General features: G+C 36.7%; 5 protein-coding genes, 4 long non-coding RNA genes, 1 other non-coding gene and 2 pseudogenes across 17 annotated transcripts; 5 read left to right on the top strand and 7 right to left on the bottom strand.

Annotated features, from left to right (window-relative positions):
• Positions 1–40576: 40576 nt before the first annotated feature.
• CETN3 (centrin 3) lies at positions 40577–76269 on the bottom strand. Of its 2 annotated transcripts, none has more exons than XM_058276026.2 (5): positions 76139–76269; positions 74354–74489; positions 72482–72596; positions 65619–65810; positions 40577–40662 (listed from the first exon to the last, which is right to left on the bottom strand). In XM_058276026.2, the coding sequence occupies exons 1-5, from the start codon at positions 76153–76155 to the stop codon at positions 40604–40606; spliced, it is 519 nt and encodes a 172-aa protein (XP_058132009.1). In that variant the 5' UTR covers positions 76156–76269; the 3' UTR covers positions 40577–40603. The 2 variants fall into 2 exon arrangements, with proteins under 2 accessions (XP_058132009.1, XP_058132015.1); XM_058276032.2 differs by lacking the exon at positions 40577–40662 and adding an exon at positions 54233–54626.
• A 91-nt stretch (positions 76270–76360) lies between these two features.
• LOC131273314 (uncharacterized) lies at positions 76361–86222 on the top strand. Its single transcript, XR_009180508.2, has 4 exons — positions 76361–76442; positions 76709–76790; positions 79198–79273; positions 86065–86222. It is a non-coding gene; the product is annotated as an uncharacterized lncRNA (long non-coding RNA).
• A 52285-nt stretch (positions 86223–138507) lies between these two features.
• On the bottom strand, positions 138508–158492 carry MBLAC2 (metallo-beta-lactamase domain containing 2). Its single transcript, XM_004470626.2, has 2 exons — positions 157551–158492; positions 138508–141859 (listed from the first exon to the last, which is right to left on the bottom strand). Exons 1-2 carry the CDS (start codon positions 158002–158004, stop codon positions 141474–141476), a joined length of 840 nt encoding a protein of 279 aa, XP_004470683.1. The 5' UTR covers positions 158005–158492; the 3' UTR covers positions 138508–141473.
• Positions 158493–158532: 40 nt separating this feature from the next.
• POLR3G (RNA polymerase III subunit G) lies at positions 158533–201939 on the top strand. 2 transcript variants are annotated; one of them, XM_004470627.4, is made up of 8 exons: positions 158533–158711; positions 175810–175958; positions 178499–178628; positions 186736–186792; positions 189111–189161; positions 193207–193292; positions 196335–196487; positions 199516–201939. In XM_004470627.4, exons 2-8 carry the CDS (start codon positions 175842–175844, stop codon positions 199600–199602), a joined length of 681 nt encoding a protein of 226 aa, XP_004470684.1. In that variant the 5' UTR covers positions 158533–158711; positions 175810–175841; the 3' UTR covers positions 199603–201939. The 2 variants fall into 2 exon arrangements, with proteins under 2 accessions (XP_004470684.1, XP_004470685.1); XM_004470628.5 differs by having other exon boundaries at positions 193210–193292.
• Positions 201940–203569: 1630 nt separating this feature from the next.
• LYSMD3 (LysM domain containing 3) lies at positions 203570–216060 on the bottom strand. 2 transcript variants are annotated; one of them, XM_023592338.3, is made up of 4 exons: positions 215692–216060; positions 213483–213624; positions 212198–212464; positions 203570–207165 (listed from the first exon to the last, which is right to left on the bottom strand). In XM_023592338.3, exons 3-4 carry the CDS (start codon positions 212450–212452, stop codon positions 206506–206508), a joined length of 915 nt encoding a protein of 304 aa, XP_023448106.1. In that variant the 5' UTR covers positions 212453–212464; positions 213483–213624; positions 215692–216060; the 3' UTR covers positions 203570–206505. The 2 variants fall into 2 exon arrangements, with proteins under 2 accessions (XP_023448106.1, XP_004470690.1); XM_004470633.3 differs by lacking the exon at positions 213483–213624 and having other exon boundaries at positions 215692–215896.
• A 9134-nt stretch (positions 216061–225194) lies between these two features.
• LOC131273321 (uncharacterized) lies at positions 225195–231299 on the top strand. The gene is made up of 2 exons (XR_009180520.2): positions 225195–228366; positions 229675–231299. It is a non-coding gene; the product is annotated as an uncharacterized lncRNA (long non-coding RNA).
• A 9318-nt stretch (positions 231300–240617) lies between these two features.
• On the top strand, positions 240618–925637 carry ADGRV1 (adhesion G protein-coupled receptor V1). Its single transcript, XM_058276109.1, has 90 exons — positions 240618–240927; positions 286306–286490; positions 287942–288091; positions 289234–289329; positions 291570–291674; positions 292463–292576; positions 295031–295596; positions 295949–296219; positions 296599–296919; positions 300556–300732; positions 303251–303474; positions 308439–308565; positions 308666–308851; positions 309596–309776; positions 310495–310658; positions 312511–312634; positions 313626–313892; positions 317849–317975; positions 318656–318873; positions 319525–320268; positions 324658–325031; positions 341024–341200; positions 348223–348403; positions 349414–349616; positions 354567–354696; positions 357764–357844; positions 359291–359430; positions 361464–362073; positions 365559–365774; positions 367436–367651; positions 368402–368646; positions 369869–370050; positions 370848–371659; positions 374326–374535; positions 381320–381450; positions 382772–382871; positions 383508–383687; positions 384309–384472; positions 386690–386783; positions 388805–388883; positions 388992–389130; positions 389761–389902; positions 403936–404198; positions 405872–406047; positions 407072–407196; positions 410764–410930; positions 411021–411167; positions 411472–411579; positions 414604–414868; positions 416183–416305; positions 423358–423580; positions 423985–424189; positions 428928–429074; positions 432306–432561; positions 433964–434166; positions 434460–434636; positions 435005–435187; positions 437059–437238; positions 440263–440427; positions 448402–448519; positions 450390–450513; positions 451428–451566; positions 451724–451909; positions 452156–452388; positions 454701–454849; positions 456794–456995; positions 457496–457715; positions 460641–460880; positions 467225–467374; positions 468384–468857; positions 473831–473974; positions 476085–476259; positions 478506–478641; positions 481483–482579; positions 486755–486872; positions 487514–487685; positions 518828–519070; positions 534043–534450; positions 539574–539758; positions 542363–542612; positions 543557–543696; positions 545187–545347; positions 558638–558738; positions 674048–674164; positions 685251–685429; positions 778128–778285; positions 824979–825100; positions 906951–907145; positions 909336–909513; positions 925190–925637. Exons 1-90 carry the CDS (start codon positions 240906–240908, stop codon positions 925306–925308), a joined length of 18921 nt encoding a protein of 6306 aa, XP_058132092.1. The 5' UTR covers positions 240618–240905; the 3' UTR covers positions 925309–925637.
• On the top strand, positions 272807–272910 carry LOC111767114 (small nucleolar RNA U13). Its single transcript, XR_002799007.1, has one exon. It is a non-coding gene; the product is annotated as a small nucleolar RNA U13 (small nucleolar RNA).
• On the bottom strand, positions 853337–869290 carry LOC111767099 (uncharacterized). Of its 2 annotated transcripts, XR_002798993.3 has the most exons (5): positions 868484–869290; positions 864942–865039; positions 864244–864328; positions 861643–861729; positions 853337–853760 (listed from the first exon to the last, which is right to left on the bottom strand). It is a non-coding gene; the product is annotated as an uncharacterized lncRNA (long non-coding RNA). The 2 variants fall into 2 exon arrangements; XR_009180525.2 differs by lacking the exons at positions 864244–864328; positions 864942–865039; positions 868484–869290 and adding an exon at positions 863293–863462.
• A 27375-nt stretch (positions 925638–953012) lies between the features above and the next one.
• Positions 953013–960913, bottom strand: LOC101436391 (isoaspartyl peptidase/L-asparaginase pseudogene; annotated as a pseudogene).
• Positions 960914–961308: 395 nt separating this feature from the next.
• LOC101436797 (RNA-binding protein EWS pseudogene) lies at positions 961309–963057 on the bottom strand (annotated as a pseudogene).
• Positions 963058–1044819: 81762 nt separating this feature from the next.
• On the bottom strand, positions 1044820–1059654 carry LOC101418549 (uncharacterized). 4 transcript variants are annotated; one of them, XR_001119398.4, is made up of 4 exons: positions 1059234–1059654; positions 1058672–1058959; positions 1049880–1049962; positions 1044820–1044951 (listed from the first exon to the last, which is right to left on the bottom strand). It is a non-coding gene; the product is annotated as an uncharacterized lncRNA (long non-coding RNA). The 4 variants fall into 4 exon arrangements; XR_011646224.1 differs by lacking the exon at positions 1058672–1058959 and adding an exon at positions 1046524–1046651 and having other exon boundaries at positions 1044830–1044951; XR_002798992.3 differs by lacking the exon at positions 1058672–1058959 and adding an exon at positions 1046524–1046701 and having other exon boundaries at positions 1044830–1044951.
• Between the last annotated feature and the right edge of the window lie 28497 nt (positions 1059655–1088151).

The following is a 1088151-nucleotide window of genomic DNA, read 5'->3' on the forward strand; positions in this document are numbered from 1 at the left end:
TACACATAAAATCATACATACATAAAATACTTATAAACCTTTATGAACCCAAAGCTCGAATACACACAGATAGCTGTAAATGACCATTTCTCAAACATTGTGATATGCTTTAGGAAATGGGATAAATGCTAACGGCTGACTTCTAATTGAGTTTTTGATACATTATCTAAAATTATCTCTATTTCAAGTAAACAAACAGAAACAATAAGAAGCATTCGTGTTTCCATTGACAGAAATTACAAACACAGAGGAAATCAAGGGTAAACCAAGTTAGGTGAGGGTTAGAAATGCCCCTTCTATCATTGTCCTTGAACTAAACACAGAGAGGTAAAATAGCAGAACCTCCTCTCTTTTTCTCTTTCTTTGGGGCTTGCACTTAAATTAAAGGGGATTGGGGTCAGATAGCAGGAAAAACTTTTCAGTTACCATAGACTTAAATGAACTACTTGAAGAGTCTGAGAAGTCTTTATTCCTGAAATTCTCAAGACCAGCAAATTCTGTCTTAAATCATGACTCTCAAAAAACAACCATGCACAAAATATCCCCACAAATTATCAAAAGCATATGTATAGAATTTTGCCAATTTTCATCAATTTTTTATACATAGTAACACTAATAATGTGCAGAAATAGTGGTAAGGCCCAGGACTTACCAGGAAATGTACAGAAGGCTATTCAACTATGATTACTCCATTTCTACTCCCTTCACCTGGGCCACAATTGAGTACTTATCTTTTCTCCAACCCTGATAAAACGCTTTTCTTTGAATGAATGGTATTATATTTTTATAACGTTTAGTCAAATAGTGAGTTTATCTTATTCTTTCATTTTACTGACTTTTAAATTCAAAATTTTAGCTAAATATATTTTCAAATACATCTTTTTCACTTATCAGAATTATAGATTTGACATGATAGTTATTAAAAAATAATTAATGTCTACTGTACACCACCTATAAATGGTGTTATATACCACTAGTTGTCCACTTAGGATGTTTTGGGAAATATAAATTGTACAGAAAGTTGTGAGAATAAGGTATAAGTGGTGTAGGTTCAACTGGTATGTGGCCAATAAACGAGACATTTACCCAGAAAATACAAACATCATTATCCAGAATGCCATATATACTACAATAAGGCACAGGCACTTCCCATCCAAACATTCCCTGTATGTTGGTCATAGATGCAAGTTGCCTGTTTTGTCTGGGACAGTCCCAGCTTATGCTTTTTATTTTGTCTTGGAGTAATTATTACTTGCTCCCTCCTCTCACTGTCAACAATATCCTGGTTTGGATGATAAATTATGTGGCCATCCTACCAAAAAGGTAGATCAAATGAACCCCAGAAAACTGGACTGTAGAAATGTTTCTAGTTAGACTTATTCATAGCTGCTGAACAGCTCTCCAGTATTAATAATAATGCATTCCATCTGCACATCTGAATGGCACTTTAGAATTTACAAAGCTCCTCCACAACAACCTGTGAACAAGTTAGGTATTATCTATAAATTACAAATGGGGAAATGCAGTCCCAGGGAGGTTTAACCTTTAACGACTTGCCCAGAGTTCACACAGCTAGGGTAGGGTTTGGGAAGAAGTATTGTAAGAATGAGCCCATTCCCTTTCACTGAGGATTTGGAGTAGTTGGTACAAGGAAAGGGCACATCTGCAATGTTGCAACATTCCCAGTTCATAAGAATTCCTTTTTCCTTAAAACTATACTATAAATACTGATTTTACTGCCAGGATTATAGTCAATAGGACTAGTACCTTTTGGTGTTCTGGCCTGAAAATCTAACCAAACTCAATTACAAGTTAAATTTTATAAATTTTGTCATTTGTTTTATGTGTATATATTTGTGTGTGTTTTGTTTTGTTTTGTTTGATGCTGAAAAGAAAAGAATGAGATGGAGGGAAAAAGGAGGCACCATTGTGTGGAATTGCAGAGGTGGACAGAAGGGGAGGAAGTGTAACAAAATAATTGGCCTGCTTTTCTGCATGACCACCTTTCCTCCTGCACCACTGTTATATGCCAAACATTCCCAGCCTCCCAGGAGGAGATGGGGGAGGGCCAAAAGCTTTACATTACACCACTGGTTTACACCCTGAGAAACGTCTCTTGAGCTGCAAAATACACTTTGAAGCATCTTTCTAAAAGGCACATCTATATTTACCAATGTGTTCCACATGATTAAACTGTGAAATTTGTCTCCAGTTTGGCAATACCTTAGAGATGTTGTGAGGTTTAGAAAGAAAATGCCTGTGAAGTGCCTAAGTTCCATGGAAGGAAAGCACTGTATACATCCAAGGTGCTATTACACCTCTTGATGTTATATTGGTGCAACAGCAAGTAAAATAGCGTAAGTGATGATGTCACAATGTTGTCATGCAGCATCATCCACAGTGAGAGCAAGAAAAATCTGTTTTTAAAATGCCTCTCTTCCCCCTCCTTTTCAGCATGTTAAAGCATATGGTATCCAAAACTAGTTCACAGTGAACTTCATTTCTGCAACTGCTGTAAATGAAGTTTCTTCTCAGGCAGATGTCAGTGCTAAAAGTTTGGTACTCATAAATACCAAATTTACATAAAATCTATAGAGCTTTTTTCAAAACTCTTTCTTGGTTGATGTAGGATGATTGGCTGGGAAACATAGTTCACTTACCTATTCCTGAAATCATAATTCTTTTCCAGATTCCCTAGTTTGAAAGACAATAATTTTGACTGAATGGTGAATGACATTCCTTGGGGCCTCTCTTGCTGAAAGTGCCATGTACCAGATTGAGAGAAAGAGAATAAATTAGAAAATTAAAGGAGATATTTCTTGGACTGCTAATTTAGGCCTATGGTTCCAAACGATGGGGCACCAATCATTGATGTGGATGGAAATGATGGGGCCGGGGCATGAGATCCAAGAAGGTATTGCAAAAGCTCGCAAACCTCCTTTTCACAAAGAGCATCATTTATAGATGGAATAAGAAATTAATCTTATATTACTTTACTCCCTGAAAACACCACTAACATAACTTGTTGATAAAGCAAACCTGTATTGCTTATCACAATAAGGGCGGTCACTACCTTGACAAGAGTCTTCATGGTGTCAGGAGAGAAAGGACAAAAGTAGGATATTTATGAGATTTGGGGGGTTTAAGATAGATCTTATGGTGTGGGAAGAGGAGAGACTTGATTATGATAGGGCAAATTCGTGATATAATAGCTTAGCTTTGATGGTCACAGAGATGAGAGGTTACTGGGGAGAAAAGATTTTCAAAGCAATTCTTAAAGAGTAAGCAGTCATTTGATGCTGTTTCAGTTTGAGTAGTCTACTGTTTGCTTAAATGGATATTCAGGGATTTTCTGAAGTAAACAATAAAGCTAATAGCAACATTATCTCCTGAAACAGTAAAATCAGATTTATGAAGACAGTGGAATAATAGTCATATTAATGAAGTGTCTAAATAGTAAAGTCATGTTTGCATAAACAGTAAATTACATGAGTATAGAAAGCTTTGGTTCTCAACACATGTACTACTAGTGTTTTTCAAATTGAACTGGAAAACCCCAGAACACCAAGAGCAGCTCCTTTTCTCAGGAAAGGACTCACACAAACCAAACCACGGAAGGAGGCGAAGGTTTCCCCTCCGTTGCCAATCTCACCTCGTGAGATTGGGCTGTTCTTTCTTAAACTATAGAATTACCTTCCTTAAGATCACTGTCAATTCTTGGCCTAGGAATTATTCCTCTCTTTTACTTGGCCTAGCATTTCTCTATGTATTCAACATCATTAAACACTTTGAAAACAAACCTCAAATTCTTGGGAAATACCATGAACCACCAACAATTATAAAATATAAATGTATTTAACACTGTTACTGAATTCCTAGTACTTTTTAATCAACATGTATGTTCTCATTTATGTATAATACCCACATAGTGAAAGTATTATCACCTGGAGCTGAGTAGTTAATGAAATTACCTCCAATGTAGCCCCCAAAAGGTGCCATGAAAGTTTAGAGATAAGAAAAGAAGTTTTTCAGAATTTTTCCCTTCCTCCCAGCAATCATTTCCCCAATTGGATTCTCTACTTGGGATTCATTTCATGGACTTGGATAGCTTCAGAAATTCAAGAAATTAATTTATATAATTGTGATTATATCACAGTCCTGCTTAAAATTTCTTAATAAATCTCCTTTGTCCTCTGCATGAAATCGTAACTTCTCAACATGCCTTCTGAACCATATTTCCCTCTGCTGCTCTCTTACTTTATCACATCTCTAAGTACACTCATGAATTCTAAACACCAATCATACTAAGCTACTTTCAATCCCAGAATATAGCTCTCTCTTCCCTCACTTCAGAGTGTTGAACATGCATAGTCATGGTAACCTGCAGAGCTTATCAACATCCCTACTTTTCCCTTTCTACTGGTTAATTCCTAGTCCTGTTAAAAAGCCACTCAGCTAAGAAGTCACTTCCTCCAAGAAGCCCCTGCAAATATGGAGTAAGTGCCCCTCTTCTGTGTTCTCTCAATATATTATGTTTAATTCCATCATCCTGGCCCAACCCTCAACATTAAGGAACTTATTACACTACACTACCCTATAATTGTCCACTTGTATGTTTCCCTCATCCTCTTGGTCAGTAATCTCATTAAGGGCAGGCACTGTCTGCCAGACAGGGCAGACATTGTCTGGGAAAGATAGGCTATTCAAAAGTATTTTTTAATAGGTGAGTGAATGAATGAATGAATGAATAAAACCTTAAGATTGTGACTTAAAATCATAAAACTTGACAGAATATCTAGAAACCATCAAATGGAAACTAAAAATTTAAAGAATTCTCAGAGACTAATTTCCATATCACCATTAATATTTAAAATAACAATTTAAAATACATAAAACAGATTAATAAAAAAATTTTTTAAGTATGACAAACATTCTGCTTGTGAGGCAGGCACTCTCATATATTGTGGTGGGAATGCAAACTAATACAACCCTTTGGAGAGGAATTAGGCAATATCTGACAAAATCACAAAAATTGAAGAATTAATTTAAACAAGAATTTAAAGGAAGTATACACTGAAAATTACAAAACATTGCTAAAAGAAATCATCAGAGAAGACCTACATAAGTGGAAGGACATTCCATGTTCATGAATTGGAAGATTAAATTTCATTAACATATCAATGCCACCCAAAGCAATTTACAGCTCCAATGTAATCCCAATTAAAATTTCAACAGCCTTCTTTAGAGAAATGGAAAAGCCAATCATCAAATTTATATGGAAGGGTAAGGGGATTCAAATAGCCAAACCATCTTGAAAAAGAAGAAAGGACTCACACTTCTCAATCTTAAAACTTATTAAAGGGGAGCAGATACAACTCAACTGGTTAAGTGCCTGCTTCCCATATATGAGGTCCTGGGTTCTATACCCAGTACCTCCTGGAAAAAAAAAAATTGATATATACAACATGGAATAACCTTGAAGACATCGTGTTGAGTGAAATAAGCCAGATACAAAAGGGCAAATATTATATGATAGATTGTGGTGATGGTAACAAAATATTGTGAATATAATTAACACCAGTAAATTATATACCTGAAGGTGGTTAAAAGGGAAAATTTTAGGTTGTAGATATATATATTACAAGAATAAAAAATTTTAAACAACCGTAAACTGTGCCCATGAACCTTAATGTAAAGAGAATAGAATTAATAGTATAACTGTAATAATATTGTTTAATCAATGTAACGAAAGTACCACACTAATGCAAAGTGTTAATAGGTTAATCTGTTGGGGGAGGGGTAAATAACAACACTGTATTTTCTGCATGATTTTTCTGTAAACCTATAAATTCTTTAATAAAAACAAGCAACTTTTTTAAAAAAGAAAAATCTGCATGAGCTTATATGGAATGACTTCCAGTATATATTAACTGAAAACAGTAAAATGCAAAGAGTATCTATGGTATTCCCCCGCTCACTTTAGAAAAAAGGGGAGTAAAAGAAAGTATGCCTGAATCCGCTCATTTTAGCAAAAAGAAACAGAGAGAACCAGCAAGATGACAGTGGAGTAAGGAGTTCCTCAAGTCAGCTCCTGCTACAGGGAGGTTAGTAAACACCCAGAGCTCTCTGGAGCTAGCTGAAGCACCTGTTTGGGGGCTCCAGGAAGCCAGAAGAACATCCTGCAACATCCTTGAAGGAACTGAAGAAGGAAACTGCCCTTACCTGCAGTTCCATCCCCGCCCCAGACAGGGGAGAAAGGGGCATGAAGTTTCATCTGTCTCTCTGGACAACTACAGTGTAGGCCTGCACACTTGTGACTCTGACCCTACCCCTGGCAAAGGAGAAAGTTGGGAGAAGCTTCACTGGTCCCTGGCGCAATGAGGGCAGCTTGAGCCTCCACAGCTCATAGTACCAATTACAACCTTGGCTCCTACTGCACAACCAACAAGGGAGAAAGGGCAGGAAGCCCTAAACTAAAGAGAAAAACTGACCCAGAATAAATACTCTAGTAATCCAGATGCCAAGTCACCAATAAAAAATTACAATCTACACCAAGATACAGGAAGCTATGGCCCAGTTAAAGGAACAAGATAAGCCTCCAGAAGACACAAAGGAGTTGAGACAACTAATCATAGATGTTCAAACAAATCTCCTTAATAAATTCAATGCGATGTCTAAAGAGATTAAGGATATTAAGAAGACACTGGATAAGCACAAAGAAGAATTTGAAAGCTACATAGAAAAACAGCAGATCTTATGGGAATGAAAGGTGCAATAAATGAAATTTTAAAAACATCAGAATCATATAATAGCAGATTTGAGGAGGCAGAAGAAAGGATTGGGGAAAGCGGATATGGCTCAACAGATGGAGCTTCTGCCTACCATATAGAAGGTGCAGGGTTTGATACCCAGGGCCTCCTGGCCAGTGTGGCGAGCTGACCCACATGGAGGACTGCCACACACAATGAGTGTCACCCCGCACAGGGGTGCCCCCCACGTAAGGAGTGGCCCCTGCGCATGGATTGCAGCCCTGCTCAGGAGGGCAGACCACCCAGGAGTGGTGCAGCCCACACGGAGAAGCTGACACAGCAAGATGACTCAACAAAAGAGAGACACAGAGAAGGGACAATATAGGACATAGCAAACTAGGGAGCTGAGGTGAAGCAAGAAAATGGTCACCTCTCTCCCACTCAGGAGGGTCCCAGGACGGGTTCCAGGAACCACCTAATGAGAATACAACAGACACAGAAGAACACATAGCAAATGGACACAGAGAGCAGACAATGAGGGGAGGGAGGGGGGAAAATAAGAAAAAGAAAGGATTGGTAAGCTGAAAAAATGGCCTCTCAAAGGGAACATACAAAAGAACAGATGAAAAAAAAGAATGGAAAAAATTGAAAAAGGTTTTGGGAAACTAAATGACAGCAAAAGGTGTGCAAACATACATGTCATGGGTGTCCCAGAAGGAGAAGAAAAGGGAAAAGGGGCAGAAGGAATATTTGAAGAAATAATGGTAGAAAATGTCCCAACCCTATTGAAAGACATAGATATCCCTGTCCAAGAAGCACAACGTACTCCCATCCAAAAAAAATCCTAATGGACCAGCTCTGAGATACATACCCATCACAATGTCAAATGCCAAAGACAAGGAGAAACTTTTGAGAACAATAAGAGAAAAGCAATGCATAACATTTAAGGGATGCCCAAAAGATTAAGTGTTGATTTCTCACCAGAATCCACGGAGTCTAGAAGACAGGGTCTGATACAAGAGAAAAATTTCCCAACAATAATCTTAAATCCAGCAAAAATGAGGGCAAGATTACAATATTCACAGATAAACAGAAACTGATAAAATTTCTAAGCAAGAGATCAGATTTTCAGGAAATACTAAAGGGCTTCCTAGAGCCTGAAAAGATAAGACAGGAGAGAGAGGCCTGGAAGAGTTAGAAATGAAGATTACATTATTGTAAGTACAAAAAGTGTCAAAAGACTGGTGAAAATAAAATACGATGGATAAAACTCAAGTAGACAGGAATAAACTTAACCAATGATGTAAAGCACTTATATTTCTTTTAACAACTCAGTGTTAAAAGAAATCAAAAAAGGCCTAAATAACTGGAAGAACATTCCATGCTCATGGATTGGAAGAGTAAATATCATTAAGATGTCAATTCTACTCAAATTGATGTACAGATTCAATGCAATCCTGATAAAAATTCCAACAGCATTAAAAAAAATTTTTTAAACATGATCATCTAATTTATTTGAAAGGGTAAGTTGTCCTGAATAGCCAGAAATATCAGAAAAAGGAAAAGTGAACCCTCATCTCCAGACTTTAAATCATATTACCCAGCTACCATGGTAAATACAGCATGGTACTGGCATAAAGACAGACACATAGACCAATGGAACCAAATTTATCATTCAGAAACAGACCCTTACATGTATGGTAAATGATTTTTGACTAGCCTCTCAAGCCCACACAGCTCAGGCAGAACAGTCCATTCAACAAATTGTGCTGAGAGAATTGAATATCCATAGCCAAAAGAAGGAAAGAGGACCCCTACCTCATACCTTATCCAAAAATTAACTCAAAATGGGATCAAAAACCTAAAAATAAAGGCAGGAACAATAAAACTTTTAGAAGAAATTGTAGGAAAATATCTTCAAGACCTGGTGGTAGGTGGTGGATTCTTAAAGGAGATAAGAGGAGGACTGAGAGGGACTACTGATGCTTAATGTATGTAGAAGTTTTAATTAGCTTTACTCTAAAAGTATAGAAATGCATAGAGTGGATGGTAACACATAGTGAGTAACAGCTAGTTTATAAATGGGATGTGGCTGAAAATGGTAGTCTAGGTATGTAAATGAATGCTAGAAAATAATCTAGGAACTGAATAGCACAATAAACCAAGGGGTGGGTGAGAATTGTCATTGATGGTACAGAAGCAAGAGTGCCCTTTGTGAGCTAGAGCAAATGTACATCACTACTGTAAGGTGTTGGGAATGTGGACAAGCATGGGAAAAATATAGCTGGAGTGTCCTATGGACTGTGGTTAGTAGTAATAATATATTATTCTTGCATCTATGCAAAAGATGTACGGCACTGATAATGAGGCAGTATAGAAAATGTGAGCCAAATGTACAGTATGGACATGGTAAAAATCAGATGATATTATCTTATGTGTAGCAAATGTTCCACCACAGTGTGGTGTGTTGATGGAGGGGTGTTGTTTGGGAATCCTGCATATGTACATGATTGTTTTATAAATTTACAACTTCTGTCATAAAAAAATATATTTAAAAAGAAACATAGAAAAGATAAACCAGAGAGTAATGAAATTGGCTACCTACAAGGGGTGGGTGGGGACAGGATGGAAAGAATGGAGGAATGGAACTGGGTAGATGGGATAAGGGAGAATATCTCTGAGTATGTTTTTTTTGTATAATTCTGATTATTTTAGAACTATGACATTGTCTCACATACCAAACAAATAAATAAATGATTAAAATCAACAATGATTTGGGGGTAATTCAAAACTGAATACAAAGAAAACTAATGAACCTAAGTGAACTAGAAAGAAATAGCACAACACTATTTAAGGGGGCAGAGAAGAGAAGAACTAACTTGGGTAACTATATTTTTAATATATATTCCAAGTCTGTAGACACAAAGAACTGTACATAAACATTGTACTCCAATAAATAAATTATGAAATGATTTATACTTTAGGGTCCAAGCAAATAAACAAATATATTGTGGTTAATGAGCCAGGTATCTCGCTGTTGGAAAAAGTCATTACAAATAATGAAAGGGGAAATACTAGAATGAACCCTATGGATTGGAATTGGAGGTATCCATATGAAATCATGGTTTTTATATACACACACATCACAGAGTATTTATTTATATATTCCCTTGCTCTGTCCACTAAGAAGGCATAGCAGCAATGACATGTCAGTAGCAATGCATACATCCAGCACCCAGGTCTTGGTTTCTAAATGTAACTGTAACAGGAACGTGGACCCCTGGGGAAATGGCTGAATCCAGAACTAAAATGAGGAAATGTTCAAAAAAGTTTACAAGCATGTCTTTGAAAAAGCTCCTGATGGCCAAATCTTAAACAACTGAGCAAAAAAATATATAATGATGATAATGGATTATAACCCAGAGAACAAATATCCATATGTTTGTTCTGTTTTAGTTATGAAACATATTAATTAATTAATTAATGCAGGAGATGGGATGGCTCTTCCTTACAGTAGAATTCCAATTAATAAATACAGAAAGAATGATGGAAACACCACAAGAATAATTGTTGCAGACAAACATCAATGAATGCTGAAATTTGTGGGCAAAAATATGAGGAACAGAATATTGGCAGTCTCAGTGCATCTTCCCGGAAGATACTTATTAATTGCAAAGGGAAAAACAGTAATTTTAACAGTGGTTAAACCTGATAGACACCACCTTATCCAAGTGATCAAAGTTAGTGTATGTCTAATAGATATATTGGCCTTCCTATCTTGATAAGGTGTATTGAAAAGGACACAGCACCACTTCTGATGCCAAAAATGCATAAACTTAATCCGATCATGAGAAAATATCAGACAAGCCAAAATTGAGGGACCTTCTACAAAATAACTGGTCAGTACTTTTCAAGTAACTTTTGACAATTGCCAAGGTATGAAAAACAAAGATTAAGGAACTATCTCAATTAAAGATTTATTTATTTATTTCTCTCCCCTTCTCCCCCCCACCCCGGTTATCTGTTCTCTGTGTCTCTTTGCTGCGTCTTCTTTATCCACTTCTGTTGTTGTCAGCAGCATGGGAATCTGTGCTTCTTTTTGTCGCGTCATCTTGTGTCAGCTTTCCGTGCGTGCGGCGCCATTCCTGGGCAGGCTGCATTTTCTTTCGCGCTGGGCGGCTCTCCTTACGGGTGCACTCCTTGCGCGTGGGGCTCCCCTATGCGGGGGACACCCCTGTGTGGCATTGCACTCCTTGCGCGCATCAGCGCTGCGCGTGGGCCAGCTCCACATGGGTCAAGGAGGCCTGGGGTTTGAACCGCGGACCTCCCATGTGGTAGACAGATGCCCTAACCACTGGGCGAAGTACACCGCCCTGAACTATCTCAATTAGAGTTTAACTAAATATAATGTGTAATCTAGAACTGCATCCTAGACCAGAAAAAGAACATTAGCGGGATAATTGGAAAGCTTTTAATAAGGTCTGCAAATTTGTTACTAATATTGTATTAATGTTAATTTCCTGATTTAGATCATTATACTATTATTATAAAAGGTGTTAAGACTTTGGGAACATGGGTACAGGATATAAGTGATCTTTGCATACTCTTCTCAATCTTTTTGTTAAAAGTTAAAAATTAAAATATGCACAAAAAAGTTTTACACCATAATAAAAAAAAGCTGCTTTAGTGAGTCTATGAAATATACCTAAATATCCTCAAAACTTTAGTCTTTCACAATATATTTTTCCCAATAGTTACGGCAAAATTTCTAAATTCCAAGGAAAATAATTTTCCTTTCTATATATTTCCAATATGACAGCAACAATTTTACCCTACATTTTGTAGTGCTTTAAAATTTATAAATAATTGTTATATATAGGATTGATCTGTAAATTCCTTAGGCAATATGTAGCTTGCCTAAGATATTTTTAGGGAGCATTGTAACACTATTTTCTGCACATTAATAAGTGGTTGTTGTTAATATTATTATAATCGATATCAACCTCCTAATCTTTTCTTCTAAATAATAATTGTATAAGGTAAATAGTACAACTATTATCCATTTCAGAGTTTAAAACAGAAAGTCATATGGATAATAACGGAGGATTCAGATTAGACCTAGATAACTGTAAAGGAGGGGACAACCTTATACTCCACTTCTGTGAATTTTTATCGAAGTCCAGCAAGTAGCAAACCCTCAACAAGGACTAAACTCTTAAAGAGATACAACTATAAACATAAATTAACTTTTAAAATGAGAAAAATATGACACTGTGACAGGTTAATGTTGGATGGACCTCAGAAAATCATGTCCTTAGAACTAATCATTCCTGTTGGTGTGAAATTATTGTAGGTGGCACTTTTTGATTAGATTACTTCAGTAGGGCATGGCCTAGGGTGAGTCTTAATTCTCTTATTGGACACAGAAGCCAAGAGAAACCCACAGAACAGAGAGGAAGCCAAAGGAACCAGGAAGCTGAAAGCAACAAGACCCAGGGGAGAAGGGAGAAACCACCAAGTGCTGTCCCATTTGACAGAGGAGCCAGTTTTCAGGGAAAAAGCATCACCTGACATCTTGCTTTGGATATTTTCATGGTCTTAGAACTGTAAGTTTGCAAACCAATAAACCCTCATTGTAAAAACCAACCCACTTCTGGTATATTGCTTTTAGCAGCTTTTAGCAAACTAAAGCAGACACCAAGAATGGACAAAGGTAGGCTGATTTCAAAGGTAGGCTGATTTCACATACACTTATAATATGACTAATTTAAGACAGACATACTAAGCTACAAAATATTATTGCAAGATTGTAAAGCTGTAGGGTTATTGTTTTAGTTTGCTAAAGGCTGCCAATGCAATATACCAGAAATGGTTTGGCTTTTATAATGGGAATGTATTAGGTTAAAAGCTTGCAGTTCTGAAGACGTGAAAGTGACCAAATCAAGGCATCGGGTGAAGCTCTCTTCCAGATTGGCTGCTGGCAATCCCAGACTCCTGCCACTTTGCGAGGTACAGTGTTGGCTCTGCAGGTCTCTGCCTTCTCCTCCAGGCTCACTTTCTCCCCAAGCTCTACTGTAGGCAATCAGGCATAGGGGAGGGAATAATGGCATCATCAGCTTGTCTCTCCCCTCTCCTGCAGGCCTCATTACCAGTTCTGCTTCAGGCTGATTCGTCTATGGCTTCTCTCTACCAGGCTCATTAATTTCAACTTTTGGATGCTTCTCTCTGTCACTGCAGCTTTTTTTCTGAGTCTGAGTCTTTTATTCCTCCATTTAAAAGAATTCCAGCAAAAGGATTAAGACCCATCTGGGGCTACACCCTAGTGGAGCAATCTAATCAAATGGCCCTTAACCAATCTAATTTAATCAAAGGTTCACAATAGGTTCAATTTAAGAACATAATTTTCTAGGGCCCACATAAAAGATTCAGACCAACACAGTTATATTAGCCAATAAACCAAGAAGGTTTATTTGCTCTGAATTGTAGTTATCTAGTTGGGATAGGAATAGAGGGGCTGGATGAGAAAGGGAAGCACGTGTATATGCATCAGAATTTCTTGAAGAAAATTTTCAAATGCCCTGTTCCAGGACCTCCCACAACTTGTAAGAGCATTTGACCCAAACTGGTAGGGATACCTGCTTTGAGAAACCTCCCTCAGGTGAATTTATTCTGTTTGATTTTGTTTTTGTGTTTCCTTTTCTTTCATTTTTTCTTTCATTTAATTAAAATATTTAAAGTTTATGTTTATTTTAACAAGTCAAACAATAGAGGGATTTTTTTTAAGGTTCTGATTTGCCATCCTCTTTTATCCCCCTGAAAATCCTATCCTGTATGGTAAAACTTTCGCATATTTCTTTGGTCTCATATAGGTAATTTTGACACAAAGTCATCAGGAACACAAATCTTACAAAACCTAAGTGAAATAAAGAAGTTAGAAAATATTCAAGTCATACAAATAATACAAAGTTGTAAAAGAGAAAAAATACATTGTTGATGAGAGTGTGGAGAGATACATACTGAAAGAGTCAAATATTCAAATCAAGTGCTTAAAATAAATTAATTCCTTTGACGATAGTTGACTTTTCATTTCATTTTGTCTGGGTAAACAGATCCAGCTTCCCTACTCAACTTTTGAAGGGTATTTGAGAATCAAGGTATAATTGGTTATTTTACAGTATGTACTCTAATATCATAAGTGGAAACATTCCAACAGTTTCATCATTTTAATCCTTCTGTTTGCCTATTGTAGCAATTACAAATAAAGATTAAGGACTGCATGTTTCAATGTATTTTCAAGAATAATTTCCAACACTGAGAAAGTAGTTCCAGTTTTGTGTCTCATGATCTTGTGACAGCTATTGGTAAATAACTATAGACAGCATTCATTTACCATTCCTAGATTGCCCTGGAGACAGCATGGAGAAAAATGTAATTCTGGTTGCCATATCAGCCTCAGATGAATGTCTTTATTTCATGTAAAAGTTGACCATTATTCAGAGAGTTACATTAGCAAATATTCATGCTAACTGTGATCTGTCAATTACTCAAATACTATCTGGAGCAGCTCTTCTAAAGTGGCTTTGAATGTCATTTAAATCTTCTATTTATATTTATCTTTCCACTTGTAAATGATTCTCCCCCATTTCTAAATCTAATATATCTTAAAGCAGAGATCCTATCTTATAATTCTCTTATTTGCACCTCCCAATGCATCTACTACAGTACTTGCTTAAAGAAGAATGTGTGATATGAGTAAAAGAATCCCATTACTTTGCAATTTTTATACATGCTTTTCTCCCAAAGGAAGATAGATCGATATTGCATACTATGAATAGAAAGGACAAGAATTAATCAGAAAAACTTCTTTAATCATCTTCAAACTGCCTATTAGAAAAATGTAAATACAAATGGGAATTTGAAAATGATAAATACCTTTAGTGAAGTTAAATTAATCTAAACAAACAAAACTTGAAGGAAAAGTTATATAAGAAAAAGTGAAGGAAACAGGAATGTAAGCACCTACTTGTTTCATCCTTACTTTATAATGTAGGCATTACTGGCCCATTTAACAGATGAGGAAATCAAGGCTAAGAGAACATACTAAATTTGCTCACAGTCATTCAGCTAGTAAGTAGCAGAAATGAAATCATATTCGGTTTGGTTTAAAAGCTAATGATCTTTTTACTATACCACAAAGAGAAACATCCTTAATAAAAATGAAAAAGATAAAATAAAATTGAATGAAGTTTTAAGTACATTAAAACTAAAAGCAGAGCATGAGAGGCAAAGTTAGTCTTAGAAAAACAAAACAAATATACATCGTACTGGAGTAGAAGTAGAGAGATCTGGGTTCTAGAGAGTTCTGTTCCCCAGTACCTCTCCACTCATTACATAATGCCTGGTTCATAAAAAACATGCATTTATTGACTCACTCACTCACTGACTAACTGAAAGATACAGATAGAATCCTTAAAATAGAATCAATCAACAAATCATAGTACAATAAAGCTCAATTAATCAAAACATTTAGGAGATTGTTCTTATTATCATAATCCTTGGTTAACTTATTATGAATGAGAAAATCTTTTTTAATATGTTCAAGCTTGCTATTGGAAATCTTCCTATCTCTGTTTTACTAAGTAAAGGAGTGTTTCTCAAATTGTATTGTATAGAAAAATCACTTGAAGAATTTTTTACAATGCAGATTCCTGGCCTCCACCTCAAGAGAGTCCATTCAACATTAGAATGTATGTCTGGGGCAATGAGAAGCATTAAGTAAAGGTTACTAAGCATAACGAAAACTGTTTTTGATGGCAAGACTTGACAGCACCTCAGCCATCATCTCGCCCACTAACCATTTTTTCCAAATCTCTGAAATGAGATGTTGAAGGCACAAAATCCTAGGTTCAGAATCCACAAACCAATAACTCTACTTTTACCTTTGTCCTCTAAGTAAAGTGTCTTACTTTGTCAGGGCCAAAATGACAAATACCATACAATGAGTTGGCCTTAACAGTGGGAATTTATTGTCTGACAGTGTTGGAGGCTAGAAGCTCAAAATCAAAGTCACAACAAGCCATACATTCTCCCAGAGTCTGTAGGATTCTTGTGCTGGCTTGTCACAATCCTCGGGGTCCCTTGGCTTTCATCTCTGCCTCCATCACATAGCTTCTCCCAGTGTCCTCTTCTCTTGCTCAGTCATCTTTGTCTTTCTCTAAATTTCCTCTCCTTATAAAGCCCATCCTGTTACACCTCATGTAAATAGGCTCTTCGATGATGTTATTCACAAATGCATCTGTGACTCAATCGCCAAAAGAAAGTATTTTAAAACTTCAAATGAGGTTGTTGCCTTGTAGTAAATGAAGGCTTTGAGCTTTTCATTGGTCATATATTTGTGGAATGAAATACAGAATGATAATTGAGGCTTTTAAAAACAATGTTCATGATATTTCATTATGCAAGAATTATCAAGACTATGCAAGTATCTCACTAATGTGTTTCACACCTTCACATTTGAATAGAACAGAGGCTCCGTGTACTCATGTTTACAACACACATAGTTAAGTGCATGGTCAGCAGCTACAGGTTACCAATGGCTAATTTAAGAATTAATCTATAAGCAGCAGGATTTAAAATATATATAAAACAGCTGACACTAGAATTCTTCCTAGAGGGGGATGGAGCTGTCTTTGTTTAGGAAAATATTCTAATGAGCCTTTGGATGTAAAAATACAGGACAAAAGAAAAGAGAAGAACAGGGAGAACTCATTTGTTCTGCATGAAAAATGGAAGAAATTTGGAGAAGAGGGTATTCCTTGAGAGTGGAGGTAGAATGGAAGAGGAGAAAGTTAAGAAATATAGTAGGACCCTAGAATACACATACAATATACCTAAAGTTTTTTGTATTTAAGCACAGCAATGTTTCATTCTCAATTTAATGTTATCAGTTTGGTTCAGATATAAATTTTTTATACTTCCCCAGACCCCAGACATTTACTATGCTCTAAACTTAAGCTTTCATTTTAATCTCTTCTGGATTGCTCTATTACATATTTTTATACACACATATATATATTCATAATAAATAATAAATAAAACAGTAATAATAACCAACATTTATTACATCCTTATTTAAATACTTTCTAAGCCTCTTAACCATTTATTATCTCATTTTATCTTCAGGCCAACTCTATAGGTAGGTACTGTATTAAATACATTTTACCAATCAAATGAGGAACCTGAATTCTAGAGCAGTTAAATAACTTGCCCAGGGTCACATTGCTAGTAAGTGATGGAGCCAGGATTCAAATCCAGAAACTCCAGAACTCTTGCTCTTGAACATTACTGAATCAAACTTAAGTTCAGATCTAGGTAAGCAGTTGTGGCTCAACTAATAGAGCATCCACCTACCATATGGGAGGTCCAGGGTTCAAACCCAGGGCCTCCTGACCTATGTGGTGAGCTGGCCCACGTGCAGTGCTACTGCACACAAGGTGTACCATGCCACACAGGGTGTCCCCCACCTAGGGGTGCCCCACGTGCAGGGAGTACACCCTGCAAGGAGAGCCACCTCTTGCAAGAAAAGCACAGCCTGCCCAGGAGTGGCGCTGCATGCATGGAGAGTTGATGCAGTAAGATGATGCAACAACAACAACAAAAAAAGTGACAGTTTCCTGGTGCCACGTGACAAAAACGCAAGGAGACACAGAAGAACACACAGTGAATGGACAGAGAGAGCAGACAACAGGGGGGAAGGGGAGAGAAATAAATAAAATAAATCTACAAAAAAAAGAAAAAAATTCCGATCTAAATAGGCACATATGCCTATATACATACATGCATACATACATAAAGAGGTATCCTAGTATTTATAAGTAAGCAAAGTGCATTTTATAAAATTGGAATATTTAAAATATGAGCATATTCAAAGTATTAGCAATGTTATTTTGAAATCACTAAAAGTGAAAGTATAGTAATGAATTTTAGCTATTTAGTATTTATACGTCATCCTTCTTAAATTATCAACTTTAAATATTCCCTATATTGGTTTTCAAATATATCCACAAAATTTTTGTTACTCCTGCCTCCAAAAGGTAGACCCTAATTCCCTTCTCCTTAGTGTGGGCTGGACTCAGTGACTCACTTTTTTTTTTTTTAAAGAAGTGTTTGATTACATAAATGATACATCAAAAATATAGGGGGATTCCCATATACCCCACCCCACACACACACTTTCATTAGTGTGGTACATGTGTTAAAATTGATGAATAGCATATGATGGAAGTCATAGTGTGTGACTAGGACATAAAAGTAATTCCCAAAATGTAGTACAAGGATCAGCAGCATCAGCAGCTCCTGGGAACTTGTTAGAAATGCAAATTCTCAGGTCCCTGATTTACTAAATGAGACTTAGCGAATCAGAAACTCTGCGGTTGCGGGGCAGCAATCTGAGTTTTAACAAGTTCTCCAGATGATTCTAATGCACCTGAAGTTTGAGAATCAATACTCTAATCCTTTAGTAATTTGGCTAATACTAGCCTTCACCCCCTTCAAAGTCTGTATTTATTTCTGGAATATAGTATAGCATTTAAGCATCAGATTGCAGACAGGCTGTTTTCTCTTAACAGAATGTCAAGTCTGCAAGAGCAAAGACTCTGTCTATCTCAACATTATGCCTGGCACAATGTTCAATAAATGTTAGTTGGGTAAATACATGGGTAAATACATGAATCACTAAATATATAACCATTCTTAGACAATGATTAGAATGTAGTCTTATCTTTTTTTCTTTCCCTTTTACCATCACTTAAAGTTGAACTCTTTCTTCAGAACACCTCTTTGTTATCGTATCCATTGATATGACATGATACTTGGATGAAAGTAAAGATTGAAATGCCTAAGCTTGACTTCACAACAGAGTATCATTTCTGTGACTTGTGGCATTGTCAAACATAAACTGAACTCCATTAATTATCAGTAATATATACATTACACTCTCCTTATTGAGATAATCTTAATCAAATCTTAGTAATCTATCATCCATATTAGGGGCTGTTTGAACATCAAAAGGGTATTTGAGAGGGAAGCGGACTTAGCCCAGTGGTTAGGGCGTCCGTCTACCACATGGGAGGTCCCCGGCTCAAGCCCCGGGCCTCCTTGACCCGTGTGGAGCTGGCCCATGCGCAGTGCTGACGTGCGCAGGGAGTGCCCTGCCACGCAGGGGTGTCCCCCGCGTAGGGAAGCCCCTCGCACAAGGAGTGCGCCCCGTAAGGAGAGCCGCCCAGCGTGAAGGAGAGTGCAGCCTGCCCAGGAATGGCGCCGGCCACACTTCCCGTGCCGCTGACAACAGACACCGACGACGAAGAAACAAGACGCAGCAGATAGACACAGAGAACAGACAACCGGGGGAGGGGGGGAATTAAATAAATAAATAAATCTTAAAAAAAAAAAAAAGGGTATTTGAGGAACCTGTCAAAATGCTATTTGCCTAATATTTTTTCTTAGAATTTCTAAAATATATATTATTTGATTGTGTCATTCAAACAACAGACTTTAGGTATTGGTATGGTGCCCTCAAAGTCAGCCAACTTTTTAAGTTCATAACACTAATATTAGATAGCATTTTTAATCAATTAAATGAACAAAATCTGGGTTCAAATAATCTTGGGTTGCGAAGTTAAACAACTTTTTAAATAGGATATATCAGGGCCTTTGATATGCTAAGGAGAAAAATGAATTTCTAAGGCAAACTACAGTGGATAGTTTGTAAATTTACACAAAGCATGTAACCTTTTTTGAAAAACACTTGTAAAGGTAACACAAGCAAAAACTGACTTATTATAAATCTTTCACAATTTCTTTACTTCTTTGAATTTGAAATATTAAGTAATCTATTATAAAATATTTATCTTATGATATTTTAACTATTTCATACATTTTCTACAAACTTTACTCAATAATTCTTTCCATCTCCATATATGCTATTACATATTCTACATATGCTCTTACATATTACATATTCATTGATTTATTGTTGTATGTAATTCATTTTATTATAAAGTACAACTTGGTTGTTCAAATGATATGTTCAAAACTGCATCATTATTTCCCTGTATATTATTAGTTTAAATAAAAACCATATAGAAATATTTTTAACAGCTATAACAGGTCAAAGGAACAATTTTTAGAAACTAACTATGGAAGTTAAATCCTTTGAGTACATACTAATAATCTATTTAACTGTTTAACGAAACACTAAGACAATGATTTCCAACTATACTATGTTCCAACACTTTCTGCAGCACACACATTCTAGGATGTTAGCTTCCATCACTGAGAAAAAACCATCCCATTCAGAGATGGGTCATGGCACCCACGTGTTATTCAGTGACCTGTTGTCTGCAACGATTAATTGGGCCAAGTTTGGATACTGCTCTAAAGGTTATCAAATCAGCTTCTCTTTCCAGGAAATTGTATTTAGGATTAAGCAATTCTAGTTTTTCTCTGCTGGTAGTAATAACTGAGGCCATATAAATTTGAGAACTTCAGGGTGACTATTTACATGGAAAAATTTTTTAAATCAATCTGCAGAGAAATACAATAAATTAGACACACTGAAAAAGAGTATTATCCTAGAAAGGTGTTACATAATTATTTTTATTATAAAAGCATGGCATTTGTTTATTATGCATGCTTTACAGATTAATAAATAAAAGTCCCTGCAGTTTGTCACAGTTTACCTGAAATATAATAGGATAATTATAAAGTGGCAGGTAAATTAGGTAAATTGTGAACCATAGAATCGTACCTAGGAACTTCTAGTTAAAAATAATTAAATTAAATTAAATTAAACACATAAATAAATTAAAATGCTAATCATTCTCCTCCAAGGTCAAGGCTTCAAATTTCTTTATCTACCCATATCTAAAGCCTTATTTGTTGATGACTTTTGTGACTGAGCCATAAAAGAACTAACATACTGCTCTCTGCCTCTCTATCGGTAGCTTTATTATAGCTAGTGAGCCCTGCTAGAAAAATTTCAACTGTCCTATGACTTGCATATGACTAGTATCACCCACAGAGAAAGCTAACATTTCAAACCTAGGGATATCCCCTACTCTAGAAGGATGGATGTAAACTATTTGATGTCTGAAATTTTAAAGATTAGCAATTCTTTCTGATCATTCGTGTATGAAAACAAGTTAAGCTTAAAAAATATACTAATATGAAAGATCAGCTATTCAGTGAATGATATGTGGATGAAAATCCCTAAGATATCTAAAAATCATAATTTTTGCTTTACTTTTTGTACTGGTCCAAACAGATTAGACTATGATATCTCAATAAACCTTCAAAACTTAGTCTAATACTAAAAAATTTAATTTTTTTCATGATAAATATTAAAAGTAGATCAGCAGGAGATTCCATTTCAAAATCATGAAATCTCTAAGAAACCCAGGCTGTGGAAGCTCCATCTTACCTACACATAGCTCCACGATCATCAAAGCAAGGGAACACAATAGACTGAACGCTGGCTCTCAGTGCTTTCACCTATGTTTGGCACATACCACTTCTGCTCAGATTTCATTAGCCAAAACATGTGGTACTGCCCACCTAAATTCAGAGGGGATGGGAAGTTCAAGCCTTCCATATTCCTGAACGTGGAACAGAATATATATATATATATATATATATATATATATATATATATATATATATATATATTTCCCCCCCCCCCCCCCACATAACCCACTCCTCTCCCTCACGGCCACCTCACCACATGGAAATCTGTGGGCCAAATCGGAGCACCTGCAGAGGGCCCCTTCCCAGGGAGCCTGCCCCTGTCCAGCCGTGAGCTCAGGAATATATTATATATTATGACATATTTTATACTTGAACAAATGACATTCACAATTCTTGGTAAGAAGTAGGAAAACACTCCTGTTCTCTCTATATAGTCTCTTCTCTCTTAAGGTTTCAGTCTGGCCCACAAACGCTGACACGAAGAAAAAGATGAATAATCTTCTAGACTGGGTAGGAGATTTACTTCCTGGAGCTGCCAGTTCAGACCTCGCTCCGCCACTTGGTCTGGAGAAGCTTGGGAATCTCAAGTACCTCCTGCTGTGGATGCAGATTATAGAGCCTATCACTGAAGGGAGTTAGAAACCCACACATATCCAGGCATAGGGATCCAACTCTGCAGAAGTCCAGGGAGGAGCAAAAGCTGCTGGGGAGTGCCACATACAAAAGGTCCCCCAAAGGAAAAAAAAAAAAAAGAGAGAGAGAGAGACCATGACAGAACTGTTAGCAAGAGGTGTGCTCACTTAATCCAGTCTCTGTTCACTATACCACCTAAATGCAAAATGGACCTTTCTGGATTGACCCCACCTGGGTCCCCAGGGTGGGATACCCTAATGGGGAAGAAACTGGATGCAGAAAAGCCCACCGAAAAAAAAGGGGAAGGGGGAGAACTGAGCTACTGTAAGATAGGGTGAGTCTCAAAATTGAAAGCATAAGGAAAAGGGAACACTGTGTGAGGGACTGAATTTTTAAAAATCATAGGACCTCGAAAGAAAATTCTGCACAGAAACAACCAGAACAGATCAAGATTTCCAGATAAGAAATAGAAGAAAGGATGCTTTGTTCTACAGGTGAAACAATTGCACGAAAAGTAAAATCTTAAAAACTGTACCATGTACCCAGGGCAAGAAACAGATGAAGAAGAGCTGAGTAAATCTGAACAGTTAGACATGGACTACACTAAAGGTTCAGAGTAAGTTGGACCAAGCATCAATGAAGAGCCTTAACACAAAGCAAACCGAAAACAAAATCTTAGGCAAGGGGGAGAAACTAACCTTCGGAATTAACACATCAAAATAATCATATGCCCAGACATCAGCAAAAATTTATAAGTCATACTAAGAAAAAGGAATATATGGCTCAATAAAGGGAACATATTAAAACTTCTGATGAGACACAGAATTTGTAACAACTAAACAAAAAAGTTCAGACAAATCTCTTAAATCAATTGAAGGAGGTGAAAGAAAATATAGAGCTAAAGGGTATTAAGAAGATAATGTGTGAACATGATGAGGAATTTGAAAGTATAAAAAGAAACATAATAGGAATTATGGGAATGAAAGGCACAATAATGAGAATTAAAAGAAGAGAAGGGAAAAGGGGCAGAAAGAACATTTGAGAAAACAATGGCTGAAAATTTCCCAACTCTTATGGAAGATATAAATATATATTTCCAAGAAGCTCAATGTACTCCAAACAGAATAAACCCTAATAGACCCACTTTGAGACAAATATTAATGAGAATGTCAAATGCCAAAGATAAAGAGAGAATTCTGAAATCATCAAAAGAAAGGTAATTTACCACATACAAGGGATCCTCCATAAGACTAAGTGCTGAATTCTCATCAGAAACTATGGAAATGAAAAAGCACACTTATGATATATTTAAGGTTCTGAAGGTAAAAACTGCCAGCCCAAAGTTCTTTATCTGGCAAAACTGCCATTCAAAAAAGAGGGAGAGTTTAAAATATGCACAGATAAACAGAAACTGAGTTTATCAAAAAAGATCAACCCTACAAGAATTCCTAAAGGGAGTTTTGCAGTTTAAAAGGAAAAGACAGGAGAGAGTGGCTTGGAGTCATGTAAAGAAATGATCTTCAGTAAAGGCAACTAAAAGGGTAAATGCAAACCTCAATGGTACTGTATCCTCAATATACAGCTCTACTCTTTAATTCCTAGGAGTCAGAACACACGACTGAACAAGAAAAAGGCATATCTCCTTACAATGGACATGCAAAATACAAAAAGGTAATGTGGGACAAAAACAACATACAGAGGGAAACAGAGGGATATGTGAGCAGAGAACATGTATGTTACTGAAGCTAAGTTGGTGTTTTAGTTTCCTAGGCTGCTTAAGGTCATACCACGAAATGGGATCAACTTAAACAATGGGAATTTATTCACTTATGGTTAGAGTCTAGGGAATTGTCCAAATCAAGGCATCATCAAGGCAATGCTTTCTTCCCAAAGACTGGCTGCTGGTGATCCTTGTCTCCTCTTCCACACAGCAAGGTACCTGGCAGCATCTGCTAGTCTCTCCCTTTTCTGGGTTTTATAGCTTTCAGCTTTTTGCTTCAGTGGCTTTCTCTTTTTCCCTCAGTCTTCATTCTCTGTATAAAAGACTCCAGTAAGAGGACTAAGACCATCCTGAATGAGGAGGGTTACACCTTAACTGAAGTAGCTTCATCAATAGGTCCTATTTACAGTAGGATTACACCCATAAGAATGCATTAGTTTTGAGAACATGATTTTCTGGATTACATCCAAACCACCTCTGGACCCAAGAAGACATGCTTTTTCTATATGCAAAATACAATCATTACATCAGAATATCCCAAAAGCCTTAAGTCATTTTAGTAACAATACTAAGAACAAAGTCTCGTCAAAATTGGTTATAGGTGTGGTTTGTCCTGGTGCACAAGTCCCCTCTGGCTATGATCCTGTGAAACCTAGAGAACAAGTTATCTGCTTCCAATATTCAAAGGAGAGACAGGCATAGGATAACACTCCCAGGGGGAGAAATTGGAAGGAAAAGAAGGTCATGGGTCCCAACAATTCCAAAACCCTGCAGGGTATACACCATTAGATTTTGACATCTGAGAATGATCTATGAATTGATATTTTGTCCTCCAGACCTGATAGAGCAGAAGACCACCCCTTCCAAGTACTTTCACAGTGGCCATGCTTTCCCTGAACGTTGGGGTGAAGGCTCCAACCTCTTCAAGCATTGGTATGATGGCCAGACTCTCTGCAATCCCTAGGGAATATACTCCACCCTATCTGAAGACTGAGGTGGCATCACTCTTCTTGAACAACATGGCAGAAGGCCTGTCCTCTCCAAGTGCCAGGACATACTCACCCTTTCCATGCACATGTGTGGATCTGCTCTCTTGATCTGAGAAGATGTCCTTGGTCCAGACCTCAGCTTCCATGGTCCTACCCTCAACAGGATTTTTCCTTCAATCTGTCCCTTTTCTATCTCTTTTAGTCCAGTAGGGCAGTGGTTCTGTTCTTACAAATCTCACCAAAAAAGGTGTTGGCTTCACTTGTTGTACAGAGGAGTCCAAACCATCAGACAAAAGAACTTCCAACAAATCCTTTCTGGGTAACTGCATTTCCAATCCTGACTCATTGAAATGGCTGACTGGTTCCGTGTTCAGTTAAACTCTCACATGATTCACTTTTCTGGGGACTCACTTTTCAGAAGCTCAGAATTTTCCAATCAATTTCTGGTTTCTTTGTGACCATGAGTTCAGTTCTCAGTTTATCAGTTTCCTCTCACATTTTACCATACGCTACAAGGACAAACCAGGCTGCACCTTCCATATCTAACTTTGAAATCTACTAAGGTAAACATCCAACTTCATCACTATCAAATTCTGCCTTACATCTGACATCAGAACTCAATTTTGCCAAGTTCTCTGCCACTTTAAAACAAAGATCACCTTTCTTCCAGTGCCCAAGACCTCCTTCAACATTTCTGTCTAAAGCCTCATCGGAAGTGCATTTAGTGCCCATATTTTTATCAACAGTCTCTTCAAAGCAATCTAGGTCTTTTCTATCAAGTAGATAGCCTTTTACCCATCAACAAATTCCAAAGCCATTTCCACATTTTCAGCATTTGCAATAGCAGCATCCCTCTCTTCTGGTACAAAATTTGTTTTAGTTTTCCAGGCTATTTAAAGCTATACTATGAAATGGGTTTAACTTAAACAATAGGAATTTATTTGCTTACGGTTAGAGTCCAGGAAAATGTCCAAATCGAGACATCATCAAGGCAATACTTTCTTCCCAAGTACAAGATGCCAGTGATCCTTGGCTCATCTGCCACATGTCAAGGGATATGGCAACATCTGCTGTTCTCTCCCTTCTCTTCCAGATTTCATTGCTTTCAGCTTCTTGCATCCATGTATTTCTCTTTTTCTCTCTGTATTCATTCTGTTTATAATTACTCCCGAATGAGGTGGGTCATACATTAACTGAGGTAGCCTCATCAAAAGGCAGTCCTGAGAGGGAAATTTATAGCCACAAATAAAAATAAATATATAGACACAAAAAATTTACAATAAAAAGAAGAGGGAGAGCAGATGTAGCTCAGTGGTTGCACTCCTGCTTCCCATGTACAAGGTCCTAGATTCAATCCCCAGTATCTCCTAAAAATTTTTTTAAAATAAAATTTAAAAAAGCTAAAAATAAAAAGACCTAACTGCATGCTAGGAAGAACTAGAAAAAGAAGAGCAAACTAAACCCAAAGCAAGCAGAAAGAAGTAACAAAAATTAGAGCAGAAATAGAGAATAAAAAACAATGAGCATTAACAAAACCCAAAGTTGCTTCTTTGAAAAAAATCAATAAAACAAGACAAATTCTTACCTAGACTGAGAAGAAAAAAGAGAAGATGCAAATAAATAAAATAAAAACTGAGAGTGGGGACATTACTACCAACCCCCACAGAAATAAAAAGGACCATAAAAGAATATTATGAACAACTGTGTGCCAACAAATTAGACAGCATAGATGAAATGGACAAATTTCTAGAAACAAATGAAAAACTACACTGATTCTGATGAAATAGGAGCTCTCAACAGACCAATTATAAGTAAAGGAATTAAATTGGTAATAAAAACCTTCCAACAAAGAAAAGCCCAGAACCAAATGGCTTCACAGGTGAATTCCATGAATTATTATAAGAAGAACTACTATCAATCCTGCTCAAACTCTTCCAAAAAACTGAACAGGAGGGAAAATTACTTAACTCGTTCTGTGAAGCCAACATCACCCTAATACCAAAGTCAGATAAACATAGTATAAGAAAATAAAATTACAGACCAATTTCTCTTACGAATGTAGATGTTAAAAACCTCAACCAAATGCTTGCAAATTGAATTCAACAGCACATTAAGAGAATTATACACCATGATCAAGTGGGTCTTATTCCAGGTATGGAAGGGTAGTTCAACATAAGAAAATCAATTAATGTAATACACCACATTTACAAAATAAAGGGAAAAAAACACATGAACATTTTAATTGATGCACACAAAAAAACGCATTTGGCAAAATCCACGATAAAAAAAAGCACTTAGAAAAATAGGAATAGAAGAAAGAAGCTTTTGAACATGATAAAGGGTGTATATGAAAAACCCACAGCTAACATCATACTCATTTGCAAAGGACTAATTTGTGGAACAAGACAAGGATAGCCACTGTCACCACTGTTATTCAACATTGTCCTGGAAGTTCTAGCCAGGGTAGTTAGGCTAAAAAAATAAATAAAAGGCATCAAAAAGGGAAAGGAAGAAGTAAAACTTTCCCTATTTGCTGATGACATGATCCTGTGTATAGAAAGCCCTGAAAAACTACAACAAAGCTACTAGAGCTAATAAACAAACTCAGCAAAGTGATGGGGTACAAGATTAACATGAAAAATTCAGTAGTGTTTCTATACATTAGAAATGAGCAATCTAAGGAGGAAATCAAGAAAAAAAATTCTATTTACAATAGCCACTAAAAAAATCACATATCTAGGAATAAATTTAACCAAGGATATAAAGGATATACATGGAAAACTAAAAACTTTGCTAAAAGAAATCAAAGAAGAGCTAAATAAATGGAAGGACATGCAATGCTTTAGATTGAAAGACTAAGCATTATTAAGATGTCAATTCTACCCAAAATGATTTGCAGATTCAATGCCATCCCAATCAAAAGTCCAACAGTCTATGTTGCAGAAGTGGAAAAGTCAATTATCAAATTTATTCGGAAGGACTACAATATAAACTATGGTCTAAGCGGTGTGGCAATGCTCCAGGGTGTATTCACCAAATGCAATGAATGTGCCTTACTGATGAAAGGGGATGTTGACGTGGGAGGAGCAGGGGTGGGGGTGGGCAGTGGGGTATATGGGGGCCGCTTATGTTTTGTTTTGTTTTTGTTTTTCTAAGATTTTATTTATTCATTTATTTTACACCCCCTTCCTTTCCCCCTCCCCCTCTCTCCTTCCCCCTCCCTGCTGTTTTTATCCATTCACTGTGTGATCTTCTGTATCTACTTCTCTTTTAGGTCTTCTCTTCTCATTTTTTCTCCTCTAGGTTTCACTGGGATTTGATCATGAAGACCTCTAATGTGCAGAGAGGTTCCTTGTCAGTTGCACCACCTGTTTCTGGTTTCTGCTGTGCTTCACCTTGACTCTCCCTTCATCTCTCTTTTGATGCATTATCATCTTGCTGCATGACTCACTTGTATGTGCACTGGCTCTCATTGTGTGGGCACTCTTGCTGTGCAGGCACTCAGCTCACCACACGGGCAATGGCTTGCTGTGTGATCACTGGTTCACCACATGGGCACTGGTTCACTGAGCAGGCATGCTTTCTCTTCTTTTTCACCAGGAGGCCCCAGGGATTGAACCCGGGTCATCCCATATGGTAAGCAGAAGCCCTATCACTTCAATCATATCTGCTTCCCTCTTATGTTTTTTAACATAACATTTTGTGTGATCTATTTTTTAAAGACAATAAAAAAACAAACAAAAAAAAATATGAGAAAAGAATTTATTTGGAAGGGTAAGGGACCTTGAATAGCTAAAACCACCTTGAAAAAGAAGAATGAATTTGGAGGTCTCATAATTCCTGACTTTTAAGCTTAGTACAAATCTACAAAAAAAAAGAAAAGATAAATGGGACCTCATCAAAATTAAAAACTTTTGCGCATCAAAGCACTTTATCATGAAAGTGAAAAAAACAACCTACTCAATGGGAGAAAGTGTTTGGAAACCACATATCCTAAAAATACTTAATATGCAGACTATATAAAGAAATACTTCATCTTAACAAAAAGGCAAACAACCCAATTTAAAAATGGGCAGAAGATGTGAACAGACATTTCTCCAAAGGAGATACACAAATGGGCAGAAAGCACATGAAAGGATATTCAACATCATTATATTAGCCATTAGGGAAATGCAAATTAAAACTGCAATGAGATATGATTTCACATCAATTAGAATTAGAATGGCTATTTTTTTAAAATTAGCAACTGTTGGAGAGCAGGCATTGTAAAAGGAACTCTGATTCATTGCTGATGGGAATGTTAAATGGTACAGCCACTCTGGAAGATGGGTTGGCAGTTCCTCAGAAAGCTAAGTATAGAATTACTATATGACCTCCAATCTCTCTACTGGATATATACCCAAAAATATTGAAAGCAGTGACTAGAATGGATATTTGCACACCAATGTTAATAGTGTCATTATTCACAATTGCCAAAAGATGAAAGCAAACCAAGTGTCCATCAACTGATGAATGGATTAATAAAATGTGGTATATACATACAATGGAATATTATCCAGCATTAAAAAGGAAGGAAGTTCTGGTTCATGTAACAACATGAACCTTGAAGACATTATGTTAAGTGAAATAAATCAGACACAGAAGGACAAATATTGTATGACCTCACTGATATAAACTAATTAGAATAAGCAAACTCATAAAGTTAGAATCTAGAATATAGGTTACCAGAGCTGGATTGGGGATAAAGAAATGGGGAGTTAATGCTTAATTTGTACAGAATTTCTATTTGGGTTGTTCTTAAAGTTTTGGAAATGAATGGTGGTAACAGTAGCACAACATTATGAATGTAACTAACAGCACAGAATTATATACGTTACTGTGGTTAAAAGGGATAATTTTAGGTCATTTCTATGTTACTAGAATAAAATTAAAAGATAAACATAGGACTGCACAACACAGTGAATCCTATTGTAAACAAAAGACTTTAGTTAATTGTACAATTATAAAATATTATTTCAGGAATTATAACAAATGTACCACACTAATGCAAGGTGTAAATAGTAGGGTGGTATATGGGAAAATATATATATACCCTAATGTAAACAGTGGACTATAGTTAATACTACAATTAAAATATACTTTCATCAATTTTAACAAAGGTACCACACTAATCTAATGCAAAGTGTTAATTGGGGTGGGAATGATGTCTTTTTTACATGACTTTTCTGTAAATCTACAATTTCTCTAATTTAATATTTTTATTAAAAATTTTTTTAATTACTCCAGATAACTACCTAGAAATACTGTTAACTTATTATAGAGAATTTCAAACATATGAAAAAGTACCCAAGCATTTGATACCTAACATTCTCCTATTCTTGGGCATTTAAGGAGATTACAGCTTTTCTGCATTGCGATGTAATGGGAATTCTTGAACATCAATCTTTGGGCAAATCTCTAAGTATCAAATTAGATTAATAAAAATGTAATAATTAGGCCAAAAAGTGCGGACACTTTTAAAGTTTTTAGTGCATATTGCCCAATTGTAAAATCCACAAGGTCAGGAACTTTATCTTATTTGCCTCTGGGTCACGAGAGCCAGAAGAGTGATGAGCGCATAGTAGACACTCACTAAGAATGTGCTGAATGAATGAATGAATACATTGCCCAAGGGCTTTCCAAAATAAACTGTACTTTCAAATACAATTACTCCCACGGAAAGTTATGTCTATCATTTTTCACCCTCTTGGCCTGAATCATTATTTAACCAATTTATTTCTTCCCGATACCCACTAAAGGGATAGGTATATTTAATGAGAGCCATTTTCTGGGAAGTACTAAATGGGAGAAGGATGCAAATTTACTTTTCCTTCCAATTCTCCAAAAGCTTTCCCTGGGACCTGGAGATTCAACAATTTATTTGATTATCGTACAGGAGAAAAATAAATAAAAAAATACACTCAGTAGTCTGAAAATATTTTTACTTTCCTAAAGCCCGAGTAGAAAATAGATACTTGTAGGTGAATATAACTAGAATAAGCAACTGGTTTTTCTGCACGTTTGTATGTTCTAGTGGCCACAATAACATCAATTACATTTAGCCCAAGATTAAAATTTGTTCTTATTCCACAAATTAATCCACATCCAAAAGGCATATATTTTTCCCATTTCTACATAGTATCATGACCCAGAACAGCCTTTGACAAATCCTTTAGCTTGTTCCTCACTTTTCCTTAATAATACAAACAAAGTATACTTGTAGTAGTTTGATACAGAGCTTCTCTATCTTAGTACCTAAATTAAGGCCTTTCACAAAGCTTTTAATAATACAGTCCCACGTTCCTGGAATTATAGGCAAAGTTAAAAATCATTCCTCCTTTGTGTTTCAGCAAATTTCAGTTCTCTCCTCTAACCGTGTGCATGTAAATTCTATTAATACTAATGGAGGTGATGTACGTGCATACGGAGTAGAATATATGTCTAAATCACACTTTAATCTTTAGCTCCCTAAATCTGGTATCCATCAAAATGATACATGTGCCTCAAATGCACACTCTATGTTTGTTGTTTCTTGTCTGGATATAAAAATTTATTCATGTATTTTTAGTAGCTATTACAATATTTTGACCAACAAATTTTCTTATTATTGTTATGAGTTGAGTTTTAACTGGGTGCTAGATGCAACTATAAACATTCCCGATTTATTATAATACAATTACAATGTAATATCGGCTCCTGACCATGTTATATTTGTTTTTAAAAATGGAAATTCTGTTGTTTTCCACCTGGTTAAACATATGCAATAAAAAGAAAACACAATGCAAGCAAAATAAATATAAGTAACCTGGTAGCATGCTTCTTTACTGAATCATGGTTATCTTTACATAACATTTTAATACATGCACTTTTGAAAACCAAGTTAAATGAGGTCACATTTGGTTTACTTTTACTAAAAGAAAATTATTAACCATATCAGTTCTTTAGAGAAAGAGTGGTTAGCTAGATAATCTTAAATTATTTTTACATAATTCTATTAAAGTTCTCTAAAATTATGCAAATCTAGCATTAGTCTTTTCTCAAGAGGGCCATCATCACATTTCTTCTTTCCTTTTCTACCTCCCCACAATGTTCTCCCAAAAGATGAAAAGGAAGATAATCTTAAAAATATGTAAAATATAAGTTGACTAGTATTTTTATAATTTGAGGTGAGGAAAATGGTGATTTTCCTCTCTAATTGATTTCTTCTTATTCTGGAGCTTGATTCCAGTAGGTGACAGAAACTTGCCAATTAAATGTAATTCAGTCTATTCCTATTTAATAATGTAAATATTCAGTCAATTCAAAATCCCTCAGTATTGTTTTTCACTCTCCCTTTTCCTTTCCCCTTCCTGAGAGAAGAGGTGCAGGGTGAAACTTTAATATCCTAAGCCAGTGGTTGTAGGGGGCTCCTGGGCAGTATAGCAAGTTTTGTCAATTCTTTCAGACACATCCTAGAGAGTCTTTGGCCTCTGCTGAAGTCTCTAGGCATGAGATCCACTTTCTGTAGAAACTTACCAGACCCATTCACTATAGCCCAATCCCTCAGCCATTTCTAATCTCTTACACAGTGACATGTTAGATGAGGTTTTATTCCAATTTCAGAACTTCTCTAGAGGCTTGCAATTTCCCAGGATATGTTCCAAGAAGTAGGACTACGTTTCCCTTCACTAGGAGTCTGAGTGTTCCTATCACCCTTAACTTCTGCCCACAAGGTTTCTCCCTGGGTTTAAATCCAAGGGGGTGGCCAGAACAGTCACCTGATCTTTTGTCTCCCTTTTTCTCTCTTCCTCCTCCCAGAGATGTAATTTTCTACTCTCCCTTTCTGACCAGAATTTTCTCTAAAATGTATATTTCTTCGTTTCTATTCCATCGTATTTGCCCTTCTCTTCTTGGCAGACACTTTTAGTTGCTAACCCATTATCACTTATTCCTTGCTAACATAATCTTGATTTTGTTCAAGTATGGGTCTGAAGTGTGTTTCAGGGAAGTCTGAACCCTCTCCTGGCCCCAGAAATTGAACATTATTTGGATTAAGCCAACCATGAAAATTCCATTACTCAGACTAGTGGGTTTAGGAATAGCATGAAATTAAATTAGAGCCAATGAGATGTGAGAAGAAATATGCTGGAGGCTTCTGGGAAAGTATTCCTTTCTTAAAGAAGGAAATGAAGGTGAGTGTCCTCTTCCACAATGCAACCTTTGGACATTGTTTATGAGGACAGGAGACCTGGAACTGTTGCAGTTATCTTGCAGCAATGAGGAGGGTAGCCAGCATGCTAAGGATTACAGCAAGAAATTGTAAGTAGTTGGTCCTTAAAGATATCATTGATGCCACTGAATTAACCAGCCATAGACAACCAACCTAGAACCACCCATCTCAAGATTTCTTCTTATGTGATACGGTATTTTCTTATAGTTGAACACTTCTAGGTGGTTCTCTATTACTTGCAGCCAAAAACACACTAATTCATATTCACTGAAGTATAATGTCAGAAGACAGCAGGAATCAAAAACAGACGACAGAAAAAGGAAAATATATGGAAACAATTTAAAAAAATAGTATCTCCATAACACAGTATCATTAGTTAAGTGATCTGAGAGGCATATGGCATATTTCTCTCTGAGGACATCTCTGCTACCAAAAAAGTTACTGGAGGATCCAGTTTCCTACCCAAGAACAATGAGTCCCAATTAACTACAGGGATATTACTGAGGCTTGATTAAATTAAAACTAGGATTGCCTGAATTAACAAAGAGTACCCAAAGTACCATTAGTCCCTGTTGGATGCCATCAACTATAGAGTCCCCAGATGTCCACAGTGCTTGAGAGAGAATTCCAGAGATTTGCACCTGAAACTTAATTACTCAGATGAAAACAGACAGGAGACAACTCTCACTTAATAGATGCTGCCTTAAATTTTTTTAAAAAAAACTATTTACATAGTTTAAAGAATCAACAAATTCTATAAGCTTTTCAATTAGGAGGGGAAAAAAAGAAGTCACTCTTCCATCATATCCTACTTCCCAAAGGCAACCACTCTCAGGATCTTTTGGTATTTACTTCCAAATCTTTTGACAATGTGATAATATAAAAACATATATTGTATATAATTATATAGCAGTTACTATGTGTCACATTCTAAAATCATACATATATTATCATTATCCCCATTTTACAGATGATCACAAATTCACAGTGTCAAGTAACATTCCAAAGGTCAAACCACCGGAAAGAAAGAGAGCTTTGATTCCAGCCTTTTCTTACTATTAAAGTAAGCTCCATCCTTGTGTTTTTACTTCTCTCTGAAGAAAATAAGCAGGAAATAGATGTGGATCAACTGATAGAGTGTCTGTCTACAAAATGGAAGGTCCAGGGTTTGATCTCTAGGGCCTCTTGACCCATGTGGTGAGCTGGCCTACGCGCAGTGCTGCTGCCGCGCGCAAGGAGTGCTGAGCCACGCAGGGGCATCCCCACATACGGGTCCCCCACATGCTAGGAGTGTGCCCCTCAAGGAGAGCCACCCCACATGAAAAAAGTGCAGCCTGCCCAGAAGTGGCGCTGCACACATGAAGAGCTAACACAGCAAGATGACGCAACAAAAAAAGACACAGTTTCCCAGTGCCTCAGGTTAATGCAAGCAGGCACAGAAGAACACACAGTGAATGAACACAGGAGACAACAGGCGGGGAAGGGGAGAGGAATAAATAAGATGAATCTTTAAAAAAAAAGAAAGAAAGAAAGAAAATAAGCATTCGGCTCTCTTTCCAACCCCAACATACCTACACACATACATGCACACACACACACACACACACACACACACACACACTTCTCTCCGTTCTCCCAATATTATTATTTCATAAATTTTGGTTAGATCAATATTTTCATTACTATATAAGTGTATTTGACAGTCAAGCAATAGAGAACATTATTTTTTTTTTTTTGCTTGCTAAGTTTTTCTTTCCCTGGAGTTAATAACTGTCTTGTTTTTACCTATACTTAGTTTTCTGTGTAGTTATACCTAATTTAACCTCAAACTCCCTGATCATTATCTAAATCTAATTTTTTTTTTATTCATAACAGATACTCTAGTAATTTCACCTTCTTGAATTAATTTCTAGACCCCTCAGACCTGCTCCAACCTGAATAGGTCACCTTTTAAGCCAAGAGTACAGCCACTATCTTAGTATGTTCCTTAACCCGCATCCTCAGATTTAGTGATGCTTTCATGGATCCCTCCTTTCATGGACATCACATCTTTAAGTCTCTTATTTTCTACTTCACATTAGGGGAACCCTCCGGGACTATCCAGAGAAAATAAAGTAGGACTTCTGGGGAGATGGCATTGGAAAAGGTAGGCAGGGCTCAAGTCTCTCACAAAAACAGTGAAGGAAGGGTGAAAAGCTGCCCCAGAGACCTGCTTTTGGGCTCTGCAGATCAGGAAAGTATGGTGCATCCCCCAGGAGGGCAAGGCACAGAGAGATGAAGCCAAAATGAAAAGTGTGTATTAGTAGCAGCCATGGTCAGGAACAAAACCATCCCCCACACTCAAGGTAAACAGCCTGGATAAAACCCATGGCTCAGGGCAGCCAACTGAGAGAGAAAAAGAAGTCTTCCTCCTTGGGAAGAGGAGGGGTGCATTGGAGGGAGGAGAGGGGTTTCTCCTCAGTGAATTTGGCCAGCAGAGCCTGCTTTGCCACACCAGAATCACGGGCAAGTGGAGGCCGAAGTGTCATTGCCATGGAATGATAAAGCAATGGGCACCATCAGCTGGCTGGTTGGGAAACTGCAAGGAGAAAAGCTACTTTTAGGTGTCCCTTGTCTCCTTGATGGTGTCTGCACCCCATTAGTGAGGCCCTGGTCCTATTTTGATAACTTAAGCTGGGCAATTTTAAAGACTTAAAATTTTGGTTAATAATTTAACCAAAAATCAAAGAAAAGTCCTAAAAGAAAACTACAAGACAAGAGAGGAAATTGACCATCAGAGTAAATTCACTAACATATTCAGATGCCAAGACATCAGCAAACAATTATAAGCCATACTAAGAAGGAAGATATGTCCTAACCAAAAGAGCAAACCAAAGATCCTGATGAGACACAGGATTTAAGACAACTGATAAATGACAATTACACAAATCTTTTAAATCAATTCAAGAAGTTGAAGGAAAATATGATTAAAGAAATAAAGGATATTAAGAAGACACTGGCTAAATATAAAGAACAATTTGAAAGCCTGCAAAAAAAAGTAGCATAAATTATGGGAATGAAAGACACATGGATGGGATTAAAATACATTAGATGGGAGTGGATATGGCTCAAGCAGTTAAGCTCCTGCCTCCCACATTTGGTTCCCTGAAAAAACAAAGAACAAACAAAAAAAGCTAAAAAAGCCAACTCAAGGAAGCTGATGTGGCTCAGTGGCTGAATGCCATCTTCCCACATATGATGTCCCAGGTTCAATCCTTGGGACTTTAAAAAAAAAAATTAGAGGCATGTAAGAGCTGATTTGAATTGCTCAAAGTAAGAATTAATGATTTCGAAGACTGAACATGTAAACTGGAAAAGAGAGAAGAACAGAAATAGAAGAGAATATAAAAAAGAAAAGGAAAAAAGGAACAGGGTCTCAGGAAATTGAATGACAATGCAAATTGCACAAACATAGGAGTTATCAGTGTCCCAGAAGGGGAAAAGAATGGAAAAGGGACAAAAAGAATATCTGAGGAAATAATGGCAAAAAAATTCCCAACCCTTATGAGACATAAATATCAATATCCAAGAAGGACAATGCACACTCTAAACAGAATAAATACTAGCTGACCTACTCAGACACCTACTATTCAGAATGAAAATAGCCAGAGATAAAGAGAGGCTTCTGAAAGCAGCAAGCGAAAAGCAATGCATCACATGCAAAGGAACCTCAATAAGACTCATTGCCAATTTCTCATCAGAAGCCATGGAGACAAGAAGAAAATAGTATGATGTATTTAAGGTATTAAAAGAGAAAAACTACTGGCAGTTTTATCTGGAAAAACTGTCCTTCAAAAATTAGGATGAGTTTAAAATCTTCACAAACAAAAACTGAGAAATTATGTTACAAAAAAAAATTTACAAAAGATACTGTAGGGAGTGCTACAGCCTGAAAGGGGAAAAAAGGGGGAAGAGAACTGGAGAAGAGTGAAGGAACAAAGATTATTGTAAGGGTAACTGAGAAGGTAAAAAGACAGACAATAGTGAGATATGACAACAGAAAGCTCTAAAGGATAAAATGAATGAAGTGAGTAATGCTTTCACAGTAAGAAGACTGAATGTTAATGAATTGAATTCCCCAATCAAAGGATATAGACTGACAGAATGGATTTTAAAAATATAAGACATATATATGCTGTCTACAAGAGATTCACCTAAGATGTAGGGACACAACCAGGTTGAAAGTAAAAAGTTAGAAAACGATATTCTATGCAAATAGTAATCAAAAAAGAGCTGGAGTAATGATACTAATATTGGACAAAATAGATTTTAAATGCAAAATTGTTATAAAAGATGAAGAGGGGCATTATATATTAATAAAAGGAGCAATTCACCAATAAGAAATAACTATAATAATTATTTATGTACCTAACCTGGATGTCCCAAAGTACATTAGGCATACACTGGCAAAACTGAAGGGAGAAATAGATGTCTCTACAATAGTAGTTGGGTACTTCAATTCACCACTCTCAGCATCAGACAGAACATCTGGACAGAGGATAAAGAAGGAAACAGAACACTTGAATAATATGATAAATGAACTAGACTTAACATTTATAGACCATGACACTCCAAAACAGCAGGATATACTTTCTTTTCAAGTGCCCATGAATCCTTCTTCAGGACTGACCATATGTTGGGTCAAAGATTGAAATTATACAAAACACCTTCTCTTATCAAAATGGAATGAAACTGAAAATCAATAACAAATGGAAAAAGGAAAAATTCACAAATACATGGAGATTAGACAAGACACGTAAATAATCTGTGGGTCAAAGAAGAAATTGCAAGAGAAATCAGTAAATATCTTGAGACAAATGAAAACAAGAACACAACATAACAAAAATTATGGGATACAGCAAAAGCAGTACTAAGAGGGAAAGTTATAGTCCTCAATGCTTACATTTAAAAAAAAGAGAAAATTAAGTACTGACTGTACATCTGGAGGAACTAGAAAAAGAAGAGAAAACTAATCCTAAACCAAGCCAAAGGAAAGAAATAATAAAGATCATATCAGAAATAAATAAAATTGAGAAAAAAATAGAATCAACAAAACCAAAAGTTGGTTATATGAGTTCAAAAAAATTGACAAACCCTTAGATAGACTGACAGGAAAAAAGAGAGAGAAGGTGCAAATAAATAATTTCAGAAATGAGATGGGAGAAATTACCACTGACCCCACAGAAAGAAGAGGGATCATTAGAGGATACTAGGAACAACTGTAAACCAGCTAGGTAATGTAGACAAAATGGACAAATTCCTAGGAAACATATAAATAAACTATACTGACCCTAAGGCAAATAGAAGACCTCAATGAAACAATCACAAGTAAAGACATTGAAACATTCATTGAAAACCTCCCAAAAGTGAAAAGCCCTGGACCAGATGGCTTCACAGAGGAGTTCTACCAAGTATTCAAAGATGATCTAATGTCAATCTTGTTCAAGTTCTTCCAAAAATGTAAACAGGAAGGAACACTACCAAACTCATTCTATGACGCAAACAACACACTAACACCAAAACCAGGTAAAGATACTATGAAGAAAGAAAATTACGTACCAATTTCTCTAATGAAGATAGATGTAAAAATCCTCAACAAAATACTCGCAAACTGAATCCAAAAGCACATTAATTATCCACCATGATCAAGTGTGTTTTATCCCAGATATGCAAGGATGGTTCAACAGAAGAAAATCAGTTAGCGTAATAAGCCACATTAATAAACTGAAGGAAAATCACATGATGCTCTAATTTGCAGCAGAAAAGGCATTTGAAAAAATACAATTTCTTGATAAAAAAAAAAACACTCCAAAAGATAGGAATAGAAGAAATCTCTCTCAACATGGAAAAGTGCTTATACAAAAAACCCACAGCTAACATTATACTCGGTGAAAGACTGAAAGCTTTCCCACTGAGATTGGGAACAAGACAAGGATGCCCATTGTTATTCAATAATGTGCTATAAGTTCTAGCTAGAGCAAGTAGGCAAAATAAAGAAATAAAATGCAATGGACAAAGGGTATGGGGAAAGGCAGGAAGAGATGAGAGGTGGAGGCGTCTTCGGGACATGGAGCTGCCCTGGATGGTGCTTCAGAGGTAATCACCGGACATTGTAAATCCTCACAGGGCCCACTTGATGGAATAGAGGAGAGTATGGGCCATGATGTGAACCAATGTATATGAGGTGCAGAGGTGCCCAAAGATGTACTTACCAAATCCAATGGATGTGTCATGATGATGGGAACGAGTGTTGTTGGGGGGGGGGGAGAGGGGGGGTGGGGGGGTGGGGTTGAATGGGACCTCACATATATATTTTTAATGTAATATTATTACAAAGTCAATAAAAAATAAAAAAATTAAAAAAAAAAAAAAAAAAGAAATAAAATGCACCCAAAAAGGAAATAAGGAAGTAAAATGTCACTATTCACTGATGATATGATCCTTTATCTGGAAAATGCTGAAAAATTCGCAAAAAAAGCTACTAGAACTAATAGACAAGTACAGCAAAGTGGCAGGATACAATTGATATGCAAAAATCAGTAGAGTTTCTATACACTACTGATGAGCAATCTGAGGAGGAAGTCGGAAGAAGAATTCTATTTATAATAGCAACTTAAAAATCAAATATTTAGGAGTAAACCAAACCAAAGACATAAAGAACCTGCATTCAGAAAACTACAAAACACTGCTAAAAGAAACCAAAGTAGAACTAAATGAATGGAAGGACATTCCATGTTCATGGACTGGAAGACTATCACTAAGATGTCAATTCTACCCAAACTGATTTACAGATTAAATGCAATCTCAATTGTATTCACCAAGTGCAATGAATGTCCCATGATGATGGAGGAGGTTGTGGTTATGGGAGGAGTAAGGGAGGTGGGAGATATATGGGGACCTCATATTTTTTAATGTAACATTAAAAATAAATTAATTAATTTAAAAAATGCAATCTCAATAAAAACCCAACCGCTTTTTTTTGCAGAAATGGAAAAGCCAATTATCTAATTTATTTGGAAGGATAAGGGACCCTGAATGTCTTTTTAAATGTTTTTAAATGTCTTTAAAAAGAAGAACAAAGTTGGAGAACCTTCACTTCCTGATTTTAAAGCATTTTACTTAGCTTCAGAGGTAAAAACAGCATGGTACTGGCATAAAGATAGACAAAAATGGAACCAAATCAAGAAGTCAGAAATAGACCCTCACATCTATGGTCAAGTGATTTTTAACAAGGCAGTCAAGCCCACCCAGCTGGGCTAGAACAGTTTATTAAACAAATAGTGCTGGAATAAATGGATATCCATATCCAAAAGAAAGCAAGAGGATCCCTATCTCACACCTTATAGAAAAATTAACTCAAAAATGGATTAAGGGCCTAAATATAAAAGCCACCACCATAAAACTTCTGGATGAAAATATAGGGAAACATGTTCAAGACATTGTGGTAAATGGTAGTTTTTTAAACCTTACGCTCAAAACACAAGCAATGAAAGAAAAAGTAGATAAATGGGACCTCCTCAAAATATAATACTATAGTTTTTTGAAAGACTTTGTCAAGAAAGTAAAAAGGCAGCCTACTCAATGGGGAAAATATTTGGAAACCACAAAAATATTTGGAAATCACAAAAAATTTGGAAACCACAAACAAGGGTTTGATATCCATGTTATATAAAGAGATCATACATTGGGGAGCAGATGTAGTTCAAGTGGTTGAGTGCTTGCTTCCCACATGGGAGGTCCAGGTTTGGTCCTTGGTGCCTCCTAAAAATGAAAAGACAAATAACAAGCAAATGAACAAAGGAACCAACTCAGGAGAGCCGATGTGGCTCAGTGGTTGAGCACTGGCTTCTCACATACGAGATCCCAGGTTCAATCCCTGGCCCCCAGTACCTCAAAAAAAGAGAGAGAGAGAGATCATACAACTCAACAATAAAAGGCAAGCAACCCAATTAACAAATGGGCAAAAGACTTAAATAGACATTTTTCCAAAGAGGAAATACAAATAGCCAAAAAACACATCAAAAAATATTCACGATCCCTAGGTATTTCAAAATGCAGATTGAAACTACCGTGAGTTACTATTTCACACCTTAGAGAATGGCAATTACCAAAAACAAACAAATAAAAACCAGAAAACTACAAGTGCTGGAGAGGATGTGAAGAAATGAGAACACTCCTTCACTGTTGCTAGGTGTGTAGAATGGTGTAGCCTCTGCGGAGGGCATTTGGCAGTACCTCAAGAAGCTTAATATAAAACTGCCATATGAGTCACCGATTTTGTTATTAGGAACATATTCAGAAGAACTAAAAGCAAGGATGTGGACTGAAATTTGTACACCAATATTCATAGCAGCATTATTCACAATTGCTAAAATTTGGAACCAGCACAAGTGTTTGTCAACCAATGAATGGATAAACAAAATGTGATATATACATACAATAGAAAACTAGTCAGCTGCAATAAAATATGAAATCAGGAGGCAGATGACAACATGGATAAACCTTAAGGATATTATGTTGACTAGAATAAGCCAGAAACAAAAGGACAACTATTGCATGGTCCCACTAATTTGACCTAAATACAATGGGTAAACTCACAAAGGTAACTCTAGCATATAGGTTACAAAGAAATAGAATGTCGGTTGAGAATAGAAGCTCATGCTTAAAGTATGTAGAATTTTTAATAAGGATTTATTGTAAAGTATGGAAATGAATAGAGCTGATGATAACATATTTTAGTGAGTGTAACTAACACTGCTGATTTATGAGATTGTGGCTGATAAGAGTAGTCTGTGGACATATATATCAATTAAAAGGAAACTAGGGAATTATCTACTGTATATGCATAGCAGTTTGATATGGTTATGAATTCCAAAAATAGATATTGGATTATGTTTGTAATCTGGTCTGTACCTGGGCATGATTATGATTAGGGTTTTGATTGGGCCATGTCATTAGGGCATTGAGTCCCCATCCCTTGGTGGGTGGGGACTCACAGATAAAAGGCATGGCAAAGGACAGAGTTGGGGGGTTTCGATGTTGGAGTTTGATGCTGAAGCCTTAAGCTTGAACCCCAGGAAGTAAGCTCACAGAGGAAACAGAAGCAAGCCACAGGAAGAGGAACCCTGAGCCCTGAAAGAAGCAAGCTCCGGGAAGAGAGGAATCCTGAACCCAGAGAGAAGCAAAACCCTGGAAGAGAGGAACCCAGGAAGCCTGAATCCTCACAGACATCACAGCCATCTTGCTCCAACACATGAAAATAGACTTTAGTGAGAGAAGTTACTTAGGATTTATGGTCTGGTATCTGTAAGCTCCTACCCCAAATAAATACCCTTTATAAAAGGTTTTATATAAAAACCAACCAATTTCTGATATTTTGCATCAGCACCCCTTTGGCTGACTAATACAATGTGTAACAGTGATTTTAGTAGTGGATGAAAATTTCTTCTTTTACAAAGCATTAAGAATATGGTGATACCTGGGAAAATTACAAGTAATGTAACTTATGAATGACAGTTAACAATAATATTATATTTTTGCAACAATGGCAAAGATGATATATCAATTCTAAGGGCCAATAGGGAGTATAAGGGGGTATGGGATTTTTCCTTTTGGAGTAATGAAAATATTCTAAAATTGACTGAAGTGATGACAGTACAACTCTGTGATGAAAATAAGAGCCACTGAGTGTAATCCTTGACTGGACTGTATAAAACATGGAGCTATATAACCCAGTGTATTGGTCAGCCAAAGGAGTGCTGATGTAAAATACCAGAAATCGGTTGGTTTTTATAAAGGGTGTTTATTTGAGGTAGGAGCTTACAGTTATCAGGCCATAAAGCATAAGTTACTTCCCTCACCAAAGTCTATTTCCACATGTTGGAGCAAGATGGCTGCCGAAGTCTGCTTTCTGGGTTCCTCTGGGCTCAGCTCCTCTATTTCCTCCACAAGGTCAGCTGTAGACTACCAGGCGAACGGCTCTATCTCTTTCCCTGGGGCTCCGACTTTAGCATCAAACTCCAACATCAAAACTCCAACATCAGAAACCCTCAACTCTGTTCTTCGCCATGCCTTTTCCTAACTCTATCATGCCCTAATCATAATTCAATCATGCCCAGATACAGATCAGGTTACAAATATAATCCAATATTTCTTTTTTGAAATTCATCAATAACATCAAACTGCTACACACAGGAAATCCAGTGGTGGAAGATGGGTTGGCTGACGAACAAATATGAGAACCTTCTCTCATGAACTATAACAAATGTATATAGTGTATACTACTACTAATACAGGGTGTTAATAATCAGTTGGATTGGGGGGAAATACACCAAATGTAAGTAATATGCTAGTAGTAATATTTTGACAGTGCTATTTCATAGTTTGCAAGGAATGTTTCACAACAATACAAAGGTGGTGGTGGAGGGGTGATGTATGGGAGCCCTGTATGATAATATGCATATTTGTTTTTTAAGAGTACAACTTTTACTTTACATTTACTGTTTATGTATGTCCATATATGAATGATAAACATCAACAAAACAATAAGACAGGAAAAACACCTGATAAAATGTGAATTCTAAAAAAAAATTAAGGTAAATGTTTTTAGACATTGCAACTCTGAAAACATCTTTATTCTATTTCACACTTAATAGCTTGGCTGGTATAGAGTATTAGTTTATAAGTCATTTTTCTTCAACACTTTGAACCTATTGATCTATTGTTTTCAAGCTTTCAGCGTATTAAGAAATCATTCTGAATTCTAATAGTTTTGACTGTGACCTATCTAAGAATCTTCTTTTTGTCCCCAACTATTCTAAAATTTTGGTATGAGGTGCCCTATTTTCATAATTGGGCCAAGCACTCTGGAAACTCTTATCTTTAAATTCTGAGAAATGTTAATGAATTATTTTGCTATTTCTCCCTCTTCTACTTTTTATGTCCTTGCGGATTTAAGTATTTTATAAAATATTCCTTCACTGTCATTTTAGGGAGCAAAAATATATGCATGTATTTAATCCCTAACATACATATTTATAGTCCCTCTCACTCTTATTTCAAATAAGTACAACATTCTCAGGTTCTAAAAAACAAGTGTGGGAAGCGGATTTGGCTCAATGCATCGAGTGTCCGCCTACCACATGGGAAGTTCAAGGTTCAAACCCAGGGACTCCTGACCCGTGTGATGAACTGGCCCACGCGCAGCACTGATGCGTGCAAGGAGTGCTGTGCCACACAGGGGTGTCCCCCACGTAGGGGAGCCCCACATGCAAGGAGCGCACCCCATAAGGAGAGCATCCGAGCGCGAAAAACGTGTAGACGCCACCCACACGGAGAGCTGATGCAGCAAGAAGACCCAACAAAAAGCGACCCAGATTCTGGGTGCCGCTGACAAGAATACAAGCAGACACAGAAGAACATACAGTGAATGGAAACAGAGAGCAGACAACTGCGGCGCGGGGGGGGGGGGGGGGGGGGGGGCGGCGGGTAGGTGTAGGGAAGGGGAGAGAAATTCTTTTTAAAAAGTCTCTCCCAATCCTCTCTCAGGTACCCAGCTCTCTGTCTCACCCCCAACCCTAACCTGGTAATCACTTTATTAGTCTTTTGTGAATGCTTCAAAAGTCTCTTTAAATATAAAAGCAAATAGGAATATATACTTATTCCCTTCCTTTTTACACAAAAAGCAGCCTACTAGCCTACTATAATGTTGTTCTGCACATTGCAGCTTTCATTTAATATTGCTTGAAGCTGTGTCAGTATAGAGCTTTTTCATTCTTTTTAAAAGCTATATACTAGTCCATTAAATCAATCTCCTATCAAGACACATTTGTTTCCTATTTTTACTAACAAAAGTATAATGAATAGTTCTAAACAAATAATTTTGCTTGTGCACCCATACACCCAGAGGTTAAATTTAAAGAAACAGAATTACTGGGTCAAGTGGTGTGTGCACTTATTATTATTATTTATTTATTTCTCTCCCCTTCTCCCCCATGCCCCAGTTGTCTGCTCTCTGTGTCCATTTGCTGCGAGCTCTTTGTCTGCTTCTGTTGTTGTCAGCGGCACGGGAATCTGTGTTTCTTTTTGTTGCGTCATCTTGTTGTGTCAGCTCTCCGTGCGTGCAGCATCATTCCTGGGCAGGCTGCACTTTCTTTTGCACTAGGCAGCTCTCCTTACGGGGTGCACTCCTTGCACGGGGGCACACCTGCGTGGCAGGGCACTCCTTGCACGTGGGCCAGCTCCACACGGGTCAAGGAGGCCCCCGGGTTTGAACCTCAGACCTCCCATGCGGTAGACGGATGCCCTAACCACTGGGCCAAGTCTGCTTCCCATTTATTATTTTGAGAAGTATTGCCAACTGCACACCATAAAGGTTGTACCAATTTTCATTCCCTACAATGTGACGAATGCCTGTTTTACTGTCTTATTTTCCTCTACCACCTAGCTAACAGAGTATACTATAAAAAATTAAATAGGTGAAAATATTCAGTGTTGCTTAAGTTTGCATCTTAGTATGAGTGAAGCTTTTCATATGTTTAAGAAACATTTCATTCCCTTTTGCCTGATGCATGAGTTGCATTCTATTCTTCATAATGTAAACTTAAATATCTTCTTTGAGAACAAAAGTGGTGTGTGTGTGTATGTAAAGCATAAGTTCAAAGTTATCATTACAACATTGTTGAGCCAAATACATAATTACAGTAACTACAAAAATTAATTACCACATCTAAAATACCAAATATTAGTATTTAAGGACAATGGAAATAATCTAAATAGGTTATCTATAGCAAGACAAGATCTCTAAAAAAGAACATTTCTGGACTGAAGGCCCACTAACATTCAAATTATGAATTCAGTAGTCTATGTTGAGAAAATACATTTGGAACAATGGTTAGTCCACATCTGGGATATGCTGAAATCAAATCTAGTATTGTGGAAAGAATATTGGATTTGAAATCAGAAGGAAGAATACATTACATTAGTCAAATAACGTAATCACTCTCAACCTGTCTTCTGATCTAAAAAATGGGCACAGTGTTTGTAAACTCCTTTCATCACTGGGAGGAATTAATGTAAATTACTTCCAATCAATAAAATCAAGAAGGTAGTCATATGACTTATGTGAAAGTCCTAGAATATAAAAACTTAAAGAGCTCTCAGAAAAGGAATATTTGAGTCATTAAACATAGTAAGGAAGGTTAAAGAGATACGAGTTTTAAAAAAATAGCACTTAATGGTGAAAAAACATATGTAATCTGAAAGCACAAAACAATATTCTCACAACTATAAGTGAGGGAAAAAGACTAAAGAACTTACCCATTTTGTAATTCTAAATATTATAGTATGAAAATGTTTCATAAAAACTGTATCCCTTTAAATTAAATCATTTAAAGTAGACTCTTTAAAGACAAAAACTAGTATAATAGGGAATAAAATATAATGAACTGGCAAGATTTTTTTAAAATGTATTTTTTTGTTTTCTGTGAGGCAATCCTATGGATATTTTAAATACAAGTTATTCTTAAAGACTGATTATATTTTCATTTTTCATACTAAAAAGCTTGTTACCTCTAATAAACCAATACAATTAACAAAAAACTCAACCCTTATTTCTATTTTTAAATTTCAATTTTTATTTATAAAGTACAAAAATAAAATTTATGAGAAATACTATTATGTGGGATATGAAAGCATTTCTTTCAAACAAGTATGTACACTTTAAAAAAATAAAAAATATATATCGCATAATAGTCAAGTGAAATGCATTTTTTTTCCTGGTTCCATTTTTTAGTTGCAGCAATAGGTCCCCCTAGTGGAGATTGAAAGTATATTTTGCATGTTTTTCTCTAAAACACTACTCTAAATTTGAACAACTGAATTAAGCATATTTTCAGTTGAAGAAATGCAGAGAAATGTCTGAGAAAAAATGCTACTTAAAGAGATTAGAAGGCCTGTGGATTGACTGTCACACATGAATTTGTACTTAATACATTCATAATTGCAGCAATCAAAATCCCTACTCCTAAAAAAGAACTCGCCAAAAACCATAATTAGTTAATAGAGATTAATAAAGTTGAATATGCAACATAATGAAGCTTATAAAGATTAGACTCATACATAAATAGTATCTAGCTAATGATTCCTCCTATTGGTCTCTATCAAAGTATACACAAGCACATAGTTCCTTAGGAAAGCACAATTGTTTATTGAACACTCACAAGAATATTACCAACTTGAAATACTAAAAGATTTATTTATTTTTAGGTTACTTAGAACAATATCCTAACAAGTGATATATAATAGAATGGAAGAATACACTCTATGGATGAATGAAATGGAAGGTTTTGAAATGAAACCAGAATCACATGTTCTCATTCAATTCTATCAGCAAATGTTCACCCAGAAGCACAATTACCTTGGAACACTATGCAACTCAGTGTATTTTCATTCCATGCCCTCTTGACTAAGTAGAGTTCAAGCACATTCAGCCCAGGATAAAAACTGAGATTCAGATAATTCTTATTCAGATGTTTTCCACATTCAAGAGGTCCTGGAGACCCAGAACTTCCAAGATCAGATAGTGTAATTGTAAATCATCAGTCCACAAACCAGTACCTCTACTCAGCTGTCCTTTTTGCTGCCAGCAGTGTACCATTTCCCTCTCCATTTCCCTGTTACTCCCATCAGGTTCCCCCACATCATCTATTATCTGTAAATCTCTGGCTTCCCTGGAGGCTTTGGAACCTTCCAAAGAGCATTTGGAAATAAATGTGTGGGGAGTTTTTTGTTGTTTTTAGGAGGTACCTGGGATCTTGTACATGGAAGCAGGCACTCAACCACTAAGCTACATCCACTCCCCAATGAGCTGTTTTTTTTGTTTTTCAGAGATACTAGGGATCAAACCATTTCAGCTACATCCGCTCCCCAGTTTGCTCTTAAATGTTTAATTCATCAGAATCTTGAGCCATATTTTAAGATACTGAGCCAATTATAGCAATCTTAATTCCCTCTCATTTCATTTACCTCGCTGTCTTTAGAAAGTCATATAGTGTATATCATTGACCAAATGACATAATATGATTTTGCACCTCAGAACCCTCCACATTCATACTATAAACCATATTCTAAGTCAAGCTCTCTTTTACATCTAGACCCTAACTCATTTTTACCTCAGCTCAAATTCCTGGAACAAATTTCTTGATTATGTAGGAATAGGTTAACCAATCTGTAGATTAACAATATAAATGCATAGCATTTTACCTTCCCCAATATTGGGAATCTGGAGAATGTGCAGGAGAATGAGGTGAGGAGTGGGGCTACTTTAGGTTCTCAACCCCCACTTCAACTCACGATGTTTCTCAGTTAACACTTCTTCTTTAGTCCCATGGAAGATAAGGCGGGAAGGTAGAGTAAAAGTGGTAAAAGACAGTAATCAGTGACAGGGAGAAGAGCCTATTCCCAATCTGCTGTCATAGTTAATCTGAATACTCTTTCATATGACCCCAAATAACAAGTTAATTCTTTTTGCCTCTTCTTCTACCTAGTTTGTTATCTATTGTTTCTAATTTTTTTTAAAGATTTTATTTATTCCCCACCACCCCCGCCCTGTTCCCCCCTCTGTGTCCATCTGCTGTGTGTTCTTCCGTGTCTGCTTGTATTCTCATTAGGTGGCTCCAGGAACCTATTCTAAATCCTTTCAGAGTGGGAGAGAGGCGATTAGTCTCTTGCACCACCTCAGCTCCCTTTTTTGCTATTTTCTCTTCTCTGTGTCTCTGGTTATGTCACCTTGCTGTGACAGCTCTCCACTTTAGTCGGCACTCCTGCGCAGGGCACCTTTCCTGTGCAGGACGACATTCCCACGCAGGGCGGCACTCCTATGCAGGCTGCATTCCCCCGTGCGCCGACACTCTGCGTGGGCCAGCTTGCCCTCACCAGAAAGCCCTGGGCATCAAACCCTGGACCTCCTATATGGTAAATGGGAGCCCAATTGGTTGAGCCACATCTGTTTCTCTATTGTTTCTACTTTAATGATCTTACAGTATTTGTGGAGAAGTTTGCTACAAATCCTTTCTGAAAAAAAGATGAAAGGATGAGATACAAATTATAAAGTAGAAATTAAGAACTGTGAAAAAAAAAAGATATTTGTCTTTTCTATCTTTTCTTCATAGGACTTAATCTTTTAGAGGTTGAGTCACTAACAGCCGCTAGAAATCAGGTTAAGCTTTTTGAAAATATTTTTTAAACCTTGGACCTTAACAACTTAGGTATTAATACAGATTATGACTTTTAAGCTTATTTTGACCAAATGTTGACAGTATATGATTTACACAAGTTCTCTATTTTGAGCTGTTGCAGGCTCGCCAAGAATAAACTTCCTTCAAATGGATTGAAGACATGGCTTGCTCATCTGCTAATGAATACTCCAAAGAAAAAACTAATCTGGTCTTAGAATTTCTCCCCAAGCCATACCCTAGCCTCTTGGGTCTGAGTACATCGTTGGGTCTCCCAGAAGACCTGGAGGTCCCAGAACTTCTAAGATCAAATTAAAGAGCTATAGTTCATTTGAGCCTACAGATCAGTAAATCTAATTATAGGACAGGCCTAGATATAATAATATATATTTTAATGTAATTTACAAAACATTTTCATAATTATAATCTCACTTAATTTGTCCCAAAACCAGATGAGATAAATCTTTGCTATGACAGTGAAACTAGGTATTTGAACAAACTTTTTTCCCACAAGGAAAATTCCCAGAATTTCAAAAGTTGTTTTTTTTCCTTTGATGGAGTTACTTTGTTTTTATTGCAATGTTGAAAAACTTCCCACAATCCCATGGGATTTATATTAGCAACAATTATTTCCCAATACTAGTATAGAAAAGTCTCCTGAACAGCTACTAAAGACTCAACTGAACTTAATAGAAAACTTAAAAGGAAAAGTAGATCTTGCTTAAAACATGGTCAAGTCTGTTTGGCAGGGATTTTAGAAGCATGAACTTTCAAAACAAGCAAAATGCCTATTTTCGAATGAAAGAGCGCTTTTCAGCAGGCAAACCCCCAAACCTTTAACCCAACAGTAGAAAATACGATTTGGAATTACTTTTCTCATTTAGTATTTAGCTGATCTGTGGAATAATTTTTACTTCCATTAGTACTAGGCTTTCATCAATAAGGCACCAGATTTCATGTTTCGCAACAGTACATATTTCCTTGCTTTCAGGCTTATATGGACCTTTCTGAAGACCCTGTGGATATACAGTCCATGGTAATGCCAGATGGTGAAAATGATCATTCTTTTTCAGAGAACACGGTGATGTGTAGGACAAATGTTAAACATATTTAGAAATGTTGGACTCCAGGGAGTCTATCATGTATCCCTAATTTTATTTATTATTGAAGAAAACTCACTTTAAAATATTTTTAATATAAAGTGGAGGTAATCCTGATTTTTGACTCTATAAAATGTCATTAATTTTCTTACTCATGTATTGAAAAAATATTTTGTGTTTTAAAACTAGCTTAAGACTTCTGGGGTTCCAAAGTTAAAAAAAGGATAATTTGGATTTTCACACAAATTCAGTAACATTAATTACTGCACTTAATATTTATTTATTTTTAGGAAGCTCCAGGAATTGAACCAGGGACCTCATATATATGAAGCAGGCACTCAAGCATTGAGGTACATCCACTCTAAACTTAGTATTTACAGTATGCATCACAGAGGTAACTCTAATGAAAACAAATTATCCTAAATAAATGAGACTTGGTTTTACTAATTTAGGTTTTACTTGGCAATCTTTCAAAGCATCTAGGATGAAATTCTCAATGAATATTTTACTACAGGATGATAGAAAAATGAATTCAGAATTGGCTCTTTAATCAAGATCACCAAGACCTCATCAAAATGACTGCCATATAACATTACAAAAATTCCTGCTTGCAAATTCCTAACAATTCTTAATTATACTATTAAAATCTTTGCTAAACCTATTTGTGACCAATGCATCTCTACTGAGACCTACAGGAGCTTTGATTAAACTATCAGGTCCAGGCCCATAAGCCTTACTCCCTCCTCCTCTCAAACTTGATCCTTCAAGGATCCTTCCTCTCACACACCCTTTTTGAGACCATACTCCTAAATCCAAAGTTCCTTCCATTTTCTCTTAAGAATTTAAGAGTTCATTAATCATTCAAAGGATCTACAATAAAATCTCCATGTTAATTGGCAAAAAAATTTCCTGAATTTTACTCTCAAATTGAACATTTTATGAGTTCCCACTACTTAATAATATGTACTTTTCCTGTAAGTATTTGCTTAATACTGTTTTTTTTAATTAATCTATTTCTTTTCCAGACTCACCTATTATTTTAAGGTGTTGTCTCTCACTATAAAAATATAATCGGTCTAAGATTATATACTTCTAGATGTCTGACACCAAACACTAACTCCCATGGATTAACATAATACAATGCCATGCTAGATTAATCATGTTTAATACTTGGTGTCAGTCTTCAATCAATACCATGACCAAGCAGGGGGCCCTCAGTCTAAGTCCTGCTCTGCTAGATCTCTTCTATAATGCAAGTTTTCTGGTTTCTAATTACCACCTCTTCCATCTGTTTTCCCAGCCCCAGGGGTGGTAGTGCTTCCTTTAGTGGTCTCGGGATCCCTTTCTGCTTTTTATTGATGCTCCTGCACCAATTTAACTGATTCCTTATATTACACTGTCAAAATATTCTAGTTGTGGACTTTTTTTTCTATCTGAACTCTTGAGAGTGACACTATTCAGAGAATAGGATTGGGGGGTTTAAAAAAAAAAGATATTTGCTTTTACTTTATAGTCTTTAATGTACTACTTATGCAGTTTATTTTTTATTTTTAATTTCTCTCCCCTTCCCCACCCCCCACCCCCAGTTGTCTTCTTTGTGTCCATTCGCTGTGTGTTCTTCTGTGTCTGCCTATATTCTTGTCAGGAGCACCCAGAATCTGTGTCTTTTTGTTGCATCGTCTTGCTGCATCAGCTTTCTGTGTGTGCGACGCCATTCCTGGGCAGGCTGCACTTTTTTCATGCTGGGCGGCTCTCCTTACGGGGCACATTCCTTGCGCATGGAGCTCCCCTACGCAGGGGACACCCCTGCGTGGCACAGCACTCCTTGTGCGTATCAGCGCTATGCATGGGCCAGCTCCACACAGGTCAAGGAGGCCCTGGGTTTGAGCCTTGGACCTCCCATGTGGTAGACGGACATCCTATCCATTGGGCCAAATCCGCTTCCCTACTTATGCAATTTAAACCTAATTACATATTTTAAGTTAGTTTTGAAATTATTTTGTCTTCCTCACATCAGTCTTCAGAACACTGTAAAAAATAGCTTCTAAGAACATGTCATTAGTAAACCCCCAATAGAATATACCTCTAGAGACTAGCATCAGATGGCTTGAAGAGTTGATGCCATTGCCACTGTCCACTCTACTGGTGTTTGCTAATGTAAGATCATTAACACTAAGGTCTGGATCTATCAACTACATTTGAAAGCCTTCCATTAGAAGTGCTATATGAACCTCCTGAATAAAAAAAAAGGGGGGATTAAGAATAAGTGAAGCACATTACACACTACATATTAAGTGCTTAAGCAAATATGGTTTCTGCTTCCCTCCTCATTCCAACTGCCTACTCCTAGATCCTAAGAGCTGCTAATAGATACACTGCTTCTTTAGAAAGGAGAATCTGTTTTCCTAACAAAGGTAAAGGTAAAGGAAAAGATCTTAGCTGACAAATTCCAAGCTATTAAAGCTCACAGAACACCAGAAGAGCAATGCCCTAAGCAAGTTTAGCAAGAAACAGATATTTTCTCATGTCATGAAATACCAATGCATGATAAATATGACCACTACCAACCTCCACTCTCCTCTTTTTCACTCTTTTCTTTATATTGCCACCTATACTAACCAGTTTAGCATGGAAGCTCATTAGACTTGACAGCTACTGGTTATTAACACTGGAAAATTATAAGTAATTTCTATCTTACTGTAAGACTAAGCTTCCACAAATATGAAGAACTGAGGTAAGGACTTTTTTCAACCTACAATAAAAGCTAAAGAGGGGACTGGGTGTAGCTCAGTGGTTGAGTGCCTGCCTGCTTCCCATATACAAGGTCCTGGGTTCAAGTCCCGAATTTAAAAAAAAATCTGAAGAAACAAATTTGCTAGTATCCCAAGAAGCAGTATTTACCTTTGTAAATGGTAACAAGCAGCTTTGGGTTATTGCTCCAATAGATTTATTTTTATCTGTATTAATTTCCCTAAATCAATATACTTCATGATCAAGATATAGAAGGCAATTATTCAGAAAGGTTGATAAAAAATTTTTAATTTCAGTATCTGCTTGGTTGCTCTGGTTATTATTTCTACTATAAACACAGATTTCACATTTGAAATTATGTTTTATTCTAGGTTCAAAATTAACTTGCTTGCTTTCTAGATAACTTTGAAATGTTACCACTGTTACATTATTCCCTATGGAATTTGTTAAATGTCTGTTAAGATAAAACTTTATGTAAGCCTCAAATTATACTGTATTCTAAAACAAGAAGTCTAAGGGAAGAACACTAAAACAGACAACCCAACTGTCTTCTTGGGAGAGCTCAATACCAACAGGAACCAGGTTATTACAAAGGATCAGTATGAGTACCATTTCTCTATGACCTCTTCCAAAGCTACTTGTTCCCCTCTACCATACATTCCTTCTGCAAGGCAGAAGAGGTCATTATTATCTGGAAAGTCTGTCAACTGATTCCTCATGAATAGAATGTTCCCCTAAATAGGGTGAAACATAGCCTTGAATTATTTCTGTGGATTACAGTTTATTTTCACCACTATGACATTAATTGAATGATAATTATCTTGGCAGATCAAAATTCTAAAATCTAAATCTTTCACTTTGTCAAGAAGTTAGATGATTCAAGCTGTATTCATTCAATTAGTTTAAGAAGGGAATATTCAGATTTAACTGTCACAACTTATGCTAAGATACTAAAAGAGTTATAGAATATAATACACAAGGGCAAATTGGTCTATAATGCTTTTTCCCAATAAACAAAAAGACATGATTCTTAAAAAAGGAATTATGCTTATACTGAGTGATCTTGTACTGAAACACAGCATGTCAAATTTGAATATAATGTAATAGAAAAATATGCTGTTCTACTGATATTTGTATTTCAATTTTTTATTTAGAAACTAGCAAAAGTATAGAAAGAAAAGATTTAAGAAAGATGCTATTGAGAGTCAACAGATAGTAACAATAAAGCATATTTACCAAACTATAAAATACTAATAAAATAAATATTTTATTAATAAAAATTTGAAAAACTTGTACACCAAAATAAAAGTGGCTACTAACGTTAAATAAAAAACTTCAAAGAATCTGTACCACATGATTCAATGCTTTAAACTTTATATAAAACCTATTTATAAATAGAAAACAGAACTATTTAGGTACTAACAATACTTTTTAGACAAAGAAACTTAACAGTAGTAAAATACAAATACATAAGATGCCTGTTTTTGGTCCTTTTAGGAAGAAGAACTGTTGATTTCTCTTTTCTACATGGCTCCAAGCAAAAAAATAGAGTATAAGATGGCAACTGCAACATTCTTAGTGATTCTCCTTGTAATTCTTTAAATGTCACCAGTCATAATGGCAATGAACTCCTCTTGATTTACTGTGGTAAGAAAGAAAGTGTAACCGTCAGAAGTAAAAGTGTCTTATTTAAGAGAACACTACTATTATTTTCCATTAAGGATTTTTAAAATTTTACATTACACAAAATTCTTAACAAATTTTTGCTTTTACTTCTCAGCTAGCAAATTGAACATGTTTATTAAATAGAACTTCATGAATACAAAAATATATAAAAGGTGGCACACAATAACCTGGGAAAAGATATTATTAGTATGTTACAAAAGAAATCAATCATAGTCATAATATTTGCACATACTTGCTAAAATAGCTAGAAATTTTTAATTTCTTAAATGGTTAATAATATAAAATCTTTATTCTAGTAGTTCATTTAGCAAACCCATCATAAGTAATCTTGAATATAACATGCATATAAATTAGTGAAATTCTGAAAGAAGAAAATATATTAGAATTAGGGAAAAATCAATTTTTTTAACTTTTACATATTTAAAAGGCTATGTTAAAAAATAACTGAAACCAGGTTGACATACCTCAAAATTTAAAATATCATTGAAAATGGCAATTTTAAAAAGATATGCATACCTAATCTTACCAAAGTAATATAGCAACTATAAAATTTAAATATAAATGCAGGAAATAATCATTGATGAAGACTGTTAATTTACCAAAATAATAAATGAAATTCAGTAAGAATCTCCAGTTTACAGAATGTGATGTTAAAGACAGCAATCTAGAAATAGGAAATAATCTTATTAAATGCTTAAAATCAAGACAGACACAAACACCAATTTTTAGTGAAATGTTCAGAAAAGAATGTTTCCTCTGTAAAACAGTTGAATTCAAAGACCCTAAGACTTTGTATATATCTTTACAAGGCCCAAGTTATGAATGAAAATTTTGGTAAAGAGAGACCTGGATTCTAATTCTAGCTCTTACACGATAAATAGGTCTACATCTCACTTTCTTTATCTGAAAAGCACCAAATTTACAACGGACTTTCAGGTTGTTTCTAACTCTTAAATACTCTAAATGCTAAACTACAAAACAGAAAAAAAATCCATTGATACACACATTGATAATCTACTAAATACCCAACACACTAGGTAATGTGTTATATACCAAAATAGACCACAGATTTTCTATTCTGAAATAATTTTTTGAAGTGAGGAAGATATCAGATGATAAAAAATTAATGTCAATTTTCTTAGTTATGACAATAGTATCATAGTTATGATAATATTCTTAGTAGATACAGGCTAAAATATTAGGCATGTTATGATGTATGCAACCTGCTTTTCAGAAAAAACTACAGGCATATCTCGAAGATATTTTGAGTTTGGTTCCAGACGACAATAAAGTATCTCAATAAAGCAAGTCAACAGGGTTTTTTGGTTTCCCAGTGCACATAAAAGTTATGTTTACGCTATACTAAGTCTTATGTGTGCAGTAGCATTATGTTGAAAAAAACAATGTAAATAACAATTTAAAAAACACGTTATGGCTAAAAAACGCTAACCATCATCAGAGCCTTCAGCAAGTACTAATCTTTTGTTGCCATGTTGATGGCTGCTGCCTGATCAGGGTGGTGACTGTTGAAGGTTGGGACGGATGTGACAATTCCCTAAATTAAGACACAACGATGTATGCCACATCAATTGACTCTTCTTTTCATTTCTCTATTCATGCAATGCTGTTTGATAGCATTATACCCACAGTAGAACTTCTTTTAAAATTGGAGTCCATCCTCTCAAACCCTTGCACTGCTTCATCAACTAAATTTATGGAATATTGTAAACCATGTATTATCAGCGTTCTAGCATTCTTCACCAGTAGATTCCATCTCAAGAAACCACTTTCTTTGCTCATCCACAAGAAGCAACTCTTCATCCACTAAAGTTTTATCATGAGATTACAGAAATTCAGTCAAATCTTCAGGTTCCATGTCTAATTCTAGTTCTCACGCTATTTCCACCACATCTGTAGTAACTTCCTCCACTTAAGTCCTGAATCCCTCAAAGTCATCCCATGCAGGTTGGAATCAACTTCTTCCAAACTCCTGTTCAGGTGGTTATTTTGATCTCCCCCCATGAACCATGAATGTTCCTAATGTCATCAAGAATGGTGAATCCTTTCCAGAAGGGTCTCAATTTACTTTGCCCAGATCCATGAGAGGAATCACTGTCCATGGCAGCTACAGCCTTACAAAATATATTTCATACATAATTAGATTTGAAAATTGAAATTACATCTGGATCCATGAGTTGCAGAATGGATGTTGTGTTAGCAGGCATGAAAACAGCATTAATCTCATTGCACATCTCATATGAGCAAGCACTTAGATAACCAGGTAACACTGTCAATAAGCAGTAATAATCTGAAAGAAATCTTTTCTTCCTGAGCAGTAGGTCTCAACAATGGGCTTCAAATATTCAGTAAACCATGTTGTAAACAAAGGTAATATCATCCAGGCACTGTTGTTCCATTTACAGAACACAGGCAGAATAGATTTAGTATCATTCTTAAGGGCCCTAGGATTTTCAGAATGGTAAATGAGAGTTGGCTTTAACCAGTAATGCATTTAACCAGATGTTAGTCCCTAACAAGGGGCTGTTCTTTGAAGCGCTGCACTCAGGCACTGACTGTTCCTTTCTAACAAGTCTGAGATGGCATCTTCCAGTAGAAAGCTGCTTTGTCTACACTGAAAGTCTGTTTAATCTACATTGTTTAATGTAGCCACCATCTTTATCAATTATCTTAGCTAGGTATTCAGATAACTTGCTGCAGCTTCTACATCAGCACTTCCTGCTTCACTTTCATTTTATGTCATGGAGGTGGCTTATTTGTTCACTGGAGTAGCTCTTTCATTTCCATTAAGAACTTTTCCTTTGCATGCACAATTCGGCTGTCTGGCACAAGAGGCCTAGTTTTCGACCTATCTGGGCATTCAACATGCCTTCCTCACTAAGTTTTCACCATTTTTAACTTTTGATTTACATTAAGAGATGTGCGACTCTTCCTTATACTTGAATACTTAGAGGTCATTGTAGGATTATTTATTGGACTAATTTCAAGATTGCTTTTTCTCAAGTTTTAAGGAAGCCTGAAGAGAAGGAAAGAGACAGAGAAAAGGCCCATCATCAGAGCAGTCAGAATACACAGAACACTTACAAATTAAGTGTGTTATCTTATACAAGTGTGATTCGTGGCACCCTAAAACAATTACAATAGTAACATCAAATTAAGTTTGCTCTCCTATATGGACATGGTTCGTGGTGACCCAAAACAATTACAATATTAACATCACAGATCACCATAACAGATATAATAATAATAAAAAAGTTCGAAATATTGCAAGAAATATAAAAATGTGACACAGAGACACAAAGTAAGCACATGCAGTTGGAAAAATGGTGCTAACAGACTTACTCAATCGAGGGTTGGTATAAACTTTCAATTTGTCAAAAAAAAAAAAAAGCATTTATCTGCAAAGCACAATAAAGTGAAGCACAATAAAACAAAATATGGAAAAGTGGATGTGACTCAACTGACAGAGAGCGCACCTACCATATAGGAGGTCCAAGGTTCGATACAAAGGGCCTCCTGGCCCATGTGGTGAGCTGGCACACGCACAGTGCTGCCGTGTGCAAGGAGTGCATGCCACACAGGGGTTCCCCCCATGTAGTGGCGCCCCATGCGCAAGGAGTATGCCCCACAAGGAGAGCTACCCCAGGCGACCAAAGCACAGCCCACCCAGGAATGGAACCACACACACAGAGAGCTGACGCAGGAAGATGACGCAACAAGAAGAGACACATTCCTGGTGCCCCCTGACAAGAATGCAAGCGGACACAGAAGAACACAGAGCGAATGGACACAGAGAGCAGAAAACAGCGGAGGCGGGGTGAGGGGGAAAGGGAGAGAAATAAATAAATACATCTTTTAAAAAATTAATAAGTATGCTTGTATGTGTACCAAAGATAAAATATGTAAAATGTTAATAATTGTTAGATCTAGGTAGAAACTACAATAATGTTCATTTTTTTAGTCCAACAATTCTTCTCTATCCTTGAGAACATTCATAATGAAAACATTAACCAATTACAAAAATATTGAGATTAAACATGTATAAAAGGAATGAAAAAATACACTTGGGAGCAGATGTGGCTCAAGCAGTTGAATGCCTCCTTCCCACATCAGAGGTCCCAGGTTTGGTCCCAATGCCTCCTATAAATAAAAAAACAAGCAACTCAGGGGAGCTGACGTGGCTCAGTAGTTGAGCGTCAGCTTCCCATGTACGAGGTCCAGGGTTCAATCCCTGGCCCTAGGACCTAAAAATGAAGAGAGAGAGAGAGAGAGAGAAGGTACACTTATTCAAGGAGTCATGCAGAAAATCATGTTAGGAGGCAGGTAAACACTGCTTTTACCACAAAGCATGATCTGTTGTTAAAGACCACATATCAGTGCTGAAAAAAACACTGATCATAATGGGAAAAACTTACTATTAAAGAGAAATTTCAGTTACAATAAATCTTGACTTGGGCTCTAAAATAAAAATATAGGACTTGATTTGATAAGAGGCAGAAACAGAGATGAAGTGGGAAAACACCAATGGGAATGTAGTCAGAACAATTTATGCCTGGCAAATATAAGCTATAATGAATTAAGAAGAATGAGGTATTCAGAAACTGAGAACCACATATCCATGCATTCAATATTACATTAAACATCTACAAAACAATATGACAGACACAGTGAAAACAGAATTTAGAACTTATAATACTCAAACTACTTTCAAGGACCTTAAAAATTGGAGTAGTGACCCTTACCTTTACAGGTAAATGGACACGTTTGAATATGTTACAAAAGCTATGACTCTCTTCTTCCCCCAGGGAAACAAAAATCAAATACATAAAGTTTTTAAATAATTTAACCCATGTGGATCCAAATTTAAGAATCCCCGATTTAGTCAATCTAGACAGAGACATTTAGACCAAAACAGGAAACAAGCCTAACTTTTAAGAAAAATAACATAATGAAAGAAGCCTTAGAATGACCTAACTGTAAATTATCTTAACAGGTAAAAGAGAATTGATGACTAAGATATTCAAAATATAAAAATTATACTTCATTAAAGATCCAGACCACTCCCCAAATTTTAGTATTTGAATCTCAAACTAAGCTTCATATATAAGTTCTAAAACCACAAAAACATTTCATTTTTATAGCATGTATTAACCTATATCTATATACTTTAAAGTATAATAGCATTTTGAAAGTATTTTAAGCTATCCCATGTCTTCCTACCTACAAACAGAATATTTAAGTCCAAAAAAGGAAAACAGAGGGAGTGGAGGTGGCTCAAGCAATTAAGCACCTACCTCCCACATGGGAGGTCCAATGCCTCCTAAAAAAAAAAAAAAAAGACCAGCACACAACAAATGCAAACAAGGGGGTGGGGAGAAATAAGTAAAATAGAATAAATCTTTAAAAAAAAAAAGGCAGAGGGGAAGAAAATGACTAAGGAAATTAAGTTAACTCCTTCATTACCAGAAAGTCTTCTAAGCAATTAAAAGGAATCTATGGTGCCTTTGTACATTTGGTTTTATAACCTTCTCTAAAGGTATCTTATAATATCAAGTTCCTATATCTAATCTAGCACAATGTCAAACATAAAATGGGTATTTGCTAATAAAATGTTTATTGAATCAAACACATGGCACTTCATTTTCTTCTACACTGCCTTAGAATTTTCATAAATCAACCATTTCACAGATTAAATCTTATTACAAGTCACTAAAATAAAGAATTTTAGAAAATTAAGTAGATAAAATACCTTAGAGATCATCTGGTTTTGGAGAAAACAAATTTTAGCATCCGTAGTGCCAGCTGAATATTTTGCTAACATGTTGCTTCCTATAATTTTATGCAATTTTTTAAAATCCATAAACATAGAAACCTAATTAATATTTTAGTTTATACACCAAGAGGCAGTTCAGTGTTATGGTTTAAAGCATGTACTTTCAATTATGGAGATCTGAGTTTGAGTTCTGGCTCTATCTATCACATTAGATGTTTGATAACCTTGGACAGGTTATTAACCTCTCAAAGCTTTAGTTTCTTCATCTATATATGCATCTACCCTACGCACATATAGGAATACTATTGTGTCTACTTCGCAAAAGCTATTATGAAAATTAAGTGACATAATCCCTACTACAATATGCTGTGTAAAACATCTAACACATAGCAACTACTACATAAATGCTAACTATTATTATTACCATCATTATACAAAAGTTAGTTCACTTTGGCTTTTTAAATGTTGCTTTCGTTTTTCAAAAAAAATTTACTATATTTTATATCTTGCAAAGAGTGATGGATAAAGGGATCCTTTCTGTAACATTGCCATTATAACTTGTCTTATTTTCTTTTCCTTTAATTCCATATTCACTATGTTTATTCTATATACACAACAGAAAATCATTGCTCTTAGATATGGAATAGTTTGAAATATTCATACAGAATTATTATTAAAGTCTTGAAAAAAGGCAGCAAAGTACTGTGATCTTTACCAGTTTAACATATACAAAGAAAGCAGTTTATATCTATAAACATAATGTACTTTGCAGCCAAAAGACTCCAAATTAAGTGACTGGGTTAATAAGTTATTATGAAATGTAATTTCCTGCTTTTTCAAAATGGGCAGATTTTCATATCACTACAGAGAACATTCAAGTTAAGGCAGAATTCCAAAGGCAGACTAAATGGATTATATCTGTAGTTCCATTGTTTCTTCATATAAGAATACCTTTTTCAACTACGGACAATTTTCTAGACTTACCACAGTAACAGTTGTACTTGGCATATTTTGAGAAAATAGAAGACAGCTCCTAAGAATACTGCAAAATAAGTATATTTGTCCATTATAATATCATCTATAGATTTAAATGAAAAAATAGCAGAATACGTGTGTACGTGCAGTTATTTATATGGTGTACAGGCAACGCAATGCATACATGAATTCCAAGACCTCATGAAATACCTCAGAAATCTGCCACAAGTCAGCTTGGCAACTTCTGGATTGGGTTATTTTAAAATGTTAAGACACTTCACAAACTGCCCCCAAACAAAGACAAATCTTAACAATTAAAGACTATGCATAGATTATTAGATTTGTAATCAATCACTTGAGAAAAGAGGAAAAAAAAAGTTATTTTGTCTGTTAGCCATTTGAATAAATGAGAAAAGACTATCCAAGCAACAGATGTCAAGTGACTTAAAATGGAGCAATGCATTCAGTGAGAGCAGAAGAAACGTTTTAAGGATGCGCTGCTATAAATCTTCAAGCACTGGAGCACAGGATTGATCAACTCTGAGAATTAAAAGCAGGATAGTCTAACAAGGAATGCAAGAAATGCATACATTTTCTACAAACAGTTTCACAACAACTCTAAAAGAGGTGGCTTTCTAACTGACATTTTCTTTTAATGTCAAATGAAGCTAATGACCAAAATCTAATTTGAAGATGTCCAGTACAGAAGAAAAAAACCAAAAGACAAAAAATGAACAAAAGAACATATGGAACTTAAGTTCTGAAGACTTAATGAAATAAGCAAACCAGAATTCTCTATGCCACTAAAGATGAACCTTTAAAAAGAGAGTTCATTTAAAGTTAACTTAAGAAATGGAAGGGGTAGTAATTGAAAGCTCGTGAAGACCTGAAAATTTTCATAACCCAAAGGTTTTGAGTCCAAATATTAATATTAATAGCTCAAGAAGTCACTTAAATTTCCTCACATTTTAGTCATCCTTAAATATAAATAACTATATCAATATCCTTCCAAGGGCTACTATAAAAAATAGCTTACAAGTTTTATAATGCTCATATAATATTCACACAAATATAATGAGAAAGCACAATAATGCACAATTACCAACTACAATCTGAAAACATGAAGTGATAGGGAGTTGCTACTGTCTTACCTCCTCATGAAAGCATTCCAAGGAAATATATGTACAGTTGGTACAGTATCAATATATATCTACTGTAACCTATTCCCATCCAGGGCTTAATGTCAACAAACACTAGAGACCACTTGCTATGTTCAAGAAAATGCAGGGGAATACAAAAATGAATAAAGATGAGAGAGAAGGGAAAAAACCTACATTTAATGCTAGGCACTTTCAAATATCTTCAAATCCTAAATTCTTTATTTAATACAACCACTGTGGAAAGTACTACCTTCCTAATTTTACAAATGGGGAAACTGAGACTCATTGGGATTGAAAACTTGCTCAATTATACAAAGCAATTAAGTAAGTGACAGAGATTCAATGCAAATTCAGGTCTATATGACTGTAAAGCCTCTGGCCTTTCTATAAAGTACTTTCCTACAATAAGATTTGATACTGCTCTGAAGGGGTTTACAATACAACAAAAGCAGAGGTTCTTAATCTTTTTTTTGTTCCATGGACTCATCTGCCCCAGTCAGGTGAAAACCATGGACCCCTTATTAAGTCCACACTATACTGTGTATTATCTAAGAAATATATCACATCCATACCAACACATCCCCACAAAAATAATGTTTTGTTTTGAATTTCACTTCAAGCTCATGGACCCCTTGTTAAGAACCCCTCAACTAGTGATACAGACATGTATATAACTAGCAGAATACAGAGTATTAAAGTATCCTCTAATGCTATCGGCCCTCAAAGGAAATCTCATACTTCACACCAACAGAGACCACTGTTGAAGTCTTTTGAAAGAAAAAGATGGTGTTTAAAATGTACCTGGAAAAATGACTAACATTTTAGCAGACAGAAACGGGCAATGAGAGCCTTCTAGGATTAAAAAACAGCATGAAGAAAGGCACAGCATTAAAAAAAAGCATTTTCATAATAGAGAGCATTTTGTCAAAGTTGTATACATACGGGAAATGAGAGTTTAAGTATTAAAGTAGAAGAATACAGTAGAAAATAAAACTACAGGCAAACCTAGGCAATACTGCAGGTCCAGTTCCAGACCACCACAATAAAGTAAATACTGCAATAAAACAAGTCACATGAAATTTTTGGTTTCTAAGTGCATATAAGAGTTATGTTTACACTATACTGTAGTCTATTAAGTGTGCAATAGCAATATGTCTAATAAAACAATGTACATACCCTAATTAAAAAACACATTATTGCTAAAAAACGGTAAGCATCATCTGAGCCTTCAGTGTATAATTGTTTTGCTGTGGAGAGTCTTGTCTCAATGTTGATGGCTGCTGACATCAAGGTAGTGGTTGCTGAAGGCTGAGGTGGCTGTGGCAATTTCTTAAAATAAAACAACCATAAAGTTTGCCACATCATTTGAGTCTTTCTTTCACAAAACGCTTTTCTGTGTATGCAATGCTATTTGATAGCATTATAGCCACAGTAGAACTACTTTTAAAATTGGATTCGATTCTCTCAAACCCTGCCATTGCTTCATCAACTAAGTTTATGGAATATTCTAAATCCTTTGCTGTCATTTCAACAATGTTCACAGCATCTTCACCAGCATAGGGAGGTGAGAGAGAGAGAGAGATGGGGGAACAGCCAGTCAGTAGAGCAGTCAGAAGGCACACAACATTTATTAAGTTCACCATCATATATGGGGTGTCGTGTGTGGTGCTCCACAACAATTACTATAGGAACATCAAAGATCGCAGATCAACATAACAAATAAAAAATGAAAAAGTTTGAAATATTGACAGAATTACCAAAATGTGACAGACACACAAAAAGTGAGCTCATGCTGTTGGAATAATGGTATAATGGACTTGCTTGAAGCAGGTTGTCACAAACCTTCAATTTGTAAAAAACACAGTATCTGTGAAGCAAGATAAAGCAAAGCGCAATAAAACAAAGTATGCCTATAGATATTTAAGGTAGGGCAGATCACAGAAGGCCTTGAACTTTACTCTGAGGGGGGGAAGAAATATCCTAAGTGTTTGAATAGGGAAATTACTTCATGAGTCTTGTATTTTAGGAAAGGAATACTATCAATAGACTGAAGAGGAAGAAGATTTAGGATTATAGGCAAAGAGGACAATTAGGAGGCTACTACTAGACTGTAAACTCTGCGAGGGCAAGATTACATCTGCCTCTTCCACTGGTATAGCACTCATCAGTACATAGGACAGGGTATCCAACAGAGACCCAAGGAAATAACAAATGAGACTATTTTAACATTCCTAGCAAGAAATTAGGACCTGAAGTAGGACAGCAGCAGTGAACAAAGAAATAAAACTGATTCAAAACATTTGAAGGACAGAATCAACAGAACTTATTAATAGCCAAAAATGTATGTAGGATGAAAGAAGGAATTAAAGATTAAATTTTATTAAGCATGGCTAAAATTTTGTTAATGTTTTACTTCAGAGAAAAGTAAAGTACCTTTTTCAAGTGTGGGCCCTCACATTACTATATGTCTAGTTGGTTTTAAAGGTCTGTTTTAAGGAAATGGACTTGGCACAGTGGTTAGGGTGGCCGTCTAACACATGGGAGGTCCGCGGTTCAAACCCCGGGCCTCCTTGACCCATGTGGAGCTGGCCCATGCGCAGTGCTGATGCACGCAAGGAGTGCCCTGCCACGCAGGGGTATCCCCTGCGTAGGGGAGCCCCACGCGCAGGGAGTGCGCCCGGTAAGTAGAGCTGCCCAGCGCGAAAGAAAGTGCAGCCTGCCTAGGAACGGCGCCGCCCACACTTCCCGTGCCACTGACGGGAACAGAAGACATAACAAATAGACACAGAGAACAGACAACCGGGGGAAGGGGGGGGGATTAAATAAATAAATAAATCTTTTTGGGGAAAAAAAAAAGGTCTGTTTTAGTCAAAATTAATTATATAAAATGTTTATGCAAGAAGGCCATTCATTGTAAGAACACTGAATAAAAACAAACAGTTTGCAAAGTTATTTGGTTTTAGAAAAATTTACTATATGTGTAGTATCAAGAACACTTGAAAACGTTTTACTTAAAACTTACTTTCTCCATCACCATCTTTATCAAACTCGTCTATCATAGCCCGAAGTTCTTCATCACTCATGTTTTCACCCAATTCTCGGGCAACACGTCGCAAATTCCTCAGGCTTATTTTACCTGAATCATCATCATCAAACAGTTTAAATGCCTTCAGTATTTCTTCATGTGGATCTCTTTCCAATATCCAGTCTGTCACTATTGTTAAAATAAAAAACAAAAAAACTTGCATAATCACCAAGACATTCATTTATGAAGTTAACTAAGCAGTAAATAAGAATTAAAGCTGTAAATCTGTCAACATTTAGTCTGAAAACAAAACACCAAATTAGAGCCCAAAACCCTGAAGATACAAACCTGAAACTATAAATAACAAATTCATATTCAAAAGTTTAACCATTATCAATAATTTTTCCTACTATAAGGCAAAACTTAAAGTTCTGTATTTACAGCATATTTACCTAAAGTCTACTATTATTCTACTATTATTAAGAATTGCATTAGGCTCCACTAATACTGAACACATAAGTCTAGATTTTAATCTAGTTTACAAAAGACATACCAAAAAAAGAGAGAAAATTAGACAAAAGCTATTGGATGATTAAGACTAATACTAACAGTGAGTCTTCTTCAAATTAACCCAACTTAAAAATAAATAAGAAAAAACTGACAAATTAACAAAACATACTGACATCATTGATATAGGCATAGTCACAGACAACAGGTGAAAATTCCACTGGTACCTTTAATGTTAGATGAGCCTACCAGTTTTCCAAAATATGGAAAGCAGTTAAAAAGAATGAATCTTGTAGAGAAAAAAACTCTGGGAAGGAGTTCTCTCTAAAGTCAGATTCATTTTGTTCAGCAAAATAATAATCTTAAAACAACTAAAAATACAGGAAGCAGACGTGGCTCAACTGATAGAGCATCCGCCTACCATATGGAGGGCCCAGGGTTCAATACCCATGGCCTCCTGACCCGTGCTGTAAGCTGGCCCACGTGCAGTGCTGCAGCTTGCAAGGAGTTCCGTGCCACGCAGGGGTGCCCCCGCATAGGGTTGCCCCACACACAAGGAAAGCCGCCCTACATGAAAAAAGCACAGCCTGCCAGGAGTGGCACCGTACACCTGGAGAGCTGACACAGCAAGATGATGCAACAAAAAGAAATGCAATTTCCCGGTGCCACCTGATAATGCAAGAGGACGCTGAAGAACACCAAGCAAATGGACAGACTACAGACAATGGAGGGGGAAGGGGAGAGAAATAAATTTTTAAAAAACTAAAAATAAATGTGAATAATTTCAGAACTGAATAGCAACAGAACATTTTAATATGTTTAAATATAATATGATTAACAAACAGTAAACATTTTCAATATTACTGCAGTCCGTAATCAATCCCTAACAACAAAAATTGAGGCTATAATCTGTGACATTAAAATATTTAAGCTAAAAGATAAAATTCTGAAAATAGGCAAGTAATTTTACATGCTGATCTAGTACTGCAGGAAAAGGTACTCATTACTTTCACTGTGTTGTTAAAAATAACTCAGTCCAGGGGAGAGGATGTAGCTCAGTGGTTGAGTGCCTACTTCCTACTTTCCAAGTCTGAGGTCCTGGGTTCAATTCCTGGGATATCCTAAAAAAAAAAAACTCAGTCCTGTTGAGGGTTACAGAATCATTAGAAACTTACAACTGTTTATAGATGCTAAGTGTTGGAACACTTAATGAACCCAACAGAAAAAGTTACAATTAATTCCCAATAAGCTATTGTTTTGCTGTTATTTCAACCAAATAGAATAAGCTTTAGAATAAGTTACTATTCAAGCCGATGTTATATCATCTACACATATATTCAAGTCTTTTATCTATTAATTTCATCCAAAAAGACTTCCAAGTAACTAATTGAAGTATATTACTATAAATATGCAAATCACCAAAGCTCATAAATATTCAGTCAAAAAAGAGTTGGCATATATACAGACATAACACCAAAATAAAATACCACACTTAACTCTATGGCTCATACTCAATTTATTTTGAATCAAGTCCCAATAAGAAAGCAGGACAGGGAAAAAAAAGTGCTAAGAAATTTTCTTCACCAATTAAATAATTTACATGACAGGTGAACCAAAGAAGCAGCTTGCTGAAAGTATTAATGTACTTAAGAAGCAACAGGGTGATCTGGGAAACAGATGGGGTTCCAAGATGCATAAATCTTTATCCCACTGGTGCTTTAATTGTGCTAGTTATTTCAGACTTACGTTTCTATATACTTTTTTTATCAGTACTCTAAGAAGATAGAGTACTTGGGAATTATAAATTCCCATCATTCTGGACAGTTGAAACACTACCCAGTATATAAATTTATGATGACTCTCCTCCATGCCGTCACAATATTTCTCTTCCACAAGGTAAAATTTAATTATAAGAAGTATGTTTTTCAATGGAAATAAGCCAACAGACTTGCAAGCAATTAAGCCAGGTTTAATCTATTTCAAAAAACTCCAAATTTCTATTACAGTAACTATATTTTCAAATGATTTAATAGTAATATCAAAACTGCATTTCATCAATATAATTGCACCTTACACATTATAAAATGGATATAGCAAATTCAAAATTATCACATTAAAAGTCAATCAAAAATCATTAAAGATAATTTGACTGCAACATATTGGAACACAAACTCCTCCCACTATCACCAAGCTAGCTACTGCTAGCTACTTTCCCCAAGTCCCCCAAAGCAGACAGCATTAACATTATGAACATTATCATCAATAACAGCTAGTACCCCATATTTGAAAACTCTGAACTGCTTTCAATCCCATAAACCTAATCAGTGATTAGATCCCTTAGTCCTCTAAGAACATTACCTATAGTTTTACTCTGAAATGTAACCCTTCTCTTTTCATCCTTACTATTCTCAGCATAAAAATTCATTCTTTCCTGACTTCAGTCTCTCTTCTCTCCAACCCAACTTCAATACTCTCATCAGAGTTTCCTTTCCAAAACATATCATATCCCCTTGCTTAAAAATGGCTGATGATCTTCTGCTGAATAAAGTCCAAACTCTACATGGGCCAACCCTAATTTCCAGACATTTCCCTAACCTTGAGCCAAAGGAACTACCTGAAGTTTCCCAAACATGGTATACTTCTGATCCCGCTCTTTGTTGTTGCTGTTTTTGATGCCTGCGATGCCTTTCTCTAACCCTCCTGCAATCTTCTTCTTGGGATGAAATCCTATTCATATTTCTAAAGATGTAAATTTTAAATCTCCTCTGGAACATCTTTTTCAATTCCTCTAGAACAAAAATTAGCAAATCTTGCCTGTAAAGGGACAAATAGTAGTAAATATTTTAGGCTTTGCAGACCACAAGATCTAAACTGTGAATACTCAACTCTACCAATATAACACAAAAGCAGCAAAAAAACATGGGTATATCTGTATACAAAGGGCAACTAGATTTGGCCAAAGGGCTGTAGTTTATGTTCTCCTGCCCTAGACAAAATTACAATTTACCACATGGTACCAATTTCTCCTAGAAAAAGAACTTTTTAGTAACCTTTAAGTAATTCTTATCCCTCACCACAACACAGTCGCTAACACCAAGAAGCTCAACAAATGATTGTTAAATAAGCAAAATAAAACCAATAATGCATTTATTCCCAATAGGCAATTACATAAGTAAGGCATACCAAAAATAGAATTTTATGGATTGAATCATGTCCTCCCAAAAGATATGTTCAAGTCCTAACCTCCAGTCCTGTGAATGTGAACTTACTATAAATAGACTCTTTGAAGCCATTACTAGTTAAGATGAGGCCAAACTGAATTAGGGTAGATGCTGAGTTAATATGGCTGGTTCTTGAAGAGACAGAAAGACAGCCATTTAACTGAGGCAGTTATTGAGTTATGCTGCCTCAAGCCAAGGAATGCCATGGATTGCCAGTCACCTACCAGAAACCAGGGGAAAGGCATGAAACAGATTCTCCCCACTAAGAGAAAGCATGGCTTTGCTAACTCCTTGATTTTGAACTTCTAGCCCCCAAAACAGTGAGATAAATTTCTGTTTAAGTCAACGAGTCTACACTGTGACAGCAGCCATGGCAAACTAGACCAAGTATAAACATCTGATTTATGCTGGTCTTACTTTAAAGACAGCAATTCCCAAAACACCTGTTGCTCACTAGGTTCAGGCCACCTTGCCTCTAAACTTAAATATACTTTCAGTATTTTTATAACATTGGGAGGAATCCAACTAAGTGCCAGACTTCCTCATCTAGAAATGCTTGGGGGACAGTATCCTTAGACAGTAACAGATGGTACAAAAAAACTAAAGACTCAAAGCTCTGAATTGTAGTTACTCATCCCAAAGCATGAAGCATATTCATCTGTGGTCAGTTATTATTCAAATTTAATCAAGAAATGGGGAAAATACATAGTTATTGATTCTTAACCAGTAGTAAAAAAACTGACTTGACAGCTGGTAGTCTCAAAAGGTAACCCTAAGATAGCTAAAGTATGTGCTGAGCCTGTCAAATGTTCAGTCAGAACATTTATTTAGCCACGGACATTTATTCTAGAAAGGACGGCAGAATTTCTGTGTTAACAACATGGAAAAGATGGGGACTATAGGCAGGGAATGGTGGCATGAGACTCTGGACTCAACTATTAATAAACCACAATTTTTAAAATTGCATTCATGTACAACATTGTGGTTATACTAAAAGCCACTGATTATAAACTTACACAGATTGTATGGTATGTGATTATATCTCAATAAAACTGCTGAATGAATAAATAAATAACTGTGCAAGAATAGCCAGAAATAGCAGTTATGTACAGCAGGGGAAACAGAGAGATTGAGATGAAGAATTTTCTTTACTTCTTTGCCTGTTTTTTCATTATTATTGTATCATTTCATTATATGAAATAATGAAAATGCTCTAATAATGACTGAAGTGATGAATGCACAACTATATGATTATAAAAAATACCACTGATTGTACACTTTGGATGCATTGTATGCTTTATTAATGTATACCAATAAAACTAATTTGTTTAAAAAAATTGCATTCACTTAAGATGAAATATCTCATAAAAATATTAATCACAACAATATAGTGCTTTAAATAGCCTGCAACCGAGAAACACAAACAGAAAAATATAGAGTAAAATTTCCATATCCAGTAATGCATATATGATTATTTCCAGTCTTCTAAAAAAATGAAAGATTTCTTAAAGTAATAATAATGACAGCAAGCACTTAAATAGCAATTACTACAGTATATATGTTAGGTCCTTTTCTAAATACTTTACATCATTAACTTTATTTAATCCTCATAAGAACCTTAAGACATAGTACAACTATCCCATTTTATAGTTGAGGAAAATTAGACAAAGAAAATTAAAATAACCAAGTTACATAGCTAGCAAGTAGCCAACCCAGGATCAGAATCCAGGCAAGCAGGTTCCAAGGTAGTATATGCTAAACCACTACAATGTAATAAATGTACTTGAATTATATATAGCTCCACCCTAATAGTACCAATTCCACTATATCCTAACACCTTTCTTCCATAAATAAACAATCTAAGTTGAAACTTGGCACACTCTATAATCATAAACTCAGGAGAGCTTCCAAAGTGGAAAATATAAGTGGCTATCTTCCTCTTCTAATTCTACAAATTAGAGGGGGAAAAAAGAATATGCTCCCAACGAGGACAAGCTGCCTCTAAAATAAACAAACAAAAAGGATCTTCTGTGCTTTGGTTTCTTTCTCTTTTAGGTTTGTTGTCTACCTTACAAAATATAAAAATTAATAATGCTATGTTATTCTTTGTGTCTATTACATACCATGTCTTTCTGTTTCTTTCCCACACTGTCTCATACTGGATATTTAAAATAAAGGGTGTATATGTGAGCATAACTGAATTTGTTTTCAAATTTTTTAAATGACATCTATCAATAACTTAATATGTTCATATCATGCCTCATATAAAGTGTCATAACTTCATTTATAAAATTAATAAAGGTAAATCTGATTATACATTCTATGCATACTTTAAGCAATATATTTATTTATAAAGTCATAATATCAAAGTCCTTGCCTATCAGAATCTTCTACTCTGAGAAAGCTTGATATACATATTATAAATAATTCACTAAAATAAAATACGCAAAAATTCGACCAGATTAAACCCCAACTCATTATCTTAAGTTGACTGTGCTAAAACATTTTTCCTGCTTCCGCTCAGTCAACTGCCTCCCTTACTACAACTCTCTGCCCACCGCCAAGTCTAAACAGATGACTTAATTCACAAAGATCAAGGTCATCCAGACTGGGTCTCCCCTCATAAACTCTGTCAACTAAAAGGCATAGGCTTCATATACAGGCAAAGATACCAACTGCTACCAGTTTCCTCTTCTACCATTTTGCCAACGAAAAAAAATTGCATACCAGAAAGGTCTTGGGAAATATTTTCCAAACAGCGGGATACCAAAATTTGTGTTTTACTGAGAGAAAATAAATTTTGTTCACCCTTTTAGTTTTATCACATAATAGAAAAACATACTTGGAAAGCATCTTCCCATAAAAAGCTACAAAATATCTCCTTGGTTAGAATCTTCAGAACAAAACAAAAAAAACCCCACAAAACTATATATTCCATAGCATAGCTGTAAATCTTTTTTTTTCCTCTGAAAATCAAGAAAAAGAGCACAAAAAGAAACCACACCCACCTGAATAAGATACATTATAAAGCCAAGTTCTATAATAAAATTCCATAACTCACAAAATTTTTAAAATGCTGATATTAACCAGACAATTACAACTGCTGATTATAAAGACTATTAAAATACACACCAACTTCATTAAAATCTTCAAAGGTGATTTTTCCTGTGGCTTCTCTGTCATAATCTTTAAGAATCTTCAGAACATCAGCTTTTTTTACATCAAACCCCAAGGCTCTCATTGCCACCTTTTGGATTAAAAGGGAAAAGCAAATTATAAAGCACTCTTTACAAAAGTGATTTCCAATTCTTAAATAAGTTTTTACATCTAAAGAGATAACAGCACATTACTAAGATATATAATTCTTTTGTATGTTTTACATCTCTAAAAAATTAATTTAGTGTAGTCATTCTACACTATTAAAAGTACAAAAGTTTTGTCATTTTTATATTCTTTATATGACAAACCAAGATTTTGCAAGTGTCTGTAGAATATGCTATATAATGAGCTTATAATTTAGTGTACAAATAATTTTAACAAGCTGTCTGTTCAAGGGACTAACAAGCAAAATGGGAAAATGAAAGATTATTTCTTAAAGTAAATACACTTTCAGCATTTTTATAGCATTGGCAGAAATATTAAAAAGTTATACAAGTCTAGCAGAGATAAAACATTAAAGGAAGAACTACCATCAGACCCTACATCATTAGTTATCAAGTCTAGTACCCTGAGTTTAAAAGAAAAAGACATCTCCTTACTAGTAACAAGGAAGGAGAGCTACAGTTCTCATTAAAAGTCTTATTTGTAGAAATTTTGAGTTGTTCCTTGACAGATGAGTGAAAAAGAGTAGAAGGGCATTTAGAAAAAGATGACTGGTATTAAAACAGACACTGAAGTAAAGAACAGGCTTGAAGAACAGTAAATAGAGAAGCTTACCTGAATGGGTAGAGTCCTGGCAGAAAGAAGTTAAATGAGAAAAGTGGGTAGTAGTAGAAGTGTAGAGGGCATTCAAGGGAAAACAAAGGAATGGCAACTTTATGCAGCATGCAAGAAGGAATTACCAAAGATTTATTAGCAATGAACAATATGGTGAAAGAAGAATTTTAGAAAGATGTCTCCAATGGTAGTGTACAGAGTGAACTAGAAGCGGAGAAACCCTTTAGGAATTATGAAGTATGAAATAAGGTCCCAAACCAAGATGCTGACAATATCAACAAATTTAATAGACATTATAAAGGAACAAATGATCAAATCTGGGTGACTAAAAAAGCAGTAGGAAGCCAAATTGAGAAAATTGAGAAAGCCAGATTTTTAAATTATTTCTAGCCTGTCACTCCATAGTTACTTTCCCTACTCCAAATTCTTATACTTAAAAATTGTCTCCTTACAAAGTTACCAAAACTACCAATTAAATATTTATTTTCATCTATCCATAGGCTACAAAAAATCTCAAAATGCTACCTTTCTCATGTGCCAAGTACAACACCTACACTAAACTAAATGCCAAATTTCCCTTCTATGTCTATAAATAATAGCTTTTAATACTGACATTTTTCTCCATTAGTATTGTGTCAACATCTGACATGATTTATGCTGTGGAATCAGAGAAAGTAGATTGAAATTGTGTTACTAACATGTTCAAATTGAAAAACAAATAACACTCTCCCAATCTGGAAAAAAAATAGTGGAAAAACTAATCCAGTAAGAACAGTTACACTCCATAGTGCGAAACCCTTTACTTATGTGACTCAAAAACAAGTACCAATGATAGGAATGTATTTTTACTTTTAAAAATGTGTTTATTTTACCACATAAAAAGGATTTTCTAAAAGATAGATTGGGGAACTATTCAGTTTTATTATGGCATCTTACTATGAATGCTTAAAATGGTTTAATATTTCCAAAACCAATTTAGTCAAAATAATTATTTAGAAACGTATTTCTAAATAACTGTCAAAAATGTAAATAATTTTAAGAGATATAGTTTCTAAAGCACACTATTACCTTTAATTCGTGATAATCTATTGCTTCATCTTTGTCTGTATCAAATAGTTCAAAAGCATCTTTAATTTCTTGCTTCTGCTCCTCAGAGAGTTCTCTTCTTTTTTTCCTTTTTGTTTTGTCTACTACAAACTCATTTCTATGAAATGGAAAAAAAAAAAAATCTTTAGACCAATTGAATCCTATTCACTTATGCCTCTAAATTACTAAGATTGCAAAAATATGAAAAATGAGCCAGTGAAAGATTGTCTAAATTTTTAAGTATTTTAGAGAAAAAGAAATTTTTCTTATATGAGTCAAGACTCTGTTTATTCCATGATATATAGATTTGACCTTCTTAATAAAGAACAGTGTTACAAATTATTAAAAGAAATGAGGGCCTAACTTTCCTTACTCCTCTAATACCACTAATATTACTGTGGAAGAAACAAGAATTGCGTTTAAGAAACATTGCTTTTTTATCAGAAACTCCAACCAAAAAAAAAAAAGCACCTGTATTTTTATTTACATCATTCTACAGTATATAGTGTTTAAGAAAAAAACCCTCCAAGTGAAAGTGAAATTCATAGTCCTTATAATTAAGTGCTGAAAATTACCAAACAAAAACTATGCAATTTCTCAATTAACTTGCAAAGCCTTTTGGCACTGCAAGTTGGAAATGTTTTTGGATTACACGTTTTAACAGTTTGGCACTTTTTTATAATTTCTTCCATTGATTTTAACAAATCATCCAAAATAAAGACTCTAAACATCATATTAAATGCCAAGTAAATGGTCTTCTAGGTTTCATTTAACAAATTATAAGTTAATTTCTCATAAACTCTGGAAAAGCCTAAAGAACAAAAATGTATTTTAAAAACCAGAAATATCTTGAGATCTAAGTGTCCCAAATTTTCAAATGGGCTGCAACACTTGTATACGACCAACTTTTGAACGATAAAAGAATCCTATAAAATTTCAAAATGTAAACCCAGTTTATTAGAACACATTACCTATTTGCATTTGAAGGTCATTTTGGCTCTGAAATACACACACGCACACAAAAAAGAAAAGCAAGAAGAGATGGCTAGACAGTGAAGTATGAGAAGGATTTTCACAAAAGACGCTGACTTCACACAAGCTTGGACATTCCCTGGTTTCAGTCATTCCTATCCCAAGATTCCGAAAGGAAAATCCGCAAACGACAACTGACCCCATCAATGGATAACACAATTATCCCTCAGCAGAACACAGCACCTTTTAGAGTGGCCACCTAGATATTAAGTGGAGACTGGGCTGGGAGCGGGGCGAACAGGTGGAGGAGCGCTAGAGGCTAGAACTGAAAGGTAAAGCAAGAAATCCAAAATAAAGAATGCCTATTAGTCACTAAAACAGGTCCCCAGTTATACCGTTTACTATGGTAGAAGAGGAAAGAGTTTCGCCATATTTCCAGATGTATGGCTGAGTGATTACATCCGGGCAGAGAAAGTGGAGGCTGGAGACTGACAACTAGAAATCCCGCGAGAGTTAATTTCCTCCTCGTTCACGACCACCACCACTTTTGTGGTGGTCCAAAGTCTAACGGGCTGATAGAAAAGAGCGCCTCAGCAGAAATGCACGGGACTCTTTACCGGCAGGACAAAGGGATCCTTGGGTGAAGGATCCGTACTCCAGAAGTTGGCCAAAGCACCTTCCCCATTCCCGCCTTCCCTTCTTCCTCGGCCCCTGCCTCCCTTACACACACACACACCGGCACATCAGGTAACGCTCCGGGGCACAAAAAGGCACTGCGGCCTCCTCATTACCCACCTCAGAGCTAAACTCATTTTCTCTCCGTCTTTAACCCCCTAGTCAGGGGGACACAACTTCCACAAGCCGCTTAACAGACTCCAACGACCACAGAGCGTCGTCAAAGACCGCCCACAAGATACAGTTCTGAGTGAGATTGGTTGAAAATCACAGATGTCCTGCCCACTTGGGCGGGGCAACCAATGGTCCTCTATTCTCATTGGGCAAATTTAGCATCAATCAAGGCAACTTCCTGGCGGCTATTCCCTTACTGCCGGATTGCCCCTTAGATTGACCAAAAGCTTTTTCCCTGGATTCTTTGCAGGTGAGGCCTAAGCCCCAGTGTGGCAGTTTAGGCTGCAATGACTGAACTTTCCCTCAGGCTTGGAGGTTCTAGGCCTGCGTGGTGTATCTGGAGATTGGCGAGGCATCTCCAAGAAAGGGAAAGGAAATGAAAAGCTGTAGGGTATTGTCTAGTCAGATCAGTGTTTATTAACAAGGGGTCCATGAATCTGAATTGAAATTTAGAAAACATTCTTGTGGGACTTCTTGTTGTGGGTATGATATATATTTGTCTTTTTTTTTTTTTAGATGCCGGGTGCTTGGGATTGAACCCGGGACTTTGTACGTGGAGAGCCGGCACTCAACCACTGAGCCACAAGGGCCTCCCTGGGTTGGTTTTATTCTTTGTTTTGCTTGTTTGTATTTCCAGGAGGCACAGGAAACTGAACTGGGACCTCTTGTGTGGAAAGGGGGCACTTTCCACACAACTGCTTGAGCCACACCCACTCCTGATATATTTATTAAATAATTCGCAGCATAGTGTGGACTTAGTAGGGGGTCCATTGTTTCTACCTGACTGGCAAAGGGGTTCATGGAACAAAAATGTTTAAGAACCCCTGAGGGTTAGATGGGGGAAGCATCTGGGGCACAAGGTCTGTGGACCTTGGCCCCACTGTGTTCTAAAACTTTACGTAGCCTGTATACCTGGGGAGAGTGTGTAAACTGCAGATTTAAATGCCTCTTAACCCCGTTCTGATTCCAGTAGGCATGAGTCTACTCCCTCCACCCCCACCCTTACAACCTGTCCGAGTGTTTCTGGCAGGTGCTATAGACTATATTCTTGGATAGTCACCCGGTTGGATTATTAGGCTATTTACAGTAAAGCTGTACCTAACATTTTCTCTTCTTCCCTTTCTTCCTCATTTGAATGGATTTGTTTGCTATGTCCCTTGTTATTTTTGAGTGCTGTAATTGCTTTTACACATGATGTACTCTTCACTACAAAACTAAGTTTTGCCAAGCTCACTTTAGTGTTTAATGTATTTACTATTCCTCTCTTCTACTAGGCTGAATTTCTTGAAGCCAAGGATTGTATCTTCCATCTTCTAGTGCCCAATATAATGTCTGATGCATGGTTGCTCAATAAATACTTGTTGCATTAAATCAGGGTTCTTAACCTTTTTTGTTTCACGGACTCCTTTCCAAGTCAGGTGAAAGCCACAGACCCCTTACTAAGTCCACAAATACTGTGTATTATGTATTTAATAAATATATTACACCCACACCAACACCTCCACACAAGAATAATGTTTTTTGAATTTCATTTCAAGCTCACAGTCCCCTTATTAAGAACTCCTTCATTAAATGGAATCTAGCTGTGAAACCTCACAAACTACTAAACTAAGTTGCAAACCTTATAAGCAGAAGATAGCTTGGCAGTGAGTAGAAGATGAAAAGAAAGTATTATAATCTTCTAAATGTTAATATATATAATGGATGTATATAAAGGTTCAGAAAAGAAGAGAACACAGCAGGGTAGGAGAAAAGCTTGAAGAAGGTGTCATATATGTTAGGCCTAAGAGGATAAGCTAAATTTGGAAAAGAAAACAGTATAATGGAATAAAACTGAAAATTAATACCAAAGGATAGCCCAAAGAGAAACAAACAAAAATTGAAACATCAAATTTTAAAGTACCTTTATAAATCACCTTTAAATCTAAATGGAAAGCAAAATTGCAATTACACATTAAAAATTAATTACAATGAAAAACAAACATTAAAACTGCGAGATATAGGTCAAGCTGTGGAGGAAAGTCTTTTTATTGATAAATAGGAAAGGCTAAAAATAAACCAAGCATTATTTGAAAATAATAGAGATGAAAAATAAACTGATTGAAATTAGGAAGAAGAAATCATATATATAAAACAGCAACAACAAAAGAATTAGAAAACAATTTTTAAAAAGGAAATTGATAAAATAATCTAACAAATTGATAAAGTATCCTCATAATCTAGTAGATACAGCAATATCAATAAAATTGAAGGATTTATGGGAAGTGTAACAAGCAAGACAATATTGCCACTAATAAGGTTGGTTGCTTAAAAGGGAAATGTAAAAATTGTAAATATTTTATACAACTTTATGCTGCCAATAAATTTTAACATAAAAAATACTTTTCAAGAGAAACAAATTATGGATTGCTCAAAAAAGATAGAAAACTGAATTAGGTCAATAACTGAAGAAGAATCTGAAAAACAGATGCCAAAAACCTATATCCCAAAATAGAAAGCATCTAGCCCACTGGGATTTACAGGTGAGTTTTAAAATTTCTTAAAGAAAAAAGATAATTCCTATTATTTAAACTCAAAGCAGAGAAAATGATGGAAAGCTTCTTACCTTAATTTTTGAAGCTAGTACAACCCTTATAACATGCTAAGAAAGCATTCACAAGAACAATTAAAATCACTTCACTAAAACATTTAAAATCACTGAATGCCACCTCCATGATGACAGAGATTCCACACATGTTGCTCCCCACTGTATCCCCAATGTCTGGCTAATAACTGATGTTTTTTTATTTTAAGATTTATTTTATTTATTTATCAGCCCTCATTGTTTGAGGTCACCATCTGTTCTCTGTATCATTTGCTGTGCACCCATCTGTAGGAGGCACCAGGAACTGAACCTGGGGCCTCCCATATGGGAGAGAGACACTCAATCACCTGAGCCACCTCAGCTCCCTGGTTTGTTTTGCCTCTCATTGTCTTTCCTCTTTGTGTCTCTTTTGTTGCATCAGCTCACCATGCCTGCCTGCCACACCATCTTACCTTCTCCAGGAGGCACCAGGAACCAATTCCAGGATCTCCCATGTGGTAGGTAGAAGTCCAATTGCTTGAGCCACATCCAGGTCCCTTATGTTCATTTTTGAGCATATGTGTAAAAATCCTAGATTTTAGCAAGATCAATTTGGTATTGTCTTAAAAGAACATTTGCTATAACCAAATAGAGTTTATTTCAGAAATCAAAGATAGTTCAAAATATGTATCTCTATTAATTCATCATACTTCTAGGTTAAGGAGATCATCTCTGTTGTTGTTTTTAAAAAAGCATTAACTAATATTCAACACCATTCCTAATTAAAGATATATTAATCAGCTAGATCTAGAAAGTATTTTTTTAACAGGATGAACATCAATGAAGAACTGGTGTTTCTCAAACCTTGTCCCTGAAACCCAGAGTTCTGTGAAATGTTTATGATCATTTTGTATAGAATAAGTTTTGTGGGCAAATAATTTGAGAAAAGGGATTTTAAAACATTAAACTAAAATAATTTTATTTTATGATATTTTAAGGGAGGGTCAGAGAAATTACATACACTGCTTCTGTTCACATTTTATAATAAGAATTAGTGATATGGCCATTACTTGCTACAAGGGAGACTGGGAAAAGAAATCTCTAGCTAGAAAACAATGTGCCCTGCTAAAACTTGGGGTCGGGCCATATATTACTAACGATAAGATTAGGCATTAGCAACTCTGCCACAGAAATCATTAAAGCAGTTAGAATACCATCCTTGAAATTTTAGTCAATAATGGAATAAAACAAGAAAAAGAAATGACAATTAACATTATTTGCACTTGACAGGATCTCTTGGAAAAATTCAAGAGTTCCAAGAAATCTACTGGAATTGATCAAAGAAGTCAGTAAAGTGACTGATTATCAGACAAATTTATAAAATCAATAAACATATTTATAAATATAATAAAATGATTAATAATAGCAATATGAATTTCCTAGAAATAAACTTAACGCACCATAGGGTTAGTACGTAGAAAATCACAATATTTTATTACAGGACTTGAGAATTAATAAATTAAAAGGCAATCCATACCTCATGAGAGCCTCCTTATTGCTCAAATGTGACCTCTCTCTAAGCCAAACTCAGCATATAAATGCATTACCTTCCCCCCAGCATGGGACATGACTCCCAGGGATGAGCATCCCTGGTACCGAGAGATTACTACCAAGCACCAACTAGCAATGCAACTGGAAAAAGACCTTGACTAAAAGGGAGATAGGGTAAAGACAAATGAGTTTATATGGCTAAGAGACTTCAAAGTGAGTCAGGATGTCATTCCAGAGGTTATGTTTATGCTCGTCTCAGCAGGATCTCATTGACTGCCACAGTAAATATTGCCTCAGATGGTGCTCCTGGGGGCCCTGGAGACATCCTGACATTATAGGAAGGGCAGATAGCTCAGGAGTTTGGTGCCCTGCCAGTGGACCCTACTTTGGAATTTATGCTCCCCAATATGATGGGATTGGACTCAGTTGTAGTTTCCCTACATATGACTCTTCTGCCCCTTCTATTTGAACCTATAGTTAGTACTAGAGTTGATAGGTTTATGTCCAAGAGACATAAATCTTTGGGCTTTCCATGTGCCAGTCAGGCCCTGAATCTCAGCAGAGTTGTAACTTTCCAGTTCATTGGACTCACCTAGGACAACTAACAAAGAAATGATGATGGTCAATAACCATCCCAAGAAACAGAGAGAGTCTGCCACTGCAAGCAAGATAGTCCCATCCATCTGCCCCATGGGATCCAAGCCCCCTCTCAATTAGAGGCAGAGTGGGCATCACCATCTGTAGTAGTCAGCCAAAGTGGTGCTGATGCAAAATACCAGAAATTGGTTGGTTTTTAATTGGTTGGTTTTTATAAAGGGTATTTATTTGGGGTAGGAGCTTACAGATACCAGGCCATAAAGCATGTTACTTCCTTCACCAAAGTCTATTTTCATGTGTTGGAGCAAGATGACTGCTGATGTCTGTGAGGGTTCAGGCTTCCTGGGTCCCTCCCTTCCAGGGTCTTGCTTCTCTTTCCTCTGTGAGCTTACTTCTTGGGACTCCAGCTTAAGACTTCAGCATCAAACTCCAACATCAAAAACCCTCCAACTCTGTCCTTTGCCATGTCCTTTGCCTACTGGCACAAGAGGTTTACCTGATTACTTAATTAAATGACTCTGAATCCAATATAATTTAATATGCCCAGAGGAGAAGATCAGTTTACAAACGAATCCAATATTTCTTTTTGGAATTCATCAATAATATCAAACAGCTTCACCATCCCAGAATCCTCAGGATTGGGGAGTGAACAATGGACTAGAGTAGACTTACTGTTATTCTACTATAGACTTATTGTTATTCTAGCAATGGAGGAACTTTTATCATTGATGTGGAGGCAGTGGCTACCAGAGATTCTGAGGGTAGGCAGAGGGGAAAAATAGGTTTAATATGGGGATGTTTTTAGGACACTGGAATTGTCCTGATTTATGTTACAATGATAGATACAGGCCAGTATATATTTTGTCATAACTTACAAAATTGTGAGGGAGAGAGTTTAAACTATAATATAAACTATAATCCACACTTAGTGGCAATGCTCCAATATGTGTTCATATATTGTAATAAATGTACCACACTAATGAATGATGTTGTTAATGTGGGAAAGTATGGGAGGGGTAGGTAGTGGGACATATGGGAATACCCTGCATTTATAATGTAGCATTTATGTAATCTAAGTATCTTTTAAAAAATTAAAAAAATAAAAAGAGGCAATCCATACTTGATTAAATATTGTGAAAATGTTGATTTTATACCCTAAATTAATCTGTAAATTTAATGCAATCAAATTTTTCTTGAACTTAATGAAATTGTTCCAAAGATCATCTCAAAAATACATAGAGTATGGTATAAGACTATATCTCAATAGAATTGCTTTAAAAAACAAAACAAGAATCAATGCAGATAATAGGGTTGTATATGAGAACTCTATACATGATTTTTCTGTAAACCTACAACTTTTCGAATTACAAAAAATAATGTATAGAAATAACATATTGTGTACAGGAATAATAATAAAATAAAATTGCTCTATAGGATATTTAAATGCATTTGTTCCTATCGTATTCAGAATAGTAAGTCCAGGAGCCACAACCAAATATATTTCAAACCTGTGTTTTAGTTTGCATTTATTTGTTTAGCTTCCCTCCTAAAACCTTAAGGAAACAAGAGCTTAAAAATTAATTTCTAATACTGAAATACATAAAGAGGGAATACCATCAGACTAGATATTTCAAGAGATACCTGTGACACTATAAATAGAACTTGTTTCACAAAATTTGTGGTAATTTATTTCAGCAATAATAGAAAACTAACTTCATAATCCAATGAAAAGACAAAGGATACATACAAAGAGGACTTGAGGAGAGCAGATTTGGCTCAACTGATAGAGCATCCACCTACTATATGGGAGGTCCAGGTTTCAAACCCAGGGCCTCCTGACCTGTGTGGTGAGCTGGCCCATGCACAGTGCTAATGTGCACAAGGAATGCCATGCCATGCATGGATGTTCCCCACATAGGGAAGTCCCATGCACAAGGAGTGCGCCCTGCAAGGAGAGCCACCCTGCGTGAAAAAAGTGCAGCCTGCCCAGGAGTGGCACCGCACACATGGAGAGCTGACGCAGCAAGATGACGCAACAAAAAGAGATGCCGATTCCTGGTGCCATTGACAAGAATGCAAGCAGACACAGAAAAACACACAGCGAATGGACACAAGAGCAGACAATGCGGGGGGGGGGGGGGGAGAGAAATAAATAAAAAATAATCTTAAAAAGAGGAGGACTTGAAAGCAATTGGTCTAAATTAAGTCAATGATCATTTACAAGAACGTTTACAAGAAAAATTTGAATGGATTCCAAGCAATATATAAAAATGAATAAAGAAAAGGTGAATGAGTTCAGTGACATAGTGAACAAAGCATGTATTTCTTCACTATAAAAGAATAGAGAAGGTAATTAGAAAGTCTTAAAAAAATAAACAAGATTTAATAAAATCATGGCTTAAGACTCACATAAACTAAAATAATGCAATACCAGGCCTGTAGTAAATGCAATAGTATGCCACCCAGCTTCCCCTTTGCAAGACCAAGGAATTTGTTCCCCCAGCTTCTGGGAGTTTGACTGCTGAAAGTCATATCTGAGCTCCTCCTGGGGAATCATCCTTTACTAAAGATAGCTGCCTCACACAAGATTCTGCCCCCTTGCTGGGGTCAACACACATCCAAAGACTGGTCAGTCAATATGGAAGAACCAATGCTGGGCCCTTTTGCCTAAGTTCAGGTGAACTCTGAAGGGCTATCCCAACTGCATCAGTCCCCATAGAGTTGACCAAAGCTCCTATTATGAATGCATCACACTTCAACTTCTCCCTTTGCCCAGTTCTGCTTATGTCACTCCCTCAGAGGTCTTATTTCTGAGACCACTCCCCAGTAAACCTCAGTTATGCAAATCTCTGTCTCATAGTCTGTTTCCAGAGAATTTAACCTAAGACATGGGCAAATGATGGAATATAAGAAGAAGAACGAGAAGAAAGAAAACAAATCCATTGGATCAACACAAACAGTTAGGCAGCACAGCCTTAGAGACTCAGATTTTCAAAGTGAAATAGAGATCATTAAAGAAAATGAATGAACTTCTTAGAAAGGAAAGATAAGACAGAGTATTTCAAATTGGTTACATCTGGGAAATGGGACACTAATTTTTTATTCTCACTGAGACAAATTGCTTTGCAGTGCAGCTAAACAATAGTCATTCTACCTCTTTTCAATAACATTATTATATAATAGTTTGTCTATCCATTCAAATCCCCAGGCAAAGATTTAGTTTTCTAGTATTAACTTTATTTTTCAAGTCTATGTCTTAGCATCCATATCTCTTCAGCAAAGAGAAAAAAAGGATATAATACAACTTTGGAGTAATGAAAATATTATGTATCTTGTTGTAATAGTAATTACATGATTGTAAATGTTTGTCAAATTTTTACTGTATGCAAATGGTACCTCAATAATCTGATCTAAATGGAAATCAAATAAATAAATAAACCCAAGACAAGTTAAAAGGTTAAATGAAAAAAAAAATTAAAGAGACAGATGAGTATTTTTATAATCTTAACATTCAGAAACTATTCATCAGTATAATTACCATAATCAGAACTACAAAAGTATGATAGATTTGGCTACATGAAAATGTAAAATTTCTATATGTTTTTAAATAAATCAAATACACACCATATTATAACCTGTGTTTAACTCTAGAGAAATGAAAGGGAAAAAGGGAATGAGGTCAAGAAATACCTTTTCAGGAAGCGGATTTGGCTCAACTGATAGAGGGTCTGCCTACCACATGGAAGGTCCAGGGTTCAAACCCCGAGCCTCCAGATCCATGTGGTGAGCTGGCCCACGTGCAGTGCTAATACGCTCAAGGAGTGCCCTTCACACAGGGGTGTCCCCTATGTAGGGGAGCCCCTCAAGGAGAGCCACCCTGCGCAAAAAGCGCAGCCTGTCCAGGAGTGGCGCACACACGCGGAGAGCTGACGCAACAAGATGATGGAACAAAAAGAGACACAGATTTCCTGGTGCCGCTGACAAGAATGCAAGTGGACAAAGAAGAACACACAGCAAATGGACACAGAGAGCAGACAACTTGGGGGGGGAGGGCGGAGGGAGAGAGAGAAATAATAAAAATTTTTAAAAACCTTTAAAAAAATACCTTTTCAATGCAAATATACACGTTTGACAATAAAATCAGTAAAGAACAAAAAATGTAAAAGTAAAAGAAAGTTAGGCAAATCATAAAATGGAAAAATATTTGCAAAAATATGAACAAAAGATTAATATTCTGCATATCACTGAAACCTGTTTATTTGAGTAATTTGATCTTGCCTGTTGCAAACCAAAATTAAGCTAATTTTTCTCCAATCACTGCTTTCAGTTATGCTTTATCCAATTTTCCTTTCCTGTTGCTTGCTGTCTAGGGCATATCTTACAGTTTTCTTTTCACTGTGAGTTTTAAGAACAAGTCCCATTTCTATCATTGTAGTTCCTTTTCTGGTATTAAAATGTCCAGTCTTATTTATGTCAAAACTACATCTGGTTCATTACTTCTTCCTAATAGTTTGATAAATGGTTTGGGATGATTGAGTACCATGTGGGGGAAAAAAGGTAATTATACCACATACCTAACATGTAGATAAATTCCAAATGGACATATAATTAAATAATTTAAAAATGAAATAAAAGAAAGTACTACAAGAGAGTGTAAGGAAGTCTTTTATAATATTAAAGTGGTGAAGTCCTGCCTAAATATGACACAAAAGCCATGTGCTATATAAGAAAAGATCAACAAATTCAACTCCATGAAAATGAAAAAATTCTGTATGACAAAGACTGCATTAAGCAAAGTATACAGGCAAATAAACTAAAAGTACGAAATTGAAGGTAAGAGAATTGCATTAAAAAGGTAGTAGGACTATCAATTAGTGACAGAGAACTGTACTGCCATAGAATTGTATCTCCAACGTAATGCCACACATATGACTTTCTATTTCCAAAAGAGGTCATATCACTTTACATTGGAGGGAATCAGGGTGTCACCAGTCTGTTATAGTGGTGAATTTTAGATCCCCAATGGGGGTACTACCAGATTATATGTCTGCTTTAGAATTCAATATGAAGTACACAAACAACATAATCTCTTACATCTTCTAGCTAAGAATGTTTATTTTGAATTTAATTAAACTTTTAAATCTTAACTTTCCACTTGTAGGAAATATAAAAGAAAGAACTACTTTTAAAAATGTACCACCAGAAGAAATAAATCCAGAAGGTGAAACGTTTTATAGCACAACTGGCCATTCTCTTCAGCAAGATCAGTGCATGAAAAACAGAAGACTATGCTAGATTAAAGGAGGTTTAAGATTTCAACCAGTTATAATGTTTTGTCCTGCTTTAGATAATATTGGTTTAGACAAAGCCAATGTAAAAGGCCTTATGAGGGAAATGGATGTGGCTCAACTGATAGAGTGTCCACCTACTATATGGTAGGGTCCAGGGTTCAATACCCAGGGCTCCTGACCCATGTGGTAAACTGGCCCACATGCAGAGATGCTGTATGCAAGGAGTGCTGTGCCACGTAGGGGTGCCCCACACGCAAGGAGTGTGTCCTGCAAGGAAAGCCACCCCATGTGAAAAAGCACAGCCCACTGCACAGAGAGCTAACGCAGGACTGGCACTGCACAGAGAGCTAACGCAGCAAGATGAAACAACAAAAAAAGAGACGCAGTTTCCCGGTGCCACAGAACACAGAAGAACACACAGCAAGGGAAGTAGATGTGGCTCAACTGATCGAGCATCTGCCTACCATATGGAGGGTCCAGGGTTCAATACCCAGGGCCTCTTGACCTATGTGGTAAGCTGGCCCACGTGCAGTGCTGCCACACACAAGGAGTGCCATGCCACACAGGGGTGCCCCCACATAGGGGTGCCCTGGGTGCTAGGAGTGTGCCCCACAGGGAGAGCCACCCCACGTGATAAAAGCACAGCCTGCCCAGCAAAGGCACCACACACATGGAGAGCTGACACAGCAGATGATGCAATAAAAAAGAGATACATTTTCCCGGTACTGCCTGACAATGCAAGCAGACACAGAAGAACACACAGCAAATGGACAAAGAGAGCAGACAACGGGAGGGTGGGGGAGAGAAATAAATTAAATCTTTAAAAAAAAAAAAGACAAATGCACAACTAGTGGACGCAGAGAGCAGACAACAGGTGAAGGGGAGAGAAATAAAATACATCTTTTTAAAAAATGGCTATTGGGAAAATTTGAATATGGACTGGGACTTAGATAACATAAAGTGATTATTAGTTTTGTCAGGCATACTGATAATATTTTGTCAATGTATGAAAATGTTTTCATTTTTAGAGATGCAAACTGAAGTGTTTAAAGGTAAAATGTTCAAAATGTCTGTAATTTATTTTTTTACTTATAAAAATTTTATTTACTTATTTATCCCCCCCCACCCGCCCCACCTCATTGTTTGTGCCCACTGTCTGTTCTCTGTGTTCATTTGTTGTGCATCTATTCCTTGAGTGCTCTCTGTGCCTGCTCATCTCTTTTCTTTAGGAGGCACCAGGAACTGAACCTGGGACCTTCTATGTGGGAGAGAGGCACTCTATTGCTTGAGCCACCTCCACTTCCTGCTTTGTTGTGTCTCTCATTTTGTTACCTCTTTGTGTCTCCTTGTTGCTTCAGCTCACCACACCAATCCATTGTGCCAGCTCACTGTCTTGTTCGTCTTCTCTAGGAGGCACCAGAAACCAAACCTGGGACCTCTTATGTGTTAGGTGGGCACCCAAATGCTTTAGTCACATTTTCTTCTTGGTAATTTACTTTAAAATAGTCAGCATACAAGAAAAAGAGTTAAAATATATATATATATATAAATGTATAACAAACTACAAAGAAAATAAAACAGGGAAATGAGAGAGAAATTGACTAAGGGTTGGGTACTATAGTTTAGGAAGGTCTCTGAGAAACTGATATTTGAGGTGAGATATTAAAAGATTGCCAGTCTTATCAGTCCAGGTACTCTGAGGTCTGGATGACAAGTCAAGGTTAGTTGCACAAGAAATTAGGAAACACCTGTGAAAGATAGAGGCAGGTGAGCAGGAGAAAAAATGATTGTCTTCAGACTGTAATGTGGTCTGAAACTTGTGACAAGACAGCAGGAAAGCAGGATTGGATATGAAGAACTTCAGAGGACAGCACCATTCTGAGGAAGTCTTAGAGACCAAAGAGGAGCCCCAGAGCAAAGATTGGCCTTTAGAGTTGTCCTGCATTGGTAGAAATAGTGCAGCTGTATCTAGTACACCCAATGACTGAGGAAATAGCCTCAGCACAGATGCAAGGTGGGTTCAAATGTATGGCAACTAGAGGGTGTAAGCCATGCTCCTCACAGCAGGTTCACTTGAAGGAAGATCTGAGCAATGCACTTCATGGCTGTAGGACCAGCCTTGCAAAGACCTGTGGGTACAGTATATCAATAAGAAATGAGGTAAGCAGATGTGGCTCAAGTGATAGATCTTCCACCTACGACATGGGAGGACCTGGGTTTGATCTCTGGGGCCTCCTGGTTTAAAAGAAGAAGAGAAAGCGTGCCCACATGGAATCCAGTTCCCATGCAGATACCCACATGGTGAGCCAGTGCCCGCACAAGTGCCTGCATGGTGAACCAGTGCCCACACAAGTGAGTCACGCAGCAAGATTATGACACAACAAAAGAGAGACACGGGGAGAGTCAAGGTGAAGCGCAGCAGAAACCCAGAACTGAGATGGCACAGTTGACAGAGAGCCTCTCTCCACATCAGAGGTCTCCAGGATCGAATCCTAGAGGATAGAAAATAAGAAGAGAAAACAACACACACAGCAAAAAACAGCAGGGTGGGAGGAGGGGAAGGGGGGGGGATAAATAAATCTTTAAAAAAAGAAGAAATGACTGGGGAGCAGAGATAGCTCAAGCAGTTGAGCAACCGCCTCGCACATGGGAGGCCCTAGGTACAGTTCCCAGTGCCTCCTAAAGAAAATGCACAATGAGCAAAAACAAAACAAACAAAAAGTGATCAGACAATGAGCAAAAACAAAATGAGCAAAACAATGAGCAAATAGATAAGGGAGCCAACTCAGGGGAGCTGATGTAGCTGAGTGGTTGAGCATGCCAGCCTCCCACATACAAGATCCCAGGTTCAATCTCTAGTCCCGGCATCATACACACAACACATAAGAAGGCAAAGGCCTTAAGATAGGAAAAAGCTTGGCATGTTTGAGGGAAAAAAAAATAATTAAATAGGTTTGAAGCATAATGAGAAAGAGGCAGAGTGGTACAAGTAGTGAGAATGTTAAACAGAGTCCAAATCATGTAGCACCTAACAGACCAGGATGAAGGGGTGAATTTATTTCCAAGTGTAATGGAAATTCATCAGAAACAGGTTCTAAGCAATGAATTATTATGATCTGCTTTAGGTTTTAAAGCCAAGCATCCCGAAACATTAATCTATATTTACGGGATCCATTTCCTCATATCTCATTTTCTCCAAACCCACAGCAAATCTCACTTATATACTTGCCTCTCTACTGGAAGTGCTTTTATTAGGTCATCAAAGACTTTTTAATTGCTAAATCCAATTGCTTCTTTTTAATTCCCATCCTGGTTGTCCCCTGGGTAGCCTCTCCATGTTGGCCACTCCTTGAAATTTCTTTCATGTCTGCTTTTCATTGTTCCTTCCTGGTTTCCTTTGATGGCTATTGATCCACAACCTAAATGTTGATCCATTCTTACTATCCCAAACCACTCTCACCTCCTAAATTTCAACAATCATCCATATGCTGATGACTACAAAATTTCTCATATTTCTACCTCTACCCCTCTGCACTCAGTCTTCAAACCTAGATTTCCATATGTGCACCATGCATTTTCACTTGGATTGGGCATAATGTACCAAAACACAAAATTATTATCTTTTTTTAAAACCCTTCTTATGTATTCTCTCTTTTGGATAATGGCATCCACAGTTACCCAGTTCACTGGTGGAATTATTATACCACAGTTTTATCAAACAGAATAATGCTTAACAACTCACTATTGTCAAAGTATAATTTTCAAAATTAAAAAATATACCTATCATACATGAAATGAATGTATGTCCAAGAGTTATTTAACTCTTTAATGAGGAAACAAACAAGATGCTAAAGCTAGTTCACAGAAAAATTAGAGAAATTGAATATATATAGGCAGTGGTGAAAGGCATGCTGAAATAAATTTGCCAAGTTACAGACAATGTCCTAAAGGTCATTGTTCTATTGGTCAAAATAAACTATAAACTTTGGAGTCACTTTCTGCACCAGACAAAAATGATTTGTATCTCTTCAGAACAAACAAAAATCTACAAAGTTAATATTTTACCCACTTTTAGTCCTAAACAATGAAAAAACAAGACAAAAATATACCTCCTAGAAAATTAAATAATCATTGGGTACATCTATTAGACAATGCTCCAGCATGACATGTAGTCCCTGTTGCCTTATTTCCCAATTTTGGATAATTTTTTGCATACTCTTCTTTGATATCACGTCACTAACATGTGGTGATGGAGCTATATTTTAAAGACAAATCTATCTGATTCCAATGCCCGTGTTTTTCCCTGAGAAGAAAGTGAATGGTTAACAAATTCAGTAATTCACAGAAGATGAGAAGAAACAATGAAACAACAAAAAGACAACCTAATTTAAAAATGGGCAAAAGACAAGAACTGACATTTCTCCAAAGAAGATATACAAATGGCAAAAAATCACATGAAAAGATTCTCAACATCAGTAGCCATCAGGAAAATGCAAATCAAACCACAATGAGATACCATTTCACACCCACTAGAATGGCTACTATTTTTTAAAAATCAACAGAAAATTACAAGTGTTGGAGAGGACGTGGAGAAATAGAAATGCTTGTTTACTGTTGATGGGAATGTAAAATGGTGCTATGGAAAACAGTTTAGCAGTTCCTCGGAAAATTAAATATAAAATTGCCATATGACCTGGCAACCCTATTTCTAGGAACATACCAAAAAGAATTGAAAGCAGAGATTCGAACAGATATTTGCACATCAATGTTCATGGCAGCATTACTCACAATTGATAAAAGATGAAAGCAACCCAAATATCCTTCAACAGATGAACAGATAAGTAAAATGTGATATATACATACATCAGAAAATTATTCAGCTGTAAAAAGGATTGAAGTTCTGATATATGCAACAACTTGGATGAACTTTGAAGACATGTTGAGTGAAATAATCCAGACACAAAAGGGCAAATACTGTATGATCTCACTGGTGTGAAATCATTAGGATAAGCAAACACATGGAGTCAGAAACTAGAATATAGGTTACCAGGGGCTGGGGTGGGTGTAGGGAAAAAGTGTTAATGCTTAAATCACACAGAGTTTCTATTTGGGATCATGGGAAAGTTTTGGTAATAGACTGTGGTGATGGTAGCTCACCATAGTGAATGTAATTAACAGCAGTGAAATATATATTTGAATGTGGTTAAAAGAGGAAATGTTTTCATTTTAAGGATGCAAGCTGAAGTATTCAGAGGTGAAACCGGAATAAAAAAAATTTTGAAGTCCATATGGTACAACACAGTGAGCCCTGAAGTAAACCATGGAATATAGTTAATAGTAAAATTATAAAAATGGTTTTTTATCAATTGCAACAAATGTACCACATGCAAAGTGTTAATAATAAAGTGGTATATGGGAATTCTGTATTTTACAAGTGATTTTTCTGTAAACCTACAACTTCTCTAATAAAAAATAAAAGTAAAAAAGGAGTAAAATATGGCACTAATAAAATTAAAAATTGGTAAATTAGACAAAATTAAAAGTGTCTACTCATCAATGACATCATTAAGGAAGTAAAAAGGCAAGCCACAAATAGGAGAAAACATTTACAGTACATATATCTGACAAAGCATTTCAGATCAATAATAAAAAGGCTAACAACTCAATGAGAAAAAATGAATAGGGAAGCGGACTTGGCTCAACAGATAGAGGGTACACCTACCACATGGGAGGTCCACAGTTCAAACCCAGGGCCTCCCTGACCCGTGTGGAGCTGGTCCACACGCAGTGCTGATGCACGCAAGGAGTGCCCTGCCACACGGGTGTCCCCCACGTAGGGGAGCCCCACGCGCAAGGAGTGCACCCTGTAAGGAGAGCCGCCCAGCACGAAAGAAAGTTCAACCTGCCACACCTGCCCAGGAGTAGCGCAGCACACACAGAGAGCTGATGCAGGAAGATGACGCAAAAAGAGACACAGATTCCCGGTGCTGCTGAAAAGAATAGAAGCGGACACAGAAGAACACACAGCGAATGGACAGAGAGAGCAGACAACTGGGGGGAGGGAGGGGGGGCGGAATGGGAGAGAAATAAATAAAAATAAATCTTTAAAAAAAAAGGAAAAAATAAATAAATATACTTGAATGAGCACTTTGGAAAGTTCTACATCCAAATGGCCAATAAGCATATGAAAAGGTCCTAACACCATTAGTGATCAGGAAAATACAAATACATTAAACCACAATGAATATCATTACACACCCACCAAACTGGCTAAAATGAAAACAAATGATGTTTTTAAAAGACTAACTATACCAAATGATGGCAGGGATATGCACCAACTCTCAAACATTGCTGTTATGAGTATAAAATGACATAAACACAATGGGAAATTATCTGTCTCTACTAAAATTAAGTATTTCCTTATCTATCATGCAGCAATTTAACCGCTAGATACATACACAAAAGAAGTGGTATATCCCCAAAAAACTTTTGCAAATATGTGCATTGACACTTTATTCATAATAATCTTAAAATGGAAACAACCCAAATGTCCATTAACTGGTTAAAAAAAAAATTGTGGTATGTCCGTACAATGGAATAATACCAGAGATAAAAGAAAAGAAAAAAATAGAACTACTGATACAAAGCAATAAGATTGACATTCAGAGATACTGTGTTGAGTGAAACAAGCCAGATACAAAAGAATACATGCAGATTAGTGCATTTCATATGGTTTCATTATATGAAGTTCAAGACTAGGAAGAACTCATCAACATTTATAGAGTAAGTAGTGATTATCTCTAGGCAGGGTATTTATGGTAGTATGTACTGAAAAGGTGAACAAAGGAACTTTATAGGGTGATGGAAAGGTATGATATTTTGATCTGAGTGATGGTTAAAGGGTGTATACAAATGAAAAACTCATCTAACTCAACACTTAAGATTAGCACACTCGGGAAGTGGACTTGGCCCAGTGGTTAGGGCGTCCGTCTACCACATGGGAGGTCTGTGGTTCAAACCCCAGGCCCCCTTGACCTGTGTGGAGCTGGCCCACACGCAGCGCTGATGCACCAAGGAATGCCCTGTCACGCAGGGGTGTCCCCGCGTAGGAGAGCTCCACGCACAAGGAACGGGCCCGTAAGGAGAGCCGCCCTGCACGAAAGAAAGTTCAGCCTGCCCAGGAATGGCGCCGCACACACGGAGAGCTGACGCAACAAAAAGAAACAGATACCCGTGCTGCTGTCAACAATAGAAGCAGACAAAGAAGAACACCCAGCAAATAGATGCAGAGAACAGACAACTGGGAGGGGAGGGGGATAAATAAATAAAAATCTTTTTTTAAAAAAGATCAGCACACTTTATGCATTTTACTAGGTATGTTAAGCATAAAAAAATACTACTTTGTCATGAGGCCTTTGGTTGCAATTTTTGCAGACTTAGCGACAGTAGCCTAGACTGCAAGGAGTTACATAATTGTGAAGCACTAAGAATAAACTTCTCTTTCAAGAAATTTGACTGTGAAGAGGAGAAAATTAAGGAAGTAATAAGGATATCAAGAAGTCAAAGCAAGTTGATTTTGAGAGAATAGGAAATGCTTTATGAAAGGTGAAGAAGCCAATGGAAAGATACAGGTTGAAGATGGGGACACAGAGAAGAAAAGGTCAATAAGGCTAGATGTCTTGGAATGAAGAGCAAAATTGTAGGAGTTAGCCAAATTAAGAGAAGGAAGATACCTACCTCATAAACAAGAGCAAAGAAAGAGAGGGATGTAGAAACACTAAGACACTGTGAGGTTGAAGATAATTTGACAACTTTCACACACCAGCTTCAACTTTTTTAGTAAAATAGAAAGTGAGGACATCCACTAAAAGTCAGGAGATAAGGGAAAACGATAACTGGAGTTTGACGGCTTGATGATACCAATTAGCTGTGAAATCCTGGGCAAAGTACCTTACGTTTTGAGTTTCCTCATCCAAATCATGGGATTACATCACCTCACAGAGTTGCTCTGAAGATTAAAGGAGCTAATGTACATAAAGTTTCCACAGAAGGAAATCAGTAAACGTTCTTAAAAGTTCTTCTTAAAAAGGTCTAGAGTTGCTGAAAATTACTCCTCATAAATAACTTGATGAAAACAATGAATAATCTGTAGTCATGATAAAAGATCCAGAAACCTAGTAGCCAGGCCCTCCCCTAACTTTTGCATTTGTAGGAGCTAGTATAAATGAAGGCCAAAATCCCATATGTCAAAATATTTAAAAGTTACAAATCAAGCTAGCAAATTGTTAAATGTTCTATTATCTGACTTTGACAAATATAGCTTCATAATGACCTTAAAGTCCAGCTTCACAGCTTGAATTCTCAGATTTCTTAGAGTGTAATAATATATCATGGCAATGTGAGAAGAGCCAGATCTCACCATCTGTCCTGCTTCTGACTCTGTCCCACATTCTGAGGGATCTCCCATTCACAAGACTGGATACTCCAGCCTGCAAAGCCATTACCATCTTCACCCTTGGCAAGTAGCCACTCCTTGGACACAAGCAAGGGTATGGCCCTTGCTTGGGTTGGTGTTCCAGTAAAAGTATGCAAAGGTCCTAGGGGCAGTATCAAAGTTATTTGGGCAAGGAATTCTCGGGAGCAAGATCTAGCAAGGGCATGTGGGTTCTAGAGCTCCTTAGTTCCTTAAGAATCCCTGCCGCATTTGGTAGGGTGCAATAGAAGGAACACCAGACTGAGTTCCAAAGCATGAGATCCTAAACAGGGGCTTCTCTTGCCTAGTTAAGTATGATTTAGGTAGTCATGTTTAGATCTAGGATTATTCATAGAATAATATAATATCCTGAAATATCAGAATATCCTGAAAAAGATAGTGAAAATGAATTAGAACCTAGAAATCCTTTTTTTAAGAGGCTTGTTTTCTACTTAATGCATAAGCCTTATAATCTTTTAAGTTATTTTGATGAATTGGAAGTTCCCATAAGAAGTATTGCATAAAACCAAAATAATTTATGAATTTCAGATCTACTCAGGAAATCAGAATATTTAGAAACTAGCAGTGATTTATAACTTTTTTGAGCTTTGGCTAGAGAAAAAGAAATTTCATAACTTCTTCTCAGGCATTATTTTTCTTAAAATCAAGCAAGTTGTATTTAGATACTACTATTTGTAGATTCATAGGATGTCTTTGATCTCAAAATAGCATTCTTATTACAACAGTCAGAAACAAAGAATTTTGCATTATTTTTTATGAATTCTCATTAGTAATGAAGCACGAAACATGCTAGTGAATACAATATAGAGGAGAATATTAATAGAGTTATTTTTAGCTACCACCTACGTATTATAGGAAGACAATAGCAGGAGGAAAATAATGGTTTTTAGTTTAATAAAACGTAATGTTTCTGAAAAAAAAAAAAACTTCTTTGTTTCCAAAATTGGGGCATCTAATTATATAAAGTTCTGATTACTGTGGCAACAGCTTAAATATGAAAAGAGGGAGGGCAAGGCTGGGAGGAGAGACAGAAAAAGAGAAAGAGAGAGAATTGGGTTATTAAGCAACAGAAAAAGTAATCCCAAGAAGAAAAAATATTTTTTATTGAAAAATAGAATGTGGGAACTGGGAACTAGGAAAGAAAGTAAACACTGAAAAAATTATGTTTAGGACTTAAACCAATTGATATCTGAATATTAATGGTGAAGATAAACTTTGCAAATATAGATAAAAGAAGCTAAGAATCATAGTGGAAGCTTGTGTAGGCTGGGGTAAAGAAATACATAGATATTCTTCCAAATTATGTAATAAACGCTCTAAGTAAAGTTCAATAGAAGAGAAAATATTATGTGAAATAAGAACTTATAAAAATTATATATATATGTTTTATTCATTATGTATTGTTATAAATAACATACAATGTGTTTACATATAACTTACCCAAAACTATATGAAAGGACAGCTTGCACTTAAAAACACTAAAAATAGCTTTTTAAATACATGAAAACTGTTTCAGCTTCTCTAAAAATAAGAAAAATGTTCAAATAAACTACTAGGTAAAATTTTCACCTACTGGATTTGCAAAGTTCTAAACTTGGTAATACAAACTTACTATAGAGTGAAGGCTTCCTTAAACACTGCTAATGGGAAGGTAATTTGGGATAGGTTGGAGAGCCTTGGAGATGGTATCAAAACTCAAAATGTACATAACCTTTCACTACTCCAAATGGAAAAGTCCCATATTCCCTTTATATACCCCTATTTTTGTCCCTTGGGATTGAAATATCTTCCTGCCTGGAGGATATATGTATACATATATATGTAAATATATATGTAACTTTTTAAAGAAGCTCTAGATTATATAAAGCTTATCCTGGATATATTTTTCGTTAAACAAGCAGTTGTGAGACAATACAGAGAGAATCCCATGTATCTTCAACCCAGTTTCCCCCAATGATAACATCTTGCAAAACTATAGTACAGTAATCACCACCAGGTTATTAACATTGATACAGTCAAGATAAAGAATATTTTCATTACCTCATGCATCCCTCAAGTTGCAAAAACTAACTCAAAATAGATCACAAATATAAACGTAAATTGTAAAACTCTAACTTTTAGGAAAAATAGAAGAAAATCTTTAGAACCAGGGCTAAGCAATTCTTAGACTTGACATCAAAAGCACAATCCATGAAAGGACAAATTGATAAGTTGTATTTCATCAATATAAAAAAATCTTTGCTCTGTGAAAGATCCTAAAATGAGAAGATGTGCAAACCTCATTTTGCCCTTTCATGGACACACCTACTTCCCTTCAAACCCCTACCCCCCCCCCCTTAATTCTGGCAACTACTAATCTATTTTCCATTTCTATAATTTTAACATTTCAAGAATGTTATATAAATGAAACCATGCTCTATATAATCTTGAGAGACTGGTTATTTTTCACTCTGCATAATTCCCTGAAAATTCATCCAGGTTATCATGTGTATCAATAGTTTATTCTTTTTTATAGTGGAGTAGTATTCCATGGTATGACTATACTACAGTTTGCTGAACCAGTCACCCATTGGAGAACATTTGATTATTTCCAGTTTTAGCTATTATGAGCAAAGCCGCTGTAAACATTCATGTGCAGGTTCCTAATATGAACATAAATCTTCATTTCTCTGGGGAAAATGGCAGCTGTACAATTTTACATTTCTACCAGCAATGTATGAATGATCAAGTTTCTCTGTATCTTTGCCAGTAGTTTGTCTTATTACTATTTTTTATTTTAGCTATTCTGACAGGTGTATCGTGATAGCTCATTGTGGTTTTAACTTGCAGTTTCATAATGGCTAATGATTTTGGACATCTACTCATATGCTTGTTTGCCATCTATATATCTGTTGGTGAAATGTCTATTCATAACTTTTGACCATTTTCGAAATGGGTTGTTTTTGGTTTGTTTGTTTTTTGCATTTTGTTTGTTTTTGTTTTGCTATTGAGTTTTAGAGCTCTTTATTTATTGTGAATACTAATTCTTTGTTGTATATGTGGTTTGTAAATCTCATTTTAAGATGAAATACAACTTATCAATTTGTCCTTTCATGGATTGTGCTTTTGATGTTAAGTCTAAGAATTGCTTAGCCCTGGTCCTGAGGATTTTCTATTTTTCCTAAAAGTTAGAGTTTTACAATTTACATTTATATTCATGATCCATTTAGAGTTAATATTTGCATAAAGTGGGAAAATTAGATCAATGTTTATTTTTTTGTCTATGTATGCCCATTTGCCCCAGCACCATTTGCTGAAAAGACTATCTTTACTATCTTTACTATCTTTACTCCATTGATAACCTACCTTATCCAAGGGGTTAACACCTATAGGGGAAGGGAAAAGAAGGTGCTGAAAGAGTTGGCACAAGAGTTGGCAGGCAGGCATGTAAACGTATGATAGGTCCACAGAGGAACGTGAATTGCCATGTGGTTGGAGCATTGTAAGAACACATATCCAGGGAATATTTACTCTGTGTTAAATTCTGTGCGCTACATTTAGTAGGTGTTTCCTCATTTAGCTCAGATGCATCCTGTGAAGTTAACATTATAGGCAAGAAAACTGAGGCTCTAAAAAGTTAAGCGACTTGCTATGGGTCAGTCATGACACTAGTAAAGAGAACCTTTTGGGAGAGCAGTCTCAAAGGAGAAGTCAGAATGCAATGGGCTAAGGAGGAGATTATCGGAGATGAGAGACTGCCAACAAACTAAACAAAGCCTACAGAAGGTTTATGTATTAGTCAGCCATAGGGGTGCTAATGGAAAATACCAGAAATTGGTTGGTTTTTGTAAAGGATATTTATTTGGGGTAGGAGGTTACAGATACCAGGCCATAAAGCATAAGTGACTTCCTTCACCAAAGTCTATTTTCACATGTTGGAGCAAGATAGCTGCCGACATCCGTGAGGGTTCAAGCTTCCTGGGTTCCTCCCTTCCAGGGTCTTGCTTCTCTCTGGGTTCAAGGTTCCTTTCTTCCTGGGGCTTGCTTCTCTTTCCTCTGTGTGCTTACTTCTTGTGGTGCCAGTTTAAGAGTGCAGCATCAAACTCCAACATCAAAACGTCAACATCAAAAACCCTTGACTCAAGAACCAGCAAGATGGCAATGGAGTTAGGAGCATGTAGAGTCAGCTCCTGCTACAGGGCAGTTAGCAAACACCCAGAGCTCTCTGGAGCTAGGTGAAGCACCTGTTTGGAGGCTCCAGGAGGCCAGAAGAGGATCCTGCAATGTCCTTGGGGGAGTGGAAGGAGGAGACTGCCCTTCTGCAGAGAAGACTCATAAGTAGAGCGCTCCATGCCTTGAAGGTCAGTGCCCATCCTCCACTGGAGGCACAAGCCACCTCAGGAGCTGTTCTGCAGCTGGAATTGAAAGCTCCACTTCCCCAAAACAGGGAAGGAAGAGGCAGTTGGGCACCAATTTCAGCTATGATGAGGAAATTCAGTGGGCTACAGTATGATCCTGAGAACAGCTAAGGTTTGAGCCTGTCCAGGTCAGAAAGAGGTCGGGAGCCTCCACTTAACTCCGCACCTGGCACAAAGGGAAGTGTGGCAGACTGAGGATCCCAGTGCTGGTGGGGACCAACTTCTTCCCATCCAGATCATATTGCAAGTCTAGCCTAAACCCCAGTGCCACCTCCAGCAGGGAGGAAGCTGCAGGGACCTGCGTCAGCCTCTCCAGGAAATTACCGGCCAAGCCGCGGAGGGCCAGTGATTATCCTACTCTGGTGGCACTAGCTGCCCCAGGAGCTGCTCTGTGACAGGAATTGGAAGCTCCATTTCCCAGAAACAGGGAGGAGGAGATGGTTGACTGCCAATTTCAGCTACTGACTGGGAGACTTGACTGGCTAAGAGATAACTCTGGGAACAGCTGGGGTGAGAACCAGCCCAAGTCAGAAAGAGGCCAGTAGCCACCATTCTGACTCCGTCCCCAGCCTGAGGGGAAGCCAGGCTGACAGTTTCTTTCATGCAGATTAGCCTATAGCCTGCCTAAATTTCAGCCCGCTGGCAGGGAGGAGGCTGAGGAGCCCTACACCAGCCTATACAGGTAACTGCAGGGAACCTGGCATAGACTGAAAATCAGAAGTCTACTAGGGCAACTGCTGTCAAATTAGGACCCACACTGCATAGATTGATGCCCACACCTGAAGCTCCATCCCTGCCCCAGGTAGGGAGAAAGGGATGAGAAGCTTCATCAGTCTCTCTGGGCAACTACAGTCTATGCCTGCACATGGATTACTTCACATAGCTGTGACTCTGTCCCTACCCCTGGCAAAAGAGAAAGTTGGAAGAAGCTTCACTAGTCCCCAGTGCAATGAGGGCACCTTGAGCCTCCAGCTTACAGCACCAACTATATGCTTGGCTCCTACTGCATAACCAGCAAGGGAGAAATGATAGGAAGTCCTAAACTAGAGAGAAAAACTGCACCCAGAAAAAATACTCTAGTAAACCAGATGCGAAGACACCAACAAAAAATTACAATCCACACCAAGAAATAGGAAGCTATGGCCCAGTTAAAGGAACAAGGTAAGCCTCCAGATGACATAAAGGAATTGAGACAACTAATCATAGATGTTCAAACAAATCTCCTTAATACAATGAGATGGCTATAGAGATTAGGGATATTAAGAAGACAGTGGGGGAAGCAGACTTGGCCCAGTGGTTAGGGTGTCAGTCTACCACATGGGAGGTCCGCGGTTCAAACCCCAGGCCTCCCTGACCCGTGTGGAGCTGGTCCATGCGCAGTGCTGATGCGCGCAAGGAGTGTCGTGCCCCCCAGGGGTGTCTCTACGTAGGGGAGCCCCACGTGCAAGGAGTGCGCCCCATAGGGAGAGCCACCCAGCGCGAAAGAAAGTTCAGCCTGCCCAGGAATGGCGCCGCACACACGGAGAGCTGACACAACAAGATGATGCAAAAAAAGGAAACACAGATTCCCGTGCCGCTGACAACAACAGAAGCAGACGAGAATACACAGCGAATAGACACAGAGAACAGACAACTGGGGTTGGGGGGAAGGGGAGAGAAATACATAAAAATAAATAAATCTTTAAAAAAAAAAGAAGACAATGGATGAGCACAAAGAAGAATTTGAAAGCATACATAGAAAAATAACAGAACTTATGGGAATGAAAGGTGCAATCGATGAAATTTAAAGAACATTGGAATCATATAATAGCAGATTTGAGGAGGTAGAAGAAAGGATTGTGAGCTTGAAGAAATGGCCTCTGAAAGTGAACATACAAAAGAAGAGACGAAGAAAAGAATGGGAAAAATTGAACAAGGTCTCAGGGAACTAAATGGCAGCAAAAGGCATGCAAACATATGTGTCATGAGAGTCCCAGAAGGAGAAGAGAAGGGAAAAGGGGTGGAAGGAATATTTAAAGAAATAATGGCAGAAAATTCCCCAACCCTATTGAAGGACATAGATATCCCTGTCCAAGAAGCACAATGTACTCCCATCTGAAAAAATCCAAATAGACCAACTCTAAGACACATACTCATCAGAATGTCAAAGACCAAAGACAAAGAATTCTGAAAGCAATGCATAACATATAAGGGATACCCAATAAGATTAAGGGCTGATTTCTCACCAGAAACCATGGAGGCAAGAAGACAGTGGTCTGATACATTTAAGATACCACAAGAGAAAAACTTCCCACCAAGAATCTTATATCCAACAAGACTGTCTTTCAAAAATGAGGGTGAAATTAGAATATTCACAGATAAACAGAAACTGAGAGAATGTCTAAGCAAGAGACCAGATTTTCAGGAAATACTAAAGCATGTGCTAGAGCCTGAAAAGACAGGAGAGAGGGGCCTGGAAGAGAGACTAGAAATGAGGATTATATCAATAAAGTAAAAGTGGCAAAAGAGTGGTGAAAATAAAATATGACAGGTAAAACTCAAATAGTTAGGAATAAACTTAACCAATGATGTAAAGCACTTGTATTCAGAAAACTGCAACTCAATGTTAACCAAATCAGAAAAGCCCTAAATAACTGGAAGAACATTCCATGCTCATGGATTAGAAAACTAAATATCATTAAGATGTCAGTTGTACTCAAATTGATATACAGATTTAATGCAATACTGATAAAAAATTCCACCAGCATTATAGAAAAAATTGAAAACACGATCATTAAATTTATTCAGAAGGGTAAGGGGTCCTGAATAGCCAGAAACATCATAAAAAGGAAAAGTGAACCCTCATCTCCAGACTTTAAATCATAATACCTACCTATAGTGGTAAAAATAGCATGGTACTGATCTAAAGACAGACACAATTAATCAATGGAACCAAATTTATAGTTCAGAAACAGACCCTCACAGGTATGGTCAAGTGACTTTTGACTAGCCTGTCAAACTCACACAGCTCCAGCAGCACAATCTATTCAACAAACGGTGCTGAAAAAATTGGACATCCATAGCTAAAAGAAGGAAGGAGGACCCCTATCTCACACCTTACCCAAAAACTAACTCAAAAATGGATCAAAAAACTGAAAATAAAAGCAAGAACCATAAAACTTCTACAAGAAATTATTGGAAAATACCTTCAAGACCTGGTGGTAGGTGGTGGATTCTTAAAGGAGATAAGAGAAGGACTGAGTGGACTACTGGTGTTTAATGTGTGTAGAAGTTTTAATTAGCTTTACTGTAAAATTGTGGAAATGTATAGAGAGGATGGTAACACACAGTGAGTAACAGCTGGTTTATAAATGGGGATATGACTGAAAATGGTAGTCTAGTTGTGTAAATGCCAACTGACAAGATGCTTGAGAATAATCTAGGAACTGGATAGCACAGTAAACTAATAGGTGGGTGAGAATTGTGGTTGATGTTACAGATACAACAGTATCCTTTGTTAGCTAGAACAAATGTATATTACTACTGCAGGGTTTGGGAATGTGGAGAAGCATGGGAAAAATACAGCTAGAGTGACCTATGGACTGTGGTTAGTAGTAATAATATAATATTCTTGCATCTATGCAAAAGATGTACTGTGTTGATACTGAGGCAGTATGGTAAATGTGAGCCAAATGTACCCTGTGGACATGGCAATAATCAGATGATATTATTTTATCTGTAGCAAATGTTCCATCACATTGTGGTATGTTGATGGAGGGGTGTTGTTTGGGATTCTGCACATGTGCATGACTTTTTTTATGACAACGTCTGTCATAAAAATATATGTATTTAAAACATAATAATAGGGTGAGTTGGGGGAAAAACACACCAAATGTAAGATAAGGACTATGTAAGATTTTGACAGTGTTCTTTCATAGTTTGTAACAAATGTCTCATGACAATGCAAGGTGTTGGTAGAAGGTTGATGTATGGGACCCCTGTGTGATATTATGCATGTTTGCTTTGTAGGTTCACAACTTTTACTATACACTTAATTGTTTATGTATGTTCATATATAAATGATGTAAAGATAATAATAATTGGATTGATTAGGGGAGAAATACTTTGTTTAGCAGTAATATTTTGACAATGCTCTTTAACCATTAGTTAAAAATGTTTAAAAACAATGCAAGTTATTGGTGGTAGGGTGAGGTGTTATATATGTTTGTTTGATGTTATATATGTTTGTTTTGTAAGTTCACAACTATTATACATTTATTGTTTATGTATGAGTGATATATTTCAATAAATTAAAAAAACAACAGCAACAACAACAAAAACCCTCAACTCTGCCTTTGCCATGCCTTTTATCTGTGAGTCCCCACCCATAGGACTCAATGTCCTAATGATGTGGCCCAATCAAAGCCCCAATCATAACTCAATCACACCCAGTGCAGACCAGATTACTAACATAATCCTGTATCTATTTTTGGAATTCATAACCATATCAAACTGCTGCAGTATATTTAAATTTTTTAAATTTTCATGTCAAAATTAAAATGTATATGTTAAAAAACATATACAAAGAACAAACACTTTTGATTTCCAGATTCTCTCTTTTTTTTTTTAAATAGGAGACATGGATGCTGTCTTTTTTCTTTTTCCTTTTTTTCTTAAAGATTTATTTTGTTAAATTTATTTCTATTCCCTTCCCCCCTCCCCCCATTGTTTGCTCTCAGTGTCTATTTGCTGTGTGTTATTCTGTGTCTGCTTGCATTCTTGTGAGCGGCATTGGGAATCTGTGTCTCTTTTTGTTGCGTTTTCTTCCTGCATCAGCTCCCCATGTGTGCGGCACCACTCCTGGGCAGGATGTGCTTTTTTTTGCATGGAGCAGCTCTCCTTATGGGGTGCACTCCTTGCGTGTGGGACTCCCCTACATGGGGGACACCCCCGCATGGCAGGGCACTCCTTGTGTGCATCAGCACTGTGCATGGACCAGCTCACTACATGGGTCAGGAGGCCCTGGGTTTGAACCCTGGACCTCCCATGTGGTAGGAGGATGTTCTATCCATTGAGCCAAATCCACTTCCCTCCAGAGTCTCTTGAAGAACCAAACATCAGGCAACATGGAGCTGTATCCCCTCACAGCTAAGGCACGGTTGTCCTCTTTAGGTAGGGCTTGAGCTTGCCTTTCTACCACGAGAGTTCCTTTCACTCATTATTTTATGACAAATATACCATTTCATTTTGTGCATTATGGCCCATGTAGGTATTTGAATTCATTTATACACTAATTATCTTCTGAATTAGAAAGAGAAAACTATTACTAAAGGGATGAGAGGAATGGTATACCCATCACACAAATTAGAAACCTGGAAGTTATCATTCACTCCACCTTCATCCCTCTACTTCCCATCTTTTTTCTCCATGTCCCAGCAATTCAACCACCTTAACATCTCTCCTTCCCTCTTCTCCACTCCCAGCAACACTACCTTAGAGCAAGCATTTCACATTTCTTGCCTTAATTATTATACCAACCTTCTAACTAGCCTTATGCCATTCTCCCATTCTTGTCTCATCCTGTTTCCCACCCAACCCATTTATTGAGTATTATCAGAATGCTTTTTCCTAAATCTGGCTCTGATGAAGTCACACCCCTTTTTCAAAAACTTCAATGATTCACACTTATTTCCAGGTGAAATTACAATTTTTTATCTTAGGATGTAAGACCCTTCATGACCTAGTCCTGTTTATGTATCTAGTTTTGTCTCCCCTGTGCGTCACCCTCAACTCCTGATTTCCAGACATAAGAAACCTTCCTTAAGGCATTTTATTTTCCCTGTTTTCTCATAATACCATGCCTTAGCCCATGCTATTCCTGGAACATCCTTTCCCTGCCTTTCTTCATCTAGAAAACTCATAGATTTTATTCAAAAATACAAAAAAAAAAAATTCTATCCAACTGTTCTCCATCCCTCTCAACCTGGATCAATGACGAAATAGTATTTCTGTATATATCTTAAAATTCACTACATGTATTATAATGTCTGGTTACTTTCTGTCTCACTAATTAGACCAGTATTCTTCATAATCAGATATTGAGCATCTGCATTCTTAACAGGTACCCAAAGTGATTTTTATTTACCATGAAGTTTGAGAATCATTTCATTATGCTAAGAGCTTCCTACAGGAAAGAGCATTTTTCTCTATAATTCTAGTGCCTAACATAATACTTAGCATGTTATTGGTACTCAATAAGTAACCTTTGAATTAATGAATGAAATTATTTGAGCTTTTCTTCTGTTCTTCCACAAAGAGTTTGTCAGGTTGCCACCTGTGGTAATAAAAGTAATAAGAAAATTATTCCCTGTACAAATAGTATTGTAAATTGGGAATCTCATTGGTGATCTGACAGACTTCCATGTTAGTAGCTATTAAATTTGACTAGTAGTTCTACTTTTTCACCCTTGAGTGCCTTAACATATTTTCCATGGAAAGCATTTACTCTTATCAGTTTTTTCAATTACTCAGGTAATTGCTGAAATGACCTGGAGAGCAAGTTAAAAAGAATGATGTCTGGGCCTCAATCCCATAGATTCTAATTCAGTATGTGAGAAGGAAGGGGCAAACATCTGTCTTTTTATTAAGATCTTGAAATTGAAATTAGCTCCTATGACAAAATACAATCTACATATTAGAGAAAAGATTGGCATTTCTACAAACAGATATACTCCTTTTGTTTTATTTCCTCCAAAAAACAAACAAAAGCAAAAACAAAACATTGACATATTTCAAAAGAGGTTATCAGTAAACTTTACAAATAGTTTTTGAAGTTTAGCAGTGTTATATATTCTGCCTTGATTAACTTATCTAGTAACTTAATGTACCTAAAAAAATCTATGTCTAGTTTTGTCTTCCCTCTTGGTAGATATTAGGCTGGTGCAAAGGGAATTGTGTTTTTGGACCATGAATCTTATATCATTAAAATAAGGCTCAGAAGCGGATATGGCTCAAGTGATACGGCTTCCGCCTACCATATGGGAGGACCCGGGTTCAATCCCTGCAGCCTCCTGGTGAAAAAGAGGAAGAAAAAGTATGCATGCCCAGCAAGCCAGTGCCCATGTGGCAAGCCACGTGCCCCTGTGAGTGCCCACATGGCGAGCTGAGTGCCCATATGGAGAGCTGAGTGCCCATGTGGTGAGCCAGTGCCCGTGTAATGAGCCAGTGTCTGCGCAGTGAGCCAAGTGCCCATGTGGTGAGCCAGTGCCCATGCAAGTGAGTCACACTGCAAGATGATGATGCAACAAAAGAGAGACAAAGGGGACAGTCAAGGTGAAGCACAGCAGAAATCAGGAACTGAGGTGGCACGGGTGGCAGGGAACCTCTCACCACATCAGAGGTCCCCAGGAGAGGGAGGGGGGAAAAAATAGGCTCAAACACATCTTTATTAATCAAAATTTAGGAATCATTACAGTCAAAACCTTTTGTCAACGAGAAATAACCTTATTACTGCAGTGTAAAAATCTATGCTTTGGGATTTAACTAACTCTTGCAAAGCATTTTCTGCATCCTACCGGTTATGGAAGCGTTTTCCCTGCAAAATGTTGTCAAGATGCTTGTTGGTTGGCAATAGGTCAGGTGAAAATGGCAGATGAGGCAAAATTTCGTAGCCCAATTCGTTCAACTTTTGAAGTGATGGTTGTGCAACATGCAGTCAGGTGTTGTTGTGAAGAAGAATTGGGCTCTTTCTGTTGACCAATGCTGGCTGCAGGCACTGCAGTTTTCAGTGCATCTCATCGATTTGCTGAGCATACTTCTCAGATGTAATGATTTCGCCAGGATTCAAAAAGCTGTAGTGGGTTAGACCAATAGCAGACTACCAAACAGTGACCGTGACATTTTTCTGATGCAAGTTTGGCTTTGGGAAGTGCTTTGGAGCTTCTTCTCAGTCGATCTACTCAGCTGGTTATTGCCGGTTGTCATATAAAATCCACTTTTCGTCACACATCAAAATCCAATTGAGAAATTTTTCATTGTTGCATAGAATAAGAGATGACGACTCTTCAAATCAGTTTTGATTTTTGGTCAGCTCATGAGGCACCAACTCATGAAGGTTTTTCACTTTTCCAATTTGCTTCAAATGCCCAACGACCAGTAGAATGGTCGATGTTGAGTTCTTCAGCAAATTGTATAGTTGTTAAGAGGATCAGTTTCAATAATTGCTCTCAACTGATCATTGTCAACTTCTTATGGCCAGCCACAACATTGCTCATCTTCAAGGCTCTTGTCTCCTTCGCAAAATTTCTTGAACTACCACTGCACTGTACGTTCGTTAGCAGTTCCTGTGCCAAATGTGTTGTTGATGTTGCAAGTTTTCTCCACTACTTTATGACCTATTTTGAACTCAAGAAATCGCTCAAATTTGCTTTTTGTCTAACATCATTTCCATAGAGTCTAAAATAAATATAAAATAAATAGCAAATAAGTCATTAGCAAAAAAACATAAAGCAAGAAATGCACATTAAAATGATGTATAACATAACCACATTTATTAAGAATGTATTCCAATATCAAATGGCAAATTTCAACAATGCAAAACCGTCTTCTTACCAAAGTCAACCAAAGAATTGGGAATGTGGTCATCCAGCTTTGGCTTGTGTGTGCCCACAGCACATGACTTCCTTCCTGCATGCAACCTTAGTAAATGTCAAAATCAAATCTTATTCCAAACTTTGGGACTGTTCTTATTTTTCACAACATTCACAGCAGGACCTGAAGTTATTGGACCCTGGCAACTTTTGAGGGGGATTGCAGAATGAGGACGATTGACATAATTATACTCCTTCCCCTCTTTACCACTCCAACTCTATCTTGGACTGATATGATAGTCTCTGTCCCTGATCTGTTTTCAGATTAGAAGGCTTTACCATTACACACAGGGATCATAAACTGAACCTATCCATTATATTTTATCCATTATGTTCCTTCCAGCCTCTTACATCTACTTTAGAAAATGTCATGAAAAGAGCATGTATCTTGTCTGATCTGTCACAGATTGAGTCCAGCATAGGCACTCTCCAGACCAAGGGTCAGAAGGGAGCTCTAGTCTGCTTAATTCAGATTAAGCCATTGTGGTCTCCAAAGTTTGAAATTTACTTTAAAAATGGAATCAGAATACTCACAGATTGACAAAAAAATACAGAGTTTCCTCTTAATGATACTTGGGCTCACAATATTCTAAACATCTACAGGGAACTCAGGACAATTCCTGTCGTGGCCAAATGGAGTCAGAATATATGTAAGAGTTATTGTTTCATGCTGCTGTTAGAAATAAAATAGTTTTATAATAGCATAGAGTATTCTGTTTTACATAGAACTACATAAATTTGTACCAGTGTGGAAAATAAATGATAATTCTGGGAATTTTCTCAGTTTATCTGTAAATAAAATTTTGCTAGACTTTTTGATGAAATTTTGATACATTTTGGGGTTTGAAAGTTTTATAGAAATACATCACTTATTTTATATCAAGGTAAATAATAAAATAATTTAACAGAATCTTCTTTTGTATCCAATTTTGCTATAACAAAGATAGTCCTAGTGTAGAACCCCATGCTTTAGCGCATACTTTAGAAAACATATATACCTCTGTACTTTATATAGATCCTTTTTAAAATGTATAAACTATTAATTTGATTTTATTATTTGGTTTAGGTTGTTTACCATCTGATAATTTCTTAAGTGAAACATCATTTTTTATTAATATTTTCTTCAATCATGAGAAGTTTTTTGTCTGTTTTAATTCATATCCTACTGAACCTGATAAAGAATATAACTAAAAAGATAAAGAGCAGCCAAATAAAAAAACTTAATTTGAAAAAGTGTACTAACAATTGCTTTCTAAAAATGAAAATTTTTACATTCAGGGTCACATGAAGGAAATAATATGTAATTTCATGAGAAAAATTACTTACTGAATTTCTTCAATTAAACCACTAGATGGCAATCTCTTTGTTTCTTTATGAATCGATAAGATAAATGGCTTTTGAAGGAAACTTTCAATTAACATGTTAAAGCTTTGACTCCAGCTACCAAATTGCTATTCCTTAATTTTAAAGAAAGAAAACTAAAGAGGGGAGAATTCCATTACAATTAAAGCGTAGTATATTATTCTGTTCAGCGGTAGCAAAGTAATGTCCTTTCTTAATAATCAGAGAAGTCACTGGGTCGCTAAGAGGAAAAACAGTGGCTTCCTTTTGTAGCACTCAGACCTCCAAGATTTTAGACCTGTAAAAAGACTTCATACTGAAAGAAATAGCTGAACCAGGCTCTTGAATCTGTTTTCATTTCTTTCCACTAGTTTTTCCTTTCTCTTCTTATTTCACCATATATAAACCTTCTTTTTCCTCTCTTGTGCTTTAAAAACCATGGCCAAGGGTGGAAAGAAGGGTTTGAGAACAGATAACCCTTGCTGAAGAGACTGATCTATTACAGAAAATGTTACATACTGCATATAAAAACTATAGTCACTATACAAATGATGTTCTTTCTACCTCAAGATCACTACCATTAATTTCTGTGCAGTTTAGGTTTACTTATTTTGTAACCTGAGTTTCTGTTTAATTGAACCTAGTGAAATCATCAGGTATTTAACTGCTAAAATATAATGTTCAAAAAGTAAAAAAACAAAAAGTCTCATGGAAAGATTAAAAAAAACATGTGAAAGATATTATTCAACTCATTAATGAGAGAAACATTTCAAAGGAGAATTTCATTATCACGTACACACACACCCAATCAGGAATCCTAAAGAGAATTTGCTAATAAATACAAAACTGCTTAATATAATGTTTGGGGTTATATTTTCTACAAAGCAGAAATCAATCGTATTTCTATCAGACAAAATTAATTAACTTGCATTACTATGAACAAGAATTATTTACATTACTATCTTTGTTCAAGTTAATTTCTACCCTGTTGATATATAAAAAAAACCTCTTCAGGTTGTTGATGTGGGAGGGGTGGTGTGGGTGGAGTGGGGGGTATATGGTGGAGACCTCATATTTTTTTAATGTAACATTTAAAAGAAAATAAAGAAGAAGAAGAAGAAAAAAAAGAGTGCCAACAACTGCAAACAGGAATTGCATCCATCATCCATGTGGAATCTAAGCCCCCTCTTGATCCAAAGGTGGAGCGAACATCGCCATCCCAGGGTCCACAGAATGGAGGAATAAAATATGGATTAGAGTGGATTTACTGATATTCTACTATAAAACTATTGTGACTAGTAATAGAAGAAATTGTAGCATTGAGGTGGAGAAAGTGACCACAGTAACTGCTGAGGGCAGGGACAGGGAAGAAGAGATGTGACGTGGGGGCATTTTTGGAAATTTGAATTGTCCTAAATGATATTGCAGGGCCAGATTATGGACTTTATATATCCTGCCTTAACCCATTGAATGTACTGGGGGAGAGTGTGAACTACAGGTAAACTATTATCTATGTGGTGCAGCAGTGCTCCAGAATGTGTTCACCGAGTGCAATGAGTGTGCCACAATGATGGGGGAGGTTGATGGTGTGGAAGGAGTGGGGTGAGGGTGTGGGGGATTTATGGGAACGTCTTATATTTTTTAATGTAACTTTTTTTGTGAGGTATATATATCTTCAAAGAAATAGAATTTACAAAAATAATGGGGTGGGGGGGCGGGGTATATGAGAATCTTTTTTTTTTTTAATATAACTTTCTTTGTGGTCTATTAACTTTAATTTTTAAAAGTGTAAAAAAAACCCTCTTCAATAAAAATGTCACTCAAAGGTACACATCGGGTCTGCTAAACTTGGTAATCTCTCTAATTCATTTTCAAGTAGTGGACAATTTTTCCTGATATTACCATTTTAAAAAATAATTATGTTGGTGGAATGGCAATATAATTGCAGAAATGAGCTTTATTCCAGGCACTGCAATATTAGGGCAAACCACAAGGAGGCATTTTCTGTACTACGTTTCCTACACAGATAGTGGCAGGGACTGATGGTTATTAAGTCAGAGACACTGTCATTAAATTTTGGAACAAATTGAGGAGATCATGGGTTTCTTTAGCTCTAGAAGTAGATGTCCCAGGAGGTAAGTAAATAATTGTTAAAAGAGAATACAAATGTCTTGGCTCTGACTTGGCTCATTATTTTGAGTGTGATGTAACATCACTTGGGGGTACCATAAAATATCCTCAAATCTGGAGATTTCTCCAGGGAATAGATTTGGGAAAAAATAAGTACATATTAAAACTAAGAAAGGTTAAGGTTTACAAACATAAATGCCCACAAGATTATTACACTGATTTTTAAAAAGTATTCTCTTGTTTTTAAAGAGCTGTCCACTTAACCAAAATAAATAAATAAACATTAAGTGGCTTTCCTCTACCTCCAAAAAAATTTTAACTGAAGAGAATTTTCTAGAATTCCTCTACAGGAAGTGAGTATAGCTCAATGGTTGAGTGCCTGCTTCCCATGTACAAGGTCCCGGGTTTAATTCCAGGTACCTCCTGAAAAATAAAAATAAAAGTTTTTTAAAAAGACAAATAGCAGTCCTCTACCATTTGAAATTAAAGGGATAAGTTCTGAGAAGAGGACAATTGGAGAAGTGGTAGCAAGAATTGACCAGCAGTCCCAGAAACAGCTAAAGTAGATACAACCCCAGGTATTGGTTCTTCTGAGGGTTACAGAGACCCATAGGTTCTATGGTCATGGCAGATGGCCTTCAGTGCCATGTCAGTTGACCCTACTTTGGAGTTTGTGTTCCTGAATGTGATGGAATTGGAGTCAGATTTGATCTTTGTTCACAAGCCTCTCCTGTCACTTTTATCAGACCAGTGGTTGGTGCTGGAGTTTAGTGTGTATTCAGGGGTCCTGAATCTCTGGACTGTCCATGTGATAGCCAGGCCCTGAGCCTCAACAGACTTGCAACTCCTACCCTCTGGTTTATTGGACTTACCCCAGCTAGCTAACAGTGAGGTGAAGAAGGTCAACCAGCACACTGGGGAGCCAAGTGTGCCTACAACTGCAAACAGGAGAACTGTATCCATCATCTAAGTGGAATCTAAGTACCCTCTCAATACAGAGGTGGAGCAGACATAACCATCCCAGGGTCTACAGGATGGAGGAATAGAGGATGGATTAGAGTGGACTTACTATATTCTATTCTGGAACTAATGTGATTAGTAGTGGAAGTAAATGTAGCATTGATATGGAGAAAGTGGCTGCTGAGCGTAGGGAGTGGGAAGAAGAGATGTGATGTGGGGGCATTTTCAGGACTTGGAGTTGTCCTGGATGGTACTGCAGGGACAGTTACTGGACATTGTATGTCCTCCAATGGCCCCCTGGGTGAACTAGGGGAGAGTGTAAACTATCATGTGGATTAATGACCATGTGGTGCAGCAGTGCTCAGAGATGTATTCACCAAGTGCAATGAATGTCCCATGATGATGGAGGAGGTTGTTGTTATGAGAGGAGGTGGGTGGGGAGGGTATATGGGAACCTCAGATTTTTTTAATGTAACATTAAAATACATAAAGACAAAGAAATAAAAAAAAAAAAAAAAAAAGAATTGACCAGCAATGATGAACCAGAAAACAATGCAACTGAGAACCCATAAAAATGGAGGGTCCTTTGGAAACTGGAGTGCTCATAATCCAGAAAAAACTTGGTAATCAAAGACTGATTTCATAATTCATTGTCCTCCCTATCCATTTCTTCCCCTCAAAGCTATAGAGTACTGAGTTCCCTATAGGGAATCAAAAAATATTAGCCGATAGAATTACCATTCAGATAAAAAGGTCAAGTGGAAGGATCAGTATATCAACCTTCATTTCTTGGCAACTGTATTATAACTCAAAGACTGTGTGTGTGGATGTGAACTATGTCTTCATTTCCTAGCATCAATAGGTAAGGAAATGTATTCTTAATAGTAGCATTCCAGAATGGATCTGGGAATGTATTATCATCATAATCTACTTTACTCCTTTACCGCCTAAGAATTTCACAAAAACTGTGGATGATGAAAAGTGCATTTAACTGGCCCCAACCCCTGTAAGGACATACACAAGGCCTCTAGCACTACCACAGCCTGGTCTCCTGGGGGACACCTGACCTAAACTGAACTAATTAGAATCTCTTTCTCACGATGTTTGAATATTGATAGTAAGACAATCAGTCAGACAGTGCTAACTACTAAACTGAAAGGTCAAGGCAAATCAAAGCCAAGAACAAGGTGAATTATGGAGTGCAGAAATACCCAGAAGCATAGAGAAAAGCAGAAACCATGGCACTAAGAGATGTGAAGGAAGTGTTTGATTTCTAACCTTTTTCCATTCTCCTACTGGCCCAACTATACTTTATTTCTTCAAATGTTTTGAAATGGCCAGTTTTATTTTTTGATAAGCCCCTTCTTTATTGATGCTAATTTTGAGTATTTGTTAGTTGCAACCACACAACTGATAATCCTTATTAGTAGCAGCACTGCAGGATGCAGGAAACTCTTCCTTAGAGGAATGGAGAGACTTCATTTACATGGCATGAGAACACACTGTGGTATCCATAGTAATTCATACAACTGATTCTCAAATGCTTTCTATCATTATGACTCTCAAGGCTAAATTAAAATGTGCAAAAAAAAAAAAAATTGAAATAGGGAAGCAGCTGTGGCTCAATCAGTTGGGCCCCCATCTACCATACCGGAGGCCCTGGGTTCGCGTCCTGGGGCCTCCTTGTGAAGGCAGGCTCGCACCACGGAAAACCGACTCAGCAAGGTGATGCAACAAAAAAGGGAGACAAGCAAAAACACAGAAGAGCACACAGTGTATGGACACAAAGAACAGACAACAAACAAGCCGAAAGGGGGAGGGGAAATAAAAATAAATAAATACAGACACAAGAACGCACAGTGAATGGACACAGAGAGCAGACAGCACGCAAAAAGCCACAAGAGTGGGGGGGATTAAAAAAAAAAAGAAATGAAATAGAACCACTGGTCAAATTGAGTCTTCCTTGACATTTCCTATACAATTCTTTCAATATCTTGTAGTTCTTTTAAAAATACCAAATTCTTGGTGGCTCCTCAGTCTACATTTAAAGATTGTAATTTTTGCACTTTTAGCCATAAAGAACAATATCCTTTTTTTTTTAGGAGGTACCAAGGATTGAACCCAGGACCTCATACATGGGAAGCAGGCAGTCAATCACTGCACTACATCTGCTCCCCAGTGAAAGATGTTTTTTTCATTTTTGTTTATTTGTTTTTGGCAAGTTTCAGGGATCAAACTCTGGACCTCATACATGGGAAGCAGGCGATTAGCTGCTTGAGCTACATTCATTCACCCAATATCATTTTAATATTTAAAAATTGTCAATTTTTTTGTCTAGTTAGTGGTCAGGTATTTTTAAAACCTTGAAATAAGCAAAGTAGCTCAATGAAAACAAATTATCATCACAATATAAACGTTTTTCTCTTTGATTATTTGATCAATGATTCAACTTTTCAGTTGTTCTTACCCCATAGTATCTCATTTCTACAATAGCTTACTAGAATCTCTATTTGGGTTGATAACATAGATAATATTCCTAACCTTTTAAATTTGTTTATTCCCACAGTGTTTAGTTTGATAGTTTTATCTTGTTAGTATTAAATTTAAAAATTGAAACGAATCATAGAGGATATATACATAAGCATAAAGCCATTTTTTAAAAAAATATCTTATTTTTTCCAAGTCTTTTACTGACAAGTAGCTTTATAATTAAACCTAATATAACACTATGACCATCATGCTACAGATAATTAAATTCCATTATTATTCTTTTGCTATGAATTAAGATTACAGCAATAAGAACAAGTAGACTCCTCAGCTTCTCTACTTGTAACAATCTTCATTCCATATCACTTTTTATCATCAGTAAATAAAGTATGAATGATAAGGAATATTTAACTGAAGACTGTCTTACTAAAACCTATGTTTTCGGGAAATTAGTCTAATGATAGTGCTCAGGATTAGAGAGAGAAAAATTAAGGGAAGCACACTAGGAGGCTCTTGTCCCATTCATGTGTGAGACGATGGAACCCTGTACTACACTGGAGGTGTTAGTAGAAGGGACGAAAAGTAGGGGACAAACTTGAGAGTCATCAAAAGATGATGGCATTTGAAATAGGAAAGGGTCAAAGATAACTGAGCATTTCTCTCTGGATACCTGTGAAAAAATGAGGAAATTAAGCTAGTTGGTTTTGTGGCAAGGGCATCCACTAAGCTGAACAGATGGTGGGACAACTGTTCCTTTTACTATTAATAACCTCTTTCATTGTTATTTTTCTCCCCAATTGGCCTCATAAAAGATTATTTTACCAGTAGTCCATGTGAGAATCTGATAATTTGGAATGATCAGGCTTACCACACCAAATGATGTAATTCCAGCTTGGAGCAAAGGTTGGCCTGAAATAGCCTTCTGTTAGCTTCCTCCGTCATTCATTACACAAATACATTACTGAGTAACTACCTTGAGCATGTTTTTCATATTTAGAGAACAACAAGGCAGCAAAAGGGACAGGAGTAGATTGACTGGGATAGACTGGTGAAAGAGGGGGCCAGAAAAGTAAGGGGGATGGTGGCTTTGAGTTAGGTACCCCAGAAAAACATGTTCTTAGTCCATTCCCATGGGTGTTAACTCATTGTATATAGGTTCTTTTGGTGAGGTTACTTCAGAGAAAGTGTGGCCCAACTGAATCAGTATGGGTCTTAATCCTATTACTGGAGTCTGTATAGGGAAGGCCACAGAAAGAAAAGCCACAGGAAGCAGCCAGAAGCTGGAAGTAAACAGAACCAGAACAGAAAGGAGAAGACACTACCATGTGTACTGCCATGTGACAGAGAAGCCAAAGACTAAGGACTGCCAGCAGCCAGCCCTAGAAAACCACAATCCTTGGGGAGATAGCATTGCCTTGCTGACACCTTGATTTTGGGCTTCTACCAGCCTCAAAACCATGAGCCAATAAATTCCTGCTGTCTAAACCAACCCATTGTATCATCTTTATTTTAGCAGCTACGAAATTAGAACACTGGGATAGATTAGTAGCATCTTACAAAACTGTAAGGAGAAGCGGATGTGGCTCAAGCAATTGGGCTCCCATCTACCATATAGAAGGTCCAGTATTAAATTTCTGAAACCTCCTGGGGAAGGCAAGCTGGCCTGCATAACATGCTAGCCAGTGCAGGAGAGCTGGCCCAAGCAGCAAGCTGGCCCACACAGAGAGCTGGCACAGCAAGATGGCACAATAAAAAGAGACACAGAGAAGAGACAGTGAGAGATACAGCAGACCAGGGAGCTGAGGCGGCACAAAAGATTGAGCATCTCTCTCCCACTCCAGAAGGTCCCAGGATTGATGCCCGGTGTTGCCTAAAGAGAAGACAAGTAGACACAGAAGAGCACACATTGAATGGACACAAAAAGCAGACAGTGGGGTGGGGGGTGGAGGGAAAAATAAAAAATCTTTAAAACAAAACAAAACCATAAGGCCATTAATGGGACTTAACTAACTTTTATTTGGAATGAGATAGAAAGCTAGTAAAGTTTTCAGGCAGAGGAGTTGCATGACCAGATTTATGAATTTTAAAAGGTTACTCTGCTTGCTTATTGAGAATACACTGTGAGGGAACCAAGGCAGGAGACCACTTAGAATTTGGCTACTGCAATAATTCAGGTGAGATAGAAAGGGAGCTGGCAGTATTGCTGGAGATGGTGAGAAGTACTCAAATGCTGAATGGATTTGGAAGGCAGAAGTAATAAGATTTCCTTGAAGGTAGGTATATCACTTAGGAATGCATTCAGCAGTTGCTAACAAATCTGTGTATAATGTTTATTCTTTAAAGTAATTTCAGAAGTAGGTCATTCAATGATGGTATGGTAGCTATCTACAGTCATCAGGAACCTAAGTTCCTTCTATTTCCCTTTGAATTGTAATAGCTGTTCTTAGACCATAGCTTTCATCCTCAAGGCCACAAAATGGCCAAAAAGTATACTCACTCTCTTTTCATGACAGCAGAAATGAGGAAGAGACACCAAATTTGTCCTCCTTCCTGCTGAGTCAGACCCTATAAGCAACCTTTCCATACATCCTACACAAAACTTTGACTTCTAACTCCCTAGCTAGAACTCAGTCACGAGAGTACACTTAACTACAAGAGATGTGTGGGAAATGAAGTATTTCATGTGAGGGGATCATTGCTCTAAAAAAATTGGATTCTATTATAATACTAAAGAAATGGGAAGAATTGTTACTGGTGTTAACTAGTACTCTCTGCTCCAGGGGGTGGAATGCTGTTTTACTGTACTCATAATTTGTAATGTGGAAAAAGAAAAGTCCACTCAGCTCCCTTGCTTCTCAGAAAAGCCTGTTAAGTGGAATTCCCAGATTTGAGCCCATTCAGTCTAATAGATGGCATCAAAAGATAAAGATAAGAAAAAACTTGGCCTTAAGATGAACAGGCTGGTGGCAGATAAGGTAAAGTGATATTCAGAGACTATATTGCCAGGAATGCAGATTGTATTGCCAAGAATGCCAGTCACCTTTCCCTCATTCAAGCATAGGCTGCTTGTTGCCTAGAATTCTAGCCAAAGAAACTATTAATTCCCAATGCAAAGGAGTTCAGCTTGGAGAATTTGTCTGAGCAGAGAAGATTTTACTGGCCAAATCATCACTCATGACAAATGGATTTCTTAATTTTAAAAATATGTTGATTTCCCCAATCCAAAAGACTGCATATCTTGAAAAAGGGGAGAGGAGATATGAGTTAACAGATATATTACTTAACATTACCTAAATTGGCATTCAAGATATCAGTATAATAATATTTATGTCAGTGTTTCTTAACCCATGCCACTGAGCATCAGAACCACGTCTGGACATTTTAGGCATTCAAATACCCAGGCTTTTAAAAATTATAGACTTCTAGTTATACGGTTTTAATAGGCACTGTTTTGTTTTAATTTTTAACTCCCAGTTGATTTAAATATGGAGTCAAGAATGAGAACTGTTATTTCTCTTTCTTCCAAAGAAAGAAATATATATCTTTTATTTTCTTATAATCCAAACACATCTGGGTTAGCTGCATAAAAAAAATGGAGGACATCTGGGATGATCCGACTTAAATTTTAGCATTTATTGGGATTTATCTGGGATTACCTGGGAAAGATAGTCTGTCACCTTTCAATTGTAGAATAACTACATAAATCACTATATGATGAGCTGCTTCACACAGTTTTAAAGAAGACTTACATGTCATAAGCATGTTCTAGGGAAAAGAGCAGCAGAGTTTTATTTAATAAGCTACCTGGATACCTTGGGAAATAAAACATTCTGGGTGGCAGTTTTCTGGATAACTGGAAGACCCTTTCTTTAAGCTTGAAAATCTACTTTTTTTTTTTTTTAAGATTTATTTTTTTTTAATTTCATTTATTTCTCTCCCCTCCCCCCCAATTGTCTGCTCTCTGTGTCCATTTGCTGTGTGTTCTTCTGTGACCGCTTCTATCCTTAGCAGCAGCACCAGAAATCTGTGTTTCTTTTTGTTGTGTCATCTTATTGTGTCAGCTCTCCGTGTGTGCGGTGCCATTCTTGGACAGGCTGTACTTTCTTTCGTGCTGAGCAGCTCTCCTTACGGGGCACACTCCTTGCAGGGTGCACTCCTTGTACGTGGGGCTCCCCTACTCAGGGCATGGCAGGGCACTCCTTGCGCACATCAGCACTGCACATGGGCCAGCTCCACACCAGTCAAGGAGGCCCGGGGTTTGAACCGTGGACCTCCCATGTGGTAGACAGATGCCCTATCCCTTGGGCCAAATCTACTTCCCTGCAAACCCCAGGCCTCCTGACCTGTGTGGTGAGCTGGCCCATGTGCAGTGCTGATGCACACAAGGAGTGCCCTGTCACGCAGGGGTGTCGCCCACATAGGGGAGCCCCACGCACAAGGAGTGCACCCTGTAAGGAGAGCCACCCAGCGCCAAAGAAAGTGCAGCCTGCCCAAGAATGGTGCCACACACATGGAGAGTTGACTCAACAAGATGACACAACAAAAAGAAACACAGATTCCTGCTGCTGATAAGGATGGAAGCAGTCACAGAAGAAGAACACACAGTGAACCGACAGAGAGAGCAGACAACTGGGGGTGGGGATAGGGGAGAGAAATAAATAAAAACTAAATCTTTAAAAAAAAATAAAGATTTTGGGGGAGTGGATGTGACTCAAGCAGTTGAGTGCTTTCCTCCCACATGAGAGGTCCCAGGTTGGGTTCCCTGAAAACAAACAAACAAACAACAAGTGAAAACAAACAAAAGAACCAACTCAGGGAAGCTGATGTAGTTCAGTGGTTGAGTGCTTGCTTCCCACACAAAAGGGCCCAGGTTCAATCCTTGGCCCCTGGTACCTCAAAAAAAAAAACAAACTTTGGGATGCAAATTTTGTCCTATAAATTTCCTATTTTCCTAAGACGTTTATTGAACATAATTTTGCCTTTCACTGATAATACAGAATCATCATTATTATGAACTATTGCAGAGAAATCAGTCAAGAAAGAGTAGTGAAAGCTGGAAAGGGTGATGTGAAGCAGTGTCTTTGAAGGAAAATAGATCAGTGGAACTTGGCTTCTTAACTTGAAAGCGTAGGGACCCATTCTTTTCAGTGCTTCCAGTGATCACATAAAATAAAGCTCATAATACACTCACGTGATGAGGTAAGGAGTGAGTGGGTGTGGGGCAAGAATGCCAAATTCTTAACTTTCACTGTCTTATATTTTCCAGTATAACTAAAAATATTGGTGTTATAAAAACCCATTCCATTTTCCTAGTCACTCAACTCAGAGAGAAGCCAAATCAAAATTAGAAAAGAATTTATTGACTTCTCTTGAAAAATCTGTGCCTCAGGGAACCCAATATTAGTCTTCAAAGCTTAAGCCTACTTTTTTTATCAGAAGCACTAACAGTAGTTAAGAACATGGACTCTGGAATCAAACTGGATTGTTTTCAAGGTTTGTTTATGTCATATCATCTATGAAAACTTTATTCCTTTTTTATTTTTTATGTTTCTATTGAGAATTGCAGTTTTTTAATTTTTTTTTTTTCATTAGAGCAGTTGTAGGTTTACAGAAACATTGTGCAGAAAATACAGAGTTCTGAGACAACCAGCAAGATGGCGGCAGAGGTAAGGAGCCCCTAGAGTTAGCTCCCGCTACAGGGCAGTTAGCAAACACCCAGCGCTCTCTGGAGCTAGCTGAAGCACCTGTTTGGGGGCTCCAGGAGGCCAGAAGAGCATCCTGCAACATCCTTGAAGGAATGGAAGGAAGAGACTGCCCATCTGCAGAGAAATTCGTAAGTAGAGTGCTCCATGCCATGGAGGCTGGTGCCCATCCTCCACTGGAGGCACAAGCTGCCTCGGGTGTTGTTCCACAGATGGAATTGAAAACTCCACTTCCCCAAAACAGGGGAGGAAGAGACAGTTGGGCACCAACTTCAGCTACTGATGAGTAAATTCAGCAGGCTAAAGTATAATCCTGAGAACAGCTAAAGGTTGAGCCTGTTCAAGTCAGAAAGAGGCCAGGAGCTGCCAGCTTAACTCCGTGCCTGGCATGAGGGGAAGCGGGGCAGACTGAAAATCCCAGTGCTGGTGGGGACCAGCTTCTTTCCATCCAGATCAGATTGCAGCTCAAGCCTAGGCCCCAGTGCCACCTCTAGTAAGGAGGAAGCTGTGGGGACCTGCACCAGCCTCTCTGGGAAATTACTGACCAAGCTGTGGAGGATGGTGATTATCTTACTCTGGCAGCATGAACCATAGGAACTATTCTGTGACAGGAATTGGAAGCTCCATTTCCCAAAAACAGGGGAGGAGGAGACAGTTGGCTGCCAATTTTGGTTCCTGATTGGTAGACTCAGCTGGCTAAGATATAACCCTGCGAATAGCTGGGGTATGAATCTACCCAAGTCGGAAAGAGGCCAGTGGCCACAATTTTGAATCCACCCCCAGTCTGAGGGGAAGCTGGGCTGACCAAAGATCCCAGTGACTGTACAAACCCAGTTTTTTTTTACCCAGGTCAGCCTGCAGCCCTGGACTAGGCTTCAGCCCCACCTCTGGTGGGAGGAGGATGGCAGGCCCTGTACCACCCTATGCAGGTAACTGCAGGTAACTTTGGCTGGCACAGACTGAAAATCTGAAGACTAACAGAGCAACTGCAGTCATCCAGGACCTGTAATGCATAGATTGTTGCCCACACCTGCAGCTCCATCCCTGCCCCAGGCAGGGGAGAAAGGGGCATGAAGCTTCATCAGTCTCTCTGGTCAACTACAGTCTAGCCCTGCATGACTTGGATTATTCCACAAAACTGTGACTCTTTCCCTACCCCTGGCAAAGGAGAAAGTTGGGAGAAGCTTCATTGGTCCCTGGCGCAATGAGGGCAGATTGAGCCACCACAGCTTATAGCACCAATTACAACCTTGGCTCCTACTGCACAATCAGCAAGGGAGAAAGGGCAGGAAGCCCTAAAGTAAAGAGAAGAACTGCGCCCAGAATAAATACTCTAGTAATCCAGATGCCAAGATACCAGCAAAAAATTACAATCCATACCAAGAAACAGGAAGCTACGGCCCAATTAAAGGAACAAGATAGCCTCCAGATGATGTAAAGGAGTTGAGGCAACTAATCATAGATGTTCAAACAAATCTCCTTAATACAATGAGATGGCTATAGAGATTAGGGATATTAAGACAATGGATAAGCACAAAGAAGAATTTGAAAGCATACATAGAAAAATAGCAGATCTTATGGGAATGAAAGGTGCAATCAATGAAATTAAAAAAACATTGGAATCATATAATAGCAGATTTGAGGAGGCAGAAGAAAGGATTGGTGAGCTTGAAGAAATGGCCTCCGAAAGTGAACTTACAAAAGAACAGATGAAGAAGAGAATGGAAAAAAATTAAACAAGGTCAGGGAACTAAATGGCAGCAAAGACGTGCAAACATATGTGTCATGGGTGTCCCAGAAGGAGAAGAGAAGGGAAAAGGGACAGAAGGAATATCTGAAGAAATAATGGTAGAAAATTTCCAAACCCTATTGAAGGACATAGATATCCCTGTCCAAGAAGCATAACGTACTCCCATCCGAAAAAATCCAAATAGACCAACTCTAAGACACATACTCATCAGAATGTCAAATGTCAAAGACAAAGAGAGAATTTGGAGAACAGCAGGAGAAAAGTAATGCATAACATGTAAGGGATACCCAATAAGACTAAGTGCTGATTTCTCACCAGAAGCTGTTGTGGGAAACTGGCTTACCTGCTTTTTATTGTAAGTGTTACACCTGTTAAATGTTGCAGTTGTTAGATGTTGCAGTTGTTCCCTGTTATTGTAAACGATGTTGCAGTTCAGATAGCAAACAGCTGCTTGGTAGTTTGCCAATAAATGCGATGGGAAAACTAGGGTTGAGTTTGTCAGTTCCAGAAGCTGCGAATCCCTTGGCCCCAGGTTTGTCTCCCCTTTTGTGTCTCTACCTTTATTTCTGCATTGCCTTCCCTTTGACCCAACCTATTGTGAGCTGAATGCAGCAAGTGGCATCCAACGTGGGGCTTGAAGTGAACAGGGGCTTGAGGGAAAGAAGGCTTGCAGCAACTGGTGCTGGACCAGGGACACAAAGAGAAGAAGGATTGCCTCAAGCGAAACTAAATTTGGTGTAAAAGCGCAGAGCCCTGAGTGCTTTGGAAAGCCTTCGAAGTCCTCGAGGGTTTCTTGTATTTCCCCAGGAGACAGAGAGTGGAATCTACACCTTCCCGACTGGCGGCAGCAGCCGCGGGACTGTGGGGACAATCTTTCCAGACCAGCGGCTGCGCGGAGGCTGTGGGGCCCCCCGGCCTGCATGCCCCAGCTCTGGAGCGTTTCTGTGCTGGGACAATATGAAAAGGACTAACAGAGCTGTTTTGAGAAATGAAGAAATGTCCTGTGTAAATACCAGCTCATCGGTAAAACCATACCATGAACGCCAAGAGATGACAAAAGCTCCTGTGGGATCCAAAACCTCCGGTCATGCAGATGGAGGGATGGACACTGAAAACTGCCCGGCTGGGTCTCATTCTGAAGACATCAAAGTATCTTAACTACAGAACTTGTTCAAGCATGGCATCATAAAGCAAGTATGACTTGGGGACAGAAAGAGTAAGAAAGAAATTGAGAGGAGAACTGGGAAAGAAATGTCGAAGCAATGAAGAAATTCTAAATTAGTAAATTTAAAACTGCTTTTGTGTTTGTATGGTTGTTCAGTTTTAGTGAGAAAGTGTGTGCAATGTTAGCGTGTGTGCTGTAATTGTTTCAGTGTGTATGAGATAGTCAGTGTCAGTGTGTGTATAGAAATTGTTCCAATGTTAGTGTGTGTGAAAAAAAAAAAAGGGCAGGTGCCCCAAGAGGGCTGGAGCCCAGAAAAGAGAAGGGCAGGTGCCCCAAGAGGGCTGGAGCCCAGAAAAGAGAAGGGCAGGTGCCCCAAGAGGGCAGGAGCCCAGAGTCAAGCCCAAAAGGGTATAAAAAGAAGGGCAGGTGCCCCAAGAGGGTGGGAGCCCAGGAAAAAAAAGAAAAAGAGAAGGGCAGGTGCCCCAGGGAGGGTGGGTGCCCAGAAATGTGTTTATTCAATGTCAGTGTGTGTTGTAATTTTTCAATGTGTGTTGTAATGATTTTTGTGATATCATGTGATCTAAAAGAGCTCTATTCAATTGGCCAAAAAATTAAATAGGCACTTATATTATTTAAGTTTCTTAATTAATAGAATTCTTGCTTAAATTGCTTCATAGGATAAAAGGAAATATATAAAAGTTAAATGAATATTGAAAAAGGTAAACGGTTTGTGGAATGCTAACTGAAATTTAAGGTGTATTTTGTCTTAAAATAGTTAATATGGAGATATGTGGGACGGAACTAGTATGCATATACCAGCTATAAAAGTATTGTAGTGGCATTCAGTGAGATAATGTGTTTTGTAAAAGTAAATTAAGCCTGTTTGAATACAAAAAGTGCAAAAACCTGTGTGAAAAGGTCAACAAAGGACTTTTGCAGTTCTTCAAGGCTTTCTGCCCAGGCCTGATGGCAATGAATCTGGCAGCATAGAAGAAACCTGTGGCAGTGACCCTACAAGGAATATCAGAGACAATGGTGTTTTAAGGGCCTAGAAAAGGCAAACAATTGGAACAAGCTGTAAGGTCCCTGCTACTCTATCAAATTATTAAGTGCTATTGGCTGAGTAAGAGTTTGTATTAATTTAGCCTGTAAATTGGGTGTGGCCAGCATCAATATCAAGTACTGGCTTATATAGCCTTACCGGCTGGAAATTTTAAGCCCATGAAAAATGAAAGTCTATTCTGTTAGTTGGAAGTCTTATTGTTTGTTGTTGAAGCTTTGTTTTGTGTAGACTTTGCAAAAACAAGAAGGGGGAAATGTGGGAAACTGGCTTACCTGCTTTTTATTGTAAGTGTTACACCTGTTAAATGTTGCAGTTGTTAGATGTTGCAGTTGTTCCCTGTTATTGTAAATGATGTTGCAGTTCAGATAGCAAACAGCTGCTTGGTAGTTTGCCAATAAATGCGATGGGAAAACTAGGGTTGAGTTTGTCAGTTCTAGACTCTGTGAGTCCCCTGGCCCCAGGTTTGTCTCCCCTCTTGTGTCTCTTCCTTTATTTCTGCATTGCCTTCCCTTTGACCCAACCTATTGTGACTGAATGCAGCAAGAAGCCATGGAGGCAAGAAGACAGTGGTCTGATATATTTAAGATACTACAAGAGAAAAACTTCCAGCCAAGAATCTTATAGCCAGGAAGATTATCTTTCAAAAATGAGAGTAAGATTACAATATTCAGATAAACAAACTCAGAATTTCTAAGCAAGAGTGTTGTGGGAAACTGGCTTACTTATTTGTTGCTTCCTGTTATTGTAGAAGATGTTGCAAGTTGCTTCCTGTTATTGTAAATTACCTTATTGTAGATGTTGCAAGTTGCTTCCTGCTATTGTAGAAGATGATCTAAGTTGCTTCCTGCTATTGTAGAAAATGTTGCAAATTGCTTCCTGTAGCAAATAGCTGCTTGTTAGCTTTCAAATAAATACAATGTGGAAACTAGGGTTGAGGCTCTCAGTTTCAAAAGCTCTGAAGTCCCCTGGTTCCATCTCTGTTTCCTCTCTTATGTCTTTCTATCCTTTTATTTGTTCAGTTTTGTGTCACTTTCCCTTCCTGCAGACCTATTGCTGAGCTGGTCTCGGCACAAGAGACCAGATTTTCAGGAAATACTAAAGGGTGTGCTAGAGCCTAAAAAAAGGAAAGACTGGAGAGAGAGGCCTGGAAAAGAGTCTAGAAATGAAGATTATAGCAATAAAAATAACTGAAACTGTCAAAAGAGTGGTGAAAATAAAATATGACAGGAAGCAGACTTGGCCCAATGGATAGGGCGTCTGCCTACGACATGGGAGGTCTGTGGTTCAAACCCCAGGCCTCCTTGACCTGTGTGGAGCTGGCCCATGTGCAGTGCTGATGCATGCAAGGAGTGCTGTGCCAACAGGGGTGCCCCCCACGTCAGAGAGCCCCATGAGCAAGGAGTGTGCCCCATAAGGAGAGCCGCCCAGCACGAAAGAAATTGCATCCTGCCCAGGAGTGGTGCCGCACATGCGAAGAGCTGACACAGCAAGATGACGCAACAAAGAGAGACAGATTCCCTGTGCCACTGACAAGAATAGGGACACAGAAGAACGCACAGCAAATGGACACAGCAGACACTGGGGGGGGGGGCGGGGTTGGAGTAGAGAGAAGGGAAAATAAATAAAATCTTAAAAATGACAGATAAAACTCAAATAGTCAGGAATAAACTTAACAAATGATGTAAAGCACTAATTCAGAAACCTCCAACTCAATGTTAAACAAATCAAAAAAGGCCTAAATAACTGGAAAAACATTCCATGCTCAAGGATTAGAAGAGTAAATACCATTAAGATGTCAATTCAACTCAAATTGATATACAGATTCAATGCAATACTGATAAAAATTCCACCAGCATTAAAAACAAAAATTGAAAACAGGATCATCAAACTTATTTGGAAGGGTAAGGGGTCCTGAATTGCCAGAAACATCGTAAAAAGGAAAAGCAAACCCTTATCTCCAGACTTTAAATCATATTACCTAGCTGTAGTGGTAAAAACAGCATGGTACTGGCAGAAAGATAGACATATAGACCAATGGCACCAGATTTATAGTTCAGAAACAGACCCTCACAAGTATGGTCAAGTGATTTTTGACTAACCTATGAAACCCAGACAGCTCAGGCAGAACTTTCCATTCAACAAATGGTGCTGAGAGAACTGGATGTCCACAGCTGAAGGAAGGAAAGAGGACCCCCTATCTCACACCTTATCCAAAAATTAACTCAAAATGGATCAAAAAACTAAAAATAGCAAGAACCATAAAACTTCTGGAAGATATTGTAGGAAAATATCTTCAAAACCTGGTGGTAGGTGGTGGATTCTTAAAGGAGATAAGAGGAGGACTGCGATGGACTACTGATGCTTAATGTATGTAGAAGTTTTAATTAGCTTTACTGTAAAAGTATAGAAATGTATAGAGTGGACAGTAACACATAGTAACAGCTAGTTTATAAATGGGGATGTGGCTGAAAATGGTCTTCTAGGTATATAAATGCCAATTGACAGAATGTGAGAGAATAATCTAGGAACTGTATCACACAGTAAACCACCAGGTGGATGAGAATTATATTTGATGGTACAGATGCAAAAGCGTCCTTTGTGAGCTAAGAGCAAAAGTACATCACTACTGCAGGGTGTTGGGAATGTGGAGAAGCATGGGGAAAATACAGCTGGAGTGACCTATGGACTGTGGTTAGCAGTAATATATTTTTGCATCTATGCAAAAGATGTACTATCTTGATACTGAGGCAGTATGGAAAATGTGAGCCATATGTACACTATGGACATGGTAACAATCAGATGATATTAAGTTATCTGCAGGAAATGTTCCACCACAGTGTAGTGTGTTGATGGAAGGGTATTGTTTGGGAATTCTGCACATGTGCATGATTGTTTTGTAAGTTCTTTTTATGACAACTTCTGTCATAAAAAATATATTTAAAAAATAATAATAGTGTGGGTTGGGGGAAAAACACACCAAATGTAAGATAAGGACTATGATTAGTAGTAAGATTTTGACAATATTCGTTCATAATTTGTAACAAACATCTCACAACAATTCAAGGTTTTGGTAGAGGGTTTGATGTATGGGACCCTGTATGATGTAAAGCATGTTTGATTTTAAGTTCTCAACTTTTACTATACACTTAATTGTTTATGTATGTTCATATATAAATGATATAAAAATAATAGGGTTGGTTGGGGGAAAATACTTTGGTTAGTAGTAATATTTTGACAATGCTCTTTAGTCATTAGTTTAAAAGGTTTAACAGCAATGCAAGTTATTGGTGGTAGGGTGAGTTATGAGAGTTCCATACGATGTTATATATGTTTGTTTTGTAAGTTCACAACTATTATAATACACTTATGTATGTTTATGAGTGATATACTTCAATAAATTAATTTTTTTAAGTGACTAAAGTAAAAAAAAAACAAGTTAAAAATAGCAGCTGTGTACAGTAGGGGAAGCACAGAGAGATTGAGAGGTAAAGATGTTCTTGTTAGTTTGATTATTTGCTTTCTGTTTATTATTATTGAAATAATGAAAATGCTTTAGTTGTGACTGAGCTGGTAAATGCACAACTATGCAGTTATACCAAATACCATTGCTTGTACACTTTGGGTGAATTGTATGCTTTATTAATATGTATTGATAGAATTGATGTTAAAAGAAAAAGGAAAAACAGGAAGGAAAAAAAAAAGCTAATACAGAGTTCCCATGTACCCCTTGTTAGAGTTTCCTGGCTGTTAAAACAAATACCATGAATGGTTTGGCTTAAGGAACAGAAATTTATTGGCTCATGGTCGTCAGACTAGGAGAAGTTCAAAATCAAGGCATCATCAAGGCAATGCTTTCTCCCAGAAGACTTCGGTGCTCTGGGCCTGGCTGCTAGCAATCCTTGGTCCTTGGCTTTTCTGCAACATGGCAATGCACATGGCAGCCTCTGCTGTCTTTTCTGAATTCCGTTGACTTCCCAAGGCTTTTTTCCCATGGCATTCTTTCTGTGTTCTGACTTTTCATTCTGCTGATAAAGGACTCCAGTAATAGGATCAAGGCTATCCTGATTCAGTTGGGCCACGCCTTCACTGAAGTAACCTTATCAAAACAATGGTTCACACTCACAAGAATGGATTAAGTACATGTTTTTTCTGAAGTACATAACTCCAAACCCTCCACCCCACATACTTAGTTTTCCCTAGTTAACATTTTGCATTAGTGTGGTACCTTGTTACAGTTGCAAAACCAATATTTTACTTTTATGATTAATGATCATAATTTACACAGGGTTCACTTTTTGTATTGTACAATTCTATGTGGTTTTTAAAACTTTTATTCTGGTAACATATACAACCTAAAATTTCCCACTTTAACCACTTTCAAGTATATTAATACAATTCAGTGGTATTAAATACATTCACAGTTTTGTGCTACCATCACCATCATCCATTATCATAGTTTTTCCATCATCACAAACAGGAACTCTGTACCAATTAATTTTTTTTCAAAGGAATCATAGAGCATGTACTTTTTTTTTTTTAAAGATTATTTATTTAATCCCCCCACACCCCACCCCCACCCCCACCCCGCCCCGCCCCGGTTGTCTGTTCTCTGTGTGTATTTGCTGCATCTTGTTGCTTTGCCCGCTTCTGTTTTCAGTGGCACGGGAAGTGTGGGCGGCGCCATTCCTGGCTACACTTTCTTTCACGATGGGTGGCTCTCCTTACGGGTGCACTCCTTGCGTATGGGGCTCCCCTATGCAGGGGACGCCCCTGCGTGATGGGGCACTCCTTGCGCGCATCAGCACTGCACATGGGCCAGCTCCACACGGGTCAAGGAGGACCAGGGTTTGAACCACGGACCTCCCATGCGGTAGACGGACGCCCTAACCACTGGGCCAAGTCCGTTTCCCCCAGTTAAATATTATCTTCACTCCCTACCCTCACCCCTGGTAATCTGTATTCTAATTTTTCACTCCATTAATTTGCATGTATTTATTTTTATTCTAGAAGTTGTAGGTTTAGAGAAAAGTCATGCATAAAATACATAAAAACAGAGTTTCCATATAGCACCCTATTAATAACACCTTGCTTTAGTGTAGTATATTTGTAACAATTCATGAAAGAACTTTTTAAAATTGTATTAACTATATCTGTACTATTAAACTAGTCCATTGATCACAATGGAATTCACTGTGTTGTACACTCTTATATTTTTAAAAATTTTTTATTCTAACTTTCCCTAAAATTTCCTCTTTTAACTACATTCACATATATGATTCTGTTCCATTAATTACATACGCCATCACCACCATCCATTATCAAAACTTTAAAATTAGCCCAAATAGAAACTCAGTACAACTTAAGCATTAACTCTTTTCCCTACCCCAAACCCAGCCTCTGGTAATTTATAATCTAGATTCTGAATCTATGAGTACGCTTCTTCTAATTATTTCAAGTCAGTGAATCATACAATTTTTTGTCCTTTTGTTTCTGGCTTATTTCATTCCACGTGTCTTCAAGGTTTATTCATGTTGTGACCTATATCAGAACTTCATTCCTTTTTAAATCAATGCTGAGTAATATTCCAATGTGTGTGTGTGTATGTGTATATATACATGCCATGTTTTATTTATCCATTAATTGGTTAATAGATACTTGGGTTGCATCTCCCTTTTGGCAATATTAAATAATACTGCTATGAACATTGATGTGCGAATATCTGTTCAAGTTCCTGGTTTCAATTCTTTGGATTATATATCTAGAAATGGGGTTGCCAGATCATATGGTAATGCTATACTTAACTTTCTGAGAAACTATCAAACTGTCTTCCATAGCTGCTGCACCATTTTTATTCCCAGCAACAATGTATGAAGGCGTCTATTCCTCTATGTCCCTGCCAACACTTGGTATTCTCTATTTTTACTTAATAGTAGCCATTTTAGTGGGTACAAAATGGTATCTCATTGTGGTTTTGATTTGCATTTCTTTAATGGTCAATGATGCTGAGCATCTTTTCATGTGCTTATTGAAACTTCCTGGATTTTAAATCTGGTTCATGTGTCTGTGACTTCTGTGTCTCAGGTTCCCCATCTACCAAAAAAAGAACCAAAAAAAGGTAGGGGAAGGTATACATGCTTTACGTACCTTGTTTTAAGATGCAAATAAATTAATACAGTAAAGCAAAATAGTATTGAGCAAATGATAGCATGTAAAAAAAATGTTATCTGTATAGGAGGGCCAATATGGGAATGAATCATGTTAAAAGATAACATGATTACCTTTTACTTTTTCAAAAGTAAAACCATGACTCGCATATAGATCCAAAATAAACATGCATCAGATATTTTATTTAATTAATTCTTAATGAGGGAGCCAGGAAGATGTTACAGTGGGTGCAAAGAAAGAATCAAAGAGCAGTAATGTTGGAATGAATATGCAGAAGGACACAAAATTGATCGTTTTTGGAAGAAGGAGGGTCCCATTGTCCCTCTGCCAGACAGAATTTATTTGCACATCTATAGACAAAAATTATATGTTCAACCTACCACTTACAGAATGATAAAATAACTCAAAAATGATAAGTACAGAAACCCGTAAATTCAGAATGTGCTAAATAATACGTGGTTTTCCATTGAAGCACAAATATGCCTTATAATCTCCCCTCTTTTGATCAAAATAATCTCAAAGATTCTTTTTTTATTTCTCTCCCCTTCACCATCTCCCTCCAGTTGTCTGCTCTCTGTGTCCATTTGCTATGTGATCTGTATTCGCTTTTATTCTTGTCAGCAGCACTGGGAATCTGTGTCTCTTTTTGTTGCATCATCTTGCTGCTTCAGCTCTCCATGTGTGCTGCACCACTCCTGGGCAGGCTGCATATTTTTCATGCAGGGCGGCTCTCCTTACGGGGCGCACTCCTTGCACATTGGACTCCCCTATGCGGGGGACACCCCTGTGTGGCACAGCACTCCTTGCATGCATCAGCACTGCACGTGGGCCAGCTCACCACATGGATCAGGAGGCCCTTGGTTTGAACCCTGGACCTCCCATGTGGTAGGCTGATGCTCTATCTGTTGAGCCAAATCCACTTCCCTCACAGAGTCTTTTTTTTTTTTAAAGATTTATTTATTTATTTATTTCTCTCCCTCCGCACCCCCACCCCCCCGCCCCAGTTGTCTGTTCTCTGTGTGTCTATTTGCTGTGTGTTCTTTGTCCGCCTCTGTTGTTGTCAGCGACATGGGAATCTGTGTTTCTTTTTGTTGCATCATCTTGTGTCAGCTCTCCGTGTGTGCAGCACCACTCGTGGGCAGGCTGCACCCTCCCTCATGCTGGTCGACCCTCCCCACGGGACGCACTCCTTGTGCCTGGAACTCCCCCACATGGGGACACCCGCACATGGCATGGCACTCCTTGTGCACATCAGCACTGCACCTGGGCCAGCTCCACACAGGTCAAGGAGGCCCGGGGTTTGAACCGCGGACCTCCCATGTGGTAGACAGACGCCCTAACCACTGGGCCAAGTCCGCTGCCTCTTGTTTTTTTTTAAAGATTTATTTTTTATTTTTCTCCCCTCTCTCCCCCAGTTGTCTGTTCTCTGTGTCCATTTGCTGTGTGCTCTTCTGTGTCTGCTTGTATTCTTGTTGGCAGCACTGGGAGTCTGTGTCTCTTTTCTGTTGTGTCATCTTGGTGTGTCAGCTCTCCATGTGTGCAGTGCCACTCCTGGGCAGGCTGTGCTTTTTTCATGTGGGGTGGTCACCACACAGGTCAGGAGGCCCTGGGTTTGAACCCTGGACTTCCCATGTGGTAGGTGGATGCTTTATCAGTTGAACCAAATCTGCTTCCCCCTCAAAGATGTTTGATCACAAAGTAAGGCTGGTCTCAGTATGTTTGTTCTGATTTTTTACACAGTTATAGCAAGAGAGTGAATTATCATATAGGCTTCTTAAATGATTTGCAAAATCTAGAGCCATACAGTTTTGAACAATTACTAAATTAACTTCTGTCTGGAAGTGTTCGTAAGAAATTTCAGATTGGAACTTCGCCTCTAATATTTACTATCCAGAGGCTAGGAACCACAAGAAATTCTTCACACCAGGTTTCATGGACAATACCTATAAATTTGGGTAAATTCCTCACTTATTGAGGTCTCCAAAATATCCTAATGTTCCTGGCCTGCTAGGAGGTGATATTCCTTCCACCTCTAAGGTCCTGTAAGCCAAGCACAGGCCAGTGTTTCTGAGAGGACTCTGTAGGCTATGGCTCTGTTAGGATGATCTTGATTCCCTAAGAGTGGCTTGTAATAGCTGTTGTTTTTAGTATCATTCTCAAATATGTCATTCTAGGCAAGGCCTAGGTTGTACAACTGATTTTTCCAATTATATCTGGCAAAAAGGAGAACCGAGTCTTACTGATCCTATGCAAATCACTAATCACTATAACACCATGAAAAATAAGGAGACTCAGTAAAAGTCTCTGAATTGTTGGGGGAAGGGTGGTTCAATAAGAATCAGATACCATTGAAAAATACTTTGTTTTCATTGACAAGGCAGAATTGCTGTGGGCTACAGATAGCTTAAAAAGAAAAAAAAAGGGGGGGTTTCCTTATGTATCTAGAAAATAGAACATTAAAACATCAAAAATATTTTAAATAACCACAATAAAATCTCCCTTACAGTTCACGCAGTACTGTGTGAGTAATTCTGTCTGACTTGATCTGAAAATACTGGTCTCATGAAATGGTCTGCTTCTCAACTAAAATGTGTTTTAGAAGCCGGACTCAAAAAACTACTGGTATGATCGGAAACGTTTTCTAAATGATGCCATCAGAAACTTGTACCCAAGAATCTATTCCTCAAAGTGTTGATTGTTTGAAATGGCTGGTAATCACCTTTCCATGAGACTGTGAGACAATCCTTTGTTGAATAAATGAACTTCGGCCCATAGCTGATCATAGAGCCTTCAGGCAAGCATCCTAATAAAATAAAATTGTCTGTGGATGAGAGACTTAAAATGACTATGGTTAATTTATTATTGATAATTTTCAAATGCAAAATGTCTGATGAGAGTTCATAATAAGATTAATGCAACTTGACAAAGAAATTTGGTAGGTTCTGTAGCTTGCCAAACAAGATAATATTGGCATTCCAAAAAATTAGAAAAAATGTGTTTTAGAAGAATGATTAAGCCATTTTCAAAGAAGTCAGTGGATGTTACATCTGATTCATAAAAAAAATTGAATATGATTTTATAAAGGAAAAAACTTGAGCTATAACATATAATAATCCTGAGAAACAATATATATGGAATACCAAGGATAAGAATATACTAAGAATATTGAGAGATTCAGTATAGCTAGTATGGGTCCTAGGCATCTTTATTTATATAAAACTCTATAGGTAGGTTTTATGTGTGTTCACAGTTGAAAACCACTGATTTGTAAGAGAGCATTTTAAATTCTGACTGAAATTCTGACTGATAATAGAAGTATTATCCAATATCATTAGGCAAAGTACTTCCAGAACTCTGTTAAATATTGGAAAAATCTACACAGCTAGTTTATAATATTTTGGTGAGTATTTTCCTTGAGGTTAAAACTTACTATGGAAAGCAAGGCCATTGACAAATCTCTACAGAATTACTGCAGGCATATAAAAATTTAATCTAGGAAGATGGAGGGTCTCTTCTGATTTGACAACTCTACCATGAAACTCACCAATAGTAACATATTAAATAAACCTAAGTTTTGCTGTGCTGCCTTGCCTCTCCTCTATTAGTCTCTGTTGGCCCCAACCACGTAAAAATATTTATCGAACAAAAAGAAAAAAAATTACCAAGTACCTACTTTGCTAGGATCTTTGTGGGAGACTGTTTATATTTTCAGGATCCCTTTCCTGAGTTCTGGTACACAGGCTTTTCAAAAATATTGAAATAAACTGAAAGCTAAAATTGGGCATACAAGAGCAATGACCTACCACTTAGTTTTATCAATGTTTATGATAGTTAATTTTGTGTGTTACCTTGTCTAGGTTATGGTGTCCAGTTGTTTGGTCAAGCACTGGCCTGCTTATGAGGGTATTTTGAGATGGGATTTGTATCTGTAATTAGTTGATTGCATCTATGATCAACAAAATTACCCTCAGCAATGTAGGGTGTCTCCTCATCCAATCAGTTTAAGTCTTAAAAGGCCAAAGTGAGGATTCCAGAAGTCAGAAGAATTCAGCATTAGGTCTTGTAAGAATTTCCAGCCATCTGAGGAAATTCAGGCTAAAGACTACCCTTCACTGGAGTTTCCAGCTTGCAGCCTGACCTAGGGAGTTTGGACTTGCCAGCTCCCATGATCTCATTACCAATTCCTAACATAAATCTTATTTCCTGTTGGTTCTGTTTCTCTGGAGAACCCTAAGAAATTGTCTAACTAAATAATTAATATATGAATACATTATCTTTGTAAAAATTAAAGCATTATGAACATCGCTAAAATCTCTTTGGATCATTCCTCTCCCAAGTCTTGAACCTCTCATCTCTTCCCAGTGAGGTATTTGTGGTATGTAAATTACACCATAATTTTTTTAAAAACTTTTTAAATCCTTTAAAAGGTAGTGGAGCAAAGAAATCAGTGCCCATTTGCAAGAGAAGCAGAAACATAAGAGAATTGTCTCCCAATATTCCTATCCAAGTATATAGCATGTTTCTTTTTTCATTCTTTCAAGCCTACTGTTGTATCTTCAGAAGTGTTTTATCATTTTCCTTATATAAGATTTGAACATTTATGTTTATGCTTATGTATTTTAAAGTATTATTTTTTGTAAATACATATTATCATGTGTTATAGATTGTATTTTGAACTCATTTTTGTTTGTTTAAATGCACGCTAGAGTTTTTTTTTCAAGATAGCCTTTTTTAAAAAATTTACTTTATTTTTATTTATACGCCCCGCCCCCCCCAACCCCCCCCCCCCCACACACACATACCATGGTTCTCTCATCTGTCTGCTCATTGTTTGCTCGCATTCTCCAGGAGGCACTGGAAACCCAACCTGGGACCTCCCACATGAGAGGGGAGTGTCCAACAGCCTGAGCCACATCTGCTCCCAGAGGGCTGCGGTATCTGCTGGCTGGTGGCATCTGTTTTTTGTGGCAGAGGCAGAGGCTAGCTCCTGTGCTCTCCTGCCCCACCAGCGGGTGTACGGAGACCACGAGGACAACAGGGTACCCGAGAGAGGGAGTGGGCAGATGGCGGGGAAGAACCACTCAGAGCCGCACCATGGTGTGTCGTCTTCTTCCGTTTATTGTTTTTGTACAGAGCAAGCTTATATAGCGTCTTAAGCATTCGTGTTGCAAGGGGATTGGTCAGGGCTGGAACAAGACTTTATATGGCTTGGAAAGGGCTCTGGGGGGAAAAGGGGCGGGGAGAGGGCAGGAAGCAGGGGGAAACAGTGCTGAATCATGCCGCCCGCCATATTTTCTACTGGTGTGGGGCGGTCCGCAAAATGGCGGGCGTGCCCCCAACAAGCTCCTTATAATGGGAGGCACATCTGCTTGTCTTCTTTTAGGAGGCACCGGCATGGAACCAGAGACCTGGGTTTGGGGGTATGTGTGTATGTATAATTTAAGAGTTCCATGGGGTGGTGGATGGAGGCCACAGGAAGAGGAGGCTCAGCAATTATGCACTGCATGGTAGGGTGGTCTCATTTTCCTTAGGAACCTCAGATTAAATATCTTAGATCTTTTTTATTGGTTTCAAGTTACTGAGAAAAGCCTCTTTTAGTGTCCTTCCTGGAGCATACAATCCTAGCTGCCAGAACTCTTAGCTCAGTTGGAGGGAACTTGGGATCTGAACATTAAGTATACAAACTTTAACTAGCATATAAACTTTTGCTAAATATGTTTTCTTTTTCTTATTTTTTTAAAGATACTTAGATTATACAAATGTCACTTAAAAAATATAGGGGATTGCCATATGCTCTGTTCCCCACACCTCCTACATTTTCCCACATTAACAACATTTTTCATTAGTGTGGTACATTCAGTTGCAACTGATGAACACATTTGGAGCATTGCTACTAAGCGTGGATTACAGTTTATATTGTAGTTTACTCTCTCTGCCACACAATTCTGTAGGTTATGGTAATATTTATAATGGCCTATATCTGTCATTGTAATGCCATTTAAGACAATTCTCAAGGCCCGAAAATGCCCCCATATCACACCTATTTTTCCCTCTCCCTGCCTCCCCATCCTTAATGAGGTCTGATTTCTTCTGTAGAGATCCTCTGCTTTACCTTCTTCACATAATAACCTTTAGTCAAGAACGGGTCCTAATCTTATGGGGCTTCAAGTTCATGCAACATTGGGCTGTCTTTGAGAGAAAGAATTTTTTAAACACTAATAAAACAGGTGGGGGAGAGCTGATATAGCTCAAGTGTTTGAGCGCCTGCTTCACAAGTACGAGGTCCAGGTTCAATCCTTAGTACCTCCTAAAAAAACAAACAAACAAACAAAAAACCCACTTGAACACACTGCTTAGACCACTCCAAGAACGTAGGAAGGAGACCATGCCAGTGCAGGGCCTGAAGCTAATAATTGCTTAACTTCATGGTAAATCCCATTTAGTCTCCAATCTTTCCTAAATTGGGGAAGGGGAGATTGTTTAGTACTATAGAGTTAGAGAGGGCTTTGGCAGTCTAAATGCCAAACATATTTGAATCAAAGACATTCACCCCTCCTCAGAGAGACATTTGGCACTGTAGTAAGATTGGCTTTCTCTATTTCTAGCTGTTTCCAACTTTCTTGGTTTTGCCAAATCAGTTTTCATTTCATCCATCAGGTTTTCGGTGTCTAAAATGTTGTTGCTGTTTGCTTCTTTACCATTCTTTTTCTTGTGAGTTTATGCCTTCTAAAAAGATACCTTGTCATGTTAATAAGGGTTTTCAGAAAGGAGCAGAGGCCAAGGTGTGTGTGCAACTTTCATTCTTAACTCAAAAGTCAGAAAGTGTTAAGTCATGCTTCCAAATTGCCTACCAAAATAGCTGGAATACTTTACACTCCTAGCAGCACAGCAGGAAAATATCCATTTCCCCTTTCCACATCAAGAACTGGTATTACCAGAATTTCCCTCTCTGGTTAGAGTAAAGCTATTTTATTATTTTAATTTCCCTGGTTACTATTGAAGGTCAGCATTACTTTGTGTTTCCTGGTCCTATATATTTACTCTACTATAAATAATGATTTTATAATTCACCCATTTTTCTAATGAGTAATCCTATTTCTTATTGCCTTGCTACTTTTAAAAAATTTGCTTTCCCCGCCCCGCCACCATACACATTGTAAATATTTTCTTTTAATCTTCGTCTTTTTTAAACTTTCTATTTTCTTCCAATTCTTGTGTGGTTCTGTTTTTCACATTTGGGTTTTTGTCCATTTGGAATTTATTTTTATGATGGTAGTAACCTTTATCCCAACATTAAAAACTGGAACATTTATTAAATAGTCAATATTGATTAGAATGCCATACTTATTAATTACTAAAGACTTTATATGGGTATTTTTCTGTTTCTGGATTCTCTGTTCTTTCCCACCAATTTGACAACTTATTTATCACAAGCTTTTCAAAACTGTACTTTATATAGGAAATATCCTGGCAAGAAATTGAATGGAAACTTGCTAACTTTATAAAAAAAGGTCAATTTTGGACTGCTTTAGTTTGCTAAAAGCTGCTGGGAGCAATATAACAGAAATGGATTGGCTTTTATCACAGGAATTCATTAGGTTAAAAGCTTACAGTTCTGAGGCCATGAAGGTGTCCAAATCAAAGCATCGTCAGGAGACTGACTGCCAGCGATCCTGGAGTCCTTCCTCACATGACAATGCATACAGAGCCATTTTCTTCTCTTCCGGGTCTTGTTGCTTCAGCTTTGGCTGCTCCATCTGTGGCTTCATCTCTCCTGAGCTCCTCTCTGAGCTCCTGGGTCCCTGCCCTCTGTCTCTGTGGCTCTTTCTTTGTGTGTTATTGAAGGTTTCCCCAGTTTATAAACAACTCCAGTAAAAGGAGTAAGATCCATCCTGGGTCCTGCAATGTAATCAAAGGCCCTTAAATGAAGCAATCTAATCAAAGGTCCCACATATAACAGGTTTACATGCACAGGTATGGGTTAGCTTATGAACATAATTTCTAGGGTCCAAAAAAGACACAAACCAGCATGTAGACTGAATTAAAATGTCCACTTTAATATTTATTTACACAAATGTTTCCTTACACTTTTCTGAAAATTATAAGACAATTTGTGCATGTCACATTCATATTACTAGCCATACAAGAACAAATATACATAACTCTTTATTCAACTATATCAGGATAACATACAAGGTTTTTGTTTATTTTAAACTTTTTAGTTAAAAGGAAACATCAAATAAGGAAAATGAATTTTCAAAGATTCAGTATTAACAATATAAATAACAAAAATTACTTCTTAATGTTTTTACATTTTGACAACTTAGAATTATACTTACATATTAATATTTCCAAAAATCAAATTACAACAAGGGTCACTGTCAGGGTGAAAATATTTTTTTTTAACTTTTAAAAAATATGTTATCATTATGCTTTAACATCATGTGATTCACTGTTGGCACATGTGGCATCTTGGAAAGGAAAAATACACTTGGCCAATTTTATACTATTGTTTAGGTATAAGAGAAAGGTGGCAGAAAAGCCTGTGTTCAAATACCAGCTTTGTGTCCAAATTTGTGTTGTATAAGGCTTGGTCAATTATCTCTCAGCACTGGAGCCAGAATTAAGTTAAATAATGCATATTTTAAATGACCGGCGTTGGCACTCAATGAATGACAGATCCTTTCCCCAATTTATTCATGTTGAAGTAATACCAAAATATCACAGTCATTGTATAGTACAATTTGAAAAAGTGAAAAAATCAGGAAATTTAAAAAAAATCAGTGTGTTTTTAGTTGACAAACTGTAATTTTATTAAATAAGGAAGTCCTTCAGCAGGTTTAAATATTTCTCAACACTTAGTGCCTACTATACCCTGATTTAAAAAAAAAATTCCAAAGTATGATAAAATGGTCAATGGTTAAGGACTTTTGGTTTTCTTTTGTGCTACTGATATAAAAATAATGGCTATATTTAAGGCTCATTAAGTGATTTTTCATAGTTGCCCTGAACCAAGACTATATTCATTATGCTGCACTGAGTTGAAACAGAGCTACTGCCTTGAACAACCATCATAGAAAAACTTCCATGATATTCTATCTTTCTCTATATATTCCATATATTTCTATATTTACGATTCTAAGTAAAAATTCATTTGGCAGTATGAAGCAGTACCACTTGCTTATCATTAAGGGTGACACAGATATATAATCACAACCCCATCTTTCGCATGCAAAATACATGGTGTTTGAAGATATGGGGTTCCTAAAATTAAATTTAAATTGTCAAGAAACAGACCACTCTAGACAGTCATGCTCACCTCCCTATTTTCAAATCTTTTTGTTACAACCCTGACCACCTAACAAATCATCTTTCCAAATCTAACTTGAAAATAATCTCTTCCAAGAAACTTTCCCTAAACAAACTTCATACTCCTTTATTTATGTCCTTGACACTCATGTATAATTTATATTAACTCTTGTACATATTATTGTTCATGTTTTGTCTTCAACCTCCAGCTAGAATGTAGTCTCTTTCACTTTTTAAGTTTCCACAGTGTTTAGCACAGTGTTGTGTATGTATATACATACACATGTGTGACTGTGTATGTGTGTGGTGTCTGCATGTGTACTGAATGAGTAAAAACCTAAAAAACCTGGGTGGCAACGGATAGAAAAGTTTCATATTTTTTCCAGAAATAAAAGTTGCTAGACCTTCCTAATATTAAAAAATCTGATTTCCAAAACTATTTTATTTTGGTTTTAGACATGTCAATAATAGAAAGGCAGTGAAAAGAACAGCTGAAAACACCTTTATGAAATATTTCAAAAGGCTTTTAAATAAATTATTATTAAGAGCACCAAACCAAAACATTTTACTAAACAGTAAAAGAGTTCTTTTCATTCCATATAAAGAATACTGAACAGGAGTAGGTGTTGTGAATCAGGATAAAAAAGACAATTCAATCTAAGTCAATATATAATGCACATTTTGTAATTAATTTGAAAAGCCTTCTGTGGTACATCCTCATGTTATGTATGGTAAAAGAATGGTTTATATCAAAATGCTGTAGATTATTATAGTTGTTTGGATACTATAAAATATGACACGTATACTGAAGCTGCTACTTAATGAAAAAAATTTTGTTCATAATAGCTGTGAATATTAAAATAGGATACAATAAAAAATTATTCTGAATGTGTATATTTTCAGATTTGCCTGACAGTGTCCTTTTGAGAAATCTGACAGTTAGATTACAGACATTTAAATTTCACTTTTATGATTGAAAATTTTACTTACATAATAACAAACAACAATATATAGTATCTTTTTACTTAAGCACTTCTGCAGTTTATATTTAAAGCTTTGCAATAAAACAAAAGTCACTGTACTTTTCATAAGTAAAATTGTACATCATATAATGTATACTATAATTAATGAATGGATAAATAAAATTAAGCATAAAAAATTCAGGCCCACAACAATGGAATGTTTTAGCTATCATTTTTAGTGTTAATTTATACATTTGTATTGATTTATAATGTATTTTAGACTCAAGAATTTTTATCTTTAAATAATATACCAAAAATATCAAGTTTGGAGTATAAACATAAAACTTTCTTTTTTAATATATGCCTTTTTTTCTAGGTCATCTAGGAATAAAATAAGACAAATGGGAGACAAAAAAAGTTCTTTCTCCTCCTGTAAGAAACCTCTTTGCGTCCCCATATACTTCTATGTAATTTCTAGGGTCAATATGAAAAGATAACAGCTTTGGCAAATTACAAGCTTATTTCAGTGGTTTCTTATTTGGAAAAAAGAAAAAAAACCTTTAAACTATAAACTTCCCTTTTTTTCTTATTCAATCTCAATCTTTCTCTAATATATCATGGTAATTAATATAAAAGCACTTCTTGAAATGCTCACTATCAATCATTCAAACTGCACAAAATGAACTGGACTAACTTATAGAATTAAAAGAGATTAACAGTATAGATACTAGGGTGAGGTCCTAGAATTTGTTACACGAAGAGCTAAACTAGCAAGAGATCGCATGGCAAAAGTAGAAATTTTGTGACATATCCCAGCTTTCGAAATATAGTTGGAAGCCAATCGAAAGAGCCTTTCAGCACCAAAGGTATTAAAGTGCCCAGGAAGCACCTTCTCTACCAGACCTCTGTCCACTAATTCTATCAGTCGTTCACAGGTTCCAACATAGTCACTTATCCTGCTGTATGGGAGCCAGTCAATCAGTGATCCATCATACACGACGTCGCCACTGAAGAGAATCTTTCGGTCTTTGTCATGTAGGCAAATACTGCCCCTGGAGTGACCGGGCATGTGCATAACAGTGAGCTGTCTGTCACCAAGGTTGATCACATCCCCTACAAATGGAAACAGAGTTTACAGATAGACATATTGTATACTTTAATTTAAAGAATAAAAGAATATTAAATGGTTTCAAAAAGTTTGGGAAGGATGATGCCTATTTTACTTTTATTTCATAAAAACTGTATTTCCTAATGGTGATTCAACAATAAATTGGCCATATTTCATTTCTACTGTTTGCTAGGCCAGTGTTTACCAAAATGGGCAATGTGGAACACTATTTCTGTGGGTTGTTATGATGTGTAAAAGTTAAAAGATTCTGTGGTCAAATATAATTTTGAGAACTTTTGTTTTAATGAAAATTAACAGCTTTCTTCACTGCAAGATTGCTTGGATATTTTAATATGCTAAAGTATATTGTGGCTATATAAAAGGTAGTTATAGTGGGCAAATTTCTCAAACTTGTCTGACCACCAAACTTTTGTTTTTCAAAACATCCATGGTACAGTGTCCTGTTGAAACAATTTGCAAATGCTGCTCTAGTGAACAGCATTATTATTTCAGCCCTCATTTCGACATTTTGTGGGATTTGGGGCTTGGGGAATAGGTGCAAATGCTGATGCTCAGGTGACTGTTCCTGATATGAGTAATAAACTATTCTTTGTCTCTGACCCAGGAACCCCATTTTTTTCTGGCAAAAATCCATTAAACTATGGCAAGCTCACTTGTCAGCTTGCAAGTAAGGTAAAATCTCAGACTCCTCTCAGTTCTTGACAGTAAGGAGGATAAGGCAATATAAGGGTGCAAATTATTATAGTTAACTGAAATTAAGTTGTTATTAACCAAAGTAAATTATGATAAGCTAAAGATTCATATTGTAATATCTAGTGTAAGCACACAGATAACACAGAAAAAAATCAAAGAAATATAGCTTACAAGTTAATAGAGGAATTAAAATGATTTAATAATCAGAATTTGTTGAACATAAAAAAATGACTAAAGGAGAAAAAAGGGTTAAAAAGAAAATGAGACATATAAAAACAAATAGCAAAATGGGCACATCTAAATACCATAATTATATTAAATATGAATGGACTATACATTCTAATCATAGGCAGAGATTGTCACACTGGATTAAAAAGGCAAGATTCAACTACATGCAATAAATGAGAAAGGAACTTTTTTTTCCATTTTTTTCCCTTGATTTTCTTTTAAATGTCACATTAAAAAAATATGAGGTCCTCATATACCCCCCCCACTGCACCCATGCCACCCATCCCACATCAACAAAGTCTTCCATCATTGTGGCACATCCACTGCACCCGGTGAATACATTCTGGAGAACTGCTGCAGCACATGGAGAGCGGTCCACATTGTAGTCCATACTCTCCCCCAGTCCACCCAGTGGGCCACAACAGGACACAAAACATCCAGCATCCATCCCTGCAGCACCACCTAGGACAACTTCAAATCCTGAAAATGCCCCCGCACCATATCTCTTCTTCCCTCTCCTGACCATCAGCAGCCACCATAGCCACCCTCTCCACATCACTACTACAATTTCTTCCCTTATTAATCACAATATTTCCCCAGCAGAACACCAGTAAGTCTACTCTGATCCATACTCTATTCATGAGAAAGGAACTTTAAGTTAAAAAAAAGTATGTTGAAAAGTTTTACCATATAAATTTAATACAAGAAAACTAGAGTGGCTATATTACTATAAGACAACATAGATTTTTAGACAAGGAATATTACAGAGAAAAGAAGTGTGTTTTATAGGATATACATTAGATCCCTACAATAAGAAAATAAAACGATTACAGATTTAAATGCAACCTAAAAACAGTGACCCAAAATGCATGAAACAAAACTGACAGATCAAAATAAGAATAAACATTCAACAATTATGCATAAATACCTCAATAGTTTTCCCTCAATAACTGATAAAACAAATATACAGGAAATCTGTAAGGATACAAAAGACCTCAGCAATACTAACAACGAACTTGACCTAACTGGCAATATAGAAACTTTATCTCAAAACAGGACAATTCACACTCTTTTCAATTGCACATGGAATATTCACCAAGATAGGACTATATGTTAAGCCAAAGGAATAGTCTCAATAAATTTAAAAGGAATAAAACCATACAAAGTACATTCTTTGAATACAATGTAATTAAATTAAAAATCAAAAAGACAAATCTATATGGGGAATCTCCAAATATATGCATAGTAAAAAGACTTTTTTATATAACTCATGGATCAAAGAAGAAATCACAAGGTAAGTTAGAAAATATTTTGAATTTAAGTGAACAAAAATGAAAATAAAATGTAATGAACTTAATGGAATGCAGCTAACCCAATACTTAGAAGAAAATTTATTGCTTTAAATTCTTACTTTATAAAGGGTTAAATGTTTAAAATCAATAATCAATGTTTCCACTTTAAGAAGTTGGGAACAGAAGAGCATATCAAACATAAAGTGAGTATTAAGAAAGAAATAATAAATACCAGAGCAGGAATAAATGAGATAGGAAACGAGACAATAGAACAAAACTAATGAAACCAATAGCTGGTTCTTTGAAAAGAGCAACATGGGAAGCAGATGTGGATGAGCTGATAGAGCATCCACCTACCATACAGGAGGTCCAGGGTTCAAACCCAGGGCCTCCTGTCCCGTGTGGTGAGCTGGCCCACATGCAGTACTGCTGCAAGCAAGGAGTGCCATGCCACGCAGGAGTGTCTACTGCATAGAGGAGCCCCATGCACAAGGAGTGTGCCCTGCAAGGAGAGCCACCCCGTGCAAAAAGTGCAGCCTGCCCAGGAGTGGCACTGCACACATGGAGAGCTGATGCAGCAAGATGACACAATAAAAAAGAAACAGAGATTCCTGGTGCCGCTGAGAATGCAAGCAGACACAGAAGAACACAGAGCGAATGGACACAAGAGAGCAGACAATGGGGGGGGAGGGGAGAAATATAAGTAAAAATAAACCTTTAAAAAAATAAAAGAGCAACAAAGTTGTTAATATCCTTAGCTAGACAAATCAAGAAAAATTAGAGAGAAAACAAATTACCAAAATCAGGAAGAAGAGACATTACTACACCCCCTAAGGAAACTTAAAAAAGAATATTTTAAAAGAATAAAAAGGGAATAGTATGAACAACTTTAATTCAACAAATTTGACAACCTAGATAAGGTAAAAAAAAGTTCTAATATAGAAACATATTAGCAAAACTGATCCAAGAAAAATAAAATATATAAATAGACATATCTAAAGTAAAGAAATAAATTTAATAATTTAAAATCTTCCCAGAATGAAAAGCCCAGGCTCAAAGATGACTTTGTTAGTGAATTTCCCAGGAAATCCAGGAAAACACTACCAGAACTAAAACCAAATTTAGCAATATTGTAGGATACAAGATCAACATACAAAAATAAATTATATTTCTGTATGCTGGAAATGAACTATCATGAAATGAATTTTTAAAAAATCTCATTCACAACATCATCAAAAAAGAATAAAATGCCTAGGAAAAAATTTAACAAAAAAGTATTTTATTACATCTGAATACCAAACAATGAAAACTATAAAAACATTGTCAAAGCAAATTAAAGAAGACCTAAATAAAAGGATAGTGCAACAGTTTGAGATGTTTCATGATTCCCAAAAAGAGAAAGATTATGTTTATAAACTAATTTATTCCTTTGGGTGTGATACCCTTTGATTGTAATAAATTCAATTGAGGGGACTTTGATTAGATTACTTATTATTAAGATTAGGGCTTTTGATTTGACTATGTCAATGGGCATGATTCAGGTTGAGTACCCACCCTCTTTCTGGCTCTGATATAAATGGACATTCACACAGAGAGACAGACACATAGGAAGAGATACCTCTGTCAGTTTTGATCCTGCCATGTAAAAGAAAGGAGAAGGAGCAAATAGCTGAGGCCCTGGGGAGAGATGACACATTGTGCCTGATAACTTAGAGCAGAAACTGGGAAGAAAGCAGAACAATGGAGACTGATGCAAGAAGCTGGAAAAGAAACAAGCCAGGAGAGGACTATAGGATCACTTAAGCATGAAGCTTGAAGAGGCTGGGCCTATAGAGCCTCAAGAGAAAGAGGAAGCCCAGAGGAGAAGGGAGCCAGAGATCAGCAACCAGCTTGCTTCAACACGTGGGAACTGATTGGTGAGAAAGCAACCTTGATTTGGATTTTTTATGGCCTTGTAACTGTAAGCTTTTGCCTCAAATAAATACTTTTGGAAGAAATTAAAAATCTGACTCTCAAATGTATATAGAAATGCAAAGGACCTAGAATAACCAAAACAATTTTGAAAAAGAAGAATCAAGTTAGAGGATTTCAAGAATTATGACAGAGTTATAGTAATTAAGACAGTGTGATACTAGCAAAAGGATAGATATATAATCAATGGAAGAGAACAAAGTCCAGAAATAGATCCTCACATATGTGGCCAATGGACTTATTTTGAGTAGGTACTGGAGATTGAACCCAGGACTTCAGACATGGGAATCAGGTACTCAACCACTGAGCTAGACCAGCTTCCATCAAAGGATTTTTTTTAAAAGATTTATTTATTTCTCCCTGCCCCATCATTGTTTTGTGCTTGCTGTCCGCTCTCTGTGCCCATTTGCTGTGCGTTCTTCTGTGTCTGCTTGTCTTCTCTTTAGGTGGCACCAGAAACCGATCCTGGCACCTTCCAGAGTGGGAGAGAAGTGTTCAATCTCTTATGCCACCTCAGCTCCCAGGTCTGCTGCGTCTCTCACTGTCTCTCCTCTGTGTCTCTTTTTGTTGCAGTTCTCTGTGCAGACCAGCACTCCCTGCGGGCCAGCACTCCGCATGGCCCAGCACTCTGCGCAGGCCAGCACTCCATGTGGGCCATCTCTCTGCTTAGGCCAGCTCATCACATGGGCCAGCTTGCCTTCACCAGGAGGTCCTGGGAATCACACCCTGGACCTCCTATATGGTAGACAGGAGCCCAATCGCTTGAGCCACATCCACTTGCCCCATCAAAGGATTATTGACAAAGCTCCAACAGAGGTAATTCAATGGGTGAAGAACAGTCTTCACAATAAATTGGGCTGGAACACTTTGAATGTCCGTATGCACACACAAAAAAAGAGGAAAGAAAGAACCTCAATCCTTACTTCACAATATTACCAAAAAAAAAAAATCAATGTAAAATCAATGGATCATGGACCTAAATGTGGGATCTAAAATTATAAAACTACTAGTAAAAAACATAGGAAAAAGGTAATGGGTTAGACAGAGTTCTTACATATAACACAAAAAGCAAAAAAAGAAAAAGAATGACTAGACATCATTCAAATTAAAATAATTTGTGCTTCAAAAGATATTAAGCAATGCAAAAGCAAGCTACACACTGGCAGAAAATATTTGCAAAACATATATCTGATAAAGGACTTGTATCCAGAATATATAAGGAACTCTTGCAATTCAACAAAACCAATAATCCAATTTTTTAAATGGGTAAAAGATTTTAAAAGACCCTTTAACGATAAAGTATTTAAAAGGCAAAGGTACCTGAAAAGCCCCAAAAAATTAGTCATTAGTGATATGCAAATTAAACCACAAAGAAATACCAGTACCCAGTCACTAGAATGGCCAAGATGATTGACAAAACCAAGATTTGACAAAGATGTGGAGAAAGTGGAACCCTTATACACTGCAGTTGTATAACTGCAATTGCATGTAAAATTGTGTAACTACTTGGAAAATAATTTGGTTCTTCCTTTAAAAATTAATAACAATACCATACAGCCCAGGAATTCCATTTATAGGGAACTATCCAGGAGAAATAAAAACATAGGTCTATACAAAGAATTATATGCAAATGTTAATGACAGCATCGTTCTTAACAGTCCCAAAATGGAAAAAAGTCAGATTTCTTTCAACAATGAATAGTTAAACAAAAAACTATCCATATAATGGAATATTCCTCCATAATAAAAATGATTTAATTATTAATAAATGCAATGACATGGATAAATCTCAGAAACATCATGGTAAGTGAAAGAAGGCAGACATAACACTATACATTGTATGATTACATTTGCAAGCAATTTTTAGGAAAACAAATGTATAGTGATAAAAACAGATCAGTGGTTCCCTGGTGCCTGGGATGGGAGTGAAATCTATATGCTGAGCAAGTAACCATGGTGATTCCCATTATCAGGCAGGTCTGGAGAGCAATGAACTGTATCAGTAGGTTTCAAACCTTAGTGTAAATCAGAATCAACTGAAGGGCCTGTAAAACACAAAGTGCTGGACCCCACTCCTAGAAGTTTTGATTTGGTAGATCTGGAATGAGGCCTAACTTTCTGGTTCCTAACATAACAAGTTCCCAGACAATGCTGAGGCTGCTGATCACACTTTTGAGAACTACTCACTTAGGGAATATTGCCCTTTCAGTGATGGTAACATGTGGAGAAGGCTGAAGTGGAAAGACTGCATATGCAGAATTGAACTATACAATTCTATAAAACAGTGAAAGTGTGCAAGTGTATATGCAGACCAGTTACGTCAGAATCACCTGGGAATTGGGTGATTTAAATATGAACATTCCTGTGTCCTACACCAAAAGAGTCCTGTAGTATCAGAAATTTTGGATGAAATTGCTGTTTTTAAGAAGCTCCCCAGGCAGTTCTTTCATGCATCAATGTTCAGGAACCACTGTTGTAATGCTTAAAGACCTTCAATAAAGAATGACAAGCTGAAGAATTTGTTGTGATGGTATTCCCAGGACACCACAGCAAGAATCCTCAGCACTGACTGAAATCCATTTCAAGGCATGAAAGTGATAGTAAAAAAAAGAAAAAGAGCCTCATGTGCTGTGCCATCTTCCTATCTGGTCTTGTCTTAATTTCCAGCAATGACATTAAGATGGAATCAGGGGAGCAGAAGTGGCTCAGGCAGTTGGGTACCCCTGCCTCCCACATGGGAGGTCCCAGGTTCAGTTTCTGGTACCTCCTAAAGAAGACACAAACAACAAGGAGACAACGAGAAAAACAAGCAGAGGAGCCAAAACAACAACAACAACAACTAGCAAGACAGCAAGCAAAAACAAAAACAGGCAGGAAACGAATATGGCTCAAGAAGTAGGGCACCCGCCTCCCACATTGGAGGGCCCAGGTTTAGTTCCCAGTGCCTCCTAAGAAGAAACAAGCAGACAAGGAGCAGACAATGAACTGAAAAAAGTAAAAACAGCGAGTAAACAAATGAAGGAGGCATCTCAGGGAAGGAAAAAAATGGAAGCAGACTTCTAAATGTTTCCTCATTAGAAACCAGGATACCTTTATAGGATAATTATTCTAGATCTAAGATGCCCTTGGGCATTTTTACTATATGCCTTTTACTATATGGTTGGAAGGTAAGGTAAAGAAATTATTGCTAAGTTGGTTTAATAATAGAGCTGTTGGGGACAGATAGTTTAGTGAAGGTACAGAAAGGAGAAGCATGAAATTCCTTTAAAAAGATCCTAAAAATAAGCTGTAGAGAAGTATCACTACAGAGTTACTGAATTTTGGTATATCCACGTACTATTCATAATATTTAGCAACAGCTAAGACCTACCCATCAAAATGAACACCAACTATAAACAACTGGTAAGGCCAAAGAGGCTGAATATCATTAGCTCTGCCAGTACCCTGTGGCGTTAAATGTCTCCCATATGCTGATAATGCCCACATACGTAATTTCAATCACGACCTTTCTTATGAAATCCAGGCCTGTAACTGGGATATCTATCTCTAGGTTTATATATCCAGCTATTTGCATCCACCCCTTTAAATATTTATTTACCAAACCCATTTTCTATTAATTGCTTGATATGTTGAGGATTTAGCTCATTTAAAGCACCCAATCAGCCATCCTCCCTCAATTGTCAAATCAAATTTATGTCTAAGATTGGGTTCACTCATCCATTCAACAAATACTTATGGAATGCTAACTGTATGCAAGATTCTATTCTAGCTACTAGAAATAGAGTGGAAGAAAACAGATAAATTCTTTACCTTAATGGAGCTTACATTCTAGTGGATGAGAAAAAGCAATAAACAAGTATAAATTAACTATGGAAATATGATAACTCCTATGGAGCTAGAGATTATTTTCCACAGAGTTGTTAGGAAAGTCTCATTGATCATATTTGCATAGTGACCTGAAGAGAGAAATAAATCCAGAAGATCTCTGCAGGGAGAGTATTCTAGAGAGAGGAATGCATGTTCAAGGAATATCAAAGAGGCAAGTGAAGCTGGAACAGTGTAAGCAAGGCAAAAAATATAAGGATGAGATAGTGGTAAAGGGGACAGTCCATGTTGAAGCTTCTGATCACTCCCAGTGTTTTGGATTTTACTTCAAGAAGATATAGCAAGCCACTGGAAAGTTTCCAGGAAAGTATTCGTCACATGGTCTAACAAATTCTAATGGGATCATCCTGGCTGTTATGTTAGGAAGAAACTATAGAGAAACAAAAGTAGAAGTAGCAAGATCAGTTGGAAGGTTACTGTAATAGTTCAAGAAAGAAATGATGCTGGGTTAGATTGGGGTGGTATAATTTGGGAGGCATCAGTGATGATTTTTAAAGCCATGAGAATGAATGAAATCAACTAAGGAGTAAACATAAATAGAGAAAAGAAGAGTCCCAGGGTACTCCAAGTTTAGAGCACAGGAAGGAGCACAGGAAGAAATCAACAATGACAACTGAAAAGAGAATCCAGTAAGATACCAAGTGATAGTGTTGCCTCTATGACAACAGCTGCTGCAAAGAAGCTACCGTTGCATTTAACAGCATATACATCTTTGGTGACAAGAGCTGTTTTAGGAAGTTGTGAGAATGAAAGCCTATCTTGAGGGATGAGATGAAGAGAGAATGAGAGAAAAGGGAGTGAATTTAAGACTGAATGGAAAGACAGCAACAGCAGACAGTGAGTATGGACAACACTTTATAGAGACTTCTAATTTATTTTTTAATATGGAGGCCATGGCATGTTTTTTAACTGACAGAAGTTATTCAATAGAGAGGAGAAATCTAATTATGCAGGACAGAGATGGGACAACTGTTGGAGCTATCTCCTTACGTAAGGGAGAGGTAGCTAATTAAATGTAGGGAGGTTAGCTTTAGATAGAAGGATGGAAGATGGGTAGAAGTGGTGATGGGAGTGGAAGACTGAGTACACTAGGGAAACATAGTAAGACAGGTAGCTGTAACAGCCCGTTTGAAATTAATGGTCATGACTTTAAAGCCTGGTTGTCTCTTTCCCTCCAGACATATCTGTAGATATGGAGTAGGTAGAAAATTGAACATACCCAGGATTGGGGTTTCTCAAGGTATTCTCAGATCTGCTCTTCTCCAGTCTTCCCCCAACTCTGTAAACAAAAGCACTTTCAATCCAGTTATTCAGGCCAGAGAATTCCGGGAAGATGGCCTCAGAGTATACAAGCAGGGCTCAACTCTCTTACAAAAAACAACAGAGAAAGGACCAAAAGTTGTCTAAGGGAACTCCTTTGGGGTCAGCAGACCAGGACAAGGCTGGGCAACTACCAGGAGAGTGAGGGACAGAGAGACAAAGAACCCAAAACAATAGACATGAGTTACTAAACCACTGTGGTAGCCGGGAAGGGCCCTATCTCCCATCCTCAAGACATTAAGCCTGGTTAAAACCCCTGTAGCCAGCTAAGAGGGAAGCAGATGTTTTCATCCCTGTCAGCTAGTACAAGGGAAGAGGGAAGGCAGAGGGTGGTTTCTCTTCAGTAAATTTGGCCAGCAGAGCCCACTTTGAATCTCAGCTTTGGAAAGATCAGAAACTCCTCTCTGGAAAGGTTCACTGATGAGTGCCATCTGCTGACAAGTCATGAAATTGCAAGGAGAAAAACTGTTTTTAGGTCTCTGCTCAGCCCCATCCCTGGGAGAAAACGTGTGCCCCATTAGTGAGCCCCTGGCCCGATTTTGATAACTTAAGCTGGACAATTTTAAAGACTCAGAATAAGCAGAACCAAAAATCAAGGAAGAGCTGTAGAACAAACAACAAAATGAACAAACAAAAAACAACTAGACAGGAGAGAGAAACTTACTATCAGAGTAAACTCACCAACATATTCAGATACCTAACATCAGCAAAAAATTATAAGCCATACTAAGAAACAGGAAGGGATGACCCAGCCAAAGGAACAAACCAAATATCTGATGAGATACAGGATCTAAGACAACTAATCAATGATAGTCACACAAATCTCCTAAATCAATTCAAAGAATTGAAAGAATATATGACTAAAGAGGTAAAAAGATATTAAGAAGAAAAAGGGTAAGCATGAAGAACAATCTGAAAGTCTACAAAGAAATGTAATACAGCCTATGAGAATGAAAAGACACAATGAATGAGATTAAAAATATATTAGAAGCACATAAGAACAGACTTGAATTGCTTGAAGACAGAATTAGTGATTTTGAGGACAGAACATCTGAACCAGAAAAGACAGGAGAATGGAAAAAATGGAACAGGGTCTCAGGAAATTGAATGACAATGTGAAACACACAAACATATGCATTTATCAGCATCCCCTAAGGAGAAGAGAATGGAAAAAAGGCAGAGAGAATATCTGAGGAAATGAACCCTTATGAAGGGCATAAATATCAATATCTAGGAAGGGCAAAACACTACAAATGGAATAAATCCAAAGAGACCTACCCAGATACCTACTATTCAGAATGGTAAATATTAGAGATAAAGAGAGGACACGAAAAGCAGCAAGAGAAAAGCAAAGCATCACATACAAGGGAACCTCAATAAGATTAAGAGCCAATCTCTCATCAGAAACCAAAGAGGCATGAAGAAAGTGTCCTGAAATTCCACAATAATGTGCCTTGGTATGGGTGTGTTTTCATCCTTTGTGCTGGGAACTCTGTGGGCCTTTCATTCTGGAGTTACATCACTGGATTGTGGGATATTTTCTTGAATTATCTGTAGAGTTATTTCCTCTCCTCTGTTTTCTCTATTCGCCTATTATTCCAATGTTGCATTTTCCAAACTGGCCCTCTATATATTTTTGCTTTTTTCTCTCCTAGTTTCCATTTTACTTATCTTTTATGTTTGTATTACAAGTTTTCCAACTTTATCTTACAGAAAAATTTTTTATTTTTTAAATTTTTAAAATTTTTTATTTTTAAAGCAATTTTATTGAGATACAGTCACATACTATATAGTCTAACCAGTGAACAATCAATGGCTTTTAGTTTAAGCATAGAATTGTGCATTCATCACCACAAGAGACCTTCTAATAAGTAATTTCTGATGTTTTAAATTCCAAGAGCATTTTGTTGTTGATATTGTTCTGCCTGTGACTCATTTTTTTTTTTTTTAAGGATTTATTTTATTTCTCTCCCCTTCCCTTGTGTTGTCTGCTCTTTGTGTCCATTCACTGTGTGTTCTTCTGTGTCTGCTTGCATTATCCAGCAGCACTGGGAAACCGTGTCTCTTTTTTGTTGCATCATCTTGCTGCGTCAGCTCTCCATATGTGCAGTGCCACTCCTGGGCAGGCTGCACTTTTTCCATGCAGGGTGGCTATCCTTACTGGGCACCCCTATGTGGGGGCGCCCCTGCATGGCATGGCACTCCTTGCGTGTGGCAGCACTGCACGTGGGCCAGCTTACCACACGGGTAAGGAGGTCCTGGGGATCCAACCCTGGACCCTCCATACAGTAGATGGACACTTTATCAGTTGAGCCTGGTCTGCTTCCCTGTCACTCATTTTAAAAGCATGCTTATTGTTTCTTGGATATCTGAGATGCAATAGCTTCTGTTAGCCCCTGATGATATTAATATTCTTCAAGTTGCTTTATATTCTTTGTTTTCATACTTGATCTCAGATTAGAGGATTTTCCATAATGCTTGGTTGCCTATTTAGGAGGTGGGGATGAAAGATGGCTTAAAGCACATGCCTAGGGCCTAGTGATCTATGCTTATAGGCCAGGGTATTTACTTAGGAGATTCTTCTGGATCAGCACCTTAAAGTTTTTCCTTTTGGGCTAGGCAGAACCCCAGATGAGGTTCTTCTAATTTCCTACCTGGGAAGTGAAGGCCTGGCTGTTATTCTGGGAAAGTAGTGGGGGCACATATGTGTATGTATTAACTCCTGTTTTCTACAATTAAGTCCTAAACTCAATAGTGTTTGGCATTCTTCAATCCCACAATCAAGAAACTCTTTTGTTTTAAACTCTCGCAGAGAATAAAGTAACTGGGGGGGAAGGGCATTCACTTTGGGAAAATGTTGGGTTTTAGCAGCTTCATAAATGGCTTCCACAAATTCTACTTATTTCAGTAGCCTTCCCTTTGTGCCCAATGAGGTACCTAGTAATTCCTGAGCATTCTGAGGTTCTTGCAATATAAAGTGGATCGGCTCTTGATTTCCCATTAGTGGTATAGGATAAAACTGCTAACTCAGTCAGTATATGTGCTTTCCAGCATCAGAAATATTTCCCTGGTCAATATGGATTTATACTTAAAACAAAAAAACCCCTTTATACTCCCTTTATAATAGTCTTAGTGGGATTTTGGGAAGGAGCAAAGTTATATGTATCTGTTCAATCTGCTGTCTTCTTGGAAGCTGTTTGTTTTTAACAACCCCAAGCAATTTAAGTCCATTTGAAATTGCTCTTCTAACTGGTAGAATATTTACAATCATTGTAATGTTGGTTCAGATAGCTCATGGTAACTCTGGGCAAATTATAGACATGTACAATAGGGACAAAAACACCCCAACTTCTTCATATCACTTGGTAGCCCTTCATATTGATATGGGCTATGGGTGGGAGGCTCTTTGTCTCTGCGGAGATAACCTTAACCTAAGCTGTCGGTCCTGACTTGTGGGTGTGGGATGGTGAGAGGTTGCAGCCCTACCCTTGGTAACCATGGCAACGACTCCAGTCCCAGGAAAGTTTATCAATGCAAACTCTATAAACTTTAAATATTCAGGGAAAATGCAAACCAAATGTGCTAAAAGCTTATCCAGGATGTATGAAGTCCATGCTAAAAGCTTACCTAGGATGTGGAGGCTATATATGCTAATTTAAACCTATTGAGCACCGAAACAAAGAAGATTTAGCCCTTCCTCCGTATAAAAGGAACTCAAAATTCTTGTTCGGGGCTCGGGTTTGAAACAGAAAGCTCCGGAGTCAGGCCGGCCATCAATAAATCATTTTTCCTTCTCAAAATCATTCGAGTCCTGGCCTTTCTATACGCAAATAAGTGAACCTCTCTCAACTTCTACAACAATATTATTTAAATATTGTAAAAAAACAAATTAAAAAAAACCCCAGAAGACAGAAAAAATGATGTTTGCCCATTGAAGAGGAGTTGAGAGTATCAATTAAGATATATTACTATCTTCATATAGATAGATACTACTTCACTGTTAGTAGGGTGAGTTGTTCCTCCATCAAAGACACACTGGATGATATTCTAGTCTCTCCTTGGCTTCAATGTATCATTTACAAGACAGCTTTTGGGTTTGTGATATCATGCTCAGATTTATGCTTCTCCATGACAGGTGATCATCAACTCATTAAATGAAATGTAGTAAACAAATGACTTCAGTTTCCTTGCATTCATGAAAGCAGCGAAGACATTACCCTGTTTGTGTTTGTTCTATTCATGTGTGTGTCTAACTATGTATGAATTTTTAACATAAATATTTCATACATCCTTCCAGTCATCTGGATTACTTCATAATAGCAAGTTAGCAAGCCACATCATGCAAAAGAGAGGAAATTAACATTCCTGGGGAGAGAAGAAATTAGACACTACTTGATAGGGTGAGCCATCCAGCTCCTAATGAAAAACAACTTTTGATAACACAGTATTATCACCTTCAAAGTGTTTGGTAAATATTCAGCTTTCTTTTCACACCTTCAAAAGTCTTAAAGCACTGTACAAGTAACCCTAGGTCCTTTGAAGTTCCAAAATACTATGATTCCACCATCAGCTGGGATTCAGAAAACCTGGATTCTAGTCACCTCTTGACCAAACTGCCTATGGGACCCTGCTTGGAATTCCTTTCTTCATCTATAAAAAAGAGGAGTTGCATCGGATAATTCCAATTACTCTTTTAGCCTATAAATCTCCCTTGGTGCCCTCAAAAGTAATTTATTCTTTACAATAATTTAAACATATTTAATATTAACTGTAAACAATATTTTGGCCTGGGTGCCATGTAGTTCACTGGAATTAATTAGAGTTCTGAATACCCAGTAACTGCATGCAAATCTTACCTCTAAAAGAATGAGTTTTATCAAGAAATGCAGAAATTTAAAGAAAATTTAATGTAAATGTACTTTTCTCTCACCTCAAATTGTCAGGTAATATAAGACCCCCATTGAAATGTTCTTTTAGCTTTATTTTTTAAATTTTCATGAAAAGTCATTTTGGGTGGTGTGGGCAAGGTATAAATTGTGTTTTCTATTTTTTAATATCTCAAATTAAAATCTGGCTGTAAGAAAAAGTGATTATTTCCTTATCTGTCATGCTGTCAGGTCAAAAAGTGAGCTCTGGCACCTCGTTGTACTGCAAGAATTGGATTTTTCTACATCATGGAAGGATATATTGATAACAATTAAAATGGCTTGGAAATGGAGAGGAAAGAAGGGGATTTCAGATCCTACTCAGAATTAATATATTTATGGGATGGGATTTATGTATGCTCTGCATGCTTTGATATACTGTGCCTTGGTTCAAATTCTATTTCGTTACTATCTTGCTCTGTAGACTCTAGACCTAAAGTCATTTAATTGGGTGTCAGTGGTCTCACATCAATTGTGTTGTAAGGATAAGAAGTAATCAATAAAAGTATTCTAAAAAGAAAAAAAGAAAATAAACCAAACATTGCTGTTATAGTTATTTAGCTCAATTATTTAAGTACTTGCATAGGGGGAGGGGGCAGGCGCTGAGGCCCTACTCCATTTTGTTTTATTCCATGGGTTTCTCTGAACCCCATTATTTCACATAGCTAAAAAAAAATCCAGGGTTACCTATGCATTAGACCACATATATTTCCACGACCGGAGCAATATCCTAATTATCTTCAGGCCTTGCTTTCAATCAGACACTTAATGTGTTATATCATGAGACTCAGACATATTCTCCTTTTACGTTCACAAGCATGCTTTCCCTCTCATGAGGCAACATCAAGAATACAATCTATTTGGAAGACAGGGATGCACGATCAGATTGGAACCACTACTCTGACGGCTTTCTAAACCTACAGGTGGAAATTGCTCATACCCAGTGATGACCAAGCGGATAAGTCAGCGCAATGACTTGCTCTCTTCCTGAGGCGCCATTCCTTAAAAGTCTTCTCGCTACAAAAGCGCCTGAAAATGTGAGACAGGTGCTCGGAAAAAGAATGGGAAATCCCCAGTCACAAGTTCTTGTAGTATTAGCTACTGTAATAGAGGAAAGTGACTAGGGGGTGGGGCCGGCTTTCACTTGGCTATATTGTGCCAAAATTGGTCTCGGTTCGGAAAGCTGCTATCGCCTAGACTGGGTGTACTTTTACTCAGGGATGAGTAAAACTGAAGTGGTGTTTATGCGATGTGCCAAAACAAGCCCTTTAGAGCCAAGAAGGTCTGCTGCATGCAACCCTAGGACTGTCTCTCCCCGATTCCCGTCCCTTAAAGAGAGTGAGCGCCCGTGGGGCCCATTACCATCCTGCAGGACTAGGGTGGGCTGGACAGCCTGCACTCGGAACTGCCTGGCCCTCCAGCCGGGACTGGGTGCCCGTACCACCTCGCTGTCAGACAGCCAGGTCACCGTCTCAAAGTTGTCCCCACGAGCCAGAGCCTCGGCCTCGGCGTGGTGCACGGCCACCTGGTCAAACTGGTAGAGGCCGCCGGCGTGGTCGAAATGCACGTGGGTGGCCACCGCCAGTAGCGGCCGGTGCGCCGTGTCTTCCTTGGCTCCGCGGTCCTGCAAGAGACCTGAGGAGTACAGGTACTCGGGGAGGCTGCGCAGCCCCAGGCCCGTGTCGATCACCACGTCCTGCTCCGAGCCGCGCACAAGCCAGATGTTGGCGCGGTTGCCAGACTCGTAGAAACGTTCCTGAATCCAGAAAATGCCGTCGCCCAGGGACTTGTGGGCATACCACTCGAGCGCCGACATCCTGGGCAGGGGTGCGGCCGGGGGTGGAAGGGTGTGGGCGTGTGTGCTTCCCGCAGCTGTCCAGGCGCCCGGCGCTGCGGCGGTGTGAAGCTATGTGCCCGCAGCCCCGAGGAAGCGCAGAGCGAGGGAGCGAGGGAAGCGGGAATATGCGTGGGGTGGGGAGGAGGAGGAGGAAGGACGACTCGCGGCTCCCGCACCCTCTCACCACCTCCGCAGAGAGCCAGAGGGGGCGCTCCTTGCACTAGGGCGCAGGAGCACCCGCTGTCCAGCACAAGGTAGAGTTAATGCAGGGGTCACTTCAACAAAAAGGAGATCCAAAGGCGACACTTCCTCCACCTCCGGGAGAGAGGAGATGGTGTCTGACTGCAGAGGCGGGGGAAGCTGCAGGTCCGCCCGCCCACCTGCGCAGCTCGGTGCTCGCTTCCAGCCGGCGCGGAAAGAGTCAGGCCAAGCCGGCTGTACGAGGACTACGGCGCCTGCCAAGGGCTAAAAAGCTTTTAGCCCAGGGGGTGGGGCCTGGCTCCGAGCTGGGCGTGGCTAGATGGCGAGTCTCTGAACGCGGCCCTGGGCGGCGTGGAGGGCGGAGAGCACTTCTCCCGAGGTGGAACCTGCGGCCCCACGCTCCGGCCAGTCTGTCCGCACCCTTTCCTTGCCAGCCGGCACTTCGGCTGCACGTTTTTGCCCGAGCGGGAAGACTTAGCGAGCAGGTAACAGAGGAAGTAGTCGGGACCTTGGTCGGGAGTGGGGCGGTGAGAGGGAATTTCAAGAGGCACATGGGAGTGGGTGGGGGGAAGTCAGGCTGGAGAATAATTAGAAAACCTCTGGATGGAGGAATTTGGGGAGATAGCTTTTACCTCCTCTTCTCCTGCTCCCTTTGAAGTCTTTTAAAATAGTCGTATATAGATCTTAAGTGTTCTCCACTTCCTGGGACTGCGGTGAGTTAGAAGGGAATTTATTTAATTTGCTCAAGGTGGAAGACTTACCAAATCCTGTGACTGTGTGATTTGTTCAGTACTAGTCATTGCCGCAGACTTGCGGCTAAAGACAGACTATTCAGTATCTGCTTTAACTGTTGGCATTTTGCCTTGTATCGTGGGGAGGAATCTTAGAAAGGCTTTTCTTCTTTTCTAGAAAATAAAATTCCTTATTTTTCTTCTCCTCCTCCCGCCCTCCTTGAAAGAGAGCGAGGAAAGTTGGTAGACATGCTCAACTGAGGGAAGGTGGAGGCAGCCAGCAGCACCTTGTGAGGACAGGAAAAGTGGATAATAACTGGGTGTGGTCCTGCCAGCCTCATAAATCGCCTCTGCTGTTAACACCCTGTCCCTGCGATCTCCCCTCCCCCAATCAGCCGCTACTGAAACGTCCATTTATGCTTAGAAAATTCCCTTGAGAAGTTGACTAGCATCCCAACTCAGCCAGGAAGTATTAAGAGACCCATGAGACAGCATTATAAAAAATAATTACGAAAACCCTTTTGTGGCAACTACTAATAAGCCTTAATGGAAGCAAAGGTATACTGCCTTCCGCTGTATTCTGCTTTTGGTGGGGATGAGGCCTTTCTGAAGATTTTGCTAACCTAGTTAGTAATTATCCAGTCACTATTTAGGGGACACTCTTATGTGCAATTCCCTGAGTTGGATGTTGTATAAAGAAAAGAATTGTGTAAGAAAGGCATGATCTGAGTTCTCTAGATTGTGAAGGAAGGTAATATTTGTGCACAAATATTTGCAATACAAATCATATATAGAGTATGGACCACAAAGAAGTAGAAATTAGGTGCAGCAGAGTACAGATAGAAGGGATTGTTGAGGAATGGCATTTTAATAGCTGTTTATAGCATTCTCACCAGGGAAATACAGCGCTCACTGCAGTTTGTGTATTTTTCATCTAGGCAGAAGGGAAACACTGGAGGTGAAATGAAATGATATCCTTACTAGATCACAATCTCAGCACTCATTCCCCCAGTATTTATTGTATTTTTGCCAGGGTCTCGTTAGTGATGGGCATAAAAAGTGAAATAGGTCTTCAAGGAGGCCTTCGCATTTACCTCTCTGGCCACAGCACACTTCCTCCCTGAATATTCTTTCATAGTTCCCTGCATGGTTCTCTCCCTTACTTTCATCAGGGAAAGACTGTCTTCCTCATGTTCTTCAGGGAGTACAAATATTACTGAATGAAAAGGAACATCTTTAATTACCTTTTCTACAATAGCACTCGAGTTTCCTGCTTTATTTTTCTCCAAAAGACTTATAACTACCTGACATTTTCTATAAATTTATATTTATTTCCCACTTCCCATACTAGATTATGAGCTCCATGAGAGCAGAGAGATTGTTTTGTTCACTGCTATTCTCCCAGTATATAGAAGATGTCTGACACATAGAAGATGCTTAATAACTTGATGAATGGATGATTTAAGAGGTTTTACTAGAGAGACAGGCAAGAACTGAACAATTCCATTATGATTGGAAAACGAGGCATATAAGCCTGTAGTACTTGGAAAACAGAGAAGGGAGAGAACTCACTCTGCAGGGTGTTGTAAATGGTCAGAGAAAGTGACATTTGCAAGGAGTTTTAAAAGACTTACGGCTTCCTCAGTTGAGTGTGGGAGGAAGGGTACTGAAAGCAGAGGGTATACTCTGTGAAAGTCTGAAGTAGGAGAGTTTGGTGTGGCCAGAGCATGGGAAGCAGAGGGCTAGAGGCAGAAAGTTAGACTCAAAAGCTGTCTTGGGTATTAGGTCAAGATTTGTTTTATAGAAAGGTGACTGGAAAGTGGATTGAAAGTCTGTGCATGGGAAGATAGTTCTGTTTTAGAGGTCCAGATGAGAGACAGTAGCGATAGAAATTAAATGAGTGAAAGAAAGGAAATGTGTATAAGAGAGTTCACAGAACTGATAGTCTTCCACTATTGATGAAGGTATCAAGACAGAGAGGGAAATGGACTTGGCCTAGTGGTTAGGGCGTCCGTCTACCACATGGGAGGTCCGAGGTTCAAACCCCGGGCCTCTTTGACCCATTTGGAGCTGGCCCATGTGCAGTGCTGATGCGCGCAAGGAGTGCCCTGCCACGCAGGGGTGTCCCCCGCATAGGGGAGCCCCACGCGCAAGGAGTGCACCCGTAAGGAGAGCAGCCCAGCGCGAAAGAAAGTGCAACCTGCCCAGAAATGGCGCCGCCCACACTTCCCATGCCGCTGACAACAACAGAATCGGACAAAGAAACAAGATGCAGCAAATAGACACAGAGAACAGACAACTGGGGGAGGGAGGGGAATTAAATAAATAATCTTTAGAAAAAAAAAAGAAAGAGAGGAGCTGAGGATGACTTTCAGGTTTCTGATTGGGGTGACTAAAGATGTTGTTCATCAAGAAAGGGGATATAGATAGAACAGGTTTGGTGGAAAGTTCAGTTGAGATACTTGTAAGATATACAAGTAAGATATACAGGTAGAAATATGGATGGTGGTCAAGAATTCTTAAGAGAGGAAAGAGATCAAGGTTGGATTTAAAGATTGGAGAACAGCTGAAGGCAGCAAAGTAGATAGACTCACTGAGAAGAGTTTCTAGAGTTATGGTCACCACTGAGGGACAAAATCTCTGGAGATACATACGTTTCCTAAAGGGTCCTAGGCTCAAATGATTAAGGGAGTTTGTTTCCAGATCCTCACTTTTGTATGTACTCCTTCCTAAAAGTCACAATTCACCTACCTGAGAGCCCAGAGGTCTACATCTTCCTTGCTGGTTTTCCTTTCCCAGTTTATCTTTCCTTGTTGTCCTTTTCTGTTTTATAAAAGAAGGTTATACTTCTCATTCACATATTGATGCATTGCTTTCGTTATAAACAACGCATGGCTGCCAAAGCAAGGATAAGTTATATATGTTGGTGTTTTTGTTGAGAAAGTGAATTTATTAGCCGAAAGGGTGCCGATGCAAAATACCAGAAGTCTGTTGGCTTTCATGAAGAGTATTGATTTGGGGTAGGAGTTTACACATACCAGGCCATAAAGCATAAGTTACTTCCCTCACCAAAGTCTATTTCCACATGTTGGAGCAAAATGGCTGCTGATGTCTGTGAGGGTTCAGGCTTCCTGGATTCCTCTCTTCCCAGGTCTTGCTTCTCTTCAGGTTCAGGCTTCCTCTCTTCCCAGGGCTTGCTTCTCTTTCCTCCTTGTGCTTACTTCCCGGGGCTCCAGCTTAAGACTTCAGCATCAAACTCCAAAACTCCAACATTAAAAATCTCTACTCTGTCCTTTGCCTTGTTTTTTATCTGTGAGTCCCCACCCATCAAGGGGTGGGAACTCAACACCCTACTGGCACAAGACGTTTACTTGATTAAGTAATCAATATAGAATCCAATATAATCTAATATGCCCAGAGGAAAAGACCAGTCTAGAAACATAACCCAATATTTCTTTTCGGAATTCATCAATAATATCCAACTGCTACAGTGAAGAAATCCTTTTGTGATTTGATGGTTTCCAGTTTTTGGCTTTAAGCAAAATTTTTGGAAGATCCAATTGAATTGTAAGCTGATAGATCATTAAAAGTAACTTTTTTTTTTTTTAAACAAGCAGGCACCAGGGATTGAGCCCAGTACCTTATAAATCAGAAGCAGGCACTCAACCACTGAGCTACACCTGCTCCCCTTAAAAGTAACTTTTCAAATAGATTACTGTCACTATATAGATGCAAAAATCTAATGATATTGCTACATCAAAAAGTATATTCTCTTCTTACATCCTGATATATATTAATATGATTCCAGCACTGGCATCTACAAAAAAAATGAGAGTAATTGATGCTAAATCCTCTTCATTCTAGCCATAACTATATTTATGACCTAATTTTAAGAAGTAAAATGTAATACATAAATTAATTTTAAGAAGACCCATCCATCAAATCAAGATATGAGATTTTGATAGTTTTTCTGTGTTTGGTAATAATCAAAATTTAATAAGTTTTTCATTAGTTGTGTTCTAGTAATTGTAATAATAATTTAGAAAAATTTTAAAATTTGGAAGAAATTAAAATTTTTAAAATCTCAATTTATACATATTTTTTGTTGTAACAAAGTATGGTAGGTAATAAAAAAACTTTCAGCAAAATACAATATATTACGTATATAGTTCTGTGAAAGGTATAATAGAAATACAAGATTGAGAGAAAAAGGAATGTAAAATTTCGTACAGGGAATGGATGTGGCTTAAGTAGTTGAGTTCCTTCCTCCCCCATGGGAAGTCCTGGGTTCAGTTTCCCATGCTTCCTGAAAAAACAAAAGTGAACAACAAGCAAAACAAATGAAAAAACCAACTCAGGGAAGCCGATGTGGCTCAGTGGCCGGCTTCTCACATACAAGGTCCCTGGTTCAATCCCTGGGCCCTGGTACCTCAAAAAAAGAACTTATGTATTTTTCATTAAGGCATCAATACTGGGGCTCCCTCTGAATCTTCAAATATTGGGAACTGGAAAAATAATGCACAATGGATAGAAATTTGGTTATTGTATTTGCAAGGTGAGTTAATATAGGGGAACGATGATCTTAGTATTTTGAGTTTAAAGCGACATCAAAATATTCCTTTTGTACTAAAAAATGGCCTGAAACTCAGGCAAAGGTCAGTGCTGGAAGTAGTGGTTTAGGGAAGGTAATCAAACCCAGAGAGTAAGTACATTTTTCAAATATAGAAAAAGAGCAGGAGACTAAAGGTTGAACCTTGAGGAAATCCATTTTTAGGAAGTTGAATAAGGAAAGTACAAAAAATGTATTCAGTGTGGCAGAAGAACCTAAAGAATGTACTTTCAATAAAACTTAGAGGAGAGAGTTTCAAAAAGGAGGAGGCAGAAATGAGCCATTTGCTTCTGAAGTCCAAGAAAATTCACAAGGAGAAAAAACCAGTGAATTTTGCCACTAGGGCACCCTTGGTGACCTTTGCATTCAGCATCTTTGTGGGCATAGCTTCTCATCACAAGTAAGATAAAAGCCAAATCCCTTACTGCAGCTCACAGGGCTCCACAAGATCTGGCTTCAGCAGCTTCTCCCTTTACTGTTCACCAACTACTGTGGCAGCTTTTTCTGCAGACTCCCAGTTTGTGGCTTCTTCTGGACCTTTGTACTTGCTCTTCTCCCTGTCTGTATCCATCACCAACCCACCCCTCCATCTTGTGGCTCATGGGCTTCTGCAGGACTGTTCTCAGATTTATCTTCCACAGAAAGTCCTTCCCTGTCCACCCTGTGTGAAAAAGCCACCACCATCTTTAACCTTATTCTGTCTTATTAACCATGATCTATTTTTCTTCAGAGCACATAACATTATATTGCACACATATTTGTTCACTTGTTTGTCTTCTGTCACCTGCTGAAATGTAAGCTCTGAGAGCAGGGACTTGGTTTTGTTCAGTGCTCTCTGGCTTCTAAGCACAGTATGTGGAACGCTCAATATCGGTTAAATAAATGACTGAATGAAATTAGGCCATATGAAGTTAAGGAAGATTTGGATAATGAGGAAATGGGAAAAGCTGGTATAAACCTTTCATTTAAGAAGTTGAACAAGGTGAAAAAGAAACAAGTTAGTGGTTGAATCAAATGGATTTCAAAGAGTAACGCTAGGACCTGACGGGTGAGTCATTATTTACCTCTTCTTCTCCTGCTCCCTTTAAAGTCTTTTAAAATAGTTGTTTGTAGATCTTAAGTGATTTCCACTTCCTGGGACTGTGAGGCTGGAAAAAGATATTCCACACATACAGTAACAAAACAAACAAGTGAGAGTAGCTATGCTTATATCAGATGAAATAGGCTTTAAAAGACACTAGTAATGTGCAATCTGAGGAGGAAATCGGGGGAAAAATCCATTTACAATAGCGACTAAAAGAATCAAATATTTAGGAATAAACTTAGCCAACCATGTAAAGCACTTGTATTCAGAAAATTACAACTCATTGTTTAAAGAAATGTTTAAAAGACCTAAATAATTGGAAGAATATTCCATACTCTACTCATGGATTGGAAGACTAAATATCTTAAGATGTCAATTTTACCCAAATTGATATAGGAGATTCAATGCAATCCCCCAAAAAATTCCACAAGCATTTAAAAAAATAAACAGAAAACACAATTATCAAATTTATTTGGTAAGATAAGGGGTCCTGAATAGCCAGAACTATCTTAAAAAAGGAAAAGCAAAGTTGGAGGACTCTCACTTCCAGACTTTAAATCATATTAGCTAGCTACAGTGGTAAAAAGAGCATGGTACTGGCATAAATACAGACACATACCAATGGAACTGTATTCCTGGTACAGAAACAGACCCTTACATCTATGGTCTAGTGATTTTGGACAAACCTGTCAAACCCACCCAGCTCAGGCAAAACAGTCGGTTAAACAAATGGTGCTGGGAGACCTGGATATCCATAGCCAAAAGAAAGAAAAAGGACTCCTATCTCACACCTTATACAAAAATTAACTCAAATATAAAAGCAAGAACCATAAAGCTTCTTGAAGAAAATGTAGGAGAACATCTTTAAGACCTGGTGGTAGGTGGTGGATTCTTAAAGAAGATAAGAGGAGGACTAAGATGGACTACTGATGTTTATTGTATGTAAAAGTTTTAATTAATTTTATAAATGGGAATGCAGCTTAAATGGGTCATCTAGGGATGTAAATGCCAATTGAAAGAAAGCTAGAGAATAATCTAGGGACAGAATAACGCAGTAAACCCAGAGGTGGATGAGAATTGTCACTGATGGTATAGGTGCAAGAGTGTCCTTGTGAGCCAGAGCAGATGTATGTCACTATTGCAGGGTGTTGGGAATGTGGAGAAGCGTGGGAAGAATACAAATGCAGTGACTTATGGACTGTGGTTAACAGTAATGCAGTATTCATGCATCTATGCTATAGGTGTACTGTGCTGATAAATGGGGAGTAGAGCAAAAGTGTGCCAAATATGTGCTCTGGACTTGGCAATAGCATACCAAGATAGATTATTTTACAATCTGTAACAAGTGTTCCACCATGGTGTGGTGTGTTGATAGAGGGGGTTGTATGGAAATTCTGCACATGTGCATGATTGTTTTGTAAGTTTACAACTTCTGTCATAAAAATATGTTTAACAAATATTAATAGGGTGGGTGGGGGAAATAAACCAAATGTAAGATGAGGACTATCGTTAGTAGTAAGAATTTGATGATATTCTTTCATAATTTGTAATAAATGTCTCAAGACAATGCAAGATGTTGGTGGTGGCATGATATATGGAAATCCTGTATAATGTTATGCATGTTTGCTTTGTAAGTTCACAATTTCTACTATACACTTACTCTTTATATATGTTTGTGTATAAATGATGTAAAAATAATAGTAACAATAGTGTGGGTTAGGGGGAATACACGAAATGTAAGATACTTTTGTTAGTAGTAATATTTTGAGGCGGTGGACTTGGCCCAGTGGTTAGGGCGTCTGTCCACCACATGGGAGGTCTGCGGTTCAAACCCCAGGCCTCCTTGACCCATGTGGAGCTGGCCCATGCGCAGTGCTGATGCACGCAAGGAGTGCCGTGTCACGCAGGGGTGTCCCCCACGTAGGGGAGTCCCACACGCAAGGAGTGTGCCCCGTAAGGAGAGCCGCCCAGTGCGAAAGAAAGTTCAACCTGCCCAGAATGGTGCTGCACACACGGAGAGCTGACACAAGATAATGCAGCAAAAAGAAACACAGATTACCGTGCCGCTGACAACAACAGAAGCGGACAAAGAAGAAGATGCAGCAAACAGACACAGAGAACAGACAACCGGGGTGAGGGTGGGAAAGGGAAGAGAAATAAATAAATAAATCTTAAAAAAAAAAGCTACTTTAAAAAATATATTTTGAGGATGCTAAAATCATTAATTAAAAAATGTTTCACAGCAATGCAAGGTATTGGTGGCAGGGTGAGGTATGAGAGCCCTGTATGATGTTATGTATGTTTGTTTTGCAAGTTCACAAATATATGCAATTATTGTTTATGTGTATTTATGTATGAGTGATATAGGTCAATACATTTTTTAAAAATTAAAAAAAAAAACAACAATTGGCTGTAAATGTGAGGTTTGATTTCTGAGCTCTCAGTTCCATTCCATTGGTCTATGTGTCTGTCCTTGTGCCAGTATTGTGCTGTTTTGATTAATGTAGCTTCATATATATTGGAGCATGTTAGGTGCATATATATTTATAATTGTAACATCTCTTTGTTGAATTATTCCTTTTTCATTTTATATATATAATATATACGTAGAATGACCATCTTTTTCCCTAGTAACTGTTTTTGACTTAAAGTCTATTTTATCTGATATTAGTATAGCTACCCCAGCTCTCTTTTGGTTTCTACTTGTGTGGTGTATCTTTTTCCATCCTTTCAATGGGAAGTATGAGTCCTCCAACTCTATTCTTTTTTTTTCAAGATGGCTTTAGCTATTTGGGGACCCTTACCCTTCCACATAAATTTGAGGATTGGTTTTTCCACTCCTGAAAAGAAGGTTATTGGAATTTTGGTTGGGATTACATTGAATCTGTAAATTTCTTTGGGTAGTGTTGACATCTTAATGATATTTACTCTTCCAGTCCATGAACATGGGATGTCCTTCCATTAGTTTTGGTCTTCTTTGATTTCTTTTAGCAATGTTTTGTAGTTTTCTGTGTACAAGTCCTTTACGTGTTTGGTAAAGTTTATTCCTAGATATTTGATTCTTTTAGTTTTGTGAATGTACTTCTTAATTTCTTCTGATTGTTCATTGCTTATGTATAATAATACTACTGATTTTTGGGTTTTGAGCTTGTACTCCACCACTTTGATGAATTTATTAATTAGCTCTAGGAACTTTGTGGTAGGCTTTTCAGGATTTTCTTGAATAGAATCATATTATCTGCAAATATGGAAAGTTTTACTTCTAAATTTCCAACTTGGATACCTTTTATTTCTTTTTCTTGCCTAATTGTTCTGGCAAGAACTTCTGTACGGTGTTGAGAACAGTGGTGACAATGGGCATTCTTTCTTGTCTTATTCCTGATGTTAGAGGGAAAGCTTTCAGTCTTTCATCATTAAGTAGGATGTTATCTGTGGGCTTTTTATATATATCCTTTATCACGTTGGGGAAATTTCCTTCTACTCCTAGTGTTTAAGTGTTTTTATCATGAATTGTGCTGGATTTTGCCAGACTTTTTTTTCTCAATCAATTGAGGTGATTGTTGTTGTTTTTTCCTTTATTCTGTTAATGTGATGTATTACATTAAGTGATTTTCATATGTTGAAACACACTTGCATGCTTGGGATAAATTTAACTTGATTATGGTATATAATTTTTTTTAATATGCTGTTGGATTCAGTTTACTAGTATTTTGTTGAGAATTTTTGCTTCTACATTTATAAGATGTATGGGTCTATAGTTTTCTTTTCTCATAGTATCTTTATCTGACTTTGGTATGAGGGTGATGTTGGCCTTGTGTAATGAATTAGGAAGTGTTCCCTTCTCTTCGATTTTTGGAAAGATTTTGAGGAGAATTGAAGTTAAGTCTTCTTAGAATGTTTGATTTAATTCCCCTGTGAAGCTATCTGGTCCTGGACTTTTCTATGTTGGGAGGTTTTTGATTCCTGATTCAATTTCTTTTCTGGGGACTAGTTTGTTGAGATCGTCTGTTTCTTCTTGAGTTAGTTTAGGTAGTTTGTGTGATTCTAAGAATTTGGCCATTTCATCTGAGTTATCTAATTTATTGGCGTATTGTCGATCATAGTATCCTTTTATTGCCCTTTTGATTTAGTTCTTTTTCTGGTTCTTGCAGCTTTGAAGTGAATTCTCTGATTTGAAGTCTTCCCCCTTTTTAATATAAGCATTTAAAGCTATAAAATTCCTTCTCAAGCTGTCTTTGCTACATCCTAGAAGTTCTGGTATTTGTATTTCAATTTTCATTCACCTCAATATATTTCCTAATTTTGCATCTGATTTCCTCTTTAACCCATCAGCTGTTTTAGAATATGTTGTTTAATGTTGACAGATTTGTAAATTTTCCCTTTCTCTCTCTGTTATTGATTTCTAGCTTTATTCCGTTGTAGTCAGAGAATATACATTGTATGATTTCAATATTTAAAAAATTTTTCAGACTTGTTTTGTGACCCAGCATTATTGTCTATCCTGGAGAATGATCCATATGCACTTGAGAAGAATGTGGATTCTGTTTTTATTTGGGTTCAGTGTTCTAAATATGTCTGTTAGGTCTAGTTGGTTTAGTATATCATTCAAGTCCTTTACTTCCTTATTCATCTTCTGATTAGATTTTCTATCCATTATTGAGACTGGTATATTAAAGTCTCCTCTTATTAATGTGGAATTGTCAATTTGTCCCTTCAGATTTGTCAGTGTTTGCTTCATATATATAGGGACTTTACTGTTAGGTGCATATATATTTATAACAGTTAAATCTTTTTGTTGAGTTACCCCTTTATCATTATATGTATAATATATATAATATAATATATATGTAATGAACATCTTTATCCCTTGTAACTGTTTTTGACTTAAAGTCTATTTCATTTAATATTATTATAGTGACACCAGCTCTACTTGTGTGGTAGATATTTTTTTCATTCTTTCAACATCAGCTTACTTGTATCTTTGGCTATGAGGTGAGTCTCTTAAAATAGCATAAAATTGGAGCATTCTTTTTTATCCAGTCTGCCAATCTCTGCCTTTTGATTAGAGAGTTTTAATCCATTTACATTTAAAGTCATTACTGATAACACAGGACTTTCTTCTGCCATTTTGCTATTTACACCTTGTAAGTATTATACCTTTTTTGTCCCTCACTTTTCATTTATATTTATTTGATTTTTCATGTTGTACTATAACTGGCCTTCTCATTTTTATCTGGATATATTTTTCATGTTTTCTTTGTGGTTACCATGGGGTTAAAATTTAACATCCTAAATATGTAACAGTCATATTTGTTTTGATACCAACTTAATTTCAGTAGCATGCATGTATAATTTTCCTATATACATCTGTCTCCCTACAGTTTTTTTGGACTTGTTATCACTTATATCTCTGTCCTTTTTATGTCCAAATAGATTTATCATTACTTTTTATGCATTTGCATTTTAGTACCTGTTAGAAGTAAGATGTGAAGTTACATACCAAACAATACACTATAATAATACTTGCATTTATAATTACCTAAGTCGGGTAACCTTGATTGCCAGTCTATATTTTTTATGCTATTTTGAGCCACTGTGTAGTGTCTTTTCCTTTCAGACAGAAGAACTCCTTTCAACATTGCTTGGAGGGCACATCTGGTGGTGATGAACTCCTTCAGTTTTTTTTATCTGAGAATGTTTTAATCTGCCCCCTCATTTTGAAATAAGCTCTAGCTGAATATAAAATACTTGACTGGCATTTGTTTTCTTTCATCATTTGAAGTATTTCAACCCACTGCCTTCTTGTCACCATGGTTTCTGATGAGAATCAACAGTGAATCTAATTGGAGCACCCTTGTGTGTAACACACTGCTTTTCTTTTGCAGCTTTCAGAACTCTGGCCTTGCCCTTTGTATTCAGTAGTGTATGAATATATGATGGGGTGTATTTTTCTTCATGTTCATCCTCTTTGGTGTTCTCAGTGCTTTTTGGATGTGCATATTCACCTCTAAGTCTTGTTAAGTTTGGGAAGTTCTCTGTCATTTCTTTGACTATTCCTCTGCCCCTTTCTCTCTTTCTCAGTGACTCCCATAGCATGTGTATTGGTGTGCTTGATGATGTTCCAGAGGTGTCTTAGACTAATATTGCTTTTAATATTTTCTTTTTTCTTTCAGTTCCTCAGCCTGACTCATTCCAAGTGTCTTGTCTTCAGTTTCACTGATTCTTCTGCCAGCTCCAATCTGCTTTTTTTAAAAAGATTTATTTATTTATTTCTCTCCCCTTCCCCCACTTGTCTGTTCTCTGTGTCTATTTACTGTGTCTTCTTCTTTGTCTGCTTTCTGTTGTTGTCAGCGGCACAGGAATCTGTGTTTCTTTTTGTTGCGTCATCTTGTTGTGTCAGCTCTCCGTGTGTGCGGCACCATTCCAGGGCAGGCTGCACTTTCTTTTGCGCTGGGTGGCTCTCCTTACGGGGCGCACTCCTTGTGCATGGGGCTTCCCTACGTGGGGGACACCCCTGCATGGCAGGGCATTCCTTGTGCGCATCAGCACTGAGCATGGGCCAGCTCCGGATGGGTCAAGGAGGCCCGGAGTTTGAACCGTGGACCTCCCATGTGGTAGACGGATGCACTAACCGCTGGGCCAAGTCGGCTTCCCCTAGTCTGCTCTTAAAACCCTCCTGGGCATTTTTCATTTCAGTTATTGTGTTCTCCAACTCCAGTAGTTCTGTTTGGTTCCTTTTTAAAATTTCTATCTCTTTACTTAGACTCTCATATTGTTAATTCATTGTTTTCCTGATATCCTGTAGTTCTTTCTCTGTACTTTACTTCATCTCATTAAGCATTCTTAAAGTCATTTTTTAACATATCTACATTCTTATCTTCTTCATTGGTGTTTTCTCTATTTTTATCCTTTTCCTTTGAATGCACCATCCTTTCCTGTTCCTTTGTTTATCTTGTACTCTTATTGCACACTGTACATTTTAATATTTTAACGTTAACTCTGGGATTTACTCCCTTGGATGTCTGTTTCTTGGTTTTGTAACCAGCTGGTGATAAGACAGAGATTTTCTTGAGATTCAGTCCTCCTGTCAGGAAGGTCAGCTCAAGGCAAATGCAGTGTTCAGGGTTTGCTCAAGGTGAATACAGTGTGCAGGGTTTTCCCCTGTCTTTTGTCTTGGACTTTTGCTTGTTAGTTGTTTTGGACTTCCCCTGTTTATAGGAATTTAGTTGTTCCCTATGTTTTCCAGGGCACAAACCCTCCCTCTCCTAGGTATTTGAAACCATCATGCCTTTGTCCTAGACTGTCTACCTCTATAGTTTTTTACACACGTTTCATTGTCTCACACTGCTTTTGCTTGGTGGGAAAATTCTGGGGGGAGAGTCACCCTGAAGAAGACTTAACCAATTCAGTATTTCCCAGCCAAAATAGGGATAGGGACCCACAAAAGGGGTGCAGACCACCTCCCGAGTGCCCTGGGGGGGATGGGGAATTGAATGAACACAAAATGCTTCTCCAACAGCTCCCCAAACTGAGCTTTCCTGGCCTGCATAGCAGATGTCCTTCAGCTAACTGTTTGCCACAGCTCTGAGGAAGCTCGGTGTCTTTAAATCTCCACAGCTACCTCCCCTGTCCAGGGAAGGTTGAAACAATGGGCCCCCAGTAATCTGAAGTCAATAGTCAAAAGCCATGATCTGTGATCAGCTGTGATCACCCCTATCCTTGAATAAGGGGATTTTTGTGTCCCTTTCTGTCACCAGTCAGTTAGTCAGGGACTGGACTCCACGGTGCCCTGCTGTGAGATTGGGGGAAGGGTGCCAGTAGCTGCTGCACAGAGAAAGCAGTTTACCATTCCTTACTGTAATAATCAGCTACTTCCTCCCAGTCTTCCCTAGAAGCAGTACAGTGTTCTTCTGGTCTCCAGAGTGTCAAAATAGAGTTTCAGGTGGCAGACTTGGCCCAGTGGTTAGGGCATCCGTCTAGCACATGGGAGGTCCGCGGTTCAAACCCCGGGCCTCCTTGACCCGTGTGGAGCTGGCCCATGTGCAGTGCTGATGCGCGCAAGGAGTGCCCTGCCACGCAGGGGTATCCCCTGTGTAGGGAAGCCCCACGATGCAGCAAATAGACACAGAGACACAGAGAACAGACAGCCGGGATGGGGGGGAAGGGGAGAGAAATAAATAAATCTTTTTAAAAAAAATAGAGCTTCAGACAATTCATACCTGCTTCATAGTTGTTTTTGTGGAATGACTGAGAACTGGAGCTCTTTACTCCGCCATCTTTCCACAGTCCTTCTTAGAATTGTTCTTAATGTTTAATTAATGACAATTCCTGGATTGGAATGTACCCCAGTAGTCTTCATGATGCCTCCTGGGTTACTTAGAGTAAAGGCGTGAGCCCTTCTGCTTGGCAATTTTCATACTTGGGAGACCTGCCTCCTGTAGGCTCAGCATATGCTTTAGTGACTCAACAGTTGAAACAAGTCCATTTGGATGCTTTTGCTCTCAGTGTGGACAGATGGAAAGAGCTTGGTTAATTTTTAAAAAGTACCTTTCCTGTTGACAGTAAAGTACCGTTCCTGTATGAACTGTATTTCAAGTGAATGAGGGACATTGATTCTTGATAGAATTTCAGGTAATAAATACACTAATAATGAAAAAAATTCATATTGCCATTTTGTAATCTGTAATGAAATAATAGATGTAGGTAATGACGTTCCATGGTTGTTAAAATGATTAGGTGAAAACCTGATGGGGAACTTTAGATGAAACTGACTAACAGTACTTGAATCTAGTAACCAGCCCAATATCACCGAGAGAGAGAAAACCAGACTTTGTTTATTCCAGTGTGATGCAGTAGGGAAAACAGCATCTCTTTTAAATATTCTTGTAAAAAAAAATCAAATCCATATCTGAGTAAGTCTCTAACTCACCTTTTCATATAGTAAATATAGAGAATAGAGGAATCTGTTAAACCATGTCTTAGGTCTGCAGTCTGCCAAATACAGGATATGGGAGATTGTATAGCCTTGCTACTTGCGGTGTGTTCTGCAAACCAGCAGCCTTATTATAGTCTGAGGACTTGTGAGAAATGCAGAATCTCAGGGCCCACCCTAGGCCAACTGAGTCAGAATCTGCATTTTAACAAGATTCCCAAGTAATCACATGTATCTTAAATTTTGAGAAGCACTGTACAGGACAATGACCTAGTTTCTTCAACAAATAAATGATAAGAGAAAAAGGGGAGTGGAAGGGACTTAACAGTTTAAAAGAGGTTTAAGTGATGTGTCAATCAAAAACCATGTATTAACTTTTTGTATCCTAATTTGAATAGACCATATGTAAAAGACATTTATGTAGCAATTAAGGAAATTTGAATAGTGATTGTATATAAAATAATAAGGAATTGTTAAATTTTTAGGTGTGGGGTAATTGTGTATGTTTTTGTTGTTGTTTTAAAAAGCTCTTTACCTCTTAGAGAAGATATATTATATTGAAGAGTTTAAAATAATCTGGGGGTGGGAGTGAGAGTATAGATAAAAATAAGATTAGCCATATTTTATTATTGTTGAAGCTAAGTGGTGTATTCAAAGAGGTTTATCGTAATGTCCTTTCTGCTTTCGTATGTTATTGAAATTTTCCATTAAAAAGTGAAAAACAAAGGTATAGGAAGAGTTGTACTTTAAAATGGCAACCTTAAGCATAACTATAAAATCAAATTTTAATGTTCAAGCAGTTATGAAGAAGGAAACTTTCCAATATAGAGACATATCAGGAAGGATGTACCTATAAAATGTACAAAGGTTCTTAGTATCATATCCATCATATCAAATCAAATGTCATCCTGTTTGAGCAATTCACAGAAAGAGAGAAAAGGAGATAATATTTCAGGATAGAAAGGTACTGAATACATAAGTTAATTCTTTGCATGTTAATTGGAGTCCTAAATGTAATGAGGATGTTTTTAAATGGCCAGTTGGTAGACCTTTTAATGTGCAATGCCTTGGTACTGCTATTCCATGCAAATAAATTAAAAGGTGGGATTATCACATCCTGAGTGCTACATAGATTTACAGCACTTACAGTCATTTTACCTTTTTACCAATTTACCTAAAGTAAATTTCTTTAAATCACTGAGGATAGTTTGTATAACTTTAAACTTCAAAGATGGGCCCTATGAAGCACCCGATTGTACAAATTTGACACACCTACTACTACTTAGTATTGAGATACTCTCAATACTTGCTAAATATTGGAATTACACAGGAAATTTTAGTTTTTTTTTTTAATTTTTTTATTTTTTTAAGATTTATTTTTTTTATTTATTTAATTCCCCTCCCCTCCCCCGGTTGTCTGTTTTCTGTGTCTTTTTGCTGCGTCTTGTTTCTCCACAGGGGAAGTGTGGGCGGCGCCATTCCTCGGCAGGCTGCTCCCTCCTTCGCGCTGGGCGGCTCTCCTTATGGGTACACTTCTTGCGCGTGGGGCTCTCCTATGTGGGACACCCCTTCGTGGCATGGCACTCCTTGCGCATATCAGCACTGCGCATGGGCCAGCTCCACATGGGTCAAGGAGGCCCGGGGTTTGAACCGCGGACCTCCCATGTGCTAGACGGATGCCCTAACCACTGGGCCAAACTCCGTTTCCCAGAAATTTTAGAAAAGCCTGGAGATCTTGATTTAATTGGTCCAGTTCATTGATTCACACAACTTCATTGTGCATCAGAACTACTGGAAGGGCACATTAAAACACAAATTCCTGGGTTCATTCCCAGCTTTGTTTCTGAAGGTCTGGAATGAGGTCTCCAAACTGCATTTCTAAGAAGTTCCAGGTGATACTGCTACTGGTCCAGGCATGGCTCTTTGAGAACCACTGCTCTAGTTTTTAAGGTCCTTAAGTGATTCTAGTGGACAGGCAGGATTAAGAACTACTCACTTTCTAGTATTGGTCTTGTGATAAAGTAAACAGGATTTTCTCAGGCTTTTGGACCAACCTGTATTCAAATTGTGGTCAGAAAGGTAGTTTTATTTCTTCACAAGATTTGCTTTCCAGAATAATTTTAACTGGCCTTACTATAATATTTCAGGGTTAGTATTTTAAATTTCGTTCTAAAATGTTAGTTTCATTTTTTTATATGCTTTAAAAAATCTTAATTATGTCTTTCAGAATTTGCCACTTTTCTGGTATAACCAATTCTGATGGCTGGGAATAAAGGAAGAGGACGTGCTGCTTATACCTTTAACATAGAGGCAGTTGGATTTACCAGAGGCGAAAAGTTACCTGATGTAGTGTTGAAACCACCTCCACTATTTCCTGTAAGTACCTTGACAGCTGAATTCTCAGTTTATTTTTATGTTTCAAAGAATATTAAAGTTTGATATAGGACTTGAATATACAATGATATACTATGATAAGAAAGTAAAAGAGAGCAGCACAAACTTTACTTACCTTTAACTTAAATATTTCAGCTGTTCTTCTCTGAATCTTTTCCATTTTTCCAGACTGCTTTCTTAAAATAGAGGGAACAAGACTGTATATGCCTTTCTATGAATTTACTCAGTACTGTGTAAACGTAGAAAGAATTACATTTCAATTCTTTGATCTTCTATCATTGTTATTGATGTCTTCTAATATCAAAATAAATGTTTTAAAAAGCCAAGTTGGGGGAAGTGGCTGTGGCTTAAACAGTTGGGCTCCCGTCTACCATATGGGAGGCCCTGGGTTCACGTCCCAGGGCCTCCTTGTGAAGGCAGGCTCCCCTGCACGCTGCAGAGAGCCACCCGCCGCAAGCGCAGCAGAGCCGACTCAGCAAGGTGACACAACAAAAAAGGGAGACAAGCAAAAACACAGAAGAGCATGCAGCAAATGGACACAGAGAGCAGACAGCAAGCAAGCCGCAACGGGGGAGGGAAAATAGAATAAAAATAAATACAGATACAGAAGAACGCACAGCTAATGGACACAGAAAGCCGATAGCACACACACACACACAAAAAAAGCCACAGGGGGATATTTTAAAAAACAAAGTCAAGTTGGGTTTTATAGTTGTTCTCAGCTTCTACTCTAAACTACCCTACTTTCACTTGATGATTTTTTTTTTCATCTTATTATTATTATTTCATCTATATAATTATTATTTCATCTATATAATTTAATTTTGGCCTTTTTTTCCACTGAACTTTTGCCTATGTTTTATTTCCCTATTTTTTCAGAATCACTTTGAATATTGCTAATATTTCTCAAAATATATGCATCTGTACTGCATTTACTGTTGCTTTTAAGTTTTAATGAGTATGCTGCAAGTATAATTGGTATCTTGTAATATAAATATAAAACTTTTGCTTTATATTTAGTTTAAAAGACAATCTTACGTATCCTGGTGCATGTGTGCTACAATATAAAAAATAAACAACTCACAAATAACCAGGCACCCCTCCCCTCAGGAATCCTTTCCCTATCTCAGAAGGAAAAGTCCCTCATTGAAGGTTTTAAGTAAGTAGAAGGCCCCAAACAAATGTATCTGGGGATCTAGATTTCTTATATGGTTAGTCTCTGCTCTTGTTATTTGGCCTTTCTGATATTCAGTACAGACTTAAAACAACGTCAGGTATCATACACTTACAGTGATTGTTTTAAAACAAGCAGTGTTCCATGCCTGATTGGAGATTAATTCTTAACACCGAGAAAGCTAGGATACAGTGTTTTCCACTTGGAATAAAAATTGAAATTTTCTTAGGTTCTGTCTAATCTGGCTTGTCGGATCTCTCTCTGCCCTTCTGCCCTTCTTGATCCCCAGCCGTGCTGGCCTCCTTGTTCCCTCAGCACTGTGATCCTGCTGGTTTCCCTGCCTGGAGCCATCTGTCCCCCAGTCTTTGCATGGATGACTTTCTGATTTTATCCAGATCTGCTCAAATGTGACTTTCCCAAGAGGCCATTCACGTTTATCCTGCGTAGATTAGCCGTCCCACTCTCCATTTTCCTTGTAATCGGTCAGTCACTCTTTCCTTACCCCACTTCATTTTTATCCACATCACTTATCATTACCTGAAATTATATATTATCTTATTTGTTTACTTATTTGTTATGTGTTTTTCCCCTAGAATTTAAGTTCCATGAAGGCAAGGAATTTGACTAGTTTACCATGGTATACTATTTTCTCACAGTGTCTGGTGTATAGTAAGCATTAAATAAATAGTTGTGATATGAATAATTTGAGTCAGATTTTGAAAATGTACCTTATCCTTATCCTCAAAACAAAAATGTCTTCACCATGTGCCCTGAGAACCTACTTTTTTTCTAAATGTGTGTGTATAGGTATAAGTGTACACATATATACCCAAATACATATGTATTTTTTAATTGAATATATAGGCTCAAACCACTTTCTACCTGTACTGGCTTATAAATTTTTCATATCTGTCTTTCTTCATGAAATATTGGTAAGACTTTAAATGAGATAATGGATTTTGAATATTGAGTATTTCTGGTCATAGTAAGTAGTTAGATGATAGCTGCTATTATTACTATTACTTTGTATGCTACTGTTCCCACCCCTACCACCACCAGTAATTGAAATTAATAGAATACTGGAGCAGTTGCTCTCATTTGGAGGACTTGATCTTTAAAATGTGGAATCACATTAATCAAGATAATAGTAATTTAACAAAATGATTATCAGTGCAGTTTTTAGGGCTGGTAGGAAAATTAAGCCTCTTTCCTACCTCTAAAGTAAGAAGACAGTAGGAAGCAGTCTAAGAGGTTAAATAGATTGCATTTTGCACATTATTTGACAAATATGATATTAATATTAAATATGATATTTATTTTAAAAATCCTTGTCTCTCGATTTAAACAGGATACAGATTATAAACCAGTACCACTGAAAACAGGAGAAGGGGAAGATTATATGCTGGCTTTGAAACAGGAGTTGAGAGAAACAGTGAAAAGAATGCCCTTTTTTATAGAAACACCTGAAGAAAAACAAGGTATTTTTTTAAAATTGTGAAAGTGCATTATGCATCTGGAAGACTTCATTTTGTGATATATTTTGCATTTACCAGAAATCAAATTTGACTCATTCTATAAATTACCCTATGCTGTTCTTGAGCCAGTGAAATTCATTTTCTCTGTAGACCCATATAGACCCATACAGTTTTTCTCAGGGACAAGATCCTGGGTTCAATCCCAAGTACCTCCAATTAATTCATTAATTAAAATAAGTTATATTAAATCATTAAAATATTTATGTGAGTCTTTTAGAAAGGGACTTTGAGGACATATTTCTGTTGGTTTCTTTGAGTGATTAGCTTGTATCTAGGCCAAAAGGCTCTTTACCTTTGGTGAGTGTGCAATAGATTTAAAAATATAAGGGATCTTCTACTTCTGTTCCTTTTGGGAGAAAATGCTTACACAGAATTTTCCAAATTGATACAGGTATATTCTCCTTGGAAATCAGGTTTCCCTCTATTTCCTGTTGTAATATGGTTAAAAAACACCATGGTTGAAAATAAGTTTTTAAAAATAGATTATATACATTTTATGCACATATGTAGGCTTATATAACATATGTATACCTAAAGTTTATTTAATATACTTTCATCTATGTAGGTATGTATGTATAAACCTGCGTAGTTCTAAACATCAGTCTTGTTTCTGTTCTCATTTCTTTTATTGCCAGTGAGCAGACAATGAGTGAAGACAATGAGCAAACAGATGAGGAGCCATCTCGTGGGGTAGAATGGAGTACATGTCTTTTATTTTTAATTGACTTTATTTTTTTAAAAGAGTTTCAGATATACAGAAAAATTGAGAAGATAGTAGAGTTCCTCTATACCTCATACCTAGTTTCTCCTGTTATTAACATTTTACTTTAGTGTGGTATATTTGTTACAATGAATTAACCAATATTCACATACTATTATTAACTAAAGTCCATAGTTTATTCTCATTTCCTTATTTTTAATGCCTTTTAATGTCTTATTCCTAATGTCTTTTTCGGTCCAGGATCCCATTGAGGATACCATGCTACATGTCTCCTTAGGCTCCTCTTGGCTGTGACAGTTTCAAATGCTTTTCCTTTTTTGATCATCTTGACAGTTTTGTAGAGTATGGTCAAGTATTTTGTAGGATGCCCCTCTATTGGAATTTTTCTGTAGTTTTCACATGCTTAGACTAAGTTTAAAGGTTTTGCATAGGAAGACCACAGAGATAAAATGCCGTCGTCCTCATATCAGGTTAATATACTGTTAACATGACTTGTTGTCACTGTTAATGTTGACCTTGATCACCTGGCTGAGGTAGTGTTTGTTAGGCTTCTACATTGTAAAGCTACTCTTTTCTTCCCTTTTCCATACTGTTCCTCTTCCTTGAGGGCAGAGCATCTAATAAATTATTTGGAAATTTACTGCATAGGGGGATTTGTTTCATCTCTCCCATGTATATATGTAATATTTTTCAGTTGTTTGTATCAATATGGACTTATGGATATTTATTTTATGCTTTGGGTTATAATACAATTCCACTTTATTTTATTACTCAACTTGTTCAGCTTTGGCCATTGAGAGCTTTTTCAGTTAACTCCTGTGTCCCTTTGACAAACCGTCATCAATGTAGGTTTTTTTTTTTGAGTACTTCTCTGCTTTCTGGTGTTTAAGGTGCTTCAGGCTCATCTTGTATACTTTCTGCACCAGTCTGAGAAGGAGCCATTTCTTTGAGGAGCCCTCGTTTCTGTTATTGGAGAACAGTATGTTAGACCAAGAGCCAGGTGCTGTTTATGCTCATTGCTACTGGGGTGTCATTACTTCTGGGTTCTCTCAGCTGACAAAGAAAGGAAATATATGTGTGTGTGCTAAGACATCTGTAGGTTCTTATCTATAAATATTTCTATAAATCATGATCTGAATCTATATTAAGCTAAACGTGAATTGATACTGATATTTTCATCTCTAATCCATTATCATATGATCCATCATTGTGGTTTCCTCCCTTTGCTTATCTTTAAATTCCCACTGCAGTAATGAGAAACTTGGTTGTCACTGTCTATCATCCATATACTTAACTGTTCAATTCCAGTGTACATATATAGCAGTGTCAGAGTTGAAACAATTTTATAACTAGAATACACTGCTTATGTGCAGTTCCTTTTCCTTTCAGTCTTACAGACTCCACTCATTTCCAAAGTAAAAGATCAGCACCTTTTCTCCCCACCCTCTAGAGTGAGGTTTTTTCATATACTTGTAATACAGGTAGATTCTCATGTCACAGTCTGCGTTTCTTCTTGGGAGCCCTGCACTTCCTAAATGATTTATTTTTAATTTTTAAAGAAGCTTTAGATTACATAAATGTTACAGCAAAAATATAGGGGGAGTGGGAAGTGGATGTGGCTCAAGAAGTTGAGCCCCTGCCTACCACGGGAGGTCCTGGGTTTGGTTTCTGATACCTCCTAAATAAGATGAGCAAGATAGCAAACTGATATGATGGGCCGACATGGTAAGCTGACACAACGAGATGATGCAATGAGAAGACACAATGAGGAAACACAACGAGAGTCACAGTAAGCAGGGAGTGGATGACACTCAAGCGACTGGACACCTCCCTCCCACATGGGAGGTCCTGGGTTCAGTTCCTGTTCCCTCCTAAAAAGACGAGTAGACAGCAAGCACAAACAATGAGGGGTGGTGGAGGGGAAAATAGATAAAATAAATCTTAAAAAATACATATATAAATATAGGGGGAGCTAAGGTGGTTTAGTGGTCAGTGGTTGAGCACCAGCTTCCCACATATGAGGTCCCAGGTTCAATATCTGGCCCCAGTATAAAAAAAAAAAATACATATATATATATTTGTATATATATATATGTGTGTGTGTGTATGTATATATTTAGGAAGCAGTTGTGGCTCAACTGATAGATTGTCCCCCTACCATATGGGAGGTCCAGAATTATATACCCAGGGCCTCTTGACCTGTGTGGTGACCTGGCCTATGCACAGTGCTGCTGTGTGCAAGAAGTGCCATGCCATGCAGGGGTGTCCCCTGCAAAGGGGAGCCCCACGTGCAAGGAGTGCACCCTGCAAGGAGAGCCACCCTGTGCGCCAAAAAAACTCTACCTGTCCAGAAGTGCGCCACACACATGGGGAGTTGATGCAGCAAGATGATGCAACAAAAAAGCGACACAATTTCCTGGTGCCTGCAGTCGGACACAGAACACACAGCGAATGGACACAGAGAGCAGACAACGGGGCGGGGGGGGGGGGGAGGGAAGAGAAATATATACACACACACACACACACACACACACACACACACACACATAGTTTTATATATATATGAGCCTAAATGATCATTTTTAATTTGCCTACATTAGAGTTCACCCTTTGTGCTTTAAAGATCTAGAGGTTTTTGTTTTTTGTTTGTAAAGATTTATTTTATTTACTTATTTCTCTCCCCGCTGCCACCTTGTTTTTCACTTGCTGAGTCTGTTTGTCTTCCTTGTATCTTTTAGGAGGTACTGGGAGCTGAACCCAGGACCTCTGATGTGGGAGGGAGGTGTCTAATCATTTGAGCCTCCTCTGCTCCCTGTTTTGTTGTGTCTCTCATTCGGTTTTTCATCCCCACATCTCTTGTTGTATCATCTTGTTGCATCATGTTGCCGCACCTTCCCATCATGTCAGCTCACTGTCTTCTTTAGGAGGCACCGGGATCCGAACCAGCAACCTCCGTTGTGGTAGGTGGGAACCCAGTTGCCTCAGCCTATCTGCTTCCCTCTAGGGGTTTTGATAAATCCATAATGTCATATATCTACCATTACAATATCATAGAAAATATCACCACCTAGAAGTTCCCTGTGCTTCACCTATTCATCCGTCTCCTCCCTCTCTCTAACTCCTGAAAACCACTGGTATTTTTATTGTCTCTCTAGTTTTGCCTTTTCCAAAGTGTTATATAATTGGAATCAGGCAGTACGATCTTTTCAGACTGGCTGCTTTCACTTAGCAGTGTTCATTTAAGGTTCTTACATGTCTTTTCATGACTTGATAGCTCATTTCTTTCTACCACTGAATAATACACTATTGTATGAGTATACCACAGTTTCTTTATCCATTCACTTATTATAGGACATCTTGGTTGCTTGCAGGATTTGGAAATTATGAATAAAGCTTCAGTACATATTTGTATGCAGGTTTTTATATGGACATAAGTTTTCAAATTATTTGGGTAAATACCTAGAAATGTGTTTGCTTATTCTTACGGTAAAACTATGTTTAACTTTGTAAGAAACTGTCAAACTTTCTTCCAAAGTAGTTGTACCAATAGATCAAATCTGGGTCTTCCCATTTGATAGGTGGAAGCCCAATCACTTGAGCCACCTCCACTTCCCAGATGTAGGTTTTTTAAATATTTTTTTCCCAGGCTGTGGCTTGTCTTTCCATTCTCTTAACAGCGTCTTTTGCATAGCAGAATTTTTAATGTTAATGAAGTCCATCCTAACAAAAATTTTCCCCCATGGATTGTGCTTTTGTGGTATATCTCAAAAGTGATTTGTAAACCCAAGGTCACCTAGATTTTCTCCTTTTATTTTCTAGAGGTTATATAGTTTTACATTTTATGTTTGGATCTATGATCCTTTTTTTTTTTTTTTTTTTTTTAAGTGGGTACTGGGAATTGAACCAGGACCTCATATATGGGAAGCAGACACTCAACCATTGAGCTATATCTGCTCCCTCTAGGATCCATTTTGAGTTATTTTTTGTGAAATGTGTAAAGTCTGTGTCTAGCTTCATTTTTTCCCATGTGGACATCCAGTTGCTCTAACACCCTTTGTTGATAAGAATATCCTTTCTCCACTGAAATGCCTTTGCCCCTTTGTCCAAAGTCAATTGACTGTTTATATGTGGGTCTGTTTCTAGGCTCTCTATTCTGTTTCATTCATCAATTTCTCTTTCCTTTTGCCAATAACACACTGTCCTTGTTACTGTAGCTTTTGTAGTTTATCACAAGTCAGGTGAGGGCAGTCCCCCACTTTGTTCTTCATCATTATTATGTTGTATATTCTGAGTTTTTTGTCTTTCCATAGACATTTTCGAATCAGTTTATATCCACAAAATAATTTACTGGGATTTTGAACAGGATTATATTGAATCTATAGATCATGTTGGGAAGAATTGATATATTAACAATATTGAATCTTCCTATCCATAACATAGACTGTATTGCCATTTATTTAGATCTCTTTTGATTTACTTCATAAGAGTTTTGTAGTTTTCCACCTATAGATCCTGTGTCTATTTCGTGAGATTTATATCATTTTGTGGGTAGGTGGGGGATGCTAAATGTAAATGATGGGGGCTTGAACTAGGACAAGTTAAAATGTCACAATGCTTGCTGTTCTGAACAAGATTCAACTTTTTTTCTTGAAAAATTTTTATGTTGGTTTCTGCCTACCTTTGGTTAATTTCCAACATTCTGAAAAAGTTTATTCTGACAATTTTGCCCGTTTTCTTTTATTGAGAGAATTTTCGGAGATCTTTTCCCTTCATTTTTCTGTTTTCTGACATATATCTCTGTTCATGCCTTTCATTATGTGAAATGTGTGTTTTTGAGATTCTTTTATCTTCTGTATCAGTTTCTGAAGTGCGTTTTTTTCCCCTTAATGTCTTTTTTTTATGTTTTGATTTGGTGGTGTCATCTTTAGTTTTTGTACCTACATATCAACTCTGTTGTACATCATGGATGTAAGGCCAAGAATGAGGGTAGGAAGTTGTGTAGAAATAATACTAAAGGAGGGACCTGCTTCACTGAGTTTCTTCATTTTGTGGATCCAAAGTTATCCATGGAGGAAAAAAAAATCCTTCTCTTACCTTGAAGTCTCTAGACTAAGTTGTTTAGATACTGTGCCAAAAATCATTTTGAATGAATGACTTTTACCTGATATTTATTTTTTAAAAAGCTTAAGTATCAGGCTTTGTCATAGATCTTTTTTTTTTTTAAAGATTTATTTTTTATTTATTTCTCTCCCCTTCCTCTCCCCTCCCCAGTTGTCTGCTCTCTGTCCATTTGCTGTGTGTTCTTCTGTAACCACTTCTATCCTTATCAGTGGCACCAGGAGTCTGTGTTTCTTTTTGTTGCATCATCTTATTGTGTCAGCTCTCCGTGTGTATGGTGCCATTCCTGGGCAGGCTGCACTTTCTTTTGTGCTGGGTGGCTCTCCTTACGGGGCACACTCCTTGCACGTGGGGCTTCCCTATGTGGGGGACACCCCTACGTGGGGGGACACCCCTTCACGGCACAGCATTCCTTGTGCGCATCAGCACTGCGCATGGGCCACCTCCACACAGGTCAAGGAGGCCCGGGGTTTGAACCACGCACCTCCCATGTGGTAGGCAGACACCCTATCCATTGGCCCAAGTCCACTTCCCTGTCATAGATCTTATAAATTAACAAAGGTGTGCAATAATATCTCATTTTGAGCAGCAGTCATTCTTTTGTTTTAACATTTTAATTTGGAAATTTTCAAATATACATGAAAATGGTATAGTAAGCACCCATATTCACATCATTCAGTTATAAAGTCATCATAATTTTCCAGTCCTGTTTTATTCCCCATATACACTTTTGTTTCTTTTCCTTTTTTCCTGGAGTATATAAAGCAAATCTTAGGTAAGGTGTAATTTCTTCCCTAAATACTTAAATGCACATTTAAAATTGGTGTTTTCTTAAACATAATCACCATTCCTTTATAACAACTAACAAAATTTACAATAGCTCCTTAATGTCTATCTGATCGTTTCTTTTTTCTTGAATTTTTCTCATAGTCTCAAAAATACTTTTTCATAATTGGTTTATTCAAACCAAGTCCCAAACATATTACCCTTATTTCATCTGGTTGTTAGGTGTGTCATTTTTTGTATTTATCCATCGATTTTCCTGGCATACTGAGGGTTAAAGTTTTTAAAAATATGTTTTGGAGAAATTTATAAAAAAGGAATTCTTGTAATCCAAATGCTGGGCATCTCTAATTTCATGCACTGACTTTTACAGATGAGAACCTGAGGGCAAGATTGTTTAAACATTTGCCTTGAAGTCAATCATTTAAATACCTAGAAAAGCCTGGACTCTAGGCCACTGCATCTATTATTTATTTTAGTTGTTTTTCTTTAATACCATAGCCCTTAGATTACTTGGAAACATTTTCTTAATGTAGAATAAAAATCAGTACATATTTGGTCCTTGACTTTTATATGTTCATCTTTTGTATGACCTTTCCTTTTTCAAATGTTTTTACTCGTAAACCACTTTTTATGATGAGTCATTGTTTCAAGCTATTGTACTGTAATGTTGCTTATCAGCCTGTGGTGCAGGGAAAGTGCCTGGGTCCTTATCAAGGGAATTTCTTGAAGCAAGTTAAGCAAAAAAGAAGCAAGAGCCAAAGTTGTGTCTTTTCCTTTGGGAAGCTCAGAGGTCCCCTGCAGAGTTCTCAGTAGTGAAATCAAAATTTACACAGTGTTTTTTGTGTCCTAGACAGATTATCCTTCCCAGGTCAAACTTTGCTTACTCCTCCCACTTTGTCCCATTTACGTCTTCAGTGGGTTGTGAAAAGTAGCTCAATGAAGAGCCTAATTGAATGATTATGTGCCTAAGTGTTAGAGGCAACCAATCCACCCCTCCACCCCCCCACTTAGGTACTTAATGCATCCCTGTTACACAAGGTTTAAGATTGGGAGCTGGGAGGGAATTATCACAAGAAGAAAATAGAAGATGACTGAATAGACCTTCCTGCCCTTGTATGCGAGTGGCTTCCTGACCTGGCTCTGGGCTTTTGTGAAGATTCTTACAGGTGTCAGGTTATCTGACACTAAGGACCATAATTGGCGTTTAGGTCTTGGCTGGCCTCCCCATCCCCTACCACCTTCTTAAACATGTAATTTTCACTGAACTTTTCAATGAGTGTTCAGAAACACATGATGTACAAATGTAGGAAACTCTCATATGTGAAATAAAAGATGTTATCTAGTGTTTTCAATTGTTTAAAAGGAGTGACTTAATTTTCCCTTTATTTTGAATTTTTCTAATAAATATCTTTGTTTTTCCTCTAGATATTGAAAGGTATAGTAAGAGGTATATGAAGGTGTTCAAAGAAGAATGGGTACCAGGTAATGATAAAAAGGCAATGTTAAAATAAATTTTAAAGGCTGTTTTCTTACCTGAAATCTTTTTTTGAGGAGCAACTTTTATTTTCACCTTAGGAAGATAAAGTCTCTTTTCCTGTAATTAGTTGGTAATGTAAATCTTTTGAAAACTAAGATGAAAAGATTTTTATACTGTAACAAGGAAGAGTTTAAATGTTTCTGTGGATGTACTTAAAATACATGTTTGGTTTTTTTGATAAAAATAGAATTTACCAAATCATTTGCATTTTCTGGTTTCTTTTGCCAAAAATCACTGTTTTAACCCTACTACTAATAGTGCTTATTTCTTTGTTCCTGAGTTAATTTATATCTTTTGAGGAAAAACCAAAATTTTAGTTTTAAGGATATTTTAGGCCAAGCTCTTGGAGCTTTCTTTCTTTCTGGCATAGACTAGTTTTAGTTGTTAAGATGCGTTTTTAAAGAACCATATGTAAGAGGGTTTTGTTTTCAGTGTTCCACAGTTTTACCTTGAATACAGACAAAGAAGAGATCCCATGCAGTTGATTCATTTTGCAGATAAAAATAGTTGCTATAGGAATGGAGTGACTTTCCATTTGACAGTGGGCAGTTCTACAGCCCAGAACTAGAACCCCCAATTGACTTCACTTCCCTTTTACTTCCCTGTTGTTGGTGTTAGATGGAAACTACTTTTCCATGGTGATAGTTAAGTGTGAGTGCCCCTGGAAACACTTTTGGAGGTCTCCCATTTCTTTCACATCATAAATAATTATTTCCCAAATGAATCTCTTTTGATACTTTCTCCTGATCTATGAGTACTTTATAAAAATAAATATATTCATAGCAAAATTTATTAGTCCAAGTAAAATGCATGAACTTAAAGGTTTTGTTCAAAATGCTGATTTCTTTATTATTTATTAGTGGGCAGTATTTTAAATTCATTTTCATATTATTCATTTTCTACTTAATTCTTTGCTTAAAAATTAAAAGAAAGTGATAAATTAGAGGAATTGTTTTGTTAAAATGGGCAAAGTCATTTAATGGGACTATTCTTTTCTACAGCTATTTATATTTTTAATTTTAAAGTTTTCAAATAATTATTAGAACTATTTATTTCATTTTGTATGTGTTGGGATGTGATTGCGTACGTTAATTTTTGAAGGAAAAACTTTGTGTAAGAAATACATATCAACTACAGAAAACCTACAAACTAGAAATATATGTCAACTACGGAAAATTTATCAATTACAGAGCAGTCAAATAAATAATAATTAAGAAAAACAGCTGTAATCCTAATACAAATAATTACTGTAAGATTTTGTTCCTGTTTTAGTCTGCTAGGCTGCTGAAATGTAACATACCAGAAGTGGGTTGGCTTTTACAATGGGGATTTATTGGCTTACAAGCTTCCTCTTCTGAGGCCATGAAAATGTCCAAACCAAGGCCTCATCAGGCCATGCTTTCTTCCAAAGAGCAACTGCCAGTGATCCTGGATTCCTCTGTCACATGGCAAGATACATGGTGGCACCTGCTGATCTCTTCCTTCTCTTCCAGGTTTCATTGCCCTCTGCTTCTAGCTTCTGTGGCTTTCACTCTTAGCTTCTGTGGCTTTCTCTCTGTTTCTCTCTCTGTATTCTCCCATTTATAAAGGGCTCCAGTAAAAGGATCGAGACCTATCCTGGGCCATGCCCCAACTGAAGTAACCTAATCAAAAGGCCCTACTTACAATAGGTGAATACCCACAAGAATGGATTAGCTTTAAGAACATGGTTTTCTGGGGTCCATATAGCTTCACACCATCAAATTTCCTAAGCTAGAACTTTCTCTGCACAAATAGAACATATATAAAATATTTATGTTAGCTTTATTTTTAAAAATGGGCTTCTGTACATATTTTAAAATATGGCTTCTGTACATTTTTAAAAACTCTTCAACAGTTTATCATGAATAATGTTTCCTGTCCATAAATGTATTTCTACATCATATTCTTAATTGTTATGAACAATAATTTAAATTATTTTCTATATTTAAATTTGGCTATATAAATAGTATGTAGCTGTTTAAAAAAAAACACTAAAATTTTGTAGCACTACTTCAAAACTCTTTTTAATAACTTTTCAAAACTCTTTTAAATAATTGTTTTTCTTTATGGGAGCAAAAATACCACTCTATCTTTTGGTTCCTTGGCTAAATCTATACAGTTGTATACTAATAAATTTTATTTTCATTGCATGGGCAACTTTCATTGTGTTGTTTAAATAACTATGTCCACAGCCGCGTCCTAGAGTGAACTGCAATTTTTGTTTCCTCTTTTGTACACATAGATTGGAGAAGACTCCCAAGAGAGATGATGCCAAGGAAAAAATGCAAAAAAGGTACATTGACCATATAATAGTAATCCAGGTAGGAAAAGGTTATTGCCTAAATTCTTTTAATATGGAATTGTCATCCTGAAGTTACATTCAATGTTCTGAATGCTTTTATTAAAGTGTATATGGCATTTTGCTTATTTTGCTAAAGCTTGTTTTCTGATTTTTTTGTTTATGTTGTTGATTTTTTGTTATGGTTTATTTTGTTGTTTGTTTATTTGTCTTTTTTTCAATTGTGGAATTTTGATGTGTTAGGAAAGTCTTTTCACTTATGCAGTGCTTTTCATTTGCACCTGAGCGTGGGCAGATTGCTGCTCTGATCAAAATCGGGGCTCTTTTAACAAGTGGATTTTGGATGGAGAGTTAAGAGTTAGTCTTTTTTTTTCTTTTTTAAACATACTAATTTAAGATGAAAGTATTTTTATTTTTGTTTTATTTCAAATAAAGTGCTTGAGAATATTTAGCCTTACTCAGAACATTATATGTTGTGATATGGCAGTTTATCTACTGTCTTTTATACCCTTCCCTTTTATTGGGCAAATATATTATTTTCATAATAGGCACTATAATATTTTCTCCTCACAGTGGGACAATCTTGAAGCATATTATAATGATTTTCTAAGAGACTGGCAGGTTCTATTTATGAAATAATTCTGAAATAATATTTATGAAATAATAATGCTGATCCTATCCTAGTAGATAATAAATCTGTAGTAGACATTAAAAAGCTGAAAAGAATGTATCTGATTTGGAAGAATTCATATTTTTAAAAACACCGCACTAGCCACTCTTTCCTAGAGCTTCATATACAGATCAATCATTAATTAAGGTTTCTAGTCTTTCTTGATTTCCACTTGTAAACAAAGCAACAAAACTTTCTTTTTCCATTCTGGTCTAATATTTTTTGTTGTGTATCTTGTAATTTTTGTGTGTTTTTACTAATAAGCTTGTACTTTCCTTTTTTTTTTTTTTAATTTTTTTATTTTTTATTGACTTTGTAATAATATTACATTAAAAATATATATGTGAGGTCCCATTCAACCCCACCCCCCCACCCCCCCTCTCCCCCCCCCCCCAACAACACTCGTTCCCATCATCATGACACATCTATTGGATTTGGTAAGTACATCTTTGGGCACCTCTGCACCTCATATACATTGGTTCACATCATGGCCCATACTCTCCTCTATTCCATCATGTAGGCCCTGTGAGGATTTACAATGTCCGGTGATTACCTCTGAAGCACCATCCAGGGCAGCTCCATGTCCCGAAGACGCCTCCACCTCTCATCTCTTCCTGCCTTTCCCCATACCCTTTGTCCATTATGTCCACTTTTCCCAATCCAATGCCACCTCTTCTATGTGGACACTGGATTGGTTGTGTCCATTGCACCTTTATGTCAAGAGGAGGCTCAGATTCCACCTGGATGCTGGATGCAATCCTCCCATTTTCAGTTGTAATCACTCTAGGCTCCATGGTGTGGTGGTTGTCCTTCTTCACCTCCATCTTAGCTGAGTGTGGTAAGTCCAATAAATCAGATTGTAGGTGCTGGAGTCTGTTGAGGCTCAGGATCTGGCTATCACATTGTCAGTCCAGAGATTCAAATCCCCTAAATATATCTTAAACCCCAACATTAACTGCACCTCCAGCACATTAGCATGAAAGTCTTATGAAGGGAGATCCCATCTGAGTCCAGATTCATCACACATAAACACCATTTCCAAAGAGGGGCCATCTGCCCTGGTAGTTAACCCCATCGGCCATGACCATAACTCCCATGGGTCTCTTTAGCCCTCAAAGGAACCAATATCTGGGGGTTGTATCTGCTTTATCTGTCTCTCTGACTCTGCTCAGTTGTGCATGAGGGCAAACCTTCTGCCAGCCTCCAGACTCTTTTTTAGAAACTCGTAGCCATATAAACTCATTTCTCCTTTCCATTTCCCCCTTACTTTAGGTCAAACAGCATTTTAAAGTCATGGTATTTTATGTAGACATGGATATTCTGCTGATCCGCATTGAACCTTCCGTATAAGGTCATTTTCCAGTTGCATCATCAGTTGGTAGTTGATAGTGGTCCCTCGTTGCCAGGGAGGCTCATCCCCGGGTGTCATGTCCCACGCTGGGGGGAAGGCATTGCATTTACATGCTGAGTTTGGCTTCGAGACTGGCCACATTTGAGTAACATGAAGGCTGACAGAAGGAAATTCCCAGGCACAAAGTTGCTCTAGGCCTTGTTATTATTTTGGGTTTATCAGCTCACAAGCATAGTCATTAGTATCAGGGGCTCACTGTTGAACCCTCACTCCCTCCCGGTCCCCACCACTGTACCTGGGAGACTGTCGCTGCTCCCCTAGGGACCACGACAGAGCACCACTGGCCAGGAACCCAGTACCCCCCCTACTGTGGTTTTTAATTGTTGCCACTATGAGTATATCCAAACATTACCATGCACCCTGGACATATGTTCTGTACAGCTCCCTGTCTGTACTTTCCTTTTTGTTGAACATGATCTCCACTGATTCCCTTGAAAGTAATACCAAAAGAATCAAGGGGGAAAACGTTTGGTTGCCGAAGAACCTGCTCCTGGCAAGTGTTGAAAGAAAGAGCCAAAAGTTCAGATAGATGCATATATTTGGTCAAAATTGGAAAAAATATTCACTTTAATATTTTGAAGTTAAAAGAGTCTTGAAACAAATTTTGATCAGACTTATCTTCCAATGATGCATGTAAGACATTATGTAAAACCAGAATGAGAGGTGGCAAAGAATGCTGACTGGACTTGAGGCTGCCACTGACTTTTTTGGTTAAAGGATTAACAATTTAAAAAAATATATATTTGTTTACCTTACTATAGACTGTGTATCATTTTAACAGACTTATGTGTTATGAAATTAAATAATATTTATTGAGATCTTGTTCTCCTATGATACTATACTTTATGTGCTACAGTTCAAATTAAACAGTCTTTGCTCTCAAGAGTGTGGGGCAGAGAAAGTTACCCATCATTAAATCTAACTGTTAGTTTTGTTTGAGCAAAGCCTCACCAACATATATGTTTGGGAGCAGTGTGCTCAGTGACTACCTAATGGGCAGTATGTTTTAACACAGTAAATTGTAAATTCCATCTTTATAGGTTATCTACCACAATCTAAAAAATCTCTTCTTCTGTAGGTTAAATGTTAATCTTTAACAAAATTACATCTTTCTGAGCCATATTTTACTGTTACCAAGTAATTTCTAGGTGTTTGTTTTGATTTTGGAAAAGCACTATAATATTTTCTCCTCACAGTGGGACAATCTTGAAGCATATTATAATGATTTTCTAAGAGACTGGCAGGATCTATTTATGAAATAATTCTCTACTCCCTGCTGTTTCAGAATTTCCTCAAAATGCAATATTTTGATAAGGCTAAAAAACATTATGTATTTCAAAGATGTTAAAATATTTCATTTCATTTATAGCACTTTGGATTCCCAGGGTCATATAATGGATGTGTTCCGATTAACCATTTTCATTGTCTTTCCAGACATAGTGCTGTATTGCATTAAATATAACCTGTTTTTCATTTCTTTTACCTTTGTTGGATGCATATTTATCCTGCACTTCTTTATTTTAAAATCTTGGTAAAATTGTTTTGGTCAAAATATAATGGTCTGATTAGGAAGCCAGTGTGAAAGACAGGTTTGTGAGAGCCTTTCACTGGTATTCTAGTGCTTTCACTTGAGGTGACATTTTAGCAGTTTGGTCCTAATGATATTGTCAGTACAGATTTTCAAAACTAAATTGTGTGCATAAATCTGGGAACAGTCTTAGAAAATATCTTACCAAATTATTTTTATCTTATCAAATTATTTTTATTTACTCCTCATCACTGGAAAATTTGTGAGGTATGATTTCCTTTGTTTATCTTCTGAGAAAATTAATTCAGTCTGCAAATTATTTGACTGCCTAATATGATATCATCACTATGCTAGACAGTATATATAAGGCAAAGAAATATAATACACAATTGTTAACTGAAAAATGTGTTAACTAGTAGTTTTACTTCAGCAGACCCAAAATCTAAAAAGGAGAAATATGCAGGTGGCAAAGTCACTTCAGTCACTAATACTGCAGATGTGCTGAAAAAAATTGAGGTAAGGTTTTCTTCTTACTATAAAAGTTAACCAATCAAATGTAGAAGGCCATACATCCTTTTGCCTTCTTGCTTCATTCTTTAAGCTTTCTCTCACTTTCTAATCATGTGCATTGGGCGTTAGCAATACAGCATACAGGTTAACTGGTTCAGTTTAAACAGGGTTGGCTGGGAGATGTGGATATATATTATCCTGTCCTTCTTTACCACTTACCTATCAATATACCTCGCCTTCTATAATCTGCTTCTTTTTCCACTGTCTTCAACTTCTCCTTATATTTGAATTATGCAGGGGGAAAAAAAACCTGAGTTATATACCTAAAATGTATTTCTTTTTAAAACACTCATATTTTCTTCCTTTTGTGTATATGTACTTTTTAAATGCCTATTCTGTCCTATGTTAAGTGTAGAAGATTCTGTTAGAGAAACTGCATCTTTTGGAACTTCAGTTTTATATCTTTATTTTTAAAAATATTCCAGAAATAAAAAGATGTAAAATTCAGAAGGTTAATGCACTGAAAGTTTGTCCTCACATTCCTGTTTCCCAGCTATCTACTTCAACTCCTGGAGAAAATCAGTGTTACTAGTTTCTTATAATTCTTTCAGAAATGTTTTATGTACAGCAAATGGAGTTTTTCTCCTTTTCTTTTTCCAAAATGACAAATGATAGTATATTATGCTCTTCTACATTTTCATTTTTATCATTTAAGAAAATATCTTGGAGGTGTATGTGTAGAGTTTATAAAGCCGGACCTGATTCTTTTTTTTTGGCTGCATTATAAGAATGAAATATAATCTATTTAACCAATGCCCTGTTGATGGATATTATGTTTTGTCTAGTGTTTATTGTTGTAAATAATGCTGCAGTGTCAATTCACATGTGTAGGGTAGATTTCTGGAAGTGGATTTGTTCAGTCAAATGTTATGTGTATTGTAATATAGATACAGTGCACTGCCAAATTGTTCTGTCTGGTGGTTATACCAATGTGCTCCTACTATCAATGCATGTAATGCCTTGCATTGACGATGACACTGATGACAATGATATTAATAGCAGCTAGCATTTATTAAAAACTTATTATGTGATGGGCTCTGTGACAAGCTTTTAACATATTTTATATCCTTTAGATTTCACAAGAACAAAGAGAGATGGATATTATTATTCTTTATTGAAAAGATGAGGAAGTCAAGGTTTCAAAACATTTACTTGCCTGCCAAGTTGGCACAGCTATTTGGTGGCAGAAACCCTTATTTTTGTTACATTATTATTTGACTAGTACCTGAGATGGAGGTAACATCTGAAAATAGAGCCTAGGAGGATTGATGAAGGCACAGCAATAACTGTTAGGGTTAACTTTAGTGGAATGATATATGGGGTTGCAGGACTACCCAATGTGTATTGATTAATCATAGGTCCTGGCTGTTCTTAAAGCTTCCAGATAAGAAGTTGCTAAAATGATATGTGCCCTAAGGAAGATTGATCTGGACCTCTGGTTGTGGTTTCTCCTCTGACCAAATTGTGTCTTCTTATTCCCTTCATTTAAACACCCTTTTCAGGACATACATTGTTAAAAATGGAATTTTAAATCTGTAATTTCCAGTAAGGTAACAGTTTTAGTAGGGTAAATTAGCTTCCAGATGATCATTTTATTCTTCATTTCTTCAGTAAAAGCAATTGCAAGGTTTATTGCAATATAGAAACTGTGGATGGAGAGATGCAATATAGAATCAAATCTCATGATTAATATATGTGTGAATGATCAGTAAACTAATATTCGAGCATCTTATTTCTGCATGACATAAAGGAGACTATATGGTAGTTATATAGAATAGAAGACCTTGTTCCTGTTCATAAATTAACTGTTTTCAAAGTATTTTCACCTTATACTATTCATTCTATTCTTACAATATCTCTAAAGTAGCAGGAGTTGATAAGTCTCACAAAAGAGAAAATGGAGACTAAGTAGAACTAAAGCTAGTCGTTAAATGCAAATGGAATGAAGTTAGGAGATACGTGTGTGACACAGAGCTAATTTTTTTTTTAAAGTTCTGTAAATATGCTATTTGCTAACCTGTTTAGGCATTTTATGGGTTTGATTTAGGTCTATGCAACAGAAATAATAATGAGGCTTATTTATTTAAAGATATTTAAATGAAATGGGAATAATAGAAATGTCCCTAGTTAGTGCTGAATAAACTCTGCATTTAAAAACTATTGTACGTAACTGGTTTATGTAATTAGCTTACGAATTATAAAAGAATGTTAATAGCATAATTTTTCAGATACATTTTATAGCTTGCACAGAGTTAGATAAATGTAGCACTTAATTCACTTTTAATTCCACATAGTTAATGGGTTTAGGTCTTTTTTACTATGATCGTTTTAAAGTAGAAAAGAAATAAAAAATACCATATATTAATTCATATTAACATAGCATCACAGTATGTATATGTGTATATTTTCCTTATTATAGACACTTCATAAGATCTATAAACACTGTTTTATTTACTTGCAGTTTTCCAAAGGTATTTCCAGTTAGAAAAATTGTACAAATTATATTATAAGTAATAATCTCAAATAGGATAACTTAAGCTAGGTTGACCTAATATTGTTTTAAATTATCTACTTATAAACTAAAACAGACATTTTGAAATATTACCATTGCATTGCCTTTTCTCCTTTTATGTTAAAAGGAAAAAGAAATAACATTCTGAAAGTTCTTCTCTATAAACTGAATCACCTCAAATGTTTTAGAAAGAGGTAGTGTAGAAATCAAAAATAAATCATTATGCATTTCAGCTGATGACTCAACCTCTACCTGAGACCCAATTATTAAGTAACAAAATCAAAGAAAATACCAGTTTAATGGTAAGACAGTGAGTTCCCCCATTCTTCATTTAACTCATAGTTTCCTAGTTGTTAGTCTGGAGTAGTGGTAAGCAGGGATTAGAATAAGTTGATAGATAACTGTTCTCCTGAGGCTAGCAGGGAGGTCCAAGTCTAGTGGTTTCCATATAAGTTAATGAAACTCACTCATACCAGGAATTGGAAAAGAGAGGTGATGGTGAAAAATCAGATGAGGAAAATGAAGAGAAAGAAGGAAGCAAAGAGAAGAATAAAGATGGTGATGATGACGGTGATGATGATGAAGACCCTGCAGAACAAGAAGAGTATGATGAAGAAGAGCAAGAAGAGGTAACAGTCCATTTTGGAATGCTAACAAAGATACTAAACTTAAGGATTATGTACTAAGGATTTGGATATATGGTATTTAATTAAAACCAACAAATGATATCCAAGTTGATGGGAACCAGAATTATGTTATCACTGAAATCAATTCCTTGATATCAAGAGAATTATTTAAGCATTGAAATTATAATGATGCCAAATTGAATATGAGAGGTAAAAGTAACTTTATAGGCAAATGTGTAAGTGGAGGTCCACAAGTTTGGGAAATTGATCAGATTAGTGTGATCAAGATTTATCTAGATGACATTTTAAATCAGAAATCGAGGTGAACGAGAAAATGGCTCAATGGTTAAGCACCTGCTTCTCACATGGGAGGTCCCAAGTTTGGTTCCCAGTGCATCCTGAAAAAAAAACAAAAAACAAAAAAAGACAACAACATCAAGGAAAACAAATGAAAAAAACATTTCAGGGGAGCCCATGTGACTCAGTGCTTGAGCACTGGCTTCCCACGTACGAAGTCTGGGGTTCAATCCCTGGTACCCAATATCTCAAAAATAAACAAATAAATCAAGTTAATTAAGGGCTTAGCCACATAGGTCTGAGGGAGAATCCCTACAATGCCATAGTATTTCAAATCCCAATTGTATGTGGACCCTATTAGGGAATGTTGATAATCCAACCTCAGGTATCTGGCAGTCAGGACTCAGCTTTCTGGATTTGGGATTTCTAACTTTTAGAAACATCTTAAATTTCAAAATAAGCTGGAGTCAATCAGGGTATTTTTGAGCACTGTACCTTTATTAGTGACCACCTCTTTGGGACTTTGATTCTTTTCTTTACCTGAAACTGCCCTAACTCTGAAATCCTTTATTATATGATTGAATTATTTTGCATTAAATTCTGGATGCTCTTTTGAAATTTACAGAGGTGTAAAGGGAGAGATATGGATACAGTTTCAAGTTTCCAAATGGCTAGCAAGGTGCAAGCCTCTTGATTAAATAATTTGCTTTCCTCATTGATTTGAAATTCTTCCTTTATCAACTGGGGTAGTTTCTCATATCTACTTAGATATATTTCTGAACTCTGTCTCTTGTGAATCGACACTGATCTGATCCAATTAATAGACATTTCTAATTATTTGTTAATATTGTAGGGTATTCTTCCCTGCTACTTTTTTTCAGAATTTTCCTGAGTATTCTTGTTTTTTTTTTTAAATAGATGCCTTTTTAAAAAAATTTCTCTCCCCTCCCCCACAGCTCCCCCCATTGTCTGCTCTCTGTGTCCTTTCGCTGTGTGTTCTTCTGTGACCGCTTCCATCCTTATCAGTGGCACTGGGAATCTGTGTTTCTTTTTGTTGCATCATCTTGCCGTGTCAGCTCTCCATGTATGCGGTGCCATTCCTGGGCAGGCTGCACTTTCTTTCGTGCTGGGCGGCTCTCCTTACAGGGAGGACTCCTTGTGCATGGGGCTCCCCTATGTGAGGGACACCCCTGCGTGGCAGGGCACTCCTTGCACGCATCAGCACTGCACATGGGCCAGTTCCACATGGGTCAAGGGGTTCCGGGGTTTGAACTGTGGACCTCCCATTTGGTAGGCAGACGCCTTATCCATTGGACCAAGTCTACTTCCGCTGAGTATTCTCTTTTTATTCTTCCAGATAAATGTTGTCTTAACATTTAAAAGTTAAACATATCACATTTGACTCCAACTTTCCTTCTAAATCATTGACTTTTCTCATTCCTATTGTACTCTGAAATGATTGAGACTGCCAGTCCTCCTGATCCCTATTTCCACTTTATTGGTTCCTTGTCTTCATTTCCTTCCTGAGGAGCTTAGACTCTTGTTCACCCTTCAGTCTCTTTCTTGCCATTACTCTTGACCCTTGTGCTCTTAGCATATACTCTAGACCAAAGCAACCTTTGATCATTTCTACCATCTCCCATTTTTTTCCCTCCAAATTTTCCTATTGAGCATTTCCAAGTATCAGAGAAATGGATGCCACAAAAAATTCATGGTCCACTAGCCCTGTTTTGCTGGCTAACATGTTCTCTGTGTTTCTCTTATTAAAACATCTCCCTACAGCAATTATTTTAAATCATCTCCATTCTTCTTAGTTCCTATACTTTACCACCATTCCTTTTACACTCAGCAGATGATCATACCTTCACAAAGAAAATGAAGGCATCAAGAGGAAACACCCTTAGTTTCATGTCTTTCTTCTACAATCTTAACAATTTAAATTTCTTCATGTTTACATTTCCCCACTTGAGAAAAAATTCCTTTCAAAATTAATTTGTTTCAATCTCAATCCAATTACAACCTGCAACTGGTTGATACTTCTTAAATATCTTTTACCCTATATCCAAATGGATTTTGAATTAAACCTTTAGCCATAGAAAACACAGAGATATCTTCTGGATCATTTTGCATGGATAATAATCTTCCCGAGCCATGGGAACTGGAACATTCTTAGGGGCCTGCCTGATGCCTCTTAACCTAAAGGAAATTGAGGGTCCCTGGATGAAAAGCAGTATGGCATCCTCTAGGAAATGTGGCATCCTCTAGGAAGTATGGTATCCTGAGTTCTTTTCTTTTTGATAGCAAGCAAAAAGTCCCTCTGCTTATGCCTAGTGACTGAAAACTCAGTTCTGGTGTAGTCTAATGAATGTTAGCTGATTTTGTTGAGTGTCTGTGCATTGGGTGGAATAAGTGTTTAGTGGCTTAAGTTACTATTGAAATATATCATCTTATAATGGTGGAATGGGAAACCCTTCATGTTCCCTTAGCTAATTGATGCCAGGAGAATAGTAGGAGGTAGTGATCTTGAAGAAAATGGCCCGTAAGATGTGAGAGAAAGCTAATGTGGTTTTTAAGCAGTTGAAAAAACTGACTTTTTTTTTTAAGCTTGGTATATTTTCTTATTAAATAATTTTGTATTTATAAATTTAGATGATATAACAGTCTACATGTATTCTTTAATAATTTATTATTCAGTCATTTTAATGTTTACTGAGGAATATATCATTTCATTTAGGAAAACGACTACATTAATTCATACTTTGACAATGGAGATGATTTTGGTGCAGAGAGTGACGACAACATGGATGAAGCAACCTATTAACCATGAAATTCCTAAAAAATATTTTTATGATACAGCTTCTGAACATTTGGACAGACTTGCATTCTATTTTATTTCTAAGGAATGAGTTAAGTATTCTATTTTTTGTTCTTGTTTTATCGGACAAATATTTGTTACCAAAACTTTCACATCCACTTTGAGTTTATATACTGGTTAGCATACAAATTAATCTCTGACACTCTGACATTCCCTTCAAACACCTGTCATGCTATCCTGCTTATGTATTCAAGTGGATTTTAAGATTAGAATGTGCCCTAAAGAGCATTTGTATCTCTTAATATATGCATAAGTACTTGAACAAATCATTCTTATTTAACTTCTGATCTTTTGTAAAGCTATTATAAGTCATCATAATGGATTTCTCTAATCTGAAATTTGATTTAATACTGCACATGGAGCACTTTAAAAACGAAGAAACTTGAAAATAGCTGTTTTTGTTTTTTTACTTTTCATATTATGTTCTCTACTAGTATATTATGACTACACAAACCTACCTGTACTCTTACAAAAGCAGAGTTTGGAGATGGAAGTTTTGTGATTGAAAGCAAACATACAAGGAAAAATGCCAATCTGAGCTATATAAATTTCACAGCCCACATCTCAGCCAGTAGAAGATGACTTTCACCTGGTATGAATATCATCAACTCTTGAATTTGGGGCTAATTCCATACAATATGATATGTGAATTAATCAATCCACTGTAGTAAGTTTGACATCTTTGAATAGTTGGGACTATGAAGAATCATACTGAGACATTTTTGTGTTTTACAAAAATGTGGCATAAGTTCTAGTTATATAAATGTCTCTAAAATGCATATGTGTGAAATCTATGAGGTAGTGTGGCCTCTCATGTTTCAAAGGACTCATAAGCTGTACAATTAATTTATATTAATTATACTAATAAGGCAGAATAAAACTCAGGTTATTTTGAAATTAAGATTAATCTTTTTTTTTTAACTTGAAAGCTAGCCCTGCTGCCTTTTAATATTTAGAGTAGGAAATACCTAATAACCTCAGCTTCCCAAAACTCTCATCAATGCCAAAGATTTTCAAGGAAATTCATGTTATATATTTCAAAAATTATTTACTAAGATTACTTACCAAAAAGAAAAGAAAAAAAAAAAATTTTTTTTTTACCTTTTGGGTAGATGCCATACCCATTATCCTCTAACCTGAGAATCAGAGAACTAGATTCTATTTCTACCTGTACTGTTAGACAGTACCTTGAAATTGAGCTTGGTTAAATTTTCTGTGCCTTTGTTTCTCTACTTCTAAATGATTTCCTATAAAAATTGCTTAAACACCAACCAAAATTTATCATATACATTCATTCTTTTGTAAAAATTACTTATTTAAATTTGGTCTTCACCCTATAAAACATTGTAGTTTGGAAAATGACTGAAAACAGTTTTAAGAAACAATTTTCCTCACAAAATATACTGTAATCTGATTTTTCATCTTATATTCTAGTGAGGAAAATTGGAGAAAATTTAAATTGTCTTGTGCCATTTTGTAACATGACTTTCTTAGGAAAAAGGTCATTTTCAATGGCAATACTTTCTCAGATAATTCAGGATGGGCATGAGGACCATTATTTAGTGCTGTATTGATATGTCAATTACTTCTTTAAAGGAGCATATCTAAAATATAAAAGATTCTAAGTGGCAGACAATAAAACAAGTGTACTTTAAAGCAGCAACCTACTGCACTTAGAGTAGAAGTTTCATATAAAGTTTTCAGTAGTAATGGGCAAATACAATTGCCATTTAGGATTGATAATTAACATAGGTGTTTTATTCTCCCTCTTCTTTAGTGTCATGGCCAAATACCATTTAATTCATAGATATTGTCTCTACAATTCTATTTACTTGCCTTATTGTAAAATCTGTATATAACCACTTAATCAGGCAAATAGACCAAAGGCAAAGGTATTTCTTTTCCTAGATTTCAATTTATCTCCACCCTTTTAGCCCTGCTGGTTGTAAGGATTTACTCAGGGAGGACACCAGCCATTTCCTTTGCATGCATTGCCTTCCCTGCCTTTGGAAGATCTTTTGTAAAGGAGGTTAATAGTGAGAACAGGCCGGAAGTATTTGCTGGTGTGTTATCAGTTGGAATCTTATTTTTGTGACTCAAATCTCAGATACTAAAATCTCAGTTCCATAGTAGTGTAAACTTTAATGCTGAGACAACCTTATATAAAAAAGCACTTTTTGGTAAAGTGATCTTTAAAATCGCTATAAATCAAGCAAAACTTTTTGTTGTTATAATGCTTATTTTTCTGTATTTGTTTACTAATTAAATTCTTATAAAACTGTGGCCTTTGTTTTATATTAAAATGCTTTGTTTTGAACCTAATTAAGTATGTGGTAGATAAAACTAATTTGTTAATACAGATTTTCGGGGAGCGGATTGTGGTCAAGTGGTTGAGTGCCTGCTTCCTACATGGGAGGTCTGGGGTTCAGTTCCTGGTGCCTCCTAAATATAAAAAACAAACAACAAGCAAACAAACGAAAAACCAACTCAGGGAGCCTCAGTGGTTGAACACCAACTTCCAACTTCCCACATATGAGATTCTGGGTTCAATCCCCAGCCCCAGTACCTTAAAAAAAAAAAAAAAAGTGAAAAAAATACTTCACCTCATAAAATGACTATATATTTATTGAGCAGGGACACGCAGTATCAAATATTCTTGAATAAACCACCACCACCAACTAAGAAAAAAAAAAGCCTGTGATTAGGGGAAAGTCATGATAAACTGATACCAAGGAAAAGTGAGTACTTTCTTCCTAGATGACTCTTTAAAGCCAATTTCTGAGACACCAGGGTTTCAAAATCAGTTTTATTGGTTGCAAGCAATGGAGCATAGTGGTCTCTTGGCCCAAAACTGCCCCCCTGATCTGCAGTAATTCTAATGTTTTATAACATCAGATTGCTAATGAATAATTGAGATGGAGCTAGACACAGGTCCCTTCATTAATAAACATTAAGGGGTTGAACAAGCTGGAGGTGGACAAATCAGAGGGAATTACAATCATTTTCAGAGCTCAGGGTTCTGAGATAGGAAATCAGAGTAGAGGTCAGCCACAAGGTTTTCCATAGGGATTTTAAACAGGGTGGAGTAGTTACCATTTCCAATAGTAAGCATACACCAGGGTGAGCTCAATCTAGAATTACCATCACAATATAAGCATAGGTAAGGGTGAGGTCTAGTCTAGAGCAACCATAAACAGGTGGGACCACTCTAGCCCGCTTCAGTAATTTCAGGTATTAACCTTTTGCTAGTTTATAACATAAAGCCATCTATATAATGATTTAATAATCATAATTATTTGTTAATTCTTAATCCTCAGTTACAAAACTAAGAGATTTGGTAAGCAGGTACTATTGGTATAATAAGTGTCATGGACACTACATACTAGAGAATGCTAAGAAATTCAGAAGATCAGGTTAACTTTCCTTTCCTCACCACCTTCAAATATACAGTGTTAATGGCTTTGCCTTAATGTAGGTAAAGGCAGGCACTAGAGTTCATGAAATCTTTTTTTTATAAAAAACTGTAAATACATTTTAAAAAAAATGAATAAGACCTTCCTCAGTTCTTTCTGCTACTGGTAATTTTTTAAAAGTTAGTATTTTTGTAGGTCAAAGTCTTTTTTTCATGATAATAAACTAAAACTTACATATAGAGCATATTGTTATATGATCTTGATCCAAGGCTTGCATTAAGGAAGTCATGGACCATGCCTCACCAGGTCTTCTTCCTCAGCCCAAATAACATTTATCTAAATTTTAGAATTCACTGGGTTTGTTTCAATATAACAAGTGGGAAATCTGAAATAGTAAGCCTTCAGAGATTTAATCTAGCTCACATAGTGTATCTAGGTCAAATAGTTTGAAAGTATAGGAGAAAAGATTTGCTTTATTCAATTAAATTCACCAGCTTCCATTTTAAATTGAATAATAAAATAGAAACTTTATTACATTTACAGATCTTTTAAAATATGGAAAATAAGGGGCAAAAAGTTTCAAAAACAAGTTTTACAGATGAACATGCTAACAATGTTGTATAATTACAGTTTGCATTTGTATAAAATACATTATACAAAAGATTTATAGTATTTGCATACATAAAAAGAATATAGCATTCAGATATTTCTGTGATCTAAGAGTACAATATGTACATTCATGGAAGAAAAATAATGATTTCCTGAGCAACATTATTGTAATTTAAAATAAGAATGATTCTTATCGTAATGCACCACCTAAATGCAGACAAAAAAATTCCACCTCTATGCTTTATAATTTTGCCTGGATTCTTCATATTTCTGAAACTCTTATCTCTATCCTTCCTATTCCCAATTAGGTAATTTTAGAAGTAGACAAGTTAAAAAAATAATTACTAAGTAATGGTTCATTTAAAGAACTCTTGAGGCCATTAAAAAAGCAGGTAGAGCCCAGAAAAACAGCAGCTTTTGAGGACCACAAAGTCCTCCGCAGGAATTACTTTAACATTACAGTCTTCTTTCTAATTCCTAATGTGGTTAGCAGACTCTATACCCCTTTTTAATCTATCTTTTGTAGAAATACGTGATTTAATGAAGACATGAATCCCATAATTCCAATGGAGGGGATGAAAAAAAATAATTCAAATGAAATCCATTAGTTTAAAACAACCATAACCATGTCTGCCTAGATTAAAAAAGGAATCTGTTCTAAAAATTACAGATTTTAGGGAGCGTGTGTAGCTCAGTGGTTGAGCACCTGCTTTCCATGCAGGAGGGGCGAGTTTCAATACTCGGGACTTCCTAAAAACAAACGATGAAAAAACCAACTCTCACTGGGGAACAAATGCAACTCAGTGGTTGAGTGCCTGCTTCCCACGTACAAGGTCCTAGGTTCAATCCCCAGTACTTCGTTAAAAAAAAAAAAAGTTACTTTGGAAATCAGACCTCTCCAACACAATTTTGAAGTACCATTAGCCAAAAGGAATCATAGACTCTTCATCAATCTGATATAAACAAAGTTATTCAAAGGACTTCTAGCCTGTTCTTTCCTAAAATAAACTGTACTTTCTTCCTTAAAACTTAATTTTTCAGCAGGCTTGATAAATACTGACCTAGTTAACACTGAATATAGTTTAGAAAGATTATACACCTGTTTTCAGGATGTCCAAGGCACACTAAAACAGTTTTAAAAATTTTAACTGAAAGATTCACTCAAAGAATCAATTTGCTACTTTTCTGACATGGTTTTATAACAGTCTCTGGTCCTCTAAACTTTGCAAGGGCTTTAATGCTTGACTTCTTTGTCCTCTCTATGATGCTTTGCTCCTTATGGTACATAAAAACCCACTTACCATATATATTAGTCAACCCATTTTGTATTAAAATTGGAGTTCAAGATATAAAAGGACCGCTCTAAGTCAAAACATTAAAAATTTGGCAATGCCCAGAAAATGAGATAGTATTAAGTATCTTAAAGTACACACTTTATTGTACAAAACATAGGCAATCCAGAGTCCTACAAATCTTGCTTCCATTGCATCATTTTGATTATATTTTTTAAAAAACATACTTTAATAAATTAAATGATAGAATCAGTACAGAAATGCTTATTTAGCCTGACTGGCTCATCCTTAACAAATCTACAATAAAGCTGTAATCGCAAGCCCTTTCAGGTCAATACCTAAACCTTTGGTCTCCATTCTTCAATTTGATACTACCGTTCAGAATCAACAGTCTAAATGGGACATTTTCTCTTTGAAAAATAAAGAAATTAAGGGATCAATAAATAAGGCAATTTTGTCTGCTATTGCTAAAAACCCTCTTTTATCCTTGTTTTTGTTTAAACGAGCCATTTTCTGCAATAGACTTGGCCCACATTAACTTGTGCTTGACAGTGAAGGTGGATATGAATTCATACTATGTAATGAATTGGATTTGACCATATGAAGTAATGCATAATTTTAATTCAAAAAATGTTAACTTACATGAAGTAATATTTTAAGGCATTAAATGTAATTAAGGCATGTGACACATGTATCACAGCAATTTATCACAGTATGTAAGGGTTTCCTAAATAATGCCAATTTGTACATATATCATACTTTTCATCAAGAAATTACAAAAGTGCTTTAAAATATCAAAAAAAGAGATATACATTAGAGGCAAATAGAATCCTTTTAAAAATAGAAGAGAGAGAGAGGTCTGTCTAGGAAAGAAAGCATTCATTTTTAACTATTCCAGTGTGTTAGTGACCAAATGGCAACTGCCCAACTGTAACCTATTATTTTGGGGACTTTCTTAGTCTCTATTAAAGAAATTACACATTACTTTCCCATTTCTGTTTCTATTTATGTTTTCATAACATGTAAATGTGTTTTTAAAAGGTTTCAAAATGAAATATTAAGTACGTACCATCATAAGTAATTTGAGTTCAACTTTTTCGCAACTAATTTTGATGGTTCATGTAGTAAATTTTCTTCAGTTGCAAACATCTAATTCTATCATTCATACCGCTTAATTAATAAACTTAAGCCATAAAATAATTGCTTAAAAAATAAAATTTAAACATAACAGTCTTGAGTAAGAAAAATAATGCACTTTTCAAGTTAAGAACTTCCTAAACACATATTTAATTTCTTAAAGCAATGATACAACAGAAATTATGGACTGACTACTCTCAACATCAACAACTAGCAAGTTTAGGGATTTTTATACACAATCCACTTGTAAATGGCTCAAAAAAAAAAAGTTGAAGAAAAACACACAGCAAATCTTCACTCTCCCTAAATACTGCTTTTAAAGTGGTTACTGAATACAATTAATAGACTGCATTCCAAATGCCCAAGTGATCGCTAACATTGTGATTATGAGCTAATTGCTAAGCTTTATGTTGAGTAGCAGGTGACTGAGATTCTTGACTATATAATTTATGATCATCTTGTTGGCCAAAGTTTATTTCTTTAGTTGGAACAATTCCATTTTCCACTTCTCTCTGCTGTGATGGGGGTGTGATTCCTGAATGCAAATGTGAAGAATCCACCGTTGAATGGTGACTAACATCCACTTTAGCTAAAATTTCATAATACAGCAAATAAAATACTGGCGTTATTATACCAACTATCAACATTATTACTACAGCTGTCCACCAACCTATTCCCCAGTCTGCTCCATAATAGGGATCCTTCCGGTGAGTGTTTTTGTTATCAGGTTCAAAACGTATCTGTTGTGCTGTTAAGGCAGACACCACTTCGTTAAGGTTCTCTCTTTTGGTGTCTGTACATTTTACTATTTGTTCTATGTCTCGGTCTACTTCTTTTAAAAAGCTACCAGCTGACTCACTGGAAGACAGACATTCAGTTGACAAAACTTCCTGTTCTGGAGCATATTGAACAGGTGAAGGCCGTGAAGCCTGTCTTCCTTTTGGAGGATAAAGTGTTTCAGTCAAGGAACTAAACTTTTTTACTGGAATTTTTATACATCTAAGGGCAAAAAAGTCTTGATCGCTGATGAGGTTGTTAACCCTCTTGATATCTGCTACCTGTAAAAAAAAAAAAAAAAAAAAAAAAACAACATTCAACTGAACTCCAAATTAAGATAGGTACAATATTCAATCATTTCAGTTATTTTGGAGAGAAAAAAAAAAGGTGAGTTTAACTTTAGAATTAAGTTACCGCACCCAGAGAGATTTGATTTTATTGCTGGGTAATAGTTCTATACCACTTTTAACCTACCAGTCTTAGGATATCACCAATTACTTTTTTTTTCCCCTGATAAATTTATTATTTTTTTATTTTTAAAAATTTTTTGTCTTTATGAGGTACATAGTCAAAAAAAAATTACTTTTTAATATCATACATATATTATTAAACCTAATTAATCCTAGCTATCCATCGACATGCTAGGATCCTTCGCCATTTCCGTTGTGTATCATGCACAAATACCACACTAGTACTGCTTGTTAACAAGCTGTGGAGGAAGGATTACAGATTCTTACATTCCTTCTTTCAATTTGGCAATTGGCATATAAGCAAATGTCAATTTACTCAACAAAGCTACTATATTTTATCTAAAGATGCATCATTATCTTTTAATTTTATCCTAAGGGGTAGGGCCAGGGGAGGAAATCCATTAAGTATTAATGAAGATGTCATCATTCCAATTTCTGAGATTTATGTGTGTGTGGGGGAAACATATACCTTCAAATTGATAATATATAGTAATTTATTCCCTTTTGGTTGTTTCCTGAAGTAATTCCAGACTTCTGTTTAAATGCATCATTTAACTAACCTCAAAATCAGTCATTTTTATAAGCTTTCATATATAATATATGTACATCCTTAACCACCTGCCATTGTTAAGAAGCAGGGATTTACCAATTGACATGTCAGGCTCTCCCACCACCTTTAAGTTATTAGTCCCATTCATCATCCCTTATGATGCCTTCATCTAAGCCCTGATCATTTAACACCTGACTGATATCAGAGAGGAGAGTGAGTCTAGTGTGAAAATTTGGTTTTTTCTTTGGTCAATTCGATGGATAATGATGCCATTCGCTGAAAAAAGGTAAGAAAAGGATAAGCAGTTTGTAGACATGTTGGGTTTGAGGTGTTTATGAGATATGCAAGTAGAAGATGTCCAGTAGGTAGTTGTAGATAATATGTCTGAAACGCAGAAGAATGATCTTGGCTAGAGAGAAGTATTTTCAGATTATTAGCAAAAATGGTAAAGTCACAAGAGTAAATAGATTCACTAGAAATAGACTGGGGAGAAAAAGCTGAAATAGTGAAGATCCTCAAGGAACATCAACATTCAAGGGGTATGTTTCAAAATGCACAAAGGAGATTAAGAAAGTGTAGTCAGGAAGGCAATATATGATAGTGGCTAAGAGCACAGACTTTGAGCTTGAAGCATGGCTCCTGACATTTTCTAGCCCTGTTATATGGGGCAAGTTGTCTAACCTCTGTGCTAGTTTCCGTATCTGTAAAATAACAGTAATTAACTACCTACTTTATAGGGTTGATGTGAAGACTAATGAATTAAAATGTACATAAAATGCTTACAAAGTATATAATACATAGTATGTATTATATTAATGTTAGTTTTTTGTTAAATAGTAGGAAAACCAAAAACCTTCAGAATCAAGGTCAAGCAAAGAGTTTCTAGGAGAAAGTTGTGAACAGGATCAAATGCTGATGAGTGATCCAGTCCAATGAAGACTGAAGATGGTCATATTGGCAAAATCAGCTTCCTTGGAGTATATGTGTATGGGGGCAGGAGAAAACTGAATAACTAGGAGGTGAGATAGAAAGGGTGCTTTTCATTTTACTATTTTTTTTTCCGAAAACAAATGAAGAATCATCAACAAGACACAAAGCCTGACCCCATTCTCTTTGAATGCTTGGTATTTTATATTCTTAACAATAACTAATTACTCAATACTCTTCCTGAACTAGGCTTCCAAGGTTTATTACCCATTTCTCCAAATATCCACTTCTGCTAATTTTCTTGGTTGCTTTTAGGATTTCAACCTTGAACTTTTAATTCCTATCACCATTTTATAATAGATTTTAAATCATTCCTAATACTGAATATTTACAAGTGAAATACAGCACTACATACAGTACTTTAAAAATGATAAATCCTTCTGTAATGTTAATCTTTTTTACTAATTGAGGTCTTCACAAAAGCAAGCACTGTTATTCTTAACTCCATAACTTTATCATCCTTCCCCTACTGTGGCCAATGCCTTCTTGCCTCTTAAGTTAGGCTAGTCTCCTTTCATTGTTCACTTCAGATAAGAAATCAGCTGCACATCCTGTTATTTCCCTTAAATACATTTCCTATCAATTTCTTCTCTGTCCTTACCACAAATATTTTCATCCAAGCCTTAATCATCTTCATCTGAATTATGGCAATAACCTACCTCTTTATTGGAACCCCTCCAAATCAGCAGCAGTCTTCACCATTTTGCCTCACTCTTCCTAAAACCTTACAGTGAGTATTCTCTTACTTTATGCAGCAAACTTTTCTTTCTACTGTCTCAAAGCACTTCATCCCAATGTGCACCATGCATTTCTGAAATACCTACTAAAACTCTGTTGTTTACCTTATTTCCTCCATGAAATCTCCACATCCCTCATTTGCCTGAATTTCTCTTCTTTTCATCTCAATTTTTAATCATTCAGATGGCATTTCAAATTTCCCATTTAAGAAAATTTTCCAATTTCACGAAAGGGCAGCTAATGTCTTTCTCTAATAAAACTAGTAGAACACATTCTTTTCTTGGATTTAATGTTTTTAGCTTTGCCTCTCATTTTAAAGTGTTGATTAATTTTCATCACCTACCTTATAAGACACACTGTAATTTATTTCTCAGTGGTTTTATTTCTCTGTAAAACATGTATTCACATGTTTATTTGCATTAAAAAATGATGCATTAAATCAGATGTTTTCTGATTTAATAAGCGACTGTTTTTGGGCATACATTGATTAATTGAGAAAGTACAATATGTAAGATTTTCACACAAATATAAAGTATGTTATAAAAACATTTTATTTAGAAAAATTACATTGCAAGGACATACTGAAATTCACACTATTTTGATTTTTTGAGTTCACTGGGTTAAACAAAGTGTCTCTAAATGAAAAAACTAATAGATTACAAGAATTATCATTTACTAAGACTTAGTAAAATTGTTAGGTGTACTTCACAGAAAATGAGAAAATGAATGACATTAGTGAGTAGATAACAAAACCTGTTGCAAGTAAAGTGTTTTTCAAATCTCTTAATTATTACCTGCTGGATCATTAAAAATAATTTTGATGATAAAATTTTTTCATATACCTTGTAAGTATAAATAAATCGCTTACACTATGGCATAATTTTCATTTGCCATCTACTCTGTTTATGTGAATAAGGTTTTTCTGTGTTTTCATTTATAAAAATGAATGGGGAAGAAACAAAGAAAAAATGATGTCAAACTTTGGGCTACTCTGGTAAATAATATCCTTTCACAGATAAGTGAGCAAGCTGCTCCAAAACAAAAATCTCAGTTACTCTCACCTCCTCAAGAAATATATTTCAATAAACTTTTTTGTTTATTAAGTTTGTAAAGTCAAAATTTGAAATATATTTGTTTTGAGCAATTGTGAATAACTGCAACAATTATTCTACCCAGAAACAAAAATTACACAGGACTTCAGGGCCACAGGAAACTAAAAAATAATTCAAATAAATATACATATATATTTATATTGCAGAGAAATGTGTCGTGATCAGGAAAGAGCTTTCAAGTATAAAAATATTTTACATTTTGAAAAAAAAATTTGCGAGGGGTATGAAAATATGGATGGATGAGAAAAAGGGCTGAAATAAAATTTCCTGCTTTAAAAAAAGCATAATATGCATAGTTTAAAAAATCGATGATTTCAGGTAGCAAATCCCAGTTGTAGAATTCAGAGGACACGTTTAAAGAGTGTCTAACAATGTTACTTTTAAATGTCAATATGGACAACAATCTGGAAATTATATTCTTTATAACTACTTAAAGTTATTAAGAAATACTTAAATTCACTTAAAATGCACAACAACGAATGTAGATTTCAAAATTCTTTTGGGAATATGAGAATAGAGTTTGAAAATCAATATTCTAAACCATTTCCATATCAGTGTGCTAAATGCCAACAGATTCCTCTGCTAAGGACTCAAAATAGACAAAATACAGATATAAAATTGGTTTAAAGATACAGAGTTTAATATCTATTAAAATTTAAAATACAACATCCCTTTGAAGTAGCAATCCCAATTCTGGGAATCTTATCTCCCAGAAATAAAGGTACCCTCATTAAAAGATATGGTCATGACAATCATCACAGCAATGATACTCATTGCACAATGTAAAATGCCAAGAAAATCCTGACTGTGTGAGTAGGGAAATAGCTTAATTATGATACATCCATATTATGGACCATTATATAGCTATTTAAAATAATCAGATCTATGCCAATGAGGGATGTCCATGAAATACTACAAAATGAAAAAGAAATTTGTAGCACAATATGCATAAATAAATTTTAAAAACACAAAAACTAACTCCCTCCCTAAATATTAACATATATAATATGTATAATATATGGGTGCAGAAAATTTATCTGTGTGTATGTATGTTTAATAGCACAAAAAAACAGCACATACACACATAAAAAAGGTATGGAAAGTAATACACCAAAGTATTGACACTGTTTAACGCAGGAAATTGGGGAGATTTTTTTTTCCTTACATATTTCTACATTCTCTTACAACCTGATGAAAGAAAAAGTTAACATATTGGGGTGTTTTTCAATACTCAATATTAGAATCATGGATTTAGAAATAAAAATTTAGGTATTCACTTAAAATTTTAAAAAATTAACATCCACCAACATGATAGATTTCTATGGAGAGAAGAAAAAAGCACAAAAGGGAATAAAGGAAGGGATAAGATAAAAGAACAAGGAATTTATTTCAATTGGGGCAAATGAAAAAATAATTTATTTTGGGCTGCATTATGCAAAATTAAAGTAAAACTTACCGTACAACAATACTGAAGTGCTATTGCATTTAAAGTATCTCCTTCCTGTATATCTTTTGTTAATACTATAATGTCATCAAGTCTATCTCTTGACGTACTTCTTCGGACCTTTTCTCTTCCTCTGGATCGAAGCTCATACATTTCAGCATCCTCCTCTTTCATATCATTGTCTGTACAATTTCCGAATGCATGTACTTGTCCACTCAACTGAATCCCTGGAAGAGGAAAGCTAAAATTCTGCTTCCTCCCTGCCATAATATCAAAAATCTGCAAAATAAGTAAATAAAATAGAGCAGAGAAAACTTTGGAATGTAGCTGATCCATATGACTGATTTACATGCATCTTACATTCATGGTAGCCTAGGCTTTTTCTTTTATAAAAGAATGATTTCAGTTATTTAAAAACTGAAGTGCAAATTTTGCTGAAGAACAATGAACATATTTGGCAGTGGAGACAGTATAACAGGTGGAAGAAGTAAGTCATTCTAATAGACCACATATAACAAAACATGGGGGATAATTACATTTTAACAACTGCAAATTGCTATAATTTTTTTTTTAGGTCAAAAGTTAAGTTCCCCTTATTCCAACTATGTGAAAAAAAATTAAGGATATAATTCTCAATTTTGCTTTAAAAACCTGTGACCATATGTACAATTTATAGTTCTGACAAAATCAAAGTATGTTTTATATATACATGCACACACAATACTTTTATGAATCCACAGCTGTTTGGCTTATCATGCATCTTAAATTCATGTGGGAATGAAATATGTTTTGTACTACTCACCTAGCTCCCCAACTTCATGGATTTCAGTATGCATATTTTGTACAATATATACCTTCTATAGCTTCTTCTAAGCCAGGTCATAATTTTGTTTTCTACTAGGGATTTTTCTTCCCAGGAACCTTTTCACCCAGATTAAGTCAAGAGTCCTCATCAAACTCATTTATGGCCCAAAAAGATAGTACAAATTTTAAGTTATTCATTTATACTTAAAAAAAAAAAATTAAGACTAGCTGAGAGCTGACATAAGTTTAAAAACGCCCCAATGAATACTGTTTTCTTGAATACTCACTCTTCACTCATCTTCATCAAGTTGATCTGTTCTTATTAAAAATGAACAAAAACAAGAACATATAAAACTAACTTCACATTCACACTTTAATTTCATATTAAAAGTCCACATAAGAAGAGGACAGTAGAGTGCTTTCATTTGTTGTTGTGAAAGACAAGAAGACAAGTTATAAGAGGCATTTCAGAGATAAAATATTTAGGACTTACAAATGTGGCTTAAATATGAAGAGTGAGAGGGATGAAGTTAAGAATCACTCCACAATTTCTGATTTGCATAACTGAATAGACTGTGGTGCCCTTCTTTACCATATAGAAACGGGCTTGTAGGGGAGAAACCGATTATAAATTCCTGTAAGACAGCAAAAAGGAATTTCAAGGAGACAAGCAGGCTGTATTGTCAAATCAGAGTAAAAGTATTAGTTACAGGTATAATTTTATGACTCATCTACATATAGGTGAAATTGAAGCTATGGGTGTGGACAAGATTTCCTAGGGAGAGAGCACAGAATAAAAGAAGGCTTAAGATTGAGTCTTGAAAAAACCCAACATTTAGTATGTGGGTGGAGGAAAATCAGCCTGCCAAGAAGATGGAAGTGTCCAGAGGAAGAAACCACTGATGTGCTCTGTCAGGAAGCCAAGGCAACATGTCTCAAAAAGTACTCAGTTCAGTTTAGAATACAATGGAGGAGCAAAGTAAGATGAGTACCAAGTAAAACAGAAAAACAGAACCAGATACCAATGACAAGGTCCTCATTTGTTAGCTGGATGACAATATTATTTTATTCTCTATGTAGGCACATACTTATAAAATTCTTTAGAACTATTTCAGATAATTGAATCCAACTCTTGAAAAAGTTTCTCTTTCTGCTCTATGACACCACTGTAATGCTTTAAAACTCAAGGGTTCCTATTTAGCTAACACAGTAAATAATAGCTACATTATTTTACATTACTTATTACCAAGAACTAGGATTCCAAACTTGACAGCTACCTAACTAAAGAAAGCTACCCACATTGTACATCTTAAAAGCAGTTTTGAAGTCATGATCACACCTGTTTCTTCAATGAATAGGTCTCTAAAAAGTGACTAAGATGCTTTATTTTTAATTCTCAAAAATAAGATGAAAAAGTTTAGCTCATCTTCACCTAAATGGCTAACAGTTTATTTCTGGGGGGTGTCTGTGAACACAGATCTACATTTTTCTGGGGAGAATATTTATTGTTTTCATATTCTTCAAAGAGGTCCAGTGGGGTCCATGATCAAAAAAAAGTGTTAAGAATCACTAATATGACGTTATTTACATGTGGCTATACTGACCTAGTTATGCTGTCCTTTATACTTGTCCTCGGTGATAATGTCCTTAAATTCCCAAAAACTGGGTTAGTATAGCTAACTGAAAATCACTGAGAAATGCCCAAAAGCCATTTTAGATATTTATACCCATTCCCTTCCAAGACATATTGCTAAATAATATTTAAAGTCCAGAACACCTGTCTCACAGTCTCTCCACTCCCCCTTTGTAATGAAATGCAGGCAGCAGAATACTGGGTATTTTGTTTCTGAATAATCAGGAATTGCTTGTGAAAAGCTGGACTCTCACCGAGGCAGATAATTATCTGAGCCAACTATTTAGAAATCAGCAAATACATAGTATTCAAGTCATCTGGCTCAATTCTCTTCCCCTCTGTTAATTCTTAGCGCCAGGAAACACACACGAAATTCCCTCTTCAGAAAACAGAAACAATCCTGCATGTCACATAGACAACCAAGGGACCACAAAAAGTAATTACCCAATGGATACAGTGTTAAAGCATTCATCAACTCAGTTTGTCACTAAAAATGGTTTCCCAGACACCTTCGTAGGGTATAATAAATGAATGCCGTTGGGTGTGTCGACTGGACCATTCTTTAAGCACGGAAAGGGCTACAGAGTGCAAGAAGGTTCAGCATTGGGACAGAATCACAAGGACCACATTCACCAGGGCCAATTCCGTTTTTAAAAACCTAACTTCTCTACCTCTCCATTCCACACGTCTGGCTTTCCTTTTCCTTTTATCCCCACCGAGAATTCTTACGCCACACCAGCACACTTGGATGCCGTCAGCGAACGTTCAATACCAACATAAGGATATGGAAGAAATGTAGCGTTTGGATGGGAAATGCATTGTCCTGGGAGTCAAGCTGGTAGAAGTCCTGACGCTGGGCCTCAGTTTCCCGGACTATCTACCCAGGAGTTTGGGCGGGCCTGGTCTCCAAGGTGTCCCGGGGATCCCCTGTAGGCTAGAATCCAAACCCCGCGCAGCCGCCTCGCCGCGCTGTCCGCCGCGGCCTCCGCCCGGCCTGGGGTTGGGGCGCATCCGGGGCCCACCCCCGCCGGCCGAGGCGAGCGCGCCCCCCTGCGGCCGCCATCTTTACCTGTCCTGTCAGCAGGGGGCTCGCAACAAGAAGACGGCTGCCGGGCCAGCTGTCGCCACTGCGAATCTCGACAAATTCATGGCAGACGATCCGTTTTCGGCAGCCCCAGTCCGCCGCCACCGCCGCCTCCAACGTCCCCGCCTTCCTGACCGTGCGCGGCCGCCACGTCCGCAAACCTGTCGTGCGTCATCGCGTCAAGTGGGAGGACGAGGAGGAGGAGGTAGTGGTGGGAGGGGGGGGGGGGAGGTGGGAAGGGAGGGGTAGAAGGAGGAAGGAGGTGGGAAGGGGTGGGAAGGGAGCGGGAGGAGGAGGAGGATGCGAGCGCGAGGGCGAACTCCGAACCCAGGGCTTTCCCCGGCACGCAGGCGCAGGGACTCCTTCGAAGTCCGGGGGCGGGTCGGATTTCCAACCTCGCCCCCGACTCTTGCCCTTCGACCCAGCCCCTCACGTCCCGTTGGCGGACTCTGCGGGCAGCGACCGCTGGCCAACCTCGCGACCCTGGGCGACGTAGTGGTTGAGTCTTTGTCCCGCTGGCAAAGACCGTCTGGAAAAGACTGAGGAGGGGATGGTGCTGAGGGTTTGTCGTGGAGCTCTAGAGCGTTTATCTTGCTCTACGTCTGGAGGTTTGTGTAGGGTGGGGAAGGACACCTCAAAAGCAGTGTTGACATCCCTGTTTCAGAATATTATACTGCGATTATTACCTTTTCATGCCAAAGCCTCCAGGCTGCTGCAAAAGAGGCAGAATCCTGTAAAGAAACCTTAAGATGGGGAGGCTGGGCTCAGGGGCATTTGTTGCAGGCCTTTTGTGTATCGGTGAAAAAAGTGAGCCATCTAGTGTCAGGCCCGCGGAAGTGTCTGCTCCTGGAGCCCTGGCTCTCAGGCTTCCTATTTTTTGTGAGACAAGGCCGTCTGCGAACTAAATCTGGTTAAGAAAATTAGTTGAAAGTCCTTGATAGTTACTATTAGAATCAATAAGATAGCTTATTAAATAACGAACTTATAACTTCATATATATTTTTCTCACCAGATTTGCTAAACAACATGATAACATGTTTGCATTTATGTAAACCAGTGTAAAGCGTTTTAATGGTCCCTCTAATGTGTCTCCCAATGTTGACGTTATGGACGTTGCCCTTTGACGACCATGCTAAGTTTTAACAATAATATCCACTGTAAGTCCAAACAGGCGGGGTGCAGGGCTGGAAGCACTTTTATTTTCAGAGTGTCTGAATATTTATTCATCATGAAGCTTTTGAAGTTTTGTTTTTAAATTGTTTTCAAAGCGTTTGTTTTTGGTTTTCTGAAAAGTGCCTCAGCAAAGGTTAGGAATTCTGCATTGCAATATTTTTCTTTTATTTAAGGGGATAGGCACTGAGCTCCACGATACTACAAAAAGAACGGCAGGGAAAGAAGACAGAAAAAAAGAAGTTGTCAGAGCTGTTCTGTGGGCTGTTGCCCTTGTGACACCCCCGTCTGTAACCATTTATCACTGAGACATTTTCTCATCAGTAGACAAAGGATATATTCCCTGCTTGATGTGTAGGACTTCAGCTGCTCAGCCTTCATGAATGTTAATGTGAATAAACCTTCTTTCTGCATATACGTTACTTTTCTTATTTTAAAGTCAGTAGACAGTGGTTTCCCTGTGAGAGCCAGAGTGATAGAATTTCAAGCACCACTACAAGAGAATTACCTGTTTCCTTTTTATGCTTTCTTGATGCTAACTACTCGTTATTGAATCACTATTTGTATTTAACAAGGGCCCAGTTAGTGAACTTTTTTTTTACGGAAGAGGCAATGATAGAATTATATTTTATTATTAGAATATACAAAGAAAGCAGTTAGCTGTGAATTTTTGGCCCTGTTCCAAAATTTGACCAGTTGAAGTACTTTGTCACTGAGAAAAAAGATGTCCTTATTGCTCAGCAAAGCCTAAAGGACTTTCAGTTTTTAAGATCCCATCTGACCAAGTTTCAATTTAAAAGACTATAGATGAAAAAATATGTAGTTTCTAGGAATGTGGGTTTCTGTAGCCAACTTTTAGGTTTTGAGGTTTGCTCAAGAATCAAAATTGTAATGAATAAATCGATGCAACCTCTTAGGGGGATTATTTGACAAGAGCTATCAAAATTAAAAATTCAGTCGACTGAACTATTGCATTGTTAAGTATTATCTTGGATAGATATATTCAGAAATGTTTAAATGGTACAAAATGTTCATCAGTAGCAGACAGTTTAAATGATTTCTGGTACATTTAAACAATATAATATTATGCATCTGCTCAAAAGAGTTAAGTCACTGTGTATTTACTGATTTATTCATCCAATATCTAACAAATTTTTTTTGAAGGAAAAGTTTGTGAGACTCTTGTTCCAGGCATTGGAGATACAGTGGTAAAATGACAAAGTTCCCCTATTTATAAAGCTTCCATTACTGTAGTCACGCGGAAAGATTTCAAAAATGTACTTTTAAGAGAAAAATGTAATTTGGCCTGTAGGGGTATGGTTTTATTTCTTTGGAATAAAATTTTAAAATGTTTGCACACACAGGCATAAACATACTTATATATCTGTGCAGGAATATGCCTTCAGTTTTTGTTTCTGGAAGGTCACTCAAGGAATTTTTCACAATGGTTAGTTAAAAGGGACTAGATGATAGGAAAGTAAGTGGGAGACTTTTTCCTTTTAGAACTCTACATGGGTTGAATTTTTATTACCTTATGCTTTTTTATTATTATTAAAGACTATATTGCCAAAATATTTGAACATATTTTATTGTTGAATAACAGGATTTATTTTATCCACAGTTAACAAATAGCCAAACATCTCTCTTTTGATGATTCTAAGTTAGTTTTTACTTTTTATTTAAGTAGTATCTGCCTAAAGAAAAGAACCAGATAAATTCCCTTGGAAATCATAAAATGAAAGGATAAAGCAACACTGAATTCCTTCTTTATTTGCATCTGCCTGATTTCTCTCATCCCTGCTCTTTCATTCTCTGCTCCTTCCTTTATCCTTTTCTTATAAACTGTATTTTCTAGAACCAAAACTGGGAAAGACTGTTGTATGCTAAGGAAATAAAGTAATCTCAAGTGAGTTTAAAACTAGAATATGGTATGCAACCTAAAAAAACCTCTCATGTCTAGTCTTGGAACAATCTATATGGGAAGTAAATTATTGTCCTTTCTCTAGAAGTCTTGACAAAATCAGGCTGCATGATTTACTCATGTTCTGCCAGCAAATGAACCACAGAACTCGCTACTTCCCTTTCACTTGTGTGATTTTAAAACATAGGATTTTCATAATCACAGCTCTGCCATATTGTAGATAGAGAAGAGTCAAGGGCGCTCAGCAATCCAGAGTTGCTTATAAATGCCAGTAATTCAGGAATATTAGATATGACTTGAGAGGGAGGGGGAAGAATAGGTGCAACATGGGGGCGTTTTTGGAACATTGGGATTGTCCTGCATGACATTGCAATGATGGATACAGGCAATTACACGTTTTGTAAAAACCTATAAAATTGTGCAATGCGAAGAGCAAACTACAGTGTAAACTGTAGATCTTGGCTAATACAATGCTTCAATATGTGTTCATTGGTTGTAACAAATGTCCCACACTAATGAAAGATGTTAATGTGGGAAGGTGTGGGATGGGGAAGGAGTGGAGTATATGACAATCCCCTATATTTTTGATGTAACATATATTTTGATGTAATCTAAAGCCTCTTTAAGAATAATAAAATTTAAATAAAAACATTAAATATGACTTAAAAATGACCATTTTTTATGTTCCATACCATACTGAAGTTAGGTGAAAACTACAAATTCTGTTCTTAAATTCTTAATCTAACAAGTTCATCTATATAGAAAGGAAGAGTTATATGTTTATAATTAAGTAGATTATATCTTGAAATACTTTGCTTTTCATGGTCTTTACAATCATTAAGGCCGCATAGGCAAATCAATGAATGCCCCAGAACCTGTAACCTCTTGCTTTTGTGCTTACTCCTATAAAGACCTAAGATGGCCACACAAAATTCAGTTAAGTCCTCTTCATCATAAAAAAACAGAAAGGATAAAGGATGACCCAGTATATGGAATTGGCGGTGGGGGGGGGTGGGGGGCTGAGCAAGTAAATGTAGTCTAGAAAGTTGTTGGCATTAGCTAGAGGTAATTTGTTTAGGAAATTCTGAAGGCTAGGGAGTGGGGAAATATAAAAGGAAAATGGGAGAGGCAACAGGGTCTTCCCATTCTTGTCCAGGTCTTTCTAGATAGTTAACAATATCTGTGACAATCATAACCTTAACCACTCTGAAAAACTAAGAAGTTCCCAAGCCAAGCTGCTCTGCCTATCTAAAGAATCACAGAGTAGTGAAGTGTTCATATGTAAAATGAAGATGGTGCTTATCTGACAAAAATATAGAAATTACATCTATTACATCTATTCATTCAATAAGTAATTATTGAGCATCCACTGTGTTTCAGTATTGTAGATAGTGATAAATGAATGGAGGAAAAAGGCTGGAGTGTTTTGGAAGTGGGAAGTGTGCATTTTAAATAGGGTAGGAAAGGCCTGGTTGAAAGACCTGACGAACAAATGTGTGAGGTTTGTTGCTAACCTGGTGGGATGAACTTGCCAGGCAGAAGGAAAAGTCAAGTGCAACATTCCTGAGAGAGGAATTATTCCTGGTGTGTTGGAGGAACAGCAAGGATGCCAGCATGGAGTGATTGTATGAGGGGAAGAGCTATAGGAGATGAGGGCAGAGAGGTCAGAAGGAGCCAAGTCAGATTGGATTTTGTAGGCATTGCAAGTACTTTAGCATTTACTCTGAGCAAGGTGGAAAATGATAGGAGGGTTTTGAGCCGAGGCAGATAAAAAAATCTGCCTTTTAAAAGGATCACTAAGGAGGGCTGGGGTGGAAGCAGAGAAATCAGTTAGGAGGCTACTACAGTAATACAGGAAAGAAGGGGGTTGGCTTGAATCAGAATCGAATATCAAATATCACATTGGTTTAGATTAAAACTTTTTGATTTAAAAATATATATTCAAAAAGTACCTAATTCTTAAGAATGCTCAATTTTAGTTTTAAGCACTTTTTCCCTGTTACTTGTTACATTCTTTGTTTGATCAGTGAGTCTGTACTTAGTGTCTCTTTACCCATTTACTCTAAATAAGTCAGATTTACTACTGTAGCAATTGTTGGATCTACCTTCTCACCATGTTTTCTTTTATTTATAGTTAAGGTTGAGCTAATTTTTCCCCCTTCTTCTCAAGCTTTAATCCTATCTGGATTCTAAATCCCTTCAGAATTATTTGAAGCAAAGAAAGCCTGCTGACTTCAAAGTGTGTTTCACACTTGGGTGTGTATAGCAAGAGTAGTGGAACCTTCCTGTCCATGCAGCATAGTGTGTTTAGCAATGATACATGCCAATCAATGAGCAAACTGTTAAGAAGAAATATAGTGAAACTCATTTCTGTGATTTGTTGTTTGAAAAAGACTTATTTTCCTTTGGAGTACTTTACTAAATCTAATCTGTTATTTTGGAGAGGAATTAAATAGTATCAACTAAAACTTCATTACCTGTCCTTAAGGTTTGGTGTAACATAAATGAACACTTGATTTATAAATATTTCTAAATCTTATTGTTTTATTATAAAGATAAAAGCAAAGCAAAACAAAACAAAACCCCATACTAATCCTCAAAAGGAAATCCTTGTGTGTTGTTATTGACTTTGTAATTAATGCTGTTGTAAAAGAAGGATTTACCCAGAGAAAGAACGATAATTTGTATAAAATAATTATGGTTGCTCATAAGGCAAAGCCTTAAACCATTATATAATCTATAGTAATGAAATAGAAATTCTAACCCTTCTACTTTATTTGGTTATAGCAACTGAATGGGATGAAGTTTGAAGGACAATGTGTTGTGAATACACAAAAGCGTTTATAATAACTTCTTTCCTCCTGTTCTGTGCTGCCTTCCATGAGTCAAATTCACCTTTCTCTAAATATCTGCCCTTTTTCTATTAAAATTCTAGTTTCATAAGAATTGGAAGTTGAGCAGGTTGTTGCTGTTTGGGTGTGTGCAATGAGATCTCCCAAATGTATTGGTAAGCAACTGGAAATCTTCAGCAAGGAGGTTATGGTAAGAAAGGTAGCATCCACCTCTTTTAACATTTATGAAGGTAAGGCAATCTGTATAAAACTGACATTTCAATAACTATACCAGCTGTTCTCAAAGTTTGTTCTATGGCTCCCTGAGGGACGGTCCCTAAGACTACTTTTTGGGGTCCCTGTTGTCAAAATTATTTGCAGTTGTTCTAAGAAATTATTTGCATTGTCCACTATTTTTTCTTTTGCACTCATCCTGAATCCTTAGCATGAATCAAGGCAGTGGTATTACGAAACGGTAAAAATCACTAATTTTACTGTACTTTAACCTTTGAGTGTATGCCTTTCCTTAATCTTTTTCATGAAATGAGACGTGTAGGTAGAGAACTTCTGCTGCATATTTATATACAATGGTTGCTCTTATTTGAGTTGGGAGCTGAACAAGCCATTTTTATCACAGAGCACCATTTTTAATTGAAAGAAGACATAAAAACTATGATCAATCAGACTTGTATATTTGGCAGGTATTTCCTTGAAAATGAACCAAGTAAGCTATTTACTTCAAGGAAAACAGTATGTGCTACCATTGATAAAACTCAAGTTTTTTAAGCAAAAATTAGAATTTTGGAAAACCTCTATTCACTTCTGTGAGCTTGGCAGTTTCCCCAAACTGAAAGAATTTTGTGATCTGATCAGTGGTGATATAAATAATGTGATTCTCATAAAACAAAATATGTCAACATTAGGAAAAATCTGTGTAACTCAGTAAACCACTATTTTCCAAATGAGTAATGCATAATGTTACAAAATCATGCATGGGTTAAAGATCCATTCAAAGAGTGAGATATACCAAGGGATTTTAATGTGACAGAAAATAAAAGTTTATTTATATGGTTTCAGATGCCCCATTGCAGGCAACCTTTAAGAAACTCATCAAGGTTTCCAAGTACATATCTGTTTGTTTTTTTTAAAGATTTATTTTTAAATTATTTGTCTCCCCTTCCCCACCCTCCCCAGTTGTCTGATGTGTGTGTCCATTCACTGTATGTTCTTCTGTGTCTGCTTATATTCTTGTCAGCTGAACCGGGAATCTGTGTGTCTTTTTGTAGCGTCATCTTGCTGCATCAGCTCTTTGTGTGTGCAGCACCACCCCTGGGCAGGCTGCACTATTTTCACACTTGGTGGCTGTCCTTACGCATGTGTGTGGTCTGCCTTACGTAGGGGACACCCCTGTGTGGCACAGCACTCCTTGCGTGCATCAGCACTCCACATGGGCCAACTCATCACACAGGTCAGAAGGCCCTGGATTTGAACCCTGGACCTCCCACGTGATAGACAAATGCTCTATCCATTGAGCCAAATCCGCTTCCCCCAAGTACATATCTGTGTGTGGCCAGATTTCTTCTTATACTTCGTCAAAACAACATATAGCAACAGATTAAATGCAGAATAGATACAGTTATCTTCTATAAGTTAGACATTAAAAAGATTTGTAAAAATGTAAAACAATGCCATTCTCACTAAATAATTTTTTGGAAATAGTTATTTTTCATAAAATGTATTTTTATATCAACACAAATGGGTTTATTTTAAATTGATTATATGAATTACTACATATAAATTTTTCTTAGTTTTCAATTTAACATGGTAAATATTGATAGATACAGTTCACATAATCAAAATTTTAGGTCCTCAGTTTTAAGAGAATAAAGGAGTTTGATCTCTAACAATTTTAAGAACTGCTTAGTTATACCCTAAGACATAACCTGAAAGTTATCTAAGTCAAGATACAGTGTGGGTTCTAGGGTACAAATAATTTTCTAATATAAATATGTTGTGCCTCTAAATGTTACAGAGTAAAGCATAACTAGAACTATGACTTCTTCTGATTATATTAGCCACCAAAATGTAAATTAGAATACTAGAAACTATATTAATAGTGGGAGACGTTGTCTGAAGGGAAGGGTGAAAATATTGAAGAAAGGTAAGGCAGGGGATGAAAAGAAGCAGAGGGGGCCCTATTTCTACAACTGGATTGGGATGGCAGAGAAGGGAATAGTTATGGGATCCACCAGGATGAAGGAAAAAAGGTTTAGGAGCATGGGCAGTGTCAGTTACTAAAGTCATGGAATTGGGTTGGAGGTTGGGACTTGAAAAATGGTAAGTGGTGGGTGAAGAGAGCATGGGCCGAGGAAATTCATGATTCCGTACATTAACTCAATTTAAGAAACTCGTAACGATTTCAAATGTGATTTCTTTTTCTTTTGTCTATGTGTTTGACCTGTGGTAATAGTACATAGCTTAGACTTTCTAATTGTTTATTATGTGCTAAATTCTAAGAGATTATGTGTCTGGCACTATTCTTTTTCTTTTTTTTAATACATTTTTGGAAGAATCATTTGAGAATAAGTTGCAGCTATCATGAGACTTCATCCCTAGATACTTCAGCATGTCTCTTAAGAATAAGAACTTTCTTCTTTAAAACCATAATGTATCAAGAAATAAAATGCTGCTACATATTATTTTCTAATATTCAGCTCATATTGGAATATTCCAGTTAGTCCCAATTATGCCCTTTATCTGGCTTTCTTTTTATATTTATTTATTTATTTAAAAATTAGGTTCAGGATTTAATCAAGGCTCAAGCATCGCATGTAGTTTTTAATTTCTTTTACTCTAGAAGAAGTTTCCCAGTAGCCCCCCTGTGCAGTTTTACTGGTCTTGCATGACTTTGATATTTTTGATAAATGTAGGGTGCAGTTGTTTTGCAGACTGTACCTCAATTTTGATTTGTTTAATTGTTTTCTCATGATTAGATTCAGGTTCCGGTTTTGTGTTTTTGCTTTTTTTTTTGGCAAAAATACTATCTGGGTGATATCTGTCCTTCTCAGTGTATCATATTGGAAGACACACGATATCAATTTGCCTCATTATTGGTGACCAGGCACTTTTCTAGGTGCTTTGTTCATCTATTTTTAAAAATAGCCTTATACTATAGCGAGAGCCTTTATTTTTTACAGATTTCACTATTTTATACGTAAGGACACTGAGAGGTTAAATATCTTGACTAAGATCACATAGCTAATAAATAGTAAGGCAAGCTTTTGAACCCAGATTCTGTTAAGTTTAACCACCAACTACATTGTGAAGAGTCTTACTAACTTTGTGACTTAGCTCATCACCTACCTCCAGGAATTATAAGTGGAGGTCAGGAAATTGATCTTGAGGCTTGTAGTGAGAATTCCTTTGACAAGAGCTGTCAGTATGATGTGAATTCCACCTCGAGTACTCACAGGCAGAAGTGGTAGAGAGTCCAAGAATCACTTGGAGAGTTCGATATGGAGTTTGAAGACCTGACTCATCCTGAAAAAATCAAAAGGTGAGTTTGACCAATCTGTCCCTGTTGAGAAAATAATGGCAGGGGAAAGGTGTGGTGATCTGACGGCCAGTTGTGGACACCACAAAAGGATCCAGATTGTCTAAAGGTATCCTACCCAAGAAAGCTATTAGGAAGGATGAAGTGACCCCCACCAAGTGGATCTGTAATGGCCTGCCAGAAGATAGGGGCTGGAAGCTAAATTCAAGGGGCCTGCCCAGGGAGATACAGTTCATGTCAGTCATTCCCGCAGATGAGAATCTTCAAAAAGAACCCATTTGGGTAAGAATCTTTCTTTACCTGTCTTATCTCTTTTCTCTGCTTCCCATCCCTTAAGGAACAGACAAGAGGATAGTGAAAGGAGATATGTCTAAGATTTGGGAGGATTGAGAAAAAGAATGACCATGCCCTCTTCCCCATTGCAAGCTTTATAACCTGTGTCAGGATCCAGCAGGCAGAGAACTGAGGCAGGCTAGTTTAGGGAATGGGGAGATGAATCTAAAACCTGGCAGAAAAACAAGGCCATGAAAAGTGTGGCCATGAAATTCCATCTCCAAATCCTTTGAGAGAAAGATCCCCCACCAGATGCTGGAAGAGTCTGTGAGAATTTTCCTTGATTATCCAGGATCAAGGAAAAGCCCCAGATATTTTCAAGGGGCCTTATCATTGGGCACCCCTGGGGGAATCATTGGGTGGGATAATCAATCAAAACAGTAAATAACTGGGACCTCTCCCCTGAACATTAGCAAGTGGAAGGAATAATTAATGATTTAAAAAACAAGCACATTGACCTTTTTTCTTTCTGCCTGGACCAGTCAGCAAGTATATCTGGGACCTGTAATCTGTTATTGTCTCCTCTTCTCCCATTTCCTTGATAAAATATTGGCCTAACTAAACTGGCATGTTCTTAAATTCTTTTATGTAACATAGCCAAGAACCTAAAGGAAATCGGCAACAGAACTTACTATTGAAGTTTAAATGTTAAGGTGTGCAGTAAGATTGGACTCATTTTTATATAAGATCTGAGAACTAAAACTGTTAATAATTGAAAATGAATGTGAAATATGGGATCTACCAAAGAGTGCATCCAGGGTCAGAAAAGAATGTATAACAATGCAGGTTTAAAGCATTAATGCTAAGAAAGGACCGAATTCAGGTAATTCAGTAAACAGGATGCATAGGGATTGAGTCCTTTTCCAGTGTTTTCTCTTGAACTCTAATTTGAGCTCCAGGAAAGAACTCCTTTCTCAGTAACCCCCAGGCTGTTGCTGACCTTTGAATAACTTAGGAGGAGCTGTTTAAGAGTTTAAATTATCCAGAACTGTGTACTGTATTGCCTTTGTGTGAACTGCAAGCAGAACTCTTCCAGTTATTGGGGGGAGTAGATGATTACTGACAACATGAAATTTTCTCAGTAATGCCACCTAAATGTTTCCTTAAATGGGAGCCTACTGCAGATGACTAAGCATAAGCCAGACAATTCTTTGGATGTTGATTCTGCCCTGGTTGCTGTGCTCTGGAATGTGGACAGTACCTGTCTATCCTCCAGTGTTATATTTTTATAAATATGTTATAACTATGTTGTTCAGGCAGCATTCAGCAACAAAGTTCTTGTTCCGTTTCACCTCAGTCCCATTCTGTTCCTCTTTCCTCCTCACGCTCTTCTCCCCTACTTTTTACACTGGTTCTCCAATAAGCCAGCTTCTAACCCATTGGCTTTACCTCCTATTTCCAGCTCTAGGCTTTCTGTCTAGACCCTAGAGGAGATACGGTGTTTCTGAACAGAGCTGGAATGATCTTCCATATGTAGGGTTTTGTCTTTGCCCTCTAGATTTATTGGTATAAAGTTTCACTTAACCCCACTCCAGTAACCCCAAGACCTCCATCTCAGATCTTCCAGTCCCTCAATAAGACAAGTATGCCTGCCTCTAGGCCCTCAAGGTACTAAAGGAAGGAAGCCTAGTATTTTGTTTACATCACCATTCTGTAGAGGGAATAGAGGAGCAGAGTTGGTCTGCTTCTTTAAATGGGGAAGAATATCCTCTTCCTATCATCCTCTGAAATAGACAAGGGCTTCCTTAAAGTGCCTCACGACTGACTGAGCGTAAGTGCAAACAGACCGAGGGTGTATTCAATTAAAAATATTTCTTAATTAAGGAGGAAAAAGAACATTAATTAATTCATGTGTTTATGGAATCATTCTATATTAATTTGCTAAAATCAAATTAATTAAAATTAAATAAGTATTTTATTTTGTTGAGGAATGATGACAATGAACAGAACAGATTGCCATTTCAAATTAGGAGGATAATTATGTATTAGGTTGAGCCATATGAAATTGCTATCATTCAACCACTTTACAATATTTGAGGTTTTTGACAAAAGAAAGTGTTAATTTCATGTGGTTCTGGCTAATATCGATGTTTTAAAGATATTCCTAGAAATTTCTGATAATATTTCTCTTCTGTAAATGCTTTTCGATTTTAGTGATAATATGTTCATCTAAGTTTTTCTTTTATGTTATTTTCTATTGCTGCACATTGCCAGAATTGACCACCTGGTGATACCAATGAAAACTTCAAAAATATAGAGTATAGAGGCATCTGCTTATGATTTGCCTTTCCTTTTCTCCAGTTGCATAATTCAAGTTGATGCTGCATAATTCTTTTTCCTTTTATTTCATCCCATATGGTGGCAGAACAACTACCAAAAGATGAATACTTTCAATACCTTTCGTATCAAAGCTGCAGCTTTCACATTCTGCTCCATTGATACTGAGTTTTGGCAGTGGATAAAGGGACACAGTTAAAGTCTATGGTCATAATTGGTTTTATTTGAGAGAGATTTTCTTTGAACTAGTGGCCACCCGTGATTTTATAATTATCAGAAATTAACCAGCTCAGCATTTCTTGTAGGAAATATTCACAATTCAGTTCCTTGCTTTTGGAAAATGAGAGAAGAAAAAAGAAGAAAAGAAAAAGAAAGAAAGAAAGAAAAAAACACCTAAGGAGTATTAAAGAACTCCATTTTGCTTGGGAGCATTCCATTATGCAATGCTAATGCTTTATTTGCCAGCATGATATTCTTTCAAGCACAATCTTAAAAACCTTTCTACATTCTCAGTACTCTACAAAGAAGAGCGCTCAAGAGAATTTTGATTTTCTGATAAGTGTGGCAATAACAGAGTAAGTTTTCTGATATGACTTGACCTGTGTTATATATATGAGCTATATAATAAAACATTAAAGTATTCTGCAAAGAATATTCTTATATGCATGTCAAAATGATTTGAAATTCTTATGGCTGTATGACATTATTTAAATTTAAAAAGCTAAGGGCATTTGAAAGGTAGAGCACTTCAAACTTAAGTCTAAAACTTGGCTGAGATGCCTGTATTAAGTGACCACGCACCCACACAATAGATATAAACTTTGCAAGGCCAGGCGTGATCCTCCAATATACCCTCATTCAAACCTTACTTCCCACGGGGCTTGATTTTCCCACCCATATGGGAACTAGACAGTGGAAGCTTTGTTTGAGGTGGCTTTGTTTGCTTGCAGCCACTGGTAAAATAAACATTACTCAAATTGGCCAAGTCCTCGGTAGGTATTGGAGGTCCTGGGGGAACTTTTCCAATAACCAAAAACAGATGATTTCAACTAATTATCTGGTTGTAGACTCACTCCATTTAGGATAAATGGATTGCAGCATCAAGTGCAAATCCATATAGGACTAACCCCTGGGACGAGATAGAAAGGAAGAAAACTGAAGAGAAGCTTGCCTTCTTTCACTTTAGCCTATTGTTATCAATGAACTTCAGAGACACTTCAGGATCCTGTCAGTCAGATCTGTATTTATAAAAAAATTCTCATAGCTGCTTCTTTGGACTATATTGATAAACAGCACTGAATTTAGCCCAGTGATAGCTGAAATGGTACACAGTCAGTGCTGGGATTGAGAAATCAGACTCATTACTCATATACTCATACACTAGAAATTCATGTGATTATAAAAAGTCTTTGAAGAAATTTAAGTTTTATAATATAATATTTGTTGAATGGGGAAGGTATTAATAAATGGAAGTTATTAAACAGAAAAAATTGGTAGATAACAAGCTTTTTCTGGCTCTTATTAGACTTGAGGTGGGAAGTGGGTTATATGAAAATGGTATTTGAAAAACTTTATATCAAAGGTTCAAACCTTTTATCAAAAGATTTACATTCCCACTTGTACCCATCCCCTCCATCTACCTCTCAGGAATTTAGCTATTTGAATTCAGCATTCGATAAGTTGACTGAATGCCTTTGGATACTTAAAATTTGTTTTTCTTGTATTAGGCATGTGAATGCAAGCTTAATACAAAATAACTACACAAGGAGTAGAAGCATTATAGTCCATATTCTTAAATAAAGCATAGACAGAAATCATAATCTTGATCCAACTAGAACTTGATGTTAAGGAAGAAATAATTTGTTTGTCTCACTTCTTCCTAGACCTGAAGTAATAAATCTCAAAAGCTTCAATATTGATTCAACAAAATGAAGGGCTTAGTCATTCCAGAAGGACTCTGACAAGTAGACAAATGCTGCCATGGTGACATTTTGATATGCAGTATGGTTACTGAACCTTGCTGGTTTACTCTCCCTGCCATTGAAGCAAAATGCAAACCACAGAAAGTGCCACACATGGTGGTCCTAAACCAGAGGGAACTGAAAAACAAGCAAAAAAAAAAAAAAAAAAAGATTTAATTAACTATTCTTAAAGGATTAGAAATTCCATCTACATTAGTGTCTGATGTATGGGGAAAATTCCTTTTAGAATATGAGAAAAACTGTTGAGACATGCTTCTTGTTAAGAAATCGAAACAATTATTGGTCTTAAAAAGCCTCAGACATATTTTCTATAAATGTTTTTAAACAGACTTCTTGAGGAAAAAATATTTTTAACTTGAGAAGATAAAGATTTAAAATATTTCCCACAGGATATAAAAATTGTACTTAGTTCATTCTTTGCTAAATAATGTATTAATATATTCCATATGTCCATACTAAAAATAAAATATATGTATAATCAAATATGATTAGTATTTAGATTTGTAAGGAGATGAGACTATTAGTTAGAAAGCAATATGTATACTTGGATATTACTTAATGTTAATATTTACTAGATGATGTTAATATTTACTTGATGTTAGTATTTACTATGTTAATATTTATGTATATGTTCTTTTCTCCATTAGTATATAGTATATCTCAGGAAGCAGATGTGACTCAAGCAATTGGGCTCCCATCTACCATATAGGAGGTCCAGGGTTCAATTCCCAGGGCCTCCTGATGAAGGCAAGCTGGCCTGTGCAGTGAGTTCGCCCAAGCGGAGAGCTGACTCACATGGTGTATTGGTCTATGCAGGAGGGCTGACCCATGTGGGACTGCTGGCCATCATAGAGTGCTGGCCTGTGCAGAGAGTTGGCATAGCAATATGATGCAACAAAATGAGATACAGAGGAGAGACGCTAAGAAATGCAGCAGACCAGGTTGCTGAGGTGGTACCAGAGATTGAGCACCTCTCACTCTAAAAGGTCCCAGGATCAGTTCCCCATGCTGCCTAAAGAGAAGACAAGCAAACACAGAAGAATACACAACAAATGGACAAAGAAAGCAGACAATTGCAAAAACAATGAGGAGCAGGGCAGGGAGGGAGAAATAAATATTTTTTTTAAAAGTATAAAGTGTGTCTGGATATATTAATGAATATTAAAGGCAGATAGAATTCACCTCATATCTATGAAAAAAGTTTTTAAAAAACATTTTAACATGCTTTCAAAAATGTGATTATGGTTTTGTTAAATTTATGTATAACTAATATTGTATTTATTCTCATTATTGGCTAACTCAAAAGAAAAACTTTCTCAACCTCATCTAAAATACAGCTACCGTAGGAAATCATTGTTTTAATTTTATTTCATTGTTTTTTGTCTGTCAGCTATTGAAATCTTGCTACATAAGATATCTCATTTAGTCCACAGACAAACTTGTGTAGTAGGTATTATAAGAATCTCCATTTTGTTGATAAGGAAACTAAGTTGTGAAAGATTAATAAACATATCTAAGTCCCTCAACCTATCTACACTCGGTTATCTTTTGGTATCACCTGGACTTAACCATGTGCAATGCTTTTATTTTTGCATCTCTATTTATTTAGAAATAGAAACTGTACTACTGATCTTACAAGGCTCTTTTATCATGATCTATAAATAGATTGAGGAAATTTTTTAACTTAGGAAAATAAAGATTTAAAATATTTTCAGTGGAACATAAAAATCATACTTAATCCTTTCTTTGCTTTTTTATTATTAATTTTACAAAAATTAAATATTGGAGGGTATGAGCATTTAGAAAAGGAGCCATAACCAAGTATAAAAAAATAAGTATAAATTGCATGTCGCAAAAACGAGAGAAAAGGGATTGTTGTTGATAGTGTGTGTGTGTGATCATGTTTCTGGTTTAAAATTCTAAAGTGCCACTTCAACTTCTTTTGTCTATGATAAACTGGGTCAAAAGCTAGTTTATCAAATATCTCAGTTTTAAATTAAGGAAGAACTCATCAATTGTAACAAATGTACCTCATTAATGAAGGATGTTGTTAATGTGGGAAAGGGTGAGAGGGGAAGGGAATAGGGCATACAGGAATCCCTTATATTTTTAATATAACATTTATGTAATCTAAAGCTCTTTTAAAAATTAAAAAAAAATAATTTTAAAAAGTGAAAAAAAAGTAAAAATTAAGGAAGAGCTACTCTTTATACACTGAATCTATGTAGGAACCAAATCTCAAGGCAAGTTAGAGATTTCAAACTAATCGTGATAAATCATGATAAATCAGTCACCTCTAGATGACCCCTAAATAGCTAGATAAATTCCAGGATAATGAAAAGCTTTGGCAAGGCAGGAAAGTATGGAGACCATGACTCCTACAATAGCTCTGCAGCCTCTTCCCTTTAGTGACCCCTTGATTTACTGTCTTAGTTTGCCACAGGGCTGTTGATGCAAAGTACCAGAAATGGGTTGGCTTTTATAATGGGAGGTTTATTAGGGATAAAAGTTTACAGTTCTGAGGCTGTGAAATGTCCAAATTAAGGCATCAACAACAGAGATGTTTTCTCACCGAAGTCAGCTACTGGTGACGGCCACCAATCTCTGCTGAGGTTCCTGCCTTCACCTCCAGAATCTACTATCTCTCAAAGCTCAGGTTCTGTGACTCTAATAACTTTATGAAATAGTGGGCAAAACTATTTTAAACTGGTTTATTTCCTAGTACTCAGATCTTTTAATATTTCATTGTGCTGAGTGATTTTCTAAGAATGTTTTCCACATTAAAGATTTGATCATAGAACCATTTCCCTTTTGCAAGCTTGGGGGAACTGAAATGTATAGTACACATTTTTGGAAATACTGATAAAACTGGTTTAGTGAATGGTTTTAATTCAGTGGGGTTCAAACATGAATTAGTATTATTCTTTCCACTTTCTTCCCCTAAGATTCTTATGTCAAATCATTCTTTCCCAATGGATAGCAAATCTCTTAAGGCAGAGTCCATAACTTCAATATCATTTAAAATTTCAGTCCCAAATCATGGCCAAAGCTTTTTCCTATTGATTGTTGTCTAGACCAATAGCTCCAGGGTTCTGAAATGGGAAGGAGGTATGGACAGTTCTTGAAATGTGTTCAGCATGTGCATGTATGCATGTTGATTCTGGTTTTAGAATACCTGTTTCTACCTGCTCCTTGTTATGACCTAACTCTTCCTATACTGAAAGCTGAGAGGGAAAGAGGAGAAGGATACATATCCCTTTGCTTAACTGCCTATTGATGTAGACCCCTTCTTTATGGTATGGTTCCTTCTCTAGGTAACACAGACTAATTCTCTTCTGTTTGACTAGCATACTGACATGGGAAGTTCTGGTAGGTCTGCAGTGTGGACCTTTCTCAATGCATGGTTTCTTGAAGTGGCTTCCTCCTTCACTACCTCCTTCAGCTATTGACCAGAAGCACGCAGCCTCCAGTTCCTGGAGATCCTGGGACCTCTTCACAGCATTGGTTCTTCATTCCCTTGGGGCAAGGATCAGCAAGATTTTGCTAAAGTGTAGCTTCCACAATGTCACTTAATTCAGAGGAGACCTACACATCTTTCTCTCTGTTGTACCAACTTTCTTCCCCAATTCTCTTTCTTCTTAGTGGTAGACTCAGGGCACATCAACAAGTACATTGACCTAAGCAGACATCCAACAGGGGAATGAGTTGCCAATTTTTCTTCTCTAGTAATCTTAAATTTCTACCCCAATTCTTATGGAGTTGCATCTCACTTGGCTCCTGGAGAAGAGAGAAAAGACAGAGCCTTTCCCTCAGGCTAACTACTAATGGCTGCTACTTCTTTCCTTTTCCCCCTCTCCCATAGGAGGCAGAAGATAATTATATATTCAATTTTTCCACCTCTTAGAAAATCCTGGAGGCAGAATCTAGTCCCAACAGAGGCAGCTTTCTTTAGAAATTGGGTACTTTTTGCCTCTTTGGTTCCAGTTTATGCCTAATCACCAGTTCCAAGGGCAGGTTCAGGGACAGAAATTTGCCCTTTCAGTGCATTGATTGAACTGTACAATATACACAGCAGATGAACAAGAAGCACCAGTGCAGATGTCAATAATAGTAGTTAGTTGGTAAAAAAAAAAAAAAAAAAAGAAAAAAGAAAAAGAGGGTGGGAATGAGGAATGAGGAACTCAGGCAAGTCTGTTAGGATCAGAGTTTTAGGCCAGGGTAAGCAAGAAGTTAGCTAGAATCCTAATATATAGCAGTTGTGAGGATCAGATCAAAATATTGATCATAAACAAGGCAAAGAAAAAAGAAATGGCAAATTACAAAAACAAGGATGTAGGACAGGGTATAATCCAGATTTCAGGCAAAATAAGGTCCAGAATATACATCAGATGTAATGCATAGAAGGATCTTATGGGAAAGGACAAGCTTCTTAAGGGGTGGCTCCACATCCTCATTCATCTTTATAACCCCAAGGCATCATACATCATTGGTACTCAATAAATATTTGCTTAGTGAGTTTATCAATTTAGGACACCAGTATCAAAAGGAACTTGATAACTAAAGAAATTTTTGCTTCCTCATAGAGCAGGGGTCAGCAAATCATGGCCTTGGGCCATGACTGGCCCACCACCTATTTCTGTAAATAAGTTTATTGGAGAACAGCCATGCTCATTCATTTGCTTTTTGTCTTTGGCTGTTTTCATACTACAATGATGTGGCAGTTTGAGATTACTTATGAATCCCCAAAACAGAAAGATTATGTTTGTAAACTAACCTATTCTGGGTGTGATACCCTTTGATTATATTGGATTCCATTGAGGGTCCCTTGATTAAATTATTTGTTAGGATTAGGGTTTTGATTTAACCATGTCAGTAAGGGGTGATTCAGGTTGAGTCGTCCCTGCCCCCTTGGTGGGCCAAATATAAATGGACACTCACTCAAGAAGACACATGAGAAAAGGAGAGAGCTTCACCATGTGACGGAAAGGAGAAGGTTCAAACAGCTAAGGCCCTGGGGAGAGACAAGCCATTCACCTGATAGTTTGCACCTGATACAGGAAGCCCTGAGAGACAGCCCTAAACAGGAGAGGACTGGAAGCATGGGGGGAAAGGAGAGACCAGGCAGAGATCAGAGACCATCTTACTTCAACACGTGGCAAGTGACTTTAATGAGATAATAACCTTGAGTTGGACTCTTTAAGGCCTAGAAACTGTAAGCTTTTATGCCCTTTATAAAAGCCAACAGCTTTCTGGTACTTTGCATCAGTATCCTTTTGGCTGACTAATACAAATGGCAACGCTGAATACCTGCAAGCCTAAAATATTTACCATCTGTCCCTTTATAGAAAAAAAATAGCTGACCCCTGGCATATAGTTTTAAGACTGTTTTACATATGGTTCTTGTTGAGTGTGACTCAGTCACGGCATGTTAACTCAGATCCTACAGAGTAGATTCAAGGTAGAGGTAATTGGGAGTTCCTGGCTATTTTGTCAGACAGGATGACAGCAAGTCCTGGGAACAGAACAAAACAGGGTGGGTCATCTTGATACAAAAAAGTAATCTCTTCTGTCCCATCTCTGAACCATCTTTGTCTACATCTGTCTGATGGCATTGGATGCATAGTCTTTCTTTTATTATACTACATGTGAACTATATGAAGACAGAGACCACCTTTTGCCCATGTTCATATCCTGAGTGTCTAGCAATGCTTCTGGATAAGTTGGTATTCATTTAAGATATGCACTGCAGCCAGCAGGATTATGGTGCTGTTAGAAGAGAGGGAAAGCAAGGTCTGGCAGGTCAGAGTTGGTAGGCTTTAAGTGTTATTAGCAAGAGATCATTTAAATGAAAATCGTTTTGGAGTAGAGTGTTTGAAGACATGGTAGCACAAAGGGATAGCACTATATGAGAGACTCTTCAGGGAATCATTCAGATGTTCTGAGAACTGGTGCTTCCATGAGACCTAAGAATATTAATTTGGCTTTCTCTGACCCAGAAGCAGAATCTCAGGCTTTAAGTATTCACAACGATTAAATGGATTTTCTGAAACCTATGGGACAGAAAATTATTTCTTTTGGCTCCCAAATTCTGTTTCTGGGTCTGACAATGGAGCCTCCTTGTTACTACTTCTTCAATCATATCACTCATCCAACAAATGCTAATGAGCTGCTACTATGTGTCAGGCTCTTAGAGATCTTGATTTAAGTTCTGTTTGTTTTTCCATACGGAGTGCTAATAGAATAGGCACTAAAATTTATTGAGAGCTTTACTCCATGTTGGTGTACAAGGAAGGATGATTGAGGTGACTAGTTGCGGATTCTAGGTGGGTCTCAAGTGAGGAGAGAAAGAGGAGTCCAGATCTGGGGCAAGCTCCTGAAAATTACTTGATTTTTTTCTTCACCCTGAATGAGACTTAGAACCCAAATGGAAAAAAGTCTTTGACAGACGTATTTGGGCACTTTTTAGTAACATCCATCCTGTGTATCTTTTTGGGGGCCATCATGGGAAGGTGGGATCAGTTACTGTTTAAGCTTGGTTTTGCTGTTTTGATGAAACTCCCTCATTCATATGTAGGCTTAGATATGTGAAACCTTCAATTTGAGAAGCACGTTTTTCAAGGAACAACAGCAAAATCTTTTGAGAGGATTTATAAGGTTTACTTAGAATGTAAGACTAACAACATTGGAAAATTTATCATATCATTACTTTTCTTCTGGGGTCTAGCAAACTACTTCTTACTGTATGAAATTTAGTTTAGTATTTTGAACTGATTCAATGAAGATTACTATAGGAAAAAAGGCTTACACTCCACCAGTGATGCATTTAGGCAGAATTGGGAATTAGGCCAACTTTGTCTAGAGACCTTTCAAGTTTCCTTTTGGCATGCTTCTCTTTCAGTGGCACCTGCTACCTCCCACCTCCATGTGCCCAGTAATCCTCTTCCTTTCTTTCTGTTTTCTGTATTGTAGAAGTTTGATATTATTCATGAATTCCAAAAAGAAATATTGGATTATGTTTGTAAACTGATCTTTTCCTCTGGGCATATTGATTCATAGGTTTACTGGATTGAGTAATTATGTAAACCTCTTGTGTCAGTAGGGCATTGAGTTCCCACCCTTTGGTGGGTGGGGACTCACAGATAAAAGGCATGGCAAAGGGATGATTTTTGATGTTGGAGTGTTGATGTTGGAGTTTGATGCTGAAGCCTTAAGCCAGAACCACAGGAAGTAAGCACACAGAGGAAAGAGAAGCAAGCCCCAGGAAGGGAGGAACCCAGGAAGCCTGAACATTTGCAGCCATCGGCAGCCATCTTATTCCAACACGTGAAAATAGACTTTAGTGAGGGAAGTAACTTATGCTTTATGGTCTGGTATCTGTAAGCTCCTACCCCAAATAAATACCCTTTATAAAAACCAACCAATTTCTGGTATTTTGCATCAGCACCCCTTCAACTGACTAATACACTTATCAAAGCATGATTTGAAGAACAAAGACTCTCAAAGCTGTAAATGATGAATGAGGTTTAAAATATTTCTGATTCAGGCATATTTGTATTTTAACAGGGGACAAAGTCATGTTTTGCTAAAGTTGGATTTTGAAATATAAAGAAATACGCTCTGAGAAGAATTTGATTTGACACCCTTCCAGGTTTTCACAGAGCCCCATTATTAAGCTTTACTCTTTCCATCCTTACATCCTTTCTTCCTTCTTCCCTTCTGATTTAGTTTGTCACAGGTTGCCAATGCAAAATACCAGAAATGAGTTGGCTTTTACAATAGGGATATATTAGGGTAGAAACTTACAGTTCCAAGACTGGGAAAATGTCCAAATCAAGGCATCATCAAGAGATGCTATCTCACCAAGTTGCATCTGTGGGTGATCAGGCACATGGAGGCATCATTTAAAGATGCTTTCTCTTAGAGCTCAGCTGTGGGTGATTAGGCATATGACTCATCTCTCTCTGGGTCTCAACTCTTCAGCTTTGGATTCCAGCATCTGGCTTCTCTCTCAGACTCTTGGGGTTTCTCTGTCTTTCTGTAGCTGTACGCAATCCTGGAGTCCTTGCTCACATGGCAGGGCAAAAATCGCAGCTCTCTTTTTCTCTGTGGCTTTTTTCCCTTATGTTTCTCCCATTTATATATGACTCTAGCAAGAGGGCTGAGACCCACCCTGGTCATGCCTTACTGAAGTACCTTAATCAAATATCCCCAACTAAACTTATTCCAATCAAAATGTCCCACAATTTAACCAAAGGCCCTTAACTGAAGCCATCTAATTAAAAGTGATCTAATCAAAAGGTCCTGAATCTAACCAAATGTCCCACCACATGCAATGGGTTTACGGGCACAGGTATATCTGGCTTAAGAATAGAATTTTCTGGGGTCACGAAAGACTCAAACCAAGACACCTTCCATATGTTTTGAGTTCCTATGTTGTGTGAGAGCCTATTCTATTTGCTGGGGCTAGAGCACTAAATAAAATAGACATGGAACCCACTCTTAGGAGCTTTCATTCTTATGGGCAGACAAAAATACCTAAAAAAGCAAATAAAACATTTCTTAGGGATGAAGAGCATAAAGAAAATCAAACACAGTAATAATGGGAAAGAGTGGCTGCTGGGGTCATCAAGGAAGGTGACTCTGAGGAAGTAATAGTTGAGTTCTCCCTGGAATTAGGGATGTGCTGAGAAGTAGTCAGTCATATGAAAAGCTCCGAGAACAATGTGCCTGACTGAGGGAAAGGCTTTTGCAAAGGCTCTGAGGCAGGAATGATTTGGGTATGTTTGAGCCACAGAAAGAAGGTCATGTGATGGAAATACAATGAAAATGGGGCAAGTTATATACCATGAGACTGGGGAGGCCTAAAGGCACAAAATTATGAGGGCCTTTTGGGCCATTTAGGGATTTTAAATTTAAGTGCGCTGGGTATTCATTGGAAGGCTTGCAGCATGCAACAGCATCTTTGCTACTTTGTCAAATACATGTGCAAAAACAACAGTGACATAGTTTCCTGTAGTTTTATTACTTAAGACCAAGATAATCAACTCTCTTGAGAAGCCTTCCACCAATCTGTATAATCACTTTCTCTTAAAGCACCTCCTCATTCTTCAGGTGCTTATTTTTGGCTTGGCATATTCTGCTTTGGGACTGATTAAAATTTAACCTTGGAGAGTGCAAGCTCAATGAAGTCAGGGTTGTGTTTTAGAGATTATTGTCTCTCCCACAGGTCTCCCAAAGTCTTCTGCTAACTAAATACTCAGCAATAAGTGATAAACTACCTTGAGGTGGATTAGAGGAAGAGGATGCATGTAAATTTTCACTTTAACCTATCACAGTGCCTAGGGTGATAAGCATGTTCAGTAAATCCAATTGTGGAGAATGGGTTTAATCATGGAACTTGGTGGAACAATGATTAAGATAGACCATTTGCTTGATAGATTGACTTTGTAATGCTCTTAATAAATTAAAGTAACATTTATCCACAAATAGAGCCTTCAGCCATACTAATAACATTGTGGTTGAATATATATTTTAGTGAGATGTCTTATTAATAAAAAATCAGTAGGAAAATGTTTTTGTTATTGTTTTCTGTTTCACATTGTGGCTACATATAGAATTGACTCAGTCTTTGACTTTAAATTGTCTAGAGTTTCAGTTCCTGTGCAGCAGGATTTAGTAAGCCTGGCTGTGTTTACTCTGTTAACATGCCCCATGGACTTATAGACTTCAGTCACAGAATTAGAGTAGATTCTAGATCCAGATGCGCCCCACAGGAAAGCTGTTCCATCTCCTTGATTGTTTCGTTTGCTCTTTTCACTACCTTTCCTAGTGTCTTAGGTATTCCCATGGAGTTTCTGTGTGAAAACCTTTTTGCCTCCATAACCTTTGCCTTTGTCAGCTCTTTTGCTGACTGCAGCAGTTTTGGAATCAGGCATTCAGCAAGAATTTGCGATTATGCTAAAATAGTCCTCCTGGATAGTTGTAACTTAGTGTAACTGTCTAGTTATTCCTATTTCCATTTATTAGGAAGATCACCTATATGTACTGCATTTAGAATTAGAAGACCTGGGACCTAGTCTTGCCTCTGCCTTTACATCAGTCATTTACTTGACTTTTATATTTAGCTCTTTCCTTCAAAAAATTAGCAGTCAGGTGTTTATTGTTGGACTACTAATTTTTAACCTCCTTCTGGGTTTGAAACTTCTATGATTCTAAGAATGCTGCATATGCTCTGAAAAACCTCTGGTGCAGAAAGGGATTTGCATGTTGCTCATGTATGGTCTGACTTTGGGGGCTTTACTTTTAAGCCCTAGGATTAATAGTCAACATTTGTTGAGGGTTTATCCTTGTACTTGTCCAAGTGTGCTGTAAGCTGCACATTACACATGATTTAATCTAACAGCCTTATGACATAGAAATGAATAATCCTATTTTATAAATGAGGGGACAGATAGTTTATTCCTGATGTTGACCTCGAGTGTGTGAGTAGATTCTTCATTTCTAATATTTCACTAATTCGAACATTAATTCTCACGGGGTGAACTCGAGTGTTTCAGTCAGCATTAAAATGGTCTTTTAGGAACAAGACTAAGTAAATTGGTTCTGTCCCTGGGAAGAAAATAGGAATTGTTTACACAGGAGTAATCAGTGCTAAAGGTAGGACTGCCCCGCTGCCTAGGTGGGCGGTTTCTGATGCCCACGGGGACCGCTAGAAAGTGCCTCCAGCCCTACCCGCGTAGGCTGCGCGCGAGCTCGCGCTTTCCTGCTCCCAGGCGGGTCAGCCTAGACTCCTCGCTGCTGGAAGAGTCCATTAGGGATGGCCAAGGCAGGGTGTTCCCGACGCCAGAACGCAGACCTGACTGCCCGCTGCGCAGAGGAGGGCGCGCTGCCCTGGGCAGCCACCCCCACTCCGCTGGTCAGGTGAGCGCAGCCCCGGGAGCCGCGGGCCCTATTGGAGCTGTGAGAAGACGGTGGAGGAGGATGAGGCGGGACGGAAAAGGGGTGGGGGCTTGGGTCCCCGCGGCTGGCCGGAGAGCGGGAGAGAGTCTGCCAGCCGCCGGAGTGAGCCTGGAGCAACAGGCAGAGGAACGTGTGCTAAGGGAGGACCGGCGGAGACTGCAGGGTGCGCGCGGATGTCGGTGTTCCCGTGGCCAGGTAGGATATGGCTATGAGATGGTGCTGTGAGCATCCCGATGCCCCGGGAACGTCCGCAGCATCCGCAGCGGCGCGGGGTCGCAGCGCGGGCACCTGTTGCTGTAGGCGAGAGGCGAGGGTGGCGCAGAGGGCGCCTGAGGCGGGGCGCGCCCTCGGCTCCGCGCGCTGCCGGCTAAGCCCGCGGTGCTACCCGCGTCCACTGCGCATAGCTGCAGTTTTGCAATAAGCCTCCTTACATTCTTCCCCATCCGCGCGTTCCAAAAGCTGCCTCTTCTCACAGAAGGTGAGAAATGAATCAGCAGAGTGAAAGTTTCCTTTCTTCTCTGTCTGTTTAAAATCCGAATCCTAGCTTTAATTTTTAAGAGTCTGGTTGGTAAATAACTGACCGAGAAGGGCGCACCATAGGTAATTATAATAAGGCTGGACTGAGATAAACTTAAGGGATCTTGTTTGTGTTCCAAAATAACTGCTTCGTCGAAGAACTTCCAGTGAAATACATTGATTTCAGAGAGTTTGTAATTAGTCTGGACTTGTGGAATAATTACTTTTTAAAAACGTCACAAATTTTGAATGCCTTAAATTAGCTTATGATTTTTTCTTAAAACTAAAACTAAGAAGGCAGTGTTCATTAAGAAAAAATAGATTTTGAAGTGAAGTGTTAAACTTTTCCTATATAACTCTTGTCTTAAACCAACTTTTCACATTTCACGAATTCACAACCTTTTAAAATGTGTGTAATGTGTTTATAAGTGAGCTGCATATTCTTTTAAAAATTACTGATATCAAATCGTAAGGGTGCATCATTATTGAGAAGTAGGGATAAAGCTCAAAAGTGTATTGTGACTTAAACAGCATTATTTAAAAATTCTTGGTAATTTTTTATTAATTTAAGTTACTAAAGGGCCTTTTTTTCTCCCCGCTGGGTGTCTTTCATCAAAATAACTAGATCACACAACTACAACAAAGGATTTAAAGAAAAGAAAAAGGGATGTTGGAATCAGGATACAAGTGAATAGTGGCAATTTATTTTTTGGCTAACATTCTAGTGAAGTGGCAAACTCTTAAGCCAATTAACATTTGAGAAAAAGGGAGATGCCAAGTACAGTCTGAACAGTGTTTTACCATTATTTATGTTATTTGAGATAACATCCTGTCTCTACCATTAACTTACAGTGACTTTCACTGTACATTCACTCATCTTTTGGAACCTTAGTTTCCTCATTTATAAAATAAAGGGATTGGTCTAGGTGACTGCTAAGACTTATTTCAACTAAAAATGATCTATCTCAAGATTTTAACTTTTTAAAAGAAGTAACCCAAATGTACACACTGAAGAAGTTGCATGACCAACTCTTATCTCCAAGTTTTTATTTCCATGATAAGTGACAATAATAGTGACTACTTATTGAATATATACTCTAGTTCATGAATTCTGTAAAGCCCTTTGTATAAATTATCTTATTTAACACTCACAACAACATCCTATATTGAAGAGTATTATCCCGGATTTACAGATAATGACATCAAGGTACAGAAAGTTTAAGTTTCTTGCTCTAAGTTTCCTTGTTAGTGGGAGGTGGATCAAGAAATTTTTTCTGAGTGCTCTTAGCACCTATGCTATACAGAATATAATGTATAAAATCTGAAACAGCCTACATATTGGAGTAGTTTTAGACTACCATGTTGGCCCATAATGGGTGAAGGTAAATTATATAATAATACTGAATCTGGATACCATCAGATAGAGAAATGATTGATCAGTTTACATTTATTATATTTTACTTATAGCAATTATAGATTTTATACTGTATATATACTTAGCAAGTATTGAATACCAATTGTGTGCACTGTTGAAAAATGATAATTTGAGATATTGTTGAAACCCAAATGCTTTTATAGCAATAAGAATAACTCTTAGAAATGATGTGGGGGGACAAAAGCTAGTATTAGGCAGAAATGTTTTTCTACTTGGAGCTTCCTGTGCCCATGTTCAAGAGAACAGTGCTACACCCAAAGTAAAAGGGTGTTCACAACAAAATTAGTTGCGATGAAACTCTTTTATTAATATTTCTATGAAGAATGATAAGAGTATGCCATGTTTATTGAATGCCCACTATATACCAGGAATTGTACTCTTTAAATAGAATATTTTTATATTAATTATGAATTAAATAGTATTATCCTGACTTGTAGATGAAGAAATGAGACAGAAAGCTCTATGCCCTGGGAGGACCCACGATAGAAAAGTACTTTTTGCTTTAGATTAGGTTGTTCAGAAATATATAGGATGGGACACAACATGCAATCCTGAAGTACTGGGAAGAGATTTGAAGCTGATCTAGATGAACCCCTTTATTTTATATTTGGGAAAACTGAGACCTAAAAAAGTTAAAGGACTCTTTTAACTTTACATATTCTGTTTTCTCAATTATGACTTTAGTCACCTTGTATATCTATAAATTAAATGAGAAGCAGCTTAACAGGTTAATTAGGCTATTAAATATTTGATTTATTGCCATTTGACCAGGTGCCATCTCATGGCCCCACTGTTTTGGAAATTTTAAGGTTGACTTTTGTTTTTCCAATTGAAATACAAAATACCAGTTACTATTTGTATACCTCTGTAGTGTTTCTAGGGTTTAGCAAAGTGGTTAATATAGTGAATAAATGACTTTCTTACCAGTTTACCTGTGGCAGTCATTTTATTCATCATGTCCAAAATCTGCAAAGTGGAAACTGTGCCATCACCAATTTAATCTCACGTGGAGAGCAACTAGATGATTTATGGATGCTCAGAAAGGGTATTAAGCTTTTTGGACAGTGATTGCCTAATTTGATTACAAAATGTAGTGTGTTACCATGGAGAGATTTGAATGAGTATATCCCTGATTTGTGGGAAAATCTCACAGTAAGTACACAGTTGAGTCAGTCTTCCCTCCTTCTTTCCTTCCTTTTTCTCTCCCTTCCTCCCTCCCTTCCTCCTTCCCTCTCTTTGAATTGGGGATAACATTTTTCTGATTATAAAGATAGTACAAAATCATATAGAACATTCAAAAAGTACAAAAATAAGGAAAAAAAAATCATCAGAGACCTCACTATCCAAGGGTTTTGGTGACTATCCAGTGAGAGAGATGTCTTTTTTGTCTTAACTCCTACAGAATCTGGATAAGAATGAAATTATTTATTGAAACAGTTTATAGCTTAAAGCTCTATTTAATCTTCATATATGATTACTTCCAGGCAGTTCAAACTTTATGTAAATAAACTTGTTGAGAAATGAAGATAAACATAGTACTGATAAACTCGGCTCTTTCTATTTCATGCAGAATGAAGTTGTGCAGAGTTTAGTTCACCACACATGCATGCCTACTTTTCTCCCTCCACAAGGTACGATTATGAGGACAGGTGGCATAGTTGCATGTATGGAGGGTTCCCCACTATGCCAGGATGTCAGGCCACACAGGAGTCTCAGCACCTCCGCTCTGTTGCCCTGATAGAGGTGTGGCAGAGAAGGGTGGAGCTGGGACACAGGAGGCTGTGGTAATACAAAGGCTGTGTTTTCTGATTCCACTGTGACACATTATACACTTTAAAATGTACCAGATCAAGTCCCTTCCCCAGCTGCTGGGCAGGTGGTTATGGGGCCCTTTTCTGGTGCAGTCAGGCGTAAGTCTGACTACATCTTAAAAATGAGGGCAGGATGATGATAGGGCATTTCTCATTCATTTACTCAGAATTCTGAAAATCCAAAATGGATCCTTATTGATATAAAGGGGAAGACTGGTTGTTGAAATAATTGTCCTTCCATAAATGAGTTTTGAATTAATATTCACAAAATTACTAGGTATAAAGGAAGGTGTGGGATCTCTTTGAGAGAGGTACTGATAGCTCTTTCCTTTATGCACTTGAATGTGAGTACATTTAAAATATTCACATCTTAAAGATTATATTATTTGATTATTTTACTTGAATAAATTTATTTGGATTTCAAAACTCCTTTTCTCTAGGCAAATTTCCTCAATTTGTACTATATATTTGAGCACAGAGTTCTTTCATGCTTTATTTTATTAGGAGCTTAACATGGCTTTAATCCAACCATCTGTTCATTTCTTGGCACTTCAGCACATTGGAGGTGCTGGTAGGGGTGAAATAAATTTCCCACATTTTAAAGGTTAGGGAAAGAGCTACCTTTATGAATAGCTTGCAAATGATTCTCAGCAAGACAATGGTGCAGAAGTGAAGTAAAAAATGCATTTCATTCTCTGAAGCACAAGGTCCCCTGTCCGTCTTTAGTTTTGCTGAAAGGCAATTAGCATTTCAACTATCCAATTTAGTTACATGCAACTAAGTACTTGGGTTTATAATTTGTTGTTCTGGGTCTGAGGCTGTTGAGTGCTAGCTCTTATGTAATCTTCTCCAAGTAGCCTTCTGCAGCATAATTATTGTTGCTGGTCTTAAATAACTTAATCATCAGAGGTTTCTTTGCCTGAAACTGTAGGGTGGTATAGGGCAAGGAAAATGAAATGCCAAGCTAATAAGGGGAGGATTGTAATTATTAAATAGTCATTATGGAAATGTGGTACAGGTTGAAAGGTATAGAATAGCTTCAAATAAAATACAACTTCAAAAAAAGGCACTGTGTAGTACTGTTAAGTTTTTTTCCTGCATGTAGTAGGCACAATTAGTAGCATATATACTGGAATTAATTGAGCTAATATGACTCAACATTTACAAAGCAGAAGTAATTCTTAACTATTTATGTTGACTTTACTCTTTTTCTGCATGAGAGAATTCTGTGGGGAATATGTGTAAAAGAGAAACAACTTTTATTATTAAATGTTATAACACATGAATAAGTGTTCTGAGGCATATTGTGGGAATAATTTGAGGTTTTGTATTTGTGCGTTAATGTAAAAAAAGAATTTGTTAGATTCTTTAGTCATGAATTCTCATACTAGTAGTATTAATATTCTTCATAGTATATATTTATAATCCTCTCTAGGAAACACTGTATGCTATAATCATCCTTTCGTTAGGATAATTGGAATGATATTCTTTAATCCATGTCATGGGGCAGTAATCCGTTTATTTTTCATTCATTTATTTATTTTAATACATTTTAAAATTTAACGTTAATAGATCACACAGAATGTTACATTAAAAAAACATAAGAGGTTCCCATATAACCTACTCCTCCCCACCCCCCCACCCCATCATTTTTGTAAATTGTATTTTTTTGAAGAGTACATACATCACAAAAAATGTTACATTAACAAACATAAGAGGTTCCCATATACCCCCACTACCCCACCCCACTTCTCCCACACCAAAAACCTCCCCCATCATTGTGGTACACTCATCACACTCAGTGAACACGTTTTGTAGCACTGCTGCACCACATGGATAATAGTTTACCTGTAGTTCACACTCTCCCCAGTAATCCTGTTTAGCTTGTCTTAGCAGTACTGTTTTGCAGAGCTGCACTTATGTAATTATTTGAAAGTAAAATAATAAATTCTCATTTTTCAAATAAGTTCAACTGAAAGAAGGTATGAGAGAGAGAGAAGTGTTTGAGATACAGGCCTTCAAATGATAATATAATTTTACGAACAGATTTGAAAGAATTGCATTGTCTTCAGTATTTTGAATCTATGATTATACAGAGAAAGTTCTATCTGCACTTAAAATTAGATTTATTAGTAAATAAATGAAAAAAATTCAACAGTGTTGATGAGCAGAAATGAAACCAAGAAGACTCATCAGTCTTTTGGCAAATGTTCTGGGAAAAGTGGGACTTGGTTTGGACTTGGAAGAATGGTGAAGAAGGGGGAGTGAGAAGAAGGAGAGAGATGGGGAAGTGACTTGGATCAAAGATATGGAGGAGAGAATGATTTGACTTGTCCACACATACAACATCAACTTGACGGAAAAAGTTCAAGGAAGAGATAAAGATATTTGGAAGTGCAGGGAGGGTTGGATATTTTTGTTAGTGCAATTCATATTTTTGAGATGTATTTATAAAAATTTACACTGTTAAACATTAAAGTATACAATTCTGTAATTTTTAGTATATTTACACAGTTGTGTAAATATCACTACTATCAATTTTATTTTTTTAAAGATTTATTTATTTATTTCTCTCCCTGTCCTCCCCTCCCCGCACCCCTGCCCCAGTTGTCTGTTCTCTGTGTCCATTCGCTGTGTGTTCTTCTGTGTCCCCTTCTATTCTTGTCAGTGGCACCAGGAATCTGCCTCTTTTTTTGTTGTGTCATCTTGTGTTAGCTCTCCATGTGTGCGGCACCATTCCTGGGCAGGCTGCACTTTCTTTGGCGCTGGGCGGATCTCCTTACGGGGCGCACTCCTTGCACGTGGGGCTCCCCTACGCGGGGGACACCCCTGCATGGCAGGGCACTCCTTGTGCGCATCAGCACTGCGTGTGGGCCAGCTCCACATGGTCATGCAGGCCCCAAGTTTGAACTGCGGACCTTCCATGTGATAGGCGGATGCTCTATCCATTGAACCAAGTCCGCTTTCTACTACTATCAATTTTAGAACAATTTTATCAACTCCGAAAGAAGCCCTATACTCATTAGCTTTCACACCCCATCCCTTTCTCCCCCTCCCTGACTCCAGCCCAGATTCAGGTGTCTCAGTTTCCCAGGGCTGTCTTAACAAAGTACAACAAACTGAGTGGCTTAAAACAACAGAAATTTATTCTCTTAAGTTCTGAAGGTCAGAAGTCTGAAATCAAGGTGTTGACAAGACCATGCTTCCTCTGATGTTCTAGGGAAGAATCAGTTCCATGCCTCTCCTAGCTTCTGGTGGTTTCCGGCAGTACTTGGCATTCACTGGTTTGGTGCTTCTCCAATTTCTGCCTCTATCTTCATATGGCCAAGATGTTCTCTCTGTGTGTTCTCACATGGCATTTTCTTTGAGTTTATGTCCAAATTTTCCTCTTCTTTATGAGGGCACAAGTCGTATTGGATTTAGAACTCACACTACTCCAATATGACCTTATCTTAACTTGATTGTATCTGTAAATCCCTGTTTCTAAACAAGGTCACATTCACAGGTACCAGGGTTTAGAACTTGAAATTATCATTTTTTGGGGGGCACAATTCAGCCTCAAATATCTGAAAACCACTTATCTACCTTCTGTCTCTATGGAATTGCCTACTGTGGACATTTCATATGAATGGGATTATACAATATGTGGACTTTTGTGTTTGATATCTTTTGCATAATGTTTCCAAAGTTCATCCATATTACAGTATTTATCAGTTCTGTTTATGGTTAAATAATATTATATTGTATGGATGTTCCATTTTGTTTATTCATTCATCAGTTGATGGACAAGTTTTTGCACGCACATAGGTATAGCAGTTTGATATTATTTATGAATTCCAAAAACAGATATTGATTATATTTGTAAACTGGTCTGTTCCTCTGGGCATAATACCTTTTGATTGTATTAGATTCAGCTGAGACATCTGAATAAATTATTATTATTATTAATTTATTTTTAATTTATTTCTCTCCCCTTCCCCGCCCTCCCCTCCCAGTTGTCTACTCTCCGTGTCCATTTGCCGTGTGTTGTTCTGTGTCTGCATTATATTCTTGTCAGCAGCACCCGGAATCTATGTCTCCTTTTGTTGCATCATCCTGCTGCGTTAGCTCTCCATGTGTTTGACACCACTCCTGGGCAGGCTGCACTTTTTTCTTGCTGGGCGGCTCTCCTTATGGGGCGCACTCCTTGCGCGTGGGGCTCCCCTATGCGGGGGACACGCCTGTGTGGCAGGACACTCCTTGCATGCATTAGCACTGCGTGTGGACCAGCTCATCACATGGGTTAGGAGGCCCTGGGTTTGAACCCTGGACCTCCCATGTGGTAGGCAGACACCCTATCCATTGGGCCAAATCTGCTTCCCTGATTAAATTAGGGCTTTATTCGACCATATCGTTAGAGTGCGATTCATCATTGAGTTCCAGGCTCCTCTGTGGGCTGATAAAACAGACTCTCACATAGAAGTAGACACAGAGAGGAAGAACGTGAAGGAAGAGAGACAGATCATTAGACATGACAGAGGCCCTGGGAAGAGATGAACCTGATACTCTACAGCTGACCTTGTGAAAAAAACAGAGCAGCTGAGTCTAGGAAGAAATGAGCCCCAGGGAGAGAGAGAAGCGTTATGCCAGTCTACAGCTGAGATTGGAAGAAGCTGGGACTGTGGAGCCTTAAGAGGAAGAAGGAAGGCTGAATCTTTGCAGACATCGCCTGCCATCTTGTTTCAAGATGTGGCAATGACTTTGAGTGAGAAAATACCTATTATGGTACCTTGAATTGGACTCTTTAGGGCCTTGTAACTGTAAGCTTCTACTGCAAATAAGTACCCTTTATAAAAGCCAACAGATTTCTGGTCCTTTTCATCAGCACCTTTTTGGCTGGTCAATACAACAGGTTTTCAGTTATTTTGCATATATACTTAGGCATGGAATTGCTATGTCATATGGTAACTCTGGTATACTTTTTGAGGAATTGCTGAACTATTTTCAAAAGTGGCTAGACCAGGGAACCGGACTTGGCCCAGTGGTTAGGGTGTCTGTCTACCATATGGAAGGTCCGCGGTTCAAACCTTGGGCCTCCTTGACCGGTGTAGAGCTGGCCCACGTGCAGTGCTGATGCACGCAAGGAGTGCAGTGCCACGCAGTGGTGTCCCCGCAAAGGGGAGCCCCATGCGCAAGGAGTGCGCCCCGTAAGGAGAGCTGCCCAGTGCAAAAGAAAGTTCAGTCTACCCAGGAATGGCGCCGCACCCACGGAGAGCTGACGCAGCAAGATGATGCAACAAAAAGAAACACAGATTCCCATGCCGCTGACAACAACAGAAGTGGACAAAGAAGAACACGCAGCAAAGAGACACAGAGAACAGAAAACTGGGGCGGGGGAAGGGGAGAGAAATAAAATAAATAATTCTTTAAAAAAAAAAAGTGGCTGGACCATTTTACATTCCCATCAGCAATATATGAGGGTTGTAGTTTCTCTACATCCTTCCCAACACTTGTTGTTTTCTTCCATTTTGATTTTAGCCAACCTAGTAGGAGTTAAGCACTTTCTCATTGTAGTTTTGAAAAACATTTCCCTAATAGTTAATGATGTTGAACATTTTTTCATGTGTTTTTTTTGGCCATTTGTATATCTTCCCTGGAGAAATGACTATTGAAATTCTTTATCTGTTTTTTCATTGGTTTGTCTTTTTGTTGCATTGAAGAGTTCTTTATGTATTCTGGATACTAGTCCCTTATCAGATACATGATTTCTACATATTTTCTCCCATTATGTGGGTTAACTTTTCACTTTTTTCATAGTGTCCTTTGAAGCAGGAAGTGTTCTTTTTTTTTTTTTCTTAGGTGCTGGGACCAGGAATTGAACCTGGGACCTCAGATGTGGGAAACCAGCGGTCAACCACTGAGCCACATCAGCTCCCCTGAGTTGGTTTTTATGTTTGTTTGTTTGTTTTTAGGAGGCACCAGGAAATGAACCCCGGACCTCTGATGTAGGAAGCAAGCCCTCAACCACTTGAGCCACATCTGTGCCTGAAGCACAAAGTTTTTAATTTTTTTTTTATTAGAGAAGGTATACAGAAAAATGATGCAGAATATATAATTGCCCTCATTTTACCTCCTCACACACAACTTTTCCTATTATTAACATTTTGCTTTAGTGTGGTACCTTTGTTACAATTGATGAAACAATATTATTATAATTATACTATTCACTATAGTCCATTGTTTTCAATAGAGTTCATTGTGTTGTACAGTCCTATGATTAAAAAAAAATTATCCTAATAACATATATAGCCTAAAATTTCCCCTTTTAACCACAATCAAATATATAATTCAGTTCTGTTAATTGTAAAAGCACAAAGATTTTAATTTTGATGAAGTCTAGTTTATCTGTGTTTTGTTGTTGTTGTTGCTTGTGCTTTTATGTGTCATATCTAAGGAATCATTGCTTAATCCAAGGTCACAAAGATTTACACCTATTTTTTTCTTCTGACAGTTTGATAGTTTAGCTCTTATATTTAGATACTTAATTCATTTTTAGTTAATTTTTGTATATGGTGTGAGTTTTTTTTTAAAATTTGGATATCCAGTTGTCCTGGCATCATTTGTTTAAATGACTAGTCTTTCCCACTGAATGGTTTTGATACCCTTGTTGAAAACCAAATGACCATGAATGTATGGGTTTATTTCTGGATTCTTAATTCTCTTTTCTTGATCTGTGTTTCTGTTCTTAAACCAGTACCACATGATTTTAAAAAAATTATTATTTTTATTTTTAAAGGAGCTTTAGATTACATAAAGGTTCATAAAAAATATAAGGGATTCCCATGCCCCACTTCCTCCCCCTCCCACACTTTCCCACATTAACAACATCCTTCATTAGTGAGTATCATATGATTTTGATTATTGTAACTTTGTAGTATGTTTTGAAATTGGAAAGTGTGAGTCCTCAAACTTTGTTCAAAGTTTGCTTTGACTTCTGGGTCCCTCACATTTCCATATGAATTTAGGAACAGCTTGTCATTTTATTGATAAAACCACCTCTGATTTTAATAGGTATGCATTGAATTTATTTGGGAATATTTCCATTTTAACAATATTAAGACCTCTAATCCATGAAAACAGATTAGCTTTCCACTTATTTATTTATTTATAGATTTATTTTTTATTTATTTCTCTCCCCTTCACCCACCCCCCATTGTCTGCTCTCTGTGTCCACTCACTGCATGTGTTCTTCTGTGGCTGCTTGGATTCTTGTCAGCAGCACCAGGAATCTGTGTCTCTTTTTGCTGCATCATCTTGCCGTGTCAGCTCTCCATGTGTGCGGCACCACTCGTGGACAGGCTGTGCTTTTTTTGTGTGGGGCAGCTCTCCTTACGGGGCACACTCCTTGTGCGTGGGGCTCCCCTATGCGGGGGACACGCCTGCATGGCAGGGCACTCCGTGTGCACATCAGCACTGCGTGTGGGTTAGCTCACCACATGGGTCAGGAGGCCCTGGGTTTGAACCCTGGACCTCCCATGTGGTAGGCGGATGCTCTATCAGTTGAGCCAAATCCACTTCCCTCTATTTATTTAGGTCTTAAATTCTTTCAATAATGTTTTGTAGTTTCTTGTGTATACATCTTATACATCTTTTACTAAATTTCTTCTTAAATATTTTATCTTTTTGATACTATTTTAAATGTAATTGTTCTTTAATTTCATTTTTGGATAGTTCATTGCCAGTGTATAGAAACACAAATGGAATTTTGTATATTGATCTTGTATCCTGAAATCTTGTTGAACTCATTTATACACTTTGATGGTTATTTTTTTGTGTGTGTGGACTCTTTATAATTTAACTCTTTATGATCTGACATGATTTGCAGATTATGCCATCTGCAAATAGATATTGTTTTATGTCTTCCTGTCCAAAAATCATGTGGTGCTGGTTTAAGAACAGAAACACAGACCAAAGCAACTTTTTCTTGCTTATTTGCCATTACTAGAAACACCCCTCCCGTACAATGATGAAAAGACATGGAAAAAGCAGACATTAACCTATCAACTCTAGTACTAACTATAGGTTCAAATAGAAGGGGCAGAAAAGCCATGTGTAGGGAAACCACAACTCAGTCCAACTCTGTCACACAGGGAGCATAGATTCCAAAGTAGGACCCACTGGCAGGGCATAATACTCCTGAGCTGTCAGCCCTGCCTAAAGTGTCTGGATGTCTCCGGAGCCCTTAGTAGCCCCACTATTTGAGGCAGTATTTACTGTGGCAGTCAATGGGATCCTACTGAGATGTGCGTAAGTGTAACTTCTGGGATGACCTCCCGACTCAATTTGAAGTCTCTTGGCCATATAAACTTATTTGTCTTTACCCTTTCTCCCTTTTGACCAAGGTCTTTTTCCAGTTGCATTGCTAGTTGGTACTTTTTAGTAATCCCTTGGTGCCTGGGAGGCTCATTCCTGGGAGTCATATCCCCTGCTGTGATGGGAGGGGGGGGGGATAAGGTAATGCATTTATATGCTGAGTTCAGTTTAAAGAGAGGCCACATTGAGCAACAAGGAGGTATCAGGAGATAACACTTAGGCAACCTATAATACTAGACTAACTTTCAATTTCAAAAGAAAAGGTTCATAAGTACAGTTATCAGTATCAAGGACCTATCAGTGGCCCATCCTCCTTCACTAGTCACTGCGCTTGTATTCAGGGGATTCTTGCTGTCCCATTAGAGAATGTGGCAGAACTTCCTAAGATAGGAATTGGATATTCACCATCACAATGTCCTGTGAACACTTTAAGTCATTCATATGCTTTCCAGGTATGCCCCAGGTGTTATTCATTTTTTTATTTTTATTTTTATTTTTAAATTTTTTATCATGAATAGGTTTGGATATTGTGAAGTGCTTTTTCTAGCTCTTTTGAGCTAACCTTGTAGTTTTTGTCCTTTTTATCTATTAATATTAATACTGCATATTGCTCTGATTGACTTTTGTTTGTTTGTTGTTTTTTTTTAAAGATTTATTTATTTATTTAATTCCCCCCACCACCCCGGTTGTCTGTTCTCTGTGTCTGTTTGTTGCCTCTTCTTTCTTTGTCCGCTTCTGTTGTCGTCAGGGGCACGGGAAGTGTGGGCGGCACCATTCCTGGGCAGGCTGCACTTTTCTTTCGCGCTGGGCGGCTCTCGGTATGGGGTGCACTCCTTGCGCGTGGGGCTCCCCTACGCGGGGGACACCCCTGCCTGTGGGGCTCCCCTACGCGGGGGACACCCCTGCCATGGCAGGGCACTCCTTGCGCGCATCAGCACTGCGCATGGGCCAGCTCCACATGGGTCAAGGAGGCCCAGGGTTTGAACCGCGGACCTCCCATGTGGTAGACGGACACCCTAACCACTGGGCCAAGTCCGTTTCCCGACTTTTGTTTGTTAATCGATGTTGCATTCCTGGGTTAGGTCTCACTTAGTTGCAGTGTATAATTTATTTTATATGTTACTGGATTTTTGTGGAGAATTTTTGCTTCTTTATAGGAGAATTGGTCTTTCATTTCTTGTGAAGTCTTTGTCTGGTTTTCATATCAGGGTAATACTGTCTTCCGAAAATGAATTGGAAAATGTTCTCTCCTGTTCTACATATTTGAAAGACTTTGTGAAAGATCTTTAAACATTTGGTAGAATTCACTGATGATGTCATCTGGTCCTGGGCTTTTCTTTGTGGAAACTTTTTTGATTACTAATTCAATGTCTTTTACTTATTTTAAGTCTATTCATTGTTTCTATGCCATCTGGTCAGTTTTGGTAGTTAATGTCTTCCTAGAAATTTTTTCCATTTTGTGTAAGTTATTTAATTTGTTGGTATACAGTTCATTGTATTCCATCTGAATCCTTTTTATTTATGTAAGGTAGGCAGTAATATTCCCTCTTTTATTCCTGATTTTAGTGATTTGAGTTTTCTCTCCTTTTTCTCTTGGTCAGTTTAGCTAAAACTTTGTCAATTTTGTTGATCTTTTCAATAAATCAACATTTGTATTGTTTGTTTTTCTCAATCATTTTTAAAAATTTATTCCCCCTCTTGTGGCTTGCTTGCTCTCTGTGTCCACTAGCTGCACATTCTTCTGTGTTTGTTTGCTTGTTTCCCTTTTTATTGCATCACCTTGCTGAGTCCGCTCTGTGGCACTTGTGGACCAGTGGCACTCCATGGTGCCCGGGCAAACCTGCCTTCATAAGGAGGCCCCAGGACGTGAACCCGACTGATTGAGTCATAGCTGCTTCCCTAAATCATTTTTATATACTCTGTTTATTTTCCTTCTAATCTTTATTATTTCCTTCCTTCTACTTGCTTTGCATTTAATTTGCTTTTATATTTTCAGTTTATTATGGTGAAAACTTAGGTTATTGATTGGAGAACTTCTTTTTAAAAATAGACATTTTTGGGAAATGGATTTGGCCCAATGGATAGGGCGTCTGCCTACCACATGGGAGGTCCACGCTTCAAACCCCGGGCCTCCTTGACCTGTGTGGAGCTGGCCCACGTGTAGTGCTGATGTGCGCAAAGAGTGCTGTGCCACGCAGGGATGTCCCCTGCATAGGGAGCCCAATGCGCAAGGAGTGAGCCCCATAAGGAGAGCCGCCAAGTGCGAAAGAAAGTGCAGCCTGCCCAGGAATGGCACTGCATACACGGAGAGCTTACACAAGATGACGCAACAAAAAAAGAGGCACAGATTCCCGGTGCCACTAACAAGAATAGAAGGGGATACAGAAGAACACACAGCGAATGGACACAGAGAACAGACAACTGGGCGGGGGTTGGGGGAGGGGAGAGAAATAAATGAAAAATAAATCTTAAAAAAATAGACATTTATAGCTATATATTTTCCTCAAAGTACTGTTTTAGTTACATCCCATAAGTTTTGGTATGTTGTGTTTCCATTTCATTCATCTCAAAGTATTTTCTAATTTCCTTTGTGATTTTTTTCTTTGACCTTTTGGTTATTTAGTAGTGTGTTTAAATTTTTTCCCCACACATTTGTGTATTACTCAAATTACATTGTTATTGTTTTCTAATTTTATCCCTTTTTTAGTTAAAGCAGATTTTTTTTTTAAAGATTTATTTTTATTTATTTATTTAATTCCCCTTCCCTCCCCCGGTTGTCTGTTTTCTGTGTCTTTTTGCTGCATCTTGTTTCTTTGTCCGCTTCTGTTGTCGTCAGCGACACGGGAAGTGTGGGCGGCACCATTCCTCGGCAGGCTGCTCCCTCCTTCGCGCTGGGCGGCTCTCCTTATGGGTGCACTCCTTGCGCGTGGGGCTCCCCTACGCGGGGGACACCCCTGTGTAGCAGGGCACTCCTTGCGCGCATCAGCACTGCACATGGGCCAGCTCCACACGGGTCAAGGAGGCCCGGGGCTTGAACCGCAGACCTCCCATGTGGTAGACGGATGCCCTAACCACTGGGCCAAAGTCCATTTCCCTAAAGCAGATATCTTGTGTGACTTTATTCCTTTTAAATTTATTCCAAATTATTTTATGGCCTAACATTTAGTCTGTCCCAGGCAATGTTCCATGTTCACTTGAGAAGATGTGTATTTTATTATTGTGAGTGTAATCTGTTGTAGTTGTCTCTTAGGTCTAGTTGGTTTATAGTATTGTTCTTTTGTTGTTGTTCTTCAGCCTTGTTGTTCTGTCCATTATTGAAATTGGGTCATGCATCCTCCAAATATTGTTATTGAATTGTCTTTCTTTCTCTCTTCAGTTCTGGTAGTTTCTGTTGCATGCATTTTGGGGCTCTGTTGTTAGGTGACTATGTGTTTTTGTTAAATTTTCATGAAGGATTGACCCTTTTATTATTATAAAGTGTTTTCCTTTTTATGTAGTAATATTTTTTTTTGTCTTAAATCTGTTTTTCTTAATATTAGTTTAGCCACTCTAACTCTCTTTTGGTTGCTATTTGCATGGTATATATTGTCCTTACTTTTACTTTTGACCTATTTTTGTCTGAATCCAAAGCATGTCTTTTGTATACAATATAGTGTTGGATCATTTCTTAATCCATTCTGCCAATCTTTGTCTTTTAATTGGAGTGTTTAGTCCTATTACGTTTAATGTAATTATTGCTTAGGTAGGATTTATGCCTACCATTTTCCTATTTGTTTTCCATATGTCTCATGTCTTTTCATCTATTGCTCCTTTACTGTCTTCTTTTATATTAAATAGATATTTTCTAGTGAATCATTTAAATTCAGTTGTTAATTCTTTTATTATATTCTTTCCATTGTTTAATTCATTGCCTTGAGGATTGCAATTAACTAATAACAATCTAGTTCAGATTAGTTTCAACTTAATTTCAATGGTATATAAAAAGTTTGTTCCTATGTAGCTCCATCCTCTTCCCCTTCTTTGTGTTGTTATTGTCATAAAAATTATATATTTATGCACTGCATGCCCATAGACACAATTGCATAGTGTCTTATGATTTGTAACACAGCCTTACATAAATTAATTTGTGTAATCCTAATAGCTATGTTACTGTAAGTTGTGTCTTTGTAGATGAGAAACTAAGATTCATAAAAGTTAAGTGGTGTGCCCAAGAGGACATAATTAAGTAAAAACAACAACTTACCAGGTCTTCAATTCAGTGTCCAATAATTGACCACTCAATGATCTCAGTCATGAGCATAATGTAATATTTTGTGAGTTTTACTATTTTGGTGTCTTGCAAAACATATCTATTAGCTTTAAAATGAGTGATTAAGTGATTTATATTAAATATACTAATAAAAAAAATTTCTAGCTGCTAGTTATAAATGTTTCTAGGAGACCCTTTCATCAGGTATCATTACATTTATAAGCAGAATGAAAGTCTAACGGAGAAAGCCATGGGAAACAATAAACTGAAGGTCAAAAGAATCTGAAAGAGAAGGGAGAGGCCAGCAGAGGCTGCCATGTGCACTGCTATGAGATGGAGGAGCCCAGAACCAAGGATCACTGATGCCAGCCCTAAAATGGTAGACTTCAGGAAGAAAGCATCACCTTAATGATGACTTGAGTTGGACTCAAAACCCTGAGCTAATACATTCCCATTTTTAAGCCACCCATTGCATGGCATTTGCTTAAGTAGTCAAAATTAAAGCAAAGAGTTAATGTTAAATTATATTAGAGCTTTGATTATTAGGTGGGATTTGCCATAAAATACTTTTTTTGTTATGAAAGCTTTCAAACATACACAAAAGTAGAGAGAATAGTAAAATGAACTCTTTTACACCCGTGACCCAGAATCCCAACTTATCAAGATTTTGTCATACTTGCTTTGTGCATCTCTACATATTATCAATTGCAGCTACAAAATATATGGATATATTCTTAAATAACCACAGTGCTATTACCATTTCAAAAAAATTTAACAATTCCTTGTTACCATTCTATACTGAGTCTGTATTAAAATTTCTTTGTCTCAAAAAATACCTTTTTATAATGGGTTTCTTCTAATTAGTATATAAATAAGTTCTAGATAGTCTTATCTGACTGTCTTCTAAGTCTACTTGAGTGCCATTTTCCTCCTATGCCATTGATTTTGTGAAGACACTTGGCAAATTGTCCTCTAGAATGTCTCATGTTCTGCATTTGTTTGTTTCCTTCCTTTTGGATTACTTACTGTATTAGTCTAGAACATAATCTTTTTCTTTTTTGGATTCATAAAAATAACTTCAAACTGTCACATATGTATTTTTACAAAGGAAAAAAATTATGAGGATATTGATTATTCCAATTTAAGTGTAATTTTACATAGGCCTTATATAATTTCTTTGAGTCTATGGTCATTTGTTTTTTCTTATATAATTGCTTATTTTTTCCTCTTTCCCCAAATATCATACATACTTTCAAAATTTATATTCTACAATATATAAAATATAGCTCAAATATATATTATACAATATAAAAAATTAATTTCAACATAGTAATACTGACACTACCTTTAACAATAAGAATACTGAAAGGCATATAAGATTTCTTTGCAGCTGTACTTATCCTTAGAATTTATTCTGCTGAGGATGGATAATCAAAATACTGTATTTTAAAGCTGCTAGAAATGTGTGATTATGTTACTGTTTATATGCAGTTGCTTTGTTTTTGTTTGTTTGCCAATATATATACTTAAGTTTTCAAAAGGAACATGGTACCATAACTTAAAGGCTAGGAAAAATGATTATCTATAGGGGGAGAAAGAATAGGCAGATGGAGGTGAGACTGCTCTGAATATACCTTGTTATATAGGTTTGGTCTTAGGTTTATGTAAATGTGTAGTATATTCAGAAAATAAAAATTAGATTATAAAATCACCTACAGATTTCAAATATTCTGTTGGATGTATGAGTCTAGGTTTAAGGGAGAAGGTTGACTGGAGATGGAAGTTTGGGATATGGTATTTAAAGCCATGGGATGAAGGACAGTGTAGATGGAGACGAGGTCTGAGGACTAGAATTCTATCATGTAGTGATTGGGAAGAAGTCAAGGATCCAGCAAAGAGGCGGAGGGGTGCCTAGTGAGATAGAAGGAAAATCTGAGGCTTTAGGAAGCCATGTGAAGAAAGTGACTCAAAAAGGAGGAAGTGATTATCTGCCTTTTTAGTCACTTTTTGTATTGTTATCTTTCCAGAATATCCTAAACCAGAAGTGAATATTTAAAGAATTGTAGGAGGTAGCTGAAATTAGGCAAGTGGAGGATATCTAGAGTGGGAGGGGATGTACTCTGATAATGGGAAAGTCAGTCCAAGTTAGAAAAGAAATTCAAGTAAGCCAAGTCCTCTAAAAATGTTACTTCTAGATTAGCCACTGATTTATGAATGCAGAACTCTCGGTTGATTTTGCTTATCTTAAATGGAGCTCTGGATTTAAAAGAGCATCAAATTGAAATTTAAAGTCGTAAGAGTAAGAATAAACAACAAAAACCCCACCGTCTTTCATTTAATGAATTATAAGAAACACAGAGAGAAATGATATAGGTATCTTTTTTTTTCTAAAGCCAATTGTTTTATCTAAATTTTTTGAGGGAAGGGGCAGTTTTCATGATAGAAAGCAAGGGCAGTGTGGATGAAAAAACTTCAAATTACTGAGAACCCTGGACATATTGATCAAAGCCAAAATAATAAATGAAACCAGTCTAAAAAGAATTATTACACTGGTAGAAAAGGACTTTCCCAGTGTTTCAGCTTAAGGCACCAGAGCTCCTAAATTGAAGTCAAGAGATCAAAGATATATTAGTTGATGCACAAATGAATTCTATTAAGGGCTTCTTTTCACGTGTGAATTTTTATCAAAGCTAAGTTTCAGTTGCAAAGGATTTCACAGAAGGATGTGAAATACTCAGGGAAGAGGAATAGGGGCTGAAGGTTCTTTTCTCAAGAAATGTATTGCAGCTGGAAGAGAAAAACAGGATGGAAGCTAAGAAAGAAAATAGCTCAGGAAAAGTACATCAGATGTTGAGAAATTTATTTTAATGTCTTGTTTTGATTAAATATTATATATATATATTTTGCCTATTTGATTTTATAAAAACACTCTGGGCACTAAACATATCTAGAAGTTTCTCGATATGGTTATATGTTGGGAATACTTTCATATACTTCTGTTTTGGTTTGCTAAAAGCTTCTTGGAGCAATATACCAGAAATAGGTTGACTTTTTCAATGAAAAATTTTTGGATTAAAAGCTTACAGTTCTGAGGCTGTGAAAGTGTCTATATCAAGCCATCATCAGAGATGCTTTCTCACTGACCTGCTCCTGTGGGCAGTCAGGCACATGGCAGGGCACAATGGTGGCCTTGGCTCATCTCTCCTCTCTCCTCTAGGCCTGAGAGCTTTCTGTTTCTGGCTAAAATGGCTTCCTCTCAGCTTCTGGCTCCTGGGGCTTTCTGCCTCAGGTTCTGGGTGTCTCTCTGTCTCTGTTTAAAAAGGACTCCAGTAAAAGGTTTAAGACCCATCCTGTATCATGCTCTACTGAAGTGATCTAATCAAAAGTAACTGAATCTAATCAAAAGGTCAAATCTATTCAAAAGGTCCCATCTAATCAAAAAGTCCCATCTACTAAATAGTTTTACATGCATAGGAATGGATTAGCTTTAAAAACAGGATTTTCTGGGGTCCATAAAAGACTCAAACTGTTACAACTTCCAATGATAAGGTTGTAAGACTTAGGTTGTAATTAAGCCATGGGGTTTTATTTATTCCCTGCCCTTGTGGCTTGCTTGCTGTCTGCTCTCTGTGTCCATTCACTGTGCATTCTTCTGTGTCTGCTTGTCTCCCTTTGTTTCATCATCTTGTTGTGCCAGCTCTCCATGGGCACAGGCCATCAGTTCTCCGCGGGCGCAGGCCAGCTTCCCTTCACAAGGAGGCCTGGGATGTGAACCCAGGGTTTCCCATATGGTAGACAGGAGCCCAATTGATTGAGCCACAGCTGCTTCCCCATGGGGGTTTTTAACCACAATTAATTTGCTAGAATAGGGAATGTTAAATGACCTTAGTTTTAGAGTTTAGGTTCCAAGTTCTAATTTCTGGTATTTCGGTTTTCAAAAACATCATCAGAAATGACCAAAATAAAGCACATTCAATGCAGAAATTCTGAGAAACAGAAAAGCACAAAGGAATCACCAAAAGCACTTGAAACCTCTCTACCTAAGGTTGACCAATGTTGTTCCAGTTGTATATATCTCACTTATATGTGTAGATATATGTGTGTGTTTATTATTTAATTTTAAGACAACATTTGATTTTGGATAAACATATTTTGTCATACAATTAAGTTATACTCTATCATGGTCATAATATGACTTTGTGTAAGAAGAATTAAAGTACTTCATTATATTGTATTTGGTTTGGGGAATTAATATATATTAAAATGGAAAATTAAAAACAGAAATGTTCACCCACAGCAGGAGCACGCAGCAGGGTGGCCGCCGGTCTCCTCCCTCCCCTGCCAGGCAGCGGCCCAGGACCCCACGTGCCACCCACCCCCCACGGGATCCGCACTTTGTACCCTGATGCGTAGTAAAGTTTCCATGCTGCTTGGGAAAAAACAAAACAAAACAGAAGTGTTCCAGTTGTCTATTGTATAATAAACCACCCAAAACTTAGTGGCTTAAGTCAGTATAAGATAATTTCTCACAGTTTGAGTGTTGAATGGTAGATCATCTGGGCTGTTCTCATTTGCGATCCAACATAAAGAGTTGCAGCTAAATGGTAACTGAGGCTGCGATGATCTGATGGTTTATTCATGCACATGTCTGTGCTCTGGGTATGATGTCATATTGGAACATGATGTGTATGGACAGCTAGAGGATGTCTGGGTCTCTCTCTCTCCATGCAGCCTTCCCATGTGAACTAGCTTGGGCTCCCTCAAAACATGGCAATCTTAAGGTAGTCAGACTTCTTATGTGGTGGCTGGCTTCCCCAGAGCAAACATACTAAGAAGATTGGGCAGAAACTTTTAAGCGTTTTATGACCTAGTCTCAGGATACTCAGAATGTCACATTCCTCTTCTATTCTATTGCTCAACGAAGTCACTATAGCCAAGATTCAAGGAGAGAGGAATTAGATTCCACCTCTCAAAGGGAGGATTAGCAAAGAAATTGTGACCATTGGTTAAAAATGGCCTCATCCAATTGTAAAGTGTAGTAATGAACTTTTATTCCAGCTTTCTATGATAGATCTCATATGAATCATGTTACGTATTTTATTAAGATACTGTTACTGGAAAACTGGCACCTGTGTATTTATTTTTGATTTTTAAAAATAAAAATGCTATCATAATGTAATATTGTTTTTTAGCCTGCTTTTAAAATTCCTTGAACATTTCCCATGTCTATAAATTTTTTCACAAAAGATTAGTGACTTCAATTGTTCTGATGTATTAATTCTGAAAATAGATTTTTGTGTAAAGACTACCTACTGGTGTTACAATATTATTGACAAAATAAATTGTTCATCTTGCATGGCAAGTGTTTAATCAAACTGACAGAAAGGGCTGAAATATAACTAGAGAACTGCTAAAGAAAAGAAATAACTGCTAATGGCTTATTATGTACAACTTAACTAATTATAAGGTAATTGTAAACTATTTTGAAAAATCAAGTCATCAGGGACATTTAAAGTGAATTCCTGTTTTACTTGCTAAAAGACTTCCAACCTAAAGTCCTACTTCTTGAAACATTCTTGTGGAAACTGTGGTTCTTTGTTAATCAGAAGTGGGTGAGGGAAATGGACTTGGCCCAGTGGTTAGGGCATCTGTCTACCACATGGGAGGTCTGCGATTCAAACCCCGGGCCTCCTTCCGTGTGGAGCTGGCCCATGTGCAGTGCTGATACGGGCAAGGAGTGCCTTGCCACGCAGGGGTGTCCCACACCTGGAGTGTGCCCTGTAAGGAGAGCCGCCCAGCGCGAAAGAAAGTGCAGCCTGCCCAGGAATGGCGCCACATACACAGAGAGCTGACACAACAAGATGATGCAACAAAAAGAGACACAGATTCCCGTGCCGCTGACAACAACAGAAGCGAACAAAGAAACAAGATGCAGCAAATAGACACAGAGAACAGACAACCGGGGTCGGGGGGAAGGAGGGGAGAGAAATAAATAAATAAATAAATCTTAAAAAAAAAAAGAAGTGGGTGAATTAATAATGATGATACATAGTTAAGTAGATGGTTACTATAAGTCAGGCACTGGTGTCAAAGTGTTGTATACATTATTTCATCTAATCTGCATGATTACCCTTTGAGGTAGATGACTTAATCTCATCTTCTTAGATGAGAAAAGGTAGAAAGATGCATCTGATGTTTTAGAGACTCTAAGCCACTCGCCAAAATTACAAGTGGGACAGATAACGACTGAGTCTGAGCTTTTAAAGCTTTTAAAGAGCTTCCTCTTTAAAATAAAAAGAAAGACACGTATTGATCGATGACTTGGAATAATACTAGTTTCAGTGCAAGGAGGCTGCAAAGATAAAGCATGATCCCCTTCTTAAGGAAACCAAACTAGTGCATGATCTATAAGGGTTAGTCAAATAATAATACTACAAGTGAGTTATAAGAGAGATATTCAATTATCTCTGCCAAGGGGTGCAAAGGCAGGTGACAGGCAGTGGGTAGGTGGGAAGGTATAATGGTTTGGGTTTAGGAATGTTGTGGGCATTGGTGAGATATCTGAGTATGGAGATACTTAGCAGTCAGTTGAAAGTGTGATTCTTGAGCTTAACAAGTAAGATTGGGCTTTATTTATTAAATAGGGATTAATTTATTGCTGGTATAATCAAAGTAGTTTGATATTAAAAAAAAACCCATGGGGTAGCTAGATGGAAGCTAGATGGAAGTTTCTAGGCAGCTGATGATATGAGTCTAGTTCTGCAGGTATAAATAGGAGGAAATTGTTCTGTGTATTTTCCACACAGATGCGTGAATAGTTATGGGAGAATGAATTTACTTCTCAGTGCATGCTAAATTAGAGTAAAGCAAGGTTTTTTTTTCCCCTTTTAATTACTTCATTAGAATCTTCATCATGATTATAGGCCATTATAGGTCTGGGAAATGATGGAGTAAATAAAGTTAAACCTGTGTTCTTTTAGGACTCCTTAGAGGTTTTTATGTGCTTTAGAGATTTCTCATACTTAAGAGGGTTATATAGTGTCCATACAAGTTTATTTCCTTAACATATTTCACAACAGAATTCTTTAGTCTGATCAAAATGTGGGCATAGCATGGCACAGAACACACTTTTGAAAATACTGGTGGAAGTCTGTGTGAGCGGTTAAGAGTTGGCATTGAGAGGCTTTTTATACAGGCTAGGAAAAGCTGAGATTGCTCAGAGGTAAAGTTCAAATCTGATATTAAAAGGAAGGAGGGACATGAGGTTGAAGCTTAAAGATGAAGCAAGGCTGAGGGTGGAGAGTTTTTGTTTGTAGGTAAGAAGAATGCATTTGAGTGAGTGAGGAGAGGAGGCAGGGAGGAGAGAATATTGAAGAGGAAGAGAGACTAAAAGGAGCAAAGTTATAAGGAAACATTGGGTTCAGAAGCATTGATATACCATTGATATGGTATAATATTCTGGTGAGGAATATGTGTGTTTCATTTTTTGGAGACAGAATGTAGACAGTTTATGGAGTTGGAGGAAAATAATTTTGAGGGAAGGGAAATAAAATTCCTTCCGTGTCTGAACTATTCTGAAAGTTTAAGGATGGACACATTATATTGATGGTGATTCTGAAGGAGTAATTAAAGCAAAGAAGAATAACCTTTCTCTACTCTAATTTAGAATGTACTAAGATGCTCTATTCATTTTCCTGTAACTGTTCATTCATTAATTTGGAGTTGGGAAGTAAAAACTGATCTAAGGAGAATTTATATTTTCTTTATTTATGAACAAATCTTACTAAAGATGATTTTTTTGAAATAGAGAAGTGAGTTCACAAAACAATCATGCATACCATACAGCATTCCCATACATCACCCCACCAACTGAATTTGTTTTTCTTTTTTTAAGATTTATTTTTTATTTATTTCTCTCCCCTCCCCCTCCACTCCAGTTGTCTGCTCTCTCTGTCCATTTGCTGTGTGTCCTCCTGTGTCTGCCCAGAATCTGTGTCTCTTTTTGTTGTGTCATCTTGCTGCGTCAGCTCTCTGTGTGTGCAGCGCCATTCCTGGGCAGGCTGCACTTTTCTTGTGCTGGGCGGCTCTCCTTATGGGGTGCACTCCTTGTGCATGGGGCTCCCCTACACGGGGTACACCCCTGCATGGCAGGGCACTCCTTGTGTGCATCAGTGCTGCGCATGGGCCAGCTCATCACACCGGTCAGGAGCCCTGGGTTTGAACCTTGGACCTCTCATATGGTAGGCGGATGCCCTATCCTTTGGGCCAAATCCACTTACCTGAATTTGGTTTTAACTTGCTGATTTTTGTCATATACGCTGCATCTCCAGAACTTGGACAATGCCCTGGCACTAAGTAGGGACTCAATTAAGTATTTTTTAGAAATCATTGAATGATGAATGAATGTTGGATAGCCAAAGTCTAGTGGCTCATGCCATACATGATCTTCCTGTAAGTTATTTTCAAGCACTGTAGAGAGACAGGTGTCCTGCCAAAAACTTAACTTGAGTGCATGGACATAAAAACCTAACCTCTTGAAAAGACTTGGCACTAAACTCTGTAGCTGGAGGAAGCCCTTTAGGGACTCTTTGGGTGGCAGGTAGCACTGAGAAGGTAGCATGGTCAATGGAATTGTCCTCTTCTGAAGGCTTCTGAAGGATCTTGCTGTGACCTGTGCCAGGAGCTGGGGCCAACAAGGCGCTAAGGCTATAGCCTGAAGCAGCAGACCTGGTCAGATAGAAGAGAACCAGCTTTGGACAGGACACTGGGTCTGCAGGCTCAGTGGCAACTGGAGAACTGTAGTTTGGGGAATCCCAGACTTCCTGTAGGAATGCAGAAATCTTGGAAGTCTTGGAGCATATAACTAGGAGAATTCCAGGAGGTAAGACTGGGTTTCCTGCCAGTGTGGTGCATATCATCTTGAGTAGAATTTAACTTAATTTGAGAAATAATGGAGCAGTGACGCATTTGTACCATGGGTGTTGTGAATTATTTCATACTTGTTACATTTTAAGGATGTCAAGGAATTAATAATTTTTAAAATAACTCTATTTCAAATTCAAAAAATAAAAGAACAGAAAAGGCAGCTCAACAAGTTATGGAAACATTTCTCCTAATAATTTTTTTTTTACATAACAGCAAAAAGAAAATTTCAATCAAATCTTCTCCTGTTATTCCCCTGCCCCCCTCAGCATGGTACAGAACAGAGTTTGAGATGCATTTCAGTCAGCGGTTAATAGAAACAACACTGTCTTTCAACAAGGAAGAGAAGGAAAAATTAATTTTGGAGTGTGTGTAGACCGTAGATCATGAACACAAAAAACCCAAAAAAGTGGAAGTTTGAAGTAAGAAAAGAAAAATATAGATGAATTAGCATGAATGCGTTGAGAAAGGCAGAGATATATTTATAGAGCAAGTTCATGAAAGTCAGAAAGATTAAAATAAATATATTACTAGGAATTTACTTCTCTATAAAGATGAATTTAAATCAAATCTAATAAATACTTAATTTAAAATAAAAATAAATGAGAAGAAGGAAGCTGACTTGGCCCAGTGGTTAGGGCGTCCGTCTACCACATGGGAGGTCCATGGTTCAAACCCCGGGCCCATGCCCAGTGCTGATGCGCGCAAGGAATGCCGGGCCACGCAGGGGTGTCCTCCGTGTAGGGGAGCCCCACGTGCAAGGAGTGTGACCCGTAAGGAGAGCTGCCCAGCGTGAAAGAAAGTGCAGCCTGCCCAGGAATGGTGCCGCACACACGGAAAGCTGACACAGCAAGATGACACAACAAAAAGAGACACAGATTCCCAGTGCCGCTGACAACAGAAGCAGACAAGAACATACAGCAAATGGACACGGAGAACAGACAACTGGAGGGGGGCGAGGTAAGAGGAGAGAAATAAATAAAATAAAAAATCTTAAAAAAAAAGTAAATGAGAAGGAAAAAAGTGAATCAGAAAATGTTGCAAAATGTTTTCCATAGCTCACACCACAACAGTTATGTAATATTGATAAAGTCCTAGGTTTTCCCTGAACTGGAAAATTTTTAGACTTTGGCATAGACATTTTTAGTTTTCTATTAGATATTATTAATAATTTTATCAGTGAAAATAATCTGAAATGAATTTACCCCTGAGTTGGTTCCATTTCCAGAGTATACGTAACAATCTTTAATGGATTCAGTGAAGAATATTTTAGCATTTGGGATTTTTGACCTCAGCATTAGAGGGACTTTTGTAAACTTATCAAGCATTACAAAGATTCAGTAAAAGGTAGATCTTAGACTTTATCTTGATAATTTTAATTATAAACCATTGTGTGTAACTACACAGCCAAAGAAGCCCAAGCACAGTGATTTTTTTTTTCTTTGGACATACAATATCAACAAAACAACATAGCATACTGAGATGATATCAAATCTATTTCTCACTAATTCACTGTGTGAGAGAGAAGAGAAATAATATTATAATATTGGCTTCATGATTCCTGGGAGAGATAGGTTTGTAATCCACCTTAAGTTTCACAAGTTTCACAGTTGGGGAACGTTGTAAAGGATTATAGGAGTCATGGAAAGAGTAGAGTGTGTTCAGATATTTGAGTTGTAAATCAAGGCCCTTATTTTATCATTAGAATTTGTATAGTTCTCAAGTCTCTGTGGAAAATTTAAAAATTGTTAACTGAAGGGACTGAGTATCTGAAAAATATTTTGTTTAAGTTAGGAAAATAGCTCCTAGTATTGTCTTAAATAACAAAGTATATAAGTACTTTACAAATGGGAGAGAACTATTAAATAGATGGATCATAAATTGATCTTCTAGCACTTTTAATTCATTTGAACATCGCATACTGAGGCAGTGTAGCCACTTGGAAATTGCTTTGTCTTAATAAAATGCTGGGAAGACCAAAAAACTAAAGATTCATTTTTTCAAATAATGTTAAGCCCATACAACTCTGTTGTGTATAAGTTAATAAATGATTTTGATCATCAGAAAACTTTTGTTGTGAACAAAATTAAGTAGGAACTTATTTTTTATTAAAGCAAAAATAGAAATAAATGATAAATTTAGAGACAAGTCCCTTCTACTTAAATATGGAAAAAAAACCCCAGTTTTTCTAAATATTCCTTGCGTTAAACAGGAAATAATATCTGTAAGAACAAACTTTTTAGAATATCAAAACAGCAGAAACTAAGCTTATTTAGCCTATGAGATATAGTTAAAGCTATACTCAGAACAAAACCATAGCTTTAAAGGTTGAGGAAGAATCAAAATTAAGTTAATTTTCAATTTATGAATCTTAAAAGAATAACAATAAACCAATAAGGATAGAGAAATTGATGAAGATTGAAGAAGAAATTGATGAATTAGAAAACAGGAGAATTGTGAACTAGATAAATTAAGACTCTAGATAAGAGTGTTATATATCTGTGCCAAATATAAAATTTTTGATGAAATAAATGATTTTCAAAGAAAATATGAATTTTCAAATGCTAGAAGAAATGAAAAAATCTAGGTAGGTTGATAACTGTGGAAAAATGAAAAAAATTTCATAAACTATCTTATTATTTGTAGTTGTAGATCTTTAAAACCCTAGAGAATCAATTGTAAAATTATTAGAACTAATAACATGATTTTGAAAGCTGTTTAGAAAATAAGTATATAAAAATAGCTTTTGATTATACTAACAATAGCATGTTAGACAATATAATGTAAAATATTTTGTTCACAATTGTAAACATGAAAGCTGCATCAACTATGGAAATTACTGCTACCACCACCAAGCCTAGGAATAAACTTTGTAGAGATATATATAAGAAAACTTGAACTAATTGGCATTCCATTTCCTCCATTGAAAAGACTCAAAGTTGTATGAGAGCCAATTTCTCCTAAATTGTAAACTCAATTCAATTCCAGTAAAATACCAATTAGTTTAGGAGTAGATGCAGAAAAGATTGATAAAATGCTCCTAAAGTTCATCTCGAAGAATAATCATATGAGGAAATCTAGACATTTTCAGGTAAGTCAGTGAGGAATAACTAGTATTACAGATGTGCTCTGGAGTCCGTCTGTTAAACCATGACACTGGGAGAGAGCTTCTCCAGAAGCACTTAGATCCCTGGAATCCTCATGCCTACTGCTGAATGCACATCCACTCCCCTCCCCCCAAATTTGGTGTTTATTCTCTGAAAAAGGTAATAACATAGTCCCTTGACTGGAGGTTGTGAGGCATGTTTGAAGGTGAGAGTCCCTAAAGAAAACAGAGGATTAAGTGACCATATGATTACTGAATGCTGAGACCTTTCCCTACTTGACTCCAGAAGTCTTAGTAGGCATTATCTTTACCCTCTAGGTAAGAGAATGAAAATTCATCTCTGGGAAATCCAAGGATAAAGTCCTTTTCAAAGAACCATTTCTAATAAATGGTTCTCCCATTTTTGCTCAAAGTTGACTAGCTACACACTCCTTTGCATGCTCATTTTGGCCCCTTACTCTTGATCAAATGAATATGTGCAGACCATACACTCAGAGCTTTCAATCATCATTTTAATATTGTACTTTTAAGACAATTGCACAGGGCTGATGGATATGAGTTGTAAAATTGAAGGGTACTGAGTGACTGCTTAGCCAAATGGACAAAAATAAACCCATTCCAAGATTTATCTTTATGAAATTTCAGAACACTGGGAAGAAAGGGAAGAATCTTCCAGAGGGAGAAAACACAAACAAATGAACAAAACAAGTTACATACAACACTTTAGAATCACAATTATTTGAGATTAATCAACTGTTTTTGGATTCCCAAAGGGCTGCAGATTTAACATACTAGAAATGGGTTAACTTTTGTAAGGGGACTTATTTGGGGTAAAAACTTACAGTTCCAAAGCCATAAAAAGTCCAAATTGAGGCACTGTAGGAGGTGCTTTCTCACCTAAGATTATCCCACCCAGAGGAATAGATTATTTTAAAAACATAACCTTTCTCTTTTTGGGATTCCCCAAATTCAAACTCCACCTCAGCAGTGACACAGATGCTTGAAAACAGTGGAACAAGGCTTTCAAAATTCTGAAAGATGGGCAGTGGATTTGGCTCAACGGATAGAGTGTCTGCCTACCACATGGGGAGTTCAGGGTTCAAACCTAGGACCTCCTGACCCATGTGGTGAGCTGGCCCACGTTCAGTGCTGATGCACACAAGGAGTGCTGTGCCACACAGTGGTGTTCCCCACGTAGGGGAACCCCATGCTCAAGGAGTGTGCCCCGTATAGAGAGCTGCCCCACGCAAAAAAAGTGCAGCCTGCCCAGGACTGGTACCACACTCACGGAGAGCTAACGCAAGATGACGCAACAAAAAGAGACATACATTCCCTGTGCTACTGACAAGAATACAAGTAGACATAGAAGAACACATAGCAAATGGACCCAGAGAGCAGACAACTGGGGGGGGGGGGGGAACCAGGGAAGGGGAGAGAAATAAATAAAAAATCTTTAAAAAAAATCCTGAAAGAAAATTATTTACACATAAAATTTTATACCCATTGAAACTGTTAGTTAAGTGTAAGGATGGGTAGTATCAAGATAATTCCTTATATATAAGATCTAAAATATTTATCTCCAAACATCCCTTTTCAGGAAGTTACTGGAGGATGTTATCAAAACAAGGGAGTTAACAAGTAAATCAAGAAGGAGGAAAACATGGGATAAGCAAATACAAGATCAAATATAGGAAACAACCAAAGTGAGGAACTTCCAGGGAAAATGGCAGAGTAGGGAGTTCAAGGATCCAGTCCTTCCACCCAAACAACTATTAAACAGGTATGAACTGACTGAAACAACTATTTTGAAACTCTAGAGGCCAAAAGAACACTGTACAGAATCGAGGGAAGAGTGGAAGGAAGAAACTGATGAAGAACTATAAGTTGCTCCTCTAGCATAGGCTACTGGTGCCATTCCCAACTCTTGCAGCAGGCTGCCACGGGGTCCAATCTCTCACTGATCACAGCTTTTTTTTTTTTGGAGGTACTGGGAAATGAACCCAGGACACCATTCATGGGAAGCAGGCACTCAACCACTGAGCTCCCCAATGAGAGTTGGTTTTTTTCATTTCTTTCTTTGTTTTGCTTTTAGCAGGTACCTGGGATCTAACCTGGGCCCTCCTATGTGGGAAACAGGTGCTTAACCACTTGATTTACATCCGCTCCCCAAGATCACTGTTTTTGATGAGTGAATTTGGATTCCTGTGTCCCAGCTCTGAGGACAGCTATTGTTTCAATCCACTGTACAAAGATGGTGGCAGCTATCATTTCAGTCTCCCTTGGACTGGGGCAGAGACAATGGAAATTTAGGGCTCCCTCAGGACTGTGGGGGGAGATTAGCCCTAGGACTGTGTTTTCTGGGCAAGCCAGGAAGCTTAGCTTTGGAGGGCTGTCAGAGAAGTTTTTGGTGCCTTTCTTGACCCCCTCCACAGGGCACTTTGGAGCTGGTCTGTGACCCCTTCATGCGTCCCTGGCCCTGTTTTACTACTAAGGACTGTTTTGGGAGACTTCTCTTTGGGAAGACCCTCCTTGCAGAATTTGCCCCGCATGTAAGAGCATCCTAAGATAAGAAAGGAATGTAAAAATCATTAGAGGTGGATAGTCTGGGACAAAGGCCTGATGGCTTCAGATACTTGGGACAGGGAGGGTTGTCCCCTGGGAAACAAAGGGAGTGACCAAACTCTTATAAACAGAGCAACAAGAAAATAACAACAGCAAAAGCCCAGGACAAGACAAGAAAGATAGAGAAAACCCTGCACACTGCATTTGTCTTTGGCAGACCTTTCTGATAGGAGGGCTAAAGCTCAAGAAAATCTCTGTCTTAACACAAACTGATTACAAAACCAAGAAACAGACATATAAGAAGTAACTCCCAGAGTTAACATTTTAAGATGTTATAATGTACAATGTGCAATAAAAGAGTACAAGACAAAGAAATAGGAAATGATGGCCCATCCAATGAAAGAGGGTAAAAATACAGAAAACACCAATGAAGGAGATGAGAATGCGGACATATTGAACAAATTCTTTAAATAAATAAATGTTCTTTAAAAATACTTCAGAGGAGGAAAGAACTACAGGATATCAGGAAAACTGTGAATGAACAATTTGAGAGTCTAATAAAGAGAAATTTTAAAAAGAAACCAAACAGAACTACTGGAGTTGAAGACCACAGTAACTGAAATGAAAACTGCCCAGGAGGGTTTCCAGAGCAGCTTGGAGCTGGCAGAATAAAAAAATCAATGAACTGAAGACAAGATACTTAAAATTAGTCAGGCTGAGGAGCATAAAGAAAAAATAAATATTAAGACAACTAAGACAACTAAGGGACACTGTCAAGCACACAAATATTTGCATTATGGGAGTCCCAGAAGGAGAAGAAAGGGACAGAGGAATAGTCCAAGAAATAATGACAGATAACTTCCCAAATTTAGCAAAAGATGTGAAAATGCACATCCAAGGTGCTAGGGGAAAACCAAATGGATAAGTGTGAAGAAAAACACACCCCATTTTATAGTGATTATACTATCAAATGCAAAGGACAAGAAGAGAGGTCTGAAAGCTACAAGAGAAAAGCAACACATTACATTCAAGGGAGTCCCAATGAGACTGAATGCTGATTCCTCATCAGAAACCATGGAAGCAAAAAGGTAGTGGGCTGAAATACTAGAAGTCTGAAAGAGATCCTTTCGTGGTTCATAAGCATGATGAATGGGTGTTCACATGCTTGTGTGAGATGTCCCTCCCTCCTACCTTGTTACAACGTTGGCATATTACCCATTTGATGTGAAAAAAAAATGTATGAAAGAAAACAACTGCAACCAAGAATTTTATATCCAGTGAGACTGTTTCAAAACTAAGAAATTAAGTAATTCTCAGATAACAAAAGCTGAGGAAGATCATCACCACTAGCCTTGCCCTACAAGCAATGCTAAAGGGAGATCTTCAGACTAAAACAAAAGGCCACTAGACAGCAGTTCAAACCATCATAAAGATATAAAGACCTGCAGTGAAGTTAACCATTTGGGTAATTATAAATGCCAGTATTATTGTATTGTATTATTTGGTATATAACTTCACTTCTTCCTATAGGTGCTAAAATGCAAATGCCTAAAAAATAATGATAAATCTAGGTTTTTAGACATACAGTGTACACAGATATAAGTAGTAACAAATATATAAAAATAGTGGGTGGGGACAGAGAGATATAGGAAAGTTAAGTTGGTATGAAACCAAATATGATTGTTAAATATATTTAGGATGTTAAATTTTAACCTCATGTTAACCAGAAGGAAAATAGGTAAAAAACATATCCAGATAGAAATGAGAAGGCACTCAATATGGTACACCACAAGAAAATGAATATAAAAAACCTTTTAATGAAAGTCAGGTACAAAAAAGTTCTAAGACTACAAAGAATAAATAGCAAAATGGCAGAAGAAAGAACTTCATTAGCAGTAGTGAATTTAAATATAAATGGATTAAATTCTCCAATCAAAAGGCAGAGATTGGCAGAATGGATTAAAAAGCATGACCTAACTATATATTATCTGCTAGAGTCTCACCCTGAAGTAAAAAATACAAGTAGATTGACAGTGAAAGGATGGTAAAATATATACCATGCAAGTAGTAACCAAAAGAGAACTGGGGTTGCTACACCAATACCAGATAAAATAGACTTTAAGTCAAAAACAGTTGCAAGGGACAGAGATGGTCATTACATACTGATAAAGTGGACAATTCAATAGGAAGATGCAACAGTAATAAATATATATGCACCTAAGAGCTGAGCCCCAAATATATGAAGCAAATACAGACAGATTTGAAGGGAGAAATTGATGGTTCCACATTAAGAGTAGGAGACTTTAACACATTAATTTCATTAATGGACATATACAGAACACTGCACCCAATGAAAACAGAATATACATTTTTCTTGAGTGCATGTGAATCATTCTCTAGAATAGACAATATGTTGGGTCACTAAACAAGTCTCAATAAATTAAAAAGTATTGAAATCATACAAAGCATATTCACTAATAACAACAGAGTGAAACTAGAAACCGATCACACGGGGAAAAAGGAAACATTTGCAATATGTGGAAATTAAACAATATACCCTTAAACAACCAATGGGTAAAAGCAGATATCAGAAATGAAATGAAGAAATATCTTTAGGTGAATGAAAAGGAAAATACAACATACCAAATCTTATGGGATGCTGTGACGGTAGTGCTGGGAGGGAAATTTAAGGCTCTAAATGTCTGCATTAAAAAAGAAGAAAGATTTCAAATCAGAGACCTAACTTCAAAACTGGAAGAACTAGAAAAAAGAAAAAGAGCAAACTAAATCCAAAGTGAGCAGAAGAAAGGAAATAACAAAGATTAGAGTGGAGATAAATCAAATGGAGAACAAAAAAACCAAGAGAGAGGATAAAAAAACACACAAAAGTTGGTTCTTTGAAAAGATCAGTAAAATCAACATATGTTTAGCTAAACTAATAAAGAAAAGAGAGATGATACAAGTAACAAAAATCAGACATGAAAAGGGGACATTACTGCTAACCCCACTGGAAGAAAAAGGGCTATGTAAATGAATTATGAAAAATGGTATGCCAATAAATGAGATAACAAAATGAAATGGAGAAATTCTTAAAACACACTAACTATATTGAATCAAGAAGAAATAGAAGATCTCAACAAATCAATTACCAATAAAGAGATTGAATCAGTAAGTCAAAAATCTCCTAACACAGAAAAGCCCAAGACGAGATGACTTCACTGGGGAATTCTACCAAATATTCCAAGAAGAATTAACTCCAATTCTGCTCAAACTCTTTCAAAAAAAGTGAAGGAGGAGGGAACACTCCCTAACTTGTTATACGAGGTTGTATTAGTCATCCAGAGGGGTACTCATGTAAAGTACCAGTAATCTGTTGGCTTTTTAAAAGGGTATTTATTTAGGGTAAAAACTTAGACTTACAAGGCCCTAAAGAGTCCAATTCAAGATTGGTTTATTGCCTAAGTCAGTTGCCACATTTTGAAGGAAAATGGTTGCTCATCTCTGTGAGGGTTCAGCTTTCCTCTCAGCTACAGGCTGGCATGGGCTTATCTCTCTTCCTGGATCTGCAGGACCAAAGTTCTTTCCTCTTCTGTGTCATGACAAAGTTTTCTCTTCCTGTGTATCTTTTTCTATGTCTTCTTGAGTGAGTGTCTGTTTATATCAGCTCACCAAATCAAAGCCCTAATCTTAACATAATTTAATCAAAGATATCTCAGCTGAATCTAATCAATCAAAGGGTATCACACTCAGAGGAACAGACTACTTTACAAAGATAATCTCTCTTTTTGGAATTCATAATTAATCCCAAACTGCCACAGAGGTCAACATCACCATCATAACAAAGCCAGATAAAGATACCACAAGAATTGAATACTACAGACTAATATCTCTTATGAATATAGATTCAGAAATCACCAACAAAATAGTAGCAAACTGAATCCGACAGCATATTGAAAGACTCATACACCATGAGCAAGTGAGATTAATCCCTGATATGCAAAGTTGGTTCAACATAAGAAAATCCATTAATGTAATGCACCCCCTTAACAGAGTGAAAGAAAAAACCACAATATCATCTCAACTGATCCAGAAAAGGCATTTGAGAAATACAGCACCCTTTCTTGATGAAAAACTAAGACACTAGGAATAGAAGGAAACATTTCTCAGTATGATAAAGGGCATTATGAAAAGCCCAAACCTAACATCCTACTTCATAGTGAAAGACTGAAAACTTTTCCTTTAAGATTGGTAACAAGACAAGGATGTCCTCTATCACTGCTGTTATTCAACCTTTTTTTTTTTTAAGATTTATTCATTTTCTTAGATTTTAATTTAATTAATTCAATCTTTTTTTTTTTAAGATTTATTCATTTTCTTAGTTTTTAATTTATTTCTCTTCCTTTCTCCCTCCCCCCACGTTGTCTGCTCTCTGTGTGCATTTGCTGTATATTCTTTGCCCACTTACATTCTTGTCAGTGGCACCAGGAATCTGTTTCTTTTTGTTGCGACATCTTGCTATATCAGCTCTCCCTGTGTGTGGTGCCACTCCTGGGCAGGCTGCTCTTTTATTGCATGGGGTGGCTGTCCTTGAAGGGTGCACTCCTTGCGCTTGGGGCTCCCTTATGTGGGGGACACTCCTGCGTGGTATGACACTCCTTGCATGCATCAGCACTGTGCATAGGCCAGCTCACCACGTGGGTCAGGAGGCCCTGGTTGAACCCTGGACTGTGGTAGGTGGATGCTCTGTCAGTTGAGGCAGATCTGCTTCCCTGTTATTCAACCTTGTACTGAAAATTGTTGCCAGAGCAATTAAGTTGAAAAAGAAATAAAAGGCATCCATGTTGGAAAGGAAGAAGTAAAACTTTCCCTATTTGCAGATAATATGATCCTATCTTCAGAAAATCCTGAAAATTCCACAACAAAGCTCTTAGAGATAATAAATGAATTCAGCAAAATGGCAGAGTACAAGATCAACATCCAAATGTCAGTAGTGTTTCTATACACAAGCAATGAATAATTGGAAGAAGAGATCAAGAAAAAATTCCGTTCACAATAGCAACTAAAAGAATCAAATGTCTTGAAATGAGTCTAAGCAATGACTTGTACGCAAAACCTGCAAACTATAACTAAAAGAAAATAAAGAAGACCTAAATAAATAGAAGCATATTCCATATTTATAAATAGGAAGACTAAGTCCTAAAATGTCTACACTACCCACAGCAATTTATAGATTCAATGCAATCCCAATCAAAATCCCAACAACCTTCATTGCAGAAATGGAAAAGCCAGTCATCAGATTTATATGGGAGTGAAAATAGCTAACTACCTACTTAGATGAATACTGAAATCCATCTTTAAAAGGAAGAATGAAATTGGAGAACTCAAATTTTTTGATCTTAAAACTTATTACCAAGCCACACTAATCAAAACAGCATGGTACCTTCAGAAGGCAGACATACAGACCAAGGCAATCGAGTTGGGAGTTCAGAAATCAACCCTCACATTTATGGTCTACTGATTTTTTTTTTTCAGTTACCTGGTGATTGATCCAGGACCTTTTATGTGGGAAGCTGGCACTCAACCACTGCTACATCTGCTCCCCTATGGTCTACTGATTTTTGACAAGGTGATGAAGGCCACTCAATTGGGAAATAATAATTTCATCAAGAAATAGTGCTTGGGAAGCTGTTCTCCATTTGCAAGAAGAGAGAAGTGGGACCCCTACCTCACACCATATATAAAAATCAACCAAAAATGCATCAAAGACCTAAATATGGAGCTAGAACTATCAAACTCCTAGAAGAAAATATAGGGAAGCATCTTTAAAACCTTATGTTAGGCAAGCAATGAAAGAAAAAATAGGTAAATGGACCTCATCAAAATACAAAGCTTTTGTTCTCTCTACACCATGGGAGAAAATACTTGGAAACCACATGTCCTATAAAGGATTAATATTTATGCATATATAAAGAAGTCCCTCAACCTAAAAGCAAAAAGACAAACACCCCAATTGAAAAATGGGCAAGGGACTTGAATGGACATCTTTCCAAAGAAGATATGTAAGTGGCCAAAAAGCACATGAGAAGGTGCTCAACATCACTGGCCATCAGGGAAATGCAAATCAAAATCATAATGAGAGATCATTTCACATCCATTAGAATGACAGCTATTAAAAAATGGAAAATTATAAATGTTGGAGAGGATGTGGAGCAATTGGAACACACATTCTTTGCTGGTGATAATGTAAAATGGTGTAGCCATTGTGGAAGACAGTTTGTTGGTTCCTCAGAAAGTTATTCATAGAAGTACCCTATGACCTGGCAATTCCACTCCTAGGTATATACCCCAAAGAATTGAAAGCAGTGCCTCAAACAGATATTTGCACACTGATGTTCACAGCGATATTATTCACAATTGCTAAAAGCTGGAAGGAACCCAAGTGTCTGTCAACTTATGAATGGGTAAATAAAGTGTGATAAATACATAAAATGCAATATTACTCAACTGTAAATAGGAAATGAAGTTCTGATATATGTGATAATATGGATGAACTTTGAAAACATCACGTTGAGTGAAATACGCCATTCAAAAAGTCAAACGTTGTATGATCTGAGTGATTTGAAACTAGTAGAACTAGCAAACTCATAAAGTCAGAATCTAAAATATAGGTTAGCAGGGGACAGGGTCAGGATATGGAATGGGAAGTTAAGCATTAAAATGTAGTGTTCTTAATTGGAATGATGGAAATGTTTTGGTGATAGATGGTGGTGATCATAGCACAACATTGTGAATGCAATTAATAGTACAGAAATACATATCTGAATATGATTAAAAGGGTAAATATTAGACTGTCTATATGGTAACAGAATAAAAATTTTTAAAAAATCCCTGGAACTACACTACACAGTGAGCCCTAAATTAAACTGTGGACTTTAATTAATAGTACAGGGGAGCAGATGCAGTTCTGTGGTTTAAGCACCTGCTTCTCATGAATGAGGTCCTGGGTTTGGTCCCTGGTATTCCTAAAAAAAGTTAATAGTGCAGTTATAAAAATGTATTATCATCATTTGTAACAAATGTTCCACACCAATGCAAGGTATTGGGATGAGGTGGTTTATGGGAATCCTGCATTTTATGCATGATTGTTGTGTAAATGCACAACTTCTCTAATGAAAAAAAAAAGGATCCCATGAAGTTGGATTCTCAGGAGTCTGCTGAGCCCCAAATGTAGAGCAACCAGTCCTGACTGATTTTAGTTTGACAGCATGTGTTGTAGGAAAGTATAATTTACTATATTTGTGTCTCCCTTTCCCTGGAGTAGGAATGGATAGAGTAAAAGTCAATGGAAACTACCACTTTTATCCTTGAAATCTGCAATGATGATAGTGTGTAACTGAAACAATAAATGCGTTCCCAACCCTAATGTCTACATTGAGGTCTGCTCTCTTTCTGTTAACCATCATCTTGCAAATGTGTGCGATTCCTCTAGTCCTTTTGCAGAAGAAAATAAAGTCTGTCCCAGGAGGAAGAATTTTCCTCTGTTGACATGCAGCTTCATATACATATAGATAATCTCTTGAGAGACACAGTGTTAACAACAGTGATTGATTATGGGTAGCAGAAGCATGAAGTTGGGGGAGGGTGGTGGTATGAAGGAGACTTATTCACTCTTTGCCTTTTTGTTTCCTTTTAATATTGTGTTGTATATATAATAAATTGTTTTTAAAAAATTAAAATATATTTCTTAAATTTGAAAATAAACAAAATAATATTACCCTGTAGTCCTAAAAACTATAAAAGACTATCTCTTTATATAATTTTAATAATATTTATCATTATTTCTATTTGTAACTTTTTGTTTCTTTTGAAAGTTGCAAATTTAAAATCTGTTTTGATGTGAAAGTAAAGGAAAAGGTCAGTTTTTTTTGTAGTACTCTCCAAATACAAATAAAATAGATTAAGAATTCTCAGTAGTTGAATAATTGATGGTATGAATGATGAAACTTCTCTTGTTCCACAGGAGTAATTCTATAGTTTTAGAATGCCCTTAGTAAATGTATTAGGATTCAAGTAATTCTAAACTTGAAAACCTTGGTCCATTAGGATCATATTTTCAGTATTAATTACCTGGTGGTCACATTGTGGGGAGACGCTTGCGCTAAGGCATGACGAGGCAGAGTTTGAAACTCAAAGGTCAATACATCCCTTAAATTCTGCTCTAATAATGTTCCTCTTTTAAGGTTGTGCAGTTGTTTAATCTGAAGCTTAAGAAGACAGAGTTGACTTTTAAATTGAGGAAGGTTTCTGTATGAAAGATGATTACTGCAATATCAGAAAAATCAATTAATTTTTATGTTTTTCTTTACCTTGCTTTTCATTTACTTAGTTTATTCTCTTCCTTATTTTACTCTGCTTCTGTGCACTTATTGGAGCCTAAAATAGAAGACTATTTCCATTTACTAAGAAAATATTCACTACATTTCCTGAGGTACCCCATCAATAAGAGGCAAGATGGAGGAAGCTAGTACCCTAGAAATACAGGGTTTAGAATTGAAAAGTTATGATAACACATTGTGGTTGGCAGATGTTCTATAAATCACTTTTGATATGGTTATGTGTTTGGAAATCCAAGTAGATTTTCAAAAGGGAAGAAAGAGGTGTCTTGGAAAACAGCAATGGAAAGGAATTAACACCAGGTCAATTTACAAAAACATGATATTGGGGCTCCTTGGTGACAATTGGAAGGGCATTAACTTTTTCAGGACACTGAGCCAATGTTGTGTACTCTTGTCCTACTTACCTCTACTATGGAGATATCTTTGGTTTGCCTGGGTGTCCTAAATTTCCTTACTCATCACTGTTGGTTTGAGATGGAGAGAAAAATACTAGACTGTGAGTATAGGAGGTGGTAATAATTGCAAGAGAACAGGAGAGTTAGCCAGTGTGGTGTCCTTTCACAGGTGCTTAGAGAAGACTAAGACTATTGAGTCAGGATAGGGGGTACCTTCCCCTTGGTATACCCTAACATGAGTTCACAATGGCTGCAGACTGCATGATGGTGAAAAGTATAGAAAATCCAAACCAAGCAGACTAGAATGAAAACATGTCATTTATTGCCTTGGTAACTGAAAATTTCACGGTTGGGGCTGTCAGGAACCTAAGCTTGATTTTCAAGACTTGGCTTCTCTCTACCTCTTAGCTCTATCTTTGGCTGTGTTAGATTCATTTCTAGGCTTTGGGGAAAACTTGCCCCAATTATCATGATTCCAAATCCAACAGAAGAGGAAGTCTGCATCCCTATGCTTAAACAAAAATCCCAGAATTGTGACTTATTGGTTTTGATTGGTATGATCTGAATCAGATGACCATCCTTGTGAGTATCTTAGAGTCAAGAACCGTGTCTTAAGCATCTTTGTATCCTCCATGCTAGCATAATGCAGTTTTGCACAATAAATAGTAGGCACTCTCAGTATACAGATGTTATACTAAAGAGTAAATTACATGGGAAGTGAACATGGCTCAAACAGTTGGGCACCCGCCTACCACACGGGAGGTCCTGGTTTCAGTTCTCAGTGCTTCCTGAAGACAGTGAGATGACACATTGGCTGGTTCAGCAAGCTGATGCAACAAGATGATGCAACAAGGTGATGCAATGAGGAGACACGATGAGGAAACTATGTGAGAGATACAGCAAGTAGGGAGTGGAGGTGGCTCAAGAGATTGCGTGCCTCCCTTTCACATGGGAGGTCCTGGGTTCAGTTCTCCATTCCTCCTCAAGAAAAGAAGATGTGGGCACAACAAACAGACACAGTGAGTGCAAACAATGGGGGGAGGGAGGACAAATATATAAAATCTTTAAAAAAAGAGTAAATTATGCTTTTGAAAGCAACCAATTTGCATTTTAAGAACTACCCAATATGGTCCAGATTTTAATTCTGAAATATTTTCTCCAGAATTAGTTGACTTTTTGGTTAGGCTGAATATAATTAATAGAACCCGAGAATCTGGAATTTTGTGCCTGTGTGCTCTTAGCAGTATTAAAAATCATAGAAAACTTCATAGTGTAGATCAGGAAATAAGATATCAGAAAGTAACCTAAATCTCATACCGTCTTTTATTTTTTAAAGGTTTATTTTTTGTTCCCCTCCCCGCCATTGTCTGCACTCCTGCGCTCTGTGTCCATTCACTGTGTTCTTTTGTGTCTGCTTGCATTCTTGTCAGAGGCACCGGGAATCTGTGCTTCTTTTTGTTGCACCATCTTGCTGTGTCAGTTCTCCGTGTGTGTGGTGCCACTCCTAGGCAGGCTGTGCTTTTTTATCGTGGGGCAGCTCTCTTTGCGGGGCACACTCCTTGTGTGTGGGGTTCCCCTACACGGGGGCACCCCTGCATGGCACAGACACCCCTGCATGGCATGCATCAGCACTGTGTGTGGGCCAGCTCACCACACGGGCCAGGAGGTCCTGGGTTTGAACCCTGAACCTCCCATATGGTAGGCAAATGCTCTATCAGTTGAGCCAAATCCTCTTCCCTCATACTGTCTTAAGAGGTAAGATACTCCTGAAAGGAACAGTTTTAATTTCCTTTGACTCATACTGAGGAAGAGTGGGAGGATGCTGTTTGGAAAGGAGCGCACTTGATTATTGGAGTATCATGCGAATACAGAAAGGAGGAAGGGCATCAATAATGCTAACATCGTTCTCTCACAGTTGTGACAGTATGAATTAAGAATACTATGATCTTTAAACATACATCATGTGAAATTCATTTTATAGAGAATTTAAAAATAAGTGGTATGAGGGGGCATGTAAATTTTGTATTAAATCCAATAAGAGAAAAAGTGACACAGAATAGATTTAGTATTTAACACCAAATGTCAGTTACTGTTGCTTAGTCTTCTGAGTTTAATAAAGAAACTTCCAAAGACTAGTACGATAAAGGAAAATGTACCTAGTTACTATAAAAAAAGAAACTATTCGGCATTTGTGCAATTATGCCTTGTCTTCTAATGGGTACTTCATGTTCAAAGCTTTTTTCATCTTTTAGTTTCTATTGATTCCAACTTTGCTCCAACAACTTTTCTTAAAAGTGTGAAAAGATGAAAGGCAAGAGACACAATTATCAATGATGTCACAGAATTTGAGGCATTTCCAATCATGCTTGTTTGTTCATTTCCCATAATCTTAAAACTTGCTGATGCGGACCAATTTAAAATGAATTTACTAACTTAAACACAAGATCTGGGAGCTTTAATTGCTGGGAATCTACAGAATGGAACATTTGAGCTCATCAGTACTGACATTAAAAGATGCTCTTAAATATGTAAAGTAGTCAACGGAATTGTACTTTCATTTAAACAAATGTAATTTTTATCAGAATAATAATGTGCAAACTTTTAGATTTGTAATTATATATTTTATGGTTGTTTTGATTGTTGCACATTTGTTTAAAATGTTTGAATGCTTGTCAACATGGAGCAACAATGAGCTATCCTGTTATTCAAGATAGAGATGTGTGTTTTATAGGAATAAAATGTAAAACGCAGTATAGCATGGTTATTAGGTAGAGAGCCTGGAGATGGATTCCTGGGTTCAAATCTTGCCTACGTACTTTGCTGAATAACACTGCCTATATTAACTAACCTGCCTATATCTTAAGTTTCCTCAACTGAAAATGAGGTTAGTGATATCAGCACTTTCCTCATAGGGATGTTATGAGGATTAAAGACATGTATATAACGTACCTAGAGCAGTAATGTATAAGCATTAAGATGACAATTTTTCCTAAGGATGCATGGATTCTGTAAAGGCAATGTGAAAATATGTAGAGAAACATAGGAGGAAGTCTGTAGCAAGCGTATAGCATTGAAGAATTTAGTAACTGACTTAAAGCTACAAATGTGGCCTATAATATGTTCACCTTCCTCACTCTCTAGGATAGTATTTCTCAGACTGTATCTCAAGGATCAGTTGCTTCAGAATCAATAGGGGGGCCTGCTAAATGCAGATTCCTGGGCCCAACCCGAGCCCCTATCAATCAAAATTCCTGGGAGTGGGAATTAGCATTTTAACGAACACCCAGGCCGATTCTTATGCAAGACAAATTTTGAGAACTGCTCTTGGTCATCTATGATTCTCACTTCTCAGGCTGTAATCTCACTTTAGCCTTTCTCACTTTTTAAAAAATCAATTTTAATAATGTATTTTATTTAGCCTAGTGTATACAAAATATTATCATTTTAACATATAATCAATATGAAAAATATGAAACAATCATTCATATGTGTAGAATTCCCATACAACAACCCTTCACCAACACACTGCACCATTGTGGAACACTTGTTACAGATAATGAGATAATATCATCAGACTATTACCACTAACTATGGTCCATAGTGTATATTTGCCATATTTTTTCCATACCCCCCCCCCTTATTAACACAGTACATCTTTGACCTTGGTGCAGGAATCTTACACTATTGCTGTTAACTATAGTTCACAGGTTATATTAACTGTATTTTTCCCATGCTTCTCCACATTCCCACCACCCTGCACTAGTGATGTACATTCATTCTAGTTCACAAAAGGACATTCTTGCATTTGTACTATTGACCACAGTTCTCATGCATCTCTGAGCCTTTCTCCCTTTTAATGCCAGGCTTCTTCTTATTTCTCTCACCCCAATGGCCTGTGATATCTCTTGTTCATGGACTTTAAGATTTTTCTTCCAAATCACAGTAGACCAATGTCAATCTCTTTCTTACACTTCTAAGGCCTAGGTTGCTACACTCTCACCTCTCTAGTCTGCATTCTCTTCATTTTCCCTACTTCATTTTTTCACTACTATTTGTCTAAGTGGGGTGTGAAATCCTTCTGGCTTTATAATTCCGCAAAGATTTACTTACTTATTTGTTAGGGAATTTGTGAGCTTACATAACAATCATGCATAATGTGCAAAATTCCCATACAACACCCCTCTGTCAACACCTTATGTTGTTGTGGAACATTTATTACAGATTATTAAAAACATGATTAGACTATTACCTCTAACTATGGGCTATAGTGTACATTTACTATATTCACAAAGTTCATCTTGAGTGGTCTTTGGTTTAGCTCAAACGGCTCCCGATTTCCTGCCTCACCCGTGATTTGCTTTTTTCCTTCCCTTTCTCTCGTCCTTTTGTTTTTCCCTGGATGGATATTCCTGGCTTAGAAGTCTGGGTAGAGTTTGAGGCTAGTGAGGGATAGCTGTTTTACTTCTTTTTCCAGCTCCGTTAGTTGTATCGCAGACTCACTTGGATAGAAGGCACAGGTGTAAAAAGGGTTCTAGTGTTTCAGAATCTCTTTCCCTGTTGGCCTGCGGTCCCTTTCCTGGACTCTGTCTGAACTCAGCATCGCATTGTGTGGTTGTTCATAAGCCTGCGAGACACCACCAAGCAATCTCAGATTGCCTTGTGTGAATATTCTTGACTGAGAAAATTGCACTTAAATCCCCCAAATATTCAAGAACCAATGTATTTGGTGGTTCCTAAATTTAAAACCATGTGTAGAAATAAAAGAATTTACCACATATGTGGAAGTTCTATTTCTCCTTGACCAAGGTAAAGATTAATCGAGAACATTTTGGCTCATGGAGTACATAATGCAACGCTCCTCTAAAAAAAGCATGAACTTATTATGTTCGTGTGACTGACCACATAGATCCATTGGAATCTTAATGATCTGTGAGATAAATTGTTCACATTTTTAGAGGTGCATCTACATTACAAAAAAGCAGCACTTTTAAGAGGCCCCTGCACTGTTGTGCTTTTGAAAGCTCTTGAATCACTCACTACTGAAAGTAGGAGCAATATTAATGACTCATAAAGCAACACAATGTAGTAAGAAGAAAACAATAGAAGTTATGAAAAAAAATACACATTTTGCCAAATTTGCTTATTTTTAAGGCAACATAGACGTTTTCTTAGAAGTGGTATTATTAATTAGCTAGTAAAATGAAAGAAAATTACCTCCTTAGGAGGATTAGCGTTTCTTTGCAATAGCTAAACATTTTTAAAAGCATTGTCAAATAAGGCAAACAGATTTAAGGAGAAAGCAGATGGCAAACGAAATTATTAATTTATTGTTAAACCTTCAAGAGGTTGTCCTTATTTGTACGATTGTCAAGTAAATAGATGGTAAGTTTCATTAAGATTGTTGATCCATTTGATAGTTTTTTGGTTTTATCTGGTATGTCACAGTTTTACCTGGGGAAATGTGGGCTTTAATTGAATTTTTATGTTGATGCTTAGGTTTGTCTTAGACTAAAGTGGGTGGTCAATAAATTTTTTAATAAGCTAAATTTAATTCAGTTTCAACTAGTTGTGACTTTTACTTGATTTAGAAGCTAAAGAACAAAAACTAGATATGAATAGTAAAAGAAAGTCCTAATAAGAAATTGAGATTTTTTTTAACTTACCTTTGTGATCACATGGTTGAATTAGATCGCTTCATATTTGATGCATTTATTTCTTATTTGCTAATTGTCTAACACTTCACTCTGGGTTTATATATGTAGACAACACAATCTAATGGAAACATTTTAGATATATTTTATGAATAAAATCTTTTTTTGTTTCCTTTAGGGATGCCCTCTGCATCTTTATTAGTAAATCTCCTTTCAGCTTTACTCTTCCCCTTTGTGCTTGGAGAAACAGAAGTAAGGTTTGCCGGACAAACAGAATTTGTTGTTAATGAAACAAGTACAACAGTTATTCGTCTTGTCATCGAAAGGATAGGAGAGCCAGCAAATGTCACTGCAATTGTGTCGGTAAGAGTTGCTTGTAGTTCTATTCTTACTGAAATTAATTTGAAATTTCTTAGTCTTCAATGGCAAGGACTTTTTAAAAAAACAAACTACTTGATATTCAGAGTTGTTTCATTATGATAAATGATTTGCAGGTACACTGTCCCATTCAATTTTCTTATAGGTATATCTAGTGCTCCAAGGTTAGCCATGAGCATTTTACTATAGTATTTTGAATATATAGATCGATCAGTTTAATGTGTTCATATATTTATTTTAAACAAGTGAAAAAGCAAAAAAATCAATAATTATGTCTAGGTAAAGAGTATTTTATTTTGGGTACTTTGGGTTCTAGTTATCTCTCCTCAGACATATTTTCTATTATACAGTATCTTAGAGAAAAATACCTGAAATATGTTAAAGTACAAAAATGGCAATACAAAAAAATAAAACACAAAACTTAGTCATGTCAGAGAGCTGTTTATTGGGAGAAATCTAAGTATATTAATTTAAATAGAAGTTTGGGAAGTAGATTTGGCTCAACTGATAGAGCATCTGCTTACCACATAAGAGGTCCAGGGTTCAAACCCAGGGTTTCCTGATCCGTGTGGTGAGCTGGCCCATGTGCAGGGCTGATTTGCACTAACAGTGCCGTCCACGCAGGGGTGTCCCCCCTGTAGGGGAGCTACACGCACAAGGAGTGCACCCCATAAGGAGAGCTGCCCCATGTGAAAAAAGCGCAGCCTGCCCAGGAGTGGCACTGCACACACGGAGACCTGGAGCAGCAAGATGATGCAACAAAAAAGACACAGATTCCTGGTGCCACTGGACAAGGGGACACAGAAGAACATACAGCAAATGGACACAGAGAGCATCCAACTGGCGGGGGGGGGGGGGGTGGGGCAAGGGAAAGGGGAGAGAAATAAATAAAAAAAGTTAAAGTTTGCAATGACCAAAAAATTTGGAGAGCTAAAAGAATTGGGACTTTATTAGGATTGTTGTGGGAGAATATGAATACAACTTCAGGTTGAAATTTTTGGAAAGAACAGTTTCTTTGAAATTGATAGGGAAAATAATTGATTTTCCTGAAACTTTTTGGTAGGCTGCTTCACCTCTTTTTGAGTTTGAGCTACAATTTGTCTTCTTGTTAGGTTTGCTGTAGTTTACTCTTGATCAATCAAGAGGCACAGAAAATCAACATTACGTTTTATGTAATTATGCTTTTTCCTTCTAGAGCATAAATAAATGCTTTCAGGTAGAAGCATTTCTTTTTATAATGTTTTTTTTTTGAGATGATTTTTACCAGTTGTTAAGTATTTAGATTTTATATTTTTTATGTCCTATCTGAAAAATGTCAATGTTACTTGATTTATTCCTCCTTCCCTCTGCCACCTATGGATTTCTTCAATTGGCATTAGTTTTGTTAGACTTAACACTGTGTTATGTAAGGCCTACTTATATTTTGCATTTGATAGCTACATGGTGAAGACACAGGCGACTTTTTTGACACATATGCTGCAGCTTTCATACCTTATGGAGAAACAAATAGGACAGTGTACATAGCAGTATGTGATGATGACTTACCAGAACCCGATGAAACTTTCATTTTTCACTTAACATTACAGGTAAGCCATTCTTCCCCTCTTAACCTTAAACTTATAAAAATATGGCAAAACTTAAAAAAATTTCTCTAAAGATGAGCCAGTTCAAGGAACTGTCAGTGATTTTTATAGCAGCTAGAACTGAGAAATTCATTAGCAGTTCCACAGTCTGGCAATTTCTGCTATAATCTTGTTTGGAAGATTCTACAGCTAGTTTTGAGATCCATTCAGGTTCTTTTGGAATTGCCTTGACAAATGCTCAAAAGAACCTTATCTTCCATTTGGCCTTTTTCTCTTTTATCCCTCCCCTGCTACTGGATGCATAAAGAATGACCTTGACTTCTGAGTTCAAAGAGCAAGGATACAAAAGCAAGCATGGAAATGGGAGGTCCCTATGTCTTGGAATAAATTTCATAGTACCCCTGGGAAAAATACATGAATAGCTTAAGTTTTAATTGTCCTTTATGGCTTGATCTGTAAGGTTGAAGCAATGACTGACAACATTGCTCTGGTTAATTTTTCTGAATAGCATTGAGAATTTAAAAAAAAATTAGGATGGCAGTATGACTAAAATTTTATGAAAATTATACTTGAAAAAATCCTGTTTTGTTTTGTAAATCACTCTTTTTCATATTCCTTTCTGCTGCTGCTTAAAATCAATAAAGATGTTGCAGAAAACTCTCCCTCCATTTTTATAAGTAACTTTGTTTTAAAATGTTATTTTTAATTTGGCTCTATGATTTACGGAATAACTAATTCTTGTGTTTCAGCTATAGTGTAAAAAAATAATCACAACTGAACAGAATTTCATGCTAAGTACCTAATTTTCTGTTATAATATTAGTAATGACATTATAGTAATTATAACATAATTAACAATAATATTAGAGTATACTAACCAGTGATTACTTATGATATAATTGTATTTTAGTGTCTTTAATAGTCAGTGATTACTGGTTTTTAAATCTTTTTTTCAGGAATTTGTGTTTGGGGCTTTCTTACATGTTGAGTTAGTTTGAATATACTTTATTAATCTATACTTTAAAATTAAAAGTAAACTTGTATTTTTATTTATATTCTGAATAGTTATTAAAGACAACAATTCTATTAAATGATTGCTTTTTTTCCTTGCTGTTTTATTAATTTACTTTTTGGCTTTAATTTTAGAAACCCTCAGCAAATGTGAAGCTTGGATGGCCAAGGACAGTTTCTGTGACAATATTATCTAATGACAACGCCTTTGGAATTATTTCATTTAATATGGTATGGTTATAATTTGATTAATCTGGTGATTGCTAGGTAATAGATTAAATTTTTAAATTATTTTACATCATGTCAACTAGTTTCATCCTGTCTTTTGATATTTAAATAAAATTTGCTGTTACTCCCTCACTATTTCACATCCAGTAGAATATGTATTTTTTTCTACCTATGTTTCTGCAAATTGAAGAGGCGTATACTGTCATTGTTATCTCTTCTAATTTCTCTTTCTGATGGTCGTTCTGTCAGACTCATTTGCTACCTCTTGTCTGGTCTCTAACTCAGATGGGTAACAAACAACATTTAAAGAAGACCTTGTCTGTGTGTTAGACTTCTCTGAGTGGTTGGAGTGACTTTTTTAGAAGACAAGAAATCATACTGAAAGAATCCTGAAAATACATAGTAAACTGAAAATCAGATAGCAGACATAACAGCTCTGAAAAATTGTATGTTCAATTGACATGCTGGAATTTTTCTCTTTAATTTGTATTTCTTAAACGTTAATACTCCATCTAATTCCCTCAGTCTTGCTCATCATTTCATTCCTGTCTTCTATCACCAGATTCCTGTGTCCTTGGCCAATCCTAAGTATGTTCAGAATATTTTAAAATCTTTTGAAACAAACATGCAAGATAGGTCCCTTCTTGAAAAAAATTGCTTCCAGCTCTTAAATTAAAACAAAATTTATCTCCAATACAATTGGAAATGACTGTTAAGTTTTAGATTTTAATAACCTTCCTGATATGGAATCTTTTGGAATCATGTTATTAATTATCATTAATAAGATACAATGCAATGGTCCCCAGCTTTTTATGTATTTCCAAACTTAGATTAACACTACAGTTAATTATGTTAATATGTCATTTTGTTAGTACATTCAATTATTTTTGTAACAAAGTGCACTACAGATTAATATTATTTTTGTCGTAGTATCTTAAAAAGGGTATTTGGGCAACCTTAATTTAGTAGACATTTTGTCATCTCTATTATTTCTCCATTAACAAAATTAATAATTTCTATTTGAGCAATAGAGAATTAGTAGATAATTATGAAGCTGGCTCCCTTAATTGCTTACTATTTATTTGACTTGAGCTGCCTTACATTTTGTCAATCATTTAAAAAAAAAACTAATTTCCACATAGCTACTTTGCTTTTTGATGCAAACTCGTATTCAGAAATTTAGGGTTTCTGAATGGGAACTAGAGTGATTTCTTTCCACACTGCTTTCCCTCCAAACCTATCACCCCTCATCCTCATGTTGACATTTTAAAGTTTTTAAAAAATTTTGTCATTATACACCTTAGCGTTTGGGAATGAATCCTAATCACTGGCATTGTTCCCAGGTCCCTGACTGGCGGGGACTGTCCAGCAACCTCTGACTATACCCCTAGTCCTTGAGTTTAAAATTAAACTGAGTATCTCCTGAACACCCAGTAGGTGCTCAGTAGACCGGCTCTTGTTCCCAACCTTGATAATGATTATATTGATACTGATGATAATGAAGATGATGCTAATAATATTTGGAAACATTGATTGAGCCCTTCCTATGTTCTTGTACTCTAATAAGCACTTTACATGGGTCATTTCGTTGGAACCTCATCACAGCCTTTTGGGATAGGCATTATTCTATTTGTTTCTGGATGGGGATTCTGAGCCATAGTGTCTGCCTGAGAGATGGACCCTGCTGGTCTAGTATGTACGCACCTGCTGTTTCCCTGTTTCTCCTCTTCTATACTATATTGTACCAGCCAAGATGGTGTCTTAACACTTGAAGTCCTGATCTGAAAAAGTGATGAGAGTTGTCTGTTATTCAATGGAGAGCTGAATGATGAGGAGGGAAGAGCTAATGGGAGCTGGGCTGAGTGGTGGTCTGACTCAGCCACCCTGGTCTGGCAGCTTCACTCATTTCTCCTGGGCCCTTGTGAGCATTTGAGTTTGCGCTCTTTGGACTAGGTATGCTTAAAGTTTCCTCAGAGGAACAGCTAGACAAGACAGGAGAAGAACCAGGGTAAGAACATATATCTCTTGCATGACTAATTGTATGTTCCTTCTGCAGTATTATTTTTAACTTTTTAAATGTTTTCATTAGCTACAGTCAGTTATAGCTAGAAAATATGGTATTCCTTGATCACAATGAGAATTGATTTGTCTGTGGAAATGTAGTATTTCTATGGTAATATTTTATACTTCCTCCTACCTCTAACTGATTAGCATCTGCTTATCTGTTGTCCTCTTTCCAATAGCCTTCCTTAATCACAGTGAGTGAGCCCAGGGGCAGAAATGAGTCTGTGCCTCTTACTCTAATTAGGGAAAAAGGAACCTATGGAACAGTTACTGTAACTTTTGAGGTAAGTTTACTCTGAAATAATTTTAAATGGTAAAGCAGTGATTTATTTACATTCACAGTGCTGTGCTACCATTACCCCATCCATTACCAAGATTTTTTCATGATCCCAAACAGAAACTGTACCTTCTGAACAGTGACTCTCCATTCTCCCTGCCCCCTGACCCCTGATAACCTCTAATCTCTTTTCTGTTTTTATTAATTTACTTATTTTAAATATTTTATATAAGTGAAATCATATAGTATATGTCCTTTTGTATCTGGTTTATTTCCCTCAACATAATGCTTTCAAGGTTCATCCATGTTGTTGTATGTATCAGTGCTTTGTTCCTTTTTACAGCTGAACAATATTCCATTGTATATATATTACATTTAGTTTATCCATTTGTCTGCTGATGGACACTTAGGTTGCTTTCACCTTTTGGCTATTGCAAATAATGCTGCTATGAAGGTCAATGTGCAAATATCTGTACAAGTCTCTGCTCTGTGCATTCTTTTGAGTATATACTTAGACATACACTTGCTGGTCATATGGTAGTTCTATGTCTAACTTTTTGAGAGATTGCCCAACTGTTTCCCATAGTGCCAGCACCATTTTATGCTTCCACTAGCAATGGAAAAGGATTCCTATTTCTCTGTACTCTTTGCAACACTTGTTATTTTTCTGTTTTTTCTTTAAATAATAGCCATCATAATGGGTGTGAAATGGTGTTTCATTATGGTTTTGATATGCATTTCCCTGAATCAGCTGATGTTTTGTATTTATTGGTGGCACTGTGTGTTTCTTTGTAGGTAGAGGGTGGCCCAAATCCACCTGAAGAAGATTTGTGTCCAGTTAAAGGGAACATCACCTTTCCACCTGGCAGAGCAACAGTGGTTTATTACTTGACAGTGCTTGATGATGTGGTGGGTGATGTTAAATACTTAAATGGAACAACAGCTCTGTCTTTATAACAGATATATTAGAGAAAATATGTCAAGTATTAAATTTCTTTCAGTATTTGAAATTATTCAAGAACACAATCCTATATAAAGTTAGTGCATTGTGGCTAGTCATAGTCTAGTTAATAAATGGCTGTATATTTTGAAATATATCTTGTCAATCCTTACTTTACTTAATTCAAATAAATTGTACTTCTAAAAGCTGATGAATTTGAATTTAACTGGCAGCCATACATATACAAAATTTAAGCTTTTTGTAAACCCTGATAATTGAATTAAAAAAAAATGTATTTATTCCCTCCCCCCCTTGTTTGCACTCACTGTCTGCTCTCTGTGACCGTTTTGCTGTGTGCTCTCTGTGTCTGCTTGTCGTCTTCTTAGGAGGCACCCAGAACTGAACCTGGGACCTCTTATGTGGGAGAAAGCTGCTCAATCACTTGAGCCACCTAAGCTCCCTGGTTTGTTGTGTCTCTCATTGTCTTTTCTCATATCTTTTGTTGCATCAGCTTGCTATTTTGCTTGTCTTCTCCAGGAGGCACTGGGAACTGAACCGAGGACCTCCCATATGGTAGGCGGGAGGTCAATTGCTTGAGCCACATCCACTTTCCTGATAATTTAATTTTGTTAGTGATTTTCCATTTGATTAGGTACAGTAATACTTATCTAGCATAAACATTTTTAATATAAAAGTCAAGAGTGCTACTGAAATTTATGTTCTTCTGTTTAGATATTTTAAATGTTCACATTCATAAGGCCTTGATTATTTTCACATTTCATATTGAAGCTACCGAAGATTGCGATATAAGATGTAGGTGCTCAGGAAAGAATGAATTGAACAATAATGTGCAAGGATATCACCTATTTGCTAAACAAGAGCAAACATAATTTTGTATCAAAGAATCTAAGTATTGCCAGAAAAGAAAATAGAGAATAACTGGGAATTAATAACCCTGTCCCTCATCCTCCTACTGATATCCAAAAATCAAACCATAAAAATCCACACAGGTGGAAAAAGTACATTAGAAGACATTTAGAGGGAAGTGGACTTGGCCCAGTGGTTAGGGCGTCCGTCTACCACATGGGAGGTCCGCAGTTCAAACCCCAGGCCTCCTTGACCTGTGTGGAGCTGGCCCATGTGCAGTGCTGATGCGCGCAAGGAGTGCTGCACTACACAGGGGTGTCCCCCACGTAGGGGAGCCCTGTGCAAAAGGAGTGCGCCCCATAAGGAGAGCCGCCCAGCACGAAAGAAAGTGCAGCCTGCCTGAGAGTGGTGACGCACACATGGAGAGCTGACACACAAGATAATGCAACAAAAAGAAACACAGATTCCCAGTACTGCTGACAACAATAGAAGCAGACAAAGAAGAAGACACAGCAAGTAGACACAGAGAATAGACAACCAGGGTGGGGGGAAAGGGGAGAGGAATAAATAAATAAATCTTTTTTTTAAAAAAAGAAGACATTTAGAAAAAACTGTGTTGAAAAAATGAAATATAAGGTAGTACTGAAAACTAGCTGATCTGGTTCTTGAAGCCAATAAAAATATTTTGTTTAATGACGCCAGAGTATTGACAGGGTTGCAGTTTGGGGTTGGTGGTGATTAATTACGTATTTTAATTGTAGATTTAAAAGGTCACCAACGATATAGAATTTTATCTTTTGAGGAAATTAGCTCTACTTTTTATATTGCTATTGATGGAGGTAGAAAGATGTGGGTGTATATATATATTTATGTTTAGCATCATTTGTAACATATAAAATTATTATGAAGGAATGGCTCAAACAGCACAATGGAGATAAACCCTAGAATTTTCATGTGGTTACAAAAGAGAAAGGTTCATTTTAGTAGTGTCAGCAGTTTGCCTGCTAGTGTCTTTAAAGCTTGTTCTCTAGTGAGGGACATGACATTTATTTTGGAAATCATCTGGTTGGTATCAAATGTTTGACTCATATTAGAAATCAGAGAGAAGCAGGACAAATTCATGTAGTTGAAAACTGGTTAACACTTTTATGTGATGTTTAATGTACTAATCCAGATTCTTACATATTGTAAGACCTTGAATCCTGCTTCTGACCCTTCCAACCTGGCAAAATTGATAAGGATTTATGTTCTTTTTACTATGTAATCTTTAGACTTATCCAAAGATGGATCAAAGCTGAAAGGCATGATTACCTATTCGTCATTACTTACTAATGCAATTGCTTAATTCATTTTTCCTTTCTTATCTAAAGTATATAATTTACCTTGGAAAATGTTGTAGTAAATAGAAACAAAGCAGTCTTTTCTGTTTGCACCCATCAGTTAGATTATTTATTACTATGTCATTGTATTGAAACATTGTGGTTTTTTGTACCTTCATTTCTTTTCAGGTGTTTTGGGTAATTTATGTTTTGTCACTATTTATATTTCTTTGACAGGTACCAGAAAATGATGAAACGTTTTTGATTTACATGAAAAGTGTAGAAGGAGGAGCTGAGATCAACACTTCTAGAAGCTCAATTGAGATTATCATTAAAAAAAATGATGGTCCTGTGAGATTCATTCAGAGTGTTTATTTGGTACCTGAAGAAGACCATATACTCTTTATTCCAGTGGTTCGTGGAAAGGATACCAGTGGAAATTTTATTGGATCTGATGAATGTGAAGTTTCAGTCAGTTATGCTATTATTACTGGGAATTCAACAGCACATGCCCAGCAAAATTTGGATTTCATTGATCTTCAGCAAAACAAAACTATTGTTTTTCCACCTTTCGTTCATGAATCACACCTGAAATTCCAAATTGTTAATGATGACATACCAGAGATTGCTGAATCCTTTCACATTGTTTTATTAAAGGATACCTTACAGGGAGATGCTGTGTTATTAGGCCCTTCTGTTTTACAAGTCACCATCAAGGCAAATGACAAACCTTATGGGGTCCTCTCATTTAACAGTATCTTGTTCGAAAGGACAGTTATAATCGATGAAGATACAGTCTCAAGGTATGGTTTATTTTAAGCCTTTTGTTGCAACTATTTTAAAATATTATTCTAAGATTTAATTTGTGTTGCCTTGGATACAATGCTGGACTATTAGAGTATGTGTCATTTCCGTTACCATGATTTCATTGTTTTCTTTCTTACTGTGGTTGTGATTAAATACACAAATGAACTCTGATTATGACAGTTCCCTAGGACACAGCCACATATTTACTTCCTATTAAAAACAATTATACTTTGTGATAAGGTTCTGTTTTTACCACTGTCTGTTGGCTAACTTGGCATTAGGAAATTCTATCCAAGAGAAATAGAGTGTATTATGTGTCTGCATATATTTCTTTTTAAAAAATTCTAGATTTGAAGAAATCACAGTGGTTAGAAATGGTGGCACCCACGGGAATGTTTCTGTTAACTGGGTGTTGACAAGGAACAGCAGTGATCCCTCTCCAGTAACAGCAGATATTGGACCAAGTTCTGGAGTTCTCCATTTTGCACAAGGGCAGATGGTGGCATTGATTCCTCTCAGTGTTGTTGATGATGATCTTCCAGAAGAGGCAGAAGCTTATCTACTTCAAATGCTGCCTTATACGATACATGGAGGTGCAGAAGTGAGCGAACCAGCCGAGGTAGACCTCTTGTTATGCTTCTCTTTCAAATATTTCTGTGCTGTGAAGGACCCAAAGAATTTGATCATACACATCAAATTTATTTATGTTTAGTTTTATGTAACAGGAAGAATATTGACTTTGGAGGTGATGGTTACCTTCCTTGTTCAGGGTTGTTCTGCAAAAATAAATTTTATTCTTAAGAAAACCCACAAACTACAGTTTAGTAGAGTTTCAATTTTTTTTTTGTTTCATCTTTACTACATATAAGAAGTGATCATTTTTAGATATGATATATAAATAAATAATGTTAAAAATCATAATAGTGTAGAAAATAAAGAGTTTGGTAATCTCAGATTTGCGAATTCTGTACTCTAACACTTTATTCCTCTATCTTCAGCTTTTGTTCTATATTCAGGATAGTGATGATGTTTATGGCCTAATTACATTTTCCTCTATGGAAAACCAGAAGATTGAAAGCAGTCCAGGTGAACGCCTTTTATCCTTGAGTTTTTCAAGACTAGGAGGAGCTAAAGGAGATGTGAGGATGCTTTATTCTGCACTTTATATTCCTGCTGGAGCTGTGCAAGCCAAAAATGGTATCTTAAATATATCCAGAAGAAATAGCCTCATTTTTCCAGAACAAAAAACCCAACTCACTACAAAATTACTGATAAGAAATGATGCATTCCTTCAAAATGGGGCCCACTTCTTAATACAGGTACTTTAATGATTAAAATAATCTCAAGTCTGGTTAAATTGAGAGATTTATATATGTGTGAGAGAGTAAATAACCTTTATTATACCCTTGTTATTTTTGCCCTCATTTGTAAATTGGGTTCTACTCTTAGTTACTAGAAGTTATTTAGGTACTCATAAGAGACCAAAAGAGACTGTGCTATTCCTAAGGTACATGAGGATGAATGAGACAAGGGTTCTATTTTAAAAGGTTAATATTTTAATCAGGTGATAATAAAAAGTACACCAAACATGATAATGCAAGTTGGAATATAATGAATGTAATAATGAAGTAACTAAGAACCTGTTAAAAGGGAGGATTGGGAGAGAGAGTGCTACCATTCGTTTGAGTTGATTTGGGGAAAATGTGACATTGGAATGGGTTTGTAGGATAAATGTTATTTTCACAATGGATATTGTGGAGAAGGCATCCCAGATAAAAAAGAAATATGAGGAAAATTATGTAGCCATTTAAAAATAATATATTCTGTGATTTATTTGTGGTTAATTGTAGACAGAATCTCTGGACTTTCACCAATTTAGATGAAGAAATAAGTACACCCTAACAAATATTACCACCTTATTTCCTTTTAATTTTTAACTTTTTTTAACCCAAGCATTATTTTTCTTGTAGAAGATTAAAATATTTGTGTTAATTTATGAGATTATGGTTATGTTTTCTATCCATTTGGTATTGGTTGATTCTGAAAATTAGGAAGTAATAAAGGATGCTTATCTAATTTTACTTATATAAATAAATTTAATGCAGAATCAGGTAGATTATGTTAATGGATCAATAAAGAGCTATAATCTTACATCACCATACCTTTCACGGTCAAAGTATATACTGAATGGAATCTCATATTCCATCACCTTCTCTAATCATGCTGAATTTAAATTAGTTCCATATTCTTTCCAAGACTGTTTTGTGGTTTATTATTTTTTTGTTCTGGAGTTTCTTACTGTTTCATTTCTATATGCTATGTTCACTAATTTATTGAAATATTCTAGTTACTTTATCATATATTTTTGAAAGTTGAGATAGCTGTAGTAAGTACTTTTTATACTTGCTTCACACCTCCTATCTGGGACCACTTTTACTGAACTGGATTTTCTTTCTCTTGCCTTCCCTTTCTTGGATTATGTTTCAGTTTTGTTGTAGAAAAGGTACATGCAAAGTAAAGTTTTTGATTCTTTGGATGGTTAAAAATTTCTTATTTTGTACTTACATGGATAGTTTGGCTTTGGTAGAAATTTCTAGATAAAAATAAATTTTTTCCTCTGAACTTGGAAGGAAAGGAAATGGTTACTAATTTGACCAGTTCCTGATTAGGTAGCATCTAGAGTTACTGAAAAGACATATGAAGGTAAAGAAATTATTTCCCTTTGTACTTTTCTTTGCTTTTTAATATCTTCTGAAAATTTTATTTATTTTTAAAATGTCCTGAAATCTTTTTATCTTCTCCTTGATTTCCTAAATTTCACAGGGCTGTGTCTGCCTTTGGGGGGATGGAGGGTGGCTTGGTTTAGGGGATGTATAATTTTTCAGTACATAGGGGACACCGTTTTGCAATTTGCCTACCCATGGGGAAACTTTTTTCCAGTTCCCTCAAAGGCTTTGTCACTAACAGAGAGAGATCCTGTTCTTTATCTTTAATATTAACTTTTATTGTGTCTCCTCCAATTGGGGACATTTTTTTACTATCTATGCTTTTGTCTATAAAAGTAACCCACTCTCAGAACGACTCTTGAGTTTCTTTTCTTGGGATGTTGGGTATACAGAACATGACTTTATTCACAATTGAATGAATTGTCCAGTTTACTGATTAGGTGGCCTTGGATCTGGATCTGTGAAGTAGAATCGAGCAAGTGGTCGAGCCTATGACCCTGACTCTGTTGAGCAAGAAGTTGAAACAAGTAGAAAGCTGCCACCAGAATATGCCTAGCGATATATTTGGAAACTTAAAATATGTTTTATTTAAGCTTAGCCTATACCAAAACACGTCATAACTTGTTTGCTTTTATAGTTGATTCTCTTACTGTGGAAATGGATACTAATTCACCAGTTCTGATTAGGTAGTATTTTGTTGGGAATAATAACTTGTTGAGTGGAGTTTCAGAATTTTTTTTCAGGAGTTTCAGGAGGTTTTTTTTGTTTCATTTTGATTTAGGGTAGGAGGGGGGAGGTCAGCACTATTGTTCACCTTCTCTGCTATTTTGTGTTTTCTGGATTCAGAGCATTCTCATTAATACATGTGTCAGATCTGTTGTCCCTTTTACTCAGCTCTCCATTCTGTCTATCTCCAGTCCTACATAGACTACAACTCATATGACACCAAATTATTAAAGTAAGTGAAATATGGCAAAAGTTTTATACAGTTGCTCTTGCTTTCACAGAGGCCTGGGATCCTGAATTCCTGTGGTTTGGAGTGTTGTGGTATGAAGTTGAGAATTGATGATGCAGAAATGTTGTTCTGAGTTTTAGAGACCTGCTTTTCTGTGTCCACTCTAGCTTTCTGAGTTCTTTTCTCTTGCTGCCTCAATACCAGTTTTTACTATGGGTAGAGATCCCTATGTCTATGCTAATATCAGTAGTCTCTATATTAACTTTTAGCCTTTTGCATACATTCAACAGCTCTATCAATGTATCTGCAAAGAATCCCTCTGTAAACAAATCCTTATTTAAAACCTTCTACATATCAGGTATTATCCAAGCCACATTATTGGTAGCTTCCTAGACGAGCATGACAGAATTTGTTTTTGATGATGCTTGAAAAACCAGGAAAAGAATTTGAAGTATGCAGTAACTGAATTTTGGTGTTCTGAGCTGTTTGTGCCCCTCTTTTCAGACTCAATTCTTTATGTCTCCCTGTATTCAGATAAAAGACAGAAGTCTTACAGTGCAGATAGTTAAATTAACACTTGTTTAGAAAAAAAGAGGCATTATTAGTCACTGACACAATTCCATGAGGTTTAAACAGTTGTAGGCACTGGAAAGCTGGTTGGAATTATAAGGTTGTGTAGTTTGTATAGTACATAATGGATGAGCAACTCTAGAATAGGAGGCATCAGAGTCTGCATGGAAAGTTGAATGAAACTGAAGAAAGGAGAAAACGAGACATGAGCTCCTTATTCTTTAGTAACCCTCTCAGTTAAATACTTTAGTCTGAGATATGACCTTTGGCAGGCTGAGTTTACTAATGTGCTGTCACAGTTAAAAACTATCTGAAAGCAAAGGGCAACTCTATGAATAAGGCAGTTTGATTTAACAGATGTCTAAGGAACTCAGAAAAAAAGGCTGAGACTAGAAAATAAGCCATGTAAAATTAGCATTTTCCTTTTGATCAGTTTGTTTCATAGCTTTCTACAGCTTCTTTCTTTGTATCTATGTATTTGAAATACTATATCTAGAACTAATTCTGCAACCTTTTTGATAAAAACAAGTAAAGTGTGTTCTATTTTATTCCTTTCTCTTTAGAAAATTTTGAATAAAACTATACTGAGTCTCTTTCCTTGACATTTTAAACAGTGTTATCAGTTTAGCTGATATTTACATTTAAAAATTTAATTAAATTAAAATATTTCTTATCTAATAATGTTTTTTCTTTGATTTTTATAGATGGAAACTGTGGAATTGCTGAACATAATTCCCCCAATCCCATCTATAAGTCCTAGATTTGGGAAAATCCAAAATATTTCTCTACTTGTTACTCCAGACATTGCAAATGGTGAAATTGGTTTTATTAGCAATCTTCCAGTCATTTTGTATGAACCAGAAGATTCCCCTGCTGAAGTGGTAAGTAGGCAATTGCATTTTCTTGTCAATGGAGGGCTTAATGAGGCAATAAAGAGACACCTTTTTTTTTAATACGTAGTAATTACATATAAAGTTAATAGACCCTGAAAAGCCTCATTATTTATAGCAAGCCTTGAATATTTAGCTTGTCCCAAATAACTGATGATGGAGTGATTTTCTGCCATCTTTTGCCATCTTGGATAGAATAAAATTACTATTGATTGCTCACAGAGAGAGTCGGATATTTTGATGTATCTGTTTTAGTCAGCAATAGTATGATTTTTTGTCTCAGTGATAGGCAAATATAAACTTTTTTTTTTAAAGATTTTTATTTTTATTTATTTAATTCCCCTCCCCTCCCCCTGTTGTCTGTTTTTCTGTGTCTTTTTGCTGCGTCTTGTTTCTTTGTCCGCTTCTGTTGTCGTCAGCGTCACGGGAAGTGTGGGCGGCACCATTCCTCCGCAGGCTGCTCCCTCCTTCGCGCTGGGCGGCTCTCCTTATGGGTGCACTCCTTGCGCGTGGGGCTCCCCTACGCAGGGGACACCCCTGTGTAGCACGGCACTCCTTGCGCGCATCAGCACTGGGCATGGGCCAGCTCCACACGGGTCAAGGAAGCCCGGGGCTTGAAACGCGGACCTCCCATGTGGTAGACGGATGCCCTAACCACTGGGCCAAAGTCCGTTTCCCTAAACTTTTTTTTTTAATGGCCAAGGGATGTGTGCCACAAGAAACTTTGACCTGCTCCATCTCTGAGCCCTCCATATACATGCCTTAGGTAGGACTGGGGAGGTGATGATGGGGGTTAAGTTGTGGGGTACTGAATCTTAGGAATTTCATTTTATATATAAATTAAATGTATCTATGTTTATATTATATATGAATATATTTAGATGTATAGACACACACATGGACATGCACATATAAAGGCATACTCACATACTCCCCTCACTTCCTGCCCCATACACCCATATCCTGGTTAAATTGGCCTGAGCCTCTGCCTCTGTAGATAGGAATGGCTCTGTCCTTCAGCCTCGCCACTCCCTGAGCCACAACCTGTCCCTGAGACCCTCCTAGCCCCTTACACTTAAGAGTTGATTACAATTGTGTTAGGGTTCAGTTCTTGCTATGTCCTTTGTTTCTATATTTGGTTTTGTAAATGGACAGAGAAGCTCTCTTTTTCATTTATTTTTCTTAATATAGTTATTTCCTGCTATATTAGAAGAACAGTTCATTTGTTCCTAAAGAGTGCATTGCTTTTATTCATTTATCTCATAAAGCTGTGAATTTACCATTTTGAGTTTTTCTCCAGGGGGAAACTAGCTTTCAGAGAATGTTTTGGTCTCTGTGAACCTGCTGCATTCTTTCCCTCTTAGTAAACAGTCTAAAGAGTAGGAGTTTCTCTTTGTTCTTTGTGCCCTATCCACAGCCCTGGCCACACACATTCCCAGAATAATAATTTAAGGGCCTAGCTCGCTATTACTTTGTTTTTTGCCTTCACTGTGATTCTTATTTTACTTACTAGTTTGGGGCCCTGATCATTGCTAGCCAAATTAGCAGGATAGTTAGTAGTGAAAATGTCTTTCTTTTTATCAAAATGGGTTGTGTGAAAGGGCAAAGAAAAAAAAAGGGTACCTCTTTTAGGAGGTTAAACCCAATAGTATATCATGATTAAGTATTCATTTATACTCTTTGGAAAAATTCATCATGATCTACAGTGATCCTTTTTTTATATATATTTATATATTTTAAAGTATACTACACTTGATTAAAAATACAAATACAGTTTGTTTTTAGAATTATTGATAATAACTTCTCTTGTTATTTCATACTATGGAAAGGCACTGTTCTAGATACTGTACTGAAATGATCTTTAATGCTCACCACAAATTTTCAAAATAGGGTCCCTTAACTTCATTTTCCTTGAGGAAATTGAGGTCAGAGAGTTTAAGTAATTTTCCCAAGGTAACTCAGAGCCATGATTTTCTTTATTTTTCTCTTTATTGGATTGGTTAGAAAATTTTTCTTACTTGCTTCTTCTTACTTTGGGATACATATTACACTATACATAATTTTCTAGTCTTAATCATAAGTGTTTGTTTTTCAGTTTATATTGTCATAGCAAATTAATTTTTTCCAGTGAGCCTCTGATAGAAATTTATTCTTTAGCAAATACATTCTATGTTTTTCATGATTCTTTGGCTTTTAAAATATTTTAGTCTTTTTTTCTTAAGATAAATTCCTGGATAAGCAAAATTTTAGGTGGGGGTGATTTTGTAGCTAAATTTGATAAGCAAAAAGTAATATAAATAAGTATATCTAAAATTATTTTCATGCTTTAAGAGAAGACTTGTTCAGTTATGTTTTTGATGTCATTTAATAGTTCACTTCTCCATATATTCTCCATATAGAATACTTATATTCATATAATAACAACATGTGTAGGCACCACATGCAAAGCTTATATTATTTGTGAGCATAAATTTCAGAAGTGATTGTTCTGCTTTTTTCTTTTTATAAGATATACATTCCCCTACATCGGGATGGAACTGATGGTCAAGCTACTGTCTATTGGAGTTTGAAGCCCTCCGGCTTTAATTCAAAAGCAGTGACCCTGGACGATATAAGTCCCTTTAATGGCTCCGTTGTATTTTTATCTGGGCAAAGTGACACAACAATCAACATTACTGTCAAAGCTGATGACATTCCAGAAATGAATGAAACCATAACACTTTCTCTAGACAGGTAATAACCCATTTTGGTAATGGTTAGTAACATTTATATGTAGGAATTCTCTTAAATAATTCTTTTTTGTTTTAATTCTTTTCTCTACATAAAATTAAAAAAAATGAAGAAGATAAAATTATGCTGGCCTTCTGACTACTCTGTTATCTTTTGATGGCTTCTGGCTAGATTATGATTGTTATTATAGTCTTTAGTGAGCTTTTACCATACTATTAGTTGAGAAGAAGCATTACAGAGAGAATTTATGGGAGTTATCGGATGAGTGTTAAGCATAGCTATGTTGCTATACTAAAAAAAAAAGGCAGTAATAAATCTAAAATGTTAGATTAAGAAAACAGCTCTGTTGGCTTCATTTTCAATAGGGGAGAGGATTAGAGCTTTTTGAATAAGAAAAAAGAAAGCTTTAATCTTCAAACAATGACATTTTCTTTTTTATATGGAATTTAAACATATGATACTTATATTTCAGAAAATAAAAAATAATCAAATTCAAGTGGTACTTTCACAGTAATAACTAGGATTTACTTACCATTCCTTGGTGGATAATTTATATTAAAAAATACTGCACCCTATCAGATAGAGTTTTTTCAATAAGTCAGAAAATCTTTTCTAAAAATGAAAAAAAAATACTGTTTAACTGATTTTAGTGAATCCTTTCCTTCCTTCTTCCCTCTCTCCCTCTCTCCTTACCCCCTTACCACTTTTTTTCTTTCTTCATTCATCAAAAGCAAACTTATCTACCCTTGGTCTCAATTTTTTAATTTTTAAAATTTATTTTATTTTTTAAATTTATTTTTAAAATATACATATATTTTACAGAAGTTGTGAACTTACAAAACAATCATACATGTTTAGAATTCCCATACAACACCCCTTCACCAACTCACCACACTGGTGGAATATTTGTTACAGATTATGAGATAATATCAGATTATTTATGTTCCTTGGTCTCAGTTTTATATTAAAATTGAGACATGCTGGACAAGAGTGACTTGAGGGCTTTGCAAGAGTTATGATTTAGAAAGAAAAAAATTGTAAATTAATTCAGTAGACACTGTTTTGTTCTGTGTTTATCAGGACTGAAGTAGTAATTATTTAATCCACATCCTCTCTATATTTTATTATCAGCCTCTTAATTTTTTGTAGGTGTTTTGTCTGAACAAATTCCAAGTTTTAGTTTAATCTTCACTACTCACACAAGAGGAACATAGTCTTAAAAACCCATAAGTATTTTATTTTTTATGTGAAAGAAGAGATAGAACGTAGGTAACAAATCCATGGAATGTCCATTGTTAATCTTGTTTGCCTTCAGATCCACATTATGCTTACTTCCTTTCTTGCATAAAATGTGAAAAAAAAAAAAAAAAGGTAAAGAAAGAGAGAAAAGGAAATAAAACATCCCAGAAGCAAAATCCAATCACAACACAAATTAAAAAAATATATATAACTGTCTGGATGACTTATGATTTTAATATATACTTTAGATTAAATCCTAAGGGAAGGTAGTTCATATGATGAAAAAATATCAGTGAAAAATAAACTGGAAATTATATTTTCATTTATGTCCTTTCTTTTCTTTAAATTAGGTTTGCACACTTATGAAATCAGTGGACTACCTTGAATAAAAAAAAAACTAAAGAAAAATGAAAAGTGGTTATAAATCAAAGCTGTAACAATGATAGAAACTTTGTTAGCTTAGTGTTTCTGCTCTAAACTAAATGTTAAAAGAGTGATTTAAATTATACCTGCACAAATTTATGGTGACTATTAAAGTCACATGCTTTCAATATATTCATTTTCAACTGCATCATGTGAACATTTGAAATTAATTAAATACATTTTTAAAGTGTTCTGTGTTAAAATTTTTTTTTTCTCTCCTGTGGGTAGAAGAACTACATAAGGAAGTACAAATCATGGTGTAGATTTCAGAAATTATTAGTTTCTTTTTTTCAAATAGGAAATTAGTTCAAATGTTTGTTAGAATGTTCTAATCCAATTAGTAACTAGAGCATACTTGTAATATCTCAGTTGTGTGTGAAAAAGAATGAGCAAATTACATTTGAATGTTTGAATGTTTCTATGGCATTTAGTTAAATAAATATGAGAATAAAATCAATAACTTGAGATAATATGCTATTTTATCAAAACCTCCTTATCAGTTTTGTTAATTAAAAAAAAACTAAAAAGAAAGCATCAATGGGTGATAGTAAATTGTGATTGCAATGAATCACAATACAATATTGCAATAACAACAACCAGTTAATACAATTTTATTGTGATAGAGTTTACAATGTTCTCTTAATAATAAATTCAAATTCAAATTCTCTGTATTTCAACTAAATATAGATAAAGAAGTTGTCCTAATACTAAATAATTTATGGTGCTTCTAAGACCATTGAAATTAAAATTATTTTGTTTTTAGTTTTTCCAAAAACAGTCACAATGAAATTGTGCCACTTTATTTCAGAAAAATGTTAACATATGCAGTGTATAACTTTACATATATAAACAGTGTATTTGACTTTAAAAATGGAGCACAAAGACTCTACATTTTGACGTGCTTTTTAAGGCTGTTTGAAAATATAATAAAATGGAGTTTTGGAAAAGTGTTTAGATTTCCTGATATGAAATTGTATTTTAAATAATAGGTATCATAATTAAAATATGTAATGATATTTTATGGCTTCTCTAGTATGTTCCCATACAAATGATGAAAGGTGTTTATTTCTTTGCCTATAGAGCTTTACTTTTTCTAACCCAAAGAACAAGAGGCTTTAGATCTGAGGACTAAGGTTTTTATTTTTTTTTAACCTAATTAAAGCTACTAAGTAATTATAAATACTGCTGAATGAAATTTGCTCATGTACAGTGCTTGGCAGTCTCAAGGGCCTTGGCGGAGGCCTGGAAAGGAATGCTTTGAACGGGTCTTGCCCTGCTGGCTGGCCATGGGGTCATCCTCCATAAGTGGAAACTGCCGAACCGCTTGCTAGCAACTGTCAGTAGCAAAGCACCCACTGTGCAGCGTTCCCATAAAGTGAACGTTACTAGGTCTTGGGAAGAAAGAAAGGCATTCTTAGCTTTATTTTTACCCTGCCCTTTTAAGCTCCTAGGCGTATTAATAAGATTTTTGGGAAGTGGTGCCCTGCTGCCTTTTCCCGTCTCCCACACCTTTTTCTGTGTTAACAGGGTAGAAACTGAAAGGTTTGTCGTGTATTTTGGGTAAGTGTACAATATAATGCCTTGCTTTTGGTGACTGAACATTTTGCTTTGCAAGTGGTTGCTTTGGACAAGGTTGCTGTTCTGCATGAGTCCATGATTCTTGAGTAATTTTGTTTGTCCACCTGCCTGTCTATGCTTTGTGTGTAGTTTTCGTTTTCTATTGATAAAGAGAACATATATGGTATTTTTTTTGTCCTAGAAGTTGTAAATTATGAGTGCAGTTAGGATATTTGATAAAAAGTTTGAGAATCATTGTAACTACAAATTTTGAAGAACTTAGAATACAGTATTCTTTATAGTTTACACATAGCCTTGAGAACAATTGGGCTTTGATTGTGAAATTCTTACACACCATCTTTTATGAATCTCATAGTTTGCCTAACAGAATTAGCATGCATTACTCTTATCTTTACCATTGGTTTTCTGAGTGCATCTAGGAAATTTCTTGCCTACTTCTCAGTTGTATTCAGAACTTTTAAAAATTTGTCATTTTACTTAAGGGTAGATTATTTTGAGAAAGTTTAAAAGTAAATCCATTTGTTTAATTCTCAGAATGAACTTTATATTTTACATTCTGATCTAGTTTTGTCTTCTAGCTGTGTGGACATAGGAAATTTCAATTAGTGAAGATATTGAGGTACATGAAATATGAGCAAATTGGCTATGAAAATCATATGACTGCATTAACAATATAATAGGTAACCGCCCTATTATTTGGACAATTCTCTCCTATGACCATTAGCAAGCTAGGTATTGATTGCCAGATTTCCAAAAGTGAGGGAGGAATGTTAATAGATTCTCTATTTCATAAGAAGAGAGCTATCTTTTCTACGTACAATTGTGGTTTCACATTGTGTTTTTGAGGGTTGATCATGACTACTTTTTGGTTCAGTGGAGAGTACATTTGGAAAGGTTTAGAGCAGCTTGCAAGACTGAGAATTCTCAAAAAGCCTGCTGGCTTTTAAACCCACAGAGCCTTGCAATCCAAATCCTTTGATCATTCTAATTACACACTAGGCATAAAAGGCAGAGATTTTTAAAAAAATCTTGTTTTGACATGTTCTTTTGAAATATTTATAGGAATTGTTATACCATGCCATCCATGTCAGATTCATTTTATTCCATTAGTTTTTTTCTTATATGTCCTGTTTTCTTTTATTCTAAAAAAAATACATGAGGTTAAAATGAAGATAAATGGAAAGCATTTGAAAAGTCACAAAATATTTCTAAAATCTAAGCATAGTTTCATTGGCAATGTTTATTTTCAATCAGCTTGGCCTGCTTTAGACTGTAGTTATCCAGCTTTTAGTAAAATCTCATACAATGATTTTTTAAAATGAAATTAAAGAGCATGTAAAATTAAAATGTAAGTTTGTTTAAATATATTTTCTGACCACATGTTTAAAACTAGAATTTTCTATGGAAAGAAATATGTAAATTCTGATACTTTATAAAGATAAAATATAGTACATTTACAACCTTTGGTTGTGTATGCTATGTCTGTTTTCAGTCAAATAAAAAAGTTAGAATTAATTCAGGAAGGAAGTTTTTCCATAATTGTTAGGAGTAAAATTATTTTGATTTTAGGTGATTTTAATACACTTAATTGCAATGAAGCTTTTAAATTCTGATAAGCTTCCTTTTCCTTTACCTGGGAGTGCTGTAAATATTGCCTTTAAAAGCCTGCAAAATTCAGAAATAAAACTATAGCTAGCAGGGGCTTTTCTTCCCTCTAACTCCTCCAGGGTCAATGTGGAAAATCAAGTGCTAAAATCTGGATATACTAGCTGTGACTTAATTATTTTGGAAAATGATGATCCTGGGGGAGTTTTTGAATTTTCCCCTGCTTCAAGAGGACCCTATGTTATAAAAGTAAGTATGAAGGAAACTTTAATATACTTTGTGCTCACTGCATTAGAAGAATGATGCTGAGAAGGATTTGAATGTTTGTGGATTTTTGTTTTCTTTTAAGGAAGGAGAAGCTGTGGAGCTCCACATCATCCGATCCAGGGGGGCTCTCATCAAACAATTTCTACACTACTGGGTAGAGCCAAGAGATAGCAATGAGTTCTATGGGAACTCAGGGGTACTAGAATTTAAACCGGGGGAAAGGGAGATTGTAATCACCTTGCTAACGAGACTGGATGGGATACCAGAGGTATGAGATTTTATTATATCTTTGTGCTTTTATTGAAAGTAGTGGTGTCTAGCATGTTATAAATATAAAGATTTTGAATATTGGACACAGAAAAGAAAGCAGACAAGAAATAATTGAGCAGTACTTATGTTTGGGGGAAAAACAAACTAAAAAACAAATTGTAAGTCTTATTCAAATTCGAATGGTGTATTTTTATCCTACATAAAGAAGTATGAGGCAATCTGGAACTTACAATGTGTGATGCATTTTCATCTCCTTTTAACTTGTTAGTTATTAATGATAAGTAATCTCTTTTCAGTGACGTTTTAATGATACAGTTTTGAGCTAAAGAAATTTTATTGTAAAATTATTTTTAAGGAGAATTAAGTTTTGTATTAATGAAACCAGGTAAAGTTCAATTATGTTTATGAACCTATGCATATGTAATTTTTAAATTCATTTTACTTTATTTAGTCTTATTAATTTAAGTGATTAGCTCATCCACAATAAGGTATGTTCTTCTTCCTATTTTAGAACATTATCATCTTTTCCCTTTTTGGACAATATATACTTATTTCTAGTGTTTCTCTTAATTGATCAAAGAATGTTAAAAGAAATTTTAGGAATCAGATCAGCTCTTTGATCTTTCCATTGAGTTGTATGTTTCTGAAAACACTGTATATTAATATTATTGAATATATATTTTTTGTTTGCTCTGAAAATTTCAGCTTTATGTTTTTCCTAACTTGACATTTCTCATTTTAGTTGGATGAACACTATTGGTTGGTTCTTGGCAGCCATGGTGAACGGGAAAGCAAATTGGGAAGTGCTACGGTTGTGAACATAACAATTTTGAAAAATGATGATCCTCATGGAATTATAGAATTTGTTTCTGATGGTTTAATTGTGATAATAAATGAAAGTAAAGGAGATGATACTTACAGTGGTAATTTATTCTACTTCTAACAATCTATAACTGCTTACGGAAGAGGAAATACCATTTTTTAGTTTATAACTTAGCACCTAATTATTTTCACTTGTCCATTCTGTCTCAGAAATTGTATGTAGGCAGAAATTGATCTTTTCTGTCAGTCATACTTAAGATTGCTGTTTATACTTCATGCGTATTATTGTGATGATATTGATGACTGGCTATATTTTGATTTCAATTAACTATGTGCAGTGGAACTCAAACACCCAAGAATGAGTCCAGACAAATTGGAGAAACTTTAAAACTAACAGTTACTGCTATGAAGCCATTGCAATAGCAAGAAATGAGAAGTGGTTTTTTTTCCTAGAGCAGTCTGGCTGGATAAGACTTATGAGTGTACAGCTTCCTTTAGCTCTTATATGTCAAATATCCTTATTGAGCTTTTTGAGAGTCTATCTAATTAATCACCATTCTGATCCCTTTGGTGAATGACTTTTAAAATCCCAAATTGTGATAGAAAAGATTGCGTTCATTATCAATTCTTTGCCTACTTTGGGAGAAATAGTCTGATACATTTTACTTTGGAGTACTTTAGAGGCTATGCTAAGTAAATAATTGGCTTTTGTTAAAAAGAGGTCTTATTTTTTACTTTTGCTTATTTGAGTGATTTCTTTATTGTTTTTAAATTGTTTAAAATATACTCACATATATGAAATATGTTTGTATTTCACAGCTGTTTATGGTGTAATAAGAAATCAAGGTAACTTCGGTGATGTTAGTGTATTGTGGGTGGTTAGTCCAGATTTTACAGAAGATGTATTTCCTGTCCAAGGGACTATTTTCTTTGGAGATCAGGAATTTTCAAAAAATATCACCATTTACTCTCTTCCAGATGAGGTAACTATTGCATACATAACACTCTGCTTTACTTGTTTTAGTGGTTCAATAATTATTATTTGTTTAATAATTAAATATCTGGTACTATGTTTTGTCACGGAATATGTGATAAAGAAGTTAGGTATGGAAATATTTGACTATAAACCAAAAAGAAATATTATTTTTTAGTTCCCCTGAAGGCTTTTAAAAATTTATCAAAATATGTTATTCATACATGAACATACAAACATACATAAGCAATAAGTGTCTAATAGAATTTGTGATCTTAGAAAACAAACATACATATTATCACACATGGCTTCCACACATTACCCCACCACCAGCAACTTGAATTGTTGTGAAACATTTGTTACAAACTATAAGAGAGCATTGTCAAATATTACTACTAACTATAGCCCATATCTTGCATTTGGTGTACTTTTCCCTCAACCTACCTGATTAATAACACCCTGTATTAGTATAATGTATTTCTTATAGTTCATAAGAGATACACTTATATTTGTTAACAGTCCATCTTCTACCACTGGATCCCCTGTGCTATACAGTCCCATGTTTTGTACCATCCGTCCAATGTGTACACTCAGTGGCTCTCATTTTCATCACAGAGTTGTGCTGTCATCACACCAGTCAATTTTAGAAAGTTTTCATTACTCCAAAAGGAAAAATCCCATACTCCTTTATACCCTCTATTGATGTCCCTTAGAATTGATATAATATCTTCTTTGCATTGCTACAAAATATTACAGTTTAACTGTTAACTATCTTCCATAAGTTACATTAGTTGTAATTTTCCCATGTATCACCATATTTTTAACATTTTGCAAAAGAACTTCTTATATTTTGACTATTAACCACAATCTTCATCAACCACTGAAATCACTATGCTATACCTCCCTAGATTATTCTCTAGCTTCCTTTCAATTGACATTTACGCCCCTGAAGGCCTTTTTAACTTTTAAAACTGATAGTAGTTAGTGATACTGCTTATGCATCAGGGATTCTCAATTGTGGTAGAAATTAAGCCCTTGAAAACAAGGTCACCATCTACCAAGTCACACTATTTTCACTCTCAGAATGAGGACAATGGGCCAGATGGGTCCCGGATTTAGCATGGTGTTTCTTCTTATTAATAATGAAGAGAAGGTAGGTATAGTTTATAGAGAACTTAGTGACAATGGAGAGTGAACCTTGCTGAGTATGGTGGGTCTTAGGACAGTGATGGTGGCCTGTCCGCTTTCCCTCATACCCACCTTTTGAGAGATACGTCCCAGTACTCCTCCATTTTAGGGTGGGGAGGGGACCAGCTCTCAGGAAGTGAAAGAGATCCCTTTAGACCCCGAGTCCTGGGGAATCTCATTTTGTTAAGGTACAGGGGAAGTTTTTGTGATCCACTTGGGTGACAAAGTTTTTAAGAGGCTTTTAAGAAGCCTTCAAGTGTTAGCTGAACTTCTGTTATTCTTATGAGTTATGTTCTGAATAAATATCAAAAAGTTATTTTTCTGTTCCTTTTTTTTCTTGTAAACAACATGTTTTCCAATTTCTTATAGAAGTCATACGAGCTATTTAGAATTTCTATTTTTAGTTTGTATAATGAAAAATATCACTATTTTCATTAAATTTTATAGTTAGTCAAAATACGGTGGCTGTATGGATGAACATACATTAAAATCCTTATTTTTTTGGTTTGAATCCTAATTGATTTCTTCGGGGTAGTTCTACCTCAGAAATGGAAAGGAATATTAGTGCTATTAATAGAGCTCTTTGAAAACACAAAAACTTATTTAGGAATATATAATGTAATTATATATACAAACCACCTGATTTAAAACATGTGTAACATATTTTCCAAAAGATTCCAGAGGAAATGGAAGAATTTACTATTACCCTACTTAATGTCACTGGAGGAGCTAAAATAGGAAATAAAACAACTGCAACTCTGAGGATTAGAAGAAATGATGACCCCATTTATTTTGCAGGTAGTATTGCTATTTTATTTGAGTGAGTTTACATCTTTCCTACCACCTTATATTTTTTTCCAATGAATTTTTTAAACTTAACATTTAAGAGAGTGCAATTGATCCTTGTTTAAATAGGATTTCATTATTTGTTCAGATGATCCTTATTTGATCTGTTTGAAATTTACAAATATTTTTAAAGATCTTCTGAAGGAAAAAGAAAACAAAATAAGTACTATTTCTTAGACTTTATTCTCCTCTTCAAATTACAAGGTATTTTCTTTCCTTTGTGCAGAAAAGAACCCTCCTCTACATGATCTTTTCCAGTGTGTAATGTAGCCTATTCAGGGCTTAGACATCATCTTTAATGACTGGTCATATGCTATAAAAAGTAATACTAAATGGACATGTCAATTAAGGTTTCCCCATTTTTGCCACTTTACAGCTGTCTTTTAGAGTTATCATTTGCCACCTTAGGCATCTTTTTGTTTTATTTATGAGATTTAATTGGTATCAATTAATAGTTATTTCTTAAACTATTTTTGGTAAGCTGCAGTAGTTGCAAGAATCTTTTAAACCTTTTGACTGTTACTGATACATATTATTAACCTTCCGTGAACATGTATTTAATGAACTGTTCCAGGGCTCAGTCTTATGCTAACTGCTGTGGCAAAAATAAGATTCTAGGCCTGTTCTCAAGGAATGTATTGTCTTAAATACGGAAACGAGATGTATGAAGCAGTTGGCACGGAGTTTCAAGTAGAAAGTAACTTATTGACAAATTGTGTGGTGAAGACTAGGGATTCTCTGGGAATTAAGAGGAAGGCTGCTGAATGTTGAAATAATTGGAGGAGGCCTCAAGTTGGAGTTGGAGCAGAGATGATACTTTAAGTGAATGCACGGCATAGGACATTTCTTGAGGGGGCAGGGATGAATGTATAGTGAACGGAAAATTTGTAGACAGGATCAGAAAAACTCACACATTCCTTCTTTTTCTTTATGGACATGTCAGAACCTCGTGTAATAAGGGTTCAGGAAGGCAGGACTGCTAACTTCACCATCCTTAGAAATGGATCTCTTGATATTGCCTGCACTGTCCAGTATGCAACCGTGGATGGGAAAGCAACCGCAGAGGAGGGAGACTTCATTCCTGTTGACAAAGGAGAGACTCTTGTGTTTGAGGTTGGAAGAAGAGAGCATAGCATATCTGTGTTTGTTAATGAAGATGATATCCCGGAAACAGATGAGTTCTTTTATATAATCGTCTTCAATTCAACAGGTAAATAAATTATATTTTTATGGCAGGTCTGTTTTGGTGCTTTTTAGTATGACAGTAAGTACTACTGTACTGTGGTGGTGCCAAGTAGTATTTAACTGTCATCTGTGACTTTTCAAGAGCAAAATTGTTTGTTTCATTGCTTTCTTAAGAGATGGGGGTGAAGAATATGTGTGTTGAACCTTTGTTGTACCTGGTATTGTCTATGGCAGTGTTTTTAAAACTTTCTCAGAATATGGCACAAATAAAAATGTGTGATATTATATAAAGAAGAGGAAACTTGTAGCTAAAAGAGGCTGGTTTTGGGATTTTGGCTGCCCTAGGTGTTTCCTAGTCACCTAAGGGCTTAAGGGATCAGTTTTAGTTTTCTCCCTTTCGATAACTGTCCCTCCCTTCTCCAGTAGTGGGAAGTCCTGTTCCCATTATCTGTAATAGATTTATTTATTTGATCATTTTCCCCTATGTGTACCATGTTCCCACTGCTTCTATAGACCACCCCCCTCCCTCCCCAGTGAGGCAGCCCTTCTTGCCCTGAGGGTCCTAATTTCCTATTCTGGACCAACCACCTTCCTGGGTGTGGATTCCTCCTCATCCCACTCGCTCCAGCACTCCGCATCAAACTTCAAGAAATGCCCTCTTTACCCTGAGGCCTAGCACCTTGCCCTGGACCCCTGTGGGGCCCTACCACCCCCTGTCCCCGATTGTGAGGCCCTACCTAATGCTTTCTGGATTGCAATATCTAGAAAGAGATGGAGGCAAAGAAAAGCAACTCTTAATTATAACTTTTGCTTTTCTTGTGTCTCTGTCATTCTTCCTTTATCTCGTTACCTCTTTCTGCCTTTATCCTTTAGCCTTCCTTTCCTTCTCCCTTTGTCTTAGCTTAACTAAGAAAACCCAAAAAGTTAAAACTAAAAGCTGTCATCTGGTGGGGGAAAAATCCATTTTGTAGAAAAATGGCCACGGAAGAAATGTCAAAATGGCTAAAATCATAATTAGCCAAATCTTATGTAGACCAAAAATATTTGGTAAATCAAATCATTGTCCTATAAAGTAAATGAAAGAATTTCCTGCAGATAAAAATAATTCTGGTAAAATAAAAGTGGGTAAAAGAACCTTTTACTGTGAAGCACAGGAAATTGATACCGAAATGGCAGTCTTAAAGTTCATTCTAAAAATAAGTTCTTGATGAAAATTATTAACTTGGTGTAATTCTGGTGAAGTATTTTTAGTCACAAACACCATTTGAGCCAAAATATCATTAGGGTTAAACTAGGCTCAGTAACAAAATGTCACCTGGTTTAAAATGTTGGAGCAAAACATCCTGAACCACTTCTGGTGGCAGGGGATGGGGAAGGGGCGACAGGCACCACTTCTGGCTGTGAAGGTGGCAAGAAGCTCCTGAAGCTTTCATGCTGAAAGAAAAAGAAAAGAAGAAATTTGAGGGGCTGAAATGAAGGTTGTGCTGGGAATTAAGTAGAATTAAGAAATCCGACAGAAAGTATGCTGTTTTGCCTGTGCCTGTGGCCGGGGTGATCCTTGATCCTATTCCTGTTTAAACATCTAGTCTGTGGTAAAACATCTGTTGCCACTTATAGCTAATATGATGTTTTGTCTTGGAGCCTTTTGTCCACCCAAGAACAAACTTGTGGAAAAAACAAATCTGAACCTTTTGTAAAGAGGATGGAATAGGACCCTGCAAGGAGAGGTTTAGTTTTTTTTACTTTTTAATTTTTTTATAAAACGTATAATTGGGGAAATAGTTTCATTTTAGACAGTGATAGAGAAAGTGGGGTTAGAGGGAAAGAGAGAGCAACGTGTGACTGGCTGACTGGGCTGTGACCTACATACTGCCCTTGCATTTGCTTTCGTTTTTCTAGAAATGGTGACATCTGAAGACCAAATAACTTTAGCCATAAAGTGTTGGATGACAGATATTCTACAATTTGTGCTTTTATTCATCTTTTCTTGGTTCTTTCTGTCCTCTTTTTCCATCCTCCTTTACAATCTCCAAACAACGAGGGTCTAAAGGGGCTCTGATGCAAGGAGGGGAAGTATCTCAGACGTGTTCTAGTGTTGGCAGTGGGTGTTTAAGCTCCTTATTTGTTATTCAGAGTATTTTCTCTGAGATTGAATTATAGGATGTGGGCATCTTTAGAGTTCTTGTGAAATATTTTAAGTTTACCCTGTGGAGAAACAGAATGATTTTTAGCACCACCTGTGACTTGTTGCATCACAAATGTGTATGATAACAGAACCCTGCCAAAATCAGATTTTACAAGTTTTATTTTTGTTAGATTTTATGATAGAATATTTTAGGTCTTTTTATTATTTTATATTGTCAGCATTTTCTGCGTAATAATTTAGTGGCAATTTTTAATGTCTTTTTTCTTTTCCTTTGGCTGATTATCAAGTGAGGAGGAATAAAGTTATATATTTATATAAATAACTTTTAATGTGACTATTTGCTATATGTAATTCCTTTTTCAATAATTTTAATTTTAGGTGTTATCCTTATCTTATTTTGAAAGTTGTATTTGCATCAGTTTAGCCAATATTCTTAAATAACTCCTACATACCAATTAATGAGCACCTACACTGCTAGGGCATGGATCTGAATAAGAAGCCTTTGTCCATAGAGCCTACAGTAAAACGGTGTGTGGGTGCATGTGTGTGCATGTGTATAATGTAAGCATTGTTATGATTGGTTCACAAAGTACAAAGTGCTGTGGGAACAAAGTGAAGAAACACTTAGCTTAACCTGGGGATTCAGGGAGGAATCCCTGTAAGGGTTGTGTCCTGGAGGTGTGTGTGATTAGACAGGTGAGGAAGGATGGGAGGGACTTGTTCACATGGGGAACATCTGGAGCAAAGGCAAAGTGCTTTAAACCCTAGGGAAGTTCAGATGAGCAGGGATGTAATGTGTAGGTACGAGTGATGCAGACAGGCTTTAGAAATTGTTGGAGTTGAGTGGAATCAAGTTCAACACCCTAGAGAATTTCTAGAGAGTTCTGTGTGTGACCAGATCAAATTCTGCTGCCTCAAGGTGGCGATCTAAAGAGAAAAGCTTGGAAAGTGGATGGGGCTTTGTGATAGAGCTCCCTGCCGGCCATGTGGGTTCGATCCCTGGGACCTCCTGGTGAAGAAGAAGAGAAAGCATGCCCACACGAGTGTCTGTGTGGTGAGCCAGTGTCCCGCAAAAGTGAGTCACACAGCAAGATGATGATGCATCAGAAGAGACAAGGGGAGAGTGAAGGTGAAGTGCAGCAGAAACCAGGAATTGAGATGGCACAGTTGACAGGGAACCTCCCTCCCCATTAGAGGTCTCCAGGATAGAATCTTGGTGAATCCTAGAGGAGAGAAGCCTAGAGGAGAGAAGATGAGAAGAGAAGACAACACAGACAGCAAAAACAGCAGGGCAGGAGGAAGGAACGTAGTGGGGGGGGGGGGGGAGGAATAAATAAATAAATAAACCTTAAAAAAAACTAAAGAGAAAAGCTTGAGCCAATGATTTCAATCACTATGTACAAGAGTATTCCTTTCACTATTTTTATAAAAATAAGATTACTTAAAAATCTGAATATTAGAAAATGCTATTTTGGATTTCTAATTAAGCTATTGAAGCCATCTTCCTATTGTGAAGAAAAGTATCATGTATGTTTTTCAATGAAATAGTTTCTTTGTAAGTAAAATCTTTCTCAAAAGTTAAGAATAGAAACTATTTCATATTAAATTTATTTAGGCATCTCTCTCTCTATAAAGAGGTTTAATATGTGTGTGTCTGTATAATATACATATATATACTATATATTCAAGAAATATTTTGCATTCATTGTATGACCATCATTGGCAAATATTTGCTGAAAATTTGAACTTAATTATAAACTGTTTCTTATTTTAAGAATGTAAACATAACAGTAAATTAGCCACCTTTGCTGTTTTTTTTTCCTTTTTAAATTTAGGTGATACAGTAGTATATCAAAATGGAATAGCTACAGTCATAATTGAAGCAAATGATGACACAAATGGTATTTTTTCTCTGGAGCCAATAGACAAAGCAGTTGAAGAAGGAAAGACTAATGCATTTTGGTAAGCATATTAAGATAAGGCAAATTTAGAATTGGATAAGATAAAATAAAACCTTTAATTATGCAAAAATTGACATATTTTGAATCTTTAAAAATTAAAAAATAGGTCAAGAATGGAATAATTTCAAAGCTGCCTATCTGAATGAATTGTAAATTTTGTATATGCTGTTGCTGCTTATGAAAAAAATGTAGGTAAGCAGAAATTATTCTCTGCTTCCTCCTCACCTCAAACTTCCTTTTTTTGACAGCACTGAGAGCCTTGAATTATCCGAGATCTTGAGGAACTCTTCTCTCAAATGTTATGTGACTACTTTCATCCTGCATTTTGTTTTTGAAGAGCTTTTAATTTGCATCTAACTATGCTTTGTTCGGACTTAGAAATTTTCTTTCAGCTTGGATTGTTAAGACAATGATTTTTAAGAGTGCTTCTCTTTATTATTATTATTGTTATTCCTTTTCCATTAGATACTTCATGATTGCTTTGTAGGACTGGCTGGTTTGTTTATATCAGGGATGGTGAAGGGAAAAGTGTATTTTTTAGACAGCATAGAAAGCTATCATTTTTTATTTATTTATTTTTATTTTTTAATTAAAAATTTTTTTTTTATTTTCTGAAAGCTATCTGGAGTTAGAATCACCACTTATAAATTTTTCATAAAAATAATTTAATTTATTATGTAGGATTTTGAGGCACCGGGGACACTTTGGCAATGTTTCTGTGGCTTGGCAGCTGTTTCAGAATGATTCTGCTTTGCAACCTGGACAAGAGTTCTATGAAACTTCAGGGACTGTTAACTTCATGGACGGAGAAGGAACCAAACCTATAATTCTCCATGCTTTTCCAGATAAAATTCCTGAATTCAATGAATTTTATATTCTAAAGCTTGTAAACATTTCAGGTGCTGTGTTTTTCCTTCTTTTTTATTTTACCACCAAAATTTTATATTTTATACTTAAGTCGTTAGAGCTGTATGCAAAATGCAATCGATGAAGAATTAAGTGTATCTTGATTATCCTATTTTAAATACCAAAATATCCTTGAGAGAAATGTTACTTTTAAATGTTAAAACTTATGGTCTTAGTTTGGTTCATTTTCATGGAGGCTTTCCCAACCATCCTCAAACTTGTTAATAGACTTTCCCCCCACCAACTATCCTATTTCCAGTTAAACATTAGTTGAAGATAGGAAGTACAACTTCACCGTAACTTAAAGCTTGGCCTTTGTGCCATAATTTAAGCAATCAGTTTTCTCATCACTTTTGGTTTTAAGCACAAGAATTAAACCTTTTTAGTTCATACCCACTTTTCAGGCTTGATTGACTATTAATGAAATTATACTGAACCAGTGTTATTTTTTAAACATGCCTCTGAAAATGTGGTGAAAATCAAATGACATTATTGTGGTGTGATCAGTGAGTTAAATTGTTTAACTAGAAGTTTCTCTTGTAAACAAGTTCCTTTTTCTTTGCCTCATGCTAGAAAGTAATTAAAATTATGGTTCCACACTCTTTATAATAATTATTTTTAAAATATTCATTTGAAAATCACAGGTGGGTCCCCAGGTCCTGGTGGCCAACTAAGAGAAAGCAATCTCCAGGTGACAGTTATGATTCCGTTCAATGATGATCCCTTTGGACTTTTCTTCTTGGATCCAGACTGTTTAGAGAGAGAAGTGGCAGAAGATGTCCTCTCAGAAGATGATATGTCTTATATTACCAACTTCACTATTTTGAGGCAACAAGGTGTCTTTGGTGATGTACGAGTTGGCTGGGAAATACTGTCCAGTGAGTTCACTGCTGGGCTGCCTCCAATGATAGATTTTTTACTGCTTGGAATTTTCCCCAGCGCTGTGCATTTACAACCACACATGAGGCGTCACCATAGTGGAACAGATGCTTTGTACTTCAGTGGTTTAGAGGGTGCGTTTGGGACTATTAGTCCCAAATACCATACTTCCAGAAACAACACGATTGCCAGCTTTACATTTTCAGCTTGGGTAATGCCTAATGTCAATACGAATGGATTTGTTATAGCAAAGGATGATGGCAATGGAAGCATCTACTACGGGGTAAAAATTCAAACCAATGAATCCCATGTGACACTCTCCCTTCATTACAAAACCTTGGGTTCCAATGTTACACATATTGCCAGGACAACAGTCATGAAATATTTAGAAGAAAATATTTGGCTTCACTTTCTAATTATCCTGGATGATGGCATAATTGAATTCTACCTTGATGGAAATGCAGTGCCCAAAGGAATCAAGAGTCTGAAGGGAGAAGCCATTACTGATGGTGAGTATCATCTTCACAACTAGGACCCTGGTTTCAACTTTTTAAAATGCCAGCAAGTATTTAATTTCTTTAAACGTGTGCCTATGAAGACCTTGATAAGTTCTGTGCTGAGTGTTCAGAAATGAATCAGGCAGAATCTTTGTTCTTGAAGACCCTAGGCTGTATGACAGATATGTACAGACAAATCACTTCAGTGCATTAGTAGGAAGAAAGGAAAGGATTTTAGAGGAGAAACATTTATACCTCTTAGGCAAGGAGTAGGAGGGGTAGGGAATGGCATTTCAGGCAGAAGAAAGAGCAAATGAAACCACACATTGTATGTGGGGAATTGCTAATAGTACAGTGTTGCTGGAGGTGTGGGGTAGTGGGCATAAGGTTGGAGAGGAAGGTCAAGAAAAATCACATAAAAAAGTTTGCACGTAGTTTATAAGATCAGGAGGTAAATGTATAAATTCTGTAGAGTGCTTTGAAGAGATAAACGTAATCTTCGTTGCTGGTTTGTATGCTGTCTTTCTAAAAAGCACACTTGTGTGCATGTGTACTGCTGTAGAGTGCTTTGAAGAGATAAACGTAATCTTCGTTGCTGGTTTGTATGCTGTTTCTCTAAAAAGCACACTTGTGTGCATGTGTACCTGCAAATAATACACTGTCATCACTGGTTCCCTCCCAGTCCCTCTATCCTCTGATTCTGTTTTATATCTAGTAACAAAGTGGAGCAGAGCAATGTGGTTATAGCTGATTTGAACATTTCCTTTCTGAATCACCTACATTAGATATTTGGCTGTATTATTTTTCCAGCAGAAACAAAGATGGGCAAATGAAACAGCATGCATACCTTTCCTGACTTCAACCTCAAGAACAAACTTGAAGAACTCCAAGGAATTATTAATAAACTATTTGCTTCCTGAGTGTATGAACGCATACATGTAACTATTAACACTGATTCCCTTGGTGATGGTAGTAGTGGTAGAATGAGAATCATGAAGATGAGGGGAAGTGAGAACTATTTATTTATTTTTCTCTGACTTACTGCTCAGAATTTATATTTTAAAGAAAAATTTAAGTCTATATATTTTAAAAAGTTGTCATCGAAATTAAAAATTCATCTGTTTTAGCACGTGGGTAAACAGCACCCAGATCCAGGAACAGAGCATTCCAGAACACCAGAAGCCCCCTTTGTCTCTCTTGCAATTACAAATAGGTACAAGGGTACCTACTGTCTTTTTTTCTAAGAGCATAAGAATTAACTTTGGCTGTTCTTTTTCTTTATATAAATATAATTGAACAGTATGTTCACTTGTGTCGTCTAGTTTCTTTCATTCAGTATTTTGCTTATCCATATCTTTGCGTGGTGTAGATCTTTCAGTCTCATTTCTGGATAGAATTCCGCTGTGTAACTTTATCAAAATTCACTCATGCAACTTTTTATTATTTTTCCAAATCTTTTTATTTTACTTTTTAAAGAAGCTTTAGATTATATAAATGTTACATTGAAAATAGAGGGGATTCCCATATATTTCATTAGTGTGGCTCATTTGTTACAGTTGATGGACACATTGAAGCATTGCTACTAACCATGGACTATAGTTTCCATTATAGTTTACACTTTGCCCTGCACAATTCTATAGGTTTTGACAGAATGTATGCTGGCCTGTATCTGTCATTGCAATGTCATGCGGGACAATTCCAATGTCTCAACAGTGCTTCCCTGTTACACCTATTCTTCCCTCTTCCTCCCCACAGAACCTCTGACGACCACTGCGTTTATATCAGTGATATAATTTTTTCCATTACTAGAATTATAATGAGTCTACTTTAGTCCGTAATTGAATTCCATCCTTATTTTGGTCATTCCTCAATCTTGAGGATTATTCATGCTACTTTTAATAGTCATTTGCCTTGTGTCCAGTTTTTAGCTATTATGTATAGTGATTTTATGGATATTTTTATACATGTGTTTTGGTGAATGTATCCATGTCTGCATTTCTGTTGTATACCTAGCAGTGGGATTGCTGAGTCTTAGCATATGCATCTATTCAGTTTTAGAAGATATTGCCTAATAGTATTTCAATATAGGTGAACCAATTTATCCTCTCACCAGTGGTGTATGAGAGTTCCTCTTGTTCCACGTATTCACAAAGTCCTGGTATTTCCTGTCTTTCATTTTTGCCTATTCTGGTTGTGGTGTCTCCTTGTGGTTTCAAAAAAGTATGTTTTTTAAAGAAATATGTTTATGATCAATATAAAAAAATTTAAAAGTACACATACAAGTCAAGAATATAAAAAACACTATACCATCATTGAGAGATTATGACTATAAACATTACATATATTATTAAAAAATTTTATATACATAAAATTCATATTTCACCCTATTTTTTCCTTTATTTTCAAAGTTACACATGTTTATTCCATGAAATTTTGAAAAGTGCAGAATAGTATTAAGAAGCAAAGTAAAAGCTACTATAGTCCCTCAATTCTGAAGCTACAACTATACCATCTTGGCATCTTTTTAACCTTTGGAATATTTTCACATATTTACTAAAGTAGTTGACACTAAAATCAGAGAAACTAGGATCATGTTTTTTCCAGAGAATTAAACATAGAAATACAGGATTAGAATGCCCAAAATTTGTGTAGTGTTTTACATTTATAAGGAATTTTCCATACATTGTCTTATTTGGACTTCACAATAGTCCTATATATTAAATATTTTTATCAATATCGAAAAAGAAGTCAAAGCCAGCAAATAAATTCAACAGGATGACACAGCCAAGTAGTAGAGGAGCTATGACTCTGATCTCTAGGTCATTGTTCTTCTAGTATACTATAGAAACAAAACAAAAAGAGGTAAGATAATGCATACACATTGATTCCAGATAGTCTCATAGCTGGCAAGAATCATGACGTGGTTTTGTGAGAGTCAGGAGACCTTATGTCATTTAGTTGAGAGATTATCCAATAGGAAGGAAAACAACATAGGATTTTCCACTCGATCTGAAGTTCCAGATGGTTTTGGTTTTCTGGACAGGCACGTCATCAATGCAGAACCACTGTACTGGTATGGGAGCAGTAGTGATAATAACGTGAAGTACTTGTCATTACCTGGAAAGAACTATCTGGTGGTGTTTTGGAAAACTACTTTCATTGTGGCTATTGATAAGAAATATTTGTACATTTTTGCAAAATCGCTGCCAGGCTCTTACATAAATATCTTAGTTGAACTATTGGCGTGGGAATAAAACAAGTAAGTACTTGTGAATTGCTGAAAGGGGTTGTAATTGAGATATAATAACCTAATTGTGCTCCATGTTGCTATTATCATTATGAAAAAGTTTCCAAGGCTTGCATATAATGTTGTTTCTGGGAATAAATACTTCTTTTTTATATCCCTTCCATTAGCTGTTTGAATAAAGAGCTATAGTTGGGACACATGAACTTTTTTGCTGAATTCTCGAAACTTTGATGCAAGATGAATTTCTTTTTTTTTTTTTTAAGATTTATTTATTTCTCTCCCCTTCCCACCCCCCCAACGTTGTCTGCTCTCTGTGTCCATTTGCTTTGTGTTCTTCTGCATCCACTTGCATTATCCAGCAGCAGTGGGAAATTGTGTCTCTCTTTTTTGTTGTGTCATCTTGCTGCATCAGCTCTCCATGTGTGGCGCCATTCCTGGATGGGCTGCGCTTTTTTCACACAGGTTGGCTCTCCTTTCAGGGCACACTCCTTGCGTATGGGACTCCCCTACATGGGAATGTTCCTGCATGGCAGCACTGCAAGTGGGCAGGCTTACCACATGGGTCAGGAGGCCCTGGGGATCCAACCCCGGACCCTCCATATAGTAGACGGACACTGTCAGTTGAGCCACATCCCTTTCCCCAAGATGAATTTCTAACAGTCTGTCTTGAAGTTCTCAAAGATCAATAATACTGAAATTTTGAAATTATAACTGAATTGAATTGTTCCATTATTATATGTATAAGTATATGAAAAAATGTCATGAAAGTAATGTCTTTCCAAATACACACACACATATATATACATACACACATAAACACATACACATATATATACATGTATATATGTATATTTCTTTCTACAGAAATGTGATTTGACAGACTGAAAAAATTTACCTTAAAGATATCATCTAAATCGAAGATGGTTAACCAATTTCTTTAGTACAAAATATTATAAATCCCATTTCTTAGTTTATAGATATATTACTCATCCTAACAGAAGATAGCCTTTATTTGATTTGATACTTGTCATGCCAAAGTTTTACTTATCCAATAATATCTCCCATTAAAATTGTCTCACTTTCTAAATCACACTTGTTATTTAGGACAGAGTAGCTGTAGATATTGTAGCATTTAAATCCATCTCTAATTTCAGGTCCTGGAATAATGAGAATTGGGGCAGGGATCAATGGCAATGACAGATTTACAGGTCTGATGCAGGATGTGAGGTCCTATGAGCGGAAACTGACCCTTGAAGAAATTTATGAACTTCATGCCATGCCAGCAAAGAATGATTTACATCCCATTTCTGGATATCTGGAGTTCAGACAGGGAGACACTAACAAATCATTCATTGTTTCTGCAAGAGATGACAATGAAGAAGAAGGAGAAGAATTATTCATTCTTAAACTAGTCTCTGTATATGGAGGTGCTCGCATTTCTGAAGAAAATACAACAGCAAGATTAATAATACAAAAAAGTGACAATGCCAATGGCTTGTTCGGTTTCACAGGAGCTTGTATACCAGAGGTAAGGAGTGTGCATGGAGAGTTTTGAATTAGAAAATTCACTGTTGGATTTGTTTGACAGTGCTCTCTCTTTCATTTGGTAAGATTTCTTTGACCATCTTATCTAAGCCTCAAAGTATACTAGAGCCTATGATTGCAAATATAAATGACAAGGTCCCTATTTTATGAGTTCAGTTTGAATCAGAAGCTTAAAGATCTATTAGAAGTAACAATTTAACAAATAAAACTTTAGCAGTTAGCTTTAAAACCCTTCACAGAATATGCAGTTATACTCTATATGTAATTTTTGGCTACTGTTTTAGATAGTGTATTAGTAAATGAAATTATATATATTGAGAGCTTGTGTGAAAAATTGTAATTTAAATTTTATTAAAATGTGATTTAAGTTTTTTCACATTTGAAATGCACTTAAGTAGTTACTTAAACATTCCTCTGTGTTGGGTGTAAATGTCTTTCTTATCAACCTTATTGGCCAACTTAATTCATTAGGCTGTTTTACTGACCTTATCTGTTCTTTCCAAGTTTACAAAGATTCGTAATCATCTTGGTTTCCTGTTCAGTAATGTGAGAGCTCATGAAACTGCTTTGCAGGTGTTGTGTGTGACAGCAATGGCTCGAAGTCCATGAAAGGATGCCAAGGAACTAGAGAGTCTTTCCTTCAGCAAGTTGATTCTAATAGGCTTAGAAGAGTATATTTGTAAATTGAGATGGTTAAAAAATGTGGATGGGTAGGGCTTGAAAACAAAATCTAGACCTCAGTGTAGCTCAAATTGGAGGATCTGGTTCTCTAGAATGTCTTATTTGTCCCTTTTTAGCTATTTGGTTTGGTGGTAGTCATAAGAGATCTCTTCCATACCAGATATAAAGTAATCTACAGTATGAAGGACAAATGTCATACAAATCTAAAACTTTAAAAAGAACTATGTTTACCTGTAATGATAACACCTTTGAATAGCAATTCAGTCACTGAAGAACATTTGCCTTTTTTTTAAATGTAGCTTTCTGATAATAATATAGGTACACCAGTTATTAATTATTATTGGCTCCATTTCAGGTCCAAAGACATCTCCTCAGTGATGACTTTCTTATTTAAAGTGACCCTCCTTATTCCCAACTTTTCGCTCACCATCCCTTTATCTAATGTTATTTATGTATTTATTTAGTATCTTTAATAGGGTTAGAGACTGAGGCTTAAAGGCCTAAGATAATAACTAACCCAAATTGAATTAAATGAGACAGGATCAATGCCTGGTTCAATCCTTGGCAGTTACTCATGCTTGATAAATATTCCTTTTTTTCTCTCCTAAAATACAATGAACTCAAATTTGATCCTTGTGTGTCTTATAACTCCTACCCTATAACTTTAGTGTTATCATGTCTGTTTTTTAAAAGAGAAATGGATTTCCATCAGGGTCTGAGAACCATTCTGGAAATAAAGTCAGCTTTTCTCATCATGTCTGCTGTTCCCTTCACAATCTGACCCCTGCCGATGGCTCTGACCTCTTCTTGTGTAATCCTTCGCTTTCATCAGAATGTTTCAGCCACACTTAACTTGTTTTCAGTTCCAAGCTGAGTGCACCTGTATTTGCTGTCCTCTCTGTCTGAAACACCCTTATTCCAGCTCTTCATAATGCTGGCTCCTTTTCTTTTCCTTTCTTTTCTTTCTCACTTTTTTATTTATTTATTTTTTATTTTAAAGATTTATTTTATTTATTTCTCTCCCCTTCTCCCCCCGCCCCTGTTGTCTGTTCTCTGTGTCCATTTGCTGTGTGTTCTTGTTTTTGTCCACTTCTGTTGTCAGCGGCACGGGAATCTGTGTTTCTTCTTGTTGTGTCAGCTCTCCGTGTGTGCGGCGCCATTCCTGGGCAGGCTGCACTTTGTTTCGCGCTGGGTGGCTCTCCTGATGGGGCACACTCCTTGCACGTGGGGCTCCCCTATGAGGGGGGAACACCCCTGTGTGGCATGGCACTCCTTGCGCGCATCAGCACTGTGCATGGGCCAGCTCCACACGGGTCAAGGAAGCTCGGGGTTTGAACCGCGGACCTCCCATGTGGTAGACAGACACCCTAACCACTGGGCCAAGTCTGCTTCCCAAAAATGCTCCCTTATTACACCTGTTTTCCCTCTCCCTAACCCCAGAACGTCTATGGGTCACTGCCTCGACAACAGTGATATTTCTTCTATTGCTAGAATCCCAAGTAGTCTATAGTAGAATACTAGTAAGTTAATTTTAGTTCATAGTTTGTTCCAATACTGAGGACTCTGGGATGGTGATGCCCACACCACCCTTAATTGAGGGGGGCTTTGATCCCACACAGCTGATGGATAGGACTCTCTTGCTTGCAGTTCTAGGCACTCTCAGTTCCTTGGTAGGTTGTTTGTCCATCATCTCCTCCCTGTTAGTTTTCCTGGGTGTATCCATTGAACTGGGGAGTAGGTGTTGGAACTCTGTTGAGATTCAGGGCTGAGCTGGCATATGGACAGCCCAAAGATTTAAGTCTCTTGGATGTACACCTGCCAACTCTAGTACTAATTATAGGTTCAAATAGAAAGGCAGAAGAGTCATGCATAGGGAAGCCACTGCTGAGTCTAACTCAGTCACATTGGGAGCATAAATACCAGATTAGGGCCCACTGGCAAGGGCCAAATTCTGGAGCTGTTGGCCCAGATTATAGTGTCTGTATGTCTCCATATCCCTGAGGAGCTTCACTATTTGGGGTAGTATCTACTTTGGCTGTCAGTGAGAGCCTGTTGAGATGAACATAAGCGCTACCTCTGGGATGGCCTCCTGACTCACTTTGAAGTCTCTTAGCCATACACACTCATTTGTCTTTTGCTTTTCCCCCTTTCGGTCAAGGTCTCCCCTCCTCCCCAGATGCATTGCTTGCTGGTACTGGTAGCAATCCCTCAGTGCCAGGGAGGCTTTTCCCCAGGAGTCATGTCCTACACTGGGAGGAAGTTATCACTTTTATATGCTGAGTTTGGTTTAGAGAAAGACCGCATTTGAGCAACAAGGAGGCTCTCCATAGGCAATTCTAAGGCACTCTACATCACTAGGCTAAGTTTCAGTTTCAAGAGCAAAGGTTCATAAGCATAGTCATCAATATCAAGGGCCCTTCAGTGGACCATTCTCCTTCACAAGTCATTGTCCTTGATGGCTGGCTCCTTTTCATTTCAGATCCAAAGGCATTTCCTCAGTGATGACTTTCTTATTTAAGTGACCCTCCTTTCTCCCAACTTGTGACTCTCCATCCCTCCATCTAACTTTATTTTATTTTTTGTATCATTGATCACTCTCAAAATTTCTTCATTATTTACAGGTCTACCTATTTACTACCTATTACCTTTCCACCATAAAAATGAAAGCTCTCTGAGCATCTCTTAGTATAATAAAATCTAATTGTTCATTATTGTATATCTAGTTGTAAAATGGAGCATACTGGGTACTTAATATTTGTTGAGCTTTTGAATATATTTTAATATCAAGGCATGAAAAGGCTCATAGCAATTCACATATCAAACATGTTTAGACTCATTTAATTGCATAAAGGGCCAAACTTAGAGAAGAAATACAAAATGATACATAAAATAAAATAACCTGCTTATAATAACTTAGAGCTCCTGAGTATTTCTCTTGTGTTTTGGGCTATCACAGTAAATTCTTCAGAGCTAGCTTGTGTAAAAGTTCCATTGATAGATTGTGGTTGGTGTCAGTTTACCTCCACTGAGGTCTGCAACCTTGCCTTTTCCTGGAAATCTCTGAACTTGAACAGGGCTAGTCAAGCATTTGATTTTAGAAGAGAGAAATCACTGCACCCGTAACTGTAGAACGAGCTGGAAAGAAAAAAACTCAATTGGTTATTTTCCAAGTCTATATAGGAGAGAAGTGAAATTTGTCTATATTAGAAAGAGGAATGCTTGGGTGGTTAATGCAAGAAAAGGTTTGTTGAGTGTAAAAGTTTAAACATTAGAATTTGTTTTCCAGAAAGTTTAAAGAATTTTCATTTTTGAATATGTGAAGAAATATAGAATTCCCGTTTTCATTGTGGTGTGATATGAAAACAGGAGTAAGATAAAATGCTTTTAAAATTATTGTTATTAACATTATCATCATTAATATTTATTGATTGCTTACCAAAGTGTTCTCAAAGAGTGGTCCAAAGACTCTACTAAGGAGTCTACAAGTCAAAACTAATTTCATAAAATTACTAAGATGTCATTTGCCTTTTTCATTTTATTGACATTTATAGTGCAAAAGCAATGGAGGGTAAAACTTTTAACACCTTTGCATCAAGGCAGTGATACCAAACTAAACTTGTCACTGTGTTATTTACTGCCATCTACCCACAGTTTAAAAAGTGAATGTTTCAATTAATGTCTGTGGTAGAGTAGTAAAAAATGCTGATTTTATAAATTCTCTACCCTTGGGTACCTGCCTTTTTAATATTCTGCATCACTAAATGGGGAGATTTCAAATGAAACACTACTGCTGCATTACCAACAGAAGAAAAGCACTTGAAGCAAAATACTTGTCGAATTTTTGAGTTTTGAGCTGAAGGGATTGCTATTTTCATGGAACACCATTATTTCTTGAAAGACTGGAAATTTTTGGTTATTCAATCTTGGGTATCTGGAAAATTTCTGAAAATGAATGAAGTGAGCAAGTGACTTCAAAGGAAAAACTGCCAATAATTATTACTAATGATAAAAATCCAATTTTTCAAGTGAAAATTAGAATTTTAGAACTCTTGTATCTACGAAAGTGAGCTAGATTGCCACTCAATACTTAGACTTTTCAGATAAGATTGATAGTTATATTAACAAGTATGATTTTACTTATTTTGCATCATGAAATGTCTCAACACCTGAAAGGTCTATATAAATCAGTGAACCAATATTTTCCAAATGACCAATGTGTGATATTACAAAATCATGCACAAGTAAAAGATCCAATCAGATTGCAAGATGGACCAACATATCTTTTTAAAAAAAGTATGTCATTCTAGTAACAATAACATTTATATAACCTAAAAATTCTCCTTTTAACCACATTCACATATATAAATCAGAGCTGTTAATTACTTTGAAAATGTGCTACTATCATCACCATCCATTACCAAAAATTTTACAATCAATCTGAATAGAAACTCTATAATTTAAACACTAACTTCCCATTGCCTTCACCCATCCCAGCCCCTGATAACCTATATTCTAGATTCTGACTCTGAGTTTGCTTGTTCTACTAATAATTGTTTCTTATTAGTGAGATCATACAATATTTGTCCTTCTATGTCTGACTTATTTCACTCCACACAGTGTCTACAAGGTTTATCCATGTTGTCGCATGTATCAGAATGTTATTCCTTTTTATGACTGATTAAATATTGTGAGTTTATACCACATTTTGTTCATCCATTTATTGGTTAATGGACACTTGGGTTGTTTCCATCTATTGATGATTGTGAATAATGCTGCTATAAATATTGGTGTGCAAATATCTGCTCTAGTCCCTACTTTCAAATCTTTTGGATATATGCCTAGTAGAGGGATTACTGAATTATATGGTAATTCTATACTTAGCTTTCTAAGACTGCCAACTATCTTCCACAGCAACTGCACCATTTCTTATTCCCACCAGCAATGAATAATGTTTCTATCTCTCCACATCATCTCCAACAATTGTAATTTTCTGTTTTTTTAAAACAGTAATTATGCTAGTGGGTGTGAAATGATATCTCATTGGGGTTTTGATTTCCCTTTCCCTGGCAATTAATGATGTTGAGCATCTTTTTATGTGCTCTTTGGCCATTTGTATATTCTCTTTGGAGAAATATCTGTTCATGACTTTTGCCCATTTTTAAAGTGAGTTGTTTTTCTTTTCATTGTTGAGTTGTAGGATTTCTTTATGTATTCTGGATATTAAACTCTTATTGGTATGTAGTTTCCAAATATTTACTCCCATTAATTAGGCTGATTTTTCACTTTCATGATAAAGTCCTCTGGTACACAAGAGTTTTTAATTTTGATGAGGTCTAGTTTCTCTATTCTTTCTTTTGTTGGTGTGCTTTAGGTATAAAGTTTAAGAAACCATTGCTTAACCAAGATCCTGAAGAGGTTTCCCTATGTATTCTTCTGGGAGTTTTATATTCCTGGTTCTTACATTTAGGTCTTTGATCCATTTTGAGTTAATTTTTGTATATGATGTGCGATAGGTGTCCCCCTTCATTCTTTTTTTTTTTTTTCAATTCATTTTTTAAAATATATTTTAAATTTATTTTTAAAAGATACATAGATCACACAGAATGTTACATTAAGAACTGTGAGAGATTCCCATATGCTCCACTCCCCATCCCCCCTTTTCCCACATCAACAACTTTCATTAGTGTGGTACATTCATTGCAATTGAAGAATACATTTTAGATCACTAGCATGGATTATAGTTTACACTGTAGTTTACACTCTCTCCCAGTCCATTCAGTGAGTCATGGCAGTATATATAATGTTCTACATCTGTCCCTGCAACATCATTTAGGAGAACGCCCAAGTCCTGAAAATGCCCCCATATCACACATTCTTTTCCCTCTCCCTGCCTTCAGCAACTCCTATGGCCTCTTCATTCTTTTGCAAATGGATATCCCAGCATCATTTGTTGAAGAGATTATTCTTTTCCAAGTGAATGGACTTGGCAGCCTTTGCAAAAATCAGTTTGCTGTAGATGTGACTGTCCATTTCTGAACTCTCAGTTTGATTCCATTTGTCTATGTGTCTGTCACTGGCCCAGTTTCATGTTGTTTTGACCACTGTAGCTTTGTAATAAGTTTTAAAGTCAAGGAGTATGAGGTCATGAACCTCATTCTGTTTTTGCAAGAAGTTTTTTTAGCTACTTGGGCTATTTGTTCTTCCAAATAAATTTGATGTTGGCTTTCCATTTCTACAAAGTAGGGCAGTTGAAATTTTTATTGAGATTGCATTCAATCTATAAATCTTTTTGGGTAGAATTGGTATTCTAACAATATTTAGTTTTGCAATCCATAAGCATGAAACATCCTTCCCTCAATTTTGATCTTTGATTTCTTTTAGCAAAATTTTATAGTTTTCTGTGTATAAATTCTTTGTATCATTGGTTAAATTTATTCCTAGATTTTTGATTCTTTGAGTTGCTATTGTAAATGGAATTTTTTTCTTGATTTCTTACTCAGACTTTACTAGTGTATGGAAACACTATTGATTTTTGTGTATTGATCATGTACCCTGCCACTTTGTGTTGAATTTGTTTATGAGCTCTAGAAGCTTTGTTATAGATTTTTTGGGACTTTCTAAATATGGGATCATTTCATCTGCAAATGGTGAACTTTTAATTCTTCCTTTCTAATTTTGATGCCTTTTATTTCTTTTTCTTGCCTAAGTGCTCTGGCTAGAACTTCCAGCACAATACTGAATAACAGGGGAGACAGTGGACATCCTAGTCTTATTCCTGATCTTAGAGGGAAAGCTTTCATTCTCATCAGTGAGTTTGATACTAGCTGTGGGCTTTTCATATATGCCCTATGTCATGTTGAGGAAGTTTCTTTTTATTTCTATTTTTCTAAAAGTTTTTATCAAGAAAGGATGCTGGAATTTTGTTATGGATCAATTGAGATAATCAGGTGGTTTTTTCTATTTGTTTTGCTAATGTGGGTTTAAAGAAATTCATGCATAAAGTACAGAATTCCCATATACCACCTTACCACCAACACATTGCATTGGTATGGAACATTTATGAAAACACCATGTTTTCATAATTTTACTATTAATTAAAGTCCATTATATAATTTAGGATTTACTGTTTGTGTAGTGTATGTCCTTGGATTAAAACATTTTTTTTTCTGTTACCATATATACAATCTAATATTTTCCCTTTTAATCATATTCAAAGATACATTTCAGTGCTTTTAATTTCCTTCACAGTGTTATGCTACCATCACTACCATTCATTACCAAAACATTTCCATCGTTCCGAATAGGAACCCTATAAATTTTAAGTCTTAACTTCCCGTTCCTTATTCCCATCCCATTCCCTGGTGACCTATATACTTGATTCTTACTCTGTGAGTTTGTTTATTCTAATTGTTTCAAAATATTTGTCCTTTTGTGTCTGGCTTATTTCACTTAATATGATGTCTTCAAGATTCATCCATGTTGTTGGATGTTTCAGAATGTCAGTTTTAAAGCTGAATAATGCTACATTATATGTATTTACCACATATATATCCATTCATCAGGTGATGGACACTTGGATTACTTCCATCTTTTGGCAATTGTGAATAATATTGCTATTAACGTTGGTCTACAAATATCTGTTAGAGCCCCTGCTTTCAGTTCTTTTGAAAATATACCTATTGGTGAGATTGTCAAGTCATATGATAGTTCTATACTTAGCTTTCTGAGGAACTGCCAATCTGTCTTCCACAGCAGATACACCATTTTACATGGCCACCAGTAATGAATGAGTGTCCTGTTTCTTTGCATCCTCTCCAATATTTATTGTTTTCTGTTTTTTACATTTAAATAGCAGCCATTCTAATGGAATGGCTATCTCATTGTAAAATTGGTAACTCATTGTGGTTTCATTTGCACTTCCCTGCTGGTGAATGATGTTCAGCATCTTTTCATGTGTTTTCTGACCAGCTTTGTATCTTGTTTGACCCATTTTTAATTTGGGTTGTCTGTCTTTTTATTGCAAGTTGAAGTATTTTTAAAAATATATATATGCTGCATATGTATCCTTTATTGGAAATGTGGTTTCCAAATATTTTCTCCCATTGTGTAGGTTGTTGACTTACTTTCATGATAAAGTCTTTTGAGGACCAAAAGTTTTTGATTTTGATGAGGTCTCATCTATCTGTTTTTTTCTTTTGTTGCTTGTGCTTTGGAAGTAAAGTTGAGGAATCCATTGCCTAACAAATTTCTAAAGATGCTTCCTTGTGATTTCACCTAGGAACTTGATAGTTCTAGCTCTTATATTTATGTCTTTGATCCATTTTGAGTTGATTTTTGTATTTGGTATGAAGTAGGGGGTCTTCCTTTTTTTGCAAATGGAGAGCCAGTTTTCCCTGCATCATTTGTTGAAGAGATTATTCTTTCCCAATTGAGTAGAATTTGCTACCTTGTCAAAAATCAGTGGTTGGCCATAAATGTGAAGGTTGATTTCTGAGTTTTGACTCTATTCCTTTGGTCTATATGTCTGTCCCTGTGCCAGTATTGTGATGTTTTTGGTTTCTGTGACTTTGCAGTAAGTTTTCAGATCAGGAAATATAAGTCCTCCAACTTCATTCTTCTTTTTCAAGATGGTTTTAGCTATCCAGGACCCCATACACTTCCATATAAACTTGATTGGCTCTTCTTTTCCTGCAAATATTATTGGAATTGCATCGAATCTATAAATTGCTTTGGGTAATGTTGATGTCCTAACTATGTTTAGTCTTGTAGTCCATAAACATGGAATAGCCTTCCATTTGTTTGTTTGTTTGTTTATTTATTTAAGTCTTCTTTACTTTCAGCAGTGTTTTATAGATTTCTGTCTTTAAGTGTTTACAGCCTTGGTTAGACTTCTTCCTAGATATTTGATTCTTTTAGTTGTTATTGTAAATTTAAGATTTTTTTCTTGATTTCTTCTTCCAATTGTTATGCTTGTATATGGAACCACTACTGATTTTTGGGTGTTGATGTTGTCCCCTGCCACTTTGCTGAATTCATTTATTATCTCTTGGAGGTTTGCTGTGGATTTTTCAGGATTTTCTGTATATAGGATCATATCATCTGCAAATAGAAACATTTTGCTTCTTCCTTTTGAATTTGGATGCCTTTTGTTCCTTTTTTAACATAAAATCAATTAATATAAAACATCACATTAACACCACATGATCATCTCAATTGATGAAAAGACATTTGACAAAATACAACAACCTGTCTTGATTTAAAAATCAAACACTTAGAACACTAGGAATAGAAGGAAATTTCCTCAACGTAATATAGAGCATATATGAAAAGCAACCTTCTACTTACCAGTAAAAGATTGAAAACTTTCCCTCTAAGATCGGGAACAAGAAAAGAATGCCCATTGTCACCACTGTTTTTCAACATTGTACTGGAAGTTCTTGCCAGAGCTATTGAACAAAAAAAGAAACAACAGATTGACTGCAAAAGGAGATAAGAGTATCTTGCTGTTTTTTAAGCCTGGTGTTAAAAAGATTTGCAAAAATGTAAAACAGTGGCATCATTACACTATTATTTTTTTGTTTTGAAAATATAGTTATTTCTCACAACAATGTTATATTGGTATGTAATGGGCTTACTGGTGGTATTTTTAAATGGGTTATTAAATTAGTATTTTAATTTTAAAATTTCTCATTTGTAGTATGGTAAATATCAAGTCTTTTGCATATAAACAAAAATTTTATGGGGTTCTCAATAATTTTCATGAATGTTCAAGATTCCTGAAACTTAATGGATTGAGAATTTCTGTCTTACCTTATGCCTTGAACTGTCTTCAGAGATTAAATATATGCTAAATTGCTTCATTTTTAGAAATAAAACCCATTGCCACTTCCATTGATTCTTTACCTTTTTGTTGTTGCCGTGGCCTTGAGAATTCAAGGTTTTTCCTTACCTCTCAAAATTTCTAAAGGCACTAGATGCCCTTTAAAGACTTTTCTCACAGTTATTTTATGTTTCTAAATTATTCATAGATTTATATGAAATAAAATATTAGTGTTAAAGGCATAATCACATTTAGATAGATAATGGAAATATTTATAATATGACTCTTAGCATTTTGAAGTGATGATAATGATTATTTTGTGATCTGTTTTTCCCTAAGCAAATACAGTGTGTCCTGGAAAATAGCTGGTTCTTAATAGATTACAATTGAAAATGAATAAACTTGTGTGCATTTTAGAGCCTTGCTAATGTATGCTAGATCGTTTGTTGGAAGCCAAATGACATGTATATTGAACAGATTATTAAATTTTTGGATACATAGTCTCAACCACATTCTCATGTTGCCTCCCCATATTTTGTTCTTTTGTACTCTCTTTCTTTTTTTAAAGATTTATTTGTTTATTTATCCTCTACCCCCTTTCGTTTTGTGCTCACTGTCAGCTTTCTATGTCCATTCACTGTGTGTTCTTCTGTGTCTGCTCTCTTTTCTTTAGGTGGCACCGGGAACGGATCCTGGGATCTTCTGGAGTATGAGAGAGGCACTCAATTTCTCTGCCACCACAGCTTCCTGGTCTGCTGCATCTCTTATTGTCTCTTCTCTGTGTCTTTTTCTGTTGCATCATCTTGCTTGCCCAGCTCTCTTGCAGGCCAGCACTCCACATGGGCCAGCACTCCACACAGGCCCGCTCTCTGCTCAGGCCAGCTTACCGTGTGGGCCACCTTGCCTTCACCAGGAGGCCTGTCTACATGGTAGATGGAAGCCCAATCACTTGAGCCACATCTGCTTCCCTCTATGCTCTTTCTGTTATTTTCTTTTTGCCTTATTTTTTTGCCTTGCAAAATTGTATACTATGTAATTATAAAGAATGAGATTGCTTTTCATAGTGATTCATAGAATTTGCTGTTCTATTTATTTTTATGACTAATATTTGGATCACGTTTCATATTTTAAATTCATGACATAAGAATCAATTTAGAGACATTTTAGGAAGGTCTTAGTGACACTGAGAATATTATTTCAACTTGGACTGTTTGTTTTTAAATGCCTGCCATCTTTTATGCAAATAGATTCCATTAGATATATGTGATATTGATATAATTTGATATCACAGATTAGCACCCAAGCATGAAACAAAATTAAGAATTAATTGGATGTGTAATTGCTTATTTTGATCTTCTATTAAATAGAGAAATCCTAGTAATAGTTCAGAATAGTGCATTATTTTCTCTTGGAAATATCTTTCAAAAACTCTTCTTGTTCACTTTTGCTATTATTCTTCTGCTGATCTGCAAATTTATCAAATTCCTGACTTAAAAGAGAAAATAGTTCTGGGTACAATTATTTCTAGCGAAAAACTGAGTGATGCTAGTTTTGATGACTATCACATGATGTTATGACTTCATGTTACTGGTCTAAACATTTGCTTGCTTTGTGATGCTAAAGTCAATTTGTTGAGTATTTTCCTAGTAAAAAAAAACTTTTCAATACTTCCTCCCTATGTCTTAATAATATCTTGGTACTAATTACATCCTCTAGCCTGATAATTCTCAAAGTGTTTTCTGTGGATGACCTTGGTCAGAAATATCTAATGCATATTCCTGTACACAATTCCTGATTTAAGACCCCATTACTGAATCGGGATCTTAGTTGTGAGGGGAGTAAAAAAGCAGAATTAAAAATACCTTTATTCTGAAAATTTCATACATACGCGAAAATAGAATAATGGATCTTTGTTCCCATTACCTAGCTTCACCAATTATCAGCCTTTGCCAATCTTGTTTCATCTTTTTTGCTTGAAATATTGTGTAAGGCAAATCTCAGGCATTATGTCATATCTCTGTAAATTCATAAGTATGAAAGGTGTATTTTTACCAACATTATGATATGATATGACATTATGTCATATCTCTGTAAATTCATAAGTATGAAAGGTGAATTTTTACCAAACATCCTAGATGATATCTTATGAACTAATGACATTTGAAAGCTCTTCCCTAATTCAAACTTTACAAAGTTTGCTTTATTGAATGAAGTCAATTAAATTTTCTATAAAATTCGGATATATTCTATATGTCTGCACACCCTCTAATTAGATATAGATAGTGATTTTTTTATTTTTAAAACTGGAAACATTCAGGAAATTATAGATTTGATGCAGTTTTTACTAGATGAAAGAGTGGTTAGATAATTTATCCCCATGACTCCTGCAAGGAAAAAACTCCTCTCAGTCTTTCTGGATTATGGGTGGTATCGTTCATTGATTGGGTAAAAACTTAAGTCTGTAGGGAAACCTCACACAAATCTTATCTTTGGTTTTAATATATACCTCATGCTGACAAGGAAGGCATGTTGGGAATAATGATTCTGCAACTAATGCAAAATATTCATTCTGATTAAATTTTTTGGTGGGAAAAAGCAGCAAATGCATTCTCATTGTGATAGGAATGTAAATACACAGGAATCACTTCACTTTCCCACTATGTAAGTGTATATATGTTTTTATAAAATGAAATAATCTATGCAATGTGTTTTGTTAGCATATGTCTGTATTTTAAAGAGGAGAAATTTTGTGTGTGTATATATTTTGGCACTTACTATATTACTAGGCAACACGTAAGGCACTTATTTAATCTCCACCAAAATCCATGAGACATTATGATTTTCATTTTAATAAGAAATGATTGAGCTTGAGAGTGCTTTGTAAGAGTTAGAGAGAGGAAGTTCTGGACTGTTTAATCTTTAAAGCCATATTCTTATCATCATGCATTTGTTCGTGTACCATACAGCCATCCTGAAAATGCTGATGCAGATCCATAGTGGAAATTAAGTGTTAAACTGAGGTAGTTGGTAAATGTTTGAGGTGTATGTGTTTTGCAACTGTATGTTCCTATGTGACTTTTTGGGTGGATACAGTTTTCCACATTCATCATGGTTCTTGTGGACAAAATTGCACATATTATGATCAAATTGATCCCTAATAGATCAATCACATTTGAACAATTTTATGTTTTCAAAACAAGTGTTATGGCAGAACTGAGTATACTTAGTCCTTTTCTCCTTTCCATCTATATTTGCTTCCTTTGTGATCTCATCTGGTTTTTAAATGCCATGTATATGATTATATGTCTATATGCCATTTGTATATGGCCTTAAATATCAGCATATATTTATATACTGGACTACCAAATTTATAATGTCAATCCTGACCTCTGTCCAAAATTCTAGATTCATTTATGCAGCTGCCTACTTGACACATCTCTTGGACATTAATAGGCATTTCAAGCTGGACATATTAAAAACTACATTATTTGATCTTCCCTCCAAACTCTGTGACTAATGAAAGAAAAGGCACATTCTTCCTCCTGCCTTACAGGTGTCTCAACTTGATACATTGGTGCTTACTGAAAGTGGGCTGCTGCTGTTCTATTGCCTCATTCTGGGGTGGCTCTGAAGGATAGTCCTCTTAGTCATTCATCTTAGGTAGAGAGAATGGCCTGAATGTTGACTATACAGACTCCCGAGTCCTGACAATGGTGTGGCTGATTTGTTAGGGACCAGGAAGGAGTGAGATTAGAGACAAAGGAGTTTGGGGAAAAGGCATGTGACAAGACTGCTGGGAGTAGGCACTAGGAATGCAAGGGCATATCCCAAGATGGTGCTCGACAACCAGCAAGTCAGGATGACTTGCCATTAACAGAATGATGGCATGGACAGAGGAAATGCGTGGGCCCGACAGCATGAGCTCCTTCCTACAAAGGCTGATTTAGCAACTCTACTCAATGTCCAAAACTGGGCGCTTTCAAATGAGCTGTTTGGTGGCAGCTTGACCCTAATTAGACCCTTTCACCTGGAGGGGACAGTGACCCATTTTTACTGCAATTGACACTCTAGCTAATGGGTTTACTTTCTTAATACTTCTGCCTGCACCATCATTTGAAGGCTTAAAGAATGCCGGCTTTATCTGCAAGGGAACTTGCATTACATCATTTCAGGACATTTTAGGTGAAGGAGTTGTAAGAACATGCAAAAAGCCACAGAATTCACCATCTAACATATGTGCCTCCATTCACTGATATGTGGTTCTGTGTGCCCAGTAACTTGGAACACTCAAGGCTTAGGAAATAAGAGGTGGAAGTGAGACAGCCCCTATGTCCATCACTCTTGATGACCCACTGCCAGAATTTGTATTTTCTGCTTCCAGGCTTTGGACTGAACTGAATTAAAAATTCTCGTTCTGAAAGTAGAACTTGGGGTGGGACATATCCACGACAAGGCACACTGAGGGTTCCACCGAACTACCACCTGGTCATTTTGGATTTCTCATGTCAGTGGACCAGCATGCAAATAAAGGAGTTACAATATTGCCCCAGGGATGGTTGATCCTGTCTAGCATGAGTCTAAAAGTGGAGAATAACTTTGTATATATTTGAGATTTGTATTTTTATCTCTTTTGGGTTTTAGTTTTTCTTTCTATGAGTTGTGTTTGTGAATATAAAAATAATATTGAATTGAATAATATTAAATTCTGAGAACTTAAGAATATGGAGGACTTATTCTAAAAGACATTAGAAATTCTTGTTCTATATGACTTTTAAGCATTATCTTAAAGTGTTTAGATCAAAATGTTTCCCACGTGAAAAAATGTGCATATATATGCATATTGTGTGTATGTATAAACACAACATATATATGACCAAAAAAAAAAGGATATTATGTATGATATAAAATGCCTTCCTTGCTCTGATCTAGGCATTTCTCAAGCCTTTCCCCACTTGGCACTTTATATCACCTCCAAAATTATTTCAACAAATACACCAAATTGCTTTTTTATGTTTGTGTCTAGAAAGTTCTCCTTGATATCATGCTCCATCCTTTACTTTCAATCCCGGTCCCCATTTGGTCTGGCTGAGTTGATGTGTTCATGCAATTTCTAGTTTGTCTCTCTCTATAGAGTCTATGCTTATCCAGAGAAAGGATCCTCGTTTGTAACCATAGCATATAGCACAGTGGCTTGCACACGAGACGTATCCATGAATGAATTACATGTACATTTAACAGATAAGAATTCATATTGCTTTATTTATCCCTACAAAAGGAGAGAAAATGAATGATTGTGATTACTTTCTAATAGTTAAAAATATATCTGGGGGAATATAATGGCTTCCCTAGTTCCTTTTAGAGAGGTAGCAATAGTAGAATTAAGTTTATGGTAGAAGGATTTCATGAGAGCATTGTTATTTTATCAACTGATTGGAATTGGTATGTGCTTATAAATAATTTATGCTCAATTTCAGATTGCAGAGGAGGGTTCCACCATTTCATGTGTAGTAGAAAGAACCAGAGGCGCTCTGGATTATGTACATGTTTTTTACACCATCTCACAGATCGAATCTGATGGCATTAATTACCTTGTTGATGATTTCGCTAATGCCAGTGGAACTATCACATTTATTCCTTGGCAGAGATCAGAGGTAAACCCTACCTTCTTTGTTTCTTTAAAAGCTTCCTAGAAAGCTTTTCCTTATGTATTTGTCTGTAATGCTTGCAGCTTCTTGTTATTTAAGCAACTTAAAATACTTAGAGATTAGATATATATTGTTGCATAAAATATTTTATGTTTATTTATGTAAGAGAAAAGCTAAGGATTTTGAATAATATCTTTAATCCCCACATAATAAATATGATGTAGTTTTGATATATTTGTTATATTATTGTGGGTTTTTTTTGTTGTTGTTGTTATTATCCCTGATTCAATGGGAAACCATGGGATTCTCATTGATACTCTTCTGATCAGCCAATAAGAAATTCTTATAGTTATAATCTCATTTTACTTGCTTTAAATTGTGAAGAATAAGGTGATTTTTGTGTTTGGAAAGTAAAAGTGACCTCTAGTTTTATCAAAAACTTTCCATGCACCAGGGTCTCATTTCTGAATAGATACTCTGGAAATAAATGACATTTCCTAAAAGTATAATTGTGATGAGAACCTCTCTTTTATAAGAATTTTCTAAAACTCTTTAGTCTACATTGTTTAGTTGAAGTGTTAATGTCAGGATAATTTTTTTACATTAAAAATGTAAGGAGCTTATGGATCTGCAGGGATACATTTGAAAATAACGAGTTTTGCAAATACAATATTGAGAAAATTTTTACGGGGTTTAGAAGTTAATTGTATGAAAAAAAGATAAAATTGAGGGAAGGTTTAAAATATCCTTAGGATTTAAAGAGTTAGATCTAAGGAAGAGTGACCAAATCTCCATAAATTGGGGAAGGAAAGAAACAAAAAGTTTACTTTGTGACAGAAGTTCCCTAATATTTGTCAGCAGAATGGTCCAGGTTAAAGGTTTACCTGGTCTGTGGTAAAATGAGGAACATTAGGACAATTTGTAGATTTTCATAAAGCTAAAATTATTAAATTTAAAGGGCTATGTTTTATTCTAATGCTTTGTTCTCACTCTTTGGGGAGTTAAAGTAGTCTTTCTTTGATAAATTAATTTGATAGTAAATGGTAATTTGTTAATGGTTTTACTTGGCAAAGCGGACTTGATCCTCCCCAATTTTTCTCTTGGAAAATTTATCAACTATGAGATGAAAAATAGAACAGTGAACCATTGTTTTATAAAGTATGATACATTTGTCCTTTCAAAGAGGTAAGAGTTAAATTTGAGAAGATGAATACTCATAAATACTCCAGCCAAGATTTATTTAAGATATTTTCTTCCTTCAGTAAAAATTATCTTAAAAATAACTGACCTTTAAATAAAAAATAATAACATTGAAGAGTGGAGTTGGTTTATAACATAAGTGAATGTAAAATGTCTAACAGTAGCACAAAAGAAAGGTGAGAATGATAGAACATTATTTAAAGGTAGATTGTGATAAGTGAAACCTGCATTTTATAAATCCTAGAGTAGCCACAAGTAAATAAATGACATAAATAAGTAAATAAATAAATATCAATAGGGCAAAAAATAGTGGAGAAATAAATGGAACACTAAAAAACAGCGAAATCCAAAAGAAGGCAGGTAGGGAGGATAAAAAGTAATGAAGAGTTAAAAGAAATAGAAAACAAGTAGCAGGATGGTAATTTTAAACCAAATTATATTTCAGTTTTATTAAGGTAAATGGCCCAATTAAAAAAACAAATAATGTCAGAATGGATACAAAAGCAACAAACAAATAAATGCTCTCTACAAGAAACCCACTTTCAATATTAAGCCACAGATATGATAAAAGTAAAAGAATGGAAAAATATATTCAATGAAAACAATAATCATAAGAAGCCAGCGTGTCTATTTTTAATCAAATGAAGGAATATTACCAGGGAGAAAGAGGGATAGTTGATGATGATACAGAGTCAATACATTAAGAAGGCATAACTATGCACTAATAACAGAGCTTCAAAATCATAAAAGAAAAACTGACAAAACAGGAGGAACAGACAAATCCACTTTACAGTTGTTAATCTCAACATTCCTTTCAGTAATTAACTGAAGAAGTAGAGGAAGATCAGTAAAGATGTAGAGTAGTCAAAAAACAATTACCAACCAACTGAAGTTAACTGATGCTTTGCTCAACATTCACAGAATATATATCTTTTCAAGTGTACATGGAACATTCACCAAGTTAGCTCATATACTGGGCCATAAAACAAATCTCAATAAATTCAAAAGGATTGAAACCATACAGAGATGCATGGAATTAAATTAGAACTCAGTAGAAGGATTGCTGGAAATTCCGAAATATTTTAAAATTAAACAGCACAGTTCTAAATATGTCAAAAAATTAAAAGGGAAATCAGAAAATATCTTAAGCTGTATTAAAATGAAAACAAAATAAATAAAATTTATGGGATGTACCTAAAGCAGTGCTTTCTTATTAAGAAGCTGAGAAATGAAGGTTAAATTAAATCCTATGAAACTGTAAGGAAGGAAATAAAATTATAAAATGAAAAAACAGAGAAAATTAATGAAAGTAAGAGCTTGTCCTTTGAAAAGATCATGAAAATTCTAAACTTATAACTATGCTGATCCAGAAAAAAAGAGAGAAGACATAATTATCAATATCAGGAATAAAAGAAAGGCAATTATTATAGAAACCCAAAGACGTTAGGGATTATAAAGAAATACTATAAATAACTTTATGCCAAAATGTTGGACAACTTAGAGGAAATGGGCAAGTTCCTTGAAAGACAAAACTTACCAAAAGTGTCTTGAGAAGAAAGAAAAAATATGAATAGCATTAAATATATTAATGGGCAAAAGATTTGAACACGTAATGAGATAATGAAAAAAAAAGAGCTAATGAAGTGGCCATCATTAGTCATCATGGGAAATGCAGATTAAACCACGGTTGAGTACTGCTGCACACCACTTTGGCCGTTTATTAAAAACACTGACAATGCCAATGCAGCCTGATTCAGAATTGTTTCCTCCTCACTGTTCTAGATACTTTAGTCAATGCCTATGCACTTTCTCCAGGTTTTTCCGATATGAATTAGTAAAAACTTGCATGTTGTTCTTTTTGAGTAAGTTTTTTCTCCCTGGTTAAAATTGTTTTACTTGTCTTCCTGGCATTGGTGGGTCCTGGAGGCAATGGACAGTGGACAGGATGGGGGACAATCAGGACTGGCATCCCTGTGACAGGACCCTCAACAAGGCAGGGCCAACCTTATCAGACATAGTAGAGGAAGGACTGCTTTTGCTAAAAAGTCAGGCTCAGTGGCTTTAGGTGTTTGGATCTATTGCTTTTGATGAATAATCCCAAATACTTGATCAATTATAATTTAGTTGCAGATACTGAAAACTATTTTAAGCAAAAAGGAATTTAATACAAATAATTGGAAGCTTATAAAATAATTGGAAGAATAAGCTTTACACTATGCCTCTAGAAATACTTCTCAGAACAACACTTGCAGAACTGGCCCACCAGGAATCCTGCTACCTGCCTGCTGTAGTCAGAAAGCTGGAGAATTCAGGGAGTCACCACTGCACTTATCTCCTGGATAACTTTAACTCCTTTAGCTACAATGTAGGGATCAGGAAGCATTTGCCAGAACTTTTCCTGTAGGATTATACCATCTTGCCAGGATCCATAAGCCATGGTTCAGAAGCTATCATTGCTGGCCTTAGTCCTAGAGCCCTAGAGCTCTACCATTCCTACACAATGCCAGTGACTGGGTACTGAACTATTTCCTAATGCTTCTTATTAGCACAAACTATAGTAGTGTGACCTTCACTTTGCTTCTGGGAGTGCATCTAACTGAATATAATTAAATTACATCCGGAAATCTAGCTGCAAAGAAGTCTAGAAATTTTGCACACACACACACGTGTGTGTGTATATGAGAGTTTTCTTTTCTCTGCAGTATAGGAATGTACACTGGAAATGTGTATTCAAGCTTTATTTTTTACTCATTTATTTTTGAAATCAGTGAATTATGATCAAAATTTTAAAAATAATGGAAAGAATAGAAAATCGCAGCGTATATAGCATATAGTAAAGGTAAGTATTGTTTTGTGTACTGAGTCACCATGCAAAATACATTTATTTTGGATCATGGTAAAAAAATTAAGCTCCATTGAATTAAGAAGGTGGATTAGATGTTGAGCACTAATCAACTATATGCATTCAACTACTAAGACACTTTTGGGTATTTCCTTTATCTCCAACCTTTTTGACATTTTGCTGTTTAATACCTCAAAAAGATCTTCAGTTTTGAGCTCTCATTTCAGTGAAACAAATAATTATTTTGATTACTTTGGTATGTGGCAACACTGTAAGCATAAAAGCACTTGAAAAATATTTATTGCTTCGTTTTTAATGTGTGTATTGAAGCTTTGATGTTACTTTGCATAGCCACATTTGTCAGTTTACTTTCAAGGGGCAAGACATGGTCTATCTTGGGATCACCTATTCCCCTTATCTCAATGACATGATTTGGGTAGTTGGTGTCATTTTCACACTTCTCTGAACATATTAGCTATACCATGTACTACTTTCCTAATGAAAAACTGGTTAAAATAAACATTAAAACCAAGTTTAGTTTCTACCTCAGACCTACTGAGCAACATCTCTAGAAAATGCATTAAATATAAATAAGTTCCTGGGTGGGAGAGAGTGTAAAGTGCAATTTAAACTATAATCCACGCTTAGTGGCAATGCTCCAAAATGTGTTCATTAGTTGTAACAAATGTACCACATTAATGAAGGATGCTATTAATGTGCGAAAATTTAGGAGAGATAGAGACTGGGGCATATAGGAGTCCTCCACATTTTTTTATGTAACATTTAGGTAATCTAACTTTTTTTTTTTTAAGATTTATTTTTATTTTATTTATCCCACCCTCCCTTGTGGCTTGCTTGCTGTCTGCTCTCTGTGTCCCTTTGCTGCAAGTTCTTCTGTGTCTGCTTGACTCCCTTTTGTTGCATCATCTTGCTGCACCAGATCTCCGCAGGCACGGGCCATCAAAGTGTCTGTGGGCGTAAGCCAGCTTGCCTTCACAAGGAGGCCCTGGCACGTGAACCCAGGGCCTCCCATATGGTAAACAGGAGCCCTATCGATTGAGCCACAGTCGCTTTCCAAATCTAAGTAACTTCTGAAAAAAAATTAAAAAGTATATTATAAAAATAAATAAGTTCTCTAGGTACTTTTAGGTCCAACAACCTGTGGTTTGGCCCAATGGATAGGGCGTCTGCCTACCACATGGGAGGTCCAAGGTTCAAACCCAGGGCCTCCTTGACCCGTGTGGAGCTGGCCCATGCGCAGTGCTGATGTGCGCAAGGAGTGCCCTGCCACGCAGGGGTGTCCCCGTGTAGGGGAGCCCCACATGTAGGGGAGCCCCACATGCAAGGAGTGCGCCCTGTAAGGAGAGCCGCCCAGTGGGAAAAAATCGCAGCCTGCCCAGGAATGGCACCGCACACACACAGAACTGATACAGCAAGATGACGAAACAAAAAAAGAGGCACAGATTCTGGGTGCCTCTGACAAGAATACAAGCGGACATAGAAAATGAAACAGCAAATGGACACAGAAAGCAGCAACTGTTGGTGGGGAGGGAAGAGAAATAAATAAAAATAAATCTTTAAAAAAAAACTGTTCTTATTTTTGAGAGCTTGGTTTTAGACTGTTTGCATCTTACTTTCTGGGAAATACCAGGAAGTTACCCTTCATTCCTCCTTACCTACCTCTCAGTCCCCACTAAGTCAGTCATGAGACTCTGACTTCTATCTCCAGAACAAATCTCGAATCTATCCATTTCTCTTTATTTCCATTTTTACTGTTGTAGTTCAGGATCTCATTATTTCTTGTCAATCACCTCTTAACTCATCTCCTTGTATACCTTCTTGCTCTGGCCATTCCATTAAAATTCTGTTGTAGTGCTTATTCTAAAACATTCTCATTTTGTCATACCTTTGATTATGATTTTTTTCAGTTTTCCTCCACTCCTTGTTGAATGAAGTCCAAGATTTTTATAATAGCAAAAAATGTCCCTCTGATCTGACTCCCGATTATCCATCTAGCTTTATCTCTTACTCCAGCCTTAATGGTCTATGGCAATTCCCTGTGTGCCATATTCTTTCATGCCTTTGCCAGTCTTGTTTCTTTTGCTAGGAATCTCCTCTCCCTCCTGTTATTACTTATAACTGTAACTAATCATTTAAGACCCACTTCAAGCTTGTCTGTTGTACAGCCTTTACAGGGTAGAGTTGGTTGTTTCTTCCTCAGTTTGATGTAAACTTGATTATAACATGTTTTTTACACTGTATTTTAAGTGACTTTCTATAGATCTGTTTCCTCCACTAGATTGTGAGCTAGTTAGGGACTGGGGCCATGCCTAACTCTGGCACATTGTAGATGTCAAAACCTGTTTGTTCAATTAATGAAGAAAGAGGAATTGCTTTTTTCATTTCAAATTTTGACTTAAATTTTGTTGAGCATGGCTGAGTTTTGCTATTTCCTGTCTTAACATTGCTCGAATAATTGCTGTGCCAGAATTCTGATGCCCATTGTGAATCTACTTTCTAAAATGCTTCTATTGAATATGTCAGGCTTTCCTTAGGCAGGCACTAGATGCATATTCATTACCCTTTCTTACTGCCTTACAATAATATCCTATCAGAGAGCATGCAGTTCCTTAATTAGGGAATCTGTAACCTGAGGTTGGTAATACTGGTGTGCTTGCTACAAAGAAAATATATTATTATAGTGCTATACCAATATGTTATATATGGAATTTGGTGCATTGGATATTTTTAGACAGAAAATGTTACTGTTCAGCGTCCATTATTGTTTAAAGAATTAATCTCCTCAAATCTCCCCTACTCTTTCTGTATATATGTACGTAAGTTTGAATGTTTAAGTTTGTGTAGAAATAAGTCATGCTAACTAGCACTTCAGGTAAATATAATTTAATTGGCTCTTTTGTTTTCCTCTGGTCTTTAATTTCTACATGCCTTATTGCTTGATGACTCTGGATTTTTACATTCATAGGTCCTGAATATATATGTTCTTGATGATGATATTCCTGAACTTAATGAGTATTTCCATGTGACACTGGTTTCTGCAATTTCTGGAGATGGGAAACTAGGTTCAACTCCCTCCAGTGGTGCAAGTATAGATCCTGAAAAGGAAACAACAGATATCACCATCAAAGCTAGTGATCATCCATATGGTAAACAGGCCTGTTTCAAAAATAACCCTCTCTTCTCTGGGTTGACTTGGTCTTGTTTAAAACTTCTGAAGGGACGAAGGGACTCTTTGCAAATGCTTGACACAGAATTCCTTCAGGCCCTTTCACTTTTAAGCCCCTTAACTTCAGAGCTGCCATTTTGAGGGACATTGTTTATAAAAGAAAATATACACGTAATGAATTATATAAATGTAACTGATATATTTTGCAAAGTTTATGCAGTAACACTTAAAATGAGAAAAAAAAGCCAATTTCTATTCTTTTTGAAAAATTGTCAAAATCCTGCTGATAAGTTATCCCTGAATAATTTTAGTACTTTGTAGTTTATATTTTATTAAGCTTCAAAACATGGGACTTTCTCTCTCTGTTTCATATTAATATTTTTCGTCTTTTGCTGAAAAGTGCTAGTTTTTAAATTGGAGCAGCTATCATAAATGTCCTAATAAACTGAGAATACTTTTTGTATTGAAAGTAATATTTCTTATGTGGGAATAAGCAAGAAGAGCATCTGTTAAAAGGACTGTGTAGGAAACCTGGGAGATTTTTCAAATCTGTTTTCCATAGTTAATTTTTAAAAAGTGTTGCACACCCTTAAGGATGCCATTAATCATGTTCTATCATAAGACTGAGAATGAATGCTAAAGAGTCAAAGATGAGTAAGTATTTGCTGATATACCTTTAAAATTTTATCATTATTCCTTTAATTGATGCTTCTGCGAAAAAACCAAACCAAAATAAAACAAAAACAAACCATCTTTCTTCAGGTAAAGAAAAGAAAAATCAGTACTTTCGTTTTTAAGTGTCTTATGACTTACATATCCCATGTCCAGATAGCATGTTACTCAAATTTTTACTAAAATGTATTTTAAAAGAAGGTTCTCAAATCTTAGCCTGGTGATCAAAATAATTGTGTAAGATTATTTCAAATGAGTAAGAAAATCTTCTGCAGGTAAGTAGGGACAGAGTGACCTGTCTCTCTTTGTGTCTGCCAGGCTTGCTGCAGTTTTCCACAGGGCTGCCTCCCCAGCCTGAGGACACAATGACCTTGCCTGCAAGCAGCGCTCCACACATCACTGTGCAAGAGGAAGATGGGGAAGTTCGCTTATTGGTTGTGCGTGCACAAGGACTCCTGGGGAGGGTTATGGTGGAATTTAGAACAGTTTCATTGACAGCATTTAGTCCTGAGGACTACCAGGTAAATCATGTACTCCATTTGTATTTGCACTTGTAAAACAGAAATAATACCTCCCTTGGAGGATGGGATGGGATTTGCAGAGTTCCTGGAACATCATCAATAAGGAAAATAAGCACTGATGGCTTTTCAGTATTTTTACTATATGTAGTAAATTAAGGTGCTTTCATGCATTAAAACCTTACACTTAAATAGATATGTAGAAATGGTGATTTCTCTTGTATTTTGTACTGGTCCTAGGTTTCACTTGTGTTATTATTTTATTGTTACAACTTTTGATAAAAGATATAGAAAGTTACATATCTCATCAAACAAAACCAACTTTGCAAAGAAATTATATTTCTATATATTTTCACTTTTAATTATTTTTTTTTCTTCAAGAAAGTAGTGACACTGACAAAAAAGCCTAGGATTTGTAACTAGATAGACAAAGGTTTTAAACATTCTTCTAAAAGTGTGGCTTTTGAAAACTCATTTAATCTCCTCTAATCTTAGTTTCCTTATGTGTAAAGGAGAGACAATACCTTCTATAAATGGTACCTGAGCAGTAATAATCAATAACCACCACCTATTTTTATTACCTATCTCAAACTAATGATTTTACTTTTGTAATGTCCTGGGGAATCCTTCCAAGAAAGATTTTATATCCTTTAGCATTTTTATTTTCTCAAAATATCTTTATCCCTAAATCTAATATGTTTTCCTCTTTTCCCCTTATTCCTAATAAGGTCCACAAATACTAAGTATTCAGTAATTTATGCATATTTATCCTCTCAAACCCCTAGAAACACTGGCTAATTGAACCCAGTTAATTTTGGTTATGATCTGGTTAGCTAGATTTTCCTAGATTTCTTCTTTTGTTTTTATTATTTAATTATTTAAATAATATTTGAATTATTTTTCTTGGGCAAGTTATGTTTTCTTGCCTTTGTCATTTGTGTCCTTAGCTAGGTTGGTATGTAATATATTTCATGTGGCAGCTCATCTTGACTTGTGTTTTCTTTCTTAAAGAAATATTTAGTCCTTATCTTGATGCTCATTAATTTTTAGGTAGGCTAAATTTCCCCAATCTCCAGTTGAATCATCATTTTCTTTAATAAATAACCATCAGAAAGTTAGTACCCTTGGAGACATTTATGAGGATTTTCAGAGGAGGTTAGATTGCCTGGTTGTCACCTGTTACCATTTTGAACCATTGCATTTGCTTCTCTCTGATAACCTGATAACTTCTGCCGTCACTACTTTTCCATGATGCTTCGGCTTTCTTTGGTCTGTATTAGCACAAAAGCAAGATTACTTAGGCTGTATATGTGAGTATATGTGTATGCATAGGGTAGGGGTAAGGTAGAGTGGTGTCAGGAGGGATCATGTAACAGAGCAGAAAACTATTGAATATCAGAGATCACTGTTTCTAGCCTTATTCTTACATACCAAGTCACAGGCGATCCCCACCATCCTGGTGTTTATATTTTATCTGTTGAGAATGATACTATTTAACTGATTACTTTCTAATTTACAGTAATGGGAAGTGTTCAGAAATGGTGCTCTGGGAGAAAGACGGGAGCTGATACAGTCTGAGTGGTGAAGGTGGACTTTTTTGAGGAAGCAATCTCTATGTTGAGCTCTGAAGTTTAAGGAGGATAAAACTAGATGAAGGGGAGAAGCATTGCTTGAGAGTGGTTAAAAGGCACAAGTAAAATTCCTGATGTGGGGAAGAGCACAGAATAGCAGAGGAACTGAAAAAGGACATTCTAGAAATGAGAGCTAGTTATAGCAATTAAAGATAAATAGGGACTGGATTATTCAAGATCATGTTAAAATTTTTGGCTTTTATCTTAAAAACAAGAAGTGATCGATGTGTCGTATGCATGTATAAAAGATCATTAGGATGAATTTTAGAGAATAGATCAGAAGAGATTAGATACTGGATACAGAAAGAAATTTTGTGGATCAAGGCAAGAGATGATGATATCTATTATAGACTTAGGCTTGTGATGGTATACATAAAATAACTTGGTAGGCTCAAGAAATATTTAAGATTTAAATTTGCAGGATTTGAGGATTGTTTAGTGTAAAGCGTAGCAGGACAGCTCATGATTGAGTGCCCAGTTCCTGACATGGAAACTTGCTGCTGCAAAATTTACTGCTGTGGAGAGGATTAGAGCAGGCATAATTTTTAAGGGAAGATCATAACCTCAGTTCTTCAATTTAGCTTTAAGATTATTAATTAATAGCTCCACAAGATAAAATATAGTTGCCCATACAAGTTAACACTAAAAAACAATCTCAAATTTATCCTTTTAACTAGAGAGGAAAATCCTTATGTAAGAGATAAGAGGAAACAGGGCCTTAAGACATTGATTTTGAATACTCTTTGTTTTTCTTTTAATATGTGAACTTTTCTTAAAGTTGATCTGTATTATGAATATCCATTGAAAGTATAGTCAAGGAAAGATTGATGCCAAATGAACTGATTTTTATGATTGCTTGGAGAGATTCTCAGAATGAAAATGTTATTATTATTATTATTATTATTTTGAACAGTTTTATTCATTTATCGTATAATCCATCCAAAGTTTATAGTCAATGGCTCTTAAGTATAATTGCAGAGTTGTGCATTCATCACCACAATCAATATTAGTATATTTTCATTATTCCAAAAAGAAAAATCCCTCACCACTTATTGCCCTCTATTAATGATCCTTAGCGTTGGTATAGTACCTTTGATATAATTCATGAAAAAATATTACAATATTACTGTTCAGTATAGTTGAAAATTTGTATTAGTTATATTTTTCCCATCTATCACCCTATTATTAACCCCTTGTAATAGTGACATACATTTGTTACAGTTCATGAAAGAACATTTTTTTAAAAAAAGATTTATTTATTTCTCCCCCCGCCCCAGTTGTCTGCTCTGTGTGTCCATTTGCTGCGTGTTCTCCTGTGACTGCTTCTATCCTTATCAGCGGCACTGGGAATCTGTGTTTCTTTTTGTTGCATCATCTTCTTGTGTCAGCTCTCCATGTGTGCAGTGCCATTCTTGGGCAGGCTGCAGCTTCTTTCGTGCAGGATGGCTCTCCTTACAGGATGCACTCCTTGCACATGGGGCTCTCCCACATGGGGGACACACCTGTGTAGCATGGCACTCCCTGCGTGCATCTACACTGCGCATGGGCCAGCTCCACACGGGTCAAGGAGGCCGTGGGTTTGAACCGCGGATCTCCCATGTGGTAGGGGGATGCCCTATCTATTGGGCCAAGTCCACTTCCCGTGAAAGAACATTCTTACGTTTGTATCATCCGCAACAGGATTCATTATGTTATACAGTCCCAGGTTTATCCTATAGCTTTCCTTCAATTGACATACAGAGTCCTTAACTTCCCCTTTGAACCACAATCACACCCATATATGAGTGCTGTTAATTACCCTCACAATAATATGCTGCCATCACTTCTATCCTTTTCTAAATATTTACAATCAACCTTATTAAAAATTCTGCACAGAGTAAGCCTCAGGTCCCCATTATCTACCCTCATTCTGTCTCCTGGTAACCTATGCTCTAGATTTTAACTCTATGAGTTTGCTCATTATTATTAGTTCATATTAGTGAGACCATACATTAGTTGACCTTTTGTGTCTGTCTTGTTTCACTCAACATAATTTCCTTATGATTCATCCATGTTGTCACACGCATCTTCATTCCTTCTTACAGCTGAATAATATTCCATTGTGTGTATGTACCACATTTTGTTTATCCATTCATTGGTCGATGGACACTTGTCTTGTACCTATCTTTTGGCAATTGTGAATAACATCACTATGAACATCGGTGTGCAAATGTCTGTTTGGATCTCTGCTTTCAGTTCTTCTGAATATATACATAATAGCGGGATTGCCAGATCACATGGCATTTCTATACTTAGCTTCCTGAGGAGCTGCCAAACAGTTTTCCACAGCAGCTGTACCATTCTATGGCAGCAGTGAATAAATGATCTTATTTCTCTACATCCTCTCAAACACTTGTAGTTTACTATTTTTAATTTTAATAATGGTCTATTTTTACACCGTAATGAAGGTGTGAAATGATATCTCATTGTGGTTTTGATTTGCGTTTCTCTTATAGCTAGTGATATTGAGCATCTTTTCATGTGCTTTTTAGCCATTTTTATTTCCTCTTTGGAGAAGTGTGTATTCATGTCTTTTGCCCATTTCTTAATTGGTTTTTTTGACTTTTCATTGTTGAGTTGTGGGATTTCATTATATATTCTGGGCCTTAAACCTTATTGGATATGTAGTTTCTAAATATTTTCTCCCATTGGGTGGGCTGTCTTTTTGCTTTTTAGCAAGGCCTTTGAAGCACAACAGTATTTAATTTTGAGGAGGTCTCATTTATTTATTTTTTCTTTTGTTACTTGTGCTTTGAGTATAAAGAAACCACCAGGTACCACAAGATCTTGAAGACACTTCCCTACATTTTCTTCTAGGAGTTTTATGCTCCTAACTCTTAAATTTAGGTCTTTGATCCATTTTGAGTTGATTTTTCTATATGGTGTGAGATGGAGAAAATGCCATTATTATTATGCACTGAATATTTGTATATCCCAGTGATATGATTTTAATAGTTCTAAATATATTTGATCAAGAAATTCCTTTTGTTTAGTTGAATTAATCCTTTAGGAATTTGTGGATGTCATCTATTAAGATTTCTCATTTGCTTTGACTATTTATCTGATGAATAGATGAATAAGAAAAATAAAATTCTACTTTATTTAGAGAAGACTTATTTGGTGTTTGCACTGAACATCATTCATATCCTCTTAAATGTTTTGAATTTTATTTTTTACTTATGTTTATTTATAACAATTCGGGAGAGAGCAAACATTCTCACTTTGAAAATTCATGTACAGAGCTATTACAATCTAACAGATAAATATTTTATTTGTATTTCAGAGTGTTGCTGGCACCTTAGAATTTCAACCAGGAGAAAGATATAAGTACATTTCTGTCAACATTACTGATAATTCTGTACCTGAACTGGAAAAGTCTTTTGAAGTTGAGCTGTTCAACTCAGAGGGAAGAGGTAAGATGGTATTTAAAAGTATCATGTGTTTGCTTGCCCACCAGCTAGTAGATCTATTAAGGAAATCTGTTTCTTTGAATTAATGAACCTTATTTCTTTTAAAGAATGAGTTATTAGTTTTTAGAGAGAGCACTCTAAAGGTTAATAATTGCTTGACACTTATGGTGGAAAATTTCTGCTTGATTGCCCCTATTTTCGTTAAAAAAATTCCTGTTTCTCTACATACATTTCAAGTATTGGTTTTATAAATGAATATTCAACTCATAGTTTTCTTTACATATACTTTTTGCAGTATTATTTAGTTAATTCTGAATTAATATCTCCATGTTTTTTTTTTTTTTTAAGATTTATTTATTTATTTCTCTCCCCCTACCCCCCCACCCCGGTTGTACCCCCCCACCCCGGTTGTCTGTTCTCTGTGTCTATTTGCTGGGTCTTCTTCTTTGTCCACTTCTGTTGTTGTCAGCGGCACGGGAATCTGTGATTCTTTTTGTTCCGTCATCTTGCTGTGTCAGCTCTCTGTGTGTGCAGCATCATTCCTGGGCAGGCTACACTTTCTTTCGCGCTGGGCGGCTCTCCTTACCGGGTGCACTCCTTGCGTGTGGGGCTCCCCTACGTGGGGGACACCCCTGTGTGGCAGGGCACTCCTTACACGCATCAGCACTGCGCATGGGCCAGCTCCACATGGGTCAAGGAGGCCCGGAGTTTGAACCGCGGACCTCCCATGTGGTCGGCGGACGCCCTAACCACTGGGCTAAGTCTGCTTCCCTCCATGTGTTTATCATATGGCTACCACCTATTGTATGTTTTTTCCTTTTATTATATGTAGGTATTTTCCTAAAGTAGATGTGATTTAAAAGTGAAATAGTGTAATTTTTCAGAGTGACCAAGTTAGTTGGCATTGGCATTCATAGTAGTTGCCCTTGAAATCACCTCTCTCCTTTTCTCCTTTTCCACTTTTCCCAGTAGCTCCTTTAGAGCAATTGGCACATATAGCATAGGTAAAAACTGATCCTTTTAGATAGTCTTTTATGAGATGATTATCAGTAAAACAGGTTTACAATATGTGATCCTCAATTCCAATATTCAGAGAGCTCTGAATACCAAAGATTTTTGGAGTCACAACTCATTTTGTGGCAAAAACTCACCTGAATCGAAGTGAGGGTATTTATAATTTTTATTTAGCCATTTTAGAGTAATCATTTATATATGTTTCTTTATAGAAGTAATAATGCTTTGGATTATGGGGTGCTACTGGAGCTGATATAGAATCCATGTTATATCTACCATATAACCTTGTAAGTGTAAGAAATTGAGGATTGGTATGCTGTTCACCAGGACAGTCCTTCTATTACAAACCTGGTATTATTATTGTAGAATTTCATTCTGATGAAGAAAGTCATTGTACTGTATAAGTCATCCAAAAGAAGAAATTGTGTAGGACAGAAATATTAAAATTTTCTTTTATAATAAATTTGGAATTTGGAATAAATATGAAAAATTTCCCCAAATTTCCCTTGCCTGTATCCCTAAAGCATAGGTGAAAGAAAGGGGGGGCCACATCAGTGCTTTGGAGCAGGGAAATGATTAAACAGTGAGACAGAGTGGTTGAATGTGTAAAACAGTAAAAATATGCTGGAGGACCTGTCTGACAGGTGCTATGTAAAACTATGGACTTTGCTTGTCTTCTGGAGACAAATCCTTATGTATCCAAACCATTGTTTTCATGAGAAAACTTTCATTAATATAAAGGTCACTATAAAATTTGAGAAGTTGTGCTTTATATCCCTGATAGCCAAAACCACTTTTATGTAATTGAGAAAATGTTAATGATCATTACCCAATATTTTTCTTTTGAAGGCCAGAGGACAGCACTTATCCCATACAGTTTTGCATGTAAAACTGCTTCTGTATAAGGTAGCCACAACCTGAATAGATGCTTTGTATTAGTATGACACCAAAGTACATTGGTGTTGAACTTCACACCTCTTTTCTTGTTTGTTCTGGATAATATTGGAGCAAAGTCATGTGACTGGCTATTCCCTGGAATACTGCTTTCTCTTACGTCTGTAAGATGATTTCAGGTTCTGGGTAGCCATAAATTCTTTTGTCTGGTATAGCCCAGTTCTACTGAGAGGAAAAAAAGAACAGGGTAGATCTTAAACTAGCATAATGTTAATAAGCAAGGATACCGGAAGAAGAACCTAAATGTGGTGTGACCTTGCTTCTCTTTCTTTGTTTTTCACTGTTACCATTGGTGCCCTTTGTGTCTTCTTTGTTTGCAAACATTTGATTAAATATTGGTTGGGTATAAGATATATTGGAAGCAAAGTTACAACTTTTTTCTCATTATAGTCCTTATCTTTTGCCAAGATAGTTACATTTGTACAGTGTTTTTTTATTTTTCAGTATTTTATTTGACTTTCACAACAGTTCTATAAAAGGTAATATTTTTTATTGTTGAGAAAACAGAAGTGCCTGGAGGTATAGTGACTTGCTGAAGGTTTTACAGCTGGTATATCTCACAGGTAGGGTGGAAGTAGAGTTTTTTAGACTGCTTCTTTCACAGTGCTAGTGCCAAAGGAATAATGAAATCTGAGACTGGTAAATATAATGGGGATTTGAATGTGTGGATAGAGAGAAATATTAGATACATTTCCTGATTTTGAATTGGTTGTTATGAGTGGTAGGATGCATACAGAGGCATATAGGCCTAAATATATGTTTATGTATACATAATTATTAAACAAATATTTAAAACACTGAAAATGATTTCAATTGCTACAAAGAAGTGAAAATTTAAAAATAAAATTAGTTAAATTGGCAGAAATGAGAAATACCAATTAAAACTTACATGGACTGTTTCTTGAAGCTATACATGAAGTTTTGGTAAATTGGTAGATTGACCAATAATTTTACCATTTAAAATAATCTCTTTTCTATGGAAGAATGAATATCATTGGGTGACTATTACTATACTTTCTTCTTTACTTGGTGTGTTTTAAGAGCTCTCAATTTTCTCAATGTATGTTGTGTGGCTTGTGTCTCTGTGTGTCTCCTTGTGAAGTGGCTGAACTCTTTAGGGTTGATGGCAGTGGTAGTGGTGATGGGGACATGGAATTCTTCCTTCCAGCTATTCACAAACATGGTAAGCAGCTGTTCCAAGGCCCTTTATTACGTATTTTCATTTTACTTTCTCTTTTTAGAGACAAAAAGTTACTATTTCTCAAACTTCTTTATGTGTTTTATCTCATTTAACCTTTGCAGCAACTCCATGAGGTATTACTTGCTCGATGCTGTAGTCACCTAGCTAGAAAGTGATCAGGTTAGAATCAAATCCTCCTGCCTCTGAATCCCAGACTCTTCCCTGTATGTGTGAATCTAATGCAGTTTTTTCTTTTAATTATATTAGAAATGAAAAATTATTCATTCACACTTTGAAATAAGATTGCTTTTGTTTTCCATCCTAGTACAATTTGATTTTTTAAAATAATAATTATTGAAAAATTGTTGAAAAATAATTATTGAAAAACATTTACATAACTTTGAACTCCTAAAAAGAGACGAATAAAACATTTATGTTTTTCATTTTAAGTGGATCAAGCTTACTTTCTATGCAAAAAAAAAAGTTATTATGTGTAGCATTTAATCAAAACAAATGGGAAAAAATAAATAAAGAAAAATGGGAAAAATAATTTGCTAATTAATTGGAGGAATATTAAAAATATGAGGCCTTTTGATGTGGATTCTTGTGCAAATATGACTCAGCTTTTTACCTCCAAATATTTGACCATATTAGGAAATTTTGAATACTTATTTCTTGAGGGAAAATTCTTTCCCATTCTCAAAGTTTCCTTTTTTTCAATGTCAGGTTTTATATTTCACTGTTAGAACTCAAATCTATCCCCTTCATTCCTAATTTTGGTCAATGCCTCAAATAACCTTTGTCTGTAATTACTCTGTTACTTTTGGGATTGTTCATTTTCTTGTCTGCCTACATTAATACAACCTAAAAATTAAGCGTACTTATCAGTAAACAATTAGAGACTTTTTAAAAGATCCTAGCTCCTTTTTAGTTATAGGATTTGACTGTTTGGAACCAGAAGATAGATCTTTAATATGCCGTAATATGATGATAAAATAGGCCCACAATTAATGCACACATAGAAAACAAGAAACCATTCAGTCATATTGATGAAAATCATAGGGAACCTAGTGCTTCATTAAGGTAAGAGTCACTTAGGCTCATGTTCTTCTGAGGTCAGCAAAGATCATGGGAGACCTTCCTCTACACTCTGCGTGGAAGAATGTTCTCTTTCATAGAGGAGAAAAAGAAAAACAAGTTTCCCTTACTCATCTCCAAGTGCTTATGCAGTTCTTGTGTATCAAGTTGGTGCCAAAACAGATAAAGGTCATAGAAGCATGAGTATGTGAGACAACCATTGTGTCTGCCTTTCTTTCTAAAACAACTTAGAACTTACTCAATGAATGGAACAAGTCTTTTTTTCAAAAAGTTGTTCCTTGGCTTTTCCTTTGGTTTGTAAATTCCTGATTAACATTTTTTTTTGCTATTTGTTGGAACTTGTTCATGCAGCCAGTCTAGGAGTGGCTTCCAAAATTCTAGTGACAATTGCAACCTCTGACCATGCACATGGCGTGTTTGAATTTAGCCCTGAGTCACTCTTTGTTAATGGAACTGAACCAGAAGATGGGCATAGCACTATTACATTAAATGTGAGTACATGTTTTCCTCTATTCCTTGACACTTTGTGTTAATTTTAAAATATTTCATTGTATTATGGAATTGTGTTCAATTTTTTTTTTCTGTGTGGGTACAGGGGAATTAGCATAGTGGTATGGATAATAAAATTTAATAATTAAGTAGTGCATTTGTTTTTGTATTTAGTTTTGCATTTAGATTTGCCTTATTCTGAGGATTCTTGACCCTTTAAGAAATATAATGGAGCTGTATCACAAGCATTTATTTTACACAGATTTTTGTATTAGGATAGGCCGTGTTAACAGAAGTCTCCAATGGCTTAATAAAATAAAGATTTGTTTTTCTTTTATCGTATATGCCCACCTTAGCCGGGTCCTCTGATTACTGTAGGGTCCAAGGTTCCCAGAGGCTTTAGATGAACAAATGCTTCTACCCTCACAGAGAGGAGAAAACGTGGCTGTGGAGAATTACATACTGACTCTTATAGTTTCTTTTGGAATTTATTGACATCATTTCCAATAATGTGGATGAAGTGCAGTTGGATCCTCTCTCTTGCCAGGGAGGAAAGTTCAGACATTTGTGAACAGCAATAATAACAACTTTATATGGCACACATGTGTGTGTCTCCCATGCTTCATTCCAAGTAGTTATTGTCACAGGTTTGCAATAATTAACAAGCTGTACCTCAGTTTCCCCTGATATGCATTGGGAAAAAGGTAAACTCCCTTTCCCGTGTGGCACTTTCCTACAGGTTAAACAAAGGAACCTCTGAGAGACAGGAGTAAAGGGAGATAGAGATCTTCACCACCTGCATATCAGACGAAGTTGGAAATCTTTACTACCTCTATCTGCATATCAGAGGGAGATGAGACAGAAACCTTCACTACTTACAAACCCTTTAAAACTTTACAGATGAAAGGAAACATTTGCTCCTGCAGCATTCCAAGAAGCCATGGACTCCCTCAACCCCCTTCCCATTACCTCACTCAGACCCTCAACCCCCCTCCCACTAACTATCATTTCCCCACCTAGGAAAGCTCTGTATAAATTCAAGTCCCGCTTTTCCAGGAGTGGGCTGAAGTCTCTCTTCAGACCCCCACCATGCTGGTGAGGGAATTGAAGTCTGTTCTTCAGAACCCCTCCATTAGGAGAGCTTCTCAATAAATAAATTCTTTGCTTATGGTTAATCAGTCTCTGTGTCCCAGTAAGAGCTGTATTTTCTCCCACAGTAATTATGTGGGATTCTATTTGTAAATGATTCAGAGGCACTAGAAACTTCCCCAGTTTCTTTAGATTTCATAGGAATAATGAAGAAATGTCAATCAAAAAATAAAGCTTCAATAAACTGTTATGGAATAAATGGAATAACTCCAGAAAGATAACTAATTACTCAAGAAAAAAGTAGGAAAATGAAGGAAAGAACCAAGTTTTATAAAATTAATTATCTCTAATTTTATTGTGATTTAACATTCATATATTAAGCACAAATAAAAATTTATTTTAACTGTAATTTATTTAGAGCATTTTTAAAAGATTTTCATTCATCTTAATATTTTTTCTTCTTAAAAATGTTATTATACCTTGGTACCAAATATATTTTTGTCTGCATTTGTTTTTATTGTATTGAAGATAAAAGGAAATGTTTTGTTTTAAAAATGAGTTTTTCAGCCACTTTTTCAGGAAAATATCCCTTATGTATTCCTTACCTTGAGGTATACACCATCTTTGCAATGAATGTACAGTTTTCATAAGTATGTTGAAATATAACACATTGTTAATTACATTAATATATATCAAAATTGCAGAAAGATATTGCTATAATTCAATTGAATTCGATGTTTACTTATGAATACCCTCTACTTGTAAGACTGAGTGTGTTTAAAGATTGGTAATACATGGCCTCTACCTTCAAGAAGTTTATTGTCTTGAGAACAACTTACATAAAATAAAATTTAAAAGTCAATATCTACTGTCATCTTTTTGCAAACCTCTAAGTCAATTATTTTTATTCCTCTTTTAATTCATTTTAATGTTCAACATATTCTAGGTTATAAGAAGTCATGGAGCTCTGTCTCAGGTCACTTTGCATTGGAACATAGCCTCTGATCCTGATGGTGATCTCGCTGTAACCTCTGGCAACATCACGTTTGAGATTGGGCAGATGAGTGCCAACATCACAGTGGAAGTATTGCCAGATGAAGATCCAGAACTGGATAAGGCATTCTCTGTGTCAATCTTGAGTGTTTCCAGAGGATCCTTGGGAGTTCATACTAATGCTACATTAACAGTGTTGGCCAGTGATGATCCTTACGGAATATTCATCTTTTCTGAGAAAAATAGACCTGTTAGAGTGGAGGAAGCTACACAGAACATCACATTATCAATAATAAGGTTGAAAGGCCTCATGGGAAAAGTCATTGTCACATATGCAACAGTGGATGATATGGAAAAACCACCATATTTTCCACCTAATTTAGCCAGAGGAACTCAAGGAAAAGACTATTTACCAGCTTCTGGATTTGCTGTTTTTGGGACTAACCAGAGTGAGGCAATGATAAGTATTTCAATTTTGGATGATGATGAACCAGAGAGGTCGGAATCTGTGTTTATTGAGCTACTCAATTCTACTTTAATAGAGAAAGTACAGGATCGTCCAAGTGAGTACCTTTTAATGTGTTATTATTCTTATGAGAGATGAGAAACCTAAAACAATATATTTAGAATTGAGCATAGTAGGAAAAATCTGTACAGATAGTATCATAGCCAGCTCTAACTTTGAAAACATCATCTTACTAAAGTTTATTTGTAAGGCAGCTGGAAGCAGGGCATATTTTCACTTAGAAATCATGTTTTAAAAGCCAGTTAAGTTCCCAGATTAAATTGTAAAAGTTTCTATTTAATCTTTGTGTACATATTGTACTATATATTATAGGTTCCAAAGCATTCTGGAATCTGGGAATTCCAAGGATAGTCTGGCAGGTACCTGTTCCTTTCTCTTCCTGGTCTACTTCTGCAAGTTTCCCCAACCAAAAGAATCTCTGTGTGTTGGCAAGGGGCATGTGGCTCTGGCAGCTTTGTGAGAGAAGGGAGACAGGGCTCCGCTGCTGTAAGAAATCATGAAAAATTGTAGGTTACCATGAGCCTTGAGATACTGGTAAGGAGTAAGAGTGAAGTATGACCTGCATTGGGCAGAGTATCTGGGGCATCAACTTCTGAGAGGAAGTAGCAGTCACTCCCCTTGGGTGGTGACTCAGTAACTGTGTAGAGAACACAGGCTGGTGATTGGTAGGTAGCAGAACTTAAACTTTTGAAACTGAAAGCAGTTATTGTAGTAAATCTTGTTTATTAGTCACATCTTTATAAGAGGCCATATAACTGTAAAAGGTTTTTTAAATAAAAAATAGAGGGAACAAGGAAAGGAAGAACTACCAGTGATATTAATTTAATACCAAGTTAATTTTAAGACAATATGTATAGGAAAACAAAGTAGAGCCTTCTTAAAGAAACTGAAATTGTATAACTCAAAATGTAAGATATCAAAACCCTCAATTAACTATATTCTGCCATATGGATTAAGTGTTTGGATAATTAAGTTTCTTTACCTTATTTATAATACCTGGATGATTGTACTTTATAGAGTGGGCAGCATTCTGTTCCATAATGGAAGTAATCATAGTTCAAGGTTGTATCTCTTCAAGGAGATGCTTTATCCCAGAAGACTGTGGCTTCCTGGGGCTGACTGCCAGCCATCCATGGTCCTGGGCTTCCCTAGCACATGGCAATACACATGGCAGCCTCTGCTGGCTGCTCCCTTTTCTTTTGGGTTGTATTGAGTTCGGTTTCTGGCTGTTGTCTCCTTGGTTTTATCTGTCGTTCTCTGTCACCTTCCTCTAAAGCCTTCAGTAATAGTATTAAGACCCGTCCTGATTCAAGTGGACCATACCTTAACTGAAGTAACCTCATCAAAAGGTCCTATTGAGAAAAGTTCACATCCAGAGGAATGGATTAAGTTTAAGAACATGTTTTTCTGAATACATAGCTCTTAAGTAACCACAATTGCTAATATTAAGTGATCAGATTGCAACAAGGTTAAAAATTCTAACACACTGCCTTTTTTAAAGTAAGAGTTAGGATGAGTTATGATAGCAAAGAAATTAAAATAAAACCCAATACTCAGTCTCATTAGGAATTAAAAAGCATAGCCTGATCTTAAGGAACTTGTAGTTTATTGAACGAGATAGGAAAATAGACCAGGAGGGAGTATCAGGTTTTATAATGCTTAGGAACTGTGGTACTAAATTGTTGGGCATAATCTTCATAAGCCCTAATTTCCTTATCTAACATATAGAAATACTGTGGAGCATAAATAAGGTAGTGTACCTAAAATTAATATTAATACAGTGTCTGGCACATGCTAAGCATTCAATAAATGTGAGCTACTGTTATTAATAAAGTACAAGATAAAGAGTATCTGTGTGAAAATGGAGGACCATGCAGCATACTTGGGATAATTCAGAATAGGCATAAAATATGATGTAAAGTAATTAAAGCACAACTAAATACAAATCTGCATGAGATTGACTCAAATTTTAATAGACAATGTTAAGTGTTGGATGTGAAAGTGTCTTTGTTTCCCTCTTTGAGTGTGGTTTTCGCTGTTTGTGAGTAAGGACAGCAGTGTAAGAGGAATGGAGACTCGCACCTAGATAAGGGTGTAGGATAGGCTGGCCAGTCATGGAAAACCAGTGGTTTTAAGCCTTGTGTGATGAGGATTTGTAGGTTAAGCAGCATGAGATGAGGAAGACCTTTACAGAATGCCTTTTGATTGTGTCTACCACGTACAAGTAAAAGACCTAAGGTGGCTTCTTCGACGTCTTTGTGTCTCTGATTCCTCATCTGTAAAATGCAGACGGTGTTACGTATAGCATAGGGATGATGTGAGAACTATTGGCTTAATACACAAAAAGCATTGAGAACACAATGCCTGACAAATATGAAAAATATCTCTAGCTGCTAAAACTCTGTATGGTACTGTGATTAATTTCTCATTTAGTTGAATTTACTTATATTATGTTGCTTTATCATTTATAATTTTAAGTATGATATAATGTAGAATAGTTTGGCCCTCTATCATTGATACTAAATGGTATTATTACCAGTTTTTAGGTTAAATGGTATAAAGGTATGAAACTTTATTCATAATCACGTTTCCAAGTACCACAAATTATTAGATGGTATTGTAAATAATTCAAAATTGTTTTCTTTAAATGAGAATTTGTATTTCATTTTTGTTAAAGCGTCACTATTTATTCAGATTTGGTAAGGGCGCTGGTTGGAATTGAATCTAGAAAGTGAATTAAGGAGAGTTTGTGGAGGACCCTAGATGCCTTCAAAACAACCTTTGTTCTCTCTGAAATTAGTGGAAAATAAGAAAGTAGCTGTAAGATCATTAAACACAGTGATGCAGCGTTGATGGTGACTCTGATTTTTGGGTGAGTCTATTAACTAAGATTGTGTAGAGAGGAATGGGTTTGTCACGGATGACAGTGAAGTGGTTAGAGAGTAATTTAATTAGCATATGATGATTTGCAGCTGTTCTTTAAGGGTAAGAAACTAAAATACATTTCTACTCAATTTTGTAACTCAAATACTGACCTTTTTTTTTTTAATGACATGGTGAGCTAATTAGAGCATAATTCTGCAGGTTTCATCATTATCTGTTGTAATATTATGCAAAATGAAGATTAATTATACTCATCACTTTTTCTTTTGACATATTTTCAGTGCTTATTAAAATATTCCTTTTGGGCAACTTTTCTTTCCTAAGGATTCTATAATGAAATTCTCCCTAGCATGTAAGCTCCAAGAGAGGGGGACTTTCTGTTTAACTTATTTTTGTATTCCCAGTGTCTGGATGAGTGCTGGGACATTAATAGTTAATCTCTATCTATCTATCTATCTATCTATCTATCTATCTATCTATCTATCAATCAACTATATCGATATAAATAATAGAGTGAAAACACAAAAGTGATGATCTCAAATTTGGCTGATGGAATCTTGCAGAAGCTTTTTGATAAATTTTGGCCATGTATTAAAATTTTGGTATGTTAGTTCTTAACTGTTGCCTTCTGTCTTTCAGTTCCAAACTCTCCACGTCTTGGGCCTAAAGTAGAAACTATTGCTCATCTAATTATCATTGCTAATGATGATGCATATGGAACTCTGCAGCTCTCAGCACCAGTTGTTCGAGTGGCAGAAAATCACATTGGACCCATTATCAATGTGACAAGAACAGGAGGAGCATTTGCAGATGTTTCTGTGAAGTTTAAAGCTGTGCCAATAACTGCAATAGCTGGTGAGAAATGACACCTAAGGAGCAGTGAACTGCTTAAGAGGAACAAAGTATCCTTGATTAACAAAGCCACTCAAGGATGCAGTTAGAAAAGTCAACCACAAAATGACAATTCTCTTGCATCTTTTTAAGGCCTAGGTCTAGAGGCCTTAAAATATCATGTATTTGTGACACTGAGTTTGAGGAATCTGTGATGAAAACTGTTGGCAAAATTGCATATGAACTTAAAAGTCATCTTGACCAAAATATGCACAAACCAATGAAAAGTAAACTGAGGAAAGCATTGTTAGATTTTCTCTGTGTATACTTTTTAGTTTTTTGGAAAGGATTCATGTGTAAATGACTACTGAGGAGTACAGGAAAAAAAAGAGCAGCCTTATGATTTCCTTTCTCCATAACAGCCTTTTCTCTGGACTCATTTATCTTGAACATAGAGTAGACAAATGGTTAGAATTACCACTTTATGTGTAGGGAGGATGATTTTACTGTCAAATGCAAACATCAGGAGACTTCCTTCTTCGGTACTGCAATTCCAGCATTTTAGGGGGAGATTTATCTAAACGCTATTCAGTCAAAATCTTTCTAGTGTGCACTGAAAGAAACAAGAATGTGAATGGGATGGGGTAGCATGCTTGATTTTTAAAAATAAAGTATCTGGACATGATAGTTGCTTGAAAAGACAGTCAGGCTCACTGGGCCCCTGGTGGTGTGTGTATATGCACGTGGATGTGGGTAGCCCCGAGGAATGCCGATGGGGATGCCTCCAGTAACCCTGTACATGGATAGACAGTGTGCATCCATCCGTGTTCCAGGGTCAGCTCCCCAACCCCCGGCTCCCTAAGGAGAATCTTTCTTTTCTCCAGCTACTGTTTGCTCAGGAACACAGCTGCCATCACCCTGAGCAGTGGCAGAATTTATCCAACTTTGCAGGAAAGTCCACAGTTTCCAGCTGTCTCACTGATGATGCTAAGATGCCCATTTCTGTGCAACAGTGTAATTTACCTCCTCAGTGAGATCAGGATTTTCGTTCTGTTCTTTGTTCTAAAAGTATTGTATACACACATTTTTTTTAATATATAGAGAAGTGGCTATCTTCAGGTGATGAGTCACACTCTCTCTGACTCTCGCTCTCTGCAAACAGAAAGAATTATCTGCATATCTTTTTTTTATTTATTATTTATTTATTCTGTCCCCCCCACGTGCCTTGTTTGCTGTCTGCTCTCTGAGTCCATTCGCTGCATGCTCTTCTGTGCCTGCTTGTCTCCCTTTGTTGTGTCATCTTGCTGCATGAGCTCTCCACGGGCACGGGCGAGCCTGCCTTCACAAGGAAGCCCTGAGATGCGAACCCGGGGCCTCCCATATGGTAGACAAGAGCCCAACTAATTGAACCACAACCGTTTCCCCTATATGCATATGTTTTTGAAAGTGAAGGAATTAACTTGAATACTCTTAGGAAGTCTTTTTCATTTCTTTGTGATGTTATCAAACCCATTTTCTTAGGGAGAAAGGTAAAATTTGGTTTATAATAGATGCAGTGAACATCCTCAAGAAGTCTTTCCAAACATATCCATGAAATTTGATACATAATAGTGTTTCCCTAGTATATGGAATATTTACCATATTTTAGAATAAGTCTTCTCACATTTTGTTTTTTGCCTTTGTAGGTGAAGATTATAGTATTGCTTCATCGGATGTGGTCTTGCTAGAAGGGGAAACCAGTAAAGCTGTGCCAATATATGTCATTAATGACATCTACCCTGAGTTGGAAGAAACTTTCCTTGTGCAATTGCTGAATGAAACAACAGGAGGAGCCAGACTAGGGGCTTTAACAGAGGCGATCGTTGTTATTGAGGCCTCTGATGACCCCTATGGACTATTTGGTAAACAGATTAACTTGTGTCTCTCCTTTACTTGGCTGTTAAGGTCACGGGTAATGGCTTTTTCTTTATTTTTAGAGATTCAGAATTGATTTTATAATGTCACTTTTTAAGACTGCTATTGCTAACATATAAATAGGACATATATGGTACAATTATATGGACATACGTTTTATGTGCATATGTTGCTGGCAGTAGTTAGTGCTTACTAAAAAAATAAATCAGCCTTTTAGCATATATATATATATATATGGAAGTCACAAACAGTTGGCTTTTGAGTCAGATCTTGCTCCTAGTTTGTGAGTCTTAGACAATACTTTAAATTAGTATTTTAAATCAGATTGTACATGAAAACCTGGCAATCTGGGATTTCTTGATAAATAAGAAAACCCGGCAACATTGAACTCCCTTTCTTCCATAGCATCAGTTGTGGGAGCTAAATAGAAGCTTCCCCTTTGGATCAGATTTGTACTGTCCAGTTCACCACAGAACTCACTAGACCTACTCCCCTCAGGTCTGGTAGATATCTGGTTCTGAGTTTACAGCTTCCATCATAATGAAAAATAATTTGGAAATTTTATCAGGCCTAACCATTTTGTTTCACAGCCTGTTACTCTGATTTTTTTGTGGGGTTTAGCTACTTAGATTGGTTAGGAGGATAAAAGATTTGACTGCGGGATGGCAATTGGTTAGTTATATGTTGTTAACTCAGTTTCATTTTGTGTTTGAAATGACCTCCGCTCTGCCCTTCAGGTTTTCAGATTACTAAATTTACTGTAGAGGAACCTGAGTTTAACTCGGTGAAGGTAAACCTGCAAATAATAAGAAATTCTGGGACACTTGGCAATGTTACTGTTCAGTGGGTTGCCACCATTAATGGACAGCTTGCTACTGGCGACCTGCGAGTTGTCTCAGGTAATGTGACCTTTGCCCCTGGGGAAACCATTCAAACCTTGTTGTTAGAGGTCCTGCCTGACGACGTTCCGGAGATTGAAGAGGTGAGAGGAATGGCTAGTATAGAATGACACTGAAAACGTGCCTTGTCGTGTAGTGACTAGAACAGATGGCTATTATGACATTTTAGAGAGGATGTCAAATAAATTATTTTTGTGAGAATGTTCAAAGGACAGTAGTGTGAAAGTGATCCTTACAGATAACAAAAGCAAGGAGATTTTAGAAACAAGTTATGTATACTTGCCAGTTTACTGGTGCAAGAGTATTTTGTACAATTATGTATTTTTCAATATTTTGGCTAAATGATTAAATATATATGCATCTGTTGTAATTTTCACTGAATTTGTTCCATATAAACTTTTAATCTGTTTACATCCATGTTCTCTTTTGGCTTGAGAGTGAGCCAGTCAATCTTAATTGAAGGTTGATTTTGATTCTTCACCTATTTCATTCATTTGCATACTAATGCTATGTGGCAAACACCATATATTTATTTTTCTTGATGAGGTGGCAAGGTGGCAAATAAAAATATATTGTCAGTGGAACTGTTGATTCATCACTAACATCTATTAGCTGCAATTAATTTTATTTATTTATGAACTTTCAGTATATTGAAGCTTATATCTCTTAAAATTACTTCCAATAGCTTTTATTTTTTGATAGTTCAAATTTTCATAGGAGAAAAGTCCATAAAATGTCTTTTGAGTGCTAATTGTATGTTATTATTCACTTCTAAAAATATTAGATATTAATTAGACATATAAAATGTTTCTTATTCTTTGTGTCTAAATTTAGGTGGCAGTAATGATACCATGTTTTTCTGTCTTGAATTTTGTCAGAATATCCACTTAAAATAATGTAGAAAATCAATCATAATAGATTAAATATCCAGTGATTATATGTGCAGTATTTTCCCTAAATAAGAAAAAAGTATAGAACAGAACAGTCATATTATTGAAATGGTAAACTTAAACAGAGATCTTAAAATTGATTCATGAGGTTACTGCTATCACTGACTATTAAGCAATTTAAATACCTTATATTTCTCATGAATAATTATGCTCTGTTATTAAAGTTGATGATGGATTATTCTATTTCATGCTGGCCTGTAAGTGTAATTGGGGGAGTTTCTTTGGATTCATTCATATTTCTTTCCATTTTGTTTTTGTACTTGTATGGGTATGTTAGATTTTTTTGTTTCTTCATCATTATTATTCTAATTTCAGAACTGGGATGCTGTTAAGGGACTTTTCACTGTATTTTTAGGTTATCCAAGTACAACTAACTGAAGCCTCTGGTGGAGGTACTATTGGGTTAGATCGAGTGGCAAATATTGTTATTCCTGCCAATGATAATCCTTATGGTACAGTAGTTTTTGCTCAGTCGGCTTATCGTGTTCAAGAGCCTCTGGAAAGAAGTTCCTGTGCTAACATAACTGTCAGGCGAAGGTACATGAGATGGCTACTTTCATCTGTGGGAGTGATGGGAGTTGTGGGGTGGTGGGGAAAGACTTCTTGCAATAATTAAATGATTTTGATTTGGTAATTTTTCTACACTGTAAATTATTTGGTAGGTTATTGCAATTTGTTAATTGAATTATGGCCGTGAATATAAGTAGCCCAGCATATTTTATCATACCTATCAATAGTGAAATACGTTATAGATTGTGTATCACTGAACTTTCTAAACCCAGAAATTTATTGCCTTAATCTGTGATTAGTTAGAGCTAGAATTAAATACAACTAATATTTCAGTTAAAGAACCCTCTGATGCTATATGAAGTAATTGATTTTTCAGGTTCTCCGTTTTTTGCATTTCTGTTGTGAGGCAGCATACTGCTTACTGAACTTCTTCAGAAATAGGAAATATAAGTACCTGGGTCCTTGTGACAAGTAATTATATTCCTTCAAAATGTACTCATACTGTTATCATTGCTAATTTGTTTCAGTGAAATCTAATACTGAAAATTAGATTAATTTTCAAATTCTGTTTGACAGTTCTGAGAAGGATACTATTTGTATACCTTGCAAGGTACTTTCATAAGTTGGCCAAAAAAAAGTATTGTTTGATTGAAAACAAAATATTCAATGGTAAATATAGTTGAGAAATGTCTTTGCAATTGTAATTGTGCTTTAAACACTTTTTAAAAATAAAGTGAAAACCACAGTCAGCATTTCACTTCTCTATATGTAGCCCACAGATTGCTTTGAGTGCTTAACCTTTCTTTTGTCACTCCATGTTTTAGCGGCGGCCACTTTGGTCAGCTCTTGTTGTTCTACAGTACGTCCGATATTGATATAGTCGCTCTTGCAGTTGAGGAAGGTGAAGATTTACTGTCCTACTATGAATCGCCAATTCAAGGGGTGCCTGACCCACTTTGGAGAACTTGGGTGAATGTCTCTGCAGTGGGGGAACCCCGATATAATTGTGCCACTTTGTGCCTAAAAGAGCAGGCTTGCTCAGCGTTTTCATTTTTCAGTGCTTCTGAGGGCCCCCAGTGTTTTTGGATGACATCATGGATCAGCCCAACACTCAATAACTCAGACTTCTGGACTTACAGGAAAAACATGACCAGGGTAATGTCTCTTTTTAGCAGTCAGGCTGTGGCTGGTAGTGACTATGACCCTGTAACAAGGCAATGGGCAGTAATGCTGGAAGGTGATGAGTTTGCAAATCTCACAGTTTCGATCCTTCCTGATGATTTTCCAGAGATGGATGAGAGTTTCCTAATTTCTCTTCTTGAGGTTCATCTCATGAACATCACAGCCAGTTTTAAAAATCAGCCAACCATAGGACAGCCAAATACTTCCACAGTCGTTATAGCATTGAATGGTGATGCCTTTGGAGTGTTTATGATCTACAGTATTAGTCCCAGTGCATCAGAAGATGGCTTATATGTTGAAGTTCAGGAAGAGCCCCAAACCACGGTGGAGTTGATGATCCACAGGAAAGGGGGCAGCTTAGGTCAGGTGACAGTTGAATGGCGTGTTGTTGGTGGAACAGCTACTGAAGGTTTAGATTTTATAGGAGCTGGAGATATTCTGACTTTTGCTGAAGGTAAGTAATGGTTCAAAATGTATTTCAGTTCCCTCTGGTAAAGTCATCACAGTCAATTCTTATGATAATCTTCACTAGAATTCTCACTTACTGTGTATATTCTTGTGTATATGTAAGAGTTTTAGGAAAAATAGAAGTTAGTGGGCTTGTTAATGATTGACAAGCCATGTGTAGCCTGGCATGGTCCTGTATAAGTTGTCAGTAATTTATTAAAAAGAGAATTTCTCAGGAATGTGTGAATTTTATCCTTCTATGTGTGATAGCAACGCCTTTAAGGAATCATAGAGGCAACTATAAGGCAAGTTTTAAATTTGTAAGGAAAATGAAAAGAATAAGCCATGGATAAGAAGTGGTGGCTAGGAAAATAAATATTAACTGGTAGCCTTTTTTCTTATGAACTAGGTAAGTCACAATGAATGGTCAATGAAAATGATTTATAAGTGTAACTAGTATAAACTTTGGTGACTGCATTTAAATTAAATTAATCCTAGTGATAGATCAGTTTATAATACTGCTCTTAGTGGTGGGCACATTATAATTTTTCATAATCAATAATATAATTATAGATTTTGTAACCTATAAATAATGTCAGATTTGCTGATTTCTTTTTCAGGACTGGCCAAATTATCTTATATTTGAAAATTTGGAAACTTCATAGGTTTAAAATAATTTTTGTTTGGGGAGGGATGGTATCTTTACTGATATCATTGTTTAAATCCTGATTTTGGCAATTATTGATTCCATACAGTTTAAAAAAAAATTTTTTTTTTTCTTATTTAAAAAGTAATGTATACTAGGGAGCGGATTGGCTCAAGTGGTTGAGCACCTGCTTTCCACATGGGAGGTCCTGAATTTGGTTCCTGGAGTCTCCGAAAAAACAGAAACATAAACAAGCAAGCAAATGAAAAAACAAACTTAGGGGAGCTCAGTGATTGAATGCTGGCTTCCCACATACGAAGTCTGGGTTTAATCCCCAACCCTAGTACCTCAAAAAAAAAAACCAAATAAAACAAAAACAAAGTAAGTATACTCATAAAAACTTCAGGATATAAAACAAAAGGAAGGGAATACTATTATTCTTAATTCCATATCCTAGAGCAATCCATTGCATTTGTTTGTTTTTGTCAAACTATAATGCATACATTTTCTTTTAAACTGTGATTGAGATCATGGTGCATATATAGTACACTTTTTGAAACATCTAATAGCATTATATTTTGAGTAAGGTTTTAAAAAGCATAAAGCATCTATAATGGCTATTTTCTGAAAAAAGATTTTGAGAATAGTGGAATAGTGAAACCTTATATACTTGATGGGGGCAGGTTAGTAATTGGTAAAATTTCTCCCTATTTCAAAGGGAATCATGAAAATTTAATGAAGAGGGAGTAGACATGAAATTTCAAAGGCATATTTTCCAGTAGTTTTGGAACTACAAGGAAAGTTAAAGTAACATTTTACAAATTATAATTACATTGAACTGCAACTTTAGGATCATTAAAAAAGCACGTCTCTTATAGCTAACCCAGGTTCTTATATGCATTAAAATTTTTTAAAAATTTATTTCACTTTATTTATTTATTTATTCCCACCCCTCTTGTTGTTTGTACTTGCCTGTGTTGTTTGCACTTGCTGTGTCTGTTCATCTTCCTTGTTTCTTTTTAGGAGGCATCAGGAGCTGCACCCGGGACCTCCAATGTAGGAGGGAGGTGCCTAATCACTTGAGCCGCCTCCTTCTCTGCTTTCTTGTATCTCTCATTGTTTTTCCTCCCTGCATCTCTTGTTGTGTCATCTTGTTGCTTCAGCTTGCCATGCCTGCCTGTCACATCAGCTCGCTGTCTTCTTTAGGAGGCATCAGGATCTTCTGCTCCCCACTTTGTTGTGTCTCTCATTATGTTCCCTCTAGTTGTGTCTCTGTTGTGTCAGCTTGCTCTGCCTGCCTGTTGTGCCAGCCTGCTGTCTTCTTTAGGAGGCACTGGGATCTGAACCCAGTGACCTCCCATGTTCCATGTGGTAGGTGGTAGCCCAGTCTCCTGAGTCACATCTGCTTCCCAAATATATACTTGAGGCAATCTTGACACTGCAGAATTTGATGAAAAAGGGCAAGGGTCACTAGAGGGAGAATATCTATTCATATCCCCTTTCTCCTTTCCCTACCTTTTGTCTTCTGACCCTTTCATTCTCTTTCCAGAACAGGCGTCTGGGGGTGCTATTAAATGGAGGAAACCTTAAACTGAACAGGAATTAGTACCATTGGGTTGAGTGTTCAGTGGTGCCTTGGCTACTAGTGGGGTTCCAGCGAAGTAGATTGCTTGGCCCTTCTCCCAGTCACTTCTTTCATTGTTCTTGACTAGAGAGCAGGAAGTAAAGCTGTGATTCTTTGAAATAATCCTACACTAACTTTCCATAATTCAAAATGATCTCCATAACTGTACATATTAATGAAATTTTACAATGTTTATATGTGAAAGGATATATAGGTTAACATAATTTTGCTTATAGCAGTGCTAATATTAATATGTCATTGAACTGTTTTAATTCACTTAAATATTTTTATTAACTTTTAAAAATAGGTATTACTTGGGGCTTTTGTTAGTTCTCTATTTTGGTTTAGCTACTCTTAATGTTGGTTTAGTTACTTTGGTTACAATTTCATTAATTGTTTGTAGGTGAAATAAAAAAAACAGTTGTTTTAACCATTTTGGATGATTTCGAGCCAGAAGATGATGAAAGCATCGTTGTTAGTTTGGTGTACACCGAAGGTGGAAGTAGAATTTTGCCCAGCTCTGACACTGTGAGAGTGCACATTCTGGCCAATGACAATGTGGCAGGAATCGTTAGCTTTCAGACAGCTTCCAGATCTGTCATAGGCCATGAAGGTGGGTTCCTCTTTTTGTTGAGCACATTTACTGTCTTTTCCGTGGATGTTGTTATTTATCTTGTTTTTTAAAAGCTACTGATGTTTTATCCTTTCATTATTTTGTTGAGCTGTGTGTGTTCATTTGCATAGAATTTATTTGGGAGAGAGCTAAATAGTGAAGTGTTTGATTAGATTTAAGGGCCTGGCAGACTGGATTTGTGTCCTAACTTGCCCCTCCTATTGGTGTGATTTTCAGGAAGTTTGTCAAACTTGGGATGCTCAGCTTTCTCATCTGCTAAATGGGGGGAAATATTACCTGCTTCATAGGTTTCTTTGTGATGATTGGGTGAGGGAAGGAATGTAGTTTCTGGTAAGTGTAATTTGTGCTTAATGGTAGCTATTTGATTTAAACATTGTGTAATGTGATATAAGTAAAATGTCACAGGAGGAGAAACCATTCTAAATATTAATGACAAAGATGGTAACATTTATTGTTTTCTGCATGGAAGATATTCCACATTCATTATTTCACATAGTTTTTCTAACAGCCTACCAAATGGGCATACCAGTATGCACCCACATTTTCACATAAGTAAACTGAAATTTAGGAGTTAAATAACACTTTATTAGTGGAGCTTAAACAGAGTTCTGTCTGAATCCATAGACAATGCTGTAGAGCATCTTGTGAAAAGAAACTTTTTTTTTTGCTTGAACTTTTTTTTGTGTGTGTCTGCTGCAGAACCTAATAGTGTAGGAACTTTTGGTAAATACTTTAAATGATTTGAATAGGAAGAACAATGGATTTGAGTTGGAAAAATAATGTCTATTTGAGAGAAGGCAATTAATGAGACAGCCTAAATCTCTGTCAGCTAAGAGATGGAAAGTAGATTTATGGAGATAAATCAGGAAAATGAATAGGTTATTTGTGAATAGAGGAAGATAAGGAAGTTGTCATGGATGGTGCCATGTGGAAGACCAGGCTAACATGTTGAGAAAGGAAACCTGAAGAGAGAGGAGTGAGAGAGGCAAAGAAACCCTGAATCAGACAGGTGAGAAGAGACACAGGAGAGATTGTTTTCATTAGTTATCAGAAGAAGAACATAAGCACTATGTGTTGTTTTTTATTCTATTTTAGTTTATTTTTTTAAAAAAGGTAATTAGATTACATGAATGTTACTTTAAAAAATGTAAGGGATTCCCATATGCCCCACTCCCTACCCCTTCCACACTTTCCCACATTAGCAACATCCTTCATTAGTGTGGTACATTTGTTAAAATGATGAACACATATTGGAGCATTGCCACTAAGTGTGGATTATAGTTTACATTATAGTTTAAACTCCCTATTGCACAATTTTGTAAGTTATGACAAGATATATAATGTATGCTTGAAACTAACATGGCCAACAAGTGAGTTAGATCCTCCATTAGGGATAGCGAAAACAGTAGTGAATGTAGACGAAATTTAAAGGAGAGTTGGGGAAGGAAAGAAAATATCTAAGGATGATGAAAGGACTTAGAGTCCTTCAGGCAGTGCTGCTCAAATTGTAGTCCTGGGCTGGCCCCAGTTTGCAAAGTATTTGCTACTAATCTATGACAAGGTAAGTTCATAAATGAAAAGTTAGCCTTCAGAAACATTTTTAATAATTTCATTTTGCTGTGATGGCTAACAAGGATATTTATGGGCTTGTATTCCCATTCTTTTTGCTATTTAATTAATGGAGTATTTCATTTTTTTGTATTTTACAAATGTGTCAGTCCACGATGGATTAGGGCTAACAAAACAAAACAATATGAAAAACTCTCGACCTTCACTACAGAAAGTGTGAGAAACACTGCCTTAAGGGATGTTCTACTCACTATGTATGAAAGCAAGGGAAAAAATGGAGAAAATAGATTAAAGAGGAGTGTGTTGGATTTGTTTGTTGTTGAATAAATACTTGAAAGAAAATAATGTAGAAGAAGAGAATCCAAGTGTCAGCAGCATGGAGGGTATAAGTAAGATCTGGGACCAAGAAGGACTGAATTTAAGGAGGGATTTAGAACTAGACGAGGCATGTGATTTCCAGGAATATGGTGGATGTTTTCTCAGATTACAGAAGCATTTGGATGTCCAGGATCACTTTAAAGAGATTTTAACTTTAAGGCAGCTAGTATAGTGAAAGTGCATCCTGTGAGAGTCTGGGTGGTGATGGTGGTGGTGGCTTTGAGGACTCTGACGTAGCAGAGGCTTCCTGCTGTGTACCATAACACCTTGGAGAAACTGCTGACAGCGGCACCCATGGTCTTTTTAGCCTGTGTGAATTTAACCCGAAAACTGTATTGTGGTTGCTTTAGTTTCCAACAACTAAATATCTGCAAGAGATGCAAAGAGGAAAAGGGATTAGTAAATAAAATAGATGGTCTGGAATGTGTTCTTAGTTCTAAAAATCTGCTTTAGTATATCAATCTGTGAGCATGAGTTTGGTATAGGAAATAAAATACTGAAATGCTTTTATTGTTTGCATGATTACACCAAGATTTTCTTATTTTCTAAATAAAATTCTGGGGAATTTCCGAATTTTAGTTACTTTTTTTCCCTTTATCCATAAGCCTTTTCCTAGAGTTTAAATTAATTTTCTTTTTTCAAAAACATTATTTTGAATATCAAGGATTGAGTATTTTGTGTGCATATGTCTTGTATTACTGTAAAAATTGCATGTAGAAATGTGTACGATGCATGAGTTAACCCAAGTGAATTAATGTAAACCTTCATGGTGAGTCTACACAATTGCTAAACAAATGGGATAAAAGAAATTATGCCATGTGGGCTTTTAACAATGTTAACATTGCTTATGACCTAATGCTGGATTTTTATTTATGCGATTAGATTTAAAATGTGGACCATTCTGAACTTCTGTCTCTTGAATGCATTTTTGATTCATAGGGGGGAATGGCTTTAGTGTTAAACAATGTATTGAATTCTGTAGAATCTTATTTCTGTGTTTTTGTCCTAAAGCAGTTGCAGAGATGCCCAGTAGTAAATATTACTTTCTTTCAAATATAATGGACAGAATTTAGAAATATGGGAGAATGGATTTTGCTATGGTTACAAACTATGTATAAATGTGTTCTTTATAAATCTCTGTTAGATGTTTCACTCAGTTATCCAACTCAGCAACCTCATAATCACCATGTCATGTTCAATGGTTTAAACTTTTCCTTTTCATAGAGGCAACATGAATCTTCTTTAGGCAAAGATTTGAACAAGAAATGTGATTCTTTATAAACAGAATATAGAACTACTATAGTTGAAACATTCAACATTTTTCTTAACTTCCTATTGACGATTTTTGTTTCACACTATTCATATCCTAGAATTGTTTTAACTCGCTTTCTTTTTTATTGTACAAGGCAATCCATTTGGTTGGTAGGCAGTAAATACATGTATCTATTAAAGTGTGCTTCCTATATTTCAGTCTTTCATGATTTTTACATACACTGAAGTTGATATTGTTTATCTTTGCAAAAATAGTTCTGGCGTATTTTGGGACTAAGTGGACAAAATATCTGGGGTTATTAAAGTACATTTTAAGTTCATATTCCTTTATCCACATTAGGCTAGGCCTACACCCTGTACTTCCACTTTAGAGTTAAAATGTCTTACCACCTTTTGGTGGACGCTGTGGATTTCTTATCAAGATGATCTTCAGGAAATGTAGTCAGATTCTTTGGAGGGCACTCTATTGGGCTTTCAACTTGGGCAAAAACTAGAGTGCAGTTTAGAACATAGCAACATGTTTATTACCTAAAATTTAGAACATACTTTCTCTGAGACCATCCTTCTGCCCTTCCTCTTAGGTTAGAAGAGTAAGCACTTGTTTCCCTCTTCCTACAAACTGTTCTTTGACTACTCAAAGGAAGTAAAAGTTGATCTTTGGTATATCCTATCGTTTCTCCCAGGAGGCATTTTAAATGGACCTGATTCTTGGTAGGCTGCCTTCAGAAGGCAGAATCGTTACCTCTGTTTTTGTTTCCTAGGCTGCTGAAAGCATATATCATGAAATGGGTTGGCTTTAAACAATGAGAATTTATTAGCTTACAGTTTTGAGGCTGAGAAAATGGTCCAAAACAAGGCATCATCAAAGGCAATGCTTTCTTCCCAAAAACTGACTGACTGTGGGTGATCCTTGACTCCTCTGCCATGTGCCAAGGCACGTAGGGGTGTCTGCTGGTCTCTCCCTTCCCTTCCAGGTTTTATTGATTTCAGCTTCTTGCTTCTGTGGCTTTCTCTGTCTGTATTCCTCCCATTTATAAAGGATTCCAGTAAGAGGGTTAAGAGCCATGCTGAAGGAGGTGGTTCACACCTTAACTGAAGTAGCCTTATCAGAAGATCCTTCTTACAGCTCACAGGACTAGATTAACTTTAGGAACATGCTTTTCTGGGGTACATAGAGTTTCAAATCACCAGAACCTCCTTTACGATTAATAATGTATTGGAAAAAATTTCTTACTGTTCTTCCTTTAGATATGAAAAATTTACAATGGCCTTATAAGGTTTATGTATATAAGAAATGCTTTTTTTACCTATTTCTCTACTTCTCTGTGTATGTGTTTGTGTATCATGCTTCAAGTTATGTTTCTTGCTAAAATTTCAAAGGTCATATTTGTTAAATAGTATTAGGCTTTAGATTTTTATATGTAGTAAATATGTAAGAGGATGTCATTTTTTCTCTTCTCCCCAGCATTTCATTTTTATTTTCACTTTCTAATACTGTATTTATTCACCCATCTCTATCTGCAACCTTGTAAGATTGTAACCATAATATTTTTTCTTATGTGATTACAGGTTCCCTTCAATTTGGATCATTATTGACATATCTTTTGTTTTTAATGTACTTGCACTCTCGTTGCCTTTGACCAAACTTCCATAATTTTGTGTTTGCACTATTACCAAGTTTTGTGATTTTTAAAAAAAATTGAGCTGCAGGGGAGGCCGGTGAGGAGCCATGTGGTCCTCCCTGTGGGCACCTCTCATCAGCCACGCTTTTCCTGCTTGGATTAAGTTTCTCACAGTCTCCTAAGCAGCTGATAAACTTTAGCCTCTGGTTCAAGAAAAATTGAAAATCATGACCCTCTAAACCTATTTATTTGTGTCATTAGACAATACTTTGTAGAAGAGATAGCCTAATAACTCCAAAACTCTTTACGCTTTTGAGTACTAATCCCTTGTTTTTCAGTACAAACCTGCTCCATAATGAATTCTGCCTAGTTTATGATAGGGAGACTTCATTTTTCTTAGTAGTATCCGTATTTTGTTCACATAAGTTATTTGAATATAAACCTTTAAAATGATAGGCTGGCAGTTTTGGCTGATTATATGTAGTTTTATAGTCATATCATAACCCTTGAGTAATTTGATTGCTACCTTTCATTCCTCTGTGTTTAAAAGAAAATCCAAGACACAGTCTACTACTGTAGTGGTTGACTAATTTTTTTCTCTAAATGGGTATACCTAAAATATATGTGCATTGAACCATTGAATCTTGAGGTGTTTGAGGCAATCTTATTTAGAAGTGTTTCTGATGTTTTTACTTTCTTATATTTTCTGCTCCTCAAAATAGTACATTGTGCTAAAATTATATGTGCTTCAAGTTAGTATGAAAAACTTACTTTGCGTTTTTAATTTAAATTAAAATTGTCCTTAAATTAATTTATTCGTGATATTCTTATTTAAGAAGCCTATAGAACTATTTATTTAATTTTATTATCTTCAGAAATCAAAAAGTTGTGGTAGTTTAAAAAATCTTTGAAAAAGTTGTTTGTTTCATTATTTTATTTCTCTTTATTTAAAAATTATTAGATAAAAGTATTTACTGTAGACACTAAAAGTAATGGGTTTTCTTGAATTTCTACTATATGTCAGTGCTACAAAATTTGAAGAAGTAGGTGCACTTTTTAAGCTTATTAAACATCATCCTATTTAATAAAAATTATTTTTAGTGGCATAGTTCATTAGTATGTTTTAGCTGTCTTCGTCATCATATAAGACTTGTGAATTGACCACGTTTTTAGCAAGCCATATGGCCATTAGCAATTCTTCCTAGGATCTTACTTTTCACTTTTAGCAATTTAAAAGAAATGGCTACTGTGATTTTCTTCAATTTTACAAAGTATAACTTAGGGATAAAAGCAGAAATGGAAAGTATCTAAAATACTTCAATTATCAGGAATGATAACTGTAACTTTGGTGAAGTTACAGAGAATGATGTACAGATTTGACACCTTTCCTTTGTATTTCTTTTTGTAAAACAAAATCATTGATGGTATATGTAAGTTATAATCTAAAGAAATGTGATTTTCAGGTATTTGCAAGCATTTTTATGCATGCATTGTGTAAAATCACATTGCATACCAGTGTAAGGAAATTGTGTTTTGAGCAGTGAAGGAAGCATTTACTTTTGCTGTTACTAGTTTTGGCCATGAGGAGTTTCTTATTTTCTTTAAATTACAGAACATTCATGTTCTGGTGCATGTTTTGGAGTGTATGTAAGTTTGTGTTTCCATTTTAGCATGTGATTTTGTAATATTTACATATTTACTTCATGAAGTTTTATTAAATGACAACATTTAGAAGTAGGTCCATGTGTTAGTAAATGATGAGCATGTAAAAAGCTTTTAGAAAATTCAAAACAGAACAGCCTTGTAGTGTTCTCCGAAAAGGTGATGGAATAGTTGCATGTTTGGGATTTGGGTTTTGTTGAATTCAAATGTCAAATTCATTTTCCATTAAGCATTTATCAATCCGTACATTTCAATTGCAGGAGAAATTTTGCAATTCCATGTGGTAAGAACACCCCCTGGTCGAGGAAATGTTACTGTTAACTGGAAAATTACTGGGCAAAATCTAGTACTCAGTTTTGCTGACTATACTGGACAAATCTTTTTTCCTGAGGTAATACCAAGAGAAAAGCTTAACCAAGTATTATCTGGAGTAAATATATTTGTGTGTGTGTGTGTGTGTATATATAAATTTTTTTTTTTTTTTTTTTTTTTTTTTGAGGTACCGGGCTAGGGATTGAATCCAGCACCTCGTATTTGGGAAGCCAGTGCTCAACCACTGAGCCACATCTGCTCTCCTGAGTTGTTTTTTTTTGGTTGTTTACTCGTTTTTTGTTGTTTTTTTTGTTTTTGTTTTTAGGAGGCACTGGGAACTGAACCCTGGATTCCCATGTGGGAAGCAGGCGCTCAACTGCTTGAGCCATATTCACTCCCCAAATAATGTATTTTGAAGAAAAAAGAAAAGCTTATTGTGTAATTCAAAGATTAAAGAAAGTTAATAAGAGAACTGATTGCTTAGAAACCTAAAGGAAGAACATTACACAAATAAAGATCTTTTAAGACTTAAGGAGGAAGTTTGTTCTTCCATATGTGGTTTGGTAGATCTCCTTAAAGGAAACAGAAGCTGTCAACTTTTTAGTCTGAGCCAAGCTATTTCCTGGCCTCCATTGTTGGTGTCAGCTATGTCATTCTGACTATGTTGGACAGTCTGTCTCTCTCCTCTTTCTCCTCCTCGCTCTCTTGGAACTTTAAATGCATTACATAATTCAACAAATATATCTCTAAAAACAAATGTCTTTTTTTATCCTCTTCATACTATATTTTTGAGGGCCCATTTTGAAGGTCTTTCTGGTACTTTAAAAGAGGACTATTGGTGGTAAATAACTTTAAGAAATCACTTCTTGATAGAAAATTAGCACTGCTCTCTTGTCACTCTGTCTTCCTTTCATTGTCACACTCACTTGGTATGAAATCTTTTTGATAATGCCATTCCTTTTCTCTCCATGTCTACCTCCTTGGCCTTAAGCCAAGCTCTTATTATCTTTCCATTTGAGTACCAATTTTATTTCTAATAGCAGATCTCCCTGAACACTAATATTCTTTTCCCTGCTCCAGTTTTCCTTATTTTCCACTGCCAGAGAAATCTTCCCAATTTATTGCCTTGTTTGAAATTTTCCATAGTGCTATCTTGCTAAACAGATAAAGTCTCCATTCCTTAGCTCAGCATTCAGGATTGCCCACAATCATTCCCTCTCTATCTTAAGCCTAGTTTCCCATGAGTCAATGGTTTTCAATTTAAACATTTTTTTTAAAGCCACAGAACTCTTTATTAAATGAAAATATGTTTGGATACTCAATTTGTAAAACCAATAAAAGCAGCAGATAGTTTGTGTTCTGTAATGATAAGACAGAGTGGTTTTTTCTATTTGACTTAGGGGTCATTTAATCAAACACTATTTGTGCATTTGTTGGACGACAACATTCCTGAAGAGAAAGAAGTTTACCAAATCATTCTGTATGATGTCAGGACACAAGGTAATTCAGAATTCAATTTAATTTTTTTTCTGATATATCATTCTCTTATGGAAAAAAAAGGAAACAATAGTTGAGTTAATATCTCTATATTTAACAAATAGACATATACCAATTAGAAAAAAATGTTATTTTTATATATTGTCTGCCTATAGAAATGTTATGTCAAAAAAAACCACCACTTGGGAATACTTACCTGTAGATAATGAGGAAAAAGCCCTATAAAACTTCTGGTAAATAATTACCTATGGCATAAAAACATTTCCAAAGGTCGAATTTTCCTGAAGTTAATTTTACACTGGTAGACAAATTTGAATTTTGGAACAATTCACATTTAATCATCTTTTGTGCATATTCACTGCATACTTTCCTCAGTGTCTTGACAGTTTCTGTAGTTCATAAATGACCAACATAACAAATAAGTCAAGTGAAAACAAATCATGATTTACTGTCTAGAAAAAAGAAAGTGGAATCTAGGCTCTGTTGAACCACATGAAGATTTCTGTCTAAGAAGTGAATAAAGTAGAATATTTTCTGTTTACTTTAATACGTTTTAGAGACCGGAATTTTATTTTAAGTATTAAGAAGTTAGTGCTAAATCATTGTCAGATTTCCTGATGTGTTCATTGACATTTTTAGGAGTTCCACCAGCAGGATTCGCTCTGCTTGATGCTCAAGGATATGCCGCTGTCCTGACAGTAGAAGCCAGTGATGAACCACATGGAGTTTTAAATTTTGCTCTTTCATCAAGATTTGTTATAGTACAAGAGGCTAATATAACGATACAGCTTTTCATCAACAGAGAGTTTGGATCTCTAGGTTTGTGTTCCTCTAAAATGAATGGAGTTTCTAGACAGATTAAAAATTTCTTTTATTTATATGGATGAAAGTCATTGCTAAAATAAATCAGAGACAGGACAGAATTATTAGTTGAGGACAGGGCTTTATAACTTTGTTGTTCTTGTATAGATTAAAGGAATTATCTGTTGTCACAACAATGCTGTATAACAATTATAAAATGCCGGCAGCATACAGTGATCAGTTGGCTGGGGTTTGAATCTCGGCTGGGCTTGGCTAGGGGTAGCTTTTCTCCATGTGTCTTCCATTGTCCTGGGACCAGCAGAGGCACAAGAGAACAAGCAAAAACATGCAAGACTTCCTTTGGTCTAGGCTCGAAACTAGCATGGCATCCCTTTTACTTCTTATGATTAGCCAAAACAAGTCACAAGGTCAAACTCAGAGACTAGTGGCAGGGAAGCATGTCTTGCCCACAATGGGAGATCACTGAGCAAAGGCCATGGACATAGGGAGGTTTGAGGAATTGGGCTACTAGTACAATCTATCTATTGAAGGTGCTGTTAGAAAAGGCAAAAAAATTTGCAGTGTGATATTATTTTAACATTTAAGTATTCATATCTTTTCCCTTACCAATTCAAACAGGAATTGTCAATGTCACATATATCACAGTTCCTGGAATGCTGAGTCTAAAGAACCAAACAAAAGGAGACCTAGCAGAGCCTGGAGTTGATTTTGTACCTGTGGTTGGCTTTCTGATTTTAGGAGAAGGGGAGACATCAGCAGCCATCAACATTACTATACTTGAGGTAAAACACTTACGTTATTTCCCTATTAGCATATCAAATCTTTAGTAATCACATGGAAAGTAGAAATTGTTGGGCTGTTCTATCTGTAATATGTTGTAACATTTAGCAAGAGACCTCTGATAGCTTTGCATTTTAAGGTATCAAATCTTGTGCAGACTGAGCTCACCTCATATTTTTTAGTGTTGTCTTATTTTAAATACACACACATACACCTCTGCTTTCAGTATAAGATTTGGAGTTGCACAGCAATTATCTCCAGAAACTTGGACAATTCATTTCTGATTAGTTCTCGCTGGTGCCGTTAAATCAGCTTATTTCTTTTCACAACTTTTTTTAACCACACAGTGGTTTCTGTTCTTGTTTAGATAGTTTGGTCTGCTGTTGTGGATTTTATTATAGAAACACCTGGTGATAAGGTTGTGAAGCACCTTAATGCTTTCCCCTTTGAGATGGTATTGGCCTAAGAGATTCCATAGAAGCATTTTGATTATGCCAAAGGACTCATTGGCCCAGCAAATCCATGTAGGTCAGAATCTTTTTTGGTAGAACTGGTTAGATTAGAGATAGTGAGAAACTCACTAGAGACTGATGACATAAATGTGATTACTGTCAAACTGAAGTCATTATTGGTGACTGAAGTGACATTTTAAGTGAATTTTTCATGTCGTGAAATCTTGTGCTTGTTTGGAACTTAGTGTTTCAGCTTCCTCAATACATTTCAAGAGTACGTGTGGAGGTAGTGAGAGGTGATGTACTAGGAGGAAGAGGGAAAGGGAGAAAAAGAATGAATATTGCCTTCAAAAAATATTTTTTAATTACTATGTATTTTGAGGGCTCTGTTTGTTTTCTGAGATGCTTTTTTACCTTTATAAAATTACAAGTAGTATAAACCATCTACCATTTGAAGTTAATGACTCTTATTTTATTGATTACCATGGCACTATGATCTAATATAATATTATGAGAACTCTAAATCCACAAAATAAAAGGTAATGTTATTTCATAAGTGACATACAACACAAGATTTGATAGAACTTGCAGGTAAGTCATCTTTCAAATATATAATCTATTAGTGTAACTGAATATAAAAATAGATTATTTCTTAGACATATTAGATTTAAAGCAGAAAATGTATAGCCGCCCTTCTTTTCTTCACTGAGTCTAGTGTTATGAACCTGGGGAATCCAGTTCCACTTCTCTTTCTCCCTAGCTATTTGTAGATCTTTCTTCTTGCTGCATAGCGCTAGATTAAGAGATCAAAGGCCTATAAATACAGGGAATAAGCAGCCTGGGGGCTGGCAAAGGGAGAATTGTTGTGTGAGTTTGGGGAAAGGTGGGTGGATGGGGGAGAATCTCTTTTACGTCTGCTTCTGTAACTCTTCTTGGTCCATATAGTTCATAATTGTTCAAAAACTTTCATCTTTACTTTCTTGTTCTCCCACCTGGAAACATAAGTCCATTAAATAAAGTGAAGGAAGACGTGTCTGCTGCTGTGTTTCTATTGATATTATATATACATGTTCATACATTGAAAATCTATGTAAATATTGGTGACTGGCTGGGCACCCCTGATACGGATTTTGCTAGTCCTCATCTTTTGAGCACTGTGTTAATTTCATTACTATTATTTGGGCTAGTGGCTAAAAATAATAACTGTCAATTTAAAGTACCCTCTCTAGGCCAGACATATCACACACATTATTTTTAATCATTATTACAATCCCACAAAGTAGTTTTTGTTTCTCCCAAAATAATGATGGTTAAATTGAGGCCCTGAAAATTAAGAAACTGACCTTAAAATGACAGAATTTGATATGAGGTCTCCTTGATGGCAAAGCCTACACTTTTCTCTTGGTATCATTTGTCTTTGTTCCAAAAATGGAATATTTAAGATACAGTAATTTTAAGTCTTTTCTTCATGCTTGTTCTGTTTTGAATATATTTTATATTTTATAATTGTTGTGCATATTACAATTTAGGTAAAAATGACACAATATTAATAGTTTTATTGGTTCAATTTAGTAACGTTTCTCACAGTCAAGTATTAATTTAATAATTTTATGCATATTTGACTCTTTTCTACTGTATTTTTGCATTTTAATATTTTCTTTATACAATTTAAGCTTATATATTTATAAAATAATTTAAAAAACAGTTCATGGAAATAATTACTTTGGCAGCAAAAGTATAAGGATTTAATAGGTGTGTTTTTTACAGGACGATATACCAGAGCTAGAAGAATATTTCCTGGTGAATTTAACTTATGTTGAACTTATCATGGCTCCTTTAACATCATTTCCTCCAAGACTAGGTATGATGCTTTGTTTCTGTGCTTCATTTTGCTCACTTATTTCAATTGAAATAAAGATATTTGATTTTTTAAAATCAGGAGTAATCATTGTGATATTTTAAAATCTCAGCTCTGTGTGTAAATGTCATGGCTTTTAGATTTCTTTCATTTAAAGACCGTTATACACTGTACTTTATTGGACACTGTAAAACATCTAAGAAGTATTATGTCAGACCTTTTAAATATTACAGCATTTTATAACCAACTTTGCAATCCTCAAAATAGGTTTAGTTCTTTACCTGATTGACACTATGAAACACATTTTTCTTTCATTTCCTTTTAAAATTTAGTTAGCTATTTTTGTTAGATCTCCAGATTATTGGATGACTTATTTTCCTTTAGGTTAAGCAAAGCTTTTGTTTGTTGGTTCTGTCCTGATTTTTTTTTTTCTTTTTCTTTTCATGCTTTTAGAAAAGACTCAGTCTATTACAGACTGAAAGGTAAAACTTGAACCTTGGTACAGGTTTATGTAGATTGCTTTAAAAAGATATATTCCTATTTTGAAAACACAAAGTCCTGTTTGTGGTTTGGAAAATTTGTTATTGGGAAATTTTGTCTGAAGCTTGCAGGTGTGATGGCCCAGTAGGGGGTGGTGGCAAGTAGCACTGAGGATAGTCTGCTTTCCTAGCCCTTTCTTAGAAGATGAACTGGGCAGAAGGGGAAAGTAAGCTGAGTTGTGGGAGCATGGCCAAGAGCTGTGGCCTAAGAACAAGAGTTTTCTCATTCGAGTTCTGAGGGTTACTGTGACAACTTTGAAAATATCAAAAGAGAATAATCAATTTCTAACATTATTGTTTGAGAAGTTTCAGTTCTTTTGCAAAATAAATATTGGACTCCAGCAACTGGACTATGTACATCAAATAATTATTAGACAAATATTATTGTTCATCTTAAGAAAACTAACAAAATATTTCATATTTCTTTCATACCAATATTAAAGGTAATTTGAATAGTTAACCTTCGTTGAGTGCTTACTAATGTCACTATTTCAAGGGCTTTGTGTGTTAGCACTTAGAAACATCATCACTTACATAATCCCATTTTACAGATGAGGGAACAGAGGCTAAAGGATGCTAAGTAACATGCTCAAAGTCAAGCAGCACGTAAGTGGTAGAGCTTGGATGCAAATGGCTTGGACTGATTATAGAATCCGTAATTTGTAGGCCTCTAGTTTGAAAGTCACAAATCTTGATTTTACGATCTTTCCTCAACAATATTTCCTCAGTCTAAAGAAAATTACACTTTCCCTATCCTTGCTTTACCCAGGCAGCTGCCATAGGTATCCTGGACTAAAATAGAACCTCTGGAATTTCAAAGATGAAGGCAGTTGACATTTTTTTTAAAGCAGTTAGGGGTTAATTAATATTTCAAGACTGAAGAATATTTATTGATAATATTAAACTTAGTAGACAGAATACAACATAAAAAGGGATAAGAGAGTTTATTTCAGTCTGAGTCTCTCTTTATTCCATCAAACCTTTTTTCCCCATCTTTCCTTCCTATCTCAACTTCTGTTTGTATCTCTGTCTGTCTGTCTCTTTTTCCCACGTATATTTCTCTCTGTCTTTCTCGTCCCTTTTCCTAACTTTTTTCTCTTGCTATTTCTACTCCTTCAAACTTCCCATTTTCCTTTCCTACTGCACTGTTGATATTGTAGAATAGTGGTACCAATTATATTTTTAAAATTATTAAAATAACAGAATGCTCCATAACCTTAGTTGCTTATTATTTCATTCTGTTCTCAGTTGATTAAATTTCTATACATCAGTGACTTTCGTTAGTAAAAATTTCTTTTTGCAGGTATTATAATTGCTCATGTCTTTATTTTGTTAAAATTCCTTGAATCATGTTGTTGGTAATACCTACATATTGGAAATATATAATTGCAATGGCATTGTCTTTAAATTCAATATCAATATCAAATAGCATTTTTAGTAGTCATTTGTATTTATTTAAAAATGTTATTTTTATGTTTTGGTCAGATGCAGAAGGCTTGACTGCACAGATTGTCATTGATGCCAATGATGGAGCCAGAGGTGTAATTGAATGGCAACACAGCAGGTGATCCCAAGACACTGATAAAATACTTTTCTTACCTTCAGATTATTTCCTATCTACTGAATAAGCTTATGAGGAAAAAATGAATGTAGTCTCTTTATTTTATTACAGGTTTGAAGTAAATGAAACCCAAGGAAGCTTAACATTGGTGGCCCAGAGGAGTGAAGGGGCTCTTGGTCATGTTTCCTTGTTTGTGTATGCACAGAATTTGGAAGCACAACTAGGGCTGGATTATAGCTTCACCCCAATGGTAGGGCTCAAGATCAATCACAGATCACTTTTACATATTATTTTATAATCATTATTCCTTGAGAGTTATAGTGATTTAGAGTCTGTATAAATAATCTTATAATAAAATATATGTTCTCCTGTCAAATGGCAAAATGATGGGATCTATTATCTGTATATCTATAAATTGAATTTTCAGTACTATTCTTTTTTTTCAGTACTATTCTAAAGATTATCTTGTGTTCATTCGCTATTTTATTGCAATATATGATATAGAAGGCAGCTTATTGTGTTAAGTAGAGAATTTATTTCATTAGTTGATCTTCCCAGAGCTACTTGAAAATTTTATATTTTGTCCTAATTTAGTGAAACACATTTAATGTCCCTAACTGCTTTTTATGTTCTCAACATGCTTTTTATTCCTTAACCAAATATATGCTTTCTTCTCTTTCTCCCTTACATTTTTTCTTTTTTCACTTAATTCTGTTGATTGCACATAAAAAGAGATAGTGCAAAAAAGGAAAAAAAATTCCTGTAAAATTGCTTACTCTTTACATTCACAATTATATTTATTTCTTTACAAATATTATATAGAAATATTGCATATATTATTTTAAATGTAAATATTATCTACATTTACCTTTCCAATTAGATTCTTTATTTTGCTGATGGAGAAATGTGTAAAAATGTTGACATCAGGATTCTTGATGATGACAATCCAGAAGGAAATGAAAATTTTCAGCTAATTTTAACAAATCCTTCTCCTGGACTGGAGCTGGGAGCAAATACAATAGGTAAATGGTAAATTCTTATATATAACTCCCTCTTCTTTATGCTTTTCCCCCTAATATAGGGGCAGCTATAAAGGGAATTACAGAGTACTGATGATTTTCTAAGCTTAGAGTGAAAAATATTTTCATTTAAGCATTTCTAAATTTCTGTGTCAGTGTAACAGTACTTCTGACCTGTGTGTGTGTGTGTGTGTGAGTGTGTGTATGTGTATGGCCTATGTAAGAAAAAAAAGTACGTTAGTCACAAAGAGAATATTAAATCATTTCTACAATTATTGGTAGGTTCTATTTACTATGTCCATGTCTTTCTTTTGGAATTTGAATTAACTTTCTGGTTTCCTGCTTAGCAACAGAAGAAATAGCAAATTAGCTCTTTTAATGTCATCTAATTGTTGTAATGTTTCTGCATAAGATTGAAGTATATTGATGCCATAGACAGATTATAGGAGCAATACATTTTTTAGTTTGAAATGGTTACTAAAAGTCATCCTCGTTCACTGTATGTCATGTCTACTGCTGACTGTTTAGAGAATGTATGGAAGAGATAAACAAGGAAAGTTCCTGGACATAACAGGACTTTAATATGGAAGGGACTTTAAGAGTCACTTAATTAAATTTCCTGAGAGATAAGCCAGTGGACACTGAGAACTGAGTGTTGACTGACTCTTCAATCTCCTGTTTCAGCCAGTTTTTAATTTGATTGGCCTTTGAATTCTTGTGTTATTTACCTTTATGTGAAAAATCTGATTTGTAGTATAAAACATAAAAAAAATTTAAGGAACTTAAAGGCTGAGTTTTACTGTTTTTTTTTTGCCATATTGATAGTATAAAATTATATTTCTAAGCTTGCAGAACCTTTCCATGAGATTGCGGCAATTATTTCAAATCCAAAGCATATTGTTTGAGATGAAATAATTTTTTTTTGTAGAACATATGGGATATTAGTAATGGATTCCAGGAATGGACAAAATGTATTAGTTAAGAATGTTCCATATCCAGTTCAAACTGACTTAAGCAACAGTTATTTTTTGACTCACTTAATCTCAGGGACTAAAGACATGGTTTTAGATAAGGTGGGACCAGAATTTACCAATCCCGTCAAGACCTCTGTTGTTTTCTGTCTCTCCTTTTGGCCTTTTGGAGTATTCACTTCATCCCAAGACTGACATTACTCATTGTCACAAGATGGTGGCCACCATCATTCTCCTGCACTCCCTGTAACAGGAAAAAGAGTCCAAGCATTCTTTTTTAAATTTTTAAAAAATTTCTCTACCCTTCCTTGCACCCCCACCCCAGTTGTCTGCTCTCTGTGCCCATTCGCTGTTTGTCCTTCTGTGTCTGCTTGTATTCTTGACAGCGGCACCCAGAATCTGTGTCTCTTTTTGTTGCGTCCTCTTGCTGTGTCAGCTCTCCATATATGCGGCACCGTTCCTAGGCAGGCTGCACTTTTTTCATGCTGGGTGGCTCTCCTTACGGGGTGCACTCCTTGCGCATGGGGCTCCCCTATGTGGGGGACACCCCTGTGTGGCAGGGCACTCCTTGAGCACATCAGCGCTGCACGTGGGCCAGCTCATCACATGGGTCAGGAGGCCCTGGCTTTGAACCTTGGACCTCCCATGTGGTAGGGGGATGCCCTATCTGTTGGGCCAAATCCTCTTCCCTAAGTCCAAGCATTCTTGAAATAAGTCGTGGGATAATTCTGAGTGGAATTACTTAGGTTACATGCTCCCTTGAATGACCAGGAGAAAGGATTGTGCCATTTGGCTCTGACAAGTTTACTTTATGTTTATACTTTTCTTATTTTTTTAATATTAAAATATTCCTCAGTACAATAAATGCTTTGATAGTGGGAAATTTCTGAAACCATGCTCCATTAATAAATCTTTAGGAATATCCAAACGTTCACATAGTAACAATATCTTGTATTTAAACCTTTGCATACATGAGCATGAAGATTATCCATTGAGTACAATGGATGTTTAAGGAAAAGGACATGGACTGTCTTCCAAATAACCCACACTCAGAAGGGTTTATGTAAAACTATTTTTCTGCATTCTCACTAGCAATTTACTTTAATAGTCATTAACATTTCTAACAGTTCTGATGAATGAAATGTAAGTGGTTATATTGTGCATTTTTTAAATTCATTTCCCTGTTTATTAGAGAGAGTGACCTGGTTATTTGTTTTTTCTTTCTGTCATGTTTTTGTTTTAAACTTTTTTCTTTATTAGAGAAGTGTGAGTTTACAAAACAATCATGCACAAAATATGGAATTCCCATATACCACCCATCAACAACCTGCACCAGTGTGAAACATTTATTACAATTGATGATAGAACATTTCTACAATTGTACTATTACCTATAGTCTGTGATTTAACTTGGGGCTCACTGTGTAGTGTAGATCCAAGTATTTAAAAAAAAATTTAGTTCTGTTGCCAGATATAAAATCTAACATTTCCCCTTTTAATCATATTCCCATATATATTTCAGTGCTGTTAATTGACTTCACAGTGTTTTGCTACCATCAATACTATCCATTATCAAAACATTTCCAGTATTCCAAATAGGAAACCAGGACATTTTATGCCTTAACTTTCCATTCTCTATCCCCACCCCATCCCCTGATAATCTATATCCTAGATTTTGACTCTATGAGTTTTTAAATTCTAATTATTTCATATCAGTGATATCATACAAAGTTTTGTGGTTTTGTGTCTGGTTTATATCACTCAATATGATGTGTTCAAGATTCATTCATATTGCCACATGTCTCAGGACTTCATTACTTTTTTTTACTGCTAAATAATATTCCATTGTATTAATAGGTATATACCACATTTTATTTATCCATTTGTCAGTTGACGAACACTTGGGTTGCTTCTCTTCCATCTTTTGGCAGTTGTGAATGATGACACTATGAACATCAGTGTGCAAATATCTGTTCCGAGTCCCTGTTTTCAAGTCTTTTGGGTATATACCTAGTAGTGGGATTGATGGGTCCTATGGTAGTTCTATACTGTGCTTTTCAAGGAACTGCCAAACTGTCTTACATAGTGGCTGCACAATTTTACATTGCCACTAGCAGTGAATGAATGTTCCTGGTTCTCCGCATCCTCTCCAACACATGTTATTTTCCTTTTTTTAAATAGCAGCCATTCTAATGGGTGAAATGGTAATTCATCATGGTTTTGCTTTCCATTTCCCTTATGGCTGATGAAGTTGAGCATCTTTTCATGTGCTCTCTGGCCATTTATATATCTTCTTTGGAGGATGTCTATTAAAATTTTTTTGCAGTTTTTTAAAACTGGGGGTTTGTCTTTTATTGTCAAGTGGAGGATTTCTTTCTTTATTCTGGATATTACCTTTATTGGATATATGGTTTCTGCATATTTTCTGCAGTGTGTGGGGTTGTCATTTTACTTTTATGATAAATTTCTTTGAGACACAGAAGTTTTCATTTTGATGGGATCTCATTAGTGTTTTTTTTTAAAAATTTTATTTATTTCTCTCCTCCTCCCTCCTTCCCCTCTCCCCGTTGTCTGCTCTCTGTGTCCATTCGCTGTGTATTCTGTGTTCATTTTTATTCTTGTCAGTGGCACCAGGAATCTGTGTCTCTTTTTATTGTGTCATCTTGCTGCATCAGATCTCCATGTGTGCAGTGCCACTCCTGGACAGGCTGCACTTTATCATGCAGGGTAATTCTCTTTACGGGGCACACTACTTGTGTGTAGGGCTCCCCTACACAGGCAACACCCCTGGGTGGCACAGCACTCCTTGTGCTCATCAGCACTGCATGTGGGCCAGCTGACCACACTGGTCAGGAGGCCCTGAGTTTGAACCCTGGACCTCCTGTGTGGTAGGCAGATGCTCTATCCGCTGAGCCAAATATGCTTCCCTCATTAATGTGTTTTTCTTCTGTTGCTTGTGCTTTGGGTATAAAATCTAAGAAAGCATTGCCTAACACAAGGTCCTGAAGGTGCTGCCCTAAGTTTTCTTCTAGGCATTTGATAGTTCTGGCCCTTTGGATCTTTGATCCATTTTGAAATGGTTTTTGTATATGGTATATGGTAGGGGTCATCCTTTTTTTTCTTTTCCAAACAGAGATGCAGTTTTACTGGCAACATTTGTTGAAGAGACTATTCTTTTCCAATTGAGTGGTCTTAACTTCCTTGTAAAAAATCAGTTGGACATAAATGTGATAGATGATTTCTGAACTCTTGATTTCAATTCCATTTCTCTATATCTCTGTCCTTGAGTCATTACCATGCTGTTCTGATTAGTGTGGTTTTGTAATAAGTTTTAAGATTGTAAAGTGTGAGTCCTTCAGCTTCATTCTTGTTTCTCAAGATGGCTTTAACTATCAGGGACCCCTTGCCCTTCCAAATAAATATGACGATAGGCTTTTCCATTTCTGCAAAGATTGTTGTTGGAGTTTGGATTGGGATTGCATCGAATCTGTAAATTGCTTTAGATAGTTTTGCAATCTTAAAGATGTTTAATCTTCCAGTCCATGAACATGGAATGTCCTTCCATTTATTTAGATCTTTTTTTAAAATTTACTGGAGTATATCACTCATACTTAAACATACGTAAACAATAAGTGTACAATAATAGCTGTGAACTTACAAAACAAACATATATAACATCATACAGGACTCTTGTACCTTACCCTACCACTAATACCTTACACTGTAATATTCTTTCATAATTTGTAACAAACATCTCACAACAATGCAAGGTATTGGTGGAGGGTTGATGTATAGGAATCCTGTATGATGGTTTGCATTTTTACTTTGTAAGTTCACATCTTTTACTATACATTTATTGTTTATGTATGTTCATATATAAATGATATAAAGATAATAATAATGGGGGTCGGGGAAAAATACTTTGGTTAGTAGTAATATTTTGACAATGCTCTTTAATCATTATTTAGATCTTTTATTTCATTTATAAATTTGTAGTTTTCTTTGTACAAGTCCATTACATCCTTGGTTAAATTTATTCCTAGATATTTGATTCTTTTAGCTGCTATTATTAATGGAATTTTTTCTTGATTTCTTCCTTTGATTGTTCATTGCTTATAATATAATCACCACTGCATTTTGGGTGTTGATTTGTACCCCTCCAATTGGTGAATTTATTTATAGCTCTAGAGGCTTTGTTGTGGATTTTTCAGGACTTTCTGCTTATAGGATCACGTCATCTGCAAATAGGGAAAGTTTTACTTCTTTTCCAATTTGGATACCATTTATTTCTTTTTCTTGCATAATTTCCCTGGCATGAAGTTTCAGTACAATGTGGAATAACAGTGGTGACTTTGGACATCCTTATTTTGTTCCTGATCATAGAGGGAAAGTTTTCAGTCTTTCACCGTTAAGTACAATGTTAGCTGTGGACTGTTGGTTTATGCTCTTTCTCATAATGAGGAAGTTTTCTTCTATTCCTGTTGTTCTAAGTGCTTTCCCCAAGAGTTGCTGGATTTGGTCAAATGCCATTTCTGCATCAACAAAGATGATCATGTAGGTTTTTTTCCCCCTTTTATTAATGGGGTATAGTACATTAATTTATTTTCTTATTTTAACCACCCTTGCATACCTGGTGTAAATCTCACTTGATTATGGTGTATAATTCTTTTAATATGCTTTTGGATTCAGTTTGCTATTATTTTGTTGAAGATTTTTGCATCTCTATTCATAAGATATATTGGTCTGTGGTTTTCTTTTCCTGTGGTATCTTTTATCTGGCTTTAGTATGAGGGTAATGTTGGCCTTATAGAATGTGTAAGGGAGTATTCCCTCCTCTTTAGTTTTCCAGAAGAATTTGAGCAGAGTGGGAATTAAGTGTTCTTGGAATGTTTGGTAGAAATCTCCTGTGAAGCCATCTGTTCTAGACATTTCTTTGTTGGGAGGTTTCTGAACACTGGTTTGTTTTCCTTACTAGTAATTTGTTTGTTGAGAGCTTCTATTTACTGTTTTTTTTTTCATTTAAAAATTTTTATTGAAGTACATCATGCATACATGAACATATATAAAAATGAATGTACAGTAAAAGTTTGTTGGGAGGTTTTTGATTACTGATTTATTGTCCTTACCAGTAATTGGTTTGTTGAGATCTTTTGTTTCTTCTTTTTGTTTCATTTTTATGTTTTTAAATTATTTTTATTTTTATTCCTCCCCCCATGGCTCTCCCTTGTCTGTTTGCTTGTTGTGTTTGCTTGTTGTTTGTGCTTATTATCTGCTCATTGTTTTTTGCTCATTGTCTGCCTAGTAGCTGTTTTGTTTTTTCTTTAGGAGACACTGGGAACCAATCCCAGACCTCCCATGTGGGAGGCAGGTGCTTAACTGCTTGAGCCACATCCACTCCTTGCTCATTTTTTTTTGTTTTTGCTTGTTTGTTTTGCTCATTGTCTGCTTGTTGTTGTTGTTTTTTTCATTTTGTGCTCATTGTTTTTGCTCAATGTCTACTTGTTGTCTGCTCGTTGTTTGTTTGTCTTCTTTAGGAGGCATCAGAACTGAACCCAGGACCTACCATTTGGGAGGCGGGCACTCAACTGCTTCAGCTACATCTACTCCCTTTTTTTCATTTTAAAATCAATTTATTGAAGTATATAATCCATACGCAAACATACATCAACAATAATCATATAGTAATAGTTGTGAACTTACAAAACAATAAATCAGTAATCAAAACAGTAATCAAAAACAAATATGCATAACATCATACAGGGTCCCATACATCACCCCACCACAAACACCTTACATAGTTGTGAAACATTTGTAACGAATTGTGAAAAAGCATTGTAAAAGTATTATTACTAATGATAGTCTCTATCTTACATTTGGGGTATTTTCCCCCCAACCCACCCTATGATATATTTTTGTTCATAAACGATACAGTTTATCTAAAGTGTACAATCAGTGGCATTTGGTATAATCACATAGTTGTGCATTCATCAATTTAGTCAATATTAGAACATTTTCATTACTCCAGAAAATAGCCAACAAAAACCAAACCACTATAATACCCACATGTTAGTGTTACTAATTACAAATCTAATGCTATGTTTTCATCATTTCTATTCATCTCCAAATGTTTACCAACAACTTTTTACCAATTCTGCACAAATTAAACCTCAGCTTTCCATTCTCTAACCACATTCTTTTCTCTGGCGACTTACATTCTCGCTATTAACTCCATGAGTTTGTTCATTATATTTAGTTCATAATAGTGAAATTACACAATATTTGCCCTTTTATGCCTTGCTTGCTTCACTCAACATAATGTCCTCCAGGTTCATCCACGTTGTCATATTCTTCATGACTTTGTTTCTTCTTACACCTGTATAATATTCCATTGTGTTATATATATATCACAGTTTGTTTATCTGATCATCCGTTGATGGATACCTGGGTTGTTTCCAACTTTTGGCAATTATGAATAAAGTCCCTATGAACATTGGTGTGCAGATTTCTGTTTGTGTCACTGCTCTCAGTTCTTCTGCTATATACCTAGTAGCAGTATTGTTGGGTTACACAGTAGATCTTTATCTAACTTTCTTAGGAATGCCCAACAGACTTCCACAGTGGCTGTAGCATTTTACATTCCCATCAACAGTGAATAAGCATTTATCTCTCTCCACATTCTCTCCAACACTTTTAGTTTTACATTTTATTAATAATGGTCATTCTGGTAGGTGTGAAATCATATCTCATTGTACCTTTGATGTGCATTTTCTTCATTGTCAGTGATGCTGAGTGGTTTTTTTTCATGTTTTTTTTTCCATTGTATTTCTTCTTTAGAAAATTGTCTTTTTGTGGCTTTTGTTCATTTTTTAATTGAGTCATTTGTCTTTTTACTGTTGAGTTATAGGATCTCTTTATTTATCATGGATATTAGACCTTGTATGATTTCCAAATATTTTCTCCCATTGAGTAGGCAGGCTTTTTATTCTCTTCATAGAGTCCTTTGAGGTGCAGAAGTGTTTAATTTTGAGGCGGTTCCATTATCTACTTTTTCTTTTGTTGCTCGTGCTTTGGGCTTAAGATTTAAGAGACTCTCACCTACTACAAGGTCTTGTAGATGTTTCCCTATGTTACCTTCTAGGAGTTTTATGGTCCTGGCTTTTGGTTAGGTCTTTCATCCATTTTGAGTTGATTCCTGTATAGGGTGTGAGATAGGGGTCCTGCTTCTTTGTTTTGCTTATGGATGTCCAGTTCTCCCAGTACCATTTATTGAAGAGACTGTTCTATCCCAGATGAGTGGACTTGGTAGTGTATCAAAATTAGTTGACCATAGAGGTGAGGGTCGTTTTCTGACTCTCAGTTTGATTCCATTGATTAATGCGTCTATCTTTATGCCAATACCAGGCTGTTTTGACCACTGTGTCTTGTAATAAGCTTCAAGTTCTGTGAGCATGAGTCCTCTGACTTCCCTCTTTTTTCTTTTAGGACATTTTTGTCTCTTTGGAACTCCTTTCACTTCCAAATAAAGTTGGTAATTGTCTTTTGTATTTCAGTAGGTTTTGAAATTTTGATTGGTATTGCATTGAATCTATAAATCAGTTTGGGTACTGTCGCAGTTTGATATGGTCATGAATTCCAAAAATAGATATTGGATTATGTTTGCAATCTCATCCCTACATGGGCCTGATTGAGTTATGATTAGGTCTTTAATTGGGCCACGTCATTAGGGCCCAATTAGATTAAAGGCATGGCAAAGGACGGAATTGAGGGGTTTCTGATGTTGGAGTTTTGATGTTGGAGTTTGATGCTGAAGACTTAAGCTGGAGCCCTGGAGAAAGAGACAGAGCCATTCGCTGATAGTCTACAACTGACCTTGTGGAGAGAGGCAAAGCCTAGAGAACCTCATAGTCTACAGTTGATTTGTGGAGCAAACAGAGGCGCTGAGCCCAGAGGAACCCAGAAAGCCTGAACTCTTACAGACATCAGCAGCCATCTTGCTCCAACATGCAGAAATAGACTTTGGTGAGAGAACTAACTTATGCTTTATGGCCTGGTAACTGTAAGATCTTACCCCAAATAAATACCCTTTATAACACCCAGCAGATTTCTGGTATTTTGCATCATCACCCCTTTGGCTGACTAATACAGGTAAGATTGACATCTTCACAACCTGTAGTCTTTCAATTCATGACCATGGAATGTCTTTCCATTTGTTTAGGTCTTCTTTGATTTCTTTTACAAACATTTTGTTGTTTTCTAAATATAGGTCCTGTACATCTTTGCTTAAATTGACTGCTTAGTATTTGAGACTTTTTGTTGCTATTGCAAATAGAATTTTTTTCCTGATTTTCCTCCTCAGATTGTTCAATACTGATTTTTACCTATTGTCTTGTGTCCTGACAGTTGGCTGAGCTTGCTTATTACCTCAAGTAGCTTTGTCATAGATATTTTGGGATTTTCTACGTATAGGATCATGTCATCTGAGAATAGTGAAAATTTTACTTCCTCTTTCCTATTTGGGTGCTTTTTATTATTATTTTTTCTTGTCTAATTGCTCTAGCCAGAATTTCTAGAACAATGTTGAATAATAGTGGTGACAGTGGGCATCCTTGTCTTTTTCCCAATCATAGAGGGAAAGCCTTCGACTTTTTTCCATTGCCTATGATGTTTGCTATGTGTTTTTTATGTATGGCCATTATATTGAGGAATTTTAAAAATATTTTTTTTATCAGTCAAGGGTGCTGAATTTTGTTGCGTGCCTTTTCTGTACTCATCAAAATTATCATGTGTTTTTTATTCCCTTTGATTTGATACTGTGGTTTATTATGTTAATTGATTTTTCTATGTTGAATCTCCCTTCATATCAGGAATAAAACCCAATTGACCATGATGTATAATTGTTTTTATATACTGTTGGATTCAGTTTGCAAATATTTTGTCCAAAATTTTTACATCTACATTCATTAGAGAGATTGGTCTGTACTTTTCTTTTCTTATAGTGTCTTTATCTGGCTTTGGTATTAGAGCAATGTTGGCTTCATAAAATATGTAGGATAACTTTCCCGCCTTTTTAATTTTTTGGAAGAGTTTAAACAGGATTGGTATGAATTCTTCTCTAAACGTTTGGTAGAATTCTCTTGTGAAGCCATCTGGTTCTGGACTTTATTTTTAAAAGTAAGCATTTATAGCTATAAATTTTCTTCTCAGAACTGCCTTTGTTGCATCTCGGAAGTTTTGGTATTTTCAGCTCAAGATAGTTCCTAATTTCCCTTTGGATTTCCTCTTCAACCCATTGGTGGTGGCGGTGGTTTAATTTCCACATATTTGTGAATTTTCCATTTCTCCCTCTCTTCTTGAGTTCTAACTTCATTCTGTTGTGGTTAGAGTATAATATATCATTTCAATATTTTTTAATTTATTGAGACTTTTTTGTAAATGCAGTCTATTCTGTAGAATAGTCTATGTGCACTCATGAAGAATGTGTATTCTGTTTTTGTTGGGTGAAGTATTCTATATATGTCTGTTAGGTCTAGCTGGTTTAGAGTATTGTTCAAGTCTTGTATTACCCTATTGATCTTCTGACTTAATGTTCTATCCATTATTGAAAGTGGTATAATGAACTTTTCTACTGTTAATGTAGAACTGTGAATTTCTCCCTCCAGATTTGTCAGAATTTGCTTCATATATTTTGTGGCTCAGCTGTTAGGCGCATATATGTTTATATTTGTTGCATCTTGTTGAATTGTCCCCTTTATCATTATATAATGATGTTCTTTATACCTTATATCTGTTTTTGACTTTAAGTCTATTGTATTAGATATTAATATAGCTACCCCAGCTCTCTTTTGGTTAATAATTTCATGGTATATATTTTTTCCACCTTTTCACTTTTGATTACTAATTTCATGGTATATATTTTTTCCACCTTTTCACTTTCAACCTATTAATATCTTTGGATTAAATGAATCTCTTACAGAAAGCATATAGTTGTGTCATGATTTTGTTACCCATACTGCCAATCTCTGTCTTTTGACTGGACAGTTTAATACATATACATTTAAAGGCACTACTGATAATGCAGGACTTTTTTTGCCATTTTGCTATTTAGCCTTTATATGTCTTATGCTTTTTTTGTTCCTTAGGTCTTCCATTGATACTAAGTTTTATATTTATTTGTTTTTTTTGTGTTATACCATATTGAGCGCCTTCTCTTTCTTCTCTTTTCTACCTGGATATGCTTTTCTTTTCTTTTCTTTGTAGTAATCATGGGGTTAAAATTTAGAAATCATATTTAGTTTGATACCAACTTAACTTCAATAGCATATAATGCTACTTATACTGTTCCTGTACCCCTCGGTCTGCCTGTCTTTTTCTGTGCTTGTTACCATTTATATCTTTATACACTGTGTCCAAAACCACAGATTTATTATTACTTCGGATGCATTTCATTTTAGCACCTGTAGGAACTAAAAAGTAGACTACAATAATACTGCCATTTATAATTACCCAAATGTTTACGTTTACCACAGGTCTTTATTTCTTTATGTTGTTTTGATAAATTTAAAATTTTTTGTTATTTTATTTTTATGATGGTTTGAACCACTGTCTAATATCCTTTCCTTTCAGTCTGAAGAACTTTTTAGCATTGCTTGTAGGGCTCCTCTAGTGATGATCAACTCCTTCAGATTTTGTTTATCTAATCTTGCCCTTATTTTTTGAAGAGTCTTGCGTGATTTAAAATTCTTGGTTGGCAGTTGTTTTCTTTCAGTACTTGAAGTATTTCAACCTACTGCCTTCTTGCCTCCATGGTTTCTGATGAGAAATCAGCCCTTTATCTTTTTGGGACTCTGTGGTATGTAACACATTGTTTTTCTCATACAACTTTCAGAACTCTCTCCTTGTCTTTTGCATTTGATGGTGTGATTAATATATAATGGGGTGTGTTTTTCTTCATGTTCACCCTTTTTGGTATTCCCTGGGTTCTCAGATGTGCATATCCATATCTCTTGCTAAGTTTGGGAAGTTCTCTGTCAGTATGTCTTCTAATATTCTTTCTGTTCCTTTCTGTCTTTTTCTCCTTCTGGGTCTCCCATAATGTGTATATTGGCATGATTGATGGTGTCCTAGATGTGTCCTAGGCTATTTTCGCTTTTAGTAATTTTTTTCCTTTCTGCCTCTAAGCTTGACTGATTTCAGATGTCCTGGGTTTGAGTCACTGATTCTTTATTTTTGCCAGCTCCAATCTGTTCTTGAAACACTCCTGGGTACTTTTCATTTCAGCTGGTCTTCAATGCCAGTAGTTCTGGTTCTTTTTTTTTTCTTTCTTAAATTCCTGTCTCTTCTCCAAGATTCTCCTATTGCTCATTCGTTCTTTTCCTGACACCTTTTAGTTCTTTCTGTGTAGTTTTCTTTATCTCCTTGAGAAGTTTTAAGATGATGTTTTAAAGGCTTTGTTCACAATGTCCACATTCTGGTCTTGGTTAATTTTTCTGGATTTATTTCCTCTTCCTATGGATGGGTTGTCATTTCCTGTCCCCCCCCCCCCTTTTTGTCTTATTCTCTGGTTGCACAAGATATAATTAATACAAATTGAGTTCCATTAAGCATTTCTTTTGATTGGAATCGAATTGAAATTATAGTTCAATGTTGAGTTTTCCTAGTTAGAAATATGATATGCCTCTCTATTTATTTAGATCTTCTAAATCATTGCCTCAGTTTCTCTTCCCTCCAAGGTGAACTTTTGTCCCAGGATTTGGATGTCAGTAGCTTGTTTGTGAGATATGATCTATGGAGGAATAGGAAGAAAATAGGGAAGTGAGATATAGAAGAGAGAAAAGTTGATAGAAGATACGGTAAAGAGCAGGTTCTAGATGGGCAGCTGGAACTCAGTCCTGTTGGGGTTCTTCCTAGACACTGACTTCCATCTCTCATTGTTTGCCTGTCACTCTTGTTTGTTGAGTCTCCAGCAGTTCTGGCTTGACTCCCGCATGGGCTGATGCTGTCTTCAGGCAGAGAGAGTGCAGAGACCATTAGGAAAATAGGAACTGCTGCACTTGGGCCAAGAGGATATGTGTGGGGCACCAGTAGCATCTGCCACAGTTGGGCTTTAAAATTTATCCTTTTTTTTTTGAGGTACAAAGGATTGAACGCAGGACCTCTTACATGGGGAGCAGGTGCTCAACCACTGAGCTACATCTGCTCCCCTACTTTTTAAATAAAGATTTTATATACTTTAGAATAATTCCTAGGCATTGTTGGTATTGTGAATGAGGTACATTTTGTATTACATTACCTCATTGGCCATAGTTGGTATATAGAGGTATTATAAGAGTCTGCTGAAGCAGACTGCCTGGGTTTGTTTACTAGCCTGCCAATTCCTAGCTTGTGAATCTCAGCAATTACCTGTCTGTGCTTCACTTTTCACCTCTGTGAAGTAGGGATATTAATAGAATTAACCTCATAGGGTGTTGTAAGAACTAAATTAGTAATAGAGTTTAAGCAGTTAGTACATGCTTAATGGCATTAGCTGTTATTGCAATTGTTATTATTATACTATTATTGGTAGTAAGAAGATAGCTCTTGATTGTTAGTCTATTTTTCTGAGCTCTTATAATAGTTCTAATAATGTTTCTTTTGCATTTTCTAAGTAGGTAATGTCATCTAAAAATAATGACAGTTCTGACTCTTCCTTTCCATTATTTTTATACCTGTTCCTTAGCTGATACCTTCAGAAAAATTCTGAATCATAGTAATGATCACAGGCGTCATTGTTTTATTCCTGTTTTTAATAGTAATGAATCTAATGCTTCAAAATTAAGATTGATATTTGCTATTAACTTCTGATAGATATCACTTTATAGGTTGAGAAACCTATCTTTTATTCTAAGATTTCTGAGTATTTTTATATTAGGAGTGAATATAGAATTTTATTAAATGTTTTCTAAAATTTTCTCATTTATAAAGTGATCTAGAGGAGAATTGGTCTAGTTTCCAATAAAATATCAAGCTCTTCCAGTGCTTGTAACCCATATTATTTTGATTTATTGCTTTAATATTTTTATTTTGACAGTGTTCATTACCATCCTTGCTAATGATGATGGCCCTGGAGTTCTATCATTTAACAACAGTGAGCACTTTTTCCTAAGAGAACCAACAGCTCTCTATGTACAAGAGAGTGTTGCAGTATTGTACATTGTTCGGGAACCTGCACAAGGACTGTTTGGGACTGTGACAATTCAGTTCATTGTGACAGAAGTGAATTCTTCAACTGAGTCTAAGGATCTGACCCCTTCCAGAGGCTATATTGTTTTAGAAGAAGGTGTGCAATTCAAGGTATGGTATGAATTTTAATGAAGATGAAAGATTATCTTTAATACTTACAAAAGAATTATTTTCTCTTAGAGGAGCACCTAGATGTTAGGAAGGAGAAAATACTCCAGCTGAGGCAATAGCTGAAGACACAATTGGAGAAAAATTGCTGGATTTGAGATTAATATAAATGTGATTCCTACTCATAGAAATTTAATTTCTACATTTTAAATCTATATATTAACAATTTTCTTTCACTGTTACTAAACTTTACTTTTTAAAGCACCATTTAAGTATAAAATAGCTGGTTGCATTAGCTTTGCTATGATTTTAAACCAACTGTATAAGATGTAATAACTCTGAAATAATATATTGAAAGCCATTTCATCCAAAATCAGTTTTCTTAATGACCTGTTTGTATAAACTTCAATAGATTTGTGAATGTATATTCATTTGCCTGTCCAATTTAAAAAAATCTTCTTGGAAGTTTAGAAACTTTAGTTTATTTGTTTAAGGACATTTTACACTTAAATTTTGATATAGATATAAAAATTTAAATTTAAAGTATTTTGTGAATTTGCAATTGCTTTACATTTGTTATCTTCTAAGAGGACTCTTTTCTCCACAGTTTGTTTAAAGACTTTTCAGTTCATTGAGCAAATTAAATGTTAGAGCAAATTATGTGGATGTAAACAGTAAAATGAGCAAATCCTAAGTATATAAACAGTAAAATGTGCAAATCTTAAGTGTATGATTCAGTGACTTTGGAGATATGTATACACTTAGGTAATTACCACATGGATAAAGATAGTGGACATTACCATCATCTCAGAAGGTTCTCTTGTCTCTTTTCAGTTAATAGCCTCCTTGCCTTGCCCAAAGCGAAGGACTTCATGATTTCAATCATGGAAGACTCATTTTGTTTTTTCTTGACTTCATATAATAGAATCATACATTATGTATTCGTTTTGTCTGGCTTCTTTCACTCATCATAATTTTTGAGATCTATATGGTTGCATGTATCTATAATTGACTCTTATTTATTGTTGAATAGCAGTTCGTTGGATAGACCACTATATGCTTATGCATTCTGCTGCAGAACATTTGGGTTGTTTCTAGTTGCGGCTGCTTTGGCTGGAATAGCTTTTGAAGTGAAACCTAGTCTAGAATAAAATTAATGAAGTTATGAAGCCAGGGCTAGCTGAAATGAAGAGATACATTTTAATTATTATAATTTATGTGATTTTTAAGTTCCGTAAATATTTGTAGTTTAGAGATTTCCATGCAATAGATCATAGTATTAAAATTCTGAAAGTAGTAACTTTGAACAGTTGTTCCTATCACATTATAGGATCTGTATTAAAAAAAGAGTTGCCATTTTCCAAAACATTATTTTATTGACAAAAATGTTTAGCATTGGTAGCATCACATTGTGAAAGCAATTAACAGCACTGAACTATATATCCCAAGGTGATTAAAAGGGAAAATACTAGATTGTATATAATGATAACAAAATAAAATTTTTTTAAAAAGCCATGGATCTACACTACACTGCAAGAGAACCCTAAGTTAAATCATGGACTTAATAGTACAACAAACATGTGCTATCATGAATTGTAAAAAAAAATGTCTAGCAAATCTCTGTGTATATGTTGCAAAAATACTCTAATAGCTTTATTTTTTTATTTTGTTTTCAGGCCCTACACATATCTGCCATGTTAGACTCGATACCAGAAATGGATGAGCATTTTGTTTGTACTTTGTTTAATCCAACTGGCGGTGCTAGACTAGGGGCACCTGTTCAGACCCTGATAACAATTTTGCAAAACCAGGCCCCTCTGGGGTTATTCAGTATCTCGGCAGTTGAAAACAGGTATAGGTTATTTCTAAGAAAATTGTTTCTTTTTTTTTTTTTTTTTTGCTTGAGGTACATAGGCCTGGGGATTGAACCCAGGACCTTGTGGGAAATTGGCATTCAACCACTGAGCCACACTGGCTTCCCTGAGTTGGTTTTTTGTTTGTTTTGCTTGTTGTTTATTTGTTTTTTTTCAGGAGGCATCGGGAACTGAACCCAGGACCTCCCATGTGGGAGGTGGATACTCAACTACTTGAGCCACATCTGCTTCCAAAATTATTATTTCTTAAGCTAAGTAGGAACTTGTTTTGGCATAGAGAAAATGCAGAAGGAAATTGATTTCTGATTATTTTAAAGGGGACTTTTGAATTGAACTATAGAAGATAGAGCCAGAGAGACTTTATTCCCTAACAGGGAGCATCAAGCATCTAAATATGTTCTGTATAATGGTGTGATTAGCATTCTTATTTTCTAAGAGTTCACAATTTTAGGCAAAGATTTGCGCTATTTTGTATTTTTGATAATAATAAAAAGTAAGAAAATAATATAGAATATCTTTAGCTGCTAAAACCAAATGAATGACTTCAAACATGTATTAACATGACTGTAGTTTTAAAATTTCATCTGGGAGCTAATTTTAATTTTTTTATATTTTAGAAATATTCCAGTAGACCCAGTTTCAATAAAATGTTGAAAATTTCCTGACTCATTTTTTTCCTGCAAAATGTTTCTTATTTATGGGAGAAGAAACTTAGCAGTGATAAAGTTTTATTTTTTAAAATTATATACTGTGAAGTTCCTGATTTTCAGTATTTTCTTATGATCATAGTTTAAAGTGTTGCATTTGCATTGATTTTTTAAAAAATCTCATCAGTCAATATTTTTGAGCTCTAGAGTTGAATCTGAGCTATAAATTTGTATATTTACGTTGGCTTGTATAAATGTAAATAATTATCAAATATATGCTAACAATGTGATGTATATTTTAAATAAATAGAAATTATGCTTTTTTTTCTTTCCACAATCCATTTGTTTCTTCTAGAGACACCTCTGTAGCCATCGAAGAAGCTAACAGGACTGTGTATTTAAATGTGTCACGTGCTAATGGCATTGATTTAACTGTGAGTGTGGAGTGGGAGACGATATCTGAATCAGCCTTTGGCATGAGTACGTTTAGTTTCTTATGAGAGCAAAATTCTATAACCAAAAAAGATTGTATATAAAAGGCTTACTTTTTCCCGATGACTTATATCTTATAGGTCTGTTAAAATGGAGAACAGACATCTAATTCTTTTCTTACATCCACAAATATTTATTGAGTACCTGTCATTTGTTTAAGCATATTACTGAGACCATGGAGTTTAGAATTTAGAGGCTGACAGAAATAAGTCAAATAAGCAAAAATCAATGTGTAATTTAATTCTATTAAGTGTTTTAATGGTGGAAGTTCTAGATGCTATGAGAACATAAGGGATTGTTTGCCTGGATGTCGATGTTAGAACTAAGACCTAATGATGAGTAGGGATTTATAATGCAAATACAGAACTGGATTGGAGGAACATGCAGGTCAGAGTAGGAAGCAGTCTAGTTAGAAGTCATGAGGCTTAAGGAAGAGTCATGAGGCTCTTCTTTATCAACAGGAAGAGCTTAAGAGAGAAGAGTAGGTAAAGAAATAATGAAGGAGGGGTAAGCTAGGTAGAAGCAGATCATTTAAGAATTTGAAGAAAATGTTATGGATTTTGGTCTTTATCTTATGAGTGACGAAAAGCCTTTGATTACCTTAGCCGTAGAGGAGGATTTCAATGTGTATGTGTGGGTGGTATGATCACATTAGCATTTGGAAGATATTATTTTGGGTGCCATGTAGAGAATGGGTTGGTATGGAAGGATAAGATGGATTCAAGGAGAAAAGTGCAAAGGCAAAAGATTGTGGTCTCTTGGACTAGGTGATGGGTTGAATCTGAAGGTGAGGGAGAGGGAAGTACCATAGAAGACACCTAGCTTTCTTCTTTGCAGTTGGATAGAGAATTGTGCCATTAACTGAGAAAGGGAATATTGGAAGAGGACTAGGTGTTATTTTGGTGAGGGGCATAAAATAAATGGAGTTGAACACTTTTTGAATTTGAGTCACCTTTGAGAGGAAGCTTTTCTAGACCTCAAAGGAGAGGTCTCTCCTGAGAGATAAATTTGGGAATTTTTTAGCATGTATATTGTATTTAAAGTTATGTAAATTGGTGTAATAACCTAGAAAGAGAGACCGTTGATAGAAGAGGACCTTGAACTGAGTACTAGAAGGCTCATGTTGAATGGCTAATGAGAAAAAGATGACCTAGCAAAAGAGATTTTGAAGACCTCCTGGGAAGCCCAGGAGAATACAGAATTGGAGACATGAATGGAAGAATTTTTTTTTAATTTAATGAAAATGGGTCTATTTATTATAACTGATAACTGGTGTACAAGCTGACATCAGGAATTCAGCTTAGCTACCTTTTTATTTTGTGAAGAATATAGAATGTTTTAAAAAAAGGAGTGGTAAACTGCCTGTGGCTGCTGGGAAGTCCAGAAATAGGAGAACTGAAAAATATTTACTGTCCTTAGAAATATAGAAGGCATTAATGACCATAGAAAGAGCAGTTTGTATGTAGGAATGGGCAATAAAAAATAATTTGAGTGGAGGTGAAAAAATGGAGACTTTAAATGTAGGCAACTATTGCAAGAAGACTATCTAGGAAGGTAGGACCTAGAGAGGTTGGTTGAGGGACTATAGTGTTCAGAGGTTGTTTGTTTTAGTTGAGAGAGACCTGAGCATCTTTAAATACTAATGGAAAAGACTTACTAGAGAGGGAAAGATTGAATATTCAGAAGAGAAAGGGGGTATTTAATAGTGGTTAAGTTTTCAAGAAAGTAGGGGGAGATGGGAATCCAGTAAGGGAAGATTACGATTTATAATTCAGAGTTCTCTCATTGTTTGGGTGCTTGCCTGTTCTGGTGGGAGTATTTTTTGGAGGCTCTTAAATGTCATCAGTCCTTACCTTCTCTTCATTCTGCCTCTTGAACTAGTTATGGTAAGGGAAGCATTTGCCCATGTAGTCAGGACCATCGAGGGCACTTAATGAAAAACTGTGGCATATCTTCATTTTCAAAAGGTGGCAAAATAGGAATTTTAAAATATTGAATTTCTTCAAAAGGAAATTGCTAATGAATATTATATTTAAGGCACTGACATTATGATTTTTTGAATTGTTCATCTAAAAATGACCTTGACATTTGTCCTTGCTGCCTCATGTTAACCCCGTTAGATAAAGTTTAAAAAGAGAACTTACTTTCTTTGGGAAAGAGTCATGATAATAGAACATGGTAGCTTTTCATAGTTACATTCGTTATGCAGATTTTTTTTTTTTTGGTAGTACAAAATTTCAGGTCTTATACCAGTTATGTAGCAGGTTGATAAGACTTGGACAGCCATTTGAAGTGTGTGAGTCTGCTTGGCCTTTCACTGAATATGTAAAATGTAAAGGAAAAATCATTGGATGGGCTTACTTTCAAATTAAGAGCATGAGTTTTTAAACCCTGTCATTAGGCATGTTTCTGCAGAAGATATTTATTATTTTAAAATTTCTGTTATATTTTCATCAATTTTATCAGTCAGTAATAATCATATCCAACATACTCTCTTCAAAATAAACATTTAATATTTATTTTTATATATCTATGGTAAAGTCTTTGTGGGTATAGAGCAAAGTATTAGCAATTTTTCTTGTGTTTTAAAATTGTTATTTTTTATTTGTTCTATCTCATCTCTGACTCTGTCTCTCTCATACACACATACATAATTTTTTTCTTTCCCGTCCCTGCCCCACCCTGCTGTTTTTGCTGTCTGTGTCCATTTGCTGTGTGTTCTTCTTTATCTATTTCTCTTTTTGTTTTCTCGTCTTTCTCCTCTAGAATTCACTGGGATTCGATCTTAGGGACCTCTGATGTGGAGAGGGGTTCGCTGTCAATTGTGCCACCTCAGTTCCTGGTTTCTGCTGCACTTCACCTTGACTCTCCCCTTCATCTCTCTTTTGTTGTATCATCGTCATGCTGTGTGACTCACTTGTGCAGGCATTGGCTCCCCGCATGGGCACTGGCTCACTATGTGGGCACTCACACAGGCACTTGGTTCACCATGCAGGCATTTGGCTCGCCACGCAGCCAAGTGCGTGGGCACTCTGCTCACCACGTGGGCACTTGCACAGACACACAACTCACCACCTGGGCACTCGGCTCACCACATGGGCACCCACATGGGCACTCAGCTCACTGCGTGGGAACTTCACTCATCGCATGGGACTTGCACAGGCACTTGGCTCACCACACGGGCACTTGGCTTGCCACGTGGGCACTTGGCTCGCCTTGTGGGCACTCATGTGGGCACTCGGCTCGCTGCATGGGCACCCACATGGGCACTCGGCTCACCGTGCAGGCACTCGGCTCGCCACGCAGGCTCTGGCTCTCCACACAGGCACACTTTCTCTTCTTTTTCACCAGGGATCGAACCCGGGTTCTCCCATATGGCAGGAGGAGGCCTTATCACTTGTGCCACATCTACTTCCCACACATACATCATTTATGAAAAGACTTTTGTTTATAGTTACAGACCTACTGGTCTCACTATTGAAACAAGAAACTTGGAATAGATAAGGTTTAGAAGTTTTTATCCACTAGTAAATCATGATTCATTTTTTTTTTCAGGGGGAATGGATGTTGTGTTTTCCATATTTCAAAGTTTTTTGGATCAGTCAGCTTCTGGCTGGTGTTTCTTTACTGTGGAAGATTCAATATATGCTATAATGTTAAGGAAATTGCCTATGGGATTTTTGACTGTTTACCGATGGCAAGGAATTTTTATTCCAGTTGAGGTAAACATCACTTATTTTATGGTAGACAAAATAAAATATCCATGTAAATTTTGGATGCATCATGATTTACTGATATTCTTCTTTTCACAGGATTTAAATATAGACAATGCTAAATCTTGTGAGACCTTTAATCTTGGTCTTTCCCCTTACTTTGTGATTACTCATGAGGAAGCAAACCAGGAAAAGTCTTCTGTGAACCATGTGTATACATTCACATCAGGATTCAAATTATTCCTGGTAAAAAAAAAATGCATCATTTAAAAAATTGTAGCTTGCTTTATTTAAAAGAAAACTCAGATTTGTAGGATTGAAATGGAAGATAATACTTTGTTAATGTGAAAAAAGACTTTTGTTTCTGTAGAATTGGTACATATTTCAGCAAATTACCTTTCCAGGGATATTTTTGTCTTTCTTAAAATGGCACCTAGGTATGCATACGTACGGATGAGATGATTTTTCAGGTCTTGAACATCAAATACTAATTCATACTATTAATGTATCTTTTTAGATTTTTATTCCTATTGTTTTGTCTTCCTTGCAGGTACAAACTATAATTATATCAGAAAGTTCTCAAGTAAAGTACTTTACTTCAGACAGTCAAGATTATTTAATTATTGCAAGTCAAAGAGATGATTCGGAATTAACTCAGGTTTGATTCTTTTAAAATGAAATGTTTTTCTTTTTAATATTATAATTGAAACTATCAAAGATATGGTCTATAGAGCTAGTATAAAGGAAAACCATAATTTGATTGTGGGAAAGCAGTAAAACAGAATGCTGATATTGATTAGTCAGTTAAATTTTAAACAATAGAGTTATGAATGTTATATTGCTTTTGAGGGCACGTGTAAAAATAAACATGAGCAGGTAGTTAGAATTTAATTAAACTAGAAATCATCATGGAGGAAAATCATGCAACTGGACGGATGGTTTCAATAAAAATTCATGATTAACATTGCCAAATGGACATTTAGCATCACACTAGCAATCAGTCATACATTTCTCTAGTAAACTTGTAATACCAGTAATGCTTTATTTATGATTTTTGGTTACTCCTCAAACTCTAGTACCTACTTCTAATCATCTCACTTTCAGCTAATGCCCTTGTTGAAATGAAAGTTACTAGACTACCAGTAGATCACTGATCTTCCCAGCTCCAATTTCAGAAAACTACCTGAAACCTCCTATTGTGATGGAGGAAGTATCTATTCATGGAAAAAAGACAGTTCCCTTCTTTAGATGCCCTTCTTGCCTTCAGATGGTTTTCTTATCTTCTCCATTTTTGCCATTATTACTATCTTTCTTTATTTTGGATTACTATAGTTAGCATAAATGATCTAGTATCACCAAGCTTAAAAGAAATTCCTCCAAGACTCGTTATTCCCCTTCTAGTTACTGTTTCATTTCTTTTCTCCACTCTATTGTAAGTCAGCTTAAAGAAATTGTCTGCTTGCTTTGTCTTTGCTTCCTCACTGTCTCCAGTGATGACTGAATTGCCAAATCCAGTGGATATTTTTATCACTTTATCTTACCACCTTATCCCTTATCCTCAAATTTTAAACTATCACTTTTTTTTTTTTTTTTTTTTTTTTTGAGGTATCAAACTGGAGATTGAACCCTAGACCTCATATGCGGGAGGACAGCGCTCAACCACTGAGCCACACCGGCTCCTCTGAGTTGGCTTGCTCATCTGTTTGATTGTTGTTTGCTTATTGTTTTTGCTTGTTGTATGCTCATTGTTTGTATTTTTGTTTGTTTTCTTTAGCAGGCACTAGGAACTGAACCCCTCCCATGGGAGGTAGACACTTAACTGCTTGTGCCACATCCACTCCTTATCACTTATATTTTTCTTCAGAATTTCTAAAATTCACAAACACTCTGTACCCACCAAGTAACAGCTTTCTCTTCCTCCCATCTCTCTTGGTTTCCATTATACCACAGAGATTTTCTTTCTCTTTGTGTCATCCTTTTTAGACTTTACTGCTAGCTCTTCCTTCTTTATCTGAACTTAGATATGTTGGAGTTTTTCAGGGTTGAGTTTTAGTTCAAATTTCTTTTTTCACTCTTGTCACTCATTCTTGGTTATTTTTTCAATCCTGTGGCTTTCATATCAGCTATAGGCTCATGCCTTCCATATTATATCTGTAGCCTTTCTTCTGTATTCCAGACTGAAATATCTAACTACCTATTAACCTCGCCACTTGGAAATACCACAGATATCTAATAAAACACACCCTAAATTGAACTTGTGCTGTTTGCTATGAAAATGTCGCTTCACCTCAGGGAATAGCAACTTCCTAATTGCACTTGTTCAGGCTAGAATCCTGGGATATATCATGCTTGATACTCCTATTTATTTACTCACATCAATTTATCATTGTCCTTTAGATTACATCTTTGAGTTGTATTTTGAGTCCAGACCGTTCTTGCCATCTCTACTTCTCTCTCCCTAATGCAGGTCACACTATTGGACTCACTGCCCAGCTGGTCTCTGGACTTCTCAGACCTCCTAATACCCACTTCCCACTGAGTAGCTAGAGTAATGCTCAAAAATATTAATTGGGTTCTGGTACTCTACAGTTTAAAACTCTTCAGTGATATTCAATTCAACTTAAATTCTAAGTGATTTATTGTAATAGCATTATAAGTATAGTAACCATATCTCCTGATTTGTTCAGGAGATACAACCTCAGTATGGTTGTTGTCCTGATATAAATATTAGTATCAACCTCTTTCATTCTTCAAAATAAGCTGGTTTTTTTTGGATAATAAATTATACGGTCGTCATAAGGAAAGGTACCTCTCTGATTGTCTCTAGTCTTCTCTCTCCTCACTTTGTAAGCACTACCAACTTCCTTCTAGTTGAACCAGTCTTCACTCAGAATATGACAAACTCTGCCTTAGAAATTTGGTCCATATCATTCCTTTTAACTTGAATTCCCAAAAATACACATATTTCCCCATCATACCATCTTAATTGTTATTTTTCATTAGCACTTGTCTAAATTTATAATCATACATTTATTCAGTCATTGATCTGCTTGTTCTTTGTTTTTTCCATAAGGGAAGAGGCCATTGCATCCATTGCTCATATAAGTTTCCCAAGTATTGAGTGAATAAATAGAAATCTTTCTGAAAAAGAGTAACTAGTATGAGTAAACAAGTAGATTCTGAATTTTCTTGTAATTTTATATACATGAGCCCTCACCCTGGAACTTTTGATGCACTGCCCTCAAAGAGACTAAAAATGTTTGGGCATTTCTCTTTATATTCTATTTCTTGATTAGTAGATAATGACAATACACTATTAGAATTTTTTTTTCAGTTTTTTGCTCAGTTCTAAATTGCTCCTATTTAAATTAATTTAATTAATTCTTTCCTCCCCTTTGCCCCACTGTCTGCTAAGAAGTATACTGGAAACTGATTTATTTTCAAATAACATCTCTTTCACACAGTCTACATTGTGCGAGTGTGCACCACATACCCACTCATGTGTAGAGAAAGAGGGAGAGAGTAAGAGAGAAAGCATAAGTTTTGATATTTTCTTGTTTATGAAATTATTCTCTTAACTATGTAAAAGGGTCCATAAGAATAATCATATGTTGTTGGTTGAATTCTCACAAGTGCTGAATTAGTAGTGGTCAAAGGTTTTGTGTTTGGACATTTCCTACAGGTCTTCAAATGGAGTGGAGGAAGCTTCAAGCTGCAGCAAAAACTCCCTGTCCGAGGTGTGCTGAGCATGGCCCTGTTCACCAGAGGAGGCTCTGTGTTCTTAGCTGTTTCCCAGGTGGATGCCAAGCTCAATTCCCTTTTGTTCAGATGGTCTGGCAAGGAGTTTGTTAACTCTCAAGAAGTGCCAGTCAGTGGGACAACACAAGTTGAGGCTTTGACTTCAGGTGATGACGTTTACTTAATTTTTGCCAAAAATATATTTCCAGGTGAGAAAATAGAGATACTGTAATTAAATATATATATATAGTTATTATTAAGCGTTGTAGCAATCATATAGCATGTTTTCTATGGAAATGATTTTGTACTAATATTTTAGCTAACCCACAAAATGTTTATTGATGGGTGACAAGTATTGACAGTCAAATAGAAATGGTTTCCAAAAAAAAAAAAAAACACAAAGTTTCATTTTTTATGCCCATAATCTTGTGGTGTTCTGAAACACTACTTTAAATTTATATTAAAATAAAATTTGAGATGGGTGGGTAAAGTAGAATAATCTATGAAGGTTCTACACCCAGACTGAAAATAGGTAACTTTTCATATGGATATACTTGAGGCACAGTGGATAATTTATGGTATTCATAAGTAGCATTTAGCAACTTTTGATAAGACTTACGAAATAAGAATATCAAATGATAAAAATAGTATTTTGTTTAAAAATATTCTCTGAAGACGAATATGCTTACCACTGCTTAGTAGAACTTTACAAGTAAAATTTCAGCTTTCTTAAAACGGAATGAAACATTTGTTGCTGTTTTTTCTCTAACTTCAGATCATGTTTAATGGCTAACCATGTGTATACTTTATGTGGTATATATAAAAATTTTTTTTAAAACAAATCAATTTTACTGATACATATTAGTAAAACATGCATAGTTGTGCATTCAATCAATTCAATCATTATTAGAGTGTTTTCATTATTCTAATAATAAATAATAAAAAACAGAAAAATATACAAACAAAAAAAACTCATCACCTCTCAATCTATGCTTCCCCTGATGGGCACAGCTGCTATTCTGTTTCTGTCTTTCCAGTTTATTTGTATTTATGTTTTGTATAGATGGAGTAAAGCAATATGTAGTACCTTGTGTTAAGTTTCTTCCCCTTAGTATATTCCTTTTTTTAAAAACCTTTGCTGGAAGGTTGTTAATATATTTCTAGATACTATTATCCATATTTTGCTTTGGTTGTGTTTTTGCCTGATATTAACATCTTGTGATATTAACATACAGTTGTTCAGTTTTAAAAACAGTCTTATATATGTAACATTACCCGTATTGATATTTCACATGAGATTTCACTATTCTATACATGCTATACATGTCCCATGTGCAAAAATCTTTTGAAATGTTTCCTCCTAAGTTGTATTTTTTTAACTAAATGAATTCTGTAAGTATTTTCTTTATATACATTTTTTCTTTATATTAAAATTGATGTTGTTATTACTGTCTTATTATGCAGTTGTGTCATTTTCTCTGAAACTTTTGCCTTCAAATTTGACTTTTATTCTGTTATTGTAGGAGTTCAGAATTTAATCAATATTTTCGTCTGGGAGACAGGACAGACTTCTTTCAGATATTTTCAATCACTAAATTTTACTACTGTTAACAGGATCCACTCCTTCACACCTGCCTCAGGAATAGGTAAATGCTTTCAAACTTTTAGTTTGCTTGAAAGTAATCAGTATAACTAATATATATAGGAAAAAATAGAAGAATAGGAAAAGGTAATGTATTTGCTTTGTCTGGCGAAAGATGAGGGACTTTAAATACCTATTTTAAAAGTATGAAAGTATTTATAAGGACATAGCAAGTATTTACATTTAAGGGTATAAAAAGAAGAGCTGGAAATTGCTTGTGGGAGTTCTGCTATTATCCTTCATTCTCCCAAACGTGTTTTAGTCTGAAACTTTCTTGGCTTTCTGTACTTTTCTCCACACTTCAGAAACATTAGCCGTGTTTTTAATCGCTATGGTTTCAGGAACAAAAGTCTATTAGTGAGAACCCAAGGATTTATGTGTGGAAGCTGTAGCATTAAATCAGGGTTGGTAAAGTATCACTTGGGTGGCAGATGACAATAAAAAAAGAGAAGCAAAGAGCAGTTGGTCTGGTGGGCTTCTTAGGGTGCCCTTTAGTTTGAAAGGGAGCAGTGAAGGGATGGCTGCACAGTCGGGGACAACATGTTTCCTGACAAAGTGCTGAAAGGAACTTGGATGCCAAGCCTGTGTGGTTTAGCAGTGAAGTCTGAATGAAGCAAAGTCATTCTTTTAAATTGAGACATAGGAATTCTGTCTCTGGTTTTACTGCCTTGATTCTTTATAGTATGAATTAAACAACAAACACTAATTGATTATTATAAGTCACTGCTTTAAAGTTATAAAGAACTCCTTGCACTGGTTGGAGAAGCAAGAAAAACTAGTGAGGTAAAAATTCAAGGTATACTACCAATACTATTTGCTCCTTGAGAGGAAGATTTCAGAGAAGGAAAAGATCATTTTAAATTGGAGTGGTTAAGAGGCGATCATGAGCTTTGCCGTGGCAGATTGGTAAGATTTTGATTGGAAACTTATTGCGCAGGGAGCAAGGAGTGAGCAAAGGAGAAAGACAGAAGTGTTCATGGGATCAGGGGCACAATTGGCAGAGTGGGACTGAACACCTGGTTAGGAATGTGGTTGTGCTAAGGCTGAAGTCAGAGAGAAGAAAACTTAGACCATCAGACCTAGGGACTGGAACTCTGCTTCAGAGAGTGTAGTGGTTTTCAAACATTCTGGTGTCAGGAACTTTTCATTCTGTTCAAAGTTAATTTGTGAGCCTTATATCTAATGATACTTATTGTGTTAGAAATTAACCCTGAGAAATTTAACACATTTATTATTTCCTTTAAAAGTAACAACAATAAATGTGAACATAAATAAGATATGGTTTGTAGAAAATAAACTTTTCCAAAACCAAAACTATGTGAGAAGAACGACATTCATTGTTTTTGATCTTTGCAAATCTCTTTAATGTCTGGTTTAATGGAAAATATCTGGATTCTCATGTCTGTATCTGCATTCAGTTGTTGTTATATTATTAGTCATGTGTCCCATGGAAAAAATTCCACCGTGCACTCATGGAAGAGTGAGAGTAAAATAGACAAAGCAAGATTTCAGTATTATAATATTATGAATATAGTTTTGACCTTGCAGACCTCCTAAAAAGGGTCTCAAGGACCCCGGACCACTCTGAGCACTACTGAGGCAGAGGAATTCTTGAGGCATTTCAATGGCAAGTGATGATGAAAGGCATGGTTTAAAACTGCCTAGCGTTGATGTGTAGAATACACTGAGTGTAGTAACTTGTAGCTGCCCAGGCAAGAGTTGACAAAGGCTCTGTTCTGGGTGGCAGCAGTAGCAATGGAAAGGAAGTACCATATGCAAGAGAAATTAGAAAAAAATGAGTCAGGACTTCATGACTGTTCACATGTAGCGAGCAAAAGTTATCACACCTTGGCAAGTGGGAGGAGAGTACTATTGAAATTAGGAAAGAATGTGGGGGAATGACTTTAGTGGGAAATATGATGAGCTTGGTTGTAGGTGTCTTTAGTTTGGGATGATGTAGAAGCATTTGCAGATGGCTAAAGATGTGGAAGTGAAATCAGGAAGAATTGGAAATAGAGGTTTAGATTTTGGAGACATTATTGAGTGGGGATAATCGAACTCATGAAAATTAATAAAATCTGAAAAGGAAATGAAATTGAGAAGAGTAGCGAATTAGCACAGATATGGGAATCTATTCTTTTTTTTTTTTTAATTGACTTTGTAATAATATTACATTAAAAATATATATGTGAGGTCCCATTCAACCCCACCCCCCCACCCCCCCTCTCACCCCCCAACAACACTCGTTCCCATCATCATGACACATCCATTGGATTTGGTAAGTACATCTTTGGGCACCTCTGCACCTCATAGACAATGGTCCACATCATGGCCCATACTCTCCTCCATTCCATCCAGTGGGCCCTGTGAGGATCCACGATGTCCGGTGATCACCCGCGAGGCGCCATCCAGGGCAGCTCCACGTCCCAAATACGCCCCCACCTCTCATCTCTTCCTGCCCTTCCCCATACCCATCGTCCACCATGTCCACTTTTCCCCAATCCAATGCCACCTCTTCTATGTGGACATTGGATTGGTTGTGTCCATTGCACCTCTATGTCAAGAGAAGGCTCAGATTGGGAATCTATTCTTGATGTTTTTCTGCTGGGTGCCCAACTGCTTCTTTCTCTGTCAGATACTGTAATATTTAGGTACTGTCACCATGAAGTCCCCTCCTGTCACTGACCAGTGATTTTTAAATAGATTGTTTATCTCACTCTTATTCATGTTGCCATGTTTCCTACTCCTCCTATGTCAATCCTCCATCCATACCACATTCTCCAAGACTCTTGCCATTTTTTATTTGAATGATTAGAGTGCTATCAGGCCTCCACACTAGGTTCACTCTGCTGTCAGAGTCCTGGGCCTGTCTAGGTTTGGCTCATTTTCGTAGATAACTTCTCTTACACTGGCAAACTCTGACAGGTCCTAAATTTGTGCTGTTATCCTCTGGCATTCTACTCCAGTGACTTTCTTTCCATTCATATTAGTTGACTGCATTATCTTTCATCATGTATTCATTTGGTTTTTGTCTACTTGTCCTTTAATTTTGTGACATTTTTACCCATTTGTGCTTTTCTTATACCTCAAGTTTTCAAGTGGACTATGTACTTGAGTCACTTATTATTCAAAATTTGCCTAATGAATGTTTTTAATGGCAATGAGTGCTGCCTGAATGGACCATTAATTGAAGTTATAGCATTCCCTTTAAAGATTTAAAAAAATATATAATAGGAACACTTTCTAAAAGAATTTGTGAAAAATTCTGCCAGAGGATTGTTAAGGGACCCATTGTGAGGTCTCTTTATTTCTTTTGTTTCTCTGACTGAGGTTGTAGAAGTATGAAAAGATTATAGGTAATTATTTAGAATGGCTTATTATAGATCCACTGAAGGCTGAAATTATGCATTAAATAATATTCAAGTACTTTCTTATTTTGAATGTGTCAAATATGTTATTAAAAGTACTAGATTGGAGCCATGCCTGTGAGGATCACATATTTATTCGGGTTAATGGCTTGACAGAGATTATTGGGTTGTAACTGAATTCTTTAAATCAAAGAGGAAGAATGACTATGAAAAAGATTGCAAAGACATATAAACTTATCTTTCCCTTCTCCCTTCTCTCCTTTATTATTTAATAGATATTTTTAACTGCCAATTATATATCAAGCATGGTGGTAAACCCTGAAAGAAATAAGGGTAACCAAGTCAGATATTGCCTGCTCTGAAGAAGTTTAACATGCAGTAGGGAATAGATATTAAGTTTAAAATCACAGATAAGTTCCCAGTTACAAACATTCAATTGCCATGAAGGAAAGCAATAAAGTAGTCTTATAACACAGAATGTGGAAGACTTCACCTGGTCTAAGGAGGAAACAGAAAGCTTTAAATGATCCTAAGGAAGGATCACATAAATTGTGACCTATAGTTTAAGTAGGAGTTAATTAGGCAAAGAGTTGAGCATGAGGGACGCTCCAGGCAAAGGGTAGGCATGTGCAAAGGGGTCAGGTGATGAGAGTTAGCATGTGCTTTTAGGGAAAGACCTGAAAGAGGCTGATGTGGCCCCAGCATAGCAGTGAGAGAAGAGTGGTACAAGTAGTAGATGAACATGCAATCAGTAGGCAGACTAGACAGAGACTTAAAGGATTATGGTCTTTATCCTAGAAGTAGTGGGTACCTTTTATGAGAGGGTGATGAGAAGATAAAGAAAAAGAGAGACTCTGTGTGTGTGTTTAAAAAGGGTGCTCTGGCTGCTATCATAGGGAAAAAATCTTACTGGCCAGTAAGAGTAGAAGTCCCAAGACAAATTCGGAGGCTTATGTCATCTTCCAGACTAGGGATGTTGAATAGTGGAGTTTAGAAAGTGGCGAGTGATACTGGTGAGAATAAGAGGAGTAGAGGGTAAATTGATTCAATGATGTCTAACAGGTAAAATCCATAGAATTTGATTATAGATTAGATACGGGGGTAGGTGAAAGAGGGGATGTCAAGGATAAGCCCTAATTTCTGCAATTAATGCAAGAATGGTGTTCCCATCATTATAGTGATCACCAGAGGAAGCCAAGGCTTTTAGGCGGCAGAGATAATTAGTTTGATTGGGATATATTAAATTTCAGATGCCTTTGAATCATCCATGTGCAGATATTAAGAGGTACTGGTTGGAGCTTTGAGGAGAGTTCTAGACTGCAGATATAAATTGGAGATTCATAAGTGCAGAGGGTCATCTTACTGTGGGCAGAGATTAAATTGTTTAGAAAGAGTCTTGGTCGCATGAGAGAAGAGGGCCTCAAACCAAGCCATGTTGATTCTACTTTTTAAAGGGCAGAGAGAAGATCTGGACAAAGGAGTCAGAAAATACGGAAATATATATCTAACACTTACTGTGTTCCAGGACCCCTTCTAGCCCATTACTCTTATCTCATTTAATCTAACTCTCTACATAGCTAGAAAGACACCCCTCCTCCCCCCCAGCTCCCCTCCTCCATTCTACCCAACACTTTCAGCTTCACCAGAACTATATCTTTTGGAAAACATCTCCATTAAGCCCATCACTCTTTTCATCCCTGACTAGTTACCACAAGAAGCACAGGGCCTCTGGGGATAAAGAGACTCTTATCCACATGTGCTCCATACATCTTCGAATCCAATGCCCAGCTCTCACTGCTCAACTCCCTAAACCCTTTCACTGTGCCCTGTGGAACAGATAGACTATATCTCAACCTTTTCTCAGACTCTTCCCTTCACCTTCTTGCCATGAAACTCAGTTTTCTCCTCAGGACCCTATTTCCCATGCAGCCCTCTCTGGGTGGTTTGCCTCTTCCTGGTTCCTTCTTACTTTCTCAGATCTCTAATATTAGGAATTCTTGCTCTAGCATTTATTCCTTGGACTTATCTTCATCTAGATTCACTTTTTAAGTTATTTCAGTTTTTTAAAAAATTGTTTTGCTAAAGGGAAGCAAATTCTATAAGTGATAGTTAAAATCTTGTTCTGCAGAATAAAGATTTAGCTTTTTAACTTAATAAATTTCCTGATCTGATTTTATGATCTTGAACAGTACCAACATCCAATTTCTGAGAAAACACTTTCTGCATATATATTTGCAGATTCAAGCATAATGGGCCCAATTATCTATAGATTCCTATGCTACTAATCAGATCAGGGAGGAGGTGAATAAGGTATATCTCTGTGAATTAAGGCACATACGCAGACCACCTAATTAATGATGTTCAGCTTCTAATTTTGATTTATTTTATGATTAGTTATCTTTAGCTGATTATTTTGATTGAGTTTGTAGAATCAGTTAAACTTGAGGGATGTCAAGATCTGTCTAAAGAATTTGTCCTTTATTGTCTCCAGTGTTAACAAAGCTTTATGAAAATATATTATCATTTGAAAATATGAATTTATTAATAGCAACACTTTTCTTAACAATGTTTACCTGTATATACAACATTTACTAAACTGCAATAGTACTTAAATCAATTATAATAAATAAACATAAATAGTAGTTTCTGATACATAAGAATAAGAATATAGGGTTTTCTGTTGTAAACTATGGGCTAAATCCTTAGAAGACACTCAATGATTTCTGGTTCTGTATGCTGTTTTGATACGTAATCATTCTTATTTGATAACTTTTGGTTCCATGTGTTTCTCTAGGTACTGGAATTTGTTGCATATTTCTCTTTGGTTTCTCATTTTCTCCAGAGTTTTAAGTCTGAAAATTGTTTAGCAGTATATGCAATGTAGTAAGCCGCCTTCTCCTCCTAACTTCTGTAGATACAAATCTGTATCATTGTTTTGAAATATTAAGAACATGGTTTCCTAAGGACACTTAAAATCACTGGCAGACTGTACTCGAGAATCATAAAATTGTTTATATCCTTTGGCCTACTTTACCACCCTTAGGTATTTGTCAAGTGAAAATAGTTAAAGAGACCACAGTCTGGCTTACATTTAACCTTAATATCGAAAACTTAAAAGAAAAATAACTGTAAAATCCAATGTAGGGAAATTATTGAATATATTTTGTAGATAAACCCTATAGTTTATTTTCTATGCATTAAAGTTAGAAATTTGAATTCTCTGTAGCAACATATAAAACATAGTATTGATTGCTAATTAAGAATGTTGTTGCACTTATATTAATTATAAATACAAATGGATGGTAATCGGAAATAAAGCACAAAAATGAAACATTTGCTGGTAGGATTATGGGCATTTTTCACTTTAAAAAAATTACCTATCATGCTATCCAATAAATAAATATTTGAGAAGAATACAAGAGTCCAAAATCCATTTGGGATTTTACCAGCCAATGATTTCTTTTCTGTGAAATGGATTATGGGTACATTATCATGCTGGCTTGATCATTCCATATCATTTAAAAATTATTTTTTATATTCATTTACTTCTGAAATTGAAGTATATTGAGTTACTTCAGAAATCAAAATGGAACTGTGAGAGTTAGAAGGGTTTTTCTTTGAGACCAATGTTGGGAGTGTGTGAGGAAACTATATTTCATTCCATTGTCCTTTTCTTTCATTCCTGCAGTCCATATACTTCTTATTGGCCGACATGTGTCTGCTCTTTACTGCTGGAATTCAGAGCTCAATCAATTCTCTTTTGTTCTGGGCGCACCTTCTGCTCATGACGCAGCTTCTGTTACAGTGAAATCTCTTAATTCAAGCAAGAATTTAATTGCTCTGACAGGAGCTACCCATTCACACATATATGAGCTGGCCTATATTTCCAGCCAGTCTGACTTTATTCCTAGGTAGGTTGCACAGTTTATGCTAAGTGCCCTTGTGCTTGTCATAGTTTTGTGTGCCACCTAATTTTGTCTCGTTTTTCTTTTGCTTTATTTATTATTTAATTGTCTTTTTTAAAAAAAGATAAATAGATCACAAACAATGTTACATTAAATTTCTTTTGTGACATATACAAAATAGAAGAGCTACTGATAAGTGAGAAATTTGGTTATTATCTATATTTCCAACATGTATTCTACCAAATTGATCTGTAGTATATGAACATTTTGGATTAAAAATTTTTAATTAAATGTTGTGATTTTTCTGAACTTTAATATTAATCAATGTAATGAGAATTTATGAGTAGTGTACCATGTTTATATTTTAGATTTTTGAAGTTGACTTATTTTATATATACTTCTTATGCCAGTTCAGGTGAACTGATATTTGAACCTGGAGACAGAGAAGCTATAATAACAGTAAATATCCTTGATGACATAGTTCCAGAGGAAGAAGAATCCTTCAAAGTACAGCTTAAAAATCCCAAAGGAGGAGCAGAGATTGGTACTAATGGTTATGTGAAAATAACCATTCTGTCTAATGATGATGCCCATGGAGTTATTGCATTTGCTCAGGTAATGTAAGCCTGGAGAGTTCACCCTTGGAATTCAAAATTATTTATTTACTGTATTTATATATTAGCTATTATCAGTACTCAGTGAGTCATACTTTATCTTAAGTCATTTTCTCCTTTTCCCTGCTTCTCTTATTTCTCAGCATTCTGAAGTGTATTCCCTCTTGGTCAACTTGTCATTATCTTTTTTGTGTTGATTCATTTTTTATGAATTTTAAATGGTACCAGTTGGTCTTGGCCCAGGAGTTTGGCTTTGCTCCTAGCCCTATTACTAGAGGGCACTTGTGAATCCCACTTTAAAACCACTAATACACTGTGTTGTGCTACACATGTCACATTCAGATATATTAATTTCCTTTTATTCCTTGGTTATTGCTGTCTGTGCAGAGAGAGAAAGTGGGGAGGAGGAGGAGAGAGAGAGAGGGAGAGAGAGGGAGAAGTTTGTAACTGTGTGTGCATTGTACACATGTAGATGCTTTTTCTTGAGGAGAGAACCACACAAATTTTTCTGGGTTCACATCTCCTAAGCCCAGACTTCATATTCTTTTACCAGTGAACAAAAGAATACCCATCCATATTGTATCCTTTGTTCCTATTTGTAAAGTTTATCATGGTTTCTTAACTAGAGTTATACCTATAGCTATCATATATCTACGAAATATTTGGCAAGTAAAAGAAAGCATGACTCAAGCTGACTTGAACACTTAAGAGGCTGTGCAAAGAGAAGGTGAGCTTCAAGGTTGGTTGGATATTCTACCATATCCCCATGATACAGTCTTTCCCCTCTCCACTTGGTGTGTGCAAATCTGATCTCTCTTTAGTTGTTTGAAAGCTGACATTATCATTACAGCTACTGCCTCCTTGTTCATATCTGGCTAGAGAAAAAGAGAGATGCTTTATGTGACTCTCTTAAAATAAGGAAGAAATTTCCTACAAGCCTCCAGAAAACTTTTTCTCATGTCTCATTGGCCAGAACTGGGTCGCAAGCCCGCGCCGTTCATTCATGCAGTGGATATTTAACAAAGAGCTACTGTGTGCCAGATTCTGCTTCAGATGCTGGAGATAAGGCAGAAAATAAGATATTAAAAATTTCTATCCTCATAGACCTTAGATTCTAGAGGTGGGAGGCAAGAGACAGAAAATAAACAAAGGCATTAAAAAAACCTATTTTCTATATCCAGTGTTCATAAGTACTGTGGAGAAACATTTGTCAGAGATGGCAGATGGAGTGTGTGAAGGATCGAGGATGATCAAGGAGGTCTCACTAATTCACATGAGGATAAAAGCCTGGAGGAATTGAGGGAGTGAGTTATGTGCATATCTGGGGGAAAAACATTTCAAAGCACAGGAAACTATCCACAAGGGCAAAGACCTGAAGTAGGACTTGCCCATCTGGAACAGAAGGGGGGCACTGTGACTGAAGGCAATGTGTAATCAAGAGATGATGTCCAAGAGATGAAGGGCCAGGGCAGATCATCTAGGACAGTTTTGGGAGTCTGTGAGACCACTCCAGGTTCAATGCTATGAAGACTCACAGCACTTAGCATTTAGTTCTAGTTATAGATAAGACTTATGACAATGAAAGGACTCAAAACAAAACCAGAGAATGGAAAAGATACATGAGGTGATGTCTGGAAGAAACCAGGCATAAGCTTCTGAGAGTGTTTCTCGAAAATGGGAATTTTTGGTTGGGTTTGAGTAGACAAGCAGCGTTTTCCTCACAAATTTAAATGACCACTCTGGTCACAGTATTGAGAATAGTGGACAAGGACAGAAATAGACCATTAGGAGCTGATTGCAATAATCCAGGAATAACTTACATGGCAAAGGGATGGGTGAAGTTGCCATTCACCAAGATATGTGCAATTGTAGGAGGAGCAGGTTTAGGGATTAAGATGAAAAGTTTTAGACATGAAGTCCTAAACCAATTGCTTGCAAGGGTCATAGGATCAACCTGTTATCCTGTCTGGCCCTTGGAGCTAAGGGCAGACCAACTTCCTTTAAGCGGCCCTACCCAATAGACATGGAGTGCAAACCAAATAATTTTTTTTTTAGTAGCCACATTAAAAAAAATAGAAACAGATGAGCTTAATGTTATTATATTTTATTCAACCCAGTGCATCTGAAATACTATCATTTCAACATATAAACAACATAGTAATTCTTGATGGAATATTTTGCATTCATTTTCTCATGGTTTATCTTCAAACTCTGGTGTGCATTTTATACTTTAGACTAACCACATTTCAAGTGCTTAATAGCCACATGTGGCCACTGGCTGCCATATTGGACGGTGTAGCTGCAAGACAAGAGAGCTGTGTGGGGTAGGGTTAGAAAGAAAGAGGAAGAGCTCTGTCCCTACCAGATACTCACATGGCTTGTTTCTTCACCTTCAGTTATCCATTCATCAAATATCACCTTACTGGAAAGGCCATCCCTGATTTAAAGTTGTGAGTCCTCAGCATCATTTTGTATTCTGTCATCCTACCTTATTCTTCTTGATGGCACATTTAACTTTTATGGTAAAAGAAACCGAGAATAGACAAATTAAGCAATTTTAAGTGCCATGAAGAAAAAGGAATATGAACATGAAGAAGAATATGAGAACTGGGAAATTGCTTTGTTCATGGCTTTGTCCCTGTACTCAGACAAGTGGCTGGCATGCAGTAGGTGCTTAGTAGAGCTGCCCTTATACAGGGGAGGCAAGAGAACACTTGTATGACCTTCTCAGGATCCCATACAAGTAGGTAGGGCAGCACTGGGGTTCCTGGGTTCCTTGCTCAGGTTGATGGGTTCCTTGCTCAGGTTCATCTTCTCGCCCCAAACCCTTGCTGCAGATGGAGAACACATTCTATATATAAACTGTTTAAGCTTGTTAACCAAGCATTGCTGTAGGAAGCTTGTTCCAAAATTATTCTAGGGACATAATATCTTTATGGTTTTATCTTTGATAGAAAGGTCATGGGTTCCTTCAATCCCTTCAGTAGAATTCCTCAATACAGTCCTCTTGAGCCTGGCAACTTAGTTCCAAGAAGAAAGTTAATAGATATTAAGAGTTTCTTGAATATTTTCCTGATGCTTGAAATCCTCATTTTACTAACCCTCATTAATGAAGGGCATGGGGCCAGAGAACCTTCTCTTTTATAAGAAATTATCTTCTGTGAATAAATTACATGCCTATTTTAGAATCGTCATTTTCTGCAGGAATGTTTGATTGCTTTGAACAAGTATTTAATACTATATAACATCTGTAGAAGTCTATTAAATGCTGTATAAAATATTGTTATAAGATCAGAACTTTATTCAAATTAGCATTTGAAATAGAAGCTTTCATAATTGTTAAGAAATTAATGAGAGCATCTCTCTTTAGATTACCATAGTAAAAAGACAAGATAAATCTTACTGGAAAAGTTTTAAAGAAAAGATCTTCATAACCTGTGTTCTTGCCCTTTTGCTTCTGGAGAAACCAGGGTGTTGTAAGATAGAATTCTTTGAAGTATTAATTTTGAGGAAAAGTACATTAAATGGCTGGCAAGAGATGTTGCACGTATTTGGTGAAGTATATTTTGGTGACACAGAGGTAGAAATCAGTTTGGAATAAGAGAAAGAGGCTAGAAAACATAGATGACAAAAAGAAGAAAGTGCAAAATTTTAATATTAGAAAAGGGAGTTGTTTGTTTTCTGTTTTGTTTTTTTTGGCAAGAACAATAGTCTGAACAACCATGAAACACCCTCAATGGTAACAGGGCAGCAAGAGCAAAATTTCAGATGCTATGAATTTAAGGTTAAGAGACATGTGCAAATACTAGGAAAGAGTATCCTGAGTCTCATGACATTAGATTTGGATGGGACCTTAAAGACTATGTAGGACAAAATCTTATTTTAAAAACAGTAAACATAGACCTAGATGAATTGCCAGAGTTTCTTCTAATGTTATATATATGTCATTTGCTTAACACAGACATTTTACATGTTATGTATGCTACTTAAAAAAAGGGATATTCTTTTTTTTTTTAAAGATTTATTTATTTATTTATTTATTTATTTCTCTCCCTTCCCCCACCCCACCCCAGTTATCTGTTCTCTGTGTCTATTTGCTGCGTCTCGTTTCTTTGTCAGCTTCTGTTGTCAGCAGCATGGGAATCTGTGTCTCTTTTTGTTGAGTCATCTTGTTGTGTCACCTCTCCATGTGGGTGGCGCCATTCTTAGGCAGGCTGCACTTTCTTTCACGCTGGGAGGCTTTCCTTACGGGGTGCACTTCTTGCGTGTGGTGCTCCCCTACGCGGGGAACACCCCTGTGTGGCACAGCATTCCTTGCGCACATCAGCAGTGCACATGGGCCAGCTCCACAAGGGTCAAGGAGGCCCGGGGTTTGAACTGCGGACCTCCCATGTGGTAGACGGACGCCCTAACCACTGGGCCAAGTCTGCCGCCGGGATATTCTTTCTCAGTATAAATGTAATGTATATTCATTGAAGAAAATTTGAAAAATATAGAAAAGTACGAAGACCAAAATAAAAATAATCCTATAAAATTAACATTTGCATTTACTTTAATGTGGTCATTTACTTAAAAAGGAATGTTTTAAAATACAATATGAAACCTTTTAACTATTGTTTTTCACTTAGCAATATATCATGTTGCTTAATACTGCAAAGTTTGTGAATGCATAAGAATATTAAATAAAGTTTGCCTAGGTAATTTCAAATAACCCCCTGTGACTTCTGTGCATTTTCTAGAATTCATTATATAAACAAGTGGAAGAAATGGAGCAAGACAGCCTAGTGACCTTGAATGTTGAGCGTTTAAGAGGAACATATGGTCATATAACTGTAGCATGGGAAGCTGATGGAAGTATTAGTGATATATTTCCTACCTCAGGAGTGGTATGTAATTTACAAAATTTTGGGAGATTCACTTTTAAATTGTGGTAACTGTTGATGCATGGGATGAAACCCTGCCTTACAGATTGTTTGGGTTTGCCTATGTTAACACTGGATTTCTACAGTGACTCTAATCACCATAGAGAAAGATACAATTTAAGGTTAGTTTTGTTGTGGTGGTTATTCTTTTTTTTGTAATACCAAAATTATCTGTAATAAAAGTCATCCCTTTTGAGGTTCAGTGCATTGGTTGGCCAAATTGTGGGTGTATATACCACCAGGAAAGGTAAAACCATGCAAATTGGAGATAGAAATGTGGTGATCAAGAATTGGGTAAAATTGAAGCAGTAAATAGGCAATATATGTTATGTATTTATTGTATCCTATAAATAGCCAGGCATGAAAACATAGATCATAGTTGAGGAGTGATGAAAAGTTGTTTCCTTTTAACAAACTCTGAGATGGAGAGTTGTGGACAGAAGGTTTATTGGGAGACACACCTATAAGGCAGTAAGAAAGGTGCTAATGTACAGAGGGAGAAGCTGATCCCCAGATGATTGCAGCTGATCTTGATCTTATGGGAGCATTCCGAAGCTGAGGTATTCCTCTGGAGGTGTACCAAGTTGGAGGAAGAGAGCTGAGCCGTCATGTCCCTTGTTAACCATCCTTGACTCCAGGCTCCCCTCTGGGTAGAGCATAACCTTAGGTGAGGTGGTTCACTGGTGCTCTTTTTTTTTTTTCTTTTTTGAGGTACTGGGGTCAGGGATTGAACCTGGGACATCATATATGGGAAACTGTTGCTCAACCGCTGAACCACATTGGCTCTCCTGAGTTTTTTGTTTTTTCTTTTCATTTGTTTTTTTGCTTGTTGTTTTTGTTGTTGTTTAGGAGGCACCGGGGACTGAACCTGGGACTTCCTATGTGAGAATGTTCTATTAGTTTAAGTTTTAGAAATGGTTTACTTGTTTCTTTTCTCTAGCAATTTTCCACTCCTAATAAGAAAAGCATTAGATTTATTTGTAAAATCAACTGCTTGAGCCACTTCTGCTTGTGGTACTGATTCTTGCCATGTGTTCTTCTGTGTCTGCTTGTATTCTTGTCAGTGGCACTGAGAATCTGTGTCTCTTTTTGTTGCGTCATCTTGCTGGGTCAGCTCTGTGTGTGTGCTGCGCCACTCCTGGGCAGGCTGAACTTTTTTTGCGCCAGGCAGCTCTCCTTACAGAGTGCGCTCCTTGCATGTGGGGCTCCCCAACATGGGGGACACCCCTGCATGACACGGCACTCCTTGCGTGCATCAGCATTGCACGTGGGCCAGCTCATCACATGGATCAGGAGGCCCTGGGTTTGAACCCTGGACCTCTCATGTGGTAGGCAGATGCTCTATCCTTTGAGCCAAATCCATTTCCTAGCTGATTCTTGATGAGCAATACAAAAGCTATTATTGCCAACAACTGAAGATGAGTATAAAAATCCCAAGAATGGATCTGGGTAGAGGATCAAAATATGCACTAAATGTGTATAGTATAAAACTGATGTTCAGGCTAAACATTGGAATCAGAATAAAGCAAGGAAGATGACTCACAAAAAGGAGGGTTCAGGAAGCGTTTGGTTGGAAGATAGATTGTCTCTTTGTCTTGCCTTGGGATTAATCTGTGTAATTTAGCCAAATGATTCCCTGAAGAATTCTTTTAAAAGACCCCTTATAGGGAAATGGACTTTGGCCCAGTGGTTAGGGCGTCCGTCTACCATATGGGAGGTCCGCGGTTCAAACCCCGGTCCTCCTTGACCCGTGTGGAGCTGGCCATGCGCAGTGCTGATGCGCGCAAGGAGTGCCGTGCCACGCAGGGTGTCCCCTGCGTGGGGGAGCCCCACGCGCAAGGAGTGCGCCCGTGAGGAGAGCCGCCCAGCGTGAAAAGAAAGTGCAGCCTGCCCAGGAATGGCGACGCCCACACTTCCCGTGCCGCTGACAACAACAGAAGCGGACAAAGAAACAAGATGCAGCAAATAGACACCAAGAACAGACAACCAGGGGAGGGGGGGAAATTAAATAAATAAATAAATCTTTAAAAAAAAAAAAAAAAAAAAATAAAAGACCCCTTATAGAATTACCTCAGGTAAAGACAGGTTCTTTATGTTCTGAATTTTCCATAATTAAGTTTTCTCATATAAACGTCAAAATTGTTTCTAATTTAAGTGCATAATAGTATCTTAGGTGTAGACTATCGGAAGAATAAATTATTTTATTCATGGGTTAGTAAACATTTTAAATAGAAGGCTAGATAGTAAATATTTTAGGCATTGTGGGCCATAGAATCTCTGTCACAAATATTTGTACCTCTGTAGTGTGACAGCAGCCATAATCAATATGTAATCCCATGAGTTTGGCTATGTTCCAGTAAAATTTCATTTGTGAAGATGGGTAGCCTGCAGGATTTGGCCAGTGGCTCATAGTTTGCTGACCCTTGATTTTACTACTAAAGCTCTAGAGTTTAGCTCCTCAACTGTAGGTGGGGGGATAAGTGTCAGCAATGGTAGAGGCATCAATATGCAATGGTAGTTTGGGTAAGTATAAATAGTTTGTAGCTGTAATACTGCAGAATAGGGTATGAGATTGGGAGCAATGGGAAATGGCATTCAAGAGGCATGCAGAAACCTTCAGAAAAGGCTTCAAATGCCGTATAGCCCATTTGGATTTGACAAATGGAAACACATGGAAAGATTGTAAGCAGGAGGATTACAAATACATTCTGATTTTATTCTTTTCCTTGTCTCTATATCTCTATGGGTTGATTTATTGTTAAATGATATATCTATTCAGAGTTTGGCCAGAGGGTATAGCAATTCTGGCAAAAACTTTGTAAAGAAAAATGCTTAAGCTAGCATGCCACCTACTTTTCCTTTTCTGGCTCTTTATATATGGCACCTGGACTTTTCGATTCAGAGAGAGAGACTATGTAATTTATAATAAAATGGAGTGCAGGTTTCAGAATATGAGTTTGGCTCCATGTTCTATTAGTTTTAGTTTTAGAAATGGTTTACTTTTTTCTTTTCTCTAGTAATTTTCCACTCCCAATAAGAAAAGCGTTAGATTTATTTGTGGAATCATATTATGCTTCTTGAATATCTCTTGTTTTTTTAAGTTGTGGCCAGTATTAAAAAATTAAACTTTTTGATATTCTTATTGCACAATGATAATTACAAAATGAATAAAAATTTCCTTCTTTGAAATTTTAGATTTCATTTTCTGAAGGCCAGGCACTGTCTACCATCACTCTGACTGTTCTCGCAGATGACGTACCAGAGTTATCAGAGGTTGTGATTGTAACACTTACTAGAATTACCACAGAAGGAGTTGAGGACCCATCAAGAGGTGCTGCTATTGATCAGAAAAGGAACAAGTCTGTGATTACTACTCTGCCCAATGACTCACCCCATGGCTTGGTGGGCTGGCATGCTGAGTCTCTCTTCTTTAAAGTAGCAGAACCTAAAGGTAAATCCTGTTAAATATTTTCCAGATTTTGGTGAGTTTTATGGGATAATTTGATTCTAATATTTACAAAGAATATAAATTTCTCTTTTCATGTGACTTTCAGTTTAATAGGTCATGTGTAATCCTTTTTACTTTTTGTTTATCTTTATTAAATTGTATAATCACAGTCACTTCACAATCATGCTATAGGGCATAGTTTTAGGTTTTTTTGAAACCATTATCATAACTAACATAACAAAATTTTAGTAGGCCATTACAGTAGAGGTAACTTTTTTTATTATACTTTCTCCTTTTTTTTTTTTTGCTCTCTTTCCTCACACGGATTTACAGAGAACAAGGGGTAACATAGTGAAATGCACATGATACCCAATGTATTGATTGTTTAACTCAAAGCCCTGATTGGAATTATTTTTTCCTGTGATGTATATAGTGATCAGTTCCTATTTTCTTTAACTATAGTGCTGAATAGTCACCAAAATATTCATATAATCTGTAGTATAAATTGGCTATTGTACCTAAAGGTCATTTGATTTATTTGAATAAAAGGTTATATATAATGTGAGTTTATTAGAACATACTGTGAAAGTCCTAAAATTTCAGATATTAACATGGATGTCCTGCTTTCAAGGACCTTTCATTTAAATAACTGATGGAAAAAATGACATATAGTTATGTACAGGAGCTTTTATACATCCATATAGAAGGGAATAGAAGCAATGGACTTATGGTGAAATGATCTGTTCATGTATTCATTCAACAAACATTTTGAGAGCACCTAGTAAGTGCTAGTAAGTGCTAGAAATTGTGCTATGTGCTCTGGAAACAAAGACATAGTTTTGGTCATCAAGACCTCTCAGAACATTGCGGAGACTAACAGGCATATATGTAATTTTGTTTTATATGGAAAATAAAATAAAAACTAACAAATGAAATAAAACATAATATAAAATATAATTAAAATGATATACTTTGTGATAGATAACTCACTATAGGAAGAAAATTTCTATTCTAATGATTAAGCATTAAATGATGATTTTGCATGTTTAATTTTTCATCTTTGAAGAATCTTTTGAGATTTGTAATCAGTACCTCTGCTGAACTGCATATATACACTTTCCTTAGATTCTCAGTAATTTCTTTTAAAGTGCATGATGTCCAACAGTGGACAGTACATAAAAGATTTTAGAACTGTGATATAATACTAGAGTTGAACATGATTCTCAGTATAACTTTGGAGTCTAGAGAATGAAGGCATAAAATGCTCCTGGAGAGTATAAATTGTCTCTCTTACCTTCCTTTCCATAGTTGTCTCAAAGGAATAGTAAAGACATTACATCCTACTTGGTACAGCATTTATAGCAAATAGCAAAGTTTATTTGCTTGAGCCATGTTTATTTTACAGAGGACATCACCCTCCTTCAATTACAAATTGTTCGAGATAAAGGATTGCTAGGGGACATTGCCATTCACTTGGTGGCTCAACCCAATTTTTTGCTGCCCATCAGCAATCAAGCTACTGAAAGTGAAGATTATATGCTACAAGAAACAATAATAATATTGAAAGAAAACATGAAAGAAACTCACGCCAAGGTTACTATTTTACCGGTGAGTCTAGGATATGGTCACAGTTGTGGGATAGTTTTTAGAAATACATTTTACTTGATAATAAATGTTAGGGTTCCACTAAGCCATCATCAATAAGCTTGAATATTGTATAAGATCCTGAATTTGTCAGTAGGACTGTATTAAAATATAAAAAGGAATCAATTTTGTATGTGTGATAACATTGCCCATTCCTATAGACAAAGTCAGTTATTCTTACTGAAAAAATCAGGTTTGTAATGCAAATTAAACTTTTAAAAAATAAAACACCATTCCCCTCCCCTCTTGTCCTCCAGGATGATGTTCCTGAGTTGGAGGAAGGATTTATTGTCAATATCACTGAGGTGCACCTGGTGAACTCTGACTTCTCTGGAGGACAGCCAAGTGTGCAGAGGCCTGGGATGGAAATAGCTGAAATAATGATAGAAGAAAACGATGATCCCAGGGGAATTTTTGTGTTTCATGTTACCAGAGTGAGATGAACTTTCCTATATTTATAATAACATAGAAGTTTGTCCTTGCTGATTGGTTGGTGTTTTAAATATAATTTTTCCAGCAAAATAATGGATGCTTTTTGTATGTATTTATAAATAGAGAAGTAACCGGATTTGTCTTGTAGATGAATTCTTAGTTCTCTTTGAGGTAGACCAAGGGATTAAGCAAATTTATGTTCTTTAAATTATAAGTGTTCTGAACACCTGTTCTGCATATTTATATCCAGCTCTCAATGTCCACATTTACTTGAGGTATAAGAAATAGAAGTAGAAATAATAAGGTTAGAAAGTGATGACATATGACTTACCACGTTTGTCTTGCCTTTCAACTTATACTCGACTTAAAGGACGTTGGCGGCGTTATTAGTGCCTACGAGGTGCCTCCGCCCTTGAATGTTCTACGCCTTCCCGTGGTCCGGCTGGCTGGAAGCTTTGGGGCAGTGAATGTTTATTGGAAAGCGCTCCTGGACAGTGCTGGCCCAGAAGACTTGATGCCTTCTCACGGGATTCTTGAATTTGCAGATGGACAAGTATGCTATTCATGAAATCCTGAGCATTTTTTATGGTTGTACTTCAAATATTTCATAAGCATCCATCAGAGAGTGTGCACTACTGATTGCTCAGTGTATACTGCATATTGCAACCAGAAATATTACTAGTTAATGGAAAATTCATTAATGGGCATAGGAAGAGAATGTTAAAAGGCAAGAATCTGAGCCTTTCCTAAACTTCCCCACCTGATTCTATTGTAAATGGCTGAGAGGGGTCTAAGATTGCATGATAACTTTCTGATGAGCTAGACTATTGCTATACATTTTAGGTTTTTAAAATTCTATTTCTTTGTTAATGCTCATAAACATAGACATTACTTATTTATTTAGAATCTGCAGTAAAAATATGCACATTTAATATTCAGTATCCGAAACTTCCTCTGTAATTAAAAAAAGATTTAAGTAATAGAAAATGGTTGAAATAGTCTTAAAGAAATCTATGTAATTAGAACTGGAAAAAATTGAAAACATATTCTAGGTTTGGGTCATTCTTAAAAATTATAAGATATTCCCCAAGACCTTCAAATTTTGCAAACTGGGCAATGTGCAGTATGTAAGAATAAGATGTTTTCACAAATTTTTATGTTTAACAGTGGAAAAAACGTGAAAAATGCAAAAAATATGTTAGTAACTTGAAATGACAGTAAGTCTGATTTTGTCTTGACACATTTGCATAGTGTGCTTCAATTTTTTAGTTTATCTACGGTAACGGGAAATGCTGTTCAAAGATAGGTATACAAATCTAGGTTTTCTTATACATAAGGGCCTATTATTGCTCATACTTTGAAATCATGAGCATTTTAACAAATTTAGAAATTTGAAACATCTCCTAATTAAAGGAGGGAGACTGCAACTTAATGAGATTTTTACATTAAAACAAATAAGTTTTCATTGGTGTAGCCTCCCAACTTCAGTTCTATTATAAGAACTTTATTCTAAGTATGAAATTGAGGTCCCATCATTCGCCAGCATCCTTAGGATCGTCTTTGTTCTTAACAGTTCACATTCTTTAAGAAAGCTATTCTGTATTCTATACTACAGCTTTGAGTTACAGGTACTTAAATAAGCTTCCATTTTAGCATTTGATTTTGTTCAGGTATCTGCCTCTCTGAGTGTGACATCCAGATTTCTCACTTTTCTCCATTGTTAAATTAAAATTTTGGGTGGCTTTAGGTAGAAAAACTTAATTTTACGGTAAATGTTCGAGTCAAAGTACTGAAATTTTCCTGTGGGTTACCAAAAAAATTTTAAATATGTAGTTACAGCTAGGATATTTTTATGACCAATAATAAAATCACAGGCTGGACCAAGTTTTATTTATTTATGAGTTATAAAACTTTTAGCAAATACTAAACTAAATGAACTAAATCCTGATAACAAACATTGAAGAAAAACAAAATTTGGATTTTCTTCCTTCCTTTCATTTACATTACAAGAATGGTTATTAAAAATGATGTGTTTTTTGTTAATTGCAGAAGACAGTGATAATTTTTGGTACCATTTAATATCATATGGTATTACTACCAAGCATGCTAAGATTTCTCTTTGTGAAATGTTAGAGCACTGCTTGGCATTTTAAGAATTTTTGTTCAAGAATAAGGAGTCTTTTTTGTATCGTAAAGTACACTTTATTTTATTGCGGAATTTCTTTTCTCACGAAAATCAAAGATTTCCAACTTTGAAGTACTATAAAAATATGTGACTTAAAGTATTTTTCTGAACATCTAAGACCAAAAAGTCTTTGTTCTTTTGTATGATATTTCTAAGTTACAAATAACGAATTCAACTTCTTGTGAAAAAATTTTTTACTGTTATTTCTTCCCTCCCTTCCTTATTCTGTTCTTTCATAGGATTCTGCAGTGATAGAAATCACCGTAATCGATGATGGTGAATTTGAACTCATGGAGAAGTTCATTATTTCCTTAACCAGGGTGACTGGAGGTGGCAGACTTGGTGATGATGTTGTGGTAACTGTTGTTATTCCACAAAATGATTCTCCATTTGGAGTATTTGGATTTGAAGAAAAGACTGTAAGTTAAATATATAAGGGTGCCTTCCCCTAAGCTAATTATTCATATAATTTTTAGTAGAAAGGTGTCTTTCATTTTTGTTTTGAAATTTTTTATTACTCTTCATTTCTAATTCTCTTCTCAAGTGTCTTTTGAGTTGTCAAGTGAATTACCGGCCTATTTTACTCCTCCTCCAACCTACACATGCAGCCTAGTAGTAATGAGAACTCTTGTGATTATAAAAGGGAACAGATTCCTATTTATTGGGTGTAGTTGACCAAGATATAAAAACAAAAGTATTTTTTGCCCATACCTTCTATTCTTTGCCTACCCTACTTCCAGACTACCATCTTGCTCTCCAGGCAGAATTCTGTCATGGTCTGGGTATTACACCCCAGGATGGGTTTAGCTGGAGAGGAATTTGTATTATATGCATCTTTCTAGTACTCTATCTGATAATGAACAAAACACATAGCCACTCTGAATCTTCCATTTCTTTAGATTTCTTCCTCTCTCTTTTTGATGTTCCTTGTTTACTTCTAAGACCTGCCAGAGGAGACTATTTATTGTATTGAAACAATATTATTCTTTCAACCACTGATGTAGAAAAGAAGTTAACCAATTATTGAAATTAAATCTTTGTTCAGCTAGGTTTGGTGATGAGTAGTAAATCATTTATATATCTTAGATACAAAATACAGCACCATAAAGTATATCATAATTTTTATTACAAGATGATTGTGTCATATTTCTTATTATTATGACTTTCCCCTTCACAGTAAATTCCAAGGTGTCATAAAAATATTTAGATAATTTCCCATAGAATCAACAACTTTTATAATAGTGTTTTGATTTTTAACTTCTGGGCTTGGCTATTGGACAATGTGGTTATTAGTTGCTTCTTATAAATGAAGAGTTTGGTACAGTAATATTCAAAAATATTTTTAAAAACTTTTTTTATGTTAATTACTGTTAATACCTTTTGGTGTTTTAAACTTAGATTAAGAACCCTTGCTCTGATTTCCAATTTGTCTCACAGGCTAGATGTATGATTTGATTACTCAATCCCTATGTTATTATTCCTTCTAACACTTATTATAAGGAGTAAATGAGTTAATATATGTAAAGTCCTTACAACTGAGCTTTAACTCAATAGGTGACAATTGCTATTTTTATTGTTCTTGATATTAATAGTTGTTTGTTTCTCAATCCTTTGTGACTGCTTTCCTTATAGCCCTTCTTACTGCGAGTCTCTTGATAACATGCAGTTTATCTTTATATATTGTATTGTATACACAATGAACATTCTGTTAGTGTTATTTGGTAACACTGAGATTAGATTCAGATCTGAAAACTTTGAGAACAGATTGTTAGCATAAATCTGTCAGATTAAACAAGGTGCTCCTGAGAGCAATATGGAGAATAGGACAATAGGAGAGACCCATGGAAATCTATGTTTGAAACTTAAATTATTCCATTATATCCATGGAAACAAAAATGATATATATTCAGTTTGTTTAAAATGAATCTTTTTTTTCTTATTAAATATATTTGGTCTTGTGGAGGAGGTATGAATAGCACTGTGCATAGAGTCAAAACACCTGGATTAGATTTCAGGGTCCTCTTCTTCAAATATATGTATTTCTGGTCCAGAGACAAGAGATATATCTTAGAGTTTCTGTGATGTTTAATAAAAAGGTAAGGTATATGAAAGAACTGGACCAAAGTAGCTATGAGCTCAATAAATATTAGTTGGCTCCAAATCTCATGAAAAAGACCAAAACAAGATTGCACTATATCTTTGTTCAGTTTCTATGTCTTAAAAATAGAAAGCCTTATTTTATATTTTGTATTTACATAAAAGGTAGTTAATATAGGTTCACTTTGGACTTTGCTTCACTAACTCAATATATATAATTCAGTTGAACCATGTTCATGGGTAAAACAGAAACAGATCAGGTAAATTGATGCATTGAATTTTCTCTCTTTATGTCAGGTTAATACAACTTATTTTAAACCAGTACATAGTAAAGGTGGCAAACTTTAGATAATTTAGAGACCATTTTAGGCAGGGTGTCTAAATTCTGTAACAAAGAACCCCGAAATCTTAGTTCCTTAACATAAAAAGTGTTTATTTCTTACTCGTGAGGATCTTGTCTTAGTTTGCCAGAGCTGCTATCACAAATAGCACACACTTGGTAGGCTTAAGCAATGAGAATTTACTGGCTTATGGTGTTGAGACTAAAAGTCCAACATCTAGTTATTGGCAAGGCTTGCTTTCTCCCCAAAGACTGTAGGGCTGTGGAGCTGGCTGCAGGCAATACTTTGAGTTTCTTGGCTTTCCCCTCACACGATGATGTTGTCCTTTCCTTTCTCTCTCCTCTTCTGTTTCCCAATGACTTCCCACTTCTCCCTGTCGCCTTCTTTTTATGAGACCTACAGTAATAGAGTAAAGCCAGCCCTCATCCAGTTGGGCCACACCTTAACTAAAAATAGCATCTTCAAGAGGTCCTGTTTACAGTGGGTTCACACCCATAGGAATGTGGATTAAGTTTAAGAAAATGTCTAAAACGGAGTACCACAGTTTTATGCTGTGCTGGTGTTCCAAGTTGGGTGTCCTTCCTGGGCATCTCTCCTCCAAGTGGCAACTCAGGGACCAGTCTCCTTCCATTTTGTAGCTCTGTTCTCTCGATTCTTGGAATATTCTCCATTTACCAGGCAAGTGGGGAAAGAGAGAATGAAGAGGATTGTGTGGGGAGTTGACAGCCAGTGTGTTGTGCATATTTCACTTCTGCCTCCAGGTCTATTAGCCAGAAATTGCTCACACAACCCACCTAACTGCAAAAGAGACTGGGGAATATCATCTAGCTGAGTGTCAAGAACAAAAAGGAAGTGGGTTTGATGAACATAAGCTCTTTTTCTGCCACATGATTGTAACATGCCATAAATAGATTTCTAAGTTCAGAATTGAAGTCATTGTAAATAGGAATAAGACTGTTTCTCCTGCTCTTTTTTTTCCACCTTACTGGATTTTCTTTCTTTCAGGTAATAGTTGATGAATCCCTTTTGTCTGATGACCCTGATTCATATGTGACATTAACAGTTGTCCGGTCCCATGGAGGAAAGGGAGCTGTCCGACTTCAGTGGACCATAGATGACATGGCTAAATATGATCTCAGTCCTTTGAATGGGACACTTCATTTTGATGAGGTATAGTCAGCATCAGGACTCCTATTGCTTTTCTTTATTTTATCTTTGTTTACTTTTCTTTCTCATAGTGGTGCTTGTGAATTCATGTAATGGTACTCAGGAGGTCTAGAAATTTTTTTTGAAAATCCATATACTTTGTGGTGAAAAATCATAAAACAAAAACCCTTACATTTTTGAAATTGCATTATTTAATTCAGACCCTATCTCCATCCCACTATCAAAACTGCCTTCCTATCACTATTTCCTCTCTTGATTGAGGGCAAAACTAGTCAACCATCTCAAACATTTGGGTATGCTTCTGCCACCCAAATAAATTGGAATCAAAATAAATAATAGTGGAAAAAACATTACAGTCCATCTGCATGTGTCCTAGCCTTCCACAAGTAAAGGTGAAGCACAACATTGAGGAAAGGCCAAGATCTCTTTGCTTCAGAAATTCATTTGAATGACTCCTGAGAATGGCACCTCTTTCCAGAGTCCTTGAGAACAGTATTAAATGATTAATTGTTTATGACCTAGTGGTGGTTTGGAACTGTACCCCAGAAAATCATGTTCTTAAAGCTAATCCATTCCTGTGGGTGTAAACCTATTATAAGCAGGACCTTTTGATGAGGATATTTCAATTAAGGCATGGCCCAGGAGTCTTATTAAATGGGATGAAGAGAGACAGAGAGAGAGAGACAGAGACAGAGACATGCCATGGACACAAGAAGCTGAAATCAAGGAGACCTGGAAGAGAAGGGAGAGACCAGCAGATGCTGTCATGTGCCTTGTCATTTGACAGAGGATTCCAGGAGCATGAGCAGCCAAAGGAAAGCATTGCCTTGATGATTCCTTGATTTGGACATTATCCTGGCCTCAAAACTGTAAGCTTGTAAGCTAATAAATTTCCATAGTTAAAAGCCCGCCCGTTTTGTGGCATCTGCTTTAAGCAGCCTAGGAAACTAAAACAGACTTTATCAACACTAGCCATTAGGATTTTGTCTGGAGTGTCAAATCAAACCCATTCAAGAATGTAATTTGGATGTCTCCTGCTGTCCACTCAGTTTCCTTCCCCTTCTCCTCTTCCTTGGCCAGCTTTAATAATTGAAAAAAGTGGGGGAAGACAAGATACCATGCTCAGTTAAACTGTGCAGAGTTTCACTGAGAATAACCCCAGCCCTACCAGAGCCAATTGATATTTACCAGTGTAATCCCAGTCAGACTCCCAGTTCTTTTTTGGGAAGGGGAAGTGGGCAGGGAGGTAGAAGAGAATTAACAAGATGATTCTAAATTATATAGGGAAATGCAAAAGGCCAAGGATAGCTAGAAACTCTTAAAGAAGAACATGATATTTACACTTGCTTAACAAAATTTAGGATTCTGTATAGCTAAGGTAAATAAGACAGTGTGATATTGGCTCTGGGATAGACAAATAGACCTAATACAAAACATAGAATCCAGACTTATCAGCCCCTTTATGGTTTTTGCTTTTGGAGCCATGTTTCATAAATGCTTCCTAAATTGATACAAGCAAGAGCAGAAGGCAATTAGTTAGAAAACAGAAAAACAGTAGAATTGATAAGTGAGTAAATGCAACTGTTCTCTGAAATGAAAAACCAATAAAAATAACCCTACAAAATAAGAAATCATAAGGAGGAAATAACCTTTCAACTGAGGAAATATTGTAATTATAACAGATAGCTTTGTAAAGACCTAGTCAAGTAGATTTTAAAACCTGTTTTGACTGACCCTTGTAGACGTAGAAAGTCTAAACAAATTTCGTAAAATAATTGATAGAAAAATTCAAAGAAGAAAGTAGAAGCTCCCTGGATGGTTTTCAAAGGAATTCCACCAAGCTTTTAAAGATGAAGTAGTTGCAATGCTACATGGCCCATTTCTACTTTTTGTTTTTTTGTAATTTAATGAGGTCTCTCTAGAACTTTCAGTACCAAACTTCGCACAGAAGCAAATATTATTTTTCCAAATTTTTCTAATAGATCAATAAGAAATTAGAGATGCCGCTTGGCAATCCATTTGCCACTTAGACTTTTTGCCACTATTCTTGAGGTGTCCGTGAATGATGGCATTGATAACCTAAACCAGATGTCTCAGATAGTCATCCACTCATTTCTCAGACTTTGATATCTGGTCACTTAAGTGATGTCTGGGTTGCATGCCCTAGCCGTGGTCTGAAAATATCTCATTTGACACAAAAGTGGAATTTAGAAATTAGTCTAAACTTTCTATAAAGATTTTTTTGCAGTGGTAATAAGCAATAATTTCCCAGTTCCCAGGTTCCAACCACCAAATCCACTTTCCAGATTTCTGATTTTGAGCATTGCTTCCACACCAAGTGAAAGATAGTATAGTCATTTCTCTCAGGAATAAAGTCATCCTTTCTCAGTGTGCTTCATCAGAAAGGGTGGATTTGTTTATTACTTTCCATATAGACCCTCTCCATCTAGGTCTTTGGTCATTAACCTGGTAACATTTCATGTAAAGCTGAATAATACCTCTATTGTTCTTATATATCCATCTCTGAGGGGCATATATCCGTAAGGGTTCTGATTTGTTTTTGATGATGTCTCCAGTCTTCTTTCAGTCCTGATCATAGCTCATGGTATCCCCTCCAAAATGGCAAAAAGGTGTGTATTCCCACACACCGTTCTTATGGTATCTTAGTGCTCATATTGACTGTAGGAATGCCACTGTACAGGATATATTACACCGAGGATACCTCCCAGGCTGCACCAGAGCTTCACTGTATAATGGTGTCTTTTTTTTCTTTCATAATAGAGATTTTATTGGTTGTTTTGAAGATCAACACACAGACATTATGAGCAATCTGTACACAATTCTGACCTTTTTCTTGGGCATCTAGCCAGTTACTGGCCGCTGCCCCTCCTCCTGCAGCCTAAGCCGCTGGGTCCTATCAGTGGTATTTTGAACTGCCTGAAAATGTAACAGTGACTGTTGTGTCACCACTGCTCCCATTACAGGAAATTCTCCCATTAATTCTCTTCAGTGCTGTCCTGGCAAGAGGGTGAAGTTCTTCCTGTTTCTATCTTTATGAAGGATATCTAAGCTCCGTACTCTCTATTTATAGGAATTTAAAATTCTCCAGGACTGATGAGTGATAAATGGTCCACAGGTGATAAATTCGAGGGAATACTGAGGTGTTCTTCCCTGGGGAGAGTATTCTGAGGTGGAGATCAGTGTCAGGAGGCTTTTTGTGGAGTGCTTTTGGAATTAAGATTTCCTGGGGCGGGGAGGGGAGAGGTAGTCCACAGGATTGGGCAAGGAGTGAAGCCAAGCCACGATTCCATCTTAAACTGACAACAACCGTTTGAAGATGGACTGACCCATCGGGCCTCTCCTGAGTTTGGAGCATGGGTGGATTTTTACTTTCTTGTCTTGCCCAGACTTTGGATGTGAAACAAGGCCCTGGATGGTGTGGCTCTGTTCACCTGAAGTGGTTGGGGCTGACGGTTGAGAACTGTCTACTGGAGGCGTTCCCAGCAAATGCTGCAATGCCTGCTTTCCAAAAGGGAGTTCTTAGCGGATGTCAGCGCACACGCTACAGAGGTATAGGGTAGGGCCAGGTGCAAGAGAAGCTTGCTCTGAAAGTCCCTGTCCGTCCTCCCCTTGCTGCTTTAAGGAAACACTTTGGCTGTTTGCCCTTTATCCAACTCTACTTCCTTCTCATCCCTTCCGCAAGGGCTGCTCACTAGAGTACTCACTATTATCCTTCCCTCTCCGATCTTGCACTTAGCCCAGTAGTTTCTTTGAACCTTTATTAAGTTTCATTTTAGGCTGGGAGAAGTAAAATGGTCCCTAGAGAGAGAAAGCAGAGAGAAAGGAAATTTACAGAGAACTGGATTAATTTTTGTTGCATAACCACGATGCACATAATTTTATCTTTACCTTTTCCTTTGCATTCTGATAAAACTCTACAATTTTTCTTATGCATCACTGATTTAAATGTCTCCAGTTTTAATTCTACTGTTTATTGATTCCCACGAACATTTCATTTCTGAAATTGCACTTTTTTCTTTGAGATTTTTAATTTTTAAAAAGCTTTAATTGGGAAGTGGATGTGGCTCCAGTAATTGAGCACCTGCCTACCACATGGGAGATTGAGCACCTCCCTGCCACATGGGAGATCCTAGGTTCCATTCTCAGTACCTACTGGAGAAGATGAGCGGTACAGCTGGCTGGTGTGGTGAGCTGATGCAACAAGATGAAACAACAAGGAGACAGAAAGAGGAAACACAATGAGAGACAAAATAAAGCAGAGAGTGGAGGTGGCTCAAGGAGTTGAGCACCTCTCTCCCACATGGGAGGTCCCAGGTTCAGTTCCCAGTGTCTTCTAAAGAGAAGATGAGTAGGCATAAGAGAGCACACAGCGAATGGACCCAGAGCAGACATCGAGCACAAACAACGAGGGGACATACATAAATAAAAATAAATATAGTAGAAAGACATTAATTGAATCCCTCTTTTCATGCAAGTTGTTCTTTTTATAGTTCCTTGCTCCTGTTTTACAACCTCTTTATTTTTCTTTTAATTTTGTAAGGGCTTCTAGGAAAATGTGTGCTTCCTGCCTCATATCTTATTACATGTATTCATGGGGTATGTGTAAGTCCTGTAATGCAACACCCAGTTCTCATCCCTTTTACTATCTTCATATTGAGAGTTGTAAGCTATGAATTGATGTGGAGGAGAAAAAGTTGATGAGAATACAATAGTTTGTTTTTGGGTGGCAACTGTTGGATCATACCTCCTCTGTGTTTCTCCCAGTTATTTGGGTTCCCGGTGTGAAATGGGTATGTGTAGTCTAGACCACTCCAAATTGCTCCATTAGTAGAAATTCTCCTAGATTTAGTGTCATTCTTTTATCTTTAGTTCCTAGTATTGTTGTCAGTTTTGACCCTTTATGGTGTCTACATGTGTATTTGAAGAAGACACAATTTACCAATCTGGTGTTTTGTCTGTCTTTATGTTTTCATCTGTTATACAGATATATGTCTTCATGGTAAAAACATCAAAAAATATAGAAGAATGTAAAATAAAAATTCCCCCAGATTTTCCTTGATCTCCCATTCCTAATTCCTCAGATGTAAACACTATTGGAAGTGCCTTATATATATGTATAAAGTTTTTCTATGTATATTCATTCATATGTATTTTATTTTTGTACAAATGGAATTTTACTCTGCAATCTGTTCTGTAATTTGCTTGCTCTTTTTTACTTTACAATCTATCTGAAAATTTTTTTTCATCCTAGACAAAGCTGTTTCATTAAAAAAATTGGTCACATGTGTTCCTTTGCATGCGTTCCCCTTAGTATTCAATACTATCAACCATTGTTTCTTCATGGACACTGTTTCACCCCGAGCTCTATAGTTCTGACAAATCTTATCTCTCCTTTTGCATTCCACATTTCTTGCTTCATATGCCATTCTCTCTGGTTCCCCTTTCCAGGATGTTTATTCATTGCCACTGAATTCCATTTCTTGCACTTGTGTCATTCTACTCTCTTTTCAGTCTTGGTTCTCTTATGATACTTGAAGTAGCCACTGAGAATTTAAAAGGATATAGATTTTTATAAAATCTTCACTCCACCATTAAATTCCATGTGACTTTAGGAAAATTTATTAATTTCTCTCACATTTAGTTTCCTAACTACAAAATGATGATAACAGTGTTTAACTTGAGCAGGGATTACGAGGATTATAGAAAATAATACTTATGAAGAAGCTAACTTACTTCCTGACATTTAGATTACTCTTTATAATTTTTATCTAGAAAATTGCTTATAAAATGATGGGTTGCTACCTCAAAATTTTCTATATTGTGTAATTAAAATGTTAAGAGCTTTGAATTTCAAAAAGCTAGGGAACAATTTATATTTTCTGAGAAAGCCTATAATGGTATTTCCTAAACTGCTGTATACACTGTTGTTTTGTAGAATAGTAATAATTGTTGTGAATTTTAAGGAAAAAAAAGCACTCCATGTTCAAATAGATTTGGGAAAAGCTTGGTTAAACTAAGTTAAGTAGGTTTTTATGTGTGTGCAAGAACTTTAGAACATTTAATATACTTCTGTGCATTGTGAATATCTAGTAGGAGGAATTTGGTCTTTGAATTTTCTGAATGTATTTCCCTGTAAAACTTCTCTATCACCTTTTTTGTAATATATAACTCTCAGAACATTTATTACTATCTCTTATAATGAGTATTCTTTAAAAAAATTGGGAAATGCCATCTTAGACCCTCCTTTCTCTGTTGCATGTACTTTTTTTTTTTTAAGACCTGGAAATCATATTATGTGAAAAGCAACCTTCCACATACATAAAAGTAAGGTAAAGGACAATGTAAATATAGAGAATATATTAAAATCAGTAACACCTCAGAGAAATATGAAGAATCATGTATAAGGATGTTCAGGATAACACTATTTGTAGTAGCAAATAGCCATTATTAAATGCATAATACAAATAGTGCAGATGCATACAATGGAATCCCCTCAACAATTAAAAGAATAAATTAAATCTAAATATGGAAACATGGATAATATCAATAAATTAAGAAGCAGAATAAAATGCACTTAGGAGTAATAGGATGGGGAGCATTTTGAGGAACAGGATTGAAACAAGCAGATAAAGGTGAGAATTCCTCCAACCACCAGGTGACTCAGACTGGCAGAAGCAAGCTGCCACATCCTGAGCTGCCCCATGGGGAGGTACCACGGGGCGACAACCCCTGTGGGACTGAGGCCCTCAGTCGTCAGCCTGCTTGAAGAGCTGAAGCCGGCCAGTAACCATGTGGATGAACTTGGAAGCTGAACTTTTCCAATTAAGCCTTCACATGGGAATGCATTCCCAGAAGACAGCTTGAAGGTGACCTCATGAGAGACACTGAGCCAGAGGAGCCCACTCAGCCACACCTGTCCTAGAGAAACTATGATTGGAATGTTGTTGTTTCCAGTCACTAAGCTTTGGAGGTAATTTGTTTATATGTAAATAGATAACTAATACAAGCAACAAAAACCTTTGGAAATCCTTGAGGAATCCCACTTTCAGCCACTTTCAGATGTAGAAACTGAGGGCAAGAAAGAGAAAAAGCACTTGCATAAGTCTGGACACAAGGAAACAAATTCAATAAAGCCACCAAACTCTCTTGTTAAAAAAAGAAAGGAGTACAAGCCATCAGTGCTACAGAGAGGATGAGAATCAATCCAGACTCTACATCTGAGATCCAAGAAAAAATTTTAAATGAAAAATAAAATCAATGAGTTTACACTGATTTAGCAATAATGGGAAAACTGTGCAATGGGGGTAAAGTATAAAATAGGAATGATTTAGCGAAAAACAAGTAGAACCTATATGAAAATAAAGCAAAACAGACTTTTAAAGGTGAAGGTTAAAAAAATATATATTTGTACAATACCAGGTTTTGGATAGAAAGATAACATTTTCTTATGAGGTAGTACTGTATTTTTTTTTGTTAACCAGGGAGGTGCTGTCACTAACTTCCCATTGGCAAGGCCTGCCATGAGTTGGGACACCGGTGATTATAAACAGTGACAGGCATCTCAGGACTGTCCGTAAGGTCCTCTGTACTGTGTTTTCTTCTTTGAATGGACCTAATGGTCCTGTGAAGGTTTTGAATCTATGATCTTTGCCTCATTTGCATCATGCCCTGACCATTTAGCTTTCTTGATGAAATTATACTTTCCATGAATGAAAATTTTAGTAAATTTACAGTAAAAAGGTAAAATAAATTCCATTGAGAGCCTAAATGAGATTTATAGTCAGAGCTAATTCTTACTATAATAACTTTCTCTAGAAGCAGCCTGTAATTCTAAATGACAAAAAGGACCCATTTTAAAAATGTGCATGGACATAAACATGATTCTGCCAATGAGAATATTCAAAATTATGCTTTGGTCACCCTGAAAAAATGTATTGTTCCTCTGATTTAATGCAGACTGAGTCCCAGAAGACCATTGTATTACACACACTTGGAGGCACTGTGTTGGAGGGGGACAGGCGTTTCGTCATTCAGCTGACATCCACTGATAAAGTAGAAATATCCCCAGTGAAAGGTAAGAGAAACTCACCTTTGGGTAAATTAAAATTAAAAAGTAGATCCTCAGAAAAAATAGCCTAATAATCAACAGCTAAAAAGATAGTTAGATTTTATAATTCCTAAACTATTTGTATATTATCAAATTAAAATATAAAGATGACGTTTTCCACTTATAGGTAACAAATTTAAAAAACTGTAATACCCGATGTTAATAAGACCATAGGTCAAAGACTTCATACTGCTTATCATTGTGATTCTTTTTGAAATAACGATGTTCCTTATAGTGATATTTCTAAAATAAAATGTGGAAGATTCCTAAGTTGTCCAACAGTGAGAGATTGGTTAAATGTGACAGAATCCTATGTAACCATTTGCAATACAGAAAAACCCTTAATTACATTAAAAATTAAGAACACTTAATGACATGGATAGTTGTTATGATAAAGTAGGTATCATAGCAGCATGTTCAATATAATCCCATTTTTATTTCATGCCTCATATACATGTGTTTGGAATTATTTACTTGGAATATTAATAGTGGTCTTTGATTACATGTATTAAAACATGTACAGTAATCACAAACTGCTTTTGTAATAAAAAGTTATTTTACAGTTTTGCATTTTATTATGTTTCATGTTTAGCCCATCTATACCTGTTTTCTTTTGAAAATAGTTTTAGATATTTTGACATTTCAGAAGTAGGCATCATCATTCACGTTTGCCCCCATATACTCTATGAGAATCTGTTTTTTGTATCTGTAGAGAAAGGATTAATAGTTCTAAAATGTTCTTATTGTACTACAAATAATAATCACACACACAAAATGATTCACTACCTTTGTTATGAAGACTTGGCAACTGCTAAATGTCTTTTTTGCAACTAAGCATTCCATCCTAAGTAGAGGTTTGTGTCTGAAAGCAGAATTCTATGGCCAAGGCGATTCTCAAATTGTAGAGATTATCACCACACATACGTGGGGTAGTTATTCGTTCTGAACTTTTATCTAAGAGTATGTTCCAACAAGCCTGTCAGGGAAGCATACCATTCCTCCATATCCTTCTCTAAGTCTCACATTAGCTCAGTTTTCTACATCACATTAAAATTACAGGGCTGATATTATATAAACTGGCTGGACACAAGAGCAAGAATATATCAGTGAATTGGTGCAAATCATTTATCAACATCAAAGATATAATTAAAAATATATTTCTCTCTGACAGTGACATATTTGCATATGACAAACCAGTCAAGATTTCATTAACCTTTTTTCAGAGAAAAGAGGATATAGTAATCCACTGTTAGGAGATTACAGCAATCCAGTGTGAAGAGAGCATAGCAATCTAGTGTTGGGAGAGTACAGCAGTATTAGCAATCCAGTGTGAAAACAGGATTAGCAATCAAGTGTGAAAAGAAGACAGCAATCCAGTGTAAATAGAGTATAGCAATCCAATGTGAAGATAATACAGTACTAATGTAAGGCAAATGATAGAATAAGAAAATTAAATATAAAAAGCACCCCCTGGAATTCTTGCTTTTGTGATACAATCCATTGACACTGAGCTGCAATATGGTTACTATAAAAGTGAATTAATGCAAATAGAATACTTGCTTATCATGTGAGCATAAGTGGAATTGATGTCCACTTTCTCCTGCCCCATTTGTTAAGCATTACTAAGGTGTCACCTTGGGTTAGTTGCCTCTACATCTTCAATAGATGTGCCGCAATGTACTCATTAGTAAAATGGGGCTAATGAAAGTACCTAACATATGAATGCCATGAGGATTAAATGGGTTAGTATATGTAAAGAGCTTAGAAAATTGCTTGGCATATATGAAATGCATATACATGTTTGTTATAAAAGTGGCATATATTGCCTTCAATTTAGGTAGTGCATCAATAGTCATTCGGGGAGATAAGGGAACCTCAGGAGAAATTGGGATAGCTCTGTCATCTCGGCACGTTCTCATCGGGGAACCCTCAGCAAAATATAATGGCACTGCTATAATTAGGTAAAAGTATCATAATTTTTCTTTACCTATATGAAGTTTTATTTAAATAATTAGCATTGTTTCCTGCCTTAAATACATTGTTCTCAATATTTAAATAGACTTCAAGGGTTCATTTTATATATTGATAGAGCATCTTGTATGTGTGTGTGTGTGTGTGTGGAGAACAAAATATTGTCAGAAATTGAAAATATATCCTGACCTACCTTAATGTTAGATCATGAGGAAGTTTCTGACTCTTGAGTGATTCGTGCACAGAAAAAAACACTGAATTAAGATTGAAAGTCTATGCTTAAGCCCCATTCTGTTATTAAATGTTTAATAAAAGCATTACTTCATTTCCATGAACCTTGTATGTCTTGGCTACAAAACCATTCTGAAGAAAATTGCCTAGATCAAGCATTTTATGATTCTAAATGTTTTAAAATTAGGACCTATCATGTAACTAAATTAGTTATGCTCATAGGCAAGTTTGCTTACCTCAATTTTCTCATGAGGAATGGGCCATCAAATATCAATGGAGTAGCTGGATTTGATTTTAATACTTTTATTTTTTCATTGTTTTCCATTAGCATAAGTTGTTTACAGAATTTTGTTAGCCTATTTCTATTTGGTACCTTGTGTGTTATGTGCAAAGTCTATACATGCTTCTTTTTTGTTCTGTTGAACCATCCACTTTTCATGTGAAGCTTTTGTCAGAGTTCTTGTCAAGATATATTTATACTTGTTTAGTACTTTGGATGTAACTGTCTTGGAATTATAATACTATTTGCAGCTTATAGTTGATAGATGATATTTAAAAGCACAAATATCTTGAAATATCTTGAAATAAATGAAAATTGTTCAAAGACACAGAAAATGTGTAGGAAAAGTTCCTTCCATAAAAATGTATTGAAATACATGTGTGTGTGTTGTAGCCTTGTTCGTGGCCCAGGGATTTTGGGGGAAGTCACGGTGTCCTGGAGGATAGTCCCCCCTTCAGTGGGGGAATTTGCAGAAACATCAGGAAAACTGACAATGCGGGATGGACAGTCTGCAGCCATTGTGTTAATACAGGTATCAGTGATACTGGTTTCTATCATGCCCTTTGCTCTATGGATGTGTCTGGGAGGGGAGAAGCGGGAGCTCATATTAGTTTGTTGTTTGAGTGGTAAATACTTTTCTTTAAATTTTACAGAATCTGCTTTTAATGATTACTTTTGTCTTTCTCTAGGCTTTGAATGATGACATTCCTGAGGAAAAGTGTTTCTATGAGTTTCAGCTCACTGAAATCAGTGAGGAAGGAATGCTGAGTGATTCCAGTAGAACAGCCAATATCACAATGGCGGCCAGTGACTTTCCCTATGGACGATTTGCCTTTTCACATGAGCAACTTCAAGTGTCAGAGGAAGCACCAAGGGTAGAGTGTGAAATGCTTAAGATCTTAAATATAATTTTGTTTTACTCTTGTGAAGTGGTCTTTAAAAGGTGTTCTTGTTCATATCATATTCCAAAGTTACCACAGATTAATTTGATTCTCAAATCATGATTTTAACATATATCTTTAAACATAATTCCAGTAAATAGAATCCTTAAGTAGAGACAGTAAAAGTTAAGTATTGACTGGTAGATTAAACATTCAAATCAAACAATGCTTCTTACGTAGGTCAATGTAACAGTTGTCCGTTTGGGTGGATATTTTGGCCACGTGAGACTCTGGTATGAGACTATGAGTGGAACGGCAGAAGCAGGCTTGGATTTCACTCCTGTGGCTGGGGAGCTCCTTTTTGAACCAAGGGAGATAGCAAAAAGTGTGCCCATTGCAATACTTGATGACGACCTTCCTGAAGGCTTTGAGGAATTTTCTCTGTCAATTACGAAGGTGGAACTCCAAGGAAGGTAAAGAGGAAAAGAGTATTCAAAAAATGAAAAGAAAAGAGAAAGAAAGAAGGAAAGAGAGAGTAAATGCTCAATTGTATAGCGATAAGTATTGAACTGTAAAGCAGTTCTTTCTCTGCTCTTTATCAGGACAGACCCTAGTAGGGAAATTATGATAAAGGCTCAGTTTTATATATTTTTTCAATCTTGTAAAATATATTTTTGTCCCTCAAAGCTAAAAGTGTATGTTTCTCAATTAGAATAAGAAAAGTCATAAAGGCAGAAGCTAGAACACGGGTCACCAGGGGCTGGGGAGATCTGAGAAGGGGAGTTAAAGCTTAATTGGTACAGAATTTCTGTTGGGGTGATGGAAAAGTTGTGGTGGTAGATGATGTTGATAGTTGCGCAAACATTGTGAATGTAATTAACATGAATATATTTACCTATATCTGTGGTTAAAAGGGGCATTTTAGATTATATATATGTTACTGAAAAAAAAAAATTGGAAGTTGCCAGGCTTTTAAAGGGAGGGAAGAATGAATTGGTGGACCGCAGGGAATTTTTAGGGCATTGAAACTGTTCAGTGTGATACTCATACAACTGTATAAAACAAAGTCAATCCTAATGTGAACTAATGTATCAGTATTTGGTTGATCAGTTTTAGTAAATGTACCATGCTGAGCTAGATGTTAGTAATAGGGGAAACTGGGTGAGGGAAGGGGTCATATGGGAATCCTCTATACTTTCTGAGCAATTTTTCTGTAAACCAAAAACTGCTCTAAATATAGTATTTTAATTTAAAAAAGAGTAATGTTATATGGATGGATTCTGTCAGAGAGCTACTTATTTCCCATTTTAGCCATTCTGTAGGGAAGCTAAAGAATGCTTTCAGAATACTTTCTTTAAGAAGATATCGGAAGTTTCCACATAAAAAGTGAAATAGTATCATTTTGAAGGAATCTGTTCCTTTAGAAAGTTCCCACAAAACTTTGAAATAAATTAGTAGCATAATCACAGATTTTCCAATTCTGGACTTGACAAGTATTAGAATAAAATCCCCCAAAGTGAAAACATTAAAAACAAAACAAAAGACTTTATGTTTCTCTGGTGTGAATTCATTCTATGTGGCCCTGAAATTGAACGTAGCACGTCAGTGAGGAAATAGCATAATTGTTCTCTAGGCTAAAATCAGTTTCAGTTGCAAAATTTGCTTTCCCCTATTTTTACACCTGTGAATGTACTGGAATGAGAAGTATTCCTTTCCTCAGTATCTTTGAAGGCTGAATTGTATTCTCTGTGTGTAAATCGGGGTAGGCTTTGCCCGATAGCAGTTTTAAAAAGGGGAAAAAATTCCAAAGATATTTGGCCGTTAATATGCATTGTCTTCACTGGACGTCAATCATTAATATATTGAACTACTTTCATTTTCTGATTTAGTTGGGGCACACTCAGATGATGGGGCTAGCAAACATCATTAAAACGCTTACAAACCCACAGGTAGAGCAGATATCTCTGCATTGATATATTGCACAGATTCAAAAGATAGAGCCTTCAACAAGAATAATATTTGCATTTATATATGTCTTAAAGAAAATCTTGTGCATGAAAATGTTTTTACATTTGTTATATAGATGCCAAGTTTAAAAGCTTTCTTTAACAAAAACTTTTTCACTCAGTGACTTAGGTAGATTATCATTATACCTGTGGGCTCACATACCTTCAAATTTTAGGTTTCCCAAAAATGATGCTAGAATATGGCATTACACAAGTAAATGACCCCCTTTTATAGAGAATAGAGGCATTGATTATAATTGGTTTCCTCAGAAATTATTTTCTCCAATCTTGATGGTTTAGCTTGAAATATCATTAGTGTTACGACACTAATTATTATCTCATTAAAGTAACTCTCTCAACCTAAAACTATAAATTTCAAGCCCAGCTAGTTTATCGTCTTTGAGCACACTCTAGTTTAATGGATATTCTCTGCCTTGGCTTGTTACTGAAGTAGTTGTTGATGTTGTATGCCCAGCCTGAGAGCTTTTGCCAAATTTTTCCCTATTTTCTAATAGTTTTATTATCTTCCCATTGCCCACGTTTAGTAACTAGTGCATTAGTTTGGTTTCATTAGGGGAGTAATAATTGGAAGCAGTACAAAAACCCATTTCAGTCTTTTTTCTGGGAAAAAAAAAGAGGATATCTTAGTTTTGGGAACTTTAATAAGGATTAAAAGGTCTAATAAGATTAAGTAATAGAAGCTAAGAGGACCCGTCAATTCATGCCGAGAAATTATATATGCCTTCTGTTCTATTTTTATATTTTTATGACTTTGCAAGAGGGTATGATTTTACCATCCAAGAAAATGGACTTCAGATAGATCAACCTCCTGAAATAGGAAACATCTCCATAGTTCGAATCATAATAATGAAAAATGATAATGCAGAGGGCATCATTGAATTTGACCCAAGATACACTGCCTTCAAAGGTAGGTTAAGTTTCCTTTACTGTAGTTTACCACCACTTTCTGAATTACAAGTATCTGAACTTGACATTATCAGTTTTAATTCCCCTATGTGAATTTTCTAAGTTCAGCATGCACACGATTTTATGTCCTTATATATGTTTACATATTTATTTTGAAAATATATTTTGAGTTATGTTTGGGCAGTAATGAACCTTATTTGTGCTGGACAAGGCTGAAGAGTTAAGCAATAGGCAATATAAAGAATCCTTTTTTCACCTCAGGATTATTGAAATGTTTCGTTTCAGACATTTTAATAAAATTCTGATTTATCCAATACTTAATTTTCTTTCAGATTAGAAATCAAGCAATATTTTCCTTGGCTACAAATGCAGGTGTTATGTGGATCCCTGACCTTGGATCTTGCTTTGTCCAGAGACTTCCTAACAGCAGCTTGCTTATAATGGCCAGTTCTCCCCTGCTGTGGTACAATGCAGAATATGTGGCCATAGTTCCTCTTGGGTAGAAAGAGGTGACTGCCCTTCTAGAGCATTATTTTATTCAAAGGCAGAATATGAATAAGTCTTTTAAGATAAAAATATTATCCTCTGATTGTCAATTTATTGACTTCATTGTTGTTACCAAGACTCTTTATCTAGTCACTGAAAATTTTTTTGAAAATTACATTAGGAGTTGATTTATATTGACTTTATAAGTAAAGTCTTGGAAGACATCATTCTGGGAACTTTATTCTAAAGCTAGTAAAAATCATGTTGCATTTTTGCATTCCAAATGAGTCCTGGAATTTTTTTTTTCTGTTAACTCATTTCTGTTTGCTTAACTATCTTAGGGGAACCTTGGACAAGGCATGTTTACACTTACAAATGCAAGTTCAGTATTGTTTAATTATATTTAATGTGAACTCTGTTAATGATATTTTAATATGAGAGGTTTTCAAGAAATAGTTATTTTTAAAAGAATTTTAAAGTTGAAATGAAGAATTGAAGATTCGTTTTGAGGTTCACAAGTAGTTTTCATAGGAACTGAAAAAGTAATAGAATGGTATTTTTATTTGGACTATAAACATTCCTATGTTATAAATAATATTGACCTCAATTATTGATATCTTATTTCTTGTATTTCCACCAAATACATAGAAGCAATAATGGTTTCCTTTGAATACACATATTTTAGTGTTTTTCCTATACATCTAGCATTGTCTTTGAAAGCAGGTTTTATATGTAAAACCCAGAAGGATTCCTATGCTAATGATTAAATAGGTTATTTAAATTTTAACTTACAATGCTCACTGTAAATTTCAACTTTTGATAAACTATATTCCTCTTAAAAAATGTGTCCTGAAATTTTCACTAATGGTTGTTTTTAAATGATAGAATGAACTACGGAAATATTTAAGTGCTTACACTGTACTGTCATATTTAATTTCTTTGTTTAATTTTCCTGAACTCTTATTAAAAGTTAGTTGTTTTGCCTGGTGATTTAGTTAGTTTCCTATGCTGCTCAAAGTACGTACCGTGAAATGGTTGGGTTAAAAAATGAGAATTTATTCATGTTTTTTGAAGAAAATGTCCTGGCCTCATCAGCGCATTGCTTTATTCCTGAAGACCAGCTCCTTGCACTTTTTGGCTTTTTGTGACATGGCAAGGCATATGGTGGCATCAGCTGGTTGATCCCTTTTCTTCTGGGTTTCATTGATTTCAGCTCCTTGCTTCTGTGGCATTCTCTCTCTCTTTCTGAAATTCATTCTTTTTTTAAAGGAGTCCAGTAATAGGATTAAGACCCATCCTGGGCCATGCCTTAACTGAAGAGACTTCATCAAGAGGTCCTACTCACAGTGGCTTCACTCTTAGAGGAATGGATTAGATTTAAGAACATGTCTTTTTAGTATATACACGGCTTCAAGCCACCACACCTGGCCTACCAGTTAATTCCAAATTCCTCTTGCAGTGGAGGAAGATGTCGGGATGATCATGATTCCGGTGCTGAGACTGCGTGGGACTTATGGCCATGTGACCGCTGATGTCATCGCTCAGAGTGCCTCTGCCACTCCTGGTGGTGTCAATTATATACTGCATGGTCGTTCGGTCACCTTTCAGCATGGGCAGAACTTAAGTTTTATAAATATCTCCATCATTGATGACAATGAAAGGTAATACTATTTTGTGATACAGGAAGTAAAATGAGCATGTGTAAAGCATGGATATTATGCTCTAATCCTTATATATGTGTTGATAACAGACTTTTAAATAATACATGTGCCCACTGAGAAGCAACAAATCAACTTTTGGGCATGCTGAGGGAGAGTGACAGACTGTTGTGGCTGCATATGTCACTTTTTTCAATTAGAAGAAATAAATTTTTTTTTTGTTTCAGACGTGCAGAAGTCTAATCAGAATGTATAAATATCCTTCAATTCACTTCCTTAATGCATTAAGCAATTAAAAAGAGAAGAGGAAAGTGATAATTGGCTCAGGTTATATAATATTGATGTTGATATTCATGCCTTTAGCTGAGCACCCTCTTCTTACCACTTGATGTGTGACTACTGTGCCTTGAATATGCATGACCAATTTGGAAAATGACTAGCTATTTGGATTTTAGAAGCATTTTAATATGTTTAGGCTCACAGAATTACTCCTTGCAATGCAGTGAATTTGAGGAGCCCATTGAAATTCTGCTGGCTGGTGCTACTGGTGGAGCGGTCCTTGGGCGCCACCTAGTGAGCAAAATCACGATTGCCAAGACTGATTCCCCTTTTGGAGTTCTAAGATTTCTCAATCAAAGCAAAATTTCTGTTCCTAACCCCAGTTCGACAATGATTCTATCCTTGGTGCTGGAGAGGACTGGAGGACACTTGGGAGAGATTCAGGTAGAGTTATTCATCTCATGATTTTAAAAATAATTGTGATATATGGCATATGGTGTTGGATTTCATATTCCCCACATACATTCAATTATTTAGTCACAATCAATAAATATTAATTCCTTAGTAGGCGTTATAAAATAGATTATGAGTCCTATGAAATACGTAAAAATTTATGAGGCATACAGCTGTCCTAATGGCACTCTGGAGAGCAAGTTAGAAATTAAAGAATGATTCTGATAAAATGCATTAATTCAATTAATACTTGTTGAGAACTTTCTGTGTTCTAGGCCCAGTTCCAGGTCCTGAGTATACCCTGGTGGACAAGACAGACTTTATTTCTGTTCTCACAGAATTTTCATTCTAGTAGGAAAAGTTTTACAATAAATACTAAAATCAATAAAAAGAAAATTATCCGGTGACCATAAGTGTTCTGAGTGTGAAATAGAGAGACCTGATCATGGGTGACCTGTTGGCTACTTTAGATTGGGTGGTAAGGGTAATATATAAGCCAAAAGCTGTATGAGGAGAAAGGGACAGTCATGTGACTATTAGAAGGATGAGTATTTGTAGCAGAAGGAAAACCCTATGCTGAGGAGAAGCTTGAAATGTTTGAGGTATAAGTCTGTGAATGGGGGCATAGAGGTGAAGGGATAATGGCACAAGATAGACCAGATTGGGCAATAGATTTTTTTTTTAAGATTTTATTTATTTCTCTCCCCTTCCCCCCTCCAACCCCCCTTTTCTGCTCTCTCTGTCCATTCTCGGTGTGTTCTTCTGTGTCCACTTGGATTCTCGTCATGCAGCACCAGGAAACTGTGTTACTTTTTTATTGCGTCATCTTGCTGCATCAGCTCTCCATATGTGCAGCACCACTCTTGGGTGGGCTATGCTTTATTTGCGTGGGGCAGCTCTCCTTGCGGGGTGCACTTCTTGCACGTGGGGCACCCCTATGCGGGGGGCAACCCTGCGTGGCACGGCACTCCTTGAGCTCAGCAGCACTGCGTGTGGGCCAGCTCACCACACAGGTCAGGAGGCCCTGGGTATAGGACCCTGGACTCTCCATATAGTAGGCGGATGCGCTGTCAGTTGAGCCACAACCGCTTCCTGGGCAATAGATGTTTGATCATATAAAGCCTCCAAAGTTAGGTGAAGATTTTATTCCAAGTGAAAACACGATGCTAATAGAGAATTTTAAGCAGGGGAATTAAATCATTGCATAGTGATTTTAAGCAGTTCATTTGTGGCCGCTGTGAAGAAAATGGATTGTCAAGATGCCAGAACAGAAGCAGAGAGAACAAATAGGAGAAAGGTGGAGATGGAGAGAGCCAGAAATGAGTAGACATGGAGTATGCATTGGAGGAAAAATTTCTTGACCTAGAAGTAGCAGGAAAGAGGAATCAAGGATAACTCCTAGAAATTTAGCTTGAGCAACTGGTTAAATTGTAGTGAGTTTTATTGAGAAGTAGAAAGTTGTAGTTTTGTTTTGGCTGTGTTAACTTGAGATATCCATTAGACATCCCAATGGAGGGGTCAGAGGGGCGGGTGGATGTTGTGCTTATTGGGGTCAAGGTTTGGTCAGATTTGTATGGTTTTGACACATATGGAGTCGTCTGAAACCACTGGAATTAAGGGGGCATAGACAGATGTGATGGACATACAACTGATCCCTGGGCTCTCAGCATTTAGGGATCAGAGCATCAGGAACTAGCAAAGAAGACTGAAAAGTAAAGGAGGAAAACTGTGAAGGTAGAGTATCATGTAAGCCATCAGAGACTAGATGGTGTTTCAAGAAGAGGGAGCTGGTAAACTGTCCAGTGCTGATGGAAGATTAAGATGCAAATAGAACAAATCAATTTTCTTTTTTTATAAGATTAGACTAAAAAATATAATTTTAAATTGCAGAAACATTAACAAATACATTGTTATAATAAAATTGTTTCTCATAATAATTTATGAAAATTTCTGTTCATTTTACACTGAAAATTTAAGGAAGTTTATTTAGAAGGGACTGCACACCGACCAGACTTCTTGTACTGTTTTATTGTCTTATTCAGTTAGGTTTTTAAATTCATATAATAAACTTTATTTTTAAAGAAATTTAAGATTACAGAAAAGTTACATTGAGAAGTATAGGGAATTCCCATTTACCCCATCCCTTCCACCTCCCATGTATTCCCCTATTAATAACATTCTCTATTAGTGTGGTATATTTGTTACAATTGATGAATAGGTACTGAAGCATTTCTACTAACCAAAGTCTATAGTTTACATTATGGTTTGCACTTTGTATATACAGTTTTAAAGGTTTTAACAAAATATATAATGGCCTGTATCTGTCATTGCAGCATTATGCAGAGCATTTTCAATGCCTCCTGTTCTACCTTTTCTTCCCCCACCTCCCCTAAGAACGTCTGGTCACTATTCTCTTTATATCAATGTTATAAGTTCTCCCATTACTGCAATAATAATAAGTCTACTTTAGTCCATAGTTGCATTCCCCCATTATATTTGTTTAGATAGATTTTAATGGGCAGAACCTGTGCACGAAGTAGGACAGTGTTGTACTACAGAAATTTAAATTGTTAAATTTTTTGTAATGTATGTTATATTCAGACTTTATATGTTACTTTTACCTTTTATATTTTTGCTATCCTGTAGTAACGACAAATGACCAAATAATATTTTTCTTTTGTTTTATTCATGAAAACTGATATTCTATATGTGTGTTTTATTTATGAAAACTGATATTTAAAATGTGTGTAGTTTATATTTGCATTTATAATTATTTTTAACAAAAATATAAGAGTTATGAAAATAAGACTTTACTGGATATAACCTAGAATTATTTTCACATATATTTTTTCTAACACTACATATCACAAATAGTTGGTTTTTTAAAAAACTAATATCTCTATTAAAACCCTGTAGGTGAACTGGGAAATAGTAGGACCGAATTCTCAGGAAGCCTTACCACCACAGAACAGTGACATTGCAGACCCAGTGAGTGGGTCCTTCTATTTTGGAGATGGAGAAAGTGGATTGAGAACCATAATTTTGACAATCTATCCTCATGAAGAAATTGAAATTGAAGAAACTTTCATTATTAAACTTAAACTTGTGAAAGGAAAAGCTAAATTAGATTCCAGAGCTAAAGATGTTATATTAACAGTAAGTATGATTTTGTTTTTCCAAGAAAATTTGGATTTAAAGATTAACCAGAAAATACATTTACATTTCTTGAAACTGTACAGCTAATGATAAATCAAAAATTATAAAACCAAATGAAGTCATGATATTTCTGATGGGTGAATTTTCTGGATTGTTATTCTAGTTCATTACATAGTCTGATCATTGGTAATTTTTAAGGAAATGTTTTAGTATAGTCATAAATACTTATTTTAAAGCTTTTAAGAAAATTTGGTCTTTGGGACCTCATTTGGTATTATTTGGCATTTATAGAGAGGAGGTATTTGTTATATCATCCTAAATATAGTATTCCTTTGTAATTAAAGTACATAAAAATACCAATTAGTCCTAAATGAGATTGATTGAAGGAAGAATGGTACTTGTTTAGTTAGCACAGTGATGGACAAGGTGGAAATGACCTGAATTCAGTGTATTTGGTGTGAACAGCCTGGGTCATCCAATAGAAACTGCAAGGATCGTCCAGTAGAAAGTGCCACAAGGATGCTGAAAACAATGTAGGGAGATTGAACATTTTTTAAGTATGTGAAAGTATACTTTTTAAGTATGGGATCTTTTTGCCTCTCTCCAGTATATATCATGGCTAGTAGGAAAAATGAGCTAAAATTAACTGATTAAATGAAGCAAACATGAGGTGAATAAAATAAAATTCAGGCACTAAATTCCTGTCCTGGGATTCTACAAAGTGCAGTTTTCTGGACACTTATTCCCATTATTCTTGGGGAATAGGAACATACTTATTTTAGACAACAGTCAGTGTAGTAAAGAAGGTTTAAAAAAAAACAGGTAGCTAGGCAGATATCTTAGTTGACCTGGCTGCTATGACAAATAGCACACAATGAGTCGGCTTACCAATAGGAATTTATGGGCTAGAAATCCAAAATCAAGGCATCAGCAAAGCATTATTTCTCACTGAAATCTGAGTCGTTCTGGTGCTGGCTTGCCATAATCCTTGGGGTTCCATGGTTGCAACTCTGCCTCATCACATGGTATATTAGTCAACCTAAGGGGTACTGATGCAAAACTCCAGAAATTGATTGGTTTTTATAAAGGTTATTTATTTGGGGTAGAAGCTTACAGATACCAGGCCATAAGCATAAGTTACTTTCCCTCACCAAAGTCTGTTTTCACATGTTGGAGCAAGATGACTGCTGATGTCTACAAGGGTTCAGGCTTCCTGGGTTCCTCTCTTCCAGGTCCTGCTTTCTGGGCTCAGGTTCTCTAGTTTCTCCACGAAGTCAGCTGTAGACTATGAGGCACTCTAGGTTTTGCTTCTCTCCACAAGGTCAACTGTAGACTATCAGGCAAATGGCCCTGTCTCTCTCCCTAGGGCTTCTGCTGTGTCTAAGGAGACGTCTCTGTTCCTTTGTGTTCTCCTAGCTCAGGTCCTCTATTCCTGGGGCTTGCTTTTCTTTCCTCTGTGAGCTTACTTCCCAGGGTTCCAGCTTAAGGCTTCAGCATCAAATTCCAAGCTCAAAACTCCAACATCAAAAACCCTCAACTCTGAGAACCAGCAAGAAGGAAGCTGAGTAAGGTGCTCCTAGAGTCAGCTTCTGCTTCAGGGCAGTTAGTAAACACCCAGAGCTATCTGAAGCTAGCTGAAGCACCTGTTTGGGGACTCCAGGAGGCCAGAAGATCATCCTACAACATACTTGAAGGAATAGAAGGAGCAGACTGCCCACCTGCAGAGAAGACTCATAGGTAGAGCACTCCAAGCCATGGAGGCCAGTGTCCATCCTCCACAGGAGGCACAAGCCAACTTGGGAGCTGGAATTGAAAGCTCCACTTAACCAAAATGGGGGAGGAAGAGGTGATTGGGCACCAATTTCAGCTACTGATGAGTAAATTCAGTGAGCTAAAGTATAATCCTGAAAACAGCTCAAGTTTGAACCTGTCCAAGTCAGTAAGAGGCCTGTAGCTGCCATCTTAACTCTGCGCCTGGCATGAGGGGAAGCAGGCTGGATTGAAAATCTCAGTGCTGGTGGGGTCTGGCTTTTTTCCCCCCAGGTCAGATTGCAGCTCCAGCCTAGGCCCAAGTGCCACCATCAGCAGGGAGAAAGCTGCAGGGACTGTCCTACTCTGGCGGCATGACCTGCCCCAGGACCTGCTCTGTGATGGGAATTGGAAGCTCCATTTCCCAAACACAGGGGAGGAAGAGATGGTTGGCTGCCGATTTCGGCTACTGATTGGTAGATTCGACTGGCTAATTTATAACCCTGGGAACAGCTGGGGTGTGAATCAGCCCAATTCGGAAAGAGGCCAGTAGCTGCCATTTTGACTCCACCCCCAGCCTGAGGGGAAGCCGGGCTGACCAAAAATCACAGTGACTGTAGGAACCAGTTTCTTTCACCCAGATCAGCCTACAGCCCTAGGCTAGGCTTCAACCCCTCCTCTGGAAGGGAGGAGGCTGTTTGGCCTTGCACCAGCCTTTCCAGGTAACTGCAGTTAACTTTGGCTGGCACAGATTGAAAATCAGAAGTATACCAGGGCAACTGAGATCATCATGGACGCGCACTGCATAGATTGCTGCCCACACCTGCAGCTCCATCCCCACCCCAGGCAGGTAAGAAAGGGGAGTGAAGCTTCACTAGTTTCTCTGGGCAAGTACAGTCTAGGCCTGCACGACTTGGATTATTCCACACAGCTGTGACTCTGTCCCTACCCCTGACAAAGGAGAAAGTTGGAAGAAGCTTCATTGTTCCCCAGCTCAGCTTGAGCCTCCACAGTTTACATTATCAACTACATGCTTGGCTCCTACTACACTACAAACAAGGGAGAAAGGGCAAAAAGTCATGAACTAAAGAGAAAAACTGCACCCAGAATGAATATGCTAATAAACCAGATGCGAAGACACCAACAAAAAATCACAGTCCACACCAAGAAACAGGAAGCTATGGCCCAGTTAAAGGAACAAGGTAAGCCTCCAGATGACATAAAGGAGTTGAGACAACTAATCATAGATGTTCAAAGAAATCTTAATAAATTCAATGAGATGGCTAAAGAGATTAAGGATATTAAGAAGACACTGGATGAGCATGAAGAAGAGTTTGAAAGCATACATAGAAAAATAGTAGATCTTATGGAAATGAAAGTTGCAATAAATGAAATTAAAAAAAAACACACTGGAATCATATAACAGCAGATTTAAGGAGGCAGGAGAAAGGATTGGTGAGCTTGAGGAAATGGCCTCTGAAAGGAAACATACAAAAGAGCAAATTAAGAGAAGAATGGAAAAAATTGAACATGATCTCAGGGAACTAAATGACAGCAAAAGGTGTGCAAACATACATGTCATGGGTGTCCCCCAAGGAGAAGAGAAAGAAAAAGGGGCAGAAGGAATATTTGAAGAAATAATGGTAGAAAATTTCCCAATTCTATTGAAGGACATAGGTATCCATGTCCTAGAAGTATGACTTACTCCTGTCAGAAAAAATCTGAACAGACCAACTCCAAGACACATACTCATCAGAATATCAAATGCCAAAGACAAAGAGAGAATTCTGAGAGCAGCAAGAGAAAAGCAATGCATAACATATATGGGATATCCAATAAGATTAAGTGCTGATTTCTCACCAGAAACCATGGAGGCAAGAAGACAGTGGTCTAATATATTTAAGATACTACAAAAGAAAAACTTCCAACCAAGAATCTTATATCCAGCAAGACTGTCTTTCAAAAATGAGGGTGGATTAGAATATTCACAGATAAACAGAAACTGAGAGAATTTCTAAGCAAGAGATGAGATTTTCAAGAAATACTAAAGGGTGTACTAGAGCCTGAAAAGAAAAGACAGGAGAGAGGGGCCTGGAAGAGAGTCTAGAATTGGAGATAATATCAATAAAGGTAATTAAAAGTGTCAAAAATGGTGAAAATAAAATGACAGATAAAATTCAAATAGGAATAAACTAAACCAAAGATGTAAAGCACTTGTATTCAGAAAACTGCAACTCAATGTTAAAAGAAATCATAAAAGGCCTAAACAGCTGGAAGAACATTCCATGTTCATGGATTGAAAGACTAAATATAATTAAAATGTAAATTCTACTCAAATTGTTATATAGATTCAATGCAATCTAGATAAAAATTCCACCAGCATTAAAGAAAAAATTGAAAACACGATCATCAAATTTATTTGGAAGGGTAAGGAGTCCTAAATAGCCAGAAACATCATAAAAAGGAAAAGCAAACCCTTATCTCCAGACTTTAAATCTTATTACCTAGCTTTAGTGGTAAAAACAGCATGGTACTGATCTAAAGACAGACACAATAGACCAATGGAACCAAATTTATACTTCAGAAACAGGCCCTCACAGGTATGGTCAAGTGACTTTTGACTAGCCTGTCAAACTCACACAGCTCCAGCAGCACAATCCATTCAACAAATGGTGCTGAAAGAATTGGACATCCATAGATGAAAGAAGAAAGGAGGACCTCTGTCTCACACCTTATCCAAAAACTCACTCAAAAACGGATCAAAAAACTGAAAATCAAAGCAAGAACCATAAAACGTCTAGAAGAAATTATTGGAAAATATCTTCAAGACCTGGTGGTAGATGGTGGATTCTTAAAGGAGATAAGAGAAGGACTGAGTGGACTATTGGTGTTTAATGTATGTTGAAGTTTTAATTAGCTTTACTGTAAAATTGTGGAAATGTATAGAGTGATGGTAACATGGTGAGTAACAGCTAGTTTATAAATGGGGATATGACTGAAAATGGTAGTCTAGGTATGTAAATGCCAATTGACAGAATGCTAGAGAATAATCTGGGAATTGAATAGTACAGTAAACCAAGAGATGGATGAGAATTGTGGTTGATGGTACAGATGCAAGAGTGTCCTTTGTGAGCTAGAGCAAATGTATATCACTACTGCAGGGTGTTGGGAATGTGGAGAAGCATCAGAAGAATACAGCTGGGGTGACCTATGTGGTTAGTAGTAATAATATAATATTCTTCCATCAATGCAAAAGATGTACTGTGTTGGTAATGAGGCAGTATTATGGACATGATAACAATCAGATGATATTATCTTATCTGTAGCAAATGTTCCACAAAATGTGGTGAGTTGATGGAGGGGTGTTGTTTGGGACTTCTGCATATGTGCATGATTGTTTTAAAAGTTTACAACTTCTGTCATAAAAAATATATTTGAAAAAAAATAATAAGGTGGGTTGGGGAAAAACACATGAAATGTATGGTAAGGACTAGGATTAGTATTAAGCTTTTGACAATATTCTTTCATAATTTCTAACAAATGTCTCGCAACAAAGCGGTGTTGGTAGAGGGTTTATGTATGGGACCACTTTATGATGTTATGCATGTTTGCCTTGTAAGTCCACAACTTTTACTATACACTTAATTGTTTATATATGTTTATATATAATGATATAAAGATAATAATAGGGTTGGTTGGGAGAAAAATACTTTGGTTAATAGTAATATTTTGACAATGCTCTTTTTTTTTTTTTTTTTAACATTGACAATGCTCTTTAATCATTAGTTAAAAAGGATTAACAGCAATGCAAGTTATTGGTGGTAGGATGAGTTATGAGAGTCCTGTATGATGTTATATTTGTTTGCTTTGTAAGTTCACAACTATTATTATACACTTATTGTTTATGTATGTTTAAGGATGAGTGATATACTTCAATAAACTAATTTAAAAAAAGCCTAAAAACAAAACAAAGCAAAACAAAAAACCCTCAACTCAGTCCTTTGCCATACCTTTTATCTGTGCGTCCCCAACCATCAAGGGGTGGGGACTCAACACCATAATTACATGGCCCAGTCATAACTAATCTATCATTAGAGCCCTAATCATAACTCAATCATGCCCAGATACAGACCAGATTACAAACATAATCCACTATCTGTTTTTTGGAATTCATGAGCCATATCAAACTGCTACAAATGGTGATTTCTCTCTCTTTTTGTGTGGGCTCTTCCAGTTTCCAATGTCTTCAAGCTTCTTTTTTTGTGACCTTCTCTAACTTCTGGCTTCTAGTTTCTTCTCTCTATAAGGCATCCAGTAATATGGTTTAAGGCCCACTTTCATTCCATTGGGATGAGAATGACATCTTCAAGGGGTCGTATTTGCAATGGGTTCTCACCCACAGGAATGTGGATTAAGAACATGTCTGGATTAGAGTGCATAAGTCAATTTGCCTCAGTGGCTTATACACAAGTATTATTTTTAGAATTCTTTCATTACCTTAGCTTATCTGTGCATTAATATGTTGGATTTACTATGATTTCATCCATAGTTGTTATATATTTTTTTTCACTTGACTTTTTGTTTATATTTTTTAGATACAAAAGTTTGGCAATCCAAATGGAGTTGTTCAATTTGCTCCTGAGTCTTTACCCAAGAAGACCTATACAGAGCCATTGGCTTCAGAAGGGCCTTTGATCATTACTTTCTTTGTTAAAAGAGTTAAGGGCATTTTAGGAGATATTACGGTACAATTTTTCTTTTTGATTTTACTAAGTAGAGTAACAATTTGACTAACAAATGTGGTAGAGAAACTCTAGTGTCATGGTTAAAGGAAGTTTCTAATAAATTGAGATTACCTGAGTTTTATGTAAAGCTGAGAGGCTTCCTTTAAGCATCTTTGGAATCTCCAGCCAGCATCAACCTCCAGGTATTTCATTAAATTCAGTAATACTTGAGACAACAAGATTTTCCTAACATTTAATCATGAAAGGTTTGACTGAACTGTATTGTACATTTTTGTTTGCTGTAACATGAAGCTGTCCTATTAAGCTTCTCAATTTTTGTAAATTACTCAATATATTCCTTAGGGCTTTATTCCTCAACAGGATTTTTCCATTTAGTAACTGCTTTTTAGGAGGTTGCATTTTTGTAGAAATGTTTTGAGATGTCTATGTAAGTCATTTGGATACTCAGCTGGCAGATCAAGGTAATTTGTTTGCTAGCCAAATATATTTCGTGAAATTTCTGTGTACACTTATCTCTCTTCCTGTATTGGAGATTAGAAATTTCATGGTTTAATACTCAGAAATTCTTGAAAAATAAATCTTAAATCATGAAATCTTTTAGATAGCTCCTTTTTATTAAAAACAAACAAAATCCAATTCTCATGTGAACCATATGATTATCTACTCATTTTTCATCTTGAGATATTGTCTATGGATCACTAATGAATGCATTTGTGGGACTGCCATTTTAGAATTAACTTACTTCTTTTTATCTCCTCAAATTGTGATACTGTTGTAGAAGCAGGTGAAATAATGAGGTATTGTAATCTTGTCCTATAAATTGTGTGTGACAGCCAGAAAGATGCAGTATACTTTCCAAGCTAATTTATTCTTGAAAAGTTTGACCTCAAATATGCTGATGCATAATTAAAGTTTCTTTTCTTTCATATTAGAAAGGAAAACATAATTTAAAGGATTTTAATTCAATATGTGGAATTATTTAATGGGTGGGTTTTTTCTTTTCTTTTAGGTTTACTGGGAATTAACCAGTGAGTTTGATATTACTGGAGACTTCATTTCCACAAAAGGATTTTTTGTGATAGCTGATGGAGAGAGTGAAGTGACCTTTGATATTCATTTGCTACCAGATGATATTCCTGAGGTTGAAGAAGATTATGTGATTCAACTTGTTTCTGTAAAGGGAGGAGCAGAACTGGATCCAGAAAGATGTATCACAAGGTTCTCTGTTTCTGCAAACGATGACCCACATGGAGTATTTGCCTTGTATTCAGATCGTCAATCAATGGTTATTGGGGAGAACCTTATTAGATACATCCAAATTAATGTAACCCGACTTGCTGGAACATTTGGAGATGTTGCTGTTGGATTTCAAATATCATATGAGCATAAGGAGCAGCCAGTATTTACTGAAAATGCAGAGAGGCAGCTGGTGGTCAAAGATGGTGCCAGACATAAAGTTGACATGGTACCAATAAGGAGGCAGGTTTGTAGCATGTCTTCAGTTTTCTGGTCATTTCAGTAAAACTCCTTTGCAAGCATTTTACCTCATGATTAGTTTAAAATATTATTCAGATATTTAGATATAAAATGAAAAGTACCTTGGAAAATGAATAGTAATTATTGGGTAATATATCTCCTGAAATATTTGCAGATTATAAATAATATAAGTATATTCCTATTTGGAGGTAAAATATTTTTGTCTAAATAGTAGCAAATACTTAGTGCTTATAAAGTGAACTCTTCTCAGTAAGATATACTTATATACACAGACACTCATATTCTTTTTCAATCCTCTCAACTTTAGCAAGCAGGTAACTTTTAATATCCTCATTTCTTTACACGTGGAAACAAAGACACATAGAGGTAAAGTCACTTGTCTGAGATTGTTGCAGAAGTGGAATTCACACCCAAGGGGGCAGGATCTGAAATCCGTGCTCTAAATTAGTCTCTTTTGGATTTAGAATGGCATTATACTACTTCTTTATATCAATGCTAAATTTATACTTCTGTGGAGATGATTAAAATAAAATATAATAATGTTGGAAGGCATCTAGCTACTTGTATATAAGGAGATATATAAAGCCTACCTATAAGTATGTTTAGGAAATTTATTCAAATTTCCATCTAGTTTTTTTCTTTCTATAAGCTAATACATTTTTAAGGTTATGTTTAAAACACTATTGAACTCAAGAAAAAATAGCTACAGATTTTGTTAGAAATCTCATAGGAATCATAGTGACAACTAGTGACATAAATTTTCTCTTTTCAGTGTTCAAGTTCATTGTTACCTAATGGGTCCTTCACTCCTAGAGTAAAACCAATTCTAATTTTGTTTTTATAGCTGTCAAGATGATTCTTAAAATGTCATATATTTGTAACATCGAGAAACAACATTAGTTACTGTTATATTAACAGTATTGTTGAATGAATTGAATTTTAACATAACTTACTCATTCAAAATTGCAGAGGAATCATTGAGTATCAGCAGGCTAACCTGTTTTGTGTGCATAGTCGTTGATGAAATACGTTTCCTGGTTTTTAAATTCTTCTTTCTTCTTCTTCATCCCTTTAATATCTCAACTCTATCATGAAATTTTTGTTTTATAATTGTGAATGCAAATCTGTACTTTTCATATTGTTTCTCATTTTCAGCTGAATCCCAAAGTTGAATCCTATAAGCCTTCTATTCTAAGAATAGGTGATAAACATATTCATACTGGCCTCAGTAAAGGTAGTTGAACTATCTCCGCATCACCTCTTCCAGCCTTTGTTTATCTAAGACATGAGGAGAAATTCAAAGATGGTATCAACAGTCTAGGCTGAGGAGGAGGGTGTTGTAGATTTTCTTCTTTTCAACTTGTGAGAGAGGAAAGAGTGGTTCCTTCCTCCCATATAAGCGGAGTAAAAAGTGGAATAGCTCTTAGAAATGGGGAATGTTGAAAAATAACCCACCACCACCACCACCACCACACACACACACACACACACACACAAACAAAACCAATTGGTATGTTATTCTCCAGCTGGATACTTGTTGAAGAGGAGAAATTTGTAGGCATCCTTGTGCTGCTGGCAAAGGGTAGTGTAGTGAGAGCAGGCTTTCTCTGGAGTTTGGCACCTGCTTTTGTCTTTGGAAATTTGCAATGTAGGAAATTGGTTATGATTTCTGTGATGGTAATGAGGAGAAAAGGCAGCAATCTGCTGTTCCAGTGTTTGGGATGGTTGTGATATGAATGTATGGATCTCCTGATAGTCAAGTAGATAACGCTAGGAGCCTTTTCAAAATTCTAGTAACTATCTTTGCAAATATCCCAAGGGGTGGTACATAACTAGTATCTTTCTATATGCAAAGGAGAGAATTTGACTTATTTCATACACTGGATGCTTTTTGGCACTGGGACATAATTATTTAAAATAGGTTTCCCCAGAGGGTGGCCAAACTGAAGTCATCTTGAGAACTGTGGGTGGATTATGAAGGTAGGAGAGAAATAGAAAGATCATTTGAGAGTATATCATCCATTCAAGGAATGGTGAAAAGTGGAATTCTGAAGCCTCCAAGGAGACCCTAAATGAATACTGTAAAAGGTCACACATCTGGGAACTTGCCTTAATGAAGACATGGTGGTCAGCTCTGTTGGCTAAGAAAAGGACTATTGCAGTGAGGCAAGACTTTTGCCATTCTGTCCCTTGCCTGAAAACTGGAAGTGTCATATGATTGGTGTACTGGAGGAGTATTGAAAAATCATATCATGACCCCTTTCCCATTGTGGATCCTGAGCCATGTATCAAACAAGAATTGGGATAAACAGGGATGCTTTCATCAACTGTGAAAATTGAAGCTTTGATTTATATGGGTCTGGCCTTTTAAATTTCTGAAAGTGATAGAAAGTTCTGTGATCTCGCACAGCATTATGAAAGGGAATTGATGGGAACCCGACAAAACAGTAACAGGAAAAAAGTAAGCAGTTTCCCATTTGGATTCCACTAAGTTTAGTATATTTAGTAAATGATGATCTTAGTTTCATATAAACTTGTGGTCAGTAGAACACAGATTTGTTCATTCAGAATAAGTAACAAACTTATGGAGGCTTCTTAGTGAGGCGTGGGTTCCATGGTGATTCCTATGATCCTCAAGTTCTTTTGAAAACAGATTTAATGCCATGGCTCTACTTTATCACCTTCTGGCCTCCAGTATCTATATCTATAAATTCTTAAGACTGGAATAAAGATACAAATCTGGGAAAATGAGAGGTGGATTAAGTAAACCAGACTACCATTGTATTAAGTCTTGTTTTTTCATTTCACTTTGAAAGCTTAGTGGTATAACTTAAAAAGATCCTTAAGTTTCCCAATAACTGAATTATCATCTATGAAATTCTTAATAACTTCTCTGAACCTTTTAAAAGGTAACTGTTTCAGGCAAGATGTGACCTGTGCATAAATCAAGGATAGGATTTTCTGAGCATTCCTCTCCCTCCCTCCCACCCTGACTAGAACTCATTGCTCTTTGAGGTTTGGGAGATTAGTTACAAGTTTGATAAACAGTCCTAACTGTTTATCAAACTCCTGGGTAAAAGTTAGGGCCCTCCTGGGTAAAAGTTAGGACTTCAACAGGTCTGCCACAGAGAAAGACATCAAAAGCCATGTTTTATCTAGCCCCCTTGCTGTGGCTTCTAACTTCAAGTGGGTCTTTGAACAGGATAAAGGTCCATTAGGCTCTATAACCTAGATGACCCTTGATTTCAGTTTATTGTCAGGACCCTGGAGGGTATAAGCTGTTACCACACCTGATTAATAAGTGGCTTCTAGGTGAGACACACACTGACAATAACAATCAGTGACATGCTAAGGAAATGAGAAATCTGAGTTTAAAAGAATTTAAGTCAGACTGAGAAGGACTTTACTCTTGCAGTTGAGTCATTTATTCAAAACTTTATTGAGCACTTTGTGTGTAAGCCACTGTGAGAAGCACAGCAGATACAAAGTTAGCTACGATGCACTTCCTATTGTCCTGTGCTCCTTGTGCACTGTGGGAGACAGACCCATTAATGACCAGTTACAAAGCAATGTGGAAAAGCCATGTTGGAAATGTGCCCAGATTGTTATGAGGCTATACATTCTTCCTATTTGTGCCCAAATGCCTTCAGGAATGATGAGAAATGTAAGAATTATATTGGTAATGTGGTCCTGGATAAGGAAATGGCAGGGCATGCTGTAGAGCAAAATCACTCCTAAGACCTTTGTAGATTAAATCAGAAGTTTCTGTCTACCCACTTTCTTATGTGGGTGATCCAACCTTTCCTCAAATCTGCTGTTACTCATGTTCAGCTTCAGTGTTTAATTACTTCACTATACGGACCTGCCACATCAGACAAGTCTGTATCTGGGAGAAGGGCTGATACGGCAAGCTCAAGAGCAAAGGAGCTAGGTGAGAAGACATGAATTATTGGGTGCTTTAAGCTAATGCCTTGTCCTTTAGTCTTTGGGAATAGGAGTAAAAACTCCTTGCTTGCCTAGCCAGTGACCAGTATGCAGAAGGGGCACACACTTATGGGAAAGGCAGGTGCACATGTTGAAGTCACGATATTGTGATTTATTTCTGTATCCTTAGAACTTGACCTATGGTTCATGTTCACTGAATATCATTTTGAATGGATGATGATTGAGTAAATGAGTGAAACATCTGCTTGTCTCATGTTGCACCTTTTGAACCTGCTAGGCTATGTGTTTTGCATATTCTGGCATGTGATGTATGTTCAAGAACATTATATTTAAAGAAGGGACTCCACGTAAATGGTTGCTTCCATAGCCAATAAAAATGTACAGAGTTTTTAGTAATATTCCAGGTTTGAATTATTGATAACTATTATCAATAATGTTTCTATGTAAAAATGTATTTTAAGTTTCTAAAATAACTTTTAGTTAGGATAAAACCAACTTTAAATTTAGGACTTCCACTGATAAAAATCAGGGAATATAAATATGAACCAAATTTGACTCTAAAACATCAAAAATTGGTACTATAATAGATGGTGTTAAGAATTTTTATTTATCCAAAACACTCAAATAATCAGAAGCTGAACTTTTTGATAATTATCATTAGTGTTATTATTTATTACTTGATGAAGAGGAGGAAAATGTTTTTCCAGGTTTTTGGAGTTGACACTATTCTCCAGTATGCTCTTGCCATTCCCTTAATACATGATCACTAATATTTCTATTATCCTCATCATTCTCGATACCATTTGGACACAGATGGGTAATTTGCAAATTTGTATTTTTTTATACTCTACAACTTCTACTCTCCAGCCCACAGTCTCATGCTGGTAGTTTGCCTTATAACAAAGAGGGAAGGCATATCTTGATGAAATAGTTTGATACAGTCAGTATGCCAATGGCTCATGTCAGATGTTTGTATTCTCTCTGAAAATTATTGTCGGTACTCTTTCTTTATAGGTCTTCCTATTACTGGGTTCTAATGTCACCTTGCAACTGATGACTGTGAGGCTTGTTGATGGGCATCTCTACAGAATGCCAAAAATTCTCCAGGAAGCAAAGTCAGCTGTCCTTCCTGTCCCTGCGAAAGCTGCCAATTCTCAGGTAATGGGTGCTGGGTGTTTTATTCCTAGGGAGCCACTAGAGGGCAGCTTTTACAGGGAGGACTGAGATTCTTAGATTTAAGATTAGCTATTTCCTTAACTCTGAATTACCCTGTGAATATCAAAGTAACCTTATGGATACATTATATTAAAATAATTAATCAGTTTCCAATATTAGGTAGAAAGTATGTTTCCTTTTTGGAGTTTTACAAAATATGTATTGTACAGAATTTGAATGTAAGATATAGAATTTTTAATATGAGTTGAAATTTCCAGATCATTTCTTGGTATCAAAGAATAAATAATGAGATATTTTATGGTTACTCATTAAAATTAGAGTGAAATGTCAGTTAGCATTTCAGGATTTTTCATTTACTAATGTGAATTATTAATTTTTTGACTGTGGTTTACAGTGGCATGTTTGTGCTGACATGGATAAATGATGGTGAACAGATCCCTGTGGCATGGTTGCCCTTAAGTATTTGAATCTTCTACCTGAATTCATTGGTAGGAAAGATGGTTTCCCAGTCACTTCTTAAGTTCGCGTGAGAACTAAAAATAACTTAAGGGTTTTATTTTCCTTGTCGGCTGATTCTGTCAATATAGGAAAAAGACAATGTCCATAACTATGGTAGTGCTTCTTCATTTTTTAAGCCGTTATGAGAACATCATCCTGTCCTTCTCCAGGTATGAGTTCAAAGTGACTAAACCTGGCACGAAGGGCTGACGTGGAATCTGTGCAGATGAAAGGGCAGGACTATGAGCAGCTTGTGTAACAGGGTTTCTGGCCATTCCCTTATGAGCAGCTTCTCAATGGACAGAATGAGTTCATTTTGTACTCTAAAGCTGAATTCACTAGCGTTACAAATAACTGGAGAGGAATAGTTTTTCTTCTTCACCTCCTGTTGCTCAAGAGGGAATGAGGGAATATAATTTTAATAATTTGAAGGTTTGCTATCTACTGTTTGCTCAGATTGTTATGAAAGAGATTTCTTTCAACCCAAACCTTTCATTTGGAGTAATAAAATATTTCCTAACTGTTGTCCATGCACATTGTCAAAACACTATATCACTTGCAAGGGCAAAGTTGGGGCTGGCCATGTTACAGTCATGCCTTTGGTGTGTCCTCTCTACTCCTACCGGTATTTGGAAGGTATACATGTGTGTGGGCAGCTCCTCTAGCCATGAAGCAAGCATGATCTTGATATAGTCAAGCTTCCAGCCATTGCTAAGCAAAGCCTCACCATCATAGGGGATCTATGCTAACATCATATTGAAGGTCTTTTTTTTTAACTCCCTTAAGGCTCTAGAAGCTACCCATGGCACCCTCTCATACTTTGCTACCCTCCATCCTAATTTAAAAGGAGAGAATAGTTTTAATATGCAACTACTGATCATGTTGTATTTATTAGTATCCAAGATTTATAGATACTGGGAGTAAAAAAGGTAAACTCATTTGTCTAAATCACAGCGTGAAGTCAGGAATCTGGCTTTATTCTTACTCACTAATGAGAACTTATGTCATCTATAAATCACATACCCTGGAAAGGGTACCCTTAAAACAATGTCTTAGTTGATAGGAACAAAAATATACTTATTTTATAAAGGCGTTCTGATCTCAAAGAAAAATGTTGCATTGAACCAAAGAGCTGAAAAGAACCTAAAGCAACTGTCTGGTTCACTGTGTTTATTTTTATAAATAAACAATTTAGAGTTATAGCTTAAAAAGAAGTCCGATTTCAGTTTTAGAAAAATCAGGTTCTGGAAAGACCCATAAACATGTCATATTAAACTCCTATCTTTTGAAAATCATTTGCTTTTAGCCATAATCCAATTTATCATTTAGCCATAATCCAATTTATCTCTTTGGGATATTTTTCAATCAGAGGATTGCATTTTGTTAATAAAAATAAGGTTAGCAGTTATAATCTGCATTATAAAATAGAATAAATTTTCAACTCTCTGACATCTCAAATATTTCTCTTTAACTGAATATATTTTTAAACAAAGAAAGTATCTTTTATAAACAGAAAGTTCATGTTTAACCCACTCTTTCAGAATATAGGGAACTTTAGAGAAAAATAAAATATTCTAAGTCTGTTTTCCCTTAGGTTGGATTTGCATCTACTGCTTTTCAACTTACAAACATCACTGCTGGAACCAGCCAAGTTGTGATTTCAAGGAGAGGGACATATGGTTCCCTCAAGGTAGCCTGGACTGCTGGGTATGCTCCAGGGTTAGAAATCCCCGAGTTCATTTTTGTTGGCAACATGACCCCCAAATTGGGTGAGTAGTAGTTTTTCTAAGATCAACCCTGTAGAATATGAAGGTATATAATTGGCCACTAGTTTTCTTGGGCTGTACTTACTTTGGACACTGCACTGGGAGTCTGTTAGTAGAGACATCCTGGATCTAAAAGATCAGGGAGGCTGATCAGTGCAGCTACTTGGTGAGAAAGAGAGAAAACTTAATTCAGCCAAATTAAAAAACTCCTATCTAACATAACTAGTGATCAATAAGTAGACTGCTCTGTGCATACATTAGGAGTGTGATAAAAGTAGTTCTAGAAAATCTAATTGAGTTTATATAATAAATAAGATACAACTTTGGATACATTTTCATCTGAATATTTCAGATAGTAGGACAGGTGTTACTTCATCTGTTTGATTTTTGAATTATAACATTAGCTCTTTGAAAGTTAATGTGATGTGACTATTTGATGATTTGACCTCTTCCATGTTACAGAAAGCTCCATTGCAAATTCATATTAGGCCATTTTATAAAAGACTCTCCAAAGGGCTCAGAAAATTTGAGGTTCCCCTTCTTAATTCAGTGTCCTGCTGGTCACCAATCAAAGGCCATTGGCCCTCAGTGATAATTCTTATGAACCTGTATCATGGGTTGAGATCCTTAGTCTCTCAGTGAGGATGGAGTAATTTTCAATTTCCCCAAGTCTTGGTGTCACTGAGAGATAAGAAGGAATGGGACCTGAAGTCTTTTAGAAGATGGAGGCTAGCTAGAGACAGTGAAGATGATAACGTTGTCGTGCCAGCTTCCACCCAACAGGAATCCCACCCATAGATGCAGAGTGGGTTTAGAAGCTCAATTGAGACATAGCACAGCACTAGAACTGCTTTGGATACTGGGGTTTCTTTAACTACTAATGGGCACTCCTGTCTAAATGTGTCAAACATGGATCCCTCTTCATTTTCTTTTGGGCATGTCCCTTATTTAAAGGTATTTAATTGTCTTTCTTGTCAATTTTCTATCCTTTTCTTCCTCTAAAACTCTTTATCTTTCACTCCCCTACCCCTCCTGTCACTTTGGATAGATACAGCTCTATATAACATTGTTTATTTTTCTTTTTTGTATTACTTGGTCTATGAAAAATTTGTTTGTAGAAATATTATTTTTTAGGAATACTTACTTGAGTTGGTGCTTATACATAAAATTAACCCTCTTAAGCTTTGGTCAATTTATTAATAAGTCAATCAAACTAAAACAAGAGGAATTGATTGATATTTTCAAGGCAGTTTTTAATTTATTTTTTTGTAGTTAACATTTTCAGTTGCAACTAAAAGTGATTAGTACAAGGAACACCCTTTTACTCACTGTCTAGATTTAAGAATTATTAACATTTCACTATACTTGCATAATTTAAAAAAGTAATTTAAAATAAAATGTATACATTAGATTTCACCACAAATTACTTCAATATACATTGTTCTGGTCTGCTAGATTACAGAAATGCAGATAACATGAAATAGGTTGGCTTATACAATGGGGATTTATTAATTTACATGCTTACAGTTTTGAGGCTGAGAGAAATGTCCAAATCAAAGCATCATCAGGTGATGCTTTTTCCCTGAGGACGTGGACTCCTCTGTCAAATGGCAAGACAACACGGCGGCGCTGCTGGTCTCTCCCTTCTCTCTCAGATTTTGTTGCTTCTAGCCTCCTACTTCCATGGCTTACCCTCAGCGTCCTCCTGCTGGAGCATTCTCTCTCTTTGAATTTCATTCTCTTGTAAGGATTACAAAAAGAGGATTAAGACCCACTCTGGCCATGCCTTAACTAAAGTAACCTAATCACAGTTTACACCCACAGGAATGTATTAGCTTTAAGAACATGATTTTCTGGGGTTCATACAACTTCAGATTATCACATGCATGTCAGAAAAATATGCAGGGGCCAGAATTCAAACCAAAGCCTGCCTAGTACTGTTCTCTTTCCACTAATGGATTTTGTACTTGAATCAGGAAAAGGCAAAGAGAAAGTGAGTAGGACAGACAAGGGTTGAAGGCTAGGTTTTGAATGGTCTCCTCTAGGGAGCCTCCTAAAAGTTTAGTTACTGCCATCACCACTACAGCCCCTCACCCCCTTGCTTTGAAAATATAAACTCTCGGTTTTACTTTTTACTAACTAGAAGATAAATTTAGAAAAGAGAATATTTCACTACAATTTAAAGACTTAAATCCTAACTTAAGAACTAGGAAACAATACCCTCCTGTCCTTTCCTTGTTTCCTTTTAGGGAGGCTTTCATTTTCTCATGGTGAACAAAGTAAAGGAGTTTTGCTGTGGACATTTCCAAGCCCAGGTCGACCCGAGGCCTTTGTTATTCACCTGTCTGGAGTGCAGAGCAGTGCCCCTGGTGGAGCTCACCTTCGGTAAGAGCAACCACATTACCAACCCTGAGGAATAATCTGGAATTTCTGGGTCAAGTCAGAAAAAGACATAAGGATCACTTTCCTCAAAGCAGGAGCAATAACAGTTTTTAGTGTAGAGCAGGGGTCAGCAGCTTATGGCCTGCATTCCAAAGGTATAGTAGAGGGGAGCCAACTTTGAGCAGAGCTCCAGCCACTGCTGACCTCAAAGAGAGTTTATCAGGACCTCTAACTTGAGAGAATTAGACTGCGATAAGCTCTCCAGTAAGAACCATAAGAGCATATGCATTTTTAAAGAGGGCTGTCTTCTGATGAAGAAACTGGAAAATACCTGCTTTCCCGAAATGATTAAGAATAAGGCATCATGGTAGGGTAATAATGTTACTTGTTTGAACCAATAGTTTTTCTGAATTTAATTTAATTTTATTCAAGTTTGCAATTTATTTATGAAGACTGTTTATGTAGAAACCAGTCTATTTGCAGATAAACAGGTCCCAGAAAACAGCAATGTCAATCCTTTTTTTGTCTTTAATTTATATCAATAGACTATTTTCTCCATTTGTCATGAAGCTATTCAACAGAATTTATTAGAAGTTATTTTTTGAGGAATTTGGGTTTTAAAGTATTGGTTCTAATAAATTGAGATGACAGTAGAAAAACCATAGAGTTAATTTTTACAGCAATTTTAATATTTTGAATTAAGCTCCATTCCCCTCCCCCTGCCCTGAAATTAAAGCAAGTCTAACCTGCAGTACTTTCAACTGCAAATGGGCCATTTTTGCACATAAGCCATTAGGTGGCCCTTGCTACACGTATACATTATACATTATAAAAAATAACTTGAGAACGCTGCTCCGTGAAACTTGTGAGTTATAATATTATGGACCACTGGAAAAATAATAATGAAAACAGCAGCAGCAGCAGCAGCAGCAATACCTAATCCATGCCTCATATAGGTACTGTTAGTATCTCATTTTACAGATAAAGAATCTAAAGCACAGAGAAGTTAAGCAAGTTTCCCTGGATTGTATAGCTAGTAGGTAAAAGAGCCTGGATTCTAAAACAGGCTATTTGTCTCTAGCCCTTATATTTTTAACTGTTACCCTATGTCTATGTGCATAATTCAGTGTTGTTTTTTGTTTCTTTTTTCAGTTTCATTACTTCTGAGAAAGGGAAAAATGAGTGTAATAGGGGTCATCTAACTAGAAAACTGTTAGGAATTTAGAGAAAAAGTAAACTGATAAGAGATTTTCATACCTTTCTTCTGCCTTGTAGATTTAGTCTTGGCTCTGCGATTTGCTCAGTGTGCAATTTTGGGAAAATTATTTGATCTTTCTGTTCTTCAGTTGATTAATTTGTGAAACAGAAAAAACATGTTGGCAAAACCAGCATGTGTTCAAGTGTGCTCATAATACATATGATTGTGTGTGGAGTATGGTTAGGCAGAATATGACTTTATGTTATATATACACCATTAAAAAATTGTTTGGTCACAGAACATACTTTAGAATCACAAATTCAAATACTTTTAACGACAAAAAAAAATGACATCTAACAGTTTTATGGGACCTGACCTGTGCCAGATACTGTTTTAATCCCATATATACTCTTATTTACTCTCCATTACAACCAACTTATGAGGTACATCTATTGTTATTCCCACTTTATAGATGGAGAAACTGAGGCACAGATAGATTATGTAACAAACCCAATGTCATACAGCAAATAAGGGTTGAGGCCATGGTTTGAACCCAGACTTTCTGATCACATGTGTGCTTAACCACAATAAGCGCTAAGTGGTGGGTGTTTGACAGTAGGGCGTCATGGGGCCTGGGTGCCTTCCCTAAAACATTCAGATCTAGATTAAAATACACACACACACACACACACACACACACACACAGAGAGTTAGCCAAAGAAAATGTGTGGTCCAGATTAGGCTGATGAACCAGCAGTTGTTATCTTTGATATAACAATTAACTCATTACAAAAACCCATAGGAAAAAGATAAAAGATGAATTAGTCAATCATGGATGTTTCCTTCAGTTCTTATATAAAGCACAAAGTTTTTAGCTGCATTTGACCCTTTACTGGCTCATCATAGGTGCAACTATTGCTATTTGGTAGATAAGAAAGCTGGAAAAGTCTAGAACCTCACAGAGTTTTTGATACATTTGTACTGAGGATAGGAGAGAGCCCAATGTTTCATATCCTTCAGAGCTGCTCTTGACAAGCAGACTAGAAACCTGTGAACTCTACTTGTTAGGGCCCATCGCCCGTGGCTGTAATTTCTGTTCTTACATTTCTCATGGTTTGGAATTTTCATCAATAAGTAGGTATGGTTTCAAGGTTTATTTTTGTTGTTGTGTGTGTGTTTTTTTTAATATAACAACTTTTTTTATCAGAGAGGTTGTGAGTTTATAATACAATCATGCATAACAACAGCATTTCCATATATCACTCTACCACCAATACCTTGCATTGTTTTGGAACATTTGCTACACATAATGAAAGAACATTATCAAAATATTACTAACTGTAGTCCATAGTTTACATCTGGTGTATTTTCCCCTACAATCCTCCCTACTGTTAATACCATGTATTTGTATTATATATTTGTTATAGTTCATGTGAGAACATGTACATATTTGTACTCTTACCGCAGGATTCACTGTGTTTATATAGTCCCTTGCCTTGTTCAATCTTTCCAAAGTGTACGCTTAGGGCATGTCATTTTAACATGCTGGCTTTATGAACAGCATCTTAAATATATGAAAGATGAGTCTCTATAGTGCTTTTCCTATTTTCATCAGTTCTTTCATGGTTTAACTTTTTTCCCCCCAGATCAGGTTTCACCGTTGCTGAAATTGAACCAGTGGGAGTCTTTCAATTTTCCCCGAGTTCAAGAAATGTCATAGTATCAGAGGATGTACACGTGATCAGGTTACATGTACAAAGACTGTATGGGTTCCACAGCGATCTTATTAAAGTTTCCTATCAGACAACTGCAGGAAGTGCAAAGCCACTGGAAGACTTTGAGCCTATTAAGAATGGGGAACTCCTTTTTAAAAAATTCCAAACTGAGGTTAATTTTGAAATAACTATTATTAAAGATCAGCTTACTGAGACAGAAGAAATTTTTTACATCAATCTTACTTCTGTAGAAATTAGGGGATCACAAAAACTTCATGCTAATTGGAGACCTCGCTTGAATCTAGATTTCAGTGTTGCAGTGATCACAATATTGGATAATGATGGGGTGGGAACGGATGTTTCTTTCCCCAAGACAACTGCAGGAATAGACACAGCTCTCCTTCCTGTAGTAACTGATTCTACCACACACCCCGACACAACCAAGACAACTACCATTCCACAGGCAACTGAAATGGTTTCCATTGTTATTGCGACAACTGTTACATCTACCATCCCTGAGAAACTTGTCACCCTTCCTGGTACATCTGCCATGTCTGAGAAGTCTGATGTGGACACTGTAACTGCCGATATTTCCATTCATGGAATATTTAGTCTTGGGCCACCCATCGTTTACATTGAAGAGGAGATGAAAAATGGCACACTCAATACTGTAGAGGTTCTTATCCGAAGAACTGGTGGGTTTACTGGGAATGTCAGCATAACAGTTAAAACCTTTGGAGAAAGATGTTCTCAGAAGGATCCAGATACATTGCCTTTTCATGATAGCTATGGAATTTCCAACCTAACCTGGGCGACTGAAGAAGAAGATTTTGAAGAACAAACTCTTATCATTACATTTCTAGATGGAGAAAGAGAACATAAAGTATCAATTCAAATTTTGGATGACAATGAGCCTGAAGGGCAGGAATTCTTCTATGTATTTCTCACAGACCCCCAAGGGGGAGCACAGATTGTGAAAGGAAAAGATGACATTGGATTTGCAGCATATGACATGGTTGTTATTACAGGTATATCTTTGAAGTAATTGATAATGTACTTTTTTTTTTTAAAAGATTTATTTATTTTTTTTCTCCCCTCCCCCCCCCACCCCCGTTGTCTGTTCTCTGTGTCTGTTTGCTGCTTCTTCTTTGTCTGCTTCTGTTGTTGTCAGCAGCACGGAAATCTGTGTTTCTTTTTGTTGCATCGTCTTGTTGTGTCTGCTCTCTCTGTGTGCGGTGCCATTCCTGGGCAGGCTGCACTTTCTCTCGCGCTGGGCAGCTCTCCTTACAGGGCGCACTCCTTGCGCGTGGCGCTCCCCTACATGGGGGACACCCGTGTGTGGCAGGGCACTCCTTGCGCGCATCAGCACTGAGCATGGGCCAGCTCCACACGGGTCAAGGAGGCCCCGGGTTTGAACCGTGGACCTTCCATGTGGTAGACGGACACCCTAATCACTGGGCCAAGTCTGCCGCCCTTCGAGAATATACTTTTGTGATATAGAATTTGGACTAAAATCCATCTAAATTTTAATTTAAGAGAGCGAATTACTTGAATTATTCATAGTAATTCATTGAAGCATTTACCCCCCTATATCATAGAACCATAACATGAACTAATTGTGTTGTACTGAGGTTCCAGGTTCAGTATAACATAATATTTAATGGACTGTAAATGTTATTTAACCCAGAGCTGGTTAAACAATCTGGATATCTATACTTACCCAATATAGGGAAACTTTAAAATCAGTCATGCAAACATAGGACAGTTTATTCTGTGTTGAAACTTTATTCTAAATTTCCCAACCAATTTCAATAATCCATCCTACGATCAAAGATCTCATTTTCAGGAAGTGTTTTGTATCTGTCAGGAAATAAATTAAAATTCTTTTTTTTCTTTCTGCTTTTGACCTAATGCTGCTTATGTATCCATTGTCCTGTTGGGTCCTTTCTCAGCCTTTTCTCTAGATTAGGAATTCAGTTATTTTTTTAGGAGTCCCTCATCTTATTTTAAAATCCTTTGGTGATAATTTGCAGTTTCCCTCTGAAATCATACTATATTTCCTTAAGTAGTATAGCATATCTTATTACACTGAGTAGTGACAGTGCCATCTCATGATTCTTAACATTCTCTGCCCTTTTATACTGTCATTCATGAGTTTTGCACAGTGTTTTAGAGTTTTCAGATGATACTGTGATAGAACAGAGTAGTGGAAAGGGCAGTAAAAATCACAAAACCTATGTTTTTGAACCAGATCAGTCATTAATAGGGAGACTTTGAACAAATCATTTAGTGTATGTGCCTTAGATAAAAAGATAATTTTAGAATAAACATCTTTAGGATATAATTTTAGGATTTAATGGTGTTCCTAGAATTTTTATTTGGTTTTGGTCATTCAATTACAATTCAGTTATGTTTTGCAATTGTTTAGCCTACTTTCATACCTAGCATCAGTCCAAATATGTTACCCTATAAATATACATCTTTTGCAATTATCATTTATTCGTATTCCTACAGTTTATTAAGAGTATTTTAAATTAATTTGAATTCTGTCCTACAAATTATTGATTTTGGTTCATGCTGGCTTAATGCCATCTACATACTAATATAAAAATAATTATTTGGCACTCAACTTTCTTTCCCACCCTGCATTTTATGACATAGATCTTTTTTTGCAAGTATTTTAATATGACCAGGTCTGACAGTAAAAATATTTAGTAATTAGTTTGGTACAGGCAAAAGTGAATCAAAATGGATGCTGGAGGGTCCTTGCTGTGCTAAGTATTGCCCCATTGTTACTGGGTCATCGGGAGATCTTGTATTGCTGGTCAGGTCAGTAGCAGAGGTTCTTTAGGGCCTTAGACAGCAGTTATGTACCAACTTGAATGGAAGTGCTTCCACCCTTTACCAGTCAGTGTGGCGTACCAAACGCCTAATTGTATTAGCTCTGAGAATATATCCTCTTTGTTAAGGGCTGTGATTCTGACTTGGTCTTCTAGTTTTTACCTTCCCTACTTAGGGTGGATTAATCTCAACAGACCCAAATCTTAACGCAGTATAATTTAATTTGCCTGTCACCATACTTGGTACATTCGTGTAGTCATAATACTCTAAGTAAAAAAACTTTTCCTTACTCTGCCTGTGAATATTCCCCTATCTTCTCCCGATCTGATTTTTTAACCAAATCATTCTGTTTTAATTAGATCATTAATTTTGCTGACTCTCCTTACCTTTAATCTACATAATCTTTTCACGTTTAGGTTTTGGAAGAAACTATTATATCAGGGAATGAGAAGTCTTGAAACACCTTATTAGAAATTTGACATCAAATTTATTATTGTGGATGTGGCAAAGAAAGTATTATTTTAATTTAGACTAAACTAGTTGTGACTATAAAAGAAAATAAAAGTTTTACTTGTGGGAAGCAAATAGTCTACTTGGAGAGACCAAATTCCTTTCCAGAGTGACTAGAAGAACCATTACTGCCAAAGAGAGTTGACTTCAGGTTCTGATATAGGACTAAGAAGTGGTGACAGTGATTTATTGGTGAGGTTGAGGGTTGGCAAGCTGATGGAAACAAAACACACACGACATGCTAGAACAAAAGTGGTCTACCACATAGGTATCCCTAATCAACTGTCTTTATGTTTGCTCACACTTCAGACCTAAGAAATTGACCCAAAGCTGGTAACTATTAGTTTCTTCCATCTGGACAGTTTAGTGATTCTCTGTTTTTTTTTTTTTCTTTCTTTCTTTTCTTTTCTTTTTTAATCCCTGCCATGTTCCTAACTTTAGAAGGTCTATGTCCTTGGAATCTCATGAATCAGTTTTTAGAGTGATGGGGAAAACTGGTGTTTGAGGCTGATTGTTTTTGGGTCATAGCTTCTAGGGTGACCTTGCAAGACTATTTCTACTCAGAAATAGAAACAAGCAGCAACTGTACCTTGGTATTTCTCTAGTCTAAGAAAGTGGCTTAGGTGTCGGCCAGGATTTGAAGTGGGCTCTTTCAGTATAATATGGACCCCAGGTTTGTTCCACTTTAAAAACCCATTTTTAATATAATGGTCCTATAATCTCAAGAGTTGCTCAGAAGAGTTTCTGATACTCAGAGATATTCAGGAGTTTCTTAATCATTCTGCTGTTTTCCTCTGAGACAAATAACCTAATGTGTAGCATAAGCAATATTTTGGTCAACTCTTGTAGGAAGGCAAATTAGTTATATGGAATTCATTTATTTAATATATATCTATTAGCACAATATGCAGGGTACTGCTTTTGGCGCTGCGGATACAGCAGTGAATAGAATAGTTGCTGCTCTGGTAGAGTTCCCACAGAATATAAACAAATAAACATGTATAAAATGCCAAGTACTTCCAAATATAAAGTAGGGCCTTATCAGAGAGAGACGAGTATGTGTATGTCAGGATGGAGAGTAGGATTTGATGCTTTCTTTCCTCTGGTCTTCTATTCTCCAGGTGTTAGCTACTTTAATGTTATTACTTTTGTTTTAATCTATTTTTTGTAAAGAACTTTAAAAATTTTATTTGCCCTTCCTCCGTACTGCCCCCCCTCCCCCAACACATACACACACTCACTCACAGTCAATTATGAATTTCCTACGTGTTGTAGTTTGTCAAGGCTGCTATGACAAATACTGCATAATGTGTTGGCTTAACAAGGGGAATTTATTGGCTCACACTTTAGGGGGCCAGAAGACCAAAATCAAGGTGTCAGGAAGGCCATGATTTATTTCAGTGTCTGTAACATTCTGATGATAGCTTGCTCAAATCCTTGGGGTTCCTTGACATACATCTCGGCCTCCATCACATGTCAATGTCCTTGGTCTCCTGTGTCTTTCTCTGAAGTCTGGCTTCTATGTCTTCTCCTGTGGCTTTCTTTAATATAGCACTTCTTGTTGTACAGATTAATACCTACCCTGATTCAGTTTGGCCACACCTAAATAGGATCTTAGAAGGTCCTATTCACAAATGAGTCCACATCTTAACTGATAACAAATTTCAAAGGGTCCATTTATAAATGGGTTCACAGCCACAGAACTGTAGATTTGGATTAAGAACATGTCTTTTGTTGGGATACTTGATTTAGCCTACCATGTCACCTTTGTACCAGAGTTGGAGAGAGTAGTGAAATGTTGGTTACCTTTTAGATTCTTAAATGTATTATAATCCTCCATTTCTCTTTTCAGGGAGTGACCTTCAGAATGGCATTTTAGGATTTAGTGAGGAGTCTTGGAGTGGACTAGAACTGGGTGAAGTTGCTGATAAAAGAAAACTCCATCTCGTTGTCACAAGACAACCGAACAGGTATATGAATATATATGGATGGTGTACTACCCTGTGTGTCCATTTGGCATCTAATTTGACTTCATAAGATGGTGGAGGCAAGATGAAATGTTGATGGAAGAAGTTATAGTGGGATTTGGTATGTCAATGTTCAGATGCTCAAGTTCTTAATTTGTTATTTAATACACTTGATTTATAATCATAATTTAGGGATACTTGAGCATTTTCCACTTCATAGAGTACTATAAAATGTCAAAAGTATTATGATGTAGAACATCATCTCATCATCTTTATCTTTAAAATAACCATTTTTGCAGTAGTGGTTTTCCTTTAGAAGAATTGTAAAAATATAAACAAGGAACATTACTTGAAAGTAGTGGTTCTCTATAATTTTCATTTTCATATTATGGTGTATAGCAGGAAAAATGTAGATTATTTTGTTTTCCCATTCCTTATACAAAGTGATTCAATTAATGCTTATTCAGTATTGGATAGTGTATAGTTAAAGAAAACCTCAATATTCTTATCCACAATGAGGTGAATATGTTATTTTCAGCCTTATCAGTGGTAAGGCAAGTGTTGTAATTTACACAAAGAGGTACAATTGAACACCGTGATAACACACTACACTGCTGCATTTGCATGGATTACTTTCTTTCTAGGGCTTTTGAAGATGTCAAGGTCTTCTGGAGAGTTACATTTAACAAAACAGCTATTGTGCTTCAGAAAGATGGTGTGAACCTGATGGATGAAATAGTCTCTGTGTCAGGGACCACAACCTGCGTGGCAGGTCAAACAAAGTGCTTCATTACCATTGAGCTCAAACCAGAGAAGGTAAGAAGTGAGACACAGTATTATCAACTTCTAATTATATTCTTTTAGAAGTAATAATTCCAAAACCTACTTTATTGAAATTTATTCCAAAGTTTATTAGTAGATCCTTTGTGTCTTGCCTAGCCATAATGTCTAAATCTCTTTGTTGGACAACAAACTTCAGACTTAGCATGTATTATATTATGAATTTTTGTAAATAAGCAAGTCAGTTTTCTTCTTTTCTTGTTTCTTATTATTTTGCTTATCTAACTGCTCACATGCATGGCTTCTGTGGCTCTTTGGTAGATCAAAACCTGAACTCCTACCTGTATATGAATAGGGAATGAGAGAACTTTCAAATTTATGGATATGAAAAAGCAAAATAAAAACACTAAATATTCAGGGTAATCTGACGGAAGGTGACTTGGGATTATTCATGCAGTGAGCTGTTGGGCCATGAGGAACCTTAGAAATGATAAACAGAAGATCCAAAAGGAAATAGAGGACCTGAACAAATGATAAACCACTAGAGCCAACCAGCATATATAGAACACTTCAGCCAACAACAGTGAAATACACACTATTTTTTTAAAAGATTTATTTTTTATTTATTTCTCTCCCCTTCCCCCTCCCCTCACTGCTCTGTTGTCTGATCTCTGTGTCCATTCGCTGTGTGTTTTTATGTGTCTGCTTGTATTCTTGGCAGCACCAGGAATCTATGTCTCTTTTTGTTGTGTCATCCTGTTGCATCAACTCTCCGTGTGTGCAGTGCCACTCCTGGGCAGGCTGTGCTTTTTTCACATGGGGCAGCTCTCCTTGCAGGGTGCACTCCTTGTGCATGGGGCTCCCCTATGCAGGGGACACGCCTGTGTGGCAGGGCACGCCTTATGCACATCAGCACTGTGCGTGAGCCAGCTCACCACAAGGGTCAGGAGGCCCTGGGTTTGAACCCTGGACCCTGGGTTTGAACCCTGGACCTCCCATGTGGTAGGTGGATGCTCTATCAGTTGAGCCAAATCTGCTTCCTGAAATACACACTTTTTAAGTGCACATGGGTCATTCTCTAGGATAGACCATATATTAGGGCACAATTCTAAAGAAATGTAAAAATATTGAAATCATAAAAAATAACTTCTCTGAGCACAATAGAAGGAAACTAAAATCAATAACAGAAGGTAACTGAAAATTAATAAATATGGAAATTAAATATCACACTCTTAACCAGTGGGTTGAACACAAAATTACAAGAGAAATTAGGAAATACTTAGAGACAAATGTAAACAAAGACATACCAAAACTTATAGGATGCAGCAAAGTCAGTGTTCAGAGGGAGATTTATAGCTATGAATGCCTATATTAAAAAAAGGAAGAAAGAGCTCAAATTAATAAGCTAATTTTACATCTTGAGGAACTAGAAAAACATGAGCAAAGTAAACACAAAGTTAGCAGAAGAAAGGATAAAAGATAAATGGAGAACAGAAAAACAATTAAAAGAATAAACAAAACAAAAGGTTGGTTCCTGAAAAAAAAATCTATAAAATTGACAAACCTTTAGCTAGACTGAGAAAGAAAAAGAAAAGAGGCAAAGAACCAAAATTAGAGATGAAAATGGTGACATCACTACTGACCTTACAGAGAAAAAAATGACTCTTAGAGAATATTATGAAAAATTATACAACATACTTGATACTCTAGAAGAAATGGCAAAACTATCCTGGAAATACATTACCCAGATTGACTCAAGCAGAAATAGAAAACATCAATAAAGCTATAACAGGTACTGAGATTGAATCAATAATCAAAAACCTTCCACCAAAGAAAAGTCTACAAGTAGATGGCTTCACTGGTGATTTCTACCAAACATTTAAAGAATTATTCCAGTACTTCTCAAACTCTTCCAAAAGAATTCAAGAGGGAACCCTTTCTAATTCATTCTATGAAGCTACCATTATTCTGATACCAAAGCCTGGTAAAGACATCACAAGAAAATAAAATTACAGACCAATTTTTCTTATGAATATAGATGAAAATATCGTTAACAAAATACTAGCAAAGTGAATCAAATGGCATAATAAAAAGATTATACACAGTGAAAGTGGAATTCATCCCAGAAATGCAAGTATGTTTCAACATAGCAAAATCAATCAATGTGATAAGCTCTGGAAGTACAATGAAGGAAAAAAAAAACACGATTATTTCAATAGATGGAAAAAGCCAATTGATAAAATCTAACACCCTTTTTTTTGTTAAAGACATCCATAAAAATAGAATAGAAGGGAATATTCTCAACATGAAAAATGGCATTTATGAAAAACTCATAGTTTATATCATACTTAATGGTGAAAGACTTAAGTTTTCCCCCTAAGACCAGGAACCAGACAAGGATGACCACTTTCACCACTGCTATTAAATATTGTAGTAGAACATCTTGCCAGAGCAAATAGGCAAGTAAAAGAAATAAAAAACTATCCAAATTGGAAAGAAAGAAGTAAAACTATCTTGATTTGCAAATGACACCGTTTTATATTTGGAAAACCTAAAGGAATATACAAGAAAACTAAGAGTTAATGAATGAATTCAGCAGTGCAGCAGGAAGCAAAATCAACACACAAAAAATAATGGTGCTTCTATACACTAGTAATGATGAATTCAAAGAGGACATTAAAAAAAATTTTTTTTTCCTTATTTCTCCCCCATCCCCACCTTCATTGTCTTCTCTCTGTGTCCATTCATTGTGTGTTCTTCTGTGTCTGTTGTATTCTCATTAGGTGGCTCTGGGAATCCATCCTGGGACCTTCCGGAATAGGAGAGAAGTGATCATTCTCTTGCTCCACCTTAGCTCCCTAGTTTGCTGCGTCTTATATTGTTTCTTCTCTGTGTCTCTTCTTTGTTGCGTCATCTTGCTGTGTTAGCTCTACATGTGGGCAGCTTCAATCCTGGGCAGTCTGCCCTCCTGCACAGGGCTGCACTCCTTGTGCAGGGGCCACTCCTTGCTCAGGAGGCACCTTGTGTGGAGTGACACTCCTTGCACATGGCAGCACTCCATGTGGGCCAGCTCACCACACGTGCCAGGAAGCCCTGGGTATTGAACCCTGGACCTCCTATATGGTAGATGGAAGCTCTTTTGGTTGAGCCACATCCACTTCCCTCAAAGAGGAAATTAAAAAAACAATTCCATTTACAGTAGTATTTAAAAGAACAAAATATTGAGGAATAAATTTAAGGATACAAAAGGCTTAGATATACAAAACTTCAAAACACTATTGAGGGAAATTAAAGAAAACCTAAATAAATGACAAGACAGCCTACATTCATGGGTTAGAAAAGTTAACATTGTAAATATGTCAGTGTTACCCAAGGAATATAAAAATTCAGTGCAATTCCTATTAAAATTCTAGCAGCCTATTTTTGCAGAAGGAAAAACTGATTTTTAAATTTATATGGAATTTCAAGGTACCTTGAATAGCTAAAACAATGCTTAAAAAGACAAAGAAAAGGGTGGAGAATTCACATTTCCCGGTATCAAATTATATTAAAAAACAACAATAATCAAGAGTTTTGCTACTGGCACAAAGATAGACAAATAGGTTCCTGGAACAGAATTGAAAGTCAAATCAGTTTTTTTGATGCATATTAATAAAGCATATAAACCATCTAAAATGTACAAACAATGGAATTTGGTATACTCACATAATTTTGCATTCATCAATTCAATAATTACTGGAGCATTTTCATTATTCTTATAATAATAATATTTTTAAAAAGCAGACAAACAATCCAACAAAATCTCATCACCACTCAGTCTCTATAAGCTTTCCTTGCTGTACATAGCTGCCATTCTGTTTCTGTCTCTATAGTTTATTTGTATTTATATTTTGTATAGATGGAATAAAGCAATATGTAATACTGTGTGGCTAGTTTCTTTCCCTTAGTATATTTCCTTTTGAAAAAAGTCCTTACTGGAAGATTAGTAATATATTACTATACACTACTGTTCGTAGTTTGCTTTGGTTGTATTTTTGCTTGATATTAACATTTTATAATATTAACATGTGTTTGTTCAGTTTCAAAGAAAAGTCTTATATATACAGTATTACTCATTCATATTTCACATAGGTTTCACTATACTGTATAGTCCATGAGGTTAGGTGTTTTAGCTTTCCTTCTAGTAATATATGTGACCTTAAGCATTCCTTTTCATCCCATCGTACCCAAATAATAGCTTAGTTACTAACACCATGATATGCCTTCACCATATCTACTCATTTCCAAAGATTTACAAACAACCTTTTTACCAATTCTGTACAGATTAACCATCAGCTTTCCATTCTCTACCCTCATTCTATCTTCTGGTGACCTACATTCTAGTTATTAACTCTGTGAGTTACACAGTATATTTAGTTCATAATAGTACAGACATACACTATTTGTCCTTTTGTGTCTGGCTTGCTTCATTCAACATAATGTCCTCTAGGTTCATCCATGTTGTCATATGCTTCACGACTTCATTTCTTCTTAGAGCTGCATAATATTTCATTGTTGTATACACAACAATTTGTTTATTCATCATTTGATGGAAACCTGAGTTGTTTCCCTCTTTTGGAAATTGTGGATAATGCTGCCATGAACATCAGTGTCCAAATGTCTGTTCGTATCCCTGCTCTCAGTTCTTCTGTGTATATACCTTGTAGTGGTATTGCCGGGTCTCTTGGCAAATCTATATTCAACTTGCTTAGGAACTGCCAAACATGTACCATTCTACATTTTCACCAACAGTGAATAAACCTTCCATCTCTGCATATCCTCTCCAACACTTGTAGGTTTCTGTCTCTTTGATAGTGGCCATTCTAATAGTTGTGAAATGATGTCTCCTTGTAACTTTCATTTTGCATTTCTCTAATCACTAGTGATGTTGAACAATTTTTCATGAGTTTTTTTTTTCACCATTTGTGTTCTTCTTTGGACAAATGTCTGTTCGAGTCTTTTGCCCATTTTTTAATCTGGTTGTTTGTCTTTTTATTGTTGAGTTGTAACATCTCTTTATGTACTATGGATATCAAACCCTTATTAGATGTGTGATTTACAAATATTTTCTCCTGTTGAGTCAGCTGCCCTTTCACCCTTTTGACAAAAGCCCTTTGAGTTGCAAAAGTGTTTAATTTTGAGGAGGTCCCTTTTTCTTTTGTCACTCATGCTTTGGGTATAAAAGCCAAGAAACCACCACCTACCGCAAGATCTTTTTTCTTTTCCTTAAACATCTTTTTAAATTAGAGAGGTTGTAGAAATATCGCGCAGAAAATATTGCCATTTACCTACCCCCATTTTTAACATTTTGCATTAGCGTGGTACCTTTGTTACAATTGATGAGAAAGTATTATTATAATTGTACTATTTTATTTATTTGTTTATTTATTTATTTACCACCCCCCCCCCTTGCTGCTTGCTCACTGTCTGCTCTCTGTGTCCATTCGCTGTGCATTCTTCTGCGTCTGCTCGTCTCCCTTAGTTGTGTCATCTTGCTGCACCAGCTCTTGCTGCTGTCAGCTTTCCGCGGGCATTGGCCATCAGCTCTCCGTGGGTGCAGGCCGTCAGTTCTCTGTGGGTGTGGGCCAGCTTGCCTTCACAAGGAGGCCCGGGAACACGAACTCAGGGCCTCCCACATGGTAAATGGAAGCCCAATTGTTTGAGCCACAGCTACTTTCCTAATTGTACTATTTTTAATAACTCTTTCAAGTTCAAAAAATAACAGAAAAATGCAAGTGAATACATTATGGAAATATTCTCCTGAAAAGTTCTTTCCAGGCACTTTCATCTCATCTAATTCCAACTACTAACTCATTTGTTCCTCTAGTGTTCAGAAAGATAAACAAATGAACACAGATTAATTGACAGACACTCATTAATGAAAAATATGATGAGAAAAAAATGCTTAATCGCATTCATATTGCACAAAACCAAACTCCAGATTATTTTTTTCACCTTTAGCATTAATATAGTACAAACTTGCTCTTGCTATAAATCATTACAATGTTCTTTTTTACATTGCTTAATTCACCATTTCTTTTTTTAAAATCTTTAAAAGAAATTTTAGATTACATAAATGTTGCATAAAAAATATAGGTGATTCCTATATGCCCCACTCTGACCCACTCCCACACTTTCACACATTTAACAATAGCCTTCATTAGTGTGGTACATTTGTTACAAGTGATGAACACATTTTGAAGGATTGCTGGTATTGGATTATAGTTAACACTTTGTCTGGCATAATTTTGTAAGTTATGACAAAATATGTAATGTTCTGTATCTGTCATTGCAGCATCATGTAGGACAATACCAATGTCCTGAAAAGTCCCCATATTACACCTGTTTTTCCCTCTCATGCCCCTCAGAATGGCCACTGCCTCCATATCAATGATAAAAGTTTTTCCTTTGCAAGAATAACAATAAGTCTATATTAGAGTAATAGTAAGTCTACTTTAGTCCATTATTCATTTCCCAATCTTGAGGATTTGGTGATAGTGAGGCCCACTGCCTATAACTGAGAGGGAGCTTAGATCCCATTGGGCAGATGGCTAGAACTTTCTTGCTCACAGTTCAGACTTTCTCTGTTCCTTGGGGTGGGTGTTGTCCATCATCATCATCTTCTTAGTTGTCCAGGTTGAGTCCAATGAACTGGAGAGTAGGTGTTGCAACTCTGCTGAGATTCAGGGCCCAACTGGCACATGGATGGACTAAAGATTTAAGTCTTTTTAACATATACCTATCAAGTATAGTACTAACTATAGATTCAAATAAAAGGGGTAGAAGAGCTACATGTGAGGAAACCACAAAAGAGTCCAACTCTGTCACACTGGGGAGCATAAATTCAAAGGTAAGGCCCACTGGCAGGGCACCAAACTCCTGAGCTGTCTACCCTGTCTATAATGTCTGAATGTCTCTAGACCCCTCAGGAGCCCTGCTATTTGAGGCATTATTTACTGTGGCAGTCAAAGAAATCCTGCTAAGATGTGTATAAGCGTAACCTCTGGAATGACTCCTGATACATTTTGAAATCTCTTAACCATAAAAACTCATTTGTATTTACTATTTCCCCCTTATGGTCAAGGTCTTTTTCCAGGTACATTGCTAGTTGAATGCTTGGTAATAATCTTTCAGTTCCAGGGAGGCTTGTTCCCAGGAGTCATGTCCCACATTGGGGTGGGGTGGGTGTGGGAGGTAGTAGTGCATTTATATACTGAGTTAGAGATAAGCTACATTTGAGCAAAAAGGAGGCTCTCAGAGGGTAACTCTTAGTTAACATAAGGCTGAGTTTCAATTTCAAAAAAAAAATTTCTTAAGTACAATCATTAGTATCAAGGGCCTGGTGCAATGGTCCATCCTCCTTCACTAGGCACTGTCCCTGTACCCGGGGGATTCTTGCTGTCCCATTAGGGAATGTAGCAGAACTCCCCAGGATGGGAATTTGATATTCTTTTGGTTATTGTGTGGATCTCCACCCACCGTGATAATGCCCCTTGAACATTTGAACACATTCATATGCCTTAGAGGCATGCCCCAGATGAACTCCCTCTCATGTACCACTGAACCACTGATGCTTCCTTGCCACAGTTGAGCCCTTTCTGTGATTCAAAACCCTTCCAAAGATGAAGCCAAGAAAATAACAAATAAAAATAATAAGAAAATGGAATGATAATGATAGTTTTTAAAATAACAAAGTACAAAAGAATTTTTTAAAAATTTAAAGTTAAAAAACTTTATTAGACATTATGTCTTTCATTACTGTAACATCTGTAACAGTCTTGTATGTACAGTGTAGAGAATGTAGAGGATTCCCATATACCCATTGCCCTCCTCCTTCCCTCATGCATTAATAACATATTACATGTTGATAGTACATTTTTTATGATTGATGTACAAATATTGAAGCATTGCTAATAACCATGGTCAATGGATTACATTATGACTTACATTTTGGACTGTACACTTTTATAAATTTTGACAAAATTTAAAATGGCTTGTATCCATCATTGCAAGATCATGCAGGACAATTCTAATGCCCTAAAAATGCCCTATGTTCCATCTATAAAATTATTTCCTTGAGACCTGTGGTAATCACTAAGTTTCACTTTTTGAAGAATACGATTCATAGTTACTTGTAATAATATTGAGGGTTTGACATATTGGTCTATTTTCTTTTATTTGGCACTGCCTATGTACTTGAGAGACTCTTGTTACTCTAATTGAGAATATAGCACAACTCCCCAGTATGGGAGTTTAATATTTTTTTGTTTATTGTATGGGTCTCCACACACTGATGTAACACACTATGACAAGATGAACACATATATTCCATAGAAGCCTGCCCCACGTGCTCCCTGTCCAGTCTGCCTTTCCCCCATCCTATACCAGTAATCCTCCCTTGCCATATTTGCCAAAAGAACATTCCCAACATTGTAGTTTTAACCAGGGACCTGTAAATCCCCAGAGTTCACCTGTTCCTTCACCCAACCATCCCCCCAGTTCCATGGGTAGTCTAACTGAAACCCCACCTCACAGACCAGCACCACTTCACTTACTAGCACCACTGTCATGCCCATCCACTGCACAACTGCACCCTTCCACCTTATCATAGATTTTGCCCATATGGGTATTGGCTCACACCCTCTACACCCTTTTTGTCTCTTGTAAACCTGTCTTCCAGACTCTAGCTCTGTGAGTCTGCTCAATTTGATTAATTCATATCAGTGAGGTCATGTAATATTATTGGTCCTTCTGTGCCTGGCTTACTTCATTCAACATAAGGTCCTCAAGATTCATCCATGTTATCCCATGTGTTAAACACTGCATTCCTTCTTACAGCTAAATACTATTCCATTGTGTGTATATACCACAATTTGCTTATCTATTCATGTGTTGATGGACATTTGGATTGCCTCCAACTTTTGCCAGTAGTGAATGATGCCACTATGAGCATTGGTGTGCATATATCTGTTCGTGTCCCTGCTTTCAGTCCTTCTCTCCAGCATTGGGATTGCTGGATCATATGGCAATTCTATACTTAGCTTCCCGAGGAACCATCAAACTCCTGTACAATGGCTGCACCATTCTACATTTGCACCAGCAGTGGATAAGTTCCGTTTCCTCTGCATCCTCCCAACACTTGTAGTCCTCTGTTTTTTAATAGCCACCAGTCTAATATGTGTGAGATGATATCTCATGTAGTTTTGATTTGCATTTCCCTAATAACTAGTGATGATGAGCATCTTTTCACTGCATTTTAGCCATTTGTACTTCTTCGGAGAAGTGTCTATTCAAATCATTTGTCCATTTTTTTAAACAGGTGTTTTCTCTGTATTTTTGAAATGTAGGATTTCTTTATACATGCTGGATATTAGGCCCCTATTGGATAGATGGTTACCAAATATTTTCTCCCATTGAGTAGGTTGCCTTTTCACTTTCTTGACAAACACCTTTGAAGTGCAAAAGTTTTTAATTTTGAGGAGGTCACATTTATCTATTTTTTTCTTTTGTTGCTCGTGCTTTGGGTGTAAAGTTTATGAAACCATTTCCTGATACAAGATCTTGTAGGTGCTTCCCTACATTATCTCCCAGGAGATTTATGGTCATGGCTTTTGTATTTAGATCTTTGATCCATTTTGAGTTTATTTTTGTATAATGCATGAGATGGTGTTCCTCTCACATTCGTTTGGATATGGATATCCAGTTCTCCAAGCACCATTTGTTGAAGAGGCCATTCTCTCCCAGTTGAATGGGCTTGGTGGCCTTGTCAAATATCAGTTGACCATATATGCAAGAATCTATATCATAACTGTCATGTTTGTTCCATTGGTCAGTATGTCTATCCTTCTGCCAATACCATGCTGTTTTAACCTCTGTAGCTTTATAGTATGTTTTAAAGTCAAATAGTGTGATTCCTCCAATTTCATTTTTTCTTTTTCAATATATCTTTGGCTATTTGGGGCCCCATACCCTTCCAAATAAACTTCATAGTTAACTTTTCCAATTCAGTAAACAATGCTCTGGTAGTTTTTATTGGGATTGCATTAAATTTGTAAACGGTTTGGGTAGGTTAGGCATCTTAATAATGTTTAATATTCCTATCCATGAACAGAGAATATTATTTCATTTATTTAGATCTTCTTTGATTTCCTGTAACAATGTTGTGTAGTTTTCTGTGTACAAGTCCTTTATATCTTTAAATTTATTCCTAAGTATCTGCTTCTTTTAGTTGTTATTGTAAATGTAATTTTTTTCTTGATTTCCTCCTCAGATTGCTCATAATTGTACAGAAATGCTACTGATTTTTGCACCTCGCTCTTATATCCTGGCACTTTACTGAACTCATTTATAAGCTCTGGAAACTTTGTTGTAGATTTCTCTGGGCTTTCTATGTATAGGGTCATGTCATCTGCAAATAGTGAAATTTTTACTTCTTTCTTTCCAGTTTGGATGCCTTTTATGTCTTTTTCTTGCCTACGTGCTCAAGCAAGTACTTCTAACACAATGTTAAATAAGAATGGTGACCATGGATGTCCTTGCCTTGTTCCAGATTTAGAGGGAAAGCTTTTAGCATTTCCCCACTAAATATGATATTAGCTAGGGGTTTTTCATATATACCCTTTATCATGTTGAGGAACTTGCCTTCTATTCCTATCTTTTGAAGTATTTTTATCAGAAAGAGTGCTATATTTTGTGAGATGCTTTTTCTGCATCAATAGAGAATATGATTTTTTTCTTTTGATCTGTTAATGTGCTGTGTTACAGTGATTGATTTTCTTATGTTGAGCCACCCTTGCATACCTTGCATCCTTTGTCATGGTGTGCAATTAATTTGATATGCTATTGAATATGATTAGCAAGTTTTTTTTGAGGATTTTAGCATCTATGTTCATTGGAAAGATTGGTCTATAATTTTCCTTTCTTGTGGTGTCTTTGTGTGACTTTGGTATTAGGGTGATGTTGGCCTCACAGAATGAGTTGGGCAATGTTTCTTCCACTTCTATTTTTTGAAAGAGTTTTTAAGCAGGATTGGTGTTAGGTCTTTTTGAAATGTTAGGTAGAATTCACCTGTGAAGCCATCTGATCTTGGTCTCTTTTTAGTTGGGAGGTTTTTGATGACTAATTCAATCTCATTACTTACTGAGTTCATCAGTTTCTTCTTTTGCTGATGTAAGCTGCTTGTGTGTTTCTAAGGATTTGTCCATTTCATCTAAATTACCCATCTTTTTGGCATACAATTTTTCAAAGTATCCTATTATGATATTCTTTATATCTATGGGGTCATTGGTAATAGCCGCTTATTCATTTCTCATTTTATGTATTTGCATTTCCCTTCTTTTTTCTTTGTTAGTGTAGCTGAGGGTTTGTCAGTTTTATTAATCTTCTCAAAGAACCAGGTTTTGGTTTTGTTTATTTTTTCTAGTGCTTTCTTATTTTCAATTTTTATTTTGCTCTGCTCTAATATTTGTTACATCTTTCTTTCTCAGTGCTTTGGGATTAGTTTGCTGTTGCTTTACTAATTCCTCCAGGTATGCAGTTAGGTCTTTTATTTCAGCTCTTTCTTATTTTTTAATATAGGCATTTATGGCAATACTTTTCCCTCTTGGCACTGCTTTTGCTCATCCCATAGGTTTGATAAGTTGTGTTGTCATTTTTGTTTGTTTCACGGTAGTTACTAATTTCTTTTGCAGTTACCTCCTTGATCCACTGATTACCTAAGAGTGTGTTGTTTAACTTCCATATCTTTGTGTCTAATTTGGTTCTCTGTGCCTTACTGATTTCCAGCTTCATTCCATTGTGGTCAGAGAAATTACTTTGTATAACTTCATTCTAATTTGTTGAGAGTTGTTCTGTAGCTTAGTGTGTGATCTCTCCTGGAGAGCTCTTGTGTGCTTAAGAAGATTGTGTGCTTGAGAAGAATGTATACCCTGCTGTATTTGGATGTAATGTTCTCTATATGTCTATTAGGTCTAGATCCTCTAATATATTATTCAAGGGCTCTTTCTTTATTGATCCTCTGTCTAATGGTGATAATTGTGTATTAAAGTCCCGAGTATAATTGTAAACTCATCTATTTCTCCACTTAGTTTTTCCAGTGTTTACCTCATGTACTTTTAGGTGCCCTGTTTAGGTACATAAATGTTTAAGATTATTCTTTCTCCCTGATAGATTACCCCTTTTATTAATATACAGTGTCCTTTGTCTCTTACAATGATTTTGCATATGAAGTCTATTCTGATATTTAATAGCTACTCCTGCCCCCCCTTTTTTGATTATTGTTTGCATGTAAAATAGTTTTTTTTTTTTTAGATTGATTTATTTATTTAATTCCCCCCCCCCCTTGTCTGTTCTTGGAGTCTATTTGCTGTGTCTTGTTTCTTTGTCTGCTTCTGTTGTCGTCAGCGGCACGGGAAGTGTGGGCGGTGCGATTCCTGGGCAGGCTGCACTTTTTTTTGTGCTAGGCGGCTCTCCTCACGGGCGCACTCCTTGCGCATGGGGCTCTCTTACGCGGGGGACAACCTTGCGTTGCATGGCACTCCGTGCGCGCATCAGCACTGTGCATGGGCCAGCTCCATACGGGTCAAGGAGGCCCGGGGTTTGAACCGCGGACCTCCCTTGTGGTAGACGGATGCCCTAACCACTGGGCCAAGTCCGTTTCCCCTGTAAAATAGTTTTTCAACCATTCACTTTCAACCTCTTTGCATCCTTGGGTCTAAAGGGAGTTACTTGTAAACAGCAAATAGGTGGGTCATATTTCCTTTTCCATTCTGCTGTTCTGTGTCTCTTGATTTGAGAGTTTAAACCAATAATATTCATTGTTATTACTGTGAAGGAATAACTTACATTAGCTATATTTTCTTTAGATATATATATATATTATATGTTTTATTTCTTTCTTTTATGTTTTTAGTTATACTTACCAACACTCTTCTTTCCTTTGCTCTCCTCCAACTGTCTCTCTTGTTTTTTCCTTTCAACCTATAGAACTCCTTTTAGTTTATTTCTTAAAGGGCAGGGTTCTTATTGACAAACTCTTAATTTCTGTTTTTCTGTGAATATTTTGAACTCTCCCTCATTCGTGAATGCCAGTTTTGCTGGTTAGAGAAATATTGGTTGGAAGTTTTTTTCTTTTAGCACCGTATCTATGTCATACCACTGACATCTTGCCTCCAAGGTTTCAGATGAGAAATCAGCACTTAATCTTATCAAGCTTCCCTTGTGTATGATGGATCTCTTTTCTCTTGCTGCTTTCCGTATTCTCTCTTTGTCTTGAGCATTGAACAATTTATCAAATGTGTGTCTTGGGGTAGGTCTGTTAGGATTTATACTACTTTGGGGTGCACTGTGCTTCCTGGACATGTACATCCATGTCACTCAAAAGAGTTTTGGAATTTTCAGCAATTATTTCCTCCAACACTCTTTCTGCCCTCTTTTCTTTCTCTTCTCCCTCTGGGATGCCTATATGTGTATACTTGTATGTTTCACATTGTCATTAAAATCCCTAAGTCCTTGCTGGACTTATTCTTTTTGTCTATCCCTTCTACTTTCTGTCTGATTTCAGATGTACTGTCTTCAAAATCATTAATTCTTTTCTCTGCCAGTTCAAATCTGCTGTTATGTACTTAAAGTGTATTTTTGATTTCTTGCATTTGTCATTCATCATCATCATACCCTTATATTTTTATGTATGCCTAAAGTTTTTCCAGTGTGTTCCCCCACCATCTTTTTAATATCCTTTATCTTTTCCTTCACTTCATTAAGTTGATTCATGATATTTGTTTGGACATCCCTGATTAGTTGTTCCACCTTCCACATCTCCTCCTGTTTTTTTAGTTTTTTCAGTAGGCTGGCCCATATCTTCATGTTTCTTATTATGGCTTGTAATTTTTTGTTGGTGTCTAGGCATCTGTTTATCTTGATGGGCTTATTTGGTTGTTTATCTTCTCTTTCTACACTATAGTTTTATTTTATTTTTTTCTTGTGTGTGCGTGTGCAGTAAGGTTCCTATTTGGTACTTCATTTTCTTATTCCATATCCTTCCAGTTGTCTGTGTTGCCTTGAAAAAAAAATACTATGACTAGAGAAAAGGAAAGAGATAAGAATAATAGTAATAATAATTTTAAAAAGGTAGAAGAGGAACAATACAAGAGCTAGGAAAATAAATAAGTAATATGAGTAAAAAATTTAACAAAGTACAAAGGAATAAGAATAGAAAAGGTCAAATGGAAAAAATGAATCAAGGAACATAATAGTACAAAAAATAGAATGAGTAAAAGGTTGGAATGATGAGAAGAAAGGAAAAGAGAATAAAAAAAAAAGAAAAAAAATGATGAAGGTCAAACAAAAAGAGGTGGAATGAAAGAAAAACAACGGAAAACAAGATAGAAAATTGTAGGAAAGAAAAGAAATATAATAGGCAGAAAAAACAAGTAAAAGGAAAAAAGGAAACAAAGAAAGGGATAAGACAACAAACAAGAAACAAAACAAAAATAAAACAAAACAAAAAAACAACCAAGGAAAACAGCCTTCCCTCTTAAGCCCCTAGAGCTTCTCAGACTGCCAGTGCTCATCAGAAACCTTTCAGTTTGCCCATGGAATGTGATGTACCAGGTTTTAGTGAATAAATTAAAGAAAAAAAACCCCAGAAAAAGAAAAAAGAAAAGAAAAAGAAAGAAGGATTTTTAAAAACTTTATTTTAGATTTAATTTTTCTAAATTATGTATTTTATTTACTATGTTTAAACCTAACATCACTATCTCATTTTCCTATTAATTGAATTTGGCAATATTCTTGATGTCATTTTTAAAGAAGTTTTGGATCACAGAAGGGTTGCAACTATGACAGAAAAGGATCATTGGTGTGGGGTGTCTGTGATGGGAGATACATGGGAGGATGTTCACCTGGGCATATATATAAGGTATATAAATATGTTCAGATGTTCTTGGGGCATTGCCACAGTGGATATGGATTCACACAACCAAAAGAATGCTGAATTCCCATGCTGGGGAGCTCTGCCACATTCTCTAAGGGAGCAGCAACAATCCCTCAAGTACAGGGGTGGTGACTAGTGAGGAAGGGTGGTCCATTGATGGGCCTTTGATATTATGACTGTGCTTTTGAGATTGTAGTTTAGCCTGGTGTTGTAGCATGCCTAAGAGTTGCCTCCTTAGAACCTCCATGCTGCTCAAATGTGACCACTCTCTAAGCCAAACTCAGCATATAAATGTATTACCTTCCCCAAGCATAGGACATAACTCTTGGGGATGAGCCTCCCTGGCAGTGAGGGTTTACTACCAAGCACCAACTGGTGAAGCAACTGGAAAAAGACCTTGAATAAAAGGGGGAAAATGTAAAGACAAATGAGTTTGTATGTCCAAGAGACTTCAAAATGGGCTGGGAGGTCATCAGAGGGGTAATGCTTATGCCCGTCTCAGCAGGATCTCATAGATAGCCAAAGTAGATATTACCCCAAATAGTGGGGCTCCTGAGGACTCTGGAGACACCACATCCTACAATCATGGCAGATAGCTCCGGAGTTTGGTGCCTTGTCAGTGGTCCCTGTTTTGGAGTTTGTGCTCCCAAGTGTGATAGAGTTGAACTCAGATGTGACTTCTCTATACATGCCTCTTCTGTCCCTTTTATTGAACCTATAGTTGGTGCAGGAGTTTTTAAGTGTATGTCCGAGAGACTTTAATGTCTGGGCTCTCCATGTGCCAGCTGGGCTCTGAGCCTCAGTGAAGTTGTTAGCACCTACTCTCCAGTTCATTGGACTCACCCAGGACAACAAACAAGGAGGTGAGGATGGACAACCACTGCACCAAAGAAACAAGAGAGTTTACAACTGCAAGCAAGAGAGTCCCATCTGTCAGATGAAAGTTCCCTCTCAATTAGAGCTGGAGTGTGCATTACCATCCCAGAATTCTCAGGATTGGGGAATAAAATGTGGACTGGAATGGACTTACTGGTATTCTACTATAGACTTATTGTAAGTCTAGCAATAGGAGAAATTATATCATTGATGTGGAGACACTGGCCACTGGAGTTGCTGAAGGCAGGGAGAGGGAAACAGAAGTGTAGTGTGGGAGCATTTTTGGGACTTGAAATTGTCCATAATGACATTGCAGACAGATACAGAACATTATATATCCTGCTATAACTTGAAGAATGGAGTGGGAGAGAGTGTAAACTACAATGTAAACTATAGTTCATCCTGTGTGGTAATGCTCCAAAATGTGTTCATCAGTTGCAATGAATATGCCACACTAGTGAAGGAAGTTGTTGGTTTTGGAAAGGGTGGGATATGTGGGGAGTGGGGTATGTGGGAGTCCCTTGTATTTTTTTTAATGTAACATTTTATGTAATCTAAGTATCTTTTAAAAGTACAATAAAAATACTTCTCAAAAAAAGATAAGAAACAAATAGGAACTGATAGAAAAGAAACTGATAAAAATTAGAAAGGACAGATCCAAGAAAACCTAAAACGACAAAACTGTCTATATGTTCCCTGTCATAAGGTACCAACTGGGTGCCTGATAACCCAATGGATCACTCTCTGGACCACTTCTTGAATGAAACCCAGAATTTGAATTAGGGACCTCATGTATCAAGACAGACATTTCTCCTCTGAGCCACACCAACTCCACAGCTTAAGTAGCCTTCTGAAAGCTTATATGAGTCTTCATTCCTCCATTCCCTCAGGAGAGTTAGGCTTCTAACAGTTTGCTAAGTCAGGCTGTTTAGTAGCCTTTTCTCCTCTATGTCCCCGCTCTACATTAGTTCCTCTTTTTCCCATGTTGGCTGGGTGTGATATCTTGCCTGATCAGATTCTCCCTCCCCTCTCCCCACTGCTGCCTTAGTGCCAGTCAGGGTCCCCTCCAAGACTCAAAAGGGGCTCAGCTGGCCAAACTCATCAAAAAGAAACCACTCTCCACCCTCCACCAGACCCCTCTCCCTCCTAGAGAACGCTCCCTACCACTCAGTTGGTTGCAGTGAGTCAGGGGCTTTACTGAGGCTATTTGCCTAATGATGGGGTATATGTGTCATTTCCAGTCATAGGGGTTAGTAACTCACATTTTCCTTTGGCTTCTTTATGTGTCCAGTTCCCTCCTGGATGATGTATAGTACTTTCCTTTCTATGTATCTCCAAAGCAACTCCCTCAGATAGGTTTTTGCCCTTTCTCTGTTCTTTTTATGAAGGAGTTGTGCTCTGCCTACCTACTTTGATGCCATTTTTCCAGAAGAAAAACCTACCACAAGATCTTAAAGATGCTTTCCTACATTTTCTTCTAGTAATTTTATGGTCCTGGCATTTATATTTAGGGCTTTAATCCATTTTGAGTTGACTCTTGTATAGAGAGTGAGGTAGGGGTCCTCACTCATTCTTTTGGTTATGGATATCCATTTCTCCCAGCACCATTTGCTGAAGAGAGTGTTCTTTCTGGTAACATGGACTTGGTAGGTGTATTAGTCAGCCAAAGGGGTACTGATGCAAAATCCTGAAATTGGTTGGTTTTTATAAAGGGTATTTATTTGAGGTAGGAGCTTACAGATGCCAGGCCATAAAGCGTAAGTTACTTCCGTCACCAGTCTGTTTTCACATGTTGGAGCAAGATGGTGGCCAACATCTGTGAGGGTTCAGACTTCCTGGGTTCCTCTCTTCCCAGGGCTTGCTTCTTTCCAGGCTTAGGGTTCCTCTCTTCCCGGGGTTCCAGCTTAAGACTTCAGCATCAAACTCCAACATCAAAACCCCTTAACTCAGTCCTTTGCCATGACTTTTTATCTGTGAGTACCCACCTACCAAAGGGTGGGGACTCGACATCCTACTGGCACAAGAGATTTACATAATTACTTAATCAAGTAAACCTGTGAATCCAATATAATCTAGTATCCCCAGAGGAAAAGAGTGGTTTACAAACATAATCCAATATTTCTTTATGGAATTCATTAATAATATCAAACTGCTACAGTAGGTTTGTCAAAAACTAGTTGAACTGGACATAGCCATCCCAGGTCCACAAGATGGAGGAATAGAGTATGGATTAGAGTGGACTTACTGGTGTTCTGCTGGGGAACTATTGTGATTAGTAAGGGAAGAAATTGTAGTAGTGATGTGGAGAGGGTGGCCACAGTGGCTGCTGATGGTTGGGAGAGGGAAGAAGAGATATGGTGTGGGGGCATTTTCAGGATTTGGAGTTGTCCTAGGTGGTGCTGCAGAGATGGATGCTGGACGTTGTGTGAACTGTCGTGGCCCACTGGCTGGACTGGGGGAGAGTGTGGACTACAATGTGGACCACTGTCCGTGTGCTGTAGCGGTTCTCCAGAATGTATTCACCAGGTGCAGTGGATGTGCTGCAGTGATGGAAGAGTTTGTTGATGGGGAAGGGGCGGCATGGGTGGGGTGGGGAGTATATGGGGACCTCACATTTTTTTAATGTAACATTTAAAATAAAATAAAGAAAAATTAAAAATTAAAAAAAAATTCTCTTTTATGGCAAAAAAACACACATAAAACTAATTGGCCATAGAGGTAAGGGTTTATTTCTGGATTCTCAGTTCTATTCCACTGATCAATGTTCCTACCTATATGTCACTACCATGCTGTTTTGACCACTGTAGCTTTGTAATATGTTGCAAGGTCGGGCAGTTAAAGTCCTCCCACATCACTCTTCTTTTTCAGGATGCTTTTAGCTATTTGGGTATATTTTCCCTTCCACATACATTTTGCAATTGCCTTTTCTATTTCTGTAAAGAAGCCTCAAATAGTTTTGTTGTAGACATTTCAGAATTTTCTAAGTATAGGATCATGTCATTTTTGAATAGGGAGAGTTTTACTTCCTCTTTTCCTATTTTGATGCTTTTCATTTTTTTTTTTTTCTTTTCTAATTGTGCTAGAACTTCTAGCACAATGTTGAGTAACTGTGGTGACAGTGGTCATCTTGTCTTGTTCCCAGTCTTTGAGGGAAAGTTTTTTACCTTTCCCCATTGAGTATGATTCTGGCTGTGGGTCTTCTGTGCCCTTTATCATACTGAGGAACTTTCCTTCTATTCCTATCTTTTGAAGTGTTTTTTAATCAGGAAATATGTTGGATTTTTTTGAATGCCTTTTCTGCATCCATCGAATGATCCTATGGTTTTTTCCTTCAAATTGTTAATGTGGTACATTATGCTAATTGGTTTTCTTATGTTGAACCACCCTTGCACACCTGGAATAAATCCCATTTGGTCATGGTATATAATTCATTTGATATGCTGTTGGATTCTGTTTGCAAGTAATTTGTTGAGAATTTTTGTATTGATTTTCATTTGTGTAATTGTGATTGGTCTGTACTTTCCCTTTCTTGTATTATAGTACCTTTATCTGGCTTTGCTATTAGGGTGATGTTGGCTTCATAAAATGTGTTGGGTAATTTTCCCCTCTCTTCAGTTTTTTGAAAGAGTTTATGCAGGATTGGTATTAATTCTTCTCGAAATGCTTGGTAGAATTCACCTGTGAAACCATTTGGACCTGGACTTTGTTTTGTTGGGAGATTTATGATGACTGTTTCAATCCTTTTAAATGTGATTGGTTTGTTGTGTTCATGTATATCTTGCAGAGTCAATGTAGGTTGTGCATTCCTAGCAATTTGTCCATTTTGTCTAGTTTGTCTAATTTGTTGGCATACAATTTCTCCTAATATCCTCTTATGGACCTTTTTTTTCTGTGGGGTCAGTAGTAACTTCCCACTTTAATTTCTGATTTCATTTATTTGCATCTTCTCTCTTTTTTTCTTTGTTAGTCTAGCAAAGCGTTTGTTGATTTTATTGATTTTTTTCAAAGAACCAGCTTTTGGTTTTGCTGATATTCTCTATTTGTTGTTGTTCTCAATTTAATTTCTTTTGTACTCCTCTTTATTATTTCTTTCCTTCTTCTTTCTTTGGGATTGGTTTGCTGTTCTTTTTCTAATTCATCCATGTGTTCAGTTAGGTCTTTGACTTTAGGTCTTTCTTCTTTTTAAATATAGGTATTTAGGGCTATAAATTTTCCTCTCAGCAGTGCCTTTACCGTGTCCCATAATTTTTGATAAGTTGTGTTCTCATTATCTCATTTGATAAGTTGTGTTCTTAAATGCTAATTTGTCTCACAGTTTCCTCTTTGACCCACTGATTGTTCAGGGGTATGTTGTTTAACATCCACACAGTTGTGAATTTCCCTCTTTCCTGTATATGATTGATTTCCAGTTTCTTTCCATTGTGATCTGAGAAGGTGATTGTATAATTTCAATATTTTTTATATTTCTTAAGATCTGCCTTGGGACCCAACATGTGGTCTATCCTTAACAAAGATCCATGAACACTTGGGAAGAATGTATAACCCGCTGATTAGGGATTCATCATCTGTACTTGACCGTTAGGTCTAGCTAGTTTATCGTGTTGTTCAAATTCTCTGTTTCCTTGTTGATTTTCTGAATAGTTATTCTATTTAATGATGTGAGTGGTGTGTTGAAGTCTCCAGCTATTATTGTAGAGATGTCTATTTCTCCCTTCAGTTTTGTCAGAGTTTGCCTCATATATTTTGGGACACCCTGGTTAGGTGCATAGATATTTTTGACTGTTATTTCTTCCTGGTGGATTGTCCCTTTTATTAATAAAAAATTGTTTTCTATATATCTTTTAACTATTTTTGCATTAAAATCTGTTTTGCCTGATAATAATATATCTACCCCTGTTCTTTTTTGGTCACTATTTGCATGGAATGTCTTTTTTCAAACTTTTACTTTCAGCCAATTTCTTTCCCGGGGTCTAAGATGAGTCTATTATAGGCAGCATATGGATATCTCATGGCTTTTCATCTATTCTGTCATCCTTTTTCTTTTGATTGGGGACTTTAATCCATCACATTCAATGATATTAATGTAAATGCATTATTTACTTCCACCATTTTATTGTTTGGCTTTCATATGTCATATCTTATTTTCATCTCTCTTTTTACTCTTTTGGTTTTCCTCTCTGTTAGTCTTATCTTCTATACTCTCTTCCAATCCTCTCTCTCCTGTCTTTTTCTTTCTGGCTGTAAGGGTCCCTTTACCATTTCCTGCAAAGGTAGATTCTTCTTTATGAACTCTCTTAATTTCTGTTTATTTGTGAATATTTAAAACTCACTTCATATTTGAAGGGCAGCTTTCCTGGGTAGAGAATTCTCAGTTGGCAAGTTTTCTCTTTCAGTATCCTAATTATATCATCCACTACCTTCTTGCCTCCTTGTTTTTTGACAAGAAATCTGAACTAAGACTTACTGGGTGTCCCTTGTATATGCTCTCAGAATTTTCTCTATCTTTGGTGTTTGACATTATGAGTATTTGTCTTGGAGTAGGTCTGTTTGGATTTATTCTGATTGGGGTACAATGTGCTTTGTGAACATGTATATTCATTTCTTTCATGAGAGTTGGAAATTTTCAGTCATTATTTCCTTAAATACTCTTTCTGTCCTCTTCTCCTTCTAGAACTCCCTTGGTATGTATGTTGTTGCATTTTGTATTATCATTCAACTCCTTAAGCCCCTGCTCAATTTTTCCATTATTTTCTCTATTTAATTTCAGCTGTTCTGTCTTCTCCCTCACTTACTCTTTCTTCTGTCATTTCAAGTCTGCTGATTTATTCCTCTAATGTATTTTTGATCTCACTTATTGTGTCTTTCTTTCCCTTATACTCTGTTATTTCTCTATTCAGGCTTTCAAATTCTTCTTTATGCTCTCTCAGTGTCTTTTATATCTTTAGCCACATTGTCTTCAACTCATTGACTTGATTTAGAAGATTTGTATGACTCTCATAGTTTAGTTGTCTTAAATCCTGTATCTCATATTGGACTTTGATATATTCCTTTGCTTGAGCTATAGCTTCCATCTTCTTAGTATGTCTTGGTAATTTTTTGCTGATGTCTAGCCATCTACTATGATGCTGAGCTTCTCTGATATTCAATTTATATTTCTCGTATATGGATTTAGTGGCAAGAGGCTGTAAGTTACTGCCATTCTTTAATCCTTGGTTCACCCTGTTCTAGGTCTTTAGTATTGTCCCTGTTAGTTGCTCAAATCTGGGCCGTGGACCCTGTAATGGTTGCAGACCCACTTCCTAGGGCCTTGGGAGGAAGAAAACTGTAAAGCTGCTAAAAACCTCTCTTACGTTTTAAATTTCCTCACTTCCTTGGTCTGCCAGCAAATGTCACTCTTTAGCAGCCCTCTCAGTTGAAATCCTGGTCCCAGTGCAATACGAACAGTAACGGTGTGGCAGAGGATCCTGCCTCTAGGCTATTCAGAGCCTCACAGATCAAACTTTCTTAGAGAATTTTGTCCAACTCTGCTGGCAGCCCCTTCCCTTTTCCTGGGTAGGAAAAAATCCCACTCCCTTCTACATTCTTAGCAACTAGTCCCCATCAGTAAGGAGGGTTATTGAAAGGGTCGGATCTCTTTAGTCCCTTGCTGGCTCCCAGGGTAAAAAATGGTATGCTCTGCCCTGGCCTGACAGGGCCACAGGAGAGCAAATTTTTTTGGGACACAGAAGAGCAAATTTCTTTGCCAAAATCTGAATCAGCCTTAGGCTGCATCCCTCTTACTTCTCTTTCCTGAGGAGGTGGATCCCAGTAGCCCCTTTGTCTGTAGCTGCTGGCTGGTGAGGCCAGAGAACTCAAAGCTACCTGCTCAGAGGGTGGGGGAAAGGGCACTGGCAGCAGCAACTGCAGCTTTAAGTCACAATCTTGCTATAAATATTCTTTTCCTGTGTCCCTTTCTGGGTGGTGTCTAGACTTCCCCTGGTGTCTTAAACCCTAGAACATTGTTTTCAGGCCATTTCTGCCTTCCTCTAGGTATTTTTCTGGGAGAGAAGTGAGTTCTGTGTATCTCTAATCTGCCATCTTCCCAGAAGTCTCTATGGTCAATTGATTTTTTGATAACAGTGCTAAGTACATGCAGTGGGGAAAGGATAGTCCCTTCAACAAATAAATGATGGTGGGAAAAGTGGATATGCTCATATAGAAGAATGATGTTAGACCCCTACCTCACACCGTATACAAAAATCAACTCAAAATGGATTGAGGATCTAAATAAAAGAGCTAATACTGTAAAACTCTTGGAAAATAACATAATGACAAATCTCTATGACCTGTATTTGGCAAATGCTTCTTAGATATGACACCAAAATCGTGAGCAATAAAAGAGACAGTAGATAAAGTTGGTTTCATCTAAATTGAATACTTCTGTGCACTGAAGGAATTATCAAGAAAAAGACAACCTACATAGTGGGAGAACATAGTTTCAAACCATACATCAGATAAGGGCTTGTTATCTGGAATATAAAAAGAACTACAACTCAACAATACAAAGACAACAACTTAATTAAAAATGGGTAAGAACTTGAATAGACATTTCTCCAAAGAAAATATACAAATGGCCAATAAACACATGAAAAGGTGCTCAAAGTGATTAGTCATTAGAGAAATGCAAATTAAAACCACAATGAGGTTTGACTTCACATCTGCCAGGATGGCTATTACTTAAAAAATGGAAAATAACAAGTGTTGGAGGAGATGCAGAAAAATTGGAACTCTAGTGCATTGTTGCTGGTGCAGTCACTGTATAAACCAGGATGACTGTTCCTCAAAAAGCTATATATAGAATTACCATTTGACCTTGCAGTCCTACTTCTAGGTATATATCTAAAGAGAGTAAAATGTATTCACCAAATTCAATGAATGTCTCATGATGATGGAGGAGGTTGTTGTTATGGGGGAGGAGTGAGGTGAGGGGGGTGTATATGGGGACCTCATATTTTTTGAATGTAACATTAAAAAATAAAGAAAAAATAAAGAAAGTGAAAAGAGATACTTCTCAGTGTTTATAGGAGCATTATGCACAATAGTAAAAAACTGGAAACAACCACAGTGTGCATCAAAAAATGAATTTTTTTGGCCAAAAGAAAAAATGAAGTTATGAGACATACTGCAACATGGAAGAACCTTGAAAACATTGTGTTCTGTGAAATAAGCATGGCACATAAGGACAAAAATTGTATGTTTTCACTTATAAGAGATGACTTGAAGTAGCAAATTTGTAGAGATAACAAATTAAAGTTTACAGAGGGTGGGTGGGGAATGGGGAGGTGGAAAAAGGGGGTGTTTATTTGTAAATAATAAGTAAAAGGCAAAAGTTAGCTCAATATAAATTGTGCTTTCTAAAGTGATCAAGGAGACAATATGATCCATTTAAAAATAGGAAATTACTTTTTATTACAAAAATATGAATTTTTCTATTTATATATTGAGACATACTCATTGCATATATTTTACGAAAATAAGAAAAGTATTCTAGCATAAATTTCATTCATAATTCCACTATTCAAGAATGTTGTATATCATTTCAGACTTTTTCCCCATGTCAATATATATACATTTATATTTCAAATGGCGTTAAATATCCTGAAAGAAATGTTGTGCTTTATATGTGGGCAACTCTAGCTTCAGGAGACAGAGAGTATGTGAAAAGACTGGTCTTGGGCAAATTAAAAAGAAGGGAAACAGGAAATTTAGGGTGTAGGTAGAATTGAGAAGAGGCTGCTTCTCTAAGTTTGCTTTCCTTGCAGGGAATTCCTTGGTGCTAAAGATATTATCATTAAGGAGTGAAAGAAATAAGGTAGGCACACATAGAATGTTTTTTGTATAAATCCATTTTCCTAACTAAGAAAATGCAACTGAGACCATATCCAAATAGTTTCAGTTAGGCAGAAGAAAGAATTTGGTCTCACCTTTTAAATTTTCTTTTTAATGTAATGTTCAAGTGATAGAGTTTTTTTCTTCTATTAGTACATCCTGAGAAGCCACTAATTTTTAAGGCATTTTGCTTTCATTGTCTTCCCAGGTGTTAAAAGGCAAGACATAGGCAAGCACAGTAAATAGTCTAGTTTCTGTAAGAGGAAATTTTAAGAGAGGAAAATGAAGATTACGTTCTCATGAGAATGAAATGGTATACATCTTTTTCTGTAATATTATTCATTATTATTATTATTATTTAAAGAAGCTTTAGATTGCATAAATGTTACGATGAAAGTATAGGGGATTTCCATATACCTCACCCCCTCTCCCTCTCATACTTTTCCCCATTAATAGCTTTCATTAGTGTGGTACATTTGTTACAGTTGAAGTAATGCTACTAACCATGGTCTATAGTTTACATTATGGTTTACACTTTCACCACACAGTTTTATAGGTTTTGACAAAATGTATAATGGCCTGTATCCGTCATGGCAATGTCATGCAGGACAATTCCAGTGTCCTCAAAATGCCCCATGTTATTCCTATTCTTCCCACTCTCTCCCCTCAAAACCGCTGGTGACCATTGCCTTTATATCAATGTTACAAGTTCTTCCATTGCTAGAATAATAAGCCTACTTTAGTTCATAGTTGCAATCCCCACTTATGTTTGTTTATTCCTGTTCTTGAGGATTTAGGGATGATGATGCCCACTCTGTTTCCATTTGAGAGTGGGCTTAGATCCCATGGGGCAGGTGGTTGGAACTCTCTTGGCTTGCAGTTGTAGAAATTCAGTTTTTTGGGGATGGATATTGTCCATCATCATCCTTCTGTTAGTTGTCCTGGGTGAGCCCGATGGACTGGAGAGTAGGTGTTGGTTGAAACTCTTCTGAGATTCAGGGCTCAATTGGTATATAAACAGCTGGAAGATTTAAGTCTCCGGGACACATATTTAACAGGTATAGTGCTAATTATGGGTTCAAGTAAAAGGGACATAATAGCCATGTGTAGGAAAATTATGAGTTTAATTCCAAAACATTGGGGGGATAGGCTATCATATATTCCAAGGTAAGGTCCATTGACAGGGTGCTGAATTCCTGGGGTTGTCTGCCCTGCGTGCAGTGTCCAGATGTCTCTAGAGCCCCCCTGCTTGTTACTGCGGGTCAGTGAGGTCCATCTAAGATGTGTATACTGTAACCTCTGGAATAACCTCCTGACTCACTTTGAAATCTCTTAGCCATAAAAACTCATTTGTATTTAATATTTTCCCCTTTTAGTCAAGGTCTTTTTCCAGGTGCATTGCTAGCTGGCACTTGGTAAACATCCCTTGGTTCCAGGGAGGCTGTACTCTGGTGTCATGTTGGACACCAGGGGGAAGTTAGTGCATTTATGCTGAGTTTGGTTTAGAGAGAGGCCACATTTGAGCAACAAGGACACTTTTAGGAGGTAACTCTTGGGCAATAAATAAAACTGTTGCTGGATTTCCTCTAAGTGCTTGGCTATGTTACATAAAAACAATTAAGGGAAGTGAATTTGGCTCAACTGATAGAGCATCTGCCTACCATATGGGAGGTCCAGGGTTCAAACCCAGGACCTCCTGAACCATGTGGTAAGCTGGCCCACATGCAGTGCTGATGCACGCAAGGAGTGCCCTGCCACGCAGGGGTGTCCCTCATATAGGGGAGCCCCACGCGCAAGAAATGCACCCTGCAAGGAGAGTGGCCTGCACAAAAAAAAGCACAGCCTGCCCAGGAGTGGCACCACACACACACAGAGCTGAAGCAGCAAGATGACACAACAAAAAGAGACACAGATTCCAGGTGCCTCTGACAAGAATGCAAGTGGACACAGAAGAACACACAGCAAATGGACACAGAGAGGAGATGGGGGTCGGGGGGAGAGAAATAAATAAAAAATAAATAAAAATCTTTAAAAAAAGAAAATAAAAACAATTAAGAACAATGCTGGTTTAGTTAGGCCAGTAGTTTATTAAGGAATGAGAGAAGAGAATAGAAATGGGAGAAAATAACAAATTATGGGCCCCACGTGTACTTGCAGGCAGGTCCAGGCAGAAAAGTGAGTAAAAGGGCCAATTTAGCTTCTGCACTTGCTTTTCAAACCATTAATTATTCCTTCTATTTGGTAATGTTTGGGGGGAAGGGTCCCAGCTGTTTTCTGTATTGATTGATTACCCCACCCATCAATTCCCCAAGAGGGCCCAATGATTAGGTCCCTTGAGAATATCCAAGGCTTTTCCTTGATCCTGGATGATTAAGGAAAATTCTTGTGAGTTTTCCCAGCAGCTTTCTAGTGGGGTCTTTCTCTCAGAGGATTTCCAGGTGGAATTCCATGGTTATGTGTTTTACCGCCATGGTTTTCTGCTAGGTCCCAGGTTCACCTTTTCATTCCCTAAACTAGCCTGCTTCAATACTAGGTTAGGTTTCAATTTCCAAATAAAACTCTCAAAGACCACTTCAGAAGAACACTGTTGCATAGTCAATCTTGCTTACATCTTTAGGTCTTAGTTTATCAAACATAAAAAAAAAGGATTTGAACTGGATGAGTAATGAGTTCCTATCTAGCCATAAAAGTTCAGATGTTATAACACATATTAGAAGTACAAGCAGAGCAGTACAACTATTCTAACTTTGACTCAAGAAACAGCCTCTTCATTTTTATCAAAAGAATGGCTTCAATTATAGTGAGTTTATTTTGGGAGGCTGTTAAGAGTTTGGTCTCTATTTTCGGGACTTGGAATTGTCCTGAATGACATTGTAACAACAGATACAGGCCATTATATTTCCTAATGTAACCTACAGAATTGAGTGGGGGGAGTGGAAACTACAATGTAAACTATAATCCATGCTTGGTGGCAATGCCCCAAATGTATTCATCAGTTGCAATGAATGTACCACACTGAAAGAAGTTAATGTGGAGAAGGGTGGGAGGGGGGGAATGGGGTATATGGGAATCCTTTATTTTTTTGTGTGTAACATTTTGTGTAATCTAAGTATCTTAAAAATAAAAAAAAAGAGTTTGGGCTCTGATGTCAGTAAAGACCTGGGTTTTATTGTCAGTTCTGCCACTAATTATACTGGACAAGTTGCTTTAACCTTTTTAAGCCTCCCAGGTGAATTGGAGTTAATGATAATGTAACTGGATTTTTTCTAGGTCCTTGACTATTATGCAGAAATGGATTTCAAGAGCACATTGGGTTAGTTAGGCCCATAATTTATTAAGGTAGGGAGGGGAAAGAAAAGGGAGAAAATAACAGATCATGGGTTCCAGATAGAGAGGAAGGGGCTGAAAAGTGATAAAGCAGGATGATTTACAGACTACAGTTTCCCATTATAGATTATAAATGCCCAGGTTTTACTTGCATGGCCACCATGGCAGGGAAAAAACGATGCATAGGGCAGGAACAGCCACATGGACCAGCACCAGGACAGGAACGGGGACAGGGTGAAGGCAAGAAAGAGCAAGAGGCTTTGCGCTTACTTTTTAAACCATTAATTATTCCAGCCCTTTGCACGGGAGAAATTCCAGCTGTTTGCTGTTTTGATTGATTACCCCACCCATCAATCCCCCAGGAAGGCCCAATAATAAGGACCCTGGAGAATATCAGGGGCTTTTCCTGACTTCTGGAAGAAATCTTGTTCTGAACAGCAGAATTTTGTGAGGGTCTTCTGGCAGCTGTCTTGGGGCGGGTACTGAATGACACTTGGACTTCTTGCCAGGTTCCAGATCTGTCTGATTCCCTATCTACCCTGTTTCAATAGGGCTACTAGGCAGATTGAATGAGATGATGAAGGGGAGGTTGTTAGCACAGTTCTTGGCAAGGAGTTGGCTTTTTATAAGAGGTGTCTGGAATTACTGTTATTTAGAATGGAAGGGAATAGAGGTCTAGGAAATTCAAGGACTTCAACATTGCCAGCAGAAATCACCATCAACTTACCCATGGAGTCACAGGGCTGATTAATGGTGGAGTCTCTGAAACTCCAGTTTTCAGACCCTCAATCTAAGTGTTTTTTTTACTCTGTCTTAACTCTCTAATGATCATCTCTATTATTAAACAATACTTTCATTTTCAAGATATAAAGAATTTAAGTAATTTGACCCAGTCAATTACTGGGCCACGATTGGAACTTAAATTCCCCTTCTTTTGGTGTTATTTATAGGTTTGTATTAGCAAAGTGTACATAGCTAATAATTAACTTAGGAAGTGTGCTCTTAACCCAGAAAATTTATTGAAATTCAACAAATTGTGCCAAAGTTTTAAAAACTAAGATATTTTTTATTATTATTACTTTGTGTGTTTTTTTTGCTTCTGAGAGCTTCAGGCACAGGTAAAACATTTTATACCAGATATGGCAAAAGATCATCCTAGGGAAGCGGCTGTGGCTCAATCAGTTGGGCTCCCATCTACCATATGGGAGGCCCTGGGTTCGCATATCTGATTCTCCTTGTGAAGGCAGGCTTGCCTGCACACTGTGGAGAGCTGCTGACCTGCAAGCACCACAGAGAGCCAACTCAGCAAGGTGATGCAACACAAAGGGAGACAAGTAAAAAAAAACAGAAGAACATGCAGCGAATGGACACAGAGAGCAGACAGCAAGCAAGCTGCAAGGGAGGGGAATAATAATAATAAAAAAAGTCATCCTGAAGAGCTTTTGGTCTAACTAGGGAGATAACTTGGTGGCAGCTATACATAAAATGGGTTCTTGTGAGGTCTCCAGTTATGTTACGAACCTAGAGAGATTCAGACATGATCCCAATATAGTTCAGGCATATTGTTTGAACAGAGTATTTCTTTATAAGACCGAAAATTCCTTTTGTCTCTAGTCTAATTATGTGTTGGCATCCATCTGTACACTGTTCAATTTTAGAAGGTTCTTTACTTAGATTTTAACATATTCGTTTGACTGTGAGTGGTTGTAAGTAATGTTCTCATCATCATTACAATGAGAAGGAATTTTTTACTGGAAAATAAAGATAAGAGTCTGTTGGAAATGTATTATGCTGAAATACTTAGTTAAAACTATTGTGAATTCAAGTTCACCTGGCCATTAGGGAGTAATAACTTTTGAATATGCTTAACCATACTTTCTGAGTGTTTTAGTTTATTGTATTTACTAAATTTAGTTTCTCAAAAGCAGGACGAATACAGTTATCTCTCTGTTTCATTGCTTACTGACAGTTGATCAGCAAAAGCAAGGCATGATATGTGCCCTAAGAAAGCTAACCACATTTCTTCAGACATCAAACTGCGATTAATATCCATTTATTGTATGACTAAGATATAACTTATTCTTGGATAATACTAAAGGATTTGTTGTTTTATTCCATGACATGATGATTTTATTAAAGTGATCACAGAACAATTGATATATAAAGTCACTGATGATAGATAAAGATGATGCATTATATATATCAAATTAGATAATGAAACATGCAGTTAGAAAATGTGTCAGCTTAGGTTTTTTGGGTAAAGCCAGGAATACTATCAGTACTGCTAAGATTTTTAGATTATTCTGTATGAATGAATCATTAGTAAAAACAGGTAGTTAACAATATATTATAAAATTGACTTTGGACTTTAGGAAAAAAAATTTAGATTATTGAGAAAGAACCAAGGTAACACATGAGCAGATTATAACCAGCAAGACTAAATTTAGCGTTATTTGAATTTTGGAAAATTTAGGAAGGTACGTAAACTTACAGAACTATTAGCAATACTTGGTCATATTTATGTTAAATCCTTTAAGCATAAAAGAACTAGCAATAAAGCCTTATAAACAGAGTTAAAGACCCCCTATTTCCTTATCCCGAGGGTCATTTTGTACCTCTACACCCTACCCCATTCTCACTCCAGTCCTTCCACTGGAGGCAACTGCTATCATGATGGTTTTAAAATTTTTTTCTGTAAATAAGTATCCATTAACAATGCATAGTATGCTTTGTGTCATTTTTAACTTTACGTTTATGGTATCATACTGTACATATCATTATGCAATTTGATTTTTTTCACTCATCATGTTTTTGAGATGAAAAATATCAAACTATATACTATATACTATATTTTATCTTTTTGTTTATTGAAGTACACACAGGTTGCTTGCTAGCATCAATTTTCTAGTAAGAAGCTCACCTAGAGAATGTAAATGCGTTTCTTAGGGAGAGACTGAAAAAGTAAATACCATGGTATTTTTAAACTAAGAATTTGATTCTATAATTACACAGAATGTATTTCTAGATGAATATTTCTATAACTATGTGCATGAATATTTGTTAATATCATAATTATCTAAAAATAGAAATATATTAGTCATAGTCCCCTCCCCTTTTTCTTTTTTATCATTGTTAGATTCCTCAAGTTGAAATGCATTTTTTTGTGGAACTTTATGAAGTAACCACTGGAGCAGCAATAAACAACAGTGCCAGATTTGCCAAGATTAAAGTCTTGCAGAGTGATGAATCTCAAAGCCTCATATATTTTTCTGTGGGTTCTCGACTAGCAGTGGCTCATAAGAAGACGACTTTCATCAGTTTGCAGGTGGCTAGAGATTCTGGGACAGCACTTATGATGTCTGTAAACTTCGGTACCCGGGTAAGCATGGGATATTTATTAATACATGAAACAAAGAATAATTGATATGTTGTTTTCTGATGATATATTTTTAATATTAATCTTTATTCTCTAAGCAGCTCAATTTTTCATCTATCAAGAACACTTGTCCATGTTTCAAAATGTTAGTTTTTCTTTTTTTTTCTTTGACAAAGTTGATTATACAAAATGTCTTACATAAATCTTTTCTAGAAAATATCTAAAGAGTTAAAATTTTCAGCTGAAACTGTAAGAGCAGAAGTAAAAGTAAGCATCTTGTTAGGGTTTGTATCTAAACTAGTTGGAAATTTACTTCTTTAAGTACTTCAAACATTAACTCATCTGTGTGTTCCTTCAAAGCCATAAGTTGATGAGGTCTCACTGTCTCTTTTATCACAGTCCATCCTATCAGGTGACATCATCTGAAAGAGAAGAGAAATTAGTTTTAAAAAATGTGCTTCGTTATTCCTTTTCTCCCATGAAATATATATCATCCCAGGGACCCAGTAAAGCAAGTCTGTATAACACTAAGTGATCATATTCTGGGCTTGGTCCAAGCAACATCCATATACCTTTCCATTGACATTTTTCAAACTTTGTTTTAAGCTAACCCCTAACATATTAAGGGGAAAAAAGTATCTGCTCTCCTTGAAGCACAATTGAAGTAATTGGAGCTTGCTCACCTTAGCTTCCTCTCTTTATTACCTTGAATCACATAACTCCAGGAAACTTACAATTTCAAGATTCCAACTTATAATTTCAAGATTAGGCCTCAAGGCTATAAAGTTTTGTTGCAAAGTCCTGTTTATATGCTTGGTTGTGTCCAATAAGTGTCCAGTAAGTAGGACATTCTGTGCAAATATAACATGTATGTGGCCAATATATTATAGCAACCACATGAGCCAGGGATGAGAGATTGGGTCTAGAGCTGTGGATAGTACTCTGTCTTGGGAGCTTGCCAAGCAGAAAAGCTTGCCTTTATGACAGAATCCATAGCTCAGCAAACATATGAAATATGTCTCTATTATATAAAACCCTAAAAATAAACTCTGTTTTAAATGGCCTTGGAATGTCATGAATGCAAAGAGAAATATTTTGATTCATAGTGGGGAGATGTGACAGTTTGAGACTATTTTTGTGAACTCAAAAAGGGAAATATTATGTTTGTTTGCTAATCACATTCTTGTGAGTGTGATACCCTTTGATTATATTGGATTCATCTGAGGGGTTTTTGATTAAATTACCTGTTAATATTAGGGCTTTGATTTGACCACATCAGTCAAGTTGAGTCCCTGCCTCCTTGGGGGCCAATATAAATGGTCATTCTCTCAAGAAGACACACGGGAAGAAAGAGAGCTCTCTCAGGTTTGATCCTGGGCCCTGGGGAGAGATGAACCATTCACCTGATAGTTTGTGGCTGACCTTATGAAGAGACCAGAGAAGCTGAGCAGCTGAGAAGGCCCAGAAAGAAATGAACTGTATGCCAGAGAGTGATATAGGAAGCCCAGAGAGACAAGCCCTATTCCAGTCTACAACCGAGATAGAGAAGAAGCTGGGCCCATGGAGCCTTAAGAGAAAGAAGGAGCACAGGAAGGAGAGACCGGGCAGATATCAGCGACCATCTTGCTTCAACAAGATGTCAACTGACTTTGGTGAGAAAGCAACCTTGAGTTAGACTTTCCAGGGCCTTGTTACTGTAAGTTTGTACCCCAAACAAATACCCTTCATAAAAGCCAACTGATTTCTGGTACTTTACTTCGGCACCCCTTTGGCCGACTAATACAGGAGATTTTCATTTTTTTTTTATTCTGAGTGCTTAAGATAAGAAAAATTATTAAAACATTGTGCTCAATTATTCCCCTTCTCCTAGGAAATCGGTATCATCATATGTTTACTACTTTGTAGAGTGAAAGAAAAGGAACTGGACATGAAGAACCAGATGATAAAGAGATTTGATGCACAAACTGTTTCATACCCTTAGATGAAAAGGGAACTGAAAATGTCAAAATAAGAATCTGAATGTCAACATCTCTATCACATTCATTTATATACTTTCTAGAGTCTTCATAAATGATTCCTTGCAAAACACGTGCTGTCACTATCATGTAACTCATAAAAGACTATATGGAACAATATATTTTCATGGATTTCCAATTTGCCATTCTACCTTAGAATTATAGACTTAGCAAAAAGTATTCATGGAATGGCTTAAATACCAATAACATTTTAACAAAAGGAATGGAAGTGAAGAATGGAATCTGAAAATATACTAGACATAGATCATTTATAATTCTGGGAAGAGGAAGTAGACTTACCATTTCATTAATGGTATAAGACTGTATACTCTGCCCTATGATGTGGAAGGCAAAATTGTCTGCTCTTGCCATAATCAACCTAGTACTTGAGTTTCTAGCCAGTGAAAGAAGGCAGAAAAGGAAATAGCAAGCATACAAAGTAGAAAGGGGAAAAATAAAACTATCCCTAATTGATGATGATTGTCTACCTAAAGAATCCCAAGAAATACATAAAATCTCTTAGAACTAACAAAGTGAGTTCAGTAAGGTCACAGAAGATTAGATAATACAACCATCAATTTTATTTTTGTATACTAGTAATGAACATGTGGACACCTAAATTAAAAATACAAAACTGTTTATACTTTCTAAAAGATGAAATAATGAAGCATATCTCTAACAAAACTTATACAGGATTTGTATGCTGAAAACTATAAAAACATTGATGAGAGAAATCAAAGAAGAGCTAAATCAATGGAGAGACATACCATACTGTGTTCATGGATTGGAAGACTCAGCAGAGTAATAATGCCGGTTCTTCCTATGATAGGCAGAACGATGGTACCCCAAAATTGTTCATGTCCTAATCCTTGAAACTTGTGAATATGGAAAAAGGGACTTGCAGATGTGATTAAGTTTTCCGAAGTAGTTGTATCAATCTAACTTCCTTTAATCAGTGGAAATTGTCCTGTATTATCCATATGGACCCAATGTAATCAAACGTGTGGGAGGCAGGAGGCAGGACGGTGAGTCAGGCATATGGCTATGAAAGCAGAGGTCAGAGAGATGTGACTTTTGGCTTTGAAGATGGTGGGCAGGGCCATGAGTAAAGGAATATAGGTATCTTCTAGAAGCTGGAGAAGGTAAGGAAAGGCATATTCACCCCTCAAGCTGCCAGAAGGATTAATATCCTGCTAATACCTTAATTTTACCCTTGTGAAACCTATTTTGGACTTCTGACCTGCAAAACTGTAAATAATAAATTTCTATTTTTTTCTCAACCAAGTTTGTGTTAATTTGTTACAGCATCAATAGGAAACTTAATATCTCCTCAAGGTAATATATAGTTTTAGCACACTTCCTATTAAAAATTCAGTAACATTTTCTGTAGATATATACAAGATTGTTCTAAAATTTATCTATAAAAGCAAAAGAACTTGTTTCAAGAATAGTTATTAAAATGAAGAATAAATGGAATCAGTCTGCCCAATATCAAGAGTTATATAGCTACAGTAAGCAAGACTGTGTGGGTTTGGTGGAGGGATTAAAAACATAGATCAATGAAACAGAATAGAGATCCCCAAAACGATCCACACAAGAAGCCCCAACTCATTTTTGACAAAGGCAAAAAGCATTTCAATGGATGAAGAATAGCCTTTTTAACATATGGTGCTAGAGCAATTGGATATCCACAGGTGAAAAAGAAAAAAAAAAAGGCGCTTAATCTAAGTCCCATACTTTAAAACTAAGTCTCACTACTTATACAAAAATTAACTCAAAGTGGGTCACATATCTAAAAGGAAAATATAAACATATAAAATTAGTGGAATTAACATAATAGAAAATCTTCAGGATCTAGGGCTGGGCAGAGAGTCCTTAGACTCACAATAAAAGTACAATCCATGAAAGGATAAATTGACAATTTGGACTTCATCAGGATTAAAGACTTTTCCTCTGGGAAGAACCTTTATAATGTGATGAAAAGATAGGACATCAACTGGGAGAAAACATTTGAGAACCACATATCTGTGGGAGGACTAATATCTAAAATATATAAAGAATTCTCAAAACTCAACCATAAAAATATTCTAGTAGAAAATGGACAAAAGACATGAAGAGGACATACAGATGGCTAATATAAACATAGAAGATTTTCAACATGGTTATTCATTAGGAAAATAGAAATTGAAACCACAATGAGTTACACTATACATCCATCAAAATAACTGAAATAAAAAAAGTGACAATCCCAAATGCTGGTGAGGATTTTGGGAGACTGTATACTTACACAGTGCTGAAAGACTGTATATCATACAGTCCCTCTGGAAAACATTTGGATAGCTTAAAAATAAACATGCACCTGTCACGTGACCCAGCAATTGTACTCCTGGGCATTTATTCCAGAGAAGTGAAAGTTTATCGCCACACAAAAACCTGCATACCAATGTTTATAGAATCTTCGTAATAGCTCCAAACTGGAAACAACCCAGATGACCTTCAGTGGGTGAATGGTTAAATAAACTGTGCTATATCCATGCCATGGAATATTATTCAGTAATAAAGGGAACTAAGTATTGATACAGAAACCTAGAGTAACCTCAAGGGAATTATGTTGTGTGAAAATAGCCAATCCCAAAAGGTTATATACTGTTTCATTTCATTCACATTACGTTCTTTTCTTTGCTTTTTAAATTGATTTCTTTTTTTATTAGATGAGTTATAGATGTACAAAAAATCATGCAGAAAATAGAATTCCTATGTACCCCTCCTGTTATTAACACCTTATATAGCATTCTGGAAATTACAAAATTATAGAAATGGAGAAGAGATTAGTGATTCCTAGGGAATAAAAAGGTAATGGGCATGGGAAGGGGATGTGGGGTGCTATAAAAGGACAAGGAGTGCGGTTCCATGCAGGGGTGTCCCCCACATAGGGGAGCCCCATGCGCAAGGAGTACGCCCCGTAAGGAGAACTGCCCCACATGAAAAAAGTGCAGCCTGCCCAGGAGTGGTGCCACACACACGGAGAGGTGACGCAGCAAGATGATGCAACAAAAAGAAACACAGATTCCCAGTGCCACTGACAAGAATACAAGAGGACACAGAAGAACACACAGCAAATAGACACAGAGAACAGACAATGGGGGCAGGGAGGAGAAGGGGAGAGAAATTTTAAAAAATAAATAAATTTAAAACTTTTTTTAAAAAAGGGACATTAGGGATCCCTGTGGTGGTGAAAATATTCTCTATCTTGACTGTATCAATGCCAGTATCCTTGTTGGGATATTATACTATTATTTTCTAGGATATTACCATTGAGGTATATTGGTAGAGAATATACAAGATCCCTTTTATTATTTCTTACAATTGCATGAGAATCTACAATTGTCTCAAAATAAAATATTTAACTAAAAAAATTAGAAATAAAAATTTTTGCCCCTTTAGGCAGTTTTATTTTTCTCTGTTGCTTCATTTCTTTGCATTTTTGTCTCTCCAAATGTTAAACATCTTAGTAGAAGATAAAGACACATTATTCTCTTTTCCAGTAGATAGCAAAGATGATAAATTAATTATAGACGAAATTGCCATTCTGTTATTACAATATTGATTTTTATTTTACTTTAAATAACTTTTAATAAGGCAGTTCAATCAGTAATTATAGCATACATAACTTTCGGTATGCTGGCAGTCCCATGTTCATAAATGAGTACTGTAGTCTTAAATAAATTCCTTTATATCAAAGTACATTGACATAAACTTAAGAAGGAATTTCTGATCCTTAATACTTGAGATAAAAAAATCACCTATTCCAGTTATCTTTGAATTAAACAGACCTGTAGTTAAACAAAATTTAAAAGATTCCAAATGCCTACATTTGCGTGTGTGTGTAGTAGTAGCTCAAGAACCACTTCAAGAAGGATATACTTTTCCTTCTTATTCTTATATTACCTATTCTATTTAAAGACTATTAAAGACTATTTTTGTATGGATTTTTGTTGTCACCTTTAAATTACATATTTTTCTTATTTGCATTTATTATATGTATTTCATTAAACACAAGGACGTTTGGCTGTTCCATTTTCTCTTGTTCTCTCCCTTTCTTCCTTTTGATTCCTTTTATGGCCTTATTTTTCTCCTTTTTAAAAAATTCTTTACTTTTTTTCCTTTTATAAACTGAACCAATTTAAAATATTTGAATTGTGAAATAAATCATACTAGAAAATGGTGGTGAAAATGTATTACACATAAGGAGTTTAAAGAGTAGCAGTAAAATCACCTCCCCTAGCTTAAGAAATTCAACTTTACCGGGATCTGAAACTAGCCACCATCTCTGATGTCATCTCACTTTTTCCTTGATTCTCCCCATCTTTCAGGTAACCTCTATCCTGGATTTCATGTTTAATTATTCCCATTATTTAATTTACAGTTTAAACACATATTCATGTATTTCTAAAGAATATGTTGTTTAGGTTGACCTATTTTTGCAATTTATGCAAGTGAGATTACTCCAGTTGTATTATTCTGTGGCAAACTTTTTTGCTCAGTAGTATGTTTTTGAGAAACACCATGCTAATGTGTGTAGTTGTAGTTGTTTCACTTTGACTGCTATATGTTAATCCAGTGGATACTTTATCTATTTTAAAGTCAATAGACTTTCTATTTTTTTTATTTTTAAAATTTATTTCTCTCCCCTTCCTCCGTTTTCTGCTGTGCCCATTCACTGTATGTTCTTCTGCATCTGCTTGCATTATCTGGTGGCACTGGGAAACTGCATCTCTTTTTTGTTGCATCATCTTGTTGTGTCAGCTCTCTGTGTGTGTAGTGCCACTCCTGGGCAGGCTGCGCTTTTTTCACATGGAGCGGCCCTCCTTGTGCGTGGGAACACTCCTTGTGCGTGGGGCATGCCTATGGAGGGCCACCCCAGTGTGGCACGGCACTCCTTGTGTGTGGCAGCACTGCGTGTGGGCCAGCTCACCACATGGGTCAGGAGGCCCTGGGGATCAAACCCTGGACCCTCCATATGGTAGACAGACACTCTATCAGTTGAGCCACATCCACTTCCCAAAGTCAATAGACTTTTGAGTTGTTTCTATCGTAGTTGTTAAAAAAAATGTTGTTATTCATACTCTTATATGCATGTCTCTCAGTGCCCAGGTGGAAGATTTTCTCTAGGGAATAGAAATATAGCTATGGAAGAAGAAATTATTGTGTTTGTTGAATATGTGCATACCCAACTTTGCTAGATACTGGCAAACTTTTTTCCAAAGTAGTCATACCAATCTAATTTCCTCTAATCAGTGGATGAGAATATCTATTATCTTAACAAACTTTTTTTGTTTTACTTTTTAAAACATGTTAATTTGGTTGGTGTGAAATGGTAACTGATAGTGGTTGTCATTTGCGTATCTTAGTTTACTTATAAGTGAACATCTTTTATATGCTCTCGGTGATTTCTTATGGGAAGATTTTTAACTACTGATTCAATTTCTTTCATAGTTTTATGATTATTCAGATTTTCTATGCGTGAATTTTTGTTCATTGTATTTTTCTAGGATTTTTTCGTATCATCTAAGCTTTAAAATTAACTGCCATAAATTCTTATAATTTGTTTAATCTCTATAGCATCTGAAATTATGTTCCATTTTCATTTCTAATGTTATTTGTATGTTTTCTCTCACTTCAACTTCTTTCTCTCATTAACTTTGTAAATATTTCTGTATTTTATTAATCTTTGTAAAGAGCAGCTCTTCTTTTCTATCATCTCAGTTTACTGCCTATCATATTAACTTTGAGCTTTTTTCCTAATGTGAGGGTTGATGTCTATAAATACCCCTGTTAGCTTCAGTGGTATTGTATATGTTTTAATACATTATAATTAAATTAAAATATTTTATAATAGCCATTGTAATTTTTTTTCTCTGAATCAAAAATTTTTAGAAACATGTTCTCATTTCTTACATATATTGAGGATTTAGTTATTCGTTTCTATTGATTTCTATCTTAATTGAATTGTGGTAGGATAATTTAGCTTTGTAATTTAATTGTATCACATTTTTTTTTTTGAGGTTATCTTTTATAACCTAGTACATGGTCAGTTTTTGTGAACATTTCATGTGATTTCCCTTATCCCTCAAAAGAATGCATATTTCATGACTGTTAGGTACAATATTTTGAATATTCTTTGTGAACATTACTTCCCATATGGGGTAAAGATGTGCCAAGATGGAGTCAGCTGTCAGGGCCATTTACTCCACTGCACCATGCAAATAAAATCATTTTTGGGGATCCGACATGGCTCAAGTGGTTGAGTGCCTGCTTCCCACATGGGAGGTCCCAGTTTTGGTTCCTGATGCAGTATAAAAACAAAACAAAACAAACAACAAGCAAACAAATGAAAAAAACAACTCGGGAGCTGATGTGGCTCAGTGGTTAAGTGCCAGCTTCCCACATATGAGGTCCTGGGTTAAATCTCTGACTCTGATACCAAAAAAAAAAGTAAATCATTTCTATTAATTCCATGTCATGAAAAAGACTGATAAACACTGTATCTTGCTAAACTCATTAATTGTGATGTTAATTCATCTAAAGCTTTAGAGATGTGGAGGTAGGTGGGTCAGCTTGTTCTATTAAATACTGAAAAGAAAGTCAGTATGATAGTATCATCAATTTAATTTTCTATAGTTTATTAAATTTCAGCTCTACATATTTTGTTATAGGAGGATACATGTTTAGAAATTGTTATGTTTTGAAAAAATTGAATTTTTTCATTTGGTAATGATCTTTTTATGTCATAAAAGTTTTAGTTAAACTGAAAGTGTATTTTGATACTTCAGGTATGTCAACTTCTCTTTGGTTAGTATTTCCCTCATGCATCTTTTTTCATCATTTGATTTTCAACTTTTCTATATTCTTATGTATATATATGATACATGATGCAATGTATAGCTACAGATGTATAACTGGTTTATGTTTTTTTTTATTCAGTCTGGTTCATTTTTAAATTGTTATATCTGTTCCATTTCTATTAATTGAAATTATTGACATATTTGGATTTATTTCTCACATCTTTTTCAGATTTATGTTTTTTTTTTAATTTCTTGTTTTTCCTTCTTTTTTTTCTTGCATTCTTTTGAATTGTGAATAGGGATTTTTGTTTGTATGCTTTCTTCTTAACTTGCTTTCTTTTCTTTGAGGACAAGTGTTTTTGTTTAATAGTTTCACGCTCTTTCTCCAGCACCTAGAGTAATGCCTGGCTCATAATCGACACTCTGTTTAATGAATAAATACATTGAGTAGTTTTTTTTCTCATCCATGTTCCTTTTTATTAATTTACAAGTAATATGCTCTAACTGGTTTTTAAAATATAATAAACTTTATTTTGAAAGAGGTTTTAGATTACAGAAAAAGTTATATCAAAAGTATGAGAGATACCCATATACCTCCCTCTCCCACATCTTTCCCTATTTATAACACCTTACAATTGTGTGGTACCTTTGTTACAATTGATGAATAAATATTAGACATTGCAGCTAACCAAGGTCTACAGTTTACACTGTGGTTTGTCCTTTATTTATTCCAATGACCTAAAAATGCCACATGTTCTACCTATTATTTTCTCCCCCTTCCTGCAGAACCTCTGGTAGCCACTATCTTTATATCAATGTTACCTGTTTTTTCCTTTAGAGTAGTATTAATAAGTTTACTTTGTCCATGGTTACATTCCCTCCTTATGTTTGTTCATTCTTCAACCTCGAGGATTTGGGGATGGTGATGCCTGCTCTGCCTCAGATTGAGAGGGGCTTAGATCCCATGGGCAGGTGGAAGGAACTGTTTTCCTTGCAATTGTAGGTACTCTCTCTTTTTTGGGATGCATTTTGACATGCACTTTAAAGTTATATAGTCTATGCCAAACAATTTATTTACCTTCCTGGATAACTTATGTACCTTAAAAATGGTTTAACTGTGATCATTACCTTCCTTTCCAGGCTTTTGTCTGTTTTCTAATCCCCACACTGGGGGATTAGAAGCACTGGGAACTGAACTGGGACCTCCCATGTGGCAGGCGGGATCCCAAATGCTTGAGCTATATCCACTTATCCACTTCCCATCAATTGGCTTTTATTTTTCAGAATTCCTTTTTATTCAGCCTTTGCTTCTTAATGGTTGATTCACTAGATATAAAGTTTAGGTTGACAGTTATTTTCTCTCATTGCACTGATGTCATCTTTTCACGTCTTTGGGCATTCATTGTAGGCTATGAGTAATAAAATGTTAATCATTATTTCAGTGTAGGCCATTGATTTTTTCTCTCTTGCTCCTTTCAAAATCTTCTTTTTTAAAAAATATGTTCTGTATTATCTAGGCCTATTTCTCTTTTAATTTATTTTGTGAGGGATTTTGGGGTTCCTCCTTTTTCTGAGATTACTGTCTTTCAGTGAATCTTGAAAATTCTTAGCCAAAGTCTTTTCAAAGATTGCTTCTTCTCCACTATATCTCATTTCCTTCAAGAATGGTTATATAGGTATATGTTGAAACTTCTCAATTCATCCATCATATCTCTTGATTTCTTTTACATTTAATTTTTTAATTCTCATGCTCAATAATTTAGTCAGTACTGTTTTTCCAAGACACTAATTTCCCGTCCGTTATCTTTAATTCAACCTCTAATCGATCTATTTAATTTTTAAATTCAGATATTTTAATATGTTAATTTCTGGGAATGTTGTTTTCAAAGTGAGTTGTTCACCTATTTTTCATTACTTGTGTTTTCTAGTTTCTTCTTTTTTACTTTAATGATTTTAAACATCGTTATTTTATATAAGTGTATTGTTTACAGACCTGATTCTGCTTTCTTTTCTTTCTGTCACTGATAGTTCCTTGTTAGGTTGTCAATTTTTATTATAGGAACTGCTTATTTTCTTTGGGGACTTTACCTGTGGAAATTTTTTGAGGCTGAATTAAGTTGTGCTTTTCCAAAGCTTTTACTTGCACCAGGTGACATGGGACTACCTAAAATTAAATTCTCTGCTTAAAACTTTTCTGACTGTGTCAGGTGGTATGAGTTTGGAATGTACACCTGTGTGAAGGCCAGTCTGCCTTTACAAATTCTTGAGGGAAATTATTTTTTCTCTTTTACTCTGAACTGATTTTGAAACAGGAATGTTTTCTCATTGTTTTCTTCGCTGTGGTAGGCCAAATAGCATTTGTTCCTTTACCAAGATTGTAACCCTTCACTCAGGGCTCTCTAATTAGACTTGGGCAGGATCTAGGTTTTAGCTCCTGCACGGCATGCCTCTTGTCATTAAAGCAGAAGATCCAGATCACTAGGGTTCAGTGGAAATGCTTAGGGTGAAAACTTTGATGCTCACTTACTACTGAAGTCTCTATTCTTATATTGGCTCCCACATGTTCCTCTCTTTCTTTGCAACTGAGCAATGTGTTTTTTTGATATTTTAGTCTTATTGATTAGAGGGTTATTCAGGCTATCTACTCTGCCCAAGAGTTGGTAATATAACTCCATTCTGTTTAAATCCTCTCAGTAAGACTTTTCGCTCCACCATTGCACTGAAAATACTCTTAAAAGCTCGAACCTTCACTGATGTTTTAGTTTTTGACACAAGTAATCTTTTCCTCTTTCCTGACCATACTCTTCTCCCCTAGGATTCTGGGATACTACATTTTCTTGCTTTTCCTCTTACCTCACTAACAGCTCCTTTCTGTCACCTATATCATCTCCTTTTTTTCAAAGATTTATTTTTTATTTATTTCTCTCCCCTTCCCCTCCACCCCCCATTGTCTGCTCTCTGTGTCCATTCACTGTGTGTTCTTCTGTGTCCGTTTGCATTCTTGTCAGCGGCACCGGGAATCTGTGTCTCTTTTTGTTGTGTCATCTTGCTGTGGCATCTCTGTGTGTGTGCCGCGACACTCTTGGGCAGGCTGCGCTTTTTTTGTGCAGGGTGGCTCTCCTTGCAGGGTGCATACCTTGTGTGTGGGGCTCCCCTACATGGGGAACACCCCTGCGTGGCACGGCACTCCTTGCACGCACCAGCACTGCATGTGGGCCAGCTCACCACATGGGTCAGGAGGCTCTGGGTTTGAACCTTGGACTTCCCATATGGTAGGTGGATGCTCTATCAGTTGAGCCAAATCCATTTCCCTGTCTCATCTCTTTTTGACCAATAAATGTTAGAGTTCACCAAGACTCATGCCCAGGCCAGATTATCCAGACCTGTTTGTTTAAATATCTTCTGTGACCGATTACTCCCAAATTTTCATCTCTCGCCTCATCATCTCCCCTCACGCAGACTTACGTGTTTGATTGCTCCTACTTGACATCTTTATTTGAATGTCTATAGGGCACCTCAGACTTAATATATATATAACAAATAACTGTTGATTTCTCCTCTTAATAATATTTCCCCCAGTTGTTCAAACAAACCAAACATTCTTCTCTTCCTCCCCACCCAACATCAAGTTCATCACAAAGTCCTACTGACTCTACTGAATGGAATGGACTTTTCCCACTCATAGGACTGTATTCCAAGCTATTATTTTTTGCATGTGATAATGCAAAGCCACCTATCTCTTCTCCCTTCCTCCACGCTCATCTCCTGCTACAGCCCAACCATATACAATAGCCAAGAGTCATGAAAGTGTAAAAGAAAAGTGCCATTAACCTGCTTAAATTCTGCACTGCTTTTCTGCCACACTTAGTATAATGGACCTGTATAATTTGCCCTCTTTCCACCTCTCTAACCTTAGGTTCTACCACTCTCTTCCTTTTTCCAGTCACACTGGCCTTCTGGTTTTTCCTCTAATATTCCAAGGTGGTTCCCATCTCACAGGCTTTAGGATGGCTATTTCTTCAGCCTAGACTATTTCCCCCCAGATCCACACATAGTCTGTTCCCTTACTTCACTGAGGTCTCTGCTAATATATCCCCATCCCAGTGTCCCCAGGATAGAGAGATAAAATATGGATTAGAATGGATTTACTGGTATTCTACTGTAGAACTATTGTGACTAGTAATGGAAGAAACTGTAGCATTGATGTGGAGAAATTGGCGACGGTAGTTGCTGAGGGCAGGGAGAGGGAAGAAGAGATGTGATGAGGAGGCATTTTTGGGACTTGGAGTTGTCCTAAATGATATTGCAGGGACAGATGCTGGACATTATACATCTTGCCATAACCCACTGAATGTACTGGGGGAGAGTGTAAACTACAATGTGAACTATAATCCATGTGGAGCAGCAGTGCTTCAAGATGTATTCACCAGATGGAGTGGATGTGCTGCAATGATGAAGACTGTTGATGTGGGATGAGTGTGGGGAGTGGGGGGTGGGGTATGTGGGAACCTCATATTTTTTAATGTAACATTTTTTGTGTTCTATGTATCTACAAAAAAATTAAAAAATACCTTCCTCACCACCCTTGTCTAAAATAGTTCCCTTACCATCACCCTGCATTCCCTTACGCAGTTTAATTTTTCTTCATAGAACTATCATCTTCATGTAAAAATTACCTGAAGTCCTTATACTGTCTAAATCTACCACTGGAATAGTAGGGTCCATAAGTGTAGGTGTTCTGCTGTTCACCCCACTCTGCCACCTGGTTCGAACTAAGAGTTCAATATTTGTTGGCACTATAGTAAATAAATGCACATTCCTTTGAGTCTTCCTTGTCTATGAGCTCATACTTCAGTTTCCAAAATTACTTTTTTAATAACCATAATTTGAAGAAACTCAGAGGTATGTATTTCTAGGACCTTATTTTCTGTATCTAGGTATAAATAAAAAGAGGCCAATTTCTTTTGCTTCCTCCTCCTTCCTCTTTGTCTCTTCCCAATGCCCTCTCAATGCCACCCCCCAAAAATTCTACATGAGAATGAAAATTGAAATATTTCCTCTTTTTCTCAATACTTGTATTTTGTGATATGTGTTATTTAAAGCACACTTTTTATTGTATTCACAAATGGAGAAATTCTCTAAGAAGGCATAATGACATTTCTCATTTTTTCTTGGTATGTTCTCTGACCTTGGACTTTCATTTCTTTGTTCTCTCCCAAAGGTAGTTAGTTACCTTTCCTAACCTCATCACTGTATGATGTGTGTTTAGCCCAGGAGATTAGAAAACTAAAACCCCACCTTTTTTTAATTAAAAAAATTTTCCTCCTGCCCCCACCCCCACCCCCACCCCTGCCCTGATGTTTTTGCTGTCTGTGCCCCTTTGCTGTGTGATCTTCTGTATCTATTTCTTTTTGTCTTCTCTTGTCTTTCTAGGATTCAGAGGGATTTGATCCTGGGGACCTCTAATGTGGAGAGAGGTTCCCTATTAATTGAGCCACCTCAGTTCCTAGTCTCTGCTGTACTTCACCTTGACCTTCCCCTTTGTCTCTCTTTTGTCATATCATCATCTTGCTTCATGACTCACTTGTGCAGGCTCTAGCTCACTGCATGGGCACTCAGCTTGTTGTGCAGGCACTTGGCTTGCCATGTGGGCACTGGCTTGTCGTGAGGACATTGGTTCACCACACGGGCACTCACATGGGCACTTGGCTCATCACACGGGCAGTCAACTCACCACATGAACACTCATGTGGGCACTTGGCTCACCACGTGGGCACTGGCTCACCACGCGGGCACCCACATGGGCACTCGGCTCACCATGCAAGCACTCATGCATGCGCTTGACTCACCCTGTGGGCACTTGTGTGGGCACTTGGCTTGCTGTGTGGGCACTGGGCTCACCAGTCCCCAGGAATTGAACCTGAGTCCTCCCATATGGTAGGCAAAGGCCTTATCACTTGAGCCACATTTGCTTTCTAAATCCCATGTTTTAATACTGGTATTCTTATTATCCATCATTTGTTTAAGGGAAATGGAATTTGTTCAAGAAATTACATCTTGTTTAGGACAAGATCAAAAGTGTACTTTCCCTTAATTGATATTTTTTAATTTGTAGGAGTTGAGGAGTGGTGAAACAATTGGCCGTACACTCATCTCTCCAGCTATTTCTGGAAAGGATTTTGCAAGAACTGAAGGCACATTGGTCTTTGAACCTGGCCAGAGAAACGCCATATTGGATATCATCCTGACCCCAGAGGCAGGGTCTTTAAATCCATTTCCTAAACGATTCCAGATTGTGCTTTTCGACCCTAAAGGTGGTGCTGAAATTGATAAAGTGTATGGCACTGCCAATGTCACGCTCGTCTCCGACTCAGATTCGCAGGCCGTTTGGGGGCTCGCGGATCAGCTGCACCAGCCCCTGGATGAGGACATTCTCAGCAGGGTGCTCCACAGCATTAACCTGAAAGTGGCCACAGAGAACACAGATGAGCAGCTCAGTGCTGTGCTGCACTTAATAGACAAGGTAAGTGTTCCTTCCAGGTGTAAGCAGTGAACTTCGCAAAGTTTCATAAATTAAAATGAAACATAAAAACCCACTATAGTTATACTCTCAGTTAGAATGGAATTATGATAGAATTAAATTTCTGAAGGTAAGAATGGGGTTCATAGTATCTGACAGTGTACTTTTGCTCAGATGTGACTGATGCCTGCTTGGAAACCTGTCTTTAACTTAGAGAACAGTGAGTAACTGTGTCCTGCTGTGCTCAGTACAGGAAGGACAGTCCTGCATCTGAAAAGAAGCACCAGATGGCAGAAACCACAAGCTTCCTTTGGTTCTGCAAAAACTGGCTGATTAACTTTGGGGATTGTACCTCAGTTTTTGAATCTATAAAAAAGAGGACTTGTACTAGATTGTCTACCTATTCCTTCTAGCTGAAATGCCACGGAATAGAAGCTCTTGCTCTCTGCTTGTTCACTGTTCCTCCTGTGCAGTGAATATTTTCAAAGAAAAGGAGAATTTTCACAAAAAAGAAGACCACCTAATTTCAGGCCTTCATTTTGGTATAGACTTAGGCCCTCTGCAAATGATGGAATTAAATAACATGTAAAATGCTAAGAATGATAAGAGAAAGAAGATATCTAAAAGAATAATCACTAGAGGAAAAGGTTTCTGTGGGGATTTCAGTTGGGCTTTCTCATCAACACATTTCTTTACAACCTATTTACATACAAGTATAAAAAGTTCTCAGTACATATATATAAATTTAGAAATTACGCATACTATAGATAGTGACCTTTAAATTCTTAAACTGTTCACTGAGTTTTCAGATTTTCATTCCTATTTTACTTCCTATGGCAGGCATGTCTTAAAAATACAATGCCTGAAGGAAGAAAATAAAATTTCACAGTATAGAGCCAAGGAGAGGAGGCCTTGCCAAATAGCTTGTGAAACTTGTAAAGAGAAATGACTGCTATTTTGTGCATAGGAAGTTCTAAAGATAAGAACTCGCCCCCAGAAAATATTGTTACTTAAATTTTCTAAGGATAAAAGGGTATAGGACAATGGTAATTAGATATGGGACCTAGACTGTATGGTAACTACATTTTACAGTAGAAAAGAAAACCTTGCTTGGTAAGATTTAGAGAAGATAAAAGGAAAGTCTGCCACTATTTTTTCCTCAGGTATTTAAGAGGGCTGCCTATGATTGTTTGAGAATTAACACTTATTTAAGTAGAGTTGTCAAGTAGTAATATTAATGGTATTCATTGGTTCTATTATGAATAATGAAACTGAATTATGAAAGCACATCCTGTGGAAGAGTGTAGTTAACTTCTTTTAGAGTAGCTATTGGCAAACTGTGCAATTTTTCTGATATATTAAAATTGTTTATCTGAAACAACCTGGAGTTTATTAGGGGAAGGAAATAATTTTAAATGTTATAAAGTATTACAAAATCAAATAGAAAACATTTGAGTTCTTAAAAGAAAATGATTATTACGATATTCCAACTGGAAGCCTTTTTTTTTTTTGAGAAGTTGTGAGTTTGCAAAACAACTATTGTCTTCTAAAATACCGTATTTTGTATTTACATTATCTTAGTTTGTCAGAGCTGCTATCACCAATATCACAAACTGGTTTGGCTTAAACAACGAGCATTTATGGTCTCATGGTTTTGAGGCCAGAAGAAGTCTAAAATCAAGGTATTGACAGGATGATGTTTTCTCCCTAAAAACTAGCCTTTGAGGCAAATTTTGGGATTCCTTGCCTTGCCTGCTTTCCTCTTGTCACCTGGCATTTCTCTCTCCTCATGTCTGCTCTTCTGGTTTCCACTGACTTCTGGCCTCTCCCTGTGATTTTCTCCACCTTCTGACTTCCAATCTCTTCTCTCTATAAAGCCTACATTAACCTGGATTAAGACCCACCCTCATTAAGTTGGGCCACACCTTAACGAAAAATAACATCTTCAAGAGGTCCTAATTACAATGGTTTCACACCCTCAGGAATGTAGACATTAGTTTAAGAACAGTCTATGTTGGGATACATGATTTTACGCTATGTTGGGGTACATACATCAGCATTGAAATTTGATGATTTGGGTAACTGACTTTTATTATTTCATAATTATATTTCAGATTTTAGATATATTTCTAATGAGAACAAGAAAATAATGAAATGGAGATAACTGAATACAGATAGGGTTGCCAGACTTAGCAATATATTAAAAAGATATACAGATGCCCAGTTGTTTGAATTTCAAATATGCACTGAATAATTTTTTCAGTATACATATATCCTTAATATTGTAAATAAAATTTTTTTATTTGTATGCATTATGTGGGGCACACTTACACACAAAAAATTATTCTTGTTCATCTGTAATTCAGATTTAATTGGGTGACCTGTACTTTTTTTGGCAACCTTACATATTTGTATATGTAATTAATATACTCAGTAAGAGATCTTCAAATTCAGGAGTGCATAACCTCTAAATACTGAATAGAAATTAATTCTATAAAGTCATATATTTCAAGTAAAATTTTTATTTTCCACCAAAGCATCTAAGATCTTGCAATAGAATCTGCTCTATAAAAAATATTTCTTTATAGTAAGGTTCCATTAAATCTTGGATATTATTATTTCACACTCTTAAAGTGACTATTTAAAATATTGTGTTAAAAGGAGTAATTGTTTTTAGTAACTAACTGTATTAAGGTTTTTGGATAATATCCATTTGTGGGTTTAGGCAACGTTTTACTATGACATAATATTTTTATCCCCTGATTTGCCCAGGCATGGTGCAATGAAAATTATTTTAAAAGCTGTTGGTTACCTTAATAATAAATAATAATTGGTCTTTAACAACCCTGATGGATTTGATATGCTAACTTTTAATTTTGTCGGGTTTGGTTTCAGAATTATTTAAGCTTGGTAAAATGCAAATCAGAAAGCATTACCTCCAATTCTGTGCTCTGGAATATTTGAAAAGGCTCAAGTATTATTTGTTTTGTGAAAGTTTGATAGACTTCTCCTCTAAAAGGTCTCCTTTTTTCCTTTCCTCTATCATGACAACATTTTCATTTTCCCCGTGGTCGATATAGGTATTCTCTTTATTTGTAAGCCAGTTTTTATAATTTTCCGGATTCTTTGTTGTTTATGTAAATTGGCCTTTTAGAACCAGACTATTTCTTTTTTTATGTATTTTTTATATATTATGAATCTTATATTTTAAGAATTGACTTCTGTTATAATCACATCAAGAATAATTTAGACAACTCTGTATTTTACTGGTTGCTTTTATATTTCATGCTTGCAGTAAATTTGACTGATTTGTCCTCCAGTTGGGTTAACCTGTGTTGTTAGGGTGTTGAGGTGCAGGGTGTTGAGACAGTGCAAGCTGTCCTGAGCAACTCTGCACCCTCAGACAACTCAGTCCTCCTCTGTCTGCCTCAGTGTCCCTATCTGGAAACAAAACAAAGATAGCAATAGTACCTTCCTCACAAGGTTGTTGTGAGGATTAGGAAACATAATATGATGTGCTGAGAACAGTACCCAAACCAAGTACTATGTAAATGGTTTTTTGTGTATGTGTGTGTAGGTGCTTAACTAATGGAAACTTCCAACTGCTCTTGAATAGATAGGAATGAAAAGTTGGGTAGCTCTAGAATTGTTGTCTCACAACCTTTAATTCTAAAAACTCTGTTCATATTGCTAGGCTCCTTCTGGCATTTCATTTGCAGAGAAATCTGATGTCAAACAGAATCTTTGTTTCTCTGTTAGTAATTTCTTTCCTGTCTGGTTTATGGTAGGAATATATTTGTTTCTGACTCTTGAAATAATGTTAAAAAAATCAGCAAGATACATCTGATGGTATTGCATTTCCTAATTTTTTCAAGTATAAAGCAGTCTCTGCATTTGTAGACATGAGTATTTCATTAACATACCAAGGCGCTATGTTATTTTTTTCTTCTACCTGATCTTTTATATGTGTATTAGATTTTATGGTTTTGTTCTACTTATTTGTTATCTTTTCTCTGAGTTCTGGAAGATTTTCTTGAGCTTATTTTCCATTTAACACATTCAGTTTGTTTAAGTATCATTGCTTTGTTGTAATTTTTTTTTACTGCCAAGTATCATATTTTTCCTGTGGATTATTTTTCATTCCTCCTTACTGTCTTAGAGAAGGCTACTCTTATAAATTCACATATTGAGCTTTGATATGAGTTTGGTACTGTGCTAGATTACGGAGCCACAAAAAATATAGCCACATGGACCACATCCTTGAAGAGCTCATCTAGTAGGAGAAACAGACAAATCATTTCAAGGTTGTCCTAAGTTCATTAATAAAACTACATGCAAGTAGCAAAGAGAGTGATCATGTATGTTGGTGGGTGGGATACAGAAAATGATAATGAATTTTGATATTATAGAATTAATAGGAACTACAATATAAGAATTGTATCAAATAACATTTCACCTTCAAGCTTAGCCAACAGAAAAGATTTGGCCTACATCTTCCTGGCAAGGAAAAAAATATTTCGTGAAGACTGATTTCCCTACTACCCTTGTCTCCCCAAGAATCTATTTCCTCTAATGTAAGAGGAGCCATATCTACTGATGAGGACAAGAGTGCCAGGAATTCCAACCACACTTGGTTGGAAGGCATTTTCTCTTTCGATGTTTTAGGAATTTCATGATATATGGTGGCTTCTGATCACTGAAAAAGAGAGTCAAGAATAATCTTGTGTCTGTTATTGACAAATATTCTTTTCTTTGTTGTTGGCTAAAAGAAAAAGAATTTTGGGGTGGATGTAAAATGAGATTAATTTTGATTTTTTATATGAATAATTGTGGTTAAAATTAAGTGTTCCATGTATCCAACTTGGGCTTTATCTAATGAGTAAATAGAAGATCTCTCTGTGATTATGCCTTTCTTTTGTAAATGATTATTTATGTCTTTTTAGTACAAATGGATATATTTAATATGATTTTGATACCAGTATTCTCTTAAATTCTTTATCGGTTCATTTTTAATTTGTTAATTTTAATAACTGCTAGTAAAGAATACATGTTAAATAGATAAGGCATATAATTTAAGAGGTTTGTTTTAGAGGATGATATATGTTTATACTTGGATTTTTTTCCAGATAACCAGTGAAGGAAAAAATCAAGCATTCAGTATTGACAGCCGAAATCTTTTCTATGAAATTCTCTGTGCTCTTATTAACCCAAAGCGAAAAGATACAAGGGGATTCAGTCATTTTTCTGGTGTGACTGAGAATTTTGCTTATTCTCTGCTGACTGGAGTTACATGTGGGTCTCCTGGTGAAAAGTAAGTATCTTTTAATAGAACAGCAGTGTGTTTGCAGAGCAATATGAAATGCAGAAAACATTGAGATGATGTAATTAAGAATTATACAATCAATGCATTGTACCTATTGGACAATATGAGGTTAATTATTTGAAGAAAGCATACCAGCTACATCAAGAAAAATAAATTTATACTGTCAACAATAAATTCCTCTGATTTTGCTATCTTTTAAACTTTTTTCTGATTTAATATAAAAATATCTGATACTAAAATATGGTTGTAAATTGAAAATTTGCCCCAGTTCTCACAGAGTAATGAATGTTATTTAAAAAGCAGTGACTATTACTTAGTAGAAACTGTCAGAGTAAGAATATCTATCTAAATCTCCATAAAGTTTATTATTTATTCCTTTAATGGGGGCTGCCTTAAGTATGTGTTAAAGTGACACTGAAATTCAGAGACATTTTGGAAAATACATTTTAAAAATCTGGTATAATAATTTAAATCATCTCTTTATTTAGGGGGCCCTTTATGGACTCTAACAGATTAATTAAAAATAAGTTGGATTGATAATACTTTGAACATTAGTGTTTAGGTCATAAAACACATGAAGTTTAAAGAGATAATTCAGATATAAAACAGTTACAAGAGAGAACAAGGAATCAAAAAATGTATATATATAATGTTGAGTGACAATTAACTATCACTGCAATAGTTCTGATGTATTAAATCAAAGCATATGAAATCACTTCTTTTTGTAGTTCAAAAAATGTGCAATATTGGCAATTTCATATGGTTCATTCTTGCCAGAATTTTGTATATATTATTGTATCCTTATAATGACCTGCCAAAGATCATATGATTAGTCCATGTGAGATTTAGATTCAGTCCCAGGTCTTCTTGACTCCACAGCCTCTACTGCTCACCATGCCAAATGGTCAGAAGAGATTGTAACCACTTTAATTGTAACAAAATCTCCACCCCCAATCCCATGTGCCAAAGGGCCTCATCCTTGGTCAGTGCCGAGGTTAAGCTGCAGAATCACCATCCCCTTACACTGTATTCTTTTAACCTTGATGAATGCATCCTGGAGATTGACTTTTCCTCAAGAAGGAACATCAACAAAGGGTCTAGAACAGTGTCTGGTACATAATAGATACTCAGTGGTTATGGTGTGAATAAATGAATCAACTTAAGGAACAAAGCCATATGTTCTCTGCCGTGAACTTCCTCTCCATAGCCTTACCTTTCCCTTGCTTTGGTGTATTTGAGGATATCATCTGTTTCTTAACGATTGGATGGTCAAGTGAAGGAGAAGAAAGAAAGGGAGCAGGAGTTTAGGCCTAAAGGGTCCATATTCTATAATTTAGAGATTGGACTTTAATACCTCAGAGGCTTTAGCCAGCAGGACTATCAGGAAAGGCTTTTAAACCAGGTAGGGAATATGTATGTTTGTACATGTATGAAAAAATTAGACTTAGGATCTTAGAGACATCCTGTAGGAGGCTGTGTTAAAAGTTAGAGTATAGGGTGAAATAAGAGATAGGAAGACTACATAGGGGATAAGTATTTAGGCAAGAGAAGATGAGGGCTGAACCTAAAGCAGGAACAGTGGAGCATTGGGATGGTGGGACTTTGAAAATAGTTAGGTGGTAAAATTAACATCTTAGTGACAAATTTCACATAGGAAGTAAGAGAGAGATCAAGAGTATTATTCAGAAAACTGAATAAGTTGCTCATTCTGATATACACTATTTATATATTAACTTAGGCAGTATTAAGGGTTCTCTGCTGAGAGTGAAAGCTTTGAGAGTTGAGCAGAGATTGAGGAGAATGATGGCATCTGGAACAAGCCCTTTGAAGCCGTGCAATAACAATGTCAAGTGACATGGAGGGTTGGTAGTGGTGTTAATCTACATGTTAAGTGCTTTTTTTCCCCCTTGGCTCACCCTCAGTGTAAGGATGATTGTGGACTTACTCAAGATGAGTTCATTGGAAGAGTTTGGATATAAGAGGTTAAGGCACCAGGGAGAACATGAATATCAGCAAGTAAGAGGGCCAGGAGGTGGCACACTTGTGTCAAGGTTGGGTCGGATCACTGTTCATGTGGTGTTGGTCTCAGTTTACTAAGGCAGTGGAGTTCATGATGGTGCTGACATGGTCTTATGCTAGGAGATCTTTAAAACAATTGTTAAATGAATAAAGATCATGGTTCAGGGCTGTTTTTCTGATCAGTCCCATGTTTAGATTAGCAGTGCTTGGTGGGGTACAAAGGGATGACACCTCTCTTCAGCCTTTTCTAACCAATGCTGACCTGGCCAACCTAGAAAAGTATATTCTATGGCCACAATTTGTATCTGATATCCTTGAAACAGCTTTCAAAAATTCATGTTCTAGGCTACAGTGAGGATCAGGCAAGAGGATTCAGAAACTTTCATGTAAAAATCGTGACAATTAACAATGAAAGAACTGAAAGCTCATCTCATCTAATGCTTCTTGGTTAATAGAGTCATTATTATATGTAGAAAAAGGAGCCCTAATATAAGGTGTTTTAACAAATACGGTGGGCACATCACACGTATGCATATCCATGCCATTTGAGCAGTTTTCGCTTTTCTGTTTTAGAAGCAAAACCATCTTTGACAGTTGTCCATATTTGTCAATACTGGCTCTTCACTGGAATCCTCAGCAAATCAATTTGCACAAGTTTGAAGGAAAGGAAGGTGATTATATTCAAATACCTGAGAGGTTACTGGATGTCCCTGATTCAGAAACAGTAGCTGGGAAAAGTACATGTAAATTTGTCCAGTTTACAGAATATAGCAGCCAGCAGTGGTTTATAACTGAAAACAGTCTTCTTGCCCTGAAGAATAAGGTAATCTATCATTTAAAGAAATACATAGTTAGAACCTGACATTTTTTTCTTTTTCTCTCCCCTTCCCCTCCCCCGCCACCCCCCCATTGTGTCTGCTTTCTGTGTCCATTCACTGTGTATTCTTCTGTGTCCGCTTATATTCTTGTCAGCAGCACTGGGAATCTGTGTCTCTTTTTTTGTTGCGTCACCTTGCTGCATCAGGTCTCCATGTGTGCAGTGCCACTCCTGGGCAGGCTACACTTTTTTTGCGCTGGGCAGCTTTCCTTATGGGGCACACTCCTTGTGCGTGGGGCTCCCCTATGCGAGGGATACCCCTGTGTGTCAAGGCACTCGTTGCACGCATCAGCACTGCGTGTGGGGCAGCTCATCACATGGGTCAGGAGGGGGTGGGTTTGAACCCTGAACCTCCCATGTGGTAGGCAGATGCTCTATCCGTTGAGCCAAATCCGCTTCCCTGGAACCTGACTTTTAAACTCATCAGATATGCACTTCAAAATGAACTGATTTCTGGTAAGTGCTACATATGGTGAACTAATCTTGAAACATGTCCATCTTTCTGAACTACTTGTAGAATGTTTAGTTTAAAAAAATTGTTGGAAGTCTTTTCTTCATGTTTTACTGCGTCAAACATATGTAAGAGTGGGGAAAGTAAAAATTAATGTATTTAAAAATAATGTATTATGTATCTCATGATGAAGTCAGTCACTGATAGTCAAAATGAAGGTTGTCAGCTGAAGACTGCTGTGTAATTAATGTGAAGGTAAAAAGTCTGCCATGGAAAACCAGTCAGACTCCTGCATTCATAAATAAGCTGACTAATAATAGGGGCGGTAAATAAGTGACTGCGGTGGCTAAGAAAACGAAGTCAGGTTGAGAGTGGCAGATACAGTCATAACACTAATTATGAATTATCTTCAAATTTTCTTTTCTTTGTGACATTATAGGTTTTATCTTTGAGTGTGGAAGGTCAGAGTTCACAACCCCTGGCTGACAACAATGAAGTTCGCTATAGGATTTATGCGGCACAGCCTAGGATTGTTCCCCGGACGTCTCTGTGTCTCCTTTGGAATCAAGCTGCTGCTAAGTACTTAACAGTAGTTTTTAAAATCCTAATCTAGTTCTTCCCCTTTCCAGTACCACTGAGCCCAAGTTCTATTACTCAGCATAGATGATGGCCTCTAGTAAGACTTTTAGACTGGAAAAATTGTCTACCATAAATAATAGGGAGCAGCATGGAAAATAGTCTAGCATTGTTCAGGTGGCACATGAAGTCACTTGATTTAAATGTGTGTAACACATTGTTTACTTCTCTATGAGTATTATATTCATGGGAGGTAGCATGAATTCTGTCAAATTCACATAACTCTTCTGAAGTTTTCAGCTAATTTTTAGGACAAGTAAGAAAATTCCTTTTTATCCCTTCCAGCTGAGCTTGTGGTTCTGGAGCTGATACTCTGTGTTTAGAAGGACATGAGCAGGGATTTGTAACTCTTAAGTCTATTTATGGCTTGAAGTACATTTTGGGATTAAAGCCATACACAGGAATTGGAAGAAGAGTGTGATTCTTTCTTTGAATCTCCTTGACCCTAAGTTCCTGACCAGTTATCACTCAAGTCAGTTAATACTGCAGGATTAGGTAGTACTGGCCAAGGCGGTCTAGGTTCTGGATTCAGGCTCTAGAATTGCTGAGTTTCAGCCACACAAACTGAAATTCTAAATTGGTTTAACAGGTTAGCTGGGTAAACAGCTGCCCTCCAAAATACCCAAATGCTGGTAAGTTTCCCTTTTTGTGAAAAAATAAAATTTAGTGGAAATTCCTAATGCCTTATGACCAACCTTAAACCCAATACACAAATACTCTGTAATCCTCAATATGTCATTAATAATGAATGTTTCAAGCTTGAATTTGATATTTGGATTAACAGGTTTTATGTTCTTAGGAAAGTAAGGGAATCATAAGGCACTGAAGAGAATATCATCAACCAATAGTCATTGAACAATGCTCAGGAGTCTTGACATGTGAGACTGTATTTGCTATAATTATGACAAATCTTTTGTACCATATTAGCTAGATCTTATAGAAGGGAACACATGAAAGGACCCTAGTATGTACCTTAAATGGCTCCAAAGTACAACAAAGGCTAAGAAAGTGATTCAGAGGATGACAAATCATGAAAAATGAGGAAGGGTGAACATTACACGTATAAAGGCTACATAGATCCTTAGGGATTTTTTAATGGTAGAGAAGAGTGCTTCTGTTGAAGACCTTAGGCTGTGTTTGCTTTAGATTGGAAAGTGGTGGTTTTTCTGTGTTGAGCGGACCAGCTTCTTCATTTCCTGGGATGCTCTAGCAGGTTTGTTTGATATTTAGGCTGCTTCTTAAGGTGTCTTGTAGGATCTGTTGTGTCATGTCCTGGACAAGATATTCCCTACGGAGTTCTCGAAAATGTGACCTGTGTAAGGCTTGAGTAAAGAACACTTAAGTTCAGCAAGTTATTTTTTCTTTTAAAAGCTGTCTCAGTATCCTAGGTATCGAAAAAAAGAGGAATAGTGACTATTGTGTTTTTGCCCTAGCTGGTTGTTTGACAGTCAGTTCTGCAAAGTGGTTGAGGACACTTCAGACTATGTGGAATGTGCCTGTTCTCACATGTCCGTATACGCTATCTACGCCCAGACTGACAACTTGTCTTCATACAATGAAGCCTTTTTCTCTTCTGGATTTATATGTATATCAGGTCAGTTGCAGTATTTTTGAGTCAATAATTTTAAATTTATGAGAATGAAAATCTGTTTTGCCACAGTCCTTTTATATATGTAAGATGCAACCTTTTACTGTGATTCATTACCACAAGAAGAAAATGCATTTTTCCACCACCTTATTCATTAATTCATGCAACAGATATTATGAATGGTCAACTTTATACAATTTTGAGAATACAGTGAAGAACAAGACATACTTCCAGCTCATAAGGAGGATTAAATATGACAGGAGATGTAAGCAGGGTAATAGGGAAGGATGCATTCTAACTGTGGTTTGGAGGGCAAGTTCTGGAGTTAGACTGTCAGGATTATGTGATATAATAGATGAAAAGCATTCTGTATTTTTATAAAAATAAAACCTTCCCCATGAATTGATTTGTATTCTTTAACTTAGGAACTCTAAATATACCATCTACCACATTAACAATTTCTTTCACCTTTCACATCTGGGCTCCTTTTCTTGGCACTTAAGTTGCATCAATGGCTGTGTAACTCTTTAACCTAAACTTAGCTATATAATTATTTTTATTTGCTGGATTAATTTTATGTTTGTGAGTCTGAGAATTCCTTATGCTGTATTTCTACCTTCCACTCTCACCATCCTGTGCCCTGATTTGTCTTTTTGTAGTTCTATCACTGCTTCTATTAACACTGTGCTATAGAGAGAACTAGATATAAGGTAATGGCTGAAAATAAGAACTCTGGAGCCAGACTACTTGGGTTCAAATACTGGTCCTGCCATTAGCTAATTGTGGGACATGGAGCAATACTTAGTTCTCTGAAGCTCTGTTTCCTTATATGAAAATATTAATAATTATGTCTGCCTAATAGATGATGAATATATTAATTTCTGATATTCTGTGTTAATGGAAGTTTTGTCTTCATGTGTGATTATCATTGAATGTACACCTTTTTTATATTTGGTGTGCAAACAGAGCCTCTGATAGTCTTTATCTATTAGAAGGTAATTATTGCTCTTCTTTCTGGTTGTTAAAATCTTTCTAGTATAGTTTCACTCTATAAAGTTATACATTTTCCTTAATGTGTCTTAATTTAGAACCTATATTTAGATTCAATAGCAAAAGTTAATAAGTTCTTATTCTTAATAATATCTTTCATAAGTGATGGCACTTCTTATGTAATAGATCTTCCTAGATCCTTATAATTCCAAAATCATATGGGTACATCTTATTGTACTTAAATGCTAATATATTTTAAAAACACAAAAATTTCATGGAATGATGAAATAAAGCCAAAAGATACATGGTGGAAACAAATTCTAGATATCATTTTCCATGTATTTCATAAATCCAAGCGCTGGTTAGTATGACATACAAAAATCTTTATGCTTATTCCAAATACTGAACGTCAGTACAAAGAGTTTTAAAAACTAAAGGAAGAATATTATCCTGACTTTATAGAAAACTAGTAGGACTACATGGTGTTACCAAGAAGAATCATGACTGAATATATATTTTCTGCAACTCCCTCTAGAAAAAGCTACAAATATTTATGCATATGAGATTCAGTACCTAAATCAGTACCCAGATAAAATCACTATCTTTTATTACTCGTGCTTTGGGCCATTTGGAAATGACTTTTCCTCTCTATCCTGAACATATTATTACTTATTTGAATGTTCTATAGATCAGGAGAAAGGTAGGCTTGTTTTTGTGCCTCCGTTTCATTTTTAAGGGAAGATGAATACTTGTTGCTCTGATGGGATCCCAGGAACCAGAAAATAGAATTTTGCTTATGTTACATATATTTTCTATAATTATGTAAAGCCACGCTAAGTATCCCTCTGAATTGGTAGCAGTCTGACTAACTCCTTTCATGAGATGTGGTAACATAGAATTAGATAGGAATTTAAACTTAAGAAAAAAAATTCAGAATGGAAAACAAATGTATCTGTAGAAATTCTAGTTTGCAGTTCTGGTTACTATAGTATAATAGAAAAACTAAAATAATTAAAATGTGAGAAATAGGCACAAGTCCAAAAAGTTTATTTATATCCTCAGCTTAGAAAGATGAAATCTACCCGTGAAAATTTTATACCAGTTTATCAAATACCAGAAAATTTAACTAAGGTCTTTCCTTGTGGTTAAAAAGATGGAACAAGAGGACAAGTAAAGTATTACTATATGCTTTAGGTTTTAACATTATGGAATTCACCTCAAAGATGCCTTGAGGGAAGTAGAACTTAAAATAACTTTAGGGGGACAGAATTATGGGAAGATGGCATTGGAGTAGACAGGCAGGGTTCAAGTTCCTCACAAAAACAATGGAGAAAGGCCAAAAGCTGTCTAAGAGAGCTACTTAGGAGAGCAGCAGACAGAGACAGTGCTGTACAACCCCCAGAAGGGCAAGGGACAGAGAGACAAAGAACCTGAAACAACAAACATGAATTATTCAATCCCCTCAGTGGCTAGGGAGTGCCCCTTTCCCACCCTCAAAACATTAAGCCTAGATAAAACCTGGACTCACACAGCCAACTGAGAGGGGAACTGATGTCTTCCTCCCTGTCAGCTGTTACCAGGGAAGACAGAGGGTGCATCAGAGAGCAGAAAGTGGATTCTTTTCAGTGAATTGGGTCAGCAGAGCCCACTTGAATCTCACCTCTGGCCAGACAAGAAATACAGAAAAGTGGAGGTTGAAAGAAATACCTTCTTTGAAAGGTTTGCCAATGAATACCATCTACTGTTGGCCAAGAAATTGCAAGGAGAAAAACTACTTTTAGGTCTCTCTTTAGTCCCACATCCTGGGAGAAAATCTGTGCTGCATTATTGAGTTCCTGGCCCAATTTTTATAACATAAGGCAATTTTATAGACTCAGAATAAATTGAACCAAATATCAAAGAAGAGCTATGGGAAAAAAACCACAACACAATAGGCAGGAGAGAGAAATTGATCCTCAGAGGAAGTTCACCAGCATACTCAGATACCTAGATATTAGCAAAAAATTACAAGCCTTACTAAGAAACAGGAAGAGATGGCCCAGGCTGAGAAACAAACCAGTATCCTGATGGGATTTGAGACAACTAATCAATTATAATCACACAGATCTCCTAAATAAATTCAAAGAATTGAAGGAAAATATAACTAAAGAGATGAGGCATAAAAAGCTGAAAATCTGCAAAGTAAAGTAATACAACTTATGGGAATGAAAGTCATGATAGATGAGATTAAAAATACATTAAAGGCACTTATCAGCAGATTTGAATTGCTCTGAGACAAAATTAGTGATTTTGAGGACAGAACATTCAAACTGCAAAAGATAGAACAGAAAGAGAAAAGAATGGAAAAAAATGGAACATGGTCTTAGGGAATTGAATGGCAACATGAAATGCACAAACATTTGTGTTCAGTGTCCCAGAAGTAGAAGGGAATTTAAAAAGGGCAGAAAGAATGCTTGAGGAAATGATGACCGAAAACTTCCTAATGCTCATGAAAGATGTAAATATCACTATCCAAGAAGGACAACATACCCCAAACAGAATAAATCCTAGTAGACCTACTCTGAGACATCTGCTATTGAGAAAGAAAAATATCAGAGATAAAGAGAGGATTCTGAAAGCAGCAAGATAAAAGCAAGCATCACAAACAAGGGAAACTCAGTATGATTAAGTGCGGACCTCACTTCAGAAACCATGGAGGTGAGAAGAAACCAGTATGATGTATTTAAGATACTGAAAGAGAAAAAGTACTAGCTAAGAATTCTGTATCTGGCAAAACTGTCCTTCAAAAATGAAAGTGAGTTCAGAGTCTTTACAGACAAGCAAAAACTTGTCTGTATGGTACCAGAAGACCAGAATTATAAGAAATACTAAAGGGAATGCTGCAGCCTGAAAGGAAAAAACAAGAATGAGAGACTTGGAGAAGCGTGTAGAAAAGAAGATTATAAGGAAGGTAAATTAAAGGTCAACAAGACAGACAATAGTAAGCTATGACAACAGAAAACCAAACGATGTGATGAATTAAGTAAATCTTTTATAGTAATAACCTTTCAATCAAAAGACATAGACTGATAGAATGGATAAAAAAATATGAGCCATCCAATATGCTGTCTGAAGAGACTCACCTCAGATGTAAGGACACAACCAGGTTAAAAGTAAAAGGTTGGAAAAATATATTCCATGCAAATAGTAATCAGAAAAGAGCTGACGTAGTGCTACTAATATTGGACAAAATAGATTTTAAGTGCAAAACTGTTATAAGGAATGAAGAAGGACGTCATTTATTAATAAAAGGGGCAATTCACCAAGAAGAAATAACTGTAATAAATATTTGTGCACCTAACCTGGGTGCCTCAAGTGACATGAGGCATGCACTGGCAAAATTGAAGGGAGAAATAGATGTCTCTACAATAATAGTTGGAGACTTCAATACACCACTCTCAGTATTGGATAGAATATCTGGACAGAGGATAAATAAGCAGGAACTTGAATAATATGAGAAGTGCAATGGACCTAACAGACATTTATAGAGTATTACACTCCAAAACAGCAGCTTATTCATTCTTCTCAAGTGCTCATGGATCCTTCTTTAGGATAAACCATATGTAGGGTCACAGGACAAGTCTCAATAAATTTAAAAAGGTTGAAATTATTAAAAAAAAACTTTCTTCAATCATAATGGAATGAAGTTGAATATCAATAATGGACAGAAAAAGGGAAAATTCACAAATATATGGACAGTAAATAACATTCTTAAATGATCAGTAGGTCAAAGGAGAAATTGCAAGAGAATTCAGTAAATATTTTAAGACAAATGAAATGAGAACACAACATATCAAAACCTGTTAGACACCATAATGGTATTGCTGAGACGGAAATTTATAGCTGTCAATGCTTACATTAAAAAAGAAGAAAAAACTAAAATTGAAGATCTAACTGCACATATGGAGTTACTAGAGAAAGAACAGCAAATTAGACCCAAACCAAGTCAAAGGAAAGAAATAGACAAGATCAGAGCAGAAATAAATGAAATTGAGAACCAAAAAACAGTAGAGAGCTTTAACAATACCAAAAGTTAATTCTTTGAGAAGATTAACAAAATCCACAAACCCTTTGCTAGACTGACAAGTAAAAAGGAGCATAGACACAAATGAGTAAAATTAGAAATGAGAGGGGACATTATCACTGACCTGTAGACATAAGAGAGATCATAAGAGGATCCTATGAACAACTGTATACTAAAAAACTAGACAACGTAGACAAGGTGGACAAATTCCTAGAAACACACAAACAACCTACTCTGACCCTAAAGAAATAGAAAACTTCAACAAACCAGTCACAAGTATAGAGATTGAAACAGTCATCAAAAACCTCCCAAAGAGGTGTCAGTGAAGGGGGATGCATAGGAGGAGGTTCACCTGGGCATTCAGGGTATATGAATGTGTTCAGGTGTTCATGGTGCATTGCCACAGTGGGTAGAGAGTCACTCAACAGTTGAAAAAATATTGAATTCCCATCCTGGGGAGCTTTGCCACATTCTCTAATGGAACAGCAACAGTCACCCAAGTACAGGGGCAATGACTATTGTCCATTGATGGGCCCTTGATATTCATGATTATGCTTATGAGGCTTTACTCTTGAAATTGCAATTTAGCCTGATGCTGTAGAGTGCCTAAGAGTTGCCTCATGAGAGCCTCCATGTTGCTCAAATGTGGCCTCTCTCTGAGCCAAACTCAGTATATAAATGCATTACCTTTCCCCTAGCGTGGGACATGACTACTGAGGATGAGCCTCCCTGGCATGAAGGAATTACTACCAAAAACCAACCAGCAATGCAACCATAAAAGGACCTTGAATAAAAGGGGGAAAGGGTAAAGACAAATGAGTTTATAGAGCTGGAAGACTTCAAAATTAGTTGGGAGGTCATCAGAGAGGTAACACTTATGCATGTCTCAGCAAGATCTCATAGACAGCCAAAGTAGGTACTACCCCAAATAGTGGAACTCTTGAGGGCTCTGGAGATTCCCAGGTCCTACAGTCATGGCAGATAGCTCCGGTGGTTGGTGCCTCGCCAGTGGGCACAACTTTGGAATTTATGTTCCCTGGTGTGATAGAGTTGGAATCAGATATGACTTTTCTATACATGTCACTTCTGTCCCCTTTATTTGAACTTCTAGTTTGGTGGTGGAGTACATAGGCATAGTACTATCTGGGTAGTCCAAGTGCCAGCTGGGCCCTGATCCTCAGCAGAGTTACAGCACCTACTTTCCAGTTCATTGGACTCACCCAGGAAAGTAACAAGGAGGTAAGGATGTTCAACCACCACACCAAGAACTGAGAGCGTCTGCAAATGCAAGCAGGAGACTCCCATCCATCAGCTGTATGGGACTGAATTCCTCCCACAATTGGAGGAGGACTGTGCATCACCATCCCTGAATCCTCAGGATTGGGGAATAAAATATGGACTAGAGTGGACTTACTGGTATTCTACTGTAGACTTACTGTAATTCTAGTAATGGAGGAAATTATGTCACTAATTTAGAGATAGGGACTACTGGAGGTGCTGAAGTCAGGGAGAGAGACAAAGACGTGTAATACAGGGGCAATTTCAGGACTCAGAACTGTCCTGAGTGACATTGCAATTGCAGATACTGGTCATTATATATATTGCCATAACCAACTGAATTGAGTGGGAGAGAGTGTAAACTACAGTGTAAACTATAATCCATGATTGATGGCAATGTTCCAAAATGTGTTCATCAATTGCAATGAATGTACCACACTAATGAAAGAAACTGTTGATGTGGGGAAGGATGGAAGGTGTGGGGAGTGGGGCGTATGGGAATTGCTTATATTTTTTTATGTAACATTTTATGTAATCTAAGTATCTTTTAAAAATAAATAAAAAATATATTAAAACAACAACAACAACATAAATCTCCCAAAGATGAAAAGCCTAGGACCAGATGGTTTCATAGGTGAATTCTACCAACCAGTCAAAGATGATCTAACACCAATCTTGCTCAGGCTTTTCCAAAATACTGAACAGGAAAGAATACTACCAAACTCATTCTATGATGCTAACATCACCCTAATACCAAAACCAGAGAAAGACACTATTTAAAAAAATTACAGTCCAATATTTCTAATGGATACAGATATAGCAATCATCATCAAAATACTTGCAAACTCACTCCCAAAACACATTAAAATAATTATATACCAGGATCAAGAGGGTTCTATTCCAGGTATGCAAGGGTTGCTCAATATAAGAAAATCAATTAGTGTAGTAAACCACATTAATAAATTGAAGAAGAAAAATCACATGATCCTCTTGATTCATGCAGAAAAGACATTTGACAAAATCCAGCATCCTTTCTTGATAAAAACATCACAAAAGAGGAATAGTGGTATGGTAAAGTGCATATATGAAAAACCCCCAGCTAGCATTGTATTCAATGGTGAACGACTGAAAGCTTTCCCCTGAGATCAGGAGCAAGACAAGGATGCCTAGTGTCACCACAGTTTTTCAATATTGTTCTAGAAGTTCTAAGTAAAGCAAATAGGCTAGATAAAGAAATAAGAGGAACTCACATAGGACAGGAAGATGTAAAACTTCCACTATTCCTTGATAATATGATCCTATATTTAGAAAATCAAGAAAATTTCACCGAAAAGGTACTATACCTAATAGACTAGTTCAGCAAAGAGCAGCATACAAGATTAATATGGAAAACTCAAAGCATTTCTATAAACTACTGAAGAGCAAGCTGAGGAGGAAATTAGAAGAAAATTCTGTTTATAACAGCAATTATAAGAATCAAATATTTAGGAATAAACTTAACCCAGGGCACCTTTAACACTTTATTCAAACTAAAGCTTTCCCTTTTAAATGAATAATGGCTTTAGTTACTCTAAATAGATTACTAAGTGTAATGTGTCATCACAATGTTAATTTTATGGTAAATAACAGAAAATAATCATCTAAAAATGGCTACATAATATGGCCTACAGGACAAACTAATCAGCACAGTCCAAAGTCCTTTGAAGCATATCAACTCTTTTGTTCAAGGTTTATTAAACTGCAAAAATATTCTAGTTATGCTTTTTTTAAATCTTATTTTTTATTGTCTTTTTTTTTTAAAGATACATAGATCACTCAAAATGTTTCATTAAAAAATATAAAAGGTTCCCATATACCCCACTCCCTGCCCCCCGTCAACAACCTCTTTCATCAGTGTGGCACATTCATTGCATTTGATGAATACATTTCAGAGCTCTGCTATATATCACATAGATTATAGTTTACATTGTAGTTTACACTCTCCCCCAGCCCATTCAGTGGGTTATGGCAGGATATATAATGTCCTGCATCTGTCCCTGCAATATCATTCATGTCAACTCCAATTCCCAAAAATGCCCCCATATCACATCTCTTCTTCCCTCCCTCTGCCCTTAGCAACTACTGTGGCCACTCTCTCCACATGAATGATACAACTTCTTCCATTGCTAGAGTCACAATAGTTCTATAGTAGAATACCAATAAGTCCATTTCCAATCCATATTTTATTCCTCTGTTCTGCGGACCCTGGGATGGCGATGTCCACTCCACCTCTAAATCAAGAGGGGGCTTAGATCCCACATGGCTGATGGATGTGATTCTCCTGCTTGCAGTTGTAGCATCTTTGGGTTCTCCTGCTTGCAGTTGTAGCATCTTTGTAGCACCCTGGTATGGTGGTTGACCATCCTCATCTCCCTGTTAGCTGACCTGGGTAAGTCTAATGAACCAGAGAGTAGGTGTTGTAATTCTGCTGAGGCTCAGGGTCCAGCTAGCACATGGACAGTCCAGAGAGTCAAGTCTCCTGAGCATATACCAACTCCAGCGCCAACCACAAGTTCAGTAAAAGTGACAGAAGAGGCATGTGTAGAGAGGTCACATCTGAGTTCAACTCCATCACAAATTCCAAAATAGCGCCCACTGGCAACCACTGAACTCCAGAGCCATCTGCCATGACCATAGAATATGTGTGTCTCTGTAGCCCTCAGGAGCACCACAAACTGAGAGTCCAGAAGAAAATAACTTTTCCATATGTTTCCCATTCATTTCAAATCACTTTTAAAATTAAGATATTTTCTAAACATTTGTGCAAAGTTCTCCCAAAAATATCAAGTTTATGTTGTCTGTCATTGTCCTAAAGAAGCCATTATGATTACGGGGGAGTTCTACCAAAGCAACTATTTTTCTCACTGTAAAATGGAAAGTTATTTACAAGAATAGGAAAAAAATTATATAAGAACTTTAAAAAAGAAACAGTTTGAAGGAATAATTGCAGATGATAAGAAGCAAGAGAGGTTAGTTTTAATTCAGACATGAAGAAAAGAGTTGGATTTCTGTAGTTATATATACATAGGTATATTATTTAGGATGAGTTTGGCTGCAAGTAATAGAAATCTCAAAATGTCTTAAAAAGGAGATTTAGTTCAAAGAACGGTTGATTCATCACTTCATTGGTGTCATTAGGAGGCCAAATTCTTTTTGTTCTTTTTGTTTTTTGTTTTGCCATCCTCAAAGATTTTTCTCCCCCCTTAGCCTTATATTTACATGGTCTTGAGATGGTTTTAGCAGCTCTAAGCATCACACTTACAACAATGTCCAGGCTTGCCAAGGAAAAGGTTTTACCTGAATTCTGTTTTAAAGCAATGAAAACTTTCCTGAAAGCCACCCAGAATGTTTCCCCTTACATCTCTTTGACCAAAATCATGTGCTATAACTGAACATAAACCAGTCACTCTCTGGTAAGTGATAAAGATAGAAGTACAGAGAGCTAAGCAATGAGAGAGCAGCAAGGATCTTTCTGAATATTGAGTCTCCAGTGCCTAATATAGACCCTGCTCATAGTTTTTTAATGACAATATGTTGAATTAATAAATAAATGAATAATAGTGTTGGTCTGACACCCTTTGATAGTGAAATGAACCTCTGTCTATGTAATAAAGTTCATATTCAAGTGCTAAACCATCTTATTTTAACCATTGCTAACAAAAAATTCTTCTGAAATGTAACATATTACTTCCTGTTTTTGCTCACAATGTTAACCAGGCAATATCCAGTAGAGCTTCCTGTGATGAGGGAAATGTTCTGCACCACCCAATGTGGTAGCCATTGGTAATATGTAACTATTGAGCTCTTAAAATATGACTGGTAACAGCTGAGGAACAGAATTTATCATTTATTTTATTTTAACAGATTTAAATTTAAATTTAAATAGCCAGACGTGGTTACGGGCTGTTGTATTAGATGGTGCAGATATAAAACCCTGGCTATCTGGAGGCTGGTCTCTTGGCAGTGCATCCTTTTGGAATAAATCCTTACTGCTGATACATAGAACTTGTATATTGTTCTATGATGTACAAGTTCTATGTATCTAGAGATGAGAAATAAAAAGTAGAAAAAGTGACAGTTATAACTAGTAATAGGTGGTGAAATAGAAAAAAAAAACAACTAAACTAAAAAGCTAATAACTGATTCAATAATGAGTTAAGGGTAATTTGGTTTTGTTTGAATTTATCTGCCAAGAAGGCAGATGTAAAGATATTTTCATGGGAAAATGTTTTTGGAAGGGTAAACTTCTGTTATTTGGAAAGTATGCCATTCTTAAGTGGTGCCAAACAATAGAGGTATTTACTAAATATGCATACTGATATGCAAAATTGCTTATGTTTTTACATATATACAAATATTCAAATATTGAATGATAGTTAAGATCTTTAGTCAGGTTGGAAATAGCAAAAGAATCTAGCAGTTCTTCAGAATTTTAAAAATCTAATCAATGATTATCATTTTATTAAGGGTAATTTATCTTCCTTCTTAGTTTTCAATCTTGTGGAAAAGTAATTAATGCCAATTAGTTGTTGTTTTCCAACTGAGTGTGTAATCTACGCAGTGCTAGAAAAAAAGGTAAAAGAAAATTCTCGATTAGCTGCTTATTTTGTCTATATAATTGTCAAGGAATCAATTAAAAAATTTAGAGTACAACATTAGGTAATAACTGTTATACTTTATTAAAAGGTTTTAAATTTTATAATAAATTTTATGGTTATAATATTTTGTTTGTGATTTTCAAATTTTCATTATATTAAACTTATTCTATCAATTTGTTAGAAGTTTGACTTTTAAATTTAAATCATGTATGCTAAATATAGGTATTCAATTTCAGATAATAAAATAAATAATTAGCATATAGTATTTTAGAAGCCTGGTAACCATAGTAAATTAAAATTAAAATTTCTTTAAATCTTAAGTATTCAATATGTGGCCCAAGGCAAGACAAGCATCCCTTGGCCAGAGCACATCCTGTTTGAGATTTTAACAGTATTTTTCTCCTCTCAATATAAACTACATCTAGATAACCACATGTTAGCTGTAGGCTAATAGGTGGTTATCCTGCCACTAGCTTTGAAACCTGCACTGCCACCAGGTGTCATGATAGCATTTTAATTTAAGCTTGATAAAATTAATTAAATATTTTTGAGTTTGTCACGTTTATATCATGAATTAAGTTTATATCATGAAACAGAGGTATAATGGGGATTATCAAATTAAGGGAAAGGCTTATGAATAAGCTCTTCTTGTGAACTAGATTAACAGTCAAGCAATGTATATTTCTCTCTTGCCCAAAAGTAATCTCTTCGCATCACGTTATCATCTACCGTAACACACTTAAAATGAAAAGTTAGTACATTATATTCACACAGACACACAGCACACCCACTCACACACCCACTTAAACCTTCAGTAAAAGCTGGTTTTGACCATTCCAGAGAACTCAAAGCATACATTAATGAGTGCTGAGCATCAGCACCAGTAATTTATAGACTAAGTAAATGTGCAAAATCAGGCAAGACTCTGCAGTTTCTGAAGATACACTATGTACCATGTGGGTGGATTTTGGAGGCAGCCCCAGGACCTGCATACCTGCCCAGAACACCTCATGGCAGCATTCCTAAAAATGGATTGCCCCAGATTTCTTGGCCAAAATTTTAGCCTGAAAGCCTTGACTAATGCAAAGCCTCTCTTCCTATGTGGAGTTTTATCTACCTTGTTAAAATCTGAAAGTATGATTGAAATCTTTTTCCAAAAAGTATCATGAGAACTTTCTGTATATAAAATGAGCCATAAGACCAATTGTGCTGGGCATTTTACAGAAGCCCAATCCACTTATGCCAACACGTGATCTATAACAGTTTCATAACATCACAGAAGATAATAGAAGAAAACAAATGGTTAAATACATGTGTCTCCTGTGTGTCAAGGAGACATTCATAAAATAATTGAGGTACTGCACGCAAAGTACAATGCAAAGTAATGTGCACATATCAATTGATGTTATGTTTTGATAATTCTTAGATAAAATAACTTTCGAGAGTAGGAGGAAAATAAAGGCTTAAGTGAAAAAAGCAAATGGCTTTTCAATGATTATTTTTCTCTTTCTGTAGGCAACCCATTTAAATTTTTAAAAGCATGAAATATTTTAAAAATATGTATATACTCAAATTTTCAAACCTAGCATTAAAAGAAATTGGTATGAATTGTGTAAGATCAAAGCTTGTGGATTAATATTGAGGCTCCAGTCATCCTCTGGAAGTAGTGTACATAGGTGACATTAGTAGTTTTAAAGATAAGACGATTGCATTTCTTGGTACCACTCAGAAATGTAGACTTTTAGGTTAAAAGTTATTGCAGGGTAAAAGAATACATTTGTTCCTGGTTTTGGCACCTGGTTGCATAGCTTGCCTTTAAAATTCATAATTACCACTGTTGTAATTGCATAACTATTCCTAGGAGATAAAAAGGGGTAATTACCGAACTTGAAGTTTGGTAGCTCCATTCACGATTTTATGCTTGAAAACACTACTCACCTCCCTGAATATCTCTATCTAGCCAAGCCACCTGTTCTTAGAAAATCAGACTGAATTTTGTTCTTCTCTTAAACAGTAAAACTTGACCAATTTAAACATAGAAAACCAAATGCTTAATGAAAATCATTTATCTGTTCCATTTGTGATTTAGTTTTAGCAGGGAAGTGAACATGTAGATATTTTAAAATGTAAAGTTATCCTTTGGACTTAAATGATATGTGCGAAGATTTTTATGTTATGCAAAATGGGAGTAAATTAAAATTGTAACGGAAGCTTTCTCATAGGCAGCCTATAGGCCTGTATACTTAGTTGTCCCAGAGATGTTTGGTGTGATACTGTTTGTCTGTTCATGGATCATAAACTCACACATGGATTTTTTTGTTGTTACAGGTCTTTGCCTGGCTGTTCTTTCCCATATCTTCTGTGCCAGGTACTCCATGTTTGCAGCTAAGCTTCTGACTCACATGATGGCAGCTGGTTTAGGTACACAGGTAGGAGAACTCTGGTATTTCCACTCATCATGAGATGTTCAGATTTCTTTTTTTATGACCTTTGAACTGAATGTATGAGTAAAGTTTAGTCTCAACTTAGTTAAAATCAGCTTGTTTGGGATGTAGTAGAGGAGGATTGAGAAAGGAGAGCAGTACAAGGGAATGAGAATATCCAGCCTAAATGTGTATTTCATGAGCTTCCTTTGACAAAGAAGTGCCTCAGTACCAAATCTTACAAGAAAATAGCTTTCTCTTTATCATAAACCACATGTTGTCAACTCATATATATTTAATATATTGCTAATGTGTACACACTAAAATTAAAATATTTTATTTAATCTCTTTTATGTTATGTTTATATTTATGTTATAAACTCTTGATAGATATGGAGGACCACTAAAATAATAGGTACTTTAAAATATGTAGAGAATACATTTTTTGCTTTATTTAATACAGTTTGGTAAAACGGTAATAATATAGTTTGGTAGAACATTATCTTGAAAAATTGTTCAGGTGTCTATGGTAGAAGAAATAGTGTGGAAAAGATCCTGTCATTCATTAACACACAGTTTGAAGCATCCAGTTTAGAGCACAATTTAAGGCACAAAAGATAAAACTGAATGTCTTCTTGGTTCATGAGGAGGGCTCACAGTCTAGAACAATTGATATACGTATAAATAACAATCAAGCAGTGTGATAAGTGTAAACATAGACTATAAAATCTCTGAATATAGATGAGGAAACAGTTTTTCTCTGAAGATCAGGGAAGCCTTCATAGAGGAAGTCTGTTTGAGATGGGACTTCGATGAGTAGGCATTTACCCAGTTGGTTGGTGAGAGGAAAGAAGGGCACTGCAGGAAGAGACGTTTGCATGGGAAAAGAGGAAAAGGCTTAATCATTTCCACTTCAAGGCTGTGATTACAGATGTAGGCAGCAAGAACACACTATATTGACAGAACTTTGTAGTATTTTCTAATAAAATAAAAATTCCCCTTTTCTGGATATGTGGGGAGAGCAGAAAATGTCCTAGTTCCTGGTTGATTGCTGGTCATGTCGTTATATTCAATTGGTGTGAGTTCATTGCATTGTGCACGTTCTTTTAGAATGCCTAAACGCATTTTATTGAATACAGCACTTCTAAAAGTAAGTCAGTGAAGAAGCTGAAATAGAAAATAAAAAATAGAAAATTAGCTGGGACTTTGGGGTTCTGCTGCCTTTTTTTTCTTTTTGTCCCAGGAGTTGAAAATGACGTGTGTAAATTTCATAACCATTATTTTGCAGGGAATTAAGCACTGGATTCCAAGCAGAGGGTCCCAGGTTGCATTTTTCAAGTATCTTTGTACTAAGAGAGGTAATAGCTGGTACCAAAAAGGTGCTTCCATTGAATTTGACAAGATTATTTATATTGCCTTGGTAACTTGTCTTAGCTATCTGTTCTTGCCTTTGCTTCTTGTAGGCATGATCTTAGAAAACCTGCCTTCCATAATTAGCATTTTCTTGGCTCTATTCACCACCCACTCTGGTGATTTTTTGGCAGCAGAATTTGTACAAGACTTAATTATAGCATTGTAGAATTACAGACAACTCTTCAGTGTCCTAGCAGACAAATTCCTCATGTCTAGGGATGTGTTAAGAAAGAGCCAGGATTAATATGTTGGGGCCTTGCCTTCTGATTCACATTGTGATTAACATTAATTTGGGGTAAAATGGTTGGTCAAATTCCATGTTCTCTGGTATATTTTTAGCATACAATGTGGTATGAAAAATCGTGTAGTTAATGACTTGTGATATGAAATAACTAAAATAAAATTTCCAGACCTTATTTTTGGCATATTTTTGATAGAAAGTACTGTTTCTCAAAATGGTTTACCTATATACTATGATTAAAAAATGTACTAATAAGTTAAAAGGAATAATTTCCTCCCTAAAACCTTTTAGCAAAGGCTTGATTTTTAAAAATTGTCCTTCCAAACAAAAGAAATGAAGTCGAATGCAGGAATTTGGGCCTACCTTCTCCGAATTTTAAATCATATATATAATTCCAGAGTCTTGCCAATAGGGATTATTATAGGTCCAGCTTTGGGTCTCTTATTTGGGGTCCTCTATCAGTTTTAGGTTGACTTTAGATTTCCTCTAGGGAAGTATTCAAAAATTCAGTCTTGGCCTGTGATTCTTTGGCTGCATGAAACTTCTTTCCGTAACTGTCTAGAGTGTCTGAGTTGTGAATACTTGGGGGTCTTCACAGAAAAGACATAACCCAAAGCTTTAGACCCAAGCTTTAGTCTTCTTCCATGACCTTTCTGTTTCAAATCCTTATTGCTGACGTAGGTCCAAGTTGAATGGCTTTTGTGAAGGGAAGAATGGAAATGTGATATGTCTTGACTTCCTTTCCAAGCAGTGTGGTATAATAGAGGCCAAGAGTCAGCAGTTAGGCAAAATAGCTCAAATTTGGCTCTGCTTCTCTACCTTCAGAGTTTATTACCCATAAATGGAGAGAATAGTCAAGAATCTACAGAGAGTTTCTGCTTTAAAAATCAAACAGTCTGCTTTAATCTGGAACGTAGCAAGCATCTTTGGGAAACATTGATCAGCAGGTGGCAGTAGAAGATTTTTTTTGCAAAACTGGTAGTCTCTGGCAAAGATGGAGTTGAGCAGAAAATTTGAAAGATGCTTTCACAGCACTTCTTTGCCTGGGCTAGAGAGTGTTAATTTGCAATACAGCATATGCACATTTGTGGTTTCCTACCTTTGCCTTTTTATCTCTTCCATTTAAAATTAAAGTAGACTTAACAGTGAGGTGCCATAAGAAATCTTGTACATCACTGTGTTTGGATGTTTCTATCACTCATCATTTATATTTCAATTGAGAGGCTTAAAAATTATTTTTCATCGTTATATTTTTGCCATGATAAACTTCGAGTGTTATTGATATAGAATAATGTTTTCACTGAAATGTCACAGGAATTCTCAAACAAGATCTGTATTTTAGTATGGCTTATCCCAAAACTGTAATTTTCTTCAATGCCAAGTCAGATTGTTTCACTTATCTTTAAGAAAATGATTAAATGGCAAAAAATTGTGTGACTATTATTTCAAGTATAAAGTGAAAAACAGCAAACAAATTTTCATGGCATTGGGCGATACTTCTCGGAAAAACATCTAATTATATCTTTGGGATTTTTATCTTGGAATCACATTGCCAACCTGTGTGTGCCCTGATAAGACTGGTAAACAACTAGGACAAAGGACAAGTTTGCAGTTCAGGGTTCTCAGTTCTGGGGGTTCTATCAGGAAAAGAAATTCCTCAAGTCTAAAAAAAGAACAGAAGTTTCCTCATAGAAAACATGATGATAAGCTCAAACTACACTTAATCTGATTAATAATACTTAGCAAGGGGAAAATAATTGTTTCTTTTCCCCCTGTTTTTTTTGTTTTTTTATGTGTTTCAAACTTGTTTTCTAAAATGGAAGGGCAATTTTGTCTAGAAAGTATGTATTTAAAAATGATGAAATTTACCAACAAACCCTGTATTGCCTGAATTCAGATGACATTGTAAAAATTTGAAAAACTAAATTTAAGTTTGGTAGCCACCGGATATGCAGGAGCTTCAGTTACCTAAGCCTTTTCCTCAAGACAGGAAAAGGAAATGGTCTTAAAATTTAGAGGATTATTTTCTGGAACTTAGCACAGTTTGGGGTTTTGGAGTCTTTTGCTTAGTTTCCTGAGCAAATAGGATAAATCATTTTGCATTGGCTTGTTCCCCACATGGGAGCCTGCTCAAACACCTGTGCCAAAAGACTCTGCTTTAGCGTGGATTTATGTAATTCTTGTTCTGAGCATCTAGTATCTTTGTGAATCTTTGAGAATCATTGACTGCTCATGACCAAGGCCAAAAGCCATATGTGAGCTCCCAAATGCTGGCTCCTTCTTTTACTACAGGGCCTTGTTTCTTTCTCAGCAACTTGCACTGTTTGTTGATGGTACTGACTCAAGAACTCATTGTGCATTTAGGACCTGAAATCTCATTATTAATCTCATAATTATTAATTGAACGGATTAACAAAGAGATTGTAAAACGTTCATTAACCAGAGTGGAATTTCCATTAGTTTGGTTTATCGCTTATTAACCAGAATATCCTTTGTTATTTCCACTTTTGTTACTGAGTATAAGGTTCAAAACTGAATCTTGCTTGGAAGATTGAGAACCTGAGAAGCACAAAGGGTCGTCATTCATTAGAACATTTATGATTATATGTTAGTGCAGAAGTAAAAAATAGTGTAGATTAAAAAATATTTCTTAAACTTTGATATTGGTATCTCATTAAAATTCAGATACCGAATTCTGGGATGGGTCTTCAGTTCCTGCTTTTTAAGACATTAGGTTAGCTATATTATGATACTAGTACGTCTCTGGCAGTGGTTGTGACTGCTGCTTCTGCTGCATTATTATTTTGATCAACCTATTTTCTTTTCTGTGAAAAATTGTGGACATATCCCATTAACTATATTTCTACTTTCATTTGAAGTGTCAGTGCCTTTCAAACTGCTTACAATCATTTATCTTTTCAGCCTTAAGGAAAGGCTTGTGTGGCTGCTTCTCCCCCCAGGGGTTACCTAGAAAGGGAGACAAAAAGAATTAATATTTACAATTCTGAGTCCAGATCATGCCTTTACTTAAGTCCTTCTCATAGCACTTCACATTTTGCAGAAGCTCTCAGTGTTATTTCTGGACTTAAAATAAACCACTACGAAGATATTATAACCAGTTTTCCCCCCAAGTTATTTTTTTTTCCTAAAAAGAACTTACGAGGGCTCCTGCTTCAGTGGTTTTGAACATATAAGGCTTTTATTTTTTGTATAAAAATTTTTCTGAGTTATTTATCTGCATCTTTTCTTCATGTAAAGATTAATTTTGTGAAAGTAAATACAGAGCAGTTTTGCACACCAATATAAATACATATTTAAGTTGAATTTATTAAATTATTTGACTCTTAATTTAAGTATGCTCACCAACATGGCCAAAAATATTATTGTATTCATGACTGCAAATGCCCATTCAGCCATCCAGTGATGAAAGTAAAACAAAGAAAAAATTGAATAAACCCTTCTTATCCAACAGTCAGGACCTGCATTCAGCCATCAATCTACCCACCTCTGCTGAATCGACCATATGCACAATATTGAGACTGTGCAGTGCGAAACACCAACCAAGACATGCACACATGACGCATGAAGATAACAGTCTAAAACAGCGACATCATGGTCACTATATGAAGATCTCTTCTATTCATACTGAGGGCCTCAGACAGAAAGGACTCCACGGAGGAAGTGGAGTGTGACTCGGTGAAGGATGTATAAGATATGAAGAATTAAAATGTGACACTTCCTAGGTAGGGTGAAGAACCAGAAGAAGGCACAGAGGTGAGAGTGAACTTGACCAAGTTCAGGTGGGTAAGGCCTGGAGATATGCGTAGAGACATAGATGAGACTTCAGCTGAGGCCATCGTCTAATGTCTGAGAACTGTGGGGAGTCACTGAGTCACCAATGGAATTAGGCCACAGTCACAGGATGAAAGTATTTTGAGGATTAATCTGGCCATGAGGGGTTAAATGAGAAATGGATTAAAGCAGAAGAGAGGGTAGAATTAGGGAGATCTGTTTAGAGACACAGGGTGGACAGCTTTTACCATCATTTGGTTATTATGAGTTGTGAACTTGGGCAATGATAGTGGCAATGAGAATCCGAAAGGAAGGAATAAGGACAAGAACAACACCCTGCTTTGCTTTATGAAAGTTTTGCAGTTTCATGCCTCCTCTCCTTAAATCAATAAAAAGATGATATAGCAAATTTTATTTTACTATTAATATGTTACTTCCTAAATGTTAGACATGGTCCAAGTTACTTTATAAATAGTAACTCATTTAAGCCTCCCAAGAGACTTATGATGTACAGGTACCTGTATTATTCCTATGACACAGAAGAGGAAATCAAGGAACAGAGTTTAAGAAACTTGCTCTAGGTCACATAGTGGTAAGTGAGAGAACTGGCATTTGAACTCAGGCAGCCAGGTTTCTGTCTTTACCATTAACCCTTATGCTATGCTGTCTCACAAATGAAGAATTAATGACATTTACTATATCGATCCCTAAATGAGGTGTAAAAGGATTTAAGGTGACTATGAACCTGGTGGTTTCACCTGACTAGGAAAAGCTGGAGGATATAATGTATGGTGAGAGCTAAGGGCTTTGGACATCAGGGATTTAAAGTTTTAAGAGAGCACTTATGCTACAGATTTAGATGTTATCTACGTAAAAGTGGAGGTCTTGCCTCTAGGTTTTGAGACTGGTTGTATAGAGAAACTATGACTATATGATAGAATGTACATAGCTAATGCCTTAAGGGCTTGTGAAAGGCCAGGCACACTGGGCTGATTTACATATATTGCCTAATTTACTCCTTATAAAAACCAGATGAGATGGGTACTGTTATCATTCCCATTTTATGGATGGAAAAAATGTGACTCAGAGAGGTTCAGTTACCTGCCCTAATCCTTTTATGTAGAAAGTGAGGCAAGTCTCTCTGGCTCTAAAACTCATGTATTTAGGCACTGTGCACTATGGAATGAGGAGGATCATTGGAAGCAAAGAATGAAATCATAATGAAAGTTTTTGAAGACAAGGAAGGAAAAAAAAAAGGTTTCCAAGGGAAGGATTGGACTTCCGCAGGAGAGAAGTTCTCAAATTCGGCAAGAACAAAGTCCCTGGAAACCTTGGAGAGTGATGATGAAAATTAGACATAAAAGGTTATGGAGTGAATGGGTGGGGAGGAAATGGAAGAGGCTGTTTCAGACCACATCTGAGAAAAGTTTGGCAGTGAATAAAAGGGGCAATTGGGGGACAGGAAGAGAGAACACTCTGGCTGCTTTGATCATTGCAGGTTTGCTGGGGGAAGCTGGACTCTGGGCTCAGACGGAAGGGGCGGGTCTCCTTCCTCCCCACCCCTACCCCTCCATCAGTAGGATTTTCCCCCCTTCTTCCTACAGAAGTCAAATGAAAGTAAATCTTCTCTTTGGTCCATGTTTCTATTTATAATTTTTGATTGCTTTGAATTTTTTTTTTTATGCCTAAGGCAAGTCATGCGCTGGTGTGCCTAACCTAATTGTGTTATAGCTAGGAAAAGATTAGAGTTCTAGCTTAAGTTTTTATCCCCCCTTTTCTTGAAAGCAAATTTCTGGGATGATCTTGCACCTTTGGTATTATTACTGAACTTCTTATGAATTTGCAGTCAATCATGAGACAAATTTTTGTAACTAGTGATGCTTAAATAATTTGATAATCCCTTCTGCCACCAAAAATATTATGATTATGCTCTTGTGCTTTGAGGAATTAAGAATATTTTGGTATTCAAAATAGAGTGAAACTTAAATATTAATTTAAGTGTTGGATTCTAAAAAAATAATGTATTTTTGCTTTCTTATTTGAGTATACCTTTTCCTTTATATGTCAAATTTGTCTTTCTTAAAATCTTCCAGTAATAAAATCCAACTCCTTTTTGTCAGCAAGCTTTCACAATCATAGACTGTTCTCACTAAACTGAGAATAAGTGGACGCTTAAGATATAAAAATAGCATCATGGTCACACTACTGGGAAATCCAAACTTTCCCAAGTGCTGAATTAGCAAAGCAACAGAAAAAGTGAGTAATATTCTGAATAAGGCTGCAGTGACATTATCTTGTTTGCAACATGGCTTTTGTTACTAGGAAAATTTGTGAGGCAAATCCAGGCCTTACCAGAAAATACCAGTTTGGAGACTTTTATTTCAGCCACAGGAAAGTGAACTATCCTTGACTTTTAAAAGGCTTCCTTTGATGTGTCTCATTAGGGAAAATCAGCATATGAGAAGAATTGTTTTTACAAATATTTAGTGAATAGCTGTGCAGAACTTTGTCATAAATATAGAGCGTAGGGGAAGCCCCACCGTTTTGGAATTAGAAGGACAAATGGGGTAACATCCCTGAATTGTAGTTTTCTCATTGGAAAAATAGTAAGACTACCTGCTTTGCAGAGTTTTAGAGTAATAGGTCATGTTCAAAAAGCAGGAAACACAGCCTGGCATAGAGTAGGTGCTTCATAAGTGCTGGGGTAGGGGAGGGAGAACAAGTGTGGCGGGGGAGGGGGAAGACCAGAGTGATGACTGCTGCCACGCAATATGGTAGCCCTTTGGATTTTGCTCTGCGTTGAACATTTCTGAATGCCTGCTGGAGAACCCGAGCCTCATTTTCTGTTCTGGAGTATTTCTTAAATCAGCTACAAGTGAGAATGCAAGTTTTCAGCCTCACCCTTTCCAAATAGGCAGCTTTATCCAGCTTGCTACCACACCTCTCACCTTACTGCCCCATGAGGACTTTTCTGTTGGTCTACATTATCTGTAAACACTCGTTAATTTTACTTTGCTTATACTTTTCAAATGAGGTATTTGCTAAGCGTTTATGTCCTTATTGTTTGTGTTGGATTGTTAGCACCTCAAGAACTGGATATATATAATATATATATCTATTTTAAAAAAATACATGAGTGCATGCATGTGTGTGTATATATATAGTGTAAGCTTGTGCATATTTGTACACATACATTTGAAATTTCAAATAGGCATATATTTTAAAATACAGAGATATTTATTTAGTGGAACACTCAGTGCTGACAAAATTATGATAAGCACTTGATATGCATTATTCCATGTAATCCACACAACACTATGTGGTAGTCAGTATTATTATTATTATTATTATACCTGAGAAATCTGAGACAGTGGGTTCTGTCACTTTCCCCAGCTCCCTCATGTGTAAGTCTGTCAGCTCCAGAGGCAGTGCCCACAGAACTCAAAACCCTCAGTGGTGAATGTGTGGTTCTACATTTCTCCCTGCCTTCCATGGAGCATAAGAGCACAGTCTTCTTTCAGACATTTTTAACATTTACTCTGCTACTATACTAATCATTTTGGTAGGCTCTCTTCAATCTCCTTTTTAGCTTTTTCTGACATCTTGCTTCCCTTTGTGAACCTTTTCAATGAGTAGCCCTTGAAAAAATTGATTTTTAAATTTGTATATATTTAAGTCCCAGAAAGTTGCATCCCTGAGATTTAGCTGCTTTCTCCATGAATTATAGGCAGTTGTTTATCTGCCTAGCCAACCTTTAAGTGTCTGACGGAAGAGACCATGTTTTAAAAATATCTTGGACATGCCAAAAGATAAGAGACTGCAATTACAGCAGTCATAAAAATAAAGCATTTTTTCCTATAGGCTTGTTGGCTGTGAACAGTCTAGATGTGCCTTCCTGGCAGGGTCCATTAGGATACTTCCAGAAACATATACTCTGTGTGCTGTCAGGGATGGCGAGGGACTTGGTTTCACACACACTGTTTTGGTTATTATTGTTATTGCCAAGGTGAAATATTTCCATATCACTTATCAACAATTAAGTACATGTTGTGGCCAAATTTCATCTGCAGAATAGGGCATGTGCAAGTGACTGTGGGGTTTGGCATTGGCTCTATGAGAAATTCCACAGCAAACCCAGATTTTACCTCTGAGTGAAATTTATGCCATTCCCCTTTCTAGAATACAGAAATCAAAGTTAAATGAAAGTTAACCTCTGAGTATAAATTTCCTATTTTTGCATATTTTCAAAACTCTTTTATAAGATTTTCTTTTCTTTTCTTTTCTTTTCTTTTTAATATATGCATAGAGTTAACCATATTTGGGAATTTAGAGAGTATCCCAAGTGTGTTCCTTTCTCTCAATCTTCACCACTGTCATGCTTGTGCAAGCCACTTCTCTTCTGTAGTAGCCTCTAAAATTTTCTCCAAGATTTTACTCTGGTCTCTTTCTGTATTCCTTGTTTCTTCAGCGGCCTTAGCGGTCCTTTTAAAGACTGAATTAAGTCAGGCCATCCTCTGCCTAAAACCCTTCAGTAACTTCCTATTGCACATAAAGGAGGAAATCCCCATCTCGTCGTCCAACCCCATTGATGATCAGTCCCTGCAAACTTTCTGATCTCATCTCCTAGCATCTCCCCTCCTTCAGTCAGAACCAGCCACAGTAAACCCTTTTCAGTTCCTTAAGCATGCTCAGTTCTTTCTTGTCCTGGGTCCTGTTGTAGTTAAGTTCTAGCTGGAATGCTCCTCCCACAGTGTTTTGCTCATTCTTGTAGCCATTTGTTCATCTGTCGTTTCCATTCAGTTTATTTGTTACCACCTCAGCTCAGCCTCCACAAGTAGACCCCTTACCCTACAGTATCACATCACTGTTATATTTACTTCATATCGTAGATCAGTATCTGAATTATATTGTTTATTATATTCTCGAACCCCCTCCCCACCTCCCTATTTCTCTTAGGATATAAGTTCATCAGATCAGGAATTACCTATCTTGGTCATTCCTGTGTTTCTAGAACCCATAAAAAGCTTTTTGGTGCACATTAGATTTTCCATAAAACCTGGTTAAATGAATGAGAGAAAGAGTGAGGATAAAGGAAATTGTAGGCTCACTTCTAAATAATTTTTTGGCAGTCTAAAACTTACCTAATACTACTTTCTTGGGAAATAATCACTTCCTATAGTCTCAATTCCTTGAAAAATGTGAGATTAAGCTAAAAGGAGTATTCATTGTCTTAGAGAAATGTAGTATTGAATTGGTTTATGTCTTATAAACAAATTGCTTTGTAAACCTTATTTATAATTATATAGGCCAAATTAAAAAATTGTTTTTTTAAGAAAAAAATGAAATTATAAAGGAAAATTAAGATTCCAAACTAATCACCAAAGCCCATTTATCCCTTAATACGACTGGGACAATTAAGGATCCTAATTATATTTCGTAATTTTTTCTTAATTTTAAATCACATTGTGATTTCTGATTGAAAACTTCAGGAAAACCCTTGCTGCTCCCACAGCCTATGTTATAATGCTTTTCCTCCTTCAAAAGTTTGTAGAAGTGGATGACCCAGGGCTACAGGATGGTGGAAGTATATGGATGAGTGGTGAGAAAGAGGGGAAAAGGCAGACTTCTGGAACCCAGCTTTGGATAGTTGGATTCAGGTAGATGCTTCTGCAGGTGAGTTCACTAGCAAATGTTAACGTTCCTGAAGCTTGTAAACATAAGGTGGGGATAGGGATTTGGCTTTTAAAGCAGATTTAGTAACTTCTTATTGAGAAGTAGAATTAGAGGTGAAAAAGGAAACAACCACTGAAGGATACAGAACACGTTTTCCTAAGCATGATCTTTCTATATTCCATGGGCTTATTGTGGGAAGAAAATTTTGTGGTAACATTGAATATAGTCACTCTAGGCAGATAATCATTATAATAACTAACTCTAATAAATAGTTAACTGTTAAGTTTCTATAGTGCCAAATATGGGTCATTAAAATAAGGATATGTCATAACGTTGTTATGTTGGTAGAATGTGGTAATTGGGGCTGAGATGTAAAACCACAACATACTGGAGACATAATGAGCAATCTTATCACATTGAGGTCATGTTTATAATTATGAAGAAACACTCTTATTTTCTGAGTTTATTATATCTAATTCCACACCCCAAAAACCTTTTTAACCTATGAGTAGCTGAAATCATTCATTAGAATGCCTGGTAATGGTGTTTTGAAAACAAGAGAGTTAATGAGATTTAACAATCACAAAACCCCATTCCCTCACCCGACAAAAAAATTAAAAAATAAAAATCTTTGCACTTAAGGAATGCTGTTTTGCAGCTTAGAAATCTTTAGATATAAATGAAAATGTTGGTAAATTTTCTTTACTACTTTGAATCTGTGTAGAGAAGTATTCAATAAATATGTTTTTTAGAAGGGCAATATAAGCATTTACAAATACTTAGATTTAGTTGTATAGGCATTACTTATACGTTTCTTCACCCCATGGAGGTACAAAGGCTGGAGAAGTCTAAGAGAGTAACCCCAGGAAGTCCAGAGTAGCTAACTTTCTGGGATTTTAACTTAGCTCACAGTTGTCATTACTGTAAACTCATTAGGTACTCATGAGACCCCATAAAAAATAGCTTTATATCGTACAAACAACCTAACTTGAGCTGCTTTAAACACTAAGGATTAGCAGTTGTTCTTTTGACAATGTTTGTCAGGGTTATTATTGAAGACTCTAGTGTTAGTATGGAAACCAGATGAGGACAAACAAGCCCGAATACCATCTTGTTTGATTCTTTTATTCAAGGTAGCAGAAAGCTGTTTCTATTTAATCTCTAGGTAACATGAAAAAGAGGATCTTTTCTGAAATTTTTGTGGAGGCATGATTTAAATTTATCTCATATACAATAATCATTAAATGTTCCCAATTCAGAAAATACTTAGTGACATATGTAATATATCAGGCTCTTTGCTAGGAACTGCAGACATAAAGATAAATAAGACATAGTTTGGACCCTCAATCAATTTATAGTTTACTAGAATGAGGATAAACCTGTAAATGAATACAGTAGAGTATTATGAGCATATGATAGAACATACAGTGGGAACATAAAAAAGGGAGTTAATTCTCTCCAAGGGTGAGGGATGAGGTCAGCAAAATGTATATATAAAGATGAGAATGCTTAAGCTGTCTTGAAAGATGAGAAGTCTTCACCAGGTAAATCTACATATAATTAAAATTAGTAGAGAAAGGGAAATGGACTGTGTCTGGCAGGATTAGTGATGCAGAAAGCATGCTCTTTGTTGGCTTCAGGGTGGTTCAACTGCTTAAAGGTTAGTGATGAGTAGTAGAGAGCTGCCACCTACCTAGACTTAGAACAAAAGGGAGAACAGTCTGCAGACCTGAGGTCAACAGATGTTTGGGGAATAACTGCACACAATAATTTCTTATGGTTTTCTCTAAGATAAGAATTTTACCCCATAAATGCATTTTCGTGTCTCATAAATTATTTTCTTAGAAATGTGTTAACTGGCCTAATCTGAGAAGGTCAAAGCATTCAGTTATATATTACTGCTCATAGAAAACTCAGAAGACTTCTTTGTGTAAGGTGTCAGTGGGGTTTCAGTTTCTTTTTGTTTTGTTTTGTTTTTTGTTTTTCGTTGTATATTGATGCCTCTTAGAAATTGGAACATTATTATGCATTAAGATAAAAACGCTATTTGAAAGAATAATTCCTCACAACATTGGCAATGAATCCCCTGTTATTAGTTCAGGTGAAAAAATAGGAAAAATATAATTGGGTATAAAGTATATTTTTCAATATTATTTCAAATACAGTCTAGTGCAATTATATGTAAAAGACCTATAAAAGGTATAAATTAATATAATTTTTTATATTGCAATGTTTGTATTTCTATAAAAATATCAATTCAGTACTTCTTTTTATATGCCCTTTATATAAACTCTAGGGGGAAATTCAGGAAAAAATATACTATGAAATTGTGATAATCCCAACTGTATAACCATAGGAAATACATCCTGTTTATATTTTCCATGCTATTTTTGTGAATTTACTGTCGAATTCATATTCTTGAGGTAAACATAAAATTTAGAGCATAAAGAAATACATTGAAAAAACTTTAGGAAAATATGTCGTTGTTTAGAATTCAGCATGTGCAACTCTTTTCTAAGTTATTAATAGGCTTGAGTACAACAATAATAAGCAATTTCTCTTAAATAGAAGCGAGTCTGAGAGAATAGACTTCCGTCAGAACTGGCTGCTGTTAGGGAGAAGGGAAGCTGAATTCAAACAGTTTTGTGAGAAACTGGAAAAGCGGAAGCAATTCAGCGCCACAATCAGACACTGATGCTTGATTTACTCTCTTTGGCATTTACAAGTGGCTGCCAAGTTGCGTATAAAGCACACTGCCTAATCCTTAGAGGCCCCTCTTCTAGCTGTAGTCTGCGTCAGTGGTGGCCATGAAAGAGGAAGCAACTTGAAGAAAAGATTGTTTACCACGTAAGTTTAAGATGGAATTAGAGGACTAAAGTAAGCAGTTTAAAGCAGCAGTGGAATGCTGTTTTGTGTAAGTTTTAAAAGTACAGTGCTTCCTGAAAGAGTTACTTAGGGTCTTATTCTGAAGGTCACCTTCAAACCACTTCTTATGCGGGTGATTATGAAAAGTCATTTTTAAATTTTATACTCATTTATAAATTTAATGAGAGATTAAAAAGCTAAACAACTTATTAACAAACCCCAATGTTTTCATGATCTGTGCTCAAGAAGATTATAATCTAAGGAATGCTGGAGAGATTTATGAAGATATGAAACAAGAGAGTGTGAAATCAGCTATTTAAGTGTTGTGTAGTTGTCACACATTCTCTGTTGCAGTTTACATTTTTCCCTCCACTTCAGATTATAATGTCATTGAGGGCAAGGACTCTGACTGTATTTGTGTATTAAATTTCCTTTTATTGATACACTGGAACTCATGGTAGGAGAAACCATTGACCAACTGCATGTAATTCTTCACCCTACGTTAAGCCTACTTCAGCTTTAAGGTTGAGAAAGGCATCAGGAAGGCGTTATAGAAACACAGACTCAGACATGTTTGAAACAAGACTTTTGTTTCTGTTCTCCCAGTCTGCATGAAGAGGAAAGGGAGGGGAGCATACACCAGCCAAGCATGGTGACGACTTCACCTCTCTTCCATGGGTTCTGTCTCTACACAGGAGTGGAACCCAACATGCCCCCTTCTATCAGATCTCCAGAAATTCTTTTGAGAGCCACAAGCGAGAAAGGCCCTGGTACTCACAAGTAATCCCACTTGTCATAGACATTTGAAAAGTGGTCCATGAACACATTTTGAAAGCAAGAGAAGGTTGAGCAAATAAGTTATAACTCTGAAAGGAGGTTTGAATAGAACAAGCAATATTTATTTAGAAAAACAAAAAAGTATCATTTAGGTAGTCATTTTCAGGATTTTTTATATTTTTTTCATTTTATGTTATGATTCTTAGAGAAGTAATGATATTGATAATAATACTAATAATAGTGTTCTTTTTGAGCTCCTCTTATATTCCAGATACTTTATACATGTTACTTTATTTCATAGTGCTATAGGCAGGCATTATCTTCATTTCATAGCTGAGGAAAATGATTCTCATAGAATATAATCAGATTTGTCCAAGGCACCATAACTACTAAGCAGAATGACTAAGATTTGGACCCATGTACGTCTGATTCTTTTTTTTTTAATCACTAAACTACACACATACCTATCTGTATAAATGTGTATCATATGCACATGGATATGTCAATATATAGCAACTCCCTTTCCCCTTTCCTGGAAATTACTGAAGGCCTTAGTCAAATGGATGAAATTTGAACAATCAGAGTTGAAGTGTGCTTGTCAGTGGAAAGTATGCATTAAGTGAGCCAAGAAAATGGCATCAGTGGCTTTTGGGTTTAGGAAAGTGGAGAACTTATTTTAGGAACCCTAGAGTCAGATATTGTGACTGACATGCATTGTCTTTAAATTAGGGTGTTGGGGCAAAAGCTTGGAAAGGCTGGTTTAGAATAGCTTATGGGGGATCTTGAAAGCTTAAGTTAGAATTTGAGGCTTTCTTTTTCAGGCATTACAAGATTTCTGTTAGAAAAGTTACATGATCAGAAGGGGGCACAAGTAAGATCCATCCTGCCGCTACCTCTTAGCTCATCTTCTGTGAGCATTTTACAATTACTAACGTAAAAAACAGATTGCTATAACAACACAGCCACCATGCCATTATGTTAGGGTTCTAGAGAAAATGTCAGAATACCGTAGTAATTTCATATTTCCTGTTTCTTAGTAGTCTCTTACCCTTATAAGTAAGATTGCATTTAATATTGGACAGATTTTAGAAACGGTATTTTCTCATCCATCCATTCCTAATCAATAACTTCTCTACAGACTCCACAATTTTCTGTGGCATGCTTAGTGTGTGGCATCTATTGCTTTAGCTCTTTGGAGAAACTCTCTCTGGGTAATATTTTGGGCTGCTTATTATCAAAATTAGACCATATGGGTAAATAACAATGAGAAGGGCTTTGTTATACATCTCATCCTTAGTTGATAATTGATGGAATATTTTGTATTTCTTGAATTCTAACTCAGCACCTTGCCAAGAAACCACTGGATAGCCCTGTGCAATTGCAATTTGGTATTTCTATCATTTTTGAAAAGAAATTAAATGATGTGTTCCAGGAAGGGTTCACATTTGCTCATTATTTCTGGCTTAATCAAATTGGGGGGAAGGAAAAAGAAAAAATAGCTAAACCAGAGCACCTGTAAACAGTGTTGCCGGAAATTATGACCCTGTTACTGTGACATTTTTTGTGGTAAAAGGGTCTAATTATTGGGCTGTTAATAATACTAGTTAAGCACTCATTAAATGTGCTACCATTTAATAGGCTTGGCTAATCACAAACCTTTTTGACAGTCTTAGAAAGTTGTTTTTTAAAAAATCTTGTATTTTTCCATAAAATTCATCCCATTGGATAACTCAAGAAGATGGACTTTGGCTAGCAGATCACAACAAAGAGTGAAAATTGGGTACTGAGGGATGCTCAGAATTTGTAATATTTCCCTGGTATTCCTACAGCATTCATGCAAATTGTGGAAAATATGCAAAAAACCCCAGAAATAATGAAAATAATATGAGATTGAAAGGAAGACGCACCAAGTTTAATATGTGGGACATTTTTGTCTTTAACTTTTGAAAATAAACCAACTTTTATTAAAGACTAAGCCAATGGAAGAACTTCTAAAATTCATATCGGGAGAAAATTTCAGATTTCCTCATAGATACAAAGATATTAGCGTCTCTATTAATATGTTCACCTGCAAACAGAAGACTATTTGGATATTTTAAAATTAAATTTGATAAATTTTTAAATATAATTATTTCAAAAGAAGGGTTTTTAGTTTTTCAGAGCTTCTTTGTGTGTTTATTCATTTTGGAGGAGAGGAAAGGAAATAACATTTGAGCATTCTATTGAGAACGAGGTATTTACCTTTTTAATACTCATTTTACAGATGTGCAGATAAGCAACCTTGGCAATCTCCTATCTTCCTATCTTAACTGAAGGAGCTGTAAATTTAAGATTATATACATCTGTCTCATTCCAAGGCTTATTTTTCCCCATTATACACCTGCTTACATATATATATATAATTAAAGACTCTTAAAAACTTTACTCTGTGATATGTCCCATTTTAAAAGGTAAAAACAAAACAAAAAACCTAAAAAACAAAAACCCCACAACACCAACAACTGTTTTTCTGCATGGAAAGACTCTACCTGTGCCCAGACTTTAGGCACTACTTACTTAGTGCTTAGATGTGAGAGTGCTCAACACGTTTCCATCTTCACATCTATAAAACAAATGCCTTTTCTTTTTCTAAGGGAACTTGGGTATTTAGAGTAAGTTGATGGAAGATGAGAGACCATTTCCAAAAGTACACAGATGTTTTTTAGAAGTGATTAATTAATATATAACATTAATAAATATATAACTAATAAACTATTTTAGCATGAATTTAATCGTGATTTCAAAATTCCAAAAATTATATCAATGTTCTTAAAATAGTGTTGAATTAAAAACCCTCACTTAGAAAATGTCTATAACCATATTATATATTATTAATGACCAGATATTTTAAATTTATGATAGATTTTTAAATAGTAACATTTGCATCAAAATAACAGTAAAATAAGAAAAAAAATTCAGTCTCTACCTTGAATGTTTAGGCTTTGATGGTAACCTTAGTGGGTATAACCATAAAATTGCTGTTAGCCTCAATTATCACAGATTTGATTTATTTTGTCCAAAGATGTGACTGTGAAGAATCTTCATTCTTTTTTAAAAAAATGTTAGAAGAACCTTAACCGATCTTTAGTGACAGAGATATTATATTAAAAATTATATGTTTATTATTGGAAATCAGAAGAGGAGGCCATATCTTGATTCAGTTTTTTAGCTTGGCTACCCAGTGTTTCACTCCATTGAAGAGGATTCTCTGCTGGAGAGGCAACAAATGTGTGTTGATTCTTAAATAAGTATTTTTCTATCTTCTTTTTTCCCCTCTTCTTCCTATTTTTCACTAAGTATACAATTTAAAGTTGAAGGTATGCAGAAAATGCTGTTCTTCAGATCCCTAGTCCATTGTTAGAATGTTTTCGTTTTAAAAAATGGTCCCCTTTATGTATTGATCATTCCTGTAATGTATATATCCCTTTCACAACTTCTGGATATAACTGGAGCAATACTGATACAGTGCTAGTTTTTTTTCCCCTGCTCAAATATATTTGCATCTATTTGCCTCCTCCTGTGACTCCTCTGCTTTTACTTCTTCAGCATTTCACCTTCTAGCACTTTTATTTCCTAGTTCCCTACCCAATGCCATTATTATTTTTTTAAGCTTATTTTTAAAAAGATATTTAGTTTACATAAATATTACATTAAAAATGTAGGGGATTCCCATATGCCCCACTCCCTACTCCTCCTACCCTTTCCCACATTAACAACATCCTTCATTAGTGTGGTACATTTGTTACACTTGATGAACACATATTGGGGCATTGCCACTAAGTGTGGACTATAGTTTACATTATAGTTTAAAATCTTTCCCACACATTTTTGTAAGCTATGACAAGATATATAATGGCCTGTATCCATCACTGTGACATCATTCAGGTCAATTCCAATGTCCCGATAATGCCACCATATTACAACTATTTTTATTTAAAGATACTTAGGTTACGTAAATGTTACATAAAAAATATAGGGGATTCCCATATGCCCTGTTCCCCACACCTCCCACATTTTCCCACATTAACAACATCATTCATTAGTGTGGTACATTCATTGCAATTGATGAACACATTTTGGAGCATTGCCACTAAGCATTGGTTAAAGTTTACATTTCTGTAGGTTATGGCAAGATATATAATGGCTTGTATGTGTCATTGCAATGTCATTCAGGACAATTCCCATGTTCCAAAAATGCTCCCTCATTATACCTGTTTTTCCCTCTCCCTGCCCTCGGTGCCTCTAGTGGCCACTGCCTCCACAACAACGAGCTAATTTCTTCTATTGCTAGAATCACAGTAATTCAATAGTAGAATATCTATAATAGTAGAATATCTGTCCACTTTAGTCCATAGTTCATTCCCCAATCCTGAGGATTCTGGTGATGCCTACTCCACCTCTTTGTTGAGAGGGGGCCATGATCCCATAGGGCCAATGGATGGGACTTTCTTGCTCGCAGCTGTAGAGTCTCTCGATTCCTTAATATGGTAGTTGTCCAATATCACCTCCTTGTTTGTTGTCCTGGGGGAAACCAATGAACTGGAAAGTAGGTGCTGCAACTCTGTTGAGAATTGAGTACCAGCTGGCACATGGCCAGCCTAAAGATTTAAGTCTCTTGGACGTATACCTACCAACTCTAGTACTAATTGTAGTTCAAAGAGAAGAACAGAAGAGCCATGTGTAGGGAAACCACAACTGAGTCCAACTCTGTCACCCTGGGGAGCATAAATTCCAAAGGAGGGCTCACTGGTAAGACAACAAACTCCTGAGCTATCTGCCCTGACTGTAGTGTCTGGATATCTCCAGAGACCTCAGGAGCCCCACTATTTCGGGTAGTATCTACTTTGGTAGTCAATGAGATTCTGCTGAGATGTGCATAAGCATAACCTCTAGAATGACCTCCCAACTCACTTTGAAGTCTCTTAACCATATTAACTCATTTGTCTTTACCTTTTACCCCTTTTGGTCAAGGTCTTTTTCCAGTTGTATTGCTGGATGGTGCTTGGTGGTAATCCCTCTCTGTAGCAGAGAAGCTTATCCCTGGGAGTCATGTCCCACTCTGGGTGGGGGGGAAGGTAATATTTATATGCTGTGATCAGCATAGAGAGAGGCCACATTTGAGCAACAAGGAGATTCCCAGGAGGCAACTTTTAGGCACTCTATAATACTAGGCTAAATTTCCATTTCGAGTGTAAAGGTTCATAAGCACAGTCATTGATATCAAGGGCCCATCAATGGACCATCCTCCTTCACTAGTCATTGCCCCTGTTTTCAGGGGATTCTTGGTGTTCCATTAGAGATTGCCTAATGCCGTTATTTTTATCCTGCTTTTGGTAGCTGTGAGATATGTCCATATGCACTCAATGCTTCCACTCATGGAACTGTGGCATGAGGAGGTAAGCTGTAATTGCATTCATAAGTGGAAATAGTTATACTGCTTGTATAGGTGTAGATGGGGGAGGGGAAAGGGTGCAAAGAGCAAAAAGGTTGCCCTTTTCTTCCTGGTATGTAGCCCTTATTTCATCTATAATCCTTAGCATTTCTTATTCTACTCTGCAGCCTTCCTTTTCTCCATTTTCGTCCCCTATCAACCTAGAAATCACACTTAAAATAAAAGCACTTTCATGTACTTTAAACTCACTGGCGTTAACCAAATGATTTTTAAAAGGGTTTTACAATCGTAGACTAGGGTTTCTCAACCTTGGAACCATGACCATTTGGGGCCCAAACATTCTTCATTGTGAGGAACTGTCCTGTGCATTGCAGGATGTTTAGCAGCATCCCTGGCCTCTGTCCACTCGATGCAGTAGCATCTTCCCTCCCAGTTGTGACAATTAAAAATGTTTCCAGGTATTTACAAATGTCCCCTGGAGCCCAAAATTGCTCCATTTAAGAACAATTACTTTAGACAACCTTTCTATTTTTTCATCAGTTTTTTCCTACACACTTCATGAAATGTATCTTTTAAAAAAATTATAAAATAAACTTATTGGACTTGAGGATGATGGTTTCAATACATCTGGGTCATAGAATTAGTTATGAGTTCTTTTGTCTCATATCATGGTCCCTTCAAGGGCTACTAATACATTGGTACAGTGCAGTTTTTGTATGCAATAATGAAAAGATAATGTCAGTGATACACATACCAGGGCCAGTGACAGTTGACTGTCTTTGGTTTATCACTCTAATTTAATAAAATCTTGGTGACAAGTCTGTCTTCTTCTTTATGTACACCTGGGTTCCGAAGGAGCTAACAGGGTGACAGCTACTTAAAAGGAAGCAGGTATTCCCTCTAATAGGAGTGTCTCCTGGCTCCATCCAACCAGGCTTCAAGGAACCTGACCAAGTGGGAGAGTCGAGCTGGCAGAGCTCCCTGAGGGTACTTTCCAGGAATTCCCAGGGAAATCTCACCAGCTTCGAATGGGGTACCGAATAGGATGACCCCCCACCCTGGCCTACTGGTCTGCTAAGACCCTCAGGTTCTTTTCAAATATAACCCTATATAAATGTTATTCCCAAATATTAGGAGTCACTTATACACAATTAAAAACAATTTTTTTCCTCAGAAAAAACTACCAATTTCAACTTTTTGTTAAAACTAGATTCCACATTGTCATATATTGTTTTCCAAATCCCAAAGCACAGATGTGGGGACATAGACACTGATGTCCTGTAGGTTGAGTTTGCGCCACAGTCATGGTAAGTATGGTCTCACAGATTTCCAATGAATTGAATTTGAATGCTTGCCATAGACCTCTGGATCTCAGGTTATTTTATAGCAGATTACTTTACACATTTATGTTATTTGTCTTATACCTGCTGGTCTTTGATTTGCACTCCTAAATTTAAGGACTGCTTTAAGCTTTATTATGTGGTAAAAATAATCTTTGGCTCTGTGTAGATTTTTCACAAGGCAGACTCATAGATGCATTTGTTGTTCAGGACTTCCTTCAGATACCACATAACATGAAATCAGCTTCATGAAGCAGTTAATAATCTCTTGGCAGTCTTTTTAAATGGATTCCTTGCTCCCAGGTGGTTAAATTTCTTAAACTGTCTACCAGAAATTTCCAGGTGAATTAGATGGCAATCTGCAGGGTGTTAACTGAGGATTATTAAAATTATATTCTCCATACTTAATTTATTTTCTCTGTGATTATATACATATTTTCCAACATTAGCTTAACTCCTTTAAATTAAAATTTGTCTCTAGGGAAGCTCCTGCTAAAATGAAAATTTGTGAGTGATGGTATACCCATCGGCATATAATAATTTTATGGATCAACTGGTTAGATTACATAAGTGTAGGTGAAATGTAACAGGCGTTGGGAGGTGATCAAATGGAGACAGGCTTGGTTTGTTTGACACAAGGCAAGGACTGAATGGTATCAGTACAAAGCAGTTAGAATAGTCTGGAAATGGAGTGCTAGGAAAGGAGTTGCTAACAAAACATACAGTGAGAGAAAGTGATAGAAATGAATCATCCTCATGATTTGTATAACTATTTTTCTTAGCCTATTGTTTAAAGGGTTTAAGGAAATACTAGGATCTTGATGCTAGCTGTATGTGACAGGAAAGAGAAAAGGTAGTGGTGTCACTCATTTCCTGTCGTCAGTAATATGGAGTATGTTGGTCAAGATTTCATTCACTTTAACCTGGTTAGTTCTAATCCCATGATGCCTGCTCCTGATTTGGGTGTAGTGGTTATGAGTAGCCCTTGCAGCTATTGTTCACCATTTTTTCTTACAGTGACAACAAATTCATTTGAAAAGATTGATTCCTTCATACAAACTATTGTTTTGGAAGCCTGTTCTTGGCATTATTTTATAGGAACTTGCTCAAAGGAGCTCTTTGACAGGTTCTTGCTAGGAATAGCTAATAGTCAGCTACCTTTTTATTTTCCCTTGATGCATAGCCCACCCTCTCCTGCTCTGTCTCTGGCTCCAGCCTCTCAAACTACTCCTTTCCTGACCAGCTACCAGCTGCTAGAGTTTCTTGACTCATTACTGGTCTCACTTATTTTCTGTGTCTATAGCAGTACTTAACACAATGGTACTGGGATGAGTCTCACCTGGGGAGCTTAATAAAAATACAGATTCAGAGGCCCCACAACAAACCTACTGAATCAGAATCTCCTCAGGCAGTTTTTCTGCATACTAAAATTATAGAAATATTGCTTCACACTCTCTCCATTAGTGATCTCATCATTAGCCATAGCTCTAAGTACCATGTGTATGCTCATGACCCATAAATGTGTCTTTGAAGCTCTGGTCTTGTATACTTTGTTGCCCCTTGACCTCTCTTCATAGATGTATCAGAGAAATCTCTAACAACATGTACAAACAGAATTTTTAATGTCCACTCCAAGCCCGTTTCTCTCATAGTCTTCCATATCTCAATTATTAGGGCTATCATTCATGGAATTTCAGAAGCATTCTTCATCCTTCCCTCTGCCTCAGACACTTTGTCCAGTTTATCAGCAAGTTTTGGTGATACTTGCTCAAAATTATACCATGACTACAAATGATCCCATCGGCCTATTTCCAAATTCACCCATTTTCTTTTGTCCAACCTATCATAGTGTCTTATATGACTTCTGAAATAGGCTTCCAGCTCCCTTCCAATTTGTTCTCTATTTAGGAGCCAGTAATGACTTTTTAAAATGCCATGCACATCCTCTATTAAACCCTTTAATGACTTCCTCTCAAACCAATGCTTGCTATTCACATCTTCTCAAACTTCTTTTTTAAATTAATTAATTAATTAATTAATTAATTAATTTATTTCTCTCCCCTTCCCCTCCACCCCGGTCTGTTCTCTGTGTCTATTTGCTGCTTCTTCTTTGTCCTCTTCTGTTGTTGTCTGTGCTTCTTTTTGTTGCATCATCTTGCTGTGTCAGCTCTCCATGTGTGCGGCACCATTCCTGGGCAGGCTGCACTTTCTTTCGTGCTGGCCGGCTCTCCTTACGGGGCGCACTCCTTGTGCATGGGGTTCCCTTACGCTGGGTACACCCCTGCGTGGTAGGGCACTCCTTGTGCACATCAGTACTGCACATGGGCCAGCTCCACACGGGTCAAGGAGGCCTGGGGTTTGAACCGTGGACCTCCCATGTGGTAGACGGACGCCCTAACCACTGGGCCAAGTCCGCCGCCCTTCTCAAACTTCTTAACCTGGCCAGCTCCAGCCACCTCTCCAGTCTACTCTCCCTGGCCCCTGCACTCTCCCTGCTGCCTGTGCTCCAGCCACACTGGCCTTCCCTTGGTTCCCTGACCCTTTCCTACCCTGGAACCTTTGTGGGTGCAATGGCCTCTCCCTGGAATGCTCTTCTCCCTAATCCTTGGCTCTTTGCATTGCAGATTCCACCTCTCACTTCAGGGATTAGGTTAAAAGTCACCTTCACAGAGAGCCTTCCTCCTCACTCTATTTCACTCTTTTTAACACTATCTCCTCCCCAGCATACAATATTCCCTCAGTTCGTTTTTCCCTTTCTCTATAGTACTTGACATTTTGTGGTTATTTACTTGTATATTTCTGTTTCTTTCATGAGAGTATACACTCCCTAAGGACAGAAACTTAAGGAGTTAGGTTGTTTTAATCACTATATAAGCATATAATACATATTTATTAAGAGAATTCATTAAAATTTGAGTTTTGTTTGTTTTATTCATCAATGTAGAGCCAAGAAGTAGTAAATGGGAAATAGAATTTGGGTAAGATTTAAAAAATAACTTTGATTTTGAAAGTGGAATCCCAGAAATTCAAACCTAAAGAGGAGCTGTAGTTATTCAACTCCACTTTATCCCCTCCTCCATCTCTCATGCATTTATATTGTTTATACATTAATTTTAAACATCATTAACTAGCCTACCCTTACTTCCTTTACTTGTATAATTCACAGTGGATTTTTGTACCACATTCCAGACACAGAAACTAATTTTTTTACTTACGTTGGAAAAGTGCATAGGTTGACCTTAGACACAGGTGTGAAAGAGCCAGTTCCCTACATGCTGGCATACTCAGTGATTTGAGGAAGGTTGTATAAGCAAATAAAACCAGAAAGTATTCTTTGACTCTTGTGTTTTGCACCTAAAATCCCATCATTTTGAGTGTAGGTATTGTCCTCACCCTGGAAGTCTTTTAAAGTCATATATGCGTGGAGGGTCATTGCATTATCAAACTTCAAAATACATGAGATCTGTTGGATCACTTTTTTTTTTTTTCACTAGCAGGACTGGATAGCATTAAAATCTACTTCTTTTTCATCTGAAGGAAAAGTGAACTCCAAGAGAAAGCTTACCCCCAAATACCCTTATGATAGCATTATTTCATTGTTAAACAGAAGTACTGGTGCAGGTTTCTGCCTCATTACTGCACTGTGAGCTCATAAATGCAGAAAAGGAAATTTTCTCACATTTGTATCATCAGGACGTAACATCATAAGTATGCACAAAAGTTTTTGAAAGAATGAGTGAATCAGTGAATCCAATATTCAACAAACTCTTGTGGCTGGTTAAGGTGTTTAAAAACAAACAAAACTTATCCTTGGCAAAAACATGCATAAATATATCTAGGGAGTTTTATAGAAGAAATAACTCTACTTGATCTTTTTTTCAATGAAAATGAATAAGTATTTGATGTTGGATATTATGTGTCATGTGGTGTTTTTTTAATCATTGTAGTATTGATTTGATTAATCAGCTTTTACATTAGTTGCCTGTTTTCTTCTTTCTTATCCAGCCATTTTCACCTTGTATGTGTGACTTACTTTTGTTAAGTGGTACAAATATTGGGTAATACTTACTGATGTTGGCACCCTTTCACAACGCTTCCGTGGCCTTTCTCCTCATTACCTTATCTGACACTCTTTACTCTGTATTTTCACTAATGCTGCAAAACTTATTCGAGTGAAATATAGAAGCCATAGTTTTTAATCTTCCATCTGATATTATTCTCACAGTAGAAACTGGGGCTGCATCTGGGATGGCATTAGCAAGTTGAATGTTGAATATCACATCTTGGACTCTGGCCTCATATGAGTCATTTGTCTTTTGAACAAGGTGTGTCCAATGTGGGAAAGAAATCACAGCCCAGGTCTATGCTGGAGTGCCAAAAAGTCTTTCAAAAGGAGTCGCCACACCCAAACCTAAAGCATTTCAACAGCTAAGATGAAGATTAATTAACATTAAATAACACGTATTTGTCCTTGAAGTTTCCATGAAAAATTACATTTAAACAATGTGTGCTGGTACTCAGTTTAAATTCTTGAGCTTTAAAGATTTGTCCTTATTAGTTTTGTCTCTTCTCAAGTTATACATTTTTCTATTGTTAATTGTTTTCTCATAAAGAGTCACTCCATTTTGTGGAGGCTGGTGGCCTAGATGAATTGACATTGCTTGGCAGGATACCCATGTTCATTACACAGAGAATGCTCATTTGGGGAACGAGGAAGCGACCAACACTAACCGTGTACAGAGACCATTGTTTTCAGTACTGAAATCTAGAATATCCTCCTAAATATATATTCTTAAGGAGAATACTTTTTTGTTTTTCATTTATTTAGTAGAAGAGAAATTTCTTGGTCAACCTGTCTTCTAAGTCTATAAAATATAAAAACTATTCAATTTTCTATTTCAATATTTGTTCACCTTTCTGGTTGTGTAAAAATAGCCAGATATTTTTTTTTTTATTACTGCATAGGTTTCTATGTTTTGTATGAGGATGGTTGTTATAAGTAAAGAGGTAAGTCCTATCCTAAGTGTGTGCCCACATATTTGATGGGAAGCTTCAGTAGAGGAATGATGCAGACCATTTTCATTTCTTAAACACAAGTAGATTTATGCCCTCCTTTGAGAAACGGCATGCATGCTCCAAGCAGCCACAAAATCCTTTATTGTTCCAGCTGCTGCCTCCTTGAACCAGTTTTAGGTGTTCAAGTTGACATCTAAATCATAATTGCCACATTTGATACCCTATTGTAGGTGTTATTAGTCCTTAACCAAGGGGAAAGAAAAGGGTCCCTTTCTTTGCTCTTGCTTCTAAGTTTTTATTTATATAGCCTAAGATTATTTTAACTATTGGAATAAATGATAAAGATGATTTTAGTTATCACAGTACAACTTGCCTTTTTACTCCATGTTGTTTTTTTAATGATTACAAGCTGCTGTGTGCAGACTCTTTTACACATTTTAAAGAATATGCTATGCTGCACTGTATGAATATATTACTGAACATTTGTTCCTTCTCTTAATGACCTCTTGGATGACTTCCACTCCTTTGCTCTTATACGCAATGCTTGAATGAACTTTACTGCATGCTTGGTTAACAACACAGACTCCTGACTGCTTGTGTTGGTTGGTCCCTCACTACTAGTTATGCAACTTTGGTAAGTCATAAATCTCTGTGCCTCAGTTCGTTCATCTATAAAATGGGCATGTTTCCTATGAAGTAGATATTTATGGAGAAATTGAGTAAAAATGTATAAAGGCCTTAAAATAACACCTGGCACCTGACAGGAGGCACTGTACATGTGTTAACTGTACATTTATTAATAATATTATTTTACATATGTGACATTTTCTCTTTGGTAAATACCTAGAGGGGGGATTTCTAGGGCCATAATATAAAGCTGTCTTCAACTTTATAAAAAAAATTGCTAAATTGTGTTCTAAAGACAGTTTACCAAATTACACTCCTACCAACATGTCTTCTCCTGTTTACCCTCATCTTCATCAATACTTTGTGTTAACTATCTTTTAATTTTTTTCATTCTAACGGATAAAAGTTTATCTCTCTGTTATTTTATTTGCACTCCTTGATAGGGAGTGGCTTTGGAAAAAAAGTTGTAATTGGCCTTTTTGGGAATTGCTTTATTCAAAACAAATATGTAATAGTGGGTATAATTCCATGAAAACAAAATAAAGAGAAACTCACCAACTTTAGGACACTGTTTATCTCCAGGAACGAAAGGCAGAAATAGAATGGGAGAATAGGGCTTAGGTCTATCAGCAACATTTTAGTTCTTCAAATAAAAAAGATTTGAAGAAAATTTGGACAATGTTCATTTGTTAAATCTGAGTGATTAATAGCTAGCCATATCTTATATTATTATTTTCCTTTGATAATATTTTTAATATTTCACAGTTTTACAAAAAGAAATCAGTTTTGGTTTTATCACCAAGCCAAGTAATTAATAAGTGGGATTCAGGCATTTTTTTTTGATTAGGCATCCTGTTGTACCTTTCTCACTTTGACCATTTTGGTTTTCCCTCTGCTTGCCAAAATGTATTTGGAAGGGGCATGGACAGGGCATATCTACATAGAAAGGGACTAAGCACTTAACTCTAACCTCTTCACAAATAAACTTCTATGAAGGAGGTAGTCCTTATGCTACAGTATAAATAAACTTCCTCTAGTGCCATCTTGGCAATTCCACTATTTAGAGAAAGGGATAATATTTAGAATATAAAATAAAAATTCTTATGTCTACTACATCCATCTTTACTATAATATGAGAAATATGGAAGTAGAGAGGAGGTTTGGATTTAAAGTTAATATAGTTGATATATGACGGAAGGGCCTGGTGGAACAACTACACATTTTGATTGGATGGCTCAGAATAAGGAACTAAGTAAAAAACCAGTTGTGAGTTCTTATTCTCCACATGAAATCTTGCTGTTCACTGAAATGTGTATGCTGATTGTGCCTTTGGAACAGAAGAATCTGAACATGACATCTAACTGCTTTCACCACATGGCTGTGTAAATGGGGGCTGCCATCTCCTGTTTATTTTTTTAAAATATTTTTTATTAATTTAAAAATTTTTTTATCCCCCCACCCCTGCAGCTTGCTCTCTGCTCTCTGTGTCTATTTGCTGTGTGTTCTTCTGTGTCTGCATTTATTTTTTTATTTATTTCCAGCCTCCCCGCGCCCCCCTTGAGTCTTGCTTGCTGTCTGCTCTCTGTGTCTATTCGCTGCACGCTCTTCTGCGGTTTTTTGCTTGTCTCCCTTTTTGTTTGTCACCTTGCTGAGTCGGCTCTCCATGGCATTTGCGGGCCTGGCAGCACTCCACACGTGCAGGTGAGCCTGCCTTCACAAGGAGGCCCTGGGATGCGAACCCAGGGCCTCCCAGATGGTAGACGGGAGCTCAACTGATTGAGCTATAGCCGCTTCTCCCATCTCCTGGTTTTTAAAAACAATGAAAACATCTCAGGCTTCTAACTGTAAACTTGCTTTGTTATAAATATTGACAAGTTCTAGAGGCCCCATAGAGTTATTCTTGTAAAAATAGAATAAAAAATAATCAATAGAATAAAAATATTGTTTGTACATGTATACTTTTCCAATGCAGTTATAATATAAAATATGAGATGTGATTCATACAAAGTAATGTAATAAAAATTTTAAAGATTCTATATTGAGCCTACAATTTTAAAAATGATGTGAAATCAAAACAATAACTATTCTTGAGTTAATAAAATTACTAGAATCAAAAGTGGTTATGACTGCATCTAGGGAGTGGATATGGCTCAAGTGGTTGAGTGCCTGCTTCCCATGTACTAGGTGCTGGGTTCAGTTCCTGGTACCTCCTAAAAATAAATATGCATCCAGTAGTTCATTGACTGGAATGAGTTCTGAGGGTGGAGCTTCTGCTACTAACAAGAACCAAGTTCTGTCCTACAGCCTTTTTTATGAAGAACATACAAAAATAAAATAAAATAAAATGAATAAGAGAACAAATTTTAATTGTCAATAAATTGAGCCTTGTGCAAGGAAAATTAAAACAAACTTTAAAAGCAGGAGACTAGCATATGTGATCCTTAATTAAAATTAGAGTTAAACTTTTAAAATATTTATATTTCTTCTTGTTCATCTAGCAAGAAAATGTGAAGTATGGCTTTGCTTACCTTCACATCACATCATTTTGGAGTAATGAAAATGTTCTAAAATTGACCGAGGTGATGACAGTACAACTCAGTGATGAAAATGGGAGCCTTTGAATGTGCACTTTGAATGGGTTGTACAAAGCATGGGACTGTATAATATAGTGAATCCTGTTGTGGAAGATGGATTATGGTTAATAGAATAAATATGACAACATTCTCTCATGAACTGTAACAAGTATATAATACTAATACATACAGGGTGTTAATAATTAGTTGGGTTGTGGGAAAAATACACAAATTGAAAGATATAAGCTTAGTTAGTAGTAATATTTTGATGGTGCTCTTTCCTAGTTTGTAACAAATATTTCACAACAATGCAAAGTGTTGGTGGTGAGGTGATGTATGGGAGCCCTGTAGGATATGCATGTTGGTTTTGGAAGTTTACAACTTTTACTATACATTTATTGTTTATGTATGTTCATGTATGAATGATACACTTCAATTTTTAAATAAAAAAATGAAATATAAAAAACGAGGAAGAATACTAATTGAGAGACTAAATTGTATCCATGAATAAAATGTATCCATGATTGCTGTGGATATATAAAGCAAATGATGTTTCACATGTCTGAATAATACAACCCTGTATATACCTCACTGGTTGACTTAAACAATGTTACTCTATTTGGGGTAACTTTATGCTTCTGCTTTTCACCATTGGTCTGTGCAGATATTGCAGAGTGTTAGTGCCTGATATATTTTTAGAACCCCTTGGGGATTTTTAAATTATTTTTGAATCCGAAGATTTTATATAAAAACCAGGATTTGTAGCTTAAAAAAAATTAAAGATCCAATAATAATAAGCTTATATTTTCACTTATCAACAGCATCAACCCTTTTTTTCCATTGGTTTTCTTAGCATCTTAAGAGTAGTTAGTAATAGATCAATGTGCAGGGATAGTCATATCCAGTAGTATAAAACAACCAAAGAATATATCTTAAAATAACCTTTTATTTTAAATCACCCTCTTAAAAGTTAACTGATAACTAAGTGATAATAATTTAAAATTAAGAAAATTAGTATGCGCGTGTCATTCTAAGAAAGCAAATTATTTATAATAAAATCTTGATTATAAAAGATAAATAGTAAAACTGAAATATTAGGAACATCAAATTTATAAGAGAAAACATGGAAAATAAGTTTGAGGAGTTATAGGAACAAAAATGGCAAAAATATTTCCTGAGAAGAAGATGATTATGGTGTGAGAATAAAATAGTAAATATGCTACAGAATATTATATTTTAAATGTTTTCCAAATTAGAAGATACCACAGTTACTTATATCATTAAAAGTTTACTTGATGTAGTAGCGAAGTACTTTACTCCTTAATTTCAAAATGATTTCTGCTATAGATATCAATAATAGGTTAAATTTTATTGGCAATATAAAGAAGCAAATTACATAAATCTACCAGCTATAATGGCTTATCTGTCTATCTAATATTTAATTTTAGAAAATAATATATTTGTATTAATTAAAATGGAAAATACATTTTAACCTGACCAAATTACATCAATATAGTTGCAGTAATTATTTATTGATGAATGTATGCAATATTTAATTTGGGCAAATTAGCCATTATTTAAAATTTTGTAAAGCAGTTATGAGAGAGACTAAGAACCTTCCCCATCTCCTTCATCATGTACCCATAAAAACATTCTAATTTCTGCTCACAATTTTGTAGCTATGGTGCTCTATTCTGACAGTTTATACCAGACAGATTATTGGTTTATCAGAACCTCTCTGTTGACTTTTATTAATCCTAATCTATACTGGAGGTTTTTTTTTTAATTAAAGTCTTTAATAATATTTATTTTATATATTGTTTCCTAATTAGATTATAAAATTAGTAATTACACTTGGCTTTTTAAAAAAATGTAATGACTTCATCTGGCTGTTTTTCCTCAGTCTAAAAGTTATGAGTTCAGAGTAGAAAACTGACCTTAAATTTTATCCATTAAAATTTAAAGGATAAAGGTGAAATTTCTAGAAAAGGTAACAAGAACTCTCAATGAATTTTGAGAGAAAGCATCATAGAATTTTACATGGACTTAAAATATCATTAGTTACAGATTTATCTATTCCCTTGCTTTGAAGTGCTGACTTTTTCTTGTTGCTATAAAAAAACTAAGATTACATGTGAATATGAAATCAGCTCTCCTACATATTTCTTAACATATTTTATATGATAATTTTTATTATTTTGATAGGATTTTCTATTCGAGTGGTTTAGCTGGGTGGTTCTGGCTCAGGCCGTCTCATGAAGCTGTAGCCACTGTACTGGTCATCCTGTAGTTATGTGAATGCTAGACTGGGCTTAGAAATTCTTTTTCCAAGATGTTTTACTCATGCAGCCATTGGCTAGAGGTCTCAGTTCCTCACTGGCCCTGTTGTCAGAGGGCGTCAGTTCCTTGCCATATGGACCTTTCCATAGAGCTGCTCAGCATAGTAGCTGCCTTCCCACAAAGAGTGATTCAAGAGAGAAGGAGCATGACCATGATGGAAACGACTTTGTCTGATAACTGAGTCTTGAAAGTGACATACCATCTCTTCTCCCATACTGTGTTGGTCATACCAACCAACCCTGGTTAAACGTGGAAGGAGACTCCAATCAGATGTACCAGAGGCACAGATCTTTGGGGGCCATCTTGAAGGATGGCTACTACAACATGTTCGAGATATTGAAATTAAAGTAAAAAAATTTATTGAATAAGTATTATTTGAAGAGTGCATTTTTAACACTTTTCTGCCAGCAATTGGGAATCACAATGATGTGTTTCTTTGAAAATTGCTCTCTATTTCAAGAAATTTTTGCTAAATCTAGTAAATTTTGTCCCTTTATGCTTTCTTTTTTGCATATATTTAAGTACTTAATGAGACTAAACCTTTACAATGTTATAAAAGAATCTACATAGATGTGATCAATAATAAACATTAAATTAAGGAAGATTAATTAATATAATATTTGTTTTTCCCAAATCCTCCGGTGACAAAAGTTGCTCATTTTGAAGTTTTACTATATTTTTCATTCTTTGCAATGCATTCCCAATATTTTAGTTGTAGACACATTTTAAAAATTACAACTTCATGTTGCTTTGAAAACTGGTGTTGGGGAAATATAAAGAGGAGGATTTGAATGTAAAAATAAATCCCACTTAGTGCTTTTAAGAGATCATCTAAAGCGAAATTATAGCTTATAGTCAACCTCCAACAAAGACACAAAATATTAATAGATGTTCTCAAACATTAACTGTAATAGAGTTTGTGATGCAAAATAAGCCCCCAAATGCAAACAATGAAAACTAAATTGAGCACAGCATCAAAAAACCTGGCAGTAAAATCATTTGCCCTTCTCTATATAGCACATGCTGTTCCCAAGGTAGAAGCAGCAAATTCTAAAGTTGAACTTGTGGCAATGGTTTGTATCGTTGTCAAAGCTTCTCCAAACTTCCAGGTTTACATTCAATTTCATTATTCTTTCCACTTCCTCTTTATTTGCTCTTATGGATCACTTTATGAAACATCAAGAATATTTGCACAGTTTGGTTAATTTTACTTCTACCCCAGAACTGAGCAGCATATGAAATGAGTAGATGAAATAACTTTCCTTTGCGTAGTAAGTTGATGACTTTCCTCCATTGTTTCAATAATAGACCCTGCGTTTGTCTGCTAGCTGACAACAATGAACAGCTTAATGGATTTTGACTTTTCTGTTCCTAAGATAACGCTTTATTTAACAGATATTTCTTGACCCCTTTAAGATCACAGCAGTCACTGAATCTGCAGGGCACATATCTTCCCAGACTGCAGCAGGTTCCCTGAATTTGACTGGCATAGATTCACCCAAGCATGGACACAGCAGATGGCAGACCATAAGGCACCAGTATCTATTCCTAAGAATCAATGTAGAATCTAATTTATTCTTTACCTTGAAATTCTTCAAGTTAAATTTTAGTTAAATGAAGAATGTCAGTATTAAGGAGCTATATCTTATTTCCTAAATCTTATCCTTAGATCAAAAGGCTTTTATTAGGTCAATTTTAATCATTCATTAACTTGTTCAGTATTCATTGGGTTTCTAATATAGGCCAAAATCCATGTTCACAAATGCATTAGGTTACCTTAATAGTGGTAAGTATATGATGAAAAGCAATTGGAAGGTAATTGGAGGGATGGGGGAGGTGGATCAATTGTAACAAATGATACACACCAAAGGAAGGCATTAATCATAGGGTGGTATATGGGAAACCTGCATTTTATGCTGATTTTTCTATAAACCCATAACTTATATAATAAAGCAAAAATTAGCATTTCTTTTTCTCTTTATATCAGTTTAGCAAATATATAGATGATCTGCCTCTTTCTCAGGAGGTTAAATTTCAGGAGAAAGGACTAACTAATGAGAATGTCATTATTTTGGCCACTTAACATTGAAGTGACTTTTAATTTACTGATGTCTGCATTTTGGGAGATGCACTGTAACATGGGGCTTATAGCCAAGATCTTAGAAGACATTTCTAAGCAAGCTGTCAAGAGTAGCATATCAAAAAGAAGTGTAGTATCCACAGCTTTGCTTTAATTGCAGACTGCATTTATTTGTTTAATTCGTACCAATATTTCAACTGGAAGTTGTTTGGTCTGAGATTGGTGCCATTCATCAGAAGGAGATGTGCTCTGTTGTACCAAGGCTCTGGACTGCTGATGGGGGTGCAGATAAGGTCTCTGAGGTGATTGCCTATCGAAATGGGCAAGCTAACTGGATTTTACTGCAGTTTAAAAATGTAAATTGTTGGATCATATAGTTGTTATTTTTTAAACTATTATAAATTAGATTAAATACAGTACATCTGAAGTTCTTTTCTCAAAAATTTTGAAGACCGAGGGAAAAAATGATCTATGTTCTCAGTTGTATTAAGTTAAGCTTGAAATAATCAAGTTTTAAAACAAACATCTGATTTTATAGTTAATTAATTTTTACTGTTTAGGAATTGGGGTTCATTCTTAAGAATCAAGTAGAAAACAATTTGAATTGTTGTAGGTAATATATAGAGTAAGTAGACACCCATTCAAAGAGTTTGCTCCCTGACTAAATTTCCTAATCGATAATTCTAATGGATTACTGTGTTTTGTTTTCATGCTTTAAATATGCATGTACTAGAAACAAAACTAACATAAATAAATTAGATATCTAATGTGATTTAAGCCTCTTCCCAATTGGAAGCATAGGGGGCATCACCATCCCCAAATCCTCAAGATTGAGGAAAGAACAAACATAAGAGGGAATTGCAATTATGGACCAAAGTAGACTTATTATTCTAGTAATGGAAGAACTGGTAACATTGATATAAAGGCAATGGTCACCAGAGGTTCTTGGGGGGTGAGAAGAGGGAAGAATAGGTATAACATGGGGCATTTTTGGAACATTGAAATTGTTCTGTATTATATTGCAGTGATGGATATAGGCCATTTTACATTTTTAAAACCTATAAAATTGTGTGGTGCAAAGTGTAAGCCATAATTTAAACTATAGTCCAGGGTTAGTAGCCATGTTGCAGTATTCCTTCATCAATTGTAACAAATGGACCACACTAATGAAAGATGTTAATGGGGAAAGTATGGGAGGAAGTCAGGTGGGGTTTATGAGAATCCCTCTGTATTTTCAATGTAACATTTATAAAATTTAAAACTTCCTTAAAAATAATTTTTTTAAAATTTAAAGAATATGTCTAATGTGAGTGAAACAATAGACACTGATTTCTCAAGGGAAAAAAATATTAAAAATAATGCTGTCATGCATTCCTTGTTACTGAATCAATACAATGTGCATTAATTACATAAGAATGGGACAGCAGGGCTAGATGAAGTACCACTTCTGTCAGGATCTTGTTAGCAAGATGACCAATACAGGGTGTGGACTGTGAAGTCCAGGACTCACTGACTTATAGTCACTGTGTGTTAAGAATGGGTCATTTGGGAAGCGGACTTGGCCCAGTGGATAGGGCATCTGTCTACCACATGGGAGGTCCGTGGTTCAAACCCCGGGCTTCCTTGATCCATGTGGAGCTGGTCCATGTGCAGTGCTGATGCACGCAAGGAGTGCCCTGCCACGCAGGGGTGTCCCCTGTGTAGGGGAGCCCCACGCTCAAGGAGTGTGCCCTGTAAGGAGAGCCACCCAGCACGAAAGAAAGTGCAGCCTTCCCAGGAATGGCACCACACACACGGAGAGCTGACGCAGCAAGATGATGCAATAAAAACAAAAGAAGAAACACAGATTCCCGTGCTGCTGACAACAGAAGTGGACAAAAAGAATATGCAGCAAATGGACACAGAGAACAAACAACAGGGGTGTGTGTGGTTGGGGGGCGGGGGGTGGGTGGGGAAGGGGAGAGAAATAAATAAAATAAATCTTCAAAAAAAAAGAAAGGGTGATTTATTGCATGTATTTCTTTTTACTTCTGAAATAGCTACTTCTCATTAAGACTTCTGGCTGTTTTGTTGTCTATATATGTACTTTAAAGAGGAAAATGCCACAACTTGGAGAAATAGAATGGAGTGTAAAGTGTCTTTAGTATAAAGTATAGCACATTTAAAAAGTCACTTATTTGCAATTTATATATATTATTTAAACAAAAATTATATTTTAAAATTTAATTTAGTCCAGACATATTTAGGGTTGATATGCGATTCAGGATCTCTTATTTTCTCCTTCTTAATTTCAGGCCTGTTCCATCAAGAACAAAGTGTTTGGAATGCTAAAATGTGCATGTAGATATATATATGTATATAATGCACATGTTTGAGAATTAAATTCATTAACTGAGGAGTCAGTGAAATACAGCAGGTTTAGCACATGTCTAGCAAAACATACTCAATAAATATTAACTTTTATTAATAGCCAAAATTTCCCTTTTTTGTACCGAGAAAAGTAGGTGGACATTCTGCATTTTACTATTTCAGCATCAAATCTGGACTGAATCAACTTGGAATATAATATTAGTTCTCACTCGTGTGTATTTAACAGCAAGGATAAACAAAGGGAGAGGGGGAGTCAGAGAGAACAATAACACATATTCCTTTTATAGCAATATCCCAGAGCATGAGAACTTATATGCCTCTGTATTTACTGGCTTTATTCATCTAAACAACCAGGTCTTCCTGTTTTAAGGGCTGTTGCCCTTTTGCTTGCCTTCGCTTAAAGTAGGGGGAAAGCAAGGCTTTTTCCCTTTTGTCTTTCTTTTAGAAGTATGTGCAGATAGGGACAGCATGCTCATATAGCCTAACACTGTCAGAGGGTGAAACGTGGGTTCAGCAACTCCCCACAACTTACCAAATCCCCTAACAGTAGCGTGTGATAAGGTTAGAGATTGTCACGCACTGTCTGCCCAGACCCGTTGAGCTTAACCTGACTTTTTCCAAGTTTGATTATCCTTGTCTTTATCTGGCTTCCTCCAGACCCAGTAGGGTCTTAAAAGTAAGATAGTTTTTTGGTGAATAAAATCACTTGAAATGCCCATTAAGAAAATCTCTTCTCTGTAAACATGTGCAGAATTACTTTTGCAAATGCTTTAAGTTTCTTACTTACCAAGGTACATTTATATGTATTAATTTCTAAAAACACCATGAAGTGTAAAGTGAATTTCAAGTTAATTTCTTTCTGTCATGTTTGAATGTTGGTGCTAAAGGGCCTTGGTAAGAACATAGAAAATAATGGATAATGCTTTCTGTCCAGAACTAGAACATAAGAGTCTCTGATAACCTCAGTTAATAGACTTGACCCAAGAAGCAGAGGATTCTGGCAGAAGATTCTGACAGAACAAGCACCATTTTCAGTCCTTAGTAGTCATTCCATTGCCTTAAGTAGTTAACGTATTTTAGTTTAGGTCTTATATTTCAAAGTGGTTATAGAGATTTTTTTTAAAACTTTATAAACACTTAATACTGTATACTCACTTTCATAGCAATTGTGTACCATTGGGATTTGGTATATTGAAATTCTTTCTGAATAAAAATTTTCACAGATTAATATAGGTTAATGTTTTCAACATGTTCGATTTTCAAGCATGCTTGAGTGAATTTAAATACTGGTAACTGGTTGAAAATAATTGAACCAGAGAAACTGAGAATAATGTCATTGATTCTTTGAAATCAGTCTAGTTAAAGATTAAAACGAACTCTGCTGCTACCAGCCTTTTTTTATGTAAATATAAAGTCCAAGGGCCACGCATGACATAGAAAAAATTAAATAGCTTTTGCAAAATTTTATTAACTCTTTATTTAAATAGTTTTGTGATAATACACTGTTTACAAAATAAATGAAACAGTTGAAATTCCTGGATGCTTGGTTTTAGCAGAAATAGATGCCAAGCAGATAAAACACAACTTATGTACACCTGTAATGAAGATTCACGGTTCTGCCGCAGGTCAGCCCAGACCTTTGGGACAGTATTTCTGACCCTCTGCCTACTTTGGGAACAGATAACTCTGCATACCTCTCTGGGGTTATGTTCTTTACCCTGTCTGGCCTTTAATAGGTAAACCTCCCCTACCTGGCCAAAAGCAACAAGTTTGGAACAACTTGGCCAACTTTGGAAACCTGTTAGTAGTAGGTGTTTTCCTGGACCACCTTGCGTTGGCAGCTGAATCCTAGTCTTGATCTCAATGACCAACTCATATATGACTTTTGACCTTCCTCTCTCTGCCTTATCCCACCCCTCTTTCCGAGAACCCCGACACTGATCTTTACACTCCAGATGCTTTTTTGCCCCTCCTTTATTTGGATGGACTTCTTGGTTTTCTCTTGGCCTGTCTTCCCAACCTAGTGTTCCTTCCAGGCTCTCACTTTCTGTGTCCTCTACCTCTCCACCCTATCTAGTCTACTTCATCTGAACGCTCTGATAAAAGTGACCTGCTTGCATCAGAACCTGGTGGATCTTGGCCAGCTAATATCTTCCTACCACCTAACGGGCCTCATCAACCTTGTCTCCTGTCCACCTGGGTTAGAACCCCTTGGCTCCCGTTCTTTAGGAGAGAGCATTCTTACTAAAAGATTTGCCCTAACTTATTTCTCTGGTTTCCTTTCTTTTATTCACCTAATCCTTGGACTTTCACCACAAATTTCATGTTACCTGTAATAATTAAAAAAAAACAAAACATTTTGTTTAGCCACTCATCAATTGATGGACACTTGAGTTGTTTCCATATTTTAGCAATTGTGTATAATGCTGTTGTGAACATTGGTGTGCAAATGTTAGTTCGCATGCTTGCTTTCAGTTGTTCTGAATATATTCCTAGTAACAGGATTGCTGGATCATAGGGCAGTTCTCTACTTAGTTACTTGAGGAACCACAAAACTGTCTTCCACAGAGGCTGTGTTATATACATAAGTGGAATATTGTTTAGCTGTAAGAAGAAATGAAATCAGGATGCATGTGACAACGTGGATGAACCTTGAGGATATTATGTTGAGTAATAATATGCTCTCACTAATACGGACTAAAACAATGAGTAAACTCACAGCGGTAAACTCTAGAGCAGGGGTCTTACCCTTTTTTGTTCCATGGATCCCTTTGCCAGTCACGTGAAAACCATGGACCCCTTCTCAGAATGTAGTGGCAGATAGTTTTATGACACTCAACTAGTGCTGGGTCTAACAACAACCATAATTTCGAAGTATGGTTGAGCATAAACAATTTTTCGAGATATGCAACAACTGCAATGTGATATGAAATGAATACTGTAAATTATTGCATACATTCATAAGTGAAGGAATTGCTAGGTGTCAGAGATCAGAGGAAATAAGGATAATAAGTTCATTTTTTTTCACTTCAAGCTCAAGGACCCGCTGTAATCTTTCCACGGACCAGTTAGGGGTTCGTGGACCCCTGGTTAAGAGCCCCTGCTCTAGAGTATAGGTTGCTAGGCAATTGAGTGTGGGTTGAAATGGGAGCTGAGGCTTAATGCATGAAGAATTTTTTATAAGTTATATTGTAAAGATGTGGAAATGAATAGAGTTGATGGTAATACATTATAGTGAGTGTAAATAATATTGCTGATTTATAAATGTGATTGTGGCTGAAATAGATAATCTGTGAATGTAATATTTCAATTGAAAGGAAGTAAAGAATAATGAAGGGACTGTATAATAGTGATTTTGGTGGTGGATGAAGATTGTGGTTAATAGAATAAAAATGTTCATCGTTTACAGGTTCAAGCATATGGTAATACATGGGAAAAATGACAATTACTATAGCTTATGGATTATAGTTAACAGTAATGTTATACTATTTTTACAGCAATGGCAAAGAAGATGTATTAATTCTAAGGGACAACAGTAGGGAGTTATAAGGGGGTATGAGGCTTTTGCTTTTGCAGTAATGAAAACATTCTAAAATTGACTAAGCTGATGACAGCACAACTCTGATGAAAGTGAGAACTGCTGAGTGTATACTTTGAATGGATTGCACAAAGCACAGACTATATAACACAATAAATCTTGTGGTGGAAGATGGACTGTATTTAACAGAACAAATATGAGAACATTCGCTCATGAAATATAGCAAGTATATAATACTAATACAGGGTGTCATTAACTGGGTGAGTAGGGGAAACATACACCAAATGTAAGATATGAACTATACTTAGGACATCGCCATCCCAGGGTCTTCAGGATGGAGGAATAGTAGTAATATTTGACATTGCTCTTTCATAGTATGTAACAAGTATTTCACAATAATGCACGGTGGTGGTGGTGGAGTAATGTATGAGAGCCCTGATTAATGATATTTATGTTTGTTTCATAAGTTCACAACTTATATAGTTATTGTTTATGGATATTCATGTATGAATGATAAACTTCAATTTAAAAGTAAAAAAAATTATAGAAATATATGACATATATATTTAAAAATTAAAACATACAAAAAGTATAGAGAACAAAACAACAATTTCTGTACTGCCATCATCCAGAATAAATCACTTAATTTTTTGCATACTTGTTTTCAGGATGCTTTTTCCCCCTCTTTTCAGCATCATTTTTTTTAATCCCATAGAACTTCATTACTTCTTTACTTGAATCAGTTAATTCTCCCTCAGTTAATCTCCTCCTATCCTCAAAGGTTTTACTTCCTTTTTCTACAGGAGATGTAATAATCTCACGTTTGACAATTGGCTAGGACATTGGGCTTCCTCCAAATCAGGAACTCTATTGCTCCTGATTAGGTTTCTTGCTGGTCACTAGGCCCATGTGGAAATCATGGTCATCAATTGATTTCATAGTGATGGGAATAAAACAAAGGCTTGGCTGGAAATCTGTTTAGTAGGCAATTTGTGAGTATTTCTAAATATGGATCATATCAAGGAAGTTGAATCTGTTGTAGACTTGACCCTCCTAGGTTAGGAAGTTATATTGTTCACAAGTCCGAGGCCAAATTCCGGCCAGTGGAAGTGAGAAGTAAATATAACCAAGTATTCAGCTGGAGCATAGTTGGGAAATTCAGCTGTCTTCCAGTATGGTATAATATCCCCAGTCCCAAATCACTTCCATTGCCTCCATACCTTTACACCCAAAACACCTCCCCTTGGTAATGAGTAAGAACCTTCATGACTTTTACTCAGACTGCTTTTACAATTATCAATCTCTGATTCGTAATTGCTGTGCATTTGAGCAGTTTATTCATATGCAGGTGTTTGGGACTCAATAAATTTTTTGTTAGTTTTTAGGCTCCTTGGCTTGCCTCCAAAATAATATTTAATCCTTACTATGGCTGTTGACATTAAAAACATAATATGGGTTATTTCAATAAGATAAACTATAGAACTCAGCACTTTGGCACTTAATTGGTGTTCAATGGATTTCAATCTCTTACTTATTAAAAATATGTACTATCCCAGCGAAATCAAGTATTAATATTATTCTGCAGTCTGTCCTGGAGACCACACCTTCTCCTAGGATTTCTATGGTGTGGTGATTTGAAGCTATGTTCCCCACAAAAACATCTTCTTAATCCATTCCTGTGGATGTGAACTCATCATAAATAGGATGTTTTGATGAGGTAATGTCTGTTAAGGTATGGCCCAAATGAATGAGGATAAGTCTTAATCTTATTATTGGGGTCCTTTATAAGCAGAATAAATTTCACGAGAGAGGAAGATACAGAGGGAGCAGCCAGAAACTGAAAATCAGTAGAATCCAGAAGTGGCCAGGAGAGGCTGCCATGTGCATTGCCATATGGCAGAGGAGCCAAGGACTAAGGCACACTGATAGTCAGCTCCAGGAGGCTAGTCTTTAGAAAGAAGATTTGGATTTATCCTAACAACTAAACCATGAGCCAGTAAACCTGTTTAGGCCAACCTGTTGCATGGCATTTGCTTTAGCAACAAGGAAATTAAAACACATGGGGAAATACATTGTGTAATATACGTGTTAGAAAAGCATGCAGAGATGTTGGTAGTATGTATCTTTCTTACTCAGGTACCACCTCTGGGCATGGTGGTAAGTGTATATGTGGGAACCATTTGTGCTGATGAGGATGTCCACTGCCTCCGGGATCCTTGACATCCACACCTTGGGATTCAGACTGGGGCCCTTTCTCCTCCACTTACCACATCTATTTTTTTTTTTTTTTTTAAGAATGGGTAGAAGTCTGCCTATTCTTTTTTTTTTTTAAAGATTTATTTATTTATTTAATCCCCCCCCCCTCCCCCGGTTCCCTCCCCCAGTTGTCTGTTCTCTGTGTTTATTTGCTGCGTTTTTGTCCGCTTCTGTTGTAGTCAGCGGCACGGGAAGTGTGGGCGGCGCCATTCCTGGGCAGGCTGCACTTTCTTTCCCGCTGGGTGGCTTTCCTTATGGGTGCACTCCTTGCGCGTGGGGCTCCCCTGTGCGTGGGGCTCCCCTGTGCGGGGGACACCCCTGCGTGGCAGGGCACTCCTTGCGCACATCAGCACTGCTCATGGGCCAGCTCCACACGGGTCAAGGAGGCCCGGGGTTTGAACCGCGGACCTCCCATGTGGTAGACGGACGCCCTAACCACTGGGCCAAGTCCGTTTCCCTTACCACATCTATTTTGAGAAACACTTTGGTACCTGTAACACATCTGCCCCTGTTTCTCTTTTTCCATCATTACTCCCCAATCTTTCCCACACATGCAGTGTAAGTGAATATATGTTATTCTTCAGAAAGAGCATACTCACCCACAGCCATAGGCTATCTCTATGTATCTAACTGTCTATAGAGTAGCAAATGCTTCCTTCTATAATCTTAAAGATGAATCTGGAAAATAAATCGATTGTACTACTTTGTTTATTATGGCAGCAGGTAAATCACTGTGGTGGTTTTTGCAAATTTAAATTCCTTTCATTCAGTTCAATAACAAATTCCCCTAGGTAAAGAAGAAAGGTGATTGAAGTGTCTATATATGGCCAGGTTTAAGTTTTGCATAAAATAGCAGTTAAGTGAGAATTTGCTTAGAACTAGCAGGAATTCCCAAATAGGCCTGGAGTGGAGAAAGCAAGGCAGAGAATGTGAGGAGAAAATTTAGAGAGGGAAGTGGGGCCAAATAATGTAGCTTATTAGAAACAGCTTGGGTTTTATTTTAAGTGTGATCAGATGCCATTATAAAGATTTGGCTGCTGCTGGCTGGAGTATAGACTGTAGTGAGGGGACGCGGGGTAAAATGGAAGTAAAGAGAACACTTGAGAGGCCTTTACAGAAGTCCAGGTAAAAGATGGCAGTAGCTTGATATAGGGAAGTAGTAGTGTGGAACAGTGCTTTCTGATTTGCATTATAGTTTGAAAGTTAGACAATAAAATTTGCTGCTGGAATAGTTGCTGAACGTAAAGGACAGAGAGGAGTCAAGGAAGATCTCTGGTTTGAAGTCATTCAGTCTTACTGGTTTACTTTCCTCAACACACCAATTATCCTTCCTTTAAGAATTAATCAACTTTGAGCCATCCTCCATTATTCAGGTGCTTCTCTTTTTTCTCCTTTCTGCCATCACCACCTTTGGAAGCTTCCAGATTATATCTGTTTTGTGAACTTTCTAACAGATTTTGAAATCTTTGCTCTTTCAGAAAACTCTTCTGATTGATCAAAGACCAAACTATTTCTACATAGTTTATTCTGTTGGGAGGAAGGATTTCCATAGTTATTCTATCCTCAACATTTGTTGCTTCCTTGCTACATTGTAATTACCTTTTCCGAAAATGACTTTCCGTTTCTGTTCATATATTTACTTCCCAAATTTTAATCCATGTTTCAATGTATGTGTAGCCATATAAGTGTATGTCTTTGATTTTCAACACCTGGAGGACAACTCCTGCTTTCTATTGGTGCAATTAGGTTCTAAATAAATATTTTAAAAATGATAATATTTTCTTTCCAATGTAATGGCTGTGTTTCATAATTAATCCAACTCTTTTTCTGCCCATATTTAGGTGAAGATACTGGTGCTTTAGAACACCTAGTTTTCTGTTATTGTGCTATCATTAGATCTTTGCCGTTCTGCAACATGTACCACCTATTTCCCAATTCTGAAAAGTCACCTTTGTGTTAGAAGTAATTTGGAAAGGGATGGAAAATCCCTTATTTTAAGGAAAAATATCATCCTGTTTTAGTATTAGTTCTCCAATTTTCATTTAGTTGACTTTAATAACATGTTTTTGTGAACCATGTTTAACAGGGGAATTAATTTCCTTTTAGTATCACGATGGACTTTTAGAAACCAAGAATGATTTATTTGCTTTGTGTCTAAGATCGAGCAAGTTAGAATGGAAAAATCCTGTTAGATCATAAATGTCTGTTCCCTTCCCCACTGCAGGATTAGGCACTACAGTGTATTTCCTAATCTTTGTTCTTTTTAATAACATTCTTCCTGTATTCATTTGAAAGTCATTACTCCAAAATATTGCCATGAAATTATAATATCATGCATGCAAGATTTCAGTTGGAGATAAATTTCTTATTGTTGTCTTAAAATGTACACCAAAGTTTAACTTTTTTAAAATATTGAGGAATGTTTATCTCTTTCAACTGGGAAATTTATACTTGTGCTGCATAAGTTTATATAATAGTATTTTCTTTTACTTGAGTAAAGGTCACTATTATTTTGGATAGTGATATTTTTGTTTGAAACATACTATGTACTTTTAATCATTTGTCAGATATCATTTATATAGTAATTAGAATATACCTTAAACCAACACATTAGCAGATCATTGTTCATTTTCTTTTTTTTAATTTCCATCTTTTTAATGTGAAAAATGAAGAATTTGTAGATCTCAAAATCTATGGGGATATGAGTAAACTGAATAATAAAAGAAGTAATTTATATTCTCAAATAATTTGGAGATGCACATCAGGATTTATCAAACCTCTCAGCAGATGACTTCTGCATATGATACATAATTCCCAGATGATAATCCAGGTAGGACTTAATTGCTAACTTTTTCAAAGTTGAGATATATCTGAAAAATATAACTAGGAAATAGTCTAAATAATAATTAATTTGTAAATTAGCCATTATGTACATTATTACTAATAAATTAAACAGTGCCACTGTAGGCATTTCTCTTTTCATCCTAATGGTATATGTGTTTTGAATTTTTCTCAAAGTTTGGAAACCAGCTGACTTAAAACCAAAAAGATAACCTTGGAAACAAAAGAATAAGCCTAAATCTTATGCATCACTTTGTTGTATTATTAAAAGTCGCCGATTAAATTATTAAATATTAATTTTTGTTTTTGACTCTGCAAAATGTACTAATTTGCTACTTAAAACTGGTGATGTCTCATCAGTGTCTCCAAGATGAAGTTCAAACTCCTGAACTCAGTGTACACTCTGGCAACAAGTTAGTAATCCCATCTTCTATCCCCTTTCTCATGCCTTCTCCTATCCCTACCCTCATACTCCACTTCTTTCACAGCTTTGCCCCTGTGGGCCCTGTGCCTGCTGCAACTCTTCCCTTTCTTTGCCTGATGAATTACTACTCAGCCTTCATGCCCATCCTTAAAAAGCTGGTCAGTCCTTCTGGGCTTTACTTTGAGATTGTTAAATAATTTCTATTCTTTGAGTTTTTCTGAGGCAGAGATGGTATTTTACTCATGCCTGTATCCCTTTTCTGTCTGCTATTGGTTGGCACATATAAGCGTTTATGGAATTTGTAAGTAAATTAATAAATGAATACTATGGTAAGTCACCCAGGAGATGGATAGTAATCAATGTTTCATGACTAGTGTTCAATATTCCCTTTTCTGATCCTTTATATTTCACACAAGTGACAAAATCTATACCCAGTTTGTTTTGGTACAGAAGCCTTTTCACTCACCATTACTTTGAAATCAATGGTATATATTTATTATAATACTCTAAGGTAAATTACCTTTTCTTATTATTTAAACTTGGAATATTTACCAATAGTAAAGCTTTCACTTCTTTCCAGTTGTACCAGAAGGTCCAGAGTAAATGGTGACGGAAGAGGATGTTATGAACTTTTTTTAAGTGCATTTCCCATTACATTTCATTTTTCAGCCTTTACAAACCTTTACAAAACTAATAACCCACCCTGACCACTAGTCCAGCTTTAAGCAGTTAAAGGGTAATGCCTAGAAATGCTATCATTTTATCGTTAGTCAAACTGTTGTGTCTCCACAACAGTCTGGGGATAAGATTCTCCCAATTTAGGTACATATTTTTAGTATATCAGCCACATAAGAAAAATGCAACATAAAGGCCAAATCTTTTAAGGCAGAGAATGAAGAAAAGCAAAAATTTTCAGTGTTTTCCTGGAGAGGGCAGGAGAAAGCAAATTGCTCAATTGGAGTATTTTTTTTGAAACCACAAAAAGAACTGCCTCAGTGTTCTGTTTATCTACTACTATGTAACAGACTACCCTGAAATCTTAGTGGCTTTAACCAACAATTCGTTATTAACTCTCCTGATTCTGTCAGTTTTCACTAGGAGCTCTCATGTGACCACAGTCACAAATTGACTGGGGCAGCAGTCATCTGAAGCCTGCGGGGCTGGAGGTCCAAGATGGCGTACTCAGATGGCCAAGATGTCTCACTCACATGGCCTGCAGTTGATAAGGGCCACCAGCTGGGAGCTCAGCTGAGGCTGTGAACCAGAGCACCTAAGTGACCTCTCCAAGTGCCTTGGCCTTCTCCCTCAGAGCAGCAGAGTTCTGCGAGTGGGTGTTCCAAAAGACCCAAGGGGAAGCTGCACAGTTTCTTGGGATTGTCCTTGAAGCCCTAGAACATCATTTCGTATTAGTCAAGAATGAGTCATGGGGCAAGTCTAGATTCAAGAAGAGGGTATTTATACTCCTCATAAAGAGTAGCAGTGTGTGCATACAGGGAGGGAAGGACGCAATCTTGAGACTCTTAACACCATTAGCATCTTGGTTTTAGGTAAAGGAAAAGCTAGTAGTTAAGAATAAGAGCTCAGGAGTCAAGCTGCTGCCTGTGTTTCAATGCTGGTTCCACTACTTACCCTCTCTGTGATCTTGAATAAATTTTTCAAGCTCTCTGATCCTCAATTTTCCTATAAGTATACTAGTGAACATAATAACTTTAACTTCATAGAGTTTTTTAGAGGTTTAAATAAGTTAATATATTCAGAGCACTTAACCCTTAGGAAGTACTCAGTAACTTGTAACCATGATGATGAGATGAAGATAATGGTACTCTTGTAAAATTATCTCAATTTGTCAAGCTCTTAAATATTTTCTCTAGTAAGTATTTTTAGCAAAGTGTGACAATAATCTGGTTAATTATGTAAAAATAATAATTCTGAAAAGAACGAAGGGCCCAAGTTTGAGTCATTCATATTGAAAACAATAAAAATTAGAGGAGGTTAATAATATGAGTCACTCCATTACCAATTTTCAAATACAATGTTGCTCAAAGAACATTCTCATTCCTATCTACCAAAAAAATAGGGAAAAACCTTTCCCAAACGTTGAAAATTACTTCAGGACTTCATGTATCTTAAGTTGGGCTAATGTGGGGGTCTCTGAACAATTTGAAATTGTATAATTATAAGCTAAATTTTGTGCACTTGCCCTTCTGTGCATTTGTCTGGTTAAAGGGCCATTATCATAGCATTCAAGGAATTCTCAAAAACGTTTAAGAAGCATCAAATACTAAAAGAAACAAAGTGTAACATAAACCAATTGCTCACTAGATACTCAAAGTATCTTTGGGGAAACATACATAAACAGGAAAAGAAGTGAAATTGTGTTAAAATGCTAAGGGGAGAAAATAATTGTTATAGGAGTTCAGAGAATGTTGAGTTGAAATTAGTAAAGAAGGACTAAGGCAGGTTGTAGGATCTGCATGTGATTTGGAATGATGGCTAGGAGGAGTTATTCCAAAAGAATGGAAGTGTCATAGCAGAGGCACAGGCTATGGAGAGCCTTGCTCTCTTCAGGGTGAGGAATACTTCCCTTGGTCCCACCTTTTCACTCTACCTTTTCTCCAGACCCTCCCATTTGCCTGCTGCTGTGCACACCGGGTCAGGCTAGTCAAGTTCTGGGAAAGTATCCAGTAGGAAACGTGTAAGAAACTTCCTGGTCGTAACAGAAACTTGCCTCACTATTAATTGCTTTGTTGTTTGGACCTCACATCTGTTTCCTTGTCCGTTCACCAACCCCTGTGCTGGTTAAATTGGATCTCCTTTCCTGGCTACTTGACCTTTTGACCATTCCCAAATCCTTGCCTTTATGCCTTGGGGCTGTCCTTTTGTCTCTGAACTCCTTTGACCTGTGTGCTCTAATTTCTGCCTGGCTGAGGTTCCTGACTTGTTCTTACTCAGACACAGTCTTGTAAGTATATCTGTCTTCCTGACTGACTATCTAGTTGCCAACCTACTGAGTAGACAATATTTCCAACTAGAGAATGTTTTAGTCCCACTTTGCTGCACAACTTCTTCTTCTGTCATAACAACCAGTTTGCTTGCCATGAGCACTCCTTTGTGGGAATACTGAAAAAACACAATTTGGTAAGTGGGATAAGGCCTGTGGAAAGACTTGCAAGACAGGTTGAAGAGTTTTTATTTCATTTTCTAGGACGGTGGTCTCCAAATTAGGGGGCTTGCATCTCAAAGGTGTGCAAGATGACCCATAGGGATGTGGAATGAAATTATTAGAATAACTGCTTCAATGTATTCTTGTCTTAAGAAAATTTAAAGTAATCCAAATATTTAAAACACAAAAGAAATGAAAACACAAATATTTAAAATACAAAATAAATTTAAAATACAAATATATTATTTGTGAATTGATTCACGTCATTCCATATACTAGATAGTCACATATCAATTTTTGCAACAGGTTTCTAAAGGAAGGAGTATAACTCCACATACCAGCCAGTGGAAAACTTACTTGTTTATTCATTTTCAGCATACTTGAGGAATTATAGTTCATTTGTGCCTAGATTTGCAGACTGTTCTATAGACTTAGCCAAAATAACATTTCCAGAATGGTCAAGGGTCTTGAAGAGATTTCTGCCAAGAAAGTGCATATTGAAGCTGCTATTCATGTTGCACCTCTTCTTTAAACACACTCAGTAAAATAAAAGAATAAGTGCATTAGTTTGTCAAAGGGGTGTTGTGAAATCTGTTGGCTTTCTTAAGGGTATTTATTAGGGGTAAAGGCTTTGTTACAAGGCTGTGAAGAGTTCTATTCAAGTTTGCTTCCTCACCAAAATCAGCTGCCATGTGTTGAAGCAAGATGGCAGGTGATCTCTGCCTGGTCTCTCAGGGCTTCATGTATCAGTCTCTGGCATTGTGCTATTTCCTCTGGGCTTTCTCAGCTGTGCTGTTGCTCTGTTCTCTTTGGCTGCAAACTATTATGCAAATGGCTTATCTCTTTTCCTGGGACTTTAGCTGTTTGAGCCTTCTCCTTTCTGTCACATGGCAGGACTGAAATGACCAAGTTCTCTCCTCTTCTGTGTGTCTTCTTTTTTATTTATTTTTTATTTCTCTCCCCTTCCCCACCCTCTCCCCCCCACCCCCTCTGTTGTCTGCTCTCTGTCTCCATTCATTGTGTGTTCTTCTGTATTCGTTTATATTCTTGTAAGCGGCTCTGGGAATCTGTGTCCCTTTTGCTTGCAGTCATCTTGCTGCGTCATCTCTCCATGCATGCAGCGCCACTCATGGGCAGGCTGCACTTTTTTATTTTTCGCGCTGGGCGGCTCTCCTTATGGGACACACTCCTTGCACGTGGGGCTCCCCTACACGGGGGACACCCCTGTGTGGCATGGCTCTCCTTGCGCGCATCAGCACTGTGCATGGGCCAGCACATCCCATGGCTCAAGAGGCCCTGGGTTTGAACCCTGGACCTCCCATGTGGTAGGTGGATGCTCTCTCCATTGAGCCAAATCCGCTTCCCCTGTGTGTCTTCTTGAGTGAGTGTCAATTTATATAGGCCACCAAGGGGGCGTGGATACAACCTGAGTTACATCCTACTAATGTGGTCCAATCAAAGCCCTACTTTTAACATAATTTAATCAAAGACATCAAAGCTGAACCTAATAACAATCAAAGGGCATCATACCCAGAGGAATAGATTAGTTTACAAACATAATCTTTCTCTTTTCTTGGAATTCACAAAAATAATCTCAAACTGCCACATTAAGTAAGTAAATAGATATTCATATGTATATATACTTTAGAATATGCTGAGAATAGTAGTATATACTTTATACATAAATATTTTCATATTTTGGGCACATGATCAATTTTTTTCCATAATCAATGTCTGTGGTCATCTGGTTGCAAACATTTGGAGACCTAAGATACTTCCATTGTGATATGGTTTCAATCTGGAAGAGGCAAGAAGGATTTGGAATTTCTTCAAGTTTATTCTGAAGAGGTTGAGTAGGGAGTACCATTTGTATAATGGTTAAATTTCTCATTTGAAATCAAAACTGAAATTTTTTTTAGGAAAGAACTTAGTTCTGCTGTAATGTGAGATAGCATATCTTTCATTATCCTGAATATTAAATATGCATTTATGTGAACTAATTAAATTTTGAGTTGTTGAGGAAATATATATATATATACACACTCACCCTTCTAAAGATTTAATTTTTCTCTTTAATAACAGGAATAAACTGAAATCTAATCTTTTTTAGAGATTAATTCTTACAGTTTCAAAAATACTGCTCCTTAACCAATATGGTTCATAGAACTAAATCTTATTTGAAAGTGTTCCTTATCTATGCATATTGCAATTTCAGTCAGATATTTGAACTTTGCAACTCTTAAAGGAAAGGATGCTAATATTAACCTTATCTGAGATGATCCACTAGTAGTTGCTACATCTTACTAAATATTAAAAAATAGAGTTCTGATTAACTTATTTTCTTGCCATTCTACAAATAAACTAAGTAAAGAAATTTTAACATAGAAATGCAATATTTTGAACACCTTTGATGGGTTTACCAAGGAAAAGTAATTCTGACTGCAAGATCGCATGGCTTTGTTTATAAGAGAGAGTCTTCAGGAAGAGTGGGTAGGCAGAATAAAGAGAATTTTATTTTTAATCTAAATCTGTTCTTTCATGTATTCGCAGTGTTGTGAACCTTTCAGACAGACAACTGTTCATCTAGCTTTTGAACACTTTCTTGTTCTTTTTTTGTCTTTATTTTTTTAATATTACATTAAAAGAAGATGAGGTCCCCATATGCCCCCCACCCCCCTCACCCCACTCCTCCCCCCATAACAACAATCTCCTCCATCATCATGAGACATTCATTGCATTTGGTGAATACATCTCTGAGTACCGCTGTACCTCATGGTCAGTGGTCTACATCATAGCCCACGTTCTCCCACATTCCACTCAGTGGGCCATGGGAGAACATAAAATGTCCAGTAACTGTCCCTGCAGCACCACCCAGGACAACTCCAAGTCCCAAAAATGCCCCCACATCTCATCTCTTTCTCCCACTCCCTACCCCCAGCAGCCACTATGGCCACTTTCTCCACACCAATGCCACATTTTCATCTATTACTAATCACAGTAGTTCATGCATAGAATATCAGTAAGTCCACTCTAATCCATACTCTATTCCTCTATCCTGTGGACCTTAGAATGGTTGTATCCACTCCACATCTATATCAAGAGGGAGCTTAGATTCCAGATGGATGCTGGATGCAATTCTTCTGCTTTCAGTTGCAGGCAGTCTTAGCTTCCTGGTGTGGTGGTTGACCTTCTTCACCTACATGTTAGATGAGTGGGGTAAGTCCAATAAACCAGAGTGTAGGAGTTACAAGTCTGTTGAGGCTCAGGGCCTGGCTATCACATGGTCAGTCCAGAGATTCAGGTCCCCATAAACATTTGGAAGCACCAGTATGTCTCCTGAACTAAATATTCTCATCCAGGCCTCACATGCTGAATCCATGAACAAAAACCTCAGTTTTTTCAGTGTTCATTAAAAGTTGTGATTTGGATTTGTTCTCTTAATATTTCCATAGAAATGTGAAACTTGTTCTACCATATTGGTTTGCATAATGGTTTATCAGAAAGGGAAATAAAGTTTATTTTAGCTTAGGGTAATGAATGTACCATTCTACATTCTCACCATAATGAATTAGTGTTCCTATCTCTCCACATCCTCTCCAACGTTTATAGTTTTCTGACTTTTTAACAGTGACCAGTCTAATAGGTTTGAAACGATAGCTCATTGTAGTTTTGATTTCCATTTCCCTAATTGCTATTTTGATGTCAAACATTTTTTTCATGTGCTTCTTTGCAATTTCTATTTCTTCTTTGGACAATTGTCTTTTCAAGTCTTTTTTGCCCATTTTTAAATTAGTGGTTTGTCCTTTTATTGTTGAGTTTTAGTATCTTTTTCTATATCATGGATAATAAACCCTTATTTCATATATGATTGCCAAATATTTTCTCCCATTGAGTTGGCTGCCTTTTTACCTTTTTGAAAAAGTCCTTTGAGGTGCAAAAATGTTTAATACATTTATCTGTTTTTTCTTTTGTTTCTTGTGCTTTGGGTGTAAGGTTTAAGAAACAACTGCCTACCACAAGATCTTGAAGATGCTTTCCTATACTTTGTTCTAGGAGTTTAATGGTTGAAAATTTTATATTTAAGTCCTTTATCCATTTTGAGTTAATTTTTATATATGGTATGAGACAGGGATCCTCTTTCTTTCTTTTGGATATGGCTATCCAGTTCTTCCAGCAACATTTGTTGAATAGATGTTTCTGGCCCAAGTAGATGGGCTTAACAGCCTTGTCAAAAATCACTTGACTGTTGATGTGATGGTCTATTTCTAAGATCTCGATTAGTTTCCATGGTCAGTCCATCTGTCTTTATGCTAGTTCCACACTGTTTTTTTGTTTTTATTTACCACTGCAGCTAAGAAATAGGTTTTACAATCAAGAAGTAAGAGTCCTCCTACTATGTTATTCTTTTAAAAGAAATTTTTGGCTGTTCAGGGCCCCTCACCCTTCCAAATAAATTTGATTATTCGGTTTTTGATTTCTTAAACAAGGGCTTTTGGAATTTTTGTTGGGATAACAGTGAATCTGTAAATCATTTCAGGTAGAATTGACATCTTAATGATATTTAGTCTTCCAGTCCATGAACATGGAATGTCCTTGCATTTATTTAAGTCTTTTTCAGTTTATTTTAGCAGTGTTTTGTAGTTTTCTACATATACGTCCTTTATATCCCTGGATAAATTTATTCCTAAATATTTGATTGTATTAGTTGCTTTTATAAATGGAATTTTTTCTGATTTCCTTCTCAGATTGCATATCAATAGTGTATAGAAACTGTTGATTTTTTTTGTATTAATCTTGTATCCCACCATTTTGCTGAGCTCGTCTATTAATTCTAGTAGCTTTGTTGTGGACTTTTCAGGATTTTGTAAATATAGGACCATATCATCAGTGAATAGTAAAAGTTTTACTTATTCTTTTCCAGTTTGGATGCATTTTATTTCTTTATCTAGCCTAAATGCTCTAGCTAGAACTTCTAGCAAAATATTGAATAATAATGATTAAGAATAGACATCCTTCTCTTGTTCCTGATCTCAGTGGGAAAGTGTTCCATCTTTCACCATTGAGTACCATGCTAGATGTAATTTTTTCATATATACACTTTACCATATTGAGAAAGTTTCCTTCAATTCCTATCTTTTGGAGTTTGTTTTTTTTTTTTTTCAAGAAAGGGTGTTGTATTTTGTCACATGCCATTTCTGCGTTAATTGATAGGATCATATGATTTTTCTTCTTCAATTCTTCAATTGGTTTATTACACTAATTGATTTTCTTGTGTTGAACCACCCTTATATACCTGGGGTAAACCCATTTGATTCTGGTGTATAATTCTTTTAATGTGCTTTTGGATTTGGTTTGCAAGTCTTTTGATGAGGATTGTTGCATCTATATTCATTAGGAATATTGGTCTGTTATTTTTATTTTTCAGAGTATCTTTATCTGGTTTTGGTGTTAGGGTGGTGTTGGCTTCATAGAATGAGTTTGGTAGTGTTCTTTCCTGTTCAATTTTTTTGGAAGAGCTTGAGCAAGATTAGTATTAGATTGTCTTTGAATGATTGGTAGAATTTACCTGTGAAGCCATCTAGTCCTGAGATTTTCATCTTTGGAAGAATTTTAATGACTGTTTCAATCTCCTCACTTTTGATTGGTTTGTTGTAGTCTTCTATTTTTTTCTAGGGTCAATATAGGTGGCTCGTGTATTAATAGAAATTTGTTGATCTAGTCTATATTGTCTGGATTTCTGGCATACAGTTGTTCACAATATCTTCTTATAATCTCTCTTACTCTGCAAGGTCAGTGGTAATGTTCCCCCTTTTATATCTGATTTTATGGATTTGTGTCTTCTCTCTTTTTTTCTTAGTTTAGCTAAGGATTTGCTGATTTTGATGTTCTCAAAGAATCAACTTTTGGTTTTATTGATTCACTATTTTTTTGTTCTCGATTTCATTTATTTCTGCTCTGATCTTCAGTATTTCTTACTTTCAGCTTGGTTTGTGATTAGCTTGCTGTTCTTTTCCTAGTTCCTCCAGATATGTACTTAGATCTTCAATTTTAACTCCTTCTTTTTGTTTTAATGTAAGCTCTAGGACTATAAATTTCCTTCTTGGCACTGCCTTTCCTGTGGCCCATAGTTTTTTTTTTAGTGGTTCTTTTTTTAAAAAATTAATTTATTGAAGTATTTCACTCATATATAAACACACAAACAATAAGTGTGTAGTAATAGTTGTGAACTTACAAAAAAAACATATATAACATCATACAGGCCTCTCATAACTCACCCTACCACCAATAACTTGCATTGTTTTTAAACCTTTTAAAATAATGATTAAAGGGCATTGTCAAAATATTACTACTAAACCAAAGTATTTTTCCCCCAACCAACCCTATTATTATCTTTATATCATTTAATTTGAACAGAAATAAACAATTAAGTATATAGTAAAAGTTGTGAACTTATAAAGCAAACATAACATCATACGGGGTCCCATACATCAGCCTTCCACCAACACCTTGCATTGTTGTGAGATGTTAATTACAAATTATGGAAGAACATTGTCAAAATCTTACTACTAATCATAGTCTTTATCTTACATTTGGTGTATTTTTCCCCCAACCCACCCTATTCTTATTTTAAAAATATATTTTTTATGACAGAAGTTGTAAACTTATAAAGCAGTCACACACATGCGCAGAATTCCCAAACAACACCCCTCCATCAACACACCACACTGTAGTGGAACATTTGCTACAGATAAAATAATATCATCTGATTGTTACCATGTCCATAGTGTACATTTGGCTCACATTTTCCATACTGCCTCATTACCAACACAGTACATCTTTCTCATAGATGCAGGAATATTATATTATTACTGCTAACCACAGTCCATAGGTCACTCCAGCTATATTTTTTCCATGCTTCTCCACATTCCCAACACCCTAAAGTAGCGATGTACATTTGCTCTAGCTCACAAAAGGCACTGTTGCATCTGTACCATCAAATACAATTCTTATCCATCTCTTGGTTGACTGTGCTATTCAGTTCCTAGATTATTCTCTAGCATTCTGTCAATTGGCATTTACATACCTAGACTACCATGTTTAGCCACATTCCCATTTATAAACTAGCTGTTACTCACTATGTGTTATATCCACTCTATACATTTAATTAGTAAAGCTAATTAAAACTTCTACATACATTAAACATCAGTAGTCCATCTCAGTCCTCCTCTTATCTCCTTTAAGAATCCACTACCTTCCACCAGGTCTTGAATATATTTTCCTACAAATTTTTTCTATAAGTCTTATGGTTCTTGCTTTTATTTTTAGGTTTTTTATCCATTTTGAGTTAGTTTGTGGATAAGGTGTGAGATAGGGGTCCTCTTTCCTTCTTTTGGCTATGAATATCCAGTTCTTTCAGCACCATTTGTTGAATGGACTGTTCTGTCCAAGCTGTGTGGGTTTGACATGCCAGTCAAAAATTGCTCGACCATACATGTGAGGGTCTGTTTCTGAATGATAAATTTGGTTCCATTGCTGTATGTGTCTGTCTTTATGCCAGTACCATGCTGTTTTGCCTATAGCTAGGTATTATGATTTAAAGTCTGGAGATGAGGGTTTGTTTTTCATTTTTATGATGTTTCTGGTTATTCAGGACCCCTTACCCTTCCAAATAAATTTAATGATCATGTTTTCAATTTTTTTTAATGCTGGTTGAATTTTTATTGGGATTACAATCAATCTATATACGAATTTGAGAAGAATTGAAATCTTAATAATATTTGCTTTTCCAATCCATGAGCATAGAATATTCTTCCAGTTATTTAGGCCTCTTTTTATTTCTTTTAACATTAAGTTACAGTTTTCTGAATCCAAGAGCTTTACATCATTGGATAAGTTTAGTCCTAACTATTTGAGTTTCATCTGTCATATTTTATTTTCAACACTCTTTTGATACTTTTAGTTACTTTTATTGATATAATATTCATTTCTAGACTCTCTTCCAGGCCCCACTCTCCTGTCTTTTCTTTTTATGCTCTAGCACAGCCTTTAGTATTTCCTGAAATTCTGGTCTCTTGCTTAGAAATTCTCTCAGTTTCTGTTTACCTATGAATATTCTAATCTAGCCCTCATTTTTGAAAGACAGTCTTGCTGGATATAAGATTCTTGGAAGTTTTCCTTTTGTAGTTATCTTAAATATATCAGACCACTGTCTTCTTGCGTCCACAGTTTTTGGTGAGAAATCAGCACTTAATCTTCTTGGGTATCCCTTATATGCTATGCATTGCTTTTCTCTTGCTGATCTCAGAATTCTCTCTTTGTCTTTGGCATTTGACATTCTGATGAGTATGTGTCTTGGTGTTGGTCTATTTGGATTTTTTTGGATGGGAGTACATTGTGCTTCTTGGACATGGATAGCTATGTCCTTCAATAGGGTTGGGAAATTTTCTACCATTATTTCTTCAGATATTCCTTCTGCCATTTTTCCCTTCTCTTCTCGTTCTGAGACACCCATGGCATGTATGTTTGCATGCCTTTTGCTGTCATTTAGATCCCTGAGACTTTGTTCAATTTTTTCCATTTTTCTGTTCATTTGTTGTTTTGTATGTTCCCTTTCAGAGACCATTTCTTCAAGCTCACCAATCCTTTCTTCTGACTCCTCAAATCTGCTATTATATGATTCCAGTGTTTTTAAAATTTCATTTAGTGCAACTTTCATTCTCATAAGATCTGCTATTTTTCTACATATGCTTTCAAATTCTTCTTTGTGCTCCAGTGTCTTCTTAATGTCCTTAATCTTTTTAGCCATCTTATTGAATTTATTAAGGAGATTTGTTTGAACATCTATGATTAGTTGTCTCAATTTCTTTATGTCATCTGGAGGCTTATCTGTTTCCTTTAACAGGGCCATAGCTTCCTGTTTCTTGGTGTGGATTGTCTTGGCATCTGGATTACTAGAGTATTTATTCTGGGTGCAGTTTTTCTCTTTAGTTTAGGGCTTCCTGCCCTTTCTCCCTTGCTGGTTGTGCAGTAAGAGCCAAGGTTGTAATTGGTGCTATAAACTGTGGAGGCTCAAACTGTCCTCATTGCACCAGGGACCAAAGAAGCTTTTCCCACCTTTCTCCTTTGCCAGGGTACAGATAGAGTCACAGCTGTGTGGAATAATTGAAGTCAAGCAGGCCTAGACTGCAGTTACCCAGAGAGACTGATGAAGCTTCACACTCCTTTCTCCCCTGCCTAGGGCAGGGATGGAACCACAGGTATGGGTACCAATCTATGCAGTGTGGATCCAAGATGACCATAGTTGCCCTGGTAGACTTTGGATTTTCAGTCTGTGCCAGCCAAAGGTAACTGCAGTTACCTGGATAGGCTGGTACAGGGCCCACCAACCTCCACAGGGCTGAAGCCTAATCTAGGGCTGCAGGGCGATCTGGGTGAAAGGAACTGGTTCTTACCATCACTGTGATTTTCAGTCAGCCCGGCTTCCTCTCAGGCTGGGGGCAGAGTTAAAATGGTGGCCTCTTTCTGACGTGGGCAGATTCATACCCCAGTTGTCCCCAGGGTTATATCTTAGCCAGCTGAATATATCAATCAGTAGCTGAAATCAACAGCCAACCATCTCCTCCCCTGTTTCTGGGAAATGGAGCTTCCAATTCCAGCCACAGAATAGCTCATGGGGTGGCTCATGCTTCCAGAGTAGGATAATTACCATCCTCCGTGGCTTGGCCAGTAATTTCCCAGAGAGGCTGTCACAGGTCCCTGCAGCTTCCTCCCTGCTGGTGATGGCAGTGGGCCTAGGCTAGAGCTGCAGCCTGATCTGGATGGAAGGAAGCCTGTCCCCACCAGCACCATGATTTTCAGTCCACCCCTCTTCCTCTTATGCCAGACCAAGAGTTAAGAGGGTGGCTACCAGCCTCTTTCTGATTTGGATAGATCCAAACTTTAGCTGTTTTTAGGATTATACTTTAGCCTGCTGAATTTACTGATCAGTAGCTGAAGTTGGTGCTCAACCGTCTCTTCCTTCCCCATTTTTGGGAAGTGGAGTTTTCAATTCCAACCATGAAACAGCTCCTGAGGCATCTTGTGCCTCCAGTGGAGGATGGGTATCCACCTCCATGGTGTGGAGCACTCTACTTACGAGTCTTCTCTGCAGATGGGCATCCTTCAAGGATGTTGCAGGATGCTCTTCTGGTCTCCTGGAGCCCCCAAACAGGTGCTTCAGTTAGCTCCAGATAGTTCTGGGTGTTTACTAACTTCCCTATAGCAGTAGCTGACTCTAAGAGCTCCTTACTCTGCCACCATCTTGTTGGTTGTCTGTGATTTTGCTATGTTGTGTTCTCATTTTCATTTGTCTCAGATGCATGCTGAATTCTATTATAATTTCTTCTTTGACCCACTTATTATTTTAGTGTGTTGTTTAATCTCCATATATTTATGGATTTTCCCTTTTTTTCCCATTATTCATTACCAGCTTAATTCCATTCTGATCAGAAAACATGTTTTGTGTAATTTCAGTCTTTTAAAATTTATCGAGACATGTCTTGTGACCCAACATAAGGCCTATCTTGGAGATGGATCCATGAGCACTTGAAAAGAATGTATATCCTGCTGTTTTGGGATGCAGTGCTCTATAGATGTCTGTTAGGTCCATTTCATTTATCATATTATTCAAGCTCTCTGTTTATTTATCCTTTGTCCAGATGTTCTATCCAAATACTGAGAGTTATGTATTTAAGTCTCCCACTATTATTGTAGAGACATCTACTTCTCTCTTCAACTTTGCTAGTGTGTGCCTCGTGTATCTTGGGGCAGTTGTGTTACGTGCATACATATTTAGTTCAGTTATTTCTTCTTGCTGAATTGTCCCTTTTATTAATATATAATGATCTTCTTCATTGCTTATAACAGTTTTGCATTTAAAATCTATTTTGTCCAATTGCTACCCAGCTCTTTTTGGGTTACTGTTTGCATGGAATATCTTCTTCCAACCTTTCACTTTTAACCTAGTTGTGTCCTTAAGTCTGAGGTGAATCTCTTGTAGACAGACTGTAGATGGCTCACATTTCTTTATCAATTCTATCGGTGTGACTTTTGAAACCATTAACATTCAATGTTACTGTAAAGACATTATTTACTTCATCCATTCTGACCTTTGACTTTCTGTTGCATATGGTCCTACTGTCTGTCTTTTTATCCTTTAATTTACCCTTCCTAAAAATCTTCATTTCTAAACTCTTCTCCAGAACTCTCGCCCTTGGTTTTTCCTTTCAGGCTGTAATACTCCCTTAGTATTTCTTGTAATTTTGGGTTTTTGGTAACATTCCATCAATTTTTGTTTGTCTGTGAAAATTTTGAACTCACCCTCATTTTTGAAGGACAGTTCAACTGTCTACAGAATATTGGCTGACAGGTTTTCCCTTTCTGTACCTTAAATACATTATACCACTTACTTTTCTCCCCCATGGTTTCTCATGAGAGGCTGACAATCTTATTGAGGTTCCCTTGTATATTATGCTTTGCTTTTCCTGTTGCTTTCAGACTCCTTTTTTTTCTTTTTTTTTTTTTTTTTTGCTACTTGTCATTCAGGTATCTTGGGATCAGTCTATTGAGATTTATTCTGTTTTGGGTGTGTTGTTCTTGGGTAGTGATACTTACATCTTTCGTAAGTGTTGGGAAGTTTTCAGTCATTATTTCTTCAAATATTCTTTCTACCTCTTTTCCATTCTCTTGTTCTTCTGAAACACTGATAATGTGTATGTTTGTGTTTCTTGTTTTCATTAAATTTTGATACCTTGTTCCATTTTATTTTATTTTTTCCATTCTTCTCTTTCAGCTATTTCTTTTCCAGTTCAGATGTTCTATCTTCTAATTCTCTCTTCAGGCAATTCAGATCTGCTCTTATTTGCCTCTAATGTATTTTTAATCTCATCCATTGGGACTTTCATTTCCATAAAGTCTGTTACTTCTCTTTGTTCTTTTTGCTGCAGTGTCTTCTTAATATCCTTTATCTCTTTAGTCATATTTTCTTTTGCTTCTTTGAAATGATTTAGGAAAGTTGTATGATTATTACTGATTAGTTGTCTTAAACCCTGTATATCTTCAGTATATTTGCTTTGTTCCCTTGGCTGGGCCATCTCTTCCTGTTTTTAGTATGGCTTGTAATTTTTCCTGAAGTCTAGGCCTCAGAACATGCTGGCGAATTTATTCTGATGACTAATTTTTCTCTCTTTCCTATTTTTTCACAGTTCTTCTTTGATATTTGGTTCAACTTATGCAAAGTCTTTAAAATTGCCTAGCTTAAATTATTAAAATTGGGCCAGGGACTCACTAATGGAGTGCAGATTTTCTCCTGGGTGTGTTAGGCTACAAAAAGAGCCAAAAGCAGTTTTTGTCCATGCAATTTCTATACTGGCCAGCAGATGGCACTGGCCAGTGCACCTTTGCAAAGAGAGGAAATCTCCATTTTCGTTTGCTTTGGTCTTGCCAAGCAGGTTCTGCTGGCCAAATTCACTGAAGGAAAGTCCCCTGACACCTCCTCCCTTTTCCCTTATAATAGCTGACTGGGAGGAAGATGTCTCTTTCCCTCTCAGTCAGTTGCAGTGACCCAGAGTTTTCCCCTAGCTTGATATTTTAGGGTTGGGGAGGGAAGCCTTTTCCCTCTGCCATGGAAATTTGTTGTTTCGGGTTCTTTGTCTCTCTATTCCTCACCCTCCTGGGAGTTGTGTAGCACTGGTCTGTTCTACAGACCCCCAAAGCAGGTCTCTCAGTCAGATTTTGGCTCTTTTGCTGTTGTTTTTGTGAAGGAGTTGAGCCTGCCTGCTTATTCTGACACCATCTTCCCACAATTCACTTTCTCCTTCATTTTTGAAGAACAGCCTTGACAGATAAAGAGTTATTGGTTGATAGGTTTTCTCTTTCAATATCTTAAATACATCATACTACTACCTTCTTAACCTCCATTGTTTCTGATGAGATATCAGCACGTAGTCTCCTGAGGATCCTTTGTATGTGACAAATTGTTTTTTTCTTGCTGCATCCAGAATTCTCTCTTTATCTTTGGCATTTGCAATTTTGATTACAGTGTGTCCTTCTTGGACATATATATTTATGTATTTAATAAGAGTTGGGAAATTTGGGGCCATTGTCTCCTTAAGTATTCTTTCTTTCCCCTTTCCCTTCTGGGACACTCATGATGTATATGTTTATACACTTGATGTTGTCACTCAAATCTCTGAGGCACTGCTCAATTATTTCTATTCCTTTCTCTATTTTTCCTTCTGACTGTGTGATTTTGATTGGTCTATCTTTCTAATTCATTGATTTTTTTCCTTCTGTTTACTTCTGCTGTGGTATGCCTCTAGTATATATATATTTTTAGATTTATTATTTTTTAAATTTCTCTCCCTCCCTTCCCCCCAGTTGTCTACTCTCTGTGTCCATTCGTTGTGTGTTCTTCTGTGACTGCTTCTATCCTTATCAGCAGCACCCGGAATCTTGGTTTCTTTTTGTTGTGTAATTTTGTTGTGTCAGCTCTCCGTGTGTGCGGCACCATTCTTGGGCAGGCTGCACTTTCTTTCATGCTGGGCAGCTCTCCTTATGGGGTGCACTCCTTGTGCATGGGGCTTCCCTATGCGGGGGACACCCCTGCATGCCACGGCACTCCTTGTGCTCATCAGCACTGCACATGGGCCAACTCCACTCGGGTCAAGGGTATGAACCGTGGACCTCCCATGTGGTAGGTGGACGTCCTATCCATTGGGCCAAGTCTACCTCCCTCTAATATATTTTTAATATCTATTATTGTGCCTTTCATTTCCATAATTTCTATTACGTTTCTTACTAAACTTTCAAATTCTTCTCTAGGCTCACATATTGTCTTCTTAACATCATTTCTATATCTGAATTTTCATTCTTCTCCTTGAATTGATTTAGGAGATTCTTTTTAAACTTATTTCATTAGTTCTAAATTCTACGTCTCTTTGAAACTTAACTTTGTTTCTTTGACTGAACCATATCTTCCTGTGTCTTAGAATGGCTTGTAATTTTTTTGCAATTCAAATGTCTGGGCATCTGATTATTTTGATATGTTAACTCTGAAGGTCAGTCTCTCCCTCTTGCCTAGGTTTTATTGTTGATCGACTTTGTGCTGCAGCTCTTCTTTGACATTTGGTACAACTTATTCTGGACATTTAGAGCAGCCCATTCTTAACTGTTTATATTTTCTCAGCTGTTCTTCACCTGATTCTTGCCCTGGATATGTTGTGTAATTTTTAAGATTGCACTTTTTGTGCAGTTTTTTCACCTGCAGGAGAAAGCTTCCTTTCCTCTGTTCTTTCTCCAAGAATCTATGGTAATTTTTCACTAACACAGAACACCTTAAATGAGTCACATAAAAGTTGACCTTGAAATTTTTAATTTCTTTTTATTAGTGGTTTTTAAATTTTTGCACTTGAATTAAAAATAAAAAAAACTTTAAATGTTTAATGTAATAACTTTTTATTTTACTCTCCCCTTTTATTATTTGTTTGATTCTGCCTCTATTTTAGGTTCCTGCCTCTCCAAGTTGTTATAAACTTCTTGGAATCAGAGATGTCATATATTTTTTCCCTTGTCCCTTAAGACGTTAATTGAAATGGGAATGTTTCAGCCCCACAAGCAGTTTCCTCCAGTAGCTGAAGTTGAGGAATCATTCCACAGGGGACAGAGATGAATAACTGCAAAGTTCCTTGTTGAGCAGCAATAAAACAGAGATTTTTCTGCTTTCCAGCAATCTACGTTCAAATCTTGGCTCCTCTTGTTATTTTTGTTAATCTTATGGAGTTGTTATAAGCATAAAATGCAGTAAATCACTTAAGATCCCAAGCACAGTGCCTGATGCATGGTAAATACTTTACAAATAAAAGTTGCTATTTTTGTCATTATAATTATGGAACAGAGAGAGCCTTATTAACATTGGTGTTTAAAAAGATAATTTAACCTCTAAAAAAAAAATCAGTATTGGAAAGCAGAAAGCCTTTTGTAGTGCCGCTACAGAGTGCCCTTATAGTGAAGGGAAGGAAAAGAATTAGAAAAAAAGAAACTGGATTGGAGGACCTGAGATTACTTGAGGTTTGAACAGACCTTGGGATTTTAAATGACAGTTCCAAGCATTTTTCTTGACTCCTTGACAGTATCATCTTTTCCTCAAAGTTAAAAAAAGTTCTAGTTCTCAATCCTATTTTGTCGAAATGTAATTCTGTATAGTAGAAATTTGAGACTTTGATGTTTTGATCTGAAACATATTTTCTTTCTTCCTAGTCCTGCATGAAAAATGTAACTGGACAAACACTGCAGGCCTTAAAAACCATTTTCTAATTTGAATTGGAGGAGAAAAATTATTCCAAAGCAAACCCTAAACTAGAGGCAATTCATACATGTTCTGATGGCGATAGGAATATTCACAAATTTATTATTAGAAATACATTTGAAGGATTTATTAATCAGACACTGTTCAAAGCCCTTTATATATATATAAATATATATGGAACTTATTTAGTCTTCACCACACCCGTTTGAGTGGGTAATTATTATTGCCATTTTATACATGAAGACACTGAGGCACAAAGAGTTGAAGTAATTTTCTTGAGGTTCACTTTCTATAAAGCTGATCAGCAGGGATACGCAATCCGGGTAATTTTGCTCCAGAACCCATGTCCCCACCACTGTTATGTCACCTTGCTTAATCCCTATTCTATGTTAATAAAATATACATGCATTTCTGTTCTTTAAAAGGCTCAGTGTAGAGTGATATGCCACATATAACCAATAGTTTGTGATTTTTGAATGGGTAATGTAGCTCCCCAGGCAATTATTTACATTACAGACCAGGAAATGAATGTCTAATGCCTTCTCAGTAATCACTTATTACCCATGGCAGCATTCTGCATTTATTCTGGTCCAACTTGGAATGGAAGTTATCTCTCACAGTAGCAGTAATTGCACTGGCAATCAGGGAATCAGCACGTTGATGAATTTCCAGATTTTTTACTACAAGTATCCTGTTTTATCAATATTTACTGTTTTCTAGATGAAAATTCTTATTTTTATGATTTTTTATAACTGTTATCTAACCGATTAGTTCTAACAGAAATTTTATTTTTAAAAGCAATAGCATAGTGTATTTGTAAATTTAATTATTGATGTTCATTTGGAACTGTAAAATGCCTCTAGTAGTATTAAGATTACAATAAAATTTTAAAAATATCATCCAGTTTTATTTTTTCTCAGTTCCAGGAAGTTTAATCATGATGAGGAAACTTAGGTATCCTTTATTTAGACATAATGAGGATACTTAGGTATCCTCTATTTAGAGTTCTTCAACTCAGGGGCTTAGGAAGTCGATTTTGTACAACTGATGCATCACTTCCCACGGCAGAGTAGTTTTCTACATATTATCACAAAGATAAAAGCCTCATTCTGAAATAAGTTTCATGTGAGTCTCTACAAGGACAACCAAGCAAATCAGAAGGCACAGTCAATATCTATGTGTTCATTTTATTTGAAAATAATTATATTAGTTGCTTATAGATACAAGTGATCTTTGCTCTGTCTCAACATCACATATCTTTGCAGATAAATATCATGCCATAATATTTTGTCATGACATGAATCTTAAAGATTCCATAAGACCTTCTTACCAAACTATTAACTGTGAAAATGTGGCATAGTGGGTAGGGCCACAGTAATGGAGCCAGGTGGAACTGAATAATAACAGTAACATTTATTGAGTTCTTACTCTGTGCCAGCTACAATTGTAAATTCCATGGAGACTATCACATTTAATCTTCGTGACAAAACTTTGAATGAGGTACTGTTATTGTCCCCCTTTTTAAAATGATGAAACTGTGTCTCAGAGGAGTTATTTCACTTGTCTGAGGTCATACAACTATTCAGTGGCAATAAACTGCATGGTCCTTAGCTTCAGAATGAGTTTGGAAATTAACTAAATAATACAGAACTATACAAGATGTGTATTGCTAAGAATTGTATTTAGTCAGAATTTTGTAAATATGATTATTTTGCCTAAGAATATTTAATAAAAGTCATACTCTGTTTCTCACTGGTTTTCACTTCAGATCAGCAGCTGCTAGAACCTTTTCATCAAGTTTATAGGTCAAGTAGTTAATGATCTTTAAACAGACGTATAAATTACCATCCAAGTTTACTTATTAACAGCAACAAAAGCAACCTGGTTGTCAAGAAAGATTTTCTAATTAATGGTAGTCCCATGATCACTGTAGAATATATTCAAGATTGCTTCAGAGACCAATTCTCTGAATAATTATTGGAACATTTATGAACAAAGATTTTACTGTCTCTGCCTATGTGCTTCTTTCAAACTGGATGAGTCATAATGTCTCTAACTTTTTCTTTTTCTTCCTTTTTCTTTTCTTTTTTTTTAACTTTGAGAAATTTAGCAGTTACAGATAATGGCAAAGAATTTAACAATTATCTGTATTTTTACCCCTAGAATAAATAATACTTACATAATTCTTTCCAGTTATTTTTATAAGTAAAAAAACTTTGCAAATATATTTAAACTTTCTTTTTAATATTTATTACTATTAATTTGTGGTACTTTTTACCTAAAAAGTGCTAACTTACTAAGACAGAATGCTTAAAGTCATCTTAGAAAAGTTAGTACAAAATTCATATGTACTGTAGGAAAATTTATTTTAGTTACCATTTATTACAGAGTATTATTTATCATTTTAAAAGCATAATTAAGAAATGAAAACCAATCATATTTTAGTGTCAAGGGCATTGATATTAAAATAATTATTTTGAAATTTGTTGTGTGCAATGACTGGATTTTGGCTTGAGATTTTGTCGGTTGTTTAATCCTGACTTTAGTATCACTTATTAATCTCTTGGTCTTTGGTCAGAAATCTGAGGAAGAGCCACATGAACTGATCATAACAAGGTCCATGGCCTTGTTTATTTGTTATTCCATTATGATTGAAGGCTAAACTCTTCTCAAAACTCAAAAGCACTCTGCAAAAATTAACCTTGATTGTGAGATTGGTAGAAAAGCGGGTGGGAACAAAGTAGAAAGTACACATTGAGTCCTAAATTTAGCCCTTGTTATCAAAGTACTGCCAGCGGGGGGCAGTTGGGTGCCTGTGATTGGGAGGACCTACCCCCACAGAGATGCTCTGAGGAGGAGGAGTTCAGCCTCCTGATCCAGGCTTGGTCCACATCCAGTGGGCCATGTGGGCATTCTTTGTCCTTAGACCGAGGTAGCAAAGTTAATAGCAACCAAAGAGCAGGCTGGTTGACTTTAGTTATAAATATACACATAGTGAAAAATTAACATTTCATTATTCACCTGTGGAAACATTTAGACTTTGATGATAAACCTCTGGCCATACTTAACAGCATTTATTTGTTCATACTCTCAAGCCCATGCAAGTTTTTGATCCCCTTATATTTGGTGTGTCACGTGTAGATGGGCATGGACAGAGACTCATGGCCTGTCACAATGTTTCTGTGAGGTTTTCAGTGGGTATGAGCTAGCACCAGGGCTTGCAGAGTGCCAGAGACATGGAAGATATTTGGATGGAGGATGCCTCTGGCTTCCCACTGAGTATTTGGTGTATCCACAATCTAGCCTTTATTATATTTTTACAGGATTTCTTCTAGGGTCCCATTCCAGGGAATTAATTGAAACCAAAGAATCTGTTTAGTAAGGTAATGGCAGTTTTTAAAATGTGGATTTAATATAACAATTTTTCATTTCAATTGAAGTGTCAAGTTAATGACTTTGATTTAATAACATTTTAAAATGTGAGGTTATTTTTTGGATTGATGATTACGTTAAAGAGAATCTAAAGAAATTTAAATTTTTGACAATCCTATCTCTAATACTGGGGACAACTCTACATCAGTTGATTAGATCTCTATTGTAGTGGGACCTAGACATTTGAGTTTTTAGAAGCTTTGCAGGTGACCAGATGCACAGCCAGAGGGAAGAACCAATGATATAAATGACTTCAATTACAGTGTGCATACTCTTCTGTTTATGGATTCTATTCACTTAACTTTATGTATTTTCAGTGCTTCTTCATTAGAATGTCCATGAATTGCTATATCACAATTAAATCATTCTTTTAATGTTGAATGTTTCTTTTGTAAGTCAGTAGAGGACACTGATGCATTATCCTTTAATTTTTGTTGAATCATGTCCACACCAAGCCAATGAGAATGAACAAACCTTGCTGTTCATAGTTGCCACATTGCTTTCATAAGAGATGTAGCAATCACAATACTATCAGCACTGAGTGGCTGTTTCAGCACAGCTTTCCTGGAATTGGCAATTATCACTTACTAAAAACATTTGAAATTTTCATTATTTTCCAGACTCCTGTTATATCACCACTTTCAAAAATTAGGAAAGAGAATGCTGAAGATGGCTGCATTTATAAATAGGGCCATGGGAAATTCCTTAGAAATAAGAAGTGGGGAGGTGTGTGAACCTAAGAAAATAGTATTTAGTACTGTGTCTATAGGTAGAGGTAGAGTATTCAAATTTAAAAGCCACCTAAACCATTACCAACAAAATTTTTAATGTAAATTATCCACAGTAACCAAGAATGGGTAAAAATTAACTACATGGCTTATGCCAAATAAGCAAACAAAATAGCAGTGAATCAAAACAAAATCAACAGGTATGACCTGTTCACATTCTTAAGTTTTTTGTTCAGCTCTGAATTTGAATAATTGCTGAGGGAGTACATTTCAAACCTGAGAAGTCCTATAATTGAAAGAACCAGCTTCTTTCTTTAAAAGTCTAAACCTGCCAGAGAGTCTCATCTTAAGTTGATTCTTGTTTTGTTGTTTTTCCCCTCCCCCCACACCCTACTGTTTTTGCTTTCTGTGTCCGTACACTGAGTGATCTTCTGTATCTATTTCTCTTTTTGTCTTCTCATCTTTTTCCTCTAGGATTCACTGTGATTCGATCCTGGGAACCTCTGATGTGGAGAGAGGTTCCCTGTCAATTGCGCCACCTCAGTTCCTGGTCTCTGCTCTGCTTCACCTTGACTCTCCCCTTTGTCGCATCATCATCCTGCTGCATGACTCACTTACGCGGGCACTCAGCTCACCATGTGGGCACTCAGCTTGCCATGCAGGCACCCGCGCAGACACTTGGTTTGCCACGTGGGCACTTGCAGGGGCACTTGACTCACTGTGTGGGCACTCAGCTCACCACACAGGCACTTGACTCACCACATGGGCACTTGCATAGGCACTCGGCTTACCACATGGGCACTTGGCTTGCCATACAGGCACTCAGCTCACCCCGTGGACACTCTGTTCACCGCACAGGCACGCTTTCTCTTCTTTTTCACCAGGAGGCCCCAGGGATCAAACCCAGATCCTCTCATATGGTAGGCGGAGACCTTACCAATTGAGCCACATCCACTTCCCAGGTTATTGTTTCTTGACTATAGAAAGCATGCTACAAGCAGAGAGCAGGCTACTGGCTAACAAATATCCAGAAATTTAATATTCATGAATAAGGATATCTCTGTGTTTTTGAACTGGAGTCCTCCTCTTTTTCCTCCTCTTCTATCATTTTTATCATCACCACCATTTTTGTAGAAGTATTTGTAAAGCATTCATCATAATAAGTGCTTTTGTGCCTTCTTTTATTCATTCTCTATCATAGCTCTTAGGGAGTCGTATTTCATTATTTTTGAGATGAAGGAACTGATCTTGGAGCAGATATTTACCTAATTCAAGGTTACACAGACTGTAAAGGGAGGAGATTGAATTTGACCCAGGAGTATCAGTTCCTAGAGTCTATCCTTTCACCCTTGCAAGAATCATCTAAATAGACTTTCTCAGGCTGTTTGGTTCTCACAGTTCTTGTGGTTTGGGTGCTGAATTGATCCGATATGGTGGCCGTGGATGGTGCTAATTCTTACAAGAAGTAGCCTCAAAGTTTTGGACCAACACTGCTTCTAATTACTCTCCAGGAAGCTTCCAATGATTTTGTGACAGGCCAATTCAACTAGACTAAATGGAAGTCCAGATATTGAAAGAAATGATTTAAACATCCATTTCCCACAGGCCAGTCCTATTTTATTGACATTCACAGCACTAGCTTCAATCATTGAGCTATTTTCGGTGATTTTTATCTCTTTTGTCTTCCACATCCATGAATCACCAAGTTCTTTAGAAGTAGGTGGCAAGGAATAGTGGAAAGTCTATAGATTTTGAATATAGATATATCCGACTTTGAAATCCCAGACCTATTAACTTACTATTTTTATGTCTTTAGACAGCTAAGTTATTTAAGGTCTCTGTGCCTCAGTTCTTGTGTTTAAAATGTACATAAGAATAACAAATTTGCAGTGTTATTGTGGGGATTTTGAGAAATACCTGTATATAAATCTTTTTGGATAGTGTGTGGCTACAATTATTATTTGAACCATTCTTTTCCATTTCTATTTCCAGTACTACCACATTCAAGACCTTCCTTTCTTCATTTCTTAGTTAGTGGAATATATGTATACTAGTGGAATATATACCACTAGTTATGGTGTGTATATATATATATATATAAAATAGCCATAGAGTTCTTTCTTAAATGCTCTTTGAATTTTTCTCTTGTCAGTTTAGGAATTCACAGTGTCCTTAACCCAGGATTTAATTCATCTGACCCTAAGTCATACCACTTGACCCTGACTGCTGCATCTATCTCTGATAGGGATATGGGAAAATATACTGTGTCTAAACACACTAATCACAACCCATTTTTTCAGCCTAAGGAGAGAAGACACATTTCCAACATAGTCATCATTCCTTACTATTACATTTCATTAATTTCTATAGATCCATTTTTCCCCATAACCCTATTTATCTGCCATAATACAAGCTACTCCAAAAATTTACTATCTTTGGTTGTAAAAGAAAAACTAAGTAATGTTTATTTTGAAGGAAGTCCTTAAAATTTTAAGGATACCTTCTTGTTGTCAGGTTCTGTCACTGCAACACCTGTTCCATTACCTGGATCATTTTATTTGATTGATTCTAGGCATTTCTGTATAATTGACTTTGTATAAGCATAAGAACTTTTTCTTTCTGGGTTGGTTTTAGTACGTAGACCGTTGCTTAGCTTTTTGGCTGTAGTAGCATAGGGCTTTGAGGAAGCAACCTGCAATGATTACAAAATTCCAAATTCACCTTTTAAAGCTAATTGAAAGTCCATCATTTCCTATATAGCATTTGGGATATATTTCTCTAAAAGCATTTTTGTTTTCATTTGCCTACTAAAGGTGGTTTTCTGATTACACATAAAGCTTGAGAACTACCTACTATCCCAGATATCAAATCCATCTTTCTTTGGCTCGTTTATAAGATTGCCATCTGCTAACAGTGTTCTTCCAGTCACCCACATTTAGAACCACAAAATCATAAAGGGCTGCAGAACTCATCTGGTCCTACCACTTCTTTTTTACCCAAATCTGTACCTTGGTTCCCCAATCATAAATAGTTCTCAATAGCTTCTCTATCTTGCCAAACAGTAGGTGAAATAGGAAGGCTTGCACTATTATAATAGCAATATTTCTTTTTTAAAAATGTTTTATCTTCTTCCCTCCCCCCCCCATTGTCTACTCTCTGTGTCCATTCGCTATGTGTTCTTCTGTGTCTGCTTGCATTCTTGTCAGCAGCACTGGGAATCTGTGTCTCTTTTTTTTGTTGCATCATCTTGCTGCGTCAGCTCTCCGTGCGTGTGGCACCACTCCTGGGCAGGCTGCACTTTTTTCACGTGGGGCAGCTCTCCTTGCAGGGCACACTCCTTGCGCGTGGGGCTCCCCTGTGCAGGGGACATTCCTGCATGGCAGGGCACTCCTTGCGCACATCAGCACTGCACATGGGCCAGCTCCACTCAGGGTCAGGGGGCCCTGGATTTGAACCCTGGATCTCCCATATGGTAAGCGGATGCTCTATCAGTTGAGCCAAATCCACTTCCCAATAGCAATGTTTGTAATGATTAATGAGATGGTATTTAGAAGAGATTGGAGATTAAAAATTAGGTTGACAAGAGAAAATGAAGTTGGGAGGTATAATTGACACATGCAATTTCTTTTAGTATAAGTTCAAATTAATCATTTACTTTTTAAATTTTTCCTGGGATCTCATTGAAGGATACTATTTTAAATGAGAGAAACACAACTGGAGTTTGAAAAATTAAAATAATCTCTTTTCTTGCTAAAATGTGCTACAGTTATTTAATGCATTTATCTGTGATTCAGGTGAGGTTGAGTTTAAGTTTTTAGAGTTTAGTTCCATTAAAGAAAATATAAACTGTAACTTGAGATCTCAATGAGTGTTTTCACTGCTATGATTTAGTATTGCTTAGAATAGTAGGAAAAATATTTTGAAAGAGAAACATTTTACAGTACTTTGAAAATGTTTTTTTGGCTTCTTAAATAAAAAATATACTTTTCCCTTCACTGTCAGTTTTTACTATTTTAAATTCAGCTGCTCTCTAGATTTACAGTTTTATCAGACTTAAGTTGTTTATAATATGCTAATGGAGAATGATTAACATTTTATAGTTTATTCCTATAACGAATACATAATAAACTAATCAAGGAATCTATATTTTATTAGATGAATTATAGAAGTTATAATCTGATTAGTATATTTTCTTCTTATTACTGCAGAAAACAGAATTTTTTCCTCATTATATAGCAATTACACAATTTCCCATAAAGTGAATAGCTCAGCAGAAATAGCGTAAGCACTTAATATGTAAATATGGAAATTTATACCTTTGATTTTTCAAAAATCTAACCCGAGTTCTTCTGTGCCTACCTCTTACTAAAATTCTTCTTATTAATACCATTAACTGCTGCATGCCAAATCCAATTGTTGTTTTTCCATTCCTATCTCCCTTTATTGTTTGCCATATATTACCTTGTGAATCTCTCTTGTCTTTTATCATTTTAGTTTCAAATTTTTATTATGAAAAAGTGTAAATTATTTTGAAAATAAGCACCAATGTGCCCCTCCCAGTTTAATAAAGTTAAAGTCCCCTGTGTGTTCCTTGCTGCCCAACCAGAATATAATCATTATCCAAAATTAGATATTTCAGCATTCCCATGCATTTTTACATTTTTCCTATATATGTGTGCACCCTGAGCAATATGTCATATTTTTGCATGTTTTAAGTGTTTATATAAATGTTATGGTGTGTGTTCTTTTGCAACTGTTTTTGCTTTTTCACTTGAACTTATTTTGTGACATTTGCCCAAACTTTTTTTTAACTTTTATGACACTAGTCTCTTCTAGCTCTTGTCCTAACTCGCCCTCTTCATTTTCTTTAGTTGGACTCTATTCTGCCATTGATTTGCTTCCAGGGTTCTGTATTCGACAGCGTTCTCTTCTTACTGCAAACCTCTTCCTTTGCATTCCCCAGTTACTTTCCTTCTCACAGCCAGGCCTATTTATCTGAAAACCTATCTCTAGCATTATATCCTATAGGTTCCACAAACTTCATCCCTCTAAAAGTATGTTCATTATCCTCTCCCCAGACCTGCAATTTCTCCTGCTTTTCTTTAACTCAGATAATGACACCATCAACTCTGTAGTATGTGCAGTCAAATTTAGAGGCATTCTAAAGTTCCCAGTTTTCTTGATGCTTCACAACTACTTAAATCACTAAATCCTCTAGGGTCTAAAGTAAAACCAAGCTGCTTTAGCAAGATACATAACAACACACACACATTTAAACCTGTGAAGTTTTGTTTTGTTTTTATTTCTCATGAAACAGTCTGAAGTGAGTATCCCAGGGAAGTGGACAGCGCTACCGCATGTAGCCATTTAGAGACTCAGATTATAACAACTCTTCCATCTTCAGCATGATTTCCAAGGTCCTGTTTCCAGCCAGTGGGAGAGGAGACAGCAAATGTCCAGGATCAAAAATTTCTTCTTATGAAATGCCCAAATTGTTCACATCACTTCCATTCACATTTTCCTGGCTATAAGTGGGTTTAAAAAACATAATCCCTACGTGGGCAGCCATCTCCCTCGTCATAACTCCATACCAGAACAGCTCAGGAGAATGGATTTTGGCAGACAGCCTGGTGTTTTCACCACATGTAGTTTCCTAAATATCTTTCAGGTCCTCCCCTTTGTCACTGCTATAGTGACAACTACATAATCTATTTCAAATAGCCTTTTGCCTGGTTCCAATACTTCTTCCAATCCATTCCCCGTGTTGTAGTCAGAATTATCTTTCTAAACTATTGGTGTTTCTTTTAAGGAAAATGAAAAAGTCAAGTATCTCTTTGGAGTCTCTAAAATGCTTACAAGATAAACAAGATAAACTCCATGTGCAAATATATAGGAGACTCACAGCCCAGCCTCAAGGTGCTTCTCTGACCTGTCTCCTGTCATGCACTCAAACACATTCAATAGCTGTCACTTGTCCTTGCATAGCTGGTATGTTTTTATTTTTGAAGTTAATGTGCCCAAAGCTTTTTCTTCCTTTATCCTTTATAATTACCACCTCCTTTCAGTAACTTTCCTAAATAACCTTCCAATGAAGCAAAATTAATTGCTGCTTAAAAAAAAATTAATTGCTGCTTGACCTGTGTTATCATGAATTTTAGATCTTTGCTACTCAGAGAATGGGCTGTAGAGCATCAGCACAGGCATCAGTTGGTCGTTGCTGAAAATGCAACTTTTTGGGTTCATCCTGCCCTGCAGAATCAGAATCTGCATTTGCAATTTCACATGATCCTACACTGCTGATGCTCAGGCTTTAGCAATAGTATTTATCACATTAGGAATAGCTGCTTCTTGATGGCTTATCATTTGTAGTCTATAAACTGCTCATGCATTAACTGCATCTTGTTCATTTTGAATCCTTAAAGCCTTCCACAAGAGCATCTGCTACAGGAGTGGCTTTCAGAATATTTTTATATGGAGTAAACTGATTTCTACTTTATCTTGTCTTCTCTGGGGGATATAGGTCTTATTGGAAATCATGCTTGGAGTTTGGGTATTTTCAGCACTGGAACAAACACATTATTTATCTCTGTGAGAAATAGAAGCATTTTTTTGCCTCTCTCAGACCACATCATTTTCAACTTAGGAGTTTTACGTGTATGAGTCACATGAATTGGGAAGAAAAACTAGAGCTTATGCTTAAAAATTTTTGTTATTCCTACAAAGTAGCCATTAGCTAAAATGATAATTTCTTAAACAAATGTTACAGTAAGATCAAGTATGTAAATATATACTTTTAGGGATAACTTTTAAAATTCCAATGTATATAAATAAAGGATAATGTGTCTTTTTAACTACTGACACTGCCTCTAATTCTTAATACATACTATAAAGTCCCATCATAAGTTACAGTTTTTTCCATGAGATCATTTTAAAAATATTGTTTTCTTTAAAGGAATATGTAATGAGAAACGTAATCTAAAATTTAAATATCTACTAGAAAATATAAATAAAATAGCCCGGAAGTTAAAAGGAATTATTAGTTCTATTCTTTTTGTCATTTCTGAGGCAAATCTTTCCTAAAGAGATTTTGATTATGATGTGGTCCAATATGGATTATACTGCACTGAGAGTATTTAAGATGTAAACTAATAATATATACTTTTTTTTTTCTGTAAAATGTAAAGGAAAGTAGTTTGACTACAAAAAAACATTTAAAAGATCATTTTTAAGGAAGATTTGTATTTCCATTTATATTTTATTTTATTTGTTCATTCACATTCTGCTTTATACAGAAGGAATTTAAGCAATCAATTTGAATTTAAAATATGCATTAATTGCAACCATGGATTTTGGCTTTCCAGGTTTAATAATGAACGACCTGACTTGACAAGATTTTTTGGTTGTTTATTTGTTTCTTTTTCTTTATTATGGTTTGTCTATAAAAACTTTGGCATAGCAACACGTTTCTTAACAGTACTGTTTTAAGGGCAGATGCTGATGTGACTCTTGATGCTACAGCTTCCTGAGTTATAGGGCCAGATGTTTGACTTTCTTTGTTAAAGAAATATTAATGCTAATATTTACTTTGTTTTTGTCTAACAAAATGATTATGTTGCTAAAGGCATGTAAATGGGTCCTTTTGGCATACTCTAAATAAAAAAAAAACAGATGTAATTATGAATGAGAATGACAACTTTAAAAAAAAATTTTTGAGTTGCTTTCAATATGGACTTATTTAACCAGGAATATAACTTCCTAATCTTCTCAAAATCATAATCACCAAATGATAGTGGTTCTTTCATTGCCCTGGTGGTTTTATACATATATTTTCATAACCCGGTATTTTATGTTGGAATTCTTATAAATAAAATACAATTTCTTCATGTCTAGGTGTTTGGGCTTTTTTTTCTCTCTTGGATCCAAATAAAAAGTGGCCACATGTTGGTGTTAGCCAAAATTTTTAATTTGTAAATATTAGAGATTTCTAGATTTATATGAAATTCTAAATTTCTGGGTAGGAACCATAATTCTGTTTTTGCAAAATACTTATTTATTGTTCTAATCACCTTTGTCTTGCACTTATTATATGCTAATAAGGAAATTCTTTATTAATTAATGTACAAGAAAAATTGACTCCATTTAGTAGAATTGAGGAAATAATGTGGTTTCAGTTCAATAACAATAATTTTACCTAGGCTTTAAAGAAGTATCTCTCACAATGTGAGAACCTACATAATATAGGCTACTCAAGTTAATAAACACTTGCAGTGTCCACTTTGAGTCATTCACCATGCTGGGAGCTAGGGATGAATAGGTTGACTTTGAGAAAGAAAAGCCTAAACAAACAGTTTTATAACAGTGTGCCAGTGCTATGATAAAAGTTATACACATGTGCCATGAGAGTTCAGAAAAGGGTTCAAAAGCTTGTTGATGCCATAGATGGAATAGATGACTCCCAAGCTAAGTACTGTAGGATTAGTAGACTTTCAATAGGTGAAGTGAGGAAGGAGGGAGAGAGGAGATTTTTGGTGGCCGTGTATCCAGGTAGAGTGCGTAGCATTGGTAAAGCAGGTAGCTCTGACAGAATATGTCATGTGTGTTTGGGGAATGAGGATCAAACAGGAGTTTGAAATAACTGAAATTTTTAAAAAAATTGGGGAGGAGTGAGAGATGAGGCTGTACTGATAAGCAATAGCCATCAAGGGCCTAGTATCCAAGAAGGTTGTAATGTTGCCATTGCTGAGGAGACAGTGAAGATTTAGAGTAAAGGGGTGATGTGGAAGGGATCAATTATCCAATAAGTTAGTCACTTCTCCTAATGGAGCTATATGCATTCAGATAGCTTTTATAAATCAATTATTTTTTAGGAGGTACCAGAGATCTAACCCAGGACCTCATACCAGGGAAGCAGGTGCTCAGCCATTTGAGCTACATCTGCTCCCCTCAAATTTCTTATACATTAGTTCAGTTCATCTATTGACGCCCACTATTTACTTTCCAGCAAATCTTTTAATATCGCAAGTTTTAAGAAAAGTTAACTTTTTTATGATTGTCAGTGTTGTGACAGATTTAAAATAAATGACTAAATTAAGGTAGGGAATATAAAATATAATTTAACTAATTTGCAATTAAAATTGGCAATGCAGTTTCTTAAGAGAAATAGTAATAATTGTCTGTTCCTACTTCACATTATTAGTCATGTTTACACATAGTTAGTAGTGTTTTCCAGCTGGTTGACAGAGATAGTTATCTGTGGATGGGCATATACCTAAAAATCCCTTTGCTCTATATTGGCCTAGAGGAAAATCACTGGCAATTTGTTGTTGATCTAAATGTAGGCACCTGAATCTTAAAACTTAATTAAAACTTTAGTGGTCATGAAGTAAGTGATCAATAGGATCACAACAGAGGCTCAAAGTAGGAACAGGGAGAACTATGAAGAACTCTAGCTCTATATTCTTACTTTGCTGTCTTTGTTTTCCCTTCCTCACATAAATTGTTATAAATTTTCCACTTGCTAGAAAAGATTTATCAAGCTTTGTTGGACAGTTTAGCTTATTTTCCTTGTGGATAGAACTGTATGCAATAATTTTAACAGGTGAGAAAATTCAAGGAAGTGGTGACTTGCTAGGAAATGAGTTTGCAAGGCTGTGAATTTCTGTTTGTTACCGTATGATTTCCCAAAGATCCCATTTCGTTTTCATGTAAAAGGTACTTTTCCATCTCATCACTTCTACATAGAGTTAATCTGCCCACTAGGAGGCACTGTTTCCAAACTCTCTTTCTCAGAGCACCCATAGGCTTCTCCCAATGAATCCTTCAGGCATTCATTCTTCTTTTTGTTGCTTTTAAACTAAAAATTGCACCCAGCCTTTATTTGCTGCTGGACTTATTTTTGTTAAAAAAAAAAAAAAAGTGAAACTTCCAGATGTTTAGATTGATCTTTAGTTTGTTAGAAATTTTATCTGATACCAAATATCCATGAAAAATTCTACTAATACCTCTAAAACAGTGATTCTCTCCGCAATATTTTTTTCTCATAGTTGAAAACCTATAACCTAAGTATGTCTCAGTTGCAAATGATTGAGGATCTTAAATTTTAATGGAATGCAGTGTTACAAAAAGCAAACATGATTTATTTCAGAAAGATCTTTCAAATTAGAAATCGTTACTAATATAAAAAGAGCAAGAGTATGCCAGCAACAGCCTCGGTAGGGAAGCCCAGGGTGAGAGACATGAGACTTGGCAGTATAGGCAGGGAGGAAGATGCTGTCAGGTTGCCCCTGCGTAAAGCTGGTCAGAGCTTTTGGCTACAGCAGCAACTGGTACAAGACACAGGTTAGGCCAAGAGGATCTGAAATGGCATATAAGATGTCTGATATAGTAACCATGGGTATCCATTCTTTTTTTCTTTTTTTTAAAGATTTATTTTTAATTTATTTCTCCCTCCTCCCTCTTCCCCCTGTTGTCTGCTCTCTGCATTCATTTGCTGTGTGTTCTTCTGTGTCTGCTTGTATTCTCATTAGGCAGCTCCAGGAGTGGATCCTGGAACCTTCCATAGTGGGAGAGAGGTACTCTCTTACACCACCTCAGCTCCCAGTTCTGCTGCGTCTCCTTATTTTCTGTCCTCTGTATCTCTTGTGTCATCTTGCTGAACCAGCTCTCTGCACCGGCCAGCACTCCTATGTGCTTTTCCCATGGAGGGTGGCATTATCACGCAGGGCAGCCCTCCCACATGGAGTGGTACTCCTGCGTGGGGCCATGTTCCTGCGTGGATTGGCACTCTGCGTGGGCCAGCTTGCCGCATGGGCCAGCTTGCCCTTACCAGGAGGCCTTGGGCATCAAATCCTGGATCTCCTATATGGTATTCAGGAGACCAATTGTTTAAGCCACATCTGTTTCCTGGTATTCATTCTTAAGACTAAATTCCTTGAACTACTAGATAGCAGGTCTCCTAGTTCTTTTTTATTTCATATTGTATATTGATTGGTGATTATAAAAGTGTAAAGTAAATGCATATATATGGAAATGTAAGCTTGTTTTAAAAACAAAATAAAACATGAAACCCCCTCAACCCCCAAAAAGTCATCATCGACTATAAGATTTGTGTATGCATATGTGTCGATGAGAACAAGATGATAAATAGGACACTTTCCTAGAGGCATGTGAAAGTCAGTGTCATCAATGCTGGTCACACACTGATCTTCAGGCCCCATGGATAAAATTATACAACTAAAATTGAACTAGAGTTATTAGTGATGCCAGAAAAAATCAAATTCTATATTTTAAGGGTGATAAGTAATACAGCTTTCAGATGTTTAGATAGTTTAAAATTTCTGTTACCACAATATCTGAACAATTGAACTGCCCTTCAAATTGACAATAAGTTGGTTTACTAAAATAACCCATGATTTTTCAGATTTGGTCTTTGGTTAAGATCTGACCCCTTCAATTCATTCACTGACTGGATGCCTAACATGTGCCAGGCCCTGTTCTGGACTGTGGATATTGCAGTGAATATATAGACAGAATCCCTTTTCAGCTGGTGCTTATATTTGGCGAAGAGAGGGGTTGTACCATAAACAAATAAGTTAAAATATATGTAAATATATATCTCAGGCTGGGATTAAGTACACAGGAAAAGGGTAAAGCAGTTGTAAAAGGTTTGAGAATGGTAGAAGCAGAGCTGCTTTACATGGGAAGACCAAGGAAATTCTCTCTGAGAATGTATCATTTGCACAAAGACCTGAGGGAAACAAGAAAGGAAGCTATTCATTTAACTGGGGAAGAGCATTCTGGAAAAGGGAAAAGCAGTCAAAGGCTAGAGACTTATTCCAGGACCAGTAAGGAAGCCAGCCATTCCAGTTTGGAATGAGGGGCAGAGCGGTTTAGAAGAGATCAAGGAAAAATGAAGGGCCTAGTAGGATTTTCCTCCAAATGGGATGATGGAAATCTATCATTGGGATCTGTACCGGAGAGTGAGCTGATCTGGTTTACTTCTTTAGAGGATCATTCTAACTTGTGAATTGAATTTAGACTCTATAGGGCCAGGTTAAAATTAGGAAGACTAGTTTAAGTAGTGTCTGCAGTTGTATAGGCAAGAAGTGATGGTTCTGCATTAACTTGAGAAATTTCTCTAATTTTGCTGAGGCAGTTTCCTCATATTAATGTGGGGATAATGAGACCCATGTAGCAACTTGTCTTGAAGACTGAATGAAAGAACATGATGGATCCATTTCATTCTCCCTGCTCTGTATTTCTTCCCTCCATCCTTGATGACAATGCATAAAGCTTTGTGGAGCTGATTTATTCAGGAGATCTTTAGGTAAATACATATATACATACACACACACACACACACACTCACACACGCATTTCACCCAATCAAAATCATGTCTTGGATTATTGCAAGAGTCAGTCTATTTTCTGTTCTACATTACTTATCTTTCTAAGTACAGTTCTGAGTATGTGTTTCTTTGTCTGCATACTCCACGCCCAATCGGGCAACCTGTGGTTTTCCAGAAACTTTACTTAAAGTCAGATCTTTTGAAATTCAGTATTCAAGAACCTTCACAATTTGGCCTCATTCAGTCACTGTTTAAGCAACACCAGACTGCTTGCTATACCCTGCCCTCCTGTGCTACTTTTGTTCTATTTAGGTTCCTACTGCCTGGAGTATCCCATGGAGAGGGTGTGACTCTCAATCCACACATGCAGATGAGGGAGTAATGCAGCTCAGTTTGATCATCGCTGAATTGAATACCATTCTTGTGGGTGCTGGAAACTGTCAATTTTTTGTCTCCCTTGGTCCTTGGTTCCCATCAGAGGAAAGTAGAAAGAGGATCCTAAGTCTGGTCCTCTGTGCTCATCCCCTGGCACTTCCACACTGGCTGGCATCACTGAGACATTTGGCATTCAACTGCTCTGGTATCCACAGTGAGGGCCTAATCTCTCCTCTCCCCCCTTACAGTTCTGTGGATCTGCTCCAGTCTGAGGTGAAAGTTTTGTCTTAGGTCAATATTCTTCCAGATGTTTGACCACTTAGATATCTCCGTTCTGCCTTATGATACCTTCCCTTGGCAGTTAATGCTCCTTTGTCTAATTCTGCTTAACTGGGTAGAGGTGGTTAGAAGTGACAAGGAAATTTTGAAGGGGAAAATCTTTGGCAGAATTTGTATCCTGCCATGTAGCCTTCTAAGTCTGATAAACTCCTACTTGTCCTTTTAGGCCTTGCTCATCTGTCAGCTCCTCTGAGTAGCCTGCCCACAGCTCCTGACCACTCACATCATGGGAGGTCATGGGTTCCTCTCTGGCATTCCCAGGGCACTTTGAACCTGTCCTCTATTCTGTCTCGTATCACATGGTATCAGATCACCTTCTGAATGGCTGTTCCATGCTTAGAATTGTTGGGTCCTTGAGATCACAGGGCCTGTGATTTCTACAGGGTTTCTGGTTTGTTTTGCTTTGTTTTAATCTCTGGCATTTAGGACAGTGCCAGTTATATTGAAGGGGAGCAATAAATACTGAGTGAGTGGAAAAGTCAAGTGTACCTACTTAGACAGGAAAGCTTTACAGTTCTTGTCAGTAAATTTCAAGGCCTTCTAACCAGGAGATTAGATCAGCTCTAGTCCTTGTCAAATCAGAAATTGATGATTTCATATACTCCATAGTTTGTACCTTTCAACCTTTTTTTCTGCCATGGAAAATATTGAAAATAATCCAATTTGTTGCAGTTGAGGTTGCTGGTCCTGAGTGGTCTTGGGACTTTGCATTCCCCCACTCCACTCCATTCCACTCCCAACCCTTGCACAACCTCATCAGCCCCTCCTCATACTGGTAGGAGGGGGTTGATAGAGATAGCTGTAACATCTTCCAGTAAGGTTTGTTCTCTAATGCAGAGAAAAGAGCTTGATTACATTGTTAAAACTTAGGAAATGCATAGTTTATATTTTCAGCAGAAAACAAAGTTTGAGAAAATGGGCATTTGATTTTCTAATAGTGCTATTTTGTTTTGCTTTCAAGTCTGTGGGCACCATATGTTTACCAAGTTATCTTATAAAGGTACCTTTACCTGTGTACATGCCTTTGATAATTACTTTCACATTTACAAAGTTGTACTGAGATTTACAGATGCATATCTATTATGTTATGTCTGGAAGTAGTGTTGCTTAGAAAGTGATCCATGGGCCATCTCTCTTAGGAATCACCTAGAACGCTTGTTCGAATTGCAGGTCTTATAAAATTTTAAATTAGAATCTACCATGATGAGATCTAACAATCTGAATTTTTGAAAGACTTCTGTAATAGTCAGGGTTCTCTAGGGAAACAGAACCAAAGGGAGATATCTGTAAATAATATGAGATTTCATAAAATTGTCTCACAAAACAAAGTGCTTGCACAAGTCCAAATTCCTTAGGGCAACCTGCAAACTAGGAGCTTCCCAGCTGGCTGTCCAAAGTAGAGAAGGAAATTCTCTCTCTGAATACTGAAATCACTTCCCCTTTTAAGGCCTTAAACTGATTGGATGAGATATCACTCATCACTGATGGTAATATCCTCAGTTGTTTGAAGATATAATCAGCCACCTATGCAATCAACTCACAGATGATTAAAGTCCATGAATTGTCCTTGAATTACAATTATCCTAGTGCTTGCTTGACCAAATTACTGATCATCATTAATTGACCAAGTTGACATGCCTAACCAAGTTGACAAGCCTAACCATCACAACTTCCTAGGTGATGATTGTACCCTAAACTTTCTATCCCATATCAAGAGTAAAGAGTAAAGCTTTGTTCTATAGTATTCTTCCAAATAACCTTTCTGATTCCTTATGGGCTGGAGTACTTTTCATTATGGATTCAATTTAGTCAATGATTACTGAATTATTCCATTTTTCATTTCTGTGTATTTTCTTGCATCTTTTGTGGTGTTCTTTCTCCCACTTGCTCACACACACTCACTTCCTATGTCTAAATCTATGTGTACAAGCATCTCATTGCTTTTCAAATTTGTTCATATAAAAAATTTGTATGTTTATGATTGTTAAAGTAATAGCTGTTATACCTATAAAGTCCTCCACATTTTTATCTCCAGTATTATTTTTTTCCCTTTTATTTAGTTCAGTCTTTTGTAAGGTTTATTTTCAAAGAACAAACTTGTGGTTTTGTTTACTGTTTTTTTTTTAATTGGTAAATATTTTATTCTTTCTTATTTATTTTCCTCTATCTAATTTAGTTTAGTTTTTATCATTACTAAACTCTTGACTTAAACTATTAACTCTTACTTTCAGTTTTGTTTTGTAAATAAGTTCATTTAAGTCTATAAATTTACCTTTAATTATTACTGTAGCTGCTTTCTAAGAAGTTTTGATATTTAATAATTTCATTGCCATTTAGTCCTAAATATTTAGTAATTTCCATTTTAAAATCTTGAATTAAGTTAGGAATACATTTCTAAGTTTTTAAAAAAATTTGCAGCTTTTTGTTGATTCCTTATTTAATTGTACTGGATCAGAAAAGGTAGTGTGTATGACATTTTGAAAATACTTGTTGTGGCTATAAGGGAGCCCACTACATAGACAATTTTGGAAATATTTTCTGTCAGTTTTTATCTTCAATTTATTAGTTAGCTTAAATCTTTTTTAACCTTACTAATTTATATCTGCTTGATCTCTATCAGTGTTTGATAAAACTTCTCTTGTTTTGGGGTATTTGCCACTGTCTCCTTTTTTAAAATTATTTTTGGAGAAGTTGTAGGTGTACAGAAAAGTCATATATAAAATATAGAGCTCTCATACACTATCCTTTTATTAACTCCTTGCATTAGTGTGGTATTGTTACAATCAATGAAAGAGATTTTTATAATTGTATTACTAAACTGTAATCCATAATTTACAATAGGGTTCTCTGTTTGCATTGTACAGTCCTATGTTGTTACTAGAATAAAAATTTAAAACAACAATGATGTAGGACTGTACAATGCAAACAGAGAACCCTATTGTTTGTTTTTTTCAATCGTAATATTTTGAGTCCCTTCTTATTTCTTTCTTCATGTATTTTTCAATTATTTTCTTTGTAGTTATGATGGGGTTAAAATTAACAGCCTAAATCTGTAGCCATCTTTTTTATCTGGTGATGTCATAATCTCTTCCTCATTTTTGAAAGAAAATCTTGTTGGATATAAAATTCTTGGTTTATTGCTTTCTTTCAGCACTTTAAACATTTCTTACTACTGTTTTCTTGTCCCCATTCTTTCAGATGAGAAATCAGCACATACTCTTATTGTAATTCCCTTGTATATAACTTGTTGCTTTTCTTTTCAGTTTTCAGGACTCAGTACTTGCTGATTTTACCATGCATTGGGGAGGGAATGAGAGTGGGCATAATAGGGGTATGAGGAGCTTCTTCTATGGTTTTTTAAGCTAAAGTTTTCTTTATTCAGCACTAGCCCAGTTACTGAGGCCCTTTAACTGTTCTCTGTAGTTTTGAGGAAGGGTACCGTCTCTAAAATTCCTCTTCTACTTTTTCCTGAAGTAGTTAGAGCAATGGCTGTTATTGGAGCTGGCCCTGGTGATCTGAATTAGCTTATCAGAAGCAGTGATCAGCAATCAGACTGTACCCCTCCAGTGTTTGGATGACTGTACCAGGAGTTGGGCTGCAGTCCTCTCTGCTTCTGGCCATGAGGCTGTGGGATGGGATAGGGACTGCAGAGAGGGTGAAATTCACCATTATTTACTGCAATTTACCAGGCTCTTTCTACACATTTTCCCTTGGTGCTGCACAATTTTCCACTAGACCTCAGAGTTTCAAAATAGTTGATCGAGACAGTTCCTGCCAGTTCAATGGTTGTTTTGTTGGAAGAAGTGACTACTGGAGCTCCTTCTCTGCCATCTCCCCAAAATCTTCTCCTTTAACTCTGTCAGGTTACTGGAATATATTTTAAGGTTACACTGTTATTTTTTTCATATTTTTTTATAGACTGCTTTTTTTCAGTTATAGGGTATCCTTCTCAGTACTGGTGAAATTCATAATGCTTCCTCTACCCTCTTACTTTCTCTGATAATTTGGAAATAATGGATCATATTAATATATTTTCATAAGCTTTAAGATATTTAATTGTAAAAAAATTTTACAATGTCAAAAGCTATTCATTATTTTTATCCTTCTAACTATAACAAGGTTTTCAATTTTATTATATTTCTTTATAAATTTTTAGCAAAAATTTATCATTTTTTTCTATGAATAGATATAGGTATTGAATATATGGTTACTTTCTTGGTTTACCATTGCTTCTTATATATTATGTCTTTCTGAGTTTACTTTTTTCCCCAGAAGAATTTCCTTTAATGGATCTGTTGGTGAGTAGGTTGGTACTAGGTACCTTTGTCTGTGTATGTTTAAAATATCTTTATTTTGCTTTCAATTTAAATAATAGTTTAACTGGGTATAAAATTATAAGTGGATGGTTATCTTCCCTTAGCACCTTGAAAATATTTTTTTCCTTGGCATCTGTTGCAACTAGTAAGATTCTAAGGTAGGTAATTTGTATTGCCTCTGGTCATTTTTAAGATTCTGAAATATCATTGTAATGTGCCTAAGTCTAAATTTATCTTTATTTATTCAACACTTGTAGAGTACTTTCAACCTAACAGCTCATGCTATTTGTATTTAATTCTGGAAAATTCCCATTAAACGTCTCTTTGTGTCTTTTTACCATTCTTTCTACTCTTTTTTTTTTCTTGAGAATATGTTGGGGCACTGTATTAGTCAGTCAAAGGGTGCTGATGCAAAGTACTGGAAATCTGTTGTTTTTTATGAAGGGATTTATTTGGGGTAAAAGCTTATTGTTACAAGGCCCTTAAGAGGCCAACTCAAGATACCATAAGAGGTACCTTCTCACCCAAAGTCTGTTGCCATGTGTTGAAGCAAGATGGCAGAGGATATCTGCATTCAGCCTTCCTCTTTCTCTCAAGGCTCCCATGGGTCCAACTTCTTCCAATCTCAGCTGTAGGCTGGAGGGTCATTTCTTTGCAGGCTCAGATGCTCTGTTCTCTTCCTGAGGTCAGCTGTAAACTATCAGGCAAATGGCTCATCTCTCTCTAGGAGCCCCAGGTCAAGTTCTTTCCTCTGCCATATCCATGGAGTTCTCTCTATCTCAGTGTATCTTCTCTGTGTATCTACTGAAAGTCTAGTTTATCAGTCCAGCAAGAGGGCAGGGACTTAACCCTGCACACCCTAATGATGTGGTTGAATCAGGGCTCTAATTTTGATTCAATCAAGTATGCATAAGCCTTTGAATTTAAATCAAAGGGTATCAAGCCCAGAGAAACAGACAAATATAATACCTCTCTCTTTTTGGAATTTGTAAATAATATCAAACTGCCACAGGCACTTTCATTGTATTGAATATTCTTTCATAGTTTTTGCCTTTGTATTTCTGTACTGCATTCTGGGTGAATTCCTCCATTTTGATTGCCTTTTCATTAATTCACTCTTTGATTGATCCCAGTCTAATGTTTATCCCATGTATAAGCATCTTTTAATTTTGATAACTATGATTTTAATTTTCAAAGTTTCTATTTTTTTGTAATGATCTATTCTTAATTCATTTCCTACTATTTTAATTCTTATATGCTCTTATTCTTTTTATTCATAATTTTATCTTCATTAGTCTCTGACCATTGTCAACATGCTTATTTAAGGTCTTTGTCAAATTGTTTCATAAAATAAATTTCATCTAGAGTGCATTTATGTTCAAATTGCTGATTTTATTCAAAGATTTTTCTTTGCATTAGATTTATATATGTGGCTTGAAATACTGGATAGGGCTGATTTATTTTTAGTGGGAGATTCTTTATTTTCTTTTCCTTCCTCTCTTCTCTCCATTCCTCCATCGATCAATTCTCTTTTAATACTTTTGCAGTAGATTCCACCTAGAATTTAGAGCTCCAATTCTGGAATGTGGTCTTATAATATTTCAGATTTGTCTCCAATCTCCCAGCTACTTAAAAAAATAACATATAATAGGTTGGCTTACGCAATGGGAATTTATTGGCTCATAGTTTTGAGGTTAGAGAAATCCAAAATTGAGTCGTAATCAAGTCAATGCTTTCTCCCTGAAAATTGTGGCATTCTTGGGGTGGCTGTTGGTGGTCCTTGGGCCCTTGACATTTCTAGCAATTGTTGGCATCTTCTTCTTTCTCTTCAGGGTTCAAATTCTGTGGATATCCGGCTTCTGCTTTTTCATGTGGCTTTGTCTTCCAATATCTGAATTTTATTCTGCTTATAAAGGACTCTAGTAATCCAGATTAAAGCCTAACCTGAATCACTTGGCCATACTTTAACTAAAAAGGACATCTTCAAAAGGTCCTCTTTTCAACCACAGGAATGGATTGAGAACCTGTTTTTCTGGGGTACATAATTCAGCCTATCAGTTTCCTCCAAATTACTATTGGAGAAATGATTGGTTCAGTTTTGGAGCTAGAGGAGGACTTAGTTTCTGGTCAGGAAGTTTGTCTTTTTACCTCCATTTCCTCAAGCTAAAATCCAGGCATCACTTGTCAGAAACTTCTCCAGTTTTTTTACTGTCGGAATGGTGAGTTGGGGAGGTAACAAGACATGCCATATATAGTCCTTCCTCACCAATGAAACATTTTTATTCCTCTTCACACAACAGAAGTCAAATTTCTGCTGTAGAGCCTAATTCTAGACCATTAGCCCACATGATCACTGCTTCAGCCCCTGCCAAGTGTCTTGATTTATGTTCCTTTTCTTGTTCATGAAAATATGGATTGTATCAACTGTCATTTTTACTCCCCTCAACCTGTGTGTGTGTTTGTGTGTGTGTGTGTATTTTAATCCATCATTGGTATATATTTAGAGTGGAAAGGACTTTCTTGAATCCATTGTGCATCTTGAACTGGCAGTCCTGAACAGCCTTTGAGCAAAGGGAGAGAGGTAAAAAATACTTTTGTTGGAGTTGTTATTTAAAAATTTTTAATGGCAATTAGAATAAAATCAACTTGTTTTTTATCACCTTTCATTTCAGTTGCAATTATTGCTCTGAAAAAATCGACTTTGATTACTTTAAAACTAATCTTATTTAGATTTCCTCAATTTTGGAACTACTTGGTTGTGATGTATAATTCATTTCCTGATGCAAGAATACATGGCTATAAGTATTGAAGAGTGTGCTTTTTGGAGGGAAAGGATAACAATGAGACTGGTAATGTTTCAGTGTCAATTGAGATATTAATTTATTAGAGACTTCCTTATTGGAAGCCTTATTAAGATTTTCTGTGGTCTATCCTGGCTAATATGTGTCTCTTGCCTCAGCCAGAGCTTCTGCTTGATTCCCAATTCCTTTTCATTCACCCAATATTTTATTGAGCACCTAATATATCTTAGGTACTGTTCTATGCCCTGCATATTAGACAGAAGACAAAACATATAAAATCTCTGCCCTCTTGGGGCCTACCAACATTCTAGCTTACTTTTTTTTTTTAGATTTATTTATTTATTTACTTCTCTCCCCTTCCCCTCCCCACCCCGGTTGTCTGTTTTCTGTGTCTATTTGCTGTGTCTTCTTCTTTGTCTGCTTCTGTTGTTGTCGTCAGTGACATGGGAATCTGTGTTTCTTTTTGTTGTGTCATCTTGTTGTGTCAGCTCTCCGTGTGTGAGGCACCGTTCCTGGCCAGGCTGCACGTTCTTTCGCGCTGGGCGGCACTCCTTATGGGGCTCACTCCTTGTGTGTGGGGCTCCCCTACACAGGGGACACCCCTGCGTGGCATGGCACTCCTTGCACGCATCAGCACTGCACATGGGCCAGCTCCACATGGGTAAAGGAGGCCCAGGGTTTGAACCGTGGACCTCCCATGTGGTAGACAGACGCCCTATCCACTGGGTCAAGTCTGCCGCCTCTAGCTTACTTTTAATAATAGCTTCGATTGGATAGGGTTTTTATGAATGACTAAATCATTGAAAAAAGTAATAATTCAAGGCTTATTTATTTATGTAAAATATTGGTATAATAAATACAGTTGGGACTTTTAGGATCTACTTTTAGTATTTTAACCCAGGACCTATTTTCAAATGAACTCCACTGAAATTTTCTTGTCACATGTGAGGGAAAACTGACACAATATATACTACCATATTTGTACCTGCTTGTATCTCTATGTTTTCTATAGAAAATCTATACTGTAGAAGCCTATCAGTTATGCTAATGCTATAGTTATAGATTTTAAAATAAAATAAATCCAGGAGAAACTTGATTTGGCTGTAAATCAGCTGTGCCAGTTTTAGAAAACCATGTTCAAGTTTTTTCCAGCTGGAAAATGAAAGTTAAACCAAAGCAATGAAAGAAAAGCATAGTATCAGTTTGAGCCTCAAAATTATATGTTTAAACCTAGTAATCAAAAAAGAGGCCCATTTTTAATGGAGTATAAGATGTGGATTGGAGTTTCATTAATTAGGTGGCTGTGTGAGGAATGATACTTAAAGCAGTTTTAGGGTATTAGTGTTCATTGAATGACTTCTGCTCTGATTTGCTCTGTGATTAATGACGTTTTGAGCAATGAGATTTGGTTAATTTGAGTTCATTATTCAAATATAAGGTCCTAACATATGAAACAATAAACTGAAGGTCAGGAAATGTGGAATCCATTCTAGGCCCATTCCTTACTTTCTATGTAATTTGAATTTCTTTTTGCTTTGTGGAGATATTGTGGATTAATGTTATTGTGATTAAAATGCACTCAACTACAAGGATATAAAGTTTTATGAAAGTGCATGTGAAAAAAAAATGATAATGTCGATAAAAACCAACATTACGTTCACCTGAGAATAGTATTTAGAAATCATAAACAACTTTTAAATGGGAACTTAAATACTATAGATACTTGATTTTAAAATAATAATTTGAAAGTTAAATAGTGATTTCCAGATTTTTAAGCATGTTCTCATTCTAAGCTCACATGATCCTTACAAAAGGTGCCATAAATTAAACCGTCGTGTGAGTTCATGGAATGAGATGATGATCTTTTCTCATAGAGCTTGAGAGAGATTGGACACATTTATCTCATCTTTCAAAGTGGATAACCATTTTAGAATTCCCCACACAGGCAGGAAACCCTGTCATTCTGAACCTTACCTCCCCTCTTCCCACAATTCAGAAATCGCGTATTTACTAGGCAGACAGCGTGGTGTTAGTATTTCCTTAGGCCTTCAATATGCAATTGAGGACACGTGTTCATGTAAATAGCACCTAATTCTTATTGCAGACCACCAGGACAGCAAAAGGGAAGGAATGTAAATAGGCTAAGAGCCTATCAGTCTCTACTGACTATCTTTTGAGGACTTGGATGTAAATCTGATTCTATTGTATCCAAAATATGATTTTTGCTTTTTTATTTTGTGAAATACAGAAACACACTTGTGTTTAAACTTTTTCACAAAGTGAAAGTACATTATCTGGGTCATTTTCTAGTTTTCTACAAGAAGCCAAGATAAGCTGAAAGGCAGGGTGTAGTTGGCATTTACTCTGAACTTATGAGTCATCCACGATTTTGATGATGATACTTCTTATTCCAAGCTTGTCCATTACTGGAAAAGGGACAGTACACAGGTGAGTTGGGTGAATTTCAGTATATTCCTCTGCTTTACTGTAAACATACACACTGGGTACTGACAAACTCATATTTTGTTTACACCAATATACTTTGCCAGTAGCCACAGTGAATTTGCTGCTAACAGAATTCATAAAATAGGGAGGGAAATGTCTCCAGAGCTTGTAAGCAAGTTTTAGGATATGGCCACTGGCAGTATTGGACATCCTAATCTTTGAAATCACGAACTCGAAGGTTTCAGGGTTCAGTTACACTATAAATGTGTGAATCAAGGCAAATGTAAGACAAAGGGAAGTATTGACAGTGGGAGCTGTGAGTACATGGCCCTGCTTAAGGGCATTCCCATTTTAATGATGAAAGCACTGTACTGGACAAACAAAATACTTGTACAGGCGGAATTTCCCTTTCCAGTGTGTAAGGCCTGTTGTTAGGCCAAGTTCATTTTACTATCTAGTTAAAGTTTGGTAGATTCCATTAGATTTGTCAATTTTGTATTAGCCTATAACGTGTTCTAAAGCCGTTACTGAGAAAGAGTCACCTGCACTATCACATTGCCTCATATTTTCTGTTTCTCTTTCACCTCCCATGGCACATGTTCACGCATGCATATACACACAAAGGCATTTCTAGAAGTACAGAAGCCTAAGGCCAGAATTCCATTCACAACAGGTGGGCTTTTGGTTCTCCACACCAGAAGAAGAGCTCCTGTTATTATGTGATGGTAGCTGTTTGTTGTGACTAAATAATGTTAATTTAATTTCATCAGAAAATAATATTTCTGATTTGAATTGCTTTTATTGCCTTTGAGTTTTGTTACTCACATATGTTTATTCCAAAAGTCCCTTCCACAGAGATGGTGGCAGAAGGGACATATTCAGTGCTTAAGATAATTCTAAAATCAGTATACTACTAAAAAACAATTTCACTATAGATCAGTGATATTTTCTAGTTTTCCCTTTATTGGGTGTCTCAGAACTTTTCTCTTTAGTCATATCCCTGTCCAGTGGAAAAACAGAACAAAATGGGATACTTGGATTAATTTTCTCTGGATTCTCTTCTAATTGCATTTGTAAATATTTTAGTAGGACTGAAGTCAACAAACAGAACAATTTATAGAAAATGACTTACAATTAGTCAAGGGTTAAAAGCTACTGAACTAGGAGAACCAGAAGAAGAGATGAAATGCAAATATATATGATAATAAGTAAGTAACATACAGTTAATTTGCTTTAGATTAAAAGCAGTCTTTTCAGATAACTAGGTCATTAATAGGTTACTGAATGATATGCAATGATGTTTTGCAGTTTGTGGGTTAATTGTACAAGCTGCATGGAAGCCATAAGCCATGCTCTGTGCTAACTGGAACAAAAGCTCAGAGAAAAAGAAGGATGCTGCAAGAACTGGAGCTAGCCAGTTTGAACCGGCACTAGTTAGTAATGACAGAAAGAGAAGAGGTGGCACAGCAGAGAGGAGGAGCACTCAGATGGGGAATTACATTCAGCCAATGCCTCATTTCAAAGGTTCACTGTAAAGCTGTTTAGAGGCTCTAATTTGAATGCGTCTTATGAACACGGTGTTCTCACCGTCTCTTATACCTCTTTGACAGAGTCACAGAAATGGCCATTTGTGTTACAGCAGAGTCTTCTGCATTACCCACCCGCCCGGGGGGTTGCCCTTATATTTCTTTTACAGTAGAAGAATGTAACTACTGGTAAAATATTTAGCACCCTTAGTTTTGAACATTTCCTAAGAAAGAATAAAAAGGAAACCTGCTTATAAAGAATTCAGAATAAGATAGTGCCAAGTAAAAGTACTTCTTTTAAATAGTTGAAGCAAATATTACAATCAAAAAAAGCAAATAAAGCTTTACTTCGAAATGATGTCTAATTACAATATTGCAGATGATGCATGAGGGATCTGCCATTTGCTCTAAACCCACAAAGAGAAAGGAAATCAGTTAACCCTCTGTGAGGATTGTAGTTCCAAAAGATTTTAAATAAAGGAACTTAAATTGGCTGATATTATATCATTAAACTGATAAAAATTTACAATACAAAGAGCTATTTTGAAAAATGAAAATGACCTTCAGAAATGAATTAGAGTGGGCAAGAGGATAGATATGGGCTTCTGTTACGTTTCAAACTCATCATTTTCAAATCAGTTCTATCTCATTAATTTTGGGTTTTACTACTACTAGGCAGTTATCCAAAACAGTTTAAAACCTGCTAGATGGTTTCCACTTACAAGTTATCACCAACCTAGATCCCCAAATGAAAATATAGGGATTGGAGACAGAACTGGGGAAACTGTCTAACCTAAGCACTCAGTCATACAGGCATCCTTACAAATTTAAAGGTTCAGCAATTTTAAGGCAGACTTACATGCAGAACAGGAGTACTCTAAATTCAGGTCCATATGAAATAAAAAACCATAGCTAAATTAATATGTTATCTTGGCCTTTCATTTAGTAGAAACCACCCAGGATGAACTCATTATATTACAGTGGTTTTGGAAGTCAAAATGTGATGATACAATAAATTTTAAATTGTTCACAGGTGATTGTGGTCCCAGACAGCCTGGGTGATCCAATAATTTTATTTTAGCCTTTGATTTCAATCTTCCTCCTCCCCAACCCTTGTATTAGAGGAGTTCACAAGAAAATGATACTCTTTTTTATTCTCCCCACTCTTTGGAATATACCCATAGAGCAAAGAGTTGTCCAGAAAGAAGAGGGTGAAACAAAAAGACTAAGTAATCCAAACGTGCTGAGGACTCATTGATACCAATGATTCACCAAATGTTTTATGAAGGCTAGGCATGTGCATTTCAGGCGCTAAGTGCTAATGATATAACCGAGAGGTTTATGAGGCGCCTATAATCTTTGGGGAAATATAAGTACCTGACAACTAAGAATACCGAAGCAGCATTCAATTAAGAAAACTCTTTAAGTGGCAGAGGCAATAAGAGAGTTAGTAAGGGGAAATAGTGGGACAAGTGTATCTGGAGAAAGGGCCATAATTTAAGTTGTTCCATGGAGGAGGGGAAGAGAACTGATTAGGAGAGAGGAATAAATGTGAAAGATTTTTGGAAGATGGGGGAGTGTTCCAAGTTAATAGTAGGGTTCTGAGTTTGAGACTACTGAAAAGTGAATGTGTACAGACAGAGAGGATCCATGTTGAAGAATTTAAACTATATCCACGTAGATAAGGGCTCAAAAATCCAAATGCCTGCAACAGGCCAGTTAAGCTATTTAAGAGAGGCTGTAGAAGCTGGGTGAGATGGTGGTGACTGGTGAAGATGTGTCTTTTCTAAGTGAAAACTATTATTCAACTCCTATTGATCATTCCTGTGGCCAGGGTTTCTTTTTTTGAAGAGAAATTGAATAACTGGACTTTCGTGTGAAATTTCTGGTATTTTAAGACTTGAGCAGATCAAGCAAAATATCCAGAAGCTGATTTCAGCCCATATTTTAGCCACAACTAGTGTAGGAAAATGCGAACCTTGAACATTTTTTAGATAGGCCAGAGATATGGATATTTTAAGAACGTTATTACAATGGCTGCCTATAGGTGGTTTTTAACAGTAAAGACCAGACCTGCAGACTCCAGGAGGCCTCTTTGCCTCTTCCCCGAATAGAAGAAATTATTCCCAGAAATAATCAGCATGACTTGATGATTGGTTAAGTGCCCTGGCATGTGTTTCTTGAAGGTGGTTTCACTAGGTGTACATGTTGTAGAGTAGCTCTTTAATGCTACCACTCTCTATCTTATAAAAATGCCCTTTGTCAGAAATATCTGTACCACCTGCCTTCAGCCACACTTCATTTTGCAATTTCCCAGAAGATTCACCAGTGAAGTATGGGTTTGTTCTTAAAGATATTCTAAGATCTGGGGCATAGTATGAAAACCTTTAACCCCTGGCCTTGTAGTAAAAAAAAAAATGGGGTTGGTTACCAAGTCTCAATTCTGCTACTTCCTGGCCTTATGACCAATGGAAAAATGACACTGCTTCATGACCCTGACAAGCTCTTCCCCATCCCGGGGCCATGGCACATGCTGTTCCCCTCTGTAAAGTGTCTCCCCTCTCATTTACCCAACTCCTTTTCTTGTCCTTAAGATCACAGCTAATGTGTCACTTCTTCAAAGAGGCCTTCCTTGATCTTCCCAGTCAAAGTGGAGCCCCGCATTTAATTCTCTTCTTATTGTACTTACCATAGTTGCAGCTATTAGTTTGTTGGTTTATTGTCCTAACATAGAATTTCTATGAGGGCAAGCATCATGTCTGTTGTATTCATTTCCATATACCCAGCGGCTGAGTAATTATTTATATCTAGAAACTAATTAGTGATTAGTGATTTCAATCATATCCTTTTCTCTGGGTTAATTTTCTTCATTGGTGAAATGATGGGGTCGGAATAGTCTTAAGGTATTTTGCAGTTCTGTTAATAAGTGATTCTACCCTTCCCTAGATGCTAGTGACTCCAATTCAAGATACTATGAATCAGTGCCTTGGGCATTTGAATGCACAAGATATATATATATATATATACACACACATATATATTTAAACTGTGGTTCCACTATATCTTTCACTTAAGTTCTACTTTAAGGAGAATTAAAAAATAAACTCATGGCATTGGAATACCACTTAGTTCGCCTAATGTTGAAGAGAGAGAGATGAAAGATTAAAGAGACAATTAACTCTGGATATTCTAATTAAGTTTTATGTGTAGTAAACATTCATTCTGGATTATGCAGTAAATACACTAAATATCATGAAAACTAGACCCACAATCTAAATATAATTAAAGCATCTGTCACATTTACATTCAAATTGATTGACACCCAAAAAGAAATTTTACTTTAAACAATTTTATTTCATAAGATTTAGATTATAATATTATTCATTTCTTTTCAGTTTAAGAAGGGGTGAGGCAATTATTTCTCCTGGCAGTTAATTTATCAGTTTGAATTATTTAACTTACAAACTGTTGGAAATTTCTCCTCAGTTTTTAGACTTTTAATAATACAGTGTTGCTGAAACATCATCCTTGAGGTCTTTAAATGCTGTCATTGAAAAAAAAATTCCATTTCATTCTACTACTGAGAAAATTGATAGTTTTTGATTAAAACATGATTGTGTTTGCCTTAAATTTAAAAAAATCATATTTTAAAATGGGGTTCCAAGCTTCCTAAACATTTATAATTGAAAGGGGAAGATGAAGGGGTCAAAATAGAAAATAACATATATTAATATTTTACCTATTACAGTTGGTGACTGTAAAGGATTCTTCATGGCATATTTGTTGCTAGAAATATCACCAACATAGTCATAGTACAGTGTTGATTAAAAATCAGACATCAGTTCAACACATACTTTTTGATCTAGGTCCTGTTTAAATGCTGATGATGTAAAGCAAATTAATGAGGCCAGTGATCTGAATTTCTTCCTATTCCAGAGACAAATTTTTCTTTTTATATTTTTAGTATTCTAAACTAATAACTCCAGTAGGGAGAGGAGGAAGTTTGAGCCCTTCAGTGACTGGGAAGCTGGCAGGACTGGAGCTGGGTGGCAGCTTTGCCTATTCATTGCCCACCCTTCCCAACCAAGTTGGCTGTGGTTTAAGACAGGGCTTCAGAGCTAGCAGGGGACCCATTTTCCTGAAGAATGCCCCGTCACACGAACCTGACAAACACCGAGGACACACTGGTGAGAGACTTCAATGGGAGGACACTGGAAGAACCTATGGCTCACCCTCAGCACAACAGATACTAGGCTTAGAGCCAAAATAAATTTGCCATCCCCCCTCCAGAAATGATGCTAGATGAGAAGAGGTATGGTGAGCGATACTTACCTACTTATTTAGACATGCATTCTGACTCCTGTTCTGTGCTAAGTGATGAGGTTACCATTAAAAACTTTGATAGTTTCAAATTGTGGCAAAGGCCAAGAAGGAGATCAGTAGAGTCATACGATGAAAAGTATTACTGGGTCAGGGATGGTCTCCCTAAGGAGATAACATTTACTCCGAGACATGTTAAGATAGGAGCCAGCCAGAACAAAACATTCCAGCAGAAGGGAATAGTGAGTACATAGATCCTAAAACAAGAAAGAGCCTATTTGTTGTTGTTGTTGTTTTAAGGAACTGAAAAGAGGCTGACGTGATGTGCTGCAGTAGTGTGAGTGATGGGCAGGGTAGGCAGGGCACACGTCATATATTAATAATGAATTTAGGTTTGGACATAGTTTTGTAGTATATGTGTGGTTATATGTATTGAGTGTATTATTAAAAATGTAGATGTGATTCTCAGGACAGAAGTTGGAGCTGCAGATAGAGATTTAGGAGGCATCAGAGCATTGATGGTGGAAAATGGGGATAATAAAAGGTACACTGAAGGAGACCTAGAATATGAGCATTTAAAAGAGAAGGTGGAGGGAGGGAGGGAAAGGGCCTGATTATAGTTACTATGCCTACATGTTTATATAATCGATTATTTCAAACACAGGTGTATTTATCCCCTTGGCACAGAGAACAGTGATCCCAGGTGAATGAGAACCCATATGTCCTATCTTCCACCTCCATCAACCATCAATGCTATTTTACAACATACTAAAATTAATATGTAGTTTTATTTAAATGAGCATGATAAGGACAAAAAATGTTAAATTCATTTCTTTCTTATTTTAAGATTAAGTATTCAAATTAAAATGACTTCTTTGGCCAGAATATAACCCCAGACCTCCCAAGAGGAATCAGACACTCCTTTTCTTCTTTCTTTCCTATAGTGATAGTCAAATAGAAAAGTTTAAGATATCCTAAATGTGCTATAATTTATTCTTCATTACTGATCTACAAGGTAGATATAATTATCTTTTTTTTTTTTTTTAAGATTTATTTTTATTTATTTAATTCCCCTCCCCTCCCCCGGTTGTCTGTTTTCTGTGTCTTTTTGCTTCGTCTTGTTTCTTTGTCCGCTTCTGTTGTCGTCAGCAGCACAGGAAGTGTGGGCGGCGCCATTCCTCAGCAGGCTGCACTTTCTTTCGCGCTGGGCGGCTCTCCTTACGGGTGCACTCCTTGCGCGTGGGGCTCCCCTACGCGGGGGACACCCCTGTGTGTCAGGGCACTCCTTGCACGCATCAGCACTGTGCATGGGCCAGCTCCACACGGGTCAAGGAGGCCCGGGGTTTGAACCGCGGGCCTCCCATGTGGTAGACGGACGCCCTAACCACTGGGCCAAAGTCCGTTTCCCAGATATAATTATCTTGATTTAAAAGTTGTAGATAGAAGCTCAGATTGTTTAAGTAACTTTACTGACATCAGTCTTTTAGTTACTAATGATATCAGAATTTGAACCCAGAACTCTTTGGTTGCAAAACCTGAGACCTTTTTTATATAAGGAGCCGAGCCAGGAGCAAACAAGTGTAAAGGGGGACATGCTCAAAACTATAAAATACCAAACAGATCAAGTAGGATGAAGACTGAAAAGTAGTCTTGGCATTTGGCCCTTGGTGACCGTGGAAGCTAGATCAAAATAGATTGATAACTGAAAGTGAACCACTCACTCTTGATGAAGAGTGACTTAAAGAATTACGTAAAGAAGGATGTGGTCATGAGCTCAGGTGGTAGAGAAAAGAGAGGACTTTCTTTCCCTGTTATAGAGAAATCCTCTATGGGCTCTTTCCATAGTAGGGTGCCTTTTAACATAATGGCTGGATCTGGTTTACAGTCTGTCACAAGTGTTCTAAGATGCTTTTCATTGAAAAACCAGAAGGAAACAACAAGAACAAAAATCATAGAATATTGGAGTTCTGTGGTAAGGAACTTCAGCTGTCATTTAGTCCAGCCTTCTCATTTTAAAATAAATTGTGTGTTGCATTGACTGTTTGAAAGACAGTTAGTACACAGTTCTCTGATACGGAGTTTCTTTGACAAAAGAGTGATGCCTTTATTCAAGTTTAATTAATCATTTCCTGAATAGTCAGAGCTGCAGATAGAGATTTAAGAGGCATCAGAGCTTTGATGGTAGAAAATGGGCATAATAAATGGCACACTGAAGGAGACTGAGAACACAAACTTTGTACAATGCTTGGATCAATATCCCTATCAACATCTTAACAATTGAAGGTCTCTGAATGTAGAACTAGTGAAATATTTATTAAAGAGTGGTCTTCTTTTCAATGAAAAAATGTAGTAATGAGTAGATAAAGTTTCATGTTTCATTTAACAGTCATATGTTTTTTTCCTGGATCAAAATGAACATCTTACCCTTCTCACTTTAAAAATATAATGGTGTATAATAAGGTAATGACACCATGGGGGGTTATAGTGACTGAGAAGAAAGTAGTCCAGGTAAGAGATAATCATGGAAAGGGCCAGGGGATGGGTAATCAAGAGGTATTTAAACAAGAAGAGCTGATAGGATTTAAGAACCAATTGTGCCAGTTAGAGATGAAAAAGTTATGAAGGACTTGCATAACTAGATAGATGGCAGTGCCATTGGCTTTAGATGGAGAGTATAGAAATTTCAATTTGGGGAATAGTTATGTTTGAGTATTTATCTCTGCTTAGATCATAATCAGTTTTTAAATAATATCTTTCTGTTATCCATAGCTCTCTTTCTTCCTATGGCTGATATGGCTTAATGGAATATAACAATTAATGCTGAATATTTAATTTTAGTGCCATCAAAAGAGATAAACCCCACTCTTCTTTCCAATTTTCTAAAGCAAAAATTAAATACTTTGTAAAGTTTGTGGTTAAGACATATAGAAACATAGGAAAAAGGGAAGCCAATGTGTGACCTAGGCGGTGATACAGCATCTGCTCATCTTCACGTGCAGATGGCCCACCCTTCCCAAGGAGGAAACATTTCTTCTGCTCCTGATATCTCCCATAGAGCCCATCTCAGGGCTAGGTTTTCTCTGCCTACTGCATAAGAAATTATTTAATTGGATTGTAGAGATATAATAAGACTGCTAGTTTTCTAACACTAAATTGGGGAAAAATTGGAATTATGGATTATTGTTAAAGTGAGACAAAGTAATTTCTGAAGAAGTTTGGTCCTCTTGCTTTATTGAGGAAAGAATGGAAAAGATTCTATAATTACTGAGTCCTGGAAAATAGACAGTATAATTTTAAACATTCCCTTATGAATCCTGCCTAGGTTTAAATTTCATATCATCTGATCATTACATATCACATTATTTAAAGAGTTTAGTGACTAAAATTTTATTTTATTCTTCTCACTGATTACTTGTAAAAATTAGCATTTGACTTAAGTTAATGCAATTCTGTTTTATTAGAAGCCAGAGTTATTGATACATAGTTAATAGTTTTTTAAAGCAAATGTCGTTTAATAGAGCAGACAATCAAATTAAGAAGTCTCTGATTCAAATTTAATTTCTAAATTGTGGATTTGTAAATATTCCCAATTGAGTTGGTATTTTGTACAACAAATAATTATTCAACAAACATTTATTAATTTTTTCTAGAAACCAGCCAATGTGCCAAGTGTTAGGGATATACATCAGTAACTAATACACACTTCCTGCCAACAAGGTATTTATAATCTCAACTGAGAATTCATTGAATCTAAGCCACATGGAGTTTGAGTTATTTTTAAGAATATAAATTATGCTGTTTACAAAGCTATCTAAATTTAGCCAGGTAATGGGTAAATTGCTGTAATACTCTCACGCACATCAGTGGCAATATTGAAAAACCTGTTATCTGTATTTATACAGGATTGAAATTTCTACATAGAATTAAAGTTAATGAATATCAGACCTGTTTTTAATGACGTTATTCTAGAATGTTTTCTTTCCAGATGATGATTGAGAAGCTAATAAAAAATGGTGCTAGGTACCAAAGCAGTAACAGAAAAAAAATAATGAATATTTTACATGAGGCTCTGAAAATTCTGTTATACTAAGGATTGATATTTGTCCATAGATAACAATGAACTTTTAAAAATTATCTCTCTGTAGTACTGGCTATCACTTTTGCCAAGATAATGCCTCCATTTCTAATCTCTCTTGACAGTTGCTGCCACCTCCATCTCATCTGTTTTCTTTCAGCCCTTCTTTTGCTTTCTGCCACTTCTGCAGAGGTGCTTCACCTTCACTGAAAACAACTGACCTTTTATGGACATCAGTAGGCAGTTGGCATGTTCTTTTTCTTCTGGTCAATCATGACATACCATTTATCTTTGAGCCCTTTTAATTTTCATTGCTACTGCTATTCAGTGGTAGTGCATTTATGCTAAAACTCATTTCTTCTGGGAATGGGACTGTGAGAAAGATTGGCATGTGTGGAAGGCTGGAATATTTGGAGTTTTGGGGAGTTTCTGGATATTTGAGTTGCTGGAAGGCTTAGGTATCTACAAGGTATGTAATCTGATCAAAGTGCAGTTCAGCTTCCAGAAGGCCTAGTGTTACTCAAAATATTATTTTATGACCTAGGAGAATGCATGTTTTTATATCTGTCTATCTATTTATCTAAAGGTGAAGAGGTTAACTCTAAATAGCACATAGCACAGGCAGAGATTTGAGAGTTAATTAACATCTATCTTGTAGATAAGCAGGTAGTTTAATTAAATTTTCTCCTTTGGGAACTGAACTCAGGTGAACTATCTATATAGATAATGAGTGGAAAATGCCCAAATCTCACCTCACATTTTTGCCATTTAGATACATGGGCAAACTTTTATGTTCTCTCAGTTTGTTTCATATTGATTTGTTTTGTTTTCTTATACACAACACTCTTTTATTTCCTGTGTACTGCTGAATTGTCTGTATCAGAAAATTTTTCATTATTTTTCTTTTTGTTGTAAGTGGTATCCATTTTATCAATACATGAATATAAATTTTAGCATTAACCTAAAATAAATTGAAAAGCAATTTAATGAAATGTATTTGTTTAAAAGAACAAATCTTTTGAATCTTCAGTGAAAATCATTAATTAACTTTGACCAAGTATATGGAAATACTGGTATTAATAGAAATATTCTTGAAAGCCATATGGCAAATCTCAATTCTGTCTCCACATTCAAAGAATTAATGACAACCATGCCTCGGTTTCAGCAGTTTTATGAAATAGCACATAAGCAGCAGAAAATGGCAAAAAAGAAGTAAGCTGGGATCAAATAAGTCAATAGAGCTCTGCCATTGTGTAGCTGTGAAACTTTTTAGTTTCTTTTTCCTAAGCTATCACACAGGGATAATAACCTCATAGGACTACTGTAGGATTAAAATGAAATAAATTTCTCTATAGGAACCATAGAAAACCTACTACTCAGGAGGAATCCTGTAAATACTGGATTACTTACCTCCCTATGTATATGTCAAAACATTGCTCAATGTACCCACAATGATAAAAATTTTAGGACAATTCTGGGATTCATATGCTCACTTCTGCAATTCCAGGAATACTAAATCTTCTTGGAGGAGCTATTTCATTTTTACTACCATCAGTTTTTTTTTTTTAACTGGCGTATTCAGATAATGTAGACTCTTGGCAGTTAAGAAACATAATGATGTTTCTACTCTAAAGCAGTCATACAAAATGAAACACAATTCAAACTCCTCAAAATCTGAGAAACTCAGAAAATTTATATCACAGAATCCTATATTTCTTTAAAATATGTTTTTTATTTAGCACCACTTTACTTGCCAGTTGGAAATAAATGGAGTCTTCAGTTGCTAGCTGCTTATCTACGTATCCAATTTTATGTGAATAATTTTACTGATTTGATCAAACTACCCACAATTACTTTATGACAGGCACTGTCCTTAGGATTCACATTTATTAGTACTTTTAATCTTAATAACAATCCTATGAGGTAGGTACTATAATTATCATCTTCATTTTGCAGAAAAGAGAAGAGAGCCACAGAGAGTTTAAGTATTATAATTTTACCAGGTTCATACAACTAGTAAATAATGGAGCCAGGAATAAAAGCGTTCTGGCTCTAGAGCTCATGATCTTAATTATAATACCATATTGTTATATTGCTTTGTTTTGTTTTGTTTTTTAAGTGACAAGGGGATTTGAAAGGCTGAGATTCACAGAGCCCTTCATGTCTAAAGAATAAATGTTTTTAGCAGGTTCTCATGACCTAGACATCTGATGGCACTGAGTGAAATCTGCATTTGTTGTTTCGATTTCTTACAACCATTTTATAAATTGGAGATGGTAAAATATGCTAGACTAAACTATACAATTCTAATACTCAGTCATTCCATCATACACCGAGCCTTGCTTGTAGAATGCACAGCCTAGCTTCTTCAGATGAGTGATGCAGTAAAATCTGGGCACACCCACTTGCATTTTTGATTTAATTAAAATGTCTATTCTTAGCTTTTATTTTCATTGTAGATTTATGATGTCTGACATATGGTACTAAACTTTCCAAGTTTTTTATGGACAAGTGATTAAGTCCTTCAGTTCTTGTGGGCTAGCTAATTAAATTGTAAACTGCTGAAGCAACTCAGACAGGCTCCATCCCTGATCACATGTGTCCCTTTTTTTCCAGAAGGGCACATTCTGGATGCTTCTACATATATCATACTTCATTTATTTCAGCTATACTTTCTAAGTAATGCATATCCTTTACCAGAATTGATACAGTCGTGTTACATTCCAGATATACAGCTGTTGCTCTCAAACTTTCAGATGTACCTATTTTGCTACTAATAAATCTAATGATATCTGTTCCGTGAACTTATAGATAAAGCCAGGCCAGTTCCGCAACTCTTGAAGAATAACAATTCAAGTGAAAGTTAAAAAAATTTATAGGGAAACGGACTTTGGCCCAGTGGTTAGGGCGTCCGTCTACCATATGGGAGGTCCGCGGTTCAAACCCCGGGCCTCCTTGACCCGTGTGGAGCTGGCCATGCGCAGTGCTGATGCGCGCAAGGAGTGCCTTGCCACGCAAGGGTGTCCCCCGCGTGGGGGAGCCCCACGCGCAAGGAGTGCGCCCGTGAGGAAAGCCGCCCAGCGTGAAAAGAAAGTGCAGCCTGCCCAGGAATGGCGCCGCCCACACTTCCCGTGCCGCTGACGACAACAGAAGCGGACAAAGAAACAAGACGCAGCAAATAGACACCAAGAACAGACAACCAGGGAAGGGGGGGAATTAAATAAATAAATCTTTAAAAAAAAAAATTTATATATAAAAAATTTACCTCTTTTATTTAATTCAGAGTAAAAATATGAATTGAACACTATGATAATAATGTGTGCTTTTTCTTTGTAATAATTGTTCTAGCTTATTATTTGCATAATTCCAAAGGGAAAATGACCCAAAGAATAACATGAGAAAGAATATCACAATAGTTGTAGGAAATTGATTTATTTTATTTCCTAAAAGTCTAAATAAAATATTTTAAAAAACTTCTTTCTTTAAAGACCTGTAGAAATGTATGTAATGTGCTTTAATTGTGAGTCAAATTTCTGCTATTCTTATTTAACTATGCAAATAACTGACATAATAATTACCAATAATTATTAGAAAGTACTTTTTATAATTAAAGAAATATTAAGGTAACTCAGTATTGTTAAAGTAGATTTTTAAAATAAAATTTTATTGAAGTCTATCATTCATACATGAACACGTATCAACAATTGTATAATAAAATTTGTGAACTTAAAATAACAGAATATACTAGATGTCCATGTGTTATGTAAAACATCGGGCTTGTTTTCCCAGCCTCTTTTTTTTTTTTAACCTTTCCTACTTGATAAAGACGAAAAGCCTGTAGTGGGGAGAGGATTAAAGAAAAAGTCTATGAATAAAGCAACTTTCATAATGCCTTGACTTGTATATATGTTGGATCAATGTGGATTAGCAGTATATACTCTATTATAGATAAGAATATATTAGTGCTAATTTGCTTTTTTTTACAAACAGAAAAGGATATGAAAAGGCAGAACTAGTGAGTTACTAATTCCCTCTGTTTAGGCATACCATGTTATAAAACTAAGACACAAGGAGAGCATGTTCTATGTGAGCAGGTGAAAATGTGAAATTGTGAACAAAATCATTAAAACTTATTAAAACAAATCAATTCATGAGAAATGTAACTATATTTCAACATTTTTACCTTTCTTTCCAAATTGTAAATACTTGCCCAAATTATAAATATAATACAGTTGACATAAACTTATAATAAAAGTCTAAAGATTATGTACATTTGAGATACTGGCTATATTTTTAATTTTCTTCAATCATTTGTATAATTCCATTTAGGCCAAAGTCTAGAGTTTAGTGGTGATTTTTATATTTCCATAGATTACGTTAGGGCACAGAAACAAGTATATTCTTCATATGATATGCGATCGTCTTATCTACTACAGTATTTATTCAATAATAGTTCTGTGACATAGAAAGTAGCATAATTAGAATAATTCATGCCACATGCTGGTAGCTCCTTGTTTCCGTTTCTTCCCAATTCAAAAGCAAACACACCAGAAACATAGTAACATAGTGTTCCTTGTTTTCTATCTGAAAACAATGTAACTCCCTATTTTATGTTCCAAAAATCTATGTATTTGAGTCTCTATACTTCTTGACTGCTGCCCAAAGCACAGAGACTATATACATTTATTCATATTACTAGGCCTTCCCCAAATAACCCACAACCTAAAACAATTATTTAAAATAATAGGAGTTTGCCTCTGGAATCAGGCCTGTGGCAGGCACATAGCAAATATTTGTTGACTGACTGAATGATTAAACAAAGGAATGAAAAAAGTAATTCTGAGGGAAAAAAGCTCTTGTATCCAAATGCTTTCCTTCTCTTACTATTTTTTTAAATAGATTCCTTCAATACTTTTGTATTTGACAAAGCATACTAACGAAAGCAATTGTACAATAAAAGTAGTCTTTGATGTCTTCTCTGTCAATTCTCCATTGGATACAATAGATGAGAATGCGATTTTGTAGTAAGAAATACAGGCATACATAGAAGGGAAAGGAAAACTCTTAAAAATTGAAAACAAACAATCATATATTTGAAGTAAAATGTGAAGGAATAACAAATTTTTATTTATGAGAAATGTTTATCACTGCACTTAGAACACATTGACTTCTTTTACATCGTCCTGCAGAAAATGTGAAAAATTTTGGAAAATCTGCACGGTAAGGTTAGATTATGGCCTTTGAGTTAATAAACACTATGGCTAAGTCTGTGTAGAATTTTATTAATATTGCCCAGTTTTTCTTAAATTCTACTCAATAAGATTTCCTTTTCAGTTTATATTCATGCTTATTTTAAGTCCAAGGACTTCCATGGTTAGTTGAGCTGAAATATTCTAAACTCATGATTTATGAAGCAATAAAAGGCAATTCCCTATTATATATTTCAAATAAACTTGTCACAATTTTGAAGTGACTATACACTATACAGTTTGGATTGTACTGATTATACAGCAGATTCTGGCCGTGTATCCACTGCCAAAATGAAATGGAAAAATGAACATGATTTTATTCCGGTCAGTTATTGGACAACAATAAAATTGTCCATAATCTGAGTTTTCTGAGTTATGATCAAGTTCCCTCAGGAAAGTAGTGAGATAGAAATCGCGGTGTAGCTCAGTCTGTGTGAAGAACTGAATTTTGTCCACTCCAGATCTAGAGAATTTTATTTGCAGAATTCCTAAACTTTGTCTTCAAAGAACAAATAAATATGATTTTGAAAATCTAAGTCTACATGTAAACATGCTGTCAAACTTTGTAGTATCCAAATGATCTTGATAGTTCAGCTGTAACCTATGTTTTTGTATTTAAATATATATGTTTATTTAAAAAAAATATATATATATATATATAACTTTCTAGCCTTTGTACTCCTTCTTTCTTCAAATGAAATAAGGATTTAATGTGAATCTGTAGAAATAGAAAGTATATGGCTTAAGCAACTTTTTGGGTCTGTAATTGTAGTATTTAAGTATTGTAAGCAGTTAAGAGCAAAGGCTTTGAAGTTGACAGACTTGCTCAAGTCCTGGGTCTGCCATAGGTCTGCCTATGACCTTGGGAAATTAATTTATTTTTCTTAAACCTTAGTTTCCTCATGTGTAAAATGGAGGCAGTGATCAGAAGTAGGGACAAAGATATACTAAAAACAGGGTATATACAGAATGTGCTCTTTGAAAACTGTAAATACGTTGATTGGATTGTTTGTACTGGATTTTCACCATGCCAACTGTAAAACAATAATAATTATAAAAACCTGTTCAGACTGGTTTCTGGCATTCAGTAGTTGCTAAAAACTACTGTATTGCCTAAGACACCTCCCAAACACATCTACTACCTTCAGAGACATATTCAGTTTAGCATTTAAGGGTCATCTTTTTGATTCTGCACATTTTATATAATAGTGGCTCAAGTGAAAAATATAGGAAGTTGGGATTTGTTTGAAGTTAAAACAAAAGGAAGAAATTCTTGAAAGTGAGTATATTAGATATTACATTCCCTCACATGAAAATCACAAGAGGGTTAGCCAAATATTTAGTGTTCTAGCCAATATAAAGAAAAATGAATAGCAGTGTGAAATCAGTGTAAATAGTTATAATATTAAGTAAGATGTTATTAATAATACTGAAAGTTAGGATCCAGTATCAACAGACTACTTCCCAAAAGTTAAATATTCTCTGAAGAGATTGAGTAGAAACTCCAGTGAAAAAGATGTTAGCCCAGGAGAAAGATGATAGTAAACCTGCTATGTGATCACAAGCCAATGAAAGGAAGGATACATGAAATTACATATGGCTTTATTCCAAGAGTTTTGTTTGTAGGAACATGTTCCAGGCAATCTCTGTTGAGCATAGTTAAGCCTTTCCTTAAAGTTACTTTTCCATTTCTGGCTTCCATCTATTGAATAAAGAATTGAAGATTAGCACTAAATTTTATTGATGTGTTTTATGTTTAATATTTTGATAAAGGACTTCAGATAGTGTTAAATGTCTCTTCAAATAAATACTTAAAAGTTGCAAAATAATGCTGATAAAAAGTTAAAAAAAAAAAAAAAGCCAGGGAGGTTATCAACACAGAATGCATTAGTGTCAGGGAAATGTCATTCCACTTGTGAATACTATGATCATTGGCAATGTAACATTGGCCAGGGAATAGCCTCATGCAAAGGTTTCTTTGTTTTTAGAATCAGATTAAAGTTATACACCATTTTCTACTGAATGGGATTTTGTAGACACAAATGATTTACAAATAGCAAAGATAATTTAGAGCTCATATATTGTAACTTTTATTGAACTTAAGATATCTTTCCTTATTATTAAAACTAATGTTTACAATAGCTTGCTTATCAGCTGACTTTGAAAGGTGAGAATATAAAAATTTCTTGTGGTCAAGAGAACCCAAGTGGATTAGAAAATGTGACCTATAAAAATTCACAAAAGAGTAATAGTTATATGGATAATTTAGATATAAATCCTCATTAGTTAAGCTCAAAACAACAACATGATAATATATTTTCATTAAAGAAAAGTATAGAATAACAATAAAATGATTCAAGAAGTATTAAACACCTACTAGATTTCTCCTTCAAGCCAAGATGAAATAACAGGAACCAGATTTACCCTCCCACCTGAATCAACCGAAAAAAAATGGAAAAACATATGAAACAATAGTTTTCAAGACACTAGACATAAAGCAATGAAGGAAAGGGATCCCCAAGCAATGAAAAACAAGCAAGGTAATCCCAACAATTGCCATGGAATACTGACTTAGAAGATTTTCCATGCTGTGGCATATGGAGGAGGAACCCTGCTCTTACCCAACAGATTCACAGAGTTGAGGAAACAGAGAGTCTAAGGAGACCAAGGGAGCTAGAATTTGTAGGACAGAGTACTGAAGAAGAGATAACTGCACAGAGAACTCTGGAGATCTGCAGAGGGTCCCCCATATTCAGCAGAGTACTGATTAGCCCATGCATGTGAGAAAACCCATAATCAGAGAACCACCTGAAAGGGTAAAAGAGAACAATGTACTGGTCTCACACAAGGCCAAGATTAGTGCCTCCTCCTACCAGTTATACTGAAAAACCTCAAGATTCACAAGCAATTGGGTAGAGTACACAGAATACTCTTGCCTCAGCAGTGGGGAATAATTAGGCCTAGACTAAGCACTGCTCTAGTCCCAATAGTCCTGTCTAACAAATCTTAACAGTGATAATTGGAAAAGATCAAACTGCTTCTCAGCACATCACAGGACAAAGCTTAGAAATATTTATAGGAATACAAATACCCAGTTCACAAAGGGGTAAAATACATAATGTCTGATATTCAGTAACATTACCAGACATGTAAAAAAGCAAGAACATGTGACCCATATTTAGGTGGTAAGTCAGTAAATCAAAACTAACCCAAAACTGGCACAGATATTAGAATAGGCACACTAATTAAACCATTAAAACAATTATTATAGATGAATTCTGTGTGTTCAAAGGTAAAGTAGATATGTGGAAGATATAACAAAGAATCAAACTTTTAGAAATGGACACTACAATATATAAAATGAAAAATACACTGGCTGGGATTAACAGCAGATTAGAAAATTGCATAATTAAAAATCAGTGAGCTTGGAGAATGAATAATATAGACTATCCAAAATGAAAGTCAAAGAGAAGAAACAAAATAAATCAACAGCATCAGTAAGGTATGTGTGGGGGATGTAAATTAAGAGCCTAGTATATGTGTAATTAGGGTACCCAAAGGAAAAAAGAGTGTGTCTTTTAGATAACATATAACTGAATCTCATTTTTAAATTCAATTTGACATTCTCTGCCTTTTAAGTAGTGTATTTAGACCACTTGCATTTAACATTATTTTGTATGCCAAGGTTTAAGTATGTCATCTTATCATTTGTTTTTTTATTTATCCCATCAATTCTTTTTCACCATTTTTCCTCTTCATTAGCCTTCTTTTGGATTGAGTATTTTTATGACTCCACTTACCTCCCTTGTGAACTATTATTTATAATGCTATTTTTTAAATCATTTTAATGGTTTGTGTTCTTAAGAATGCTGTCTATAATATAGATAGAAGGAAATGAAAGGAAAAACAGTAAGAATATAGCAGACTTACAAAAACACTCTCAAACAACTTTACTAATTGATATTTATAGAACACTCTACCCAAACACAGTGGAACATACATTCTTATCAAGTGAACATGTAGCATAGACCAATGAATTCAACATGATTCAAATCATGCAGAATATGTCTTGACCACAATAGAATTAAATTAGAAATCAACAATAGAAAGGTCTCGGGAAGATCCCCAAATATTTGGAAACTAGTTAACAAACTTCCAAATAATCAATTAATTGGTCAAAGAAGAAATCAGAAGGGAAATTTGAAAATATTTTGAACTAAATGAAAATGAAGATACAACAGATCAAAGTTTGTGGGATGCTACTAAAGCAGTAGTGGGAGGAAATTTATAGAACTAAATGCCTCTATTATGAAATATCAAACTGTGACCTCAGAAAAATAAGAAAAAAATCAATCTTAAAATAATAGTGGAGAGGGAAAGAGCAAAACAGTAGAAAGTATCAAGAAAATCAAGATCTGATTCTTTGAGGTCAATAAAATTATAAACTTCTAGCCAGAATAATCAAGTAAAAGAGAGGGTGGAATAAATTATTACCAATATGGGGAAAGAGAGGGTGACATTACTATAGATTCTACAGATAGTAAAAGAATAATAAGGTAAAATTATTAACAAATTTATATCAACAAATTTGCCAATTTAGTAAAACAAATTCCTTAAAAGACACAACAACCAAAACTTGTTCAAGAAGAAGAAGAAGAAATAGCTGACTTGTATTGCTCTATGTCAACTAAAATATTTAATTTGTAGTTAAAAAAAATTTGCCCCACTAGGAAAACTCCAGTCCCAGATGGTTTTGCTGGTGAATTATATAAAATATTTAAGGAAAAATTACCAATTCAACACAAAATTTTCTGGAAATTGAAAAGGAGGAAATACTTCCCAACTCTTTCTATAAGACCAGCATTACCCTGATGCCAAAATGAAAAAAAAAAAAAAAAAAACACAAGAAAAAAAAAAACTACCAACTAATGTCCCTCATGAACATAGATGAAAACATTCTTAACAAAACTTTAGAAAAAACAAGAGGATGATGCACATGACCAAGTGATGGTTATGTCAAGAAGACAATGTTGGTTTAACATTTTAAAAAAATCAACCAATGTAATTTACCATATTAACAAAATTAAAAAAAGAAAAAAGGAATGGTATTTACAATAGAGAAATTACATTTGACCAAATCCAAGATCCATTCCTGGCAAAAATTACAATCAAAATAGGAATAGATATATAATGTCCAGCACCTGTCCCTGCAATATAATTTAGGACAACTGCAATTCCCAAAAATGCCCCACATCAAGTTTCTACTTCCCTCAGTAACTACCGTGGCCACTTTCTCCCTATCAATGCTACAATTTCTTCCATTACTAGTACAATAGTTCTATAGTAGAATACCAGTAAGTCCACTCTAATCCATATTTTATTCCTCTATCCTGTGCACCCTGGGTTGGTGATGTCCACCCCACCTCTATATCAAGAGGAGGTTTAGATCCCACATTGTTAATGGATGTGATTCTCCTGCTTACAGTTGTAGGCACTCTCAGTTCCCTGATGTGGTGGTTGACATATCCTGCCATAACCCACTGAATGGACTCTGGGAGCATGTAAACTACAATGTAAGCTATTATCCATATGCGGTGCAGCAGTGCTCCAAAATGTATTCACCAAATGCAATGAATGTGCCACAATGATGAAAGAGGTTGTTGATGTGGGAGGAATGGGGTGGAGTGGGTGTGGAGTATATGGGAACTTCTTGTATTTTTTTAAAAAATTTATTTATTTATTTAATTCCCCCTCTCCCGGTTGTCTGTTTTTGTGTCCATTTGCTGCGTCTTGTTTCTTTGTCCGCTTCTGTTGTCGTCAGCGGCACGGGAAGTGTGGGCGGCGCCATTCCTGGGCAGGCTGCACTTTCTTTCGCGCTGGGCGGCTCTCTTTACGGGTACACTCCTTGTGCGTGGGGCTCCCCTACGCAGGGGACACCCCTGCGTGGCAGGGCACTCCTTGCGCGCATCAGCACTGCGCATGGGCCAGCTCCACACGGGTCAGGGAGGCCCGGAGTTTGAACTGCGGACCTCCCATGTGGTAAAAGGACGCCCTAACCACTGGGCGTATTTTTTAATGTAATATTTTCTGAGATCTATATAGCTTCAAAAAAAGTACAAATAAATAAATAAATAACATTATTGGGGAAAAAATAGAAATAGAAGGGTACTTTCTCAACTTGACAAAGAGCATCTACAGAAAAACATATAGCTCACATCATACTTAATGATGAAAAAGTGAACTCCCTCTAAGATCAGAAATAAGACAAGGCTCTTCTTCATTCTTACCACCTCTATTCAGTATTGTACTGCAGCACCTAGCAATACCACCGGAGAAGAAAAATAAAACCATTCCGATTGGAAAGAAAAAAGTAAAAGTCTATGTAGAAAATACAATATTACCTTTAAAAGAGCTACTCAAACTAATAAGTGAGTCCTGTACATTTTCGGGATATGAGATCGAGATACAAAGTCAATTGTATTTCTGTATTCCAGCAATGGACACTCACAACCTTAAACTCAATAATATATCAATTAGAATAATATGAAAATATAAAATACTTAGAGAATAAATCCAAAAAAATAGATATGAAGAACCCATACACTGACAATTGTAAATTAATGCTGAGAAAAATTAGAAAATACCTTAGTAAATGGAAAGATAAAATGTATTTACAAGATGCGTATTTACAAGATCTTTACAAGATGCAAGAGTTTAGGTATTCTCCCTAAACTGGGATTCAATACAATCCCAGTAAAAATCCCAGCAAGATTGTGTGTGTGGTTATTGACTACCTCGTTTTAAAATTCATATAGTAAAGCATAGGACTTATAATAAAACAACTTTGAAAAAGGAGAAAAAAATGGAGCCTAAGTACCTATTTCAAGAATACAATATTCCAGATGCAATGACATTGGTATAAATACAGACAAATAGATCAATAGAACAGTAAAAATTAGAGTGCCAAGAGACCAACCCCACATAGGCAAATATGCAAAGGCAGTTCTGTGGTGAGAGGTCTTTTCAATCAATGGTGCTGGAAAATTAGCTATCCATTTTAAAAGAAAAACAAACTTTAAAACATAGTTTGTGCTTTGGTCACACTAACTCCAAAGGGATCAGAAACCTAATTTTAAACCTAAAACTATAAAACTTCTAGGAAAAACCATATGAGGAAACCTTCATGAATTTGGTGTTAAAGTTTTCTTATCTATGACCCCAGAAATATGATCCATAAAAGGTTAAAAAATGTATGACCTAATCCATAATTGGCTTTCATCAAAGTTAAAAAGGTTATACATGAAAAAGACATGGCTTAGAGAACAAGAAGAAAAGTCACAAATTGAGAGAAAATATTTACACATTATATATCTGATTAAAGCCTTGTAGAAAGAACTCTCAAAACTCAATAATAAGAAAACAAACTACACAGTTTTTAAAATAGAAAATAGACATTTCTCCAAAGACAAGATATGGATGGCAAATAAACATGTAAAAACATGTTCGACATAATGAGTGATTAGGAAAATGCAAATTAAAGCCACAATGAGAAACTGCTACAAGCCTATTAGAATAGCTAAAATTTTAAAAACTAACTATGCCAAGTTTTAGTGAGTATGTGAAGCAAGTGGCATTCTCATATATTGCTGGTGAAAATGTAAAATGTTGTAATTACTTTGGAAAATAATTTATTAATTTCTTAAAATATTTAACTCACACTTATATAATCCATCCATTCCACTCTGAGGTATTTACTTGAGGGAAGCATGTGTCCACACAAACACGTGCACCAAATTATTCATAAACAATTAATTTGTAATAGTCTAAAACTGGAAAAAAACTAATTGGTCACCAATAGGAAAATGGGTACTTAAATTGTAGTTTATGTATACAAAGAAATATTACTAAGCTGTAAACTATTGATACATTATTTTATAAATCTCAAATTAATTATGCTGAGGGAAATAAACCAGATAAAAAGAGTGCACATTATTACATTTTTATAAAATTCTAATAAATACAAATAATTATAGTGACAGAAAACAGATCAGTGATTACTGGGGAATGGGGAGCTAGGTAGTAGTGCAGGGAGATACCATAAAGGACATCAGGAATTTTGAGGGTGTATGTGCTCATTACTTGGTTGTGATGATATTTACATGAGTGTGTAGATATGCTAAATTTCATTAGTGTGTACTCTTTGAATGTGTTCCATTTATTATCTGTCAGTCATACCTCAATAAAACTTGTTTAAAATCAACTCCTATGCTCAAACCCATGATAAGTTCTGTATAGAATAGTGATTACATACTATGTTTTTTTTAAAAAAAATGTATTCAAAGTAATTATAATAGAGAATACAATCAATTTGTGGCCTTTAAGGAATTTACAGTTTTCCAAGAGATTAAGACTGGTTTTATCTGAGAGAATTATTAATAAACTTCTATTTTAAAAATTCAGAAGAGGGAAAGTTTGTTTTTAGGTAAAAGAAACAGGCATGTGCTCATGACAGAATTGACATTTCAACTGTACCTTGAGAAATGTTCATAATTTCAGCAGGGAAAGATGAGAAGTTCTCAGTGGAAGGGGAAGGGAAGAACAAAGGCAAGGGGTTGAGAGATGATGGGGAATGTTTAGAGATTAGCAGTCAAAGCAGGTTGAGTAGAACATTTGGTACTGGTCAAGGAGGCCTCATTGAGGAGGTGACATTTGAGTAAAGGCTTTCCAAAGGCAGTGGAAATAAAGTCCAAGGATTGTGGGATTCATAGAATTTGAAGTTTTAAATTTATGATTCCTGCTTTGTCAATATGTTACTTCCTGGTAAGAGGATGCAGATAATGGTAAAGTTAGAACATTTGGGTTTTTTTTCTCCTCTCCCCTTAGCTTTAATTTAAACTAATGTTTAATTTGTTGAAGGCTATTTCAGTCCTGTTCTCTCTTATTCTGCTTAGCTAAAATAAATATATTTCCTGGGATTTTGTTCATCAATGATATGAGCAAGGTTTTCTTTGAGAATGTCTTCTTGAGAGCCCAAACCAATATGTAGCATAATTTCATATCATTCCTTGTTTCTTAGAATCATAAAAGACTATGCATTGCAATTTTTAGAACAAGTCTTAGATCAATCGGTGCATCAAATCAACTTACTTTCCAACTTTCAGTCAATGAATCAAAAATTCAGATAAGAAAATAGTTTGTTTTCTTAATATTCTTCATTGATTTTATCATGGTTTAAGAACAGAAGTATTTGTTTCTTACAGATTGTGTTTCTGGTGTCTGCATATGTAAGTCCCCATCTCACTGATGAGAGCTGCTCAGCCATGGCTGCTATCACACATTACCTGTATCTTTGCCAGTTCAGCTGGATGCTTATTCAGGTTGGTACTTCCCTTCCTTCCTCCTACCTCTTCAATTCTCCAATGAACCTCAGTGGAGTGGTCTTTGTGTCAAATATTCTTTATACTGAAATGGAAGTAGTTCTACATAGTGAGCATAGTATTCCCGAGAGATCAGTGCAAGAAAAACCCTATAAGCTGTACAACTGTACAGCTGTAGTGAGTTTGAGAAAATGAGAGAAATCTTGTGTGGTTAGAATAAGGCAGTGATAGGAGATTAGACTTACATATGGGCCTTATAAGGCACAGTAAGAAATTCGGATGCTTTTCTAATGGAAGACATAGAAATAATTTATACAAAGGAGTGACATGATCAAATTGGAATTTTAGAAAGATTTCCGTGTTATTAGTGAATGGGAGGCAGTAGGTTAAGGTGCAGGGACAAGTGGCTTTAGCTGTATCTACGGGAGAGTACAAGGTTATTATGAACTAGGGAGACAGCAGCGGAGGCAAAAGGCGGAGGCAGTTTTGAGATTTTTTTTTTTTCTGTGCAACAACAGGATAAGAAGCTTGGTTGTAGGAAATGCATAAGAAGGTGGAACCAAGGATGTTTCTTAGGTTTCTCGCATGAGCATCTGGGTGGATGGTGGTGCTGTCGACTGAAATAATGCTCACTGGAAAAGGGGAAGATGGCAAGTTTGTTAGGAACATGCTGATTGTCAAGTGCCTGTGAGACCATCCCCATGGAGAGAAATACAGGGCTGAAGCTCAGAAAGGAGGCCTAAGCTCTAGATATCTATTAGAGAATTGTTGACATAGAGTTGGGAAATGGAGCCATTGCTTTGAAAGAGATCGTGTGGAGATGGTATGGCATGAGATCAGAAGAGACCTAGCATGGTTTTCTAAGGAACTCCAGTAAACTCTGGTACAGAGATTTGAATTCTTTTCTGACTTTTCTTTCTGTTTTCCTATGCTGATTGGCTCAATAAAGAGGCTAAAGTGAGAATTGCACCCGATTCAATGGTATTAGTGTTGCTAATTAAATGACTGTACTAAAAAAGTGTCATTGCATCAAAGATGTCTTTGATAGAATACAAAAGCATGTTTTCCATTTTTTATGCACTAGAAATAGTTTCATATGTGTTTCTGACTACACATGCCAACTATTTTTTGTCGACAGATGCATTCACACACTTGGATATTCTTTTTTTTGTCCTGTTGACTAAGAATGATGTAGGGGAAAGGAAGAATGTGGGACTTGGGGGGAAAAAAAGAATGCTACAAAACTTGCACTATGTAGTTATATCAAAATAATGATAAAAAGGAGAAGAAAGTGAGGTGGTATTGTTATGAGGAAGTACCAGACAGGCTCAAGGAATGGATATTTTCCAGTCATGATATCATAGTGGTGGAGATTAAAGGAGAAGAGAACTGAGCTATTTAATTAATAGAACTAGTTGTAACAGTTAGAGTCCAGGATCTGTGTGTGAATTCCGATTCTACTACTCACTTTGTAAAACCTTAGGCACATTATTTGTACTCTCCAAGGTTTGTTTCTAAATCCGTACAAGGGGATAGTTATTCCTCCCTCAGAGATTATTGTTTTATAGCTCTTTGAGCAGGTCTAATCATGAAAAATATATGATGTTCTCTAACTTCCTCCCCACCAACATTTAAAAATAAAAATAAATCTAAGCCATATAAATAAAACTTAAGTATCTGATGATATTAAAATAGCATTTTCTAGATTTCCTGTCTGCAAAATTCTTTGAGTTCATCTAAGCTGAACATTTTATGTGTGCCCTATGTATGTTTTCCTCTGTCTGTCAGAATAGAGGTCTCTAGTGGTATGCTGAAGGTTTTGTCCATATCCCTGACCTATTCAAAGTTTTTGATTAGTGACGTGAATGAAAACACGGGAAACAAGCAAATCAGATATCTAGATGATACCAGACTGAAATTCATGGCAGAATCAATATAAAGAAGCTATACTGTGATAGATTGAAGAGTAGAGCCAAGGAAACATTATGTGGTAGAAATCTATGTGAAAGACTTGACATTTTAAGTTAACTTTAACTCAGTAGGAATCAAATTTGTGACCAGATTGCTTAAAAATAGTGAGTCCAGTAACTGCAGAAACAACCTGTGCTAAGCCATGGTTTCACTGTAATCCACAATGATCAGACTACCTTGGGCACTTTTAACCACTCTAATGGATCATTTTTCACCAAGAAAAAATGAAGGAGCCAATGAAAAGTCAGAAAACAGTCCGGTAGGAAACTTTGAGACAGCTGGAGATGACCAATTGGAACGGATTTAGGGAGATGTGATAGATGTCGACAAGTAGTGGAAGGGCTGCCACAGGGTAGAAAGTGTGCACTCTGTAGTTCCATGTGGCCAAACTAGAACAAATGGGTCAAAAATTAGGGAAGCAGATTTTGACACTGCGAAGAACTTTAAAGCCAATAAAACTAGCAAAGCTGAATAGATTGTTTTTAAAAGTAGAGAGCATCCAGTCACTGAAATATATTCAAATAAAGGGAAATGACCAATTTTCAGACATGTTTTAGATGGGACTCCTGCTTCTGGAGAGGGTTAGACAAGATGGCATATAAGGTTTCACCTAAGTTAATGGATATTGGTATATTGTCCAGCTCTTCTTCCAGTATTAAGTAAGTGTGATTGCGGCTGATGCACTTTTAAACGAATTAGATTTCTGTAAGGCTAATGGTTTAGGAAAACTATTTAAAGTACCAGTGAAATTTAATACATTTCAGATGGTACACCACACATTTTTCTTGGTTTGTGGTATGACCATAAAGAAAAAGTCAATGACTTCTGAATTTTAGGTACATTACTCCTAATGAATTACTTTGTGGTCAGAGGTTGTTGCTTTACCAACCTACATTTTTCACATTTATAGAATAGGAATAATACTAAACATTAAACCTACTTACTGTAATCTTTTTTACTAACATTCCTTTTTAGAACATAATGTAGAACAGACCAGCCCAGCTGATCAAATTGGGTAAAAAAATTATTGAAGAAATATTAACACCTTACTAATACTACTTCATATTTCATAGGGGTATAAGAGAAACTCTGGCAATATGTATGTGTGTGTATAACTTATAATTACAATAAAGTAATCATTGACTATCATCGTGCTAAGCATGTCAGGATTATTAATGCTTATTTTGATCTGCACCGTATCTTCAATCCTTAGAATAAATGTATATAAATGACTTTATTACAGAAAGAGCTGTTGTACTGTTACATACTTTTTTTTTTTAAGGTAGTACTGGGGATTTAAGGAGGTAGCAGGACCTTGTACATGGGAAGCAGGTACTCAACCACTGAGCTACATCCACTCCCCAATGAGAGTTGGGTTTTTTTGGTTTGTTTGTTTGATTTTTTAGGAACTGCTGGGGATCAAACCCAGAACCTCATACATGGGAAGCTGGCACTCAACCACTTGAGTTACATTTGCTCTCCTATCATATACTTTTAATATCTTATAATAAAATTGAATTATATTTGAGTAGCTAAGGAAAAATTTTATTGGTAAAGAAATTGCATAACCTCCTGAGCCTCGATTTTCTTATCTGAAAAATAAGGTTTATAATAACAGTAACTCTAATCAAGGACTGTGGGAGGATAAAATACATTAATACATGGAAACAGCTTAGAATGGTGCCTGGCACAGACTGAGCACTCTCTACATATTTACCCATATTATTGGTTAAGGAAATATTTGTGGCTAAAAGTTATTTTGAAATATGTTGAGTACTTTTCTTTCCAATATAATTTACATCTTTTTACAACAGAAAATCAGCTTTTTATAGTGAAAAGAGAGGACTGGCTTTGAGTCAGGCAGACACTAGTCACAAAGCCTTAGCAAGCTAGAAAACCTCTAACGTCTTACCTAAGGTGCATGCAGCTTACAACAGTGTCAGTAAGTCAGGAAGTTGACTGTTTCTTAGGCTTCTTTGAGAAGGAAGCCATGAGTGCAAGATGGTAATATAATAACAAGCTATTTTGCTTATTTTGTAGTTTTTTGTTTGTTTGTTTTTTAAGCAAGCAACTCACGGATTCCCTATTTGGCCTTGGGTATTGAGTTATGCTTCTGTTTGCTCATGTTAAGATCTCTTAGTGAAATTATTGAAGTCATTTCCCGTTTCTTTAAAACAGCAGGATCATGTCTACTCTAAGAAAGACTGACTGTGAGAATTTAAAATCTTGTAATATCCCTATTCTCTTTTGCAGATTTTTTTTGGTGGTGGTGGTAGTTGTTCTAGTTTAATTTCCTTTCTTTAAAATTTGCTTTCGTTTTAGAAATAAAACAACATAATCAAACACTGCAGAGAATAAAAAATGGAAAGTATATCTTTTTCTTCCCATTTCACACTCTCTCCACCCTCTGCTCTACCTTCCACCCTACTCCCAGAGATAAACACTGGTAATGGCTTCCTGTGTATCACTCCAGAAATATTCCATGAATATACAAATATTTATAAATATATAAACAAGGCCATATGTGTGTTCTTGTGTGTGAGTATATATATTTAGTGTATATATGTATTGCATATATATTTGCATTTATATAAATGTGGACAACATTAAGTTCACTGTATAAGGCATGCCTTGTTTTATTTTTTCTCACAGTTACCTAATATGCTATAATATGATTATTCTGTGATTTATTTTTCTGGTCTCTTATTCATGAAATTCTGATAATATCCAGTTGCTTTTGTATTATAAAAATTTTTCCTTAAACATCCTTGCACTCTTTGTTTACTGTGGAGTACCAGTAGAATAAATTCTTAGAAATTTTGCCTTTACAATTAATGCCTACATGAAACATAATACCAGGTGAACTGCCAGACTATGGGTTAATCCATGAGAGAAAACAAATCACAAATAAATTATTTGGGACTCTAGAATAGAATATAGATAGGTAAACAGAAACATAGTTTTGCTTGTATATTAATTTGGTTCAGTTTTGTAATCATTTCTTGTCATCAAATTAAAGCACTTGTTTAGCAATCTGTTTCAATTATGAAAAATACCCAAGCCTTGGATTGTCCTTGATATCTGTTCATCTCATCCCCAGGGACACAGCTTAATTCAAAGTATAATGTTCTAATTTGAAACTAAGCTTACTGAACAACTTTTACTAATTGAAACTCAAGCTTACTTGAAGAACTTTTACTATGTTGGTAGAAAAAGATTAGAAAACGTTTTTAAATTGTACTTGAGCATTCACAACATGTACCTTAATTTCTCCATATTATCAGGCTGTGAAGAAGGAAAAGTACATATCATTCCTTGGTAAAAAGGCTACTTAGTATGGGAGCATAGAAACAGGAAGAGGGAAATGCTAAAATTAGCCCTGTTGTTCCTTTATCATTGATTTCATTTGGGGACATCAAAGGTATTAAAGACAACAGACTGGTGATTACCAAGATAAAAATGACATTCCCAGGAAATACTGAATTCTCCAATCGTCAAAAAGGCTTGCAATTTATTTCATGTAATAAATGCCAAGAAAGAGGGAGGATAATTGGACCAAGGGCCTGTGGTAACATTTCTTAGACTCTTCATCTAAAATGAGTGACTAAGGAATTATGGTAATGGACATAATTAATAGCATCTGTGATCTCTGACTAAACTTGATGCTATAAATCAGGTCAAGGTTTCTGGTAGCACAGCTAATTGTCAAATATTAAATAACAGCCTGAACACCTATCTTAGCCCACATACCATCCATGAAAATTTATGGAGTTCAAATAGCCTATTTTTAACTTTTATTATTTTTTTAAATGGAATTTCTCCTTTATGCTCTACAAATATACTTATATGAATTACATGAAACTATGTAAGTAAATTAATGGATTTGTGTTGTAGAACATATGAAGACACAATTATGACATATGAGAATCAAAACAATTAAACAAGATAGGTCTTTCTCCTTTATGTTCTACAAATATATGAATTATATGAAACTATGTAAGTAAATTAATGGATTTGTGTTGTAGAACTTATGAAGACACAATTATGACGTATGAGAATCAAAACAATTAAACAAGATAGGTCATCAGTTTTCCTATGTGGGCATTTGGAAAATAGTAGTCACTGAAAATGATACTGTAAAATTAAATAGACAAGTCTGTGGAGGAATGTAAGTAAATGTGTTTACAGATATAGCATGTTGGTATATATGTACCTATATTTGGCCCAAATTCTATGTGTTTCTTTAGTTGGCTGTTTTGCTTCTTAATCAGAATAAATTTAAATTTCAACATCCTCAAGTATTAATTCTAGGAAAGATCCTTTCCTGATCCTCAGTTTCCTAATGTGTAAAAAGAGATCATAATAAAATTAGGAGAGCTGTTGTCTTGTTTAAATGAGATATAACTGTAGTTACTTAATGTGGAACTTTCATTTATTACCCAATTAGTCATCATTGGCTTCCTTTTTCCTCTGCTAAACTATTTCATTTAGCTCCTGTCTGTCTGCTGTAGGAGTTCAGTCAAATCAAATCATTAAGCTTTCTAAAATTCTTTCTGAACAATATAGTATACAAATAAATAAATTAATTAGAACAAATTATAAATTGTAATTTAAAGCCAATAAAAAGTTTAAATACTCAAAAACAAATTGGGTACATATTCCCTTATTTGTATTTCTCAGTAAGGACATATGTGAAAGCATTTTACTAGGTACAATGAGGTATGCAGAAATTACTCTACCACAGTTCACGATTATGTTTTAGCCATTAGTATTCTGATAAACCTTTATAAATTTTCATTTAGTGTGAGCAGAAAACAGAATGGAGGAAGAAAAAGGGTCATCTCCAGACTCTACCAGGAAAATATTATCTCTATTGGCATATAAAGTGAATGGGGGGAAATGACAAGAAATAATCTCCCATGCAAATAATGATATTGCAGTATTTGTATGAATTTCTATGGAAATAGATGTTAAATGTAATCATTCTCCACAAGGCTCTTTGGATTGCTGTTCCTCTCTAAAGCTATGTTTTTCTCTGCCTCATTTCTCATCTATAAATAAGAGTGTGTGATCAGATGATCTGTATGGTCTGTATCAGTTAAAAAATTTGTAGCCTGTGTGTCAGGTCATTAGTGTTTTTATTTAAGGATGTTAATTTCTAGAATAATTGAGCCTCAAAGTGTTAGGAAATTGTTAATAACTTATAGTTTAACTTCTCCTTATACTAGAGGAGGAAATTGCAACCCAGAGGAGCCAAATAATATTGGCCAAAACCATACAGCTTATCAATGCACAACCATGTCATAACCCCACTCCAATAGCTAATCATCATGTCTTTTCAAACTGTATAATTTATTTGTTTTTAAATCATGATTTATACTATTCATTCATCACATTATTATTTACCTAGTGGTTTATCTTGTGTGTGTGTGTGTGTCTTATCCTGTATACCTATAAATTCTGTTGATGCCAGGGAATTTTCAATAATATCATTAAGTAGTTTTCTTTACATTTTTTGAAATAGGATTTTAATTTAATTCTTTCAAGTTATAGACAGGCAGGTAATCTTGAAATGCTAATGATTATGATAAATGTGCAAATTCAAATATAGCATCCTTCACTAACTCCTAACATTCTTCAATTACAAAAAAGAAGGTGGTAGTTCAACTATACAAATGGTCAGAGTTGATGTTAAAGATGTCATTATGTAGTAATATTATATTCAATTTTCCCTTTCAAAGTGGCTAATTTGATGTAATTAATTTGATGGTTTCTAATGCTGAAAATATTTTTGAATTTTGATTTGTCTTCAGATCTTACATCAAATCAGTTTAAATAATCTTAATCTAGGAAATCTTTGTATTCTGAATGCATCTGACTTGTAAAAACATTCAACTCAGATTAATGTAGACGTTAAATTTTGGAATAATGATAATTTGGCTAAAAATATAAAATGACTACCTAGTGATGATGGCTAGTCTTGTATTCATTTACAAGATGGTTCTAACAACATATTTTAAGTTTAGAAATATAAATAGAGAGGTTTTAAAGTTTCCTGCTCACACTTATTCTTTAATAGAAAAATACAAGACAGACTGAGTAAATGTTCAAGCATGCTCAATCAGCATGAAACATGTTTGGGTGAGAGTGACACCCTTTAACTTGTAATGAGTGCTCATAGTTGTATTAGTTTCAATACTGGATAAACACACAAACAGACATTAAGGCAAACATCATATATGCTACATATCTGTCATAATAAAATTATTGTGCAAACATAATAGGATCTTATTACTATTGCCTTTAGATTTCAAAGGAGAAACTGTGATTTCAGGGAAAGGAATATAGTAAAATGTTCTACCATCTACTTTTTGTTTAGAAAGTGGCAGTAACAAGAGGTTTTAAACCCTACTTCAGTGTAGTGCATATATCTCAGTAAGGTTTTGCGGATGCAGGTAAGAGCAACTGATTCGAGCTAGTTTAAGCAAACATACAGACCATAAAAGGAAGCTCCAAGGCCTGCTCACCTAAAATGGTTATGGAAAGTTTGGCCTCCCAAGGGACTGTGAGGAAGAATGAAAAACTTTGTCCTTTCCTCTTCCCTGCAGACAAACTTTCTCTCGTCATTGTGCCTGAGGCTGCCCCACCACTAAAGTTCATATGTCTTCTCTTTGCAATTTACCATCTCAGATTGACTATCACCAATTTCAGGGATTCAGTAATAGGTGATTGGCCCACCCTACAGCAGGTTTCTCTCCCCCTGATCAGCTGTGGCCAGGGGAGCAAGATCAGAGAGCACTTTGAGCTGCTGAGCCTACCCTGTATGCCATGTGAGGACAGTGTTAAGAGAGGAGGAGCGCATGAGCCAGGCATAAATCCCCAAATGTGCCCTCTATACTACATTAGAATACTTATATTTACATTTGAAGAAAAAAAAAAAAAACATCTTTACGGTATTCTTCAGTGACTGGATTTTCTTAGGAAGAGATGGAAATTTTTTTAAAAAATACGGAGCAAAGCTTGTGACATTTGGACTTTGTTTTGCTTAACTGAGTATTTAAGAATTCAGCAACACTGTGCCTTGAGCTCTTTGGAGCAGAAGCATGGGATGTATAAATCTAACAAACCATTTCACATGTCTCAGATCTGAGCCCATGGTAAAGGTCAGACAGTTGCTGAAAGGTTCAGTGATTCTAACCGATGGAACTAATGTTCATCGGTGTAAAAGCAGACAGTTTGGAAATGTCCTGATCTTTATCACGATGAATCAACTCACAAGACATTTACCAAACTGTACTTGTCTTTCTTGATTCTTCGATCTACTGCACCCCTGAGTTACCATGCACAGATGTATACAAACATGTACCTAAAATAAGTAAATTAGTACTTTTATTTAGGAGGGGGTTAATCAATGACCCTACCTTTATATGAATTGTCTCTAACAGGAAGTACTGATCACCTAAATACCCCATTTATTTAGGTCTGTGTCCTGTTGGAGGGAGGCTTCTGAGCCTAAAAAGTTTTTAAAAGGAGATAGAGCAAATCTACACAAACAACTCAGAATATGCTTCATAGTTACAGAGATAAGTAGATGTTCATGAAGATATGGACTACCAACAGGAAATAAAATTCATAGATAAAAAATCTCCAAGTAACCAAGCGTTTTTATCCTTCTCTGGGTTAACCCAATACTAATCCCTCAAGCCTAATTTGGTCTAGATAGAATCTAACTCAGAAACCTCAGTAAATAAGATCTGAAAGCCTTTCCAAAGATACTAGGCATGCGTACTTTTCATGTGGAAAGTTTTCCCATTTTACCAATGCTAGCTGACATCTTTTCGTTTTCACACTGTCTGACATGCTAATAAAGGATTTATTTATGGGTGATAGCAACATTTTCTGGTGATGACTATGTACCCAGCACTGTACATGTAATATATCATTTTGTCTTTATAACAATATAATTGTCTGCATGTGGAAACTGAGGCTCTGGTAGGTTTGTTACTTGTCCAGGTTTATCTCATTAATATTTATAAAATTTTTGAATTATAATTCAGTTGTAATCCACTTGTACTCATACTCTTTCTACCATACCAAATTGAGAAGGGAAATCTTTCTAGTGAATAGGTATTATTGTGTGAAATATGTGTGGCATGACATTCAATGTTGCTCTTCTACTGCATGATAATTAGACGTAAGTGTTCCTCATGGGAAAGAGGAACCTGAGAAAGCAGAATATGGCTTAGATACAAGCTAGTTGCAAGCTTTGAAACTAACCATAATATCCCCTAATTGCTTCACTCTCTGTATACTTTTCCTTTTTTATTTTTTAATCTTTATAAAAATAATAAATATAAAATAGGATATAAATATAATATAAAAATTTCCTTTATTCTTTTCTACTAATTTAGAACCTAACAATCAAAGAAAGTAGATGCCTCCCTCATCTGTTTCACTACTATATCTCTGGCACCTAGACTGGTCATGGAAATTTAGTAGGTACTCAAACAATATTTGTCCGGTGAATGAACAAAAAGAAGATAATATAAACTAGAAAGAAGAATGGATCACCATATTCACCCCATCATAGTACTTTTCTCAGTATGATCATTATCTGTTTACTTGATTACTTCTCTCATTGAGGAATGAGATTGGGGCTCTCATCAACAATTATTGTCCCCATCCACTTGAACAGTGCCCAGCCTATGACAGGTACTCAACAAATTAAGATTGTCCAAAAAGGCTAGAAATGTGAAGCTTTTTACCTCATCATCATCGTGATGTTGTTGTCCACATGGGAAATAGGTTTGAGTATCAGTGTAAATTTCTTCAAAGACACATCTACAAAGCAATCACAGATTATTACTGAGATTAAGGCAAAGAAAATGAAGTAAGATAAACTAAACATTCCCTGTGTTTTCAAACTTTGGGGGCATCCTGAATTTCTTGGATGTATGAACAAATGAATGAATGGACAAACTAAAAAAAATCCAATGAAAACTGTAATTGTTAAATAGCTCTTAGTCCTTTATGTAACTCTTTATGCCTGAACTGGGTGAGTTTGTGTCTTATAGCATTAACCAGAGACTGTTCATTTCATGTTCTTTTTCCTTAGTCTGTGAACTTCTGGTATGTACTGGTGATGAACGATGAACATACAGAAAGACGCTATCTGCTGTTTTTCCTTCTGAGCTGGGGGCTTCCAGCTTTTGTGGTTATCCTCCTCATAGTTATTTTGAGAGGAATATATCATCAGAGCATGCCACAGATCTATGGACTCATTCACAGTGACCTGTAAGTACATCCAGGCAAAACACATTGCCTTATTAGACTTTGTGTTACCTAGGCAGCTTTATTAGTAGATGGTAGAAGCAGTTGACTAAGAAGTGTGATCTAAGGAGTACCAGGAAGATTTTACTTGCCTGCCATACTGTCTAAAGTTCTACTTCCCCTTAACACTTCCTTTAAATAAGAAACTATTGCCTCTCAACTTCCTTTTATAAGTGCAGTTTTCTCAGATGAGTTGGTACATTAAACAGTTTACAGAAATTTATACCTTTGCATAATTTAGTTTGTTCAAGTGAAACAAACTATAGTACCTAGCAAAATTGGGCAGTATGACAATTTTGATAAGGAATAGAATCAGTGAAAATAAAAATTGGGAATGTGACACATTATTTAAGGAGTCAGTTTGGTGGGGGAGAGTGGCAGGCACCATAAGATCCCTAAAAACCAAAAGGCAGTATCAAGTGAACAGAGGGTATCTGAAAAAGTATATAGGAAGGAGACAAGGTCAATTTATACATTCTCTTGCATCCACACATATATATATATATGACTTAATTCTGAATCTGATATCTTATAACTTTGGGGGCCACTCAGCCTCTCTGATTAACTCCACATGCAGAAAACACCTTTTATTATAATAACACTTAACCATCTCCCTTGTTCTAATGAAGATTAGAGAAAAAGTAACATTGTAAATTAAGAAGAATAACCTATTCACAATCTTATGAGAACAGCATTTCCTTCATGGGTTTATCGTAAAGATAAAAATTAGTGAATTACATGTGAAAATTTGTTGAAAGTAAAGGTACTGTATAAACATTAATTTAATATTATTTATTGCCTCTGATTAGTCCCGATCATCCATTATATACTTAATAAATATTTGTCTTTGTGATGTTTGCAAATGCATCTCACACATGGGCAATCGAAGACACCTATCTACACCAAACTCAGCCAAAGAAGGCTAACTATAGACACATACACACAGACCTACACACTTTGATATACTATGTAGTACTTTCATCTTTTTATTCAAACTCAAGAAGAGCCCATCATACTGATTAGTTTATAGTAGTCTAACAAATTTTTTCCATATAAAATTTTATAAACCTGTAATCTAGAAAGGAATAATCCTGCCTTTTCAGAATTACATTTTGACTTCATGCATTTCACCATTAATTCAAATCTTGAGCTGCCAGGATTAATTTCTGCATTATGCTTTGTCAAATACTAAGTAACCATGAGGCATGCCCTGGTGACCAGCAGCCCATTCTTTTCATGAACTCCCTGGCAAGACAGGGCTTATTTGATGACAAATTTAACATTATATGGGTGACCACTCAGCCTTGATAAGTGGGACCTGGTTAAAGTGATATTAATTAGAAGAGACTTTTGATGTTTCCTAAAGGACTTTTAAAAGGATAAATGAATTATTATACATGAATGTCCAAATTAACTTTCTCTTAAAAACTATTTGTTTTTAGATATTTGTTTAAATATTTGTTTTTAATCAATATTTGTTTTTATACAATAACAACCTTAAAAATAAGGTTTTGCAAAAAGTTCTTTATGACCAGTTAAATTATAATAAGTGCAATGTCAAATACAGTGTATACATCTTTACCTGGTTTTAGTGTTAGAGAATTATGGTATTTTTAAAATGTAAGTATTACAGAATACTTTCCCCCTGCATTCATGTAGAAAAATACTACAGAATCCACCAATGTGAATTTACTCCAGTTTTTAAATTGTCTACACTATTCTCATTATTATTTCAATTTCAGCAAAAGGATATAAATTAATACATTATATACATTTAAATATAATATGCCTATATCATTATTTTAAAACATGACATTTCTCTAGAGGTAATGATAAGATTTATGTTCACGTGATATAAATGCTTCTCTGTTATGCAGTTTATTCATAGTTCAAACTGAAGAGATTTGTCTAAATAGATCTCTAATGCAATAATATACACTACTTATTATGTAAGTGTTTTTGGCACATGTTGCAATCATGCTTACGCTGGTTTCATGAAAACAGGAAGTAATCACTCATTTTCTGATAACTGGGAAAGTTTGCAGGTTTGGAGTTATTTTTTCCTTAATATTTTGGAAGACTTCAAGAAGCCTTCATGGCTTATGATAGGCTTTCTTTGTGGGAAGTCTTTCAGTTACAATTTCCCTCCCCTCCCCTCCCCTCCCCTTTCCTCCCCTTCCCTTACTTTCCCTTCCCATTGATTGGGTTCTTCAGGGGTTACAGCACCATTTGTTGAATAGACTATTCTGGCCTTGTTGGGAGACCGTGGCCACCTTGTCAAAAATCACTTGACTATAGATGTGAGGGTATATTTCTAGGTTCTTGATTCAGTTCCATTGGTCAAGTCATGACTTTTTGATATCCATGTATGGTTCATTTCTTCTGTTGTCTGATTTTTATCTTATTCCTGTTTCTTGATTATTTGTAGTTTTGTTTGTTTGTTTGTTTTGAATGGTGAACATTATATGTGAAAGGAATTATAGTGGCACTGCATGATATTATATTCTCTGGCAGGGTGAATCTAATGAAATAAGCTTTTTTCAGTTAAGTTGGTTACATCTTTTATGACTTTGTCTACTTCTGTTTCACCATCCTTTATAGGACCTGCTCACTAAGGACCCCAAATGAAAACTGGAGTGTTTATTAGTACCTCTCCTCCTGTTTGGGACCTAATACCATATTTCCTTTCAGATTTGTTTTGTTTTCTTAGGCTCTTGTCCTATACAGGTAAGGGGGAAATCTCTGAGTATCAGGTTCACATCATTATATCTTCAAGGATATTGGTCTCTCAAGTTCTCTGTCCTGGCAGACCAGCAGTTTGATTTTTGTCTCCTTAGTCCTTTGAAATTGCCCAAATCCTTGCTGGCTTTTTTGCCTCTCAGTGTCTGCTCTCCCTGGATTTTCAACCTCTTTTTCATCCCCAATCATTGCATATGCCCTCAAGGGAAGAGGGTGGTATTCAAAATCTAGGGCTTATCTCTATGGACTTCTTTTCTTTGCAGGATCTTGGCATCTCAAACTTGGTCTCCCTCAGCAGCTTTCTAGTACCTTCAAACTAATGTTTGGCTTGTCTGTTTTTCCTTAATTTTATTTGTCTTTTCTAGATCTCGATAGAAGCATGAATCTTGCACAGGTTATTTTATTAGAGCTGGTTCAGAATTTTCAAGGCCACAAGGGGTTTTATATAGTGTAAAAGTACCTGTACAGATAGTAATATTAATATATATGTCCTAGATGCCTGAACTGAAAGGGTGGTGATGAGACAAGGTCACAAATTTACCAAATTCATATAATCTAAGGCAATTTTATTTACAGAAAATATCAGTGAATAGCAGTGAAAATCCTTTCAATAATGGGCACTCTAAATGCTGTCTTTGGTCTGCTCTTCTCCCTGTATGTTCCCATCATGGCTATGCTACCATATTTAACATGATAACCCCCTGAAGTTTTCTCTAGCCTTAAACCCTTTCTGAGCTCTATATCTATAGATACATGTGTCTAATATACCTCTTCACCCAGAGTTAAACACAGTAATTTATACTTAACAGTTTAAAATTGTGCTTTAACCTGTGTTCTCTAATATAGATCTCTCTTCCACTCCAGTACACCAACCATGAACCTGAGAGTTGTTTTCTACTTCTTCTCCCTTACTTTCTACATCTGTTAATCACAAAATTATTTTCGAGTCTAACTGCTATATAAATGTCGTTCTGATCTACTTTCTCGTTTTCATCTTCATCTCTTGATTCATCAGCATCCCTTCAGTTCAGGCCTCTGTTATCCTTGTATGGACTATTGGGTTGATTCCTAATTTGTGTCCCTATCTCTAATTTCTTCCTTTTATAATCTGTCTGTTAAATTCTGAAATATGGAAATGAGCATATAATATTGATGCTTAAAACCCAACAGTTGCTTTTCATTATCTTCAAGGTCATGACTTACTAGGTACTCTGTGCTCTGTGGTTTGACGCTAAACTATTTACCCAGCTTCTTTTATCCCTCTCATCACCCATCCTTCCTTACTTCCCTTTGTAACTTAATTGCTTGATGTTTCCTATGCTCTCTGTCTGTGACTTGGAATATGTCTTTTATGTCTTAAATGCCTTTTCTTTTCCTTGTGTATGCCTGGAAAAACTCTATTTTTCCTCTAAACATCAATTTTTATATCAACTCCGTAAACTATTTTCAGATTAAAACAATACTTCTTATATTTAGCCTTGGTGTAATATAATTTTGAAACTTTCATAAATCCCTATAATTGTACCAATTATATTGTATTGTGAGTATTTTTTTTTATCAGCCATATAACTTAAAATTTAGCCTGTAAAATGGTGATTGGTGGAAAGAGTTAATAAATTTATGAAGAGGGTAGGGCTTAATTTAGCCTTTATTGGAAATAGCTGAACTGGAAAAAAGGAAGGCCTTAATCTTCCAATGTAAATTTATACAAATAAGGATTTAGCCAAAACTTTCATGTCTTTTCTGCACAATAGTGCAATAGCATATATATGATAAACATTCACACAATAATATTGTTGCTAAAAAGAACCTAAAATACCTGGAGGTCACCAAATAAGAACTAAATGGATCAATATTTTAAATATTGCATGAGGCATGTCAAATCTTGTAAGAAAGAAGTTTTCTTATAAAAGATCAAATTTAAATTTAGCAAAACTAAAGATTTTTGAATCTAGTTTTAAATCACATGAAATGATTGAAGAGTTTAAAGTTTAAAAGAACTTATAAAATTTAAAGCTATTTTTGTCTGTAAGTTGACTACTCAATATAGATGTTACTGCTTCATTGTCACTGAGCTATATGATCCTGTGAATTTATGAGGAGTCATACTATACTCAAGGTTAGTAAAAGGAGACTTCTTATGCCTAAAGACATTTTTTTTAAAAAAACATTTTTTTAATCAGTTTTTTTTTCTGATGCTAACTAAAAACTCTTCCATAGGTTTTGCTTTTGATCTAATAGTTGAATAGTACTTAACTAAAATAAAGACAGAAGTAAATGAAATCTGTCCTAATTAGTGATTGCCATTGGATACCAGAGTTAACTTTCTATGGAGAGAACTTTCTACTGAATAGTCCATACTGAGTGTCCATACTAAGCTGACATAGATTCTCTAGCCTTATCCATGCCAAGTGAAGAAGAAAAAGATAATGGGCCTGTTCAAGAGTCAGGGAAGGAACACATATGGTCCTGAGAATTGTTCCTAAATAGAGAATATGTCATTAATGTGGGACCCAGTGTATATGAATATTGAAGGATAGAGTGAGAATGATTTTCACGATCATGCCCCACAGCAGTAAGGATGGTAAAGACACTCTCTTGGTCTCAATATTCCTCTCTCTGAGATACAAGATACTGACACATTAATAAATGCCAATAGCTGTAAAAATGATGGGAAAATGATAGACTACTTTGCACCTCCAAAATGCAGACTTTTTTCACTTTCATGCTAGTTCATATGAAGTTCAACTTAAAACCAACCACAACCACAAAAAATGCTGATTGAATAAGTATGTAAAGGCCTAACTGGATTCTCCTCCATGTAAGCTAAGAATTTGTTTGATCATAGGGGAAATAAATATATAAATGAATTTTAAAATTGATTCATTCTTTTTAGTTTTCCTTATTTCAATTTCTTAGCATTTTAGTGTCATGGTTTACTTATGGCAAATTTAACAAATTTTTAATTTGCTATTGTAATTATCCTCCTGAACTGAATTAACCATTTTAAAAATTGTTCATTCCTCTGATAACAAGCTAATTTTTCTAGTTTTATTAAGAGAAATGCAGTTAATATAAAAGACAAATCTGGTATACTCTAATTGGAACTCCAGTATTAGGATTAAGACCCATCCTGTGCTCCACCTTAACTGAGATAACGTCATGAGAAGGTCCTACCTACAGTGGGTTCACATACCCCAGAAATGGATTAAATTTAAGAACACACTTTTCTGGGATTCAAATAGCTTCAAACCACCACACAAGTGGTATCTTACCATGACTTTAATTTATATTTCCTTAATGGCTAATGACATTGAGCATCTTTTCATGTACTCATTTGTCATTTCTTTATCTTTTTTGGACAAATGTCTGTTCTCTTCTCAGCTTTTTGGCTAAGATCAAGAGAATCTTCATTTTATTAAAATAGTTACATAAAGAGAACCATGAAAAATATTGTTTTAAATTTAGTGAACCTGTTTACTCATTATCAGAGTATTATAGAAGATTGTCATAAATTTATAATAGAGGAGTGCTGTCAGGAGCTCTTCATGGATTTGCTCTGGTGGGCAGGTTTACTATTGCACATGGGTACATACACAGAAACACATACACAAATATATGCACAAGGAAGTAGCAGGCTTAGACAAGATTTTTACATCTACTCAGAGCCCAAAAATGAAAGATATTTTAGAAGCATGCATCCACAGGAGGTCTTATAGTAAAAAACGCAATGACTGAGAAATTGTTTAGCCTACCTTGGTAAAGTTCCAGGCACATCCCCAAAAGCATATCTTGATTCAAATCCTTGTATTTGGTACTTCTTGGACTTCTTATTTTAAACATTTTCAGTTTATTTTACTTTTTCTGATTACTGGTCATAGAGTTCATTCTATTAATCCTTAACTCTTTTCTTAGTCTTGGTTTATATCCTTGTTTCTCCTAGCAGCAATCTCAATTTTTCTGACTATTGCTTTATTTCTCTGAGAAAAATTCCAACTTTTTGAGTTACATCCCTCATGGATTCCCAAATCCCTGGAGCTTCCTTTCCACACATAGAGTGGAACATAGACAAAAATAGAACTTTATAAGGCATTGAATCCAATCTCTATATAGTCCTTAAGTAACCTTTATAACATGACTGACAAATATTCATGTTTGTTTGTTTGAACTCCTCCATAAGAAAGAAATAATTTCCCCCAAAAGTCTTCCACATATTAAGTGGAAACTGGTCACTTTAAATTTTTTTTTTAATTTTAAAGATTTATTTTATTTATTCCTCTTCCCCTTCCCCCCTGTTGTCTGCTGTGTGCATTCGCTGTGTGTTCTTCTGTGTCCACTTGCATTATCCTGCAGCACTGAGAAACTGTGTTCCTTTTTTTCTTGCGTCGTCTTGCTGCATCTCTGTGTGTGCGAATCCATTCCTGGGCGGGCTGTGCATTTTTCATGCAGGGTGGCTCTCCTTGTGGGGCACACTCCTTGCATGTGGGGAACCCCTATGCGGGGATGGCCCTGCTTGGCATGGCACTCCTTGCACACAGCAGCAGCACTGCATGTGGGCCAGCTTACCACATGGGTCAGGAGGCCCTGGGGATCGAACCCTGGACCCTCCCTATGGTAGATGGACACTCTATCAGTTGAGCCACGTCTGCTTCCCTGTCACTTTTAGATTCTGGTTCAATTTCTAACTTCTGAGTTCATACCAAAAAAGAACAAACAAACAGAACAACAAACAATAAGTAGAAAATAACCTAATATTTTCCACATGATTGTCATCTAAATATTTGTCCCAGTTCTTTTTTCCAAACTAAACACTTTTCATTTGTTCAAATAGTTCCTTATATAGCATGCTTTTGTTTCTTGTCATTATCTTGGTGACTGCCCTCTGAATTTGTGAGCTCTTTCTACATCATTGTTACATTTTATACATTTTTTCTATTCTTTTTCAATAATTTTCTTTGTCTTTGAACTTTCTGATCATGATTGTCCAAATGTGTGTCTTTCTGAATTTATTCTATTTGGGTTTCATTGAACTATTGGATATGTAGATTAATGTTTTTCATCCATTTTGGAATGTTAATGCTCATTATTTTGTCACATGTTCTTTCAGCCCCCTTTCTCTCTCTTCTCCTCCTGGGACTCTTATTATACATATGTTGGTGCACTTGATGGTGTACCACAGGGTACTGAGGTTCTGTTCATTACTCGTTAAACGTTTTTCTTTCTGCTTCTCTTACTGGGCAATCTTAATTGACCTATCTGCATGTTTGCTGGTTCTTTCTTTCTGCCTCTTCACATCTTCTGTTGAGTATCTCTACAGAATTTTTTATTCCAGTTATTGTACTTTTCTACTCCATAATTTCAAGTTGGTTTTTCTTACAATTTCTGTCTGTTGATACTCAATCTTTGGTGAGACATCATTCTCACATCTTTCCTTAGTTTTTAGACATGATTTCCTTTAGCTGTCTGAATATTTTAAAATATCTGATCTTCTTATACCAATAAGCCCATTATCTTGGCTTCCTCTGAGATAGTTTGTTGATTGCTTTTTTCCTTGTGTATGGGCCATACTTTCTTATTTCTTTGTATATCTCATGATTTTTTTTTATTAAAAACTAGACATTCTACATAAATATTGTGGCAAATCTGGAAATCAGAATCTCTCCCACCCCTTCCCTCCAAGGGTTTGTTGTTATTGCTGCTTGTAGTTTGTTTGCTTAGTGACTTCTGACATAATTGTGCAAAGTCTGTAGTCTTTATTATGTGTGGCCATTGAAGTCTCTGTTCCATTAGCTTAGTAGTATATTACTGACTGGACAGAGATTCCTTAAATGCCTGGAACTGATAAATGTCAATCTTTATTGAGGGTCCCATGTGCATGTTGGATACAATTTCAGTATTCCACTAACCAGTTGACAATACTGCCTTAGACTTCACGTGCTGCTTATACAGATCTTCAAAATCGATCAAAGATGAGAGCTTAGGGCCCTCTCAGTACTTTCCTAAACATGAACACAGCCTTAGTTATGTGTGTGGCCTTCCAGATTCCCAGGAATATGTTGGAGATTTTCAAAACCCTCATGGACATTTCACACCCCTAGCTTTTTAAAAAGCTTTTTTGTTAATTTGATAGCCCCAATTGTTAGCCACTGTCTTAAGCAGCCACAAAGTTAAAACACTTGCCGTTTAAGTATTTTTGACAAATACATTCCCACCACCAAAGGAAAAGGAAAAGACAATTCATGCTGACCAAGCTCTAATACAGGCCAAATATATATAGTCTCACAAGTGGGGTCTCCAGGTTACCACTAGACAGATCAAATAATGACAGTTTTTTGGAAATGAGGCTTTAAAAGAGCTCCACTTCCATTCTTTTCACACCATCCATCCCCAGTGGCTGCCAGGCCAGACAGGAATTTTGTGCTATTATTTTTTCAGGGATAATGGGATGGGACTAGAGTAAGTTAAAGTGCTAAATGGCTCACTAGTCTTATCAAGATTCAGCTACTCTTTTTTTGTTTGTTTGTTTGTTGTTTTTTAAATAAATATTCCAGCACTTACTACAAGGCTTTAGTTAGTTTCTAGAGTTGTGAAAAGTTGATTCTGTTACTTTTTGCCAGCATTCTCATTGGTTTTATGGAGAAGAGAAGTTTTAGAGGTCCTTAACTGGCCATTTCATTCACATCACCCTTGACCCTCAATTTTAAAAATGCTTCATATATATAATATTATACTTTTTTTTCCTATAGTATAAGTTGTAAATATTTTCTCACACTTTACTTGTGGTGTTTTATACCATGCAATTTAAAAATTAATATTATCAAATTTATCAATTTTTTTTTCTTTATTGCTTCAGGATTCTTAGTTAGGTTAGAAAACTATTTCTTATATCAAGGTCAAAGAGGAATTTACCCAGGCTCTCTTCTATTACTTGTATAGCTTAATTGTCTTACATTTAAATCTTTAATCTATTTGGGTTTATTCTTTCTCTTTTTTTTTAAGACTTATTTATTTATTTATTTAACTCCCCTTCCCCCCACCACACCCCGGTTGTCTGTTCTTTGTGTCTATTTGCTGCATCTTCTTTGTCCGCTTCTGTTGTTGTCAGCAGCATGGGAATCTGTGTTTCTTTTTGTTGCGTCATCTTGTTGTGTCAGCTCTCCGTGTGGGCAGCGCCATTCTTAGGCAGGCTGCACTTTCTTTCGCGCTGGGCGTCTCTCCTTACGGGGCGCACTCCTTGCGCGTGGGGTTCCCCTATGCGGGGACACCCTGGTGTGGCATGGCACGGCACTCCTCCCGCGCATCAGCACTGCACATGGGCCAGCTCCGCATGGGTCAAGGAGGCTCAGGGTTTGAACTGTGGTAGGTGGACACTCTAACCACTGGGCCAAGTTCGCCACCAATTTGGGTTTATTCTTGTCTCTAGTATTGTATATAGACATAATTTTATCTCTTTTCACTACCTAGTCGACCTGATACCATATATTTAAGGTCCAATTTTATATGATTTAATATGTCATCTTTATCATATACTAATTGATTTAATATGTCATCTTTATCATATACTAATTTCCATATGTACATGTGTCTATTTCTGGACCTTCCATTTTATTCCAAGCATTATTGATACCTTTCAGTATGTTTTAAGTTGTGTTAAGGATATTCCACTTAGCCCCCCGTAGTAATTTATTTTTTCTTTTTCAGTGTTTTCTTGGTTATTCTTGGGCATTGATTTTTTAATATGAACTTTATGTCTAAGTTGTCTAACTCCATAAAATAATTTATTAGTATTTTTATTGGGATTGCATAGAATTTATAAAATATCTTAGAGAGAATTGCCATCTTTATAAACATTTTTTTATTAGAGCAGTTGTAGATTTACAGAAAAATCATTCAGATGTTAGTTCCCATATTCTCCACCTCCCCCACAGTTTTACCCATTATTAACATTTTCCATTAGTGTGGTACCCTTGTTACAATGATGAAACAATATTATTATATTTATACTGTTAACCATAGCCCATAGTTTTTATTAGGGTTCTTGCATAGGGTTCATCCTATGCAAGAAGCCAGATTTCCATTTGTTCATGTCAATTTCTGTGTCTTTCAGGAGTGATTTTATAATTTTCCTCAAATAGATTTTGAACATTTCTTATTAAACTTATTCCTGATTATTTATTCTTCTTTGTTGTTATTGTAAATGTTTTTTCCTACCTTTATATCCTGTTCATTGCAAGTAAAATAAAGCCTGCTGATTTTTTAATAAAATTATATATCCTGCTACGTCACTGAATTATTTTAGTGTTTGAGTTGATCATTTGATTTTTTTGTGAACTTGCAGTTATACTATTATATAATCCTCAAATAAAGATACTTTTTTTTTTTTTTGGTTAAAAGATCATACCAATCTTTTTTTATTATGAAATAATTTCAAATTAACAGAAAAGTTGCAAGAATAGAAAGAAGAAAATTTTTTTATCCTGATCCACTTTAGAATAAGTTCTGTTTTAGGTACCATCACCTCTGAATACATAAATTGTCCTACATAACCACAATGTCATCAATATCTGAAAATTAACACTGATACATCACTACCATCTAATTCTCAGACCTCATTCAGATTTCCCCAGTTTTCCCAATCTGTCCTTTATAGCAAAAGGAACCATCCCAGGATCATATATTACATTTATATGTTATCTTTTCCATCTTCCTCATTCTTGAAGAGTTTCTCAACCTTTTCTAAACTTTCATGACCTTGGCACAGTTAAAGATTACAGAACATGGTTTTAAATTTGAGAGTGAATATCTTCCCCCTTTCCCAAACCTGGGTTTGTTAATGTTTTCTAATTATTAGACTCACGTTTTTCTTTTTTGGCTGGTATTTCGCAGAAAGGATGTTTTCCTTCTCACTGCATTCTATCAAAGTTACATGATGATTTCAACTTGTCCCATTCCTAGTGATGTTTACTTAACTTTGATCACTTGATTAAGATGATTTCTGCCAAGTTCCAAATAAAGTTATTTTCCCTCTGTAATTAATAAGATTTTTTTGTGAGGAGATACTTTGAGACTATGTAAGTATTCCATTCCTCATAAAGCATTCACCCGTAGTTTTAGCATCTATTGATGTAACTTCGATGAATGTTTTATTATTCTTATGATTGCCATATGGTAAATTTTCAATTCTATCCTTCCTTCTATATTTATTAGTTGGTATTCTGCTATGAGAAAAAACATTCTGTTCTTCCCATTTTAAGTATTCCCTATAAGTTGAGGAAGGCAGACTTCTTTTCTTTGTGATAGGGTACTGTGATAGGTCAGTGTTATGAACCCAGATTTTAGCTGTGTGCAAGATTCTCTGAAGCTGTGGTGCATCTACTGCTGCTCTGTAACAAATAAAGTTTTCATTCATATCATCTATCTAATTGAAACACATACAGAAAGATTTGTGATATTCATTGCAAGTTTGTTGTTAATAACAGAAGAAAAATGTGGAGGCTACCTACTTTACTACAGTAGAATATGATAAAGTATGCGATGGACATCATATGAAATGTTAAGCAGCAGTTTTGAAAATATGGTAGATATTTATTAATTTTCTCGGTGCAATCTCTAAAACATGGTGTAATTATTGGAAACAATAGTTACAGTCCAATCCAATGTAGATGAATATATGTGTATGTATGTGTGAACATCCAGACAGAAGGTCCAGAAGGAATCAGGACAGCAGTTACCTCTGGGCTGACAAATCAAATAGGAAATTGGGGGAGTTGGAACTTTAAAGTGACCTTTGAGTCCACAGATCTTCCCCTTGAAAGTGAAATGACCTTTGGCTTGGCTGTGAAACAGTAAAAAAGGTCAAAGGTAATGGGATGTCACTACTATTGATTATGATAGGGTATATACGACTCTATATGTAGCAACAGAACTACAATAAAAGCAAGATTGTTTCTAAGTAATTTTACATTTCTCCATACTCTGAGAAAACTTGCAATTCTCATATTTGTTACAGAGCAGCAGTAAATAAAGATACTTTTGCTTTTCTTAACCTATTTCTATATTATTAATTGGTTTTTATATATGATTTAATTGGTTACTACCTCTAGTATAATGTTGAACTGTATTGGAGATAGTAGGGATCGGAGTATCCAGTCTTAGAAGAAATACGGCTAGTGTTTTCCATTAAATAAAATACTGGCTTTAAGAATAAAATATACACATTTGATCAAATTAAGAAAATAGACCTCAATTCCAATTTTCTTGAGTGTTTTTATTATGAATGGGTATTGAATTTTGTCAAAGGCTCTGTTAGCATAGCATCTTTGGAGGCAATTGTGATTTTTTTCCTTATATATATTAATATAGTTATCATATTATTGGATTTCCTAATATGAAAACAATGCAGCATTCCTGGAAGAAATCTGATGTGATCCTTGTATTATTTTCTAAATGTGGAGTTGGATTTCATTTGCTTGCATCATTTCATATTATTGCATCAGAATTAATGAGTGACATTGGTCTGCAGTTTTCTTTCTTTGTACTATTTTTGATTTATATATCAGTGTTTTACTTGTTTATAGAAGGACTTAAGCAATTCTCTTTCCTTTTCAAAGCAGTGTAATAAATTATACAGCTTTGGGACAATCTGGGACAATTCTACAAGGTTTTGTAGAATTCCACTTTAAAATCATCTGGACCTGCTGTTGTTTTGTGTAGTAGTTCCTTAATAACTTTCTCACATTCTTCTATGGAAATTGGTTTGTAATTACCTAGGAAATACATTTCATGAAGGTTTTCAAACTCATTTGCATAGACTACTACAAATCTACATCACTTCTTTAAGCTATACCAATAGCAACATGAGATTCTATTTTCTTCAGGTGATCTGACCACATTTACCTGATTTGGCTATTTTCTTGAAGTGATCTGACCACACTTACCTGATTTGGCTAAACCAAAGACAGCATGACAGAGTTCCTTGTTAGCTGCTTTTATCCATGGAGAGGGAAGGGAAGGCATATAATAATACCCTTTAAAAATGTTGAGCGTATATTTTTCAGTGTTCAGTTTGATTTGAGTAGTAATTATAAGGATCCTTTTTATCTGGTAACTGTGTTCCCATGGTAGTATATTATTTAAAACACCCTAGAAAACATTCAGGTAAGGGAAGTTGCCATTAGATGACAAGAGATGTGAGTTTCCTATGATCAATGTAACATTCTAGATTAAAGAAGCTCCATAGTCATTTTACTTGTCATAATTACTGGAGAAATTTCTAGATATATTATCTTTCTTTTTCTTTCTCTACACAAATAATTGCTTGAACACTTTTTATATAGAGTGTCAGATGAACCAGTTCTACAAATGTCTTGTAGTGCTGTAAAATTGTATATTATTTAACATTCCAACTCCACCTCAAGTATCCTTCTATGTAAAGGAGATAGTGTCATCAAGTAGCATCAGTTTAGTAAAAACAATATTTATTCAAGCTCTCTTGTAGTCAATTGACATTTGTAAATAAGCATACACAGCCAGATGCAAGCCAGAAATTGAGTGTAATTTCTAGTACAGCACAGTATCCAACTCTCAAGTAAATGCGGAATATCTAGAACAGCCAGGTACTAAAATGCAGGGACCTAAAAGTGTACTTTATCCAACTTACTGTATTAAGCATATCTGAAAGTGTGGGTATAAACTTTTGTTAGAATTGGAGTACAGTGGAAAGAGCAGGGGCTTTGGAGGTAGACAGACATGGTGTCAGACACTGACCAAGCATATGTCCCATGATGAAGGATAATTACATGTAACATGTCAGACAAGTCTGGTTCAACATTGTTATCCCTATATCTTCCTGAAGGGTAACTTATCACTTTAATATCTTCAGTTGCTCAAAAACTATTACTAAAATTATTGCTGAACTTTTCTTTTGCATTCATCTGTGACATTGGGCTTCTAAACCATAGACCCTTTAATATTTCTGAAACTCAGAAGTTTTAGCTTACAATCATTTATAATGCTTTTATGTTTCTTTTTTAACTGTAAATACAACCTCAGTGGAATATTATGTCTAAGTAATAATCATTTTTGGTAAGCCCATAAATTCTGAGATGTGAACAGTAATAGAAATTTAGCCTCATATGTGTTGAAAAAAGAACTATATCCTTCTATGTCCAGGCACAACCAGGATTATTCCAAAATTATCCTCAAAGAACAGAATCATATAAATATTTATAACTTCATAATTTTAATAGTAGCTTTTTCTTAGTCATAATAATTATTATTCTAATATTCCCCTTCCCACTATTGTATTTCACCTTCCTTAAATCCTTTTTTTTCACAAGGGCTTAGCATTTATTAGCACACTTAATCCTCACAACAAGCTATGAGGTACATATCTCTTTTTAAAATTTTTTTTTAATTTTTAAAGAAACTTTAGGTTATATAAATGATACATCAAAAATATAGGGGAATTCCCATATACTCAACACCCTCACCCTCCTACATTTTTTTCCCATTAACATCTTTGATTAGTGTGGCATATTTGTTACAATTATTGAATATATATTGAAGCCTTGCTACTAACCATGGTAAGTAGTTTACATTTGAGTTTACACTTTCAACTGTGTACTTTTATAGGTATTGACAAAATGTATAATGGCCTCTGTCATTGCGGTGTTATTCAGAACAATTCCAATGTCCCAAAAATGACTCATGTTACACCTATTCTTCTCTCTCCCTCCCCTCAGAATGTTTGGTGACCACTACCTTTATATCAATGTTAAAAGCTCTTCCACTAGAGAATAATAAATCTACTTTAGTCCATAGTTGCATTCCCCCTTTATGTTTGTTCATTCCTCATTATTGAGGATTTTAGGATACCCACTCTGTTTCTGTTTGAGAGGGGGCTTAGATCCCATGGAGCAGATGGATGGAACTATCTTGCTCGCAGTTGTAGATACTCTGTTTTTTGAGATAGGTGTTGTCCATCATTATTCTTTTGTTAGTTGTCCTGAGTGAGTCTGATGAACTGGAAAGTGGGTATTGCAACTCTGCTGAGATTCAAGGTTCAACTAGCGTATGAACAGTCTGAAGATTTAAGTCTCTTGTATATATATTTAATGGTTATAATGTTAATTATAGGTTCAAATAGAAGGGACAGAAGAGCCATGTATCTCTGTTAATTTGGGGAAAATATATTCCAAGATAAAACTTATGACAGGGTTCCTAATTCCTGAGATTGTCTGCCCTGCCTATAGTGTCTAAGTGTCTCTAGAACCCACAGGAGCATCCCTGCAAGAGGCACTGTTTGCTATGGCATTCAGTGAGATCCTCCTGAGATGTGTGTAAGCATAACGTCAAATGATCTCCTGACTCACTTTGAAATCTCTTAGCTGTAATAACTCATTTGAATTCAGTATTTCTCCTTTTTGGTCAAAATCTTTTTCCAAATGCATTGCTAGTTGGTGTGTGGTAGTAATCCATCAGTGCCAGGGAGGCTTATCCCTGGGAGTCATGTCCCATACTAGGGATAAGGTATTGAGTTTATATGCAAAGTTTGGCTTAGAGTGAGGCCACATTTGAGCAACCTGGAGACTTTCAGGAGGTAACTTTTAGCCAATATATAATGCTAAGCTAAGCTTCAGTTTCACAAGAGCAAGGATCATAAGTACAATCCCTAAATCCTTTTTGAAGGGGAAGTTTAAATGAATCATTGATAGATAAGTAGATTCATGCAAACATTAATATATACACACACATGCATGCATAAAATATTCAGTATTTAGAACTCACTACTACTAGATTCATCAAACAAGATAAATTTTCTATTTTAATGATTTTTCTGCATTTTATATAATTTTTAATTACAGAAATGAAATATGGTGCAAATTTTACAAATACTGAAATATATAACCTTACCTGGAACCTCATCCCCAAGATATTTAGTATATATTGTACTACATTTTTCTTATATGCATTCTAATATATGTTCACGCACACATACTTAAAAACTTTTAAAATGTTAAACAGAAATGATATACCACATATACTATTATACAATATACTCTTTATTTATTGGACAGTTTTCCATTACAGTATATATGCATCTATCACATGTTGCATAATATTACTCTATTATGTTTATTTAATCAACCCTCTATTGGTAAATTTTTGGACTATTCACAGTTTTTCTCTCTATTACATTGGTGCAGTAAATATCCATGTATATTTATCTTTGTAAACTGTGTTGATATTTTCTGTAGGGTATATTTGGCAGTGGAAAAGACACCTATCAGTCAAAAGACAAAAGACACCTATATATATGTGTTTTATTTTAAAAGATATTGCCAAAGTATTTTCTCATCAGAACTCACACATTTACACTCAAACAACAAATTACTACAGAGCCTGTTTCTCCACATTCTGGCAAACTTTGACTGTTATACATTTATTTCAATGTTCGCCAATGTTATATATGTCTGCATATGTGTGCGTATATATACATGTAGAGTTATTTAAGTATGCATTTCTTTAATTATTTATTATGTTTTAATGGCTCCATTTATTGTGTACCAGACAACTATGTTAAGAATATGATTTCATTTATCTGACATAACCATAAGTTGGATTATCTTTGCATAGGTTTATTTGACGTTTTGATTTCTTATTTTGTAAATTGCTTGTTTATGTCCTTGTATTAGTTTTTTGACTCTTCGTTCTTATATTTCATTGATGTGAAGAGTGTTTTCTTTGTCCTTTTTTTTTTGTAGGTTTTTTGTTTGTTTTGAAGGTGAGATGAGCTATAATAGGATTATTGGCCTTTGTCTCCCTTGAATTTTAATTTCTGTATTAATAAATCTGTGTTCTAGCCCTTTTTAAGGAAAATTTACATTTTTAATATATGAGATGAACTTTTGTGTGAAATCAGATTACTTTCAAGAACTGTTTTAAATATTTTGTTTGCTAATTAAGTTATTCACATAAAATAATAGTGTAATTAACGTGTTCAGAACATTCAACAAGATTTACTGAGTGTCAGAACAGTGCAAGTACGCATGGAACCTCAATCTGTGTTCATCCTAATATATTAAAAGGGGTCGAATATTAGGAAGACACATGATTATTTTCCAATGCAAAGTACTAAGAATTTAGGCATTTGAAATATCAGGCAGAATAAAACATTGAAACATAGGTAAAATTGTAAAACTGCAGAAGATAGAGTTGTAATGCCAGAGATTCTTGTGAGGTTGCGTTTCATTTGCCTTCTTTTCTGTGACTATTTTAGAAATAAAATGGAAAAAAAATTGGTCAGCTTTCATTTTTAGAAGCTCTGTATTACAAAGTATTCTGTAATCTCTCAAAAACTCTCATTTGGAAAACTGACAAAAGTTCATACAGCCACAAACTGTCAACTGTATTTGCTCAGGAAGCAAATCAGTTATTTATAGAGGAAGTTCTGTTGAAGATGTGTCTAATGAAAAAGGAAATGCCCACAAATACAAAGTTTGTCAAACAGGATAATTAGTACAACATAAGAAAACCATTCCTGGCTCAAAAGGATTTTCTAACAATTGAATTTTGGATGGTGTTTTCTACTTGTACCTTCTCAGGAGCAGAGGATCTACTTGATATTTTTTTCTTAAGATAATGTTACTTTCTTTCTTATAAAACTAATCAATATGTGTTTTAGGGATTTAGGAAAGCAGAGAAAAAATAATTAAAAAAATAAAAGTCAGATGTGTCCCTCTATCAAAAATAAGCACATCTCATCATTGTTGTGCTTCTGTTTATGTCTAGATTTGTATACATTTGCTTTTATAATTCAAAATTAGGTTCACAGTTTTATCTCCTGCTTATTTCATTTAATGTTATATTGTCATTAAGTGTATAACTCTATCTCTTTTTTTAATGGATTCACAATGTCCTATCCCATGATAGAATTTATCATAATATATTTTACCATTCTCCAGCATTGGACATGTAGGTTGTCCCTGTGCCCATTTTTAATATTTAAAAAGTCTGCAATGAATGTATTATGTCATATTTCCACATTAAAGATTCCTTGGAATGAAATTACAGAGTTGAAGATAGGAAATTTTTAGAAATATTGAAATTGCTAAACTCTTCTCCAGAAAGGTTAAAAATTTAGAGTCAGAGTAATATCTCTTGAGACTATTGGTTTTTCAGCAACATTGCTAGTCTTGATTATCATTTTATTAGCATATTGATTTTAGTATGTAAATGTGGTGATGTTATTGTTTTTCTTGTGATTTCTTCGATAATACCAGGGAGTTTAAATGTATTTTTATGTGCTTATTGGCCATTTGTACTTCTCTTATAAATTGCTCATAGTCTTTATTTACTTTTTTATTTTTATTACTGATTTGTGAAAACTTTGTTCCTATTAGGGATATTGTGATGGTGTGAAGCTATATATGTCCCAGAAAAACATGTTCTTAAATTTAAACCATTTCTTTGGGTATGAATCCATTGTAAGTATGACCTTTTGATGAGGCTAGTAATACTCACCTCAATCAGATGGGTTTTAATCCTATTACTGGAGTACTTTGTAAGAGAGTGACATTCAGACAGAGAAGAAGAAAACCATGGAAACAAGAAACTGAAATCAATGAAATGGAAGAGAAGGGAGACACCAGCAGATGTCACCATGTTCCATGCCTTGCCATGTGATAGAGGAGCCAAAGATCACCAGCAACTGGTCTTTAGAAAGAAAGCATTGCCTTGATGATGGCTTGTTTTAAAATTTCCCCAGCCTTAAAACCATGGGCAAATACATTTCCATTGTTTCACCCAACCCATTTCATGATATTTTCCTTTGAGCAGCCAAGGGAAATAAACCAGATTTCAACTTTTTGTAGTATTTGATGAAAATATTTGCCCCAGTTTGTGATTTACATTTTTAAATTGTAGGAAATTCTATTCATCTTTTTTTATACTTAATGTTTAGGAAAGTCTTGCCCATTCCAAGATCAGTGTGTTCTTTCACTAGAAGAATTAATTTTCCCTTTATTTTAAAAAATCTTTCTCTAATCATATCTTTAAATACTTTTTTATTCCATTCCATTTGGAGGAAGTGGTATGTAGTTCATGGGTACCAGTAACTTACTGGATTTTCTTCTGTCTCTCCCACATTTGCTTTATGGTCTCTCTAATTTCTTTTCTCTTCATTTTTTTCCTCTACATATCACTAATGCAATCACAAGCTGTATTTACTTTATTTCTTATGATATTAAACCACTTATTATTTATGCTTGATATTTTCTCCATCAGAACTCTGTAAATATTATCATCAGGACTTTGGTTTTACAGAGAAAAGTTTAAGATTAACCTAATAATATGTTCAATTTTAGTAACTTTTTTGTACCTTTTTGGATGTTTATATATCTTTAAAATTTTATTTTTAAATTTAAAAGTTTGGGTGACTGTGTTTAGTTTTGTTTTAGTTTGCTAAATGCTACCAATGCAATATACCAGAAATAAGTTGGCTTTTACAATGGGATTTATTGGGTTAAAAGCTTATAGTTCTAAGGCCATGAAAGTGTCAATATCAAGACATCAGGCCAAGATCTATCCCCAAACGTTGGATGCTAGCGATCCTGGGTTCCTGCTACATGGCAAGGTACAGTGGCAGCTCTGCCATTATCTGCCTTCACCTCAAGGCTTACTTTTCCTGAGCTCAGCTATTTGTGATTGGGAACATGGCAGTGTCCGCTTGTCTTTCCCCTCTCCTATATGCCTCATTGACTAGGTTCAATTTAAGAACATAATTTTCAGGGTCCATAAAAGACTCAGACCAACACAATCTATAACTTTTTTTATTTTTCTGTAATCTTACCTAGTATTTAGTAGGCCCTTATTTCCATAGACATGGACTGTTTTACCCAATTCAGTTTTCCAGTCTTACACATCTTACTTGCTACCTTTCCGTTCATTCTGAAAATCATAGATACTAAAGCACTGTAAGTACTTATCATTATACTTTGTCTTCCATGTTTATAATAATCATGCTTTTTGATTGATTTTCAACACTTTGACTTGGTCCATGCATTACATGTCACAGCTTTGCTTACTATCGACTATATCAGTTATTCAGTCTTCTGCATTGCTTTTCTGCTCATCACGACTTCCAGTGCAGATCAGTTGCTACCACACTTTTTCCCTTTCCTTTTGTCCCTTTGTTAGCTTACTCAGAAAACTTTGCCTAGACCTTATTTTTATTCTCTTCCTTCAGCTTTGTTTTCTGTACCCTATTCAGAATTCCAAGCAGTTTTCTAAAATTTGTTCTGACCCCTGAATAATTATCAAAAACATCATCTTTTTCTAATTTTGGGGGTTTTACTTTTTGTTTTCATGTATTTCATGTTGAGTTTTTAAAATGTATTTACTCATTCTAGAATGAGATCTTTATGGGGCCTTGCATTGGCCCATACATGAAGGTATGATTTTTGGCTCATTCTTAGTTAGACTCTCCTTTTCAAATATAAATTGATATTTGTACATAACAATAGCCCAATTCACAGTGATTTTAATAAGCAGTCATCTACTAAAATCTATCAGATGGAAGTAGCATTTTCATCTACCCACGTAGTCTAGATGTCTGATAAGTGAAAGTCAGCCCCCAATAGACAAAGCTGCCAAGGTATTTCCTGTCTCAGTAATCGCCTAATAGATCTTTCCTTGGAGCCACACATTGCAGGATATTATGCACTAACACAGCCTCCCTTACTCTGCTGCTCTTGTGGATTTGGTGAATAATTAGTACTGATGGGAGGGATGGACTTTTGGCAGAAAGGAAAAAAAACTGTCTCAGAAAGAAATTCCTGTGGACTGCTCTTTTTCTGGATGATAGAGATCTTGGCTCTTAATAACTGAATGAATACAATGTAAACAATTAGATAACTTCTTTCTTCATGGGAAATTAAGGTACCAGGCCACAACAATTATATATAGCAGAGTAAGAATTCAAACCCAGTCTACCTGACTTGTCCACAGATCTATGTCTGTTCTCAGATACACACTGGAAATCCTATTCTGCTTAAAACAGAGTAACTGATAAAATTTAATTTGAGTATCTTATAATTTCTCAGGAGGCTGAAGAGGTAGTAAGGCAAACTACCTGGGGGAAATGGATGTGGTTTGAGCAGTTGGACGCCCATCTACCATATAGGAGGTCCAGGGTTCGATGCCCAGGGTCTCCTGGTAATGGCAAGCTGGCCCACACAGAGTGCCGGCTCATGTGGGAGTGCCGCCCCTTGTGGGAGTGCTGCCCTGTGTGGGAATGCCGCCCCTTGTGGGAATGCCACCCCATGTGGGAGTGCTGCTCCATGTGGGAGTGCCACTCCATGTGGGAATGCTGCCCCATGCAGGAGTGTCAGTCATCCCTGAGAGCTGTCTCAGCAAGATGACTCAACAAAAAGAGACACAGAGGAGAGACAATAAGAGACATGGCAGAACAGGGAGCTGAGGTGGCGCAAAAGAATGATCACCTCTCTCCCACTCCAGAAGGTCCCTGGATCGGTTCCCAGAGCCACCTAATGAGAATACAAGCAGACACAGAGGAACACTCAGCGAATGGACACAGAAAGCAGATAAAACTACCTGGCATAATTTTGTTCATTTCTAGAAATAGAAATGTCATAGACCCCAGAAGCAAACAGCACTTGTCTCATCCAGCCCTTGACAAAAAAGGAGGGAGTCCTGAAAGTAATCAGGTATCTGTGCACACTAAAATTTAGGAAGATCAACTTTGAAACTAGTGGGTGATATTTATTGCACAGAGACCCTGAAAGGAAAAACAGTGCAAGAGGGAAAAGGGGTTTAAAAATTAAGTTCTGATGGAATGGCTGAAAATCATTCTAATTAGGGAGAAAAGGTAAACATTTATTAAAATCATTATGGCTATATGTATTCTCTCAGGTGGACTCACACATAGGAAGGACAGACATAATGAAAGAAAGTAGGAGAGTATCATTAACAAAAAAGGAATGGGTGATGTAAGAAAAAGGGAAGTTTAGACCTAAAATGAAGTGAGTGACAAAATAATAGCTGGGATAAAGGAGAAACACTTTAAAGTTTATGTTCACATTTAAATATACTCAGCAGCGATAGAACAAGGAGAAATGGTTAAGTCCTATTTTGTTTTAATTTCAGTCAAATAAAAAGAATCTTCAGAGGAAAAAACGGGAATGGGCTATTGGTAAGAAACTGGAAAACTCAGGGAAATGAGCTGGTTAAGAGAACACCTAGGTGTTCTAAATAAATTCACATTTCTCTTCCTGCATCAGTGGTAATATTCAAATCTGAGAGAACTCAATAAATTAACATTGAGGAATATAGAATGCAGAATAATTGGGCAAATAGAAAACAAATACTATCCCCAATTACATAAATTTGGTCCTGAATCCTCCCGGTCCTGCAGAAATTCCTACAATATCTTATTAAATTGATTCCTTATGAGAGCTTACAAAAGGTAAGTGGTGATAAACTGAAAGATAAGCTACACTATTATGCCAGTTTTCTTCTTAAAGCACTTAATATAATTAGGAGAATGCTACAGGGATTGTGATCTTTGATAAATTCTCTCATGATTCTCTTTAAGGACAAGATAATGAAATATGGAATAGATATAGTTGGGTTGTTTTGTGATTGGTTAAATAAGTGTATCCAAAGAGAATTGATTTAATAGTTGGTTTTTAAAAAGTTAAAGCTAAAGGAAAAATGCTGGAAAACAAAAGCATGGCAAGAGAATGGTCATGAGGATGTCAAATGACATCATGTAGAGGGTCACTGAAAGAAGCAGAACCTCCTCTCTAAAAGAGGAAGTTTAGGGAAACCAGCACAGCTTTCTTTAGATGTGTGAAGAACTAACATAGCAAAAAGGAGAACTGGGAGAATCAAGCATTGAATGGAAGTTAATTAAATGACCTCTAAATTTCCTCTTGCCACAATGTTTTATAATTTGTTTCTCTTTTATATACCTTGAACTACTGATATATGTCTTTAATAACTGCTTTTAAATGTAACATGCTATTGTCAATTTCTATACTAAAGGTATATACTTCATGTATTTTCTCATAATTCATTTTAAGCTTTGTATCTTAACTATGCTGGTTTTAGAGTAGATGCTCAATAAATACTATTTGGCTGACTGATTTGCTTTAAGATTCTAGTTGTTGCTAAAATGTTCCTAGAATATAACTGATAATTCAAAAATTTACTTCTCCCAAGGGCAAAATACAACCCATGATATTCCTATGAAGAAGAAAATTTAGTATTCTTTGAATATATTTTAAAATTGTTTCAAAACTTTAAGGCAGCAGTTTGAATTTGTTTGCCATTACTAATTATGTTGTGAAAAATCTGCTTATGCTGCATTCTCTAACTTTGTTATCAGCACTATTTTCCTCTAGGTGCTGAAGCTAGAAAAGTTGGAGACATCTTTTTAGTGGTTCCCTCTTGCCTGCTTTCCAGATCCTGTTAGTCAAGAGGGCTATCGATCATTTCAATAATGCCTAAAACCTGCTCTCTCCTCTATGACTAGACCTAATTCAGTTAGGTCCTCATGATCTTGTACCAAGTCTTTTGCAGTAGACTGAAAGTCAGTTATTGTATTATTTACTCTCAAATTTACTTTTTCCTTTATACAATCACCAAAGTTCATTCTAAAACACAAATCTGTTTAAAAACCTTCAGCTACTCCTATGGTACACCAAGTCCTATGCACAGCCAGCAATGCCCTTAATGCATTAGCCCCAGCCTGTATTTTTCCAGCTCACTGTAGTCATGCATGCTAAGCCCTGGATCTGTATTTTTCAAACTAGGATACTTGTAGAGTGCTCTGGATTTATATACCTGGAGTAAAAAAAATTAAAAAAAAAATAGCTGGTAAATACACTGAAAGATTATTTTTAAATTAAACTATTTTATGCCCTGTGACATCTGAATGGGTATAGAGATCCAGATTTTGAGAAGCCTAAACTTTATATGATGTGAGTACTGACCTAAACAAAAAGGATGCAAAGTAGCAAATACAAAATAAGTTATAAAAGTGGATATTTATTTACAGAGAGAAAAAAAATCACAAAAAATTTACATTTACAAAGCTGACAAATACCACAAATACAGAATCCTAAAAAATAACAGTTTTATTTTTATTGGTTTGACAAACCTCTATACTATTTAACTATAATTTTAACCTGTATAATTTTTATCACCTTTTTGCATGATATCACTTGGTAATATTTTCTGTAGAGAAATGGATGATAAATCAGTATTTCCAGTAGCAAAGTTGATTGGAATTTGTTCAGACAGATGTGTTCACTGTTTATATTATTGCAACAGGTTTGTGTACAATGTAACCAGAATTCTTATAAATTCTATTCCATGTGCTTTTTCTTAAAAAATGAAAACAGAGAAAATTTATGTCTTTGTATATTCTGTATATTTCTGACAGAAAAGAAATAGGGGACAATGAGAACAAAATTTACCACCTTGCAATTTTATACATCTAATAACTGGAAGTATTTTTCCACAGACAGCTTCTGGCTATATACATTCCAGATTCTATTTCTGCTCCACATTCTTCTGTGGCTAGATTCATTAGGACATTTTCATTTTACCGTACGACCCTACACGTCCTATCACTGATGGCCAGTGAGGGGGTAAACTGGGTGGTGTTAGTTTAAGTGGAAGTGACTGCAAACCATATCAATATATCCCACACGCTCCAACAAAATATGTGACAGAAGAGAATTTGAAAGACAGCTATCTTAACTGACTTCAATGGAAATATACTAGTTTTGTAAATTTTAGAAAAGCGTGATCAGGTGAACATATTGGAAGGGTCCCATGCACGTGAGGGGCCCAGAAGCTTAAGCTTCATTAGCTTCATGGTAAATCAACCTCTGGTTCATCATGAGAAAGACCACACTCTGTGGTATCTTATCATGAATATATTTGGAGTCCGGGGAATGGTACAATATTTCTTTCGTGTACCTGTAGTATAGCCTTCAGTACTTAAAGTCACTCCATTCCAAGAAGTTTTTCTCCCTCTCTGCTTCCTTTTCTAGTCCTTGGTCCTGCTGCCCCTCTCATGGTGGCCAAGGGTGTCTATTTCTCTGTCTTGAGAGGTTATAGGTGGATCCTTACATTCTCAAGGCAGAGCATATATAAGAAATTCAAACCGTTCCCTTGATAATATTGATTTTGCCTCATAGCTTAAGATAAATGATTTGATATGCTAAAAGACTTTTCTCCCACTGAGGAAGAGCTTGAAATGGAAAAAAAAAAAAATGGTGAAAGGCCCAGAGTGCTGTCCCAAGTAAAAATACATAAGATAACAAAAAATCCCTATGAATTTTAAAAATGAAATAGAAGAATTAAAGAAATTCCACCTCAACAGTGGACCTTTTCAAGTAACAACTTCAGATTACCAGAAATACTATTTATTCTTCTTTGCCATTGATGGTTCTAAATGGAAATGTGTGAGAAACGCTGCTCTATACATATTCAATTAATGACCATTTCCAGAACATGCCAAGGCATTTCAAATATCACTCTGCCCTAAATGGAAGAACGTTTCCTCCCTTCTCTGCTGAAACAATTTTTACTCAAAATTCTGAGCCTAATTTAAAAGTTTGTGTGTGTGTGTGTGATGTATGTATCTTTAAAAAAATACAATTTATAAAAATTATGGGGTTGGGGGTGAGGAGTGGGTTATATGGGAACCTCTTATGTTTTTTAATATAATGTTCTTTGTGATCTATTAACTTTAATTTTAAAAAAGTTTTTTAAAAAAGTCTAATAAGAACAAAGGGAAAAAAGGTGGTTCATTCTAATGAAACCTCGGAACATTTCAAGAAAAATTAATTTCATCTCTTTCTTCTTCTGTGACACTTTTAACCACAATTTTATTATTTATAAAATATCAGATATCATATAGCTAAGTATTTACCTGTCTCCCAATTAGATCTTACTTTTTGTGAAGGCAAGGTCTTATTCTTCTTTGTCATCCTGTAATCTAGTCTGACAGTAGTGTGCTGGTAAATGTTGAATGAACAACCGACTTTTAGAGGGAGTTGACAGATTTGTAGCATTAGTTAATTTTCAAGTTGTAAATGCTCCCGCTATGGCCAATTTCATGCTACCAAAGAAACATCACTAAACACCGAGTTGGAAAGAAAGAAACAGTAGCGTGCCATTGTATTATAGTTCCCAATAGATGCATGTGTAATAGTGTAATGTAGTAAAATAATTAGGAAGTGTAAGTTTTTAGTATGTTACTTTTACTTTTAATATAATTACCTTAATTATAGGTAGATATAATTTCATTTTTATTAATGAAAGAAACTCCTGAAATTTTACAATCTATTCTCATGAATTTCAACGAGCAGCCTTAGCACAACACTGCCTGTGGCTCCTTGGAAGTGATATTGACTTATCAAAACAATCACTCTTAGAGGATTCTGAAAAAAAGAATCTAATTGGTAGTAAAGTAGGGACCTTAATTCTCACCCTTAAATTAGTCTCTAATTATGTTATCCTCATATAATCTGTTGCATTTGTATGATTTTCTATCTCTTGCAATCATAAAAATCTTCAAAATATGTAGGTCATAAGGGCTACAGTTGGAGTCATGCTGCCTAATAATCATTTGCAAGTAACATCTTCTCCTGTATAGATATGAAGTAAAAGGGAATAACTGTGACCTTCCACTTTCAGAACCTCTGCAAAATAATCGTTCATCCAAGAGATGATAAAAAGAATAGATGTGGTATTGAGAGCTGTCAATATTTCTGATAGCGATTGATAAGATTTTGAGAGCTGTCAATATTTCTGATAGCGATTGATAAGATTTTTCCTAGCCTTGTATTGCAATCAGGTGACAAGTCCTCAGGTTATAATTATTGGTCTCGTTGGAGAGAACTGAAACAAGACAAGGCAAACCATATTATGGTGGTCCCAAGAATGGCCTACTGCCTGCCTTTATTTGATGCCAAATAAGATATTCCTAGGAGACTTTAGAATGAATTTTATTTTTTCATCTAAGTGTTCACAGCTCTAATGTTTACTTTGTAATATAATAATTATCTATTCTGGGACAGACAATTACAGCCAAATGAGGAAAAGTAATTGAAAGTTTTCTGTTAAAGCTGTAACTTTTCCCACCTATCCATCCACCCATCTGTCATTCTTTCTATTATCAATCTATCTTTTTTCTAAATATGTGAGATTAGGTTGTATATATCATACTCCTTGAACACATAATACTTCCATTTACGTTTCCTTAGAATAAGGATATTCACTGTAACCCCCTTACATACAGTTATCAAGTACAAAAATTTAACATGGATAAAAAGCTTATATAGTCTATATTCCTTTTTTTTTTCCATGTGTCTCAAAAATATTCTTTTGGGCCATTTTTCTTCACATTATTAGTCAGGCCCATGATCATGTATTGGATTTAATTGTAATCGTCTATTCCATTGCTCTTTTTAAATTATTTGAGAAGTTGAGTTAACAAAACAATCATGCATACCATACAGGATTCCTATACATCACCCCACCACCAACACCTTATATTGTTGTGACACGTTTGTCCAAATGATATAAAAATCATCATAATATTACTATCTATAGTCCATAGCTTATATTTGGAGTATTTTCACACAAACCATCCTATTATTAACATCTAGTCTTAGTATTGTATATTTGTTATAGTTCATGAAAGATCATTCTCATATTTCTACTGTTAATCACAGTCCATCGTTCACCATGGGGTTCACTGTGTTACACGATCCCCTGCCTTGTACAATCCATCCAAAGTGTACGCTCAGTGGCTCTCAGTTTCATCACAGAGTTGAAATATCATCAGCCCAGTCTATTTCAGAATGTTTTCTTTAGTTCAAGAGGAAAAACCCCATACCCTCTTATTCCCCCATTATTGACCCCCAGAACTGATGTAGTACTTTCTTTGCCATTCCTATAAAAATATTACAATATTACTGTTAACTATAATCCATAGTTATATTAGTTGATTTTCTCAGTGTATCTCCATATTCTGAAGACCTTGTAATAAAGGAACATTCTTATATTTGAACTATTAACCACGGACATCATCTACAACCAAATTCACTGTGTTATACTGTTCCCAGATTATCCTCTAGGTTTCTTTCAATTGACATTAACCTCCCCAGCCTACCCTTTATCAGCCACAATCACGTTTGTAAATCAACAGTATTGATTATATTCTCTATAATGTGTTACCATCACCTCTAACAATTTCCCCACATTTACAATGTCCCTTATTAAACATTCAAAATGCATTGTGGAACGGTATATTCAACATAAACTTTCCCATCTCAATCAATCCCAAGAATACCATTCAGTAGGATTATTCACATTAACAGTGTTTTGCTACTCTCACCACTACCCATTACCAGAACTTTTCCATCACCCCAACAAAAACCCTACACTCATTATGCATCAACTCCCCCACGGTTCCGCCTCACCCCTAGCTTCTGGTAACCTGCACTCTACCTTCTGTCTTTATGAATCTGTGTATTCTAACTGTTACATATAAGCAGAATCATACAATATTGTCCCTTTATTCATAACTTTATGTCAATCAACATAATGCTGCAAAGTTCATCCATGTAGCATGATTCAGATATACATTCCTTTTTAAGGTTGAGTAATATGCCATTGTTTATGCATTCATCTGCTGATGGGCATGTTTGCTTCTACTTTTTGGCTATTATGAATAATGTTGCTATGAACATTGGTGTGCAGACATCTGCATGAATTTCTGCTTTTTTATTCTTTTGGGCATAATATACTTAGATGTGGGCTTGCCAGGCCATATGATAGTTTCTATGTTTAACATTTTGAGTAACTGCCAAACTGTTTTGTATAGAAACTGCACTATTTCACATTCCCACCAACAATGTACTAAGGTTCCTATTTCTTCATAGCCTAACCAGCACTTATTTTCCATTTTTCTAATAATAGCTATCCTAGTGGGTGTGAGGTGCTCTCCTTTGCATTACCCTAGTGGCGGATAATGTTGAGCATCTCTTCATGCCATTTGTTTATCTTCTTTGGAGAAATATCTATTCTAGTCCTTTGCCTATATTTTTAGTTGGGTTGTTGGTCTTTTTGTTGTTGAGTTGTAGTTCTTTATATATTCTGGATATTAAACCTTTACCAGATATATGGTTCCCAAATATTTTCTCACATTCTGTTGGTTGTTTTTTCACCTTCTTGATAAAGTCCTTTGATGGACAAAATATTTTAATTTTGATAAAGCCCTATTTAACTTTTTTTTCTTTATTGCTCTTGCAAATCTATATTCGAGTATAGTTTTACTAAAAGAATCACGTTTTAAGGTTTTTTCACATTTATATATAATGTAATATATATTACATGTAATATATATTACATGGCATGAGAAAGGCAAATCAACCATGTCATGAACCAAAGTTATATAAGATATATTTATTAAGTAGGGCCAGACTGCTTACTGATGTAAATTGGGTGGATTTCAAAATATTCTATCACAGCCCTACTAAGGTATTTGGAGTCAAAGAGAAAAAGAAACTAAATGCATCAGAAACTTAAGGGCATACATTTAAATATGTTTAGATAAATTAAGCCTAGCTTTATGAATTATAAGTACCATTTTCATGTGTTTTTTAAACAGTATCTGTTACTTTATTTTCTCAGTAACTGTTAAGACAATACAGAAGCAAATAGATGTTGACTGGATAAGGGCCACCCTAAGAATATTCTTATCAACTTAACATCTCATTCATAAAAGTTAGTCTCCTATGGTAGGTCACAAACAAAATAGTCTTTAAATGTGAGTTACTAAAAAGAATGGGTGTGTTAAGGAAGTAGATGTTAGTAGAGGAACAAAATGAATGGGGATACAGGAAAACTAAATACAATGTGACACACAGACTTCCTAAGTAATGAATAATTACCCCATTCAGTATTTCTGAGAGGCACTGGTTTCATATGCAGTTCCTAGGGCAGGTCAAAAGAACTACCCAAATATGAGCACACATTTATCCATCTTCTAAGAGAAAGGGAAATGCTTGATTGTACACAAAGGTCCTGTTAAAACACCAGTCTTGTTCACAGAGATCATATGATCCTTGAGACACTATTCATTGACTCTTGTTTGGCCTGTAGAGATATATTTTTGAATCATAAGTGAAGTTTCCTTTTTATCTAAGTCCTAAAATATTTGGAAGTGGGAAATCAGTGCTACTATCTATTCAAATGGACTTTTGCTTTGTTAAATATAAAAGAAGAAATATCTTAGATGTTAAAGTTGCTAGATAGTGAATACTTTAAATGATGATCACAACATAATGAAAGTACATGGCTAACTCATGTACCCCTTACATTAAAAATCTTCTGTATATCTTTTATATTAATCTAGATTTGCAGCCCAGAAATCACTTTTCATACAATTGAAGTATATTAATCTTAGTATCTAAAAATTTGTATAAACTTTTAACTTAATAATCATTATGTGAAGTAATAAATCTTATGGAACTATATGGTGTGTTGTAATAATGAACTTACTTGTCTCCTTTCCTACTAGATTGTAAATTCTCCGAAAATAAGATCCAGGCGTTTTTAAATTTTGGCACCTCAACATAATGCACTAATACTCACTATTTGATGAATGAATGAGATGGCAGCATGCTTAATCAAATTCAGTTTGTATTACAAATGTCAGTATGCATAGAATGAGTCTGGAACAATATTCAGCAAACTGTTGTCATAGTTATCGTTAGGGAATGAAATAGGGGAAGGGGCATTGGAACCCTTTACTTTCTGTTTTTTATTCTAATTATATTCTTCACAAAATTGATTTAATACTCTCATAATAAAAATGTTTAAGGTAAAAAGAAGTGGCACATAAAATGTTGTAGATGGAAAAGCTTGACAAATACCTAACTCTTTGTTACATTTTTGTTGGAGTCTTCACTAAATTATGTGTCAGTCCTGTGTCCAGTTCCCTTTCATCCACAGCTGTAGTTCCTCATTTAGTTGTCATCACACTAATAAGTGGCAGAAAACACCACTTCCTAGATCTGAGGAAAATTCACCCCAGTATTAGGTTCAGAATATTTACTTTTGTGGACCCTTCATATGTATTAGTTTATTAGTATATTTTGTAAGTATGCAACATTCCTCAACTGAAAAAATTGTGAATTTAAAATTTCTGTTTTTTCCTCTCACTATCCTTTTGTCTTTACCAACTTAATTCAGTGTCACTTATGATTTCCATTTACAAAGACATTTCCTGATTAGATTTGGTAAAACCCGGTGGGGGGGGATGGGATGGGGTAATGGGACGGACTATACTAACATAGGAGATTTCTCACATAATAAAGCTACTTAATAGCTTTGAATTGATTATATTGATAGTAATGGCAGTAAGCTTATTTAACCATTTACATGAAAACAATTTTCCCCCTGGGAAGTGAGCCACAGACTTCTTCAACACTGAGAATTCTTCCAAACATCTGAACCTACCTCCATCCCCTGTGTTCCAATCTTCATATCTAATCAAATTTCCCCTTCTTTTTTAATCTTCCTACGCAATATATTTCCCATCTGACCATTCCCACTAACGTCATTTAAATTCATAACCTGAAGTATTGAAATGCAAACTATTTCAGTAGCTTGCTAGACACTTCAGTTGTTCTTCCCATTAAGCGGGTCTACCTTCCTTTGACGCCATTCACCTGGTGACAATTTCCTACTAATTCCTAAATAAAATTTGATTTCCTATAGCTTAACTTTCAAGGTCCCTTGATAATTTTTCAGCTTGGTCTATAACCGTTATACATTCCATTTTTTCCAGTTTAGTTGAATACTCTCTATCATTCCCCTTTGTACAACTTACACTTCCCTTTTCTATCCACTTGCTTATCCATGTGCTCATACCATTTGTTTCACCTTCAGTTCTTCTTTCTTACCTCCCTATCTGTTAAAATCTTATCTATACTTTGGAGTTAAGCTTACAGTCCATTACCTTTTAAAAGCCTTGCTTCATTTTCACCATAGAGTGGCTCCTTCTCCTCTGAATAGCTATTTATTAATATTAAAACACTCTTAAATGGCATTTGTTCCATTTCCTTGTATCTTCATTTATATAGCTTTTTCCCTTCTTATTACTTTATTTACCTACTATGTGCAAACACTGTCCTGGATACTGTGGTGACAATGGAAAACTAAATACAATTTGTCCTTTTCTGAGACAGGGTCTGTGGTATATATAGTATGTTCATAGATGTTTAAAATATACATTTATATAAATATATATGTTCAACTCTATATCTGTTGGTAATATGTAATTAACCTTTAATTGTCTGATAAAGGTCCATCCTTAACCTTACCAAAAAAATGTCTTCATTTGTTCAACAAAGATTTATTGATCACCTTTTTCATGCCAGGCACTGGGTGGTGGGAAGTTCTTCAGAAATCGCCAGACCGTGGAAGGTTCTTATTCTTAAACACTCCAACCACCATCCCTCCCAGCCCCTGTGAGTTTCACATACGTGTGCAACAGACAAACCCAGAGACCAGTTCTCACATGCACATGGGTTCTGACTACTTTCTTGGCCTCTTTTTCTATCTGAATTTCCTTAAGCTGATCATTAACCAAATAAAATAAAAAATCTTTAGACTTTGGAGGGAGATGCTGGCCAGTATCCCATAAAAACCATTCTCTTTTCTCCGGAATGATTAGGAGAGGGAGCAGACATGCAGTCCTATATGCCTGCCAAAGGCCAGGTTGATGAATTTTAGATGTCATATAGCTGGTGAGAATGAGGGATTTCTCTTGAGTAGATAAATTGAGTAAAGTTAAGAAGAAATTAAAGACAATGTGACCAAAGAAGAGAAAGTCATTTAGTTCACTTATTCATGTATTCATTTATTCAATAAATATTTATTAAGCATCTTTTATGACCAAACACTCTGGTAGACATTGGCGGTATGCTAATAAAAATCATCTCTGCCATGAATATAGGTAATAGTAAAAGTGAGATGGTATAGGGATGAAAAAGGGAAGATAAAGAGAGAACAGTGGAGCAGAAAAGAGGACTTTAATGTACACTGTCATATGATCATAAAACCTAGGGGAAGTCAGGATATACCTTTAGGAACTCCAGCGGGCCAACCATTTATGAAACTATTGTTCCATTTCATTAAAGGGTCCCTAGCAGTCCATAAGAATTGAAACAGTATTTTAAACATGACATATTACCAGTATGTCTTCCACAATGGAAATTGTGACTCATGGGGAATCATCTTCTATTGTCTGTTGTTAAACTTTCAATGTTTAACATTGCAAGATAAAGATACCTATGTTTATTTTTTTAATTAAGAGGTAGTGTTCTTTCCTGTAATGCTGATAGACCAGCTATAAAACCTTGTGAACTGCATTTAGACTACTATTGGCAAAGTGTGTTCTAGTGTAAAGGTTAACTATGTCAGGCACTTACCCATGAATCCATCTTAAAAATTAGAGGAGAAAATAAGCACAAAATATCTGTGCTGAATTTCCAAATTCAGATGTTTCAATAGAGGTGTGTGAAGTGTCTTGCTTTGCTAACTGAAGGAGAGCTAAAACTGTTTGTTCATATTGTGCTACCACTTCAGCAGTGAGTCAGGAACACTTTATCCTCCCATGGCATGAATACAGGGGACGATTTCAGACAAAACAACCAAGCAGAGCAATATTACAGGCTCTTTTTAAGTCTGTGGCTCTGGATAAATAGGATTTTACAATAAAAAGCATGAAGTTGTAGATGTGGCACTCATGATGTGAGTTGTTATTTAGAATTTTAAAGTATGCATGGATTTGATTTTTTTACCCCAGCAAAATGTATCTTAGTATGTGATTTTCAGGTAAAGTATATGTTACTTGAAAATTGATTCCTATGGTCAGCCTCCAGAGATACCTCTGGTCTAGCCTTGGGCATCAGCACTTTTAACAAATCTTCAGGTGACTGTAATGCAAATTTATATTTGCACACTGTCAACCTAGAATGAAAAGACTCTCCTCTCAATTGAACTACATTGTTAGTAGAAGTAAAATAATTGTAATTATTATTTGTCTTTCAGTAGAAAGACAGTATAAAACAAACTTATTTTATTGAGATATAATCTGGTCTACCAAGTTTTTACCACATACAGCCTAGATCTTCCATATCCATTTAGAAATAGAAAACAATATAAAGAGACTCAGACAACCTGGTCCTGAAAAGGAAATAAAAACCTTTTCTGCAAGTCTATACTAGCAACTCCTTTCTCTTCTGACCGTATTGTGAGAACTGCATAGATTCTTCATGCCAGGTGGTCTTCCTTGAATGCTTGCTCATACTCTGCCAGCCTCCCTGCCTTTAAATACTTGGAGTTAATTGAACCACCAGACAGCCATGTAGCCAGCTGAGTGTCTGCAGTGGTTCTCTCTGCTGTCCTGGGACCTGGCGAGAGATTCCACGAGAGATGCCATCAGTAAACTGGATATGGGAGATTTACAGAGCAGCATAGTAGAACAGAGTTTTTGCCAGAGCCTCTTCAAGAAAGGTGTTGAAAGAAATGTTGAGAGTTATGTTACTTCATCTCTTGATCTCAAATAGCTTTGGCTTTGGGTTCACAGGTGTGAAAGGCAACTTTTGCCCTTCTTAAAAGTAGAAGAAACTCTGTCTTGAAACTAACATTTGCTTTATATCAGCTAAAGGGGGAAATGCAACTGTACGTTATACAAATAAATTAAGAAGTTAATTTTGTCTTTTTATGAAATGGTCATATTGAATCTGCTTTAAAAAGCTGTATCATAGAGCACATTTAAACAGATTAAAAAAAAAGAAAAGAAAACCCCAATATTTTGTGAAGCAAATTCATTTTACTCAGAATTCATGCTATATAAATGACAGAAAAGAAACCCAATGCAAACTGGCTTCTCACAAACCTTCAAGCTTATGTAAATTAATTGTCAGTGACTACTGGCTTCAGGCATTGCTGAATCCAAGGGTTCAAGATGCCACGCACGGCATTCTGACTTTCACCATACTGTGGTTGAACCAATGGCATAGCAGTCAGTCATTTCATCACTGCAAGGGCTGGCAGCTTCAGACTCTCATCCTTTCAGCCTAACAATCCAGAAAAAGAAAAATTTCAGGAGTTCCAACCAAAGTCCTCGATATCGGTCTTAATGGCTTCACTGAGTCAGTGTCCACCCCTGAACTTATCACTGTGGACAAAAGAGCAGATAACATTGTTCAGGTCATATGCCCATCCTTAGGAAAAGGGACAGTGAGGCCAACTAAAGCCAAATCACACGCATCTCAAAGGAAATTCTGAAGTACTATTACCAGAAGAGTGAGTAAATGCTGGGCAGGCAACTAGCTGCTATGCCTATTATATGGAAGTGACATAATAAGTAAATAATATGTCACATCTATGTGAATATAATCTTAGGAGGTAGCAGTGGGTTTGCTATGTACTTCAATCTGGTGATCTGGGAAAGACAAATCATCAGTAGCTAAAATAGGTTTAACCATCTCTTACTGCCCTACGTTTGGTAAGACTGTTACACATTAGCACAAAATGAGACAAATGATAAGATTGTTCTTCTGTACCCTTGGTTAATAATACTGCATCAAGATGTAGTAACTTGAGCATTGCCATTCTTACTAAACCTTTCTATATTTTTAATTTACTTGTTACTCTTTTCTGTGGGGGAAATTGAAAATGATTCCACTCACTCTCTCCTCTTCTCACAGAAGTTCAGTGATTACAAAATAGCTTTCTTGTTATTATAAAATTCGTAGGGTTCTCAGTGATAGATGCTATTCAAATAAATGGTCCTTAAAATGGATATTTTCAATTCTTCAGATTTTAACTCTTTAGATTCACCAAAACTAAATATATACAAAGAAAGAAATCTAATTCTCTGAGAAAATCTTACTTGTGTTTTCTCATTCATTGCCTTAGCTATTTTCTCCTCTTCCTCTGTCCCCCATTCCCAGGTCCTAGGAAGTTTTTTTCTTTTACAATTATCATTTGAACAGATAGAACTTGAAAATCCTCACCAAATAAATGGGCCTTTCTAGGGACTGGTGATCAAAATATGTAGTGTTTAAGGCTAACTTAGAGGAAATATAATGTTTCCAACTATGACTTTTTTATAGCTTATGGTTATGGCAGGATGCCTGTGGTTTTTTCCCCATAGGTTTCATATAATGCTATGACCAGTATAATGTTAACTCATTTATGTTATTCCTGGGCTGGTTCCAGTAATCATTCTTGTCAGACAGCCACAGGTGTGTGCTTTTGTGGAATCTAATATGTGCCCAGCTCCATTACTTAGCCCTCTAAACTATGCCACACTCTTAGTACTGACATATTCACTGGCCTGCATTACTTAATTATCTAATCTCAGAAAAAAGAACCTGCTGGCAGCTCCCATCTGTATACAACTCTGACTTTTAGAAAGAACTTTCATGTACATTATCCTACTTGAGTTTCACAGTAGTTAAGTATTTTTATCCTAACTTTGCAGGTAAAGAATCAAGCTCAGCCACTATGTATTAGTGACTTGTGCAGGGTTATATAACTAAAGGAATGACATAGTCAGGTCTTTGACTCTGGACTGAGTCTGTTTTTTCCATCATGCCATTGCCTGGAATCCATTCTGGCATATGCAGGTTATAAGACTGAGCTAAGCATGTGTGAAAGCCCTGTTGCCATTGTGCATGTCCATCAGGAAGGCTGTAGGCCAAGGAATGTGAAGGCATTCAAGTTGGAAGGCATGGGGGCTTTACAGAAATGAAATGCTGGGAAGACTCGGAAGAGGTGGGAAGCAGCTAGGAGGCATTTTAAAGGACATGAGACCACTTGAAGGCCATCGCATTATGAGGTACTGACTCTGAGTACAAGTTAGTTCTTGAGCTACTTGTATCACAATTCAAATGAAAGAAATCTTTTCACCGAATATCACTTACTTTGAACTGGAAGAATAAAATAAAGGAATATATTTTAGCTTGCCTCATTTTTGTCTCACTTTGAAACATCAATAATAACTGTCACAACTGATATTTTTGAAGGCCCTTGATGTAAAAAAAGGCATAAGGTTGTCAGTTTCATTTGTCAATAAGGTATGAGTTGAATTCTAACCAAGGACTACTGTCTTTCCCTTGGTGGTATTGTTTTTCTCTCAATTTCCTCATGATGTTGATTTACCAAGTTAAATACAGAAAATCCAGTTTGAATAACTGATCAAATACTTTAATGAACTCAGCTTTATTCATTTTAGGAGGGGAAATCAAAACTGAGACTAGTGATTTCTGTGTCCATGAAAGAATGAGACCTAAGTAAGCCCACACCAAGAACCAGGTTAGATATAGCCTATCTTCCACATTTCCTGTATGAAATAGTTCTGTCCCATGTATATCTTTACCATGGAAGTACAGAACAGATGTGAGAATAAATCACACCAGCTCTCCTCAAAGGATGGCAGCAGGTAGATATAATGTGGATGCATTCTCAAATCATTGCATCTGGCATGGGCACAGATTGCCCTGCCTTTTCAAAAAATACCCTGGCAAATCAGAAGTTTATTGTAAAAGAGAGATTAAGAGGTGATGAGTTTGTTTTTTATTATTACTATTATTGGAATAATGAAAATACTCTAAAAATGATTGAAATGATGAATGCACAACTATGTGATTATACTAAATACCATTGATTGTACACTTTGGATAGATTTATACTTTATTAATATGTATCAATAAAATTGTTTTGTTAAAAGTAGTGACTAGGTAATAGAAGGCTTAATATAATATTATCTACATTTGGAACAGCTGAAATACTTGGAATTCAGCTCTAACTGCTTTGTGTGAGCAAAGATATTATAGATCCAGGAAAGAGCCAACAAAAGACAATTTTCAAATGACTGCCTACCTAGGAGAATGGGCAGCATGACTTTTACTGTACTCTTCAGTGAGCAAAGTTGTCAATTGAGGGTATGAATATAGTAACAAGGGATTCTAAAATGATGCAAAAAGCTGATGTAGCACATAATTCAAAAACATTTTGAAGCTTGGAAAAAACAGTGGAGTTGTTGATTCACTAAGTACAACCCTCGAAACGATTCTAGTTTGGACTAGTTAAAATGTATAGCCATTACCTCTCTTCTAGTAGGTTTTTCCACCTGATTCCATAATAGCAGGTGCTAACTACTATATATTTCAATGCAGTCTGGATTCTATGATGACAGATCTTTATGAGTAGAATTTATAACCAAGTAAACATAATATTTGTGCTTAAGCAGGTCTTAAAGTTGGGCACATCCTTGCTGGTTTTAGCACAGCTTTGGAGCCTGGTGGGAGGAACCACTAAATTTACCATCATGGAGACTTGAATTGCTAAGCAGCAAAATTCCCTTCTTGGCTCCACAAAATGTTTGTGTCGCCATTAAAATAGGCAGGAAAAAAAAAAACATTTGACTAAAAGATTTTATTCAGAGGCTCAGTATAGAGTACCCCTGAGCCTTCACACAATTCCTAAGTCCTGGACAAATTTGTTCTCTTATTTGTGTAACCCCTATAATCAAGGCTAAATACAGATAGCTAAGAATTTGGCTTGAATTGTATTTTCTTGAAATGGGTAACACCCATTTATAGGCTCATAAATCCTTCAAATATTTGACTGTGTGCGTTAGTAGAACTGACCCCCAAATTATGAGCCCCTAGTATTGGGTCACAGATAAGCTCGATTACTTGGAAGGAAACAATTTTGGGGAGATGAATACAGTAATTTAGTTTCCCTTAATGTGAAGACTGAATTTGTTCAGGCAGGTTTACAAGTCATAGTTTTAACTTGCAGCTTACTGTGTTGCTATTTTAAGATGCTACATTTAAAGGAGACAAAAGAGCTAAAAATAATTAAATTTAGGTGTGAGACTTTGAAAGGAAATTTGGAATCCTATGGATATTTCTATAATTTGTAAGCTCCCAATTGCTTCAGGTCTTATTTCCTTTTTATATGGGTCAAAATAAAAATGATTTATTTTTTAATATTGAAGATCCTGTGGATAAACTTGAAGTCCTAATGATTAAAAAAAGGGGGATAGTTGCTTAAACAGAAGCTCTTTTTTATAAATAAACTTATATTTTGAAGTTTTATGCTAATCAAGCCAGTGTTTAAATATTAAAAACATTCTTGTGATTAAAAACACTGTAAAGTGTGGCTAAATCAAGAGTTAGTGGGTGGATAAATATAAGTGCTACATACTCTGAGCATGAAGTTTAATCTGCAGCTGTTCACAGCTTCAATTAGGGATGGGATAACAAAGCCCAGGCAATCATTTAGGAGGTCCTGGCAATAGTGTAAGGACGAGGTGATAAAGATATTACATAGATTTTCTTTCTTTTTTTTCTTTTTTCTTTTATTTATTTTGTCTTTATTTTTTTAACGTTACATTAAAAAAAATATGAGGTCCCCAAATACCCCCCACCCCTCTCTCCCCACTCTTCCCATAACAACAACCTTCTCCATCATCATGGGACATTCATTGCACTTGGTGAATACATCTCTGAGCACTGCTGCACCACATGGTCAATGGTCTACATTATAGTTTACACCGTACCCCAGTCCACCCAGTGGGCCACAGGAGAACATACAACATCCAGTAACTGTCCCTGCTATACCACCCAGGACAACTCCAAGTTCTGAAAATGCCCCCACATCACATCTCTTCTTCCTACTCCCTACCCTCAGCAGCTATCATAGTCACTTTCTCCATGTCAATGCTACATTTTCTTGGATTACTCATCACAAAAGTTCTTGAATAGAATATCAGTAAGTCCACTCTAATCCATACTCTATTCCTCCATCCTGTGGACCCTGGAATGATTATGTCCACTCCACATCTATATAGAGAGGGGGCTTAGGTTCCACATGGATGATGGATGCAATTCTCCTGCTTTCAGTTGTAGGCACTCTTGGCTCCCTGGTGTGGTGGTTGACCCTCTTCACCTCCATGTCAGCTGGCTGCGGTAAGTCCAGTAAACCAGAGGATAGGAGTTGCAAGTCTGTTGAGACTCAGGGCCTGGCTATCACATGGACAGTCCAGAGATTCAGGTTCCCTGAGTATACAGTAAACCCCAATGCCAACCACAGGTCCAGTAAAAGTAACAGGAGAAGCTTGTGAACAAAGATCAGATCTGAGTCCAGCTCCATCACACTCAGGAACACAAACTCCAAAGTAGGGCCAACTGACATGGCACTGAACTCCATCTGCCATGACCATAGAACCTGTGGGTCTCTGTAGCCCTCAGAAGAACCAATACCTGGGGTTATATCTACTTTAGCTGTCTCTGGGACTCTGCTGAGGTTTACATAAGGGTGACCCCTCTGATGACCTCCCAAGTCTTTTTTTGGAGACTCATAGCCATATAAACTCATTTGTCCTTTTCATTTCCCCCTTTTGTTCAAGGTCAAAAAGCATTTTTAACTCCTGCTATTACATGTAGGCTGAGATAGTCTGCTGGTCTGAGTTGACCCTTTTAATCAAGTTGTTTTCTAGTTACATCATCAGCGGGTACTTGGTAGTAATCCCTCGGTGCCAGGAAGGCTCATACCTGGGAGTTATGTCCCACACTGGGGAGAAGGCAATGCATTTACATGCTGAGTTTGGCTTTGAGACTGGCCACATTTGAGCAACATGGAGGCTCTCATGAGGTAACTCTTAGGCACCCTGGCCTTACACATGTGATAACATGATGAATCTTGAGAACCTTATGTTGAATGAAGCAACCCAGGCTTTGAAGGACAAATACTGCATGACCTCAGTGATATGAAATACGTAAACCAAGCTGCCTCAGAGAGCTAGAGACTGGATGATAGGCTTACATATGTTTCAATGGGAATGAAATACAGAGTAAAGACCTGATACCGTAGATAGGGTTTTTGTTGTATATTCAAATTAAAAGGCATAAATGTCTTCTCCTTATTTTGTCTGGGTTTTGAATTAGGGTTAATTTCCCTGAACTGTTTCAGATCTAGTTGCTAGACTACAGGGTTAGTCATTTGGAAATACTTTCTGGTGTCTGGTTTGGAAATATAATTTATAGACCCACCCGTGATTTCTGTCTCCTAATACCAAAAAGATCCTAGTCACCACAAGCTCCAGGGGCGAGTTGGTGAGCAGATTACTAAGGGTCCCAACAGCACTTCTTCCTGGGGCCATGAGCAAGCTCCATTTTCTTTTTTGAAAATAAATAGGATTTAATTTAATAAGTAGCATTAGGTCAGGGAACATTACTAAATTTTTAAAATATAATATTTTTATTTTATGCCCAGGATTGAAATATAATATTTACTGTATAATAACCACAAACTGCCCACAGTGGCACAAATTAAAGCTTATCCCTTCATATTTTGCATTTTATAGACCAGCGGTTCTCACCCCTTCCTACATATTCAAACCACCTGGAAAGCTTTTTTGTAAAAAGTACTGATGTGTGGGTCCCATGCTAAATAATGTGATCTGATTTCTTGGGCCTAGACTAATGCCTAAGGGCCCAGGCATGGGTATGTTCTAAACTCTCCCCAGCTGATTATAATGTGCAGCCAGGACTAAGGCCTTCACTAGACACTCAGGCCTGCATCATCGCTTCGTCTGTGTTCTCTGTTCTCTTGGTGGTCCCAGCCAGTTCCTCCATTCTGCCACCAGCCTCATCTAGTACTTGATGATTTGAGACAGAGAAGCAGGTAATGAGATTGAAGGTTTGGGCATTTTCAGCCTAGGGGAAAGAAGAGGGTTCATGTTAGTAATAACCTGTTTTGAAAGGGAACCAATCTGTATTCCCTGAATTATTTTAGATTAACAGGGCCTAAGGTATTGCTCCATTAATTATTCTCTTTACTCTGCCAACATTTAGGATTTGAGAACATTAAACCCTTGTTTACACCCTCCATAAATCTGCACTAATTTGTTTCTGTCTTGGGATCTAGGTAAAAAACAGCATTTGATATCTTATGCATTTGGCACACACGTTTTTAAAAGCTAAACTACAAAAAATTGTATAAAAGATATGAAATAAAATTCCCAATCCTTAGGAAATGCTTCAGAGTGAATGCATATTTTTTAATAAGAGGTTCTAGATTCCACTAAAACCTTCAATTTCTGGTTAAAAACAAAATCAGTTGGTTCTTGAAACAAGCTACAGCATGAGTTTTCCATAGGGTTTAGAATACTGCTTATTGCAGAATGGGCTAAAGAGCCTAAATCCTTCCTTTCAATAGAAGACTTGTCCTTTAAATTTCTTACCAGGCTAAGTAACAGATGTGACAATTTACATCCACAAAGATTTCAGTAACTTGATGCGATAGCCTTGGCAAAAATATTCTGCCAAATGAAATGCCTCAAATTGCACACAATGGTGTTCATAGCTAGTGGGTCTCCCCATTGACTTCCCTGGGAATTGTGCCAACATAAATGCATTAGAGTTTCCATTGCTACTTCTGGGTTATAAACTGCAGTTTTTTGTGCTCTCATTATATTAGGAAAGTTGATTGTTTATAGCAACTTCTCTGACCCGCCCTGGCAACCTTGAGACCATGCCTGATCCATCAAAGTAGAAGACCCACTATAATTAAATTACAGGACAACTCCCATTCTGCATAATTATCCTCTAACATTCCCTTGCTATTCTGTTGTTCAGTTCTTCCATTTAACCCTTCTCCCATTCACAGTCCCCACCTCCTCCCCTATGCAGACCTTAAATAATGTCCATAAAAATCACACAATTTGTCAGGTGCAAAGTTAGGAACCTGGCATATTGCAAAAGGAATAATGTTGCCTAAAGGCAGAGGGAAGGTTTTGAGGCTATGTTTTTCCTAAACCAGATAGTTCAGTATTTTAATACAAATTCTCAAAATGGATGCATAAATTCCCAAAAGATCATGGGATGTAGTGTGAAAATCAGTAATAGGTATAATTTGTTATGAATATCTGGGATCTTTTTTTTCCTGTTCTGAAATACTTCAAGAAAAGGCAAGCTGTCAGATAAAATGGTTTGTTTCAGTTGCTCTCTCAATGAACTGCCATAGGAAAAAGACAAAGGCAGTATAGCACTTTTCCCCCATCTTTTGCAGTACATTTAGGAAGGCAGACCGGGAATGAGGGGTATCACCAACTAGCAACAATTGTAAGAGACCACAAAATCAGATTTTCATTTCAAGCCATTGCATTTAGTCAAATTACCTCCATTGATAGCCCAAACATGAATTTGAACCAAAGCAGCTTTAGTATTTTTGATCCTCTGTAGTCTAGGGACTCTGAATATTGATGATAAGAACAAGGCATGGTACATAGAAAAGCTTGGCAGGTTAGCTTCAATACGCAAAAGCTCTTTGATTCTAAACAAGGCAGTGGTGACAAGTTTGAAGAGTTGGGCACAGAATATTGGTGAGATGATAACCATGAAATTACCTATTAATAATACTTATTAAGTGCTTTTAATCAATTACTTACTATGAAGTAAATACTATTATTATCATTCTCCCCATTCTAGAAATGAGAAAACTGAGGCAGAGGGTGATTACGGTACAAGATCACACAGCTAGCAAGGGTCTTAACTGGGATTTGAACCTGCTTCAAGGTCAATGTTTTAAATCCCTCACATACAGTTCTGCTAACCTTTATGAAACTTTCTTATAAGCAAGATAAAATGTTTGCAAATACTCTAAAAGAGAACAACCCAAGAGAAAACCTTGGTACTGGAGTTGGTAGGTGTATGTCCAAGAGACTTGAATTTTTGGGCTATCCATGTGCCACATGGCACCTGAGCCTCAAAAGATTTGCAACACCTACTCACAAGTTCATTGGACTCACCTAGGACAACTAACAAGGAGGTGATGATGAACAACCACCATACAAAGGAACCGAGAGAGCCTACAACTGCAAGCAAGAGATTCCCATCCATTGGCCATATGGGACTGAAGCCCCCACTCAATTAGAGGTGGAGTGGGCATCACTTCCCAGAATCCTCAGGATTGGGGAATGAACTATGGACTAGAGTAAACTTACTGGTATTCTACTACTATAGACTTATTGTGATTCTAGCAATGGAAGAACTTATACCATTAGCAATGGCCACTGGAGGTTCTGAGGTCAGGGAGAGGAAAAACAGGTGTAATATGGGGGCATATTCAGGACTTGGGAATTGTCCTGAATGACATTATAACAACAGATACAGGCCATTACATATCTTGCCATAATCTACAGACTTGTTCGGGAGAGAGTGTAAACTACAATGTAAACTATAATCCATGCTTATTGTCTGTATTTGCCAAATGGGAGCTGATGCAAAGTACCAGAAATCTGTTGGCTTTTATAAAGGGTATTTATTTGGGGTAGAAGCTTACAGTTACCAGGCTATAAAGTGTAAGTTACTTCCCTCACCTAAGTCTATTGCCACGTGTTGGGGCAAGATGGCTGCTGACCTCTGCCAAGAGTTCAGGCTTTCTGGGTTCCTCTATTCCCAGGGCTCTGTTTCTCTCCAGGCTCAGCTGCTATGCTCTTTCCACAAGGACAGCTGTAGCTGTCAGGTAAACGGCTCTGTCTCTCTCCCCTGGGCTTCTGCTGTATTAAAAGAGCCCTCTCTATTGCTCTGTGTTCTTCCCCTGTATGTTCACTTCCCAGGCTTCAGCTCAAAAATTCCCAACTCTGTCCTTTGCCATGTCTTTTCTCCGTGTGTCTCCACTCACCAAGGGTGAGGACTCAACACCCTACTGAAATGGCCCAATCAAATTCCTAATCATAATTTAATCAATTAAAAGTGATATTTTGGACAGACCAGTTTACAAACATAATCCAATAACTATTTTTAGAATTTCATAAACAATGCCAAACTGCTACAGTGGTAATGCTCCAAAATGTGTTCATCAATTGCATTGAATGTACCACATTAATTAAGGATGTTGTTAATGTGGGTAAATGTGGGTGGTGTGGGGAGTGGGGCATATGGGAATTCTCTATCTTTTTTATGTAACATAAATATCTTTTTTAATTAAAAATTTAAAATCTAAAAATTAGTCTCTAAATACCAAATACCAATGGGAAAATACAGTACTACAACATTAAAATAAGTAGAATGTTAAATTCTATCATAATTTATTTTCATATTTTTAAAATACATCTAAGTGTCCAATCAATTGCTTTGATTCAATGAATTTCAATAAAATTTTAAAAAAAGAGAGAGTACAGGTGTGATGCCGGCGTGTGATGCCGGCAAATGAAATGTAAAATATTTCATCTGAACAAGGCACAGAACAGTGCCTTTAAGAAAATAAAACAAAGATCATTTGACTGCTTTGTTGTTTTGTAAATATTAATCAAATACCTAATTGAAATATCCTGCAATTTAATTATGAAATAATGTTTGTTCTTTTTTTTTTCTTTTTTCCATCTTTGTTCAATTGTCTTTCCCTACATTCCAATTCAAGTCCTGAAAAGTGGAAAACTTCAAGATTGATGTTGAGAATTGAGGAAAATAAGTATACAGTATTAACGAGGGATGACTTTGGAGTGGTGCCTCCTTGAATTGTTCAATGTAGATGCTCTCAAAAAGGTCGAATAGCGTTTTGAACATAAGCATTCCTGAAATCATAGATGGAACAGCTGTCTGTGCTGTGAATGGATTTTAGGGGAGTGCCCCATAAGCGCTGGCAGGTAACAGATATGAAAACACTGAAGGCCTCTATTAAAATGCATAAGATAGCAATAAGAATTCATTTTTCCATAAAGACTGGTTAACTTTAGCTCTTATAGCTTTATGCAAACCGGAAGTCTTACACTACCAGAAACTAGACCTCGTCTCTGCCATTAACAAGCTGTCTACCTTAACAATCTCTAGGTTCTTCAAGCCATAAAGCTTTCCAATCCGTAAAGCAATCAGTAGACTAAATCACCCACTGCTCACCCTTCTGGTAATCTAACAAAAGCTCAGAATTTATGGGCATAAATCAGGGAGTTCTTGGTCCCCTAAAACCGTATCATAGAACCCAGGTTAAAAACTTGTAGATTAAATACTAAAATTCTTTATAATATCTTTTTTTTTTATTGTAATTTGTAATGCTGTGAAGATGAGATTCAGTGGATCCATTTCCTTGTTTGGGAGCAACGCAAGACCAGCCCAGGATATGGAAAGAGATGGAAAGAACATGAGAATGTGGGTTAAAACGGGCAAGCCAAGGTCATTGGGCTAGTTGGGGCAGCACTTGGTGGAAAGAGGAGGGTCACTGAAGTTAGATGGGCTCTGCTGCAGGGCTGAAGACAAGCCGGCATGACAGGATAGTTTGCTTGCAAGGGAGGGGGTGACTGAGATTTTATTGTACTCGCCTGCACTGCTATTACTGTGCTTTACACATTGATCCAGACTGTCTAATGAGGATTTCATTAAGGAAAAGCTTAGCATTGTTTGAGTTCTTTTTCCCAAGCAGAGCTAAAAGTAAACAGCAGCCAAAGATAAACAAGGAACATTGCTTTTTCCTGTGTTGTACAATAGTATTTCTAATTTATTAACAATATTGTCAGCAGGGCAAATACTAAAGCTTACAATGAACTTTATAAAGAGCCTACTGGTTTCTAAGTTTGACCAAACCATCCGACTATTTTTTTGCTAATGGAATTTATTTTCAAAAATCAGTATTTCTTAAGTAGCAGGCTTTGTATGCTGGAGGGCAGTACAGGCCCACTTGCTACTTGTGTCTGGTTGGGAGGTGTTTTTTGTTGTTGTTGTTTTTTTAAAAATTCCCTAAACCTATGAAAGGCTGAATTTCAACTTCTTTCCACTTTCATTTCTTGTACAAAGAAAGAAAAGATAATTTGTGAGTAAAGAATAGAGCTATAGATCCCTTCTTCTGAATCTGTTTGAGGCCATCTGGGTCACAGAGCAGGGAAGGATTCCTACCCAGATCCTTACAACTGTGAACCAATTCCACTATTCCTATCTCCATTTAAATCCAATTCTCTTCATAAATCCAGATAAAGGACCGGACCCCATAGAACCTAGAGTTCCAAACAAAGCTAAGTTAAATCCTAGATTGTGCAAGAAAATTACATTTACTGAGATCTCTTTCACTGTTTCATCTTGATTGATGCTTTTTTACTTGTGGCCATGTTTCAGAAAGACTTTAAGCTGGCTTTGACATCCTTAAACTCTGATTTGGTATTCCTTCATTTTGTCCTTTTTCTGTCTGACCCAGCCTCCACTCTACCCTTAAGCTTATGCTTTCAGTAATAATGCCCATTTGCACATGACCATACTTACCCAGTATAATAGATCTATCCTAATCATTGGGTCATACCTTGCCTCTGCTCCAGGGTAGGACATTTCTGTCACCAGCCTCTTTAAACATGAACTGTTCTACCAAATATAAGTGAGACAAAATCCAAGTGGACACATTAATTTTGTTTTTGCTTTAGAATTTTTAAAGAAATATATCATAGGACAGTTCAAACCCCTTTCTATTCTTTCGTAGTATGAAGTTTTGTGTATATTTTCCCTTCTGTGTTGTTATACTCTTAGTGAACTATGTGGAGAACTAATTTCTGTAAACGTACCTACCCTTCTACAATTTGCTTGTTAACTCAATGTAGTGGTACAGAAGTTATTGCAAGATGATACATACACCTTTGGTTCACTTGTTTTAACTCTTACTCACTATGCTAAGGTATGAATATAATCCAATTTATTTCTCTAATTTATTAATATCAATAGATAGACAAGTAGATTTTCCTGAATTTTTCATTGTTACAAACAGTCCTCATAAACACAACTCCATATGCATATTTGCAAAAATTTTTCTGAAAAATAGAACTAGAAGTGAAATTGCTGGACTTCATGTAGACACACCTGAAACATGAGTAGAAATTGACAAATTACTCTCCAAAATGTTCACAAGAATTATACTTCCAACAACCATGCTAGAGCCCCACAGTTTCAGCAACAGCACTGACCTTTTCAATAGTTGCCCATTTTTCTAATACATTATTTGTCTCTTTTATTTATTAACTTGTAGTTTTGTGTAGTTTCCATGATAATAATCAGTTGTTGATTACAAATGTCACAAATGTCTACTTCTGGTCTGTCCTTTTAAATCTGTGTCATATGAAGTATTTAAGTTTGATGAAGGTATGGTTATCAATATTTTCCTTTAACACTTATATTTTTATGCCTTGCTTAAGAAATATTTATCCCAATATTATAATTCTTATATTCTAAAATCATTAAAATTTTACTTTTAACATTTAGATATTTAATTTATTTGGAGTATATTTTGAGTGGTATCATGTAGGGATCTATTTTTTTAAATGATAACCAATTGTCTCTAATAAAATTCATTGATTAATTTATTCTTCCCCCATTTATCATATGCCAAATTCCCATTCACATGTAGATAAATTTCTAGGCTCTCTCGTCTCTTCCATTTATCCCTGTACCAACACCATACTCTTTTCACTGCTGTTTGATATTTCTCCTTTAACCTATTAATGATGAGATTATATTGATAATGTTAAACCATTTTTAAGATCCTGAACAAACCCTGCTTTTTAATTTGCTCTTGAATTCAAATTGCTAAGCTAAAATTTCAGATCCATCAGCGTTCTTGACAATAAAGAAGTCATCTGTGTTTTCTAATCCTCAACATTTTCACATTTTTGTTTTGTTTGGGGGTTTGTTTGTCTTTTGTTTTGTTTTGTTTTTAGTTTTTGCATCTTATTTCTCACTAGAAACTCTTAAGCCAGGGATCTGTACCTGAAGTACAAGGTTGGGCCTCATAGTCTTGGGCATTGTGAATTCCTATGTAAGTACTGTTGTGTTAATGTAGTCCTTGAATATTGCTTTTATCAGACTTTCCAAAGATCCAGTAAAAAATATAAATATTAATAATCACTGAATATTTATTTAATTACTTCATTTTGAATATTTTAAAATTTTTGAATATATCAGAATAAGTTTAAATATAGTGATTTCCTCATTAAGCATATTTTTAAAGTCAGATATTTGTGGTACTTAATCTAAAACCTGAAACTGTCAGCCTTTTTCTGTACCTGAAATTTAAATATGTATATATGGTGCTTACAAAGTGCCAGGCATTCTAAGTGCATTATATAAGTTAACTCATTTATTATTTACAGTATCTGTATGTGGTAGATATTATTATTATTATTATTATTATTATTATTGGATGTTATGTATGAGAAGATTGGAGGAAGAGAGACTAAATTATTTGTTCAGGGTCACACGGTAAGTAAGTGATGGAACCAAGACTTGAAACTAGTCAAGCAAATATATTAACACAACTATGATCTTGATGCCCAAGCTGTACTGACTTCTCAACATGATAAAAATTCAACATTTTTTTGAGTTCCTTTTGCTTTCCATGTTGGCCTAAGTATGTTACTATATTTGATCTTATTCAATGAAGCCACTAAATAATATAAATATTAAATAATAATAACTTACCAATTGTAAGAATTACATTCCTGAAGATTTTATTGGTCAATAAAACCATAATTAGTAATATTAAAGCCTTTCTGCAAACTGGGGTTAAGCAAACAGTAATAAAATTGTTCTAAACCACATTAGGGAAGAAAAAATATTTTGAAATCTGATAAAGCAAAACTCCTTAAAATAGGCCATTTAGAAGTAAAAGCATGACTCTCAAGAGAAGGAAAAGGTAGAACAAAGGGAAAGTTGATTTGTTCTTCAAAAGAAAATGAGAAAAATTGATTCCATTCCAGGAGCAGTCCAAGAGGGAGGAAATGACAGCTGAATACAGAGAAGAGGGTGTCAGAGAGAGAAAATATGGTGGGCTAGATGATTGAAGAAGGAGAAGGCTGGTAGGTGAAACATGGCCATTGAGTAAGTCCCTGTGTTGCAAGTGACAGCGAAGCTTTAAAAATAAAGATGTCATGCAAAGCTGTCATCCATTACACTGATTTTTCTCCTCCTTACCCTGCCTTGTGCTTGTAGAATCTGACAGGACACTAAAAAACAAAAGGAGTCTGTTTCACATCTGTATTGAAAAGGGACAGAGTAGAAAATACTTAAAAGAAGCTAGATGCAGAGTGAAGAGTTCAGGGAAAGCAGCAATTCAGAACACAAGTTTTCATGGAGATTCTGATAATGACACTTGTCCTCTCCACCTTTCCAATGATGTGGAGTCAGGCCAAGTTCTCAAAACTATATATGGAAGAGTGACTTCAGAAAGATGGAATAGTTGATAAATAAATGTTCTGGAAGGCATCCTTTTTTAAAACAAAGGTGATTAATTGGTGCTAATCTACTATGATAGGTTACTCTTCTTGAATTATCTCTTCAAATGTTCCAGGAAGCTTGGTGTAGTGTAGTATTATCATTTACTGAAGCTCAGGTCCTTCCACAAGTTTATGTTTCACAGATTTTAACCTATTTAAAATTTGTAGGGAGCAGAGGTGGCCCAAGCCATTGGGCGCCTCCCTCCCACGTGGGAAGTCCCGGGTTCAGTTCCCAGTGCCTCCTAAAGAAAAAAAAAAAATTGTAAACGATACCCTTATTGGATAGAAATGTAATGATTTGTCCTCCCAAGCCTCAGCAAAATGTTTGGGTAACCTCTGGCCTATTGTGGACATGGTCTACCAGATCCATTTTGGAAGATTAATAAGATAGAAAGCAATCACTCTTCCCATTTCTTAAGAGCTCTCAACTAAGTATTAAATATAAAGCTTAAAATTTTTTAAATATATTTTCGCATCCACATATAAAATCAAGTTATCAAAAAACGGCAGTTGGTTAGGAAATTCTCTGCACACAACTTTACTTACCTTATATAAAGGAATTAAATGTTTGGTGGCCAGAAATAAGAGAAAAAGAATTTTTAAGAGAACAATGTCTTTGAGTAAGGCAGCATCAGGAATATAAACCAAGGATCTGAAATGAATATTAGTTTAAAGTAAACATGGGGAGGACTTCAGTTCCATAGGATAGACTGCACTATTATGCAGGAATATCCCTTCTGCTCCCAATAAATAAAATGCAGTAGGCTCTCCAAGCTTAAGAAAACTGAATCTTCCATAATGAGCTACAAGCAAACCTTCCTGACTTTTGTCCTAGAGGAACACATTAGCTTTAGTAAACTAACTGTAGACAAACTACCTCCCCCTGCTCCAGAAGGAAGCACTATCTCTCTTCCAAAATTGCCTATACTTTCTCAAAAAGATACTCCAGAACAAAAGCTGTCCATGCCTCTGCTGAAAAGACCCTTAGAAAATTGTCTCAAAGCATTTGTCCATTCAAATTAGCAGTGCAGAGTAATGTCATGTGAGTTGGGAGGCAAGGAAGGATGGTACTTGTTTGTCTTCTTTAAAATAGGAGGGATGTGAAAGGAATGAATATATAAATGTATACATACATAGTAATTGTCTTTTAGAAGTTTACAGTCTAGTGTTAGTGATAGTATAGTTCCATTTAAACAGGTAAACCTTAAAATGTTTTATAATTTTGATTAATTTCCACTGTTAAGAAAGCCACAAGATTTCTGAAGTTATATATTGGGGGAACTTGATCTAGTTTGAGGTCAAAGAAGGTATCCTTGAGGAAGTAACATTTGAAAACAGGTGTAACAGAGCAATAGGAGTTACTAGGTTCAGTGTAGGAAATAAAGTGTTTTGTGTAGAAGGAAGACTTTACTGGAAGAGACCCTATTGGAGGGAGAAGGCAATAGAAGAGAGGACACCTGCATTGTTTGGAGGAACAGCAAGGAAGTCCAGGGTATCTAGAGCAGATTAAGCTAAACAGGAGCCAGACTGACTTTAGGACTTATTCCTAAGAGCAAAGCAAATCCACTGAAGAGTTAAGAAAGAGAATGACTTGGTTCTATTTGCATTTTTAATTGAACCCTCTGAATGCTGAGTAAGGGATAGGTGGTAGGAGAATGGGTGAATGCAGACTGTAGAATTGGGAGCTTATTGTCATAGGCTTGGCAAGAGATGATAGTGATCTGGATTATGGACGGGTGGGTAGAAAAAGAGAAATGAATGGATTAAAAAACATTTATAAAATTTAGTTGTCAGGCTTGGGTGATTGATTTGATTTAGAGGGAGAAAAAGAAACTCATGGATAATTCTCAGATTTCTGGCATGGGCAACTGTACAGGCAGAGTGCCTAGAAAGAATTAACTAGCCTCTTGGGGATTTATCTCATAAATTCACTTCTATTTCAGTGACAGCAAGCATTTTAGCTGTATACACATAGGGAGCCTGATTCTCTCCAGAGCTCTAAGAACTAACTTTGGTGCAGATGAAAGACGAGCTGTAGGGAATTGAGATGTCACAGATATCCTCTAACCTCAATATACAGTTCTTTTTTGCTTGAATTCATTAAAGAAAAATAGCCTTTTGCCATCATTTGGTAAAAAAAAAAAATTCCTGGCTGTATGCTCCCTTTCAAATTGTGCTATTTTAGTTGGTGTATAATGTTATCATTAATGCTCCCTGAATTTCTAGTGTGTTCATTCTAATGAGACTTTCTCAGATTGTCTTACTGCCTATAGATTTTCTGAATATACCATAGATATTCAACCATGTTAGTTATGTTCTAAGCCTTATGTTCCCAATATGTAAGTATTCCTTAGGATCAAGGAACTCCTGGAAACATCTTCTTGGAGTATTTAAAATGCAATTGACAAAAATACAACTCAAACTAGCATAAGCTAGCATGGCTCATTTAAGTAAGGAACAGGGTAGGATTCGGAAAGTTCTGGATACAAAAGATGTTGTCAGAGATCCACCTTATGCTATGACTTGCCTCTGGGTCCCTCTCTTACTTGCCCTATAGGGCAGGCTGTCTCCAAAAGGGAGAAAAGAAGGCCACTGACTGACAGTTACTGGTCCTTGTTGTCCTTCTGACTTTCCAAAGGAAAATGTGTCACTTTCCCAAACCAAAAGAAAGAAGACTTTGGGCCAGCTTGAGTCATATATCCACCTCTGAACCAGTCACTGTGGTAGAGGATGAAGCGCTGATTGTCCAGTCTGGGTCACATGTTTCCCTTGGCCATCCTAACCAGAACTATGTCATCTGTCCTCCACAGGAAAAGGGGGATGTGATTCCAGAACATAAAGAAAGGATGATGCTGGGCATATAAATTAACAGCCAATAGTTGCCCACTTCCAGAAGGTATATTGGGAAAGTTCTGAAACACCACAGAATGATTTTAATAGGGCACTTGTAGAATTGTAGATATGGAAGAATAAAACAAGGTACATGTATCTAAGATGAAGAATTAACTCTGCTTTACAAATAGGAAATGGAAAATCAATAGAGTGTTCCTTGTGAATCAGTAGGTTCCAAAATTTTAAAAGCAAGGAAAAATAAGGATAAATGAAAACTGTGTTAGAATATGGGCATGATGATTTTTTTTGAGAAGGAAAAATGTTTATATTTTATTTTTACTTATAATTTTACCTGTAATGTTATTTATAATTAAAATGTTAATTTATTTAAAAATTGTAACTTTGTGTTTTTTTTATTTTGAAAGAAGCTTTAGAGTACATCGATGTTAAATCAAAAATATGAGATTCACATATACTCTACCCCTTACTCCTCCCACACTTTCCCACATTAACATCTTTCATTAGTGTAGTACATTTGTTGCAATTGATGAACACATATTGAAACATTGCTCCTAACCATGGTCTATAGTATACTTTATAATTTATACTTTGTGCCCCACAGTTTATTGGTTTGCTAAAATATATAATGGCCTATATCCATCATTGCAATATCATGCAGGACAATTCCAAATGTCCCCAAAATGCCCCGTGTTAACACCTATTCTTCCCTCTTCTTCCCCTCAGAACCTCTGGTAGCCACTGCCTTTATATCAGTGACACCAGTTCTTCCATTGCCAGAATAAAAAGACTACTTTAGTCCATAGTTGCATTTACCCCGTATGTTTGTTCATTCCTCAATCTTGAGGATTTGGGGATGGTGATGCCCCTTCTGTTTCTGATTGAGAGGGGGTTAGATCCCATGGGGCAAATGGATGGAACTGTCTTTCTCGCAGTTGTAGATACTCTTTGATTTTGGGGATGGGAGTTGGCTAGTATCCTTTTTTTAGTTGTCCTGGGTGAGTCTAGTGAACTGGAGAGTAGGTGTTGCAACTCTGCTGAGATTCAGAGCTCAACTGGCATAGGAACAGCCCAAAGATTTAGTTCTGTGGGACATATATTTAATGAATATAGTGTTAATTATAGGTTCAAATAAAAAGGGGCAGAAGAACCATATGTAGGGAAATTATAAATCATTCTAACTCTATTGTATTGGGGAGCATATATTCCAAAGTAAAGCCCATGACAGGGTGTTGAATTCCTGAGATTGTTTGCCCTACCAAGAATGTCTAGATGTCTCCAGAGCCCTCAGGAACCTTGCTGTTTGAGGCAATTTACTGTGGCAGTCAATGTGATCCTGCTGAGACATGCATAAGTGTATCCTCTGGAATGACCACCTGACTACCTTTGAAATCTCTTAGCCACAAAAACTCATTTGTATTTACCATTTTCCCCTTTTGGTCAAGGTCTTTTTTCCAAATGCATCGCTACTTGGTTCTTGGTAATAATCATTCATTGCCAGGAAGGCTCATTCCCAGGAGTCATGCCCCATGCCAGGAAGGGGATGAGGGAAGGTAATGCATTTATATGCTGAGCTCAGCTTGGAAAAGGCCACATTTAGTAATAATCCCTTGTTCCCAGGGAGGCTCATTCCTGGGAGTCATGTCTCATGACACAGGGAAGATAGTGAGTTTATATGTTGAGTTTGGCTTAGAGAGATACCATGTTTGAGCAACAAGAAGGCTTTCAATAGGTAACTCCTAGGCAATATTTAATAGTAGGCTAAGTTTCAGTTTCACAAGAAATGTTCATAAGTACAACCATCAATATAAAAGGCCTGGCTTAATGGCCTGTCCTTCACTAGGTATTGCTGATGTACTTGGGGGATCCTTGCTGTTCTGTTAGAGAATGTAGTAGGACTTCCCAGGATGGAAATTCCATATTCTTTTGGTTATTGTGTGACTCCCCACCCACTGAGACAAAGCCCCATGACCACTTAAACATATTCATATGCTATAGAGACATACCCTAGGTGGACCCATTCCCACACATTCCCCCATCACCAACTGCCCGCAGCAGTGATTCTCCTTTGTTACAATTGTGACCCTTCTTCAATCCAAAAACTTCCCCAAAACAAAGCCAAAAATATAAACAAATAATAGTAATAAAATAATAATAAACAAAATACAAAGGTAAAAATATAAAATTAAAATTTTTTTCTTTGTGTCTTTCATCACCATAAGATCTGTTGTCTTTTATGTAAAGTGACAATTTCTTTCGTATGTTCCCCCAGTGTCTTATTTTTTTTCCTTTATCCTCAAAGAAACTTTAGGTTACAGAAAAATCACGTAGAAAATATATAAGATTCTCCTGTACTCAAACCTCCTCCTTGTACACTCTCTCCCATTAATAACATTTTACATGTGTATGGAACATTTGTTACAAATATTGTAACATTGAATAAATATTGAAGCATTGCTACTAACCATGGTCAATGGTTTACATTATCGTTAACATTTTGCACTGTACACTTTTATAGATTTTGACAAAATTTAAGGTGACTTGTATCTGTCTTTGCAAGATCATGCAGAATAATTCCAATGTCCTCAAAATGTCCTGTGTTCCGTCTATTCTATTATTCCCTCTTCCTCCCCTCCTCACCTATGATAACTACTAGGTTTTAATTTTTGAAGAATAAGATTCATAGTTACATGCAATAATAGTGAGGGCTTGGCATATCGGTCTGTTTTATTAGGCACTGCCTCTGTTCTCAAGAGATTCTTTCCCCTCTAATTGAGAACATAGCAGTACTCCCCAGGATGGGTGTTTAATATTTTCCTGTTTATTGTGTGGGTCTCCACCCACTGAGATAACACACTCTGACAAGATATCACTTTCATATTCCATAAAATGAAGCATGGACATGATGATTTGATTTTCCTATTTTCCTATCTTAAATTAGATCCTTGTATCTAAGTTGGGACTCCTCAGCTAAAGAAAAAGACCAAAAACAATTGGAAAGGATTTAGAAGAGTTCCACAAAGATGAGTAATGGCTAGAAAATAAATTAAAAATCAATAAATATATATGTAATGCTGTTTGTATGCAAAACAAGCCCTTTTGAAGAGAAAAAAAGAAAATTATTGCGATAGTAAAATAGCATTTTAATGCTCTGACATATATGGGTCTGATTCAGAAAAAGTGGCCATTTTTCTCTCTGCATCTGTACACAGGAGAAAACAATAAAAGAGGTTCAAGCAGCAGCATGAAACATTTGGATTAGAGATAGGGAAATTTTCTCTCAATGAGAGGTAATAAATTTTGGAATCAATTATGATCCTTCTCTGGGATTATTTAAGATATATTTCCTTCTCTTGCGTTTGCCTGGTATAGGCACTGTATTAATTAAAAGCAGAGTAATAAGGTAGATGACCATAGGCTTCTTGAGGGCCAGAATCACATGTTGGGCAAAATTTGCCTTTTAGGGGCTGGAACATAAAGTGCTCGAAAATATTTGCTGAGTGAATGTGCGTTGATGTTAATTCATATATACATTGAATTCTTAATTATCTGTGATGGAATCCTTTTTGTGGAGCTACCTAACAATGTATTTGTGTTGGTGGTGTTATCATGCACAATAGACTACTAGGCTGTCAGCTTTTCATTTTTTTTAAGATTTTTAAAAAAAATTATTTCCCTCCCCATCCCCTCCGTTGTCCGCTCTCTGTGTTCATTCTCTGTGTGTTCTTCTGTGTCTGCTTGTATTCTCATTAGGTGGCTCCAGGAACTGATCCTGGGACCTTCCAGAGTGGGAGAGAGGTGATTACTCTCTTACACCACCCCAACTCCCAGCTTTTCTAAGTATTGTGTTTTCAGTGGACTAGAGACTTGACATGCTATTCATCCAAATATTTAAGTGATAATGAAATTGAGGCCAAGCTGTGTTTAAAATGACTTGCCCAATGTGAAATAACCTCTTCGTGGCAGAACCTGGACTAAAACCTACTTGAAAGAGGAAAATTTCCTGATACTACACAAAAAGTTTTTGGATGTCATATTATACCATAAAATGTCAATTTCAATTGATTAATGTAATCTCTGTCTTAATTCCACCATGAGACTTAATTGATTTGCAGTTTTCTTTTTCATGATGCTATGAAAATAACCACAAATACACAGTTAAGCGCATGCTTAATATGTTTGCTTTTCATTCGCCTGACCTATGAGGAAAAGTCTTTGATTAGAGGAGAATTTAGATGATGTTATTAAAATTAACCCTCATTAGGAAGGAGCGTTAAGGATGAAGGAATTTGGATGCTGAATTTCTTCATACATGTTTTAAGCTGAGGCTCTTAGTCAGTTTCACCTCTTTACCTGAGATCTAATTACTCTAATCCATATGCCAGTGGGCCAGGAAGATATGGTTATTCAATTCAAACAAGATCTCCCAACTCTCCCTAAACTTCTATGAAATCGGTTGAATAGTTAAAACATAATGAAGTGGTAGCCCTTTCCTACAGAAATCTTTATTTTAAATTTTTTTAAAAATGAAGAAATCGTCCTGTTAGGAGTCACCATGAAAGATAATAATTTTAAGTTATCATAGTATATTTGGTTTACTTACAGTTACAAAGTAAACTTTTTCTTCATTTGCATTGGACCAGAGCTATCCATTTAGACACAAGACATGCCCACCACCTCTTACTTTAAAACAAATGTTACTTGCTGAAGCATGATAAATTTTTGTTTTTAGCCAGTCACCTCAGAGAGCTGTCTTTAAATATTAAATCAGGAAAATGTAATCTGAATAAAATTTCAGTTTTATAAAATATAGCAATCTAAAAAACAATACCCTACACATTAGCTAACAACCTCTGTCCTGTTTCCTTTTTGCAGTTCTAAAGTGAGGTATGTTAGGGCTTTAACAAACTGGTGCTTGTGGAACCATAATTGGGAGGCACACTAGTAAGCAACATCCATGATGGTTTTACATGTGATTCGGAGTGCTGAAAGGGTTCACTGTTTTGCTCTAACTCTTTATTGAGGTCCTTAAAACTTGATTTCTGGCTTTTTTTCTCCTTCCCATGAGAACAAACAAGCTATAGTGTAAGCCAGTTGTAACCCAAGCATTTTTATTAATGTTTGCTCAGCAACAAGCTGAGCCTTGTATGGTTGCTTTATCCACAGTTTAGTGTGTAACTGCAATTTCCTATTCACCATCTGGGAAAGCCAGATGTAACTCTTACGACAAGAGGCACCAAAGTCCCATCTCTGCTTCATTATTTAAGATATAAACAAAGAAGTGAACCTATGGTGTGTGCTTAGCTATATTACAGTAGAATTGTCCATAACTAGGACACAAATCCATCTGTGTTTTCTTCCAAAGGAAACTCTCCATCAGATACAGCTTTATTAAGTGTTTAATTGGTTCGAATTGATATACTTTTTTGTAATTAAAGCTAATATCCTTGAATCTCAATGGTAATAATTTTAGACTATAGAAGTTCTTGCTTCAAGTTTACTTTCCTCCTATACCTTTCTTCAGGCTGCATGATGCCCAGCCCCAGCAGCCTCCTTCTACAGAGTGGCAGGTTGGTCCATGGTTAGAGAAGGGGCTCTGGAGTCCAGTTGGCAGCTTGTGTTCAGACTCCAGTCTTGGACTCCTCCCAGGGATTGACCTTGAGCTAGTTATTTAAACTCTCAGTGCCTTGGGCCCCCATTTTTAAAATGGGGGTGATAATGCTCATACTTACCTCTTAGGGTTGGAATGAGAAATTGAGTTACTAGAAATTAGTACTTAGAAGAGTGCTTAGCACTTAGTTAGCAGTACTTACATTTAGATATTTTTATAACTGCCTTTATCTCAAAGCCTTTGTAGTTGCTGTTCCTTCTGGCTTGAATGTTCTTTCAGACATTCATATGCCATGTTTCTCACTTTTTTAAGGTCTGTTCTCAAATGTCACTACTCAGAGCGGCCTTTGCTGCCCACCTATTTAACTCTCTCCCTGCTCTCTGCTGTATTTTGCTTTATAGCCCTGATCATCACTATATTTAATCTTTTTTACTATCTGTTTGCTAAAAAAGCATGTAATCTGAATGAGACATTTTGTGTAGCTCTGTATCCCTAACGTCTAGAACAGTGTCTGATATAAACAGAATATAGAGGCTCAACAAATACTTGATGAATTAACCAAAGAATGAATGAATGAAGAAATTTTTATAAAAAGATATTTAGTTTCCCTCCCCCACCATATGTTGAAGTGACTGTTCCTTCCCAATTGAGTGGTCTTTGCCCCCTTGTCAAAAATCTCCATTTCTAAAAAAAAAAAAAAAGGGGGACCCCTACCTCAGACCTTATACAAACTCAACTGAAAATGGATCAAAGTCCTAAATATAATAGTCGTAATGGTCAAACACCTAGAAGAAAATATATGGAAGCATTTTCACTATCTTATGTTAGGTAGTAGTTCCTTAGACTTTATACCCAAAGCACAGCAACAAAAGAAAAAAGATAAATGAGTTCTCATCAAAATTAAAAACTTTTCTGCTTCAAAGATCTTTATCATGACAGTAAAAAGACAACCTACTCAATGAAAGAAAATATTTGTTAACCACATATCTGATAAAGTTTTTTTCAAGGTTTATTTATCCCTCCTCCCCCCTCATTGTTTATGTTCACTGTCTGTTCGTTGTGTGCTTATTGTGTTGTCATCTTCTTTTTAGATGGGAACTGAACCTGGGACTTCCCATGTGGGAGGGAGGCACCCAGTGACTTGAGCCAGCTTTGCTCCCAATTGTTGTGTCTCTTATTGTGTTTCCTTGTTGTGTCTCTTCCTTGCATCATCTCATTGCATCATCCTGTTGCATCAGCTTGCCATGCCAGCCCATCATTTCACCTCGCTGTCTTGCTCATCTTCTTTAGGAGGCATGGGGAACCAAACCCAGAACCTCCCATGTGGTAGGTGGGCACCCAACTGCTTGGACCATATCTGCTTCCCCTAATAAAGTTTGATTTCCAGAATATATAAAGAAATCCTTCAGGTTAACAACAAAAGGCCAAACAACTTAAATTTAAAACTGGGCAAAAGACATGAATAGATGTTTCTCCAAGGAAGTCAAGCAAATTGCCAAAAAGCACATGAAAAGATGCTCAACATTATTAGTATCTGGGAAATACAAATCAAAACCATGAGATACCATTAGATGGCTGCTATTTACAAAAAAAAAAAAAAAAGCAAAATTACAAGTGTTGGAGAGGTTGTGGAGAAATAGAAACTCTCATATATTGCTGGTGGCAAGGTGTAATGATGCAGCCACTGTGGTAGACAGTTTGTTGGTGGTTCCTCAGAAAGTTAGGTATAGAATTACCATATGATCCAGCAATCCTACTACTTGTTATATACCCAAAAGAATTGAATGCAGGGACTCAAACAGGTATTTGTACACCAATGTTCATAGCAGCATTATTCACATTGCCAAAAGATGGAAGTGACCCAAGTGTTTTAGTTTGCCAAAGGGCTGCTGATACAAAGTACCAAATATGGGTTGGCTTTTATAAAGGGAATTTATTTGGGGTAAAGACTTACAGTTCTGAGGTCATGAAATCTACAAATTAAGGCAACATCAGAGGTGCTTTCTAACCAAAGTCAGCTACTCTTGATCCTGATGTCTGGCTACATGGCAAAACAAGATGGCCCCTGATCCTGCTGAGGTCTCCTGCTGGACTTCCCTCCAGACTCTCCTATCTCTTGGAACTCAACTTTGGGCAACCAAGCATAGGGCTTGTCTCCTCTTGAACTGACCATGGGCCCTGCCCCCTAGAGGCCTCTTTTCCTGACTCTGCTGGTGCCAGACTCTGAGACCTCTCTCAGTCTCTGAAGGGGTTTTCCTACATTCCTCTCTCTCACATGGAAGTATCATATGGCAGCTTCCTTTTCTTCTCTGTGTCTCTCTTTCTGTGTGTTTGTTTTTTTATCAGACATAGCAAGAGGGCAGAGGCTCAACCTGAGTCACACCTCACTGACATAATCCAATCAAAAGGGTCTCGCACCCACAGGAATAGATTAGTTCAACAACATAATCCTTCCCTTCCTGGGATTCATAAAAGAATTTCAGACTATCACACCAAGTATCCATCCACTGATGAATGGATAATCAAAAGTGATACACACCAATGAAATATTATTCAGCCATAGAAAGGAATGAAGTTCTAGTATATTAATATTAGGGTAAGCTGGAGGAAGAGTATGTAAGAGCTCTGAACTATTTTGCAACTGTTTCATAAGTCAAATGTTTTTTAAAAAATGTTTTAAAGAGCGAATAAGATCTTATTAGAGTTTAGAGAACTCAACAGCCATTGAACTTGCTTATTAAAATTGGATTCATAGACTTCACACTCAAAGCACAAACAGCAAAAGAAAAAATAGATGCAACAACATGGATTAACCTTGAAGATACTATGTTGACAGAAATGAACCAGACACAAAAGGACAAATATTTTATGAACTCACTGATATAGAAAAATTAGAACAAGGAAATTCAGAGAGTCAGAATCTAACATACAGGTTACCAGGGTGTTCTGGTTTGCTGAAAGCTGCTGGGACAATGTACCAGAAATGGATTGGCTTTAACAATGGGAATTTATTAGGTTAAAAGCTTACATTTCTGAGACTGTGAAAGTGTCCAGATCAAGGCGTCAACAGAGATACTGTCTCACTGAGTTGCAGCTGTGGGCCATCAGGCAGGGGATAATGGCAGCTCTGCTGGTCTCTTCCTTCTCCTCTAGGCTTACAGAAAGCTCAGCTGTGGGCAATCAAACATGGCTCAGCTCTCCCTTCTTCATTTTGGCCTCATCTCTTTTAGCTTTTTGGGGCCTCTTTCTGTGCTTCTGTGCTCTGCTGATTACAGCCTCCAGACTCTGGGACCTCTCTCTCAGCCTCTCAGGGTTTCTCTGTCTCTGCCAGTTTTTTTTGTTTTTTTGTTTTTTTTTTCTGTTCGTGTGGCTTTTCTCCTTCCATTTATAAAGGAGTCCAGTAAAAGGATTAAGACTCACTCTGGGTCCCACAATCTAAGCAGAGACCCTTAAATGAATCTGATAAAAAGTTCTCATCTGCTATGGGTTTACAGGCACAGGAATGGGTTCACTGAAGAACAGGATTTTCTGAGGTCTGCAAAAGACTCAAACCAGAATACAGGAGACAGAGTAGGGAAGTGATTGGGACGTTAAGGTTTAAAATGTATAGGGTTTCTATTTGGAACAATGGAAATGTCTTTGTAATGGATGGTAGTGGTGGTAGCACACTATTGTGAATGTAAATAACGGCACTGAAATATATATCTGAATGAGATTACAAGGGGAATTGTTAGGTGGTATGTGTGGTAACAGTAAAAACATGTTATTTTTTAATCCATGGAACTGAACTACATAGTGAACCTTAAGTTAAACCATGGATTATAGTTAATAGTACAATTATAAAAATGTCCTTTTATTAATTGTACAAATGTTCCACACCAATGCAAGGTGTTAATCATCGGGTGATATATGGGAATCTTGTATTTTATGCATGTTTGTTACGTGAACACACGGCTTCTCAAATAAGGGGGAAAAAAGATATTTATATCACAGTACATTTCTGTGTATATATGGCTCTTTCTATCGTAACTCCCTACTGTCAAAATTAATCACAATTACTCCAAAATGAATTAAATTTCACTTTTAGATTATGTCTACAATGCATGAAAAGCACTAAGTTCACACCCAACATTCAAGAATTTCTTTATGATTAACAATACAAGTCATTTTCTTAAAGTCAATTTTGTTTTTAATATCCGTGAAGTTTCACATACACTCAAAAGAGGAAAAGAAAAATGGTGTAAGTTAAGACGTAAGACATTTCTTTATACACAAAAATGGCAATACTTTTTATTACTGGTAAAGAGTCAGTTTTTTTAAGTAGCTATCATTTAGTAGGTTGTGGTTTTTTCTTCCAGTATTACCATTAAAAGCATTTTCTCATTTTTAATTCCAAATAATTCAACAAAGAATTGTAGTTTGAGCCATTGCTTTGCTTTGGGCCATATCACAAGGTAAATTATCAAAGGCTCTTTAATCTAATCTAAGCAGGTTAAATAAAATTGGGGATGTCAGAAAAATAGAAGACTACCTAATGCACACTAGAATTGCTCTTGCTTTGATGTTATTTCTGTATTTTCAAATAAATGTAAATTGACTTTGCCTTTTGAAATCTCATTTAAGTACTTAGACTGACAGCATCATAAAGATCAAAAACAAAAGTTTCTTCTTTCTCGAGCCTTTATCATGTGCCAATATGTTTAGCCTTGAGAAGGATACAGAAACAAAAAAGCAAAGTCTTATTTTTTAAAACAGTAAGAGACCAGTACAAATCAGAAAATCGTTAGTGCTACAGTAATTCAGATGAGTGAAAGATCATCATGGGAGGAAATGGTCAGAAAAGGACCTGAGGAGACAGTGATGATTTAGTCAGACGTTAAAGGATAAAAAGCCTTTTACTAGGTAGAGTAGAAGGAAGGGAGGACAGTGCACACATGAAGCCCAGTAGGAATAAAAATCAAAATGGACAAAGTAGCATGGCAGAAAGCTAACAGCAGAGGGTTCGAACCAGGGACCAGCCAAAGGCCAGAAAATGTATTGTCAGTTTATTGATACCTTACAAGTGTAAATATCACCTATCTCTGATTGGCCTGTCTATTCAGGTTTTCCAGTGAATACCAAACATACACTTTAGTAAATTGGCAAGTAGTTTAATTTTTAAAATACAGTCTATTACTATTGTATATATTTAGTTAGAGGTCTTTTGGGCCAGACATAAAATAAATCCTCCCCACCTAAATCTGTAAAGGGCTGTTCTTTTTAAGGATACAGTAAGAACTTCATGGATCAAAGAGAAGTAACCAAAATGTATATGGGTCTGTGGCCAAACCACTTTTAATAGAATTCAGTATGAGAGACCCCATCTTAGACTTCATCTGTCAGTATTTGGTTATCATAAACTAACACTGATCTTGGCATTCAAAAATGTAGGTTTGAGGTCCAGTCACCATCTAACAACTGTGGGCAAATTACTTAGCCAAATAGTTTCTTTGTCTTTTTAAGAAGAAGAAGAATATCTGTCTATCTAGAAGGGTAAACATATGTGAGAAACTGCTTTTTGTAAACCATGAAACACTCTACAGGCATGTAGTTGTAAGATAATATCACCGAACATGTTTAGCTCCTCACTAAGAACCTTACATGAAACCAAACCATAGTCTCAGAAGTACACTGATCTGATAATTAAGCTGTTTATTTCTGCCAATTAACCACAGTTATCAAGATTTTTCTTTCCCCCTTTACATTTTACTAACATGTTAGGAATCACAGGAACTACTCAAAACAATATTCTTTTGCCACTCACCATGTCTTTATAATTTGACCAAGAGAAGTCTTCTGCCTCTGGGTAAAACCTTGGCAAATCTCGTAACACCTCTAGCCCATGCAAAGAGTAGCAAGCCAGCCTATTTTTCATGTTTTAGATTTTTTAAATGGCAGTCACACTAGAACTCTTCATTCCTCCCCAACTTCAGAGATCACATCTAGTGCTGCACAGCTACACAGCCCAATTTCAGCTTTCTTTCTTAAACAACAACTTAAAGAAAAAATCCCCCTTCTGACATGTTTTCATTTATCCCTGTTTATTACCCATGACACATGAAGGTTTTAGTGATATCTGGCCTTCTCTCAACCACTTATTTTCATAAGTTCTGTAAGGTTTTCTGTCTTCCAAACTTATTTTGGTCTCTGATACCTTAGGGTCTTAACCAAAACTTCCATCTTAACATGGTCCAAGTACTTTTAAAAATGATTTTTAAAAATGGAAACAAAACAAAAAATTCATAGCTTATTTGCATCTTCAGTATTTATCCAACTTTCATGGAGGTTTATTTTACTTCAGGGGTTTTGCCTGCAATTACAATAAGCCATCCCCAGGTGGATAATGGTGACTGGATTGTAACTTCATTATACAAAAAGCCAGGCTTGTTGTTATGGCTTTTACATTACAGCCTATACTTACAGTACATTCTGCTTTTCCATAAATAATAATAATAATAATAATAATAAGAGATCACTGCTCTGAATCAATTGCTATTTATGTTATCAAAATATACTTTATAAAGGCTTTCCTTCTTGTACAGATTTGTTGCAAATAGAGTGAATAACAAGCAAAAACTTTTTTTTTAAAATGCACTTTAAAGAGTGATATGGTTTAGAGCCTTAAAATAATTTCTAAGTAAACTATTAAACTTTTCTCACTTACCTTAGAGTTAACATGACATATCCCTTGTCTATCTCCATAAGCCTTAGTAGAAAATAATGAAATTATCCTCAATGTATCATTATTATCATAGATAATCATATTATTAGAATAATTATTAGCTAATCAGTGAAGAATGCAGGAGGTAAATTGAGTTAGGGGAAATTACAAGCTGATCTTTAAAAGACCTTGAGAATTTTTTTCTATTTTTATGTTTATAAAATAATTGAGATGGCACAGTAAATAAAAGAAATAATGGCTTCTAACACATTCAGCCTTAGTATTAAAACCTACTGTACGATTAATATTCATTTGTTATTTATTCCAAGATGACTTTTGAGATGATAATACATCACTAATAATGGCAGTGGAGGGTAGAAGATGGATTTTTCTAGAAAGTGGAATATAAGGATTTTCAGTTTTCTTCCAGCTCATTTATTTCTAAATATTCAGTGGTCCCTGGGTATGATTCTCAAAATTCATGTGTTTGCTTATGGATTCATCATACTTACCATTCTATTTAAATGCACTGTCTAATGATACATTACATTTCCTCCATTCTTTTGAAGAAATTACAAAGGCTAGACTGACTGGACTTTTCAAAGTTAAAATCACAGCAAATTATTCCAGCAATTTTTAAAGGCAGATTTGTATGCTTTCCTTATGGTGGTCTACTTGGGATTATGCAGCCCATTTGGAATAAATAAATCAAGTTAAATAATTAAGCAAATATGTATATACAGCAGTTACAATGACCAAACATGGAAAGTTCTATTATTTAGGGTAATTACAGGATACTTGATAGTACTGGAGTTTAAGGGGTGAATATAGTCAAATGAAATGGTTTCCAGTGAGATAGAAAAAACAATGTGAACCTAAGCAAAATTCAAAGGCTGTCACTGGTGTCTTTTAATTATTTTTGAAGGGAAAATGCTCTAAGTGAAAAAAACAACTGGGTATAGGTGGGAAGAATAGTGCAATATATGAGGTCTAGAAATACCTCTAAAAATCAACAGCTGGGAAGCGGATTTGGCTCAACTGATAGAGTATCCACCTACCATAGGGGAGGGCTGGAGTTCAAACCCAGGGACTCATGACCCGTGTGGTGAGCTGGCCCACACGCAGTGCTGATGCATGCAAGGAGTGCCATGCCACGCAGCAGTGTCCCCCACGTAGGCGAGCCCCACCCACAAGGAGTGTGCCCCCCGCAAGGAGAGCTGTCCTGTGTGAAAAAGGTGCAGCCTGCTCAGGAGTGGCGCCACATACACGGAGAACTGACACAGCAAGATGACACAACAAAAAAGAGACACAGATTCCTGGTGCCACTAACAAGATTGTAAGTGGACACAGAAGAACACACAGCAAATGGACACAGAGCGCAGACAACGGGGGGTGATAAGAGGAGAGAAATAAATAAAAATAAATCTTAAAAAAAAAATCTTCAGGGCAGTGGACTTGGCCCAGTGGTTAGGGCGTCCATCTACCACATGGGAGGTCTGCGGTTCAAACCTGGGCCTCCTTGACCCGTGCGCAGCTGGCCCACGCACAGTGCTGATGCGCGCAAGGAGTGCCGCACCACGAAGGGGTGTCCCCCGCATAGGGGAGCCCCACGTGCAAGGAGTGCGCCCCATAAGGAGAGCCGCCCTGCACGAAATAAAGTGCAGGCTGCCCAGGAATGGTGCTGCACACACAGAGAGCTGCCACAATAAGATGATGCAACAAAAAGAGACACAGATTCCCGTGCCGCTGACAACAACAGGAGCAGACAAAGAAGACGCAGCAAATAGACACAGAGAACAGACAACTGGGGTGGGGGGGAAGGGGAGAGAAATAAATAAATAAATAAATAAATAAATAAATAAATAAATCTTTAAAAAAAAAGTCTTCAAAAAAATAAAAGAAAATCACCATCTTATCAGATATCCCAGTACAGTTATTCTACTGAGTCATGTGCTGGCAGGTCAGGGAGAACTCCAGATGTACTCCTCCAGATCCTGCTGATAAAGAAATTCAAAAGTGGGAGCAGATGTGGCTCAGGTGGTTGAGCACCCGCCTTCCACATAGAAAGTCCCAAGTTTGGTTCCTGGTGCCTCATGAAAAAAAACAAACACAGACAACAAGCAAAATAAATGAATAAACCAACTCAGGGAATTCGATGCGGCTCAATGTTTGAGCACTGACTTCCCACATACCAGGTTCCAGGTTCAATCCCCAGCCCTGGTACCACAAAAAGAATAAAAAAGAAAAAGAAATAGAAAAATAATTAACCATAACTTATTTGGGTACATATAGTAACAATGAGGGTCTTTTTTCCTTTAATTTTATTTTTAACAAAGCTTTAGATTACATAAATGATACATCGAAAATACAGGGGGATTCCCATATGCCCCTTTCTTTTCCTTTCCCATGCTTTTCCCCATTAACAACATCTTTCATTAGTGTGGTACATTTGTTAAAATTGATGAACACATATTGAAGCATTGCTACTAACCATGGTCAATAGTTTACATTAGAGTCCACATTTTGCCCCGTACATTTTTATAGGTTTTGACAAAATGTGCAATGGTTTGTATCTGTCACTGCAATGTCATTCAGAACCTGATTCCAAATGTCCTCAAAATGCTCCATGTTATACCTATTCTTCCCTCTTCCATCCCTCAGAACCTCTGGTGACCACTGCCTTTATATCAGTGTTACAAGATCTTCCACTTCTATTATAATAATAACTCTATTTTAGTCTATAATTGTATTTCCGTTGTACGTTTGTTCATTCCTCAACCCTGAGGATTTGGGGGTGGTGAGGCCCACTCTGCTCTGATTGAGAGGGGGCTTAGATCCAGTGAGGCAGGTGGATAGAGCTGTTTTGCTTGCAGTTGTAAATACTCTGTTTTTTGGGATGGGCATTGTTCATCGTCATCATTTTGTTCATTGTCCTAGGCAAGAATGAGGACCTTTTATGTTTTAGAGATAAAGTAATAGGATTTTTTTCCTTGAGTGGGTGAGATTCTGTGGGTGGTGGCATGCCATTTCATGATTAGCATGAATTTGTTTAGGGCAATAGCATGTTGATAAAAACACTGAAATATTAGTTTGCTACATCATTTTAGGTTTTTCTGAAAGATATCAAGGGGTCTGGCTCATTAATTTGGTGGTAGAAAATCTCAATTTTGTCTCTTAATAGGTGATTTTTTTTTACCTCTTTGACTATATCACATGAATTTAGCAACTCCCAGTTTTTCATAAAATAAATGCCATTATTTTGTTTATTTTATTTCATAAAATAAATATCATTTTCTATTATGATATTATCATATCAGATATACTATATATTTATTTGTATATTGGCATATTTTCTGTCTCTCAGATGTTTGTATTAGATTCTAGCTTTGGTTTAAGAGGAATAAGATCAAGGAAGGACAAGGGCTTTTTTGGCTGTGGTGGTGGTTCACTGCTCGATCCCTAGAACCTTCTTTTTTTTCCTCTCCCCCACCCCCGGTTGTCTGCTCTCTGTGTCCATTTGCTGTGTGTTCTTCTGTGTCTGCTTGTATTCTTGTCAGCGGCACCGGCAACCTGTGTCTCTTTGTGTTGCATCATCTTGCTGCATCAGCTCTCCGTGTGTGCTGTGCCACCCTGGACAGGCTGCACTTTTTCACGCTGGGCAGCTCTCCTTGTGGGGCGCACTCCTTGCATGTAGGGCTCCCCTACTCTGGGGACACCCCTGCGTGGCGCGACACTCCTTGCGCACATCAGCACTGCGCATGGGCCTGCTCATCACATGGGTCAGGAGGCCCTGGGTTTGAACTTTGGGCCTCCCACTCGGGAGGCAGATGCTCTATCCATTGAGCTAAATCCGCTTCCCCCCTAGAGCCTTGAACAGTCCTGCACAGGTAGTTGTAGGTGCTCAATCAATATCCACTGAATGAAAGAATGAATCATAGAGATAATGATGTTTGTTTTATAGATTTGTCATGAGGGTTAAATTAAATGTATATTCAAAAGTACCTAATGTAGCATCTATCATGGGGTATAGAATCCAGAAACTCTGAAAGAGCCATATGGTATCCAGAAATGCACAACCTGACTTTCAAATAACGAACCTCAGAACATCAACTCGAGGATTCTGATGAAATGCGCTTTGTTAAAAGTCTACCTCTTAGACTGGTTCAACATCTTTGTTTTTATAAGTGAATTTTTTTTACAACACTGAGAACATTATTATGATTTCACTAGGAATTTGTCTTATTTTTAGGTTATAAAAGCTTCTTTCATATAAAAGATGGAAAGATATCCTAAATGCTTTACCTAACTATAGACTGAGAAGTACTAGTAACTTTATTTGATCTGTATTTTGGCACTGTCTTTGGTAATGATTGCTCCCAAACTATAGAGTATTCCCACCTGCCTTCCCTCCTTCCCTCCTTCTTTTCTTCTTCTCTCTCTCCCTTCCTTCCTTTCTTCCTCCCTTCCTTCCTTCCATCTCAAGGAAGACCAGAGACAGTGCTCCATTCGGAACTCTAAGTAAATACAAATGTTATCAATGTGCCTGGGGTGCATCTTAATGAAGATTGAAGAAGGGCATTTACAAAGGATTTTTAAGAGATGTGATTTTATCTTGCATGATAGCCTGTCACTATGTTTTCTTGAACCTTCCTCCTTAAAAAGACTTGTTTTAGAAACTGAATTTCAAAATTTGCATTTTAGTAGTATTTATTGAATGGATTGTAGTATTTTGTACTCTGTTCTTGTTAATAGCATTAATAAAATGGAGGTGCTGTACCCTATTTTGTTATAGAGATATTTGCATGGGGATGGCTACACTGCTGTAGGGCTATCAGGAGAGTCTAGCTGGTATCATCCAAAAAAGCATCTTAAATATGTGATGTCTTGTTAAAGAATCTATATCATATTCCAGCATTAATTTAGTTGGAATTTTTTTTATTAATCAAGGATGGCTTTACACAAAAAGGTAAAGCAGAAAAACATATAAAAGGGTTCTTTTGTCCCACAGAAATATTGCTTCTTCAGTATTGCTACTTTTATCCAATATCAGTGCTTTCTTAAGTTGTTAAGATTTAATTAGTCACAGGCTAATAAAGGAAAGAGAAATTATCAGGAGGTGGTGAATTATTTAACCTGCGCTCCACTTCCCAATTCCTACTCCCTCTAGTTAGCTTTGATCTTATGGGTCATACCTTGTCATGTCATGATTGAAAGATCCTGAGAAGAGAGCATTGGTTCAGTAATTATTTTCTTCCTGATATAATTGTTATTTCTAGGTTGTCTGAGGTTCTTTTGAAATTCTTATATGGGACCTTTCTTGGTCTTTCCTCTGTTGTTATCCTCAAGTGGACTGAATTGGAAGGGTTATAAAATATTTCTTTTTCTCTCTAGATCCTGCTCCTAAAATTAGTAAAATATGCAGTCTTTGTATATTTGGGCCAGTTGAGCCTGTATTTTAATTCTATGTTGTCATTAACTCTAAACCACCCAAGCCCCTGCATCCAGGGTACATATAAAATCTTTGGCCTTGAATGTTTTATAGCCCCAGGGGAGCACAGATTAATCATAATTATGCTATCTTCCTGAAAATCTCAAATTCTGCTTCCCTTTTTAAGAGCACAGGTGATTCCTGGACCAAGAGGAAACAAAGCTGAGAAATTTTTCAGCATTGTCCTTTCTTTGCCATTGTTTGGGGAAAGAGAATGCAGCTCTCCCAAGACTGCGCAATTTGTTTTCATATCAGGTCTTTTAAGTAACAAATGTCACCTTCAATTCTCATCTCATTTTTTCAGAATTCCAAGTGAAGTAAGGTAGCTTTTAAAATAGAAGCTTATTCATAGTAATAGAAGACCTGAGTATGTGCCCTTTCCAAATCAGTAACCACAAAGAAACATATCCTTGAATAGTTAATTATTCTATATCCCAACATGATTTAATTACCACCTCATTTTTCTGCACTTTTAAATCCAGGATTTAGCATAGGCAATTTTGGATTATCTGGCAAAACCAAATGGAGGAGACTGAATGTATACTTTTTAAAAAGACTTGTGTCTTTCTTGCTTTCAAATGATTGAACATTAACCCAGCTCTTTCACATTTAAGTCACTTCTGTGAGTTCTATGAAGGAAATGCATGCTTTTCTGAGATGTGGTGTAAGATGCTGATTTAGAGGTTGTATCAGTCAGAGTTCTCCAGAGAAAAAGTATGAACAGGACATATGTATAAATAGATACAGTATAGACACATAGACACACAGACAGACACATAGATATAGATATTTTGAGATGTAAGGAATTGGCTCGCATGACCATGGGGGCTGGCAAGTCCAAACTCCACAGGACAAGCTGAGGACTGGAAACTTAGGTAAAGGTGATGCTGAATACCTGAGCCCTCTGAATTCCCCAGGGGAAGCAGGTAGACTGGAAATTCTGGTTAAGTGTAGATGTTGAAGGCTTGAGGCAGCAATTCTTCTGACCTCTGAAGCCCTCGGCTTTTGTTATTAAGACTTCTAACTGATTCATCTCCTTTCCTTAAGGTCAACTGATTGAAGATGCTAACCCCTTCTACGGAATATAGCCACAGTAACAACTAGGCCAGTAGTCAACCAAATACCTGGATACCATAACCTAGTCAAATTGACGCATAAAATTAACCACCACAGAGGATAGATGACTTTGTGGTTTAAGACCACTGAATAAGCTTATTGTTGCAAAAATCAATGGCAATAACCAAGTATTTGAGTATCATATGAAATAGAATATGAATACAATTTAATGCCATGGGTAGTTTCTACATATGAGTAGGATTACAGTGTTTCAGCAAAGTAATTAAGCCAAAGCAGAGGCTAAAGTTAATAACAGCTGTCAGGTATTGAGTCTTTACACATGCTCATTTATACCACACAACAAACGAAAAAAAAAGATTTTATTCCTATTTTACAAATGAGGATTCTAAGCATCAGAGAGATACTTACCCAAATAACTCAGAGAGATAACTCACCCAAAGTCACACAGCTATTAAATAGCAGAGCCAGGGTTCAAACCCAGGCCTGGCTGAATCAGAGTTCACATGTGTAAGCACTTTGAGTTCAGTCTGTTTTGTGACATCATCATGTTCTTCCTGTCTTCAATTCAGGATGTCCCAGACAGTAGTGGGTTTTGGTGTATTTCCACCCGTAATCAAACCGATCAGTGTTCTTGGTGACAGCCGGCAGGACACTCTAGACGCATGTGTTTAATTGACTTGGAGATGATTTCTCCTGGCTACTGTCTGCACATCTGAGTACTAGACCTTCAAGTGAGTTTCGAAGAACAGCCCTGACACTTAAGATTGTCTCATTTAAAAGTACATGATACCTTCCCAGACTGCATGCGTATCATATCCTTGAATTGTCAGCATCTTTAAAAAATTATCTCCATTTTGTGACACTTGCAACTTTTATTTGAAGAAAGAGAGAAAAAGAAAGAAAAAGCCAACAAATTTGTGTGCCATTATAAAGGAACCTGTTTTCTGAACATATTAGCCAACCCAGATCTACAATGAAGAAGTTATGAATTTCAGCCCAAATCTTTTCTGAATACTAGAACATTTTATATATATATATATTTATATATTTTTTTTAAGTAAAGAAATTCAGAAAGCTCATGAAAGAGACAATCTTAAATATTTAAAAGCAATGTTTTGGATTTTTCTCACGTATTCATGAGTATGCCCAGCAATTAATATTACTCTGCTGTTCCCATTTAATTTCATTGCCCTGAAATCCTGTTTTTGAAACTACAGGACTTGAAAATAACAGGAACATCCTGTTGACAAAAATAAATTCCTTATGATAAAATATTGATTCAACTGAAGCCAATTTTTTTGGGGGGGAGGGAATGGTCATGGGAGAGGGACTTTTAAATGACTGAATGCCATTTTGTATTATTTGCCATTTGTTCATATCTTTGTTATATCTCTAACTGAATACAAATTTGTTCTTATATGAATTTATATAATTTGCAAAAATTTTAATAGGTAGTACATTTAACAGCTGTTTCACAGAATGAATAAATATGGTGTAAGCCACTCAGGGCATTACTTGTGAGTAAAATATTAAGAAATACTTGTGTTTAGGGTTTCATTATGTGATTTATTCAATAGCCACCTAATCCCTAGGAATTCATATGCAAAGTAAAATAAAATAATCAGGACACTTCCTAAAAAGGGATTTTAGGGAAGCAGATTTGGCCCAACAGATCGAGTGTCCTCCTACCACATGGGAGGTCTGCGGTTCAAACCCCGGGCCTCCTTGACCCGTGTGGAGATGGCCCATGTGCAGTGCTGATGCACGCAGCAGTGCTGTGCCATGCAGGGGTGTCGCCCACGTCAGGGAGCCCCATGTGCAGGGAGTGCACCCCGTGGGGAGACCTGCCCAGCGCAAAAGAAAGTGCAGCCTGCCCATAACTGGTGCTGCACAGAGAGCTGACGTAGCAAGATGACACAACAAAAAAAGAGAGACAGATTCCGGGTGTGCTGAAAGAATACAGGTGAACACAGAAGAACACGCAGCGGATGGACACAGAGAGCAGACACCTGGGGAGGGACAGGGAAGGGGAGAGAGAGAAAAATTAATACCCTTTTTAAAAAAAGAAGAATTTTAGATTATTGGCAAAATATAGTCCAAAACATTTTAGGTTATTTTTCTGTTGATTCTGACTTTCTCTTTGAAGTCTCATTTAGACTTTGGGTGAGTGGCTTCTTGACAAGCCTAAGGAGCCCTTGTGCCTTGATTTCTTCAACCATAAAGTTAGTGAGAGGACAGGATGACTTCTACTACCTCTTCTACTTCTAAGATTCTATGAAGATCTTTGTTTGGTTTTGTTTTAATGAAAGGAAGAAGTGCTGTTATCTTTCTGGAGGGCAGCTCAGGTCACCTGGGGACATTACAGTGCCCTGCTTTCTCATAGTCAACATCATGATCTTCCAGCAGCCACCCAATCCAGCATGCAGGCATCCAAGAGACTAGAAACAGTCCATCCTCTAGAAAACCATCTCAAATCATCCTTTTCCCTGGGGCCTCTCTTTGGAGGCTTTGGGAGTGATGGAAAATGTGGGGAGACAGGAGGCAACAGAAAAAAAAACTGCCAATTCAATTGCCTAAAGAGGCACCTGAACCAATTGCTGCTTGTCTACTGCAGCTGACACTTGGCGACAGACTGATTTATCAGCCTGTGGTAGCGTGACCATGTTGGACTTTCTTGAATATCACCTATCTCATTTTGAATACCTCGAGATTACCTGGATGTTTCAAATTGGAAAGATTGGTCTGCCTATGAACCAAGTTGCAATAACAGGTTTTGCAGAAACAAACGTGAGTCATGGGGAAAAGCAACAAAGGGAAAGTTTTCTTTTTTCCCCTCATGCAGAACTGTATGGACACAGGCAGCAAATCTTATTTGCATGACTGAATCACATTAACCTTCTGCGGATTGGTAAGGAATTTAAGAGGGGGGAAAAGCTGATTTCAGATTCTACCGCTCTCCTGAAATGTTCCCTGCCTACCCCAGTTAAAAGATTTTTTCCTTCACTGAACTCGACAGCTCTCCACTTTCACTGACACATGAAATATAATGGAAGTTCACGCTTCCCTATCTAGGGTCTGCTATCTTCTTTATATACAGGTTATGTCTTGAATATAAGTGAGAGATTTGGGGGCTTAGTACTAGATAATAATAATAATAGCTATCTTTTATTGAGTATTCACAGCATGCCAGACTCTTCTCCAAGAGTTTTGCATGTTTTGACTCATTCAGTTCTTATTCCTCCTGTGAGAGAGATGCTTATTCATGCGCATTTTATTTACTGGGAAACTGAGGTAGGGAGAAGTAAATATAGGCTTCAACCGTATAGTCAATAAGAGGTGGACATGGAATTGATCCAAATAGAGCCTTCATTCTTAAAGAGGAATATCCATTTTTTTCTGAAACTATTATCCTAATCTATCAATAAAAGACTTCACCCCTCTTAAACAATCAATGAGTCAAAATAAGTTGAAGAGGAAAGAACACTCTCTAATCCATTCTCTGAGGCCAGGATCACCCTAATACAAAAGCCAGATAATGATCCAAAAGAGAAGAAAATTATAGGCTAATACTTCAGATGAATATAGATGCAAAAACCCTCAGCAAAGTACTCCCAAACTAAGTCCAACAGCATATTAACAGAATTATACACCATGATTAAGTGGGATTTATCCCAGGTATAAGGGTGGTTTAAAATAAGAAAATAAAATAATATTTACCATATCAATTGAATAAAGGGAAAAAACTACATGATCACCTCAACTGAGGCAGAAAAAGGCATTTGATGAATCCAGTACCCATTTTTATGAAAACACTCAGAAAACTAGGAACAGAAGGAAACTTCCTCAACATTGTAAAGAGCATTGTACAGTTTGAAGTTCTTTTTTGAATCCCAAAAGATTATGTTCTTTTTTTTTTTTAATATTTATTTATTTAATTCCCCCTTCCCCCGGTTGTCTGTTCTCTGTGTCTATTTGCTGCGTCTTGTTTCTTTGTCCGCATCTGTTGTCGTCAGCGGCACGGGAAGTGTGGGCGGCACCATTCCTGGGCAGGCTGCACTCTCTTTCGCACTGCTCTCCTCACGGGAGCACTCCTTTCGCGTGGGGCTCCCCTACGCGGGGGACACCCCTGGGTGGCATGGCACTCCTTGCGCGCATCAGCACTGCGCATGGGCCAGCTCCACATAGGTTGAGGAGGTCCGGGGCTTGAACCACAGACCTCCCATGTGATAGACGGACGCCCTAACCACTGGGCTAAGTCTGCCACCCTTAAACTAATCTATTCTTGTGGGTGTGGTACCCTTTGCATTAGATTCACTTTAGATCACTTGATTAGATTATTTTTGATTGGGCTATATCAGTGAGACCTGGTTCAGGTTAAGTCCCTGCCCTCTTGCTGGTTCTTATATAAATGGAGACACAGAGAGACACAGGAAATGGGAGCACTGCCATTTTTTATCCTGCCATGTGAGAAGAGGTCTCTAGGATCGCTAGCAGACAAAATTTAAGTCCCCAAGAGGCTGGGCTCACAGAGCAGCTCAAGGCTGAAGAGACAAGCTCAATTTCTGTTTGCCCACAGCTGAGCTCTGGGAGATGGTAGATTCTGGAGGGGAAGACAGAGACTTTGGCAAATATCGACAGCCATCTTGCTTCATCACGTGGCAGGACACCAGGATCACCAGTAGCTGACTTTGGTGAGAAAACATATCTGATGGTGCCTAGATAGGAACATTTCATGGCCTCAGAACTGTAAGCTTTTACCCCTAATAAATTTCCCATTATAAAAGCCAACCCATTTCTGGTACTTTGCAATGGCAGCCCTTTGGCAAACTAAGATAAGCATATATGAAAAACCCAGAGCTAACATCATCCCCAATGTTGAAAGATTGAAAGCTTCCCTCTAAGATCAGGAACAAGACAAGGATCCCTACTGTCACCTCTGTTATGCAACTTTGTTCTGGAAGCTCTAGCCAGGGCAGTTAGACAAAAATAAATAAATAAGAGGCATCCAAATTCAAAAGGAAGAAGTAAAACGTTCCCTATTTACAGATGATCTCATTCTATATATAGAAAATCCATAATAAAGCTTCTGGAGCAAATAAAATCCAGCTAAGTCATGAGGTACAAAGTCAACACACAAAAATCAGTAATGCTTCTATACGTTAGTAATGAACAATCTGAAGAAAAAAATTGCATTTATAATAGCAACTAAAAAAGTCCAGTATCTAAGAATAAATTTAACCAAAATATAAAGGACTTGTTCATGGAAAACACTAAAACATTGCTTGAAGAAATTGAAGACCTAGACAAATGGCAGGACATCCTGTGTTCATGGATTGGAAGACTAAATATTGTTAAGATGTCAATTCTACCCAAAGCAATTTACATACTCATCACAATCCCTATCAAAATTTAATAGCAGAAATGAAAAATCCAATCATCAAATTTATGTGGAAGTGTAAGGGACCCTGTCCTGGATTGTCTTTTGTGGACATCAGAAAATCATGTTCTTAAGCTAACCCATTCCTGTGCCTATAAACACAGTGTAGATGGGCATTTTGATTAGATTCATTTAAGGAACTGTTAATTAGATCATGTTCAGTTTCATTGCTTTAGGACTTTTGATTGGACTACATCAATGAGGCATGACCTGGATTGGGTCTCCACACTCTTGCTCGATCTTATATAAAGTGAGAACACACAGAGAGAAAGAGAAGACCCAGAGAAAGGGATCTTTGCCATTTTGACCCTTCCGTGTGAGAGAGAGAACTCCAGGTTTGCCTACAACTGCAGAAAGACAGCAAAGCCCCAAAAGGCTCAAGGAGACGAGACCCAGGGAGAAATGCTGACCGCTCACAGCTGAGCTTGAGGGGAAACTAGAGAAAAACTGGCAGCCCACCATTTTGCCTCACATATGGCAGGACTCCAGGATCTGCTGGCTGTTGACCTTTGATAAGAAAGGATTTCATCAAAATTTAAAACTTCTCTGCCTCTATAACATTAAATGAAGTTTGGAAATTGCTGCATCCTACCTAGTTGATGAAGGATAGCCTCACCTGACACCTGAAGCCACTTTCTTAATAACGATTGTGCTCTGAGGCTCTTTGTCTAAAGGTGCCTTCAGTGACATCAGATGTAAGGGGTGAAAAGGTGGAATATATATTTGGGCAATAATCTTGTATTCTCATTGTCAACTCTGTAAATACCTGTAATTTTATGATATTCAGCTTCAGAGAAGTGATATTTTACCATGAAGTTAAAAACAACCAAGAGAAAGGGAGAAAATGCTTGTAAACCACACATCTGATAATTGTTCAATATCTAGAATATATAAAGAAATCTTTCAGCTCAACAATAAAAGACAAACAACCCAATTTAAAAGCTAGCAATAGAGTTGAATAGACATTTCTCCAAAGAAGATATACAACTGGCCAAATGAAACATGGAAAGATGCTCAATGTCATTAACCATTAGAGAAATGCAATCAAAGCAAAAATGAGATACCATTTTATACCCACTAGAATGGCTGCTTTAAAAAAAATGAAAATTTTTTGTTTGAGGAACGTGGGGAAATAGGAACACACCCCTTCATTTTGGTTGAATAATAAAATGGTACAGCTGCTATGGAGGACCATTTGGCAATTCCTCAGCAAGTTAAGTATAGAATTACCATATGCCTTGGTAATCCCACTTCAACATAGATACCCAAAAGAATTGATAGCGGGTATAAAACATATATTGGTAGACAAATGTTCATAGCAGCATATTCACAATTGCCAAAAGATAGAAGTAATCCAAGTGTCCCCTCAACCAATAAATGGATTAATAAGACATGGTATATATATAGAATGGAATATTATCCAGCTGTAAAAAGAAATGAAGTTATGATATATATGACAGCATGGATGAACTTTGAACATATCATGTTGAGTGAAATAAGCCAGACACAGAAGGACAATGTGTGAGCTCACTTATATGACTTAACTAAAATATGTAAATTCATAGAGTCAGAAACTAGAATTTGAATTACCAGGAGCCTGGGTGGGGTAGGGAATGGCTAGTCAATACTTAATTGGTACAGAGTTTCTGTTTGGAGTGATGGAAAAGTTTGGTAACAGATGATGGTGATGGTAGTGCTACATTGAGAATGTAGTTAACACCACTGAATTCCAAATGTAATGTGATTAAAAGGGGAAATTTTAGGTGGGGTCTATGTTACCACGATAAAAATGTTAAGAAACTATAGAGCTATACAACACAGTGAACCCTAATTAATGTGAACTATAGTTAATAGTGTAATTATAATATCGTTTCATCAGTTGTAACAAATGTACCACCCTAATGCAAAATGATAGAGAAAACTGTGTGTATGGAGAGTAGGGGGCTTCACCCCCACTTTGTCCTTCCCCCTATATATATACCCTCACATATCTAGCATCATTTTCTTTTGAGAATCTTCTTTACACAAACCATTAAGAAGATCACTTTATGTCTATGTAGGTATCTTGTGTCTAGTCTTTAGTTCTTCAACTTGGGACTTTTAAAAAATTTCTTCTGTATCAATATAAAAGATTTCAAAGCTTTAAGGAAATGAAATATCACTTCCTTCCAAAATTGGAGATTGGAGATTTCCTGTAGAATGGATAGAATTTTTACCTCTATCTCCTTTACTTCTAATTTTACTATCCTTTCCCGAAATAAGTCCTTGAATTCTATCACAGCCTTTCTCCAGTTATTTTTGCTTCATATGTCCTAGCCCTTTTAACATTTATTAGGTATGGCTCACATGTTGGCAGTGTATTATGGGATTTTATAATGTTCCCTTATTTTTACAGTGTATTATTCTTGAGGAAAGGGGTCATGTCTTCTACATTCTTAAGTTTCCAGCTATTACTGCAATGGCACATTAATAAATGCTCAGTAAATGCTAATAAATAATAGTTTCATAGACCAATCTAGCAACCACCACGTAAAAATGCTTAGGTGTTTTAAAACACATTTTTAATGTGCTAATCCATTACTTGGTAAAGGCTAACATCCTTAAGTATTTTTTCAATAAAATTTGGGAAATGGATTATGAAACAGAGCTGGGGTTGGAATTTAGCAAAAACTATATCATCTGCAACTGAATCTAGCCATAAATTGATTGATACATAACTCACCTACTGGCTTTATCCTTACCTAACCTTAATACTTAAAAGTTAACCCTCTTATTTGCAGGATCTTAATAATTAAAATTTTACTAATAGTGCAAGGAAATGTATAGAATATTTTAAACAGGTCATGTCTAACTTCAATGAATAATTCCTTAATAGACTTGTCGTAATTTAAGAATATCAGACATTGCATTGTCCTGTAAATGTTAACTTTACCATATATATATGGCACAAGATATGGCAAGTGTGAGCATTTACCCCTGCAGAGAATGCTCTGGAAGTTTTTTTCTAAGAGTATTGGCAAATTTCACATAAAGTGAGAGGAATCTGTGGACCTAATCTCCAGGACAATGTATAATAGCTGCTTTTCTGTAAAATGCGGTAGGTAACAAAGTTGAGGCATCCTTCTTCAAAATGATTTTTGCCATTTCAAGAAATCTTCACCATTGCTATCGGAATTTTTTTTAACTTGTCAGAGTCACTCAAAACAATTACATTATTAATATAGTGGCCACAGGGACACCCTTGACAGCATAGACCTACACTTCTACCTTTCTCATATTTTTCATGGGCTAAAAAAGAACACAGAAGTCTTATAAGAGTAGTTAGGAAGACAACTCTTCAAAGCCTGTGAATTCTTCATCAGGACAAGGAAAAATAACATTAATGCCAGCATGAAACCTTGTTCCACTTTCTTCTGAGCTATCCCTAAATGTTTGAGTTTATTGAAATGAAGATTTAAAAAATAAAACAAAACTTGCATCTCTAAATGAAGATTGCAAATTGTAGCAGCCTACCTAGTTGATGAAGGATAGCCTCACCTGAAGCCACTTTCTTAATAATGGTTGTGCTCTGAGGCCCTATCAGGTGCTATCAGTGATGTCAGATGAAGAGGGCAAAAAGATGGAATATACTTTTGGATATTCATCTTGTATTCTCATGTTCAACTGTGTAAATGTCTAGAATTTTACTATGTTCCAATTCAAGAAAGTGATATAATTAGTCAGAAAATAATTTTTAGCAATCCATTCAAAGGCTTGATGAGCAAGAGGTAAAGACAGGGCACTTTGAATGCTCTAACACAATGATATTTTCCAGTACCAATTTATTTTGTTTTATGAGAACATAGAGCACTAGTACACATGCGCGCACACACACACACACACACACAAAGTCATCCTGACCTTATTCTGGTTAATTTCTAAATGGGCTTGATTCACTGGAAACTCTCCAGAGCAAAGTTGTCAAGCACTGCCCAATCGCATGATTTCAACAGTATAGTCAAGTAGTTCAGGGAACAGACTGCTCAGACTAATAAGCTTCTTGGGAAAAGAAAAAGCAAATAATTGAGGATACCATGATTTTCAGACTGCTTGTCATTAACTGTCTCTAACTTATCTATACTTCGGGTCCATTATTCATCTTTGTAATTTGTCTGTAAATATAGTTTACTTTTTTCATAAGCCAGGGATATGGACAGCTCTGTCTTATTACCAAGTACCAATTATGTACAATATGATAGTGTATTTAGTGGAGATAGTATATCTGACTTCTCCACGCTATTTAATATTCAAAGAATTAAATATCTGCTCTTTTTTATGTAGATGAAACAGTATTGCTCTGATAGGGCCACATTTTTCTTTACTGAGTATTTTAAAGTAATAAAAGCATATGGATACATTTTAAGTAGTGAAAAGTTAGCCTGAGTATTATTCTTGAGCCTTTGACTTCCTTATGAGGCAGTTGTCAACACATAGAGTTAGACAGACATGCTAGCTAGAGTGTAGTGAGCTCTAAAACAAGGAAACATGATGAGATATACTACTACATCAAGAGTAATGCATTTTAAAGAACAGTACAGGTTGTGTTCACTCCTCCTTTCTCTCTCTATCACTTGCACTAGCTATGTTTTAGCTATGACCATTACAGTTGCATCTAAAGACCCATTAAAGCTACTTCAAATAAAGGGGAGTTTAATAAAAGAACACCATAGGCATTCTCATGGACATTCAAAGGAAGGGGATGAGGTATAGTTGGACCTCATAGGATCTGGAATTAGATGCTGGAAACCAGGGCACACTCTTTGTCTCTCAGGCACCACAGAGTGTCTGTCACTTCTGAGTGGTTTTGAGCCTCTGACCTCTCCTTCCCTCCCCACTCTACCTCTTCTCTCCCCATCCCTTCACTCCCCTCCCCTAGCTTTGCATTATCTCTGGTGCCCTTCGCTGGCAGCTATCCATGTCAAATTCTTGAGAGAGAAAAGCTGATTGGCTCAGCTCAACTTTTAGCAGGGTCACCAAGTTCTAAGTCAGAAGAATGACTATCTTTGTATCAGATGTCCATCTCAGAGCTAGTCATCTGTGCATGGGGGTTTGAGGACAGAGTTACATAGAGGATTGCCTTTTCCAGAATCTTTGAGCAGTGCAGCAAATTATGGAATAAGTTGATTGCACTTACATTCACAGAAACCTTATCCCTTCAATTAGAAATGAGTATAGGGAAGCAGACTTGGCCGGATGGATACGGCATCCTCCTATCACATGGGAGGTCCACAGTTCAAACCCTGGGCCTCCTTGACCCGTGTGGAGCTGGCCCATGCGCAGTGCTGATGTGTGCAAGGAGTGCCCTGTCACGCAGGAGTGCCATGCCACACAGGGGTGTCCCCCACGTAGGGGAGCCCCACGTACAGGGACTGTGCCCTGTAAGGAAAGCTGCCCAGCGCCAAAGAAAGTGCAGCCTGCCCAAGAATGGCACCGCACACATGGAGAGCTGACCAGCAAGATGATGCAACAAAAAGAAACACAGATTCCTGGTGCCACTCATAAGGATAGAAGCGGTCACAGAAGAACACACAGCGAATGGACACAGAGAGCAGGCAACTGGGGAGGGGGCGGGAGGGGGCAGGGGGGGCAGGGGAGAAAAATAAATGAAAAATAAATCTTAAAAAAAAAATGAGTATATACCTGCCATCCACCCCACCACACCTCAACATTCCCCTTCCCATCTCGATCCACCCATCTGCAAGTTGGTGTTTGTCCTTCCCACTTCATTGCTCTCTCTCCCTTTTTTGTAGTCTGAACTCTCCCATTGTGTATCCCAAGCTTGCAAACATCAAAGATCTCTGCTTCTCTATTGTGTTTTTTCCTGCTGCTTTTCTTTCTCACTGGTTCTTTGGGCTGCTGTGACCATCATGTGCTGGGAAATCTTGAGGTCTGATATTCTTTGGGAATCACATAGTCCCTTAGCTTTACTGTCAAAGAAATACATAGTTGATTTGTTAATGTTTTAACTACTTTATGTGCATAAGGAACACCAGGGCATTCTGATTCAGGCGACTTGGGTGGGTCTGAGATTCTGCATATTTTACAAGCTCCCAGGTGGTGCTACTGCCGCTGATAAAGGACCCGCACTTTGAGTCAAAGACTCGATTCTGAAGTTCTGTGCTTTTATCATAAATACAATCTCCTAGACGGGATGAACTATATCATAGGCATCTTTATATCCTCTTCCATGTCCAGCATCTTATTATACATAGATATTCAAATGTTGGTTGGTGGATTTTGATTGAACTGAGCACACATAAAACGGAATTTTATGCCTATTTTTTCAAGTGAATGTTTTTCAAAGACTGCTAAAAATCAGTTAAATACATAAACATTTCTTAAGGTTCTGCTGTGCAAAGCACTAAGAGAAATACTACAAGTAAAATATTACATTCCTTTTCCTCTTGGCATGTCTACCCTTAAATCTAACATGTCTTTGCTGGAATTGTGGAAATAATTTTGGAATGGGGCTAATTGAATTATTGTGATGATTATGCATGATAATGCATGTAAGGATTTACGTTTCATGCCCAGCACATAGTAAATATTTGTTTCTAGTAATAGCAAAAGATATATTTTTAAATAGTCTTAATTATCTAGCTAATTCAGTGTAAGAAAATACTTTGTCCCCTCCATCCTCTCCCTTTCTAAATCCATATATTTATCTTAAATTTCCATTTCATTTTGTAGTGCTCATCTGCCATTTAATCTTAGAATTGTTCTTGCTTAAAATTTAAACTGAAAGGGAAATGCCTGTTTTAGAATGAAATTGAATTCCCCTTACTATGAAAACTGTTGTAGTCATTGCAGTATAAAATGGTATTTAGAAGACTATATTTTCCTTCCTTGAAGGCAGTTAAATCCAAGCTATTAACTTCATTCACTCTGGTGACTTCAAAAGTTTACTCACTTAAAAAAATTAATGTGCTTAAAATGTTTCTCTAAACTGCTCCTGCCATTTTGGACAGGCCAGAAAATAAATGTACACATATACACACATAAATACATATATATGCATACATACATGTATCCACCATCCATAATTTTATATGTAAATTTAAAAATGTGTGTTAAATAAGAGCATTGTTTTGGAGAAAGTAATTGGATGCACAAGGAAAGAAATATTGAAATCATAACTATTAGATTTTATTTATAAATCATCCACATAATGAATAACACTTGAAGTCAACCAGTAGGGCCAATAAACAAATATATTTCAACACAAAGTATAAACCAGTTTTGCAATAAAAGATGAGAAATTCTTAACTGGTCATAAATTCAATAAATTTAAAGACTGAAACCAACAGATAAAATAAGACTTCACTATGAGTTGCCATATAGAGAAGATTACGTTTATTGAAGCAACAAATGTAGATTGATGTAGATGCCACCATTAAAGAAATACTAAGGAGACCTACCTTGGGGTGTTGGCACATGAGTCTATAAATCATAACTATTAACATTGTCTTGTTGAGGAGAAGCATTAGAGGATGACCATGGAAACCAGTGTCTTTTACTTCCATTGCTTTTGTAACCCAGATGTAGCCCAGATGTCAGATGCCTGGATTTCTTCAAGTCTTCCCAGCCCGCCAGGGTCAACTTATTCTTTAAAATATAATTTAAATGGACTCAAGTCACAATTTCATGTACAGGGTGTACCCAGTGTCCCTCCCAATATTTTCAGCACTTCTAAGTGGAGCTTTTTTTCTCTCCTAGACTCTGCCTCTGAACTGCTTCTTAGGCTGATTTTGTACAGGAGTAAACAACCTGAATTACCCCTAACCACCCGCACGAAAGTTTGTGAAAATCAAGCCATGTCATGCAGTGAAAACACTTCAGTTAGTATAAAGTGCTAACCAGGGAAAATAATGTTACTGAATTAGAAAGAGACACAATACTGTGAATGCTCCAAGGGTAAACCTGGCAGAGAAAAAACCGAAGGTAATGACAGCACCTACTTGTTTCTTGTGGCTGAAAACAGAAAGAAGACTGAAGTCCTGACAAGATTTTGAAATAAATTATTGTGGGTTACAATAAGAAAGAAAATTTACCTAGGAAAGTTAAAAAGGGAACAGCAGCGCCCAAGAAAGTATTGAACACCGAAAGAGAGAAGGATCACCAGAGTACTTTGAAGCTGGATGAGCTGGTAATTACAAGAAACACACTTTCTGTGCCCTTTTTAAGAAATTAAATCCACATGGCCTTTGTCTCATCTTCTATTGACTGCCAGATCTGTTCTTGAAGCAATAGCTGCCAACACTTTAATCAACTACTTCCCCGCCGTCGTGTGACATAGTATTCAGTCTGCTCAGTTCTTTCATTACATTCGTTTTTCCAGGAATTTGTTCCCAGTTTTATTTCAGAAACTCTTCTAACCTAATAGTCATGATTTCCTGACTCCCACATCACTTTTGTATTATCTAACACTCAAATTACCTGAGTGGACTGTACATTTTATTCAGTTGGACTGAAGGAAATTCTGGTTGGCGATGCTTCTTTTTCTTTTTAATGGAAGGACATAGTTCATGTATCTTGAACACTTAATTGGTAAAATGTGGAAAATTTTACTATGCACCAGTAGAAATCCCATTCAGACATGTTGGCCATAAAATTAGAATTTATACCTGTTAGGTTTGTTTGTTTGTTTTAACAAGCACACCTCCTATCCCCCTCCCCTAATCTCTCCTCCCCAGGTAACCTCCAGTCTACTTTCTATCTCTGCAAATTTGCTATTTCTAGTTTTTCCTTTATGCATCTTGCTTATTTCACTAAGCATAATGTTTTCAAGGTTCTTTTATGTTGCAGCATGTCTCATAACTTCTTTTTTTTCATATAATTAAATAATTTTCCACTTGATTTTGTTTATCTGCTCATTTGTTAATGGACATTTGGAATGTTCCCAGCTTTTGGTTATTGTGAATAATGCTGCTATAAAAATTGATGTGCTGTTATCTATTTGTGACCATTTTCACTCTCGTTGGATATGTACCTAGAAGTAGGATTGCCAGGTCATGTGATAATTCTATATTTAACGTTTTGAGGAACCACCATATTGCTTTCCACAGTGGCTGCATCATTTTACATTCCCACTAACAGGATGCTAAAGTTCCAATTTCTCTTCATCCTCTCCAACACTTGTAACTTTCTGTTTAATACTTGTCATCCTTGTAGGTATAAAGTGGTATCTCATTGTGCTTTTGATTTGCATTTCCCTAATGTCTCATGATGTTGAGTATCGTTGCTTGTGCTTATTGGCCATTTGTATATCTTTGGAGAAATGTCTATTCATGTTTTTTGCCCATTTTAAAATTAGATTGTTGGCTTTATGTGTTGCATTGTAAAGTTCTTTATATGTTCTGGATATTAAACCCTTATCTGATATATTGTTTGAAACTATTTTCTCCTATTCTATAGGTTATCTTTTCAATTTCCTTCAGTGCAAAAAAAAGTTCTTAATTTTGATGAAATCAAATTTATTTATTGTTTCTTTCATTGCTCGTGCTTTTGGTGTCATATCCAAGAATCCATTGCCAAATCCCACATCTTGAAGATTTGTTCATATGTTATTTTCTAAGAGTTTTATAGTTTCATCTCTATTTTTTATTCCTTTATCTATTTTGAGTTACTTTTTGTATAGGGTGTGAGGTAGGGATCTAATTGCAGTATTATGTTTGTGTATATCCAGTTTTCTCAACACCGCTTATGAAGAGACTATTCTTTCACCACAGCATATACTTAACACCCTTATCAAAAACCAATAAAATCAAATAGGCCATAGATGTGTGGGTCTCTATCTGTACTTTTCATTCTGTTCCACTGATAGTATTTGTCTGTTTTTGTGCCAGTACCGCACAATTTTGATGACTGTTGCTTTTTAATACATTTTGAAATTGGATAGTATGAGTCCTCTAACCCTGTTCTTCAGTTTTCAAGATTGTTTTGCCTATTTGGGCACCCTTTCAGTTACATATGAAATTGAGGATCAGTTTTACCATATCTGAAAAAAAAAAAAAGCTGCTGGAAATTTAATAGGAATTGCATTGAATTTGTATATTGCTCTGGGTAATATTGACATATTAATGATGTTAATTCTTCCAGTCCACGAACATGGCATGTTTTGCCATTTAGTTACGTCTTCTTTAATGTCTCTCAGCAGTGTTTTGTAGTTTTCAGTATACAAGCTTTTTGTATCCTTAGCTGAATTTATTCCTAGATACTTAATTATTTTAGAAGCTATTATAAATGGTATTGTTTTCTAATTTCCTCTTTGGATTGTTCATTGCTAGTGAATAGGAACAAAAATTTTTTTGTGTGTTGATCTTGTACCCTGCCACTGTACTGAATTCATTTATTAGCTTTAATGGTTTTTTTGTGGATTCCTTTGGATTTTCTCTGTATAACATCATGTCATCTGTAAATAGATGTAGTTTTTCTTCTTCCTTTCCAATTTAGATAGTGTTTTTTTTTTCTTTTTCTTGCTGAATTTCTCTGCCAGGAACTTCTATTCACTATTGTACAGCAATGGTAAAAGTGGACATCCTTGTCTCGTTCCTGACCTTAGGGGGAAATCCCTAAGAATGGTGATCTTCCACCATTGAGTATGATGTTACCTGTGGATTCATAGCTTTCAATTTTAAAGAAAATGTTAAATCAGGAGAATTTAAAACAAGAGGTGTTAAGTGTCTGACATATGATTTGTAGATTTGCAATGACAATCTTTTTCACCTCCTTGCCATGGACTGAAGTTTTCATATGAATGGGGGACCCTGATTATTTCCTCATTTGTGGGTTAGACTTTTAGCCCTGTCTCATTTTCAAATGTTAGTCTTTCAGAAGAATTATCTGACTCCCTACTCTCTAACAGGCAGAAGACAAGGCAAGTAGGTTTCATTCAAAGGGGACTGACATGGGGTCACAGCTGGACAGGAGTGGGCAGTGTGAGGGCCAGCAGAACTGCAGTGCCCTAGGTAGAGAGGAAGGTGGGAGGGGCCGCCAACAAGAGCCATGCATCCTGTGAGGCCAAAGCCCTCTTTGTTAATGACCTGACCCTTCTGGAGGTCAAGCTTGGGGGACTCTCAGCAGTAGAGCACTTATGAAACATTATGACTTGTGGACCCTGATGATATGCGGGTAAAGGAAATAACTTTAGGATTGGGTAGCTTTCCTTTCCCTTTCTCTGAAAATAGAGGCTGTCATTGGCAAGCCATCCTACAGGCTGGAAGAATTAAAAGGAAATTTATTTAAATTGTAGTAATATATATAACATAAAATTTGCCATTTTAACCATTTTTAAGTATACAATTCAGTGGCATTAATTACTTTTACAATGTTGTGCTACCATTACTACCTTCCATACTAAAACTTTTTTATCATTCAAAACAGAGCCTTTTTCCATTAAGCAATTACTCCCCATTCTACCTCTCCCTAGCTTCTGATAGCCTCTGATCCACTTTTTATATTTTTTTATTATTTTTTTATCTACTTTCTGTCTCTATGAATTAGTTTATCCTAGATTCTTATAAATAGAATTATATATTTGCTCTTTTGTACCTGGTTTATTTCACTTAGTATTATGTTTCCAAGGTTCATATATGTTGTAGAAATTATCAGAACTTCATTCCTTTTTATGGCTGGATAATATTCCATTGTATAGATACATCACTTTTGTTTATCCCTTCAACTACCAATAAACAGTTGTTTCTAACTCTTGGCTGTTGGGAACAATGCTGCTATGAACATTGTCATACAAGTATCTGTTTGAGTTACTGCTTTCAATTCTATGTACAAAGGATATTTTTAAAGAGCAATAGCCCTGAAGGAATTTCCTTCTTTTCCTAAGTGAATATGCCTGGTTGCTTCTAACATCACAGAGTCCACCTTGCCTGTTTTCTTCTTTAACCATGGTGGTACACTGTTAGTGGAAGGTGTGCTTTCAAAGATTGCTCCCTAAAATGAAGAAAAATTTTGAGGAAAGCACTTCAAATGGAGACATGAGAATGAAACATAGTCAATATCAAAGAGCGAAGAGGTTGAAGAATCATACCTATACCATAGCATTCTGTAGGAAATATTTCTACTCCTAGAGCAGCTCATAATATATCCAGTAATTATCCTCATCTTACAACCCAGAATTGAATTCTGATGACATTTTTCAAGGTGAAAGTGAAGCAGTGAAGCCTGAGTGTGTGTTATTTTGTATTGGTCTAAAAACCTCAATGCCAGTTTGTCAGTGGATCCATAATTCAGATGGAAAAAAAAATCATCTAAATCCAATGTATATATTAATGAGTAGCCAATATGACCACTATTTTTAGTGCAGACATAAACTCAAGATCAAGGACATTAATGTTCGACTGTTTTATTTAATCACATGCCTTGTACCTGGAAGATACAAGTCTTACTGCACATACTAATGAGTGTACAGGGAAGGATTTAGGCATTGTGCTATCCAAATTAAATTCTAAAAGCCAGGAAATTCATCATTTTGACATTTCTTTGCAAATACAGAGTGTGTGTTGAACTATCTCTTGAAATGTGTCTTGTTTACATGAGGAATACATTTAGTATATCATGTTAATTAGAAACAATTTCTAAAGGCCTTTAATAATGTTTCTTCCTAAATATAAAATTGAGGCACATTTTCCAAAATTGCAAGAATTGATGTTCCCTCTGATTACCTGTATTTTGGGTTTTGAGGTCTCCTTCTAGACAGGTTATATATATATTTTTTTTCTCTTGAGTTTTCTTCAAAAATCAGTATTTATGGCTATATTGTAATCAAGGTTTACAGATATTTTATATTAAGACTGGAGAAAGAAATGGGAAATAAAATACTTAAAATGAGACACTGCTTACTATTAAGTTTTCTTATAATTAAAAGTATTACATCCTTAAAACTTATAGGGGTGTCCTTTAAAAGAATACCTCAAAATCACAGTTTTAGGTATTGAGAATCTATTTCACAACCTCCATTTTGAGATTTTTGTCGAAGATTTCATTTAAAGGATAAGAGGACTTTATGACTCATTAATAAAAATTTCCAGTTATATCCAAAACCATTTTCTTTGGAATGTCAGTGTTACAAAAAATATTTAGAAAATGTAAGTTTACCTTTGACTCCATTGTTCTATTAAATAATAGATACAATTGTGCAGTATACCTTCAAAATGGAAAATTCTTACTCATTTTTAAGAGAGTAAACAGCTCTTGTGAAAATATATAGCTTGAGATGACAAAACTGTCATCCACTAAAAAAAAAAAAAGCAAGATTGTGGAGATAACAGAATGGAGAATCTGGGAATCTTCAAATTTACTTTCAAACAATATTTTTTCTTGTATGGTCTTCAAGGGAAGTTTAGGCCAGGAAAGTGGAACTGGAAAATAAGGCAAAGCAATGGTTTGTCCTTGGCTCTCTAATAGTTACATGATCCCTCATCATTTATTTCCTCTGTTAGGTTCATTCTTGGAAGAAAAGTCCAATTAGAGAGAGAATAAGGGGAAGAGAGAGAGAGAGGTGGCCTGGTGTCCTTCTATGCAAGAGTATCATGAGCCTTGTCACTCTTACTTTGAGGAGCCAGAGGAGTCAAGAGGGGTGTGGGCAAGCAAGATCAACCTTTGGCAGATGATTGTGACTCTACCCTCTTCCCATGATCATTCTTCTTCTTTGGGGATTAAATAGTGGGAAGCAATAGAAAGGAGCCCCTGGAATCCACCAACTGAACTGATTGGGAAAATAATCTGAATGTGACTAGATCAGTGATTCCTAAAATGTGTTCCAGAGGTCACTAGGACCCTAATGCTATTGTGTGTGTATGTGTACATATGAAAAAGAAGGGATCCCATTGTCATTTAAGTCTAGAAATGGTAATTTTTAAAAATTTAACTATTTTATATGGGTTATTTCAATTAATCTTTACAACTAACCTTTCTTGTGGATACTATTATAGCCCTCATTTTAAAGGTGAGGAAATGTACAGAGAGGTCAAGAAATTTCCCTAAAGTCATTCATTTATTTAGTTGTGGTACCAGAATTCACTACCAGGCAGTCTGATTCCAGAATCCATAACTTTCCATAAACTTTTTAAATGATAATTATGTGCCCTGAATCTCTAAAAGGTGTATATATAGTGTGTGTACATTTCCCTAATTTATTAGCCATAAGCTCTTAAACATTTTTATGAGCCTACTTTGTGAAGCAGTGGGCTAAATTTCATCATATAGCCTCTACTCAAAGCTCCAATTTGGCAAACCAAAAACTTGCTTTTGCCAACGTGTAGGTGCAGAGAGCTAGTATCCGTCTGTACTGAAGTTGTCTCAGTTACGCTTTCTCTTCTCCCTTTCAGGTGTTTCATCCCGAATATCTATGCAGCTCTGTTCACGGCTGCTCTCGTTCCTTTGGTGTGCCTTGTGGTGGTGTTTGTGGTGTTCGTCCATGCCTACCAGGTGAAGCCGCAGTGGAAAGCCTACGACGACGTCTTCAGAGGAAGAACAAATGCTGCAGGTTTGCACTGTGGAGATAGGAAATTTTTAATGGTGGGAAATGTTGCTGAATATTTTTATAAATAAAGGAATGAGGTTAAGCTCACTTTCAGTACTGAAACTCTAAGTGGACCTACAGGTTTCCAATTTCTCCTGCTTCGTGGGACTTCCTGACATCTCTCTGAAGGGCTCCCTATGTTTTAATGCTGGTTCCAGTTTTGTCCTTTAGGTATTGATGTCCAAGTAAATGAGTCCCAACCTTTGGGAGCTACTTCCCAAGCTTCCTTCAACTCTAGCAATAACAACTGTGTCCAACTTGTGACATCTATTCATTTCTTTCAGGTTTTGTGACTTCTTCAGAGTTAAACAAACCTCCACAATGCTCATGAGTGCTGTATTTTGCATGTGGAATCCTGGTTCTGCTGACAGATGTTTAAAAAAATATGTAATCAGACAGCTTCATAAGTGGCTACACATGTCTGGTTACTTAAGAGTGGAAGTCTTTCCAGCACAAATTGGCTTTCACTGAAGCTCATTTTTTCCCTTTGAATCATACTTAAGCACAGGTTTTTATGATCTGATTCATTTTTGTTGTTATTGTTAGATTAGAGTCTCTTGGGAATTTCCTTAAGTAGTAACAATAACCACACACCTACATACAGAATGTTGTATGCCTGAGTGGCATTCAAGGGACAATCTTGTGAGCTGAGGGGATGGAACTCCCTCTCTGGCCAGTGAAGATGAGTCTTTGTCTCTTTCCTAAACTTTTACAAATCTGAAGCCAAATGAATGATCGTATTAGTGGAATTCTTCACATTTTAAGTGCCTTTCCAAGTAATACAGATATCATTTATGAATTCCCTAGAATAATGCTAATACATTATTAGGGGCTCACTAGATACTATCACTAACACAATAATAAAAAGAGTCACTTTATTGTGAGAAGAGCCCTCTAAAGTCCTGAACTGAATCAGACAAGATGAAAGAAAAATTTTCTTCATGGTGTAAAGACAAGAGACTTAAGTTATATTAGTTTGTAGAGTCACTTGTCAACCAGCTACTCTCTGTTTTCTTCCTTATTTAGAATACTATCATTGTGTAGGTAGAAATATTATGTAAGGTTATGATGAATCTTAAATTCTTCAATTAAAAAGCCATAATCGTACTTTTTCATGGAACATAGATTTTGATCCAGAAGCTGGGCTTTTATTCGACTTGGAATTCGTTTTATTAAAATGCATATTCTCTTTCAGAGTGAAGGGTTATTCATTTCTTTCCCCATTTGGTAGGTTTATTCTGCTTTATATGCAATGTCAAAATGTCAGGGTTTGCAATATCAAAACCTTGGTTTGTGATAGCATAACCTGGGTGATAGCATAAGGACCACTATCATAGTGGGTTACATTTTTGCATTCCCAAATAACCTGTTTTGTCACTTGGATGTAATACAGTAGCTAAAACAGTATTCCATTATCTGTGAAATATAGTCCTCAAGAGCATAAGGCTAAAAGTTCTAGCACACTTGTATCTCAACCAGAGAACCTCTCTTGAAATGAATGTTAATAGAAGCATTACTCTATTGTAGCTTTTCCAACTTAGGTTTACCTACTCAACAACAACAACAAAATATTTACAGTCTTTTCTTACTCCCATGACAATTCAATCAAATAGCCATTATCTCATACTTGGACTTTTGCAGGATTATCTCTGGCTCTAGTCTTTTTCTTCTCCTTTCATTATCTCAAATGTCTATATATTTTAAAAATGTAAATTTTATCCCCTCACTCTCCAACATTAAAATTATTCAAAGTATTTCTCATTGCCTAAAAGACAAGTCCAGTTTCCTTATCCTTCAATGCAATAGCCTCCACAGTCCATACCAGACCATCTCTCTACTCCCAGGTTAGTTATTGTTTATCCTGCATTCTGACCATACCATTATATTTATTTACTCTTTCCTAAAATCGCCTGATACTGTCATCATTGCTTATGTGGTGAACCCTCTACTTTGAATGTAATATACCCCTCATCATTAGTTGGAAAAGTCCTGTGCTCAGTGAATGAGGGAGAAGTAAAAGGAGTTTATCGCCCTCCTATAATCTCTATCAGCTCTCCCGGAGCTGTTAAAAATGAACCGTAGCCTAAGTAAAAATTGTGTATTTGGAAAACACAAGTCCCCCACACCCACTTCCAACAAATTACCACTCATTCCTTTATGGAAATTCTGGAAGCTATCAACTTGCTCCTTCCTCTGTAAAGCCTTTGAAATTACCTCTTTGTGTATTAAAGCAAAGAAGAATCACAGCATTCCCTCATCGATGCCTTTAAAGCACGTTGTGCCTACAGCCATTATATCTAAGCTTACCTTAGAATGCAGTGGTGACTTGTTGATAGGGATGTGGCTGACTTCCTTAATAAATTATGAATCTTTTGAGGGCAAGGACCATTTATTATTCATCTCTATATCTCCAGGGCCTTGCAAAGTGCTCGTTGTAGAACAAGAGCATAATTAATATTTGTTGAATAAATGAATGGATTAATATTCAGCAATGTATCATAAAAGCTTATAATTGTAGGAATGGATACCCAAGCTAAATATAGCATTAAGAAGAAAGAGAATATGCTGTATCATCGAAAGTAGAAATTAAGTGATTTATAGGCTTGATCTGATTGTACATATCCATTTGAAAGTTATTATTATTAGGTCTCCTTTTTTTTGACTTCTGTGATTCTTAAATCCACATCTCCAGCTCAAACCTCTGACTTGATCTTTTATATTTTATTTGCAACTATATTATTATATAACTCACTTCTACTTAACATGCTCAACTTACCTCAAATTCAAAGCTTCTGGAATAAATGCCTATCTCCTCTACCACGGGGCATTTGGTATTCTCTTTAAATTTTTCTGCTAAAATTTCATTGTACTGACCTGTAAGATATTCAGTTAAGATGACACTGTAAATCCATGTTTTGTCCACTGTCTCACTCCATGTACATAGCAGTAATAAACAAGATATAACAAGATAAAGTTAAAGATGCACATCCTCAGTGGATTGGAAATAGACAGAAACAAAAAATGGTAAGCTGTGCCAAAGTCCCTTGATCCAATATTCTTTGGATCCAGTAGCAGGTGGATGGTGGAGGATCTCAACTGCTTTGTTTGTGAACTGAGGACTAAAAGATCCTATCCAACATGGATGGACCAGAGCAATGTCCACCTGCCTGAAAGGAACCTGAAAAAAAAAAACTGCTACAGTTTACTTGGGCTTTAGCTTATATCAATCTAGGAACCCACTGAGAAAGCAGACAAAGTATGTCAGCAAGAACCTGGGTCAAGTTCACAGGCTGTATCTGCCATGTCCTTGATATCACCAGAGGGACAGGAAGCCAAGGAGGATCTGAGTGAGGCAATCGTAGAACCACTAGACAAGAAAAGGTATCCAAAGAAAGAACAAGCAAAGAAACACTTCTACTCAAGATTAGCTGCAATATGAAACTCCCAAATAGAGGAGGAAAATTAATGAGGACAAACCTTAAAATCAGCAATCAAAAAGATAAATTAAATTCAGAAAAAAATTTTAATGCAATGATCTGAAAATAACTTTGAATAAATATGTTAGGATACTCAAAGATATAAAGCAGGGTTCAGCAAACCAGCAAACTATAACCACACAGGCCACCCCCAAGCTTCCGGCCCCCCCCCCATTTTTTTATTAACAGTGTGGTTTTTTTAAAAGATTTATTTTTTATTTATTTCTCTCCCCTTCCCCCCTGCCCAGTTGTCTGCTCTCTATGTCCATTCACTGTGTATCCTTCTGTGACCGCTTCTATCCTTAGCAGCAGCACCAGAAATCTGCGTTTCTTTTTGTTGCGTCATCTTGCTATGTCAGCTCTCCATGTGTGCAGTGCCATTCTTGGGCAGGCTGCACTTTCTTTCGTGCTGAGTGGCTCTTCTTACAGGGTGCACAGGGTCCCCTATGCAGGGGACACCCCTGCATGGCACGACACTCCTTGCGCTCATCAACACTGCGCATGGGCCAGCTCCACACAGGTCAAGGAGGCCTGGGGTTTGAACCATGGACTTCCCATGTGGTAGGCGGATGCCTTATCCATCAGGCCAAGTCCGCTTCCCTATTAACAGTTTTATTGAGAAATAATCTATATACCAAAAAGCTCACTTCTTTAAACTATTCAGTTCAATGATTTTTAGTGTATTTACATAGCTCTGTAACTATTACCATAATATCATTTTAGAACATTTCATCATCCCCCAAAGAAACTTTGTACCCATTAGCTGTCACTCCTCCACATTATCCTCTCCCCTCAGCTCCTGGCAACCACTAATCTGCTTTCTGTCTAATAGATTTGCATATTGTGGACTTTTTATATAGATGAGATACTTCAACATGTGGTTGTTTTAATTTTTCAGCAGCTAAAACAAATGCCATACAATGGGTTGGCTTAACCACGGGAATTTGTTGGTACATGGTTTCTGAGGATAGAAGGCTTGATTCCTCCTGAAGGAGGTATCTTTTGGCTTGCCAGTAATCTTTGGAGTTCCTTGGCTTTTCTGTCACATGGCAGTGCACATGGTGGCACTTTCTCCTTTCTCCTCTACATTCTATTGACCTCCAGCTTCTGGCTACTCCCTGTGGCTTCTCTCTGTGTGACCTCCCCTATAAGGATTCCTGGAATAGGAATTGACCCATCCTGACTGAGTTGGGCCCCCCCTTATCTGAAGCAACTTCATCAATAGGTCCTATTTACAATGTATTCACACCCACCAGCATGGATTAACATTCACAACTTGGTTTTCTGTATATAACTCCAAGCCAACCACAGCTGTCTTTTATGTCTGACTTCTTTCAATTAGCATAACATTTTCAGGTTCATCCATGTTGTAGCATATATCATTACCTTTTTCCTTTATATTGCTATTTTATATTCCATTGCAATGAAATACTACATTTTGTTTATCCATTCATCAATTGATGGACATTGGGTTGTTGTCATCTTTTGGCTACTATGCATAATATTGCTGTGGACATTCATGTAAGAAGTTTTTATATGGACGTGTGTTTTCATTTTTCTTGGATACATCCACAGTTTGTTCATATGGTAACTCTATGTTTAACATTTTGAAGAAATGTCAAAATTTTTTCCAAGTGTCTGCAGTGGCCTGGTTTTCTAAGTATTTTTGGAACCCATCCAAATCCACTCATTTACAGCAGCCTATGGCTGCTTTTACCAGAATTGAGTAGGGTAGTTGCAACAGTGACCGTATGGCTTGCAAAGCCTAACATATTTACTACCTGGCTCTTTACCAAAAGGAGTTTACCAGAACCCCAGATATAAAGGAAGATATAGTCATTAAAAGCACTTAAACATACTTTAAAAGAATATAAATAAAAGTAGACAAGTATAAAAGAGAAACAATTTTAGAAATCTTAGAAATGCAGATTTTAGCCTGGACTGAATTATATTCCCCAAAAGATATTTTCGAGTCCTAACCCCTGATACATATGAATAGGGCCTTATTTGGGAATAGGATGCAATCAAGTTAGGAAAAGTCATATTGGGTTAAAGTGACCCTAATCTAATGACTGTTGTCCTTATTAGAAGACAGAGATTTGGATACACAGACACACCAGGAAGAAGGCCACATAAAAACAGAGGCAGAGATTGGAGTAGTGCATCTACAAACCAAGGAATGCCAAGGATTGCCATCAGCCACCAGAAACTAGAAAAGAATCATAGAACAGATTCTTCCTCAACCTCCAGAATCAACCAGTTCTGCTGCCAGCTGGATTTTGAACCTGAGGCCTTTAGAACTGTGAGAAAGTAAATTTCTCTTGTTTTAAGCCACCCAGTTTGTTATGGAAGCTCTAAGAAATGAATATATAAACTAATCAATTTGAAAATAATGTATGAAATAAACTCTAGATGAGAAACAGAGAAGAGAAATTAATGAATTGGGATCTGAAGCTAGGATTGAGGAATTCACTAAGGAAGCGTACAGAAACTAGAAAATCTAAAAACAAAGCTAAGACATATGAGAGTAGATCAATTTCTAGATGAGAAAATAGAGAGAATGGAAGAAAAGAAAGAATTGAAAAGGTAATGACTGAGAGTGTTCCAGAATTAAAGAAAAAAATATATATATACATAAAATAAATACATTGCAAAAGAAGGGAAAGCTGAGACTAGTTGCTGAAAAGCAAAATATAAAGTTATGTTTTAAAAATTCACATCTATATTTTAGAAAAACTGGCAATGAGCAACTTTTCACTGTTTCTAACAGTCTGTATTTTTATTATAAATGGCACAAGCCCTACTCAGGTTTCGAGACTCATTGGGAAAGCAGATGTAGCTAAGTATTCTGAAAATCTAAGCTTCAAAGTCATATAAATGCACAGCCTCTTTCTCTTTTCCTCTGAGAAACATGTACCTCATACAGCCCCATGCCCTCGTAATACCTGAGGAGGGTGCTTCTAATTAGTCTTAAGAAGATCCAGCTTAGCTCTGTGCAGTGCCAAGCATGCAAAAGCAGTCCTTTGCTCCTGAGGTGTCTTAGATGGTTTATAGTTTAGTTACATTTTGTCCTGCATTTTCGAAGTGGATGAGCATTTTTAGGTATATTGTATACTATTATGAGAAATAAACTTTCAAGTGGATACATTGAATCAAGAGCTCAAAATAAATCCTCTTAGAACAGGGCTTCTTAACCTTTTTTGTTCCACGGACCCCTTTGCCAGCCAGGTAAAAAGCACGGACCTCTTCTTAGAATGTAGTGGCAGGTAGTTTTATGATCCTCAACATCGGAGGTCAGAGAAAATAAAGATAAATAAGCTGATTTCTTTCAGTTCAAAACTCACAGACCAAGGAGTACATGGAACACTGATTAAGAACCCCTGTCTTAGAAAAATAACTTCCTACTTTTATAACTCATGCATAATTTTTAGTATTTGGGGCAAAAAGTTGAGTATTTTTTGTTTGTTTTTTGCTTATAAATCACTTTTTTAGAATGAGTAAGATGAGTTATGAGAAGGAATAGTCAATTTATAGCTTTAATATAGCCAAGCTGCTGATTTGTTTTTAAATGAGCAGAATGATTTTGATTATTTATTTACCTTTGAATGTTAGGTTCTGTGATAAGATGCAAATTAGTTAACACTGGCACCAAACATTTCTGAGGAACTAAGAGCTCTCATTGGTCATTTTCATTATGCCCAGAATTTTCCGTGATTTCTAGAGAACTGTTCTCCAAACTAATCATTCCCTTGTGCAAATCAGATATGCGTGGCAACAGGATCAAATTTGCATTAAAATTGTTTGTTGGATATAATTAATACTAACTTTTAATCCTTTTATACCCTTCATTTTCACTGACATTTTTGTTTCTCACATTCCATAATTTCAAGAGTCCAAATAATCTCAATGGAGTCCAAAGAAAAAGCGGGGAGGAAGGCAAGGAAGAGCTCCTGGTAAATTAAATACATTCTATATTGTACACTCCCAAAGGTGGCCACCATCCATTCTTCCTTCCCTGAAAGTGGCCTGAGACATCCAGGACAGCTTGGTTTTGTGGCCCTTTAACTGCCTGACTGCTGTGAACACAATTTTTGAAGGTCTGTGGCTCCTAATGAGATTCACTGGCCTCCTCCTCTCCTCAATGGGGTGGATGTGCAGTGATAATGAGTCATAATAAAGGTATGTTCCCTGAACTAAATTTCAATGTCTCAAGCAGTATTTTAAACAAAGCCTGTAATTTCAGGGTTTGGTTTTGATCTCTGACAATGATAAGCTTGTCTCTCCTCTTAGACTCATTAGACTTTACTGGCTCCTTTCTGATTCATCAACCAGTTCTTATGTGAGGAATGATTCATGAATTAGGAAAGAAAAAGTGATTTGAATAAAAAGAGGAAGTAGGTTGATTATAAATCCTTCTTTTATAAAAATCCCACTTGTTAAATTTCAATATGCCAGATAAAAATTAAAAGGTGACCAACATGGTATAATGTGAACCTGAGATGTTTGAAATTTCCTGGTACTATAATGCGTCTAGCCTCTACTTGGGAACATATTGGAGGATGAACGCTTACATCTCACCTGAGACTCTTTAGAGTGAACAACAAATAATAATATAAATTAGGATCCCAGCACTATTATGAATATCAATGAAAACTTATTGTAATGAATATTACATAGTATCAATCCCTTACATCCTAATTTTGAGTAACATTTTCACTCCTGACATTTTAAGAATTTCAAATAGAGTTCAGAAAAGCTTAAGGAAATCCAAAGGAAACAAAGAAAAAAGGAAGAGTTCCTGGTAAATAAAATATACTGTCGTAGTCTCCCAAAGAAGACCACCATCAAGTATTTCCCTCCCTTTCCTCATTGAAGCAGTATGGTCTGTTCACCTTTTCCTTTAAATTTGGGCTGATTTTGGACTTGCTTAGACCAATAGAATATGACAGAAGTGATGTTGTCCTATAATGGGGCCTAGCCTTTAAGAGGACTAGCAGTTCAGCTTCTGCTCTCTTAAAAGCCAGCCGCCATATAAGAAATCCAATTATCGTGAAAAGAGAAACACCAAGCTGGCCAGGTGGAGAGAACATGGGGAGACACATATTGGTTGAGCCTCTTGTTGATTCAGGCATCCCAGCTCTGATTCCAGACATGTGAATTAAGACATCCTCTTGTATGCTGCAGCCCCAGTAGATATCAAAAGAGCAGAAAACTGTCCAGCCCAAATTGCAGAATTGTGAAAAATAATATATTCTTATTTTAATTCACTATGTTTTGAGGTGGTTTATTACATAGAAATCAATAACTGAAACACTGATTCAAGTGTCCTCATTAGTCTCAACATCAAAATTGTAGGTATGTTACTATCATTTTAAATTTTATTGTTTCCAGAAACATTCAGCGTTTATAAATAAAAATGGAAAAATACAATATGATTTTTTCCCTAGAACAAAACTGAGGTTTCAACTTAGACAGAGTAAAAGTGATCATGTTTGGATAGGATCCAGAATGACCAACATAACAGGTTTCACATGTCCTTGACAGTAAGGTGCTTGTTTGCAGTCGCTCCCAAGTTTCCATTACTGAAAAGAAAATAAAAAACAAAGCCTAGGGACTTAAGGAAAACCCTAGAGCTTCTCACTATACAATGAAAACTCTCTTCCACTTGAACTTGAAGATCCTCTGTAAGCCCAGGTTCCAACAAACTTCCCATGTTTTGCCAATAGTGGTGGCAGAAATCTCAGTTATTTCAAAAGATCTTTTGGATGTTCATTCTATTCTTAGACTTAGATCTATGACTTCAGTCTTCAAAGATTAAAATTGGAAATCGATGAGTTTGAAAGATGGTGCATATTCATTCAATGTTCATTCATTTTCTTTGGTTTTCAAATTAGTATTTCAACTAATTGAAATAATAAAACCAACTTATTAGTTTTGAAAACTTTGGAGATTTTTTACTGTTATATTAAAAATTCCTAGGACAGCAAGAGTGGGTGTAGCTCAGTGGTTGAGAGCCTGCTTCCCATATACAAGGTCCTGGGTTCAGGTACTGCCTCAGAAAAAGAAAAAAATTCTAGAACAATACTATCAGCAGTTTCCTTAGCCTTTGCTCATCCCAAGAAAACTAAAAAATAAATTCATGGAGTTGAGATAAAGCTTAAATTTCTTTTTAAACCTTGGATTTGCATGAGTAAACAATTTGTAGCCTAGGTGGGCCTTTCTAGAGTCCATCTTTACTTCAATGATCTCCCTTTTACCTAGTCTCAGTTGAATACTGATTAGGAAAAAGGGAGTTCCTTATTCAGGCTATTTCACTACTAAACTGTTAAGTGCAATTTAGATTTGTTTTCTAGATGGGCAGATGGCAGAGAGCATGGCTGTTGTGGAGTTGAAAGAAAGAGGAAAGGCTTGGAACTACATGTAAGCAGCAGGTGTGAATTTGCTTGGGCCCTGGTTATTGTTGTCATCATCATCATGAACACCACCACCACATCATCATCATCGTACCAATTAATAGTCACCATATGCCAGGCACTGAGCTCTACATAGTAGGTATTATCCCAATTAATTTTCACAAGAACCCTGTGAATTAGGTATCATTATTCCATAGTCAGAAAAGAAAATCAAGGAAAATAGAGGCTTAGAAAGGTGTTCAAAATTCCCAAAGCTGTTACATTGTGGAAAAGGGTTTGGAATCTGAGGCCACTCCCAAGCTCTCCAAAGCTACCAGTACTACCCATTTTTAGGTAATTTTAGGTTTTCAAAACTTTTACCAGTAACACAAAGATTAAATTAGAACAGAGAACTCTAATTCCATAAGAAATCATTGCTAGACTTTATTTCCCAAAAACAATTTGAAGTGATCTGGGCTAGAAAATTAATCCTTCATCTTCTGATTTCCAAGAAAGACTGCAGCTTCTCTTTATGGTACTGAATCATCCCTAATTTTCCTCACTATTCTCATATGTGAGGCAGGTTTAATAATAACACTTAAATATATAGGCTGTTAAAGAATTAAATGATAATTCATATAAAGTATTTTAATATATTCCCTGAAATATACTAAGCACTCAATATGTGTTGTTATTTTTATTAATATAATTCTTTAAATATGTAATTGGTGCCAAATATAGTCAGCTTCTTAAATCTTTAGTTCTGGACACTTCCTAAATATTTCCTAACATGCCCTCCACTTAATTTTTTCATGATTCTATCCTCCATCATCTCACATTTGCAACAAGGTGAGTTGCAATCATTTCACTATTGCAACAGTTTTGAGACTGATATTCCTTGGCTCTTGTCTGTCCCCATTCCACACTGAAGCATTCCAAAAAGTTTGATTGCATCTTTATTAAAATTATTCCCGTGGCAAATTCCTAAATGGTGTATCCAAAGTCCTTCTTGATGTGGGCCCTACCTATCCTCTCTACCTCAGCTGTTACCACTTCCCCATATAAGCTTTCTATATGTCCCAGACATAATGAAGTATGTGCTGTTGCTTGAAACTCACATGATTTCTGATGTCTGGAATTAAACAGCACACTTGAATTCACTGTCATTTGTTGAATTCTCCACTTACTGGGGGGAAGGGACGAGAATGGAATTGAAACTAATTTCCCTGTGATATTATCTTAATTTCCTAAATGCTGCCCAAGTTATATAACCTTAAGTGGGTTGGTCTTTATAATGGAAATTTATTAGGCTAAAAGCTTAAAGTTCTGAGTCTGTGAAAATGTCCAAACCAAGGCAGCATCACAGATACCATCTCACCAAAGATCGACTTCTGGTGATCCTGAACTCCTGCTGTGTGGCAGGGCAGAGTGGTGGCTGGACTCTGCCTTCTCCTCCAGCTCAGCTGTGGGAGATCAGGCAAGCATATGGCTCATCTCCCTTCTCCTCCCAGCCTCATTGCTTCAGCTGCTCCAGATTCCAGCCCCTGACGTCTCTCTCAGTCTCTCAGAGTTTTTCTCTCTTTCTGCAGCTGTAAGCAATCCTCAAGTCCTCTCTCATGTGGCAGGGTAAAATGGCAGCTCCCTTTCTCTCTCCTTTCCTCCACTTATATAGGACTCCAGTAAAAGGATTAAGACCCATCCAGAGTCCTACAATCTAATCAAAATCTCCCATTTGCAAAGGGATGGGTTCTCTTTAAGAACAGGATTTTCTGGGGTCCCAAAAAATGCAGAGGAACACAGCCTACATGAGTAGGGTTTAGTGGGGTGTCAGTGAAGTATAAATCTAAAGCCAATATCTGAGAGCATCACAATTCCATTTTTGCCCAAATGCATTGTACACTCTTTGACCTTTATTTTAGTTGGCATCCCTTGTGTTGACATCTGCATACTATTGCCATGCCTCAGTTTAACCCAGAAAGGCAATGCAATATTAATTGCTTATATATTTTGTTCTTAAGTGTGATGGTTAGGCTAATGTGTCAACTCGACCAGGTAATTGTGCCCCGTTGTTTGTTCAAGCACACACTGAGTGAATTGTAATACAAGGTCATTTATGGACTTCAATCATCAGTGAGTTGACTGCATAGATGACTGATTACATCTATGATCAACCAGGGAGATTGCCATCAGCAATGAGTGAGGTTTTATCCAGTCAGTTGAATGCCTTAAAAGGGGAAGTGATTTCAGCATTCAGAGAGAATTTTCCCAGCTTGTCTTTGGACAGCCATAGTCTCCCAGAAACTCATCAAGGACCTTCACTGGACTTTCATTGGAGCTCCTGGTTTGTAGCCTGCCTGCAAAACCTGAACTTGTGCATCCCCACGGTCATGTGAGAGAAATTTATAAAACCTCATACTATTTACAGATATCTCCTGTTGACTCTGTTTCCCTAAAGAACCCTGACTAATACAGCTTGGTACCAGGAATGATTCTTGAGGAAGAGTCTCTTAAACATGGGATGTCTGAAGTGGTTCTGCGAGTTTTGCAATTCGCTTTCCTCTCTAATTGGACTCAAGGGTACTGATGACTCTCTTTCCAATAATGAAGAGACCACTAACAGTCCAAGGCATAAGGGGGCAATGGAGATACACAGAATATCATCATTGGATTTCCCTACTTCCGTGCTTATAAGAGGCAAGGATCTGGGTGAGAGTGTTTTCAACAGCTTAACAAAATTTTGTGGAGTCAAAAGGTACAGTGATGTTGGATGACTCCTCCTGGATACTCTGGATACAGTTAAAAAAGAAAGAGATGAGCAGAGACTTCAAGTTTGCAATTTAAGTATATGAATCATGTGAAACCACACTTTGTCAGCCTTGTATCACCCAGTCTCCAGCCTGCTTCAGGGAGTCTGGACCTCCTTCTAGCCCTGAGGAGGTACCAGCCAAACTAAAGCCTGCACTACCTAGCCTCTGCGCTGCCCCGGGGAATCTGCCTTCCAACCCCTGCCTGAAGAGATTAATCCTGTTTTATTAGATGAAAATACAATGGAATGCCCTGAGGTCAGTAGTTTGCAAGCCATTTCTAATCTTTCCCCACCACTACTCTTCTCTTGAGACCTATTACTAGACTAAAATCATAACAAGCCCCAAAGGCGAAATGCAAGGTGTGACCCATGAAGAAGTATGCTATACTCTGAAAGAACTGCATGAGTTTTCCAACTTATATAGACAGAAATCAAGGGAATATATGTGGGAATGTGTACTAAGGGTATGGAATAATGGTGGGTGGAAGGAATATAAAATTAGATCATGCTGAATTTATTGATATTAGCCCATTAAGCAGAAATTCTGGATTCAGTGCTGTAGCTGAAGGGGTTAGAAAGGGGTCTTACAGTTTGTTTGGGTGGTTGACTGAAACATGGACCAAAAGATAACCTAGCATGTCTGAGGTTGAGATACTTGACTTGCCCTGGTATACAGTAGAAGAGGGAGTTCAAAGGCTTATAGAGAGACAGGAATGCTAGAATGGATTTACCATTCATGACCTACCCACTCACCCCTGGAATTTTTAGAGGACACACCTTTTACCAGAACTGTGAGGAATAAAGTTGTAAGACTAACTTTATCTTCCCTGAAGAGCTTTGTGGTTGTGCTTCTCTGTGGTCCAGATATTACTGTAGGGAGGGCTGTAATGGAATCAGAGTCCTTCAACATTATGGGTATGATCAGATCTCACTTTTACTTGTAAAAATCAAGTATTGGCAATTAATCACTGAAGGCAAGGTAGGCGTGGCTACTGCAGTGAAAGGCAGATTCAAAGCAGCACTCAAAATAGTCTGAGTCTCAGAGAGTTATGGTGTTGGCTAACAGATCATGGAAAACCTGGAATGAAGTAGAAGGGAAGTCTACTAAATTTCTTCTAGATCTGTATAAGCAGAAGAGTTCAAGGTTGAGTGAACAAAACCCTAATTTGAATTACAGACACAGAATCATGGCCCCTCAATCAATTCCCAGACTTGAAACAGTTTACAAACCCAGAGCCCCTTGAATGAGGAGAAGGCCAGGTTCCCTTGGGGAAGGATCCTGTTAAACTAAAAATTTATACTGTTAATCTACCTCCCACCTTTCCCCAAGGAGACCAACGGCCTTTTACTAGAGTAACTGTGCTTTGGGCATGCATAGCAGCACTCCGTAATAAAGTGGAAGTGGTATATACAAAATAGAGCTTAAGCAGGTCATGAAGGCACAAGCAAGTTACATGAGGAAGTTGCTCAAACGCCCATGGTCACCTCCCCTGCTGTGTTACTTTCTCTTTCCCAGCAAGCAGCTTTGATCTTTTAGGGAGTCCCTTACAATCATTTGACTGAGAAAGAGAAGACTCAGGCCTGGTTTCAAAGGGTTCTGCATGATATGCAGGTACCACCTGAAAGTGGACAGCTGTAGCACTGCAGCCCTTTTCTGGGATATCCCTGAAGGGCAGTGGTGAGAGCAAATCCTCCCAGTGGGCAGAACTTGGAGCAGTCCACCTGGTTTTTCATTTTGCTTGGAAGAAGAAATGGCCAGAAGTGTGTTTGTACACTGATTCATAGGCCATTGCAAATGATTTGGCTGGATGGTCAGGGAATTGGAAGGAACATGATTGGAAAATTGGTGACAAAGAGGTCTGGAGAAGAGGTATGTGGATAGACCTTCCTGAGTGGGCAAAAAAACATGAAAGTGTTTGTGTCCCATGTGAATGCTCACCAGAGGGTGACTTCAGCAGAGAAAGATTTTAACAATCAAGTGGATAAGATGACCCACTCTGTGGCTAATGCTCAGCCTCTTTCCCCAGCCACTCCTCTCATTGCCCAAAGGGCTCATGAACAAAGTGGCCATGTAGGTAGGGATGGAAGTTATGTATGGCCTCAGCAACGTAGTCTTCCCCTCACCAAGGCTGACTTGGCTACAACCACTGCTGAATGCCCAATCTGCCAGCAGCTGAGACCCACACTCTGCCCCTGATAAGGCACCATTCCCTGAGGTTATCAGCCTGCTACCTGGTGGCAGATTGATTACATTGGACCACTTTAACCATAGAAGGGGCAGCAGTTTGTTTTAACTGAAATAGATACATACTCCAGATATGGGCTTGCATTTCCTGTTTGCAATACCTTTACCAAAACTACCATCCTTGGACTTAACAAATGTCTTATCTACTGCCATGGCATTCACACATCATTGCTTATGATCAAGGAACCCATTTCACAGCAAATGGTGTGCAGGAATGGCCACATGCCCTTGGAATTCACTAGTCTTACCATGTTCCCCATCATCCTGAAGCAACCGGATTGATAGAACTGTGGAAAGGCCTTTTGAAGACTCAATTATGGTGCCAACTAGGTGGCAGTACCTAGCAGGGCTAGGGCAGTGTTCTCCAGGAGGCTGTGTATGCTCTAAATCAGCATCCCCTCTATGGTGCTGTTTGTCCCATAGCCAAGATGGGTCTGGGAATCAAGGGGTAGAAATGGGAATGGCATCCCTCACTATTACCCCTAGTAGTGCACTAGGAAAATCTTCTCTTCCTGTCCCTGCAGCCTCAAGCTCTGCTGGTCTACAGGTCTCAGTTTCAAATGGAGTAGTGCTGCCACCAGGGAATACAATGCTTCCTTTGAAATGGAAGTTAAGACTGCCACCTGGCCACTTTGGGCTCCTCTTACCTCTGAATCAACAGGCAAAGAAGGGAATTAATGTACTGGCTGGGGTGATTGATCCTGACTATCAAGGGGAAATAGGACTGCATCTACATAATGGGGGGTAAAGAAGAGATCCTCTAGGGCATCTCTTAGTACTGCCATATCCTATGATTAAAGTCAATGGAAAATTGCAACAAGCCAATCTAAGCAGGACTAACAGTGGCCCATAATCTTCAGAAATGAAAGTTTGGGTCATCCCACCAGGCAGAGAACCACGGACAGCGAAGGGCTTGCTGAGTGTAACAGGGACATGGGATGGGTAGTGGAAGAAGGTAGTGATAAATACAAACTTTGACTACATGACTAGTTACAGAAATGAGTACTGTAATAGTCATGAATCTTTCTTCCTTGTTTTGTTATGAGTACAATTATATATGTACACAAAACAAATATCTTGGTTTTCTTCCCTAACCTTTGCTTTCATCATATGGCAAGTTATATTAGTTTAATGTCATAATGTTTAAGGATGTCATGTTTAAAAGTGAATATGACCCGAGGACTTGCACCCTATTCTGTAGGGAATTAATGCATTTCTGGTTGTACAGGAGAGTTGAACATTGTGAGGTGGAAATATATCTATATATACATGTCTGTTTATTGTTTTTACTTAGAGACGAAGTATGGTTTAAGGTAATGTGTATGGTTGCCACGTTGACAAGGGGTGGACTGTGATGGTTAGGCTAATGTGTTCAACTTGGCCAGGTAATTGTGCCCAGGTTTTTGGTCAAGCAAACACTGGGCTAATTGTAACACAAGACCATTTATGAACTTCAGTCATCAATGACTTTACTGCATAGATGGCTGATTACATCTACATCAGTCGGGGAGATTGCTGTCAGCAATGAGTGATGCTTTACCCAATCAGTTGAATGCCTTAAAAGGGGAAGTGATTTCGGCATGCAGAGAGAATTTTCCCAGCTTGTCTTTGGACAGCCAACATCTCCCGGAAATTCATCAACGACCTTCACTGGACTTTCATCAGAGCTCCTGGTTTGCAGCTTGCCTGGGGAATCTGGGCTTGTTCATTTCTGCAGTCATGTGAGAGAATTTTATAAAATCTCATACTATTTACAGATATCTCCTGTTAATTCTGTTTCCCTAAAGAGCCCTGACTAATACACTAAGCTGAGTTGCCCATATGTTTCCTTGCAGTTTTTTTCAAAATTAATAAAACGTTTAAATTTTAATTTTTTGGCATGACCTCCTTTTTAAAAGGACTTCCCCCTGTCCCCCACCCAAGCCCATTTTATTTATAAAATTACCAATAAGGAATTATTTCATACTTCTTTGAAACCTCCCTAAAACAGTGGTTCATGTTTATGGCTTTGATCTAAGATCAAATTCTCTTTTTAACTATTTTATGGGTGACTGAACTTTTTTAACTCTTGGCTGATGAAAATACAGTCTAACTTTTTTAATGTTCTCTCTAGAATTTGTATTCAGTCATTGACAAAGAATAAGATATAAAACTTGGCTATAGGGTAGAAAAATCATATTTTAAAGCTGTTTTATCTTGAAATATTTATGGTATTGACAACACTATATTTCTCCCTTGACCTGGGTCGATGAATCACCTCAATTGGCCTCAACATGGTGAACCTGTCCAATACCACAGCTCTCTCTAATCAGCCAAATCCAAAGTTTTAAGGTGTAAATTCCATTCCTGATTTCCAGATTTTTACATGTATTATTTATTGGTCATTCTCATTATTTAAAGTAACTTCCAATTTATGATTCAGTGTATGTACAGTACTTTAAAAAATATATATATATATAGTCACAAAATAGTAGTTGGTATGAGAGCACTGTAATTATTAATCAAGACTGGTATAATATTAAAAAGAATATCCAGAAAGTAAAGAAAAATAAAGTCCTGGGTGTAGGGAAATAGGATGTGGGGCCAAGAAATATGGGAGAGTAGCAATCACATCATACATTTCTTTAAAAATTTATAGTTGGCATAGTGCCTTTGGTCATATTGCCATACTTAATAGTTTACATGCTATAAAATTCTGAAAGATGAGTAAAAGAAAATTGTATTTTTACAATAGATAGTTCTCTAGCAGAGGAAAATTATACCAAATCAAAGGTGACAGTAACATTTGAATTTCACTGGGCCAGAAGGTAGCAACAAATTTTGTCTGATCCTTTCACACAAGTACTCCTTCACTTGCCTTACCACTACTAAAATGGCCTGCTCATAAAATATTACTTCCCTTGCAAACAGTTCCAAGAGGCTACTGACATTAGACATTAGAAATATTTTTGTTCCTTCCTATACTTCAAACCCATATTTCCTTGCTTAAAATTTTTTCTTATGTTTAAATTGATGTTTTTTGCTTACAACTTTCCTTATTCATATTTATTGTGGTTATCATTTTTCTTGATGTGCTGCTGTCCTGGGTCACCATTTTCCTCTCCATATTTTACTCTGAACATAATATCTCTCTGTCCTCCTCTCCTACTTCCTTGATTATCCTTGTTATTTAACCTCATTGTGATCCTTCCATGTCCTTGCAGAATTCCTTCTAGAACCCGTAATAGGACCTTTCAGTAATATTTTCACTAGTTCCTTTAACTTCCTCACCAACTTGACTTCTGCCTTAACCGATTTTGCCAATCACTAGTCCTGACCATACTGCACAACTCTCTTCTTTTTACCAACCAATCAGAGTTACTCTGTAATGGATACAAATTTATTCTTAATAATCTGAATGGGAACATCTCTCTGCTTTTCAAAAATCATTTGGATTATCTTTTATTTATTTGTTTTTAGAGTTGTTGTATGTTTTCAGAGAAATCATGCATCAATTAGAGTTCCAAAATATCAACTTATTAATACCTTGCCTTATTGTAGTATATTTGTCAGAATTGGTGAAAGAACATTTTTGTAATTCTATTAATTATAGTTGATTGTTTAAAATAGGGTTTACAGTTTGTGTTGTATAGACCTATGTTGTTGTTTTAATGTTTATTCTATTAACATATATAAACCTAAAATATAAACCTTTAACCATATTCAGCACTTTTAATTACATTCACAAAGTTGTCCTACCACCACCATCATCCATTACCAAACTTTCCACAAGCCAAAATGGAAACTATATAATTGAAGCACTAATTCCCCATTCCCTCCCCTCACCATAGCCCCTGGGAACTTATATGCTGGTTTCTGACTTATGAGTTTGCTTATTCTAATTATTTCATATCAGTGACATCATATGAAATTTATCCTTTTGTTATCTGACTTATTTCATTTAATGTGATGTCATCAAGGTTCATTCATGTTGTCACATACATCAGAACTGCATTCCCTATTATTTTGGTTTGTTTTTTTTAAGAAGCTTTAAATTGCTTAAAAATTGCACCAAAAATATAGGATGTTCCCATATACCCCACCTTCTCCTGCTCCCACACATTCCCACATAACAACATCTTTCATTATTGTGGTATATTTGTTACAATTGGTGAACACATATTGAAGCATTTCTACTAACCATGGACTGTAGTTTACACTACAGCTTACACTTTGCCCTGCACAGTTTTATAGGTTTTGGCAAAATGTGTTACGGCCTATATCTGTCATTGCAGTGTCATGAAGGACAGTTCTAATGTCCCAAAAAATGCTCCCATATTGCAACTATTCTTCCCTCTACCTCTCCTCAGAACCTCTGGTGGCCACTGCCTTTATATCAATGATACAAGTTTTTCCATTGCTAGAATAATAATAAGTCTCCTTAAGTCTATTGTTGCTTTCCCCTTTATGTTTGCTCATCTTCAGTTTTGAGGATTTGGGGATGGTGATGCCCACTCTTTTTGATTGAGAAGGGCTTAGATCCCATGGGACAGATGGATGGAACTGTCTTGCTTGTAGTTGTAGATACTCTGTTTCAATGGGATGGGTGTTGTCCATCATCATCCTCTTGTTAGTTGTCCTGGGTGAGTCCGATGAACTGGAGGGTACATGTTGCAACTCTGCTGCAGTTCAAGGTTCCACAGGCAGATGGGCAGACCAAAAATTTAAGTCCCTGGAATTTATATTTAACAAGTATAGTGCTAATTATAGACTCAAATAAAAGGGGAAGAACCATATATAGTGAAATTATAAATGAGTCTAACTGTTACATAGGGGAGCATATATTCCAAAGTAAGAAACACTCACAGGGTGTATTGTCTGCCCTGCCTATAGTGTCTAGATATCTCTAGAGCCCCCAGGAGCCCTGTTGTTTGAGGCACTGTTTACTGTGGCAGTCAATGAGATTCTCCTGAGATGTGTGTGAGCATAACCTCTGAAATGACCTCCCAACTTACTATGAAATCTCCTAACCATAAAAACTCATTAGTATTTAGTATTTCCCCCTTTTGGACAAGTTCTTTTTCCAGATGCATTTTTAATCAGTGCTTGGTAACAATCCCTTGGTGCCAGGGAGGTTCATTCCCAGGAGTCATGTCCCATGCTGTGGGGAAGGTAGTGAGTTTATATGTCGAGTTTGGCTTAGAGAGATGCCACATTTGAGCAACAAGGAGGTTTTCAGGAGGTAACTCTCAGGCAATATATAATACTAGGCTAAGTTTCAGTTTCACAAGAAAAGGTTCATAAGTTCAACCATCAATATCAAGGGCCTGTCCTCTTTTGCTAGGCACTGCTCATGTACTTGGGGGATTCTTGCTGCTCTGTTAGAGAATGTAGCAGGACATCCCAGGATGGGAATTCAATATTCTTTCAGTTGTTGTGTGGGTCTCCACACACCAAGACAATAGCCCATGATCACTTGAACATATTTATATGTCATAGAGGCATGCCTCAGGTGCAACCCTTCCCACACATCACCCCATGACTGACACCTGGCACCAGTGATTCTCCCCTGCCACAGTTTTGACCCTTCTGTGATCCAAATCCTCCATGAAAACAAAGCCAAAAAAAACTTTAGTCCATTGTTGGCATTCCCCTTTAGGTCTGTTCATTCCTCAGTCTTGAAAAAGAACTAGTAATAATAGTAATAAATAACAAATAGAATACAAAAATAAAAAATTTTTAAATTAATTTTATTGTATTTTTCTTCACCTTAAAATCTGTTATCTTTTCTGTAGAGTGACAGTTTCTTCCATCTTCCCCCAGTGTCGTGTTTTTTTTCATTTTTTCTTCAATAAAGGTTTAGGTTACAGAAAAGTCACACAGAAAATGTAGGGGATTCCCATATACCCAACCCCCTCCATCTCTCCCACTCTCCCCTATTAATAGCATTTTACATGTGTATGGTACATCTGTTACAATTGATAAACGAATACTGAAGCATTGCTACTAACCACAGCCAGTGGTTTACATTGTGGTTAACATTTTGTTCCACACATATTTATGGATTTTGACAAAATTTTAAAAGGCCTGCATCTGTCATTACTAGACTTTTCATGCCCTATGTTCCTTATGTTTTATTCTTTCCTTCCTTTCCCCTCAATTTATGGCAACCACTAGGTTTCAAATTTAGAAGAATAAGGTTCATAGTTATATGCAGTAATATTGACCGCTTGACATATTGGTCTGTTTTCTTTTATTAGGCACTTTCTGTTCTCGAGAGATTCTTGCCCCCTATTGAGAACATAGCAGGATTCTCCAGGATAAGAGTTTAATATTTTCTTGTTTATTGTGTTGGTCTCCACCCATTTAGATAACAGGACTCTGACAACATGAACACTTTCATATTTCATCAAGGCATGCCCCAAGTATGTCCTATCCCACATATACCCCCAACCCTAAGGCCTGCACCAAAAGCCCTCCCCTGTCATATTTTCCAAAAGAACATTCCCACCATTAGTTTTAACTACAGACAGGCAAATCCCCAGATTTCACATGCTCCTTCCACCAACCCTCCCCCAGTTCCAAGGATAGTCCAACCCAAACCTTCCACCCTACTCTCCCTCACATTCCTGCACCATTGAGTCCAATTACATCATTGTACCACAGTCGCCCCCATCCTCTGCCCAAACTCCCCTTCCACCTTATCATAGATTTTGCCCATATTGAACATGAGCTGACCACCCTCTGTGCCTTTTCTGTCTCCTAGTAACCTGTCTTCAGACTCTAGCTCTGTGAGTCTGCTCAATTTGTTTAATTCATATCAGTGAGGTCATGTAATATTTGTCCTTCAGTGACTGTCTTACTAAACTCAATGTAAGATCTTAAAGATTCATCCACATTGTCCTGTGTGTTAGTAATACATTCCTTCTTTCAGCTGAGTAATATTCCATTGAATGTATATACCACAATTTGCTTATGCATTTATCTGTTCATGGACACTTGGGTTGGTTCCAACTTTTCCCAATAGTGAAAAATGCCACTATTAACATTATGTGCACATACCTACCTGTTCATTTCCCTGCCTTCAGTTCTGGGTGTATACCCAGAAGTGGGATTGCTAAATCATATTTCAGTTCTATAGTTAGCATCCTGAAGAACCACCAAACTGTCCTCCGTGATGGCTATACCATTCTACATTCCCACCAGCAGTGTATGAGTGTGCCCTTTCCTCCACATCTTCTCAAACATTTGTGGTTTTCTGTTATTTTAATAGTCACCAGTCTAATAGGTTTAAGGTGATATCTCATTGTAGTTTTGATTTGCCTTTCCATAAGAGCTAGTGATACTGAGCATCATTTCCTGTACTTTTTAGACATTTGAATTTCTTCTTTGGAGAAATGTCTATTCAGATTTCTTGCCCAATTTTTAAATGGGTTGTTTGTCTTTTTATTTTTGAGATGTTGGATTTCTTATATATGCTGGATATTAGGCCCTTATCAGATAAATGGTTACCAATATTTTCTCCCATTGAGTAGGCTGCCTTTTTGCTTTCTTGACAAACTCTTTGAAGTACAAAAGGTTTTAATTTTGAGGCGGTCCCATTTGTCTATTTTACCTTTTATTGCTCACACTTTGGGTGTAAAGTTTATGAAACCATTTCCTACCACAAGATCTCATAGATGCTTCCCTAAATTATCTCCTAGGCACTTTATGATCTTGGTTCTTATGTTTATTCCTTTGATCCATCTTGAGTTAATTTTTGTATAGGGTGTCATTTTTTTGCATGTGAATATCCAGTTCTCCCTGCACTATTTATTGAAGAGGCCATTCTGTCCCAGTTCTTTGGGCATGGTGACCTTGTCGAGTATCAGTTGGCCGTATACATGAGTATCTGTATCAGTACTCTCAGTTCTGTTCCATTGGTCAGTATGTCTATCCTTGTGCCAATACCATGCAGTTTTGACCACTATACCTTTGTAGTATGCTTTAAAGTCAGGTAGCATGATTCCTCCAATTTCATTTTTCTTTTTTAAAATGTTTTTGGCTATTCAGGACCCCCTGCACTTCCAAATGAATTTCATAATTAGCTTTTCCAATTCAGTAAAAAATGCTATTGTAATTTTTATTGGGATCGTGTTAAATCTGTAAATCATTTAGGGTAGGACAGACGTCTTGATGTTTAGTCTTCTGATCCATGAACAAGAATATTCTTCCATTTATTTAGTTCTTCTTTGATTTCCTTAACAATGTAGTTTAGTTATCTGTGTACAAGTCCTTTACATCTTTAGTTAAATTTATTCCTAGATAGTTGATTATTTTAGTTGCTATTTTAAACAGATTTTTTTTTCTTGTTTTCCCCTTTAGATTGCTCATTACTGGTGTACAGAAATGCTACTGATTTTTGAATGTTCATCTTATATCCTGCCACTTTAATGAATTTGTTTATCAGCTCCAGAAGCTTTGTTGAAAATTTCTCAGGGCTTTCTATGTATAGGATCATGTTATCATCAAATAGTGAAAATTTTACTTCTTTTCCAATGTGGATGCCTCTTGTATCTTTTTCTTACCTAAGTGCTCAAGCAAGTACTCCTAACACAATGTGATGACAGTGGGCATCCTTGTCTAGTTCCAGATCTTAGAGGGGAAACCTTTAGCATTTCACCATTGAATACGATGTTAGCTGTGTGTTTTTCATATATAACCTTTATAATGTTGGGGAAGTTTCCTTCTATTCCTATCTTGTGAAGTGTTTTTATCAAGAAAGGATGCTATATTTTTTCAAATGCTTTTTCTGTATCAGTAGAGATGATCATGTGTTTTTATTCTTCAAACTGTTAATGTGGTGTATTACATTGATTAGTTTTCTAATGTTGAACCATCCTTACATACCAGGGATGAAACCAACTTGGTCATGGTGTATAATTTGTTTGATGTGTTGTTAAATATGATTAGCAAGTATTTTGCTGCGGATTTTAGCATCCAGTTTCATTAGAGAGATTGGTCTGTAGTTTTCCTTTGTTGTGGCATGTTTACGTGGCTTTGGTATTAGGGTGATTAGAGTTAGGCAATATTCTTTCTACTTCTATTTTTTGGAATATTAGCAGAACTGGTGTTTTTGCTTTCCTGAATGATTTGTAGAATTAATCTATGAAGCCATCTGGTCCTAGGCTATACTTAGTTGGGAGGTTTTTGATGACTAATTCAATCTTGTTACTTGTAATTGGTATGTTAACTTCATCAATTTCTTCTTTTGTCTATGTAGACTGCTTGTGTGTTTCTAGAAATTTGTCCGTTTCATCTAAGTTACTCATCTGGTTGGCATACAATTTTTCAAAGTATCCTTCTCCATTACTCTTTATTTCAGTGGGATCAGTAGTGATACCCCTCCCTTGTTTTTATTTTATGTATTGCATCTTTTTTTTCTTTCTTAGTCTAGCTAAGGGTTTGTCAATTTTAATAATCTTCTCAAAGAATGAGCTTTTGGTTTAGTTAATTTTTTCTAGTGTTTTTTAATTCTCAATTTCATTTAGCTCTGCTCTAATCTTTGTTATCTCCTCCTTTCAGCTTGTTTTGAGATTAGTATGTTATTCATTTTCTAATTCCTCCAACTATGCACTTAGGTCTTTGGTTTAAACTCATTTTAAATATAGACACTTATGGCTGTGAATTTCCCTCTCAGCACTGTTTCGCTACACCCCACAAGTTTTGATGACATTGTGTTCCATTTTCATTCATTTTAATGTAGTAACTGATTTCTTTTGCAATTTCCTCCTTGGCCCACTGATTGTCTAAGTGTGTGTTTTTTAACTTCCATATCTTTGTGTCTATTTTTTTCTCTGCCCATTAGTGATTTCCAGCTTCATTCCATTGTGATCAGAGAAATTAGTTTGTATAATTTCATTCTTTCTGAATTCATTGAGAGTTTTTCTTTGACCTAGCATTTTGTCTGTCCTGGAGAATGATTCATGTGTGTTTGAGAAGAATGTATATCCTGCTCTATTTGGGTGTAATGTTCTGTATATCGCTATTAGTTCTAAATCCTCTAACGCATTATCAAGATCTCTTTCTTTATTGACCCTCTGTCAAGATGTTCTGTCTGATGGTGATAATGGTATATTAAAGTCCCCTCTATAATTGTAGAACCATCTGTTTCTCTACTTAGTGTTTCTAGTGTTTGCCTCATATATTTTGGGACACCCTAGGTAGGTACACAAAAGTTTATGACTGTTCTTTCTTCTTGAGAGATTATCCCTTTTATTAATATATAGGGTCTTTCTTTGTCTCTTAGAAGAGTTCTGCATTAGAAGTCTATTTTGTCCTACATTACTCTAGCTACTCCCATCCTTTTCTCTTGATTGCTTGTGTGCGAAATCATTTTCCAACCATTTACCTGCAACCTCCTTCTTTTTCTGGATCTAAGGTGAGTTTCTTGTAGACAGCATATTGATGGGTCATATTTCCTTATCCATTCTGCCAATCTGTATCTCTTAATTGGAGAGTTTAATCCATTAACATTCAGTGTTATTATTGCCAAGGTATTACTTACATTAGCCATATTTGCTTTAGGTTTATGTATGTTATATTTTGTTTTTATTTCTCTTTGTACCTTTTTGTTATTCTTACTAATAAGCTTCCTTTCTATGCCCTCTTTCAACTTTCCTTTGTTTCTTCCTTTTAACCTACAGAATTCCCTTTAGTATTCCTTGAAGTGCAGGTTTCTCTTAATTTCTGCTTATCTGTGAATATTTTGAACTTTCCCTCATTTTTGAATGCCAGCTTTGCTTGGTACAGAATTCTAGACCAACAGTTTTTTTTTTCTTTTGGCACCTTAACTGTGTCATACCATTTCCTTCTCACCTTCATAGTTTCATATGAAAAATCAGCATTTAATCATATCAGGTTTCCCTTGCATGTGATGGATCTCTTTTCTCTTGCTGCTTTTAGTATTCTCTCTTTGTCTTGAGCATTTGACAATTTGTTAAGTATATGTCTCTTACTAGGGTTGTTAGGATTTATACTGCTTAGGGTGTGCTGTGCTTCTTGGACATGTACGTCCATGTCCCTCAAAAGGGTTGGGAAATTTTAGCCGTTTATTTCCTTCAACACTCCTTCTGCCTCCTTTCCCTTCTTTTTTCCCTCTGGGGTGCTTATAATGTGTATGTTTGTGCATTTTATGTCATCAATTCAATTCCCTGAGTCCCTGCTCAATTTTTTCTTTTTATCTATCTATTTTCTATGTATGCTTATGATTTCCTCAGGATGTTCCCCCAGTATCTTCCTAATATCCTTCGTCTCTTCCTTCAGTTCATGAAGTTGATTTATGATATTTTTTTGGACATCCTTGATAAGTTGTTCCACATTCTGCATCTCCTCCTGGCTTTTAGTTTGTTCATTAGACTGGGCAGTGTGATCCTGTTTCTCAGAATGACTTGTCAGTGTTTGTTGGTGTCTAAGCATCTCTTTATCTTGATGGGCTTAATTAGATGACCAGCTTCTCTTTCTACTCTAGGGTTTTATTTTGGTTTTTGTGGCAAGGTTCCTTTTGCACACTTGATTCCTCTTATTCTATATCCTTGAGTTGTCCGTGTTCCCTTGAAATATATTAAAACCATAGAAAAGGAAAGAGGGAAGAAGAGAAAAAGAATAGGAATAATAATAATAATAGTAAAAGATAGAAAAGTAACCATAAAGGAGCCTGGAAAAATAAATAAGTAATAAGAGTGAAAAATCATGAAACATAAAAAGGAATAAGAATTTTAAAATGTGGAATAAAAATTGAAACAAGAGATAAAAATTGAATAAATAATATACCAGAAAGATGAGAAAAAGAAAAAAGGAGGTGAGAGTTAAAAAAAAGACCAAACAAGAAAAGGTAGAGTGCAAGAAAAGCAATGAAAGAAAGGTAACATGAAAGAAAGAAAAGAAATTTTTAAAACTAAGGAAAAAAAATAAGGGGAAAGAAAAGAAATGAAGAGAAAAGACATAAAACAAAAATACAACCCAGGAAAAAACAGACTTCCCTCTTAGTCTCTAGGAACCATTTCAGGTTGCTGGTGATCATCAGTGAATCATCCTGCAGCCTGCCCTCCACAGGTAAGGTACCTGGTTTTAGCAAATAAATGATTTTAAAAAGTGAAATTAAAAAAACTAAAATACAACAAAAAACTAAAAAACTAAATCAAACTAGATAAAAAAAACTAAAATACAACAAAAAAATCTCAGTCTATAAGTTCCCTGTCATAAGGTGCCAGCTGGGTGCCTTCAACCTGGTGGATCACTCTCTAAATACCTTCTCTTAGGAGATACTGGGACTCAAATCGGGAATGCCGTATATGTGAGACATGTGTTCCCACAGTGAGTTCCATCCACTCCACAGATCAGGAAGGCTTCTGAAATCTTATCTGTCTCTTCCTGCCCCCTTTCCCTCATGCAAGGTGGACTTCTAACAATTTGCCGACTCTCTCTCCTGGCTTCTTTCTCTCCAGGGCTGTTTAGATACCTGTCTCAGCCTGCCTCCTCACTGATCCCATTCCTCTCTCTTCTAGGGTAGCTGGGTATGACAGCCTGCCTGGTAAGATTCCTCCTCCACTTCATTGTTGGCTGGGTTCTTTTTCGAGATTCAAAGGGGGCTCAACTGGCCAATCTCACTGAAGAGAAGCCACTCTCCACCCTCTGCCAGACTCCCCTTCCTCCCAAGGAGGAGAGTGTTCTTTCCCACTCAGTTGGCTGCAATGAGCCAGGTGTTTTATTGAGACTATTAGCCTTGAGGGTGGGGTATATGTGCCATACCTAGCCACAGGTGTGAATAACTTGGCCTCTGTCTCTCTGTCCCTCTCCCTCTTGCATGATGCATAGCACTCTCCTGAACTACAGATACCCACAGCAGCTCCATCGAATAGCTTTTTGCCCTTCCTCCACTGTTTTTGTGAGAGTTGAGCCCTGCCTACTTACTTCAACACCATCTTCCCAGAAGTCCCATTCCTTATTATTTACAGCTGTAAATATTCCATTGTGTGTATGCACCACATTTTGCTTATCCATTCACCAGTTGATGGACACTTCGGTTGCTTCCATCTTTTGGCATTTATAAATAATGCCAATGTGAACATAAATGTGCAAATATCTGTTTCAGGTCCTGCTTTCAATTTTGGGGGGTATATAACTTGAAAATTGCCAGGTCATATGGTAATCCTGTACTTAACTTTCTGAGGAACTACTAAACTGCCTTAAACAGTAGCTGTACCATTTTACATTCCCACCAATGAATAAGTGTTTCTATTTCTCTACTCCTCTCTAACACATGTCATTTTCTGTTGTGTTTTTTTTTTTAATAGGATCTGTTCTAGTGGATGTTAAATTACCATTTTTGGTTTGCATTTCCCTGATGGCTAAAGATGTTGAACATCTTTCCATGTGCTTTTTAGCCATTTTTGTATCTTCCTTAGGTAAATGTGTATTCAGGTCTTTCACCCATATTTTTATATTTTTAGGAGGTACTGAGGATTGAACCTGGGACGTTGTGCCAGTTTGAGATTATTTATGAATTCCAAAAAGAAAGATTATGTTTGTAAACTGGTCTACTAGTCTCTTCCTCTGGGCATGATCCCCTTTGATTGTATTAGATTCAGCTGAGATCTCTGATAAATTGTTAAGATTAAGGCTTTGATTCAACCATGTCAGTAGGATGAAACTCATTTTAAGTTCCTGCTTGGGCTATATAAATGAACACTCACTCAAAATGACACACTGCAGGAGATACAAAAGAAGAAGAGAGAACTTTGTCAGTTTTGATCCTGGAGGACCGGGAAGAAATGAGCCATTTGCCTGAGAGTTCACAGCTGACCTTGTGAAGAGAACAGAGCAACTGAGATTGGAATAAGTTGGGTCCATGGAGCCTTAAAACGAAGAAGGAAGGAGAGACCAGGCAGACATCGCCCACTAGCTTGCTTCAACACATGCACCTGATTTTGGGTGAGAAATCAACCTTGAGTTGAACTCTTGAGGGCCTTGTAAATATAAGCTTTTACCTCTAAATAAATGCCCTTTATAAAAGACAGCAAATTTCTGGTACTTTGCATCAGCACCCCTTTTAGTTGACTCATACAGACTTCATACATGGGAAGCAGGCACTCAACCCTTGATTTACACCTACTTCCTCACCCATTTTTTAATGGTGGTGTCTTATTTTTTATTTGTAGGCTTTCTTTATATAGTATGGATTTTAAACCTTTATTGGATATGGGTTTCCATATATTGTCTCCCATTTGTAGGTTGTCTTCTTACTTTCATGATAAAGTCCTTTAATGCACAAAAGGTTTAATTTTGATGAGGAACCATTTATCTCTTTTTTTCTTTTGTTGCTTGTGCTTTGGTTGTAAAGTCTAAGAAACCACTGACTAACACCAAAGTCCTGAAGATACTTCCCTTTATCTTCTTCTAGGAGTTTTATAATCTGTTTCTTATATTTAGGTCTTTGATCCAATTGGAGTTGAGCTTATACAAAGGTCTGAGGTAGGGGTCCACCTTCCTTCTTTTGAATGTAGACATCCAGTTTTGCCAGCACCATTTGCTGAAGAGACTGTTCTTTATCAATTGAGTGGAATCAGCACCCTTCTCAAATATCTTTGGCCATAAATGTAAGGGTTGATTTCTGCACTCTCAATTCAATTCCATTGGTCTCTATGCCTGTCCATGTGTCAGTATCATGCTGTTTTAATTACCATGGCTTTGCAGTAGGTTTTCAGATTTGGGAAGTATGATTTCTCCTACTTCATTCTTCGTTTTTCAAGATTGCTTTGGCTATTTGGGGCCTCTTACCAATAAATATAAAAATTTGATGTTTGGCTTATACATTTCTGCAAGGAATACTATTGTGTTTTTTAATGGGATTACAGTGAATCTGTAAATTTCTTTGTGTGAATAAAGATCTGAACAATATTTACTCTTCTAATCCATGAACCCAAAATGGCTTTCTATTGATTTAGTTCTTTGATTTCTTTTAGCAATGTTTTGTAGTTTTCTGCATATAGGTCCTTTATACCCTTGCATAGATTTTTCCTATATATTTGATTCTTTTAGTTGCTATTGTAAATGGAATTTTTTTCTTGATTTCTTCTTCAGATCGTCATTACCAGTGTAAAGAAACACTACTGATTTATGTGTATTGATCTTGTATCCCACCAGTTAGTTGAATGTGTTTATTAGTGTTAGTAGCCTTGTAGATTTTTTTTTTTCAGGGTTTTCTTTATATAGGATCATGTCATCTGAAAATAGGGAAAGTTTCACTTCCTCCTTTCTAATCTTTATACCTTTTATATCTTTCTCTTGCCTAATTGCTCTAGCTAGAACTTCTAATACAATGTTGAATAACTGTGGTGACAGTGATCCTTCTTGTCTTGTTCTTGATCTTAGAGGGAAAGCTTTCAGTCTTTGATCATTGAGTATGATGTTATCTGTGAGTTTTTCATTTTTGCTCCTTTTCATGTTGAGAATAGTTCCTTCTATGCCTAGTTTCTAAGTATTTTTATCAAGAAGAAATGCTGGATTGGTCAAATACCTTTTCTACATCAATTGAGATAATCAAGCTGGTTTCTTTTCCTTTACTCTATTAATGTGGATATTAAATTAATTGAATTTCTTTTTAACCTCCTTTGCAAATCTGGAATAAATCCCACTCAATCTTGGTGATGCATAATTCTTTTAATGTGCTGTTATATTTGGTTTGCTCATATTTCATTGAGGGTTTTTGTACCTATATTTATATAGGGATAGAGTGATTTTTTGTATGTGGCTTGTGTATGAAGGTGATATTGGCCTCACAAAATGAGTTAGGGAGTGCCCCCTCCTCTTCAATTTCTTGGAAGAGTTTGAGCAGGATTGGTGTTAATTCTTCTTGGCATGTTTGGTAAAATTCACCTGTAAAGGTATCTGGTCTTGTGGCTTTTCTTTTTTGGGAGATGTTTGATTACTGATTCAGTCTCTTTACTAGTAATTGGTTTGTTGAGATCTATTTCTTCTTGAGTCAGTGTAGGTAGTTTATGTGTTTCTAAGAATTTGTCCATTTCACATAGGTTATTTAATTTGTTAGTGCTACAGTTGCTAATATTATCTTCTTATAGTCCTTTTTATTTCTGTGAGTTCCAAAGAAAGGTGTCCTTTTTCATTTCTGATTTTAGTCATTTGTGTCTTCTCTCTTTTTTTCCTCATCAGTCTAGCTAAAGGTTTGTCGATTTTATTGATATTCTCAAAGAACCCACTTTTGGTTTTGTTGATTCTATTGTTTTTTTATTCTCTATTTCACTTATTTCTGCTGTAATTTTTGTTATCTCCTTTCTTCTGCTTGCTTTGAATTTTGTTCACTCTTGGTTTTATAGATCCTCCAGTTTTGATGTGACATCAAGAGCTATAAATTTCTCTTTCAGCATTGTGTTTGCTGCATCCCATAAGTTTTCTATGTTGTGTTTTTTATTTTCATTCACCTCAAAATATTCCTAATTTCCCTTGGGATATTTTATTTTTGACCCATTGGTTAAGAGTATGTTGTTTAATTTCCATATATTTGGGGATTTTCTTTTTCTCCCTCTAATTGATTTCTAACTTCATCTCACTGTGGGCAGAGAAGATGTATTGTATGATTTCAATACTTTTTAGTTTATTAAGATGTTCTTTTGTGACCTAACTTATGATCTATCCTGGAGAATGATCCATGTAGAGAAGAATGTGTATTCTGATGTTGTTGGGTGCAGTGTTCTATGTATGTCTGTTAGGTCTGGTTGGTTTAGAGTTATCATTCAAGTCTTCTGTTTTGTTTTGTTAAAGATTTATTTATTTATGTATTTTTCTCCCCTTCCCTCCCCCCACCCCGGTTGTCTGTTCTCTGTGTCCATTTGCTGCGTCTTCTTTCTTTGTCCCCTTCTGTTGTTGTCAGCGGCATGGGAATCTGTGTTTCTTTTGGTTGCATCATCTTGCTGCATCAGCTCTCTGTGTGGGCGGCACCATTCTTGGGCAGGCTGCACTTTCTTTTGCGCTGGATGGCCCTTTTTACGGGGTGCACTCCTTGCGCGTGGGGTCCCCTACGCGGGGGACACCCCTGCGTGGCACGGCACTCCTTGCACACATCAGCACTGCGCATGGGCCAACTCCACACAGGTCAAGGAGACCTGGGGTTTGAACTGCAGACCTCCCATGTGGTAGACGGACGCCATAACCATTGGGCCAAGTCCGCCGCCCTGTTTTCTTATTGATCTTCTGTCTAGATGTTCTATCCATTACGGAAAGTGAAATATTGAACTCTTCTACTATTAACGTAGAATCATCCATTCCTCTCTTTAAATCTGTCACTGTTTGCTTCATTTTGGGGCTTTGCTGTTAGGTGCATATTTATATTTATTATGTCTTTTTGTTGTATGGACCCTTTTATTAGTATAAATGACCTTCTTTGTCCCCAGTTTCTGACTTAAAGCCTAATTTATTTGATATTAGTATAGCTAACCCCAGCTCTCTTTTGATTGCTAATTGCATGGCCATTTTTCCCCTCCCTTTCCCTTTAAATCTGCTTATGTCTTTCAATTCTAGGTGAGTCTCTTGTAAACATGGGTTATGCCTTTTTTTATCCAATCTGCCAATCTCTGCCTGTTGACTCGAAAGTTCAGTCCATTTGCATGCAAAATAACTTCTGATTATGTAGAACTTTCTTCTGCCATTTATCTATTTTGTCTTTGTAAGTCTTATGCCCCTTTTGACCCTCAATTCTCCCACTAATTCCTTTCATATTTATTTGATTTTTTATTGTATCATTTTGAGTCCCTTCTTATTCCTTTCTGAATATTTTTCACATATTTTTTCTAGTTACCATTCTAAATCTATAGCAATCCTATTTGATTTGCTATGAAATTAACTTCAATAGTATACACATAACTGTCCAAAATCCCTCTGTTCCCCGACATTTTTTGTTCTTCTTACAAATTATATCTTTGTTCATTGTATGATCAAAACCATAGATTTAGCATTACTTTTTATGCATTTGCATTTTAGCACCTGTAAGAAGTAAAAGGTGGAGTTACATATCAAAAAACACAATACAAAAGTACTGGCATTTTTAATTACCCATGTGGTTACCTTTACTGGAGGTCTTTATTTCTTTATGCTGATTTGATCTACTCCCTAGTATCCTTTCCTATCAGTTTGAAGAACTCCCTTTAACATTGCTTGTAGGGCAGGTCTAGTGACAATGAACTACCTGAGCTTTGGTTTATCTGGGAATGCCTTGATCTCACCCTCATTTTTGAAAGGAAGTCTTGCTTGTATAAAATTTTTTGTTGCTAGTTATTTACTTTGGGCACTTTAAATATTTCTTGCCATTGCCTTGTTGCCTCCATGGTTTCTGGTGATAAATCAACACTTACTCTTATTGAGACCCCCTTGTGCATAACTCCTTGCTTTTCTCTTGCAGATTCAGAACTCTTTCATGATAAAGTATTTGTTTTTCTGCTTGTTTACTATGTGTCTGGCAGGCTTCTCTTTGAGTTTATCCTGATCAGGGTTTGCTGGACTTCTTGAATGTACATATATTCATGTCTTTCAAATCGGGGTTTGCTGGACTTCTTGAATGTACATATATTCATGTCTTTCATTAAATGTGGAAGTTTTTTGCCATTATTTCTTTAAATATTATTTCTGCCTTTTTCTGTCTTCTCTCTCTGGGACTCCCATACTACATCGATTGGTATGCTGGATGGTGACCCACAGGTCTCTTAGGTTATGATTTCTTTTTTATTAGTTCTCTCTCTCTCTCTCTCTCTCTCTCTCTCTCTCTCTCTCCCTCTCTCTCCCTCTCTCTCTCTCCCTCCCTCCCTTCATTTAAAAATATGTATCAGTTTTCCCTGTCTACAAGTGCTTACTTATAATACTGTTGTCTTCTCAAATTACTACATTGCCTCTCTCATTTCCTTTACCAACAAATTTCTTGAAAAGTAGGCCATAATCTGTGGCTCAAGCAATTGAGTTCCCATTTACCATATGGAGGACCAGGGTTTGATTCCCTGGACCTACTGGTGAAAAAAGAAAAAAGGCATCCCAGACCTGCACAGAGAGGTTCTACACAGCCTGAGAGGTGCAGCCCCCACATGGTTAAGCTGCACACCAAAAATATACAACCAGATAGGGAAAAAAAAATGTAGGCCATGCTAGCTGCCTACACTCTTCATCTTCTGTACACATCTAAGTCTTGAGAATACTTTGCTTATTCTCTTTCATTCATCACCTATAACCTTGGACACTATGTCCATTTACCACTCTCAAGCCCTTATCCTTAAATTCTTCTGCATCAGTCACTACTAACCAACTTTCTTTGAAAAGTCAGTATTCCATGGTTTCCATGACACTCTATTATTTTTCGTTTCCTGCTGACATGCTCTTTCTCCCCACCTCATAACTGTGAAATTTATGTGTTTGCTAGGGATTACCCTTGTCCTTTTTTTGTCCTCTGTATTTCCTTGGTAAAATCCTCATGGCTATAAATATCATAGCTGAATTTTCATATCTGTCAATTTGAGTTCAAATGCTCTCTCCACTTATAGCCCCATATTTTCAAATGCCTTTTAGATATCTCCACTTAAGATTTTTCTCTGATATCCTCACCAAGTATAAAATCCAATTGTTCTGATCTCTATTTCTGTTGCCAGACTTGCTATTCTTCCCTTTTCTCCCCTTCTTTCTTAGTTCTTGTTATTTCTCTAACCTCACAGTTCTAGACTTTCAGATCAGTGGTTGTCAAAACTGACTGAGCATCAAAATCTCTTCTGTGTTTTCAGAAATCATGGTTTGATGATTCCCTCTAGGCTTAATGAATGAGATTCTCTGGTTATGAATTTCCAAAACCTGTATATTTTTAAAGTTTCCCATGTTATTCTGATGTTTGGGAACTACTATGGATTCTATCTCCGCAATATTTTTGTGTCCATCCCTTATTTCCCTTTGTGGAAGGAAAGTAAAATGCCATTCCCATGTCTCAGGCTTTCATTATCCCTCACTTAGGCCCTGCAGTAGTTATCTAACTGGGGTTCCTGCTTCCAGCATTTTCTCCCCCAACCCATAAATTTTGCTAGAAGATTAAACTCTGTTTTGATCATGCCACGCCTAGTCTCAGAAATTTTAAAAGACTCTCCATATTTTGTAAAATAATTCTGAATTAATTAACCTGACCCTCATAATCCTTTCATGATTTAGTACATTCTTCTCATTACTTTCGTGGCCCAGTACATTCTTCTCACCGTTCATGTTAATGGACCTCTAAACAAGCCAAAGGGAGCAATGTACACTAAATTATGCATTTGCCTTTTTGCCCCTCTTTACTGCTGTTCCCACTACCTTAACCTCAGTATTTACATGTTCAAATATGTTCAAATATAGCTCATTTTTAAGGCCCAGCTGAGATTCTTTTTTCCTGACAAAGGCTTCCTTGATCCCACCAGCAGGAAGTAACACCTCCTTTCTCCAAATTTTATATAACTTTGTCTCTCCTTATAATACTTACCTCCTACTTTTTATTTTAGTGTGTGTGTGTATATAAGCACACACAAAAGATATATAATTCATCTTTTAAACTATTTTTTAGCTAATACATGCTCAATGCTCAGGAAATATATTTCTTGCATAACAAGCAATAGCCAATGTTTATATAAAATGTTCTAAGTGTTCAACATCTTAACCGTAGAGCCCACATTGAATGCCAAAACTTCATTTGGGAGATATCAATATTATATGTACTTAGTTTACAGATGAGAAGATTGTGTCAGGTGAATCAAGTTACTTTCTCAAGGTCACAAATTTAGTATGGCCTTCCAGTCACCAGGTTCCAGAATCCACACTTTTAACCATTCTGCTCTTCTGGCTCTTTTGTGAATAAATATTGTATCCTCCTTCCCCTAGTCATGGTTTTTAAACCTCAATGCATGATTTTGTTGTTTTCTATATTTAACTGGCTGAGACCCATATTCAAAACAGAACATTTTCTTTTAATTAGATTTGACAGAAGCAAATTATAAAATTTGGTGTAAATAACCTTCAAGAAAGCAAATAATGGGATTTAAATTAGGAGGAATCGACTTCAAGGAAGAAATAGAAATTGGGTCACAGGAAAGACTAAAGGTTGAGTAGTTATATAAAGCCCTATTGTATAGTTTTATAAAGGCATTGTAAAGCAGTATGGTTGTTAATTCACAAGTAATTGAAATGAGCAATATTTGATCCTTACACTCATTTCATTATACAATCACCATGAAGTGTAATGGTTTCCCTCCCCCTAGCACTTTTTCCCCTAATACCAGATTATCTGCAAATAAATACCTCAACCATGGCTATATTAAAGCTGCTAGGTCACTATTAAGAACAACTGTTTTTTACAAGCATGTTTCACAAACTTTGTAACTGGATAAACTGCACCTGGTTAAAACATAATAATAATAAGTGGAAACTTACAGCTTTGAGCTTAGGGCAAAAATAAGCTGTAGCCGCTACTTATATTTACTAATAATAACAGATACCTATGAACCAGTCTCACCATTAACAATTTGAATTCCACATGAAAGATGGGGAAAAAAGGATGTAAACTCATAAATTTTAAGGTCTATATGTATGACATTGACAAATAAAGAGATAAAATTTTAATAGTCTATAATTGGCTGAAAATACTTTAATGACTAATATTTAAATGTTGTCAGTAAGCTGTTATTTTTTTAGACCCCTATCTTCTCCCCAGCTCATACACATGGCATTTAATCTGGGGACTGTTTTTCTTCCTTAACAAAATTATTTACCTTTCTTTTCTCAGTAAGGGTTTGGTCCAAGGTTGTTAGTAAGAATAAGCAGTAAGATATTAGTTCGCTCTCATATGCATATGCACTGTGGGTACTGTGGCATTGTTTAAATGAATAATGATAAGTCCTTATATAACACAAATATCAGACTGCTTTGTGGTCAATTATAGATATATATTACTGAAAACTGGCCCTGCACATGTGTTTGGCATCAGTTTTCTAATAGTTACAGATAGGTATTTAACAACAGATTGTAAGTAATATCCCAAAAACTTTTGGGAACTATAATATTACTCCTAGGACCAGGCGAAGCTCTGATAATCTGATAACTTGTTGGGAGAAGAGTTGTAATTAATCACATTGACAAAGAAGAGCCAAAGGATTTAACTCAAGTAGACCTTCCAGAATAGTGATATGGCAAAAGATGTTTTTTTAAAAGTCAAATAAAATTTTAAATTTTTCTTACAGTTTATATTGTGATGGCTAGAAAACCAAATTAAAGAAATGAAATAAGTATTGGGACAAACTGGCATATACCCCAATTGAGACATGTAGGGTCTACCAGAAAACAGTTCTGGAATCTACGTATTTAATATCTATAAAAAATATTTTCTTTTACACATTATCTTTAGTGTTAATTTTTCAGAGACATTTTGTCAAATTTAACTCAAGATTGTTGCATTGTGTGTGAACCAATTAAAATCAATGACTGTGATGTGATCCTAGCATACTATCAATAGGCTATTTATGACCAAATACATAGTAATCTAATTTACGAAAATTATAAGGCCATCTAATAAGACTCAAAATATACATGTAGGCAGGTTGAAAGGTACACTGTATATTTTCATTACATTATAAAAGCTAAGTGTGTTGAAAATTGTTATTAGGTGCCTCACCATACCTGGAGATAAGTGTTTTGAGCTCTTTAACAGGTGAGTAACTGGCAATGAAGTTAAAAAAATCTAGGTTAAGTTTAATCTTCAGTAGATAGTTGGCTGATTTCACACTTGTTTTAGAAATATGATCTTCTACAAACTTTTATCATAATATTCTTTTATTAAACATTTATGAAATATATTTTAAAAATTATTTATATTGACTGTAAACTCCCATAATAAATCCCCTTCCCATAGTTCCAAAACTTTTCTATGTTGTGTTTTCATTTCCATTTTTCTCAACATATTTCCTAGTTCTCCTCACAAGATGAAAACAGACCCTTTGACCTTTTCCTTAATAGTCACAGACCTTAAGGAAAAATTAAGGAATATTATCTGGCAGCTTTGAAGTACATGGTTCAAATGGAATTACTCTAATAACAGTTAGTGCAAGGTCCATGTGGGTATGTCTCATCTAACTTAGTTATTCTCCTTAGATTCAAAATTATAGCCTGCAAATTGAAAATTATATATAGCTTTTGCAAGGCAAGACCATAATTCTAGGCTTGTGCCATTTTTTTTTTCAGTCCCAATAAATCACACTCAAAGAAAGCCTGCCTGACACTGGATTGTCCTTTAGCATTCAGGAGAGCCCTAAGTCATCTGTGACAAAGTTCTACTATTTAGGTTCTCAGCTGGCCTTGAGACTCCAATGAGAGTTTGCTCACATGAAGAATTTACCCCTGGAAAATATATCTTGCATTTTTTCTGCCTGCAGGTCCAGTACCTCCCCTGCACAGGTATTTCCAAATTTTGCTTGAATCATTCATATATCAGAGAAAGTCAGGGTAAACCCATGTCAGAAGGCAGTGGTTATGTTTCCTGTACCTGCCTTTTCACCTGAGATATCCTTCCAGCTACTTAAATTACCTTGTAGAACAGTGATTTACAAAGTGCAAGTCACAACATACTGGTGAGTCCCATTGCCAGAACATTTTAAATGGGATGGGATGGGATGGGATGGATCGGATCAAAGTGTGTCATACATTAACTTAGTGTTCCATAAAACTTCTCTCATGATTGAGTGATTCACATTTAAAATACATTTCTGACTGCAGTTTGTAGTAAAAAAAAAGTGTGAAAACCAATTCTGTAGAGTAGATTTGACTCCTCTGTGGTCCTGGGATTGACATGCATCTATGGAAATCTTAAAGTGGATTGATTCTAGGAAATGGGCAGTGCTTCTATCTCACTCTCATACTTTTCCCTCCTTCCTCTGTATTCTCTCCCATTAAAAAATAAACAGATTCCAAGGAATTGTATATATCCATGGGATGTTACTTACAGGCAGCTTTGCCTGCAAGCCACAAACTGCAGTTTCTCTAAAGCCCCTGCAGCCCAGCACCCTCTGCCTGCTGTGAGGAATACATTTTCTCTCTACAACCTCCCTATTCCTTCAAAGAGAGAATGAAGGAGCTAGTGGGGGCACAGCCTACCACTCAGGTTTGCTCTTCACTATAGCATATCCTCTTAGCTAGACCAATTAGACTTTTATTTATTCATTCAACTAATTTATTGAGCCCCTAGCGTGATAAGTAAGACTCAGTCCTATGCTCTTGACACAATGCCTTCAGAGGGCTCACATTCTAGTAGAGGAGCAGACAATGAACAAATACATAAATTGTAGAGTATGTTACATGTTGATAAGTGCTGTGAAGAAAATGAATGGGAAAGGGAAGCTTCTGAGATGCCCATTTTAAATAGGTTGGTCCAGAAACTTTCATGAGTAGGTGAGGTGGAACTTAGACTCTCCACACTCAAAACAACCTCTCTAAAAGTATGATCTTCAGATTATATCAGGATAAACAAAAGGGTTGACTAGCCAAACAAATTATGGAAATTCTAGGTTAAAAGAAAGTTAAATATGTTTCTTTACTGTGATATTTTAGACCTTTGTCGTTTTTTTCCATTACTTGATTATTTTTATTTTTTTAAAAAATTTTAATTAATAGATCACAAGAAATGTTACGTTAAAAAACATAAAAAAACAAAAAAAACATAAGAGGTTCCCATATAACCTACTCCCCACTCCCCACCACAGCATTTTTGTAAATTGTATTTTTTGAAGATATATACATCACACAAAAAATGTTACACTAAAAAATATAAGAGGTTCCTGTATACACCCCACCCCACTCCTCCCACTCCAACAACCTCCCTCCTCATTGCAGCACCCTCATCGCACTCAGAGAACACATTCTGGATCACTGCTGCACTACACAGATAATAGTTTACCCTGTAGTTCACACTCTCCCCCGGTTATTTTAGACCTTTGACTATGTAAGAGGGGATTGTAGCCATGTGCTTCCCTAACTTGGTAAACATTTATTAAACGTATGCTTTGTGCCAGGCTCTGTACTAAGTGTTTTATGTACATGGCTCCTCCACTAGGTGGAGGCTGGCTCTGCTTTAGCTCACCACTTGACTTCCAGTACTTAGCACAGTAGGTGTTCAATAGGAGCATTACGTTTGTCCTATCAGCACCAAATACTCATCAAATTGATGCATAAATTATCTTATTAAACCTTCACAATCATCCTTTATATTTTATTGATGAGGAATTGCGGCACAGAGAGGCTAAGTAGTTTGATTAAGGTACACACTGGGATCAAAAGGGATGGAATTAGAAGCAGCATGCAGATCTAACTCCAAAGTTCAGACCTAGTTTTAAAATTTGCCACAGAGCATTTCTTTTCTCCACAGTTTACCTTAAAGGAATAATGTACCATAGACACACTGCTCTTAAGAAAATTTTCTTTTTTCTGAAATGTATTCTCTTCACTCTTGGACTTTCAATACCTAGAACTTCTCTAAAGAGAAATCCAAACCTTCAGACAGGAGCAGCAGTAAAAGGAAGGCATTCAAAGTCACATCAACAATTCTTTTATTTAACAAACAGTAATTAAGCACCTTAACTCTACCAGACTATGCACTGTCCTCTATATGGGACTATAAAGATAAATAAGATAGAGTCAAGTCAGTGTGCTTAATAACCTCTAATGAAGGAGACAGGCAATTTTACATGTGGTAACAAAGACCCAGACACTGAAGGAATACTGTGCTCAGGATGCCTGGAAGTACAGAGACTATTGGCTGGAAGGTAGACTAAGGAGAGGTGGTGAGGTTTGTCTTATATGATAGGGAAGCCAGACAAAGGGATTTTAGCCTCTAAATGATACTATTTTATGTGAAAATATACATATACCCATCTGTACATAATTGCGTGCATACACAAATATATACATACATGCATATCTTTTTAAAAGATAGCTCTGGGGGGTGGGAAGATACTTCTGGCCACAGTAGAGGTTGCATTGGAGGAGAGTGCTCCACCTAAGAGGTTGTCACAATAGCCTCACTAGAAGATGTGGCGGCATCAATGAAGGCAATGTCCTGGGAAAGATTGGAGAGGACAAACTTGAAAGGAACTTAGAAGATAAAATCGACCAGAATTGTTGGCCTATGTAGTGTAGTGTTTGAGGGGGGAAAAGGCACCGAGGTGAATGGAGGTGACTCCAACAAAGTGGATGGTGGTACAACTACTTAGAAGGAAGATAAAATGTGAGAGGAAGGGTACTATATTCAGTGTGATATGCTTTGGGGCCCTCTAGGCCAGTGGAATTAAAGGTCTGATGTTCAGGAGAGATAGAAATGCAAATCTGGAAATTCTTTGAAAGAAAATGATGCTAGAGGTTATGAATTTAGGAAAGAATGTCTAAATAAAGTGAAGAGCCTGAACTATAACTAACTGCTGTGATATACAAAGTCTAGCCTGCTGCAGCAAGCATTTGCAACTGACTCTGGTGAAAGGAGCCACAAAACTTAGAGTGCCATTCCCTATCATCCAAATGGGTTTCAAGAGCTCCTTTGAGAATGTGTTGGAGAAGTAATGAAGTTAAAAGTAAACTCTTCAGTTTGGAACCAAGTATTGGACGAAAGGCCAAATGTTAAGAAAGCAAGTTACCCAGAGGTAGTGTGGGGTGTTCCTTTGAACTTTGAATAATTTGCAAACTCCATCCATAAACTTTGTTTTGTTATCTATTCTGCCCACAGTATACTGATGTTGATCTGGCAGTTCTGTAAAATATATGCCTTATTGTCATCTTATATGCTTTTTTTTTGTTTGTTTATATGCTGAGAATGCTGATGAATGCCTGTATTAGTCAGCCAAACAGGTGCTGATGCAAAATACCAGAAATTGGTTGGTTTTTATAAAGGATATTTATTTGGGGTAGGAGCTTACAGATACCAGGCCATAAAGTATAAGTTACTTCCCTCAACAAAATCTATTTTCATGTGTTGGAGCAAGATGGCTGCCAACATCTGTGAGGGTTCAGGCTTCCTGGGTTCTTCTGGGCTCAGCTCCTGTTTTCTCCACAAGGTCAACTGTAGACTGTGAAGCTCTCTAGGTTTTGCCTCTCTCCACAAAGTCAACTGTAGACTATCAGGTGAACTGCTCTGTCTCTCTCCCTGGGGCTCCAGTTCAGCATCAAAGTCCAGTATCAAAACTCCAACATTAAAAACCCCCATTGGGTGGGTACTCAATGCCCTAATGACATGGCTCAATCAAAACCCTAATCATAAATTAATCATGCCCAGGTACAGATCAGATTACAACCATAATCCAATATCTATTTTTGGAATCCATAACCATATCAAACTGCTACAGTGACCATACATTGTGGCATTAGTCTTAACCTTTGTTAAGAAAACTCAGAAATGCAATCTCTGTTTTCTCACCAAGAAATAGTTCAGATCACTGAAACTTCTTTTTCTCTAGAGTCTGTTTGTTTTAGAATAAAGGCTCATTTTGGAGAAATAAGACCTCTTGATACCTTTTCTTTCAACTTATCTTTTTTTCTAATTTAAAAATAATACATTCCTGTTGTTGAAAATAGGCCCGTAAATATCTTACTTCCACCTTATTTCACAGTTGTATTCCTTGTTTTATGTTGATGAGTTTGTTTTAGTAGCACATCCCAAATTGTTAAAATCATAAGGTCAGTGAGGTAAATTAAAACAAATACTTTAGAAGATTGTAAACACAGAGTAAATTCCAGCCTCATGTAAATGATATGATTTCATAATAAAGCCATTATTGTTGTCACTGGCACATAGCAATAAAGCCAAGGCTGCAATTACAAAGAAAATACATAAAACACTAGACTTTGTTTTAAAATGGCAATTAAAATCATTGAAATCATATTTGCCTGTAAAAAAAATAGAGATTTTATGTATTCTCAGTGAAATCTCCTACCTTCCATTAGTAGACTTTCTTAAAGACAGTCATGCTAAATGGCCTAGCCACATGCCACTTTTTTCTCTTTTTCACAAGTAATTTCTTTCACTAACACCTTTTCAAACTACTCTGATTTTCACATTAGTGACTCCTTGTTAATTTAAGTATTTAAGTACTTGGGTGATTTGATTGTGTCTCCCAGTAAAGGAACTTCATCCTGACATAGACCCCCTTATTCCTTGGGCTCATTAGTGTGTTTTTAGGGCTTCCTTGTATTGAGAACATTGAAAGCTTCTGTTTTCTATTAACTAATTCACCCTAAACATAAATTTTTAACGTTGCACATTATAAATGACTTCTTTGATAAAAGCTGACTTAGTAGAGAAGATACTAATAGTTATCTTACAAATGTGAAATGACAGCTTGAGGAAATATGGAACTAAAATGATTTTCATTAAATGGAGCATTGATTTTCAGTTTGCCAAATGGAATTCATAGTGCCTGTTAAACCGCAACATGCGCCCCACCAACAACTTTTATCCATATTCACATCACCCACTTCTACCACCCCTTCCCATTTTGATTAGTGTTATTCTAGGTCACAAAGAGGGTGAAAAGCACCTCCAGAGGTGGATTTACCGTAAAGCTAATGAAGCTTAAGTTTCAGGGCCTCTCATTTGCATGGATCCCTTCCAAGTTCCTGTGCCTAGTTATGTTTTCACAATTTTTTTTAAGGCTGGGGCAAGTTATAAAAGTTTCAGGCCCATAAACTCTCCATGTGCCTTCTGGGTATGTTTCTTTCATCTGACGTCATATCTTCATTATTGTTGCACTGCTGGAAAACCAGCCTGAGGTTCCTTGCTCAGTACCCAGAGTTATGTATGACCAGCTTTCTGCCTTGGGCTTTCTCAGCACACATCACTTGCTTTCAGTGTGTTTGGCCTTAACCATTAAGGGGAACAGACAGGCAAAATTTTGAAAGATTGGTTCCTAGTCATTCATACAAAATCTCCGTGTCCTTTTTTTTTATATGTCTTTGCACAAAGACATAGATGTTTGAATTTTACACAGAGCAAAGAATGTAATTACCAACTTGATACTTATCTTTGAAAAGTTTTTGTGAGCAGAGCTTAGGCAGTTTCCATTTAGTAGGGTATTTTATCAGAAATAAAAATGAGACTTTCAGCCCTTTATCAAATTGTATGATTTCATTAAACCAAACTGAAATTTCATGAAATTAAATAAATCACAATATATTATCTCTTGTCTTGCTACAAGGCATTAATGACCAAGGAATTATTCATCTGTATAAACCTTTCCTTATGTGATCCTTATTTTCTTTTTGCCATTATAATAAGAACTAAGATAATTTGTATATTTTTCTATTAATGGTATCTTTGAGCAAGATATCATCAGCACACTACACTTCTAAAGCCATCTTTCTTCTCTTAAAATGCTCAAGTTGTCTCCCTCTTCTTCCTCCTCTTTCATTTTTTCCCCTTCTCTTTGCTTCTTGAGCTATTCTATCCTAAAGCCATTAGTTGATACAGAGTAAGATATGCATCCCCAGAGCAGGTGCTATCAGAACCCAGTCATTGTGAGGAGCGACACAGCCCAGCATGAGCTGTCAGAATTGAGGGGGTTGAGTGTGGCCTCTGGGCAAGGGAAGGGGTGACAGCAATGCAAGATTTGTTATATATAGGGGCGATGACCAAATAGAGAAATATTTTTAGGGATAATGAGAAATAGTTTTCTTACTGACAGTGAAGAGAATTACAAATATGGAAAGGGAGGAAACTAGAATTAACCCTGGTGGTGTTGGATTGGAATTAGGAATATTGGTGTGAAGAAGTGGTTTTCCTTAAATAAAAATTGATGTGTGTTTGCATGCACATGTGTACATATGCACTCTAGCTTTGTCTCTCGAGCGGGGCTTGGAGCTGCAGCATGCCAGTAGCAATGGGCACACCTAGTAACCCAGGTCTTCATTTCTAAACACTATTCGCCCCTGAAAGAAACCAGGACTGGGGCAGGGCAAAGTCCAAGATGAGCATGGAACATCTAGTTGAGCTGAAAAAGCAAAAAACTACTCAAAGAATGATGGGGATATAAAAAGCACAGGAACAATATTGAAGGGGCTTCTACTAACCAAACCTAGAACAATCTGAGCCTCAAAATAAAAAATGATAGTAAAGGATTATAACCCACTAATAAACTAGGAATCCATGGATCATATTATAAAAATAAACAAACATTTGCAAAGAAAAAGATATTTACGTAGTTTCAGAGTAATGCCACACAAGATACTTTTATATTACAAAGAGAAAAAGGCTAACTTTACTGTGGTGAATCTGCACAGCCCCACCAAATGAACATCATAAAGGTACAAATTCAAATCTCTTGCCACCCAGTAGAGGACAATGAGATGACCATAGCATCGCTTCTGTGATATTTCTGGCAAAGTTTATAATCTAAATCTAATCCTGAAAAAATGTTAAGCAAACTCAAATTTAAGATATTCTACAAGCAAAGCTGGATGGTGATCTTCAAAAGTGTCAGGGTCATGAAAGTCAAGGGCCCACGGAGGAAATGTGGAATTAAGGGAGAATATTGTGAGATATACCTCTGCAAGGAGTGATTCTGAACTGGTTTCTTCTGCTATAAAGGAAACTATTAGGGATAATTGATGAATCAAATGGGATCTGAGATGTTAGTAATGCATTAGTGTTAATTTCCTGACTTGATGATTATAATATTTTTATGTAGAAGAATATCTTTGTTGGAAATACACATTAAATACACATTCAGAGGGTGATGGGAATCAAGGTGGTAACTTTCAAATGGGTCTGGGGGAAAAAGATGGTTGTCCTATACTTGCAACTTTTCTGAAAAGTTGAGATTTTTTCAAAATAAATAAAATTTTTAAAGTTCTAAAGTTTTATTTAACTGTTCAATTTCCACAAGTGCATGTGAATTTTACATGTTAATTGTTAATGGTGAATAAATATGGACTTTGAGATATAGCGTGTGAGTTGTCAATGGCATGATCTTTCAATAGCTTGAAAAGATGTGATTCACTTTCTAAATCTTCTATGACTTGTCATTTAAATATTAAAATCCTCACTATTCAAAAACCCAAATGTGAAAGACAATTCCAAACAGACAAATGAAAAAGTTGATGAAGTCCCTTGGCCTTGAAGAAATCTGTTCTGAAAATCACTATTGACACAAATTGCCTGGAAAAATAATGAGTAGTATAAGCCTGGTGTTGATAGTAGTGAATCAGTCACTACATCTTAGCTTGTAACCTTACCTAAAATTTTAGGGGTCTTCTCAGTTCAAAAAAGGGAAAATGAGTACATTTTTTTCCCATTACACAAAAAAGTCTTTTAAACCTTTCTCTTTTAAAATGTCTATTTGAAGGAAATTTACACACCCACTCTTTCACTGGGATCACACTAATTTTATCCCTGTTCGTGGCATTTCCTAAACCGTCCAGCAGGTGGTAGTCTAGGAGAGGAACAGTTATCCTTCCCCATCCCCCTAGCCAATTAGCAAACCTATTTGCAAAAGAGAAAGAATGTGGACTCAGCAATGTGCCTTCTTTCCTCTGGCATAGGAGAGGGATTTCCAAGGTTGTTCTTTCAGAATGGGTACTTAGGCATATAACATATCATAAGAAAGCAGCCAAAAATAATTTTGAGTGTATATGTAGCTATACAGTATTCTGCAACTCAAAAATTCTCTTTTTTTTTCATGATTTCTAGAAATTCCGCTCGTCTTATATCTCTTTGCCCTGATTTCAATGACATGGCTTTGGGGAGGACTGCACATGGCTTACAGACACTTCTGGATGTTGGTTCTCTTTGTCATTTTCAACAGTCTGCAGGTAAGAGTTACCATTTAGCTAGTTATTAACAACAAACATTTTTCCTAATGAACACAAGACATGGAATTTCAGTGTAAAGGATTCAAGTGTCCATCCACACATAGGCGATTCCATGCACGCGACATCACAGTGTCATGGAATAAAATGACTGGGGACTAAGTCTTTAACATCTGATATATGGCTTGGATTCTAACTTGCCCATTATACAGATATATAGGAAAGACAAAAACTTTATCTCCTTCATTTTGACAACACCCAAGTAACTTCAAAAATATATTTCCTTCTTAGCAGGACTGATGTATATAAACTTTGGATGTGGCAGCAGTGTAGGACCTACACACATATTTAGACCCAAGCTATGTCTAGAAATTATATCAATTAAGGTTTAAGGAGCCCACTTTTTTTTTCTTTCCTTTCAGCCCTGCTTTTTTGCTTTTCTTTATTATTATTTTTTTAAAGAAGCTTTAGATTACATAAAGGTTACATCAAAAATATAGGGGATTCCCATATACACCACCCCCTCCCCCACCCACATTTTCCCTTATAACAACATCCTACATTAGTGTGGTAAATTTGTTACAACTGATGAACACATATTGAAGCATTGCTATTAACCATGGTCTACAGTTTATATTATGGTTTATACTTTGCACCACACAATGTTATAAGTTTTGACAAAATGTATAATGACCTGTTTCTGTCATTGCAATGTCATACAGGACAATTCCAATGTCCCCCTAATGTTCCATGTTACACCTATTCTTCCCCCTCCCTCCCCTCAGAACCTCTGGTGACCAACTGGTGCTTAGTGAAATGAGAGGGTTTTGATTCACTGGAAAGTAACTGAGGGAAGTGGTTGTGGCTCAACTGATAGAGCACCCACCTACCATGTGGAGTGTCCAGGGTTCGATACCCAGGGCCTCCTGACCCGTGTGATGAACTGGCCCACATGCAGTGCTGCCTTGCACAAGGAGTGCCATGCCATACAGGGGTGTCCCCCACCTAAGTGTGCCTGACATGCAAGGAGTGCACCTCCAAGGAGAGACACCCCATGCAAAAAATGTGCAGCCCACCCAGGAATGGCGCTGTAGACGCAGAGAGTTGATGCAGCAAATGACACACACACAGAAAAAGTGACACAGTTTCCCAGTGCCACATGACAAGAATGCCACTGGACACAGAAGAACACACAGCAAATGGACACAGAGAGCAGACAACTGGGGGCAAGGGAAGAGAAATAAATAAAATAAATCTTTAAAAAAAAAAAAGAAAGTAACTGATATCTCCCAAGTCTGGCAGTGTGTAGTTTAAATTAGTTTTGTGAGAGTGCTTAGATAGCGTAACTAGAAATTACATAACTATAGCAGAAATTAAAGCTATTTTAGTGCTTTTGTGAAATGGGAAAATCTGCACTCTGAAATTAACAAATGAAACAAATGCGTTTTCCTTATTTTCCAAAGTGAAAAGGTCTGTCCTAGAGTAAAATAATTTTGTGAATTTCCCAAGGGTATCACTAAACAATTCTTACTTTGGCTGCCATCTTATAAGATACATGTGTAGGGGGAAAAATGTATATGTAGTGTCTTCGTTTGCCACAGGGCTGCTGATGCCAAGTACCAGAAGTGGGTTGGCTTTTATAACAGAAAATTTACTGGGGTTAAAGCTCATAGTTGTGACGCCATGAAATGTCCAAATCAAGATACCATCAGAGATGCTTTCTCAACAAAGTTAGCTGTTGTTGGTCCTAGCGTCCTGCTGCATGGCGATTGGGCAAGAGGGGCCGGGTCTAGGGGTCTCTACTTTCTCCTTGAAATCAGCTGTGGCTGCGGCCAATCAAGTCATCTCCTTGTGCCTCTCGGAGCTTCTCTCATTGAACTCAGCTTTGGGTGAACCTGGAGTTCTTTCTTTCACAACACCTGATCAAATCTGGCCCAGCTTTTTTCCCTGGGAAGCCGCCATATTGATCCTGCCATGTAGGAGAAAGGACTACAGGAAAACGGAGAAGCCCTGAAGATTGAGAGAGAACCCGGAGTGTGGAACCAGCAGAGCACAGAGCAGCTCGAGGCTCAGGAGACAACCCTGCCATATGCCTGATAGCTCACAACTGAACTCGAAGAAAGTGGAGCAGCTAAGACTGAGAGAGGCGAACAGAAAGACACAAGCCCTTTGCCTGTAGCCCATAGATGAGCTCTGAGAGCTAAACTCTGAGAGACGGTGAGGCTGGAGGAGAACACTGAGATTGACAGTCGTCTTCACTACATGGCAGGACACTGGAATCAACAGTAGCTGATATTGATGTGAAAGCACTTCTGATGGTGCCTTGATTTGGATGGTTCATAACCTCGAAACTGTACGCTTTTCCCAAATAAATTTCCCGTTGTAAAAGCCAACCCATTTCTGATGCTTTGCATTGGCAGCCCTGTAGCAGACGTAGACATTTAGTTATGTATAGTTAGGATTATAGTGTACAACTGAAAATGACCTAAAGAAAGCATATTTAGGGAAACGGACTTTGGCCCAGTGGTTAGGGCGTCCGTCTACCACATGGGAGGTCCGCGGTTCAAACCCCGGGCCTCCTTGACCCGTGTGGAGCTGGCCCATGCGCAGTGCTGATGCGCGCAAGGAGTGCCGTGCCATGCAGGGGTGTCCTCCGCGTAGGGGAGCCCCACGCGCAAGGAGTGCGCCCCGTAAAGAGAGCCGCCCAGCGCGAAAGAAAGTGCAGCCTGCCCAGGAATGGCGCCGCCCATGCTTCCCATGCCGCTGACGACAACAGAAGCGGACAAAGAAACAAGACGCAGCAAAAAGACACAGAAAACAGACAACCGGGGGAGGGGAGGGGAATTAAATAAAATTAAAAAAATAAAATCTTTAAAAAAAAAAAAAAAAAAGAAAGCATATTTAGGTTCGCTTTTTTAGGAGATCAATTCTTTAGCAAGATTGTTGTTTACATGAGGGTATTTAGTCAAAGTATCATATTAATTTAAGAAGGGAAAAATACAGAATAACTTTAAAAGTTTGGAAATAAGTTGATATAATCCCTATATAGATAGAGATATAATTTAGCACTCACTACCTGCTAGGCAGCATGCTAGTGCAGCCAGTACAAAGGATGAATGTGGCAATGCTGCTCCTCCAGAATCCGATGACTCAGGAGAGTAAACAGATAATTACTTATAATGATATACCTACCATGGCTGGTGCCGGGTAAGCAAAGTGCTCTGAGTGTTGAGTGAAGGGGCTCTTCAGTCCTGTCTGTCCTGGCACTGGAGCTAGCCCCAAAGGTGAGCCATACCATTCAGAGACCCTTTCTTAGTCACCTTAGAATTCCGAGGGCTTAGTAGAAATGGGTCAGAAATCCAAAATGATAGTTGTCAGATGTCTTTTATTTGGCTAATGTACGATACACAACACAGTTTCTTAGGTTCTTAAAATACTATCTGTCAACTTTTAAAATTGAAAAATTCCCATAAAAATCTGAATTTCTGGCTTTTCTTTAAAAGCAATGCTTTTATGGCAACAATTTTCAAGCCCTGAATAGATGCTGCTCCCTTTAGTTGGGGGCATGTGACCCCAAGTTACACCCAATACACTTCATTTGTTCATTTTACTTGTCCAGCCCCTGAGTTTGTGACACTTGAAACAGGTCCTCTTCAATGTTCATTAAATGTATGATGCATGTATGGTTAGAAACAGGTGTTTCATACAGAGACAACAGTTAGCATATGCTGCAAAAAGAGAAAGTGAGTGTACTTGCTGTAATGAGATTAAGCATAGGGCTGGGAGGGAGGAAGCACAAGTTTGCAGTTAAAAAGGAAGTGGTGGGAGATGAGACAGAAAGGGAGGTTTAGCTTAAATGCCATGTCACCAAGATCAAGACCTTAATCTTCAGCCTTTAGTCAGTTGGGTTATTCTTTTGTTTTTGTTTACTTAATTTTATTAGCATGGGAGTGACAATGTTCATGCCTACTTTTTAGAAGGACAACTGGAAATCTTTAGGAGGGGCATATTGAAAGGAAGAAGAGTTTTAGGCAGGAAAAATGGCTGGTAGGCTACTCACATTCCAGACTACAGATGTTCAGGCAATGTGCCTGGGAATAGACAGCAAGCAACAGGTTCGAGGGATAAATATTAACGAAACTTGGTTAGCCAATCAAATGTAGAATGTTGGGTGCAAGAGACCAAAGTCACTTAGAAATGCCTGGTATGGGTGAATGGCTGGACACTGACACCTTTAGTCAAAATGGAGATGACATAAAGAGCAGGGTTGTCAGAAATATACAGCAAAATTGGTGAGTTGAATTATGGATTGTGGGTTATGCCATTGGAAATGCAGATCCAGATTTGAAGAGAAGGCAGCACTGAAAGCATGGACTTGGAAGACTTCCAAAGCACCAGTGTTTTAGTAAAGAGGTATTGGGAGAGAGCTAGTGAAAGAGATTGTGAGTGAATGATAGGAGAGTTAGGAAAAGAACCTAGATAGGGCCAGTGGAGGAAGTGGTAGAAATGAAAGCTTCAGAAGGAAGTGAAGCCTGACTTTGCCAAGTGTAGCAGAGAAGCCAAATGGGATAAGTACCAAGGAGCAGTATGGCCTAGTACAATGGTTCTCAAAATGAGGTTTACATGAAACAGGTTCCCAGGTGGTACTGGATCAGCCAGTCTGGAGACCACAATTTGGACCACCGGTTTAGGAGAACATGATCCTAACTCCAACTGCCTACTATCTGGCTGACCTCAGTCCAGTCATGGATATTTAGTAAATTCTACTATCTACATCTATGAAATGGGAACGTATATTACCTAGGATTATTTGTGATTTAATTAAATGACATAATGAATATAAAGCATTCATATAGGTCCTTTCACATAAAGAGCAGTTATTTTATTATTAAAGAAGTTTTATGGAGAATGCACAGAAAGAAAAAATAATACCTTAGGAAGAGAGGTTAGTGGGTTCAAGGGGAAATTTATTTGCTTTTGTTTTCTTTATTGTCTTGAAAAGTACCAACTGAGAAGGAGAAAGTGACAACTGGAGAAAAAACTCATTGTCACTGTGAGATCCAGATAAGGCAGGAAGAAGAGGTGGAAGGCTTATCTGAAGGAGCAATAGAGATGTTTCTTTCTGAGGCTGAAGAAGAAAAGGAAGAATTGGTATATATGACAAACTACTCAGGAGCTCAAAGTGTGGAAAGTTGGCATTTACAACTAATGTCCACTCTTTTCTATGAAAGACAGGAAGCAAGGTTACTCACTGAGATGGAATGGTTTGAAAGCTTGAGGTAAACATGGTAAAAAGTATGGAACAGTTTCTAGGCAAAAAGTAAATGGCTTATGGTGGGTTGGAAGATGCTCAAGAAATGCATTGACCATTAAACTGGTAGGATTTAAAGGAGGTTGTAAATCCTGAAATATGCAATTGAGCCAGTCAGCAGTAATTAAATAAATTTAATCCTTAGGATTTTAATGGTAGCTTGTATAACCTCTCAAACCAGTAAAGAGATTATTAATGAGCTCTATTGTGGATGAATTGTGTCCCCAACAAGTTCTGTTGAAGTCTTAATCCCTGGTACTTGTGACTGGGATCTTATTTGGAAACAAGGTCTTTGCAGATGTAATCTAGTTAAGGTAAGGTCATACTGGATTACAGTGGACCCTAAATTCAATATGACTGGCATCCTTATAACAAGAGGGAAACTTGAGCATAGTGACACAGACAGAGAGGAGAATGCCATGTGAGACAGAGACAGTGGTTAGAACCCAATCTCTAAGCCCAAGAATGCAAGGATTATTGGCAACTACCAGAAGTTAAGAGAGATGTGGAACTCCAAAAACAACCAACCTTGATGACATTTTTATTTCAGACTTCTAGCCTCCAGAAATGTGAGAGAATACATTTCTGTTGCTAATAGTTTATTACAGCAGCCCTAGGAAACCAATACAAGCTCTTATGGAGATTTGTAAATAAAAGATTATTGACCATTGTACTGTATTTCATGGGGAGATGTAAAAGAAATTGTTATAGTCTCTTTTTTTGAGAAACTTATAAGCTAAAATAAGTAAAAACTAAAAATATTTCAGACTCACATTTAGTGAACTTAATTCAATCTATGTGGTGTTAATGAGGCAAGGACTGTGCATGACACACTGGTACGTTCCTGGTACTCAGGGAATCAATTCTAAAAGTAATGCCTATTAAAAAACACTTGGCAAATATCATTTCTCCTGGGCTTATTGGGGTTCATTTAATTTATAAACTGACTCACATCTTCAACTTGGGCATTTCCATTGACTAAAGACAGAAAATAGTAAATATGTTCCATTAAGTATGTTCCATGGCATTTAATGGTCCATGGGGTTTTTGGTATTTTTACTGGCTTTTGTCAGCATCTGTGACCACAAAAGCATATTAAATATCTTATGTTTGTCTACTTTATTTTGCTCAGAAGATATTAGTGCTTACTGTCTCACTTTTTTTCCAGATTACTATGTATTAGATACTCTGAGATTGATGAATGAAAAGGATCTATCTATAGTATTCTGGGATTTTGATATTTATTTCTTGATGTGTTTTAAGTAAGTTCTTGGCCACTTGAAATATTCTCAGGAATTTCTTGATTTCTTCCTGAAGAAATTTGGGCATTTGTGCATTTAAGAAAATACATATGAAGTGCTTTGTAAAGCACAATATAAATGCAAAAGTGACTTAGAAAGAGATCATCATTCTAAATAAGCCTATTAATATTTTTATTACTTAATATTCCTTGATATATAGATACTTTATGTCTAAGAACTTCTGAGCTTTGCTCAAATTCTTATTGGTGTATCCTTAATATTTACATCTTGATTGTTTAAACAAATTTTAACTGTTAGACGTTGAGGGTGAACACAGAGAATGAAGGGGGAAAATGCTCTTTTTAAGTTTATTTCCTGGGAATTTTCTTCTAATACACGAATCTGCTTGCTAACATGTCAGCATGTTCATGATACCTGTGTTTTTGCCACTTCCCTTTGCTACACTTGATGTCAAGTGAACAAATCCTGATTTTCATTGTGCTTTGTTGTCTGTAAAAAGAGGGACTCCATAACTTTAAAAAAGAAAAAAAAGTAGTTTCATACTTGGTTGGTAATCCCAGATTCCATTGGCCAGAGAGCTCTATATTTCTATTTGCTCAACAGGCTGAGTGTACTAGCCTGGTGGCCATCACTAGCACAAGACTCAACTCCTATCAACAGAAAAATAGCTTCTTCCTCAAGAGGAAAATCCTGTGGAGGACTTGAATTGCTCTAGCTTGAGTCACATTCCATCCAGGAACCAGTCACAAAGTAGCAGCTACTGTGGTCAGGCCTGTGTCCTGAACAGACTCCAAGAGTAGAAAGAGTGAAACTGATCTCACAAAAACCACAGGGAATGGAATTCCCTCTGTGAAAAACTTGGCTGATCTCTGTCCTGTTTCTGGGGAAGCAACCTCTGAATCTTTGGACTTCCCCATGACATGAGTGTCTTGTTTTTCTTCCTGGTGGGCCCTGGACCACACCCAATAGTTATAGGGCTGGGCAGGCAATATGTGCAGCCTTAGGGAGGGAACCCACTGTATCAGAAAGACCAACCATGTGATTAGGTAGTTGAGGCTTTGAGGCACATCACATCAACTCTCCTCCTCTCCTTCTGGGAGGGGAGGGGTGCTGCAGATTGTGTTCATCCTTGATTCTGTCAATCATGCCTATATAATGAGACTCCATATAAACTTGGGACATTGGAGACTGCAATGAGCTTCTATAATTGAGAAATTACATTGCTACTGTACAAGAAGGACGCCTCTCACTCCATGTGGAGAAGATCCAAAGTTTGCATTTGAGACCCTCCCAGACCTTGCCCTATGCATCCCTTCTTTCGGCTTCTTATTAGTATCCTTTTGCTACAATAAAGCCATAATCATAAGTATAGTGCTTTAAGTGAGTTCCATGAGTCATTCTAGTGAGTTATCTAGCCTGAGGGGGGAGATGGGAACCCCCCAAACTTGTAGCCAATTGGTCAGAAGTGCCTGGGCCCTCAAATCTGTGACAGATATCTGAGTGAGGGCAATTTTATAGACTCCCTTAACCTGTGGGGTCTGACCTAACTCCTGGTAGTTGAAGTCAGAATTTAATTGGATTGAGCTACTGTAATAACTTGCAGTTGATGTCAAAAGCTGTTGTGGAAGTGTTAGAAAGTTTTGCAAAAACTCCCCACTCTGGAAGAAAGGATTCTCTCACCAACAGAAGGGAGCAACTGTACTAAACAGGTAAAGGAACAGATGATCAACATATGTAATTTCTAAATTGTCTTGGTCATTGATAAAATATTGGACAAGTTTGGACAAGGTCAAGGACAGCTATTGGGAAACCACTAGGAAATGTCATCATTCTAACATCAGCTTATCATGTTGGGATCCATCATATAACCAAATACCTCTTTATTGTCCATAAGAAATTGATAAGGGATGATGTAATATTTTCCTTAATCCCTGACCCATTAATCCAATAACCCCTATTTTTAAAAAATGTATTGAGCTTGTCATTTCTAAGTAGATTCATGCTCATTCTAAACTCTCTTAAACTTTATTCCAAGGTATATTCAAATCTGTCTAATGATTACTGGGAGATAATCACGAGGCCTGATACTGAGCTGCTAAGCACTGCTGGTAGGGTGCTATCAGTTGTAAAAATATTGAAATATCTACTGTGCAGACCCCTTGCGTATAGCCCAGATAGGAGGCTTCCAGCCATTAGGCCTGTCTCCCAGGATTCCCTGAGAAGGCTAATGCCTGGCCAAGCAGGAAGCCTCCAGGACTACTCCACTGCTAGAAATGCAGCATTCAGATTGGTCAGTATTCATGCCACACTAGTTGTTAAATATATTGTATATCATTCCTGCCACTACGTTCTAAACTATTTTTCTATTTTTAACTTGAAATCATTCAACTTCAGACTGATATATAGCATTTACTTCAGGTTTTTTTTCTTCTAGGGCTCATTCATATTACTGTGACAAAATTTCACTAACAATTTTCTTACCTGTAGGAATCCCATTAAGATACTGAGGATAACTAGCAGTAAGAGACATCCATCATATACCCAATAACCTCCGAGATCCTAGAAAATAAGTTTTTGGAGAAAGTTCATACACTTTGAAGAAGCTTTCCAAAACCTTCTTCTAGGAAAGACCTTTACAGCATATGGGAAAGTGGCACTTCTCTGCATATCAGCTATGAGAGTGTCTTTCTAGAGTTCTGTTTGAACATCTCCCTGTACTGACTTAAACATGTTCATTTATACCGGCATCTGGTCTGGAGATGTTCCATGGCAGTTTTTGAATCATTCCCTGTTTCAGGGAAGGGAGTCAGAACATGGAATTCGTAGCTAAAAATATATATCCTATATTCAAATGGAAGGATCAGCTCATTAAAATCATTATTGTTCCTAGCCCCATCTCTTAAACTGCTAATTAGCTGAGAAATAAGTGACTTAAAGGTGAGAACAGTTTCTTCTACCATTTTTTTTCTGTTCTTAGTGACCACTCAAGTGCCTTGAACATTAAAGCATTTTTCCTATATAGAAAAATAGCTTTTCTTTCTTTTTTCCCATCCATCCTTCCTTCCTGTGTCTTCCTGCTCTCTCTTCTTTCCTTTCTCTCCCTCCTTCCTTCCCTGCCTTCCTCTTTTCCTTGCTCCTTCCTACCCTCTTATCTTCTCTCCCACCTTTCCCTCTTTTTCCCTTCCTTCAGTGCTTTCCATGTAGCTCATTGATGTATGTTAAAATTCAGCTTTAAAACTAGAGCTGTCTTTAGGAAGAGATTTTTTTTTAAGATTTATTTTATTTATTTTTCTTCCCTTACCTCCTGCCCCCAAGTTGTCTGTTCACTGCATGTTCTTTATCCGCTTCTGTTGTTGTCAGCGTCACAGGAATCTGTGTTTCTTTTTGTTGCGTCATCTTGCTGTGTCAGTCTCCATGTGTGCGGTGCCATTCCTGGGCAGGCTGAACTTTCTTTCACGCTGGGCGGCTCTTCTTACGGGGCTCCCCTATGCTGGGACACCCCTGCGTGGCAGAGCACTCCTTGCGTGCATCATCACTGCACATGGGCCAGCTCCACGCGGGTCAAGGAGGCCTGGGATTTGAACCGGAGACCTCCCATGTGGTAGACGGACGCCCTATCCACTAGGCCAAGTCTGCTTCCCTAGGAAGAGATTTTAACAAATGAAAATGGTCCTTGAGGTATTGCAAGAAATGGAACATATATATATATTTGCTAGTGAAAAGGTAAAGTGTACATTCCAAGTGGAAAATAGAAGCAGATTAATAATTCCCCTTTAATTATGTTCTGTGAATTCCCTTTTAGTAAACTAGAGGGTCCTTTGCAGGTGTCTGCTTAGATACAGTACATATTTAGTCTTGGCTGCTTCCTTTTGAGGATAAACAGCTCTTGGGAAAAACACATTGTTAAATAATCAGTTACAGAGGACTAATTGTTTCAAGGCACTCCCTTTGCAATTGCTTTCCAACAGCCAACAGTAATAAGAAATGTCACTTTGTTTCCATTGGAGACAAGCGCATGAACTATTCATAAAGAGTGGAAAAGCAGTCTTTCCAGAAAATCCTGGAATAAACATGCAGAGGCCAGGTTATATTGGGACTCTATCATTGATATGTCCCAGAACCATGTCAAGTTCAGTGAAAATAAATGAGTAAACTTGTTTTGTAATAGGAGATTCAGAGGGACTAATGAATACCTCCTGTGCCTTTTGAAACATCCCTGAACATTTCTATAACTTTACAAAATAAATACACAGAAGCTAAGACTACAAAATGTATTTAAACTGTCTTCATAAGACCAGGCCACTCTGCCCAGTGTTCAGTAGTATCTGGGCTGATGAAACATCTTCGTGTTTTCATGCAATAAACTTCTTACTCCATTTGACAATGAATGAGTGTCAAACATTGGCTCCTCATTATCTGGTTGATTGACCAGGCCAAGCTCTTCAGACAGACTGCAGAACTTTTTTCTTTGAAGATCAAAATGACTTATATTGATACAGTTTTGGTAGAGTAAGAAGTTTTGCTTTAAGTTTTTCCAAAAGTGCTGGAGAACATATGTGTGTGTGTGTATGTGTATACTTTTTAAAACGTTTTGTTGCAGTAACTGATATAGAACACAAAATTTCCCATTTTAACCACATTCAAGTGGTTCAGTAGTATTAATTATATTCACAATAATGTGCAACCATCACTTAATCAGAAACTGTTGACCCATTAAGCTATAATATAATTTCCTCTTCCCACGCACTTCTCCTACTCCAGGTAACTTATTAGCCACCATTGAGCTCTATGAAGTTTCATTCTTCTAGGTATTTCATATAAGTGAGATCATGCAATATTTTTCTTTTTGTGTCTAGCTTATTTTGCTCAACATGATATCTTCAAGATTCATCCACATTGCAGCATGCATCAGAACTCCACTCCTTTTTATGGCTGCATAATATTCCGTTATATGTGTATACCATATTTTGTTTATCATTCATCCATTGATGGACACTTGGGTTGTTTCCACCTTTTGGCTAATGTTAATAATGCTACCTTAAACATTGGTATACATGTATCTGTTCAAGTCCCTGTTTTCAATTCTTTTGGGTATATACCAAGAGCTGGGAATGCCAGGTCATCTGGTAATTCTATTTACAATTTTCTTAGAAATCCCCAAACTCATTTCCACAGTGGCTGCACCATTCAACAATGCTACCAACAATGTATAAGGGTTCCTATTTCTCCTCATTATCCTTTTTTCTCACATTATTTCCTGTTGTTGTTGTTATTGTTATTGTTGTTGTTGTTTTAATTATAGCCATCCTAGTCGGTATGAGTGGGTATCTCATTGTGGTTTTGATTTGCATTTTCCTCATCACCGATGATGTGGAGCACCCTTCATGTGCTTTTTGGCCATTTGTCTCTCTTCTTCGGAGAAGTCTCTATTCAAGTCCTTTGTCCATTTTTTAATTGGGCCATTTGTCTTTTTGTTGTTGAGGGGACCGCAGGATTTTCACTTTTATTTGAACTGGGTTCTCTAAATAAAAATGTAGGTGTCTGACCTGTCAGTGAATATGTTCTATGAGTATGGTTTTAGGAATGAGGGAGTTGAAAAGATTCTATTTTGATGCATGGCTCCATCCTTCCAAAACAAGTGCCTCCATTTCTCCTTCCCTAATCCATTCTTTTAGTTTGTTACTTCATTTATAAAGATTTTTGTGTGTGTGTGCCCTCTATGCTCATATTTTTATGCATTTTAACCTTGTACCATGCTTTTCTTGGGCTCTGTAGGCCTTTACCTATGAAAAGATCACACATACACTGGTACTTGAAACAACAAACCTACAAGAGTTACAGTGAGTAAGGCACATACCACTTCTTTAAAACAGTTTTTGGAGAATAAGGCAAACAGTATCATGTGGCAGTTTTTCATCTGGTCAATCAGATTTTTTGCCTAACCATTAATTTATAAATTTTTCTAGGATATCTCTAGGATTAATCAAATTTATGGTGGTATACATTTTAGGTATATTTTTTATATGCATATTTTACTGTAACATTCTTCTATGTTCGGTTTCCAGGTACGGTAGATTGAGCATGCAATTCAGAGTTAGGCAACCTCATTTCTGCTAAGTAACTTGATGGTATAAGCTTTAGCTATCTACTTTCCAAATGGAAGTGTTGATTCTTGCCCTAATTTTGCCTTAGGCACCTTGTAAAAATGTATGTATATGAATATAATTTGTAAGCTTCATATCATTCTACGAATGTTTGTCTCAGGAGGTGAATAATATTAGACGAATGAAAGGCAAAAGAGATGAGATTATAAACTTAGTCTTCAGATCTTCTCCTCCCCTGGTTTTCCTAGAAGTGATTTCATCCACTCATGCCCTACATGCAGATCTGATAGCTCCATCCACATTGCCATCACAGTTCTCAGTTTACACCATAGTTCTGTTGTAGGTCATTCATCTACTTTAAAATGCGTAAGCAAATGTCTTCAGGTTCAAGCAAGCTGTTTATGTGGATGAAATGGAATTTTTGTGAGTCTATAGGGATCTGTGAGGATTGTGGAAGAACTGGAGAGTAGAGATTCCTCCTAAAAGTGTTTAAATGCAGATAAATAGGCAAACATATATGGGCCAAGCAAGCTCTTACAGGGTAAAGTCCAATAATTGGCACATGTATGCAAACTCTGCTAAAAAATAAATTTGAATTATTCTGCTACAGTGGATTCATTTTATTTTTGCAGGCAAATAGAATATGGGCAGATCACCTTGATGCAATAAAAAGAAACAGAGTTTTAGGCTTTTTGAGGATTAATCTACTTATGGTTTGCCTCTTCTCCTATGGACAAACTGAAGGTTTGATCAGGGAACCCAACTGACTCAATGGAAAGCCATTTGTACTTTCTGGGACCTCCTCCTCCTTGAAGTATCTGGACTCCATTTTTTCATCTCCCAAGCACTATTCAATTGCTGAATGCACTGCTAGCAGATGTTTTCTGCTTAGTTTCTTTTTCTTTCACCCCACATACATGCAGCTTAAGAAATGGCAAATGCCCCTAGAGTTTCCTTTTTCTATGCAATCTCAGCCCTTCAAGACCTGGCTGCCTTGGTAGTCTTTTTTTTTTTTTTTTTTTTTTCCACATTTTAAAATTTTTAGTTCTTTTTTCCTTAGAGCATGTGAGTTAGCAAAACAATCATACATACCATACAGGATTCCCATACATCACCCTACCACCAATACCTTACATTGTTTTGATATATCTGTTACAAATGATGAAAGAACATCACCATATATTATTGCTATCTATAGTCAATAACTTATATTTGGTGTATTTTTCCTACAAACTATCGTATTATTAAGACCATATTTTATATTTGTTATAGTTCATGAGAGAACATTCTCGTATTTTTACTATTAACCACAGTCCATCATCTCCTACAGGATTCACTGTGTTATATGGTCCCCTGCCTTGTACAATCCATCCAAAGTGTACACTCAGTGGCTCTCAGTTTCATCACAGAGTTATGCTGTACATCAGCTCAGTCCATTTCAGAACACTTTCATTACTCAAAATGAAAAAATCCCATACCCCCTTACACCCCCTCCAAAATTGGCCCTTAGCATTGATATACTGCCTTCTTTGCCATTGCTATAAAAATAATATAAGATTACTGTTAACTATAGCCTATACTTTACATTAGTTGTGTTTTTCCTATGTATCTCCATAATCTTATTTTTTTATTTTTATTTTTTCATATATTTTTATTTATTTTTAAATATACATAGACCACACAAAATGTTACTTTAAAAAATATAGGGGGTTCCTAATGCCCCACTTCCCATACTCTGCACTTTTCCCACATCAACATCTTCTTTTACTAGTGTGGTACTTTCATTGCATTTCATGAATACATTTTCAAGCATGGCTGCACAGCATGGATTATAGATTACATTGTATTTTACACTCTTTCCCAGTCCACCCAGTGGGCTATGGCAGATATATAATGTCCTGCATCTGTCCCCACAATATCATTCAGGACAACTCCTAGTCCCAGAATGCCCCCATATCATACCTCCTTTTCCCTCTCCCTACCTTCAACAACTCCAGCCGCCACTGTCTCCACATCAGTAATATAATTTCATCCATTGCTAGAGTCACAATAATTCTATAGTAGAATATGAGGAAGTCTACTCTGGTCTATATTTTATTCTTCCATCCTGAGGACCCCAGGATGGCAATGTCCACTCCACCTCTAAATTGAGAGGGAGCTTACATCCCCCATGGTTGGTGGATGGAATTCTCCTGCCTGCAGCAGTAGGCGCTCTAGGTTCCCTGATGTGGTGGGTGATCATCCTCACCTCCCTGTTAGCTGACCTGGGTAAGTACAATGAACCAGAGAGTAGGTGCTGCAACTCTCCTGAGGCTCAGGGCCCAGCTGGCACATAGGCAGTCCAGAGATTCAAGTCTCCTGAGCATACACCAACCCCAGCACCAACCACAGGTTCAGTAAAAGTGACAGAAGAGGCATGGGTAGAGAGGTCATATCTGAGTTCAACTCCATCACACTCAGGAACACAGATTCCAAAGTAGGGCCCATTGGCAAGGCACCGAACTCTAGAGCCATCTCTTATGACCATAGGACCTGGGTGTCTCCGGAGCCTCAGGGGCACCACAGCCTGTGGTTGTATCTACTTTGGCTGTCTCTGAGATCCTGCTGAGATGTGGGTAAGCGCAACCCCTCTGATGACCTCCCGAATTATTTTGAAGCCTCTTAGCCATATAAACTCGTTTGTCTTTGCTATTTCTCCCTTTTATTCAAGGTTATTTTCTAGCTCCATCCCCAACCAGTGCTTGATAGTAATCCCTTGTCGCCAGGGAGGTTCATCTCTGTGAGTCATGTCCCACACTGGGGGGAAGATAATGCATTTATATACACATATAAATATATACACCCTATATACATGTCCTGGAGAACTCCCTCCCACCCATGCATTGCCCATCAATGACACCCCACATCAGTGTTCCTCCCCTACCAAAGTTGAACCCCTCTGTGATCCAAAACTTATTCAAATATGAAGTCTAATATATTGCCACATTCATTTAATAGGAAAATGAAATGAAATAGTAATAATAGGTTTAAAGTTTAGAAATAAAATACATAATAATTCAGAAAAATTAAAATAAAGTAAAAAATAAATTAGGTTATTAAGAAAATGAAAAATAGCATAAAATTTTTTTTTGACATTTTGCTTTTCATCACTGTAATAGGTATTGCCTTGTATGTACAGTGTCAAGGCAATGTCTTCCATTTCTTCCTCAGTGTCTATATCCTTTTTTTGTTATTATTATTATGTCTTCAAAAAAGTTTTAGGTCACAGTAAAGTCACATATAAAATATAGGGAACTCCTGTATACCCAATATCAAACTGTTTTCCCCCTTTCCCAGCAATGATCTTTTTACATGTGGATGTTACATTTCCTGTAACTGATGTACAGATATTGAAACATAGCTAATAACCATGGTTCCATTATGGTTTACACTATGGTTTACATTTTAGTCTATATGCTTTTATAAATTTTTGGTTACATTATGGCTTATATTATGGTTTACATTTTAGACTATACACCTTTATAAATTTTTGGTGATATTTAACATGGCCTGTACCCATCATTGCAGGATCATGCACAATGCTTCCATTGCCTTCCAGTTACCCCCTCTTCCAACTATTCTATTCCTCTCTCCCCCTTCCCTCAGGGCCCGCAGTGATAACCAAGCTTCACTGCTTGAAAGACAAGATTCATAGAGACTTGCAACAATGCTGAGGGCTTGACACACTAGTTTGTCCTCTCCCATTGGGAGCCACCCATGCTCTCGAGAGACACCCTAGCCTCTGTTAGAGAACATCAGGCCTTTCCAGGATGAAGGCATAACACCTTCCCATTCATTGTATGGGTCTCCACCCACTGATATAGCACACTGTGACATCATGAGCACTCACACACATTCACACGCTCATGTACCTGCCCCAGGTACACCCTGTGCCAGATGCTCCCCAACAAACACCTTAAACCAGTAACTCTTTCTTATTATATTTTCTATAGAGTTTTCTCAACATTATAGTTTCATCCACATATGCAACATTCTCTCATATTCACTTGCTCCCCCCCAACCCTCCCCCCAATTCCTTGGTCCATCAGACCCATCCTCCCAACTCTAGCCTCCCTCAAGCCTGCAAAGTACAACCCAATAGTATCCGTATGCCCCCATCTTATCCCTTCACTGCACAACTACTTACCTCTACTTTATTATAGATTTCACCCCTGTGGGCAGTGGCTCACAACCTTCTTCCCCCCCCGCCCCCATTTCCTGTAAGCCCATCGTCCAGTCTCTAGCTCTCTGAGACAGCTTGATTTGCTTAATTCATATCAGAGAGGTCATGTAGTATTTGTCCTTCAATACCTGACTTGCTTCACTCAACATAAGGTCCTCAAGATTCATCCATGTTATTCCATGTGTTAATTCTGTATTCCTTCTTACAGCTGAATAGTATTCCATTGTGTATATATACCACATTCTGTTTTACTATTCTTCTGTTGATGGGCATTTGGGTTGATTACAACTTTTGGCAATAGTGAATAGTGCTGCTATGAACATTGGTGTGCATATATTGGTTTATGTCTTTGTTTTTAGTTCTTCTGGGTATATACCCACCAGTGGAATTGCTGGGTCATATGGCAAATCTATAGTTTTTTGAGGAAGCGCCAAACTGTCCTCCAGAATGGCTTGATCCTTCCACATTCCCGCCAGCAGTGGATGAGGGTTCCCATTCCTGCACATCCTCTCCAACACTTGTAGTCCTCTTTTTTTAATAGCCACCAGTCTAACGGGTGTAAGATGATATCTCGTTGTAGTTTTGATTTGCATTTTCCTAATAGCTAGTGATGTTGAACATCTTTTCATGTGCTTTTTAACCATTTGTATTTCTTCTTCAGAGATGTGTCTGTTCAAATCTCTTGCCCATTTTTTAAATGGGTTGTTTGTCTTTTTATTTTTGGGATACAGGATTTCTTTTTATATGCTGGATATTAGACTCCTATTAGATATATGGTTACCAAATATTTTCTCCCATTGGGTAGGCTGTCTTTTCACTTTCTTGATAAACTTCTTTGGGGTGCAAAAGGCTTTTATTCTGAGGAGATCCCATTTATCTATTTTTTCTTTTGCTGTTTGTGCTTTGGCTGTGAAGTTCATAAAGCCATTTCCTATTACAAAGTCCTGTAGATGCTTCCCTACATTGTCTTCCAAGATTTTTATGGTCTAGGCTCTTATATTTAGATCTTTGATCCACCTTGAGTTGATTTTTGTATGAGGTGTGAGATGATAATCCTCTCACATTTGTGCATATGTATTTCCAGTTCTCCAAACACCATTTGTTGAAGAGGCCATTCTCTCCCAGTTGAGTGGGCTTTGTGGACTTGTTGAATATCAGATGACTGTGTATGTGAGGATCTATATCATAACTCTCAATTCCGTTCCATTGGTCAGTATGACTATCCTTGTGCCAATACCATGCCATTTTGACAGCTATAGCTTTGGAGTATGTTTTAAAGTCCTCCAATTTCATTTTTCTACTTCAATATGTCTTTGGCTACTCAGAGCCTCTTTCCCTTCCAAATAAATTTCGTAGTTAGTTTTCCCAGTTCGTTAAAAAATGTTCTGTTGATTTTTATTGAGATTGCATTAAATGTGTAGATAAGTTTGGATAGGATAGACACCTTAGTGATATTTAGTCTTCCTATCCATGAACAGGGAATATTCTTCCATTTATCTAAGTTTTCTTTGATTCCTGTAACAGTGTTGTATAGTTTTCTATGTACAAGTCTTTTACATCTTTAAATTTATTTCTAGGTATTTGATTATTTTATTTACTATTGTAATGGTATTTTTTCCTGATTTCCTCCTCAGATTGCTCATTATTGGAGTACAGAAATGCTACTGATTTTTGCGCCTTGATCTTATAACCTGTGACTTTAATGAACTCATTTATAAGTTCTAGAAGCTTTATTGTAGATTTTTCAGGGCTTTCTCTGAATAGGATCATGTCATCTGCAAATAGTGAAATTTTGACTTCTTCCTTTGTAATTTGAATGCCTTTTATATCTAGCTCTTGCCTCAGTGCTCAATCAAGTACTTCTAACACATTGTTAAATAGGAAGGGTGATAGTAGGCATCCTTGTCTTGTTCCTGATCTTAGAGGGAGAGATTTTAGGATTTCACCATTGTAAATGATGTTAGCTGTGGGTTTTTCATATATACCCTTTATCATGTTAAGAAAGTTTCCTTCTATTCCTATCTTTTGCAGTGTTTTTATGAGAAAATTGTGCTGTATTTTGTCAAATGCTTTTTCTGCATCTATAGATATGATCATGTGATTTTTTTTCCTTCTATCTCTTTATGTGGTGTATTACATTGATTTTCTTATGTTGAACCATCCTTGCATACTAGGGATGAAACCCACTTGGGCATGGTGTTTAATTAGTTTGATGTGTTGTTGAATACTATTAGCAAGTATTTTGTTGGGGACTTAGCATCTAGGTTCATTAGAGAAATTGGTCTGTAATCTTCCTTTCTTGTGGTGTCTTTGTTTGGCTTTGGTATTAGGGTAATGTTGGCATCATAGAATGAGTTACATAATATTCCTTCTGTTTTGGTTTTTTGGAAGAGTTTAAGCAAGATTGGTGTTAGTTCTTTCTGGAATGTTTGGTAGAATTCACCTGTGAAGCCATTTAGTCCATGGCTCTTCTCAGTTGGGAGGTTTTTAAAGACTGATTCTATCTCTTTTCTTGTGATTGGCTTGCTGAGATCATCGATTTCTTCTTTTGTCAGTGTTGGCTGCCTATGTGTTTCTAGGAATTTGTCCATTTCCTCTAAATTGCCCTTCTTGTAGGCATATAGTTTCTCAAAGTATCCTCTTACGATAGTCTTTTATTTCTGTGATGTCAGTGGTGATAACCCCTTTCTCATTTCTAATTTTGTGTATTTTCATCTTCTGTCTTTTTTTCTTTGTAGGTCTAGCTAAGGGTTTGTCAGTTTTATTGATATTCTCAAAGAACCAGCTCTTTGTTTTGTTATTTTTTCCTGTGCTTTCTTACTCTATTTCATTTATTTCTGCTCTGATCTTTGTTATTTCTTTCTTCTTCCTTTGGGGTTAGTTTGTTGTTTTTTTACTAGTTCTTCCAAGTATGCAGATAGGTATTTAACTTTAGCTCTTTCTTCTTTTTTGATGTATGTATTTATGGGTATGAATTTCCCCTCATATAAGTTTTGTTATGTTGTGTTGTCATTTTCACTAGTTTCAAGGTAGTTACTGATTTCTTTTGAGATTTCTTCCTTGACCCACTGTTTGTCTAAGAGTGTGTTGCTTAATTTCCATATCTTTATGCCTAATGTGATACTCTGACCCTTGAAGCTTTCCAGCTTCATTCCACTGTGGTCAGAGAAATTATTTTGTATGATTTCAAACTTTCTGAATTCATTGAGACTTTCTCTGGGCCTAGCATGTAGTCTGTCTTGGAGTATGATCCATGTGTGCTTGAGAAGAATGTATATCCTGCTGTACTTGGGTGTATTGCTCTGTATATGTCTATTAGGTCCAGATCCTCTAATATATAATTAAAAGTCTTTATTTATTGATTCTCTGTTGAGATATTCTGTCTAAAGGTGTTAATGGTGTATTAAACTCCCTCACTGTAATTGTGAAGGCACCTATTCCTTCAGTTAGTTTTTCTGTGTTTGCCTCACATATTTGGAGGTGCCCTGGTTCGGTGCATAAATGTTTGTGGTTATTCTTTCTTCTTGAAAGATAACCCCTTTTACTAATATGTAGTGTCCATCTTTGTCTCTCACAATAATTTTGCATTTAAAGTCTATTTTGTCCGATATTAATAGAGCTACTCCTGCCCTTTTTTGGTTATTGTTTGCTTGTAGGATTGTTTTCAAGCCATTCACTTCCAACCTCCTTGAATCCCTTGGTCTAAGGTGGGTTTCTTGTAGACAGCATATAGTTGTGTCACATTTCCTTATCCATTCTGCTAATCTGTGTCTCTTGACTGATGAGTTTAATCCATTAACATTCATTGTTAATACTCTCAAGGAATTACTTACATTAGCCATATTTTCTTTGGATTTGTATAACATATATTATTTTTATTTCTCTGTCTTTTATTTGTTCTAACACTTTCCTCTAACTCTGTCTCTCCTATTTTTTTTCTTTCCTCCTGCAGAACTCCCTATTGTATTTCTTGAAGGGCAAGTTTCTTATTGGCATACTCTCTTAGTTTCTGTTTATCTGTGAATATTTTGAGCTCTCTGTCATTTCTGAATGCCAATTTTGCTGGATAGAGTATTCTTGCCTGGAAATTTTTTCTCTTAGTGTCTTGACTATATCATACCACTGCCTTCTTGCCTCCGTGATTTCAGATGAGAAATCAGCACTTAATCTTATTGAGCTTCCCTTCTATGTGATGGTTCTCTTTTCTCTTGCTGCCTTCAGTATTTTCTCTTTGTCTTGAGCATTGGATAATTTGACAAGTATATGTCTTGGGTTAGACCTGTTGGGATTTGTACTGTTTGCGATACATTGCACTTCCTGGGCTTGTACATCAATCTCCTCCTATAGGTTTGGGAAGTTTTCAGCCATTATTTCCTCCAACACCCCTCTCCCCTCTCCCCTCTCTTCTCCTTCTGGGATGCTTATAATGCATATGTTTGTGCATTTTGTGTGGTCATTCAAATCCCTAAGTACCTGCTGGATTTTTTCTATCAATTCTATCTGTTTGATTTCAGATGTACTGTCTTCCACATCACTAATTCTTTCCTCTGCCTCTTCAAATCTTCTGTTATTTTCTGAGAATGTATTTTTTATTTCTTGGATTGTGCCATTCATCACCATCACATTCGTTATCTTTTTGCATATGTTTATAATTTATTTAGTATGCTCTCCAAGTGTTTTCTTAATATCCTTAATCTCTTCCTTCACATCATTAAGTTGGTCTGTGATATTTGATTGGAGAACTTTCATTAGTTGTTCAATGTTCTGTGCCTCTTCCTGGTTTTTAGTTTGTTCATTGGATTGGGCCGTGTCTTCATGATTATTGGTATGGTTTGTAATTTTTTGTTGCTGTCTGGTCATCATTTTTTCTTGATGGGTTTGTTCAGTTGATTAGCTTCTCCATCTAGTCTTAGGTTTTATTTAGATGCTGTTTGTTTGCGTGTGTTAAGTTTTCTCGTTGACACTTTGTTCTTCTTATTCTATTTACTTGTTACTATCTAAGTTCCCCAGAAGGAAAAAAGATTAGGGCCAGGGAAAGCAAAAGAGGTAAGAAAAGAAAAATATAATAGTAATATTGATAGTAAATGTTAGCAGAAGAACCATATAAAACCTAGGTGAATATTAAACTCATGTAAGAAGTGTAGAGTTATAGGAATAAAAAGTGGAGTACCTGCAATAAAATGGGAAACTGAATATGAAGAAGAATATAGTGTGAATTAAAAGGCCATTGTGATCAGGAGAGAGGGAAAGAGAAGATAAAGGACAATAATATAAAAAGTTAATAAAAGATAGAAAACAGAATAGAAGTGTTAGAAATAAAAAGCCAGAAAAATTGGGGTCTAAACAAAGAAAAGTGGAATTTAAGAGCAACAACAGAAGCTGGAAGATAGAAAGATGTGGGAAGGAAAAGAGATAGCTTTGGTAGCCATAATCAGTACACACAGAAAAGAGGAAATGAAGGATGAGGAAACACAGCAAACAAGAAACAAGGCAGCAGCACCTTGAGCAATCACTCTTTTTGTCACATTCTCTCCAGATTGATGTCCAGAAACCTCCTGCTTTTTGGGTTCCCAAAACAGCTCACTCAGGCAGGATTTTGTCCCCACTCGGCCATTTTTTTGTAGGAGAGATGAAGTGAATGCACTTGCTAAGATGCTATCTTGCCCTGCCTCCTCTTGGCAGTCTTGAACCCTGTGTTTTGTCTCCCCAAGACTATCAAGCCCAATTGCTGCAACTCCCAGGCTGCAACTTTCTGTTCATCTTCTACTTTCTCAAATCAGAAAACGTCCCCAAAGAGAACAATCAGCAGAAAATGGGTTTTACTCCTCTCCGGAATCTATGCACCCTCTTGATTACTTTCCAATGCTTTCCAACTGCTATTTTGCTGTTTTTGTTGTTCTTGTTGTTGTTACTATATGTGTATGTCTGATGCATTTTATCTAATTTATATAGTTGTTTTCAATGGGAGGGTTAATCAAATATAAACTATTCCATCAAATCGAGGAGCAATAGTCTTAGTAAATTTATTTCAACAAATATGTATTTTCACATTTACCAAATGCATACTAATAAATTAAGATATTTAGAGCCACTGAAATACATGATATTTAGTGGAAACCTTTTAAGACATACACATGGTGCTAAGTGTCCCCGGAACACCACATGCCTATGTATGCAGCATCTTTTTTTTTTTTTTTAAGATTTTATTTTTTATTTATTTCTCTCCCCTTCCCCCCGCCCCCAGTTGTCTGCTCTCTGTGTCCATTCATTGTGTGTTCTTCCATGACTGCTTCTATCCTTATCAGCAGCACCAGGAATCTGAGTTCTTTTTGTTGTGTCATCTTATTGCATCAGCTCTGCATGTGTGTGGCGCCATTCTTGGGCAGTTTCTTTCGCACTGGGTGGTTCTCCTTTGGGGCGCACTCCTTGCACGTGGGGCTCCCCTATGCGGGGGACACCCCTGTGTGGCATGGCACTCCTTGCACACATCAGCACTGCACGTGGGCCAGCTCCACATGGGTCAAGGAGGCCCCGGGTTTGAACTATGGACCTCCCATATGGTAAGCGGACGCCCTATCCATTGGGCCAAGTTAAGATGTATGCAACATCTTAAGATTACTTTATATCTTGCATATCACTAAAAATTAAAATAAATTTAAAAAAGAAGAAGATTTGAATAAGAGTTTAGAATTTAATATCTATCAATTGAAGATTGAGATTTAGAAATGGTTTCGGGCTACAGAATGACCACATGCCTATTTGACAAAACTGAACTAAACCAATAATATAAACAGACTAACAACACAGCAGGGCAACTGAAGGAGCAAGTTCCAAAAGGTTACTACTCCAGTAAATAAGTCTGTCTTCTCAGAATGTGGATTAAAAAAATCAACTAAAATTTAAATGGCATGAATTCAAATATAAATGCAACTTTTTTTTTTTTTTTTTTTCACCTTTCAATAGATATATCCTAGAAGTTCTGGCTTCATCTTTCTGAGTAAATCAGTTTCACATCTCTGTTTTTCTCCTACAAATATTTTAAGTAATGTTCTCTTTAGTTTGGGAAATACAATGAAATAATGAGTATAAAGTACCTTGGAATACATATCCTGTCCTGCAAATTTGTGAGCTTAGGCAAGGTATTTAATTTCTCTGAAATGGGAATAATGCTGTTTACTTTACACAGTAACCCTGGAGCTAACTGAAAAAAATATATTAAAATTTCTAGCACAGAATATGTATATCAAAACATTAACTGCCTCTCCCCTGTCCATAATATGACAACATAATTGCAAGCATTTAAGATTATTTTCATATGAATGAATGTCTCTAAGCCTCAGATCTTCATAGCATTTCACTGAAATCTGTTAGCATTTCTCTAATTCCTGATTATTCAGTCTTTTCGGAATCCTGATGATGTCACAGGCCACATTCACTGAACTGCCAGCTTAATGATCTTATTTATTAACAAGGCTCCAATGTATAGATACTACATAAGTATACTATAGGCATAAAATTTATTCATGGTATTTTGTCCTTTGATAATGTTATGGAACATTTTTGGATACACAGGAGATTCTGTCAGCTTGGAAATTCTCGTAAAGTGGAGTTATAGTCAAGCATTGAGAGAATTGAGAGAAGGGGTCATAAGTAATAGATAATATTTGATTTGACATGTGATATTTAGAAAGAAAATTGATAAAATTATGGTCAGTTCATTACCTTCTTAAATATTTTTCAGGAGCTTTTTCCATGTCAATTGCAGCTATAGGGCATTCAAAGAGAGGAACAGTGCTACATAGTATCATCTATCCAAGGGAAAAAAATGAATTGCTAAGATTATAAAAAATAATAGGTAAGATGGGTAAAGTAGAATATTAGGGTAGTCATTTTAAAAGTTTGCAAGAAAAATCCAATATTTAGCATTTAGGGAAAAAGTATTAGAGTTCTTCCAAATTTCTGCATTGTAAAATCAATTATAAAACTTTAAAAGACAATTTTCATTTGGAAAATTTGCAATATCAAAAATGCAATGTAGATTATATGTTTTTAAATGTATCATTTGAACCAATATCATATTGCTAGAAATCTTATATTCATTCAGTCATTCAGGACATTAAGTACGTACCTAGAATACATTCGGGTATAAATAGGTTAGACCCCCACATCACAAAGCTTCTCTGCCCAAAATATGTTATAATAAAAATCACAGCTCATTCCTAAGTGCTTATTATGTGGCCTTGTGCTTATTTCATTTTATCTTTACAACAACTCTGCAATGTAGGGACAGTTATTCTTGCCATTTCATATATGGAAATGCAGAAGCTTGGAGACGTTAAGTAACTTGGGCATGGTCACACACTCAGGAACTGATGAGCTGGGATTCCATAAACTATGATCAGTTCCCCCAAAAGCCTATACAATGCTGGAAGGCCACAATACCTCTTATTATGTATTATTTCTTTCACAGTACCTTAGCAGAAAGCTGTGTTTATAGCAGCTATTCAGAAAATGCTTGTTGGATTAAAATTTTTCACTGAATTGAAATGCCTAAAAAAGCAAAATTTATTAAAATACATAAATAAGCACAGTTAACATATGAATTTTTTTTATCTTTCATTTATAAAGATTAACACATTTCAACAAATGCTAATCTATTTTAACAATCCCCCCAAAGAACAGTGTCTTTTTGGATTAGCTGAAAATCATTATTGTGGAAGCTGGTGGATAGCACTATGCTATAGCAGATGCCGTCTGTCTACAGCAGCTTTAATGCCTGTAGTGTTTAGATCCTGTGCTAAGTGATTCCTTTTTACCCCGTAGCACTTTCAATATTAAGCAACATTTCCTCAGTTTACCAGTATCTTCCAGTTCCCCTATTTGCCAAATGAAAATAATTTTCCTTACACCTACAGCTCAGTAATATGTTTCCCTTCTCCTACAACCTTAAGATTCACTAAGTCTAATGCTATTATCACAGCATTCACTAATGGCTTATTTTGTGGGAGGTATATTTCTATACACTTACATATATGATTCGATCTTTTTAATACCACTATTACCAGCCCAATTTTACAGGTGAAGAAACTGAGACTCAGGGAAATTGAGTCACTTGTTCAAGGTCACTGAGCTAAGAAATAGCAGGGCTGAGATTTGATCTCACAGTCTGACTTGAGAGGCTAAACTGGTTACCACAATGTCCTGCTTTATAATAAACTGAATTTTGTCTCACAACTTCCCACTTACTATAGTTTGAAAACACCTTAGGTCCTGGGCTTATGTAATATTGGAAATGCTGATTGTCCTGTTTCTTGTAATGAGGACTTCTATTCCAAGTTTGAAAGATGTGTTGTTCCTCCAGGTCATTAAAGATGAGATATTATATTGAGTCTAGGTTGGGCTAGATTAGACTTGGGGATACCACAAAGAATATGGTCCCCTCAAATTAACTTACATTCTTCAGTTCCCTAGTTCTGTAATTTAGTCAGTCTTAACAGAAGTGACCTTAAGCAACAAAGAAAGTTAGCAAGTTCTCATTGCTTGCTCAAGACATTTGTAAGCACCAAGAAAGACGAAATGCAGGAAGAGTTCAAACTAAAACTGTGAAGGTTGTGGTGTGTCTATGACTCCCTTGTCTCCTTGCTTTATCTTCTCATCTCTAACTGTTCACCCCACCCTGCTTCTCCTTTCTCAGAGTCTGGATTCCTCCAGTTCCCCACCATGCTTTGAATGATGTTCTAGTTGGACCTGCTGCCTTTAGGAGTAGCATTTTCCTTTTTTCCTGTCAACAAAATATACATTTCTTTTCTTCAAGATTATGGCCTCAACTATAGCAAATCACATTAATGTTGTGTCAAAGTGTTAGCAGGTATGTTAGTTTGCCAAAAGGCTGCCAGTGCAAAGTACCAGAAGTGGACTGGCTTTTAAAATGGGAATTTTAGGGCAAAAGCTTACAGTTCCAAGGCTGTGAAATGCCCAAATCAAGGCATCAGCAGAGATGCTGTCTCAGGGTCCTTCCACATGGTGAAACAAGATGGCTGCCAATCTCTGCCCAGGTCTCTGCCTTCCTCTCCAGAGTCTACCATCTCCTGGAGCTCAGCTGAGGGCAACCATGCATAGGGCTTATCTCTTACCGGAGCTTCTTTCTCTGTCTCAGGTGCTCTACTCTCTTCCTGAGTTCAACTGTGAGCTATCAGCATATGGCTCATCTCTCCCTGGGCTTTAGCTCTTTGAATCTCTTAGGGTTTCTCTCCTTCAGTTCAGTTGTGGGCGAACCTGGAGTCCTTTCTCTAAAATTGCAGGATCAATATGATGGCTCCCTTTTCCTGTGTGTCTCCATTTATATCAGCTCCAATAAGAGGGCAGAGACTCAACCAGAGTCATGCCTTACTCCTAACGTAGTCCAATCAAAAATATCTCACACCCATAGGAATGGGTTAATTAAAAAACATAATCTTTCTCTTCTGGGGATACATAAAAGAATTTCAAACTGTCACAATAGGTTATAATAGTTCTTATATTATTATTTAGTTTTAACAGTTCTTCAGTGCTCTGAGTCAAAACATAGACTTTTTACTGTAAAAACTGAAGTATATGGGGCCTTTTCTCAGCAGCTGTGTCACCGATAAATAATAATAATGGTTTCCTTTTATGCCAAACCTTCTGTATTAGATATTTCTTTTAATCCTGAATTCCAATTTTTACCTTTATTTAAATTACTTAAGAAAATGATTAGAGGTTAAATAATTTGCCCAAGATCTCACATTTAGTATCTCTTTGGTCTCCAAAACCCATGCTTTTACCTCCTGCACTGTACTGCCTCCCATCTAGACCAGTTCCTACTCCATATTTTTAAATTTAACATAGGCCTTATTGGGTAGGGAAAAAAATTTACATATGAGACACAATTAGAAACTAAGACAAGGTTATAAGAATTCAAGCAATAGATTGCATGACCTAGGCTATAATAAATATCTATGACAGGGGTTCTTAACCTTTTTGTTCCACAGACCTCTTTTGCCATACAAGTAAAAACCATAGACCCCTTACACTGTACTGTGTATTATTTAATAAATATATCACACCCACACCAACACGTCCCCACAAGAATAATGTTTTTTTGAATTTCAATTCAAGCTCACAGACCCTTTGTTAAGAACCCCTGAACTAGGAGCATGCCAGTTAGAGGAGTTCCAATGGCCATATGCATTGAGCTAAATAATCTCCAAACAGGTCAAGAGAATGGTTTTTCAAAACTCTGGTAACACTATCATATCCATGAATTCCACTGTTTAATGATATCATTAACACACACAATTTTTCAATGATTATCAACTGAATTAAAACATGGCCACAAATGCACAGTGCAGTTACTATTTCTAGGAAAATACTAGAAGTCGCTGGCTATGTTTTTCTCCTCTTAATAGATATTGCTGTGTGAAGACAACAGCAAAGTTAGCGCAAACTAGAGCTAGACAAGCCAGCTGAAATGATAAAATTACAAAGAAAAGAATGAAAACTTTGGATTCACTGGATGTGTTTAATGCTGGAAGCAGTTGTCCCAAATATGTCTACATCCCTTAAAAGGAAGTGAAGAAATTGATGCTTGAGAAGTTGTCTCCCTTTTGCTTGCCTGCTTTCATTCTTCTTTACATGTATATTCAGCCTCTTGTTGTTGAGATGGTTGCAGCATTTTGTACTGAAGTTTTGTTGTTTTATCATGAATATACATCTCCATCTCCAACACTTGCAAAAGTTGGGAAACCTCAAGTGGAATAATGAGGAAAGAGAAGTTTACTAGAATTGTATAACTTGTAGAAGAAATGTATTAGTGATCATCTATTAAAATGAAGTTTCTTAATAGGATTTTTTTCACAATGCTGAAATGTTTAATGAATATTGATAGGCAAATTAAAATAGAATAAATTCATTTATGATTTTTTTTTCACCATATAGCTCCCAAATACTTTCCCCTTTCAAATCCTGGAGGAATATTCACACACAGAGTAGCCATAGCTATTGAAATGAGTCAGAGGAGCTCTAGTGTTACTAAATGAATGTTACAGCACTCGTAAATGTTATCTAATTACAAATATATGCTTTTAAATTATCCACTTTTCATAAAGAATCACCATAAAAACAAAAGGAAAGTTGTACAGGGGTGCTGTCCTTTTCACTACTCATCCCAAATAGGAAAATTTTGTCAAGTTTTTCTGATTCTTTTAGGAATCTGCTTCTTTGTTATTTCAATATAATAATACTTGTATTATTAGTAAGTTATTAATAATAACTTTCATATTATTAATTAGAATGGTTTCTAATTCTCAGTCTTTCAGACATAGGCATCCTAGAAATAAATTTAAGAAAAGTAATCTTCCCTGTGGAGACTTTCCAATATATTCCTATGAGATACCTTTAAGAAATTTAACTTTCTATAATACTGTTGGCGTTCATTTATTCAGATTCTTATACATCATTTTAGAGGTTTACTTTCTTCCTCCGAGGGAGCCAATTAAGTAGCCATTACAGAAAAAAAAAAATCTGAAGAAATTTTTCATATTTACTTGAATCTTGTCCGCTTGCATATTTGGTTACTCCCTAACCAGTTTCAATATTTTGAGGAAATATCCAAGAAAATACTTTTTATTTCCAAATGCATATTGGCCAAAGATAAAATATTTGAATGTCTCTCATCATTGGCAATATTCCTCGAGGTATGTACAATTTTTAGTAAAATAAATGTTGTGTTACACGTCAATGAAGATCAACAGGTTCCTGTTGACAATAGAACTAAAACCTCATCACAGTTTTGGTTTTTACCCATGAGCTCCACTTCAAAATTAAATTATTAGGAAAATGTTAGAGTAGCATGATACAAACATGATCTTCAAAATCACAATACATCTTAAAAAATGCCTGCCTCTGAATCATTGCTGCCAGTTTCCTGGACTTGCTATATTTATCACTCAAGATTTTCTAGTTTTAAAATGATGTACTTATAAAATCTTCATTTTGTCTTCTTCTGGGCTTCAAGACATAGTTATTTACATGTAAAAGGTGAAAGCCACTGTGTTTTGCAACTATAGAATTCTCTTCATAAATTATAACTTCATACTTTATCTTTGGACAGAGTCCACATGTTTGTTTTTATAATGCCGCTAAAACATATAAATCAAACATTTTATTAGGAAAAGTTTGTCTCTACCAAAACAAAACCATATTTCATTAGTCCTTCATACTTATAAAATATTGTACTTTCACATTAATATTTCATGTATTCTTTTCCCCCAAACATGGAGTATACAATTTTAATGCAAAAGTAAATGGAAACCAAATATAAAATCTGACTGAAATCTGGTTCTGTTTGAAACACCAAATGAGTTCATTAATCAGGTGAATGTAAATTTATAAACTGCTCTCATCTTGATACTTACTAACAATGTTCCTATCTTATGCCTCCCTTTCCTGGCCTATAAGAAAGGAGAGAAAGGTGCTGGTTCTGTCACAATGTACTTTTGTCAATGCATATGCCTTCTGCATGAATTTTCCAAGAATCCTCCCTGACTACAATCACAGTCCCTCACATCTACAGAATTCGTTCCAGCCCTGTTCTTTCTCTTACACGTCCCATCCCTGAAGACCTCACAGTTCTCATTCTCTACATCCAGACTTTTGAGAGATCCTGTACTTCTCTCTATTGGTACCCCCAAGTCTTATCATTTCCTTCTTCCATTTGCAGCAGTCACCAGCTCCTGCCTAACTTTTTCTTTGTTTTCTGCTTCTCTGGATTATGGGAGAGAATGTTATGGGAGATAACATAATCTCCTTATGGCCTTTTTGCATCATTACCTATAGTGACTTAAGCCATTCTTGATTCATATGAATGAAGCAAAGTATTCTTGTCATTCTACCAGATTCACACTGACTTAGTGATCTTGGATCAGTGATTTTTTTTTTTTAACAGATGAAGGAACCAAGTCTGGAAAGGTTAACCTGTGAAGTTATTAATACAGTTTTATTTTTCAAATTTCTGAATTTCCTAATTCTTTTCATTGGAGGCCAAAATATCCTTTGAAGAACACTGTCATAAAAGGAAATAAATGTTTATTACTATAGAACCCAAATAAAAACAGACTTGTATGGAATCTCCTGTGAAATGAGGTGTACTGTGGATCATGATGACCCATGAACTAAGCATTGAACTAAGAATTAGCAAGCACAGAACAGTTGCTAATTGTGTGACCTTGACCAAGTCACAAGGCTGGAATTTCTTCATCAATGAAATGAATGGAATCAGCAATATCCCATCTAATTTTGTGATGTTTTCTATTCTCAAATTTTATAAAAATGTTTTGTGTGATGAACCAAAAAGTTTTATTAAACCTTGCTCTTGATATTTATTCTTTTCACAGTTTTTACCAGTACACGTGTTCTTTTTTTTTTTTTATTATTGATTTTGTAATAATATTACATTAAAAATATATATGTGAGGTCCCATTCAACCCCACCCCCCCACCCCACCTCTCCCCCCCCCCCCCAGCAACACTTGTTCCCATCATCATGACACATCCATTGGATTTGGTAAGTACATCTTTGGTCACCTCTGCACCTCATAGTCAATGGTCCACATCATGGCCCATACTCTCCTCCATTCCATCCAGTGGGCCCTGTGAGGATTTACAATGTCACGTGTTCTTTATCCTCTTTTATTTCAGCTTGGAAAACTGAGACCTCAGAGTGAGGCAAGCCTCTAGAGTAGCAGCAGGCAATTCAGGGCTTAATTTGGAAAGTAAACCCAGGCTTCCCAGCAAACAACCACTCAGTAATCTTTTGGGATATCACTCTCCTTTCTTGATGAGTAGGTGCTTTTTAAGTTTCTCTTTGCTTAATTTCAGGTATTTCATAAGTCTCCCAGAACTATGAAATATCAGTCACAGAAATAATAAAAGAGTACATTTTATACTTGAAACCCCAATTGTGCTTTTTACTAAAATCGCATGCCTTAACACTGCATTTATAATATTTGAATAACTGCACCATATTTTTATTTGACATTAACTAAGTATCTAATGTATTCATTTATAGTTTTAGATTTGTGGCAGCAGAGAAAAGTATATACATGTTCGTGGTTTAATAAGGAGTCTCTGTGCAGTGAGGTATCAGCTTAAAATGTTTTCATTTCTCTCTAGTCACAGCTTTCAACTGAAGTCTGTCTGATCACCCTTTCACATACCTTATTAATGTCTTGGATAGATGATGCAACATTTGATCATATTCAGTTGTTAAAGCGCAGTGCAGTTTAAAACTTTTATCTCAAATTCAATTTAAATCCCACTTCTGCCTCTCTAGCCAGCACAGGAACACTGACTTAAGCAGGATTTTGACTGTTTGCTGTAGGATAGGAGGAAGTGTGGTCTGATCTGAGGTTTTCTCCTTCACTTACTTCAAGAATAAACTCTTGCAGTATGTTGGGGTTGGGAGGAGGAAGGGGACAGAGCCTAGTATATTTTAACTGGTTGCTGAACCTACCTACCTGTCTGTCCCTCTCTTTCTCGCTGTTGGTTATCTACTTTTCTGATTAAGGCTGAATATGTTTCTTTTACCTCTGGGAGGTAAGTGAGCAAGCAAGAGGTAAATGTGTGTCCCTTAGAGGCTCCATGGGATATTCCCACTGGTCAATTCCATGATATGTTGATTGGCTGAGTTAGGCTTTGTTCACCTGCTTGACCCTCCAACCCAGTAAAACCCCAAAGCTCCTTGCTTCTACGGTCCATCTTGCCTGACAGGCAGCTCTCCCACACGGAGTGTCTGCCATATGGCACTAGCCCATGGACTCCACAGAGCCCATAAGACCTAAAGAAAACATTCCGCAGTGGCCAAACTGAGGAGTGGGGAGTGTATGCAGTCTGCACTAGGTCAGATCCTCTTCTGCCTTGTTCACATAGATACAACAGCACATCAGCAGATTTACAGCTTAAACAGACAACAGGCCATAACCCCCTTTCACTACTCTCCCCGTATTTATGAGAAATTCCTCACTTGTCTTTAAGGGACTGCCCTCCATATTAGGCAATGATTCATGACTGAAAAATCTCTCCAGATTGCCTTCTAATATGGATGGTGGTGGTATACCAGTTTGGCCAGCTTTAGTAAGCTTCAAAGAAAAAGTGTCTGGTCCTGGTTGTTGCTACATCTATTTAAAACGAATGATGCTGTATTAATTTTCCAAATCGGCTGCCAATGCAAAGTGCCAGAATTGTGTTGGCTTTTATAAAGGGGATTTATTTGGGGTAAAAGCTTACAGTTCCAAGGTCAAGAAAAGTCTAAGTCGAGGCATCATCAGAGATGCTTTCTCACCAAAATCAGCTACTGTTGATACTGCCCAGGTTTCAACCTTCCCCTCCAGGCTCACCCTTTTTTCTTAAAGCAGGGGATCTTAACCTTTTTTGTTGCATGGACCCATTTGCCAGGTGAAATGAATACTACTGTAATTTATTTATTGCATATATTCATAAATTTCAGTTAGAGGTTAGAGAAAATAAAGAGAATAAGTTGATTTTTTTCAATTCAAGCTCTCAGACCCCCTGGAACTGTGGACCCCTGGTTAAGAACCCCTGTCTTAGAGCTTCATGCTTAAGAGATTCTGTGGTCCTCTCTCTCTTGGCATAGGACTTATTTCTTTCTAGGTCTCCTTTATCAGTCTCAGCTGTTCCCATCTCCTCCCAATTTCCGTTGTAAGCTATCAGGCAAATGGCTCATCTCTCCCCCAGGCCCTCAGCTGTTTCAGCCTTTCTGTCAAACGGCAGAATCAAAAATGGCAGAGCTCTTTCATCCTGCCTCTGAGGGTCCATTTATATCAGACCCAGCAAAGGGGCAGGAACTCAACTTGAGTCCCACCTTGTTGATGTAGTCCAATAAAAAGCCCTACAGCCATCTTAACAGGTAACCTAATCAAAGGCTACTTCAGAATTTAATGCAATCAAAGGATATCATCCTGAAGAACAGATTAGTTTATGAACATTTCTCTTTTGGGGATTCATAAAATAATCTCAATAATTTCAAACTGCCACAGATTACTAGGGATAATTGAGACAAGATGTCAGAAGCCAGTTCTTGGGCAACAGAAAGAGTCTTATACAACAGGAGAAGTATAATGTTCTTCTATTCCATGCACATCTTGCCTTTTCTTAAGGAGAGTTGTATATATGTAAACATACAGCATCCCTATCCTGTTGTTTCCTGACTTTTTGTAGACTCAATAACTGAATCTTCTACCTGTTCTCTGCTTCTGCCTTTGCTCACTGCACTTTATTTTTAACCTAGCAACCAGAGTGATTCTGTTAAAACCATAAAGCAAATATATCACTCATTTGCTAAAATCCTTCCAAAGGCTTATCTTCCATGATTACTTCTCCCAACTTCAGACCTGAGCACAAACCTCACCATCTCACAAGGGCCTTCTCTGGCTCCTATTATCTAAAATTTCCACACCCTTCCCCCCAAAATTTTGTATTCTTTTTCCTGCTTCATTCTTTCTCTTTAGAATGTATCAATACCTGACATGCTTTATAACATATTTATATATTTATACCTTGGTCATTATCTCTCTCTCCCACTAGATTGCAAACTTCACGAGGGTAGGGATGTTTTGTCTGTTTAGTTCACCACTGCATTCCTAGTTCCTACAACATCCCCTGGCCCATAGTACATGATCAGTAAATGTTTATTGAATGAAAGAATGGCTAAGTGATTAGAGGTAGACAAGCAAAACTAAATAGCAATTCAAGAGACAAATAATAGGTTCATAATTAACAGTAAATGGGTAATACAATAATTATCTCACTTAAGGTATCGTTTTAAAAGTTACTTAATTCCTCTAAGCCTCAATTTCTCCCCTGAAAAAAATGACAATAATAGTAGAACCTATCTTAGGATTGTTGGGAGAACTGAATAATAAGAGTAATAAAATACATATAAAGAACGGGAAGTGTGTAGAGCTGTATGAGTGCTCAGAAAATATGAGCTGCCCTTATTGTGGTGATAGCAGTTGTCATATAGCATTATTTGAAATTGTTCTCAGCAATAATAATGATAATAATTAGAGAAGCCATAATGAGGTCTAGAAAAGTCAGAGATGGCTTCAGGAAAGATTGTGGTCCTTGAGTTAGACTGCACAGGATGGAGAATTTGCATGGGTCTGAAGGAGAAAACCTCTTCAGGTTTTTCAGATAGATGAAAGGATGGGCAAAGGCAAACTGTTTCAGTTTACAAAACACTGCCAAGGCAATATACTGGAAATGGGTTGGCTTTTACAAGGCAGATTTATTAGTTCAAAACCTTACAGTTCTGAGATTAAGAAAAATGTCCAAATCAAGGCTTCATTGGGAAACCAGCTGCCATCAATCCTAGAATCCTCTCACATGGCAAGACACATAGAAGCATCTGCTGGGCTCTCCCTCCTCCTCTAGGTCTCATTGCTTTCAGCTTCTGGCTTCCTCCAGTTTTCTCTCTGTTCCTGTGGCTTTCTCTCTCCTGGGTTCCATTGATTTCAGCTTCTGGAGGTTTCTCTCTGTCTCTGTGGCCTTCACCAATTCCAGTTTCTAAAGGACTCTAGTAAGAGGATTAAGACCCACCCTGGGCTATGCCTTGCTGGAGTAACCTAATAAAATGGTCCTTAACCTAACATAATCTAATCAAAGGTTCTCAACAGGTTCGCACCCACAGGAATGGACCAATTTCAGAACATAATTTACTAGGGTCCACAAAAGAGTCAAACTACTATACGTATGGTAGAAGAGAACATAGTTATCTTTGGGTAGAATAAAGTTTACGTAGGAGAATAAAAGGAAATAGCATTGAAAAGGCCTTGAGGTGGGGAAAAGAGGTGATATAAGTGAAGCGTTTGTGCCTTTCATTGTTTGTCAGAGCTGCTGTGACAAATACCACACAACTGGTTGGCTTAAACAGCAAGAATTTATTGGCTCGCAGTTTGGAGGCTAGAAGTCCAAAATCACAATGCCAGCAAAGCCATTCTGTCTCCCAGAGATGGTGGCTTTCTTGTGGTGGCAGTCCTCTGTCATGTGGCAATTGGTGTCTTCTTATGTCTGTTCTCATTTCCACTCACTTCAGGCTTGTTCTTGCTGTGTCCAACGTCCCCACTCCAGAAAACCTCCATTCAATTTGGCCTCATTTCTAAACAGGATCTTCCAAGAGCCTATTCACAAATGAGCCTGCACCTTAACTTAACAATAGCATCCTCAAGGGTTTTGTTTGTTTTTATTGTCTTCTTTTTTTAAAGATACATAGATCACAAAAAATGTTACATTAAAAAATATAAGAGGTTCTGATATACACCCCCACCCCACCCCTAGTCCTCCCACATCAACAACCTCTTTCATCATTGTGGCACATTCATTGCATTTGGTGAATACATTTTGGAGCACTGCTGCTCTGCGTGGATTATGGTTTACATTGTAGTTGACACACTCAAGGATTTTATTTACAAATGGGTTCACACCCACAGGAATAGATGAAGATTTGACCATGTCTTTTGTGGGGGACATGGGTCAAGCCCCCAAAGTGCCATATAATTAAAAGCATATTAAAAGTTTAAAAAAAAAAGAATTCAGAAAAAACTTTTATAATACCTTAACCACTGCAAATATTTAATCTTGGCCTCTTGAATTCCATCTGCGAAGACAAGTTGAAAGCCATCCACCAGGGAGTTTATTTTGCTGGAACACAGAACCATAATCATGAATGCTCCTGCTCTTCCCTCAGTCTTTGAGTCTGAGAGTATGAGCTTGGAGCACCATGAAAGGAATTTACATAAATGAATGATGTGTAAATACATGAAATAAAATTGTCACTCAGAGTGTCATCTTTTTGACATTAGGGGCCGTGAACCCAATACATCTTCCATGTGTCTCACAGCACCTCAGTCTGTTCTGAGAACCAATTGAATAGAATTCCCGGGAACACTTGCAGTTTCCGGTGCATCAGAAGGGGCCATTCAAGTGAAAGTACCTTATCTAATCCTTAAGGCCTGGAGAATGGTGCCATTGAGAGGCCCTCTGTATTTGCCTCTGTTTGTACCCGTCTTAAAAACACAGGCACTTTTTCTTTTTCTTGACTCTATCACTATTTCATCAGCTGGAATTTCTTATTTTCCTTTTCCTTTCAGCATCATTTTCTATTTCATCCCATCATTCCCCTCATTTTTATCTCTCGATCATTAGCATACAATGAGGGCTCTGTTAGCAAGCCTAATGATACAATGTATAACTCCTCCTCTGAGAGAGCAAGCCTTCCGTCCACTAGGACCCACCTTGCTTTAAGAAACCAAACAATACCTGAGTGTTCAGTAGGGAAATCTTTTGTTTTAGAAGACATGGTGAATTTCCCAGACCTTAAAGGGTGAAAAGAAATAATGAAACATCTGAATTTGGGCCATTTGAGAATGCCAGTAACATTCCTAGTAGCAGTTAATAATGGCAGGTGCTGTGAAGAATCATACATAGGCAACTGGATTCCTGAAATCTGCCAAGTGGTGACTGCTTATGTTTTTAGAGCTGTGTGAAGGAGAGGAATGTAGCTACACCACTGCTGTGAAGTCCACAGGAGCCCTACAGCTGCAGGCCTTGAAACATTTTGAAAATCGCCCATAACTGTCTTTTGCCTCTGTGTTATCAACTTATCACTGAGCCTACAGAGGCTACTGCATGTTCATGTTACCAGAAGTTCACCTCTGCTATGTTATAAGAAGTATAGGCAGCTGTACCCAAGATGAGTCTAAATGACATCTCCATTGTTAAAGTAAAAAATTAAAAAGTTTTAGAACTCTTGTTTTCTTGACTTCATATTTACCATTTTGGCAGCCCAAGTTGGGGCAGCATTAAAAAATAAAATCAAACCACACACACCTACTTCTCCTTTGGTCCTCAAAACTCTCCCTCTCTCTCAGCATGACTTTAATATATCTTTATATTGACAAATACTTGGCTGAAGTATAAATTCTATCTTTTTCAGTAGTCAGACTCCTTTCCAACCAAAGCAGCAATTGGATTTGCAGACATAAGGACAGTAGAAAGCAGTAGCATTTTGGTTTTACTTAGCCTTCTGACCCTTTTGGCAAAGGAAAGATGGTTCTTATGGAAATCCCTTTGCAACCTCAGGGCAGCAAAGAGGCAAGTAGCAGTGGGGGTGGAAAAGGTGAGATAATAGCAGGAACTGAATCCTGCCTAGCATCTATTGAGAAGAACACAGTACATAAACCCAGAACTCATTTAGGTACTTACTTGCACCAGAAGTTGCAAAACTCCAAAGTCTAAAGGACCTGGAAGCAGCTGGGTTGGGGACTAGGCTGAAGAATGAGCATGCATTGTCTAAAGGGGGCAGCAGCTACTTGGCTCTAGTTAGGTGTTTGCTAGACAGGAAGCAGATTCAGTGTCAGCCAGATCTTCAGATTTTTCCAGAGAAGCCAGAAACCAGATTTTTATGTGAAAGCTCCTAATTTGTTAATGTTGGCAACTATTTAAAGACAACCTTTAAACACAGTACAAGCCAATCAAAACCTGTTGGCAGACAGTGTTTGAGCACCAGTTTTGTAACCTCTGGCTTTCCTAGTAGGTACTTGTTAGAGGTTTTGTAACAAAGGAAAGGCCCTCTCATAGTTCACATGGATGGGGGCGGGGAGGGGGATTTTCTGGCTTTGTCTTTCTGAAAATTTCTACACTGAACATTTTTTTAAAAATCAGTTAATTTTAGAGCTCTTGGACCCCTTTTCTGAACATAATTTGGAATGAACTCCAGCTCCCAGGGTGGTCTCAGGGAGATCCATCCCCTCACTTGGCCTCAAGTTCATGGTTGACCAAGAGGGGAGGAGGGAGGAACTGGACATTCAGAACTGTTCTAGACTAGACGAATCACTGTGCTTAGCTGAGTTTAGATCTATAGCTCCCAGGGCAGGCACAAATCACTTATCCTCAGTATATTGGGGAAAGGAAATGCTATGCGTAATTCAGGCCAGAATCTTCTCAGCTGCGCTTAAGGACGTGCGCTGTGTCTTTGTGGGAGGAAGTGGGACACTATGGGAGACAGAAGAGATAAAGGAGCCATAGAGTGAGCAGTGTAGAGGAACACTACTTATTCCCAATCTTCAACCCTTAAAAAAGAAAGAAAGCCATCAAAATCAAAAGTTAAAGATGCTGAATAACCAGATCTTGAAAGTGTTCAGAGTGCCTTCCTACCTTTTTTTATGAATGCACCCATCCATATGCCAGGCTATTGGAAATCTTCACCAAAATAGAAGCAATGCCAGTGGTCCAGTATCTGCTATGGAGAAACAGACTGTTTTTATTCCAAGTGGAGGAATAGGCCAAGTGAGCAAATGAATGCATGGGGCAAATCAAAGGAAATGTCAGCCTCCGAGCTCATGAGTGTCTTTCTTCTTTACAGTGTGAGAGTCGGTCCAGAAGTCTGAATAATTAAGTCAGGGCCTGCATTTGCTGGCTTTATCCAAGCTGCAGTTCAGAAGTGAGCATGGCATTTAAGGCAAAAGCAAATTCTGCATGCCCAGTGTCATCTGTGTCTGGTATTTTGGTTTATTTGTGTGTGTTTTTTTTAACAGTTTCTTCCCAGAGTGGAGAGGATGACATCAGCTAAATACGAAATGCAGACCCTTCTAATTAAAATTCTTGTTTATTTATTTGTGATTTTAAAAAGAATATGAAGCATGCCTGTAAGACATTTGTGTCTGGAAAGAGTTGAGCAACTCTGAAGCTGTAGCGTGCAGCAATTGGTTGAAAATTGCTAAATTATGTTTCTTTATTTTCAGCAAAATGTCAAATTTTTTTTGCTTCTATAAAGGTCAATATGGTTTAAAGAGTAAAAGACCCTTATTTTGGACCATTTACTTGTTATTGAACTTCAGAAGTGTTTTATTTACCCGTAAAATTAAGTCAAGGAATCTTTTGGTGGCTCTGAAAGGAGAGTAGGTTGCAATAAAAGTCATTATTTTGTGTGACTTTCCTCTTCTTTCTGGGCCTTTCATGGAAAAACAGAAAGGAGAAAATTAGTTTTGATAGCAAAAGTTATTTGTGATTATATGTGTACATAGAAGCATATGTGGAACATAATTTGTCACATTGGATGGGTTAGGGGTCATTTTTTCCTTATGCTTTTTGCTCTTAGATGTTCTTTAACAAGATAGAGCGATGGAAATGAAATTATTTTAACAAATACATTTCATAGTGACATTTTCCAAATTGTAGCCAGGGACTTGTTCTTCCAACAGAGAAGTCATCTCCTTTTTATAACTGAGGGTAAACAACTAAGCACACACCCACCCACATGTGTACAAATGCATGGTTAGGGAAAAGCACCCTTTGTTCAAGGTTATTTTCTAATGACCATCATTATTTATTAGCACTGATGGATACAATCATAATGCATTACTACTGCATATGCTTTTTTTGGGAAAAAAGGTAAAAATAATAAAGTGGTATTAATATTATTATTAATATTAGCTTAAAGGCATAAATTTCTATTGAATTATATCTTCTAATCCTACTTCAAAGCCAAGACTAATCTGGCAAACTGTAAGCCAGGATTTGGTTATTTTTGACACAGATAGAACACATATTAGTGATACTTTCAAACTAGAATTTGCTAGAGTTTGTCTTAAGTAGCCCCCCACTCAGCTTCCCTGACTTTTTCTTTCTCTTGCCCTGCTCCCCTACTCCCCTACCAGCCTGTGTTTTGTTTTGTTTTGCTTTGATTTGCTGAACTCATCTCACTGTCCACTAATTCCCCACTAAAGATTTCACATTGTTGATTTCAGATATGCCTCTTGCCCCAGGATGTTGGCATTTTAAGGAGGGATTCCTGACATCCTACCCTCATTGCCTTTTCCTGGAGAGAAAGCAAATATGTGAAAACGCTTTGCCCTGATCATATACCTTCCAAAGAGTATGGATAGCAAGCACAAACTCTTCACCACACTTTCTGGATTCACATCCCAGCTCTGGCTCTCCTATTTTTGTGATCTTGCACAAGTTACTTACTTAACATCTCTGTGCCTCAGTTTCCTCATCAGTAAAGTAAGATATTTATACCTACCTCACAGGGTTGTTGTGAGAATTGAATGAGATAATACATTTAAAACATTTAAAAGAGTGGTAGTACACAGTAAGCACTCAATGAGTGTTACTTATTTTTGTTATTACTCTAATTCTCAGTGTTACCACCTCTGTTTTACAAACCCCACTTTCTGAATTGTCTTATAATTACTACTCCATTTCCTGAGCTATGCATTAACTGTTAACTGTAGATAGAACTAAGCAATGCTTCGTTTTATTTAATTAATTAATCTACTCTATCCCAGGAACTGTTTTATGTTCTTTGGATGTCAGTGAACAAACTTTACATTCTAGCAGCAGGGTAGAGAGGTAGAGGGTAAACAGACAATACAAATAAATATTTTAAGTAAGTAGATTATGTAGCACTTAAGAAGGTGATAGATGCAAGATTCAAGAGACTGTGAGACAGGCAGGTGGGTTGCAGTTTTAAATAGGTTGGTCAAGGAGTCTCTTTGAGAAGGCAAAGGATGACCACATCTAGAAGAAAGTAAGGGAGGGCCTCCTTGTCCACCCCAGTCAGTTTTACTTCCTTGTCTGATTCATACTTATTTTTATTCTGAATTTATTTTTATTCTGTATATATTATTTTTGAATAGCCATTAGTGAATTCCATTGCATTATTAGTACTGTAAAGTGAATGTATATTCTCTTAGACTGGATCATTTGTCTACCTTTTGACTTTTATCCTAAAATTTCCTATTGCATATATTTTCCAATATATTCGAATTTGTCTATCCAGAAGCACCACAATTTTTTTTTAATGTTTTTCTTGTTTTTCTCTCACACTTGAGTGAGGCTTATATTAGATTCATTATGTAAGGTTTTATTTTAACTTTTGGCCTCTCTAGTACCATTGCATCAAAAGGAAGTTAAAACTGACTTGCTTAACATCACTTGCCAAAGTAGGTGTAATGCGGGCAAAAATAGGACACAGATACATACCGTCTTGGAACTTACTTTCCAGCAAAAGAAGACACATATAGAGACAAGATCTAGAAAGAAAAGAGTCCCAGTTGTGGGTAAAAAAAATACAAAAACCTTTAAGCCCCAGTCAAGACACTGGAAGTTAGCATAATGGAGTAGAGAAGTTAACAGATATAACCAAAATAAAAGTCATTGTAAAATGTCGAAGTTCTAAAAAAAGACCCAATTCCTAACAAACTTTGACATTTTAGTTATAGGGTCAGGAAACAAATTCTAGTTGGATTGGTTTAGTGCATGAAAACTACATAAAAATAAGTGACTGTAAAGTTTTCTGTAATGTTCTCTTATATTTGAAATTGTATGATTAGTATTTTTATAATTAATTCCTAAAGACATTTTAATTATTTAATAGAATAATTTAATCAATTCAATTAAGTACTACTTAAAAATTGATGTTTAAAAACTCTGTAGCAGATGTAGCTCAAATGGTTGAGTGCCTGCTTCCCATGTTCATTCTCTGGTACCTCCTAAAAACAAACAAATGAAAAAACAAAAAACAACAACCCTGGGGGACCTGGTGTAGCTCAGTGGTTGAGCACCGGTTTCCCACATACGAGGTCCTGTGTTCAATCCCCAGCCCCGGTGGTACCTCAGAACAAACAAACAAACAAACAAATTCTGTAGAGCTGGCCCATCCATATTTGTGAGAGACAAAGGAGGATGGAGAAGATAGAGAACCATGAGGTTTCCTCCAATTGGAGACAGTCCCTCAGAGACTTTGTGTTCTGGCAGCTTTGTCAGTGAACAGTGGAGACCTCAGGATGGTTAGTGGAGAGAGGACAGAGGAAAAGAGTAACAAACTGCTTTCCTCTGTTCTTTTTTTTTAATACATTTTTTTTTTAATTTAAAAAAGACTTAGATTACATAAATGTTACATAAAAAAATATAGGGAATTCCCATATGCCCCAACATCCTTCCTTAGTGTAGTACATTTGTTACAATTGTTGACTACATATTGAAGCATTGCCACTAACCATGGATTTTGGTTTACATTATAGTTTATACTCTGTCCCATACAATTTGGGAAATTATGACAAAATATATAATTACCTGTATCTGTCATTGCAACATCATGCAGGACAATTCCAATGTCCTGAAAATGCTCCCATATTACACCTCTTTTTCTCTCTCCCTTCTCTCAGAACCTTTGGTGGTCACTGTCTCCAAATCAATGATAAATGTTTTTCCATTGCTAGAATAACAATAAGTCTAGAGTAAAATAATAATAAGTCTACTATAATTGTAAGTCTACTGTAGTCCATTGTTCATTCCCCAGTCTGGAGGATTTGGGGATTGTGATGACCACTCCGCCTCTAACTGAGAGGGGGCTTAGATCCTATGGGGCAGATGGATAGGGCTATCTTACCTGCAGTTGTAGACTCTGTTCCTTGGGATAGTTGTTGTCCATCATCATTTCCTTATGTTGTCCTGGGTGGGTCCAATGAACTGGAGAGTAGGTGTTGCAACTGCTGAGATTTAGGGCCAAAGTGGCACATGGACAGACCAAAGATTTAAGTCTCTTGGGCATACACCTATCAAATATAGTATTAACTCTCAGTTCAAATAGAAGGGATAGAAGAGCCCTGTATAGGGAAGCCACAAATGAATCCAACTCTGTCACACTGGGAAGCATAAATTCCAAAGTAAGGCCCTCTGTCAGGGCACCAAACTCCTGAGCTGTCTACCCTGCCTATAATGTCAAGATGTCTCTAGAACTCTCAGGAACCCCTCTATTTGAGGCAATATTTATTGTGACAGTCAATGAGATCCTGCTGAGACGTGCATAAGTGTAACCTCTGGAATGACCTATGGACTCACTTTGAAATCTCTTAGCCATAAAAACTCATTTGTATTTACCATTTCCCCCTTATGGTCAAGGTCTTTTTCCAGGTACATTGCTGTTGATGCTTGGTAATAATCCCTCAGTGCCAGGGAGGCTCTGGGAGTCATGTCCCATGCTGGGAGGAAAGTAGTGCATTTATATGCTGAGTTTGGCTTAGAGAGAGCCACATTTGAACAAGAAGGCTTTCAGGAGTTAACTCTTAAGCAAAATGTAATACTAGGCTAAGTTTCCATTTCAAAAGAAAAGGTTCATAAGTACAATCATTAATATCAAAGGCCCATTGCAATGGTCTGTCTTCCTTCACTAGGCACTGCCACTGTACTAAGGGGATTCATGCTTTCCCATTAGAGAATGTAGCAGAGCTCCCAGGATGGGAATTCCATATTCTTTCAATTAGTATATGGCTCTCCACCCACTGTGACAATGCTCCATGAACACTTGAACACATTCATATGCCTTATAGGTATGCCCCAGGTGAACCCCCTCCCGTGCATCCCTCCATCACCGACACCCCACACCAGTGATCCTCCCCTGCCATAGCTGTGACCCTTCTGTGATCCAAAACCTCTCCAAAAATGAAGCCAACAAAATAACCAAATAAAAGTATTAGGAAAATGAAATAATAGTGATAGTTTAAAAAATAACAAATAAAATGCAAAAACATTTTTTTAAAATTTGAAATTAAAAAATTTTTATTCATTGTCTTTCATCACTGTAAGATCTGTTGTCTTATATGTACAGTGATATTTTCTTTTGTTTATTCCCCCAGTGTCTTATTATTTTTATTTTATCTTCAAAGAAGCGTGAACAGTCACATACAGCATAGGGGGGATTCTCATATACCCAACACCCTCCCCCTTTTCCCTTTCCCCTATTAATAACATTTTACATGGGAATGGTACATTTGTTACAATTGATGTACAAATACTGAAGCATTACAACTAACCATGGTCAAAGATTTACATTATGATTTACATTTTGGACCATATCCTTTTATAAATTTTGACAAAATTTAAAACGGCCTATATTCATTATTGCAAGATCATACAGAACAAGTATGAATGCAGATTTTTTCAACTCCAGGATTTGCCTCCCTCTGAATCTTATGGGAGTGGAGAAGCACAGTAATTGAAGTTCCTAGACTTGTCAAAATAGTCTTTTAAACCATAAGCTGCTTCCCTGTTAGGCAAACACTGGTCTTTAAGAGGGCATATCATTCACTGTGGGTGGGTTATGCAATATACTACCATTTGCACAAAAAGAAGGAATTAATATATTTCTTGGAATAGTAAAGTTAGAAAAATAGTAAAAGCTTGCTATAATCTGGAACATCACATTTTGAGAGTTATTAGGGTGAATATCCTGATCCAGGAGACAATAGTCTTGGTAAATTGCAGCACAGAATTAATGACCTGGAATCAGACAGGCCTAAGTGTGAATTCCAGGTACAGGGCCATCTCTAAGTACCAGTAAATGAAACAACACATACTAAGTTCTTAGCCCAGTGCCTGATACTCAGTAAAGAGTAGTAGCTTTATTATTTTTCTGTTTTTAAAAATGGAAGAAGAGCTGAATGGCCTAAATAACTCTCTAAATTTATTTTGATTAACTGCATTTTCTGCAAGAGGTTTTCATGATAATAGTACTTTTCGAGAAAGTACTCTTGCTAGGAAATAATTGGCTGGAATGAATAAATACAGTGATTATGGTCATATATGATACAGAAGGATTTTATTTCATTCCCGTCTCCTTGCCTTTGACCATGCTGTGTCCATCTCTAATTCTGCCCCCTCTTTTAAAAACTGTTTTCCAAATCTTACCTTCCTTATAGAACAAGCTTCAAATGTACCATTTCCTTGAAGCCTCCTGTGCCCTCACTAGTTTACAGTAATCTCTACTGACGCCAGCCCCGGTATTGTTGTATTCCAGATTTGCACTCCTGTAGCTCCTCGTCCTACACTGCCTGCGGCTGTTCCCTAAACAGTTCCCTGAAGACCCACTCTCCCTGTTCTTTTGTACTGCCTGTACTGCCTGTAAAGCTTAATTACAGGGCTGGCACAAGGTCCTCAGTAAATTCTTGCTGCATTAAAACTCTTATTTGAAATTTCCGGTGTCTCTACTGCTCTCCCATGAATCCCCTCAATTTAGGGAAGTCTCCTGAAATGACAAACAAATGTTAGCACCTCATCCCAAACTGACATTTTCAAATTATTTACATATTTCATCATTTTCCAGTGTGTACTACCAAAGCAATGTTTGCATTAAAGAAATACTTAATTGTCTAACATTTCCCCAAAGAACTGTAGTGATAGCCGGCAGCATTGTCCCACTTAAAGGAACTGAAGTAATTAAAGGTTACATCCTTTGTCTCAAATAATAGACTTAGTGATTGGTTTAGGAGTCCAAGTGAGGTCACTCTCCCAGAGCAGTCTGGCGGCATTGAGCAACCAGGAAGGTGAAATTGGTGCCTCAGTTAACTCACTAAGTTTACTGGAAGTACATATTTTCCCCATGCCAAATTCAGTAAGTCATAGAGCAAATGTTTATTTTGCTATGCTTTGAAAAGTTGCTTTCCTTCTTGTAAGTTTTCTCGGTGGAAGAATTCCAAGATATGATTTAATCTATGTTAGCAGAATTGAACTGGAAACAGGATTTGTTCTGTGCCTTGGCTCTGTCATTTATGGGCCACTTCTGTAGGGAGGGGTGGGGATCAGGGAAAGGTGGAAGCAACAGGAGGACGGCCTGGAGTTTTCACAGATGCATCTCTCAGAGTAAGCAAGCAACACACCCGTATTATAAAGTTTTTTTGTGTTTTTTTTGTTTTTTATTTTCTAGCAAAAGATATCTTGCAGAGCAACCAGGTACCTATTCTGCAGATTACAGTTCTTTGTTTCCAGAATTATGGTAACCAGGGATCTATGTGTTGTATTAGTCAGCCAAAGGGGTGCTGATGCAAAGTACCAGAAATCTGTTGGCTTTTAAAATGGGTATTTATTTGGGGGTAAAAACTTACCGTTACAAGGCCCTAAAGAGTCAACTCAAGGCTGCTCTCTCACCAAAGTCAGTTGTCATGTGTTACAGCAAGATGGCAGGTGATGTCTGCCTGGTCTCTCAGGGCTTCCTATATCAGTCTCTGGCAATGGCTTGTTTCTTTCAGGCCTATCAGCTGCTCAGCTGCTCTGTTCTCTTCAGCTGAAAACTATCAGTCAACTGGCTTATCTCTCCCTGGGACCCCATGATCAAACATAACAGAGCTCTCTTCTCTTCCATATGTTCTTGAGTGAGTGTCCATTTATATCAGCCCACCAAGGGAGCAGGGAATCAACCTTGAGTCATGCCCGACTGATGTGGTTGAATCAAAGCCCTAATCTTGACAGGTAATTTAATCAAGACATGTCAGCTGAATCTAATGCATTCAAAGGGTATCACACCCAGAGGAATAGATTAGTTACAAACATAATCTTTTTGTTTTGGGGGATTTATAAATAAGCTCAACCTGCCATACTCCGCACTCTGAATTCCAAAAAGGTATTACAATATTCAAAAAAAATTATTTCAGTAGCAATGCCAAGTACAAAATCAGATCACAATCAGTTTATAGAAATGCAGTTTGTCCTGGGGCAAACTCCCCTCTGGTTGTAGACCCTTTAAACCCACAAAACAATTTATCTGCATCCAATAAACAAAGGGCCAGATGTAATATATACATTTGCATTACCATAAGGAGAATTTGAGAGAGAAACTTAAGTCAGTGGTCCCCAACAGTTCTGAAAACCTGCATGGCGTACTCCATTAGATTTCAAAGTCTGAGAGTCATTCTTAAGATGATGGTTTCTTCTCCTCAGAGCTTGATGGGGGCCCACCCTTTGCACAGGTTTGCCTAACAGCTATTTTCTTGGTCTACTCTCATCAAGTACCTGGGTGGTGACCCAGCACCAGACCTCACCCTCCAAGAATACTGGAGTGATGGCCACCCTTTCTCTAATCTCTGGGGTACAGTCTCAACCCCCTTAGTACAGTGAGGTGGAAACATTCTCCCTAATCTCTGGCATACAGGCCCAACCTTCTCAAAACAGTGAGCTGGTGACCTGGCCTTCCCTAAACCCTGGGGAACAGGCCCACCCCTCTCAGAGCAGTGGGGTGTTGACTGCACTCCCTGTCCATGTCCCTTTTAGTCCAGGCTGACAGTGGTTTTGTTCATACAGATCTTGCAAAAAGCTTGTTGGTTTAGCATGCAGGAAGCAGGGGTCCAAGCCATCAGACAGTAAGACTTTCCACAATTCTTTCGAGGATAACTGCATTTTCTAATATGACTTACAAGTTCCGAGTTTAGTTAATTCCTCAAATGGGACACTATCATCTGATTTCCAGAGGTTTGGAATTTCCAGAATCACTTTCTGGTTTCTTTGTGCCTAGCAATTCAGTTCTCAGCTTATCTCTTTTGTCTAGACTATTGCTATAAGCTGTAAGGAGAAGCCAGGCCACAGTCTCTCCAAGCTTACTCTTTAGCTAAGTGTCCAGGCTTGCCATTTTCAAATTCTGCCTTACATATAACATAAGGAGTTTTGCTAAGTTCTCTGCAACTTTAAAACATGGATTGCCTGTCCTCCAGTTTCCAATAATAGTTTCATCATTTCCTTCTAAGTTCTCATCAAAAGTCTCTTTAGTGTCCATATTCCTACCAACAGTCTCTTCAAAGCAATCTAGGCGTTTTCTATCAAGCATCTTACAATTCCTCCAAAATATACCCTTTTCCCATTTATAAAAGTATTTCAGCATTTTTGGTAATTGCATCAGAATGTACCCCACTCTCAGTACCAAATTCTGTATTAGTCAGCCAAAGGGATGCTGATGCAAAGTACCAGAAATCTGTTGGCTTTTATAAAGGGTATTTATTTGGGTTAAAAGCTGACAGTTACAAGGTCCTAAAGAGTCCAACTCAAGGCTGCTTTCTCACCAAAGTTAGTTGCTACATGTAGAAGCAAGATGGTAGACCACCAAACTTCACCTTCCAACAACTTGAGCAAAGAGCACCTTTGCACTTCCCTATGAATGCTGTGGTTCAACTCTTTATAAACTTCCTCAGGTCAGAGATGAGCTGGTTGTTAGCAGGACAGCAGCCCATCACCAGTCAGGGCCATCTGTTGTTATTCCTTGAATTTACTCTGCAGGCATCCTACAAAGCTTTTGAGACTTCATGTTCGTTAAATGATAATGTTCTTACTAGAGATCTGAGTTATTTTGAAAGTGACCGTGTAAAGAGTTTATGTCTTAGAAAAATGTCTATTCAGCTGGATAAAGAGTTCCATGCAGTCTACAGTAGACAAAGCAAAAGCAAGATCTTATTGACAGCTTGAATCCTGAGTCAGAAATCAGGAAGTTAACTTCACATGAGACATCAGTTGTTGGCCTGAACTATGGTAAATCTTTTCTGTTTTCCCAATACAAATTTGGGATGCTTTCAAAATCAACAGACCATGGTGCTGTTGATTCACAAACTAAACAATCTTGTTAACTCATTCCTAAATGCAGTCACTCTGATTCTTGAACTCACTGGAACCATACTAGCTCTACAGGTCTTCAGAGCTCCTCTCAAAGTATTACTCCACAGTAGAGTTTAGAATCTAATCACACTGCTAAGTGTTATAATTTGAACAATCAACGATACTCATCTTGGGTTTATAGTGTACTCATTGGAACCATATAACCTGTTTAAGTAAATTTCTGTGATTCCTATTAGTTGTATACTGAAAATAAAGTGCTGCATGAAGATATTTTAAGTCTGATTTTCTTCACTGGTTACTTAGCACATGATCCTGGAGGAAGCATCAGTTCCTGCTCTTTGCATTTTCACTCTCAGCTATTTCCTTGGGATGAGAAATTAAGGAAATTGTGCAGCTAATTTTACCTTGAGTTGAGTCATTCAGTGCCTTAAAGTTGTTCAGAGTTTTCATAATTCTTCATATCGGTATTATTTGGTACATTAGCTATTAACAGAGCAAAAATACACTGAAATATGAAAATAAGTCTACAGGTGGCCTTGCCATGTCTAATGATTGGAAAGAGTGCAGACACAGGAGTCAGGCAGTCTTGGTTTCCTATCTTGGCTCTGTGCACTCGGGCAAGTTGATAAACTATTTTTATCAGTTTTAATACCAATGAAATGACTATAATAATACCAAATTTTCAAAACTTTTTGTGAACATTAAATACTATTTATTTCTAGATTGTGAAGAGCCACTGAAATATATGGAAATTTCTTAGTGTTGGTAAAATAAGCACTAGCAAAGGAGCCTAGTTTTCTAATGCTGGCAAAATCACTTCAACTCTAAGGATTTGGTGGCAGGATATCATCACTGTAAAAACCCAAAGGTTCAGTGTTTTCCCTCATGTGGTACACATACCATAGGTGATACATGAGAAAATTTTAGGTGTTAAATACATATATATATATATTTTTTTTTTAATGGATATGTTTTTATTTTCCTCACTGTCTTCCATTAATAGCAAGTGATACTGCCTTCATAGTTATGGCAATGATACACAATTTCCTTTTTAAATAAAAGTGAGAAAATGGGAAGCATTTGAAGAAAAATATTTAGAAAGTAATAGTACAGGCAGTATGTAAATATTCCTACAGTTATGTAGGTATTACGTGAAATGTAAAAGTTTAGGAACACCAGAGTAGAAAGTTTAGGAAAACTAGAGTCTCTAAAATGCTTTTTAGAGCTTTAGACTTCTGTGATTTTATTGTGTTTAAAGTTCTCAGTAGTTTCCTTATAAAAGATTCTATTTCAATATCTAGAAAGCTATGAAATTAGGGAAAAACATGGTCTTTCTTTATATAAAAGCTTTGGAAGTGGTGAACATTCACTATTTAATTAGTTTTCTAATATCCAGAATATAATAAACTAATTAAGAAGCCCTAGATTTACAAATGAAGTCAAAAAGTCTTATAAATAACTCTATGCCAATAAATTAGATAATTTATATGAAATGGAGAGATTCTTATTATCACACAAAACTACCTACATTAACTCAAGGACTAGAAGATCTCAACAATCCAGTTACTAATAAATTGATTGAATCAGCAGCCAAAAACCTCCCAACAAAGAGAAATCCAAGACTAGATGGTTTCACAGGGGAATTCTACCAAACATTCCAAAAAGACTTAAGCATAAGAAAACCAATAATGTAATGCACCACATTAACAGAATGAAAGAGAAAAAATAATATGATTATCTCAACTGATGCAGAAAAGGCACTTGACAAAATACAAAGCACTTTCTTGATAAAAAGCACTTAGAACTCTAGGAATAGAAGGAAACTTCAACATGATATGGGCATATATGAAAAACCCACAGCTAACATGCTTCTTAATGGTAAAAGACTGAAAGCTTTCCCTTTAAGACCAGAAACAAGACAAGGATGCCTACTGTCACAGTTATTCAACATTGTACTAGGAGTTGTTGCTAGAGTAATTAGGCAAGTAAAGGAAACAAAAGGCATCCAAATTGGAAAAGAAGAAGTGAAACTTTCCCTATTTGCAGATGATATGATGCTATATATAGAAAACTCATAAAAATCAAGAACAAAGCTGCTAGAACCAATTAATGAATTCAGCAAAGTGGCAGGGTCCAAGATCAACACCCAGAAATCAGTAGGGTTCTATACACAAGCAATGAACAATGGAAACAAGAAATCAAGAAAAAAAATTCCATTCACGTTGTCAATACCATCCAGAACAATTTATAGATTCCATGCAATCCCAATCAAAATTCCAACAACTGTCTTTGCAGAAATGGAAAAGTCAATCATCAAATTTATATGGAAGGGTAAGGGGACCTAAATATCTAAAGCTGTCTTGAGAAAGAAGAATGAAGTTGGAAGACTCACACTTCTCAATCTCAAAAGTTGTTACAAAGCCACAGTAATCAAAACAGCACAGTAGATCAGGTTAGGCAGGCAGGGCTCAGCTCTCTCACAAAAACAATGGGGAAAGAGCCCAAAGATATCCAAGGGACCTGCTTTGGGGGTGAGCAGAATAGGACAGTGGTTCACAACTCCCATAGGGTGAGGGACAGAGAGATGAAGAACCTGGAATAACAAAAGTGAGTTACCAAATCCCCTTGGAAGCCAGGAAGGACTCCCCTACCCCATCCCCAAGACACTAAGCTGGGGTAAAACATCTGGCTCAATGCAGCTGAGTGAGAAAGGAACAAACATCTTCCTCCCTGTCAGCTGTTACAAAGGAAAAGGCGGGGGCCGGGGGGGGGGGGATTTTCTTCAGTGAATTTGGCCAGGGGATCCCACTTTGAATCTGAGCTTTGGCCAGACCAAAACAAACAAAAATGGAGATTTCCTATCCATGGAAAGGTGCATCAATGAGTACCACCTGCTGACCAGTCTGGAAATTGCATGGGCAAAAACTGATGGTGGGGGGGGGGCCTCTCTATTCTCTAATTCATGGGAGAAAATCTGTACCCCATTAGTGAGTCCCTGGCACAATTTTGATAACTTAAGAGAAGTAATTTTAAGTACTTAGAATAAGTTGAACCAAATATCAAAGAAAAACTGAAGGGAAAAAAAAAATTAAGCAAGAGAGAAATTGGCCATAAGAGTAAATTCACCAACATATTCAGATACCTAGACATCAGCAAAAAATTACAAGTCATACTAGGAAACAGGAAAAGATGGCCCAGCTAAGGAAACAGACCAAATATCCTGAAGAGATGCAGGATTTAAGTAAGTTAATCAATGATAATCACATAACTTTCCTAAATCAATCCAAAAACTTTAAGGAAAATATGACTACAGAGGATATAAGAAGACACTGGGTGAACATTAAGAACAATTTGAAAATCTGCCAAGAAAAGTAACAGAACTTATGGGAATGAAAGGCATGATGGCTGAGATTAAAAATATTTTAGAGGCACATAAAACCAGATTTAAATTGCTCAAAGATAGAATTAGTGATTTTGAATACAGAAAATTTGAACTGGAAAAGACAGGAGAACAGAAGAGAATGGAAAACATGGAACAGGGTCTCAGGGAATTGAATGACACCACAAAATGCACAAACATATGCATTATCAGTGTCTCAGTAGGAGAAGAGAATGGAAAAGGGGCAGAAAGAATATTTGAGGAAATAATGACTGTAAATTTCCCAGCCCATATGTAAGACATAAATATCACTATCCAAGAAGGACAATACACTCCAAATAGAATAAATCCAAATTGACCTACCACCAGGATATCTACTCTTCAGAATGACAAATATCAGAGATAAAGAGATGATCCTAAAAGCAACAAGAGAAAAGCAAAGCATCACATACAAGGGAACTTCGGTAAGATTATGTGCCAACCTCTCATCGGAAATCATGGGGGAGAGAAGAAAGTGGTATGATGTATTTACGGTACTACCAGCCAATAATTCTGTATCTGGCAAAGTGTCCTTCAAAAATGAGGGTGAGTTCAGAGTCTTCATAGACAAATGAAAACTGGTAGAATATGCTACCAAAAGGCCAGAATTACAAAAAATATTAGAGGGAGTGCTGCATCCTGAAGGGAAAAAACAAGGGCGAGAGACTTGGAGAAGAGTGTAGAAATGAAGATTATTAGGAAGGGTAAATTAAAGGATAAAAAGCCAATAGTATGATATGACAACTGAAAGCCCAAGGACAAAATGGATGAAGTAAGTAATGCCTTCATAGTAAGAACTTTGCATGTTAATGGCTTGAACTCCCCAATCAAAAGACATGAACTGGAATGGATAAAAACATATGAGCCATCTATATGTTGTCTACAAGAGACTCACTTTGGACATAAGGACACAACCAAGTTAAAAGTGAAAGGTTGGAAAAAGATATTCCATGCAAATAATACCCAAAAATGATCTGGAGTAATAATACTAATATCAAACAAAATAGATTTTAAATGCAAATCTGTTATAAGGGATGAAGAAGATCATTGTAAATTAATAAAAGGGGCAATTCAGCAAGAAGAAATTATACTAAATATTTATGCACTTAACCTCAGTGCCCCTAGATACGTGAGGCACACACTGGCAAAGCGGAAGGGAGAAATAGCTGTCTCTACAATAATAGCTGGAGACTCAATACACCACTCTTAGTGCTGGATAGAATGTCTGGACAGAGAATAAAGAAACAGAGAGCTTGAATAATATGATAAATGAATTAAACCTAATAGACGTCTATAGAGCATTGCACTCCAAAACAGCAGGATATACATTCTTTTCAAGTGCTCATAGATCCTTCTCCAAAATAAACCATATATTGGGTCACAAGAGAAGTCATAATAAATTTAAAAATACTGGAATTATACAAAACAGTTACTCTGATCATAGCAGAATAAAGCTAGAAATCAATAATGGATGGAAAAAGGGAAAATTCATAAATATGTGAAGATTAAATAATACATGCTTAAATGATCATAAGGTTAAAGAAGAAACTGCAAGAAAATTCAGCAAATATCGTGAGATGAATGAAAACCTATGGGACACTGTAAAGGTAGTGCTGAAAGGGAAATTTATTAGCCTTCAATGCTTACATTAAAAAAGAAGAAAGAGCTAAAATTGAAGATCTAACTGCACATCTAGGGTAACTAGATAAAGAACAGCAAACTGATCCCAAACCAAGCCAAAGGAAAAAAAATAGTAAAGTTCAGAAAAGAAATAAATGAAATCAAGAACAATAACAAAAAATAGAACAAAAAAACCCAAAAGTTGGTTCCTTGAGACAACCAACAAAATCGAGAAACCCTTAGGTTGACAAAGGAAAAAGAGAGAAGACGGAAATTTTAAAAATTAGAAATGAGAGTGGGACATTACCATAAGAGGATACTATGAACAACTGTGTGCCAAAAAACTAGGCAATGTAGATGAGATGGACAAAATTCCTAGAAAAACACAAACCACCCACACTGGCCCTAGAAGAAATAGAAGACCTCAACAAACCACTCACCAGTGAAGAGATTGAAACAGTCATCAAAAACCTCCCAAAGATGAAAAGCCTGGGACCAGATGATTGCACAGGTGAAGTCTACCAATCATTCAAAGAAGACCTAATAGCAATCTTGCTCAAACTATTCCAAAAAATTGAAAAGGAAAAGACTACCACACTCATTCTATGAAGCTAACACCACTTTAATACCAAAACCAGATAAAGATACTATGAAAAAAGAAAATTACAGACCAATATCTCTAATGAATACAGATGCAAAAATCCTCATCGAAATACTTGCAAACCAATCCAAAGGCACATTAAAAGAATTATACACCACAATCAAGTGGGTTTTATCCCAGATATGTAAGTGTGGTTCAACACTAGAAAATCAGTTAGTGTAATAAACCACATTGATAAACTGAAGAAGAAAAATCATATGATCCTCTCAATTGATGCAGAAAAGGCATTTGCAAAATACAACACCCTTTCTTGATAAAACACTCCAAAAGATAGGAACAGAAAGAAGCTTTGTCAATATGGTAAAGTGCATATATGAAAACCTTACAGCTAGCATTGTACTCAAAGACTGAAAGCTTTCCCTCTGAGATCAGGAAAAAGACAAGGCTGCCTACTGTCATTATTATTCACTATCATGCAAAAAGTTCTCGCTAAAGCAATTAGGCTAAAGAAATAAAAAGCATCCAGATAGGAAAGTAAGAAGTAAAACTTTCACTGCTCGCTGATGATATCATCCTATATCTAGAAAATCCCGAAAAATCCATAGCAAAACTTCTAGAATTAATAGACGAGTTCAGCAAAGTGGTGAGATACAAGATTATTATGCAAAAATCAATATTATTTCTATACATAACTCATGTCCAATCTGAGAAGAAAATCAGAAAAAAAAATTCCATTTATAATAGTGACTAAAAAATCAAATATTTGGAAAAACACTTAACCAAGGATATAAAGGACCTACATTCAGAAAACTATAAAACATTGCTAAAAGAAACCGAAGAAGACTTAAATAAATGGAAGGACAATCTGTGTTCATGAATTGGAAGACTAAATATCATTAAAGTGTCATTTTTACCCAAATTGATTTACAGATTCAACACAATCCCAATAAAAATCCCGAAAGCCTTTTTTGCACAAGTGGAAAACCAATTATCAAATTTATTTGGAAGGTTAAGGATCCCTGAATAGTCAAAAAGATCTTTAAAAAGAAGTAGTTGAAAAAAAATAAGTAGTTGGAAGACTCTGACTTCCAGACTTTAAAACATATTACTTAGCTACAGTGGTAAAAAACAGCATGGTACTGGCATAAAAAGACACATTGAACAGTGGAACCTAATCAAGAACTCAGAAATAGACCCTCATATGTACAGTCAAGTGATATTTGACAAGGCAGCCAATGCCTCCCAGCAAGGCCAGAACAGTCTATACAAGAAAGGGTGGGAAAACTGGATAGCCATATCCCAAAGAAAGAAGGAAGACCCCTATCTCACACCTTATACACAAATTAACTCAAAATGGATCAAGAAATTAAATATAAAAGTGACTACCATAAAACTCCTAGAAGAACATATAGGAAAACATCTTCAAGATCTTTTTTTTTTATTAAAATGTCTTTTTTTAAAGGTATATAGATCACAAAAAAATGTTACTTTAAAAAATATAAGAGGTTCCCACATATCCCTCACCCCACCCACCCACTCTTCAAGCTCTTATGGTAGCTAGTAGTTTCTTAAACCTTTCACCCAGAGTACAAGCAACAAAAGAAAATAGATAATGGGACTTGCTGAAAATTAAACACTTTTGCACCTGAAAGTCTTCTGTCAAAAGGGTGAAAAGCAGCCAACTCAATGAGAGAAAATATTTGGTAATCATATACCTGTTAAGGGTTTAATATCCATGATTTAGAAAGAGACTCCTTGTAAGAGTTGATTTCTAAGGAAATTTTAAGAAAATCAAGTACAAAGGCCAGGCAGCAGATTGTGGGAGGGAGTAAAGGAGAGTGGGAGATAGTCTTCCAGGAAGTCCAGGCAGCATGTCGAGAGGCTTGTTTTGTTCTGTTTTTCAGGAGAAAGGAATCGGTACAATATAGTTGGATCTAGGGTGAGGCTAGGAACCAACAAAAGAGAAGAGACAAGAGTAACATGAGACTAAAGTAAGAGATGAATTTGTGCAGTAGGCGTGAGTCTGGGGAAGGGGCACAATTTCAGTGATATTAATAGTCAGTGATAATAAAGATATAGCATCTATAGGTGTTAATGAACATGTAGTGTGAGAAACAGGGGAGAAGTAGTTCAAGAAGATATATGACACGGCCATTCTAGGGTCCACAGAATGGAGGAATAGAGTATGGATTAGAGTGGACTTACTGATATTCTATTCATGAACTATTGTGATTAGTAATCGAAGAAAATGTGGCATTGGTGTGGAGAAAGTGGCCATGTGGCTGTAGAGGGTAGGGAGTGGGAGGAAGAGATGTGATGTAGGGGCATTTTCGGGGATTGGAGTTGTCCTGAGTGGTGCTGCAGGGACAGTTACCGGACATTGTATGTCCTCCTGTGGCCCACTGGGTGGACTGTGGGAGAGTGTGGGCTATGATGTGGACCATTGACCATGAGGTGCAGCGGTGCTCAGAGATGTGTTCACCAAGTGCAATGAATGTCTCATGATGATGGAGGAGGTTGTTGTTATGGGGGGAGGAGTGGGGTTAAGGGTGTGGGGGGTATATGGGGACCTCATATTTTTTTAATATAACATTGAAAAAATAAAGACAAAAAAAAAGAAGATATATGGTTTTCTAATTTAAGGAGATCATGGATAGTGGGGAATTATTCTGAGATAAAGAAATCAGAAGGCCAAGATATGGAGATTTAGAAAGGGAGTTTTATTTCGTCCTTATTAAGTTTGAGCTCCCTGTCGTGTAAACACCAAAAAACAGTTGCCTGGAAGAAGTGTAGAATGGATATTCATATTTTAGAATCATCAGTATATGGTTAGTAATCTGATCCATGACTCAAATTGGACATAATGTGAAGGGGACTAAATCCAAAACAAAAAGCAAAAACATCATTCATCGAACCCTAATAGTGAAATGTATCTTGTACCACTATCAGATATAGAGATCTTAGGTATGGTTCAGAGGAGGACTCCTACCGCATGCCAAAGATCAACTCAAAATAGATCAAAAACCTCTAATATTTAAGAGGTAGAATTATAAACTCCTTAAAGAAAATGTTGGGAAGCGTTTCAGGACCTTGTGTTAGGCAATTCTGAGACTTTACACCCAAAGCACAAGCAACAAAAAAAAATAGATAAATTGACTTCATCCAAATTAAAAGCATTTGTGCATTAAAAGACTATCATGAAAGTAAACTGACAACCTACACAATGGGAAAAATTATTTGGAAATCACATCTGATAAAGGTTTAATATGCAAAATATATGAAGAAATCCTTCAATTTAACAATATAAAGATAACCCAATTTAAAAGAATGGGCAAAAGACTTCAACAAACATCTATCCAAAGAATATATACAAATGGCCACAAAGCATATGAAAAGATACTCAACGTCTTTAGCCATCAGGGAAATGCAAATAAAAACCACAATGAGATATCATTTCACATCCATTTGAATGGCTGCTATTTAACAAATGGAAAATAACAAGTGTTAAGAGAAGATTAAGAGAAATAGGAACACTTATAATTGCTGGTGGCAAGTAAAATGGTGCGGCCAATGTGGAAGACATCTGAAAGTTCCTCAGACAGCTAATTGTAGAAGTACCATTTGACCCAGCAATCCAACTACTAGGTATATACTCAAAAGAATTGAAAATAGAGACTTGAACAGATAGTTGCACACCAATATCCATAAGAGTATTATTCACAACTGCCAAAGGATGAAAGCAACCAACCTAGCCAACAAGCAATGAATGGATAAACAAAATGTGTTATATGCATACAATGGAATATTATTCAGCCGTGAAAAGAAATGAAATTCTGATACATGGAACAACATGGATGAACCTTGAGACATCATGTTGGGCAAAATAAGCTAGACACAAAAGGACAAACATTATATAATCTCACTGATTTGAAATAATTAGAATAAGCTAGCTTACAGAGTCAGAATCTAAAATACAGGTTACCAGGGGATAGGGTGGGGATAGAGAATGGGAAATTGAGGCTTAAAATATACAGGCTTCCTATTTGGAATAATGGAAATAATTTGGTAATGGATGATGGTGGCTGTGGTACCACATTGTGAATACAATTAACAGCACTGAAATATATATCTTAATATGATTAAAAGGGGAAATGTTAGATTGTGTATGTATGGCAATAATAAAAAAACTTTTTAATACATGGAACTACAGTACACATACAGTGAACCCAAAGTTAAACCATGGATTTTAATAGTACAATTATTAAAATGTGTTACCAATTTTATCAAATGTTCCACACCAATGCAAGGTGGTGTTGTCAGGGTGGCATGTGGAAATCCTGTATTTTATACATGATTGTTCTGTAAACCCATAACTTCTGTAATAAAAAACAAAACAAAAACAACAAAGTCTTATGAACATTTTGGCACATTCCTTTAGTCAGGGTTATATATAAAAGCCACAAATTCATCCATATAATTTCATTGTGTATTGGAAGATGTTTTAAAGCCAAAATTAGGCCTTCTCTTCCCTAAGCAATATGATTCTCATTTATTTAACTTTCCCTACTAAGTTATATTTTATATCTTATATCTGACACTTCCTAGAAGACCATCTCCTACCCTCCTTTCCTCCTCCTCCCCCTGCCCCAATCCGCTGCCTAGTTTTTGTACTTGCTTTTTTTAGAAGTCAAACCTTGCAAGGAGTCTTCTCTGCTAGGGCCTCAACTGCCCTTAGATATATCTCTTTGAGCTCCTGCAGCATGCTTTCTTTTCCTGATCACAGCATTTATCTACTGTAATATAATTATTAATATTTTATCTTTCTCTCACTGTCATGCTAGCTACTTAACAGATGCTCTGGGTTATATCTGTGTGTTCCAAACCCTAAAAATGCATGTGCTCAGTAACTGTTGAATGGATGAGTGGATCCATGAATGAATACTAGAATGTTTAGTAATGAAAGGCTTCCTGTACCTTTCCAACATATTGACTTATATTGTTATAATTAAATGGCCACCCTATCCTACCCACACACACTCCCCAGAAAAATGGTAAAGTCATTGTTGCAGTTTGATATTATCTATGAATTTCACAAGGAGATGTTGATTATGTTTGTAAATTGGTTTGTTTCTCTGGGCATGATCCCCTTTGATTGATTTAAATGCAAAGGCTTTATGTTTAATTGATTAAATCAAGATTAGGGCTTTAATTCAACCATGTTATTAGGGGCACTCAGGGTTGAGTTCTTACCCCCTTGGTGGGCTGTATAAACAGACAATCAAGAAGATGGAAGAAGATACATGGGAATAGAGAGCTCCATAGACACAGCAAAGGATAGAACTTGATCCTGGGACCCCAGAGAGAAATGAATCATTTACCTGATAGTTTGCATCTGAAGAGACCAGAACCCTGAATAGCTAAGAAAGCCAGGAAAGAAACAAGCCCTCCAGCCTATAGCTGAGATAGAAGAAGCTGGGCTACAGAGCCTTAAGAGAGAGAGGAAGGCTGAACCCTCACAAACATTGCCCACCATCTTGCTCAACTCATGGCAACAGACTTTGGTGAAAAAGTACCTCTTATGGTACCTTGAGTTGGATTCTTTAGGACCTTGTAGCTGTAAGCTTTTACCCCAAAGAAATACCTTTTATAAAAGCCAACAAATTTCTGGTACTTCGCATCAGCACCCCTTTGGCCGACTAATACAGACATGAAGTCTCATTCTGTTGATTTTGCAGCAAGCCGATAATGACCACATTAATCCAGAATGGTCTGTCCTGTACTCCCAATACTTAACACTTGAATCATCACCATTGTTCAGTCTGAGGCAAATCTGAAAGGACAGGTTTCACTGAGAAGTAAATGCTCCCTTTAAGTTCCTGGAGGATTATTATAAAAACAGCGAGGCAAGGAGTCTTTAATGTTGGAAAAATGAAACAAGATTTCTATAATGAAAACCAGAAGCCATAGTATAGATGAGGAAAAACGGTAATCAGCCTAAAATAAGAAAAGCCTGGTGTTAAAATATTTAATTTTCTCTGGGCCAAGAAGCTGATGCAAACTGTTGTGGGTGTTTTAAGATCAAAATTAGTTAGACAGATATATGTAGAATGTTTTACTTGTTGCATTTATGGGTTAAAACTAGCTCTGGAATTCATTTCCTTTCTTTATAAATAGATATGATTGACATTTACTAGTAGTGGTCTTTATCTTCTGAGACATACAGTTGTGATATATGGAGCAAGAAAAGTGAAAATCATTATTAGAGATCTATTTCTTAATTTTCCCCCCATTAACATTCTCTGACATGCAGGCCATCAGCCAGGCTAAATTAGAAAGCATTTTGGAAAGAAGTAGAATTCTCCCCTGCCTGTGAATCCAATAGTCACTTGACCTTTTTAGATTCACCAGTATTTTAATGGTGGGAAGGATATGGTATAGTTTGTTTCCTCTCAGTATATTTTAGAGGCTGCTTATATCTCATAGATCAAAGTTTGATCCTTAGCTTTGCAGGATCAAAACCTCAATTTTGACCAGGCTCCAGAAAGCTGATTTGCTATTCAAGTATTCATGGTATATTAATTTACGATGGGATTTATGCCTGACTTGAGGAAATGAACCAGTTGTCTACAGAAAGTAAATTTGTTTAACCTTCGTGGAGATAAATCCCAAGAAGAGACAAAAATTCAACTTCTGCAAGTAAGTTCTGAACTATTTAGAAAATAAAACTATTTGATATAACCCATCCACAGCACACCTTGAATTTGCAGATGAGGAAATTGAGACCCCAAGTTTTCAGCACTACATAACAGCTGAGATGACACTAGTATCCGGTTCTCCTGGATACTGATCTGTGTACTTTTTACAACCTTGGCCACCAACCTGATTTTGAAGTGGGATTGGTGGTAGGAATTTGAACCAAGAGATAATCCAAATTCTTTAGCAAGGCAAAGTTAAACAGGAAAAAAAATGCTCAAAAGAAATATTTCCTTTAAGCTAAAGTCAACTGATAAAGTGCCTTTCTCTACACTTAAGGGGAGAATGGGCCTAGTGAAATTTTAAATTAAAAAATTTTAATAGGACTTTAAGAAGAAAAACATCTAGGTTGCTAGTTAGTGATGAAGAAACTGACAATATTAACTCTTTTACTGACTACTAAATGACCATTTTTCATTGGTTTCCTGAATATTTTATCATTGTAGAATACGTTGTTCATTTGAACTATATTCTTTATAGATCAATATGTCTCTAATAAGGCCCAATGAAATTACTGATGTTTGAGTGTTTTTTATTTATATTAGCAATACATTTACAAATCATATTTCAGGTTATTTCTGAAAAGATTTCAAAAGGTAGTTCATCTCATCATTTACTCATTCAAAGCCATTTACTAAGTTACCTGAGAGTACAATGGAGAACAAAATGGGAATGGTCTCATATAGTATGCGTAAGCTCACGATGCCTACATTCTACTGTATCATACCAAGTTATCACTGTTTCCAGTTAAAGTTGGATTTCAAGTTTAGGTCTGGGTGGAAGTCAGGTGCAACACAATGGGAAACCAAGCCCTTTATGGATAAGAAAAGATAATTTGTTACTTAGAGGACCCAGACAGAGAAAAGGGTGGGGGAATGCCACAGGAAGCACGATGGGCTCGTGTGGGTCAACCAGTAGGTGGTGAGCCCTCAAGCAAAGCAAAAGAGACCTGGTGGGCTTGTGCCTCCACTGTGGTTCAGGAATGGAATTAATGGATTTCCTGTGGGAGTCAAGGATTGGTTAGCTCAAAGCAAACACACCAGAAAAAGGAAAGGGGCTAAGGGTTCAAGGGCAGTGAGGTGGTTTCCTTATCATTTGGGGCCAGTTGTGGGTTTGGGATTGTATTGTGTCACGTGCATGGTGGTTGCAGATGGAACCAAAGGTCAGTGTTGAGGCAAGTGTCTTAGCCAAAGTAAGATGGATGTCTAGGCAGCTCACGAAACGTGTTGATAGTTTTAACAGTTATAAACTGTGGTAAGTTCCACAGAAGAACAGTATAGAGTGCTAGGAAGGGTAAACAGAATAAAGTCTTCTAGTTTGGAAGATTCCTGAAGAGTGAGACCAAAGGTTGAGTATTGTACTATGCCCAAAAGGCATAGTATTGTACTATGCTCAGGGGGAGCAGCAAGTCAGAGAGCTGCACCAGATCTGTGTTTGATGGTGCTACCTGGGTAATAAACATTCATGAAACAATTGAATAAAAGACGGCAAAGGCTGTGAGGGAGATACTTGAAGTAAGATCAGCGTAACTGGATAAGGAGAATAAAAGCGGGTTCCAAAGGTGAGTTTGGAAAAGTAGGTATTATTGAATCCAGGTAATGCAGAGGCTTATAAGTCATGTTAGGGATTTGGGAACTTATCTCAAAAGTCATTGGTAAGCATTACAATGTTATTAGCAATGAAGTTACATCTATTATGGATAGATGGAAAGGAGTAGAGAGTGAATTGATACTGAGACTTTTGGCTTGGTAAAGGTATGAGACGTGCCACTAGCATATTAACAGATTTGGAGTTAAGTCAAAGGCTCACAATATACTTTGGAGATAAACGTGACTGGATTTGGTGATAGATTAGATTTGGGGTTGGAGGAGAAGCAAAAGGGGGGTCATCAGGGGTGCCCTAGGCCATCCTGGTGACCTCCATATCTGTAGATGACCCATCTTACACCCTGGCCTCACAGCCCCTGGCCCTCCCCAGCCACCCATATCCCTGGGCCCATTCTTGTATTTGCCATTACTCTGAACTACTTCACTGCCCAAATATAAATGCTAACGTTCTACGCTTTGACCAAAACACCTGTGTTTCCAGCCATTTCACACTGAGGCCTCCATACCTGCTAAGGAGAACTGTGTACTTGTACTGCGCACAGAATTTTCCTTTCCATGTCTGTAAATGAAAGTGATAATTCCTACTGTTATACTTAGGGTTCCTGGAAGGTTTGAATGATAATGTTTGCAAAGTCCCTTATACGGGCCCTGGCACATACAGAACTGCAGTGACATATAAACTACCTGTGCTCTTTCGTATGCTTGCTAGTTCTGATATCTTATACTTCTTGGAATCCCACTAACTTTGATTACCTATTACAACAAATGAATATTTTATCAGCCAGGAATCTCTAGTGAAATAGAACTAAGAGGATACATACACAAATTTATTTTAGGGAATTGGCTCACATGATTTCGGAGACTGGCAAATCCAAAGTCCGTTGGGGACAGGCTGGCAAACTGGAAGCAAGCAGGATTTGATGCTATAGTCTTAAATCAGAATCTCTTCTTCTCTGGGAAACTTAAGGATTTTTTCTTTAAGGCTTTCAACTGATTGGATGAGGCCCACCCATATTATGGAGAGTCATCTCCTTTACTTAAAGTCACTTGATTGTGGATATTAACCATATCTACAAAACACCTTCACAGCAACACCTAGGTTACTGTTTGATTAAGGAACTGAGTACTATAGCCTGGCTAGGTTGACACATAAAACTAATCATCATAAGTATGTTTATAATTCAGCACTTAATTTGTCAGGTTTTTATATAGAGGTTAACCCAATCATACCACTTAATAAAAGTATGTACATACTTTCAATTAGGCAATAACTGTTTGCAGCACCAAGAGTATGACCCTTTCCTAAAGTGGAGCTAACCTTAGAAAAATAAAAAATAAAATAAAATGCTCAATATGCCACTGACTTAAACCTCAAATACTGAGGATTTATTAAAATGAGAAAGACTCAGTTACTAATATTTCTGCCTATTTATTTCACACATATGTGCAAAATGTGTAGGGAAAAGGAAACACTATGTAAACTAGAGAGATAAGTGATTTACCAGAGGAAAAGTAGTTAAGCACAGATCAAGCTGTTTGCCCTATGTAACATATTTCAAAAGAATTTGGGGAAATGGGATATGGCTCAAGTTCTTGGGCACTTGCCTACCACATGGAAGTTCCCAAGTTCATTTCCAGTGCCTCCTAAAAAAGAAGACAAGCAGGCACAGAAAGCACACAACTAACAGACACAGAGGGCAAACAGTGAGCACAAACAATGGGGGTGAAGGGAGAGAAATAAATAAATAAAATAAATCTTTTAAAAATTAGAAAATAAAAAAAATATGTATATGGCCTGCTGCTTCCCTTTGTCCAGACTTTTGTTATCAATGGCAAATCATATAAAGGATCACAATCATCCTTTTGCCATCAGGTGAAATACACAAATTAACTATTTTTCACCAATTGCAGGTAAATAAAATGCTTGAAGTTAATTGTACAAACAGTTCCTCATACTAACCTATGTTTCCCTACTTTTTTAAGAATAAATTTTCAGAGAATATGAGGATTTCATTTCTTTGTTTTAAAATTCCCACATTTTAACTTGCTATAAAATTAACATTATAGACTAGAATAATTTTGTAAAATATGCATTCTCTTATAAAGGTGGTAAAATTTGAAATCAAAGTATAAATTATTCTCTGCATGAAAGATTTTTGAAACTATATAAATAGATAAAGGAAACCAAAATTTGGAGTTTGGCTCATAATTTTAGTAAATTTTACTTTTGAATGTAGCTATTGTCTCATATATTCAAATTAAAATTGTGTTCAAAATGGTAAAATGTGGCGTTCTTTTATGAATACTGCGAAGGGTTTAAACACATATACACACATATAAAGAAAAATAAAAACAGTTCAGCTTCTATTTATTTTTTTCTTCTAAGTTACCTCCCCATAAAAGTTTGTGATTATATACGCTCGTACCCTCGGTTACTTGGCATCTGAGTCACTGGAGTTGCTACTGAAAAACAAACAAACAACAACAAAAGCACAACCCAATTTAAGTCTTCCAAATTTCTGGGAAGATGTATGAAGGAAATATTTGGTACAAGACCCATTTCTTAGTTAAAAATGAGACCTTAAGGTATTGAAGCTGTTCATGCCTCTATATAAATGTCATCAAAGAGTCAGAACAGGTAGAGACTATATAAAGAGATACTGGTGTTTCTTGTCCTCATCTTCCTAGGCCTCAGGTAATACCAGCTTTTAAAAACTTATGCTTCTGTATTCACCAAGTGCAGTGAATGTCCCATGATGTTGAAGGAGGTTATTGTTATAGGAGGAGTGGGGTGAGGGGGGTGGGGAGGTATATGGGGACCTCATATTTTTTTAATGTAACATTAAAAATAAATAAATAAAGACAAAGAAATTGAAAAACTTATGCTTAGGGAAGCAGACTTGGCCCAATGGATAGGGCGTCCTTCTACCACATGGGAGGTCCAAGGTTCAAACCCCGGGCCTCCTTGACTCGTGTGGTGCTGGCCCATGCACAGTGCTGATGCACGCAAGGAGTGCCGTGCCATGCAGGGGTGTCCCCCACATAGGGGAGCCCCCCTCGCAAAGACTGTGTCCAGTAAGGAGAGCCACCCAGCGCGAAAGAAAGTGCAGCCTGCCTAGGAATGGCGCCGCACACACGGAAAGCTGACACAACAAGATGACGCAACAAAAAGAAACACAGATTCCCGGTGCTGCTGATAAGGATAGAAGAGGTCACAGAGGAACACACAGCGAATAGACTCAGAGAGCAGACAACTGGGGTGGGGGAGGGGAGACAAATAAATAAATCTTAAAAAAAAAAAAAAACTTATGCTTATTCTTAAACTCAGGATATGTTAATCCAAAACTTCCTATTTGCAGGACACTGTGTTGGGCCTCTGAAAGTGAAGAAGCCCAATTGCCTTCCTTCAAGAAATTTAAGAAGTAATGTAGGAAACCAACAAGAAAACTATCAGTTACAATAGAATGTAATAACTACTGTAAAATGATGTAGGTGTGGATTTCAGTTGCCAACCAAGTCTGGAGTGGCAGAGTGGTCAAAGAAGCATCTCAGAATCCCAGGGGAAGCTGATACTTAACTAATATGTGGAACTAGCCAGGCTAGGTGGGAAAGAATAGCAGAGGGCACACCAAGTACAAAGGGCACAGCTGAGAAAAAGCATGGCATATTTGAGGATAGAAAGTACCTGCTTCAGTGTGTTTGGAGGGTGGAGTGGTGACAGGTGAGGAGGGATTTATTAGCCAAGTTACAAAACTCTTGTCTCTACCCTAAAAGCCTTGAGGAACCTCTGAAGCATTGATCCCCATTTTAAAAAATGACTCCTAAAGAATAACCCATATCAGTGAAGAAAGAGCTATCAATGCCTTCAGGAGAATGGGTCAAGATTTGTGTTTAAGAATCACTCTTAAAGCAGAACAGCACCTTGGTTTGCGTTCTTCGCCAGTTCTAGGAAAGAAATGGTTCTTAAACCATGTGAAATATTTAACCACGAAAATCCTGCTTGGTCTTATAATGTTACATATTTATTCAAAGACAGCCTTGTGTCATGCTGCCTCAACTGTTAGGAAAGTAACATACAAAGATTTATATCAAACAGGTTAAGGACAAGACTATGTATACGTCCCTTTAGTGGTAAAAACAATACCACCTCATATTTATAAAGCAGGCTTATGGTTTACAAATATATATCTTTATTTTATTTGTGCTTCATAATTATCTGTTGAGTTCATTTGTATTGACATTCCCATTTTACAGATGGAAAAAAACGAGGTTCATAGAACTATATAGCTCAACATAAAAATATTTACCAAGTAGCAGGGCTGAGTTTCAGTCCAAAATATGACTTTAAATCCTGTTCTTTCCGAGAAAATGACTATAAGCCATGAAGAAAATTAGGTATAGGACTAGATTATAGCCCTTATTTACATTTTAAATTAAATTATCAGTCGCAAGAAATGAATCACTCCATTTCCTTAAAGAACAGAAAATAATGAAGTGTGTCCTTGGACTCCAAATATAAAATAACATAGTACTCATTTTGCTGATTTGTTTGTCTGTGTCAGTCAAAGGAAAAAGAAAGGAAAATGATTTGAGGTCATGGCAATTAAAAGAGGCACTACTAGAAATTCTATCCTTTGCTACTAGTATAATATATAAAAATAACAGTTCTGACAAAGTTGGCTGTGGAAAAAACACATGAAATTAAATCTGATTTTCACTTTGATGTCCATCACAAGAGGAGAAATACGTGCCCACATATGAAACGTATCCACTGTTGGTAAAGTGGAATTTTTCTGTCAAGGAAGAAGTTAGAGAGCAGGAGCCCACATCATAGCCAGCACTCTAGGCCATGGGGCTTGATTTCATACTTGTACCTCAGCTATGTAGCCCTGGTGTAAGCTCTTTGAAGCAGGTATCATATCTTTTATTTTTTTATTTTTTATTTTTTTAAAGATTTATTTAATCAGCCCCCCCCCCCCCCCAGTTGTCTGTTCTCTGTGTCTTTTTGCTGCATCTTGTTTCTTTGTCCGCTTCTGTTGTCGTCAGCGGCACGGGAAGTGTGGGCGGTGCCATTCCTGGGCAGGCTGCACTTCCTTTAGCGCTGGGCAGCTCTCCTTACGGCGCACTCCTTGCGTGTGGGGCTCCCCTACGCGGGGGACCCCTGTGTGGCACGGCACTCCTTGCGCACATCAGCACTGCACATGGGCCAGCAGCACACGGGTCAAGGAGACCCGGGGTTTGAACTGCGGACCTCCCATGTGGTAGACGGACGCCCTAACCACAGGGCCAAGTCCGTTTCCCTTTAAATCATTTTATGGGTAATAGATGCTCAAAATTTTTTTGAGAATAGTACATAGCATTATTTTGAAGGAAAACAAAATACTTGCAAGGGCATCACCAAATTTAAGGAAGGCCTGTCCCTGGGCTCATCTTCTGGTTTACTGATTTCCCCTTCTGAGGTTCAAGGAGCAGAGCAACTCCTGAGAGCTCCAATGGTTAGACCATGCAAGTGGGCATGAAATGCTCTGGAGACAGGCCCATGCCCATTCTGTCCATGGCCCATGTGGTGCCCACAGCCCACTACCCCAATAGACACTCAGCTGTTATTTATTAACTGAATGAATGAAGGGAAGGTGGTCAGGAAAGAATTCTAATTGCAGATGATCTCCATGTAAGAGGGCTGGCTGGCTTGAATCTAGATTTTCATGAGGATAATGTTGATAGCTCTGCTATCATCAAATAGGATAACTTCCACAACGTTCGGCCATTGGAGAGCAATTGCTAAATTGACCATATACTACATTGTCATTGAGCTTGAATGACAAGAGATGATGTTAAAAAAAATTCTGGGACAACATGCTAAACCAAGAATCCCAAGCCATTAGGACTGTCAAAAGCAAATCAGGATGTGAGGTAACTTTAGCTATTGCTCGACTCTAAATCCGGGCTTCAGTGTCCATACATAATTAATGGGTTGGGGAAAAAAGTCTCTAGAAATTGTAATTTTAAGAAAGTTCATATCCAAGATAGAGTGGTTCTTTCTGATGTTACCATTTGGTATAAATTTTGTTTTTTTACTTCTCTATCTTTTCTTTCTTTTTCTCCCTATGCTTTTTAAAATCTGAACAATGACCTTGGGTTGCTTTTAAATATTTGTTTTAAAAATTAAATTTCCATCGATTTTTAGAGTTTTGCTAGTAAATAAAGTATTCTATAGACTATCATCCCCAGAGAAATCCTGGAGTCCTTATTTCATTGATAAAAAAATTGAGACCAAAATGTATTAAATTAATTGTCTCTACTAAACAGCTGTTTAACCATCAGAAAAGAGTATTTCAAAATAACAGCAAATAATATTTGTGTTTGATTTTGTGTGTGTTTTTTATTAAAGAAGTTTCATATTTACAGGAAAATCATGCATAAAATATAGAGTTCCCATATACAACCCTATTAACATTTTGCATTAGTAGGATACATTTGTTAAAATTATTGAAAGAAAATTTTTATAATTATACTATTAACTAGGGTCCTTGGTTTACGCTAGGATTCATTGTTTGTGTTGTACACTCCTATTATTTTTGTGGTTTTGTTTTTTTAAACTTTTATCCTTGTAACATGAATTCCATCTAAAATCCCTCCTTTTAATTACATTTCAGGTATATAATTCACTGCTGTTAATTACATTCACAATGTTGTGCTATCATCACCACCATTCACTACCAAAATTTTTCCATCAACCCAAGTAGAAACTCTGTACATTTTAAGCATTAGCACCTTCTCCCCATCCCCAACTTTCACAACGGCCCATGGTAACCTGTATTCTAGTCTCTGCTGCTGTGAATTTTCTTATTCAAATTATGTCATATCAATGAGCTCATGCAGTATTTGTCCTTTTGTGTCCTGACATTTCACTTAACATGTTGTCTTCAAGGTTCATCAGTGTTATTGCATATATTAGAACTTCATACTTTTTTATGGCTGAATATTATTCCATGGTATGTATGTAACATTTTATTTATCCATTCATTAGTCGATGGGCACTGGGGTTGCTTTCATCCTTTGGCAATTGTGTATAGTGCCTATGTGAACATGCATGTGCAAATATCTGTTCAAGTCCCTGCTTTCAGTTCTTATGGGTATATACTAGAAGTGAGATCACTGGGTAATATGGTAATTCTATAATTAATTTTCAGAGGAGCTGCTAAACTGTCTTCCACAGCAGCTACACCATTTTATACTCCCACCAACAACGAATAAGTGTTCCTATTTTGATACATCCTCTCCAAGATTTGTTGTCATTTGAATCTAGCCAACCTTAGTGGATATGAAATGGTATCTCATAGTGGTTTCTCTAATGGCTAATGATATTGAGCATCTTTTCTTGTGACTTTGGCATTCCTTTAGAGAAATGTCTATTCAAGTATTTTACTCATTCTTTAATTGGCTTGCAGGTTTTTTTGTTGTTGAGTTGCAAGATTTCTTTATGTGTTTTAGATATTAAATGTTTATTGGATGTGTGTTTTCTGGTAACTGTTTAAGATCCCTTGTCTTTTTACTTTCATGATAAAGTCCTTTGAAGTTCAAAAGTTTTTAATTTTGATGATGTCCCCTTTATTTTTTCTTTTGTTGCTTATGCTTTGGTTGTAAAGTCTAAGAAACCATTTCCTAACACAAGGTCCCAAAGATAGTTCCCTATGTTTTCTTCTTGGAGTTTTAAGTTCCAGTTTTATATTTAGATCTACGATCTACTTTGAGTTGTTTTTTTAATATGGTATGAGGAAGGTGTCCACCTTCATCCTTTTGTATATGGTCATCCAGTTTTCCCACCACCATTTGTTGAAGAGACTGTTCTTTCCCAATTGAGTGCATTTGGTACCCTTGTTAAGTATCAGTTGGCCATAAATGTGAAGGTTGATTTCTGAACTATCAGTTTTATTCCATTGGTCTTTACATCTGTCCTTGTACAGTACTGTGCTGTTTTGATTACTGTGGCTTTGCACTAAGTTTTTTTGTTTTTTGGTTTTTTTTTTAAGATTTATTTATTTATTTAATTCCCCCCCTCCCCTGGTTGTCTGTTCTTGGTGTCTTTTTGCTGCGTCTTGTTTCTTTGTCCGCTTCTGTTGTCATCAGCGGCACGGGAAGTGTGGGCGGCGCCATTCCTGGGCAGGCTGCTCTTTCTTTTCACGCTGGGCGGCTTTCCTCACGGGCGCACTCCTTGCCCGCGGGGGACACCCTTGCGTGGCACGGCACTCCTTGCGCGCATCAGCACTGCGCATGGGCCAGCTCCACACGAATCAGGGAGGCCTGGGGTTTGAACCGTGGACCTCCCATGTGGTAGACGGACGCCCTAACCACTGGGCCAAAGTCCGTTTCCCTGCACTAAGTTTTAACACCAGGAAATGTAAGTCTTCCAACTTTGTTCTTTTTCAGGATGGCTTTGGCTGTTCAGAGCCCCTTACTCTGCAATATAAATCTGATGATTGGCTTTTCTATTTCCGTAAAGAAAACTGTTGGAATTTTGATTGGGATTGCATTGAATTTGTAAATCTCTTTGGGTGGAATTGGTGTCTCAATGATATTTACTCTTCTGATCCATGAATACAAGATAACTTTCCATTTATATAGGTCTTCTTTGATTTCTTTTAGCAATATTTTATAGTTTTCTGCATTTAGGGCCTTTATACCCTTGGTTAGATTTTTCCTATATATTTTATTCTTTTAGTTGTTATTGCAAATGGAATTTTTTTCTTGATTTCTTCTTCAAATTTTTCATTATTAGTGTATAGAAACACCACTCATTTTTGTGTGTTGATCTTGAACCCTGCCACTTAGCTGAATTCTATGAGCTTTGTTGTAGAGTTTTCAGGATTTTCTGTATATAGGATCATGTCATCTGAAAACAGGAAAAGTTTCACTTCTTCCTTTCCAATTTGGATGCCTTCTATTTCTTTCTCTTGCCTAATTGCTCTAGCTAGAACTTCCAGTACTATGTTGAATAACAGAGGTGACAGTGGGCATCCTTGTCTTGTTCCTCATCTTAAGGGAAAGCTTTCAGTGTTTTACCATTGAGTAGGATGTTAAGTGTGGGTTTTTCATATGTGCCCTTTGTCATGATGAAGAAATTTCCTTCTATTACTAGTTTCTATGTGTTTTTACCAAGAAGATATAATGTATTTTGTCAAATGCATCAACTGAGATTATTATGTGATTTTTCCCTTCATCTGTAAATTTGGTATATTACATTAATTGATTTTCTTATATTGAGCCACCCTTGCATACCTAGGATAAATCCCACTTAGTCTGGTGTACAATTTTTTTTTTGAGGAGGTACCAGGGATCAAACCCAGGATCTCACACATAGGAAGCAGGTGCTCAGCCACATGAGCTACATCTGCTCCTTGTACAATTCTTGTAATGTGCTGTTGGATTCAGTTTGCTGACATTTTATTAAGGATTTTTGCATTTATATTCATGAGGGGTATAGGTCCGTAATTTTCTTTTCTTTTGTTATATTTATCTGACTTTAGTATGAGGGTGATTTTCATCTCATAGGGAGTGTCTCCTCTTGAATTTTTTGGAAGAGTTTGGACAGGATTGATTTTAATTCTTCTTCACTAGTTATTGGTTTGTTGAAATCTTCTATTTCATCTTTAGTCAGCGTAGCTAGTTTGTGTGTTTCTAATAATTTGTCCATTTCATCTAGGTTATCTAATTTATTGTTGTGCAGTTGTTCACAGTGTCCTTATAGTCCTTTTTATTTCTGTGGGGTTGGTAGTAAGGTCCCACTTTTTCAATTCTGATTTTAATTATTTGTGTCCTTTCTCTCTTTTCCTTAGCCAATTTATCTAAAAACATATAGAATTTATTGATCTTCACAGAGAACCAAACTTTGGTTTTGTTGATTATTGATTTTTAAAATTTTTTCTATTTGATTTCTCTCTGTTGTAATCTTCGTTATTTCCTCCCTTCTGCTCACTTTGTGATTACTTTGCTCTTATTTTTCTAGATCTTCCAATTTTGAGTTTAGGTCTTGGATTGAGATCCTTCTTCTTTTTTAATACAGACATTTTGAGGTGTATATGTCCCTTTCAGCACTCCATTTGCTGCATCCCATAAGTTTTGGTGTATGTTTTCATTCTCATTCACTTTGAGATATTTCTTAATTTCCTTATGCTTTCTTTTTTTGATTTATTGGCTGTATAAAAGTACATTGTTAAATTTCCACCTACTTGTGAATTTCCTACTTCTCACTGTTTTTATTTCTAGCTTCATTCCCTTATGGATGGAGAAAACGCATGATATGATTTATATACACATATATACATATATGTATAATTAATTTATTGAGGCTTGTTTTGTGGCATAACATGTGGTCTATCCTGGAGAATGTTCCATGTGTACTAGACAAGACTGTGTATTCTGCTGCTGCTGGTGAAGTGTTCTATATATATCTGTTAGGTCTAGCTGCTTTAGAGTATCTTTCAAGTCTTTTCTTATTGTTCTTCTATCCATTCTTCTATCCATGTTTAAGTGGTGCATTGAAATCTATTACTAATGTAGAATTGTCTATTTCTCCCTTCAAATCTGTCAATATTCACTTCATATCTTTTGGAGGCTCTGCCATTAGTGCATGTGTGTGTATAATTGTCCTGTCTTTTTGTTGAATTGTCCCCTTATCAGTATATAATGACTTCTGTCTCTCAAACTGTTTTTGACTTATTTCTATTTTATCTGATGTTTGTATAGCTACCCAGCTTTCTTTTGGTTACTGCTTATATAGTGTGTGGGGTTTTTTATTGTGTGTGTGTTTTTTTTTTTCATCCTTTCACTTTCAGTCTACTTATGTCTCTGAATTTAAGGTGAATCTCTTGTAAACAACAGATGGTTGGGTTATACTTTTTTATCCATTTTTCCAATCTCTGTCTATTGAATGGAAAGTTTATTCCATTTACATTTAAAGTAACTACTGTTAATGCAGGACTTTCTTCTGCCATTTTGCTATTTTTTCTTTGTAGTCCTTTTGTGACCCTCAATTTTTCTGTTAATGCCTATTTCCAATTTATTTGTTCATTTGTATTATACCATCAGTCCTTTCTCTTTTCTTTCTGAAAATATTTTTCAGAGATTTTCTGTATGGCATGGGGTTAAAATTTAACATCCTAAATCTACCAGTCATATTTGATTTGATAACAACATATCTTCAATAATCTTTAAATGCACTGTTCCTGTGCCCCTCTGCCAAAACAACCTCTTATTTGTACTTTTTACAAATTACATATTTGTACAATAAATAATATTTGATGATATATATTCTGTTTCTTAATACTCAGAATTATTTAATTTCTCTTTCAATGCTATGTTATCTCCAGTCTTTAAATGCAGTTTCCAAAGATGTGTGATATTTCAAAGGACTCTTTATCTGCTGTGAGACTTCCCAGAATTTGTCAATTTTGCCAATCGCAGTGATAAACCTCTTTTCATAACATCAGTGCATGATTTATACCTGAAACAAAGCATAGTATGTTGGGTTACACGTTTCTATAAAAATATTCACAGACTCTTTCATTGTTTTGGAATTAATTCATATAAGAATATTTCTGAACAAGGTTATTTAGATCATCTTTGATATTTAATTAATCAAATTATAATTAAATGATTATTCTCTTAAAAGTTTAGTAGATTATTTTTTTCCTTTTAAAAGTAATGTAAAAAGTTTAAAAGTCCAGTAGAAATGTGTATTAGGATGGCTGCCAAGCTGCCTTCAGCAACTTGTAGGGCAGGAATAAGTAAGGGCTACAAAAGTTTGGCATCTCTAGAAGGGTTCTTGGTGTTAGAAACGACATAAAATTTACAGAAAGACATGCCTGTATTAGTATTGCAGCAGAGAGCATGGGAAATGTGCAGTGTGTGTTTAGTATCTTTCTTCTGAGGAACACCTGATACAATTTTTAGTTTGAAGGAGTTGAACCTTGTGCTATATAGCCTTTTGCTCTGAAATAAGAAAAACAATGAATGAAACAGATGGGGTAGGAACAATAAAACACTTCCATTCTATTTTAAAATATAGTTATCAAGCTGGATGATCTAATGTTATGAGAGATTATTCCTCTAACCTAAAAATACCTTTTGCTTAATGAGATTATATATTATATTATATTATATTATATTATATTATATTATATTATATTATATTATATTATACTATATTATACTATATTATATTATATTATATTATATTATATTATATTATATTATATTATATTATATTATATTATATTATATCAATTTCAGTTTATTCTCAGCACTCTTTGGTAGTTGTTTTTCCCAAAGATATTAATTATATCTGAAATAAACAAATGCCTCCTTTCAGTCCTTCTTCTCCTTGATGTCTGTTTTTTGACAATGTGTGGACCACCTCGTTCTTCTGGAACAAAATCTTCTCTTGGCTCCCCTGATACAGTCTTCTTATCTGACCCTCCTTAGTAGTCAGTTGTTCCTCGTTTACTTCACTGGTTCTTCTTCCTGTTCAAGTTCCCCAACTGTACAGAGTCTTTCTTTTAAAAAATCACACACGCATATGGCTTCAGCTTTTTACCACAAACAGCTATTTTCTACAGTATCTCTAGCCCTTCCTTCTCTCCTGATCCCCAGTCTAGTACTTAAAATATATGTTTTCACTTCAAAATGTATGAGATTCAATTTAGCTTCCCACAGAAAAGTGCCCTTCTCTCTTATTTTTATTGGCACTTGGTTGTCTAGTTTTCCCTTACCATCATCATAAGCACTATATTTTGGTCATCTTCCATTGTATAAATAATTAAGCTTAATCCATACAGTGGTTAACTGAGCTATCTGAATACTAAATGTTGGAAGCATTGTTTTCAAAAGGCAATTTAAAGGATGCTGAAGAAAGACCATTTTTAGAAGTATTTACAGTTATAATAAGATTTAAATAATTGCAGTAGAATTTAGTATTTTTGTATAATTTCAACTTTTTCTCATTCAAAGCTCATTCCAGCTATATTCTTTTCTTCATTTTTCATTAGAATATTTTTTAAAAATTATTCTTAGATTCCAAACCTGATCTACATTTTTTAGTTCCATCTCAGTACTGTTATGACCACCTTCTGTCTTCCATATCCTTAAGTCCTAGTCCTAATTCGATTTGTACTTCTGAAAATTTTGTAATCTAGGAACTCTCAAAGGTAGTGGTATAGAAGAATAAGGGGTTTGAAATCTTGTCACTTTACAAAAATGAATGTGCAGTTCCTTCTATCTAATCAGAAGTAGTTGTTTCCTGATAAGTAAGTGTCAGCACTGATTAATTCTCCATGCTTTGAAATGTAACAGAAGCATGAAGAACCTTAAAAATCTCAGAGATGAAGCACTATAGAACAAGACCCAAAAGGAAAGGCTGAACAAATGGGGATCTCATCTGGAGATGAATTTGCTGAAGCATGACTTAATAATTGTCTTCTTATCTTTTGATATATGAGTATTTATCAGAAAGAGAGCTCTGACCCAGAGTTTCCTCTGTCTAAAAGTAACACACACTAACTATTACTTTAAAAATGGAAAATAAAAAATAACAAGTGTTGACAAAGATACAGAGAAATAGGAACCTTAGTAAACTATTGATGGGAGTGCAAAATGGTGGAGCTCCTGTCGAAAATAGTTTGACAGTTCCTCAGAAAGTGATATATAGAATTACTTTATAACTGGATAATCCCAATTCTAGGTATATACCCCAAAAAATTGAAAGCAGGGACTCAAACAGATATTTGTATACCACTGTTCATAGAAGCATTATTCACAATAGCCAAAGGTAGAAGCAACCCAAGTGTCCATCAACAGATGAACGGATAAATAAAATGTGGTGTACATACAAGGGTATATTATTCAGCCATCTAAAGGAATGAAGGCCTGCCTCAATGAAAATAGTGGCTTCAGGACTCCATCCCCCAACGAAAACTTTGAACAACCATCAAGAACTGACAGAAATATCTTTCTCAAAGCTGCAGAAAAGTTAAAGAATTTACAGTAGCAGGGTGAGCAACGAATCAGCAAAAATGCATTTTAAAAGTGGTAGGACTTCATGGTGCCCTGGTTGGCCTCTCCTCCACCCCTCACTGGCTCTGCATAGAGCTGTCCCATATTCTCAGTGTGGGTCCCTGGTCCCAATTCCAGAGAGAGCAGAGTAACTGTTTCCTAGGAAAAGGGGGAACATTCAAATCCATGTAAAGAGGAAGGGGAAAGGGACCACAAGTGCATTGCCAAGACAAGATGCAGTTGCAGAAAGATTCAGGAAGGTCCACATGCTTTGGCCTGGAGCTGTTCTCTAAACTCATTGTATGGATAAACTCCTAAGGAGAACACTCACAGGCCAATCAACAAAGACTGGCAAACGTATGTTCTCTCTCTCTCTCTCTCTTTCTTTGGTTATCCCCTGGCATGCAAGGAAAGTCCTGTCTAACACTAGCTGGATGGCTGGATGGCTGGTGCAAGCTTAAGGAACAGCTGCCTCAGAGGCTAAATTACAGCAGTAGCATCTCTAAAATAGCAGAATGTCCAGGTTTCAACAAAAGATTTTAAAACATGCAAAGAAACAAGAAGTGATGGCCTAAGCAAAGGAGAGAATTAAAACATTAGAAACCATCTGTTAGGAGGACCAGACCTAATATATACCAGAAAACAGTTTTTTAAAAATATTTCTAAATATTCTCAAAGAGCTAAAGGAAAACATAGACAACTAAAGGATATCAGGAACAAAGAGACTATTGATAGATTGAAATTATGAAAAGGGTCCAAACAGAGCCGAAAACCATAGTAATCAGTAATAGAAATTAAAAATTCCCTAGAGGGGTCCAATATCAGACTGGAGCTGACAGAAGAACAAATCTATGAACTTGAAGATAAGACAATTGAAATTATTCAGTCTGAAGAGCAGAAAGAAAAAACAGTGAAGAAAAGTACATTAGGGAAGTGGACTTGGCCCAGTGGTTAGGGCGTTCGTCTACCACATGAGAGGTCTGTGGTTCAAACCCCAGGCCTCCTTGACCCATGAGGAGCTGGCCCATGTGCAGTGCTGATGCGTCCAAGGAGTGCCATGCCACACAGGGGTGTCCCCCACATAGGGGAGCCCCACGCACAAGGAGTGTGCCCCATAAGGAGAGCTGCCCAGCGTGAAAGAAAGTGCAGCCTGCCCAGGAATGGCACCGCACACACGAAGAGTTGACACAACAAGATGATGCAACAAAAATAAACACAGATTCCCATGCCACTGACAACAAGAGAAGCGGACAAAGAAGAACACACAGCAAATAGACACAGAGAACAGACAACTGGGGCGGGGGGGAAGGGAAGAGAAATAAATAAAATAAATCTCTAAAAAAGAAAAGAAAAGTACATTAGTGGGAAGCTGATGTGACTCAAGCAATTGAGCTCCTGCCTAACACAGGAGCTCCCTGGTTCGGTTCCTGGTGTCTCCTAAAGAAGAGAGTAAGCTGATGCAATGGGCAGGCATGGTAAGCTGAAGCAACAAGAAAAACACAATGAGAGACACAACGAAGCACAGAACGGAAGTGGCTCAAATGATTAGGCGCCTCTCTCCCCTTACAGAGGTCCTGGATTCAGTTCCCAGTGCTTCCTAAAGAAACAAGGAAGATGTACAGATATGGTAAGTGCAAATAGTGTGTGTGGAGGGGACATAAATAAATAAAATAAATCTTAAAAAAAAAATTGCAGTAATAATTTACCAGGGGGAGGGAGTTGTAAGGGTGTGAAGAATGGGGAGTTCATGCTTAATGGGTACAGAGTTTTTGTTTGGAGTAATGGAAGGGTTCTGGTAATGGATAGTGGTATTGGTAACATAATATTGTGAATAAGTTAATATCAATAAATTATATACTTGAAAATGGTAAATTTTTATGTTGTCTATTTGTTACCATAATAAAAACTAGAAAATAAAGAAATATATATTTGACCTTATTCAGCATAATCAATATGGATACATTCTAACTAAAGACCTTTGAAAGCATTTTTCATGATTGTGGTAGGAGAACCAACAATAATCAAAACAGTAATGCATGGAAGGTAGGAAGGAATTCTCTTCTCTGTGAGCCCTCACTAGGGGAAAAATAGGAAAAACTGATGGATTATATGTCTCCTACTTCTAAAGTAGTTAATCTATTATGTTGCAGAACATTGTATTGTGAGCAACTTAAAAAGATAGCAGCCAAATGGTTTATCCTTGCATTTCAATGCCTAGTTGGGCATACAGTGGGTGTTCCACAGTATCTTGTTGAAAATTAGAGATTCTGGATTCTCTTTTAAAGTTCTTTTACAGACTAGCATAAAAAGGAGAGCCTGAGATTTAACACGCAGTATTGGACTAGGGACTTGTTATTACTCTGAGGTCAGAAACCTCCACAGCTGAGTACTTTGGATAATGAAGGTCCTTTTTCTATATTTGCCCAACTTGATCTGGGCACAGGCAAATGTCATTCAATCTGCATTTAAACATTCTTTTCTTTCCATTTGAGGGTGATTATGTTTCCTGGGGCACATCTAAAAGATTCAGAGTATTTACTGTATATCTCTATACTTTTAAGAAAAAAACATGCAGTTTTCAGATGCAAGTTATTTTCAGCAGGCGGTTCCTTTCCTGACTCACCAAAGGCTAGATATAAAAACAAACGAGAGAATGTACTGTTTCAACAAATAGGTCCTTAGAGATGAATTTCAATGCATGGTTATTGTTTCCTCATCTAGCTTTTATCATATTGCTTCACAACCCTTAGAGAAATGATGAAATAAATCAGTGACATTCACACAATTTTTAAGGCAGACAGTTTTATTTTTTTCCTGTCATTGTCTTTTGCTATGGCCAGTGTAACTAAGTCATGCCCGTGTGAAATATTAGTTGTACAAGAAAACTTTTAAAAGTGTGTTTTCAGGAAAATTTGTTTCTGCTAATGGTCACACTGTCATCTACAGGTGAAACTAATTATATTACTCTGTATCATTTAGAATATCAATGTTGTTTCCAAAAAAACCACAAAACCCTAATTCAAAAGGAAACAATTCTGTTACCAATTTTATATCATAGCTAGAACACTTTCATTTTAAAATATTTTAACCATTGACCAAATGACTTTTAAAAATATTTGTTGATTATTTAGACTATCTGGCAACCTGATAAGGGGTCGTTCCAGTACTAAGGGGAGAAAGGCCTAATTTATGACTGTATTCCAGAGAGCACAGAGATCAGATGCTAGCATGCACATCATGGAGACTGTCCTTCAATTTCATTTTATATTAAAGTTGCTTATAATTCTTAAACCCCATTTTTTAATAGACTTTTGACTATTTATACCGACAGTTCTAAGTTTCAGACCCACAAGCATTTTATTGCTTCTATACTTCTAGAAATATTAGGACTTATGGGGAAACACAAAGTTCACAAAATGAAGATACTTGTGTTTTCTGAAAAAATCTTCACATTAACTCTTTTTCTTTAGTAAACTGTGTCTTGCTTTTATTTTAGTGGATTAATTTAAGTATTTTAGTAACTAAGGGGATTATTTGTTTCTAAAACTTAAACACCAGGAATAATAGACACAAAGGGCACAATTTAACGTATTTTATTGACTGAATGTAAAGGTCAAAATTACCAAGCTTTATAGAAGCACTATTAGAAGTATACAGTAGATCCCTTGTAGAAATCATGAAAGAAAGCCAGTGTAGGCAGTGTCGGGAACACAAATACAAAATTTGACTTGCTGTATGTGACACGGAAGCAGAGCAATTGTCAACATGTTGCAAAAGAATTTAAAGGGACAGCAGGGCTTTAAGAAGGCACAGGATAGTTTTGTTTTTCTTATGTAGCACTTAACTGAGAAGCAAGGCATGCTAAGTATTACACAATCCCAGGATTCCTCAAAATCCCTACACAGTGATTCTATTTCTAAATGATATAAGTAGGTAGAATATATAAATGAAATCAGGAGGCTTGGTTATTGCTGTCGTTCCTGAAATTTACTACTGGACTGAAGTAAAAGCTAAAGTGGGCTTCAACTACTTTGCTAACAAAAAATGAGAACAATTGAGATAGATGGAAAAAGAGTGTAATTTTTTTGGAGAGCAAGAGGTTTGCTTTTTAAAACAAATCTATCCCCTAATTGGATATACTTCTGCATTTCAGTCTTCATGTAATATTTGGACTAGATGGCAGTTACTTAGGTTTCAACCAAGAAAAAAAAAGATTTGTTAGTGAGAGAGCAATTTTCCTAAATGATAATTGATTAACTGTTTTTATTGCATCCTGAAATGTACAGTGGCTTCTTGCTAGTCTCTTAGCATATAATGCTCAGCTTTGGGTAAAATTTGGAGACACTTGCAGAGAATCAGCTGTGCTGATTTTTCTGTTTATTCTTCAGCCATTCTAGCTAGACTTCATTTGACCTGTTGCCATTCTTTTCTTTTGCAGGGACTTTACGTTTTTGTGGTTTATTTCATTCTACACAACCAGGTGTGCTGCCCCATGAAGGCCAGCTACACAGTGGAAGTGAATGGCGGGCACCCGGGGCCCAGCACTGCCTTCTTCACGCCCGGGAGTGGAATGCCTCCTGCCGGAGGGGAAATCAGCAAGTCCACCCAGAATCTTATCGGTGCTATGGAGGAGGTGCCTGGCCTTAGCTCCTCTCTCTCTCTCTCTCACATACACACACACATGCACACACACACGTGCACACACACACGTGCACACACATATTGACATCCTATCTGTCTCAAAAGGGTACAAGATAAAAGAAACTAGATGAACTTTAAATCCTTCCGTACTCTGAGATACTCTGATGTGGTATTTGATTTGCTTACCGTGATACCACGCCTAATTCTTCTTTCTTCTCCGCCCTGCTCACTATGTGGTCTAACAGTTGGGAAATACAAAAAAGTACCTTTGTAACTCTCTTCCTTTACACATTCGAATACACTACTTCAATCTCAGCAAAGAGTGAAAAAAAAAAAAAAAAACACCAAAACTCCTTTTAATTTAAATGCCAGGAAATATTTCAGAACAAAAGCTCAGAAGAGTACTTCGGCAATACTAGGAGAAAATCCAGCCAGGATTTCCTCTGTAAAATCTACTTTTCATTGCTCTCTGCATTCTGTCCATATCATTTTGATTTGTGTGTTTAAGTAACCTTGCCAGTAGCCAGTCAGTAAGGCTGCGCATAGCACTGGGACCACTCTTCATATTTTAAAATGTGCCTGAAGATATTTGGGTGGGAACAGTTGGTAATATAAATCCCTGACAATTTCTGCAGTGCCTGAGATTTGCTTGGCTACCATAACACATAGCTCAAAGAGTCTTTTCTGTATTAAGGAGCTAAGGGCAATATTTGTGTTTGTATACTGAAAAAGGCAGCAAATCAATGAACGTTTATCTGAGAAGGAAATAGTTTATAGATAGGTAATAGATAGAACATGGATAGGTAGATGATAAGCATTATAGATAGATGCAGATACTTGCCCATAGGGAGATTAGTTTTATCCTCCAAAGCAATGTAGCAAGTAATCGTGTATGTGCCAGGTTGATATTAAGTGATCACAAATTAAGTGCAGTATTTAAATATCAGGATGTCTTTAGCAACTGAATTATTTTAACATTGCAATTGGTACCCACAGAGATGCAGATATTTTTAAAAGCAGCAACCCAGGAGTGAAACTTAAAAAATATTTTTGTCTTTTTGAATGTTTTTCTAATCTAGCAATGTCTAGATCTGAACTGTCCAATACAATAACCATTCATCACATGTGGCTATTTAAACTTAAATTAATTAAAATTTAATAAATTTATAAGCTCATTTCCCCAATCATACTGGCCACATGTCCCTCAATAGCACATGTCTCCAGTAGCTGTCTACTGGAAAGCACAGTTATAAAATATTTGTATCATTGCAGAAAGTTCAAATGGACAGTGCTGGTTTAGATACTCAACTTCTTACTGAAATTTTTCAAGTTATCCTCTCCTCTCAAGTTTATTTTTAAAGACCACCAGTCACTTTTCTCAATATGAGGTGTCCCCACAATCTCTCAGAAAACCTTATATTGGGAGAGCACAGCTGTGACAGTGTTTCCTGGGTCCAAGCCACTGCTTCAGCATTCATTCTGGGTGTTGCACAATGGCATAGCCCAACATGTGCTCTACATTCCTCAGAGGCTTAGAATTGGCTTTGATCCAGCTGCCAATGAGGGACTGTCAGAAATTCTGAAAAGCTGTGCATAGGAGGAAAGGATAGGAAAGGAAGGATTAGGGGTCAGTATCAGTAACCTAGAAGGAAATGAATGCATTTTATCATTTCAGGAAAAAAAATATTTTTAATCACTTAATTAAAAATGGGGAAATGTTGTTATGAAACAACTCTTTTTTTTTTTTTTCAATTCATTGTGTCCTTACAGATCTTTACTATATTTTAAATCCTATGTTGTATATTTGACTAAGGATTAGGAAAGTTCCTTCACCAGTTCTTCTGTATTTTTAGAGTTTTTGATTAAAAATCATATAAGAAATAATTAATTGGGTTAGTAAAAACAAAACAGGAGTTTTCTTTTCCACACAAGACAGTACAGAAATCTCCAAGTAATCCTAATAGGGAAATTGTTTAAATCACTAGATTAGATTGTCTCATGAAAAGACATTACTGTATAAGAAACACATGAAATTAAAGGTCTTGATTTTAAGTAGTTCAACAGCCTTTATTCCAAGTTTTTGTAAAGAGTTGCAGAGATAAATTGTTAATATCGTTTTCAAAGTGAATATTTATGCATTCCTATTACGGTTTCTTCACCTCCCCTCCCCCTACCTAAAAAGGTGCCACCTGACTGGGAGAGAGCATCCTTCCAACAAGCCGGTCAGGCCAGTCCTGATTTGAAGCCAAGTCCACAAAATGGCGCCACATTCCCTTCATCTGGAGGATATGGGCCAGGGTCACTGATAGCTGATGAGGAATCCCAGGAGTTTGATGACTTGATATTTGCCTTAAAGACTGGTATGTATAAACTCGCAAACCTCATTAGAGGTAAGCACTCTTGTTGTGCTACAAGTTATACCTTTCCCCATGAAGTCCCAAAAGAGGTACAATTTAGTCATGCTTATTAGCACATCCTGATTCTCATGACCCATTCCTAATCCCAGCCAAATTCTAGGATATTTTGTTCTTGGCACCAAATAAAACAAGACCTAAAAATAATTTATAATCTTTATTAAGAAAAATGCATACTCTATTCTAAATGTAAATATCTCTGTCCTGACCTTTTGCTAGGGCCCCCAGATACTATTGAGAAAAATTCAGTATGAGATAATCTGATAGGCATCTCATGGAGGGAATTTTGCTTCTTCCATGCCAAAGAGACCTTCATATGGAACACCTTTGAATAAAAACCTTTTAAGCGCAACACAGTAACCATTATATAGCTCTCTAGTGTTTGAAGTACCAACACACACAATATTTCATTGGATCTTCCTTTGAATCTGTTTTAGTTTCCTGGTGGCTTCAAGCAAATACCACAAAATGGTTTGGCTTTAAGCACTGGGAATTTATTAGCTTATAGTTTCAGGCCTAGAAAATGTCCAGATCAAGGTACTATGAAGGTGATGCTTTCTTCCCAAAGACTGGCTGTCAGCAATCCTTGGCTCCTCTGCCAATGGCAAAGCACATGTGAGAGTCATCTGAATCTGAGCATGCCTAAGTTACCTGGCCAGATCCTGCAACTAGTGAGTGTAAGAATGAGGAATCAAATCAAGGTCTTCTGCCTTCAAGTTCCATAAATCTGTTATTCCTATTTGTTCCTCTGTTGCCTATTTTTAAATGTTAAAACAGAATAGGTATAATCATAGCAGCCGTAATATACCTTTTGATTGATAAGTATATGGTATTTACACATTTACTACACATGTATGATAAGCACCAAAGACTAGAAACAGAATTTAGAACAAAATATTAATAGGAAGCAGATGTGGTTCAAGTGATAGAGCTTCTTCTTACCATATGGGAGGTCTTGGGTTCGATCCCTGGGGCCTGGTGAAAAAGAAGATAAAGTGTGCCCGTGCAGTGAGCCAGTGCCCACGCAAGTGCCTGTATGGTGAGCTAGTGCCCACACGAGTGCCCAGGTGGTAAGCCAGTGTCCACACAAGTGAGACACACAGCAAGATGATGATGCATCAAAAGAGAGACAAGTCAAGGTAAAGCACAGTGGAGACCAGGAACTGAGGGGACGCAATCGACAGGGAACCTCTCTCCATATCAGAGGTCTCCAGGAACAATCCTGGTGAATCCTAGAGGAAAGAAAATGAGAAGAGAAGAAAACCATAGCAAAAACAGCAGGGCAGGAGGCCAAGAAGGGGGAAAAAATAAATAAACAAAAATCTTTAAAAAATATATTAATAGATGTTATTTTCAAGTGATTAGATTAATATGTCAATGGAATGAGTCCTATGTTCCAGTGACTTTTTAAGAAATATGAAGGGTCTGAGATTTTACCCAATTTCAAGCTAATAAGTTAGCCATGGTTTCATGGTTTCTGGCAAAAACATGAGACTTGTAGGTCAGAGACAAAGGATTTTATTGCTCTCAGCACAATAAGCAACATGAGCTTCCTGTTTATATTGGTTCCCTTTTCCCTTTAAGTCTCATGGGGGTGACACAAGGAGCCCTGGTGGATGCCACACATATAGTCAATTTACAACATAGCTGAGAGACCTGAGTTTAGGAAACCCAATTATCTTATAAGGGATAGTAAGCAAACCTCTCTGACCTTTGCTAAAGAGAGAAACATTACTACACTGGACAGTAAGTAAGCTAGCACTCTGCTCTGTAGGGAGACTCTCTTTATGTCTTCCAAAGCTGTTTGCTCTACAAACTTTGCTGTACAAACTTCTAAACTTCAAAACTGTTTAGAACAAAGGAAATCTATCTCTCTGCTCATAAAACATGCATATAAAAATTGTCACACAGAGCATGATCTTAACATCTATGTATAGATAAACAAATCACTACTTAGAAAGAATTTATAGTTTAGGAGAGAGGTAGTGGGTAATAAAGAGATGAGTGTGGTGATACAAATGTTTGCAAGGTAGGGATGTAAACAATTAAGAAAGGCTTCAAATGGGAAGCTAAAGATAAAATGAGTCTTGAAAGATGATTCTATATTTTCTAGGTGGTCAAATTTGGAGAGCAGGAAGGAGGCAGAGGAAATATGTATGAGCAGCAACACAGAGGCACGAGATGATGTTTGGGGGACACTATTGGTGATATTCCTGTTCCTCATCTGATTTCAGAACCAACTAAGAGAGAGACACAGGATATCAAACTAGCTCTTATATTACTGAAAAACCTGATGTGGGACAATTAAGTTTTACCTGCAGGCTGATTAGCCCACCCACCCCACCCTCCAGTGCTGGAAAATCACATGCCACTCCTTACGGGGCAGATTCTGCCCCTGAAAAATATGTGGCATAGACAGGCAGAGCAAGATAGAGGCATTCTGCAGGCAGGCTGTTTTAGTTTACTAAAAGCTGCCGGGAGCAATATACCTGAAATGGGTTGGGTTTTACAATGGTGATTTATTAACTTAGAAGCTTATAGTTCTGAGTCTGTGAAAATGTCCAGATCAAGGCTTCATCAGCTGATGCTTTTCTCCCTGAGGACTGGCTGCTGATGGTCCTGGATTGCATTCTCATATGACATGGCACCTAGCGAGGCGCATGGGGCGTCCGCTGATCTCTCCCCTCTCCTCTGGGCCTCTATTGCTCTAAGCTTCTGGCTTCAGTGGCTTCCTCTCTCTCATGTTCTGTTGATGTCAGCTTCTTGATTTTGTGGCTTTCTCTCTCAGATTCTTTGGGTTTCGCGCTCTCATTCTTTGTATTCATCCTATTTATAAAGGGCTCCAATAAGAGAATTAAGATCCATTCTGGGTCATGCCCTACTGAAGTAATTTAATCAAAAGGTCCCACCAACAATAAGTTTACCTTATAGGACTGGATTAGCTCTAAGGACATGATCTTTTCTGGGGTCCATAAAAACCCCACACTACCACACGGGCCATTCCCTAAGAGAGGGAGGGAGCTTCTAAGGTTCTTATGCCTGCTCTCTGCTTCTACTCACCAATCAGATATGATGCTCTACTCATTGAGAAGGTAGAGTAAAAAGGCCAGGAGTACTGTTATAATAATGGAAGGTTTCTCCTCATGGAAGGAAACAGAGGTGAGGAGTAAGTTTTCTCCATAAACGACCAAACAATCTGCTGCCTTCGACTACAGGTATTAAGTCTCAAGATAGGGCATATAGGGTAAGATGAGACTTGAGATTGGAGACACTGACAGAATCCAGATAATGGAAGAACAGTTAATATCTTTGGACATTATCCTAATGGCAAAAGGAAACTCAAAAAGTTTTAAATAGAGAAGTAGCATGATGAGATTCTCAGGCCCTGCTCATAAAATATTTCATGTCCTAAAACTAGAACAATCAACATCGTAACTTATTTGCCTTTAGGCATAAATTCTCACAGGACAATTTGGTCACAGGAAGTTTCTTTGCTCTCAATTCTGTGAAGTCCTAGTATCATCTCTGTAATAAATCCTGTGCTGGCCTGATACATTTAGGCATTTATATATATTGAATGTATGTGGTATCTAATATTTATTGACTGTTTACTATACTCCTGTCACTCTCTAACTAGAAGTATTAATTCATTTATTCTTCACAGAAGCCTAAGAGGTAGGAAGAATTACTATTTTCATTTATAGGGGATTTAGGTAACTTTCCCAGAGTCACATAGTAAGGAAATGGTGGCAGCACAAAGCACATCTAGGTGGCCTGCCTCCTGAGTCATTCTCTCAGACAGTGTGTGATGCTGCCCTTCATGTATTTTGTTAAATATGGTGAATCCTACTGTAATAAGTGAGAACTCATCCCTATACGCAAAAACAGATTTGGTGCTTGTTAACCCTTTATTGTTGAGTAGCAAATGAATGTGTGAATGAATAAATAAAATCTGAGTTTGTTGACAGGTATAGGCATTCAACGAAGCATGACATAAGAAAGAGTAAAATAAATATTGGAAATTGCTATTAGTTATTGAGAAGATAAAGGAAAATTTTTTTAAATCCATCTCAATTGATCCTTGAGGTATATATAGTTTTTAAATAGGTAAGGATGTAGGAAAGGGTATTCCAGATGAAGGGAATGGAATTAGCCAAAGCCCAGAGGCTTAAGGAAGCATTGTGTGTGAGGAGAGTAAGTACTATAATGTGCAGAGGCAGAGGCAGAGGCAGGTGAGTGAGGCAGCAGAAGAAAGGCCTGAAAGGTAGCTTACTGTCTTGTTAACAATCGTCTGTAGTTTCCTAACTGGGGTTCAGCAAACACTCCACTTTAAGTATTAATAGTTATTCCTCAATGAGGGTATCCCCTGACCAAATATATCTACTGTATTTAAACTGGTGTTTCCTGAACTCATTTGTTGACAGACCCATTTTGGGGGAGCAGGGCAGTTACCGATGGTTTGTATGACATTAAAATGCTGTTTGGAAATAATTATTTTTTTTTAAATGTTATTTGGACACCACACAAAAGATTTAGGATTTTTATAGAACATAGTAAGTCCATGGATGTTTTGAGATGAGGAGTGACATTTCCCCACTGGTTTTTGAGGCAAAATAAGTCTTATTAAACTACAAGAAATAAATTCAGAGGTAGGGATCAGAAAGGCTGGGAGGTTATCACAGGGGTCCAAGGGAGTGAGGTTGAAGCCTCAGATCAGAATAGTGGAAATGAAAGAGGAATGCTGAGGAAAAACTGAGAAGACAATCAGCAAAAGCTCATGTTTTTCTCCTGGGATACTACAAGAATAGGGTGTTTGTGGTTTGTTTGCTGTGGGGAGATCTAGTGGGTTCAAGAATTGGACATATTGGTCATTAGGCCTGATGGGATACCCTTGTGAAAATGTCTGGCAGGCTCCTAAATATTCAAGTTTGGGTCTTCTGCAAGAAATTGGGGCTGGGAGTAATGATCGGAAATGCATTACAGTACAGTCAAAGCTACAGGGATAAATAAGTGTGATCTGGGAGAGTGGAAGGAGAGAGAAGAGAAGAGAAGAAAAGAGTTAGGGGAGGGAGGGAAGGGAGACACAAAGAGAATCCTAGATAATACCTACATTTAAGGAGTGAATAGAAGAGGATCCCACAGAGGAAACGGTAGCATGGTCAGAAAGACAACTAAAGAGAAAAGGGGAATTTATGAAGGAGGGAATGATCAACTGCATAAAATGCTGGTTAGTGTTAGGACTGAAGAGAAACTTTCACATTATATATCATTCTCAGGGTAGAGTATGTCTCCAGCACTATAATAATATTGTCAATTGTTGATGTAGCTTATAACACTGGAAACTAAAATGAATTCTTTTAGCATAATCAAATTAGATCTGGGTCCTAAATATATAACAAGTATTAAATGCATTCAGTTCAGGAATGTGTGGAATGACTTGCTTACTTATAGATATAGCCTAGCATTCCTTAGAGTTCACTAAGATCATTAGGAAATAAATACTTTAAAAGACCAAAATAACAGACTAACATTGCTTTCCTATATTTTTAGAAAAGATATAATATTCAAGCGCCACCCCTTGAGACATCTTACGTTGAAGAATATTGTCAAATCAAAGGGAGTAGTCCACATGCTATTGCATCTGCAGCAGATTTTACACTTGACCCATAGGCCAGATTCAGCCCAGCAATGTATTTAGTTTGACCCACAAAATGTCTTAACATTCTTTAGAGCCAACATTTAAGCTTAGAGATAGCTATCCCACAGAAAGTCAGAATTCTTGAAACATCTGGCCTGATACCCAATAATGGTTGTCCTTTAGACAGGACATGAGCTTTCCAGTTTGTCCAGTGCCCTCCAGACTTGTTTCACTGATTTCCACTAGCCTTTCTGGCCCCTGTGGACATTTGAGTTTGGAAACCTTTATCTATCTCAAGGCCCACCTTAGCTATGGGCTTCTCCAAGCCACGTGCTGGAACTAGCGGGTCTTCCATGTCTCTTGTATTTGAACCTTAAAACAACTTTGTAAAGCTATGTAGCCCTTTGCATATATTTAAATACACACTGAAAGTTTTAACTAAACATCGTAAGATTAAGTAGTACCAAATAATGTAATTTCAACTGAATTATAAATTATTCTTTCAAATTAACCCAAAGGTGTCTAAATACCGTAACAATTTGATACCCACTGTTATTCATTTAAAAAATATATGCACAAGATTTTGTTTCACTTGAAAGTATTACATCATTCTCTTTTTTCTTTGAACTAGTATTTCTATTCCAGGTTTTACAGAATCTTACTAATAAATTTTATGCTTAAAATTCATTTTATCTTCATCTGCTCTTACTTCTTAGTAATTAAACATGTATATAAATTGAAACATTTTTTCCTGTGGCCATAAGACCCAAAAGTATCAAAAATTTTTCTCTGTTATTACCATTATTATTAACCTGCAGTTGAACAAAACATTAATAACAAAAATATTAAATTTTTATAAAGTTACCAAAAATAAAAAAGAATTTTAGCAAGAGAAGAGTGGAGCTGGGTTTTATTTTCTCAAATAATTCATATATCTATGGTGCAGATTATTTCTTGATTTAATAAGAAAGAGGTTAGCATTAATTCTTTTTTTAGTACTATAATTATTATTTTAAAGTTGTAAGTGCTAAGAAAACTTGTTCATATAAGTAGATAAATGAAAGGCATGTCAGTTATCCATTGCTCTATAATAGATCACCTCAAAATTTAGTGGCCTAAAACAAAACCCATGTTGTTCACAATTCTGTAGGATGGCAGTTTGGCCTGAACCTAGCTGGGTGGTTTTTCTGTCCGGTTCACATGGCCTCCCTTGTGTAGCTGAGGTCGCCTGGCAGCTGGGATGACTGGAAGGTCCAAGTAGGCCACACTCACATATCTGGCAATTGTTACTGGCTCAGCTGGGCGGCCTCTCCAGTTGGCCTTTCATCTTAAGGAGGCTTACCCCAGGCTTCCTTACATGGGACCTCAGGGCAGCAAGTAAGTGAAACCTTGTGAACATTGTTACTTTCTCTATTTTCTATTGGTCAAAGCAAGTCACAGATAGGAAAATGGAGTCTTCATGATGAGAGATGCCACAAAGATTGGTGGTTATTTTTCAATCCATCACAGAAAGAGTTTTTGTTCAGCAATACCACTCCTTTCAAAAGAAAATGGTCACATAGAGAGCTATCAGCAAAAATTATTTGTAACGTCTATCAGAAGGAGAGATACCTAAAGAGATGTCAGTCCATTCCAGTACGGGTGTCAGGGTCCCCAGCAAAGGCACAGCTCATACAAGCTCTGACGCAGAGATGTTTTACTCACAAGAGAAGAGACAGAGCAAAGTCAGCTTCACTACTGGGCGACAGTTCCCCACAGCCAGCAGGACTCAATCTGGCCACCTCAGGGAGATGTTCTATGCACAGCACCCCTCTCTTAGTCTGTCTGCTGCAGTGAGGCACCTCATCTCCTCTCATCCGTAGAACATGCCCACCAGAATCAGTCTGTCTCCAGTGAATATTTACATATGCTTGGGAAAATAGTAGAGGGATGTACCGGCAGTCCCCTTACCTGCTTATCCTGCCAGACCAACACACCTCGTCCAGAGCATAGGATGTATTTAGGGTCCCAGGGATGGTGGCAGGCCATGCTGGGACTGGCCTTTACCCATTTAATGATCAACCAATTGATAACTACTATTTTTTATTTTTTTATTTTTTTAAAGATTTCTTTATTTTCCATCCTCCCCCTATTCCCACCCTGCTGTTTTTGCTGTCTGTGTTGTCTGCTCTTCTCAGTTTCTCTCCTCTAGGATTCTACCAGGATTTGATCCTGGGGACTTCTGATGTGGAAAGAGGCTCCCTGTCAATTGTGCCACCTCAGTTCCTGGTTTCTGCTGCACTTCATCTTGCTGCGTGACTCACTCGTGTAGGCACTGGTTCACCATGTGGGCATTTGAGCTCACCACGCGGGCACTTGCACTCACCACTTGGGCACTCACGCGGGCACTTATGCTCACCATGCAGGCATTTGTGCAGACACTGGCTCACTGCATGGGCACGCTTTCTTTTTTCTTTTTCACCAGGAGGCCCCTGAGATCAAACCAGGTCTTCCCATATGGTAGGCAGAGGCTCTATCACTTGTGCCACATCCACTTCCCTGATAACTACTTTAAAGTCCTTTTCCAGTGTTATCAAAAGCAAAGAATAACAAACACCTGAGGTGCAAACAGATGTGTTGCTCAATTAATAGATTCACCCATTTTCTTAACAATGACACCCGTATTTTGGACTGTCCCTTAGGTTGCAATTCCAGAGTTTTGAATCCCTGGGGCAGTGCACCATAGTAGGATGCGTGGGAGTAAGAAGGTGACTGTGAAAAGGCTTCACAGGCACTTCATAAGATAGATGAAGTTTGGAAAAGAGGGCATATGAGAGCTAAAAATCTGGAGATGTAGTCCCTTAAAGCTTTCCCTGACATGTGACCTTTTTGCCCCTTGGAAAAAGTCCCTGTACTGTGGGTTAAGGGAATTCATATTTGAAGCCTTCTGCTTCTGGAGCTTTAAAAACTTCAGAGCCAATAACCTGGGGCATTTTTAGCATTGGATTATGAGGTGGGGCAGCCAGCACCCACATATTCTGCTGACCTCAACCTAATCACTTAGCCACAGTTTAGCTATAACAACTGGACTAACAAACTCCCATTTTCTCTTCTACCTTAAAAATCATATCTCGCAAATATCCTCTTATTCCCAGGTGAGAGTTTCTATAGTATACCGGAGAATTTCCTCCCTGGTATGGTCTAGTCACAGAATTTTTCCTTGTACTGCAGGCTTTCTAAAGGGCTTCTCACCACTCCCTAGATTCAGAGCCGACCTGAGGAAAATTTTTTAATTGGTCCTTGGCATGCAACAGCCTTTCTTTTTAACCCTCTCTTTTTAGCTTTAGAAGCATTCATAATAAAATATTTTATAAATGCAGGTGCAAGATAAAAGCCTTTTCTGTGGTTTTGTATTTTAATAGAAAACTCTTAAGACCAAAACCTTCAAGGTAAAAAAAAAAAAGCATCCTTTAATGGTGAGACTTCAGGCACTGTTGGGAGGACCAGGTAGATATTTTTTTAGCCGTCAACTGCATCACCTGTACATTAGGTTTGTCTTATGTTTTCCTTCCCCTAACTCCTGCATTAAAATATGTGTTAGAGAGTATAGAACAGCCTGGAGAAAGGTTAGTAAGTCACAAATAAGAAGGTAGGTTGCAAGACTGGGAATTACAACCCATTCAAACACAGATTCCTCTTAAAAGCAGGAAATATTGGACAGATGAACATGTTGAAATAGGAGTCAGGGCTAGTCCTGGGCAAAGGCTTATGTTGTGCAGGACTAGGATTCATTTCTGTAACTGCATATAAAACAGTACAGGGCACTTCAATTGATGTTCCATTTATGTAGGTGGATGGATGGATGGATGAAGGGACAAGTTTCAGAAAGGGGGACTAAGTAGGCTTTTCAATTGATACCATTTCCTGTGCCCTTTTAATCTCAGAACTCATCATCTTTCAATCAGCAATAATGTTTTTGAGGTATTCCAGCAGGTACTAAAATATTTACATTAATTTATTAGGTAGAATACCTTTTCTTGGGTGTCATAAAGGGAATTTAGTGTCAGAATGCCATTGCCCTAAGGGGCAAACAGGGACATGACACTTAGGGAAAGCATTCTCTGGTTACATTAAGAACTTCAAATATGAGAAAGACTAGCCCTCTAAGAGGGAAAGACTAGGTAGCCAGCTTTAGTATTGGGAAACACCATCACTGCTTTACAAGCATTTGCAAAAATATTGACAGGTCAGTCCCAAGCTCGTGTTTAAGAGCTACAATTGAATTGTGAAGTGACTGTGACAATGTTTTTTGAGTCCAGTGTGTCAGCGTTGCCTTTTTCATATTTTAAAACAACAACAAAAGCAAGTATATTAGAATAGTTTGTCATAAAATAGAACGCCCTAGCCCTAAAGGCAGCCATGGACTTCTTTTTCCATCTGATGCTTAACTATACTGAATTCTTTAAGGAAAAAAAAGGAAGAATAAGAAAACACTATTGAACTTTTTTTTAATTTTTAATAAAGTATTTTTCCTTCTGTAAGATATCCATATTTCACTCTAAAAAATAGGACATAATGCCCTTCAATTAGTTGTTCTTGAAGTGCATCAACAAAAACACTTAGTTCTAGATTAGTGGTGCCCTGGTTTTTATTAGTTGTTTGTTTTTTTACATAGAATTTTCGAATGTAACTTCACTGTCCCTAACCAGAAATATAGGAGAAGGAGCAGTCACCCTGAGCCAGCCTCCATTTTAAGGAAGGGGAGTAGGTACTGAGCTAACTGGAACAGAGCCTCAGTCTACATCAGTGGTGAGAGTTGTGTGGTAGGGAATATTTACATTCCCAACAAGAAGTGTCTTGAGTACTGGCATTTTCATGTTGATCCAAACCTGACAGAATTCTAAAAAATGTCAAGCTTGGAGCATATTAGGCTTAGAAACAGGGTCTTTCTTCACAGGGGGCTTGTCCCAGAGAAACTAACTTGATTTTCCATTATTCCCAGTCACTCAGCTTCCTTGTTTTACCTCAGGCCAACAACAAAGATATCATAGTAAACTTTTCCCTATTGGAAAACTATACATGATTTCTTTTTCAGTAAGAAGAAAAGGAATGAGTCATCCTTGAACACAAATGAAAACATTCAGAATCAAGGTCCAAAATACTATAACTCCTCAAAGAACTCATTGATAAATTTCTTTTCCAAAGATATTGTATAAAACAGCAACAACTTAGGTAACATTAAAACCTCTACAGCCCTGTGTACTAAATAACACTGGTTGGGAATCACAGCAGCAAAGTAAAATTTTGAAAGATTTATAATTTTTTTCTCATAGAAGGGAAAGGAATATGACCTTCATATCTGTGTCAATTTTAAAAGCCCATATAGAAAGAGAATGGTCCTTGTGGGTCAGAGTACCCTGGGTTGGAATCCTAGTTCTGCATTCTACTGGCTATGTGACTTTCAGCAAGGGAGTTAACCCTTCTGTTTCCTCATATATCAAATAAAGAGTATGTGGCAGCTAGAGATTATTTTATGCATCCGTAAAAGAGAAAGATTATGTTTTTAAACTCATCTTTTCCTGTGGATGTGATACCCTTTGATTGCATTAAACTCTGTTGAGGGACCTTTGATTAGATACTTGATAAAATCAACTTAGGGCTTTGGATTGGACTTGATTGGACTACATCAGTGAGGCATAACTCAGGTTGAGTCTCTGCCCTCTTACTGGGTCTGATATAAACAGACACACAGAGATGAACAGACACGGGAAAAGGGAGCTGCCATGTTTGAGTCTGCCATATGAGAGAGAGGACTGCAGAAAAATAGAAGTCCCCAAGAGTTTCAAAGAGCTGAGACTCAGAGAGAGAAAAGCCCTGTGTATGGTTGCTCACAGTTGAGCTCCAAGAGAAGTAGTTTCTGGGGGGGAAAGAGGTGACTTTCAGAGAGAAGTGACTATCTTGCCTCACTACATGGCAACAACACCAGGATCAATAGTAGCTGACTTTGGTGAGAAAGCATATGTGCTGATACTTCACTTTGAACATTTCATGGCCTTGGAACTGTAAGCTTTTACCCCATATAAATCCCCATTATGAGAACCAAGAGATTTCTGATACTTTGCATAGGCAGCCCTTTAGCAAACTAAAACAGTTTTGTAATTAGCTTGCAAATTTTCATGAGGAATAGCTATTATCTATGTAGTGCAGTGTCTAGCAAACTAAGAGTTATGTGTTGGGTTCACTTTATTGCTATACTTAAAAACAATTTTAAATGTTCATTTTTCCTAATTCTGTAATTCCAGAATGTTCACTGCACCATGACTATGGAGTAAGATGGGATTCTTGGGTGGGTATGGGAGGGGTGGGGGGCCCATGTGCAAGGAGTTTGAAATTTATTCTTTCGGCAAAGTTGAACACATGAAGCCTTGGGGATAAGGAAGTGACACACTTAGAGCTGCCACCTCAAGAGGCAGTATGGTGTAGAAGAAAACATCCTATATTTGTGTCAGAAAGTAGAATGGATGTCTTCATTGTATGACTTCCCTGTTGTGTGTCACCGACAAGTCACTGAAACCTCTAATCCTCAGCACAGTCCCTGCATCTGTAAAATGGGACTGATAATCATCCCTTCCCTAATCAATACATGTAAAATATTGAGAAAAGCTGAAGCTCAAGGTGAATATATACTTCCTTTGTGATTGCTTGTTTTGTCTTCCAAAGAGAAAAGTTGCTATCATCCCAGTGCTGGATTTTTCTTGAATTTCTGGCTTAAAATATAAGCACAAAATACACCTTTCAGAAAATCACCCTCAACCACATTCCAAAGAGATTCCCATCTTTTGCCCAGACCTGGTTGTGCTCCCAATTCTGACATGTCATACCTGTGCCCTTTCTGAATCTCAATGAGGGATTAGCATTTGGATATTACCTGCTTATTTCCACTGGGAAGAAAAGGAGGATGAGGTGGGTCACATAGATGTGGTGACTCAAGGGGAGGCTGTATCTAGAGCTTGCTGACTTCTCACAGGGCCTTGGGCTCCTAAACAAGCTGGTTACACCCACTTACTTGTAAAACTGCATCTCACATTAAACTTCCTAGCCAGTTTGCTCTGGGCCCTTGTAGTCTGCTTAGCATGCTTTCAGCCCAGGACTCATCTTTCTAGTGTTTTATCTCAGTGCTTATCAAACTGGCTTTGTTACAATATTCTTAGTGGGACTTGGATCAGCCAGATACTGGAATTAGTTGGAGTTGGTACTCCTTGGATTGGTTAGCCCCACTCCTCCCTGATGCTAACCACGGGATCCTCCCTGCTTCTCCCTAGTTGATCCCTTTGGGCAACTTGGTTACTCAACCCTTTGGCTCCAACTCACCCCAATCAAGCTGCGGCAAGCCTCAGGGTCCCAGTCGCCTTCACTGCTGCGAGTGGCCACTGTCTTAACTCTCCACTGAGGTTCTTCCAAGTTGGCTAGCACCCCTGCTTCTGTACCTACCCAGGCAGAGAAGCCAGGGCCATTTGCCATTTTTAAGGCATGCTGGTAGATTTGAAAGTTTATCTTCAGAGGCCAGGCAAATACCATAAGTGATTTAAGAGCGAAAACAGTGGAAAACTGGAGGGTAGTTCCTAGTCCCTGTTTTCACTGTTTTGTTTTGTTTTGTTTTGCCATGCAGACATGCAGGCCCAGTTTTCACAGTCTTCTCTTGATTTTTCAAGAGAAACCAGAAATCTGATCTTTTCATGTTAAATGTATTAGCTTTTGGCAACTAACTGAATTTTTATAAAACATTGTCCTTGGTGATATTCTAGTTCTTAATTTAGGGAAAGAGTTATAGGCATTTGTTAATCATTTTGCTTCATAAGCTGCATATACATTTTACATATAGAGTTACAATAAAACTTATCATCCAAACCAGCACAATTTGAGACAACAAAAAGAGGGTGTTACTAATAATTTTGTCAGGTGTAAACTGGGACTTTGTGTGTGTGTGTATCAGATATTATATACGCAAGCTCTCTGCTTTATGGGAATGGTGAAAGAAGTATTTGTGAACAGGTATGGAAATTGGCCTTGATGGGTGGGCAGGAAGGCAGTCAGGCTGGAATTAAAATGCAACACGCAGAATGAGTGCAGAGCCTGGCTCAAATTTGAGAGGAAAGTCTAAAATGGGAAAAGATTGAAATTACATCTATTTCCTAGAGTAGAGCCAGATTATGGAATATCTTAAAAGCCAGAGCAGAGGGTTTCAGACTTAATGCGATTGGCAATAGGAACTGATGTTTATTCTTGATATGGAGAAGGTGGTCAAAAGCAAAATGGACCAGAGCAACAGAGCAGACAATAAAGATGAATGAGGCATTTTCAAGAACTAGGATCAGGGTACAGTTTTTTAATACATTCAACAAAGATTTCCTGAACACCCACAGTGTACTGAACACTATCCTATGAGCTAGGAAATACAAAGATATGAAAGACATAAACCAGTGGGGGAGTCAGAAATTTAAAATGTTGCTTCCTCAGATAGCAGTGGTGATGGGTGAGTTGATATTTATAGGAAGAGTGGAGGCAGCCAGATTAAGGAGGTGGGGAATGAGAAGAGCATCCGAGGCAGAAGTGCCAGCATAATAACATGGTATGAAAAGGCAGTGACAAGCAACTTTGTGTCCTGAGCTCAGAAATGCTAGTGAGATGATAGGCTAGAGAGCAGGCAAGGGTCAGATCCTGTGGTCTTGAAACAGGGCTGAAGAGCAGGCTTCTGGGGACTAAGTAGCAGGAGGAGGGTCAAGAGAAAGCAGAAGAGTTCTGGAAAAAGCCAGCAGATCAGAGGGTGAAATGGGCAAGTGCAATGTCATAGAAGCAAAGAAAGAAGGAAGTTGAGTGTCGACAGCAGCCTTTAAAAGAGGGTACGATGTCCAGAGACTCAGAAGCAGCCACTGGATTTGGCTAGAAGAAGGTGGTCCTGAGCTCCTGCTTCCATCTCCAAATAGGCTTAGATGAAGCTCATTTCCATCTTCCCGTAGCTGTCAGTTCTGTAAACTACCCATCTTATTTCGTAGTCAGAAAGGAAAGTCTCAGCTGCCCAGGCAGCTGGTTTTTCACTTTCCTTTTTGTATGCAGAGGAGGAGGATCTGGGAACTGAAATTGCTGGAGGTTCAAACTAGCACACCCTGTGACCACATCCCCGTTATTTTGTGTGTTTTTTCTTTTTTTTTCTTGAGTGTGTGTGTGTGTATGTGTGTGTGTGTAAGAGAGAGAGAAACAGTCTGAGAGCTGGCGTTCCACGTGTTAGAGAAGGAAAGAACAAGGTGTTCATCTAAGCAAGATTTAATGTTTTCTGAGCTGTTTTGAGCCATGAAAAGAGCAGTGGATAGAGGAGCTTCCTCAAGACAAAGATTCTGGGCACTGTATGTAGTTAATAACAGCTAGCTTTGTGGGATTCCTGTGTGAATCTCTTTTGGCCTTGTGTTACATAATTACTGTTATCTCATGATTAAATCTGAATCATTCAGAGCCAAGGCCCTCAGGGCCCTGATATGGCAGCAGGGTGTTCTCACATGCCTACATTTCTTCTCAGCTCACTGCCCAACCCTGAGTCTCAGCCCGTGGACCTACTAGTACATGTGGGTTAGAGCTTGTATGTTTTCTAACTGTACACGCCACACCCCTGCTGAAAAATCTAATAACCTGCCCTATTTGTATTGTGATAAAAGCCCCAATCGATAAATGCTGTTCTTGGGAGTAGGCTATACTTTTCTACCACACAGAAACAAGAAAAGATTGAGAACTCAAATCTGTGTCTTTAGAAATTAATTTCTACATAAATTAAACATACCAAAGGGAATCTAAAGTATAGTTTCATATTTGTTTGGTTTTAATAGTATTTATTCTAAATGTATAGTTCCTTTTTTACTAATATAATAGATATAAACAGGTTTTGGCTTAATGTAACTTGACCTTTAAGAATTCACTAACCGTTTGGGTTTTGTGCTAATTCTTTCTCTTTTCCAGGTGCTGGTCTCAGTGTCAGTGATAATGAATCTGGACAAGGCAGCCAGGAGGGAGGTACTTTGACTGACTCCCAGATTGTAGAACTCAGGAGGATACCCATAGCTGACACCCACCTCTAGCTTCTCAGTAATCATTAGAATGAGAATATGTTCATATTTGCCTTGGCTTTTGTGCTAAAACTCTGTAAGTATATGCAGCCATGTAATAAGAATCTGTGAATTGTACTTTGTAACTAAACTCAGAAGTGATTTTTGTGTTTGGAATATAAATTGCTTATCTTTGTACAACCTGAAAATCCACTTCTATAATGAAAGACTGTACCAATTTATATTGGTTGATAGGATGTACATACTCCAAGACTGTTAGTTGTTTTAGGATCATCCTACATGGCTAACATGTTTAATAAAAGTAATATTAGCAATCAATAAAAACAGTAGAATCCATTTGATATCAACCAGACTCATTATTTGTTGTGCATGGGCAAAAAGGTAACAAATGAACCTATGTATGCTGAATGTATTTCTGCTTTTCAAAATTTTTAAGAAATCATAACAATCAATTTAATACTTGCAAGAAAAAAGAATAACTTTCAAATTATAAGCTTCCTCTACAGATAATTAAAACTAGGTAAGAGACATGTCATGAATTATGTTAAGTCTCATCTTAGGTTTATTGACTCTAAATGAAGAATCCTAACTGCTCAGATCACTTGTTTGGAAACTAAGGCATGACTAGTAACGCACACTGTTTGACACTCATTCCCATGCATGTATATGATCTTTTTTTACTTGAGTCTTAACCAACATAAACAAAGCTTTAAAATATAACTCCTAAAACCTTTAGATAATAGGAAATGAAAGGAAGGGAAGAACCTCAGGGTGAGCCCAGGCATTTGCATTTTAAGCACATTTCCCAGGAATTTCTAGAATCTGTCCAGATGGTGATGTTAATAGTACAATACTCTTTTCCAAGAGAATGCCAACCTGCCATCCCAAGTTGGCAGGAAGGGGCCTTTCTACTAGATTACAGAGCTGGTGGAAATTGAGATAGGTAATTTTGTGATATCAACCATGGTTGCCTGAAGATGGCTCTCAGTCATTCAGCTGGCCACTTAGACCTTCCAAACTCTTTTTATCTAGATATCCTAAGGCACCCTGTTTCTTTAAGCATTGCTATCTGTGCATGAGATAGAAGACTGCAATGCATCTAGAAGACGTTGATTCCTGAAACCATAAAATTTATTATTTGTTGATAATTCTGCATCAGAGTGTTAATGGGGGTACTACAGTTAGCATAGTCTTTCATCAAGATATATTTCTGCTCATTATAAAATAAGGGATCAGAACATTATCCAGAATGAGTGTTCTGTCCTCAGTTAAAAATAACTCCATCAAGCATTTTAGCACAGCTAAAAAAGTATCATTCTGAAGAGTTCAGAATTTGTTTTAGAGAAACATGTCTTGATTTGGATTTTTCAGTCTTTCTTTGTCTTGGAATGAGAAATCCCTGTTGTGTTCATGATGATTTCATTGACTATGATTCCAGAAAAATCACTGGGAACAGAACAAGTTTGTCCCAAAGAAGACTTTTTGACCTTTTTATTTTGGAATTCTTAAATATTTTTGAAAAAAATCAGTATCATCCTGACAAAAAAATAAAATAAAAATTATCTGTCCAAAAGAAAATTTTGTTCTGTTAATAATATCCCTAAGAGCTATCTGTAAAACATTCCAAGTGCTCTATTGTCACTGCTAAGCATGGTTTCACATTTTTACAAAACTTGAGGTAATCTTATTTATCGCCTCTTTCTCTCCACTCCTCATCCTGTGAGTCCTCCCCCTGCCCCATTCCCTCCCACCTATATGGAGTTTTGATTACTGAATTGTCATGACAGGTAGAAAACAAAAGCTGCATGACAAAATCTAAAAGCATAAAAAAAATTCAGGCTGCATTTTTGGTGGAGTTAAAATCCTTTTTAAGAACTTTAGAAATGGTGCTAAAAAGACAGAACTTACCTGGAGTAACAAATAAGTTGTTGTCCCAACCTACAGCATTGCACTGTAGTCTATTCCAAGACGGGATAGGAGCAATTGATGAAAAAAATTAAAAATGAAAATTTTGAAATTGATATGCCTTCTAAAATTGTTAATAGGTTTTAACAAATTTGGGCTTAGTTAATGATGATAGAAATATGAGATTTCACTGTGTGAAATCCACAGGTCACAATCGTTGGTAACTTTTTTAGCAGAGGTAATTACAAAGGTAATTGTTGATAGCTATTTTAATTTCTATGTGTTGTCAGAATTTGGGAAAACCTGGCCAAAAAACACCCAAAAAACAGAACCAATAATGGACACCTTTATTCCTTCAGATTTTTGAATTTCTATTGCTATCCTAAATGCTGTCTTGATACCTCAAGAGATCAAAAGAACCCCCTGCCACTGTTCAGGATGACTCTTTTACATATTGGAAGCAAAAACCAAGGTTTTCAGAAGACACTATGCTAAAACAAATAAGTTTCATATTCCAATAGCAGCAATATTTTGCCATCCTGTTTCCTCCAATATAGATTAAAATGGGACATCTGCCAGGGAAATAAAGTACAACATAGGAAGAAACAAATCAAATCAGATTCTGCAAAGTGAAAACTGGGACTATAACACATCACTGTGGTCTTTGTGTTTCAGTGAGCTTAATCTCTTTTCTTTCATTTTCTGCCCTCTGTCAAGGGGCACCTGCCATTTCCCTGGACAATGTCTGCTTCTGGGTTTATTTGGGTTTTGTTTTGCTTTTTGTTTTTGTTTGTTTATTTTTCCTTTCATTTTATGGATTTTTTCAATTTTTGTTTTTCTGGAATGCTAAAGAAAGAATATTTCCTAATTTGAGTGCAAGTGCAGAGGGATTAGTCATTAGTGGATGGGATGGCTTTGGAGCTGGTGGAATTCCTACTAACAAGATTCAAGATACCATGCAAATGAAAAACTTAGTAAGCAAAACACAGAAAGAATTTCATTCTGAAACTTTAACTTTGAATTGGTTTCAATTGCTTGGGACATTTTACAGTTTAAACAATCATGTTCATGTCTCCAAATCCAACCAGAGAAATTTAAACACATGATGGAGGTATGACTGGAAAAAGTAGAAAATGCCATTCAGGAATGAAGCTCTGGGACAATTTCACCATGTGTTTTCCAGCACTTAAGATCCTTCTTGAATTTAGCCTTTAGGCCTCTGGGTAGATGTATTTGGGAGAAGGTCTCAATCAGATCAGTAAATGGTGCAAATCATCTCAAAGGGCCTGGACTCCAGAGTGGATTCCCCCCCACAGCCTGACCTTGGCTTGAACATTGCAGAAAAAGCACCAAGAGCCTTCCTCAGTGCTGTGTGAACTTATTTATGTAGAGCTGCATGGATCCAGCCTCCCCAGTGCTACTCTAGTAGGATTTAAGTCACAGGTCCATGAGTAGCATTTAAAGATTGGACCAAGTGACTGATGCTAGGAAACTCTTCCATTATCTTAAATATCTTCCAGGCATTTTTAACTGACTGGTCAAATAAACTACAACTCAGAGCAGTGACATTCTTGTTGATTTAATCAGAGCATTGATTTTATTCTTATTCATCTCACTCTAAATTTCACCCCATAAAAACATTTTCAATACTATAATAGAGACCCAAACTCACCTTTTCAAAAATTTTTAAAACCTCAGATACTTTCTCAAGCTGTAACACCTGCTATATATAGTACATGCAATGAATACATATAAAATATTCCTAAGAAATATTCCTAAAGAAAAAACCCTTATTTTTATTGTAGTCTGTAACTATTCAAATCACCTTGATGAGTTCTGGGACCACCTTAATTAGGAGTCTACTACACTGGAGGAAAAAGAGTTTAACAAAGAAAATAATTTTTAAAAACTGGTATTTAGTGTAATAGTAAATGCTTCAGTATCATTGATTTATGGTTAACAAACATTTTATATTAAAAGTAGCTTATAAAATTTCAAGATAAACAGTAAAGAGAGAATAACCCTGCTTCCTGTGTGGTTACTGTTGTCATAGATTGTCTTTGAGAATTAGTTTTCAAGGAGGCTTCAGTTCAGCCCTGCATTGGACTCAGTGGCTGGGTCTAACAACTTTTCCTGTGCTGTGAGCACCAGCTTTGGGACTGAAGTCTCTAAAACTGGCACACATAAAGGAAATTTCTATCACTTTTCATTGCAAGAAATAATATTTCAGTCCTGTGGGCAAACTTACGATCCTGCTGAAATTTGAGTTCCTTTACCTGTAAGAAAGCAGGGTCAAACTATACTCTTGGTCTTCGATATGTCTTTAGGAATTTATGAGCAAAATCACAATTTTTTTAAAATTAAGGAACGTATTGATAGTATTTGTTTAGTAACACTAATGAAAGAAAGAGACAAATACAAATCATTCCAACATATTTCTGTGTACTCAGATGTATGATTTAATATTTATTTTAGCATGTGTGTGTGAGAGAGAGAAAGAGAGAAAGAGAAAAAGATTAGTTCTTGGATTTCAAGGCAAGGAAACCCAGAAAATCATGATAATAATAACACATTCCAATTACAGTTTACAATGCATGATTAAAAGATATTTTGAAATGATTCATGACGTTTATGAAACTGCCCATCATACTGCCTCGTGGTTTATATCTTTCCAACATCTAACAAAATCATTTTGAAGACTTTTGCACATTTCCCATCAATCATTTAAAGAAAAACTTGAAAGACTGGGTAAGAACACTAACACAAACTATAAAGAGAACCATCTTGATCTCAGGTGCTAAAGAACTCTCAGTGGCATCATGATTCCTTTCTTGACTGCTGTACTCTATCAAATAAGTCACAAGTATTATACAGTAAATCAGTAGTTTCCCCTAAAGCATTATCTTTATCCTATTATCTAATTTAGAGTATCCTTTATTTCTTGATCTTTTATAGATTTAATTACAGATGTTTTGCTTTAAAAAAAATGAGAATGTCTTTAAAATGCGTAATTACTGAACAAATCAGATGCCATGTTATCCTCATGTTACCAACGAAGCTTTCATTTCGAAGATATCACTTGTTGAGCTGTAGTTGTAATTCATTCTGCTTCCCAGTTATTCAAGGGGACTTGAAAGCCACTGAAGACCTATGAAAACCTTGTTAATTTCATTTTGACAGTAATCTCTCTATCAAGTTTCAAACTAGATTGTTCTTTAAGGATAGCTGAGGATGTATACGTGGTGGTGGTGGTAAGGGTGTGTGTGTGTGTGTGTGTGTGTGTGTGTGTGTAGGGGTGGGGGTGGTGCCAGACGAAGGGGGATATATTTATTCTTCACATCTCATTTCTCTTCCATGACCTGGTAGTCATAAGGCTTTGGGTAGAAAATTACATATGCATGAATATTTTGTAACCATAGGGTTGTAACCTACAAATCTCCCTCTCCTACTTACTTGGTTCCACAGCATGAAATCAAAAAAATATACATTTGTCATTTCATGGTTGATTCATTATGGCTATGTTAAATAGACTGGAAATCACAGTCTGCATTGTGTCATGCAAACTTTGAGAATGTGTAATTTTTAATGTTAGTAAACCAAGTGAATAAGCCTAAATGTCCTCTGAAGGTAAGACAGCAATGAATGTCAGATTGTCAGTGTCCACAATTCAGAATAACACACTATCGTCTTCATAACTGAGCAACGCCTGTAGTCCATGCTGTTAGGAACTAATTACTGGTACCAGTCAAGGCCTTCCCATACCCTGCTACATTGTGATTTTTCTAGGCAGCCCAAAGGTCATTGCTTCTTTCCAATCACGAAGATAGAAAGAACCACAGAGAAGGAGACCTTCTTTCTGAAAAGGACAAGCAATATATTGGATAAAATGTTCAAAATCACAAGTTGCCAATGTAGACTTCAGAGCAAATGCCAAGTTGTCATATTGGAAGGATAAACAAAAAGACAAACTGATTTTATTTGAAGGTATCTTTGGTTCAGGTATTTAAAGGCTTAATAATTGAGAACAGTATGAACTGTTTTGAAAGAGAAAAAAAGAAGCATTTTTTAAAATCTTACAAAATCTCCCTTGTAAGACTGCTCACATAGCAAAGAAATTTTTGAATCTTTACCTTTTTGTCTTCTTATTTACTCCCCCCCTTCTTCCTACAGAAACACTTATTTTGTGTAAAACTTTTTGAAAAGTTATATTACAATCTTATCTCTAAATAAAGTATATCATATTTTCCACTCTATTGTTGGGGGAAGCCTGATAATTAATAAAGATTTTGATAAAAGTTTAATATTAAGATGAAATACATCTGTCCCGGAGGGATGAAAGGGATATCTTAAGATGGGAGGTGCTTAGCTGTTCTCCCTAGGGCCCGAGTCTCCACATGGTAATGATTTAGTTGCTGGATATGATGTGAACGCAGGAGCCACAGGATGGATTAGTGACAAGACAGAGCCAGAGTGAGCATGTGGAGTGATTACGAAAATTTTCCTCCTCCTTATTACTCAGGTGTTGGTTAGGACTGATATCAGTTCTAAAAAGATGAACTACTCTTTAACCCAGAGATGTTGACATTGAAATTGAAATCGCTACTGGAGTAGAGGCACTGTTAGAGAATTCGAGATGTTGACATTGAAATTGAAATCGCTACTGGAGTAGAGGCACTGTTAGAGAATTCCTGTCACACTGCAATATTCCTGGAGGGTACGGTCCTCTGTGCTCAGGGAACATGAGTTTGAAGAGCAACAGCACAATGAGAACCTCTCTCCCTCCCTCTTCAGTGCATACCCATGCCAACACCTGCAGTCATGTATCGGGAGCTTGGGGTTATTAGAAAATGGGGGAGTCTTATTTCTGAGGGATGACCCCAGTCAGAGCATTAGTAAAGAACCAAAATTACTGACATATTCTTCTCACCTCACAGAGGTATTTCCTATACACATCTCTTCCACTTTCGAGCTGGAAGTATCAGATTATTTTTGTTTCTCATGATTTCCTCCCATCTCCTGCCCTGCAAGTGTTGAAATATGGGTTACACATTTAATGTATTTAGAAAATCATCTAATAAATATCAGCTTGATCATACCTCAAAAATGGTGGAGAGCAGTTGTTATTTCCTATCCTCTAGGATTTTTCACCAACGAAGTAAATACATTTTAATCACAGATGAAGTAGAGAGACAGTTGATGGTAAATGTTCTCATTGCAGTTTGGATTTGTGACAAAGGCAGAAGAAAGTTTTTTTCTGCATGTCACTGATTTATTTTGATAGAAGATAGAGGCGACAAACAGAATAGGATGAACTTTTGTTCTTCCCATAGTCATACTCGGGGTATTTTATCACCTCTCCTTCTGTCTATCCTCCACCCATCCCATGTACCCCAATCTCTCTCTCTCTCATGGAAATAAAACAAAACCTAAAGATTATAAGTAGTCTGAAGTAGTTTTTAGGGGTTAAGTCCAAACAATTGACTTAAAAGGGCTCAAAAACTATTTGATTTACATGGTGCTCAGGTTTCTTTGAAATTTAGACTGGTAGACTATGACTACTGAGAACTAGGAACCCCTGTAAAGGAAATTCATTTCCTGGATGTGAAACAAAGGAACTTTACAAATAAATATGACCAATTCTATACTCCACAACTAAAGAGAAGTGTATGGAACATATATTGGAATTTCATAATGGTTCCAATATTAAGAGCTAATAATAAAAGAAATGAATTCTATTAATAAGTTGAGAAATTGTATTTTGAAGAGTCACATATAGATGAAGTTATTAGAAATAAAGTAGGAATTGAACAAGTCTCAAAGACGAAAGAAGGAATGGTTTTTGTTTTCTGTTTGTTTTTGTAATTCAAATACTTCAGCCAGGGAGTAAAGGATATAAACTGTAAAATGCTTGGCAAATCTCAAACACAGAAGAGTTATTATGAGATCGAAAATTGTATTATAATCCCTAGATTAACGTCTGCTAGTTTACTTTAACATGATCTTACCAAGAGTCAGAATTATTCATTAGATGAATACTCTGGGAACTTCCTTTGCAAACTACTAAATATTTTCTGAAATTCCATTAAATTTATCCAGTCATGATTGCATGGAAAGATATTCAATCAGATACTGCTTCACTAGGTCAAAGAGAGTAGTTTATATTTTCTATCAACAAAACACACTCTGCTATATAATTTTCTTGGTTTCTGGCTACTGTACTAGACATTGTGTGCTCCCATCTCATCTGACCTATAGAAAAGCCTAGGAAGAGTTCAGTGGATGTTTTTGCTTTGCTCAAATATCATTTCTAGAATACAAGGTTGTCCACCTGGAACTTCAGGTTCCTTCATTTTCCAGCATTTAAATTATTTGACCAGTTTTCTTCTTAGCAAAGAGCAATTCGTCACAGGATTTAGCTAGCAATAAATAAAATTGTGACCACAATTCAGAAACTCTCTAAAGTTGACAAGGCTTTTAACTTCAGTGATTTGTGCTTCTCTCACCATCCACACCTTCTCCTAATCATAGTGGCTGGATACATAGCCCTTCAGAGTGGATGAATGCCAATTGGAAATAGAATAAATTTCATGCATTTCATCAACTTGGTTCCGGGTGTCATGTTGTATAGTCTCTACAACCCAAGTCCCTGCACGGTCTTTGGAATAAACAATGGTTGCTTTCTGCTTTAGGACTAAACTGTATAACTAGAAGCAGGAAAAGGAATTGCTCACCCTCCGCCTGCTTCAAGGCAAAGTAAAAATTAAGCTCAGCTTGTCATCACATACTTACAAGTGACTTATGTGAATGTTCTTTATAAATAGATTTTGAAAGTGCCAAAGTTTCCAGTGAAATAGGAAACCATTAAAATGGTTTACTATTTATCATTTTCATTATAGGAAAAGAGGAGAGACCATTGATTCACCTCTGGCAACGACTGAACCTTAAAGGACTATAAAATATTCATAGACAATGACCAAAATTTTTAAATTCATTACCAAATTAGGTAGACATTTTAAATATGGCTGCCACAATGACCTCCAGGAGCACTGCATATGCTCATGACATGCAAAGAAACACATATGATAAAGCATTTTAATAAGCCTCCTTTTGATGATGTTGATGAGTTTCAGTACATAGTTTGAGCTTTAATAACTTTAAAACCTAGTTTCAAGGAGAATATAATTTATTTTCAACAAAGAGGTAACAATTATAAGATTAGAAGATTACACAGTATACATGCTATTCCATGGTGCCAATTTTTTGGAGGATGAAATAAATGTAAGGAGGGGCCATTGTGGATGAGCTTGAAAGAATATTTTTAGTGTTTCTTAAAAATATTAGGGGTTAAATGAGATACATAATCCAAAGTTTATAAGTAACAAATATGTATAATAAATTATGAATATATGTATACATCCATATATGTAGATACCTAGTATAAATATATTACATACCTATGCTATGTTATACATTTATATATTATATATTTTATATTTATATAAATATATAGTCAAAATACATTGAAATAATATATATTATATATTATGTTTATACTTAGAATATATATATACTTATATACATTTACAAACACATTAATACACACATAAAATAAGAGTATAATTATAGATATTTTCAATCTTCTCTGGCTTTTCTGTATTTTTGCAAGTTTTCTATAGACGACATGCTACCTTTGAAATCACAAAAAAAAATGTAGTTTGTTGGAAATTATTTAACTGCTGGGTTTAGCACAGGTAGTATTTGATGCACTTATTCTTTTGGCTCAGTCAATTTCTAGTCAAACAATTGTACCTGATGAAATTTGTAGAGTTTGAAGATCTTGGGTTCCTCGTATCTGATGGAACCAATGCGCTTGTGTAATCTGCTTTTTAGGTGATATTAGGCGACCTCAAGGAGCAGGACACCAGGAGCCTCAGGCCCACTGGAGCTGTGTGTGTTAGAGCCTGCAGGACCAGTACTCATAAATTCTCAGGCTTACTTCTCAGCCTAAGGACGCCTCTGACTGGGCCTGAAAAGAAGGGGAGGCTCCAAGCCAAAGGAAATGTCTTACACCAGAAGTTTATAGAAGGAACAAGGAAGGTTTTTCTCCCAATCAATGGGTGCCTCAATGTTAGCATATTTTAAAGATAATGACATATATTCGATGGTCTCTAAGGAACCATTTATGAAAGAGCAATCACTTGGGGTATTTTTTTTTCAAACTTTTGGATTTATTCCATGTTTCAGAAAAAACCTACACTCTATTTCCAAAGAAACTTTAGCTTTAAGTTTTTACCCTTCAAATGCTCTGTAATTTCAAATAACTATTTCAAATCCAATCACTAATTTTTCTTTTGTTGAATAGAGACTTAACTTTTAAGTGACTATATTTAAGTAGTAAAAGGCAAAGGGAAAAATCGTTCTTCTCCTGCCCCTTTCTCTGGGCTCTCAGGCCCAGCATGTTCCATGCTTCACTGCACGCAGTCCAAACATTCTCCACATACAGGGCCCATCAGCACGGCATTCCTCCACTCAGCAAGCTCAGGGCTTTAGGGCTCTCTTATTTCTCCCCATGGTATTTTGAAATACACATTAATATACTTCAGCATTTTTTATATATCTTTTTAACAATATTTCAGAACTTGTTATTTGATATTTAAATACTTAATAAACTTAATTTATTGTGTTACATTTAAAGTTATATAAAATAGACGCTGGCATGTTCTTTAATTGTAGTTGCCAAAAATATGTGGCCACATATTTTACACAAATGGAGGCACATTTAGAGGTGTACTGCCCAGTTCTACAATTAGGTTAGTACACCCACGAAGCACTTCCTATCTTATGAGGCCCTCCATGCCCAATGCCATCTCTTTTCTCCTGTTCCTAATGAATATCTTCTCCATAAGCAATATTTTCTTGCTTCTATATTGCTTTCTTTATTCCCTTACCTTAATGATAACAAAGAAAAAATCAGAACTGAAGAGATGCCATAGATTAGTTCGGGTAATTAATACTGACTACTATAACAAACCCTGAGTCTCAATGGCTTACTATAAGTTTATTTTCTTGCTCATGCAAAGTCTAATATACCTCCCCTCCAAAAATCCCGGCTCTTTTCATCCTGTGGTGGCATCACCTTAGGCCCTCAAAATACTTTACTTCTAGCAGTATGTACTGAGAGGGAAGTGTGGACGCTCTCGTGGTATATGTTGTGTTCAGAATTAGAAGCCCATTTACCAGAACTCAGTTACTTGACCACCCCTAAATGCAAAAGAGTTTAGGAAGTGTGGTGAGCTATGTGCCTGGAAAGACAGGATGAACACCAAGAATCTCTACAACACAGAGGCACTGTCCTAATTCCTTGTACGGTCATGCTATCTAAAGTGAAAAAAACACTTACCCAGTGCATGCTTATATACACTCATTACTTTTACAAACCTACCCACACTGCCACCCTCTCTGTCTTACCTTACCTTTATGTCATTATAATATTTTTTAAATTTTTTATTAGAGAAGTTGTTTACAAAATAATCATGCATACCATATAGGATTTTCATACATTACTCCAGTATCAACACCTTGCATAGTTGTGGAACATTTGTTAAAAAAGATGAAAGAACATCATTGTAATATTACGGCTAACTATAGTTCAGATCTTACATTTGGTGTATGTTTGCTGTAAAACACCCTATTATTAACACCATGTGTTAGTATTGTATGAAAGAATATTCTCATATTTGTGCTGTTGGTCATACATAGTCCATCATCCACCACACAGTTCACTGTGTTGTACAGTCCCATGCCTTTTTGCTGATTTATAAATATGATTGTGGCTGAAAGGGATCCCAAGGGATGTAAATGTCAATTGAAAGGAAACTAGAAGATAATCTAGGGACTGTATAGCATAGTGATTTCAGTGGTGGATGAGGATTGTGGTTAATAGTACAAATACAAGAATGTTCTATTTCATGGTGTTAAGTATATTGTGATACATGGGGAAAAATTCAACTAACATAACTTATGGACTATAGTTAACAGTAATATTGTAATAATATTTGCAGCAATGTCATTATCTTTTTAACCCACACAAATAAATTCTTCTCCACAATCCCAGTATATCCCCCCTGTCAATTCTCATCACTAGACATCAAGTTCAGGTAAGTAATTAATGCTTCCAAAGGTACAATCTTTGCCTTGAATTGGCTAATCCCTTCGATCTTTGTAATGAATAAAAATCAAGGAGGAAATAAGCAAATAGAATCATCACCAGTTACCATAAGAAATCATTTATACTCGATGTAACAACACAGTAAAGAATAGCTACAAGAAAGAAAATTTAGAAGAGATAGAAGGTGAAATATGAATGTAGATTTTTCATAAAAAGACTGTCACAGTTATTTCTGAAAAATCAGTATTTTTGATATCTGATACATATTTAAAATCCTTTAAAAAATTCCCTGAGCTGAAAAGATAAATCATTTGCTCATGTACAGATAGCCTAGAGGTAGACACTGGAGTGCTTCAGTGAACAAGAGTGCTCCAAAGAACAAATCATGAGCTATTTGCAATTTTCAGATGTGAGGTCAGTGACTGAAAAAAATGAGCTAAAATACTCTAAAAGCAATCTCTACACTAGATGTCACTAAAACAGACACTTTTTCCCCAAGAAACAAAAGGAAAAAACCCATGGTGAAAAGACCTCATGTGTTCTTCTGGAATACAAAATCATCCAAGTCACTGCTGGTGATTCCCTGCTGGGAAAATTGAGAAAGAGTGGTATTGCTGGATTTCTTAGTCTTTGTATGAATCAGTCTAATTAACTATATATAGTAAAATAAAATGTTCCTATATAACAATAATAATGATACATTATGTTTATAGGGCATTTTATTGTTCTCAAACCAATATAGGTACATTAGCTTAAAACCTTTATCTATATCTTGTCAATGACTTAAGAAAGCACAATAGTCTTTTTTTATTTAAATTGCTGTTGAAACTTTTTAATGCCAAAATTGTTCTAAAGCTTTAAACCAGTTCAGATTTTTTCTGGTTTATAAGGGCAATAATAGGTGTGAAAATTAATGCTATGGAAACAACCTAGATCAGAATAAACAATTTTCCCAAGGTTTTTTACTTACAGGGAATCATAAATTACTCTTTTCCAAAGGGTGAAAAAATTCTTGTGTGAGTAATAAGACAAATTTTCACACAAATAACCAATAACATGAGTTAGACAGATGTTGTTTATTACTTGTGCCATTTCTCTGGAAAACTGTTCAATTTTGGAAAAAGAAAATCATTAAATTGCAAAAGAAGAGATGCTTTGCCATTGAGATCGTATTATAATATGCAATAACCAAAGCTCAAATTAATTTTAATGTTCATTGCCTAAACTGTAAAATCCTAAATGGTGTGACCATTGAATTTTTTTTGTTACAGAAAAGTTCCACTTACAATCAGTTTCAGTAATAAGGGGCAATTACAAATTTATAAATAATTTATAAGAAAATTATAGGGGTATTTAATGGACCCTCTCTCTTTCTCCCTCTCTCCCTATTCCTCTCTCGCTTCTTCACTTACTCTCCTAGATATCTGAGCTTCTAAGTTATTGTGGAAGAAAATGGCTCCAACATAGGTCAGGTTCTCTGTCCCAACTCTAAACTCCTGGAAAGGAATCTCAGATATACCAGTTTGAATCAGGTTTTCAGCCTCTCGACAATCAACTCTGGCCAGGGTTAGATCGTTTCTTACAAATGGTGATCGGGAGACTACTGCGTTTACAGCTCAAAGAAAACACAATCAATATATGGCGATTAAAAATGGCAAGAAAAATGTTAACGTTAAAGCTTAGAAAAGTAAGCTTGCACAAGGATAAATTAACTATTTCAACTGAGGTTTGTATTAATATGAATTACTGACTGCGTTGGTAGTATGTTACATGCAGCCTCAACGTGTTACTTGAAGGTCCAGGTTAATGTCCTATTTCCGTCACTGGCTTCCTCAGACATCTCTTGACTATGAGGATGATTTTCCAAGGATATATCTTGAGACTTCTCTTTTCTATCAAACTCCAGAACTATGTCTACAACTTCCTGCCAGTTGTTTCCAATTAGATAATTCAAATTGAACATGGATGAAATGAAATAACCAAATACTCAAATATCCCCTATGACCTCATAATTTCCTGTTGAATTCCTTACTTTTACCAGAGGTAAATTTAATCCCAGTTTCCCAAATAAAAATATGTTAAATAAAATTTTATTCTTCTCTCTTCCTCAATCGTTATATCTGATAAAGTATAAATAGACATATGCCGATGGACAGACATTTTCCCTTGACAATGTCACTAAAATCTACTACTTTATTTTCATTCTTCCTATAATGCTTAGTTTAAGCTCTTAGTATTTCACTTTTGTACTATTACTATAATGTCTTAATTAATATTCCAGTACCTCTTTTATCATATTCCCTTCAGTTCTAACCACCTTTATTCAAATCATCCAAGGTGCACCACTACCAACAGATGTAAATAAAATCTCACTTAAATCATCAATGGTGTACCCTTACCTAGAAAAATAACTGGGTATACCCCACTCCACATTTCTAGTTTCATTGTAGCTACTTCCGTATGTGGACCCTCTGCTATTTAAACAACCCTATTTACCTTTAATATGTCTTGTATTTATTAAAATAAATCAGTCTATTTATTATATCTTGAATAGATTTTATACAAACTTCTCACTATTTCTTGAATGACCTGTCTACCCAAATCCTGTCCATTCTTTAATCTCTTATACTTTTATTTCTTACTTTACATTTTCCTCACAAGTGTTTAGTGCATTTTTGGGGGGAATTCCTAGAGAAAGAGATGATAGAGATATATATATAGAGAGATATCTATGTGAATGTGGATATAGATATAGATGATATAGATATAGATAGATATAGATATAGATATATCTTTCACCATTCTTTACAGCTACACAGGCTCTGAATTCTACAGCTTCACTGTGCTTGATTTGCAGACATGTTGTGAATGTAATTCTCTACAGTTCTATTATAGAGCAGTCCTGTTCATCTGATAGAACATTTAGAACCTTTCATATTTTTTGCTTTTGTGTAAATGTAACCTGCTTCTCCAACTACACTGCAAGCTTGTAGAAGCTAAGGGCCATGGATAATTATATTAGTTAATGACTGATGCATAACAAATGACACTAAACTATAGCAACTTAAAACAAACTACAGTTTCTGAAGATCAGTGATCTGGAAGCAGCTGAGCTGAGAGCTTCTGGCTCAGGGGAATCTCATGAGAATACTGCCAAGCTGTCAGCCAGGGCTGAAGTTATCTGAGAGGCTTGCACAGGGCTGGAGGATCCACTTCCAATGTGGTTCGCTCACATTGCTGTTGGCAAGTGGTCTCAGTTCATTGCAATGTGGGTTTCTCCATAGGGAAGCCGGATGAAAAGTTGGCGTGATCAGATAGTAGATCTGAGAATATTTCCACTGTAGCATCCTTTTTTGGGGGGAGATTCTCTCAAAATTCAGGGTTCTGGAGGAAGGAGTACTTAATATAAGTTTCGTTAACAAGGATTTTGTTGCAATTGATCAGTGGGATCCAGCAGTTCAGCTAATAATTTATGAGGAAAAGAATTGAGAATTTGGAGGGACTGTGACTGACCTTGAATAGGTAAACAAGGGAGCATCCCTGAGGCTGATCTGTGTCATATGGGAAGAGGAGTTCTTTTGCAAGAATCCATTTTTGGGAATCTAAAGGGTGAGGGTATTTCATAATGTTTGATGTTTTCCAGGATCACAGGGCTCAGGTAAAATTTAACATTGTCAGGTATATGAAAATCATATTCCCAATTGCCAACTCTTTTTCTTGGTTAACAGGGAGAATGTCCTGGACACCACTTGCATCTGTTTCAATTACTAGATTGTGACTAAGATTATAACTAAACAGGGCATAAAATTCCTTTTAGTTGCAGTAGAAACAAGAATTCAAGAAACCAGAGAGGGCCGCTCAGTGATGTGCCATAAGGGAAGTCCTGGTGTGTCTTAGATAAGTCATGGTTGAGCTTATGACTAGATGACTCTGCTTTATACAAATACTGAACCCTAGAGTAAAGATAAAGTCATCAGCTTCCTTCCCTTCCTTATTTCTGTAATGCAGAGCTTTACCAACATCATTACTCTTCTCTGGGTGGAACTGAGCTCCTGAAAACAGGGTAATTTTGAAAACACCATATCTGTAATTGAAAAGGGCTTCTCAAGGCCTTTTACGATCTATATTTTTCTAGTTACTGCCCCTTAATACCATCAAAATCAAACTGGCTGAATCCAGAACCCAGGTGGCAGCTGTTGAGACTTGGCTCCAAGCAGCTCTTGAGACTCAGGGTGTGACTCTTCTGTGAGATCAGTCCAACCCCATGAGGCATCTCTGGCTACTTTCTAATTATTTCCATTGCAAATAGCCCTGAGTTATTTGATGAATCATTTCATTTTTATTGAAAAGTAAATCAAAGATGATAAAAGACCTATGGCCACACACATAGGAATCACCAGTTCTTAAGTAGGATCCAGAAGAAACCATTCTGGGCACATTCACTACATACTTGGCTTATCAGGCACCAAGAATATGACCAAAAGGCAAGGATCAGATCACTTCTCCCACACATTTCAGCAAGGGCAGAAATTATGGTTTCCTTCTCATCAAAAAATTGGAGCTAACTTTCACCAAAGGTAGACTGATGAAAATGTGACTATTTTTGTTTTTATTATTTCTTATACTTATTGCCCTCTCTTCAGTTTCTCTTTTATAATGACAATAACAAATAATGTATCTTGTTCACCAGCAATACATGAGACACTCTTTCATATTCTTTATATACTCTATCTTTTAGAATCCTCCCAACTTTTAAAAAGGTATTTATTATTATTATCCCTATGTTACAGAAGAAATTGAAACATTGAAACCCAGAACAATTAAGTTCTTTGTCCAAAAGTAATTTTCACTTATATATTTTCCCTCTTTTCTCTTACTTTTTTTCTGGCTTTTTTTCAGCTTCAGTTTCATTTTTCTCTATTGATTTTTTTTTCCCCTTTCATTTGCCTCTTGGACTTCAGGAACAAGCAGTTCAGTGTGTTACACGAATGACTGTTGAACTCAAATAAGAAAAGACATGTACAGTCTGAGTTGACTTGAAATTCTGTTAAAAGGTAGGTCAATAGGACAACGATTTACTTCTGACCTACCCACATTCTCCCCCCCCCCCCCCAACCTGCCCCAGATGAAGTTATTTGGCTGGCTGGACTGCCAAAACAAGTTTGAGAAAGAGTGAGAAGTGAACACATTAACCTTGCAACAACACTTGCCCCACCTCCCACCCACTTACTTGAAGAGCAGAACAGTGTACTAATCTCTTGAGTTCCAGCTGGTCTGGTAGCAATTGTGCTCTCAACTGTACTACTCTCCTGGGCTGAGTACCCTAAGGAATCTGGAGGATTCAGATATGTGACATTTTAACCATAATGATGACTTCCATTTGTATAACCTCTTTACAAACAATATTCTCTCACATTTCATCTCATATCATCACTTACATTATCTCAGTCATAAAGGTATATATGAGGTCTGAGAAAAAAGAGAGGATGGTGTTCCCTAAATTAGCTTGAAACCTTGATTAAAAATAAATCTTACCTTTATTTTCCATTTCAATGGTTTTCTAATGTAATTTCACATTAATTGTCTCATGAAAAAAATTACAGAGAGGAACTCATGGTACAAACTAGAGCTATAGCTGGAGACATAATGTAAATAGCCAAGGATGGTTTCCCGTAATGTATGCAAGTTGGCTATATTCCACTGAAGTCTTGGGCTCTGCTGACTACCTTGAAGAACTTTCCGGAATCCTCCTAGAAGTCTCTAGTGCTTTTCTGGACAGCATGTGAATGGGAAAGAGATTAAACTTATAAGGACTTGGAAAGACTTCTTTTTATGGAAAATTTGGAAGCAGAACTAGCAGAATTGACCTAAGGGTTTAATTAATCTTCACAGTTGGCTTGTGACCTCTGAATATATTGGTCTCTCTACAATTTGTCAAGGAAATATGCATGAGATTAATTCCTTAGGTCAAGAAGACTTTCGTTTGATTTCATGTTCCCAGTTGTCCCATGCTCCTGCCAGAAGCCCTAGACCTTCCCAGAGATCATTTCAAGGTGGTTTTTCAAATAGAAGGAACTAAATGATAATATCTACCAATCACTGGAATTTCTAAAACCAAGCAGAATTTTTATCATTATTTATAAGACAAAGTTGGGAAGCCCCACACCTTCTAGGAGCACTGCTGATTTAGAAAGGTAAATAGGTTTGTTTCCAACAGAAACAGGTAGTTTCACTTAGAGGTCTACTTTTGCAAATCAGGACAATAAACATTTTAATCAGTCAACATAGAAGATGTTCATCTAGTTGTGCACAGATAGAGCAAATCTATATAATTTATCATTTAAATTGGTGTAATTTTAATAGTGAAAGAGGGTACTACTATCACACCAAGACAAAAGATATAAACCCGGATGATTGGCCAAGGCAAAACAGGACACATGGTCAGCCCACACATAAGAAACTATTTGAAACAGTTTTTCTGTGTTTCTCAAAATGTCTTTTATCACACCAGAGTGTGGCAAGGATATTGTTCACTTGCATTTTCATATTGACAAATACATTTGTTTCACTTTCTTGAAAATAATCCTACATTCTAAATCTCAGCTAATCTGTTTTTAAACTTCATCATATATTTTATTTCTGCAACACTGAGACGTAGGTTTTCCACATATCTAGATTTGTGTGAATCCTCCAGAAGACTACTTCAATATACCCAAAGTCCTTCCCACTTTGTCTTCCAATTATTCAAAGTCATTTAGTTCTTTCTTGAATAATTTAAAAGCTTATTTTGGAAATAAAGTGTCATCTTTTTCCCTAAAAGTTTCCAAGTTTAGCAGAACCTCACTTTTTAGAACATGAGCACCTTAAATTATCAGCAATTAACTGTTCATTATCAGATGTCATAAATTGATTTAATCTCCAGTCCCACCCTATGACTCAGTTACCCTGTCTAGTTTTTATATAGCTACAGATTTAGAGATAGAGATGTTAGATAATGATAGATAGATAGATAGATAGATAGATGCATTACATATAGGGCCTAATTTAAACATACACACATACACACAGGGAAAAATGGTTGGTAGAACACTACAGATTTTAGGATGGTTCCTTTGACTTCATTTAAAAATATATATTTTCTATTTTATTTAACATAATAAAATGCATTTAGGTTTTCCAGCTGACCATTTTTGTAAGTTCTCTCAACTCCTTCAGAACTAAGGGAAGTATAATAACCTACCACATACAAGCTCATGATAAGGGGAAGAAATTTCCCAGATCTAGAACTGGAAAATTCAGAGGTTTAAGCAATGGTCAAATAGAGGCAAAGATGATGCAGTGTCCACTAGAAATGGAGAGGATTTCTGGCTCATGGAGCCTCTAAGCTTGTTATGAGGTGTTCTTAACCTATCTCTTCGGTTCTTCCTCTTTTTGGGTCCAAATTTAACTTCCTTTTCTGTATTAGTTGACATGGTTGCTTAAGGTCAGGGCACTACTCTAAGGAATTTCTGGATTTCCTGTTCTCTAATTAAGTCATCAGCCATTTGTGAACATTCAGCTCTGGAATTTAATTTGTTGGCATTGGGAAAGCATTCTGAATTTTTGAGAGGGAATGCCATGATAAAATATGTTTTAGTAAGATTACGTGCACAGTGAATAAAGTAATAGCAGCTAACATTTATATAGTGCTTGCTCTGTACTGGGTACTATGAGTAATTTACATCTACTATATCACTGAATCTTCAAAAGAACATCTGTGAAATAGTTTTCCCATGCCCGTTTTCCAGGTAAAAACGGGAGTTATTGAGTTGAAACAACTTGCCAAGTTCCATATATATAAGAAGGTGGAGCTGAGTCAAACACATGCTCTAAACCAAGCTCTAAAGCTAGTCTGCTAAACCACTGCACTGTCAAGACTAGATTGAATAAATGATATAGAATCAGGAAAACTATATAATAGACCAATGCAATGATCCAGACACAAAAGAATGAGGCAGTGGGAAAGAGAGGATAAGGGAGATGCCACAAAGGGAGAAACAGTAGGCCTGTGATGTTCTTTGTATGTATTGGGTTGTAAAGAGGATAACAGACATACGTCCTTTGACTAATGAGGAAAAATGGCACCAACAAAGAGAGAAATTTCACTGGGTGAGGGATTAACTTCTTTTTGGACATTTTGAATTTAGTATTGTCTAGGATAAACAAAGAAATTTGGCATATTGATACCAAGTTTGCAAAACAAAACAAAATACCCAAATAAATATTTGCTGTGTTTCTCCCCTATGTTCCACGTAAGGGGAAATTACATTCATAGAATTTATAGGATGTCTACTACCAAGAACAATAGAAAAGAAGTATTACAATTATGGTTGCAGGAATGAAAACAACAAGTTCTCAAGAACTTAAGTAACTTGCTTAAGATCCCACAGCTTGTAAAGAACCAAAACTTTTGTGTTTCATTGGTGGTCAATAATTGTAAGTGAGAACCTCATCACTGCCAGTGATTTTAGATTCCTTAGACAAGTAGAACTGAAAGTGTGAAGAGGTGAAGAGAAGAAATGAACAAATGACAGACTGACTAATAAATGAATGGAAGGATGGATGGTATGTAAATTTCAAGAAAGAAATTCTCTCCAACTAGAATTCTCTCTTCCTGGTTTTCCATTAAATCAAGGAGGTTCTTTTGTTTAAAATATTACTCAAATTTCCTTTCATTTTAAAAAGATCTTTCTAAATAGAAAACCATTCTTCTCTAGTCCCTTTGTTTTGTGTTTTTTTAAGTAACCCTTAGAACATATTTGTGTAAACTCCCACCTATATAGGTGTTGGGCTTCTTTCAGTCTTCACTTTATTCAGAAATCCCTGCTAGGTCATATCTTATGGTTCATTGGGCAAATGTATCTTGAACTCTGTGTGTCTTTGTATTCGTAGGTATGTTGGCTTATCCTTTAACTTTTAGGGCTCCAGTTGCTCTTTCTGCTAACTGAATTTTTTATAGGTAAACGTATTAATGTTTCGAGACATTTTGATTCTCTCCAGAAAGACATTAATTTATCTAGTTTATTGAATAAGTTATAATTCAACTACAAAATGAGGGCAAAGCATACTCTTCTGTCTGACAGATTCATGTCCATTGGAGTACATCATCTTCAACAAAAGGTGGCCAACCCCCTAGATCACTGTGAGGATGAGGCTTAGTGATGTTTATACAACTTTTTTGCTTGTATTGGAAAAGTACTGTGGTGAACATTAAAAAGTCTCTATCTATGTTCAAGTTAAGAATTCTCTTTCATAAACCTAACTTTTTTTCAAAGACAGCAGGGAATAGTAACTAGCCATTTTCCAAAGCAGATCATCAAGACTTTGAGACCAGTTTTAAGGGTAGCTGGTGTGAATTCAGTTACTTTCTAGAACAGAAGGCCTCAAATTTTAGCATGCGGCAGAATCACCTAAAGAATGGGTCCCCACCCCAGAGTTCTGATTCAGTAGGTCTGGGGTGGGGCCCAGCAATTCGCAGTTCTTCCAAGTTCTCAGGTAAAGTTCCTTCTCCTAGGCAGGGAACCCACTTTGAGATTCACTCGCCTAGACAGATCTTTCTCTCACCGGAGGGACTGAGAGACAGCAGTAACATCCAAGAGAAGGAGAGAAAAGTTCTCTAGAGAGCCTAAGATGTGGTCATTTTAAATTAGGTTTTTGTTTTCTGGTTTATTTGTTTGGAAAGGAATTGTGAAAAAAAAAGGGATGACTTTTAATACTTTTGTCTTTGTCTAGTGTTATTTGATTGAATTCCCATCAGAGCCTACTTCTAAATCTAGTACCTCCATTCTTAACATCCTCTCCTCTCACCAAAAACAAAAACTAAACTAAACTAAACTAAATTAAAATAAATGTTGTGGTCTCTTGTCAGCACTTAAAAAGTTAACGACAGCGTCAGACAGAATTGTTCAGGTCAGTGGAGGATAAAACCAGCATTTGGAAGTGCTGTGAGGACACAAATAGTTTAAACTGTAGAAGAGGCCTGAGGAAATTGCAGAGGGAAAACTTTCCATCCAAGGTTCCAGTTGCCAAGGAGTTTGTGTAGGTTGCTGGAGACCTCACCCCTCCGTGGCTCCTCTGTGACTCACTGTGTCCCTGGAAAGCCTCCGACTCAGCAACCAAAGAAAATGCAGAAACTCTGCCTTTGATCTCACTGGGATGAAACTCACCAGAGAGCTTTCTTTTTCTAAAGCACGGATGTTTCCAATCAAATAGACAGTAGCAGAGCCTATACTCCAATTCCTAGAAGTCAGTCTGGTTCTGGCCAAGGTGCAAAGGTTGAGATTAGATTAAGCTGAGTAAGGCGTTCCTCTGGAGCAGCGGGAGAGAGGCAGGGAAGGGCTAGAATGTCCTTAAATCCAGTTCAGGTGTCTCGTTCGTTTTGGCATTTCAGAATCACTCCTCTTAGATCCCGGTGTACGGTACTGACTCTATTTATTTGGAGGTGGACGGCCCGCTACATGTAAATAAGAAATGGCCTTCACCTCTGGATATACTTTATTCTTTGCCATTTCAAACTCTGCCCTTGCAGGTCCAAATCCAATTGTAACGTGAGGCAAATATGTTAATTTTCAAACTGCCAGTAAAAATCATTACTGGGTCAGAATTAGAAATAACGTTAAAAAATTTTTTTAAGTGAACTAGAATGGGTGGGGGTTTGGGGTTAGTGCTTAATTGGTACAGAATTTCTGTTTGGGGTGAAGAGAAAGTTTTGGTAATGGATGGTGATGGGAGCACAACATTGTGAATATAATTACCACCACTGAATTGTATATTGAATGTAGTTAAAATGGGAAATTCGGGGTTGCATCTGTTACCAGAAAAAAAAATTTTTGAAAACAATAGAACTGTACAACAGAAACAGTGAACCCTAATGTAAACTATAGAGCATAGTTAATAGTATAATTATAATATTGTGTCATCATTTGTAACAAAAGTACCACATTAATGCAAAATGTTAATAATAGGGAAATCTCTGTGTGCGAAGGGGTTTATATGGGAACTCTATACTTTCCGCATGATTTTTCTGTCAACCTACAACAGGTCTAATTTTTTTAAATGAAAAAATGTTAAGAGGGAAATATGAGATAGAATGGAGCAGAACACAACAGAGTACCTTGTGTTCTTACATAGTGTAAGTTGTTTTGTGAAAACTTTCAGTTGTGTATTTGCGTGAATATACAGTTCTCAGTGTAAAATTTATTCCAGAGGATTACAGTCAAAAAGTTTGCAAGTCACTACCTAGATCAAGATCAGCAAGTTCTTTCTATAAAGGACACAATTGTAAATAGTTTAGACTTTGCAAGTCTTTGTGGCAGCTACTTAACTCTACCATTTTAGTGTGAGAATATGTGATAAATAATACATAAATGAACAGGCATGGTTGTGTTCTAATAAAAGTTTACCTATGGACCCATGGATGGCTGTATGAAATTTATATTTCATATAATTTTCAAATATCATTAAATATTATTCTTTTATTGATTATTTTTAATCATTGAAAATTTTAAAACCATTCTTTGCTCATAAGCTCTACAAAAATAGTCAGCTGGCCAGATTTGGCCCATGAGCCTTGTGTAGACTGTGGCTCCTAATCCAGAAGGAGATGTCTTCTTTGTTTTGACCCTCAACTTGATTTATTCAATTATAACAAATTACCACTGGCTTGGTCCTAAAATAGTTTCCCATTATTATTGTCTACTTCACCCTTTGTGTTTTGATAAAAACTCTGGATTTAGAGTTTAGCCTTTTGTGATTGTTAGTAGTAATAATATTATTGTTAAAACAAAATAGGAGTTTGGGCTTTAAAGTACTGTGTCAAAGGTGATTTGGCATATGTCCAAGTAGTTTGGGCTAAGAATAACTGAATAATTGGATAGAAGACATTTGTCTTCATGGCACTATAAAGACATGAGACCCAGCATTTCACTTTTATGATGAAAATCTCAGCACTTCCATTAATAAACTACTAGTTTATTATAAAGAGTAGATTTTAAAATTGTGCTTTGTAAATTAACAATTGCTTACAAGTAATTATCAAATGCAAGTAAGTTCTTTTCAGGAAAATATGATTCACTCATACTATTTACAGAAAATTTTGTTCTCGAACAGAAAACTACACAATTTCAATGAAACCTGGGCTAAAACACTCCTCCCTTTTTTCAGTTGCTTAGCATATTATGTATTTTGGAGCAACCTGTTGGTGTGTGTTGCTGTGTTTTTATTTTTTAATTTTCTTAGATACCAGGGTCAGGGATTGAACCTCACAAGTGGGAAGCCAGTGCTCAATTATTGAGCCACATCAGCTCCCCTGAGGTGGTTTTCCCATTTGTTTGCTTGTTGTTTTTGTCTTTGTTTTTTAGGAGGCATCAGAAACTGAACCCAGGACTTACCATGTGGGAAGCAGCCATTCAACCACTTAAGCCACATCCATTCCCACCTCCTTCGGTATGTTTTGTTTAGATTCTCAAGGCAGCAGAGTTTAAAATGTTTTTTATGGGAGGGAGTTCTGCTTATCTTACAACAATATTAAATGTTTATAAGAAAAATAGTAAATAAATAATATTAATTCTTAGCCCACTGGGCGGCAGGTACTCTGCCCAGCAGAGTCTGTTTTGGCAGTAAACAAAACAGATGCAGCTTCTGAACTCACGGACATTTATACTCTAGCAGAGGCAGCTACTAAGCAGCTACAGATAAATCTGTAATTACCAACTGTGATAAAGATTTGTGAAGAAAATGTGTGAATGTTGTGAAGAGAGTGTACTGGAGGGACCTAGTTTTGACTGAGTGTTTCAGGGAAGGCGTCTTTGAGGAGTGACATTTAAGCTGAGGCCAACTCAAGCAGGGATGAGTCCAGACAAGAGCAGGGGAAAGGCCTTCCCAGGTAGGGAAGGTCCGTATGACAGCCCTGAGGGGCTGCTGTGCCTCTGCAGCCAGAGCCCAGGGAGCCCAGGAAGAAAGCAGCACAAGCCGATACTGGCAAGGTGGCAGGGCCAGGTCGTTCAGGACCTAGTGGCCAGATTAAGGAGACTGGGTTTTATTCTAAGGGCAAGAACTCATCTTTAAGGATTTTTGAATAGGGAAGTCATGTGAAGAGGGCTCATATTTTAATCTCCGGAAGTGGGGAGAAAAACTCATGTTTGGTTTGATCACCTACATGGCCAACAGAGTACTCGCGTACTACTGTTAGTAGAGATACCCAGCATCAATCGGGCAGCTGCTTGGAGAACTGATGGGGATGGGAGTGCCAGGAATGAAAGTGGTGAGGTGCATTGGAAGATGTTGCTGAGGTCCAGGCAAGACAGGTGGTAGTTTGGACAAGGATGGCAGTGGTAGAGATGTGAAGAGGACAGAGTCGTAATGTATTTTAGAGATGGAATTAATAGGATTTGGTTACTGACTAAATGTAAGAGGGGCAAGAAGGAAAAATGAAAGGTGACTCACAGATTTCTCTTGAACCATGAATATATACAAGGGAAACATGGGAGAAGATTAAGAGCTCAATTTGGGTACTTCTAGTTTGCGATGTTTACAAAATAGCAAAGTGGGAACATCAAGTAGGCAATACTGTACACAGACCTAGAAATTAGAAGAGAGGACTAAGATGGAAATATGAATGTGAGAGTCATTAGCATGTGGATAATAATCCATTTTTTCTTTCAAAATACATTTTATTTGTGGCACATGGAATTTAAAGATGAGTAATTTCTTTCCACGGAGAAGGTAAGCCCTGATAGACTATAAAGTCAAGCAGATATGTCAGAGCAGAAATATTTCCTGTGTAAAGAGAGACTAACAGGACTCCTCTCCAAGGAAATTACTTTCTTTATCATGCTGTCCACATTGTACACACAACCAATTCAGCGGGAGGGAGAAATCCCAAACTATGGGACTTTATGAGAATGCATTAAGTGCCCACTATTTTCCTCTGCTCACCCACTGGCCCCTTCCTGCTGTTAGAGAGGCTGGAGACGTGACAGGCCTGGTTATTCACTAAATGAAGACCCAGAGGGTCTGCAACAGGAGGAAGCTGGTCCTGCTGGTCATTGGGAGGACACTGTGTGATCAAGGTGAGCAGAAAACCCTCAGACTTCCAGGACCCCTGTAGAGCCTGCCAGTCTCCACCATGTCCCTTTGTTCACAGATAAAGGAGCTCTGAGTTACCAGAGAGTGTTTTTCAAGTTTCTGGAAACATGTCTACATTAATTAGAGAAGATTTGAAATTTTTAAAGAAAATCCAGTTTATCCTTCCGTAAATGAAGAACATCTCCCTTAAAGGATTTTCATTAGTTTACTTGATGATTATCATGATTATTTTACCTGACTCAAAACGAACCCTATGACATTGTTAGGGTTTTCTGGACCTCTCTCTCATTAGCTCCTCTATTGCTGCTCCTGTCTTACTTTCAAAAACTTCCACTAGATCCTTTCCTTCCCTCCTTTCCCCCTTCTCTGGGTCCTCTTGGAAAGTCTGCAACCAGGAGACCCCCGGGGAGCATGGGTCTCCTCTGGATCCCTGCACTTTCAAGCTCATAGATTCTGTCACTGCTCTGGGCCTCCTGATTCCAAAAGGCTCTCTCTGCATTGAGGCAGTTTCTGTCATGTCAAGATCATGTCATTTCTTCTTTCTGAACCTAACACAATGAGGACTGTTGAGAAAAAAGGTTCACTAGAGTTTATCTTCTTCAGTCGTCTTTTTTTTATCTCATTACAGATATTTGTCTCACCACATCGAAACCCATGCCTCAGCCACTCCTTTCAGATGCTTACTAATCAAGTTAACAAAATGAGTGACAGACTGCCTGATTTTTCTGTTTCTAGATCCTATTGATTAAGCTAAGTCGCCACACCAGGAAACTGTCCTTACCTCTGTATTAGTCAGCCAAAGGAGTGCTGATGCAAAGTACTACAACTCTGTTGACTTTTATAAAGGGTATTTATTTGGAGTAGAAGCTTACAGTTACAAGGCCCTTAAGAGTCCAACTCAAGGTTAGTTCCTTACCCAAAGTCTTTTACCACGTGTTGAAGCAAGATGGCAGGTGATGCTTGCAAGGGTTCAGCCTTCCTCTTTCCTCTTAAGGCTCTACTGTCCCAGCTTCTTCCAGTCTCAGCTGTAGGCTAGCATAAAGCTCATCTCCTTTCTCGGGGCTCATTTCTTTTGGGGCTCATTTCTTTCCTGGCTCAGCTGGTCCATTCTCTTCACAAGGTCAGCTGTAAACTATCAGGCACATCTCTCTTTCAGGGCCACAGGATCCTCTGTGCATCTACTCTGTGAGAGTCTCTTTTAACAGCCCAAGGGGTCTAAGACTCGATGCTGAGTCATACTCTAATGACATGGTTGGATCAAAACCCTAATCTCAACATAATTTAATCAGACATCTCAACTGAATCTAATTCAATCAAAGGGTTATCACACCCAGAGGAACAGACCAGTTCAGAACGTAATCAATACTTCTTTTTGGAATTTATGAATAATCTCAAACTGCCACAACCTCCAAGCTAGCAACTAGAATAAAATCTCCCATGGGCCTAGGGCAGGTAGGGGTGGTAGTATTTTCATCAACATCACTTCCAGGGTGCAGCTCGCCATCTCCTTTGTGGCTGTCTAGGACTTGGATGCCGAGGTCCAGTTTACTGCCAAATCTCCTGTTTTGCTGACCAAGGTGACACACCTAAGCCTTTAAGCCTTGACCTCATGTAACCCAGTGACAGGTCAGGGCCTCTTCTTATGTCTTTTCTTGTTCTATGTGGACAAGCTTCAATGTCAGGATGCTTTCTCCATGCCCCATGGTTGAAATACTTCCAGTGAGAACCTCCAGACCCTACACATGGTGAGTCACCAACTTGGCCAGACATTTTATTAATAATACTCTTTGAAGAGATTGTCTAAGCTACATTTTCTTTGCAGTCCAAGGCAATAGCACCAACAGTTCCCAAGTTTCTTTGGCAGTCTCATTTTTAACACCTTTCTCAAGCTTGTCTTTTTCCACATGCTTTTTGTTTCTCTCTGTTACAGTTGCTCTCCAGGAATCTCTGGCATCCCCATGGCAGCTGCAAATTTTGCTGCACCTTGATCTGTCAGAAAGCAATGTGGTGTCTTCTCCATAACAAGACATGCAAGTTTAATGGGATTTGCTATAGAGAAGACTGCAGATACTGCTCCTGTGGACAGATCTTTTCCATCCATGATACTAGCCACCATTTCAACTTCACCATTTACATTCAACAAGCTGTGTTGAACTTGGGATCATTTTTGAGTGTGATTACAGCTCATTCTTGCTGCATCAGCTGCCCTCCCTCCCTCCCTGATGATGTTGTAACCCACGGTTACATGATCCCTGGCCTACTTGCTCTTTCCAGTCCTTGGAGATACTGATGGCCACACCACCACAGTGTTCGTGTCATCAATTCCAAGGAGTCCATGCCTGGTTGTAGCCATTCAGCTGACTGTGACACCCTCCAGCTCCTTGGTGAGGCCAGACTACATTTATTTTTGTAATAAATATTAAATGAGCATCTACTCTGTGTCAGGCTCTAGTCTAGTTACTAGAAATATAGAGAGAAAAAAATAAAGATCTGTCTATGAAGTGCTTTGAAGGTATAGTAGATAAATTGATCAGAGATAAGAAAGATTGTAGAACTTGAGGAGCTCTTCAAGAAGGGGGCAACTGAGAAGGTGAAAAATATGAAAATCTGGAGATGTGTGATCCAGACTTAGGAAGTAGTATTTGCAAAGGTCCTGAAGGAGAAATGGGTTTAATGTACCTGAGGAATAGCTAGAGACTCAGGATGGTAGGAAAAGAGTAAGCAAAAGACAAGAAAAGGGAAGAAGGATCAGGATCACATGAGGTATAGTCCATGCTATATTTTTTCTGTGTGATGGGAAGTCATTGGAGGATTTTAAGCAGGGGAGTGATATAATCTTAATGATTTTTCAAAACTCTATCTCTGACTCAGATTGTAGGGGTCTAACGAGGAAAAAAGAGATCAATTAAGAAACTACCAACTATAATCCATGATCAGTGGCAATGCTTCAATATGTGTTCATCACTAATGGAGAATGAAGTTCTTAATGTCAGAAAGCGTGGGAGGGGGAGGGAGACGGGCATACGGGAATCCCCTATATTTTTTATGTAACATTTAAGTAATCTAAAGTTTCTTTAAAAGAAATAAATAATAAATATAAACTACCGACTATTCCTATTCATATATTATGTTATAAAGTTAAAAAAAAAACCCATCAGTGGAGGGACTAGAAATACTCCCTTGGCTATGTTGGCTAATCTGGGCAATGTGCAGATTTCTAATTTCCAATGGGAAAAAGAAGTAGTGCATTTGCTTGGCATGGGGAAGAAATTACTATGGTTTTGAATCAGATTCAGCTCCTGAGCAGTACCCACAAAAGAACAGCTTCTAGGCCCTGGCAGCCTATTTTCTTCCTCTGTTGGTTTCCTTGTCATATTCACTTACTGTCTCTGAAAAAGGCTAAGGCATAAATGTAAAGAGAGCAGTTCCACAGGTTGTAGGATTAGTCAATTCTCCCAAGGAGATTCAAACTCCATCTGCTGCTATTTATTAGATGACTCCGAGCCGTAAAAACCTATTGACGAGTGGTAGCCAATGATATGCTATTACAGCTATAGAGATAATGCAATATCCATGCCATAAAATGGTTACCAAGCCTCATGGTTATGTTTCAATTGTTCCTCAATGCACTGAGCATATTAAAAGGCTGTTTCTCCACCCGCCAAACAGAATTCTGGTGCTGGAGCTCCTCAGAGACACCTGCTGTGAGTGAAAGGTAATATTGTGATGATTATTACTGCTTGGAGAGCGATTACAGACACTTGCCAGCTACCTAGCCCTACACTGAACTATGTAACAAAGTGGGTCTAAATCAAACTGAAAATGAAACCAGTCCATTTTAAATTATTTAAATTCTCCAACCAAGCAAAATTGCAAGTAGGCTGACTTATCCTGTTTGATTTTGTGACCATTCTTTGGGGAACAGGCTGCAATGAGACAGTATGGAGGCTTATATATATTAACATTGTACACAATTCCCAGGATACTTGCTATACAGCAGTACATTCAGTATCTATTTTTCCCTTTGAGGATCACAAAGGCCTGAAAAATTGCCTCCCACGCCCCCTTTTTTTCCCAGATGCTTGTACCTATCCAGCCTTAGTTCTCAATCTGGGTAACTGTAGAAAAGTGCCCCCTCCATTTTAAGTAGCAGTGATTTCTAATCACTTTTCCAGGGTCAAGGTGGCCTCTTTGATCTCAAGAGTGAGAGGATTTTGAGCCAGAAACCCAGATTCACTGGCCAGTGGATAACGGCTTTGGTGTGGACAAGTAGCATCCCAATCTAGGATTCTACCCCAGCCTTTGTTCTGCTAATGCAGGCTCCATAAAACCTTAAGGGGGCCTTAACTGCAGAGTCCCAGATGAAATCTATACAGCCCTGAACCTATGCTTGGCTCCCCACATTGCCATTCTGTCTCGATTTTCTCCTATACCTTTTGTTTAGGAAACCCACTGAGGTGGAGAGTGAACTTTGCTAATGCTTTTGGTCTTAAAGGGGCAATAATGGGAAATTTATTAAGGCTTCTCTACCCCTAATTTTAGTTAATAATAATAATAATATTTAATAAGATGAAGTTTGGACTGCCTCAATAATATTGGAGGAAATTGGTACAACAGGATAAATGCCAGGTAGTGAAAGGCCACCAGTCTGCACCAGACCAGGGTATAAAAGAAAAATATTTACTGAATTAAACCCCTTATATTTTAGGGATTTATCTCTTGAAGCAGTCGGCATGATAATCTTGACCAACATAGACAATCTTCAGGCTATTCCACTGAGTGAACTGCTATTCAGGCAGCTATGTTTTGGCCAGTCTAATTCAGTGACCTTGAAGCCCTGGGGGCAAATGTCTTTACCATACTCAAGTATTAGCAATCCTTAGAGCTTTGACTAATAGGCAGAAAAATTCCATTAAATTCTTTCAGAGAAATGTATTGTGTAGTTATGACCATTCTCTATGTATAAAGCAGAGAGCTGAAAATTGTGAGAAACACCAAAGAAATATAACCATATTTCAAGGATATAATGTGAGAGGCAAGATGTGTACAGATAAAGCAGTTCATTAAACAGTGGTTCTTATAAAGAAATTAAAAATTCATCATTTAAAGAATTCAAACACCCATCAAGATTGATATGAAGAATTTCAGGTTTAGAGGTAGGAACTTGGAAGGTAAGCAAAAATTTAGCTAAGCAGAAAAAACAGCGAAAGAGCAGTTAATGAAATGTACTCTGACTGAAGTAAAGCACAGTGGGAAGAATAAGCATCACATATCCAGAAGAAAGTAGGAAGAAAACCTTGGCTAGAGGATATTGGGTATTACAATTAGATGAATAAGTTAGATTAACATTTTAAAGGTCCTTTATTGTCTTAATTCAAAATTTTTGATACTATATTGCCAATGATTTGCCGACTTTAGCATATAAAAATACTGTATCAGAATTTCCAGGGTGGGGCACAGACCTTTGTATTTTTAACAAGATTGTGATGAACACCAAAGTTTGAGAATCACTGCAGTAAGCAACTGGGAATCACTAAAAATTTTGAGGAAACATTTTGCTGTATGGTGGTAGAAAAAGAGGTAGAGAACAAACAGATATTCCACAGAGCACTATTTTATCTCTATTTAAATCCACCCAGAACAATGGAAGTATGCAATTATAATGACTTAAAAAGAGAGAAATCAATATATATGTATATATTTTAAAAGATTCATTTGTTATTTATTTCTCTTCCCTCCTCGCCCCACCAGTTGTCTGTCTCTGTGTCCATTTGCTGTGTGTTCTTCTATGTCTGCTTATCAGCGGCACCAGGAATCTGTGTCTGTTTTTGTTGCATCGTCTTGCTGCATCAGCTCTCCATGTGTGCATCATCACTACTAGGCAGGCTGCACTTCTTCGCATGGGGTGGCTCTCCTTATGGGGTGCACTCCTTGTGTGTGGGGCTCCCCTACCCCACATGGCACAGCACTCCTTGCACACATCAGCACTACACATGGGCCAGCTCACCACACAGGTCGGGAGGCCCTGGATTTGAACCCTGGACCTCCCATGTGGTAGGCGGATGCCCTATCCGTTGAGCCAAATCTGCTTCCCTCGAGAGGGAAATCAATGTTAATGCCAGTGCCTCCTAACATGAGACCTTACCTCCCCTTAGTTATCATGCATTGTTATTAAAAATTACGAGGGTTTTTTCCTGAATTGTTTTATTGTTTTTAAATGTATATTTTAATCCAAAAGTACAAAAAAGTAACAAAAAGTAAAAACTACTTTAAATCTCATCCACCAGTCATAATTATTAGCATTTTGTTGAATATTCCTTCAGAAATGTTTATCTATTTGCACATACATATAAGCATACAATTTTACATAAATATGAAGATGCTATTACATTATCTTATCTATGACTCACTTTTACACTCAAAAATAGGTTGTGGAAATAGTCCAAAAACTTTATTCATATCTACATCAAAATTTCCCTTTGTTGGGATGTATTCTAATTATTTACCAGACCTCAACAAATAGGCACTTAAGTGATTTCTGATTTTTGACTATTAAAATCACTGTCATTATCATACTAATGACTACATTTAGTCATACTTCTGCAGTCTTTATACTAATGGTAAATTCTAAAAATATATAAGTGGATTAATAACTGGAATTCCTGGATTCAAGGAACTGTATATTTGATGTATTGATACATATTTCAAAAATATATACCCAAAGTATATAAGAATATGTATTTTTCCTTCCTAACTGCCAACACTTGGTTTTATTTTTTTTTTTATTTTGTAAATCTAAGAAATAGGAAAAGAAAATAGGTTTTTATTTATCATTTTAATAATTTGATTTGCATCTTCTATGTTCATTAGTCATCTGTTCTAAGGTTTTTTGAGGTACTTTTGAATTTTAGGGAAATTACCACCATGTCTTTGAACTGATAAGGGTATGATAGTTTTCAAAAATATCTCTGCAAATCTGGCATTTAAAAATAATTTTACTTTATAAAATCTAAACACCTTTGATTAAAAAATGCACTGATATTTTTGTAATACAAAAAAGAAAAAAAACTGTCAAATAAAATACAATACTCCAAGATATAAAAACAAGAGCAAAATAAGCCCAAGTAAGTAGAAGGAAGAATAAAAAATCAGTAAGATAAATAAACAACAGAAAAAATCAACAAACACCAACATTCATTATTTGAAAATTACTTCATACCATAATGTCTCAAAGATAATAATATAAAAATATCACCAGCACATAACCATGGCAATTCAGAAAGTACAAATACCAGCAGTGAATCTGTAGAAATTTAAACACTAAGACCGAACTGTATATAGAGCCTCAAGAAAAGATAACAAGTAGATCAACTTGGGAAGATGACTATGATGATGACGCACAATATGAATTGGAGGAGGCCAGATGAAAATAGTCATGAAGTTGGGGAGAGAAAGCACAAACTAGAACCCACATCAGTCTCTCAGTGCCTCCACACATTCAGCTTCTCTGCAGATGACTGACATGTTTAACCCCAAAGCTGCTCACAAACCTGACTCAGGATGCAGAGAAGCTGAAGGAGGAGATCAGCAGGAAGTATGGGAAGTGCAGGAAGTGCCAACCTGGGGCTGCCGCAAGCCAGCAAAGGTGAGTCATGAGGACAGTGACCGTGAGTGAGTTGCAGCAGAGCCTGACCTTACACATCTGTTAAGGGTTGAATTGTGTCCCCCCAAAAGGGGGACATCTGTTAAGGGTTGAATTGTGTCCACCAAAAGGTGTGTTCAAGCCCTGACCTCTGGTCCCATGAATGTGACGTTATTTGGAAAAGGGTCTTGAGGATGTGATTAGATGCTGCCAAACTGGATTAGGCTAAACTCTAATCCAATGCGATTGGTGAGGAATCTGGATGCAGATACAAGAAGATGCGGGAGAGAATGCCATGTGACTACTGAGGTAGATATTGACATACTGCAACTGCATGCCAAGAATTGCCAAAAAACCACCAGAAGCTAGGAAGAGGCAAAGAAGGATTCTCCTCACAGCTTGCAGAAGGCACAGCCCTGCCAACACCTTGATTTCAGACTTTAGTCTCCAGTACTGTGAGACAATAAATTTCTGTTGTTTAAGCCAAACAGTGGTACTTTGCTAAGGAAGCACTAGGGAACTAACACTAACATCTCCCACACATGTTCTTTGAGAACCAAGCAGACAACCATGCAGGGAAAGGAATTTTAGGAAGTGTAGTTCCAGTCTAGCTAAGTAGATCTCAAAGGAGCCAGCACATTTATGTGGTATTAAATTATTCTCCCAATAACCTTACATTCAGGATACTAGTCATCAGGTTGATTATTTTTTGGAGATTCTGAGGAAAACTTAGAGATGGGAAGTATATGCCATCAAAGATAATATTCTTTCCATTAATTCCAAATTAATGGAAACACTCAAGGATGGACGTACTGATCTGGATGTTAACACGGGTGCCTTTTAAGGAACAAACCTTTCCCATAAAATGAGGAACATCTCCACATGAAACTGTAATGTCTGCACTAGAACAATGACAATCTGAGCAGCTTGAATACACCTGGTACAAGAGCTATTGTTACATTTGGAGAATAAATTGAATCCTGGAGAACCTAGATTGGTTGAAAGACATAAACACATATTAAAGAGAATGAAAGAGTGAGCAAGAATGAGTTTTAAATAAATTACAGCACTCTCTAGGACCTCAAGGATATAACACAGCAGGAGGTTTTCCTCTGAAACTTCTTGAGATGTATACTGCAAAACAATTTCTAAAAAAAAATTAAATAAATTTAAAAAATAAAATAATACATTAAAAGTGTAAAAAAGCCTTATATTGAGGGTGTCCACGGCTCATTTTAGTTCAAGAATAGCTTTATGCTAAACCTGAAGAGAGTCCCCAGTTACTGTTTTTAGATTACATTTTAACAATAATCTGGATTATTCTTTAACTGAGTCCTAAATGTAAAAACTCCTAATGCAGTTTTTAAGAATGATCAAAAGTATTTATTAAGACTATGTAATACCTGATAAGCTGCTTAAGACAGTGGCCTTGCTCTCTAAGAAAATGAAATATAGATGAGAGGCAATAAGAGAAGAAACAGATAGAGAGTAAACAGGTGAGATTAAGTATAAGCATTGTTTATAGGTCAAAGTTTAAGTGAACTCTAGAGCAACAGGTATAATAAAGCCAAGTGTTGAGTTTACACAGGAATAAAATAAGAACTAAAGGCAGTCAGAAAGTTATTGCTTTTGCAAAAAATTTTTCATATAAAAATATGAAAAGCTAAACCCACAAAGACACCTAATTTCTTTCTTTTTTTTTTTTTATTTTAATGCCTTAAATTCTCACTAGTGTCAATATTTCCGTCTGAAGGACAGAGGCTCTTTGTCCAAATCATACTTTCCCTATATGGCTCAGATATCAGTAAACCCTGCAGAGAACTTCAAAGGACGTTTTCTTGAAACTCAGTTAATTTGCTGGATGATTTCTTTTTTGATTGTTTGTTTATAAACATTTGGAATTTTGTTTTTAAAAAAATCACAACCTTGAACATTTCTACAAAGATGCTGAGCACGCTCACAGGGGTTCCCAGTGATTTTGTCTTAAACTACCATCTTTAAAAAAAGGAGGAAAAAACCCACAAAAACTTTGGCACACTATCATTTAACTTGTTTTAATGATTCTTCACAAGTGGTGAAAAATACTAAAGGAACAATCATAATGTTGTGGCCAACATAAATATGGAATTATAAATTTAAAACTATTTTCTGGTTTAAAAAATAAATCTGATAGTCAATGCAGCGCTGCAGGGTCTCTGTGTCTAGCAGAGCTGATCTGTTCCTGAAGGTACTTGCCTTTATTCCTTTTCCTAGCTCCTCCACACCCATTTCTTATTCCTCCCATCTGTTCCATCAAAGGTCCAGGGGGCTCACTAGGGCCACCTCATCAGATGAAAAAAGCCACCTTGCCACTTTGGTCCATGCCCTGGCCACCACAGCAGCCACCTCTGTCTCCACAACTGCCTCCTCTGAACATTCTACCAGGACCCCCAGGGTCCATGAGACTACCTCTTCCTCTTTGCCCACCCCCAGGATCGCCTCTGCCATGGTCACCACCAAGGGTAGAAAGGGTGGAGAGAAGAAACCTTCAGGCTTAGAGGCCTTACGGTGATTACAGTGGTCCTCTAGGTGAGATTCTGAGTTCTACATCCTGGATTGGGGCACTGTTAGTCCCCAGCTCAGTGCTGGACATTTCCTCCTCCAGGTGGGGTCCCTCAAGAACCTTGGGGTTCTCTCAGCGGGAAGCCTCTTCCCTTGAAAACCTTTTTTTCAAACCACTCCATGGCAGCCTTAGCAGTTGGGCAGGTTATCATAGGATTATCTGGCATTGCCTTTGGCTTTGGGCTTTCCTGTTTCCTTGTCCAGGTAGATGTGGATCATGGGTGCTCTTGTTCATCTTCACAACCCCACACTTCTTAAGGAGGTCTGCCGGATCACCTGGAGTCGCACTGTCATTTAATCCTTGCACATAAATTGCAATGTCAGAATCTTCATCTAGAGCTCAGGCAGGCTTAGGTCCAGATCTGGTCCTTATCCATGGGTCCATGAGGCTTACTGAAGCCACCTCCCTCTCCAGCACTCCATCTCCTCCCCGCCCACCTCTGCCCATGCCTCTACAATCAAATTCCCCAACTATTAGGGCTACGCATGCCCCTGTTCTCTCCAGGTCTGGAAACAGCTCAAAACTCCTGCTCCACTCATAAGCACCCATGCAACCTGTCAGAATGAACTCTGTGGCCTGCAACTGCTGCTCCTTTGGCTGTATTGACTTGGAACTTAGCTGTAGGATCCAGTTTGAGGGGAATAACTAGTGGGAGGCTGCTGCCCATAACTGCTCTACCATCCATAGCTGCGCAGCTGCCCATGGATGTTCTACTGAGAGTAACTGCCCTCATCATTACTAATCAGCTGTGTAGAGAAATAGCTGGTAGGAGGACAGGGTGGAAGTGCTGTGACTGGCTGCATGGGGTTAGCTCCCAGGTATCTGAAGAGCATTATAGTCACTCTATCTTATCCTAGGCTGTGCTGGTTGAAACTCCCTGTGCTGGACTGAATTTGACAAGTCTGAGCAGTCTTGCTACCATCCTGTGGTCTTACAGGTATGGTGGCTACTGGCTGATGCCCATAGTTTGGGTGAACAAGCTGAGTGTCATATGCAGACTGAGCTGCATTGAAGGCCTGGATGGTGATGACCTTAGCAGTAGTGGTATCATAAAAGCACCAGTGCCATACCCATGACAGGCTGGCCATAAGCCTGGGGAAGAATTGGAGTAGTATAACCAGTAGGAGGCTGTCAGTCCCCACAAGTCACAGTGGTCTGAGCCTGGGTATAGCTGACATCAGTGGGCTGTCCATAGGTTCCATATTTCGTTGTCCATTTGCCTTGAGTCTGTGCATGTCCTTGGGTGGGCTGAGTAGGGTAAGCTCTGTAGCCTTGCTGGGCTGCAGCTTGGCTGTAAGTACTGTAATCTGTTGATGCCATTTCTCTCCTGCTGGTAGTTATTATTGTTTACCTAGTGAAAATTTTCCCTTCTCTCTTTCTCTCTGTAAAATGATTAAAGCAGAAGGCACTTCCTCTTAGCCTGTAGTTAGAAATGGATACATTTCAGAACCCAAGTTCTGGAAGCTGCCAAAACGATTCTGAGCAATGGAAGCAGAGACCTCATTTATACCTCATGGCTTGAATCAGTCAGGGCTCTCAGGTAAACAGAACCAACAGGATCTATGTATCCTGGAAACTTAGGCAGAATTTCTACGTTACAGTCTTGAGGCAAATTTTGTTTTGATTTTGCTTTTAAGGCCTTAAAGTGATTATTGAAATCAAAGGTAATCTCTTCAAGTCAAGTAACTGTAACTGTTCATCACATCTACAAAATACTTTTAGAGCAACATCTAGGCTAGTGTTTGATTAAACAACTGTACAACATAACCTAGCCAAGTTCACACAGAAAATTAACCATCATACAACCCATTCAAAAGTTTGCCTCATCATCATTATTATCCCTAGGCTTTCTCATCATCAGTGCCTTCCTCTTCATTGCAGCCATCACCAATCCTGAAAATGTTTCTTCTTCCTAAGAGAATCTTTCCTCTAACCTGCATTTCTTTCTATCTCTAGGCATATTGCAAAACTTTAGAAAGAATCATGACATTTGATATGTCATGTCTATGCCACTCTCTCCCTCACCATAATCTGGTCTCCACTCTCACCACTCTACTAAACTTCCCAGAAAGTCCCCAAGGACTTCAGTTTTAGCAAATATGGCAGCCTCTTCTGGTCCTCACCATTGCAGCATTTGAAGTGCTTTATTACCTGCTATGACTGCACTGCCTGCACTCTCAACCTTGTTCTAGGCTGTTTTTCTCCTACTCCTTACTCTTTTCTTTTATCTCTTTTATTTGGTGGGTGTTGAAATATATGTGTTCCCTAAACTTTCATCCTTTGCCTCCTTTCTTTCTACTCACCCTGGACAATGTAAACAGCTTTCATTCAGGATTTTACTGTAATCTCTGTACACTGATGACACTCTGCAATTTATCTTCTCCTATTCTGATCTTTGTGAGTCTGAGCCTGAATTTCTTTCCAAATGAGAGCTCACCATCTCCACTTGGATGTTTTTTGGTCATCTTTAGAATTAGAATACCAAAAACTGAAATTAATTTCCCCACAAAACTTTTCTTCTTCCCATTCATCTGAGATAAAGAATTCAGCTCATCTGTGTTTGCTTCCACCTAAGCCCCCTCTTTAGTGTTTAATCTATTTCTTTAATTCATTCTCTCTTCTCTCTTTCCTCTGACCCTGCCCTAGCTAAAACTATCATCATCATTGCTCTAGATATAACAATAGCCTGCTAACTTGTTTTTCTACTTCCAATCTTCCTATTCCAATACATCTTGATAATTATCCATATGCATTGAAACCATTATCACTTAAAAAATGATAAGATGGAATTCAATAAGAAACCTCATCACAATAAATTTTTGGGTGGAAAAAAACACTGCTACTCTAAGAGCCTACATAAATCCTGTGGCAGTTCAAAGCTGGGTGGACTTCAGAAGATCATGTCCTCATAACTAATCCATTTCTGTGCACGTAAACCTATTGCAGATGGGAACATTTGATTAGATTCTGTTAAGGGGACTTCCTTTTGATTAGATCACTTAAGTAGGGCATGATCCCAGTGAATCTTTATCCTTTTCCTAGAGTCCTTCATAAATGGAGGAATAAAAGCCTCAGACACAGAAAAAAATGGTAGAAATAGAGGAATTCTGAGATGTAAGAGTGAGGCCCCAGAGGCCAGAGGCTGGAAAAGAGGCTCCCCATGAAGCTGAGAGAGATGAGCCCCAGAGGAGAGAGGAGAGCTGAACCATATGCCTATCTATCACCCACAGATGAACTCTTGGCCAAATTAAGCCTAGAGGAGAAAGCATAGACTAGGAGAGCCACTGTTATACCCTACCATGTGTCTGGTTGCCCAAACCCGTAACTTGGTAAGACAGCATCTCTTGATGATGTCTTGATTTAGACACTTCCATGGCTTCAAAACTGTAATTGTTTAACCTAATAAATTCCCATTACAAAAGCCATGCCATTTCTGGTCTACTGCTCCTAGCACCTTTCAGCTAACTAAAACATACCCTAATCTGTCTTTCACATGGCTTCCTGCCAGAGGGTTAGTCCTAAAGTGAAAATATGATCCATTATTCCCTTGCTTAAAATTCCTCAGGGGCAGTTTATTGTCTTCTTAATCGAGGTAGAGAGAAGGATCTTTCTGTCATCTGGCCTTTATTTACCACTCCTACTTCACTCCAGCTCTGCTAATTTAGGTTTAATTTCCAGAACTTGCTTTGCTGTTTCATAACTCTGGGCTTTGCACATTCTGGGATTTTTCCTGCCCAGAATGCCCTTTTCTCACTTCCATCTCCATTTTTCACCTGACTGATGCCTATTTATTCGTCATTATCAAGCTCTTCTTTATGACTCTAGAATCCTATGTCACCATTCTCCCCAAAGAACGTCAATATTCTAGCATTCTAAACTTCTTTTAATCCTTTGAAATTGCTCTCTCACCTGGGTACCTTTGACATGCAGTCTCTCCAGCTTGAAAACTCTTTCCCCATTTAGCTTCCCTACTTTTCTCCAGGCTTCAAAACTCAATTCAGTTATCATCTCTTCTATCTCTGGATCCCTCAGTCATATTTTACTACTATCAAAGCACTATGGTTCTTTTGTTTGTTTTTAATCTATCATACTATTTGATTTTGAGTGCAGCCTATTAATTAGGGCAATGCTAGCCTAGCTATTGTTGGAGATAAACTCTTACTTCTAAGTAGGTAACACAATAGAAGTTCATTTCTTACCCATATGAAGCCCAAAACAGATGTTCTTAATTGTCAGGTGGCTCTGCTCCAAGCATGAATTATAGTTCCAAATTCCGTCTTGTGGCTCTGCCAGTTTCAACACATGGTTACTCTGAAGAAGGGGAAAGAAGTTTTAAGGGCCAGTGCTGGTAGTGTCACACATCACCTCTGCCCACATGCCTTTGGCCTCAGGCACATGGCCACACCCCGTTATAAGAGGGACTGGGAAATGTAATTCACCTATGTACCTAAGAAGAGGAAATGGTATTGGTGAACAGTCATCCAGTCTCTGCCACAGTGTGGCACTGCTTTTTACTTCTATAGCCAAAGCCTATAGTTGTTGAATGCATAAATGAAGGAAAGACAACAGATGTTAAAATATTCAGCACTGAGCAGATTAGGACAATAATCCATATAAAAGACACCCATGGAGAACCTAAAGAGAGTCAGGGAGAACCAGAAAGATTATTAAGAGACTGAAACTTAGGTCTCTGTAGAATGGTTAAAAGTTCTGGATTGTTCTTCATGGGGAAGAATAGCCTGTGGAAAAATTAATTATGGTCTTAGAAGATATGAAATTCTGATGAGAAGTCTTCAATTTAATATCTGAATTGATAAAAGTACTATAAGCAAGAGAAATCTTTAGTAAGTTAGGCTCTGCTAGAGTTGGGAAGCTTGCCCCCCCCACACACACATGTGTGATTTGCTTGAATCGCAAAAATCAGATATGTCAATTATTACTATACACTTAATGTAAAATTAACTGCATCAACCAAACCACTGGCCAGAGAACCTTAATAATTAAATTTACTGAGCTATTTATGCTGATTCACCCATAATTATTTTAAATAAGAGCTTTAAAAATAGGTCAGTCCATCAGTAAGAGGTATCTTGCAACAATTAGAGGTATACCTCCAAGAACAATGTTACTCAGGTAAACCAAAGGAATTCCATTGTATACTAATATCTTTTCAAATCCAACTCCTAGATATTTCCTTTAACATTGCAGAAGAATGATAAAAGTTTGTCAAGGAATAAAATCTCTTTATCTGTGCATTAGAAGAAAGGCCAAAAGTAAACTTCTAACAGGCTAATATTACTCTTAAAAGAAATTATTTCTCTGTTTAAATAAATTGTTATCTTATGTATTAGTTGGCCAAAGGGGTGCTGATGCAAAATACCAGAAATTGGTTGGTTTTTATAAAGGGTATTTATTTGGGGTAGGAGCTTACAGATACCAGGCCATAAACCATAAGTTACTTCCCTCACCAAAGTCTATTTGGAGCAAGAAGGCTGACAACGTTTGTGAGGGTTCAGGCTTCCTGGGTTCCTATGTTCCTGGGGCTTGCTTTTCTCTGGGTTCAAGGTTTCTTCCTTCCTGGTGCTGGCTTCTCTTTCCTCTGGGTGGTGACTTCCCAGAGCTCCAGTTTAAGTCTTCAGCATCAAACTCTAACATCAGAAATTCCCATGTCAAAAGCTCCAACTCTGTCCTTTGCCATGCCTTTTATATGTTAGTCTGCACCCACCAAGGGGTGGGGACTGGGTGGGGACTCCACGTCCTAACTCAATCATCTGCAGGTACAGATCAGATCACAAACATAATCCAATATTTCTTTTTGGAATTCATCAATTATATCAAACTGCTACACCTTATACTAGAGCAATGAGTATAGTCAAGGGAGTAAGGAAGGGAGAAAATATTGTACTATCATTTCTAGTCAGATGTACATATAGACTATTTATTCACTCATTCAGTCAATATATTTTTACATACCTATGGATGATACCATGCTTGATACAGGGTACATCTCTACCTTCATGGAGTTTATATTTGTAAGGAAGACATATATGAACAACTTAATCCTAAATTATTCATATAATTTGAACTGTGGTAATTGCTGGGAAGAAGACTGAAAACTATGGTAAAGTATAACTACAAGATACTGCCTTCATTGAGGGGAGTCCAGGAAAGCTCTAAATGAAGTGGCATTAAGCAGTGCCTGAAGGATGGGTTGGAATGAACTAAGAGAAAGCTGGGCAGGAGGGAGCAGAGTATTTCAAACAGAGGAATCCCTGCGCAGAAACACACAGAGAGGAGGGTCAATGTAGCAGAGTCCAGCTATGATAGAGAAAAAGGCAGAAGGCAGATTTCAGATCATAAGGAACTTTTTAGGGCATAAGATTTTGGTCTTTATGCTAATAGCAATGGCGGACCACAGAGAGGATTTAAGCAGGGATGTTAATTGATCAGGTTTGCATTTTTAAAATTTTGCCCCCTATGGCTGAAACTTGGAGAATGGTTTGGAGGACCCTGGTGTTGTTTTGAGAATGGAAGACTTATTGCAGTGGTACAGGATGAAAGCTGATAATGGCTTGACAGAGGCCTGCGGGGGAGAGAGAAAGCAGTGGATAGATTCAAAAGTTATTTTTGAACCCTGGGAATTCCCTTATTTTCCTATGAAATTAGCAATGCATTTGAAAGATAATTTAAGACATGTTAGCACAGCATTCTAGATATTTTTAGAGCACTTAGAACACAAGTTCACTTAAAAGAAAAGCCTTTTCCTTTGATGTCCAATTAACTAAATTATGTTTTTAAAGAAGCATATGAAATAAATAATAGTACAGGCAGTATGAACTACCACAGTAAAAGCCATGAAAGCTTTACGCAAATGACAGACATTTAGGAATTACTCATCCAAATATTAGCAATGATGGCAATATTTATAATTTCAGATGTGTTAGTCTCCCAGTTCCTTGTTACTATGTGATAAAGCTTTAGAAGGAGAGAATTCTGACTCCGAAGGAACTTACTATTATAGCTGAAAAGGAATGATGAGGGGGAAGGCTGCCCCGTACCAAGTACATAGGCCCAAGAATTTACCTTCCTCACAACTGATACTGAGTCTTAGAAAATGAGAAATATTTGTAAGCCAAGTTATTTTCTTTGCTTTGGCTGAAAAGTTAATTTCGCCAGTTTTTTATAAGCACTCTTTCCCCCCTCAGGTTCCATTTAAATGCAAATATAGATGTGGGGGGCATGAGGGATGGTCTCTTTCCAACAAACACATATACAAGGTAATTTCTAGCAATTAAAATGGCAGCTTCAATAGAGATCTGATTTCCCATCCTGTCAATCATCTCACAGTCATCAAAGAGTCTTCATAAACACTAATGGAAGTAAATGAAAGACTGTTTTCTCGCCTTCTGTAGTTTTCATTAAAGACTTCATAGAACCATAGAATTAATGAGCTTGAAGGCCTTGTGGAGGTTGTCTAGCCCAGGGATTTCCAGGTGTGCTCAGCAAAGCCCCGGGGAGATCATGGAAGTCTCCAGGGGGTGGAACAGAGGTGGAGTGGTATGGGGGGGGGGAGGGGGAGCTGGTGGGAAAGAAGCAGGTGGAATGATATTCCCGCCTAGTCAGCCCACCCCCAGCCAACTCCATCCAGGCAGTCTACTCTCATTTAACATGCACAGAGTGGCTTTGTTTGTAAAAAGGATTTCACATTTTATAAAAGTGGGAAATTTTAGATCTAGAGAAATTGTGACTTATTCAAACTCCAATAGCTAACCAGCAAGCACCAGAGCTGAAGCTCTCTTCTTCTGTCAGTTCATAGTAAGCTGCCTCTCCCCAGTTCCCATACAAATGCAGGGAGGAAAACATTAGGAAAGAACCTAAGTTCTTTGTAAGGCAAATATGTTTTCTGCCTTGATCAAGTGCATTTAAAACAACTGAGTCCCATTGTTTCATAAAAATAACCCAAGCCTAAATTGGAGCATTTTTAGCTCAGTTCTCACAACATACTGAAGACTTTATGATGTAAACACATGACTCTTATGTATGGCCTATTCCATTTCAATTGAGTTACTAATCTAGATCTTTGTTTCTCATCTTCAATTCTTTCTCTCTCGCTTCAATGAAGGGCATCTAACTCTTGAAGGACTGGCTAGTAAGACTGAAGCTGATCAAACCAGGGAAGTGTGTCATCAAGTAAAACATTACATGAAGTTAAATTTTAAAGAGAGTAATAAGCATTTTTGTTACATATAAATACCGTCAAGCCAGCAGAAAGCAGCTCACAATTCAGTGAACCTAACAAATGGGCTGTTTTAAACAAACACACTCCATTTATATTTACATATACTCCAGGTTGTTTTTCAGTACATGCCAGTTCCTGTCTTATGTGTTGCCCAGGGGTCCTGGGAATTTCCCTCTCCTCTTCTCTCCTTCCTGGCCACTCCTCTTCATTTAGGGTAGAGATGGTTCAGGATTAGAGAGTAAAAAATGGGAAAGGTAAGAAGACTTTCTTCCTCTGGGGAAGCAGGAGAAGAGGGAGTTAAAAATTAAAAAGCAAGAGGATGCAGAAGATCAAGGAGTTTAATTCTAACAGAGGCCCAAGGGTCCCTGATTTTCGAGGGGCGAGGTAGAAGCCAAAATAAAGCAATTTTGTTTTCAAGTAAGTGCCTCTTCCAGTAGATCTTCAAAATCTTCAGCGAAGGAAATATCCTCTGGGGCTGTTTCATAACAGGTTCCTCTTATGAAGACTGGCTCTAACCAGTTCTTGAGAAATGTGCTTACAGACAGGGATTGCCCAACTCATTTCAGTAGCTAAGAAAGTACATAGGGCAGCAGAGAGCATGCCAATGAGTATACACCCTGCACACAATTTATGGATAAATGAATCCACAAAACACTGCTAAATAGTTACTTGTGATTAGAATTTAGATAATATCCTCCAAAAAGCTCAAGGCCTTCTTCATAAAAACTTAGAGGTAAACAATGTTGTTCATGGTCTTCCTGCTGGCAAGGTGAAAATTACCTGCATGGGTGTTGGCTATACAGATTGATGGAATCGACAACTACCTGCACAGAGTAATTTGAGGGAAATCATAAGGTACTGCCTGATGGAAAATATTTTCCCCTTTGTTTTCTCAGAAGCTAGCCTTCCCTGTATGCCTGGTCTCCATTCCCACCATTACTCACCAGCAAGTTAGATACTAAGGAAAAGTACTGTCTCCACAAAGTCACTGTGGAGGCCCATGCTCAGGTGATCTGGGAGGGGCTTTTCCCATTTACACAACAAAACACATGAACTCATTGACAGATTCTTTTACCTGGATTAATTGCCATTTTGAAAACAAATACTAGGTTTTTAATGAAAGCTGGAGCATGGTCTCTTCCCCAGAGCCAAAGGACCTGGTTGAGGCCCAGCAGAGGGCACCCTAGGAAGCCAGCACAAGGAGACCAGACACACAAACGGGGAGCAGGGTGGGAGGGGGTAGATTACTAAACCTTACCATTTTCTCCTTTGTAACTTTTCCTAAGTCAGTCCAGGTCACCACAAAGCAAATTGGACAATCTCAAAGTTAACTGACCATGAGTAGAGAAACCAGGAGGCACCAAATTACTACTGAATCCCATAAAGTGCCAAAATAATAGTCACCATCATCATCATCATCGTTACCATCATCATCACCACCACCCTGTGGGCCATAAACAACTTGACTTCCTGATTGCCTCTGGTAAAATCAGTTGTCTCACCCCTCAGGTATGTAATATAAAGTTGCTGGCAGCCATAAAAAGCACAGAGGAAGACAATTAGGAAGGCACAGAAGGGAGTCAAGACTGATAAGCACAGTCCTGGAAGGTGATAAGGAGTAACATGGGCCAGCTGATGTGGCTCAAGTGACAAAATAAACAAACAAAAAACAAGTCAAGGCTGCTGATATGGCTCAATGATTGAGCTGAGCACCAGCTTCCCACATATAAGGTCCCAGGTTCAATCCCTAGCCCTGGTACCTCAAAGAAAGAAAGAAAGAAAAAAAAGTAACTTAGATAACATCCTCACTGCTTGTTCTATAATGTAGGTTGTAGAAAATGGCCACCAAATTCCTTTTCTCTCTAAAACTGGTTTGGTCCAAAATACCTGCAAGTTCTTTATAGATATTGATAGATGGAGCCAGATCAACTACGTAAGAGAGCATGAGGATACCTCATCCACAGAACATACTGAATTGTTTCTGAGGAAAAACATGGAATTCACTTTAGGTTCACTAACATGATCCCAAAATATATTTGAAGGTGCCCTGACAGTATGCCACGGAGTAGGAAAGGAGCTTTGAAAAATTACCAAAAAATTAATAATCCAAATCCTCCCTATCATATATAGCACAACAGGAGTATTCAGCATAACTTAAAATAGCAAATAACTATTTTCCTCTCCAGTCCCTTCTCCTAAAAAAAAAATCAAGATTTTTTTTCTCTAAAAATGATTCTATTTTGTAACAAAGAAAAGTAAATTAGGTTTCAGTGAGAAAAGAGGATCTAGGAATGGTTAACCTGTGGAATTCTCTCTGTCATTACACTCATTTCAGCTGTTGTTTGTCCATCTTCCCCTGCTACACTGTAGGTTTGGTGTGTGTTCAGAGTCGCAGTGCATAGATTCGGCAGATACTCAATAACTGTTGGTTGAAGACTAAATGCAATACATGTGTTAGGGTTGAGGCCAAATTTGGAAAACCAACTCAGAGGTTGGTTTGGAAAACCAACTGCAGGAGGCCTAGTCAGGTTGATGGAACTTGGTGCCGAGTATGTGTGCTCATAGGTAATAGGTGTAAGCATTATTGAAAAAGTTCTAGAACCTATCAATGGTCAGGTGGGAAAAGCCCAGAAACAGGAAATCTAAAATGAGACAGCACACAAATATATGCATGTATGGAAAGTAACGATAGGAAGATCTGACCATCTAGCTGGTCAGAAATCCACATGAACAAGGTAGAATACCAGGTTATCAAGATAAGGGACTAAATATTTCTAGATGTGGAAACTTTCAGAGCTATTTTAAATGGGGGAGGAGGTTTGGTTTCATTATCTAGGCAAGCCACAGCAGTAGCCCAACAATAGATGTTTTGGCCCATTTTATAGATGAGGAAGCTAAAACTCGTGGACAATAAGTCCCTTGTCCAAAGCCACACAGCTAATACAAATAGCTGATCCTCGTTTTTAAGTTATGCTGAATTCTCCTTCTTTTTCTTACTTTAACCAGCAACTCAGTTTGGGAACTGGTAAGACAAACTTTGTGACTTAATTTTTGACTTCTCCGGACTCCTCAGAGCATTGGGTTAGAGTTCCATAAAGCTAAGTACTTAAGCAAGTCTAGAGCTGGGGATGGAGCTGAATCTACAGTCGTGATTCTCAGCATTGACTGTATGTTAGAATTCCCAGCAGTGTCTTAAAAATACTGATGCCTAGGTTCTACCATCAAAGATTATGAGTTAATTGATCTGAGATACAGTCTGTGCATTAGGATTTCTAAGTCTCCCTGGGTGATTCTAAAGTGCAGTCAAATTAGAACTACTGGTTGTAGGTTGGAGTCGAGACCTAAGCTGTTGGTAGAGGAGAGCTGTTGTGGCCAAGCTCGTATATACTCTCACGATAGGAAAAATACTGGAAGACTCAAGAGCTTATATCTTTTTTTTTTTAGACAAGTGGACCATAACCTACTCTCCACTTTTCCACTTTAACCTCTTAGAAAATATGCCAAAAGTAAACAACTGTGCAATTAACCTTACAAATCAAATGATTCTGTGTTTTAGATTCTAAGTGCTATTTGCTATTTTGTGTGTGACCAAAGGCAAGGTTTCAGAACTGGATCTCCCAAATTGCTCATTACTATTCTATGCTTGGTTAAAACTCTTACATCACCCCACAATGGAATGTGACCCAAGCCAAGGGAACAGAAACATTTATATCGCTATGTCTCAAACAACTTGTACTTTTCCCAATCTACTTGAAACCTGATTCATGTTATAGTCACTAACCCTGGCGCCCCCGAATGATATATAGTAGTAGATGCATAATTTCTAATTGTATAAATTCTAGATGTGTAATTTGCTCAGATTGGTCCAAATCATGGAAACTGTTTATTATTTAGGGTATGTACTTAATCAGCAAACATAACATTGCTCACAACTTCCAATATCAGAATTCTTGCCCACAGCTCTCAATTTGGAAGCAATTCATTACAAATTAAGTACCCATTTGGCTGGGGTGACTCTATATCCTCATTTGCCAAGAACAGTCCTAGTTTATACCTGTTGTTCTAGCATAATTGTTAATACCACCATTTCTCACTCTCAAAAGTTTCTTGGTTTCAATGATAAATTATCTGGCCAGCCTATGTATTACCCACTCAATCTGCTTTGCCCTCTACAACTTCTATAAGTAAACCTCATGGGTGGAACGTGATCCTGTTAAATTTAGAATACTCCTTAAGAGCAATTCAGGAAAAGAAAGTCATTGAAATAAAGTCAGTTAATAACCAAAATAAAGTAAAGTAATAGAGATTTTTAAAATAGCTTTCTGATTAACCCCATATAGACAGAATTCCCATTAAACAAAAGTAAAAAAACCTGAGTCCCAAACCTGTTTCTGCAAATAACTACCTGTATTTTATGCACATTTCACTTAGGCTAATTACAACAATCAGAAAATTAGATGACAAAAGTACAGTTTGAGCTATCCTACATTGGGGATGAGGGGGTGGGAGAGGGGAAGGCTTTAGTGAAAAGGCAGGAGCCAAAGTGATATATGAAGATCAAAGCAATTGTGGGAGAGACTTCTACTTCCAGTAATAATGGACCAGCTAAGTCAAACTAATCCTTAAAGGAAAATGATCCCAGATGGAGACTAAAGGATTCAAGAGGAAATGGTTAATATTTTAAATGAATACTGATCATATTAAATAATAATGACTTCTCATGAGGTTTTAAAGATATACATAGAATTAAATTGCACAATACAAGATATAAGTTGGAAAATCATAAAGTTTTAAGGTCTGGGATGTGATGAAAGTTTTAACTTATATTAGAATTTAATAAGTCAAGGATGCATATGCTGCAATCTTTAGGGAAACTACAAAAATAGAAAAAGAATGCATACTTATCAAGATAATAGAGGGGAAAAATATAATCAGTCAAAAAGAAGGCAAATAAGGAAAGGTAAGGAGACATAGAACAGCTCAGATTAATAGAAAGCAAATAGTAAGAAGGTATATAAACCTAAATATATCAGTAATTGCATTGAATGTAACTAAACTAAAGGCAATTGAATGGTCAATAGACTAAGAATATGATGGTAAACAGAATCCTTTCAGGCACAAGGTGACAGTGTGTGTTTGCTGTGGCTTCATGGGTGTCCTTCCCCTTGGATATGTTCCATATGGCGAGGTAATGAATGTCACACTGGGCTCTGAATGACTGGAATCTGTGGATGAAGTTTTGAAGCTTTGTTACCCAGCATTGATCTACCAAAAGAACGTACTTGCCCAATATAGAAACTCCTCAACTCAACTAGCACATTTTACCTGGACGAAATCCCAAACTTATATGTTGTGCTAGGTTTTCCTGCATCTGGCATGCAGCCAGAACATGTGCCACAATGTTTATCAAATCACAAACACACTTATAGAGATAGTGGTTCGAGATTATGGTCACAAAATAATGTTTTGAAAGTGAAAGGAACACCATCAATAATTACACAAGCCCGAAAGGCATAATTTACAACTGTCCTAGGTAAATTAGACTATGGTCACTCTATTCATGAAAAAATATAAAGCAGTCTATTTTACCTCTTTTACCTACAAATTGCTGTTTTTATAGCTAGTGTTGTCTATAGTTAAAAAGGATAGTATAATTCATGGTATAATTTTGTCCCTTTATTGCAATTTATCCCCCTAAAACCTTTATAAAAGTGAGCATTTATGATACCCTACTAAAAGAGATGTCAACCAGAAAATGTCTTAAGGAAAAGTATCCAAGATAGTGAGAATTCTGGATAGGAAGTTTGATTTGCATGACCTCAAGCAATTGAGGGGGTGTCATTTTCAAGTGGGAGGGGATAGATTCTGTACTTCAGAGAGCAGAGCATGGATGGATAGATGTTTTTGAAATCCAAGGATTCAAGTTTTAATTCAATGTGAGGAAGAACTTTTAAATTTATTGCTGTCCAACAACAGAATAGGCTGTCAGGTGAGAAAGAAAATATACCAACACAAAAAATGAAAAAGTAGAAGTTTGGTAACAATCAGTGAGGTTATAAAGGAGCTTATTGTACCAGGTGGGTCCTCAGAATCTAAGATTCTGTAATGAAATGGCTTATTTCTGCCTGGCCAGCATTCCATTCCTCCTGCTTCTGATAATCTCATCCCAGTGATCATCATTGAGCCACCTCTCCCCCACTTCTGTGAGGTTTGACTAGAGCTGAAATGATGTTTGGCTTTCCCATAGTGGCCAGGTGATCCTGGTATAGCCATTCAGTGTCTTCTATCTCCTTGGCCAAGAATGGTCACATGGTCCATGCTGGGAAAATTTGAGTCAGTCCTATAAACTTTTTTAGGAACTGTTGGGGGAAAAAAGTATTTTCTTGACAGGATTGTGGAAAGGGAAAGATGTAGACCCAGAAACTCTGGCAGTCATTTTTCCAGCAGAGGAAAGCATAGTCAAACAATGGAAGGAGGTCGATGGAGCTCTGATGCAATTTTTAGCCTCTACATCCAGCAATGCCTGAGGCCAGACTGACCCTGAATTTCTCAGTTCTGTGAACCAACACATTCGCTTTGATACTCAATCCAGTTTGAACTGAATTTCTATCATCTGAGAAAAAGAGAATGAACTCCTGAATTATATAGGTCCCTTACAACCAAACATAACTTGATTATCTAATCATCTAGACTATTAACCTATCATGGTAGATTTTTAGCAATTTCTCATAGATTCTGAGTATTTCAAGTAATGCTTTGTTGGTATTTAGATGTAGTAACTTGCTGTAAGTACTTGGAAATTATAAAAGTTTGTTGCTTTAAAAATTGCTTTTTCACTGAGGCAGACAGTTCTTCTTTCCATTTTATTTGAATTAGTGAGGTTGTATTGCATAACGTGAACTTAGTTTAACTCAACCTGGTAGTCTTCAACCCAGCACTCTGGAAGTAGTGATTAAACATATATGTAATTTTCAACATTTTAAATTTGATGAATGGTATAATTTTACCTGAGCTGAAGTTGCACAGACTTAACCAATTGCATTTTGCTTTAGATTAAAGTATTTTAAAGTATGAGGTCTGTGGCAAATATTTTTTAGAAGAGACTCATTATAGTGGCAAATGTTGGGAAGTACCTCAACAGATGCTATATTAGTCAGGGGTCTTGGTTTCTACCAACAGAAGCCAACTCTGACTGAGTTAAGCTGAAAAGGAATTTATTAAAAGGATATTGGGAGAGTTCTCCAATTGAGAAGTTTGGACAGTGCAATTTCAGACTAAGAATCCAGAGGAAAAACCCAAACTAAATCCAAGACCTGTTTTTTGTAAGGAAATAATTGCTGTCATTGCCACAGTCACCAGGAAAAAAAGATCCCTTGGTTAAAGTCTAGCACTGCAGCATTATTCATGATTGCCAAGAGTTGGAAACAACCCAGGTATCCATCAATCAATCAATGAATAAAAAAATTGTTGTATGTACACACTATAGAATATTATGTGGCTATAAGAAGAAATGAAGTCATGAAGCATATGACAACATGGATGAACCTGGAGGATGCTGAGTGAAGCAAGTCAGATACAAAAAGACAATACTGTATGACTATGCTACTGTGAGCTAAGTATATTGTGCAATCCCCAAAAGTTAATAACTTGAATATGGGTCACTAGAAAAATAGAATGAGCTTAGAGAATGGAAAGCTGAGGGTTAATTTGTAAAGAATTGGTAAAAAGATGTGTGTCATTCTTTAAAAATGAACAAAAAAGATGAAAGCCCAACATAATGTCTGTACCCAGCACTGCTACAATGTGGGTATGAAAGGGGTTTAATGGGAAAGTCTAAGATCATGTATATTACTAAAAGGAAGGATGAAAAATGTAACATGGAACTCTATAGCATAGTAAAACAACATGTGAATTATCAATATGGGTAAAATTGCATATATAAGACTGCTTTTGTTTGTAATTAAACAAGTATATGTTAACACTACAAGATGTTAATATCAGACAAAAAAAATTATCCTAAGTGAAAGAAACCAGACACAAAGTACTATATATTGTATGACTCAATATATATAAAATGTAAATATAAATAAATTTATAGAGATAAAGTTAGATTACTGGTTATGTAGGGCTGGGAGAGGAATGCAAGGTGTGTGGAATTTTTCTTTTTGGAGAAATGAAATTGTTCTAAAATTTTTAGTGGTGATGAATGCACAACATTATGATTATACTGAAAGCCATTGATTATACACTTTGGATAGATTCTATGGTATGTGAATATGTCTCAATAAAACTGCTTAATAAATAAATAAGTAATTGTGCAATAATAGCCAGAAATAGCAGCTATGTACAGCAGGAGAAGAATAGTGATTGACAGGTGAATAAATATTTTTTTGTTTTTTCTTGTTTATTATTATTATTGAAATAATGAAATTGTTCTAATAATGATTGTGGTGATGAATGCACAGCCATGTGATTATAGCAAATACCATTAATGTACTCTTTAGATGAATTGTATGCTTTATTAGTATGTATTAATAACTTCCAGGATGATGGCAGATTAGAAAGACATTGGACTCTCTTCTCTCACAGAAATTCAGCTAGAGGTGAGGCAGAAGTGGCCTGGAAAAAATTCTTCTAAGATTTAGGATACCAGGAGAAGGCTGGAAACTGTTCAGAAGAGAGAGGGACAATGGGAAAGAATTGCAAAGCCAAAGCTGTGAGTTAAAAGTGGCAGCTGCTGCTGCCAGCAACCTCCCCGCCCCCCCCCCCCCCCAACTACAGACAGTTTTGAATTCTCAGGCCTCTGGGGCTGGAGGCCACAGACAAAGGGGGGGGGGGGCTCCAGGGATCCACCTCCCCCCAGGAAACAAGAGGAAGGTACACAGCTTAAGGCTAACTCATCTTTTGACCCACAAATTTGGTCTGCTCTGTCCCGTGAGCCCTTCCAGACCAGGTAAGGATGCACCATTTGCTTTGGTAGCCAGCTCAGGACCAAAGGAATCCAATCTCCCCATCTATTGACCCAGACTGATTGTTCAGGACACAGAGGGGAGCGGAATTATTTCCTACCTAGGAAAAGGGAGGGACCTGCCAACAAAGGTTGGAGAACTGCCTCTGAGAAAGTTTGAAATACAAGGATCTTAGCCTCCAGGCAGGGAGCTCTATCACATTGATCTGGTCCCTGTTACAGCAAATACACCCCAACCAGGCATTGAAGTGACAAGGCTGTCAAAGAGTGCCATCTCCTGGAAGACCAAGAAAGTTCATGTGAAGAAATTCAAAGTAAGAGAGGCTTTTCCGCTGTTACAGCCTCCCTCCCCAAGGCCCTAGGAAGCAGGTCTGCAGCCCACTACTGGGTCAAGAGCACAGTTTTGAACAACAAGCAGGGATAATCCTGAAGACCCAGAACAGATCGAACCAAGTATCAAAGAACAGCGGTAATGCACAATCTCCTGCCACTGAATCCCCATGAAAGAGAAAAATTAAGCATCTGTGTAAACTTATCATCCTAATCAGGTGCCTAGACATCAGCAAAAAATTATCAGTCATACTAAGAAAATGGAAGACATGGCCCAAGAAAAGGATATATTAAACCCCATAAGAGATGCAGGATTTTAGACAACTAATCAATGAGATGCACACAAACTTCCAAAATGAAATTAAGGAGTTGAAAGACAATATGGCTAAAGAGATAAATGACATTAAGAAAACATTGAGTGGGCACAAATAATTTGAAAACCTGAATATAAAAGTAACAGAGCTCATGGGAATGAAAGACACTCTAGTGAGATAAAAAAAAAAACAACAAATAACAGGCATACAACAGTAGACTTAAAATGATAGAATGGAAAAAATTGAGCAGAGGCTCAGAGAGTTGAATGATAACATGAAACTCAACAACATGTGTCATGGGAGTTCCAGAAGGAGAAGAGAAGTGGAAAGGTGCAAAAAGAGTATTTGAGGAACAAATAGCTGAAAATTTCCCAACTCTCACAAAAGAGATGAACTTGCATGTCCAAGAAGCATACTGTACCCCAATTAGAGTAAATCTGAATAGACTTACTACAAGACACACACTACTCAGAATATCAAATGTCAAAGATAAAGAGAAAATTCTGAGAGCAGCAAGGGAGAAGCAAACTATCACATACAAGAGATACCCAGTAAGACTTTGTGCAGATTTCTCATCAGAAACCATGGAGGCCAGAAGACAGTGATATGATACAATTAGAATACTGAAGAGAAAAATTGCCAGCTGAGATTTCTGTATCCAGCAAAATTGTCCTTGAAATATGAAGGTGAGTTTAAAACATTAACAAACAAACAGAAAGAAATAGAGTTCATAGAAAAGAATCCACCTTTGCGGGAAATATTAAAGAAAGCCTGAAGAAAAAAAACAAAAACAAAACAGGAGAGAGAGGACTGGAGGAGAATATAGAAGAAAGACAAGCATAAAAGACAACAAAAGAGGAAAAAAATGGATGAAAATAATATATGACATATAAAAATTAATAAAATGGGGGAAGTAAATAATGCATTGATAGTAATATCATAGAATATGAATGGATTAAACTCCCCAATCAAAAGATATAGGCTGACAGAATGGATTAAAAAAACAACACAAGCCATCCATATGCTGCCTAAAAGAAACTCACCTTAGACCCAGGAATACAAACTGGTTGAAAGGGAAAGGTTGGAAAAAGATACTCCATGCAAACAGTAACCAAAAATTACCAAGAATAGTTATACTAATATCAGACAAAACAGACTTTAAATGCAAAAAAGTTATAAGTAATACAGAAGGCCACTGTGTGTTAATAAAAGAGACAATTCACTAGGAAGAAATAAGTCAAAAATATCTATGCACCTACCCAGGGTGCACCAAAATAACATGAGGCAAACTCTGGCAAAATTGAAGGAAGAAATAGACATCTCTAAAATAATAGTTGGAGACTTCAACATGCCACTCACTTCATTAGATAAAACAACTAAACAGAAGATCAACAAGGAAACAGAGAACTTGAACAATGTGATAAATGAGTTAGACCTAACAGACATATACAGAACATTACATCCAAACACAGTAGGTTATACATTCTTCTCAAGTGCTCATGGATCTTTCTCCAGGATAGACTACATGTTAGGTCACAATGGAAGTCTCAACAAATATAAAAAGATTGATATTACACAATCAGATCATGATGGAATGAAACTGGAAATCAATAACAGACAGGAAAGAGATAAATTCACAAATGAGTAGAGGCTGGACAACACACTCCTAAATAATCAGAGGGTCAAAGAAGAAATTGTAAGTGAAATTAGTAAACATAATGAGATGTAAGAAAACAAGAACACAACTTACCAAAACTTATGGGAAGCAGCAAAAGCAGTCCTGAGAGGGAAATATATAGCCCTAAAGACGTATATTTAAAAAGAGAAAACTAAAAGATCTAACTGAACAACTGGAGAAACCCAAAAAAGAACAGCAAACCATTCCCAAAGTAAGCAGAAGGAAAGAAATAATAAAGATTAAAGCAGAGATAAATGAAATTTATTCGGGTTTGTTGATTTTATAATCAACAAAACCAAAAGCTGGTTCTTTGAGAAAATCAGGAAAATTGGCAAACCCCTAACTAGACTAACAAAGAAAAAGAGAGAGAAGATGCAAATAAATAAAATCAGAAATGAAAGAGGAGAAGTTACTTCTGGTCCTGTGGGGAAAAAAGGTATCATAATAGGATATTATGAGAAAAAGTATGCCAACAAACTATACAACCTAGATGAAATGGACAAATTCCTAGAAATGCACAAACAACCTACACTGAAATACAAGAACTTAACAAAGCAATCACATTTAAAGAAATTGAATCAGTATTCAAAAATTTCCCAACAAAGAAAAGTCCAGGTCCCGATGGCTTCACTGGTGAATTTTACCAAACATTTGTTCCTGCTAGAAGAAAATGTAGGGAAACATCTTAAAGACCTTGTGATAGGTGGTGGTTTCTTGGAAATTACACCCAAAACATGAGTAACAAAAGGAAAAATGGATACATGGGACCTCCTCAAAATTAAACACTTTGCACCCAAAAGGACTTTGAGAAAAGGATGAAAAGGTAGCCAACTAAATAGGAGAAAATATTTGGAAATCACACATCCAATAAGGGTTTATTATCCATGATATATAGGAAGATGCTACAACTCAACAATAAAAAGACAAACAACCTTATTTAAAAATAGGCAAAAGTGTTAAACAGACATTTGTCCAAAGAAGAAATACAAATGGAGAAAAAAATACATGAAAAAAATGTGCAATTAGGGAAATGCAAATCAAAACTACAATGAGATAGCATTTCACACCTATTAGAATGACCACAATTAAAAAGACAGAGAACTACAAGTGTTGGAGAGGATGTGGAGAGAGAGTTTATTCACTGTTGGTGGAAGGTAGAATGGTACTGCCACTGTGGAGGACTACTTGGCAGCTCCTAAGGAAGTTGAATACAGACTTGTCACATGAACCAGCAATACCATTGCTAGTATATACCCAGAAGAACTGAGAGCAGTGACACGAACAAACATCTGCACACTGATTTCATAGCAGCATTATTCACAATTGCCAAAAGATGGAAACAATCCAGGTGTCCATCAACAGATGAATGGATAAACAAATTGTAGTGTATATACACGATAGAAGATTATATGGCTATAAGAAGAAATGAAGTTGTAAAGCATATGACAACATGGATGAACCTGGAGGATGTTATGTTGAATGAAGTAGGCCAGATACAAAAGGACAACCACTGTATGTCTGTACTACTATGAACTAAATATATTGTGTAAACCCATGAAGTTAATAACTTGAATATGAGTCACTAGAAAAATAGAAATGAGCTTAGAGAATGGAAAGCTGAGGGTTAACTTGTAAAGAATTGGTAAAAAGATGTGTGTTAATCTTTAAAAATGAATAGAAAAGGTGAAAGCCCAACGTAACTAGCAGTGCTACTATGTAGGTCTGAAAGGAGTTTAATGGGAAAGTCTAAGGTCATATATAGTATTAAAAGGAAAGATAAAAAATGTAACATGGAAGTCTATAGCATAGTAAAACAACATGTGAATTATAAATATGGGTAAAATTGCATATATAAGACTGCTTTTCTTTGTAATTGAACAATATAAGTTAACAATATAAGATGTTAATATCAGACAAAAAAAAATAACCCATTATGCTAAGTGAAAGAAATCAAACATAAAGTGCTATGTATTGTATGATTCAATTTATATAAAATGTAAACATAAATAAATTTATAGAGATGAAGTTAGATTAGTGGTTATGTAGGGCTGGGGGAGGAATGCAAGGGGTATGGAGTTATTCTTTTTTATTATTGTTGTTGTCTTTTTTTAAAAAGATAAATAGATCACACAAAATGTTATATTAAAGAACAAAAGAGGCTCCCACATAACCCACTCCCCACCTCACCACCCGTGCTCCTCCTACATTAACATCCCCTTTCCTCAGTAAGTCACATTCATTGCATTTGGTAACTACACCTTGGAGCACTGCCACACCACATGGACCTTAGTTTACATTGTAGTTCATAATCTCCCCCAGTCCATCCAGTGTGTTACGGAAGGATATACAATGTCCTGTATTTGTTCCTGCAGTATCATTCAGGACAATTCCAAGTCCCCAAAATGCCCCATATCACACTTCCTCCTCCCTCTTCTTGCCCTCAGCAACTCCCGTGGCCACCATCTCCACATCAATGATACAATTACTTCCACTGCTAGAGTCACAACAGTTCTATAGTAGAATACCAGCAAGTACACTCAAATCCATATTATAGTCCTCCATCCTGTGGACCCTGGAATGGTGATGTCCACTCCACCTCTAAATTGAAAAGGGGCTTAGATCCCACATGACTGTTGGATGTGATTCTCCCACTTGCAGTTGTAGACATTCTTGGTTCCCTGGTGTGATGGTTGATTCTCACCTCCTGCCAGCTGACCTGGGTAAGTCCAATGAACCAAAGAGTAGGTGTTGCATCTCTGCTGAGGCTCAGAGCCCAGCTGGCACACAGACAGTCCAGTGATTCAAGTGTCCTGAGAAAACACAAACCCCAGTGCAAACCATAGGTTCAGTAAAAGTGACAGAAGAGGCATGTGTAGAAAGGTCACATCTGAGTCCAACTCCATCACACTTGAGAGCACAAATTCCAAAGTAGTGCCCAATGGCAAGGCACAAAACTCCAGAGCCATCTGCCATGACCATAGAACCTGTGTGTCTCTGTATCCCTCAGGAACACCAGTACCTGAGGTTGTATCTAGTTTGGCTGTCTCTGAGCTCCTGCTGAGACATGCGTAAACGCAATCCCTCTGATGACCTCCTGACTCATTTTGAAGTCTCTCAGCCATATAAACTCATTTGTCTTTATCATTTCCCCCTTTTATTCAAGGTCTTGCATCACCAACTGGTGATGGTAGTAATCCCTCAGTGCCAGGGAGGCTCATCCCTGGGAGTCTATCTCATGCTGAATTTGGCTTAGTGCTTAAGCAAGTACTTCAAACACAATGTTAAATAGGAGCAGTGATAGTGGACATCCTTGTCTCATTCCTAAACTTAGAAGGAAGGATTTTAGGAATTCACCATTGTAAATGATGTTAACTGTGGGTTTTTCATATATACCCTTAATTGTACTCAGAAAGTTTCCTTCTATTCCTTCCTATCTTTTGCAGTGTTTTTATGAGAAAAGGGTGCTGTATTTTGTCAAATACTTTTTCTGCATCTATAGATATGAGCATGTGATTTTTTTCCTTCTATCTCTTTATGTGGTGTATTACATTGATTGATTTTCTTATATTGAACCATCCTTGCATATTAGGGATGAAACCCACTTGGGCATGGTGTTTAATTCATTTGATATGTTTAATACAATTAGTAATTTGTAATTTTGTTGAGGATTTTAACATCTAGATTCTTTAGAGATATTGGTCTGTGATTTTCCTTTTCTTGTGTTGTCTTTATTTGGCTTTGGTATTAGGGTAATATTGGCATCATAGAATGAGTTAGGCAATGTTCCTTCTAATTCAATTTTTTGGAAGAGTTTAAGCAAGATTAGTGTTAGTTCTTTCTGGAATGTTTGGTAGGATTCACCTGGCCCAGGACTCTTCTTAGTTGGGAGGTTTTTAATGACTGATTCTATCTCTTTTCTTGTGATTGGTTTGTTGAGATCATCAATTTCTTCTTTCATCAATGTAGGCTTCTTATTTCTTTCTAGGAATTTGTCCATTTCCTCTAAATTGTCCTTCCTGTTGGCATATAGTTTTTCAAAGTATCCTCTTATAATAGTCTTTATTTCTGTGGGGTCAGTGGTGATATCCCCTTTCTCATTTTTATTTTGTGTATTTGCATCTTCTCTCTTTTTTTCTTTGTTAGTCTAGCTAAGGGTTTGTCCATTTTATTGATCTTTTCAAAGAACTAGCTCTTTGTTTTATTTTTTTTTAGTGCTTTCTTATATTCTATTTCATTTAATTCTGCTCTGATCTTTATTTTTTTACTTTCTCCTTCCTTTGGGGTCAGTTTGTTGTTTTTTTACTGATTCCTCCAAGTGTGCAGTTAGGTCTTCAATTTTAGCTCTTTCTTCTTTTTTGATGTATGAATTTATGGGTATGAATTTCCCTCTCAGTACAGCTTTTGCTACATCCCCTAAGTTTTGGTATGTTGTGTTGTCATTTTCATTAGTTTCAAGATTGTTACTAATTTCTTTTGAGATTTCCTCCTTGACCCACTGTTTGTCTAAGAGCATGTTGCTTAACTTCCAAATCTTGGTACCTAATCTGAGTCTGTGGCCCTTGCAGAGTTCCAGCTTCATTCCACTGTGGTCAGAGAAATTATTCTGTATGATTTCAAACTTTTTTAATTCATTGAGACTTTCTCTGTTGCCTAGCATGTGGTATATCTTGGAGAATGATCCATGTGTGCTTGAGAAGAATGTATATACTGGTGCATTTGGGTGTAGTGTTCTGTATATGTCTCTTAGCTCCAAATCCTCTAATGTATTATTCAAAGTCTTTGTTTCTTTACTGCTTATCTGTTGAGATGTTCTGTCTAATGGTGATAATGGTGTATTAAAATCCCCCACCCTAACTGTAGAGACATCTATTCCTCCACTTAGTTTTTCCAGTGTTTGCCTCATGTATTTTGAGGTGTCTTGGTTAGGTGCATAAATGTTGGTGATTGTTCTTTCTTCTTGAAATATTACCCCTTTTACTAATATGTAGTGTCCATCTTTGTCTCTCAAAAATAGTTTTGCATTTAAAGTCTATTTTGTCCAATATTAGTATAGCTACTCCTGCCCTTTTTTGGTTATTGTTTGCTTTTAAGATTGTTTTCCAGCCATTCACTTTCAACCTCCTTGAATCCTTGAGTCTAAGGTGGGTTTCTTGTAGACAGCATATAGATAGCTTATATTTCCTTATTCATTCTGCCAATCTGTGTCTCTTGACAGGTGAGTTTAATCCATTAACATTCTGTGTTATTACTCTAAATGAATTACTATTACCCATATTTTCTTTGGATTTGTGTATGTCATATGTTGTTTTTATTTCTCTTTTTGTCTTTTTGGTTGTTCTTACACTCTCCTCCAACTCTGTCTCCTGTTTTTTTCTTTCCTCCAGCAGAACTCCCTTTAGTATTTCTTGAAGGTCAGGTTTCTTGTTGGCATACTCTCTTAGTTTTTTGAATGCCAGCTTTTGAAAGCCAGTTTTGCTGGATAGAGTATTCTTGCCTAGAAATTTTTTTCTTTTAGTACCTTGACTATGTCATACCGCTGCCTTCTTGCTTCCATGGTTTCAGATGAGAAATCAGCACTTAATCTTATTGGGCTTCACTGGTATGTGATGGTTCTCTTTTCTCTTGCTGCCTTCAGTATTTCTCTTTGTGCTGACCATTGGATAATTTGATCAGTGTATGTCTTGGGGTAGGCCTGTTGGGATTTATACTCTTTGGGGTGTGCAGCACTTCCTGGATATGTACAGTCATCTCCTTCAATAGGTTTTGGAAGTTTTCAGTCATTATTTCCTTCAACACCCCTTCTGTCCCCTTTCCTCTCTCTTCTCCTTCTTGGATGCCTATTATGCATGTATTTGTGCATTTTGTGTTGTCATTCAAATCCCTAAGTCCCAGCTGGATTTTTTTCTATCTTTTTATCTATCAATTCTACAATCTGTTTGATATCAGATATACTGTCTTCCACATCACCAATTCTTTCCTCTACTTCTTCAAATCTGCTGTTATTTGCTGAGAGTGTATTTTTAATTTCTTGAATGGTGCCATTCATCACCATCATTTCCATTAACTTTTTGTGCATGTTTACAATTTCCTCAGTATGCTCTCCAAGTGTTTTCTTAATATACTTAATCTCTTCTTTCATTTCATTAAGTTGGTCTGTGATATTTGATTGGAGAGCTTTCATTAGTTGTTCAATGCTCTGCGCCTCTTCCTGGTTTTTAATTTGTCCATTGGACTGGGCCATGCCTTCCTGATTATTAGTTTGGTTTGTACTTTTTTGTTGCTGTCTGGTCATTATGTTATCTTGGTGGGTTCATCCAGTTGATTAGATTCTCCCTCTCGTCTCAGGTTTTCTTAGGTGCTATTGGTGTGTGTGTGTTAATTTTTCTCTTTGACACTTTGTTCTTCTTATTCTATTACCTTGTTGTTGTCTAAGTTACCTTGAAGGAAAAAGATTAGGGCCAGGGAAGGCAAAAGAGGTAAGAAAAGAAAAAGTATAATAGTAGTAGTGGTAGTAAATGTTAGCAGAAGCAGCTCATAAGACCTGGGAAAATATATATTAAACTCATGTAAGCAATGTATAGTTACAGGAATAAGAAAGTAGAGTACCTACAATGAAATGGGAAACAATATGGAGAAGAATATAGTATGACTTAATAGGCTAGCATGATCAGGAGAGACAGAAAGAGAAAAGAAGGACTATAAGATAAAGAGCTAATAAAAGATAGAAAAGAGAATAGAAGCATTAGAAATAAAAAGCCAGAAAAATTGGGGGCTAAACAAAGAGAGGGAATGTAAGAGCAACAACAGCAGTGGAATGTAAAAAGATGTAGGAAGGAAAACAGATAGTCAAAATCAGTGCACACAGAAAAGAGGAGGCTGAGGATGAGGAAGCCCAGCAAACAACAGACAGACTGGCCACAGAGGGAGGGAGGGAGGGAGGGTGGGAGGAAGGAAGGAAGGAAGGAAGGAAGGAAAAGATAACAAGAAAAACAAAACAAAGCAAAACAAAAAAACCCACAAGCCCTCACACAAGGAATCAACCAAACAATAAAAAAACCAGACCTCCCACTTAAGCTTTTATTTAGAGAAAATAAGAAATCCAAGGGAAGGTAATACAAGGATATTATCTATGTTTTCCCTGTCTCCAGGTATCAGTTAATATCCCAGTGGGTCACTACTCCAAGAGGAACTGGGAACCGAACCAGAAACCTTGCACATTCAAGGGTGAAACTCTTCTACTGGGCCAAACCCTCCTTCAGGGTCAACCTGCTCCTCAAAGAAAGTTCCCTTTCAGGGACAGGATAGACTTTGCAATGAATAAACTGATTAGGAATCTGCCCTTCTCCCTTTCTCCCTTTCTCCCTTCCCTCTCTCCCAGGGCAGCAAGAAGCCTGTGTGAGACCTCCCCTCCGAAATTCAAATGGGACCCTGGTGAACCAAATCAACGGGGAAAATAATGACTCTCAGTCTCTTTGAAAGAGAGCACTCACACCTTGCTGGGGACCCACCAAGCACTTTCTACTGCCCCCCTCCCTTATGTGTGTTGCACAGGATTAGTTAATTTCCTGGCTCCACCTTCTCCCAGACATAACCCACAGGGGTAGGTAAATCGAGCTGCCTCTGCAAATTCGCCTTTCCCCTCTTCCTGGTTTCTCCTCAACCTGCTGGTATGCTCCTCAAAGCTCAAAAAGGGGGTCCAGATAATTGAACCTGCACTCATAGAACCCCACTCCACCCTCACCAGAACCCTCCCATTCTCAGAGTTTTTCTCCTCCCACTGTGTGACCAGTGAGGTTGGGGAAACCTTTAGCTTCTTGCCCTGGGGGAGGGGCAGAAACATGCGGTTTTACCTTGAGCTATCACTCTTCTTGTCTTGCTCTCACTAGATCAAAGTCCAGCAGCCTCCTCCTTTGTGGGTTTCCAAAACAGCTCACTCAGGCAGGCTTTTGTCCCCACTCAGTTGTTTTTTTGTAGGAGCGATGATGTGGGTGCAATCACTCTGTTGCCATCTTGGCCCACCTCCCCGAGTTTTTCTTTTTGGAGTAATGAAATTGCTCTAAAATTTTTACTGGTGATGAATGCACAACACTGTGATTATAGTAAGAGCCATTGATTATACACTTTGGATAGATTGTATAGTATGTGAATATATCTCAATAAAACAGCTTAATAAATAAATAATTGTGCAAGAATAACTAAAGATAGAAGCTATGTATAGTAGGGGAAGCATAGAGAGATCAAGGGGTTTAAAGAGATAAAAATTTTCTTGTTTGCTTTTTCTTTTTTATTATATATTTATTATTGAATTAATGAAAATGCTCTAATGATGATTGAGGTAATGAATGCACAACTATGTGATTATACCAAATACCACTGATTGTACACTTTGGTTGAATCACATGCTTTATTATTATTATGTACATTGGTATGCCAAAGGGGTGCTGATGTAAGGTACCAGAAATCTGTTGGCTTTCATAAAGGGTTTTTATTTGGGGTAAAAGCTTTACAGTTACCAGGTCATAAAGTGTCCAACTCAAGGATGATTTCTCACCAAATTCACTTGCCACATGTTTAAGCAAGATGGTCTCTGATCTCTGCCTGGTCTCTCCTTTCCCTCTGGGTTTCCAGTCCTCTCTCTCCTGGTTAGGGCTCATCTCTCAAGGCTTCCTGTATCAGCTGCAGACTGTCAGGCAAATGGTTCATCTCTCCCTGGGGCCTTAGCTGTTTGAGCCTTCTCCTTTCTGTCACATGGCAAAGTTCTCTCCTTTTCTCGTGGGTCTTCTTAAATAAGTATCCCTTTATATAGGTGCACCAAGGGGGCAGAGACTCAACCTGAGTCATGCTCACTGATGTGGCAAATCAAAACCCTAGTCTTAACAAGTAATTTAATCAAGTGACCCTCACTGAATCCAATATAATCAAAGGGTATCACATGCAAAAGGATAGACTTTTTTAATAAACATGATCTTTCTCTTTTTCGGATTCATAAATAATCTCAAGCTGCCACAATATGTACCAATAAAACTGAGTTGTTTTTAAAAAAGTTTATCAATAAAATTGATTTGTTAAAAAAAAAAAGTCCACTCTGAACCAAAGTCACATGACCATATTCTATCTCAAAGAGAAGCTGCTAAATGTCCAGTATTCTCAGCCTTTATAGTGATAGACTGTCTTTGACCAACACCAAGACCCTTAAGTGGGGAATTCCCAAATATAAAAAGGGGTTTAGTTGCTATGTAGCCAAATGAATAAGAAAATTTCAGTATAAGCTAAGCTTTACAGCTTTACTTTCGTTATTGACATGGTTCCCAGCTTTCCCCCATACTTAAAGTTTCAGAAAAAATTTTTCCCACTTCACCTAAAGTAACTCTTCCTCTCTTATAAAGGAACAAGCTGAAATCTTATTCAGACTGAAATTCAGACTTTCTGGAAGATGCCCAATTCTCTTGAAATTGTGCAAAGGTCTTGTCTTGATATTCTATAAATTATGAATACATGAAGTTAGCCACAACTAAAATTCCCTATATATATTCTATATTTTATATATATATTATATATATATATATATATATTTAGGGGAAATGGAAAGCAAGATGTAGGAAAGTTTGTTAAAATTTATAAATATATGAATGGTGAAGAAAATATGGGTAGAAGCTACAACCATTATTTCTGCAGCTCAGCCTGGAGCTGTAGTTCATATTGATGACTTACCTCCTTTGCTATCTATTTCATGTTCCTTTTGCACTCAGCCAAGATGTCTCAACCTCCTGGGTTTACCCACACTTTCATCCCTAAGAAAGCTGACCCCTGGAATGGTTTGCTATGGATTTCCTTTAACCTTTACAACTGGATATGTTAGTTCTACAAGACACCCCAGAGGGTCATTGGGTTTCCGTTAATACCCTTCTTGATACCCTGCTGTAACAGCAACACCTTTTCCCAGTTATAGCTAGCATCAATCCTTCCAGTCACATCATAATTCTATTTTTAACTATTCATCCCAAGCTTTCTGAATTTGAAATGGACTTGTGGCAATTTAGCTTCCAAGTCAATTAAAATAGTCTTCACTTAGTTCTACTTGAATGGAGCCCTTCTTTGGCTACTTAGACACTTAAAAGAGTAGAATCTAAAAGGACTTGAGTATGATGCAAAACTTTCGTGAGTGAGCCATTATGTGATTTAGTGAAAGGTGTTCCTCCCAGTTCTGCACCTTGACTAATAGACTCATATATTCTGGCTATGGAAACATTCATACCATAAACTTGGCACCGGTTCAGAGTATGTACCGTATCTAACAGACTAGCATCCCAAGTTCACTGAGTGCTGTACTCTGAATGGCAGTAGTACTGAATATGTCGTATGTCATTCCCAAATTCTATAAGGCCAATTGCTGCTGGATGATGAGTTACATAGTAAAACCAATAATCCCATGAACACTGGTTCATTGTCTTACTTATTTCACCATAAAATAAATTTCTTGATGAGAAGCTATTTTTTAGGGCCCTTTATGGTGATGAAGAATAGTAAATCTATGAATGGTGGTGCTGGCAAAAGTATGGTGGAGAGAGAACAGAAATCCAAATACAGAATAATTGTCTAATTACTTATTCCATTGAGAACAAATAATCGTATTCTCCATGATGGAAGAAATCCAATATAATTAATCTGCCACTTAGAGATTGGCTGATCTCCAGACATTATAGAAGCCAGAATGTTAGTAGTTCAAGTCCAACTGGGAACAATATTATCCAAAAATATCTTTAGTGACTTCCTTCTCTGAGCCAGTTCTGGTTTGGGGTGTTTTGGGGGAGATTTCCTTGATTACTTAGGCCAAAGTCTATTTTTTCAGCTCTTTCAATGATTCTGTGAGCTACCCAAAATGGTATTGCTCTGTCCAATTTGCTAATTTCAATTGCTTATAATTAAATAATAAACGACCTTCCTGAAATAGATGCTTTTATGAATGTTGGTTGTGAGTCAAAATTCCACAAATGGAATATTCATCTAAATACTTCTATCAAATTACTATATGAATGTCTAATAGGCATTTCAAGCTTAACATGTCCACAATACAATTTTTTTTGTTTTGTTTTCTTTTAATTTTTTGAAGGTACTGAGGCTAGGGATTGAACCCAGGACCTTGCATGTGGAAAGCCAGTACTCAACCACTGAGCCCCATATGCTCCCCGAGTTGGCTCTATTATTTGTTTGCTTGCTGTTTGCCTCTTTCTTTTGGCTTTTTTGGGAGGCACTGGGAACCAAACCCAGGACCTCCGTTGTGAGAAGCAGGCACTCAACTGCTTGAGCCACATCTGCTCCTCCACATTTCAACTCTTAATTTTCCCACCAGACTCCTTTCCTTCTCCAGTCCTCCCTATCTTATTGTCTAATGCCACCATATGGCATAATAACAAATCCTTCCAACATTCCTTTCAAAGCATGACCAATTTCCACCACTGTCATCCTATTCCAAACCTGTATCATCTCTCACCTGGACCGCCACTTAGGCCCCATTTTCATGCTTCCCCTATTATGGTCTATTCACCAAGTTAGATCATATCACTTTCCACTTAAGATTTTCCAAGGAATTCTTTCACATGTAGAATAAAATCTGGAAATGGGCCCAACAGGATCCTAACTGGCCTGTAAGCACACTTCCCCCTCATTCACTCTGTACCAGGCACACTTGCCCTCTTGATGTTCCTGAAACACACCGTGCTCAGCTCATTCTCATCTTGAGCTATGCACGTGATTTCTCCTGTCTGGATCAGCTTCCCCATCTCTCACTTCCTTTGCAACTTCCCTGATCACCCTGTCTAAGGCAGTAATTCCCACCCCACTCAGGCCAAATTATTCAATTCTCTTACCCTGTTTTATTCTTCTTCATAGCATAGCACTCATCCCCACCTAGAATTATGTTCTACATTTATCATTTTACTTGTGTTTTTTAATGTTTCCCACTGAAAGATAAACTTCATGAGGGCAAGGACTTTGTCTTGTACTATTGTATCTAAATGCTTATTAAGCCCTCATCAAAAAGTATATTGAGTAAATTATTGAATGATTGAATGAGACACAATTGCTACAGGAAAATTCTGTCCCTCCATTAAAAAATAAACATAGTTCAAAAACATTTCATATGAAAGAACTAGCAAATACTTTAAAATTCATATTTCAGAGAATAATAAAATCTTTTTAGAAAAAATCAATAACATTCAGAGTGTGCAGAGAAATATAATACCACAGAGTAATAGGCAGCATGACTTTGCCAAAAATATGTAGGAAAGAAAGTCCTCAGCTAACTACTTATGAGAGAAACAACTGCAAAATTCTTTTTAATGGAAGGGAAAAAAAATGGGTGTTCAACTCTAGTTACTCTGAACAATTTCTCTTCCTGTGGTTGCAGCTTTAACCCACTGGCTTTGTCTTAATAATGTTTACCAATCATAAAACTATAGTTTAAAAAGGTATGTATTTTATATGATAAAATATTTAATATAGTATATATAGCATGTGCTTGAAATTCTAAAGGAGTATGTACAACTGGAGACAAAGAAAACCCCAGTTAGAGATTTCTGTACTTTAGTAAGTTCTCCCTCCTATGCTTCTCAACAATAGCATAGGCATGGGGAGCAGCGCTGTTAGACAGTGCTTAGTCCAGAATGAGCGGCTTAAAGCAAGTGGGAAGACAGGTTTAAGATGGCACTGCAATTTTCTGATTTGATCCTATGACTGGAGCATCCTGTTGTGGGCTTTAGGTCAATTAGCAGGTATTTACCTTATGGTTACCTTCAAGTATATATCCAGTAGTTACCTTGTGCCCAGAATGCTATTAACTCAGCAGGATAACACAGGCAAAGGCAAAATGTTAGAGGTAAGGGGGGAAAGGCAAAAAAACAAACAAACAAAAACCAGAAATTTCATACTCTGTGTGTTAGTCAGCCAAAGGGCTGCTGATGCAAAATAGCAGAAATCTGTTGGCCTTTATAAAAGTATTTATTTGGGGTAGGAGCTTACACTTACCACCATAAAGCCTAAGTTAGTACCCTCACCAAAGTCTATTTCCACGTGTTGGAGCAAGATGGCTGCTGACATCTGCCAAGAGTTCAGGCTTCCTGGGTTCCTCTCTTCCCAGGGCTCCTTTTCTCTCTGGGCTCAGCTGCTGTGCTTTCTCTACAAGGAGGCTGTAGACTATCAGGTGAACGGCTCTGTCTCACTGGGGCTTCTGCCTTGTCGAAGGAGCCGTCTCTATTGCTCTGTGTTCTTCTCCTCTGTGTTCACTTCCTGAGCTCCAGCTTAAAACTCTAGCATCAAAACTCCAATATCAAAACTCCAACTAAGTCTTCGGCTCTGCCATGTAGTTTTTTCTGTGAGTTCCCACCCACCAAGGGGAAGGGGACTCAACATCCTACTGACATGGCCCAATAAAAGCCATAATCATAATTTAATCAGCCCATGTACCAACCAGTTTACAAACATAATCTAATATCTATTTTCAGAATTCATAAATCATATCTAAAGAAAGATATTTCTTTATTTTTTTACCATATTTAAAGAAAGTTTTAGGACCACAGCAAACAGAAAGGGATAATTCAGTGTACATATATACACAGGAATAATCTTCCACAGACATATTCTATTGATTTAAAGCAAATGCACATATCAAGTATATGCTAAATACATCAGATAAATATAAAGAGGAATATATTTTAGGTGTTATTTCCCATGCAGAATTAAAGGGATGACATAGTTTTTTATTATAATAGAAATTTTCCTATGCCCTCATCCCTCAAAACTTCTCACACCTCTCAAAATTAAGTGGTTATTTGAAAATGTTTAAAAGCTCAAATGTGAGATGAAGCCAAACATTACCAGAAAGTGCCTAGGATTGTAACTGATTCCTAAATTACTGTAATGGAAGAAGGAGGCAGTGTTGCAAGATGGCTGCCAACATCTACAAGGTTCAGCCTTCCTCTTCCTCTTCAGGCTCCATGGTCCCAACTTCTTCCAGTATCAGCTGTAGGCTGGGATAAATCTTGTCTCTCTTCTGGGGCTCGTTTCTCTCTGGGCTCAGGTGCTCTGGTCTCTCCAGAAAGTCAGCTGTAGACTTATGAGGATTTCTCTCTTTCCAGGGCCTCTGCTGTGTCTGTGGAGCCATCTCTATTCCTCTGTGTTGTTTTTTTGTTTTTTTGTTTTTTTTTTTTGTTATCTATAGTATACTTTTTTTTTTACTTATAATGTCTTTTTAAAAAATTTTTTTTTAGTTTTTAAAAGATGCCTAGAATACATAAACGTTACAGAGAATATATAGGGGATTCCCATATACCCTGATTCCCACACCTTCCACATTTTCTCACATTAGCAACATCTTTCATTAGTGTGGTACATTCATTGCAATGATAAGCACATTTTGGAACATTGCTATTTAGCAAGGATTATAGTTGACATTGTAGTTTATAGACTTTCCCATTCAATTCTGTAAGTTATAGCAAGATATATAATGGCCTGTATCTGTCATTCAGGATGATTCCCAAATTCTGAAAATGCCCGCATATTACACCTGTTTTTCCCTCTCTCTACTCTCAGAACCTCCTGTGGCCAGTGCCTTCTAAGGCTCAGAGTGACAAAAATCCAAATTAGTTTTTTATTTTTTATTTTTTATTTTTAAAGAAGCTTTAGATTACATAAATGTTACATAAAAATATAGGGGATTCCCATATATGGCACCCCCCTGAAACTCACACACTTTCCCCCATTAACATCTTTCATTAGTTTGGTACATTTGTTACGATTGTTGAACACATATTGAAGCACTGCTACTAACCATGGACTATAATTAACATTATAATTTACATTTTGCCCACATGATCTTAAAGTTGTTGTTTTGACAAATGTATAACAATCTGTATCCATCATTGCAATATCATACAGGACAATTTCAAAGTCCCCAAAATGCCCCCATGTTATACCTATTCTTCTCTCTCCCTCCCCTCAGAAATTCTGGTGGGCACTGCCTTTATATAATGATACAAATTCTTCCATTGCTAGAATAATAGTAAGTTTACTTTAGTCATAGTTGTATTTGCCCCTTATGTTTGTTCATCCCTCAATCTTAAGGATTTTGGGAGGGTGATGCCCACTCTGTTTCTGATTGAGAGGTGACTTAGATTCCAGATGGATGGAACTGTCTTGCTTGCAGTTATAGACACTCTCTGGTTTTTTTGAAATAGGCATTGTCCATTATTATCCTTTTCTTAGTTGTCCTGGGTGATTCCCATGAACTAGGTAGGTGTTGCAATTCTACTGAGATTTGGAGCTCAACCAACATATGAACAGATCAAAGATGTAAGTCTCTGGGACATATATTTAACAAGTATAGTGCTAATTATAAGTGCAAATAAAATTATGTTTTGAAATGATCTCTCTGGCTGCAGAGCGAATAGATTTCAGAAAAAAGCGAGATTGTGAAAGAGGTGGCTAGTTAGGAAGCCATTACAATAATATAGCTGAAAAACAATAGTCGCTTAACATGGGATGATAGCAGGAAAGATGGAGAACAGAGTTAAAATTTTTGACAAATTTTCCCTTACAAACAAACAAATGAGAATATGTTGCTTGATAAAACTAATACTCTGTTTCAGGATGTTCCATGGTCATTACTGGCTGTATCCTGTGACCATCTGGAGACCAGAATGACCAGCCAAGCCCTGTGTCTTTACACACACACAAAAACAACTTTTGCAAAATTCATTGGCATGCTCCTCAAAGTTTGCTGTGTTTTTTGAACTCTCCTGACCTTGGGGAAATGCTTTGCTCATAGAAAACTTTTCAGCCAATTGGGCTTGGACTCTTCTTAAAGGTCACATGGACACTTGTATTAGAAATACTGTTTTGTACATTTCTATTTCCTTTGTTGGCTCCTGATTCTACATTCCTCTCAAAGAGCAAACAAAGAATAAAGAGAGATCTATGAAGAAGGGAAATGGAGAACACATTGGAAATAAATTTCTTAAAGGGAATGTATGGGTGAAATGGTAAACTTGGTTAGAGATAATAACCATATGTCAGACATAATAGTAAGCAAATAAGTGATCACCTACAGGAAACTTTCATGAAATCAGTGTGTCCATGAGCAGAGTAGTAGGTATAAACATCTAAAGTAAATTTTTAAGAGTTCTACCCACATTGTATAGGGACTCTGAGATAGTGCCCATAGCAAAATATAAAGAGGATTTTAGAAACAGGAGCTGAGGAACATAGGTCCATCAAATAATTATTAACTGAGTATATTTAATTTTGTTTCTTTTCAATTTAAATGAGTTGATAAATGATTGAATTCATTACTTAACTTTTCTGTAGTACATCTGACCTGTTGATTTTTTAGCACAGAGAAAGGAGGAGCAGAAAGAGAAGAACCTGAGGGGTGAGGGATGAGTTGAAGAAGTATTATCAAATATGACTACAACCGTTCAGTTCTCTGGACCAAATAGTTTTCAAAAACCTATAGTGTTTGTGAGATATTAGAACACATTAATAACTGTATAAGCTAAAAATGACTTCACTTTCAGTATTATTTTAACCAATTTCACTGTAAGTTAGATAGATGAAGAAAGAAAGAAAAGAAAAATAATTTAGAACCCAAACTAGCCAATCATACTCTCTATTCAAAGCTATAGGGCTAGTTTTTGGGAACACTTAAATTTTTTCTTTTTCTTTTTCTTTTCTTTTTTTTTTTTTTTTTTTTTGTGGAGGTACCACAGCCAGGATTGAACCTGGACCTCATAAGTGGGAAGCTGGCACTCAATCACTGAGCCACATCAGCTTCCCTGAGTTGTTCTTCATTTGATTGCTTGTTGTTTGCTTGTTGTTTTTAGGAGGCTCAGGGGATCAAACCAAGGACCTCCCTTGTGGGAAGCAGGAACCCAACTGCTTGAGCCACATCTACTACCAACTTTAAAATCAATTAAGCAATGGGAAAGTGGATGTGGCTCAAGTGATGGGACTTCTGCCTGCCATGTGGGAGGACCCAGGTTTGATCCCTGGGGCCTGCTGGTGAAAAAGAAGAAGAGAAAGCATGCCCACGAGGTGAGCCAGGACCCACGTGGTGAGCCAGTGCCCGCGTGGCAAGCCGAGTATCCACATGGCGAGCTGAGTGCCCACACAGAGAGAGTGCCCATGTGGTGAGTCAGTGCCCATGCAAGTGAGTCACACAGCAAGATGATGAGGCAGCAAGAGCAAGATGAAGGGGAGAGTCAAGGTGAAGCACAGCAGAAACCAGGAACTGAGGTGGCAGAGCTAACAGAGAAACTCTCTCCATATCAGAGGTCCCTAGGATCAAATCCCCATGAATCCTAGAGGAGAAAAAAATGGAAAGAGAAGACCAAAAAGAGAAATAGATACAGAAGATCATGCAGTGAATGGATACAGACAGCAAAAACAGCAGGGGGGGAGGGGGGGGAAGAGAAGAGCAGGAAATGAAAAATAAATAAGGGAAGCGAAGGGCCCAGTGGTTAGGGCGTCCGCCTACCACATGGGAGGTCCGCGGTTCAAACCCCGGGCCTCCTTGACCCGTGTGGAGCTGGCCATGCGCAGTGCTGATGCGCGCAAGGAGTGCTGTGCCACACAGGGGTGTCCCCCGCGTAGGGGAGCCCCACGTGCAAGGAGTGCACCCATAAGGAGAGCCGCCCAGCGCGAAGGAGGGAGCAGCCTGCCGAGGAATGGCGCCGCCCACACTTCCCGTGCCGCTGACAACAACAGAAGTGGACAAAGAAACAAGACGCAGCAAAAAGACACAGAAAACAGACAACCGGGGGAGGGGAGGGGAATTAAATAAATAAAAATAAATCTTTAAAAAAAAAAAAAGCGACCCAGATTCCCGTGTCGCCGACAACAACAGAAGCGGACAAAAAGATCACACAGCAAATGGACTCAGAAAACAGACAACTGGGGCAGGGAGGGAAGGGGAGAGAAATAAATAAAATAAGTCTTAAAAAATAAATAAAAATAAATCTTTAAAAAAATCAATTATGCAATGTCCACTCCATAAATATTTATTGAAAACACATGCTCAGATAGAAACTTTTGTTAATTATGGAGTAATTTCAATCCTACACACATACATATACACATACACAATTAGATAACTTGATTTTAAAAGTACTGTTTAAGAAGAAGAGATAGATGTATAGCTTAATTTATGACTCGCTTGGTATAATCAAAGCCATGAGAAAAAAAATAGCCCCTTATCTAATGGATTTTAATATCATATATTATAAATCTGAATTTGTCTTAGTTGGTGATCTTCCCACAATTCTACCCCTGTCTGTTAATTACTGGCCAATTTCCCCTTAAACTGTGTCCACAGTGGATTTAAAATGTTTACTTAGGTTTCTTTTATATATAACATCGGAACTATAAGCATTACTAAATATGGGATATTGTTGAAAAGAAATGCACATCTACATTGGGATGTAAATTTCCTAAGTCCACCTTTAAATATTTTTAAAGAATGCAGATTTACAAAAGTGGGAAAGAAACCATCATTTTTCCTTTCATTGTTGAAAAGTGTCCTATATCTGGGACTTTTAAGGATGACTGCATTTGGCCCTTGAAATCAGATCTAAAAATCATGGCAGTACCAATTCTATGGAAAGTTGCCATTTCTTATTAGCTCAAAAGCTAGCAAAACCTTTTCTTACTTCTTAATACTAAGTTGAGACATGGTATCTGAAACATATTTTCAATGTATTAGCTAACTACCATGCTTACTGAAGTAGGAACATTCAGTTCACTAAATGAAGAACATTTCTTTTTTCTGCCAGATTTTGTCTATACCTTTCCATTTCTGAGTTTGAATGTTTACTGTAGATCTCAAGCAGAATAGAATCTTGAAAGCTCTCAATCATTGGAACTTCTCAGACAATCTTCATATTAATTTGTTAATTCAACAAATATTCATTGAGTAGCTATCGTGAGGTCATCCATGATAAGGACATAGCAGTGGGGATAATGTGGAGAACAAACAGAAAAGGCCTTGCCTGCATAGACCAGCACATTCCGAAGATGGGAGATAAACACTAGTAGAAGAGTCAGAAAAACATATGTTGTGTCAAATGGTGGTAAGTGCAATGAAGAAAAAAATTCACGAAGGAAATGGATAGGGGTTATTGATTAATAATAAAACGATAATTACTAGAGCAGGCCTACTTATCTTCTGGCTAATATGGTAACTTCACATGTTTGAATATCTTTCTATTTATTATTTATAATAGGATGCCCTAGGGATTTAAATTATATTCAAAATACCCTGATTCTATATTCTTTAATATATCAAACTGCATATTAAAAGTACAGTATAATAACAACAAAAGTGAGTTTTATTTGGTAAAGTTCTATGGTGGCATCAACTCAGTTAAAATTATACTAGTTTAGAAGATTGCCTGTGTGCAATGCTCAGAAGTAAAAGCTGTCTTTTGTTGACTCTACAAAGTGCAGAATATAATAAATTGGTCCTGCCAAAATGTGTGCATCTAATTTCCAGAGAGCTCTTCTGCACCAAGAACTCTGAGGGTCCTTTGGCGCTTCACATTCAGATTTGCTGAGGTTGTTTGGAAAACTGCTCTTGTTTCAAATTGGGATACCCTGGAATGGACTAGAACCAAGGAACTTAGATACTTTCCCAGCATTTGGTCACATTGCATATCCTTTTTGTAAACACACTACATTCCTCAGAACAGAACTTCCTATAACTTGAAATTCCTACTAAGCTGCTTACAAACTTTCCAAAACTAATTCATCTTAAAGAAGAGAGAAAATATTCTTCCAATACATGAAACTTTGAACCATGCTTTCCAATTCTAAGGCTAAGTCACTTTAATGTTAAATTCCATAGCCTTCCTATAGCTAAAACCATATCTAGGTTTCCTCTTCCTTTTATTTTTCTTCCCCTAAGGTAGTGGTGTACTGGTAAATGTTAACTGCAGGCTCTCCAGGGGAAAAGACATGATTTGTAGTGTTGGCTGATGTCTGTCGTGAAACTACTCCTGCTATGGCTAATTTCAAACTACTGGTATGACATCACTAAATGTGGAGTTGGAAAAATATGCTAACAATTGGTTCTTGTGAGTCAGTTTGCACCGGCTCTCGCATACCGCTGACAACATACTCTTAAGCGCCCCACTGGAAGGTGCTCAAAATGTGAGCTGTGAAAAACGTTCAATTGATATTTAAGTCCTGTTTTGGGTCATACTTGAGAAGACTGGACATAAAATATTTGGATTTGGAATTTAGTTTATAAACAAAACAACTGCCAAGGTCCAGTCCTCCTTAGTAGGTTATTAACGATAATTTTACACCCTACAAGAATGAACTAAAGATTTCTTTGAATTACAAATTCCTGATATTTAAATCCCTCCAATACACTCTAAATCAATTTTTTAAAACTCTTTTTCATTGAGGTAAAGTCTTATGAAATTTTGTTCTTGGCATTTCTATATAAAAATACTAGCCAGTTTGCTATCAGCTGGCCAGCACATGATTAACATAAAAAGTATTATAAACATAGTAATATTTAATCATAATGACCTTAGGTTATTTTCATTGTTGAAGGAGAAAAATATGTTTTGCTTGAAGATTACTCAAAATGAGCTATTTTGAAATTTTATACAAAACCCCCAACATCAAGTGTTTTAATAAGCCTGCCAAACTAAGTTTAGAAACATTTCAAACCACCAAAATATTATACAATATATTAAGTTCTATTTTATATTTGCAAATTATGCATGGCATCACATCAGCAAACAGTTTTTGCCATTGTACTGCATGCTATCCATTTTCTTCCAATTGCATTCCCTGTATATGTTTTGGAGAAAATAGTTTATAGTGGCCTTTGAATAAGAAATCACTAATAGTACCATGCAAGCACAATCAGTACGTACATGCAGAATGTTGCATATGCTGAGCTGGCTATGAAGAAGCTATTCAGAAAATATTTGGTCATCAATATGATACTTCAAGATATGTTGAAAATACTTTCATTTCAACCATTAATTACTTTAAGTAGGAACTGGAAATGGACCAAAACACACTATTTTTAGTTTCCCATTATATATTTAGAGAAGCTTTAATTTGTTTTACTATTTCTGTCTACGTATCTCCTATAGAATTAGGTGAAAATGGAAAAAATATTTTCATTTAATTTTAGTGAGACTGTCACCCAAACAATTTTTGGGGGAATGATTTCCTCATTAAATGGCCCAAATTTTCCATCAAGGTCACTGATTAAAATTTGTGTGGGTCTTCCTTCAAAAGGAAAATGAGTTTTATAATAATTAATATTATAATGCTTTTTGTTTTAAAGATGTTTCTCCAGTGACTCTAGAATTACTAGCCCCATTTTACACATGTGGAAAGAAAGAACTTTTTGTGACATGTGACTAGTTTAGAGCCAAAATAGACTTTTTTTACTCCAAATTCAAAGCCCCTTCTAAGTACTTGATTGAAAATAGCATATATTTTAGAGTCTCTTATATAGCCTCCCTCCAAATTTTTCCTTTGAGTAGCTTTTCTTCTTTTATCTACTCCTTAAATGTTTTGAAGTTTCCTCCTACTTCCCATAGGCTTTCTCTTGGAGGTATATGGTAGATAGCCCACTTTTTTTTCCAAGTGTGTCTTAATTATACCTGACCCTCTGCATTTCCATGGAAATTAGACTCAGCTTGTCAAGTTAAACACACACACATACATGCATAGAAACAGTTTTGGGATTTTGATTAGGATTTTAGGAAATTTATAGATCAATTTGAGAAAACTGACTTCTTTATAGTATTAAGTTTTCCAACTGAATAACATGGCATATCCCTCCACTAATTGAGGCTGTCTTTAATTACTTTCAATAATATTTTTATAGATTTATGCAGAGAGGTGTTGCACATTTTGTTTTTTTTTCTAGGCATTTTATGTTTTATGCTATTGTAAATAATAATCTTAAAGTTATATAAAATTGTATATTCCAATTGTTGCTGGTATATTATACAGTTGATATTTGTTCTGTGATATTTTGGATACCTTTTGTCAGATTAAGAAAGTTCCTTTCTACTTCTAAATTTCTAAGCATTGCATTTAAATCATAAATGGGTTTTGAAATTATTAAGCAATATTTCTGCATTTTTGAGACAATCAGAATAATCTTTCTCCTTATTCTGCAAAGTGGTGAATTATGTAAATTGATTTTCAAAAGTTGCCATCTTTCATTCCTTGACTAAAACCCACTTGGAGATCATATGTAAGTTTATATTCTACAGCCATATCTTTTAATTCTGCACAGTCAAGAACAGTGAAAGGTCTGAGATTTTAAACTATTTGCAAGCTGATAAATTAGCCTGCCACAGTTTCACTGATGCTGGCAGAAGACATGATATTTCTGGGTCAGAGACAAAGCACATTATTACTGACTGATGGCATAGGAAGAAGCCTGAGTTTTCATGTTCATGTCAGTTTGCCTTGATCTTCAAAGTCCAGAAGGATGCGGTAGAGCGGCTAAGGCAGATACCATGAGCACAGTATGGCATGGCTGAGGAATCCTTAACAAGCAAACTTGCCTTACCTTTGCCCCGAAGGCAGACATTGTCTTTATTTCACTGGACAGTAAATAAACCTGCCCTCTTTCCTACAGGGAGATACTATCTCTACCTCCCAAGGTTCTTTGCTATGCAAATATGCTTTAAAGATAGTTTGAAACAAAACTTTCATTGTCTCTGCTCATAAAATGTGCAGTATGAGACACCCACAGAGAATTGACTCCTAACAATATTTCCACTCCACAGATGTTATAAATATTATTTTATTTTGTCAATATTCATTCACATATACCCACAAAGCAACCTTTCTCATTTCTGTTCTTTCCTTTTTGAATATTGGATCTTCCATCAGGAATTATTTTCCTTCTGCCTGAAGGTATGCTGGCCATCAGTTCTCATAGTTTTTGATCAAAAACCAAATGTCTTTATTTCATATTCATTCCTGAAGTTTATATTCACTGGGTATAAGTTATAGGTTGTTTTCTTAAGTACTTTAGAGATAGCATTCTACTGTTTTCTGGCTCCCATTGCTTTTTTGAAAAGTAAGATGTTGTCTAATTGTTGTTTCTCAGTCTTTTTGCCTCAGGACACTTAAGATTTGCTTTATTATCACTATTATTTTTATTAATTTGTGTTAATTTTATCATGATGGGCCTACAGGGGGATTTCTTTTTATTTCTTTTTATTACTGAATCTGGACTTACTCTATGTAAATTTTGGAAAATTCTTAGCTACTACTTCAAATATCACTTCCTGCCCCATTTTTACTCTCCTCTGCTCCTGGAACCTCACATATATATCATACTTTCTCACTATAATCTCTAGAGTTTTCGCTCCCCTTTTGTCTGGCATTTTTCTGTTTATGATTTAGTCTTTGTATTGTTTTCTGTCCTATCACAAAGATTACAGGTAATCTCTTTTACTGAGTTTAATCTGCTATTAAACCCATTCCTTGAATTCTTAAATTTCAGTTATTGCACTTTTACTTCCAGATCTTCAATTTGGTTCTTTTTTTTTTTTTCAAATCCCTTGTTGTTTATTTAGTAGTTTTCAGTTCTCAGCTTTAATTCTCAATCTTGTTGTTTATCTCTTGGAATGTAGTAAGCATAGTATTTAAAACCTGTGTTTGATGAATCCAATTTCTGAAGTCCTTGTGAGATTGATTTCATTTATTTATCATGAATTTTTGTCTTCTCAGGGTCTTGGTTATTTTCCATTGTGATTAAAGGTCTTGTTTTTTTTAAAAAATTATTTCTAGACATAATTTGAGATTTAGGACAAATCTTAATTTTCTCCAGAGTAAATTTGCATTTACTTTTGCCAGGTACTTGGGACTCTGACAATCTGAAAACACTTAATACAATTTCAGGGATTAAATTTAGAATTAGGCTGTAGTCCCTGAGATGGCTAGTCTGCTTCCAATGCACCCTTATGTGTAGGCCACAGTCTTTGAAGTCCCAAATCCATGTGTAAAGAGTTTACCAGGAGCCCATTTAGTATGGCTTGGATTTCAACTTTTGTATGCTTGACCTCTATAGACAGTCAGAAGAGTGTACCTCTTCAGAGCCTTTCAGATGACTTTTTAGAATTTTCAGTACTTCTAGGAAAAAAAGAAGCCTCAAGTATACAGCACTAAGCTTTGTATTTCCACTTACTTCCAGATAAGATATTGGAGTAATGCTTAACTACTTTTTTAATGCACTTTAACATACTACCAGCAGCAGCAACTAGCATGTTTCCTCTTTAGGAGACTATTCAAAGCTTTCAGTATCAGGGTCCAGCGATAAATAGTAGGAGAACCTGTTATAATTGGGAAAGGAGGTGGAGTGGAAAGTATAAGAGGGTGCTTATGTCAGGAGACTAGGAAAAGAATGGGCGATTTAGTGGGACACGTATCAGGCACAGTGAACAGGAGTTTCATACTTACAAACTTGTACTCTGCTAAGTTGTAGCAAGCAAAAGGAAGAAAAACAAAAAATAGCTGCACTTTTTCCCTTCAATCAGGTCAACTCTTTTATAGATAAACACTTGTTTCTCTGCAGTAACTAACTCCACACTATGTCTCTAATGATGGCAATGCTGTTCCTTGAAACTTGGGGTCACTGAAAAGGAGGATAACATTAGAGTTAAGAATCCCTCATTTGATGAAAATATCCCTAGTGGAACAACATTGTCTCTCTCTCTCTCTCTCTCTCTCTCTCTCTCTCTTTCCATTACATTTATAAAGGACTCTGGTATTAGGATTAAGTCCCATCCTGATTGTGGTGGGTCATACCTTAACCCTTAACTGAAGCAGCCTTATCAAAAGACCTCACGAGCAATGAATGTGCCACACTAATGAAAGAAGTTGTTGATGTGGGAAAAATGGGGGGGTGGGGCACATAGGAAATAAAAAATACATTTTAAAAAACAAGACTTTACTTACAATGGGTTCATACCCACAGGAAAGGATCAGATTTAAGAACATGTTTTTTTGGGGTACACACAGCTTCAGAGCACCACATAGGCCAATATACTTTGCTTTTTAATTCTTTCTGATGAGACATTAGATTCATAAATGACTAAATTTCCAGAGATTTTCACTTTAGAGACTGTCAATCTGGAATAGCAGTGAGGATCTAAATGTGTGCATGTCTGGACTCCAAGGTTGCTAAAAATGTTCCAGCTGCCAACCAGACGGAATGAATGTTTCGACATGCAGCTGAGGATGAATGAGGAAAGTCAGGCTGGGTACAATTACCATAATTGCCTAGGTATAGTCACCTCACATCATTGGTTACCTTTCCTCCAAATCAGCTCCATATTTCTCTCTTTTCTGCTTAATGAATAGTTACATAGCTGTACCTTCTTGGTATATTTGTATTTAAATACATTTTATATCTCTCTTGAAAGGTAAGCTTATTAAAGTTAGAGATCATCTCCTCTCTTGCCCTTGTAACCAAAGTGATCTAATTCATAATAACCATGGAAAAGGGTTATGGTGTAGGACAAGGAGTTGGTTATTCTTCTCAGATCTTGACTGAACTGCATAACTTTATGTGTATTGAGAATACTGCTAAGCTACAGTTGTGGCTGATGCATAGACATTTAGTGAGCATCTTCCATGTGTCTGGGACCATCTTAGATTCTGGAGACTGAGCACAATAACATACCATTTATAATCCCAATATGCTGTCATCCTAATTATAGGTATGTGTTAGGGATGAGGCCCACAGTCATATAAACAAATAGCACCAACAAAGATATTTGAAATTATAGTAAAAAAACAAAGCATAATTCTTTTTAGAGGACTCCAAGAATTCTTTAGAGAAAAATAACATGTGTTGTTGTGGAGATTTCAAGCTCATTAAGAGGACAAATAATAGCAAGGAATTCCAAGTATGGAGAACAAGAAATAGACCAATTAAAAGGTGAGAGAAATCAAGGTTTATTCAGAATATACTCTAATAGTTTCCATAAAAAATAAAAACCAACAACAACCTAGAGGAAATATTGAGGATCAGGGTTTTAATGCTTAACCAAACCTGTTCACATCTCCCAGAAGTGTTAACCTTCAAAATCCATCTACTTCTGTACCAGTAATTCTCAAAGCATCATCGTGGAATGATTATGCTGGTTCACAAAGTAGCTCACAGTGTGTCTTCAAGGTAAAACAGCCTTGGAGTAGGGATGCTCAGGGAATGTGGACATCAACTTTCTTAGCTTGAATCACATTGTATGTATTCCAAATTCAGGTGCATTTGGTGGGTCACTGATTGTTGCACTGATTTCTTATTAATTTTATTTCATTTCATTTCACAAATTTACATTTTCCTGATCCGATAGATTACCCAGAGTGATCATGAGATACATAGACAATGCTGTGTTCACCAAATAACTTTCTTGTACATACAGGAAGATATATTTCTTGACCTCCAATGGAGCCAGGTTGGGAGGTCAATGAAATCTGGCCAGTGAAACATGAGCAGAAGTGAAGACCTTAAAAACAGCCCACCGAAAGGTCTTTCTTCACTTTTGCAACACATTTGGAAGTCATATTGCAGGAGACCAGACTCCCAAGCCATAGCCTGGAGGAGAGCCACTGAGTAGAACAGCCTGTAACTGTTCTGTAAAGGACTGTAAAGTGAACAGGAAATAGCACTTTGTAGTTAAGCCAATGAGATAACTTAGTATATCCAGGCTAATTCAGTTACTGAGATTTTTTTTTTATGGGAAATGGTTGATACATGACTTTTCCTGGGGGAGGGGGGGGGAAGGGGGCGAAGAGTTGATATGTTGACCAGGGACATGAATTTTAAAGTATTTACCTTTTAATAGTCATGGTTTTACACTTTCTAGTCTAAGACTCTCTAGGTGAAAAGTAATTGCTCTCCCCAACCCCCAATCTCTATGGTCTCACATAGGTCTCCCCAGCTCATATAAATAGATTACCTTCTTTCTTGTCTAGAGAATATCCCTGAGCAAACTGTCCATAATTTATCTTACCCTGAAATTCCCCTAAAACACTCCTAAAAATCCCTTTTTAAAAAGGTGGAAAAGCATATTTTAAATACATAGTTATGCTGACAAAATAAGTAAATTCTCAGAGCCCCAAAACAATAAGAAAGCATGAATGGAGAAAGATGAGTAAGCTAGCCCTGAAGTCAGCAATTGCCATGGGGATGGGGAATAAAGTTGGGAGGTTTTACTAGTTCTATGGGGTCTAGAGGACTTGTTCAGTGTACTAAATCTTATCTGAGATTTTTCTCCCTCAAAAAGAAAAATTATTCCCTTCAGTAGGACAACTAAGAAGGGAAGAGTAAAATAAAAAACTTGCCTTCCTTGACCTTAGCTCTGAATGAAGGTAGGAAGTCTTGCTTGATAATATGTCACTTCAAGCTAACCCTTGACCTGGGAGTATGGTCATAATTTACACCCTCTGTGTCAAAATTCTCACACTAAAAATATACATGACAGTGGTCCTGGGTTGGTAGCACTGACAATAGAAAATGAAAATGTTTTAAGTCCATGTCTCAAAAAATTCTCAGAAACAAGTTTCTGAGGAAGAGAGTTGCAGAATGAAATATTTCAAAATATACAGCAAAATAAGCCACTATTATGAGCAAAAGAAACAATGAGAATACAAAATGGCATCACTACATCAGAGTCAAACCTGTAGATTCTGAAACTATAGGCTACAAAATACATAATAAGCATGTTTAATGTGTTCAAATTATTTTTTAAAAGAACTAAATAGAAATTCTAAAAATAAATTAGTAATTAAAATAAGAAACTACTTACAATTTTAAAGTAGTTTATTGACATAGTTGAAAAGTGAATTAGTGACCTAGATGATTAATTGGAAGAAATTACCCAGAATAAAGTATGGTGGTACATTAAAACTCCCAGTAGAAGAAAATTTTAAAAGTGGCTGAGAATTTTCTGAGATTGAGAAAAATACAAATCTATACTTATAAGAACATAAGGAACCACAATCAAGATAAAACAAATCCACTACTCTCAATATAGTTAAACTGTAGAACACCAAAAACAAAAAGAAATACTAATATTTGCTGATGAAGACAAAGAAAATGAGAAATCTGAAAACTAGATGAATTTAGCAGAACTCAAGAAGCTCATCACTCTAAAACAACATTGGGAAATTTAAAAAGCAACCCAATATATACCACAAACCCCCGAACAGCTCGTGAAAACTTTGGAACTGAGGGTAAGATTGGACCTAAAAAAGGAAGTTTGATTCAATGTTTAAGAAGGAATTTGACACACCCGAGACTTGTAACTCCATGTAGCCAGAGTACGTCATTTTTTCTACTCTAGCAGAACTCTAGAGACTTATTCTCTGGAGAGAACAGAAGAGTTTCCTTGACTGGAAGATTCAGGGTATGGTTGAGGACAAGGTTACCAAAGTGGAAAAAATGAATTAAATTAAATGTTTGTGTATTGAACATTGAGACACCACCACTCCTCCATCAACCAAGTTTTACTCTTAGGCAGAAAAATGGAAGCATCAATTCCAGGTAATCTTCTACCTATCATAAAAATACCTAGAGATGCTGACATTGGGAGTTCTCCAATGAAATGGTTTAGCCAAACTACCTCATAATAAAGCTTACAGTCAATAAACCCTACACATGGACATGGAACTCCAAACATCTTTTTAATACCCCATTCTTAAATGAGAGTTGGCAGCCAAGAATCACTACTAGATGTTGTGGAATATAAGAAACACACACCACAACAAAGAAACAAAAAACAGGAAAAAAAGCAATTTTAGGAAACAGAGACCATGAGGAGAGGAGAAAAATATTTAAAGACTCATTTATATCCTCAGAGAGATAAATAAAATAGTGCCACCATAAAAGAAGAATTGAAAGCTTTATTAAGGGAACAGTCAGGTAAAAGGAAATATTTGCAATTAAAAATATGGTAGAAATTAGAAATTATAAGGACTTAAAAATCTTCCAGAAGTAGAGCAAGAAGAAAAAGAGTTGATAAAGGACACCAGCTCATTAGATTCAATACTCAAAGAATAAAAGGTAACAGAAATAATGTTCTGGACAAAAATCATAAAAAAGTAATTTAATAACATTCCTTAGAATGGAAGCTCATGAATTTCTACATTGAGAGGGCTCACAGAGTTCTCAGCATGTGCATAAAAAGAAACCCACACTATGGTACACTGTTGTGATATTTCAGAATACTGGGGGAAAAGAGCTTCCATAGTGGGGGAAAGACAGGTTACAGATAAAGGATAAAGAATCAGAATATCATCGGACATCTGAACAGTGATACTGGAAGCCAGGAGACATTGGAACGTTGCCGTCAAAATTCTCAAGTAAAATTATTTTCAACCTAGAACTATATACTCAGTCAAACCATCAACCATTACACAAGGAAACACAAGGGGCAGGGGTAATGAAGAGAGTACATGGGTATTCATTTTATTATTCTTTATGCTACACATGCACGTTCTATATATACTATTTAAACTGTCTAATATATCTAATAAGTTAAAAAGAATACACAAAAAAACACTTAAGCAAGTAGGGCAAAACTGTTAGAACTTGATAAGAGTTGGATGGTAACTACATGTATGTGTGTTATGTTATTCTCTATACTTCTTGTAATGCATGTTATAATGAAATATATATGTTTTTAAATTTTTAATAAAGATTGGTGGGGAGTTCAGAGAAAGAAAGAGAGATAGTGACAGCACACTAAAAGAACATTCTCTCTCTCCAGAATTCTAAAAAGACTGTTCTTTATGATAGGTACTGATCCTTATTAAATTGTTATCATTTTATAGGTGTACTCCTAAGTGGTTGGATCCAGTTGAGCAGCTTATTCCATTTACAATCAACCACAACAACAACCTTTTTAAAAACTCTTTCTCCTGTAGGTATTCTACACTAGAAATAGGCAGATTAAATAATGACCAGACCAATTATATCACTATGTTTTTTAATATTTATTACTTTATAAGCTTTGAGTTCAAATTGGCTGGACTGGTCTCTAACTACTAACTTTTGCTTTGGGTAAGTTTTTATCCTCTTTTTCAGTTTCTTTTTAGGGTTTTTGTGAAGATTAACGTTAACTGTTGCTTTTATCACTATTTAAAAATGAGAGTGTTTTATTGTCATAACCTAAAAAGCTCATCATAGTCTCCTAACACCGATAAATGCATAAGGAGTATGTTTACTCATTATATACATACACACACACATATATATAGTCACAGTTAAGAGAGATAGTGAGAATCACAAAACAAATATAAATATGCCAACACCAAAAGATTAGTACATAACAAGAAGGGGCCTCTGGACTACAGAAAGGTTCATTGTTTTTTGAAATTCTGTTAGCAAGTATTATTTTTTCATTCAAGACTCTTGATCTTTATTACAACACAAGGTATTTGAAGGACTTTTGGTTTGCTAAAAAAGATACATTACCCAAAGAGGGGAAAAAATGAAAATTACTTTTCCTCCATAGTAATCAAAATTATAGTTATTTCTACCAAGTAGAAATTGTTTGGCTAAGACTCACAAAGTAGCAGAATAGCCAAATACTAAATTTCATATAGTTGATGGTTGGCTCATTAACAAATTATGTAGGTCACAAAACTCATAAAAAATATTACTAAATCCAAAAATTATAAGATCAAATGGACTACAGAAAAACATGTTTGATAATATTAAAAGATTCCAAAAATTCATATCTTCTTAATTTTGATTTATAGATAAATTTATGTCCTTTGAATATCAGTACAAAATTCTCCCTACTTGTTCTAAAATCATAACACTCCTGTTCCCTGGATCATTTAAACTTGAAAACTTGAGTTATACAGTATTTCCTCAATCAAAAGGAATAATTGATAGAGTTCAACATTAGTGAAATTTGGACACTAAATCTGGAATAATTTGGTTATGACCCATAAACCAGAAGAATATACTAAATGAAATGTATCTCTTCTGGCCTGTCCAATTCTAGAACCTTCTTGGGTTCAAGATACACTATTGTGATAGATGTAAGTGTAGAGTGCATTAAAATTTTTCTAAACCTATTACTCACCATTTTTGTTTGTCTAGAGTCCTTTCCCCATTCTCAATCCATGAAGCCCACATAAGCCTGACACTACACCCTGGCTAAAGTGATAACTGCAAAGAAAAAGAGTAGCATACCATCTTGGACAAAAGATTAGTTCTCTTGCTGGAGCTGTTGAGAAAAGGCTCCCTTTATCTGCTGAGGTTGTTAAACTGCTAGATTTGGAACTGCTTATAGTCATGCTTTCCCGGAATACCTACTTGATAATGAAGGTAATTAAGAAAAAAGGAAATTATGTCACAGGAAGATGACTGTTTTTTAATGATGTGCCTGAAGTGAGGGCAACCATTGGACTCCCAATTTCATAAAGGAAGAAACAAGACAAAGATGAATTCAAGGAAAACGAGGTTATGGAAGAAAGAAAAATAAGTCATAAAGTGTTTCATGGCTGAGCTGTGGATAGCTTTTTATGTAGTCATAGTAATGTAAATACTGAATCTTGATTCAACCTCGTTTTGTTGAAGGAAACCTGATGCCATGATCTTTAGGTCTTCTTGGCTGATCAGATTCCTCAAAGATGTCTTTGGGAACCATGTAGGGGAAGATGACTGGAGTTCTTAGCATTTAGTACATTAAAGTTCACTTAATTCCACTTAATTCTACTGTTGTGTCACTAACCTCAGTTTTACCTAATGTCATGCAGTTCAATGATGTGCTCCAGAACAAATGTGCAATCTTCTGTCCGTTTTGAGGACACTGTTGATTTATTACCCAAAGAAGGGAAAAAGCTGGGCATATAGGGGTGTCTAACTGCATCTTATTAACATCTTCACTGCATTCTCCTGTTATAGTTTCGTATTCTCAACACTTCAAAAGCACCTGGTACCAACACTTTTTGATGCTTTAGGAAGTCTGAAATCTGAAAATTAATTTCCTTCTAAGCTTTCTGCAGAGTTGCTTTCTAAAGTTTTAATAAGTAGTTACCACTCTTGTGCCTGCTTTCTAGTTTCTAAATTTTTCTTGTATTGATTCCTCTCTGTCCTTTGTCTTTATGAGTTTGTGTCTCTTTTTAAATCACTTTTCTGTCATTTCGATGATATTATAGAAAGGAAACAAAATTAAGCATACATATTCGATCTTTCATTTCAATCTTTCCTTTTCCATTATTTTACAGCAAGCATTCTAGAAACTATAGGCATTATACAAAATGTCTGAAGTTAGAAATATTTTTAAATAGTCTAGAGTGCACAGATTTGGACAGACTGTGGAAACTTCTATTTGGGTCTCAAAATTTTACAAAGTTATTGTTAACTTTATAACAGTTTTTGCATTTCTAAGTTTGACTCAAAAAAGTCCCCATGTTCTAGGTCCTTTGTATTAATATTTTGAATTCAATAGGTGAATGTTCCAATATTGTGGACTAGTTTGATTTTTAATCTTATTTCACCAAAGTATGTTTCTATGTATACTAAATTCCTTTATTCCTTTTTCACAGGACAAACATTGAGCAAGCTCTAAAAACTATATTTTCCTTATTTTTTCATTCTACTTTAATGATGAAATAAAAATATTAGCTTGTTTACTTTGACAATTATTTATCTAAAAATGCAACTTTCAGGTACAATTTAAAAGAATAAATTCAGCTTTATAGTATTTATGGAAATAGCTCTACTTGATTGTGTCTAGTCATCAAAAATAGGATAATACTTATGTTTATGTGTTTACTACCATGTCTGCCACAGTAACTCACATCTCAAACTTGCAATTGATTGTTGAATTGAAATGCAATTGATAGTCAGCATAATGGCCACCAGGCAAGTCTCTCTGTAAGAAATCTTCTGGTTTGACAATAGTTTGTATGTAAATTTTTACCAAAAATTTGGCACTGGTAAGATGATTTTCTATTTCCTTCTAAAGAATGCTAAGAGGAAGCAATTTGGTCTGTGTGGGAAATGAGAGATGATTGGAAGAATTTCCAAGAAGTTGGAGTAAGTAGTCAAATTTTATTTTTTAAGCTCTTTTCCTATTATTTAATAGCTAGGTTTGAACTCTTGGCTCTTTGATACTCTGGAAATATTTATATTTATATTTTTATATTTGTATTTGTATTTATATTTGTATGAAATTGAAGTTCTTGGTATACACTTGCACAGGTATTATCTAGCGTGTTTCTTGGTATTACAAGTAGGCAGAATCAATAAGACTTTTCCTTTCTAAGGTCACCTGGCTGGTCAGGGATTTTTCCACACTGAGATATGTCAAACAGGTACACCAAATCATCACTGACTGAATAAAATAAAGTCCCTGCTTGCATCAGATATTTTCAGTATTGTTTATTCAGCCCATGGTATCTTACAAAGGAATTTAGTGATTTTGAAAAATTTTATTTCTCTAAAGAAATATATCAAGATATACCTAAAGCTAATTTCTGCCACCTTGCATCAAAATAGTCACTAAGAATTAGATTATACATTCTTTGAGGGCAAAAACCAATTCATTTTATTTCTTCTATGTCCCTCATCACCCTAGACCATCAACAGACATAAAATAGATGTTCAATGGCCTTGTGGATTAAATGATTGAGAAGAGTTTACAAATGGATTTATCTTCTCCGATTTTTAATGCATTTTATTGGAATTTGCTACATAATATTAGTTTATGTTGCTGCATTGAGTAAGTTCTCTAATTCATATTTCTGCTGGTTGTTTGGCTAGTAAGTTTTCCAAAATTGCTAGCAAAATTAACATAATGTGTAACAAGCCACAAAAATGAGAAGTCACTAAGAAACTCTACTTATTACTTTACTTATCAGTTTGTTTATTCTGCCTGTTCAAATTTCCCAGAATTATATGAATCATGACTTTGTTTGCTTTTAAATGCCTGTGTTTTATTTGGGAAAGGTGATCTCTCCCACTCTCAACTTATACGAGCAGAAAGCATGCAGCTGGACACTCTATAACACCCCCAACGGCATACACACATAGAGTTTAATCCATCCTGCCAAAGGACAGCCCACAAACAGAGGGCTTGCTGATATGTAAATACAAAATTAATGAATTGTGTCCTCGTGCTCATTCTGATAGTCATGTGATTTTTAGCATATTGCACCACATTTTAGTATTTATAACTTTGTAAAAGAGAAATAAAGTTGGCAACTACCTTTTGAATAGTTTGAAGGAATAACCAACAAAATCAATTTCAATACTAAAATATATATGCATATCTAGGTATATTGAGTCATGACTGATTACAAAAAATTTATCAAGCATCTGCTTGTATATGACACATTATTAGGTGCTATAAAGAAGGGTAAAACCATAGCCTTAGAAGAAAACGATTCTTCCTTAATTTTAAAAATTTTGTAAAGCTTCCTTCCCATAATTTTAAACCAACTAGTTTAAAATACTTAATAATTTAACAAATTATGTTTACACTATATCAAGTAAACATTGACTCTTGCTAACCATCTCTTAGCCTGGTAAACAATGCTTACAGAATGGAACAATCTAGTTGTCATTAATCTTTCCAAATACACAGCTGTTGTGTTTAAGACAGACAAGTAACTGTTATAGCCTAAATACTAATACTTGCTCTAGACATAGGCAAAATATTTACAATGGAATAAAAGAATCCACACAACTCAAATGCCTTGGAACGTATAAATTCTATCATTCACTCACCTCCTTTTATTTTTTTTAATTTTAGGGCAAATATAATTGTCATGTCATGTGCTCAGCTAAGAATTAAAAATTACAGACCCCAAACCAGCTTGGGTTTTAAATGTACTTAAAAATATTCATTTTGTATGAATTTCCAGCATTTCCCTCCCAATACATGTGCACACACACACATATTTGAACACATTTTTTCATTGCAAAATCACTGAAAGGAAATCTACGCAACGATAGTAGCATTGTATGTTTCAAAATATTTAGAATAACTGATAAAGGTCATAAAGACCTCCCAGACACTGGTTCTTCCATGTTCTTTTTACTTAACTAGCCATCATTTGATGGACTCTACTAAATCTAACATTATGTAGATCTTCATATATTCATCTTTTGGCAATCCAGGATGTTAATCACGGGTATTATACGTGTTATTCGATACTATCAGTTAAAATAGAAAATGTGGACAACCTTGAACAAGAGTCAGCAACTTATTAAAAGTACATGTAGGTTAGACTTGGGATCAGTAGACAATGGTCCTAGTCCCTGACTCACTGGATTTGACCCAAAAGGGTGATATATTTACCTGGGTATTGAATTTCTAACCTTTCATTTAGTAGTACTAATAGTTGTCATCTCATACTTCACTGTATTGCCATGATTCTTTTTTTTACTTTGCTATTAGTTATTCTGCACACTAAGGGGGAATTATTTTTATATGATCAGAATTCTAATGTATTTACAAATTGGCATACATTCTGTAGATTGCATGTTTATATAACATTGATATTACTTCAGAAACATTGAGCTGTTTATTTTGAAGATATTTGGGTGATTAAAATGGTTTTGATTTGCCAGAAACTGTGAGTTTCAACTTAGTTTCTTACCAATTTCACCAATCAGTGTGTGCATTTTTCCCCCCATTTCTTTAAGTAGATTTTCACTGTACTTAGAAGATATGTGGGTTTGAAATTAGGTTGACCTGTCTTTGAATTCTGGCCCTTTCACTACTGGGCTTGACTCCTCTTTCACAGCCCACTTTCAATCATTGGAAAATTTTGTTGGTTCTACTTTCAGAATATGTCCAGAACCCATCAGTTCTGTCCAGCTTCATGGCTACCATACTGGTCCAATCTCCCATCTAGATAATCTCTATCTTCTAACTGCTTTGCCTGCTTCTACTCTTACCCTTGATAGTCTATTTTTCACAATCACATATAGTAATTAATTTCTCATATGCATGGTTTCACAGATTGTTTAAGCCATTTTCTCTGTAGGAATATAGTATGACATTTTTCTTTGTTGTGTCTCAAATGCTTAATTTCATTCTACAAATGTTTACTGAATATTTGCTGTGTGCAATGGCTTGACTATGAAGATGCATAAGGCAAGACATCATAGCTTCAAGTGCTTGTCTAATGATGGAAAATGATAAATAATGGAGTAAAAACAATGGATTAGAATTAGATTTTAAAACATCTCTTTGTGAAATTGATAGAGGATGTAGGCAGAAAATCAGAAACTATGGAAAATCTGAATGACACTCTCAAGCAACTTAATCTAATAGACGTTTATATAATATTATACCAGGTGACTTCAGAAAAGACATTATTTTCACTACACATGGAATTGTTACCATGAGAGTCTGTATGTTAAGCCATATAACAGTCATAAAACATATTCTTTGCTTACAGTGGAATTAAATTAGGAATCAAAATTACATCAAGATACGTCAAAAACATTTGGAAATTACACAAAATACTTCTAAGTAAACCATATGTCAAATAAGAAATCAAAGAAAACTAGATAATATGTTAAAGTGTAAGATATAGAAAACACTATATAACCAAATTTGTGGGATGAAGCTCAATCAGTGTTTAGAGGTAAATTTATAGTTGTAAATGCTTACATTAGAAAAAGTAAAGATTTAAAATCAATTCTTGGAAGCAGACTTGGCCCAGTGGTTAGGGCATCTGTCTACCACATGAGAGGTCCGTGGTTCAAACCCCAGGCCTCCTTGACCCGTGTGGAGCTGGCCCATGCGCAGTGCTGATGCGCGCAAGGAGTGCCCTGCCATGCAGGGGTATCCCCACGCAGGGGAGCCCCACGCGCAAGGAGTGCACCCTGCAAGGAGAGCCGCCCAGCGTGAAAGAAAGTGCCTGCCCAGGAATGGCACCGCACACACAGAGAGCTGACACAACAAGATGATGCAACAAAAAGAAACACAGATTCCCATGCCACTGACAACAACAGAAGCGGACAAAGAACACACAGCAAATAGACACAGAGAACAGACAACTGGGGCAGGGGGAGAAGGGGAGATAAATAAATAAATAAATAAATCTTTTTAAAAAATCAATTCTTTAGCTTTCATATTAAAAACTAGGAAAAGAAGAAAAAATTAAACCCAAAGTAAGTGGAAGGCAATATTGAAAATGAGTGGAAGTCAAAGAAATAAAAGAGACAAATAATCACTGAGAAAATCAATGAAATAAAAATCTTTGAAAATATTAATACATTTGATAAACCACTAGCTAGACTGATCAAGGAAAAAAGAAGACAAAATTGACTAATACAAGGAATGAAAGAAGAGATACCCCTGCAGATCCTATAGATATTAAAATGATAAGAGAATATTATAAACAATTTCATGCCAATTAATTCAATAATTAAGTGAAATAAATTATTTGAAATTCACAAAAGATCAAAGCTGATAAAACTCAAATTTTGAATAGTTAAATATTCATTAAAGAAATTTAATTAAAAATTTTGAACTTTCATGTTAAAGCAAATTCCCAGTCCAAATAGTTTTACCAAGGGAAGTGAATTTGGCTCTTCTGATAGAGCATTTGCCTACCACATGGGAGTCCCAGGGTTCAAACCCATGGGCCTCCTGACCTGTGTCATGAGCTGGCCCATGCGCAGTGCTGATGCGTGCAAGGAGTGCCATGCCACTCAGGCGTGTTCCCTGTGTAGGGGAGCCCCACGCACAAGGAGTGTGCCCTGTAAGGAGAGCCACCCCATGCAATAAAAGTGCAGACTGTCCAGGAGTGGTGCTGCACACATGGACAGCTGACACAGCAAGATGTTGCAACAAAAAGATACACAGATTCCTGGTGCAGCTGACAAGAATACAAGCGGACACAGAAGAACATACAGTGAATGGACACAGAGAGTGGACAACTGGGGGGGGGGGTGTTAAGGGGAAGGGAAGAGAAATAAATTAAAAATCTTTAAAACAAAAACAAAAAACAAAACAAACAAATAGGTTTACCAGTAAATTTTATCAAACAATCAGTGAAGAAATAATAACATTCTTACACAAATTCCATGAGAAAATACAAAAGGAACAAACAATTCTTAGCACATTTCACAAGGCCAGTGTTACACGAGTTCCAAAATCAAAGACATCATGAGAAATGAAAACTGATGATAAATAACTTTCCTAAATGCAAACAACAAAAAAAATTCGTTAACAAACTGTTAGCAGATAAACTTCTGCAATATTTAAAGAGGATAACACAGCATAACCAAGTATGGTTAACCCAAGAAATTCTAGGTTGTTTTAAATATTAAAAATCAAACAGTGTAATTCATCATATTATTACAATAAATAAGAAAACTCATATGACCCTTTAAATAGATGCAGAAAAGACATTTGACAAAATTCAATACCCATTCATGATAAATAGAACAGAAGGGAGCATGTTCGATCTGCAAAGGACATTTTGAAAAATCTATAAGTTTCATATTGAATAGTGAAATATGAGTATTTTCCCCCTAAGACTAGGAACAATGTAAGGATGTCTGCTTTTTCCACATTATCAACATTGTACTGGCAGTCCTAGACATTGTGATAAGGTAAGAAAAAGAAATAAAAGGCATAGTAAATATTTCAAGTATTCATGGGGCATTGTCATGGTGGGTGGAGATCTACACAATAACTGAAAGAATATCCAATTCCCATCCTGGGGAGTTATCCCATATTCTCTAATGGGACAGCAAGAATTCCCCAAGTATAAGGGCAACAACTAGTGAAAGAAAATGGACCATTAATGGGTCCTTAATATTGATGACTAAACTTATGCACCTTTTCTTTTGAAATTGAAACTTAGCCTAGTATTATAGAGTGCCTAAGAGTTACATCCTGAGAGTCTCCCTGCTGCTCAAATGAGGTCTCTCTATAAACCAAACTCAGCATATAAATGCATTACCTTTCCCCCAGCATGGGACTGGACTCCTGGAGATGAATCTCCCTGGCACAGAAGGAGCACCAACTAGCAATGCAACTGGAAAAAGACCTTGAACAAAAGGGACAAAACATGAAGACAAATGAGTTTATATGGCTAAGAGACTTCAAAGTGAGTCAGGAGGTCTTTTCAGATGTTACACTTATGCACATCTCAGCAGGATCTCATTGACTGCCACAGTAAATATTGCCTCAAATAGCAGTGCTCCTGACGGTTCTGGAGTCATCCAGACACTATAGCCGGGGCTGACAGCTCAGGAGTTTGGTGCCCTGTCAGTGGGCTCTACTTTGGAATTTATTCTCCCCAACATAGCAGAATTGGATTCAGTTGTGGTTTCCCTACACATGGCTCTTCTGTTCCTTATATTTAACCTGTAGTTAGTGCAAGAGTTGATAGGTTTATGTCCAAGAGACTTAAATCTTTGGGCTGCCATGTGCGAATCAGATCCTGAATTTCAACAGAGTTGCAACACCTACTTTCCAGTACATCGGACTTACCCAGGACAACTAACAAGGAAGTGATAATGGGCAACGACCATCTCAAGGAAGAGAGAGTCTACAAATGCAAGCAAGAGAGTCCTATCCATCAGCTGTATGGTATCGAAGCTCCCTCTCAATTAGAGGTGAAGTGGGCATCATCATCCCAGAATCCTCAGGATTGTAGAATGAATGATGGACTTGAGTAGACTTACTGTTATTCTACTGTAGACTTATTGTTATTCTAGCAATGGAAGAACTTTTATCATTGATGTGGAGGCAGTGGCCACCAGAGGTTCTGAGGAGAGGGAAAGGGGAAAAACAGGTGTAATATGGGGGCATTTTCAGGACCCTGGAATTGTCCTGAATGACATTGCAATGAAAGATATAGGCCATTATATATCTTTTCATAACTTACAAAATTGTGTGGGAGAGAGTGTAAAGTATAATGTAAACTATAATCCACAGTTAGTGGAAATGCTCCAATATATGCTCATCAGTTGTAACAAATGGACCACACTAATGAAGGATGTTGTTAATGTTGGAAGGTGTGGGAGAGGTAGGGTGTGGGGCATATGGGAATCCCCTATATTTTTTATGTATCATATATACAATCTAAGTATATTTAAAAAATAAAAAATAAATTTTAAGGCAAGCAAATGGATGGGAAGAAGTAAAGCTGTTTTTATGCACAAACAGCATGATGCATAAATAGAAAATTTTAAGGAATCCAAAAATGACTAGGAGAAATAATTGAATTTAGCAAAGTTATAGAACACAAGACCAATATTTAAAAAGCAATTGTATTTTTACATATAGCCATGATCAATTGGAAATGAAATAGAGAAACAATTATATTCACAATAATACTCCAAAACATGCACTATTTAGGAACAAATTTAACAAAATATGTGAGATCTATACCTAAAAAATACAAGACACTGATGAGAGGAATTTTAAAAGATTAAGTAAATGGAGAGATCTACCTTGTTCATAGATTCAATATTTTTTAAGATGGAAATTCTCCTCAAATTGATTCAATGTAATCCAATAAAAAGTACAGCAAACATTTTTGAAGAAATGGACAAGAAATTGATGAATTGGACTTATTCAGACTAAAACCTCTTTCTCTTTGAAAGGCAACCGTTAGGAAAATGAAATGACAAGTCACAGGCTATGAGAAAATATGTGATATATACATAAATATGTAACAAAGGGCTTGTATTCTAAATATATAATATCTCCTACAGCTCTGTAATTAGAAGTTAAAGATCCAACACAAAATTGCCAAGAGATATGAACAAATATTTTTTTAAAAAACAAGATGTATAAATGGCCAATTAATACATAAAATTATGTTCACTGTATTTAATCTTCAGAAATTGAGAATTGAAATCACAGTAATACACTTCAACAAACCCACTAGACGAGCTAAAATTATTTTTAAAAATCTGACAAAACCAAATGTTGTTGAGGATGTGGAGCAACTGGTGGGGATGTAAAATGATAAAATCACTCTGGAAAAGTTTCACAGTTACTGGAAAGACTAGACATATACTTAACCTTATAACTCAGCCGTTTGCTCCTAGATATTTGCCCAAGAGAAATGAATACTACACAAATACATATACACAGATGTCCATAGCAGCTTTATTCATGGTAGCCCCAAAGAGGATACAATTCAAATTGTTTGTCAGTAGGCAAATAGATAAATAAATTATGATCTATCTATACCATGGAATAGTATTCAGTAAAAAAATTTCAAGTCACAGATACATTTAATAACATGGATGAATCACATGCAAAAAAGTGTTATGTAAAAAATGTAGACCCAAAACAATACACACTATTTAGAGTAAATTCTAGAAAAGGCAAAATTAATCTATTTTGATAGAAAATAGATAATTTGCCTGGAGTTGGGAGTTGAGGGAGGACTGGCTGAAAAGGGACATTAGGGAGGTTTTGCAAGGGAGAAAAATGTTCTGTATTTAGTGGTGGTAGTTTTTCATGTTATTTGTAGTAGTTATGCCCATAAAATCAATGTGAACACTGAATTGAGGAATAGGGGAAATACAGAGTTAGTTTCCTGTGTTCTTCGAGTCACACCTGTGTCAACGAATCAATACATAACCTTGTTTTATGTATGTTTCTGTTTAAGGACACATTATTTAATAAATATTGTTGACTCATTAACAAAAGTACTATAAATCATGCCTGAACAAAGCGTACCTAATATGCATGTTTTCTCCATAAGGCACATCACAGCCTTGTGGCAAATAGGAACACTACACAGCACTCAGTACTACATTTGTGGGGACATTTAAAATGGCAAAATCACCAACAAAAGGCACAAAAATGCAAAAAACATCACACTAAATATACTATGGAGAAGACTGTTGTTTACAGTAAAAGATCTGAAACAAAACGTCAGAACATCACCTTGCTCAACCTTAGCTGGAAACATGAAAGTTGGGCAACTTAAATATTTTGCAGCTCTGTGCATGTCCACAAACCCAACTCTTCAGTGTGTCACAACTTAAAATGTCTGGTAAAAGCATTTTGGTTGGCATAAAAAAAAGTAAAAGAAGTCACCCTGAAATCAAAACTCTTGATTCTTTCTAAGCTTATGAGCTAGTAAAGTTCAACCTTTCATAACCTAAAAAGTAGTATCCTGGAGATGCAATCATCACAGAAAATAAAACCCATGCAGCTGGGGAGGAGGTGTAAGGGACTGTACTAATACCAACCTGGCTACTTTGCTGGGAACTCTGTTATCTTGCTCTGTATTTATCCAGTTCTGTATTTAGAAAAGATTAAATCAAAACTGTGAAATTAAAACATGTTGAGTGACAGTTCTGAGAGACAACAGCTGTGGCATTAGATTTTCATCCTGTCAGGCCTGAGATCTGTATTTCAGGTCACTTTTTTCCATTGGCACTGATCCTGAAGGACAAGAATTGTCTATTGGCTATTTTCTAAGCCACCTGTTGCCTCCATGGGGCAAAAGATTAATAGGGTTTAAATGGGAACTGAGCCATTTCAAAGGTCTAGGTTAAGTAGGGTCTTCTAAGAGGACTTACCTTCAGATATTTAAGCAAAATATTATCTGGTGTTAGCAATAATAATCATATTTTATTAAAATCACAGTACATGTTTCAAATACATACTCACAATTATAGATTTGAATAAATATCTACAGTTTTCTAGGTTACATTAAAAATATAATTTTTGAAATAGTTATACAAAATATATAGTCTAATGTATCTAAACTAACAAATAAATTCAAGGAATAAAGGGAATTTACCTTATTTTTTTCCCTTCTTGGTAAATACACAATTTTGTAGTCAGGAAATCAAACTTTTCTCCAAAATGAAGTTATTAATAAATGGCTAAATAGCAATCTTTGGATGAACTAACCATGGCTCAGTAACACAGTGGAGTATTATTAGCAATAAAAAGGAATGAACTGCTGATACATACAAGAAAATGGATGAATCAGAAATGCATTAAGCTAAGTGAAAGAAGCCAAACTCAAAAGGCTGATTCCATTTGCATGGCAGTCTGGGAAAGGCAAAATTATAGACAGAAACAGATCAGTGATGGCCAGGGGATGGAAGTAAGAGTAGGGTTTGACTACATAAGGCTCTGGGGTTATGTTGGGGAGTGAAGGACCTGTTCTGTATCTTGATTGTGGTGGTGTTTACATAACTACATGTTTTTCTGAAAACTCACAGAAATATGCATTAAAAAGCATGAAAATTATTGTATGTAAATTGTACCCTAATTTTAAAAATAACTATTTACCAAAAAAAAAAAAAGTGTTTAATGCAAAGGAGCTTTCGAAGATCTGAATATTCTCATTAGACTTTAAATGTACAAAATGAGTCATCAGGTCGTTCTATTAATAGAAATTGAACTGTGTGAACAGCAATACTTTAGCAAGAATATAAAGGATGTAAACCTTATGAATAGTTATAGACACTATTGTCTTTTTTGTATTTGTGTTCACATGTACTAATTAAGGATGAGAGGTAATGTATATTTGAAATTTTGCTCTTTTATATGTGAGCATTCAGGGCACTTTATTGTGGGGAAAAAACAGGAATTTTCACCAGTAGATTGTTCACATTCATTTTTAAATGCCATATGTAAATTTTTAATTACTTTCATAAATTGTTAAAAGTGGATACATTATTTAGCTAGGTCCTATAAATTCTAGCTATCCATCCTGAAAACATATTTATACATTTTATACTTCTATTTTGTCATCAACCTATTGCAATATAACCTCATTCTCATTAGTGATCATTTTAGGAATATAAATGATATTTCCTATTATAATAAATAATTACCTTATTAGTAATAAAAGGGCATTTCAGTAATATTTCATGAGGATGGCATTTATTACAGTGTCTGGTAGAAAACAACCAAAGAGGAAGTAAAACCTATTCCTCCTTACAACTTTCCTATTTATGCTAATAGCACTTTCATTTCTTAGAGTCACTCAGGCTTGAAAAGAAGCAGATATTTATAATTCCTTCCTCTTCCTTCTCCTCACAACCATTCACTTGGTGAGTCATAAGGATCCTACCTTTGCTGTGTCTTGCACAGTCACCTTGTCCTCAAATCACTGCTAACCATTGGGTGGCTTCCAAACCTGTATGTATGTATGAGCCAGGGGAGGTTTTAAAAAAGATAGATAGATAGAGAGAGAGAGAGAGAGATAGAGAGATAGAGAGATAGAGAGATAGAGATAGATAGAAAGATAGAGAGATAGACCTAAGCCCCATCCCAGAAGTGCTGAATCAGGGTCCCTAGGTAAGGTCCAAGAATCTATACTTTCAGAGAACTCCCTAGGAAAATGCAGAGGGCTGCCCCCTTGCAACAACCAGAGAGACTCTCTTTTCAGAGACTGAAGAAATGATAGCAGGTAGCAGAAGTGGAGCTAAAACAGCCAGATAAACTGAAGGTCTTAAAGAGAACAGTGAACCACAGTGAACCATGGTTCTCTACTCATCTTCCCCTATTACCAAACACTTAGCTCAGAACATTTGACAATTGTGCATTTGTTCCAAACCAAAGAAACTTATCTAGAAGTATTAAAGACACTGCCTGAGGAAAACTACGGCAGCTAGTAGCAATCTGAGTGTGGTGTCTAGAGTAAAACCATTCTGGAATTTTAGGACCTAAGAGCTTATGTACCTTAATTCAAAGTATATCCGTATGACTCACCATGAACAATATAGAAAGCAACAGTGGGCCTTTCTGATGCCTCTTACTTGAAAATGAAACAGACCTGAACTAATAGAAATAGTTCAGGGGACAAAGAATTAAAAAAAAAAAAAAACTCTAATAATTTTATCAAAGAAATTCAAGCATTTAGGATGCTCTAATAAAGGAACAATGAGACAGTATGCAAAAATTCTTGGAAATTAAAAATATAATGGTCAAATGAGGGACTTCCAGGAAGATGGTGTCAAAGTAGGTAGGCAGTGCTCAATTTTCTCACAAAAACAGTGGAGAAAGGGCAAAAAGATATCCAAGGGAACTGCTTTGGGTGTCTGCAGACCAGAAGAGTGCTGCACATTATCCAAGAGGGAAAGGGACAGAGAGACAAAGAGGCTAAAGGAAAACTGTGAGTTACTCAACCTTGTGGCTGGGAACAGCCCATATATCCCAACCTCAAGATGAATAACCTTGATTAAACCCCTGGCTCACTGCAGCCAACTGAGTGGGCAGGAACGTTCTCCTCCCTGAGAGGAAGAGGGACTGGGGGGAGGGCGGAGAGTGTTTTCTCTTCAGTGAGTTTGGCTAGCTGAACTCCCTTTGAACCTCAAGAGACCCCAGCCACAATGAAGCAGCCCCAGGGAAAGGGGAGGGGAGCTCTGATCAGGCAGGCTGTCAGGCTCAGCTGCACTGGGAGAGAGAGGAATTAGGTCAGTGAGTGGGTGGATGGAAAGGTACCTAAGCGGTCCTAGAGAGAAGAAAGCCAGGAGACATAGTGCTAGAACTATGACAAACTGTTAGAAACCCAACTTGCCTGAGGGAAAAGAGGGCTGGGAGAGCCTGACAGGCTTTCCAGAAGACTTCCTAACCTGTGGTGTAGGTGTAGGTCAGTGGAGGAACAACTGCCTCCCATATACTAGGTCCCTGGTTCAATTCCTGGTACCTCGTAAGAGAAGGGATTCAGAAAGTGATCTAGTGGTATGTCAGGCATCCAGCTGGCACCCTGTGACAGGGAATTTATAGACTGAGATTTTTTAGTTTTAGGTCTTTTGATCTGTTATTTTATATTTTTTATTATTGTTATATTTTTATTAGTGTTTATTACTTAAACTCAATACCTTACCTGTGAAGAACAGGTTGCAGGGTGATTAAATGAGGAGCACTGATAGCCTCCGACAGGTCCTAGGGGCCTAAGAAAGAAGTCATTTTCCAGGGTTGCTTTTGTTTTTTTCTTTCTTTGTTCCTTTTTACTTTTCCTTACTTTTTCTCCATAGTTTCTTTATTTCTATTCTTTCTTTCATTTTTTTCCTCTTCTGTTGCTTTTCCTTCATTCCAACTTCTCTAGTTGGGTCTTCATTTTTTCTTATTCTTCAGCCGGCTTTTAATTTATTCTTTTTTTTTTTCATTTCTTTTATTCCACTTCTTAAAATTCTTATTCCTTTGTATTTTTAATGATTTTTCATTCTTATTACCCCCCTCCCCCCAGTTCTTTTACAGTTCCATCTTTTTAAATTATTACTCTTACTCTTTTTCTCTTCTCTCTTTCTTTTTCTATGGTCTTGATATTTTTTCAAGGGAACATGGACAATTACAAGGACATAGAATAAGTGGAACCAAGTGTTAAAGAGGAAACTTAACATAAAGCAAAACAAAATAAAATCCTAGAGTAGAAAGAGAAAGTAACCATCTGAATAATCCCATGGAGATAAACAGATGCCTAAACACCAACAAAAAATTAAAAGCCATACTAAGAAACAGGAAAACAAGGCCAAGTCTAAATGAACCAACTAAAAAAGGGAAGGAGATGCAGAACATAAACAAACTAATCAAAGATTCCAAAACAAAAAAACAAAAAACAAAAAAACCCATCATGAATCAACTTAATGAAGTGAAGGAAGAGATAAAGGATATAAAGAAGACAACTCGGGAAAGATACAGAAGAAACTGTAAATATATGTAAAAAGATCACAGATCTGATGGTTATGAATGGCACAATGCAAGAAATAAAAAATATTTTAGAAGCACATGACAGCAGATTTGAACAGGCAGAGGAAAGAATTAGTGACATTGAAGATAGCACATCTGAAATCAGACAAATAGTAGACCAGATAGATAAAAAGATAGAAAAAATTCAGGAGGAACTCAGGAAGTTGAATGATGACATGGTATGCACAAACATACACCTAACAGGCTTTCCAGAGTGTGAAGAGAAGGGAAAGGGGGCAGAAAGTGTGTAGGAGGAAATGATGGCTGAAAATGTCCCAACTCTATTGAGGAACATGGATGTACATGTCCAAGAAGTACCCCAAACAGTATAAATCCTAACAGGCCTGGCCTGAAACATATACTTATCAGATGGTCAAATACTCAAGACAGAGAGAAAATACTGAATGCAGCAAGGAAAAAGATCCATCAAGTACAAGGGAAGCTTGATAAGAGTAAGTGCTGATTTCTCATCTGAAACCATGGTGGTGAGAAGACAGTGGTATGACACAGTAAAGGTGCTAAAAGAAAAAAACTGCCAGCCAAGAATTCTCTATCCAGCAAAGATGGCATTCAAAAATTATGGAGAGTTCAAAATACATAAATTAAGAGAGTTTGTCAACAAGAAACCTGCCCTTAAGAAATATTAAAGGGAATTCTGCAGGTTGAAAGGAAAAAAGAGGAGAGAGAGGTTTGGAGGAGAGTGTAGAAAGGGCAATTATTAGTAAGAATAACTGAAAGATAAAAAGAGAAATAAAAAAATATAACATATATAAAGATAAAGTGGCTAATAAAAGTACTGTTTCACAGTAATAACACTGAATGTTAATGGATTAAACTCTGCAATCAAGAGACACAGATTGGCGGGATGGATAAGGAAATATAACCCATCTATATGTTATGTACAAAAGACCACCTTAAGCCCAAGGATGCAAGGAGGTTCCAAGTGATGATTGGAAAATAACTTACATGCAAACAACCACCAAAAAAGGGTGGGAGTGGATATACTACTATTGTACAAAATAGACTTCAAATGCAAAACTTTTGTAAGAGACAAAGAAGGACACTATGTTTTAATAAAAGGGGTAATCTATCAAGAAGAAAGAAAACCATAAACATTTATGCACTTAACCAGGGTTCCTCAAGATATGTGAAGCAAACATTGGAAAAACTATAGTAAGTGGAAAAATAGATACCTCTACAATTATAGTGGGGGACTTTAATACACCATTATCCCCATTAGACAGAACAACTTGACAGAGTGTCAATAAAGACAGAGAGAACTTGAATAATATGTTAGAGGATCTGGACCTAATAGACATATACAGAGCATTACACCCAAATGCAGCAGGATATAAATTTTTCTAGAGTTCACATAGATCATTCTCCAGGATAGACCATGTACTAGGTCACAGAACAACTCTCAACGAATTCAGAAAGAATGAAATTATACAAAATAATTTCTCTGACCATGATGGAATAAAGCTGGAATTTAATAATGGGCAGAGAATCAAAATAGGCAGAAGGATATGGAAGTTAAACAACACACTCTTAGACAATCAGTGGGTTAAGGAAGAAATTGCAAAAGAAATCAGTAACTACCTTGAAACAAATGAAAATGAGAACACAACATATCAAAACCTATGTGATATAGCAAAAGCAGTGCTAAGAGGGAAATTTATAGCCATCATTGCCACTCAATTGAGACAGGATGGCCTTTTCAACAAATGGTGCTGGGAGAAAGGACATCCATGTCCAAAAGAATAAGAGAGAATTATTATCTCACACCATATATAAAAATTAACTGAAGATGGATCAAAGATCTAAATATAAGAGACAAGACCAAAAAGCTCCTAGAAGATAATGTAGGGAAACATCTAAGAGATCTTGTAATAGGAGATGGGCTCATATACTTTACACCCAAAGCATGAGCAATGAAAGAAAAAATAGATAAATGGGACCTCTTCAAAATTAAAAACTTTTGCACTTCAAAGGAGTTTGTCAAGAAAGTGAAAAGGCAGCCTACTCAATGGGAGGAAATATTTGGTAACCAATTACCTAATAAGGGCCTAATATCCAGCATTTAAAAAGTAATCCTACATCTAAAAAAGAAAAAGAAAAACAACATTTTAAAAATAGGCAGGTGATTTGAATAGACACTTCTCCAAAGAAGAAATACAATGGCTAAAAAAAGCACATGAAAAGGTGTTAAAAGACTGGGAAGAAATGCTATTGAAGTTTTCAAAGGAAAATTCTATAGCCAGCTTAAATATCAGTTAAATGTAAAGGCAGAAGAACATTTTCAGATATGCACAAATTTAGTAAGTTTATCTCCCAGGCACACTCTCTTAAAAAAATATTTGAGTATGGAGGGAACAAGTCAAGGAACAAAGATATGGGTTCTAGAAAATAGTGGCTCCAATTCTGAAGTCTGAAAGTGATAGCTGTCCTGTAGATCTTAGTAAACAATGACTTCCATGAGATGAGAGGGTTCCTGAGGCTGGAAGTCTCCTAGAAGTAGATATGTCCCTACACCAAGTAGTATGTTTGCAAATTCTGGAAGAAGTTATGGGAGATAATGCAAAAGAAAAAAGAAAAAAATGACACAGAAATTTTAGGAAAAAAATAGGTTGTGGAAAAGGACAATCATATTACAGTATTTTCTCTTTTTCTCTTTTCTCTGATATGAACTCTCTTCATACAGTCTTTTTTTTTTTTTTAGGAGGTACTGGGCATTGAACCTGGGACCTCATACATGGGAAGCAGGTACTCAACCACTGAGCTACATCTGCTTCCTCTCCATATAGTCTTTTTCTTTTAAAATTTATTTATTTCTCCCCTCCACCCCATCATTGTCTACATTAGCTGTCTGTTCTCTGTGTCTGTTTGTTGTATGCTCTTCTTTTTTAGGTGGCACTGGGAACTGAACTTGATAATTCCCATGTGGGAGGGAGGTATCTAATCCCTTGAGCCACCTCCGCTGCCGGCTTGTTGTGTCTCTAGTGTTTTCTTCCTTGTGTTTCATCATCGCATCATCTTGTTGCATCAGCTCGCCATGCCAGCCCATCGTGTCAGCTTGCTGTCTTGCTCATCTTCTTTAGGAGTCACTGGGAACAGAACCTGGACCTTCCATGTGATAGGCAGGCACCCAACCACTTAGTCACATCTGCTTCCCAGTATATACTCTTTTGTGTAAGGCTTCTTTTGCTCAGCATAATGTTTCTGAAACTCATCTATGATGTTCCTTTTCTCTTTTTTTGCTGATAGTATTCCATTGTATGGATGTACCACAGTTTGCTTATTCATTTTGATTTTTTAAAAATATAAGGCATTTTGGGGTAAAACTGACACTGAAAAACACAAATCTCAACTGCACTTTTTTTGCTAAATGGATATGCCCATGTGACTCACACCCTGAGAAGGAGAAAAGCAGCCCCTGACATTCAGCAACTGGTTGGACACTTAGAAGTTGGCCTGGTGCTCAGTGATGCCATGTTATTCTCCCTCCCTCCACCCCCACACCCCAAGATGGCTCCCTAGTCTGTTTGTTCGTTGTCTGCTGGTTGTCTGTTTTTTCTTTAAGAGGCACCAGGAACCAAACCTGGGACTTCCCATGTGGGAGGTGGATGCTCGACTGCTTGAGCCACATCTGCTCCCTGCTTGTTTTGTGTGTTTTTTGCTCATTGTTTTTGCTGCATGTTTGTCTTCTATAGGAGGCATGGGGAACCAAACCTGGGGCCTCCCATGTGGGAGGAGGGCACACAACAGCTTGAGCCACATCCACTCCAATGCTGTTATTAGTTCTAGAGATCAGAAGTCCAACATGACTCAGCAGGACTGCATTCCTTCTGGCATTCTAGAGGAGAATCTGTTTTCATGTCTTTTCCAGCTTCTAGAGGCTGCCTACATTCCATGACCCTTTCTCCATCTCAAAGTCAGCATTGTAGCACCTTCATTTCTCTTAACTCCACTTCCCTTGTCACAAGTCTTTTTCTGTCTCTCCCCTACATAGTCTTAATAATGCAAATTTTCAACTTTCAGTGTTGACTTACAGACAAATCTCAAAGAGTTATATAAATGTTGTCAATCTCAATAAGGTAAAAGAAAACATGTAAATGACAGAATTTCAAAGGGGAAAAAAGAGGTGAAGAGGAATATGGGAAGCATAGATCCTGCTTTAACAAAGTGGGGATTCATAGTGTCTGTTGTTAATTTTTAAAATCTTTCGAAGCTTAAGTATTTTAAACTTAAAGTCAGATTTGGTGTAAGAGAGCAAAATCTTCATTTATCAAAAGCAGTAAATCAATGGATAATGTAGTTCCTGGCACATGTAGTCAGTATGTTTAACTTCCTTTACTTTGGTTAAAAATCATTAAAGGGAAACAGATGTGGCTCAAGCAGTTGGGCTCCTATTTACTATATAGGAGGTCCAGGGTTCGATGCCCAGGGCCTCCTGGTGAAGGCAAGGTAGCCCATGCACTGAGCCAGCTCACGTGGAGTGCTGGTCCACATGGGAGTGCCGCCCAATGAGGAAAGCTGGTGCAGCAAGATGATGCAACAAGAGACACAGAGGATTGGTTCCCGGAGCTGCCAATGAGAATACAAGCAGACACAGAAAGAACACACAGTGAATGGACACAGAGAGCAGGCAACAGGGGGGTGGGAGCAGCGGGAGGCAGAAATAAATAAATGTTTTTTAAAAAATCATTAAAGAATTATATTTTGGCTAAGTACAAAGTCCTTACCACAACATTTGTGATTCATTACAATTTCAAAACAACCACTTTTGGGGCTTACTCTCCTTATATTCTCCTTAACACTCCATCAATGAAACCATGTCCACCGTGCAGTTATTTGCATAAGCATGCTATAGGAGGGTGACCAGTGAGAATTATGAGTAAGGATTTGGAGGAGCTGATAGACCATGGTCAAATTAAATTTTATCAGTAGGACTCGGAAAAAAAAATAAAAGGACACACATTTGGTGTGGGTCAATATGAAAGCATTGGGCTCATCTTATTTCTTTGCTTACAGGAAAAATATCATATTTAGCCAGGCAGAACAATTACCCCTTGGTAAAATAACTCTAATTAGAAAATTTGGAGCACTTTTCTTTAATCTCCTTAATATTGCAAATATCATGAAAGCAGCCCTAAGGAATTGGAGACAACATAAGATTATTGGTGACCAAAAATAGCATAAAAGAGTGATTCCCTTTTGCACCCCCAGGCAATTTGGATAGTTCAGAAGGGAAGAATGACTCATCTTGAAGTACAATAATGATAGCTGGTAAATCAGATGAAACAAACTGAAAAGACCTTTGTGATAGTTTAAGAGTATATGTTTTATTAATCATGTATGAAGACTACTATTTCAAGTCATCTTAGTGGTGTGGCTGTAGGCAATGTGTGTTCTCTCCATCAGTATTTTTCTAGCAGTTAGATTTCTTTGGTTGTAAAAGGAACCAACCGGGGGTGCTGGCCCCATGAAAGTAATTTAAAATAATATATACTAAAATAATTTTTAAAAAAACAATATAAAAATAAAAATAAACATTAAAATGTTTAAACTACAAAAACTAAAAATAAAATAATAAATTAATAATATATGGGAAGATTGTTGGGTAACTACCAAAACAAAGTGATAAACTATTGGGATTTAGGGAATACAGCAATCCTAGTTGGTGTCTGTGGTGGTTGGAAGCTGTATGTACCCCCCAAAAAAACATGTTCTTATATCTAATCCATTCCTGTGGGTGTGAACCCATTATATGTAGGACTTTTTGATGAGGCTACTTCAGTTAAGGTGTGGCCACCTCTATCACGATGGGTTTTAATCCTATTGCTGGAGTCCTGTATAAGCAGAATGAAGTTCAGACACAGTGAGAAAGCCATAGGAGGCAAGGAGCTGAACCAGAACCAGGAGATGCTGCCATGTTCCTTTCCATGTGACAAGCTAAAGACCTCAGGATCACTCGCAGCCAGCCGCAGATGAAGCATCACCTTGATGATGCCTTGATTTGGACTTCCTTTTACCCTCAAAACTGTAAGCCTATAAATCCCCATTGCTTGTATCAACCCATTTCACAGCATTTGCTTCAGCAGCCTAGGAAACTGTTTTAGTTTGCTAAAAACTGCTGGGAGCAGTATGCCAGAAATGGGTTGGCTTTTATCATGGAGATTTTATTAGGTTAAAAAGCTTACAGTTCTGGGAAGCGGACTTGGCCCAGTGGTTAGGGCTTCCGTCTACCTCATGGGAGGTCCGCGGTTCAAACCCTGGGCCTCCTTGACCCCTGTGGAGCAAGGAGTGACCTGCCAAGCAGGGGTGTCCCCTGCTAGGGGAGCCCCACACGCAAGGAGTGCGCCCCGTAAGGAGAGCCACCCAGTGTGAAAGAAAGTGCAGCCTGCCCAGGAATGGTGCCACACACATGGAGAGCTGACACAACAAGATGACGCAACAAAAAGAAACACAGATTCCCGTGCAGCTTACAACAGAAGCGGACAAAGAACAGGCAGCGAAAAGACACAGAGAACAAACAACTGGGGTGGAGGGAAGGGGGAGGGGAGAGAAATAAATAAATAAATCTTAAAAAAAAAAAAGCTTACAGTTCTGTACCTGGCAAAATGTCCAAATCAAGGCATCATCAGCTATGCCGTCTCAATGAAAGTCAGCTGCTGATAATCGTAGACTGCTGTCCTGCGGCATGACACAATGGTGGTTCTGCCAGTCTGGGTCTCTGCCTTTTCTTTTGGGCTTAGTTTCTCCCCAAGCTCAGCTGAGGGTGATCAGGCATATGACTCATCTCTACCCTCATTTATGCCTCTTTCTCAGCCTCTTGGGGTTTCTTAGTCTCTGTTGTTTTTTTCTGTGTGCCTGTGCTTTCAGTCCTCTGTTTATAAAGGACTCCAGCAAGAGGACCAAGACCCACCCTTGGTCACATGTCATTGAAGTAATCCAAGTCAATGCCCCCAATTGCCAGATCCCCCAACTGAATCCAATCCATTCAAAGGATCTGACACCCACAGGAATGGATTAGTTCCAGGAACATGATCTTTTCTGGGATCCACAAAAAGCTCCAAACTGTCACAGTAACTAAAACAGTGTCTTTGAGCACTCTCTGACATGATTCAGCTTCAACCACATTCTGCATTTTTGAGTCTTTACTCCAGATTTAGATGATTAGGACATAAGATAAGGAGTCTTATGTATTTCACACTTGGGGTGAGGGGGAAAGGGAAGCACTGTGGTTGACAGTCCTACATGGAGATTGTTTCTCAAAAGAAAGAGGGAGAATCAACCCGGCCAAAGGAAAACAGATGCTCACCACAAATTCTCAAGAGCTTTAAAAAAAGTCATTACTTAGAGCCGCCTTTCCGGTCTACTCTTATCCTTTTCTAAGGTTATAAGTATTCCTTTCACATTCTTGTCCTGGTCCCAAGATATTTTCAGTTGTCCTATCAGTGTGATTATAATTTTAGCTATCAATGCTATTTTTTCTTTATTATAGAGCTGACTTTTTTATGGTCAAACTAATCCTTTCTAGTAGAATTTTGTCCTGCTCTTGGCCATAAGCAAATTAAAACATGAGGTTTTGTGTATTTGTCCAGTCATACTCTGATTACTATCATAAATATCTATGGAATTTTACTATAAACATAGCACCATGCTATAGGGGATGCAAAGAAAGACACCACTTGTCTAGTTGAGACAATATAAGATTAAAAAGTGTGCAATAACAGTCAATAGGAAAGAATGAAATATAATTATGAGGTGTGATCAATTTTTAAAAGATGCTTATTTTTATGTTATTTTTCACATAATACATTTCCATTTATTGGTGGAAAAAAAACCTCCATAATTGCCCCAACTCTTTCTCCCCCTCATCAGCCTAAGATTACTGTGAGAGTATTATTACTGTAAGACAGTGCTTTTCAAATTTTAATATGCACACAAATCATGTAGGGATCTTGCTAAATGCAGATTTTTGATTCAATAGTTCTGGGTGGGGCCTGGGTCTGCATTTCCAACAAGCTCCCAGGTGATATCAATGCTGCTGTACATGGGCCATACTTGGAGAAGCAGAGCTATAAAAGAGACAGCAAAGGAACTTTTTATCTTTGTCAGGTATAAGTCAGATCTAGGCTTCTTGTCACAATGTTTGCTCAAATGAAGTGAAAAAACTTATCATGTGAAATGAGAAGAAAAGGAATAAACAAGTAAATTATCCAAGGGAGGGGGATGTACATAAGGGAAATCTTAAAATAGACTCCCATATTTTTCCCAATCATGCCCCCCCCTCCCCCAAATTTAAAAAACATGGATTTCAAATTTGCTTTCTACAGAAGTGAATTTATTAACAGAATAGTAAGTTGGGGTTATGTGGTCACTTTTAATTTTATTTTTTAAATGGTAATTTCAAAAGGAAACCCTGCAGATAAGCAATGAGTGAACACCATAATCCTTTCTGTTATACTTGGAAATAGTGGCGGTTTGCAAAGTTCTACTGACTACAATCTTTTCAGAACACCTATTCTTGGACTCCATCTTCAAAAAAAGTGTTTCCTTAAGTCTGAGAGAGAAATCTGAGGTTTTTAAGGCTCTGTGGGTAATTCTGATACAAAGCCTGGTTTGGGAAACACTACTCAAAGAAAAAAAATATTTACTCTCTAGGGGTTTCATATTATTTAATATCCAAAGTTCTAAAGGAAAAGGAAAAAATGCGTATAACAGCTAAACCAAAAACATTATAAACACAACCATATTTAGAAATATTATTGTCTTGCATCAGAACTTCAGAACCAAATTTAGCACCAAGTGTTCTACAGTATAAGGATTTATCCTAGAGTCCACGCTGTAGAACTCTCACATCTTCCTCCTCTTACTAGTAGTTCTCAAATCTAAGTGTACTCACGACACTGATAGACTGGTTAATAAGGTAGATTTCTGGCCCCCACCCCCGGACATTCTGAGTTTGTAGTGGGGGTTAAGAATCTGCATTTTTACCAAATATCCCCGACAATTTCGATGCTGGTATCCCATACAGTTGGAGAAATACCACCCCACTCTACACTGCACTCTTGAGAGGAAGAAATAAGTATCAGGCTCTCATATGCGATTTTAACGGTGGAGAGTAACCTACCGCAGGACCTTCTGAAGGGTAGTGACAGGCTGCAAAATGAACAAGGCATCTAATCAGCAACTGAGATGGCAGATAGCGTCTGTATGAATGTTCCCTGGTTTTTACAGTAAGTCACTCAATGCCCGTACAAGATGCCAAGTTCCAACTTGATTTGCGTCACTACATTTATGGGTTTGTGCCAGAGTTAGTTATCAAACATATTGAAATGATAAGAGCAAAATCTGGGACAAAAATGAGAGCTTGGTACAACAGAAGCAAAATCTGAGTCGAGGTCACATATAAGTCATCGCGAAAGGACGAAGTCAGGGATTTGTTCAAACAAGTCCTTTGATAAAAGAATTTAATTAGTGGACTCCTACAGTCAAAGAAAACAAAGCAAACCGTTCCCTGCTTGGTCGGGATTCAAAAACAGTAAAATCTGCCCGGCTCTGTTGTTTTAAAGCGACCTGCTGCTCCGCCATGCAGGAAAAGCCTCGGGTTGTTGGTGTCTGCGAAGGTCCCAGGAGCTCGCGCCGGAGGCGGGGCGCGCGCAGCTGGCGGCTGGGAATCCACCGCCGCGCGTCGCGTGAGTCAGCGCTGAGTCACGCCCGGCGCTACGTGCGGCAGGGCCTCCCCCGCCGCCGCTCCCGCCGCCGCGGCCCGGGGCTTCCGGGAAGACCCTCCCCTGCGCCGGGAGGGCGGCTGCTCCTCCTGGTCCCACCGGGGCTCCGCGGGCACACGCACGCCTGCACGCACGGCCTCCTGAGCCGAGCTCCGTCCCGGGAAGAGTCGCACGTCACCGACGGCCGCAGCGCTTCGGCGGATGCTTTCATCCCATGTGTTTCCTCAAAACCAAGATTCCAGTTGCTCTTGCTTCTTTCGTCTTGTTGGTTTTGTGTGGTTTTGTGTGTGTGTGTTTTGCTTTTGAAATTTTTTTTTTCCTTTTTCCTGGCAAGGGAGTAACGCGCTGATCTTTTTATAGTTTTCCATGTTTTAAATGAAGCACGGGAAGAATGAATTAATAAAACATGTGTTGAAAATTATGCATCAAATCGTCACACTGCTTTGAGGTCTAAAATTAGTATAATGTGGCTACAGTTGCAGCGTTGAGTGCTGGGTCACTTAAAAAGAGCTCAGTTCTGATTTACTGTTCATTAGTAAAAAGCAAATTTTTGCTATAGTTAACCTATTTTGTCTAATAACCTCTAGGAAGTAAATTCTTCTAAAGACTGGAGTCAAATTTGGTAATTTGATGTAGGGTTATCAAAGGATACAGCAGCCAGGCCTCTGTGGGTTCTGTACCTTAACTGATAACCTGTCCCCTGATAAATGATACTTAGTTGTCTGACAAAATATTGTGACAGTGCTTACATCTGTGTTGAAAGTTAATAGCCGGCTATCTGTCATTAATATAGGTAGTCAGTGAGATGCCACGGTACAGGTGGGATAATTATTGTTTATAAGGGACAGGTGGAGGCTGATTTTCAAGACAGAGTCACACTGGCTTTTTAGAAGTTGTGCCAGCTGTTGCCAGTTGTTCTGGTTGTTCTGCTGCTTCAGGAGAATCGCATACTTCTTCACCCCTGCATGCTTCTGAGATAATGCACAAGATTAAAGTGTTCTATTTTGACTTTTTCTTGCAGAGAAGGAAACTGAAGTAGAGGTTGATCTGACTCATCACGGTTATAAAGAAGCATAACTGCTCAATTTTTAAAAGGAAGGGAAAGTCACCTCACAGATAAAATAAGGGCACATAAAAATGTGAGAAATTGTGTGAGCCCAGAAAAGCAAAGTGAGTAAATGGACTAGAAATGGAACCTGAGACACTTAAACTATTGGAAACCTGAGATAAATTTAATGTGCCTTTTTAAAAAGACATGAAATTATTCTCATAAAATATTTAAAATTTTTGTATGTACATCATTTGATACTTTAAAAACTGTTTGATTCTGATTCATTATTTCTAACTTAATCCTACTGGTACTGCCTAGGCACTTACAGAGCTGACAAAGTCCCACTGGAAACCCAAGTTCACTTTATAACTGTGTGAACTTGGGCTACTTAATTTCTCTAAGTCTCAAATTCCTCATTGGTAAAACTGAGATGATAATCACTATTCCACAGGCTTGTAGGCAGGATTAAATGAGATGATTCCTGTTAAAGGTTTAACAGTACCAGACACATTTTTAAAACAACATCCTCAGTAAGGGAAAGCTTGTATCCTGTTAATGTTGTTATTGAACTTGGTTATAAAATACCTGGGCACCTGTTTAATCTTTGATGATGAGATGAAAGCTGAAAAAGAAATAAGGAAAGTGTGACTAAAGAGAGTGCCTATACTCATCAGCTGGTTAGAAATGTGGAAAGTGATGCGAGAGGCAAGTCTCCAGTCCTCAGAAAGGGCTCCTTGACAAAGTTGTAAATAGTAGGCACAGGGATGAGTGGGTATAACATTTGTCCTTTAAATTGTAGGTGGATTCCTTTGACTTGTAGTAATTCATTATTTTGCTGAGACGAGAATTTGTCCTTTCCAGCTGTAAGGCTGATGAGCTTAGCTAGTGATGGAGGCTAACAACCAATCTCCCATCAGCCTCTCCAAGCAGCTATGAGCTACTTACTCATAAGAGGTGACAGTCATTCTCTTAAAATAATAAACATTTCTTTTAAAATTACCGCAAAAGAAAGCAGCTGCTTTGTAAATGACAAAGTCATTCTGATTTAAAGAATCAGAAGGTGAATGTGGTCACTACAGTAACTGCATTTTATGAGGAAATTTATTTGCTATAATGGTTTTTCATTTCTTTCACTTCATTTCAATAATTCATGCAATAATCTCAGCAATCTCTGGTACTAGATCCTGGAGATTGAAAAATGAACAAGAGACGAGTCCCTGGTTAAAGTGCCTATGTCCAGGACGGAGACCAAACCTTACAAAACTTAACAAATTCAATAAGTATAAATGCTAGAAAGAAAAATTCATACGGTGCCATTTTAGATAACAGTACAGGGAGAAATTATTTAGATAGTTAGATCAAAGGAGCCCTCTCTGAGGAGGTGTCATTTAAGCTGAAATTTGTAGGGTGAGAAGGCTGCATAAAGCAGGGGAATTAATGTCTCAGACAAAGGGCACAGCAAACACAAAGACTTTGTATCTGGAAGTACCTTGACCTGTTCAAACAGAAAATGAGGGGAAGATTAACATGACATGAGGTCTGAGAACTAGAGGGGCCAGGTCCTGCAGAGCCTTGCAAACCATGGCAAAGATTTGGATTATATTCTCAGGAAAACTGCTGAAAAGTTTCAGCAGTGAGTTCCAAGATTTGATTTATACTGTTAGAAACATATTTGGACTGCTGTGTGGAGAATGGATTTCAGGGGACAGGAATGGAATTGGGAAGCCTGGAGCATAGGTACACCAAGGGATAACAAAGGCTGGTAAGGGGATGAGTGAAAAGCAATGGAAATACAAATGAATGGATCCTAAATATGGTAGAGGAAGAAATGGCAGTAAAAGCTAACGAATTGGGGTGAGGGCAAGAGCAAGAGGAAACAAGATGATATCTACTTTTCTGGGTTTTGAGCACCTGGGGAGTCACAAGGTCTTAGTATTTTTTCCTTGGTCAATATTTAAAATCAAGAGTTCTGACATGAATATGGATATGTTCACATGCACTCACACACACACACACATACTCATAAGCACCACCACCACTTGTGAACACAGAAGTTCACTTTGAGAGGGCTAAATCAGATGCATGAAATGATTCTGCCAGTGAACACTCCACACATATGGTGCTTATCTCTCCCTCTGTGATTATGTGCAGGCAAGACACAAGATTTTCTGTCTTACAAGGCACATACTCCCCTCTTCTATCTATGTATCCAACTCCAACTCAAATCTTAACACTTAGGTAAAGCCCGACTTTCTCTATGAAGCCATTACTAAAGCCGCAAGCCGAATGGATCTCACAGTCTTCGGGATCATGTAACACGCATTCATTGTCCATGTCTAGTCCTTTCGACACTTGAACATTGGCGGAGTCATGTGGCTATACCAATGGTTTGTATGTCTCACAAATGTCTGTATAAATGTCTCCCCAACTAAATTGTAGACTTTTTGAGACTAGGGGCTGTTTTTGTGTGCCTGTTGTGACACCACAATATCTAGAAGCCTGCTTGGAACACATAAGGAGATCAATAACTAGCAATACCATCACTGGCATTTTTACATGAACAGAAACTTGATGATCACCTAGTTAATACTCCATATATTTGATAAATAGGAGATTAAATCATAAAAAGGAAGTATTTTGCCCAGATCATAGATCTAACAAAAGCTTTGGGATTATACACTCAGAAAGGGCTCCTTGACAGGGTAGTAGATAGTAGGCACAGGGCTGACTTTGCTTTAGTGACTTTAGCTTTAGCTTCTGGATTTCCACTTCCTCATTTGACAAAAGTGAAGGCATTTATACTTTATTATCTCAAAAGTTCTTTCAGGAACTCTTTTTTAAAAGGCTGTAGTTCATTGAATATTGCTATGAGCCAGACACTATGCGAAGCACTTTATAGACATTCTTTTATTTAACCCTTCTATCAACAACTTTGTAAGGAAAGTGATATTATTCCTACTTTTATAAATAAGGGAATGAGGAAATAGGAATTTTAAGTAATTTACGTAAGGGTACTCATCAAGTAAGTAGAATAGAACTGAATTGAAGTCTAGATCTGTCGAACAGTAAAGCCTAATGTCTTCATCATAATGCTACTCAGCCTTATTTCTACACTCTTCATTTTATAAAGAAATAGACAATGGCTGAGAAAAGTTGAATATTTTAACCAGAATTTCACACTGAGGAATTGGTTGAACTAGTTTTTCCAAGTACTGCTATGCTTCACCAATTCTAAGCACGTCAGTGAAAAGGAAAGTCCCTGGTAAAGAGTCCAGTAACATAAATGTAGAATGACACAGGGGTAAAAGGGATGTCTTTGTAGGCAGGCAATTTATTGAGAAAAAATAGAAGAATATAAAATGTATCTCTCAATCAGATCATCAAGTACTAACAACAGTTCACATCTCCTAACTCTGAGGAAAAATATACATTGCTCCCTTCCTTCAGTTCAAATTATGATTTGAACAGTGCAAGGGTAGGAGAATTTCTGAAGTTTTAACTCACAAAGGACCTATATCAAATGCCCTTGAAATACATAAAAGAATAGTCATGGGCTCCTGCCTTCAGGAGTCTGTGGTCTAAATTCAGGAGCAAAGGTAAGAGAGGAATTTTAGAGCACAGCACGGCTCTCTGCCTATGGTCTCTCTGAGGCTAGGAAAGGTTCTTGCCAGGCTCAGACTTTGACTCCACTTGGCCTGGCTTTCTTATCTCAGGTCTTAAGTCAGGGAGGGCAGCTTCTAAGGGGATGAAGGTCTTTCCAAGAGTCCTCTGTGAGAAAGAAACATTATTGAAGGGAGGGATCTACATTAGAAACATGATGGTGATGATTTAATCACTTGTTCCAAACCAAGATATTCTTAGATCTACTCTGGGATTTACCATAGCTAGACCAAAGTATAAAACTGGCATTCATCCCAGTAGACCAGGGCTTGTTAAAATCTCCTCAGCAATTCCACAGACCCTGAGGAAACCTGAGTAATGGCAAAAAAAAAAAAAAAAAAAAAAAAAAAAAAAAAACACACACACACAAGAATCTTTCCCATGGTTTCAAGTGTCTGAGAATTGCCTTTAGAGTTAAAAATGACCATTTGCAATTTTGTTTGTGTTCCTTCCACAGGTGTATACAACATAAGCTTTTATACGTATGGCTAAAGAATTATTCTTCAATACTTCTAGATGAGTTCTGAAGAATATAGGAAATTGCTAGTACTCTGATAACATATGTGCAGGCCAAAGAAAATTTATTCTTATTAGTAATTGTGAGAAAAACTATTCTGCTTGCTACGTGCTGATCTACATGCAACTTTTTTTTTTTTTTAAATGAAGTAAACAGATGAAGTAAAAGATGTGTGTGAGGGCCTGCCTAGTTCAGCTGACCGTCTGGCTGTTGGCATCAGTTATCTTCCATATGGTCATACTTGGAGCCTCTAAACTCCACATTTCCTAGGAGAGAACTACATTTCCCATGGTAAAGGGTTGGTTTTTCCTGGTTATAGAGGTAAGAGGTTCAGAGATCCAAATGAACTAAAGAATACTCTTGAATAAAATCTAGAAGCCCGCAGTTAAAATAATAATATCTACACTTTACATTAAGATAAGGAACAGCTGTAGTAAACAAATAAAAAAAACTGATTCACCATATTAATAAAACCATGCTGTTTAATGATATAGCATTTGCATAGTAGGACATAGATTCCTTCAACTTGTGATATTTAGCTCTACATAATACCCCTTGAGGCAACTGGCATATCATTAGCCCTCTTTTATAGATAAGCTAAATGAGTCAAGAAACTAGTTTGGTCTGTTCATTTGCCTGTTGAGTCCTGTATATCAGCAGTGTTGCAACACACACTCTCCAGTTCATAGGACTCACCCAGGACAACTAGCAAATAGCTGATGATGAACACCACCCATCCCAAGGAGATGTCTGCAACTGCAAGCAAGATAGTTCCATCTATCTGCCCCGTGTGATCTAAGCTCCCTCTCAATTAGAAATAGAGTGGGCATCAGCATCACAAAATCGTCAAGATTGAGGAATGAACAATGGATGAGAGCAGACTAATTGGTATTTACTATATACTTATAATTCTGGTTATGGAAGAACTTTTATCATTGATATAAAGGCAGTGACCTCTAGAGGTTCTGAGAGGAGGGAGAGGGAAGAATAGGTGTAATATGGGGGCATTTTCAGGACATTGGAATTGTCCTGCATGACATTGTAATGACAGATACAGACCATTATACATTTTGTCAAAACCTATAAAATTATGCGGTGCAAAGTGTAAACATAATGTAAACTATAGTCCACAGTTAGTAGCAATGTTTCAATATGTGTTCATCAATTTTAATAAAATGTACCACACTAATGAAAGATGTTGTTAATGTGGGAAAGTGTCTGTGTAGGGGTGGTGGCATATTGGAATCCCCTATTTTTTTAATGTAAAATTTATGTTATCTACAGCTTCTTTAAAAATGAAAAAATAATTTAAAAAAAAAAGGGTCTTTCTTGCATTAATGAAATGACTGAAACATGTTAAATCTCCTACAAGAGTCTTGGATGGGATGCCACCCATGCAGTTGTACCTATAAGTGAGTGCTCAGGCAAGGCTCTGATGAAATCAGCCAACAGGAAACCAAATGCGGACCTTGGACCACCCACCATCCTTCCACCCAAGTGATGGGGGTGGGGGGTAGGCAAGGGGAACAGACTATGCCATTTTCCCAGTTTAAAATTTAGATTTCTATCCTGGCTCAAATGGGATTTGACCTCAAATGTCCACAGATCTAGAGGCACATATACCTCCCTGAAAGCAAACTCTCAAAAAAAAAACCAAACATATAAATAAAAGAATAAAAGGGGAAGTGTGCCTTAAATACTGACTTTAGGGACCTGCATATGCATGCATATCCCCTTATTCTCTAAGCATTTACAATATTAGTAGCTAGATGTGCCGTGCTATGTGTAAACAGGTTAATTAAATCCAGAGTTCAAAGTTCAGACTCACAGTCAAATGAGAAAACATACAATGATAATATTTATTATTCTTATTATCATGGTTGTGATAAAATGACATTTATTAAGGGCTAAGCTCTGTATCTCATTTAATCCTCAAACAACATCCAGGTAAATGGGTCAGCCAAGAATCAAGTCCAGGTCTGTTTGGCTCCAGGGCCTGTGACATGAAAAAAGACACAGACAAAAACATTTATTTAGTCTTGCATGTATGTATGTGTGCATATATAGTGGGCATGAAAATGAAAGACAGACAGGTATGCTAACAGATAGCTTTGTTTCTCTATAACTGACTTTAGCCTTGGTCAACAGTCCTCATTTCCACTAACAGTGGAAAATCTCATTTTGCCCACTGAAAACTCAGTCTCTTTTAGGTAATTCACACTTTCCTCCATATTAGTCTTTTTCTGCCTTGTCCTTCCTTTCTCCTGGGGGTGGAATAGCAGCAGGAGAAGGTAAGTAGGGCGTATATAGCCTCTTGATGTCAGGAAGGGATGGGGGCCCTTGGTCTTCAATCATCCTCTATCCCTGCTGGATTCTGTTGAAGTGGAACCAAGCCCACTGGGCCCCCTTGGGCTCCACTGCCAATGCTCACAGTCCATACACTCCAGAAGTCGGGTCTAGGCCTTCTGTGTCCTCTGCCCCCTATCCCAGGCTCCTTTAGGTCCCCTGGTCTCAGCTGCACCAGTGTTCCTCTTCAGAAGAGCAGGATCTGACAGCTGCTCTCTTGCCCTATGTTGCAGTGGGGCCCTCTAAGTTCTGCCCACCTCAGATCCTCCCTCATCCATTGCTGTTTTGTTTCTCTGAACAGCTGGGGGGTTCCCTTAGCTAATCTCTGAGAATAGAGGCAACCATCCCAATATATTTTGTCTCTAATCTTTCTTTTTGGGGTTTCTATTGCCCCCTCTTTGGGACCCAGCAGTATGCAGGCACCAATTAGGTCTCCCTCTGAATCTCACTCTCCTTTGAGCTGGAAAAACTTCCATAACCTTTCTTAATGATGGGAAAACTAGGCTTTTTACCCACTCCATGGTTTATGATAGAAACTTGGTACTCTGGATACTTCAGAGACTAAAAATCCCTTTCTTCCCTTGTGTCCGTTTTCAAGATGATTCCATCTTATTACCTCAGTCTTCAGAAAAGCTACTGCATACTTCAATTTATATTCCACTAACCTACTGGCTGCTGTGGGAAAACAAGAAAAATATAGCAAAGAAAATCCTCAGACATTAGCTTACAATAGTATTTCACATTATTTCTCTACAGAGATCTGCATGTAAACATAATTTTGTATAATTGTGTTTCATGAAAGCAGTATCTTGACCTCCAACTTCCCCATAAATATGAGTCTGTCTTTTACTCCCTTTTTACCAATATTCAGGACATATTACCTGCTAATGAAATGCAACTCACCAGCCAGGGGATGCTATACATTTATGATTGCTATTATACCTTCCTTAACAGAAAAGCAATTAAAATGTGTAAAAAGCATATTGTTTGTGAACAGCTAGTCAGACTACCATTTTTCACACACACCATAACTGTCTTTTGTGCTAACAGCAGTACAAATATGAAACTTTAGGCACTGGGAAGTCTCATTCCCATTTCATTGCAGTTAAAATCATTCAAATTTCCAGCTGAATCATGTATCACAAATTCACTCACATATTACCCACAAGCCGGGTAAACCAATCTGGATGTTGGATTATGTTGGGCCCTGAAATGCAAGTACCTGAATCTTGGCTGCAGGACTTGTATTTGAAAACCAGATGTTCTTTGTGTCAGAGGCCATGGCCCTGCTGCAGGGCCACACTGGATGACACACTGGAAAGCTTTCCTCTGTCATGTAATTCCTCAGAGCTGGAGGGGAAGGGAAGGAGAAGGCAAGACAAACTGGACATAGCCTCTACCTGCCCTTAAGATAAAGAAGACACTGAGAACCCATTTTTGTAAAAAATAAAACAAAATCCCAAAAAGCACAAACTTATAGACTCTTCTTCCTACATATATATTTATATGTGTTTAGAAAAAGGCCAGGAAAACACACACCAAAATGTTAACAGTAATTACTTCCAGAAAGTAGAGGTGCAGAGGGTTAGGGAGGTAGACTTTTACCCTTTGATTTATACATTTCTGTGCTGTTCTAATTTTTTTTTTTCAAGAGCATAGTCTTCCATGGTAGTTTTGTTAAAAATACATACTTCTTAAAGAGAAAATCAAATGCCAGCCTTATAAAAGAATAGGTCATGTCAGAAGGGTAGGTCAGGAGGTATTTCCTTCCTTTTGATGCAGTCAGGTATGGGGGCCACAGCTATAGAAGCATTTGATTATAGAAAGGAAGCCAAGGGAGAAACAGGAGCTCTTTACTCTTTGCAAAAGATGAAAAAATAGGGTACAGGAGAAGCTCTCAGGCCCACTGTGGAGAGGGTGGTCTGAAATCTACAGGCCACGGTCTGACTCTTAGCCAATATGTGCCTCCCAAAACTGAGATAATAGATTCAGTATGTAAGTCACTTCTTGATTCTGTTTCCACAGTGTCTCTGCCCAGTCACCCAGAAATCCAGTATATTAACGAAGTGAAGGATATGTGGCAAGCCCAGCTCTGCAGTTGGGTCACAGCCCTGGCATACCTCCTGCTGAAATGTGCCACTCCTGGAATGCTGGGTCACTCCACCCACAAACTCACTCCTGGCTGAACTGGGGGTATCCAGGCTCCAGCAGAGGCAAGGCTTCAATCCTGGTTTTCACACTTGAACTATTAGTTCAGAAGCAAATGCCAAAAAATTCAACCTACCCTGAGCAACAGCCAGGATGCTGGTGTTGCCAGGCAATTCCTGGCTCATAGGACCACCAGCTTCCTTCTTTCTGAACCAAGAGGATACACCAGAGACCTACCTTTTGTGATTCAGACCTTGCTGACAAGGTACTCAGCCAGACAGATTTTTTTCCCTTGTTTAAGTTACTACCTGGTAATGAATTGTACACTTTGTGAAGTGTATGCTTCAGACTAGCAAGAAATGAAAGAAATGCATGCAACATTTATTTTGAAAATAATGGCCTTGAGGACTAGAAGAGTTAGAGTTTTTAGGGGATGTAGGATTTTATTTTTATTACCATACTTGCTCTAAGAAGGTTAAAACTTCATGGAACAGGTTACTACTACCACGTGATTCAGCATGCCTTTGTAGCAATTCTAGCGTAGTGGCAGTCTTTCTTATACTGTTAAATGCATAGGATTTAAATTGCTGTGATAAGGTCATAGTCATATGGTAGAATAAATCTTAATCTACATGGAAGACTTGACTATGATTTGAAGTAATTAAAATGTTTGTGGTACCCATTAATACAATGGGATAAAGATAAAAATTTAAGAATATTGAGAGAATACACCATGAAGTTTTCTATAATAGTAAGGATTGTCTCAAGGCCTTGCTTCTGCCATTGGCAACAAAACACTCATTTTGCATTTTATTTCCAGATAATCTATTCATTCCACTTTATATTTAATTGGCAAATTTTACTTTTAGAAATACATACATGTCTCTATTCTTTCAGCCCCATTTAAAAATCAGGAGTCACAGACTAGTTAAATTAACTAGCAAAAGACCACCAAATAAATTGCCAACAGATATAAATTCCAACCATCTCCTGACCTCAAACCAACTAGGCATTTCATTTGACCAATTTGCCTTCATCTCTGTCATTTCCAGACAATTATATTTTATCACTGCTATTCTTAATTCCATTTCATAACCTTCAGTTTTTTCTTTTCTCCTCACTGTGACATCTATACTATACCAGAAATGCTCAACCAAAGTTGGTGAACACACAGAAACTTGGAAAGAGTAAACTAGGTTAACTGGTAAGAACCCCAGAAGGTCTCATATGTGCTTGGACTTATGGAAAATCTTAGTTTCCAGGCTGCTAAGACAAATATCACATAAGGAGTTAGCTTAAAAACCAGAATTTATTTGCTCAAAGTTTCAGAGGCTAGAGGTTTGCTTCCTTCTGGGGTCGGTAGTGTCCTGACTGGCCAGCAATCTTTGGGTTCCTTGGCTTTCCTGTCACATGGTAATGTCACCTGCTTTCTCTTTCTGTTCCCCCTGACTTCTGGCTTCTGGCTCCTCTCCATGGCTTTTTTTCCATGTCCAATTTCCTTTGCTTATAAAGATTTCATCTCTATTGGATTAAAGCCCATTCTCATTCAATTTGGGCAACCCTAACTGATAATACCTTCAAAGGTATTATCCTATTTACAAATGGGTTCATACCCACAGGACCAAGGGTTAGGTCCCCTGCCTTTTGTGGGGGGCATGATTCAATCCCCACAGAACCTGAAAGAATAGGACCTGTTTTCTTGTTTATAAGTACACTGACTTTTTAAAAACATGAACACACAGTGTTTAAATTTTAAATCTGGAACTAAAGGGACCAATAACTGTCCTTTTACATCATTACAAGTTAATCAGCTCATCTTCTATTTCTGAGAATATGCTACGTCTTTTCACAAACTTTATGAGATTTGCATTTGTCATTAGCATACTGAATACAAGCATGATGAACACTGTAGAATAAAGAAAACTGAATTTCCCTTTACTTGTTCCAACTTTGACCTTGGAAAAGACATAAAGTTTTCTTATTAAGTTTTATTTATGTTTCATGTGCTCAAATGAAACAAGCTAGTAAATCTGTCAGAGAAAATTTATATTTCTCAGAAGGCAATGGAACTTCCAGCCAGCATCCCATCAAAGAATATGAATGTATATATTTAAAATACCGTGATTTTGTTTCTAGTATTTTAAAATTCAGGTACTGTGCTTGTTCACATGAGATCTTCCCATTTGGAAGTCCAAACAGAATGAAAAACAAATTGTGAAATCACGCACACTCAGGAATATTGCATCACTCTACCCCTTAAACACTCCCTCCCACTTTTTGTCTCAAAAGATTTCCTAATATCTTGAGGGCATCATCAGAGTAAGTTGACATTAAAAAAGACTAATAGAGATGTTTTTTAAAACCCCCAAAACACTTGATCTTTATATATTTTTATATATTTATAAATATATATATATGGAATGAACTTACCAATGAAAGTTCTTCTCAAATATGCATTTGTCTTTTGTCTTATTCCATTTCAAGCACAGTTGAAAGGACCAGGGTCTTCTTTGCTGTTAAAGCAATATTAAAATGACATGTCTTTTATTTTGATATCACTTCCAGTATTACAAAGAAGTAAAATTAAAAGAATTTGACCTAATAATTCAAAAAACATAGTAGAAAAGTCACAATGCTGTCAGTCCTGACACCTTTATAAGGGTAATGAACATAAGTCCATTCTCACTGGCAAGTTGCCAGCAAGAGGCAGACCTAAGAGTTTTTTTGTTAGACAACCCTGAAAGTTGAGAATTTAAAGTTAGATTAGCTATTAAATTATGATCAGTGGCTACATCCCCAAAGACAATTTACCCATGCATTTTATTCAGCAATTATTAGTATCTACTATATAAGCTTTTACTTTTGTTACTACGTTCTGCCTTGGGCATTGTTGTATTTCAGTACGGAGTTGAGTGCTTGGCACATAGAAGGCACTCAATATGTATTTCTTGAAAAATGAATGGTTCAGTCATGCAGTTTATCAAGAAATAAGAATTACAACTTGAAGAGTAATTTTTACCTTGTTTTACTATGTAGAAAGAGCACTTGATAACTAGAGTTAATATTTTCTTTCAGACTTTTCTTACAAAAACTTTACTTTTCTTTTAACTATACTGTTAAGAATCAGCAAGGGGAAGCAGACTTGGCCCAGTAGTTAGGGCTTCCGTCTACCACATGGGAGGTGCGCAGTTCTAATCCCCGGCCTCCTTGACCCGTGTGGAGCTGGCCCACGCACAGTGCTGATGTGCACAAGGAGTGCCCTGCCACGCAGGGGTGCCCCCCTTATAGGGGAGCCCCACATGCAAGGAGTGCACCCCATAAGGAGAGTCACCCAGTGCAAAAGAAGTTCAGCCTGTCCAGGAATGGCACCACACACACGGAGAGCCGATGCAGCAAAATGACGCAATGAAAAGAAACACGTGCCGCTAACAACAACAGAAGCAGACAAAAAGAACATACAGCAAATGGACACAGAGAACAGACAATGGGGCGGGGGAGGGGGGAGGTGGGAGGGGGAAGGGGGAGGGGGAAGGGGGAGGAATAAAAAAAAGAGTCAGCAAGGTTAGACACTCCCCTTCAGATTGATTTTCTTTCTATTTGTGGATGTCATCCATATTCATGCCTCTTCAGTCTGTGTAAACTTTCCAAAAGTTCTTGTTGACTGCAAGAGTTTGAAAGCTCATTGTTGTTGAGAGGATGAGAAGACTGGCATCCATTGTGTATCATTTAGTGACTGAAATGTGTGCTACTGAGCAAGGCCTTTATCCTCATGTTGCCTCTGTTTATCCATCTGGAAAATGAGAACAATACTCACTAGTCTGGAATGGAAGTGATTGCCAAGGACTTTGTGATCCATGCAGGGAAGGTGACATTTTAGTTGCTACATAGTACAGATGTTTCCCTTTGGTTAATTAGTGGTCAGGTACTGCTGGAGCACTTACTTTCAGAGATGTGAGCCAAAAAAAGCAGAGATTGGCTTATGGATTTTAATAATTTTAATAACATTTAGATGTTTCCTTAATATGGTAACTTGATATTTGATTATGATTTAAATTACAGTCACAGATTAGGGACCACTTCGTCTAGTGTTTCTTAATCAGGGTATGCCCGCACCCCTCTGTGGAATCTTTAGTTCTACATACACCCTGGCTCTACTTCTTTCCCCTGGTTAAGAACCAGGGATCTACACCATCCTCTTTCGTCTTTTTTAATGAAATAAGACAGTGAGGCCCAGCTGGTAAATGTAACATCAAGACTAAAATACTCAGCTTCTTACTTCTTCTAGTGGATTTTTGATCCCATAACCTATGAAAGCTCTAATTTGTTAGTTTGTATTGATATATTTTAAGGTAAGTTTCCAGATACAACTTGGCAGTAACAATTGGAAGTTTAATTATCTGTATAACTTTGCAGCTCTTAACATTTTTTGTATTTCTCATCTGATCTATAAAGCCTTCTGAAATTCATCTTGTTGGAAATAAGTTCAACTTCTCTCTTAAAAGCCTTCAAAACATATTCAACCTCTATTGGGACATATATTAATCAGTATCGTCCTGTATGAAAGAACTTTTGTCTTTCTTTTCCTAGATTGTGAACTATTGGCGAGAGATGTCAATGTGCTCATTGTCTTTTAAACTCTAACAACAAATAAATGCTTTTTACCAGGCCACGTGTTGGACCAGAGATACCCAGACTTTAACAAGTATCAGACTCACCTGAAGGGCTTGTTAAAGTACTTTTTGCTGGGTCCCACCCCAAGAGTTTCTGAATCAGTGGGTCTGGGGTGGAGGCTGTGTTTGGCGCTCTAGGTAAATTCCCAGGTGATGTCACTTTGAGAAACACTCTTCTGCATCCTTGCGTGAACAGCTTCTATTTTAGTATTTGCTCTTACTCCACTAAGTAGGCTTTATTACTCCTGTTTTCAAAGAAGATACATAGCTAGTAAGTGGAAGAGGCAAGATTGGAACCTTGATGTCTGGAAGCCTAGTGCTCTGGTCTTTCAATTAAACACCCTCCTCTTCTTTCAGATTTCCTCTTAATCATCTTAAGTTTTCAAGAAATGCCTGCAGGAGTTAATTACATTGTTAAAATGGAGACAGACTGCCTAGGTTCAGTAGTGATCTTGGGCAAATTATTTACCCCTTCCTACCTCCCAATTTCCTCATCTGCAAAATAGAAATTAGCAGTATTTACTTGTAGGACACATTATAGTTTGCTTCCTAAAATTCAGTCATTCATTCTTTCATCTCTTCCATTGTATAATGAGCAATGTGGTTCAGGGCATTGCCCCAGCTCCACTGATTCATCCAAATCAATCAAGATAATGCTAAACTTCTGCATTCAGGTTCAGGAAAATGCACCCTAGTCAATTATATAACATCCGCTCTTACAACCCACCCAAGCCCTCTCCCAGTTAATGTTTCAGAGGTGAGCAGTGAACTAAAGTTCGGCCAATTTAAGGAGGAGAAGGAATTTTTTTACTTTTTTCATTTTGGGGAATTAGGGTACCCTCTCAACTCTATGAGACATAAATAAGGAAGTAGGTTTTCTGCTGACAGCCATCCTACAAACAGGGCAATTGGCATTAGGAGGAATACAATACTGGATAATAGGACAGAGACAGAACCTGGGAACCTGATGGAATCCAATATGAAGCTATTGGATTCATTAACCAATTATTATGCGTGTCAGCAAATGTCCCTATTGTTTCAGTCAGTGGGAGTTGTATTTTTTGTAATTTATAGTCAAACACCCTGATACCCTATCACAAAGGATTGCTGTGAGGATTAAATGAGGCATTGCGTAAAAATATATATATTTTAAAGATACATAGATTACGTAAAATGTTACATAAAAAATGTAGGGGATTTCCATATACCCCATTCCCCACACCTCCTACTTTCTCCACATTAATGACTTCTTTCATTATTGTGGTACATTCATTGCAATTGATGAACACATTTTGGAGCATTGCCACACAGCCTGGATTATAGTTTACATTGTAGTTTACACTCTCTCCCACTCCATTCTGTAGGTTATGGCAGGATATATAATGTCCTGTATCTGTCTTTGCAGTATCATTCAGGACAGTTCCAAGTCCCAAAAATGCCCCCATATTACACCCCTTTTTCCCTTTCCCTGCCTTCTGCAGCTCCTTGCAGATGTTCTTATCACCAGGATTAGAAAAGCCAAAACAACTAGATGAACATCTCTGTCAATGATGAAGACCCTGGCTATAACAGAGAAAGGCTATTTGGAGATATATAGTTTCATGGAACAATAGATACACTTAGCATTAGTAAAGGGATTCAGAAAATGATTAGCGAATGTTGATATCTTTTTGCCATAGCTGAGATTAAATGGATTGTCCAAAATCTCAGAGTAGAGATGGGTCTCATCCAAATCTGCTGCTCATGTTACTTGTTGTGGCTGCCTGCATTTTTGGCTGTCCAGCATGCCACACTCTCTTTAGAGCACTGCCCCTCCACCGCAATAAACATGTGATTCTTTTGGGGCTGCCAAGAATATTTAGTTCTTTTTTGATGAGTCAAGACAAAACAGGCATGTTTCTTCAATAATTACTTTATGTTATAGTGATTACTCTGCTCCCAATGACATTAAAATTAAGCTTTTAAAGGAAGCAAAAAAGAAGAGGGTAAGAAGAGGATACTTATCTTGAGTGAATAAATGATTCAATTATGATATCTTGGGTCTGGAAAACACTGACTAGTGTACTGGACAAAAATTTTATGAGAACTGCCTAGGGATATAGGGAGTGGATCAGTATGGGTAAAAACATAAAGCATGATTTTGAAAGTAAATATTAGTGGGGGGTGGGGGGTGGGGGATGCTTGCAAGTCACCAGAATATGCCCTGGACTGGTGTGTGTGTGGTGATGTTGTGTTATTGCCTCATTCTTGGCAGTAAGTCAGTATTCAAGAAAACCAGATTGTAAATTTGGAATCTGTGCTTCAGTGGATTGAAACTGGCCTCTAGTCACTAAGGCAAAATCAAAACAAAACACACAAGAATTTAGAGAGGAGGTTTTTCTGCCAAAATCTTTTTCCTTGATGTTATTTCTTACTTGGGCCAATATTCCAATGGAAAAAAATAGATAGACTGGTCAAGAGTTCAATATAATTTTCTGTGACATTTGACCTAAAGTGACAAAATGAAAAATGACAGAAAATTTTATTCTTTCTTGTGGATATATATATGTGACTATTTGTCTCTCACGTGATGCATAAAAGAAAAAAATGAAAAGTGTAAACTAAGGCTATTTTGTTTTATCTGAAATGTTAACTCTCAAACTAATTTATTTATTCAATAAATATTAATTGATGATTTACTATGTGCCAAGTACTCTTATTGGAACCTGAGAAACATGAATGAACAAGACAAAAACATAATGTTGTAATTTCTTAGGATTGTCATAACAAAGAACCACAAACTAGGTGGCTGAAAACAACAGAAATTTATTGTCTCACAGATCTGGAGGCCAGAAGTCTAAACAAGGTGTTGGCAGGACTATGATTCTCTGAAATCTGTAGTAGAGTCTGTTCCATGCCTCTTTCCTGGCTGCTGGCGGTGGTTTGCCAGACATCCATGGTGTTCTCCATCTCCGTCATCACATGGCATTGTTCCCTCTGTCTGTCTGCATGTGTCTAATTCTCCCCTTCTCTTAAGGGCACCAGTCCTATTGGATTAGGGTATACTCTAATCCAGTTTGCCTTCATCTTAACCAAGTACATCTTCAAAGACCATTCTTCCAAATCAGGTCACGTTCATAGGACTAGGAGTTAGGACTTGAACATGTCTTTTCAGGGACACAGTTTAACCCATAATAAGTAACAAAACTTGACATGATGAGAAGTCTGAAAATATTACTGGGATCCTGAAACTTTCTTGTGAGCTAATTTATGTGCTTGCTATCATTGCTATCATAATTCTTGGTTGAACAACTATTATAATACTTAGATTTTGAAAACTTCAGTTAGAGTTTAGCTGCTTATCCTTTATCATGCCAAACGACACGATAGGAGGGGAGAACTGGGGCAAGTGTGAGAAGATTAAATTGATCTTTATGAAAAGTTTTCACAAACTTTTTACAAAGGGACAGATTCTGGAGGTAATGTGGAGGATACAGGGGAAGTAAATGTCATCCAAGTGAGAATGGATCTCTATGAAGGGAGATGTTAGAACATCTATAGAAAGTGGAACTCTGAGGGAAAGTGGTTAAGGTTTAAACAAGGTCTTCAGTAATCTTTGCAGTGTGAAGTGCGATATAAAACTTCAGTAATACTCAAGAAAAAATCAATAAAACCTACAACAGTCTTCAATGATTTTTATGGGGAGTTTTCTTTCCTCTGCTTCTTTTCCTACTTCTCCTCTCCTCCTTTCTCTTCCTCATCTTTGTCTTTTTCTTTCTCTTCTTTTTTTCTTCTTTATATTAATGTTTGGTCAAGGGCAAGACAACCAATTAAATGAGGGTTACATACACTTTTTAAAACTTTAAATATAATAATTTAATGTTTGTGAAAAATATTGTTCTCATAAATTAAACCTAGATGATATCTTCTTTTTTTTTTGGAGGTACCAGGAATGGGGATTGAATCCAGAAACTTGTATGTGGGAAGCCAGTGCTCAACTACTTAGCTCCACCTGCTCCCTATACAGTATCTTCGTAACAGGAGTTTTTAAGTGGAGTCAATTTGAGATGTTTATGATTTTTGAGAGAAGAATATGTATTTAGAGAGTCTGAGACCTGCTGAGCCATAGAATTTTGTCACTAAACCTAAGACCATTGGTCATACCCTGGAAAAATCGCAGCTGCAATGTAAGTTATAAAAGCAAAAGTAGCAATATTATTGATAATAAAAGAACTAGTGGTAGAGATGGCTTCTATTCCCAAGGAACCTATGTGTGCCAAGTACCATGTGTCACTGAGTCCTCACAACTCTTCTACAACTTGGGTAAATACCTTGCTCAATATTATGCAGACTTGCAGCCATTCTTTGGCACATGTGTTGGGCATGGACCAGGGGAAATGTAACAGATCTCTGTCATTAGGGACTCTAATCCATTTTGAGGAGGAAACAAAGAGTCCTTTACTCTCAGAAGGGATTCTCAGGACTTCTAGTGGGACCTGGTCTCAGAATGGGCCTCTTTATTCCAGAAATCCCCTGGTTGAGAGCCCACATGTGTCCTGAGGTACTGTAGAATCTCCAGACCCACCTCAGAGCAGAAACCCATAGTCTAATTGGAATTATCATCACAGAAGAGAACAAATGATTTGATCCTTTAGTTCTTCAATTGCAAATACAACAAAATATGATGAAGTGACTTTTTGTTCCGTCCTTCCCTGTCTCCCTCCCCTCGTCCCTCTGTTCCTCCCTCCTCTCTCTCTTTCTTCTTTCATTTATTTATTTAACAAACAAGTATTGATGGGCTCCTTTGTGCAAGCCCCTGTGCTAGATGAACAAAGCATGACCCCTGCCTCTAGAAGGGAAGAGCATATTTCCATACAGTGGAGAACATAAGCAGCAGGAGGTCAGGATCTGTACAGTCTTATTGGTCACTACATGCATTATACCCACCTAGCTCTCACATGGTGATAAGTACGTGCTCAAAAAATATGTCGAATAAATGGCTACAAATCGAGTGTGGCTTTAATAATTAAAGAGTACTCCTGAAGCCTCATCAGGTTAATGCCATCCTCCAGGCTTGTCCAAGGGGCCGTCAGGAAAAACAAAGCCAGTGTACATTCAGATGAAGTGGTCATCGAATACATACCTTATGAAAAATAAGGATGCTCAGATTGAGTAATGATACACTTGGCTTGCACATAACACATGTTCTTTTCCATGTTGCTAAAGACTTCTTGCTTGGAAATGAAACACTTATAATTGAATATATGATGTTCTCAAGCATCCGAGGCCAAACCACCTTAAGCTGTGAACGCCTTGGCTCTGAGAAGCCAGTCAGGGTCAGGGCAGGGCAGTACTTGGCCTGATGCCCCTCTAGAAGAAACCAAACAGCTACAGGAAGTGGTTTTTGTGATTCAGTAGGTGGCACACTTCCTTTTGAGTCAGAAATGAATCACGGTCGTGAGAGGCAAAAAAGACCTAGTTCTCTATCCCATCCTTTTCCCTATTCCCAATAGTAAATTCATCTCAGTCTGTCATCTGATATATCCTGTTTAGTTTAGTGTGTTTAACAGCAACAACAACAAAAGCAAATTAACTGCGAGCTATGAGGTGGCAAGAAGGGACTAGGAAACGAGGCAAACTGGAATGAATCCAAACATTTTTTCATCATATGGCCATATTCTCAGAAGGGACTGAAAGAAAAGTCATAGTCTGATTTCACTGGGATCCTTAAGGCCCCTAGTTCTCTTGACTCAAATCTGGCCTATTTCTAGTGGAAGCAATTAGCTCACACTTACATAAACCGTGTTGCTTTAAATGGCCCTGCTCTCGTCTTCACTCACTGACCCTGGCTTACTCCCTGGCATGTCTGCTGGAAGGCCTTCTCAGTGCTGTCCCAAGCATGGCCTCGATCAGCTGTGGGTGAAATGATCCTGTTCTGAATGTACTGAATGCTGCTGGCAATGCTGTAAATTGTTTTGAGGCTTAAGGAAAAACCCCATAGATATCAACAAGTCATAAAAACAGGCATATTTCCCCCTCACCCTTTCCCCAATGTGTATTTAATTCTTCAATATTAGAAGTTCTGGGAACATAAACGTATGTAACCATATTTTCATCTGATGAACTAGTTTTTACTGTATGTTGCTTCCTTCTACTCTAATTTGTTGAGGTTTGCAGCATATATCAGAATAAAAATCCAGACACTCTGGCTATATGTCCCATATCACTCTCAGAAAACTGAAAATCAGACTGCATTCTGAAATCCTGTTGCCATTTTGATATTCCATAGCTCCTTCAGTAAGATAGTGTAATAGTGTAAAGCACACGAGATTCAAAGTCACATAGACCTAGGCTCAAATTCAAGCTCCACAAAAATGTATAAAGCTGTGTGAATTTGGATAAGTCTCTTAACCACTCTGAGACATAATTTCCTCATTCTATAAAATGGGATTCTAACATAAGATGATATTATTGTAAGAACAAAATAAGGCTTTTATGTGATACCTAGCACAACTCCTGACTCATATTTGATGTTTAAAATAAACTATTGCCCTTTCCCTTTATTTACAATACCTTGCCATTGGGAGGGAGGAACAGCATTTGGACACAACAACCTCATGGATATGTTAAGTCTCATCCGTCTCGAAGACATCGGTCACATCCAGCTCCTTTAGCAATTTCATCAACAGCAGGACATGTGATACCAAATGACGAGTCAAGTTCCTTATTAGAGTGGGGGAAATGTCCAGCCAGGAAGCAGGCTTTAAAGCCAAAGCCAGATCTTCTGGGCAGGACAGTTGTGGCTGATAGATGATAGCCAAATATGAAAGCAGTCCTCATCTGACACACTTAAGAGAGCACCTAGAGCGTAGGCAGGGAAAAGAACCACAAACAGCTCTCACAGCCAGACAGACCCAGGTCAAGCAGGGCAATGGCAGGCAGACAAGTGGAGATGGGAATACACTGTTAGATTTGAAAAGCACCGCTAAAATATCCATCCACCCATATCTCTTTAACGCCTCCCACCTCCCTTCAATTCCTCCCACGTGGCCATAAACCGAGGGTGACGCCTGTTTAGAGAAGAGTAGTGGTACCCAAATGAAAATCAAGGTCCAGAACATTATCGTGTACTTACCCATCTCAGAGCCATCGTGCTGTGTATGGTAGTTGCCTGGTTACCTGCCTGTGTTTTCCACTGGACTGTGAGCTCCTAAAAGCAAGGACTGTGTCTTCATCCTTTTAACAGCCCTTACCTGTCGCATAGTGCCCAGCCCATAATAGGTGCTCAGAGAATATCTGCTGACATGAAAGAATCCCTGCAGTGGCCAGAAAATTTGAAACAGGAATTGGTTGCCTCTTAGTGCCCAGGTACCACAGAGGTACTGGCTGGATAGGTTTGGTTGGAGCAAAGGAGCCAGAAGTCAGGAACCATAGTATGAAAATATGGGGGAGAGAGGATGGAAGCTGTTTTAAATGGACTTGTCCTGGTGAATCTAAGCTGGACACATGATTTCTGCAGCCTGGGTATTGTCTGCGTTGAGTGCTGATTGTGTGTCTGCTGGAGGCTTCTGTTTAAATAGCGACCAGAGTAGGATGACTCAGCAGGCAGAGGATGGGACGCTGTTAGGATACCTCATTTTTAAGCAACAAATCATATTGCCCCGTGTCTGAGGCGGTCTCTGAGGTGACACACAATTTTTTCTTGGCAGCCCATCAGCCAGGGTGCCAAGTCACCCATTAGTAATCTGGAAACTGACAGAAATTGTTTGACAGGCTTGATTTCTTGCCCCAAGCCTGGAGATTCATCTTTAAAATGAACTCATCAATAGGTCCTGTTTCTGAAAGTTACAGGCTGATTTTAATAGAATTTTAAATCACAACGGAATTTTTTATTCTGATTTCTCCATATCAAGTCCTCCCGATTATCTTCAGGATAAAGTTAACCTTCTTTATACTGGCAATTGATGTTCTGCTGGAACTGTACCTACCTTTCCAACATGGGAGACTCTAAGTTGTTTTGTTTGGACTTTCCCCTTAAAAATTGGCTTGCTACTGTTTGTTTTTTTGTTTTGTCCTTGTCAGATAACAGAAACAGGACAAAGTTAAGAAAGAAGCCTGGGAGGAAATCCTATCTAGTAGCTATTTCCTGAGAATTGAGGAAGTTACCATTATTAAAATTGAACAGCACAACACTTTTATATAGGTCACTAAAAAGCAGTGATCTCTGCATATATTGACACAATAGTCAATTTTCAAGTAGGAATCCAAGGATAGAGCAGATGAAAGGATCAAAACTTCTATCTATGGGAAAAGATACCTCAAATTTGTGAATTGGTCTAGCTGCAAGTTGCTAAGCCTGAAATGAAATTAAAACAAGTTTCAAACGCGTTTTTAAACATGATAAATGTTTAACATGACTGTAGAACTGATTCTATCTTCAGATCACTTTTTTGCAACCCCTTGCCTCAGATTAAGGGAGTAAACTGTATTGACTACAACCCCACTCTTCATCTCTAGTATGCCATCCTTCACCCTCACTCCCAAAAGCCTTCCTGATGAGAATTTCCTCGGCTGCCTCAGTACAGTCACCAGTCAGCAAGGACTTTGTGTTTCCTCAGAGCTTAGGACAATGAGTCTTGTGGATGTAAAGCTGCTTAATAGGATTTATATTATTTGAATTTGAAAGAGGGATTCTCCGCTTGCCTCCAATCTGCAAATTCCACTCGAGCATGGTGAATCGTGGCATTTTTTATTTACCCTCCAGGGTTTTCATTGTCAACCTAATGATTATTTGAAATAATTTATCTTGGCAAATGGTGATGATTCCACAAACTTCTCTTGGAGTCCAGAGAGAAATATTTTTTTCCCACTTGACATAAATGTTTGGTAACAAAAATAAAGAGAAAAAATATTCAGAATCTTTTTTTAAATTCTAGTTCACTTGTGAATTTTACTCTTTCAGCTTTGAGATATGCTGTATTTGCATATCCTTAGACAATCCAATTTGGATTGCTTATAATTTTTAACACTATTTAAAAATGAAACAAACAATGAGTTTTCTGTAGGCATTTTGAAATGTATAGATAAGGACAAAGAAGAAACTCTGAAACATCTATTATCTCAACAACTCATATATAATAACCACAGTTAATAATCTGGAATAAGCACTTCCCAATTGTAGTAGGTTGAATTATGTGCTCCAACAAATGACATATTCTTAATTTTAATCTGTGTTCTGGTGGGTATTAACTCATGTGTAAATAGGAGCTTTGAAGATGCTATTTTTAGTTAAGCTGTGGCCAAGTGAATCAGGGTAGGCTTCGATCTGTATTGCTAGATGCCTTATGAGCACAAGAAAGTTGGACTCAGTTATTCAGAGGAGGCCACACACACAAGAAGCCCAAAGCCAGGGGAAATAGGAAGAGCAAGTATAAGGAGAGAGAGAGATTGCCATGTGATGGGAGGTAGAGATCCCAGCCAAGGAACCACAGAGATTGCAGCAAGCCAGCACCAGAATGCTACAGACTTTAGGGAGGAAGCATGGCCTTGCTGGTACCCTGGCTTTGGACTTCTGGCCTCCCAAACCATGAGCCAGTGAATTCTTGTTATTAAGCCAACATATTATATGGTATTTATCATCACAGCCTGGGGAGGGGGAGGGGAAAAATTAAAATCAAAGCTCCCCATACATCATTAAAAATAAAAAGAGAGAGAGAGAGGAAGACCTAAGACCACTAAAGAGCTCAAGTCCAGGACAAGATACAGGCACTGAAAAGACAGGGAGGACCCTGCATTTTGAATTTCCCTTGGCTAACCTTCCTGACAGGAGAGCTGAACTCTGACAGAGCATCAGCCAACATAAAGTCAGTTTGCATATGTGGTGAAGGTGGTTTTTGCTTAGGCTTGTTTGGTTTTGTTAGTTCCTAACAATAAAGAAAAATATCTACCGTTTCACCAGTGGTTACAAAATCAAGAAACAGATACCTCAGGGAATAATTCTCAGATTTAACATTCTAAAATATTAAAATGTGCAGCATGCAACAGAAAGATCAGAAGACAAATAAAGAAATGGGAAATGATGGTCCACCCAAAAAGAAGAGGATAAAAATCAAGGAAAGATCAACAAAGAAAATAGCATTGTAGAAGTACTGGACAAAGACTTTTTAAAAAATTATCTTCAATATGCTCAAGGTTTTGAAGGAAAATATGAAGTACTAAAGGATATCAGGAAAACCATGGAGATCAATATAAGGATCACAATAAAGAGACGTTTCAAAAAGGAACCAAACAGAACTACTGGAATTGAAGACCACATAAACTAAAATCAAAAATTCCCGGAAGGGGTTTCAACAGCACGTTGGAGCTGGCAGAAAATAGAATCAGTGAACTCAAAGACAAGACAATTGAAATGAGTCAGGCTGAGGAACAAAAAGAGAAAAGAATTACAAAAAAATGAAAATAGCCTAAGAGACTTCTGGAACACCATCAAGTATACCAATATATGCATTATGGGAGTTCCAGAAGGAGAAGAAAGAGAAAAGGGGGAAGGAGGAATATTCAAAGATAAAATGACAGAGAACTTCTCCGACATAGCAAATCATGTGACTATGCAGTGGTTTAAAGAGGCATAAATCCAGGAAAGATAACCACAAGGGTAAATACAAATGCCAGTATTATTTTATAGTAATGTTTGGTATGTAACTCCATTTCTTACTTCTTACAGGGGCTAAAATTCAAATGCACAAAAAGCAATGGTAAATGTATGGTTTTGGACATACAAAATTCAAAGATGTAATTTATAACATGCCAAAAAAAAAAAGGTGTGGGAGTGGGAGGTATAGTCTGGAAGTATAGTCTGTCCAGCTGCTGCTGACAGAAAGGGACATAAAAATTGTCTTCTGCAAGAACAGGAATGTGCATGGGTAATCACTGATCATAATTGATGATTAGCAAATTCAGACTGCTGGGTCCTAGTTCTGAGGGTAACCAATGTTTCAATGCTGCCCCAGACAAGATCAGTGGCATTTCATTGTTTCAACCCTTCATGGACAGGGGCAGAGGCAATAGAGGTTTAAAAATGCAGGGCTTCCTCGGGGCTTTTGGAGAAAGTTAGTCGAAGTGCTATATTTGCATTTTCCAATCAAAAGGCAGAGGTAGACAGAATGGATAAAAAAGCATGAAGCAACTATATGCTATGTGCAGGAGACTCAAACAAAGTCAAAGATACAAGTAGGTTGACAGTGAAAGGATGGGAAAAAAATGTATCATGCAAGTAGTAACAAAAAGAGACCTGGGGTAGATAAACTAATATTGGATAAAGTAGACTTTAAGTCAATAACAGTTACATGGGGCAAAGATGCTAATTACATACTGATAAAGTGGACAATTAAACAGGAAGATATAAAAATTAGGAATATGTATGCAGAGTCCCAAAGTATATGAAGCAAATATTGACAGATTTTAGGGAGAAATTGACAGTTCTATATTAACAGTAAGAGACTTTTACACATCACTTTCAATAATGGATAGATTATTTAATCAGAAGATCAATAAGGAAGAGCAGGACTTGAATGATAGACTAAAACAACTAGTTCTGGCATACTTGTATAAAACAATGCACCCAACAAAAACAGAATTGCATTCTTCTTGTATGCATATGGATCACACTGCAGGATGAACCGTATGTTGGGTCACAAAACAAGGCTCAATAAATTAATAAAAATTGAAATCAGGGAGCAGATGTAGCTAAAGCAGTTAAGTGTCTGCTTTCCACATGGGACGTCCCAGGTTTGGTTCCCAGTGCCTCCTAAAATCAAACACAAACAAATGATAAAACCAACTCAGGGGAGCTGATGTGGCTCAGTGTTTGAGCACTGGCTTTTCCCACATAAGGTCTGTGGTTCTTTTCTTATAAAATTGAAACTTAGCTTAGTATTATATACTGCCTAAGAGTTACTTCCTGAAAAACCTCCTTCTTGCACTCTAAGCCAAACTCAGCATATAAATGCATTACGTCCCGCCCATTCCCCACTCCCAGCATTGGACATGACTCCTGGGGATAAGCCTCCTTGGCACCAACGGATTATTACCAAGTGCCAGCTAGCAATGCATCTGGAAAAAGGCCTTGATAAAAAGGGGCAAGTGGTAAATACCAATGAGTTTTTTATGGCTAAGAGATTTCAAAGTAGTTAGGAGACCATTCCAGAGGTTACTCTTATGCAAGTCTCAGCAGGTTCTTTTTGACTGCCACAGTAAACAGTGCCTCAAATAGTGGGGCACCTGGGGGCTCTAGAGACATCTAGAAACTATAAGCAGGGCAGACAGCTCAAGAATTTGGTACCATGGCAGTGGCCCTTACTTTGGAATTTATGCTCCCCAGTGTAACAGAGGTAGACTCATTTATAGGTTCTCTATACATGGCTCTTCTACCCCTTTTGTTTGAACCTATAAATTAGCACTATACTTGATAAATGTGTCCCAAAGACTTAAATCTTTGATCTGTCCATGTGCCAGTTGTGGCCCTGAATTTCAGCAGAGTTGCAACACCTACTCTCCAGTTCATTGGACTCACCCAGGACAACTAACTAGGAGATGATGATGTACAACAACCATACCAATGAAAAGAGAGTGTCTACAACTGCATCAAGATATTTCCATCAATCTACCCCCATGGAATCTAAGCTCCCTCTCAATTAGAAGCAGAGTGGCATCAGCATCCCCAAATCCTCAAGATTGGGGAATGAACAATGGACTAAAATGATTTATTATTCTACTATAAATGTATTATTATTCTAGCAATGGAAGAACTCTTATCATTGATATAAAGGCAGTGGCCATCAGAGGTTCTGAGAGATGGGACAGGGAAGAATAAGTATAATATGGGGGCATTTTTAGGACATTGGAGATATTCTGCATGACATTACATTGACAGATATAGGCCCTTGCTATTTGTCATAACCTACAAAATTGTGTGGGATAGAGTGTAAACATAATATAAACTGTAATCCATAGTTAGTAGCAATGTTTCAACGTGTGTTCATCAATTGTAACAAATGTACTACACTAATGAGGGATGTTGTTGATGTGGGAAAGTGTGGGAGGGAGGAAGGAGGTATATGGGAATCCATTATATTTTTTATGTAACTTTTATGTAATCTAAAGCCACTTTAAAAAATTTAAAAATTGAAATCATGCAATGTATATTTTATGACCACAATACAATGAAGCTAGAAATCAATAACAGAAAGAGAAAGGGAAATTTCACAAATATGAGCAAATGAAACAACATACTCTTAAATAACCAGTCAGGTTAAAGAGGAAATCAGAAGAAAAATTAAGAAATATCTTGAGGCAAATGACAATGAAAATACAGCAGACCAAAACTTAGGGATACAATGAAAGCTGTGTTGATAGGGAAATTTAGAGTTCTAAATGCTTATATTAAAAGAAGAAAAGAAAGATCTCGAATCAGGGACCTAACCTAAAACTGGATGAACTAGAAAAAGAAGAACAAACTAAACTAAAGCAAGCAGAAGGAAGGATTAGAGTGGAGATAAATAAAACAGAAAACAAAGCAACAATAAAGAGAATCAACAAAACCAAAAATTGGTACTTTGAAGGGATCAACAAAATCAACAAAACTTCAGCAGCCTAACAAAGAAAAAAAGAAAGAGGATACAAATAATGAAAATCAGATATGAAAAGGAGGCTATTACTAGAAACCCAGTTGAAATAAAAGTACTTTAAGTGAATACCATGAACAACCAATAACAGAGATGAAATGGACAAATTCTTAGAAGCACGCAAACTATCTACACTGAATCCAGAAGAAAAAGAAGATCACAACAAATTGCTAGTAAAATGATTGAATCAATAATCAAAACCCTCCCCAAAATGAAAAGCTCAGGAGCAGGTGGTTTCACAGGGAAATTTTACCAAGCTTTCCAAGAAGGCTTAACTGTAATTCTACTCAAACTCTTCCAAAAATTTGAAGAGGAGGGAATACTGGCTAAATCACTCTACAAAGCCAATATCACCCTGATTCCAATGCCAGATAAAGATACCATAAGAAAAGAAAATTATAGACTAATAACTCTTAAGAACATAGATACAGAAATTCTCAACAAAATAATAGCAAACCAAATCCAACAGCATATTAAAAAAGTACACATCATAATCAAGTGGGATTTATCCCTGGTATGCAAAGTTGCTTTAACAGAAGAAAAAGTAAGGCAGCAGGAGGTGGCTGTGGCTCAATCAGTTGGGTTCCCATCTACCATACAGGAGGCCCTGGGTTTGTGTCCTGGGGCCTCCTTTTGAAGGCAGGCTTGCCTGAATGCCACAGAGAGCCACCAGCTGGCAAGCGCCGTGGAGTGCTGCCCAGCTTGCAAGTGCTGTGGAGAACTGCCTGGTCTGCAAGCACCACGGAGAGCCAACTCAGCAAGGTGATGCAACAAAAAGGGAGACAAGTAAAAAACACAGACGAGCGTGCAGTGAATGGACATAGAGAGTAAATAAGCAAGCTGCAGGGCAGGGGTGTTAGGTAATGGTTTCTTAGACCTTATGCTCAAAGCACAAACAACAAAAGAAAAAAATTGACAAATGGGACATCATTAAATTTTTAAAAAATCTTTTGCTCTTCAAAGGACCTTATCATGGAAGTAAAAAGACAACCTACACAAAATCCAGTAAGGAATTAAAATAAAGTAAATATGAAGAAATCCTTCAACTTAACAAGAGCAAAAAAACCCCAAGTAACCTTATTTTAAAATGGGTAAAAGACTTGAACAGACATCTTTCCAAAGAAGATAGACAAATGGCCAGAAAGCACATGAAAAGATGCTCAACTTCATTACTGATTAGGGAAATGTTAATCAAAACCACAATGAGAAACCATTCCATACCCTTCAGAATGGCTGCTATTAAAAAATGGAAAAAACAGTGTTGGTGAAATTGTGGAAAGATAAGAACACTCATTCATAGCTGGTGCCAATAAAAAATGGTGCAGCTGCTGTAGAAGACAGTGTCACAGTTCCTCAGAAAGCTAAGTGTAAAACTACCATATGACCAGGCAATTCCACTATTTAGTATATACCAAAAAAATTGAACAGATATTTGCCCACCAATGTTCAGGGCAGCATTATTCATAATTGCCAAAAGATAGAAGCAGCCCCAGTGTCCATCAAAAAATAAATGGATAAATAAGATGTGGTATATACATATAGTGGAATATTATTCAGCTATAGGAAGGAATGAAGTCTTAAAATATGCAAAAACATGGATGAAACTTGAAGACATCATGTTGAGTGAAATAAGTCAGACAGAAAACAAATATTGTATGATCTCACTGATTTGAAACAGAATATGCAAATGCATAGCATCATAATCTAGAATGACTTCAAGACTAAAATTGTTACAAGGGACAAAGTAAGTCATTATATACTGATAATGTGGTTGATTCAACAAGAAGACGTAACAATTGTAAATATATATGCACCTAAGAGCAGAGCCAAAAACAAAAAAAAAAAGCAGAGCCAAAATTTTATGACTCAAACACATTTGAAGGGAGAAGTAGATGAGATTCTACATTAATAGTAGAAGGTTTTAATACACCACTTTCATTAATGGATAGAACATCTAGACGGAAGATCAATAAGGAATAAAATAGCTGAACAATATACTAAGTAGACATAGCAGACATATATAGAACATGTCACCCAGCAACAACAGAATACACGTTCTTCTCCAGTGCACATGGATCATTCTCCAGGATAGACCATACATAATGGCACAAAACTATTCTCAATAATTTAAAAAATACAGAAATCACACAATGCATCTTCTCTAATCATAATGGAATGAAGTTGGAAATTAATAATAGAGGGAGAAATGGAAAATTCACAAATATGTGGATACTCAACAATGACTCTAAAAAAAAAAACCAATGAGTTAAAGAATCACAAGGGGAAATTAGGACTTACCTTGAAGTGAATGAAAATAAAAATACAGGGAAGCGGACTTGGCCCAGTGGTTAGGGCATCCGTCTACCACATGGGAGGTCCGCGGTTCAAACCCTGGGCCTCCTTGACCCGTGTGGAGCGGGCCCACGTGCAGTGCTGATGCACGCAAGGAGTGCCGTGCCACGTAGAGGTGTCCCTGCGTTGGGGAGCCCCACGTGCAAGGAATGTGCCCCATAAGGAGAGCCGCTTAGCGCGAAAGAAAGTGCAGCCTGCCCAGGAATGGCGCCACACACACAGAGATCTGACATAACAAGATGACCAAATGAAAAGAAACACAGATTCCTGTGCCACTGACAACAACAGAAGCAGACAAAGAAAACGCAGCAAATAGACACAGAGAACAGACCACCAGGGTGGGGGGGAGGGGAGAGAAATAAATAAATAAAATAAATAAAATCTTTAAAAAGAAAAGAAAAATACAACAGACAAAAACTTATGGGATGTAGCAAAGACAAGGCTGGGTGGGAAATTAATAGCTATAAATGCTTACATTAAAAAAGAAGAAAGATTAGGGAAATACAAATCAAAACTACAATGAGATACCATCTTACTCCCATAAGATTGGCAACTGAAAAAAACAGAAGCCTACAAATGCTGGAGAGGATGTGGAGGAATGGGAACACTCATCCACTGCTGGTGGGAATGCAGAAAGATCCAGCCATTCTGGAGGACAGTTTGGCGGTTTCTCAAAAAACTAGCTATAGATTTGCCATAGATTTGCAGGGTATATACGCTGCTCAGTATATACCCAGTAGAACTGAAAACAAGGACACAAACCAATATATGTACACCAATGTTCATAGCAGCATTGTTCACTATTGCCAAAAGCTGGAATCAACCCAAATGCCCATCAACAGATGAATGGATAAATAAAATGTGGTATATACATACAATGGAATACTACTCAGCTTTAAGAATGAATACACTACGAACACATGTGATAACATGGATGAATCTTGAGAAACTTACGTTGAGTGAAGCAACAACCCAAGCATTGAAGGACAAATACTACATGACCTCAATGATATGAAATAAGTAAACCAAGCTGCCTCAAAAAACTAGAGAATGGATGATAGGCTTAAAGGAAATTGGGGGTTAGAGGAAGAATGTAAGCTGACACCTACATGGGTGAAATCTATGATAAACTGGAGGTAAGTATTTGTACAAGGAAGGGATAAAATGGGGGCATATGGTTACGTTTGGGTGGGGCTTTGTGGGCTTGAGGGGGGCTAGGGATGGAAGGATGGGTAATATTGCCCAAGAAACTGGGGGGAAGGTGGGGTCACATATGAACATAGGAGATTGTCAGATATTTGGTTTAGAGTATAATGCTGAGAAAACTTTTTCAAAAATATAATAAGGAAGGTTACCTGTTTAAGATGCTTAAAGGGGATAGTCTGACGCAGGACAGGCTTCTAGGGAGTGTGCGAGGGCTCATTTTGTCATAGTGAGTTATGTCATTGGATAGAGACCCATAGAATGAGAGTGAAGGTATACCCACATGCTGGGGAGGACTGATGTTCTCAAATAGAGGGAATTGTATCTCTCGAGAGAAATGGTGGCTCCCAATGCATTAGGGCAGTTGAGCATGTCAAGCGCTCAACATTGTTGCAAGTATCTCTGAACATGGCCCTTCAAGCAATGAAGATTGACTGTCACTGTGGGCCCTGAGGGAAGGGGGAAAGAGGTATTGAATAGATGGACTCAATGTAACTGTGTGGACAATAGAAGTTTTCCACATGATTACACAAGGATGGATATAAGACATGTTAAATTATACCAAAAATGTATAGGGGCTGATAGGCTAAAATGTAAATCATAATGTAAAACATAAGATAACTAAAAATTTAGAAGATTGTATAGTCTAAAATATAAACCACAAAGTAAACCCAAATGTTACCTTGTTTGAAGGCTATTGTCTCAATATTTGTACATCAGTTTCAGTAAATCTAGTATGAATATGTAAAAAGATTATTGCTGTGGAAGGGAAAAGGGTTTTATGTTGGATATGTGGGAGTACTGTATATTGTATATATGAATTACTGTGATCAAAAACTTTTGTGAAGACAAACTTAAGAATTAGGAAAAAAAAGAAAGAAAAAGAAAGGATGTAGACACTGAGGAAAAGATGGAAGAAGTTGCCCTGCCAATGTGCATACAGGGCAACACTTATTGCAGTGATGGAAGGCAAAACATCAAAAACAAAGCTTTTGCATTTTTAAATTTTTCAATACCCTAATTTATTTTTACCTTAATTTTTCTAAATTAATATGTGTTCTATATCTAACCTTTAAACTCATGACTATATTCCATTTTACTATTAATGGAACCTGGCAATATATTGGGCTTCATTTTTGAAGAAATTTTGGATCACAGAGAGGTTCAACAATGGCAGGGGAGGAATACTGGTGTGGGATGTTATTGACAGGGGACACAGGGTTGGCAGGGAGTTCTCCAGGGCATATATCCAGGGTACATAAAAATGTTTGGATGTTTTCATAGTGGTTACAATTAAAAACAACAACTGAGGGAGTGTTGAGTTCCTAGCCAGGGGAGCTATCACATTCCCTAAAGGAACGGCAATAATCCCCCAAGTGCAATGGGAAAAACCAAAAAGAAGGAAAGTCCAACAGTGAGCCCTTGATATTAATGACTATGCTTGCAAGCCTGTGTACCTGAAATAAGAACAAGGCCTAGAGTTGTAGGGTGCCTAAGAGTTACCTCCTGAGAGCCTCCATGTTGCTCAAATGTGGCCAGTCTCAAAGCCATACTCAGTATGTAAATATTTTGCCTTCCCCCCAGCGTGGGACATAACTCCTGGGGATGAGCCTCCCTGGCACCGAGGGATTGCTATCAAGTACCAGCTGATGATGTAACTAGAAAATGACCTTGAATAAAGGGGTCAGCTCAGACCAGCAGAATATATCAGTCTAATAATACCAGGAGTTAAAAATGCTTTTTGACCTGAAGAAAAGGGGGAAATGGAAAGGACAAATGAGTTTATATGGCTATGAGTCTCCAAAAAGAGCTAGGAGGTTATCAGAGGGGTAGCCCTTATGCATACCTCAGCAGAGACCCAGAGACAGATAAAATAGATATAACCTCAGGTATTGGTTCTTCTGAGGGCTGCAGAGACCCAGAGGTTCTATGGTCATGGCAGATGGAGTTCAGTGCCATGTCAGTTGGCTCTACTTTGGAGTTTGTGTTTCTGTGTGATGGAGCTAGACTCAGATGTGATCTTTGTTCACAAGCCTCTCCTGTTACTTTTACTGGATCTGTAGTTGGTGCTGGAGTTTAGTGTATACCCAGGGGATCTGAATCTCTGGAATGACCATGTGATAGCCAGGCCCTGAGCCTCAACAGACTTGCAACTCCTACACTCTGGTTTATTGGACTTACCCCACTCAGCTAACATGGAGGTGAAGACGGTCAACCACCACACCAGGGAGCCAAGAGTGCCTACAACTGAAAGCAGGAGAATTGCATCCAGTATCCATGTGAAATCTTAAGCCCCCTCTTGATATAGATGTGGAGTGGACCACAACCATTCTAAAGTCCACAGGATGGAGGAATAGAGTATGGATTAGAATGGACTTACTGATATTCTATTCATGAACTATTGCGATTAGTAATCGAAGAAAATGTGGCATTGGTGTGGAGAAAGTGGCCATGGTGGCTGCTGGGGGTAGGAAGTGGGAAGAAGAGATGTGATGTGGGGGTATTTTTGTGACTTGGAGTTGTCCTGGGTGGTGCTGCAAGAACAGTTACCAGACATTGTATGTCCTCCCATGGCCCACTGGGTAGACTGTGGGAGAGTGTGGGCTATGGTGTGGACCATTGACCATGAAGTGCAGTGGTGCTCAGAGATGTATTCACCAAGTGCAATGAATGTCTCATGATGATGGGGGAGGTTGTTGTTATGGGTGGAGGAGTGGAGTGAGGGGACTGGGGGGTATATGGGGACCTCATATTTTTTTAATGTAACATTAAAAAAATAAAGACAAAAAAAGAGAAAGATTTCAGATGAGAGAATGCGGCGGCTTGCTCGGTCGGTAGAGGTGGGGTCTGGCTGCGGACGAGGGGTCGGTCCAGCTCTGGACGAGGGGTCGGTCCGGCAGCAGACGAGGGATCGGTCTCACAAGGGGTTGCGCGGTTCGGCTGACGGGGTCGCCCGGCGAAGCCGGCGACGAAGGGGTCGCCCGGAGAAGCAGGCGACGAAGGGGTCGCCCGGAGAAGCAGGCGACGAAGGGGTCGCCCGGAGAAGCAGGCGACGAAGGGGTCGCCCGGAGAAGCAGGCGACGAACTGGGGACAAGGGAGGCCAGGCCCTTGTCGGGGGCTCTCAGGACTGGAGGGCGCACGGCAGAAGAACTACCGCGGAGACAAGGTAAACACGCAAGTCCACTTTACTGAGGGAGAGGCAACAGTTTTATAGGGGCTGGGGAAGGCTGATTGGTCGAAGCCACGCCCTGTTCTGATTGGTTGCCGGCGAAAGGTCAGTGGGCGGTACTGGACGGGGGAGGGGTGGTGGTTAGGGATTGGCTGTCGCTGTTGCTGGGGGAAGGGGCAGGGTTTAGGGATTGGTGGCTGCTGTTGCTGGGGTGGAGGGCAGACTTGAGTTTCCCACCCACGCCTGGCTATTGCTGCTGTCGGGGGAAGGGAAAAGGGCGGGCTGGATTTTTCCGCCCACGCCTGGCTGTTGCTGCTGTCGGGGGAGGGGAAAAGGGCGGGCTGGATTTTTCTGCCCTGCGCCTGCGCAGGGAGAAAGAAGGCATCGTGTGGCACCATCCGGGAGGAGGGGCGGCCGTGGAAGCATGGCTGCCGAGAAGGGGAGACCCGAGGGCACTCTGCGCCCATGCCGAACTTCCTTCAGGGGTGGCGGTGAGTTCGACCAGCCACCCTATTATGGGGGCAGCGGCTTGGCCTACCGCGGCCGCTCCCCCGCCAGGCCAGCAAACCACGCTTCAGCCCGAGGGGTGACCGCAAGAGAACTAGTCTCAAAACTGGAAAACTAGGAAAGGAAGAGCTAACTAAACCTACAGCCTCAATAAAGAAGGAAATAAAAATTAGAGTAGTAATTAATGAAATAGAGAATAAAAGAACAATAGAGAGAATAAACAAAGTGAAAAGTTGGTTCTTTGAAAATATCAATAAAATTGATAAAACTTTAGCTAGACTCAAAAAAAAAAAAAAAGAAAGAAAGAGGGTACAAGTAACTAAAATCAGAACTGAAAAGGGGGGCATTACTACCAACCAAACTGAGATAATATAAAGGACTATAAGAGGATACTATGAAAAACTGCACACTGATATATTAGATAGCCTAGGTGAAATGGACAAATTCCTAGAATCACACAAACTATTGAGAAATAGAAGATTTCAGCCAACCAATAGCTAATAAGGAGATTGAATGGGAAATTAAAAACCTCCCAACAAAGAAAATACAAGGACCATATTGTTTCACAGGGGGATTTTACCAAACATTCCAAGAATTAACACCAATCCTGCTCAAATTCTTGAAAAAAATTGAAAAGGAGAGAACACTCCCTGCTTTATTCTATGAGGCCAACATCATCCTAATACCAAAGACAGATAAAGATACCATAAGAAAAAAAATTAGATACCAAAAACTCTTATATAGAGATGTGTAGAAATCCTTGAGAAAATACTAGCAAACCAAATCCAATAACACATTGAAAGAACTATTCACCACACTCAAGTGGATTTATCTCAGATATGCAAGGTTCAACATCGGAAAATCTATTAATATAATACATCACATTAACAGAACGAAGGAAAAAAATACACTGATCATCTCAGTTCACACAGAAAAAGCATCTGACAAAACCTAGCACCTCTTCTTGATAAAATCACTTTAAAAACCAGGAATATGAGAAAACTTCCTAAACATGAAAAAAGGCATATGTGTAAAACATAGAGTTAACATTATATGTGTTGGTGAAAGGCTGAAAGCGTTCCTTCTAAAATCAGGAACAAACAAGGATGCTCACTGTCCCCACTGTTATTCAACATATTACTGGAAGTTTTAGCCTAAACAATTAGGTAAGAAAAAGAAATAAAGAAACCCAACTTAGAAAGAAAGAAGTAAAATTTCCCTATTTGCAGATGACATGATAGGAATATCCTGAAAAATACACAACAAAAGACCAAGAGCTAATTAATGAATGCAGCAAAGTGGCAGGGTACAAGATCAACACACAAAATTCTGTAGTGTTCTTATACACTAGTAATGAACAATCTGAGGAGGAAATCAAGAAAATAATCCATTTATAGTAGCAGCTAAAAAAATCAAATACCTAGGAATAAACCTAACCAAGGATGTAAAACACTTGTACACAGAAAACTAGAAAGCATTGCTAAAAAAATCAAAGAATACCTAAATAAATGGAAGGGCATTCTGTGTTCATGGATTGGATGACTAAATATCGTTAAGATGCCAATTCTACACAAAGTGATTTACATATTCAATGCAAACCCAATAAAAATTTCAACAACTATCTTTGCAGAAATGGAAAAGCCAATTTTCAAATTTATATGGAAGGATAATGGGCCCCATATATCTAAAGGCATTTTGAAAAAGAATGAAGTTGGAAGACTCAGATTTCCCAATTTTAAAATTTATAACAAAGCAGCAGTAAGCAAAACAGCATGGTGCTGGCAAAGGGCAGACATATAAACCAGTGAAATAGAATGGAGAGCTGAAAAATCAACCTTCACATTTATGGTCAAATGATTTTTTACAAGGAGGCAAAGACCACTCAACTGGAAAAGAATAGTCTCTTCAACAAATTGTGCTGGGAAAATTGGATCTCCATTTGCAAAAAAAACCCAAACTTTTTTCTAATTAATAAAAGGGGGACCCCTACCTCACACCATATACACAAATCAAATAAAGTGGATCAAAGACCCAACTATAAGAGCCAAAACTATAAATCTCCTAGAAATAAATGTAAGGAAGCATCTTCAGAATTTTGTATTAGGCAGTAGTTTCTCAGACTTTACACCCAAACCACAAGGAACAAAATAAAAAATACATAACTGGGATGCCATCAAAATTAAAAACTTTTATGCCTCGAAGGACTTTATCATGAAAGTAAAATGACAACCCATAAAATGGGAGAAAATATTTGGAAACCACATATTTGATAAGGGTTTTATGTCCAGAATATATAAAGAAAACTGCCAATTTAACAACAAAAAGACAAAAAAACCAATTTAAAAATGGGCCAAAGACTTGAATAGACATTTGTCCAAAGAAGATATGCAATTAGGCCAATGGCTCATAAAAAGATGCTCAACATCTTCAGCCATTAGGGAAATGCAAATCAAAGCCACAATGAATACCTTATCATGCCAACTAGAATGGCTCCTATTAAATATATAGAAAATAACAAATGTTGGAGAATATGTAAAGAAATAGGAACACATGTTCATTTTTTATGCCACCCCAGGGTACAGAGATGATGGAGCACATTCCCCAGAAATTAGGGAGGTTGAGGTCAACACCCCACAGGTCTGAGAGGGGTTGGCCTGCCCCCCATGGATTAGGGAAGGCCAGGTGGCCAACTCATTGCTCTGAAGGGTTGGGTTTGTATGCCAAAGGTTAAGGAGGATGTTGTCTTCACTTCAATTACCCAAAGATTAGGTAAAGTGTGGCCATCACCTCAGCACACTTAGAGGGTGAGGCCTGGAGTTTGGTTACCACGCAGATGCTACTTGTTGAGGGCGGAACCAATAAAAGGACTATTGGGCAAGCCTGTGGAAAGGGTAGGTCCCCATATGGCACCAGGGAGAAGAAACCATCATCATAAGAATGACTCTCAGATTTTGACGTCTAATGAAGTATGCCCTGCAGGTTTATAGAACTGTAAGGGACCCATGACTCATATTTCCCCCCAATTTCTCCTTGCAGTAATGCAAATGTTTATCCTTTGCTGTACATTTGTGTATTGGGAGCAGATAAATGGTTTTGTAGTTCCAGAGGTCTATAGGAGATGGAACTTTGCCTCAAGACAAACTATATTTCCATAAACTGATTGTGATATGATTTTGTACTTAGTGGTGCTACTGAAATAAGGTTTTTTGAATATTGTAAAAGTCTTTTTGGAATTCAGAGGGTAGAGTGTAGCAGTTTGATATTGTTTATGATTTCCAAAAATAGATATTGGACTATGTTTGTGAACTGGTCTGTTGTTCTGGTCATATTTGATTATATTGGATTCAGAGGTTTCAATTTTACTTGATTTGAGTTGTGATTAAGGCTTTCATTGGGCCATGTCAGTAGGATGTTAATTCCCCACCCCCTTTTTGGGCCAGAACTCACAAAGAAACCGCACCACAGAGAAGGGAGGTTGGAGTTTTGAATGCTGGAGCCCCAGGAAGTAAATACACAGAGAAGCATATATATGAGGAAAGAGAGGAGGCTCCATTAGACACAGTAGAGGCCCTAGGATGAAAGACAAGCTGTTTGCCTGATAGTTTATAGCCTGCTTCATAGGGAGAGCAGAGCAGCTGAGCCCAGAGAGAAATAAGCTCCAGGACAGAAAAGAGACTTATCCCAATCTACAGCTGATATTGGAAGAAGCTGGGACCATGGAGTCTTAAGAGGAAGAGGAAATCTGAACCCTTGCAGACATTACCTGCCATTTTACATCAAACAAGTGGCAACAGACTCTGGGTGAGAAAGTACCTCTTATGGTACCTTGAGTTGGACTTTTTAGGGCATAGTGACTGTAAAGCTTCTACTCCAAATAAATACCCTTTATAAAACCAACTAATTTCTAACATTTTGCATTAGCACTCCTTTAGCTGACTAATACACATGGTATATACATACAGTGGAATATTATTCAGCCATAGAAAGGAATTAAGTTCTGATACATACAACACCATGGATGAACCTAGAAGACATCATGGTGAGTGAAATAAACCAGACTTAAAAGGTCAAATATTGTATGATCTCACTGATACGAAATAACTAGAATAAACAGACTCTTAGTAAGAGTCTTGACCATAGGCTAGCAGGACCTGAAGATAGGGTTAGGGTGTGGAATAGAGAGATAAGACTTATAATGCACAGAGTTTCTATTAATGGAAACTTTTTGGTAATGGCTGGTGGTGATGGTAGCACAGCATTGTGAATGTAATTAAAAGTACAAATTATGTATATGAATGTTGTTAAAAATGGAAATGTTAGCCATATATATATTACTAGAATAAATTTTTTAAAAGGATTTATTTATCCCCCTCCCCCACCCCATTGTTTGTGCTCACTGTCTGTTCTCTGTGTCTATTCATTGCACACTTGTCTTCTTTTTAGAAGGCACCTGAAACTGAACCTGGGACCTCTCATGAGGGAGGGAGGTGCCTAATAGCTTGAGCCACCTCTCCTCCCTACTTGCTGTGTCTCTCATTATTGTGTTCCCTCATTATGTCTCTTCATTGTGTTATCTTGTTGCATCAGCTCACCACACCAGTCCATCATATCAGCTCTCTGTCTTCCTTGTCTTCTTTAGGAGGCACCAGAAACTGAACCTGGGACCTCCCATGTGGTAAGTGGATGCCCAACTGCTTAAGCCACATCAGCTTCCCACTAAAATTTTTTTTAAAAATCCAAGGAACTGTGCAACACAAGCAGTGAACCCTAAGTTAAACACGGAATAAAATTAATAGCACAATTATGAAAATGTGCTTTCATCAACATATATGGTACATATGTAACAAATGTACCATACCACCAATGCAAATTCTTAGTAATAGGGTGGTATATGTGAATCCTGTATTTTATGCATAATTTTTCTGTAAAGCCACAACTTCCCTAATAAAATTTTAAAAAAAATTCTAATACCTGTTTATTTCAGAAAACCTTGAACATGGACAAGAAGAGAGAAAAAGTAAAAGTTACCTATAATCCTAGCAATTTGATGTATATTCTTTCATTTTTGTTTCACTATACATGCAGACAGATACTCATATATACACAAAATCAGCATACCACTGAACGTGCTCTGCAGACTTGCTTAGCAGATACAAATAGTAATAGAGCAGTCAAATGTTTGTATGGCCTGTGGATTCAGTGAGAAGAGTCAGCATTCAGAAACTTGGAGTTTTGTTCTATGGGCCAGTATTTACCAAGAGTTTTGCAATTGCAACATCCCTTGGAAATTTGGTTTAAAACATTCCTTTTCCCTCCTCCTAAAATGACTGCGTGGCATATTTACAGTGTGTGTGCTTTTTAAATTAAAGTGGGTTAAAATTTATTCCCTCGGGTGGAGATATTTACAATATTTTAGAAAACATTGGGGAAACCCAGAAGGCCACAGAATGGGCACTAGGAATAACAGTTTCGAGATGAACGCTACCATTAGGAAAAACTTGCTAAAGCAATCTTGCAAATTCTTGGTGAATGTCCTTCTGCCACATACACGCAAAAAACAGTCAATTCCCTCTCTGTCAGGTCTCTAAATAATACCTTTCTCTTCCACATATTTGTAAAAATAAGGAGTCTTTTTTGCTTTAAAATCCATATTCAATGCATTAGTAAATCCTATTGATTCTACCTTCAAACTACGTGCTGACTCTGACCACTTCTCACCACCTTCCTTGCTACTACCCCACTTTAGAACACCATTGGGCCTGTCCTGGAGTCTTGCATTAGGCTCCTAACCCCTCTGCTTTTATACTTACCCCTCTATAATCTTTTCCCCACAAAACAGCCAAGGACAAGTTTCGGGGAAATCAAAATGAATGGCGTAATATCTCAAAGTACAGGAAATAGTTACCAAAATCCAGAAAGTAGTATACCAGACCTTGCCCAAGAAGAGCCCTTTGAAGCTTTTCATACAGGCCAGGGTGAAGAGTGGATCTTGAGGGACCAGTGGAAGAAATGCTGTTAAATGTAAAGCAGAGAATTTCCTTCCCTACCCAATATTCTCCAATGTGTGCCCATTTCATTCATTAGAGGGAAACACCTTTCCCACCTCTCCTGGTTTCCATGAGGAGGGAGTATTCCTAAGCATACTTCTGTCCCCTCTCTGTCCCTCAGCAATCTTTGCTCCTGGAAAGATAGATTGACTTATTTGATTGATAAATGGGAAGAGGAAAATGAGGCATGATCTGTCACCACTGTCTTGGAACTGAGCCTGCCACCAGAAAGCAGGTGCTGTCCTCTGCTCTTCCATTATGGAGATCGTCCCCCAGCTGGCCTAATAATGAGGTTCATTTTTTAAAAAGATTTATTTCTCCCCCACCCCCCTGCCATTGTCTGCTCTCTGTGTCCATTTGCTGTGTATTTTTTGTGGCCGCTTGTCTTCTCTTTAGGGAACCAATCCAGGGAACTTCCAGAGTGGGAGAGAGGAGCTCAATCTCTTGCACTCTCTGGTCTCTTATTGTCTCTCCTCTGTGTCTCTTTTTGTTGCATCTTCTTGTTGCACCAGCTCTCTGTGTGGGCCAGCACTTCTGTGTGGGCCAGTACTCTGCATGAAACAGCTTACCTTCACCGGGAGGCCCCAGGAATCGAACCCTGGACCTCCTATTTGGTAGATGGGAGCCCAATCACTGAGCCACATCCACTTCCCGAGGTTCATTATTAACAGGTTCACTTGGCTAACTAACCAAATGCAGCATCCAACAACTGGACCTCGATCAGTAATAAAGCTAATGTGTTGGCATCCATATTAAGTTTAAAAACAGAATTTCTTCCTTTATACACTCATCAAGTATTTTTTGAGAGCCTACTCTGTATCATAAATTGTTCTGTTTCTTGGGATACATAAGAGATGGGAGGGGGGAGAAAGTTAGACAACAACCTCTCCCGGTATTTCACAAATTATTTAAACCTGGGTGAGAGGAAGGGTGCAATTTTTTATTGGGGATCTCTTCTGAGGCCTTCAGCTTTATTCAGAGTAAAGTTCTGATTAAGATAGAAAGTACTCTACAAAGCTTTTCCTGATATGGTTGTTCTTTTGTCCTCATCTCAGACCATGCTCCCTGTTGCGGATTGAATCATGTTCCCTGCAGAGACATGTTCAAGTCCTAATCCCTATTTTGTGGTTGTGAACTCATTTGTAAATAGGGTCTTCAGCATGGGCCTTAATCTGGTATGACTAGTGTTGTAATAAATAAAGGAAAATTGAACACTGTAGTAGGAATAAGGAGCAGAAGGAAACAAGTAGTCATGTGGCAGAGGCAGAGACTGAGTTATAGATTTCCAGCAAGGCACCACGAGAACGCTATAGACTTTGCATGTAAAATGCTTACTATCAGTGCCTTGGCACACAGTCAGAGCTCAATTAAAACAAAAACAGGGGAGTGGGTGTGGCTCAAGCAGTTGAGCATCTGCTTCTCATATGGGAGGTCCCAAGTTTGGTCCCTGGTGCCTCCTAAAAACAAAAGAGCAATTAACACACAAACAAATGAAAAAACCAAATCAAAGGGGCCAATGTGGATCAGTGGTTGAGTGTTGGCTTCCCACATACGAGGTCTGTGGTTCAATCTCCAGCCTCTGGTACCTCAAACAAAACAAAGCAAAACAATAAAATAACCTGGGAGTGGATGTGGCTCAAGCAGTTGAGCTTCTGCCTCCTACGAGAGGTTCCGGGTTTGGTTCCCAGTGCCTTCTAAAGAAGACAAGCAAACAATGAGCAGACAATGAGCAAACAATGAGCAGACAGTCAGCAAAAACAAAATGAGCAGGGGGCAGAGGAGGCTTGAGCAGTTGAGCACCTGCCTCCCACATGGGAGATCCTGGGTTCTGTTCCCTGTGCCTCCTAAAGAAAAAACAAACAGACAATGAGCAGACAAGAAAAACAACAACAACAAAACAACAACAAGCAGAGAACAAGTAAAACAAATGAGCAAAAACAATGAGCAGATGAGGGAGCCATCTGGGGGTGGTGGAATAACCTGTCCATAGCTGCCTTCTAGTTAGCCTTTGGCTGTGCTATTACCCTCTCTTTTTCTCTTCTGAGCAATAATTAGTTGTTGTAATGAGTTCTCAACTTTAAACTAGAAGAATGGTTTACAAATAACACTCAAATCTATTCTGGCTGGACTAATGCCTTGAGTGCTAAAATCAAATAATGGAATTTTCTCAATTCTTGGAGGGAAACATCACATTCATAGATAGAATTTTTTAAATGTTAGGTTTTTCTCCCATGAATCTTTTCTAAAACATCAGCTTTTTTTGGTCTTATCTTCTTGGGACAGAAGTGAGTGACAAGTAGCAAACAAATACTAAGAAGAAAAAGATAGAAACAGCCCTAGTTGGAAACCAGGAAATAGCCTTGTTTTATTTATAAATATAAGATCAAGGGAGTGTGATTTACAACACTTAAATGGAATATTCTTGAAAAGTAAACAAAATAAAATAAATGCATAAATGATGTGCGGGATTGACTCTTTTGTGGACCCCAGAAAATTACATTCTAAGCTAAGCCATTCCTGTGGGTGTGGAAACCTTTTATTGGATTGAATTCAGCTGGGGGCTTTGATGGGCGCGCTTCAGTGAGGCAGGACCCAGGGTGGGTCTCACCGTCTTGATGGAGTCTTACATAAATGGTAGAAACATGCAGGGACACACAGACAAAGAGAGTTGACCTTTTGTGCTGCCAAACCCAGAGAGGCTGAAAGACAGGCCTGAGGAAGGAATCCGTGGAGCAGCTGAAGCTGAAGAGATGAAGCCCAGGGAGAGATGAGTTCCTGAGGAGAGGGGAGGACAAGCCATGTGCCTGACCACCCACAGCTGAGCTCAGGGAGAAAAGGAGCCGGAGGAGAAGGGAGAGACCGGCGGCCATTTTGCCTTGCCATTTCGCAGAAGTCCAGGGTCGCCAGCAGCTAACCTTTGCTGCGACAGCATCTCTGATGAACCCTTGATTTGGACATTTTCATAGCCTTGAAAATGTAAGCTTCTTCCCTAATAAGTTGCTATTATAAAAGCCAGCCCATTTCTGCTACATTGCTCGGTCAGCCTTGAACAAATTAAAACAAATGAGTACATATCCATGTAGATGTTTATATCTAAATATAATTGGAGGTTTTTTGATAGAATGAAATGCATCCACATTTTATAACATGACAAGGTGAACTTTGACTTCCGGGATGTTCTGCTTCCTAAACAAGTTAGAGAACTATTAAAGAAGGGAAGCAAGGAAAAGGAGAAAGTAAAACACGACAAAGCCAGGGTTAGAGATGGCTCACTGGCTCACATATCACTTAAATATGGAAACTTCCAGGGACTTTAATAGAACTATATTTTCAGAGTAAGTTTTGGTATGACATTTCTTCTCCACCACAGCAGAACTCATTCAGGTGCTTACTGTGCCAAATAATGCAGTCCTACAATGTTACTCAGTCACTATAAAGATAACTCATAGATCACTATTGTTTTTTTAATATAACCTTCAACAAATTTTTTTTTTCATTTTTAATTAGTTAAACCTATGAAAAAAATGTCATCACGATGTTTTTAAGAAGGTTTCAAGTGGCGTAGTGTTATTTCGCTTAATTATTTTTGCAAAGTAATAGCCTCAATGTAGGCATTAAAAGAAAAAAAGAAAGAAAAGTTTGCAGCTTAAGAGTAAAAATGTGAAAATAATATGCCATTTGAAGGACCTAATTATACTTTTGGAAAGGGTACTGAACTGTAGCTATTTTCATTAGTGGGCATTGACTGTGCAAATTCCCACTTCAATCAGGCCTTGCCATTGCCCCCAAACCATGCCTTAACGTGTAAATATTAGTGCAATTTCTACCACAAGCATAAATCACGGGGATATTAACCAGATCTCCTTGAACGGTTTCACTGAGTTCCTTCTGGCTGTAATGTATCGTAACCAGCAGTCAGCTGAAACATGTTTATTTTAAAATATTTAAACATTCACTTGGTACAAAATAAGGGAGCAGCAACAACATGTTTAATGGCAATTTTCTTACGAGAAAGAGGAGGAAAGATTTAAGCATTTACAGTAACTCTTTCTCGTGTCATAGAAAGACATATTCCAAATCTAGAAAAGAGGAAGATATATAATTCCCCTCCAAAAAATTACAAAATCACTTCTCAAATGAACAACAACCAAAAAAATACTTGGAATGTCCCCTTTCCTTAGTTTTTCTTTCTTCTTCAACCTTGGCATTCCATTTCTTTCTCTACTATATTTTTCATCTTGATAAATCCCCTTAGATTCTCACTACATTAAAAAGAAAAAGTTTCTCCTTCAGGTTGAGTTGTTGCAACCAGCCTTGTCTCACCCTTACAAACCAGGCACCTATGGGATTAATTTGTCCAACTAGCAGAATGTTTCTACTCCAAGAGACAGCGTGGTTTAGGAGCAAACAGCAAAAGACAGGTTATCAGGCCTGAAGATCAGTCTGGGACTTGCTCTATCTTCCTGGAACAGTTTTGACATCTGATAAGAAAGATGTGCATACCCATTTGCTCCCAAAAAGCTGAATATGGATAAATCTGGAGCTGGGGGTAGTTCTGTTTAAACTATGGATAAATAGATAAAATATTACAAGCAACTTCATGTAGTGAGCAATTAGATGATCATAAAACGCAGCTACTTCTCACTGGTGCTCCCAGCCTCAGGTAAGACATGTGTAGCTCCTCTGTTGCATTTTAAGCACATCTGCTCACCTTACACAGCAAAATAAATACATCTTTCTCATGTCTCATGTCTGCAGTATAGTCTTGTACATTTGTGAATCATACAGCAAACAGACAACTTCGTTGCCCTCAACCTTGCTTAGAATATAACACAAACATAAACTTTAATATTCCTGAAGACCTAATGCTTAAATTTCATTCTTGCCTATGTCTCCATTCAGTAAAAGCTGTGTTTTTAAAATTATGCAAAAATAATCTCTATGTTTCTATACAGAATATAAAAGAAGACTGCTGTTAGTATTCTAAAAAAGATTTAGAACATCTAGCTTGCAATATAATTATGAAGCCACAAATGACTGTAGTGAGTTAGGAAATTGCATTTGTAGCATGTAATTGGCACAGACAATGAATGCAGAGCTTATAAAATTCAATCGCTACTCAAATACTTGGACCATATCAGGCAGTCATAAACTCACTCCTAGAAAACTTTCAATACAAATTCACAGTCTGCAGTTGTGCTTCCTGAATCTCAATCATAAGGTGTATTTTTAAATCTAAATTCAATAGTCTTAGGTTTTAAAGGTAGCAATTAGCTTGGCCAAGACCAGTAAATCTATTTTACTTCTAATACTTTAGAGAGGTGGATGTAGGTCAAGTGGCTGAGTACCTGCTTCCCAAGTACAAGGTCCAGGGGTAAGTACAGCCAAGTACAACCAAGAGACAGAGACAGCATTATTTTTTAAAAAAACATATAGGGGGCTATGAGAGCATTTAGCAGATTTTTTTTTTAAAGATTTATTTATTTATTTCTCTCCCCTTCCCCCCACCACCCCGGTTGTCTGTTCTCTGTGTCTATTTGCTGAGTCTTCTTTGTCCGCTTCTGTCGTTTTCAGCAGCACAGGAAACTGTGTTTCTTTCTGTTGCGTCATCTGGTTGTGTCAGCTCTCCATGTGTGCGGTGCCAATCCTGGGCAGGCTGCACTTTCTTTCGTGCTGGGCGGCTCTCCTTACGGGGCGCACTCCTTGCGCGTGGGGCTCTCCTACGTGGGGGACACCCCTGCATGGCAGGGCACTCCTTGCGCGCATCAGCACTGCGCATGGGCCAGCCGCACACGGGTCAAGGAGGCCCGGGGTTTGAACCGTGGTCCTCCCATGTGGTAGACGGACTCCCTATCCACTGGGCCAAGTCCGCTGCCCATTTAGCAGATTGACCTTATCTAGTGAAGCTGGGTTAAGAAAGACTTCCTGGAACTGAGATTCGACGGTTATAAAGGATAAAGAGGGGTGAGGGCAAAACTGAAAGATTCTGAGGTGGAAGAAATAAATCCTGGCTATTTGAGTGACTAAAAGAAGACCATTATGACTGGAGGTGAAAGCAATGGGTGCTCAGTGTGAGTGAGGCTGCTGAGGTGGGCAGGAGGAAAACCATACAGGGTCTCATAGGAAAACAACCTTAACAACATGGACAACAGCAGTGGGAAACCACTGGTCATTGAAGACCACTCTAGCTACTCCTGTAGAGATTGGAGTAGAGGGGGCAGGAGTTGAAGCATGGAGGCTATTGTAAAAGTACCTGCAAGAATGGACTGTGGCATAATCTAGGGTGCCAGGAGTGCAGATAGCAGAAAGAATTTATGTTAACTTGTTTTCTCTCTGTGAACCAAGGCCCTTGTGGTACGTTGCATGTTTCAAATAAAAAGATACATCAACATTAAGGTTTCTCAACCTCCACATTACTTAAACATTTTGTACAGTGCAATTCTTTTTATTTTTGGGTGGGTGGGGGGGGGGGACACAGCTATCCTATGCATTGTGCTATGTTTAGTAGCATCCCTGATCTCTACCTACCAGTAGCAACCAAAAATGTCCACAGAAATTGGCAAACATCTCCTAAGGGTTGAAGGTGGACGGTGGGAGGACAAAATCACCCCCTGTTAAGAACCACTGGTCTGTGTGAACATAGATACTCACTTGTTTGAAATTTTCAGAGAAATGAAAAACATTTCTGTACCGGCTTCTCTGAAAATAATTGTGATAAAATCATATCAAAATTGAATGTTCTTTATGCTACAGTAAAATTTTAATTTGTATGGAAAAAAGGAAAGTGATTTGCTAAAGGGATTTTGTTCATTTTCAAATTTCATGTTTCATTATTTCAAACTAAGCTTTCTACAAGTACTATATAATTTTAGGGAGAAAAAATACACCAAAAATATTATTTCATACTAAGTTTTCTAGAAGCCCTATATCATTCTAGGAAAAAGAATTACACCAAAAATACCCTTTTGTGCCTAAACTTTCATAAGAAGATATTTCTCAAATTTTTCTTCTTTGACTCTGACATAATCTCCCAGAATGAAGAGATGTGTCCCTGGTCATTTACATAACATTTCCTTGAGAGGAAGCAGTCACACTGCACAACGTTGGTCCAGGGAGTAATTTAGAGGAACTTTGGCTGATGAGTGTTCTTTCCTTTTGTTGAACACAGGGCCTGGGTATTTAGATTCACATGAGAAATAATTCAGGTTTAAGGCTAATAGAGATTTTATTTAACACTTCATAATTTAGGACCAGCAGAAAATTGTGATGAATAAAAAATCTCTCAACTTGACTAGCTGCAGATATCACATTGGGAAACCTGGCCCTAAATTAGTGCTTTAAAGGGGTGATAACTTGCAGTGAAGAGGGTAAAATTCAATCAACATAGGGATTTTAATACCATTGGTCTGACTGAAAGTGGATTTGTAAGTATTTTTATTTTCTCCCCCTCCCCTCCCTCCCCTCCCTCCTCCCCTCCCCTCCCTCCCCCCCTCCCCTCTCCCTCTCTCTTGTTCCCCCACCCTGCTGTTTTTGTTGTCTGTGTACATTCACTGTGTGATCATCTGTATCTATTTCTTTTTTTGTCGTTTTCCTCCTCCAGGATTCACTGGGATTCGATCCTGGGGACCTCTGATGTGGAGAGAGGTTCCCTGTCAATTGCACCACCTCAGTTCCTGGTCTCTGCTGTGCTTCACCTTGATCTTCCCTTCATCTCTCTTTTGTTACATCATCATCTTGTTGCATGACTCACTTGCACAGACACTGGCTCAACGCACAGGCACTCAGCTTGCTGCGTGGGCACTCAGCTTGCCACACAGGCACTTAGATGGGCATTTGGTTCACTGCGCGGACACTGGCTCACTGCATGGGCACTGGCTCACCATGCAGGAACTTGTGGACACTTGGCTTGCCATGTGGGCTCTCATGTGGGCACTCAGCTCACCATGTGGGCACTCGGCTTGCTGCGTGGGCACTTGACTCATTGCATGGGCACTGACTCACCATGTGGGCACTCTCATGGGCACTTGGTTCACTGCACGGGCACTTGCTTGCTGCATAGGCACTGGCTCACCACGTGGGCCCTCGTGGGCACTTGGCTTGCCATGTAGGCACTGGCTCACTGCACAGGCATGCTTTCTCTTCTTTTTCACCAGGAGGCCCCAGAAATCAAACCTAGGTCCTCCCATAAGGTAGTTGGATGCCTTATCACTTGAGCCACATCCGCTTCCCACTTCCCTGTTAGTGCTTTCATAGCACAGGTTTTCCCTTGTCCTTGCCTCCCAACTCTACCCACAACCTACAACCTCCCCTCAACCCTAGTCAATATAACCCATCAATTATGTATTTGGCAGACTGTTTTCATAAGCTTCAGGGTCTTTCTCGTCCATAGACTTGCTCATCTGAATCACTTGTAATTCAGTTTCCAAATCATTATTGGCCTGTAACTGGAGTTTAGGAAGATTTATTGTTTTGAAATTTGAGCATTGCATTCTGAGTGTTAAATATACATATTATCTTTGGAAGGCCTGTTTCTTAAACCCTAAGCACTTCTGCACTGTCACACAGTCCAGGACCTTCTATATTGTTTCAAACTTTTCTCCTAGGTTGCTTTGTTTGTTGGTTTTATTTATTTATTTTAAAGAAATGCTTACATATAGTCCAGCAGGGGCTTGTAAAGAATCTTAGCTTATAAACATTGTGGTAATACCAAACTGGAATTCCCCTTAGGCAGTTTCAGAATTTAAAAACATGGGAGATTTTAATCACTAATTTACACAATTGATCACTGGAATTAAACACTGCAACATAATCTAGAGATCATCAGAACATCTTGCAATGTGTGATTTGCATGTCAACCTAGCTAAAGCAAGTGACTTTCTTGACCTTCACAGGGCACATGTATGTATGTGCCTTTCCCTCTAACATATACAGTCTGTGTGTCACGTGACTACAGACCTGTCTGTAACTGGACAAGTATGTTCTTCCTTCACAGTGATTTACATTAAGAGAAAATGCTAAACTTGCCATGCCATTTTACACTTCATGTGTACTGTGTTTTGGAGGAAAAAATAGACATAATGTTCCAGGGATGG

This window comes from Dasypus novemcinctus, chromosome 2, assembly GCF_030445035.2.
Source record: "Dasypus novemcinctus isolate mDasNov1 chromosome 2, mDasNov1.1.hap2, whole genome shotgun sequence".
Taxonomy (NCBI): Eukaryota; Metazoa; Chordata; class Mammalia; order Cingulata; family Dasypodidae; genus Dasypus; species Dasypus novemcinctus.

Excerpts from the sequence above, each read along its gene's own strand:
- ADGRV1 (XM_058276109.1), top strand. The coding sequence starts at position 240,906 with ATGTCGGTGTTCCCGTGGCCAG. Across the intron at positions 389,903-403,935 it reads GCTGGGAGCAAATACAATAG|TGTTCATTACCATCCTTGCT; the intron begins GTAAATGGTAAA and ends TTATTTTGACAG. Across the intron at positions 542,613-543,556 it reads TTCTTGCCCTGAAGAATAAG|GTTTTATCTTTGAGTGTGGA; the intron begins GTAATCTATCAT and ends GTGACATTATAG.
- CETN3 (XM_058276026.2), bottom strand. Across the intron at positions 65,811-72,481 it reads TGAAGATTTTAATGAAGTTG|TGACAGACTGGATATTGGAA; the intron begins GTGTGTATTTTA and ends TTTTAACAATAG. Across the intron at positions 40,663-65,618 it reads TAAAGATGGTGATGGAGAAA|GAGGCACCAAGGACCAAACC; the intron begins GTAAGTTTTAAG and ends TTTCATTTTTAG.
- MBLAC2 (XM_004470626.2), bottom strand. The coding sequence starts at position 158,004 with ATGTCGGCGCTCGAGTGGTATGCCCACAAGTCCCTGGGCGACGGCATT. Across the intron at positions 141,860-157,550 it reads CACCCTAGTCCTGCAGGATG|GGGATGTGATCAACCTTGGT; the intron begins GTAATGGGCCCC and ends TTCCATTTGTAG.
- POLR3G (XM_004470627.4), top strand. The coding sequence starts at position 175,842 with ATGGCTGGGAATAAAGGAAGAGGACGTGCTGCTTATACCTTTAACATA. Across the intron at positions 178,629-186,735 it reads AACACCTGAAGAAAAACAAG|ATATTGAAAGGTATAGTAAG; the intron begins GTATTTTTTTAA and ends TTTTTCCTCTAG. Across the intron at positions 189,162-193,206 it reads AAGGAAAAAATGCAAAAAAG|CAGACCCAAAATCTAAAAAG; the intron begins GTACATTGACCA and ends GTTTTACTTCAG.
- LYSMD3 (XM_023592338.3), bottom strand. The coding sequence starts at position 212,452 with ATGGCAGGGAGGAAGCAGAATTTTAGCTTTCCTCTTCCAGGGATTCAG. Across the intron at positions 207,166-212,197 it reads CACTTCAGTATTGTTGTACG|GTAGCAGATATCAAGAGGGT; the intron begins GTAAGTTTTACT and ends TTTTTTTTACAG.